The sequence below is a fragment of the Hemicordylus capensis genome, chromosome 1 (genome assembly GCF_027244095.1).
Source record: "Hemicordylus capensis ecotype Gifberg chromosome 1, rHemCap1.1.pri, whole genome shotgun sequence".
NCBI lineage: Eukaryota > Metazoa > Chordata > Lepidosauria > Squamata > Cordylidae > Hemicordylus > Hemicordylus capensis.
In genome coordinates, this window is record NC_069657.1 from 316,735,827 (window position 1) to 317,889,259 (window position 1,153,433).

Here is a 1,153,433-nt window from a genome sequence, read left to right on the forward strand (position 1 = left end):
CTGCGGCTTGGAATATATTCTAGTATTTCAGAAAGACAGTTAAAATGAGAGAAAGAGAGCAAGAAACTCCCAGTGGGCCTTAATACTAAGGATTTCACACTGATTCAAAGACAAACTCACCATTAATAGCCATATTATTAAGACATCACATTTAACTCACTTATGACAAGAAGCAAAGTAAGAGCAAATGAATACAATCCTAGGTCATAAGCTTCAGCTCAGTATCCACAAGCCCTGATTCTCTGTACATAGTGCCAAACTGAATATGTCCAGTGACTAATATTATACTATTTTTTTAATAAAAAATTACATGTAGCCCCTTCGGGGGGCTTCCTAAAGGCTGGGAGGGTCTGCAAAGGTTCCACCTCCCCTCTAGGGCCTCGTAGGAACCATTTGGGCATGTGCAGTGGCCATTTTTAATTTTTTTTTAAAAAAAATGGCCACTGAAAACAAAATGGCCACTGTGCATGCTCAAATGGCCTCTGTGAGGCCTGGCATGGCCTAGGGCCTCACAGAGGCCATTTGGGCATGCACAGTGGCCATTTTGGTTTTGGTGGTCATTTAAAAAAAAATAATTTTAAAAGATGGCGTCCTCCTTCAAGTGGCCCCAGGGGCACGTGCCCTGCCTGCCCTATGCTAGATACGCCCCTGCCTGGAAGCCCTCTGTATCATCCACAAATATTTCCCTGAGGACTTAACAGGTCTCAGGGATATTTTTTTGGTGTTATAAAGTGCTTCATGGGCAAGGAGAGGTTGTCGAAATTGCCCCCACTACTGAGCCAGCAGTGGAACTGAATTAGAAAATAAAAAACAGCACTGCTAGATCAGGCCCAAGGCCTATCTAGTCCAGCATCCTGTTTCATATAGTGGCCCATCAGATGCCTTGAAGAAGCCCACAGGCAAGAGGCAAGGCCATGCCCTCTCTCTTGTTGTTGCTCCCCTGGAACTAGAATTCAATGGCATCTTGCCTCTGAGTCTGGAGGTGGCCTATAGCCACCAGATTAGTAGCCATTGATAGACCCATCCTCCATGAATTTGTCTGAGTCCCTTTTAAAGCCATCCAAGCTTGTAGCCCTCACCACATCCCGTGGCAGAAAATTCCATTGATTAATTATGTGCTGTGTGAAAAAGTACTTCCTTTTCTCAGTCCTAAAATTCCCGGCCTTCAGTCCTAAAATTCCCGGCCTTCAGACCATGGGATGGCCTCTGGTTCTAGTGTTGTGAGAGAGGGAGAAAAAATTCTCTCTCTCCACTCTCTCTACTCCATGCATACTTTTATGCACTTCGATCATGTCTCAGTTAGCTGAACTTTTCAGAAGCATCGGCCCTTCTTCTGTTCTACTGTGTGCTTCATTAGTCAGAATGTCAACTAGTGATTTCAAGTAGCCATGTGATGGCAGTGATTTTGTAGTGCTATGGTATAGCTTGGAAGTTTTGTATGAGGACTGGAAAGTTTCCTTCTTACAGCTTCTGCCCATTTTATTGATTCCTGTTGATTGGGACTGGGGGATTCATGATAAAGTGTCATTTGAATTGCCCCAATATTAGTTTGTCTTCCTGCAGGCAGGGGAAGGTTTTAATTCCTGATTTCCTCTCATGTTTTTCTTGTTCATCTGTATCGTGAAATAGCACTGTTTATCTATTTAAAACATAATAATGAAGGGAAACAGTAATACACCCTCCCAGCAAGAAAAGAGTCTGACAGGGCAATTCATCACTAAACCCCAGTCCCAACCTACAGGAAGCAATAAAATGGGCCAAACCTGCAAGGAGCACTCTTTCAGTTAAAGGAATATTTTTCTCTTTAAAACTTCACTACTGCTTTGCCTGTCCACATTGGTTGGAGAGGCTGGTGCTGCCATTGCATCGTATTTCAAAATATTTTGCCCTGAAACATTTCTGAAACAACATGGAAGAACAACTGTAATGATGGTAGGGCTTCAAGGGAGGACTGGGCCTTACTCAGCGCACCTTCTGGCAGGCTAGGCCTTGCCTAATAAAGTGGAAAGGCTGGGAAATTCAAAATAGAATGACCAATCCAGAGGACTGGGCGGGGCAGGGAACTACCCACACAGCCACCTACTGAAGAAGAGAAAGCTTTGTTCTCTTAGTTAAGTCTGTCCCAGGAGTGCCGTGAGGAAGCAGCTGGCTGGGAGCTGCTGGGGAAATGGGAAGGCTGCAGCCTGTGAGTAACAAGTTAGGGCCAGTTCAGTTAGATGCATGAGGGGACTTGTTTTTCTTTTCTGTATTGCTTGGACTCTGAGTTGCCAGGTTAATGAAAACTCTCTTTTACAATCTGTTTTATGAAGGGACAATTGATCTTATTGTATAATCTTGTTTTTCTTTTAATGTAATAATAAACCCTTGTTGGTGAAGCATGCTACTCTCATTTTGGGTCTGCTTTAGTCACATACATTTGAAGGCCCAGGACTGCTCAGCCCTTTGGGGGGAGGGTTTTGCCACTTTACCCACACACACCTCCAGGAACCTTATACAGAGAGTGGGTTTTCCTACAAAAAAATTAAGTGGCAAAATAAGTGTCAGCCTACTGTGAATCCCTTACAGACAAGGATTTGATCCCAGTGAACTCCGCCTTCCTCCTCTGGCAGGAGTCATGACAACAATACTGGGCTGTAGTAGTCTAATAACAACGTCTAGATGCCCTGTTGAATGGTGAGTGAACAAAAGACAGCAGAGAAAAGAGCTGGTATGGAAAGTGTAAGCAAAGAGAAGAGGCTCTTCCAGGCCATGCAAAAAGAAGTCAGCTGCTCAAACTTCAGGATGACTGTTTTCAAGACTGCTAGTGCTAAAGGTTGTATCTGCTTGTTCCTTGATCACTGTGTTTAGTCAATATGGTTCTCTATTTTTATTTATATTGATGGCAAACTTTGCCTCTTGTTGTGTCCTTTTCTGAACTGATGATTCAGCAGCTCAGCAATGAGGGCGGGGGGACTTTAATCTTCTTCAGACAGAGACTATATTAAAAATTGAAAGATCAGACAGAGGACTGCAATTGCCAGATGTTGATAAAGAAATTGCTGGTGTAGGACTGCAGTGTTGCAGATGGGCTGTTCTAGAGAAAGGAGCCTTTGTGACCCACAGGATTTCATAAGCTCTTCCTTGCCACAAGCAAGTCATGCTAAGCTGTATGAACGTGCATGGCTTGACCATGTAAATGGCCAGGTTGTGCTAGCAAAGATAATTTTGAATGATCGCTTACTTTTCTTATAAAAATATTATTTGTGTGTGATCCAGAGTAATCAGTAAACAAGAACAGAAGAAAACAGGCCTGTGGGACAGCAAATAGCTCATGAAGGAGGTGGTTTTCAACCATAGCCTGATCTCATTGAGGAAATTCTGAGACATTTTCAAGGAATATTCCCCAGAATACCATAGCCTTAATAGCAATAGCAATAGCACTTACATTTATATACCACTCTATAGCTGGAAGCTCTCTAAGCGGTTTACAATGATTTTAGCATATTGTCCCCCAACGTTCTGGGTACTCATTTTACCAGCCTCGGAAGGATGGAAGGCTGAGTCAACCTTGAGCCCCTGGTCAGGATCGAACTTGTAACCTTCTGGTTACAGGGCGGCAGTTTTACCACTGCGCCACCAGGGGCTCCTGGCAAAAAAGGCAAAACTGCAAAAAGCAGCAGGCTGAAAGGTTGCTCCTGCACTGTTGCTTTTGCTCTGGGAAATTGTTTATCAATTTCAACTCAATTAAATTCATAACCTAATGAGAGAGTGACCCTCAGATGCCTCGCTGGTTATTTATTTGGCTCGATGTGTTTTGGAAGAATCCTTGTTCAAGGGCACTTTCAGAGCTTGATCAACAATAATGTGGAAAGAACTGCTACTACAAACTACTACTATGAATATTTATATATCACTTTTCAACAAAAGTTGACAATGCAATTTACACAGTTGAATTAATAAATAAAATACATACATACATACATAAGATGGTGTCCTGTCCCAAAAGAGTTCGCTTTTCTTTCCACTTTACTGTTGACCAAGCCCTGAATGTGCCCTTGGAAATGTGCCCTCTTTCAAAACATATTAAGCCAAATAAATAACCCGAGGCATCCGAGGATGCCCTCTTCTTTTTTGTTTCTGTTGTGGTGCCTCAACTCTCATTTTCTGTGAAATTCATAATATATTTTAGAAGTTTCATGCTGGAACTGAGCCAGGAGTAGGAGCAAGGAGTATGGCAGGCCAAGGCAATAACTTCAGCATTCATGCTCAAAGCAAGGATGTCATTCACACAATCAAAAACTGTGTTCTACCTGGGTTTAGAAGCTGTGTGTGCTCCCAATTTTTGGTTGTGTGGAAGCAAGGTGCTACCCACTTCACTGGGTAGAAGTGATTGTGTGGAAACAAGGTAGAAGGTAAAGCTACCCAGGTTTTCCTCTTACCTTGTTTCCACACAATTGCTTCTACCCAGGTTTTCCTTCTACCTTGCTTCCAGACAACCAAAACTTGGGAGCACACACAGTTCCCAAACCTGGGTAGAACACAGTTTCCACTGAAATATTTTCAGTAGAATTTCCCCACTGTGACCAGTTTTTTTAAGAACTGTAGCTCAGTGGAAGCATATCTGCTTTGCATGCTGTAGCAGATTAAAGCCTTTGTCTCAGAGCAAACTCACATGAGGGAAATAAATGCTGAATCATCCTTGCTGAGCTGCCTGCTTAGGCTTCTCCTAAAACTCTTCTGTATTATTAGTAGGTTCAAAGGCTACCACCTCCCCAACCACCCCCACTTATTGACAGAGCTTGATCCTCCCTGGGCTTGGAGTGGAATCCCAGGGGAAACTTTCTTCATTTTGCTCTTGGACAAGTCTAAAAATCTTCCATGTGCAAGCCTGCACATGGTGAGAAAACTGGTAGCTGCTGAATGTCTGAGAACATGTTTGCACCAGAGAAAATCCCCCTTCAGCTCCCTCCCCCTTTTCCTGAGTTAAAACCCAACTTGGAGAGGCTTGTAAAAAGGAAAAGACAAAAAACTCAGTTTTATTAAATTACTACAGACTGCTTCTGTCTGAGGCGTCTAGCTTTCTTAGATACACTCAAAAATACTTCATAGGTTACAAAGATAGGTTGTCTAAAGCACATTTAAATGTTTATAGAGTATTTTGCAATGCCTTAGGTAGAATGGGTGTAGGCTAGTGTTTCTTCTTTTAATTACATTGCAGGTAATCCATACTAGACAATATCAGGGGTATACAAAACACACAGCAAAGAAACAGAAATTCTAACACAAAGTCTGACTAAACAAACTCCTCCCTAGACTAAGCTTCCCAACACCAAAGCCCAGGCTTCCTTTTCTTGAACTCATCAAACTCCGGAGGATAATTCAAGCTTCCTGCCCTCCTGTCTTTCCAGAACCTGCAGAGTCATTTCCCTGTGCCATCCTCCCTGGCCACATGTCCTGCTCTGCTCTAACAAAGAACTCCGTCCTTCCTGCCAGCAGCTTTCTAGGTCCCACCCAACTGGTGTGCTGATTGACTGAGCTCTGGAGTTCATCAGTCTGCCAGTCAAGACAGGGTTCACTTCCAGTTAACACTTCAGAGGGAGGGGTGGCTGATGCAGAAGGCCTCAGTTTCAATCCCTGGCATGTCTCAGCAGTACTGGGCAATTTCTGTCAGAAACCCTGAAGGGCCGCTGCCACTCCATGTCAACTGTACTGGCTGAGATACACCAATGGCCTGATACAGTATAAGGCAGCTTCCTATGTAACCAGTTGTAGTTATGAATAACCAACCATGTGATGTTTCCCCAGCAACTCCTATGATGGTAAAGTCACTATGATACTAGCACCCACGCTGGTAAGATGCCTGTAACCAGTGCTTTTACATTCCTTGCTGTGTGCATGTATTTGTATGGTATCACGGGTATCTTTTAGGTGGTCCTTCTGTGCTGTACCACCAAGTCCCTCCCCTAACTATCTGTACCATTTTCAGAACACCCTAGGGAAATGTCTTTCTCGTCTATCTTTTCCACCTTCTGCTTAGGCTCCCCTCAGAGTCTCTTCTGAACTAAAGCCAAGTAGCATTACAGAACATTTAAACAAAACTCTCTCCTTGCATAGCAAAACCATCTTTTTGCAACAAAGCAGCAGCACCTTCCCTTATGTAGAAATGGGGATAGGGAAAATTGTGTGAGAGAATGGTGTTAGGACAGTACATGAGAAAATTATTTGCAAATCCGTTCAGATATGAAAAAAATATTACAGTACGTTTTTTAAAAATGAACAAGAGGGGTTGTCATTTTGACTTTTTGTTTCAGGAGTAAAAAGTCTTTGGTCAGCACTAGTAGCTTCCGCTTTGTTTGTATCAGATGATCATTTGTCTTAACTTTTTGTTTTTGTTTTGCCCTTCCTAGTCCTGGCAAGTTCTTTTGCTGTTTGACACAACTGCAATACCTATTGCAAAAATCACACAAGATTTATTAACGTACTCCAGTATTCCAGCCTCTTATGTCAAATGGCAGGTCAGGGCTCAGTCTCCTGTGTAGTTCTCCAGGAGGTTCTTCACACTTGGTTTCAGGCTTCGGGGTAAATGTTGAACGAAGCCACTTCGAAGTACACTCGCAGCATTGAGGGAAGCAGTCCCTCCCCTCTGCTCTCGGCTTTTGTTTTTGAAAGTTCACATGGCAGGCGTCAGTGTTTTTCTTCCTAGCCAATGGGAGGAGGGAAGAGAGAGAGTTCCCTGCAGAGATAGATCTGCATTTCTGAAGAGAACATGCCTCTTATCATGCTAATGATTCTACGTCAGCGCCTCTCCCTGTTTACACCGGCGTTTTCAGAGAAAGTAGCTTAACACCAGCATTTGTAAAATCTGGAAATTCTTAGATAAGCTAGAATTCACACCACAAAGCCCGACTTGTGTGTGGAGTGGGTCCAAGGATCTCGTTGGGAGTTGGGGGGTAAGTTTGGTTGGTGTGTGAACACACACACACTCTCTCCCAAAGGAGATTCGAGGCAGAAGCCCCATGTGTAAAGCCTCCTGGGCACTTTCCAGATTAAACCCTACAATAGGAGTAAAATGCTTCGGCTTGGCAGGATTGTACTGAAAACAAGCCCCAGAATCTCAAACTCCTGCAACGGGTAAATACAGCTCTTTTTTTGCAATGTACGTGCAATGTTGTAGCACTATATCACAAAGATAAAATCCAAAAGAAGGCATCAGAAATGTGAATGGCACCTTGTTGTCAGCACAGGGACTGAGTTGTCAAAACACAGGAAGTACAGAAGCACACTTAGCAGATCTATAGTGACACTGTTGAAAGGTTTACCCTGGAAAGTGCCCAGATGGGTAAGCCTTTCAGCCTGCAATGTCGATCAGGTTGGAGTGCTGCGCAGAAGTCAATTTGATGATAAAGGTGCTCTAACCTGTGATATGAAAGAAGCAATCATTTGAAGTGTATTATTACACGTTTTCTCCTATCTTGCTTTATTGATTCATTTCATTTATTTATTTTTATATTTATATCCCATTCTTCCTCCAAGGAACTCAGAGTGCTGTACATGGTTATGTTATTCTTATAAAAATCCTATGCAGTAGGTTAAGCTGAGAGATAAGTGACTGGCCCACAATCACTCAATGAATTTCATGGCTGAATGGAGATTTCAGCTTGGGACTCCGCAGTTCTTCACTCTAATCACTACACCACATTTCTAGTTTGTGATACTCAAAAAAGGGTAGGACATTGTGCTGCACTATTTTAGTGGTCATGTCTAAAATCCTGCAACACGGTACCTAATCCTGTGGAAATTACAAGTCGCACTATCTGAACACTTCACCTATGGAGATGAGAATCATACCCCTTGATCTTCATCATTCAGACAGTATGAAGATGAAATCTACTCAAAGAAATTCAGATAAGTCATATTTTCTCTGAATCTTTAGTAGAAATCTCCTTTAGGGTTGTTTGTTGTTTTTAAACATTACTGAGGGTGATCTCAAACCTTGCTGGAAGATATTAAATTATTTTCTGGCAAGAGTGATGACTAAAAAGGCCATTTTTAGGCTGAAAAAAGAATTGTATGGATATATTTCCCCCTGGTGGAACAAACCTAAAACTGCAGATTTTGCCTAAATTCCTTTTAAAATATTCTTTGCAACAGAGCCATGCAAAATTATTAAACTTTGAGGGTATGTGCATGCAGTCGTGGGGCAGGGTGGGCATATAATACTTTAAAGTACAGTGTCTGACATGCTGAGCAAGAAAGCATCAGTGAAGCAAGAGGAATAAGCTAGCAGTACTTCCTAACTAACTGCACCAGGGGAAGGGGCAATTTTTGATGACCTCCCTTTCACTAGGAAACGCTCTATGACACCCAATACTATGTCATAGAACATAGGAACAGCCCTGCTGGATCACGCCCAAGGCCTATCTAATTAAGTATCCTGTTTCACATATTGGCCCACCAGAAGCCTCTGGAAAGCAGGAAATAATAGTTGCGATAGAAGAGGCGGTCAGGCAAGGGCAGAGAGGAGTATCGTGGGCAGGAACATACTAAAACAAATGGCTATGGGAATGCATTGGCCATTCAGTTCCCAATGGCCATGGGAATGCATTGGACTGTCAAATGACCACAGGAATGCTTTAAATCTAGTGTGAATGGTTGCTTACATTGGCTTTTAGGGATTAACTCCAAATGGGCAGACCCTCTCCCCCTGAAAAGCCCTTCAGAATGGTGATTTAAATGTGCTTGCATACTTTAGGGTCCTGCACGTTGACCTGTGAGCCAGAGGATAAAGTCAGATGAAAGGCTTGTCTTTCTGAATAGTCGTTAAAATGAGAAGCTGAGAAGGCCTGGTTGCGGTTGCAGGGCTCCCTTTGCAGTTTATGAAAAACACTGGGTTCCATGCTTCATAGCTCTTCATTGAGGGAAGGGACCCACTGAGGTGGTTCTCATGCACAGCCTAGCCCAGGCTGGGAACAGGGGCATAACAATAGGGGGGCAGGGGGGTACGTGCCCCGGGCGCCACCCCGGCGGGTCACGTGGGGGGTGCCAAGAAGTGGCTTCCCCCCCTCCCCCGCCCCCCTGGATCGCCCGCCGAGTGTGGCAGCGGGCGTGTGGCGGCGATGTGGCGGGCGGCGGCGGGTTGCCCGCCGAGTGCGGCGGTGGCTGATGGCTGGCAGCGATGGGCTGTAGCGCGGCCCGAGCGGCGGCGGATCGCCCGCCGAGGAGTGCAGGCAGAGCAACGCCGAGTTCACAGAATGAACTGCGCAGTCATGCCTGCGCAGTTGGGAAGCGACGCCGGGCCAGAAGGCAGGCTCGGCGTTGCTCTGCCTGCACTCCTCGGCGGGCGATCCGCCGCCGCCTGCAGGGATCAACTGGGGGGCAATCATGCGGCAACCGACCCGCAGTCTTGCAGCCAGCCTTCCCTATGGCTTAAGGTGCCCTGCGCCAACTTCTTCGGGGACTGAACACCAGCAGCAGGAGGCGGCACCAGGCATGAGCGGAGGAGGGCAAGTACGGCAAGGCTGCAATGCTCCGGCCCAGGCAGGGAGGGAGGGAGCAGAAAGGACATTCCTGTGGCCTGGTTCCAGCGCTGTGGATTAGAAAAGAGGGTGGGCTGCACAGTGGAGAGCGAGCGGGTGGTGAGACGCGGACCCTTGGCTCTGCCTCCCACCCCGCAGTAGTGCGGAGTTGGGGGGTGGGTGGGTTTCCAGTCGGCTGGCCTGGCCCTGTCTTGCCTTGGTGGGTGTCTTTTGCACGGGAGCCTCGGGCTCCTTTGGCTGCAGGCAAGCGTTAAGGATGTCTCTCCTTTCTCAATGTGCGGGGTATATATGGGAGAGAGATCCCTTGCAGTTCCTTGTTTTCTGGGCGTGAGGAAGCCCTCCTTTCCACCCCCATATGATCGGGCCGCGCTACAGCCCATCGCCGCCAGCCACCAGTGACCAGCTACCGCCGCACTCGGCGGGCGACCCGCCGCCGCCCGCCACCAAATCGCCGCCGCAGGTATGTGGGGGCCGGGGGGTGCCATTTCAGGGCCAGAGCTTGCCCTGGGCGCCGTTTCCCCCCGATACGCCACTGGCTGGGAAGCCCAGCCTGGGTTAGGCTGCAGGTGAGAACTGCTGGGATTGGGATCTATCCAGGCGGGGCAGCTCTGCCTAGCCCGGGGTTTTAGCTGGGGTCCTAGTCGGGGTTAAAGGAGTGAGCGCTCCCTTAACCCAGGCTTCCTGTCTCTGTGTCTCCTTGGGCTGCCTTTAGCTTGAAGAGACACAGAGACAAGCGCCTAGAGTGCCTGTCCCTTGGGGTAATCCCACAATGCATCAAGCTCAGAGCACAGTGCATTGTGGGATACCCGGAGGTTGGGACATGTGGTCCTGGCTCTCCGGAGATGGACTGTGTAGCAGCGCAGACGGTGCTCCCAGCAACATTTTGTCAGTCATCTGGGAGGAAGATGAGTGAAGCTCAGCCTTCCCTCTGCCCGCCCGGTTGTCTGAACGACCTCATTAAGGCTGCTCCGCCACTTCAAAGGCAGCCCCAGTGTAGCGATGAGGTTGCAGCACAAAGACGTTAAAGCCCTTCCAGGCAACACTGCAGCCTTCCTTTCCACTGGGAGCAAAGGGAAGGGGCGCTGTGCAGCTGCTCAGAGGCACTTGGAAGTCGTTGTGCAGCGGCCTTGCCACAACACCTCTGAAATGGCCCTGGGGGCCTCTTACCATTGGTAGAAGGCTGCGCAGAATGTCACCCCATGAACAAGAGATTGTCCCATCTACACTCAAGAATGGTTGGCTGCGCCTTATTCTCAGTATCTTAGAGATCGGCATGATAGTCATTTGAGCCAAGAGTGCAGTGGGTGGGAAGTGTCTGAGGAAGCAGCTTTGTGTACATCGTCTGGAGGCGGCTGGTCTCAGTGAGGGCCAGCTTCTCCTTCAGCGGTTTCAGGGCACATCTTCCCTGCTTTCATGGGAATACCAGATAGCGAGCCTATGATACAGTTGCTTTCACACTGTCTATTTTAAATTGTGTCAAGCAGTTTCAGATTGCTGCTGTCCATGCTGTTGTGTCTGCTGCAGCAGCAGCAGCAGCAGCAACTAGTTTCCTTCCAGACTGTATGCCATCTATTCAAAAGTGGCTAACAAACTACACGTACAATTCTTTATCCCTCTGCCCTGTATCAACAGGTATGCTAAAGTCTCAAATAGTAAACCAAGCAAATAAACTGTTAATGTTCATGCGACCCGAAAAGTAAAAAACTTATTAGTTTGACTCCTCTCTTTTGGTAAGCGATTTTAGCATTTCAATATATGCCCTAAGCCATGTATATTTCGGTAGGGATCATTAAAAGGGCTCCATATTTCCAGCAAGTCTGTCCCCACTTTCTTATATGGGGCCAGACACATTACCTTTCACTATTGTGGGTACCTGGCACATTTTAAAACATGACTGTTTCATGTCTACAGTTTGTAGGGGCTTCCAATTCTTAACTGTTATTGAATTAGCCACCATATGCCAGATGTGTTTTCTGCCCTTTGCCCTTCTAAAAATTCAACTGTTTTTAAACCATGATATTGCTGGGACAAGATCTATTCCTGTTTCCTACATGTTGTCCTTCTCTTGAGCCAAAAATCATCGCTGTCTGAAAATGTCACCACATGTACAAGTACTTGGGTATGTCCCCTCCAGTGTGACACAACGTAATCAGGGGCGTAACTATAATAGGGCAAGGGGAGCCTTGGGGGGGGGGGGCTCAGAGGCAAGTCACATGACTGACTCCCCCAGCCACGCACCCGCCCGGGCTTCCTTCAGTTGTATTCATCCTCCGAAATTGATGTGAATGTTAAGACCTGGAGCTACGAGAACAGCATGACTTTCTCTAGTACCATTAAATGACTTGCATCATCCACAACTTACAAAACATTTTTTAAAATAATTTAGGATGATGTTCTATATATATAAAATTTTTACTATGCTTTTTGTTACCACTATTCAGCCTCATTTAAGATTTCTTTACTTCATGAGCTGAGCTTCAGTGGGGTGTGTGTGTGGCATTTTTAAAATCTTGTCTCTGGGCCCACTCCAACCTTGCTATGCCCCTGAACGTAATGCTTATATTTTGAGCTTCCTAATAAGATTTTGCAATTCAGTTCTTATTGCATACTGCTAACAAAGTACAGGTGCTGTTTTCCACATTCTTGGCCATTGGCCATTTTGCAGAATGACCTGTAGTGACACTGTTGTAGGGTGTAACCCAGAAAGCACCAAGGCTATTCCCTTACTTGGTTGCTTTGTATTAGGGGTGTGCACGGAACCGCCAATTGCGGTCCGGCACTGGGGTGGTGGGGCCCCTTTAAGAGTGGCGGGAGGGTTTACTTACCCCTCCCGCCGCTTTCCCGATGTTGCGCCGTAAAGTTTAGAGTAATTGGGGCGGCAGGACACCTCCCTGCCACCCTTCCCTGACATTGCTTCAAAAGACTCCCAGGAGTCCTTTGTGCGCGCACGTCACAGAGACATGCGCACTCGTCTCTGTGATGTGCGCGTGTGCGCAAAGGACTCCTGGGAGTCTTTTGAAGCAATGTCAGGGAAGGGGCGGCAGGGAGGTGTCCTGCCGCCCCAATTACTCTAAACTTTACGGTGCAACATCAGGAAAGCGGCGGGATGGGTAAGTAAACCCTCCCGCCGCTCTTAAGGGGAGCCCCCAACCCGAACCAGACCGCCCAGGTCCGGAGCGGTCCGGAGGCTATTTTAATGGCCTCTGGACCGGTCCGGGCCCATCCCTACTTTGTATTACTGCCTCCCCGGATTAGACATAAAAGGGCCAAAGAAACAAGTGCACACATGTCCCTTTTGCCCTTTTATGTCTAATCTGGGGAGGTGGTGACTCAGGGCACCCAAAACAATGAGGTGAGGGAATAGCCTTGATTAGCAGCCTATTCCCTCCAGTGGCAGAGCAGGGGAGGAGGCTGTAGCAGCCGGAGGAGGAAGCTGGAAGTTCCCTGCCTCCCAGCAGATCAGCTGCCGCTTTTCTCCCCTAGCTGACTGGACACTGTAAGTTACCTTTTACCAGCCATGGGCTGTTTTCTTTTCTTTGTGTGTGTGTGGAAGGGGTGTCGTCTGTCTGTTACCCATGAGTAGGCCCATTGGAAATAATGGGCCTACTCATGCGTAACATTCACGGTGTGGTTTTTGCAACCAGCATTCTTACCTATCCCCCTTACCAGATGGCAGCAGCTGCCACTGGCATGCTGTCTGTCCACCCGTAAGTCGGCTATTCTCTCTCTCTCTCCTCCAGTGTTCAGGCACAAGTAAGCCACAAGCCTGGCAGAGCCTTGAGGGGGTGAAGTGTGGGGCAGCTAAGGGCTTGGGGGCTGTGGAGGAGGAGCAGGGGCCCACCCCTGTGCACGCACACTGCTCCTGGACCAGGTACATACTGGGTGGGTTCTACACTTTTCGGCTGGGGATGGGCACCAAATTCATACTTTGCCTAGGGCACCAAAAAATCTAGGGCTGGCACTACTCATGCATTGATAAAGGCCCTAAATGATGGGGAAAGGCAGTTGCAGTATGTAGTTGGTCCCCTCCTGACACATTTTGTTCAACTTATTATTGGTAGCTATTTGTTTGCTCTCAAGTATACCTGCGTATTTGACCAGGTTGTCAGAATAATTTGCTTTTTCTTCCCTCTGGATAACTGGAAGGCTTTGAGTGCAGAAACCTAAATCTTCTGTCTCTGTTGACCACCACATTTGATTACTCCCAGAAGCAACATATAAAAGAGCAATGCAGCTCTGCCCGCACATCGCCTCTTCTGCAGTTTATAGGTCAAATGTGAGTCTCCTACAAATGTGAATTATTTGGTTTAGGGTGGCTGACCAGTAACTTTAGATATGGGCAGAAATTTTAGGGTGGTTTTTTTCCCTGTGGAACAAAGCCGGATTTAAAGGTTTGCTGTGGGTGGATGATTGCAGCCCTTGATCCATAGCCAAAAGCATTACATTACATAAAGAGTTTTTGTCTTCATTAGGAATTAATCTGTACTAACCAACTGTCAGTTGGTAATGACAGTTTATTAACATGCAGTCCTCCCTGAGCATGGCAACATGGCATGTTTGTTAACGGTATATATATATATATATATATATATATATATATATATATTCATATATATATTATTGAACTAGGTATGGAAAGTAGAAACACACACCTAAACATTTCAAACCATTCATCTAACACTGATGTGCCCAAATGCACCTTGTACATGAACACAGGACACATCTAGACCTGCCTCTGTTTCCTGGCTCAATAACAGTGACGGCAAGATCACATTGTTTAAGAATCCTGATTTTGAATGTATGGATGTGGTTGTTATGTGAGAGCAGCCCTGTTACAATGATAAATCCTAGCTATCCTTGCCTATTTAATTTGTAAGACCTGATAAAAGCACATTTCCCAGTTTGTCTGAAAAGATCTGGTTCTGCACCAGGGCATCACCATCATTACTGCAGGAAGAACATCTGGACTCTCCTTGATGGACATGTAACTTCTTCTAGACTAAAGTATAGTGCTTAGTTGGGATTGAGAGTGAAAATGCCACACTTGTGCTGCCAGTGCTTGTAACATCATGACACAGAAATTTAAACATTGGTTTTAGAGTCTCTTGTGAAAACTTCTTGGCTGTGTGACTGACTTTCCAAATGGACTAGAGAGCATTAATCACCTCTACTGTGCTGTCTTATATCTTTGACTGGGAATCTAGGCTTATATAATATAATAGACATTGGCTTAGGTGTAATTAATGTGCCGCTTTTGGCCAGGTCATTTTCATGCTGTCTCTAAGGTGCATGGTGAAAACTATATGGTTTACATACTATGCAGCGAGATCCTTAGCTCTAAGAAACTACAATGAAGCCTAAAGCACACTCATGGTTCTTATGAAGGTACTCCCATCATTCCCAATGGGAGTACCATTGCCACTGCATTGATGCACTGCTTAGTAAGCATGTAGAGCAGCCCCAACTCCACATGCAGCATGGGCCTGGTTTAGGCTTCATTGCAGCAGTGAGCATGTCTCTCTCTTAGAACTTTAGACCTCTGTTTTGTATATAAGGTGAAAGGTAAAGTGTGCCATCAAGTCAATTTCGACTCCTGGCACCCACAGAGCCCTGTGGTTTTCTTTTGGTAGAATACAGGAAAGGTTTACCATTGCTTCCTCCCATGCAGTATGAGATGATGCCTTTCAACATCTTCCTATATTGCTGCTGCCTGATATAAGTGTTTTTTTCCCAGTCTGGGGAACATACCAGTGGGAATTCGAACTGGCAACCTTCTGCTTGTTAGTCAAAGGAGTTGGTCTTAATTTTGATAAGTTTCTGTGTACATTAATTTGATAAATTCTCATGCAAGGATCATGTCACCTCCATCCTCTTTAACAGAAGGCCTCAAAGGCATTTGTTGCCCATTCAAAAGATGAATAAAAAGCCACAGCTATTGTGCTGCAGAAGAGCTCCCCCCACCCAGTCCTCTCATCTCATCCATTCTCCCACTCGGCCCTCTGCCCCACCTCCCCACCCACCTTAAGCCACCCCATGGCGGCGGAGAGGACGGGCCATGACGGGTCGTGGCTGCAGCAGGGGCAGGGCTTGCCACGCACCTTTAGTGTATTAAATAGACAGATGTGAACAACATTGACCTCCCCACTTGGAAGGGCAAAACGTCTCTGAGTCTGTGCTTAGCTTGCAGAACCATTTCACAGAGCAGCTGAAATATCATCTGGACAAGTGAGAGACAGTCGGTTCACTAGACTAGCCCTGTGGAAGAGCTTAATCCATGTTCGTGGGATGGGTTGCATGGGCTCTCTCTTTAGAGGTGCAGTGCATTTTAGGAGTGTAAGTGAAACTGCAACAAAAGGTTGCTGCCCGTCTTTCAGTCCTTAAAAGGAGTGATTTTGCTCAAGGCCCTTTCATCTTGGATCAGGAGCTTTATAGTGAGGTTCAGGCCTCAAAAGGAGGGAGGGAACTTTGAGGATGGGGAAAGAGGAGAGGGAAACCTTGGTGATTCCCTTGAGGCCTTCCCCTGCTGAACTATGTGGAGGTAGAAGGCCAGGTTGGACTTTTATTGCTTTATAGAGAAGGTCTGGAGAGTGGGTGTCCTTTATCCTTTTCCTCTTGAAATCTCCCTGTATAGTGCAGAGAGAGAAGTTCTTTAATGACATATTTATTTATCCATTTATTTATTTAATAAGTAAATAAGTAAGTAAAAAACCAAACAAACATCTCCACAACCATAATTCTCCCCCACCCAGGATACTTTTTATCAACTGTTTTAGCAAGCCAATTCCTCCTTCCTTTCCCACTGTCTTTGTAAAAAGGAACACCCTGACTCATGCGCTCTCAACATTCCATACATTCTGGAAGCAAAGAGAACCATGTTTAGAATTTTTAACATTTTATTTTAATTTACAAACATATATACTTCTGTGGACTTAGTGGGATCCAAGGTATGCAAAAACCACTACCTTATTTGGGAGCCGATTTGTGGTTGAAAAGAGGAATAAAAATATAATAAACTCCACAATATAATAAAACCAAAGCCAAAAGCCAAAACTAGATAGCAGCCATTGATCTGACTCTTCTAAAGGAGACTAACAGATTAAGGCTGCCATGATTCTGAATGACAGAATGAGATTTGCACTGCTCAGAGGGGAAGCAAATGTCATCTTTAGTTCACTTTCATTGACAGTAATGCGGCCTCGGGAGGCTTGCAGCTGTGCACTTGTGACTGCCAGCTTAGTTGAGTCACATGACACAGGCACAGTATGAGTGAGATGTGCAAGTGGATTAGCAGAACATAGCACAAGTTGTTGGGTAGGAGTGCACCTTCTCAATTTCGGACAAGACAATTTTTTGGGGGTAGAAACATTGGCTGTAATTCCTATGAAGAATAGACAGAATTGTTCAACAACTCCCTTGGGCTGTTCACATGAGCAGCCCTACCTAGTCTTGCACAGCCCTACCCAGGTAGGGCTGCTCATGTGGAGCGCCAGGATTGGGCCCTATCCTAGTGCTGTCCTTCCAGATAACCCAGGTTTTATCCCCAGACTTTTACTGTGGTCGAAGGGCACAAGTGCGCCCTTCAACACCAGTCATGTGGCTGCTCAGGCTGCCTGGTGGCAGGGAAACCCTCCAATGCACCATGCTCCTCTCACAATGCATTATGGGATGTTGGAGGCCACATTCTGGTTTCCCCCACCCCCTCATTGCTCCATGATCTCTTGTGCCCCGGTCATGTGAGTGCACAGCACACACAATCACAGAACACCGCAAATCATGTGGGGGAAGGTAGATTGCTTCCTGGTCCCCCCAGCCCTGGCTGGAACAATCGTGAGAATGATCTTCCTTGGTCTTAAACTCTCATGCAAATATCTAAGACCTTTCCAGGCATCATAGGAGTTTTTTTATGATCTGCTAGTAAAGCCTTGCCTCTATCTTACAATGGCTAATGGAGCCATACAAAACATGGGTCAGCTTCTCCCATGGCAGATTTAACAGTGTGGCATCATCTAGAAGTAACAGGACAGGTACTTCAGTCAAAAGATACCTTTGTGGTATTGTGCTGACGTTATGGTTTTTTGTTTTAACAGAATCAATGTGTCTGACCAGCACGTTTTTAAGGACCAAACACCACCTTATGTTACGTGTTGATTGTATGCTTGGAGCTGATGTGCTTGTTTTTCATTTTCTCTATAGGAGTTGCCAGTGTGTGTGATCTGAATCAGGACCACAGTGTGGGAGAAGAGACCTTTGTACCTGTCATGGCCCCAATCTAGATAGGCCCCCAGCTAATCCAGAACAATTCATCCCAGAACAATGGGAGCTTACCTCCTGGAACAAACAAGCACATCATCTGCTCCAAGTATGTGCTAAATGTGACTTGAAGTTTCTTCAAGCCCCCCTTTCTTTTCTTCTCAGAGTATACTGCTTCTTAGTGTTGTTGTGATCTCCTCCATGTGTTATACCAAATGATTTGCTTTCATTGCCCTCTCTTAAAAGGACCACTGCCTGTCACTTGAAAAATTTTGTGTTTGCAAGTTTTCAAGAGAAAAGGAGCTGGGCAAATACATGATGTGGTGGTGTGTATCTGTATGGCCATGGCCATGGTATTGGCAGTGGTGGTTTGTTCTCCACCCCCCACCCCCCACCCCCCACCCCCTGGTTGAATTCTGTTTTTAAAAAAAGTCTTCTTTGTCCCCACCCACCCACCCCTTGCTAAAAGAACTAATCAGCATAGAGAACATGGATTATGTTTTAATTTTAATTGTGTTACACACCTTGCCATTTGCTATATATGGGTTGGATAAATGTATTTCCAAGAAATCATTTTGCTAAGGAAATCAAAGATTGCTGGATCTTTATGAGATTATTTGCTGAGATTTAATTGTTCATCCTATCCCCTCAGGCCCAGGGCAGCATAGTACCTCTCGATGTGCCTAAGCCAATCTGATGTTTGCTACGTTTATATGAGCTATGATGATGCTGGCCAAAAGTACTGAAAACCCATAGCTGGAATTTCTGGTGTGTTCTGCTTTTGATACCCAAAAGTGAAGTATACCTTCTGAATGCAGCATTGATTCCTTACCTTGTTCATCCTCATAATCTCTCTGTGAAGCAGGCCATACACTTGTCTTCTTAGAGTCTGGGGAAAGAGGAGAAGGTGAGATGACCAAGGCCACCAGGTGAGTCCATGGCTGAGGCAGGATATGAACTTAAATCTCTCACACCCATTTGAGAGTTGACTGATTAAAAAATTGGGCAAAATAACTGCAAGTGTCCAGGAGTTGTAATGTCTTGTGCTTTATTTCCATTATAGAGCCAGTAGTTGGAACCAGAAACAATAAGTATATTCCAGGTGATCATTTGAGTAATAAAAAAGACCCCAGAACTGTACCCATATCTAGGATGCATAATTCAATCTGCTGGAAACATTTTTGGATATGCTGTACTGTACTTTCAAAATGTATAGTATTATATACATGCATCTATGCATATTATGTTAACTAAGGCTAGGCTCTTCAAAACAAAGTTCGTTATGTAGCATATATGAGAGATCATGTTGGTGGAGCAGCATGTAGCATCTGAATAAATGCCTCCTGCCACTAGGTACCTTAAAAGAAAGAGTCAATACAAATAAATAAATAGCAAACTGAAGCCAAGGTATTTATTTATACCAGGGGTTCCCAACCTTTGGTCCCGCCCCAGATTTTTTGGATTACAATTCCCAGCATCCTTTGGCCATTGTGTACATCTGGGGACCCAAGGTTGAGAACCTTTGATTTACATAGCAGGAGACATTACCTGTATGTACGCTATTAGCTGCAAACTGCTTAGTTTACTTACATGAGATGTGTATTTACTACAAAAAGAATACCCTGCATTTATACAGGCCTTGCAGCCAAGAATATGAAACACTTCACAAAACATTCAATAAGTCAAACAAGACTTATTACATCCCGGTGAGGTAGGCTAGTTCATCATCCCCCCATTTTATAGTTGGGGAAACTGAGGCACAAAAAGGTTCAGTAATATGACCAAAGTTATACGGGAAGTCTGAGCAATACACAATCCTCCCAGTCGAAGGAGATTTATGAAAGTAGCTTTTTGATTATTTATATGTATAGCAATGGGCTTCTGATATGGATTGCCCTTCTGTAGACAATTCTGCATGCTTACAAAAGGGGACTACATGGGAAAAATAATCATGTCTGGCACCTAAGGATAAGCACATGGTGCTCTTGACCAGATGGATGGTTGGTTCTGACAGCATCAATCATCTATTGAGAGGTAAAGAATCTAATCCAATCCTTTGTTGGGTGAAATCCCCTCTGTCCCTGCACATGAGGTTCTCTAGATTGTGGTCTATATACATATTAGAAATAAAGAATAGTAATATTAATCAGCAGCGTACATGATGCACAGCTCTCTGTCATCGAAAGGAGGGCTGTGGGTCTGCAAGAAGCCTTCAGTGCTGTGCAGCACTCCAGTAAAGTTGGAGTGATTTTTGCGTATCTCCCCTCCCTGCAAAAGCCCTTTCCAGTTGTATAAAGCTGTTCCTGAGGGTCCCAAAGCGCTCAAAAACAGATTTATACAGCAGAAAAGGGCTTTGGGAGGGAGAGGAGGGATCCAAAAATCTCTCCCCCTCCCCCTCTGGAGTGCTGCACAAAGCAGTCTTCAGCACAGGGATGCTGAATAGATAGCATCTGTATAGTACTTTTTGAGAGTGCAAAGTGCTTCACATGTTTTTCTTACCATTCTTACAACAGTCCTGTAAGGTAAGCAAGTACCTTTATCCCCATATTGCACCAGAGGAGTGGCAAGCTTACTTGGGTCACCTGTGAACTTGTGACAGAGGCAGGATTCAAACCAGGAAAGTTCTGGTGCATCGTTCAGTCGCTTCAGCAGCCACACTACACCAGCACCTAACTGAACATTACACGCAGAACACATAATGGAGCTGCAGCAGCCTTCTGCTTTTTTAAAAACAATGAAAAGCTGCTTTGGAAGACGGTATCTGGAGCAGCAGATGGGAGAAGGTGCTTCACCCTTTTCCATTCACCGCTTCTCCATTCCAAATTTCCCCAGCTTCTTTTTCCCTCGTAGGAGTATTTTTTCTGATTTACATGGACCTCTTTGATATAGATTTTTTCCTTCAGAAAAAGTGCTGAACACTCTGCTTAGAGTGAGTTCCATGTGCATTAATGGGGAAGAGGATTTGTGGCTTTTAAAGAATAATCCCTCTTTTTCCTCTCTTTTCTTAAAAGACTAAATCTGTTCTAGTATTGAAATGTACCCTAATGTGAGCACTAACAACATGAAACACAGGACAAATTTGCAAAATTTGGAGTCAACTGTATAATGCTAGATCCTATGAAGCTCTCATAAACAAAACACCCCTAAAAAATTCACTAAGATATTTATACTGGTAGTGTTGCTGCTTTCCCCCAATCCCATATAATTTTGAATAAATTGCCTAAGTGATTCACAAATCACTTCCAGAGATTGTGCAAGATGTCTTCTTATCTATGAGTTCCAATTATGTATTCATATTTCCAGAGACTGACTCATGGCTTAATACGAGGCCAAGAACCTCATTTACGGCATGCATCATACAGAATAACAAATTTTAACAAATATGATTTAATAACAAATGCTTCTGAACACATGCAGAGTGCCTCTCCCTGACCACTGAAGTCACCACAGCCAGCTTTCATACCTGCAGTTAGGATGCAGGGCTATCTAGCTAGAAGATGTTTGAAAATCCAGGGCATTATTGGCAAGATCTTGCAAATAATACTTTTATGCTATGGCCAGGAGAAATAATCCATAATACTAATTTAGGCAACCCTACCAAAAACAGGCAAACACATTTTGAAAACTCCCAACACAAATTGTTCTCATGCACAGAAAAATCAACATGATTATATTATGTACTCAGCTGACTTATCCCTGTCTTTCCTGACTGAGGTCACCCCATGATGGTAAACTTCCTTTCTCAAACTTATAGAAATTTGTGAGGAGAGAAGCAAGCTAATGTCTCATGGAAATTTCTTGGTAGTACCAAGCAATCTCCTGCTACCTTCAGACACTCTTGCCTCTTCATTCACATTATATCAGTGCTGGAGGTCAGCAACCTGGAAGCTTTACACACATGGGCTTTTACTTGGAATCTTCTCTGGAATGGAATGTACCAGTCCACATATTAGCTGCATTTACGGCCTGAAGTCTCTGTGGGCTATCAGAGACCAGTACAGACAGGACTCTGTTTCTCCCCCTCCCCCCGCCCCGAGTCAAGGCTGAGCATTCTGGCTTAGCTAGAAGTATGTCCAGCTTGAAAAAATCCTCTATTTTCAACGGCTTTTAAAAAAAACAAACCAACACAAAGCTTCTGTTATGCCCCACAGATGTGTGGAGTGGCCATTAGCAGTAATTCGGTGTTTTTCAAAACTCAATGAAGGGGAGTTTGACAGCTGTGTTGGATATAGTCTGCTCTGTGTGATTTGCAATTGCAAGCGTTGGGTGTGTGTGTAGCAGACTGGTGAAATTCTATGGAGGGAGTCCGGGAGGGAGAAATTCTTGAGTTAAATGCTTATAGTTTTACATATGCAGAATGGAGACTACAGTGTCCATGTAACCTGAGCCCTTTGTGTCTGAGCTGATTCCATTGGCTGCATCATTCTTCATGACAGAGAGAAAGCAATGGATTTCTAATTTAAACTTCCCTGCCTCTTAAATGGTCTGGAGTGTGTGGGGTGGGGAAACATGAGGTGATGAAGGCAGTCACTCACAAAGGCAGAGTTAGGGTTCGGGATAAATGTTCTGTTGTTAGCAACTTGTCATGCTGGTCTTGCAGTCTTCTGTAAGCAGCTGTCAAACTAACAACAAAACAAAAAAAGCTCTCTCGCCTCCTCCTGGGATATGATTGGTTGGATTAAAAACTCTGAGGAAGTGGTGGGAATATGCACAGGAAACAGATCTGCAGGGACTGCGGAGAGGAGCCGACCCTATGTGAACTGTCCATTTAAACCCCTGAATTAAACATCTGTGAATCTGCTGCAAAGCAGATTCGCTCTTCAGATACTCCGTAGCATGAAGCCACGTGTGAATAACTCCCTGGAGGTTTTCATAATAAGATTTCCTTGAGCAGAATGCTTGTGAGGACTGATGGGTGGGTGGAGATTATTATTTTGTGTCATATGTAGGAAAATAAGGGGTACTCGCTTGACCGGCACAGAGCATGGCCACACTATATGCTATCCTCACCCTCCACCTCCACCCTCCCCCTCACCCCAGAGACCTCCCCACCCTCCAGCATGGCGGCAGCAGCAGCACTATTCTCCTTACTAGCACTGTCTCCTCCTCGGGCCTCCCTCCACTGCCATCGTCCTGCTCCTCCTCCTCAGCTACCCTGCCAGGCTCCTCTAGTTCCCTGGCCACCCCCGAGCTTTCCCTCCCTGCGCCGCCTCCACCTCGGGCCTCCCTCCTCTGCCACTCTCCTTACTCCTCCTCCTCCTCAGCTGCCCCATCAGGATCCTCTGGTTCTACCCCCAAGCCACCCGCTTCAGCTGCCGCCAACATGCTGCTCCAGCTGTCTCTCACCACACATGTGCTTTAGCACTGCATGGGCGGGCTTGCCACCAGGGGCGTAACAAGGCTGGAGTGGGCCCAGAGGCAAAATTTTAAAATGGGCCCCTCGCTGATACACACACACACACACACTTCACATGTGACTTGCCTCTGGGGGGCCCTCAAGGCGTGGGGGCCCCCAGGCAGCCACCTCCCCTTGCCTAATAGTAGTTACGCCCCTGCTTGCCACGTACCATCTAAAGCTTTTATATCTATAAATGTGTGAGAATGCAGAAGCCTACCTTTGAGTGCATCCTTTAGAAATGCATGTAACAGAGAAACAAGAGTCTCACTAGATTGAGTAGTTTTACATACTAACTGCAGAATTTGACTAGATAGTTATTGTTAGTGACAATGTGGCCTGCTTGTTTTTATTGACATGCTGTGAAGGCAGTGTTCTTCAGCAACATCCTAGCAGGGGCTACCTTTTTCAGGTCCTCTTCTACTGCCACCAGAAGCCACACTTCAACCAGGCAGATCATCTTGGATGACAGCTCATCGCAGAATGGACCCCACTATGGATATCTGGTATTCCTTATAATAAGGATGTTCCAAATCACCATGTTCTCCCATAAAATGTAATAGTGTTCCCTTATTCAACACACTGCAGTCCCAGTAAGTTCACTTAGTAGCCTCTGGATCTCCTCAGCATCCCTTATAAGTGTTGATCTGACCATTCTCGGGTCCAGTTGCAAGGACACACATAGAAGCTAACATCCAAAATCAACAGGTACATGTTTTCAAGTAAAAAAGATGAGACTATCATTAATTAAGAAAGGAATGGAAAGCAGAAATTAACTGGCACAAGTTAATGCTCTCCAATAGCTTTGTGTGAAGTGCTCTGAGAAAATATATCTAGCGCTTTATTGGTCCACAGTTACAATAGGAGAATCCATTGTATCTCTCAGACTCCAAACAATATCAAAGCTCTTTAGAGTCTTGTCAATGTCTCCTTAGCATTATTCAACAAAAGACAGACCAGTATATCAAATTAAAAAATATATAGGTGCCTGGAAATATTAATCTTGAGTATTTGTCAATGGCATGAGTGTTCTGCATGATACGAAGGCTCACGTGTCCCTTCAGCCTTCTCTTTCTTGATGAATTAGACTCATTATTCAGGGCCAAATGGATCACCATCTTATCTTGCTTATCCTCTTCCGTCACCAACTGACCTCTTGGGTACTCTTCTAGGCTGTTGGCATCTGACTCACTGCAGATACCATCCAGCAACATTGTATTTGTAGGAGGAATTCCACATGTGCATTGAAACTAAAAAAAACACAGAACAATAAACAAGGAAAGATAAATTCAAATAGTGAAAGAACAGAAAACAAATATTATACCTGTTAAAATACAAAATGTGTTCACACTGCAGCTGAAAGTAATTTTATTGGAGGACTCTTCTATCTACAGTTCCCCTGATTGATTAGCTAGGCACGCTGGACATATATGACCCCCAGTCTGTTAAGAAAACCTGTTTGGGTTAAGTGTAAAGGTGAATTCAGAGTGAAAAAATAAGTATTTACATGAAGTAAGACTTAATTGTGCCACCTAATGGCGCAGTGGGGAAGCAACCTGCCTAGAGAGCAGGAGACTGTTGGTTCGAATCCCTGCTGGTGTGTTTTCCAGAATATGGGAAACTCCTATATCAGGCAGCAGCGATACAGAAAGGTGTTGAAAGGCATCATCTCATACTGCATGGGAGAAGGCAATGGTAAACCACTACTGTATTCTACCAAGAAAACCACATGGCTCTGTGGTCTCCAGGAGTCAACACCGACTGAACGGCACAACCTTTCCTTTCCTTTAAGACTTAATTACACATATTAATTCTAAATTTGGTAGGTATTAGCATTTACTCTGTATTACATTTCCACTTAAAAAACAATAATATTGATAGGATCTTTTAAATGGTTGAGGATAAAACAGTGGCAAAGTAAACCACTAAGTTTGCCACTAAGTGAATGCACAGATGTACACAAATTACTGTGCCGCCAATCCAACGCCATGTGTATTTACATTGCAGGGTGGAGATTCCACCCATTTCAGTAGCAGTGGACAACCTCTGCACATATTTTTTGGACTCCCTTTATTGCAATTAATAGGGAAGTCAGTTCTAGGTGTGAGAGCCCTGTGCATTCATCCAGGCTCCTGCATTGAAAGCTCATAATTCGATCAGAGTAAATGCGTCATCAAAATTAATCAGCCTTGAATGCTGTACACGAAACAGAAGGAACCATTAACAAGCAGTCTCAATGCAGGACAGAATTATTTGACTCCAAACTTCAAACAATAAAGAACCTCAAGACATACCTGTTTCCCCAGGCTTTTAACTGAAATTTTAATTTTTTAAATATGTTTTTATCATTTGAGGGTTTTTTTTAAACTTGTTTTGTGTATTTTAACTGCTTTATATTGTTTTACATTTGCTTTGTCTATATCGACGGATCAGGTCCATCTTCAGTTGCCACCAACACGTCTGGTGGCGACTCAGAGGCAGGCCTTCTCTGTGGCTGCTCCTGGGCTGTGGAATGCACTCCTGGCAGAAATCTGTAATCAGAGTTCATTATTGGCCATCTGGAGGGCCCTTAAGACCTATCTGTTTGGCCTGGGCGCTTTCCAGACTAGCTGCTCATCAGCAGCAAAATGCCTCCATTTGGGCAAGTCGCATTCGGGACGTAAACAGCAGGGGGTGCAGTCTCGCAGGAACTAACAACCCGAAAAAACAGCAACTTTTCCACACTGGATATATGACGTCCTTGCTTTATATCGCAGCGATTAAATTCGCAACAAGACATTGGAAATGTGAACGGCACCCTGCTGTCCACGTAGGGACTGTGGTGCCACGGCACAGGGAGTGTGGAAGCCCACTTCCGAGATTCGTCCTGACCCCGCTGTAGGGTCTAGTCTGGAAAGTGCCCTGGCCTTCCAGGGTTTTTAAACTCTTTTTAAACCATAACGGTTTGGCCTGGTTTTCCAGGATTTTAAAAACAGTTTTAATTGTTTTAATAATGGTTTTACATTGTTTTTACAGTTTTTGATTTTAACAGTTAATTGATTTTAGTGTTGTTTGTAATGTAAACTGCCCTGAGCCATTTTTGCAAGGGCAGTATAGAAATCAATCAATCAATCAATCAATCAAATAAATAAATAAAATCAGGCAGTATAGAAATAAAACAAAAACAAAACAAATAAATCTATGTCCATATATCTATATATAATATCTGAAAAAATCATACTAGTTCCATACAAATAAAAAATGAGGGGGGGGGGTGTTCCTCCATGATCTAGACCATTGTTGATTAGGAAAAATGGGCAGATTTTGTTTGGCATAGTGGCTGACATCCAGTGTATTGTAATGCAGATTGTAATGTGCACGGCAACACACAAGCAGCTTCCCGGGCTCGGGGGTCTCTCCAGGATGCCCCGCACACTTGCACGGAACTCACACTCTCATCCTGGAACCTCCGGGGGCCAGCCAGCCCCCGAACCCCACCACCCCTGCCGGCTCCGTGATGGAGCCGGCAATCATGTGGGTGGCCTTTCCGGGGGCTCTGGGCAAGATTGTCTGTGGGGAGAGTGCGCTAATCCTGACAGAAGCTCTTCTCATGGATTGTGAGAAGAGCTTCAATATATGACTCACCATAGAAAACACTATGGCTCCTAGCCTCTAATCACATAACTTGACAACTTCAACAAATAATAACCTCAGATGGGGATGCACAAAAGATATGAGATGTATCAAAAGATGCATGCAGCCAGTTGACTGGGGCCTGAGTAAGCATTGCAGTACAGATCTAGATGTGCATCTGTATTGGCTACATGCAGATCTCACTTGATAGATTCAGTTGTACTTACTTTATTGAGTAAGAGGTATCTGAGTTGGGTTTTTGATGTATAAGTGCTCATGCATCTAAGCTTACATTGATTTTTTTAAATTTAAAAAATAGTTACTCATGTTTCTACTCCTTACTCCTTCCATGAAAGGCCAACACAAATACATGCTGTATCAAGACTTTCTGATAATATGTTAGCTGAAGATAGTGTTTTAAAATGTGCATCTGACAATGGCAAGGTCTTAATAATAATTCATAAATGGCTACTAAAAACATTGCGGCATACATAAGAAAATGCCATACTGATTCTCCCCCTTCTTACCCTCCCTATATTGTCTCTGCCAAAGTCCCAGGTTGCAGACTTCCCCAGTTCTGATCTTAGTTTCCTTCCCTCTGTTGTTCCTACTATCATCAATTCCTGCTTGTGTGGTGTCAGGGCTTCCATTTCAGCTTGAAAGTTCTAGACAAAAATTGTTCACACACACAGACACGCAAGCGTCAGAATGTTCTCATTCACATTCACAGGCCTCTAATATATTCAAATCATATGTACAGAAGGCATCTCTCACCTTCTCTCGCAGCTTCCGCTGCTTCCGCTCTTGCACTGTGGTCAGGTAGTTCACTGCTGCATACTCTATCACCGAAAGGAAGACGAACACAAAACTGACCCAGAGGTAAATGTCCACAGCTTTGATGTAGGAAACCCGAGGCATGGAGGCATTGACACCCGTGATTATGGTCGACATGGTCAGCACCGTCGTGATCCCTGAAAAGCCCCACACAAAGATAAATTCAGGTGTCAACAAGAATGAGGCTTAATTTGAGTCTGACATCATAGCTGTAGAGCCCATTTTCAAAGCCAAAGCTCAGTGTGGTACATGTGAAATAACACTGAAAACTAAAATCCCTTTGGGCAAGTGTAGAGTGCCTTTCCGTCAGCACAATCAGACACCACACAAAATGAATTCAGAGGAAAAGCTTTCTGATCAGTGGCTCACTCATCACATAATGCAACGTGAGAGGATGGCGCATCACTCACACTGCTGTGCTTGTGTCAACATTTCCAGTGGGTGTCCCATTGTGCAACTGCATCTGCACAACTTTATGCTGGAGTGGAGATGCCCTGAAGCACAACTCAGTCAACAGTGTTTACCTGCATGCAGCAGCGTGGCGGTGCACCAACTGCCTGTGTTACGTTATGTACCACTCGGGTTGACTTGCAGGTAAACTTGAGCTCCGGAATATCATTTCACATGTTAAGCATTGGCCAAGAAACTTCTTTTGCAAACCAGAGTTTGGTTTCTGCATTAATTGTTGCTCTTCCTGTAACTCTCCCAGTTTCAGAGGACAGAATATATTAATGAGGCATGGACTATGTGTGAATATGTGTGGATGTGTTGTGTGTGCATGCGTATGAAATGGTTCCTTCCCTCCAATAGGCCCTGCTGCTCTCGTAAAATGGTTGTTAGCATCTAACACAGAGAATAACTACTCACCTAATGAAACTCTTGCCGGCACAGCTCTGCGGTCTATCCAAAAGGACACCCAGGACAGCATGACCATCAGAGTGGCAGGGAAATACGTTTGGAGCAGGAAGAAGAAGATGTGGCGACGCAGAGTGAAGTTAATGTAGAGGCGATTATACCAGCCTGTTGGGGGAAAATGACTTTAATAACGGCAGTTCTTAATAAGTGAGGTAGGTTTCTCTACGGAGGTGTGTGAGCAATAATTGGGTGAAATAAATAAAGGGTCAAGAAAGAGGGACAAATAAGAAAGGAGTTGGTACAGGAAGAAAGAAATACGAAAAGGAAAAGAAGAGGAGAAAGTACTAATAGAAACCATGTATATGGACAGTACTTTCAAAGCTATTTAAATATTTCTTGCATTTGCCCTCACAATAAGATTTTGTTTTCAGTTTTCAGATGTGAATGGAGCTTGATAATGACTTGCCAAGGGCTTCACACTGAGATATTTAGAACTGTTGCTGGGATCCATTCAACTCCCAAGTAAAATGAAACTTTTATTTATTAACAGCAGGTTGTAAGTTATTCATATAAATACACCTAGCATCTGTGTGTATTCCCATGACTGAGGAAATCATGTTTTTATTTTAGATCAGATTACAATCGGTTATCTCTATATCATTCACTGACCTACTGTGTTTTACATAAAGTGTGCCGCCAAGTCAGTTTCGACTCCTGGCGCCCACAGAGCCCTGTGGTTTTCTTTGCTAGAATACAGGAGGGGTTTACCATTGCCTCCTCCCTCACAGTATGAGATGATGCCTTTCAGCATCTTCCTATATCGCTGCTACCCGATATAGTACCAGCAAGGATTTGAACCAGCAACCTTCTGCTTGTTAGTCAAGCATTTCTTCGCTGCGCCACTTAAGGTGACTTAGTGTTTTCCATACTGTGGGCTTAATCCCCCCCCCCCACCGCCCCATTTCTTCACCGAGGCCTACATTACCTAGAACATTTGATTTAAAATGGCCCTCTGCTGCTTTAACAGTACTCACACACAAACGTGCAAATAGTAGGAGAAAAATTCAAAGGCACTTATTAAAATTGAGAATTCCCAAAGACAAAAGCCTGATTCAGACATTATGCTGCACAAGTGTAGAGATCTGTACCTGTGTACATTGTGTGTGAGTGTTAAACATAACATGTGAATGGTCCTAAAGAAGAAGATAAAAAGAGCTAGTGACATTCTATTGGCCTTTCAGTAGGAAAGCTTGTGAAACTGAGTTATAATGATGTGGATTTCAACAGAAAGCAAAGAAAACTAGAAGAAGAAGAAAACTCTGATACCAGTACTACTGTAGAAAGCAAGTCTGGAGGTTGTATGGAATTTTTGTATCAAGAACTGAGACAAAGAAATCTTCTCATCTGTTCTGAGTGATTCATTTCCATTTTTCCAGTAAAGCATCAGATCTTCATCTGTGTAAGCATCTGGGGGGTGGGGAGAAAACAGCAAAGTATAATGTTTTATAAGTCAGCAACAAAATAGTGAAATAAGCTGATGAATGAGATAGGGCAGACAAGTCTGCTTGTATCGAATCTGACTATGGGCTAAAAGAAGATGCTAACGCCAGTGATGAACAGATGCCTCAATAGGGTTCTCAGGAAAACAAGCAAATATTGGTGGAAGTGCTGGGGAAGGAGCTATCCTTTATGGGAGTATCTACTATCAAACTATATTCCTTCTCTTTAAGAGACTTTGAGAACCACAGAACTACGGTACAAGGCATGTCGGAATTATTTTTATGGACTACTCAGCACCCTCATCAAATGTCAGTTCCCAGGATTCTTTGGGGGAAACCATGAAGTTACACTAGTATAAACGCAATAAAGTTTGCCACATCTAGAGATACCCAAATCATTTGGAACATGGCATGGATAAATAATAGTACCAACTAGGGTCTTTCCATGTCAGACTAGGAGACCTCCAAGGCCCTTTCCAAATCTAAAGTTGATTATTCTATGCAGCATACTTGAGCGACATGCAAGCATGAACCCACATTGTGACCCTTGACGTTCAGGTCCCTTTCACACATTTGTGAAACAAATTCTGAACCATGCTGGCTTGGTCTTTACAGTATAAGAACAAATATTTCTGAGAAAAGCCAGTAAATGCAGCAATCGTATTGCTAAGGGGCAAGCTACGCTTCTCCTGTTGGGTTTTGATTCCATAAATTCGAGCCAATGCATACAAGAGAAGAACCAGTGAGCAGGTGTAGCAGGTTTTGTCGCTGGTGAGGTTCTATGGACCAGCAGTTTGCGGCACTTACATCTGAATAACATTTTCAAGTTTTTCAACCCTCTCCTGTGCCATGGTCTAGGCCTTTTTACAATGACTCTTTTCCTCACCATCAGCACTTGGAAATCCCAATCAGTGTGAAGACAGAAATGGAACCAGCTGTACCCTTGGTCCTTAGTATACTCTTTGACCACTGGTCACATTTTCCCCAGTATAAGGCTAAGAAGTGCTGCTGTTTTGCATTCTGCAGATGGCAATCAAGGAGAGTACTATGCTTCAAGCTAAAATCAGGGCCAAACTAGAAATGAGGTCTGAGTTCCATGGAACTCCTGATGTCTTTTCCTTCTTCAAAAAGCAGCCATGGAATGATTTGGATCCGATTTGGATCAGGGCCATGACATGGAAGGAGAGGGGTCTAATACATTCCCCAGTGGTGTGGCCCCAATCCAAGTCACACGTAGTACCCCCCCCCCAAAAAAACCCTGCTATTAGCTACAGAGTGGAGAATTTAATGTAAATTTTCACTTCTGCATCTAACAGCAGGCTTGGGGGATGATTTATGTCGGGGAATGGGTGCAGAGAGTAACCCCCTCTGCCCCTGAACTGCAGTTCTAATCCAATCCAGACACATACCCTGGGGCCGCTTTTTGAAAAAGAAAGACGGTGAGAATTCCAATTATGGGACCTCCATGCAGGGCTGGCTCCAAGTTTCAGCTGGCCCTAGAACACTGCCGTCCATGATTCTCCTCCTAACTGTGTGCCCCCCCACAAGGTTCACAATGGGGCCTACCTTGGTGGCTGGGATGAGAAAGAGAAGGTGATAATGAAGAGAATCACTCCACCACTACTGCACAAAGGCTGTTGGCACGGAGGAGGGCTAAAGAAGTGACAATGAGCCTTTCTGAGCCCCCCCCCCCGGGCCCTCAGCAACTTCCCTGCTCTCCCATCACATCTAATTTTCCCTAGTCTATTCCCTGAGCCCATTGTGGAGCTCTTCTAATAGGAGGTGCTCCTATAGGCAAAACATGGGAGCATGTCTAGACTTGTGGGGATATGGCTAGGGATCAAAATGGACAGCAGGCATGAATGGCAGAGTTCAGAAGAAAGCACCATGCAGGTATTGTTTACCTGAGGCACCAAGTACACATTAAGGGGAAATATATGGGTGCCACTGACCACACCTCCCCGTAGATATGTAGTCTCGGGGCAGGGGGAAGGTGATGCGATATCATTGTGATAACTCTTCTCCACGCCCTGCAAGTTGAAGCCAGTGAATTGGAACAGAAAGTAGGAAACAATACTACAATGTCATACATTTTTCAATAGCGCAATACTGCATGGGGGAGACATGGGAGATGGGAAGTGATGATCCAGATTGGTAACACTACCCATCTCCTGCTTTTGGTTCTTTGAGCCTCAGTTTCTAGCACGGTTGGTCTTGTGTCCCTACAGTTATACCAACTCTACCAAGTCTCTGATATTTTGCACTCTGTATTAAATCAAATTCTACCTACAACAGATAACATGGATTATATGGCTTGCTTCATGCATATATTTCCTATTGATTTAAGCAAATATAATGGTAATTGAACAGGCATCTAGGAAAGAGTTGTAGACAGAAACATGAATGCTACTTACAGCTTTCAAGCTCCAGCGTACAAGTCTGTGAATCTAGTGGAAACCGGCTGAAGTCCATGTTGCACATTGCTGTCACTGTGATCCTAAACATTCCAAAAAGAAAGATCACTTTCACTGAATGACTGTCATTAGTGCTGAGCAAATTTAGGAATGCAGCCATATATTTGGATAGGCTGCAAGTTTAAACTGATTTAATTGTAAACTGCACAGGGCTATTAATTTAGATCAAGTGGTATAAAATGTAATAATGGGCAGATCTATAATTGAGCGGCTGTGCTCCACAAATATGGGTTGCCCCGGGGAACCTGTGGAGGGGAAAGTCATTATCCCACTGTTCCCACTCACCTGCCCTGCCATTTGCCACCTGCCACCTCACCAGCGCCCTGCCCCGCCCACTCTCCACTAGCCTTCAAGGCCTCTTCTACTGTAGTCGCAGAAGCTGACCTGCTGCCCTTTGTTGGCTGCAGTGCAGAATAATGACATCATGGCTTGGCGCCCAGGTGGCAACAGTGGAGGGCATCATGGAGGCCAGTGCAGGTGGAGGCGGGGGCAGTAGCCCACCAAAAAGATGTGAAACTCAAACTTTAATTAAAATATGGCCTCTCTCTAAATCATCAGTGGGGCTGAGATGAAGTTCACTTCATGGTGGAGGCCACTCCAGTGCAGCAGCAGTTTCCTCCCCTTATGCCAGATTTTATTTATGGGGATGGATGGAAAGAGTGTCCCCCCCTGCCCCGTTTCTGGTTTATAACAAAACCAGCATATATTTTGCATTTTCAGGAAGTTTTCCACACCCAGCTTTTAGCCTGCATCTCCTTCGGAATGGAGCAGAAGAGGAGACATGTCTCATCTTTTTGGCAGCCCACGTCTCATCTTTTTCGGGCGCATTCATATATTCAGCAGATTTAACTCAAAGTCCCCGAGAGCACTTCACACACTATTCGAGTTTTTCACTGCTCGTTAGAATGCAACCCGATTTATATCCGAGGTTAAAATAAAATCCACTTTTTGCATCAGGGTTTTTTGGATAGCGTCGAGTTTGCAGTAAAGTCTCCGATGGTAAAGCCGCCTGCGGTAAAGCCTGCTGTGTGGAGAACTCCCAGGTGAAACCACTGTGACTTTTATTCTAGCACTGAGAACGAGAGGAAGCAGATGACTGTGCTCTGCTCATTTAGGATGAAGGCAGTTGCAAGAATAAAAGAGAGCTCACGGGGTGTTCCTCTGCCATTCCTTCCCAGCATGACAACTTAGAAGGGGAGAGAAGCACAGAGAAACTTCCTGTTCCAGTAAAGCAGAGGTGGTCCCTTCAAGCTGCAAGATAAGGTGGTCACCTTAGGCAGCAGATTATTGGGGTGCCAGCAGGGTGGCAAGATGCCCCCTGCTGGGGCCGTTGGAGCAGCTTTTCAGGACTGAACTTGCAAGCTTTGCAAAGTGTACCTCACCTCAGATCCCTAGCCAAACTTGCAAGAAACACAAAGTGATAAGGAGGAGGGGCTTCTGGCAACCCTTCCTCCTCCCCACCCACTGTGCCACTTTCAAAGCTTGCAAGGGTCAGTGTTGAAAGGGGGCTAGTCCCCTTGCTAATATTATAACGCCCTTGTACAAATCTATGGTGCGGCCACATCTGGAGTACTGCATACAGTTTTGGTCACTTTATCTTAAGAAGGATATTGCAGAACTGGAAAAGGTGCAGAAGGGGCAACCAAGATGATCAGGGACCTGGGGCACCTTCCTTATGAGGCTAGGCTACAGCATCTGGGACTCTTTACTTGGGAAAAGAGGCAACTTAGGGGAGACATGATCGAGGTGTATAAAATTATGCATGGAATGGAGAGAGTGGACAGAGAGAAATGTTTCTCCCTCTCTCACAACACTAGAACCAAGGGTCACCCCATGAAACGGAAGGTTGGGGAATTTAGGACCGACAAGAGGAAGTGTTTTTTCACACAGTGCATAATTAATCTGTGGAATTCTTTGCCATGGGATGTGGTGACGGCCAGAAACTTGGACAACTTTAAAAAGAGCTTAGACAAATTCATAGAGGACATGTCTATCAATGGCTACTAGTCTGGTGGCTGTGGGCCACCTCCAGCCTCAGAGGCAATATGCCTCCCAATACCAGTTGCAGGGGAGCAACAGCAGGAGAGAGGGCATGCACATACCTCTGGCCTGTGGGCTCCCCAGAAGCATCTGGTGGGCCACTGTGTGAAACAGGATGCTGGACTAGATAGGCCTTGGGCCTGATCCAGCAGGGCTGTTCTTATGTCTGTATGTCCTCTATTAATGAAGGATTAAAGGTGGTGTGGGAAGAGCAGGAGGAATGGGCAGAGAGTTGTGTCACTCATTTAATAAGGTTATAGAAGACCCATGACATGCATGTTCCACCACAGAATATTGGGATAAACTATATAGAAATTGATGTGCTGCATGGAGGAAGCAATGCTGTTTCCCAAGGCTGAACTTTTGGTCAAAATCTTAGGGAGGGGAAGCTCGAGTGAAACCAAATCTCTGGCCTACCTCTCTTTTGCTACTGAGTGATGCATGGCAGGCACCATTTTTTCTTCAGCATGCCCCTTAATAATGTTCTGAGAGGCATTTGGGGGGGAAATGGCAGCCACCAGAAGGTGGCCACTGAGAAGTGCTGCTGCCATGGGTGAGTTTCACTCCATTCACCAAAATTGCGCCTGACCCCTAAAAATCACCCCAACCCCCTCACTTTCACAATTTGCAAATGGGGCCAAAAATGGGGCAACACCACACATCTCTGTGCTCAGAAAACATGGCGTCCCTACCACAAAAGTGCAAATTTGAAGCAAAATCTTGAACTGTGTGCAAGGAATGAATAACAAAAGCATGGTTCTGTGCAAAAGAACCCCCACCCCAGATCATGTAGAAAGGGCCATGCATGACCTGTTTGAGTTAGTGGCACATGAAAAATGGGACCTCATAAAAGTAAGCAAATTGGATAAATGGTTAGAAATCTGGGACAACTTCCTAGAACTATTCTTAGAATAAAACCCCCTCTGATCTACCCACATCTAAGGGAGCAACGGTGTGTATCCCTTCTCCTCTCCCTCCCCTCCTGCTCTCCTTCTCCCTCTTTCTCTTTCCCTCTATCTCTCCTTTCTTTTCTCATCTCCCACCAACCAGTGCTGACTCGAGAAGGGAAGGTTGGGCTTGGGGGCAAGTGGGGTGGTGGACTGAGAAAGATGTTTGTAAAATACAAAATGTCTAAAAAAAATTTTTTTTTAAAGAAAAAGTAAAAAGAAAGGGCCATAAAATGAGTCGAAACATTGCTAGTAAAGAATACAGTGCGATGCACATTGAACCAACGGTGGCTTCACCTCATACTATACAGCACATGGCCATCTGGGAACACCCGCAACATGATGTTGTCAGTGGTTGTGTCATGAATGAAGGATCTTTTAGAGTGAACAAAGAAGACATCCGGCACCCAGATCTTCTTCACTAGCCTTCCATCAAAAGTCATGCTCTTGTTCGTATGGCTGGGAAAGGAGAGGCGCTCATCCTTCCAGTAATGCCTCAGATACAGTGTCATTGTAAAGTCCTGCATAAGGAAGAGGGGAAAAGATGTCTGTGATTATATATCCTCCCTCCCAAGAACAATACGTTAGGAAGTCGGACAGAGGAGCAGAAGCTGCTGCAAGTGATGGATCTGCAGCTGAGGACCCGATTAAATATGATATTGAGAGATCTGTGATTGGATTCTCTGTGAATCTTTTAAAAGGTTAACAAAGCCAGCGGGGCAGGAATCAGACTGTGTCTGATTGGAGGGGATGATGGCATTGAGGGAGGGGATGGACCCTTTCTCTTTGCACCATTTCCCCTGATTCAACTATTCCCCCCAGAGCTGTTGCTGGCCCTAAGGGGAAAATATACAGATATGGTAGACTGCTGCTACTGCCACTGCCTTGTCCTCAAGCTGGATAATGAAGCGCCCCCAACTACCAGGTGCCTGAAATGGGTTGAGGTTGGGTCACTTCAATTGCAGGCACCTGGAAATGAGGTGCTTTCGTTATCAGCTCAAGGAGAAGAAGAGGCAACTGCAGTAACAACTAGGCCTGCGAAGAAGCAGCAGGGGCAAGACTGGCATATCGATTAACAGTTTGCAGATATGTTAGAGTCAGCTGCTAATGTAAACAACAGAGCTTGCAGTACAGTGAGCTCCCTTTCTATAGTATGTGTGTCTTCAGCCCGGGGGCGTAGCTATAATTGAGTGGATGGGTTCAAAGAACCCGGGGCACCCCAGCTCTACTTCTCCCTGTTTGCTTCATTATCTCCCTCACTCCGAGGGGCCGCCAGGGAGAGGGGTGAACACTGGCCCCCTCTCCCCTAGCTACGCCCCTGTCTTCAGCGTTATATAATATAGGACTCCCCGGCATGCTCCCTCTGAGGTCTTCTCCCGGCGGTTAATTGAGCAAAGGGCCACCTTTCAAAGTGGTGGCTCTCTCATATTTAGCAGGGGAGAGCAGCAGGCCCTATTGAACCCCAGCACAGCATCTCTCCAGTAGCTGTTGCTGGTGTCTCCTTTGTGCTTCTTTTTAGATTACAAGCTCTTTGGGGATAGGGAACCCTCTCTTTTTAAAAATAAACCACTTCAAGAACTTTTTTTGCTGAAGAGCTGTATAGAAATACGACTGTATGACAGAAATATATTGACCAGCCTTAGTCCTGCTTAGTTTTAACCATGTAGCAGTATCACAGGGCCTCAGACCATTCTTGGGATCCAGTCTCTCCATTCCTACTTAGAATAAGCAACTATGAGAAAGAATTCAGAGGCGCTCAGCTGTGTGTTGTAGGCCCTGAAACAGAAATGAGAGGGGAGCAGACACTGTGAGCTGCACCCCGGGGCCTTCTGTGGGCCCTTACAATCCCAGAAGGGATCATTATATAACACCATCAATATATACTTATACATATATTTATAAATAAATATACTTATTTATTTATTGTTTCTCTGTGTAAACCGCCCTGAGCCATTTTTGGAAGGGCAGGATAGAAATAAATAAAATAAAATTAAAATAAAATATATACAATGAGCCACAAACTGAGCAGCAAAACACAGGCAGTTACACGCACACCCTCCCATGCTGCTACGTGTGTGTAAACAAAGCCAGTGATGTTGTGGAAGAAGGCAGTTGTTTTATTTATTGTTCAGTTTATATACCTTTCATAAAACTCACCCCAAGGCGGTTTACAAAAGTTAATACAATAAAATTCCATAACATCACCTTAAAATATTAAAAAGCAATTAAGACCATAAAAACACCAAAAAGCAACAGCAATAAAAAAACAAAGACAGAGTGCCAAAAAGGAGAAAATGGTAACCCTTAAGGGGTAAAAGCCTGAACAAATAAAAGAGTTTTCAGTTGTTTTTTAAAAGCAGCCACAGATGTCAGAGAACTGACACCCAGCAGTGGGAGAGCATTCCAGAGACCAGGGGAAACACCAGTTCCACTCCGATCTAAAGTTGTGCTCACGCAATGGAAATAATGGGCATTGAGCAACTGAGTTTGCACAATGTTAGATCAGAACAGAACTGCCCTGTTCCACAACACCACTGGTGATGTTTACACACAGCAGCAGCACAGGTAGGTGCTCAATCACCTGCATTTCACTGAAAAGTATGTGGGTCAATGTTTTTTGCAGAGTAAACAGAAGTAAAAAAGATATGCACCTGTCCCAAGGAGCATACAATCTACATTTTGGCAACAAAGTGAGAGGTGGTGAGGCCGAGGAGCCACAGACTTCTGGTAAAGGGTTAAAAAGGGGCATATGTGAGCAAAATGCATTTGGTTGCCTTTTAGTTGGGTTATCTCACACATTCAGTATTCAGGCTCATATGACATGCATTGCTTAACACTTCATTGGATTGTATTTATAGAGCAATTGTATTTATTTTCCATCAGGTTATTGGGATTTAAAATTTTGATGTAAACTGCCCTGAGCCATTTTTGGAAGGGCGGTATAGAAATAAAACGTAAAAATCAAATAAATCAATAATTTAAAGAAGTTATCAAAATTCTGAATTGTTTCTATGTAACCTTTGAGGAGGTACGTAGCTGCATTAGCAACTTGTAGAAGTGGGAAGGAAGGAAACATTCCTTCTCATTTGTTGGCATTTCCCTCTGGCACTTTCCCCTCTTGTGTGCTTCCAATGTGTAGAAGTAAAATTTCCTGAGCTAATTCTTGCTTATAGTGTGCGGGCTGCGGGCTGCTTTCCCGATTACACTCTGTTCAGCAGTAAAATGCTTTGGCTTGGCAAGACCATTTTGAAAACGTAAATAGCTTGTGAAACCCTCCTACAAAATGAAAATACAGCTATTTATTTGTGACGCACATGCAACATTGTAGGACTAAAACGGAAGGATAAAACTCCAAAAAGGCATCGGAAATGTGAATGGCACTTTGCTGGCATCGCAGGGACTGCGATGCTGAAACACAGACTGTATGGAAGCATACTTAATAGATAGTAGTGTCACTGTTGTAGTGGGTAATCTGGAAAGCGCCCTGGCTTTCTCTTTCTTCTGTTTTACTGCTCCAAATCCCACCCACCCCGCATCTGATTTCCTCCCAACAAGCTTTTCAGTATGTATTTTCCCACATTAAAATCTCCAGAGGGAGAAAAGCCACCAGAGGGTGTCAGTGGCAGGAAAAGGGCTAAACAACATCCTTCTCACGCCATCTCTCTGCTTCCGGTCACCCCTACTGGAAGTGGTTTCTTCTTATTTAAAGGGGCTGTTAAAGGGGACTTCTATGACATACCTCCACATGGAATGTGGAGGTTGCACCTCAGCATCATTTTCATTAGGCAGCAAGGCCTAGTTCTCACAGAGGTAGTAAACGTGAGTCTGGGCTGCACCCCCACTCCACATTGGTAGGAGCTCACATGTCCCTACGCACAGAATGGCTAGATGGCAGGGAGAGGGTTCTAGACTGGCATTCTAGCTTTCTGTGTGCAGGGATCTTTTTTACATGAAGGAGTATTCACCTGTGAGAGTCTCACATTTGGAAATGGCCCAGGTTTGAAAATTAGTGAGAATTAGGCTCACAGTGATGTTCTCATCTGTCATTATTTAGATGTTAAAAATGGAAAACTGTCCTAAATCAGGACTGGAAGCAAAATATGAGATGTTCCCGACTAGGAGTAATCAAGATTTAAACACATGTTACATACCATATCAACCTCAGAAATACTGTCCAAGCTTTCAACCTGCACATCCACCCCAACAGGAATTGCAGGGCCTGTTGAAAAATAAAATTCAGATATTTAAAGGCTATCCTTTATAAAGCACCTGGCTTTAGTTAACTATGAGAAAGATTAATAGTATTTCTAGGGAGCATTGTATTCTTTCAGTTTCACTTGAGCTTCTTCCATTTTCCATCCTGACATCATGTACAGCTCATGGATGGCTTATGTGGAAGTGCAGCAGGAATATTGTTAAAGACTATTCTACTGTACAGTAAATGCTATATCTGAAAGCGGAATCCATGTTCAAAGAACAAAGCGTTAAGAAGAAGAAAGCAAAGCTCTCAGTGACTTTATTAATACCTCTCTAGCCAAGAAATCTTAGTTGTACAAGCAACTTCTAACAGAGGAGGCCCTTCCATAAGGCAAGGTGAGGTGGTTGCCTCAGATGGCAATTTATTGTAATATCAGCAGGGTGGCAAGATAACCCCCACCATCACCATTGAAGCAGCTGTTTGGGACCAATTTGAACCTTGCAGACTTTGCAAGGAGTGCCTTTTCCTCACATTCCTTGAAAAGCTTGCAAGAAGTACAGAGAGCGAAGAGGAGACTGCTGGCAACCTTCCCTCCTCCCTGTCCCACATGCTCCAGAGGCATGGGACAAGGGAGCATTTGGCACCTCACATCAGGTGCCACAATACCTTAAGCTACCCTTAAGCTACCCTTGCATGACAACACAGACTACTGCTTAGCATAGCAACAGTGACTCGTTTAAAGGCTTGTGCTGCCCTAAGTGAGACAGCAAAAGAAGGGGGTCCCCATGCAAATGGAGAATGCATTCCAAAACCCATTGTGACATCAAGATTCCAGGGTATGCATTTTAATTTGCCAAGCTGGATATGCCGTAAAGAGCTAAGACCCAAACTAGCATGCTGGTTCTGATACAGATGGATTTCCTGTATAAACTGAGAATGAGCAATACAAAATCTTGGAACTCGCATGCTGTTTCTGGCATTGAGGGAACCCTGAATGCTGCCAGTGAAAGGCAGCAAGAAGATCCAGTGGACAGCATGCTACCTACTTCTTTCAATCCCTCCTTTTACAACGCATTTATTTGGATGACTTTGGACAAGTCACAATCACCCAGCCTCATTTCTTCAGCAGCAAAAGTGCTGTGGCCGGGACAGTCCAATAACAGTTTCATTGATATTATATGTGTGCACTTAGGGTGGTTGTTCAGTGGGGATCTGGGAAGGAGGCAAGGCTTGGTGAGGGACACCAGCCACAACTCTTTCTTATCATTTGACACTTTCACGGATTGAATGTTAGGATTCCCAGATCAAAATGTTAACTGTGCAGCAGAAGTATTTAAAATAAACTCCCACTATCTGCAAAGAGTCACTTTTTAAGAGGAGGTTCTCTTATATTCCTCAGCGGGAGCCCAACTGCCCCTATTCATCCCAGAAGATCTTCTTTTCCTGTGACTGTTTGCTGGTGTCTCACTTGTATTTCTTTTGAGATTGTGAACCTCTCTGGGACAAAGAACTATTTCTTTAGTACGTAAACCGTTTTGAGAACTTCCTTCTTGAAAAGTAGTAAATATTATTGGCTGACATGATGAGGAAAATTACTCCAAGTAGTCCCATTGAAATTAAAAGGACAAGTTAAGCAGTGCCTCACTTGTCATTGAAATTTCTGTGGGACTTCTGTGCAGCATAGTTTTCCTCATCATGCCAGCCATTCTTAATTCTAAAAGAATATGCTTCACATTGTACAGAGCTTGTGATCTGATAAACAACTGCCACTAATTAACATTCAGAGGGCACTGAGATTGTGGGGTATGTCATAATCTTTTTAAATAAGATTTTTTCCACTTAAAATGAGAAGGGTACATGGCCATCTCAGTAGATTTATGCGTAACCCACATATTTCTTTTAAAGTCTCATCACCATTGTTTTTAATATGCTTTTTCCTAACAGTGGAAATGCATATATAGAAGCAACTACGTAGTTTAAAAACATAAATACATATTTAAATACATATGTGCTGCCCTTGAGTTAAAAACACCTTCCCAGCTAACAATTTTTTTAAAAAATAAAATAAAACACAACACAACAATGGAAGCACAATACTAAAAACCGCAAAAGCTACAGAGCACAACATAGTGGCACAAGCTCAGCAGTATTGATAACATGAACAATTAAAAACAGCATTGCTTTATTCCCCTCTAATGAATCCTTTGCAGTAAAAGTGCTTTTATAACTTGAAGAGGATTCTCCAAAATTTAGATCCATATGTACAGGTTCTGTAGTTGTTATTGTATTATTAATTTATTATTTATTACATTAATTAATTAATTAATTAATTAATTAGTTAGAGGATGCATCTGTTCACCCAGGCTTTTAACTGATATTGTTTTGATTGTTTTAATGTTGTTTTCAGAATATTGTTTTAAAATTTTTAAATTGTGTTTTAAATTTCTTGTTTTTGTTTTCAACTAATGTTTTACTTTTGTTTTTATCTTGCTGTAAACCTCCCGGAGACATAAGTTTTGGGCAGTATAAAAATGTGCTAAATAAATAAATAATGAATAAATAATTGATTATTATAGCTTGGATGAGCAGATAGCACACACTCTTTATAGTATCTAAAACATATAAATCCAATAGCTAAGCTAGCATTTCCCTAAAAGTATCAGCATGTCTGAGTGTTTTTAGAGGTCGTCCTGGCTACACACCATACTGTTGAATTAAGCATCTGGTGATGAGTCACAGAAAGATGTCATGAGATTTTTGATCTCGCTAATCCTTACGGTCATTAGGAAGCTGCTAGATTTTTAATCCTGTCTCTGCTTCAAGCTAAACTATAGGGCTACAGGTGGGGGCTTGCTCCAGATAGTCCTCCAAATTCCTCACCAACTACTAACACTGCAGAGCAGCAAACAAAATAGAACGCAAAACTATAGGAAATATGAGCAGATGAAGTTGTCATACTGAGACAGAATATCAGGTACTCTAGCTCAGAATTGTCTGCACTGAATTTTCTACAGTACTGTCTACCCAGAAGGGTGTGGGCTCACTGCTTGCAGGTCACTTACCAGCCTGTCACTGCTCCTAGCGCAGGAGGGGAGGCTCAGTGCTAATGATGCTGTGCATCAGCACAGCTGCATTCAAGTCCCATTAGCAATATTAGGGGTTAAGTGCAGCTGCTCTGATACACAGCATCATTAGCGTGGAGGTTGCCCCACCTGCACTGGATGCATGGCTTGCAGCGCAGGACATAAGCCACTGACTGGTTGCAGCTCTCCAGGGCTTCAGATGGGGGGGGTCCTTTTCTGTCCTACCTGGAGGTTATTCGCACTTGGCTTCAGGCTTGGGGTAAATGTTGAACAAAACCACTTCAAAGTACACTCGCGGCTTTGAGGGAAGCAGCCCCTCCCCTCTGCTCTCAGCTTTTGTTTTTTGCAAGTTCACATGGCAGGCCTCAGTGTTTTCCTTCCTAGCCAATGGGAGGAGGGGGAAGAGAGAGTTCCCTGCAGAGAAAGATCTGCATTTCTGAAGAGACCGTGCCTCTTATCATGCTAATGATTCTACATCAGGGCCTCTCCCAGTTTGCGGAGGCGTTTTCAGAGAAAGTAGCTTAACACCAGCATTTTAAAATCTGGAAAGATCTTGAGATAAACTATAATTCGCATCACAAAGCACAACTTGTGTGTGGAGTGGGTCCAAGGATCTCATTGGTAGTTCGGGGTAAGTTTGGCTGGTGTGTGAACACACACACACACACTCCCAAAGGAGATTCGAGGCAGAAGCCTCTTGTGTAAAGCTTCCTGAAGATACCAGGGACTGAATCTGGGACTTTTTGCATGCAGAGCATGTGTACCACCACTGAGGTATGACCCCTCCTTCAAAAAAGGGCGAGAGAGATGTTAACAGCTCTAAAAGTATTTGTCAAAAGCTGCAAGGCACAATAGATTGAGAATGCCTCTCTCATATATTACTGAAGTGAACTGCATCCCCCATCCCTATCAATGGAGTTTCAGTGAGAGACTCTCTCAGTTACTAACTTCTCCTTTCCATCCAGTCTTTCATGAGCCTTGTTTAGGAAAATTTTATTTCCTTGTTGCATGTCTTTTAGCAATAGCAATAGCAATAGCACTTACATTTATATACCGCTCTATAGCCAGAGCTCTCTTTTAGTTTGGAGTTGGGCTCATGATCTTGAATACATTTGCCTTGCAGCTGATTTATATTTGTTTTCTTACCATCTGAATTAATTACAATAAAATCTGGAAACTGAAACAGCAAGGCTATGCACATGAGCAGCCCTACCTAGGTTAGGGAAGCCCTTTCTTGGGTAGGGCTGCTCATGTGCAGCACTGGGATCTATCCTAATTCTGGCGCTGCCTTCCCCACAAATCCAGGTTTTGTACCCAGGCTTATACCTGGGTTAAAGGGCACAAGCACAACTTTTACCCCAGGTACGGAGTCGTGTGTATGCTCCAGCTGCACACAGCGTTCACAGAGATGGGTGCCTAAAGCACCCATCTTACGGGGGCATCCTCCAATGCACCACATTTGTTGATGAGTGAGTCCCGGCTGCTCCATGCAGTACAGACAGGGGCGTAGCTATAATTGAGCAAAAGGGTTCAAAGAACACGGGCCCCCAGCTCCTGAAGGCCCCCAAGCTCCACCCCTCCCTATTTTCCTCATTATCTCCCACACTCTGGGGGGCCGCCAGAGAGAGAGATGAATACAGGCCCCCTCTCTCCTAGCTACGCCCCTGAGTACAGATCATGTGAGCGTGTGGTGGTGCACTAAAGAGGACTTTCAGGGATTGTCTGCAGGGTGGGTAGGTTCCACCCTTCCTTCCCGCACCTGACTGCCCACACAGTCATGGAAATAGCTTCACCATCTTTCAAACTGACTTCATGAAAAATACTGAAGGGAGAAAATTTGGTCCTCTTATAAAATGTTACGTTACTATAGCCGGCATCTTGACTAACACAGCATGGGTGCTGTTGGGGAGGCAAACATGCTGTGAATGTGACAGACTAACTCAGCAGTGGCAATCACATGGGGAGGCACATTTCACCAATCTTCTCTTCCCCAAGAATGTCAGTGCTGTGTTAGTCATGATGTCCGCTTTTATTTTTAAATGACACAAGTTTGGTGCACATTAGTGCTTCATGATTAATCCATGACAGAAACCCTAATGCAGATAAGCCATTAGAGTACCTGAACCTCAACCCTCAGGGTTCCTTTAGCTTTCCCAGCTGTTGTAAAGTATGCTGTCGAGTCGGTGTCGACTCCTGGCGACCACAGAGCCCTGTGGTTGTCTTTGGGTAGAATACGGGAGGGGTTTACCATTGCCTTCTCCCATACAGTATGAGATGATGCCTTTCAGCATCTTCCTATATCGCTGCTGCCTGATATAGGTGTTTCCCATAGTCTGGGAAACATACCAGCGGGGATTCAAACCGGCAACCTCTGGCTTGCTAGTAAAGTCATTTCCCGCTGTGCCAATACCAAACAAAGTGAGATAGGAAGTACCTGGAAGAAAAGGTACCTTCTATTGGAGCTAGTGTCACTAGTTTTGCAGGACTGTGGATATGCTGCCACCACATGTCCTCGCTGATCCTGCTGGTCTGTTTGGACTAGCAGCTCTGAGCATGAGGACCATCCCTGCACTGAGGATGTCAGCTGTGCAGATTCAGCACATTGCTGCCACACACACAAATGCTAGTCACGGCAAAGACTGGTTAAATGCCCTGAAGTACATGTCATTTTAGCAGCCACAGGTCATTCGACCAGTCACCAGGGAGTCACCGTGCCCAAGCCCCACTGGCACAAGAAGCCTGTGGCATCTTCAATGATATTTCACCCGGAGTAAGTTCCGCTGAGTGTCTTCTGACATGTATTTGTGTCCAGACTTATCATTATTGCACAAAGTAGATGTGGGTATAACATTTTGAGGGCCTTAAAACCTAAGGTCCAAACTTGACATGACACACAATCACATATGTCTTTCCCCTGACAGTGGTTTTTTGTTTTTGTTTTTTAACCAAAAGCAACCTCCAGGGGCAGCAAGTCTGAGTGGAGAGGCAGCCGGAGGGGGGAAAGGGATGGGCTACTTAACCTTTTCCTCTCTGGTTGTTTCCCCTGCGCTCAGAATGCAGCCACCGCCTCCCCCATCCTAATTACTTTTCTTTCTGTAGAGGAAAATATACAAGTACCCATTCCTTTGAGGGTTCCTCCCTCCTGCTGTCTATAAATATGTTTGTGGAGAGATGCTGAGTGGAAAAATGGATGGCAAAGAGTTAAGCAATCCCCCCCACCCCCGCCGCCGCCTCTGCCACCAGTAGTTCGTCCACTCAAAGTCTCTCAGGGTTGTTTTAAGTTTCAAAAAATGTCAAGGAAAAGATACATACAACTGTATGTTACCAATTTAGTTTGGATCCCACATTTAGTGAAATCAGGGGCACGGGGGGCAGGGGGTTCTACTGACACAAGCAATATCAAGCAAGATGTCAAGTTTGATTATTATTATTTTCCAGATCTGGTGCCTTTACTGTATTTCATTTCATTTTAATATTTAATTTCCCCCCGTTCCATCTTTCTGCTAAGAGGAACTTTAGCCTTAGCATGGATACATTTCCATACATCTTTAACTTTGAGTCAATCTAACTGCTTGGGTACTTAAAATAGAAAACTGTGCATGTACGTGCTTGTAGATCAATGCTCTTAGGTTTTTATGTTTGTCTTTTGCTTTGTTCACAAGGATCCTTTTGTAGTCTGTTCTAGCTCCAAAACATAGCACTGACATGCCCCATTAATATGTGCCTGGAGGATGCCATGTGAACTGTTTGGCCTTCTCTTCACTGAAAGCACTTAGTAATAGCAAGTTTCCAAAGCCCCAGCATACTTCTGTTCTTTGTTCACATGGACATTGTATGTAATTTATTTACAAACAGGTTTCCTTCTTGTTCAGTGCACTGACCCCTTACTATTACTGACGTGCATATGATTGGCTAGTAATATAGCAGTATTCCAGATAAGCAGCTGAGCTATATATTGCAAGAGGGGGCAGCCCCAGTCCTTTGACATGGTAATTCTCCTTCTGAACAAAGTCCGGAATTAACCCAGAGGGGATTGCTTTCCTCCTAGCTTTTGGCTTCCATGTGCAACATTACCCCAGCAATTCAGTAAGACGGCTGCATCAGTTGGAGCCCCAGGCTAGGAATAGCAGGAGAGAAGCTTATGCTGCACCTGCCTGCTAGCTCCAGGCCATGGGGGGTAATCCTGTAGTTCCGTGAGCTACATTTGCTACTCTTGTTTTTTCCAAATCATGATTGGATTTTAGATCTCTGAAAGAGGCCAGAGATTAACAGTCTCAGAGACTGAAGTCAAGTCCTGAATGTATGTGAAGATTCCTACTATATTTATCCATTGATAAAGGACACCGTATCTCCCTCAATTTCTGTGTTGAAGATAGATTTCACTTCAGGGAAGGACACACTACATTTTGCAGTGGCAGCCACTTCACTGATGTATGGGGAGTCATATGAAAAGGGAGCACCATCTATCTATCTATCTATCTATCTATCTATCTATCTATCTATCTATCTATCTATCTATCTATATTCTACCTTATATAAGCACCTTTAGGGTTGCATTGTATGCTATCAACCTGCATTTGCCAATACAGGGGAACCTCTTTGTTTGTGGATTCGTGTGTCTGTGGTCGGGGGAAAGACACCCAACCTCGGCATTCATGGGGGAACCCCCCCCCCAAAACCCAGTTGACCTCAAATGTCCATGGGTCAGGGTGGCCAGAAATGACTGGGAAGGCCATATCTGGCTGCCATTTTGTTTCTTGGAGCTTCATAATGGCTCAATTTAAGAAAAAAACCAAAAAAGGTTATTTTCAGCTGGTTTGGGGGCATTTGGGGGCAACTCGGAGGGAGCAGCAAAGCATGGTAAGGAGCTCCCCCTCTGTTTACCCTCAAAATTTTGCCAATTTTAGATCATTTTTAGCAATTTTCAAGCTGACCAGGAACTTAACCCCTGCAATCCCACAGCCCCCAATGCCTCGATATTCACGGTTTCGGTATCTGCAGCTGCAGCCGGGAACAGAATCCCCCTGAATATCAAGGTCTGCCTGTATAATGGAGTAGAGTGGGGAAAGTACTTGCAGGTAGGGGTGCATAGGGGAGGGCAAAGGGGGCTGTCTTGGGGCCCCACAAGGCTGAGGGCTTCCAATGTCTTGGTTCATATTGATACCATTTGGTATCAATATGAGATACAAGAGGAGGGCCCCAAGACTACGTTTTGCCCTGGGCCTCAGATTACCTTTCAGTGGCCCTGCTTGCAGGCAGGATGCTTACTTTCAATATTGATTCCTGACTTAAGAAAAATGATTAAAAATGGCATGAGCAGCATTTTCAGGTAACAGTATGTGGGCAAGGAAGGGTTCAGCTCCCCTTTCCAGGAAAAACTGTGATTTCCTCATAACATCTAGTTCTGACCTACAGAGCCATGCCCATGTTCCGGAAAGCTACCTACTCCCTACTTGGATGGACAGCAGCTCTTCAGGGCCTCAGGCATTGATCCTTCCAGGCAGGACTGCCTGAAGGTGGGGGGGACCTCGGGGAGCAGTCGCTCAAGGCCCCCTGTCTATGTGGGGGGAGGAGCATAGTGTAGCACAGCAACAGAGACACCTCTAATTGCAGCAAGACCAGAACAATATTGATTCATTATGGAGTGTGTGTGTGTGTGTGCTGTTTTCACCCTGTGTCCTGCAAAAGCTACAGACAGCTCTGCTTCCAGATCCTGTGACTCAAGATCCTTTAGAAAGAGATGACAGGAACTGCAATCTGCACTCTGTAAACTACATACTGCGTGAGAGTTCCATTTTCAAACAACTGAAATGCAGCCTTGAGGGACTGCACATTTGGAGCGGGGATGTTTAGTCCTTTCTCATTGGGTCATTTTCATGATCAAAACCACCACCCAATCTGCTTTCCTACCCTCAGTGGGGAAGCATGAGGCTCCCGATACTCACTTCCCCTCTAGATAGGAAAGCAGTTAGGAAGAGCAATTTTGATCACAAAACCCAGCCACAGGGCAACGGTAATACACCCTCTCCTGGAGCACTTTTCCTGCAACCAGATTTCCAGCTCCCGAGAGATGCACCTCAGGAAAAAAAGAAACTGTTCAGAAACCAATCACAGAACTCCTGTAGAATGTGTAGCTTTGCCCTTAGAGGGCTTCCATATAGCTATTTTGATTTTGAGTGCCCAGTGTGTGCTTTAGTGAATAGCCAGACATGTGAGAAAACCTTTCTGGGAAGAGAACATATGATGTGGTATGTATTCATGCTAACATCACATCCCCCGCTCCCCCAAATTTCCCAAATGTGGACAGAAGTATCTGCGTGCAACTTATGATTCTCTGCATCTTCTGAGTAAATAGGTAGGATACCTGGGCAGGCTGATACCTGCAGAATGTAGCTTGTGAGTCTCAAATTCACTGAACAAGCATGTCCAGAACATAACAAAACAGAGACAGCTTGAGAAGCAGCCAGTGACATTCACAGAGACTATACACATACAGCAAATAATGTGGTGCTAGTTCTTTGGTATATTTTAGTAGGCAGTCACAGCAAAAAACTAGTAAATGGTCTTGTAATTGAAATGGGCCCATTTCAGCCTTCAGCAGTCCCTGTGTGTTGATTAAATGCCATCCAGTAGGATCTAGCTGGTACTACATTAAGGGGGGTGGGGTGCTAAATAAACCCGTATCACAGGAGGCATTAGTCTGTTCTTCAACAGAAAAGATACCGCTATTTTAAGTATCAGCTAAAGCTGCTTATTCATGGACTCCCTGGAAAAAAATTTAGATGTCCTAGATGAAATGCTTACAGTGAAAGGTTGAGGAAGGGAGCCCAAATGAAACATTTACATAATCTTTAAATATTAATATTTGTAGTAAATAATACCTGAACATCTGCTAGCTCCAGCAAGGTCACTGGCACTGAGATAACTCTGAAAGGGTCAGAACAAATGTGCTCTCACGTTAGGACAGGGGAAAGCTCTGTCACTTGCAAGAGGAGAAGTTGGTTACATGGAGTGGGCAAAGAAGATACTGGATCTTCTGCCCATGGAGAGGGGATAGGCCAGGTTGACACAAAGAAGCACAGACGAACAGCCTTGAACAGATCAATAAAATGGAACTCAGGCACCACTATTACTACTACTATAGATATTTATACTCTACTCTTCAACCAAAGCTCTCAAAACGGTTTACATAGACAAATAAATAATGCATAAATGAGATGGCCCCCTTTCCTCAAAGGGCTCACAATCTAAAAACACTGAAAAGCTGTCACCAAGTGGTCTGTTCATTTCTTAGCTCCAGTTAATATTGTATCCGATTTTCTTTTGAGTATGCTTGTGGTTAAATTAAGCTCAGGCCTCATGTACCGCACCTGCCGCTAACAAGCTTTCTCAGTAACCGATAAGTCTAGAAAAGGTCAGTGAGTACTTTCAGCAAAAAAACACAGACCCAAGGCAAGCACTCTACCCTACGAAAGCATGTAGGCATATTTAAACAGAGCTTCCAAGCACCATGCCCGAAAGCATACATCTCTAAATAGCCTTTGTAACTTTGAATTCAATGTGTGCCCTCCCAGAGTTCATCTTCTTGAGTTGAAGTATTTAGTTTTGAAGCAGCTTCCTTTTTTAGAATTCTCAAAGTCTGCAGGCTTTTGCTAGTGCTCTGTGAAAAAATACATTAAAAAGATGATTTGAATTTGTCCAGGTATGTCCTCAAAGGGCTTGGCTGAAAGTGCCTGAGCCAAGCGTTAGAGAAAGGGGAGGGGGTTAGTAGCACCCAGGTCCTCCTCCTCGGCAGTTTTTAGTCTTGGGGCTGGCTTCTCACCAGGAGACTACAGCTTTCTCTTTCCTTTCTGCCCCTCATCATGGGCTGGGCCATTTTAAGGCAGCTTCACAAGCCAAGCCCCCAAGCCCCACCCTTCCTGCTTTCACCTCCATGCACTAGTCCCTCTAATTCGGCCCTTTCCCCTCCATCCCCTTTCTTTTCTCCTCCTCCTCCTGACCCCACCCCTGCCTCTCGGGTGGCCACCACCTCTGTCAGCTGCATCTCCCCACTGATGTATCAGCGGGAGCTGTTCAGCCCATCGGGACATTTGCTCAAGTCCGGCCACCCACACTTCTCCCACCTGGCCTCCTGCTCGGCCTCCCTATGCTCTCTCTGTCTTCTCCATGCCTGCGGTAAGCCTGGGGTGCAGGTGGGCTGAAACAGAGGTCTCAATTCCTAATCTTATACCTTTAATTCCAAATTTGGTAATTTATCAGGTTACTCTATAAATTGGAGTAAAACAGATTTAATGCCTTTACGTTCTACAGATTTTCCTGATGAGTGTAGGGTTTGGGGTGTTGAATAAACTGCCAGCTAGCATTTAGAGATAAATCAAACTCAGCTCTCAAAGTTTAAAAAATATTTTTAAAAAGCTTCAGAAGAGATAAATTTATCTAATGTAATGACGTTGTGGGAGGCCCAGTTAGCCAAATAAAAACATTTATGAGCAATCTTCAAACAGGGATTCTCCTACAATATAAGCTTTTCATGCAAGAATGGATCAAAACTATGTCTAGAACCCAAAATTCTCCATATATGCTTTGTGGCTTTAAACCACAAAGTTTGTGAATGACCTACATTCATGAACAAATAATGAACCCAGCACCTGCCAAGATTTCAGAGGAATCAAATAATAACTTCTGAGACTCATTGTTCCATCCAAGGACTGAAGATCGAATAAATGCCCAATGATAAGCTTGAAAATGCAGAAAAAACAAACCTCCCTTCTTCAAGGGGTAGTTGACGTTTATTCAGTTAAAACATCTCTTATCATGGCTTTTTGGTCCTGATGTGATTGCAGCTTCTGAAGCTTCATCAGGGGCAGAGAAACCATTGTGCAAAAGGGTTCAAAGAACCTGGGCTGCCAATGAAAAGGGCCTCTGAAGCCTGCAGGGGGGCACTGCACAGGCTCTGGAAGAGCCCTGAGCAAACTACCCCTGCCCATGCCTGGGCTTCAGAGAGCCCTGAGAGAGCTCTCCCCTGTCCTTTTCAGGCAGCGCTTGATGCCCGAGAGCTCACTCGGGGCTCTCCGGAGCCCGGGCATGGGCGGGGGGAGTCCACTCGGGGCACTTCCAGATCCCAAGCCAGACCCCATGCACATGACATAGAGGGGCCGCTAAGGGGGCAGACACAGGCCTCTCTTCAGCTGGCTCTGCACCTGAACTTCATTCTATTATTCAACCTGGAACATCTATTGGATGCACCTAAGCCTGTAACCTTGCTCTATCAGATGTTTATCATTGATAAGATTGATCTTGATTATATCTGAGATCTTGGAACAATGATCTTGAATACCCTATTTTATTAAACCAATGGCAGGTAGCTTTGAAGCAGAGGCGTATCTAGGGAAAATAGTGCCTAGGGCAAACACTGAAATTGCGCCCCCTGTCCAAACATCTGACACCTATCTTTTAGATAACTTTACCATAATATCAGCTGAAAAATACAAGTCAAGCTCATTAATCTTTTAATATTTCAAAAACTATTTAGCAGTGGACGTAGCCAGACCAAGAAGGGCTGGAAAACAACAAATTTCAGTATGCTGGGGCTCATGAAATACCCAAATACTATGTGGAGGTGTACTTGGAAAACTAAACAGAAGTGCCTGTCTAATTCTCTACTATGCATTGTAGCATCACTATTACATAAGTTTTAAATAAATGGAGAATTGGACTTTTCCCAGATACTCTGGAAAATAATTAAAGGATATGCAGAGTAAACTGTGTCACTGCTTGGAATATATTCTAGTCTTTCAGAAAGACAGTTAAAATGAGAGAAAGAGAGCAAGAAACTCCCAGTGAGCGTTAATACTAAGGATTTCACACTGATTCAAAGACAAACTGGACCATTAATAGCCATATTATCAAGACATCACATTTAACTCACTTATCACAAGTAAGAGCAAATGAATACAATCCTAGCTCATAAGCTTCAGCTCAGTATTCACAAGCCCTGATTCCCTGTACATAGTGCCAATCTGAATATGCGTACAGTGTCTTACTAGATAGATAGATAGATAGATAGATAGATAGATAGATAGATAGATTTAAAAAAATTACCTGTAGCCCCTTCAGGGGGCTTCCTAAAGGCTGTGGGGGGGGTCTGAAAAGGTTCCCCCTCCCACCCACTGGCCTCTAGGGCCTCACAGGGACCATGTGAGCATGTGCGGTGGCCATTTTTAAAAATAATCTTTTTTTAAAGAAATGGCTGCTGAAAACAAAATGGCCACCGTGCATGCTCAGATGGCCTCTGCAAGGCCTGGCATGTCTGAGGGCCTCACAGAGGCCATTTGACCATGTGTGGTGGCCATTTTGTTTTCAGCAGCCATTTTTTTAAAAAAAATTAATTTTACAAAATGGCGCCCCCCCTTCAAGTGGCGCCCAGGGCACGTGCCCTGCCTGCCCTACCCTGCTTTGAAGGCAGTGAAACATGCCTCTTTGGATCTCAAAATAAAGCCAATACAGCAGAAATGTTTATTCTGTGTTTGCTGGACATCTCAGAGAATGTTTCAATAAGGGCTCGCTGCAGACTTCTAAATGTTGGAGGTGTAATTTGTATGAGGATACACTTATGCATATTGTTTGGTCCTGTCCGGTAATTGTTCCATTTTGGCTTGAAATCCATAAGATTGTTTACATCACTCTACAGCAATCATTGCTGTCGTGAACATCCATGTTTTGTTGATTCCATATCCCCAGCATATGGAATCCAGCATTACATCAGGAATTGTGGATTCTTCGTGTGTGGGGGGAGGGGGGTTGCCCAAAGGATAATATAGCAATGGAACGACAAATTTACTCCTGAATTGCAACTTTGGATAACTGAAATGTGTTCCTTGTCAGCATTTGAACTGGTCTTTTTCTGACAGAAAGGTAAAGAGGAGGAATTTTCAGAAATTTGGTCAAATTTTAATGAACTGTTTATGTTTTTTGGGGGGGAGAGCGATCCTTAGAAGAAGGTGCCCCCCTTTTCTTCTTCTTCTTGGTAGGTTGTATTTTATTATGTTAAAGTTATGATTAAGAGATCCTTTTTATTATATTGTATTTTTTTAGTTATACACATATATAATTGTTATCCTTGATTATGTCATATGCACTGCTATAATCTTATAGAAATAAAGGTGGGGGGGAATAATAACAAAAAGCAAAGGTGGGTTCTTCTCAGAATGCAAGAGCTGACCAGCAGGAGGCACTAGGAATATCATACTAGGTCCTTGCTTGGCATATGTATGGAGGGTGAGATTGTGCTAGGAAATGGTGCGGAAGATTGCAGCAGCATGTGTACAGAGAGTAAGATCATGCTTGGGATTGTATGAAAGGTTCAGATATCCCATGTGTTACTGCAATATGGAAGTGGCTATATCAGAGTAACCCCACAATTCATGCCAGTTCTTCCCTGTGTAAACTGGTGCAGGCCAAAACAATCTGGTTTGGAGGCTCTGTAGTGAACCATTCAGCACAAAAATAAGAAAAACCCATTTCTTACCTCCAAAAGCTGGTCGCATGGTGAAATCATGGTCATCTACCCGCAGAAGCTGTTCAGTTTTTCCTGTCCGACTTTTAGTCATATCATGGTTCTTTCTATATATGTGACTAAAACAAAAACAATAGCATCAACTGTCACTTCCAGTCCTTCAATGTCATAACCGGGGGGGGGGGGGATCTTAAAAGCTGAAATTTGTCGGTGGATAGTGTCTTTTCCCTTCTATGATGTTTTATATTATTTTAAAACTATAGTATATTCGAATCCCACCTCTGCATGAACAGCTGTCTTACAGTGGACTCGGCATGCAATTACCATGAGACAGGGAGCATATATTTGCACATGGGTTTGTCCAGAAGTACTGAAGGTGTGAAGGGGCTAAGAGAAAGAGGCAGCTATATCTTAGCAAAGCTAGTGAAAGAAGAAAGACCTGGACCAGTACAGATGACATTTTACTGGCCCACATAATTAGAAAAGGGATGTGCCAAGGGTATGCCTGTTGTGACATCTTCCATGGACATCTAGATAACCTCCCAGCACAACCCTTTATTGCATGGGGACTACTGACTGTTTTACCACAAGAGTTAGGCTACAAGTCTACACATACCTAGCTGGGAGTAAGTTGCATTACATGTTATTCAATACGACTTACTTCTACATAGGAATGCATAGGATTGTACTACAAATGTCTGTCACAATACTGTCCTGAGGATATGAAAGGGAGCAGAGGAATAAAATCAAGAGCAGATGCCCATTGGAGAAGAGATCTTAGAAAACCCTAAAGCACTAAATAATCAATCTCTCAGGAGTCTGAATGGTGGAAAATATGGGGAGATAAGAATATAATAGCCCTGCTGGATCAGACCAAATTGGCATTTAGTCCAGTATCTTGCTTTTGCATATTAACCTTCCCCAGAACAGTGGCAGCATCAGGGGGGAAATGAAGGGGGGCATAGAAGGGGGAAAGTGTAGCTGTGCCCCACATGGCAGAATTCTGAAACAAACATGCAGAGCAACTGTTTTTCTGAGGGGGCACTTGCCTCGTCTGCTCCCCTCTGGAGCTGCTCTTGCCCTAGAGCAGGGTTTCTTAACCTTGGGCCCCCAGAAGTTGTTGGACTACAACTCCCAGAATCCTCAGACATGGCCTTTGTGACTGGGGATTCTGGGAGTTGTAGTCCAACAACATCTGGGGGCCCAAGGTTAAGAAACCCTGCCCTAGAGGACAAACAGATGCCTCTGCAAAGGGGGCCAGCCAGATGTCTCTGGGAAGCCGAAGTTGGGACATGTAGGGAAATGACCTCCCATTGTTCTTTCCCTACATCACTGGTATTCAGAGGCATACTGCTTGTATTCCTGGAAGTAACATGCAACTGTCATGACTAGCCATTGATGCACCTATCCTCCAAGAATGTGTCTATTCTCCTTTTCAACCCATCTAGGCTAGTGGCCATCACTACATCCTGTGGCAATAGATTCCATACATTCATTATGTGCTAGGTGAAGCAGTGCTTCCTTTGGTCTGTTCAGAATCTCCCGCTAATCAATGTAATGGGATGATCTCAGGTCAAGGTGGCCCCAGGTATTGTAACATTGAAGGTAAGGTGTCAAATGCTGCTTTGCACCACACCGCTGTAGGGAACAGTCGCCTTTCAAAACTGATCCTTTGCAAGGAACATGAAGGGGATGGCAGCCTTCTCCCTGCCCTCCTTGCAATGCTTCAAGGACTAGATTGGTCCAAAGAGCTGCTCCAAAAGCAGCAGCACAGGACATGTGACCACCTTGCTGACGTCCCAATAATCTACCACCTGAGGCGGCTACTTTGCCTCATGAAAGAACTGCCCCCTGATTCTAGGGTTAGGGGAAAGGGAGGAACGGTTCTCTAACTAGAATGTGCATCATTTTATAAACTTCCATCATGTCTCCCCTTTGTCAACATTTTTTCTAAACTAAAAGTTCTCAAATATGTTATCCTTGCCTTGTAGGGAAGATGTTCAGGGCAGATGCTGGAGCATTAGTGCACTATGCTTCATCAGAAGGTGGATTGCTGCTTCATGAGCAGCCCCACATAGACCACAGCACAATTAACAAACCACGTAAGAAGGCATGAAAGATGGCTGACAGATCTGAATTTGACAAAAAGCTTCACATAAAGTTGTCATTTCTTGCACTCTGTACCTTGCTATTGTAAATTTGGGCTTTTATTTAACAGACGCCCTATTCACATGATATATTCAGCATTCCTACGAGTGTACAGTGTACACAGATACAGATCTGTACACAGGGACAGTTATTCACATGTTCTGTTGAACATAGGTACAGCAGTACACTTCCTATCTGTACCAGTATTCAAGGGACTTGAAGCAAGGTTCACTTTTAAAATGGAGTCACAGTTATTCACAGAAAAACATGTACAAGTATACAGACATCTGTACACCTCCAACTGTACAACAAAATGTCTTAACAGGGCTAGAGTCATAAACTTATTTATTACTGTTTCTCTTTGTCTATATACACACTCCCCTCTGAAGCCAATTGGAGGCACATGTGCCATTAAATTATATATAAAAACAAAATCACCTGCTTTCCCTCAGTACCAGTGCACTGTGGGTCTACTTCACATTATTTTCTAAGCCAACATCTGCTAAACACATTGGGCCCGATTCAAATCAAATGGCAATGTAAATGGAACTGTGTATAGTTTCCGCATTGTATAGTCCAAAAGGATGCCTGCCTCACATATGAATGCACATACATGTCCTAATCCAATCTGCAAGTGAAATACCCAATCCAAAACTGATTCAAATCTGCATACATAAGTTGTCTTTGCATGCAACTGGGTTAAGCTAATTATGCATCACTATGTTTCACTGACTGACATTCTAATTAGCGAAGCACCATTGTAACAGAAGAAGCACCAGTGTTTCTGAAGAGTTCTGAAAGGTCCAGACTATGCTGCACTGATGCTAGTGGTATGTATGTGGGGGTATTCCAACACCCTCCCCTTACCCTGGCAACCCTCACTGTCACCTGAACATATGTCTCTAAGGGCTCTGTGACCTTCGGATACTTATTTTTCAGTGGCATTGAGGGCTTCCAGGAGAAGGGGAGGTTGTTGAAATTTGCCCCCACTACTGAGTCAGCAGTTAAAAGTTTCCATAACATGCATTATACAGTGGGAAATTTAATTATAGCCCAGTTAGAGGTACACAGGGGTCAGTTTGCTAAGAAGAAGGAAAAATCTTGTTTTCTAATCACTACTGTCCCACATTGATTCAGGAGGGAAGATTTTTTAAAAATGAAGATCCAAGATCCCTTTGCCCTGGCAGTGAGGTCTACAAAGTTGTAATGGCCACTGCTACAGATAGGCATGGAAGAATCAAGTTTAGGGAAATATTGACTGGTAATAAATCAGATCAGGACCACAGCAGGGCAAAATACAGCACCTCTACTCCCAACCCCAACACACACCATGGTCCTAATTGGGAGTAGGCTTATGCTATTTATGAAAGAAAACAGGCAGGCAAACTTGCAATGATGTTCTTGACATTGTAAGTGCACCTCCAATTTTCATTACTCAAGTGCTTTGTTCGTCAGTATGTCAGTCATTGTTATCTCGTCATGCTGGCCAGTTGCTAAATTAGTATTTACTAACTGAAACATGCCATTCAACTGGACTGATTTGATAGCAGATCTATCGTCACTATTATGCTCTGAAATTTGAGTTTATGAAAAAGTAGTGTTCAGGAGCTGGATCTGACACTGAAAATTCTGTGGTTGTAGGTGTGTGTGTGTGTGTGTGTGTGTGTGTGTGTGTGTGTGTGTGTGTGCAGATAAGTGCTAAGAGGTCCAACATTGGACCCCTTTGAAGTGAAGGGTTCAAAAAATCTGTATACATCTGTCAGACCTCACAGAAAATGTTGTTCATGCCACTTCTCTGTCCCACTATGGAGGAGGAGCTGCTCTGTTGTGATATTAAAGTACAGCACTTTCCAGCTCACAAATGTTGGAAGGCAGGGGAAAAGAGGGCTTTATGAAGTCCACTGCTGTGTGAAAGGATACCATTATTTGCTGGGACACAAAGCATTAATCAATTAACAGCTTGATAGCAGATTAAAAGGCACCTCCAGCCTAAGAGGCAAGATGCCTCTAAATACCAGTTGCAGGGGAGCAACAGCAGTAGAGAGGGCATGCCCTCAGCTCTTGCCTGTGGGCTTCCCAGAGGCATCTGGTAGGCCTCTGTGTGAAACAGGATGCTGGACTAGATAGGTCTTGGGCCTGATCCAGCAGGGCTGGTCTTATGTTCTTAAAAATAGAGCTCCAATTAATCAGACTCTGCCATCTGGGCACTTCTAATGCCACTTACAAAGCCATGACCAGCTCTCTTAATTGTCTTCTCTTTTCTACTGCAGGATCTCTCTCCTTTGCTGATGAAGGAACCATTGGAAATGTCAGGATGTTATCCATTTTGGCTGGTTCTAGCCATAAACCAATAGTCTGGTGAGCCTGAAAGGGTGAAATGATCTTCCTGCCTCAGAAAATACTTTCTTTGTGGAAGATGGGAGTCAATGAGCAACCTTTCTTGCCTCTTTTATCTGTAGTGTCTTTTGGAAAGATGTCCATGACTATAGAAGGGTGTATGTTATTTTGTGGTGAAAGCTCCTCTTAGCACATGGAGAATCAAAAGGACATATCTATGGATGCTTCCACACTAAGTACTGCTGACTTACTGCTTTCCTGCAATTAGCAGCAAGCAGAATTAAAACGGGGGTTCCACAGCTTTTCATATAACATGATATTAACTGACAAAGGTCAAGATCCTTCTGTAATGCCAAGTAAGTTGCATCATCAAAGGTCCCTGGCAACTTCAAACACAAGTTTGTTGCTTGGAGCTTCACCTTGTTTTACTTGGTCCATTAATTCGAACTGGGGGATTAGTGAGTAATTGCCCCTTGATATGACCCATCTCTGTTTCTGTTCCCATGAGAGGGAAGGGCAGTATTTAATTTTTTTTTTTTAAAGATAGGAAATAATTAAATTAGTAATAAAGTTAAATAGTTAAATTGTTTACTTTAAACATTAAATTTCTCAGCAGCCAACTTTTAATTTTAACTAGTTAAAAATTATTAAGTTTACCTTAAAAACACACACACAGTAACGGTTTTCTTTGTTTTAAACCTTGCTTTCCCAGAGCTTTGTTTGGCATATCCATTCTCTTGAACTCTACGTGAATCATAATATTTCTTTACTGAAGCTCTAAGGTTTCTTGTTTGTGTGTTCACACAAATGGCCTCCGCAGATGCACGGAGGTCACTGGCATGGGCTGGACAGTTGCCGGCCTGGGAGAGGCTGGCGGGGGTGGGGTGGGGGGGAGCCACCACTGACCCTGCCAAAAATTGAGTTAATTTTTGGCAAGGTCTGACTCCCTGATTCCCTCCCGCCCCCCTCTAGTGTTAGGAAAACCTCCCTGCCACTTTACTGGTAAAGGGGAATATTCACTGGATTCCTCTTTACCAGTAGACCCCCAAACCAGTCCACAAACGGGTATAAACTGGTCTGGTGGTCGAACCAGACCCAGTCAGTTCAAATTTGAACCAAACTGGCAAAAACGGTTCTGTGCACACCCCTACGTGGTATGCAGGCCCAAGACTAAGTTGGTAAAAACTGGGTTCTCCTTGCTTGTGGTTTTTCTAACCACTCCCTTATTTTTCAAGCAGGCCCAACTACACATGACATTAAAGCCCTATTCAGCCATTAAGGAACCTGTGTACATCTCACACTTGTTGTGTAAGTGCTGAACATAATGTTAAAGAATGGGCTTTCCCCATGTGCAGGGCCATGACTCAGATCAGCATCACAGTGCAGAAGTATTTATTTATTTTCACATTTATATCCCACTGTTCCCCCAAGGAGCCCAGAGCAGGGAGTTATGGGGCCAGGCGCGTAACAATGATAGGGCAAGGGGAGACAGTTGTCTGGGGCCCCCACTGCCTGGAGGGGCACCCCAGAGGCACCTCACGTGACTCCCCATTGCCCCCTGCCCAGCCCCATAGCCTCTCAGCCACTTGCCCTCTTCGCTGTCTCTCCTGCTTGTTCTGCTGGCCCGCAATCGAAGCAGCAGGCAAGCTGCAAAGAGCTCCTTTTCTCCCGCCTCTCAGCTGATCGGCGGGTGGGCGGGGCTTCCACGGAGGCCTCCGTGTAGGCCGCAGTGAAGCCTGAACTCGAGTAGGGCCCAAGCAAGCCAGGAAGGAGGAGGCAGCCAGAGTGTTCTCTGCAGCAGAAGACCCCTTGCTGCCCTGCTCAACCCAGACCAGCATTTGCCAGGTAGAGTGTGAACTCCTTTTTGTGGTTACCTTTCCCGCCGCCCCCATATATAGGGATCTGCTTGCCATAGGGCTTGGATATGGGGAGGGGACCGAGAAGTCTCTGAATATTTATTTTGAAACAGCTTGGAAAATTTGCTGACTTAAAAAAAACTATCTAAAAAGTCCTATAAGTGGCTTGTTTCATGGCAGAAAATTGCAAAAACTTCTGGAACAGTATTTTATTAATTTTATTTATTCATTCATTCATTTATAAATGCACTTATGTTCAAGTTGTTTTGCAACCCAGAAGGTCTGAGTGAGAACTGTGAAGCATGTGTGGTGCTTTTATTTTATTTTTCTTGTGTGTGAACTGCTCCCCAATAACTTGCAGGGACTTCAGGGTAAATCTGGCCATGTGAATGCAGCACCTCCATTCCAGAGGAGAGGTGTGTTAAAGGGCTTTAAAAGCCTCCTGTGAAAAACCTCCTGCAATCAAACTTGACTGAATTTGTTCAGAATTCTGAGAAAACAAACATAGGTTCACCCTGCATGGTTGAAAGTCTCCTTTGCTAATTTGCAGCGAGGGGCCCATTTTAATAATTCATCTTTCTAGTGTGTTCTAGGCATTAAAAGTAATACAAATGTATAGTACTCAATGTATATCACTATATATTGTGATGTGTGTGTGTGTGTATTCAGTGAAATGTATTTGCAGGCAGCATACTTATTTTGGAATATCAGACTTAAATCCTTGGGGGCCTGGGGTGTGCGGAGGCCCTGGACTTTGGGGGGGGGCATTTTAAAATCTTGTCTCTGGGCCCACTCCAACCTTGCTACGCCCATGTATGGGGCAGTTAACCGTTTACTCCTACAGTCATAGCCCTCCGCCCAAGCAGCTATTTAACCCCAAAGGTGCCCGTGAATGTTTTTTCAATGCAGGAGTGCTTCTGCCCCAGTCTAGCTCGTTGTTTTTTTTAATTCCAGCCTCATTTCCCCAAAGGGATTCTGAGTGTACATGCAGGAGCTGCTGTTCATGTTTTTATTAGCTATTAGTTTGTTTTCTTTTTCTGCTTTAATTGCAAAGAAAAAGCAATGGTGCACAAGGTGTCTTCCTAGTAGGTTAGCACATAGCTGCTATTTGTTCCAACGTATTCACAGGGCATGGACTATTATTTAGCCCACTTTCCCCTGTACTTAAGGGTGTAGGAGTTATTAAATGCCTCCCTAAATGCCTGCCTGGAGGCGGTAATAGGCTGGATGAGGCATAACAAACTGAGACTGAATCCAGATAAAGTGGAGTTACTCAATTGTGCAGGCTTGAAACTCGAGAGACGATCTTGATCTGCCTGTTCTGGATGGGGTCACACTTCCCCAGAATGCGTTCCCTAGTAAAATAAGAGCCTCCTCATCTCTATTTTTTAAAAGTCTTTAAGGAGAAATCTGTTCACCCAGGCTTTTAACTGATATTGTTTTGATTGTTTTAATGTTGTTTTTAGAATATTGTTTTTAAAAAATTTAAATTGTTTTTTTTTAATTTCTTGTTTTGCTTTTAACTAATGTTTTACCTTTGTTTTTATCTTGTTGTAAACTGCCCAGAGACGTACATTTTGGGCGGTATAAAAATATGTTAAATGAATAAATAAAATTATAATGTGCATAAATCTTTGCTCGCTCCGTTTACCTACAGTTGGTGATGCACCTCAGTTGGAATCTTGCTCGAAATCCCTGGGAACTTGGGAAGGCGTTTTCTGGGGTCCAACACCCCAGCTTTTCTTGCTTCCTATTGTGGATGTACTCTGAAAGCCACTACACTACTTTAATCACTACACCATACTGGCTTTGGGGAGTCATGAACTGGCAAATGAGTAGTGTCACCAGGGCAGGAAAAAGTCAGCTGCAAGCTAGACTAAAGTCAGAAATGCAAGCTAGGTCAGACTGGGGTGCTTCAAGAAATGCTCTCGTTATGTATTACATTTATATCCCACACTTTAGTAGAGGCTGAGTGGTGTACTTGGTTCTTACCTAGAAGAGCTAGGAAGATACGTTAAACTAAGAAGTTATTAGGAGTCCCAGATCACCCAGTGAGCTTCATGGTTGAGTGGGGAGTTGAATGCAGGTCTTCCCAGTTGTTGTCTAATCTGGTCATACTTTGCAGGAGGTGCCAACTCCAATAGCCTGTATTCTTTGATTCGTTATGTTCTTCTATGTACTGTTTGTGCCTTAACATTCCTCCAAGGACCTCGGAGCAACATACACGGACCCTAATCTATTATTATTCTCCTCACAGAAACCCTATGAGGTGGTGACATTCCCAAGACCACCCGGTATACACTATGCCTGAGCAGGGGATGGAATCTAGGCTAACTTCTTGGTACAGTTGTACCTCGTTTGTACATGCTTTCTAGTATCTGGCACAAAAGTTGAATACTAGTGGAAAAACTGTAGCTTAAACAGTGCTATACTAAAACCTCTTTCCCTTTTAAAGGGCTCATTTATACAAAATTACTTGTTTGGATATGGGATTTGGCAAAGCAGATCTATGTATGTCACTCAGAGGTGTACCTAGTTAAATTTGGAGCCTGGACCTGAAGGCCTGGAGTCCCCCCACCCAGCTAAGCATCACCCTCACACACACACACACACTGTGACACACACAGTATTTATAACACATGGGTTCTTGAGGGCACAAACAGCAACTGAATTCACGATAATATACGAATATAAAACAGGGATATTTATGCAAAAATGCATTAGCAGAAACATTTTTACACGCAACTTGACATATTCCCATCCCACATATTTCTTTCCCCACTCCCCCCTCCGCCTCTAAAGCACCTGGCACAGGTCACAATCACACTCACTGGCGCAGTGGGGGTCAGCAGCAACCACACCACCTAGGACAGACTAAAGAGGATTTGGAAGCCCCCAGGGGGTGTGGAGGCCCTGGACTTTGGCCCTGAAGTCCAGGGGTAAGAGCGCCACTGATGTCACTCTCGATGTTCCAAAATAGCTGTAATTTAAATGTTTCAGGGTGCTAATTTTCTTCATACAGTCTTATACTAAGGTGCATGATCAAATGAAGAAGCATTAAGCAATCAAACTGAGATGGTAACCATAATAGTTACGATTTATTACATTCTAATACACTGTATTAAACAGGAGAGTAAGCATTTCTTCCAGAAATATGCACAACTGCATATTTAAGAAAAAATATTGCAACAAAGTTACACCCCCCCCAAAAAAGGATTGCAGCAAGTGTCCATTTTAAGGACGCTAAAATAGAGGGTGCTTTCCAGTTTAGCTGCTCAACAGCAGCAAAATGCTTCCATTCAGGCAAATCACTTTCAAAACATAAACAGCAGGGGGAGCAGTCTCACGAAAACTAACAACCCCAAAAAGCAGCAACTTTTTAACGTCAGATATATGATGTCATAGCACTATATTGCAACAATTAAATTCTCAGATGCTCTGTGCGGGCTCAGCTAGTCTATCTATAGATTTAATTCTCTAAGGCATACCTGTGGCTAATCCCATGTGTGGCAGGTCATGCAAGAGTTTTCAAGCAGCTGCAAATTAGTGATGGGGATGGGGGAGAAAATAGGTGTGCCAGGTGCTGGCAGCAGCGAGCTACCCAAACAGTGGGAGCAAGTGGCGGCAGAGGGCCAGCCAAGCTGCTGGGAGCAGGCGGCGGGTTGCCTGGCTGGCAGGAGCAGCAGCAGGCGGCAGCAGGCTGCCCGGCTGGTGGGAGCAGGCAACGGTGGTGGGCTGGCCCCGCCACCAGGAATTGGTGGGCAAGAGGAGGTGGCGGGTGGGCATGAGGAGGTGGTGGGCCGGCTTTCTGGCCAGCCCGCCAGCCCGCCAGCCAGAAAGTGCTGGGTGGGGACGGGGGGACTAGAAGAAGCAGGCTGGCCCACCAGCCAGAAGCCCCGGGCGGGCAAGGAGAAGCTGGCCGGGCGAGCAGGGAGTAGTGGGCAGCGGAGGCACAGATGTTCTGCGCCTGGCCCAGCTAGTATATCCTCTATAATAAAAGCCCTGGGTGTGCGCCCGTGTCTCTGCGCCCGTGTCTTCCTCGGCTGTTCTGGGCATGCGCGGAGCGCATGCCCAGAATGTCCGAGGAAGATACAGCCGCAAGCACCAGGCGGCCATGTTGGCTGGATGGCCGGCCCAGCCACGGGAAGGCCGGAAGCGGCGGCCGCGGGAATGGAGGGACTGCGGGGAGGGCAGAGGCAGCGGCGGGCGGCACTCTTGGCGGCGGCGGCGGCCGAAATCTGCCCGGCCGCCCACAGCGACGGCGGCACTCTGGGCCCGGCCACCCAGCCGCCCGCGGCACTTGGGCCCGCCCGCCCGCAGCGGCAGCACTCTTCGCGGCAGAACTCTCCGCCCGGCCGCCCACAGCGCCGGCGGCACTCTCAACCCGGCCGCCCGCGGCGCCGGCGGCACACTCGGGCCCGGCCACCCGCCCGCCCGCGGCGGCACTCTTCTTGCACCCGTGAAGGCAACGGGCATAATGACAATGTAGGAGGGAACCGGGCAGCGGGACTTTCCTGATCGCCTGACTGCAGCAGGACGCTGAGAGGGAGGGGAGGGTGAGAGAGAGGGGTGGGAGGAGGAGGAAGGGCAAGAGAGTGGAGGGGAGGGAGGGGAAGAGAGTGGAGGGGAGGGAGGGGAAGAGAGGCAAGAGTGTGGGGCAGAAGGGAGCGAGGGAGAGTGGGGCAGGAGAGAGAAGGGAACAGCCAGCCCCAAAGAGCGAGCCGAAATAGCGGTCTACTAGCGCCCGTTAATTTAACAGGCTTAAATTCACTAGTATATATATAATACGCTAAGGTTGTATGTGGCGAGCCCTGCCCACACAGTGCTTTACCAATCGGAGGTAACATATCAGAAGCACCGTGGTGATTGGGCAGTGGGGATTCCATATGGAGACAGGAAGGAGGAGCCTGTGATGGATAAGGTCAGTTGGAATGCAACTGTTACTGGTCAGAAGATGTGCTTGATTGTAGAGGAGAGAAAAATCTCTCTCTATAAAAGGATAGTGGGCAGGGGTCTGTGAAGAGAGGGGTCTTGAGGGAGAAAAGAGTCCCTTCAGGAGAAGGAGGCTGTCACTGTGTGAATTAGATGAGGAAAATCTGTTAACTCAGGGAGGGAGAGGGAGAGAACAGCATCTTTCACCAATATTTCACCACAGTAATGCCTTTATGAAGGGGGGAAAGTATGGAGGCACTGGCCCTTGGGAGCCTTAGCACTTGTAGGTTCTGTTGAGCTCAACGACACTTAGCAATATGTAAATAAGCATGCCCTTTATTCAAAGGATGCAATCCATGAAGTACTGTTGCAGTGCAACCACCCTTGATTTCAGTGGAGCTTGAAGTCCCACTGTGATGAATGGACTCTATGCAGAATTAATACCTGGGAGATTGCACCCTAAGATGATGATTTTTGTAGAGTTTTAAAATCTAAATTAATGTATTAACAAGAGATTTATTAAGCTGTCTTTGTAACCAACATTAAAGTTTACAGCAATGTACATAGTACAAATTTGGTCTATAAATGTCACAATGAACCAAAAACACAAGGCTGGTAAGGAGAAATCTTTTACTGAACTAGCTTTGATGATGGAAGATAATGCCAGTTTTTCACCCACAAAGCTGGTCCAATGAAAGGTATCTTCTCATTCACTGAGTATCTCTTAATTAGCGGGAGAAAGGCAATAATCACCGTCCCATGTGCAAATCCCAAGAATAGCATGCCTGTACAGCTAAGCATCTATTCTATGTTAAAGAGCAAATGAAGAGCAGCCCTCCCCTGCTCTGTCTCTGCCTGGGCAGAGGCAAAGTGTATACAAGACAGTCACAACTGTCCCATACACGCTGTGAGTTCAGAGTGTCATGCTGAAGAAAACACAACTAATAAAAAGATGAAGGTCATGGTGTTTCCATTTAATGAGAGGGATTAACCCATCTTTGTTTACAAGGTCTTAGCCAGGCAAATGGTCTTAGAAGATGCAATTGTCACTGGATGACATAACTCAGTACAAACAGGGATAATATACCCTGGTTTGCTTGGCAGTTTTGGAAGATTATCTTTTCTAATATAAGCCAGTCACCGTGCCTCTGTGATATTAAATCTGATCAACTTTACTAAGACCTTTTAGCTCTTTGGTACATGTTTTCCTTTACTAATACTCAAAAAATGTGAGGTGAAGGTCAAATAATTTACAAAAATGTAGACCTCTGGAAACCCGGTATGATCTCCAGGTGCATAAGAACATGGATGGACAGACAGACAGACAGGCAGGCGCGTGCACACACACACACACCCCCCCAATCAACACTCATATTAGCCATTTAAATTCCTAAAGAATACAGATTTAACAAATCAAAGCTGCAGTCCTTTGCACACTAACCTCACTGAGCTTAGTACTACTCTCTGAGTAGACATACATAGGTTCAAAATGGACATATTAAAATTGTAACAGGCAAGAAGTATCCACATCGTTTTATATCTTCAGCTCTCCTAACAGGCTTTGGCCACAATGCAGACCAGTCCCACTTATTTAACTCAAATTGTTTCAGAGTAATGGACTTGTAAATGCAGCTTCCATCTCAAATGTTCATATTTGAGAATCTATGATTCAGTGATCAGATTGTCTTTGAAAACTCTTTGAAATATAACCACTTACAATAGGTCTCTGAAAACTCTTAGAAATATGACCGTTTACAATAAATAGGTCCCACAGCAGTAATGGAAGCAGTTTAGGGTTACTGTTTCTCACAATGACAATTATGCATGTAGTTTTCAGAAACACCTTCATAAATATATAGCCTGCTAACTTGGCAAAGAGGCACCTTATAATTGGTGAGAGTAATGGGGAGAATAACTGGCCCTATCCACCCCCAGCACAGTACCTTCAGTGACTGTTGCTGGTATCTATCTTATGTTTCTTTTAGATTGTGAGCCCTTTGAGGACAGGGATCCATCTTATTTATTTATTATTCCTCTGTGTAAACCGCCCCGAGCCATTTTTGGAAGGGCAGCATAGAAATTGAATTATTATTATTATTATTATTAATAATAATAATAATAATAATAATAATAATACTGGGAACAGCCTATATTCTACGACGATATCTATAATAATAACAACAATGATATTGACAATAAAATTCAGCCATCCCAGGTCCTTGGGAAGGATTCGATGTCTGGATAAAACAAACCAGTCAATAACACCTGTCTGACTGTGTAAACAACAACAACAACAATAATAATAATGCACCTGTAGAACTAACAACACATGTTAAGTATTTTGCTGGTGAAACTATATAGTGAAAGCAGAGAGACAGTGTGCATCTCTCATTCCTTACCTTGCTTTCTGCACTTCTACTTGTCCTGTCCATCTCTTCCTCCTGTGCTTTCTGCTCTCCACAAGAACCACCAAGCAAAAGATCAACAACATGAGCTTTGCAAAATAAGGCATTCTGTGGGAATCAAAAATCCACCCTCCTTCAGTCCAGTAACCTCCTGCAGTGTAAATACACCCTGGCTTAAACATTGAATCGGCTGGGTCTCCAGGGCTTTGCATTTGCCAGAGTGATCATTGTTGGAGATGCTGCTTTCCTGATCTAATATTTTTAACCAGCTTCCTGGGGCTTCCTACTCAAAGCTCTCCCTCTCATCACTGCTCAGCGATTGGCCATTACTCATGAATAAGTTAGTCCTGTCTGGCAACATTTCCACTGGGTCCTAAATGAATTTTTTTTTTTTTTTGCAGAAAACCAGTGGACTGCAATTCCATCTGCCAGCTTTTTGCTAAAGCCACTAATCTCAGAACTGTACAAGCCTTCTGTCAGACTGTGTAAAACCGTATCTTGTCTTTTTATTTGGCGGGCAGGAGAGTGCTAGATGGTCTGTATACACGAACTATTCTTCTACCAGGAAGCTGTGTCTATATGTTTGTGAAGCAAAATGTGGAACTGATATACATTTTGTAGTAGCATTTTATGGCATCTGTGATCCCGGCACAGCTGAGGCTGCAGATGAGTTATGAAGCACTGAAGGTAACAATTCATATCCAATTTAAAAGAGCCCATAACCATCCAAATCAAATTCTCTCACAAGTAGACAAAATCCTCACAGGACATTTTCCTCTGGATTGCTCTAATATTGTATTATTAACAAAATTAATGAAATTGCTTACATTTTTTGTATTTGGAATACTCCCACCTGGTTTCTGATCTGAAATAATTATACATGAAAGGCCATAATGTGCAGTTAATTAATAATGCTCTCCATGTATGTAATGCTTATTTGAATTTTCAAGCATTTCACATAATACTTACTACAAACCTGAAAGGTAGATAAATATTATTAACCCCATATTGCAAGGCGGGATACTGAGCCTGAGAGAGTAGTGCATTGCCTATGGTGAAAGAGTTGCTGAAGCAAGATTTGAACCAGGGATTAGAGATGTGCACGGAACCAGGCAGGGGTGGTTCGATGGTGGTGGTGGGTCGCACTTACCCCTCCCTCCGCTTCCCCCCGCCACTGGGGCTTGATATTTGCAAAGTCCTACAGGGTGGCAGTGTACCTCCCTGCCGCCCCATCCGCTCCCTGGCCGGAAGTGGCCAGAAGTAGCTAGCACGCGCTCACACACATTGGACAAGCTCGCATGCCCCAGCCACTTCCGGCCAGGGAACAGATGGGGCGGCAGGGAGGTATGCTGCTGCCCCGTAGGACTTTGCAAATACCGAGCACCAGTGGGGGTTAGCGGAGGGAGAGATAAATACACCCTTCCCCACCATTAAAATGTGGGGGGGAAACCGCACCTTCAAACATCAAACCTCCCAGTGTTCAAACCTGTTCAGGGGCCTATAAAAGGGCCTACAAACAGGTTCATGCGCATCCCTACCAGAGATTCCCTAGCAGCTACACCACATTTGCTGTCAGATAAACCTCTGCAGAATAGGATATCATGATGCTATTTTACTGTCAGTTAATAATCCATTGCTTTTGAAATACAATGTTAGTTTTTGGGGAAAAATCTTAACAGTGGCATTCCAAACCACTGAACAGTCAGAAATAAATGGGAGTGAATTCGGTGAACACAACAATTTGTCTTCTTACCATCAAGTGCTCTCTCCCCGCCCCCGGGTCTGGTGCAGCCAATAGCAAAAGTGCACATGCTCCCCGCTCTTTTGCCAAGCCGCCCAATTGGCAGCAGCTTGGTTCTGACCTCCACACATGCCTTTTACTACCTCTCTGGCTTCTGCCCCCAGCTGCCTGATTGGCACCAAACCAGTTTGCCTGAACTGGGCCTGATTTGGTTCAACCATGGACCAAACTGCCCCCGGCCTTTCCTGCCTCCTCACCACAGCTCCACCCCTCTATAAGCCACCCTTGAGACTGGGGTATCCTCAGGAATGAAATGGGATGTGGTAAAGGAGCTTGCAGTGGGAAGGGGAAATCTCTGTAAACTGGGTGGAAGCACCTGTTTTAATTCTGTTTTGTGTTTGTTCAATTTTATTCTTGCATGCAAGCGACTTTGATAACTTACGTTGAAAGTGGTATATAAATAACTGCAATAAACAAATATTCAGCTCAGTGATCACAGCACTGAAAAAAGCAATTAGCTCTTCCATAATTATACTTTTTAAAAAGTCTCTATATAAACATTCCTTCAGCCTGTCCAAAAAAGCAGGTTCCCATGTCTACAATTAGTCAGAATGCTACTATCTGCACAACCTCCAACATATTTTGCTCTCAAATATTATATAATTTGTTAGCAGGTTTGGCTTTTTTAAAGCAAAACTTTGGGTTACAGCCCATTTGACCCACGAGTATACCCCTTAGGTTCTGGCAACCTCATAGTCCAGATATTTTTAAAATGCCAGTTAAACTGGCTCACATATTGCACAGCAATACGGTGATGGTAGAAGGGCTCTGCTCTCGCAGAGAGGCTGGAGAACAGCTGTGTTGAAGGCTTCTTCTGCAGCCCAGAGTATATGGAGTGGGGTGGGGAAGCAATTCTCGTTTCTTGCCTGTCCCTGCAAAAGCTGTTTTCACTTCCATAAATATGTCCCTGAGGGTTGCGCAGCTCTCAGGGACATATTTGTGGTAGCTAAAAGGGCTTTTGCAGAGAGAGAGAAGAGAAGCGAAAATCACTTCCCCATCCCATAAGAACAGCCCTGCTGGATCAGGCCCAAGGCCCATCCAGACCAGCATCCTGTTCCACACAGTGACCCACCAAAGGCTGTTGGAAGCCTACAGGCAGGATTTGAGGGTATGCCCTCTCTCCTGCTGTTTCTCCGCTGCAACTGGTACTCAGAGGCATCCTGCCCTTGAGGCTGGAGGTGGCCCACAGCCCTCTGACTAGTAGCTATTGATAGACATCTCCTCCATGAAGTTATCCAAACCCCTCTTAAAGCCATCCAGGTTGTTGGCTGTCACCACTAGGGATGTGCATGGTCCGGACCGGCACCAAGGGGGGGTCTCCCTTTAAGGGCGGGGGTGTAGAACTTACCCCTCCCGCCGCTCTTCCCCCTCCGGCGCTGTCGTTTAGAATGAAGTTTTGGGGGCGGCAGCGTTTGTCGCTGCCGCCCCTGCCCCCGTCGTTGTTAGTAAAGCCTTCGTAAGAGCTCTTAGAGAAGCACGCATGCGTGCACGCCTGTTGCCGCCGTGCGCGCACCGCAGACGTCACATGCACGCTGTGTGTGACGTCGGCGGCGCGTGCGCTTGGTGGCGACAGGCGCGCGCGCTGCTGCGCACGCATGCATGCATGCTTCTCTAAGAGCTCTTACGAAGGCTTTACTAACAACGATGGGGGCAGGGGCAACAGCGACGAACGCTGCCACCCCACAAACTTCATTCTAAACGACAGCGCCGGAGGGAGAAGAGCGGCAGGAGGGGTAAGTTCTACCCCCCCGCCCTTAAAGGGAGACCCCCCCCTCGGTGCCGGACCGCCAGACTGGTCTGGATCTGGACTGGTCCGGAGGCCTCTAACATGGCCTCCGGACCGGTCCGTGCACATCCCTAGTCACCACATCTTGTGGCAAATAATTCCACAAGCTCATTATGCGTTGTGTGAAAAAGTACTTCTGTGTGTTGGTCCTACATTTCCTGGCAATCAGTTTCATAGGATGACCCCTGGTTCTAGTGTTATGTGAGAGGGAGAAGACTTTCTATCTGCTTTCTCCATCCCATGCATGATTTTATAGACCTCTATCATGTCTCCCTGCAGTCGTCTTTTTTCTAAACTAAAAAGCCCCAGGTGTTGTAGCCTTGCCTCATAAGGAAGGAGCTCTAGGCCCCTGATCATCTTGGTTGCCCTCTTCTGCACCTTTTCCAGTTCTTCTGCACCTTTTCCAGTTCTATCCCCCTCCATATATGCTGGGCTGCAGAACAAGCCTTCACCTCAACTACTCTCTGGCCTCTCTGCGAAGGTGGGGTCCTTCTGCCCTCCTATTGCTGCACAACATGTGGGCCACTGATACCCATTCCTATAAATTCCAATAACACTACAGCAGTGCAGACAAGCTATGTATTACAATTCCAAAAGGAAGGACACCTTGCTGTAAGTTTCATCACAAAATTCAAAATCCAACAAGAATCTAAAAGGTCCAATAAATAGTGTAGTAATAATCCAATTTAAATTTTAACAACAAATGTCCAAAATTATAACAACAAATATGTCTCCATTTGTGGTAGGGGCATGTAACAGCTGCTCTCATATGTAAATCAGTTAAAACATAGATTTCATTCATTGTTCATAATGGGCAATTCACTGTTCATAAAACATAATTTGTGATTATAGAATCCCAGCAAGACAAAGAGAATAATTAATAGTCCTCATATGAAAAAACCCTAGTATTAGCCAAACAATTGGTAGTATATGCTAGCAGAGGCGTAACTAGGGAAAACGGCACCCGGGGCAAGCACTGAAATTGCGCCCCCCCGCCGCGCCTCCCCCGCCGCCGCCCCCCCAGCATACATCTGACTGACACACATGTGTTTTTTCCTCACAACAACCCTGTGAAGTTGGCTTGAATCTCAAACAACAGAATTATGATGCAATGATGATACACACCACATTATACTTAGGTTTTTCCTCACAAGCAACAACCCTGTGGAGTTGGCTTGTATCTCAAACAAAAGAATTATGATGCAATGATGATACACACCACATTATACTTAGGTTTTTCCTCACAAGCAACAACCCTGTGGAGTTGGCCTGTATCTCAAACAACAGAATAATGATGCAATGATGAAACACACTACATTATACTTAGGTTTTTCCTCACAAGCAACAACCCTGTGGAGTTGGCTTGTATCTCAAACAACAGAATTATGATGCAATGATGATACACACTACATCAAGGTTGACTCAGCCTTCCATCCTTCCGAGGTCGGTAAAATGAGTACCCAGAATGTTGGGGGCAATATGCTAATCATTGTAAACCGCTTAGAGAGCTTCAGCTATAGAGCGGTATATAAATGTAAGTGCTATTGCTATTGCTAGTGCTATTATACTTAGGTTTTTCCTCACAAGCAACAACCCTGTGGAGTTGGCTTGTATCTCAAACAACAGAATTATGATGCAATGATTGATGATACACACCACATTATACTTTGGTTTTTCCTCACAAGCAAGAGAATATCTCCAAAGGTCCTGGCATATAACCCCCTCCCCCATTTTTCTTGCCAAGCTTTGTGTCTTTAGCAGGATACCACAGGCACTTGTTAAAGCTAACACTGCAGGTTTTTCTGAGATGGAGCTGTTATAGGAGCAGTTCAGCGTAAACTGAGATCACAAGGCAAGCTTTCACAGTGCAAAAACGAGCATGCCAGCAAGCAGAACTCATGGTAAAACTCTCTTGAAACACCTTGTAATAATGCACAGTCAGCTATGTTACACTGCTTGAGTCAACTCACACTGCTGTACTACCCAGGCTGTGGGAATTGACTCTCAGTTCCATATACATGCATGCATTTAAGATTGAGTGCCAAAGAATCTTTATGATTGTTTTTCTTTTGGGGGGGGCGGAGAGAGGAGCGTATAATGCAAACATTAATACCTGTTAGGCACCTGAGAACCATAGTTGGGCAGCTAAATAAAAGCCTGATTCTTTAATATGTTTTTTCCCCCACATGTGGCTTCTGTAGTTTTTGCAACTCATTCAGTTTCTCACCCTGACACTTGGTCTGCTGCTTCCACCCGCCCGCCGGGTGTCCTCGTCGTCCTGCCTGCGCCTGCTTCAGTGCAGCCCCAGCCCCAGCAACCTCCGCGACGGCGACTGTGCCACCACGTGCAGGCAAACAGAGGAGGACGGACGCACCGCACGCATGCGCAGCGCGACTCGGCACGCCGGCTGAGTCGTGCATGCGTGCGTCACTGACTAGAGACCCTCTGGCTGGCAAGCCACTAGAGGGCCTCTTTCTGGCTGTTCCAGACTAAGCGAGCGACAGAGCGAGCGAGCCTCAGCCAAGGGCAGGCACAGTGAGCAGCATGAAAGGTGCCCGCTGCCAAGCCAGGCCACTGACTGGCTGCAAGCAAAGCAAGGGGGGGCGCGGGCAGGCAGGTGCAGTGAGCAGCATGAAAGGCGCCCGCCGCCGCCAAGCCAGGCCACTGACTGGCTGCCAGCAAAGCAATGGGGGGGCGGGCGGCATGGAAGGGACCGCTCGTTGGGGAGGTGGCACCGATGCTCTCCCTTGACTGCTGCTGCACTGAGCAGGAGAAATTTGTATTAAATTTTTTTTAAAAAATTTGGTCATGGTGGCGCCCCCCATGTGACCTGAAAAGATGGCGCCCGGGGCACGTGCCCCCCCGCCCCCCCTATAGTTACGCCTCTGTATGCTAGGTATAAAAGAGACAGTTCATGCATACTTAAATTGAAGGCAGACACATTTCAACCCTCTGTTGGCCTTCCTCAGGGGCTTGAAGATGATAAAGAGTTCAGTTCTCATACGCAGCTTAACCCTGGCTAGGGACACCGATCCCAGTGGGCCAGAGCCACCTAGCCCGGCTGCCAGCTGAGGTTAAGGGAACAAGCGCTCCCTTAACCCAAGCTACTTGCTTGTGTGTGAGCTGGGCTGCTTCCAGCCCGAACACACAGAGACAGGCGTCTAGAGCATCCATCTCTTGGGAGAATCCTCCAATGCACCACGCATATTGCACAGTGCATTGTGGGATCTCGTGAGGCAAGGATGACAAGTCCCAGCCTCTGTTTACGCTGCTCTGCTCCCGGCAGTACTGGTCGTGCAGGCACGTGGCTTGCAAGCCTTCAGGGCTGTGAGCAGACATCTGGAAGAAGGTAGGTTGAACCCTCCCTGCCAGTTCGCCCGCCATCATGTGAACAGCCCCACAATGTGCTATGGATACCAATAAAATGACCAATTTAAAACAATGAAATTATAATACATATTTAAAAACCTCTAATATAAAAACCTTGCATGGAATGTTGTAGTCATTCAAAATCAAAGTTCCAAACAGCTGAGTATATATATATATATGTCTCTTCTGGTTAGAAAAATAGTGACCATGAGAACTTTAATAGTTCTATACCATTTGTAGTTAAGAGCAATCATTGAACAAATTCAAAAGGGACTTAAAGATAGTTGCAGCCTATAATTACTAAAAGATATTAATCCTGAAAGTACTTAACTTAAATGCATGTTTGTGCGCACGCGTGCACGCACAAACACGCACACATACACACTATGGCCAACCTCATGTAAGGTTACTGATCCTACACCTATAATATCTCTCCATACTTGTTGGGTATAGTCTGTTGAACTAACGCATTCCTGGAAGACCTATTGTTTCTGGTTGTTGTTCCAGTTTAGAATCTATTTCAATGTATTTAGAGACATTTCTAAACATATTAAAAGAAAAGCTGCAAATCACTAAAAAGCTGGGATTTTTTTTTCTTCTGGTTTATGTAACCAGAAGAAACCCACAATCTAATTTTAAATTAGAAAATTTAAAAAATCAGTGATGACTTTCAGATAAGTGGGTATATTAGAAACAAAGGGTCTTAGAAATGTCTCTAAATAGACATTACGATTAGCACTTAATAATGGGTATATCTCCAGACCTTCACTTGATGACTTTCCAACAGAGAATACCCCTTTTTCTATATTTTAGCCAAAGTACCAAAAAAAACCCATGTTTAAGGTTCCTGGAAGACCTACAGTTCCTGGTTCTGGTTCCATTTTAGAACCTATTTTGATATTTTTTTGAGAGATTTCTAAGACCCTTTGTTTTTAATATACCCACTTATCATAAAGACACCACTGATTTGTTTTAAATTTTCTATCTAATTTAAAATTAGATTGCAGATTTCTTCTCCTTATATACAAATATTATGCAAGAAGCAGCTTTGGAGACTATACAAAAAACACTACATAAGAGAGAGATTAGAGAACCTCCTACTTAGTGGAGATTGCCTTGTGGGGGGAAACCTTTTCCAATTCAAGAAAAAATTATGTTGGGAAGTCTTGGAAATAGCAATGGGATGCTGTTTTACCCCAGAACTAGCCAATCTATTCATGGATTCATTGGAACAATCCTTTATTCTCCATAATAATCCATATGTAGGATATATTAGAGCTTATAAAAGGTATCTGGATGACATTTTTAACACTTGGATGAGTTTAGAAAGAGAACAGATGACATTTAAACATTTCCTAGATGCCATACATCTGACAATTAAATTCCAGTTGACAATTAAATTCCAGATGTATCTTATCTATGGATTTATATAGGAAACCCTATATATGGCAGCCAATTCCATACTATGATATGAGAGTTACCATTCAATGATATTGAAAATGAATTTTCCTTTTTCTTTTATGCTGAGACTTTGTAGGAATTGTAGTTCCATGTCAAGCTTCCAGAGACAAGCCATTGCTTTGAAAATACAACTGCAGGCAAGAGGCTAACCTGAACAAACAGGCCAATTGTAAAGCAAAGTCTACAAAGAGGGAGATGGCCTTAAAATCAAATAGAAAAAGAGATATGGCAGATCGAATGATCATCCCAATTACATATGATCCATATTCAGTTGGGATAAAACAATACGTTTTATCAATAAACATTGGCTTCTACTGAAAGAGATACCTGGATGCCAAAATAGGCTCATATTTGCACACAAACACAGTACTAATTTAAAAGATATGTTGATATATACAGCATACCTCCCTAGACAAATTATTCGTACCTTAGATGGACATATCCCCGTGGAACAGTTTCCTTGTAGAAGATGCAAAGTGTGTTCTAATTATAAGCTACAGAGTTTTGTCAACCCAAGAGACTCCAGGAAATATCATTCAAGAGTCTTCTTCACATGTAACACCAAGGGAGTAGTGTATATCATCCAATGTTCTTGTTTATTATATTATGTGGGAATGACTACTAGACGTGTAAAGACAAGAATTATGGAACCCAAAAGCTGTATCAGGAACAGACGAGTACAGGCTCCATTGGTTAAACATTTCCTAGATTTCAGCCACAATGTGGAACAATTAAAATTTTGGTGCACAGAAAAGGTTAAAAATAATGCTACAACATGTAAATTTCTGCTATGAAGAGAACTTTTCTGGTTATATACCCTGGGAACACCTACCACCCAACCCACAAATGAAATGGGCAAGTGAGTGATTTAAAAAATATGTTTTTTAACCGTTCCCCAAAGCCCCATAGGATCCTATGGGGGTTTGGGGGGAAAATCACCCGGTTGCCCATTTCTTTTGTAGATTGGTTGGTATGTAGCACCCATCACGCTGTAACCCACTTTGGTGTACAGGACCTACCCATGGGAAACAATGCGGTGCTCTGAGTTTCCCATTACCACCTATGGCCAAAACAAGCAAAGTACACAAATTTTGCAACCCTGCCCTGAAAAACACTGAAGAATAGAAGCACACAGACCCTCCCAACACAGAACACCACATTTTGCCAAACACAGAGTCCAAAAATGGCCAAAAAAGAATAACTGCCAGCCACAGTGCCTGCAATGTAGTAACATCATTGGCACAAGTTACTCTCTCACAATTATGACTGCTTACTTCAGCATTGCAACAGCTGCCACAGCAGCACCCTTAGCAGCCAGCAAGCATCACCATAAGCTCAACTAGAACAATGTCTTCCGCCACATTTTGACTGAGTACATCTTGCAATGCAGATTGCAGAGCAGACCAGAGCAGTGAGTGAAGCACAAGTTAATCAAAAGGCTAGACATGGAGCTCATCACAGCAATCACCAAGAAATATTTCACACACACACACACACACACACACACACACGTGCTGAACTGCCACTGTCCATTTCTCGCCATACCATCTCTCAAACAGACCAAACCACAAATCAAGGAAGGCTGGCAAGAACCCAAGTTCTGCCTTCGTCAATCTGAGATCCAGCAAAACCAGATAGTTAATAACATAGCAGCAATAGCACAGCATAGTATACTCAGTGTTGTTAAAATTTATAGATGATTGTTACTATTTATTGCATCTTTTGGATTCTTGTTGAACTTTGTATATTGTTTTGATTCCAGGTGATTGTTATTGCTGGTTGTTGTTGGTGGTTGTGATCACAAAATTTAAGACACTACCTGCAATGTACAGTGCCATGCCTCAGTTTCCCAGTGTTTGAAACAAAACACTATTTGAAAGTTTGCTGCCAAAAAAAAAAAAAAGTGAGTTAATGCTTTGAGGAAACTGCTGGAGAGAATGGCTGCTGTGCCTTCCAAAATATGTCCTTGAGACTCCTCAGAGGCATATTTTCAGGAGTTGCAGGTGGTTGCAGAGGGAAGGGAGTATTGGCGAAAACCATCCCCTCCCCCAATGCACATGCAAAACATTCTTTTGTGCACATGTTAATCTTAGGATGTTAGCTACTGATCTTAAAATCTCGGAATCCTATCCTTACTAAATCACTGGCTATTAAACCTACAGGGGAAATTTAAATAAAGCTGAGACTTATAAAAACACTTTATACTTTTGAAAAAGGTTGTGTTTTTTTTTAAGTTTTTAATGATGTGTACATGAAACAAGTCAATTCAATGCACAATGCATATTTCAGGAATAAGTCACAGTTAATAAGCCCTGGGTAACTGCTACATATTTGTAACTATTTCCAGAATTTTGAAATTTAAAAAACAAAATACACACAATTGAATAATGAAAAATGACATTCAAATCTCGCGAAAGATTATCCTAACTACTGGACAATTAAAAACAAAACTAAAAGGAAACAATGTTCTGGCCCCTAATCTTCATTGAAAAATAACATTTCCCACAATTTAAGGGAGGTCCCCCACCCCCCGAATTTGTTGTCTAGGAAATAAATGTACTTAGAAAATATTAACAACTTCCCTTCCCTGTTCAATATAAGAACACTCTCTATGCAAACATATTCTGCATTTCAGTTTAAGAATCCCTTTCTTGGGTAAACTTCTATAACAATAACAGCATCATAAAAGCATAAACCACTATTTTGTGACTCTTGTCAGTTAAAATTATCCACCAAAGTTCAAATGAATGATGTTCAGGACTTCCATTCCTTAAATATCCAGCTAGTGCCAAATATATTCACTAAATCAGTTCTCAAGTTACCTGTTCAGTTTATATAGATAGTTAGTAGTCCATATTCACACCAATATCAAGGTGTACTTCTTTGCCGAGATTAGTGTACCTCATGGTACACTGCCAGACTTAAAATGAGTAAATACAAAAAGTAATCTTATGTAAACAGTCTTCATGACATATCCAACACAGAGTGTTTTAATAAAGCATTCAAGTCACTGCTCTGAAGAACACGGTAAAATCATAACTCAAATATATACTCATTGGCTAGATATATTCGCCTGAATATAAGAGCTGCCAATGCTAAAACAAGGAGGAGAATCAGCATATTTGACCCCATGTGGCTTGTGTTGACTCTTGGCTGCTGGATCTGATTGAAGTTGGTTGAAGTTGGTACCCTTCTCTGCTGTGCACATCGTTGGCGAGGGCTCACTGAAGTATTTGATACAGGCTGGGTACGCTCTTCTTGACTGGAGGTGGCTGAGTTGGGCTGATTTTCAGACTAAAAGAGAAAAGGGAGAGACTTGATTTAATACAGTGGTATACAACACCAAGTAGAAAAATTACATTGCTTGGCAAGGTAAGTGGCAGACATTCAGACTAATGAAGTACCAGAAGAGTTCAGCTCGTATAGCAGGTGGGAGGCAGAATTTCAGTAACCTCCTCTTTCCCCAGAAGTGCTCTGTACCACCCCCCAAAATGCCCCTGAGGGTTGAGCAGCCCTCAGGGACATATTTTGAGGTGGCACAGAGTGCTTCCAGGAGAAGAGAAGGTTATCTAAATTCCCCATCCCCCCACAAAGCACTGGTGCAACTTTTCAGAAGCACTGGTGCTTCTCTCATAGCAGGAGTACTTCATTAGTCTGGATATCAGCCAGTGTTTTGTGAAGAGAAAAGCCTGAACATGCTTATTATAGTATAGTAAGAAGTAGAGGTGTGCACAAATAGTTTGATAGTGAACCAGTCTGCCGCAAGCCAGGCCAGTTTGACGGTTCAATCATGAACTGGACCAGCCTTCAGGAAAGATGGACCAGTCCGAGATCGAACGGAATCCAGCCCGGTTTGCAATGGACCAGTTTGCACAGCTATGTCTATGTGTATGTAAGACGTTGCTTGCAATAAACAGAATAAAGCTTAGGGTGGCTGGTGAGGGCAGGAGGCACCAGGGGCATGTGTGGCAAGAGCGAGACACCTTTAAGAATAAATGAAAAGGTGCTGGCAGCTTACCAGTCCAGTCCGGCTCCTGGCAGCTGCAGAGGTGCTCTGCCCAGCAACCTGGCGGTGGCGCAATTGCTGGCCTGGTACTCACTCACTTGGCCTCCACGCATGCACAGAGGCCATTTGTATGGTCATGCAAATTCACATGGTCACACATGCGTGGAGGCCAGGTGAGTGCTGGGCCAGCAGCTGGGCTGTTGCAGGGAGCACTGCTGCAGCTGCAAAGAGCAGTAGTGGACCAATAAACTGCCAGCACCTTCTCATTTACTCTTTACAGTGCCTCGTTATCACCATCACCCCACCCCAAGAGCTACCTGCCCTCACAGGCTGCCCTAAGCTTTATCCCCTCTATTACAAGCAACATTTTACATACATATAGCTGCTCAAACTGGCGAACCAGTTCATGGACTGGCAGGTCAATCTGAATTCAGAATGAACCGTGGAAAATGGTCTGCACACACCCCTAGTAAAAAGTAGCTGACTCCCAGCAAGAATGGTAACTTAATAGTAGAGGAAACATAGTTGTTTCTAATGCAGAAAAGAGTGTCAATATTTTAACATCAATGGCTTGGAGACAGCACAGAGGAACAGAGCTAAGTTGGGGAGATCTTTCATTTATTTAAACATGGAATCTCCCATAACCTGCAGGATAAAGGATGCTTTCTAACACGGAGCTGAATGCACAAATCTAAGGCCCACTCCCTATTTGCCCCCAGATGAAATTGTAGGGGTGAAGTAACAGTTGAACAGGTCCAGTAACTTGCCCAAGTCCAACACTTTATCTGCCGGATAAAACCTATTTGCTCTCTGGCAATGCAGCCAGCTTACTGTCTCATTTGTTCTGTGCTGAGCATCAGTTCAATTGGTCAACCTTCCCTCAAACTCATTCATTTATATATTTGCAGGCCTTCTTTACAAGCCTCTTTACAGGCCACTTTACAGGTGGCTCTATTTCCTTTTCTCTTCTGATGCAGATGCAAGTGCTTCTGGGTTCTGTCCATCTCATCTTAAGTTGCTCCTGAAGTATTTATTTATTGAGCTCAAGTAGCTCAAACATGAAACAGCTCATCAGTTAGAGAGGGTTATCATGGTAATTCTTTGGGAAGCCTCACTTAATATAAAACAATAGACTTTTGCAGCCATAGGTTTGTCTAATTATTTCAAATCAAAGTTTGCATTCAGACCCCACCCCCCTCAACCTCTAGAACACAGCCCCTTCTGTCTAAGGCTTTTTGCCAAGGTTTTGTATCCTCAACTCTTTCCATCTATCCTTCCCTCAGGTCTTTGCTTCTTACCCCACCCGCCTTTTCCTCTCCCTTTCTGTAGCCACCTCCTAGATCTAATCTCCAAGGGAGTTCTCAGACCTCAGCCATCCTGCCTCAGCAGCCCCACCAGCTAAAATATCTGACCATGCCATGAATGTCACTGCAGCTTAGCCAAACACCAAAGGAGCTGCATAGACTGGCAAAAGAATGTGTTCTTTTATAGAAGTAATACACAGAGAACTTAAGGACCTTGATATTACAAACAATTTAACTTTAAAATTTATCTCTACTAGCTAATTTGGGGGGTTATTTTGTAGCTACATACTACAACATGCAAAATACATTCAACAAATGTTAAGAAATTTAGTGGGAAAGTTTTATTTTATTATAAAATGTACATCCTGCATGTTCTGTTTGAATGAAGGCACTTTAACAATGAAATAAAAATAATCTAGTAAACTGGATGTGGCAGATCAGACAGATTTACTTGCCAAATTGTTATGCAGAAAAGAAAACGTAGGTCTTGCTTCAGGACCAATACCTAAGCAATGGCAGTGTGGCAAAAATACTTTCCAGACCAGAGCAAGCCACATTCTTGAGGTGGGTGACGGAAGGGGTAGACTCTAGTAAAGAAACAGCTGGAGCTTCCTATCTTCTCAGCAAAGGGATGCTCAGAAACATGGGCAGCTTTTCAAACATATGCTGAGTAAATTGAAACCAGCAAAGCAAGTGTGAGAAAGCGATCAACAGTGCAATCCCATAAAATATTAATCTACTTTGATGGTTAGTCATCCATCATATGCAACTAATGGAAATAAGTAAGTTAAAGCTTTTTTGTTTTGTATGCAGCACCTATTTGATTACTTGGGCATGAGAAGAGTAAAGCTCATGCTCTACTAGACAAAACAAAATGGGATTAAATAAAACTATTGCTGGCTTTTTTTCTTCCCAGTGCAAAATATAATTGTTTCTTGTGATTGTATCGGGTAGATGAGCATTAAAAAACAAAACAAAAAAGACTCAAGAACTATGAAAAGAGAAGAGAAAGTCAAATCACAGCTTAGTAAAAATCTAACACAGGGTGGGTCGGGAAAATGCATAATATTAGCATGTTTGTATTTCCAAATTGCCAGAAGACACTCTTCACCAAGCAACAGATGGTCTGACGTGATTTGACATGATTTTTTAAACCAATCTGCAGTTCCATCAACCCTAAAAAAAACCCACACTCACAAACCACACACCCAGCTTAACTGGGATTTGTCTACAATTTAACAGTGAATTGCAGATTGCATCGGCAACAGTCATAGCAGCAGCTGCCCTGTCCCAGTATCAGTTCTCAGTCACTTGCAAAGTGGATACATTATATAAGCACTATCCTTGGCTCTATTAATATGTTATAATTAAGCAAACAATTATTAAAATGGTCAGAATTAATACTGCCCTTTATGTAGTCACATTTATTTCAGAGATAATGAACTAAAAGGAACATGATAAACATATATTTATTAAAAAAGAAAAGCTGCAAATCACTAAAAAGCAGGGCTTTTATTTTTTCTGGTTTATGTAACTCTGGCTTCAGGCCAGAATAATCATGGCACGGGGAGTCCCCCAGCTGCAAAGACATTATCTTCTGTATAAGCCTCGTGTCATTCCTCAAAGGTAAAATATTCAAGGCAAAAAGGTGTATTCTAATTACAAATGTGCTAAAACTGGATGCTGTGTATGCAGAGCTGGAAGAAGAGACCAGCCAACACAAGAACAGCTGAAAAGAGAGAAGATACTGGAGCGAGGGCTGCCATAGAGTCCTGCCCCTCATTCTTCTCCTCAGATGAATTAACCTTGAAAAAATGCCTACCACTTCATCAGTGATTGTATCCTGGAAAGCTGGAGCCACAGTTTCTTGCTGGAGCTCAGATGAACTGGCCAAGTGGCTAAATCCTGATGACTCTGTGGATTCAGCAACAGATTTCCGAGATGAATTTACTTCAGCCTTAAACAAAAAGAACGAGACAAAAATAAATCACAAATCAAATGGAGATCAAAACTCCATCAGATGTGTTATGGAACACACAGTCATCATTTATTCAATCATTAGGCATACCTGCTATGTTTAGGGTACAACATTACTTCTCAAATGTGTTTCTGAAATAACTGATTTATTTTGAAATGTCAACATAAAAATAACCTTAAGTCATATTTTAAATTTTTAGTTTACCTTATGTCAAACTCCAAAAAACCAGGCATAAGAAGAGGAGAGGAGAGCTGGTCTTGTGGTAGCAAGCATGACTTGTCCCCATAGCTAAGCAGGGTCTGCCCTGGTTGCATATGAATGGGAGACTTGATGTGTGAGCACTGCAAGATATTCCCCTTAGGGGATGAAGCCACTCTGGGAAGAGCAGAAGGTTTCAAGTTCCCTCCCTGGCTTCTCCAAGATAGGGCTGAGAGAGATTCCTGCCTGCAACCTTGGAGAAGCCGCTGCCAGTCTGTGTAGACAATGCTGAGCTAGATGGACCTATGGTCTGACTTGGTATATGGCAGTTTCCTATGTTCCTAAGAAAAGCACACGTCCTACGAATGTAAATGATGGCAGACCTGAACTAACCCTGTTGTTGGCTCCGATTAAGTGGTTCCAATTGAATGGTGGGCTCCGTGAATAAAGGAGCTTCCCATTCTCTTCTGTCTCTCTACAGACTCACCACAGAAAGACTTCTTTCTCATACAAGAGAATGGGAAGCCCTTGTAGGCATGAAGTTCTAGAACACAGCTGCTATCTGGTTGCCAAATGCACAACAAACATGAGCTCTAAAACCACTCAAGGAATATACATATACAACACTTTATAAACAGGCATGCTGACTATTTATAACACTAAATTTAAAGCATGCATACACACAACACTTGCCCCAAATGTATGTACCAGAAGAGACAGAACTAAAAAAATCCCCACTTCTCAGCTCAGGGTTAGGCTAACAGGGTAATATCTGGATATTTTTGCACTGTGATGATTTAAAGATCTGCATGCGTGCACACGCACACACCCCGACCCTCTCGGAATTTTGAGCAAAATGTCAGTTACAACTTTAGAGCAATGGCTGGCATCCCGACTAGCACTGAGCTGGTGTAACAGTGCTGACTTACAAACTAAGGCTGTGTTGTTGCACAAGCAGGGGAAGGGGTGGTTTTTGACTATCTCTCCTTCCCTCTGAAACCCACTGTGGCATCACAAAAATACATCCCTGAGCAGCATCTGAACTTTAAAGAAAAATATGAAAATATTATTATGTCAAACAAAATGGAGGTGCCCTTGACAAAGTGGAAGTGTCCTTGATAAGGACAAGGCAGTGCTTTGTCCTTATCAAGCAATGAACAGAGTTTGTCCAATCTGCCTCAATTAGTCAAGAGCATAAATAGCTTTTCTTCCTCAGCCTCTGTTCCTTTCCCCAAGAGACCTGTGACCTGGCTAGCTACACCAGTCAGCTTATACGAACATAAGAACAGCCCTGCTTGATCAAGCCCAAGGCTTATCTAGTCCAGCATCCTGTTTCACACAGCAGACCACCAGATGCCGCTGGGAAGCCCACAGGCAAGAGCTGAAGGCATGCCCTCTTTCCTGCTGTTACTCCCCTGCAACTGGTATCCAGAGGCATCCTGCCTCTGAGGCTGGAGCTGGCCTATAGCCTTCAGAAGGTAGTTGTTGACAGACCTCTCTTCCATGAAGCTACTAGCTATGAGCCTACTAACCAAATTACCCAGGAGAAATAAAATAGCAAAAGGTCACTCTACCTTGAAACTAATTTGCCTGGCAAGTTCCTTGGCCTCTTTGTCAGCCTGGCTTGAGGCACTTCCAGATGATAATGGTAAGAGGGCTTCCTTCATAAGTGATCCACACCCTTCACAATAGAAATCTTGAGACCTAGAAGGCAGTAGAAGTTAATAGGTGAATTTAATATGATCAGCAAGAAAAACAGGTTGCTCACCTGTAACTGATGATCTGGTAGAGATCTGTTGATATCCATTAGAATGGGTTCTGAGCCTGCGCGGAAGTCTCTCGGTGTCAAGTTTCATAGCTCCTTTTTGGCGCCTGCGCCCCACCCCACGTGGCCATGTGGCTATTTAAGGTGGGAGGAAGTGCAGGCAGCTCAGTTCCTTGGAGACCGCCGAAGAAGTCGTATAGATGGTAAGTTCTACTGGATAGACCCACGGTCCACTGCAGAGGGGAGGTTCGGGAGGGTCTAATGGATATCAACAGATCTCTACCAAATCATCAGTTACAGGTGAGCAACCTGTTTATCTGGTACAGGATCCGTTGAATCCATTAGAATGGGTGTTTAGTTAGCTCCAAAAGGAGGAGGGAGCAGTGGATTATTGTAACACCCTTTTTAGAACACCTCTCCCAAAGTTCGCCTCTGCCGCTGAGCGCAGGTCAATAGAGTAGTGTTTTAGGAATGGTTCTTCTGAAGACCAGGTAGCAGCCTTACAAATATCAGGGAAGGAAACCCCAGACAGGAAAGCTGAGGAAGCACCACACACCCTAGTGGAATGTGGCTTAATAGATTTTGAGGCCCGTACTTTCTGTACTGAGTAGGCCAGGTGAATGGTCTCCACCAGCCAATGAGACAGACGTCTGGATAGCGCTTGTCCCATAGTAGAGCCCTTATATGACACCAAGAGCTTTTTCGTCTTCCAGAATGCTTTTGTCCTGGAGAGATAATACAGTAGTGCCCTGCGGACATCCAATGAATGGAGAGCCTTCTCCAAAGGCCTGGAGGGAGATCTGAAGAAGGTGGGCAGAACTATGTCCTGGTTGACATGGAAATCTGAAACTACCTTAGGCACAAAGGTGATGTCCGGACGTAGGAGGACCTTGTCCGGGTAAAACCGAGCATATGGCACGTCCATACGGAGGGCAGTCAGTTCACTCACCCTGCAAGCAGTGGTGATAGCCACTAAAAAGGCAGCTTTCAAGGAGACATGTCAAAGTGTTGCAGAGCTCGTTGGCTTGAATGGTGGTTCTGTTAGAGCGGGGAGGACCAGAGAAATGCTCTATGGTTCCACAGGTTTGCGTATAGGAGGGCAGAGATTCGTAAGTTCCCTCAAGAAACTCTTACAGGAGGGATGGGAGAACAGTGTGCTACCATCCCAGCCAGGATGTCAAGAAGAGAGAGCCGCCAGGTGCACCAGTATGAATACATTAGACAACTGTGGTGTCTTCAGGCTCGTCATGTAGAGCAAGACCTCCCATACAGTGGCCTGTTTGGGACGGAATCCATGAGTCTTAGCGTAAGATGTGAATCTCTTCCACTTGCTGGCATAGTTTCGCCTTGTAGATGGTTTACGTTCGTTCAGCAGGATCTTTTTTAGCAGTTGATCCGCCATGCTGTCAGTTGTAGTGTGAGAATCTCAGGATGTAACACCCGGCCGCCCCCTTGAATCAGTAGGTCTGGGCAGTTCGTTCAAGAGTCGAGAGATTACTCTGCTCACAAGCGGCAAGAGGGGGAACATGTACGTATGATGGAGTGACCAGTCCAGTTGGAAAGCATCCCCCAGTGAATGTGGATTGTGTCCTGTTCTGGAGCAGAACAGTCTGCACTTCGTATTCTGTGTCGTAGCTAACAAGTCTATCTGAGGATGACCCCAGAGGTCAAAGATTCTTTGGAGGTAATGGTCGTTCAGTTCCCACTCGTGTCAGTCCATTGTGAACGAGCAGCTGAGGCCATCCGCTAGGACATTGTCTGACCCCTTGATGTGCATTGCTACCAGCGTTATACTGTTCTTGATGCACCAATGCCAGATCTGAATGCGCAGTGCACAGAGCGATCTGGAGACAGTGCCCCCCTGCCTGTTCAGGTAAGCGATAGCAATGGTGTTGTCCAACTGTAACTGAACCACTCGGCCTCGTAACATAGGAAGGAAGGCCTTCATGGCTTGAAAAACCGCTAACAACTCCAGAAAATTTATGTGAAGTTGGTGTTTACTGCGTGTCCAGAGCCCCTGAATTGCGGCAGTACTTCAATGACCACCCCAACCTTGTAGAGAGGCATCCATCGTGACCTAAACCAATGGGGGTTGTGGTTGAAATGGCACTCCTCTGAGTAGGTTGGAGGTCCGTGTCCGCCAGGACAGCGATCGAAGGATCGGTGTTGGCACCAGTAGAGGCTTTGTGGGGCTGTCCCGGAGCAGATTGAAGGAGGACAGGAACCACAGCTGCAGTTTCCTCATTTTCAAGAGTGTGTACCACACAGTTGACCTGCAAGAAGCCATCAGACCTAACAGTTGTTGTATGTGCCATGCTGTTTGAGATGAAGTGGCCTGAAACTCTTGAACCAGCGATGCAATGGTCCAATAACCATCTTCTGGGAGAAAAGCCCTCCCTTCTGTGGCACTGAGCACAGCTCCTATGAACGATATGGTTGGTACCTTACTGGTGTCAGGTTGGACTTCTTCCAGTTGACCTGTATTCCCAGGTCTTGGAGAAGGTGTAACATGTACTTTATCTACGAAAGTAACTCTTCTTTGTTTGTTGAAGACAGCAGCCAGTCGTCCAGAAAAAGGTACAGCTTCAGCCCCTTTGTTCTTAAATGGGCGACCACCACTGCCATGCACTTGGTAAACACACAGGGGGCTGTGCGCAGTCCGAACAGCAGAACTTGGTACTGGTAAAGTGAGGTCCCCACAGTGAATCGCAGATACTTCTGAAAGGAGGGCCGGATTCCTATGTGAAAGTAAGCATCCTTTAAGTCAAACGTCACAAGCCACCTCTCATGATAGAGAAGAGGTAGGATGTCCTGTAACATTGTCATTCGATACTTCTTCACATGGATGAACTTGTTTAGATGTCTTAAGTCCATAATTGGTCGAATCCCATCATCCTTCTTTGGTATCTGGAAGTAACGGGAGTAGAATCCCTCCTGTTGATTTGCCCATCGCACTGGCACTATTGCCCTTTTGTGAAGAAGTACTTGAACTTCCTGAAGTAAGGCCGGCATCGCTGTTGTGAAGCGTATGGCCCTGAAAGATGGCCAGGTCTTGAACTCTATTGAGTAACCGGAAGTCACAATCTTCAAGACCCACCGATCTGATGTTATGTTCCGCCATGCTTTCACATGACTTGCCAACCTGATGGAGTTGGTGGCTAGTGGGGCCAGCTGTGAGATGTTGTAGGCCAGAACTAAATCCTCTCTGGCATTCTGGGAGGGAAGACAATGGGAAGTCCAAGGTAGCTGCGATGGGCTGTTTCTGTGCTTCAAAGGCGCTGTTTGTTTCCATCCACCTGTTTATTGCGTTGGCCAGAGGGAATTCTGCCCTTCTGTTTAGTTGTCCGTTTACTGAAGGGTTGGTAAGACTTACGGAAGTCTCTCTGGTCCTGTTGTTTGTATGTAGACGGGAGTCGATAATAGGAACGCTGCTTATTCCCGTAGGATGTTGCCTGTGAGGTAACAGACGAAAAGGTCTTGGTAATAAATTTAGATTTCTTCATTTTTTCCACGGTGGCATCAGTCTCCTCTGAAAACAGTCCTTTTCCTTCAAAGGAGAGTCCCTCTATTTTATCTTTCATATCTTGTTGCAGGGCTGCTGACCGCAACCAGGCATGACGACGAAGGGTGATAGCTGTCGTAATGGATCGTGATTCCAATTCTGCCAAGTGTTTTGCCATGCTTAATTGCTGACAGGTAAGGTCACCAGCTTGCTGCAACGTTTTACAGAAGCAATGTTTCAGTTCCTCCTGAGACAATGTATCAAAGTCTTTCTCTAAAGTTTCCCATATACAATAGCTATACTTGGCCATGCAGGCCGAATAGTTGGTCATTTTAACCGATAGACAAGACGTGGAATATAATTTCCTGCCCATCACATCAAGTTTCCTGCCTTCTCTGTCCACAGGGGTGGTTTGCTGCCGTCCAGATTTGGAGGAGGTAGCACAGTCGATAACTAAGGAGTTCAGGACCGGGTGCTTAAACAGGTAAGTATTATCCTGTTCTTGTACGCGATACAGCCTCTCGAGCCTTTTCCAAGTCAGTGTAGATGTATGGGGTATCTGCCATGTGCAATGTGCTGCATTGGAAATGATGGGCAATAGAGGAAGTGCGATCAGTTGTGCTGACTGAGACCACTGCACTGGATTGTCTATAGTCTTGAGTTGTGAGGTAAGATCCAGACACAGTGCAATCGCCATCCATTTCACGTGGGAATGGTAAGCTTTTAATTCTTCTGTTGGTGAAACGTGGGAAGGAGTAGCCACATCTGGCAAAGGATCCAACTCCACCATCTCAGTATCAGACTCAAAATCTGACAAGCCATGGTGGCTGTCTTCAGAATCAGGATCAGAATGTGTATGGTGCATTGGTGCTTTCGGAGATACCGCCGGTGGGGGCGAAGGAGCGGGCAGAGGATCTGTTTGTGCCCCTGTTGATGTGAAAGGATTCAAAAAAGTCTGAGTAGACACCAAGGCAGTATGGGTTCGTGTCTGAGTGCTCATATTGGTTAAAAAAAATAAATCGGGAGAAGCCGGAGGAACAGATGGCTCTGATGTTGACGGCAGTCTTCTCCGCCATGCACGGTCCTCATGGAAGTCATATGCTGCACCAGGCGAAGCCGTACTCGGTAAAGCCGTTTCCTGTGACAGGGAAACATGTTGACTGAAGCTGCATGTATGCCAAGGAGTAGGTGCATTGAGCTGAGCAGCCGTGAGCATCTGCGGAGCTGCCCCAGCAGCGTCTTCCTCGGAATGTGGAAATCCCTGGAATGTAGAAGGTGTATTTGTAGTTGAGTCCAACATCTTCAGAAGGGGATCTAGAGGCGGTGCCTCCACGTCAACATCCTCCATTGTAAAGGTCATAGGTGCACGGAACCTAGGGGTTACCGTGGTGATGTTTGTTGGTGTGTTCAGAGTAGACAACTGGATATCCTCCTTCGATGTTGATGGTGAACGAATAGGGGTTGGTGCAGGCACTAGATCCCTAGTCTTCAGTATCTAGAACGTCAATGGCATCACTGTCGACGTGGAAACCATCTGTAGTTCCGTCAAAGTAATCCTTAATGTCTCCTTCAATGCTGACGTCGAAGCCGAAGTTGCTAATTCTTTCGAGGTTGAATGTAGTGAATCCATTGATATCGATGTCATTGGTATCGAGCGTTGGTATCGGTCTCAGTGTTGAAGTGGTTGGTATCAGCTCGCTCAATGTCAAAGTGGTTAGATGTTGTAAAACCATCAATATCGAGTGAAGCATTGGCTCCGGTATCGGAGGTCCCGATGGCATCCCGGATGGATGTACTTTCGATGTCGAGGGAATCTTGATGTCCTGAGCTGATCCCGGCGAAGGAGTCGATTCTGATAGGGCTCACTGCTTCTTTTTGGCAGGGCCAGTCAGAGACGCCATTTTGTTGCCCGGCCTCTTCAAAGACTTAGGGGCCTTAGCAGGGGGCGTTGAAGTTTTAGACTGGGCCGAACCCAGGTCCTTCGAGCCGATTCAACTTTCTCCTCTCTTTGCAGGAGTGGTATGATGCCATCTGGATTTCGTTGAGGTGGCACAGTCAATGACCAGGGAATTGGGAGCAGGGTGCTTTAGCAGGTAGGTATTGTCTTTCTCTTGGATGCGATATAAACTCTCAAAGTGTTTCAAGGTTGGGGCCGATATATGGATGACTTCCCAAGCACATATTGCTGCCCTGGAGATAACTGAGAAGGCAGAGCAACAGGCTGAGATGACTGAGACTTCACCATAAAGTTGTAGATGGGATTGTCTATGGTGGCTAGGTCAGATTTCCGGTCTAAACCCAGAACTTCTGCCATTTCCCTAACATGTTTATGGTAGGCTTTCATTTCTTCGTTAGGGGAGACATAGGTAGAAAGAGGCACATCAGTAGGTGGATCCGTCAAATTGTCCGGGTCTTCTGGGTCTGAATCAAAGTCGGATGAGCCATGATGATTCGATAGTGATCCAGCTGGGGAGTGTGGAATATGTGTTTCGAGTCTCAATAGTAGACTTTACAGGTGGTGTAGAGAGCATTTGAGTCCCCAAAGCCAAGCATGGAGGTTTTGGTGGCAGTGGGGTTGTCTGTGTTGCCATCGACACCAGAGGCACAGGTGGTAAAATAGGGGTCTGAGTTGCTACAGAAATTTTTGTGTAACAAAGCAAGTTGGCCAAGCAGGAGCATCTCCACTTGCTTGGGTGTTCACTGTATGAACTTGTGCCAAAGAAGAAGAGGATGGTAGGACTTTGATGGAAATGATCTCCAAGGTCTCCCTTCCTGAAAGTGATATGGAAAGCCAGGAGAGGAGGCCGCCACAGCAGCCATAGTGAGTGCTGATCCCGCAGCAAAGTGTGCGAGAAACTGCAGGAGTGCCAAGCAGAAGGACCTTCCAGTTGGGCAGCAGATAGGGTCTAAGATGATGGGCCAACTGAATTAATAGTAGCAGACCCTGCTGGTGTAGCCGCGTGCAACTGTGCTTCATCAGTACTTGTTTAAGAGAAACCCTTTGAATGTGGTTGTAGAAGGTGTGCTGGAGGACGAGTCTAGAATCAACAGTAATGTGCATGCCATCAACGGATCCAAACAGGCACCTCTATCAGAATCTTCTTCATCAGCGTCAAATGTCAGCATCGGCATCTGACAATGGTGGGGGGACCCACCTCGATGCCGACAACACTGGTGTATGAAGTGTTGACACTGCAATTGGAAACAATGGGGCAGGTGTCTTCGGTGTTGACAGTGCTTCTCAACATCGATCAGGAGGTGTCAAAGAAGCTGAGGAATGAATCAGTGTTGGAGCTGGAGACAGAGATCAAGCCCTCGACATCAACCACATCGGTGTTGAAGGGCGGTTGGCATAGAGAGGCTCTTATGGTTCCAGCATCTTTTTCAGTGTTGAAGATGTTGATGTCGAGTGGCCGGTACTGAGGGTGACTGTCGACTTCAAGGCCCGTACATGGTCTGACATTAGCTGTTGTAGCTCCAACGTTCTGTCTTTGGTTAAGTCTATGGTTTTAGACTTCTTCGGTTTTGGTGTCGGTGGCACAGCTTCCAACACCGCCCACTTGGTCTCGGACTTTTGAGTGTCTGGAATTCAAATCCACACCCAAAGGCAGCTTAGGGGCTCCTGAAAGCTGTAGATGCCAAAGTCGATGTCGATAGCTTTTACGGGTTCGATGTCAAGACTTCAATGGTGATCTTGACACTGATGTCAATGGGCAGGGCTCTCTGGAAGTTGAGGGACTTCATATATGGGCTCTTCCAGGGCTCTCTGGAAGTTGAGGGACTTCATATATCATATATGGCAGCGCAAAGTCTCAGAGCCTGATTCTTGTGCATCTGCTTAGAAAAAGACAGACATATTTTGCAAGAGGAAATGTGCTCCTCACCAAGGCAGATGAGGCATAAATCATGGAGGTCCTTAGAGGGGAGCTTAGCATTACAGCTCTTGCACCTCTTAAAACTCAATTTTTCCTCAGCCATAACGATAATCGAAAAGCATTGTCCAATTCCATTCCTAAGGTCAAATAACGCCAACATAGTCCGGAAGCCAAATCCAAGTCAAAAACCCAAATAACCGCCTTAAATATTTTTTTTTTAAATCCTTTTAAAAATAGATGAACTCATGAAGAAAGTATTGAAGAACTTTATCCAACAAGAAGCGACAGACCAAGGTCCAAATGCAATGGCAGCCAAAAAAGAACTGAGGAACATGGTGCTGGTCTGCCTTTAAATAGCACGCTGTGGGCATGGAGGCAGAGCTTGGTCGCCACAACGAGCTGCGGCATTCTACCGCAAGGGTCCTGCATAGGCGCAGTACCCATTCTTATGGATCTGAATGGATCTCAATCCAGATTGTTCCTCATCATGACCGGATGGCTGGACATTTTACTAATAGAAACATAACTAGTTTACTAATTAACTAGTTATATTTCCATTAGTTTACTAATGGAAACATAACTAGAAATGGAAACATTTCTTCATGATAGATTAATTGATGCATTGGCTAGTCATGCCAAAGGTTGTCCTTCCTGCCCCTTTGAATTACCTTAGGTAAGATGTTCCAGAAAATTAATGAAGATGACAAAGCAGAAGCCACCAAATTTCACCAGAAATTAAACTTGAGGCCCTGTCACTGCATGGAATAGATAGAAGACATGACCTATTTTGAGTCCTGAGGCATCTGATAGTAAGCTTTGCCATACACCTTCTTAGGTTCTGTGGTGCAACAATGAGAGTTTAACTTTAAGCTTGGCAGCAAAACCAGTACTTTCAGAATGTTTAATAGGTTCCAGAATGGGAAGGAAACTCATGAATATTCAATTAAAAAATCCAGGTCTCTTGAAACTGTTTTGAAGCAAAACTACCTCTCTCTAGCAGATATCAATAGAAAGTTGTAGTGCTGAAAACCTATCACTTATACTAAACCAATAACCTCCCTTTCAGCCTTTAAAACCTTACTGAAGACATTTCTTTTCTGCCAGGCATTTGCCCTTTATTTTATTATTTTTAAATCTCAGGTGTTGTTCTTGTTTGTACATCATCCTAAGTCTATGGATTGGGAGGTATATTACATCTTTTAATAAATAATAAATAAAATAACAATCTTCAAATCATAGGCCTGAAAATGTATTTAGTTAATATTATTACAAGAGCAATGAAGGAAATTATTCTGCATTAAGATTCAATATAACAAGTTATTAAAAACAAACAAAGCCTCTTACTTCTTAGCAAGTGCTCGTCGTTCCTCAGGCGTGTAGTCTAGCGATCCTATGGCTCCCTCTCCTTTTGTTGGCATAAATCCAATAATGGCGAGCAATGCAGTTCTTACTATAATTGGGGGGAAAGAAATATACAGGCTACTAAATAAATTCAAGGGCAAGAGCTTCCACGAAAGTGCAGAGTTAACGCAAATGTATAGGACAAGGCAATTTTTAAAAATCCAAAGAAATGCAAAAATGACCAACATCTGTTGAAGAGAAGTACAAATGGAACTCAAGAATTACAGTAAGAAATCTGCTCTCAAGTGTAACACAGAAGTCTATTAGGGATGTGCACGAAGTGGTTTGGAGGCCCTTTTATGGGCCTCCAAACTGGTTTGAACCCCACCAGCTCAAAGGTTTGATGGCCGGGGGGGTGGCTTTAAGGGTGCGGGTGGGTGCACTTATCCCGCATTTCCCCCACTGGGAGGTGAGTCCTTAAGAGCCCGTCAGGGAGGCAGCATACCTCCCTGCTGCCCCATGCCGCCATTTATCGGATGTACCCGGAAGTAGGAACAGTGACTGCGATCACTCATGTGCGCACGCACGTCACGTAGTCGCCATTCCTACTTCCAGGTACATCTAGTAAACGGCAGCAGGGGGCGGCAGGGAGGTACACTTAAGGACTCGTGTGCCGGCGGGGGAAATGCACGTGGGGGGGAAATGCACCCAGCCCTGCCCTTAAAGGCCCCCCTCCCGCCATCAACATGCACATCTCTACAATCTATGGCTTCTTTGCCACTAGCACACTATGGAATAACAGCTGGCACTTACTGCTCCATGATGGTTGCCATGTTTCAGGATGATGTCCTGAGATGCTTAAGCAAATTTTCTTTCCTACTTCAAACCTGCCATTGGCCTGAAATTGACACATGGAATAAAGCGAAGGAAAACATAATAGTTTTAGGTTAGTTGTGGTTTTTTTGTTTTGGTTTTTTTTACAAAAAACAAACTGCATTTTCAAAAGCCAAAGTATTATCAGAAAGCAAGGACCTGTAAACAGAATTCTCTTTTTTTGTGGCTGACATTCAGACTAGCACTGTGCTGGTGGAACAATGTTGAGTTCCAGACTAAAGCTGTGTTACTGCAAGAGAGGGGGAAAGGGCAATTTTAAATAATCTCGCTTACCTTTGAATCCCACTGTGTATCACAAAAATATGTACTGAGGATTGCAAGATCTTCAGGGCCATATTTTTGTGATGTGCAGTAGGCTTCAGAGGGAAGGGGAGATAATAAAAAACTGCTCCCTCCCTCCGCTTATGTGACAGTGCAGTTTTAATCTGGAACCCAGCACAGTGCTAGTCTGGATGTCACCTAGTGTAAGCAGCTTCTTTGGCAATACTTTACAATTTAATAATACCTTGTGTGCAGTCAACAGTTAATATACACTAACTAACAGACCCGGCGCATAGCATCTGCACCACTAGTTTGTCGCCGCACTTTCCTTCCCCTCTTCTCACCTTTCCCTCCCCACCCACCGGGAGCACTTTCCTTCCCCACTGGGTGCAGCACGGCTCTGCCGCCCACCCAGCCAGGCTCCTCTCAGTGGCACAGCTCTGCCGCCCACCTGCTCTCACCTTTCCGTCTCCGCCCACCAGCCCAGCAGCACTTTCCTTCTCTTCCAGGTGCGGCTCCGCTTACCGCCGCCCCCTCATCACCTGCTCGGCAACCTTCTGGACCAGTTTGCTCTCCCTTGGGTCTCCCTCCACCTCTCGCTTGCTTTCCCCCCTGCCTCCATCTCACTCGCCACCTCGCCACCCACCCCTCAATCTTCTGGGCCAGTTTGCTTCTCCCCCTGCCTCTCCATGAGAGTTCCTTGCGAGAGTTCCGCGGCTCTCGCAAAATTTCCATGATGCATTCCCCTTCATCCACGCATGGACCATCTTAGTGAAATAAATATAGATAGAAGATAGAAGATATAGATAGATAGTCGCTGGCACAAATGGGCCCTGGTGTGTGATTGGCTGTTCTTCCAGAACAGTGAAATTTTACAAGGCTCCTTCCTTAGTGTGTTTTATTTGTTGGTACTACAGAATTGGAAGATCACATTTCCAGCACTGAATCCACACACTGCATAACCAGCAGAAATGAAGTCCTATGGATTGTCCCATGCCACATCAAGAGACTCCTCCAAAATAATTTGTTAACCAAAAATACTAGAATACATTCAGACCTAGACTAACATCCAGATTTGTTCCTGGCATCTGAACACAATCATGCACAAATTCCCTCCAAAAAGGAAATTTGTACTATATTTTTGATATATTTAGCATTCTTGATCTACACAATGAAAAAATGCTACAAATGTCAGAAACATGTCATACACTAAGCTGAACAACAAAATCACTGGTGCAATCCCATCTTAAAAGAACTAAGCATCACTCATAGTTTAATAGTTACATCTTTTTAAAAAAATCTCTCAAAAAAAGTAATAGAAAAGATTCTGAATGTGCTGAGCATGTACTGCTGTTGCTAATCTCCAAACTCCTTAACATTAAAGTAATTTTTATTATTAATTAGCAGCATGCCCCGCCAGGCTTCAGCACTGAATAAAGTACCATTCTTTCCCCCTCATCTTTAGGCACTTCCTATACTTCTTGCATACACTGATAATGAAACTCCAGTTAGCCTAATATGCATGGATATAAACACACAAACAAAAACCCAATTCTTCATTTTCTTAGGTATTATTTTACAAATTATTTTAGGCGACCCTTTTAATGGCAACCTAACCAAGTGGTCATACTTAAAAGATGGTTGCTAAATATTCTTACTGTTAAAAGAATAATGCTTGGTGGTTTCATGGGATACTCTGGCGGTAGTACGATTCGTCCATGATAAACTCCTCCATCAAAATCTGAATCTGGAGGACCCCTGACAGTGAAATGCCACTCAAAAAGGTTGTCCTAAAACAGAACAAAGATACAAAATACACTGCATATCAAGAGCCAATCCTTATGCACAACACAAATTAAGGTGGCAATCAGATGACATGTTTCTCACATAACTGCAGCAACGGTTACAGAGATTTGTCATGATGAGAATAAAGTATGCATCCAGAGTAGGCACTCAGCATGTGTTTAAACAAATGTTTGAACGGGTAATCTGACTTCACCATAAGTGTTATAACTCTATTTAGGCTCAGCACAGAATTCTCTAGTGGTTATTGCTCGTGTCCACCTTATTTTAGATTGTAAGCATGGGCGGAATTAGGATTAGGCAAGGGGAGACAGTTGTCTGGGGGCCCCACTGCCTGGAGGGGCCCCCTGAGACACTTCACATGACTCCCCATTGCCCCCTGCCCAGCCCCAAGGCCCCTCAGCCACTTGCCCTGTTCTCCCTCTCTCCTGCTTGTCCTCCTGGCCTGCAATCTAAGCAGCCAACATGCTGCTAGAGATACTTCTCTCCACACCTCTCAGCTGATCCGCAGGTGGGCGGGGCTTCCAGAGAGGCCTCTGTGTAGGCCTTGCTGAAGCCTGTACTCGAGTAGGCTGGCAGGACTCAAGCAAGCAAGGAAAGAGGCAGGCAGAGTGGCCACCACAGTTCTCTCAGCAGACCCTCTGCCCAGGCCAGCCAGGCCAGCCTTTGCCAGGTAGAATGTGAATTCCTTTTTGTGGTTAACCCCCTCCCCTGGAAATATAGGGATCTGCTTGCCATAGGGCTTTGATGTGGGGGGGAGACTGAGAAGTCTCTGAATATCTATATATTTAATTCTCCTGGGTGTGCCTTAGAATGTACGTCCCGGCGCACAGTTGATTGGCTGGGTGGCGGACGCGCCTGATTGGCTGAGGCGCACCCAGGAGGATTGGTTGCCATGGCAGTGGCGGGCCCAGCCGCGGAGGCCAGAGGCGGCGGTGAGCCCGGCCGCAGAGGCCATAGGCAGTGGGGGGCCCAGCCCAGCCACGGAGGCACGGCCCAGGAGGGGGGAAAGAAAGGGGGGGCAGAAGTGGGGGTGGAGAGGAGAGGCGGCTGGGCCCAGAAGTGGAGACTAAGGCAGAAGTTGTGGGGTGGAAGAGGCCCAAAAGAGCACAGATGCTCTGTGCGCGGTCAGCTAGTTTAATTTAAAACAGATTGGAAAATTTGCTGGCTTTAAAAAAAAATTATCTAAAAAGTCCTATAAGTGGCTTGTTTCATGGCTGAAAATTACAAAAACTTCTGGAACAAATTAATTATAATTATATTATATTATTTACTTATTCATTCATTTATAAATGCACTTATGTTCAAGTTGTTTTGCAACCCAGAAGGTCTGAGTGAGAACTGTGAAGCATGTGTTGTGCTTTTATTTTATTTTTCTTGTGTGTGAACTGCTCCCCAATAACTCGCAGGGACTTCAGGATAAATCTGGCCAACATGTGAATGTAGCACCTCCATTCCAGAGGAGATGTGTGTTAAAGGGCTTTAAATGCCTCATGTGACAAATCACCTGGAATCAAACTTTACTGAATTTGTTCAGAATTCTGAGAAAACATACATAGGCACATACTGCATGGTTGAAAGTCTCCTTTGCTGATCTGCAGCGAGGGGCCCATTTTAATAATTAGTGTTTCTAGTGTGTTCTAAGCATTAAAAGTAGCACAAATGTATAGTATTCAATGTATATCACTATATATTGTGAAGTGTGCATGTGTGTATTCAGTGAATTGTATTTCTAGGCAGCATACTTATTTTGAAATATCAGACTTAAATCCTTGGGAGCCTGGGGTGTGTACAGGCCCTGGACTTTGAGGGGGGGGCATTTTAAAATCTCATCTCTGGGCCCACTCCAACCTTGCTACGCCCCTGATTGTGAGCCCTTTGAGGATAGAGAGCTACCGTATTGATTTATTACTCTATATAAATCACTTATGCATAGAAAGCGATATATATATTCATAATAGTAATAGTAATTGGTAAAATGTAAAACTGAAGCAATACTAGACTTTCTACAGCACAATAAATGGTAGGCATGGCAGCAATATAAACTATTCATATAAAGGCATAAAAAGTATTATTTATTTATTTGCTATTTCCCCCACAAGGTTTTCACTAGGGGCTGGTTCTCACAATTCCTTAACCACAGAGCATATATTCCCTTACTCTCTCCAGCACAATTTTCCTGCCACTGGCCTTAAAAATGAGAAATGCTAACCAGGGTTCGCAATTAGCATTAACCCTGATTTGAAAACATGGTTTGAGCTGGTTTCAGAACCTTGGATAACATCACTATTCATTAAAATGGCCAACGTCGGCATTTAAGAGAGTGCTGCCTTCTTCAAGAATCCCATTGCCTATTAAGAAGATTGGGGGAGGTCTGGCTGCGGTTGCCACTGACTCGCTTGGTGGTGACCCAAAATTGTGTCTTCTCTAGGGTTGCACTGGGGTTCTGAAACACACTCCCAAATGACATCAGAATCTCCCCATTTCTGATTGTGTTTAAATGACTTTTGAAAAACACACCTGTTTTATTAGGCTTTTAGTTTATGATGTGTTAAAAATTTTAATTTTATTTATGGCAATTTTAATATTTTATATGATTTTTAGGTTTTACTTGCTGCTTGCTCTTTATTTAAATTGTAAACAACCCTAAGATTTTATATAGGGCAGTATATAAATGTGACCAATAAATGAGAGAGGCTATGATGGATAGGCATGCAGAAATCCATGATCTTAAAGCTTGCTTCCAATGCCTTAGCTATAGTGAAAAGGACTGGAACAAGCATTACATGTGCACCGATTCCAATTTCCTTCTGACAATAAACATCTAATAGACAATGGGTTTACAAATACCATGCTTTTAACAAGAGACCTTCATCCCAGTTTTATTACCCTAGAGAGCCTGAAGAAGAGCCCAACTCTTTAGATGTCTTTCAGGAAAGGTGGGCAACATGTGTCCCATAAAGTCACTGGTGTGGATTCTTTATCTGCATTACATGGAGCCAACTATAGTGTTGCTCTCAGTAATGCAGATGGTTATCATGGGCATTTGAAGTGGGGGGAAAGAGGGAGCAGTTGCACCTCCCCTCCACTCCTGGATTCAGCCAGCCACACTGAATTCAATAGGGTTTATTCCCAGGTAAGTGGGTATACAGTGCTGAGAAAATGTTTGTGAATGTCCTAGGATGGTCTGCATACAGTGCTGAGAAAATGTTTGTGAATGTCCTAGGATGGTCTGCATGTTAGCACTGCACAATTCTTTTCAAAACATGATTAAATTTTAAGCTAAACCCTGATAAGAGAGAAAGGCAATCCCAATGAATAAGTAACTCCAGCAAAAGCTATATTTGAATATTCACTCAACAGAATCAACAACAAACATCCATGTGTGAAAATGTATGTAAACCCTGTATTCAGTAACTGGTGGCACCTCCTTGAGCAGCAAAAACTGCAAGTAAACATATCCTTTAACTGGTGACCAGTCTCTCACATTGGCTTGGAGGAATCTTGGCCCCTGCTTCCATACAAAACTCTTTCAGCTTTGTGACATTTGAGGGCTGCCCTGCATGAACAGCTTGTTTCTGATCTTGCCACAACATTTCAATAGGGTTTAGGTTGGGACTTTGACTTGGCCACTCCAAAACATGAAATCTCTTTTTCCTCAGCCATTCTGTGGTAGACTTACTTGAATGTTTAGAATTGTTGTCTTGCTACATGATCCACTTCCAGCTCAGTCTCAACTCATGGACAGATGGTCTGACATTGTCCTCTATAATTTTCTGATATGCATATGAATTCATGATTCCATCAGTTATGGCAAGCTGTCCAGGTCCTGATGCAGCAAAGCAGCCCCAAACAGGATGATTCCACCACCATGCTTGACAGTCAGAGTGAGGTTCTTACTTTGGAAGACAGTATTTGGTTTTCACAAACACTGTGATCGTGTCTGAAAGTTTTAATTTAATAAAAAGGTTTGATTTTTTTCCCCTGGATGTCCTGTTTTGGATTATTCAGGGCATCTGGATGACCCACAAGGCTTCTGGAATAATGTTTTCTGGACAGATGAATAAAAAATTGAACTTTTTGGATACAATCACAAAATTTACTACCAGAAAATTCTGTCTGTGAGCTGAAGTTGAGCCGGAAGCAAGTCACGCAGCATGACAACTACCCTAAATGTTCAAGTAAGTCTGCAACAGAATGGCTGAGGAAGAAGAGATTCGGTGTTTTGGAGTGGCCAAGTCAAAGTCCCAACCTAAATCCTATTGAAATATTGTGGCAAGACCTGGTGAGCTGTTCATGCAAGGAAGCCCTCAAATGTCACAGAGCTGGCAAAGTTTTGTATGGAAGAATGGGCCAAGATTCCTCCAAGCTGATGTGAGAGATTGATCACCAGTTACAAGAAACATTTATTTTATTTATTTAAAATATTTCTATACCGCCCAAAACTTGCGTCTCTGGCTGGTTTACAATTAAAATCATTTAAAACATTAAACCAATTAACAATTAAAATCACTTAAAAGATTAAAAACAATTAAAATCCAGTATTAAAATTATTTAAAACTATAAATCTAATTAAAAGCCTGGGTGAATAAATGTGTCTTCAGTGCCTGAGATGGGGAGGAGCTTATTTCAACAGGAAGCACATTCCAAAGTCCAGAGGCTGCAACGGAGAAGGCTTGTTCCCAAATAGTTGCTAGATGTATTGGCAATAGCCGCAAGCGAACCTCTCCAGATGATCTTAGCAAGCAGTGGGGCTCATGGCGAAGAAGACATTCTCTTAAATACCCAGGGCCTAAGCTGTTTATGGCTTTATAGGTAATGACCATCCCCTTGTATTTTGCCCGGAACCTTATCGGCAGCCAGTGCAATTCCTTCAACACAAGAGTGATATGGTCTCTCCTAGATGACCCAGAGACCAACCTGGCTGCCATGTTCTGAACCAACTGCAGTTTCTAGACTATGTACAAAGGCAGCCCCACATAGAGCACATTGCAGTAATCCAGCCTAGAGGTTACCAGCAGATATACCACTGGGGCTTTTTTAGTTGCAGTAACTCCTCCTCAAGGAGGTGCCACCTATTATTGAATGAAGGGTTCACATACTTCTTCACACAAGGATGTTTGTTGTTGACTGTTGAGTGAATATTCAAAATATATCCTTTTTGTCTGAGTTACTTATTCATTGGGGTTGCCTTTCTCTCTTAAGCTTTAGCTTAGGATCAAACCATGTTTTGAGTAAGAATTGTGCTAACATGCAGACCATCCTAGGAGCTTCACAAACGTTTTCTAAGCACTGTGGGATTGCAGCTTTTGTCCCCACCCACCCCTGCAAAAGCCCTGTAGGCACCCATTTGTACCCATCATGAGGCTCAGAAGCCTTTTGTGTGTGATGTCATATTGTTATAAAGCCCAATTACAAAACAGATTGAATGAGTTCATTTGAGGAGTATGAAAGGCTCTCAGAGTACAAAAGGCATTTTATCAATGCTCAAAGACCTCATATTACTTGCAGTTCTTGGCTGAGCCCCAGTAGTAAAAAGCAGTTCCGCTTGAGTTTTGGTTCAGGTAAAACAATCAAGGAGAAAAGGAGATATGGATATTCACTGTGCAAATTCATGCACAGTTTTTGTTGTAAACAAGTAAGAATTTTGGCAAAAAGAATATTTGTTTTTGTCCTTGGTCAGTTAAAATCTGTAAAAAGAAATGAGCAATGAAATCTGTGTCTATGATTTTTTAAATATAATTCTTTGCTCCTCTCATCATGGTAATTTTTCTTTAAATATCTCCTCCCCAAACCACCACTTTTCTTTTCCTTTTTTAAAAACCTGGGGTTTTTAATGTGGGATTTCTAAGGAATTGGATAGGATAATTCTTCTACCCAAAGTGGTTTTGTTTTTTAAATTCACATGTACAGGTAAGAGAAGAAAATAATAACTTATTTGCACGGCTGACCTAACTTCATTATGTCACTGATGTCACAAATAACTAGGCATATGTATGTGGAAGCAGAAAGACATGTAAAAGTTTTCGTGGGCTGAAACTTGAGGATTTATTTGCAGGCTGGTATAGAGGCGCACACTAACTTCTAAGGGCTGTGCATGATAATGATCTGTTGGATCCTTCAGTTCAGCAGCTTCTTTCATTAAACGTTTCACAGCTGAAAGAAAAAAAATAAGAAAATGCAGAGAATATGAATAACAAGAGTATTGGGGATTTTTGGCTGATTACATAATAATTACAATAAAAATAATTATTGTCACTCACAGAAGTACTGAAAATGTGTCTTCTCAAACACAGCACTTAAAAAGGTAAGGCTAAATTGGACACACATTGGTAATGATGTTGTAACAAATTACAGTGTGTGTTAATTTAAAGGGGAACAAGGAAAAATGAGTGCCCTGGAAGTTGGTTGTAAATCCACAAAAGGGGAAAAACTGAAGCAAATGGAAGGTTTTTTTTGTTTCAGTAAATACATTCATACTTACCTATAGGTATCTCAAAGGATAACGGGGGGGAAATAACTTTCGTCCATTTATAAAAGACAAGAATGTTACATGTTCAGTATAAAGCTATTTAAAACTGAATGACATCCCTTTGTAGCTATTGTCTGGCAGCCCAAGAGCCCCTTGAATATGCTTAAGGCACATTTGTACATGAAGTACAAATAACAGTTCCAGTTCTCATGCCACATTGAACATTGCTCTCCAAGTTCCCCTGTTCTTAGGGAACAACTTTACCAGGGGGAGGGAGGAAGGAGAAAAGCCCCGGTATGACTCTGGAACGTCACACCTTGGGAACTGAACCATAATTATTCAGATTTCTTACTAAATTCTAGTTAATACCCTTGTTTCAAACCCACTTATCTGTATGCAAGTGCTAGATTTCCTAAAAAAAAAAAAAAAAGTGTATTATAGCTGAAATGGCATAAGGCATTTTAGATAGGCAGAGTTAAATTTATCATATTAGATGGCAAGTCAGGTAACAGAACTATTCTTGCAAAAGCAGAAGTTTTTAAACAACACCAACAAGTGAACTTGCTTTCACAACTTATGTAGGATTGTCAAAAGGCCACTTCAAACTGCATGTCCTGCACCATAGGGCAGACTGCCACCTACTGGATTAAGACTTTTTGTTGCTTTCCCAACGTTACAAAATGTGAAGTTTTCATAGTCACCCTAAAATTATGCAACATACATTTAAGGAAAATGCTTCAGACATAATCCTTTGCAAAGAGATTTTCATAAAAGTAATTATTAGCATTTCAGTGAGTACTTATATCTTTAGTACTTGTTGGCAAGCATATGATCTGGAGATGTTTCTCAGGAAAATTAGAATGGTCTGATCATGGTGATTTGCAGCTTCATCCCCAACCCCCAGATATTTGCAGCAGCACACATGCTTGCAATGCTGATACAACATCATGCTTTTAAAATACATTAAACAAACAACAATTTTATCATTTAGATAAAAAATACCATCCTAAGCAAGCTGTAGGTCATTTACTTGCCATACTAGAAAAGATACTACATACTGTACTCTTAAAAGTGCCATTCTAAACATATTTACTCAGAGGTCTGAAGGCAATAAGACTTACTCCTTAAGTGTGCACTTGACTGCACTGCCAGCATCTTGTCCAATAAGAGCCATTTTGTGTCAGCCAATCAAACTGACATAGGCAAAATAACTATTAATGTTAAGAGCATCTGAAATATACCTTACCTAGGCTACAATCCCACAAAGCTGTGTATATGCACCCAGAGGTGCACCTAGGTGATTTTGGAGCCTGGACCTAGAGGCCTTTGGAGCCAGCCCCCCACCCCACTCCACCCCTGAATGCAAGTATCATTTTTAAAAACACATAGGTTCTTGAGGGCACAAACCACACCACCCAAGACAGACTAAAGACAATTTGGGGGCCCCCAGGGGGTGTGGAGACCTTGGACTTCGACTCCAAAGTCCATGGGTAAGATCGCCTCTCTATAAACCAGAGTAAACTGTGCAGGCAGTGACAGATCTTTTTTTTTTTTTTTTTGGAAGTTTCTACTGTGGCCACTCACACAACTGAACAGGAAGGCCACTTTTCAGTTTTAAACCAGCTTGTCCATTTAGCCGTGCCAGTGACCGCAGCAGCTGCAAAAAGCCCTCCAGCCTCATGTATATTGTAGTTCTCTCCCAGTTAATAGGATTGCAGCTGTAGCCATATCTTGTATATCAGTGCTGACAATTTTGGACTTGTCTTCAGCCATCAAATTACTCTGTTCAAAAGTTCTCGCAAATACACAGCCTACATTACCCCAGAGGATTCTTTTCAATACAAAAGACTACGCTTTGGATTAGCCTCTGCAGCCTCGATATTTCAAAGAACAATGCATACAATTTTTGGGACTATGGATGGCATCACTTACTTTTAGGATGACATTTCAGTGTATGGTAAAAACCACTGAGGAGCATGATGCTAAACTGACAGAAGCAAACTCTTAAGAAAACTTAGTTTCTCTGCAGGGAAATGTCATTTTATACACACACACACACACACACACACACACAGTGACATACTTGGGACACACAACAGAGTGGTGTACATCCCAAAACAGACCTGTTGAAAGCTATTTGGGAAGCACCGGAGCCACACAACAAGGATGCACTTCAATCATTTTTAAGACTCTGTATTATTCTAAATTTGTTAGACAATTTGCCTCAAACGTTGCTCCACTGCATTTTTTTTTAAAAGAATGTCACATTTAACTGGGATGCATCCTGCAAGGCTAGTTTTCAGACTATCAAATCGGCCATTGCTGAAAGCCCTGCTCTCACTTCTTTTGACACCAGCAGACACACTAGTGTAACCACCGATGCTTCTGAATCTGGTTTGGGTGCTGTCTTGACCCAGCAAAAAAGGGGACAGGAAAGTTACAGTTGTCTTTGCTTCCAGAGTGCTTACTGCTTCAGAAAAGATTTATTCTGTCGCTGATGGGGGGAAGCTCCAGCATGATTCTGGATAGTGAGGCACTTCAGGACTTACTTATGGGGCAGAAATTTCACTTTATGTTCAGACCACAAACCCTTGTCTGCATTTACTGTTCAGGGACTCAGTCTAGCAACCCCAAGAACAGCTGAATGGATCACCAGACTTATGGATTTTTATTTCCAGGTGGAAGTTCCAGGTGGAACTTATGGATTTTTATTTCCAGGTGGAAGTCTTCAGAATACAACTGCATATTGTCTATCTCGACTTGCACTTCCAGGCCAAGAGGAGATCCCAGAAGACGAGGATGAAGGAGCAGTAAACTGCACAAATAACTTCATCTATCATGGAATGATCACATCTTCTGAACAGAAAACAGCCCTCAGTGCTGACCAAACGCTTACTGAACTTAAACCTCACATAACTAAATGGATGGCCATGCAAAAACAAGGTACTTGGACATCTTCAACCATACATGTACATAGCAAGTGAGCTGCCCTTCTCAATGAGCTGGTGCTGAGGACTGATACTATGGTGGTGCCATGCCCATGAATGACACCTGCATCAGTGTTGCGAGGGTCTGTTCATGTTGCTCAAACAACGAACCAATTGTATGAGGCAGCAAAGCTTATCTCAGTATCACTGCTGCAATTCTCTTTGAAAAGCCAACAAAGGCTTATTGCCATTTCCACTTTATTCATAATTATACAGGAGACGTTAATTCATTGTTTAAATTGTCAAATGTAAATAGCAAGAAGCTTGTCTTAACATCATCCCAAGAAATGATCAGGTGAAGCATGGGTTTACATATTCTAGTAGTCAGAAATGGGATGATACTTACTTCACCAAATGAACTGATGTGTAACTACAGGCTGTTAGCCTACTCCTGTCCCTTGGGGTGGGGGCTGTTTGTGAGACAGCCACAGCCACCATAAACACAGCAAAGAAGCAGAAACTGTAAGTAAATGAACAATTTTTCTATGCTCCCCCCCTCATTGTTTCACCATTTAGATATGCTCTGCTCTCCCACCCACCACCATATCCTCCCGTTTTATTAACATCTGAGCAGTGTACTAGAACCAGGTAGACTGAGTTCAAATTCTCATTCAACCATGAAACCTACTGGGTAACTCCGGGTCAGTCACTTTTCTCTTAACCTAACCTACAGGGGGGTTGTAAGGAGAAACATAACCATGTACACTGCTCTGGAATCCTTGAAGGAAGATTGGAATAGAAGTGTAAAAAAGAAATAAAACTGAAGTCCCTTCAGCTTTATAGATCCATGTGCCTCCAGGCTTCCACTGCATTGCATTCATGGAGGTTGTCTGTTCCTCATTGCTTCATCCAACAGATTATAGTTTAGACATCTCACACCTAGGCTGTGAACCTTGAGAGTTTTTGATACAATTAAAGGGCTGTTATTATCTACATTAAGTAGCTCTGTCTGAGACGTGTGGCTTCCTTCTGAAAGTAAAACTTGTGTCTCTTATTTTCATTAGGCAGCATTGTCCGATGAATGTTTTGGCTGCTTTGCCCAGGGGTATCTTACAAGGTTGTTTGGAGCACTGTCTCAGGAACTCTGCTGCAACATAGATCACAGAGCATAGATAGTATATAGAATATTTGCTAGTTATTATTTGAGATCTATTAGGAGGTAAAGTTCTCATCTATGTAGTTTGCTTGAGATACATAACCAGATAATTCTAAGAGATTTCAAGTGGTAGCAAGTTGTTTCTGGTGTCCTTTAAGCAAGGTTCTTTCATTACTTAATTGAAAAATGATGTGTGCTGACATGAATTTGGCATTTCTGTTGATTCCAGTTAGACCAGTTAAAATGATCTTAGGGAGCAAGGATGGAAAAGGCCTCTTGGGGCCTCAGAGCTACTGCCAGCCCAAGTCCTGTGCTTGATGGACTGATGATTAGACTCCATAAGACAGCTTCAGATGTTCATATCTCCATTAGTTCAGATTTTGTGTGCAGCCTTTTCCCTCCTCCTCTGTTGTTTATCTACTGTCTTGGCTTTTACCCTATTTTAAATTGTCTGATGTGGTGCTTTTTTTTGGTGATTTGAACCCTTCTTTGGAAATTTTATATTAAACCTCCATTGCTGATGTGCCACTTCTGTTTATGATCTTTTTTGGGTATATATGATTTCAACCACTGAGTAATGAAGTTTTCTTGGAGAGTTTTATTATGGTGTATGTGCACTTCAATCAGTACTTTATTGGTGATCAAGGTCTGTGTGTCTGGGGGGGGTGTGCTGGGGAGAACTGGAGTTAAGCTATGAAAATGTAGTACCTGTCTCTTTAAAACTTGCCTTGTAACTGCACAGTATGTAGTAACTATCCAAAGTGTTTAAAAAGCTACAACTGTGAAATACTTATTTGCCCCAAATTAGGCAAACTATACTTCTCAAAAGGTAACACTTTCTTCACAGTATTTTAAAAAGTCTAATTTCTAGGCAAAAAAGTCATGTAAAGTACCCCACCAGGAAGACAAAATACTCACTTTTTGCAATGAACTGGAGCTGCTAAAAGGGCGTATTAGAAAATTTGACTTAGTAGTAGTAGTAGTTACAATGGAGATTTCTGCAGAATGACTCATTTTTATGATTTTCCCCGGTGCAATTCAGTTTGATTTGTACAGGGAAAATCATGAAAATAATTCTACAGAAAGCTCCATTATAACTAGTTACAACTCTATTGTAACTCTGCTTCTACTAATTTTCTAATACACCTTTTTAGCAGCTCCAATTTATTGCAAAAGGTTAGCATTTTGCCTACCTTGCTGTGTACTTTACATGGCTTTTTTTGCCCAGAAATTTGCCCATAAGGTATAATGAAAATATTTTTCTTCTTCTGAAAGGTAATGGATATTAGGCCATTTTTAAACCCCCACCCCCACAAAGAAAAAAGAAGCATCACAGCAAAAAAAGGGAAATGCAGAGCAGTTTGCTCAGAATGATCTGTCACTTGCGAGAAACCTGAAGCATCAAGTGTATTATTACTGAGTAATAACTATTATATTATAATAATAGTTATTATATGATTGTGTGCTTGGGAGGAGAATGGGTGTAAACATAATAATAACTATTTACTTCATAATGTCAAAATATGTAAAACTTTTATTTTTGAATATAATCATATTTTTGCAATCATTCACATAATAAATTGTTATATGTATGATTGCATTTAATTGTAAAAACTGGAGGGTGCTGTAGATGGACCAGGGACTGAGAGCTAAGGTCACTGATCTTTTTAAATAAGTAGCAATGCCCCTGGTCGCAAGCTTGACTAAAAGGTAAATCAGAGAAAGTTTTTGGTGGCCAGGTATGGACAAACACATTGGAAATGTAATTAGGCACTGTATGACTTGTGCTGTATCTGACAAATCTCAGAAAACTTTTACCAACTCTTGACTCCAGTAGAGTATCCCAATAATCCCTGGGGAAAACCTGTTCTGGATATAATGTGGCCTTTGAATAAACAACCCACAAAACAAAGATTTGTTATAGTGATGGTGGATTACTATTCCAGGTGGCCAGAAGTTTCATTTGCCAACAACATTATTACAAACAAGGTGACCCAGTTCATGCAAATATGCAGTTCATGCGGTTTTTGCGAGGGAAGGTCTTCCTAAAGAACTAGTGACTGACAATCGGACACAGCTTACTTCATTTGAAATGGGGCAATATTTGCATAACCATGGGATAAAACACAAGACTCTTTCCTTGTACTATCCTCAAGGGAATGGTTTAGTGGAATTAACAGATTAAAGTTTAGAACTGGCTACTATGCAATAACTTCCCTGGAGAGAGGCAATCCATGAAACTCTATTTGCTTATCAAACTACTACTCATTACACAGCAGGAAAATCACCTTTTGAACTGCTGAGAGGATACAAAGCTACCAAATTTACCCAATGACTACAACTGATAGGACTTTCCATGCCATCTCACTCTGAGAATGCAGAGATTCATGATCGGATAAGGGAGAAGCAACAAGAATACAAATTGTATGTGCACTGTATGTAATGGGCTGCGAACCAGCAAACATTTCAGCTGGGGGACTTTGTTCATAGGAACATAGGAAACTGCCATATACTGAGTCAGACCATTGGTCTATCTAGCTCAGTATTGTCTTCACAGACTGGCAGCGGCTTCTCCAAGGTTGCAGGCAGGAATCTCTCTCAGCCCTATCTTGGAGATGCCAGGGAGGGAACTTGAAAACTTCTGCTCTTCCCAGAGCGGCTTCCTCCTGAGGGGAATATCTTGCAGTGCTCACACATCAAGTCTCCCAATCAGATGCAACCAGGGCAGACCCTGCTTAGCTATGGGGACAAGTCATGCTTGCTACCACAAGACCAGCTCTCCTCTCCAAAGTATGCCTGACTTATAAAGTGAGAAAGGGATGCTACCAATTCTGGACCTAAACAAATAATCAAAATCTGTGGGAATTCTGTCATATTGGATGATGGAAAGAAATGGAACAGTTCAAGACTTTCCAGAATGCATAGTATGAGGAAAGAGGGAAGGGATTCTGGTCTCAAGAGAGGAACTGGAGAGGACTATGATCTTGCCTCCAGTTTTGACCTCACAGATGAGGCTGATGAAAGTGATGGACAATCCTTGGTACAAGGGGAAAAAATCACTAACAGCTCCTGTGCCAGAGAACCCAAGAATTAGAAATGTGCAAAACAGGAGACCACCTAAAAGACTTCAAGACTTTTCACTGAATTTAAAATTAATTCAATTCTGGTTGTTATAAAGGAGGGATGTGTTGTATTTTATCCGATAATCTTGTATGTCTTGTTAAGTTTATGTAGCATGTGCGGGGTTGACTCAGAAAGGAAAAGGGAGGGAAAGGAGAAAATTGAGTTGTTTCTGAATAAACTCTTAATTAAATCTATATGATTACTTTGTGTTTGTGAGGGAAGCAGCTATAAAACACAACCCCCTTAAAAGCACAGGTTAATTATAGGTTATACCTGTATTTACCCAAAAGGAAGAGGACTCTGAATTTAAGTTAATCCCCAATTTCTAACATCAAAGAACTTGGAAATAAACCTAGTCTTGGATTCAGGTAAATACAATACAACAAATCTAACCCAATAGATTATGCTGTGTGCCTTTTAATGCTGAACCAAGGTGGGTCATTTTACTTATGGCAAGGATTCCCAACCTTAGGTTCCCAGATGTTATTGAACTACAATTCCCATCATCCACAGCCACAATGGTCAAGGTCACTGTGGCTTGGGATAATGGGAGTTGTAGTTCAACAATATCTAGGGACCTGAGGTTGGGAACCACTGAATTAGGGGATACCTAAACAACTATATGTCAAATAACCAGCTGTTTTTAACTCAGTGTACAATATATTCATAGAAGAGTTAACCAGTGACCATCAATAAACACAGGATATTCTGGAACCAGCCAGCATGGTGTAGTGGTTAGAGTGCTGGACTAGGACTGGGGAGACCTGAGTTCAAATCCCCATTCAGCCATGATGCTAGCTGGGTGACTCTGGGCCAGTCACTTCTCTCTCAGCCTAACCTACTTCCCAGGGTTGTTATGAAAAGAAACTCAAGTATGTAGTACACCGCTCTGGGCTCCTTGGAGGAAGAGTGGGATATAAATGTAAATAAAATATAATAATAATAATAATAATATTAATAATAATAATAATAAATTATTTTGAACAGAGAAATAAACCATCATATTCAGCAATACACACAACCCCTTACATGATCATCTGAAAATGCATACAATTTGTGAACAATGGCAGGATATATATATAAGTCCCCTGCTAACTTGGCAAGGAGGCACCGTTTAACGTGGTGATTCTCTTTATTGAGCAGGGGGAGAGTAACTGGCCCTATCCACCCCCAGCACAGTACTTCCAGTGACTGTTGCTGGTGTCTACCTTATGTTTCTTTTAGATTGTGAGCCCTCTGGGGACAGGAATCCATCTTATTTATTAATTATGTCTCTGTGTAAACTGCCCTGAGCCATTTTTGGAAGGGCAATATAGAAATTGAATTATTAGTATTATTATTATTATTAATAATAATGATAAATTCCACTGCTAGATTAGGGAAGGACTCAAGATTGAGTGGCTAGGAAAAACAGCATTGAATTTGACTATAAACATTTCACTTATCTTGCACAAGATTATGAACTGTGCTAACCCGGGTAAAAAGAAAACAAGACCAATTTAACATCAGCACAGACAAACCACAGAAATCTCTATGCTACCAGAGGAAAACCTACCCCCCGCACCTCACCAAAAAAACAAACAAACAAACCCAACAACCTGAATCAGAAACCATTCCACTCTTTCATCTGGCCAATCATGAGAGAGCAGGAAGGAGAATATTTAGAAGAGTTTAGTTCAGATAACACGAAAAACAAAGAAAAACAGGGCTGGGCAAAACAGCTCTGCTTTGATCTGGGGAGCCTCTCTAGCACTTGCAGGGTGGCGGGGGCAATTCGATGCAGGGCTTTGGGTAGAGGTCTTCACTTTACTACTGCTTCAATTCTGGGTTGAAGCTTTGCCACTCCCAGCCACTTCCCTAACCCTTCAAGGTATTTATCTGACTAGACAAGAGGGAAGAGATAGGCTAAAGATAGTTCATCCTGCTCCTGTTGGCGAGGGAACAGGAGAGGTGGCAGCTTGCAGTTTAAAACAACTTCCAAGGGGGTATTCCCTACAGTCTTGGGAATGATGCAGAATCCTGGGTATTGTAATCTTCTCTAGGGCTGTAACAATGGTTACAACTCACAGGAGCACTCATGCCATTCCCAGAGTTGCAGGGGAAACCCTGCAGAAGTCATTTTAAATTGCAAACCGCCATTCTTGCCTCACTGCCAGAAGCAAGATGAACTATCTTCAGTCTTTCTTCTGACAAGCCCAACTTGCAGGGGTTGGACAGACTGAAGCAACGCTTTGGAGGTCTACCTGAATCAACCCGATCTGGTTTAATTCAGGCTTTATTTGAGCTGAATTGAATGGCATTTTGGTTTCGACCAAAAGCAAATAGGTTGCCAAAGTGTGCCCAGTAGGATATTTGACTCTTTCCCCCTTTGAATAACCCTAACCACATGCCATATCACAATCTGGGGAAGTCCTTGCAGTTTTGAAAGCAGTTTGCTATGTGGAGCATTAGTGTTTAAGAAACATAAGCCCAAAGTCACCCAAGATACCAGTTGTACAATTCTTTGGATCCCAGCCATTTCCAAAACTGTGGCTATAGTCAAATAAGCTGACAGATCAGTTTTGTAAAGTATAAATGAACATTGTACTTAGCCTCCAGTAAATCACAATAAATGTTATCTGCCTTTGTGTGCAGCTTGTTTCAAACAGTAACAAAGGAAACTCTTCCAGACTCTTAATTAGATTAGGACTCTGTCTTGTATACAGGATCTCACAGAGGTTACTGGGACCTTATATATGTTACAGAGGCGTTGGACTAAATAATAAATGGAAGTAGTCCTTTTGAAAATATAAAAAATGTAGTTACCCATCATTCTAGCACTGAACAGAACTCAAAGGGCCTTTCTAGTAAACAAAAAATAGTAGGAGAAGTAGAGAGAGAAAAATCTATGACCTTATATTAGCAAAATCAGAGTTCATTTTTGAAAGAAAGAATCTACTGAAGTCAAATTGGATGGCAGTATTGCCTAGAACAGTGGTTCCCAACCTGGGGGCTTCTGGATGTTGCTGAACTACAGCTTCCAGCATCCCCAGCTACAATTTATTGTGTCTGGGGATGCTAGGAGTTTTAGTTCAGTAACATCTGGAAACCGCCCCCCCACCCCCAAGCTGAGAACTGCTTACCTAGAACAGGGATTCTCAACGTTGGGTCCCCAGATGGTATTGGACTTCAACTCCCATAATCCCAAACGGCCTTTGGTTGGGGATTATGGGAGTTGAAGTCCAATAACATCTGGAGATTCAACGTTGAGAATCTCTGACCTAGAAGACAGAGGTGGATTTTGTACCCTCTTAGATAAAAGTGCAATTTCTAAAAATGGTGGAAGGTCTGAATGACATATTCTTAATCTTCTTTCTCCAATCTGAGGGCAAAATCCCCTGCAGAAATTGCAATTGCAACACAGTGAGATATATTTTCAACAAAATTTAACTTGGCTTGGACTGTATAATTTCAAAAGGTATGTGTGTGCATCCATGGTCCTCCATGAAAAAACTCTGCACGTGGAAAATAAGATTGAATTAGAATGTACCTGCGAAGCACTTCCAAGTATTAAATACTAATACTAATTTATTCATATAAATCCACAATTCAATTCTGAAATACAAAATTTATTCAATAGTGGTGTTTACTAATGCTGTTATGACCTGCACACATGCTTTGGGGAGGCATTTGCTTTATGTTCTGCTCCTGCCCCTGCCCCCAATTCCTCTCCATTCTTTCCTTAAGAAGCCTGACTTCGGGGCAAATCCTTTGATAACTGTTGCATTTATGTAGCTTCCTTTGCAATCTTCTTGCAAAGTACCATATGCATTGATGTGGCTATACCATAATTTATTTATTTTTAACTTTAACCCAAAACTGATTTTTCTCTCCATAGGTACACAAGCACATTGGTCAAGTAAGTCTTAGCAGTTCAAGATATTAAGAGGAAGGGTCACATGTTGCAGTTAATGGTGCCCATTCTGTGTTGTATTCACATTCACATTTTATCCATTCAGTAATACAGTACTGGACTTTGACTAAATTCCACATTATCAAACTGGGTTGTGAATGTAATGCTTGACAGATACTGAAGTGATCCTGTGATTGCCTCATCAGGTGCTCAGTTTATGACAATTCCCATTTCTTATGCCTCTGTTCAACTGTAGCAGTACAGTACATGTTACATGTGAATTGAGCTGAGCATAAGATGCTATAGAGTTCTGTTTGTTTGAAATAGAAAGATTATAGGTATCCCTTAAAATATGACATGAGTTGGCAAGCATCTCTTTTACCGTGGTGATTCTCTTTATTTAGCAGGGGGAGAGTAACTCACTCTACCCACCCCCAGCACAGTACTTCCAGTGACTGTTGCTGGTGTCTATCTTATGTTTCTTTTTAGAATGTGAGCCCTTTGGGGACAGGGTTCCATCTTGTTTGTTTGTTATTTCTCTGTGTAAACCACCCTGAGCCATTTTTGGAAAGGCGGCATAGAAATTGAATTCTTCTTCTTCTTATTATTATTATTATTAATGCGAGTACATGCACCGTGTTTGATCAAGTATAAATTCCAGGTCTCCTGTCAAACACAGTTGCAGGTTACAGAGCCATCAAATAAATAAATACATTTTTAAAATGAAGGATTGCTATGGATGAAGCTGGCCCGAAGCAGGGATAGGGATGCCATCTCCTGCCCCAAAGTGAGACCTGCTCTCACCCTTTGCCCTCCAACTGGTCTCGTCCTCTTGGAGCAAGGGAGGCAGATATCATCCGCACACACACCTTGGACTGAGACAATCATCATATTGAAGGGAACGCACTAGCGCAGCACCGACGGGGGATTAAAGGTCGCTCAGCCACTTGCCGGCAGCGGCTGCAGATACGAGAAGACACCGAGGCGAAGGGGTTGGGAGTGCCGGTGGTTCCAGCGGCCTAGACGTCCGCCAAAGCCACGGGCTCGCGTGACGGTGGAAGGCGAGTGGCCAGGGGAAGACACACCCGGGAAGACAGACCCAGGCAACCACCCACCCGCCCGCCCTCACTCACTCACTCGGCGCTTCTTTGTCCCTTTTTGTCCCCCTCTCTCCCCTCACTCACCCGGGCTTTTGAGGTTGTAGCGAGTCTCCATGATGAGGGCTGGGGCGCCTCTATCCTTCTGCCCCGGGCAGGGACGCTCTCAGCAGCCAAGCTAGGCCACGTCAGGCTATTTCCTCCAGTTCCACCCCCAGCCCGGTCGGCAGCCCACAGCAACGCCGGCGGCGAGGTGACAGGAGGGAGGGAACGAGAGGAGGGAAAGAGGGAGGGAGGCTCGGCTGGCAGCGGACCCCTCACCCTCGTTTCTTTGCAGCAGCTGCTGGGAAACTCCCTTGACGTGGCGGCGACTGTGACTGTGTGATGAGGGGGAGGGGGAGGGGGAGGGGGAGGAGGAGGAAGACACCCGCAGCTGCCAGCAAGAGATCCGCCGCCACCCGCTGACCCCTGGCTGCCCTTCCCCAAGGAGAGCAGCAGCCTTTGGGATGCCGCCGCCGCCGCCGCCACCTGCCCTGGCCCTGAGACGGGCCTCCGTCCACCACCTCCTCGTGGAACGCTTCCGCTTTGTTCTCATCTTTGACAGCCATTTACTCTGCATTAACCCATTCGTAATCAGCGGGACAGCGAGGTAACTGGGGACCCTGGACCTAATGAACTTACGACCCGACCACACCCCGTTCTACAAAATAAGCATCCTCTCCATATATACATTTTATCACAAACCCACAGGTCATTTCCTCCACCACCACCACCACCCCAAAAAGACTACGCAAGGCTGCGGAGTCACATAGCTTCTTGACCTTCCTCAAACTGACTGGGCGGCAACACATGTGCCTTGTTCCACAGTTCAAACACAAAACCAGTTTGGGCATTTTACAGGCTTTTGCCCTGTAGTATACTTTATTTGTTTTTTGTTAGTTACTTTAGTTTTTAATTTAGAATATAATATTTAATGTTGCCTTGTTTGCATATTTTTGTACACCACCCAGAGTCTTCAGAGTTGGTGGTATATTAAATGTTTCTAGTAAGTAAATAAATAAATATAGTGCATTCATTCGTAAGTAGAGTGGGGTGGGATTAAAACCACAATACATGACACTTGCTTCACAGTTCTCATGCAGACCTTTTGGATCCCAAACCAACATTTTTAAAAATAATAATAATTGGTTATTCATATGTAAAAGTATTACTTTCACTAGGTGTGAAATACTTTGATACAGATAACTCTTTCTGGCAGTTTTATGGTGGGCAGTGGGAATCATTCAAAATCACAGGACTGACCAATTTCCTTCAAAATAAAGATACACAGAGTCTTGGACCACATGTCTGCCCAATTTTTCCAGAACTCTTTGTGCAGCCATTCTGGAAATGTAAGGGGTTGGGCAAAAAGGGGGGATATGTTGCACTTTTTTTATGAAGACAAAGGGCAAATTCCTTCATATGGGGGTGGAATGATGGACCAAGGTGGGGCTTCCATTCCAGAAGTTTTTGTAATTTCTGCCTTGAAACAAGCCGCCACTTATAGGACTTTGACTTTTAACCTTTTAAAGTTTTTTTTTACATTCAAAAAATAATTTAAATACAATAGACTGACCAATTTGCTTCAAAATCACTACGAAGAGTCCAACTAACGTCCTGTATATGAGTGCAATTTCAGAACTCTTGGCCAAGCCATTCCAGAAATATAAAGGGGGGGTGATGTTTGCCCTTTTTTATGAATGGCAGATTCTCCACATGGCAATGGAATGATGGTCTAAGGGGTGCTTCAGTTCCAGAAGCTTTTGTAATTTTCTGCCATGAATCAAGCTACTTATAGGACTTTGACTTTTTATTAAGTTTTTTAACAATAAAAAATAAATTTTAAAAAATGTATTGACCACTCCTCTTCAAAATCAAAACACAGAGATAATAACCTGATAACCTGCCCTACAGGTGAAACTCGGAAAATTAGAATATCGTGCAAAAGTTCATTAATTTCAGTAATGCAAATTAAAAGGTGAAACTGATATATGAGATAGACGCATTACATGCAAAGCGAGTTAAGTCAAGCCTTAATTTGTTATAATTGTGATGATCATGGCGTACAGCTCATGAGAACCCCAAATCCACAGTCCCAGAAAATTAGAATATTACATGAAACCAATAAAACAAAGATTGTAAATAGAACAATATCGGACCTCTGAAAAGTATAAGCATGCATATGTATTCAGTACTTGGTTTGGGCCCCTTTTGCAGCAATTACTGCCTCAATGCGGCGTGGCATGGATGCCATCAGCCTGTGGCACTGCTGAGGTGTTATGGAAGACCAGAATGCTTCAATAGCGGCCTTCAGCTCTTCTGCATTGTTTGGTCTCATGTCTCTCATCCTTCTCTTGGCAATGCCCCATAGATTCTCTATGGGGTTCAGGTCAGGCGGGTTTGCTGGCCAATCAAGCACAGTAATCCCATGGTCACTGAACCAGGTTTTGGTACTTTTGGCAGTGTGGGCAGGTTCCAAGTCCTGCTGGAAAATGAAGTCAGCATCCCCATACAGCTCGTCTGCGGAAGGAAGCATGAAGTGCTCCAAAATCTCCTGATAGACGGATGCGTTGACCCTGGACTTAATGAAGCACAGTGGACCAAGACCAGCAGATGACATGGCTCCTCAAATCAACACAGACTGTGGAAACTTCACACTGGACTTCAAGCATCTTGCATTGTGTGCCTCTCCATTCTTCCTCCAGACTCTGGGTCCTTGGTTTCCAAATGAGATGCAAAAGTTGCTCTCATCAGAAAAGAGGACTTTGGACCACTGAGCAACAGACCAGTTTTTTTTTTTCTTGAGCCCAGGTAAGACACTTCTGACGTTGTTTGTTGTTCAGGAGCGGCTTGACAAGAGGAATACGACATTTGAAGCCCATGTCCAGGATCCGTCTGTGTGTGGTGGCTCTTGATGCACTAACTCCAGCCTCAGTCCACTCCTTGTGAAAGTCCCCAACACTTTTGAATGGCCTTTTCCTGACAATCCTCTCCAGGCTGCGGTCTCCCTGCTGCTTGTGCACCTTTTTCTTCCACACTTTTCCCTTCCACATAACTTTCTATTGATGTGCTTTGATACAGCACTTTGGGAACATCCAACTTCTTTTGCAATTACCTTTTGAGGCTTTCCCTCCTTATGGAGGGTGTCAGTGATGGTTTTCTGCACAACTGTCAAGTCAGCAGTCTTTCCCATGATTGTGATTCCTAATAAACCAGACTGAGAGACCATTTAAAGGCTCAGGAACCCTTTGCAGGTGTTATGGATTGATTAGGTGATTGGAGTGGGACACCTGGAGCCTAGACTGTTGAACCTTTTCACAATATTCTAATTTTCTGGGATTGTGGATTTGGGGTTCTCATGAGCTGTACGCCATGATCATCACAATTATAACAAATTAAGGCTTGACTTGTCTCACTTTGCATGTAATGCATCTATCTCATATATCAGTTTCACCTTTTAATTTGCATTACTGAAATTAATGAACTTTTGCACGATATTCTGATTTTTTGAGTTTCACCTGTACATCTGTGCCAAATTGCAGAACTCTAGGCCAAGCCATTCCAGAAATAGAAAAGTGGCCTCCTTTTCCCTTGGGAAAAATCATGGGACCCTCTAGGAGAATGGGCACACAGACATTTGGTCTGTGCCTAGGAGTGCCCCTGCTCATAATAACTACATGTTATTCCAGGGACTACTGATGAGGATTAGGATATCCACCACACACATAAGAATGCAATAAAAAGCAAGAGGTGGGAGAGAACTCAGCTCTGTCATGAAGTCCAGAATGGATCAAGCTATTTTGGTGTTGCAGCAGAAAATCAGTGGTGCCCCTCTTACTTACTTAAAAGCTCTGATAGTCTTCTGCCCTAAAATCTACTGCCTGAGGCTAGGGTTGCCAAGCCTCCAAGACTGGCCTGGAGCCTTTGGGAATTGGCATACATCTCCAGGAGAGATGAAAAGGCAATTCTTGAGATTTTAAGACTTGATATTATTAACAATATTGGAAGAAGTACTGGGGGCAGGAGTGTAAATTTCCAGGAATAGAGTTGGCAGCCCCCTCACATGGTAGGGATAGCCCTGCCTTTTATGCATCCCAGATGCAAGACACACCCGTGTACTCCCCTTATGTGAGTAATATGAAGAACTAATGTCATCACTATCACACCATTAGGTTGTCATGATCACTAATGATTCCTTGTGAGCAAAGGACATTGGAGACATGTGCTTGTACCTTTTTATCTGTCTGTAGGTATAGTAGTGGGAAGCAAATAGACAGACACAACAGAGGCTTGTCCTAAAGTAGCATCAGTCCCAGAAACATTGGCTGACATACAGACTAAATTGCTCAGTGGAGGTGCCATTAAAATTAATAGAACAAGTTTGCTACTAACTTGTCCTATTAATCTCAATCGGAGGTATTTTGAGGTCAACCATTGTGGGCAACTGCACCACATGTCAAGCCAGGAAGATGCAATGGCTCACCAGATGAATCAGGGATTTTTTCCACACCACTGCAAATTATTTTTGTACAGGGGCCTAAGGAAGAGAAAATATATCCATAGCAAAGTGCTGCACATACCTTCTAGAATCCCACAATGACACCTCAGTTAGGGATAAGCCCAAAGGGACAAGCCCAAAGGGACTCGGGCAGTTGTGTGTGTGTGGGGGGGAGGGAGTGGTTCCCTTAAAAAGCAGGTAAGCAGGTCTTTACCTGCTCCCACGCCACCCTGCCACTTTTCTGGGTGTGGTGCTCACTCTACAAAAGGCTGTGTCCAGCTTTGGCACTGCTTCCTGCAACCTGTGCACAGCTGCAAGTGTGACAGCCATGTGCATGCCGATATCACATGCAGGCTGCCGGGAGCAGCACCACAATCACACAAAACCTTTTGTAGGTGAGAGCCGTGCCGGAAAAGTGGCAAGGCGGAGCAGGAGCAGATAAGGACCTGCTTATCTACTTTTAAAGGGAACTGATTCCTACCCTACTAAAATGGTTCAGCTGCAGACACCCGAGCCAGTTCTTCACTTCCCTAAGGAGGCACCGAATCGGTTTGTGCACATCCCTACCCTCCGTCCAGGGCCAATTTGGCCTTTTCACCAATAGAGCCCAGTATTTGCATTATCCTGACAGCATGAGAACCACCATAGCAGCTGCCACACTGCCCCCTCTCATGCTGTCAAATAAACAAGCTGCTTTGGCCCACAGGGGAAGAGCCGACACTGTAGCCCCTCCACGTCAACGCCATTCCTCCAGAGACTAGGCTAACGCTGGCTGAGGAAGGGCCTCCCAAGTCACGAAGGAGTGGGTAGAGCTTTAGTGGCTCAACACTGCCAGCATACCATTGGGATAAGGCCCACTATACCCATGCAGCAGAATTAATTGGTATAATCCTGAGATGATCATGATAAGAGTGGACTGTGCTACTTCTGATTGTTAGTGGATGATGTCATGATGCCTTTTTTAGTGCACCGCCACATTAAAAACTTACATATCAGAGAAGGGTTCTAGGCCAGCCCCTCTGACTACTGTAAAGTTGTACTGCTGAGTCTGTGTCGACTCCTGGCGACCACAGAGCCCTGTGGATGTCTGTGGTAGAATACAAGAGGGGTTTACCATTGCCTCCTCTCTTGCAGTATGAGATGATGTCTTTCAGCATCTTCCTATATTGCTGCTGCCCAATATAGGTGTCTCCCATAGTCTGGGGAACATACCAGTGGGGATTCGAACTGGCAACCTCTGGCTTGCTAGTCTGTTCCTTTCCCACTGCGCCATTAGGTGGCTCTGACTACTATACTAGGTGTTTAAAAAAAAAAAAACTTCCAGAGAATGTGTCACACTGAACAACATTAAAATGTGATTCTGTTACTCATAATCTGAAGTAATAAAATCTATTCCACCTTTCTGATCCTGCCACTTCATCCACATATCATTTCACTACCGCTGTAGACCAGACCTCTGAGATTCCTCTTCCTGCACCTCTTTGTTGCCTTCTCTTCTCCCTTCAGAGTCTGGGAGGCTACAAAGTAAGATACACAGACTGTATGATCTCATAGAACTGTGAATTTAGGATATCACCACCTTGTGCAACTGCCTACTGGTTACCACCACAGGAGGCGAGATGGATTGAGGCTTGTCTAAAATTTTGAACCCTAAAGTTTATTTTTATTTATTTATACATACATACATACATACATACATACATACATACATACATACATACACTTTTATACCTCCCCAACTCGTGTCTCTGGGTGGTTCACAATGATAAAACAGTTTAAAACACACATAAAAACGCATAAAAATAATTAAAAACTTAACAATTTAAAAGTCAATCACAGAATTAAAAACCTATTAAAAAGCTGAAAAAGCCTGAGTAAAAAGATGGGGTTTTAAGCATTTTTTTAAAAATTGTCAGAGATGAGGGAGGATCGTATCTCAATAAGGAGCGGATTCCATAGTCCCGGGGCAGCAACTGAGAAGGCAGCAACTGAGAAGACAAACTGGCGGCAACTGGAGACGGACCTCCACAGACGACCACAATGGACGGTGGGGCTCATAATGAAGACGACGTTCTCTCAAATACCCAGGACCTAAGCCGTTTAGGGCTTTATAAGTTATAACTAATACTTTGTATTTTGCCCGGAAACCTATAGGCAGCCAGTGTAACTCCATCAGCAGAGGTGTAACATGGTCTCTCCGAGATGACCCAGAGACCAACCTGGCTGCTGCATTCTGAACCAACTTAAGTTTCCAGACTATGTACAAAGGCAGCCCCACGTAGAGCACATTACAAAAGTCAAGTCTGGAGGTTACCAACAAATGTACCACTGTTATGAGGTCGTTCATCTCAGGAAACAGGTGGAGCTGGCGTACCAGCCGAAGCTAATAGAAAGCACCCCTGGCCACCGCCTCAACCTGAGAAACCAGGGAGAGGTGTGAATCCAGAAGTACTCCCAGACTGTGTACCTGTTCCTTTTGGGGAAGTGTGACCCCATCTAGAACAGGGAGATCAAAATCATCTCTGGAGTTCTGACCACACACAATAAGTACCTCCGTTTTATCTGGATTCAGCTTCAGTTTATTCTCCCTCATCCAGCCCATTACTGCTTCCAGACAGGCATTTAGGCAGGATATGCCAGCTCCTGAAAAAGTTGACATGGAGAAATAGATCTAGGTGTCATCAGCATACTGGTAACACCCAGCTCCAAATCCCCTGATGATCTCTCCCAGCGGTTTCATGTAGATTGGAGAAAGTATGGAGCACTGGAGAAAGTACAGAGCCTTGAGGGACACCATACTTAAGCTCAGATCTCGAAGAGCAACAGTCTCCAATCGACACCATCTGGAATCTGTCCTAGAGGTAGGAGCAAAACCACTGTAAAACAGTGCCTCCCACCCCCCAACGCTCTCAGACGTTCCAGAAAGATACTATGGTCGATAGTATCGAAAGCCGCCAAGAGATACAAAAGGACCAACAGAGTCACACTTCCTCTGTCAATTCCCAATTGGAGATCATCCATCAGGTCGACCAAGGCAGTCTCCACCCCATAGCCCGCACGGAAGCCACTTTGAAATGGGTCTAGATAATCAGTTTCCTCCAAGACCCTCTGGAGCTGAGAGGCCACCACCCTCTCAATCACCTTGCCCAGCCATGGGAGGTTGGAGACAGGCCTATAATTGCTCAACTCTGAGGAATCTAAGGCAGGCTTCTTTAGAAGAGGTCTACTAATAGTCTCCTTGAGACAAGGAGGCATCTTGCCCTACCTCAGAGAGGCATTTATGATTTCCACCAGGCTGCCTACAACAGCCTCCCTGCTAGACAGAACAAGCCATGCTGGGCAACGGTCATGAGAACAAGTGGTAGGCCTCACCACTCCAAGCAGCTTGTCCACATCCTCAGGAGTCACAAACTGAAACTGAACCAGGCGAATCGCATAAGAGGAGTCATCGGACACCTGCAGTTCAGACATCAAATTAATTATGGAATCTCCATCTAAGTCAGCCCGAATCTGAGAGATTTTATCTGTGAGAAATTATTTAAACACATCGCAGCGGGTAACTGATGACTCCAAATTCTGGTTCAAGGGAGTGGGGGCAGATACTAATCCCCTCACAACCCTGAACAACTCTGCTGGACGTGAACTCACAGAGGCAATACGGGCAGAAAAGAACCGCTTCTTTACCACACATATCGCCTGAGCATAGATCTTTAAATGTGCTCTATGTCATAATCTGTCGGATTCGAGTTGAGTCTTTCTCCACTTGCGCTCCAGTCGCCTACCTTGCTGCTTCAGCCCCCGTAGATCTTCCATATACCAAGAGGCCAGTTTTGAAGCGGGTTGGAGAGGATGCTTAGGAGCAATCATGTCTACTGCCCTGGTGAGCAAGTTGTTCCAATTCTCAACCAGGGTATCAACAGGATCACCGGCAAAGCCAACATTAAATCCCTCCAGGGCTTCTTGGAATCCTACAGGATCCAATAACCTCTTTGGGTGGACCATTCTAACAGGCCCCTCACCCCTGCAGAGGTGGGAAGTGATCATAAGTCCAACCTTAACCAGATGGTGGTCCGTCCATGACAATGGGGAAATCACAGGAGGAATCACCCACGGAACACCACCCTGATCAGAATAAAAGACCAAATCAAGCGTGTGACCTGCAATATGTGTTGATCCTGAGACTGCTTGGGATAGGCCCATAGTTGTCATAGCCATTATGAACTCCTGAGCTGCCCCGAAATGAACATTGAAGTCCCCCAGCACCAAAAGTCTGGGAGACTCCAACGTGAGTTCCGCAACCAAGTCCGTGACCTCAGTAAGGGATTCCGTTGGGCAGCGGGGGGATCAGTACACCAACAGAAGTCCCAATCTATCCCTGGTCCCCGAACTCAAGTACACATATTCAATATGGTCTGATACCCTGACAGGAACCCTGGTAAGGGAGATGTTATCCTTATAGACCACAGCCACTCCACCTCCCCGCCCACGTCCCCTCACCTGCTCCTCTACAGAATATCCTGGAGGGAGAAGCTGGGCCCAAACTGGGCAACTAGCCTCCCCCAACCAAGTCTCAGTAATACACACTAGGTCGGCCCCTTCATCCATAATCAAATCACGGATGAGTTCAGATTTATTTTGGAGCGACCTGGCATTGCAGAGAAGCAGGATAAGGCTATGTGGGTTGTTGGCAGTGCTCCCCGAGGTCAGAGAGCTGGCAGGACAGCCAGAAGGAGGGACAGCAATTAAATTTCTGAGCACCCTCCCCTGGAACAGCCTGCTGACCTGACAATGTTACTCCTCTATTCCCCACCACCACGGGGATAGCTGCCCCACATTCAAAGGCACCCCCTGTCTCCCCATCTCCAGATGAACCCAAGCACATGACAACGATTTCAGGCCAGTTCTAAAAGCAGCTAAACTAACTAAACAGAAGCTCCAATGTTGAGTAGCTCCTCCCTAATCTAATAATTAAACAGAGGGTCTGGTCCTCGCCCTCATGGCCCCTCGAAGTGGCTCCCCCAAAGGGGCGAGCCCGCCGCCACTGGCCGCGTGCCTATATAGTCCTGGGCAGCCACAGCTCCAACAGGTGTTATGCAGGAACTAAAACTGCCCAGTCACCTTTGGCCTCAGTCCTGCAAGGACTCACCACCACAGACAGACCTGGGGGGGAGCAGATGGCAAATGAAGTGGGGAGCAGAAGAGGAGGCAGCCAGGCAGGGACCCCAGCCTCTCACTCTGTGGTCTGCCAAGGCCAGATTATGTCTTTTCCTCCACCGGCAGGCTTCTGTTGTTGTTGCTGAAGGCAGTACCTTCTGTCAGTCTCATCACCTGGCCAGCTTTGCTTTGGTTCAGCAGTACACTCAGTACTTTATCAGACAAGCATCACATCTTAAAACTAATGTGAGAGTCAAACTAGACATGATTTAAGACATTATTTGGTTGGTTAAATAGCAGCTGTAGAGGGCCCAGATCAGGTGTGGGGAGAGGGAAATTAATCCTTTGTTCCCTCTGAAGTCCAGTCCAGATTTGGGGTCTTCACAGCTACTATTTGCCCTCGGAGGGAAGTTTCTATTGGTACAAAATAAGTAAATTTGAGTTTGAAGGTCATGCTTGGTTTGGGCCTGAGCTTTGGGGAAAATGCACATGAAGCAATGTTGCTTTAAACAGCTTCATCTGTTTTGCTACATTTAAAACCCCACTACATTTAAAACCCCACTATAGCCCACGTGTAAGCTGCAGCCGTTTCCCACAAATGGTTGCTGTTATCTCATCTTGCTGACCTGGCAGTGATGGGAGTAAAAACAAACAAACCAAAAAAAGAAAACCCAATGTATGAAAAATGAAGCAAACCAGCCCCTGCAATCCATACAATGCACCAGGTTCACTTTAAGATTGTGGAAACGCAACTAGTTGCCTGCAACCTTGGAGATGCCGCTGCCAGACTGTACAGACAGTACTGAGCTAGATGGGCCAATGGTCTGACTCGGCATAAGGCAGCTTCCTATGTTTCTAGTTTAGGGCCCTGAAACACATATTGGCTCTTAGTCTTTATCCAATATAATACCTGTAATAGTCCTTTTGCTATTAGATCAGTCAAATATCTGAAGTAATAAACAAAGTGACCCTAGCTTTCTCTCTTTTACTAAGTCTCCTGAGAAGAAAAATGTTTGGGTTTTTATTTTTAATTCCCCAGCAACTCATAGTTTGGGGCAAGGAATTTGAATCAACAGATACCATTTCCTAACTAAAGAGAGTTTCAAATAACACTGTTCAAACACCATCCTACATCACAGTAATTGGCTACAATCCATAGTTCATTTGGCTTGGAGAAATGCTCATATCTTTAAAGGGAAGCTCCTTTAAAATACCTATTTATTTATTTATTACATTTCTATGCCACCCTATCCAGAGGCTGTGGGCAGTGTCTTGGATTATCACATTTGGGGGGCATCTCCCAGGTCAGGGTGTGAAATTGAACAAATGGTATTTCAGACAACTTCACTATCCAAAATTTGAAGGCGAGACATCCCAAAGCAAGATAGTTCACTGCTCAGATATTTGCAGATGCAATCTTGAATATCAATCATAGTCAATATTAGGCAATGAACTGTCCCAGTTTTTGTCAGTAATTTTATTTGTAGGAATTTGTACATGACCAAAGAAAAATACTTAATGAAAAGTAACGCTCTTTGTTTTTAAATGAAGGTTGCATATTTGCAGCACGCATCATTAAAACATCACTTTCTATTGTGAGATAGAAGAGGAAGTATCTCTTCTAAGCTGGTGCTTGCCACCTGCAGTTTTTGAAGTTATTCTGTTAAAAAGAAATGTTTTGAAACCTGCTGCCTGATTCATCGGGTTCTTTTAATTCATCATTGCAACCTTAGTCAGTCATGCTGATTCAGCTCTCCTGCCCCGTCTGCTATACAGGGTCACATCAGAGAACGTTAAGTCAGCAAAACACAGTGTAATGCAGATCCCCAATGTTAACTGCATCAACAGCTGTTTGCATCTCTTTCCCCCCTGTATTTCTCAGTGTAGTCAACCAACACTGAGTACACACCTGATGAGTTGCCATTCAATATTTATATATACTTTTATTTTTTCCTACAAAATGGTTCCAAGCTCTGGCAATATTTGCATGGATATTGTTACTTTCTGTGTATGGGTATGAAGTACATGCATGGGAACAAAAGGGGGAAAGGAGATATTGTTTATTCTGCAACGAGCTAAAGACTCAGGAATTAAGATCAAGAGAAAATACACACAGTGTAGTTTAAGAATTATACTTTTCTGATGGAAAGTCATTTACAATCTCTAAAGGCCTTTAATCTTTCCCTCTAAATAATCTCTAAAGTGAAAGCATTTTTTTTTAATTATTATTTTTTTAGTTAACCCCTTTTGAGTCTCCACTGCATCTTTTTCAAATGTAAACGCAATATCAATACTGGAAGAGAGCCATGTTTAAACTGAATGCTCATTCTGACCAATGTACACCTTCCTAATGGGAAATTCAGATACTGGGTCACATCCAGACTAAGCTGGCAATGATCAAATCCCATTGAAAGGAATGTGACAGTATTGATTAAACTTGTTGTATTGATTTCAAGGGTGTTTAGTCATGACCAACTAGTCTAGATGTTGTTCCCTGTTCTTAGCATTGTTTGTGAAGACACCCTTTACATCAACTAGCATCGGCGATCTTTCAACAAATACTACAATACAATAGCATGCAAGCTAAGAAAATAATCTCTCATATGTACAGAACCCTCACTCCAAAAATAGAGATTATGTTTTTTCCATCATGCTTAGTCTTGTACCTCCAATGACATGAATAAATTGCCAAGTTGTTTTTAGTTGATTTCATCTAAGCAGAATTGCCAACATGCTCTGTTTAAACAAACGAACATGAATGCCAAATGCGTTTGCATACCTGCCAACATGTCCCTATTTTCCCTTTCACCTGAATGGGAAAATAGGAATGTGTTGGCAGGTATGTGTTTGAAGAGAGGAAAGTTGACAGATATAGTTTTATATAAATCTTCTCTACTGCACAGGTCAGTTGGGCAAAGTAAATGAAACTGAAATAATATAGAGAGAGAAGCATTTCATCTAGTTATTTCACTCCCTGCTGCCATCATCTTTATAGAAAATACCTTGAGATTATAAAACACACGAGCTTATTCAAGCAAAGTCTAACAATCACTTGTGGTCTCTGTGAACTGGCACATTACACAAACTGAATAGGAGTTTCATTTCCAAGAAAAAAAAGTTCACCCAGTCAAGAAATCCTTATACGAGTCAGAAGAGTATTTGCAAGGCACAGGAAAGCATTTTTTTTAAAAAAAATACTGAATGGCTGAACAGAGTATGGCCTGAAATAGAGAGGGGGAAAGCTTGTTTCGACTATCCCAAGCCCAGGCCACGCCCCCTTTGCCTGTGATGTCATGCACGCCTGAGCAAGTTCTTCCCCTCTCATTTCAGGCAGTGTCTGCTGCCTGACAGCATTTATTTCCCTTCCTATCCCTCACTAGAGGAAGAAGGGAAATAAATGCTGTCAGGCAGCTCCCCCACTGGACCCAACTGATGCAAGTGATCACAGAGGGGAAATAAATGTTGTCAGGCAGCAAGCGCTGCCTGGAAGTGAAAGGGTGAGGACTGGGGCAGGCCTTCTTGTGTGTGTGATGTCACATGCAACAGGGGCTTGAGCAGCCCTTTTCACTAGCAGCCTGGGTTCTTTGAATCCATTTGCTCAATGGAGGCTCCACCCCTGATTGGGTACTTCTGTTAGGTTACTTGATGGAACCAGACAGAAGAGTCCTGCTATTATTAGTATTTATTAAACATATTTTTATACCGCCAAAAACTTACATCTCTGGGCAGTTTACCACAAAGCAAAATAAATGACAACGGAAAAAGTTACACCATTAGTTAAAACAAAAGAATGATAACAGAAAAAGTTAAAGCATCACAGTTTAAAATTTTAAAACAATGTTTTAAAACAATGTTAAAACTATTAAAACAATATTGAATTAAAAGTCTGAGTGAACAGATGCATCTTTAAAGACTTTTTAAAAGCTGTCAGAGATGGGGACAGCTCTTATTTCAGCTGGGAGTGCATTCCAAAGCTTTAGGGCAGCAGCAGAGAAGACTCACCCCCGAGTAGCCACCAAACGAGCTGGTGGCAACTGCAGACGGACCTCTCCTGATGATCTCAATGGGCAGTGGGGTTCATGACGAAAAAGGCATTCTCTTAAATACGCAGGGCCCAAGCAATTTAGGGCTTTAGAGGTTATAACCAGCACCGTATATTTCGGCAGCGGGTGCAGCTCTTTCAATACGGGAGTAACATGGTCTCTCAGAGATGACCCAGAGACCAACCTGGCTGCTGCATTCTGGACCAACTGTAGATTCCGGACTACATACAAGGGCAGCCCCACATAGAGCACATTGCAGTAATCCAGCCTGGAGGTTAACAGCATATGGACCACTGTTCTGAGGTAGTTTATATGGACACAGCTGGCGTATCAGCCAAAGCTGATAGAAGGCACTTCTGGCCACTGCCTCAACCTGGGACACCAGGGAGAGGCTTGGATCCAGAAACACCCCCCGACTGCGTACCTGTTCCTTCCAGGGAAGCGTGACCCTATCCAGAACAGGCAGATCAAAGTCATCTCATGAGTTTCCACCCCAGATAGTGAGTACCTCCATCTTATCTGGAATCAAACTCAATTTGTTATCTCTCGTCCAGCCCATCACCTCCTCCAGGCAGGCATTTAGGAAGGTTATGCCTTCTCCCAATGATATTGGCATGGAGAAGTAGATTTGGGTGTCATCAGCATACTGATAGCACCCTGCACCAAATCTCCCAAATCTCTCCCAGCGGTTTCATGTAGATGTTAAACAACATCAGAGACAGTACGGAGCCCTGAGGGACACCATACAAAAGGTCAGATTTTGAAAAACAACAGTCTCCCAGGGATACCATCTGGAACCTGCCCGAGAGGCAGGAGCAGAACCACCACAAAGTAGTGCCTCCCAGTCCCAACCACCTCAGACGCTCCAGAAGGATACTACCACCATCTCAATTACCTTGCCCAGTCACGGAAAGTTGAAGACAGGCCTGTAGCTGCTCAACTCTGAGGGATCCAAGGTAGGCTTCTTCAGAAGTGGCCTAACAATTGCCTTCTTATGACAAGGCAGCATCCTGCCTTCCCTCAGAGAAGCATTTATAATCTCTACTAGGTCTTCTACAAGAACTCCTCTGCCAGATAGCATAAGCCATGTCGAGGGTCAAGCGAACAGGTGGTAGGCTGCACCATTCCAAGCAGCTCGTCCACACCATCAGGAGTCACAAACTGGAAGTGATCCAACCTAACCACACAAAAGGAGTCACTGGACACCTCCACATCAGACACTGAAGTAATTGTGGAGACAGTCCAAGTCGGCCCAAATATGAGACATTTTGTAAGTGTTCTTTTGCCACTAGAACACTTACAACCCAAGGCCTCTTAAACCAGAGTTATGCAGTTGGACTGCAATTCCCATAATTACTGACTACTGGCCACCAAGGCCAAGGATGGTGGGAGTTGTTGTCCAAAAACAGTTGGAGAGCCAAAGCTGTGCAGCCCTGTCTTAAACCTAAGTAGTCTTACAGCACTGGCAGAAGTGAATACTGTACAACTGTTATCCTAATGAAGCAAATGTGTTAGGGAGGGTCTGTGTGGATGCATCAAGAGCCCTCAGCAACTGCCCCAGTCCTCCTATACTCAAACTGTTACACAAAAGGGCGACTACTTCTGAGTGCTGATTGCACTCTAGGAGTGATCTGTAAGAGCAGGAACACATTACTAGCCCTTAGGAAGTCAGTCAATGTCCTTTGGTTCCATTGAGATAAGTAGGAGATGGAACTCTTAAAGTTTTCCTTCCACCAGGGAATTGGAGATTGGGCAGATAGGTAGAGCAGAGGTGTGTCAAGTGTCTCATCATTCCGCAGGCACTACCCCTCTTCCATGCATTGAATTACTGAAGGTTCCCACTTGTTTTTGCCAAATTATCTTCACACAACATTTCTCATGTTATGTTAAAAAATAGCAAACACAAAATGCAACCCTTAGAAAATAAGTCTCTTTATAGAAAGTAACTTTTATGTAGAGGTAATCAGTGTATAAAGAACAGACTGGGCATTACCACTATTTTGGAGAAATCTGGATAATATTTGGCCAAAAGCCTGTTATTTTTACAAAATTTTAAAAATGTACCAATAAGGACTCCCAGGGATTTTTTTAATTGCTATTGTACATCAAAATAAAACTTAAATTTACAAGCTGAAAAATATATATGTATTTATATGGCATGAATATTAATTCTCACAAGTTTTTAAAAAGTCATCTTACCATGTTTCCTTGATTGTTTACTCATTTGTTGCAGCATGTAGAGAAGTTACTGTACACATTCTACCCAAGAGCACACATAAAAAGTGGCATTTTAAATAAAGTTTATCAAAAGTTCAACTCCATAATGAAACATGAAAAAAGTGCAAACAGTTCTGTCATAGATGATATATCTTAATACAAACAACTGGATACGGGATACAGTGTTTTGGAGGGAGGATCGTGTAAAAACCCCCATGTTAACAGCACAGCAGTCCCATCGCTCTTTCAGCAGGGGAACGAAGACCTTGTTGCACAAAACAAGAAGTCTTACAAAGTTACCAGGACTGTAAGGTGTTCAGCTACAGTGGCATTCTAGGGGTGCCATTTGGGGTGGCCCTCTTTGCCTTCTGCATCTGGTTCTGATTCTTCCGTGCTCTTACTACTTTCATTCTTACTTCAAATACTTCATGTATAGCTTTACGGAAACAGTGGAAGTTGTAGTCTATTAATCCTAAAGAAAGAAAGAAAGAAAGAAAGAATCAATGAGCAATGTGACTTTCCAAATTCAAATCTTCATGCCTATAGAACAACAATGAACAAATTGACCTATTTTCCATATTGTACTGGAATTACTCACTCAGCTGGCCTGTGGCCATAATCAGTGAATTCAGAAGAACTACAACCTGAACAAATACAGAAGCTTATTTCATAATATTTTATTTTTATTTTTACACTTGTATCCCGCTCTTCCTCTGAGGAGCTCAGAGTGGTGTACATGGTTATTTTTATCCTCACAACAATCTTGTGAGGTAGGTTAGGCTGAGAGCTACATGACTGGCCCAGAGTCACCCAGTGAGTCTCATGGTTGAATGGGGATTCAAACTCAGGTCTTCCTGATTCTAGCCCAACACTCTAACCATTACACTGTGCTGGCTTTGTAGCCAGTTTTGTAGAGGATCCATCCAGAACTGGGAGCCTGTAATTACTGCATTATACAACTATAATGCAAGACTTGGTTTGTGCCCTGTTACAAAAATAATATGACTGGAGGATGTTTACTAACAACAACAGCCATTGCTTTTTTGGCAGACTTCCTTTTGTTATAAATATATGTAATATGAGATAAAATCCTCTTAAGTATACTCAATGCTCAGACAGGAATAACTCCAAACCCTACCCTGAGTCCACATGCACATCAAAGACCTAGGGAAAAGAGAACCAACTCTTCTAAAATACATGTTTCTGTGCTTGGAGAAGATTCTTAGAGAGAAGGCAGGTGTGCATCATTTCAGCAAGCCCCTCCCACACTGCATGTCTGACACACATACAGTCGTCTTCAGCGGACTCGGCAGAGAACCTCTTAGTAGTTCAGAGCAGAAAGTGGACTTGCACACTACTGATTTGCCAATCCTTGAAGCTCTTCACAGGCGCACCAAAGAACAGGGTAAGGAAGCCCATTCCAGTTTTTTGTGCTCATGTGTACTGCCAGGAGCTACACAGCAGCAAGCCCATTTAGGGAGCCCGCCGCTTAGCCTGGGTTTGGGGCATGAGGGCACTTGAAAAGCAGGCTAAATGCTTGTGTGTTGGTACCCAATGGCTTCCTGCAGCACCCACACACGTAGCGTCCCAACCAGCATCGAGAGGCTCCCCATAATGCACCACACGCTCATGCAGTGCATTATGGAAGCTCTGGGAGCCTCCCAGCCCCCCAACATCCCTGCTACTGGAAGAAGCCAGCAATCGTCTGGGCGGCCAATCCAGCCACCAAGCAACATGGACAGAATCATCTGCAGAGGAGGTAAGCTTTTCGCAGTTTCCTCCCCTCGCTCAAGCCCATTCTCCAATTGAGAAAATAGGCTCCTTGTGTCAATCATTAAGCCATTCCTTTTCAGAGGACTATGCGGAGAGCCGATTGGCTAGTCCTTGTGTCAGAAAGCCACCTACCCAGCCAGTTTCAAAATGCAAAACAAAGAGGGAGGAAGCTTTCTAAAAAAACAAACCACTTGAAAAAACTTTAATTGGATAACCATGTCTGGTGCTTGGAAGCAAGCAAATCAAAAATAGAAGCAGACAACCCACCTAAGGGGGCTAAGCATGGGGGGATAAGTGTACAAGATGACATCACCTATATGTTGGAATGAAAGCTAAAATGGGATTTCTAACATACAAAAGGTTGATGTGACTACAGGAGTTCACACAGATCTACACACTGTTTTATAATGCTACATTAGGTTTTAGTTTAAGTACTGAACCTGCAACCTCCCTGAAGGTTAATGATTCCATAAACACTCCCAATGTAAATAACTTAGAGTTTGGGAACCTGAAGTAGACATAATGCACATTTTAAGTGCTTTAGATGTATGGAGTATTGCTTGGTTATTCCTTCCCCCGCTGAGGTTCATACTAGCTGTTTGCCATTTATTAAGTCTGCAATCTTCTTTAGCTAGTGTCATCTGATGTAATATTACAGAAGCTTGAAGGTGATAGGAAAGCTAAAGAAACTGGGAAAGGGCCTATAAGAAATACGGTAGATGGTGGAACTTCATGGCATACAGTAGATGCATGAAGCAAAACGGAGAGCAGGAAAAGGAGTCCAAAAGAGGTAGCAGACAAACATCTAGAACAGTACATCTTACAATGAGTCCTTTTAGAAAATATCTGAATCCCTATGAATTAACAATGTTTATGAACAGGCACTTTGACAGAAATGGTTATTAGTAGGAAGAGATGTGGGAAGATCTGTTTCCTTTGTGAAATATACAACATGTTTTGATGGACCAGAGTTCAGGACAACACTTCAACACATTCACATTATTATATAGCATCATCCATGCACATATGCTGTTGGTGGGAAGTCATTCAGAGAGGCAAGAAGGCTGAATTTAGAATAATAAAGCTAACTATCACATCTTCCTACAAAAGTTCACAGCATACCACTGGTCTGTACTGCAACATCAGACTGCCAGGTTCAACATAAATTGATACACTTCCAAGCAGAATGAAAGAAAGAAAGAAAGAAAGAAAGAAAGAAAGGAGGTGGGGGCGAACTCAATGGCACATTAGAGACAAATTTATTAAGGCCTAAGATTTCAAGTCATGGGACTCCTCTTCATGAGTGAGTAATTTGATCTACAAGATGGTTTTAGTTGTCACTAATTCTGTTAGAGTTAAAACTGTCAGAACTACAGGTGAAACTCGGAAAATTAGAATATCGTGCAAAAGTCCATTAATTTCAGTAATGCAAATTAAAAGGTGAAACTGATATATGAGACAGACGCATTACATGCAAAGCGAGATAAGTCAAGCCTTAATTTGTTATAATTGTGATGATCATGGCGTACAGCTCATGAAAACCCCAAATCCACAATCTCAGAAAATTAGAATATTACATGGAACCAAGAAGACAAGGATTGAAGAATAGAACAATATCGGACCTCTGAAAAGTATACAGTGTACTGTGCTTGATTGGCCAGCAAACTCGCCTGACCTGACCCCATAGAGAATCTATGGGGCACTGCCAAGAGAAGGATGAGAGACATGAGACCAAACAATGCAGAATTGCTGAAGGCCGCTAATGAAGCATCCTGGTCTTCCATAATACTTCATCAGTGCCACAGGCTGATAGCATCCATGCCACGCCGCATTGAGGCAGTAATTGCTGCAAAAGGGGCCCAAACCAAGTACTGAATACATATGCATGCTTATACTTTTCAGAGGTCCGATATTGTTCTAGTCTTCAATCCTAGTCTTCTTGGTTCCATGTAATATTCTAATTTTCTGGGATTGTGGATTTGGGGTTTTCATGAGCTGTACGCCATGATCATCACAATTATAACAAATTAAGGCTTGACTTATCTCGCTTTGCATGTAATGCGTCTGTCTCATATATCAGTTTCACCTTTTAATTTACATTACTGAAATTAATGGACTTCTGCACGATATTCTAATTTTCCGAGTTTCACCTGTACTTTAACAGATAGCATCCAGAACACCTGTTTCTTGATGAGATCTTCAAAGGTAACAGACACAGAGTTCTACCACTCAGAACACATTGCACGTTAATAAATTGGTTCTACTGCAACCTTATGATCTCCACAATAGCTTGGTTCAGAGCTTAAACAAAAGTGAAGATTTATAGAAAAAAAAGAGTTTGGATCAAACTTGTTACCAGAGTCCACGGAAGGCCAAAGTGTTCTTCTCTGGCATTATGCAGATTAGCTACTGCACCTTTGGGTTTACCTTCTTCAAAATGTGCGTGTACAAATTCTAAGGGCTGTCCATCCCTCTTCCCCTAGCAAGGTTTGAGAGTAGAACACCAACAGGTGAGTGTATCATGAGAAAAGGTGACTCTCAACCAGAATTTAGGGAGAAGAGAAATCTGAGAGAAAGGTCCAGCCCTGAGTAACTCCCCGAGGTAACTACTTGGCAGAAGGCATTCTGCATGCTTAAGCAACTTTAAGAGGAGCTTTAACAGTCTCAATAAGCAATTACTACACACCCAGCACACTATGTGCAGTAGTTTTGGGAATTTCAACTTGTACATACTGTACTGCCAAGCTGAAATAAGCCCTTATGATAGCGATCAGAAGATTCGGGATATTAACAATGCAAAATAATAAAGAAGTGAAATACCTTTTCTCTCAAAGCTTTCTTCTCTGACGAAGCAAACTAGCGCAAGAAACTTTGTCACCTCCTTTAAATAAAGAACAGTTGTATTGTTCAGTTTTATTATTGCTGTCGACTCTTTATCATAAGGGGTCCCTGCGCCATCTTCTTTGAGCCTAAGCAGTTTGGGGTGGGGATGGGAATAAAAAAGAAAGTTTTGTGGAGTGAAAACAGAAAGCATACCACTATATATGCAAAGATTAGAGAGGCTTTTTTTTTTTAAGCTGGTACGGCAGCAGCAATATAGGAAGATGCTGAAAGGCAAAATCTCACACTGCACGGAAGATGGCAATGGTAAACCCCTCCTGTATTCTACCAAAGACAACCACAGAGCTCTGTGGTCACCAGGAGCTGACACTGACTCAACAGCACACTTTACCTTTACCTTTATTCTTCCAATTACATTTTGTCACATGAGCATTTCTTAGCCTTATAAATGGTGCCTGTCCATCTGTAAGCAAGCTATGACCTAGAAGTACTTTACTTACCCATAGATGCAGGAAATATCAATGACAACATCTATCATATCACAGCTCAGCTCATAAGTCTGCATGTCCACAGGGGTACTGTCTGTTGCAATATAAATTTTACTGACTACATCAAAGAGAAAGGCTTTCTCAATTCCAGAATTCTATAAGGAAACAGGGAAAGCAGATATCATTAAGGGGAACCTAACTTTTAGACAAGACTGTATATATACAGTAATTTCTTTTCCCATGTATGCCGACGGCACATACAGGCTGGTGAAATATATTAACAATGGTGAACTAAAAATTGTTTCACCAATATAATAACTGGACACAGAAAGCAATGGAATGGGACTTAGTCATGACTAATATTAATCCCATAATTTATGATGGATTGTGCCCATCACGTCAGCCCTTTTAACTAGCAAATTCAGTTTGTCTGCCAGGGGTATATAGACCCAACCAGTATACCTGTTCGAGCAAGTTAAATGCTAGTGATTCATCAGTTATGATGATTATTTTTTACATTTGTACCTCACCTTCCTCTACTGAGCTTGGAGTGGTGGGACATGGATATGAGTTACCCTACTTAATCCTCACAACCACTTTTTGGGGAAGGTTACACTGAGAGAAAGAGTGGCTGGCCCAATGTCACCCTGTGAACTTTATGTCTTAGGGGAGATTTCAATTCTAATCACTACACAGACTATTTAAAAATTACTAAGGTACAGGGGGGGAAAGAGTTAAGATAAAGCAAGGAAAATTAGAACAGGGCAGGGAATTTAATGAGTTAAAAAGCACTCATTCAATTGGCCATCAGGCACTGTCAACCTCCACAATCCAGCAGAGCTAGCTGTACTCAACCCTTTTTAAATTCTACCAGCCCAGTGGCACTGAAGCCCAAAGCTTGAAGTCATAAATGAAGTTAAAGACTGAACTGCAATGAATTATTTATAAACATGTAAGTTTGCAAGATAATGTTCACAAGACTGAACAATGCTTCTCCTGGATATCTATTCCAGGGCCACTGAAGAAGCCCAGCAGTAAGAACATTTTTGAAAAATGAAATTCAAACTAATAAAATATTTGGTTGGATCTAGATTTATGCTTTCACAAGGAATCTTCCAAACTGCAGCCCTCCTGGTGGTTGGTGGACCCACAGGGATGTCATGGGATGTGGCCAATGGGAATCCCCCAGACACTGGCCGTAAGCACCTTGTTTAAGACTCTCCACTTGTGGGAAGTGCTTACACCTTAGGGATTCCTCCCAATCCTGACATCCTTTGCAGCATACCCTGCAAGTTCCATGTCCCACAGGAGTGGCTTTTTAGAAGGCCGAGGAAAGTTTCCACACCCTGCTTTTAGCTCGCAGCTCCTCTGGAATGGAGGTGTGCATTCACATATCGGCCAGATTTAACCTGCAAGCTATCAGGGAGCACTTCACACAGAATTCGGGTTTTTCATCATGCATTGGAGTGCAGCCTAATTTATATCCAGGGTTAAAAAAAAACCCACTTTTGGCGTTGGTTTTTATGGGCAATTTCGAACTTGCAGTAAAGTCTCGCAGAAAACCCACAGTAAAGCCTCTGTCTGGGGAAGATCCAGGAGGCTGCTGTGGGGAGGGGGTAAACACTCAAGTCTGGATTCAATCCATTGTTCTTGCAATAAAATATACAAAATCTAAGATACATACATATGCAGAAGTATTTACCGAGATAAAGATGTTAAGCAGATTTTCCAGTGTTGGCAGTTGGGGGATCAGTTTCTGTACCACTTTGCTAAATGCTTCAAATATAGAATGGTCGTATATACTCGTTAAATAAAAGCTGGGAAAGGAAAACAGTGCCATCAATAGATTCGTTTGAAATGAACTGCTATGGAATATTGGTTAAAGAGAGAGAAAGACACAGTGACAAAATAACATAATGTAGTATTTTATATGGTGTTCTATACTTTGTTAGCAGCTTTGATGGGAAGCAAAGCTGAAGTTGACAACAACAGAACAGAAATATTTTTGCTAATTTCTCTTGCTAACATTTAACCTGATGTCATGATTTTCAAAAACTGTATTTTTAGCATTTGGCAGCAATGCCAGGGCTTTTTTCTTTTTGGCTCAAATTACAGAATCCTATGAAGATTTTTTTTTTAAAGAAATAAACAGTATTTATATTATTACATGAAGTGAATTGAAGTGTCATGCTCGAATGTTAAGTTGCTTTACCATCTAGCATGCCACTGCAGTAAACAGCAAGTTCATAGTCTCAAAAATGTTTCCTCCAAGCCATGCATGTCAAGAGAGCTTATGATTAAGATACAGCAGTTTTTCGGACTTCTAAAGGCAACTTGACCAGCAGACACATAATTCGTTCCCCATGCCCAAGAGAGACAGTTCTCTTTTAGAAGTAGATGCATGTGGGCAGCATCCATTTTGGAACACAGTCTTGAACTCTAAAAAGGCCAAGAGGGCCGACTACTGCAGCTAAAAATGGGACCCCACCACCACATGCCTTCCCCTCCATTTTCTCCAGTGTATTGCTGATTATTGCCAATCCTGCCCCCTCCTACTGAGGTCTCCCATGTCATCCTGTTCCTGGTTTCTCCAACTTGCAGGAACACAGCAGGAGCAGGATGAGGAGTAAAAGGAGAAGCAAGATAGCACTGGTCTGTGGGCAGAATTTTGCTCACCAAAACTGGGATCCAAACCAATGCATGGAATGTTTTTTAGGTCATAAAGTATTGCATGTATTTCAGTATTCCCTAATACTTTTGTTTTTTTCCTGGGAAAAAATTAAGTGAGGGTTGACAGAGGTTTACCACTGCTACCAATCTTTATTTCCATCACTTTACATAGATTTGCCATGTGATTATTAGCTTTTGTGAAGCGTATAGCACGTTTTTTATTCCTGCAGAATTTATAACTTTATACATTGCTGTGCTCTTCTCACCTCAGATGGATTTTTTCCAGCCCAGCATCTGCAAGATCATCATTTGTCCTCTGGTGAATGTCTCTTTGTGTTTCAATCTTGTGATCATCAGACAAGCCATCTACTTTGTGAATAAATATTTCAAAGTTTATGTCTGGATTCACTTTATATGCTCTCGTCACAGTGAGATGCAATCTAGCTAATGCTTCCATATAGTCATCCTACAAGACACAAATAACAATCATGTAAATGCTTTGGTTTTTTAAACTGTCACAATAATAAATCACCTTTTATTAAAATATGCTTCTTAATAAATGTAGGACAGGATTCAGACTAATTTAGTCACTGAAATGGAACAAGTCAGTCAAATCTCATTTTATTTCAGGCATGTTTAGTCACAATTAACTTGGTGCTCCTGCTCAGGACTACTTCAGCAAAGAATAAATGGCTAAATCTCTCCAAACATTTAGCAGTTTTCTCCCACATATCCAATCTTATTTTTCCTGCCTCCAGCTTGCATTTTATATTAATATAACTTTAATAAATTGCATGCTCACTCACTGCTCTGCAAAAAAGGAACAAGAGATACTATTAAGAAACATGTGTTTGCCACGTCCATGGTGGCTTTTAACTGATGGCTGATTTTCTCCTATCATGACTATTTGCCATACATCTATCACCCACAGAGTGGAGTAACATAAGCAACAGACCCGTGAGGCATAGCTCTTGCTAGACTAGAAGTACTTCCAGCTGTAGATAGGGCTGATCCCTCACAGAAACAGATCTTCCTGCACATAGGAAAGAAAGCATTGTCATGGACAAGGGTTCTGTTCTAGACTTCTGCTTGAAAAGCTAGCTCGCTATGTGGGGAGATCCTTAATATGCCTTACTGTATGTCATACACAAAGCAGTGATAATGTTGATCATGTGACTCCGTCCACCTCTATTTTTGCCTATGTTAGAATCTACTTGCTGCTCCAAAACAGTATTATCACTGTTCTCATGGCAATCTGGAACTACCATCCATATTTACAGACCAGATGAGAAGACAAGAGCTTTCTGGTATGTCCCTAAAATTTCTCTCATACTTGCTCCACAGTTTTTTATGCTATTGGGCATAATTACCATGCCTGAAGATATAGCTCTCTCCCAGCTCTGATGTGATGAATTATGATACATATTATATTCTGTTTACTGGAAATTAGAGTTATCATTCACAATCTTGCTCATGAAAATTAAGACAGTCCTCAATTTCAAAGAATGTGTTATTCTTAGACTTTCCAGTTGACATCCTATCTTAGGAAGCATGTACATATTTGCTGTGTTGCAGAGTAAGGAAGTGTGAGTAGTAATGGGGGGGGATTTTTGCCACTCTCCCCTTCCCTCTGTGACTCCTGAAAATATGTCCTCGAAGGTCATGCTGCCCTCAGGGGCATGTTTCTAGGGGTCACAGAGTGTTTCAAAGGGAAGGGGAGATTGGTGAAAATCACCCATTCCAATTGCACAGCCACCCATGCTGTTTTTCTCTGGAATGCAACAAATATGCACATTGCTGCAGTGTACTTTGTAAGTCAGGATGTTGGCCACTGTCATGTTTTTCACTATCCATATAGGTCCAGAAAGCATATAAAGCCTACCTACAACTGGATGGAACAAGGATTAATATTTATGTGCGTGCGTATGTGTGTAGTCCTCTTCCAGTTGCAGCCACTCACATCACATCCCACACTATTCTGGAGGTTTTAGCTGTGTGTGCGCATCCACACACAAGGGTCTACAGTGAGAAATCATTGTTGGGCAAGTGAAACTCCACTTGCAATTTCCTGGATTCTGCCCACACTGTAAAAGGTTGTGCCGTCGAGTCGGTGTCGACTCCTGGCGACCACAGAGCCATGTGGTTTTCTTGGTAGAATATAGGAGGGGTTTACCATTGCCATATCCTGCACAATGTGAGATGATGTCTTTCAGCATCTTTCTATATTGCTGCTGCCCGATATAGGAGTTTCCTATATTCTGGAAAACACACCAGCGGGGACTCGAACCAACAGCCTCTTGCAAAGGCTAATTACACTGCATGTAGCTTTTCTTTTCATTACCTACTTTACTTGTCAACTGTCTGGTAGCATGCATGTCAGCAAGTAGAGGATATTGGGGACAAACAGAAATGTAAGATCAGCCCAACAGTAGTCTCCTAACCTTTTCCTTACCTGAGAGTCAATAACAAATATCAATGCTCCAGTGCCTCGAAAAATCATCTCATAGTCAAAGGTAGGGTCAAAGAAGTCAATTTGCCCAGGAAAATCCCATATCTGAAAGTTAACAAAGGAGCTGTTGGAAACATCCTCTCTGCAGATCTTGTTAGTGCTCTCCAAGAAGAGGGTTTCGTTTGGTGACATTTTATGGAAGACAACTTTCTGAATGGAAGATTTCCCACTTCTCCTCAGTCCCATGAGTAGGATTCTTGGCTTGACTTCAGTATTGAAGGGATCATTGAAATTTAGAACTGAATAAAAAGAAAAACAACATTTTACAGATCATATCATTAGCCTATAGCTTTTTAATCTTGCATCCCAATCCAAATGTTCATTCTGAAGCAAAACCTATAGATTTCAAAGGTTGCCAGTTCGAATCCCTGCAGGTACTATACCAGGCAGCAGAGATACAAGAAGATGCTGTAAGGCATCATCTCATATTGCACAGGAGGCGGCAATGGTAAACCCCTCCTGTATTCTACCAAAAGTAAACCACAGGGCACTGTGGACACTGGAGTCGGAATCGACTTGATGGCATACTTTACTTTACTAGCCCCACATAACTGTTCACCTTCATTTTAGAATGGAGGCAAAAAAAGAAGGTAAGGAGCTCACTTATAGTTGATAGAGCAGTTGCAAATTCTTAAACAAATGCAAAATACTATCCTAATTACAGAGTTGTGTGTTGTGTATAATTTTTTTAAAAGATATTAAACACTACTACTATAATGGAGCTGCAAGTGTTAATCATTAGATCATTCAGCAAAAACCTTAGTTGATGAAGCTATTTATTATTTCAGGCTATTCTGGTTGGTTACTACAACAGGGAATGAAAGTTGCAATATTAAAGATGATGCAATCTTCCAATAATAAGCAGTAGTGATTGCTTATTAATTTGTAGGCACGCCATCTTCAGTATCAAAAAGGTAATTTAGAATTTTGGTGATAGTAAGAACATAAGGTCAGCCCTGCTGGATCAGGCCCAAGGCCCATCTAGTCCAGCACCCTGTTTCACACATTTGTCCACCAGATGCCTCTGGAAGACTACAGGAAGGAGTTGAGGGCATGCCCTCTCTCCTGTTGTTACTCCCCTACAACTGGTATTCAGAGCATCCTGCCTCTGAGGCTGGAAGTGGCCTGTAGTCCTCAGACAAGTAGCCCTCTAGACTAGATAGACCTCTCCATGAAGTTATCCAAACCCCTCTTAAGGCCATCCAAACTAGTAGCCAACACCACATCTTATGGCAGAAAATTCCACAAGTTGATTATGTGTGGTGTGAAAAAGTAATTGTTTGTTGGACGTAAATTTCTTGGCAATCAATTTCATGGGATGACCCCTGGTTCTAGTGTTGTCTATGTGAGAGAGAAATTTCTCTCTATTCACTTTCTCTACACAAAGCATGATTTTATAGACCTCTATCACGTTTCCCCACAGTCATCTTTTTTATAAACTAAAAAGTGCCAGGTGTCGTAGGCTTGTCTTATAAGGAAGGTGTTCTAGGCCCATGATCATCTTGGTTGCCCTCTTCTCCACCTTTTCCAGTTCTACAATGATCTTTTTTAGATGTGGTTATCAGAATTGTACGCAGCAGTCCAGGTGTGAACGCACCATCGTTTTGTATAAGGGCATTATAATATTAGCGGTTTTATTTTCAACCCCCTTCCTAATGATCCCTAGCATGGAATTGGCCTTTTTCACAGTCGACACTTTCAACGAGCTGTCCACCCCGACCCCAAGATCCTTCTCCTGGTCAGTCACTGACAGCTCAGATCCCATCAGCATATACTTGAAGTTGGGGTTTTTCATCCCAGTGTACATCACTTTACTCTTGCCAACACTGAACTGCATTTGCCACTCATCCAGTTTGGAGAGATCCTTTTGGAGCTCCTCACAATCAGTTTTGGATTTCACTACCCAAAAGAGTTTGGTATCATCTGCAAATTTGGCCACCTCCCTGCTTACCCCAACTTCTAGATCATTTATGGATAAATTAAAAAGCACCGGTCCCAGTACAGACTCCTGGGGGATCCCACTTCTTACTTACTTCCATTGTGAAAACTCTCCATTTATACCTACCCTCTCTTTCCTGTCCTTCAACCAGTTAGCAATCCACACATGTACTTGTCTCCTTATCCCATGATTGCCAAGTTTTCTCAGGAGTCTTTGATCAGGAACTTTGTCAAAAGCTTTTTGGAAGTCCAGGTATACTATGTCCACTGGATCACCTTGATCCACACACTTGTTGACACTCTCAAAGAACTCCAAAAGCTTCGTGAGGCAAGATTTACCTTTGCAGAAGCCATGCTGGTTCTCCCCCAGCAGGGCCTGTTCTTCTATGGGCTTTACAATTTTATCCTTGCGGATGCTTTCCATCAATTTGTCTGGAACATATGTTATGCTAACTGGTCTACAATTTCCCGGATTGCCCCTGGATCCCATTTTTAAAATGGGCATTACATTTGCTACTTTCCAGTCCTCTGGTACAGAGCCTGATTGTAGGGATAAGTTATATATTTTTGCAAGGAGGTCAGCAATTTCACATTTGAGTTCTTTGAAGACTCTTGGATGGATGCCATCTGGCCCTGGCAATTTGCTGATTTTTAATTTTTTCAGACAGTTTAGAACAAGGATTCTCAACATTGGGTCCCCAGGTGTTATTGGACTTCAACTCCCATAATCCCCAACCAAAGGCCACTGGGGCTGGGGATTATGGGAGTTGAAGTCCAATAACACCTGGGGACCCAATGTTGAGAATCCCTGGTCTATAATATTATCTTTTGTCACTTCTATCTGACTCAGTTCTTTAGTCTCCATCCTTGAAAAGACTGGCTCAGTATCCTATGGCATGAAGACAGATGCAAAGAACTCATTTAGCTTCTCTGCAACCTCCATATCCTCAATAATCCCTTTCACTCCCTCATTGTCTACTGGTCCAACCACCTCCCTGGCAGGTTTCCTGCATCTGATGTATTTAAATAAGTTTTTGTTATTCCCCTCCCTGTCCATTCTATAGAGTTTATATCCAGAGATAACAGTGTCCCACTGGTTCTCACTGTTCCACCAAGTTTCTGTTATGCCCACTATATCTATGTTAGCAACCAAGCAATCCAGCTCACCTATCTCGGCTCGGAGGCTTCTGGCATTGGCATATAAGCATCTATACACTGAATCTCTTACCTGGTGTATGCTATCTTTCTTTTGACTCTTTGACCAGCTAGCACAGCCTTCTGTCTGCTCTTTATGTGGTTCTGCTCTGTCTCTTGTTTTATCTTAATCCTTTACACCCCCGCAAAGGATGGCATTTGCCAAAACGGATACTGTCCAGCTCCTGTCGGCTATTCCCCAGGCATCATTTTAAATATCAATTAAATAAATGTGCACAGTGAATTAAATGGCATTTGATCCACTAAACAACAATTTGTTCCTGTTGTTGGAGTTCTAAAGAGTACTTCTAACAAGATACAGTCATGTGGCTGAATCATTAAGCTGCAATATCCATTGTTACCCTTTCTGGTTTGTTTTTTAAAAAAACTGCAGTTGGAAGATCCGTATTGTTTTGATGTATACAATCTTTGCTACTCAGTATGTTAATATCTATGCATAGGGCACTGGAAACATTGGTTAGAAATCTTTGTACAAAATTGATTCATACCAAATCTAGCTGATTCGGCTGATTTGGACAAAATCACAAGTCACTCCTGTGCTCCACTGACTAGATTTAGATTCAAATCGAATCACGCCCGATTTGATTCAAATCAAATCGAGATACGGATCCCTCCTATTAATTTCTCCAGATTCCCAGCTTTCTTTTTTTTTTTTAAAAAAAAAGGCTAAGCTCTAGCCCTTGTCGAAGTGGAGTTATGGAACAAAATGTGTGGTCACTATTATTCTTGTGTTTGGATTCTTTGGTGCAGAATAACTTCCCCTCAATGAATCCCTATGAGGATTCATTATACACTTTCATTTCTTCTATTCAATTTGACTGTCTTTGGACAGTGCCAAATGTCAACTGCCATGTGCCAACTACACCCCACTCCCACCCACAAGGCTCCTTAACTCCGCTTCTATAAGGGATAGAGCTTAGCTTTTTTTTTTTTTTTTAAATAAAGCTGGAGATCCATGTTAGGGTTAGGATGGGCAACTTCAAATCCCCATTATTTCCTGTGGTGGAAATATACAAAATAAGTAAAAACAAACAAAATCATTAAGAATCAACCAAGTGCCCCACAGCCTTGAAATCTGGGTGGTAGGTGGCAGCAATGGTGCCACCACCCAAATCTGGTGCCCCTAGGATTTTTATAAGTGGTCCAAATCTATCTGAATAGAATAAAATCCAAATCAAATCTGAGGTGATTCGGGGGGACAGATTCAGACACAAAACAAACCAGAAGTGATTCGATTAGGGCACAAATCGAATCAAAAACATCAATTTGTGCACATCCCTAGGGGCAATGCCTTGGTCTTGAAAATATGTCTTTGGAAGCAATTCCTAATGGGCTGCTTCACAGTTACATTTCTGATCCTCCAAACCATGGAGGGAACAAACCTTATGTTCTCGTCTTCTCTCTTTCCCTCAAGGGCTTAGAGTCAACTGGCATTTTAGGATGAAGGTTTGGTCAAGGGTAGCTCTAGGTGAGCAAATGCCCCCCTCCTGGCAAGTAGTTTGCCCCCATTTCTGTTTCAGAAATCTAGTATGTGGGACACAGCTCACCCACCCATAAATGCACTTTGCCCCTACTGTGCTCACCCCAATTTCTTTTCTAGTGCCACCACTGGGTTTGGTTCATGTACAGAGAGTTCTTTCCACCATGATGGAGAATTCAGATATGCAGCCCCCTAGTTTACCACCATCTGCCATCAGCAGGATTGTATCCAGAGACAACTATATCCAATGCTATTTGTTAAAAAGAGCTGTGAAACATACAGTGGCACATATGCTACTGAATCACGGAAGAAAACATCAGATGGAAAAGTGCATCCTATTTGGAGAAGTAGATCCATTTTGGGAGCTTGTGCATAGGGAGTTATATTGTTCACCATTTCTTTTCTGTGATAAGAAAAGAAGTGCTCCAAAAAGCACTGAAATGTCATCCAATAGAGTCCTTTTGCTTACAAATCCACTGTACATTCATTATGCAGACTTGATAGAGTATAGTCTAAGTACACTAAATATCAGATATGTATCCTATGAATACATCAGAAAAGATGTTATAAACATATTAAAGTCATATTTAATTCATCCTAAACTTTTAAAGTATTCAAACTCACTTCTACAATTCTCCTAGCTGTGAAAAACAGAAGGAAATGTCCAAAAAGAACATAGTTCATATTTTGCAAGAAAGCCACAGGTGCACGAAGAGCCAGTCTCCTTTTAAAATTCACAGATATCTGTGCATCACATTGGTGCACAGACATTTAATAATAAAATACAGAGACAGATGCTGGAGCAGAGCCTGGTAATAGGGGGACTGACATTCACAGCTGCGAAGGAGCTCTGAATGCAGAGTCCTCTATAGCTGTTGCCTTTTATGGGCCTGAAATCAGCCTTTCTTGCTTCCTTCAAACTCCCGGGCGACATCATTAGAAAGCGTTTCCTTTGCGCGACACACTGAACACCTTCTCCACAAGAAAAATAGGAAGTATTTGTCGCCAGTTATGGTTTCTGGAACCTTAACACATTTACTAGACTCTTTCCTCTTAAGACACAGGCTGCCCCAACCTATATTTCCCCCTCATTGTACAAAATTAGTTTCTCATTCACATTTGTTCCGTTGCTCGTCTAGAGCCATTTGCTTCTTTCTTGATACCATAATACAAACACTTCTGAAATATCCAAAGAATAAACTGAGCAGCCACAGAGCATGACTCTGCTCTACTAACCACACCCCATTATCTGTCACATGAACACTTCCTAACACTTCCTCCCTCTCCAGTTTTCTCCTTGCTGTTCTCCACAAGACACAGACACAGTATTTAAATGCCTACATGTTCCACTCCCCATATCCTCAGTCAGTCATTGCCTTCTCAAAGCAGTTGGGGATAAGAGAGCCTAGATTCAAAGAACTTTCTACAAAGCCAAATCTAATTTTAAAGTCAGCCATCTATATCTAATTCTCTAAGGTGTGCCCAGGCTAATCCCATGTGTGGCAGCTCTCGCGAGAGTTCACAAGCAGAAGCACCTGACTGGGCAGTGGGGATTCCTTATGCAGATAGGTAGGAGGAGCCTGTGAGAGCAGAAGCACCAGGATGATTGGGCAGTGGGGATTCCATATACAGATAGGGAGGGGAGCCTGTGGCACCATAACAATTAGGCAGTGGGGATTCCATATGCTGACAGGGAGGAGCAGCATGTGGCGCCATGATGATTGGGCAGTGGGGATTCCATATGCAGACAGGGAGGAGGAGCCTGTGATGGTTAAGGTCAGTTGAAGTGCAACTGTTACTGGGTGGAAGATGCTCTTGATTGTAGAGGAAAGGAATCTATCTATCTAAAAGGACAGTGGGCAGGGGTCTGTGAAGAGAGGGAGGAAGAGAAGTGTCGAGAGGGAGGAAGGAGCTCCATCAGGAGAAGGAGGCTGCTGTTGTGAGAATTAGATGAGGAAACAAGATGAACAAGATCTGTTAACTCAGGAAGGGAGAGAGAAAGCGATAAAAATAAGGGAGGGGAAGAGAGAAAGAAGAAAGGGCGAGGGACGGGCCCGAGCTTGTCAGCGACCTGAGGGGAACAAGTGGCCATGGCGGTGCCGGAAAGCAAGGAAGGGCCCAGTCAACCACTGCTGCTGCTTGGGGCTACTGAGGCCATTGGCAGAGGGAGGCAGGAAGGCCAGGGATGGGCCCAGGCCTGTCAGTGGCCTGAGGGGAACCAGCTGCCATGGTGGTGGAGGTGGAGGCAGCGAGGAAGGGCCTGGTCAACCACTGCTGCTGCTCCTGTGGGGAGGCGCAGTAGCAGGGCTTGGGTGAGGTTGGGGAGGTCTCTGGGGATAGGGGGCTCCAGGTTGGCCAACAGGTACCAGCAATGCTGAAGCTGTGACGAAGAGGGGTGAAGGGGATTGAAACCAGTAGGGCTGCAGAAGTCTACTAGTCTGTGATGAGTGAAAAATGACACCTTAAACATGAAAAAAAAAATCTAATAAGTAATGTACCAACATAGCTTGATGAATATTTTGTCTGGCTGATAAAGTGAGTCAACATTTCTTCATCCCTAAAAAGCAGTATATACATATTTTGTTGTTGTTGTGATCTTCAGGTGTTCTGAGACTATGCTTTGACTTTCAAGTCAGATGTTAGGCTCTGACTTAAAGTAAACCCTCACACACAGAGCCAGCCCTGGTCAAACCCACCTATATTCACATACAAGACCTAACCGCTGATCCTGGACCGCATTTCACATTAGCTAATGGCGTAGTGGGGAAGCAACCTGCCTAGACAGCACGAGGCTGCTGGATTGATTCCCCGCTGGTGTTTACCAGAATATGGTTAACTCCTATATCAGGCAGCAGCAATATAGGAAGGTGCTGAAAGGCATCATCTCCTACTGCGCGCAGAAGGCAGCAATGATAAACCACTCCTGTATTCTACCAAGAAAACCACATGTGGTTTGTTGTGCCATCTACACCAACCCAAAGGCACAACAAACTCTCTAGGTGGCCTTAGGCCACCACTCTTACTTTACAAACAATACTGAATTACCTTGTAAGGCTGTTTCTAAGGATTACCAAGATAATACAAGTAAAATGCTTTCAACCCTCTAAAGTGCTATGTAAATGCTGAAAAATTTAGGACTGGGTTACCTGAATGACCATGTGCTCTTACATGAACCTGCTGCCTGCTTAAGATCTGCTGGAGGCCTTTTTTGCCTCCTACTAATCTATGAGGCTCATTTGTTTGGAGTGAGGTGGAGGACATTTTGATGGCTGCACCCAGGCTCTGAAATCCTCTCCCTTTTAAGGATTGTTGTCCTCTCTCTTGGTTAGCTCTGCACCACATTCTTAAAGCCCACCTGTTTCAGCAGGCTTTTAACCTGCAGAGGAATTGAGTTTTTATCCCAGCTGCCTTAACATGTTTAAGTAGTTGTTACTAAATTGTTTTATATTTTCATTTTGATATTGTATTGCATTTATGGTGTTGTTGTGAGCCGCCTTGAACGTTTGTTTAATAGTAAGTTGGAATGTAAGCATTCATAACAGACACATATAGAAAAACTATGAGCGCTCCAGGACACTCCAGCCCAATATCAGCTCCCCACCAAAAAGCTGCCTCCCCTTCACTGGGATGCCTGTAATCTCCAGCACACCCTGGTAACCTAATTCTTTCCCAGTCTAGTGTGCTCCAAAGTACTTTTTGTCAAAACCCAGGAACCCATTAACTCACACCTCTCTTCCAACTCATCTACTTCTAACATCACATGGTTCCAGTGCACACAGTAAAGGCCACCCATGCGCTGATGATCTTCTACATCATCGCCCCAGCCCTCCATTCCACTAATAGACATTGCACTGGCACATCACACTCCAGCCCACCCCTAATGCCCCCCTTATTCTCTCAGCACTAGACTACTCCAGCCCTCCAACAAACCACAGAACCCCTCACCTCTAATTTCTATTTTCACTGACAGCCCCTGCTATCTCCCCTCCACCAGAACTTCACTGAGTTCTCCACCCATCCCAAAGCCCAGCCTTCCCTTCCCTGCCACAGAGCCCTTCCTCTCCCCACCAGGGTTTCCAGATGGGTGAGAATTTTGAAACAAAAACAGAAGAACTTGCGCAGCACTAAACAAGACTTCGGGGTTGCTCGATACAGTAGCAGTTCCTAGTATGACCAGTATGACCAGCAAATCTCAAGCAAGAGCACTGAAAGAGGGAATGTCCTGGAGGATGGGTTTCTCCTGAATGGGTTACTCCGACCAGAGACAAAGAAGAATTGTTTGTGCACCCCTTCTTCCTCCCCGTAGTGGATGTGCCCCGTGTGCAAGCGAATCTTCCCTCTTTCGCCCGTCTACCTAGGCGGTGGGGCAGTCCTGTTCAGAGAGTGAAGCAGAAAAGGCGCTTTGTTTTGTTGCAAGAGAGCAGAGAAACCAACTAAGTTAGGTGTGAGAGTCAACTGCCAAGGCTGAGGTCCTTCCCTGCCTGAAACAGGAATGCAAGCGAAAACTAAAGTTGCAGCTCTCCCTCATTTCCGAATAATGCACCAAGAAGAACGTGGAGGAAGCTCCGAGGATTCCAAACCAATAAGTTGGCAACACCGCTGCTCCGCGAGCGCCCCCCCCCCAATTCCCATGCCCCCAACTCCAGCCAGCGCCGCCCGCCTTCAACTCTGCGCGCAAACCAAGTTCCCCGACCGCCCAACACCTCCCTCCCTGGACCCCCCTCCAACAGCCCTGCAGCCCGTCCTCTATCGCCCCTCTATTGCTCGGTCAGGCGTGGCTCGTGGTCGGTGCTTGTGCTTAGTTAACCCCGATGTCTGGTTTCTGCTGCGCTCCAGCTCACCCCGCCCCAAAACAATGGGCCTGGCAGCAGAGTCACGGGGCTGTCCCTTCCCTTCGCTCCAACCGCGCAGCAGCGGCTACTTACACGCCTCGTCCCCTCCACTCTCCGGGTCGCCATCCGAGAAGGATTCGGTCCCGTCCCCGTAATCTGCCAGTCCAACGATCTCATCTTCTTCATCGTCGTCCTCCTCTTCCTCGTCATCTTCCTCCTCCTCCTCTTCCTCGTTCTCTTCCTTCGGCGTCCCCGGCACCTGGCTCATCCTGAATCCTCTCGGTTTCGCTCTTCTCCAACCCGGAGGGTCCTAGCCGATCCCGGGCACCCCACCAGCCCCAAAGCTTTCTCCCTCAAATTTGCCTCGCTAGTACGGTGACCTAGCTGCTTCCTTTTCTTTTTCTTCTTCCTCGCCAAAGGAAAGTCAGCCAAGGCCCCACAGTCCCTCCCAGAGGAGAGAAACTGCGTGACCCAAGTCACCTGACAGCCACACACACACGGAGTAACATAATAGTCTGCGCAGAGAGGCAAGAGCCCCGGCCCTGGAAGGGAGGGGCCCTATCCAGGCGCGCGCGCGCGCACGCGAATCTTGTGGCTGTGGACTTCACACATACCATACGCAGGGCGGGACCAGCACTTTTCTGTCAAATAAAAGAGACTGGGTTCCAAATATCGACGCTGGAAATACCCCCCCGCTCCAAATACTGTGTGTGGTCTAGTCTGATAATGGTTAACCAATGCGGAGGGAAAGGCGTTCTGTACCTTCTCAGAGCTGACCAGATGCAACAAAGGAGTGAGCTCTTATAGTTTTAATGAGTTGTGCAGAAATAGAAATTTTGGCAGGTGTCGATTTTCGCACCCACTGCGACGTGACAAGCTGCACACCTGTCAAAATTCCCTTTTCTGAGCAGCTATTAAAAGGCACAAAAGTATTGCATCTCATATTTTTGTTTCTTTATTTATTTGATTTATATACCGTCCTTCCTAAAGTAGCTCAGGGCAGTTTACATTAAAATCAAGAACACATAAACAACTTAATTTTTTAAAAAAAGAAATATTTAAACCAGATTAAAATCAAAACTAGATATTAAAAGCCAGGCTAAAAAAATAGGTCTTGAAAGCTCTCCTGAAGGCCTCCAAGCCTTATATCCACAGGGAGCACATTCCACATTAGGGACAACAACTGAAAAGGCTGGCTCCCAGGTCACCACCAGATGAACTGGTAGCACCTGAAGACAGATCCCTCCTGATGATCTTAATGAGCAGTAGGGATCTTGTAGAGAAAGGCTCTCTCTAAGGTAACCCGGACCTAAGCCATTCAGGTCTATAAAAGGTAAAGCAGCCAGAGCAGCTATTTAAGAACAGGCATAATATTCTTAAGGTGGAACCCATGAACTGAGAAGAGTCATTTTAGCTCCCATTTAGAAGAGCAACTGTTACCAAGCACCACCATCTGAAATCTACCCAAGACATAGAAGCAGAACCATTGTAGAACAGTGCCTCCTATTCCCAACTCCCTCAGGTGATCCAGAAGGATACCATGGTCGATTGTATCGAAAGCTGCTGAGAGATCCAGAAGAACCAGCAGAGTCACATACCCTCTGTCAATTCCCTGGCAAAGGTCATCTATCAGGTCATCAAGGCCGTCTCAACCCCACAGCCTGCCTTAAGCCAGTTTGAAATGGGTCTAGATAATCAGTTTCCCCCAAGACCACTTGGAGCTGGTCAGGCATCACCCTCTCAATCACCTTACCCAACCATTGGAGGTTGGAGACTGACCTATAATTATCTATCACCAGGGGATCCAAAGTGGGCTTCTTAAGAAGGGGTCTAACCACTGCCTCCTTAAAACAAGATGGCAACCTGCCCTCCCTCAGTGAAGTGTTAATGATATCAGTTAGGCCAGCTCCAAATACCTCCCTGCAAGTTGAAATCAGCCATGTTGGGCAAGGAGCCAAAGAACAGGTGGTAGGCTGTACCACTCTAAGCAGCTTGTCCACATCCTCAGGAGTTACAAACTGAAATTGATCCAATATAATATTGCAAGAGGGATTGCTAGACACCCCCCTAACTACCCCTGCTGAAATATTGGAGTCCAGATCAGCCGGAATGTGAGATTTTATCTGCAAAGAACTCACTGAATGCATCACAATGAGACATTGCTTCCAGAAAAAGATAGGGCTTGAGTTTAGAACTTGCAGACACAATATGAGCAGAATAAAATCGCCTCCCTGCTGCATGTGTTGCTACAGCATAGGCCTTCAAATGGGTTCTGTGCTGTGCCTTATCGAATGCAAGATGAGTTCTCCTCCATTTGCGCTCCAGTCATCTACCTTGCTGCTTCAGCTCCCATAGCTCTTCCATATACCATGCAGCTAATTTTGACGTGGGTTTAGAGCATGCTTAGGAGTGATCATGTTTACTGCCCTTGTAAGTTCCCTGTTCCAGGTATCCACCAGGGCAGGGCTTCTTAACCTTGGGCCCACAGATGTTGTTGGACTACAACTCCCAGAATCCCCAGACATGGCCTTTGTGGCTGGGGATTCTGGGAGTTTATTTATTTATTACATTTATATCCCGCTCTTCCTCCAAGGAGCCCAGAGCAGTATACTACATACTTGAGTTTCTTCTCACAACAACCCTGTGAAGTAGGTTAGGCTGAGAGAGAAGTGACTGGCCCAGAGTCACCCAGCTATTATCATGGCTGAATGGGGATCTGAACTCTGGTCTCCCCAGTCCTAGTTAAGCACTCTAACCCCTGCCCTGGTAGATACCTGGAACAGGTATCCACCAGGATACCTGTTGGAGAGGAGAACTGGTCTTGTGGTAGCAAGCATGAATTGTCCCCTTAGCTAAGCAGGGTCTGCCCTGGTTGCATATGAATAGGAGACTTGATGTGTGAGCACTGTAAGATATTCCCCTCAAAGGATGGAGCTACTCTGGGAAAGGCAGAAAGTTCCAAGTTCCCTCCCTGGCTTCTCCAAGATAGGGCTGAGAAATCCCTGCCTGCAACCTTGGAGAAGCCGCTGCCCAGGGGCATAGCTATAATTGAATGAAAGGGTTCAAAGAACACGGGCCCCCAGCTCCTGAGGGCCCTCCAGCTCCATCCCTCCATATTTTCTGCATTGTCTCCCTCACTATGGAGGGCCGCCTGAGAGAGGGATGAACACGGGCCCCCTCTCCCCTAGCTACGCCCCTGCCGCTGCCAGTCTGTGTAGACAATACTGAGCTAGATGGACCAATGGTCTAACTCAGTATATGGCAGCTTCCTATGTTCCTAAATCCTGCACCAGGGCATCGATAGACTCACTGGCAGAACCAACTCCAAAGCCCTCCAAGGCCCTTTGGAATCCTACTGGATCCAACAGCCTTCTTGGGCAAATCATTCTAAAAGGTCCACATCCACCATCCTTGCAGTGGACAGATGTGACTGTGAGACCAACCTTAACCAGGAAGTGGTCCATCCATGACAATGGGGAGACTACAGGAGACCCACCTACTGAACACTCCCCTGATCCAAGCAAAAGACCAAATCTAGTATGTGACCAGCAACATGCGTAGGTCCTAGGACTAATTGGGATAGGCCCATAGTTGTCATGGCCACTATAAACCCCTGAGCAGCACTAGACAAGCCAGTCCCAAAGTGGATGTTAAAATGGCTGGGTGAACTCCAACACCAACTCAGTGCCCAGCTCTGTCAGCTCATTTAGGGAGTCTGTTAGGCAGCGGAGTGGACAGTACAACAACAGAATCCCCAATCTATCCTGAGTCCCCAACCTAAGGTACACACACTCTATATAAGTCAGTTCTCTCACAGAGGCTTTACAGACAGGGCTTCTCCTTCAGAAGAGAGTGTTGTGTTCACACACCAGCCAAACTTACCCCAAAGTCCCTTTGAGATCTTTGGACCCACTCCACACACAAATCGGCCTTTGTCTCCCAAATTCTAGCTTATCTCAGTGTATCTCCAGGTTTTTAAAATGCTGGTTTTAAGCTACTTTTTCTGACAACACTGGAGCAAATAGGGAGAGGCACTGAATCATTAGCATGGTAAGAGGGATATTCTCTTTAGAAATGAAGATATAGCTCTTTAGTAATCTCTCCCCCACCCATTGGCTGGAAGGAAAACACGGAGGCATGCCATGTGACCTTGCAAAAACAAAAACCGAGAGCAGAGGGGAGGGGCTGCTTCCCTCAATGCCGCGAGTGTGATTTGAAGTGGCTTTGCTCAACATTTACCCCACAGCATGAAGCCATGTGTGAATATGAGAGCCAGCATGGTGTAGTGGTTAGAGTGATGGACTAGGACTGGGGAGACCCGAGTTCAAATCCCCTTTCAGCCTTGCTGGGTGACTAGGACCAGGGAGACCCGCGTTCAAATTCCCTTTCAGCCTTGCTGGGTGACTCTGGGCCAGTCACTTCTTTCTCAGCCTAACCTACTTCACAGGGTTGTTGTGAGGAGAAATTTAAGTATGTAGTACTACATACTTAAATTTCTCCTCACAACAACCCTGTGAAGTAGGTTAGGCTCCTTGGAGGAAGAGCTGGATATAAAGTGTAGATAACAACAACAGCAACAACAACTCCACAGGGATCCTGGTAAGGGAGATGTTATTCTTATAGACCACAGCCACTCCACACACACACCACCCACTTCCCCTAACCTGCTCAGCAACAGAGTACCCTGGGGGAAGAGGTTGGGCCCACGCAAGACCACTAGCCTCCCCCAACCAGGTCTCAGTTATACAAGCCAGGTCGGCTCCTTCATCCATGATCAAATCATGATCTTATTTTCGATCTTATTTTGAACCAACCTGGCATTACAAAGGAGCCTGGTTAGATTCATTGGAGAGTTGGAACTACTCCCTGACAGGGATGTGCATGAACCTGTTCAGAGACCCTTTTACAGGCCTCTGAACAGGTTCGAACACCCGGCGGTTTGGCCAGTTCAAAGGTGGGGGGAGATAACTTTAAGGGCGGGGAAGGGTGCACTTCCCCCCACTTTCCTCTGCCGGTGCTCTCTGTAAGACTGGTCCGGTGGGGCGGCAGCGTACCTCCCTGCCACCCCATCCACTCCTCAGACCAGAAGTGACCTGAAGTAACCTGCACACGGATATCGGTGCATGCGCACAAGTAACGTGTACACACACGTGGGTCACTTCCAGTCCAAGGAGAGAACAGGGCGGCAGGGAAGTACGCTGCCGCCCCACCAGACTGGTTTTACAGAGAGCGGCGGTGGGGGAAACGCGGCGGTGGGGGAAACGCGGCGGTGGGGGAAACGCGGCGGTGGGGGAAACGCGGCGGTGGGGGAAACGCGGCGGTGGGGGAGTGCACCCTCCCCTGCCCTTAAAGTTATCCCCCCTGCCTACAAACTGGCCCCCGCTGGTTCCATGCACATCTCTACTCCCTGAGGCCTGAGAGCTGACAGGGCAGCCAGAAGAGAAAACAGTAATTAAATTACGCGACAGCCTTCCCCTGTAACAGCATGCTGGCCTGCCACTGACAGCAATGTGTAGATTGCTAACTGGTTGAAAGACAGGAAACAGACAGTAGGTATAAATGGAGAGTATTAACAATGAGGGAAGTAAGAAGTGGGTTCCCCCCAGAGATCTGTACTGGGACAGATGTTTAATTTATTCATAGATGATCTGGAAGTGGGGATAGGCAGCGAGGTGGCCAAATTTGCAGATGATACCAAACTGTTTAGGTATCGGACTGTGAGGAGCTCCAAAAGGATCTCTCCAAACTTGGTGAGTGGGTGATAAATTGGCAAATGCGGTTCAATGTTGGCAAGTGTAAAGTGATGCACATTGGGACGAAAAACTCCAACTTCAAGTATACACTGATGGGATCTGAGCTGTCGGTGACTGACCAGCAGAGGGATCTTGGGGTCGTGGTGGACAGCTCGTTGAAAGTGTTGACTCAATTTGTGGCAGCTGTGAAAAAGGCCAATTCCATGCTAGGGATCATTAGGAAGGGGATTGAAAATAAAACGGCTAATGTTATAATGCCCTTATTATTACTTGTTTACACAGTCAGACAGGTGTTATTGACTGGTTTGTTTTATCCAGACATCGAGTCCTTCCCAAGGACCTGGGATGGCTGAATTTTATTGCCAGTTGTTATAGATATCGTCGCAGAATATAGGCTGTTCCCAGTAAAGCTGCTTTTTGTAATTGGCTGATGGTGATTTCTGTGGTGTTGAGGTGCTCTTCAAGGTCTTTTGGAGCTGCACCCAGGGCGCCAATTACCACTGGGATTATTTTGGTCTTTTTCTGCCACAGCCTTTCAATTTCAATTTGTAGATCTTTGTATTTGGTGAGTTTTTCTATTTCTTTTTCTTCTATTCTGCTATCCCCTGGTATTGCTATGTCGATTATTTTGACTTGTTTTTCTTTCTTCTCAACTACAGTTCTATCTGGTGTATTGTGTGGCAGATGTTTGTCTGTTTGTAGTTGGAAGTCCCATAATATTTTTACATCTTCATTTTCTACCACTTTTTCAATTTGATGGTCCCACCAATTTTTGGCTACAGGTAGCTTGTATTTTTTGCAGATGTTCCAGTGTATCATCCCTGCTACCTTGTCATGCCTTTGTTTGTAGTCAGTCTGTGCAATCTTTTTACAACAGCTGATTAGGTGGTCCACTGTTTCATCTGCTTCTTTACAAAGGCGGCACTTGCTGTTTGTTGTTGACTTTTCTACTTTTGCTCTTATTGCATTTGTTCTTAGTGCCTGTTCTTGTGCAGCCAGTATTAAACCCTCTGTTTCTTTCTTCAAGTTGCCATTCTTAAGCCATTGCCAGGTCTTGGTGATGTCTGATTTTCCACTTATATTGTGCAAATATTGACCATGCAGGGGCTTATTTCTCCATTTTTCTGCTCGGTTCTTGACTTGTTCTTTCTTGTAGGCCTGCTTTGTTTCATTGGTGTTGAATAGTTTTGCGTTATTGACCATTTGAAGTGCATCTTCTTCACTGTCCTTGATATATTCTTCAAGGCCTCTTTTCTTCTCCTCTACTGTTTGATGGACTTGCAGCATTCCTCTTCCACCTGAGCTGCGAGGGAGGTATAGCCTATCGACATCACTGCGGGGGTGCAGAGCATGATTGATGGTCATGATTTTCCTGGTCTTACGATCCAGCGTCTCTAGCTCTGCCTGGGTCCAGTCTATTATCCCTGCAGTGTATCTGATAACAGGTATAGCCCAGGTGTTTATGGTTTGTATGGTGTTCCCGCCATTGAGTTTGGACTTGAGGATTTTTTCCATTATTATTATTATTATTATTATTATTATTATTATTATTATTATTATTAATTCAATTTCTATACCGCCCTTCCAAAAATGGCTCAGGGCGGTTTACAAAGAGAGATAACAAACAAATAAGATGGCTCCTTGTCCCCAAAGGGCTCACATTCTAAAAAGAAACATAAGACACACACCAGCAACAGTCACTGGAAGTACTGTGCTGGGGGTGGATAGGGCCAGTTACTCTCCCCCTGCTAAATAAAGAGAATCACCACGGTAAAAGGTGCCTCTTTGCCCAGTTAGCACGGGTATATACAAAATACGGGTTTTGTATATATAATAAATAGCATGGGTTTATACAAAACTATGGTGCAGTCACAACTGTACTACTGCGTACAATTCTGGTCACCACATCTAAAGAAGGATATTGTAGGACTGGAAAAGTTCTATGAGAGTCAGCGTGGTGTAGTGGTTAGAGTGCTGGACTAGGACCGGGGAGACCAGAGTTCAAATCCCCATTCAGCCATAAAACTAGCTGGGTGACTCTGGGCCATTCACTTCTCTCTCAGCCTAACCTACTTTACAGGGTTGTTGTGAAAGAGAAACTCAAGTATGTAGTACACTGCTCTGGGCTCCTTGGAGGAAGAGCGGGATATAAATGTAATTAATAATAATAATAATAATAATAATAATAATAGGTGCAGAAGAGGACAACCAAGATGATCAGGGTCCTAGAACACCTTCCTTACGAGGCAAGGCTACAATACCTGGGGCTATTTAGTTTAGAAAAAATATGTCTGTGGGGAGACATGATAGAGGTCTATAAAAATCATGCATGGTGTGGAGAAGGTAGATAGAGAGAAATTCTTCTCCCAGTCACACAACACTAGAACCAGGGGTCACCCCATGAAATTGATTTCCAGGAAATTTAGGACCAGCAAACAGAAGTACTTTTTCACACAACACATAATCAACTTGTGGAATTCTCTGTCACAAGACGTGGTGACAGCCAACTACCTGGATGGCTTTAAGAGGGGTTTGGATAACTTCATGAAGAAGAGGTCTATCAATGGCTACTAGTCGGAGGGCTATAGGCCACCTCCAGCCTCAAAGGCAGGATGCCTCTGAGTACCAGTTGCAGGGGAGTAACAGCAGGAGAGAGGGCATGCCCTCAACTCCTGCCTGTAGGCTTCCAGTGGCATCTGGTGGGCCGCTGTGTGAAACAGGATGCTGGACGAGATGGGCCTTGGGGCTGATCCAGCAGGGCTGTTCTTATGCACGTAATGCCCAATCCTCTATTCCCCACCACTACTGAAATAGCCATCCCAATCTCATTGTATGTGCCCCCTACTCCATCCTTAACAAGAGAGCCCAGACACATATCCCTGTGAGCAGCCCGGCACAAACCACAAAAAACAAAACAAAAAACAAGGTAAAACTGGAGGACCAGTTTTAGAGGACCATATTGTATTAGTGGCCACCATTTGGAGGACCATATTTGGAGGACCATATTGAATTAGTGGCCACCATTTGAGCATGTACAGAGTGACTTATTGGGTAACCACCACTGAGTAACTATCAGCAGTTTACCAAGTATGAAGTATTCTGGTCAGATGTTAGATCTAGCACTCTTTTACAGAATTATGGCTGTAATTTTATGCATGCTTCCTTCACTTGACGTCTACTCTGAACTATGGCCGCACAGCTGATACCAGAAGGGGCTTGCTGGAGTGGCCCTCTTCCATCTCCAGTGTCATGGAAGCACTCCCCACCCTGCCCACCACACCAAACCCAGGGCAGCTTTTAACACACAGTTCTTCCCATAGACAGCTGGCTTGGTGGCGGTTAGAATTTTCAGCTAATTCTGTGTTTGTTTGTTTTTTTAAACTGCTTTTCTTTACATCCGTTAACACTTTTGTGAGCTACTCAGAGAACATTTGTTATGGGTCAGCTAATAAATGAGGTTGTTATTATTAATAATTTGAATGACTTTGTCCTTTTATTGTTGTTTTAATATGCATTGCAGTCTTATGTAAGGCCCACTGATCATACTTCTTCTGAATATGCATGCATAGGATAGGATTGTACAACTCTATCCATATTTACATATGACATACATATAAACATATACACTTTCATCATATTCATATGGGGCTTAACTGATAAGGAAAAAAGAGTATTCGGGAACTCAGGTATACCTGGAACCACACAACCTGTACCTATCATCAGTCTGGATTATTGCAATGTATTGTACATGGAGCTGCTCTTGAAGAATATTCAGCTGTGCCTGGTGCAAAATGCAGCAGCCAGATTAATATCAGGGGCTACCCAAGATGATAATATTGCCCCACTTTTGAAAGAGTTGCATTGGCTCTCATTTCTGAGTCAAATTCAGGATACTGGCTTTGACCTTTAGAGCTCTAAGTGGCTTGGGCTCTAGCTATCTTCAAGAACACCTGCTCCTAATTAAATCTACCTACCCCACAATATCTTTTGGCAGGGCCTTACTCAGTATGCTGATATTGACTGAGAATTGTTTGTTATGCATTTAGGACACGGCCTTTTTGGTGATTGCCCCCAGACTGTAGAATGCTCTTCTTCAGGATGCCCATTCTATCCCTCCACTCTCAGTCTTCTGGCAGTAGATGAAGACTCTGCTTTTTATGCGGCTGGTTTGTGAGGCTTATTCAAATCCCACTGGTACTATATTGGGCAGCAGCAATATAGCAAGATGCTGAAAGGCATCGTCTCATACTGTGTGGGAAGAGGCAATGGTAAACCCCTCTTGTATTCTACCAAAGAAAACCACAGGGTTCTGTGGGCAAAAGGAGTCGAAATTGACTTGATGGCACACTTTACCTTTTTTGAGGGAGGAGGAGCCTTTCACCATCATCCACCATTCATTCCTGCTTCCACTGGAATGTCTGTGCTACTTGGTTTTATATTGTGCTTTCGTTGTTTTATATCATGTACTTTAATTATGTTGGCCCCAAGTCCTGCTATGCTGCCTCATTGTGGCAGGGAGTGTTCCTGGGAGCAATAAGCGAAGTATGCCAGGAGGTATACTCCCAGTAGGGTCACCCAAAGCACAAAGGTCATCCCAGCTGCCCAGCTAAAGCAAGCAGGCACCTATATTGGGCAGCAGTGATATAGGAAGGTGCTGGAGGCAGACGATCAGTTCAGGGACAATGACAAAGGCATCATTTCATACTGCGCAGGAAAAGGCAATGGTAAACCACTCCCGTATCTTACCAAGAAAACCACATGGACAGACAAAATAGATTGATTGTCAATGTAGTGTCGGATGATGGGCCCCTCAGGTTGGATGGCACTCAACATACTACTGAGGAAGAGCTGAGGATCTCTCAGAGTACTGATGGTGTTTATGATGCAGTTAGATTAAAGCCTTTTGGACGTCTAGTGGCTGATGTTGCCATGCGGGAAAAGAAAATCCGAAGCTGCAAAGACAGAAATACAGTGGGTATGCTGAAGATAAGAAGCATGAATATGGGAAAGCTCGACATAGTGAAAGATGAAATGAATCGACTACAGATTGACATCTTGGGCATCAGTGAATTAAAATAGACTGGAATTGGACACTTTCAGTCAGAAAATTATAGCATTTACTACTCAGGACACAAAAAACGACGAAGAAACAGTGTTGCTTTCATAGTCAGAAAGGATATAACAATGGCAGTACTTCGGTACAGTGCGGTCAGTGACCGACTAATATCAATTAGATTTCATGGAGAACCCTTTAACATTACAGTTTTTCAAGTCTATGCCCCAATGACTGATGCAGAAGAAGAGGAAGTTGGTGAGTTTTATACTCAAGTTCAGTCTGAAATTGACAGAACATGCAAGCAAGATATGATGCTAGTGGTTGGAGACTGGAATGCCAAAGCTGCAAACGGTAAGGAGGAAAACACAGTAGGACTTTATGGCCTAGAAAACAGAAACGAAGCAGGAGAACAACTTATTAGTTTCTGCCAAGCCAATGATCTCTTCATTGCTAACACATTCTTCAAACAACCAAAGCAGCGCCTATACACATGGACATCACCAGATGGAGTAGACAGAAATAAAATTGATTACATTATTGGTGCAAGGAGGTGGAAGAGCTCAGTTATTACAGCAAAAACATGGCCAGGGGCTGACTGTGGAATATATCACGAACTGCTCATGTGGATGTTCCAAGTCAAGCTAAGGCAGAAAAACAAAGCTATCCAATTTCCACGATATGATCTTGAGAATGTACCCACCATTTTCAAAGAGAACATCAGGAACTGCTTTGAAGTTCTGAACCTCATTGATAGGGAACCAGAGGAAATGTGGAATAAAATCAAAGAAGTTAAGGACGAATATGAAAAGAGACTGCCATAGACCAAGAAACAGAAGAAAGCAAAATGGATGTCAATTGCCAAGAAATGGAGAGAAGACAAAGTCAAGATAGATAAAGATCTCATGAGGGAACTTAATAGGGAATTTCAGAAAGCTGTTAGAAGAGACAAGGAGCAGTACTACAAAGACATTTATAAAGACCTTGAGGATGGAAACAGACACGGAAAAACAAGGCAAGTTGTCCAAAAGATCTCTGAACTCAGAAGAAGGTTCCAGCCTCAAACTGATATGTTAAAGGATGCCAAAGGACAGATAGTAACTGATTCAGAGAAGATGAAACAGAGATGGAAGGAGTATACTGAAAATCTGTACAGCAGGGACATCAACATCCAAGATACTCTAGAAGATATTCCCTACTTGCAAGAACCTCTAGTAGTTGAAGATGAAGTTAGATCAGCACTCTGGTCCGTTACCAAGTCGAAAGGTTACAGAAATTGATGGAATGGCTACAGAAATATGGCAGGCAACAGAAGAAGAATCAGTTAAGGCTCTAAACAACTGTGCCAGCAATTTTGGAGAACGACACAATGGCCAACAGATTGGAAGAGGTCAGTCTACATACCCATACCAAAGAAAGGAGATTTAACAGATTGCGCAAACCATCACACAATATCCTTAATTTCACATGCTAGCAAAATAATGCTCAGGATCATCCAATGTAGATGAGAGCCCTATGTGGAAAGGGAAATGCTGGATGTTCACGCTGGTTTCAGAAAAGGCAGAGGAACAAGAGACATCATTGTTGATGCACACTGGATAATTGAGAAAGCCAAAGAATACACAAAACAAGTAAATATGTGCTTTATTGACTACAGAAAAGCCTTCGACCATGTCAAGTTGTGGAATATCCTTAGGAAAATGGGTATCCCAGAACATCTCATTGTCCTCATGAGAAACCTATACACAGGACAGGAAGCCCAAACGGAACATGGTGAAACAGACTGGTACCAGATCAGCAAAGGAGTAAGACAAGGCTGTATACGTTCTCCTTATTTATTCAATTTATATGCTGAACGTATATTGAGAGAAGCTAGATTGGAAGAAGATGAGCATGGTTTTAAAGTTAGAGGAAGAAACATCAATAACCTGCGCTACGCTGATAACACCACTCTGATAGGTGAGAATGTGGATGATCTGCAAACTCTAGTAATGAAAATCAAGGAGCAGCGTGAAAAAAATGAGACTACAACTAAATGTAAAGGAGACTAAATTAATGACAATAGGTACAGCAACCAGCTTCAGAATTTATAATGAAGGCATTGAAGTAGTGGATAGCTTGTGCTTTTTAGGATCGACTGTCAACAGTAAAGGATCCAGCAGTCAAGAAGTAAGCTGCAGACTAGCACTTGGTAGGGTTGCAATGAAGGCCTTGGAAAGGATATTTAGATGCTGTGACGTGTCTATATCTACAAAGATTAGAATTGTTCAGACAATGGTTTTCCCCATGACACTCTATGGATGCGGAAGCTGGACTTTGAAGAAGCAAGATAGAAGTATTGGCGCTTTTGAACTTTGGTGCTGGAGAAGACTTTTGAGGATATCATAGACAGCTAAGAAAACAAACCAATGGATCATAGAACAAATCAATCCAGAATTTTCACTCGAGGCACAACTGACCAGGCCCAGACTATCATACTTTGGACACATTATGCGAAGACCCAGCTCCTTTGAGAAGTCCATAATGCTGGGAAAAGTTGGAGGAAAGAGAAAAAGAGGATGACCAGCAGCAAGGTGGGTGGACTCAATTACGACAGCAATGAATGCACTACTGAGAGACCTTACAGGCCAAGTTGAAGACAGATCCTCCTGGAGAGAATCTATGTGGTTGCTAAGAGTCAACACTGACTTGCCGGCACTTAATCTCTCTCTCTCTCTCTCTCTCTCTCTCTCTCTCTCTCTCTCTCTCTCTCTCAATCAAGCTGTACACCAGCTTGAGGTCAATATGAAAAGCAATTATAAAGCTATACTTCAATAATAAAATCCAGATGTGTGGAGACTAAAAACACTAGATATGCTCATCTTTGCCACTGCTTTCTGAGACTGAACCTTGGTACTGAAAACAATTGTGGGGTTAGTTCTGCTGAGTCTTCATTTCCAATTAAGCCTTGTAACAACTGCCCAACACAAGTACAGAATTTTTCAGGATTGCCATCCACAGATGATTTGCACAATTCCATGTTTAATTTTTAGCTTCGTATTAAATTCCCCCTGAAATGGGTTTTCCCTGAATGGGAAAATAGGCACATGTTGGTTGGTATTAAGAACATAACCAATTTGGTTGTTTTTGGAAGTATTTTAAATGCAAATGCAGATCCTATTCACTTTGTACAATTCTTGACAGAGGATTGAACCGGGTTTGTTAATAATCAGTATCTCTTCTTTTGTTTTTAACCAGAAACAAAATGGAGATGCCTATAGTTTATTCAGAAATGTATGTCTGAACAATCTTCAATCTTCCTGCTTCCAGTTAAAAAAAGTATGTTAAAGAAAAAGAGTTGCTGGAGGCAAATAGGCTTTCATTTTCTAAAAGGAACAAATCAGCTTAAGTTGTGCTTTAGAAATATCGTGTTATGCTCAGTTAGAGAACGAAAATTACTATGTATAACAACAAATACAATTAAAATTAGGCACTACTGAACAATCTACCAAATCCAAATTTAACAATTAAAAACATTAAACAATATGACAAATACCCATTTTGTACTGTAACTCTTACAAGCCTTTTGATGTCATGGGCTGCAATCCTGTTGATAGTTAGGGTTGCTATATTATTGGATTTCGATTAAGCTGGATTTAAGCAGCAAGTGGGCAGGACTGGAACCCTATTTATTTTGCCCACTGATGTGATGAGTGATGAGACTGTCTTTAATTTGCCAAGTTAAAGATGGCAATCCTACCTCATTTCCAGTTTTGCCTGATAAATTTCTTATATCCTTACTAATAAGTGTCTATTCAAATACGTTTCAAATTATATATTTATATTGAGCAAGCTGATTCTATGCACATGTACCAAGAACAAAGTCCCACTATACCCAGCAGGGCTTACTCCCAGTAAAAGCACACAGGATTGCAGCCTAGCTATTTTAAACTCAGAATGCTTGGCTGGGGTAAGATAAGGATTTGGAGCTTAAATGGGGTATTATAAGAAGTCAGCCTGTTTGAAAGGTCAAGTGTGGGTATTTAATTGAGAGGTCCAGTGTATGGGTGTGCACTGAGTTTCTGCAGCTTAAAAACTGAAAGATTGTACTAGAGGCTGATCTAGATTGTGATCCGAAAGGACACTTCTATCATCTGTAAAGACACCAAAAGAAGAGGACTGATCAGACACTGAGACTTGCAAGTAGAGCTTCCATTCACAGAAATTCCTAGGATCCAGCCCAGTGTACACAAAAGTCTTTGTAATTGTTTACATAAAAATATACATATGGCTGATTTGTGCTGGACTAGGACCGGGAAGACTCGTTCAAATCCCCATTCAGCCATGATACTAGCTGGGTGACTCTGGTCCAATCACTTCTCTCTCAGCCTAGCCTACTTCACAGGGTTGTTGTGAAAGAGAAATGTGGTACACCGCTCTGGGCTCCTTGGAGGAAGAGGGGGATATAAATGTAATAATAATAATAATAATAATAATAATATGGCAGAAAAAGACCAAAGTAATCCCAGTGGTAATTGGCACCCTAGGTGCAATTCCAAAACAACTTGAAGAGCACCTCAACACCATAGGGGCCACCGAAATCACCATCAGCCAACCACAAAAAGCAACTTTACTGGGAACAGCCTATATTCTGCGACGATATCTATAATAACAGCAACAACGTTGATAATAAAATTCAGCCATCTCAGGTCCTTGGGAAGGACTCGATATCTGGATAAAACAAACCAGTCAATAACACCTGTCTGACTGTGTAAACAAGAAATAATAATCATCTTTTTCTTCTATTCTGCTATCCCCTGGTATTGCTATGTCGATTATTTTAACTTGTTTTTCTTTCTTCTCGACTACAGTTATATCTGGTATATTGTGTGGCAGATGTTTGTCTGTTTGTAGTCGGAAGTCCCATAATATTCCTAGGAGGATCCTAGGAATGTATGTGAATGGAATGTATGTGAACGGAATTTCTGTGAATGGTGCAATTCCAAAACACCTTGAAGAGCACCTCAACACCATAGGAGCCACAGAAATCACCATCAGCCAGTTATAAAAAGCAACTTTACTGGGAACAGCCTATATTCTGCGATGATATCTATAATAACAGCAACAACATTGATAATAAACTTCAGCCATCCCAGGTCCTTGGGAAGAACTCGATGTCTGGATAAAACAAACCAGTCAATAACACCTGTCTGACTGTGTAAATAAATAAATAAATAAATAAATAAATGCCTCTGTTTTGTTAGTAGTCCTTAAGATACCCGGGCTGGCACAAAATAAGGTAACACCTACATGGGATTCAAGAGGACTTATCTTTTTACGCTTAGGATTGCTGCAGATAGTCAAGAGTGGGGTGGGTGGGTGTCGTAACTCGCCGAAGTGTCTCATTCGCGACGCGAATGGTCATTTCCCCCACAACGGCCGATAGATGTCGCCCCCTAACAGCACCGATCTGTTTGTTGGCTGCATTCGCCAAGAGACAGATGGATCCATTCGCTTTTGCTGTTACCAAAGGCTGCCGCTAGATGGCAATGCCGGAGTGGTTTACCAATCAACACCGCCCGCTCCGCCCTCCCCAGCCCGCAAAGTTACCTGCGGGGTGAAGAGGAGTAAGATTTCACAGCAACTTTACAAACCCTTCCCTGAGGGTGGAGCAAGGACCAAGCCCAGCGCTCCTGCGGGCGGGGGCACCCCAAACAGTGCACCCCACCCCCGCTTCGTCGCCAACCCATAGCTTGCGCGGTTTGTTCGTCTGCGGAGGTGGGATGTGTGGAGCCGGGAGTCCTGGGGGAGAAAAGGGAAGGTAGGACTTTGTTTCTGTTACTATTGAGAGAGGCGGGTGGCGACCTTTCTGCTGAGAAAGACCTGCTGCCGCCCGCAAGAAAGGGCTCTGCTGTAGCCTCCTCTGAGCTTCTCGAACTTTGTAAACAGGTGGGGGGGGGGAGGATGGGAGGGGAAGAGGATCCTTCAATACGGCTAGCTACAGAGATGCCCTCCCCCCTCTCTCCGGCAATTGGAAGAGGGGAGGCTGTGCGGGCGCTGCAGCGTTGCCCTCTTTCTCCCGCCCCGCCTCCTAATCGCAGAGCGTCCCAGGGCTTTAATCTGAATCACAACTCAGCGGCCCGGCCACCATTTGGTTTTGCGATGCCAAGACCCAGTCCTGGCTCGTGTGAGGTAGCATGGCAGTCAGCAAGACGGACTCTGAGCAGGAGCGCAGTGCTCGCTGCCCGCCCGGAGTTCGAACAACAGCTAGTCCTCTTTTTCCATAGGGTTGCCAACATTTCATTGCCAGAATGAGGGGCACAAGTTTGTGGGGGCTGACTGGGGAGTGTATGCAGTGGTAATCCAGAGCCTGAGTTTCATCGACATATATGTAATTGGATTATATGCTATTGAATAAACGAGGGACAAATGCTGTCCCTATAGGGACCATCATCCTGCGTAATGAGGGACAGTTGGCAACCCCATCCAACTTGGTTAAGGGCTGCAACCTGTAGGTCACAAGATGTGATTTCCTGGCAGACCTGAGTCCCATTTAAGACTAGTCCAAACCTGAGGCAGAAATCCAAATGGCAGTGACACCTCCCCCCCCTCCGCCTTCACTAACTTCCCTGGCCACAATCTAAGCCTCCTGGGTAAGCTTCATTAAAATGAAAAGGAGCTATATAAGAACTTGAGAGCATATGTTTAGGCTATTCAGTGGAAGATATAAAGTGTGTCCCCCAAGTAGTTTGGCATGTGTGACTGCCACAAATGTGTTAGTGTGTATGAATGTACTGGGAAGATGCTGCTGGCCATATATTCTAAGTGTGTATGTATGGTATGTGCATCCAGAAGAAAATCCAATCTGGTTGCACATGTAACTCTAAAAGGGGTTTCTAACTGTTAAACTACTAAAATCCTACTAACCAAACTTAAGAAATTCTACTTTTTATTTTAAATCTATTGGCTGAGATCCAGGCTACATTACTTCTGAATGGTCCTACTGAGTACTTGAGGAAGATCTCCTGAGAAGCATAAACACTTTGGTGCTCTTGCTAATACTGTAATGGGTTGTCAAGTACAATAAACTGTCACCAGTGTTGGTTCTCCTAGTTTATTTTCTTCATATAGTAGTCCTTGTTTTGGATTTTAATACAGGGTACTTGGTGTAACTGGGTAACATAAATGATGGATATTACTGCTATGAGTAAGCATTGTCTGTAGATTATGAGAAAACTGTATGAACCATTGAATGGCAAAGCTAGTATCCTAGAGACACCCAGAGATGCAAGTTTTGGGCAGTATAAAAATATGTTAAATAATAATTAATAATAATAATAAACATGGAAAGTTTGGCAGAAAGTAACTTTTAATTCTGTTTTGGGTGATTGCATTCCAGTACTCCATTTCCACCTTGAAAGTGCAGCATATTAAAATACTAACAGATGGTGAGGCTATTCACACGATTGTAGAAAATCGGGCTGGTGTGAGAACCACCGGGCTCAGCTGCGAGCCTAGTGGTTCTTGAGCGGGTGACCTGCTCAAGTAGCCCACCCCTTAAACTGGGTTTGCAGAGCGAGCACTCCACAAACCCGGTCTTTGGGATCGTGAGTAGCTGCGGCGTGACTCCGCGTCATGGTTACTCACGAGTAGACCCTCGGTGGGAGGCTGAAAAGCAGCCTCCCAGCTCGGGAGTCTCCCTAATATGCCCTGCATGCTCGTGCAAGGCATACCGGAGCTTCTGGGGGCCACGCAGCCCCCCAACTCCCCAGCCCCCGCCAACTCCATCACGGAGCCGGCAGTCATGTGGGCGGCCGATTCGGCCGCCCAGGGCTCCTGCCCTGCTCGTCTGCGGGGAGAGCAGGCTTAGCCCGCTTTCTCCACTTCGCTTTACAAACCGGGTCTCACTGATCGTGAGACCCGGCTCATTATCTGTTTTCACAACTATCTAAACAATGAAACTCAGTGTATTTTTAAATTGGAAGTGACAACAAAGCAAAACAATTAGTACTGCCTGAGGTAGCATGTGTGAGAAAACATGAAAGGCATATATAGTTCTGCTTGAGACTGTCTACTGTGTACTTCCCTGCTGTTTGCCTAAGTCCGGGGTTCCCGTCCTTGGCTCCCCAAGATGTTGTTGGACTCCGTGTTCCCTCTAATAGGGAATTCCAGATGTTGCTGACTACAACTCCCACATTTCCTAGTCAAAGGCCATCACAGCTGGGGATGCTAGGAGTTGTAGTCAACAACATCTGGAATTCCCTGTTAGAGGGAATACTGGTTGGACTAGAACTTCTATCATCTCGAGTCATGATGGCCTTCCATTGTGGCGGGGGATGATAGAAGTTATATTCTTAACAACATTTGGGGGGGACCCAAGAGTTGGGAACCCCTGGCCTAAGTTTAAAAGGAAACATCAGCTGCAATAGCTACTAAATCAATTAATGGAGGACTGGGAGTGCATTTCTTTGTCTTCTAGAGGATAACGTCAGGAGGCCTTGGTTAAAAAGGCAATCTCATCAACTTCCGTGCACTTCCCCCCAGTTAGTTGATAGAGTTGCTCCAAAGATTGTTTTCTACATTCAAGAAATGGCCCATGATTGTCTCCGTACAATCAATGGCTAAAATACTGGACATAGGAAGGTCTCCTCTGTTATGAGCTGTGAGACTGTGCCCATCCAAGGAAAAAGAAAATGCAATTCAAGAGTCTTCAGTTGCCTCTTAACAGTCATTGCATTAAACAAAGCCCCCCCCCTCCCCACATTGCCGTTAGGGATCTGCACCTTGGTTGGTGCACAGGTTCGGTGCCACTGGGGGAGGGGCGAGTGGCAAGTGGGACCTTTAAAAAGGAGGAGAGCAGGTCCGCTGCCCTGTGCAGCTCTTGCTGCAATGGCACTCCTGCCAAGAACCCGCGTGTGGTGCCGGCACGCACATGGTGCTGCATGTGGGTTCTTGGGAGCGCCGTTGCAGCTGAAAGCTGCATGGGGTGGTGGAGAGCGGGTAAGGACCTGTTCTCCTCCTCTTTAAAGGTCCCGCTTGCTACTCGCCCCTCCCGCCCGGGCGGTGGCAAATCTCAGTTCATGCACATCCCTAATTGCTGTTCTGTCTCTCTGTGAGAAGGAGGGGAAGGAGGCTGAAACAAACAGTCAGCCCACTAACCAGTCATGTTGTGTTCTCACTATTGTATTTATCTCAGACTGGAGTGGTACGCGGTATTTGCAGAGAGAATCACCTGATCAAGTATTGCCTTCTACAGGCAGCTTAACTGTTAGGGTCACAGAGTATATCTTGTGGCAGTGAATTCCACACATTTGTTGTGAATTGTATGAGGAAGTACTTTTGTTTGTCCTGAATTTATTACCAATCATAGGAACATAGAAAGCTGCCTTATATGAATATGAGTCAGTCAAAATCAATGCATACATATCGAGTCAGACCCTTGTTCCATCTAGCTCATTATTGTCTGCTACAGGGGTCCCAACTTATGGTACTCCATATGTTGCTGGACTACAACTCCCATCACCCCCAGCTACAATATATTGTGGCTGGGGATAATGGGAGTTGTAATTCAGCAGCATATGGAGTACCACAGGTTGGGAACCCCTGGTCTACTACGCTGACTGGCAGCAGCTCTTCAAGGTTTCAGGCAGGAGTTTTTCTCAGTCCTACCTGGGTGTGCCAAGAAGTTAATCTGGGACCTCCTACTTGCAAGGCACTGAGCTACTCCCCATCCCCCAAGGGGAATGAATATCTTACAGTGCTTACATGTAACCCATCCAAATGCAAATCAAGGCTGATCCTGCTTAGCAAAGGGGGCAGTTCATTCTCACTACCACAAGACCAGCTCTCCACTAGCTTAGATGGCTTTAAAAGGGAATTAGACAAATTCATGGATGGCAGATCTATCAATGACTATTAGGCATGGTGACTATATGGAACTTCCAGATTCAGAAGCAGTATGTCATGAACTATCTTTTGCAGAGGAACAGTGAGAGGGGAGGACTGTGGTCTTCCTGACCTAGGGTCCTGGGCCTCCCAGAAGCATCTTCTTGGACATTGAAGGAAACGGGATGTTGGTATTTGAAGGGTCAAAGCTGCTATTAGCCCTAGAAGGGAAGTTTTTATGGGCTCTAACACCCCTTCCTCCTGCTGCAGTCCCAACAAGGATCACCCCTCCTCCTAGGAGAGATCTCCCTAATTAAGAGAACTCTTTGGTCCTTCAGTGCAATATCTGTAAATTCTAAAGTATCTTTACAGTTGGTCTGTCAAGGAAGTCTGATCTTGAAGGGGTGAGTTGCAATTTGCTTCAGGCAGTTTATAAACATGGATTGGTTTTGTCTTAGCCTCTGTTTTTAAATTTTGCATTGAGCATTAAAGTTGGAGAATCAAAATCAAGGTACAAATATAGGAGAAAATTCATATGTCCCCCAAGCATATTAATGGAGCTTTGGGCTATGGAAAGAAGAGCTGGCTCCTGTTTAATGCAGATATGCATGTACAAGATGTACTTTGCAATCTCTATGTAAATTTATTCCAAGAATGCACAAAAGGCATGTCATAATTCAGAGCTGTGAAGATGCTGAACACTCTTGTTGCTTTCATATGAGGTGAGACATAATAGAGATGAATTGCCACAACACATCACATATGGTGTTAGCTTATATTTCAGGCCTCTGCTCTTCTTACCAAAGAAATCCATATGAGATTAAAATTAGCTTTGTGATTGCTTGGACAGCATTCCAAGTGAAATTTAAAGGTAGGATAAGTTACAACTTGAAAAGGAACGCAACATAATATTCTTGGTGCCAGAATCTGCCAGAGGCGTTGATAGCTGTTATCTGTTTTAATTCTTTAAAACGTCTCTTACGCTCCTTTAAGTGCTAGAGAGTTAATGATACCCATAAAAGCATTTGTTCAGTGCATCGTGTGTGTTGAGTTGCTTCATGTGTGACAGCCAAAACTAAGTAGCAGACATCTGATCTGTTTTTGTACATTATTCTTTTTGTTAAAAATTCCTTTTCTCAGCCTGAATATGGAAGGAATCTTGCCAGCTCAAAACTGGTACATTCTGGAAGATAGATATGCTCTTCTCTGTATGATCGATTCAGTTCTATAAAGTTTTGCGCACATGTGTAGCTGCATCATCATGAGTGAGAGGGGTGATTTGGGGATGAATTATGCTAGGGTGCCAGAGTTAGTTTACTATAACTAGCACTAGGTTTGGGAGTCAAGTGTGTGGCCTATTTACACAAAGTAGGGTAATACCTTTATCTAATATATATGATATTTTAATTGGTCTTAATGAAGGTATTACCCTACTGTTGGTTTTCTAATGTACTAGTACAGCTACCTACACTCCTTGTCTATTTTCACACAGAGGTTCCACACAGTTTTGCTTTTCTGTGGTCTGTAAAATAAAGGATAGACTCTTGCAGTCTGATCATGTTTAGAAACAAGCCCCACTTATTTCATTGGGACACAATGGGGGCAGAACAATGCAGCAACCATATATTCCTAGTGACACACATTCACTGGAGCTCTGGAGGCTTTTGTTGGTAACCTCAACACCAAGAGCACCTGTGTTGGGCTCAGTATTTCATGGTAAATTTTTAACACTTTATTTGGTGTAAAATATATCTTTGCTTTTCTGTACTGAGATTTTTTAAATATTTGATTAAAGATCATCTCATTTTCACACAACTTGGTCTTTTGTGGGGGATAGGGGGAGTTTGGTGTCACATGTGGACAATACCTATTCCTCTTTCTCCTTTCCATCAGATCCCAGGGGTGGGGGTTTATGGTGCAGGTCCTGAACCAGTCTCTGAAGTCAGTGGTGGAGAGTGCTCTCTCTTATTTTTTTTTAATCTGTGTGCAGAATGAGTTTTCTTCTGGGCGGCAGTATCAAGGCAGTGTATTCGCACATGCACATTCAGAATGGGGCCTTCCTGATTCAACCTGAGCGGGATCTAAATTGAACTGAGAGGACATCACAAAACTTGTGAGCTTATGCACATGCACACGCCTTAGCGGGAACACGTGGTGGATTGGATGTGGGTGAACAGATTGAAGCTTAATCCAGACAAGATGGTTGGGATTCTGTTGATCCAGGGGTAGGTGTAGAATCTGTTTCGGATGCAACTGCATTTCGTCTTAGGAATCAAACTCGTAGTTTGGGAGTTCGGTTGGATCTGGGTGCTGTACTTGGATTCTCCGCTACCAGTAGTCACCAGGAATGCTTTTTAACTAGTTTAGGCTGGTATGCCAGCTGAATCCTTTCCTGGATAAAGCAGACTTGGACTTTGTCATTTATACTTGTGTAATATTAAGATTATTGCAGGGGTTCCCAGCCCAGGGTCTCCAGGTGTTGTTGGACTACAATTCCCATATCTGCAGCCCTGAGGATGATGGGAGTTGTAGTCCAACATAATCAGGGGGCTTAAAGTGGGGATCCCCTGAATGATTGTAATGTATTATTCTCTGGGAGGCTACCTTGAGTTGGAAACTACAACTGATTCAAAATGCTGCTGCCAGGTGGTTAACTAGAGCTTGTATTCATTGGTTACTGATTTGCTTCTGGGCTCCATTCAAAGTGCTGTTTGGGGGCATAGCTAGGGAAGAGGGGGCCTGTGTTCACCCCTCTCTCTGGCAGCTCCTCAGAGTGAGGGAGATAATGAAGAAGATGGGGGGTGGAGCTGCGGGGGCCTCAAGAACTTGTGGGCCTGGGTTCTTTGAACCCATCCACTCAATTATAGCTACACACATAGGAACGTAGGAAGCTACCATATACGGAGTCAGACCATTGGTCCATCTAGCTCAGTCTATTTATTTATTTATTTAACATATTTTTATACTGCCCGAAATGCAAATTCTCTGGGCAGTTTACAAGACAATAAAAACAACCAATAAAAAGATTAACGTATTTCAACAATTTAAAATTTAAGAAGTTAAAACTATTAAAACACAATTAAAACAGTATCTAATTAAAAGCCTGGGTGAACAAATGCATCTTGACTGCCCTTTTAAAAGTTGTAAGAGATGGGGAGGCTCATTTCACCAGGAAGTGTGTTCCAAAGCCTCGGGGCAGCAATGGAGAAGGCTTGTCCCCAAGTAGCCACCAGACGAGCCGGTGGCAACTGCAGACGAATGGGCGGTGTGGTTCATAGCGAAGAAGACATTCTCTTAAATACACTGGGCCCAAGCTGTTTAGGGCTTTATAGGTTGTAATCAAAACTTTGTACTCTACCTGGAAACTTATTGGCAGCCAGTGTAGATCTTTTAAGATAGGAGTGATATGGTCTCTCCAAGATGACTCAGAGACCAACCTAGCTGCCGCATTCTGGACTAACTGCAGTTTCCAGACTTCATACAAAGGCAGCCCCACATAGAGTGCATTGCAGTAGTCAAGTCTGGAGGTGACCAGCAGATGTACTACTGTTCTGAGGTCATTTATCTCAAGAAATGGATGCAGCTGGTGTATCAGCCGAAGCTGATAAAAGGCACCTCTGGCCACTGCCTCAACCTGGGACACCAGGGAGAGTTTTGTGTCCAGAAGCACTCCCAGACTGCGTACTTGTTTCTTCTGGGGAAGTGTGACCCCATCCAGAACAGGCAGGTCAAAATCATCTCCCGAGTTCCAACCTCGCACAATAAGTACCTCTGTCTTATCTGGATTCAGTCTCAGTTCGTTACCTCTCTTCCAGCCCATCACTGCCTCCAGGCAGGCATTTAGGGAGGTTATGCCTTCTCCTGATGATGTTGACATGGAAAAATAGATTTGAGTGTCATCAGCATACTGATACACCCTGCACCAAATCTGATGATCTCTCCCAGCGGTTTCATGTAGATGTTAAACAACATTGGAGACAATATGGAGCCCTGAGGGACACCGTAACTGAAGACACCATCTTCAGTTTTTGAAGAACAACAGTCCCCGAGAGACACCATCTGGAATCTGACCAGGAGGTAAGAGTGGAACCACTGCAAAGCAGTGCCGCCCACCTCCAACCCCCTCAGACGCTCCAGAAGGATACTGTGGTCAATAGTATCGAAAGCCTCCGAGGTCCAAAAGGACCAACAGAGTCACACTTCCCCCATCAGTTCCCAATTGGAAATCATCCATCAGGCTGACCAAGGCAATCTTCACCCCATAACCCACCTGAAAGCCGGTCTGAAACAGTTCTAGATAATCTACACATTCTGGCAATGGTTTCTCCAAGGTTGCAGGCAGGAATCTCTCTCAGCCCTATCTTGGAAATGCCAGGGAGGGAACTTGAAACCTTCTACTATTCCCAGAGCGCCACCATCCCCTAAGGGGAATATCTTACAGTGCTCACACTTCTAGTCTCCCTTTAATATGCAACCAAGGTGGACCTTGCTTAGCTAAGGGACAAGTTATGCTTGCTATCACAAGACCAGCTCTCCTCTTTGGTGCTGCTTTTGGCCTTTAATGATCTTAAGTAGTCTGGGGCCAGAATATTTTTAGGACAGTTTTCTCCAATATGAACGAACATGAATACTTAAATCAACCTCATGCTCCAGCTCTGTATCCCGTCACTATGAGGTGCAGGGGCAGGTGGATGGGCGCAGACAGTGCTCCTTTGGTCATGGCTCCTAGATTGTGTAATGTCCTCCCAAGAGCAGGGTGGATTTGATTTAAATCAAACTGATTTAAATCACGATTTAAATCACGATTTAAATCACTAGCAGGGTGGATAAAAATAAAAAAAATCCGATTTAAATAAAAAAAAATCCGATTTTTAAAATTTAAATCAGATTTTTTTGATTTAAATCGGATTTTTTTTTATCCACCCTGCTAGTGATTTAAATCGTGATTTAAATCAGTTTGATTTAAATCAAATCCACCCTGCCCAAGAGTGACTGCTTGGTTGCATCACTGCTTACCACTTATAAATCAGTATACACCTGTGGTTTGTCTAGGCAGTTATTTATTCCAACTTAACACAAATTCCAATGGGGATTTTATGGAGTGTCTACATGACATTTAAGCCACCTAATGGCACAGGGGGAATCAACCTGCCTAGAGAGCAGGAGGCTGTTGGTTCGAATCTCCTCTGGTGTGTTTCCCAGAATATGGGAAACTCCTATATCGGGCAGCAGCGACATAGGAAGGTGCTGAAAGACATCATCTCATACTGAGCGGGAGAAGGCAATGGCAAACCCCTCTTGTATTCTGTCAAGAGAACCACATGGCTCTGTGGTAGCCAGGAGTTGACACCCACTCAGCGGCACAACCTTTCCAACATGGCATTTAAACACATTGTCTAATTTCTTAGTGCACTCTTCTGGCCATCTGCTTACAATCTGTGAAAAAGCAATGTCTTTTCAATACTAGTTTTATTCTGAGTTGGAAAAAACACAGACCAACATCCTCATGAATGGTTCAGAGGTGCTGTGTGCAAAGTGCCTCCACAGAGTTTAGTAACCCAAAGTCCCACTGAGCAGGTGGGGGAATTTTTGCTGATCTCTCCTTAACATGTGAAAATATGTCTCTGAAGGCTGCACAGCCCTTAATGACATATTTATGAGTGTTCACCTCAAGCAGTGAGAGGCAATGAGCTGGCACTGCATGCCAGTAGCTGTGTAATTCTGATTTTAAAAAATGATGTGTTTCTTGATCACAGTTTCTACTGTAAATCATAGATAACTTTGGCAATGAAATACAAATAAACAATACATAATGAATGTGTTGTATATTTTGGTCTTGGTTTGAGTAAGTATGTTTCAAATCAAGATTAAGGGATAACCTGCTGTGACAGAAAAGCTTCCCAAGTGAATATTTGTTTCTTAAAATAGCAGGCTGAAAAATGCACTATGATTGTGTGTGGTTAGTATGATGATAGATACACACATTCCTCTTTCCATTTTCTTCATCTTTTCTAAAAAACCAAAACAGGGTACTGAAAAGAAAACATTCTTGTTTGTCTACATTTCTGTGAAAAGATAAAACTTTCAGTACAAGCTGTCAATCTGCTTTCAAGGGAAGTGGGGTAGGGGAAGATTTGCATAAAAATGACTCCTGCTAACTGGGCAAAGAGGCACTTTGGTGACTTTTTAATATATAGCGGGGGAGAGCAACTATCCCTGTTCTCCCAGCTTAGGGTCCTTTCCAGGGGCTGTTGCTGGTGTCTCCCTCGTGTTTACATTGTGAGTTTCTTTGGCATAGGGACCAGGATTGCTACATTTTTCAAATTTTATTGGAACTCTCCTCCCCGCCCCCTCTGCTAGGGCCCTCTCCCTGCTGTAATTGATACTATCTGCATGACTGATGAGAGGGTTTCTAATACACAAACAGGACTTATAACTATTACAGAACACCACCGAAGTTGTCTCTCTACAACCATACCAGCAGCAGGTGCACTGAACATGAACAGAGATGAGGTTTCCCAGATTCCCTGGATTTAAGAAGACTGGAAACATCTCACTGAGTAGGACATTTTCTCCTACTTAAGTTTCCTACATCTGGAGTGCTATTGTGGATTTTATACAGGGGAGGTAGGGTGCTGATGCATTCTCTTCCCCTGCTGCAGCCTTCCCAGGATTCTGCATTGGGTACTACAGGGGCATCTGTCCCAGGCTGCTTCCATTTGATGAGGTGAGCTGGAGAGAAAATGGGAAAATGTGCTCAGTTTTCCCTTAGCAACCTTTGCAGGCTGTGTGATGGATCAGTGGCAAGAGGAAGCAGAATATACCTCGTGAGTTACTTCACTAGACCGCTGCAGTGGTGTACCTCCCTCCTAGTGCAAGATGATAATCCTTATCCTCAGAACAAAGAAAAAGTGAAAACAGGAGCAGACTTTCTTTCTTTCTTTCTTTTTTGCTGTGGGTATAGTGAGGCAAGGAAAGCTATCAGCTGTTCCGTCATATTTATATCTTGCCCTTCTTCCAAAGAGCTCAGGGTAGTTTGCATTTGAGAGGTAGAAATCACATATTAACTTTGCAGTATTGGTGGTATTGATTGCATATATGTACGGTTCCCCTATGCGAATTGCCATGTGTGAAAGTGATAATCCAGCCTTGTGATTAAGCACATTTTTTCCTCACCTCAAAATATTTGTATTCCCTCCCTCACTCCTTTATTTCTGGTATTGTTGGCAGTCTTGTTTCTTTTTAAAATTGTTTCTTTCTTTCTGTGCCTGTGGGAGTAGCAGCAACTTCAGCAGAGCTTGAAGTACAGATACCATTTGTGGCTGGCTCCTGCTGATCACTATGTTTTCCTTCTAGTACGCATCAGGAAATGACCCTACAACCCATCTAAGGTCATTTCCTGGAATGTTCAAGATAAAAACAAGGCAACCGTAATAGATAGCTGCTGGGAATATAATCGGTAGGAAGCCAAAGCTGCCTGCTGTCCCCAGGGACAAAGCGAAAAGTTTTTAAAAAGGAATAAGCCCACTCTGCAACTTGCCTGTACATAATTCCTGGTTGCCACTGGCAACCAGGTGAGTACTTAATATCTGCTTTGCAATGGCACTTCAGTAATTATACAGTTTCTCTCTCTCAGATGCTGAGGATTTGAGAGTCTCTTAACCCATTATATCACAGGTGTACATTCAGAATTAAAAAGCTCTGGTTTTTAAATACGAGTATCCTTCTGGATAGTCATGTATATTTTGTATTTGTTCTTGAGTATAAAATGTTGTGCAATCTAGATGATGATCAAAGCAGGTTACATTAATATTTTGCTCTTAATATCTTAAAATATACTATTTTTGCTCATTGATCTCATAATAAACAAACCCATGCATCTAATCTGAGATGCAATGATAAATACATAAACTATTTCATTTGCCTCCTCACAGATATCATTGTAGAAATGCTTAATAAATTGGGAAACAAAGCAAACAGAAATCAGCTTTCAGAATATTATTTATATACAGTACTTATTTCTTTTGATAAGATCCTGCTATTCTTGCTCATGGTAGCCATATCACTTTACTTTATGCAACTATTTACAGTACACAAATAAGGGTAGAAGAACTGAGTCTTGTATAGGGGGAAAAGCAAAGTCTCCAAATTAAGTAGTAAAAATGTTATGCCCATGGAAAACCAAAGTGTTTCTTTGTTTCTCTGAATTGGGCTTTTCACTGAGGCATCACACTTCCTGAAACAAAATCTGTTGCATAGATCCTAGATTTGCCAAATTAAATTTCAGAATGCAATGTGACCTTAGCTTTTGCAAATGTCTGGGAGATGTTAAAACAAAGGCCCTCCTGTGTTAAAGTGTGGTGGGCCTGGTTAAAACAGCATTGCAGGACAAACATGCCTAATGGCTTTTTTCAGAAGAATAGTGAGTGAAGTGGTGCTTATGATTCCTTACAAGGGCTACCTTAGTTTGACTGGGTAAAAATGAAACTTCTACTCTGTTTGTTTGGTTTTTTGTTCCTGTATAGACTAACCTTAACAAAAATGTTTTTCAAAAAAAGAGGGGGGGAATACTTGGGGTATGATCCAGCCAAAGTTAAGTACTTTGAAACCCTATTGGTGTCAATAGCAGAGTAAAACATTTGCTTAAACTTCCCCCTTTTGACACAAGTGGGGTTTCAAAGTGGCTAGATTGTGCCCATAGATATTTGTGGCCATTGATTATGTGGAAATTGCTAATAAGTAACTCCAAAGGGTTACTAACTCCAGAAGGATATTATTCCCATGTTAGTTTGTTAAGGCAAACACAAAAAAACAATGTTTTTGAACAGGTTGTTTCTGTTGTCTGTCTTTCTCCTCCTCTCTTAAGATCAGGCATGTTGATTTTGCTTGTCCATTAGATACAGCAGAAAGAAATGAGGTTTCCAGTATATCTTATCCTACCCCTCCTCCTACAGTATTCTGTGTTTATATAAAATATATGGAGCAAATCTTTCTGGTTTATGTGCTCACTTAATGCTTTGCAAGACTGGGGCTAGAAGGGTGACTGGGCAGTTTTTCCTGGTCCCACCTGCTGAGCTTGCTGCTCAGCCTAGGACAACTGCCAATGGCCTCAGCCCCCCAGAAGCCTGCTGGAGAGAAGGAGAAGAGGATAACATCTACCCCAGAGTGAGAGGCTGGGGTGCCTGCCTGGCTGCCTCTTCTCTTCTGCCCCCTTGGTTGCCATCTGCCTCTCCCCAGGACTGGTTGTGGAGAGGCTTTGCAGGACTGGGGCTGGAAGGGTAACTGGGCAGTTTTTCCTAGTCCCACCTGCTGAGCTTGATGCTCAGCTTATATAGGATGACTGCCAGTGGTGGTGGGGTTGCCTCTTTGGGGGAGCCACTTCGGGAGAGAAATGAGGGTGAGGGCGGGACATTTTGTCCAACTATTTGTATAGAGGGAGGCATTCAATAGTGGGGCTTCTGTTGAATTAGTTTTAAGTTGTTTTAGAATTGGGTTGAAGTTGCAATGTGTGTGGGTTTGTCTGGAAATGGGGAGGCAGGGAGCACCTTCATTGAACGTGCGGCAGCTGTTCCAGTGGTGGTAGGGAATAGAAGAAGTAACGTTGGCAGGTCAGCAGGCCATTCCAGGGGAAGGGTAGTCAGAAACCTAATAGCTGTCTTCCCTTCTGGCTGTCCTGCCAGCTCTTTGACCTCGGGGAGCACTTCCAACAACCCACATAACCTTACCCTGCTCCTCTACAATGCCAGGTTGGTCTAAAACAAATCAGAACTCATCTGTGATTTGATTATGGATGAAGAGGCCGACCTGGTGTGTATTACCAAGACTTGGTTGGGGGAGGCTAGTGGCCCAGTCTGATCCCAGCTTCTTTCTCCAGGATATTCTGTAGAGGAGCGGGTGAGGGGATGTGGGCGGGGAGGTGGCGTGGCTGTGGTCTATAAGGATAACATCTTCTTTACCAGGGTCCCTGTTAGGGTATTGGACCATATTGAATGTGTGTACTTGAGTTTGGGGACCAAGGATAGATTGGGACTTCTGTTGGTGTACCGATTGCCCCTCTGCCCAATGGAATCCCTTACTGAGCTCAAAGACTTGGTTGCGGAACTCACGTTGGAGTCTCCCAGACTTTTGGTGCTGAGGGACTTCAATGTTAATTTCGGGACAAATCTGTCCGGGGCAGCTCAGGAGTTCATAGCGGCCATGAAAACTATGGGCCTATCCCAAGTGGTCTCTGGACTGACGCATATTGCAGGTCACATGCTTGATCTGGTCTTTTACTCTGATCAGGGTGGTGTTCCATGGGTGGGGACTCCTACGATCTCCCTGTTGTCATGGACGGACCACCATCTGGTTAAGGTCGGACTTACAGCCCCTTCCCACCTCCGCAGGGGCGAGGGGGCCTATTAGAATGGTCTGCCCAAAGAGGTTATTGGATCCGGTAGGATTCCAAGAAGCCTTGGAGGGATTTAATGTTGGCTCTGCTGATCCTGTTGATGGCCTGGTTGAGAATTGGAACAACTTGCTCACCAGGGCAGTAGACACGATTGCTCCTAAGCATCCTCTCTGACCTGCTTCAAAACTGTCCCCTTGGTATATGGAAGATCTATGGGGGCTGAAGCGGCAAGGTAGGTGGCTGGAGCATAAGTGGAGAAAGACTCTACTCAAATCCGACAGATTATGTCATAGAGCACTTTTAAAGATCTATGCTCAGGCGATACGTGTAGCAAAGAAGCGGTTCTTTTCTGCCCATATTGCTTCTGCGAACTCGCATCTGGCAGAGTTCAGGGTTGTGAGGGGACTAGTATCTGCCCCCGCTCCCCTGAACCAGAATTTAGAGTCCTCAGTTATCCGCTGTGATGTGTTTAAAGAATTTTTCGCAGATAAAATCTCTTGGATAAGGGCCAACTTAGACGGAGACTCCACAATTAATTTGATGTCTGAATTGGAGGTGTCTGACATCTCCTCTTATGTGGTTCGACTGGATCGGTTTCAGCTTGTGACTCCTGAGGATGTGGACAAGTTGCTTTTAGCAGTGAGGCCTACCACTTGTTCTCTTGACCCTTGTCCAACAAGGCTTGTTCTATCTAGCAGGGAGGCTGTTGTAGGAGGCCTCATGGAAATTATAAATGCTTCTCTGAGGGAAGGCAGGATGCCTCCTTGTCTCAAGGAGGCAATCATTAGACCTATTCTAAAGAAGCCTACATTAGATCCCTCAGAGTTGAGCAACTATAGGCCTGTCTCCAACCTCCCATGGCTGGGCAAGGTAATTGAGAGCGTGGTTGCCTCTCGGCCCCAGGGGGTCTTGGAGGAAACAGATTATCTAGACCCATTTCAAACTGGCTTCCGTGCGGGCTATGGGGTGGAGACTGCCTTGGTCAACCTGATGGATGATCTCCAGTTGGGAATTGACAGAGGAAGTGTGACTCTGTTGGTCCTTTTGGACCTCTCGGCGGCTTTTGGTACTATCGACCATAGTATCCTTCTGGAACGTCTGAGGGGGTTGGGGGTGGGAGGCACTGTTTTACAGTGGTTTTGCTCCTACCTCTCGGAAAGATTCCAGATGGTGTCGATTGGAGACTGTTGCTCTTCAAAATCTGAGCTTAAGTATGGTGTCCCTTAAGGCTCTGTACTCTCTCCAATGCTTTTTAACATCTACATGAAACTGCTGGGAGAGATCATCGGGGGATTTGGAGCGGGATGTTATCAGTATGCTGATGACACCCAGATCTACTTCTCCATGTCAGCTTCCTCAGGAGATGGCATATCTTCCTGAATGCCTGCCTGGAGGCAGTAATGAGCTGGATGAGGGAGAATAAACTGGAGCTGGATCCAGATAAGATAGAGGTACTTATTGTGCAGGGTCAGAACTAAAGAGACGATTTTGACCTACCTGTTCTAGATGGGGTCACACTTCCCCAAAAGGAACAGGTCCGTTGTCTGGGAGTACTTCTGGATCCACACCTCTCCCTGGTTTCTCAGGTTGAGGCGGTGGCAAGGGGTGCTTTCTATCAGCTTCGGCTCATATGTCAGCTGTGTCCGTTTCTTGAGATCAATGACCTCAAAACAGTGATACATCTGTTGGTAACCTCCAGACTGGACTTCTGTAATGTGCTCTATGTGGGACTGCCTTTGTACGTAGTCGGGAAACTTCAGTTGGTTCAGAATGCGGCAGCCAGGTTGGTCTCCGGGTCATCTCGGAGAGACCACATTACTCCCTTGCTGAGGGAGCTACACTGGCTGCCAATTGGTTTTGGCTGAGGGAGCTACACTGGCTGCCAACTGGTTGGAAATTGCCAATTTCCAGGCAGAATACAAAGTGCTAGTTATAACTTATAAAGCCCTAAACGGCTTAAGCCCTGGGCATTTAAGAGGACGTCTTCTTCATTTTGTGCCCCACTGCCCATTGAGGTCACTTGAGGAGGTCCGTCTCCAGTTACCGCCAGCTCATCTGATGGCCACACGGAGACGGGCCTTCTTGATTGCTGCCCCGAGATTGTGGAATGCGCTCCCTGCTGAGATGCGATCCTCCCCATCTCTGACTATTTTTAAAAAACATGTGAAGACCCATCTCTTCACCCAAGCTTTTTCAGCTTTTTAAATTTGTAGGTTTTAATTTTATACTGTTTTTAAATTGTTAAACTGTTTTACCCTTTTATATTTGTTTTAATTGTTTTTATGTCATTGTTAACCACCCAGAGATGAAAGTTTGGGCAGTATACAAGATAAATAAATAAATAAATAAAGGAGGTGCAGCATGCAAAGTGCCTCTACAGCATTTACTTATGTGGAGTCACACTGTGTGTGTGTGGGGGGGGCAATTTCCTCAGATTCCCCCATCTTCTGAAAGTGCTCCCTGCAACCCAGAAGTAGGTCCTTGAGGGCTGTGTGACCCTCGGGCTTATTTTTTGGTTGCAGGGAGTGCTCCCAGGAAGGGGAGTTGGTGAAAATCCACCCCCCCCACATGCCCAGCATGACTGCATTACTAAATAGTGTGGAAGCACTTTGCATGCTGCACCTCCTTACTATTAGTGAGGATGTTGGGCACTGATTTATTATTATTATTATTATTATTATTTATTAATACAGCGCTATCCATTTACTTTTTTCTCTTTGTATGCTTTCTCCAGAGCATTCTGAAAATCAAATATGTTTAAGGATGTTGTAGTATTTTAATAATTTTCTAGAGTACACACTGTTAACTTATTGCCTGCTATATAAATCAGCTATGTGTTTAAGAACTCTCATCAGGAAGCCTCAGGCTTGCCTGCACAAATTATTTTTCAGCTGGCTTTCATTCTGCCAAATCTTCCGTGGCAAAGAAGCTTAATAAGTGAGGCAGCATGATTATTTACATTTTTCGAGTCCTAGCTTGGGACTTCCTTTAACACCTGGTATCCAAAGGATTTGAAGAACACTCCTTAGAAGTGTGTTGAGCATAGTGAAACTTCTGTAGATACTTTAAGGTTCACTGATTCTGTTTGAAGGGCACAACAGGAACTAAGTGTTAACAGCACCATGCAAGGCTTGTAACGGATATAATTCCTTTTCTGCTAGCAAGACTGATCATTCATGCATTTGTGCGGCTTCCGGAAATAATGGTAGAGCCTCCATCCTGCTCTCTTTAAAGTGACCTTCCTGACTGTGCAAACTCTTTTCCTGTAAATGTACACCAGAATCTTGATCAAGAGATCATTTTCGGTGACGAACTAAAATGTCACTGGAGGCCAGAACCAACATCTGCAATTTAGCAAATGATGCCCCTTTCAGTATCTTTCTATAATCTCAGGGCTAGTTTCTATGGCCAGTGCAATAAAACATCATGTTTATATTTTATACATACAATCACATGTATTTCTACCAAAGGAGATCCTCCAAGCTCTCACAGAGTGCTGGCTGCTCATACTCTTTGTAATATGTTACAACAGAATAGGATATATATGTTAATTCATTTTGTTGTTACTGTTTAATTGTAACATGGATTTATACCAGTGCATAAGGTATAGGTAGGCCTGGCCGTCTGGTGGTGGCTTCACATGTCTTTGTCTAAGCAACATCATGTGCTGTGAAGAAAAGAACTGGTATTACAAGTGTTTCTCCCTGATTTTGCATCCATGTCAGGAAGCAGCCACTTTTTCTTCCAGAAGCCTGATACAGTAGTGTATAGAGAGGGGAGGGGGAAGCATGAAGAGCAAAATGCCAGCAGAGCTTCAGAATGAAGAACATTATCTCTGTGAAGGATCTTGTAAAACCAGATCTTTTCACTGAGATACTAAATCTTCATTCCTGAGCCCTTGGTTGCTGCCTTCTGACATAGGGTGTAAGTAGATGTTAATGGTGTTCTTGTGACTTTTTATGACTTTTTTGAATCCACCCCGAAGCACTAGTTCATTTTGGTGGAAATGGTTGAGGACTGTAATGTGAACTGCTAAAATACATGATGTTGCAAAACTGGTGGTTAATGGTGGCATAATTCAGTACAAGCAGCAATGTAGTTTATACATATACATATACAGGTGAAACTCGGAAAATTAGAATATCGTGCAAAAGTCCATTAATTTCAGTAATGCAAATTAAAAGGTGAAACTGATATATGAGACAGACGCATTACATGCAAAGCGAGATAAGTCAAGCCTTAATTTGTTATAATTGTGATGATCATGGCGTACAGCTCATGAAAACCCCAAATCCACAATCCCAGAAAATTAGAATATTACATGGAACCAAGAAGACAAGGATTGAAGAATAGAACAATATCGGACCTCTGAAAAGTATACAGTATACTGTGCTTGATTGGCCAGCAAACTCGCCTGACCTGACCCCATAGAGAATCTATGGGGCATTGCCAAGAGAAGGATGAGAGACATGAGACCAAACAATGCAGAATTGCTGAAGGCCACTAATGAAGCATCCTGGTCTTCCATAATACCTCATCAGTGCCACAGGCTGATAGCATCCATGCCACGCCGCATTGAGGCAGTAATTGCTGCAAAAGGGGCCCAAACCAAGTACTGAATACATATGCATGCTTATACTTTTCAGAGGTCCGATATTGTTCTATTCTTCAATCCTTGTCTTCTTGGTTCCATGTAATATTCTAATTTTCTGAGATTGTGGATTTGGGGTTTTCATGAGCTGTACGCCATGATCATCACAATTATAACAAATTAAGGCTTGACTTATCTCGCTTTGCATGTAATGTGTCTGTCTCATATATCAGTTTCACCTTTTAATTTGCATTACTGAAATTAATGGACTTTTGCACGATATTCTAATTTTCCGAGTTTCACCTGTACAAACACCAGCAACATACTGTATATAGTGCTTAAAGGACCTGGCCCTGAGGAACTTACATTCCAAATGTTGACTGTGGGAAAACCAAAAATGGAAAGGAGAAGAAGGGAGAGGCAAGAGTAACAAGAGTTATGAGCAATGCTGCTTATATTTAATTGATGGAATCCACGCGGATATTTAAGGAACGGCTTTTGAATGGAAAGGCAGGAGAGTTGGTATTGCAGTAGTGAGGATTAATTGTCCTCTTTGCCAAGCAGGGTTCACCTGCTTAGCAAGTTTTCATATGTAGTCTTCCTATGGAAGAATGTTTGCTAGTTTATAATGAGCCATCCATGTTGGTGGCACTATAATAATAATAAGAAAAATTATGGCAAAATTGGCTCTCAGTGCTTGTAAACAGATATGGGACAAGTACCACTTCAAATGTATGGAAAATTCTTGGATTGGAAGTTTCTTGGGGGAAAAAAGAATGACTGGCATTCAAAGTTACTAAGCAGTACTACTCAGGTTTTTATTCTAAAGGACTAAAGTGCCTAGAGACATAAAGAGAGTTGGGCAGTAAATAAATTTGTTAAATAAATAAATTCCATTAGGGCTAGTCAGGGGTAATTCAGCCCAACTAACATCCAGTGTCCGGACAGCTTCAATCTTAGTGCTTGCTCACACACATAACTGCAGTGTGACATAACATCATTGGTATTGCCTATAGAAAGTTATACTTGCTGATGCTCTATTTATATTCAGATAGGGATGTGCATGGATTGGTCCGGAGCCCATTCTAAGGGCCTCTGGACTGGTCTGGTCCTGGGGCCAGTTCGACGCTGGGGGGGGGACCTTTAAGGGAAGGGGAGGGCGTTCTTACCCCTACCGTCACTTTCCCCCCTCCAGCGCTCCTGTTTTTTAAAGCATTTGAGGCGGCAGGGTACCTCCCTGCTGCCCCTTCCGTCATTCCTCAGCAAATATTCCTCGTTCCCCTGTTCCTCGGAATAAAAACTTCCCCCATTCCTCAGAATAAAATAAAATAAATAAATAAATAAATAAATGGCTTCAAAAGCCTGACTGCGCATGTATGCACATCGTGCATGCACACACACATCTGATGTACACATGCACGCGATGCACACACGTGATGCACGCACGCGCAGTCAGGCTTTTGAAGCCTTTTGCCAAGGAACGGGGGAAGGGGTGGCAGGGAGGTACTCTGCTGCCACAAATGCTTTAAAAAGAATGGGAGCGCTGGAGGGGGAAAGCTCCGGGAGGCGTAAGTACACCCTCCCCTGCCCTTAAAGAGGCCCCCTCCCCGGTTCAAATCCCCGCTGGTATGTTTCTCAGACTATGGGAAACACCTATATTGGGCAGCAGTGATATGGGAAGATGCTGAAAGGCATCATCACATGTATGTAGTACATCGCTCTGGGCTCCTTGGAGGAAGAGCGGAATGTAAATGTAAATATAAATAAATAAACCCCTCCTGTATTCTACCAAAGACAACCACAGGGCTCTGTGGTCGCCTGGAGTCGAAACCGACTCGGCGGCACACTTCACCTTACTTGGTGCTTGTCATCTAAGGGCAGTGCGGGGGAATAACTTGCCTAGGTAGGAAGATGTTGCTGGTTTGAATCCTTGCTGATATGTTTCCCAGACTCTGGGAAATGCCTATATCGGGCAACAGTGATATAGGAATATGATGAAAGGCATCATCATCTCATTCTGTGTGAGAGATGGCAATGGTAAATCCCTCCTATATTCTACCAAGGGAAACCACATGGCTCTGTGGTCGCCAGGATTCGACACCCGACTTGATGGAACAACTTTACCTTACATGGTACTTTACAGAGTGCTGTAAAGAGGATGAAGGAAAGGTCCCTGCCCTGAGGAATTTACAATCTAAATCTAGGCTTAAATAAGGAATTGATAAAAGCAAATGCACTTAGATGTGCTGATTTTCTTGGAGATTAGTAGTTAAGTCAAAGACTTTATAGAAAAGATGAGTCTCCATGTACAATAGAAGTAAAGGTAGTGTGCCGTCAAGTTGATTTCGACTCCTGACGCCCACAGAGCCTTGTGGTTTTCTTTGGTAGAATACAGGAGGGGTTTACCATTGCCATCTGCCGCGCAGTATGCGACGATGCCTTTCAGCATCTTCCTATATCGCTGCTGCCCATATATAGTACCAGTGGGGATTCAAACCAGCAACCTTCTGCTTGTTAGTCCAGCATTTCCCCGCTGTTCCATTAGGTGGCTGATTCCAAGTATAATACATGGAGTTAATTGCTATATTGGGAGATGGACTACTGTATTTTCCCACAAGTGTTTTCTTTCCTGTGCTCCCTATTTTCCTCAGGAGCCTTAATGTACTCTGTGGGCCCATGTGGGGTTCATAGTCACTCTGTGCAGGAGCAATCTCAGCATGCTCAACTGCATGTTGACCTCTGTGTGATACTCCTACAATCCCCTTTATTGGCTCAATGGCCCAGCATTTGTAATAGATAGAGGTGGGGCACAAAAAGGGAATCGTGGTATGGGAGGATAGCCTAACTATCCTCCCATAGTTGGTGGATGGTTGTGATACTGTTTGCTAAGTTAAAAAGACAAGATGTGCTCCAGAGGAACAAGAAAATGTCTTCAGTTTTTAAAAAACAGTTTCACAAAAAGGTGAGGCATAGCTGCAGGGCAAGGTGGGGGTGGAAAGAGGAATCTTGCCAGTGTTTGCCATGTAAAAAGGAATATGGCCAGATGATTACTCCAGCACTAAATCGTATGAGTTTGCAGCCTCCAAAGAGTAAACATCTATTTATCTATATAATTCTCTTATGGCCGACTTGAAAGAGAACTATGTCCGATTGAGTCTGGATGCCTGGAACCGTTGCCTGGGGAGGGAGTGGCAGTGAGGGAGGCAGGCAGAAACTGGCAGAGTCAGGGGGTGGAGGATGGAGGAAGAAAGGAGGAAAGGCAGATTGGAAAGGAGAAACTGGACAGAGAGGGCGGCAAAACGACAGAGAGAGAGAGGGAGGGGGGTAGTTTGTTTGGGAGGTCGAAGCCTGCGGGAGCTGGCGAGAGAGGCTGTTGCTGGGCCAAGGAGAGAGGGAAAGCGGCAGAGGGAAAACTCAGGGCGGGCGGTTAGGAGGTGGCAGCGCGGGCCCTATGCGCCCGCTGGGGTCAGGAGGTGGTGGTTCTTGACTGCAGGTGGCGAGGTGGCGGGGGCGGGGAGAAGTGGGTCAGGCGGGCATCAGAGATGCATGGGGGAAGAGTCAGGGAGAAGGGGCTGAAGTGGGGAAAGAGGGAGAACTAGGGGTGCACAAAGAAAGGAGGAAAGGCGGAAAGGCGGGTTGTGGGGAAAGGAGGAAGAAAGGCGGAAAGGCGGGTTGGGGGGGAAGGAGGAAGAAAGGCGGAAAGGCAGAGTCGGGCAGTGAGGGGGGAGAGAGAGAGTGGTGGTGGGGAGCATGTGAGCAAGAGATCGAGCGAGAGTGGTGGGGAGGAGAGAATGAGCGAGAGAGAGAGTGGGGGGGGGAGAGGGGGGATGCCACAGGCGCAGTGCACTACCACACAGATGCTCTGTGCATGGTCATCAAAAAACCTCAATATAAGTAAACTACCGCACAGATGCTCTGTGCTGGTTCAGCTTGTGTGTGTGTATGTGTGTATGTATATGTATGTATGTATATGTATGTATGTATATGTATGTGTGTATAGGTATAGCTATAGAGATAGAGATATATTCACTAAGACGTACCCGTGGCTAATCCCATGCATGGCAGCTTTCGCGAGAGTTTAGAAGTGAGCTGCTGGGAGGGGGAGAGGAAAGCAGCAGTGGCGAAGATAAGGCCAATGGGCAGGTGGGTGGGGAGAGAAGGCGGCCAGCAGGGAGATAAAGCAGCAGCCGGTGGGGGGAGACAGCTGTGAGGGGATCAGCGGGTAGCTGCAAAAAAGGTGAATGGGTGGGCTGTGGGTGAGGGGGGAGAGGAAGTGGCGGGCAGTGGCTGGCCAGACGGCTGGCTGGAGAAAGAAAATGCTGGGCGGGCAGTGGGGAGAGGAAGCGGTGGTCAGTGGGCAGGGTGCTGAGTGCCCAGACAGCCCAGCTGCTGCTCCTACGAGATTAGCCAAGCAGGCTGCGGAGAGGGTGGTGCGGGCTCCCTCTCTGGTCCCGCCTGCTAGCCAAATGACAGGTCAGGCTGCACTGGCCCAATGAGACCTCTCTGCGCCTGCGCAGAGAGGCGAGGAGATGGTGCAGCCGCCTTCTCCGGAATGAGTGGAGGGAGGGACGAATGGGTGACTGGTGAGCGTGGGGGGGAGGACTGGGCTACTGGGGGGCAAGAACGGGCAAGTGGGGGCGGGAGCCAAAGGCGGAGTGCACTAGCACACAGATGCTCTGTGCAGGTTCAGCTAGTTAGGATTAATTCACAAAAGGGAGCTGAGAGTTGTTCCAGTCATCAGTAATTATATCACAGGTACTAACCAAAAGCGACTTGGCTATTCATGTTAAGGACTTTGTACAATGAAGAGTGTTGTAGAAATCATTAGTAATAATGATATAATCTAACCTGGGTCTTTGTCTATCCTCTCTGCAGTTTATTTTGCATACAACTCATTGTTCAAATAGGAAAAAAACATGAAAGGGGGGAAGATGAAGTAAAGATAACAACCTTAGTTTATTGCCATGAATGCTACTCACTTGGGCCAACTTCCTTCATCGTGATTTATTTGTCTGAAGTAATTTTGTTTGTAGGAGAAAGGAGCCCTTAACTTGTCAATTAAGCAACTTGCAAAAAAAAAAAAGTAATTGCTGTAAGAAACATGTTGCTTATGGGAAGGTGGACATACCCATGCACTGTTATTGCTATGAGCAATTTTGCAGAAAGGACAACACATATAAGGCAAAATTACAATGATCTAGGCAAAATGAAGGATATAAGTGGGAGAGGGTGAAGCACACACAAACTCCCATTCAAGTCATTGGGACCGAAGGGTGCCCAGCTTTGCCTGGTGCATGCCCATTATATCTAAATAAAACTAGAGCAGACGTTCAGCAGTCTTCCATTTGTCTGTCTGTGCTAACATACTGGCTAACATCATGCCTATCGAACCTTGAATGAAAGGAGAAATGTATTAGTGGTATCATGTTTATTGCTCTGCAAGCTAGCGAGGACTTCTTGTAGTACACCACCACAGTGTATTGGTGGTTGTCTTGCAGTATGAGAAACATGGTTAATAAGGAAGATGCAGTTTATGGAATATAAGCTCTAGAGGACTATAAAAAGGACTTGCACAAGAGCAAGAACAAAAGGGTGTACCTGAATTTGTAGCCACTTTTCTCATGCACCAGTCTTCTGTGGTCAGGAACAGCCCATCTGTCAGCAGAGGAGGCCTTCCGCCAGCAGAAGGGCATCTTTGGATCCAAATCCTTATCCTTTCATTCTGCTACTACAACCTGTTGAGGCTGAAGTTTGCTCTAGGGTGCTTATTCTTTTCATTTAATTGAAACCCTACTGATAACAAACACAATGGATGTTAGTCAATCTGAATTCATGCTTGATAGCTTTTGCTCATCTTTAACACTTCTCAGAACTGTTGATCATTTCTTCAAGAACTCTTACTGATTTCTAAAGTGAAAAACAGGTGAAGAAGTTTGGATACACATTTGCAATAATCTAACCAACCTGTGGGAGCTATATTTAAAATATGTTAAATTTTAAAATATGTTTATAATATTCGCTAGAGACATATCTATTATTTGTCTTTTGGATAATGTTTCTCCTAGTTGTAGACAAACTCTTCTTCATTTTAGATGAGAATATTTCTTTAATAACACAGTGTTTTTCCTTACGGTAGACGAAGGTCATCAGCTTAGTATGGGTTTATCAGTCATCACGTGGCTCGAGACAGGATAGGGTTAAATTTTTTATGCAGGCTAGCTTCCTGTTAGGTAGTAGGTGGCGCCAGAAACCCAGTTCCTGTCCTGTCTGGCTCAAAAGACAGTGATTTTGAAGAGCTCCTACTCAACCTCTAAAAAATCAGGCTAGTTTGTTCCTTTCTCCCCTCTTACCTGCTTTATTTCTTCTCATGTGCCAGGGTGGGAAGGGAGTCACTTCATTTTGTTCTAAAAATCATTGCTTTATATTCTAATTTGGTTAGAACTGCTCAATTACTTTCGGTTTTACCTTGGTTAGCCTTTTTTATGCCTCCCCCCCCCGTTAGCTTTTTGCACTCCCTCCCTCCCCCACATCTCAAGCCTATGGAGGAACCCCCTCTCGGAAGGTCCCCACTCCGACCCAAAAGAAGAAAAAGCACTTTTTTTAAAAAAAGCCCTTTCAGGTGCTAAATGATGCCTCCCTCCTGCCAAGCTGATTGAACCCCTGCTGAGTTCTAAGCAACATAGAAGGGCTGCAAAGAAAAAGCAAACACTTAAGCAAGGGACACAAATAAACAAACCCTGCAAAAAACAGGTTCCTCAGCTGTGTTCCTCAGTGAGTGTATCCCCCTACAAGCCCTCTGCCAGCAGAAGCAGCCCAGACGCCTACCTCCCAAATTGCCCCAAGACAACATGGGCAAAAGTGCACAGCACAAGGATGCAATTTTAACCAAAGGTACTTCTGCTGCGCCTGTGGAAGTGGGTGAGGGAGCTGTGGCAGTGCCGTTTTTGCTCCCCATATCCCAAAATGCCATGCTTCCTTCTGCGTTAGATCAGGGCTCTTAGTTTGCTAGTCCCTGATGCTGCACAATCCTAAATAGCACACCCTGTGCAAACTGCCTCTGCTCCTGTACTAACTCCGCAAAGCTGCATTCTGATGAATAAGACCTTGCCAGGCGGCGGGGGAGGGGGGGAGCAGTAAAAATAATCCTTTCTCAGAAGATGTGTCTCAGTGGTTAAAGGAATTTATTTCAACTGAATGCAGGACTCTAGTTTTCTATGCCACTTCAGCCCACTTTACCCCAAACAGTTCTAGCCCCTAGGGCTAGACCCACAGGGCGACAGAACCTGCTGGGAGCCTACTCTCCCCCTCTATATTCCAGTCAGGGTAGTGGGGGCATTGCCCTCACAGAGAGAGGGTGCTTCAAGCCTTGGGCCAGGACACCACGGGGCAAAAGAAAGGTCTATTGGGACCCCCCTCCTCATCAGGAGATGATAAACTGTCTGAGAAGGGCTCCACACCACAAGTACTGAGCTCCTCCTGCCTCTTCACACCAGCTGATTTGTCATCAATGATGTATCCACTCCAGACGCTCCTCAGCCTCCTCCTGGCCTAGACCTACACGTCTTCCCATCGGAGCTGGTCCCGTCAGCCACGATACCATTCCCACTACTGTTCAAAAACACTATGGTGGGGGAATGGAATGCCCCTGGCTCTTCCAGACCTTCCACATCATTCCCTAAAAAATTATTTAACCTCTCCCCTGATATAATGGACCTGCTCTCAGTCCCCAAGGTGGCCCAGTTAGTCTCAGGGGCAATCATGGACAAAGAAGGGGAGGAACAGTTTAAAAACTCCAAAGGACAAAAAGTGTGATTTTCTCCTAAGAAAGGCTCATTAGGCATCAGCTACAGCAATTAGAGCATCCACTGTCACTTCAGTCTTTGCACATGCCTCCATTCTTTGGGGAAAAGAATTAGTACAATATACATTCCTTTAGTAAATAAGAAGTCATGCTAGGGCATTAATAAACTAGCCAAGGCCACCACCCTCATGGCTGACTCCAGCCCGGATTCTATCCAACATGCATCCAGGACTATGGCTCTGGGATGACAGTGCATAGGAGCCTCTGGCTAAGACATTAAATCCAAACTCAGCCTAGCAGCTCTCCCCTTCATGGGGACCAAGCTATTTGGCTAATCTCTAGAGGCTATCATAGTCGAGACTAGGGATAAGAAAAAAGCTATTCTTCTATTTACAGATGCCCTTTCATTTCAATAATGGCTCCTTTCATCCCAACATAACATTTCCTACAAATACAGGATCCTCCTACAGAGACCCACAACCAACTAACCTGGTTGACGTCCCCAGTGGCAGCAACGCACAAGGGGATCTTCCAGACCACAATAGTCCAGATGATTCCCCTCCGCCCCCAATTACCAAATGCATAAACAATGACTCTGTTCTGGTTGGGGACAGACTCGCCCTACACTTGCAAGCCTAGTGGGCCTCCACTAGCAACCGGTGGGTGTTGGACACAATCCAAAATGGCTACATTTTAGAGTTTGAGACACCTCCCCCTGACTACTTTCGTACCCACACCCATCCCCCAAAACTGATCCAAACAACTACAGATGTATCTGGCTATTTTTCATCTGCAAGAGATCAAGGCAATAGAATCAGTGCCATCAACAGAATTATGACGTCATATTTTCCATATTGTTTCTAGTACCCAAGAAAGATGGGTCCTGGAGGGTGGTCCTAGACCTCAAGTGCCTGAACTGGTTCATAAAAAAGAAGCCATTCCACATGGAATCTTTGCAGTCCATCAAGGGAGCTGTGTGATCCCAGGAATTCCTCACCACCATAGACCTCTCGGAGGTCTATCTACATGTCCCGATACGCACTCACTACCACAGATTTGCTTACAGCAATCCCCAGCAATACAGGGCAAAGCCCTTCGACCTCTCATTGGCCCCATGGGGGTTTTTCAAAGGTGATGGCGGCCCTCGTGGCACGATTACGCCTGCAAGCCATTCATTTCCACCCTTATTTGATGGATATGCTCATCAGATCCCAGACCCATCAACAGGCCTACAAGGACATTCAAAAGACCACACAAATGGAACCATGGATTCATCATCAGTTATCAGAAACGTCATCTGTCGCCCTCCCAGTCCCTGCAATACTTGGGAGCCCTCATCAACACTCAAAATGCAATAGTGTCTCTACCTTCCGAATGCAAAGACAAGTTGAGATCACTAATTCATCCTCTCCTGTGTAAATAGTTGGCAGATCTGATGCTCCTGGCACAGATCCTAGGCTCAATGATCTCTTGCATGGAATGTATCCCTTGGACAAGATAGCATTCAAGAACACTCCTGTGGCACATTCTACCACACCAGGAGGCCATCGTGGAATGCAGGAAGGTGCAGCTCTCCCTGATAAACAAACTTCTCAGGTCACTTGAATGGTGGCTGTCTCTGGCACTCAATAAGTCTCCTCACAGACAACCATCACCACAGATGCAAGCCTCTCCAGCTGGGGAGCTCATTGCCAGAGCCATTGTGCACAGGGCAAATGGTCTTTCCCCAAACGTCATCACAATATCAGTTGGTTGGGGCTCCATGCAATCTGCCTACTACTCATAGCAATAGCACTTACATTTATATACTGCTCTATAGCTGGAAGCTCTCTAAGCAGTTTACAATGATTTAGCATATTGCCCCCCAACATTCTGGGTACTCATTTTACCGACCTCGGAAGGATGGAAGGCTGAGTCAACCTTGAGCCCCTTGGTCAGGATTGAACTTGTAACCTTCTGATTACAGGGCGGCAGTTTTACCACTGCGCCACCAGGGGCTCCACTTTCACTTCATTCACTTTCTACTACAGATCACGAGCACCCATGTGCTCGTCTGGACAGACAACATCACCACCAAGTCCCAGGTCAATCACCACGAGGGAACAAGGTCAAGATCAATCATGGCGGAATCCAATCTCTTCTTCTCTGGGGCGGAAAATCACCTCTTGTCCATATCGGCGGCACACCTCAGTAGGATGGCAAACATACACGCAGATTGGCTAAGTTGTCAGACAGAATGGTCACTTCACCCGGATGTGCTCCATCAGATGACCAAGGTACTAGGCCTTCCTGAAGTGGACCTAGTTGCATCAACAAGCAAACATTGACTTCCACGCTTCTTCACAAGGTTCCAGTTCCCCCAGGTAGAAGCCATGGATACATTAATGGCATCATGTCCCCGCCCCACGGCCTTCCAGATGTGTTTTCCCTGATGGCCATTATTGGGAGAGACATTCAAAAAGTGCTGTTAAAAAGGGCAGACCTGCTCATCATTGCACCTTATTGGCCCTGGAGGCCATGGTTTTCCTACCTTCTGAGTCTCTTAATTCAGCCCCCTGGCATCTTTCTCCATGGCAAGACCTTTTACCACAGGGCCCCATTCTCCACCCAACAATCCTCCATGGCTCCAACTCTGCATGGAGCTTAAGTGCTCAGTCCTAGCTCAAGTGGGATACTCACTGGATGTACGGAATACTATTCTAGCTTCTAGGAGATCATAAACCAGTAGAATTTACCAGTCTACTTGGTCAGCTTTCTTGTGGTGGGTACACCAGAAGCACGTATCTCTGTTGATTGCAGAGGTCCTCAGAGTACTGGCTTTCTTACAATCCGGTTTTGAACTTAAACTACGACCTAGTACAATGAGTCATCAAACTTCAGCCCTTGCCTCAGTGCTCAAATGGTCTGCTTCAGATGCTCCCTCTTTATGCCATCCTCACCTTTCAAGATTCCTTAGGGGGGCCCTCAACTCCCCCCCCGGCACCGCAATAGGGTTCTTAATGCACTCACTAGAGCTCCCTTCAAACTGCTCCTCTCGGTACCTTTTTAAACTCTTCTCATTCCAGGTGCTTTTCCTGGTTGCAATTACTTCAGTATGAAGAGTATCCGAATTGGGTGTAGGGATGTGCACAGAACTGATGGGGGGTGGCTCAAGGGTGGAGGGGGGATACCTTTAAGGGCAGGGAGGGTGCCCTTACCCCTCCGGCCGCGTCCCCCTTACCCCTCCGGCCGCGTCCCCCTTACCCCTCCGGCCACGTCCCCACCTAAAACAAAATGGCTGCCATGCATGCTCAAATGGCCTCAGCAAGGCCCTAGGCTTTGCCAGGCTTCACAGAGGCCATTTGAGCATGTGTGGTGGCCTTTAAAAATTAAAAAAAAAAAATGGCCACCGCACATACTCAAATGGTCCCTTCAAGGCCCTAGGCCTTATGAGGCCTTGCAAAAGCCATTTGAGCATGCGTGGCAGCCTCCAAAATGGTCACCACACCGATCTTTGCAGGCCCAAACAGGCCCGAAAATCAGCCCGGGACAGGCTGCAGCGGTGAATTAAGAGGCCGGCGGGGGGAGGGGGAACCTTTGCAGACCCCCCAGCCTTTCGGAAGCCCCCCAAAGGGACTACAGGTTTGTTTGTTTTTTAACAAAATTAATATAAGTCACTGTACACATATTCAGTTTGGCACTATGTACAGAGAATCAGGGCTTGTGAATACTGAGCTGAAGTTTATGAGCTAGGATTGTATTCATTTGCTCTTACTTTGCTTCTTGTGATAAGTGAGTTAAATGTGATGTCTTAATAATATTAATGGTGAGTTTGTCTTTGAATCAGTGTGAAATCCTTAGTATTAAGGCCCACTGGGAGTTTCTTGCTCTCTTTCTCTCATTTTAACTGTCTTTCTGAAATACTAGAATATATTCCAAGCAGTGACACAGTTTACTCTGCATATCCTTGAATTGTTTTCAGAGTATTTGGGAAAAGTCAAATTCTCCATTTTTCAAACTTATGTAATAGTGATGCTACAATGCATAGTAGAGAATTAGATAGGCACTTCTGTTTAGTTTTCCAAGTACACTTCCACATAGTATTTGGGTATTTCATGAGCCCCAGCATACTGAAATTTGTAGTTTTCTAGCATTTTTTGGCCTGGCTACATCCACTGCTAAATAGTTTTTGAAATTTTACAAGATTAACGAGCTTGACTTGTATTTTTGAGCTGATATTATGGTAAAGTTATCTGAAAGATGGGTGTCAGATGTTTGGACAGGGGGCACAATTTCAGTGCTTGCCCTAGGCACTATTTCCCCTAGATACGCCTCTGGCTGCATTCCCTCTGCTTGTGCTGCAGTTTAAAAGGGTCCAGCAGGGCAGCAGCATACTTCCCTGCTGCCCCGTTGACTCGGACTGGAAGTGCTGGGTGTGCATGCATGAGCACTACATGCGCACATGCACCTGGCACTTCTGGTCCAAGTCAATGGGGTGGCAGGGAGATACACTGCTGCCCTGCCGGACCCTTTTAAACTGCAGCGCCGGCAGGGAAAAGATGGTGGGAGGAGTAAGAGTACCTCCCCCCCACACCCTTAAAGGTATCCCCCCCCTCCACCATTCCCCCTTCCACCTTGCCCTCTGGTTCAAACACCAGTCCATGGAACCAGTTCAGCGCTCCTAGAATAGAGCGCTGAATGATTCCGTGCACATCCCTAATTGGGTGTGCTCTCCAGTCGTAAGGAGTAGTGCACGGTACATCAGGATGTAGTGGTGCTAAAATTAGACCCTATCTTCTTCCCAAAGGTTAATTCTACCCTCTGCCAGATGCAGGAGGTTGTCCTTCTGCCCTTCTCAGACGCACCCTAAAGAAAAATTATGGCACTCTCTACATGTGCGCAGGGCACTCAGAATTTACCTAAGACGTACTGCCATGTTAAGCCAAACGAACTCCCTTTTTGTGTCATTTCTTCCTTCATCCCTGGGCAACAGGGTATCCAAAGTCGCCATATCACAATGGATACAGGCAATTAATACCTTGGCATACAAATCGCTGGAGCTTGCCCACTCCAACAGGCATTACAGCTCATAGTGCTTCTACTTCAGCTGCCTTTTCTGCGAATGTTCTCTTACAGAGATTTGTAGAGCAGCCACTTAGGCTTCTGTTTCTCCATTCATTAAACATTATAAGATCTTTTCATCCTATGCAGCCCAGGCAGTGTTAGGCCTCACGGTATTGCAAAAATGTGGTCTAGATCATCCTCTCCCTCCCTTCTTAACTTAGCTGGCTTGGGTATGTCCCAAACTAAGTTGATGACCTTCGTCCACCGTAAGGAAAAAGAAACATTGGTTTTACCATGAAGGGTTATTTTTCTTAGGTGGACGAAGGTCATCAGACCCACCCGTGGATATAAACTTGATGGTTGGGGTGCCAGTTTTGGATGCAGGGTAATGACCCTCGGGGACAATTGAGTTGTCCATCCATTATTCTGTCTTCATAGTATTTTCTTTCTCACCTTGTATGGATAACTGCTTTGTCTCTGTTTTTTCTATCTTATACTTTTCTACGCTACAGGCCCAGAACTGGGTTTCTGATGCCACCTACTGCCTAACAAGAAGCTAGCCTGCACAGGCATGGAGGGAAGCCAGCGGTTCCCTGCGACATGGCCCCCTAGCCCCTCCTCCTGCGTCAGCATCTGATGTCAGAGACAGGGAGCGGTTAGCCATGTTCCATCAGATGCGGGGGCGTGGTTTAGCTCCCAAACGGGGCTATGCAGCCCCATTTGGGAGCTAAATCCTGCTAGTGCTGCATTTTCAGTATGGCCTGGAGCAGCTCTCCCTGCCTTTAAGCCACTCCAGCTGTGCTGCGTTTGCAGTGCTGGCTGATTTAGCTCCCAAACAGGGCCGCACGTCCCTGTTTGGGAGCTAAACCATGTCCCCTGTGTCCGACGCGGGGGGCGTGTCTGGGGAGCAAGGCATGGCCCCTGAGGGGTGGCGCCCTGGGATCTTGGAACCTGTTCGTTCAATGGTGGCTCCGCCCCTGAGCCTGCATAAAAAATTTAACTCTATCCTGTCTCAAGCCATGCGATGACTGATAAACCCATACTAAACTAATGACTTTCGTCCACCTTCGTCCAAGAAAAAGAACCCTTCATGGTAAGACCAATGTTTCTTTCTCTTCCATCAGAAAGAAAACCACAGCATCTCATCTCCATAACAATACTGCTAGTGCAGTGAATACTGTGTGGCGATGGTGTTGTAACATTGCAAATAACAACTATTAGATAAAATAAGTGCAATCTTTTCTCAGAGGTACAAGCAATATGAATGTTTAGTGTGAAATTAGAATCCAAGTATCATGACAGTTGGTCAGGTTCAGTGATTAGTAGATCATTATTTATTTATTTATTTATTATTATTTATTTAGCATACCCAAGGTCTCAGGGCGGTTCACAACAAATCATGCTGACTCTTCCATGGTGATCCTGAAAACTCTCAGCCAACCTTAGATCATACTAACCAATTTGGCTTTTTTTGACTCTGTTTCTAGTACAACCTCTGTGTTGCCAATATAAAGACCAAAATGTGCCCACCTTCCCTCCCCCTCTCTCTGCCTTGCAAAGGGCTTGTGTGTTCCATTTAGCATTAGATACTGAAGTGAGTAAATGGCTGGGTTTCATATTTTTCAAAATGGGGACAAATAAGTTTGTTTTAAATGTCTTCTGTGCGAAGTGACACCATTTCACACTTAGAAGTGCTTACTCTCATTTAGTCTGTTTATAACCTCCTGCATTTCATCTTCAAGTTTTATAATCTGCAGACTTCGGGGCCTTTCCATCATGCCCACAGGCTCACCCCCCAACCCTGTTGTTTTGCTGAATATCCAGCCTGATGAGGGATTCTTGTTGTTCACTATTTCAAAAGCTTGCTGCTTACTACTAATTATTGCCATGTGGCCTGTGGAATAATTTTTGTACAATGAATCAACACTGTTGCCCACGACTGTTCTGTCCTCTCGCTAATGTGTCTTTATTACTCGCCATCTGTAGGAACGGAACATCTATCTGAATCAAAAAATTTAGTGCCTATTGTAAGCTATTGAAACAGTGGTCCCTAGGAAAGTGTATTATTGTTTGTAAAGGGACATTATGCATGAGTATCACATGCACTGACAAAACAAGCCTCCCTTTGTTCTTGGTCAGAGTAGCTCCCCTTATAAGACTACTTTAACAAACAAAACAAACCTTGCTAACATGAGGGTATTATTTCATTTAATAAATGTCATTGAATGGCAAAACATATTAAGGAAGCACCTTGTACAATTATACGGATGACTTTTAAAAATCAGTTTCTTATTTATGGTAGATTGTAAAGCATGTGGAACATTTAATAAATTATTAAAAATTTTAGTGATGTAATAACCCCCATGAGGAGGTGAACCATGAGGAGACAATGCTGTAGATGTAAGTTTGGTTGTGTTAAAGAAATACATATTATGAGGACACCATACGGACTATGCTAAATATTTTCAAGCATAATAAGCCATTAGTAATTGCCCCAATGGCTTCAATTATTATGCAACTAAAAATGTGAGCTTGAGGCTATTCGTATCTCTGGCACCTTTCCGACTCAGCTGCTCCCCTGATTGTGAGCCCTTTGGGGACAGGGATCCATCTTATTTATTTATTATTTCTCTGTGTAAACCACCCTGAGCCGTTTTTGGAAGGGCGGTATAGAAATTGAATGAATGAATGAATGACCTGTTTTGCGATGCCTTTTTGCTATATCTTGTCCTGTGCTTTTATGTTCTGCTTTTAAAATTATTTTTTAGGCTTCTATAACCAAGCACAGAAATAGTTTGCTAGGGGTTAGTCTATTTCATTTCTGTGCCCTCAGGAAAAGTGGGCCTATTCCCCATCCAGTTCCATGCTGGATCTGGGCAATTTTGGACCTTGTCATTCCTTTTCATGCAGCTTCCAGACTGGGTCCTTTCACTCTGGGTGAGTGTTCATGGAGTTTCCACTGGACATTCTTCATCCATCAGTGACAGTCTACTAAACTCAGGCCTGGGTCCAGTAGCTCTCCTCCTCCTGATAACTGTGGGAACCTTTGTTCTGACATTTCCTTGCACCCTTAAAGCATCAGCTTTGACCCCTTTTATTTGTTCCCCTCCCATTCCTGGGTGATAGTATACATACCAGTATGGTGTTGGGAAGGGAAAGTTTATTTGTGCCATCTGTTGCTGCTGCTGTAAAAGAGTTGCTCTAGGAAGCTACGTGGGATCACCCAAGTGGTAAGGCATGATAACTTGCCAAGGGGTAACTGACACACATACCAACCTTTTCCCTTAACCAGGGGAAGAGTGCATAGCTTTCTTAAATGTTTCACATTCTCCCAAGAATTTGGGGTTAGGAAACATAACTGTTCTTCCCAACTTATGTTGCTGCCCACCACTATACAATTGCAGGGTGTGTTTTTTAAAGTTTGATGCACAACAGCAAAACTCATGCTCTCTAGACTTCCATTTTTGGAACCTTTCATGTTTTGATTTTAGTTATTTGGTGGCTGCACTTCCCCTTCTATGCATGTACTGCTGGTTTCTATTTTCTTTAAAAGTGGGAGAAAATAGTAACAGAGCAACCCTAACCATCTAGTCTGTTTTATTTTTGTGTGCTTTTATTGAGGCAGGGTAACTATTCATTTGGCTAAATTAGTTCTTGCAGTAGTAGTGTGCAAAGGATAAAATGCAGCTAGGTGTACTTTATCTGTCTATCCAGAAGTCCCTCAAACATGAGAATGCAAAATTGGTTGTAGACTTCATGGAGGAGAGGTCTGTCACGGCTACTAGTCAGAGGGCTATAGGCCACCTCCAGCCTCAAAGGCAGGATGCCTCTGAGTACGGTTGCAGGGGAGTAACAGCAGGATAGAGGGCATGCCCTCAACTCCTGCCTGTGGCTTCCAGTGGCACCTGGTGGGCCACTGTGTGAAACAGGATGCTGGATTAGATGGGCCTTGGGCCTGATCCAGCAGGGCTGTTATGTTTAAGTGCTTAAAAAATGTTGACTAACTTTATTTTTAAAAGACATGCAAAGGAGCCAGCATGGTGTAGTGGCTAGAGTGCTGGACTAGGACCGGGGAGACCCGAGTTCAAATCCCCATTCAGCCATGAAACTAGCTGGGTGACTCTGGGCCAGTCACTTCTCTCTCAGCCTAACCTACTTCACAGGGTTGTTGTGAGAAGAAACTCAAGTATGTAGTACACCGCTCTGGGCTCCTTGGAGGAAGAGCGGGATATAAATGTAAAAAAATAAAAAATAAAAAATGGCTATCATTAGTGAACATCAATGAATGCTAACTTGGCAAAGAGGCACCTTTTAACGTGGTGATTATCTTTATTTAGCAGAGGGAGAGTAACTGGCCCTATCCACCCCCAGTACAGTACCTCCAGTGACTGTTGCTGGTGTCTATCTGATGTATCTTTTTAGATTGTGAGTCCGTTGGGGACAGGGATCCATCTTATTTATTTATTATTTTTATGTGTTAACCCCCCTGAGCCATTTTTGGAAGGGCGGTATAGAAATGGAATAATAATAATAATAATACCAATGACTATAACAAATATTACACACACACACACACACACACACACACACACACACACATTTTATTATACAATTAAGGCACAATGTTCCTTGTGTCTTTAATAAAGTAAGTCAATTAAATCACCAGGTATACTTGACCAATTTATAATATATAACATAATACTATGTTTTTTATCTGATGACACCAACTCCACTGAGAGAGGTTTCTGCATACCTGGGTGGACCTCAGAGAATGAAGATGTATACCTCTTCCACCATTTATCCCCTCAGAAGCGGGCTACCTTCATCCTGGCAAGCCTGAAGGTAGAGGACAGGTGCCAGCCCTCATTCTGTCTGCTGCCAGTTAAAGGGATTGCTTTGCAGGACTGAGAGAAGCCCCAGCAGGGCATCTCCTGGCCACACAAAGCTGATGGAGGAACAATGGAGGCTTGCAAAATAGGTTGGATCCCTGGAAAATGCCTACTAAGGGGAATGTCCATTCCTTTTGCTTCAAGGGTTCTCTGTGGCAGGAGGGAGGGGAGCATTTCCCCTCATTATTCTATCTCCCCAGAGACATCTACATCTGTATTGAATTGCATGGGGGGAACAGAAAGAGGCTGCACCACCCAAAAACCTCTGGGAGGAACACCTTTCATGAACAAGCTTGGTCACCTCCTCACAATGTTGATATGAGGGGAGAAGCCTCCACCTTATATGTAAAGCCTCTGGTCTTTCATTGGCCAGCCCTGCTAGCCTTTAGAATTTGTAAAAGACCAACTGTCCGTTTAACTGTGGCCCTGGTAAACAATAGACTGAAGGCTGAAAGGTTAGGTGAGATAAGGGCTGCACACCTTGAGCCCTTGGACTAGATCTGTTGGACTACATCTCCCATCATTCTCAGCAGCCAGTAGTCAGGGATTATGGGAGCTGTAATCCAACAACCGATGGAGGGCCAAGGATCTGCAGCCCTGGGTTCGATTAATTGGAAAATGTATGTGTTATGCTCTTTTAATTAACATGTATGGTTGTATAACCTCAAATCCATTTTTCCTGTTATCCTTTGAACTTGGGTCAAGTCATTAAAACATCCCTGCATCTCTCATTTATACTCTTTGACTGGCATCCAGAGCAGAAGTTTGAGGCAAAGCAGGAGCTGTGTTCTCACAGAGAGAGGCTGTGCCCTTGCAGCCGGAGGCTTCCTGAGCTGGAGTCCATGTGTGGGGGAATTGGGAGGGAATTATTTTCATTGATCTCCTCTGCCTCCAGAAGCACTCTTTGCCTTCTAGAAATATCTTTCTCAGGGTTTCACAGCTGCTTCCCCCACCCCCAACACACACACACAGGTACTTGAAAAGCCTCTGGCTGTGTTAAGGTCAGCTCCTCTCTGCCAAGAGACAGCTCCTGCTGCATGCTCGGATCACTGCTGTGGATGTCTGCCACTCTCCCTGTGTGCAAGGTGGCTGCCCTAATCAAGCCAGCAGGTTATGAATAAGATCTCTGCCGGCACAGGTAAGGGGGCAAAAGGGTGGTGATGCTTGGGCCATCTCTTACTGTGTGGCATCTAAAATGGAGGATTTTAATTATAGTTGTGACAAGGCCCACTGTCCACAGATAATCCTTCAACCCCCAAGGATCGTCTGCAGGAAATAGACATTCTTCCCACCAGCACCAGAGGTCTTCAAGGATGCAGCCTCCTTACCTCCCCCTATGGAGATATCCATGTTTCTTTTACATTAGAAATGTCCCCCACTAGTACCCAGGTTCGGGAATACACTGTAACGTGATTGCAGTGTTGCATGTAGAGACATGTTTGACTTATTACAGTTCTTTTACTATCATGTACCACTAAACAAATTCAGACAGAAATGTGTGTGCCTTTTGTATCATTCCTGAAAATGCATTATTATTTCAAGAAGTATTCTTGTGGCAATTTATGTGCCTGCACTACTGCTTAGTGTTCAGTGGCAAATCTTCTTGTAGCCCCCAGATGACTGTTTGCATAAAGCTTGTCCTCTCACATTTGTAGTAGAAATATGATAGACAAGACATTTCAGAAAAGCTGTTTCCCTTTTTGTATGAATTGTTATCGTATTCTATGCATGTTGAAAAGTAGACAGAATAATGTGGTATATACAGATACTATTTGGCAATTGTTTGTGATAGAAAGCTGGATATTGTTGGAATATTTGAGACAAAGTGGAACAACAATTAACTGGGATACAACTGTAAATATTGACTCCTGGTGACCACAGAGCCCTGTGGTTGTCTGGTAGATTACAGGAGGGGTTTACCATTGCCTCCTCCCATGCAGCGTGAGATTTTGCACGCAGTGTGAGATTTTGCCTTTCCGCTTCTTCCTATATTGCTGCTGACCGGTATAGGTGTTTCCCATTGTCTGGGAAACATACCAGCGAGGATTTGAACCAGCAACCTCTGGCTTGCTAGTCAAATCATTTCCCCACTGGTGAGTAGAATCCAAGATCAATAGTAACTTCCATACCTTTAGTAACCTAGTGAAATATTAAACTGGATGTATTTTGAGGAGTATCTCTTGGTACAATTTGAACTGTTGCTATGTAACTCTGATACTTAGGTGGTTTATTTGTTTTTTATGTAACAAATTGGGGTGTGTGTGTGTGTGTGTGATGTCATGAGTTTTCAGTGATTTAATGCTGTGTTGTGAGCCACCCAGAGAACGATTTGTTATGGGGTGGCTAACAAAGTTTTATTATTATGATTAAGTTTGAATAAGATTGTGCAGGTGGTTAAAACTATGGTTCAGATCAGGCATTATGTTCCAACTAGCCGATACCGCACAGAGCATCTGTGTGCTCTTTGGGGCCGGCGGTTACCTCTCCCCTCACTTCTGCCCCAGTCTCCACTTCGAGGCCCAGCCGCCTCTCCTCCCCACCACCACTTCTGCCCCCCCTTCTTTCCCCTCTCCTGGGCCTTGCCTCCACGGCTGGGCTGGGCCCGCTGCCTCTGGCCTCTATGGCCAGGCCGCTGTGGCAACCAATCCTCCTGGGTGCACCTCAGCCAATCAGGCACGTCTGCCGCCCAGCCAATCAGCTGGGCGCTGGGACGCACATTCCAAGGCACACCCAGGAGAGTTATATATATCTAGATCCTTCAAATTATGGTTTGCAGAATTGAGAATATGCTGCAGATCCACATATTCCCTTCTCCACATTCCTGTTCCTCTCTTGCACACAAATCTCCTCCTGATTTCCTGTAGCTGTGACAGCTGATAGCTTTCTGTGACATCCAAACTGGTCAAACAATAGTTAGTGTAAACCTTTGACAAATGTTTGAAACATCGCAATTTGAAGTAAACCATGGTTTAGAAGCAATTCTGGTTAGCCCAGTGCAGATGTCTGAGCAAATTATTGTTAGAAGAAAGGAGGTGGAAATTGACACATGGAAGGAGAGTAGAGAGAGTGATGGGGAAATGTGTAGACTCACACTATATTCCCCGTCATCTGAATTGAGCCTATATGATAGATGTCACTTATAGTCTGCAGAATGTCTTTATTTGTCAATATATAATTATCTGGTTAGATTATGTAATCACTAGTGCAAAGATTATAACTACAGCTATGAAGATGTATTATTAGAGGACCTGTACAAAAGCCTGTATATGAAGACACATAGTTCTCCCCCACCACCCACCGCCTTGTTTATTGATCCCATTTGTATCCTAGCCTTTCTCCAAGAAACATGCAGGATATTGTCCTGAGGTCATACAGAGCAAGACATGTGGTGGTCTGAGATAATCTAATGAGCTTCATGGCTGAGAAGAAATTGAAATTCAGCCCTCCGTAATTATAGTCCAAGTCCTACACTGTCTGCTATATCATACTGACTGACTGTATGCATAAAATTAAGATTTGCTAATAGTCAGAACATTTGTATCTTAAACAGGGAAACTAAGCTGAATTGCAAGGTTGAGAGAAAAGATTAAGAGAACAAGATTATTTTCCTACATGCAAAGCCAGTCTTTGGGACTATGTGGGCTTGGCTTCCCCTTCTTGTACTCACTCAGTTGTGGTTGAAAGTTTTTCATGTGCTTGCAACAATACAGCTGTGAGCTTCCTGTACGATTTCCTCCAGTTGCACAGGAGTGGTGAAGCTTTCTGTGGGCACCACTTAATGCCTTGTCTTCCTTGTTACATTTGACAGTACATTACCTACATTGCTCACCAGCAAATGAGTTCATCTGCTCGCAGCATCTGCCAGGAATCACTTTTATGGCTCACCAACAAGAGTGCTATTTACAGTAGGGTTCAACAAACCAGAAGAAAAACAGACTAGTTGTGTGCATTTGTCAAAGATTTTGGCCATGTGATCTCAAGGGTCCTTTGGGAGGCCTTACACTGGGGGGTCACTGGGGAAACTGATTAGATACATGTCTAGCTGCTCAGGCTCTTCTACTGGAACTTTTACATATTTAGGGACAAGAAATCTAATTGGGATATTAAGTAGACTGAAATTATGCCAGCTTCCAGCCTCTAAATCTCCAGTTCCTCTAAAGGATTAGTGTACGTTTTCAGTAACTAGGCCAAAAGGACAACATTAAATATGGGGATGAGGTAAGACTAGTTAATCTCTAGATCAGAACAAACACAATTTCTTAGAAGTTTATTAACACACATAGAATTGCAGTCAAGGAAATATTAAAAAGGTAAAATGATTTTAGTCCTGGTTGATATATTATAACCAAGTAGGTTAGATATGTTCCTGTATGACATGGCTCCAGAAAATCCATAGCAGAAGGCAGTAGTTTTTAGTCAGAAATAAAATCTCTCTCTCTCTCTGCCTTTCTGACAGAAGACATGGAAGCCAGGGAGCATACTTCAGACTGAAGACTCCCAGTGACCAAAATGGTATCAACTTGATTTGGGGGCCACCTCAGTGGTTTAATGGACCCTGATTCAGTATTTCAAGAGGCAATGTAATTCACTTTGGTTTGATACAAAGGGGCAGCGGGGAGGGTTGCTTGAAATTGTACCTTCAACCTGTCCCTATTTCTGCTGAACCCACACTTTCAGAACACTTCTCGAGAAGGGAACTTCTCTAACAATTAAAATATTTCAGATTATTGGAATTAGGGCCAAAGCAGGACTGATTTCACCCAAATTAGACTGCATCTGGATTAGGCCAAGATGAACAGCTTTGATTCAGACCTGATTTAGCCTCCAAAAAGCTCAAACAGCGCAAATGCTTATAAGAAGGTTGGCTGTGAAATTGATACAAAGGCATTACATGCTTTAGAAATTGTTTCCTGGTTTAGGATTTAGATCTGGAGAAGTCCTATCAATTAAATATTCTGTGTCAGGGGCCAAGCCATGGGTAGCAGTCACTAGGGAGCACATGTCCAGAGCCAAGTAGTTGCCAGAGGGTCAAAATAGTCCGAGGAGCCAGGGGGTCAGACAGGAGCCAGGAGTCAAGAACAAGCTGAGGGTCAAACCAATCAGACAGGAGAGGTACTGAAGCAACAGCATCAAATCAAGAGAACCTTGAAGTAACTCCTGCCTCAGCCAAGAAGCCTCTTATACTGCTTATGCTTTGGAACGCCCTCCCTGAAGAGCTTCGCCATGCTCCCTCCCTCAGGGTCTTTAAAAAAACATCTTAAAACTCACCTTTTAAAGGAGGCTTTTTAATGCTCCTTTTTTTGGTTATATCTGGTAGATTCTTTAGCGTTTTATAATTTTCAGGTTTTCAAATTAAATAAGCTTTAATTTGAACCTAATAATAATTGTGGTTTTTAATCTGGCAACTTTTTTGTTTGTTTAATTTAGTTAATTTTATTACTTTTATTGCATCTTGTGTTCATCTTATTGTTGTGAGCCGCCTCGAGCAGCAGTGCGCTGGAGGGGTGGGGTATAAATATTTTAAATAAATACATACATATTTCCTGCTGCAGGGAAAGGTCAATGAATTATTCCTCAAGGCAGGGCTTTGTCCAGGGCTTTATTGGCCTAGGAATCTGCTGTAATGTAGCAGGTTGCCACAGGGGGCAGTAACACACAGTGCCTCATGGCAGACAGCACATGACACTCTGTGTTGTGTTAGTTGCAAGAAAAACAAAGATTAGAATCATTTGTTCCTCAGCGTTAAAAAAAAAAAAAAAGAAGAGATGTACGCTTTAGATGATCAGGAAGATTTGTGCTGGGCTTTTCCCTGGGCATGTCAACCTTGCTGGGCTCTGCCTCAGGCTCCACTCCTACGTCTGCCCTGCCCAGCTATCAAAATGCTTGATTTTGAGAGTTGGCAATGCTAGTGCCAGTTCAGGTTTCAGTTAGCTGGGGTGGAGGGGGATGGTTATTATTTTAGTGTAGTGTGGGGGAGAGGGGGAGATTCCCAGAGAAATTCAAAAGCCTGTTCTTGGAAATATGAAAGGATTAAGTTGCAAAAACAATGTGTATATTAAACAGCATCTGTTGCAGATACTTTATGCCTCATAGTAACTAGCAGTAGATGTTCTTGAGGAATAAGCTTCTGTGGCCTTAAGTGGTAGGCTGTGTACCACTTTCTCGTAGCAGCACACTAATTCTAGGAGCAAAGCCTTTCCCGCTGGACCCTAAATCTTTATAATGTGATGGGCCCTGGGGACTCCTCTATTGATATGTAAATTGGTCTGTCCTATTATTGCAAGTAGGCACAATGCTGTTTAGCCCAGCTGTTCCTGTGTTGTGTATTGTTTATTGCTTAGTGTCTAATGCTGGAAGAGGCTTTGCAAACACATGGCTGAGAGGAGTCACTGCTTCTCAGAGTGTGACAACATATCTCATGTGAGTATGGTGTTGGGAATTGTTAGATAGTTGTTTTGCAGAAGTATTGTGCTAACTCGTGGCTTCAGTTTTAGTCAGAGAGAGCTAGTAAGGCCATGTTTGCACTCAAATATTTGGAATATTTTACTATCTAAGCTCCAGGAAGAATCGGTAAAATACTTAAGTTGTAATTGAAGGTTCTTTTCTCATCAAACAATGGACCGTATTATTTTCTGCAGTGAGAGAGTTTGTATGGATTTACAGTGCAATAATGAACAAAAAGATCCTAGTCTTATAGCTGTTGGCTCTTTGATTTAAATAAAACTATCAATTTATTGTGGTTTAACAAATAACTCTGCTTTGTATTAAGCAGTTATGCTAGGTGACTGCAAGACTGGTTTTTTAATACCAGTTAATTTGAAAGCTTAAAAAAAATTGGAAGTCTGATTTCATTACTATTCTAGTATATTTCTGCTTTGAAAATTTGCTTTTGCAAGATGCACAACAGTAATTGATAGACAGTTTTAATGGCAATATGCTTATATGAAAGAAACCAAAATCAAACTTCTGTGTGGACCAAAAAAGTAAAAATGTCCTGAAAACCTGTGACATGATGATTATCTTCAAATGTATTGAGAAGTAGTTAATATTCTTCAAGCTAATTGTATCTTGGGGGTGGGGAAGAGAGACTGAAATATTAAATGTTTCTGGCTTCCTACTGGCAGCATTAGAAGGGCCAAGTGCTATCCTTAGGTGTCTGTGTGGTGGTAAGCAAGCTAATAAAAATTCTAATGTAAAAGGTTTAGTATATGCAGAACACATGTACTAATTTATTGCTTTTCCATGACTGTAAGAATCATAGCCCATAATAGCATCTTCTGTTTTCTTTTTTTAATGTAAACCGCTTTGAGAACTTTTTGTTGAAAAGCAGAATATAATATTTGTAGTAATAATATGTTTGTGAGTGTTTTATATGTAAGACATGGAAACTGATGCTTCTGGAAAATACATTAGCTAAAATATGGGTGGGTGAGATAACAGAATGTTGTGGAGTCTTCTTTTTTTGATGATGCGTGAACTAATATATTGTAATGTGTTGAAAACATATTTTTATTTCCTGCCTAATATTTCACCTCAAGGCTTTCTCTTTTGTTTTCCTGGAGAACTGTTTGGAGGATGTTTCTGGAGGACATAGCTCATAATTAAAGGTATGGTGGTCTGAAATTTGACCAAATCAATCCTTCTTCCAAACGATTTGTCACTTATTTGATGCACAAAGGAAACAAAATTTCAGATTAGCTTCCTGTTTCCTGTCTCTTTATCTGTTTATCTTTTGTGGGTAGTTTTTCCAAGGAACAGAAGAGAGAAGAGCTGAATGTCTAAGAATTTTTGCTCACGCGCGCGTACACCCCCCCCCCCATAAAACTAACAAATAGGAATCTGTAACAAACAAGATTTGTTACCTTTTTTTACAGATTCATAAGAGGTAGTAAGGAGATATAAAATGCTTATTTGCTTTAAAAAATACAACATAAACAATTCATTTTGACTTAATTAAATTCAGTAAGAGACTGGATTTAATTTTTGACTAATGTCAAAAATGAGGGGAAGGAAAGAGTTTCCACTGGGCTTTGAAATAAGTTGGAAAGTTAATGAGGCAGAAGGCTCCAGAAAGAGTGCTCCAGATGGTAGCAACAGTACAAGAGAAGGCTAGTACACTAATTGTGATGAAAGCTATGAAAGGGAAATGGTATCTGAGCAAATAAGCACTTTATTTGAGTCAGCTTGGAGCAAATCCATAGCATATTAAAAACAAGGAAGATAAATATCACACACATTCTGGAAATGGAGCCACTGGAGCTCCTAATTGAGGAAAAGGAGGAGAACGTTGGTGAACCGGTTAAAGCTTTTAGTGGCATTGGCAAAAACAATGCAAGCTTCCTCACAGGGTTTGAAGTGTTGCCCATCTATCACAACCCAAGACACATTCACACATTGTATGGTGGGCAGGTACTGTTTGTCTTGTTCAGAGAAGTATCTAAGAGGCCCTTTTCACTTTAATGTTGGGTACAGAATGCAGACTATGGGAAACAGCTATATCGGGCAGCAGCGATATAGGAAGATGCTGAAAGGCAACATCTCATACTGCACGGGGGGGGGGAGGCAATGGTAAACCCCTCCTGTATTCTACCAAAGAAAACCACAGGCCTCTGTGGGCACCAGGAGTTGAAATCGACTTGACAGCAAGTTTTACCTTTACAGAATGTAACCAAGTTTACAATTCTTTTTTCAAAGCCAGGTACACATGCATGGAGCATATCAGTTCTAAATCATGTACACGTATGTAAATATTTAGCAAAGGGAGAGCAACTGTCCCTATCCAGCCCCCAGCACAGCATTCCTCCAGTTGACTGATGCTGGTGTCTACCTGGTATTTCTTTTTAGATAGTGAGCTTTTCTATTCCTTTGGGGATAGGAAACCATCTTATTTATTATTTATTTTTGATTATGTAAACTGCTTTGAGAACTGTTGAAAAGTGGTATATAAATATTTGTAATAGTAGTAGTACATAGTAGTAGTCCATCTCTAGCACAACTTACGGTTGTCTGGTTTATTAAGTGATGTTGATGGGGTGCACCTTAAATCTGGCTTGTACAACTTGTAGCCCACCAAGCTGAATGCAAGGCCTGGGCTTTGGGGGATTTTGGAAGCCCTGATAGGCCATTCCCTCCCACCATATGGAGGCAACCAATCCTGGAGCAATTGCCCCAGGAAGTATGTTAGTTGGGGTTTTGGGGGTTCTTTAATTCTTGACCCAGAACTGGTGCATGGGAAGCTGGGTGGGTGTAGGGAATGGCGAGGGGGGGGTGTTCTTGGGGAGGGTGGGGAAAGGTGTGGGAATGCCTGGGGACTGTAGTTCCTCCCAGAGCTTTTCCTGTGGGTACTACCTGGGGCAGTTGCCCAAGGATCAGCTGCCTCCACTTGGAGCGGGGAGGTAATGGACCTATCCTAGCTTTTGAAAGTGCAGAAAACCCCAGGCCTATTGAATACCATCTGGCTTGATAAATCTGTTTTTGCTCCCCAACTTCCAACTGCAAAAATAGGGTGTGTGACATGTGTGTGTAAGTGTAAGGTGGGTTGGTGTTACCGACCCACATTACCTGTCAAGTTGCGTTCAACTTGGTAGAGCCACAAATTGTTCAAGCCTGCCGTAAAGTGTGTCATGGTTTTTGCAAGTTGCTCTGTGGTCGCTAGGAGTCGACACCGACTCGACGGCACAACTTTACTTTACAAAGGTTTTGGAAGTAACTAAGATGCAATATACATTTCCCCACCACCACCCCATTTTGTGGGGGAAGGGAAGAGAGGGAATGAGTAATTGGAACTCTGAAGGACAGGATGTAAGCCCTTTCTGTAGCCACCACTAACTCCTTTAGGACACAGCATGACAGGGTGTTTCACCACCATTGCTGATATTGCCATCGCCTACAATTTTACTGCAGTTATTGGGTCTGTGCATTTATCATAGCTAAGTTGCTGTCAGTTCTTCCTGGGTCTTCTTTCCTCTGTGGATACCAGAGTCTGTCAGTAAAGTGAGACCAGCATGCACTATATCCATATATTTAATTCTCGTAGACGTGACTGTGGGGATGCGTCCCGGCAGCAACCCAGATGAAGCGCCGGATTGGCTGGGAGGCGGGAGCCGTTGCGATTGGCTGGGCGGAGGCGGCTTGCAACGCGAGCTGAGATGCAGCCACGGGGGGGGGGGGGAATGGCGGCGGCTCCAGCCGAACGTTAGCTCCCGCCACGCTCGGTTGCTGTGAGGAGGCGGCGGCGGCTGCTGCCAGCCTAGCCCAGCCGCGGTTGCGACCGTTGCGTCCGCGGCCTGGGCTGGGAGTAGGCAGGAGGCAGTAGAACAGACTGGCCCTGGTGGGCTGCCAGGGGTAAGGGGAACGGACAGTAAGAGCGGTGGCGGGGCCTTTTTTGGCCGCCCGCTGCTTGGAGTGGCCAGGGGCAGCCCAGCCGCTGTGAGGAGGCGGCGGCAGCGTCTGGCTGTGGTTGCGACCACCGCAGCCCGGGCTGGGAGGAGGCGGGAAGCGCTGCTGGCAGGGGTGAGTGGGCAACATGTGGTAACAGCAGTGGCGGGGCTCTTTTTTGGCTGCCTGCTGCCTGGTGTGGCTCCGTGGAGGGGGGGAACGGAAGTGGGGGGCACAAGAGAGCACGGGGCTGGAGAGAGGGGGAGAGAGGAGATACCTGGGCAGGAGGGGGAAACAGCCGGACCGAAAGCGCACAGATGCTCTGTGCGGGTCCACTAGTATTCTTGAAAACAACCAATATGCCTTTGTAGCAAAAACAAACTAGTATTCTAAGTAACAGGACTGGTGTAGTGCATGTATTTTTATTTTATTTTAAATGCATAAAAATCTATGCCAAGAAAAGCAGAATGGTGTGACCTGTGTAAAATATGCAAATTAAGCAAAAGTGCATTATAATCTATATATTTAATACACTTAGCCGGCATACGTGTCCTGAATTTGGCAGTGGAACTCTTGGGAGAGCTCTTGGCATTGGCGAGAGTTTGGGGGGGGAAGGCAAATGGCGGTGAATGGTGGCTGTGGGCCACAAAATGACCTGAGGAGGCAGCCTTGGTGGCTGGCGGAGGCAGGACGGCAGGCCTGGCCGTCCCGGGTAACGGGAGGCAGTGGCGGCGGCAAAGCCCAGCCTGTCCTCCGGGTGTGGGAGGCCACGGCTGGACGGCAGGCCTGGCCATCCTGAATAAGGGGGAGGTGGCGGTATGTCCTGGCCGCTGGGGCAGGAGGTGGCGGAGGGATGGCAGGCCAGGCCCTCCTGGGTAAGGGAGAGGCGGCTGCAGCTGTGTTGGAGCGGCTAGGCTGCCAGGCCAGAAACCATGGTGGGGGGGAAGCAGGCTGGGTGGGGGGGAGGCGGGATGACCTGGTCCTGGGTGAGTGGGGACGAACTGGCCCTGGAGCTGGCCCTGGCCCTGGAGCTGGCCCTGGAACTGGTGAGTGAGGAAGCCCCCACACCTGTTGCAGCCTGGGACGGGAGGGAAACGAGCGTCAGGGCTTTCCTGTTCGCCGCACCGGAAGCAGGAATGGCGGCGGAGGGGTCCTTTTTGGCTGCCTGCCACAGCTCTGTGCAGGTGGCGGGGAGGGGGGAGGGCTGGAAGGGGGGAGGGCAAGAGAGCTTGGGGATGGAGGGAGTGGGGGGGAGAGGAAAGACCTGGCAGGAGGGAGGGGGAAACAGCTGGCCCCAAGGAGCGCACAGATGCTCTGTGTAGGGTCGGCTAGTGTGTGTGTGTGTGTGTGTGTGTGTGTATGTATCTCTCTCTCTCTCTCTCTCTCTCTCTCTCTCTCTCTCTCTCTCTCTCTCTCTCTCTCTCTCTTAGGAGTATCTGTCGTTAATCCCATGTATGGCAGCTCTCATGAGAGTTTTTGCAAGCAGCTGCCCAGATAGTGATGGGAGTGGGGAAGAAAATGGTGGTGGGATCCGGCCAGCAGGCAAAGATAATGGCAGCGAATGGCGGTGGGCGGCCGGGCAGCCAAAGATAACAGTGGTGAATGGTGGTGGCCAGCCAGGAAGAAGGCAGCAGTGGCGGGGGTGGGCGGGGAAGAAGATGGCCAGCGGGCTGGCAAAAAGCGGCGGCTGGAGGTGGGGGGAGAAATCAGTGGCGGCGAACTAGAGGCACAGATGCTCTGCACCTGGCTCAGCTAGTTTATCTTATTTTGTATAATTTATTTTGTAATTGTATGTCATTTATTCTGCTCCTGGTATTCATAGGAGGGACAAGGAGCTCTGCGTGATATCAAAGCTCTGCCCCTCATCACTGGCAGTCTTATTGTTCCACGTGCCTCACTTCTCAGGATGGTGAGAAATTTTAGAGGATAACACTATCTGAATATTTATTTCCTTTTGGAGGAGAGACCATTGGAGACTTATAGTGTTTTTGTAGAAATTGTTTTCTTCACAAATTTATAAGAATAACATAGGTAGAGGCAGGGGTGTAGCTAGGGAAGAAGGGACCTGTGTTCGCCCCTCTCCCTGGCAGACCCTTGGAGTGAGAGAGATAATGAAGAAAATAGGGAGGGGTGGAATTGGGTGGGGCTGGGTTTTTTGAACCCATCTGCTCAATTATAGCTACACCCCTGGGGGAAGGCAAGCAGTATCCCCTGCTGCTAGAGAGCAAACCTGTTAGATCACATCAGATCCCTCCCCCCCAAGGTACCCTATGGCTTGTCCTTTCCGTCTCTCCCAGTCCCCATAATGCAAACTGCTGTCTCTTCACACATATACCGCTTTATGTCAGCCGCTCCTGTTAGCGGGGTTGGGGTTGGGGTTGGGGTTCACCAAGCTCTGGGGTTAACAGAGCTCCAGAGTTCCAACCATTAGTTCCCATTAAGGAAACATCTACTAACCATTAACACGCTTTTGTCAAATCTCATATCCTGATGAGCAGAGCTTTAAAGCAATCCAATAGTGATAGGCTTGTTCACAGCAATAAGGCAGCAAAAATTTATCACCCTCTGAATATCTTGGATTTTACCATGATATGCTCTTCTGAGCATATCATGCAACCATGAGATCTAGCAACTTGTTTTTCTTTCTTTTTTAATGACAGCTTTGATTCTCTGGAAGTGTAGTGTGTCCCGTGTTTTTATTCCACTCGTGTGGAGATCTGGCATATACATAGTTAACTCTGAGTATATGTGAAAGGGATTATATGAAATAGGTTCACATTTTCTGCACTTTCAGCAGGACGTTTTTTATCTATGTAGTTTTTGACTGATGGTTATTTATTTGGAAATGGTTTGTGGTATTTTTAAAAATGACTTTGATGTTAGGAAATGTTTTTCATCTCACTCGAATTAATTCCAATAGTTTTCCTTTTAAAGTTATTTGAGCATTGTTGTCTTTGATTGACAGCATTAATACCGGGATATTAAGTGCTGCTGACTGTGGTTTGGTGAAGTTCTTTTATTAAAGACAATTGTTTATATGTAGTGGAGGCTTTGGGGGGATAGGAGATGTCTTCCAAGTTGAAAGGCATGTACTTTTGTTTAATCTCTTTAATGAGGTGTTTCATTTACTTGTGGTAAAGAAATATCAAAACTGGTTTGCTGCTTTAAGAGAAGAATTCAGTATCCCTTCCCTTTTGTAGGATGCTCTAACTTTAAGTTGTTTTTTGGGGGGAGACAGATATTTAATCCCTATCTAGCCTGTGTCTGCTCAAACTGATTTATCTTTTGGATGCCGAACATTATGTCTGAAAAGCGAAACATGGCTTGAGTTGCCGGATCCTTTTTATCTGGAAATGGCACAGCACCTTTTAAAAGCTCAGAGGCTCTGAGAAAGGATGGAGTTACTGTTCCACCAGTCCCTTCACCACCCTCCTTTTCTGTCTGCTGTGGGACAAAAAAACTAGAATTTTGCTTGCTATGGCAGGCACTGTTCCCTCTAAGGCATACACACGTGTGCAGACTCACACATTTTTTTGATGTCTGCTCAGTTAATTTTAGATCTTGCTCAGATTGAGTCAGGAAGGTCCCACTCAGCATGCACATGCACACGCGTTGCCTGGATACTGCCACCCAGAGCAAAACTCATTCCGTACACAGATGAAAAAAATCTGAGAGAATACTGATGGCAGGCAGGACTGGACAATGGATAGGAGGGAGCAGTAGAACAGGAGTGCAGGAGCTTCCATGGCTTCATTATTTTTAGTGCCTCTTTTTATAAGGTTAGGCACTCCATAAGATGGTATGTGCATACTCAGAAGGCTTATATGTACATATTGGAAATGGGTTGGCATAAACCAGATGTGCATAACTGAAAGCACTAAATTGCTTTGAATGGGATACATATGCCAGTGGGTGTTCATATGTATACACCTGCATTCTTGTGCATGCAAACAGCTTGCTTGTGCATGATTAAAACTGGATTGAAGCCACTATCTACAGGCGTAGACCTAGTAAGTAGTAACACTAGTCATTCAACACTGTAAAACTTTAGCTTGGTTCTGTGGAAGTGAGATAATCCAAAGCATGACAAATTCATGATGTTTTATTAAGCTGTGCAGATCTGCCAGCTCTGCCTCTTTGGGTGGTATTGTACAGCTAAAAGCACTCAGCTGCCTCTTCCATTTTTAAATAATTTCTACCACCTTGTAGTTAACGATCTGTATGAATGGCTCGTGCAGGCTTGGGTGGGTGAAGGAGTGGTTCCCTTAAGAAACAGGTAAGCAGGTCCTTACCTGCTCCACTGCCACCCTGCTGCTTTTCCACGTGCGGCACTCACTCTAGCAAAGGCCACGCACAGCTGTGGCACTGCTGCCTACAGCCTGCATGCAGTGTGGGCGTGCAAGGCCACAGGACATTCTCAACAGCTATGTGCGTGGTCAGCATGCTGTTGCTAACCCACACATATGGCTGTGGTGCATGTGCTGCTGCTTAGAAGTTCACAGGTGGAAACACTAGTCAGCAACATGAGCTTCCGGCATAGTGCAACTCTCTTGCACATGAATGTTGTGCTTCTGCAACATGGTTTTGTGACCCATAATGTTGCATAGCATGGGCCTCTGACTGATACAGGAGCGGAGGGAAGCTGGCGGTGGCCCGTGTTCGGCTGCCACCACGGCCCCCTGGCCCCGCTTCTGATGTCAGGCATGGGGGGGCGTGGTCTCCCTTCCAAATGGAGCCACATGGCCCCATTTGGAAGAAAGAACGACCCATGCTGTATTGGGCCGTGCAGGTCAGAGCTACTCTCCCTGCCTTTAAAGGTAGGGAGAGCAATACTGGCCACATGGCCAATGCAGCATGGGCCGATCTCCCAAATGGGGCTGCACGGCCCTCTTTGGGAAGGAGATCAGCCCTGCTGCATTGGCAGCGAGGCCAGGAGTGGCTCTCTCTGCCTCTTAAAGGCAGGGAGAGTCACTCCGGCTACACTTTCAATGCAGCGCAGGCCGATTTCGGTCCCAGATGAGGCTGTGTGGCCCCGTTTGGGAGTGAAATAATGCTCCCCATGTCTGATGTCAGATACGAGGGGCGTATCTGGGGCTGCAAGGTGTATCTTTGAACCCATTGGCCCAGTCCACCCCTGGACTGATACAGAATCATCAGAATACTCTTAAATACTTTTGAAAGAGTGGAAAGCAGGAGCATAGCATGGTTGGAGTGGGTCTAGAGACAAGATTTTAAAATGTGCCCCCCCCCTCACTGAAGCTCAGCTCATGAAGTAAAGAAATCTTAAATGAGGCTGAACAAAAAGCATAGTAACATTTCTCTCTCTCTCTCTCCCTCTCTCTCCCCCTCTCTCTCCTCTATGTGCCGCAATAGAACATCATCCTAAATTATTTTTAAAAATTGTGGATGATGCAAGTCATTTAATGGTACTAGAGAAAGACATGCTGTTCTGGTAGCTCAACACTCACATCAGTTTCGGAGGATGAATAAAACTGAAGGGAGCCCGAGTGGGTGTGCGGCTGGGGGAGTCAGTCATGTGACTTGCCTCTGGGGGCCCCCCCAGACAGCTGTCTCCCCTTGCCCTATTCTAGTTATGCTCCTGCATGGAAAGTCTTCCATAAATGAGGCTGAATAGTGTTTTAAGTGAGATAACGTTTTGTACAAAATGGTGGCTTGGTTCAGGTGATTTGCCCGCCCGAATTATTTAATTACTTGGTCAGTAGTTATTCCCTAGAGAAGGGAAAGTAAAATGTGCACCCTCTTTAATTCCTAATTGTTTCCAGAGCCTCTAGCATTGTTTACCATCCTCAAGGCACACTCTAGGATGTGGTATCAAAACAATGGTGCCACTGGTGACTGTATGTTTTACTAAAATATTTGGATGCAACTGGTATTTGGAATTCATTTCAGATTATTTAATTAGGAATGAAATAATGAGACTGATAATTCATTCTTTCCACCAGTCCTATTAGACTGGCCTTTTGCCATGCTTTTGTTAATGTGATTGGAGCTTAACTTGTGCCAGGACTCATCCTTAGAATCTGCGTTCAGTAACTGGACTTAGCCAGGGGCATAGGACATAATAAAAAAGGCTGTGAGTGTGCTGTGTTTTCTTCAGTACTGATGGATCAGAACCAGCTTCACATATCAGGGAATCGGAGAGAGAGAGAGACTACCAGGGCAGAGACTAGGACCTCTGAAAGTGTTTGTGCTCCTTGCCTCCCTTTTTAGAAATTACTCATGGGATAAAATCAGAATATGATTCAGTAATCCAAAAACCTTTAGTTTAAGATGATAATTAAGATGTTTTAGATGGTCAAATATGGAAATTACACCTTAAGGTCCTCATCTTAACTTTTATGCCATATAAACTGTAAAGACTTTGTACAGTGTTGTATATTATGCTTTATTTTGAAATTAGGCTTCTTGCATCCACTCTTGGCCTTGATGTTTCAGCGCAAGATTGGACTGGGGAGGAATGCTTCTAGGCAGAAATTAAACAGGTGCAGTTTCCCCAGTCACTTGCTAGAGATGCCCCTGATGAATTTTTTACTGATCCATTGCTACAAGGCATAGTGCTTTCTCAAAATGCCACCTGCATCAACATATTTCAGCTATTTAGAAAATCCTGATTTTGACATCTAAAGAACACTTCCTTCAAGATTATTATCACCTTTGATATGATCAGGGTGGTCAAATATGTGATATATCTATGAGACCTATCTAGAACTCTTATTGGAGGTCTAAGGAACAGCTTTACTTTTATGATTTGAGGTTACATTAATATGTAAATGATGTCTTATGTGGATAATGAAATGATCACATTTGCCATATTCAGCATTTATCTGGATATTGGAAATAGGTTAAAACAATCCCTTTTCTTCATCCATACATAACTGCTTAAGAAAGCCAGATGGCTAAATATTAATTTATAATATAGTCTTTTTTTCTTAAGGGATGTAGGACAATGTTTTTCCCCCTGGGTTTAAAAGGCAACATTTTAATTACGGCTTGATCATTAACCATTTGGAAAGTAAATTGCCACAGTTTTCTGTTCCTGCACTAACAGCATTTTCAGTTCTTAATACTCTGTTTTGCTACTGTTGTCAATTCCTGTCAGTTACCTTTGCCAGTTCATATGCTGCTTCAGCCTGTTAGGTTTTGCAGTTGCACTAAGAACTTATTTTAACTTTGAGGTTTGGTAGATGGCACTCAGATTAAAAAAAAATTCCTGAATGTGTGGCTCTGAGAAGGTACATTAATTGTTACCTGACACGGAGTTATCTTTTCCATTTTGTGTGTGTGCTGGATATTAATGCAGAACTAACCTTACTGAATGTCCACCAAGTGTCTTAATGTCTTTATGTGCTTCCTGCCTCCCCGCCATGGTAGAACTGCTTTTCTATATATGGGAGAAGTGCATAATTTTCCATAATTTGATTTATTGGAAGGAAGCTTATTTTTAATCATTCCAAAAGATGTAGATAATTTCCAGGAAATCACTGGAGCATCTTCAAAGTCATTCAGCATTTATGACATTCTCTGTGCAACAGTCAGCTCTTATCCTCTCTCAGTTCAGGATGAGCTGAAGCTTCTGCTGTGCAATTCCAAACCCAAAATTATGCATGGCATTGAAAGTGAACTAGGGGTGTGCATGAAATGAGGTTTCTGCACAGATTCGGCGCTTCTGGTCAGCATTGTGGTTAGCATGGTGTTGCTGACCATGCAAATGGCGTCCACATGTACAGAGGCTGTGTGTGTGCTGGCGCTGCATGTGGGCTGTCAGGGTGGGGGCGCCATCACTGCCCGAAGCTGCACGGGGCAGCGGAGAGCAGGTAACTGCCTGCTGGACTCCCTTTTAAAGGTGCCGCTCACGACTCCCACCCACCAGAAGCATCTCAGAGCGCCATACCAGCTCAGCACCAAACCTGTGCACAAACCTCAGTCCATAAACACGCCTAAAGTGAACTGATGCCGCAACATGGGGCAGGGTTACTTTGCTCTATTAGTGTAGTGGCAAAGCAGAGATGCAGCAGGACTGAAGGGAGTTCACCTGTATGCCATGTGTAAGGCACTGGGGAGGTCTTGAGCCAGGGCTCCCAGCAGTCTCTCATGTCCTGCCCCTTGCTTCACCTGTGCTCTGTGTCAACCAGAAACCTTGAAGACCCGAGCAGCCTTGAAGGCTTGAGTTCTGTGCTTTTTGTTTGTTCGCCAGGTGGCCGTATCGAGCCTGTCACTTGGCTCAGGCAGCTGATCCCAAAAAGGAGCAATTCTTGTCCACAAGACATGCCTCAGAACTTGCTCCTCAGTCCCCAGTGGCCGCTCCCATTGATCCCAAATGTGGCTCTCTGACTAATTGTTTGTTAGGCCCATGCAGCCGAAGCAGAATACTCCACACAGTCCCCCTGGCACCTCACAGAGGCAGCTGTTTCCGCCGTGCAGTTCTGTGTTTTGCCCAGCACCGGTGAGGCATCTGTGTTTTGCCCAGCACCGGTGAGGAAAATGGAGCCCTCTCAAGCCCCATCTTGGAAGGTGTGCAAAGAGCACTAGGAAGCGTAGTCCTTCCCAGTGCTTCCCTTGTAGTGCTCTAGAGAGAAAGTACTGGAAAGAGCTACATTCAAGGTGCCCCACTGGCACTAGGCAAAATGCAGCACTGTGCAGCGGGGACAGTTGCTTCTACACAGTGCCAAGGGGATTGTGTGGAGTATTCTGCTTCAGCTGCTCACAGGCCTAACAAACCATTAGTTGAGGCACTGGACTTCGGGTCAATGGGAACTGCCCCTGGCTCCTGGGCCGTGCAGTGAAGTCCAGTGGGCTGGCGTATTCACACCTTAAGCGATTTGGATCTTCTGGTTGCTGGTAAGTTGCTCTCCCCCTGCGAAATGTGATCGCCACCACTTTAAAAAGTACCTCTTTGTCCAGCCAGCAGAAGCCATGTGACAGCCAAGGGGCTGTGGATTCTTTGTAGATTCTTTGAGCAGCAGCACTTTGGACTCTTTGAGAGAGTGAGGGGCAGTTCAGAGTTGCTGTGAGAAAAGGGGTAGTTGAAGGACACTGATAATCCACAATTCCAAGCAGGTGGGACATGGAGCTATCCAAGAAATCAGGACCCTATGAATAAGGGGAATGCCATTTTAATACATTATTTAGGATCCTCGAATTCCTAAGGTCTTCTATTTTCTTGAAATAATAGGATACTCTGTATTTATTCAAGCCTACCTACAATGGATTCTCAGTCAGCTTGCAAAAAGATTTTACTCTTTATAAGAGCATGCTGAACTAAAGAGGATTTTAAGAGGATTATAAATGCCCCCCCCTTTTCTGCTTCTGAATAAGTGTCGTCCCCACCCCCTCACGCTCCCCTGTCCTGGAAGCTTTTGAGCTGTATGTGGACAATTGCATTCGTCTGATTGATTGAATTTGTCTGATTCCTGGAAGTGAAGCAATAGAACAGGCTGAGAAATTCATCATGCAATTAGTCAGCCAATATGAATTGTATCTCAAAAGGCTTAATATATAATTAGATGCTTTCTATTCTGCATTAGTTAATGGAGATTATAGTACATTCATTGGCACTTAAGAATTGCTGCAGAATAAATCTTTCAGTAGGGTGCCCCATGAAAGAGATAATATAAAACAGCAAAATGTGGTAGATTTTGTACATTGTGTTGATGAGTGTGTGCCTACATTGTGCACACTTCCTTCACCTACAAGTGTCGACTCAGTGTGCAGCAGCTGTGAAAAAGGCAAATTCCATGCTAGGAAGGGAACTGAAAATAAAATGCTGGTATTATATTGACCTCATACAAATCTATGGTGCGGCCACATCTGGAGTTTTTTGGTCACCATATCTTATGAATGATATTGTAGAACTGGAAAAGGTGGAGAAGAGGGCAACCAAGATGATCAGGGGTCTGGAGCAACTTCCTTATGAGGCAAGGCTACAGCATCTGGGGCTCTTCAGTTTGGAAAAGAGGTGACTACGGGGAGACATGATAGAGATGTATAAAATTTATGCATGGAGAAGAGAGAGTGGACAGAGAGAAATTTTTCACCCCCTCACAACACTAGAACCAAGGGTCATCCCATTAAACAGAAGGTTGGGAAATTCAGGACCAACAAAAGGAGGTCCTTTTTCACAGAGTGCATAATTAAAGTATGGAATTCTCTGCCAAAGGATGTGGTGATAGCCACTAGCTTGGATAGCTTTAAAAGGGGCTTAGACAAAGTCATAGAGGTCTATCAGTGGCCGCGAGTCTGGTAGCTATAGGTCACCTCCGGCTTCAGAGGCAAGATGCCACTGAATACCAGTTGCAGGGGAACCACAGCAGGAGAGAGAGCAGTCCCTCACCCCTTGCCTGTTGACTTCTCAGGGGCATCTGGTGGGCCATTGTGTGAAACAGGATGCTGGATTAGATAGGCCTTGGGCCTGATCCAGCAGGGCTGTTCTTCTTCTTATTATTATTTATTATTATTAAAACTTTTATACCGCCCTTCCAAAAGGCTCAGGGCGGTTTACATAATTCTATGTTAACAGAATTATCTTATGTCCCATTCAGTACATCATTGGGCAGCAGGGGCTAAGGGTATAAATCCCTAAAAATTAAAACTTGCACAGCATTTTTTTCAAATGTAACTTTAAATTTATCATAGTATATAGTGGAAGCCTTTTAAAAAGTGGATCATTATATAATACTTTAGTTCTATGTTAATGTCTCAGTTTGTTTTCTGTTTGTATACTGATATAATTTAAACTAGCTTAAGCCGTGCAGAGCATCTGCATGCTAGTACTTGACTGCTCCCCTTACCTCCTGCCACAGCCCGCCTCACCTTAGAAATCTCTCCACCCTCACCTGAGCCGCACTCCTAGTCCTCCATCCAGTTGCTTCCATCCCCCTCACGCCTCTTGGTCACTCTTCCATCCCCCTCACCCCTCCTGATTGCGGCTGCAGCGTTGCTGGTGCCTGTTGGCCAAGCTGCAGCCCCCTATCCCCAGAGACCTCCCCACCCTCACGCAAGCCCCGCTCCTGCTCCTTCCCACAGGAGCAGCACCACCACCAGCAGCAGCAACTGTTGATTGGGCCCTTCCTCGCTGCCGCCACCGTCCCTTGCCCACCTATCTGCCTCCCTCCCTCCGCCAGTGGCCTCGGTAGCCCCAAACAGCAGCAGTGTTTGACTGGGCCCTTCCTTGGTGCCAATAGGTGCTGTCATGGCCATGTGTTCTCATCAAGCTGCTGACAGGCTCAGGCCCATCCCTTGCCCTTCCTTCTTTCTCTCTCCTCCATTCGCTCTTCCCCTCTGTCTTTCTTCCCCTCCCTTTTTTTTTCTTTCTCTTTCCCTTCCTGAGTTAAGAGATCTTGTTCATCATGTTTCCTCATCTAATTCACAAACAACAGCCTCTTTCTCCTGAAGGGGTTCTTTCCTCCCTCAAGACCCCTCTTTGCAGACCCCTGCCCACTATCCTTTATATATATTCCTCTCCTCTCTACAATCAAGAACATTTTCCAACCAGTAACAGTTGCATTCCAATTGACCTTAACCAACACAGGCTCCTCTTCCCTATCTGCATATGGAATCCCCGCTACCCAATCACCACGGTGCCACAGGCTCCTCCTCCCTATCTGCATATGGAATTCCCACTGCCCAATCACCACAGTGCTTCTGCTCGTGAACTCTCGCGAGAGCTGCCATACACTGGATTAACTACGGGTACTCCTTAGAGAATTATATGTATAGATGTCTCCTAGGCCATAGGTAGTTGAAGATGTGTGCTCTGTTTTTATATCAGGCAGCAGATTTGAAGCTTAATTGTTCTTCATGGGATTATTGTTCTTTCTTTACTGGAAATGGCTTTCTTTTCAAATAAATGCATATTTCTAACCTTATAAGCATCTGAGCCTCCATTTTTCATGCGAGAGGCAAATCCCTAGGAAAGCAGAGTACAGGAACCACTCAATATCTCCTTGTCTTCAAACTACTTAAGCTTGCTTAAACATTTCTCTGAAATCTTCAAAAGGGACTTACATCAAAAGAGGCTTATTTGAATAGCCAAAAACCACCCAGCCAAATGTCATGGATTTCATTCTTGTATCAGTCTCTCTTTCTCCTGTTCTTCCTGTGACTTTATTTCTCAACATACTTAATTTAGGCTTGAATCCAGTGGTGTAATTGCACAAGCAGAAGCCAATTCCATGTGTCTGTTTCTCTCTTTCCAATTGTTCTCTCTTTTCTGCCCTGTATGCCATTCTATTTTGGTGGGTCCCGCCCCCCCTGCCCCCACCCCCAACTCTCTGGAACAGAGCTTCAGGATGCAAACTGGGGCTGCAAAAGGAAAGGGGGATGCAAGAGATCATTATTCTGTTCATGAAACAGAAGTTAGGATTCAAGCTTACTGTTACTATGAATATTTATAGGTCTATTTTCAAGAAAACTTCACAAAGCAGTTTACATAGAGAAATAAATAAATATGGAAAAATAAAGCCCCTGTCACATGGAAATGTTTATGTTGGAGCATTTTGCTCAGAACACATGATAGACTTGCTTTTGTTTGCTTCCAGTCCAAATTTTGCCTAAGTAGGTATCCTTAGGCAGTCAATAAATTTATTATTATTATTATTATTATTACATTTATATCCCACTCTTCCTCCAAGGAGCCCAGAGCGGTGTACTACATACTTAAGTTTCTCTTTCACAACAACCCTGTGAGGTAGGCTAGGCTGAGAGAGAAATGACTGGCCCAGAGTCACCCAGCTAGTATTATGGCTGAATGGGGATTTGAACTCAGGTCTCCCTGGTCCTAGTCCAGCACTCTAACCACTACACCATGCTGGCTTTGTGTCTTTGGCTCTTCCACTTGGAATTCTTGTTGCATAATAGAGGTTGCTTGAAGTTTACCATTTCCACCGTACATCTACTTGTTTGTCTGCGACTAATTTTTGACATTTTATTGAGTTCTTATCAGGTGTATAGATGTGAAAGTACTCAGCCTAAGTCCAAACCCAACTTGATTCTTTAAAGATTGAAAATGTTTCAACCATCTTTTATCTAAATTTTGTCTGAATTTAACATTTAGTGTTAAAGGAAGTGAATGATGACCCACAGAACAATATAATTGCCTCCAAGCAGGCTGTCCGTGTAAAACAAAGTTAAGAATTTGCTTTAAGTGTAGGAAACTACATTTATTTGAACAATATCCAAAGAACCTGTAGCCCCCTGGTGGCATCATGTTTTTTTCGGTTGCACTGTATAATAATTTCTGGCACAAACTGAAGAATATGAGTTCCATTGAAGTCAACCGAGATAGACATGCAGTTGAATGCTTATCAACTTCAATGGGATTCAAATATTAGTAACTGGTCAATTTGCAGAGGGGAAGCAGAGTGGGAAGACAGTTGCTTAAGTTTTCCCCTGCTCACCTGCAACCCCTCTCTAGTCTGGAGCCCTGTCTAGAGGATAAGTGGCTTTGCAATGGAAAAATGGTGCTCAGGGTTGGTTGCATAATGTGTAGTTTCAATACTAGTCTCTCATACCTGACTTTCTCTGGATTGTGACCAGCATTAATAAATCTATAGTGGTGGCTAGCATTTTATTTTTAGTAGGATCTTCTGTGTCTTGAATGGTAGAAGGAATTATCTCAAAATCTGGCAAGATGGGAAAGTATGGGGCTTCTTAAGAAACGAATAAACCCAGCAGTGGGTTACAGTGGATCCAGCTGTGGATTACAGCCTTTCTCTATTGCTTTGTGAATTTAGGCTAGGTTTGTTTCTTGTATTGTCATATGTATGTCATAAATTTTAAATGAGTTAAGAATGAATCCTAGTCTTGTTACAGAAACAAAAGTTGATGATTCACTTTGTTAAAATGTTGTATTTGTATGTTTTTCAGTTTTCTAATGTGCACATTAGCCACCTAATGGTGCAGCGGGGAAATGGCTTGACTATCAAGCCAGAGGTTGCTGGTTCTAATCCCTGCTGGTATGTTTCCTAGACTATGGGAAACACCTATATCGGGCAGCAGCGATACAGGAAGATGCTGAAAGGCATAATCTCATACTGTAAGAACATAAGAACAGCCCTACGAGATCGGGCCCAAGGCCCATCTAGTCCAGCATCCTGTTTCACACAGTGGCCCACCAGATGCCACTGGAAGCCTACAGCAGGGGGTTGAGGGCATTACCTCTCTCCTGCTGTTACTCCTCAGCAACCGGTACTCAGAGGCATCCTGCCTTTGAGGCTGGAGGTGGCCCTCCGACTAGTAGCCGTTAATAGACTTCTCCTCCATGAAGTTATCCAAACCCCTCTTAAAGCCATCCAGGTTGTTAGCTGTCATCACATCTTGTGACAGAGAATTCCACAAGTTGATTATGCATTGTGTGGAAAAAATACTTCCGTTTGCTGGTCCTAAATTTCCTGGCAATCAATTTCATGGGATGACCCCTGGTTCTAGTGTTATGTGAGAGGGAGAAGAATTTCTCTCCATCCACTTTCTCCACTCCATGCATGATTTGATAGACCTCTATCATGTCTCCCCGCAGTCGTCTTTTGTGCTGGAGGAGGCAATGGTAAACCCCTCCTGTATGCTATCAAACACAACCACAGGGCTCTATGGTCGCTGGGAGTCGACACACCAGCTTGACAACACACTATCTTTTAATGTGCACATTAAACATGAAGAACATTTATACAAGACACATGAGCCATTTAAATAATGATTTTATTTCACTAATGAATATTTTAGAAGTATGTAGAAAGAATACATGTTTGCACTATTGTGCTATGATTTCTGAAGGTGCTGATAATTCTCAGTATTTGGTCAGCGTATTTGGTATTTGAAAGTATTTTGGTCATGATTCAATATACACTCAAACTATGGTGTGATTTCAACTAACATGCTAACTTTCATATTGAATTTTTAGGAGAAAGGTAATCATCAATTTATATTTACTTTCTGCAGCTATCACAGGTTAATTGTATGTGTGCAGTTTAGTAACTGTGTATATGCCATTAACTTGTGATGAATAATGTAGGTATACAACTAAACTAGGTGTATTCAGTAATACCCCTGAATAATATGGGGGTTACACAGTGCTGGGCAAAGGTCTTCATCCTTTTGTTGGACTGGAGATGGGTACATATCAGATATCATTGTATTTGAAAAGTCTATTGGGTTTGCATGCAGTGTCAATGGTGCACATTGTTATTGGCAAAGGCATGAATTACAGATCTTCACAGTAAAGGCAGAGATGTGAACTTGCTTCCAGTTGACAAAGACAAGTTTCCTCTGCATCTACTGACCCTTTATTTTCCCCAGGGAAAAAAACAATCTGTTTATCCCCCTCTTATGCTAAGTAGTCTGCAGATAATGTTGGCAGGGATCCAGTGCCAATGTCTGACTGGTGGCCTGCACCTGCTCCAGTTACTCTCTCCCCCCCCTCCCTCTGTGTAGAAGGAAAAATCACACTAATGAGCACAGATGCATATATTAAGAGAAAAGAAAGTGGGAAGACTGGGAACGGAAGGAGCAGAACAAAAGTAAACTGCCAGGCACCCTGGGCCCTCAGGAGGTTCGTTGGCTTCTGTCTTGTCTGTGTCTCTGTTGACATGCTTTTCATAATCAGTCATCCATTCAGAATATCAACATGAAACTTGAAATGCTGAACGGTATCCACCAGGAATAGAGGGCAATTCGGTAATATATTAAAGTTGCATGTGAGGTAGCCTTATAGCTTTGCTTTGGCTACTGTGAAAATAAAGACTATATTGTGCTGGCACTTTTCACCCCACCCTTGACCGTTACCGTAATTATGGTGATGAAAGGTAATGCACTGAAATGGTACAAGAAAGAGGCACGCTTTCTTGCACCAAACACTGCTGTTCAGATTTTCCCAGCATCATAACTTGATGATGTTGGAAGCATAGGCCCTGCTAACTTGACTAAATGGCAAACAGCAGCACTTGGGTGAAGAAATGTTTGCCCTTTTAAAAAAAATAAACAGACCACCTTATTTTGTGAACTGCCTGAGAAAAATGTTGCTTGCTGAGGGGGAGGGGGAGCTTCTGCCATCACTCTGCTGGGCCACTGTTCCACAATACCTTGCTAGAATCACCCTTGCTGAGAAGGCAAGTGGTCCCTAGAGCATCAGATCTTCTCTGCAGAAGAAAGATCTGCATCTGCCAGGCCAGCTGCAAGCCTGCAACCTCTCCAGGAAAATGTTTTCAACCTGGAGTTTTCCTAAAGTAATGTGAAGGCACTTCACATTTTGTGACAGCTGCACTCCCAAAGACAGCAATCAGGGTACAGAAACTAAAAGGCGATAGCCATTTCTAAACAACTTGGCATGGGTGAAGTGCTACCAGATGAATATTTAACAGAAAGACCTAGCATTTGCTTGTGCTTAGGAAAATATGGAGATATGAAACTCATGCATTTTTTCTTTCTTTCTTTCAATAAATGTGTTTTTGATAGTGCTGTTCAGGCATGCGAATGGGTGACCGTGCTGTTCAGGCACTTGGTTCTTGGCTTGAACCTCCATAGCTGTACAGGGCACTTTCCAGGCTAGCTGCTCAACAGCAGCAAAATGCCTCCGTTCAAGCAAGTCACATTTAAATGTAAACAACAGGGGGAGCAGTCTCACGGAATTGAACCCCCTCGAAAAAACAGCAACACCTTTACGCCGGATATACAACATCCTAGCTCTATATTGCAGCGATTAAATTCAAAACAAGGCATTGGAAATGTGAACGGCACCCTGCTGTCCATGTAGGGACTGCGGTGTCACGACGCAAGAAGTGTAGAAGCACACTTCTGAGATATGGCATGATCCCGTTGCAGGGTCTAATCTGGAAAGCGCTCAGGAGGAGGAAACTTGGTAGCCACAGCTTTTCTTACCTTGCACACAGCAAGTCACACCTGCTTCAGTTTTCTCTTCTAATAAAAGATACAGAGCTCAGGGAGGGTTTTGCTGCTTTTTGGTTTTTATATCATCCTGTTACTGTGTATCATTTTTGTTTTTCATTTGGACTGCTTGTTTTTATATATCTTGTAAGTTGCTCTGAGGGCTTGATTTGAGTGGAAGAGCAGGTTAGAATTTGTGTGTGTGTGTGTGTAAATAAATACAATTAATGTTACAAAATAAAATAATACGACATGCATATAGATAACATGCAACAGTCCTACATATATGCCTTTTTTTACTGATGGGAGAAATGGACAGATTATTTCAAAAGTGACTGGCTTTGGGAATTATAGTGGGAGGAGGAGGGTCTGTTCTTCTAAGGGGGGAAAGTCCTGCCACTTGAAGCAGGCTCTCTCCTTTGTTCCCTCCTCCTCCTCCTCCCAGTCTTAGTGATCAGATTGTAGCCACCCATGGTCTCAGGATGCTGTTGTTTAATGCCGATCTGTCTGTAATAAATCTTCTTCCATCTTTGATCTCCTTTTAGATGAACAGACAGATTTGGCTTGCATCACTGAGACCTGGTTAGATCCGGATAGGGGTGTTCCCCTCACTGTCCACCTGGCTTCTCTGTGTTTCATCATCCCAGAGGTCACGGTCGGGGGGGGGGGGGCGGTGTCGCAGTAATTTTTAAAGATATTAGGTTGATCAGGGGCCCTATCCCACAGGTGATGGGGTGCGAATATCTTTCTTTAAGTCTGGGTCGACATGACAAATTTGGGCTTCTCCTGGTTTATCGACCTCATTGTCCATCTGCTGCCCTTTCCGAGCTCCTTGATTTGGTGTCAGGCCTGGTGATTATGACCCCTAGACTTATGGTTCTGGGGGATTTCAGTCTTCCAGCTCCTGATGGGGATTCGATGGTTTGGGAGTTCATGAGCTCTATGACTACCATGGGCTTGTCTCAGATCATTTCGGGCCCGACTCATGTGGGAGGACATACCTTGGACTTGGTTTATCTTTTGGGGCAATGGCAGGCAGATCTGGTCATGGAAAATATTGTCATGAAATATTGTCATCTGGTCATGGAAAATATTGTCTCCCCTGCCATGGTCTGATCATTTTCTGATTAATATGCAGATTGCAGCAGCCCCCTGTCTCTACCGGGACAGCACTACAACACGGATGGTCCGCCCCAGGCGCCTCATGGATCCTGTCAGATTCCAGGAGGTTCTTGGGGACATTCCTTGCAAACTGGTAGGCGTTTCTCCATCGCAGCTCATGGAATCTTGGAACATTGAGGCCACGAGGGTGTTAGATGAAATTGCTCCCAAGCGTCCTCTTACAGTTCGTGGATCCTGGCTCCCTTGGTTCTCTGAGGAGCTTAGGGAGATGAAACAGACCAAAAGATGCTTGGAACGCCATTGGAGGAAAACTGGTGCTGAAGATGACCGAATGCGACAACTTGCCCATATTCGGGAATATTCTAGGACGATAAGAGTGGCGAAATCCCACTATTTCTCTGCTCTTATCATATCAGCTGACTCTCGTCCAGCGGCCTTATTTCGGATTACCTTCTCCCTTCTTAGGAGAGAGGAGCCGGTAGATGTTCAATCTGGCCGCTGTGATCAGTTTGCTCAATTCTTTGCTGATAAAGTCACCCGCCTTCAGCTAGAGTTGGACTCTACTTCTGTAGGATCTGATCAGATAGAGGAGATTCCACCCTGTGATGTTATGTGGAACACCTTTGAGTTGGTCGAGGATATGGACACAATTCTCTCGGGTATGGGTGTGGCAACATGTTGCTTGGACCCTTGTCCCTCCTGGCTGGTTAAAACAGCTGGTGGGAATGTTAATTCTTGGCTATGGGAGTTGGTTAACTGTTCGCTACATGAGGGTTTTGTACCAGCAGCCCTTAAAGAGGCAATAGTTCACCCTCACTTGAAAAAACCCTCTGTGGACCCTGAGGTCCTTGACAACTATAGGCCGATCTCCAACCTCCTTTTTTTTTAGCGAAGGTGTTAGAGAGGGTTGTATGTGCCCAGCTTGAGAGGGTCTTGGAGGAAACTGGTTATCTTAATTCTTATCAGTCAGGTTTCAGGCCTTGGCATAGCACAGAGACAGCATTGTTCACTCTTGTAGATGACCTTCTTTGGGACTTTGATGAGGGTAGTGTCCCTCTCTTGGTCCTTTTAGATCTCTCAGCGGCTTTTGACACTATCGATCATGCTATCCTCCTTGACCGCCTGCGTGGGTTGGGTATTGGGGGCACTGTCTTACAGTGGTTCCGTTCTTACCTTAGCGGGCGTGTCCAGTCAGTATGCATTGGGGACAGATGCTCTGACCCATGGCTACTCCTTTATGGAGTTCCCCAGGGTTCAGTTCTTGCCCCGGTCCTCTTTAACATCTATATGGAGCCACTGGGTCAGGTCATTTCCCAGTTTGGGGTGAGATTTCATCAATACACTGATGATACTCAGTTGTATATTGCCATCCCAGACCATTCTGGAGATGCTGTTTCTGTGCTTACTCGATGCCTGGAAGCTGTTAAGGTCTGGATGAATCAAAATAAGCTCAGACTGAATCCCACCAAGACTGAACTACTCAACAGCTGGATGTGAACCTTGTTTTAGATGGGGTGGTGCTGCCCCCGAAGGAGCTTGTACGTGATTTGGGGGTCCTTTTGGACTCGCACCTCCTGCTTAAACAGCAGGTGGAGGCTGCAGCCAGAATTGCCTTTGCCCAGCTCCATCTGATTCGTCAATTACGCCCTTACCTTGATCGGCAAGCACTAATGACTGACCCATGCCCTTGTTATCTCCCGTCTAAATTATTATAACACCCTCTATCTAGGGTTACCATTGAGGATGATTGGAAAGCTACAATGGGACCAGAACGCAGCAGTTCGTTTACTTATGGGTGCCAGAAAATATGACAGGGTAACACCTCTCCTACAGTCATTGCACTGGTTGCCTATTCGCTACTGAGTTCAATTTAAGGTCCTGGTTTTTACCTTCAAAGCCTTGCGGGGTTTGGCACCTGTCTACCTAAGACCCACCTCTCCCATCCAATTACATCCCATCCGGTCAGATCTGCTCAGATGGCTCTTTTGTCGGTCCCCGATTTCCGAGAGGTTCAGGGCACTAGGACCCATGAAAGGGCCTTCTCGGTTGCTGCCCCACTTTTCTGGAATTCCCTTCCCCTCCAGATTCGTTTAGCTCCTTCCTTGTTGATTTTTAAATCTCCACTGAAGACTTTTCTTTTTCGCCAGGCTTTTACCCTGTAGTTTACCTATTAGTTGTTGTTTTTGTTTGTTTGTTCCCTGTTAGTTACTTTTAGTTTTATTTAGAATGTAATTTTAATTCTGTCTTGTTTTGCATGTTTTTGTATACCGCCCAGAGTCTTCGGAGTGGGCGGTATATCAAATGTTTTTAATAAATATATTAAAGTAGCTCTGTGTATACATGCTGAAGTTGTGACTGTGGCTTTCCAGCATATGTACATGCAGTGACTTGCATGCATGTAAGATTGTCCCATATTAGAAATTACCTGAATGCTAATTTGAATGTGGAGAACTGTAGCTGGGGCTGCAAAATCACCGTTCTAGCCCTGTCAACACCAGTTTGTAATGCAATTGCTTCCTATAGGGAAGGGGAGGTAGCAATGTTTTCACCAGAAGGAGTTGCAGTTACAGCAGGTATATCTTGCCCATTCCCTGCTGTCAGAATTCCTGCCCTTGTTATAGTGTCAGGCATTCTGTGATTCTGTCCCACCCAGCTGCCGTGTGTGTTTGTAAATATTGTAACCATGTGAGCTACATGACTGGCTTCACCCACATACTTGTGGTATTCTAGCTCCTCCTTCTCCATGATGCTGCAGCTTCCATGTTTCTTGGGGAGTTTGTTGAAAGGAGCCTTAGTGCTGTATGAATTAACGGGCAAGCTAACAGTTTTACCCAATCTCCTTCCTCTCCTTCCTTGCAAGATATTTTTAGTGAAACATTAATCAGCAAAACACTTAGTGAGGTGGTGCTGCATATTTTTTGTTACTGATGTAATAGGAAAGAAGTTGATGCATCCACATTGCTATTACCCGGCACTTTAAAATTGTAACTTATATCAGTCAAAGTATCCTCTCTAATAAAACGCTTGGTGTCCGTCCGTGGACGGACACCAAGCGTGTGTCCGTCCGTGGACGGACACCAAGCGTGTGTCCGTGCCTCCCTGCCCTGTTCTGCGCCTGCCCCGAAGAAGCCGGAAAAGAAGCGGCCGCCCCGAAGAAGCCGGAAAACCGGCGCCGGGTAAACTGAGCGAGGCAGCGGCTCTGCCGCTGCCTCAGCCAAAAGAGACGGAGGCCGGGGGCAGAGCGGAGGCCACTTAAATATTTTTAAAAAGGCACCCGCAGCCGACGCCGCCGACCCTCCCTCCCAGCTGACCCCCCCCCATTAAGGGCCAAATCGGCCCAGCCACTTGCCCCCGCAGCTTCCGCTGCCGACCAACCGGCCACCCACCCAGCTGCCGATACCTCCTTACCGCCGGCACACGTCCTCCGCTTGATCCGCTGATCAATTAACAGAAGGAGAGAGGTGCTCGCATGCACAGCTCCACTCTCTTTAAAGTCTCTTCCCGAACTGGCGCTTTGCGTCCTTGCCGCCCAAACCGCCAGTTCGGGAAGAGACTTTAAAGAGAGTAGAGCTCTGCATGCGAGCACCTCTCTCCTTCTGTTAATTGATCAGCGGATCAAGCGGAGGACGTGTGCCGGCGGTAAGGAGGTATCGGCAGCTGGGTGGGCGGCCGGTTGGTCGGCGGCGGAAGCTGCGGGGGCAAGTGGCTGGGCCGATTTGGCCCTTAAGGGGGGGGGGTCAGCTGGGAGGGAGGGAGGGAGGGGGAATGGCAGCGGGGGGACAGGAGAGCCGTTACTAGGGCCCGTTGTTCAACAGGCCAAAATTCACTAGTTAATGATAAAATGTCATTTTCTTTTGTGCCTGGTAAAATGTGCTTTTCATTATCTGCTTCATACATTGCTTTATATTATATCACTTACATTATATATTTGTAGCTCTGCAAACTTTACAGAAAGTATGAATAATTTAAAAATGGCCTCTGGGATTTAAATGAACAATTTGGGCATGCTGGTGTTTCTATTTTTAAAGGAACAGAATTTAATTACTATATTGGCTGGCTAGTATTGCATAGCACGTCTTGCTGTTAAAACAGAGTGTCCTTTTTCAAATGAAATCCTTTTCAGATTGGCAGCTAAACTGAAAAATTAGGCCAGAAATAGAAAGCTATAAAACTTATTTATGGTTTTCTTGACAGTACTGCTTATGGAGTCCATAATTGTTTTTTGGTTTTTTTGCATAATATTAGTAGAGTTATTTTTTGAAATAAATGCAATGGCCTGAGCGTTCTCAATCATTCTGTCTATATATTAACCTTTGCCTATACTCACACATATAATTTTTTGAAGTTAAGTGGTGTTTATTAGACTGGCTAAGCAGAGATAGTGCTTAACTGGATGAAACAGTTCCAGTTTATTGAAGCACATCCTTGCATTGCTTGCTTTCTTGCAATAGCCACTATTGCACATCTGAGCTGAACAAAAACTGCCTGCTTAGTCCTCAGGTTTCTCAGCATGCTGGCACATTTCCATAGCCCATTCTTAAAATTCCCCTGGCCCCACTCCTAAATATGCCCATCAACATTTTGAATTCCTGGGCTCTTTCCCAACTACTTTCCAGAATATTGCCGTTCAGGCAAGTATATGTATCGCACTCATCTCCTGTGCCCTCATTCACAGACTTCTATCCAACCACCGTTCTGTACATTCTTCTATCTTATCCACCCTTTTGTCAGTATACTACGCACTCAGGAAAGCCTTGTGCTGTCATCCCTCAACTGACCCTCCCATTTCTCTATTTGTATCCTTGCCACTACTGGAACTTATACTGAGCCTAAATAAAGCATGTGGCTCCAGAGGATGATGAGAATGGATACTTGCTGCGGCCAAAAGACCAGTGAAAGACTCACATTCCCAACTTTACGATTGTTCTCACTTCTTACAGGGCACCATGAGAGACTGGAAGATGTGTTGGAGAATGTTCAGTCTGCACATTTCAGGTGCTCCCACTTAAGGGTGCTCTGCCTGGAAACTGACCCCCCCCCCAAATCCTGGAGCTGGCAGCAGTAAAGATGCAGAATAATTTCAAACAAATTTCTTTTGTTTGAAACATATCTTTCAGTTCAAAATGCTGTGCCCAGTGTAGAAACACTAAATAGTTCTTTGCTTGGTGCAAAGAACTGTGTATAATGGTAATTTCTGAATAATAATATAGCTTCTCTAAGCTCCAGCACTGGCAGCTTGATAGCTGTAGCAATGTAACACAGGAAGAGAGAATCCTCATAGTGGGAGGCCTCTTCCATTCTGATTCTTAATTCCAGATGATCCTCCTAATGGAGTCTTCCAGGGAAGTCGGGGCGCTGGCTGCATTTATTTATTTATTTATTTATTTATTTAACATATTTTTATCCCGCCCAAAACTTATGTCTCTGGGCGGTTTACAACAAGATAAAAACAACATTAAAACATTAGTTAAAAACTAAAACAAGAAATTTAAAACACAATAATTTTTAATTTTTTAAAACAATATTCTAAAACAACATTAAAAACAATCAAAACAGTATCAGTTAAAAGCCTGGGTGAACAGATGTGTCTTTAAAGACTTTTAAAAAGTTGTCAGAGATTGTCAGCAACAGGGCTGTCCTTAGCGCATGGCAAGCAGGGTGACCGTCCCGGGCCCCGCTCTTTTATCCCCCATTAGAATTAACTGGAAGGGCCCCCCCCTACTGGCTGATATGCCCTGGGCCCCTCATCCCACCAGGGCTCTCTAAGGACAGTCCTGGTCAGCAAGGTTAATGGCTGTGTGCTGAGCAGCAGGAGGAAGCTAAAGCCAGGAGTTGGTCCGTGGTAATTTCTTTTCATCCGTGGCTTCCAGACAGCAGCTGAAGCCTTATGGAGGCAGCCAGGCTCCTCTACTCTTCTCTGTGTACCGGAGCCCCATCCTGATCCTGTCTATATTTAAGGTCAGGATTCTTCTTCCTGAGTCGGGCTCTGAACTGGGATGCCTCATGCGGTCAGGCAGGCACTGTAGTACATTGTTCGGTTCACACTTCAGACTGGACTTGCTTCTGCCTGTGTTCTTGAGGCCTCAGCGGTGATCATGAGCGGGTCCAGAGTCAGGGAGGTAATAGGGGCACATCCAGTCTTTTTCATTTTGCTGGTTACCTGGGTGGGGCATATCCTGGGATATGGTCTAAGGGGCAGGAGTGGGTAGACTTAAGGCTTTGGAGAACTACTCTTCCCCTCCACCCACCCCAGAACACTGGCAGCCGCTTGGGGAGGCAGTGGCAGTCAAAAAAATGGCGGCTTGTTCCAACGTTTACCTCAACAGATCATTTTAATGTCAAAACCAATTTTGATGTTTTGCTGCGGGGGGGGGGGAGCAAGAGAGTCTGCTCTGTGTGGGAAGACACTTGGGAGAAATGAGTGAGAGAGAAAGTGAAAGCAAGCCTGAGGGCTGAGAGAGATTTGAAAAGGAAGAAGCCAGTCTTACTGCCTGGCGAGCTATTTCAGATCAGTTCCCAAGCTGCCAAGCTACCGAATATCCACCCCTGGTCAAAGGGATTCCCTAAGGACGCACTGCCTCCCCTGGTTCTGATTGATGCCGGGGCCCATAGTGGGGTGCCCTGGTGGGGAGGTCTCATCTGAGTGTGTGAACTGGCAGGTCCTTGACAGAGCATCATTTAGTATGGAATATTTAATAGAGCAAGGTATTTACAAAATGGTTAAAAGGTATCTTCTTGTGCTACTTGATGCTTTTCATAGGAGATATTTTGGTTGATAGAGGAATCTAACACAGTAATGGGTGGTAGTGGAGGCCTGTATAATCTCTAAGATGATGATATTGCAATTATTTGGATTTTTGTTCAGGAGGCTCCTGAGGCCTCACTGCCAATATGGCTCAGCAATGCACAAATGTCCTCTGTTAAGATTTACATGTCTTGCAAAACCTTTTTTACCTGGCCAAATCTACTAACTTAGTTCTTCATGAAACACCGTCCTTTTCACTAAAAGGTTGCTCCCAGTTTTCTGCTCTTACTCTTTTGACATTTTTAATTTTCCTCTGTTATCCTGATATAGTACACTTTAAAAAACATTTTAAAAAGTATTCACGGAACTGATCAATCATACCAAACCTTGAGGGAATCATGCAGAGAAAAGGGGTTAACACTTCTCCCCTGCACAATTTTTCTGATTTTATTATTATTTATTATTTACATTTTATATCCCGCTCTTCCTCCAAGGAGCCCAGAGCGGTGTACTACATACTTAAGTTTCTCCTGACAACAACCCTGTGAAGTAGGTTAGGCTGAGAGAGAAGTGACTGGCCCAGAGTCACCCAGCTAGTATCATGGCTGAATGGGGAGTTGAACTCGGGTCTCCCCGGTCCTAGTCCAGCACTCTAACCACTACACCACGCTGGCTCCCATCTGACGCTGCTAGATTTTAGACTCCCCTCTGAAGGGTGGAGGAGGAAAGTCAGGTATAATTTGAATACCTGAGGGTTGGCAGGGTGGTGGTGGTCTTCTTCTCCATGGCTAATTATTTTGGGAGAAGGGATCTCCTTTAGTGAAATAGCACAAGGGTTAACTTTCTCCCTCCCCCAGCACCATAATTTCGGTCCACTTTGCCCCCGATCCCTGCCTCATGTCCATTTTTAAGCAGAGAAAAAGATGTCGGGAGGCTCATTCTTAGATCTGCATTGTATCCGTTTTTTTCAGCAGACAGTGACAACAGAAAAGAGTATGGATGCACGAGAGTTAACTGTTCACCTCCAAATGTTCTTATTTTGCTTTAGTGGTAACGTTTGCCACTCGCAAATGCAGTAGCATTTCAGTCCTATGAAACTCAATTTACAGTGTCCCTTCCTCAATTCCCAAGTGTTTACAGTGTAGTCAGTATATATCAGCTCTAATTCAATAAAGTTCAGCTCAGGACTGACCCATGGCAAACAGGTGGTTCTGAAAAGGTATTACAACTTGGGTATTGCTAAGCTTATCTCTAAGATGCCACCCTGGTGTGCTGCGCATATATACACACACACACACACACACACACACTAGATGTAGCAATGAATTAAACATTGAGATATATTGTTGAATTTTATTATCTGGAAACCAGTTACTTTGCAGTGGGTCTGCAATACTAATTCCTTCTGTCAGTTTAACCTCTCTGCCTGAAAAGCTGTTAGGTGGCCAAAGCTGTTGCCTTCTGTCCTGGCAGACTCTTCTCCCTGCCACCCTCACCCCCACCCCACTTCTGAAGCTTTATTTCCCCCAAAAGTGTTTAGCTTGATACTTGCCAGTACACTTCTATGCTGTACCTGCAAACTAAAAAATAAACAAGAAATTGCGGTAAGAACTAATCTGTCTACTTTCCTTTCACTATAATCTTAATTGGTAATTACTATCTTCACAAGTTAGCCCACTTCCACCTCAAATGTTCATGCATCTGCCATCTTGAATTGGGGTGGATGACATAATCACACACTACGCTGTTGAGATGTCCCTGTGTGCCCCTACAACTACCAAATTTGGTTCATATTGGCCAAGGCATTGCAAAGTTGATAGGGGGAGAGAGAGAGAGAGAGAGAGAGAGAGAGAGAGAGAGAGAGAGAGAGAGCGCGCTAGCTGAGTGAGCCCATAAGCTTACTTTCCTTAAGTAAAATAGGCTAAAAATACATTAAGCCAAAGCAAGATCTCACATTCTTCTTGGTCATGGAAGTTCACATTTCCTAATGCTTCAATATCATCTCAGATGCATGTTTCATAAAAGCAGAACTATACATTAAATGGCCAATGCCAGGTTTCCAGTTCTGCATTAGTTCTGTAGTGCAAATGTGTGTGTGGGAGTGAGCAGAGGGGCATTTCTGGGAGAGGATGAGCCAGTAGGAGGGTGCTATGCAACCCTCTGCTCATCTACCAGGTCTTGCCTGCAGATGCGCTCTCAGGCTCAGCCTGTTTTCCCCACTGCAACTGGGCCCTAAAATCAGGAATAAGCCTGATTGATGGGGAACATTTGCCAAAGTAAGATGTAGCTCCTCTCGCAGATGTGCTTTGATCCTGAATTTTTCCTGTGACAATAGCGCAAACTAGTGGTTGGATACAAAACTTGGCAGAACTGTTTAGTCTAATCAGAAATGGAGAAACTGCATACCTTTGTTAATGTTTTCATGTAGCACTTAAACATCTTGTATTCTTTTTATTTTGGTAGCCAGAATCCACATTTTGAAAGCAAAGACAATTACATTGTGCTAATCAAAGGATTAAATAAGCCTATGAGGTGGAAAGAATTGTGATTTGCAGGAAAGTGCTATCTTTATTTTCCTACCTGAAGACTACTTGAACTATACCTGTTTCAAATGCAAGCTAGTAGCCCTTCTTGGAAGAGAAGATGGAAGGACTTCAGTCTTTCTACACTGAAATGAATTGAGGATGAGTTTCTGGACAGGACAGTATAAAATCTCTGGGAATTACTGCAGAAGGAGAAGGTTTCCATGGAATATGAAGTAATTTCATTGAAAGAAGTGGAAGCCCATGACATACAAGAGCAAGATATTCAGGGAGACATTCAATGCCACTGGTGCTGAGCAGCCAGTACAGTGTAAGGGTGGGTGATCCATTGCCACCTGGACACGGGTTGCCATCTCAGGCTGTATAGAAGTGGGAGGAAGACACTTGGTTTCCCATGGTTTGGAGAAACCCAACTTCTGCCCTGAGGCAGAGGAGATGTGGTGGTGATGCACGACTCTTTGTTGAGAGGGACGGAGACATTTGTGTGCTCTCTTTCTGGTGTATGCATCTGGAATGTGACAGAGAGGTTGCCAAGACCAACCAAATCCTCTGATCACTATCCTTTTCTGATGATCCATGTGGGAACCGCTGACACTGTCAGAAGAAACCTGAAGCAAATCTACAAGGATTACAAGTGAAAGAGTCTGAGGCACAAGTTGTGTTTTCATCAGTCCTTCCTGTGGGAGTTCAAGGTACAGGAAGAGAATGAAGGATCCTGGAAGTAAATAGCTGGCTATGAAGAAAGTATCACTGAGAAAAGTTTGAATTCTTGGACCACAGTCTTTATTATCTACATAAAGGATTCTTGGAACTAGACTTCAATTATCCTGATATCTGCTGGAACACCAACTGCTAATAGTGTGAATTCCAATAAATTCACCTTCCTTGTGGAAAGCTTAATATTTCAGGCGGTAGAAGGAGATATGAGGAGTTGGCTATCCTGGACTTAGTCTTTATCAGCAGGGAGGAATTAGTGGATTCAATGAAAGTGGTGGGAACTCTGGAAGTGGGGATCATTTTGAAATTGATGAAGGAAAACTGCAGAAAGTCATACATGTGCCCTGGATTTTAGGAAAGCTGGGGAGGACAGGAGAACTGATGTTCCTGAAGAGGTATAGAGGCAAGCCTGATATTCCAGGCCTTTATACAAAGCAGATCAAATAGGCAAAAAGTGGAGACAGGAGCGGAGAATCTTTCCTCTTTCCCTGTTGTGGGGGATGAGTTGGGGGTGGACACCCAACTAGTGATCAGATACGGATGGTATAACAACTCATTATACCAAATACACAGTTGGTATATTCCACAACCAGTAAGAATGAAAAAGATGGTAAAGGATCCATTCAGGAGAAGAATCCAAAAGACTATAATCACTACATAGTCAAAAGGAATGAAAACCTGTAGAGACTAATGATCCCTTCAAGAAAAAAAAACCTGTTGAGATAATCAGGGAGCAAAAAGAGCGTATAAATTCAACATCTGAAGCATTAGTCAAGTCAGATTAGAAGTCTGGGAGTTTGTGTTAAATAAATGTTACACTTCCACCAATTCATAAATTTCAAAGTGTCAGTGAACAGTTCTGCATATTTTAAATGGGTGGTGAAGGTTTGTATACCAGAACTTTTTTTGTAAATCTCTTGAATAAAATGCCCCCTTTAAATGGCTCTGCAGAGATTTTTACCAAGTTTTAGTACTGACTAGTTCTAGAGCAGTGTTTCTCAACTCTGACAAAACTCTCCATCAAAGGCTGTTGAGTAAACTTAGCAGTCATGGGATAAGGGGACCAGTGTTCTCTCTAATATTTTTCACCTATGTGTGGAATGAATTTTGTTTTGGTGGCAATATCAAGGCAGTGTGCACGCACATGCATTCAGAGTTCAGCCTTCCTGATTCAACCTGAGCGGGATCTAAAATTAACTGAGCGGACATCAAAAAACTTTTGAGTGTGCACATGTGTGCATGACTTAGAGGGAACACTGAAGGGGACAGGTTCATTTGTGGACTTGTAACTGCTTGAAGGACAGGAAACAAAGGTTAGGAATAAATTGACAGTTTTCACTGTGGAGGGAAGTAGGAGGTGGAGTCCCCAGGGATCAGTACTGGGAATAGTGCTCTTGAACTTGTTCATAAATAATCTAGAAGTGAGAGCTTTGGTTCCAGGAGCACTCCCAAGCTACATAACTGATTTTTCAGGGGAGTATAACCCTGTCCAGAACAGGCAGATCTAAACCATCTTTCGGGTCCCAATCTCACCCCGCCCCCCAGTCAGTACTTCCATCTTATTTGGATTCAACTTCAGTTTGTTATCCTTCGTCCAGCCCATTACCGCCTCCAGGCAGGCATTTAGGGAAGATATGGCATTTCCTGATGAGATCGATATGGAGAAGTAGATCTGGGTGTCATTGGCATATTGATAACACCCTACACCAAACCACCTGATGATCTTTCCCAGCAGTTTCATGAAGATGTTAAAGAACATTGGAGACAGTATGGAGCCTTGTGGAACTCCACACTTTAGTTCTTGCTTAGCAGAACAACAGTCTCCAAGTGAAAACATCTGGAATTTGCCAGAGAGATAGGAGCGGAACCACTGTAAAACAGTGCCACCCAATCCTACCTCCCTCAGTGGTCCAGAAGGATACCATGGTCAATGGTTTTAAAAGTGACAGAGAGATCCAAAAGAATCAGCAGAGTCACACTCCCTCTGTCGATAGCCAGTTGGAGATAATCCATCAGGCCGACCAAGGCAGTCTCAACCCCATAGCCCACATGAAAGCCAGTTTGAAATGGGTCTTGATAGTCTGCATCATCTAAAACTGCTTGGAGCTGAGAGGCCACTATCCTCTCAATCACCTTGCCCAAACATGGAAGGTTAGAAACAGGTCTGTAATTAGCTAACTCCAAGGGATCCAGTGCAGCTTCCTTCAAAAGTTGTCTAATGATGGCCTCCTTAAGACAAGGAGGCATCCTGCCCTCCCTCAGAGAAGCATTTATAATATTTACCAGACCCTCTCTGATTTTATGATTATCAGATGAGATAAGCCAAGTTGGGCAAGGGTCAAGAGAACAGGCTGTAGGGCACACAGTCCAAAGCAGTTTGTCCACTTCCTCAGGAGTCACAAACTGAAAAGGATCCAATCTAATCCCATAAGAGGAGTTGCCGGACACCTCCACAGTAGACTCTGCAGTCACTGTGGAATCCAGCTTGGCCCGAATGTGAGAGATTTTATCCACAAAAAAGTCATTAAAAATGTCATAGTGAGTGACCGATGGTTCCAAGTTTAAATTCAAGGGGGAGGGGTGCCTACTGACCCCCTCAAAACCCTAGACAACTCAGCTGGATGTGAATTTGCAGAAGCAATGTGGGCAGTAAAGAACCGCTTCTTCGCTGCCCGCACTGCCAGAGCATAGATCTTCAAATGTGCACTGTGTTGTGCCCGATCAGACTCGCACCGAGTCTTCCTCCATTTGCACTCTAGTCCTCTACCTCACTGCTTCAGCTCCCAAAGTTCATCTGAATATCATGGGGCTGTCTTTAAATCAGGTTGGAGAGGATGCTTAGGAGCGATTGTGTCTACTGCTCTAGTGATTTCATTATTCCATGTTTGCACCAGAGCATCAACAGAATCACTAGCAGAGTCAACTCTAATAACCTCTTCGGGCGGACCAATCTATTAGGTCCTTAACCCCTGTAGAGGTGAGTTGTGGCTGTGAATTCTTCCGTAACCAGATGGTGATCCCTCCATGACAATGGGGAGATGACAGGAGTCCCCACCCATGAAACACCACCCTGATCAGAGCAAAAGACCAAATCGAGCATGTGACCAGCATCATGTATTAGTCCAGAGACCAAATGGGATAGGCCCATAATTGTAAGGGTTCAAGCCATCTGCAAAAAGGTGCTTTCCTGCAAAGGGATGATGGGGACAAGCCAAAAAGGTAGTCTCAACTGCACTTGGGTGGAGGAAAAACTCTGCAAGCTCACTGCACAGACCTCCACGATTGGCATAATGGGGCATTTCTCTCCCTCTCCCTCATGACCCACCTGTATACACCAGGAGTGCAAAGCTGGATGTAGAGTCCTAAGCTGGTGGAGCAACACTGGGGCAAAAGGTCACAAATGTGAACCATGGATGTGATTCTCCACTGGAAAGGGCTGGGAAGTATCCCCACAAACAGGCATGCTGTTTGTGAGGCTGTAGTGACTCAGCCAGAGGGAACACTGCAAGGCCCGGCCATCTGGCTCTTGCAAGGGTGGATTAAGCCTTTTGCCACCCATAGGCAGCCAAGGATTGGCTGCCCTTCTCTGGGCGGCTGCCACAGCAAAAGTAAAGCGGGGGCAAGGGGAAAGTCCCCCCCTTTTCCTTCTGAAAGCCACTGCTGTGGGCAGCGAAGGCTGCACAGTGGCTGCAGTGAAGGTGGGGGCGGCGGCAAGGGGAAGTCCCCCCCCATCACCTTTAAAATGCCACTGCGCAACAGGATGGGATGGCAGCAGCTGCAATGGGGAGGGTAGTGGTAGGGCGAGGGGTAAGTTCCCCCTTTTAGCAATGCCCGCCATGTCGCATTTTGCAGCGGGCGGACATTTAGCAACACCCGCTGCTCCTCAAATTTTGCTGCCGTAGGCAAGTGCCTATTTTACCTCTCCTTAAATCCACCACTGCTCATTTGCTTGATTTTCTGACTGTAAAGCAGCCTTTGTCACTCTCCTGCTAGTCTCTCCAACTGTGATTGCCTCATTTGTGATAGCAGCAGTTACCCAGCTGCTTGTGAGCTGAGGAAACTAGTCTCCCTCCCACCACAGGGGTTATGGAGCCCAAGGGTCAGAGGGCATGCAGTGGCAGACACTGGGCCCTGGTAGCAAAGGGATGTTAGTGACCTAGGTTCCAGTCTTTGATTGTGGACACAGGAGGGCAGCCTCATGCTAGTCAGTCTCTCTTTCCCATGGCAAAATAAGTGACCCATTTTGTTGAGTGTTTGGATGGATGATAAAAGTGCAGTAATCATTCTATGGTTCTCCCTGCCCTGAGTATTTTTGGATCTAAGGAGGTATTTAGGGCAAAAATATCTCCGTTGCAGCAGTATAGACTAAGGGCTTGGACATGATTAGCGAGACTCAAATGACTTTACCTTTTGCACTTTAATTGCTTTTCCTGAAGGATACTTTCTGACAGTTGAGAAGTCTGTATAGTGCTGCACTGGTTTAGGGCATGAACTGACTCAATTTCATGACATGCTTAACAATAATGACATTACAGCTGGAAGAAACTTAGACATGGATAATTGATTGATATCTACACACACTGGAGCTTGTATTCTGTGAAAGTGAGCACGTCGATAGGGGGGAGGTGCAGTGTTTCTGTCCATTAATGGAAGAGCTGTGAAGGGAGGGCAGGCTTACAAATGAGCATCCTGGAGGAAGAACGGTTGCTGAACAGTGCAGCGTCTCCTTTCGTGACTCACACATTTTGTGTGGTGTCGAGTTAGCAATACACATACTGTCATTATAGTTGATCCTTGTTAAACATGTGGACAGCAGTACCAAAAAGTATCTCTTCCCTGGATTTTCTCTGTTTCGTGTAGAAATCCAACAGTTCTAGCTTGGTAATTTTCAGGTATTCTTAGCCATTCCTGCTTCTTTTTCGAAGGGTTTTCGAGGAGTAATTTGCAGCTGTTTTGTTCTATTTCCAAGATGTGACTGATGGTGTGTTTTGTTTTGTTTTGTTTTTCCCTGCTGAACTCCATAGATGCAGAAGATGGCATAGCAACGGAAGCAACCTTCCACCCAACTGGGGTCCCTCTGTGCTCTGCAGCTGGACTGATGTGAGGCTTTTGTTTTGGACTGAAGGAGCTTGTCCACAGCTTGACCTGAAAGCCATTCTCTCCTAATTCATGAGCCAGCAGGATGTGGTCGTCGTGCTTTCAGAACGCCTTCTCATAGCTGCATACAAAGGGCAAGTGGATAATGTGGTGCAGCTTATCAACAAGGGTGCCAAGGTAGCCGTTACCAAGGTAACAGGAGAAAAACTCCTTACAAATTCACTGAGAACTAACCTCACTCCCAAACCATTCTCCCTGATAAATGTCCTTCTGGCTTTGAAAATGTAATTGTTCCTAGAAGTTGTGTGGATGAAAGTGTGTTTTTCTTTTCATTTTCTTTTCCAGTTGCATTTATAAGGCACCATCTAGATGTGAAATAATGTGTTTGCTTTTCTGCTGTTTTTTTCTTCGAAAGAAAGGAGCAAACAGCTTCACAGCTTAAAAAAAATGTGCAGAGTTGAATAGTGAAGTGGGCCCCCCCCCCTTCAAAGTACACATTGCATTCTGTATTGGTGACATTAATTGCTGTAAGGGAAGAAAAATCAAAAGGGAACTTTTCCTTTTTAAAAAAACACACCCTGCCATGTATGCTTCAAAAGGGAAGAGAACATCCTGTTTGTCTCGGTGAATGTTACTTTAGCTGTAATTAATATAAAGAATGGGGTTGTGGATAAAATTGTGATTCTATTATGGCTCATAACATACTGAATACTTTTAGTGTACTTTAAGAATCAAGTGGCACCTTAAAGACTTAGCATATTTATTGCAGCATAAGTTTTCATGAACTGCAGTCCATTTCATTAGATGCAAAATCTGGTGAAGTGGACTGTAATCCATAATAAGTTATGTTATAATAAATGTGTTAGCCTTTAAGGTGCCACAATACTCTTTTGTTCATTTTGCTGCTACAAACTAGCATGGGTTACCCCTTGAAGGATTTTAATATATAGCTTTGTGATCCCAAAGTTTTGCAAAACCAAGCTTCTAAAAATTCATATATATCCTTTTTTTTTTTTTTTTTTGGTCAACTAGGCTTTCAAAACTTCAACCTAGTCTTAAAGGTCTTCAGGTTTCAACACAATCTTGTATGGAATGAAACAGTTTGCAGACCATAATGTTTGAAAGCTGAAAGCACCAAAAGAGAAACTTATTCACGAGGGAAGGGAACTTTGCTTTGTATATTGCCCTGAAGCCAGGGAATTGGGAATCTCTTGTGTTGCTTCTGCATTCTTCTAGGAGCTAGCAGTTTTCTAGCATGAGTGAACTGAAAATGGTGGCTGTCACCCGTCTTTTACACTGCATACTGACCACCACAGGGGACTTAAGACATTTTAAGAATACCAGAGAAAACAAAAAAGTTACATACAATGATTATTCCTTGTGCCCTGAACAAAACAACCCTCAATTAACTTATGGTCTGGTATTAAAGCAGCGATGGCAGATTATTTGTTTACGTGGAACATTTTAAAAAAATCCTAGTTGTGTTTTTGAACATTTGGCTCCAATTCTATGAACAAAAGGCTACTGTCACACTCAGTAGTGGCTGGCACATAGGAGAAAGGGCATTTCCCTTTGGCTTGTTGCCTTCCCCCCTTCTTTGTCTATCTACCTTGCTCCTATCTTCACTTCACTTCAAAATATAATGTGTGGAGTGGTCCACAGACTGAAGGAGCTGGATATGCCATGAAATTGGAGATGAGAGCTGGTCTTGTGGTAGCAAGCATGACTTGTCCCCTTAGCTAAGCAGGGTCCACCCTGGTTGCATATGAATGGGAGACTAGAGGTGTGAGCACTGCAAGATATTCCCCTTGGGATGGAACCGCTCTGGGAAGAGCATCTAGATTCCAAGTACCGTCCCTGGCTTCTCCAGGATAGGACAACAAGATTTATTTATTTTTAGGACAACAAGATAGGGCTGAGAGAGACTCCTGTCTGCAACCTTGGAGAAGCCGCTGCCAGTCTGTGAAGACAATACTGAGCTAGATAGACCAATGGTCTGACTCAGTATATGGCAACTTCCTATGTTCCTATGAAGTTTTCTTCTGGTCAGCAGCATGTTCTCCTTATCAAAGGTGACTAGTCTGGGTGGCTATTTGCTACCTCCAGGTTCAGAGGCAGTAGCCTCTGAATACCAGTTGTAGGGGAGCAGTGCTGAGAGAGAAGGGAGTGTGATCCAGTCCTCTGTGATTGTTAGTTTGGTATGATTGCATTGGTAGATGGTTACATTTTTACATCTCTTGGTGAACTGGAGCAGATGCACTATAAATTCATGAAGGGTTTGTTTACTTGGCTGGCTTGTTCTAGTTTAAATATTCAGGCAGTAGCTCCATTACAAACTTAAGTTTAGGTGACCAAAGAAGAGCTCCACGAGGGCCAATTGATTTCAATACTGAAAACTGGGCTTGGATTAGCTGTCTGAAGATTCCGAGGAGAGGAGGTTGTTTTTTGGAACAAGGAGGGTGTCTGAGGGAGCTCAGAGGTGAATCTGAGTAGAGCTGAGTGCTGTCCCAGTCACTGCACTCTCTCCGTCAACAGGGCATCTTGGACTTCACAAGTTAGCCCACTTCCACCTCAAATGTTCACATGTCCACCATCTTGAATTGGGGTGGATGACATCATCACAAACTATGCCATTGAGGTGCCCCTATGGATTACTGCAACTACCAAATTTGGCCCAAATTAGTCTAGGTGTCACAAAGTCGATAAAGGGACATACATGTGCACTGTTCCCTCTAAGAAGTTCACGCGCTCACAAGTTTTCTGATAAGTTTTTTTCAGTTAATTTTTGATCCCGCTCAGGTTGAATGAGGAAGGCCCCACTCTGAATGCACGTTTGGCCAGAGTGCTTTGATTTTGCTGCCCCAAACAAAACTCATTCTACACAGAGATGAAAAAAGCTAGAGGGACCACTGGACACGTGTGTGTGTGTGTGTGTGTGTGTGTGTGTGTGTGTGTGTGTGTGTGTGTGAACACACATGTATGCGAGCACACACACACACTGGGTGATCTTATAAGCTTACTTTCCTTAAGGAAAGTAGACTTAAAAAGCAGCTCATGAGGGAGAGTGTGAGGACAGGCACATTGGAGCTGTATTTAAAAGGCCTTCAGGAAGCTATGTGTCAGGCACAGGCCCCTAGGTTTCAGCAACAGAAAACTGCCACAGAAATCTTCAGTGCTCAACAGTCAACCACCCACTGAGAAACAACAGCTGTCTTGGAGGAAGAGAAAACAAGATCACTTCATTCTGGGGCTTGTGTTACAGTGGCTCCAGGGAAGAAAAGGAAACTGGTTTGTGGGTTCAATACAGAATGGAACTAAGACCTGCCATTTAACCAGTCCCTTCAACCTCTTGAGTATATTTATTTTTCCCTTTTCTTCTGTTCTTTAACACCTGACTGAAAAACTGTGAATTTACTGAATAAACATTTATATACACACACACACACACACACACACACACACACACACACACACACACACAGTATCCTATATTTCACCAGTGATTGAAACCATGTCCATGCCTTATTACCACCTACTACAAGAGGGGATGAGACTCAAGAGTGATTTAATATTAAGGATAACTAGAGACTGGTGGCTGCAGAGTTATAGTAGACACAGGAGGGTTTTAAGACATGTCCTTTACAGAGGACATGCCTTCATCTCCTGCTCATGGGCTTCCCAGGAGTATTTGGTAGGCATTGTGGAAAACAGGAGACTGGACTAGACCGGCCTTGGACCTGATCCACCAACACTCTTCTTACATTCTTCTGAAAGTAGGCAGCAAAGGATTGTCTCCTGGTAAAATGTAGGGCCAAAAATCATTTTAGGACCACCTTAAGTGGCACAGTGGGGAAATGTTTGACTACCAAGCCGGAGGTTGCCAGTTCAGATCCCCTCTGGTATGTTTTCCAGACTATGGGAAACACCTATTTCAGGCAGCAGCGATATAGGAAGATGCTGAAAGGCATCATCTCATACTGCGCGGGAGGAGGCAATGGCAAACCTCTCCTGTACTCTACCAAAGAAAACCACAGGGCTCTGTGGGTGTCGGGTGTCAGGAGTCGAAATCTACTTGACGGCACACTTTACTTTAGTATTTTAGGAGGGGCAGCAATTGGCACAGTTAATGTCTAACTTGCAAGTGTCTGTCATGTCAATGCATTGGTCAGCTGCAAAAAAAAAATTCTACTGCTAGAGAAAGCCCTTTTAGCATCAGGTTGATTTGATTTAAATCATGATACTTCACTGAAGGACTCAATTTTAATAATTTAAATCACAGCTTAAATCACTAATCAGGAAGATATATCATCATTTTCTATGAAAGTACATCTCTAATATAACCTTAATGTATAGTCAGAGATGGATGTAGGCCTCATTCTTAGAAGGTAGATACACACTATAATAGGTCCATATTTCATAATGCTGTTTCATTCGGGCAACTAGGCCTTGCATTTCGTTGTAGTGCAGTTTGAATTTCGCACACATGCCTGTCTTACCCACAAGTACAGGAACTTCATTAAAATATTCCCAAATGGGTCTCTCTTTCAGCTTGTTGCCGTAACTGGTGTTTCCCTTCTACAATGCAGAATACACTCAGAAAAAGTTTCCTCGGGACTAGACATGAATATGTTCTGTGCACTTATGGTTTCACTTTCTATTCCACTCCCCTCCTTTATCCCATGCATATATATATATCAAGACTCTTCCTCCTTGCTAAGATCTACTCCATTTCCCCCAAATCCTCTATTAATTCATTAACCTTCTTTGTCTCTGCATTTTTAGAAGGGTGGAGGCAAGGGCTTGAGTGTTTGTGTTTGTGTGTGTGCTGCATATACACCACCTGCAGAATAGGATTGATCAGGTCTGTTATCTCACATCCCCATATACTGCTGTTAACATGTTCACATAATATAATTAGAAGTTACGATTAATATTCATGGTGATATCTTTGACCTGAGGTTTTTAATGAATTTTTAAAAAACACAAATTAAAATATTTATTTAATTATTTATTTTTAAAAGATTTTTTTTTAATCATCAATTTTTATCAACCCTGTTTAGCATTCTAGATGACAATATTCTTTATTTTGGGCCTTCAGCCTTTTGCACTCCCAGTGCAAAAACAATACAGCTGACTAATAACATAGTATTATTTGTACTTGCATACCAGTGTTATATGTATAAGCTGTTCCTGTGTTTTGTATATACAAAACAGGAAAAGGGAGTTGTAGGGAGTATCAAAGGCTCAAAGAGATAATGGTGATAAATGAAATAAAGGTGATTGGTGGGGGTAGTTAGGTTAGATTTGATCTGTCAGTGACTGAAAAGCCTTCTTTTTATACTAAATTTGAAACACAGGTAGTTTTATTTTTAAAGCTTAGCTGCACTGTGGAATAAATTCACTTTGCATGGATTTCTGTGTTTGTTTACTATGGCCAGATGGCCTTTTGTTGATATGATAGCTGGGGCATAGGCCACAATCCATATGGTTAATATAAAAACAAATAAGTAGACATAAAAAGCCTGTTAGTATGACTGCATTGTTCAGTCATTTATATTTTCTGTAGTCCTGTGGAAATGTTTGTTTGTTTATTTTGTATATCTCCGCAAACACATGTCTCTGGGTGGGCGATTTGTATGTCAGAGTGGTTTTGCAATGTGAATTTACAATGTAGAATGATACTGGAGGATACTTCCCAATACTTCACACATAGTGGCTCTAAAGCAGGGGCGTAGCTAGGGGAGAGGGGTCCCATGGACAATGAAGCCATGAAGCGGCCCCTTGGAGTGAGGGAGATAATGAAGAAAATAGGAAAGGATGGAGCTGGGTGGCCCGGGTTCTTTGAACCCATCTGCTACATCCCTACTCCAAAGTGCAACATACAACTGAGTACAGTATCTATCTGCTGCTGAGTGCCACTCACCTGGTGCTGCTAGCCTTTCTGTCTCAAGTTACAGGACAACATGTCTTAAAAGAATGGGCAATGCAGCAGCCAAGACTCATGTAGACAGGCAAGTATGCAGGAGAGCTGGTCTTGTGGTAGCAAGCATGAATTGTACCCTTAGCTAAGCAGGGTCTGCCCTGGTTGCATATGAATGGAAGACTAAATGTTGAGCACTGAAAGATATTCCCCTCAGGGGATGGAGCTGCTCTGGGAAGAGCAGAAGGTTCCAAGTTCCCTCCCTGGCTTCTCCAAGATAGGGCTGAGAGAGATTCCTGCCTGCAACTTTGGAGAAGCCACTGCCAGTCTGTGAAGACAATACTGAGCTAGATAGACCAACGGTCTGACTCAGTATATGGTAGCTTCCTATGTTCCTATGCAATCTTGTTAGATTTTTGAGAAGGCCTCCACATTCCTAGATTCGGCAAGATTTTCACATCTGAGTTTCAAGTTATCTTTTTCTGTGTGTATGATGATTGTTCTAAGAAAAACCTACTCTAAACAAACAAGCAAGCCATTAGAACAAGAACAAGGAAGAGCCACATCCTTATAATACTTTTTCTATTACTGGTCATGTCTGTACTTGAAGGAAACCTGTAAGCTAGAAAAAAATAAGGGCATGATTCAACCAAAGTTTAAATGGATTGTAGTGAGAGACATTTTAACATGTGATTAACTTTTCCATTGAAATAAATGGGACTTTTATTTATATCTATATACTGCCCTTCATCTTAAGACCCCAGGGCGGTTAACAAGAAGATAAAAACAAGAAGATTTCAATAAAAATAACAAAAAGCCATAAGATTTCGATAAAAATAAGAATAGAACAAACACAGCTAAAAATTTAAAGAGAGCAGAGGGCGGGTAATTGGCTGAAAGCCTGAATAAAAAGGGCAGTCTTCACTTTCCTTCTAAAGGCTGGGAGAGAGGGAGTCATGTGGGTCACACTTGTGAGTGAGAAGGCCCTGTCCTGCATGCTTGACAGAGTTCAGCAGGTGTTGGCACATGGAGTAGAGCCTTCCCAGCTGATCTAGTCAGGTGACTGGATGCAGCTGGGAGCAGGTGGTCCCTAAGGTATCCAGAGCCCAATCTGTTTAGGGCTTTAAAGGTAATAATCAGCACCTTCACTTGTACCCAGAAACAGATTGGTAGCCAGTGCAGTGCTTTCAAGATTGGAGTATTATGTGCATCTGCATATTGTTGACACCGAAGCCCATATCTCTGGATGGTCCCTGCCAGTGGTTTCATGTAGATGTTATACAGCAAGATGGACAAAACTGAGCCCTGTGGGACCCAGACCAGACGGCGCTGACATAGGAGTGAGCTGTCACCGGGGATGATCCCCAGAATGCACTGCACACTTGCATGGTGCATTGTAGAATTTCCGGGGGCCAGGCCAATGAGTCCTGGACTCTGAACCTCTGCACTGTCTGGGTCTGCAGTGGCTCAGCAACTCTGCAAGATCATCTGCAAGGAAGGTAAGCAGCTCTACTCTTCCTTACTGCCCGCCCTCAAGCCCGCTCACGGGATTGTGAGAAAGGGCTGTGTGTGTCATCCAAGACCCTCTGCAGCCAAGCTGCCACCACATGCTCTATCACCTTAGCCAAGAAGGGGAGATTAGAAACTGGTTGGTAGTTATTCAAATGAGAAGTATTGAGAGGGCTTTTTCAATATAAGTCTAATGGGTGCCTGTCTTAGAACCTATGGAAACAGTCCAAGAGTCTGTATGTATAAAGACAGTGTCTAAGACCATATGTAATGAGCAACTTTATCTGCAAACTGTCAAGCAAACTAGTCACAGTGGAATGTTGAGGACTTTTCTAGAAACCTAAGGAGCAGAATGTAACAAAGTTATAGTCACTCAAAACACCTCCACTGACCTCCACTGCATGGATGCAATGGTGGCAGAAAAGTTAGCTCTTTTTTTTTTTTTTTTTTTTTTGCTGCCATCACCTCCATTCGTAGCCCCAGATATTTAGAATACTGAAGTGCTTAATGTTGGGTGTATAATGCTTAAAATTTCACAGTTCAACTTGAATTTCCTAACCTATGTAGTTATTAAATGTTGTTGGAATTATGTTCCCTTTGAAGCAATGCTCTGTTACTTCAAAGGGTGCATAATTTCAGATATCCTTGATCTGTATATTTGGTAACTATATTTGTTCACTGCAGGCAGTCTGACTTCTTGAGATTGCCAGACTCTATATGGGGCAGGGTTCTGCTGTCTTTAATAGGTGTATTAAAAGGAGAATTTCAGGTACATCTTCTGTTGTAGGCATCATATTAGCACTTGCTTAAAGCATGATTATATTCCCCTTGACAATGGAATCTAGGGTACCATATTTGCTGTTCTGTACCAGTTTAATAAAACAAGGATAATATGGGAAATGTAAGGAAAAATCACTGCCAGTGGAATGAAACTATGTTGAACACAGACAACCTGTACAAAGCACAAGCTCCGTTCCAATGCCACTGGCTAACCAAAAGACTGTCTGTGAGTTTCTCAGTTCTGAAAATAGTTTAACCCATGTATAATAAGTCCAAACTCCTCCTCTTAGCCACCAGTCTTACCTTCTCCAGCTCTGCAGTCCCCAGCTGGTCCCTTCCATCTTGCTAATAACTGCAACTGGTTCACTGCTGTCCCCAAACCTTGAAAATGTTATTTGAAGCAATACCTCTGAAGCTTACAGATGGAGAAAGTGTATTAGTCCACTGACAGACTGCTAATGTTCCTTTTCAGTCTATACCAGAGCTGCACAACTCAAATGCCCTGGTGGGCCGGAACCATCCACAGCTTGGCGTGCAGGGGCTGAGGTCGATTTTTTAGCACATTACATTAAAATTTTTATTATTATTATTATTTGTTACTTGTGGATCTATTCCCCCTATAATTGGACCCATAGATTTAACCAGGGATAGTGGCCAGAAAATAGGCCCTGTCCCTGCTCAATCAGTGGGGCCGCTGGAGTGCATGCCATCCCCAAACAAATGCCAAGTTCTCTCCTCTCCCTAAATTGCCGTTGCTTTCAGGCTGCAATCCTAGGCATTCTTACATGGGAGTAAGCCTCACTGGGTACACCATGGAACATATTTCTGAGAAAACATGCATAGGATGGTGCTATAAGGCAGTTTCCAGCTCCTGTGTTGCTGCAGGATACTTGGGGGCCAGTAAAATAGTCCTTGTGGGTCGAATCCGGCCCCCGGGCCTTATGTTGTGCAGGCCTGGTCTATACTAATTCTAGCGGCTAGAGACAGTTGATTGTGGAGATTGGTTTAAATTATCAGCCCTGTCATGCTACGCTTTGCCCCAGCAGTCTGCAGAGACACTCCTTGTGTGCGGTGAAAGTGAGGATCCAAAAGTTCACCCCTTTTTAGTTTTTGAGCAAGAAATAAAATCTTTTGTTTGATTCTTCCAAATATTTTATTTTTGCTAGATCATGATGGCAGCTTAAGGCTTCCATTGCACCCATGCTTACCTGAGGGTAACTCCTGTTCTACTTAGTGGAAGTTACTTCTGAGGAAATATGAAGAGGATTAGACTGCAGATTCTTGTGCACTTTTAAAATGCAAATTGCGGAGATTAGATTCTTTGGGGCTGAGCTGACACTGGACAGAACATTCTAGGCACCCTTGCAGTGGTGAGTCCCAGAATATAGTGCTGGCCACTCGGGCACATTTTGGCTGTATTAGGTACTTAGTAGAATAATGGGGAAGCATTTTTGAATATAGAGAGACAGTAGCCAGTAAAGCTGTAAGCTGCTGGAATAACCTTTCTTCCGCAGAACGAGCACCCAGAATGCCATCCTGGAATGAATGAGAGAACAGAAAGTAAACCTATTGAAAAGATTATCCTGTTGTTCCAGGCAACGTGAAATAATATAGGGATCCTGGAATCAAGAAAAGAATTAAATTGTATAATAACGTACAATTTAATCATATTTCTGCATCTACATCATAACAATGTGATGTGGAGTTCTTGCCTCCCGGGTAGTCATCTTGAATGTAAACATTCTGCCTTGGCCAGAGAAATCCCAGACTAGGTTGCCTTTCTGTATACTGGAACAAGAAGTTCTGGTGAGAAGAACTAATCTGCCTCTTTCCCTTTCACCATTCCTACATCTGGACTAAATTTGGTCCAGATTGGTTAGGCAGTTGTGGGAAACGTGTGATCCTGTGCCCCCTGTTGTAAGTTGCGAACTGGAGCTCTCACCACTAGGCCTAGCTGTTCTTCTGACTGGCTTTGAAGATTAAAAATTTCAGAATGAGTTGTTGTTTTTCCCCTTTCCTTTTCTTCTTCTTCTTTTGGGCTGGCATCCAATTAGAAAGATAAAAGTGGCAAAGTTTTCCTGGGCTTCCACAGGAGCAGACTTTCATTGAAACAGCCTGAGTGAAATGCCTCATTTTGAGAGAGAGACACAGATTTTTATTTGAGGAAAAAGATGAGCTTGCTGTCTCCCATTGAAGGCTTTTGGTGGGTTTCTGGGACCAGCTGTGGGCAATGACTGTGCCCCCGCTTCTGTAGAGGGAGGGGTGGAAGGCGAGGCAATTCCCAGCCTCCTTTTCCCAACAGACGGTTTGGCAAGTGTATAGTATCTTTAAGCAGTGAAGTCTGGCTCTTGCCACTCAGAATGATAGGAATTCTGCTAAGTTCGCCTGTCATTCTAAGCTCACACAACAACAACAACAACAACTTGCTGCTCCTGTTAAATATAATCTGACACCTCTTAAAAACCATCTCGGGGTCATGGCTGTATGGGTGCTGCATGGAGCCATCCAGCATCAGGACTGGGTAGGTTCAAAGCGGGGCTTGCACCACAGGGGAAGACATTGCCCTGCTCTGTGAGTGGCTGAAATAGTTTAAGACTAACTGGGGTTCCTGATTCCACCCCCCCCCCCCCGGCCAGCATTCACTGGCACAAGATAGCGCGTAGGATGCCAGTCATCTACTGGGGAACAGTAAGGGGGAGGCAAGGGCACTGGTGCTGAGGGAGTTTTGGTGGCCACCCTTTGTTTATTGGCTACCTTGGCCAAACAGGCAGACTTATGTTTGTCAGCAGTGTTCGCCCACAAGTACCAATAGTCCATCTGTGCTGGGTGGGGGTCCTCCAAAAAGCCACGCAGATAACTCAACCGAGTCTGATCAAGTGATCCCATTCCAGGCCATTGACTTTCAGAAGTCCCGTAAGTAAAACCAAGCCAAGCAGTAGTGCATAAAAATGCTACTCGCTTTTTGGACAGACCCGCCGACCCAGGGATGGCAGACTAGTCATCCAGCATATGAGCCAGGGGACTACCTGGGGGTGGTTTACTCTGTCCAGCCCCCATTTCACTGTCCCTTTCCCAGGGTTGATACACTTAAAGTAAAATATGGGCTTCCTTACCGTCCCACCATCACTGCTCCCCCTTTCCAAGATTCCTCAAGGTGAATTCACCCAGTACCGGTAGAGGATGTCGGTAAGAGGCAGTAGTCAGGGCAGGAACGAGCCAGAACTTCTCATCGGGGTTGCCAGGATCTGTTGTGGGAAACTTGTGACCCTGTTCTCCTCTGCCAAGTTTCTCCTTGCTTGTGTTCATCCAACCAGCAAACTGCTTGGTAGGGGAGGCAAAAGGGGCCTTGACTTCCAAGAGCACAATGCACACAAGCGCATTTCTTGAGTCCGTTTTCCAGCCGAGCCAATAACTAGAGCGGACAGAGTGCATCAATCAATATTTTATATTTATTCCATGATCATGGGAGACACTTCACAGTCTTTCAAAGCCTGCAAAAATGTCTGCCCCAGAACAAAAGAACTGAAATTATATAGCTCCTATCTACATCAAAGCGGCTATGCCTGCGCACTTCAGTGCCTACGTTGCTTTCCACATATTTTAGCTAGATACAGACTGGCTTAGGCTGCTCAGTGATTAACAGTCCAGTTTCCTCCCTTCAGTTCATCGTTAACCCTATCCTGACACAGTCTGCAGCCTTTCATTTATACATGCTTATCCCTGCTTAATAATATATTCCTTCACATAGTTCATGTTAGCCCTCTTGTGCCTCAAACGTTCCTCCGTCCGCCATCTTGAAATGAGGTGGATGACATCATCACAGAATACGCCACTGAGGTGTCTTTATGTATCACTCACTACAACTTTACCTAATTTGGTTCAAATCGGTTAGAGAAAGCCTGCTCAATTTTGGTCCCCCAGCTATTTTTGGACTGCAGTTCCCATAGTTCCCAGCCACAGTGGCAATTAGCCAGGGATTATGGGGGTTGTAGGCCAACATCTACAGGAAGGCCAAAGTTGAGCAGCCCTAGGTTAGACAGTCCACAAGTTAGCCCACTTGCACTTCAAATGTTCATGTGTCCACCATCTTGAATTGGGGTGGTTGACATCATCACAAATTACACCATTGGGGTGTCCCTACAGCTGTTTCCAATTCGGTTCATGTTAGTCCAGGCATTGCAAAGTTGATTGGGACACACAACCACACAAACACAGAGTGCTGGGTGATCTCATACGCTTATTTTCCTTAAGGAAAAGTAGTCTAAAAATTATGCTTGCTTTTCAGATGGGTTTATGACCATGCTTCTTGGACAATTCTCAATAGTCCTGGCAAAAGTAATTATCCTAATGGAACTTCAGCTAGTCTTTTTTCCTGCCTGTATTTTAATCCGTTTATTAATTAGCTCTTTGTTATCTGGAGAACTTAAAATAACTGCTTGTGATTGTCTGTCCCATATGGGTTGTGACATCACAAAGCCTTTTATTTTAATAAGCTAGTTTTTCACCAATTTCTGTTCAGTCTACTTATTGGCTTTGGCTCTGATTCCCAATGCACACAACCTATTGTTACAGATTAAGTAATGATGCTTGCAGTGGCACACCCAGGCAGACTGGGTACCTGAACTGCCCCTGCCGCAAGCTCCGCCACCGCCGCAAGCCCTGCCACCACAAGCCTCCTCCCCGATATTCCAGCCGCCCATGTGCGTGGCCAGAGGTGGGTGGGGGGTGAGGCGAGCAGGCCCTCCCATCCGCACATGGTAGTGACGGGCAGAGCGGGAGTGGCTGCTGAGCCTGACCATCCAGCTCAGTGGCCTCTTGAGAACTGAGAAATACAGTGTGGCAAGCCCAGGCATTGCACATTGGGAAAACTCCCTTGAATAACTAGGGAAGAATATAGAGCTTTAATGTTAAAGTTGTCCTTGAGAAGTTCTGAAAATGATAGTAATGTGATATCAAAGCAAATACAAGTTTGAGAACTTTATGCTAATTGAAAGTATGTGGTTTCTCCAGAACAGTCACTGGATGATCATGACAGACAACTTGCAGAGCAGTTCTGACAACTAATTCAGACATTAAGTTATCCTCTAGTAATGTAGATGTGGGAGTTGCTCTTGCCTCCAGTTCATCTAGTTAATAATGTCATGTCTCAGCCACTGGCACTCATCTCTCCCACAGTCAGATTCATGCTCTTCACAGTTAATTTTTGGACATAGATGACCAAGGATGAGTTATGTGTGTAAGTAGTTCAGAAGTTATAAGCAGGATTTCTGTCTTTGCAATTACCCTTTTTTGTTTTTACATTGAACACATGATACTGACAGCAAAATAGGTTTAAAAGGAATCTGAGAGACTTTAAAAACTTGATACAAAGTAATCATAACACTCTAAATGGTTGCTCTTTAATTTCTGCTTAAATTCAAGGTTTTGCATTCTAACTCTCTGCAAATCTGGTTTTCAAGGGAAAATATGCCATTTTTTCCCTTTAAAACAAAATAAATTTGTATTGATTATCTTTGCTCTCTGTTGCTCTCAGAAAAGAAGTAATTTCCTAATATTGCCACAAAACTATGTAAAAAGTTTGGATTTCTTCTGATTGCTTTAGAAGTGTATATCTCGATCCAGGTTTATGACACTGGTCTCTGTTAATGTGAACTTCAGTGAATTAGCAATTTATTATTAAAAACATATACAAATAGGAGCATTCAGTGGCAGCATTACACTTACTATAGTTTATGGGAGTGCTTGTGACATGCATTTCTGTTCCGACATGTAGGCCTTGTAGAATCCTGTGGATCTCCTTAGCTACTTAAAAAAATAACACAAAATAACAAAAAAGTTATGTAAAATAATGCCCTGAGAAAACATTGTTGCAAGTGTACAGGTGTAATATTTTAGAACTGAAATCTTCTTCTCCTTTTTATCCAGATGTTGCTAAAACCCAGCTGATACAATCAGTACTCTATATATAGAAAAGGAAGGTAGGAAGAAAACATTTTGGAATGTTTGTTTACTGAAGCAGCAATAAATCAGAACATGTGGTCTTTCACAGGCTAATAAAATATAGTCATCTCGGTTAGCATAGTTGCCAGCATTGAGAAGAGTTTCTGTTTTTCTGTTTCTTAACTGGATCCCAATAAATCTAGTTCACTTGAAGGAATTTAAGCATGTCTAGTGTTAATGTTTAGAGGTATCTATATTCCTGTAAATATTTTATAAACATTTGTCTACAGGTGCGGGCATATACCTAAACTCTTTCTGAAACCTATTGTTTGTTGTTGGAACTCCTCCCGAATTAGAGCCAGGTTTCACGTTTTCATCACCATGTGAAGTCCGCTTGAACATGTCTCCACATGGTGACTGTTCCATGCAGTGACCATAGCCTGTAGAAAGGCTTATTTCATGGATCATTCCCATTGAGGGGAGAGCTTCCCTTTCCTGCCATAACATGCAATACTGGTAAATCTTTCTTCTATTTCAGCGCTGGCAAGCGTATGCAGTTGCTTGATCACATAGTCATTTCTATGCCAGTGCTGCACATTCTTGGAAGCTGTTGCTGGTGTGGAAACACTCAATGCCATGATAAAATAAGTCGTATTCACAGATGCTACAGCGCAAGGATTCCCAACCTTGGGACTGCAGATGTTGTTGGATTACAACTCTCCTCATCCCCAGTGCGTCTGAGGATGGGAGTTGTAGCCAACATCATCTGCGGTCCAAAGGTTGGGACCCCTGCCATAGTTTATGCAACAATTTGGGCAAGTCATCACATGAAGGCATTTATCTGTGTTAAGTGTAATATGGAAACCAGTCCCCAGAGCCAATTCATACAAGCACTATTGGTACTTTGTTTTTCAGTTCATCCAAGTTCTTACATGGCTTGAACTTGTGTATTGTGACCCGGCTGTATGAATTAATGACTGGGATCTTAAACTTCTGTCGTGTGCACAAGTGGTCCCAATTTCTCACACAGGTTGTGATTCACAAGCAAGGAATATCTGCTTTTGGAAGTGGATTTACCTAACCAATTTGCATACTTGCATATCCCTGCAGATAAAGTTCCAGTTGTCAAGACTGAAAGAAGCTCAAATAGTATTGCATTCACATATATGGTTAGGCAATTATTTCTACCAGTTTCAAGGAAAAGCATTATAAAATTATCTACAGTTAGAATCTCACTCTGGTTAAAATTCACAGATCCAATTCAGCTGTACCAGATACATGTTGGTGTTCTGTTGCAGATGCAACAGTATGGACAGTATAGAAAGGGTCTTGAGATCAGAGCAGCATTTCTGATGTGTGTGGCTCTTGACTGCATGAAGGTTTTTTGTATGTGTGCAATGGCTCTAAGGGCGAGTTTACAGAAATAATGGTGGTAAGGTATCTATAATTCTTACGTGTTGAAATTCTTGTTGATGCATGCACGCACTCAGCACATGTAAGCCAACAGGAGATAGAATGAAAGATTTCTGCCCACAGTGGTGCCCCTCATTCAGTGTGTGTGTGTGTTTTGAAAACACACTTAATTTTTGAAAACAAGTTGTTTGGGTTTCTTTTTTCCTAGCCAAGATGCTGTAGTGACTGTAGGGGCGGCAAGAGGCACCTTTAAGAGTAAAAGAATAGGTGCTTACCTCCGCTCTCGCCACACCTGAATGCTGCTCGGAGAAGCAGCATGCTGCCCAGCACCCCCTGCGGTGGGGGGTTGCCTCCGCTGCTCACCAGGTGTGGCGAGAGCGGAGGTAAGCACCAATTCATTTACTCTTAAAGGTGCCTCTCGCTGCCCCTGTCCCAGTGCCCTCACCAGCCGCTACTGCCAAGATGTAAAAACATCACACTTGGACTTAGGAATTTTGGTCTCTTGGCTGCATTAGATATGTGACACAACATGACGCAAGCAAAAGCAAAGATTCTTGCATTGTGAGCATATAATGACTTGAACTTGTTTGTTTTTGTAACTTCTGTTTTGTAACTTCTTGAGTTCCAGTGACTCAAATTATTCCCATGATACAGAAACTTTTTTTAAAAAAAATCTGCCTGCCATGCTCCCCCAACCACCTGTCATAGATCTTTTCCTTTCCCCCACAAGCTGTTCTACTAGACAAGACATCCCCGTTCCCTTTCCTAACGATAGCAGATAAATCTCTTTCCACGCCCTACAGGCAGACAACGGCACACTGTTTTATCTGCTTCCTCTTTTCTTACAACTTCAGCCTCTTGATTTGAGATTGCTGGTTCTGTGCCATTCCTCCCCCCTCCTCATTGCTGATGAAGAGCTGAGTGAGATAGTGGTTTGCTTAAGACCACCTCATTAAGTGATGACAGAGGTGGAATGTGCATGACCCTGTTTGACCTCAGCTTCCAGCAACACAATACTATGCTATTTGAGGGAAATACATTCACTTTTTAGCCTACTTTCCAGTAGGCTTATGAGATCACCCAGCATTCTGTGTGTGTGTGTGTCCCCCATCAACTTTGCATGCCTGGACCAATATGAACCAAATTGGGTACAGTTGTAGGGAGGTTGACATAGGGACACCTCAACGGCATAGTTTGTGATGATGTCACCCCCCCCATTCAAGATGGCAGATGCATGAACATCTGAGGCGGAAGTGGGCTAACTTAAGAACATAAGAACAGCCCTGCTGGATCAAGCCCAAGGCCCATCTAGTCCAGCATCCTGTTTCGCACAGTGGCCCACCAGATGCCACTGGAAGCCACAGACAAGAGTTGAGGGCATGCCCTCTCTCATGCTGTTACTCCCCTCCAACTGGTATTCAGAGGCATCCTGCCTTTGAGGCTGGAGGTGGCCTATAGCCCTCCGACTAGTAGCCGTTGAAAAACCTTGCCTCCATGAAGTTATCCAAACCCTTCTTGTGGACTGTCAAACTGATTTGAACCAAATTAGGTACAGTTGTAGTGAGTAATGCACAGGAACACTTCAATGGCATAGTTTGTGATGATGTTATCCTCCCCGATTCAAGATGGTGGACTTTTGAGGCGCAAGTGGGCTAATTTGTGAATCATTTAACCGATTTGAATCAAAATTGCTGCCGCTGTAGGGACACATAGGGACACCTAAATGGCGTAGTTTGTAATGATGTCATCCACCCCGATTCCAGATAGTGGACACGTAAACTTTTGAGGCACAAATGGGCTAACTTGTAAACTGCCTAACCAATTTGCTACAGCTGTAGAGACACACAGGGATGGCCAAATGGCATAGTTTGTGATGATGTCATCCACCCCAATTCCAGACACATGAATGTTTGAGAAGCAAGTGGACTTTCTAACTGATTTGAACCAAATGAGGTACAGTTGCTGTGAGTGACACACAGGAACACCTCAGTGGTGTAGTTTGTGATTATGTCATCCACCCAGCTTCAAGATGGTGGACACGTAAACTTTTCAGGTGCAGTTGGGCTAACATGAACTGCCTAATCCATTTGAACCAGATTTGCTACAGCTGTAGGGGCACATGAGTAAACCTCAATGCCATAGTTTGCGTTGATGTCATCCACCCTAATCCAACATGGCAGACATGTGAACATTTGAGGTGCAAGTGCACTAACTTGAGGACTGTCTAACCGATGTGGGCAGTTGTAGTTAGTGACACACAGGCACATCTCAGTGGTGTTGTTTGTAATGATGTCATCCGCCCCGATCCAAGACGGTGGACATGTGAACATTTGAGGTGAAGGAGATCTAACTTGTGGCCTTCGATTTGCACCAAATTTAGCCTAGTTGTAGAGACAGTGAAAGGAAAGTAGGCAGATTAGTTCTTACTAGAATAACTTGTTATATTCAGTGAACAAGCAGGGATCAGACACTGACTAGGCTGTTTCAGTGCAGCTTGGTGTGTGTGTGTGTGGGGGGGATGTCATTAAGTGTGCACTCAGTTGTTGACTCATGACTCATGATTTATTCCCAGACATCAGTTTCCCACATTTGGGAATTGGTACGAAAAAAGGGCTAATTAGCCAAAGTTTAGAAGTTTAAGGAATCTGTGCATACATGCCAATTGAGATGGGGCCATAGCTCAATGTTTTGCATGTGAAAGCCCCCCCCCCCCCGAGTTTAATCCCTGGCATCTCCAGGATAGGGTTTGGAAAGACCTCTCTCTGAAACCTGGAGATTCACTGCCAGTCAGCATAAACAATACTGGACTAGATGGACGAGTGGCTTGATTCTGTATAAGGCAACTTCAAATGTTCAAATTACACATCTGCACTGGAAGTTATCCGTAGTAGAAACCTGTGCAGTTCTACCACATGTCACGGCCACTCTCTTCCATCCCATATCCCTTAAGACAGAACTGTACTGCTACCAGCATATCCACAGATTGTAGATAGTAGAACAGCCTGCAGTGGGAGGCTGCCTGAAATCAGCAGAAAGGCCAGATAAAGAAATAGATCCACAGCAGCAATATCAGAAGACTGTGGCTAAATGTGTTGGTTGATACTGTTGTCTTCATGAATAATCCACAGAGCCCCATGGTGATGCTTTGACTTGTCAAGGGCAGGCTGCTATCAAGAAGCCACCTCTACCGTGTGGGTTAACCTTAGGAGAGATGTCAGTTTATGCTGAGGAAAAATTGATTGCACCAGTTGAACACAGTAGTAGGGGGCAGTCCACACACGACCCAGTTAACTTTGCCCGAGTTAGCCCTTCAGCTAGTTTCCTACAATAAATCTATAACTTGCAAAGAAATGAGTCATCCTGATCTTGTTACAATTAAGAATTACAGGCAGTCAGAAGCCACGGGCCTGAGCTTGTTAGAATGCATATTTATAACCTTTCATGTCCCCAAAACATTTCATGTCCCCAAAATCATTTATCAATCTGAGGTGTGTGTCTTAATGTTGCCTAGAGATACATTGACCCATCATACTACTGAGTTTCATAAAAGTAAAAGAGCTTCCCCTGGAGTTGTAACTAGAATTGAGAGGATGGGTTCAAAGAATCCAGGCCCCACATCTCCATCCTTCCCTGTTTTTTTCATTACCTCACATAGGAACTTAGGAAGCTGCCATATACTGAGTCAGACCATTGGTCTATCTAGCCCACTATTGTCTTCACAGACTGGCAGCAGCTTCTCCAAGGTTACAAGACCTTCCTCAGTCCAAGGGGCCAGCATGGAGAGGGGCGAACATGGGCCCCCTCCCATAGATCTGCCCCTGGTGGCCGCATATCTTACAGTGTTCACATATGGTCTCTCATTCAAATGCAACCAGGGTGGACCCTGCTTAGCAAAGGGGACAATTCATGCTTGCTACTACAAGACCAGCTCTCCTCCTGCAAACATTTATATCCAACTCTTCTTCCGAGGAGCCCAGAGGTTATGTTTCTCCTCACAACAACCCTGTGAAGTAAGTTAGGCTGAAAGAGAAGTGACTGACCTAGTCAGCCAATGAGTTTCATGGCTGAATGGGGATTTGAACTCAGGTCTCCCTGGTCTTAGTCCAACACTCTAACCACTGGCCACTATACCACAGAGTCCATGATTGAGGAGCCATGATTGATTCCCGAGTTAGTTGGAATACTGCACTCTTGACATGACTGTAGGGAAAGAAGGGGAGCGGGTGGCGAGTGTGTTTTTGCTTTGTCACTTCTTTTGGTGGTGTAACATGAGATCACTGCCAGAGGAAAGACCAGTCCCCAACTCAGCATAGGATCCCAAGTAAGCCCTGCTTCTCCCCCACCATGCCCCCAATTCCAACCAGTCCTTGCACTGGTAGTGTCCTGGTCAAGTAAGGGTTATGTTGGTGATTTGAACCACAGGCACCATGACAGAACAGGACTGACTTACCTTAATTACTTATTATGTATCGCATCATCTCACACTGCACGGGAGGAGGCAGTGGTAAACCCCTCCTGTATTCTACCAAGGAAAGCCACTTGGCTCTGTGGTGACCAGGAGTTGACACCGACACTGACTCGAGGGCACAACTTTACCTTTATAGCTCTTGAAGGCACCAGAGTGAACCACTACCAGCCTTATTTCTTTACAAGAGTGTTAGGTTCTTCTCCAAATCCTATAATTTTGGTGGTGTTTTAATTTCAAACACCTTCAACAGTTGTGAACTCCCTCATTCTTCTTCAGAATTACCTCCGTTGATACTGTCCTTGCTTCCCACTCACCACTGTCAGAATGCTGACAGGAAAACTGCACTTGACTATTGCAATGAGAAGGTCCCATTGACTTCAATGGAGTAGCCCACTTTGATGCACTCACATGCAGGGCATCTTTGCTGGTGCCAGGCACTCCATCCTCTCCGTTTTCAGTTGGGCCTCAAAGACCAAGTATGTGTGGATGCGTGGAGGGCAAGTTGTAAGCAAGGACAGCTGGTGACATTACACAACATCATTACTGATCATTGGCGCGTCTGTTAAGGCATGAGCTTTAGTTTCCAATTCTGCGGCTTTGTGGAGCTTCAGCCAAAATGAGATAGCCTTCACTGCAGTCTTAAACTGGAAGGTAGTTTGACTATCTGTATTCTTATTACTTCTGCTTAACATGTATTAAATACCTCATGTTTATGGAATAAGCTTGTTAATCTGCTGTGTACCTTTAGCAATTGCTACCTTCTGCTTTACAGCATGGGCGGACACCTCTCCATCTTGCGGCTTACAAGGGTCACCTTCGGGTTGTCCAGGTTCTTCTCAAAGCAGGCTGTGATGTGGATCTTCAGGATGATGTGAGTAGAGGGAATCATTCTTATTAGGGATGTGCGAAACGTTTCGGGTACAGAACGATCTGTACCCGAAACAGCGAATTTCGGGTGATTTGGAGCCGAACCAAATCACCCTCTAAGAAATCCGAATAATTTCGGATCCGAAACGAATCACCCCTGTTTCGGATCCGAAATATTCAGATGTTTCGGAGCTCAATTTAGTGGCCTTCTTCCCCCCCCCTCCATTTTGAGCAATGACGTCTATTTGAATTTCCCGCCTTTTTGCATCCCATTGACTTCAATGCAAAAAGGTCTGATGTGACGTCTGCTCAAATTTCGGGTCCCAGGGGCAAAATAGTGGGGTGGGGTGGTAGTGCCTAATGGGTGGAGGCTACCACCACGTTTCTGAGGTATTCTGAGTGTGGATTCTATGATAGCAAATGATTTTCAATGAGACACGATGAATCCACTCTAATTTGCTATCATAGAATCCACACTCAGAATACCTCAGAAACAACAGAACCCTGTACCCCATGGGTTAGAAACCCATGGGGGTGGTTGGCACCCTATGTGTACTACACCACCACTCGCTCTGGGCCACCCCAGCACCCCCTAAGTGCACTTATGGGGCTGATGAAAGCTCCATTATAACTTATTATGAGGAAAAACCTTAAAGACGCGTAAACTTCAACAATTCACCAAAAATCAGCGCTCTGCCCAAATCCTTTGAAAAAATTCAGGCAGCTTCCTTGCCCCTACCCGGCACTACCACCAACCCCACACCACTCTAGGCCACCCCTTTCCCCCTGACGTGAAGCGATAAACCCTTCATTATACCTAAAGGGGAAAACCTTAAAAACGCATAAACTTCAGAAATTCACCAAAAATCAGCCCTCTGCCCAATCACTCTGCAATTGGGGTGGTAGCCTCCACCCATTAGGCACTACCACCCCACCCCACTCTTTTGGCCCAGATCCCACGTTATACCCCCAATCTGCCCCAAAATACACTAAAACTTCAAAAATTCACCAAAAATCAGCCCTTTGGCCAATCCCTCTGCAATTTGGGTGGTAGCCTCCACCCATTAGGCACTACCACCCCACCCCACTCTTCTGGCTCCGGGACCCATTTTTTTAATCCGAATCTATTCGGATTTGGATTAATTTGGATCCGAATCGAATCAGGGGTGATTCGGATGGGCAATATTCGGATACAGAACAGAACAGAACAGGGGTGTTTTGGTTCGGATCCGAATTGAAACACCGAAAATCCGAATTTCACACCCCTAATTCTTATACCAAGAAAAGCCCCTTTCCACATTAGCAGTCCAAAGAACATTCAACAAGTTGTGTTTAGAAACTGCTTCTATTTAGAACAGATGTCTGTTTTACATACTAACTCTAAAGCTTTACAAGTCAGCATTCTACAAAATATTTTTCTAGATGAGTGTCTTTGGGCTTATTTTCCATTCTTACAAGAAACATTTTCCAGACCATTTTAAAAAATCCATCAGCTGAGATAAAGAATGGTGCCTCTAAATTAGTTAAAAGCTTATTTATCCAGTGTAAGAAACACATTAAATATTTTTAGAATATGTAACCTGTCCTTCCTTTAAAGACTCAGAGTTAGAACTGTGCTGAATGTTTCCATGTGCAAGCATTAGGTATGGATTAACAATTTGGGGAAACAAAAATGCGCTCCCAACTCTTACTTGTTTTTCCCCACTGCTGTTCCTTTTGGTTCAAGCCACCTAATGACGCAATGGGGAAGCAACTTGCCTAGGGAAGAGGGTGTCAATTCCGTATAGGAAGGTGCTGAAAGGCATCATCTCATACAGCGTGGAAGGAGGCAATGGTGAACCACTCCTTTACTCTACCAAGAAAACCACATGGCTCTGTGGTTGCCAGGAGTCGACACCAACTTGATGGCACAATCTTTTTCTTTTTCTTTTTGGTTCAGCTCTGCTAGGAACTGGCAACTCAACTGCCACCCACTATTTTCATCATTCACACAATTCAGAAGTCTGGAATGTCAGAGACATTTCTGAAAGAAACCAGAAGTTCTGGGCTTTGTGACCCAGAAATGGGTTTCAGTTTAAACTCTCTTTGTAGATTGTTCTTTGCTGTTCATGGGCCTAGTATATTTTATTGCCTGTGTTTATTTATTGTTCAAATTTATAGACCGCCCCAAAACTCCCGTCTCTGGGTGGTTTTCAGCAACACAAAACATTAAAATGAAAACCTTAAAACAATTTAAAACCACATTCCAGTTAATGTTGTAATCAGCATTGACTTTTTAAAAAAAGCACTGAAAGATAATCTTAAATTATTGATGGTCATAAAAGCTATGCAACATGATATAACACTTTTGTTGAACGCAGAGCAAATGTTTAGTAGCTGGGGGAAGAGACACATGTTATCTTTAAAGGCACCATTGGTTGTATCCTGGCTCGCAGAAATGAGAAGAAGCTTGTGCAAGAAGGTTTCTTTGCTCTCTTCATTACACCCTGTTGAAGGGGAGGAAGTTCCCTTGTGTATGCTTTCTTTCATTCTACCTGTGTGAGTCAGGATATATCCCTTCATATGTAAGTTATACATCACAGGCATTTTGGTTTAGTAAAGTAATTACATTCTCTTTTCCTATAGCTTTTTCCCCAAGACTTTGTTCATGATTTAGGTGAAATGTAGTAACCAAAAATGGCTGTCTTCCTTCAGATAAGGTTCCTGTGGATTTTTGGTACTTCTTTTTACATGTATATCTCCGTAAATATATATATATATATTTGAATCAATCCCTACACACAATGAGTGTGTGGTAGGAAAACAGTCTTGTGACCTCTTGGATAGTTAGAAGCCCTGCAGCCTTGGGAGAGACCACCTGCTTCCTAGACAGCCCCCCAGAGTAAGAGACTGGTGTGGGCTGGCTGTTGCTGTTGCTGCTGCTGCATTATTGAACATCTGCCTGCAGGAGAGGGAGAAGGCGAGTCCACCTGCCAGTCCCCTGCCTGAACTGTGGCCTTTGGCAGTGGCTGCTTTGCAGGATTGGGGCCAGGAGTGAGTCAGCAGTTCCTGCTTGTCAGCTGACCAGAGGGGCTCTCTCTGGCCTTATATAGGAACGCTGCCTGTGGCGGCAGACCCGCCACCGGTGGGGTGACACCAAAGGGGGTCCCCTTTGGGGGAGCCACTTCGGGGGACAGCGAGGGCCAGGTCTCTTGGCCCAGGTATTTGTAGGTGGGAGACATTTAATAAAGGGGCTTCTGTTTTAATTAGTCCTGGGTGAGGGTCTTTTAGAATGTGTCTGGGCTTACCTGGAGATGGGGAGATGGGGCATATCCACTGACTGTGGGGCAGCCATTCTGGTGGTGGTGGGGAACAGAAGAAGTAACGTTGACAAGTCAGCAGGCTGTTACAGGGGAAGGGAACATAGAAATTCACTAGCTGTTTCCCCTTCCGGCTGTCCTGCCAGCTCTTTGACCTTGGGGAGCAGTGCCAACCACCCATGGAACCTCACCTTGCACCTCTGTAATGCCAGGTCGGTCCAGAACAAATCAGAAACCATCCATGATTTGATTCTGGATGAAGGTGTTGACCTGGTATGTATTATAGAGACCTGGTTGGGGGAGGCTGGGGGCCCAGTGTGGTTCCAGCTTCTCCCTCCAGGGTACTCTGTTGAGGAGCGGGCGAGGGATCGAGGGCAGGGAGGTGGAGTGGCTGTGGTCTGTAAGAATAATATCTCCCTTACCAGGATCCCTGTTGGAGTGTCAGACCATATTGAATGTGTGTACCTAAGTTTGGGGACCAGGGACAGACTGGGACTTCTGTTGGTGTACCGATCGCCCTGCTGATCAACAGAGTCCCTAACTGAGCTGACGGACTTGGTCTCGGACTTGGTATTGGAGTTGCCCAGGCTTGTGGTGCTGGGGGACTTCAGTATTCATTTCGGGACCAATTTGTCCAGGGCGGCTCAGGAGTTCATAGCGGCCATGACGACTATGGGCCTATGTCAGGTGGTCTCGGGACCGACGCACATTGCAGGTCACATGCTTGATTTGGTCTTTCACTCTGATCAGGGTGGTGTTCCATGGGTGGGGACTCCTGTGATTTCCCCATTGTCATGGATGGACCACCATCTGGTTAAGGTTGGACTCAGTCACACCCCACCTTTGCAGGGGAGAGGGACCTATTAGGATGGTCCGCCCAAGAAGGTTATTGGATCCCATAGGATTTCAAGAAGCCTTGGAGGGATTCAGTGTTGGCTCTGCCGGTGATCCTGTTGATGTCCTGGTGGAGAATTGGAACAGCAAACTCACCGGGGCGGTAGACATGATCGCTCCTAAGTGTCCTCTCCGATCCGCTTCAAAATTGGCCCCTTGGTATACGGAAGAATTACGGGGGCTGAAGCGGCGAGGTAGATGACTGGAGTGCAGATGGAGAAAGACGCATCTTGAATCTGACAGATTGCAACACAGAGCTCACTTGAAGACCTCTGCTCAGGCGATACGTGTGGCAAAGAAGCGATTCTTTTCTGCCCGTATTGGATCCGCAAGTTCACGTCTGGCGGAGTTGTTCAGGGTTGTGAGAGGGCTAGTATGTGCCCCTCCTCCCTTGAATCAGAATTTGGAACCATCTATTACCCACTGTGATGTGTTTAATGAATTCTTTGTGGGGGAAATCTCTCGCATTCAGGCCGACTTGGATTTTGTCTCCACACTTACTTCAGTATCTGATGTGGAGGTATCCAGCGACTCCTCTTATGTGGTTAGGTTGGATCAGTTCCAGTTTGTGACTCCTGAGGATGTGGACAAGCTGATTGGAATGGTGCAGTCCACCACCTGTCCTCTTGACCCTTGCCCGACATGGCTTATACTTTCTGGCAGCGGGGTTATTGTAGAAGGCCTGGTAGAGATCATAAATGGGTCTCTGAGGGAAGGTAGGATGCCTCCTAGTCTTAAGGAGGCAATTATTAGACCGCTTCTAAAGATCCTACCTTGGATCCCTCAGAGCTGAGTAACTACAGGCCTGTCTCCAACCTTCCGTGGCTGGGCAAGGTAATTGAGAGGGTGGTGGCCTCCCAGCTCCAGACAGACTTGGATGAAACAGATTATCTAGACCCATTTCAAACTGGCTTCCGGGCTGGCTATGGGGTGGAGACTTCCTTGGTCAGCCTGATGGATGATCTCCAATTGGGAATTGACAGAGGAAGTGTGACTCTCTTGGTCCTTTTGGACCTCTCAGCGGCTTTCGATACTATTGACCATAGTATCCTTCTGGAGCATCTGAGGGGGTTGGGGGTGGGAGGCACTGCTTTGCAGTGGTTCCAGTCCTACCTCTCGGGCAGGTTCCAGATGGTGTCCCTTGGAGACTGTTGTTCTTCAAAATCTGAGCTTTTGTATGGTGTCCCTCAGGGCTCCGTATTGTCTCTGATGTTGTTTAACATCTACATGAAACTGCTAGGAGAGATAATCAGGAGATTTGGTGCAGGGTGCTATCAGTATGCTGATGACACCCAAATCTACTTCTCCATGTCAGCATTATCGGGAGAGGGCATAACCTCCTTAAATGCCTGCCTGGAGGCAGTAATGGGCTGGATGAGGGATAACAAACTGAGACTGAATCAAGATAAGACGGAGGTACTCATTGTGCGGGGTCAGAACTTGAGAGACGAGTTTGATCTGCCTGTTCTGGATGGGGTCACACTTCCTCAGAAGGAACAGGTACGCAGTCTAGGGTGCTTCTTGTTCCAAGTCTCTCCTTGGTGTCCCAGGTTGAGGCGGTTGCCAGAAGTGCCTTCTATCCACTTCGGCTGATACACCAGCTGCGTCCGTTTCTTGGGATAGACGACCTCAAAACAGTGGTACATCTGCTGGTAACCTCCAGACTGGATTACTGCAATGTGCTCTATGTGGGGCTGCCCTTGTATGTAGTCCGGAAACTACAGTTGGTCCAGAATGCGGCAGCCAGGCTCATCTCTGGGTCATCTAGGAGAGACCATATTACTCCCGTATTGAAGGAGTTACACTGGCTGCCGATATGTTTCTGGGCAAAATACAAGGTGTTGGTCATAACCTATAAAGCCCTAAACAGCTTGGGCCCTGGGTATTTAAGAGAATGACTTCTTTGTTATGAACCCCACCGCCCATTGAGATCATCAGGAGAGGTCCATCTGCATTTGCCACTGGCTTGTCTGGTGGCTACTCAGGGATGGGCCTTCTCCGTTGCTGCCCCAAGGCTTTGGAATGCTCTCCCTAGTGAAATAAGAGCCTCCCCATCTCTGACAACTTTTTAAAAGTCTTTAAAGACCCATCTGTTCACCCAGGCTTTTAACTGATATTGTTTTGTTTTAGTGGTGTTTTTAGAATACTGTTTTAAAATTTTAAACTGTGTTTTAAATTTTTTGCTTTTAAATTTTCTGTTTTTGTTTTTAATTAATGTTTTACTGTTTTTATTTGTTGTGAACCGCCCTGAGACCTTGGGTTAGGGCGGTATAAAAATGCATTAAATAAATAAATAAATAATATCCCCAAATTTCAAAAGACTGTTTTGCTGTTTTTCAGTGAGTTGTGAAAGTCAATAACCAATTTATTTTTATGTTCTACAGTAAATATATAATTACCAAATTGACTTTTCATCTGCCAAATGTTAAATAGCATGCAGAAGCTCTAAAATGTTGTGGAGTATTTAAAATGCTGACTTCATATTCTACAGATGTTGATCGTTAACATATTGTAAAAGACCTTATCATTAGTTGAAGAATGACCTCCAGTGGCCTTGAGTGGGATTATTATGAATTTCAGCCTGTGGAGACCAGCTCTCTAGAGTTTGAAACTCCAAGAAGTAACTCTTTCCTTCTCCCTGCTAATCCTGCAAGCCCTTATTGGAATCCTGATGCCATCTCTGATTGGTCAATGAGTGTTCACACAGCACATACCTCAGAAATAGTCGAGGGGAAAGTGGGCCTGGTAAAAGAAGTCAAGGAAGAAAAAGATAAGAGAAAACTGAGGAGAAAGGCTAGAAAAGATCCTAGAAGATTGCAAAGAGAGAAGGAGGTTAGAATTCTTAATTTCAGCTCCTCTCTGACACAGTTGCATGTAGCATTTTTGGATTGGCCACTTGGCATGTCAGAGCTACTTGAAAAGTGCATGGTTGCATGTCTAGCTTTCTTACAATGCTTTACCAAAAAGATCATATACCTCCATACATTTCACACAGAGTTCCCCTGAATGTTGTCTATGATCACGGTATCGATCATGATATGCCTCTCAGAAACTGTATGCACAGTCCCAGAAAAATGGTTTCCATTGCCACCATGGTGCACACACACATACACCACTCCTTGTGATCTTTAATGTATGGAGATATTCTGGTGTAGCCATCATATGTACAACCTAATCCACCACTGTGATAGCCAAAGGAAGCTGGCCTAGATAGCTGTTTTGCAGAGTCTCTTTCCTTCATGTGAGTTGGATTTCAATTAGTCTCTGTTACTACGACATTGGGAATGCTACTTTCTGCTTTGTGGCTTGAGATTCTGTTTAATTGGAGAGAAATATTTCCCAGAGCAGATGTTGTCTTCCTCAAATGCTAGCATGTTTAATAAGTCCTTTAATGAACTACATTACCTTTTCTTGTTGCTGTCACTCTGATCTAATTAAAATAATTGTTAAAACAAAAATCTATAAAGTGGGTGAGCAAGTGGGTCTTTTGTTATGAAATAATCATCAGCCTAATGCATTCTATCTGCAATAGCGGTCTCTTGGGTACTGCCATTTAAATTCCTCTGGATTCGAACTGTGGGAAATAATTGTACTGCCATACTTCTCAATGGAAAATGTGACTTGATTTTACTATCTTTTTAAAAATTTGACCTTTTCAAAACTGTTATATTCCTATAGCAAATTGGCAGATATTCCACTCAATGCAAAATTGTGTGCTGCAAATCATATTACCCACATGAATGTTATTTCTGCATTAGAAATATTATTATAGTATCTTCAGATATAAATTGTAAATTATCTCCTGGCTTTTATCATTGTGATTTGTTAAGAGCTCTAAACAGTAGTGTGAACTTGTCTCATTGTCACTGAATTTTTGAGGACACTTTCATTTTGTATGTGTGTCTTTTGAACAGACCATCTGTCCCTTTCATTCACTTCTTGTAAGGCATTCTCCTTTGCATGTTTTCTTTTCGCATATCCTCTGAGGCAGGAGAGGACCCTAACCCAAATGGGCCTGTTTTGAGTAGCTGTAGGCCAACATTGTCAAAATGATTCCCTTATTCCATAATGAATCTAAACAAAACTTCCATTAATGAAAACTAATGTAACCAAAGGTGGAAAGCGGAACCCCAAAGCAGAACCTCAAGGCAAAAACAAACTCAGCAAACAAAAACAAGGGATAAAATGTTATAATCTAATGTAAGAAACTTGGATATTGTAACTTAATTATTTAGAAAAAACATATTCAGCCATACTGGAAAAAGCAAAACACAATAGTAAAATCTCCACATTCTGTAATTGCAATTAGGATTCAAACTATTTGTGAACTGTAAGCTGGTTTGTTCAAGGCTATTTACAGATATGCAACTCTTGCAACTCAACCCATGCTTATTGAACCACCACTACTCCACCCGACAGATGATATCCTGTCTTATCCAAGAAGCTCAGGGCAGGTAACATTTGATTAGAAAATACCTTAAAAGATATCAACCAGCTTCCCTACTCCATGAAATGCCTACCCTAATAAAATGGTGTCCACTGCTTCCTGAAAATATTTTGAAGATTTCCCCCCCACCCCCAGCAGTTTTGTGATGTAAAACTGTCACACAACCATATCACCGTTGGCTGAGCTCTATGTGAGAGTGTTCCATTTAGGGTCAAACTACATGTTTCTTTAAATGAGCCATTTGACCCTGCATTTTTTCTTCCTCCCACTTTTTTAGCATGTAAAGGTGAAATCGCAAACTGGAATGGTGGAGTGGCAATAAGAGGGCTTGGTCCAATACCATGACCTTGATCCAGATTACACATCTGTGTGCATGCTATTTTCCTTTGAGAAAAAAGTTTCCATTGGCACCAATCACCTTGCTGATTTAGGGTAAAGACAGACATGTATCTAAGGCCCTAAACAGGTTCAGAAAGACAAGACATTTATAGCCCGGATAGGCTTTGGACCAGGTACTTCAAGGGCCACTTGCTTCTATATCAACCTGCCTCATCTATAAGAGTTACTTCGGAGGTTCTTTTCCAAGTGTCTGCGGGCAGTTAGTGACTAGGGAAAGGGCCTTTTTAGTGTATGGAATACCCTTTCCAAACAGATTCATGGAGAATAAAATCTTTGCTATCGTTTGGGACAAAGATTTTTATTCTTCAAGGTTTTGACTGAAATGTCTGTCTGCTGCCTGTTGATTGTATTGATTTCTGTTTTAGTTGTTCTTACTGCTGTTGCTGCCTGTGTCTATTTTTCATAGTATTTGTTTTAGTTTTGTATTGTATTAATCTTCAGTATTATTATTTTGTTTTATTGTCAGCTGTTTTGGAGTCTTACAAACATACTTTTTAAGCATGGTGGAAAGAGTTTGAACAGTCACTATCCTGAAAACAAATATCTCTCAGTGTAACCATAAATATTGCATTGTATGTTTAAACAACTTCACTACACTTTAGAATGTTATTGTTTCCCCCTTACTGAAGACAGTTGCACACTATGTCCTCCATAAAACTGACCTCTTGGGATGTATTTCAGGCCAACTGACTTAGTTGCAGAAATGAGGGGGATGGAGCTGTAATTAAATGATAGAGCATATGCCTTGCATTTAGAAAATTCCAGGTTCAATCCATGGCACATCTCCACATTGGGCTGGGAAATTGGGCTGTGCATTGGAGCGTCTGATGCCAATGAATCTGTAGTGTCCTCTACGGTGCTGCAGTCTCTGTGTAGTTCCTCACATTTCTGGCACCAAGGGGACCTTTTCTACAGGAACTGGAGTGTGCAGCAGTGCCCGGAGGGTATGTGAGTATGTGGGGAAGCTGTGTGAGAGCATCTGGGAACTGTAGTTTCTTCCAGTGCTATATGGAGATAGCACTGGGAGGAACTACAGTTCCCAGATGCCCTCACACAGCTTCCTCACATGCCCTCCTGGCATCTCTGGTTCTGTGCTCCAGTTCCCACTGAAGAGCCCCCCTCAGCAGCAGAAATATAAGGAACTCCATGGAGATCGCCATGATGGGAGTGGTCACTTCTCTGCAGTGCCAGGGACAGGGTTCTATTGGCATCAGATGATCTGATTCACAACCCTTCTTAAAAAGGTGTTTACCTGAAACCCTGGAAGCACAGTGTATGCTGTTAAATAGACTACTGGTCTGATTGGATATGAACCAGCTGCATATGTTCATGTTCAGTTAAACAAAATAGCATGAGAAATTGATGGTACAATTCTGTGCACGCTTGCTTAGATGTAAGTCCGTTGAGCCTCATAAAGCTGATTTCTCAGTAATTGTGCATAGAATCAGGTGTTGCAAAATTCACTCGTACTGTGTATGTTGTTGGTTAAAGAGTGTGTATTGATGTGCATAGTAAGTGTGCATTTATATGAATTTACATTTGAAACAAAATGTGTGCCATTTGCTCTTTTTGCAGGGTGACCAGACAGCTTTGCACCGAGCTACTGTTGTAGGGAACACAGATATAATAGCAGCTCTTATCCATGAAGGGTGTGCTTTGGACAGACAGGACAAGGTACAAGGGAAATGCACAAAACCAGTGTGACCATGCTATATGCTGCTGTCGCGGGGTGGGGTGGGTGGGCGGTGTGGTGCTTTGGGCTTCAGATGTTCACCTAACCATGGTTTAGATGGTTGTCGATGAGCTGCCCTCCTGTGGACTTCTGCATACTCCTCTCCTCATCCTTCATGCACTTTTGCTTTTAAAAGGATTGAAATCAGGCTGCAGGATTATATGGCTCCTCCTCTCAGAGATTTCTCCTGCTTGTCTTAACCATAGTTCAGGGTTCCATTGGCACCAATGTTTTTTGTGGCTGATGCTAACCAGGAAGAGTCAGCTTCAAAAATTTAAGAGAATGCCTTCTTCGTTATGAGCCCTGTGCCACGAATTGAGATCATCTGGGGAGCTCCATCGGCAGTTTCCACCAGCTCCTCTGGTGGCTACTTGGGGATGGGCCTTCTTTATTGCCACCCCCAAGCTTTGAAATCCACTCCCTGCAGAAATAAGAGAGTCTCCATCTCTGACAGCTTTTAAAAAGGCTGTGAAGACACACTTACTCACCAAGGCTTTTAATTAGATTGATTGAATCTGTTATAGTTTTAAAGTGGTTTAATGTGTAATGTTTTAATTCTTGTTTTAATTTGTTATTTAATTGTAAACCACTCAAAGATGCAAGTTTGGGGTGGCATATAAATATGCTAAATTAATAAATAAAACACTGGTTCCAATTCTGGTTAGAAGTAAACCTTGGTTACCATTGACCATGGTAAATATAAATTTGATCATGACTGTTAACAATTGTGGAGGGGGCGGAATTTGTATATGAGAAGGAAGAGGCCCATGTGAGATATCCTTGGCCACTGCCGATCCCTTTAACTGTGGGAAACGAACAGACTGTCTTGAGACTCTTCTGCAGGATATAGCTCTCAACAGTAACAAAATGAATAACAGACAGGCAGTCCCTGGAGTCAGTCAAGTACCTGTTCTATATATGTGGAGAAATGTGTGCTTTGAGACATCTCAAAATCAGCCAGAGTTTGAGCTGATTTTGTAGTATATGAGTGTGCTTAATGATCCTCTTTTGACCTCCCCTGATGATTAAACCAAGCTACTAAGAAATGCAAATTACTGTTGTGAATTTTAGCTGCCTGATTACAGTGAATGAGTCTGTGGTTTCCCCTAAACGATATCTGATAGAGAATCAAGGATTTGAAGAAAGAACCCTAATGTTCCTTTTAATTGCCATGAATGATTCTTGTCTGGACAGTTCACCTGCAAGGGCTTGGTAACTCATTCAGAGAGAGAGAGAGAGAGAGAGAGAGAGAGAGTAGCTAAACTGGGGTACAACTTTGGAGCTGTCTGCCACCTAATGGCGCAGCTGGAAATGACTTGACTCGCATGCCAGAGGTTGCCAGTTTGAATCCCCTCTGGTATGTTCCCCAGACTATGGGAAACACCTATATCGGGCAGCAGCAATATAGGAAGATGCTGAAAGGCATCACCTCAAACTGCGTGGGAAGAGGCAATGGTAAACCCCTCCTGTTTTCTACCAAAGACAACCACAGGGCTCTGTGGCCGCCAGGAGTCCACACCAACTCGACAGCACACTTCACCTTTACCACAGTTGCTCACTTGGAATCTCATGCTGAAATTCATGGTTGTGCTGTTTGCTTGTGTGGATATATTTGCCTCCACTATGCTGCTCTGCTTGACTATTTGTAATTGAAGCAAATATTACAAAGATATCATATGTTTCTGTGCTCTGTCAACCAGATAGAACTGAACCCTGTAATACTACCCTTGGAACTTCCTATTGCCCAGGGACATAATGTTATGATTTGCAATCCTCTTTCTTCCCTCATTCCGTAAATGAAATCTCTTCAAGCCAACCTACCCACTAAAAAGCAAGAAATGTTCTAGGATGTTCTTTGTCTCAGTGGAATACAATCCCTTGACTGTTGCCAAAATCAGACCTGTTGTTTTAAGAAGCCCTTTGCTACATGGAATTGATGGATTATTTTCTGTCCCATGACATGATATTTCCCCCCTATCTTAGTTCAGTATATGTTGGTATAAGCACTTTAGTCAAACCAGGTATTACAGCCTGTGTGTAGAGTGCATAACGTTACCAGAAAAAAATTCGCTTTTCTGACTGAGGACCTAAGAGTGTCCTAGAGAACCACTGAAAGACAAATCAACTACTGACAAACCCAGATTGAGCCAATCTAAGCTCTGGGGAATACACTTTGTATATATACAGTCAGAATCAGAAATTCTCTTGTTAGTGTATTAGAGAAAAGGTAAAAGGATGCCCATGGAATGATTCCCTTAAAAAAAACAAAAACAAAAAACCACACATTTTAAAGCTGAAATCTGGAAACTAAATTTATGACCACAGTTAGTCATGACTAACTTGTTGCAATAATTTCAGAAGGACAACTCATGAGTAATTTAATCTGGATGTCAACCAACAAGAGTTTTTTGTTTTTTGTTTTAATGGCGTTCAAATAAATGTTCAATGCCTAGTAATAAATTCTGGGTGTCCACAATATTCTTCAATATAGACACAGTACTCTAAACTGCTGCTTTTCTGTGTCTGCTCTTCAGGATGGGAACACAGCTCTCCATGAAGCCTCTTGGCATGGATTCAGTCAGTCCGCCAAACTGCTTGTTAAAGCAGGGGCTAATGTTCTTGCCAGAAACAAGGTGAGATGCATGTAGAAAGAAGCTTTTAAGTTCTTCTGTTTAAAAAGAGAGAGAGAGAGAGACAGAGAGACAGACAATAATGTTTTAAATGGCAGTTTCACCTAATTGCAGAACGGAGAAGTGACTTGCCTACCAAGCCAGAGGTTGCTGGTTCGAATCCCCACTGGTATGTTTCTCAGACAATGGGAAACACCTATATCGGGCAGCAGTGATATAGGAAGATGCTGAAAGGCATCATCTCATACTGTGTGGGAAGAGACAATGGTAAACCCCTCCTCTATTCTACGAAAGAAAACCACATGGCTTTTTGGTTGCCAGGAGACGGCACGCTTTACCTTTACCTCTCTCCTCATTAGTAGTTCCAGTAGTGACATTTCTTGACAAGTGGCAATGCAGTTCTTAGCAAGACCTTTTAATTTCATTTTAATTAACTGTGCCTAGATTATTCTCTCACGAGGAAATTTCCATAAGGGAAATTTTGTATTTGGGCAGGTGACACAAAAAGAGCTTGTAACACTAAATGTTACATTAATTATGGCTGAAGAACGCTAAAAAAAACCCCTCCTCTAGCATCCTAATCAGTATGGAAGGGGCTCAGTGTAGCCAGTATGTGAAAATAAATTGGACTAAGAAGAAAATGGCACTAAAAGTCCAATTTATGTGAGAGCCAGATGCATATGCTGCAAAACAGGGAAATGGCCTACAGGATGTTCTTCAGTTTTCACATACTAGACAAAATCTTGTTAAAAACCTTTGAGGGATTTTTTGTGTTAATCTCTCGGTGTTATCTATTAAGTTGAAAGACAATCTTGAAGAAGAATGGGGAACAGGCAAGACATTTTCCTTTCAAACAGAAGTGTTAATAAGAGCCTTCCCAATAAAAATACACGGCCTGACATACAGTACTGAGTAAGAGTTGTGTGAGGGAAACCCTCACAGACATACTTTTGGGAAGCACAGGCAGCTGCAGAGGGAAGGGAAGATTGCTGAAAACTGCCCATCCCCTCTGTGAGTGGAAACATTCCTCTCATGCAGCTCTTCCTTGGCACGTTGTGCTTAGAAAGAGCAATGGTGGCTAACCTCTTTGGGAAGTGCATCAAGTCAAGTTCAACATATGGAATATATAGGCAATGCATTATATTATATAAGCAGCCCTTCTGTGCCTTGGAAGGTTTCCCCCCCAAATCTACTGAGCCAAAGAGCAGGCAACTGTGCAGCACTGCAGGTGAAAGCATAAATACGGGCCTTGTTGTAACAAGGGTCAGCTTGTGTCCTGGGCTGCCACAAACTACTTCTGCTTACTTCCCATATCCTTTGTGGTGCACATGCCATAGTTTGGCCAGCTATGCTCTGTGCAAACTATTTATTCCTTGGCTTATCAAACTAATTAACAACTTAACTTGGATGTGTTATCCCATTTTTATCTCAAAGACTTGGAGCATGTGGTAGAATTTGAAAGAGAGCAGATAGAAATATGAACACTGTTACCCAGAACAGAGCAAAATAATTACCGGAGTTATCTCATCCAATACTTGTCAGCTTATAAGAATGTCTGAGAATGGCAGGTTGTCTCAAACTTTATCTGCTAAATTGCAGTTGGAATGTTCAGCCAATCTGTCAGTTTGCTTTTTTGTGTGTGGACATTTTGGCATTTTGTTCAGGCAACAGGAACTCAAGTATTGCTTTTCTCCTAAGTCACTAGCATAAGATTTCAGTATATGCACACAAAACCTTATAGGAACAAGCTATTTTAAGAGAACTGTAATCTCTAAAATGAAACTTGGCAACAAATGTAATGAAAATGTGGGTAGAACATCAGATAAATATGCTGGTTGAAATGAATGAAGAATCAAGATGGAAAGTGGAAATGTATCCAATTACTTAGCTCTTTTTGGCAATCTTGCCATTAAAATCTGCCATCTGTTTATTGGGATTTGAATCTGATATCCACTTACCACAGGGGGACAGGGAAGAGGCATAACATGTTTTTGTGTGAGGGACAAAATGTCTCATCAGCGTGTACCAATGCATTTGCTCAGGCTTTGTGAGCTAATATACAGCAATACTGTGCATGTGTCTGAGAGGACTGCTTGAGCAATTTGTGTTCAGTATAAAATGGGGGAAGCATCGACCTTTACTTTTTCTTCTTCTGTTCATAGCTTCTTCTACTGTCCACATTGGGTTATAGACTCATGTTTGCATAGAGACCACAGTGCAGATGTAATCAGTAGAGAACGAAAGTAATACACATTGGTTTGGTTATGCATTATGTATCATTTTTAAAGATGACTAATGTGTTTCCTCCTATTGTTCTCCGAAGGCAGGTAACACGCCACTTCACTTGGCTTGCCAAAACAGTCATTCTCAAAGTGTCCGGGTTCTGCTGCTTGGAGGCTCTCAGGCAGATATAAAAAACAATGTGAGTGTTGCAAAAAATAAAATAAAATGCAGAGTTGATTGAGGAGGAATCAAAAACAGCATCTGGATAGACAAGAAAAATATGACAGGTGTATTAAGATCTTTCTGTATAGATGAAGCTGTTAGCATTTTATCACGAGAACTAGTCAGATTACTGAAGATTAATTGGAAGCAGTTTGGTCTTCATTGTTTTTGGAATAGTCAGTATCATGTTCACAGGTGGCAGATTTTGTTAGGAACACATGGACCTCTTTGTCCCGTTTTTGGATTAAATGGATCTGCTACTTAATATGAGTGATTCTAAACACATGAAAACTAAACATAAATAATAGGAGCTACAAGCCAAAGAGTTAGATACACTCAGGGGCGTAGCAAGGTTGGAGGGGGCCCAGAGACAAGATTTTAAAATGGGCCCCTCGCTGATATACACACACACAAACACATTTCACAATCTAGTTTTTTTTACTCTCTGCTCCTGCCGATCTCCAAGAGACGCAACATAATTCATAGGGGGTGCAACATGGGTGGGTGGGGAGTCATGTGATGTGCCTCTGGGGGGCCCCTTGAAGCAGTGGGGCCCCAAGACGACTGCCTCCCCTTGCCTAATGGTAGTTACGCCCCTGGATACACTTGTAAAAACCTGTGGATTTCAGTGGATAAGGTGCCTCTGTTACTGTGCTGGATTATGACCTTTGTTTGATTCAGGGTATGGGTTGAGGGCACATGATGCATCTCCATTGCTAAAGCTAAGCAGATCAGGATTTGGTCAGTCTCTTGATGCTTAGGAACACAGAAACTGCTTGGGAACTAGATACAGGAGAACCTTGTCACTTGCGGGGTTGTGTTCCGTGCTGTGAGTAACGAGGCATTATTGCTGTGGGGAAATAGGGTAAGGTTCCGAAGTTGAAGGAAAATGTGAAAAAACAGCAAAATAACTAAATAAAATCTGTGGCATGCTCCACAATGTCTGTATGTGGCCAGCAATCCCCCCATGTACCCAGGAATGCCCCAAAATGCCTCCCCAAACCACAGAAAATTGTGGGAAAAGGTTAAAAAAAAAAAAAAAGATCCATTTTTGTAAGGAAAGGAGCCACAAAATGCCTCCCTGGAGTCAAAATGGCAGGCGGAAGTGACCTCTGTGGTCATTTCTGGCCATCTAGGAACTGCAGATATGTGGGTTTTAACCCCTTTGTATCCGCAGATACAGAAAACACATGTCAATGAGACACCCCCCGAATATGCGGAATCTTGAATAACAAGGTTCTCCTATATGTGCAGTCTGAGTTCCATGGAAGACAAATGAAATACATAAATATAAATTTTGTACACCACCTAGAGATGTATATATCAAGTGATATAAAAATATGACAGATAAATAAATAAATAAATAAATATACATGTAATAAGTGAATAAATGCATTTATTTATTTTTGTTTAGTAGACACTGTTTTAAAAGATAAAAGATTGAATGACTTCACATCTTATTCAAGCAACCCCATTTTTCAAATGAATTAAAATTTTGCTAAAACCCAGCAGCAACAGAACAACAGAAAGGATAAACACAGAAAAAGACAAGGAGAACTAAAAAAAAGTTTGTTAAGAAAAAAGGAGCTCTTAAACTCAGAGGTTTTCTTCAAGCAGGCTCTCAAAAACTGTAGGGCAAAGCTTCAACTTCAGATCTGAGAATACAGGAAGATTTGTTAAATTACAGCCTAATCCTGTCACTACCGAGTCTTGTCTTGGGATTCCTATGCCCCCAAAATAGAATCTTTAACTAAGTTATTTAATGAATCTATGAATCAGATATATTCTGATTTCCCTACTCTGCAGCTGTAGACATGTGACTGTGGCTTTGTATTTTAGGGCTGTGTCTGCTTAAATGCAAATCCACAGGTTGTACTAATGAACACCTAATGTACAGTATGTGATCTATGTCATGCAGTTGGGTCAGCTGAACATTGACTGTGAACTAACAAAATTATGAATGTGCAAAACAAATTCTTAGGAGTTTGCACAAGGACGAGTCCTGTTCAGATATTATGTTGTATGAGTGTACAGTTGTCTGTACATTTGTACATGTTTTTGTGTGAATAACTGTACAGATTCGTTTAAAAAGTGGTACAGTAAATGCATGGTAGAGATGGGAAATGTACTGCTGTACCTATGCCCTATTATACACTCACAGATGGTAGAGCAAAATATGTGAATAGGGCTACTGTTGTAATCAACAGCATGTTTATTGGTCCATCATCCATGTGATTTGAGACATTGTGTTTATACCATGTTGCTTTATGCCACATGACATTTTAATGGACCCACATCAAAACAAGCTGAGTCCATATAAGATTTTGCCATACATTAATTTGTATTTCTTCTCTGGCACTCCATATTCCAAATTAATCATCAGCTGAACATCTATAAAAAGAAGTTTGTTTTAATTATGGGTTTTCTGAAAGCTTGAAGTTTACTACAGGTTTATCAAAAGAGGACTGAATTCCCAAAATGACTGGCTTTTAAAGTTGATCTAGTGAAGACAGACCACACATAAAGAAGCGAATTCAGGTTCACAGCCCACAAGTATCATCAGTGTATCATCAAAATACTGTTGTCAAATAATACAGTCACCTCCACCAACTAAATGGGCGACTGAGGGGAGAAACATCAGTTACTCCTTCATGCCATTAGTCTGATATCCAACTTAATGTGGTGGGCTTCGTATTAGTTGAGTAAGCAAAAAGCTTTCGTACTGTGATTGCATTTTTGTTTTTGTTTTTAGGCAGGAGATACCTGTTTGCATGTTGCAGCTCGTTATAATCACTTACCCATCATTAGGGTGCTCCTCAGTGCTTTCTGTTCTGTCCATGAAAAAAATCAGGTCAGTGCATGAATTTCATTGCCTCAGTACCCCATTTTCTATAAGGCTTTCCAGTGTAAGCTATTTTCTATATTCAAATAGAGGATGTAGTCATTATGCTCTTAACCATGTAGAAGGCTATTGAAATTATTCCTTTTAAAAAGTAGTGTTTTGCTGCATCATTGGCATCCTCGGTGTCAAGATCGCCTTATAGAAATGGTGTATCTTCAGTTTATCATGTCAGAACATGTCATTGCATTTACATTTATTTCTTGTATTTTTAGAGCATCTTTCTGTCTCTACAATTAGAAATTAGCAATCCAATAGATTAGCTTTGATCCTACAGTTTTGTTTCAAAACAAAGCACCAAATAGAGGCATCCATCGCCAATCGTGAGGAGTTTGTTCCAGGAAAACCCCATGGTTGGCAAATTCACGATTGGTGAACAATTGAAAATAGGGGGTTAGGGGAACTATGAATGCAAAAACAACTAATAATCAAATAAGAAAAACACCCCCCCCAATCCCCTAAAATCACCAGGTCAGCAAGAGGAGTGAGCAGATTGAATCTCTGGACATTTTTGAATCCCTCAAAAGAGCTAAAAGTAACTTTAAATCATGAGTGCTTGGCAGGGTCAGCAAGCAGAATGAGCTGATTGAACTTCTGACTCTCCCCAATCATGGAAACCCACCCACCCCCCACCACACACACAAATCTCACCAAACCGCAGATACTTGGGTCATGGTTGGTGAGACTGGTCACAATTTCCCATTCACGGATACTCAAAATCACGATTGGGAAAACCAGTCGTGATTGGCAAGGGATGACTGTAATCAAACATGAATTTTGCTATGCATACTGACTAGGTTAGTATACAAGGAGAGACTAGCATGTGAAAAAAATCCAGTGCCCTGCCAAGACTTTTCTTGCCAGCCAAGAAGGGCTTATGATAGTGAACAACAATGCTGGTATTACAGGAATGTTGCATGTAGATCATATCAATGATATTTTTTACAAAATTGCATAGTAGAGATGGGGTGGTAAAACATGTAACCTACAGGCTGTGTCCCTTACTTGACCTTCTCGCAAGTCTCAGTGGATTTCTGTGGCGTTCGTACTTCCAAATCACTTGCTTTCACTTGCGGCAGCAGTCTGGAGAAGGAGGGAGGGACCAAAAATAACTTTATATGGAAAGTGCAATCAGGGTAGGCTTCAGGATGCCCTGGGCCAAGTGCCTTGGTGTCCTCTCCACTGCAAAGTCCCCTCGGAGCTTGCTTTGGCAACTGGGCAGCAGGGCAGGGCAGAGGTTTGCAGCACTTTGTGGCAGCTGCTCTGGCAGCCACCATCTTCCCTCCTTAACAACAATCTAGTATGCCCACCCCATCATAATGATGGGATGGGATGGGATGGGGCGGGGGTGAAAGAGATAGTAGCTAATAGCTTAGCCACTGCAAAGTGCTCTGGATCACTACCCCTGCCCCACCACTTGGTTAAGCCCCCATAAGAGGGAGGCATACCTGGTTGGTGGGTCAGCATCGATCTGGAATGCTTTGCAACTCTGCACTATCAGACCCAGGGAGCCTGGAAGAGACTGCTGCAGGGTGACTGAACAAGTCACTTTGTGGTATTCACACATTCCCCATCATCCAAAGGGAGCTTTCCTCAGAGACTCCAGCATCATCTCAAATGCTGCTGGGGTAAAACTCCCAGTCACAAATTGGGAGGGTAGGAGTGGGCAGCGACAGAGTGATTCTCTTAGCTGAGAGAGTTGCTCCACTGCTATTGCTTGAAGGTGGGCACAGGCCAGGGCTTTGGGGCTCAGCGTGGGCCTTCTGATGGTGTTAGGCCTCAAGCCAGTGCCTGACTTGACTCCCTGAGGCTGGTACTGGATTTCTGTTTACAAGGTTAAATTTTTTTTGGTAATGATAAATGCTAGCGTGGTAAATAAATGATCTCATCTTATTACCATTGATGCAATACTTTATTTAAAAAAATATAGAATGGAAAACTCTTGAGACAACAATACTGAATGCCAATAGTTTGTGTCAAGTTGTTCCATCCCTAGATAAGTTTTTATTTGCATTTAAGAGCAGTGTTGGACTGAAATTCTTTTTCCCCTCCCCACAAAACTGGTTGATTTTCCTCTTTTGCTTTGTTGGTAAAGAAGATCAGGTGGCCTCAACCTGCAAATCTAGCTTTCTGCTGAATAGCCTTATTGAAGCTTTTTCATTCTAAATTGAGTAAAACTGGATTTTCTGAAGGGATCTGATATGTCATTGACTGAACAAGATTATTGCAGCTTATTCAACGAGCATGGGCCCATTGGACCCCTTTAAGGATTAATGGAATATCTGGCTTCTCTGCATTTCTACTGCATGAGAACTATAACTATTCAAGCCATGATGCATTGAGAAAAACCTAATGCTCTTGATATGGAAATATAAAATGTGCATTTACACTGTTCTCATGGGTGAAGCAGGATGGGCTGTATGTGAAAAATCTAGCACAGCCGTGTGCAAATTTCATTCTGCTTTTCTGCCTTCTAGGCTGGTGATACAGCACTTCATGTTGCTGCTGCGCTAAATCATAAGAAGGTGGTCAAACTGTTGTTGGAGGCAGGAGCTGATGGGACAGTAGTCAACAATGTAAGTAATGAAGTCCTTTTTCTTGATGCTTCTAATCTAGTTTTTCTGTTGAGCGGTGGCTGAAATGGTGTCCTTGACAAAATAAGCATCTAATGTATAAATACACATCACATATCTATGTTTTTGTTGACTTTTTGCTTATGATCTTTTAACTTTCTGCATTTATAAGTTTATCTTATGTAATAAAAACATGTTCAGAAACACAAGGGCAAACATCCTGAATGCTCAATAACGATTGAGTTGTTTGTATTGCAGAAGAGAATCCTGTAGCTTTTTCTATTACAGGCTGGTCAGACTCCACTAGAGGTTGCCAGGGAGCACAACAGTCCTGAGGTTGCCCTTCTGCTTACAAAGGCCCCACAGGTATGTCACAAATGTAATTCATTAGTTACCATTTCAAAAGCATTATTTTACAAAAGAAAAAAGTTCTTTGAAATACATGTCACACATAATTGACTACTGATGTGAAAAAAGGGTCTGTTGATGCATATTCTAACGTGCATAGAACATGGAAGGGGTGTGTGTGTGTGTGTGTGTGTGTGTGTGTGTGTATGCAAATGCAGAACCCAATCTGCCATCATCTTATGTGTTCTATAGTTTTTTTGTGCAGCTGGTTTTAAGCATTGCACTCTCTGTGCATTGTAGGATGTTTTCTTGTTGTTGCTTCCCTCTAGATGAGGGCTAATATTTTAAAACTTCCTGCCTGTAATCAAAACAGGATGACTGCTGGGCCAAAATAATATTGATTGGAAATGTTGCCTTTCGTAGATCTCACGCTTTAATCGCGGCAGGAGCCTCAGGAAGAAGAGGGAGAGACTCAAAGAGGAAAGGCGAGCTCAATCTGTACCAAGAGATGAAGTGGTTCAAAGCAAGGTACAGCCAGGTTTTATCCAACTTTGCATACTTAGAAGGCAAGGACTGTGGTCTGATTTTAGAAAAGCTTTCAGCCTCTTGAAATCACTTGAATCAGGTGAGAGGATTTCACCTTTCACGTTCCTGTGCTGTGAACACTTGATGGAAAATGTCAGTACCAGTGACTGTAACCTGGGCTACAACAACAACAACTTCAGATGTTGCTGATTATTTAGTTTTAATGCAATTCTGTGTTGAGGAGTGAACACAAGAACTTATTTGAGAGCAAAGATCAATTCCATCCTTCCCTGTGCATGCTTTATTTTGAAACAGGGCAGTGCTTCACCAGCTGATGACACTCACAGCAGTGAACAGGCCCCTCAAGGGAGACGTGACTTTAAAGAGGGAGCACAACTGCCTTTTTCAGAGCTCAAAGGAAGGAAGAATAAAAAGAAGAAGCCAAGAGAAAAGGTACCAATAGATTTTTATTTATTTATTTTATTTAATACATGTATATACCTCCCCAAACCCAAGTCTCGGGGTGGTTCACAATCATAAAACAACAATACAAATAAATAAAACATTGAAATCAATTAAAACTCCAAAAAAGCTGCTTAAAAGGAAAAATTTACACTATTTAAAATTACAAAAGCTAAAAGAGCTAAAAAGATATAAAGAAACAGAGAGGACATGCTTGATCCAGGCCAAGTTTCCATTCACCTTCCATCAAGGGTAGACTTTTCACCTACGTCTGCTGTTGCCGGCTCCCGTGAGAGACATTCATGCACCCCATTGCTGTGTCACAATCACAAAGCTATTAGACCAAGTGTTGTGTATTGTTAAAAACGTTGGCAGCCATCATGTAAAATGTGCTCTGGCTTTCAGTCACGTTGTGCACTGGGCTTAGCCAAAGGCTTTCTGATGGCTGTGGGTCTCCAACTAGTGCCTGACTTGATTGATCCCCGACATCACCCCTGGGCTGAAATATGTCTGGGTGTACTTAGCAGGCTTTAGCACAGGTTTACATCAGATTCTGGTTCAAACATTTTTCAAAGATGTTTCTCTTGATTTTTTAAATAAGTCAATATTATGGCTCCATTTCTAACAATTTGTTTCATTCATTAAAACAAAGCATGGCTGAGCAATAGGAGTACATGTAAGTGGATAAGAATATTGTACACATTATCTTGAACCTTTAGAGAAACTTGTGCTATTTAAAGAACGACATAATTAGCTATGATACTGCCTTAAAATTAGAGATCATCTGAATTACCTATGAAATATATCTGGTCATGGAGAATATGGAATTTTCCAGAATCTGTAGACTTAACAAGGTCTTATCTAATTTGTTATGGAAGACAATGAAATAGGACATCTTGTTTCACAATGAAGTGCTATGTATATTTCAATCAGGTATCGGCACTCTCAGATCCCACATCACCAGCTGACCAGCAGATGCCTTCTGGCCTGCAGCAGAACTTGCCAAAACACAGAAGTAAACGCCGTTGTGCATCTCCTCCACCTCCCCATGAATTCAGGGCCTACCAGTTGTATACACTTTACCGTGGAAAGAATGGGAAAATCATGCAGGTAACTGAGCAGTTTCCCATCAGAACAGTAGGAATGTGTGTAGAGAGTGTCTCTGGAGGAAATCAAAGAGGGAAATATTTCCAATATTTTCCAAAAAGTTATGTACGTCTGTCTTAATTATTTTTATCTGTGCTTTTAGAGGGAGAGATGATACTGTATACAATGGTATGGATCTATCACTTTATGATTAAGTCATCTGGAATTTTGAATATTTTCTGGCTGGAAACATGGTAAAGGCAATGCTCAAAAAGAACTAGAATCATTTTCATTTATTTCTAATTGGAGGTAGTACTTTTAAAAAAGGGGGAAAGTAAGTATTTGTTCTAAAGAGTATATATCTCCAATGGAAAATGAATAACAATACTTCTTGTTTAGGTTTCTGTTTAACATGGGACGAGAGGGACTAAAGCTGTCTTGGTGGCACAGCTGTAATAAGGCATCAGAGAGATAACACAAGGCATCACATAACTGCATGACCTCCAGTACAGTACTTAATTAGAAATGTGCATGAACCGTGGTTTGAGCACAGTTCAGGAGCTTCAAGGAAGAGGAGAGCAGGTCCTTCCTTGCTCTCTGCCACCCCATGCAGCTTACTTCTGGGGCGGCGTGTGTCCCGAGAAGCCCCGTGGCACCAGCACGCACATGGCATCCGCGCCTGCATGGGTGCCATTTGTGTGGTCAGCATGGTGTTGCTGACCACTCAGATGGCATCCACATATGTGCAGATACCATGTACGTGCTGGCACTACGTGGGACTTCTTGGGAAGCGTGCCACCCCAGCATGGGGCGGCGGAGAGCAAGTAAGGACCTGCTCTCCTCTTTCTTAAAGCTCCCAAACTGTGCTCGAACTATGGTTCGTGCACATCCCTAACACAGATACCCTTCAACCTGCCTTAAAAATGAAACGATATGGTTCTGCTGTAAACTCGCGTTTCTAGACAGCTCAAATATTTCTGAAAAATTATCAAGCAAGTACTTTGCTGCTGTCCTGATTTCTCAAACCAGTTAACATTTTGCAGTTTATCTGACTGAATAGAAACTGCACCCTCTATGGGACTACTCATGAGTCACTTAGTCTGCCTGTCTGCCTGTGGTCTTAGACCTAGGCTGACCGGTTTATTTCAAGTCTTGCTGTTGCTTTTGTACATATAACCTGCATGTCTCCTTCCTGTTTGATATCTTCCTGTAGGTCACAAGAGATTATCAAGGGGAATGATGGAGAATGTTTGCTTTGGTTGCCTTTGCCATCCTCTAAGCCAATTATTGTTAAATTGTTGAGATATACTTTGTCAGCATAGAGCAAGGCTGCACAACTTCAGCCCACCAGCTGTTTTTGGACTACAGCTCCCAAAGTCAGGTATTATGGGAGTTGAAGTCCAATATCTGCAGGTAGGCCAATGTTCTGCAGCTCTGGCATAGAGGGATGTCTTGTCACAGTTGTTCATTTCTTCATAGGCACCAATAAATGGATGCCGTTGTGAGCCACTGATAAATAAAGTAGAGAATCAGCTGGCAGCTGCTGTGGAAGAAATAAAAGCAGAGTTTGTGACAGTGCAGGATAAGATGAATAGCAAACTAGGACAAATGGAAAGCAAAACTCAACATCAGGTAAGGAAGTATCCCTGAGATAAGGCATGTCTGTAAATATAAATATGGATCCACAATAAAATGTTGCACTATATCTATGGTGTGCATGTGTTACTTGATTCTGTGGCCGAATATGGTGAAAAAACAAGAGTTAGCAACAGAGACAGGAGCCCTTGGGTTTTACTCCATTTGCAAAGTTTATTTTTTCTGTTTTCTGGATTGCGTGCGTGCATGCAAGCACACTGATGTGGCACTGGTATTCAGTCCTAACACGTTTTCATGCAGCCCTAAAGTTTCTAGAGTTATGTAATGGCTGGTGAAGGGTCAGTTTAATGTTTTCATCAATATTTGATGAGGTGGTATGCAGGAAAGGGATTGTAGAATAGGTTCTCTCTATTGGTTAATAGTGTTCATTTATTTGACTCTGTGTGTGTGCCTGTGCACATTTGTGTGTGTGTCATCAAGTCGGTGTTGACTCCTGGAGACCACAGAGCCATGTGGTTTTCTTTGGTAGAATACAGGAGGAGTTTACCAGTACCTCCTCTCGTGCAGTATGAGATGATGCCTTCCAGCATCTTCCTATATCACTGCTGCCCAATAGAATCCCAGCGGGGATTCGAACCGGCAACCTTCTGCTTGCTAGTCAAGCATTTCCCTGCTTGCCTGTGCACATACAATGATCAGATTTAACATATTTAGTGTGCAACTCCCCTCTCTGTTCCTCAGGATGTTCACACACATACAGTTGTTTTTATGTTATTCTGTGGAGGTTAACCCTCCAGACCAAGAGCTTAAATGTGTCAACCCCCTTCTCCCTCAGAAACCCAAAACTATGAAATAGCTGGTATGAATTGGAAAACTAGGAAGTTCTGATCACCTTTCCCCCTCAGAAACAGTCGTGACTATCTTGAGACATTTCTCACTCTTTTTGTCAAGCCCTCCTGCTCTCATCCCGCCACTGACTTCCATTAGCTCCACCCACTTGGTTGGATGTGAAGTGCCCTCTGAGTCTGCAAACATTTCTTTACACTGAGTTACTGTAGGGCAGTTGCGGGGAGTAGGCTGGCCCCCTAGAGTTTTTCTTCTTCAGATTTTTGTGAAATGGATGTATCTGAAAGTTACCCTGAGTCTGTTGGTACCTCCCTCTCACCCCCACTGGTGCTCCAGTTATGCATCGATAAAGATATTAATATTTCCAGCCCTTTTGGAAATAGAAGTAATGTTGGGAATCTGATTAGAATATCTGTAAAGTTGAAAATTAGTCTGCTTGTTATAATCCTCATGTGGGGCCGCTTGAAACAATCTTTCCATGGTGACTGCTTCATGCTATGCGGATTACCTCCATTGCTTGAAGAATCTCCATTCCATTGCTAGATATTCCTGTTGGCAGCACGAACATTTTCCATGTGACTCTACCATATTATTATATATGGTAGAGGTGCCCTGTGGAGTAGGCACAATATTTGTGCCTACTCCATATTTAACTATTTATTTAATAGTTAATATTTAACTATTTTATCTAGTTTCCATGTTTATGGTGAACAAAAATCAAATCAATGTTTATTTCGATCAAAGATCAAATACAGAATTTAAAACAAACAATAAATACATTAAAATATTACAACCAACTGGATCATGACTGTACCAATTGTATTTTCACTGCTGCTACACAAAATTTAGCTACTGTTCAGGTTATGGTTTGATTTGTATCAGAGAGCAATAGCTTGGTACAGAACCCCTCCAATCTTTCTGGTTACCTCTGCAATAGAGGGGAAATATATCTTGTATGGGAGTCCTTGTAAAAGGGGCAGTATAACAGGACACGTTGGACCACTTCTATCTCCTCTGCTCCACATGGGCAGGTTCTATTAGCCAATGGCACTTTTAGGTATCTAACCTGCAAGAGTGCAGAGCGGGAGAACATTATGTTTTGCTCTGAAGAATTCCTTTCGAAGCTTGGGGAAGGAAAACATTGTAAAATAACTTGCAGGTTCCCATACAAAGTTAACTTCCCAGTCCCTCGTGTACTGGGGCATTCTGTTAACATCATTTTGATATTCTATATCATCTACCTGTTGAGAAAATATCTGTTTGGCTTCCTCGTAGCCTAAGGAAATAAGGAGTTCTGTTGAAAGACCCAGTGACAGTAACTTCTTTGTAATTTCTAATTTTCACTTGGAGAGATGATCATTTGAGAGGACCAAGGGAGTTAATACAGTTGGAAAGAACTGAACATTAAGCCAATAGTTGATCATACACTTTCAAGCCCTCACCTCACTTTTGGGGATTCCAGCCTCCAGTCTAAGCACTACATTGACACACATCTGGGGGCAGCAAGAATAGCCCACAAGAATTGTGTTTGAATTCGCTCTATGGAAACTCGGGTGAGATAGACACCTATGTGCCCCATATAGAATTTGGGCTAGAGTTTTGGCCTCAAGAAGCTTCAAGGCTGCTGGAATTAGTTCTCCTCCTTTAGTATAGAAAAACTTCTTGATAGCCATTGATAACCTCAATACTGTTTGCACAATATACTCAGTGTAGGACTTCCAAATTCCATGGGATGAAAAATGACTCCAAGGTATTTAAAATTGGGCATCTGCTTAATTCTGTTTCCATCAACAATCCATTTTTGCAATCTCCAGCATACTACAAACCTCATAATTTTGGATTTATGGAAATTAATAACCAGCCTGTTCTCATTGCAGTACTGGATTATGGCTCTCATTGCTCTTTTAAGCCCAATTGGCATGCATGAGATGATTGCTGCATCATCTGCCTGTAACAGAATTGGAATATCAGTACCTGCCATTTTAGGAGGGTGGAAATCTGGGTTATCCAAACAAGAGGCCATCAAATTGAGTGGGCACCAAAATACATCCCTGCTTAACCCCTTCATAGGCAGGGATCACTTTCGAGAGAAGCCCCTGTGGGTTGCATCTTAAAGCAGTGTTTGTATAAAGCTTCTGGATGAGTAGAAGCAGATGTTTATCAATAGATTACTTTTAAATTTTTCCCAAAGGATCGCTCTCAAAATTGAGTCAAAGGCAAATTTAAAATCCAGGAAGGCCACAGATAAGGTAGAGTTGGACCTGCTGGTATATTTGTCTGTTAGGTGGTGTAACAAGATATGGTCCATAGTTGAGCGACTGGATCTAAAATTGGCTTGCTCATCACCAAGTATACCTTCAAGCTCAAGCCAGTCTTGTATCCTCTGGTTTAAATGCCTTGCATAGAGCTTGCTCACTACACTGAATAGGCTAATATGATGGTAGTTGGCCGGATCATGCATATTATCCTTTTTATAAATTGGAACAATTACCGTTGCTCCCCAATCCTTGGGAATGTGTGTTGTCTCGTCAATGTGTGTAAATAAGATGTTAATAGGGGGGCACACCAATTGGGGTTCACTTTAATTAGCTCTGGGACAACAAGGTCACTACCCGGAGCCTTCCTCACCTTCAAGGTATGGATCAAATCACCTACCTGCCTTAAAATTACCACGGGCCAGGGTATGGTGAACATAATGTGTAGGCCAGCACTTATTTTTACCCCTCTAGTCAACATTTTAAATTCACCAGAATTCATTATTGCAAAGTAAGCCTTGGAAAGAAAATACAGATTAAAACAAGTTGTTATAGTAATAACTAATCAGCCTACTTTCCTTTCACTTTCTCTACATCTGGACTAAATTTGGTGCAAATCGAGGTCCACAAGTTAGCTTTCTTGCTCCTCAAATGTTCATGTGTCCACCATCTTGGATCAGGGTGGATGTCATCATTACAGACTGCATCATTGAGGTGTCCCTGTGTGTCACTGACTACAGCTGTTCCAAATGTGGTTCAAATCAGTTAGACAGTCATCCAGTTAGTGCACTTGTGCCTCAAAAGTTTATGCATCTTGGATTGGGGTGGGTGACATCATCACAAACTACACCACTGGGGCATCCCTATGTGTCCATTTAGCTGTAGCAAATTAGGTTCAAATCGGTTAGACTGTCCACAAGTTAGTGCACTTGCGCCTCAAAAGTTTGCATGTCTGCCATCTTGAATTGGGGCAGATGACATTGTCACAATCTCCACCATTGAGGTGTCCTTATGTGTCCCTACAGCTGTAGCAAATTTGGTTCAAATAGGTTAGACTGTCCACAAGTTAGCCCACTTGTGCCTCAAAAGTTTACGTGTCCGCCATCTTGAATCGGTGTGTATGACATCATCACAAACTACACTATTGAGGTGTCCCTGTGTGTCACTCACTGCAACTGTACCTAATTTTGTATAAATTGGTTCGACAGTCCTCAGATTAGCCCACTTGCACCTCAGATGTTCATGTTGCCGCCATCTTGAAATGGCGTGGATGACATCAGCACAGACCATGCCATGTGGGCATCCCTATGTGTCCCTACAGCTGTAGCAAATTTTGGTTCTAATCAGTTGGTGGTTCACAAATTAGCCCACTTGCTCCTCAAATGTTTACATGTCCGCCATCTTGGATTGGGGTGAATGACATCATCACAAACTATGCCGTTGATGTATCCCTATGTGTCTCTACAACTGTACTCGATTTGGTTCATATTGGTCCAGGTGTTGCAAAGTTGATAGTGGGGGGACGGACACACGGAATGCTGGGTGATCTCATAAGCCTACTGGAAAGTAGGCTAAAAAGAAAGAAAATACAGATATCATCCTTGAACTCGAAGTAATTTAATAAATCTTGTTCACTGTTTCACTAACTAGAGATCTGCCTACAGCCAACTGAAATAACTGCACTGCATGAGATTTTAAAAATTGAAATGGATATTTTTGTTCACATTGTTTTATAAATGTCCTTCTCAGCTTTCCTGTTTGGGTCTAGCTCTTTTTCAATCTAATTTCTATCTAGTTTCATTAGTAAAGTCAATGACAATAAGGGGCTGGATATCAGGGGAGATTTACAGGTAATGAGATCTGATAAGTCAATTTATGCATTGGGTGTCATTGCTGCTTGAACCTTCCTGTTCTATCATAGCTCCGTGTTTTAGACAAATTGATGGCAGAGAGGCTGTCAGCGGAAAGAACAGAGTGCCTTCAACGTCTTCAGCAACATGATGAGCTGGAAAAAAATGAAAGGGAGAAACGTCAGGTAGGATAGAAAATAAATGTTCCATATACAGGTGTACCTCATTATCTGCGGAGGCTCCGTTCTCAGCTACAACCACGGATAACGTGAGCACAGAACTCTGTGCTCTTTGCTTATGAGTGAATATATTTGAATTGGAATTATGCTCAATTTACTTATGAGTATATTGTTTGAATCACAAGAATATTATGACATGCATTTAGCAGTCGATGACCAAGATACCAGATGTCGGTTGTTGCCGTCTGATCTGTCTGTGGATTTTTCTTTTCAGATTTCATTGGTGGGGGAACTGAAAGCTTGGTGCATATTGAAAATTCAGAATCTTGAGTTAAAGCTCTCTGGAGATTCTAGATCTTCAAGACCAAAATCAACTTTATCCACATGCGAGTCACTCACTGAGACTTTGGATACGGAGAATCTGCAAAGTACAAAGGATTGTAAAACTAGCCAGACTCCACCACAATCAGATGCTTCACACCAGCATTCTAGCATCACATTTCAGAATAGTCTCTCGGAAGATACTGGAAGGAGTAGAGTGCCAACAACAGATCAAAGCACTGGAAAGCAATATTCTGTTCAACAAGCCAACACATCAGGTATTTCTTTAATAGCATTTTCCCAGGGGTATTGGATGGGAGTAGATAAGTTGACATGTTGTCCTGAAAACAGAGTCCTGTGGCACAGAACAAAAGTCAGCCTAATTCCAGCTATACACGCCCCCCCCCCCCCCATAGATGATGCCCCTTCTTCCTATGCCATCATATCTTCTTCTACACCAAAGAGAACTTGTGGGGGGGTGGGGTCAATGCTTGGTTCTTGCTAATGGCAGATATTGGTATGCACTGTTTTCAACAAAGGCAGTGGAGAGAATGAACTGTGACCTCAGAAGTCATAAAAAGTAGGAGAACTTCAAAGGTGTTTCTGGGAAAGGAAAAGTCATTTATAAAACCTTTCAGGACTACTATTCCACCTAACACATTTTGAGAAAATTTAGCTCTTCCACAGATGCAATAGTGTCTTCTAGTAGTATCTTCTAGCCCTGCTAACTTGGCAAAGAGGCACCTTTTAAGGTGGTGATTCTCTTTATTGAGCAGGGGGAGAGTAACTGGCCCTATCCACCCCCAGCACAGTACCTCCAGTGACTCTTGCTGGTGTTTGTCTATGTTTCTTTTTAGATTGTGAGCCCTTTGGGGACAGGGATCCATCTTATCTTATTTATTTATTATTTCTTTGTGTAATCCGCCCTGAGCCATTTTTGGAAGGGCAGTATAGACATCTAATAAACAATAATCAATCAATCAATCAATCAATAATATTGTTTGTGTGAAGTTCTTCTATCCTAAAGGAAAGGACAAGCTTTTCCTGGTTTGCTAGCTAATTATGGTTTGTACAAACCAGTTTCCCCACTGTGATATAGTGGTTGGACTATAACTGGGCAGATCCAGGTTCAAATATCCCCTCTCAGCCATGACGTTCAATGCATAACCTTGGGCCAGTCACTCTCTCTCTCACCCTAACCTGTCTCACAGAGTTGCTGTGAGGATAAAATGCGGAAAGAACTATGTACATTGCTCTGAGCTTGGAAGAAAAGCATGAAACAAATGTCAGACAAACAAACAGCTATTGAGGCAAAATGGTACATTGCAACTTGTGACAAACCAGAATTTTAAAATTTATTCCTCTCATGTGGAAAGGAAAGCGGAGGGGAAGTATACTAAGAGGAGAGCTGGTCTTGTGGCAGCAAGCATGACTTGTCCCCTTAGCTAAGCAGGGTCCACCCTGGTTGCATATGAATGGGAGACTTGATGTGTGAGCACTGTAAGATATTCCCCTCAGGGGATGGAGCCACTCTGGGAAGAGCAGAAGGTTCCAAGTTCCCTCCTTGGCTTATCCACGATAGGACAAGATTTATTTATTTTTAATAGGACAAGATTTTTTTATTGAGCCAACAAACTACCAAAGCATACAGTACATTGCCAAAGCACAATTATATACAAAATGGTTGTTTGTACATCATATATCTACAAAGATTTACACACAATGATTTGGAAATCCACAGGGTTATAAAGTATATGCAGGCAGTACTGTAACTCGGGGATGGGGGATTACAAGGCACATCAGGTAATCGGGGGGGTTACGTCCAACGTCCATTTCCATAATTTGTCCCATTGCTGTTTAGAAGAGATACACTTGTCTTTTTGCACATAACCATACAAACTTTTCCAGAAGAGATTTACTGTCTCATCCATGTGAACCTCTTGGTCGCGTCTTCCCTCCCTAGTCCTATGCAGGAGCATTGCATAAATGACATACAGGTTTACGTCCCGTTTCATTCTGGGACCTCGAAAAGAGGTTCTATTGCTCAAACTTGAGGTTAGTTCTTCCCAAGTCTGTTTTTCCAAATCAGGCCACTCTAACAACTTGCTTACTCCCTGCCACACTGTTTTGGCTACCACACACTCTTTTAAGAAATGTGAATGGGTTTCTCTGAATGTTTTGCCTAGCTCACTGGCTTTCTGTTTGCAGGTGATTTTAGGACACTCTTGCTGGTCCTCTGGGAGCCATGGCTTAGCCGCATTAAGCGGTAGTACTTGGTGGTATAAACGCCACCTCGTTTCCCATAAATGGAAAGAGACCTTTTTCTCCTTAAAGAGAGCGATAGGGTGATTGGGTTGCAACAAGTACTGTGAAGTGTGGTGTTGGTAGCATTTACGTTCTAAATCAGGTTTTTAAAACCCCACTTCTAGAATAGGAACATAGGAAACTGCCATATACTGAGTCAGACCATTGGTCTATCTAGCTCAGTATTGTCTTCACAGACTGGCAGTGGCTTCTCCAAGGTTGCAGGCAGGAATCTCTCTCAGCCCTATCTTGGAGAAGCCGGGGAGGGAACTTTGAACCTAGATGCTCTTCCCAGAGCGGCTCCATCCCCTGAGGGGAAGATCTTCCAGTGCTCACACATCAAGTCTCCCATTCATATACAACCAGGGCAGACCCTGCTTAGCTAAGGGGACAAGTCATGCTTGCTACCACAAGACGAGCTCTCCTCTCCTGAATCTCTCCATAAATGGTTTTCCTTAGCTGCTTAACTGAGGAGGATCCTTTAAATAAATCCGGTTCAACCTTCCATTTTTTAAGTGTGAATAACAAATCTCTCAGAGAGATTCCTGCCTGCAACCTTGGAGAAGCCGCTGCCAGTCTGTGTAGACAATACTGAGCTAGATAGCCCTATGGTCTGACTCAGTATATGGCAGCTTCCTCTTTTCCTATGCAAGGTCAAGGCTTACCATAACATGTTCTCATAATGTGATACTATCATTTTGGTATTATGTCTGAATACAGCTGATGGGTTTGAACAGGCATAGCCTAGATCAGGACTGTCTGTAAGCTATTTGCCTTGTTTTAGTGTCAGTACATTCTGCTCTGCTGGCTTATCTAAAAACTGGGTCCCTGTCTATGATTTGGAAATAATTGCTCTACTGAGTGTTAATGGGACCCTGTGGGCTGGTTCACACATCTCTGTGCTTGGTGATGTACACTTGACTGTATGATCTTATTGAGAAACATTATATTGGTGGTGATCAGAAAGTTCTATCTATGTTATCCCATTTGCAAATACAAGTCTTCCTCTGATGTTGTAGAAACTGAACGCTCAAACTTGCAGGTGTGAACCAACCCTCCATTTTTCCTTAATGAAGTTATCTGCTTTTGCATCTGTGCAATAATAATAATAATAATAATAATAATAATAATAATAATAATAAATAAATACTCAGAATGGTTGTTTGCGTTTTCTTATTTACAGGAATGGAGCAACAGTTAGCTGGTGGGGGCCCAGCCCCTTCAGCACCATCTCCTCCAGTTGTTAGGCCTAAGGATAAAGCGGGTCTCGGCAGACTGCAGCAGGAGTCTCTCCCATCGGAATACTCGGGTTCCAAATTAAGGCACGTGAAGGTGCAAACTGCTTCACAGGGCCCTGCTGAATTTACAAAGACGGAGTTGCAGAGCAGCTGCTTCTTAGACAAAGGAACTCAGACCAAGAAATCCAGCCGAAGTGGTCAGGTGAAGCACAGACTCCCCCAGCACACAGCCCCTCCCGCTACACAGCAGCAGCAGCAGCAGCAGCCACTTGCTGTCCCTGGAGGAAAGGAGGCGAGCCCTCAGTTGACAGGCACTTCTCAAGCCCTGGAAATCACGCAGTACTTCTTTGAGGCGGTTTCAGGTCAGATGGAGAAGTGGTATGAGAGGAAGATTGAAGAAGCCCGGAGCCAAGCGGATCAGAAAGCCCAGGAAGATAAAGCAGCCCTCAGAGAGCATATCAAGAGCTTAGAAGAGGAACTTCATAAGCTAAGGACTAAAGTGCAGAAGGAAACTTAGCATATCTACATGCTTCTGAAAGATACATAGGAACCGATACTTCAGCAAAACTGCTGTTAAGCTATTTTTTTGAGCGGGGTGGGGGGGCCACAAGCTGCACCATGCTTGTTGGCTTTGGGGTTTCCCCCCCCCCAGGGAATAATTTTGTTCATGCTGTAATTGGGCAGGTGTTGCAAGGGAAGCCAGATCTCTCTCCTCAAAGTAGCATGGTTCTTCTGTAAAACAGAATCCGCCCCCCCCGCCACCCCCGGGGAAATGTTTGTTTTATCCCAGTATAATGTGCCAGTTGTGACAGTAATTCTGCATAGGTGGTATGCCCTGTCAATACCCATATGCTATCCCTGGAGACAAGTGACACAATTCCTGCCCCTCCCCCAAATGCCTGTGCCATTTTGTAAATATTTTCTAATATTTTATTTTATATATTTTTTTAAAAAAAATATTTTGAAGCTGAGCATTCTCTTGTTGTACCATTTAAGCTCATGGGTGCTCCTATGTCCTTTTAAAAATAAAAGTGGTCACCACTAGCAAGGCTCTACCTCTCCATCCTGCACAGCTGTGCACTGCCATTTGGGGTCTTCTGTCATGATCTTCCAGCAGCAGCAGGTCCTCGGTATGTTACAGCTTGCTTCCAGGCACATAAACAGACTCTGGGGGTGGGTTGCTCAGTGCTGTCAGCAGCTGGGGCTGCCCCTGTAATAGCCTGTCATCGAAGGCTATTCTGTCATATAAGCTGCACTCATGCTGATCAGCTGCTGCTTGGGAGCAGGAAAAGAGAAGATAACTCTTCTCTTGTTCCTGCTGCCATCCAAAGAATTGATTCACAGGATTTTAGGTCTGGATAATCTTGTACAATGAAAAAAAGATTTATTTATTTATTTTTGAAAGGGTGTTTGATTTTAAAAGTTACTCTCACAAAAAAATAGGCTTCAAAGTAAATCCCTTAAAATTTGTTCTAAACCAGTAATGGTCAGCTGATGGTGGTCTGTGGGTTGGATCTGGCTACTGAAGCATTCTTCCCTACCCCCCTGGTGGCCTTATCAAATTTTAATCAAGGTGTAGTAACAGTTTGTCAATTTAATTGACGATGGAAAAAAAGTTGTGTGTGTGAGAGAGAGAGGTGTGTGTGTGTGAGAGAGAGAGAGAGGAGAGAGATTTCATTATTTAACATTACATCTGTTTGGATTTTGGTCATATCTGTGTATAGTTTGCTACTTGACAATATGTGTTCCAAAATTTTGAAGCAATTATTGTTAGATGGTAGCAATTTTACTAGGGAGTCATTATGGCAAAATATGCTTCTGGATATGAAGTTGGCCAAACTTGCCCTGAAGTAAATTGACCTCTTCACTATACTTACCCTATATGAATTTCATAATTTATCAGTGGGTTTTAAAGGCTGCTTTAAAGTTTCCATAAAATCTGGTGTTCTGGTGTTAAGCTATGCATAGAGAACAGAGTGGGAGGGAGGGGAATAAAGTTGAAAAGCAACTTAACAGTTGCTATATGTATGAGTATAGCTAATTTCATTCTCAGAAGTGCCCTAAGTGTTGGGAAATATAGAGTGTGTCAGTAACAATTTTGGAAAATGGTGAGCACTTCAGCTGCAGGAAATGGCTTACCTACCACAGTCCCCTGTTGTGCTAAAAGAGATGCACACATGCTGTAGCATCCTACTCAAAAGCAGGTGGTTGCTGGGGTGCCTCCATGCCTACTAGGCACAGCGTTATTGCTGTTCCAATGCTGCTTCCATCGGGAATGATGGAAGCAGCGTCAGATCAGTGATGACACTGTGCTTAATAAGCACAGAGGAGTGCCTCCACAATCAGCGCCTGCCTGATTTGAGTAGAATGCTGCAGTGTGTGTGTGCATCTCGCTTAGAACGATGGGGGACTGTGTGGTAGGTCAGCCACTATTAAGATGTAGTTTGGACAAATACACACACACACACCACCCCCAGCTCATCTCTGTGCAGATATATTCTATTGCTTCTCATATGACTAGAGCTAGGTTGGGGCCAAAATGTATTGTTGGTCAGAAGTTGTTTCCTAGGCGTAGATTTTAGTTCTGCCTTGTTTAAGAACATACACAGAATGAAGAGAGGTGGTTGTCTAAGGGTGTGCGAAAATCTTTCTGCAGTCTCATGTTTCATAATCCAAATAGTCTAAATTGCTTACATTCACTAAGATGGGCTTGTTGTTCTTATGACCTTTATACCACGTGGAACAAAATAAATTTAAATCCTGTAATGCATTCCAGAAATGTAGAAGCATATTAAAAATGCAAGGATTAGAACTGCCCCAGGGCTCACATAACCACAAACAGTAATTGGGGTGGGTGGGTGGGTGAGGGTTGGTCTTGATGTATCTAAATGAAGAATTCTAGAATAGTGTTTTGATAACGTATTCTGCAAGTACTTGATGGCTCTATAATATACCTTTCCATCTTTTGTACACAAGTGTGCCACACAAAGTAAAACACACACGAAGCACTCAGGGCTGTGTGTGTCATGCAGTAATCCTTGTACAACTGGGTCCTTTACAAATAATGGTTCTGAAGACAGACATACCCTTCTACATTAGGATCCACCAGGCCAGAAAGTGCAATCCAGCAAATGTAAGGTGTACCTACACTACTAGGGCTGTACCTGGGATCCTGTTCGGCTCTTCAGTTCATCGTTGCATTCACTTTAGAGAAGGAAGGACAATTGTGTATGCAAAGTAATGTGGACAGAGATCTTTTTCTATTATGAACAGAGAAGCCCCTGCAGGACCAAGTAACAATGCTTTCAGGGTCAGCACTTCGCTATCTCTATCATTCAAATATCCCTATGACACATAGATATTGTTTGTACTTTGCAAAGATGCTGAACTTGTTTTGTATAATGTTGGCTGGGAGTTTCTCCTCACCCCTTATCTGGTGAACAGTAGCTTAAGAACTAGGAACTGTGTTATGCGTGTACGGGGAGGGGGACTATAATGTCTATTCTGTGGTCAGTAAAAGTTGTATTCTAGGAAAACATGTTGCCAATGTAAGTTTTCATTGGAGATAAGGATCTTGTGGTAACTTGGAAACTAACCAATTTAGCACTGTTGCTGCTTATTTTGAACAGCACTTCTTGTGTTAGGCCCTAGTCCTGAGAAAGTTGAGTGTCAGTTTCTGCACTGGCAGATTCTCCCCACCCTTCTTCCCAGCCATGTGGAACAGGTTATCAGCATGGCAGGCAGGCAGGCTGATGTGCTGAGGCTGAACAGACTGCTGCCCACTTCCCCAGATCAACCATGCATCCCCATGTGGTGGATATGGGTTTTCCATGCACTTACTCCAAGCTGCCTTTTATACTCTCTGAAGAGATCTGCAAACTGAAACCTGTTTCATTTGTTGGTTTACCTCACTAGATTAGCCCTGTTCAGACATGTTGTATGAATGTACAAGTGTCTGTACACTTGCACATGCTTTTGTGTGAAGGACTGAACCTGCATTCATTTTAGAAGTGAACCTGGGTTTACAGGTTGCTCAAGTGCAAGGAAAAGAAAGGAAGTGTACTGCTGTACCTGTGTTTATTGTAACATATGAACAAGACAAGCTCGCTTCAGGCATTATGAGCGCCCCAGGCACTCACTGCTACAGTGGGCAAAAGTGGGGAGGAAGTCCCACCACCCAGCTGTCAATCAACCCCTTGTGCCAATAATCACAACTATGGTGTCATTTGTTTGAAGGGGGGCGGGGCAGCCCCTTAAGCATGATTGCGGCAAATCCATGAGTGATTTGCCATGATCATAGTTACAGGGCTGCCCCCTTCAGACAAACAGCGCCATAACTGTGATCATTGGTGGGACTCCCTCCCCGCTGCAACCATGAGTGCCCAGGATGCTCATAAGTCTGAAGAGGGCTTATGTATCTATGTACAGATCTGTACCTGTGTATGCAGTATGCTGAAAAAGTGTTGAACATAATGTGTGAATAGGGCTTTTGTGAAGGAAGAACTAGGGATGTGCACGAGCCAGTTTGGTGCTTCCTCTGGGAAGTGCCAAACTGGTTCAGGCACCAGCAGTCGAAGTGGGTTGGTGGGGAGTGGTTCCTTTAAAAAGCAGGTAAGGAGCTTCTTACCTTCTCAGGCTCGCCCCACCACTGTTCCAGCGGGCGGTGCCTGCTCTCCCCAAAGCCAGTGTGAAGGCCACAGGGAACATCTCTACAGTGAAGCGCAGCCTTTGGGAGAGTGGGTGCAACTGCCAGAAAAGCGGCAGGGTGGCAGAGGAGCAGGCAAGGAGCTCCTTATCTGCTCTTTAAGGGAACTGCTCCCTGCCCCACCGGTGGCTGCTCCTGCACAACCCTATGTAGAATTGCCTACAGGGCTCAAAAAATTGTAAGCAATTAAAGGCTTGGTTTTTTTAAAAGCATCCTGCTGTTTAGAAGCAAGCCTCTTTGACTTAATAGAATTCAGGAAATGTGCACAGGATGGGAGCCTTAGGTTTTTCCGACTTGGCTATTTATTAATAGCCTGGTCTATGAAGCACTCCTCCAATACAAGCCTGCCTATAAATAATAAAGTTCATAGCCACCTACTCAATGGGATTTGAGCTGGGAGAACAAACCTTGAAAACAATTGTGTCAGTATTTTTCTGCTTCTCCTACTACTAGGACATTCATTTGGTATCTCATGCTTTACTTGTGCATGCCTTGAAGCAAAATGGATAGCAAGAACTGCTTCTGATGGGAATTTTTTTTAAAAAAAATCACAGTAAGAAGTAGCTTAAGATCTCTCTAATAGAGAGGCCACTAAAACTCATTAAGGAAAATACATACATGGAGTGTAGGTAATCTGCATTCTACTTGAGCAGGGGCAGGGTGGGGAGCACACTGGCTGGGCAGCAGCTTGCTCTTTGCTCCCCCACAGCCCTTCCCAGAGAAAAGGTGGGAGGGCAGGAGCCCATCTTCACTTTTTTATGCCAGGGCCCACTCCAACTATGCCCCCGTACTTAAGAGGCTCCCATTTTATATCACATATTCTTTGGAAAGCTTGAATGTATCATGCAAACTGTTGGATAAAACAGAGTTCATAAAAGGAATGTGTATCCTGCTGTAAATAATTCTGGAACTAAAAATATCACCTAACAAATGAAATTGTTTTATACAGAAAACACTGTACTTATACGGTTCCTATTGGATTTTACTTGTGCCATGTAGATTACATGAACTGAACTGTATTAAACATCTTGGTTTGCATAAACAGTTGCCAGAGCTTTAATCCATCAACATGGACCTCAAAAAAATTTGCAGATGTTGCTTTTAAAGATAAACATCAAAGTAATGGAATAAAAAAACAAAGGCTGTTCTCATAAAGTTCCAAGAATCTTCAGCTTCCAGTAGCTCCTTGGCTACTGACTATTTTTTCTCCTTCCAACATAAATCACAAGCAGAAACCCAGAAAAAGCATCAGGGGTGAGGATGTGGGACAGAATTAGACTGTTCTAATTCAGTGTGCATGGACAATATATTCAATGGTAAACAACAAGATCTTTAATGTGGCAGAGAAAGTTAGTTTAGTAGTTCTAGTATTTACAGTCTAGACCCTGGTGTCCACAGGCTCAGTTTAGGTAGTAAAGTCCACTTCTGCTTGTTTGACAGATGTAGCTTAGCTTTAGACATCACCTTTTTGCAGTCTCTCCTTGTGTACTTCTTCCTGTCATGGCTCAGCTTTTCCAACTTGATGCAGTGCTGCCTACTAATGATTCCTAGATGTCTGCACTGGAATCACATTTGGGGTCTTTGAGGAGTCTCTCCTAATCCAATGTCCTCTGAGAAAGCTATGTTTAACACATACACTGCATTCCACAATCTGTGAGTGAGCAGAATTAGGGCTATGATTTTGCCAGCTTGAGTGTTCTCTCCAGTTCTTGAAGCTGCATGTTGCCCTGAGTGATCATCATCCTAATTGTATCCTGTAAAGCAGAAATGGCATGTTCAATAGGTGCCCACAGAGCAATCAGCATTTACACACACACTTTGAACAATAGTTACTCTCTATCCATTTATGTTGACAGGGAAAATATTCAGCTCATAAAATACATAACATTCACAACCAACAGTTCACTTAAGGGCTGCTCTACATTACAGCTGTTATGAGGAGGCCACTGAAATATCTTTCTGCCATGTGGCACTACTTGAAGTTGTGCCATTGAGTCCGTGTTGACTCCTGGCGACCACAGAGCCATGTGGTTTTCTTTGGTAGAATACAGGAGGAGTTTACCACTGCCATATCCCGTGCAGTGTGAGATGATGTATTTCAACATCTTTCTATATCGCTGCTGCCCGATATAGGTGTTGCCCATATTCTGGGAAAAATACCTGCGGGGATTCGAACCAGCAACCTCTTGCTTGCTAGGCAAGTCATTTCCCCACTGTACCATTAGGTGCTCACCATAAAGATATTCCACATGTTAAGCAGTGCACTATATATCACAGCTACCACACCAAAGAGTTCTTCAGTGGTCTCTATATAGAGGCGGCGACATGTGTACTGACTTCTGGTGCACTTGTACAACCACATAAATACCTAGGAAGCAAAGTATCTAACAATGCCTCACAAACTGTGCCAAAATGTGTTAGTAGGGCAGACAAGATGTGCCAGCATTTTTAGAAATGAGCATGCAAGATAAAGTTGCTACATGACTTCCTCTGAAATGTTCAACAAAAAGTACCCTCTCTCAAAATTGGAAAAAAATTAATTAAACTACCTACACACGACATTGAGGTAGTGGCTCATAAACTGTATATGAATAATACTCATGATTCAAAGAACTCATTTAGAAAGGCAATGGGGCAAGGGATGACAATGGACCCTTGCTCTATAGCCTACAAGGGCTAAACTGCACATTAGACAAGCCACACACGTTACTGTGAAGTGTTTCTCCACTTCAAATCATCCCCAATAAGGGGTGGTTTCAGCATAGAAGTGGTAAGAGGAAGGGTTGTTTAACTCTTTAATTGTGCCCACTTTTATCTCTATTATGGTTCCAGATCCATGTTTACCTTGCAAACATGGCCTGGAAAAAGAGAAAAGTGGCATGGGAGGAAGAGGTCTTCAGTGGGGAAAACAATGGTGTGAGATTATGAGAAATTCCTGTATCAGGAAGTAGGGATGTGCACTGACCGCACAGGCTCAGTCAGACGCCAGGGGTGGGTGGGTGTTGCTTTAAGGGCGGTGTGTGTGTGTATACTTACCCCTCCCGCTGCTTTCCCCCCTCCGGCACTCCACTTTCAAGTAAAATCTTCAGGGTGGCAGTGGTCCTCCCTGCTGCCCCTGCCCCCTTGTTGTCTGCAAAATGCAGAAGTAACTCATGCGCGCTGCTGCTGCTGTGTGTGTGCCGCCAATGTTTACGTGCACACCGCACATGTCACAGTGACATGCGTGATGCGTGGTGGCGGGCACATGCATGGAAGTTACTTCTGCATTTTCTAGACAACAAGGGGGCAGGGGAAGCAGGGAGGACTGCTGCCGCCCCAAAGATTTTACTTGAAAATGGAGCGCCGGAGGGGGAAAAGCGGCGGGAAGGGTAAGTACACACACACCCTGGCGACGGTCTATCGGACCACCGGACCAGCGAACCAGTTTGCAGGCCTCCAGCATGGCCTGTGAACTGGTTTGTGCACATCCCTATCAGGAAGCAGTGATATAGGAAGGTACTGAAAGGCATCATCTCATTCTGCGTGGGAGAAGGCAATGGTAAACCACTCTGTATTCTACCAAGAAAACCACATGGCTCTGTTGACAGACAGGGCTGTCCTTAGAGTTGACAGACAGGGCTGTCCTTAGCATTAGCAGGCTGCAAGGCCTGGGGCAAATCAGCCAGTGCGAGGCCCAATTCCAGTTAATTCTAATGGGGGTTAAAAGAGTGGGGCCTGGGGCGGTCACCCTGCTTGCCATGCCCTAAGGACAGCCCTGTCGATGGCACAACCTTTCCTTTTTTCCTGTGAAGGGATAAGGGCTCCCTTCCTCCCCACCCCCCGCTGCTTTCTGCTACAAATGGATTAGTGGCTATTGCAATAACATTACAAGCAGCTGCAGTGTAACATGTAGTTTGGTTCAAAGTATTTATTCGTCATAAAGCAGGAACAAGAAGCACAACCCTGATCTACTCTTCCCTTATAGTAAGAGAAGTACAGTATACAACAAAAATGCAAAGAAGAGAGCCAATGCCCTTCTACTGTTTTAGGTGCTTTAGGTGTCACTGCATAATATTATTTTGGTGCAACCATTAGAATCTACTGTTTTGCAGTGAAGCAGATAAAGCCAATCTCACAATTTTTCTACTACTTTTGATTTGAATTGTTTTGTTCTGTTTTAGTACTTGTTTCAACTTAATTTTATGGACTGTATTCTTTTTGAATTTTGATGAAAGTACCTGTTAGCCACCCTGGGAGTTTTGTCTCTGAAGGGTAGCACACTCACTTCTAAAATAAATAGTGGGGGGGAACTAGCCAATTTCATCAACTTGTCTGAAAACTTGCAGTTTTGTCCAATTAAAAATACAAGCAACTAGGTTTTTTCACCCCCTGTAACTTTACATACTTCCCCATACTATGAAAGTAATTCTGGTTAATGTCAAAGTTAACAGCCAGCAAAAGGTCACAAGCCAATGGCTGACATACAGAGCAAGGAAGCCCTCTGTGCCACTTGAAAATGTGTCCCTGAAGGTTGTGCAACCCTTAAACACATTTGTGTGTAGCACAGAGGGCATAAAAAAATTATCCCTTTCTCAGTGCACCAGGAGAGTAAGTTGGAAACTTGTTAGGCTGCTCTCCCACTGCACTGGTGCATCCTTGCTCTGTATGTCAGCCCACTGTCCTCAGTCGATTACAGTGTGTGATAAAGCAGTTTGGGGAATTCTCATGTTCGTGTCATTCAACCAAATATTCCAAGACTTTTGTTCCATCTATCATGGCACCACTAACAAATCAGATGCTGGAGAACAAGACTGATAATTATTTTCAAATCACTGGCTAGTGTTTTGAACAGGCTGTTTGGAAGTCTTAGTGAAGACCGGAAGAACTATCAACTGTAAAGTCAGCAGAACCACACAAACTGGGGAGGGCTACCTTTTACCTCTTCTGTAGCATCTTGATTTCTTTTGAATTCTGCCCTTGCCCAGTCTCGAAGGTAATGGCGATCAGCTTCATTAGGTACCTGACGAATAGCCTGCAGAATTTTCCTGTACAACTGAAGAACCTGCTGCCTTCTCAGGAACTGCAGGATATCAAGTGACAGAAAAGTCCCTATTACCATTTTTTGAATGTTGCATCTTTCCACAGGTATATTAACTAGCCATACTGCATTAGGCCATTAGTCCACCAAACCCAACCGCAGGTCTTCACGGTCTTAGGCAGAGATCTTTCTGAGCCCTGCTGCTTAAATGGAGATGCTTTGGCCCTGTCTATGTAAAGCATGTGCACTATCACTGAGCTACAGCCACAGGTTGTGCTGAAATCACAACTACAGAGTTGGTTATCGGCCTTGCTACTTTATTTACAGGGATACACACAGTCATTTCAAGAGCAGGAGAACATCCTTACAGCCTCAGGATGCTCCAACTCTGAAATAATGATAAAAGTGGTATTTCACAGCGCCCCAGCCCCTTGGAAACGCTCACCACCATGACAGATATAGCACTTCCGTGTTCACACAAATGCCTCCCTAAGCATGAGTGGCAGAGTGTGATGGTGACATCGGACCCCTTTGCGCTGCTGGACACGGTTACAGTGGCATTTTTTAAAGACATCTGAACAGGGCTAAGGGCCCCACAATAAAAACCATCTCAGGTATTTTGACAGCAAAAGGAGCCGTTCGCACATGTGCATGCCAAGTACTGATTTGCACCTCATTCCCTTCGCCCTCACAGGGTTCCTTCCGAAAATCCAGTGGCATAGCTTTCCCTCATAGCCACCTAATGGCTCAGTGGGGAAATGCTGGACTAACAAGCAAGAGGTTGCCGGTTTGAATCCCCACTGGTACACCTATATCGGGCAGCAGCGATATAGGAGAGATGCTGAAAGGCATCATCTCATACTGCGCGGGAGAAGGCAATGGTAAACCCCTCCTGTATTCTACCAAAGACAACCACAGGACTCTTTGGGCGCCAGGAGTCGACACCGACTTGACGGCACACTTTACCTTTCGCTTTCCTTCAGTACTGGCTGCTATGGCGAGAAAGCCTCCACGGGCTGAATATCCGTTTGCCAAGCTGCTAGGGGGAAACGAAATCCAAACCCTGGCAAAACCTGGTGCTGAGTACCATAAATCATTAGAGAAGTCAGTCGCCGCGGGGGGGAGGGGGGGCTGCTCCGTTAAGACCACCCCGCAGCTGCTGGCTTTACACAGGCTAAAGCTACAGTGATTGGCCGGTCCATCAGGAGCCCTACCCGTTGAACTTCTGCCTGCCACGCTTCATTAAAGGCGCGGAGTCCTCGTGTGTGTACACAAAAGGGGGCCGTAAACCGAGCACTACTCGCGGCGGCGGCGGCACAGGCTTCTGGCCTCCGACCTAAGTAGGGGCTTAGCCCCTGTGCGCCGCCCGCCCGCAAGGCCGCCGCGACTGCCTGCCCAGCTTGGAGCTGCGGCCGACCTCCCTCCGCGCCCCCTCCCCCGGGGCCCCAAGAGACCTCGGCCAGGAGGAGGAGCGAGCCGCCTGCAAGCCAGGCCCACCAGGCCTCCCTCCCCGCCTCTACCTGCTTCAGCGTGAGCGCGGCCGGGGGCAGCCGCGACGCGACCATGACGAGCGGAAGCCGGCGGCCACCTCCCTCCGTCTCTCTCTGCGGCCCAGCGCGGTTGCTGCTGGGCGGCGGCGGCTCTTCAGCGCCCCGCTCGGTTCAGGCTCTGAAAGGGCAGAGAGCGGCGGCGAAGCGGTTTTTCACCTCGGCTTCTTCTTCCTCCTCCTCTCAGGAGGAGTTCTTTCCCCAGCCGCTCAACGAGTCCGGCCCGGTGCATCATTCTGAGCATGCGCATAAGCATTCGAGCATGCTCAGTATGGTCAAACACGAAGCTCCTTTTCGTTTTCTGCCCCAACCCCTGTAGTATCACTTTGCCGTATCCATCAACGAGTGGTACGCTAGGCATCTGAGCATGCGCCAAAGCCTGCTGGCTATCCAGACAGCCAATGGCTCTTTGCACGCTGAGGGATACAGGTGCACGCACGCACCGCTGTAAGAGATTCAAGCAGGGGATGGGGAATCCGCTCTGGGAGGAGCCCCCGCTTGCCTGCAGAAGGTCCCACGTGCCCTCCCTGGCAGCAGCATATCCAAGACAGGGCTGGGAGAGACTCCTGCCTGCAGGGCAGCCTGGGAGAAGCCGCTGCTGCCAGTCTGGGTAGACAACACTGAGCTAGGTGGAGCAAGGGTCTGACTCGGTAGCAGGGGCGTAACAAGGCTGGAGTGGGCCCAGAGACAAAATTTTAAAATGGGCCCCTCGCTGATGCACACACACACTTCACAATATATAATCATGTGACTTGCCTCTGGGGGGCCCCTCGAGGTGGGGGCCCCCAGGCAGCCACCTCCCCTTGCCTAATAGTAGTTACGCCCCTGCTCGGTAGTCTATGGCAGCTGCCTATGTTCCTAAAGATCCCCCCCGCACTCTCGAGCCCTTAAGCACCTCCAGAGCTGCCTTCACGAGTCACTGGGAGGATATCCTGCGGGTTCCGGGAGGAATCCATCATCCAGGACAGTCCCAGAGGCCTGGCAGCCCGAGCTGGCAGCAAATTAAGATCTTTGCCCCACCCCCAGACTGTGACATGCTGCTTCCAGCTGAGTAGACAATACCAGAGAAGCGGACCAAGGGCCTGACTCGGCAAAAGGAACGTGCGTGCCATTGCTCGACTTTAAAAAAAGAACCACAACAAAAAAGCCTCAGGATAATGTGCAACCCTTTATAGAATAATTGGAGCAGAATGCAAAGCACGATACAGAGAAGGAGAAATATTTTTTTTAAAAAACCACACGCTCTCCCTTTGCGCCCGCCCCCCACTTGGTGCCTTCATTCCTGGGAGCTCCTTTGGGGGGGGGGTGGTTTCGGAAGCTGCCAGGCTAACCGCCACGGAGGCTTCAGGGCGGGCCACTGGGCATGCGCAACCTCCTGTACGAACATGCACAGAGCTTCAAAGCTTCTGTGGGAGAATTCTGGAGGGCTTTCTGCACTCCTCCCCGCTCGCCCCTGGGAGCTGAGCCCACTTCTCTGATTGGTTGGCAGGGTGACAGGCGCATCACTGATTGGCGAGCAGCTGGACAGCGGGCTCCGCCTCCCGCAGCTGAAGCTCAAGACGCCAGCCCGCCACATTTGGTTGAGAAATGAGAATTTGAGACAGCTGAGGCAGCAAGAGCCGCAGCAGCAGGAGGGCCCACAGGGCTGAGGAGGAGAGCCTCTCCTCAGGAAACTAGGGGGCTTCAGGCCCCACATTGCAGCAGGAGGGCCAGCAGGGTTGAGGTGGAGGAGAGGTTCTCCTCAGGTAACTAGGGGGCTTCACGCCCCACATTGCAGCAGCAGGAGGAGGGACAGCAGAGCTGAGGTGGAGGAGAGGCTCTCCTCAGGAAACTAGGGAGCTTCACGTGACGTCCCACAAGGCAGCAGCCGCTCTCCTTCCATCCCGCGGAGAAATGCTCTGAGGGAAGGCTGTCTCCACAGGGCAAGGAAGGGCTCCATGCCCAGCAGTGGCTTTTACCTCAGCATTTTAGTGAGAGTAATTAATAAATAGTCACGGAGGGAAAGCTGTCTCCGAGCTTGCTTCTAACCCTCTGGGGGAAGGGCTCTATGCCCAGCTTTGGCTTTACCTCACAGGCAAAAATTTTCTGAAGAAAGGCTGTCTCCAAAACAGGGCAAGGAAGGGCTCTATGCCCAGCCTTGGCTTTCACCTCACTAAAATATTGATAATAAATCTCTGTTGCTTCAGAAAAAGGAGGAGGAAACCACTCAAGCCATGCTACTCAGCCAGGACATGACTTTTTACAAGAATACTTTGTGGGAGAGTGGTGGGATTATGGTCTTCCAGACCCCTTCCAAAAAGCAGTTTCTGAGGGGAAGTGAAGTTTATGAGTAGGGAGTTCATCTCCCTGCTTTGGCTTCATCTTGCCAAAAGAACTCAAACCCCTTTGGAGGATGCTGCAGCCGTGCTGACGTGTGCAAAAGCCCTGCCACCTCACTGCCCACATTTGTAGCATTTCTCTGCAGAGGGAAAACGCGACAGATTCTCCCCGTCCTCAGAACACTGGGGCGCCACAGTCTTCTGCATCACGGTGAAAATCTGTCCACTCTTATAGCGTTCTTTCTCTGTGCACACAAATGCTAGAACTATGGACCGCGTAGGGCAGGACTTCTGAGCGCAACGGCACAGGGGCTGTAGCAGAAAATTCCCTGAGGCCAGGGGCTGTGTAACTACAGACTGGCCGTTTTAGTCTGAGAAAACTGGGTGCGACTTGAGGCTGTCCAAAGAAACCTGAGGCTCCTTTATTCTCCCAACAGCTGTGCAAGGCAGGATAATTCCTAAGAGAGTGGCTGGCTTGAATGGAACACCCCTGCACATTAAAAGCCTTAGGTTTATAGATACGCGGAACACCGTTCTGAGGCAGCATAATCTCTAATTTTCAGGCAGGCTTGTATGGAACATGCTTGATGCGTGTGGGAAGCTTCAGGCTTCTTAATTCTCTCAACAGAAGAGAGGGTTCTCTTTATATTCTCTCAAATTGGTTTTAATGAGTTATATCTTTTCATATTTGTGAACTGCCTAGAGCTATCTGAATGAAGGGGTATAGACACTTAATGAAAGAATGAATAAATAAAACAGCTGTGGGAGGCAGCTTAATCTCTAAGATGGGGTCTGGCTTGTATGCATGATAGAAGCACCAGGATTCTTTATAACTGCCAACTTTATAGGAAAGGATACCCTCCAATTTAGCAGCTATCTTTAACTGAACATTTTAAATGTGTGTTCTATCCCCACAACATCGCTTGGAGGAAAATTTAGCAAGAAGAAACGAAGTCGGCGCATGTGTCCCTATGACCCCCAGGCTGGAGTGCTGCTCTTGGATCATTTTTTCCTCCCAGGGGGCCAATGTGGCAGATAAGGGTCAAAAAAGAGAATGCTAATTGTATAGGAGAAAATCTACCAGAATAGAATCCCTAGCTGTATCACTGCATTTTGTGATGAGACTTTTCCTCAGAGGACTGAAGAATGCGTACCTCAAATGTTCCTCCGATATATATTATTGATTATTGATTATTTTATTTTTTACATTTTATATCCCGCTCTTCCTCCAAGGAGCCGAGAGCGGTGTACTATATACTTAGGTTTCTTTCTCACAACAACCCTGTGAAGTAGGTGAGGCTGAGAGAGAAGTGACTGGCCCAGAGTCGCCCAGCAAGTCTCATGGCTGAATGGGGATTTGAACTCCGGTTACCCCGGTCCTAGTCCAGCACTCTAACCACTACACCACGCTGGCTCTCAATCCTTTGGAAAAATCCTCATAAGATTAAAAAATGCCACATTGCCCCCACTTCAGAATAAGTGGCACAATTTGCTCTTTTCCAACAGATTTCAAGAAACAACCGACAGAGGCGACGTGACAGAAGCCAAGAAGACATAAAAGGAGCCAACGACACAGACACAAAGGGCAAGGCAAACCACACCACACCACAACCCAGGGGCTGCGTACAAGCTTCAGGCTTCTCTCTTGTCCCAAACATCATCATTATCACACACTTTATTTGTGAGCCACCGCATAACAAATAGTCCTCTGGGCAGCTCACAACACAACATTTAAAAACGTCCAATAAGAGCACATACAACACGACAAACACATCACGACACGAAACAGCAGCATCTCTAAAATGGTGGCTGCCTTGAATGGAACACGCTTCATGTGTGTTAGCAGCTTTAGGGGAATTGCCAAGAACAGACACAATACCATATACACGTTGTATTCTGCCATTTAGAGAACACGCTTAACGCGTGTTGGGAGCTTGAAGCTTCTTTAGTCCCACAACTCTTTTCGTGGGCTGCATAGACTCTAAGATGGTGGCTGCCTTGAATGGAAGAGGCTTCATGCCTCTTCCATCAGGTCCCCTTGACAACCCTGCATGGCAAACTGGGCGAGAAGAAACGGAGTCTGCGCATCCCATTGACCTTTTGCACCAACTGTTCTAATGACCACTAGGGGCATTGGGAGTAGAGACAGTGAATCAGGGTCTCCCTATCTGTCCCTACTCTATGACCCCTGAACTTTTCCTCCTCCCTGAACTTTTCCTCCTCCCTTTTCCTCCTAGAGAGCAGATGGAAACATCTCTCTCTCTCCTTACCTATCCACTATGTAGTCCTTTAGATTAGAGATAGGTCTTTCCTATCTAAGTGTATTTAACCAATAAGTATTTAGTGTTTAGTCATACAAGGATCTCCATGTGTTTTCTTTAAATAGCTGCAATATCCGAACCATCCTCTGCTACCGACTCTGTAACTGGAGTGTGTGCTCATTCCTTAGTGCTCTGCTGTTTTACCTATTGTGGGTAAAAATCAACAACCTCCAACACTTCATGCGTGTTGGGAGCTTCAAGCTTCTTTAGTCCTGCAACTCTTTTCTTGGGCTGCATAGACTCTAAGATGGTGGCTGCCTTGAATGGAAGAGGCTTCATGCCTCTTCCAGTGTGTCCCTTTGACAACCCTGTGTGGCAAACTGGGCGAGAAGAAATGGTTGCAGGGCCGGCCCGGCAGCGGACAGGCAGCCCGCAGTGGGCCCCGATACTGGGGCAAAAGGTGGGAATGGGGGGAGCGGTGGCTGTCCTGCAGCCGCCCGCAACGACTGACAAGCGGCGGCAGCAGCCATGTCAGGCCGCGTGGCATGGCGGGCCCACTGGCGGAACAGGCCGTGGAGGCCAGGAGGAGCCTGTGGGACACTGGGGTGCGACGGAACCGGGTGGCGGAACTTAACTGTTTGCCGCCCGGGAGGAGGAGCGGCGGGCCGGTAAGAAGAAAATTTAAAAATGCAGGAGGAGGGTCAGGGGGGAGGGGGAGGGCAAGAGGGAGTGGGTCAGGGGGGAGGGGGAGGGCAGGGGGGAGGGGGAAGGGCAAGAGGGAGTGGGGCAGGGGGGAGGGGGAAGGGCAAGAGGGAGTGGGGCAGGGGGGAGGGGGAAGGGCAAGAGGGAGTGGGGCAGGGGGGAGGGCAAGAGGGAGTGGGGCAGGGGGGAGGGCAAGAGGGAGGGGGGCAGGGAGTTGTTGCGGATGTTGCTTCCCTTTGTTGCGGCCATGGAAGGGGGAATGGTGGCGGTGGGGCCCGTAGCGCACAACTCTGCTGGGCAGGGGGGAGGGGGAAGGGCAAGAGGGAGTGGGGCAGGGGGAGGGGAAAGGGCAAGAGGGAGTGGGGCAGGAGGAGGGGAAAGGGCGAGAGGGGGAAGGGAAGGGCAAGAGGGAGTGGGGCAGGAGGCTGACAGGAAGGGGAGGGGGAGGGGAGAGCAAGAGAGTGGGGTGGGAGGGAGGGGAAGAGAGGCAAGAGTGTGGGGCAGAAGGGAGGGAGGGAGAGTGGGGCAGTACTCCCAGAAAAAGGCCCCCACTCTCGGCCAGAGGAGGCGGTGGGCCCGGCCGGGTGGAGGAGGATGCGGTGCGGCCGAGGCGGAGATAGCTGGCCCCAAAGGTCTACTAGTGCCCGTTATTTTAACGGGCTTAAAAATACTAGCTCATTTATAAATGCACTTATGCTCAAGTTCTTTTGCAACCCAGAAGGTCTGAGTGAGAACTGTGAAGCATGTGTGGTGCTTTTATTTTATTTTATTTTTCTTGCGTGTGAACTGCTCCCCAATAACTCGCAGGGACTTCAGGGTCAATCTGGCCAACATGTGAATGCAGCACCTCCATTCCAGAGGAGATGTGTGTTAAAGGGCTTTAAAAGCCTCCTGTGAAAAACCTCCTGCAATCAAACTTTACTGAATTTGTTCAAAATTCTGAGAAAACATACATAGGCTCACACTGCATGGTTGAAAGTCTCCTTTGCTAATCTGCAGCGAGGGGCCCATTTTAATAATTTGTGTTCTAGGCATTAAAAGTAGCACAAATATGTAGTACTCAGTGTATATCACTATATATTGTGAAGTGTGTGTGTGTGTGTGTATGTGTATGCAGTGAAATGTATTTCTAGGCAGCATACTTATTTTGAAATATCAGACTTAAATCCTTGGGGGCCTGGGGTGTGCGGAGGCCCTGGATGTTGAGGGGGAGCCCCCATTTTAAAATCTGGTCTCTGGGTCCATTCCAACCTTGCTACGCCCCTGGGGAGCTGCATTCGCTGCAGAAGCCTGCTGGCCATCCAGACAGCTAATGACTCCTTGCAGGCTAAGGAATACAGGTACACGCACGCACGCACGACTGTAAGAGATTCAGGGGATGAAACCGCTCTGGGAGGAGTACCTGCCTGCCTGCTTGCAGAAGTTCCCTTCCCACGTTCCCTCCCTGGCAGCAGCATCTCCAAGACAGGGCTGGGGGAGCCTGCAGTGCAGCCTTGGAGAAGCCGCTGCTGCCAGTCTGGGTAGACAACATTGACTCGGCAGCTGCCTATGTTCCTAAAGATCCCCCCCCCGCCCCGCACTCTCGAGCCCTTAAGCACCTCCAGAGCTGCCTTCATGAGTCACTGGGAGGGTAAGGTGCGGGTTCCTGGGGGGTCCATCCAGGCCAGTCCCAGAGGACTGGCAGCCCGAGCTGACAGCAGCCAAAGATCCTTGCCCCCCGGGCCCCGAGACTGCGACATGCTGCTGCCAGCCGAGTAGACAATATGCAGCAAAGTGGACCAAGGGCCTGACTCAGCAGAAGGAACGTGCGTGCCATTGCTTGACTTAAAAAAAAAACCACAACAAAAAAGCCTCAGGATAATGTGCAACCCTTTATAGAATAACTGGAGCAGAGTGCAAAGCACGATACAGAGATAGATCATTTTTTTTAAAATCACACGCTCTCCCTTTGCACCCGCCCCCCCCGGTGCCTTCATTCCTGGGGGCTCTGTTCTGCGGGGGTGGGGGTCGGAAGCTGCCAGGCTATCCAAACCGACACGGAGGCTTCAGGGCGGGCCACTGGGCGTGCAGCCAGATTAAAAATCTGAAAGATAGCCCAAAAAAGCCAAATTAAACTAAACGCCAAAAAATGCCAGAACGGGGGTGAGCTCCTCCCTTCTTCTCCTACTAATTCAACTTCTCAGCTGAGCCTGCTGCAGGAAAAAAAAGAGGGAGAGGCGCGAGACACTTGAAGTTGCTGTGTGTGTGTGTGTGTGTGTGATGTTGATGACAACGTGATGACGTCACAGAGGCACGCTGAGACGTGAAGCACGTGGTGACTCAAAAAAATGGTCTGGCTTATTTGGCTTTTTCATGGCCTAGTGAAAAAGCCAGAAATAAGCCGAATAGCCAAACCATTTTTTTAAAAAGCCAAACAACTTTGAAATAGACCAATTTGGCTTAAAATTAGCCAATCTGCCACGCATGTCTCAGTGCACTGCTACTGCGCCTGTGCACTGCTTGACCTCGGGAGGGAAATCCCTAGTGGTTACAAACAGGGCGACTGAGCATGAGCAACGACACGGAAGTTTATCAGGAAAGGAGGAGGAAATACTGAAATCTGATGGGGTAGGGGAAAATAACACACTAGCCTGTCAGAAAGCCCTACAGTGTACCACTTGTTGATGGATATGGCAAAGTGATACTACACCCCCTCTCAGATTTTCAGTCCTGCTTAAAATACCAAAGAAAGGCAACCCAGGTTCTGCAGAAAACATCAGATGTAGGTAATTTTGTAACAAATTATTCTGAAACATTAAAAAAGAATGACTCCAATAGTGCATCCAAAGGACAAATGAGAATTTTAAAAAATATAATGCATTGTCCCAAAGAACCAAAATATTTTCATGTTCAGAAAAAAAAAACATTTAAAATATCTGAAACATCAGTTTTAAAAAATATAATGCATTGTCCCAAAGCACCAAAATATTTTCATGTTTTGTTCAGAAAAAAACAATTAAAACATCTTAAACATTAAACATTGCATTACTGCAAAAGTCTCTTCAAGGTATGGGTAACTGAGTAGCTACAAACAGGGCCTGAGCATGAGCAAGGGGATAAGAACACACTAGCGTGTCAGAAAACCCTGAGGGGCAGGGGAAAGCACTGCTACACCACCACCAGAATCAGCCCCACCCAGAATAGGATGAAGCGGTTCTCTCTCTCCGAGGAGGAGGCGGGAGAGGCCCCAAGGCCCAGCCTGCTATTATCTCGCCCCTTAATCCTGCCGGGAAAAGAAGCACTGCTGCTGCTGCTGCTACTACTGCTCCCTCCGTGAGCCTGTTTGTTTACTTATGAGTGGAGAGGGGGAAGTGTCCCAGAAAACAACTCAGAAGCGCGAGAGTTCTGCGATTGGGCACGAACAAAACCTTCCTCCGGAAAAATGAGCCCCCTTTTCACCTTCAAATTCTAAATTATTCAGTTTTCATAACGTGCTCATTTTATATATAAATATAAACATAAGCTCCTCCCCTAGGAAAAGTACTGCCCTCATGTCAGTGGAGAAATGCGATTCTCTCCACTAAGGCCTTTTTACACTGCAGCGCCAGTAATCTAGCATCCCAGCTGATGCAGCACTGCTCCTTTGGGGGCCACTGGGAGACAAAACAATGGGGCCCGCCAAAGGCTGCACTTTACTGTGGGTCAGTAAGGACCTCCTACCCTAACATCACAACTTCAGCTCAGACACCAGGCATTTATATTATAAATCTCACACTTTCTAGTTAGTGCTAGATTAGTTACACAAAGGTGTGTTTTTTAAAATCTCAGCTGGGATAAATCTAGTTACTTAGCTTAGGTTTATAATTGTCTTAACATGGACCAAGCTCAGATACAACACAAAACCATAGAGGTCGTTGGCATAGCAGATAGGGAGGCAGCTTGTTTTTTTTCACATTCTCTTCAGATGACCAAGTCCAGTTGCCAGAAGCAGATGAGTAGCACTGCATGCCTGCAGCGTGCCGCTCCGGAGGCTGGGATGACGCTTCTTGGCCCTCTGGGAATCCTATAATGCTCTGCAGAATGCATTGGGGGATTGCCTCAAGGAACGGGTGCTCTACGTGCCCATTTGTGTGTCCACTGGGGCTAAACTGCCCCAGTGAACACACAATCCGGTAGCCCAGGTTAAGGGAGTACTCAATCTCACGTAACAGTAGGGATCCCACCGGGATTGGGTCCAATTCTGGTGGTTCTTGCGCACAGCCTAACCCAGGCTGGGTGTCCACATGAGAACAGCCTCATAGTTTCTTAAGTCCAACTAGAATTTGAACATCTACACCAAACTAGTCTCCAAACCATGATTTGTGAGGGGCTGACAAACCAGGATATCAAACCATAGTTTGAAGCTGGCATAGAAACCAGTTTGCACTAACTGGTTTAGCATGATGCCTGAATTCAGAAATCATGGTTTGAGGAACCGCTTTGCCCTTTCAGCCTACCTTGCTACAGAGACAAGACGGTACACAAGCTGCTTTCTACTGAGTCAGACCATTGGTCTATCTAGCTCAGTATTAGCTCTTCCAGGCCTGCTCAGCTTAGCCCCACCCCCAGCTGCTTTTGGACTACAGCTCCCATGATCCCCAGCCAATGTTCAACACCTACAGGAGGGCCAAAGTTGATCAGCCTTGGTCTACACCAGGCCTGCTCAACTTAGGCCCCCCAGCTGTTTTTGGACTACAACTCCCATAATTCTCAGCCACAGCAGCCAATAGCCAGGAATTATGGGAATTGTAGGCTAACATCTGCAGGAGGGCCGAAGTTGAGCAGGCCTGGTCTACACAGACTGGCAGCTGCTTCTCCAGGGTTGCAGGTAGGAGTCTCTCTCAGCTGTATCTAGAGATCCCAGGGAGGAAACTTGAGAGGGTAGAGCAGCTGCAGAAAAAACCTCAGTTTCACTGCCTCACTGGAAAATCCCCAGCCAGGGCAGCTTTATTTCTTAGCCCTTCTGCTCTGTGCTGTGCCTAAATCTCCCCGCCTACCCCACCCCACTCAGAAGCTAGGTGGCACAGTGCAGTTGCTGTTTGTTTGCTCATGCAAATTACAAGTTTGGGCTTGCTACCTCTTCAGGTAAGTGCTCTGGCAACTGCCAAGCTCACCCACCCCAAAATGCAGCAGGAAAGGTTCTGCCCTGGCGGTACCCAGAATTTGAGCCACTGCCCTCCCTGCCTGTCCCAGGCAATGCAGCACAGATCAGGCCCAGCGGGCCCAATCCTTTGGGCTGTACATCCCAGAAAGAGAAGGCGAGTGAGTAGGAAGACAGCAGGCACATGCTTGTCCTGTCAGCAGCAAGGCCCAGCCCTCCCCACCAGGCAGCCCATGGAGCGTGCAGCCTGCCACTTCTGCATAGTTGCTCATTCTCTCTCAGTGGGCATGGTGGGAGGTTTGGGCTGACTAGGAAGGGTGAATGTGGGAGCCTCTTCAGTGTAACTGGTACTTCTTCAGGGTGGTGAGGAGGAAAGTTAATAAACCACTAGGTGGGGACTAAGTGACCCCAGATCTCTGAAGACAGGGCTTCCAAGCCCCATTTCTGTTGCTGGCCAGTAATAAGAGTGTAGCTGACTTGGTGAAGCTTTGCCAGTACCTGGACAATGCTGAGGGGTTTGGGACAGCAGCCATTTATTGTCAGGAGGGAAATCACATCACCTGTGATGTGATCATCATGGTTTAAGAAACAAAGAAACCACCACTTAGGCCTGTTCAGATTTAACTCAAAACCATGATCTCTTCTAAGTTAAACTGTCTTAGACAAAGAACACATACCAGAGTTACAAACAGAAAAACATCTTTATTAGTAATCACAAATGATGCATAGATTTTGCAATGAAAAGGGGTGGGGGAAAGAGTCTTGTGCATGCTTTTAGGATACGAAAATGCGTGTTTAGTATTTGCCTTGGACAGAGGGCAAACTTCACAGTGTAAAATGATAATGCAGAGTCTTTCATGTCACAAAAATACCCTTCTGGCATTATCAGACAACCAGCAACAATTCAGCAATGGCAAACAGTTTCAAGTATTCAAGTAGGGTTTTTTTTGGCTGTGTAAATTCTACTCCCCCTCCCCTCAAGTACAGGGTCCACTCACACATTAACCTAAAACAGACAAGTATTTTATTATAATTAAACAATTCTAGTTGTAACTTTCTTTCCCTCTCAGAAGCAAGACTAGCTTCTTACTACTATAGAAATTAAGTCCTAGGACTCACTTATTTCTTAAGGATATGGAAATACCAACAAAACCTGTAGAATAAATTATTCAGAGCAACAAGGGAGAAGGTGGTTTTCTGCTGTTTCCAAATATAGATAGGCAAGGAGTACATGAACAGAGTTTGCATTCCTCATGATTGCATAGTCTTCTGCATGATGAGGAAGAATGCATGAATTAAAAGTGTATGGATTCTTGCCCACGAATAGCAATTTAAATTCATTTGTGAGCTTCTGTCATTCCCTAGTGACCAGGTATTTGCCTGACCTGGCAAACTCTACAGGCTGTCTGAGGCAGTCACCAACTCAAACCACTGCCTCAGTGCATCGCTGAGAGTCTCCGGAAGGGCATTCACATCTCTGAGAATTATGTAGAAAGGAAAAGGAAATTCTTCCATGTATGATCGTATTTCTGGCAGTTCTCCTGGTCCCTTGAACACAGGCACTTTAATATCCAAGATGGAATCCTACAAATTAAAATGACAAGTTAAGAGGAACAAATACTGGACGACACAAATACCAAGTCTAGAGCTATGCATTTTCTTCATTCTGTAAAAATACAGTGAAGAAAAACAACAATTTTGTTATATTAAGTAATAATATCAGGGACAGCTATGAGAGGACAGCTGAAAAAGTTACATCATTCCTTCCCATCCTCATCTCCCACCCTCTTCAAAGCTCTGTCCATAAAGCCACATGAATGCTGCTCTCCATCCCCTATTTACTCCAGATTAATCTTCAGAATCAATGGAATTGGTTTCGAAAGGGCTGGACTGGAACTTTAAGCAAGCAGTATAAGAACATATTTATATGAAACTAAAGAGAGATGGTCCAAGGAAGGGAAAGAAAAATTGCTGTATAGCAATGATTTCCGGGCTGTCACTATTCAGGTAATTTGTGTTATTGCTTCTTTTACTATAATGATCCAAGTTATTTGGTCTTTATCAAATGCATGTTCTTTACAGCTAAAAATTGCCTTGTCTTATCTCCTTGTGTGTCTAGTAACCAACTGCAGCCTAATATTCATATTATGCACTAGAATTATAGCATGAGATTGAAAGACAAAGAAGAGTAGAATTTTGCAACCTTCTGGAATTCAGGGCTTGCACAGAACTGATTTAGAGAACAGCTCAACCTAGACGCGAAGGGTAAGAGGCTGGTATTCCCCCCCCCCCACATCTGGGACACGAGGCATCAGGGCAAGACCAGCAGAAAACAAGTTTGTATGGATAGTCAACACAACTGGGTATTTTTTGACATTAGGTATGTTCAATATTCTTGCAGCAAGAGAAAAAACAGACCATACACATCTCAAAATTAAACTAGACATTTTCCTTAGGTTGTTTCTGTATGACACTCCGTTGCTTAAGTGAATCTTTCAATACAGCATACCTTGGACCTATTTATGCTTTCTCACCTAGTTAAAAGAAAGTACTATTGTCCAAAGGTTAATTCACTTACCCGTGAGTTAGGATTGTCCAACACCACAAAAATAACAAAGATATTTGCATTCTGAACAGACTGAACAGCTGCTGTGACACGTTCCTTGCCCTCCAGGAAAAGACCTCTTCCATCAGATACTATCAGGAGCAGCTGAGCAGTTTCTATCAAGAAAAATACTTTAGTTTTAAACAAAACTTAACACAAAACTTTCTATAACAGAGAAAAAGATACAAAATGCCAATATTTCATCACAACTCTGAATTGCTCTAATTATTAGTTCTATTCCTCAAGACCCAGCTTCTTTATCTGCAGCAGGGAATATAAGCAATTTTCACCTATCTGCGGTTCCCAAGTGGCTGGAAATGACTTCTGATGTCATTTCCAGCTGCCATGTTGAAGCACTGAGCCATTTTGTGGCTCCTCTTTGTTAAAAAAAGAAGAATGAATGAAAAATTGGGGGATTTGGGAGGCATCTCTGGAGAACGAGGTTCTATGCTTTACCCTTATTTCTGCTCCCTTCCTGCTTTTTTGACTTTTTTTTTTTTTTTTTAAGAGTAAGGAACCTAACCACTGGACTCCCATAGAGATAAAGTTTCTTTATTCATGGTCAATGTTCCCTCTAACAGGGATTCCCAGATCTTGTTGACTACAATTCCCATAATCCTCAAGCAAAAGCCACTGCAGCTGGGGATTCTGGAAGTTGTAGTCAAGAATATCTGGGAATCCCTGTTAGAGGGAACATTGTTCATGGTTTCCGAATTTGTGCCAATTGGTGGGAAAGGAACCCCTGCAAATAAAGAGGGTCTCCTGTATTCAATACTTGTACAATCTGTGTACTGTATTCACATGTTAGCAGGTACAGCAATACACTTCCTATCTGTACCTGCATTTCAGGGGACCTATACCCACATTCATTGTTAAATTAATGCTGGTACAGTCATTTCATACAAAAACATGTACGTGTGCACAGATATCTGAATGGAGGAACAACAGAACGTCTGAACAACTGAGCTCAGAACTGCTCATTTCAGACTTGCTGTTTTAGAGTCACGAGAAAGTGTTTGATATGTTTGCAAAAATGACAACCCTGAAGAGGATGTAAGCTTTGCTTTCTAAAAATGCACTAACTGAAAATAGCTATGACACTCAATCCTAATGAAACCTCAACAGGAATTTTTGGCAAGCAAAGATAATAGATAGAGCCACCATATTTCCAAATGTTGCTCCATTGTTTAAATAAGAGCTTGGAATGACTTCTGTTTGAATAAAGAGGATTCTGTTTAGAGATCAACCCCTCTGGTAAATTCAGTGTAGAAAGAGTTCTATTTCCATGGCAACAAGAATCATTTTGTATGAAAAAGTGAGACTTACCTGGAGTGATGCTTTGAGACAACTGCTGTGCTGCAGCAAACATATTTGTTGAGGATTCTAAAAACTGTAGAAAAACAAGGGAATAATCTGACTCATTACATATGAACCAAGAACTCTGTCTTCAAGTCAGTGATACCAATGTGATAGAAATGAATGGGAATGCAAATAGGGAGCTGCAGCCTAACTGGGAGCTCCAAAAGCGGCACTTTAGCCATGATGCCCCCTGAATTACTTTGAATGGACTGCAGTTCAAGTGCCATACACAGCTGCTTAAACTGGGGCACTTCACACATTTATTTATTTAATTCCATTTATATCCCAACTCTCCCTCCAAGGAGCCCATAATGGTGTATATGGTTATGTTTATCCTCAAAACACGCCTGTGAGGGAGGTTAGACGGAATGAGGGTTTTGAACTGAGGTCTCCCTGCTCCTAGTTCAACACTCTAACCACTATTTTCACCCATAACCCCCAAACTGGCCTTCCTCCTCCCACCCCACCCCACATGTTGCTTGCGGCTGCTGCTTTTTCCAGTCACAGCTTCTGACCAGAGTGGAGACCAGAGTGTCTCCAATCATTTGAAACAAGGCCTCTCTATATGACCTGGTCTATGCATGCAGCAAAACAAAGTAGTAGAGCTGTAAAATTCAGACTGTGGGAAGAGGCAGGGCAGGAGAATCACATTTTAAATTTTCCCCCCTCTCTCCGCTGACCATGAACACCCACCCCTCCCAAGGAGTAAAAACAAGCACAGGGAGGGATAAATGTTCTAGCTCAATCTGCTCTCTCCTGAGCTACTTTTCCACTTGTAGGGGAAATTCAAAAATGTAGTTCCCACTCCATCCCCGGCAGTCTTAAATGGTGAAACTCATTCCTCTGTATTCATCCAAAGGAAGGAGATCAATCTAAGGAGCATGTCATGAAGGCCAGGTGAGGCTCAGCGTTTGAGAATGGCTAGCTCTAGAGGAAGCAGGGCAGGAAGACTGGGAAAAGCGATCTCTTCCAATGAGGCTCTTAAAGTCTTGCTGATTTACACAAGTCCTGCTCTAGAGTGAGTGGGAGGAGATCACCCACTTTACATTCCCTTCCCCAACACAGAAGAATATTTTCTTTTGTAATATTGTATGGAAAGAGGTGCAAATAAAAAGCGCGTAGCAAGCAGAACCAGCTTATTCAAGAAACAAGACAGTTTGGGGTCTGGAACAAGAGTTATTTAAGAAGAAACAAAAATCTCTTCAGAATGTTCAAATACACATTGTATTCACAGTCCCCTGGATTGCAAGTCATTTTTATCCCTCCTTCTCTTCCCACCGGCTCAGGCAGCTGACAACTCATATTAAGAAGGAAGACAGCAGTGCCATTCATCCAAAGAGGTAATACTGGGAAATACCTGAGCTATCTTAGTTTTCTTTTGTTCAAATTTGCAGAGCTGCAGTATCTGGGTTCCTGATTGTTCATTAAATTGTTCATGGAATGGATGCAGTAGCTGAACCGTCTCTCCAAAGCTGAAATAAGATGTGGCATGCAGTTTAAAATTATGCACTCTTTGCACTATGCAAGTGCTACACTAATAGTCATTTTAGCATCCTACCTGCATACAGCAATTTGTCCCACTTCTAAGAGAGTCAAAGCATTTCCAATCACTGCCAGGGATTCATAAGCAAGCTATGGAAAAATAAATCAAATAATATTGGACCCCATTATAGATCTTATCTAAATTCGTGAAATTTGGCACAGAATTAAGAGTTAACCATTTTAAAAATTCTAAAATGCAGCATCCTAAAGTGAACTTTTCCTTAAATATAGCAATATATGATCATTGATATTATTGCAAAAAGACAGCAAGATTCAAGCATGATATACCCCAGAATGTAATCTGACACTTGACAGTGGCTGCTTTGTCCAAGTGAGTATCTCAGGTGATAATACAGTTCTTTTTGCAAGGAGAGACCTGCACACACATCTATGGTATTGCAATGGAATGTTAAAACATTGGGGTCCTGGATTGGCCTGGCATCTGAAAGAGTCCCCATGGGGGTAGAGAGAGGGAGAATGAGAGCAGCGGGTGGATGGGCAGAGAGGGAAGGAGGAAGAAACATCAGGAGCTAGCAACAACTCCCCAAGCCAGTTATATGCAAGTCTGAAACTATAAATGGGCATGTATATGTATATTTACTGCATTAATGAATTGAGTGTAAACTGCAACATGTAGCTTTTTCATAATTATTGTTTTACCTGCTTAGAGTGGTTGTCTGCCATACTGGCTGAGTCATCAAGAGCTAAGCAAATCTGGTACTGCCGTTTGCTGGGCTTGGTCCTTCGTAACCAGATTTTGTCTTTTCGGAACTGACTGGCAATGTATGGAATTACTTTACGCATGTTCAGCCTTTTCCCTGTTCTATAATCACCTCTGGTAGTTAGGAAATACAAACACACAGGTTTTAACGGGGTGGTGGTGGTCAGAAATACATTTTACACAGAAATACATTTTACTTTACACAAACTAGTAATTTTGATGTTAAGGAATACAGACAGAAAAGGATTCTACAACTAAGGGTTCAAGGCTCATATTTACATATATAGTTGTCCCAATTTTTAGAGGAGCCGAGAAATATTGATTGAGGTGGTAGTTTTGAAAAACATAAAAAGCATTTTTCACAACTTTTCTAAAAATGAGGATTGGTGCAAAATGGTAAAATTCAGCTCTTCTTCAAAGTAATGACAAGTGCAAAGTTAACCTGGCAATGTATACTCCATGCTTAAACAAGTAACTTTAGAATTCTTATGTAGAAAATTCAAACTTTGTAGCCTGCAAACATTATGCAAATCAAGCACATTTATTTACATTTATAGCCTACTTTTCTTCTGAGGAGCTCAGAGCGGTGTAAAAGCTTATGTAAAGGTTTTTAAAATTTATTTAAAGTTGTTTATTATTATTAATTGTTGTTATGCTATGTACACACAGTCTACCAGATGTTATTGACTGGATTTGGTAATTTAATTATTGGTCCCTTTCCAAGGGTCTAGGATAATTAAAGAAAAATTAAATATATCTTATTAGTATTCGTGCTGTACCAAGTAGTGTGGCCTTCTTTAGTTGATGTGTTGTAATTTTATTGATGCCCAAGGTGTCGAGATGCTGTTCAAGTTCTTTTGGTACTGCACCAAAGGCACCAACAACAATTGGCACCACTATTGTTTAGGGATGTGCACGGACCGGTACGGATCGGCACCGAGGGGGGGGGTCTCCCTTTAAGGGCGGGGGGGTAGAACTTACCCCTCCCGCCGCTCTTCCCCCTCCGGCGCTGTCGTTTAGAACAAAGTTTTTGGGGCGGCAGCATTCGTCGCTGCCGCCCCTGCCCCCGTCGTTGTTAGTAAAGCCTTTGTAAGAGCTCTGTTCTCTAAGAGCTCTTACGAAGGCTTTACTAACGACGACGGGGGCAGGGGCGGCAGCGATGAACGCTGCCGCCCCAAAAACTTTGTTCTAAATGACAGCGCCGGAGGGGGAAGAGCGGTGGGAGGGGTAAGTTCTACCCCCCGCCCTTAAAGGTAGACCCCCCCTCGGTGCCGATCCGGACCGGTCCGGACCATGCACATCCCTGCTATTGTTTTCTTTTTCCAGAGCCGCTCAATTTCAATCTGAAGGTCCTTGTATTTAGTTATTTTCTCTAATTGTTTTAAACAATAATAATTTTATTGTTGCTGTTGTTGATTCTGGTTTCACTATTCATGGGATTATGAAGTACACTGAAGTCCTGCCCTCAACCACTGGAAGCTCTACTCAAACAGCTTTATAGCATCGAAGATTTCAAGAAACATAGCTCACACGCTTTTAAGCTAATCTTCATAGCCATAAGGACTAGAAACTTGCTTTTTAAAGAAAAAAGGAATGCTGAGATTTTCAAGAATTCAAATTCTGTATGTACTACCAAAAGTAATGGTTTTTCTGTGTTTGCATGAGCCCCTCCCCCCCCACCCCATTTTATAGATTAATGTACAGGGTTAAATACTGACCATTGCTGAAAAGATGCAAGGAGTCAAATGTACATTTCTTTATGCTAGATCTTTAAATAAGGAAAAATGGATGTGAGGGGAAAGTATGACCAACGAATTGAATTTTAGAATCGGGGTGGCTCCAGAGGGGGACAAGCACCCCCTCAAACAAGTAGTCCCCCCACCCCCGACTTCTGTTTCAGAAATCTTAACATGTGGGGAACAGCTTGCACACAGAAATGCACTTTGACCCTTCTGTGCCCCCGCTCAATTTCCCCCCGCTGGTGCTGCCACTAGTTAGAATTGGACTTGAGATATAGCAATCTAAGTTTACTCTAACAGCCCTTCCTACTGTGGACCAATCTTTCTTTCATATCTGTAAAATGGAAACAACGCCGCACGCCACAAAATAATGAAATGCAGACTCTGGTACTTGAACTTGGAGTGCACTACACCAGGGGTGGGCACACCTGACCCTCCAGCTGTTGCTGAACGACAACTCCCAACTTAAGCCACAATAAATGGTGGTTGGGGATGATGGCCATTCAACCACCGCTGGAGGGCCAGTCTGCCCACCCCTGTGCTATGCAAACAGCTTACTCGAACAAGACATGAACTGTATCCTGCAAAATCATACCCTATGATCAATAGCTCTGGCTGTGAAGATTGTATGGCTAGCAAACAGAGAGACTTTAGGGCTAGGGGCCCTGCTTTAAGCTTGCCAGAGACCAAACCTACTTCAGCTTAGCGGCCTGAGTTGGCTCTAGTATGAGTCGGAGCTGTTCACAAAGCTGCTGTGAAAGAGGCGCAGTGAGTAGAAGGTATCTCTGCCACGTCTCTGCTGCCGCCTTTTCCTGAAACATCGAGACCCAAGTCAAACCCCACCAAATTTTGCTGTATTTAAGAAAATTGCTACAACCGTTAGAAAGGTTTTGGGTGTTTTGTTTTTTAACAGTGGCAGTATCAAAATGTAAGACACTTTAGAATCATATTCAATTTCAGATTTATAATAGCAGTGGAAGGAAACAAACTACAGATTCAGCATTCTAATTTCTCTGTACTTCAATACTGATTGTGCAAAGGAATATTCTCAGATAATATACTCTTCTGCACAGTGCCTTTCACAAGAAAAGGTAAAGTGAGCCGTTGAGTCAGTGTCAACTCCTGGCAACCACAGAGCCCTGTGGTTGTCTTTGGTAGAATACAGGAGGGGTTTACCATTGCCTCCTCAGAACTTAAATACTCCTAATGCAGGGTACATCCGTTGTAAATATTTCTGCATCGATGTTTTTGTCATTCTTCAAAGACATGTTCTCTTAATGCCATGTGGCATAAATCAAGTAACTGTTTACGCCAATACTGCTGAAGCTTACTAGAATCTACGGAAATGTTTATAATGATTAAACAGCAGTACCAAAAACCAGTATTTAAACTTTTATTGTGTTTTTACTCTTATTGTAAGCTGCCCTGAGCAGAAGTGTGTTGGAGGGGCAGGATATAAATATTTTAAACAAACAAACTGTTTTCAGAAACACTCCTTTAACATTTCCCATATCATTAAAAAAATGTTTTTAAGGAAGATGACACAAAATCTATATGCTTGATTAAATAATACACTAACCTCAGCAATGTTTCCAGTCTGCCAAGCTTCCAGTTGCTTTTCTAGTTCTTGCCTTAGCTCTTCAGGATGCTTAACAATGCGCTAAAATATATGGAATTAAGATTGAAGTCTAACAGTTGAGCACAGCAATAGCACACCTATTCTATACAGGTGAACCTCGGTATCTGCAGGGGTTCTGTTCTCCGCTACAACTGCGGATAATGGAACCACAGACACAGAGTCATTGAGTCAACGAGACTCAATGCCCCCCACAAAGTTCCAAATCCGGCTTTTCTGTTTGTTTGTTTAAAACCAAGTGTGTAAAAATGCTGGCCGGAAATGACCTTGGAGATCATTTCCAGCCACCCCAAACCCATGGATATGTGGAATTAACCTTCTGTAAACCATTTCCCCCCACATATACTGAGGCTGAGTGTCAATTACCCGACTGCAGATATGCAAAACTGCAGATGTTGGATGCGTGACTGGTGAGGTTGACCTATACAAACATCATATGTTGAAAACCAATATTTTAACTTTAATTGTCTATCCCAGAACTATTTTAGATCTACATTTTTACAGTATGACTGAATAACCAATTTCCCCTACTAGAATATAATTTTTAAGAGGAATATTTGACCAAAGCAAACCAATATTTTAATATTTTAAAAGGGCCTCTTGCTATTTTATTATTGTATTATATATTGGTCAGTTGTTCAGTCAATTGGCAACCGTACTTATCTATTTCTCAGTGCATAGAAAAATAAGTTATTGTACTCAACTGGTAATAATGTGTATCCCACCCCCTTCACAAGAAAGCCACCCAATTAACCTCTCTTCAGTTTACTCTCTGAAGATCCAAAAGGTACCTTTAACTTTCTAGATATAATAGCAATGAAAGCCAAGTAACTTTCACCAAGACTACTTTAATGCAGGACAAACCTGCTTGAGCAAGTTGGGTCAAATTTATATCCTAATCTTCCTAAGTGCACAGACCTAAGTCTCTACTATTTGCACATGGAAGGAAGTCTACCCTCAAATGGAATCCATAGATCTGATCCAGTGCAAGGTGAGAGCTTCTAATTTGGGATAAACTGTAATTATAGCAGCATTGTGACCAGATCATAGTTTCATTTATTTAAGTCAATCAACACATTCTATCTGTATAATAATACAACCGGTGGTTTACCTGGACAGTAGTATCTTTCAAGAACTGAGGGGCAGTATGTATAGTAGATTCTTTGGTCCTGTCTGGCTTCACTTCCAACAATGGTTTTTCATTTCCACTCTCTTTGTCATCTTCAGAATTAAGAGCATGGGCTTCCAATTCCACCTCCTCTAATCCTACATTTACATAATACAGGCTGGTTTTATATTGTATCCATGCCTTTTTCTCTATGGTTACCATATCTTATTTATTTAATTCATTACATTTTTATATTGCCAAAAACAACTGTCTCATGGCAGTTTGCAGAAAAATAAACACAATAAAACCACAGTTAAAAACAAAAACAAAACAGTTACAAATAATTTAAGAACAACAGTAAAAACTAGGGATATGCATGAACCAGTTCGCAGGCCATGTTAGAGGCCTGCGAACCGGTTCGCTGGTCTGGTGGTCAGGCGCCCGGGGGGCGGGCGGCGGTGTTGTTTTCAGGGCAGGGTTGTACTTACCCCTCCCGCCAGTTTGCTAGTCCCCGTCACCGGTTCGCAGGTCCAGTGCCTGGGTGGGTGGGTGGGTGGTACTTACCCCTCCCGCCGCTTTCCCCCCTCCAGCACTCCATTTTCAAGCGAAATCTTTGGGGCGGCAGCAGTCTTCCCTGCCGCCCCTGCCCCCTTGTTGACTTGCAAAATGCGTAAGTAACTCCCGTGCATGTGGCCCGCGTGTCGGCAGTGGGCGCACGCACGGGAGTTACTTCCGCGTTTTGCAAGTCAACAAGGGGGCAGGGGTGGCAGGGAAGACTGCTGCCGCACCGAAGATTTCACTTGAAAATGGAGCACCAGAGGGGGAAAAGCGGCGGGAGGGGTAAGTACAACCCCCCCGCCCTTAAAGCAACACACACACACACCCGGTGTCGGACCACGCCTCTGCGGTCCACGCACATCCCTAGTAAAAACCAACTTACTGTTGATCAAATACTTGGTTAAATACATGTGTCTTGAGAGCTCCTTTAAAGACTGCTAGAGATGGTGACGCTCTTACAATAACAGGGAGTTCCTTCCAGAGTATCAGGGCGGCTATAGAGAGGGCCCAACCCTGAGCTGCCAGCAGATGAGCTGGTGGTAACTGCAGGTGGACCTCTCCAGAAGATCTTAATAAGCAGTGGGGATCCTGAAGCAGAAGGCGCTCTCTTAAATACCCTGGGTCCAAGACATTCAGGGCTTCATAGGTAATCACCATATTTTGCCTGGAAATGTACAGGCAGCCAGTGTAATGCTTTTAAAACAGGGGTAATATGGTCTCTTCAGGTTGCCCCGGAGGACCAATGTACCAACTGCAGTTTCCAGACTACATATAAAGGCAGCCCCACATAGAGCGCACTGCATTAGTCAAGATGGGAGCTTGCTAGCATATTAGGCCTGTGCACCACCAGAAATATATTTGCGCATGCATATCCTTATCGGATTTTATTTGTCATTTTACCAATATTTTTTAACGGAAGTGAGCTTGGAGAGAAAGTCTCTGAAAGCTGGCTCCAGACCTGGATTTAAAGGAGTGCACTCCTGAAATTGGTGGGTGGGGGCCCAAAGTGACCGCCCAGGAAATACCCACTGGAACAGTGGATGCTTCCTGGGGAGCTACCTTGGCACACCCCACCCCCTTTGAGGGTGCAGTACTTAAAAACTAGGTTGGGAATTACTTAAAAACCACGTCTCTCCAAGCTGCTGTGCTGGTTTTGTTCCTAGGTTCCTATCAGAAGTAGAAGGATTTCCAATACGACAGCAGGGATTTTAGTCCAAATTCCAACGATCGGGGCTCCCTGCTGTCATGTCATAGAAATCTTTCGATAATGCCCCCAACAGTGGGCATATTGGTTTGATATCCCTATCAGACTGATATGTTCACACAGCCCTGCAGCATACGTGCCACTGTTTTTAGGTTATTCTCCTCCAAAAAATGGCCATAGCTGGTATTTTTATAAACATAATTTAAAAAACTGTTCTGAATGGAATCAAAGGATTATTCCAGAAGGATGAAATAATTAAGATAAGCAGCTGGCAGTTTACCAGATTTGGAAGCACCAGACATCTTTACTTCTGGATTCATCTTCTCTGTTTCTGCAGCTTTAAGATTCTCAGCATTATGAGCTTCTGTTTCCATGGCTGCATCTTCAGAAACGGGTTCTTCATTATCTTCACTGAGAGGCATGGCTGTTTTTTGTTCTTCACTAGCTACATCTGATGGTAACATTGAAGAAACAAACTCAATCAAAACCTTAAGACTGTGTGATGTTCTTCCATATCAACAAACTAACAAGAAAAGCACTACAAAGGATTCAATATCTTATTCTGCTCTTTGTAATTGTACTTAAAAGCGGGGCGGGGAGTTATACGTGGGTGAGATAACATAATCAGCATTGTAAGAGTGTGCAAACCACTTCAATACAACACTGTCTTGTAATCCTTAGCACAACTCCATAAAGTAGGTCAGCATTATTACCCTATATGTAGATGAGAGGGGCTTGCCTGAGGCAGTTTATGGCTGAAATGAAATTCAAAACAGTAGACTTCCTGAATTTCATCCTGCCAATGCGCAAGGAGAATTTTGCCGCAAATCAGTTGTGACAGAATGGTCGTTTATGTATAAGCTCAATAATTTCAGACCACACCATGATTAAAGCTATACATTTCTCAGACGGAACACATTTAAAGCACATTTCCTGGTGTCTCGAACTGTGATGGGCTGGAGTTCTTACTCTAATCTTTCCTAGGGATCTACCCTCAGTAGAGAGATTGCTCTGATCCCAATTTAGGAGAATGCTGCTCCTTCAAGGTAGGCTGCCACCAGTTGATCCAAAGCCACTGACCAGGCCCAGACACAGCATCAGCAACCCAGAACTGTCTGGCTTGGGACTTACAGGCACTATACAGCCAGAGTCCACAATTCTAGACAACAATATTTTATTCTAAAGGCAAGCAATCTGTAACGCATAATCTTGTGAGGCACGTAGGGAAGAGTTTTGCAAAAATAACCCCCTAGAACCTTCTAACGTGAGATTGAGGCCCACTTTAAAGTATATTAAATTTATTAAAGTATATTAAATTTATTAACAAGAGTTGCACATAGAACAAGGAATTGGGGGAAACAGGGGAAACTGGGAGTAAAGAAAGACACACAGGAATTCCAAGAGCAAATAATATATACGATTACAACAATTGAAGAGGAGGTGGTTTTCTCGTGTGTCATTTGCTTTATAGCATTGAAGACAGTTTCATAAAAGGAAAACTATAGAGTTGGAGAGGATTTAAAATTAGGAGTGTGCACGAAAGCTATTTTGCATTCTATTCTGAGCAGAATGTTCCATCGGAACAACTGGTGGAGCCAGTTCCAAGCAACATTCTGGAATCCAAAATGGTGCTCTTCTGGTCTCTGCACATGCGGGCCAGCCACTTGCATGGTGGTGCTGACCACACAAATCACGCCAAGTGTACACAGAAGCCAGAAGAGTGCCATTTTGGATTCCATCATCATCATCATCATCTCCTCAATTTCTATACAGCCCTTACAAAAATGGCTCAAGGTGGCTTACACAAAGAAATAACAAATAAATAAGATAGATCCCTCTCCCCAAAGGGCTCACAATCTAAAAAGAAACATAAGACAGACACCAGCAAGAGTCACTGGAGGTACTGTGCTGGGGGTGGATAGGGCCAGTTACCCTCTCCCTGCTGAATAAAGAGAATCACCATGTTATAAGGTGCCTCTTTGCCAAGTTAGCAGGGCACTTTCTAATGGTGCTTGGAAAGGGTTGGAACACTCTGCCTTAGAATGGGTCATTCTGTGCCAAGCTTGAAACAGGCACCCTTTTAAAACAATGTTTTGTTTCATACTTGGAATGCTTGAAACGTCCCATTTCGAGGCGGAATATTCCAACTTCCTGCACATCCATATTTAAAGTCATCCAGCCCTCTGAAGTCTTATGAATGGTGCCATACCATATGTTTGTGCATCATAGGATTCGCTGCCTTGCTTAATGTGCTCAAAAGCATCCGCTTCTTCCACTTTTTGTTCTGGCTGAATTGAAGGCTGCTCTACTTCACGGCTGGACTCCATGGTTCTCAATCGCTTTTGGACGTGTTGACTGTGGTCCCCTGTTGAACGCTCGTTGTCAGCTCGTCCAGGTTTTCTCTTAAAAGTCTGAAAAATGAGCAAGCAGAATCAAGTACTTTTGCTGAGGTACAGCAAGAACAGACCCTGAAGCCCCATAGTTTATCACCATTTTCCAGAGATGAAAATCTGCACTCCAAAGGGTTCCACTAACAATGGAAAAGAGTTTTGCAGACTGAAAAACCTCTACATCTAGCAGACCTAGAATTACATAAGTCGTGCACCATGCATACCTCTTCAGTGTAGTGCCATCAGTACCAAGTATTTATCAACATATGAAACTATCTTTTCCTGAATTACACTATTGGCCTTTCTATTGTCTATTCTGACTAGTAGTGACTCGCTGAGGTCTTTCCTATTGAGATCCTTTCAGCTGGAGATGTCAGGGGTTGAATCTGGGACCTTCTGCACGCACACATCTGCTCAACCACTTAAAGGCTGGCTTGAATCTTCAAGACCCCTCCCCCAACCTAAAATCTTGCAATATGTCTCAGTGCTTGTAGTTCTCCAGTCTGAGACTGTAATAAATGAACTGATTGCTTGTTGCTCTAATTCCTAGACGTCTATTTGTTAGGCTGGTAGGAAGAATCAGATTCAGACTAGCTGCTCCGCCTCAACTACCTGACAGGTAAACGGATTGATCAGTGGGGTTAGTTTGGAGAGTAGCGATCATATTTTAGGCAAAGCAGGGTTCGCTGAGCCTAGCAGTGCTTCTAAAACCTTTGTATTGTGCTTGTTATTTCTTGGATTGAGACCAAGAATCTTTTATTTTGTAGCATCTAAAAGTCAATTTTGCAAAGTTTCAAAATATGAAATATTTACACACACACCTGGGTATTTTTTTTGCTTTGTTTCCGAGAAGCCAATTGTGCCATGAACTCAGATTCATGTCCTTCTGACTGATTTGCATCAGCTGCCCCACTTCCATGCTCCTGAAAAAAAGAGAAAACGCCATATAAGGCACCTGCTACTATAAAGCAAAGTAGTGCTGTTGAGTTGGTGTTGACTCCTGGCGACCACAGAGCCCTGTGGTTTTCTTTGGTAGAAAACAGGAGGAGTTTACCACTGCCATCTCCCGCACAGTATGAGATGATGCCTTTCAGCATCTTCCTATATCGCTGCTACCCGAGATAGGTATTTCCCATAGTCTGGGAAACATACTAGCGGGGATTTGGACCAGCTACCTCTTGCTGCCCAGGCAAGTTACTTCCCCACTGCGCCATTACGTGGCTCCTGCTACTGCAGGACAACTTAAACGAGATTACTGCCGTGTCTTCAGGATACAGATATGCTAAAACCCAGTCTGGAAAACCAACCTATACATTAATTCCAATTCTGTGCTGAAAGTTCTAAGACTCCTTAGTGAAACACATGATCAATATGCTTTGGACCACAAGATAGTGCAGATGCCTGGTGAAGTTGCAGGCAGATTCCTGGCCTCATTTTTAAATCACGCAGATTTCCAAATTCCTATCATCTTCTGATCATAATCTATGTAAAAATAAGTTTATACTTTTACTTGTATAAGTGACTCCTATTAATTAATTAATTAATTAATTACATTTGTACACCACCCCAAACTTTCGTCTCTGGGCGGTTAACAATAGTATAAAACAAGTTAAAATATATACAAAAACTTAAAACAATTCAACAATTTAAAAATCACCACAAATTAAAACCTTAAAATTTTCAAGAACAGAAAAAGCTTGGGTAAAGAGGTGGGTTTTCAAATGCTTTCTAAAAATTGTCAGAGATTTTATACAATTGTCAAATTTTATACAATTAATTCTTACTACAAGGAGTTGCTTGTGCCACACTTAAAAAGATTGGCAACCATTTAATACAATGACAGGCACCCCCACCCTATAAACACTTATATGGAATCAAGGGCTGTTGCTTTAAGAAAGAAGCAATATTAATGTTCTGTTGCCAGACATGTTTTCTGCCTGCTCAGACTACACAATGTGAATAGCTGGAATGCCACATGGATTGTACTCCTCCATTATAGGACTAGTTTTGCATACCACCACAGATCTTTCAAATGTGATCTGCAAGTTATGCTCATCATAGTGAACAATTTAGGCACAGTGCAGCAGACACAGTGGCAGGCCATGCATACATCGCATGACCATTACCTCCACTTATATGCATTTAAGGTCAGCACACTGTTTAGGCTATCCAACTACTGAGTTAGACAGCAAGAATGTAAATATTAATGTGTCCAGAATGAGCACAGTGCATTGCACTGATGATTCAGAAATGGGCTCAGAATTCAATTCAGCTGCTCCACTCAACCACCAGCCTAGTAAGACATTTGCCAGCAGTGTCAGCTTGGATAGCAATGGTCACAGAGGGCTCCCTGAGCCTAGAGGAGGTTGTAGAGCCTTTTAACTGCACTTGTGATTTCTTGAATCAAGTTCAACAAGTTATTTATGAAAGATGAAGGGCAGCATCCAAACTCATATTGCCCTCATGTAAGATCATTTTCACAAACATGTTCTTGTATGAAAAACAGTGTTGGTTTGGATGCTGCTCAAATTATTTTGATTTTAAAAAAATTGCATTCTACACAATGCAAAAACCACTGTGGGATATTTCCATTTCACCTCTTTAGCCTGGTCCTTCTCTGCCGCAGCTCCAGCCAATTCCACGGCAGCATCACTCTGAAGGTTCTCGTCTCCTGTCTGTCCGTATGTTTCATGTTCCATTCTCTCAACAGCATCAGGTAATTGTTCATCCTTGTCAGAGTTATCAATCTCCTCTTCCTGAAACAATTAACAGGTCAGTTAACATTCTAAGAGATCGGGTGCGTGATGGAGAAATTGGAACCTATTCAATACTACACAAGATCTATTTCTTGTTTGAGAAATTATTTATCAATATAAACACATGCATGCATATACACATGTAGAATCTGTTACACAGTAGATTGAGATAAAAAAGTATAGGATAAAACAAAATTAAAAAGAAAGAAAAAGGAGGGACGATTAAAATTGACTGTTTCTGACACACCATGAGCAGATTCTAATTGCAGACATGTCCTTCATATGCCTCCTTAATGGAAAAAAGTCAGATGAAGACTACTATTTCTTCTACATAGCCTCTATAATTAAAGGAAAAACACAGAACCTGGGGATGAAGGCCTTCCTGATCATCAGGGATGCCCCTCCTTTTCTCATCTTCTTCAGGAAACTCTTTTTGGTCGTCTGCTGGGGATTCCTCTTCCTCCCCTTTATTTTCATCAGGATTCCCTGCATTTCCTTCTTCCTCTGTTTCTTCCTCCATGTTTTCTTCACCTTTGTCTTCAAAAGACTCTTTTTCAGCTTGCTTGGGATCTTGACCATCTCCAGCCATATCTTCAGAATCCTCTTCCTTCATCTCTTTCTCATCTTCATCCACTGCCTTTTCTTCAATCTCAAAGGGGTTTTCTCCTAATAAAAAACAGGTAGAATGCAAATTTAAATAAAAAGAAAAAGGGCTGCTTTGGCAGGAGAAGAAGTGGGGAGAAGGATCTCCATAGGTTCCTAGGTGATGAGAGAAGTGTGGGGTAGTGGTTAGTGTTGGAATAGGACTGGGGAGACCCAAATTCAAGTCCCCATTCTGCCATGAAACTCAAGGGGTTGCTCTGAGCCAGTCAGTTATCTCTCAGCCTAACCCACCTCACAGGGTTGTTATAACAACAACATAACTATGTACACTGCCCTGGGCTCCTTGGAGGAAGATTGGGATATAAATACAAAATTAAACAAATGTAAAAATTAAAAATCATTATATGCATTGCTGTGTATTTAAAATGCAACTGTCCTTCCCTGCTGGAAGGGAAGGTTTCACTGTACCACTCTCAGGCTACTGGAGGAGAGGAGGAGACAAGACTAGAGCATCTATATTTTGGCTCCCCACCAACTTTCCAAACGCATGATTTTGCGGGCATTTTAACCTCAACAATGTTTTTATACGTCATTACATCTTTAGCACTTACCAGCTTCTTCTTTCTCCTCATCCTCATCCTCTTCATTCTTTAGGTTCAGGTTATCGGGGAGATCCAGTGCTTCAGCTTCAGGCTGTTTCTCTTGCTTTCCATGATAAGGATCCACCTCATTCTCATCATATTCACGCTGTGAAGTAGAAGGATGTCACACATCATAAGAAGAGTGAAGTGGAGAAGAAGTGGATAAAAGCCTATTCACAGTATAGCAACTGTGGCTAGACCAGCCTGAACAGTAAGGATCCAGACTGCATTAAGGCAGTCTGTTTCTTCCTGGAAAGCAGAAAGCTGTTCTCCATACAAACACAGCTATATTTATCTTAGGAAAGAAGACCCTGAATCCCACACAGTTACCCAGCTATCCTTTCATTTGTAACGCCTTGACAAGGCTCCTTTATTTTGATTACTACTCCGTACTGGGGGGAAAATGAAAATCTTTATGGAATATAGCTGGTTTTACAAATACTACCTGAGGACAAAAAGAGGACAAAAAGCCACTAGAAACATCTCATGTGGAGGAACCAATGGGATCAAGGAGGGTCACATAACATCAATTTTATCAGGATACACAGAGCAGGATCAAGTCTCAAGTTAGGGAAATACAAAACCAATGAATGGGTTGCTTTTTTTTTTTTTTTTTGGCATGCATTCTCCCTCCTCACTCACACTTGGTAATTTAATGCCATATTTAATCTTACACACACACACACACACACACACACACACGTTTGATAGGCGACTGCATGCATACTTCCTTATTTTCAGTCGCTATCCTTTATTTCAGGGGTGGGGAAGCTTGGCCCTCTTGCAGATGTTAAACTACAACTCCCATCATCCCCAGCCACAATTATTGTGGCTGGGGATGGTGGGAGTTGTAGTTCAAAAATAGCTGGAGGGCCAAGCTTCCACACCCCTGCTTTATTTGCTAACATTTCCCTTCTGCTTCTTAGCCCACTATGAAAATAGCAGCTTACAAAAAATTGATATGAGTCCAAGGTTCACTTCATGTGAAACAAATCTTCTAGAGACTTCCGAAAACAGGGCTGCACAACTCTGGCCCTCAGCTGTTTTGGGACTACAACTCCCATCAACCCCCAGCATCCATGGCCAATTGCCAGGGATGATGGGAGTTGCAGTCCAACATGGGCAGCTGGGCCAAAGTTGTGCAGCCCTGTCCCACATGCATGCAATGCAATGCTTTCAGAAGGGAAAAGAATTACTGGAAGGCTCTGAAATTCACACAACTCTGCTCCCAGAACATGTCCATAATGGAAGTACAAGATGAACCAGCAAAATCAGAGGTCTAGGTCATGTGACTGCAACTGTGCCCTTAGTTACTTGCCCAAATTCTGTTAAAATAAACAAGTTCTACACATATACAGTTTTACTACAGGTGTACTGCATTTAGAAATAGTCTTGCTGTGAACTCTCCCTTATTACCTCATCTATTTGTTCATGGATTTTCTCTTTGCTTTCACCATCATCTGCTTGTTTTTCTTTTTCTTCATCCTTGGGTGATTTCTTATCATTTTTATTGCCAGAATCCATGTTGTCATCTTTTGCCACAAGTTCTGAATCACCCTAAATTGTCGAAGAAAACTATCATTGAAACTATCTGATGTACGTGCTATCACCATTGATGTACACACTGTTCAAGGCCAACAGTTTAATTAAAATCAAGCCACAGAAAACATGTGTGTTTTTAAAGAGAAACAGCTACCTTTATCAAGACACGTAATGAAAAACAAATCATGCCAGACTAATCTTATTTCCTTTTTTGATACAGCTGCCTCTTTAACCAGCCATGGGAATGCCATGGATGTAGTGGACAACATCCAAAGTAATAATGCAAAATGTCAGTAACAAAAGCCTCAACATCTTCAGGGTAAGAAAATGGAAGGTCCTGACAAATGGTTCAAGAAAGAAAGCAAAAATTTCAATTGCTTAGTGCTCAGGCACCGTTAATTTGCATCTTCCATCCTGCATTTCGCATACTGTATCACTCAGAGTCAAGAGTCATTTTTGTTCTTTACCTCATCCATGCCTGGTCCAGTTTCTGTAACGCTGTCATCATTGTCATTTTCCTCTTCTTCATCATCATCATCTTCATCATCTCCCCAAAGCCGCTCATCTAATTTGTCAGCCTCGGCATCTCCAAGATTGCCCATCTGTTTATCTAAGTCTTCATCTTCGTCAGATTTTTCATCATCTTCTACATAGGGTAACACATCAATGTATAAAAACACTTGTAGTCAAATTCAAACCTCCAAAGGCACTCCAATTCACTTATAGAACAAAAGCCTGAGCTTTGCAACACTGGGGTTAGCACACACTCCATGAGAAAGAACCATAGCTCAGTGGTAGGAGTGTGCCCGAACTGGTCCAGAAGTGGAGTGTGGCTTTAAGGGCGAGGGGGTAGTACTTACCCCTCCTGCCGCTCTTCCCCTCCGGCGCTCGACTTTGCTGCAAAGTTTTTGGGGCGGCAGAGTTCCTCCCTGCCGCCCCTGCCCCCGTCGTTGTCTGCAGGATGCAGACAACGATGGGGGCAGGGAGGAACTCTGCCGCCCCAAAAACTTTGCAGCAAAGTCGAGCGCCGGAGGGGGAAGAGTGGCGGGAGGGGTAAGTACTACCCCCCCGCCATTAAAGCCACACTCCCCCCAGTGCCGGACCACGCCTCTGTGGTTCCGTGCACATCCCTACTCAGTGGTAGAACAAGTGCTTTGCATGGGTTAGACTGACCAATGATCTGACACAGCATAAGCCAGCTTCATTCATAGTCTCTCTGGACAATGTAAATGGCAAAACCTTTTGTTTGCAGTCATATAATATTTGTCATTTATGCCACAGTTTCAAAATTCAAAGTACTAAGTGCTCTAACATTGTAATACTTTACGAACAGCCCTGTAATGTAGCCATCAGTACCATTCCCACTTTGAACGTGGGTGAAGGGTGCCACAGCCAACCGCTATTCATAATTGAACAAACCGTCTAGACCCCAGAGACCTGGACCACGGGAGGGTGAAAAGTAGGAAAACCAACTGTTTCCAAGTATATAACTCCGAAAACAGCAAGATACCACTCCCCTTGCAGTTGAGAGTATGGAAACTGACCAGGAGCAACTACAACCATACATACATCTTATGACCGCTTGATGCGGTCATCTGTGGAGGCTCTGCTCTGGGTGCTGACAATGAGAGAGGCTTGGCTGTCGTGCATGTGGGACAGGGCCTGAGTCTCAATCACAGTTTTTAGAAAGAATGTAAAATCTTGGCTTTTTATCCAGGCTTTTATATGACTGTTCCTATTGCTGCTGCTTTGTATCTTTTATATTGTGCTTTTAAAAAAATCTTTTAATTAGATCTGTATTTTTATATTCTAGCTGATATCTTGTGTAATTTTTGTAGTCTTGTTTTACCTTTTGTGTGAACCGCACTGAGATTGTTTTAATGAAAGGCGGTATAGAAATCTAACAATAAATAAATCTATTCAACTATTACTTAAGAGCATCATTATAATTTTCATGAGACAACATCTAATTTTGCAACAGATAAGAAAAACAAGTGAATCAACAATTATCAAGTGTTTCCAATACTAATTTCTGATCATGAAGCTGTTGGAGTTGCGTTCTATGGTGATTTTGTATACTTGTTTCTAGTTCTGCTGAATGTCAAAATTTGCAAGATGAAAGACAGAAACAAAATTATTAATGTTTCAAATAGATTCTTTAAGCTAGTATTTTGATATGGTTACATGGCAAGAGGAAGTAAATTGTATTCACTTCAGAGCAAAAAAACCAAAAAAAGATGACAAACTTAATCTGAAATGCAGGAGTAAACCTCAACCTCTGACTAAGCAATGTCACTGGGTGGCTTCAGACTATCATCCCAACGAGATGATTGTGAATCAATTCAGGAGAGCCATGTGCTCATGCATTCTCCCTCCATTCTAGGGATGTGCACGAAATGGATTTTGTGTTCTGTTTCTTTCTCAAAATGAAACGTAAAATGGCTGAAATGTTTTGTCAAAACAGCAGTTGAACCAGCTGTTTTGACAAAACTTCAAGTTTTCTGGCCACAGAGAACAATGGGGAAACTCAAAACATCCCAGTTTCTCCCATGGGTAGCACCTAGGGACACCAAAGTGGATTGTGTGGTAGGGCATGATGGGTGCTACTTACCACCCAACCCACAAAAGAAGTGGGTAAGATTTTAAACAGATTTTTAACCTTTGGTAAGGTAAAGTGTGCCATCAAGTCGATTTCAACTCCTGGCACCCACAGAGCCCTGTGGTTTTCTTTGGTAAAGTACAGGAGGGGTTTACCATTGCCTCCTCCCATTCAGTAGGAGATGATGCCTTCCAGCATCTTCCTATATCGCGGCTGCCTGACATAGGTGTTTCCTATAGTCTGGGAAACATAACAGCGGGGATTCAAACAGGCAACCTTCTGCTTGTTAGTCAAGCATTTACATGCTGCACCACTTAAAAATCTGTTAAAAATCACCTGCTTGCCTATGTCTTTTGTGGGTAGGGTGGTAGGTAGCATCCAACATGCCCTACCATCCACTTTGGTATCCCTAGGAGCTACCCTTGGGAGAAATGGGGGTGTTTTGAGTTTCCTTATTGTTCCCTATGGGCAGAACAAGCTGCACTCACCGAGTGCATGCACACAAGTTTTGCATTGCAATTTGCAATGCATTTTGCAACCCTGCCTTGAAAAACACTGCAGATTAAAAGGGAATCTGTCCCTTCCAACACAGAACACCACACTTTTCAAACACACTCCAAAAATGGCCAAAAAAGAATGACTCACCCAGAATCCACTGCCAGCCATAGTGCCTGTGCTACAGCAACATCATTGACACAAGTTGCTCTCTCACACACAATTATGACTTCTTACATTACTTCCTAGCATTGCAATAGCTGCCACAGCACCACACTTACTTAGTACCACATTCAACTAGAGCAGCTTCAGCCACATTCAGCCTTCCCTCCTACCAGGCAATGGGGGCACAGTTGCCCAGGACAACACTTGATTTGTATGATAATAAGCCAACCAAGAAGCAAGGAGATCACAAGTCAATTGGAAGCCAGTGCCAGAAAACTAATCAGCAAGGAGGGAATGGCTCCAAAATGGCGCATGAAATGTCAAAATGTTTCAACCAAAATGGGGATGTTCTGCTCTGAGCTTGAAACAGGCCCTTTTAAAAAGGGTGTTCTGTTTTGAGCTTGAAACAGCCTGTTTCGAGTCTAAATATTTCACCATTGAATGTTCTGCACATCCCTACTTCCTTTTTCTCCATGTGCAAGAAGAGATTGAAGGCTTCCATTTTTTATTTTCAATTAGTTATAGCTTTGTGCGTTCAGTCAAACTCAAGGAAATGTGATCAGTTTACAGTTTAGAACCAGGATCTGAAACCACAGTTTGATCCTGGTTTGTATGGAGAAACCATAGTTAACAGTAACTACATTTTCCTGTGTTTTAGATGTCATGCGGAGCGTAGGTTAGTTTAAATAACAATAAAAAACAAACCCAGAAGCTTTCAATCTCGTGCAAAGGGGAAGAAAGGGAAGCGGAAACCTACAAACCTTCCTGATAATCTAAACCATGATTTAGATGATCATCTGAATCCACCCACTATTTATGTTTGCATATCTGGCTTAAATAAGGCTAGAAGGGTGAGAACTTTGCATAGTACAATATACAAACCTTGCTTTTCTTGTTCACCATCATAAGTTTTTCCTTCAAAATCCTCTGACATTTCAACTGCATTGTCCTCTCCTTCAACATCTGGTTGAGATTCTGGGTCTTCATTCTCTTTTTCTTGACCCTTTTGGAAAGTGTCTTCTATCTGGATTATTAAAGCAACAATTATGATATTTTTGGGTTGTCTTTTTATTTTTTCAAGTATTTTGTCAGCAAAATGATTCTAATACTGTTTCAGTACTTGGATACTAATACACAATGATTTTTCTCCTAATCAAAAAGGCATAGTAATTGCTTTTGATATATTTTAGACATTTTCCTTTTGAACAGTTGCAGCCTGCTTTAAAAAACAAAACAAAACCCAAGGAAAATTACTAAGGAGCACATGCCGCTCTTCCCAGTCCCACTTACACATACCTGATCTTCGTGCTCGATCTTGTCACTCACATCCTTTTTGCCTTCCCCTTCTCCAATGCCGCCTCCTTCATAATCATGGAACTCCGTGGCTCCCTCTCCTGCAGCATCCTCCATTAATTCTTTTGGTAAGCAAAACCCCTAATAAAGCACAAACAAATCTAAGTAGATTGTAGTATTTTCATTAAACTGATATACTTCCATTGGGTATTGTTATGTAAGTAATTGAATCAATTATCCTGTAACTAAGGTAAAGGTAAACGTTGTGCCCTCGCGTCATTTTCGACTCCTTGTGACCACAGAGCCATGTGGTCTTCTTTGGTAGAATACAGGACATGTTTACCATTGCCTCCTCCTGCACACTGTGAGATGATGCCTTTCAGCATCTTCCATACCAGCGGGGATTCGAACCGGCAACTTCTTGCTTGCTAAGCAAGTCATTTCCCACTGCGCCATTAAGCGGCTACATAATTGAGGTGGTGCTGTATTTTTTTCTTCAAACAAAACTTCACTTTGCAGACAGTATAAATACATTGCATTAGGTCACTAAGGTGGAACAACTTGCTCAGCCAATTATTTTGAAGACTGCCTCTTGTAGAACCTAGATTTTATTTTTCACAGGAAACAAGGGTGGTTTCACAGATATAGATGGGATATATCTATGGCACTGCCTATCAATACAGATTCATTTCCAAATGCATTAATCATGCTTTTAAAAACAACAACACACGAATCCCTGGACAAAGTCAGCAAGACTTTGTGAGATGCCTGGCCACTTCCATCTCTAGACCCTCATTCAAACATCAGAAAAGTGGAAAAAATCAAAACCCAAATTTGATATAGTCATCAACAAAAGCTGATTAAACTAATACAGAAGATGACTTTTATGCACTAGAGCTCATCTCATTTCTGTTGAAGCTTTCTAGAAGATCAGTCACATTTCCAGTCATTTGAGAATTCTATCCCCTTTGCCATAAACACTATGAAGGGAAGCTAGAATTTCTTACCTTCTGGGCAAGTTCAGTAAATATGTTTGCTAGAACAGACAGCAGCTTTCCAGTACTCCTATGTGTGGCCAAGGAAACAGTGAGGCAGAAGAGGAGGATACTGGAATAATTGCAAAGTATTGGCAATAGACGCACCAGTAAGTGGCAGGACCGATTGAAAAGCTGTTGGGGGGAAATAAAAGATTCAGCGGTTGCTAAGTGTCTACTTAGAATGAAACCTAGGATGTAATTTTTAAAAAGAGTGATTCAGAGTGAAAGGATTCAGAAACAGTGGCTGACACACTTACTCAAAGTAGTCCTACTGAAATAAAAAGCGTGGTGCAGTGGTTAGAGTGCTGGACTAGGACTGGGGGAGACCCAAGTTCAAATCCCCATTCAGCCATGAAACTAGCTGGGTGACTCTGGGCCAGTCACTTCTCTCTCAGCCTAACCTACTTCACAGGGTTGTTGTGAAAGAGAAACTCAAGTATGCAGTACACTGCTCTGGGCTCCTTGGAGGAAGAGCGGGATATAAATGTAACAACAACAACAACAGGTCAAGTTAAGTTTTGCCTAAATTGTCCTTTTAATTTCAATGGGTCTACTCTGAGTAATTTTCCTCAGTATATCAGCAGTCCTACTATATCTATTTTTGATCACAATTGCATTTGTAAAGCATAATATGCTGCTCTGAGTGGCAAGCAGCAGAGAAAGTCAAGCAAGTTCCACTCAACGTCTCCTCCTACCAGGCCAGTGATGACCAGCCAGGGTTCTAGTAGATGAATTTTACCTTGCACTTGTAGGCTGTGTAATCCTCTCCATAGGATTTCAGTCGCTCCAGAAGTTCCGAAATCACTGAAATTATTTTCTGTACATGCAAAGAACTCACATCAGCACAGATGTCTTCACCCAAAAGTTTAGTTAAATGTCCTGACTTGAGTTGGTCAACTGAGGGTTCTTCCCCTTGAATAAAAAGTACCAAACAAAAACATTACCAGAGACATGCGCCAACTGGTTTTTCAAATAGGCCAGAAATCCACAGACACTCATTTTTCAGGTTAACACAGCATAAATGAATTTTGCTTCATTTAGATAGGAAGTATATTTGAATGGAGAAATATTAAGTACAGACTTACCATCTTCCTTCAGGGAAGTATCTTTCTCCTCTCTTTCCTTTCTTTTTTCTACTAAACACTGCACAGCACTCAGGATAGCCTGGATTGCAAGTTCTACTTGTTCTGAGAAGAGCTCCACAAACCCATCGTCATCCGATTCTTGGTCCCCTTGGGAAAGGCAATAGAATTCTTAAATGGAAAAGCACTTGATTTCTAGAACACCTAATTAATTATCATTGCACAGAGGAAATCACTGTTTTTAGACACAACAGCTAATACAAATTATGATTTTTTAAAAGTGATAAAATAGTAACCAACAATAGGTATGAAAGATGGGCTGGGAGTTCCAATATATCATTTCAAAAGACGAGAACTGATCAAAAATAAAGAGAACCCTCCAACACATAAATATTGTGTTTCAGACTTGCTTAAGTCCAGAAGTCAGCTGGCTCCCCAAATAAGAGCCAGGCATCCTCCTTGCAGCTACAGGATAGTAAAGGTATTATTGCTCCTCGGGGTCATCACCTCCTCCTCCTCCTATTTGACCAGGCAATAAGGGTTCAGGAACAAGACTGTGCTTTCTCGGCAACTTAAAGGCTTCTGGGATATCTCCCACAATGGTCACTTGTAGGCCAGACTCATGGAATTCAGATATGTGATCACAGGAGTTAGATTTCCAGAGGCCAGGAAAATCTTCAAAATAAGAAAATGGCTCTAAAAATGAGGGCGGAAGTGGCCTACTGGGACCTGCAGGTCCCCAGCAGCACAGTAATACCCCCAATAGAAGAGAATTGTCAAAAAAAAAATCACCTTTTTTCCAGTTATCTCCCCACAAAAGGGCAGCTAGAAATTACCTCTGAGGTCATTTCTGGTCACCCCGACCCACAGATACACGAAATTTAACAGTTGCTGGTTTTTTCCATGTATACTGAGGTCGGGTGCCAATTCCCTGATTACAGAGAAGCGAAATCATGGATATGGAGTCCGTGAATACAGAAGTTCATCTGCATATGCAAAGGGAGGTCAGATTCTGAATGAGGAGTTGCAGAGAGTACCCAGACATTATCAATGACTTAGTACCAGTATTTGACATGAAACATGATCTACAATTCTGAACTTCCATGGGATAAAAAGCCAACATTTGAGAACTCATTTTCAGAATGCTCAAAAATAGAGGTTGACGTTTCCCCCCATCAAGATACATAATAGAATGAAATACAGTTTCTGTCTGTCCGTCTCACTCTCTGACTGCGGACATGGTCAACGGCCTAATAAAAATTTGAATGACTGGCCCCATTCAGACATAACGCCAAACTAGAGGTAAACATGCCATAGGTTTGAGTTTATGATCATCCAAAAGCATGAATCTGCAGTTTCGTAACCCAACTGTTGCTCCGTTTTTGCGACTAAATCTGAATTTGAACCCTCAGTTTGTAGTGAGTTTTGCGGCTGAAACCTGAGGTTGGGAGGTGGCATTGTGTCATTTGAATTCTGCCACAGCTATAACTTGGGTTTTGTGTGCAAGCTCCTTCCACTACCATCGAGAGGTCGGCTCAGGGCAGCCCAGAAATGCGTCAGTTCTAGGGCGGCTGCATTTCTTACTGGCTGCTTCTCGGAGCTGCTGCCCTGTCCTCTGCAGTCTCCTTTCTACTCCTGCCACTGCTTGGCAACAGGGATGCCGCCTCTCTGGAGTCCATGCATTCAAAGGGACAGGAACACATTGATGAAAGCCTGCTTTCCCTTGTGTGTTTTGAACCTTGGGTATCCCTCAGCAAGAAAAGGATGCTAGAACAAGATGGAGATGGGGCAGAGGTTCCCCATGATTCATCACTGCGGTGTTCACAAAAACACAAACCCTGGTAGCACGAACAATGGAATGCATTCCCCAGCACACACATCTCTGGTGCCCTCGGCTCACACATCCTTCAATCATAATAGTGAGGTCCACCGTGCGGGTCTATTTTCATTCCACACTCATGTCTCACCCATGTTCCACGATGCTCATGTTATGCAATGTGGGATTTGGGTTCGAGATACTTCACAAATGTGTCAGTGTGCCAAGATTTGAGTATGCTATTGAACTGTGATCAAAGGCAACAGTCTGATGTGCGGATTCACATGCCCACACCCCAGAGGAAACACTGCTAGACAGATAGCAACCTGCTGCTGTAGCTCACACAGGATGGAAGTGGCAATCTGTTTCTAAGATTTCTAATTGTATAGCCTGGCCCACTCTTTAGGAAGGAAAATCAACCATGAATCTCATGAAAACCCATGAAAATCAACCAAGAATCCATCCTGAGACTGGAGCAGTGGAATGTGTTTCTGCCAAGGAAAATCAAGTATGATATTGGATAACCCCAATGTGGAGTGGTGCACACATGCCCTCTATACCCTTCCACAAAACTCTCTCCATGGTTGAACAGGTGCTTGTGTGGAAAAACCAAGTCCCCAACAAGCAGGGGTGGTACCGCCAGGTGCAGTGCGGTGTTCACGTCAAGACATGCCAATGTCTGCGGGCAACAGCCCTTTTGAATATCTCTCCTGATGAATTTGGATCCCATGGGGGAACGGAATGGGCGAACACAGCACTCTTGTACAGACGCCCAGGGCAAAACTCATAGCAAGCATACCTGGGAATATGTAGAAGGAAAAGCTTTTGCAGTCTATCATTAACCAATTAAAGTGGGAAGAGAGGTGCACAATCCTCTCTTCCCGGGGGAAGAAGGGGGCCCCAACTCCCTTCCTCCCCAACAGGGAGGACAGTTTGTCTTTCCCCAGGGAGACTAAAAGAGGATGCCCACAAGGGGAATGCAGGGATCCTCACAGCCAGAAGTGACAAGCCATTTTTCTGTATGTTTAAGCCCAAAGCAGCAAGCAGAATCCCTCTAGGAAGCAGCCTGGGTGGACTAGGAAGAGGGAGGGGTTCTTCTGCCCAGAAGCTGCAGGTTGTGAAACCACAATTGAACCATCATCTGCAGCATGATTCCTGGCTTCAAAGACTAACCACAGCTTTGTCTACCCAAGGTTTCACGCTATGTCCAAATAGGGCCACAGACTGAAATTCAGTTTTAATCACATTTCTTTTTTAGCCTGATTTCAAGTATTCTGCTTTCAATTGGAGAAATCAACACGGGAGACTGTAGTTTTATGTATACCTCAGTGTTTGATTGCAGAAGGGTAGTATAGAAATGTAAAATAATAATTAGCAAGGTACAAGCTTCAATGGGAATGTCCCTTGGAACTCTGTGGCTGACATCCAGGCTGATGATGTGTACATGGAAAAACATTATGCGTGTGCAATGGGAGATGGGCAGTTTTCACCATTCCTTCCTTGCCTCTTCAGTCCCCCATGCCTCCTGAAAATGTGTCTCTGGAGGTTGTGGGACCTTGTGAATGTCAACCAATGGGATTTAGTTCTTTGTAAGCATGCTGAGGATTGCAACACCATGAGTAAAATATCATCTAATTTTATTACACCTAGCCACAAACGCAAATATCCACAGGGTCCAGGGTCTAATACACTAGTTAAAAATCTCAACTGTTTAATTAATTGGAAGAGAGACTAAAAATTGTCCTTACCATCACAGTGTGAAATTGAGCTGAACAGCTGTGTTTTCCAGATAGCAAAGTCATCTACACTTTTATTAATTTCTCCTTGGATGTATATGAGACTCCTGATTAATGCCATTTGAGGTACAGCTTGGCCGATTTCCATCTTGGGGAGAACAAACAAGGATTCTATATCCTGTAATTGGGTTGAAACGTTCAACAAACATTCTAACCCGGAAGAGCACACTTCAAAGCTTTTCCTGTAATAAGACAGAAATTTCACAGCATTTAAACAACACTTTAACTTGAACCTTCTTTGCTTTTTTAAAAGGTCCTAACTAAAATAGATCCTAACTAATGTCAGGCTCATGGAAGTATGTCCTGTTAGGGTGGGGGGCAATTTTCACGGATCTCCTCTTCCCTCAGATATGTCCCTGAGAGCTGAGGGACTTTCAAGGGCACACTTTGGAGGGCTCTGGTGGCAGCAGAAGGAAGGGGGAAACTGGCAAACATCACCCCTCCACCTTTCTGTGAGTGGAACATACTTCCACAAGAATGACGTTGGTGAAGATACAAGCCCAGTAGTTTAGACTACTACAATACACTACTTATTTTGTACTTATGGGGCCATGCAGAGGCATAGGGTACATTGGACAAGGGAGGGCAAATGTCCCTGGGGCCAGAGGGTCAGGGGCCCACAAGCAGAGACCTTCTGCCTCCTGGGGGGCCTCCCAGTGATCTGGGGGGCTGCCCCACCGCTGCCCCCACCCCACCAATATTTCTCACATTAGAGCTGAACAATTAGAGCCAAGGGAACATGTGCATGCATCCACTCCCTTTCTCTTCTGCAGCGCGGGGGGGGGGGGGGAGCTGCCAGAAGCTGGTGCAGCTCTTTCTGTTTGGAAGACACGAAGAGGCGGCTCCACTGTCAACCACACAAAGCTCGGAAAGGGATGCGTTTCCCTCCTCCCTTCTGAATGGAAGCGCTGTTTTGTAAAGCACCCTAGGATTTACCGTCTCTGGATATTGCGGTGGAGAGCAGGAAGAAGTAAGCAGGTTGCCCTGCCCCCTTACATCTGATGTCAGATACAGGGGGCGTGGCTTGGGGAACGTGCGTGATAGGGGCCCCATTCCTGCTCTTTGTCCCCAGGCAAGCTTGCTATGGCCCTGGGGCCATGATGCCCGAAAACATGCTATGTATCTGTATAGCAGGAAAAGCCTGAATGTTTAGAGACAAGGAAACCCCTTTTTGCCATTTTAATTTCCAACAATGATTTCTCTGAGCAGGAATTATGGGTAACCAGAAATTCCAAGAATATATAACAACCAGTCGGACATTGACATTAGCAAGGTAAAAACATGATTTTCTGACAGGGTTGATTTGATTTAAATCAAATCAATTTTAGGCATAATTGAGAGAGCGAGAGAAAGCGTGCGAGAGAGAGCGGGTGTGTGCGTGCACTGCATGTACACCACCTGCAGAATAGAATTGATCAGGTCTGCTTTTTCTAATCCCCACATACTGCTGTTAACATGTTCACCTAATAACCGCTCTGAGCCATTTTTGGTAGGGCAGTATACAAATCAAATCAAAATAAATAAATAAATATTATTAGATTAGAAGTTGACATCTTTGACCTAGGTTCTTTTTTTAATGAATTAAAATGAAAATAAAATTCAATTTAAATTTAAAAATCTGATTTAAATAAAATAATTTCCTTCCCCAAAAGATCTTCCATTTTAATCAACCCTGTTTAGTGGCTTAACAATTCCATTTAGATTTCCAATAATTCTTTAAACACAATAAAGCTTACTCTTTAGGAATCAGATGTTCCTCCAACAGTGCACGCGATGGGTTCTATCCCAAAGACATTTACACAGCTGAGGCAGGTGTCCCTGGTATTCTGATACTGCAGGTGGTTGTCTAGTGGGTCTCTATAGTTGGACTGTCAGCCTTCCCAGCACCAATCACATACTGGTCAGTGACACTGTCAAAGCTGATCACAACAGCCATCCCTTCCGCAACCATAAAATCCTACAGATTAGGGTGCATGCAGGCAGCAAAGCAGGACAAATTTTTCTCCCAGTACCTTATGAAGCACACTTTACTTACCAAGAATGAAAGAGAGTCTCACAAGACAACTGTCTTATTCTGTCCACATCTGCTTTTACTGCCTTCACCTCCGCTAGCATCTCTTCCACTCTGGAAGCCAACTGCTGACACAGTGGATCATGTTTTCGCATCCTGCATCCAACAGGCAGCTGATCTACAGCCACTGGAGTGAGATATTGGAGTTCTGAAGAGATGAGCTCCAGTACTGACTTGAACACTGGCTGGACTTGAACACTGGATGGACTCAGTTCAGTTTCTTTCGATGACATTTCTGACCTGGGCACGTTCAAGGATTGGCCTTTTGGACAACACTCTATAAACCACGACAGCTGTTCCAGGACCACTACACACTGCATGGCAAGGTACTGCAACCTGTCAGTCCACTGCTGAACACCATCTTGAGGAGGAAATGCTACCTCGTATTCATTAGTAACATTCAGCTGAGCATCAATCTCCTGTACACAGCTCAGAAAATTCCTGTTCAAAAGGCAGGAGACAGTTAATATATAGTAGCCTGGTTGATCATGGTGCTTTCAAAATACTGGACATTTATCCAGGGATTGTGTGTTAAAACATAAATAAAATCTATTATTTACCATGTGTATACACTATTATATTCACCTTCTCAAATAAGAACTATTAACAATCATCTTGAGATATGTATCAACATTACTTCAAAGTGAATTAAAAACATTAATGTCTTCAGCTTTTAAACACCACAATTTAGAGGGGAGGATTTTTTTAAAGGAACAATTGTACTTTTGGTGATGGTGGATGGAAGCATTCTTTCCTCCCATTTGCTCTCTAGGCAGGACTTATACTAATGAAGCCAGACCTTAAGAGTCTGCTGGACAAGATCCCACCCCAGTTTTCAGGAAGTACTAAGCTTTGGACCTTAAACAAATTAACAACACCCTTTAATTGCAATCAAAAGGGGGAGCAACATGAAAACATGTGACACGATGGAAGAACCTTAACAGTACAGTAATGGGGACCTCCAAGACAGGACTGTATGTCTGGGAGCCAGAACTATTTTGGGAGCAGAGAAGTATTTATAGATCACTGAGGTGGGCCTGGATGCCACCCACCCACTAAAAGGAAACCACATTGGAGAGAGGGAGCCCAGGGCATTCAGGGTAGGAAATGAGATAGAGGTTCTAAGAGGTGTGTGTTTGTGTGTACACACACACACGGACGGGGGTGGGAGGGATATTCTGCTGATCCTATTGAGGTGGGAGGACTTTTTGAAGGACCCTTCAACCAAAGGAAGCATTAATCCAGGAGAAGATGCCCTGTTTACGGTGCCTAGTAAAAGATGGAAGTCCAGATGGCCACTCTGAAGATTTCTTTGAAAGAGGCATTGCTGTAGAAGTTGTCACCCTAGTGGACTTGATTATGATGCCAGAAATGAATGGTATATACACTTCGTAAGCTAATGTGATACAGGCCTTGATCCATCTTGCTAGTGTGGAAGTTGAAACTTTCTTGCCCACAGTGAAGAGAAGAGAGACAAATAGATTTTCTGAAATGGTGCATTATATACATCTAATTTGTGTCACTCTCATTCATTAGGATGAGAAAAACTGATGATGTCCTGTGACCTGTGCAAGTGTGTATTCATGGAGGCAACGAGTTCCTTGATCCCTGCAATGGTTTATGTTACTTTTCGTCCCTCGTACCACTGGAGGAAGGCTTTTGAGGTGGCTTTGCAAATGCAGTGAGTGAATGGAAGGCTTTCTGGATGTCAGAGGCATCTATGATGGCTGTGGAGCAGCTACAGTCTTGTATTCAATCTCCAGGTGGCAAAATGGAGGTGCATTGGGTCTGGAATGACAATGGGTCTTTGATTCAAAGGTTGGGGAGCTGAGGAAGGATTCATGGAGGTTGGGAGGCCATCAGCCCTAGAGCTAAGAACCATGGTTGGTGAGGCCACTGTGGTGCCATGAAGATCACGTCTGTTTCTGGCGAGCCTTCCTGAGGATTCTAGACAGGACTGGAGTCAGAATACATAAGAGACTGGGGAGCCAGAGCTAGGAATACTGCTGCTGGGATTATTGCAAGGAACTATGACAGCTTATGATTCACTGGAGAGGCAAAGAGGTCTGTCGGCTGGCCAAATTGCCATTGGTTTGTTGAGAACACTGGAGTTGAGGTGCCATTCCAACTGATCTAGATTCTGAAAGGTAAGCCCCTTTGCTTGCATTGTAAACCCCACTGACATGATGTGCTAGGAAGCGGCAGAGGTGATATTCTGCCAGGTATAGTAATTGGGTTGATCCTGAAGGAGAATTGAATCTGGTCCCCATTTGCTGTGGAGCTGCTCATCTGCACCAAGACATTTCTTCTTTAGAGAAAGAGCTGGAAGGCTGAGGTAATTAGTCCGAAAGCAGGAGGTCAAAGCAGTTGATGCTGTGAGATGACTTTCCTTCTATCCATCTGCCTGGAGTCATGCTGTGAGACTGCAGTGAGCCTGCACCCACCAGCTAGTGAGGCTCATATTTGTCCCCACCAGCATCATGTGTGTCACTGAGCATTACCTGAGGAAATTGTGGGTGTCTAGACTCCATAGAATCATAGAGTTGAAGGGAGCCTTGCAGGCTGCTTAATACAATAAATCCAGAGCTAGATTATCCCCAGACAGTTGTTCAGTCTCTGCTTGAAGACCTCCAAGTGAGGGACAGTCCTCCAAAGGTAACTGGTACCACTGTCAAACTGTCCATGCTGGTAAGAAGTATCTCTAGTGTGCAACCAAAATTTAGCCTCCTGTTACTTAAGCCCGTTAGATCTATTCCTGACCTCTGGGACAGCACAGAGCAAGTCTTTCCCTCTTCTGTTTAACAGGCTTTCATATATTTAAAGGATGGCTGTGTTCCTTGACCCAGTCTTATTGTCTTCTAGCTATACATACTTACTTTCCTCCTAGGCCTTGTTTTCCATACCCCTAAACAATACATAAAAGGAAGCTTGTGTCGACTCTCTTCCTGCCCTACCTAGCTTGAAGAGACTGAAAGATCCAGCTGACAAAGACCACTAAAGGTTGAGTTGAAAAGCTCCAAGTGAGTGCCTGACTCAAGGGCAGGGAGGAATAGGAAGTGAGAATCTTCTCCAATGGGCTCTTAAAGTCTTGCCTAACTAAAGTAAGTTCTGGTTTGAGAGCAAGTGAGAGTTGTGGATAACCCTCACCACCTACCAGAGAAACACCAATTACAGGTTGTGGTGTACTGCACTAAGTGTGAGATGACAGGATTCCTACTCCAATTAATTAGCATCTCTGTATTTTGCTGGTTTAATGTGTGTTGTCCATAAAAGCTCTGGGCAGGCAGAATACACAAAGAATATACTGTTTTAATATCTGCTGTTTAGAGTAGTATATAGGTGCAAGTGAGTGCAGCAAAGTCGCTTTTTAAAAGCAAGGAAGTGAAATACAACGTGAGAATTCAAGAATTTCCACATTAAAACATTTTCTCAAGACAATAATTAAACTGCCTCCCTCAATAAGCTACAATCACCAATTTCAGCTCATTTCAGCATAATCAGGGAGTGCTTAATTTTTAGCATACCATCACTCCACCATCAAAGAATAAATGATAGAATAAAAGATGGTTTCAGAATTTGTTTCTGAATAGGTGAAGAGCATTAAAAGGGCCACCGCCTTTAGGCACGCAATGAGGCTTTGAAGCTTGCCCCTCCCCTGCACCTCCCCGGGCTCTTCACACCAGGGGATATTCAGAAGCAGCACATGAAAGCAGGATATCTCCAGTACATACACGCAATGGAAAGTCCTTACCTTTCCAGCTCTTGCACTGCTCTCAGTTCTTGTATTTAATTACCTGTTGAGAAAACTATGGAGTCCCTCTCTCATTTTGATTTTGAATGCATTCCTTTCTAAATGAACTAACAAAATGCACAGAAAACAGAAGTACCTCAAGATAATCCACTGCTCTGTCAAGGAAGTGAGAGTACTCCTCTGCTTGATAAGCATCTTCATGAGGTGGGCAGGGAATCCTTTACATCTCTCAATAGCACTGAGCCCAATTTCCTGCAGTGACAAGGTACAGAATTAGATTCTTGTATAATGTTTGCCCACTACAACATGGGCCTGTAAAGGCATGAGACTTTTTTATTTGTACCTATCATCCCAACATATGAAAAAGCAAACTACTGTGCAATCCAATACTTTGCATGCTTACTCAAGAGTAAGTCATACTGTATTCAATAGGTAAACTGAATACTCCTAGGTAAATGTGTATAGCACTGCAGCCCTAAAAACTTTTCAGGCAAGCAAACTGAGAATGTTATGTAAGAATATAAGAAAATCAATTTAAAAAACCTACATTTAAAGTGAAGATTAGTGCTGAACAAAACAAAAAGTTCTAGATAGAACGGATGGAGCCTACTATCACTTATTTCACTCCCCCATCACAGTCTCCTAGGACCTCTCCCATGAACTCTAAGTTTGGTTTGCATCCAACTTTAAGCACCAAAGTTATTGGTGGGACACAGCAATCTTATAAGCCTTCTTTGCTCCAGCAAGTAGGCTAAAAAATCCCACTACAAGCAGTACTTTACAGTTTTAATTTACTTATTTATTTCTGTATGTAAACTGCTTTGGGAACTTTGGTTGAAAAGTGGTATACAAATATTCATCGTATTCAATTTTTTTAAAAAAAATGCTTATTACATGTTTTGATAGTTTTCTAGAATTGCCATCAAAATTAAGAAGACAACTCCAGTTTTTCTGAGAGGCATAGAACTGAATAATGAACCTAACTCATCATCAGTTCAGTAGTTTAAGGTCTTCTTAAAAGACAAGGTGAGTTCAGCAGTCATTTGGCAATTAATACAATACAGAAGTGACAGTCTACTAGTAGACTTGTCTGTGGTTTCTTTTCACTTGTGCACCTATGAAGTCTACAATATGGGCAACTATGAACATGCCTGAGAAAAACTATATTGATCTGACATAAAGTGTCTAACTTTGGAATGACAAAATGAGCTTGTATTGCCTATTAAAAACCACTAAAAGAGAAATTGAATAAAATCCTTTGTCTGGAGCGATTGTTTTACCTTTGAAGGTGCTAATAATGCTGTCTGAAGCCTACAGTGGCGTGCAAGAGACTGATAAAAGTATTTCTGGCATCCATCCCAGGATGAAGAGATCTCAGAAAGTAACCTGGAAAGTATTAAGACTTTTATTCTCCCAAGATAATGAAGTAGGCAATTTCAGTCTTTATTCAACAAGGTATGATTACACATAAGCTAAAAAGACATGTAAATTACCTTTTTAGTCAGTCTCAACAATTCCTTGTTCTTACATTTATAGCAACTAAAATATCCTAATTAAAATGAAAGTCTCCTAACTTAGAAGGCCCAACAAGCTCTTTCTGCTTTTTGAGGCCAACACTGTGGGCTTAAGAACAGAAAATACATACGTTGCATCCAGTTTGTGTGTGCAGTTCACTAAAGCTAATGCACTGCGCAAATCCAATGGACGAAGGAAAAGCAGATCCTGGGAAGTTTTTGAACGAGACCAAGCAAGTCCTTTGCGATATGACAACCCTAGGGAAAACATTTAAAATACATGTAGCTTCTTAATAGTTTTCATTTTGAGGTTTGAGGTTAAAATATATTTAGTTGGTCCCCATAAAACACAATTTTAGACAAAGTTCCCTTCAGAATTCTGCTTAGCCAGTGAGTTTAAGAACACCAAGATCTAAAGTTTCCACTGCTAAGGTCTTTTTCACTCCAGTGGCTTTATGAGAACACTAAAAAAGAAAAGAAAAACAAACTAAGGCAGCCTAAGAGGTGACTGGTAATCCAGATGATTCCAAGAATTTGTGTCAGTGATTGAAAGGAGCCGAGGGAATAAGTAGGAACAGTGAACTAGCAGATCTTGTGTCAACATGCAGACACTGGACTACATCCAGACTAGAGATCTGATAGTGCAATCACATTGCACAAAGAAAGCACTTCTACTTCAGACTAGTTCTTGTGCTAGCAGAAGATGTTGACACACTGCACAACATGCTGTGCAGTCTTCTCTGAGTCCTATGGCTGCAAAACATCATGGAGTACTGCAGCGCTACAAACTTAAGGGTGTGCAACTTCTCATGTTGTGCTAGTGCAACCATGGCCTGGATGTCAGTCGCTGACTGAGGCTTATTCTTCCTGTGGGAATGGCTATGCAGTCATGTGTCACTCATTACAAAGCAAATCACGTTTTTGCATTACATGTGAACCAACCCAGAAAGAGACAAGCAGTAACGTTACTGCAAAGGCTGCTTAAAGCGAGTTTCCCCCAAGACTCCTCCTCACCCATGTACAGGTCTACGATGGTGGGAGAAAAATTAGCATGAACCCAGAGGTTCACGGATACAGGTCGCTGAAATGCTCACGACTGCATTTCATTGTAGTATTTTTACAAGCTGTCACAGTTCTGGAAACTACTGCTAGCTGCATCTATGTATAGCTGAGGATGCTTACTGTTAGGATAAACATACTGTGAACCAACCCTCAAACTTCAGGGTGTCAATTTATATGTTGTAACAAAACAACAACGACAGCAGCAGCAGCTGCCGCTGCCACCGCCACCTTTGGATGGGGTGGTGTATAAATATAATAAAATATTAAACCAACTCCATAAGGATCAAATGGTATGTTTGGAAGACTGATGTACATTTTTGTTCATTTTTCAAAACAAAAACAACTAATTCGATTTCATCTCACCCATAGTTGCAAGGCTTTTAAAGAGTTCTGATAGGGCCCTTTGTTTTTGCACAAGTAAGTGCTTGACTTCCGACTTCTGTTTTTCCTTATCTGCAGTTGGATTGACTGACATGTTTTGTAGCTCATGGGCAGAGGAAATGATGTCACCTGAAGGGAAAAAAAAGAGCGCCAGTAGGTAGCACCTATGGTTAGAGTGTTGGAGTAGGACTGGGAAGACCCGAGTTCAAATCCCCATTCAGCCATGAAACTCACTGGGTGATTGGGCCAGTCACATATCTCTCAGCCTAACCTACCGCACATGGCTGTTGTGAGGATAAACCTAACCATGTACACCGCTCTGGGCTCCTTGGAGGAAGAGCGGGATATAAATCTAATTTTAAAAACCATAAAATAAATAAAATTATTCAGATTCAGCTTGTGTTTCTCTAGCATTCAATTTATTCTGTGGGTTTATACCCATTATATTATTTCTACGGGGCCTACCTGTGAAATGGTCAAGGTTCTCAACTAGATCCAAACAGGAGTTGTTCTTCACTAGCGTTGTGCATATCTTCTTCATCCGTTTTGTAAGCTTTGGTAAACGACCTTGAAGAGATTCTGGGTGAAACACATCTCCTTGGAATTCCTCTAAATGAGAAGCCTGGAAAAGGTTTCATGACAGCAAAGGCAATGGGACCAAAATCAAAGGGCTGCATGAACAATTGTAAGTTTATCAATAGCTAGCTCTTAGCCTCAACAGTGATGAAGACCAGTGATGAAGAATCGCACTGTTAGAAGGAAATTCTTCTGCATGTTCCATTTGTCAACCTATAGAGCCAGTCTTATGGCAGCAAGCACGAATTGTTCCCTTTGCTAAGCAGTTTCCCTTGGTTTGCATTTGGAAGGGTGACCATAAATGAGCATTGTCTGCTGTAAGGTACTCCCCTTAGGAGATGGGGCTATAGCTCAGTGGTAGAGCATCTGCTTGCATGCAGAGGGTTCCAGGTTCAATCTCTGGCATCTGCAGGTAGAGCTGGAAAATTCTCCTGCCTGAAACTTTGGAGAGCCGCTGCCAGTCAGTATAAGACTGAGCTAGATGGACCAATGGTCTGTCTTGGCATAAGGCAGTTTACTATATTCCTAATCTCCACAGGGCATGTGTTCAGCTACTACTAGAGATAGAAGGCTGGACTACATAGACTTGTGGCTTGAGAAGCAAGTCAGTTCTTAGATTAATCTGTACTTTTCACACAAGGAATGACTATCACCAGGCAAGACAAATGTTCCATGTATTCTCAGCATCTAACACCATAGGTAAAAGAATTCAAACTGCAGTATCCTAGAGCCAATCTATACATGTAGAGATCACATGGTACAGAGTTCCTGGGTATATACCATTTCAAATGGCAGGTAAGGAATAGTAATGCTCCCCCCATGCAAACTATAGAAGAAAGCTACCATGTCAGTGAAAAAGCCAGAACAAAAAAGTCACAGGACTCTACACCACATGATTCCTGTACACTTTTACATCAGAACTAACAAAGCCATATTTACATCTCCTGCAGGCATGTGACCGAATAGGGCAGGGATTGGTTCCTTTAAAAAACAGCTAAGCAGATCCTTACCTGCTCCTCTGCTGCCCCATCACTTTTCCAGGTGTGGTGCTTGCTTTCCAAAAGGCAGAGCATGGCTGTAGTGTTGCTCCCAATAGCCAGCATGCGGGCCATGTGCATGCGCAGTGGCCATGTGCGTGCCAACGCCGCATGCAGGCTGTTGGGAGCAACACCACAGCAGCACGCAGCCTTTTGTGGGAAGGCAGTGGGGCAGCTGTGGACCTGCTTACCTGGTTTCTAAGAAACCAATCCCTGCCCACAGCTGTCTGAGCCAGTTCGGGCACACCCCTAATCTACTGAACTTCCTATCTCATATTGAAATTGAAACACACTGAAGCTGTTCTCATGAGCAGCCAAGCCTAGGCTTGTCTGCCCGTGAAAACCACGGGAATCCATGTGGATCCTGGCAGTGCTGCGGCGCCAAACCCAGCACTGAAGAAGCCTGGCTCTTAGCCAAGGTTCCTCCAGGACTGTGTCTCAGTGCGAGCTGCTTGTAGCCTGCGCTGACACGAAACAGGCATCTAGAGTGCCCATCCCCAGGGGAATCCCCCAGTGCACTGTGGGATACTCGGAGGCCAGGATAATGAGTCCTGGCCTTTCTTTACCCACGCTGCTCCCGGCAGCTTTGGTCTTGTGGGCTCGTGGCTTGCACGCTGCAGGGTCTGCACACAATCTTCTGGGGTAAAGAGAAGTTGAACCCTGCCTTCCTCCCAACCCACAAGCGCAGTCGTGTGAATAGCCCCATTGAGAATAACATTTATGTTCTTGATTCTCTATTAGCATTCTCAAAATGTTATTTTCGTATTTATTATATTCCCATGAATAGCCCGCTGTTACAAATGGGAGTGCTTGCATATGCACGCAGGGAATCCAACACGCAGATTAAGAATGCCTGACATTCTACCTGAACACAAATTAGAAGTTCCGATACCTGAGCATCTGTTCTAGCAGTCAGTTTTTTCCTCAATATGTTGTTCAAGCTCTGAATTTTAGTTTCTTGGTTGTCAGATGCTTCCTGCTTCTGCAAAGAAACTAGTTGCTCTGTCTCCACCAAGGCAGATCGACAAGGTTCATTGAGAGCAGTCTCAAACTTCTTCATAAATTTAAAAAGTGTCCTAGTCACCATGGAAAGACAGAAATGAAATAAGGGGGTTTGCTTGTTTGTGGTTTGCTTATGTGAATACATGGCAAAAGTATACTACAACAGTCAAGCATCGTACAAAATCCATTTTTTAAAGGTACACATACTTTAAGGAACCCAATACATTCTCCCAAGTGACTTATCACTGGGTTGTTGGATATTTGTGCCCAAAGTGGAGGGGCTGTTGGTATCAATCTGGCAAGCTACATGCATGTAGGATAGTTAAGAGACTGTATTTGCTGCCACGGCATTATGCTGGTAGCAAAGATTTATACTGGCAATTAGTTTAGCTATACAATCCCAAAACAAAGTTCTAGAAAAACACATTTACAGATTTTAAATTCTCCCACTATAAACACATTTACTGAATTTAATTCTCTACCTTTTCTTGATATTTCTCACAATGGGTTTGAAGACAGCATGAAGAAAGAAAAGAAGGGAGAAAGGCTCCAAACACAGAAGACCCCCCCCCTTAAAAGGCTGATTTAAGTGCCTCATGGTCCAAAAATGGCACTCCACACTTCAGAATTACCTGTGAGTCTTCTCCACAGACTGTTTTATGGACCAAAAGCTAACATCATTCCATTTAGAGATTTTCACAAACTCCTATAAAGCAAAACAAAGTGAGTCAGTGAATTGTGATCTATTTTACCAGTTATAACAAATTACTAGTGAGTGACCCGCATTTTTAGCTTGAAGAGAGATACGAAGCAGTCAGGGTAGCACTCCATTCTTTATCTGAACTGGTTTTTCCCAGGAGACCATACTTTGGTTCCTACAGCCAACGGCATCAGTGATCACACCAACAAAATCTTGTTCTCACCTTCAGTTCTTTTTCTATAGGTTGTCGAAGTTCAGTCAGCCTGGCTTGCACACATTCTGAAAACTGCTTATAGTAATTGTATAGATTCCACAGCACGTTGCACAACATGTCTGAAACAAGTAAAAATAAATTTCATTCATAAATGTTTCTACTGAGGCTCCTAGAGGGCATTCGCCACGATAAGGATGGGGCCTCCCACTGAAACAAGTAGGTAAGGTCTTCCATACAGAACTTCTCCTGAGAGAGGGGCCACCCCATCTCCCCAAGTCGAAACACGATAGCAGGGGGGCTCTGTTAAGAGCCCAGTCCTTTCCTTTCTTCTCTCTTCAGCACTATAGGCACAAGCAGTCAGCTAGGTGTGCCATTAAAAAAACATGGCCGGGTGAAAAAGCGGGGTGAGGTAGGGCTTTGTGAAAACCTTTACTCACCACAAACATAGGCCCCCTTTGATGACACGACCAGACAGTGGTGCAAGTGCTCACCTCATCTGCACCAGTATGCAAATCACAATTCATCTTCTTTTTTGGGCAAGCTGAAGACAGATCATCCTGGAGATAATCTATTTATGTGGTCGACACCGACTTGATGGCAATCAATCAATCAATCAATCGAGTATCAAGCTCTGAATACTGTGCTGCAATGAAGCAGCTACTTCAAGAAAAGCAGTCCCTAGTGATATGTGGTGTTCAGCATGATCCCTTCCCTTCTTTGGGCTTTTTTTTTTTTTGTCTAAGTGAAGGGGAAGGATCCCAATTTTACAGAAAAAAACTGTTTTCCTAGAGGAGCAATACTTTCAGAGAAAAGGTTTCACTCTCCAAAAGGTTACCTTTCGCTACAAAAAATGAATCCTAGAAAGCTAAGTTCAGTCCTATTAAAAATTGGTAATAATAATTGTAATAAATACTGAATAAACCTATGAACTAAGTGCTGAGTAGATGGAAAATTAAAGCAGATAAGCAGCTTTAAAACACATCTGGAAATCAAACATGGTTTGAGTTCTACACTATAGTTGCACATATCACTGACTTGACATGATGTCTGAACTAAGTTGCTTTAAGGTAAGCTGGAGTGGAGAACGCACACACAATTTGATAGCAAGCTCTGCCTAATATGCAGCGATGCCATTTCAAGGTCTACTATATAACAAGCATACCTTAATAACCCAACGTTGACCACTACCACATAATCATTTTCTAGGAGGCAGGGAAGACTGGATGCAAGAAGGTGGGAAATATCTTCTAGTCTAGCCCCTCAGCCAAATATCTCTTCTATCCAGATTCTGCCATCCTAATGGATGGAGAGGAGAGCACCCCAGTGTAGAGACCACTAGCTGGTATCAAGCAGGAAGAAAGGGGGTTCCTTACTCAACAGCTGACATCCTGAATAAATTACTCAGTGGAAGTCTCATTGAAATTAATCAAGACAAACTTCTCCTATTGATTTAAATGGGATTTCCATGGAATAATTTAGTCAGGATGTCAGCTACTGATGCCTGGATAACCCAGAAATAAATAAAATGGAGCATTGGTTCACTCACTGTGAAGGCTTCTTCTTGCTGCTGCATCCAAGGATGTCTCAGAGTGGGTTATGCTCCTCCATGTGGCTTGAAGGCAGGACTATGCAAATTAAGTTGAAGCCTTTAAGAGCCACCCAGTTCTTTTAGGCCAAGAGCCAAAGCGCACCTTGAAGATAAACACTGAGCAGAAAACATAGAACAAGCGGAACAGCAAACCATGACAAAAAACAAACCCCAGAGTGTTAGGATCAACTGGTGGACAGTATGAAAAAATAACTCCTGAAAGTGCCCTAGCTAAAAGGAGGCACATGTGCTGAAGGGAGGGTCAAGACGTCCTTGGATGCAGCAGCAAGAAGAAGCCTTCATGGTGAGTGAACCAATGCTCCATTCTCTGCTGCTGCAATCCAAGGACATCTCGGAGTGGGGACACACCACAAACCTCAGCCCCAACTAGGGAAGGAGCCCCCCCTATTCCATAGGAAGCATCATCTGGAGAACCCGCCACCCAAAAGCTGCATGGGTGGAGGTGAAGGAGTCCAATTTATATTGTCTGGTGAACACAGAAGGAGCCCTCCACGTATTTGCTCTACAAATATCCCAGACAGAAGCGCTAGTAGAAAAAACAGCCGAGGTAGCTGCGGCCATGGTAGAATGAGCCAACACTTTAGAGGGAGTCCTAAGGTACTCGGATTCATAAACCAGGGCTATGCAAGCCCTTAACCACCGAGCTATGGTGGTGGAAGAAATGGCCTGACCCATCATTTGAGGTAAAGAGGAAACAGAGAGTATTTCCGTGGTACGAATATGTTTTGTATGTTTTATGTACGTCTTTGGACATCTATGGTTGGCCAAACTGTGCCAGGACGTCAGGTGTACAGGCTTTTGGCAACGCGAGGGCAAAACCACGTCTTGTGACAAGTGAAAAGGGAAGGCCACCTTTGGGTGAAAAAGGGAGGCTGGAATTAGCCCAACAGAGACCTAAAAAAAAAAGAGCACAAGTTCTTATGCACCGACAGGGCGTGGAGCTCTGATATCCTGCGGGTCAAAGTGATTGCTATGAGGAGGGTAAGCTCTAAAGACAGGAGGCGCAGTGGAATGGACTTCACTGGTTTGAAAGGGGAACCCTGGAGTGCCTGAAGGACAGTATGCAACTGCCAAACAGGGAGTCGATTCCCACTGGGGGAAGAGAGCAGAGTTGCTCTTCTGAGGAAACACTAAGTGTGGATGCTGTTGCCAAGAGTGTTTGGAAACCCCTTGGATGAGTCCCACCAGGGAGACAGCTTGGCATTTTAAAGTGTTTGCAGAAGGACCTTGGTCCAGTCCGTCCTGGGGGAATTGGAGGAGGTGCTTCATGGTAGCCAATTCCTTGGGGATTGCATACTTAGTAGACTATCTTAGGAAGGCCCTCCAGGTATGCTGGTAAATGGTATTTGCTGAAGGACGCCTGGAGACTAACATTGTGCCGAGCACCTTGGATGAATAGCTGTGCCATTTTAGGAGGCACAGTTCAGTCTCCAGGTGGCTAGCTTTAACCAGCTTGGATCCGGATGACACACTGAGCTCTGTTAAAGGTCTGCTGTGGCCAGTCTGCCACACTTCCAGTCTTCTCTGTACATGATGGGCTTCCATGGATGTCACAAGCTGCTTGGCCCCCCAGAACAGAAGCTGTTTCTGCCTGCAGGGATCCCGACCTGGTCATTCACGTGCACCTTGTCTCTGCCACACTTATATCAACACGTGTTATTTGTGAATGGCGGATTAGTACAGCAGGAGTGCTGTCAGGTTTGCTCAGAGTTCCAGCCAGTTGATACTATGCTGTTTTTCATCTTTGACCACTTCCCTTGAGGTGACTCGCAGAGGCAGTGGGCGCCCCAGCCGTACTTGCTGGAGTCTGTGGCAATGATGATCTGAGGCGGATCCAAGAACTCTTTTCCCACCAAGAGGTACAGAATAGTTTCCCCACAGCTCAGGGACTGAAGTACCAGATGCGTCATGGTGACCCCGTCTGCTGGATTTTACTGCAAACTCCGGATGGGATGGTAGAAGAAACTACTGCAAGGCTCTCTGGTGAAAGCAGGCCCATGGCACTGACTCCATGGCTGCCACCATCAGCCCCAGGATTCTGGAAGTGAGAGGTAGGGGTGTGTCCGAACCAGTCCGGAAGCCATTGTAAAGGCCTCCGGACTTTCCGGACCGGTTCGGATCTGGCTGGTTCGGGTCCGGGTGGGGGGTTTCCTTTAAGGGCGGGGAGGGTTTACTTACCCCCCCGCCACTTGCCCCCGTCCAGCGCGCGTATTTAATGTAATAATTGGGGCAGCAGGATACTTCCCTGCTGCCCCTTGTCCCTCTGCAATGCCGCCAGCCGCTTTGACTCACAGTTTTGAAAGTAATTACTGCTGCCCAGTGCCAATAATGAAGTTGAAGAAGAAGCCGGCCTCCACTTCGGCGCCTCTCCGCCCGGCAGCTCCCCCAGGAGCCGCCGCCGCCTCCCAGCAGCCACTGAGAGCGGCTCTGCCATGGAGGACGCGCCGCGGCGCCGCGGCAACCCTCACTTCCGGCTACCATGCGACTTTCCCCCACATACAGAGTGGCTGCATTCTGCCACTCTGTATGCGGGGGAAGTCGCATGGAAGCCGGAAGTGATGCAACCCTCACTTCCGGCTTCCATGCGACTTCCCCCGCATACAGAGTGGCAGAATGCAGCCACTCTGTATGTGGGGGAAAGTCGCATGGTAGCCGGAAGTGAGGGTTGCCGCGGCGCCGCGGCGCGTCCTCCATGGCAGAGCCGCTCTCAGTGGCTGCTGGGAGGCGGCGGCGGCTCCTGGGGGAGCCGCCGGGCGGAGAGGCGCCGAAGTGGAGGCCGGCTTCTTCTTCAACTTCATTATTGGCACTGGGCAGCAGTAATTACTTTCAAAACTGTGAGTCAAAGCGGCTGGCGGCATTGCAGAGGGACAAGGGGCAGCAGGGAAGTATCCTGCTGCCCCAATTATTACATTAAATACGCGCGCTGGACGGGGGCAAGTGGCGGGGGGGTAAGTAAACCCTCCCCACCCTTAAAGGAACCCACCCCACAGTGCCGGACCGCAGCTCTGCGGTTCCGTGCACACCCCTAGTGAGAGGAGAGGAAGGGATCTCTGTAAGCTTCTCCAAAGTGAGCTTGTGCTCTGGGGGTAGGAATAGTTTGTCCTGTTGTGTGTTTATCAGAACACCCAGATGTAGCAGTTGGGGTGAGGTGGCTTTTCTCTCTGTTTAACAAAGAAGCCGTGGTCCTGGAACACCCGAAGGGTCCCTGTGGGCTGTCTGAAGAAAAGGAGATTTTATCAACAGATTGTGCAATTACGCAAATATCCCTACACCTAGGAGGCGGAGGTGCGTTAGCACTGGTAAACATTATTGTAAATACAATATTAGCAGATTATTGTAAATATGCGAGGTGCTGAAGAGAGGCCGAAAGGGAGCACTTTGTATTGGCAATGCACACCTGTGTAAAGGCAGCGTAGTGGGTGGCGACTGTCCTAATGTAATGGGATGGCAAATAAGCCTCTTTAGATCTATTATGGTTAAACAATCAAGATGTTGGAGGGCCCCCACAATTGACCTTAGGGACTCCCAAGTGGAATTTTCACTTTTGTATGTAGAAGTTAAGAATTTTAAATCCAACACCACCCATAGGAAGCCAACCTTTTTGGGGGACTGTGAAAATGATGGAATAGATGCCTGTACCCTGTTGAACTGTTGGGACATGCTCTATGGCCCCTATTGACAAGAAATGCTGAATTGCCCCTGTGAGACCCTTGTATTTTAAGGGTAGGTGGGAGGTTTGGAGTGAGTAGGAAACAGTGAGGGAGATTTGTGTCCCGTCCTTATGGAGTAACCTGCCTCGATGGAAGTGTGTACCCAGCAGATAGAGGTGGTGCACTCCCAGGCGTGCCAGAGTGCAGAGAAGCAACTACCCAAGGCCCCCCAACCCTGAATCAGAATAGCTTCTTAGACCGCATGTTTTGGGTATTGAAGGCCACCCTGTTGCTGAAGCCCAGTCTGGAAGGCCTGGATCAGTTCCAGGAGGAGCGCTGTAACCTAAAACCTCGATCCCTACCACCAAGTTGGGATGTAGGAGCAGAAAAAGTGCTGAAAACAGTCTCCTCCCCTCTGTGTGATCCATTTTATATGTCACGAGGGCATTGCTTTCTTTTTATTTTTTGACTCAATGAGGATTTCTTTCATCCCCAATGTCTTCCCATTGAAGGGTACTGCTATGAGGCTGCTTTTGGAGGTAGCGTCAACCTGCCAATATTTTAACCATGAATTACAGCAGCCCACTACTGAAGCCACTGCTGCCCATGATGCAAGGCAAATAGAATCCAGAGTGGAAGCCGAGATAAAGGCCTGTGCCTTATGTAATTTTAAGAGTGTTTGCTTCATGAGAGCTGTACTAGAGTTTGGTTCTTGTATCAAGTCATCTAACCAGATGAGGGATGCCCTGGCTACCATAGAGGCAGTTGTGGAAGCTCTCATCACTAAGGCAGCAGAATCATGAGTGGGCCTCATGGCCCCTTCTAGGTGTTTATCAGTGGGGGCTTTTAGGTTGGGTTCCCTGTCCCGGGAGAGGAATGATCCTGAATCATTGCCACCACCGGTGCATTTGTGGGTGGGGAAAAAAATTCTCCCCCCACCTTGTGAAAGAATAGAGTTTGTTAGCTATTGCTAAGTTCTTTCTATTGGAGACGGGAAATTTTCATTCCACCTTTGCGGCCTCCACGAAAAAACTATGGAATTAGAAGGGCTATATATTTGCCCTTGGGCTAGGAAAAACCAGCACACTTGGTGGTTGGGATTCCAGAGATGTGGGTGGATCGAGTCTCAAAGTATGTATAGACTTTATTTATCAGCGGGGCAAAGTCCAAATAGCAGAAGAGTCTATGCGAAGCCTCTGAACCTTATGGTTCTTGCCCATCAGACTACTCCTCTTTTTCTCTGTCTGGGTGGTGTTCAGGGTCTGGCACACCATAGGGGTCCCCTGGGGAATCCTCCATTGGGATGGTCTCCTTATCCAAGGGAATAATAGGTCCTGGGGTAGATTGAGGCTTAGCTAGATGGTTCTGAGGGGTCCCGCTGGGGCATCTGGTACCCTGGGGTTAGGCCTTCTAAGGTCAGGCAAGTCAGGGCCTGAGAGTTCAGAGAGTGTATACTCTTTCCCCTTTTGCTTAGATCTAGACTTCCCCTCTTTAGATGTTTAAAAATGTGTTTTTTGCTTTTTTCTGTGGCCTTTTTTAGGGGCAGGGCTACCTGAGGTGGAGGATGAAGCACATGAGGAAAAAGATGGTCCCCCTTTAACCCACTTTTTCTTTTTGACTTTAGTTGGTAATAACGTTCAAATTAGTGTGCCAGTATATCTACAACCCAAGAATGCCAAGTAGGTGGCATGTCTGTGGGCATCTGGGTTACAGTCTGCTGAACTGGCATAGGCTAAGACGTTCCAGACCCCCTGGGGCTTGTTAGGGCAGCGAGGGAAGCAGAGGAAGAGAATAAGGCCCACCATGGGCCGAGCTCACCGGTTGGCTGGCTGCTTCCGCTGCGGCGCTCCTGGTGACCACCATCCGTGCTCCTGGGGAGGCCTTTGCAGCAGCTGGGACTTGGCCGGAATCTGCATCCTCCAGTGCAGCTGCAGCCTGTTCGTTGGTGGCCTGGCGCTTGTCCTTTGCCGCGCCTGACATGCCGCGGGTGGAGGCAATGGCGGCCGACAAGGGAGCTGGGTCACTCCCAGCAGCCGCATGCTCCACGTAGCTCAGGAGAGTGGGCAGAGTGGCGCTGCCTCCGCTTCTGCTGATGTGGCTCGGGCTGCCCCAATGGCGGGGAATGGAAGCAAGGCGGCTGTCTGGTCCACTCCGCCCAGGTCAGAATCCTGTTTTTGCGGACATTTGCCTGAATTCACAGTCAGATGGTGGGAGGTCAGAGTTTTTTGTGCTCTCTGGAGCTCTGGGGGCTCTCTAGGCATTCCTGGTAACGTGGCCACCTGGGCAGGTTACCAGCTACCTGAATGGCCTTCAGAAGGTCTTGCTGGTGGCTTTCCCTTCGGGAACCTAATGTGAACTTTGCGTTTAGCTTGGTCTATGCAGCAAAGGGAAAGAAAGACGACAAGAAAAAGCAGTGGGGAGAAGAGTGGGGGAGGGAGAGGAACAAAACTGAAAGTAAAACTAAAGCTAACCTCTCCTCTTTTTTTCTGTTTCTTTTTTGGTAAGATAGAGTTTTAGAAGATCTTTGAACAAAGCAAACAGTCAAGAAGAATAAATGGAAATAGGTGAAGAAACAAGGAAGTAATCAGAGAAAAACCAAAGAGAGAACTGCCTGGAGCCAAATGCAGGACTAAAAGAACTGGGTGGGGCCAGGCTCCCCGGCTCTTAAGGGCTCCAACTTAATTTGCATAGTCCTACCTAGCCACATGGAGAAACATAACCCACATGGAGACATCCTTGGATTGCAGCAGCAGAGAATGGCCATGGCTGACCATGAATGCTCAAAACAAAAACTAAGAGCTATTGGACTACATGAGGCTTGCAAGTAAAACTATTACCCAGTCCTGATCAAAGACAGGAAAAACTTTAGCCCATTAAAAAAAATACTTACCATTTCCTTCCACCTGGGGCATCAGAAAGACATGGCAGTGGAATTCCAACAGCATCTGAAGTCGTGTGTGAAATTCCCCCAATGTAGATCCTTCTATGAAAGCCTGCAGTGTATTGACCACTGCAGTTAAATTCACTTCTATCAGTTTCACAAAATTGGAATTACAAGGGGAAAAGATAGGGGTGGGGGAGAGAAAGAGAGATCATTCAAACTGATGTTGTTGTTTTTTTAAAAAAACCAAACAAATCTGCTATTCAGGTTCAATGCTGGCTCCTTCTTACCTACCTGCCAAGAAACTGGAATCCAAACCTCAGGTATATGTGCTCCCTGCTCTTCTCTCTGAATCAAATTCCCCCTACCCTAATTGTGGTTAAGGAAACCATAAACACGTTCCTTAACTGCAATTAGCACTAACCAGAAGGAGCCTTTAAGAGGAGCTAAAACTTACTTTAAACTTACAGTTTCAGATCCTGGTAAAACAAGAACCCTAGTTAGCATTAAGTATGGTTTAAGGTTGGTGTGATAGCTTCCTTAATCACAGTGAAGGCAGAAGGAGGAGGGAAGGGCTTGGAGAAGACTGGTGAGTATGAAGAAGGAATGAACATTGCTAAGGTTAGATTCCAATGGTTTAACCACAGCTAAGATCAAGCTAGTCTGTACTGGCAAAATGAGACCATTAAAATGTGTGGTGTTGTGTTTTTTTAAAGACAATTCTTCATCTATATAGATAGCTTTATTATTTCAAAATATTAATAGTTTTGCAACACAGGAAAAGGTGTTTCCAGAGATAATAAAAAATACAAGATTGTCTTTATTGGCCATATACTTGGACCATTCAATTCTTTTTCTTTTTTGGAAAGCAGTTATAAGTTTTGCTTGTAAGGCATACTGAAAACTAGCACTGGATGAAGCAATCTGATTTTTCAATATGCTATACAGTGAGAGAAGTTATAGCACACTTTCAAGGCCATGGATGCAGACATGGATTGTATGTTATGAAGCATATGTGTCTTATCATATACAGCTCCAGCAGTTCACTGATAAACCTGTAAAACTAATATTAAAAACTGGTAGCTGGAAAGTTACCTTCAGTTTTCTTCTCTGTCTGTTCTTGCCTATATTTCTCAATCATCTGATAGACTGAAAACCAGTGCTTCATCGATTTTTCTGTGTGATGTTTCATTGTGTTGTCCAAACTAACAGACCAACAGCTGACAAGACAAGAGGAGGGGGGAAATCAAACCAACCAACCAATATCAAGCCCTACTACAATCCATGCACCTGTGATTTAAGGCATCAGTGTATACCCACATCTGAAGAAGCAGCTAAGTGCAGAATTGGTGAAGTATTTGTATACAGTCTAGAGACTTCAGTAGTGGGTGGTATACAAATATGGTAAGTAAATAGAGTGTCAATTACACAACAAAGAAAACACCAAAAATCTTCACTAACAAAACAAACAAACAAATAATCATGTATACAGCTTATTATTTTGCATAACCCACTTGGTTATCACATTTTGAAAGAATATGAATTTAGGAGGAAAGAGATGGAAACCAGGGATGTGGTCTGTACAAGCTGAAGACAGCAGTCACATTGAAAGTAAACAAAAGTTGTGTAAGCAGTGAAACCCCCCACAACTACTGAGAAGCCCTGATCAAAGCCCCTTTAGTCACTATACATGATTAACACCTCTCCCTAACAAACACCACTTGAAAATATTTAAAGCAAAGCAAAAACCACATACTTGAGCTCTAGTTTACGCCACTGGATGATCAGCTGAGTGACCGAATCAAGGTGTTTCCTCAGAGAAACAGCTAGACTAGCTGTCTGCTCCCAATCCTAGAAGAGGAAGGGATAGCTTTCAAGCAAAAACAAACCTTTAGCAATATACTTTACAGCAAGAGAATGAAAAGCCATTCCTTGCCAGCTATCCATGGAAAATTAATAACTTTCCTCTACATATTTTTAGCCTACTTTCCCTATGGAAAGTAAGCTTATGAGATCAACTGGCATTCTGTGCCCACCCACATGCCCATCATCAACTTTGCAATGCCTGCACCAATATGAACCAAATTGGGTACAGTTGTAGGGACACATAGGGAGACCTCAACAGCGTCATTTGTGATGACAACATCTACCCCAATTCAAAGTGGCAGACGCATAAGCATTTGAGCTGCAAGTGGGCTAACTTGTGAACCACCTAACTGATTTGAACCAAATTTACAAAAGCTGTATGGGATGACTCAAAGGGATGACTCAAAGGCATAGTTTGTAATAATGTCATCCACCCCAATTCAAGATGGTGGACACGTGAACATTTGAGGCGCAAGTGGGCTAACTTGTGGACCGCCTAACCAATTTGGACCAAATTTGGTGCAGCTGTAGGGACACATAAGGAAACCTCAATGGTGTAGTTTGTGATGAAGTAATCCACCCTATATTTCAAGATGGTGTACATGTAAACATTTGAGGTGCAAGTGGGCTAGCTTGTGAACTATCTAACCGATTTGGACCAAGTTTAGTCCAGTTGTAGGGGTAGTGAAAGGAAAGTAGGCAGATTAATTCTTACCAGAACTTGTTATATAGTACCTAACTTCACCAAAACACATTGATAAAAATCAGGTGAATAATAATAATTTTGGGATGTTAGTATTCTCTCACTCTCACTCACACACTCCAATTTCTGACCTGAGACTTGGCAAGCAGAATTTCTAAGCCATTCAGGAACTTTGAGAGGGGGCTGGAGAGAGGAAAACTACAGATTCTATCCGTCACAACCAAGAGCTGCAAAATGAAAGACAATAATGTTTCTGGATGTCAGTTTCCAAAATGAATGAATGAATCAATGAATGAAGGCATCTTTAACTTGAAAAGAGATGCAGACACAATGTACAACTGATTCTTTTGCTGCTAAATATGGACACACTGTCCACATGGGCAATTAGCAGTACATTCGACTGTTTAGAAAACATCATTGAGACAAAGTCTTGGTGTATAGACCACACATGAAAAGAAATATTTTAAATTACATGCTGGTTAGTTAACTAGCAGTCAACATACACCACTGATGCATACATGCATATCCCCTTTTAAAACCCTGGAATTTTAGGCTGGGGCCACCTCTTACCTGAACAAGGGCAGGGTGTTCAGGCCATTCCTGCAACAGTGCTTTCACTCCTTTAGTGAAGTTTTCAAGTACTTGTTGGCACTGTCGTACTTGTTGAATATTAGGATGGTGATAGAAGTCATATGGCTCTTGGTGCTGAAGGGCAAGCTCTGAAGTCCCTTCTTCAAAGAGTGTATTCTGCAATATTGTGCTTGCAAGAAGTTGGCTGCCATGAAGATCATCATCCAGTTCAGAACCTAAGATTTGGAAGGGGGAGAAGATGATATGGAATGGTAAACTGGAAGTTCTGTGTCTGGGAAAATGCATCTTACCTTAGAGCGATGATAGCCAAATGGTGAGCTGTGGTCAGGCCCTTGCCCCAATTTGCTACAAGCCCTCCCCACATGAAGTGAGACCACATTCCAAAGATCTCTGTGCAAGGCAGATTGAGCACACAAAGTGAGAGCACGCACCAGGAACACGCAATCTGGCAGGCACTCCACATGAAATGAGAACACACCAGAGAGATTTTGTTGGCACGCCCTCTGCTTGTGCACTCCCAACTCTTTGCTGTGGAAGCAGTTTCCAAGTACTTGCACACGCCCCTGCAAATATAAGCAGCTGCCCACACTGTGTTCTAAATCAGCCTAGCATGCCTTCCCGATTCTGAACACTAGGCCAAACAAGTATTGAGTACCTCTAGACATGTACTCCAGGACTCTGTTTTGCTTGGCTTTTCCCCCAGTATGCTTTTGGTGTTATTTTTGCTCCCTATGGAATATATTAAAAATTCAATTTTCAAGGAGTTTTCTACAGCAGCTAAGTGTGGCTGACTCCAATAAAAAACAAACACAAAACTTCTAAAGCAGGCTCTCTGCTAACTAGTTGAGTTTCTCTATCCCAGTGGAACTTCTCCTACCCTACTGCCTTCAGTAGTACTCTACTCAAACCGGATATGCTCATTATTAAGGTAGAGAAAATAAAGGCCACTCATGCCCCCATATTAGCTCTCCAAAACTCAACAAGAAGCCTAAAAGTGCAACTATAATGTGGTGTTAGACCCCAAAATGCCACAAAACATTTCAATAATGTTCTTCTCAAAAGTTATGTATATAAATAGCAACGGTAGAGAGAAAGCGTAAAAAGTATAGCTGTGCTTTTCACATAGCAATTCACTGAAATCTGGGGTGCCTTGGAAGCTTAACAAGGATTCTTCATTAAGAACAACAGAGGCCAAGCAGTCCCACCACAATTCTCCCACTGCAATGCAAGGACATAGGAAGTGTTGGATGGGTTTCTAGGGCATGTTCTCAGGTCATGTGAGTGATGGGGAGGTCCTATAACATAACTGGGTGTACACCCTAAAACATGCTTCAGTCTTCTGGAACACAGAGAAGTGCCTTGGCAGTTCAGGTGAGATGCTTTCCTAAGAGACAAAGTTCGCAAACCATTGCACAGGGCACCTGAAAACACAAGAGAAAGCCTTACCAATGAGAGGATAGAAGTGAGCCACCAATGAAGCACCAGTCTGATAACAGGCAAGGAAAGTACTCAAATGATGCTTAGCCTGATGGGAGGGCAGGTTTTGCTGATACCACAGGGATCGTGCAAAGTAAAGGCATAGTTGCTGATGAACCGTCATTACTGTTTTCATTGAGTGATGGGAAAGGAGAGGTTTTTCAGGGGCTGCTCCATTTTCTGAACCATCTTCTGTTTCCATTTCCCCCTCAAGGCTTGCCTGAGCAGTTATATCTTCAAAATCCTGTTAAATCATATTGAAAGATCCATTTAATGTTGACTAATAGCACTGCATTTGACATCAAGTGGTTTATAGATCTCCATACTTGCATGGAACCAGACCAATGGGCAGAATCACATGATCACTAAACTAGACTCATTCTTATTAAATTATACAGAAAAGCATCAAACGTTGCAAGAATGACTAAGATCTGCTAACAGCAGCAAGAATGTGTTATGCAAGATCTTGGAGAAGAAAGAACATCCTGTGTTGCAGAATCGGAGCATGAAAAATGTTATAATGTAACATCCTAATGTTAGAATGCTAACATATATATGTTGCTAATGTTATAATGTCTTTATAAGAACATAAGAACAGCCCTGCTGGATCAGGCCCAAAGCCCATCTAGTCCAACATCCTGTTTCACACAGTGGCCCACCAGATGCCACCGGAAGCCTACAGGCAGGAGTTGAGAGCATGCCCTCTCTCCTGCTCTTACTCCCCTGCAACTGGTACTCAGAGGCATCCTGCCTTTGAGGCTGGAGGTGGCCTATAGCCCTCCGACTAGTAGCCGTTGATAGACCTCTCCTCCATGAAATTATCCAAACCCCTCTTAAAGCCATCCAGGTTGTTGGCTGTCACCACATCTTGTGGCAGAGAATTCCACAAGTTGATTATGCGTTGTGTGAAAAAGTACCTCCATTTTGCTGGTCCTAAATTTCCTGGCATTCCTGGTTCTAGTGTTATGTGTGTGAGAGAGAAGAATTTCTCTCTCTCCACTTTCTCCAAACCATGCATGATTTTATAGACCTCTATCATGTCTCCCCGCAATCGTCTTTTTTCTAAACTAAATAGCCCCAGGTGTTGTAGCCTTGCCTCATAAGAAAGGTGCTCTAGGCCCCTGATCATCTTGGTTGTCCTCTTCTGCACCTTTTCCAGTTCTGCAATGTCCTTTTTTAGATGTGGTGACCAGAATTGTACGTAGTACTCCAAGTGCGGCTGCACCATAGTCCATACCAAGTCTACAGTGCAGCCACATTTGGAATACTCTGTACAGTTCTGGTCACCATATCTGAAAGAGGATAAGACTGGAATATTACGGTTTTTACTTTAGAAAAAAGGTTATTGTGGGGACATGAATGAGACATAAAAATGATGCCGGGTGTAGAGGAAGTGGATACAGGGAAGTGTTCTCACTCACTCACCTAGAACCTAACAAACTGATTGAGGTTCAGAATGGACAAAAGGAAGTATTTCTTCACTGACGACATAAATAATCTATGGAAACTGCTGACTTAAGACGTGGTTACAGATTCTAGCCTGGATGGCTTTAAAAGGGGATTAGACAAATGCATGGTGGACAAGTCTATCAGTGGCTGCTAGTCATGATGTCTAAATACTACTAGTTTAGAGATAATATGCCTCTGAATATTAGTTGCAGTGGAAAAAGGGGATGCCTGCATGTCCTGCTTGAAGCTTTCACAAAACCACCTGGATGGCCGCTGTGGGAAATAGAATGTTGAACAAGATAGACCTTTGGAATGATCCAGCAGGGCTCCTGTTATATTGTTATGAATATGCAGTGATGGCAAAATCAACAAATTGTATTTGCATTAAGGGATGCAGACAGACAAATAATTTCTATTTAAACAGGTCTTTGTGGCAGGGAAGAACTGGCAGGGAAGAACGCATAGCTCAATGGATAACATTTCTTTTCATCCTTTTGAAAGAAACTATCTTTAGTTTCATAATAAAGGCCAAAGTACTGCAACAGTTTCTTTTTTCTTGTGCATTTTCATATTGTTTTATGTAATAAAATAATTTAGAAATTCAATTTAAAAAATCTCACATGAAGATTAAATATATAGCAACTAATAAGAAGGGAAAGGGGGTTAGAAAAATCTGTACCCAAAAAATCATGAAGGAAAAGATTTGCTTTAGACCTCAAAAATCAGAAATATGAGCTTTGCTAAAATCCAGATGCCACATCAACTGTTTGCTCAAGCCAACACAGTTTAACTTAAGTGTCATAGTAGCCTAATGTTTACTTTTGCTGTCTATCAATAGTACATGTGAGGAAAGAATAAGGATGATATATAGTTAGGGAAATAGAAGGTTACTGGCTGAAGACAGAGACAGGCAGAATGACACAGAACTGCACCCCAAAGAAGCAAGAGAACTCATCTTATGAAAAGATAAGTGTCCTAAGAGACTCCTGAGATGGCAGGGAGCCAAAGCCTGACCTTGTGGGACCAACCTGACCAGGACAAAACCTCAGGTGGGGGGCTTTGGCTTTCCAACATGCTAAATAAGTGGGTCTTTTTGCCCAATCTCCAGAAGTGGGGTGATCAGGAGAGATTATGCCAGGAAGATGCCTCCTTTGAAGTCTGATTATAAAGGAAACCCTCTAGGAGAGCTGAAGCAGAGAAGCCTCCACCTGGAGGCTGGATATTCATTCATTCGATTTCTATACCAGCCTTCCAAAATGGCTCAGGGCGGTTTACACAAAGATATAACAAACATGTATGTACCATGCGTCTCTGTCCTCACCAAGCAATTCCTGGAATTTGGCTATCTGAGGAGTTAAGAGTACGAATGTGTGAGTGAATGAAGTACAGAATTACATCTGTGTTATTGAAATGTGGATTTTTGTCTTTGTTGCTGCTAGTATGATTCTTGCCATCATTATTATTTGTCACTGCTGCCAATGCTGAATATATCTACTTCTATGCAACTCTTGCCTTAATAAAAATTATATACATTAATGTTGAAATTATATCAGGCCTGCAGTGTCTTCATCCCTCTAAAGCTCTGGTAGAGGGTAAATCCCCTCTACGTTTTCCATATGGTAGATATTCCCTTGGTGATTGAACTGAGTTGTGGTTCTGAAGAACTGGTCTTGTGGTAGCAAGCATGAATAGTCTCCTTTGCTAGGCAGGGTCCACCCTAGTTTGCACGTGAATGGGAGACAACATGTGTGAGTACTGTAAGATATTTCTTTTAGGGGATGGAGCCGCTCTGGGAAGAGCATCTGCATGCAGAAGGCTTAAACTTCCCTCCCTGGCAGCATCTCCAAGATAGGGCTGAGAGAGAGTCCTGCCTGCAACTTTGGAGAAGCTGCTTCCAGTATGGATTGACAATACTGAGCTAGATGGACCAATGGTCTGACTCGGCATAACACAGCTTCTGAGTGACAACAGAGCAAATGTGCAACTTTCCCCAATATTACCACACAGTAAGCAATTGTACAGTTTACCATAGGGCTACATTACTATCCATTCTACATTTTACTACAGGTTGAGTATTGCTTATCCAGACTGCTTGGGACTGGATACGTTCCGGATTTTGGAATTTTCTGGATTTTGGAGTTGTCCATAAACAGTGAGTTTGAACTCTAGTGAGAATGCGCGAAAGTTCCACAGGCCAAAAAATATATATGGTGGCAGCGAGGAGGTGGGCGAGCAGAGAGGTGGCCAAGCGGAGGAGGCGCAAGGTGCTGGTGACAACGGAAGTGGCGGGTGGATGTTGGCGGGACGGTGCGCCCTGCCCATGCCTGAGAGAGGCGGCGGGATGGCCCTGGCCCTGAGGAAGGTGGCTTGATCATATTTTTAAAGTGAGCTGAGGCATTTTTGTTTGTTTTTAAGGCTGTGGTGTCCAGATTTTGGAGCATTCTGGATTTTGGGTGTCCGGATAAGAGATACCTGACCTGTATTAGGAATCCACCTTATGCTGTTAATAGTAAAAATATTTATTTATTTATTATTTATTTATTCAATTTTTATACCGCCCTTCCAAGCTGGCTCAGGGCGGTTTACAATTAAAAAACAGAAATCATTCAAAACAATTAAAACAGAAATACAAATATAAACACCAATTTAAAAACATCTTAAAAAACAATTACACTATCAAAACAATTAAAACACTGAAAACCAGGTTAGCATCAAAACAATTAGAACTAATTAAAAACCCTGAAAGGCCAGGCCAAACAGATGGGTTTTAAGGGCTGTCTTGAGGACTAAGATTACGAATTTCTGCTGAGAGTGCATTCCACAGCCCAGGAGCAGCTACAGAGAAGGCCCGCCTCTGAGTCGCCACCAAACGAACCGGTGGTAACTGGAGATGGACTTCCTCGGATGACCTTAATGTGCGGTGGGGATCATGTAAAAGAAGGCGCTTTCTAAGATATCTTGGACCCAAGCTGTTCAGGGCTTTAAAGGTAATAACCAGCACTATGTATTTTGCCTGGAAATATATCGGCAGCCAGTGTAACTGTTTCAAAACAGGCATCATATGGTCTCTCCGGGTTGCCCCAGAGACCAATCTGGCTGCCGCATTCTGAACTAACTGAAGTTTCCAGACTATGTACAAATGTAGCCCCACATAGAGTGCATTGCAATAGTCAAGCCGGGAGGTTACCAACTGATGCACCACTGTTTTGAGGTCATCCTCTTCGAGGAATGGGCGCAGCTGTCGAATCAGCCGAAGCTGATAGAAAGCACTCCTGGCCATGGCCTCCACCTGAGATACCAGGGTGAGGCCTGGGTCCAGGAGTACTCCCAAGCTGCGAACCTGCTCCTTCTGGGGGGAATGTAACCCCATCCAGCACAGGAAGATCACCCCTCAGATTCTGAGCCCCCACAATGAGCACCTCCGTCTTGCCTGAATTCAGCTTCAATTTGTTATCCCTCATCCAGCCCATTTCTGCCTTTAGGCAGACATTTAGAGAGCCATTTCCTGAAGATGAAAAGGAGAAGCAGATTTGGGTGTCATCAGCATACTGATAACACCAAGCACCAAACCTCCTGATGACCTCACCCAGCAGTTTCATGTAGACGTTAAAAAGCATTGGTGACAGAATGGAGCCCTGAGGGACTCCATATAACAGCTCCTGTTTTGAGGAGCAACTGTCACCAAGCTCCACCATCTGGAATTTACCTGAGAGATAGGAATGGAACCACTGCAAAGCAGTGCCCCCTATCCCCAACTCCCCCAGGCGATCCAGAAGGATACCATGGTCGATGGTATCGAACGCAACCGAGAGATCCAGAAGAACCAGCAGAGTCACACTCCCTCTGCTGATTCCCCGGTAAAGGTCATCTATCAGGCCGACCAAGGCTGTCTCAACCCCATAGCCAGCTCTAAAGCCAGTTTGAAATGGGTCTAGATAATTAGTTTCCTCCAAGACTGCCTGGAGCTGGTCGGCCACCACCTTCTCAATCACCTTGCCCAACCAAGGGAGATTGGAGATTGGCCTGTAGCTGTCCATCGCTAGAGGTCCAGGGAAGGCTTCTTTAAGAGTGGTCTAACCATTGCCTCCTTCAGGCAGGGGGGCACCCTACCCTCCCTCAGCGATGCATTTACGATATTAACTAGGCCACCTCCAACAATCTCCCTGCTAGATAGAAGCAGCCAAGTCGGGAAAGGATCCAGAGAACAGGTGGTAGGCCGCACCGCCCCAAGCAGCTTGTCCACATCCTCAGGTGGATGTCAAATATGACATCTGACTCTAATTTCAAACACCACACAAAACCCAAGAGTTAAATCAGATGGCACGAAGGTAATAGTAACAGGAAAGAACTAACAGAACTGCAGAGATTTCAAATCATACCATCATCTACAAGCAATGGACATTACAAGATTCCCACCCCTAAAAAACTCCAACTGGATAACTGTTAAGTATATTAACATTTTACTAATGAAGAACTGCACCTGCAACACTGAGAGGCTACAGGTGGATTCATATATAGCAGAACTGATGCCCATGCCCAAGAACTTGTATGTAAAATTTGTAATTTTGAATTTGTATAAGCACTAGCAATATGAACACAACACAAATTATTGCAATATAATCCAATCATTTGTTATATTTCCCAATCTCCCAACACTTCCTTCATTCTAACACATTTATAAAATATATTAAAAAAATTAATACAACCAACCCATAAAAACAGTAAGGGGAGAAATAAAGCAGAACAGTTCAGTTATGAAGGGAATCCATACCATATGGAAAACGTATTTCTAGCAATGTTTTGTAACATTGTGTTCCTATCCTCCACTGTCCCTCTGTTTGGAATTCAAATCTATAACTACTTTCCCCACATCTGCAATTGCAGACCTTTCCATTTTTACACCTTGAGTACTCCCAACTACCTTGTGCCACAAGTTTGTAATTCTCATTTCACAAATGAACTGGAAGAGACACACAATGGCTTCAAGAAGAGCATCTAGAAATGAATCTTGGACATGTTGGCTCTCTGTAAGCTCAAAAAAACAAACACACCACTTTGTTTTGTGCCATCTCTTTTAATGAGCTTCCTAATGTATCTGGAGTGTTTGCAAATCTGTCAACAGCTTTTTCAGGAAAGAATTCCATATACAATTTTTACTGGAAAATGGTGTTGTCTACCTTCTCATGAAGAGGAAACTTCATTCTGAACTCCTGTTCTTCCTCCTGCTCTTCAGTCAGTCCAGTTCCATGGCTCTTGGTCCTGTATCTATAAAGACTATTTTTTTGGTCCTCCTCTTTTTGGGCCTGGTGCTCTTGTTCATCCCATTCATTTATAATTACCTAAGAAAAAAACATTTTTAAAAAAGAAGAGAGGCTTGTCTTGAGAAATTTCAATTTATGCATATGAATTCCATATATGACTGGTATCAGTATTCAAGCAACAATTCTTAAATTGCCAAATTTCTCTTTCCATGTACATCAAAATTACATTTTTCACCAAAGTTACTAAAGAAAATTTCCCTAAGTGATAGGGGAGCAAAACAATCTCCTTTCTCAAAAGGCGCAAACATATAACAATAGAAATGTGCTTTATTATTATTTTTTAATTTGAAATATCAAAAAAGAAAAAAATTCAATCCAATTCACAAATTACAACATTGAAAATGCAGTGTACAGACTCTTGCACTCTCTCATTACAGTACTGAACAAACAATATCCATCTGCATACAAATTTATCTATTGTCTCCTCAGCCGTGGAATGCTTATAAAATGTAGGTTTTAACAGATATCATGTTCCAAATATATTTTAATAAGTCTAGTCTTTGGGGGTGGTGGTGTTGCTTTATTCCATGCTTTTGCAATACAGATTTTTGCTGCTCTTAACAGATAACTGATCATTTCTACATCTGTTTGTAACACTTCTCTTATATATATATAAAAAAAATAACCTTGGGCTCATTAGTTAAAATTATAGTCTCTCATTTTGTTAATTGTTGATGTTGATATTGATTGATTGATTAAGTGTCGTCAAGTCAGTGCCGACTCTTAGCAAACACATAGATAGATTCTCTCCAGGGTGATCTGTCTTCAACTTGGCCTTTAAGAGCTCTCAGTGGTGCATTCATTGCTGTCGTAAGTGTCATGCCCCCATCCTCAGATAGCGAAGAGGAAGGGGAACCTGGAAGTCCTCCAGCAGCTGCAGGGATACCTGAAGGGCAGAGCCCGGCTGTCAGCCCACAGGAGATAGTTGAAGCAAATCTGGTCGAAGCTTCAGGACAAATGGGGCTGTCAGAGGCAGCAGAGAAAGGGAGTGGAGAGCAGAACACTGAGGTAAACAATGAACCACCTCTACCTTCTCAAGAGAGAAGATTGATGAAACGCCAACAACAGGTGGAAGTGCTCAGGAGACGTAAACGGCTGCTCAACAAGCCAGATAAACCCTGAATTTGTGCCACCTGGCTGAAGGCAGAGAGCAATTAAGCCAGGCTATAAATTAAGTCTGAAGGCTGAAGCCAAATGCTGGAAGCAACATGTCTCCTGGAGCATGCTTCAGCGATGCCTCAGACTCAGAGGAATCTCAGCTTCATGTTGGCCTCTAGAGACACAGGCTTTTCCTGCTTTAACTCTGCTACCTGACCAGGTCCTGACAACTGTACCTAGCTATGTCTCCTCTGGCAACGTCTTGCACCCCTTTTTGCTCTGGAACCGCGCAATCTGGTAAGCAGACTGAGTTTGCGGAGGAGGCTGTCTGAACTTGATACTGTAGTAAATTGTTCTTTTGTGTTTTTCTTGCAGACCGAAGAGGATTCCAAGGACCTTCCAGCGACCTTGATGGAGACTGTGACTTGGATGCCAGACAGACAGGCTCCTGACAGTAATTGGGTCCATCCACCTTGCTGCTGGCCATCCTCCTCTTCTCTTTCCCAGCATTATGGACTTCTCAAGGGAGCTGGGTTTTCGCATAATGTGTCCAAAGTATGATAGTTTGAGCCTGGTCATTTGTGCATCAGGTGAAAATTCTGGATGTATTTGTTCTATGATCCATTTGTTTGTTTTCCTGGCTGTCCATGGTATCCTCAAAAGTCTTCTCCAGCACCAAAGTTCAAAAGCGCCAATACTTCTATCTTGCTTCTTCAAAGTCCAGCTTTTGCATCCATAGAGTGTCATGGGGAAAACCATTGTCTGAACAATTCTAATCTTTGTAGGTATAGACACGTCACAACATCTAAATATCCTTTCCAAAGCCTTCATTGCAACCCTACCAAGTGCTAGTCTGTGGCATATTTCTTGACTGCTGGATCCTTTACTGTTGATAGTCAATCCTAAAAGGCAGAAGCCATCCACCACCTTCAATGCCTTCATTATCAATTCTGAGGGTGGTTGCTGTATCTATTGTCATTAGTTTAGTGTTCTTTACATTTAGTCGTAGTCCGACTTTTTCACTGTGCTCCTTGACTTTCATTACTAAAGCTTGGATATCATCTGCATTCTCAGCTATCAGAGTGGTATCATCAGCGTAGCGCAGGTTATTGATGTTTCTTTCGCCAACTTTAAAACCACACTCATCTTCTTCCAATCCAGCTTCTCTCAGTATGTGTTCAGCATATAAATTGAATAAAGAAGGAGAAAGTAGACAACCTTGTCTTGCTCCTTTGCCGATCTGGAACTAGTCTGTTTCACCAGGTTCCGTCTGGACTACGGCTTCCTGTCCTGTATACAGGTTTCGCATGAGAACTATTAGATGTTCTGCAACACCCGTTTTCCTAAGGACATCCCACAACTTGACATGGTCGAGGCAATCAAAGGCTTTTCTGTAGTTAATAAAGCACATATTGACTTCTTTTGGGTATTCTTTGGCTTTCTCAATTATCCAGCATGCAACAGAGATCTTTTGGAAAGCTTCCTTGTTTTTCCATGTCTATTTCCATCCTCAAGGTCTTTACAGATGTCATAGTAGTACTTCTCCTAGTCTCTTCCAATAGCTTTCTGAAATTCCCTATTAAGTTCCTTCCCGAGATCTTTATCTTCCTTGACTTTGGCTTCTCTCCTCTTCTTGGCAATTTCCACCGTCTATTCTGACACCCATTCTGCTTTCTTCTGTTCCTTGGTTTTACATCTTTTCAAAAGTTAATAGTAAGTGGACATAACCAAAATTCAGGAAAACCTTGGTATTTGCAGGGATTCCATTCTGGGCTAGTGCTGCAGATTCTGGAACTGCAAATTACAAGGCATTGGGAAAACGGGAATCCAGGGGTTTGGTTCCAAAGGGCAGGGAAGCAGGTGGAAATCAATGGGGGGGGGAACACAAAATAAAGTGCCCTAACATGCTCCACAGGTCCCCCACATTCCAACAATATCCCCCAAGAGGAAAAAATTGGCCGAAAAGAGCATTTTTTCAGGGTTTTCTTGGTTTTGTTAATGGCTCCTGATCAGTGGCAAATTCAAAATGGCAGCCCAAAATCACCTCAACCTGCAGATATGTGGAATTAACCACCACCCCCCCCGGTTTTTTAAATTGCAAATACCTAGGTCAGGAGCCTATTACCTATCTGCAGATATGCGAAACCACAAGTGCTAGACCTGTGATTAATGAAGTCCTCCTGTATATGCAAAATATCTGCCCTGGGAGAATGAAACCTCCAGCAATGATCATCTGTTAGATACATTTCACACATAAAGGGGTCAAATATCAATGATATTGTAGTTTATACAGGCTCTCTCTTAAATGGAATATTAACAACTAGTAAGCGAGGCCTTCCGCTGACCTGACAAAATCATTTTGTGTACATTACACTTATAGGCAAGTTCAGGAAGTTAAATATATGTAACAGAATTTTTAAATAATATGCTTGCAAAAGGGAAGTCAAGAAGTTTCAAAATTTTTAGGATTCCAGTTTCAAACTTTCATTTTATTGAACAATCACCATATATGGTAAATTTGAATCACAGTACATCTGAATCTGAGAAAGAACGTCTGCTTCTCTTGGCATGATATTGTTGTGGAATTACTGATCTGATTAAGTATTAAAAATCTGTTGAGAACAACAGTAAAATATGGTGATTATATTCAGAATTTCTTCTAAAAATAAAAATTTTCACCAAGCATACTCCAGTATAAAGAACAGTGCATTCAGCTAATTTAAGCGGCAGGGCTATATGCAAAATTTGGTATCTCTAGATCTTCGGGAAATATCTATCTATCTATCTATCTATTTATTTATTTATTATCAATCATATTTTTACACCGCCCAAAACTTATGTCTCTGGGCGGTTTACAACAAGATTAAAAAGTAAAACATTAATTAAAAACAAAAGCAAAACAAAACAAAAATTAAAAAGCAAGAAATGTAAAACACAATTTAAAATTTTTAAAACAATATTCTAAAAACAACATTCAAAACAATTAAAACAATATCAGTTAAAAGCCTGGGTGAAGAAATGAGTCTTTAAGGACTTTTTAAAGGATGTCAGAGATGGGGAGACTCTTATTGCACTAGGGAGTGCATTCCAAAGCCTCGGGGCAGCAATGGAGAAGGCCCATCCCTGAGTAGCCACCAGACGAGCTGGTGGCAAATGCAGACGGACTTCTCCTGATGATCTCAATGGGCGGCGGGGTTCATTACGAAGAAGCCGTTCTCTTAAAAACTGAGGGCCCAAGCTGTTTAGGGTTTTATAGGTTATGACCGACACCTTGTATTTTGCCCGGAAACATATTGGCAGCCAGTGTAACTCCTTCAATATGGGAGTAATAGGGTCTCTCTTAGATGACCCAGAGACAAGCCTGGCTGCCGCATTCTGGACCAACTGTAGTTTCCGGACTACATACAAGGGCAGCCCCACATAGAGCACATTGCAGTAATCCAGTCTGGAGGTTACCAGCAGATGTACCACTGTTTTGAGGTCGTCTAACTCAAGAAATGGACGCAGCTGGCGTATCAGCCGAAGCTGATAGAAGGCACTTCTGGCCACTGTCTCAACCTGGGACACCAAGAAGAGACCTGGATCCAGAAGCACCCCTAGACTGTGTACCTGTTCCTTCTGGGGAAGTGTGACCCCATCCAGAACAGGCAGATCAAACTCGTCTCTAGAGTTCCGAACCCGCACAATGAGTACCTCCGTCTTATCTGGATTCAGTCTCAGTTTGTTATCTCTCATCCAGCCCATTACCGACTCCAGGCAGGCATTTAGGGAGGTTATGCCCTCTCCCGATAATGCTGACATGGAGAAGTAGATTTGGGTGTCATCAGCATACTGATAGCACCCTGCACCAAATCTCCTGATTATCTCTCCCAACGGTTTCATGTAGAAGTTAAACAACATCGGAGACAATACGGAGCCCTGAGGGACACCATACGAAAGTTCAGATTTTGAAGAACAGCAGTCCCCAAGGGACACCATCTGGAACCTGCCCGAGAGGTAGGAGTGGAATCACTGCAAAGCAGTGCCTCCCACCCCCAACCCCGATAAATATGACTTTATTTCGCACAAACAAATCGAACCATTTCTTCAAAATATATAATAGATTATCTTAATATTATTTTCCCATATCTACCTCCATTATTCTTCTGTAATTGGATTTGGGAGTTCCCTATCCCATTTATGAATGTTAACTAGGACCAATTGAACACATCTTAGGCAACAAATACCACTGTGCTATCAATCTTTTACTTTTAACATCTATGGTTTCTGCTTCAATGCTTTCTCTGAGCACCCCATATTGTTTAAAATCAAATTAAACATAACATTCCTAAATTGAAGATATTTTTAAGAACATTGGTTCCCCCCTTGTAGAAATGCACTTTAAATGAGGATATCATACCTGACAGAGGTGTCTAAAAAGCTGCAGAGATTTATGATCCATCTCTCCCTTCGCCAGCACATGGCAACGAAGATACAACAGAGCATTCACTAGCAGCTGCTCCTGGGTAAGGCACACCTTCTGCTCTCCATCCAAACCATCAGCAGAGTATTTCAGAGAGAGCCTCTTAAGGCCATGAAGGACATCTAGAGAGTTCACAGAGCATAAAGCATCTGCATGGGAAAGGTAAGTGGGAAAGGTGCTTCCAACAGAAGGAAATGACAACAGAGAAGCAACAAGGGTCCCAAGCTTGGCTGGACAGACAAAACTGCTGAATGTCATGTGATGGACTTCAGAAGCCACAAGTCTCAGGCCATGCTGCATCTGCAAAATGGCAGCTTGCAGGGGTGTAATTGCATCAGGGAAGGCAGCATAGTCCTCTGCCAAGCGTTTCCTGAACTGATGGTGTGACTGTTGCCATGATGCTTCTTCATTCAGCACATATTGTACTGCCTGGAGTGACTGGGACTTATCCCCACGAAGGAACTGGAAAAGGCGAGCCACAAGATCCTGAACTTCTGAGGTCTGGGCAATGCTGCTGACATACTGCTGAAGTTCTTGGTACAAGCAGTCATATGAAGGGACTTGTGGTCTAAAAGCTTGCTTTTGGCCCAGGTTGGAAATCTGATCCTTCAACTTCTGGATTCTTTGGCATAACATCCTAAAAGGGTAAGTTGGGTGGTTTTAAGAGTCATGGTCATCAATCATTGTTAAAAAGGTACTAATTCAGTTATCTCTAAAGCAAACCAATTGGGTTGTATTCTTTCTAACTACAGAAGGAAGTTGCCACATGGGAACCTCCCTGCTTCCCCACTTCCAACAGTAACCACCTGTGACCCCTGAAAAACTCCTCTGAGGGTCAAAGGTGCTATACTTGGGGTATAGTTCAGTATCTTTCTGCCATCTTAAGAACTAAACAGCATCTCATCCATTTCTGTGCTTTACTTTTCACATTAAGAACTTGAGTAAAATTCCCTATAGCATTCTTTACATCAAAACAAGCAACAACTTGCTTTCCTCTGAGGTACCCATTGGACTGGCACCTATGCCTGTTTTTACAAAAACGTCTACAAATAAGCCATTATCTTTCCCATTTACCACCCAGATTGCAAACCAAGGACTAGAGGAAAGAGACAAGAATTCTGTTTGAGAGTAACTTCTCAAGATCTTGACTCAGATAGGAATTCAAACCCACAGCTGACTGGACTACTTTGGTCATTTAAATTCGGAAATAAGGTGATGAACATTACCAAGTCTTTAAGGTGTCTCATTCCACAGTGGAGCTGAAGAGTTACCTAATATGTGGGTGGCTGTGATTGCTGATACTTCCATCTTCAAGATCTTTCCCTGTGTGCAACTTAGTAGACAGATTGTGTGTCTTCCATTCACATTCTAGATGGTGCAACTGAAAGTATGAGACAAAATTTTTACGTCTGACAATTCAAAATACTGCTTTGCCACCACTCAAAGGGAAATGTTCCTATGTACCAGGAGTCTACAGAAAATGCAGGCTGCTTCAAACCTTCACCAAAATAGCAAAGCTATTAGACATGAAAGGTAAGTGGAGCTTCCAAGTTTAGAAACAATACATTTCCAGATGCTGGAAGGGAAAGCTGAGCTTTTCAAAACCTTCCTGCAAGCTTCTCTGAATCATCTGGTGAGTCACTCCTAGAAACAAAATGGCAAATTCGAAGATCTCTTCATCTATACAGCAGAGTTGCTATATTCAAAGATGAATGGGGGGCAGCCCAAGCTTTCAAGATGATCTATGGTTTAAATGTTTTATTGTTATAAATAAGTTTTATGTTATGGTTTTACTATCTAGGTATAAGCTCATTTTCTGCTCTGAAAAATTAAGCAGACTTTGTACTCTTAAGTGACAACTGCAGTTTATTTCCACCTCTTGAATACTACATTATTTTCTCTGCACATTCTCCATGTGACGGCAAACTTCTAACACTAACTCAACACACACACACACACACACACACACACAATCTGTTGCTATTGTTTCACAGTCATGTCATACTTTGAAATGGTAATGTAATCTATAAATCCTGTTAACTACAAGGCAAAGAAAAACACAGTAGTTTCATGCACGGGCACGCACCTCATCCTCTGCATACTTTAGCTTGTAGTCTCTTTTCACTGCAGGGTCAAACCGAGTCTGTGGAAGCCATAAATGGATCTGTAGGAGACCTAGATTCACCCAGATACTGCCTCGCCGAGCTGCTTCAGGTAAGTTCTGGGGTCCTCCTTCCTGCCCAAAGAACTGCTGCAAACAAGTCAGCCAGAGACAGAGAAGCTCTTCAGGCAATATGTCCTGAGCAGCAACATCCCTGAGTATTTTGCAAATATACTGAAAAGCCACTGGGTCTTTGGAGGATAGTCTGTCACAATTTCGGAGATATTCTCCTTGCAGTTCTATTGGAACTAAGCCTTTAAGAGCCATGAGTTGCCGATGTAACATTGCACACTGGAACCTGGCATCTGTAAACCTGAAAGAATAAACATAGGAGGATCCTAATGCAGAGGTATTTCAACTAAGAATGAAGTAGAGATCAGCATCTGGAAGTTCCAGAGCGAAATCCAGCTATGTGAGGATTACCACCTGCCCCCTACTGGCAACATAGGGGCAAGAAATAAGTGTGTCAAAGAGGCTATGGCACAGCAGACTTTGTTGACAGATCACTGGGGTGGTGTCACGCCCTCGATCTCAGACAGCGAGGAGGAAGGGGAAGCTGTCAACTTTTCAGGGGTGTCCGAGGGGCAGAGCCCGGCTGTCAGTTTCCAAGAAACGGCTGAGGCAGATGATTCAGAGCAGGCACAACAACCTGGGACAGCAGAAACCGTGATGGACCAATCAGAAGAGGAGCTATGCAAGCAACCTCCACTGACTCCACAACAGAGGCGGATCACAAGGCGGAGAACTCAGCTTGAAACTCTCAGGAGGAGTAAACGCCTCTTGCAGAGGGCTGATAAGCCTTGAATTCCTGCCAGCTGGGAGCTCTTGGCTTGTACTATAAATTATAAATTATGTCACCAGCTTTCTATTCACTGCTGGAAAGCAACGTTTGTCAACTTTCGTGTCGACAAGCCAAGCCCGATAAAGAAGAACTGTGTCTGAGCCGTATCTTGTTTCTGCAGCTCCGTTTGATACTGTGAACTTCCCTGCCAGGTGGCCAGATACTGACAGGTGGGGCACACCACCCACCACCCCATCGTCAAACTGGTCCTCCTTTAGACCAGGAGTATCAAGCATCTATCATTGTTCTAACTTCAGATAACAGAACAATAGTTTGCCAATACCTAAATTCAGCCATCGAAGAAAAGGGCAAGTTGGTCCACAGGACTGAGCTGACTTCCCAAAGCTGCTGTGCTCTCTCCAGCCACTCCCCCAGTGTCACATGGGAGGCCGAGAGAACAGGAAGGCCCGTCACATCCCACTGACTCCACTTGCTGCTGCTAGTTAGAATTTCAGAGAGGCACTTGGAGAAAACTGCTCGACTCATAATACCTACACCCTACATTAATAAAGATAAAAACGTACATTTAAGCATTGATAAGCATTTCCACATTTAAGATAGAAGTGGCAAACCACTGATTTTCAGTAGTTGAACATTTCAGAGAATGTGTTACCTACATTTAGAAGACCCTCACAGTCACAGAACCCAGCTGCATTGAGAGGATGCAGGGTGGCGTGGAAGGGGGAAGAAACTCCATATCCAACATCCCACCCATATTTAAACGCTATGTGCAAGCACTGAATTAATTAAGATTTTCACTTCAACAAGACAACCTCCAAAAGTCTGAAACTTCACTACAGGGTAATCAAACTGACAGAGGCTTCCTTATAAAGAACATGAACATACATGCACATATAGAAGTAAATAGAGGCAGTTCCCCAGGCTTTTCATACAGGACTTGTGGTGCCACATGCTCTTCTGTTCTCTGGAAAAGGTATTCACATGTGTCTTAGTTAATGCTTTACTTTTGCAAATAGCAGTGAAAGGAAGCCATTGCCTTCCTGCAGGAACACCTTCCTGCAGGGCAACATTAAGTTACACTGTTGAGGCGGTGAACCAAACATGCTCCCTTGCCACACACTTGAGCAGTCCCATTCAGGAACACCTGGGAGGGCATGGCCCTTTAACTGGTTTCATGCAAGGCAATTATCTTCTATGCAAGATAGTTGCTCTGTTCAGCCATACATCATGGGACTATACCAATAGTTACCCCCTGCCTACTAGCCACATCTCCCAGGCATTCAGCACTGCCCCAATGGAATCCTCCACATGATTTGGCCAGGGATCCAGATCATGAGAAGGAACCCTCCACATGTTCAGTGTTTCCCTGTGCAGAGAAGCACTGAATGATGGATGCCTTGGAGTGTGGCCAGCAGTGTATTGGCACAGGGAGCGTAGCTAGCCAGATACAGTATTTTAAAACTGCAAATAGGCCAAGTCTTACTTGGGTTCAGTCCTAGCAGTTAATACTATATTCCATGGAAGACTGTGAAAACCTTTAAATGTCCCAAAATGGATCCATCTATCATGTTATAAAGTGCTATTTTCATCAGCCCAGACCAGTTAGGATTTTCCCATGCTAACCTTAAAAGAAGAGTCCATGAGAGACTTTGGCATCTTCCTCTCTTCCATAGATATTGGCTGCCAGGCTAGCCAGTGCTCTGGATCTGTAGTTACAGTGCTGCTCCAAAAGGATTCCAATGCAGCACTTACCAATTCTGACCATAAGAGGGAAATTTCTTCTGAGGAGACCTAAAAGGCAGGGCAAAAGTACAGAAGGCACAAATACTTTTAACATTCTCTGACATCCAAGCGAACAGTTGTATCAGAGAACACTTTCAGGCATGCAGGGAGGGGAGAGCATGGTTTTTGGCAATCCCTCTGCAATTACCCGTGTCTTCCAAAAATATGTCTCAGAGGGTTTCAGGATCCTCAGGAACAGGTGATCACAGAGGGAAGGGGGGAGATTACCAAATATCACCCCTTCCCTCCATGTGCATGTGGAAAGGATCCACACAAACAACTCTTCCTTTGGTTGTAGCCATTATTTGCAATTTAAAAAACATGCTCTAATCAAGTATGTTCAATTTTTACTTCTAAGGTGTTAAATACATTAGCTAGAATTGACAAATACATTTCCTGCCTCAACTGTGAATACAGATCTCTCAGTCTCAAGTGACAATTATGGACAGAAAAACACCCAGGGCACTGTTTAACCAGTTAAATCTGTGATGAGCAGCTACTGCAACATTATCTGAGCAGGCAATCAACAGAAGGAAGCAGGGAAATATCAAGACAAATAATGCTGGAGGTAACGTCAGCACACTCAGTGTACCAAGGCAACCTAGATCCAGGCAGACAGCAGAGAAAGAGGGAAAGAGAAAGGGGTCGTAAGAATTTTTAAAAAGCAGAACACTTTAAAAAACAAGAAATGAATTCTTCCCAAGCTTTTAAAACCCCAAGATGCCAACTGATTCTTGGAGATGTTTTGCAGAAGACTGGGAGACTGGCACCAGAAGTTTTTCAGATGGTTAGGTAAATGCTTACCACAATGTAAAGGAATCTTATACAGGAGTCCCTATTCAAAAGAAAGTGGAGATAGAAATAAGACTGGTTCCTTAATCCACTGGGGCTGCCTTTGACAACGGTCCGGAAACTGCAGCTGGTACAAAATAGGGCTGCAACTGGGTGTGGATGTTTTGATTGTATTACAGCAGTGCTTCATCAGCTGCACTGACCCCAGTCTATTTCCGGGCCCAATTCAAAGTGCTGGTTTTAACCTTTAAAGTCCTAAATGGCTTAGGACCAGGTTATCTAAGAGAGTGCCCTGCCTCACATGTCCGAACCAGGTCCTTAAGATCTTCTTTGGAGGCCCTCCTCTGGATGCCCCTGCCAAGCGAGGTGAGGTGCGTGGCTACTAGAGAGAGGTCCTTTTCAGTGGTTGCACCCTACTTATGGAATAGCCTCCCCAGTGAGGTTCGCCTGGTTTCATCACTTTGTTCTTTCATCACTTTGTTCTTTAGGTAAAGACCTTTTTGTTCACTCAGGCCTTTTAAAATCTCAAAATTTTAATTTTTTTAATCTTTGGTGGAGAAACCAGGCTGCAAAAAAACAGGTTGCTCACCTGTAACTGATGATCTGGTAGTGATCCGTTGATATCCATTAGAATGGGTTCTGCGCCTGCGCGGAAGCCTCTCGGTATCAAGTCTACAGCTCCTCTTCGGCGCCTGCACCCTGCCCCACGTGACCACGTGGCTATTTAAGGCGGGAGGAAGCCCAGGCACCTCAGTTCCTTGGAGACCGCCAAAGCAGTTGAGTAAGCAGGTAAGTTCTACTACAGAATGTAAGTACTACTGCGGAGGGGAGGTTTGGGAGGGTCTAATGGATATCAACGGATCACTACCAGATCATCAGTTACAGGTGAGCAACCTGTTTATCTGGATCGTGATCCGTTGAAACCATTACAATGGGTGTTTAGTTAGCTCCTAAAGGAGGAGGAAGTAGTAGAGTTATTGTTACACCCTTTTGAGAACAGTTCTCCCAAAATTCGCCTCCGCCGCAGACCGCAGGTCTATAGCATAGTGCTTAATAAAAGGTTGCTTGGAAGACCAAGTGGCTGCTTTACAAATGTCTTGGAAGGATACGCCAGACAGGTGAGTAGCTGACGCGCCATAGGCTCTTGTGGAATGTGCCTTAATGGTCCTTGGCAGTTGAACCTTCTGTAGAGAGTAGGCCAGCCGGATGGCCTCCACTATCCAGTGCGAAAGTCTCTGTCTAGACAAGGCCTGCCCTTTCTTCACTCCCTTATAGGAGATGAACAGTCGCTTAGAGAGCTGGAAAGGCTTAGTCCTTGAGAGGTAATAGAGAAGCGCTCTGCGAACATCTAAGGAATGTAGAGCCTTTTCCAAAGGTGTGGTCGGCGAGCTGAAGAAGATGGGCAACACCACATCCTGATTTATGTGGAAGTCCGATACAATTTTAGGTTAAAAGGCGAGATCTGGTCGAAGGAGAACCTGGTCCAGGTAAAAATGGGGACAGTGGGGTAAGGGACATCCATCCAGAGAGCAGTAAATTCACTCACCCTGTGAGCAGTGGTGATCGCCACCAAGAAAGCAGTCTTCAAGGATGTCAGTTTTAATGTTGCTGAATGAATGGGTTCAAATGGAGGTTCAGTCAGGGCCGAGAGATACTCCATTGTTCAAGTGGCTTACAGATTGGGGGTGTGTGTGTGTACAGGTTAGAAAGACCTTTCAGGAAACTTTTGCAGGAAGGGTGGGAGAACACCGTCTTACCATCCCATCCCGGATGCTTAGAGGGCAGTGCCACCAGGTGGACTTTGATTGACACATTTGAAAGCTTTGCTGTCTGTTTCAGCAGGATCCTCTTTAAGAGTCGATCCTCCAGGCTGTTAGTTGCAGAGTTAGAACTTCCGGATGTAGAAGACGGCCTTCTTCCTGAATCAGGAGGTCTGGACAGTTTGGAAGTCTTTGAAAAGTCTTCGAGGCTAGTCTGAGTAGATGTGAAAATCATGCTTGGCCACCAAGGTGTGATCAGGATGCCCTTCACATGGCCCGACAACAGACGTGCCACAACCCTGCTCACAAGAGGTAGACGGGGGAACATGTAAGTCCAGCGCTCCGACCAATCTAACTAGAAGGTATCCCCTAGGGACAGAGGTTCATGACCCGCTCTGGAGCAAAACAGCTTGCATTTCTTGTTTCGCTCTGTAGCAAACAAATCTATCTCTGGGAAACCCCAGAGCTGAAATATGTTGTGCAAGTAAGCATTGTTCAGCTCCCACTCGTGCCTGATCTCCGTCGAGAAAGAACATCTGAGGCTGTCCGCCAGTATGTTGTCCGTGCCCTTGATGTGGATGGCTATTGGCGTAATGCTGTTTCTGATACACCAATGCCAAATCTGAAGGCTCAGGGCACACAGAGACCTGGAGACCATTCCCCCTTGTCTGTTTATATAGGCTACGGCCATAACGTTGTCCAGTTGCAACTGTACAACCCGGCCACGTAACATCGGAAGGAAGGCTTTCATTGATTGAAACACCGCTAACAGTTCTAAAAAATTTATATGCAGATGGCTCTGTGACTGCGTCCAGAGGCCTTGAGTTTTGGTGGCATTGCAATGTCTGCCCCACCCACTCAGGGAAGCATCTGCCGTCACCCAAACCGATGGAGCCTGAGCTTGGAACGGCACACCTCTGAGTAGGTTGGCCTTCTGAGTCCACCAGGACAGCAAGCGCAGGACTGGCAAGGGCACCTGCAAGAGTTTCATTCGGCTGTCTCTCATCAGATTGAAGGAGGAAAGAAACCACATCTGCAACTTTCTCATCTTCAGACAGGTGTATCCAACAGTGGACTTGCACAAGGCCATCAGGCCCAAGAGGCGTTGCACCTGACATGCTGGTTGCAATGGGTTGCTTTGAAAATGATGTACCAGCGACATGAGAGTCTAGAAATGATCCCCTGGAAGGAACGCCCTTCCCAGAGTAGCATTTAGCACAGCCCCAATGTACGAGATGACGGGCACAGGTGTGAGGTTGGATTTTTTCCAGTTGACCTGTATTCCCAGGTCCAGGAGAAGTCTCAACATATATTGCATTTGCGAACGTAACTCGCCTTCGTCCCTTGATGACAGGAGCCAATCGTCTAGGTAGGAGTACAGCTTTAGCACTTTTGTCCACAAGTGGGCCACTACCACCGCCATGCACTTTGTAAAGACATGTGGGGCAGTGCAAAGTCTGAATGGTAGCACTTGGTACTGGTAAACCACATTTCCTACAGTGAACCGAAGATACTTCCTGAAGGATGGACGGATCCCTATGGGAAAATAGGCATCCTTGAGATTGAACGTCGCCAGCCACCATTCCTGATGCAGAAGTGGTAGGATATCCTACAACGTTGTCATGCGATACCTCTTCACTTGGACGTATTTGTTCAGATGTCTTAAGTCCATAACTGGTTGCATTCCTCCATCTTTCTTCGGGATTTGAAAATAACGGGAGTAAAAGCCCTCCCGTCTCTGTGCCCATCGCACTGGCACAATCGCTTTCTTCTGCAAGAGTTCCTGCACCTCCTGGCACAAGGCTGAAGTCGCCTTTGTAAAGCAGATGCGCCAGAATCGCGAGCGAGCTTTGAACTCTATTGCATAACCGCACTGGGCAATTTTCAGTACCCAGCGATCTGATGTTATGTGGCGCCATGCGTTCGCATGACTTGCCGACCTGATGGAATTGGTAATCTTATCTCCCCCGCCCTTAAAAATTGGGGGGAGGAAGGAATTATTTGCAGAACTTATATCTTATTCTTACCTTATGAAGGTCCAACAAGTAACAAAATCCTTGGAGCTGTTGTGAGGTAGCTGGTGTCAACTTAAGGCAAAAAGCAAAAAACTGCCTTGCTTCTGAGCATATGTTTAACTGCTGACTGCTTCCTTTCCTGAGGGGAAAAAACAATGGTAATGAAATATTGGTTAAAGGGGGATAATCACAATACTCAATATAGTGAGGAAAGACCAAGCTGCAAAAGTAACTGAAGTCAAAAAGCAAGTTCAGAAACTAAAGGTTTCAGAAACTAAATATAATAATATTCATTAGAATTCAACCACATTCAAAATGATCTAACTCCAGCCAGAAGCATGGAGCCTTTCCCACTTCATAGTCATGTTCATTTATGCCAGATTTCGGGTTCCAAAATTTCTTGAGACATTCTAGTTACAAATGGAAACGTATAGGTTTGCCAGTGAAGGATAATCTTCTTTCTATTGAATTTGCTAAGACATACCTGTAGCTAATCTCATGCATGGCAGATCTCGCAAGAGTTCACGAGCAGCTGCCCGGATAGCGATAGGGGAAAAAATAGCGATGGTGGCCGGAGGAAGTGCAGAAGCTGGTGGCAGAAAGCAGTGGGCTGGCTGGCCAGAAGGTGCCAGGGAGGTGCCAGGCTGACTGGCAGGAGGAGGTGGTACACCAAGGCGGCTGGCGGGAGGGCAGCCAGCTAGGTGGCTGTCCAGTTGGCAGGGGAAATGAGCGCTAGCGGCGGGCGGGCGAAAAAATGACTGCGACAAACTAGAGATGCAGATGCTCTGTGCCCGGCCCAGCTAGTATGTGCTAATATACTATCAGTCACAGCTCTGGAGTTAAAAATAGCTGTCATAACTGCAGAAAGAGAAAGGTGAACAACAAGTTGTACAGAGTCCTGTAATCAAGGATGGCAGGACCCAAATAACCCAAAATTGAACTGCTTATATTTTCCATGAAAGGAAGGGTCTTGGATCATACAGATAGACTGAAATCTCATGTTGGTGTTGGGTATGTGAGTATGTGGCACACACACATAGGATAGATGCAATGGTAGAGACAGGAGGTAAAAGAAGAAGACAAAAGCTGGAGAAAATAGTAGGTTAGTGTTCAAGATTAGCCACATTACACAAGGAAAATAACATTTCTGACGGCTGACTTCTGATCCTCCGATGGGAAAAGGCTCTTAGGAAGGAACAGTGGCTCGAAGGAGCTTGTAAACTTTTATACAGAAATCAAAACCACATTGTTTGAAGAGGGATGATTGGCACAATGGTGACAATTAGATCTGGTAGTTAGTTCTGATAAAAGGGTTAACTGCTCCCAGTGATGTAATTAAAGAAGCAGGTCGCTTAGGCCTGTACCATCAAGACAGGTCCTCCAACTTTGTTGACAGAATATAACTGGCCACTACTATGTTTTATTAGGTTGTATGGATTATAGATTTTTGCATGCTTGTTTTTTGTTCATACTTTAGGTTGTGAATATTTGGAAAAGCTGGATACAGGAATGGATTAATTGCTTTGTGGGAACAGGCTTTATGGTTGCACATTTTATAACATTCTTATTTATTTCATGATCAAGTAACATATGTAAAACCCTGATTTGATGCTGTGTTTAGAAAGTTACAAGATCAGTGAAGTTGATTTTCCTTTACAGACTACTCTCCCCTCACCTTTGCAAGAAAGCCTCAGCAACACAATCTGTTGTCAGTTTGTACTGCCATAACACTGCCAGATACTCCAATGCAGGCCACAGTTGAACCCTATTACAGAGCTGAGTTAACAAGGTAGAGTCCATCTGCTTTCCCTCCATCTGCTTTTCTTCAAAAGCCTCCACCAAGACTCCTCCTTCTTTTAGCTTTGAATGCTGGAGATTCACAAAAGTCTGCAATTCACCTGCATTGGAAAAAGGAGCAAATCAATTAAAACCTCCAGCTGAATAAATTCAAACATATTAAGGGGAGGTGGGAGGCCCGGGCTCAAAAGTAACAGAAAACACAGTTTCAAGTTTTTAATACACTTTTTATGTATGTGCTTTTTACAAGTCATTAATTACAAATGTCAGATACAAGAAGTGTCATTTACCTGAACTAACATCCTTCAGATGATTAGCTCTAAGAACCAGGCCTTGAGCTTGAAGTAATGCTGTCTTTATCTTCCAGTTGCTGGCAACTGTTTTCAGAGCACATATATTATTCTGCCACAGACCATCCCCAAAGGTGGACCTAAACTCAATAATATTAAGTGCTTTGGAGAGTCTTCTTAGCTGGGCAGCAGATTCCACTCCTTCGTTATCCTACAAGTGTTATTAAAAACAAAATGCCAATGCCACTCTTCACAATTTGAACATATTAAATTATTCAAATGGCTGATGCTGATTTACGGTGAAGATCTGTGTAAAAATGTAGGAAGTGTAGGGCATGCCAACTTCTTTGGCAGATATGTCAAAAATAACTCCTACTCTAGTATGTGCTACTCCAGTATGTGCTCAACTTCACCATTTTAGTTTTACATCTAGTTTACACAGCCAAGGAACATGTATCACTGTAGCAAAGGAAAGATGGCCAGGAACATTGGCCTCCCCCACCCCACTTTTTAAATAAAATGCCAGCGCCAGGTCCACTGGCCTTCCAACTCCCATTTCAGGCATACTGCAAATAGGGGTGTGCACAGAACTGCCAAACTGCGGTCCGGCACTGGGGTGGCTTTAAGAGCGGGGGGAGGGTTTACTTACCCCTCCCGCCACTTTCCCGCTCTGGCGCCGTAATTTCAGTAGTAATTGGGGCAGCAGGATACCTCCCTGCCGCCCCTTCCCCGCTGTCGCTATGAAAAACTCCCAGGAGTCCTTTGTGTGCGCACACATCGTGCGTGCGCTTCACGTCTTTGTGACGTGCGCGCGCGCAAAGGACTCCTGGGAGTTTTTCATAGCGACAGTGGGGAAGGGGCGGCAGGAAGGGGTAAGTAAACCCTCCCCCTGCTCTTAAAGGCACCCCCCCACCCGAACCAGACCACCCAGGTCCGGACCAGTCCGGAGGCCTTTACAATGGCCTCCGGACCAGTCTGGGCCCATCCCTAACGGCAAACTCCTGCTGCCTGTGCCATTTGCTGCACCCAAGTTGTAGTTAGGCCACGTATGATATTCATATCAATGGTATGTAAACCAAGTATTTATAAGACTAAGCTGGGCCTATTTTTTTTCTTAAAAGCAGGACTTTTAGATTTAGGCTACCAATTTTCTGAAGATTTAAATATTAAACTGATTGCATAAGTAACTTTGCTGCTCTGTAACACAATATCCATAAAAGAATATCTTCTGGAGCACTTTAAATGTTCCCCCACCCAGCCTAAGAAAGCCACCTCAATAGAAGACAAAAAGTACTCAATTGCACATAAAACAACACACCTTGAAGGGAAGAGGTTTCCCTAAAGACTTCTGCAGCTTCTTAACACTGGCAGAAAAACCAGCAGGATTGGCCAGACAAGTCTGAATTTGCTGCGAGACAGACTGAATATCCTTGGTGAGCCTTAAGACAGAAGCGGCATGTTTACACAGAAATTCAAGAGGAGAACATCATTCAATAACGCATGCATGGTGGATATGGGATAGCCTACGAAAACATATGACATCATAAATAGTCCGGGGTGGCCAGGTACCTTGCCTGTTGGACAGTAACTCCATCACCCCTGGGTGCAGTTTATTCTGGTGGGGGACAATGGAAGTTATAGTCCAACAACAGTTAGCCTCCGTGGCCCACCTAAAATGCTTATTGGCCTTTCTGTGATCACCTCTAGGTGCATATGGAAGCACAGACTATATGGGAGCAGGCATCTCTCTATGGGGACCATATGCACATGCTGCTGAAATTTGTGCAACTGTGGCAATTTGTAAAAGGATGATCAAGTAGGTGCCACCAAGAATCTGAATCAGGTCCAAGACCCCCTGGCAGTATTTGCTTTTTGTTTTTAGATCTTCTGGATGTAGCATTCATTTCCCACAAGCGCGCCCCTCTCTCCTCGCAAAATACACACACATACACACTCTCTGAAATTTTAGTAATGATAGTCATTATAGCAGAGTGTGTGGTACCAAGTATTTAGAACTCTGCCTTGTCTACACTTTGCTCTTTACAATACTTCTAATCAAATCTTATTGTAGTACTGATCTTGAATCAGTTAGTAACATCGGATAGAACCCAAACCAACATACTTGTGCTGCTCATATCCACTCAGCAACTGAGGAGTTTTGCTGATTAAATGTTTCACAACCCAGTGCCAGTGAAGAGACAGAAGTGCCAAGCCAGGAGAATCTACAGCCACTGTGTCAGATGTTGCCCAAAAACGGTCACGCCACAATAAGCAATGCAAGATCTAAAGACAAATCAGGAAGGATTACAGTTTCCCTGCCCATGCTGTATACAGGAATAAATTTCAGGTTGAGAACACAGCAACACTTTTGTATTAGAAACATCTATTATATTAACTAGTGTTTTTTAGCCCGTTACAATAACGGGCGCTAGCGGTTTCCGCCCCCCCCCCTTACCTGCCACGGCTGCGCCGCCGACCGACCGCCCTCCCAACTACCGAGTCCTCCTCAAGCCCAGCCCACATCATTCGGGCGATAAAAGTCCAAATTTTGAGAAGAAGAGAGGAGCTCGCAAGCAGATCTCCTCTCTCTTTAAAGCCTCTTCCCGAACTGGCGCTTTGGGCGCAAAGGATGCCTATTGCGTCCTTTGCGTCCATAGCGCCATTACGGGCAGTGACCTCGTACAGAGAGGAGCTCTGCTTGTGAGCTCCTCTCTCCTTCTCTAAATAGGAACTGTTATTGGCTGAAGGACATGGGCCGGGGCTGTGGAGGTCTTGTGTAGGTAAGGAGGTCTCGGCAGCTGGGAGGGCGGGTGGGCGGCCCCGGGGGCAATTACATGGGCCGATTTGGCCCTTAATCATGGGGGGGGTTGGTTTAGAAAGGAGGACTCAGGCAGCTGGGTGGGCGGGCGGTTGGCGGTGGCGGGAGCAATTTGTTGCTACGACGATGGGGACATCAACCGTCGTTTGGGGCACTTCAGCTACTTTGGCCAACATGGCCGCCCGTGTCTGGGTGGCCGTATCTTTTTCGGCGGTTCTGAGCATGCGCTCCGCGCATGCCCAGAACTGCCAAAAAAGACACGGGTGGCACGGGATCACACACAGGGCTTTTATTATAGAGGATTCTCCTGGGTGTGCCTTAGAATGTGCGTCCCAGAGCCCAGCTGATTGGCTGGGCGGTGGATGCACCTGATTGGCTGAGGAGGGAGGATTGGTTGCCGTGGCAGCAGCCCGGCCACAGAGGGCAGAGGTGGCAGGCCGGGCACGGCTGTGGAGGCAAGGCCCAGGAGAGGGGAAAGTAAGTGGGTGGGGGGCAGAAGTGGCAGTGGGGAGGAGAGGTGGCTGGGCCCGGAAGCAGAGACTGGGGCAGAAGGTGGAGGGAGAGGTAACTGCTGGCCCCAAAGAGCGCACAGATGCTCTGTGCGGGGTCGGCTAGTATGAATACTACTTCTTTCTTGTTAATTTTAAACAATTATGTCTGAGACTGCTAAGGAAAGAATGAAAATGTATCGGGAAAGTATGATCAGCAGAAACTAGAGGAAAGGGGTAAAAACATCAGCAAAAAGCTGAAGAATAAAGTGAAAGGGGGGAGGGTGGGGTGGGGCGACAACCAGCAGAGAAGTCCAAAGAAGGAATGATGAAGCAGACTCTGATAGCAGCATGAAACTGCAGGAGATAATTCTGTTAATTCACCAGCAAACATCTTTTTATCTGCCCAGCTGATGGGTAAAAGAAACAGCCATGCCACCTGAATGAAAATTATGTTCTGTCCCCTGTTTAAGTATTAAGTAGACCTACTAGCTGACCCATTCAGAGCATCTGTGTGCTCTTTGGGGCCGACTGTTCCCCCCCTCCTGCCCCACTCTCTCTTGCCTCTCTTTTGCCCCCTCCCACCCCACTCTCTTGCCCTCCCTCCCTCCATCCTGCCCGCCCTCCCTCCCTCCCCCTCACCCACACTGAACATTTTACTGCAGCGTGTGGCCATTTTCGGCCAGACCTCACCACCACCGCCTCAGGCCCTCCTTGCCGGGCAGTGGGTGGCAAAAAAAGGTCCCATCACCGCCGTTCCTCCTCCCGGGCGGCAAACAAGGAAGTCCCGCTGCCCGTTTCCCTCCCGCCCTGGCCTCCAACGGGTGCTGGGCCACCCGTTTCCCATTCACCCCCTTTCCTGCCGCCTCCGCCTCCTCCCCCTTACCTGGGACGGCCTGGCCACCAATCCTCCTGGGTGCACCTCAGCCTATCAGGCGCCTCTGCTGCCCATCCAATCAGCTGGGCACCGGGACGCACATTCTAAGGCGCACCCAGGAGAATTAAATATATAGATTATTCCAGCCTTATATGCTGTATAATTTTTGTATATTATATTTATACAAATAATTATATACATAATTATCTGTATGAGGGAAATTTCACTTTTAGATTATGTAATTTACAGTTACTTCTAACAAAATATTAGATTATCATGCAGTGGGAGGGAGCATTATTGCCATTTCCATTACTATCAGAATGTTGGTAATAGTCAGTTATATCAGTTTCTGTGAAAATGTTACATCAGTTACTTGAATTTCTCACAGAAAATACATCATACTATTTTGGAATATTACTATTACAAGTTTAGTTATATAATATAGTTGACAATTTAGGAGACTCATCATATTACAGTTGCATTTAAATTAAACAGAACTATAAACAGTTATTCTTGTAAATGACAAGCTCAGACCCAACCTTTATTTAGCTGCTCTCTGAAAATTGTTGAGTGCTAATTTACTGAAATTAGCTGGGAAAAGTTGAAGGAAAGAGAAGAAGAGGACGACCAGCAGCAAGGTGGATGGACTCGATTACAACAGCAATGAATACACCACTGAGAGATCTTAAAGGCCAAGCTGAAGACAGATCATCCTGGAGAGAATCTATCTATGTGGTCGCTAAGAGTCGACACTGACTTGATGGCACTTAATCAATCAATCAACTGAAAAAACTGAATTGTCATTCATTTGTAGGTTAAGACATACACTAATGCATTTTGAGCATTTTCTTACGTGAATCTTGATATATGCCTCTGAACTTTCTAATTTTTCACAAGATTTAAAAGCACCACATGCACAGCATTCAAAATGGCTGCGCATCATACGACATGTTCATACAATTCACACAACCAGCAGTTTTTAAACATTATGTATTAAACACACACACACCATATCTATATCTATATCTCCGAATGCTGAAGCTATTGCAGCTCTTGCCATTCAATGTAAGAGCTTATTTATTTATTGTTAAATTTATATACCGCCTTTCATTAAAACAATCCCAAGGTGGTTTACAGCAAAATGTAAAAACAAGATGGTAAAAAAGACACAATTAAAATATTAAGTGAAAAATATTAAACAAATCTGATTAAAAATTTAAAACAAAAGCATAAAAGCAATACAGAGTACAAAGAGCAGCAGCAGAGAATCAAATAAATGCCTGGGCAAAAAGCAAAGATTTTTACACTCTTTCTAAAAGCTGTGATGGAGACCGAGGAGTGAATAGCCACCGGGAGATCATTCCAGAGGGGGCAGCAACAGAGAAGGCCCTGTCCCACGTGCACAACAACCGAGCCTCCCTCACTGTCGGCACCTGGAGTTAACATGTTATTCTCAGTTTTACTTTGTATCACTATTATCTGTGAACCCATGGATTCATTTTGGCATGTACATATGTTTATAAAGAGCAACAGGTCCTTTCAAACAGTACACTGTTTCCCAACAGGACACCATTGCTCTACAACTCATTGTTTTCTCATATCTGTGCTAGAAGTTTCTATACACTAGCAAGATGGGTTCTTCTCCCTAAAGTCAGAGGAGTTTCTTGAATGTTCTTGTCCACTCTGACAGACCTTCCACCAACACAGATGGGTTTCATGTGGTTTAATTTTAATGGAAATGGTTTGATTTTTCCATTCCAACAACAAAAATGCTAGGACAAAAATCACTATTAGGAGAAGAAAAGGGTATGTGGGGTTAAAATGAGAGCAGAAGCTCATGAAACAGAGAAGGAGCTGATCAGTTCCTAGAGACCAAAAAACTGAACTAAAGCATTTGCACAGCTACTTACTTCGTGCAATTTTTCATCAGATACAGCTGCTTGAGTAGACTTCACCCAGTGCAACACAAAGGCATCCCAAATTTCAAAAAAAGCAGCAAGGTTGGCCACAATAGCATGTGGAAGTGAGTTATGGTTGCCAGGATCTTCATTTCAAGATTAAACAAAGAGAAAATAAGTAATTACATTTAGTGCAAGTTACATTAATGATAACTTATTCAATCCATGAGCAGATGTTGCAATTATCAGTAGACAATCCCTAGAAGTTCCCAGTTTGCTCTTCTGAACACCTGGTATAAAATCAGTCTAGTTTCACTTGCAGAATAGTATCACAGCAGTTATAAAGGAGTAATCAAATGCAAGGATAATTCCTAACATTTCTAGAGGCCTTTCCATTCTGCCTGAAAACATGCTGCCTAAAGAGAGAACCAACTACAGTTTCATGAACAAATGACTATAAGGGAGAAGCTTATCTATGAAAAAGCTTCTATGCTATATATGGGAATCTAACTGGAAAGACTGTTGAAAATTTACATTCAATCTTAGTGAGGGACTCCACTCGTTTTCTTTTTTGTTCACTTTTGTAAATTTCACCCTTACCCAGAACTCTATTTCAATGGTCTTTAGCCTTCAAAATCAATGTTTTTTTAATCTATTACTGATTAATGTTTTGCTTTAAGCTTTGTGATCTTCTATTGATTTTTATTTGTAAATCACCTCGAGTGCATTTGTGGAAAGATGGGTTTATAATTTTAAATATGAAAAATTGTAAAAGCTTGTTGACTCTATCAAACTTTAGGACAAAACGTGTCCTCAGCATTAATTTAAATTTGCCCTACGATACATAGTAAACACACAGAATGTGAGCTTATGCAATAACTATTCTAACTAATGACTATCTGCCCCCGAAGTCCACTTCCAAAAAAGAAAAAATTCCTAAAGACCTTTCAAGAGAAAGAGTTCAGCATCCTCTCTAAATCTCCAAAAGGCCAAATGCAACTCTGGACCTTTTCAAGGTGGTAGTTCCAAAGCTAACAATAAAGTGTATTAAAAGGCCCTGCTACTTCTACATCATCTGAAGTAGAAATAGAGAGAAAAACCCAACCCATCCATCCCAATAGCTGTTCCTCATATGAGCAGAGGGAGGGTTCATGTGGAACAGACATCTCTAAAGTATATGGGAAACCTAAGAAATAATCTGCCACTGTAGTGGTTTTATGATTAGGAAACAATGCTAGGATTCTCTGTCAGCTTATTAAGAAGAAGAAATGTATTTGATACCTTTATGGAACTCCAGAGATACCCTCAAGGCACTTGTTCTTGGCTTTTTGGTATTAATCAAGCTCCTTTCAACATAGCTTTTTTTTTCCCGGTCAAGAAACAACATTGCCCTGAAATTATAACATTGTATGCATATGCATGTCAAGAAATCATTACCGTATGAAGAAGTCAGAATCCGGTGAGAGCTAAGTTATAGCCCACAAAACTCATTTCACATTAATGTCTAGTGCCACAGATTCTATGTAATCTCTATGGACATAGAATCTATGTACAATGTGATCTCTATTCCCCACACTTGGAACAGTATTTACTGAGATGTGCACCTGGTCAGTCTGCCCAAGTACATCATGGAGTGCTTAATTCCAAACACAAAAAGTTTAAACTCCTCATTCTGGCACTCTCTTGCTCATGCACCCAAGAAGACTGACACTTCCTGGTGCATTATGAGGTAAACAGCTGGCTGAGCTGGGGAAGGAAACAAGAAGCTTAGTGCTGCCTGCAACTGTGGGGCTAGGCTAAGCAAGAGAGAGGACCCCTGGTAATCCTTTGGCCCCAGAGACGCGGTTCTCTTTTGCAGTTTGTCTGATCTTAAAAGAACTGCACTGGCTGTCGATACGATTCTGAACAAAAAACAAAGTACTGGTTATTACTTATAAAGCTCTTAATGACTTAGGTATTTTAGAAACCGCCTTCTTTGTCATGGACCCTCCCACCTATTAAGATCATCTGGGGAGGTTTGGTTATGGCTACCACCGGCTTGTTTGGTGGACTTCTCTGCGACTTCACAGGGGCTTTGGAATACATTCTCTGTCAAAATCAAAACTTCTCCATCCTTGGTTGTTTTTTAAAAGATCCTTAAGACACACCTGTTTCCTCAGGCTTTTAATTAATTAATTTTAAATGTTCATAAAATTGTTCTAATAATTTTATCCTGTTCTATACTTCTTGTATTTTAACTTATGTACACCACCTAGGGTTGCCTATGCCATCCAGTATATAATATGATAGATAGATAGATAGATAGATAGATAGGATAGGATAGATAGATAGATAGGATAGATAGATTAACTCACCGATTTGCAAGTGATTTCAGAAGAATAAGCAGTTGATCTGAATGTTCTACTTCTGTGTCAAAATCCACTGAATTGCTAATGATATCCAAACATTGCATATTCCATCGTGGATCCATAGGAATCACATGTTCATCTGCCAAGAAAGTTGAGCAGGAAGATACTCACATGTTTTATTATAAACTTTCCCCCACTCCATAAAAAAACCCAAAAAACTTCTGGATAATTTTAGGTACAATGAGTACCTCCTGAATGACACACTCCTGAATGAAATTCATGTTCAGACCTAATACATATTCAGCATACGAAGATGGAAACTTCCTAATAAAAAAACTGGGAACAGAAGTCTTTGAGGTAGGACAGAGCTGGGTGACTACTTATAGTGACTAATTTTAAAATGAGTAACAATTGTCAATGTTTTCAAACCATCCTAATTTTAACTGCACTGAAGCTATGTTTCACTAAGATTCCCCCACAGAGCCTCTCAAGTTACTTCAAAACTAGTCAACCCTGCGCAGAGCATCTGTGTACACTTTGGGGCCGGCAGTTCCCCCTTCCCCCACACCTTCTGCCCCAGTCTCCCCTGCCCTCGCCCACCTTCTGCCCCAGTCTCCAAAGTCTGCTCACCCCAGCATCTGCGCCTTCCCCGGCAGGCTCCTCTCACCATTCCCTCCCTGCCCACTGACAGTGCTCTCCTTCCCCACTGGGTCCCCACTCCGTCGCCCGCCCAGTCAGTCTCCTCTCAGCTACCCTCTTCCTGGTGGCAGGGCCGCCTCCTCCTCCTCCTCACCATGGCTGGGCCAGCCCCCACGGCCCCCCGCCACCACCTCCCACCCATCCTCCTCCAATGTCCTCCCACCTAATGCTGAGAACTCTCGCATGTCGCAAGAGTTCAGCCGCAAAAGCCTTGCCACGCCTCCACACATGGCTGGCCAAGTGAATTAATTATATTGAAGATACACAGTGAAGCACATATACAGGTGAAGGAAAGGGAAACCTTACCTGTCATATTTGGCTGAAGCATCTTGATTACATTACTGATACCACCCGAGAGAGGACTGAAGTAAAAATTATTCAGAGATGCAGCACCAGCTTCCAACTGAGTATACACTGAATCTAAAAGAAGTAGAACTGTGAATGCATGACTTCACAAATATGGGCTCAGATCCTTCTCAACCTCCACTTGAGTGGAATATGCTTCCGCACACACTATGGGGAAGAGGCACATGTAGTGACATTGGAGGGAGAGAGAGAGAGAGCTGACTCTCCCCTCCCATACACACACTGCCAATGTTTAGATCCTGACTAGGAAATGGAACATTGGTACCAATGATGAAGGTTTCTTCTTGCTGGAAGAAAGAAGGGGGCACCCATTTCTCCTCCCACAGGCAGTACTTATTCAAATTAAGAAAGCATTTAAGAGCTTTCTTTTTTAAAAAGAAAGAAGGTACTGCCATTCAGTTCTGTTGACGTCAATAGAAGAAGAAGCCACTCACAATACAAAGTGAAGGAGGAATTAGAGAACTAGCGAAGACCAACCCATTAGAGTGAAATGTTATAGAGCAGATCCATGTGCCCCTAAGGCCCAGCTGCTAATCAGGAGGTCAAAGGTGCCCTCAATTACACTAGCAAGATGAAACCTTCACAGTAAGTACGAATGTTCCTTTCTCTGTTGGTGTACATCTGAACATAGGAAGCTGTCTTACAGTAGACCGTGTCAGATCACTGGTCCATGTAGCTTAGTATTGTCTACATAGACTGGCAGTGGCTTCTCCAAGGTTGTGGGCAGGAGTCTCTCTCAGCCCTATCTTGGAGATGCCGGGGGGGGGGACGGGGACGGGACGACTTGGAACCTTCTGCATGCAAGCATGCAGATGCTCTTCCCAGAGTGGCCACATCCCCTAAGGAGAATGTCTTATAGGGCTCACAAGTAGTTTCCCATTCAAATGCAAACCAGAGTAGACACTGCTTAGCAAAGGGGACAATTCATGCTTGCTACCACAAGACTAGCTCTCCTTCCAGGTGCGGGCAGATAGAATAAAACCGAGCATGCACTGGATGTCCTTTGTTGCATGCAGGGAAGAATCCCAGAGGGAGGTTTCCAAAGACAGGGGCGTATCTAGGGTAGGGCAGGCAAGGCACGTGCCCTGGGCTCCACTTGAGGGGGGCGCCATTTTTAAAAATGAAAAAAATTGGCTGCCAAAAACAAAATGGCCACCGTGCATGCTCAAATGGCCTCTGTGAGGCCCTAGGCCATTCCAGGCCTCGCAGAGGATGATTGAACTTGCACGGCTGCCATTTAAATATATTTTATATATATATTATTTTCATATATATATATATATATATATATATATATATATATATATATATAAATAAAAATAAGAATGGCCACTGCACATGCTCAAATGGTCCCTGAGAGGCCCTCAGCCCGGGACAGGCTGCAGCGGTGAATTAAGAGACCGGTCGGGGGAGGGGAAACCTTTGCAGACCACCACATGGCCTTTAGGAAGGCCCCGAAGGGGCTACAGGTAAACAATTTTTTAAATAAAAAAAAAATTAATATAATATAAGTCACTGTACACATATTCAGTTTGGTACTATGTACAGAGAATCAGGGCTTGTGAATATTGAGCTGAAGCTTATGAACTAGGATTGTATTCATTTGCTCTTTCTTTGCTTCTTGTGATAAGTGAGTTAAATGTGATGTCTTAATAATATGGCTATTAATGGTGAGTTTGTCTTTGAATCAGTGTGAAATCCTTAGTATTAAGGCCCACTGGGTGTTTCTTGCTCTCTTTCTCTCATTTTAACTGTCTTTCTGAAACACTAGAATATATTCCAAGCAGCAGTGACATAGTTTACTCTGCATATCCTTTGTTTTCAGAGTATCTGGGAAAAGTCAAATTTTAAAACGTATGTAATAGTGATGTTACAATGCATAGTAGAGAATTAGACAGGCACTTCTGTTTAGTTTTCGAAGTACACCTCCACATAGTATTGGGTTTTTCATGAGCCCCAGCATACTGAAATTTGTAGTTTCCCAGCATTTTTTGGTCTGGCTATGTCCGCTGCTCAATAGTATTTGAAATATTAAAAGCTTAACAAGCTTGACTTGTATTTTTGAGCCGATATTATGGTAAAGTTATCTGAAAGATGGGTGTCAGATGTTTGGACAGGGGGTGCAATTTCAGTGCTTGCCCTAGGCACTATTTGCCCTAGATATGCATCTGGCCAAAGACCTTATGTATGCTATGCGTTCTGTTGGAAGGTTGCTAGCAGCTTATACAGAATCAAAGACTGTGTTCAAAAGCTTTATGACATGGGACGGTTCTAACGGAGACTTCTTGTAACTGACCCTGAGGCCTAGGCGCTGTAGTATATCGAGAGCTAGGACAAGAGGTTTGCACAGGGTGGCATGAGAATGCACTATCAGGAGCCACTCATCTACATATAGGACAATATGGACACCTAGTTCTTGAAGATATCCAATGACCACAGCCATACACTCTGTGTAAAGACAAGCTGAAGGGCATAGCCCTGAACTGAAACGTTTTGGAGCCGATCTGAAAGCATAGGTATTTTCTGTGTTGTGGGCGGATACTGATGTGCTAGTAAGCGCCCTCTAGATCTACGAAGGTGAACAACATCCCCCTTACTAGAACTGGCTGCAAAATCAATGGTATGTCTGGAAGTATTTAAGAGCTGTTTGCTGAGGTGGAAGATTTCCCATTGTAGACAAAGAGCCAAGTCTTTCTGCTATTAGGAAAGAGAGTCAAGAATAGGCGAGCGTTTCTCCCACAGGAGATGGTTGTATGTAGTGAGACATACATGCTTGGCAATTGGAACTTTCAGCAACAGAGATTAATTTGAACAATGGTGCCCTCTCACGAGAAAGGTGCAAATAGTAGCGGTGGCACCTGTAAACATTAGGAACGCAGAAGTCCTCAAAGTAGCGTCCACGGGCTCCAAGTTAAAAGGTGTATTGATCAGAGGAGCACGATGACGGGGAGTACTGATTGGTATAGGGCTTGTATCCTTATCGAGCCCAAGAAAATAGTGTAGTGTCAGTCCCGAGCATACATGTGACTCACGTCCCCATGAATGGGGGAAGGCAGGTCCTCACCTTCAGAGGCAATTGGACTCCGTCTGGGGGAAGGAGAGGCCAAAGAAGCTCCGCCCGAGACATGGGAGGGAGCTGAATCTGAGTGCGAGCTGTCTAGAGCAGGCTCTGACATGAAGGCTACAGGGGGTCTCGAGACCAACGTAGGCATGGGGAATAAGAATGAGGTCCCCAGGGTAGCGAGGACATTGTGCATCTTACAAGAGTGCTTCTGAGACTCCAGTGTAGAGAACGGAGGCATTTGAGGGGCAGCTGGAGGAATGTTAATGATAGGCAGAGAGGGAGGAGCTGGAAACTTCCTCTTCTTCTATCTATATTTCTCTGTGGGGTCGGAGTGTGGTGCCTTGTGCTGAACTTGAGAAACAAAGCCTGAGCAGGCAGGGGGCTGAAGCCGACCATGCACTCAGAAACATTGCCGGTCCTGAGGGAGCTGAGTTAGAAGGTTCCACAGGTGGAGTGGCCAGAGGAACTGTTCTGGGTTTTGGAGCCACTGAGCCACGCTCCACTGACAAGGCCCAAGGTTTGGCTGAGGCAAGTTCAACAGAGGGGAGCAGCCCCAGAGGGTGGTCAGGAGCGTCCATAATGCTGGGGTTAAGTAATTCTCTCTCCCACAAAATGGCTCACAGCCTTGCAATTCTATTGTGAGGGGCCCGATTAGTAAATCTATGACAATGAGAGCAAGCCTGCACAATGTGTCTCTCTCCCAGGCAGAGCTGGCAGCTCTCCGAGGAAGGGAATTTGGCTCCACAAGAAGAACATTTGAACAAAATATTGGTGGCCATAATCCAGAGGAAAAATAATACTTTTAAAAACTTCCGCAGTGGGAAGGGAAAATGCCCCCTGGGAGGGGGGATGGGACACAACATGCAAAAGGAGGTAGTCAGAGAATGACAGGAGGAAGAAAAAGAATAAAACTCAAAGAAAATTTCTAAGGAGAAAGATAATGTGTAGGGTTTTATTGTTTGTTAAGGAATAGAATAGAGAAAATGAAGAGGTAGCTGACAAGCCTCAGATGTAACTCTCTCAGTGGACAACGAAGAACTGAGGAGGTGAGGGACTATCAGGTAACCTCATGGGTGCTGCTAAGAGAGGGACTACCAATCAGGAGTGAGAAGGAGTTAGCTTGAAAATTCCGGACTAGGCCTTCACTCTCCAGCTGAAGCCTATCCGTGTGATGGACAGAGACCACGCAGAAGTGGCCATCTGTGCAATCATACTTATGGGATCTGCCACTATGCAGAGCTTTGCCCATAACATTTTTGAGCTCAGCTTCAAGAGCTTTGGTGCTAGCCATGCCCTTTTGGAACAAGAGCATATGCCAGAGTAGGCATGGCCTATACCTCCTCTCTTAGTTCAGACAGACCTCTGATTTTGAGTGTCCCCTGGCTCTTCAAATGTACTGCATGTTTCTCTTCTACCACCACAAAACATTGAGATCAGTAATACTTCAGCAGAACATAATACTTACCAGGCACTTGTGGTAAATTCTTTTTTAGCTGATTAAGCCATCCAACTCTTAATGTCCAGTCCTGATTGGTTGACTTTTCTATGAATAACTTAACTGCAGCAGAAAGGACCTCTGTATCATCGGCCCAAGAAGCATCCACCTCAACTGCGTTGAATTTTAGACAATCCGGGTTAGGAGATTGCAGAATTTTCTCAAAGTCATGTACAGTAAGAGGCAATGTTCTGAAACAGAAGTCATATAAAATGAGATCACTCCTAAGCAAATAAACCCTCTATTACCAAGTTGGCAAAACCCATCAAACATAATCCAACCATGGAGCACTAAATGGTTTGTGGCCTTTATTTTGGGTTAAAATTTCCACATGCACAGCAAAGCCATGGTTTAGCTTGAAAGTGAAACTGTACTACCGAGGCTGTACAACAGCAAAAGGAAGCAGAGGGGCAAGAAAATAGTCTTAACCATGGTTTGCTCAGGGCAGATGTTAACACCTATGGTTTGCACCACACTTCAAATCACTGAAGTGGTTCAAATCAGTTTACAGTAAATTTTAATCATATTCTAAGCAGTCAGAGGTGGCCACACTTCACCTAGAAAGGAATAAGGGGGTGCTGCTGCTTCCCATCCCCGAATGGTCATATGGGCAGAATATCCAAACCAGCTGCTGATTCATTGTTGATATCATATTTTTAGCCTACTCTCCTTAACGAAAGTAAGCTTATGAGATCATCCAGCATTCTTTGTGCAGTGCACACGTCCCTATCAACCTCACAATGCCTGGACCAATATGAACCAAATTGGGTACAGTTGTAGCGACACCCCAAGGGCCTAATCCACCCCGATTAAAGATGCGTGGATGTTTGAGGTGCAAGTGTGCTAACTTGTGAACTTCCTGATTTGAACCAAATTTAAAACAGTTGTAGGAATACAAAGGGACACCTCAACGGCGTAGTCTGTGATGATGTTATGCACCCTGAGGAGGAATAACTGCCTATCCCACTGCTTTGCCACCATGGGTGGAGGATCCACCCCACTGCTACCATGAGACACAGATCTCCCTGATAATTACTAGTTTAACCACTGCCACAAAGTAAACTTTTGTGCTTTAGGTTGAATCTACTACAACAGCAATTCAAACTTCTGTTGCAAAAACAACCTTTTGTTGTATGGTAAGACCTATAGGTGTGGCGTGGAGAAACAGAAGATACAACTATTCTCACTGAGCCCTAACTGAGCCTTTATGATCCCTTTAGCAACAATGGCCTTTCCTTTTGCAGTCTCTTTTCCTGGTCACAATATAGGCCTGGGATTCAATCCAGCCTGGTGGTTCTGTGATTTCAACTCTTGGGTTCAACTCCGATTTCAACTACAGGCATAGCACTGATTCTTTCAGCCTGGGCTAGCAATTCTTCAGCTTCAACTGGCCTCAGCTCCTCCATTTGGACTGGACTCAGTTCCTTCCGCTTTCCAACATTTACTACTTCAACTCTGATTCTCCAACTGTGTCTTCAGATAGACTCTTCTTCTCATTCTTTTCCAAAACTGTACACTGACTTTCTCCCAGGCTCCCCCTCCTTGATTCTTCTTGACTATGACTCTGTCTCTAATTTTTTCCAGGACTCAAACTTCAACTCTTGGACTATCTTCTTCAACTCCGACGTCTTCTAACTCAGACTAACTCTCTGCTAAAGCAGCGCTCTCGCTCTCTCTGTATACACATACACACACACACACACACATACACACACACACAGTTCCAACAGTTCTTTTTAAACAATCTAATCCACACAACACAAAGTTGCCTCCATTTTTCAAAATGTTTCTTCCCTCCAAATCCCAACAAAATACAGCAGGCATGGACTCTTGACCCTGCCAGCATTCTTTGCAACATAGGGACTTGCAAGGATATTAACACATAAATCCTATTTTCAGTAATGAAGAGGTTTGTGCATACAGGGAAAACTCATTATCCGCTGATTCGTGTATCCGTGGTCGGGTAAAGAACACCCGACCTTGGCATACACGGAAAAAAGGGGAAAAACCACTTTGACCATGTGTATTTGTGGGTTGGAGGTGGCCGGAAATAACCAGAGGATATTTCCAGCCGCCATTTTGGTTCTTGCAGCCACAAAATGGCTCCCATTTAAAACAAAAAAAGGGGGGGGGTGATTTTCGGGCATTCCAGAGACACAGCGCGATGCAGGGGAGGCAGCAAAGCATGGTGAGGAGCATCTCCCAGCGTGCCCACCCTACAATTCAGCCAGAAATTGGCATTTTTTGGCATTTTCTCTGCGACCGGGAATCTAACCTCCAGTTCCCCTCTGAAACAATGCCTTGATATTTGCAGTTTCCGTATCTGCAGTACAACCGCGGAATGGAACTCCCACTAATATCAAGGTCCTTCTGTATTAATACAATTTACAATACAATTCATTTATAATACAAGGCCTTATTTATAAAAGCCAAAAGATAAGAGGTCTAGGCCTCTTTCCTCCAATTCACCCCAATTTAATATGGAGAGCGCATGAACGTTTGAGGCACAAGTTGGCTAACTTGTAAGGATGGTAATTATCTATTAATTATTTTATTTATTTATTTATTCAATTTCTATGCCACCCTTCCAAAATGGCTCAGGGCAGTTTACATTAAAACAAAACAGTTAAAATCAATTAACAGTTAAAAATGGAGATTATAAAACCTCATAAAACAATAAAAGTTACAATATTGAAAGCAGTTTAAAAACCAGGTTACAACATTAAAACCATTTACAGCAATTTAAAAAACCTGGAAGGCAAAGCCAAACAGGCTGATAATATGGTCTCTCCAGGTTGCCCCAGAGACCAATTTGGCTGCCTCATTTTGAACTAACGGAAGTTTCCGAACTACATAAAAAGGTAGCCACATGTGGAGCGCATTACAGTAGTCAAGCCTCGAGATTACCAGCTGGTGTACCACTGCTTTGAGGTAATCCTCTCCAAGGAATGGACACAGCTGTCGAATCAGCTGAAGCTGTTAGAAAGCACTCCTGGCCATAGCCTCCACCTGAGATTGTTTTTATTTTGATGTGAAGCTGCCTTGAGCCTTTTTTGGAAGGGCAGTATATAAATAGAATAGAATAGAATAGAATAGATGAAACCAGGGTGAGGCCTAGGTCCAGGAGTACTCCCAAGCTCTGCACCTGCTCCTTCCAGGGGAGTGTAACCTCATCCAGCACAGGAAGATCTAGCTCATCCCTCAGATTCTGAACCCCTACAATGAGCACCTCTGTCTCGCTTGGATTAAGTTTCAATTTGTTAGACCTCACCCAGTCCATTACTGCCTGCAGGCAGGCATTTAGGGAATAAACACCATTTCCTGATGAAAAGAGAAAATGGCGGGGGGGGGGTGACTTCCTCTAGGCCACAGGGGTGGGTCTGCGAAGGTTCCCCCTCCCTCCACCGGCCTGCTCATCACTGCCACAGCCCGTTCGGGCCTCCGTAAGTTGATGCAGCAGCCATGTTGCCTGCCGCCATGCATGCACATATGGCCTCTTCGTGGCCTGGCATGGAACAGGGCCTCGCAGAAGCCATTTGCACATTAGTGGTGGCCATTTAATTTTTTTTTTTAAATGGCCACCACACATGCTCAAATGGCCTCTGCGAGGCCCTGGGCCATGCCAGGCCTCACAGAGGCCATTTGCGCATGTGTGGCAGCAGTCAACATGGCCGCCGTGGTGATGAGAGGCTAGTGGGGGGAGGGGAACCTTTACGGACCACCCCCCGCAGCCTAGAGGAAGACCCCCGAAGGGGCTAAAGGTTAAAAAATATTTTTTAATCGCACCCCCCCAAACCCGTCGGGGTAGTGGTGTTGGTCCGAGGTTCGACCAAACGGGGGGGGGGGGGGTGTTTGTTTCAGTTAGACCCCAAATGGTCAAACCAAACCGGTTCAACCCCGAAAAGGTTCAGGGTCAGACATGTATGCACATTCCTACCCTCTATCTCCAACTCCCCCAGTCAATCCAGAAGGATACCATGGTCAATGATATCAAACGCCACTGAGAGATCCAAAAGAACCAAAAGAGCAACACTCCCTCTGTCGATTCCCCAATAGAGGTCATCCATCAGGCAGACCAAGGCTTTCTCAACCCCAAAGCCAGCTCTAAAGCCAGTTTGAAATGGGTCTAGATAATCAGTTTTCTCCAAAACTGCCTGGAGCTGGTTGGCCACCACCCTCTCAATCACCTTGCCCAACAATGGGAGATTGAAGATTGGCATATAATTATCCACCGCTAGGGCCAGGGAAGGCTTCTTAAGAGGTCTGCCCATTGCCTCCTTCAAACAAGGAGTCATCCTACCCTCCTTCAGCAATGCATTTATGATATTAACTAGGCCTCATCCAACAATCTCCCTGCTAGATAGAAGCAGACAAGTCAGGCAAGGATCCAGAGAACAAGTGGTAGGCCGCACCACCCCAAGCAGCTTGTCCACATCCTCAGGACTCACAGACTGAAACTGATCCAACCTAATACTGCAAGAGTGATCGCTGGTCACCTCCTTCACAGACTCTGCAGAAAGAGTGGAGTCCAAGTCAGCCCGAATATAGGAGATTTTGTCTGCAAAGAACCCATTAAAAGCATCACAGCAGAATACTTCTGGGAACTGATTTGAAGGAGGAGCAGAAATTAAACTCCTCACAAACCGGGATAGCTCAGCTGAACGGGAACCCAGAGACGCAATGCACGCTGAACAAAATCCCTTTTTTGCCACATGCACCACTACCACATAAGCCTTCAAATAGGTCCTATGCTGCATCCTGTCAAATTCAAGCCGAGTTCTCTTCCACTTGTGTTCCAGTCACCTACCCAGTCACTTCAGCCTTGCAGCTCCTCAGTATAGCAAGGGGCCATTTTTGAAGCAGGGAGGGAGGAACGCTTAGGAGTAATCATGTCAACTACCGTAGTGAGTACCCTATTCCAGGTTCCCACCAGGGTATCGACAGAATCCGGCCACACCAACTTCAAAACCTTCCAAGGTCTTTTGGGAACCTGCTGGATCCAGCAGCCTTTTTGAGCGGACCATCCTAATAGGTCCATCACCCCTGCAGGGGTGGGTTGTGGCTGTGAAACCAAACTTAACCAGGTAGTGGTCCGTCCATGACAATGGGGAAACCACCAGATCCCCCACCCATGGAACATCCCTGTGATCTGAACAAAAGACCAAATCGAGTGTGTGGCCAGCAACATGAGTTGGTTCAGAAACTAACTGGGATAGGCCCATAGTTGTCATGGCCGCTATGAACTGCTGAGCTGCACCAGGCAAGTCAGCCCCGAAGTAGATTGTGAAGTCCCCCAGCACCAGAAGCCTGAGAGACTCCAACACCAATTCCGCAACCAGTTCTGTCAGCTCAGTTAGGGAGTGAGTTGGGCAGCAGGGTGAACGGTACACCAACAGAATCCCCAATCTATCCCTAGTTCCCAGCCTCAGAAATACACACTCAATATAAGTCAACTGTCTCACAGTGGTCCTGGTAAGGGAGATGGTATTCTCAAGGACCACGCCACTCCACCCTACCCACTCATCCCACTTCCCCTAGCTTGCTCCACAACAGAGTAACCTGCAGGGAAAAGCTGAGCCCACACTGGACCACTTGCCTCCCCCAACCAGGTCTCAGTTATACATGCCAGGTCAGCTCCCTCATCCATGATCAAATCATGGACAATTTCGGTCTTATTCTGAACTGACCTGGCATTGCAGAGGAGCAAGGCCAGACTCTGTGGGTAGTTGGAGCTGCTCTCCAAGGCCTGAGAGTTGACAAGGCAGTTGGAAGTGGAAACAGTTACTAAATTACTGATTTCCCTTCCCTTAATTATCAATTAAGATTACAGTGAAAGGAAAGTAGGCAGATTAGCTCTTACCAGAACTTGTGATGTATGATTATGGGCTATTTTAGATGTCCTGTGCCCACATGACCATGCAGGGAGTGGTTGCAGTGTACTCACACTCCTCTTTGCATATTAGGCTATGGTAATATGGTCCATACGGGCACAGACAACACCTATCCCAAATGATGAAAACAAATCCTGATTAAGCATTACTGCTGCACAGGGTCCAAGTTAGCGATATGATTCTCGAAGAAGGATATCTGAAGTAGCTCTTTGGCCATAAACATTATTTCTCAGTCACATGGCCTCAGAGTAGCTTTATGACTCTGAACAGATCCTATTACTTTGTGTTAAAAGTGTACTTGTCTTCATTCAGTTCTGCACTTAAACAGAACACTGAGTCATGTGGCTTAACACCAGCCCTCAAAAAAGCGTTAACAATGAAAATATTATCTCTCCAATACAGCATACATGGGCTGCTCCGAAATTAACCTGTAACAATTAACTCTCATTTATCAACTGGAAAACCAGCAGCTCTTGCCTACCTGCTGTTTTGCAGATTCAGTCTGTTCAGGCAATATGCCAAGACCTGCCCATCATTCTGAACCATGGACAGGAGAGAATCTTCTGCTGCAAACAAAGCACTGGAAGCAGAATCCGGCCACAATCCCAAAGCAAGCAAGGGCGCACTCCGTGCTTCATCTGAAGCCAAAGCTGAAACCTGTTTCATTATAAAGTCCTGTAGAAGCTGAAAACAAACAAATACAGATCACAGACAGGTTTGCAATTAAAGTGCCTCTGCTGAATACTATACCACTATGGTATTGGAGAATAAATCATCATCATAATCTCTGAAATGTGGCGCTTAACTAACAGCACTTATAGATGGTTCACACATGCATGTACATCACTTAATATTTCATTACTGACTACAGTCATCCTCGCCAACTGCTAGGGTTCCATTCTGGCAAAACCTCGCTGCTGGCAAATCTGCGATTGGCGAGACATTAAAGTCTATGGGAAACAGGGGGTTGGGGGGAACCATGACCAGAAAGAGACGTATAATAAAGGGGGGAAATACCCCCCAAAATCAAAAAATTCTGTAATATCACCAAGAGTCACCAAGAAGAATGAGCAGATCAAACCTCTGGACATTTCTGAAGCGCCCCCCCCCCAATTACTCAAAGGCATTTTAAATTGGCAAGGGAAAGCTAGTTCAGCAAGGGTCACCAAGAGGAATGAGCAGACCGAACCTCTCAACCTCCCCCAAAATCACTGAAACCCCTCCCAAACCACTAAAAATCATCACCAAACGTAGATACTCAGGCTGCAGCTGGCAAGACTGTCCCATTCACATATACTCAAAACCGCGGTTGGTAAAACCACAGTTGGCATGGGATGACTGTACTTGGTCTGTGAACTGCCTTCATTGAGAAGTACTGTACTTCTATTCCCACTAGATAAGATCAAGATGATCTATAGTGAGTAATCTGCAATGGTTTCCTCTTACCTGAAGCTACAGTTAACGTTCGTGTGTGAGTTTAAGAAACGAAGTATTTTGCAGTTACTGTTCCCTCTAAGGCATGCGCAAGTGCGCGCGCTCACACATTTCCTGATGTCCACTCAATTAATTTTAGATCCCACTCAGGTTGAATCAGGAAGGTCCCACCCTGAATGCATGTGCACGCACACTGCCTTGATACTGCCGCCCAGAACAAAACTCATTCCGCACACAGATGAAAAAAGTAAGAAAACTTCGATTGCAGTGCTTTGTGTTTTGCTTTGTTCTTTTAAGTGTTTACTAGGCACTAGCATAGACTCCTGTGTCGGAAGGTACCCTGAGTAGTCCTGGAAAGTTAACTGTTAGGAGGATTGTTACACAGATACTTCCCCAGATGAAGTGCTGATCCAATCAGAAGCCCTCAAAGAAATGTTCCTTTAGAGACAACATAATGACTTTGCAAAAGGCTAAAAGCCTTAATTTGCAGAAACCCAGGAGGGCACCAGGAGCAGAGCAAGTGGTGTGTTAAGACAACTGAGGTCCTACTTTCGGAGCCTCTATCTTCAGAGGTGCAGTGCTTGTGTACTGAAGACAGCCAAGAGCAAGGCTCTTTCTGTGGTGGCACCCAGCCTAGATACCAACATCATTCCAGGCACAGATTAGTCTATAATCCTTGGTCACTAGTTATAAAGGGGTTGGGGTGGTGGTGGTAGAGAGATGGTATAAGCTTTTGGCAGCATCTAATTTATGATTTTTATCCATAATGTGCTTTGTTGGTTGCTATTTTACTGTAATACATTGTGTTTTTGTAAGTTAACGTGAGAACGAATACTAGTGCAAAGGAGGGAGTTATTTTGAGATGCGGTGTTATTTAAAATTTATAACAAGTATTATGCTTATTATTATTTTATCTTGTACACTGGCCTAGAATAAAGACAGAGAGGCAGCATAAAAATGTTTTAATTAAATAAAATACATATTTGCCTCTTCTCTGCAAAGCAGATTTTGATGGTCTTGTACAAATACAGGCTTACCTCTTGGTTCCCTTGTGACCACTGTGAACAGGCATAGACTTCCCAACATACGCTGTAAAAACTCTTAGCTAAGCCAAGTCCTCGGTGCAACTGCTGAGCAATCAATGTTGCAGCATGAATCAAAGATGACAGAGAGAATGTAAAACCTGAGAAGAAAAATCAGTGAGCTTCCACTAATCAGGTGAATGTTTCAATTTGCTCAAAGCTTTGCTTCCACATTTATAAGTAGGAATGAATGAATATGCTTTTCTAAAAGACCCTCCATTAAAAGGCATAACAACAAAGCTGGACTATCTAGGGAAGCAGGTAGTCAAGTAGCTTTAGTTGACAAAGATAAAGTCTTTTAAAGACACACACACACACACACACACACACACACACACACACACACACCCTAAAACCAAAGCACCATTAGTCCAGCCTTTTGTTTCCAGCAACAGCCAGTCAGAATCCTCTGAAAACTCACATGCACAGTATTTCATGGGTACCCCCACAAAATATGGTGTCCGAAGTACGTTATTTTAATTCATTTAAATGAGATGGCTCAACAAGAATTGTTGGGCTGTTCATTTGAGCAGATATAAAGAATTCAAAATTAGTACTTTTTACTGTGCTTTTAAATAAGCAATCTGCTTATATCACATTATAAACCAAATTCTAATCCGAGTTTTCTGATTTCAAAATTTTACTTCCAGTAGTCTCTAATAAAATAAGTGAAGTCTGATTTAACATGTGTCAGGATGCCCCCAAGTTACCTGCAGATATCAACAAAAGCGAGACTCTGGAGGGCACAATCACTAGGCGCCTGGGCATTGGAGGCAGAGCAAAAAATTGCTGTTTGTGGCATGAGTCAGGTGCATACCATTGCCAGGGCAATGTCACTGGAGATGCTGTTTGGGGAAGGCCCATGAAACCTCAACCCTGAAGTGGTAGCATGTCTCACCATTACGGGGCAAACCTCTGTATCTGTGGTCGGGGAATAGGCACCCAACCTCGGCATACACGGGGGTGGGTGGGTGGAGGTGTATACAACTCGCATATCCGTTGGTGGGGGGTGGCAGCACCTTTTAAAACTGCCGCTGTGCAGCAGGGATGGTGGCAGAGGCAGCAGTGGGGATTCCTTCTCCCTCCCAAATGACCATGCGAGCTGGTCTGCAGCCCATTTTGGGCCTCTCTGAGCACACGCGCAGGAGTGGTAATTTGGGAGGCAGGTGGGGAAGGAGAACAAGTCCCCGCTGCTGCCTCTGCCGCCATTCCTGCCGCACAGCAGTGGATCTATAAAGGTACTACCACCACCTCTGTGAACCTACCCCCCCGCCCCAATCTCCATTGCTCCAATGGATCGATATTTACCGATTCTGTATCTGTAGTTGTAAAATGGTACCGAACCCCAAGGAATATCCAGGTTTCTCTGTAGTGTTGGGGGGGGCATGAGCCCCCAATGTTTTTTTGGGGGGTGGCCTGGACCTCTCCTGCCATGCCTCTCGCCTCACTCTTCCAGTTCTGATGCCGCCATTGAGGCAGTAGTGGCAACAACAAAGGCCCCCCCACCACTCAACTGAACCTTAAATGTTTAAAAAATGTCACTGTGCCACAAGCACTGCGACAGTCTGGGCCAGGCCCCAGATCCTTTGGGTGTGTAGCAACACCATCTCTCATGCAAGCACATGAATGCTGACACTGTCAATGACTATTTGAGGGGGATAGCAAGAAGGCAAATGAGGATGGACAAACAGCTCTTCCTCCAGATCTGGAAGATACCAAATGAAGTCATCCAAGCCAAAGAGAGGACCAGGTTGGCTTGAAGGCCTCCTTCTTTCCTCCTCTCCTAGTCCAAGGCCAATAGAAGGAAGGCAAGACTAGGGACATGCTAATGCAGCAGAGAACCATACATGCAACAGGATAGTGAATATGAAATATTTTTGCAAAGTAATGATGATGTGTACTTGTCTCACCTGCTATGCTTTTCTTAGCTTCTGTGTGCACAGCCACAAGTGCATCACATATGCCATTTCCCAACAATCCCAATCCATGCAATAGCAACTTCACATCATGAGGGTCCAATGAATCCTCGTCACCATCCCCAGGAATGTATATTTCAATCCCACGGTTCCGCATGGCTCTGGATATTTCCCCATGCAAAGGATCCATTGAAATGAAAAGCCTATCAACACACACACAACAAAAGGGTAAGCTTGCTCAGGCAATCAATATGCTATAACCCTGCTTCTTTTCTTGGGAGAGAGAGAAAAAGAAACAGATGAATACCACAGTCTTGTAATTAAGCAGTTACCAAACATTAGCAATTTCAATAACACAAATCGCCTTGGCTTAGTTTTTAAAATGCTTCTAAATAAATAGTTTTTGGTATGTTATTTGCCTGATCCTTTGCAGCAGATCAAATCAAAGCAAATGGGAGTGAGTTCTCTGTTACCAAAAAATCTCTACATTGTCCTGGTTGATATGCCAGCAGAGTGGCATGCTGGTGCTACACTGTGTGTATGTCAATTCCTCCAGTTCTCCTAATTTGGCAAAAAACATGGAGGAGGAAGGAGGAAAGGACAAGCACCAATGCATGACCTTATTAGTCCATGGAAGTAAGACCATTGCCTCTGTGATCTCTGCCTTTTCTTTTTTCTTTTTTCTTTTGGGGGGGGGGGAGCCAAGAGGAGAAAAGCAAGAGACTTGTAGAGGCACTAGTGACAACATGCTTTTATATTCCCAGCTGAGTCAGTTGTGACCCTATATTTCTTTCCAAGGCTGCAGTACTGATATTTCCCCTCAAAAAAGTATCTCCCTCATGCATCCACAGTATACTAAGCATATCCCAGCACTAAAAGACATTCCAAAAAGTGTACAGAAAATAAGCACCTGAAGTTTGGATGAGGAGTGACAGTAGGAGTTACACCATCTATCACTCCCCTTTCACTCATGGTAAGGACTCCTCCAGGTTCAAGAAGAGCATTCAAGCGGTCCAGCACCGAAGGGCTAAATTTAAAAGGGGACAAAAATCCAGTTGAGCAATAAAGCAGCCTGAAACAAAGCTTCCTTAGAAATTAAAGTTAAGATTCATGTTTTTAAAAAGTTTGTACACTTTTTCCTCCTTCTCTACTTTGTAGGCCAGTTTACATATGGACTAATTTCTTGTTCTCCCATATTCTCACAAACCTGAAACCATATCATATGCATTGGAAGAGCAGGATAGCACCTGTTCAAATCTACCTGTATGGGAGTCTATGTCCATTAACCTTATTCCATAATTTTGTTGATACAGGACAAGTCCCACAGTGTGTGTATACACATCAGTTTTAAGAAGTGAGCAGGGAGAAAGAAAGTGAAGAGAGGGCTTCTATGATCCACCACACCTCACTTGAACCACTTTTCATGTTACACTGGAAGTAGCTAAAAAAATTAAGTTGACTTTTTTTCTTCCATATCTGTGCACCATATGAACCAGTCCTATTTCTCAGTCTACAAAGGAAGTCCTCATCCACCTTAAATTATTCTTATCTATGAACTGGGCTGATAAAATTCTGGGCCACAAGTGAAGTACAGAAAATTCTACTCCAAAGCAGCCCAAAGGCTTTCATCAAAACAAACTGTCAAATCCCAGTGTGCTTGTTTCAGATATATCTGCTCAACTGGCATCCTTAGCCAAAACTTTAATTAACCATTATGCATAATACCAACAAGTTTGGAAAAGAACAATGCAATACCGGAAGTACCGACATGAGTTGAGGCCACGAATGAGAGCTACACAATCCCTGGTCCTCCAAAATGGAGGAACCATTTTGGTCCCTTGGTACCAAAAGGGAGGACCAGGGATCAAGCAAAATGGAGCATTGGTTACTCACCATGAAGGCTTCTTCTTGCTGCTGCATCCAAGGGTGTCTCATGTGTAGGTTATACTCCTCCATGTGACTCTAGAAGGCAGGACTATGTAAATTAAGTTAGGCTTTTTAAGGCCGGGAGCAGCATGACCCCTCCAGTTCTTTTAGGCCAAGAGGTGAGGAGCACCTCTATGAAGAAAAAACTACTGTAACTAATGGAAACTAAGGACAAACGAGTCCAGGCCAACTGGAACTACCTATTGAAAAGAGGAGAAAGTCTTGTGGTTGAAGCCTCAACTAGGTACTGATAGGACGAAGAAGAGCTTAAAAAAATGTGCAGGATGTGGTCAAAGAAAATAAATATGGTAGCTTGAGAGGATCCCTGTAAAATAGGTGCCAGTGCTGTAGAGCAGGTCGAGACACCCTTGGATGCAGCAGCAAGAAGAAGCCTTCACGGTGAGTAACCAATGCTCCATACTCCGCTGCTGCAGTCCAAGGGCGTCTCACATGTGGGGACATACCACGGTCCTAGCCCAACTAGGGAGGGAGCAATGCGCCTACTCTGAAGGGAGAACCTGATGGAGAACTTGTCTCCCAAAAGATGCTTGGACAGAGGCGAAGGCATCCAATTTGTAGTGTTTAGTAAAGGTAGATGGCACCCACCAGGTGGCTGCCCTGCAGATATCCTGTACAGGGTGTTTGTAGAAAAAGCCACAGACTTAGCTGCAGCCCTGGTAGAGTGGACAAACACTTTAATGGGTGCCCTGAGGTTCTGGGACTCATAAGCAAGAGCTATGCATGCCTTTAACAATCTAGCCAGGGTGGCAGGAGTGATGGCCTGGCCCATGGTGCGCAGTAAAAAGGAAACAAAGAGGGATTCAGTAGACCTAATGCACTTGGTGCGGTTTTTATATATCTTAAGGCACCTACGCACATCCAGCTTGTGCCAGGCCTTCTCTGCTGGGTGAATTGGCTTAGGGAAAAATGAGGGAAGAATAACATCCTGTGACATGTGGAAGGGAGATTCTACTTTAGGATGGAAAAAAGGGCCTGGGATAAGCTTAACTGGGTCCACGGGAAACACACACAGGTTTTTATGTACAGATGAGGCCCTGAGTTCAGAGACCCCATGGGCTGAGATAATAACAATGAGAAAAAATAGTTTGAAGGAGAGCAAGCAAAGCAGTATGGTGGCCACTGGTTCAAAGGGAGGACCCTGGAGCGCCTTCAGGACTGTATGCAGGTACCACGTAGGAAAGCAATGCACCACCAGAGGAGAGAGGAGAGTGGCACCTCTCAGGAAATGTCTCGGGTAGGGGTGACTTTGTATGGATCGCTGAGAAGTCCCTGAGATAAGCCCCACCAAAGACGCGGCCTAGCATTTCAAGGTGTTCACAGAGAGTCCTTGGTCAAGGTCGTCCTGAAGAAACCACAGGAGGTGCTTCATGGTGGCTGATCCACGTGGTACCCAGTGTCACGTAGACCATTGCAGGAAGGCCCATCACGTATATTGATAAATTCTGTTAGTGGAGGGGAATCTGGAAGTGAGCACTGTGTTAAGCACCTTGGTGGTATTGCCATGTTGCTTCAAGATGCGCCACTCAGTTTCCATGTGGCTAGCCTTAACCATCCTGGATCCGAATGACACACTGGGCCCTAGTGGAGCAGGTCCAGTGAGACTGGGAGCAGCAGGTGTGCTTCCATGGCTAGGTTGGCAAGTTCTGCAAACCGCGGTCTTCTTGGCCAGAAAGGAGCCACTAGAATGACCTGTGCTTTGAGGAGTTTGACTCAGAGCACTCTAGCCAGGAGAGGCATGGGTGAAAAAGCATATAGGAGAACTGTCAGCCAGGGTGTTGATAGTGCGTCCACCTCTTCCGCTTGTTGGCAGGGGAACCTGGAGAAGAAGCGGGGAACTTGCGAATTGGATGCTGTTACAAAGAGATCCACCTGGCCGAAGTGAGCTACTATCTGGCAGAATATTTCCGGGTTCAGGTGCCACTCTTTTGGGAGGAAATCCAATTGACTGAGCCACTCTGCCACCGTGTTGAGGTCCCCCTGCACATGATGGGCTGCCAGAGACGCTACATGTTGTTCTGCCCACAGAAACAGAAGGATCGCCTCCACCAGCAGAGATCTTGACCGGGTTCCCCCTTGACAATTTTTGTGTACCTTGGCCATAGTGTTGTCCATGCATATGAGGATGTGGTGGTAGAGAACGATGGACTGGAACTCCCATGATCCATGCGGATCACCCTGAGCTCCAGCCAGTTGATGCTGTGCTGACGTTCCTCCACTGACTATATGCCTTGGGCCAACTGCTGGAGACACTGGGCACCCCAGCCTCTCTTGCTGGTATTCATGGTCACAACAACATTTGGCAGGTCTAAGAATTCTTTGCCTACTGAACGATCTAGGACAGTGATCCACCAACACAATGATTGTAGAACTGGCTGAGTCTGCTAGACTTCATTGCTATCTCTGGGTGGAGCACGAACCATTGAAGGGGCCTCAGGTGGAAGTGTGCCCATGGAACTGACTCCAAACTCGCCACCATCAAACCCAGAAGCCTGGAGAGGGAGAGAAGGGGGAGAAACCTCTCTACTAGAGCTTGGTGCACCTCAGCCTCCAACGTGCACCTGCATTCCACTGGCAGGAACAAGTTGTCTCATTGTGTGTCTATGAGGATCCCCAGGTGTAGAAGCTGGTGGTCTCAGTTGGCTCTTTTCTCCATTGATCAGGAAGCCGTGATTCTCTAGCCCCTGTAGGATAGACTGTAGTTCCCCTTGGGCCATCTTTGCTGACAGACATTTTATGAGAAGATCCTCCAGAAAAGCATAAATCCTCGCACCTTGGATGTGGAAATGCGCAATCACCGGAGATGTGGTGGCTGTTTGGGTGTAAAGGTACATGCAGATATGCCTCCTTGAGGTCTATAGAGGAGAGCAGGTCTAAGGGTTGTAGTGCTTCCATAATCAACCTCAGGGATTCCATGCAGAACTTCCTCCTGCACATGAAGCGGTTTAGGTGTTTTAAGTGCAGTTCTGCCCTCAGGGAGCTGTCTTTCTTGGGCACTGTGAAGATTATAGAGTAAATGCCCATGCCCTGCTGTTCTAGTGGGACCAGTTCTATGGCCCCGCTTGCTAACAGGTGTTGAATTGCCCCCTGTAAACCTTGGTGTTTCTGCTGAAGGCGGGAGGCTGGAGTGGGAAGGAAGTGGTGAGGGGGTGGCTTGGTCAATTCTATGGAGTAGCCCTCTTTTACGGTGGTGAAAATCCAAGGGTCTGAGGTGGTGGCCTCCCAGAAGTGCCAATGTGAGGAGAGGTGACCACCTAGAGGCACCCCACCCAAGTCATGCCTGTTTCTTAGATTGATTGACTTGAGTGCTGAAGGTTGCCCTACTACCAAAACCCTGTCTGGCCAATCTAGATCTGCCCCAGTTGTGACCGGAATCCCTTGCCCCTGCCCTCAAAGGGTGATCTAAAGGAACGAAAGGACTCCTTGGGGGCAGTCCTGCTTCCACAACAAGGGTGGCATGGCTTTCTTTTTATTCTTTGACTCCACTAAGATCTCTTTTAGGGCCTCATCCCCAAACAATTTTTCCGTATTGAAGGGAACAGCAGTAAGGTTAGCTTTGGAGGCATCATCCACCTGTAAGTATTCAAGCCATAAATTAAGTCGGCCCACCACAGAGGCAGTGGCCGCCCGAGATGCAAATCAAAGGGAGTCAAGAGTAGCATCAGTCATAAAGGCTTGCACCTTGTGCAACTTTAAAAGTGTTTTCCTCAACCTACTTGGGTCAGAGAGAAGTTCCTAAATCAAGTCATCTAGCCAGATTAACAACGGTCTAAACACTATGGAGGCAGCTGCAGCAGCTCTCATTGACAATGCTGTGGAGTCATGCACACATTTCATGGATGCCTCCATGTGTTTGGGCAGACTCCCCGTCCCGCATCAGGACCGGAGCAGAGATCATAGCCATGATGGGGATGTCTGTAGGGGGCTGGTTGAAAATCCCCCTCCCCCCCCCATTGGAATGTATACAGTTTTTTTGCTACAGTATTCACTCTTTTAGAGGAAGTGGAAACTGTCCATTCACTTTTTGCCGCTTCCACAAATTGTTTAGGAATTGGCAGGGGTGTATTACTTGCATTTGAACCTGAGAACAACAGGGAACTCTTACTCAGTGGCTGGGATTCCTGAGTTGCAGGAGATTATAATCCCAGGGAGTGCACCGTCTTTGCCATGAGTGGGGCCAAAACTATGGGCTGAAAAAGCCTCTGTGGTGCCTCCGAGCTCTCAGGTTCATCATCCTCCAACCCTCCCCCCTCATAAGAACCTAAGAACAGCCATGCTGGATCAGGCCCAAGGCCCATCTAGACCAGCATCCTGTTTCACACAGTGGCCCACCAGATGCCAATGGAAGCCTACAGGCAGGAGCTGAGGGCATGCCCTCTCTCCTGCTGTTACTCCCCTACAACTGGTATTCAGAGGCATCCTGCCTTTGAGGCTGGAGGTGGCCTGTAGCCCTCAGACTAGTAGCCGCTGATAGAATTCTCCTCCATGAAGTTATCCAAACCCCTCTTAAAGCCATCCAAACTAGTAGCCAACACCACATCTTGTGGCAGAGAATTCCACAAGTTGATTATGCGTTGTGTGAAAAAGTACTTCCGTTTGTTGGACCTAAATTTCTTGGCAATCAATTTCATGGGATGACTTCTGGTTCTAGTGTTTATGTGAGAGAGAAATCTCTCTCTATCCACTTTCTCCATACCTTGCATGATTTTATAGACCATCATGTCTCCCCTCACTTGTCTTTTTTCTAAACTAAAAAGCCCCAGGTGTTGTAGCCTTGCCTTGTAAAGAAGGTGTTCTAGGCCCCTGATCATCTTGGTTGCCCTCTTCTCTACCTTTTCCAGTTCTACAATGATCTTTTTTAGATGTGGTGACCAGAACTGTACGCAGTACTCCAGGTGTGGCCGCACCATCGTTCTGTATAATGGCATTATAATATTAGCAGTTTTATTTTCAATCCCCTTTCTAATGATCCCTAGCATGGAGTTGGCCTTTTTCACAGCTGCCGCACATTGAGTCGACACTTTCAATGAGCTGTCCACCACGACCCCAAGATCCCTCTCCTGGTCAGTCACCAACAGCTCAGATCTCATCAGCATATACTTGAAGTTGGGGTTTTTCGTTCCAGTGTGCATCACTTTACACTTGCCAACATTGAACCGCACTGGCCATTTTGTCGCCCACTCACTCAGTTTGGAGAGATCCTTTTGGAGCTCCTCACAATCCGTTTTGGATTTCACTACCCAAAAGAGTTTGGTATCATCTGCAAATTTGGCCACCTCACTGCTTATCCCAACTTCTAGATCATTTATGAATAATTTAAAAAGCACCAGTCCCAGTACAGATCTGTGGGAGACCCCACTTCTTACTTCCCTCCATTGTGAAAACTCTCCATTTATACCTACCCTCTGTTTGTTTGTTTGTTTATTTATTCATTCAATTTTTAGACCACCCTTACAGAATAGCTCAGGGCGATTTCCTGTCCTTCAACCAGTTAGCAATCCACACATATACTTGTCCCCTTATCCCATGACTGCTAAGTTTTCTCAAGAGTCTTTGATGAGGAACTTTGTCAAAAGCTTTTTGGAAGTTGAGGTATACTATGTCAACCAGATCACCTTCATCCACACACTTGTTGACACTCTCAAAGAACTCCAAAACATTGGTGAGGCAAGATTTACTTTTGCTGAAGCCATGCTGGTTCTCCCCCAGCATGGCCTGTTCTTCTATGTGCTTAACAACTTTATCCTTGAGGATGCTTTCCATCAATTTGCATGGAACAGACGTTAAGCTAATCGGCCTGTAATTTCCCAGATAGCCCCCAGATCCCTCTTTGAAAATTGGTGTTACATTTGCTACTTTTTCTTCTCTTGGTTAAACAGGATCCTCTTCCCTCCAATGAGTGTGTAGAGTGTCCTGGATTTTCTGGTGAGGTAGGTTCCTCATGCAGTGGGATAACGGGGATTGGGTTGCCCGGGGGATTTCTGGAGGACTTTGAGGGGGTTCAGTGGTTAGTTCTCCCGTGTTCCTAGGAAGTGGGTGCCTGGGATTGGGGGAGTCTGGGTCAAAGAGTTCAGATGAATGCACACTTCTATCCCTCTGTTTCAACTTAGATCTCCCCTTTTTGGCTTTCTTAACATGTTTTTGCTTTTTCTTCACTTTTTAAAGGGCTGGCGCCTCCGAGACTGATGAAGAAGTGGTAGAGAAGGAAGAAGAAACCCACTCAGTCCGCTTCCTCTTTTTTGACCTTGGTTGGTCATATTTTTCAAATGAGCTTTCCAACAAGTCTCCAAACTACGTGTCCCAGGTAGGTGGCGTAGCTACAGCCATCTGGGAGAGGGCTTTACTCACTGTGGATGGATGGGAAAGTGTGGATGCCCTGAAGGCCCAACTTGGGCCGAGCTCACCAGATGAGAAGTTGCTGCAGTCACTGCACTCCTGGTCAGAATGGTGTGCACCACTACAGATCTGGATGCCACTGGGCCCACTCCCATGTCTTCGGGCACCGTAGCTGTTTTTGGAGCCCCCGTTTTCCTCTGGGCCTTCTGGCCACTGGTGGAGGCCATAGCTGGGACTTCTGGGCCTTGGCGTTCCTCCACATCCCCTGCAAGGCTTCTCGGAGTATGCAGGGGTAGCAGGGTTGCAGCTGTGGACGGCGGGCTGCTGGGAAGCGGCAGTAAGGTTGGTGCCTTGATCACTTCCCCACCCTCAAAAAAGGCGGCTAGGACTCCCTCTTGCTCCAGAACGCTGCCCGTCAGCTGTTCGGCAGGGGCTAAGCATTCCAAAGAGCTCCGCTGAGCCAGCCGGTGAACAGGAACTTAGGGGCAGGTTCCTGGCTGCTCCAATGGCCTTTGGAAGGAGTTCTTTTTTCCCCATATAGGAAAAAATAGAAAGAAGAACAGAAAAAGAAGGAAAGAAAACTAGAAGCTGAGAAAAGCTGAGAAGAAGCTGCCTTAGAGCCACGCAGGACTAAAAACTGGAGGGATCATGCTCCCCCAAGCCTTAAAAAGCCTAACAATACACATAGTCCTGCCTTCTAGAGTCACATGGAGGAGCATAGCCCACATGTGAGACACCCTTGGACTGCAGGAACAGTGAAGAATCTTCTGTAGACAGAGCATGCAACTTTTCAATGATAATGCCATAGTATTAGTATAGTAGACCTTCAAGCAAAGGCTAAAAAAATGAAAGTCAGAACTACCAGAAATCCAAAGGCTGTGCAAGATACTTTTTTCTTCTTCCTTCCCCATTCTTTTCTCATTCTGTGTTGTATATATTAGATCATATGCTTGTAGGCTGTTTTTTAAATTATTATTTACCAGGCCTAAAAATTGCAGGTGCTTTACAAGTGATTGACAACTTAACCATGTGCTATTTCATATTAGGATAATCAATCAACACAATGTCCTATCAACATTTTGATTGGTGCTTAGGTAAATTAGCATAAACATGGAAAGCAATGTTGAAACCTTGTCGCAGTCATCTGGGGAGAAATACCAGTACAAACAAATGCTCTGGGCAACTATTTATTTATTTATTTATTTATCATCATTATCATTATTATTATCATTATTATTATCATTATTATTATTATCATTATTATTAAAAAATTTATACCGCCATTCCAAAAGGCTCAGGGCGGTTTACATCAAAACACCATTAAAATCAATTAACAAAACAAAAATTATAAACTACATAAAATAATAATTAACAATTAAAACATCATAAAATACCAATTAAATAGCCAAAACAATTTAAAAATAAGTTTTTAAAAGCTGAAAAAGCTTGGTTAAAGAGATGCGTTTTCAGTAATTTCTTAAAAATTGCCAGAGATGAGGAGGCTTGTATCTTATTAGGGAGCGCATTCCACAATCTTGGGGCAGCAGCTGAGAAGGCCCGTCTCTGTGTAGCCACCAAACAAGTTGGCAGCAATTGGAGACGGACCTCCTCAGATGACCTCAATGGGCGGCGGGGCTTGTACTGAAGAAGACGTTCTCTTAAATACCCAGGACCTAAGCCGTTTAGGGCTTTGTAAGTTATAACTAGCACTTTGTATTTTGCCCGGAAACCTATTGGCAGCCAGTGTAATTCCATCAACAAAGGAGTAACGTGGTCTCTCCGAGATGACCCAGAGACCAACCTGGCTGCCGCATTCTGAACCAACGGAAGTTTCCGGACTATGTACAAAGGCAGCCCCACATAGAGCGCATTACAGAAGTTCAGTCTGGAGGTTACCAACAAATGTAACAATGTTTTGAGGTCATTGATCTCAAGAAACGGGCGCAGCTGGCATATCAGCCAGAGCTGATAGAAAGCACCACTGGCCACCGCCTCAACCTGAGAAACCAGGGAGAGGTGTGAATCCAGAAGTACTCCCAGACTGCGAACCTGTTCCTTTTGGGGAAGTGTGACCCCATCTAGAACAGGCAGATCAAAATAGTCTCTAGAGTTCTGACCCAGCACAATAAGTACCTCTGTCTTATCTGGATTCAGTTTCAGTTTATTCTCCCTCATCCAGCCCGTTACTGCTTCCAGGTAGACATTTAGGGAGGATATGCCAGCTCCTGAAGAAGTTGACATGGAGAAGTAGATCTGGGTGTCATCAGCGTACTGGTAACACCCAGCTCCAAATCCCCTGATGATCTCTCCCAGCAGTTTCATGTAGATGTCAAAAAGCATTGGAGAAAGTACAGAGCCTTGGGAGACACCATACTTAAGCTCAGATTTTGAAGAGTAACCATCTCCAATCGACACCATCTGAAATCTGTCTGAGAGGCAGGAGCGGAACCACTGTAAAACAGTGCCTGCCACTCCCAACATTCTCAGACGTTCCCGAAGGATACTATGGTCGATAGTATTGAAAGCCGCCGAGAGATCCAAAAGGACCAACAGAGTCACACTTCCTCTGTCAATTCCCAATTGGAGATCATCCATCAGGCCAACCAAGGCAGTCTCCACCCCATAGCCTGGCCGAAAGCCAGTTTGAAATGGGTCTAGATAATCAGTTTCCTCCAAGACCATCTGGAACTGAGAGGCCACCACCCTCTCAATCACCTTGCCCAGCCATGGGAGGTTGGAAACAGGCCTATAATTGCTCAACTCTGAGAGGTCCAAAACAGGCTTGTTTAGAAGTGGTCTAATAATTGCCTCCTTAAGACAAGGAGGCATCCTGCCTTCCCTCAGAGAGGCATTTATAATTTCCACCAGGCCAACTACAACAGTCTCCCTGCTAGATTGAACAAGCCATGCTGGACAAGGGTCAAGAGAACAGGTGGTAGGCCTCATCGCCCCAAGCAGCTTGTCCACATCCTCAGGAGTCACAAACTGAAACTGATCCAGTCAAATCACATAAGAGGAATAGTTGGACACCTCCAGTTCAGACATCAAATTAATTGTGGAGTCTCCATCTGTTGCCCCGAATCTGAGAGATTTTATCTGCGACAAACTCTTTAAACACATCACAGCAGGTAACTGATGATTCCAAATTCTGGTTCAAAGGAGTGGGGGCAGATACTAGTCCCCTCACAACCCTGAACAACTCTGCTGGACGTGAACTCGCAGAGGCAATACGGGCAGAAAAGAACCGCTTCTTTGCCCCTGGTGGCGCAGTGGTAAAACTGCCGCCCTGTAACCAGAAGGTTACAAGTTCGATCCTGACCAGGGGCTCAAGGTTGACTCAGCCTTCCATCCTTCCGAGGTTGGTAAAATGAGTACCCAGAATGTTGGGGGCAATATGCTAAAAAATCATTGTAAACCGCTTAGAGAGCTCTGGCTATAGAGCGGTATATAAATGTAAGTGCTATTGCTATTGCTATTGCTATTTGCCGCACATATTGCCTGAGCATAGATCTTTAGATGTGCTCCATGTCGTAATCTGTCAGATTCGAGTCGAGTCTTTCTCCACTTGCACTCCAGTTGCCTACCTTGCCGCTTCAGCCCCCATAGCTCTTCCATATACCAAGGGGCCAATTTTGAAGCGGGTCGGAGGGGATGCTTAGGAGCAATCGTGTCTACTGCCCTGGTGAGCAAGTTGTTCCAATTCTCCACCAGGGCATCAACAGGTTCACCAGCAGAGCCAACAATGAATCCCTCCAAAGCTTTTTGGAATCCCACCGGATCCAATAACCTCTTCGGGCGGACGATTCTAATAGGCCCCTCGCCCCTGTGGAGGTGGAGGTGGTTGTAAGTCCAACCTTAACAAACCCCACTGGCAGTTGGGGTTTAAGTAATTAAATTAATTAATTTTATTAATTAATGAAGTAGGTCTGATAAACGGGAGCTCCTTAAGCATGCTGCATTTGATATAACTGCTGTCTGTGTATCCCCACCCCCGCCAAAAAGTTTAGGCCAGCAACTAACTAGCTAGATCAGTGATCTTCACTATTTTTGAAGTGGCGGCTACTGTGCCAACCTCCCCGAGGGGCAGCCCCCCACCTTTTGGGGTGGCATCAGAGGCACTGCCAAATTTTCAGGGGGCCTCCTACCTACTCACTGCCCTGCCAGACCCCCACTTCCCCACTGCCACTGTGCAATCTGAGCCAGCACTAGCCCCCTTGATGCAGGCCCCAGCCACTGGCTTGCCACTCTCTCTCGCCACACCCCACTCTTTCTCCTGCTGCAGCTGCCAATGCCACCACTTCCCTGCCAGTTGGCATGGCAGTAATTGGTTTAACCAGTTCTTTTGTTGTACATGAGTGAGAGGAATGGGCGCATCCATCCCCTCATAGGGCAATGCGACCGCCACCATTTTCCAGTCTGCTTGTATGTCAGTAATGGGGTGGATGTGCCCTTTCCTCTCACTTGGGTGTGAGAGGGAAGGGCTCATTCAGCTATTTACCACCAGGTATGAACTGACCAGTACATGGACATGCCAGTGATAGGTAGAGGAGAGGAAGAGGGAGTGAGATGGCCCCAACAGCAAAAGTGGCAGGAGGAGGGAGGGGAAGCGAGAGAGAATACGGTGGTCACGGCAGGAATAGGAGAGCGAGAGAGCGAGCATGAGTGGCTGTGGCAGGAAGAAGAGAAGGAGAGAGCTTGCAATGGCTGAGGAGGCTGCGGGGGGCGGGGCGGGGTGGCAAGCCAGGAGCCGCCAGTGGGGTTTGTGTGGGCCTCCATTTGCCCGCGGGCTGTGCAATGAAGAACAGTGAGATAGAAACTGACAGACAGAGCAAGGTTATATCAACATCAAACATAATGAAACTAAACACACACAAAAACAGGTTGCTTACCTGTAACTTATGATCTGGATGTGATCCGTTGTATTCATAAGAACTGGGTTTCTGCGCCTGCGCAGGGACCTCCCGGGCTGACTAGCTAGCTCCTCTTCGCGCCCCGCCCGTCTGCACGTGCCTTGCAGCTTCCGTTGGAATCGACGGTTGGGGCGCCTCTCCTTCAGATTTCTCGCAGACCGCCATATAAGTGACGATCCGTACACCAGCATCCACTAGTCCAGGCATTCTGCAGCGGGGCCGGCTGGGAGGGACTTATGAATACAACGGATCACATCCAGATCATAAGTTACAGGTAAGCAACCTGTTTATCTGGATTGTGATCCATTGTATCCATAAGAACTGGGTGTTTAGCAAGCTACCCCATAAGGAGGCGGGTGCAGATGACCCCCAGCTATGCCAACACACGATTCAACACTGATCTTCCAGAATTCGCCTCCCTAGCCATCCGCAGATCCAGAGCATAATGCTTTACGAATGGTAGATGCGATTACCATGTCGCCGCCAGGCAGACATCTGCCATTTTAATGCCTGACAGATGTGCCGCAGACGTTGCGTAGGCCCTAGTAGAGTGAGCCCGAACTGTCTTTGGCGGTGTTATCTTCTGGCTTTTATAGGCGAGGAAAATCAGTTCCACTAGCCAGTGAGCAAGTCTCTGGCGAGAGATTGGACGGCCCTTGCTACGCCCCCGGAAGGAGAGAAAAAGCTTTTTACTCTTCCTAAAGTCATGAGTTCTCTCCAAATAGTATAGGAGTGATCTACGCACGTCCAATGTGTGGAGGGCCTTCTCTAAGTCCGTCTCCGGACTACTGAAAAAAGTTGGTAGCACTATGTCTTGATTTAAGTGGAAATCTGTTACCACCTTCGGCAGGAATCTCGGATCGAGACGCATCACAACCTTGTGTGGATAGAATTGAGTGTAGGGTCTATCCATCCGCAGGGCCGTCATCTCGCTCACTCTCTTAGCCGATGTAATGGCTACCAAGAATGCCACCTTCAAGGTCAGAAACTTCAGTGGAACAGTCGCCAGTGGCTCAAAAGGTGCCTCCGTTAGGGCAGAGAGTACTAAAGACAGACTCCATTGCTCCATTGGGCTGCGCACAGGCGGGTAAAGGTTATTAACACCCTTCAGGAAACGTTTACATTCCGGGTGGGAGAAAACCGTGGACCCATCCCATCCCCTGTGCTTTGACGAGATTGCAGCCAAATGCAGCTTAATGGAGACATTCGCCAATCCACTCAGTTTGAGCTATGTCAGGTAACGTAGCACATCCCGTGGGGTTGCACGCAATGGCGTGACACTCTTCCCCCTCATATAACTCTTGAAGCGGTTCCACTTGCAGGCATAACTGCGTCTTGTCGACGCACGCCTACTGTTTAGTAAGATGTTGTTTAATAGTTGATTCTCCAAGCGGTCAGCTTGAGAGAGTGCACATCAGGGTGTAACACCTTTCCGTGTTCTCTTTGTAACAGGTTTGGAGCCTTGGGGAACTTGTGAAACACTGAATGAGACATTCCCAGAAGTGTGGCAAACCACGGCTGGCGCGGCCACCATGGAGCCAGAAGTATGCATTTCGTTTGGTCCCGCAATATCTGCGCAACCACACGGCCCATTAACGGCAGCGGGAGGAAAAGATATAACAGTCCCGTCTTCCAGGCCCGTTGAAAAGCATCCCCCAGGGATCCTTGGCCTATGCCCGCACGCGAACAATAATTGACACACTTTTTGTTGGCAACCGTGGCAAATAAGTCTATCGATGGGACCCCCCCAGATCTCGAACACCCTGTCGAGATACATCGGGTTGATTTCCCACTCGTGTCTTTGGTTGAAACTGATGTCCCTGCTGAGCCTGTCGGCCAAGCAGTTGTCTACACCCTTTATGTGTATTGCCACCGGGTGAATTGAATGTTGAATGCACCAGTCCCATATTTTTCTCGCAAGTAGGCAAAGAGACAGTGACACTGTCCCCCCTTGATGGTTGAGGTAGGCAATCGCCGTCGTGTTGTCTAACTCCAGCTGTACTGCTCGTCCCCTTATCATAGGTTCGAATGCCCTTAGGCCCTGGAACACAGCCAATAGCTCCAAGTAATTTATATGCTGAAGTCTCTGCAACTGGGTCCATGTCCCTTGCACGCATACGCTGGCGCAATGCGCACCCCAGCCCGCCATCGAGGCATCTGTCGTTATCTGGGAGGTGGGCTCCTTGGACACAAACTCGACTCCTTTGCCCAAATTGCCCATGTCTAGCCACCACCCCAGGCTGGCGAGGACATGTTGTGGTAATGTCAAGTGCATATTCTGGCCATCCACATTGGGTCGGAAGTTGTGGAGAAACCAATGCTGCAATGTGCGCATGCGGAGGCGCGTGTGTGACACCGTTGCGGTGCATGATGCCATCAAACCCAACATCCGCTGGATTTGAACCGCTGGCTGCCGTGGAGTCCTCTGAAAGTGACGTATGAGTTCGTGCATTTGGGTAATTCTTTCTGCAGGTAAGAACGCCCTGGCCAATTCCAAGTCCAGCACCGCTCCGATGAAGTTCATTCGAGTCATGGGTTCGAGTCTCGACTTCTTCCAATTCACATTGATGCCGAGGCACTCCAATAAGGCTAGCAGCATCTGCACTTGGCGGGTAAGTAAACTCCTGTCGTGGCTCACCACGAGCCAATCGTCTAAATACGGATACAGCCTCAAGCCCTGAGTTCGTAGGTGGGCTACAACCACCGCCATCACCTTTGTGAACACTCTGGGAGCAGTAGAAAGTCCAAATGGAAGCACCACATATTGATAGATCTGTGCCCCCACTGTAAACCGGAGGAACTTGCGGTGACTCTCCTGTATCCCGATATGAAAATAAGCGTCCTTGAGATCCAGAGTAACTGCCCACTGTTCGTTCACCAGCAGAGGCAGAATTCCCTGCAGCGTCACCATTCTGAATTTCCTGGTCCGAATGAAGAGGTTGAGCCCCCTCAGGTCCATTATGGCTCTTATTCCACCGTCTCTCTTTGGTATCTGAAAATACCGGGAATAGTAGCCAGTCAGTCTGTTCGCCCATTGCACCCGCGTGATCGCCTGTTTCTCCAGCAGCACCTTGACCTCCTCCCGCAACACCTCTGTGGCCGGCGTATAGACCAGTCCAGAGAAGGGAGGCCTTGTCTCGAACTCCAACGCATATCCAGTCTGCACTATTCTTAGTACCCACCGGTCGGATGTTATGTTGTGCCATGCTGGCGCACGGCTTGCCAGTTTGATGTTGATCCTGGCAACTACAGGGCCGATGTAGTGGGTCCTGGATTGTAGCGTTGGACTTAATATGCTGCTGCAAAACTGATGCAGTGGACGAACAGTCCCGTCAAAAGCTCTTGCTGGAAGCGTCCTTGTCGCCTTGACGAGCTGTTTTTCCTTTTTGTCTTTGGTTAAAGCCCTTACCGCGTTGGTAAGGTCTGAATTGCTTTCGGTATTCTTTGCGGTCCCGATACCGATCACTCTTTCTCTGATAATAAGTGCGGCTCCTTGCAGTTGAGCTGGAACCGCTCGAAGGCACCATAAAGGTGCGGGCAGTGAATTTAGATTTTTTCAACGTCTCCATTGACGTGTCCGTGTCCTCATGGAATAAGCCTTTGCCGTCAAATGGCAAGGACTCGACTTTCTCCTTCATGTCTGTCTGCAGGGTTGCTGAGCGAAGCCACGCATGCCCGTGCAAGCTCACTGCCGTCACCATTGCTCTCGATTCCGTCTCCGACAAGTGTTTGAATGCGCTCAGTTGTTGGCGCGTTATTGCCGTTGTTCTTTCGTACACATCATTAAATCTCCATTGGAAGTCCTCCGGAGATAAAGAGGATGAATCCTGTAAGAGCGCATCCCAAAGTAAATGGTTATAGCGTGCCATACACGCCGCATAATTAGCAATACGAATTGCTAAACTGGAGGTGCTATAGATCTTTCGACCCATAACGTCCATTTTCCTCCCCTCTTTGTCAGCAGGCGTGGAATGACGGTGTCCACTCTTGGTGGATGAAGCGCAACTGACAACCAAGGAGTTCGGTATAGGATGACGTAACAGGTAAGAGTTCTCTCCTTCAGTCACCCTATACAAATTCTCAATGCGCTTGGAAGTCAGAGCCCCGACCCCCACTGAGTCCCATGCCACCTTCGCAGCCTTGTCTATCCCAGGAATCATGGTGAGGCCAACAGGATGCGAAGTCTTAGACCGCTTCATCATATTATAGACCGGGTCAGCAACGTCCGCATCCGGAGAGCTTACGTCCATGCCCAGGGCTTCAGCGATGTCCCTTATGAGGATATGGTAAGCTTTCAATTCCTCAGTTGGCGAGGTGGATAGTTTTGGTGGCACATCCGAAGGGGGGTCCGACCTACGACTGATATCATCTCCGTCAGAGGCCGGTCCCGACTCATCGTCCTCACTGTCATCAGAGGGTGAAGATGATGGTTCAGAAGGAGGAGGTGTTGCTTTCCTCTTTCTTTTCCCAGCAGGTTTTTCTGGCATCCTCGTCTGGACCACAGGTAACTGTGAATTCTCTGGAAGGTAAGTTTGAACTTGCACCAATGGTGTTTGTATAGGCAAGTTCACAGACGGCCCCTGATGGTCTGCATGCTCTGACTGCAGCAGCGGCTGAGCAAGTTGTCCAGCCTGCACAAAATTCCGCAGCCCTTGCACTGGTTGCATTTCTACCTGTGCCGCTTTCCAACGCAAGAACTCTGCATAATCATCCGGCACACCATGGCGGAAACCGCAGGAATGAGTTGGCTGCAGCATCGTAGAGCATCCGACATCGGTTCTCGGATCCTGGACCACTGCTGGTGTCAGTGAGGCAATATGAGGCAGATCAGCCAGCTCTCCACCTCCAGGACCCTCGTCTAAGCCTGTCGACAGGAAGCCGCGAAACGTCGCACCCGAGGGGGTACTCGAACTCGACTCCAGCAGTTCTCTAAGTCCGTCCCCGTGTGTAGCCAGACTCGGAGTCCTCGGCGTCGAGGGGGACTGTGCCGGCGTCAATGCCGGTGACAAAAGATGAGGAATCCTCCTCAATGTCGAAGCCGTCAACATCGACGAAGGAGCAGTGCTCACATTCAATATCTGCTCCGGCACCGTGGACGCCGACGGAGGAATGGCATACACCGCCTGGGCAGTTATGGGAGGCTCCGATGCCGAGACTTGCAAATGCCTCGACGCCGATATCGATGTTGATGTCGATTCCAATGTCGATGCCTGTCCCAGACTGCCTTGGTCCAATCTCGATGTTGACGCTGGTGTCGATGTCGAGACTAAAGTCGATGTCGAAGCCGAAATCATCCTGACCGTCGATACCGAAGGCGTCGACGTCGAGGCTGTAGGGGACTCAGCCGAGTCCACGTCGTAAATCTGTGCTGCCGTCGGTGAGGGAGTTCGATGTCGAGACTCCTCACGATGGCGACCTTCCCTCTCAGAAGCATGACGATCTTTATCCTTATGCTTCCGTTTTTTTGAAACCTCCTTTGGTTTCTTAAACAGAGTGTCAACAGCGGTTTTAGACTGCGTATCAGCAGACCCACTGGAACCCAATCCCGGGGAGCTTGACGCACCGCACTCCTTCGACATCGAAGCTCCCGATGTCGATCTGGAACTCATCGACGCCGACGGACAAGGAGTTGGCGGTCGAAGTGCCTCCTCGTATAACACAGCTCGAAGCCTGAGAGCTCTATTTTGTCTAGTTTGTTTTGAAAACGAGCAGCATATCTTACACGCCGCCGTGTTATGATTCTCTCCTAGGCACATCAAACAGGCGTCGTGATAATCAGTCGAAGGCAACTTTGCTCGACACTTTTCACACCGTTTGAATGTCTTCTTAGCTTCCATTGTCCAAATGCTGTTCCGAGTCAAATTCAGTAAACAATCTTAGGAACAAACAAAGCAGAGTCCGTAATCAAGTCCGTTCGCCGTTCCGAGTCAAAACCGTCCTGTACAAACTTCGTAGTTAGAATCAGAGTCCCAAAATCAAGTCCGTTGTTCGTTCTGAAGTCAAACCAATTAATCCGCTCAGTAGAGAATAGTCAAACAGTCCGAAGTCAAATTTTTGATAACAATTGAGGAGCAACAGCCAAGAGGTGTAAGCGCTTTGGCGGTCAAGAGAAAACTGAAGGAGAGGCGCCCCAACCGTCGATTCCAACGGAAGCTGCAAGGCACGTGCAGACGGGCGGGGCGCGAAGAGGAGCTAGCTAGTCAGCCCGGGAGGTCCCTGCGCAGGCGCAGAAACCCAGTTCTTATGAATACAATGGATCACAATCCAGATCATCAGTTTACAGAAACTAAAACTGCAAGGCCAAAAGGACGAACAACTGAGGCAAATACTATTGTAGTCTTACCTGCAGAAGTTAACATTGTCCATCAGAAGCCAGTCTCCAGACTGCAAAGCCTGAACCAACATTCCATCAACCCACTCAAAAGTCCCATGGCTCTTGCTCTTCATAAACTGAACTACCTGGAGCCTGAAGTGTCGAAACTCTTCCACAAGTCTCGAAAACTCTTGAAACAGGGGAGGCAGGGAGAAATACACTTAGAGATACAATAAGTCATTACTGAAACATTTCCAGCACTATTCCTAAAAATAATGGAGGACATTCTCCACAACTTTACAAGGACAGATCAAATGCCCTGGGTATCCAATGAGGCCTCTTTTTTTCTGAGGTTTTATGGAGCGAGAGAAAAGGGAGAGCTCACTTGTTGGAAGGAGACCTGGAATCGCAAGGTCTACATCAGCACCTTGTTGCAATTCTTGCTCTGAGAGTTCTTTGGAGAATGATCCTATTCTGTCATCCATGCTTTTAGAGTCAAAAGATAAAGTCTGTTCTGTGATGTTCCATCTTTTTTTAAAAAAAAAACAAACTTTGTTCCCCCTAACTAATCACTGAAGGAAACATGAAAAGAAAAAAAGGGTAAGCAAGAGCAAGAAATTTAGGTGGAAGAGTGGGTGCTCTTTCTAAGCCCAGTACACTGAAGGAAGATAGGACAGAACTGGGGTGCGTCTACCTCCCATGACATGCTGGAAAACACTTTAATTGACATCAGCCATGCCGATTTGGTGAAAGTGGGAGGATTCAATCCATGATTAAGTTAATTTGCTCTACTGTGTAAGAATGAAAGTCTCCCACTTTTGCCCTTCAAAAGTTTAAAAACAGATTCAAATAAAATGGATTAGAATATCGAGAAGATTTTTCTTGGTGTTGCTAAACACATCTTAAACTATCAAGCAAGTACATTTTTAACATTATGATACTTTCCCTACACGCTGATTGAGGAGAACAGAAGTGGGATATTTCTGTATTTTACAGAAATGTGGCAGCTTAAAACACATATTCACGAGAATAGTGGAATGGAATGTGCTGGGTGAACTGATCACTAGTTAGTGATCTAACATCAAAGCCATTCCTGACCTACTTACAAATAGGATATTATGGACTGAGAAATTCCTGAAAATCTGGATTTACCCACTTTACATTGTTCAAACAGATCTTGAGTTTTAAAATCAGATCTTAAAATTGTTGTAGGCTATATGTACAACTTATTTTGACAGAAAAGAGCACAAATTTTATTGAAAAATAGACCTTGATCACATTTTGTGCAACTAGAGATTTAAAAACAAAAACAAATCAGTCTGGTTAGATTCATTTCTAGATTTGTATTCGTAATATGCAGAATTCACCAACACTGATGTTAAAGAAAAACCCCAATTTGGCTCTGGAAATTTATTCCAAGCCCTAGCACACTAGCATAAATAATAACACAGGTAATTGAGAACCATTCGATTACACATGTACCTCCATGGACGCATTCCATGAAGACACACCACTTTCACCATGAAAAAAATGTACTTAGAGCAGTCTCTATGTTCTTGCTTTCTATGTCCTCCTCGTACATACCTGGCTTTGAGTAGGAGGTGATCTTGTTATTCAGCCGTTGAACCAGTATAAGAACTCCCTCCAATTTGTTCACTAGTTCAATAGTGATTTCTTGATTTCCTTCCCCCAGAGACTTTGGTTTAAAATTAAGAATGAAACTGCTCCAGGCACGCAACACAACTTCAGCATCATCTGGACAGATAGCCGTGAGGAGAAGGCTGTCCCTGAGAAGTGTACTCACAACGATCTCCACTTTCTCCAGCAAACTTTTCCATGGCCTAATGATGTCAACCTACGGCACATTTAATAGTTCAGTCATTAGAATCATTACCACTACTGGATTCTACCATAATAGCAATAGCAATAGCACTTACATTTATATACCGCTCTATAGCCGGAGCTCTCTAAGCGGTTTACAATGATTTAGCATATTGCCCCCAACATTTCTGGGTACTCATTTTACCGACCTCGGAAGGATGGAAGGCTGAGTCAACCTTGAGCCCCTGGTCAGGATCGAACTTGTAACCTTCTGGTTACAGGGCGGCAGTTTTACCACTGCGCCACCAGGGGCTCATAAGTTATAAACAAATCACTGACTAGAACAAATATTTATTTATCATATTTTTATACCACCTGATATATAACTCTCTAGGCAGTGTACAAATTTTAAATACTGTATTATATAAACAGTATTTTATAAAATACTGTATTATATAAACAGAACTTACCTTCAAATAATTAAGAAAGTAGGTTCCCTGTGTAAGAGAACTATAGGCAAGTAATTTGCTGTTTGTACACTAAGATTAGATACTAGAGCTCATGTTAAATTATATTTCAACAGTGGTTCGATCTACTTTACAGTATTTTCTAGATTCCTTCCCCCATCCTGTCCCACAAGTTATATTCAGTTGCCCCAATCCTCAAAGATGATATATAAGTAAAAGTAGGCTTCTCTCCACATATTATCTACAGGTTTGGGAAATGTGCATGGAAATCCAATGGACTGGGAACTGCAAATGCAACAAACAGGTTTTATGAGGTTTGCTGATCACTTATTTGGAAGTGGGGGAGTAGGAGAAGAAATCCAGATCCTTTCTCCAACAACTCTTCACAAATTCTTCTTCAAATATGGATGACAGAGAACCTTGATGAGAGCCTCTTCACTACTCTAATGTAGCCAGTCAGCATAAAGATGACAGTCCCAGTCACCTATGGTAAACAGTCTTGTGGCACCTTTCTAAGATAGACTTCAATAGGAAGAAGTTATAAAATACGCAGAAGCAGGTCAAAGCAAAGAAGAGATTATCCCCTTCAGAGTATCCCTGTAAAGTAGGCACTCGTGCTGCAGGGCAGGTCGAGACGCCCTTGGATGCAGCACAGGAAGCCTTCACAGTGAGTAACCAATGCTCCACTCACTGTTGCTGCGTCTCATGTGTGGGGACATACCACAGCCCTAAGTCCAACCAAGGAGGGAGACCTGCACCTACTCTGAAGGGAGAACCTGCTGGAGAACTCACCTCCCAAAAGATGCTTGGAGCAGAAGCGAAGGCATCCAACTTGTAGAGTTTAGTAAGGGTAGATGGCGCCCGCCAGGTGGCTGCTCTGCAAATATCCTGTACCAGGGCATTCATAGAGAAAGCCGCAGATGAAGCTGCAGCCCTTGTAAAGTGGGCAGACACCTTAGTGGGCACCCTGAGGTTTTGGGACTCATAGGCTAGAGCTATGCATTCCTTTAACCACCTAGCCAATGTGGTGGGGGTGACGGCCTGGCCCATAGTGAAAGGTAAAACCCCTGCTAACTTGGCAAAGAGGCACTTTTTAATGTGGCGATTCTCTTTATTTAGTAGGGGGAGAGTAACTGGCCCTATCCACCCCCAGCACAGTACCTCCAGTGACTGTTGCTGGTATTTGTCTATGTTTCTTTTTAGATTGTGAGCCCTTTGGGGACAGGGAGTCATCTTATTTATTTATTATTTCTCTATGTAAACCACTTTGGAAACTTTTGTTGAAAAGCGGTACATAAATATTTGCTGCTGCTCACATGAATGCACTATCTTATCTCTGCGTTCTGACTTAGATATTCCCTTTTGGCTTTTTAAACATGTTTTCGCTTCTTTAGGGGCTGGCCCTTCCGGGACTGAAGAAGAAGAGTTAGAGGAGGAAAAAGAAACCCTCTTGTGCCACTTCCTCTTTTATGACCTCAGTTGGTCATATTTTTCAAATTATTTTGCCAATAAATCCCCAAACCATGTGCCCCAGTTGGGTGGCAAGCCCCCTGGTACCAGAGAGAGGGCTTCACCCATTGGGGTAGGTTGGGGAACTGTCCATGCCCCCAAGGGTCCTGGGGTGAGCGACAAAAAGTGACCAGAAGACACAATTTGAGCCGGGCTCACTGGATGGGAAGTTGCTGCTGTCGCTGCACTTTCGGTAACAACCATGAGCATCGTTGCAGCGTCGTTGCAACCATGAGCGTCGTTGGATACCGTTGGGCCTGCTCCCGCAGCTTCAGGCACCTCCATTGCCTTTTGTGCCCCCATTTTCCTCTGTGCCTTTTGGCCACTGGAGGAGACCATAGTTGGGGTTTCTGGGCCTCAGTGGTCTTCTGCACACCCCACAAGGCTTCTTGGAGCATGCAGGGTGGGGCGGGGGGGGGGGGAGTGGGGCTGCAGCCGCGAATGGTAGGCTGCCCACAGGGCTGGTGGGAATTGGCACTGATTTCAGTGCCTGGGTCGCTCCACTGCAGAGGACGGAAATGAAAGTAAAAGACGCAAACTGAAACCTTTTTTTAAAAAAAGGTGTATATATAGGATTACCCATATATAGGATTACAGAAAGGAGATGAAAAAACCAAAGAGCCTAAGAAAAGATCAAGAAAACTGATAAGAGTCAAGCAGGACTAACAGAACGGGATGTGTGGGGGTGGGGGGGAGGTCATGCTGCTCCCAGCCTTGCCTTAAAAAGTCTTAACAATTCACATAGTCCTGCCTTCTGAGTCACATGGAAGAGCATAACCCACACATGAGACACCCTTGGACTGCAGCAGCAGATAAGTTAGAAAGACAATAGCAACAGAGGCATGTAACAGAGTAGACTCCACAAGACAGAACAGATATCAGCTTGTACTTTCCAGAAAAACAGATAAAGCCTTAGTTTTCTGTTGGCACTGATCAACCAAAGTTATTTAAATTCTGCCTATTTTACACTGGTAAACATCAATAAGTGGAATTCTTACTTGCATTTAACATACAATTCCATACTTGACATGGTTTTTTATGTACAAATGAGTAGTTTACCCCAAAGTAAACAACACTTACTTGCTCAAATCCACCCAACAACTCTGTTGTATCCATTGAACTGTTCATTGCCATAATCTTTAATTGATGACCTGTTAGATATGCCAGAAGCTGAACTAGGCTGGTCTTGCCAGCAGCTGCAGGTCCCACCAAAACTACCATCCAGCTCATATGCACACATTTCATGATTGACTCCAAGGGCTGGAGTGAATGGTGGAGAAGCAATAGATTTCTGCCAGGAGGAGGAATATAGTTGGCACGGGAGAGGACTGAGAAACCAACCTTCAAAACAATTCAAAACATAAATATAACACTTGTGTGCACAGTACAGAGTAGAAAGTCAGAAGCAATACACTAAAGATGCAGTTGTTTTAATTTTCTCTCACCTGAACATTATAAGGAGTGATGTGGAATTGTCTGGTTCCCATATATGGACCAGCAGTCGGGCGAAAAATGTCCTTGAATAGAGATACTACCTAAAGCAGTCAAACAGGGAATCAGATCTCATTTGTAATGAATGCAAAAATCCTCATCTTCAATTTCCAATGCAATCATTCTTTCTTGTTTACACAGTCAGACAGGTTATTGACTGGTTTGTTTTATCCAGACATCGAGTACTTCCCAAGGACCTAGATTGGCTGAATTTTATTGTCAATTTTGTTGCTATTATTATAGATATCGTCACAAAATACAGGCTGTTCCTAGTAAAGTTGGTTTTTGTAGTTGGGTGATGATGATTTCTGTGGTCCCTATGGTGTTGAGGTGCTCCTCAAGTTATTTTGGAAGTGCACCTAGGGCGCCGCTGCTTCTTCTTCATATTATTATTATTATTGTTGTTGTTATTGTTATTATTGTTATTATTATTATTATTATTTCTATACTGCCCAAAACTTGCGTCTCCGGGTAGTTTACAATTAAAATCATTTAAAACATTAACTCAAACAACAATTAAAATTATTTAAAATATTAAAAAACATTTAAAACCCACTATCAAAATTATTTAAAACTATAAATCTAATTAAAAGCCTGGGTGAATAAATGTGCCTTCAGTGCCTTTTAAAAGGTTGCCAGAGATGGGGAGGCTCTTATATTGCCAGAGATGGGGAGCGCATTCCAAAGTCCAAGGGCAGCAACGGAGAAGGCCCGTTTCTGAGTAGCCGCCAGACGAACTGGTGACAGCCGCAAGCGAACCTCTCCAGATGATCTTAGCAGGCGGTGGGGATCATGGCGAAGAAGACGTTCTCTTAAATACCCAGGGCCTAAGCTGTTTATCACTATGAACAATTTCAAAACAATTTTACACTAAACCTGTCAACCCCAAATGAGTTGTGTGCAGCCACGTTACTGAAGTTCATAATTACCTGGTTCAGAATATGTCTCAGAAGCATTATGAAAAATGCTTGCTCAGAAGCATTATGAAAAAACATAAAATTTATGTTTTAAATTAAAACAAAGCAGTGCCCCCTCCGGCACTGCTTTAAAAAATGCTGGCGTGGGGCGGCTGTATACCCTCTTGCCGCCCCGATCAACATAAAACAGGAAGTGGCAGGCGCACACGTGAAACGTGGCAAGGAAAGTAAAAGCACCCTAAAGTCACCCCCGCCCCTGCATTCAAACTGGTTTGAACGCGGCAGTTCCGTACCTGTTCAGTGTTCCTTGAATGCAACGCCGAACAGGTTTGTGCACATCCCTACTATGCACAAAGGTCACAAAGTTTTCAACTGCTCCCTCAGTACTTCTATGGTACACCCAAGTGCCAGATACTAATCTTACTTCAGAGATAGCTGTACAAAAACCCCACAAAGAGTGATTTTCAAGGCTCCAAGGAAGTACTGGCACAGGACACAGCTCAGGGAAATTCCCAGATCTTCTATAATCCTTCAGGTTGTCTGAACCAGGAACGTCTCTGACTTAAATAAGCTGAAGCTTGGGCAGGATCTCTTTATAGATCTTAAACTCTCTCTTCAGTCTGTATGACTATAGGTAGAAACTGGGGGCATGGCTCCCCAGTCCCATGGGCTACAGGGAGTTTTTTTCAACTCTTAATACAATGAAATAATATAATCAATCATAATACTATCTAGGAGGCTTCATATGCAATGCCCATTTAACTGAACCATTCCTTTAATCTGGAGTTTGTGGAAAGGAGATAGTAGGTGATCTTTAAAATAATGTTTAAAAAGGTATCTATAGTAAGTTTTGCCTGAATTCTCTTTTTTCATTAGGATCTAAAAATGCTCTAAACAGGCCAGTGTTCCCACACATGTACTCTTGATCGAGCAAAGGAAGAAAAGATTGAGAGCACTCTTTGTGTTCCTTACCTTCTCTCTGTCTGCTTTAGTTCTCATTCTTTCACCATATATCAAAAACATGTGTTGGCCAGGATCATAACTGCCAGGTGACTGGTCAACAAGCATCAGCTGACACCATCGAAAAAGGTCTCGCAAATTAAACTCCCAGGGTCCACCTTTATGTCCCCATTTCTTTTCAACCATAATCTCTTGATCAATCTGAAACATGTACCAACTCAACAGATTACAAATTCAACTGTGTTACAGACTTAAGAGACTTATTAAAAGGCAATTCTAGAAAAGTATGCTTGCTACAAAGAACCACAATTTACTATTTTATTGCTTCCAGAAGCCAGCTCCACACAACTAGCACTGTGACCCCTTCAAAATGGGTACAGAATGTTCATATTTCAGGAACTGTGCATCGGCAGAATACATATACAAACTATTGTGCTAACAAATTCCAATTAGTTCTTCAGTTTCAAAATGCATTATTTGAGAGCATCAGGAGTGCTATTTTGGGATACCAGGAGGGCAGCTGTTGCCCCTATATTTCTGATTTCATATGATTATAGAACATACAGCTAACATCCAGGTTAAACTTCCGCAGATACATCAGGGTTTTCTGTGGCATGGGGCAAGGACCATTTTCAGCTGTCTTCCTTCCCTCTGCAGCAATCTGTGCCTCCTGAAATCATCTCCCTGAATGTCTCCCAATTTCACCAAAAACCATTGCTGTCCACTAGTGAGTCTATTCCCTACCCTGTTCTTCCTTTCCTAGTTTGTTTCACTCAGTCTTTTCAGACAGCTGTCTGGTGGTCAGTTAAAATCCAGTGTGTGGTGTCTGTATCAATGTAGCCAATGGTCATCCATAGAGTTCAGCTAAATGAGGAGGCAAGATCCCATACCACAATAACCTCACATTTTCAACTAGGCTGAAGATTAGAACCACCTCAGTGCATAAACCGATAACAGAGACGACCAGCTTTTCAACATAGCTGTTATCATAGTTTGGGTTTGTAGGAAGCCTCTATGATGCATGGTTTATCTGAGCCGTCAAGTCTTCAAGATGTTTGCTCACATCAAGATGTAATTTCAGGGATCATATTTACCTTATTGTTGAATTCAACCATCTTTGCAATATTTTTTTTACCGATGGCAGGAAACAGGTTATTTCCAATGTACTCCATATCTGCTGCTGAAAGTGGGTCCACATATACCTATGCCATCAATACAAGAAATAAAACTAACTATGAATATATGAACACATCATATACACGGTGTACATATGTATATCAGACAAAAACTGCTTTATCAGCAATTCAGTTAAATAACAGAGTCACAAAGAAAATCTCTCTTTCTAAAGCCAAAAAAAGAAGAAAAAAGTGATGGAACAGCATTTAAATATGACAGAAATCTTCTAATTAAGCAAGTGTACTTTAGAGAAAGGCACATTTTTAGCTGCTCCTCAGATCAGTTGATCTTGAACTTGTGACTTAGTTCAGTGGGATGGATCAGTCTGGAAGTTAAGCACTGGAGCGTAACTTGCTTGTGGAGTAGACTATTTGCAATTTATTGTTTAAAAACTGATTTTACAACTGCAAAAAAGGAGTTTTTAACGAGATCATGGACTTGCCTGCGAGAACCGGTTAAGAAAGGACTTGGGCAGCCCTTTCCTGCCACCTCCTTGCCTGTAGGGATTCTGGCACGCAAAGATCTTTGTCGTCTTGTGTTGGACACGAAAACCCATTCCCAGTTCAGGAATATAAATCTCTGCTCGATGGTCAAAACAAGCATTCAAGCCTTCGAGTACCGACTGAGAAGCCAAGTTCAGCTATTTGAGGAAAACCATCAGGAGAAAAAATTACATTCCCCCCGTTCTTCACAACGTACACAGACACAAAATGAAATATTTCCCATATTTACCATTCCCTTTAATCTTTCTTCAAAATGACTGCTTAATTCTCCCCAATTAAATGGACAATGACCTCCAAGGTTAGAAACTGTTATGACCAATGTTATGACCTCCAAGATTTGAAATTAGTGCATATCAGTCAAAATTGGTGATTATTGACTCCTCCATCCAAGTCAATATTATTGCACTGTAACAATAATCAAATAATAAGTACAACTGTGAGGTTAATTAACCTGTTAGAACCCAATGTTATTAACTTGTTAAAAAACCAGAACATGGGTTTTCTTTAAAACAGGTTTTTATCGGTTGTGGTGCATTCTGTAAGGTTTTTATCGGTTGTGGTGCATTCTGTAAGAATTAAAATTAAATGAATGTTTAAATACTCCTCATCTACGGGTGCATGGCTATTGCCACAGCAGATGAGCAATGAGATTTGTTAGATCCTCCAAGTCCATTCGATCCACAATGAAATGTTTGACTCAAAATATAAACACATAAACAGGCCTTGAATCTACTCCAATTAGTTTACCACAATGTTGTCTGTTTCCTAACATCCAAATCTGTTCACACAGCCCAATCCATCACACAATTCCGTATAACCCAATCCCACAATTACGCCTTCAATTCAATTAAGAAACAGAATACTGACTTCTAGCTAGTAATTTGCCTAGAACAGCATTAGAAAGTGTTATTAACTTTGCAAGTCAGATGCAGGCTTTCCATTTCCTGCAACCAGACCATTAGTCCATGAAGTCAGAAATCAATTTTTGTCACTGCAATCCACAAGAGAGATGCAGTTCATGCTAGAGGATAAAGATCTTTAGCAACAAACACCAACTGAACATACCCCCAGAAAACATTAGGCTCTACCTTTCCATAACAACTTATATGAAAGCAAGCCCTTTGGGATAAAACTCTGTAAAACAGGAGAACAATTAACTAGGTAGTTGATTGAACAGTTAACTAGGTAGCTTCTCTGTTTGAGGCTGCTCAAGATAAGAACAGCCCATCCTCAGAAGCCCCTGGTCATAAAAGGATGGGTATTGCCAAACCAATGCAGAATACAGGAAGATATATCTCAAGATTTACATCAACACATTGAGGGTAGTTTCACAGAAGACACTGTCTCGCAGGGAGTGAACAAAACTAGGCTCACGCTTTTCAAAACCTAATGTGATGAGTCAATCTTCTCTGAGGTTGCCCTGTTCTCTTGATAAAGGCAGAACAGAAACTTTGGAGGAAGGAGAATAAAAGAAGGAGAGGTGTTCGTATGTGAACAACATTGCCTCTTTGATCCCTTTGAAGAACCAAAATCCAGAGCTGCAACGTCTACAGAGATTACAAAAGACAAACAATTTTCTGCCATATGCAAAGCTGAACTTACCTCATCTAACACTATCCAATGTCCAGCTTTCAGTGCTGCAAGCAGAGGTCCATCACGCCAGGCAAATTCCCCTCCTTTGCCCCCTTCAACGGGCAAATCTGTGCCAAACAGATCCGTGATATCCTTGCAAGAAGGAGAAGAAAAGATTTCCAAATACATGTGAGATAGACACATTTCAGAAAACAACTTATCCACATTTCCAGTGGTGTCTATATTTTTAAAAGTAAAAAATACCAGCCCAAGCACAGGCAGAATGAACCATTGTGCTATGGCAATGATCTTTTCCTTCCCTACTGAATAAGCACAGGGAGTCCACACATATACAGTAAAGTGTGCCGTCAAGTCGATTCCAATTCCTGGCGACCACAGAGCCATGTGGTTTTCTTGGTAGAATACAGGAGGGGTTTACCATTGCCTCCACCCACACAGCTGCTGCCCGATATAGGTCTTTCCCATAGTCTGGGAAACATACCAGTGGGCATTCAAACCGGCAACCTTCTTGCTTGTTAGTCAAGCATTTCCCCGCTGCACCACTTACTGTGCTGCAATTATAAAGTGCTGAAGAAAGTTTATGCAAGTTATACACACCCTTAGAAGAAAATCAGATCTTTTTCTTAAAATCTTAAAGGATCGTAAAATCAGATCCTCGATTCTTTTCACCCTTTTCCTATGCAGGAAAAGTGTTATGGTGATGGGCTACCTCTTCTCATGTGTGGTTGTTCCTGCAGTGATCCTAATTTTGCTAAGAGATGAGTAAATGAAGTGGCACCTTCCCCCCCTTGCTTCTTTTGGGAAGAGATGAAAAGTCGATTGGGGTTGAAGCATTAGTCTCAATGTTCCTCACTTGAAAAAGTGTAGTATTTATCAGTTGGCTGCTTGTGACTAGGTCTCTCTAGGGTCTAAAGTTTGAATCCCTGTCCTGCAGCAACTAACATGTGGATTTCTACTGTAAGATTTGTGTTGGGGTACCCTGGGACGTGCACGGCTCATACATGCAGGGAGTAATTGCAACTGGCTGCAGCTCTGTGACTAGCTGTTCCCAAAGCTGCCATTCTGCAGCTAGCTCTGCCCACTGAGCTGCCATTTTGTCATTAACCCCACCCTTCTAAGCCAACTTGTAACTGGTTCAGTTTGTGTAATCCAGGTCTCTGGTTTAAAAATTAAAAACAACAACCATGCAAGGCACAAGTCTGTTCATTCCTGGTTTTTAAAGTAGCAAGAGTGAGAAATATTTTGTTCTATGTCTCAACTGTCATTGAAAACACACTATGATCAAGGTTCTTACAATATGTATGTTAACAGAGACGGACAGCCAGACTATTGCTGCGCCACCACATGAATGGGAAGGAGTGGTTTTAGATCATTTCCCCTTCCCTCTGAAGCCCACTGTGCCTCTCCAAAACAGGGATGGTCCTCAGGGACATTTGCTTGAGTCACAGTGGAAAGGCTTCAGAGGAAAGGGGAGATCACTGAAAAATCATCCTTTCCTCTTCTCGTTAGGGCACATTAGTCTGGATGTCAACCACTGCTACAGCAGTGCAGTGCTAGTCTGGATGTCAGCCTATTTTATTTATCATAATTTTTAGACTGCCTGATATGTACATCTCTAGGCAGTGTACAAAATTTAAAATATTTAAAAGTCACAAATTAAAATACATGACAAGAATAGAATAAAATAGTTATTAAAACAGGTTTTTTAAATTATTAATTGGTTAATTAATTAATTAGGTACCAGAACAGCATGTGTTTATAAGCACTACTCATATTTACTCCTGCATTAGATCCTTTGGAAATTACAGCCCTGACAATCACGGTAAAAGAATAGAAAATGTATGTGCTCCATTAGTAGCATGCTACCGAGTTATTTGACAACATGCATCTTATTACTTTAATATTTTTCCAAATACCTTCCCTGCAACCAGTCTTAAAAATTTACAAGTACAGCTTCTCACGTGTGAAATTCTGGTTAGGACTGCAGCAACCCACCTACCGTTTGTTCAGAAAGGTTGATTCGAACTAAGCAGTTTCCTGAAGCCTTTGCCAGGGCCGCTACCAGGCTAGTCTTCCCAACACCTGGAGAGCCTTCCAAGAGGATGGGCTTGCTAAGCTGCAAAGCCCGCAACAATCGCTGTGCATTCATTGCTGTGGTTCCCGCATTTAGAGCATAGTCTGAGACATTGTTCTTCTGATAAAGAGGCCCTACAGCATAGAGGAAGCAAAATTCAAAAACAGAGTTAGACTACAGACTCAGACAATGACTACAAGATGTCATTTTTCAATGCGACTGAATCAAGTCTGAGGCTTAGACCTAAACATCTCATCTCTCATTCATCATTACTGTTCAAAATTGTGCAATTAAACAAAATAAGAGCTTCTTGCCTCTTGGTATAAAAAATGGGTGGATTCCTACATAGTTCTCCATCCAGATCATTTCCCTCTCTCTCTCCCTGTCATAAATTCTCAGTTCATTCTTCTGCTCCTCAGTGAGCTGCACAAGTTTGGAAAGTCTTCCACACAAGTATTCCAGACATTTATCACGAGCCAAAGTCACATCAGTTGAACAGGACATTGTGCCTATGTTGAAAAGAAACAAGCAAAGTGTCAATGGTCAGGAATGCAAAGTATAGTGCCATCTACATACATGGTATTTACACAGGTCCCCACCCCAAGGGTCTTACAATACAGAAAATACACAAGCAAGACAACAGGAAGTGATGAAGGAAATGGAGGCAAGGGTACAGAGGACGTGACTATGCAATAATTTTGCTTACATATCTAGGCTTAGTTACAGTATGTTATGGGGACATCTCATGAGTACATACACAGTTATCAGTTAGATGCAGCCTGTCTTATAAACTTGCACCACAATCTGCAAAATCTGTTAAGAGGAATACTATTGGAGGCTTGCAAGCATCCAAGATGGAATTTGCTTTGCTTGTGCCAAATCAGCTTTAAACCACCCTGTGTTCCCGGTGCAAGGGCATGGCACTGCTGAAATAGATGACAGAGCCTCCGGTCCACCCATACAATCTGTAGAACGTGATTTCAAGACTAGTGCGTTGTGGTCCTAAACATTAGCCAGATACTTTAACACTGAAGGCTATTCTGCCATGAAAAAAACTTGAAGACATACCAGAACCTATTCCATCTATGTATACCAAGCATGCAGCATGAACAAATGATGTCACTGGAGAGATGCTAAAAAGCGGGTCCTCCTCTGAGGAATCTGACAGTCTGTCCTGGGCCACGACATTCATGAAGTTGACCCATGACAAAACATCCCGGATGCTGAGAATACATTGGCATCCAAATTCTTGATTAGTCAGCCACTCTATGAAATCCATCACGAGTTCTGCTATATCCATTCCTTGGCAGGGAGAGAAGAGAACAGATCAAATATTTAATGGAAGCCAGTTTTTCAAGTGCTTTTACAAAAAGGCACAGCTGCTATAACCAAGAGACTTCTCACAGCATTTCATGGTAAACCTACAAGAGAACTACAAGTTGCTTTGGTTCTTCTAGTGGTCATCTGTCATTTTACACAAATGGGCTATGTGCCTGTAACTTTGGTTCTTCTAGTGGTCATCTGTCCTTTTACACAAATGGGCTATGTGTCTGCGCAGAGACCTCGTCAGAACCTAACAAGCTAAATTCTCCTGATTTAGGTGGGAATCCCACCCCCAGCCACTATATGTGGCTGTGCCACTCCACATCCCTTCAGTCACGGAGTCCACCTTCAGTAGACCCAGCGTGGAGGATGGGAGGGCATGTAAAAGGACAGATGACCACTAGTAGAACAAATGTTATAGGTAAGCAACCTGTAGTTCCTTGATGTGTGTCTTTTACACTAACTAGCCGACCACGCACAGAGCATCTGTGCGCTCTTTGGGGCCGGTGGTTACCTCTTCCCCCCACCTTTGGCCCGTCTCAGCTTCCTGACCACAGATGGCCCATGCCAGGCCCAGTCGCCTCTCCTCCCCACCACCATGTCTGCCCCTCCCCCCACTTTCTTTTCCCCCTCCTGGGCCTTGCCTCCCGCTGCCGCTGCTTGCCTCCGCGACCGGGCCCACCACTGCCATAGCGACCAATCCTCCTGGGTGTGCCTCAGCCAATCAGCTGGGCACCAGGACGCACATTCCAAGGCACACCCAGGAGAATTAAATATAGAGATGGGCGCATAACAAGCTAGCACCGAAGGAGGAGGGAACAAACGGAAATAAGGATGCACTCTGCAAGAAGTATTTATTTCAAAGAAATGAGGTACATCAACTAAAAATAGACTGCAGGACAGTCCTGCCAAACCTAGCATCATTCCGTGCCCTGGCATCAATGGCATAATGACGAATAAAGTAATGGGGCAAAGCCCAAGTAGCTGCTTGACAAATAGTGTCCAAAGGGACCACACGATCAAAGGCAACAGAAGTCGCCATGGACCGAACTGAGTGTGCCTTAACGGTTGCAGGCAAATGTTTATGTGCCAAATTGTAACAAAGTTCAATAGCAGAAACAATCCACCTAGACAGGGACTGAGCAGAAACTTGCAAGCCTTTGCGAGGCCCATCATACAGAACAAACACAGAAGGAGTCTTCCTCCACTCTGCCGACCTCTGAACATAGAAGGACAATGCCCTTCGAACATCCAAACAGTGCAACCTACGTTATGCATCAGATGAAGGGTTTTGAAAAAATACAGGAAAGGTAAGTGGTAAGGAGCGATGAAAGGTAGAAACTGCCTTTGGAAGGAATTCAACATCCGGTCAGAGCACAACCTTATCTTTATGAAACTGCAGGTACGGTAGATCAACCCTTAGGGCCTGCAGTTCACTCACCCTCCTAGCGGAGGTGATTGCCACTAAGAAGGCAACCTTCCACGTCAGGAGACGAGGATCAATTGAAGCCAAAGGCTCAAAGAGCGGTTGCATCAAAACAGCCAGAACCACTGAAAAATCCCAAGCCGGTGACATAACAGGGTCATCCGGTAAAACATGCGATAAACCCTTCAGAAAACTCCTTACCAGTGGGTCCTTGAACCAGGAAACCCAAGAGGCGGGCAAATGCTGGCTGCCAAATGTACTCTGAGAGAGGAGAGCTTCAAACTAGATTATTTCAAAGATAACAGGTAGGTACAAACATTTTGAACAGATGGATTAAGAACATCAAACCCATTTTGTGTAGCAAATGTACAGAAACAAGCCCGTTTATGTCCATACGACTTTCTCGTCAAGGGCTTTCTTGCCACCAGCAAAATGTCCCTGAGTCTCACCGGGAAGTCAGTAGGATCTTCCAGGCAATCTGGAGTAGGGACTGGGTGTCCGGATGGAGCACCCGGCCCTTCTCCTGCAACAGCAGGTAGGGGAGAGTGGGAAGGCACATCCAAGTCACTGCCAGCCGCCTCAGAGCCACAAACCAAGGCCTCCTGGAAAACCAAGGGGTTATCAGGATGGCCCTGAAGTGGTCCTCCCTCAGTTTGCGAAGAACCTTTGGTATGAGGGGGAACGGCGGACAGACAAAGGAAGGGGCCTTTCCAGGACAGGACGAAAGCATCATCCAGAGAACCCTCCCCTTCCCCTACCCTGGAACAATAGAGGGCACACTGAGCATTGTCCCAAGATGCAAAGACATACAGAACCAGAGCACTCCACATTGTGAATATGTCCTGGAGTATACCTGGGTCCAAGGTCCACTTGTGGGAAACCATTTTCAGTCTGCTCAGAGTGTCCACCTGGACATTCAGGTTCCCTTGGATGTAGACTGCATGAGGCACCACCGCATGTGCTACACACCAATGTCACAGGTCGACTGAAAGAAACAGGAGGCTCCTGGAAGTCGTGCCTCCCTGCCAACTTATACAGGTTTTCCCCGTTGTATTGTCAGTTTGAATTGTCACCGAACAACCCGCAATTATGGGTTAAAAGCCCCTTAGGGCATGGAATGTGGCCAACAGTTCCAAGTAGTTGATGTGCCGACCCCTCTCTGTCGATGTCCAATGGCTGCTCAGGCGATAATTGCCCAAATGAGTACCCCATCCTAGATGTGACACGTTGATTGCAATCACCCAGAGTGGAGGAGAGACCTGGAAGGGAGAGCCAAATGATGAGGCTCGGCCCACCAAGCTGCGGCTTCCCGCACCAGCTGAGGAGGCATGTGCTCCAACTGAGCAGAGTTCCGAAGGGGTTCGAACACATCCAGGGACCTCCTCCCAATGATGTGCATCCAAAGGCGCGCATGTGGAAGCACGTACATGGTGGCAGCCATATGGCCTAACAGGCGCTGCACCGAGTGCATGGTCTGTGGCTCTCCAGCCAGGAAAGCGGAGACCAGCCATACAAGTGTCTTTATGCAGGTCTCCGGGAGGAAGACTTTCTCCAAGCTGGTGTCGAAGATTAGCCTTATAAATTGCCTCCTGCAGACAGGATCCAGCTTGGACTTCTCGAAGTTGATCTGCAAGCCCAGGCTCTGCAGAGTATCTATGACTGTGTTGAAAGAGTGCAAAGCAACCTGCTTCGAACCTGCTAGGATGAGCCAATCATCCAGATATGCCAGAATTTGTATCCCTTTCTCTTGTAGAAACGCCATCACAGGGGCCAGACATTTTGTAACGATGCTCGGGGCTGTCGTCAGGCCAAACGGTAAGGCCTTGAACTGAAAGGCGATGCCCCCTATCTGAAAACGCAGGAAACGGCGATGTTGAGGGCATATGGAGATATGATAGCACATGTCTCTCGGGTCCAAGGAGACCATCCACATGTCCTTTTCCAACAGGGCCAAAATAGTCGGTACCAACAAGATCCGGAAATGCTTGTAAACAAGGTGTTTGTATAGGCCTCTGAGGTCCAATATAGTGCGTTGACTGCTGTACAGAAATAGAAACCGGGGCTCGTCACATTGGCAACCCTCTCGATCACATCCTTCAAGAAGAGAGCAGAGACCTCCTGATCCAACTCTGGGGTCGACGGAGTAGTCATGACCCTGGACAACGGTGGTGTCTGGTGAAACTCAAGGGCATAACCATGCGTATGACTGTGAGGACTGACTGATCCACAGTCATCTTGTCCCAATTCACCGTAAAAGGAGCCAGGCGGGTCTGAAAGGCCCAATAGTCATTGCTTTTCCTGAAAGATATTTGCTTTCTGGTTCTGAAAGGCAGGCTTACTGGGCTGGAACCTGGAACTGTATTGGGGTTGGAACTTGTTAACCCGAAAGGAACGCTCCAATGAGGATTGTTGCTGAGAAGGGGCTTTAGTCTGTCGGTAAGGGGACCACCTTGATTGCCTCTGCAGCTTCGGTGCAGAGGAAGAGTAGGACATATTTTGCTGTACTCCTCGGCTTTTGCACATTCTGTAAGGTGTCATTAGTCTGTTTCACAAGGAAGCTGGAACCTTTGAAGGGGAGATCTACAATTCTGGCATGGGCCTTGTAGGTCAGCCTGGAGGAACGCAGCCAGGCATGCCTCCTGAGAGCCACGGACATGGCCATCACCTTTGCTGCGCACTCCACAGAGTGTCTGGCTGAGTAAAGTTCTTACAGGAAGGCCTTCGCCGGATCACGCTTATCCTGGTGAAGGAGATCCAAAAGTGGGCCACCTTTCCCCACAAAAAAATGGTTATACCTGGAGTTATAGGCCTGGTAGCTGGCAACCCGCAAATTAAAGCTGACGCCAAGTAGAGTCTCCTCCCAAAGGAGTCCAACTTCCTGCCCTCCTTATCACCCGGCACAGAGTGACTGTGACCTTTAGACTTCTGCAGGGATGCCTCCATCACAATGGAATTAAACGTAGGATGATTCTTCAAGAAGGTCATATCCTCCTGCATCGTCACCCTATATAAGTTCTCCAAACGCCTGTTGGGTTGCAAAAGAGTTGCTGGCTTCTTCCAATGCCCACGCATGACTCCCAATAAGGCAGTGTTAAGTGGCAGAGAGGCCATTACCTTAGCCTCAACATCAATGAGACCAAATAAAGGGTCCAATTCCCATTTTTGTTGTGTATCAAGGCTCACACCAAGAGCCGAGGCCATGCGTGCTACACAGGCCGAGTATTGCTTCATATCCTCCGACAGAGAAACGGGTTTAGAGTCTGATTGATTGTCCAAAGGGGACGAACCCAGGGAGACTACGTCCAAGTCAGGAGAGCCAGGTTCACTTTCACTTTCCACCTCAGCAGGTGCAACCGGATCCGGGGCCAAGTCCAGGGGTACAGCTGGGAGCTCTGTATGGTTTCCCAATGGTTCCGGTACCGACCCATCTGAGATGGTACCGAGGCAGGTTGAGGCACCAAAGGCTGAACTAGAACTTCCAAAGACGATCCGCACCCACTAGCGCAGTCCTGAAGGACTTGTCGAGGAGAGCAAGGCCTCCCTTCCAAATGTGAAGGGGCCTCATGCCAATCACAGATAGTCCCGGCATTTCCATAAGAAGAACCCTCTCGGTACCGAGATCCGTACTGAGGCTTCCCATAGTCAGAATGATAATCAGAGGGATACTGTCTATAAACGACGGCATCCCGGCTCCAATCTCCATAGGAAGATGGTTCGTCCTCTACCTACGTGGAACCTTGCATAGAGACACAGTATCGATCAGCGTATGAAGGTCCACGTCGATCCCAATCTCTGCCGTATCTGTAATCAAAGGAGCACTCCTCCGAGTCCCAACGTGCCCTCCGATGCCCAAGTGCCTGGTCAAAAACTACCATGCCATGCCCCGAAGATGCCAATTTTGGCTTCTTAAGCAGCGGAACCTCCAAAGAAGAGTCTGGTGGGGGTTTCTTCTTTTGAGGGACAGGCAGAAGGTGTTGCCCTGCTGGCAGATACAGAACTAGCTTCGGCTTCTTCAGCTGGTAGGTCCGGTACCGAATTTAAAGTTTGCTTGGACAAGTCCTCCAGCAGGACAGAAGAGGCCGAAACCATGGATAGGTCCGAAGCAGGCATCAACGATACCGGTACTGAGATCGTGAGTTCTGGTGCCAGAGGAGCGGAGTCCGAGTGTTCTGATTGCATCAAAGAAGCCATTTTAAACGATTGCTTCAATGACAAGGCCTCTGAAGAACGGAGGGCCAAGTCCCACAGGGCAGCGCACAAGTGAGAAGACTTCTTTCAAGCCTGCTTCGTAAACCTCTGGCAATGAATACAGGTTTCGACAAGGTGGGATTCCCTCAGGCAGGGAATCCCACATTGGGATTCCCTCAGACACTTGGTATGAGTATCGGGGGAGGGATCTTAGATCCACAGTGAATGCATTTCTTTGTGCCCGGCATAGAAAACATTTGGCCAGTCGGCCACAAAACCCTGTCCCGGCCGGGATTGGAGCCACAAAGAAGGCTGTGTGTGTGTGTGTGTGTGTGTGTGCGTGAGAGAGAGAGAGAGAGAGAGAAAGAGAGAGAGAGAGAGACAGAGACAGACAGATAAAAATAAAAATGCCAAGAAAAAAACGCTACTGCGTTAAAGAAAAACAACAACAGGCATGAAAACAGGAGAAAAAACAACAAGAAACATTGCTGAGCCGAAGATTCCACAACGTCTACTGAAAGGGGGACAATGAAGATGAAGGGATGTGGAGTGGTGCAGCCGCATATAGTGGCTGGTGGCGGGGTTCCCGCCCAAATCTGGAGAATTGAGTTTGTTACATTATGACAAGGTCTCTTAATAATGGGATATGCCTTGCAGAATCCTTACACTCCAAGTTTGTATTTGGGGGAAACTGTATGTGTATGCAACCAAGAGAGTCTGAATGAGTGAGTGAATCAAGTGCCTGCCTCTTATTATCTATCTATATAATTAATTCTCTTAACCGGTGCGTGTCCAGGATTTGGCAGTGGAACTCTCGGGACACACTGCGAGAGTTCCGGTGGAGTGAGGAGGAGAGGGGCAAGAAAGTGCTGGCGGTGGCCAGCCAGCTGGGCGGAGAAGTGGGGGAGAGAAATGCAGCGGCGAGGGGAGAGAAAGGCGGCGGTGGGCAATGGGCGGGGGGGGGGGGGGGAGGCAGCAGCGGCAGGCGGGCAAGAGAAAAGCCGCGGCAGGGGGACGGGAGGGAGAAAAAATGGATATGGCAGCGCCCTTCTTGGCCGCTTGCCGAGGCTCTGTGTGGAGGGAGGAACAGGAGGGGAGGAGGGCTGGAGAGCACGGGGCGGAGGGAAGGGGAAGAAAGGAGAGACTGGGGCAGGAGGAAGAGAAAGGGGGAAACAGCTGGCCCCAAAGCACCGCACAGATGCTCTGTGTGGGGTTGGCTAGTTCTAAAGAAAGAGACTGGGAACTTGTGTGTCTTATTTGCTAATGGCTTACAATGCATTTAAATGGGTTTCTGGTGATCAGAGGATGCAACTTTTGTAGTTCATGGTGCACCCTGTCTCTGTCACTAAATCTTTGTCCATAACTTTTTCCTATGTACAAGGAGTTAAAAAATCTTCCATTTGTAATAATTATCTGGGCTCTGACAAAAGGCTTAACAAAAACTAAATCAATTTTGCATTAACACACCCTATAATTTAGGTTTACTGAGCACATTATTAGGAATGTGCAGTCCAATCCTGGGAGCATTTACTAAAAAAATAAGTCCCCCTGAATTCTACAGGACTTATTTTCAGGTAAATGTACTGAACTGAAGTCTTAAATGGAGAAATCCAATGATACTATTCCAATGCATATGGCAGACACAAAAATTGCAAATAGGTAGCAGAAATAGCACAATTCAATTGTGCTATTTGATTTCTCCACAGGAATACTTTGTGCCTCAAAAGGAAGAACTAGGGTCAGTACATTCAGAGTACCAAACTATTTCTTATAGTCAGGACCAACTCAGTTTTTTGAAGTGCAAGAACAGAAGGTCTCTCTCTTATGAGAAAACCCCACTGAGTTTCAAGGGACAAATATGTAGTCTCTCTGTTAGGCAGCACGTTATCGCCAAAGCAACCTTAGGTACTCTGAACAGGCTACAGGATCTTCAGTGGTAAAGCACTTTCACTAGGTTGGAAGAGGTTTTCTTTTATGAAATCTCTTTGACTTAAATCTCCTTTCTTGCTTGCTTTTTTTTTTTTAAGGCTTCAGAAAAATTGTGTTATATACTAGGAAGAACAGCAATGCATCAATGGTTTGGTAAATGGGATTCCACCTTTTCCCTGTGGCAGACAGAGATCTTTAAAGCGTAGATGTCATCCAGAAGGGATAGCTCGCAGTGCAGGAAAAGAGAAACCGAATCACAGCAAAGTTTTCAATCACTAGAATTAACTCGGGACTAACTTAAACCATGCAAAGGAGAATGTCCTCTGGAATCCCCAACAATCCTCATCTTGAGTCAGCATATCAGCCCCAATGCCAAAGCAGCTGGTCAAAGGTGCAATCAGTTCAGTTTACCACCACAAGAGAGAGGAGGGGAACTGAGAGGCAGTTTAAAGACTACACTGCTCTTTAACACACACAAAATGTGTGTAGGTATGCAAGTTCAAGTCAAGTGAAAGCTACAGAGACTGGAGTGGCACACTCTCTTCTTGCCAAGGTGTGGGTATCCTTGGCTGCAGACCAGGACAAATAAGCAGCAGAAAAACACAACTTTTCCTGCTTTTTTATCCTGGACTAGACAAATAACTTCACAACTAGAGCATTAAAAGAACTTCTTAGCCCCCTGATTAAGGGGAGCAAGGTTGTTGGGAGCAAGTAATTATCTAAATTAAATGATCGACTGGTTGCGAGACTCTTTACTAGAACTCCCCAAAACAATACCTTCTGCCAGGTCAGGCTGGTTGGTAGGAGCCATCTGCCCTAGATGACAGCTTTGATCCAAGGACCATATATGCCACCAGGAGGATGTGCAATCCAAGTTGCCAGCTACCCTACAGACTCCGTCTGTATCAAGCATCAAATACTGCTGGTAAGTATCCATGCTTCAAGGTATTTGAGTCAACACACCCAGATCAGTGTGGGTCCATTCAGACATTACTACTAATATATATTTCCCTTTTGTTGTACCAGCAGTTGCAGTGAATGACATTTCACAGTGAAGGTGAAGCCCTGCAGAATATCTTGAATCTTTTCCTTCCCGCTGGCAGAGACCCAACCCCAACGTCTGCTGCCACCTTTTGCCCCTTTCTTTCTTGTCATTCCCTTCCCAGCTGGTTACTTAGGACAGGCTATTCTTCTATTACTATTCTTCTGTAGTAATGAGGAACTACAACAAATTAAACAAATAGTTCATGAAAACAGGAGAGAGAATACAATCTCCAGTGCACTAGCAGCACTGCATCTATTATTTGTATTGCACTCTCTAAAGCTAATCAACAGCTTTCCATTTCCAGAGTTAAGCTTTTCCTTTAAAGAAAGTAATGCATTTCTAAACTCATGCAATTTACCTTTGTGGTTTATTCTGGACAGGCAGAGGCCTGGATGAAGATTATGCCTTACAATCTGTACCAAATCCTCATGGTTGTTACTTTGTGGGCACCATATTTCTGTAAATCTATTGCGCAGGGCAGGTGATAGCTGCAGGCCAGAAAACAGAACTACAGTTAATGTCAACTTATCACAGCTACTGCTCAGAGGTACATCTAAGATCTAACAAGCCAGCTTACTATTAGGAAGCTTTATGAGATTTAACAGATTTAAAAACCTGAAAGAGCATGATTGTGGGGGGGGGGGATAACACATTTAGTTCCAATAATCAGTTGTCACTTCTGCAAATAACTTTTAATAAAAAGTTGAATAAACCAACATACTCATGTGTCCTCACCCCCTTGCCTTTCTCAAAATGAAAAGCTTTAACTCACTCCCCCCCCACCCCATTTTACTGAAGAGAATGGATGATCTTATGTGAGTTAACTGCATCCCATATTATACTGCTCAGGTATAAGCAGTTTTTAATGGAAGCGTCTGCTGATTTGATCAGTGCAACGGATTCATGGTTGGTTCAAATTCCTCAACATCCACCATTCTCAGGAGAGCTTTGGCTTATCCTCTTGTGCAGAAAAGCCACAATTTTTAAACAAACCTGGCCCTCCAGCTGTTGATCTACAACTCCCATCATCCCCAGCCAGAGTTTATGCCTGGGGTTGGCCAAGATTGCCAACCCCAGCCGAAAACTTCATCCCTAGCAATAGGGGAGATTCCCACCTTCTCTTTCCCCTGCTTACATAAAGACAACCCTATACACAACCCTACACGGCCATGAGGTAATCCTCTTTCACTGGATAGAGCTGCAGACCTATTCTATGCCTCCTATGAACTGACTGAACGAGTTATTTCCCCCAAGTGTCGGAGCATTCATGGATCACAAACAACAAACATTTGTCAGAGAACAACAGTATTTTAAAAAGTTACCTCTTTCTTCCCAAAGTCACCACCAGGATTCATTGTGGCCAAAATGCGAAACTTTTCTCCAGCAGTCAGCAGTTCTACTTCATTGTCCTCACTCCCTTTTTCTGCTAACACCAATGTCTTTTCAGTTTCAAGAACACTAAAAGAAAAATAATCTCAGAATTTCTTCTGGTTAAGCTTATGCATTCATCAGAGATGGGCCAGAGTTACCCTAACAATTAGAAGCTATCAAACTCTAGTGTTTAAAAAGAAACTGGTTAAGCCCGAAAATCAAATGAAGCTAGAAGTTAAGATTAATCTAATTTAGATTTGTGACTTACACTGCAGATCAAATTCCTCAGTGTTCAAGTGCATACCTATTAAGTCTTTCCAGAACAGAATCATCTGCTAATGAAATCTCATCCATGAGAAAAAACCCATCTTCTCTCATTGCTAGAACAAGCGAACCATCATGCCATTCAAACAGTTTAGAACTGTCAAACGCCTCCTATTTAAAAGAAAAGAGAAAAGGCTGAGCATATACCTTTCCTAGATTTTGTAAAGCTCTCAGTTTTATATATTATATACTGCCAACTGACCTTGTCTTTTGATCGTTGCCTTACCGGTCGCAGCCCGCCCAAGAAGTCAGATGTCTCCATGTGTAGGTGGCAGTTCACAGAATGCAATTTCTGACCAGCTAAGGCTGCAAAAATCTGACAAACAGTAGTTTTGCCACACCTGTGTACAACAGAAGTTGGTGGAGCCAGTTTAAAACATTTGGTTAGACAAACTAATTCGGCAAGTCCCCGACGTTACAGTAAAGCAAATGTTAATATGCTAGCTCTTCTGCAACTTGCTTAGTGGGACCCAAACACCTCATCTGGAGCAAAATCCACAACTTGTAGGATTGGTGGGGTGGGGTGGGGCTTTCATCTGGACTTCTCCACAAATAAGATGCACAATTAAGAACATAAGAACAGCCCTGCTGCATCAGGTACAAGGCCCATATAGTTCAGCATCCTGTTTCACACAGTGGCCCACCAGATGCCTCTGGGGAGCCCACAGGCAAGAGATATGTGTATGCCCTCTGTCCTGTTGTTGCTCCCCTGCACCTGGCATTGAGAGGCATTGAGCCTCTGAGGCTGGAGGTGGCCCACAGCCACCAGACTAGTAGCCACTGATAGACCTGTCCTCCATGAATCTGTCTAAGCCCCTTTTAAAGCCATCCAAGCTGGTGGCCATCACCACATCCCATGGCAAAGAATTCCACAGATTAATTATGCGCTGGGTGAAAAAGTACTTCCTCTTGTCGGTCCTAAATTTCCCGACCTTCGGTTTCATGGGGCCCCTGGTTCTAGTGTTGTGAAAGGGAAAACTCCCCCCACCCCCCGTCGTGCACTGAGATGACACTTTCAATGAGCTCTCCACTACAACCCCAAGATTTCTCTCCTTGTCAGTCACCGACAGCTCAGATCCCATCAGCGTATATGTGAAGTTGGTGTTTTTTGTCCCAATGTGCATCACTTTACACTTGCTTACATTGAACCGCATTTGCCATTTTGTCACCCACTCAATCCGTTGTGGATTTCACTATCCTAAATAGTTTAGTGTCATCTGCAAATTTGGCCACTTCGCTGGTCACCCCAAATTCTAGGTCGTTTATGAACAAGTTAAAGAGCACTGGTCCCAGTACCAATCCCTGGAGGACCCCACACCCTCCCTCCCTCCCTTGTGAAAACTGTCCATTTATTCCTGCTCTGTTTCCTGTCCTTCAACCAGTAACTGATCCACACATGAATCTGTCCTCTTATTCCATGACTGCTAAGTTTAATTCAATGCTTCACATGTTCCAATGGCAATGGCTTTGTTGTGAACCGCCCAGACGCGTGAGTTTTGGGTGGTATAAAAATATGTTAATATTTTAATAATTTTTAAAAATGGGTAAAGCAGACTCTGCCATGAGCCATGCCCATCAGGCCGGGATCCCGCTTTCCCCTCCTTTCTCATCAACAGCAACAAAAAGGGAGGAAGATCAAAACACGGCAGTCAGTGTCCCTCCTGACTTATCAATGGATATAGGAATGGTAGGAACAGACTGGGTTTCGCACAGAGAGAAGAGGTACACACCACCCGCATCCTTGTCTGCATGCTCTGGAATCTGCTGCTCTATCTATCCTAATTAATTCAAAACGTTTGGGCTTCCTCTTGGACCCAGCATTACAGAAAATATGCAGTTAATGAAGGCAGAACAACAAGAAATCAGTTACCCTGTGTCTCCAACCAGAAGTATGGGTTCACCAAATTCTAACGCTCGTCCTGCTAGAACTGCAAGCCTCCTCATCCCTTGAGTCCACACAACATGACTGAACTTGTCATCCATTACAGACTTCCATGTAGATGCTTTAGCTGATTCAAAGTGGAGTGGGGGGTCACACACATGAAATATGAAGTCAGCAGATTGATTAGCTTTAACCAAGTATAAACATTTCTCATTTAGCCAGTTTTTACAAACCTACCAATTTGCTTCTTGACACTTTCTTCTGAGAAGAGACTGTGGGGATGCAATTTCCTTTTAAAGTGTTTTTCAATGACTGTCTGAATAATATCCACCTCTTCTTGTTTTCTGACTCTTCCTGCCAAAAGCATAAATCCTGGAACAAAGAGACAATTATTCAGATATATGCTATCTATCTATCTATCTATCTATGGAGAGAGAGAGAATGTAAAACAGTTCACTCATGCACAGTGACAGAACCAACTGAATACAGTAGTGAAATCTCACCATCATTGGCCAAATGCTGAAGCCAATCATAGTCATTCTCTGTCTGTTCAGCTAATCGGTACCTTTCAGCCCAGCGAAAGAGGTCCCGGAGAGTAATGAAGCCATGCTTGCCTGCAAACACTGATGAACCTCTGCGATAAGACTAGATTAACAGACACACAATAAGTACATTTTTTGCCCAACACAGTATCCAGAATAAATCTCCACCCTCGTGATAGCTCCCTGTTCTCACCATGATTCCCCAATAGACCCACTATCAGTTTTTGGCCCAACCTTCGCCCATGTTACTGGGCCTAACAAGATCCTGGCAAGTATCCAAGGGAGATACTATGAAGTTCAGCAATACCTGGAGTCACAATTGTGTGCTCAATGCAATGAGTGCAGGCCTGCAAGGAACAAGCTTGTTCCCTTGCAGTCAAAGGAGCGGACCTAGAGGAACTTGAAAGAGTCAGAGGGGTTTGTGGATGAGGCCTTTAGGGATAGCAGCATCCCAATCCCAAGCTAACATTTCCTTCCATCACAGAGAATGAGGGCCTTATCACATCATTCAGAGAAAGAGGGAGTCCTTTAAAAGGAATCCATTCCTTGAATGACAAACCAATATCCTCTCACACCAAGGACACCCCTCTGTAGCATTGTAAGAAGCTACTCACTTTAGAAACTAAGGTGGCAGGCTAAAAAGGCTATTCCAAAAGCAGCCAAGATGTTTTGGTATTGGAAGTAATACACAAGTCCCCCAAGGTTTATGAAAGCATAGCCCCTACCAAACACGTACCAGTTCTTCCACTGACACCCTAACCACAAAATTTCACTGATCACTAGTTCCTGTACTGCTTCACTTACACTAACATGCCCCTACCTCCCTCTCCCTTACCACTTCTTTTCCTGTCTGAGGAAGTTGGGGCTCCAGGACTCCGCAAACCCAGTTTTCTTCTTCATAGATTCCAGCCTAAAAACCTAATACGGTCTTCACCTGCACTCACCATTCTTAGCACACACCCTCCCTCCCAACAAGTGCAGTTCATGCTATAATAAGCTGCCTTCCATAGGTATCAAAGGGTTCACACAGGATTTACTATTCTTTTTACAAACCATCTTCTACAAAAATCAGCAAAGGCTTACTAGTCATAAGCATACTTGGAATCCAACTTGCCACCCTATACAAATCATTCATTTATGTGGCTATTTACTTACTATTAAGGACTATCATCCATACCTGCAACTCCAACATGACTTTAACAAGTTTACTACAGTAGGAAGGTGGAAGCTGGCATCGCTTGTGCAGGATAGTTTCTAGTTCTGCACTTGGTAGTTCATCAAAATGCAGTTCCACAAATCTATTCCTGAAGGCTCTGGACAATACCTTTAAAAAACCCAAACACATTAAAATGTACCACTAACATATTCCAGCCTTTTACACCAATAATGTACAACATGCAGGATGTGGCCTCAAGGAAGAAAGGGGTTTCTGTCACAGTCAAGTGGGGTTGGGAGTGGGTGTCACGGGCAGTTTAAAGGTAACTGTCAAGAGTTGCGTCTTTTGTTAATTACTCCATCCATGTTGTTTGTCCCAGTCACACATTAAGTTCAATGAACACACAGATCTGTGTACAGTGTAAACAATTGTTGATTTCTATGTGCACACTGTTATTCACACGGGGTAGCATCCAGAACCTAGACCAGGCAAATATAAGACATTCCTCTTACACAAGGGGAGGAGGGGCTATAATTATGAACTGCAGTCCTCTGTGCCTGCCTCCCACAATATGCCCCTGAGGTTTGGGGCATCCTCAAGTGCAGACAGTATTTCATCCATGCCTTTAAAGTCCTTCAAATGAACTGTCTAGGTGCCGTTTCCTGCCCCAGCATGCAATTAAGCAACAGCAAGACAGAATGCAAAACAAAGCTGGCGGGGGGAATGTGCATAACCACACTTCTTGCCCGTGCAATTAGGACAGACCAGTAGATGTACCAATTGAACTGGCCCAATCTGGATCTGGGTGAAGAAGTCTAGAGCATGCATACAAAACAGTAGTCAGTCCAAAAAGGGAAGGACAAATACAAAAGGAGATCTCTCTCCGAGGCTTCAGCCACTGGGCTTATCTACCTCTTTGGGGATATACAATCTTTGCAATGATGAAAAACTGAAAGCATCAAAAAGATAAAAGCATGGACGTACATTTCTCCTGGTCATCCTGTGACACCAGGTTCATCTATAATTGTTGCTGTTTTTACCAGTTCAAGAAAACTGTATGCCATGAGCCACAAGAACTATCAAAAGAAAGAAAGCTTGATCTAAGGAACTGATTGTTTTAGAATCTACAAACCTTTCTACCTCCATAGAGTCCTGGAGGATTCTGCGTAGCAAACAGCATGAATTTTGGGTGAGCTTTGACAGTTTCTTGGGTCTCTGTGATGAACAGCTCTCTGTTGTCATCTAACAATCTGTTTAGCGCCTCCAAAACATCTGTAGGTGCCAAGTTCAGTTCATCTAGGATTATCCAGTAGCCTTTTCGCATAGCATCAATGAGGACACCTGTGAAACATTTACAAAAAGAAGTAGGAATATGCTTGTGTGAGTATATCTGGCATTGAAGCAAAATTGGAAAATCTTTGAAGAAAACAGGTTACTTATCTGTAACAGGGAATCTTTCTGGTGATCCATGGTCACTCACAACCTGGGTTCTACCCCTGCGCAGTAAGCCCAGTGGAAGATTATCAAGCTCCAAGAGACGCTTTTTAGGGATGCCTCCGGACCGTCCGGACCGGTTCGGACCTGGCCGGTTCGGTCTGGGTGAAGGGGGTTCCTTTAAGGGTGGGGAGGGTTTACTTACCCCTCCCGCCACTTGTCCCCCTCCAGCGCTCGTATTTATTGTAAGAATTGGGGCGGCAGGATACCTCCCTGCTGCCCCTTGCCCCGCCGCAATGCAAAAGGCTCTGGCAAGCCTTTTGCACACGCGCACGAGCTTAACGTCTCCCCGACGCCGGAGGCCCAGTCTACCCGCCGGGACGAGGCCGGGTAGACCGGATAGAACATAGGACTCATCAAGGGATCCGAAGCAGGTGTGACGGTGGGTCTAGTTGAGAAGCAAATGTCTGCAGGAACCACTGCTGGAACATCCTGGACCGAAGGTGAAGATACGGCAAGAGGTGTGTGGTGGACGCCATGTAGCCCAGCATCAGCTGTATGATCTGAGTGGTTTGACAAAGATGGGACAGCAGGACGGCAGAGAGGGATAGTATAGACTATATCCTCCAGTCTGAGAGTAAGAGGTGCACTTGAAATCAAAGAGGAGCCCAAGGATCTGGATCTGGATGGGGCAAGTTTGGACTTCTCGAAGTTGATTTGTAGGCCCAATGCTGTGAGAAGGGAAATTGTAGTACAGAGATGACATTCGAGAGTCTAGGGGTCGCTGGCCACCAGAAGCCAATCTTCGAGGTAGGGGGGAACCTGGATCCCCTGCTGTTGGAAGTGGGCAACGACTGGGGCCGTGCATTTGGTAAAGACTCTGGGTGTGGATGCAAGGCCGAAGGGCAGTGCGCAAAACTGAAACATTTCCCCTGCCACCAGGAATCGGAGGTAATGATGGTGCGGTAGCCAAATCGTGACATGATAATAGGCGTTGCGGAGATCAAGGAAAAAAACCAACTGCCTCTGCGAAGAAGGGCCAGGATGGTCGGGATGGTTACCATCCGAAACCGCTTGTAAGTCCCTCAGATCTAAGATGGGACACAGGGTGCTGTCCTGCTTTGGTACTGTAAAGTAGGTGGAATGGAATCCCCAGGAGTCTGGGTTCAAAACTGGTTCTATTGCTTGTTTGGTAAGTAGAGTCTGCACCTCAGAGAGGAGGGCTGGTGTGGGAGGAGTGAGAACCAGAGGGTTGCAGGGAGGAGCAGTGGAAAACCCGATGGCATAGCCTATCCGCACAATGGTGAGGACCCATGAGTCCGTAGTAATACTTTCCCAGGCCGTGAGGTATGGGGAGAGTCTGGTGCCCACCTGGGAAGGGCCCGAAAGTCATTGCTGCTTTTGCTGGGAAGGAGATGCTCGGGACCAGGGCACCAACCTCCAACACGTGGAAAAGCAGGAGTGCTTCTTGTAGGATTGAAAACAGGTCTGATGGAAGGAATAGTCTGATTGCTGTGTAGGGTTCTGTGGGCACTGAGGTTGGGTTTGCTGCCAACGCGGTGTGTGGTAGGAACAGTAGGGCGCTGGTTGATAGCTCATGGAACACGCTGTGTTCTGGAGGCGCTGAACTTTTTGTAATGTCTCATCTGTTTTGCCACCAAAGAGCGCCTCTCCCTCAAAGGGTATGTCCTCGATGCGAGAGCAAGCCCCTGGAGTCAGGCCAGAGGATCTGAGCCAGGCGTGCCTACATATGGCGACTGAAGTGGCCAAAACCCTGGAAGCACATTCAGTGGCATGATGTGCCGCGTGTAGGTGCTGCTTAGTGATCTGTGCAGCCTCCTTTAAGACAACTTTGGCTGGGTCCTTATGTTCCGGTGGAAGGTGGTCCAAGAAGGGGGCCATATGCTCCCAAAGAAAATGATTGTAGTTGGCGTTGTATGCCTGGTAAGTTGCTATCTGGAGGTTCAAAGTAGCAACTGACTATAAACGCCTGCCATATGAGTCAAGTTTCTTGCCTTCTCTGTCAGGAGCCGAAGCAGAGCCTCCACAATGCTTGGAGAGGGAGGATTTGACTACCACAGAGTTTGGGATAGGGTGTCGCCTCAGGAAGGCAGCTTCTGACTCCTCCAAGGAGTGGACTTAATTCTCCAATTTCCTTGTAGACTGAGGCAAGGAAGTCGGTTTATCCCAAAAGGATTTAGTAACTTTCATAAGAGACAGATTAAGAGGCAAGGAGACTGGCGTACGAGTATCAGCCTCAATGAGGTGGAACAGTGGGTCCAGTTCTTCTTTATCCTGTTGGGACATCTGAACTCCCAGGGATTTTGCCATTCACGTAACATAATCCATGAACAATTTGTAGTCCTAAGAAGGGGAGTTTGGGCGCAGTTCAGCGAGGAGTTTCTGCGGGGAGGAACCAAGGGACACCACATCAGGGCAGGCTGAGGCAGCCTCTGGATCCTCAGACTGTGAATCCGAGGAGTCCTCCTCCATCGGTATCGAAGGACTAGGGAGTCGTGGCGGTTCCGGTCGGGTTCGGCAGTCAGTGTCCTGGAGGGGCTTGGGTGGTGGAGCATGCACGACATGGCTCTGCAGAGGCACCGCAGGTAGCAAAAGAGAGATGAATCAAGAAGGTGGAGATGGAGGATAAAGTGCAACAGTTGGTGGAGCAAGATCAGTCCCAAGTCCTATGCCTTGAATCCCACTGGTGCAGCTGGGAAGATAAGTCCAGGGCTCAAGAATATTGGCTGGGACAGTAGTCAGGTTTCGGTACTGAATATTGGTGGGCACCCCATGGGTACCAAAAGCGGTGGAAACTCGACTCCTGGTATCTAGACGCCAGTTGTAAGCATTCGTATTCAGATTCAAAATCCTCATCCATTAAAGGAGCCTCAGCTTCGTAGTAGTCTGCCGAGTCAGCTAAGTCCAGTTCAGGTTCCAACTGGGGTTCTGAGTTGTATACGGGGCCGTGCTCGGAACAAGAGTCACCCTGCTCTTTGGGTTTAAGGCCGGATTCAAGTGGCACAGACCCAGGCAGCTCTTCGGATTCAGGGCGGTCGGATTCATGCTGCTTCCGTTTTTTCTTTTGAGCCGGTGGATTGGGCAAGGGAGGGAGCTTGCGGTTCAAAGAGGGCTCAGGATCCGAGCTCTTACGGGCTACCACCAAAAGCATTGGAAGGATCTAGCTTGAAAGAACTCCGACGAGGTCTATGCACAGGCACAAAGCCCAATCATGTTGAGCACAGAGACCAAGTCAAAGAAATAAGATTACGCCGACTATCATCATAAAAAGAGCAAAACAACAGCACATGGTGGACAGATTCAAACTCACCTGACCCACAAGGGCAAATCTAACTGGCTAAAGTAGTTCTCAAAAACCTTCCAGATAAAACTGTTGATAATAGGGCATCGTATCTTGCTCTGAGAAACACCCTGTGATGGCTCGGTAGAAGAAGTGACAGTAGGTAGCTGGCAGGTGCTCAGCTAAATTCATGAATGTGACCTCTAATGGTCTCCGAAATGGACCTTAAATCATTTTGGTGTTCAGTGTCCAAGATCCTCTGTTTGAGGACCTCCTTGGCTTGCTTGTAATCTAATAATCACAAATATTCAGTAGAAAAGACAAGTGATGACAATTTGCCCAATAGTGCTTGTGTCCAAGTGGCCAGCATTAGGGGGATCAGCCCCAGAGGGGAGAAATTGATTAAATAATTGAGGATTAAAATCCATGCTTTTGTTTCCACCCTCTGTAGGCCCATTTCCAACCTCAACGCTCTGTTGGAAATTCATCAAGGGGCCCAGTTTATTACTGTGCTAATAAGCATAGATTGAATGATCTCCAATGGCCTATAATTAGGGTTGGGGCCCAATTGTGCGCCATATAAGATTTGGGCCGATGATTTAGCAGCAAATAGCTTTAGCGCTGCAGGGATAACCTCTCCACCTCTGGAGCAAAAGAATCTTAATATTGCTGATGCACTCCTTTGTGCCTGTTGGGCAACATAGACCACATGGGCTTTCCATATTTAAAACTGTTGACCTGCTTTATACAATGACCTTCTATATACCAATTAAGTCTCTTGGGCCTCTTGGCAAACACCATCACTTTGGATTTCTGAAAATTAATTACCAGGTGATTGCCCTTGCAATAATTAGGAGAGTGTTTAGGCTCCTGGCTAAGGCCCACAGGGTCCGTGAAATGATGGCAGTGTCATCTACATACAGTGAGACTGTGATAGCTGCTCCCGCAATAGTTGGGGGATGTACTGATTGATTTGATTTCTATACTGTGCTTCAAAAAATGTAGCACTGGATCGGAGCGATTACTGGCTAAGTTATTTATGTAAAGATTGAACGGGGAGGGCGCCAAGATGCACCCTTATTTATCTCCTTTGCTCGTAGTTATTAGATGTGAAAGAGAATCTTGAGAGTGACATCACACTCTTACACTGGTGTTCTCATAAAGTTTCCGAATAAGAAAAAGTAATCGCCTATCGATATTAGTGTTCCTGAATTGTCCCCAGAGGCTTATCATCGAGATTGAATCAAAGTCTGCTTTAAAATCTACAAAGGCCACATACAAGGACAACTTGGATTTGTTGTTGTATTTCTCAATCAGATGGCATAATACCAGGGCATGGTCCATGGTTGAACGCCCCATTCTCAAACCAGTCTGTTCCTCACCTGAAATACCTTCAGGCAGCACAGTGAATTGGTAGCATTGCTGCCACATTGTAAACTTTAGGACCTTGCTGTGTTCGGGATGAATTACTTTATGAAAATAGGCATCCAGTGTCACCAAGGTCCAGTATCACAAGCCACTCCTCCCCTGTAAGTTTGGGAGAATGGTCTGCCAGGAGAGCACCCGGAACTTCCTTGTCTTTATTGATTTGTTCAAGTGAAGAAGATCCAGAATAGGGAGAAGACCCTCGTCTCTTTAGGGCACCTGGAAGTATCTCGAGTAAAAGTCCCTTCCCCGATGCTCCAAGGGGACTGGTTCTATAGCTCCCTTTTGAAGCAGCGATGGGATCATTTGCAAGTATTATGAGTTGAGTGCGTGTATTTTATTCCCGTGTAAATGGGACAGCTTGAAAATTCGACATCATAGCTGGTTGTGAAAATGGCATTGGATGTTATATGACGCCAGGCATTGGATGTTATATGATGCCACTCTGGGGAATAGGAAGCAAGGCAAATAGGAGAGAGCGCTTATAGATGAGATACTTCCTTGCCCGAGCTGTCAAACCGACTGCTTAGAGTGGTCCTGAGAACAAGCTCTTTGTTGATGTCTTTGTTTAGGGATTTATTTTTGCTTCCAAGTGAAATTTTGAAGCCTTCCTAAAATTGCTGCGATAGGCAGGCATGTAGTGGTACTTTTGCTGGACAAAGTTCTTGAATCTTTGGGAGTAAGACTGTTGTTGGGTACACAAGCAACATATTTGGATTGTTTTAATTTCTCCATTTTTTCATCAATGTGAGAATTGAACAATCCATCACCACCAAAGGGGAGAGTTTCTATCTTTTCCTTCATGTTATGTAGATTTTGTTTCTGCAAGGTCTTTTGCAGTGCTCAGGGATTGTCTCAGGATATTTGCTGACTTGCTTATAGCTGCTTTGAATTTCTCATGAAAGGCTTCAGGAACATCCTTAAGATCATCCTTGAGAGAGTCCCAAACTGAAAAGTGATATGGCCATACATGACATACAGTTCAAAATTTTAAGAGCCAAACAGGACATGGAATAGAATTTCCATCCCATGGAGTCCAGCTTATTCCCTTCTTTGTATACCAGGGCTGAGTGTAACCTGGCAGACTCTGAACTAACTACACAGTCAACCACGAAAGAGTTGGATGGTGAGTCCTTGAATAGAAAGGGACAGGAGTCCTCCTAAACCCTATAAAGATTTTCAAGTCCCTTTGGAAGTAGTAGAAAAGACAAAGAGGTTGTCCCAGACCACCTTTGCAGAATTCACTAGTTCCAGCCTCATGGGGAGAGAAGCAGGTTGAGTTGCTGATGAATTAGCATAAAACTGTAAACCAGATCTTCCATTTCCAGTTTAGAAGTTTACAGTTTGAGCCCCAATGCCACTGCCATGTCAGCAAATCTGGACCGTATAAGAATGGACCTCTTCAGTGGGAGAACTCAAAGGAGGGTTTGCTACAGACTCATCTGGCGAGCAGTCAGACAGATTCTCGGTAAGAACAGACTCATCAGCCAAGGATAAGGTTGAATTGTATTCACCCTCAGAAGTGACTTTGTCTTTGTCTTTATCTTCTACAGGCTAAGAAATTGTCCGGCAGGAGGGCACTCCAGAGCTGATGGAGGATAAATAGCTGCCAGCTGGGATAGCTTCACAAGGGCAGGTGAAGATGGGGAAGTTAAGGTCTTTTAAAAAGGAGAGGAATGTGGCAGTGCTGGCTGTGTTTCAGGAGTCTTGCTAGATGGAAAGGTCAGATTCCCTTTTAAATTACTGGGCTTCCAGAGCTTATATTTCTTGAAATCATAAGGCAGTCCTGGGGATGGTAGGTAGTAAGAGTTGCAGTAACACTGCAGACCACTGATACAGCCAGGATCCAGGGCACCTGGGGAACTCCAACAGGTGTTAGTGCCAACAGACTCAACATTGGAGACTGAGAAGTAGATTATGCCAAAGGTCTATCCGTCACTTACCTGCCTTGAGCTGTAGATCATGTGTGAGGCGATATCGTTGATGTCAAAGTGGAAGCTGGCTTCTGCTGTGCTGATATCAAGCCAGGTTTAACGAAAGACGAAGTCGATTGAGTTGACGCTGGGGAAGGTTTTGAGCGCTTAGATCTGGCTGAAGTTGAAGATTCTGAAATAGACATTGAGGGCCAAGAGCGCTTTGAGCTGGAAGATGGTGAGCCAGTACATTCCTGCTTCCATTTTTTGTAGCGGCGATGGTGAAGGTCCTCAGTAGCAGTAGAGGGCTTTTTGAAGTCAGTCCTTTTTAGGGTGGGGAATAGAAGAACTTGACACAGCCCTTTAGCCCAAGGGGTGATCTCCTGCCAGTGTCGACACTGACAATATCGAGGGAGACGGAGAAGGAATTCCTGACTCTTCTTCGTCTGTTGCGAGAAGGCCAGACAGATCTCGCAGGCCTTTATGCTGTGACCTTCTCCAAGACAAAGCAGGCACTCATTGTGCTTGTCTGAGGAGGGATAGGTACAGCCACAAGAAGGACACTTCTTCTATGTTTTCTTAAAGTCCATCAGGGGGAGTGGCACACCAAGATTAGAAGAAAACCATATACAGACCACGTTGATGTCAGAGAAAACAATGAACAAGTTGAAGACGAAAGATATAGAGTAGTTTTGTTAAAAAAAAAACCAGGCAGAGTCAAACTGATAATGAAACAAGAGGAAGAATAGCCAAAAAACCGGTCCAAAAATCCAGATACCAGAGAAACACAATTGAAGAATGAGGGGCAACAAAGCAACAACCTTCCAAACTGTGCAGAGTGACGGTCGAGATGGAACTGAGGACAAAGGTGCTTTCCCGTCGAAAGTAATGGAAGTACCATGTGTGTGATTCGGTGGAGCCAAAGAATGCCTCTTGGAGCCTGATAATCTTCCGCAGGGCTTACTGCACAGAACCCAAGTTGTGATGGAACATGGATCACTTCAAAGATCAAGACATTATGTGATTTGCATCAAAGGGTAGAGCTATTTGTGCACCCATATCTAGATCTTAAAAGATAAGGTTAGCAGTCTAACTAATGACACTGGCCACCTTCATTTCGATCAAGTTTCAAACGGCATGAATTTTGATGCAGTTCATAAAGGCCATCTCTGCAAGCACACACTGCTCTTCTTCCACTCACTTCAAATCCTTCAAACTCAGGCACTGCAACACTTCTTACAAGATCCCTATCCAGTGTCCTACAGGCAAAAGGGCACTAGCCTGGGTGGATATAAGCAGTTTTGCACACCAACTGTGTAAATGCTACACATACAACTTGGTGAGCGTGGGCTGGGGGTGAGTTTCTTGATAAAAACCAACGAGATGTTTACCCAGCAAGCATAACCCTACCTTCCTTAAATATCAGCTTTCCAGATGAATCTGATGTGTAACAGCCAATATACTCCTGGATGTCGGTGTGTTCATGATTGTTAATTCGAACACAGTGGTTCCCACTAGCAGCAGCCAGCCAGCGAATTAAACTCGTTTTGCCAACTGAAGTATTTCCTTGAATCAGTACAGGATAAGTCCTAGAAATAGGCCGACAAGAAAGTTAGATGCAACATTTTATAGTGATCAACAATGAAAATTAACACCACATGATCAACATTCTTCCAATGAAATAAAATTACTTAAATGTAATTAATTTTGTCCATCATATAGGGCACAATCTAGCCAAATGAGTGATAACTGTGGTTTTAGAAAAATACTTTTGAAGAACAAATTCTGACCAAACAGTCAGAATGAGAACGTTTCAAAAGCAATTTTAGTAAATTCCATTCTTATATTCAATACATCCATATGTATATACAGATACACCCCACAGAAAAATACTGATGTATACCATGGAGACCGAAAAATAGAATTGTAGTGGAGAATAACCTGTTTTGTGGGGAAGATACATATTTACACATCCGGTGAATTGCTCACAAATTAAAATACATGGTTGAGATGATATACATATTGACCTATAATAGTGCTTATTAGCTCCAGATTCCACAAAAATATTAGGCTGCTTATTTCCAAACACTCCATTCCTCCAAAGGAAGAGAGCTTCTGGCAAGACATTTTTTGCTTGTGTGTTTTCAGTACTGTTTGAGTTAATATTTGGTCTTTGCAATATTTATATGACTAATAAAAATAAGGTGTACATGAATGCAAGAAATCATACAGTCATTCCTCTCCAACCGTGAGGGTTGTGTTCTTACAAAACCTTGTGGTTGGCAAATTCACAGTTGGTAAGCAATAGGAATAAATGGGAATGAGGGGGTTAGGGGAACCACGGTCCCAAAAGGAAATTCAAGGAAATACTTCTTGGAGGAAACTGATTATCTAGATCCATTTCAAACTGGCTTTAGAGCTGGCTATGGGGTTGAGACAGCCTTGGTCGGCCTGATAGATGACCTTTACCAGGGAATCAACAGAGGGAGTGTGAGTCTGCTGGTTCTTCTGGATCTCTTGGCAGCGTTCGATACCATCAACCATGGTATCCTTCTGGATCGCCTGGGGGAGTTGGGGATAGGGGGCACTGCCTTGCAGTGGTTCCGTTCCTATCTCTTGGGTAGGTTCCAGATGGTGGAGCTTGGTGACAGTTGCTCCTCAAAACAGGAGCTGTTATACGGAGTCCCTCTGGGCTCCATTCTGTCACCAATGCTTTTTAACATCTACATGAAACTGCTGGGTGAGGTCATCAGGAGGTTTGGTGCTGGGTGTTATCAGTATGCTGATGACACCCAAATCTACTTCTCCCTTTCATCTTCAGGAAATGGCACTCATTCTCTAAATGCCTGCCTACAGGCAGTAATGGGCTGGATGAGGAATAACAAATTGAAGCTCAATCCAAGAAAGACTGAGGTGCTCATTGTAGGGCTCAAGCATGACTTGTCCCCATAGCTAAGCAGGGTCTGCCCTGGTTGCATATGAATGGGAGACTTGATGTGTGAGCACTGTAAGATATTCCCCTCAGGGGATGAAGCCGCTCTGGGAAGAGCAGAAGGTTTCAAGTTCCCTCCCTAGCTTCTCCAAGATAGGGCTGAGAGAGATTCCTGCCTGCAACCTTGGAGAAGCCACTGCCAGTCTGTGAAGACAATACTGAGCTAGATAGACCAATGGTCTGACTCAGTATATGGCAGTTTCCTATGTTCCTAGATCTTCCTGTGCTGGATGGGGTTACATTCCCCCCAGAAGGAGCAGGTGCGCAGCTTGGGAGTACTCCTGGACCCAGGCCTCACCCTGGTATCTCAGGTGGAGGCCATGGCCAGGAGTGCTTTCTATCAGCTTCGGCTGATTCGACAGCTGCGCCCATTCCTCAAAGAGGATGACCTCAAAACAGTGGTGCATCAGCTGGTAACCTCCCGGCTTGACTATTGCAATGCGCTCTACGTGGGGCTGCCTTTGTACGTAGTCCGGAAACTTCAGCTAATTCAGAATGCGGCAGCCAGATTGGTCTCTGGGGCAACCCGGAGAGACCATATTATGCCTTGAAACAATTGCACTGGCTTGAAACAATTGCACTGGCTGCTCATATGTTTCCGGGCAAAATACATAGTGCTGGTTATTACCTTTAAAGCCCTGAACAGCTTGGGTCCGAGATATCTTAGAAAGCGCCTTCTTTTACACGATCCCCACCGCACATTAAGGTCATCCGAGGAAGTCCATCTCCAGTTACCACCGGTTCGTTTGGTGGCGACTCAGAGGCGGGCCTTTTTTGTGGCTGCTCCCGGGATGTGGAATGCACTCCCAGCAGAAATTCGTAATCTTAATTCCTTACTGACCTTCAAGAGAGCCCTTAAAACCCATCTGTTTGGCCTGGCCTTTCAAAGTTTTTAATTAGTCTTAATGCTAACCAGGTTTTCAGTGTTTTAATTGTTATGATAGTTTAATTGTTTTTTAAGATGTTTTAATTGGGGTTAATATTTATATCTGTTTAAATAAATAAATAAATAAATGCACATCAAATACAGAGGTGGGGGAAAATTTGAAGTAACTTACAATACTACGCTGTAAAGAAGAGAAGGTGAGAGGTCCAGGCAGGGAGCTGCCCCATGTAAGCTGTAAGCCCCGCCTTGACCAGAGGCACCCACTGGCATGCAAAGAGAAATGGCTGCAGAGGGAAATGGAGAGTGGAGAGAAATGGCGAGCAGAAGAGGGGCGGGGAATGAGGGAAATGTCATGCAGAGGGAAACAGATTGGAGGGAGGGCAGGGGATGAGGGAAGGAGAGAAGAGGAGGGATGTGGACAAGGGAAATAGTATGCGGAGGCAGGGCGGGGGAAGAGGTAAATGGAGCATGGATGAAATGTTATTCAGAGGCGGGGCAGGGAACGAGGGAAATGTTGTGTGGAGGTGGGGCAGTTGACAAGGGAAATGGAGAGTGCAGACGGGGTGGGGGATGAGGAAAGGAGAGCGGAGGGAAATGGAGAGTGAAGGAAATTGTGTGCAGAGGAAGGGAACGAGCGGGAGAGTGGAGGAACTGTGCAAATAAAGGCCATTTTTGCCTTTATTTGCACTTGCCTGGAACAAAGGCAGAAGCAATTGAGCCAACATGGGAGGTGGCAGAGGGAAAGGAAGTGAAATGTGGGTGCAGGAAGGGTGCCTTGGTTCTGAAGTCCTGGGGATCAGCCTGTTAATGTCCACAACTTTTTCCATTTGTTTTGCTGCTTTCTGGCTTCAGAGATATGATGTGTCATTTTTTAGTCTTCCCCTCCGTTGCAGGGCACGAGAGGGAAACCAGTGAGGGAGGGAAGCCCATGAGAGGTTCGGAGCGATGGGTGCACCTGAAAGGGAAGGGAGGGAAGAGGAGGGAATAGGTGCTTGGTGGGGAGAAGAGGGCCCTGGATGTGAGCCTCATGCTGGTTAGGGGCAAAGAGGAGTGGGAAATCATGTATACTTACGTTGCATTAAGCAAGACTGACCACAAACTCACAGTCGCAAATACTCAAAACGATGGTTGGTGAGGGATGACTGTACATACATACTCTCTCAAAAGCAAACAAAACGCTTTCCTAACAACTTGAAAAACCATTTTTATGTAACAGAAGTAAGAGTAAGTGCCTTTTAGTGGACAGATTAGAGAACATCCCAGTATTAACAATAACAAGTCGGAAGAAGAGTAAAACTCAAGTCTAACATACCCAGCAGATACAACTCTGACAATATCTCCAAGATTAAGTTTAACCGAATGTGTGAGCACATAAGTCTCATCCACAATGGGATCTTCATCACCAAGTGAAATCCAATATCCTTCAATCTTTATCGTTTTTCCTCCTTTAGGTTCTGGTAAGGGCTAAAATAATATTACAGAAACAAATGCTGTTCAAGTCAAGAATAATTAATTGTTTGTAAAGACAGTGCTCCTAGAACATTGCTCAGGCACAATTTAATAAGACAGCAGGGTAGGGTATTTCCCTCTCATGAGAAGTATGGGAGATTATCACACCCGGGTTATGATATAAGCCACCAGGCAAGCACAAAAGCTGCAGTACTTCTGGTACAGAATGAGAAAAACTTTCAATTCACAAGCACACATGTACAGTTCCTATGTTTCATATTTGATGGGACAAATCACCTAGCAACACATGGATGCAACTCAGTTTCTCTAGAAAGTGCACATTGCTCTAATTACAGCAAATTTTATACATCAAGTGTGTGTGAAAATGCCGTCACAGCAATACCACAATTTCAGTCACCAATGATTGATAGATAACCTTAAGCTTAAGTTATATGCAATGTATAGCTAACAGCAGAGTCCACCCTAACTAGTTTATTGATGCACACAAGATACACCCACATTCAGTTAGTTCTTTATGCCCAGCACTTTATGTTCAAAATAAATACAAGGTCAACAGAACTGTACAAAAATCCAGTTCATTGCTTCAGTGAAACAGAGACAATCAAAAGATAATTCTACAAATATAATCATCAATGGTCTTCAGGATGAACCAAATGATTCAAATGACTTAAGTGTCATACATGCTACCAAATCATTCAAATGACTTAAGTGCCATACATGCCTATGAACAAATTTCAAGGTAAATCTAAGATGTAATAAATAGGAAGTTTAAGATTAAAACTAGAACTCAGTGGAGAACAATTCAATTACTTTTTAAAGGTGGTACCAAAATATTCAGAAACTACTTACCTGCTTGAGAATGCTTTTGATGTTTCCTGTCAGAATATGCTGACATATTAGTTTCTGAACTATTGGATAGGAAACTCTATCAAGCTGCGTGAGAAAGCCCATGCAAAAACCCTATTGAGAAAAACAGATTTATTTATTTGTTAAATAAACTCAAAGGAATATTTTAGGTATTAATACTAGAGAACCTTGAATAAGTCTTTTCTTTACTAGAATTAAATAAGATGTTGAGGAAAAGAGAACAAAGGTGGTCACCTCATAAAGTGAGCGCTGCATGTTGTTGCATGGATTGTTCGATGCAAATCTCAAAGCTCTGCACAGGGTACGAAGGCTGTAGTGAGGCCTGTGGCCTGTCCCTTCCGCCAGTTTTGTTTCACACTCCTTTCTCACAGACAAATAGAAGCTAAAGAAACATGACATAAATCTAATGTTAACTACCTAGGCTTGATTTTTCATTTTGTTTCAGAGATTATCCTGAATCACTATCTTCTTTCACAAAGCTAGATAAGAGAACTGATGTTTCCACAAGGAATTCTTACTTCACATTTTTTGCTCACCATTCCAATCTATTAGTTAGTACAGTATAGCAGTAAGTCACTCTACTATAAAGAATAATCTCTACACAGCTCTAAACATTATCATTATCACTATCTCTGATGTGTAAAGTATCCCTGGCCCCAAGATTACGCATATAATCAAGAGTCACTGATGATTCAAATACTTTTCACCCGTATTCTTCTCAGCCCAGCTGCAGACCTTTGAAGCAACAATGTTCTGCAGAGAAACAATTTTCTGACAGATAATCCAATTCATTTAAGTCATGCAAATAAAATAATACCAAAGTATCCAAACGAAAGGAAGAGTTGTAATAAATTATGAATCACTGCCAAGATCATGAACTGCTTTGGGTAAGGGATAGCAGAGGACATCCATACTGAGCTAAGACTGGTGGATTCAAAAAGAAAAGAAAAGAAAAAGTTATTAAAGGCTGCATGTTATTCTGTAAATACTAAGGTCAAGGGAGGTTAAGGAAGAAGAAGCCCTGCAGCAGAGGGAGAGGCCACCTGCTTGCCAGATGGCCCGCAGGGTGAGAGACCGGTGTTGGCTGTCTGTTGCTGCTGCTGTTGAGTGCCTGCCTGCAGAAGAGGGAGAGACCATCTGCCAGCCCCCTGCCTGACCTGTGGGACTGTGGCCTCTGGCAGTGGCTGCTTTGCAGGACAGGGGCCCAGGAGAGACCTAGAGGTCCCTGCTTTCTATATGCCCAGGGTGGTCATCTCGGGGCCTATAAAGGGATGCTGGCTGTGGCAGCAGGGCCGCCACCAAAAAGGGGTTGCCCCTTTGGGTGAGCCACTTTGGGAGAAAGCGAGGGCAAGGGCCAGGCCTCCTGGTCCAGGTATTTGTATGTAGGAGGGAGATATTTAATAGTTGGACTTCTGTTTTAATTAGTCCTGGGTGAGATTGTTTTAGAATGTGTCTGAGCTTACCAGGAGATGGGGACAGGGGGAGTGTCCACTGACCGTGGGGCAGCAATTCCGGTGGTGGTGGGGAACAGAAGAAGTAACATTGGTAGGTCAGCTGGCCATTACAGGGGAAGGGGACTTGGAAACTTAACAGCTGTTTCCCCTTCCAGCTGTCCTGCCAGCTCTTTGAATTTGGGGAGCAGTGCTAACCCACCTTGAAACCTCACCTTGCTCTTTTGTAATGCCAGTTTGGTCCAGTACAAATTAGAAACCATCCATGATTTGATTCTGGACAAAGGCGCCAATCTGGTATGTACTACAGAGACCTGGCTGGGGGAGGCTGGCGGCCCAGTGGGTCCCAGCTTCTCCCTCCAGGGTACTCTGTTGAGGATCGGGTGAGGGACTGTGGGCTGTAGGTGGAGGTGGAGTGGCTGTAGTTTATAAGAATAACCTTTCCCTTACCAGGATCCCTGTTAAAGTGTCAGACCATATTGAATGTGTGTACTTAGGTTTGGGGACCAGGGATAGACTGAGACTTCTGTTGGTGTACCAATTGCCCCACTGCTCAACAGAGTCCCTAACTGAGCTGACGGACTTGGTCTCGGGCTTGATGTTGGAATCCCCCAGGCTTGTGGTGCTGGGGGACTTCAGTGTTCATTTCAGTACCAATTTGTCCAGGGTGGCTCAGGAGTTCATAGCGGCCATGACGACTATGGGCCTATCCCAAGCGGTCTCTGGATCGACGCATATTGCAGGTCACACGCTTGATTTGGTATTTTATTCTGATCAGGGTGGTGCTCCGTGGGTGGGGACTCCTTCGATCTCTCCGTTGTCATGGACGGACCATCATCTGGTTAAGGTTGGACTCACAATCACTTCCCACTTTGCAGGGGTGAAGGACCCCATTAGGATGGTATGCCAGAGAAGGTTATTGGATCCCATAGGATTTCAAGAAGCCTTGGAGGGATTTAGTGTTGGCTCTGCTGGTGATCCTGTTGATGCCCTGGTGGAGAACTGGAACAGCAAAATTACCAGGGCAGTAGACATGACTGCTCCTAAGCGTCCTCTTCGACCCGCTTCAAAATTGGCCCCTTGGTATAAGGAAGAACTACAGGGACTGAAGCAGCAAGGAAGACAACTGGAGCGCAAGTAGAGAAAGACTCGGCTTGAGTCTGACAGATTGTAACATAGAGCTCATTTGAAGACCTATGCTCAGGCAATACGTGCGGCAAAGAAGTTATTCTTTTTTGCCCATATTACATCCGCAAGTTCACGTCTGGTGGAGTTGTTCAGGGTTGTGAGAAAGCTAGTATGTGCCCCTCCTCTCTAGATTCAGAATCTGGAACCATTGATTACCTGCTGTGATGTGTTTAACAAATTCTTTGTGGGGGGAAATATGTCATATTTGGGCCGACTTAGATTCCATCTCCACAGTTATTTCAGTGTCTGATATGGAGGTGTCCAGCAACTCCTCTTATATGGTTAGGTTGGATCAGTTCCAGTTTGACTCTTGAGGATGTGGACAAGCTGATTGGAACGGTAAGGGCTACCACCTGTTCTCTTGACCCTTGCCCAACATGGCTTATAATATCTGGCAGGGGGGTTGTTGTAGAAGGCCTGGTAGAGATTATAAATGCATCTCTGAGGCATTTTAGATGCAAGGATGCCTCCTTGTCTTAAGGAGGCAATTATTAGACCTATTCTTAAGAAGCCTACCCTGGATCCCTCAGAGTTGAGCAACTACAGGCCTGTCTCAAACCTTCCATGGCTGGGCAATGTAAATGAGAGGGTGGTGGCCTCCCAGCCCCAGACAGTCTTGGAGGAAACCGATTATCTTGACCCATTTCAAACTGGCTTTCGGGCTGGCTATGGGGTGGAGACTGCCTTGGTCGACCTGATGGATGAGATCCAATTGGCAATTGACAGAGGAAATGTGACTCTGTTGGACCTTCTGGACCTCTCGGCGGCTTTCGATACTATCGACCATAGTATTCTTCTGGAGCATCTGAGGGGGTTGGGAGTGGGAGGCACGGCTTTGCAGATGGTGTCCCTTGGAGACTGCTTTTCTTCAAAATCTGAACTTTTGTATGGTGCACCTCAGGGCTCCATATTGCCTCCGATGTTGTTTAACATCTACATGCATCCGCTGGGAGAGATCGTCAGGAGATTTAGTGCAGGGTGCTATCAGTACACTGATGACATCCAAATCTATTTCTCCATGTCAGCATCATCGGGAGAGGGCATAACCTCCCTATATGCCTGTCTGGAATCAGTGATGGGCTGGATGAGGGATAACAAACTGAGACCGAATCCAGATAAGACGGAGGTACTCATTGTGTGGGGTCAAAACTGGAGTGACAATTTTGATCTCCCTGTTCTGGATTGGGTCACACTTCCCCAGAAGGAACAGGTATGCAGTCTAGGGGTGATTCTGGATCCAAGCCTCTCCCTGGTGTCCCCGGTTGAGGCAGTGGCCAGAAGTACCTTCTATCAGCTTCGGCTGATACGCCAGCTGCGTCCGTTTCTTGAGATGAACGACCTCAAAACAGTGATACATCTGCTGGTAACCTCCAGACTGGATTACTGCAATGCACTCTATGTGGGACTGCCCTTGTATGTAGTCTGGAAACTACAGTTTGTCCAGAATGTGGCAGCCAGGTTGGTCTCTGGGTCATCTCAGAGAGACCACATTACCTCCATACTGTAGGAGCTACACTGGCTGCCAATATGTTTCCGGGCAGAGTACAAAGTGTTGGTTATAACCTATAAGGCCATAAACACCTTGGGCCCTGGGTATTTAAGAGAAAGTCTTCTTTGTCATGAAACCCACCACCCATTGAGATCATCAGGAGAGGTCTGTCTTCAGTTGCCACCAGCTTGTATGGGGCTACTCAGGAACAGGCCTTATCTGCTGCTGCCCCAAGGCTTTGAAATGCACTCCCTATTGAAATAAGAGCCTCCCCATCTCTGACAGCTTTTTAAAAGTCTTTAAAGACTCATATGTTCACCCAGGCTTTTAATTAATATTGTTTTAATGGTTTTGATACTGTTTTAAAATATTGCTTTTAAAAATTTAAATTGTAATGTTCTAAATGTTTTGTTTTTGTTTTAACTAATGTTTTACTTTTTCTGTTTTTATTTTGTTGTAAACCACCCAGAGACGTAAGTTTTGGGTGGTATAAAAATATGTTGAATAATAAATAATAAAGGGAGACAGGGAAAAGCCTACATATCAATTAATACATGAATCAATGGCACTCAGTAAATAGAGCTCATACCATGTTACATGGACTACATTCTTACAGAGGTGACCAATAGTAGTACTAAGGTGGGAAATGAGCAGATTGGCATATGTGAACTCTGGAGAACAACTTAATTAAATTGCTCACTGCTATGAACAGTAATGTCAAATTATATAGCTAGAACATTTGGAATATGGGAACAGTAATTTTAAAGAGGAAAGGTTTTAGAGGTACCACATTACAAGGATGACAAAAGAAGCATACTTCTGCAAGGGAAGTGTATTATCACTGGTGCATTTACCCAATTCTTCACAAAATACTTTGTGTTCATTAAAATATGTGACTTACTTTATGATCCCTTGTACTGTGTTTCGGCTTACATTCAGACCTTTCAGATAATCCATGATGAGGATCTTCAAGTCATCTTCATTTTGTAGCTCTTCTACATAAAGTTCAGTAAACCTATAAAGATTATATTAAATTGTTAATACTCTTGCCCACTTATCATCACTGAAGTATGATGTTTCCTTATGCCTCCTGAATTAAAACTCCAACCTGTCTGTCAACACCAAGACTATAATACAAATACTGTATATATTATAGATAAACGAGGCATCAGAATTCAGGAGGAATCCACAGTTCAGGGGGTAGAGTACATGCTTTGTATGCAAAGGATCCCAGATTCAATCTCAACATCATAGCTAGCAAAGCTGGGGAAGGCTTCTGGTCCCCTCCTTGGAATGTTCCTGTTAGTCGGAGTCAACTATACTGGGCTTGGTGGAGCAGAGCTCCAAAACAGCAAGAGGTAGCTTAATATATTCTATTGGTGGAAAACCTGAACTACCACGGCCGTTGTCCCCACCACCCATATTCACTGTTCATGTATTTCAACTGTGAAACCATTTCAGATGAAAATAATGTTGCAAGATAAAGGAATTTAACGATTTTGGCCATGATCCAGTGAAAGCTACGTCCCAATGACATGAATACACTTTGTTAATTAATCCTCTATTCAAAGTAAATTGAACATGCTAAGCATAGGATGAAAAGTATCCTCTGTATTTTTTATTTATTTTCAACATTCAGCTTGTTGGTTTACCCACAGGCCATTTAAGTAATGGATCATGTTTAGGCTGTTAAGTCCCCCAAGATTTTCTGCATTAGCAAATAAATTGTTCTAATGGAGTTTATCTAATGTTCCAGTGTAGGATTAAAAATGTGATATTGAGATTACAGAGATTTGGCACCAGTGATGCACAGTGCAAATATTTCATGTTGAGCTATTTGGTGCTCCAACCTAAAGAACTTTAAAAAGGTAAAGTGTGACATTCGACTCCTGGTGCCCACAGAACCCTATGGTTTTCTTTTGGTAGAATACAGGAGGGGTTTACCATTATCTCCTCCCATGCAGTATGAGATGATGCCTTTCAGCATCTTCCTATATCGCTGCTGCCCAATATAGTACCAGTGGGGATTCGAACCAGCAAAAGACCTTTACTTCGAAACAAATCCAGTTCACTTAGTAGGCCTTCACAAACAGACTTATTAGCACAACATGAGAAGCCCCATTCATCCAATTCTGGAGAAGGTAGAAGAGATTTCTCCTGTTGCGTGGATCTTTGGAGCAGGCAGACAAGCTCAGTCTAACATGAGAGACTTTTCCACCCTCCAAATTGGGGTGAGTGGATTCTTACATAAAGTTTTAGAGCGGGAAGAAGCAACACAAGAAATTCATACTACTACTGCCTGCTCCAAAGCCTTGTGCGAAACAAGCCAATCCCATTTTCTGAATTATCTGGTACAGGCAGAGTTCTTGAGGAAAGGTGGGGTCAGTGGTGACCACAAGTCATGGTTAGCTAGTAAGCCAAGCCAAAGGTTTGTGGACACTTGCATTTTACTATAATGTACTTTGATAATGCAATAATAGGGGTAGATTTTGTCTCCCTCTGTGCTGAAGTATCAGTGGTTTTCCTGGAAAATTTAAACCTTTATAATCAATGTGATGTGGATTTCGAAAAGCAATTCTTTTATCACAACTGTCTAGCTCAGGGGTTCCCAATTTATTGTGGATGGAGATTATGAGAATGTAGTGCAACACAATCTAGAGGACCACAGGTTGGGAACCCCTGGGCTAGACCATGTTCATCCAGGCTACATGCACAAACATAATTCACTGAAAACTTCATTAGCAGGTCTGCTTAGAAGACAAAATGCAACTGTGTTTCTGTGGGATTGTTTCTGACCTCTGCAAAGACAAGGCCAGCACCTTATATTTGTCACTAACATTAGCACATGGTTCATAACAGTCAGACCTGTTGAGTATCCAATGGGGAAATAAGTGCAAGTGTAAAATTTATTGTTTAATAAACGTTTGTCAGGCTACCATTGATTCTTAATTCTGATAGCTCCTGCTTGCCTTGCTAAATCTGAATGAAGGATCAAAGGGAGCATACATTCACACCTATACACAACCAGCCTTTCAGCCTGCTGTTTTGCAGCTTACATGGAATGCTGACTTATCAGAAGACAAGCAAAGCAATGCAGATTGCTTTATCTTTCCCATGAGAGCACTGTATCACTTTAGCCTCCTATTGCCAACCTGATGTCTTAAACAGATTTGAGGACTGTGGTTCCCAAACATGTACATTGTCTACCACTTCTTCCTGATGTACAATGTACATACCTATCAAAGATGTTTGTCTGATGGCATGCAAACCAGGACAAATATGTTGTACACAACACATCAGGAAGTAACCACTGTGCTCAGCTTTAGAATAGTTTTATAAACCGGCTATTCTGCTTCTACCTGTTACGTATTCCTGGAGGTAGATTTCTTTTCCCAACATCAGTAGCTGGATTCATACAGGCAAACAATCGAAAATCTGGATGACGCACCAGGGGCTCTACAAGACAGAAAAACAACCAATTTTTATTTTAATGAGGGCAAGCAGAAATGAATCAATATATTTCAAAACAAGGTAGCATTGTCAGAGGCCAGATGGTTTCACGTTTTAGGCCTACTATGTACTATGCAATCCTATCTTTTACTTTTGAGAAAGATTTGTCATATTTGCATCACATCCACTCTCTAAGGGCCACAGGGTGACATAGTTGGGCTTCTTCCAATCGGCGTTCTCTCTAATTTTTTTCATCTGTACGCGGAATGAGTTTTTTTCTGGGTGGGAGTAGCAAGGCAATGTGTGCACACAGACATTCAGAACGGGGCTTTCCTGGTTCAACCTGAATGGGATCTAAAATTAACTGAGTGAACATTTAAAAAACCTTGTGAGTGCAGGCACATGCGCACGCCTTAGAGGGAATACTGCTTTCAATGTATCCATACAACAATCCTATGAGATACATTAAACCGAGTCAGTGCATGGTCCAATGTTATCCACAGAGCTTTATAACTAAATGGGGATTGAATCCCAATCTCCCCATCCAACTTTACAACTCGTTCTAATGTAGGTCAAATTAAGCTAATCAAATTTAAATGCAACAGGCTTTTTTTAAAAAATAGACAATTGTACAAAGTGCTCTGAGAAGGAACTTGGACACAACACCTTCAAAGCAAAACCACAAATGGTACAAAAAGCAGTGAAAGAGCAAATCTGGGAGTACAACAACCTCTTGGCTTTCAGAACCTCCAAGTAAAAGAGCCATGTTCTTATTGTTTCTTTGAGGCGGGTCCCACGATTGGTGAGACCCGCCGTAACGGGGTTTGCGGGGAGAGCAGGCTTAGCCCGCTCTCCCCGCAGACGATCCCTGCTGCAGCCCTGGGCGGCTGGATTGGCTGCCCACACGACTGCCGGCTCTGGCACGGAGCTGCTGGGGGCTGCGGGGATCCTGAAGTTCCAGCATGCTCTGCGCGAGCGTGCAGAGAATGCTGGAGAGACCCCTGAGCCGGGAGGCTGCTTTTTAGCCTCCCAGTTGGGGGTATCCCTCATGAGCTGCCGCGGCACGGAGCCATAGCGCTGCAACACATGATCCAAAAGCCTGGGTTAGCGGAGCGATTGCTCCGCTAACCTGGGCTTAGGGGAGGGATAATTAAGTGGGTGAGCCACTTAGGAGAAACCGTGTGGTTCTCGCAATCTGGAAAAATCAGGCTAGGTTCCCTTAACCCGATTTTGGCAGACCGTGAGAATAGCCTCTATGTATTTCCACTGAAACGTTATGATGCCTTAAAGCCTAAATATGCAGAAATCAAGTCAATCAGTCCTACCAACCAACTCAACTTCCCATATTAAAAACAAATATTACACACAACACAAGTAACAATGTTTAAAATCAAATCACACTTTTTCTCATTTTACTTAGCCCTATCCACCCCCAGCACAGTACCTCCAGTGACTGTTGCTGGTGTGTATCTGATGTTTCTTTTTTTGATTGTGAGCCCTTTGGGGACAGGGATCCATCTTATTTATTTATAATTTCTCTGTGTAAACCACCCACAGCCACTTTGGAAGGGCGGTATAGAAATTGAATGAATGAATGAATGAAAAAAATGTTGTACTCTAGTCACTTTGCACCTCTGCATTTTTTATCACCTTCATCCTTAAACCCATGATGATTTTGTTTCACTTCCCACGCTACTCTTACAAGTCCTTCATTTCCCATACTCAAAGACTGCTAGCTTTCTTAATACAGCCTACCAGCAAGTTCACAAAGTTCTAGCCCATGTTTTTATTACTCACCTAACTATACATATACATGTCAGTCATTTTTACTCTCAAAATACTAAATAAGCTGGCAGTTGTATTCTGCATTCACTAGCTACTATTTCAATAGTGCATGGATTATGCCATAAGGTAAATACAAGGCATACATCCACAGAGAAACATCAGCCAACCTATGTTTTCAGAGAAGTGCACACCAAACAATAAATCTTCCAGATGCCTCACACTTTTAAAACTATCATCCATCTTTCTGATTCCATTACAATGTATACATAAAAGTCTGAAGATATCAGTTTAAAGTCATTTGAGGACTGGTCTCCCAATGAAGATCTTCCTGAAGCATGCACTTGCTAACACTGAAAATCTTAAGACTGCAAAATCCAAAGAACAAAACTATAAACAGACCAAATTGTTGTCCCTATCCCTAACACTGTTCCCTCTAAGGCATCCGCACATATACATGCTCACAATTTATATGATGTCCGCTCAGTTAATTTAGATCCCGCTCAGGTTGAATCAGGAAGGCCCCACTCTGAATGCAGTTGAGCACACACTGCCTTGATACTGCTGCCCAGAACAAAACTCATTCCACACAGAGTTGAAAAAAATTAGAGGGACCACTGGTCCTTATGGGGTACTGCAGCTGAAAACAATCACTACAATCTCAATTTTATTATTACTGCTATGAATATATAATGCTTTTTAACAAAAGAGTTCTCAAAGCAGTTTAAAAAGAAATAAAATGATTCCCTGTCCCAAAAGGCCTCACAATCTATCTATTTTTACATGTATCAAGGAGCCCAGAATCTGGGCTAAACATGTTTATGTTTATTTCCACAACAATCCTGTGAAGCAAGTTAGGCTGATAGATAAGTGACAGGCCCAGAGTCACCCAGTGAGTTTCACGGCTGAATGGGGATTTGAACTCTGGTCTCCCTGTTCCTAGTCCAACATGCTAACCACTAAAACACCAAGCACTGAGAGGTGCTGCCCTGGGGCTGGATAGGGCCAGTTGCTCTCCCCCTGCAAAATGTAAGTGAATCACCACTTTTAAAAAGGTGCCTCTTTGCTCAGTTAGCAATTTATTTTAAAATACACTCTTATGAGAAATACTGTATTGTCAAAGAGCAACTCTCTCTAGTAACACATGATGTTGTTGTTGTTGTTAGTCTATGTGGTGGATCTTTTTAATGCAATTAGTTTTGCATCTAAAAAAAGATGGCTTGCTTTAATGTTTACGTATATTCTGTTGTGAGCTGCCTTAGATAACCTTTTTTGAGCAGAAAAGTGGCATATGAATTGTAAAATAAATAAAATACCTGTGTCTCCTCTGTCTAGCAATACCAGTGAGCCAGATAATCCTTCAAGTAAACCACTTAAACATTCTAATGTCTCTGCTGCAGCCAAGTTAATCTCATCTAACAGAATCCATTCTCCTTTCTTCACAGCTTGTGCCAGCGTTCCCTAAAAACAAGTTCAGAACAGAAGGAGAGCACATGTGAATCAAGAATCTCTTGTTGCCCCCAAAATGGATCAAGTGAACTGGGGGCAAATAACTGTAGTGTGGTGAAGCTGGACCCTATCTCTCTGATACCATTTACTGAGCACATGAAAAACACAAACATTGCACCCTGCTTTCACCTTACTGTCAGAGTTTAAAATACTGGTAACCTTTTTTGGAGTGTTTCTAGCTTTGTCCAAACCCTCTGTAACAGGAACTTTCCTTTCTACCGTGGGTTCCTTCTTTCTGGCTTGCCATAAGAACTGTGCCCTCTCTCCACCCCGTTTGGCCAGAGGCAGTAAGGAGCCCCCTACACAGGACTGTGAAGTGCAACCTAGGCAGGCTGAGGTGATCTGTCAATCCTCTTCAAAGGAGGAAAGAAGAAGAGATAAGGGCTGATGAAAATATTAAGGCTGTGTGATGTGGGACACAAGCACATCGGAGTCCACCTCAGCGACTCCTATGCATTGGAGCCCAAAAAGTCAAGACGACTCAAGCCTCGTGGTGTCTGAAAATAAATAAGTCTGACTCCTGTTCCTGGATTTTATATCTTGGAGCCAAAAATAAAAGAAATATCTAAAAAATGAAACTGCCATGTACAAGACGCCCACCTCTACAAATGCAAAGACTAGAGCATTTTCTGTCATCTTCATCTGCTGTTGAGCGTGAGTCAATCGAATACCAAGTTCTTCCCACTTTTCCTTTAATGGTGAGCCTACATAAACAAAGGCAAGTTAGTGATCACAGTAAATGACAATGAGATTTATGAAGGCATAGCAATGATTCTGCATAGCACAAAACACATTTGAATTTCAAACAGAAGCCATTATGAACATTACTCGAATTTTGCAAATCAGGGAGAATGAAGTAAGCGAATTCAAGTAATTGAATTAAGTAATCAGAAATCAAAACAGAGAACTGTTCAAATGGGAACTTTTAGACTAGTGCTTTTACCTTTTGAAATCCTACTATCAGAGCAAGTACATGAAAATGCATTTACCAATTTGAGGTTATGAGATATGACACCAAAAATATTTAAGACCCGAGTAATGTGAAGTTATCCAAACCTTTTGTTTTAATAACCTGCTTTCCATTAAACCAATGAACAACTACAGCTCCAGTAATTTTCAACTGTCTCTAACACACTTTATTTATTAAAACATCTCTGGGTGGTTTACAACAGAATAAAAACAAAGTAAAACATTCGTTAAGACAAAAACGGGGAAGGGGGGGAACACATTACAACAATTGAAAAATTTTAAAATAATATTTTAAAACAGCATTAAAACCATTAAAACAACATTAATTAAAAGCCTGGGTGAAGAGATGTGTTTTTAAAGACTTTTTAAAAAGCTGTCAGAGATAGGGAGGCTCTTATTTCACTAGGGAGCGCATTCCAAAGCCTCAGGGCAGCAGTGGAGAAGGCCCGTCCCTGAGTGGCCAGCAGACGAGCCAGTGGCAGCTGCAGATGGACCTCTCCAGCAGATCTCAGTGGGCGGTAGGGTTCATGATGAAGAAGGTGTTCTCTTAAATACCCAGGGCCCAAACTGTTTAGGGCTTTATAGGTTATAACCAGCTCCTTGTATTTTGCCCAGAAACATATCGGCAGCCAGTGTAGCTCCTTCAGTACAGGAATTATATGTTCTCTCTGAGATGACCTAGCGACCAGCCTGGCTGCCACATTCTAGAGAAACTGTAGTTTCCGGACTACATACATGGGCAGCCCCACATAGAGCGCATTACAGCAATCCAGTCTGGAGGTTACCAGCAGATCTACTACTGTTTTGAGGTCGTTCACCTCAAGAAATGGAAGCAGCTGGCGTATCAGCTGAAGCTGATAGAAGGCACTTCTGACAACCGCCTCAACCGGGGAGACCAGGGAGAGACTCAGATCCAGAAGCAACCCTAGGCTGCGTATCTGTTCCTTCTGGGGAAGTGTGACCCCATCCAGAACAGGGAGATCAAAATCATCTCTCGAGTTCCGACCCCACACAATGAGTACCTCCGTCTTATCTGGATTCAGTCTCAGTTTGTTATCCCTCATCCAGCCCATCACCGACTCCAGGCAGGCATTTAGGGAGGGTTATGATGATGCTGACATGGAGAAATAGATTTGGGTGTCATCAGCATACTGATAACACCCTGCACCAAATCTCCTGATGATCTCTCCCAGCGGTTTCATGTAGATATTAAACAACATCGGAGACAATATGGAGCCCTGGAGAACACCATACTTAAGCTCATATTTCGAAGAGCAACAATCTCCAATCGACACCATCTGGAACCTGCCCAAGAGGTAGGAGCTGAACCACTGCAGAGCAGTGCCTCCAACTCCCAACCCCCGCAGACGCTCCAGAAGGATACTATGGTCGATAGTATCGAAAGCCGCCAAGAGGTCCAGAAGGACCAACAGAGTCACACTTCCTCTGTCAATTCCCAAATGGAGATCATCCATCAGGCCGAACAAGGCAGTCTCCACCCCATAGCCAGCTCGAAAGCCAGTTTGAAATGGGTCAAGATAATCCATTTCATCCAAGACTATCTGGAGCTGGGAGGCCACCACCCTCTCAACTACCTTGCCCAGCCACGGGAGATTGGAGACAGGCCTGTAGTTGTTCAAGTCCGAGGGATCCACTGACACTCTAACAGGTATCCTGGTAAGGGAAATGTTATCCTTATAGACCACAGCCACTCCACCTTCCCACCCATGGTCCCTCACCCGCTCCTCAACAGAGTAGCCTGGAGGAAGAAGCTGGGACCACACTGGGCCCCCAGCCTCCCCCAGCCAGGTCTCTGTAATACATACCAGGTCGACACCTTCATCCAGAATCAAATCATGGATGGTTTCTGATTTGTTCTCAACCGACCTGGCATTACAGAGGAGCAAGGTGATCAGCACTGCTCCCCAAGGTCAAAGAGCTAGCAGGACAACAGGAAGGGGAAACAGCTATTAGATTTCCAAGTCCCCTTCCCCTGTAATGGCCCGCTGAACTGCCAACGTTAGTTCTTCTGTTCCCCAGCATGACCGGAATGGCCACCCCACAGTCAGTGGACATGCCCCGTCTCCCCATCTCCAGTTCAGTCCAGACACATTCTAAGATTATCTCACCCAGGACAAATAAAAACAGAAGCTCCACTATTAAATGCGCCCCCCCCCCCAATATATAAATACCTAGGCCAAGAGACCTGGCCCAAAACTTGCATAGCTTTGCACTGTTCAAACAAACAAAACAAAAAAACAGCCAAAAAGCAAGGCCAGTTACAAAGCAGCATATACACAATATTTTGCTCTCTCATTCTCCATCTTAGGATCTACTGCACTTTTCTTTGTCTTCTTCTCTTTCCCTCCCCCTCACTATAAAAAACTAGTGAAGTTACTCTTTTCAGTTGAAATCTAGCTTGGATCAACACTCCCTTTCCACCCATAATCATCCTCTGTACTTAATGGGTATTTATAAACAACCTTATATTTATACTTCTATCTTTTGTTCATTAGAAAGTTCAGGGAGATTTATATGGTGCTCCAAATTATCTCTCATGCAGGCACTAATCAAGCTGACCTCCACTAAGCTTCAACAGAACTACAATATCAGGTGCCACACAACTTAATATACTACTTTAGCATACATCACAGAAGTTCTGGATTTTTTTTAATTGTCGGGTACACATTCTTCTTATTTTAATGATCCATCGCACCTCTCAGATCTCTTAGAGGTAGATGCTTACTGGGGTATGATGGAGCCAATGTTAAGCACTTTAAGTCTCACTGATCACAACTTAAGCCTTAAGCATTTAAATCTCTGCCAATGAAATCAATGAATCTTACAAGTGCATAAACTTCACTGAATGGTGCTCCATATGGTCGATATTAAAAAGAAATGAACTCTTAATGGTTGAAGGATTTTACAGTTAAAGTCTTACCAGATTCCTTTGCTTCCTTATTCATGGCAGATTTATGTACATGTTGCATCAGTTTAAGAAGATCGTGCCAGCGTTTCTGCCTGTAACACGTTTGAATGTGCCCCAAGAAAGTCTGGTTTTGCTTTCTGGAAAATGTCTGTGCAAAAAGCTCCTCAAAAGACTCTCGCAAGGGCAACCAAATTAGTTTGTTATCCACTGGCTTATAGCTATAAGAAAGTAAGAATAAATTGATATCTCTTATAAATGCATGTGGCAAAGTCAGCCTCTCAAAGTCAAAGAAGTTATTTAGAAAATTAGAGTTGAGCTGAAACCAGGGGACCTGTTTTGTGAACAAGTTTTCCTTGGTAAAGCATCTTTTCCCTATTTTGTTGCTTTCTCAGGAGCATGCACAAAACATGGTGAAAATATTGCACTGAATATGCACATCATCCCCCCCCACCCCGCATGCTTCAACCTCTCTATGGAGACAACTACGCTCAACTGCCCAGTTACTGTTGTCCTTTTCCAGTAACTTTTTAAACTGTTTGCCGCCCGCATCAGCTGCTGATTCAGTGCAGATCTGACTGCATGAATACATTATCATTAAGAGCCTCTTATACTAACATGGACAAATGTCTCTTATAGCCAAATTCAGGCTCCAAATCATTTCATCCCCTTAGTGATGTAATTGGAAACATTATGTTCTCACAGTTCTGGAAAGCAGAAGGCAGTTTTTTGTTTTTTTAAGTAATGCCAAAGGAGCAGCTGATCAGGGCTGCAATCAGCAGCAAACTGAGAGGAAATGGATGAAAAATGGCGGGTGTTTGAGAAACTTTGCCCATCCAATATATAGCACAAGTATTTGAGTCCATTGAAGATGCAGAACAACAGAGTAAAATATAGATTATGAAATAATGGGATTTTTGTTTCACAATTCTATGTGATATAGCACACAGAACACACTTCTTCAGTGCATATATTTTATTGATTGGTTGATTGCATATATAATACACACAGTACTGTTCTAATGATACCAAGGCCTATCACCATTATTTTCACTAGAGAATAATTCGATAACTATACAAACTAAACTTGTCATTTAATAAAGTTTTTAATCCATCCATAAATCTAATGATGTATCTATACTAAAGCACAGCTGCTTCAGTATGAACTCTGCTTGCCTGTATAAAAAGGACAGTACAAGCAGGGGCTAGACATATCCAGACCCTAGCCAATTCTGCAGAAGTATGTCCCACCCAAGTAAACAGTGTGCCAGCTTTGTTAAGTAAAATCTGTAGTAGCATGTATGGCATTTGTCAAGAGCAATAAATCAAATTATTAACCACTCACCCTCCTAGCAGATCTGCGGTATCACTCTGCTGATTCATATTGATAACCCTCAAATGGTGACCTTGAAACAAACACAAAACACTGAATCACTACCCAAATCACTTCTAGAATCTTTGTAGAAGTTATCATGATCATACTGTATTTACCTGTAATATGGGCCAGGTATTGAACAGTAGATGTTTTGCCTGTTCCTGTTTCACCCACCAATAGTACAGGTTCTCCTTTGTCAACACACACAGCAAGCTGCTCAATGAGCACTGAAGATGGGCGAGTGGGTGCAAAAGTCTGCCTTTTCCTGTCAATACATGAAGGGGTAAAATGCTTGGTGGGCATTAGTGAAACTTTACATCTGTGTCACCTGAAAACATATTTGATTCACTAATTTCACCAATAAATTCTCTGTCCAGGTTTCCCAAAAAAAATTAACAACAACAATATTTAAGTATTTTTGTATAACCCCAGCTGTATGGGCAGTAAAACTCCACAAACTTACAGAAATACTGTGAAGTACTCCGATTCTAAACCATCAACAATACCTTTGCACAAGAAGTGTATGCGTCCGAAAGAGCTGGACTCTCCCCACTGAGACTTCTTGCTCCCCTATCACAATTTCTGGCTTATAAAGTTGACAGTAATATTCAGCCTATAGAAAGAAAGCATACATGTTGAACTCTGCTTATTAAAATGAAGATGTAATCCTATATAGCATGGGGCAATCTGGTATAACTGACTATTGAGACATACTGGCTGGGAGCCTAAGAACTACTTTAGGCTAGCTGTTTTTGAAAGACAGGTCTCCATGCCATCACTCAAACTGCTTTTGCCAACTACTCAGTTTCAAGAGCCATTTGACAAAGGGAGCTGCTGTTCAAGCAATACAAATTCAAGGGCTTCCTTGGGAACACCAAACCAGTTGCATAGTTCTTTGAATTATGCACTGTGCTTAGCCATTATTCAAAAGTAGAAGAGTAGAAAAAAAGTGTGGCAAAAAAACCAAATAGCTACCTTTCCCCAGAAGGAAGGAAAGGTGAGGCTCTAAAAGATATGTGAGGGAATTTCAAGCTTTAATTACCCTTGGGAGGCCAAATAATGTAAATCCAACTTGACTTACACAACTATATAAACAATACTATGTCAACTTTTTCATCTACCTTATGCTTGGAAATGTTCAATTTGCTTCCAATTACTTCTGCCATTTTCAGTCTACTGCCTTGCTTGGATAACATAGCTGTAAAACAGTCCAGTGCCTGCCAGTGGGAAAACATATACACATTTCCAATTAATCTGATTTTAAAACAAAGAAGATTCTCTTGGCATAAATACTTGAACCCACTTCTAAATTTCCTACAATACATCCCTTAGTGATGAACACAAAAGACGACCAGTTTGGATGTTTGAAACGCTCATCATACTGTGTATCCTTGGTGATGCAGCCATATGGAGAAAGCAACATCTGGCATGGCATGGCTCCTGCAACAGTGCCACTTCCTATAGCGATTCATGTGACCACACTAGCATACATCACCACTGAGAAGTTCTGCTTCTCACTGGGTCAAGAAGTACTACTTCTATGGAGCTAGATCCCCAAAGACTGATTTTCAAATCTGAACAAGCGAATTCAGCTTTGTTTCTTTCCCATTAAATAGGTCATAGTCACACTCAGAGAACAGGTTGATTCATACCTCATGAAAAATATTCAGGGCAGTAGAGGGAGAAGAACTATCAAAGTTGTAAGCAATCCTGTTGCACCAATTCAACAAGTCCCTAAAAGAAGAAGTGTTGTGAATTAGCTGAACAGCAGGCCTTACATTTTCCACTTTCCACCTGCACACTACTAAAGCTCCAGTCTTGCTCCATTAATTACTCAGTATGAAAAAAGAAAAAGAACACCAGCTCATCACATTTTCATTCAATTAACGTCTTCTCACAAGGAATTTAAATTAAGGCCAAGGGCAAATAGCCTCCAAAACATCAGGGAGCAGTTGTCCAAAGATAATTTGCCTCCCACAAACCAAAATATCACCAGGTTAATTGCATAATAAAATACCTCAGAGATAATTCTCTGCCCTCTAAGCTTGGCCTTTTGTCTTCTATTAAGCGTGATGTGCCTTCAGTTAAGTTCTCATCTTCTACAATGCTGTTTTCTGATAGATGCTTATCACCAGTAAGCTGAATGTAGATGTCTAATAGGCAATCTGTTATTGTGACAAGTTTAGGAAAAGTCCTCTGAAGAATCTGAAAGAGGAAACCACCAGCTAATAAGAAAATATTTACTAATGTTTCAAGACTTACAGAGTTCAGTACACTTTCATCCAATGCAGACATGAAACATAAACATGTTCAGAGACAATTTCTACTGATTTCATAAAATCTAGTAGTATGGGCAGGTTTGAACAATCTTACCAGCTATGCAAGTTGAGAGCAGGACTGAGAATGCCAATCCAGTCTACTGGGTATGACAGATGTGGCATATTAAATCTTGCTTGCATGGGCCCAATCTGCACAGTAGATTCTCAAACATTATGCAGGATACCAACCACGCCGTTTGCACCAACGTAAGGTGAATGTTTATCAGGTAAGTGCTCTTCAAATAAAATGGCCCCACATGTATATGTGATGGGCCAAGAAGCAGGACCCGCACTTCTAATGGGCAGGGCACCCAAAGCCACAACTGAGCTGTGGTAAATGGGAGGTTTACACTGTAAGCCTCCTAAAGGAAAATCTTGCTTCTTCTCACTGACAATTCACTGAAGTGTAATACTCTTGTTTATCCAGAGCTTGCTTTGATCAACAAAAGTTACAATACTTGGCCTTTGCCAAATGCTGTTAAGCAAATTGGAAAATAACTTCAGGTTATTTGCCTCTCCACACAGTTCAGCTACACCAGTTGCTTCTGAAGATCCAAAAGCACACCAATTTGAAAACAATTTGCTGAATTCATACTGTAGTTGCTGAATTTTAGTTCTAGTTCCGGGTTAAGATGAGCTAATACCACTCCAAAGGCAACAAAGTGATACACCCGACTTGCAAACTAAAGTGGTAGTCAAGAAAGAAATACTTTTTCTGCACATTCAAGCTGGTCCCAAATAACTCATTTATGCACAGGCAAGTGAACTGCCCATGCAGCCAGAGTTTTGAAAATTTCTCTGAGGCAGCTTTCATAACTCAAGCAGCAAGATGCTATTAGAAACTCAGCAATGGTTTTACCTCTTCATAAGCAGGAGCAGATAATTTCAAAGAAAGTTTTAGCCATACACACAGTTCGCTAAAGTGCATATTACTTTTGGCTCACAGACATAGTTTCCATACTTTTTCTGAACATTGCAAATGTTTTTTCAGTGTTCTTCAAAAAGTAGCATCAAAAGTAAACACTAGTTTGTAACCAAAGAAAGTTAGTCATGACTAAGCTCTATCGAAACCAGCAAGACAAGTTCGTTGTGACTAACTTGCACCACATTAATTTCCACTGGCCTTAGGCATGCCTTGCTTTGATAAAATTCCCAGAGCCAGTCATTAATTTTTTTTAAAACCCAATATTTGAACAAGCTGTTCTAGCAAGAACAAATCTGCCTACTTTCCGTTCATTATCGCTACAACTGGCCTAAACTTAGTTGAAACTGAGGTCCACAAGTTAGACTTCTTGCGCCTCAAATGTTCATGCATCCACCATCTTGGATTGGGAAGGATGACATCATTACAAACAACACCACTGAGGTGTCCCTGTGTGGCACTCACTACAACTGTACCAAGTTTGGTTCAAAATTGGTTACAGTCCACAAGTTAGTGCACTCGCACCCCAATAGTTCTCATGTCTGCCACCTTGGATTGGGGTGGATGACAACATCACAAACTACACCATTGGGGCATCCCTATGTGTCCCTACAGCGGTAGGAAATTTGATTCAAATCAGTTAGGCAGTTCACAGGTTAGCCCACTTGTGCCTCAAATGTTTACACATCCACCATCTTGAATTGGGAAGGATGACATCATCACAAACTACACCACTAAGGTGTTGCTATGTGTCCCTACAACTGCACCTGATTTGTTTGTTTGTTTGTTTATTTAATACATTTTTATACCGCCCAAAATGGAAGTTCTCTGGGCGGTTTACAAAAAAAAAATTATTTTTTAATTTTTGTTTATATTGGTCCAGGCATTACGAAGTTAATGGGAGGGCGCACGCGCACGCGCACACACAGGCAGACAGACATGAAATGCCAGGTGATCTCATAAGCCTACTGGAAAGGAGGCTAGAAATCATTCAAGATAAACATATTGAAAGTGGTCTTTTCAGAACTGTTTCTAAGCCCTAACTACTTGCTTGCCATCACATTTTCAACCTCTCATACCTGTAGAGAGAACAAGACAATGTCTTTTTGAACAAAAGTTTCTAAGCATTGGAGGCTTACACAAAAGTTGCCCAGAGGACCTTGCCATCAGTTCACAAGGCCATGCTTCCCTTTCCCCATGCTGCATACCTCTTTGAGTTCTGCTTTAGGCATATTTTCCAGCCGAATTTTTGTCCAGTACTTGTCCAGAAGAGAAGCATGGCTGTTTTGATGTCTGTACCAACCAGAACCATAACTGAAAACTCTAAATTAATCAAATCATAAATTATTTCCTATAGTATCAAACAATTACAAATATCATTTAGAAGAAGTCAAGCACATAATCACAAGTATTATAGTTTAGAGCAGGCCAAGCACAATAATTAGCAAAGGTTCTACTGGGCTTCCTCACATCAGAGCTACAGCTAAGGTAATCAAAGCCCCAAATGTAACACTTGAACTCAACATTTACTCTTTCTCTCTCAACATACATTCGCACTTTCATTTTACAGTGTCCTCACATAATGGTGTATCAACTGCTGGTTTATCATGGTAGCTGTGCCACCGAGGTCAACTCTGCTTGGTACTTATGCCTTTCTCACACAGAAGGGCTTCATACGCACACATTAACTCATCCTTAAAAGGATCAGGTAAGGCAGGCAAATATTATCTGCATATTACAGACTGAGTGATTTACTTAATGCTGCTCAGTGAGTTGTATACTGAAGTAAAGGGCAGTTTTCATTGAAGTCCTCCTATCAGGCTTAAAGATAATCTTATGCTGCCACATATCATTTTTCAAGAGCTGATTTTCTATTTTACTGATAAAAATTGGAAACTAAAAAGGAACGGAGTGTTCACCCACTCTTATATGTACAGAAACCAATATGAAAAGATCACACTATGTTGTTAAACCAAAAGCCAGAGCATGTGGTCATGAAAGAGAGGGGGGTGGAGGTGGAGGTTCACAGCATGAACACCAATGGATTCATGTTTCAATACCAAATAGTAATATTTGCATAAAATGGCATGTAAGATCTAGTTTGGTTTTACTATTCTTATTTTCCATGTATCCTTTTATACTGGAAGTATTTAAAATATGTCTATTCCATAGTATTGACATTTTTCATTTCTGTCTCTAAGAATCCACTACGCGGTCCTATCTAAAAGCATCCAAACGCTGTACTTTAGGTTTCACTTCACTTTAACAAGGTTATATGAACTACCTTCTAGTTGCAAAAAGATGGAATCCAGGAGCTACTTTGATGCAGTCACAGCGCCCAGGAATCAACAGTTCTCCGTTTTCCAGAAGAGGAATCAAGACAGAGATCTAAGGAACAACAAATCACAGAGCATTTATTTCAATGGATGGAATTCAGAAAACTGCAAATGGATTTACTCTTATGCAGTAGGACTTTACTGCCCCCACCTTCCCACTGAAGCCTCTTTTGCCACTGTAACCCAACTCCAAGGATCAAATGGATATGATTTGGAGGGGTTTGGGGGTGTTGCAGGTAGAGGAAACTGGCAGAAATCAGAATATTTTCACACCCCTGCATAAGCAGAGGTATCTCCTGCACAAACAAGCTACTATCCAGATCCAGCTCAGTATCAAAATCATCAAGACCTAATAAGAACCACTGGATCAAAATGGAGGATGCCCAGCATCTCCTCGATAATTGCAAGCAGATTTAGATGATTCAGGAACATTTAGAATCTCATTATTAATAACCAGATTTCTGCCTATGGATAGGACTCTTGACTGAGCTCCCCATGCACAAGCAGATGCTATGCAGACTTGGTTACTTTACCATGGTTACCTACCATGAAGGCTTCTTCTTGCTGCTGGAACAAAGGACATCTCATGTGGGTTATCCTTCCCACATGCTCCAGAAGCAGGACTATGTAAGTTAGGTGAAAGCTTTCAAGAGCCTGGGAAGGATAGCCCAACCCAGTTTCTAATGTCCAATGTCTAATGTCCAGGGCAAGAATAGAGAACAGCCGACAACAAAAGTAAAGGTATTGTGCCGAAAAGAAAGAGATTTGTTTCAATCAGTAGGCCAGGTAAGCCAACAGGGTAAGTCAAGATGTCCTCCATTCCAGCAGCCAAGAACCAGGCTTCACAGTATGTAACCAATGCTCCTTTCTCTGCTGCTGGAGGAGAAGATCTCATGTGAGACCTGCCGCAGCTTCACTGACCCAGGTGAGGCATCCCGACCTACTGAGAAGAAAGAACCTGCTGCAAAGCCCTGCTCCCGAACGAGGTGGCAGCTGATCTGAATTTTTTTTAGCTTGTAATGTGGAGGGAGATACCCATGTGGCTGCCTTACAGATTCCAGATACAGGAGTGTTAGTGGAAAATGCTGCCAACGTTGCCCCTGCTCTTGTGGAATGTGCAGTAATGGTGGGCAACGACCTTACTCCTTGTGTTTCATAAGTGATATGTGCCTTATTCCATCTAGCAATGGTGGATGAGGAGACCTTCTGACCTACAGAGGTGGGGAGATAGGACACAAACGAGTCTGTGGATCTGAAGGAGTCTGTATGCTTGAGGTAGGTCTTTAAACACCACCTGACGTCCAATTTGTGCCAGGCCTCTTCTAGAGGAATGGGTTAGGGCAGAAAGATGGCAACACAATGTCCTTAGAATGGTGGAATACAGACATAAGATATCTCTTAGAGATATCTAAAATATCTCTAAGAGACATCTTAGAGAGCACCTTCTTTTACATGATCCCAACCGCACATTAAGGTCATCTGGGGAGGTCTGTCTCCAGTTACCACCGGTTCGTTTGGTGGCGACTCTAGAGGCAGGCCTTCTCTGTAGCTGCTCCTGAGCTGTGGAATGCACTCCCAGCAGAAATTCGTAATCTTAATTTTTTACTGACTTTCAAGAGAGCCCTTAAAACTCATCTGTTTGGCCTGGCCTTTCAGGGTTTTTAATTAGTTTTAATTGTTTTAATGTTACCTGGTTTTCAGGATTTTAATTGTTTTGATAGTTTAATTGTTTTTAAAGATGTTATTAAATTGGTGTTTATATTTGTATTTCTGTTTTAATTGTTTTTAATGATTTCTGTTTTTTAATTGTAAACCACCGAGCCAGCTCGGAAGGGCGGTATAAAAATCGAATGAATGAATGAATACATAAATAAATAAAACCTTAGGAATGAAAGATGGATCTGGAATAAGCCTGACTGAATCCTGAGAGAACACACACAATGGATGCTTGCTAGGAGATAGGGCTGCAGCTAAACCCCTCTTAAAGCCATCCAGGCTGTTGGCTGTCACATCTTGTGGTAGATTATGCACTGTGTGAAAATGTACTTCCTTTTGTCGGTCCTAAATTTCTTGGCAATCAATTTCATGGGGCGACCCCTGGTTCTAGTGTTATGCGAGAGGGGGGGAAATTTCTTTTATCAACTTCCTCCACTCCATGCATGGTTTTATAGACCTCTACCATGTCTTTTTTCTAAACTAAAAAGCCCCAGGTATTGTAGCCTTGCCTCGTAAGGAAGGTACTCTAGGCCCCTGATCATCTTGGTTGCCCTCTTCTCCACCTTTTCCAGTTCTACAATATCCTTCTTCAGATATGGTGACCCGAACTGTATACAGTACTCCAAGTGTAGCCACACCATAGTTTGTATAGGGGTATTATAATATTAGCAGTTTTATTTTCAATCCCCTTCCTAATTATTCCAAGCATGGAATTAGCCTTTCTCACAGCTGACGCACATTCAGTTGACACTTTCAACGAGCTATCCACCACGACCCCAAGATCCCTCTCCTGGTTAGTCACTGACAGCTCAGTACCCATAAGCATCTATGTGAAGTTGGCATTTTTTTTGCCCCAATATGCTTCATTTGTTAACATTGAACCACATCTGCCATTTTCTTGCCCACTCCCCCAGTTTGGAAAGATCCTTTTGGAGCTCTTTTCAATCTCTTTTAGATTTCACTATCCTAAATACCTTGGTGTCATCTGCAAATTTGGCCACCTCACTGCTTACTCCAACTTCTAAATCATTTAGGAATGGGGTAGCTGTACTTTCCTGAAGTATCAGGAAAATATCATCATGTATCCTGATGGACAGTTGTATTTCCAGCATTCTCTTTTGATTTACTGCTACTTGATACAGAAGGAGAAACCACTGAAGGTGTCTTTGGTGGAAGCGAGCCCAGTTTACTGCTTCTAGAGCAGGGATTCTCAACGTGTGGGTCCCCAGATGTAATTGGACTTCAACTCCCATAATTCCTACCAAAGGCCGCTGGGGATTATGGGAGCTGAAGTCCAATCACATCTGGGGACCCTGTTGAGAAACCCTGTTCTAGAGATACCACCACTAGGCCCAGAAGCCAAGCTAACTTTAAGAGGGGCACCATTTTGCTTATCGGGACGGCCTGTATAATAGCTAAAATTTGTATTCTTGCTGGTGGGAGAATAAACTTGTCCAGAACTATGTTTATTATGGCTCCCAGGTGTTGATTCCCTCTGTAGGGATGACGTGGCTCTTGGTCTGATTGATCAGGAAGCCACAATAAGTTAGAATCTGGATGGTCATGTCTATTTCTCTGTAAGCGCCTAGGAGATCCAGAGCTCTTACCAGGAGATCATCAAGAGCGACAAAGATCCTAATCCCTTTCCTCCTTAAATGAGCTTCCAGAGGTGCCAGGATCTTCGTGAACACCCTTGGGACAGATGAGAGCCCTGGAGGGCAGCATCACCAATCAGTTTGGGACATGAGTAAGGGACAGAAGTAAGGTTGGATCTAGATGTGACATCTACTGTGCCGGTGTTTGAGCCACAAACTCCTTCTAGCTATCACGCAGGCCCCGGTAGATCAGGCAGAAAAACTGATGGAATCTAGGGAAGCATCAGCCATGAAGGTTTGGGCTTTCTGAATCTTTAGCAGAGTTTGCTTCAGTCTGGTTGGATCAGTTGGTGGATTTTGTAGCAGCTTGTCCACCCATAATAAGGTTGCCCTTGCTATAATGGAGGCTGCCACAGAAGGCTGAATAGACAGAGGGGATGACTCATGTGCCCTGTGAAGTGCTGCCTCAATTTTTTTGGTCAGATAGATCTCTATAGGAATTATCTCCCTCTTTTGGGAGGACTGCGCCAGACAGGAGTGCCACCATGGGGGCTTCCATGGGAGGTACTTTCAGGAGAATTCAGCTTCAGGTGGGATTGAATAGAATTTACTTGTGATCGGGCTTGTTTTCTTGCTAGAAGCCAGGGTTAACCATTCCTGTTTCACTGTGTCCACAGGAATATTACTGTCCTTGGGCTTTAGTTTTGGGAATACCAGAGCTCTCTTAGCAGGTGGCTGTTGTTCCTCAGATGGAGGAAGTGTAGGTCCAAGGTGGAAATAGTCTTATTTATCAGATGGGAGAAATCTTCTGATATGAAAAATCTCTGGGAACAAGCAAAGGACTTATTAACCTGGTCATCAGAGCATTTCCCATCTTCTTTTAAGTTGTGTTCCATCTCTGGGTCCTCCAGAGGGGTGTGGGGGTGGGATGAGTCTCCAAGGTGGTAACTGGGTTGTTAGACTCTGGTTTATCCCCACTTGGGGACGCCCCCTCCAGGTACTCTGGGCCCCCCAGGGGCATTTGAATGGGGGTCTGGAGAATCATAGTCCAATAATTCAGAAGAATACTGTGTCCTACCCTTATGCTTCTCAGATCTCTGGGATTTTGATCTACTTTTGGAACATTTCTTCTTTCTTTTAGATCTTTTGGAGATTGGACTATTGATTATTAATTACAGGTTTCTAGAGTCATAAACTACGCAAATCTAGAGCACTTCTAGAAAGCAGAACTACGTACCACATCCAGAGGAGCATAGTCAATATCTTCCAAGAGTATCCAGTTCCCTTTGCTGACTGCTTGGGTCAAAGTCCCTGGCTGCCACACAAACTCCCCTGGTACATCAGTGCAACGATACATGCCCAGTAAGGTCTATCAAAAAGAAAAGCAAGAGGAGAAGGAGGAGTTTGTTATTATATATATATATATAACTTAAAAAATAGAATTCAAGAATACTAAAATAAGCCTGTCATGAATAGACACAGCTCTGTACCAATCTGGCCTTCCTGCTTGACATGAAGGGTGGCATTTTTGTGCCAGAGCTGCTTGGAAGCTGGAAAGAATAAGCTTCGTGCATATGAACTGACTGTTCAGCAGTTTCTCTGTACTCATGCCAAGGCCTTACATGCCACTGAAAGGAGACCATTTTGACCTTAATGAGGAGAAGGAACGCAAATAACCAACCAAAATGATATTCTGTCTCCACTCGGAGGAATATCTCAAGGACTAATAATGTAAACTAAACAGATTCTTTTGAATTGGTTGAGGAAAGTGGAATGAGCACTCTCCATTAAGGTGTAGGGCTCCAGAGCAAACATAGAAACAACTTTAATCAAAATGGGGCCAGTCTCTTTTGGGACTAGAAACAACTGAACTTTTTAATTTTGGGAATGCTTTTTGAATGCCAGGAAGAGCTAAAGGATTACTTTTTGTATGCAAGGTAGAGTTAGCTTTGGGGAGCCAAAATATTATTTCAGCTATCTTTTTTGATGGCGGGTGTGTGTGTGTGTGTGTGTGTGTGTGTGTGTGTGTGTTGTGTTCCCAATCCTTGATTGTTTAATTCTTAAAGAAGATCTTTAATTTATGCATTTATTTTGATGCAAGTTTTTCTTGTGATGGCAACTTATTCTTTTAATGCAATGTCATTTTTTTCAATGTAATTTTTTTCTCCTTTTCCAAGAAAAGCCTTTTATACCAAACCTCTGCATCATGTTTATAGTAGATTTTGTTAGACAATAAAAGCTATGTAGAAAAGAGCCCATGCCTATAATATATCTAAACAATACCCTGGCAATGTTCAGAGGGTGTTTGTTTTGTACTAGTGGGGTCAGATAACAAAGGTTTCTGGTAGGTAAAGCCACCCTATAGGGAAGAACCAATAATATTTCAGGACAATATTTCATGGAAGAAATGGGAGCTTCTGAGCAGCTGCAGGCACAGCATCTGTATATGCATATTTCAGTTTTCAGAAATATTTCTACCATGTTAACCACATTTTGTTATATGAATCATTTATACCACACCAACAGAGAAACTGACTATTTAATACTTTAATAAACACAAACATAAATGTTTCTAAGATTAGAGCTTAGCAATATTTACTAACACCACCTGTCTCAGTTTTGCGGCCTAAGAATACTCTCAACTCTAAACAGTTAACAAATTAAGAATTACTTGAAAAATATGCTTGAACAATAGAATTCATTCTGGAAAACAAACATGTCTCCTGCAAAAGACAATACGCATCTTATCAATCCGAACAATTTTTGTCTAATTTTAAATGGATAAAGGCTTATTATACATAGGAAGCTGCCATATACAGAGTCAGACCACTGGTCCATCTAGCTCAGTACTGTCTTCACAGACTGGCAGCAGCTTCTCCAAGATTACAGGCAGGAGTCTCTCTCAGGCCTGTCTGGAGATGCCAAGGAGGGAACTTGGAACCTTCTGCGTGCAAGCATGCAGATGCTGTTCCCCGAGAGGCCCCATCCCCTAAAGGGAATATCTTACAGTGTTCACATGTCGTCTCCCATTCAAATACAAACCAAGGTGGATCCTGCTTAGCAAAGGGGACAATTCATGCTTTGGACCACAAGACCAGCTCTCCTACTATATTTCATAATAATTTCAGAAAATCACTAATATGCTTTTCTCATTACCTTACTGTCAGTTTGATCTCCAAGCTGGACTTTCAGGACGTGAGGAGGTTTTGTTCTTCCTGTAACTGCTGCCAAGAATTCAACCAGAGATGTTTTGCCACATCCTACTGGCCCTTCAAGTAGCACTGCATTTTGTGACACTACGGCCATAGCAAAGTTTTGAAGATTTGTGCAGGTAGACTCAACAAGTACAAAATGGTTCAAGATGCTCTCCTCCTGGAATAAGGACAACATTCTTGACTGATCGATTTAAGCAGTTTAAGAAAACACTGTACAAAAGGACTGAATTTCTCAGGCTAACATTCAACATTATTTACTAGCTTTGGCATCAGACTCTCCAATTCTGACAAAAATCCCCCCAAGGCCACACACAAGTGGGCATTCCCAGAGCAGCGAGCTCCACACAGTACCTGTTATTTCCAACACCCAGGGGGCTTTTCATCAGACCTGGAGACTTACCAGGGGTGCAAGGAAGATGCAAAGGGGACATCTGAGAACTGTAGTTCCTCCCAGCACTTTCCCCATGGAAGAAGCACTTGGAGTAACTATAGTTCCCAGTGGTCATTGTGTGCCTTCCCAGTGTTCCCTTTGCAACTGCAGTTCCAATGAAAAGCAGCACCGGAAATGGCCGATATTGCACAGAGCTGACTGCATCAGGAGCACCAAACTCTATGCAGCTCCGGGGTGTGTGTGTGTGGGAGGTACATTTTTGTCTAAATGAGAGGTTCCGATGCACTGGCTAATATTTACCAATGTTTCATTTTATTTTCTAATTCAAATTTAAAGACTTCATCTTTAAAATCTGTGCAAACTGTTAGCACAGAAACAAAAATCTACACCGCTCTCAATCCAGATTTTCTTGCATAACAGACAACTGCCGTCATGCAGAAAAGATCTGCAGATAGCAAGTTGGTTTTGCACATGGACACACCCTCCTGTTTTAGCTTGGGGCAACCATCCTGTAGGGCTTCTAGACTTGTATGCTGCTTCCCCAGCTCCAGATGAAGCTCCTGGCTCCACAGGCAAGAAATGGTTTCTTCACTTCAAGGATTCACTCTTCCCTCTGCTGTCTAACAGATGGGCAGCACTGCTGTCTGTAACATATGTAGTCTGTTGGGGCACCAGACGCATTCCCCATTACTCTGCCACCACCGATTAACCCAGTCAGAACCAACTGGCCATCTATTTGCCAGTATGAGAAACACTCCTGTAGGAAGGGTCTCCCAACATCATTCCTGTAGAAAGCTCCTTTTTAAATCAACTATTTTTGATATCAAAATAATTACATACCTGAACATGTTCATATCCTAACAATGCTGCATAAATCCATTGAGACTATTAATCCATGTAATTATCTATTATTAATCCATGTAATTATCTATTATTAATCCATGTAATTATCTATTATTAATCCATTTAATTATCTATTATTAATCCATTTAATTATTTCTGGTTGGGGGTGACTACTAGAAGCAAGTCTCCTCCTGTTTCAAATTAATCTATAAAGGAAAAATAGTACTAAAAGCATTCACTGCTCCAGAAAAATTATGTTAGGAGAATAAAGGTCAATATGGTTAGATCACTTATGTAATAGGGTGGTAGGGATGTGCCCAAACTGCAGTTTGAAGCACATTTTGAGCACTTTTAAGGAAATTCAGTGGTGAACTTTGAGAGCAGGTCCTTCCCTGCTCTCCGCCACCTCATTCTGCTTCCTGCTGGGCCTGCGCATGTCCCACTAACCTCCCCCCCCCCGCCCCCGCGTGGCACCAGCAAGCACATGGTGTCCACGCAGGAGCCATTTACGTGGTTAGCAATATTGTGCTGGCCACGCAAATGGTGTCAGCACATGCACCGACACCATGTGGTTGCTGGAGCCACGCAGAGGGTTACTGGGCAGTGTGCCACCCCAGCAGGAAGCAGAATTGGGTGGCAGAGAGCAGGTAAGGACTTGCTCTCTTTTTTCTTAAAGTTCACCCTAGAATTTCCCCTAAAAGCATGCAAACTGCTGTTCAGGCAAATCCCTACTGGATAGCATGGTGACACTGACCAGGAAATTAGCGCAAGTTATCTGCAGCATCTTCTACAATTTTTGGAATGCAATTTCCATATTCTACTTACATTTTGTCTGGGCTCACACTGTAGTCTAGGTAGCACAACTCCACAAACTGCTACTACTTTTGCAGAAAGGTCAGCAGATACAAGCTCTCCCTGAGTATACTGCAACTGCTCTGCTTTGATCCAAAAGGTTGTATCTGGGTTGGCCAAGACAAGAGCACTTTCAACGTTCTGCATCCGTGATTCTTCCAGTAACCTGTTAAAGTCACAACCATGTTTATTACACTGTTTCTGGCCATGTGCAAACAAGTCTAAACCACATGAAGTATTGAATGCAAATAATGTTGTAAAGGACTTACTTAAGTCTGAAATGTATTAATTCTTCTGGATTAAAGATTTTCTTCAAGAACGATAATCGATGCTCATCATTCATGCATGTAACCAGTGCAAGACAACTAGCAGTGTACCTAAGAAGCAAAAAATTATTTAAGTAAAATCGCATAAGACTACAGAATTAAGTTTCTACAGAAGAGGACAATCTTGGCCCATGTAGCCTTTCAGACAATTTTCTGCATTTGTCTAGAGATCACTGGTATTTAACCAACAGGTCATCACCACACACCAATGTCACAAACACTATTTTCTTTTTTCTCATGTGAAAAATGCAAAAAGTCTTAAATATTCAACATTCTTAAGAAGTTTAGCACAACAAAAGAACACATGTTTAATCTGTTTTACAGGAACCATTACATTCTTCAACCAATTATAAACAAAATTGTTCTGTCTCAGAGACTTTACAAACAACAAATTTTTATATGCTGCTTTTCAACAGAAGTTTCCAAAGCTGTTAGTTTATTTTACTGTTAAATGATCCATTGTGTTATGTATAACACAAAACAAAATGTATAACGTGATAATTAATGGATCTTTTTATTCACAAGAACAGCAGCAGCTTCTGACAAACAGTTCAAGTAGGGTTATTTCCTTTTTCCAAAAGGTACTTAGAAAGAAAATCAAATCATTTGGATTCCTGTTGGCCAATGCAGATAGGTTTATCTTATGGAGTAGTCAATACAATTATGTATTGACAGCAAGGAAGTTACTTAGCTGTACTGACAGCTCAAAATTGTGTCAGGGAATTTTAAAAAAAAATTTAAACGAAAAGGGAATTTTTCTTATTTGTTTGGTGATTTGTGTTAATTTTTCCCCAGTTCCTTGTTACTTATTGTTTGATCTGTATTGCATACATGTTTGATTTGTATTGTAATTACTATTGGCTAGAAACAATGAAGCTTATTCAACATGTATTTCATGGTTCTGAAAATCAAACTCAGCCTTGTTCAACTCATTCTCTACCTAGATTTATAAAAATGTTCTCTCATAGGGTAGTTATAGGAAGATCATAAGGTACAGATCAGGGTTCCCAAACCTTTGGTACTCCAGATGTTGCAGAACTACAACTCCCATCATCCCCAGTTGCAATAAATTGGAGCACCAAAGTTTGGGAACCCCTGGTATAGATAAAGGTAAAGTGTGACAACAAGTCGGTGTCAATTCCTAGCAACAACAGAGCTATGCAGTTTTCTTTTGCTAGAATACAGGAAGGGTTTACCATTGCCATCTCTCACACAGTATGAGATGATGCCTTTCAGCATCTTCCTGTATCGCTGCTGCCCAACACAGGTGCTTCCCATAGTCTGGGAAACATACCAGTGGGGATTCGAACCGGCAACCTCTGGCGTGCTAGTCAGGTCATTTCCCCACTGTGCCATTAGGTGGAATTCCTGGTATAGACTGATAAGCAAAAATGAAGCTTACCATCGAACTAAAGTATCATGACTCCTCAGTAATGGGACACAAACACTCCAGTCCCACAACTCTCGGAATACTGACTGCTCTTTTTGTAGAAACTTGTAGGCTGCCTCCATGAGATCCCTTAACTTCATTCGTCGGCGCCCATATCGAACTGTGTTTGTATCTGAACTTTCCATAAAGAGTCTTTGGAACACTGGTGAAGTATCTTTAAAGTATCTCAAGGCAAACCTACAAGAAAATATATAGAAAGCAACTATAATCGTAGGCAAAATAACCCAATGAAGCAACTTCTTGCTTATGAAAACTCATGCCCAATAAAGTGCTAACCTTTAAATCCCTTTGTTGAATTTTGATAGAGGTTGACAAAAAGATTAGAAGCTCCTATGAAAACTAAAAGCTGAATTAAGGCCTTCATTTCAGCACTGTGGTTTTAATATAAGTGAGAAAGATAACAACCTGATTCGTTAGACCTAGAACAACATTTAAGCCTCTCCCATGGAAACTGATCCCCGCCCCCCCACCAAAAAGTGGAAGCATAGGAACCATTCATTCTTTATTTCTCCTAAACCAAAGTTTACATTTCACAATTCTCATCAAATTATATGTATTTTTATTCAAAAGGATGTATCAAATCTAAGGAAATGTGTATTAGATTGTGGCCTTAGTTTCAAATAATAAGAAATCTTAATCCAATGCGGCATATTTAATAAGAAATTCGAGGCTGATTCCCACAATTAGTAAGAAACAATTATGTAAATGCAGCACAGCACAGGATAGCCCACCATTTCTACCTGGAATTTTGCCCATTTCTTGCAATCTTTCTACCTTAGAAAGGTGGATCATAGAATTGGGTTCATTATGCAGATGGCAGCATACATGTACAACTCACACATAAATATTACGGTACATTAAAAGTACAATGGCAGACATATACAACCATGCCTAACCCGCCCCCCGCCCACACACACACACACAGGATTTCTACTTCATGGTGTAAACCAGCCTTCAGACTCCATCCAACTTTCCCTCATAAAAACAGATCTCAAACAATCATGCACAGATATCACATGACTTACGGCATCACATCTGGATGATCACCAATAAGTTTGCTCATTGCTACACAGAGTCTCTCATGAAGATCATGGTTGATCTGGCCACTAGATTTAATGACTTCTGCATTTCTTTCCAATAAATCTAGCAAGATTGGGCGGAACTGGCGACCAATCAGAAGTGTGCATTCTTTATCCAGTGATAACTGTGCTAAGGCACTGAGGATACACTGACGATCCTGCTGATTCCAGATCTGAAAAACAAAGAGGGATGCTCATCAAAGAGAATTTTTCTTTCTTTCTCTTTTCTCTCTGTCATTCCCCACCCCCCACCCCCATTCTAGTATCTGGTGGCCTTAGGTAATGCAAAACATAGGCTTTGAAGGAGCAACAAAGAGATGAGGGAAAGGATGCTTCAATACTTGAGCAGGAAGGTGTCACAAAGTGAAGAGTAACAGTCAGAAAATAACTCCCCTGAATGGATGGGCAATGATAGGAGGGAAGTGCTATACCCAATTATAGCACTTCTGCATTTCACTCTTCAATCACTGCAGCAAGACAGACTTGGAAACTCCATGTAAGCCTCACCAAAACATACAAAACACAAGCTCCAGCCAACAGCCCAAGAATGAGCAGCGGCCAGAAGCTTCTCCCATCCTCCCTGCCAGAAAGAACTAAATGCCAGCTGCACAGGGACGGGAGGAGTGAGGGGGAGCATACTCTGGCTTCTGATGCCAGAGGAACAAGAGCAGCTAGGTCACTTTTTTAATCGTTACAATCTGTTGTAACCTCCTTGGAAATAAGACCATAATGCAAATGGTGGCTGACTCTGCTTCAGCAGTGCTTGTTGGGCTGCTTCCTGTGAGCTTTTGGTAGCTGCTGCCATGTAAGACATTTGAGATTTGACTGCCCATGCGACCGTAGCGCTGCCCCAACCCCTCACTAGGCTTTCACACTTTCAGATGCTCTTCCTTCATCATGTAGATAAATAAATGTGAGCTTGGGGGGTCCTTAAGGGAGAGCAAACTTTAATCAATCCTGAACTTCTATGGCAAGTCAGGCTAACTGATAAATAAGAAAGAAATATCACCTCGCATTGCTGTAGGCTTGGATCAGACGGCACTGTGCCAACTACATATTAAGAATTTAAAAACACGCTATACAAATGTTACTCTTCCTCACCAATATAATTCACCAAGCAATATGTACTGCTAAATTCCTTCACAGCATCACGCATGCGGGTAGACAACTGCATAAAGAATTTCCAGCAGCCGCAATCATGCAAATGGCTGCTGGATGCCCATTCATTTATTCATTATACCACCTAATCCAGATAGCTCTAGGCGGTTCACATGAATAAAAACAATACATATAACCCTTTAAAGCAATCAAAAAACCAATTTTAAACCATCTAAAAAAAAAAATCACTGAAGGCTAAGCAAATGGGTCTTTAGGGCTCTTTTAAAGGCTGCTAATGATCTTAAGCCTTGAATAGGAAGCACATTCCACAAACCAGGAGTGACTACTGGGAAGGTGGAGATCATGGTGAAGGAGTTCTCCCACATAACCCTATTCTAAGCTGTTTAAAGTAAGTGTGTCGTTGAGTCGGTTGTGACTCCTGGCAACGACAGAGCCCTTCGGTTTTTCTTTGGTAGATTACAGGAGGGGTTTACCATTGCCTCCCCCCGTGCAGTATGAGATGATGCCTTTCGGCATCTTCCTATATCGCTGCTGCCCAATATAGGTGTTTCCCATTCCCAGATAAATAATGTGCCACCTAATGGTGCCGCGGGGAAACATACCAGTGGGGATTCGAACCTCTGGCTTGATAAATCAAGTCATTTCCCCCACTGCGCCATTAGGCGGCACATTATTTATTGAACATGTTTCTATACTGTCCACTACCTCTAGGAAGTTAGGCAGTTCACAGCAATAAAATGAACCAAGGAATTTTAACAATCAAAACATAAAAAATCAAATTAAAATATCCATTAAAACTACCTGACAGCCAATAAGCTTGGCTGAAGCAATGTGTCTTTAGTGGTTTCCCAAAAGCCAACAGGGATGGAGCAGCTGGAATCTCAGCAGGAAGTGCATTCCACAGCCCTGGGAAGACTACAAAGGCTCACCTTTGAGTCGCCACCAGAGGAGATGGCGGCACCCTCAAACGAACCTCCCCTGAAGATCTTAATGGGGGGGGAGGGCGCGTCATAATCAAGAAGGAGTTCTCTTAAATACCCTGGGCCCAAGACATTAAGAGCTTTATAGGTAATGGCCAGCATTTTGTATTTTGTCCATAAACCTATTGGTAGCCAGTGTAGTTCTTTTGAAATCAGAGTAATGTGGTCTCTTCGGGACATCCCAGAGACCAATCTGGCAGCAGCATTCTGCACCAATTGCAGTTTCTGGCCTATGTACAAAGGCAGCCCCACATATTTATTATTTATTTAGTGCATTTTTATACCGCCCTAACCCAAGGTCTCAGGGCGGTTCACAACAAATAAAAACAAAACATTAAAATCAATTAAATATTAAAAACAGCTTTAAACAAATCAATAAATAATCCAAAATTTAAAAAGTTACAAAGTTAAGAAGCTAAAAGGCCTGGGTAAAAAGATAAGTCTTTAGTCACTTTTAAAAAGTTGCTAGAGATGGGGAGACTCTTATTCCCATGGGAAGCTCGTTCCAAAGTCTCAGGGCGACAACAGAGAAGGCCCGTCCCTGGGTGGCCACCAGACGACATGAAGGTAGCCACAGATGAGCCTCCCCTGATGTATTCAGTGGACGATGGGGATCATGCAGAAGAAGACGCTCTCAAGTACTGTGGGCCTAAGCTGTTTATAGGCTATAACCAGCACTTTGTATTTTGCCCGGAAACTTATTGGCAGCCTGTGCAACTCCTGTAATATAGGAGTAACATGGTCTCTTCGAGATGACCCAGAGACCAACCTGGCTGTCGTATTATGTACTAATTGCAGTTTCCAGACTACGTACAAAGTCAGCCCGACATAGAGTGCATTGCAGTAATCAAGTCTGGAGGTTACCAACAAGTGTACTACTGTTTTGAGATCATGAACCTCAAGAAACAGACACAGCTGGCGTATCAACCGAAGCTGATAGAAAGCGCTTCTGGCCACGGCCTCAACCTGGGGAACCAAGGAAAGGTGTGGATCCAGAAGCACTCCCAAACTGCATACCTGTTCCTTCTGAGGAAGTGTGACCCCATCTAGAACAGGTAGATCAATATCGCTTCCCGAGTGACGACCCCGCACAATAAGTACCTCCATCTTGTCTGGATTCAGTTTCAGTTTGTTATCCCTCATCCAGTCCATTACCGCTTCCAAGCAGGCATTCAGGGAGGATATGCCTTCTCCTGATGATGTTGACATGGAGAAATAGATTTGGGTGTCATCAGCATACTGATAACACCCAGCACCAAATCTCTGGATGATCTCTCCCAACAGTTTTATGCACATATTAAAAAGCATTGGAGACAGTATGGAGCCCTGAGTGACCCCATATAAAAGCTCAGATTTTGAAGAGCAACAGTCTCCAAGCGACACCATCTGGGATCTGCCAAAACGGTAGGAGCAGAACCACTGCAAAGCAGTGCCTCCCAACCCCAACTCCCTCAGACATTCCAGAAGGATACTATGGTCGATAGTATCGAAAGCCACCAAGAGATCCAAAAGGACCAACAGAGTCACACTTCCTCTGTCAAGTCCCAATTGGAGATCATCCATCAGGCCAACCAAGGCAGTCTCCACCACATAGCCTGTCCAAAAACCAGTTAGAAATGGGTCTAGATTAGGGATGCGCCCGAATGGTCTTCGGCACCGGCAGGGGTAGTACTTTAAGGACGGGGGAGGGTGTACACACACACACACACACACACACACACACACACACACACACACACGTTTCCCCCGCTGGTGCTCTGCAAATTTCAAGCCCTTCGGGGCCACCCCGTTCCCCCTGTCGGCCGGAAGTTGCAAGCACGCGTGCGCCCATTGTGCACGCAACTTCCGGCCGACGGGGGGGAACAGGACAGCAGGGAGGAACGCTGCCGCCCCGAGGGGCTTGAAATTTGCAGAGTGCCGGCGGGGGAAACGAGGCGGGGGGGGTGAGTACACCCTCCCCCACCCTTAAAGTACTATCCCTGCTGGTGCTGAAGCACCGAATCCCACCCCAGCGCCGAAACATTTCGGAGGCCTTTACAATGGCCTCTGAAACGTTTCAGGCACAAGCCTAGTCTAGATAGTCAGTTTCCTCCAAGACCGCCTGGAGCTGAGAGGCCACCACCCTCTCAATTACCTTGCCCAGCCATGGGAGGTTAATAATAACCGAATCGCATAAGAGGAGTTGTTGGACACCTCCAGTTCAGACATCAAATTAATTGTGGAGTCTAGATCTAGATCGACCCGAGTACGAGAGACTTTGTCCACAAAAAACTCATTAAAAGCGTCACAGCGGGCAACTGATGATTCCAAATTCAAATTCAGGGGAGCAGGGGGCCCTTCTAACCTGCTCACAAGCCTGAATAGCTCCGCTGGACGAGAGCCTGCGGAAGCAATACAGGCAGAAAAGAAACACTTCTTTGCTGCACGTATAGCCAGAGCATAGATCTTTAAATGTGCTATGTCGCAATCTGTCAGATTCGAGTTGAATCTTCCTCCACTTGCGCTCCAGTCATCTACCGTGCCACTTCAGCTCCCGCAGATCTTCTGTATACCAAGGAGCCATTTTTGAAGCGGGTCAGAGAGGACGCTTAGGAGTGATCATGTCTATTGCCCTGGTGAGCGGATTATTCCAATTCTCCACCAGGGCATCAACCGGATCGCCGGCAGGGCCAACATTAAATCCTTCCAAGGCTTCTTGGAATCCTATTGGATCCAATAACCTTTTTGGACGGACCATTCTAATAGGTCCCTCACCCCTGCAGAGGTGGGACACAACTGTGAGTCCGACCTTAACCAGATGGTGGTCTGTCCATGACAATGGGGAGTCCCCACCCACGGAACACAGGAGTCCCCACAGGAGTCACCACCCACAGGAGTCCCCACCCACGGAACACCACTCTGATCAGAATGAAAGATCAGATCAAGAGTATGACCAGCAACATGTGTCGGTCCAGAGACCACTTGAGATAGGCCCATAGTTGCCATGGTCGCTATGAACTCCTGAGCTGCACCAGACAACCCGGTCCTGAAGTGGATATTGAAGTCCCCCAGCACCATAAGCCTGGGGGACTCCAATGCCAAACCCCAGATCAAGTCCGTGAGCTCAGTTAGGGACTCTGCTGGGCAACGGGGTGATAGGTACACCAACGGAAGTCCCAATCTATCCCTGGTCCCCAAACATACGTACACACATTCAATATGATCAGACACTCTGATAGAAATCCTGTTAAGGAAAATATTATACTTAAAGACAACAGCTACCCCACCTCCCCGCCCGCACTCCCTTTCCTGCTCCTCTACAGAGTACCCTGGAGGGAGAAGCTGGGCCCAAACTGGGCCCCCAGCCTCCCCCAACCAAGTCTCTGTGATACACACCAGGTCAGCCCCTTCATCCTAATCAAATCATGGATTATTTCAGATTTGTTTTGGACTGACCTGGCATTACAAAGGAGCAAGGCAAGGTTCTGTGGGTCGTTGGCACTGCTCCCCAAGGTCAAAGAGCTGGCAGGGCAGCAGGAAGGGGAAACAGCTATTAAGTTTCTGATTTCCTTTCCCCTGCAACAGCCTGCTGACCTGCCAACGTCACTTCTTCTATTCTCCACCACCACTGGAATAGCTGCACCGAGACCAATGGACACGCCCTCCCATCTCCAGAGTCCAGAAAGACTCCAAAATATTCAAAACAAATCTTACCCAAGCCTTATCTCAGCCACTCCCCAACCCTAAAAATGATAAATTGGGGGGGGGGGAGACCCTCGCCCTTATTGCCACTGGCAGACTCCTATGTAGCCTGGGGGCAGGCAGATGGAAAACCAGGACCCCAGTCCTGCCAACACTCAACTGCAACAGAGCTGGCAGGCAGAAGTCCCACAGGCAGGCAGCAGATGACAAACAGCAGAGGAGCCACACCCAGCACCGGCTCTCACCCTGTGCGTCTTGCTGGTGGATGGTCTTCCTCCTCTGCTGGGCATGGGAAACAGGCAGCAGGCAGCTCAGCATAGAGAACATTGCAGTAGTCAAGACTGGAGATTGTCTTAAGGTCACTCACTTTCAGGAAAGGGTGCAGTTGGCAAACCAGCTGAAGCTGATCGAAAGCACTCCTGGCCACCACCAGCACCAGAGGTATCAGAGAGAGGGTTGGGTCCAGAAGTGCTCACAAACTGCTAACCTGTTCCTTCTGGGAGAGTGTAACCCCATCCAGAACCGGCAGATCTATCCCATTTCCCAAAATGCAGCTTCTTACAATGAGTACCTCTGTCAGTTTGTTTTCCCTCATCCAGCCCATTACTGTCTCGTGGCAGGCATTTAGGTAAGTGCCTAATGAGGCACTTACTAATGAGGCTGACATGGAGAAATAGATTTGGGTGTCATCAGCATACTGATAACACCCTGCAGCAAATCCACTGATGATCTTTCACAGCGGTTTCATTTAGATGTTAAAAAGCACTGGAAACAAGACTGAGCCCTGAGGGACACCATGCAAAAGCTCTCGCTTTGTAGAGCAGCAAACTCCAAGTGACAGCTTCAGATATCTGCCCAAGAGGTATGAGTGAAACTACTTATAAACGGTGCCCCCTATGCCCAGTCCCCTCAAGCTATCCAGAAGAATACCATAGCTGATTGTATCAAAAGCCACCAAGAGATCAAAAAGGACCAACAGAGTCACACTCCCTGTGTCAATTCCCCTTTGGAGATCATCCATCAAGTCGACCAAGGCAGGATTTCCCAACGAGACGCTGAGGAACTAAGCACTGGTTGACAGTAGAACGACTTTCCCTGAAACTCACTTGTTCTTCTGCAAGATTTCCTTGTTCTAACCCATCCTTAAGTTTCCTATGTAGGTGTCTCGCGTATAGCTTACTGACTGTATTGAGCAAACTGATGGGTTGGATGTAGCTTTGTATCAATTTGATTCAAAACTGGAAAAACTGCAAGTATCAGAAATCTATATCCCAGGATGATATACTACTGAGAAAAGTCTGTATGGTGGTGAATGAGTAGTAGGAAAGGTATCTAGGAAAATTGGATTGCAAGTTTTCTATTTGTCTAAATTAAAACTTTAGTATAACTGCTCAAGTCTACAGTCTGGAGTTCAACTAATCATTATAGTTGAGTATTAAATTTAAACTTTTGACAAGTATTTGGCAAATGATGGAACTGGAGTTTCCCAAAAGCAGTCTCAACTTTAAATCTTGAACTGATTAAATAATGACTTATTTAGATAAAATAAAATTCTAGAAGTTCTACAACACTGTGGTCATCAGCCTAGAGTATGGCCTAGCCAGGGATTCTCAACGTTGGGTCCTCAGATGTTACTGGACTTCAATTCCCATAATCCCCAACCAAAGGCCACTGGGGCTGGGGATTATGGGAGTTGAAGTCCAATAACATCTGGGGACCCAACGTTGAGAATCCCTGGCCTAGGCCAATAATGGAAAGCACAGGGAATTCAAACCGTTAAAACAACTGTTCTATGCAAGACCAATAGGGGATGAGAAGTCTAAAACATTTCATAAAGATTAGCATTTCGGAGACATTTTTCTTGTGGCCAGGAATCTGGAAAGGCTATCCCCCCCCCCGACCTTAACTCCCCAATCTCTCCTATCACTTCATTATATGAACAAAGGCAAGGGAACAAACTGCACTCCCAATTTTCCAGTTAGACCATAAAAGAACCCATTCTAGAAAAAAATAATCATCATATCATTACAAGAAAGGTTTTATTACTGAAATTAGTCCTTCTGTATATTCAATTAAAATGTGCTTAACTGTACTCAATCATTTTAGAAAACAAGCCAAATTAAGATCTGGAACATGGTATTCCAGAGATTGTTCAAACTCCTCACACTTTTTAAGGACCAGTGTAAGGAGAAATTAAAGTATAAAGGGATGTTTGAATCCCAGTTATATTTCTGTAGCTTGTCATATTCCACAAATTTATCCACAGATCTTTTGCAATCTTCAGGCCTTTGCATATTATATTTTTTCATTACAAAATGCATTTTTGCAAGTTAAAAGAAAGAAAGAGCAAGCCACATTGGACTTATGTTTGATAAGTCACATGCATTTATTTTGATGTGCACATACCATGTGTATTTAGTACAGGGCAGCCTACATAAGATTTCCCCACTTAATTGCATACAGATGTATTTACCATGTGCACAATCTGTAGTGAATTTTATCAGCTTTGAGACTCTGGGTTTATGGGGATTGATCCTTTCCATCCCAGGGAGATTCTTGAATAGGATTAGAAATTCCTACCCCCACAAACACCCCCCTATCTTTTGGGTGCTCTCAGAATTCATTTAGAAAGAACTATCAGTACATTTCAGCTACCCTAAGACAATGATGGATGAGAAGGAAGTGTGTCTACACAAATCCATATCTGTAAATAGGGAATCATCAGCTTAATGTTTAACTAAGATAGGAAGGATATAATAGACACATTAAACAGAATAGCTTGTCCTTGTTGCTGCAGAAAAACACAACACACACACACCGCAAAAAACCACCACCACACAGTGATGTGTCAATGTATCCTGTGCCTTTTCTTGGAAATTTTAACTGGCAATCCTCTCACAAACCAAATGCTTGTGCAGCATTCTTGGATGTTGCAGCCTCCTAAATTTATAAATATAGTTGTTCTTGCCTGTCCATTGAGTCTGCTAAGAGAAATGGAGCGATTTTCGCTCTCTCAATCACACACACACACACCACACACACAGAGAGAGAGCTTCTTTGGACTTTAAAGCGTTGGGAGGCTCCAGGAGGGGATTCCCCATCCCCCACTGCCCAGCACCATCAGAAAACAAAGGCGGCAACGGCCACACAGCTTGCCCTCTCCCTCCCCTTTCAAGCCAAGCGCCCATCTCCCTCCAAGCCAAGGCAGGAAAGAGAAGGCGTGTGCCTGCGCGGAGGAGCGCGAGTGAAGATGGACGGTCAGCCAGCCCCCGAGGGAGGACTGCATGGCTGCAGAGCTTCCCCCTCCTCCTCCTCCTCCTCTTCCTTCTTCTCCCCAACTGCCTGTCCACCATTCCCCTCCCCCACCCGCAGCCGCCGGGGGCGAGGAGGGCGCTGCTGCTATTGTTGCTCTCCCACCTGTTTGGCCAGGAACCTGCTGAGCTCGCCGCTGCTCCTCTCGTTCCTCTGCGCTACTAGCTGCAGCGGGGCCACCAGGTTGAGCCGCAGATGCTCCATGCTGGGGCGCCCCCACAACTCAGCGCGGTCTCCCCTTTTCCCAAAGACTGGGAAAGGGGGGCGTGAGCCTGAAGTCACTCAGCCAGCCAGCCTCTGCTCTCCGCCACCCGCTGCTCTGAGCGCGACACGTGGGAAAGCAGAGGCGACTTTCGTTTTCCCCCATTTAGGTCCTACGTCATATCTCCGCGACACAAGGCATAGGCTTGTCTTGGGATTCTGCTCCTGTGTATCACTCCCTCGCAAACAAAAACTACTCATCCCATCATGCCAGGCGGCATCTCTCCAGGACAACCTTGTGCGTCGTTGGCGCGTAACCCCCCCTCCCCCGCACCGCTTTCTCCATTCACATCTCTGTAGCCCGAAGTTATGCTTTGCTTTGTTGTTGTTTTCCGGCTTTTAAAAAGGGCTTCAGAAGCTGCGGTGCTTTAAAAAAACCGACGCTCTTCTTCTGTTTTATGTGTTTTTGTGTGAATGTTGGCAATCATGATGCGCATTTCACATCAAAAGACAGGACGCCTTTTCTTTTATTTTGATTTTGCCTTGTAGTAAATATTTTATGGCGGCCTCAACGTCACTCCGGGGGGCGGGGCTTGTCACTTCCCTTTGGCGCCAACTGTGGTTCGGGCGGAGGTGGGAATGAGTGTCGTCACGGCAGTGTACGTGCTTGGGCGTCTCGTTTGATTGGCTATGCCGCTTGGCCCGCCTCTTTGGGTTGAACTGCGGGGACCAGCGAGCAACAGAGGGGGGAAAGCCCGTGGCGGTGATCGGGGCGTTAGTTGGTCGCGACCCGCGTCCGCCAAACGAAAGTGTCAAGAAGGCTGGACACGTCAGGTCACTCTGGTCAGTGGAAATAAGTCGGTGGGGGAGGCACCCTGGGGGTGGGGGTGGGAAAGTGGTAGAGGCTTCCCCTGCCCTGCCTCTGCCCATTGTCCCCAGTCACTGCCTGGTACCTTCCCAGTGCCTTCTCCCCCAACACCCAGCCTGCTGTCTCTTCTGAAGGTATGCCTAGATTCTTGCCACACAATACTTCACCAACCCTTCACCAACCCAGGGCTGTATTACTGGTTTTGGGAAGAGCCCGCCCCCACCCCTACACACACACTCACACAACCCTACCTGCCCTAACACATGCAGCACTGGTGGTAGAGTTCTTCCGTGCTAAAATGGGTTGTACTGCTTCGGACAGCAGGAGTGAGATCGTATTTGTGAATGCTCGCTTACATTACAAAACCCTCCTTGCAGGTAGTAAACTAGCACAACTGGAAGTGAGTTGCTCTAGAACCTTTCTTCTTGAGGTGCTAGCTTTTTATCAGCCGGAAGACGTTTATGTAGGGGAGCATTAAAAACTGATTCTTTCTCAACCAGCAGTTTAGAGCGGCCACCTCATCCTGCAGCTTTTGTGGATCAGGCCTTGCACAACACACACAAGTCAAGGGAGTTTATCCCTGTAAAGCTGGTTTCAGACCACACCAGGACTCTGCACACAAGAGCATCTGTGGAGTGCTTTGCTACTGAGTGACCGGGAAGTGCTCTCACCATCTAATTTAGGGTCAAAAAGACATTACTTGAGTCCTGCCCCCGTTTGAAAGTTAAATTAAGTACTGTATATACAGCTTTTTCCTTCAAGGAAAGCTGGGACTGTCACTTTCCAAAGTTAATATAGATAAATGTTTATGTAGGGAAAAAGACTGCACAGTGCACATAAATCTACAGTGCTTGCAACAATAATTTCTGAAAGTTTTACTGATTTAAAATATTATTAACCTATTTTGACACGCTGGTGATCATGGGCTTAGGATGCTGATGTTTAATGCAATAAGACCTCCACCATCTTCAATCTTTTATTGGAGGAGCCTGGCTTGCATTACTGAGACCTGGTTGGGCGCAGATAGGGATGTTGCCCTATCTGAGATGTGCCCACCAGGTTTCCATGTGCTTCATCAGCCCCGAGGCCGTGGTAGGGTGATGGTGATTTTTCAGAGATGATCTTGCATTGGTCAGGGGCCCTGCCTCACAGATGACTAGTTGTGAATGCCCGCTTGTGATGTTGGGCCTACATGACAAGATTGAGCTTCTGCTGATGTACCGGCTGCCCCGCTGTTCAGCCGCTGCCCTCTCTGAGGACCTTGTGCGGAGCTGGTGGTTGAGACCCCTAGACTTATGGTCCTGGGGGACTTCAACCTTCTGGCCCTTGGCGGGGCCTCGGTGTGCATTCAGAAGTTCATGGCCTCCATGGCAACCACGGGCTTGTTGCAGGTAGTCTCGGGCTCGACTTATGTAGACGGACACACTTTAGACATGGTCTTTGTCTCGGAGCAGTGGTGACGTGATTTGAATATGGGGGATATAGCCATCTCTCCCTTGCCATGGCCAGATTACTTCCTGATCTGTATGCAGATTACTGCAGCTCCTTGCCTCTGTAGGGGCAGTGGACCTACTTTGATGGTCCGCCCCAGGCATCTTATGGATCTTGATGGTTTTCAGAGGGATATTCTCCTGGGGATATTCCCAGCAATCTGGTGGGCACTTCTCCAGCACAGCTCATTGAGGCCTGGAACATCGAGGCCACAAGGGCTCTGGATGAGATTGCCCCTAAGCGACCTCTCAAGATTCGTGGATCCTGGCTTCCTTAGTTAACTCAGGAGCTTAGGGAAATGAAGCGCCTTGGAGTGCCACTGGAGGAAAACTCATGCTGAAGCCAACCGAGCATGGTTCCTCTCTTATCTTCGAAAGTATTCTGTGGCGATAAGGGCAGCGAAGTCTGCTTAGTTCTCCACTCTTATTGCATCAGCTGACTCTCATCCAGTGGCCTTATTCCAGATTACCCGTTCACTGCTTGGGAATGGAATCAATGGAGGTTCCATACGGCGCTGTGACATGTTTGCTAGATTCTTCGCTGATAAAGTCACTCAGCTTTGGCGGGAGTTGGACTCCAATTGCGCAGGATCCGACAAGATGACGGAGATGTCATCTGGAATACTTTTGAGCCTGTTGAGGCCGAGGACATGGACAGGATTCTCTCTGGTATGGGTGCTGCGACCTGTAGCTTGGACCCTTGCTCCTCCTGGCTTATTAGAGTAGCCAGCGTGAATGTAAGATCCTGGCTTCAGGAGTTGGTGAATTCTTCTCTTCGTGAGGGGTATGTACCAGCAGCCTTAAAAGAGACTGTGATGCACCCTCTTCTGAAGAAGACGTCTCTCAATCCTGATGTCCTTGATAATTATAGACCAATCTCCAACCTTCCTTTCTTCGCGAAGGTTTTGGAGAAGGTTGTATGTGCCCAGCTTGAGAGAGCTCTGGATGAAGCTGATTTTCTAGATCCTTGTCAGTCGGGTTTCAGGCCACGGCATAGCACGGAAACAGCATTGGTCGTTCTGGTTGATTATTTATATCGTGACCTTGATGAGGGTAGAGCCCCTCTCTTGGACCTTTTATATCTCTCAGTGGCTTTCGATACCATTGACCATGGTATCCTTCTGGAGTGCCTGCGTGGGTTGGGTATTGGGGGCACAGTTTTGCAGTGGTTCTGTTCCTTCCTTAGTGGGCACCTTCAGTCAGCGTGTATTGGTGGCGAGTGCTCTGCCCTGTGGCCACTCCTTTGTGGGGTGCATCAGGGCTTGGTTCTCGCACCCATTCTTTTTAACATCAACATGAAACCGCTGGGGCAGGTCATCTGTCAGTTTGGGGTGAGATTCCATCAATATGCCCATGATACTCAATCGTATATTGCCACCCCAGGCCAGTCTGGAGATGCCGTTTCTGTGCTTGCCCAGTGTCTGGAGGCTGTCAGGGTATGGATGAGCCAAAACAGGCTCAGACTTAATCCTTCCAAGACTGAGTTGCTTTTGCTTACTCCTTAATCTGGCCAATTGCTGAGTCTGTCTCTCCCTGGACGCGGTTGCGCTGCCCCTGAAGGAGATGGTCCATGACCTGGGGGTCCTCTTGGACTTGCAGCTCCTGCTCGAGCAACAGGTGAAGGCTGTGGCTAGAGTTACCTTTGCCCAGCTTTGGCTGGTCCACCAGTTGCGGCCCTATCTCAACTGCCCTGGCAACGGTAACTCATGCCCTTGTCATCTCTCGTTTGGATTACTGTAATGCACTCTACCTGGGGTTGCTTTTGAAGACGACCCAGAAGCTTCAGTTGGTCCAGAATGTGGCAGCCTGCCATGGGCACTAGGAGGTATGATACACCTCTCTTGCGGTTGCTGCATTGGTTACCCATTTGCTTCCGGGTCCAATTCAAAGTGCTGGTTCTCACATTTAAAACCCTTCAGGGCTTAGCACCTGCTTACCTTCAAGACTGCCTCTCCAGGCCAGTTCTGTCCCGTTCTGTGAGATCTTCTCAGGTTGCCCTTCTTTTGGTCCCTGGTCTCAGAGAGTTCCACAGTACTAGGGCCTGTGGAAGGGCTTTCTCTGTTGCCGCCCCTTCACTTTGAAATTTAAGATCTTATTGAAGATGTTTCTTTTCCGCCAGGCGTTTGCCCTTTAAATCAATCTCAATATCTCTCTCTCTCTCTCTCTCTCTCTCTCTCTTTTACATTTTAAATCTCAGATGCTGTTCTTGTCTATACACCGCCCTGAGTCTGTGGATTGGGCGGTATATTAAATCTCTTAATAGATATATAAATAAATAAATGTCAACATCCACCTATCTAGGAAAACTTGTATGCTGAAATTGAATGAACTTTATCTGAAATGTATTAATTCCCATCCTATAACTTCTATGTTGTTGATTAGTCTAATGGTCCTGATTTTCTTCTCCCAAATATAGATGGGGGATATCTAGGGAGAGAGTATAATGGCAACAGATGAAGAGGAGGAGGAAGGAATGACATTTCCTAATCTACTCTGTGGTGGTAAGGCTTGTTTCTAATTGAATTGTTTTTAATTTGATTACTATAAGAGTTTCATATTGTTGAATTGTCTGTGGTAAATCTTTTAAAGAATACATATACAGGTACAGTACTGTTTTCATAAACGATCAGTACATGCAGTCGCTCCTACAGGCAACTCCATGTTTTTTATTCTGCCAGAAGCTGACCCGGTTGTAGTATTGGTTTGCCTGGTGCAGGAGCGGAAGGCTTAGTGTTGCTGACAGCCTCACTGTTTGGCATCCTAAAGGTCTTGGACATTTGACAGCAAGGCAGAGCCTGCAGGCATAGAAGGGCCTTTTAACTGTAATGCTGTACACTATCATGAACTCTTCAGCTATACTGACTTCATAGTATCAAACTGATACCATTGTTAGTTAAATAATCAGAATGAGAATTGTAGTGTTTCTGGTATGTTTGATGCCGTATTTTGTTTATAATGGCATGACATTATCTCTGACACACAAACCACTGGTGATGGTCAGGCCTATACATTACATGTAGTTCTGTTATATATATATATATATATATATATATATATATATATATATATATACACACACACACACACACACACACACACACACAGATGTTTTTGTTTTATAAAATGCAGCCACTGAAGCTGCAATTTGGAGGGGAAATTAGATGCAGGGGCAGAAAGCTTTTATACTTTTCTTATAATGCTTTTACCCCCTGTGGAGAAACCACTACTGGCACATGAATACTTCTGCTAATAACTGAATTGTGTGTTCTATGTGAGAGGAGAGAAACTCTGAGGTAAAAGGTTTTGATAGAACAGTATGAAGTAGGATGGCTGAGGTGAAGTCCAGCCACAGAAACTGTTACATTGTTGGGCAGTATTGCGAAGGAGAGGCAACATGTCCGCTTAGGCTGTGCAAGAGAAGGAGAGAGGGGTGACTGCTAAGAACTCATCAGGAGAGAATCTAGTGAATCTCTACTCGTATATGAACTGGAATTATCAAAAGGATACAATGTGAACGGACAGAAGTAGTATGTTAGACAATGTCAGTTAAATTCCCTTCTGGCCATGAAGACGAACGAATTTATGGTCCAACAGGAATGAGGCTCAAGCAACCAGAAAAGCAGATTGATGGGGAACTATGGCCAGATCAACATAGAAAGCCAGCTTTTGCCTGGAGTTGGAATCATTGATATCATTGAGGCGAAATCATCCTACAGAACAGGTCAGTCAGGAACAAAAAAGAAACTAGTAGAAAAAAGACCAGCATTTCGGTCAAGAAGACTTCTGAAGCTCAATGCACTTGGACAGAGAACTCAAGGAGAGGAGGAATAGGTGGGTGTCCAATCCTCTAAAAGCTGACACTATTCCTGTCAGCAGTGCGAGCTGTGAAGAAGACAGGGAGAACATTCAGTGGAATCCCATAGAAAACGGGAAGAAATGAATTACACTGCAGAATATTTGGAGAGTTGCCTACATGTTGTCACTCATTGTTTACTCACCGTGTTGCACAGTATGGAGCTTCTCCATGAATTCATAATCCCATCCCTGAGCTTCAGAAGATGATGGAATGCCTGGATGGTGTGGCTTTCTAAGGCAACGCTAAAGGATCATGCTGCTTGCACAGATTGATCTCTCCTTGCATAGATCACAGATTAATCAGAGCCCCAGTTGGGGTGGTTAGCTAAGATGGTACTATGTATTGTATGTAGTTTTGTCATTCTTCTTATGGGATTCTTTTTATTATTATTATTATTATTATTATTATTATTATTTATTTATTTATTTATTTATTTAAAAGGCAGCCGCTGAGGATACTAATGAAAAGGACACTGGCACTGAGGGTGATAAAGGAACTTCTTACCCATGTCAATCATGTTGTTTTCCCACCAAAAATACACCAGCTGATTTTATCTCTGCTGGTGAAAAATCACTGTTATGTTGTCCCCCCTGAGGATGTGGTAGATGGGGGTAGGGGCTTTGCATTCAAACACCTAATTATCTAAAAAATCCTCTTACACCGAACTGTCTTAAAATTTCAGCTGCTATATTTGTCATATATTTATCAGAATAAATATTTAAAATCCATAGTAGCTTGGTTTAGCATAAGTCTGAAATGGACAATTCAATATCAGATCTCACAGAACCAAATATGAAATAACGTTTGTTTGCAGGACAAGCACTTATTTGTTGCAAATGCTTCTCTTCTTTACTTGTTTTAGTTACTTTGGGTAAATGTTTGTCTGTTCATGAAATTTTGCCCTAATTAGCCTTAAGTCAAATCACCTTTTTCCTGTCTCTGTACTTCCAATCCAGCCAATTCACCCCAATCTAAACTCCACCCCATTCAGACTCATGGAGGCTGGATACTGATCTTGATCCGTATACTTTGCTTTTGGTCCTGCCTTTCACACGCTTGATACACATGCAACTTAATCACCATACAGCTTGTGACACAGCTATATGAGACTAGGCACTTTGACAGTGGCTGTTGTGTATAAGTTTTAAGAGTGTCTAACAATCCTCTTTAATTCTGAACTTTTCATACTGGATTGCCGCCCCTGCAAAAACCAAAACAACTTTGTTTCTCATTATGTGCTAAATAAAGACTCTTTTCCTAAGGGCTACTGTTAATTTGAGTTTCAGAGCAATGTTCAGAGCAAATGAAACATTGCATTGTACCATGTCTGCATGTGTAGATGACTTAAACATTGTTCTGTCTTTTCCCTCTCTTTATTTGCAGCTTCTCCTTGTGGAGGAAGAGATGATGATGAGAGCTCAGTAGATATTTATGATGGGTTAGATAGTGCTCCAGTTCTTTCTGGTAAGTTTATAGAGAGAGATGTATACTGCTGTATTTGGTTAGCGTTGTTTGTGCAGTTTCTTAATATTACTGAGGAGGATTTTTTCATGGTGTGTGGTGACCATGAATTATTGGGATGAAACTACATTGGCCGTGCCTTATCATTGGTCGATCTAGCTACAAAAATTGGCAACAGCTTTCCAGGATTTAAGATGGGTTTTTGGAGATGCTAGTGAATGAATTACTGTCAACATGCAAAACATGTGCTTTAACACTACAGCCCCATTACCTGATCTTTAAACTATAGTTAAGACTATTATATCTGCCCTGGCCCATAGGAAGTTTGTAACTGATCTGAAGCAGGGCTTTTACAGCCCACATTCTTAATCTTTGCTATGCTACACCAATAGCAATACACTTTAATCCTAACTTTTTGATATCTTTCATTAATCACTAATTGCCAAGCCAAAAATTCCTTAATTTTCTCTTCCCTCTATTCCAAAAGATTTCAGGAAGTCTAATACACTGTACTTTTTTTTTGGTAAGTATGTATTTGTGAAACTTTGTTGAAGCAGAATAAAAAACAGGAACAGTGTGCATTTGACTTTTGAACTGTAATCTATTTATCCTGCAAAGGAGGAGTGTCTTCACGATAGCAGAGCAGAAACTGCATTGGGCCTTATGGGATGTTTGGCTTTTATTTAAGGCATGACTTGAGTAAACAGCTCCACAAAGAGCATCCTGATTGGTTTTTCCCCTCTGTCTTACAGAAGTAGTTGTAGTATTTCTTAGTTTATTTAAGCTACAAGTAAGAGGAGAGCTGGTCTTGGGGTAGCAAGCATGACTCATCCCCTTAGACTATGAGCTTAGACTATGACGTCCCCTTAGACGTCCCCTTAGACTATGAGCCCCCTTAGACGTCCCCTTAGACTATGAGCCCCTGGTGGCACAGTGGTAAAACTGCCGCCCTGTAACCAGAAGGTTACAAGTTCGATCCTGACCAGTGGCTCAAGGTTGACTCAGCCTTCCAGCCTTCCGAGGTCGGTAAAATGAGTACCCAGAATGTTGGGGGGCAATATGCTAAATCATTGTAAACCGCTTAGAGAGCTTCCAGCTATAGAGCGGTATATAGAGAGCTTCCAGCTATAGAGCGGTATATAAATGTAAGTGCTATTGCTATTGCTATTGCTATTAGACTAGACTAGAAGTGTGAGCACTGTAAGATATTCCCCTCAGAAGTGTGAGCACTGTAAGATATTCCCCTCAGGGGATGGAGCCGCTCTGGGAAGAGCAGAAGGTTCCAAGTTCCCTCCCTGGTTTCTCCAAGATAAGGCTGAGAGAGATTCCTGCCTTCAACCCAGTCTGTGAAGACAATACTGAGCTAGATAGACCAATGGTTTGACTCTGTATTTGGCAGCTTCCTATGTATGGCTTCATAGAAGGGTTTACATTAAAATGTACAAGAACATTCACTGTATTAAAATATTACACTGTAATATTACACCAACGGTCCATCACGTTCAGAATTCTGTTTCTCATGTAGCCAACCACATGCCTCTGGGAAATAAAGCATGAAGGTAATAAGCCTCCCCTGGTACTTCTCCCTAGGGGTGTACTTGGACCAGTCTTCATGCTTCGTTCCGAGTTCTGACCAAACTGTGGGTCTGCGAAGGGGTTCGGTCGAACTGGCCAGTCCGGTCCTTTGGACCAAACCAGCTTGAACTAGGGATATGCACGAAATGTGATTTGGATGCCGAATTGCAGCACATCCCTTTAACGCAGAGAGATTACACATCCCCTGTAACACAGAGGAGAGCAGGTCTATATCTGCTTCTCTGCCACTCACCACCACTTCCTTAATCGTGGCACCACCACCCCCATCCACGCTGCTGCCTCTGTCATCCTGGGAACGGCGAAAGCAGGAACGGACTCCTTCTCCATCCCAGATGACTGTGTGGACCAGTCTGCACACGTGCTCAAAATGGGATGCAGACCAGCCCACACAGTCAGCTGGGAGGGAGGTTGGAAGGAAGAAGTCCCCACTGCTGCCTCCGCCACTATCCCTGAAGAACAGCAGCTGTTTTTAAAAGGTGCCTTGGCTGCCACTCCAACCTGTGGATACGCCAGTTCCACGGAGTATATTTTCGCATATGCTGAGGTTGGGCTTCTATTCTCCAACCGCAGATATGCAAAACTGTGAGTGTCGAACCATTTATAACAAGGTTTGCCTGTACTTTGTCATTAGTACACAAAAGATAAGGACGCATAAGAGCTGTCTCTTGAGTATCTGTTCACATTTTGGCACATGCTGAATGTTGTCCATCCAGCTTGCTTTGTAGCTGAGATGTAGGTAGTTTCCAGTCTGCCTAATGAAGCATTTAATTTATGTTTTCTCTTGCTAATAGAAGCTGGTTCAATAGGCAAAATTCATCTTATTGTAAATCCTGTTATGTGAGATGTTTATCTTTCTGTGCTGCATAGATTATATTAAGTTGTACAAATTTTATACATTTTCTGCTTCTGCTTTATCAAATGGATTAAGTTCTCTTATTTACAAATATGATAAGTGTCTTAATGGTGTAGTTTAACACACCACCGCCAAAGCTTTTTGTTTTCGACTGTAGAATATAAGCAATAATGTTGTTCAGGACAGAAAGAATGACGCATCTAAGTTCCATGTGTCCAAGTTGATCTGTGGGTGGGTGTGTTTAAAGCAGCCTTCCACTCACATGCCATATAGTAAAGCTCTTTTGAAATGGAGAAAACTATAAAAAGCAGCTTGGGATATGGCATAAGGACCCATTGTCCAAAGGAAGAAGTTTGTTTGTTAAATCCCACAGGGCCTGCCCAAGCCTATGGGTGTACCTGAAGGAGCTCATTGGATCCTAGCCCTTATCTGCTGAAACCATCTGTGTAATGCAAAAGGAAGGACTTCAAATAAATTTTACTCTCTTCTCCCCCCCCCCTTTTCCAGGCAGTCCTGCTACCACTCTGACCCCACTCAAAAGTGGTTTAAACTTATTTGATGAAATCCTGATAGAAGAAGGAACAGCAAAAGAAGCCTCATACCATGATGTATGTATTGCAAATTGAAAAAACTTTTGGTGGAATGTGTTGATGTTGGTTATGTAGTGGAATATTGCATATTCACAGATTCAGCACTTACTCAAACATGTTACTTAAACATGCTAAATTTTATGCTGTTTACGTTTACCTTAAGACCCGCTTCTAAAAACCTACAATTTTAAGAGTAAAAAACATCCATCCTGTGCACCATCCTTTGATGTTAGGCAGTAGGAATGTGTACAAACACGGGGCCGGTTCGAAGTTCGACGGCTGGGGTGGGATGACTTTAAGGGCGGGGGTGAGTGCACTCCTCCACTTCCCGTGTTTCCCCCGCCGGCTCAGAAGTATGTGAGAGCCCGTTGGGGTGGCATCGTACCTCCCTGCTGCCCCATGCTGCCGTTTACTGGATGTCACCAGAAGTCGGAACAGCAGCTGCGCGCGGGCCCATAGCCGCTGTTGCTACTTCCGGTGACATCCAGTAAACGGCGGCAGGGAAGTACACTGCTGCCCCGACGAGCTTTTACATACTTGTGAGCCAGCGGGGGAAATGCGGCCGGGGGGGAGGGGGAGTGCACCCACCCCCACCCTTAAAGCCATCCCCACCCCTGTCATCGAACCGGCCCTTGCCAGTTCTGTGCACATCCCTATTAGGAGGCTGCCAGGGCTGCTGCCCATGTAAAAGGCAGCTCCAGGACTGTGGCAGACTCTCCTTAAAATAGCACATGGGCCCTTGCTTCATGCAACTTCCATTGTTTCCAAGGAGATTCTTAAGAGCCCTCCCTGCAGCAGCCCTAGGGCTGCTTTTTATGTGGGCAGTAGCCCCGGTGGCTTCCAAACGCCCAAGTTAGACTGCACAGAATGTTGGCCTCCCACTTTTTAAAGAAGTCGAACACGTTAAGATTTATTTTTCAAACACCTATTTGTCTATTTCCCCGCAGTTATAACATTTTAATTTTTAAACCCAAATTTCTATAGGCTATCAAGAGAATCCCTGAATTATACTGTATAGAAATAAATAGTGTTGTTTTTATTGTACTTCAAACCTGCAAGGTGGAAAGGGCTTCATTCAGAATTTGTTGATGTTTTATCCTCTGTTTAGCTAGCTAATTTTATTTGCAATCATAAAATTTTGGCTTCTTTTGTTCTCCTACTGCTTTTTTAATGAAAGCAAAGTCAGTGAGATACTTCAGTGACTGCCACTAACATTTCAAGGTGGTGATCTAGTTTTATGCATGCAGAAGTCAGTTCCCTCAGTTGAGAGGAACGGGGGAGGTGGTGTGGTGAGTACTGCATCCTTATCTGATCACTTTTATCATGGCACTTTTTAGATAGTATGTTTGAGAAATTAACATGATGTCAAAAATGCATATCTCAACAAAATGGGGTTGTTTCTCCAAATTATGTCTGTTAACTTCATATATTGTCTTTAATGCAAGTATGAACATATTCCTTTCTCAACAGTTGCAGGCTGAACATAAGATATGTAAACAACAACTTCAAGAGTTGATGAAGAAGCTTCAGGAAATACAGGAACAGGTGCTGTAGTGCTAAGTGGTAATTTTGATACATTAAAACATTAATTTTGATCCATGATGCTTCCCAAAATTGAAAGTATTGGAAGCTCTTCATACATCTTTCCATGTATAGAAACTTGTTCAGCTATTTTCAGTTAATGTGGGTAGGTGGTGTAACTCTGTGTCAAAGAGAATACACCGTAAGTGGATTTTGCTCAATGATGTTCATTGAAAAGAACTGACAGTGCACCTGAAGAATACTGTATTTTATTTGCTTCAGTGCTTTCAGTGTCAAGTTGCACCATGCATTACTTTGATCTGTGGTGCTCTGGGGAAGTTTTCTTGTAGGCTGATTACCATGCTACAGAAGGCACTTCTACTTATTTGTAGGAGTATCTGATTTCCTCCGGATTCAACCTTTCATTTTCTCCCCCACCCCAGTCTTGCCATGGGGTCAGTGGGCTCTCCAGAGCAATGTGTGGTGCTGTGGTGGCAAGGCAGGGACATGATGCAATGTGGGGAAGGCGTAGAAGTTGGCAGTGACACCCCACCACCTACCCATGTATGTGCAAAAATGCTTTCTGTTTGTCCACGGGGATCTATGAATCCAAGCCATTATTTTTCTTTCATGTAATGATTCCACCCCGCATTAGATCCATGATACTCAGTTGACAATCAATCATCTCTTGACATCTAATTCTTTCCATCTTGTGTTCTGCTCTGAACACCCAAGATCCTCATAGAATTTGAAAGCTTGCTAGTTTTAATCAAAACGTTGGTCCAGTAAATGTGTATGTTAGCAGCTTCATTGTGCTAACATGACTGTAGCAAATGCATTCTGCTAAAGAAGCAGAGAAAAACCTGTGGATGTGAGGAAGCTTTTGATTGATGGCAGCTGGCTTTTGGAAACAACAGGTGATTATTTAAGAGTGTGCATGAGTTTACAAGAGAGCTAAGCTGTGCCCCAAAGAGTTGAAAATTTGTGGCTGCAGTCAATGCACATTTAACTGGGAAGAAGCCCATTGAGCACAGTGAGGTTTACTTTGGAGGAAGCATACATAGTATTGGCATGTAACCACATGTCTATGTGTGCTTACTGAGAAGCAAGGCCTATTGAACTTGGTTTCTGTTTAGGATTGGCTATGAAATTTACACTTGCTTTCAGATTTCTTGCAGCACAAATCCATTTCAATTACTGTACTCCCCCCCCACCCACCCCGGTAAATTGCTGTTATTTCCCAACTTGTCTTCAGATGCAGACATTATGTAATATGTACATGTGTATGTGTTCTTTTTAAAGTAGAATTCAGCTCTACAAAATGAAAACCAGTCCCTTAAAAAGAATATTTCAGCTCTTATCAAAACAGCTAGAGTGGAAATTAATCGCAAGGATGAAGAAATTAGTAATCTTCAACGAAGGTATCAAAAGCTAATTTTCTAATAGATTTTTGCAGGAATGTCGTTATCTACTAGTTTGTAGGAGGGGAGGGGAGTAGCAAGCATTGTGACTGGAAATTAGCATGCAGCTACCTGGATACTTAACTAACAAGTACATAAGAGTGGCCTACGTGTTCTGCAGCATTAGGAGGGCGGAACCAGAGTTGTGTCCTTGCAGAGAGGCTGCTGAGCTCAGCCAAAAGCTTATTCAATAAAATGAATAATGTTTGAAATTGAAATCCTACAAATTTCAAACTGTTCTTTTACTTCCTTCTTACAAGCACACTAATTAAAAAATTATATGGCATACTAATTTCTTGAACTTCCTTATAAGTGTAATCTACGCAAAATGTCTTTGCCCTGTCAACAGCAGGCCTTACCTACTAGTTTGAAATCGTTCCTTCAGTATTTGGATGTGATGTAATAAAACAGATTATTAGAGAAAAGATTAATCATCTTTGGACTCAGCTGAGAAATAGATAAGTTAGATCAATCCTTAGCAGTGTTAGACTTGCACCCTGGTCCCATGTATGTACTTAAGTAAGGCTCACTGATCTGCATAGGGTTACAGCCTTACATTACATTTGTAGTATGGTTGCTCTTGTGAAGACCATATCATAAAGATAATCTATAAGTCTGACCTGAGACTAGGAGGGTGCACAGACCAGTAGTAGTGGTTCAGCCCGGTTTTGGACTGAACCACCAGTCCACAAACCGGTTTGTGGCCAAGCGCGAACCCGGTCTATGTGGTCTTCCCTACCTGAGACCACATTAGAGTCTCAGTGAGGTCAAGGCTGGATTACTGTAACATGCTCTACATGGGGCTGCCCTTGAAGAATATCCGGAAACTGCAGCTAGTGCAAAATGCGGCAGCTAGGGTTTTATCTGGAGCTGCCCGGTGGGAGCACATCACACCCATTTTGAAAGAGCTGCACTGGCTACCAGTTTGTTTCCAGGTCCAATTCAAGGTGCTGGTTTTGACCTTTAAAGCCCTTAACGGTTTGGGCCTGGGATACCTGAGGGACCGCCTGCTCCCAAGGGTTACTGCCCGCTTGACGAGGTCATCTGAGGGGGCTCTGTTCTGGGTGCCGACAATGAGGGAGGCTCGGTTGTCGTGCACGTGGGTCAGGGCCTTCTCTGTTGCTGCCCCCAGACTCTGGAATGCTCTCCCGGTGGCTGTTCGCTCCTCGGTCTCCATCACAGCTTTTAGAAAAAGTGTAAAATCTTGGCTTTTTGCCCAGGCATTTACTTGATTCTCTGCTGCTGCTCTTTATATTCTGTATTGCTTTTATGCTTTTGTTTTAAATTTTTAATCAGATTTGTTTAATAGTTTTTTTCACTTAATATTTTAATTGTCTTTTTTCCTATCTTGTGTTTAAATTTTTTGCTGTAAACCGCCTTGGGATTGCTTTAATGAAAGGCGGTATATAAATTTAACAATAAATAAATAAATAAATTAGTCTTTAAACTTCCACAGAGACCTTGAAGTTCCTTGGGTACCATTTACTTGTATTAATTATAACTTCCATTTCTAGAGGCTCCAATCAGTATATCTATGTTAATAATTTATTTTTGGGGCTTCTGCTTCGTTATTAATGAAAATCTAAATGTATATTGTACATATTTTAGGGCTTATTCATGCCTCTACCTTCACTGTAGCTGACTTCAGGCATGTTTAGATTTTAGCATTTCATGTAAATCTTCAGAAGTTGTTTATTTTTAAAATAAAATATTTAAATCAATCTCTTTATAAACAGGTTGTCAGAGGTTCCAGTTCATCCAAACACCTACACTAGAACATACTTCCAGAAGTCAGCTAACAATGCAAGGAATTTTGAAGGATCAAAAGCAAAAAATAATACATTCAAAGACTTACTTCCCGTGAATAATCCAAAAATGGATTCTAGAACTAAACCTTCCGAGCCCAAGGACATGCCTCACAGTTATACATCTTGGGATACAGAAAATAAGAAATCTCATTCAGAAAAACGGAATATGAATATACCTAGATCACATTCTGAAGACCCTCACAACAGTGGTGCTCATTCAAGACTAACCAATGTTGACAGTTCTTCTGATAAAGAAAAAGGAAAGAAAGAAATAAAAAGTAATGAGCATCATAACACGGAGAATGATTGCAAATACAAAACCAAAACACACCAAAATGGGGGCAGCACTGCAGATGGAATGTTGGACCTTCATGGAAAGTTGCAACTTAACTCTGAAAAAACAGTAGGAAATGGACTCTGGAAAGACAATAATGACACAAAGATCAAAAGCAGCCCATGTGCCGACAAAAGAACTGATACGTTCCCTTGTGCTTGGGAGAAACCGTTAACTCCAAAGGATACATTACTGCCAAAAATGGAACACTCTGGTGACGATAAGAGTGAAAAGTCACAGAATGCAAGTCAGAAGGATCTCAAAATACAAAACAAAGATGAAAGCAATGGCAGACAAAAAACCAGACAACCTGAAAAGCATCTAGAACAGCAAAAAAGAACAAGTAAAGTTAGTAGTTCCCCTGAAAATTATTCCAATGCCAGAAGTCCTCAAACGTTAAGTAAAAGCTATGTAGAAGACAGAAAGATAAAAGATAGTGACTGTAGAAGGAACAAAGAAGCAAGTGATCTTGGGTTGAGAGGATGGAGGCTGTCTCCGCTGTCAGCTCTGATTTCTAATAAAGATCACAAACATGGACGTTCCAAGGATGACAGCAGTAAACGTGAATCTGAAAGGACACATTCAAAATCGGAGAGACACAGAACTGAAGAAAAAAGGAAAAATGAGAGAGACAGTCTTAGAGAGAGCAGGAGTTTTCAGAATGAAAGAACAGATTCAAAAGAAATGTCACAGAAAACAGCAAAAGATACTATTAAAGCTAGAGTCAGTGTAAAAAAAGAGGAAAACAAATCCTTACCACCAGAAGAAACTGTCAAGGTAGTAAATGACTTGGAGGAGCAGTTGCCAACAAGACTTAAAAGGAACGAGGAGCAGTCAACAACCAAAGCCTTAAAACTGAGCTTTATGCAGAAGCTAAATTTAACACTGTCTCCTGCTAAAAAGCAAACTGATGAACTCAAAACAGTAGCAAAGTCCAGCAGTGAACGGGACATAAAAATTCCAGGTCAGGAAGTCATGTTTGTACCAGTTGAAACTATTGGTACTGATGTCGTTAAGCAAGCAAAAATGCCCCCATTACCCATCCCTGACAATCCTGTTCAAACCAGTTTGGGACAAAAGATGTCTGTTTCCAAGACAAAAGTGAAGGTGGAAAGTGAAAGTGTGGCAGAATCTTTCAACAAACAGCCACCTAAGACATCATCAGACCTGCAAAACACAGCACAGCATGAACTGGCCGATAATGCAAAGCCTTTGCCAGAGGCCAGTATTGAGATGGGAGAAGCTGATGAAGCACGTGTGGCACTTAGTCTAGGCAGCCCCTTGAATCAAGACATGCTTCCAGATAATGCTTTCAATGACGTGGAGACTATAAGTTCTGTGGACTTTGATTCCTATAGCGTGATAGATGAGATTAATGGGTCAGATTCAGACTCCTTGATGGAAGTGGAAGAGACCAGTAATTGTGCACGTGAAAAGGTCTTAGAGTCTCCTAAAAAAGAAAGCCAGCGTCTCAGACCTGTGCCTTGCAAAGATACTATAGGAGATGGCAACATACTGAGTGGGGACGTGCCTCTAACTGACCACAAGGCTTGTAATGGGAAGCCAAGTTTTCCTGACCAGGGAACCAATTTAGAAGCATTGTGTATTAAAGGACTAAGTGCTACACCTCAAACAAGAGATGCAAACCCAGTTTCTGTTGATGACGAGAACTCTATATTGAGCATTGATCTCAATCACATGAGATATATTCCAAAAGCAATCAGTCCACTTAACAGTCCAATTCGACCCTTGACTAAAGCACTCAGAATGGAAAGCCTTTACAAAGGACCTGTAAAAAGCTATAATACAGGTCCGTTACTTTATTCCTGTTTGTATGCTACTTAAGTGTGTTTGCTAAATGGAGAAAACAGTGAAAATTGAATTTGGTGGTTCTGGGAGAGGATTGCTTGTTGCCTTATGATGCCAACATAGGAATAACACAGAGCAGTGGCAAACGTGGGCCAGACCTGATATGAGGAAACACGTGTGGATTGTGTTGGGGTTTGTTTGTTTGTTTGTTTGTTTTTGGAAAAGGCAGCCATGGGAGGGGAGGGAATCCAGCTTAGGCCTATGGGAGGGGAGAAAGAGTTAAATCCCCCACCTCCACTGAGGTCCTGGTCCAGATTGGGGCCCCATGACTGCTGTATATTTTTTCCAGACCTAGGCCAACACTTCATCCACTAAACCACACTGGCTCTCAGTGTCCTGGCTAAAGCGCAATGCACAGATGTTGGCAGTTCTAAACAGAAAGTTCTAAACAGTTAAGTGCACTATTCTAAAATCAAATCCACCATTGAGTCATTCTGCTGCTAGAGTTTGTTTTGAGTCTTTCTGGCTTTGGAACATGTAGTTAGTTACTAAACTGTCCTGTTTCTTCCAGATTTGGTTCCTGAAGATGCGGTTGTCTGTCCTGCAAGAAACCTGTCCAATGACCTCAACAAGGAAAATCAAAAGCCACTTTGCACAGATCGCCAACTCTTAGAGATGGAGTCTCAACAGAGCCTATCTTCAGATGAATTGGAAGAAGGGGAAATTGTAAGTGATGATGATCAACCTAAAACAGAAAGACAAGAGAATTGTAAAAAATCAAGAGGAAAAGCATCTCCTGATCAACCTAACTTGGCCCATAGTCCATGCAACCACAAAGCCAAGACCATACCTTCTAGTGAAGGCACTGGAAAATTGGCTTCTAGGGGAAAAAGTAAAGAAAAACCCAAAGCTGGAACCATAATGTCTTCCAAGGAAGTAAAGAAAAATAAAACTGTGAGCATTGACTGTCTTGAAAAAATAGTTCAGATTACTGCTGCACCTTCCACAGTACATGAGTTCATGCAGATGCTCAGAGCTGTAAGAAAGCAAGTACGGAAAAATTACATGAAGTTTAAAATGCAGTTTCCAGTAAAGCATTTTCACAGGATTGTAGACACAGCAATTCTGAATTTTATATCTCTCGTAAAATACCTTGACTTCTCTAAAATGTCTAAAACAAGTGAAGCATTGAAACGGAATCTCTGTGAAGTTATAGAGACTAAACTTAAGCAGATCAAAAAGAATAGTGCAATAGAGCATCTCTTTAAACAACAGCAATCAGATATGAAGAAAAAGTTGTGGAAACTTGTTGATGAGCAGCTTGACTACCTTTTTGAGAAAATTAAAAAAATTCTCCTAAAGCTGTGCAACTTGATAAGTATTGGAAATGAAAGTGATGAAGGTAGGCTTGATAAAAGAACAAAAGAAAGCCCCAGATGCCTTGCAAGTCACAAAACTGAGAGACAGAAATCAAAGAAACCAGCCTTAAATGCCAGAACTCAAAAACCTGAAAAGTGTGACCTTCCAAAGTCAGTGGCAAGCAACCAACTGCCTAAGAATGGCCATCATGACACAAATAAAATGGATGCACACAAAAATATGGCTAAAAAACTTATAAGTCCTTATACTGTTAAAACAAAACATTCTCAGACTGGAGTTGAGCTTTTCAAGGAAAAGTCCATACAGGACAGAGAGTCTGCTTTGAAAAATGGAAAATGTGCAAAAGAAGGATCACAGATAGTTGGGGACAAGACTGATATCAGTTGTGGACCTCTCACAGAACAGCAGATGTCTGGCTTAACATTTAACCTGGTGAATGATGCTCAGATGGGTGAAATGTTCAAAAGTTTATTACAAGGTTCTGGTCTTTCAGAAAAGAATGTTGACTTTGTTGATGAAAGTCAGTGGGAGTTCAAGACACCAGAAAAACACATGCCAGATGGCCAGAACTGTGGAAATGATTCTGTGTATGAAGCAGAATCTACTCCAAAAGAGACCCAGATAGAGTCAAGAGTATTAGATGGCATAAAATGGCCTTTAGTGTCACCTGAAAGGGACTCATCTTTTTTAGCTAGACTTCAAATGCCCATTGATCCAGATATTCTAGATGAAAGCTGTATGTTTGAAATTCCTTCTAGTCCAGCTTTGAAGAAAGGTGAAGTGTGTATTTCAGGGAAACCAAAATCACTTGTCTCTTCTATTCTTCTGGAAGATCTAGCCGTGTCCTTGACTATCCCCTCTCCTTTGAAGTCAGATGCTCATCTTAGTTTTTTGAAGCCTGACATGTTTGGGACAGTTCCTGAGGATGTTCTAAGTGCACACTTTAGTGAAGATGCCCATCTTGAAGAAGAAGATGCCTCTGAGCAAGACATCCATTTGGCTTTGGAGTCTGATAATTCAAGCAGTAAATCAAGCTGCTCTTCAACATGGGCAAGTATGCCTGCTGCTCCTGGATTTCAGTATTGCCCAAGCCTACCAATGCAGGCAGTAGTTATGGAGAAATCAAATGATCACTTCATTGTTAAGATAAGGCGTGCCACACCATCTACCTCACCAGGCCTTGATCAAGTGTCCCTAGCAAATGAGCCAGTGACCTCTTTTGCTGAGAGAGGAGACAATGAAATTATGCCTGAAGAAAACTTAGATGCATTGAATTTTCAAGGTGTGCCATTAGAAGAAACAGTGTCTATGGAAAAGAGAACTGACTCTCTGAATGAGACACATGATAATATTGGAAAAGATAAAGCCCCTGATTCACTTGCATCTACAAAAGAACCATCTATTTGTCTTGACAAGGATAAGGAAGCTGAACAATCTGACCCTCAACAAGAAACCAATCCTGCTGCTCCTGATAATGTGCTTGACTCTGTAGAGGCCCTGTTTAGTAATGCCAAGCAAGAACAACTTTCTAACATGGCTGAGTCCCTTCAGGCACCATACAACAATACCAGTCACAGTCAAGGCCCTGACTTGCTTGGGCCCCATCAAGTGTCACATGGTGTGGCTGGCTCAAACGGAGCATCTGACTGGCTGGATCCCCCTAGAGAATGGGGAAAACCTTTAGAGTCTTTAAAAGAACCCTCAAATAAAACTAGCCAGAGTGAAGATGCACCTGAAGTGTTAAAGCTACCTCAGACACACACAGTGAAAATGTTCCCCAAAGGGGGTGTATCCTGCACTGCTGTGGAACATTCTCCAACTAGTTCAGCAGTTCCACTAGAAGAGGAGTTTTCCTCTGAGGGCCATTTTGATATATGTATAGACCTGACAGATGAAACTCCCTTGGAAAATGAAGTTGATTCATGGGATCTAACGGAGGGATCGACTTTAAATGCTGGAATGGGAAGCTTAAATAAAGATAAAGAGGGATGTAAGACAGAGGGCTGCTCTGTGGCAGGTGATCCCTTGACAGAGGAGCAGCCAGGCAAGCCAACAGCAGATGAGAATTTTGAAACAGAAACGACTTCAAATATTGATATTTCAGGATGCCGACCAACTCTTGATAAAGAAAGCAAGAAAAGAAAAAAGGAGACTACAGAAAAATCCAGAGCAAAAAGAGAGAGAAAAGAGAGCTGTGAGTCATCTTGTAAAAAAACTGGCAAAAGTAACAAGAAGTCTAAAGAGACTGCTTCAGTAGCAGTGAATGCATCCATGAAAAAGTCTGCCTCCGTGTGTGACGCCAGTCCTTTACCATCGACATCCTCTGTGTCACCATCAAGTCTATATGCCAAAAATGTCATTAAGAAAAAGGGGGAAGTTGTGATCTCTTGGACAAGGTAAGAATAGCGAAAGGAAATGTGAGGTATGAGTAGGAGAGGCAAGAAGTATGAAATAGGTGGGGGCTCCATCATGGATTCCTACACACACTGGGAATGATGGTACCATCATAAATCTTTTTCCTGTGCTATAGAGAATCCTGACCTTTTTATTTTTGTTCTGGTTCTATGTCAGGTTTGATTCAAATGACTTGCACGACCAAATCAACTACCCAGCTGTTGCTTAGGAGCCAAGGCCATGACATTTTACTAAGAAATATCATTTCTGAATTTGACCTCAGATTATCAGTTTTACCTCAGTTAAACACACACAAAAATTTTTTAAGGAAGTTTGTTACAGCAGCTTTAGAAAGTTGCTTGCTTTGCTTTAAAAACTGGGAATATGACCATATTCAAAAATAACAAATACATTCATTCATTCATTCATTCATTTGTTGCATTTTTATACCGCCTTTTTGCCTTGACAAAGGCAACCAAAGCAGTTAACCACATTAAAGCAAGGAAATTACATCAGATTAATACAACATTGTCTCGGGCTGCTGGTCTTTTCAGGAGCTGCTGAGGACAAGAGCTCGCTCACCTGGGTGCCTCCTTTCTTGCCTTCTTCTCAGGCGACACTGGTCTTTCAGTACTCCTGCGAAGGTAGGGAGAGGCTGCCCCAACGGGCCTCACAAGGCCAGGGCTGGTCTCTGTGGGAGCCGACATTACACTCTCCGCTGGCCTGGGTGCCTTCTTTCTTGCCTTCCTCTCGGGCACACAGGTCTAGGGTTAGGTGATTTTGGAATAATAAGTATAGTCGGAGAACATGCATAAAGTTATATAATCAGTAGCTTAAGATTTAATGATTGTATATATTATAAAGCATGGTTACTGTAATACAATTAGTTTAGCCTGATAAGAAAAAGGAGTATAATGACTGAATATATGAAGACTAGAGTCCCCCCCCACTCCCTTTTGTCTTCTCTTCTGTTTGGAAGGCTGGCTAGCACATTTATTTGCGTGCATGCGTGCTAAGAATTTAGGAGTGATATCGTTCTGTAAAGTTATGAATTTTAAGAATTTACCTTCTTGATATGTACATTTTGTTTTAAGCAAAGTGAAAGACATATAAAAGAAAGTTACTTGCTTTTAAGTCCTTATAGAAAGAAAATAATTATGCATACACACATTGCTGGGTCCTCTGCACATTTCACAGCCAAGGCAGCTGTTTATTAGGGATCAAAAGTCACCAGTGATTGTTATAATGATTGTTATATACCCCTGCTAACTGGGCAAAGGGGCACCTTTTACTGTGGTGATTCTCTATTTAGCAGGGGGAGAGTAACTGGCCCTATCCACCCACAGCACAGTACCTCCAGTGACTGTTGCTGGTGTCTATCTGATGTATCTTTTTAGATTGTGAGCCCTTTGGGGACAGGGTTCCATCTTATTTGTTTGTTAATTTTCTGTGTAAACCGCCCTGAGCCATTTTTTGAAGGGTGGTATAAAAATCAAATTATCATCATCATCATTATTATCATTAATATTATTGTTGTTGTTTACACAGTCAGACAGGTGTTATTGACTGGTTTGTTTTATCCAGACATCGAGTCCTTCCCAAGGACCTGGGATGGCTGAATTTTATTGTCAGTGTTGTTGCTGTTTTTATAGATATCGTCGCAGAATATAGGCTGTTCCCAGTAAAGTTGCTTTTTGTAATTGGCTGATGGTGATTCCTGTGGCCCCTATGGTGTTGAGGTGCTCTTCAAGTGTTTTTGGAGTTGCACCTAGGGCGCCAATTACCACTGGGATTATTTTGGTCTTTTTCTGCCACAGCCTTTCAGTTTCAATTTGTAGATCTTTGGATTTTGTGATTTTTTCTATTTCTTTTTCTTCTATTCTGCTACCCCCTAGTATTGCTATGTCGATTATTTTGACTTGTTTTTCTTTCTTCTCAACTACAGTTCTATCTGGTGTATTGTGTGGCAGATCTTCATTTTCGACAACTTTTTCAATTTTATGGTCCCACCAATCTTTGGCTGCAGGTAGCTTGTATTTTTTGCAGATGTTCCAGTGAATCATCTTTGACTTTGTCATACCTTTGTTTGTAGTCAGTCTGTGCGATCTTTTTACAACAGCTGATTAGGTGGTCCACAGTTTCATCTGCTTCTTTACAAAGGCGGCACTTGTTTGTTGTTGATTTTTCAACTTTCGCTCTTATTGCATTTGTTCTTAGTGCCTGTTCTTGGGCAGCCAGTATTAAACCCTCTGTTTCTTTCTTCAAGTTGCCATTCTTAAGCCATTGCCAGGTCTTGGTGATGTCTGATTGTCCACTTGTATTGTGCAAATATTGACCATGCAGGGGCTTATTTTTCCATTTTTCTGCTCGGTTCTTGACTTGTTCTTTCTTGTAGGCCTGCTTTGTTTCATTGGTGTTGAATAGTTTCTCGTTATTGACCATTTGAAGTGCATCTTCTTCACTGTCCTTGATATATTCTTCAATGCCTCTTTTCTCCTCCTCTACTGTTTGATGGACTTGCAGCATTCCTCTTCCACCGAAGCTGCGAGGGAGGTATAGCCTATCTACATCACTGCAGGGGTGCAGAGCATGATTGATGGTCATTATTTTCCTGGTCTTACGATCTAGCATCTCTAGCTTTGCCTGGGTCCAGTCTATTATTCCTCTCGTGTATCTGATAACAGGTATAGCCCAGGTGTTTATGGCTTGTATGGTGTTCCCGCCATTGAGTTTGGACTTGAGGATTTTTCTAACTCTCCTGATGTATTCACTTCCCATTTTTCTTTTAACTTCAGTGTGTGTGATGTTATCAGCCTGGAGAATGCCCAAGTATTTGTAAGGTTCTTTCTCTTCCAGGTTCTTGATGTTGCTTCCATTGGGCAGTTCTATTCCTTCTGTTTTTGTTATTTTTCCTCTGTTCATTATTAATGCAGCACACTTGTCTAGTCCAAACTCCATTGCTATATCGCTACTGAATATACGGACAGTGTTTATCTGTGATTTGATTTCTGACTGGGACTTTCCATACAACTTCAGATCATCCATGTACAGCAGATGGTTGATTTGACTTGATGTTTTAGATGTATGGTATCTGAGGCCTGTTTTGTTTAGTATTTGTGAAAGTGGAGTCATGGCGATCACAAACAACAGAGAGGATAGTGAGTCCCCTTGGAAAATACCTCTTCTAATGCTAACCTGTCCAAGTGTCTTGCCATTGATTGTTAACTGTGTACTCCACATGCTCATTGCTTTTCTTATAAATATCTGAGTGTTTTTGCTGACACCAGTTGTTTCTAAACATTTTAGTATCCATGTGTGAGGCAATGAGTCGAAGGCTTTTTCCTTGGTATGGGGAGGACATCCTAACGTGACGGGTTATCAAGCTCTGCATGCTCCGAGACAGGACCAATCAAAATTCAGTTCGATCATATGTATCCAGACAGCTGTCACTCATCCCCAGTTCCAGTCCTGTCTTGCTCCGCAGACAGAGCTTGAGTATTGCTGTGAGGAAAAATTACACAGCCTTTCTCCTTTTTTATTTTAATAGTTTTTACTTTGGGATTTCCTCTTTTGAGGTCTCTCTTATTCGCAATATGTAGCCTGATTATATTGGGGATATGTTGAAGGGTTCCCTTCCTGAGGGCCCCTTCACAGAAGCCGCGATTGTTCCCTCGGTGGCAGCGACAGCGAGCTTGGGCCTAACGGCCATTGATAAAGGAGAGGAGACTACTGTGAGCCAGGAGGCTTCTAATCTGCCCGCCCCGCCGCCCAAGAAATCGAAAAAGAAAACTAAACACCTAAAGGAAAAGGGTGTTGTCAAAAAGAAAAAGCATATATGATCCCCTGGCAGCACGCCACTGAGCGATAGACTGCAGTTGAAGGCAGTTCGGGCGCAGCAACCTTCCGCTTTCCCGCCCGATTTAACTGCCGAAGGCGCGGCAGCCATTTTAGCTCTCCTCTCCAAGTCTAGCCCTGCAGTTCTTTTTAAGAGCAATGGGGAACCTGGGCGCATGATGCCGATCTCTGAACCCTTCCAGGGTTCTGTGTCTATTAATGACCCCCCATGGGGTCCAATTAGCGCGCCAGCGGCGGTCACCGTGCTCGACCCTCCTCAGGGTCCTATTAGCGTGACAACTTCATGTACCGCCCTCGACCCTCAGGTTCTGTTTAGCGCACCGACGCCACTCACGGTCCTTGACCCTCCTCAGGGTCTGTCTGCTGCTGCTGCTGCTGCTGCTATTATGTCTACCACTGTAGGTGTCAGTTTGTCTAATATGCCTCCACTCCCTGGTGGCGAACAGCCGTCCCCAGGTGAGTTAATTTGGTTGGGGGAGTTCGTTAAGAGGCATTGTCTGGCATGGGTATCTTCTCTGCTAAGTCAGTCCGCAGACAGAGCTTGATTAGCGCTGTGAGGAAAATCTTCACAGCCTTTATCATCGTCTTTCACTTTCTCTGACTACTTCAGGCCAGTTTCTCCCTTCCTTTATTCTGTGTGCAAGGGTGGGAAGGGAGTCGCCAATTGCGCTCATCTAGCTGCTTATTTTGATTATTTCCTCTGATTAAGGCTGTATTATTCTGACTATGGAGCCTGCTCATATGGGGGATATGTTGAAGGCTTCCCTTTCGGAGGGCCCCTTCACAGAAGCCGCGATTGTTCCCTCAGTTGGAGGGACAGCGAGCTTGAGCCTTTCAGCTAATGTTAATGAAGAAAGAGCAACTGTGAGCCAAGAGGCTCCTGTTTTGCCCGCCCTGCCGCCCAAAAAAGCAGCTACAATAGAGCCTCCATTCTGTGGACTAAAGAGCTTATTAAGCTGATACCTCCAGAAAATCTTAAACTCCGCCAGGGTTTAAATAAATTGGCTAGAGCTTCTGCCCTTATGGTAGACTCAGGTCTGGACTGCATACAGCACGCCTCTCGTGCCATGGCAGCCGGGGTGGCACTGCGCAGAGGGTTATGGTTAAAAATAAATAAATGAATAAAAATCGACGGATAGATGCCAAGTCCAAGGTCACCTTGGCTGCCACTCCCTTTCAAGCCAAAAGGGCCATCAAGGATGTGTCTCAGGAGACTGGCACACCTTCAGCCACTGGCTTGGATCAGGAAGGTTTTCCATCAACCTCTATTTCAGCAGCCACTGTACCTTTTCCACCATTTTTTAAAGATGTTATGGGGGAGCGAGCAACTTGGCTCTGCCTCCCGTACATAGGTTTCCCTCCTGGGATTTGAATTTAGTTTTAAATGCTCTTACTAAGGCTCCATTCGAGCCTCTTCGTTCAGCTCCCTTGAGAATTTTGTCCTTTAAAGTATTGTTCCTTGTGGCCTTCACCTCGGCACGAAGGGTTTCTGAACTAGCTGCCCTCTCTGTGCGCGATGAGCTATGCATTTTTCCCTTGAGAATTCAGAAGGGTTTCTGAACTAGCTGCCCTCTCTGTGCGCAATGAGCTATGCATTTTAAACTATTTAAAGTATTGTTCCTTGTGGCCATCACCTCGGCACGAAGGGTTTCTGAACTAGCTGCCCTCTCTGTGCGCAATGAGCTATGCATTTTTCAAAAGGAGTGTGTTGTTTTTGAAGTTGGATCCCACCTTCTTACCCAAGGTTAATTCCATCTTTCATAGGAGCCAAGATTTAGTATTGCCCTCCTTCTGTCCTAGTCCTGCTCACCCTAAGGAGCGTGCTTGGCATACTCTGTATGTGCGTAGGGCACTTAGATTGTATATTAAAAGATCCAAAATCTTTAGAAAGACGGATTCCCCTTTTTTCCCCTTTCAGCCATCTTCCCTAGGGACCAAGGCGTACAAGGTTTCCGTGGGTCGATGGATCAGAGCTGGCATATCGTTGGCTTATGAGTCTCTTCACCTACCTGTTCCTCGTGACATTTCTGCCCATTCCACTCGCAGAGCCGGCACTTCTGCGGCCTTTTCAGCTCGTGTCCCCTTGGAAGAAATTTGCAAGGCGGCAACTTGGGCATCAGTGTCTCCCTTCATTAGGCATTACAAGATTCCGTCTTGCTGCTCTTGCTGCTCAAACAGCAATAGGAAGGACGGTATTGCAACAGGTTGTCTAATCATTCGCTCCCGCCCTTGGGATTGCTTTGGTATGTCCGGTCACGTTAGGATGCCCTCCCCATACCAAGGAAAAAGAAACATTGGTAGACTTACCATGAAGGGTTCTTTTTCTGGGTATGGGGAGGGCATCCGGCCCACCCGCGAATGTTTATGACGGATATGCAGGGAGGTGGGGCAACTCCCAGGGTTGCTTAGTTCTTTGCTGTCACTGTTTACTGTACAACTTCATCCCTTGTGGACTATTTTTTCTCTCCTTGCTCTCTGTATTTTCTGTGCTCAACAGTCCTGGAACTGGGGATGAGTGACAGCTGTCTGGATACATATGATCGACCTGAATTTTGATTGTTCCTGTCTCGGAGCATGCAGAGCTTGATAACCCGTCACGTTAGGATGCCCTCCCCATACCCAGAAAAAGAACCCTTCACAGTAAGTCTACCAATGTTTCTTTCTTGTAGTCAATCCATGCAACACTTAGATTGGTTTTTCTTCTCTTGCAGTTTTCTAAAATCATTTTGTCAATCAGCAGCTGGTCTTTTGTGCCTCTGGTGTTCGGGCAATTTCCTTTCTGTTCAACTGGAAGCTGTTTGTTAGTTAATAAGTGTTGCATCACTTCATCTGCTATTATTCCAGTTTGAACATAGTTGGCAGGCAAGTTATCTTAGTCAATAATTTGAACATAGTTGGCAGGCAAGTTATCAGTCTATAATTACTTGGAACTGCACCTTTTGCTGGGTCTTTCATGATGAGATGAGTTTTCCCAGTTGTTAGCCATTGTTCAATATCACCTCCTTGCAAAATGTGATTGAACTGTTTTGATAGTTGTTTATGAAGGCTTATTAGGTGTTTAAGCCAAAAGCCATGCAGTTCATCGTCGCCTGGTGCAGTCCAATTTTTAATTTTCTTTGCTCTTTCACTTATTAATTCTGGTGTTGTTACTGGATCTTGCATTTGTTGGTTACATTTTTCCATCTCTTTCACCCAGCCTGCTTTTTTATTATAATCTATTGGATTGTCCCATAATTTCCCCCAGAATTGCACCGTTTCTTCTTTATTTTGTGTTTCTACGTTTCTTGCAGTTTCTCCTTCTATGCTTTGGTAGAAACGTCTCTGATTCAACTGGAATTGGAGATTCTGCCTGTGTTGTGTAATTCTGACTTCATATCTGCTAATCTTCTTTGATACTGCTGTTATTTGCTGCTTTATTATTTCCAGGACTTCTCTAATTTTCCTTGAATCTAGGTGGTATTTTTGGATCAGATACTGTTTAGTGTTTTCATTCTTCAGCTTCTTGTCTTTCATATCTTTCAATTTACTAGCATCTGATATTATTATTATTTCTTGTTTACACAGTCAGACAGGTGTTATTGACTGGTTTGCTTTATCCAGACATCGAGTCCTTCCCAAGGACCTAGGATGGCTGAATTTTATTGTCAATGTTGTTATTGTTATAGATGTCGCAGAATATAGGCTGTTCCCAGTAAAGCTGCTTTTTGTAATTGGCTGATGGTGATTTCTGTGGCCCCTATGGTGTTGAGGTGCTCCTCAAGGTCTTTTGGAACTGCACCCAGGGCGCGAATGACCACTGGGATTATTTTGGTCTTTTTCTGCCACAGCCTTTCAATTTCAATTTGTAGATCTTTGTATTTTGTGATTTTTTTTCTATTTCTTCTTCTATTCTGTTCTTCTATTCTATTTCTTTTTTTCTGTTCTTTTTCTTCTATTCTATTCTTCTATTATTATTATCATTATCATCATCATCATCATCATCAAGTTGATTCTTTTGCCCTAAGAAGTGCATCAGCTTCCTAGTCCTGAAGTTGGTTCAGTAGGTTGTGTAAAGTTGGGTAGGGGTTTAGCAGTCCACTATAAGCCACATTGGAAAGCCCTAAAGGGCCTGATAGAACCAGGCTGCTTTAGCTGTTAGCAGCCCTGAGCAATAGGAAGCACAAGCTTATATGTTTTTTATAGATCCTCTTTTTTTGATGGGCATATGAATGAAACCCAAATCTGTTTCACAAAATTAAAAAACATGACCTCAAAGTCAGCTGTTGTGTTCTTGCAGCACCCTAGTTCTGACTAAAGTACAGGCAGTATATTCAGGGCAAAGCGGAGGTCGCTGTTCTGAAAATGCGGAAATGTCATTGCCATCTAGTCTATAAGGAGGAGGGGGGGATTCCTAGTTTAGATGGTCTTCATTATAACTGGCTTTTACATTCTCTAGCATTAAAAACCCACTTCCAGTTGCAGTAATACCGTTTGAAGTGTTTAGCATGGTAACTAATTGGTTTCCCTCAAATGTCAAAGTAGTGTTCAGAGACTAGAATTACTCTTGTATTATTGTTACAGAAATGATGACAGGGAGATTCTGTTGGAGTGTCAGAAAAAAGGACCTTCAGGAAAAACATTTGCCTCTCTTGCAGCCAAGCTCAATAAAAGCTCAAATCAGGTACTTATTTGGGTAGGCAGCCTTGCATGTGTGTGGTTTGTGTGTCTGCTTAAGCAGTATATGTCTGCAGTAACTTAAACCTATATTGATTCAAGGCTCTTAAGAGAAACAGAATATCATAGTTTGTTTTTGTTTTTTGTTTTTTAAAACCCTATAAATTTGGTCTCTGAACCAATGAAATTATTGGTAGAAAAACGTTTTAAATGTTTCATGTCTATTAAAAGTCACCTTCTCTCTATGTGATACTTTCTCATATATGACCACTGTATGTTTTTATATAATTCTTATGGCATGATAAAGCTTGAAATGGGTGAAAAGAACAGTTCTTATTTTGGTGAGGCAGCCTGGCAACTTAGACCTCTGTATTTTGGATGCTGCTTAGCCTGTCTTTGCAGATTTTGTCCTGTGCTCAAGTTGGATACTTGGGACATAAAGGCAGGCTGACCTAACAGTAGGACAGAGCATCTGCTGACAAATATGTATTGGGAACATGCATAAGTGAAACTTCATTCAGTGGCCATAGGGATTTTGGCAAAGACATGATAGTGAATTTCTTTATTTAAATTTTGGTTAATCCATGGCAGAATATCCATGATAGCCATTGTGTTTCAGTGACTAGAGCTGTATTTCACTAGGACCCAGAAGGGGCAGGAGAAGAGAGTGTGGTTACGAATTCACTTTCAGCCAGGTTCACTAGGTAAACTTGGCTGTCATCTTTTTACTACAATATATATGTTCTAAATCTTACAACATTTTAGACATTGCGCATTTAATGCCTATGGCTGACATGATGCATGCTGCAATGAAGCGAAAACACTCCAAATGAGCCAAAATGCTTCCAGGCCTGCAGCAGAGCCAGAAGGCAGCTCCAACGCTAGAGAGAACCAGCAGTTGTGCACTCAGCATTACCACTGTGTACTTGTTGTGAATGGGACAAATAGTGGTGATGCTGATTGCATAACCATCAGCATTCGGGGCTGCCATTCGGCTCTGCTGCAGCCCTGCCATGGAGCATTCCACTCTCTTACAGTGCACATCATGTTAGCTTGTGTGTGTGTGTGTGTGTGTGTGTGTGTGTGTGTGTGTGTTTGGGGGTTCACAAACACTCACGCACGTTTTTCGGGTGTATATATATTTACCTTACTCCCTTTCTGGGGAGTTCCTGGAGGCAGCTGGGGGGGGTCCGTGGAGGTTCCCCCTCCCCCTGACAACTCTCTTTATAGCCCCCTTTATAGCCCCCTCCAGCCGGCTCTTTGGCTAGTTTTCGGCCTTCTCCCAGCGGCCATTTTGTAGGCCATGCACCTGCACAACTTGGAGGCCATGCGCCCAGACCATGCAGAGGCCAATTGCACAGGTGCTCGGCCTCCAAAATGGCTGCTGGAAGAAGGCCGAAAACTGGCCGAAGAGCCAGCCGGAGGGGGCTATAAAGAGATCCGGCAGGAGGAGGGGAATCTCCGAGGAGACACACACACCCCGCCTCCAGGAACTCCCCTGAGGGGGAGTAACGTTAAAAAAAATTCTTATTTAAAAAAACCCATTTGCGGGGGGAAGAAACCCCGGACCAAACCGAGCCGGTGGGGTTCGAAGGGGTGCTGGACCGAACTGGCCCAGTCAGCTTCAAGTCTGGTCCAGATTCAAACCAAACCGGTCCAGCCCATTCTGTGTACATCCCTACTTTCAGGCAGCAACCCTTTACAGGTGGACCTCAGTATCCATGAAGGTTCCATTCTCTGCTACTACCATAGATACCAAAACTGTGGATACCAAGGCATTGAGGCAATGTGGGGGAAGGTTAGGTTCCTGGACACTGAAAATAAGGGCAAAAATCAGTGAAAAATGCCCCACCGGGGAAAAAATTCTCTACCGTGCTCCACAGGTCTCCAGATAGCAATAGCAATAGCACTTACATTTATATACCGCTTTATAGCCGGAGCTCTCTAAGCGGTTTACAATGATTTAGCATATTGCCCCCAACATTCTGGGTACTCATTTTACCGACCTCGGAAGGATGGAAGGCTGAGTCAACCTTGAGCCCCTGGTCAGGATTGAACTTGTAACCTTCTGGTTACAGGGCGGCAGTTTTACCACTGCGCCACCAGGGGCTCATCCCCAGATGTCCATGAATGCCCCCCAAGACCAATTTCCCCCACTTTTCCATGAAAAATCAATATAAAATGTGATTCTTAGTGGGGAATGAGCCACAAAATGGCTCCTTTAGAAACATAGAGAGCTGCCCTATACTGAGTCAGACCATAGGTCCATCTAGCTCAGTATTGTCTACACAGACTGGCAGCAGCTTCTCCAAGGTTGCAGGGAGGAATCTTTCTCAGCCCCATCTTGGAGATGCCAGGGAGGGAACTTGGAACCTTCTGCTTCCTCCAGAGCAGCTCCATCCCCTAAGGGGAATACCTTACAGTGCTCACACATCAAGTCTACCATTCATATGCAACCAGGGCAGACCCTACTTAGCTAAGGGGACAAGTCATGCCTGCTACCACAAGACCAGAGCTCCTCTCCTCTCTGCTTAAAATGGTGGTGAGAAATGACTTCTGAGGTCATTTCCAGCCACCCCGATCATGAAATTTGGGTGGTAGGTGGCACCCATGGGTACTTACTCACCACCCAGATTTGGTGCCCCTAGGACTTTGTTAAGTGGTCTGAATCAGTCCAAACCTGAATCAAATCAAAGCAAATACAAATCGAATCTGGGGTGATTTGGAGGGGTTGATTTGGATACAAAATAAATCAAGGGTGATTTGTTTTGGGCACAAATCAAATCAAAAAAATTGATTTGTGCACATCCCTAATCATTTTACATCTAAAAATGATTTGATTTTTCTCCACAGGTTGAAGAAAGATTCAAGCAGTTAGTGAAACTGTTCAAGATGTCAAGCTGCAATTAATTTTGCTGTTGCTAAAAACAATGGAATGCTATGAACGTATATGCACTCTGAAGTGTGTTTGTGTGAAACAGAGAGAGACTGAGACTGAATGTGACAGAGACTGAATGTTCAATCCAAGTCAGAATTGCTGCATCTTGCTTACCAAAACCCAAAATGCTGCATTTATACCCATAGTTCTCTTTAGAAAACCTGAAACACAAAGGGAACAAGAAGCTCATATCACTTGTGATTCTCCACAAATTTCTCCACGTTGTCTAAAATACGTTTTCCTCAGGAATTCTGTTCTGGATGACATGAAGAAGTCAACAGAAGTGGAAACACAAGCCTGTTCTCCATTGATCTCTGTTCTGAAACTATGCTTAAATTAAACATTTTGGGAGACCAGGAGTTCCCAGCAAATACATTTTCTTTGTGTTGAAATGCCTATTGATTTTGAATATCGGAAAAAACATATCAGTAGCTATAGGGGTAGTGAAATGGCAAACTCCCCCTTTCTCTCACTGCTTCATTTGTGTCCATGCTTCAGAAAGCATGGACACAAATTGTGAAGCTTTGCAGTATATTGTTGAAGACCCTTTGTTCAAAGATGACGGTGCATATATGTACAGTTTCTGTATAGAATATTTTGGCAGCAATATCCGTCCTTGTAAGTTCCCTCTATTTAAGACTTTTAAAAAACATTCTGTATACAAAAAGGTTTTTTCAAAGTTCGACTTTTGCTTTTTAAACCACATTTGCCACTTTCATTCTGTGGTCCCTGGGGTAGATCTGGCCCTGAATGGGATTGCTGCCATCTTGAAAATGGCCTCGGAATGCTGGGCTATGTCGGATGAAGCAGAGAGGTTCAGCCACACTTTCCCCCAGTCTCCTTGTCTGCTCATCACCTCTTGCTACTCCTAGATGCCACTGAAGAACAAACAAGAGACTTTTGCTTCCTCGGCTCTGACTGTCCTCCTCATCCCCAGTCAAGGCTTTAAATACCTGAGGTATTTAAAGGTATTATACCTCCCAACAGCTGGTGCAGATCTCACGAGAGGTCAAGCCCAGAACCACTGGGGGGTTAGCCCCTTGTGAGACCACTGCCCCGCAGGAATCCCATGATTCTTTCCTCCCTGTTTCTTCTCCCACTACTGCCTGGACTCAGCAAATGCACAGCCACTCCAGTAACCAGCTCAACTCCCTCCTTTCCAGTCTCTCATTGCTGCGATGTTCAGCCACATCTCAGCTGCAGGCCACTGGCTGCCTTGCACATGCTGACTCAGAGTATAGCTTCCCTTCTCAAGTATGAGTATCTACACTATAGTAGTTTTAACAGTTGTGCAATCCAAATATGTGATACCAAAGGTGCCTTAATTAAAAACTTCAGGAATTTATTCTTATGGGTATAATCCAGAGAAAGTGAAATGGATTTACACCCCCGTCCTAAGCAAATTCTATCTTTTGAGGTTTGAGGGTTTTGTTTGATCGTACACATGGTGCACAGCAGCAAAAGCCCCAGATAGGTAACGACTCCACCCAGCTTTTTATTTCCAAAAGCAAACAGTTCTGTATACATATGGGGTGAATTTTCACATCTTAAGGTGACTTGCTGCCATTCTGACCTGGATTTTTTTTTTAAATTGTAAAGTTTTAAATGTTCTGTTGTAAATATATGTACAGGATCCAACATTATGTAAAATATTATGTTAAATATTTGTTTACTTGCAAATTTTTGACTACATAAAATAAGGTTTATTTTGTATGAACTAAATACTGTATACCGCATTCTGTAATACAAATTCCAACCCTTGTAAAATGAATGCACTTAATGTTCATTAAAAGTTGACTTGGAGTGTTTTTATACTATATCTTGTAACTTGTATTTCAGTATAATTCATTATATTATATATGGAATGTACTGTATGTAAATCTGCAGTCTAATACTCCCATCCTAAACTGAGCACTTCAGTTATGTTCCCCTGAAATAATAGAGACTTGCTTTGTAATTGCTGTGATCCGGCAAGAGCTACCTGCATCATGCTTTCCCTTTCAGTTGAGCCTCCTGTCACTAAACAAAATGAGTTGTGTAAGGGGCTGGGGAGAACCCACTTCCAGCACCTGAGTCTATATGCAGTAGCTGACGTCCTAACTAACAAGGCAACAGTGGTGGTAGTGCTTCAAGAGCATTTTTGCTCCTGTAAAGTCCAACTTTCTCTGCTCCACTGCTGGCTCAGCAGTGTGGACAAATTTAAGTGATCACCCCTTCCCCAAGAAGCACTCTGCTACCTCAAAATATGTCTCTGAAGGGTAACCAAGCCCTCAGGGATGTGTTTTTGGGTGACACAGAGGGCTTTCAGGGGAAGGGGTGGGATGGTTGCTGAAATGCTCCCCCATATACACTAGCACCAGTGTAGCATTAGTCTGGTCTTCAGAAGCACTGCTGCTTTCCCCGTTGCACGAGTGTTTCATTAGTTAGGATGTCAGCAGTATCCCTTGCTAGAGCAAAACTGCACATGTCTACTGAGCAGCTGATAGCTGCTCTTAGCCCTGACAATGCGGATTGATAGGCAAGTGGGGGCTTCAAGTATGTTCACCTACCCATCACTTTCACTAGCAGTGCTCTTCCCAGTACAGACTCCTTTCTTTCTAAGAGTACCATGAGAGAAATACCACTATTTCCCTGCCACCAGTGCCCTTTTGGCTTTCAATTCTAGTGCTCGGTGGCCAAGGAAGTCAAGTTGCAATTGTGCTCTCACTGAGCCTCTTAGCAGGAGGATCCAACTGCCTAGAAACAACTCATTCAGTGAGCTCCTACCTGAGTTGTGGAAGAGTAGGTGGTGGTCTGGTCATCAGCAGGCAGTTTACCAGACTGAACCCACAACTGACTTCTCCAAGAGCCCAGAAAACCTTGTCTCTCCAAAAGCTGAGCCATTCTTGTAATTTCAGGAAAGCCCATTACAATATTATTTTTCTTATGAGCCATGCATTTATAAATGTTATTCAGGCTGGCAGGCATAACTTATATGGTGTGATGTCCAAACTAGCATTCCAACAGTACAAGCCGCCTCTTTGTTACTGTTTTCTTCAAATCTCCCCTCTCTGCAGCCACCTGTGCAGCATTTAACAGTGTTACTTAGAGCCCTAGACCAGGCGTGCATCACTTTGGCCCTTCAGCTGTTGTTGAACTATAATTCCCATCATCCCTGACTATTGGCTACTGTGTCTGAGGTTCATGGGCTTTGAAGTCCAACTGGAGGACCAAAGTTGTTCATTCGTGCCCTGGATCCTTAGAAAAGTCTTTTCCATGGAATAAATAAAAAGGGATTAAACTGCAACTTCCACAGATGCATGGTGTAATAAAGTCAATCCTATCTGGAATCATGCTGAAGGACAAATGAGTGTGTGTGTGGAAGGCTAATTCACCTCTTTACTAATTTTCATATGGCGAACTATTTGTGTGAAACAGCTCCCATGGGAAAAACTTGAAAAGCTGTCTTCCCAATAAAACATTTGATTCCAAGCATGTTTTGTGATGTAGCTTAACTTCACTTTTCAAGACAAAGTTTATCATATAAATAGTTCCCTAACCAAAAACTGTGGTTGGATATTGAGGCTGTTCATACGACCATTTACACAAGTGTTGGGAAGGCAGGAACCTTCCTGCCACATGGTCGGTGGCTCCACCCACACACCCAGCAAGGTGGCAAGGCAAATGGGAGGCAGGGGGGAGGAAGCCTGGCCACCAGGAATTCCACAATGCACCGCGCAAGCAGTACAATGCATTGTTAAAGTTCCTGCTGCCGGGTTGCTCCTTTCCCCAGCCTCTATTATTTTAATGGCTGCCAGCAGTCTGCTCACTCAAATGACTGGGCGGGTGGGGTGGTAGGAGGCATGCGCGTGCACATCGTCCTACCTCACTATTAGCCCAGGTTTCAAACCCGGGTTACCTGGCAGAGGAGTGCTGGGATCTGGAGCGAGCCTGGCAGTTCTCATGAGCAGCTCTACCTGGGCTAACACTGCCCTACCCAGGTAGGACTGGTCATGTGAACGACCTTTATTTATTTATCTATCTATTTATTTATTGTTAAATTTATATACCGCCTTTCGTTGGAACAATCTCAAGGTGGTTTACAGCAAAAATTTAAACACAAGATGGTAAAAAAGACAATTAAAATATTAAGTGAAAAAATATTAAACAAATCTGATTAAAAATTTAAAACAAAAGCATAAAAGCAATACAGAGTATAAAGAGCAGCAGCAGAGAATCAAATAAATGCCTGGGCAAAAAGCCAAGATTTTACAATCTTTCTAAAAGCTGTGATGGAGCAAATAGCCACCGGGAGAGCATTCCAGAGTCTGGGGGCAGCAACAGAGAAGGCCCTGTCCTACATACACGACAACCGAGCCTCCCTCATTGTCTTCACCCGGAGCAGAGCCCCCTCAGATGATCTTGTCAAGCAGGCAACAACCCTTGGGAGCAGGCAGTCCCTCAGGTATCCCGGGCCCAAACCGTTTAGGGCTTTAAAGGTCAAAACCAGCACCTTGAATTGGACCCGGAAACAAACTGGTAGCCAGTGCAGCATTTTCAAAATGGGTGTGATGTGCTCCCACCGGGCAGCTCCAGATAAAACCCTAGCTGCCGCATTTTGCACTAGCTGCAGTTTCCAGATATTCTTCAAGGGCAGCCCCACATAGAGCGCGTTACAGTAATCCAGCCGTGACGTGACTAAGGCATGGGTAACTGTGGCCAGATCTGCCTTCTCGAGAAAGGGATGCAGCTGGCACACTAGCCGCAGCCGTGCAAAGGTACCCATGGCCACTGCCTCCACCTGAGCTTCCAAAAACAGAGCTGGGTCCAGTAATACCCCCAAGGTGCATACTTGCTCCTTCAAGGGGAGTGCAACCCCATCCAGAACCGGTAAAATCTCCTCATCCTGATTGGCTCTCCTACTGACCAACATTACCTACGTCTTATCCAGATTCAATTTCAGTTTATTAGCCCACATCCAACCCATCACGGCCTCCAGCCTCCGATTCACCTCCCTACGATCAGGTGACTAGGAGAGATAGAGCTGAGTATCATCCACATATTGCTGACAACTCCGTCCAAGTCCCCGGATGACCTCTCCCAGCGGTTTCATGTAGATATTAAACAGCATGGGGGACAAGACCGAACCTTGCTGGACCCCACAGGCCAATGGCCACAGGGCCAAGCAGTAGTCCCCCAGCACCACCTTCTGGACCCTCCCCCCAAGAAAGGAGCGGAACCACTGCAACCCAGTACCTCCGATTCCCATACTGGAGAGGCAGCCCAGAAGGATACCATGGTCGATGGTATCGAACGCCGCCGAGAGGTCCAGCAGAACCAACAGGAACGCACTCCCCCGTCTAGTTCCCGGCGTAGGTCATCCACTAGAGCGACCAAGACCAGTCTCAGTCCCATATCCGGGGCGGAAGCCAGATTGAAAAGGATCCAGATAATCCGTATCATCCAAGACCCTCTGCAGCTGGGACGCCATCACACGCTCTATCACCTTGCCCAAAAAGGGCAGTATAGACATTATATAGACATGTTCTGTTTTAAATTTGTGTCTTATGTATGTAAAGCAAACCTGATTTTTCTATGAACGTAGCTGCTTCACCATAACATTATCTGTAATCCTTCAGTGGTTTATGTATCACACAAAGCAATGTGGGTGTGCTGTTGCATAGTGTAATCATTGCCAATGGTGTTGCAAGAAGTTGAACTAACACAGATGTGCAATACGAGACCCGTTAGAAACATGGTGTGGCTGTATAAGTTCTGCCCACCGATAGTAACGCTCCATGCAGCTGAGAAAGTGGGATTCTTGCCCACAAAGCTCATACCAATAAACCACTTAGTCTTTGTAGTAAAAGCTCTGTGTTGATTTAAGGGCTGTGGTTGTAGTAACAGGCCTTCCATTTTCAAAGGTGATCTTGTAGACAACATTGGCCATCTCCAACCCATTTTCTGTTAAGTAATCCCACAGAAGGCAATAGGACTGCTCCAGAAGCAAGCATCCATTCAATATGGCTCTCCGCTACCAGTAACCCCCCACTAGCTGACGTTCTGCTCAGCGGAAAGTTGGTATTTGGAACTCATTGGGGCTGCTGTGCATGTGAGAGGAAGCTCCGACAGTATTTTACAACAGAGCAATAGCAGACCACTCACGGCCAGACTGGGAGCATTGAGAGGACGGTGGAATGTATGTGGGAAGGGCGCCGGGTTTTGAGCAGAACAGGTAATTAAGGGTGGGAGTTGGGGCGCAGGGGCGCCCTGTGGGTGGGCACACTGGGAATATGCCCTGTTGCCTTGCGGGCCAGTCCAAGCCTGAGACCACTTCAAAAGAGTGTCCAGGCAGTTGCACAGGGCTACTTCCATTGTTTCCCATCGAAGTTGACTGCACAACAGTCCAGACAGTCTTTTAAAACATTTCTCTACTGTCCTCTGGAGCAACACCGTCAGAGCTGCCTTTCGCATTGCACTGCCGCCCTAGCAGGTTCCCAGTACCACTGTTCCTCTGTGTGGAATGTTGTCGGTCAGACATAAAAGCCTCCGAGTATTTCGTTGCTGGAAGCCTTGTTGAAATTAATGGCAGGTTAACTGGAATCCTATGACCATCACAGGCGGAGGTTATGAAATACCCACGGCTATAAACAACAGCTCCCCAGGCTGAAGACCTTAATATGCTTTCTATATCCACTTTTCGTCAGATATAGCAAGCAAGCAGCGATAAAATTAACACAGTTGACTTTGTAGCTGCACTTTCCCCCATTATCGAAGTGTGGGGCTTCATCTTTTCAGAAAAGAAATCACAAAAAGGTCTATTACAGCTTGCCTGTGCGAAATATGCCTCCATCATATTAAGGGTAGGTGAGAGTGGTTGAGCTTAAATGCTGCAGCAATGCTTACCCAACTAAAATATGAGGAAGTTGTAAATGTTGGACCTAGTTTATTTTGGTGTCTGATCCCCCCGCCTTCTTTCCAGTATTAATCTAACCAGTCTGTCTGTCCCACAAGGCAATAGACTATGAAATCGGACATGACCGATTGATCAGTGAGCATTGATTCACATAGGAACTAATGGAATGTAAAGAAAATACAAGAATGCAGAGCTGCATGAAGAGGCTGTTCGTTTATTTTACAAAATAAACTCCTTTACCAAGCAGATCAGCAAGAAGATTTAATGTGTTTTGGATCCAAATGAAATTAGTGGCAGCAGTACAAAGCAGTGAGGTATGGATGCCTGAAGCCTTGGGGGATGGCTTGGTAGGAAGCCACTGACTAAAATAATTGCATGATGATTCTGGCTGGAGGCACTGTCCTGCTACCAGCCAGCCGATCACACTGCCTGCGTAGCTGGGACTCGTTGATTCCGGCAGACACAGAAGTATGAATTATAATCACCGTGTCAACTGTCAAACATCTTTGAGTTTGCTGTACCCCAAAAAAGAGAAGCTAACCGCTTTAAAGGATGTGCTCTGGGCTATATAATATTAATTTTCAGGGCCTGTTCTAATTGTAATACGCCAAGAGATTTATAAGCAAGAGAATTACTTTTAAGGTAAGCAGTAGAATAATATCTGAACTTATTTCTAAGGAAAGTGTATGGAAGCGATAACATACTTGTTACAAATTTCATTTGAAACCAGCTATTGAAGTTTTGATATGATAATGCCATGGTGGGAAAAGAAGCATTTAAATAATATTTCCAAGATAATCTATACTTTTAATCTGATGTTCTGAATCAGACTGATGCTAATATGGGGGGAGGGGGAAATGACTGAAAAGTTGCTACAAGGCAATATAGAGAATTGAAAGAAAGAATTGAAATCTTTGAAAGAAAGTCCTATTGCTTTCAGTAGATCTTCTCTGTAATTGTACTCACGCTTACTGCCTTAGCCAGAAGCAAAAAAAAAAAAAATGTGTGATGAAGTGGATGCATATATTGTCTAATTCTGTAACTGCTGTGTTGGGGTTTGTGATTAATTAGCAGAGTGCCAAAAGAAACTACCCACGCCAGTTACAGAGTAGAGTGCAGAGTTTAGTTGTTGCAGTTATTTAAAGAACACACATGGAGATTGTTGTACAATCTAAGCTTAATAGATTTATTGGTGAAGTACATTTGAGTACATTTGGTGAAGTATATTTGACCTAGCCTATATATCAGCTATATTATGAATAGGTAGGGAGAGAGCTGTTTCCATCCGCTCTGTAAGAGGAAAGGGAGAGGACTGACCCACTACAGGAAGTACCTGAGGAGTCACAGAAGGGGACATAGCATAGAGGCAAGCAGGGACAGGTAAGGAGACCCTCACTCACTACCTCCACTCCCGATGCCCCTAGTGATCATTAGGATAGGCAGTCCAAAGGGTCCATGCACTGGAATGCCATCTCCAAAATGCTGGCCTGCATGAGCAAAGGGGATACATTTTCCTTTTATTTTTTTTATTTTTTTATTTTTTTGAGGGATGTAGTGGCCTCACATTTATGGTGAGAGAGTACTTCTTCACCCAGTGTATGTAATTTGTAGGATCCACTCCCACCAGATGAGTTCATATTCTTTCAGATGGCCTTAAAGGGGGATTAGACAAATTGGTTGAGGATAAATTTATCAACAGTTACCATACATAGTATTTTTATTTTATTTATTTATTTATTTATTTATTTTTACATTTACATACCACCTTTCGTTAAAAGACAACCCCAAGGCGGTTTACAAAAGTTAAAACATACAATAAAAAGGCAATAAAAACATCAAGCAAAAAATATAAAAACATATAAAAACAGGCATAAAAACAATACAACAGATAAAAACACACAGAAGCAGCAGTAAAAACGATTATGTAAAAGCCTGGGTAAAAAGCCAAGTCTTTACAAGCTTTCTAAAAGCCGTGATGGAGTCTGATAGTAGCAAAATAAACCATGCTTATACAAATGCAGTATACCTCAAATGCTGGGGCCAGACCAAAGGTGATGATGGTCCTGCTTGTGAGCTTCCCAGAAGCATTTTCCTGGCTGCTGATCAATCAGAATGCAGAACTACATGCATCTTTGGTCAGATTTGACTATGCTCTTAATGCATGCCTCCATTTTTCAAGCAATGGGTGACATTCCGCAACTCTTTAGTTCACCAGAGGTGATCGCTCCTTGATATTTTTGTGCTGTGAATGAATATGTTGAATTTTGAATATATTTATACAGGAAATCTTGTCATTTGACGAACTACTACTCACGGTTCCGCATATCCATGGAGTGTCTCATTCATACCCTTTTTCAGTATCTGTGGATATGAAGGGGTTAAAACCCATGTATCCACTGTTCCTAGAGGGCTAGAAATAAACACGGAGGTCACTTCCAGCTGCCATTTTGTTTCACAGAGCCCAAGAGGAGGCAGGAGGAGTCATTTTGTGGTTCATTTTTTTAAAATGGACTTCTTCCTATGATTTTTCACAGTTTTCAGGGACATTTCACTCTTTGGATGGCATTCCTGGGCACACTGGGGACCCATGAAGCACACCACAGTGAGTCTGGGGTCATTTTGGGGCTGTTTCGGACTGTTTGGGGGCTGTTTTGCAACTTAAAAAAAATTCCCCTCTATTTTGGAACCATTATGGCAGTACATGGGAACATGGGAAACTGCCATATACTGAGTCAGACCGTTGGTCTATCTAGCTCAGTATTGTCTTCACAGACTGGCAGCAGCTTCTCCAAGGTTGCAGGCAGGAATCTCTGTCAGCCCTATCTTCGAGAAGCCAGGGAGGGAACTTGGAACCTTCTGCTCTTCCCAGAGCGGGTTCATCCCCTGTGGGGAATATCTTGCAGTGCTCACACATCAAGTCTCCCATTCAGATGCAACCAGGGCAGACCCTGCTTAGCTATGGGGACAAGTCATGCTTGCTACCACAAGACCAGCTCTCCTCTCCTCAAGTAAGTAGGTGAGTAAGTAAGTGAGTAAGTGAGGAACAGAACCCCCACGAGTAATGAGGTTCTCCTGTAAAGACAATATTCTTGCTATTACAAATTTTGTGCAGTTTTTGTCCGTGCACACCAGCAAAAGATTTTGCACTAAAATACAGCATTCATAAACTTCCCAACAGCTCACAGTGTCCCCAGTGCAGTCTTTTAGCTCAAGGCTGGGCTCCTCAGGGTAGAAATGAAGTTTTGGCTCTCTGTCTTTAAGTTCTAGCTCAAGTCAATTATCCTCTGGGGCTGACACTGCTGATGCTGGCAGACAAGTTCACTTCTAAATGGGAACGTTCACTTAAGCAGAAGTTGCTTACCAATGGCCTATTATCGCAAGCCTTAACAGCAATGGGCTTTGACCAGGCCAAGTCAGTGCTCTATCAAAGAGTCTTGGATGTACTAGAATGACAGGCCTTATCAAGGCCTTATCCCAAGAGGAGCAGTTAGGTAGCCAGATCTTGATTACACACCCCGCTAGATACCGCAATTAGATCACAATAGTAAAGTATTGCAGGGTATTTACTCCGGCTCGGTTTAACATTTTGCACACTGCTGTGCTCAAAGGAAGATTTAACAAAGTCCCATTTGCAGAGAGATTCTGCCCCTGTGATTTGGAGCTATCGAACCACAGTGCATGTGCTATCGTACTGTAGTTTTTACAGGGACTATATTGCCCCATATTTGCCAAATCTTTGAGACTGTTCTGGTGCTTTCTAACTACTTAACCTTTTATCAGATCACAATGACAAGATCTCTCATGTAGTTGCCAAGTTCTGCCTAATTGCCGGTAGACTTCATAAGACCGTGTCATGAATAGTCGAACACTACTGTCTACTGAAGATAGCTATCATTATAACCTGTGATGGATTTTTTCTTTTTAAATGTTTTTATGAATTTTATGTATCTGTATTTTTCTGGTCAGTGACTGAAAATAAACTACTACTACTACTACTACTACTACTACTACAAAAGGAAAGGAAAGATTGTGCCGTTGAGTCAGTGTTGACTCCTGGTGGCCACAGAGCCATGTGGTTTTCTTGGTAGAATAAAGGAGTGGTTTACCATTGCCTTCTTCCTGTGTAGTATGAGATGATGCCTTTGCCGTTGTCACAGAAGTGAGCATCTGCCTCCAGCACCTTCCTGTATCGCTGCTGCCCAATATAGGTGACTACAAATATATATATTTACTAGACACAGTCTAGGAAGCACACTGGCGGGGATTCGAACTAACAGCCTCTTGCTCCCTAGGCAAGCTGCTTCCCCGCTGCGCCACTACTACTATAAACGTCCTTGAAATTATATCCTAACACACTTACCGATGAAAACTTGCTGTAATAAAGGACATCAATGATGACAGAGGCACAAAATTATGGGGAACATGTTACTGCTTTTTCCTCAGAACCTTTCCAGAAGGTCGCCTTCCTGGTATAAATGTCATAAAGGGTTGCCATATCCATTGCGGAGCTTCTTTGGCAAAAACCTTACAACCCAGACAACACCAAATATCTGATAATCAGATGGAAAAAGAGTGCTGGCAGCTGTGTGGTTATTTAAAATGTTAATTGGTTGCCCAACTTGAAAGGGCCCATTATTTTGTGGCAATGCATTTGTCTGTGGGGCTATTGCCAAGGGCCGCTTATGTAATGACTTTATACAATTCATGGTGCCCTAGAATGTGAATCTGGATTAGCCCCCCTTGATTCATTAATCCATCTCTTTCTGGGCACTGTCTACTCAAAGTTTCCTCCTTTTCCTTTGCACCAATTGGCAAGGAAGTGTAGTGCAAAAGAAAGATTTTCCGGGCCAGGGATAACTATAAGGGGCAGCAAGGGGTAGTGGGCAACCCCCTACCCTAAAATATTGCCTGCTCCCCCTTTTGCTACTACATCCACCGGACTGGATGAGTGTCAGATAATACAGTCATAGTATATTAGGGCCTTATAGCCTCTATTATCTTTAAAGACCTCAGTTGTTTAAAGAAACCTCATTCACTCACTCCTCTACCCCAAAACAAGCTGCAAAAGTCAGTACAGTTATTCTCCATACAATATTAACAGTCAGGCAGGTTTGAAGACTCATTAATTACCGTATAATTAATATCTCTATAAGTATTGAATGTATAGCAAAATCCATAAGACTTGGGAGAGCAGGTTCAATTCTCTCTCACTGCAAATGTTCTTGGATGTTCTTGCAAAGCAAAAACAGTGACAATGTTGTCAGGGTGGCCTGGGGCTCAGTAAATTTGAAAGAGGGTTTGGGTGAAATCTAGGAGGAGGGAGAAGGCTGGGCCTGATTGTTGTAAGTTGCAACCGCTAAATTGGAATAAAATCAAGAAATACCATAAGTGCACTACAAGATACATACCTTTTTTGACAGGCATTTGCACATCTAATTCTTGTTTGAGACAAGGAAAGATTAAAACAGAGGGTCATACCTGTTAGAGATGCAGCTCCTGATGGCATCAACTATTAGCACCAGCATCCCTATTCACCTCTAGGGGCAGAGATAGTGAGCAATGGAATCTTCTCCCTGACTACCCTTTCTCTAGTCTACATCCCCTTTGTTAGACTGATAGTCTCGGGTTTCATCCTCTCACCTAGAAAACTTCTGTACTTCCTTCTTCTCCCTTCCTCTCTTGCTATGTAACCAGCTGAAAGGCATGGTGGGCCTTAATCTATCTCCATGATGGATTTCCTAAATAAACTAATTTATTTAGAACTTTCACTCCATTTCTCCAGACAATATTAATTAGCAATGCTCTCCTTACCTGTACACTTCTGCAGCAGCTGGCTGGATAAATAAACCTCCCCTCCAAGCTCTCTAACTAGGTTATTTATTTATTTGTTTGTTTATTTGATTGATTGATTTCTATACCGCCCTTCCAAAAATGGCTCAGGGTGGTTTACACAGAGAAATAAGAAATAAATAAGATGGTGAAACCAGAGAACGCACCCAAAGGCAAACAAAGCCCAGGGAAAGCAGACAAAGAGGCACAGTAAGTCGGTGGAAATCCTGCTTGATTGGGAAAGGATTTTCAGAGAAAACACAAAGAACTTTTTCACCGTGGTGACAACAGCACAGGGGCAGCTGGTAATTCTGAGGCTGGATGGATTTCATTTTGAAACGTGGTCATTCAGGATGGAGTCTTTTCTTGTGGCTCAGGGTCATAAGAACATAAGAACAGCCCAACTGGATCAGGCCCAAGGCCCATCTAGTTCAGCATCCTGTTTCACACAGTGGCCCACCAGATGCCGCTGGAAGCCACAGGCAGGAGATGAGGGCGTGCCCTCTCTCCTGCTGTTACTCCCCTGCAACTGGTACTCAGAGGCATCCTGCCTTTGAGGCTGAAGGTGGCCTATAGCCCTCAGACTAGTAGCCATTGGTAGACCTGTCCCCCATGAATTTATCTAAACCCTTCTTAAAGCCATCTAGGCTGTTGGCTGTCACCATTTCTTGTGGCAGAGAATTCCACAAGCCGATAATGCATTGTGTGAAAAAGTATTTCCATTTGTTGGTCCTAGATTTCCTGGCAATAAATTTCATGGGATTACCCCTGGTTCTTGTGTTCTTCTCCCTCTCATATCTTTCTATCCATTTTCTCCACACCATGCATGACTTTATAGATTTCTATCATATCTCCCCGCAGTCATCTTTTTTCTAAACTAAGAAGTCCCAGGTGTTGTAGTCTTGCCTCATAAGAAAGGTGCTCTAGGCCCCTGATCATCTTGGTTGCCCTCTTCTGTATCTTCTCCAGTTCAACAATGTCATTTTTAAGATGTGGTGACCAGAATTGTATGAAGTACTCCAGGTGTGGCCGCACCATCGTTTTGTGTAAGGGCGTTATAATATTAACCGTTTTATTTTCAATCCCCTTCCTAATGATCCCTAGTATGGAATTGGCCTTTTCCACAGCTGCCGCACATTGAGTTGACACTTTCAACAAGCTGTCCACCACGACCCAAAGATCCCTCTCCTGGTCAGTCACTGATAGCTCAGATCCCATCAGCGTATATTTGAAGTTGAGGTTTTTTGTCTGAATGTGCATCACTTTACACTTGCCAACACTGAACCGCATTTGCCACTTTGTCGCCCACTCACAAAATTTGAAGAGATCCTTTTGAAGCTCCTCACAATCTGTTTTGGATTTCACTATCTGAAAGAGTTTGGTATCATCTGCAAATTTGGCCACCGCACTGCTTATTCCTGCTTCTAGATCATTTATGAATAAATTAAAAAGCACCAGTCCCAGTACAGATCCTTGGGGGACCCCACTTCTTACTTCCCTCCATTGTGAAAACTCTCCATTTATACCTACCCTCTGTTTCCTGTCCTTCAACCAGTTAGCAATCCACACATGTACGTGTCCCCTTATCCCATGATCGCTAAGTTTCCTCAGGAGTCTTTGATGAGGAACTTTGTCGAAAGCTTTTTGGAAGTCCAGATATACTATGTCAACTGGATCACCTTGATCCACACACTCGTTGACACTCTCAAAGAACCCCCAAAGGTTGGTGAGGCAAGATTGACCTTTGTGGAAGCCATGCTGGCTCACTCCCAGCAGGGTCTGTTCTTCTAGGTGCTTTACAATTTTATCCTTGAGGATGCTTTCCATCAATGTTCATGGAATGGACGTTAAACTAACCGGCCTGTAATTTCCTGGATTGCCCTGGATCTCTTTTTGAAAATCGGTGTTACATTTGCTACTTTCCAGTGCTCTGGTACAGAGCCCGATTGCAGGAATAAGTTATATATTTTAGCAAGGAGGCTGGCAATTTCACATTTGATTTCTTTGAGGACTCTTGGATGGATGCCATCTGGCCCTGGTGATTTGTTAGTTTTCAGTTTTTCCAGACAGTTTAGAACATCATCTCTTTTGCCACTTCTATGTGACTCAGTTCTTTAGCCTCCATCCCTAAAAAAACATCTTGTCTGGAAAGCATCTTGCAAGAGGAGAGACCTGAAATTGTTGGAGAACAAGCGGCATGGGATGCTAAAAACAGAAAAGTCTATGGACTCATCTGCTTGCACGTGAGTGACCCAATCATTGTGCGTTTGAAAAAGACCAGGATGGCTAAGGAAGCTTGGGAGACTTTAAAACGCCTGTTTTAAAGACAATTAATACTAGCATTGATCTCATTGCCAGACTGTGTAATATGAAACTCAGAGAAGGACAGAATTTAACTGAGCCTGTTAATCAGATCCTAGACATTGCAAGGAGATGTGCACAAGAAAATGTAAGACTCCCAGATGAAGCAATAGTTGGATGTATTTTGAATAATTTGCCTGAAATATTTCAAGTGATACATTTTGTTTTGGAATCAAAAGAGGATATTGATTTGGAATTTGTGATTTGTAGACTTCAGGATTTTGATATGAGATCAGATGCAGCCTCTAGTGAAGTCTCTGACCAAAAGAATCAGGTTACAGCATTTCACACCAAACAAAGGAGCAAGGTCTGTTGGCTGTGTAGGAAGCCAGGCCATTTGCAAGTGAATTGTCCTCGGAACACAATCACCCTGCTGAAAGAAATTCCAAGAGGGATGACTCATCACCAGAATCTCTTCAAACCAGGGGGGGAAACCCAGGGCTAATGGGTACGCACATAATTTTTAAAAAGAGCAGAATGGGGATATGGAATATACTCAGAAAATTCTAAAAATCTGGAACTTCCTGAAAGTGATTGCAGAAGTGACTATGGAAGTCTAGTTGTTGATCGTGGTACAACTGCAAATCTGATTAAAGACAAGGAACTGTTCAGTAAGTTGGACTTGAATTATAAACCCCCAGTAAGTCTGGCACATGTTAGAAAGATCATTACAGAACACAGAGGGAAAGCAAAAATCAGATTTAAGCTGCCAAAGGAAAGAAGCATAACCCTGAGAACTGAGGGAGCTCTTTATGTCCCTGCACTTGAAAGCAGTTTCAGTCAAATATGCCATGTGCAGAGGCTATGAAGTAAAATTCAAGAATGATTACTGTTACATCAGAGACAAACAGGAGTTTTTAAAGAGAGGTTCTTTAAAAGTAAGTTGCTTGTTTGAGATTGATTGCATTAACGAGAAAGCCAATGTTGCAAAATAATTTTTGCATAAACATTGTGGAAAATTGTGGCAACCAAGATTAGGATGTAGAGAAGTTAAAGTAATTTTCAATTTGAGAAGGGGAATTTAGCAAAAGGCTTGAGAGTTCAGCACTGCAAAAGTAACAACTCACGATGCTTGTGCTGTTTGAAAAGCAAAGGAATCAATAAAAGCTTTTACCACAAAACAAAGAGTCACAGTGCCCCCTAGAGTTGATTCATAGTGATGTTTGTGGACCAATGCAAGTTGAATTATCAGGAGGAAATGGATATTTCTTGATTCTCATTGATTGCTACAGATACACTTTTACTTATACACTAAAAGAGAAAAACAAGTTTTGGAGAAAGCTAAGGAGCATGTTGCAATAGTGATCAGTTTGGCAAGAAACCTCAAAGACTAAGAACTGATAATGGGGGAGAGTTTACATCAAAGGAAACGGCCAATTATCTAAAGGAACTAGGCACTGGACATGAATGAACAGTGCCTTACACCCCACAGCAGAATGGCATTCAGAAAGAAAGAATTATTCCCTACTAGAGATGACAAGGTGCATGTTGCAGGATTGGCAAGAAATTTTTGGAGAAGCAGTCATGACTGCCAGTTACCTACAGAACAGACTGCCAACCAAAGCAAACTTTTGAATTATGAACAAACCCAACTTAGGACATATCAGAATGTTTGGATCAAAAACATGTACATATGTTACTAAAGAGAAAAGAAATAATCTGAACTGCAGATGTGAAAGAGGAATACTCTCTGTATATACACTAGGAGGAAAAGGATACAGAATCCTTGATGTTGCCACTGGAATAGTGAGAATACGCAATGTAGTGTACTTTGATGAAAGACAAAGGTCAACCACAAGTGAAGTGTCAGAAATTGGACTAGAGATCCAGATGGAAAAAGAACTAAGAGAAGAAATTTCCCTATAAGCCCGGAGCTAACCAGCCAACCAGAACCAGAAGGTCAAGCAGAAGTTGAGCCAGAAATGAGATGCTCACAAAGACCCAACAAAGGAGTTCCACCCAGGAGACTCTCCCACATGGCCAGAAAGGAAGAGACCCAGGAACTCTGCACATCAGAAGACATTGAAAGACTACCAATGCATGAAGCTAAAAACTGGAGAAAAGCTGCAGAAGAAGAGATAGAATTTCTACACAAAAATAAAACTTGGACATTTGTGGAACTACCCTCTGAAAGAAGGATACAAATGGCTCTTCAAAACCAAATACAATGCAGAAGGAGACATCGAACACTACAAAGCCAAATCAGTAGCCAAGAGATACTCTCAAAAATATGGTGAAGACTATGATGAGACATTTGCACCTGTCCCAAAGCATAGTTCAAAAAGAATACTTCTCAGAAGAGTGGCAGCAAGAAAGATGCAAGCTGATCACCTAGATGTGAAGACTGCATTTCTGCATGGAGAAATAGAGAAAGACATTTACATGGAGCAGCCCCCAGGATTTGAAGAAATGTATACAAACTCCAGAAAAGCCTCTATGGCTTGAAGCAAACTGCTAGAGCATGGAATGAGAAGCTGAACCAGATGTTACTCAAGGAGAGGTTCATGCAAGGAAAGTCTGGCCCCTGCCTATATTCAAGATTAAAAAATGACAGATGAGTTTCAGTTTTGACTAATTTTGATGACTTGATCATTTGCTATGAAAAGAAACAAGACAGTCATGAGATTGTGGAGCACATGAACATAGAAGTGAAAGAACTAGGAAGCATTTTCTTATTATCTTGGCATTCAAATAGAAAGAGAAGAGGATGGGAGTTACCTTCTCAACCAGAAACAGAAGATAAAGTAACTCCTAGAATGTCTGAAAAAAGCCAATGAGGTCAGTATCCCAATGGACACAAACTTTCTGAAGCAAGACTAGGACAGTGAGCCATTGTCAGACAACAGTCTATACAGAAGAGCAATTGGGAAACTTCTGTACAAAGCAACAGTCAGAAGGCCAGACACAGCTGCAGCAATGGGAAATCTGAGCAGAAGAGTAAGTGTACCAACCAAGAATGACTGGACCACAGTCAAAAGTCTGGGAAGATACCTGAAGGGTACAGTGCACTTCAAACTCTTGATACCAGCAAGCAGAAACCCCAGATTAGTGGGATACATGGACACAGGTTGAGCTGAGGACAGAAAACAAATCACAAGTCTGCAAATAGAAATCTGTTATTCTATTGAAGTGGAGCCATCAGCTGGACTAGCTGCAAGTAATCAATTGTTGTGCTTTCATCCACAGAAGTGGAATATGTATCAGCTAGCCAAGCATGTCAAGAAGCCACATGCTTCTTGACATGCTTACTGTTACTGCTATTGTTAGCCTTTGGAATGAACCAAACCCAACTGAAATATTTGAGGACAACCAAGGGCGCATCTGATGGAAAGGACTATGTCTCGAACAAAGCACATAGACACAAAGCACCTCTATGTTCGAGAAGCACAAGAGGATGGGCTAGTTAAGCTGAAGTACTGCCCAACTCAAGACATGATTGCAGATGGTCTGACCAAGCCACTACCAAGAGACCAGTTCTAGATTCTTTGAGATAAGGCAGGAGTCATGGATTGGTGCACAAGATGATGATAAGTGGTGTTGGAGATGCAGTTCCTGATGGCATTGACTCTTAGTACCAGCAGAGACTGGATAGAGACTTCCTTCTTCTCTTTCCCCTGATGGATTTCCTAAATATGCTACTTTATTTAGAACTTTAACTCCATGTCTCCAGACAATATTAATTAGGAGTGCTCTCCTTACCTGTATACTTCCACTACAGCTGCGGTAGATATATAAATGTCCCCTCCAAACTCTCTAACAATACCTGTCAATTCCACGACTTACATTTTACTGTATCTAGTTGGTATCTTTGTTACACTCATCCCAGAAAGGAGACTGAAAATGTCCTTGCTGTGGTGAGTGATCTCCATCTTGCCCATAATGCCTAGAACAACTTATGACATAGCTCTCATTCACACAATCATTCGAATCTAGGTTTAATGTGGGTTATCCATGTGATGATGGGAATCTAAATCATTTTGGACCATAACCCACCTTGGCATGGGTTCACACAATCAAGCTATTGTCAGTAACCCACATTAAAACTAGATTCAAACAAATGTGTGAACCAGGCCACTGACTGCTGCCATTGTGTTGAGAGTTTCCATATCCAAGCTACATACTGTTGGAGGCTACTAGCAAAGGTGTTGGGATTAGTAATCCACATGGTAATCTGTGTGAGTATACATCTGGATTATGTCTTTTTCAGAAGGCTGGTGGGTAAACCTTCTAATATATATCTACTGCTGAGTTTTATTTCATCAGTGACAGAGTTTGATAGTGGCCATTCCATTAACATTGCATTGGTATTTTATTTCAGAAATGAACACATGACTATGGGGGACTGGAACTTGCTGGGCAGCATCCTAGAAGAAGTGCACATCCATTCCACCATAGTCGGCAAAATCTGGCTCACCATCCTTTTTATATTCCGGATGTTGGTCCTGGGTGTAGCTGCTGAAGATGTGTGGGATGATGAGCAAGCAGAGTTCGTTTGCAACACAGAGCAACCTGGCTGTAGTAATATCTGTTATGACAAAGCTTTCCCCATCTCCCTTATCCGATATTGGGTACTTCAGGTCATCTTTGTCTCATCCCCTTCTCTTGTTTACATGGGGCATGCGCTTTACAGACTTAGGTCCCTTGAGAAAGAGAGGCAGCGGAAGAAAGCCCACCTCAGAGCCCAGCTAGAAGAGATTGAGCCTATATTGGAAGAGCACAGGAAAGTAGAGAGGGAGCTCAGGAAGTTAGAAGAACAAAAGAAAGTCAACAAGGCACCCTTGCAAGGGGCCTTGCTGTGGACCTATATTCTGCATATCCTGACTCGATCAGTTTTAGAAGTGGGCTTTATGATAGGTCAGTATCTTTTATATGGCTTTCAAATGCATCCGCTTTATAAATGCACTCAACCACCTTGCCCTAACACTGTGGATTGTTTTGTATCCAGACCAACAGAGAAGACCATCTTCATGGTTTTCATGCACAGTATTGCAGCTGTTTCTCTGTTTCTGAACATTCTGGAGATTATCCACTTGGGGATTAAGAAAATTAAAAATAACCTTTGTGGGAAGCCCAAGAAGCAGCTCATAGCTACTGATGAAGATGCCAATTTCCCCAGTTCTAAGAAAAATTCAGTGATACAGCAGGTTTGCATCATGAGTAATTCATCTCCCCAGGGCAGTTTTAAGTTGATGCCAGAACAGCAGGTTGGTCTGCCAGTTTACTTAACTCCCGAAGAAGGATATACACCTACTGAACAAACCCAGAACTCAATGAACATGGAACCACCATGGTGCAGCAACCAAAGAAGCAGGCCAAATCAACACCAGGGCCAACTCCATCACCTCTACAGACATCTGGAACACCCTCGGGAGCATGAGCAACACCCCAGACAGCTCTCCCGCCACCTCCCAAACCTCACCGGTCAGCGACACGATTATCAACATCAGAATACTTCTTCCAGCAGTGAGGAGGCTCAGCAGCCCACCCAGCAGAGAACCAACAGTTATCAAAAAAATGATGCCCAGGAGCAGCCCAAGACCCCTCAGCATGCTCCTAAGGCTTCCATTATCTCTAGTCATACAGACAGCCCTCAGGCCACCTGCAATGTTCTTCGAAAGCACAGCCGAGTGGTCAGCTGCAGAGACTTAGGAGATGATCGCTGCGACTCTCCAGATAGTGGACATTATCAGAATAACCGCAAGTCCAGCTTTTTGTCAAGAGTATTGTCAGAGAGCCAACTGGACACCGACTCAGAGACCTCAGACTCACGGAATGGCTCAGGCTCAGAGGCTAAAGGCAGAGACGATAGCAGTTCTCCTATCGCCCCTCCACCTCCTTCCACAATGGGACGCAGAATGTCAATGGCAAGTAGACCCAAGCGGCCTTCCCTCTATACCCTGCTAGTGTGAGTTATTGCTCCTTAGCATAAACCTTAGCTCAGACATTGGGCTTTTTCTGGCTAGTCTGAAATTATGTTCAATGTAGCAGAAATATTTTCTGAATTCTTTCATATCAAGAAAAACGTTTGAGAAAGATCTTTGTTTCAGCAAAAATCCTATGTTTAAACAAAGTAAAACAAAATTGTATGGAATTCAGACAGCATGAAAAATGTACAAATTTTATTTTTAGAGAAAAATAACATGAAATAAAATGTAGTTTCTCAACTGTCCTGTGACAGTACAGGCAGCTATCAATGTGCATCACCGTTTAATAAAATCTAAGACTGTTCTGATACCATAGATAGGGCTATGTTGAAACAGGCGAATACCTGAGGCATAAACATTTTCCCTCCAAAATGAAACCAAATATATTTATTATTCGTTTATGTGGAAACAGGGGCGGTCCCTAGACTGGTGGGTGGAGATACTCAGTGCCAGGCAGGCTCACCTGGGGAGAGGGCAAGGCGAGAAGGTGCACTGTGGATTTGTCTCAGGCAGCCCAACAGAATGAGCTGCCACTGTGTGGAAACCCTCATTCATTAATATCAGTCCGTGTTGCCACTGATGTCAGCATGAGTAAATGCTGGCAAACTGGCAGATTTGACTCTTGAAACAATTTCCATTGTTTGCGAAAAGGAAATGTAGTGTTGGCCAGCAAATATCCCCCCCAGTGTCATATTTAGTGGTGATTTTAAAGAGAAAGCAAATTGCACTAAGAAATGAAAAGCAAACCACAAAAGAGGAGCCCTGCTCTCTGGCAGAACTCATCTTTTTCCGTGCAGAACGTCCCAGGTTCAGTCATTGACATCTCCAGATCGGATTGGGCAAGACTCCTGCCTGAAACTCTGGAGAGCCTCTGCCTGTCAGTACAGTCAAGAATGACCTAGATGAATGAATGACCTGACTCAGTAGAAGGCGGGTTTTGCCATTGGATGACTAGGCAAAAATGGCAGTGCTGAAACGCTGCTGGGATTGCTAGTATGAATTGTTTATACTGATTTCTTTGTCAGCCAGAATAGAATCTTGATGTTCATGCTCTTACTTTTCAAATGAGACATTAGGTATTTTGGATATTGATATGTAGCGGGGGTGTGGGGGGAGAAGCTGCGTCAGTACTGTGTTTTGTAATGAAAGCAGGTGGGTTCTACTTTGCTCCAGAGTATACTAGATAATCAAAACCACTACAGGCTCAACATGACACATGCATTTCTTTTATAGATGACAGTACTCCTCTTGTAAGCAACATTGCCTTGTGAATTGTCTATAGACTGGAATTCATTATGTCCTAATATACAGTAGTATGAGGATACAATCATTTAGGAACTGAGCATATCTAGACCACAACTGATGTATATACATTCAGAAATGGATCGGAAGCAGTTCATATAGATTGGTCGCTTACTCTATCACATAACAGTGGTACAAAAAGGTACCCAATAAAATTTATATACAAAGCGGGGCGGGAATCACAAGGCATAATCTAGCCAATATGTATGCACTTTTAAGTCCCACTGCTTTTAGTGGGAGAGAGTTAAGCATTTACGAGGAACAGTTTAACTGTGGTTCGGAGAGTACATGTTTCCCCGCCACACACACACGTTGCACAGCTGACTTTTTAAACTCTCTGCTTGCAGGAATAACAGTGGACCAAAATTATACCTGAGTTTATAAAATAAAGAAAGAAATTCTTGGTAGACAGGAAGTCACCATAGTTCAAGATGACTCTAATACAGTAGATGCCAAGGAATAGAATAACCCATAAAAAGCTTTGTTCTCCAAACAGCTCACTGAAGATTGCAACTATTAAGAGTTGCATACTTAATAGCAATTAAGTATGTCTGTTTGCTTTCAAAAATAGGATACTGAGCTCGATAGGCCATGAGCCTTTCTTATTAGGTTTATCATTCGGAAAAATGTTATTTTGATTAGTTTTTTGCAAATAAGTAAACATAACATTATATTACATGCTATTCAGTTGTAGGACTGAACTCCACTTTTTATGCAAGAAGTATTTTAATGATTGAATGTGACCCAAGAATAGCTGGGCAACAGATGGTTCTTTCACAGGGGACCTATAAGGAACGATGCAATACAAACAGTTTTTGTAACTGTTTGTATTGCATGAGCTTTGTATTGGTGACCTGTAAGGAACCATACAATACACTTAAGCTCATTGGCTTAAGCAGCAGGGGTGCAGGTACTGCTCAGCACTGCTGCAACTGAAGTGTGATTGATTCTGTTGCTTAGGGAATGAGACAGAGTTGGACAGGCTCTGCTATGCCACTCAGAGACTCTCTCCTGGACTGTAGTTTTAAATTGTTTTAAGGTTTTTATTTTTAATCTGTTTTATGTTGATGTAAACCGCCTGGAGATGGAAGTTTGGGCGGTACACATATTTGAGAAATAAAATAAAATAAAATAAATAATCTCCCCTACATAACTACAAGTCATAGCTAATGGATGATCCTTCAAGTTCTGAAGATGAAGTCCTGGTCTCTAGGATCAGGATTTACAACCACACAAGCTATAATTAACAGAAGTGATCTGTAGGGCTATTGAGATTAAACATTGCGTGGAGGTTCTTGTTTCCCCTATCAGCCAACTCAGCCCCCACTCTTTCTCTCTTTTATCTTTCAGAACGTGCTACTAGAATTATCATCTATCATGAAAAAATAATGCCAGTTTAGTAGCAACGCTAAAGCACAGTAACAAGCCCACCACCTCCACAACACAATCGCCATCATAAAGCTGAAAAGCAGTTCTTTCCCTTGCCTCCTAAAGCTAAACAGTTCAAGGTAGACAGCTACGTGTCCAGAATTTGTTCTTTCAGACTAGCACATGTTGCAATGCATCCTGGCAGCTGTTGGCGATCCAAAACGTGCTTCAAGAGTGTTTCCTTTCTTGTGTGAGTGGCAGAAGCTGGTTAGTATGTGCCACTGCTACGAAACAGCTTTCTGTTCTGCAGAGACGACTATGGGAGGTATATCTTGATTTGTAGGACTGCCATGCAACTTCAAGGCTAAGACACAAGACATTTGTAAAGATGGGTTAGTCAGATGAGACTGCTTTCTGAAAGGTGCACTTCCCTGCCAATCTCTGAACACCCCAGGACTCAATGAATAAAAGATGAAAGCAGATGCAGTGACTTTATAGTTCAATGCTACATGAGTAACAAAGAAGTCTAAATTCATCTCAAGGATATGCAGCTGCCCCACCAAGTCTTGTCAGACTGAATCCTGTGGTCTTTAAAGGAATCAGCATTACCTTGTTATTCACTGTTTCCTGAAATGTTAATAAACATGGACCAAATGCTTTTAAAGAAATGTGAAACAGAACTTTTTTCTTTATTCCAGTAGCCATGCAAAATATCCCCCAAGCAATCATTTTCATTTTTCAGCCTCATTTGTGTTTCAGTGATATTCACTGTTTTTCAAGAAGGGGCCACTTTTAGCAAAAACTTTCAATGTAAGTGCCATTTCTCTTTGCACTGACCTCCGTTTAATGCTGTGTTTTGCAGCGTGGGGAGGCCCCTTTAAGAAAAATAGCCCCAGCACTGTGTGTGCATGTTCCAAGATGGTGCTGGGGCTCAGCAGGGCTCTCTTTCCCTTAGACAAGCTCCACTGGCACTGGGCAAGGTGAAGTACTACATGGTTGGAACAGTCACCTCTGCATGATGCCAGGAGAACTGTGTGGCGTATACAGCTTCAGCCAAAGCGACACATCAGCCTAATAAGACTTAGAGGCGAGTCTCACGATCAGTGAGACTTGCCAAGAACGGGTTAGTGGGGAGAGTGGGCTTAGCCTGCTCTCCCCGCAGATGATCAGGCAGGAAGCCGTGGGTGGCCAGATCCATCATGGAGCCGGTGGGGGCTGTGGGGATCAGGGGCCGTGTGGCTCCCCAGAAGTTCCAAGATGCCCAGCATGAGCGTGCGGGGCATCCTGGAGAGACCCCCAGGGCTGGGAGGCTTGTTTCAGCCTCCTGGCGAGGGTCTCCTTGTGTGCTGCCGCGGTGCGGTGCCACACTATGGCAATATACGATCAAATAGATGGGGTTAGTGAAGCGCTTGCTCCACTAACCTCATCTATGGGGAGGGCTCCATACACAGGTTACCCGCTTTGAGGACACCAGGCTCGTCTGTGAGCCCGGTGTTTCTCACGCTTGCCAGAAAGTGGACTAAGCTCCCTTAGCCTGCTTTTTGGCGATTGTGAGAATCGTGTCTTTGTGTTTCCTTGGTCTTTGAGGCCCAACTCAACATGGAGAGGATAGAGTGTTTGGCATGAATAAAGATGTCTCAGATCACCCATTTTGATACACTGAAGGCAGGTTGTAAGCCAGGAGAATTTGTAACACTGCACAACACCATTACTGATCACATGTCCATTAAGGCATCAGCCTTAGGTTCCAATTTCCTGACTTTGTGGAGCTTGAGCCAAAATGAAATAGCCTTAACTCTGGTCTTATACTGGCAGATTTGACTATCTAATTTCCAGTGTTTGTGAAAAGGAAATTTATCATTACAGTGTTGGCAATCCAGTACCCTCCCCAATGTCACATTCAGTGTTGTTATGTACAGAAACACTTAGAAGTGTAGTCCCTCCGAGCACTTTCCCCACAGAATTTTGTAGGGAAGGTGCTGAGAAGGACTACACTTTGCAACACTCTGTGTGCACCTTCCAAGATGTTGCAGGAGAATGACAGGGCTCTGCTAGTCTTACAGCCCCCTTCCTCACACAGCACTGGCAAAGCACTGTGTGGAGGTGGGAAACGGCTCTCATATTAGAGATTTTTTGCTAGAACGGTCCATTCTTGAAAAATAGTGATGATCTCTGACCAACTGAGTTTTCCCACTGTAAAAACAAAAACTTCCACCCGCAAGGTCTAGGAAATAAGAGAGAAATTAGCAAGCTAGGATTTGCGGGATGCATGAGTTAGATCTCCCTATGCTGGATGAGGTTACACTCCCCCGGAAGGAGCAGGTATGCAGCTTGGGGGTACTCCTGGATCCAGGCCTCACTCTGGTATCTCAGGTGGAGGCTGTGGCCAGGAGTGCTTTTTATCAGTTTAGGTGGATTCGACAGCTGCGTCCACTCCTAGAGGAGGATGACCTCAGAACAGTGGTGCACCAGCTGGTAACCTCCAGGCTAGGGATGTGCATGAACCGGTTCGGAGGCCTCCGAACTGGTTCGGAAACGGACCGGTCCGGTGGTCCGGCACCGAGGGGGGGTCTACCTTTAAGAGCGGGGGGGGGTAGAACTTCCCCCTCCCACCACTCTTCCCCCTCCGGCACTGCATTTAAAATTGAAGTTTTCGGGGCGGCAGCGTTCCTCCCTGCCGCCCCTGCCCCCGTCGTTGCCCGGAAGAAGCTGTAATAGAAGCACGCATACGCGCGCCGCATACATCACACACAGCATGCGTGTGACGTATGCGGTGCGCGCACGCATGCATGCTTCTATTACAGCTTCTTCCGGGCAACAATGGGGGCAGGGGTGGCAGGGAGGAACGCTGCTGCCCCAAAAACTTCAATTTTAAACGCAGCACCGGAGGGGTAAGAGCGGCGGGAGGGGTAAGTTCTACCCCCCCTTAAAGGTAGACCCCTCCCCATGCCGGTCCGGACCCATGCACATCCCTACTCCAGGCTTGACTACTGTAATGCGTTCTATGTGGGGCTGCCTTTGTACATAGTTCGGAAACTTCAGTTAGTTCAAAATGTGGCAGCCAGATCAGTCTCTGGGGTAACCCGGAGAGACCATATTGTGCCTGTCTTAAAACAGCTGCACTGGCTGCCGATATGTTTCCGAGCAAAATACAAAGTGCTGGTTATTACCTTTAAAGCCCTGAACGGCTTAGGTCCAGGTTACCTTAGAGCGCCTTCTTCGGTCTGATCCCCACCGCACGCTAAGATCATCTGAGGAGTTCCAGCTCCAGTTGCCACCAGCTTGTCTGGTGGCGACCCAGAGGCAGGCCTTCTTTGTAGCCGCTCCTGGACTGTGGAATGTGCTCCCTGCAGACATCCGTAATCTGAATTCTTTATTGGGATTTAGGAGAGCCCTAAAGACCTACCTGTTGAGCCTGGCCTTCCAGTGCTCTTAAATTGTTTTAAAGGGTCTTTGATGTTTGTGAACCGCCCTGAGCAATTTTGTAAGGGCAGTCTAAAAATCGAACAAACAAACAAATAAAATAAAAATAAAATAAGTGTAATTAAAGAGGCTCCTCTGTTGAAGTCAATGTGACCTTTTTACTGCAGAAATCAATTAGTTTCCCTGTCAGAATTCTGACAGTGTGGGATGGACAGTCTGATGCTGTTGCATGATTAGATTCCTCTACACTTGTACAAATGATAATCTGAATGGGAAAACACACATTCTCTACCCTAGATTTAAATATTAGATGTAATGTAGGATTTAGAATGTGGGGTAGTCACTATCATGTGATTAGACGACCGCCTGTGTTGCAAAGCAGTGTTTCCCCTCGCTAACCATAGGGTGTGAATTATAAACAGAACAGAACCCAGGATAGGATCACCCAATTCTGTAGGCAGGATTTACTTTTTTCTCCCTAAGGTGGAGAGTTGTGAAAAAGTTATCTTAATCTCTGCCACACTAACTGACACAGGTGAGAAACCTGCTGCTTTACAAGACAAACATGCTGTTTACAAGGTCCACCCATTTTCTGGTATCAATACATGTGAAAAAGTCTGTCTGTGTGTGAGTTTCAAACATGATTTTTTTATTTTTGCTGATAGGGGAAAAGTCCTAGCCATTAAGGAAAAGCTTTATGGCATGGGGGAGGGTCACCTCGGTCCCTTGTCTTCACTGCCCTATCTTCCAGCGCCTCACAGCCTCTTCAGTCACTCTCCCCTGCCTTCATATTTCTCCCTGCTAGAGTCTGACAGACCATTTTGCCCAGGAAGATCCCAGTCAGGTTGGGAGTGAAGGACTGAAACAGAGAGGCCGCAAGAGGAGAGATCCCGAGAGAGCTCTCTTGGGAAGCGAGCTGGTCTACCAGGCAGATCTCTTAAGGCATAGGGGTCACACGTGGTCCTTGTCTTCACTTCCCCACCTTCTACCACCCCACGTACGGTTGCAAAACCGTGCATTTTCACTCTCAGCAGAAATCTGGGGTTGTAGGCTTGGAAACTGTGAAGAGCCTTTCCTATAAAAGGGTTTTCCCCCAGTCTGGAGCTCAGTAGATTCCTCACTATTATCTAATATTTTGTCTGTCTGTCTATCTAATGTTTGTCTATTTAATGTCTGTCTATCTAAAGCTGATGGGCCTCCCTCACTTATTGGCATGAAACTCCCAGACCAAACCATAAAAGATAGAAACATGCTGTTTTCACTGGTAGGGTCTAGACATTGTCCAGACTGTAAAAAAAATTAAAATAAAATAAAAATCCTAAACTCCAGGAAAATTCATTACTTAATTTTTTTTAAAGGAAAAGGAAAAACTCATAGAGAAAATAAAAGACTAGAGTAACAGAGAGAGAGAGAGACTGATATTTGGAGGAATGCTTGCAAATTGCAAGCCCCTTTACTAACATATATACCTGAGATGCACCTTGAGATCTCCAACCATGTCCACTTAATTTGTGTATTTGAAGCTAGCAGGCAGGTAAGCATGTCTCCAGATTAAACAAAGGAGCCACAGCTCTCAGTTCTGCCTTGGCAAAGAATTGTACTGATCACTGTGCATGACTCTATTGTTTCATGTACTTATATCTATGGGAAGATGCTGTGTTTGAAGCAGGAGATACAACAAATGAAGTCTGAGAACCACAGCCTACATCTGTGAAAGGAAGGTACAGTAGGATTCTAACATGTGATTTAAAGAATTCACTCTACAATATAATCATATATAGTGCATATAAACAGCATTTGCAGTTCTGAGCGTTGGCACAGAATAGTAAGTCACAGAGTGATGAATATGAAAGCATGAATTAGACTTTAAAACAAAGGTGTGATCAGGGGATGGAGACTTAATTCTGCAGGTAGAAGAAGATAGCAGTTGGTCAGTGTGGGTGTTGATGCAATGACAGAACTTACAGTTTCCTCATTATACTATGCTTAAGATACCAGACCTTAAATAAAATGTAGTTAGACTCTAGGCCAGATTTTAAAGTTGCATTTTTCTTCTTCTTTTCCTTTTTTGACAACGATGACAATATCAGTTTCAGAGTCAAGAGACACCAGTCTACAATACATAATGATATGTCTTTATTTCATTAACAGAAATGGTGTCTAGACAAAATTCAGTTAACACTATCAATTCAAATGAATGGGAAGGATTTTTTTTTTTTGCACAATACTGTATTTACAATGAGTAAATGAAGTCTTAAATTTATTAGTTCATAGCAATGCTGTTTTTCCAAAAAGGTAAAAATTCATAGTAACAAGGAATAAGCATCAACAGCCATTTCATTTATACAATAAAAATCACAAGAAACCACAGTCACCTAGAAAAAAATAAGACAAGCTTAAGAACTAGTACAATAAAATGATGCATTGAATTAAGTTACATTAATCGCATAGAATCTGTGTAAAAAGTATATAGAAAAACACCTGATGCAACTTGTTACAGTCATTGACCAGTTATGAGAGGTACAGAGGATTATACAGGTAGATATGTGTGAAACTGTCCATACTGTTTGACCTGGGGAGGAAGAGAGGAGGGGTTGCATCCCCTTGCATACACTGATAAAAACCCTGTTTTGAATATGGCCTCTGAAGTTTGTAAGGCATATAGTAGAGGTGCACTTGTATTCCACTGGTTCTGGAACAAACTCTTGGGGTGTTCTCCACCCTTGAAATCAAAAGTTGACCCTCGAATTGAACAGCAAAAATCAAGCATCCAAAGATCTCCAAAGGACTTAATATAGTTTCTATTGATTGGAGGGATCCAGGTATTTTCAGTCATATCACAAGTAGTAAATACCAGTTTCTGAAACATGCATGATTATATTGTAAATGCAGGAGGATGCACACTTACGTTCAACAGAACACCAAAGTCTATGAGTGGGTAGAAGAAACTCAGTTCCTTCGTTGGCTCCCAAATATGAACTGAATTGTTACAACAGAATGCTCTGGGAAATCCTAGGCTGAGTTTCCAAATCCTGAAGCATTCAAAATTAAAGGGATAACTAACTCCAGCATCCAAAATTGAGCTCCATTTCAAGTTTTCAGTAATGATGGAAGTCAATTTCTGAACAAAGCTGTTTAAGCTCTTCAGTTTCTAAGGCTGCAGTCCTATGCATACTTTCCTGGGAGCAAGCCCCACTCATTAACTGGGATTTACTTTTGAGTAAACGCACACAGGATTGGCTGCACATACTTTCATATCAATTGCTGCACTGCATAGGTGTTTAAACTTGTATGTAAACTGGACCTACATAAAAGGGCTGATATTGTAGTAAAGTTAATAAGGCGTTGGATCATAAAGATATTCCACCAATTATCAAATTTACTTTTAAGACTGTGAAGGAAATTTGAATAATCGCTCTCCACCAGAAAAGTGGCTTCCACAACAAAAATGGAAGACCCATATGAGCATTATAATTTAAAAACAAATAGATATCACTGGTTTTTAATTTGATATAGACATTATTGGTGGAGTGTAGGAAAATACTGTAATTCTTTTACACTGCAAGCAATGACATTCTAACTTCCAGAGAAAATTTTAATAATTTATTAGTAGTCTACAATCCACCAAACTATAGCTTTTTAATATACATAAACATTGTTTGAATGGATTTAATAAATGCACACACACAACTCTATCCTGCAGCATCTTCTGATGCCTGAGTCATGAAATATAAATATACGTAGTATAAACAAGCAAAATTACACACACCGATTTTATATTGAAGATAGAAATTAGCTACCACATTTTAGCAAGGTTTCCCTTAGGCTACATCAAGTCATTTCCCCCCACTTATCCATATTCTCTTAATGGACCTTTAAAAAGGTACACATTTAAAATGATGTAAGTAAGGGAACAAATAAACATGAAAACGTATTACTCTTGTAAAGACTGCCTCTTGGAGTCATTGGTCTGAGCTGAATTGGTGAGGATCTCAAGCTTGCATAGGCATACCAAATTACCCACTTGGCCTGACACTCACAGTACGTTCTAGCTTCATTTGCTCAACGTACATGTATTTTTTAAAAACACATGAACACAGAAGGGTTATAAGTCACCAATTTAAAAAGTGACAATGAGGCTTCTTACACTTCTCTTAAAGATCTCTATGTTGAATAATTCTAACTCTGGCATACAAACTTTAAAAAACCAAAACACATAAGCAGTTATCACTAGGGTTACCATACTGCATCTAGGGCAGGACTTCTTTTCGCTGATGGGATCTGAGGAAACCAGAACCTCATTATTCCCATCGGTGCATAATGTGATCAGAAAAACTGCACCTGGAGCATAGGTGCAGCTTTTCCCGTCACTCTATGCACTGGTAGGAATAACTACACCTGCTGAATATCAGAACACTTAAAAGGATGGAGGCCCTGTCGAGGACTATGAAAAGTTAGATTATTATATACTTCTATGAAAACTTTTGAAATTACAAATTTGGCAATGTGTTGAATGTAACCAGTTGAATCTGTTTCATTAAGTTTATCTAGCTCCCACACTCTCTTTTAAAGAGATAGCAACTGGAATATTAATCACAGTGGTTTGCTTTTCCAATGAAATCCCTTTTTTTTTTTTACTTCCTTGGGAACAAAAATACATGGATTAGATCCAAAAATATATATAGTGCATCTTTAAAGCAGCATATATCCTTAGAAAGACATTGAATAATTTAATTGTACAATATATAAAATTATAGTTTCATACTGCAGCATCAAATGTTGACGCCTGAGTCGTCATATGTTAGGTCTGGGTTATAAATATTGGGAAGTCTTGGTGACTTGATTGAGTCTTTTCTATTAGCTCTTTGTTCCAGAATCAGGTTGCAATGAACTTCAGTTGTATTCAAGGCACCCCCAAGATAACACGGAGAAACGAATATATTACATAGTGTAGTACTCACCTGACAAAAGCAGAATAAGCCTAAATGAAATGAGGTTTTCTGGCAATACAAAGCATAGCAAAGGCAAATCAAAAGGAGGACTAGGTGCAGACTGGACAGAGCTAAATGGAGACATCTCATACACACTCTTTGTGTCAGTGCAAAAGCAGCTTCTCTCTAGCACAAAATGTCAAATAAAGACAAAATTATCAATTCCTTTATGAATCAAGAACCATAATATATGAAAGGTATATGGATGTTCTTCTGCATTGCTAAGCAACACAGATTTAATGTAAATTTAAAAATAGAATGTTGGTTAGTTTTTAAGCTTCTTCCAGCCCAGTGAAATTCAAAGTGCCAATTTGTGTCCAGTTCTGAAGCTAATTCTCCTAAATGTCTCCCTTGAAGTTAACCCAAAAGCCACATGTGGTTCTGAAGAACCATGAACAATATAGAGTCCAAGGAAGCAAATATACAAAATCAGTCACTTCTTAATGATGAAGAACCAAACTCAAAACATCCTAAAAAATCTTGAAACAATAGATTTATTTGAGCAGTGGATTTTTTTTTTAAATCACCAGTTTTTCATAAAAAAGAAAATAGAAGGAAAAAAGATGGAGAGGCCCAGCACCAATGAAAGAGCCAGATCAATACAACAGCAGAATAGAACAATATGTTCTGTTAATTATGTATATACCATTGGAATGATGTCAAAAATACCATTTGCACATGAGTTGGTATGACGGTAAATCTTCATGTCAGCAAGCTAGTTTAGATTTGTTTGAATACCCATAAAAACCACAACTAGCTGTAGGAGGTCACTTAAAATAAAATAAAATAAAAAGGCAGCAGAAGAACATTTGAACAATACTGTCAACTGAACAACAAAAAATATCCTGTGTGTCAGCACCTGGCTATGAAGCCATAATGCAATTCACATATAGCTTACAATTCTAGCTTCCATCACTGTCTATCTCACAGCTCTCTTGCAAAGCATGAGTGCTCCGAAACATCAACTGATTACAGGAGAACCCTTCCCTATATTCACATACTCCCTCCCCTTCAAGAGCTTCTGTTTTTGCACCCTGTTTTTCATTTTTGGTGGCTGGCTTCTGATATAATTAAATAGCTATACTTTTAAAGCAAGTCAAGGACTTCCAACCCTGGTGCCAAAATAACTGCCGACGTCTTGAATTAGCATCCATACGACATATATAAATAGTTAGAGATAAGTTTGTATTTATTTTACAGAAACGGTTAATACTTAAATTATATCTAGCATCTTCAACTTGCACCCACCCGCCTTATCTAAATGACACACATGCACCTCTCCTTGTTGAGAGGTAGGCTGCAGTGAATTTGGAGTACACGGCAGTAGTAAGACTGATAATAAGCATCTAACAAAAATTTTAAAAGGAAGCTGATTCCTCCTATAGAAAAACAATGCTGATTTACTGAGGGCCACACCGCTTAGTGTAAACATTAGCACAGAGGAACACATTGTCACGGAGGAACACATTGTCTCAACAAGCTGTCGAAATTAGCCATGTATGGTGTCCAAGACCCTCAACATAGTCTGAATCATAGTAAAGTGTAATAGTACCGATTAGTAAACCATGGGTGTTGTCATAAAACATGGCTCAAAGCACCATGGCACAATCAAGGTAGAGAATCATGAAGTCCAAAGTCACTTTGAAAATAAATTTTAAAAGGAGACAACCCATCAGGAGTAACTGTATAAGGGTCTTTCCAGATAATGGTTTATTTTGCCTTGACCACTGATTGTTATGGGAGATTTTGCAAGGCAGAGACCTAATGCCAGATATATCCCATGGTTTTTACCTCTACTTCTGCAAAACACCATTTTATTTTCACACGTTATTTATTCTGCCATGAAAACCCGAGTGGAATAATTTGCCTGTTGATCAAATATGTAGACGGACCATAGCACAACTCTGAGGGGGAAGTGGTTTTCAGTGAAGGTGATGACATCTTGGGAGTTGGCTCCAAAAGGCACACCCTCCCGCTTCCACACCTGTGCACACCTTTGTCACTCTGCATTTTATTTCCCATCGCTGTCCTTTGCAGTTATGCATTTTGTTTTTTAAACCAAGGCCAGTTTTATCTCTGTTAAAACTCTTCGTTTTATTTTTTAAGAATAAAAATCTGTTCCCATCCATGTTGACACAAATGTAAGCCCCATTGCTGTTAATAGGGACTCCCATGAAGGTGAGGGGAAGAGAAGCATTAGTTGTGGGGGAAAGAGTGGGCTGTGCACAGATTCAGACAGCAGTGTCCCCACCCCCACCCCCTTTCCTAAATTGTTCCCATCCTGACTGTTCTGACCATGGCAATTTAAATGGAAAAGAGCCAGGTCTCAAAACTATAAAGTGTAGCTGCCCAGAATTCTCTTTCGTTATGTCCTCAGAAAGTTCTACCATGCATGCAAGTTTTATCTCATAGTGAGAAGAAATGAAAAAAATGATGGAGTGGATTGATCCCAAATTTTAAAGTGTGTATGCACAAAAAATGCTCACACTTATCTGTCTACAATTTGATTGGTATCATGACTTCCCAAGGAACTAACATGTCTTGACTGATTCTGACAAGGAATAAAAACAGATAAGAGGAGAAACCACAAATTAAGTTACCTTTGCAGAAATCCCTGCACCTATCAGCCTGGAATTTGGGTAGTATATAATGTCCCCATAAAAGACTGCCATACCATTCTGTCAAGTAATGAAAAAAGTCATAGACATTTTAGTGTTTTCTTGTTATAGTCTAGATAATAATTTTAATGAGTAGCTTTATCATTATTACAGTTTTGTGCTGTATTGCTCATTCTCCTCCCACCCGGTAATTGACAGAGAGCAAGAGTGGCAATTTACCATACAATAGCACAATGTATGCATATTTACTTAGAAATAAGCTCTATTATTATTCAGTGGGACTTACTCCTAGAAAAGTGTGCATAGGATTGCAGCCAAATCATTCAAGCGGAACAGTCTGGCAGACTTTGAGGAAGTGATTCATTAATCATCAGCAACAATACTAGAGAGTCAGGACTGGAGACATTTAAAACCACATCAAACTCTTGCCTGCCCCCATTCTAAGTTCCATGGGCGTCTCAGGGGAAATGTTGTGGAAGTTTGTTAAAGTGGATGAAAATAAATTTTAAATTTAAAAAAAAGATAGTTTGGGATGGGACAGAGATAGGGCCAGGACAGGAGGTGGTACAGACTACCAAATGACAACACTGTGCCCCCCTAGTGAGGACGGAGTAATATGAATAGTAATATGAATACACAAAAAAACAATCCACAACAACTCATGCCAGTGGAAGCTTTGTTTCTTCCTCATGCAGTTCAATCTGGAAAGCCAAATTTACAAAATAGAAACCCAAACGCAAGAAAGGAAAGCCCCTAAGTTTTCGTGAAATAAATGCAAATTGTTCAAAAGCATCTCTTTTGAACAGTTTCCATTTATTTCAATGGAAAGAGTAGGAAAAGTTCCTTATGGATTTCATCTACTCTGATAATTTCCCTCCTATATTTGAAGTGCAGATATTGCATTTGGGAAAAGGCTGACTTGCACAATCTTTACATGAGTCAGTTAAGTTAATATGAATTTCTCCGGTATGTGTGAAACTACTTCTCTGTCTACTCTGAAACAGAATCTGGTCTGTACAGACGAGAACAGCATGATATTTTGATGCATGGTCAATCAAATCAATACAGAAATGCATACTGTGCTTTAAAAAACCATTAAGGATTGCTGTAAGAAAGTCTACAAATCTTTATTGCAGGTCCAATCCTGGAACTGTCTTTTATGTGGACTGTTTCTGAATAGTAGAGAAATACTACCTGAATGAGTAAAAAGAACTGCACTAGTAAGTGCAGCACAAACTTCAGAGAGCCATAAGACTGCATTTCATTGATGTAAATGAATGGCCTTTGCTTTAAGCCATTGTTCTCAGTATTAATGATACACTGCCCACTGAACAGTTTTTAAGGAATCACACTTGACAACTTGTAATCTCTCTTTTACAAAAGTAAAGGAAAAAAGAGAAGAATGACTTAACATATGTTTGATTTAGCAAAGTTAAAAAATAAAACAACAACAACAACAACAAAAAGATGCATACATAAAATACCCAATCAATACTCTTGGGCAAATTCTGTATTTGGCAAGATTGTTATTTCCCTACATAATCATCTCCTGAGTGCTGTTTCTCTCTATTTTACTTAACAGAGGATAATTAATAAAAAGAAAGCAAAGAATACAGTATATGAGTTATACTGAAGTCACAACTTCATTTATGAAAAGAGGTTTAATCCAAAACTCAGTGCAAGTGGTAAAGTTGACCATCGCTGTGCAGTATCTGTGAAAAAGTGTGAACGAAACCCACTTTGCTCAAACGGGCACAAAAACAGACAGCTGTGCCACAAATACTGTCTATATTAAAATCTCAAATAAGCTTACAACTTTAAAAGTTTATAAATAAGTACGAACTGAATGATATTGCTGAACTGTGAAAATGAGTGGTGGAGAAACAAAAATGTTCAAACAGTTACAAACTACTTCTAGCATCAAGGACGAGGGGGAAAAAGGAATGTTGGAACTTGTTTATACAATATAAATGAAGCGTTTCCAGTTGTTTTCATGAGAAAAAATTGAGGCATGCAGGGATTTTTTTTTTGCATATGGTTATATATTTTTATATATACTATATATAGTATGTACAGTCTAGCTATAAAATTTTGATGTGTAAAGAAGCTGTCTTCAATGAAAAATTGAACATTCAGAGGAAATTCCTGAGTTAGGGTTTTGTGACATGGGCCACTGAGAAAAAAAGCTGCGTTTGGGTCCTCAGAGGTGTTATGTCCATCCCTGTTGAATATTGAAATTAAAATACAATAAGAACAATAACAACAACAATAATAATAATAATAAAAAAGAAAGACAGTGTTGCCACTGTTTTGTTCCCCTGCCCGAGCAAGGGATAGCACCATAGTGAAGAAGAAAAACTCCTGCTTTTACTGAGGAGGGAATACTTAAAAACAGTATTGCTGCTAAGACCACTGTAGTGTGCACCAAATATGTTCTTCAGTCTAAACAACAAACAAATGTGGCCACTGGCTGACTGAAGAATACCTTGCTAGGTGTGACATAAAAGGTATACCGCCACTAGGTATATTCCTTCCTAGGCTGCTCATCCGTTGTACATTTATCAGTCATTTCCTGACAAAAGTCCACTGTCACTGTCTGGTTACTCTGCTCTAGAGGGAGCTCCTGCTCAGAGTAAGTCCCTTGGTCAGCTCCATCCAGTGCTCTTGCTGCAGCGCATTTGTTAGAAATGTTGTTAGGTAGCCAGTGAGCTCCTAGCTGCTGCACAGGGCTTTGCTCTGAACAGCACTGCAAGCCTTCCCCAACACACTGGGATGTCACAACATTTTGCTCCATTCTGGTTGGTGAAGGGTTGATACTGGTTGTTGTTGGTAGATCCATAGGCCTGAGAACAGGGCAGTAACGGTGCAGGTCTTGGATCTGTTCAGAGCTCTGCATATCCCTACACACTTCCTGGGAAAGACAGGAGAAATTATCTAACAGCTCTCCCATGCAAGCTTTCAGCTGGTTCCTTTCTGATAGAAGCTTCTCTTTCTCACACACCTGAGAAAGAGAAAGAGAGAGAGAAAGAACATAAGAACAGCCCTTCTGGATCAGGCCCAAGGCCTAACTAGTCCAGCATCCTATTTCCCACACTGGCCCACCAGATGCCCCTGAGAAGCCTACAGGCAGGGATGAGGAATTGCCTTCTCTCCTGCTGTTGCTCCTCTGCAATTGTTATTTAGAAGCATCTTGCCTCCGAGGCCGGAGATGCCCTATAGCCACCAGACTAGTAGCCACTGATAGACCTGTCCTCCATGACGTTGTCTAAGTCCCATTTTAAAGCTATCCAAGCTAGTGGCCATCACCACATCCTGAAGCAGAGAATTCCACAGGTTAATTATGCACTGTGTGAAGAGGTACTTCCTTTTGTTGGTCATGAATTTCCCAACCTTCAGTGTCATGGGATGACCCCTGGTTCTCGTGTTGCGAGAGAGGGACACAAATTTCTCACTGTCCACTCTTTCAACTCCATGCATAATTTTATACACCTCTACCATGTCTCCCTGTAGTCACCTCTTTTCCAAGGTAAAGAGCCCCAGGTGTTGTAGCCTTGCCTCATAAGGAAGGTGCTGCAGGCTCATGATCATCTTGGTTGCCCTCTTCTGCACCTTTTCCAGTTCTACAATGTCATTCTTAAGATACAGTGTCCAGAACTGAACATAGTACTCCAAATGTGGCTGGACCATAGATCGGCATAAAGGCATTATAATACTAGCATGTTTATTTTCAATCCCAGTCCTAATGATCCCTAGCATGGAATTTGTCTTTTTCACAGCTGCCATGCACTGAGTTGACAATAAGATGTCCAACACAACCCCAAGATCTTTCTCCTGGTCAGTCACTGATAGCTTAGATGTGTTAATCTGAAGAGAATGATGGCGTATTCTTTATTTTAGTCCTTCAGAATTCTGCAGTGAGCCCAGGTGGAGCTGTTCTACACACTAAGAATAAAGGGGTAGAATTTTTGACTGCACCACTTCAAATAGCAGTGGTTTATGCATGCATCATATATCTGAATGCTTATCCACATAGAAACCTGCCTCCAAGTAGAGGCACATCAGAAGGAAAGGTTTAGCACTGGCCTCTCCCTGAAGTCTTTACTATAATGCATGGAGAGGCTGTTTAAATGAAACATTAATAGGTATGGCATGGATGCCACCAAAGGTGTGATGCTGCCACACCATAGCTGAAATGTCTGTTGTTCACTCTCAAGCAGTTTTTATGAAGTTTGGGCTAGGTAGTATGGGAAGTACCCAAACCAGCACTGTATAGAGCCCTAGGGCTGGCAACACTGTTGTGGGTGCTTATCATGCATTCCAGTCAGCTCATGCACAAGCCAGCTAAAGGAGTTATGGCTATAACTTGGAGCCCCACTACGCAGAAGAAGGTTTTCCTCTGCAACCATGTCACACTTCTAAGGTTTGGATAAGGTCTAAATAATAGATGGTGAAGGGTAAAAGGCAGAAATAATCATGTGGAATCAGTTGAGTATATTATATGGAATTCATGACTGCAGAATTGTATCCTTCAGAAGTTGAAGAAAAGGTCGGACAAGAAAGAGGTTCTAGGAATAGGCTTTGCTGCTCCCAGGAAGAAAGGATGGATTATATGATCCAAATGGAGCCCTAAGCAGTTCCACCCAAGCAGTTCTAGAGAAATGCTCATGAGTGTCGGAGCTGTAAATGGTTTTCATCCATAAAAGTCAATATTTTCGACTGATTCTTACGGATCTGGCTGAACTAAAGTGAGACTGTATCTCAGTGGTGGAGAGCTTTGCATGTAAAATTGGGTACACTATGGAGAGAAGAGGGAATTTAAATTATCTGTTTAAAGAAGACAGTGGTGGTGCCATAACATCAAGAGTGCATGGCATCTCTTGAGACATCCCAAATGTTGATGCTCAGCACTGTAGCAGAGGCTCTCTCACTGTCCTTTGTTTGTTGATGGTGAGGATAGCAGAGGTGGCTGAGGAAGCTCAAAGGGCAAAGGCAGTCAATAGTATAGTGGGAGGGGTTCTGGCCGAAATAAAGATGAGACTGTAACTCAGTGGTGGAGCACATGCTTTGCATGTAAAAGGTCCCAGGTCCAATCTGTGTCATTTCCAGGAAAGGCTGGAGAAGATCCCACTTTGAAATTAATGGTCTCACTTAGTATAAAGTATACTTACACCTCATAAGCGTCATATGTTCTCATGTTCCTGGGAGAACAATGGCTCCTCCTCTACGCTTCACACACAGACCCAATGTCTTCCCCTAATTGCCACAGCATTATTTGCTATACTGGACTTCAGGATTGTGCCCAGGCCCAAGGAGGAAGCACTACATCAGAAGGCCAGTATGACTATGAGACAATAGCATTTATACAGATTGAAGAAACATGGTGCAGAGCTCCACAACCTGAAAACACACACTGTAGCAAACTCACTGAAGCGAAGCAGATCTGGCTCTGGGAGACCACCTAGGGACCTTATGTATGCTGTCTTGAATTCCATCATGGAAGAACATAAGAACATGCCCTGCTGGATCAGGCCCAAGGCCCATCTAGTCCAGCATCCTGTTTCACACAGTGGCCACCAGATGCCACTGGAAGCCTACAGGCAGGAGTTGAGGGCATGCCCTCTCTCCTGCTGTTACTCCCCTGGAACTGGTACTCAGAGGCATCCTGCTTTTGAGGCTGGAGGTGGCCTTGCCTTCCAGCTAGAAAGGCAGCATATAAATGTAATTAAAAAATGTAAATGTCATCAGTGTTTTTCATTAAACTCACCAACAGGCGGATTTCACATTCTAAATTCTGAATACAGTCCAGTTTTCTTTTGCGGCAGCGCTGGGCTGCAATCCGGTTTTTACTGCGCCGCCGGACATCATGGATAAATTCTAATTGCTCTGAGGTTAATTTGTGCATCTTTATCATCATCTGGAAATCGTTCCTTGGAAGATCTGTGATTTGATCTACAGGAAATGGAAGTTTCACCTGGCGGGGGCGGGCGGGAAGAAAGCAAAAAGACAGATTGCTTAATTAACACATTTAATGTTTGTAACTGTGCTTCTATTCAAATAGAAGACTAACCAGCCGGTCAGTTCGATCGAACTGGTTTGCTGTGGTTTGGCGGTTAGAGGGGCTATGCTTGTAAAGGGAATTCTGGTGAGGATTCCCCTTTACAAGCAAGGGGAATCCCAGAGGAGCTCTTCCAAGAGGGCATTCCAAAGCCAAGGGGTCACAACCGACTTTGGAACCTGTTGTGAGAAAATATCCCACCTGAATCAGTCTAATTAGTGGAGGCCTTTACCATTTGATGGAAGTTCAGAGAAAACCTTTAATCTGAGTTGTCTGAAATTCCAGGCAAATGGTACTTGGCACTTACCGCTCGCGTTACGGCACGCGAGAGCTCTAAAAATCCCGGACGAGCCTCCATTTGTCGCAGAAAAATATCCCACCTGTGATCAGTTCAATAATGTGGAGGTTTTTGCACCATTTTGTTGAAAGCTCAGAGGAAACATTTATTTATTTATTTATTTATTTAATGGTGTCGGGAACTCCCTAAGAAGGACACAACTGGAAAAGGAAGTTACAGTAGCTGATATAGTAACACTGACATCATCAGGCAAACAACATCACGAGAGGTAGTTTAGTCCTCACAGAGCAAAGTTTAGTCCAATCACAGAGCAAAGCCTCAGTGGCCAATCGGAGAACTAGTTCAGTTTCATTGAATACAGCAACATATTAACCATGTGCAAAGGGAATAACCCAAATATGGCTGTTCCATTCATTACAGCCTTTCTGTTAATCCAACTAGTATGTGCACAGGCGAGGGCCACCCCCTCACCCCCTTCTCAAAATACTCAAATTTTGAAACACCTAATTGTTTGGTAGCAGGTTTTTTTAAGCAGAAAAATGTATATTAAATATGAGCATTGTCAAGTAGTATATATTATATATCACAACTATAAATATTTCCATAATCAATTGTTCATGTAGAAGTAATACTATTATGTCATCTCTAACTGCTTTTCTATATATATTTCTTCTTCCCTCCCCTCCCGACTCCTTCTCCTTTCTTTTCTCTCTACCTCTTCTTTCCTTTTCCCTTTCTTTCTCTCTACCATCTTTCTTTCTCCCCATTATTGTCCTTTTTCTGGTAGCGAGATTTAGAAGGTTTAAAAAAAGAATTAGACAAGTTCCTGGAGGACAGGTTCATTCAATCAGTGACTAGTCATGGCAACTGCGTGGAAACTGTGTACAACGCCAGTATTCTCCTGAGTGGCAGGGTTATCACTTTAATGCCTGCTTCTGGCCTTCCAGAGCCATGTGACTGGCTCTTACTGAAAACAGAATGCTGTCTTTTGGCCTGACCAAGCAAGGCAGTTCACCAGCTGTAGGAACATAGGGCACTTATACCCTGTTGTTCCATCTCGGCCTGTACTGACGACTCTGTCTGGCACTAGCTCTCAAAGGGCTCACTCAGGGACCTTCCTGCTGTCTGAGATCCTTTACGCCACCAGTGCCAGCGACTGAACCTGGGATCTTCTGCGTATGCAGAGAGACCATGAGCTATGGCCCTGCCCTGTGGGACACAATCAGCTGCTTAGAATTCAAGGTGTCATGGCACATTGCGTCTTGTTTTTGCTATTACAGACCACACAGCTCAGTCCTCTGGAATACATTATGAAAAGACTATCCTTGTATTAGTACGCTTGTTGACCAAGAGATGGCAGCAGACATTTATGTTTTGTACAAATCAAAGGCTATGCTTAGCTAGGGCAACAGAAAAAGGAAAGCCTTCATATTTTCCAGCTAGTTCACATTCTTGAGCAAAGACTATTTTGATATTTGAATCTGGATTTTAATACCTTTCACACACACACCTGTCAAAAATGTAAAGATAAAGAAACTAATAAAAGCCTCTTTCTGCGTTTATGCAGCAAATATCATACAAGTCACACATACTTTGACATCCACAACAGTATATCCACCACAGTATAGTTTCTCCATGCAGGAAAGTATGAGAATAATCATTTTGTTACATTATTTTGTATTATGGCATCACTTTTATTGTCCTCTCTCTAAACCACAGCCATATAAATTCATTGTATCGTTTCACTCATCCTATATACTGGACTTCACCCTTATGTCCCACCTATGAAGTTATGGCCCAAAGTTGGCAGCACATCAAAACACACAACACAGGTCAGTTTATTGTGGCATAAAAGAGCAAGAAAAAGCTGCCAAATATAACAGTGCTCTTGCTTAAATTCATAGAGGTTGACCTTAGACATGATGATGTGGACAACCCTGTTTACAGACTGCTTACCAGTGATACGAAGAATGTTTTATTTCCTTTCCATACCCTTTGGACTACAAATGCAACATTTAGGGGCATGGCTTTGATATGTGACTCTGCTGGATTCTATGAGACTGAAACCAACTTCAGATGTCAGTCTGAAATCTTCGGTTTCCTGCAGCAAGTAGGTTAGGATATGCCAATATTGGTGGGCTCAGACAACAGAACCAATCTCGGCATGTCCCACCTTACAAAGAAAGGAGGCATACATGTGTGGATTCGAAGGAGAGAGCGTGCAGGGGTGTGAGGGGGAGTGCATGCTCCCAGGACTGCAGGAGCCTGTGTGAACCTTGGGACACATTATGTTAAAGAAACAAGAGCATACCCCCAAAAAGTTGGTGATTTAACTTTAAAAGGCACCATTATTTCATTGGCTCTTACAGACACTTTGGTTTCTTTCTTTACTGCCTTAACACCTGCAAACTCAGGTTATTAATTTTAGCCATAACATACATTTATATGAAGGCAGGAAAGATGCATGCACTTGTGATTATAATAAAGCTGAATGTAGATTTGGACAACATTCATGATATGTGCACACTATCTCAAATAGTCTGCCAGTAGGCCACCTCACACCTTGTTATTAATTCATATATTGTTTCTCGGCAACAATATAAAAGTTCTTAAAGAAGTCTACAAAGCAAAAAGGAGCAAGGAAATCATCCCCTGCTTCAAAAGGGCTCACACAAGGGAGACACAAGAACTAGGAACAACTCTATGACGGGATGAATTCGGGAAGTTGCTGCACCCCTGACAAACATAAAAAAAGCTGCTATGTTAAAAGATGCCACTCTGCTCAGTTACCAGGGGCTCAGTAAAAACATGGGCTGACTTCACGCTGCGCTTGTGTTAACATGCTGCACCGGACGCTTGCATTCCAGACTAGTGTTGTGCTGGTGCAACAGAGTATGCTTGCACAACCTGTGGCATGCTTCCTGCTCAGAAACCTCTTCATCCGTCTATATATGTTGCAGGGAATGATGCCCAGGACATCAAGCCCCTGCATACTAGCTAGCAGTTAAAACTGCACATACAGTAAATAGACGTCCATACCCTGTCCCATTATCTAATGCATTGTATCCAATGCAGACTGAGAAGGAGAAGAATTGCTTATTAATGCTGAACATTTATGTAGCTGTGCAACTTTTCTGCCAGTGTATTTTTTGGGCGCGCACACACATTTGAAAGGATATGTATATGTGTTAGGGAGCCAGCAATTGGTCAGGCTCCCTGCTTCATGTACACAGTATTTGAAAACACACGTTTGTCTCTCGTGATACATGAAGGCTCCATGTGAGGAAGGATCAGCACACACAACAGAGCTCACTCATATTCTCCATTAGTACTGTCAATGGACACTGGGAAATGATGAAGTTATTGTATGTTAACTCCACCGCTGTAACTGCCTGACTAACCCGGCATGGCAATTAGTGGAGCTCATTTCTACATAGATAAAACAGAGGCAGAAAACAGATATGCAAACCAAAGCTACGCATGTTTCTGGAAAGGAAACATGCCTCACTGAATTCAATGGGCTTATTCTCAAATAAATGCATACAGAATTGCAGCCGCAGAAATAGGTGGGCCAAGCAGAAGAAACAAACCCATAGTACTATTTTCATTACTGGAACCTTGGCCAAGCAGAACAGTCTTAACAAAGGTTTCATCGTATATCCAGTAGCCAATTACAATGGGCTGTGAAGAAGTGGGTCCAATGGCCCCATGGATAGTGGCATTGATAGGATTCCTGCATGCCATCTACATGGAGATAGCACAATGAGGATAAGTACATAGGAAGCTGTTGTATACCAAGTCAGATCATTGGGGCCATCTAGCTCAGTATTGTCTACACTGACTGGCAGCAGCTCTCCAAGGTTAGAGGCAGGAGTCGATCTAGCCCTACCTGGAAATGCCAAGGAGTAAACCTGGAACATTCTGCATGCAAGCATGCAGATACTCTTCCACTGAGCTATGGACCCATCCCCTAAGGGGAATATCTCACATGTAGTCTCCCATACAAATGCAAACTAAGGTAGACCCTGCTTAGCAAAGGGAACAATTCATGCTTGCTACTTCAAGACCAGTTCTACTGCCATCATCATGCCAGGATGTGACTTCTCTGCCAGGAACTCATAGACTGACTTGGTGATGACCACTAGATGCTTCTATACATTGTCTCTCTAATGACAGTGTGCAAGGAACTCTTCACCACCATTCTGCTGGGATATTCTGGAATGAAAGCAGCAGCAGCAGCAAACATAGAATTGGAGGAAGCAGATTCTCCTTCCTCTGCTCTCCCCTTTTCATCTGAGCCCACTCTTCTATATTTTCTGATGCCTAAGCCCCTGGCAGGTGGAGCATGGAGATGGGAATGAGTAGAACAGACTGTTCTCCCTCTCCATCTCACTCATTGAGAGCTATGGTCTCACCATGAAGTGTCACCACTTGGTCCCTACTTTATTATATTCCACTTCTTCCAAAACTTGGGATGATTTACAAACTTGCATATGTATACATATCTCACATATATGAAGATGCTTTGACACCACTGATACACTGGGGAATAAAAACTGAATACTTCAAAACCTGACAAAAAGTCTGAATTTGACACAACATGGTCCATAGTGTTCCAGCTCTTAGAAAAGTCCAAAATTTTGACATGTTCATGCTTATGGATTAGAATTTCAGAGATGACATTTAGAATGCCTCTCATATAATATCAGTGTAGTAAATGATGAGACTATTAATTAAGGGGAAAGGGATCTCACAGGAAGTGAAAACCAAAAGTGAAAGAGCATGGAGCCCAAATGAGAATCTGGCTGTCTGAAATAGAATATCATGGAAGTTGCAAGTGCTCACCATTTGCTGTCTTGGACACTGGGTGTCACTGCCCACATTTAAGTGAAAAAGAATATGTTCATCTGGTTTAAGTACTGAGGATTGGACAGTACTAGATTTCCTTTCAAGGCAAGGTTGTAGATAAGAGAGATGCTGTATCCCAACACCACCTCCAAGCAAGTACAGAAATCACAGATCACCTAAGCACATAAACATCTACAGGACATGAAAGAGTGCAGTTCTCCAAATCTGCACTCTCTTTAGCTTAGTAAAGTCGGCACTCACTAAATATCTAACCACATTATCCATCTAGGATAGAAATAACTGATGAAAAAGACAGGAGTTTGGCTGTGTCAAAAAGAAAGTATGTAGATATTGGAAATAAATCATTTACAACATTCCAAAGCTTACAAGTTTATCACAATCTTCTTTGAAAATAAAATAAATGACTTCCAAAGAGCAGTTAAGATATGATGACATTATTGACTTTAGATTGGCTGTGGACCACATCCTATGGTAGTGATATCATTGTGGAGCCATTGTTTATCTGTTATGGGCAAGTTAATTTTGTGTTTTCAAGAATCTGTCAAACATTAAAAGACCACGAGCTAAGGTGAGTGCAGCCTAAATAAAGATCTTACTTGAAAAATGTAAACAAGCTTTGGTCAATTAGGGTCTTGCAGACAGAAAATAAGGTCTAACACATGATCTGAGGTGTTTCAAGCTGGGAAGCACGCCAAAGACGGTGTCCCAATTTCAGTATGTTGTTCACCTGTGGCCCACCTAAGCTCTCCAGCTGGTTTTGAACTATAAATTCCATCTCCAGTTGCAATTTGTGGCTGAAGATAATGGGAATTGTAATCCAACAACAGCTGGATGGAAGGTTTCAGGTTGGCCACACCTGGCACAGAGAAAAGAGCTCTTAAATTTCAATGTGTTATTTAATAGCTGCACAATTAACAGTTGTACACTTTCTACTCCAGAAATATTGTCTGGATTTAAAAATCATAAAAATATACTCCAAATGTTTATGTTAAATCATAGCAGAACATCCTCCTGCTTGGGAGAAGGTATCTCATAAATAACTGCAAGCCAAGACAAGTAGACCTGCCTGCCCACTTTTAATGCCATTACTACTCACAGTGAGCTACATTGTCAGTGACACATCCCAGTGAAAGATGGTTAAGCTACCCTTGTGACAAATAAAAAAACATGTATAAAATAAAAATCATCAATATCTAGGGATTCTTCCATCTCAGCATTGCTGCAGGGATACATAGATGTGGCACAGGATTAGGCCAATTCCATCCCCCAGCCCCAAAAGAGGATGGACATGATTCACACCTCCATCTTTGTGTAGAGAGCAGGCTTCCATGGAGATCAGATTCACATACGACTCACCCTCAAATCTAGTTCTCAGGAGATATGCATTCATGACAACCTTGTAACGCCATGCCAGACACAGTCTGGCGCAGCCCTCTGCACACTGCAATAATCAAATGATCGGTTGTCTAAAACAGTTATCACTATGGCTGTGCCAAGATTAGGCTAGGAAGCCAAATCATCTGCACATTGCCTCTAGTCACGCAGGGAAGGGGAAGCTCAGGGCTTACCTCTGCGTAGACTGGTCCTGTGTGCAAATCTGAAGAATGTCATTTTTAAAAAGGGATTCAGAGCCACAGCTGGTCCCAGTGACATCTTGGAAGGCTTTTGGCAAAGTGCATGGGAAGTGCTAAGGAAACATAGTTCTTCCTATCACTCTTGGCATGTGTAGATGGTTTGGCTCAGATGCCCTGAAGCTGATTCTTTCTACATCCTTAGCTATCACAGACCAAACATTCTTCTAATCTGTAACACTGTACCTATTGATGGAGGAGAGCTTTTAAAGGGAAAATAACTACCTCTTCAAACTGAGGGCCAAGCCACACATGGCACTAGATGCATCTTTAGAAATTCTATCTTTAATGCTATTTTAAACATTAAAATAGCAGTGGGTGAATAAAGGATTGGCACCCTGGAACGTGATGGGGATTATTTAATTGTTTTGTCTTGCATGTTGTTCCCAATGCAAATGGCCTCTATCCCTCCCAAAGTCCTATCACCCTCAGGACGTAATAGTCCATTAGAATTACAAGGACAGTCTTAGTCCTAGGTAATGTTGGCTAGGCATCTTATGCAGACATCTGCACAGGGAGCAGGGGCACATACTAAAAAAATACAAATTATTCTGACTGGGGAAACATGGTCTAAGCCAACTGGAGTACTAACTAGGATTCAACAGCATCCATACATTACACATAGTTCTCTTAAATATTAGACAGGTTATAGTTTGTGTAGCTCTGCTGGGGTTAGCTGAAATATATTGGAGACACATTTACTTATTCTCTCTCTCTCTCTCTCTCTCTCTCTCTCTCTCTCTCTCTCTCTCTCTCTCTCTCTCTCTCTCTCACACACACACACACACACACACACACACACACACACACACACACACCTATTTGTAATGTTACTTGACACAATAATATATTTAGGCTGACATTCAAGAGTCCATGGTTGGTCTTCAACATTCTCAGTAGGCCGAGTGAACTGTTTCACTGTTTCATTGCCTTTGAGAAAGTTCTCTTTTGAAAAGGAATTTATCAACCTCAGTAAGGGAGGTGCACTTAAATATAAAATGAAAGGCAAGATGAATACAATTCCCTGGAATATTAACAGTGCTTGGAAAATAGACTGCTAATGCTTCCTGCCCTTCTTTAAACTTAGGAAATCTGTAGGAAATCTTTGCTTTTAAACTGTAAAGTTTAGATTTTACTTGTACCAGCCCAAGGGAAATATGACAAAAAGGCAACAGCAACCCAGTTGTTTTACAGTTACAAAAAAGGATATTTAGAAAAAGAAAAGCAGGTCACAGTTCAACAGAGATGAATTCCGATTTTATTGCAATGTATAAACTAACAGCTACTTCCCAAAGGGCGCATTACTTTTTAAAATTTTACTATTAATACATATATAAAGTATAGTTAGATTGCTTAATATGAAGCTTAAAGCATAGGTCTTCCGCATTAAACACTTAGTTGTTTTTATCACCCACTGAGGGAGTGAAAGGAACAAGAAGAAAAAGAAAACCTGGCAACTATGTTAAACAATATACAACACTGGCTAAAAACACTTTTGTGCCTTTAATAAAAAGTGCCCCTTCCCCAGCAATAAAAATATTGTAAATTATATAAACTACCAATTTGTTATCCTTTAATGGTGCTTAGATTTGGCTGCCCTGTTTCATTTTATCTTCTGGCAGCCAACAGTTCCACTAGATTTGGAGAAAAACTCTGGCCCTGTAACTTAGCATGACTGAAACAGTTATAGATACATAAAAACTTCTTGGAGAAAAATAGTCTTACAGTTTATCCCTTTTTCGTGCAAATAAATTAAAAGTCCCCTTTCATCTCTTGCCCCTTTGTACATTTTAATACACATTAGTTCTTATACTTGTTTGTGTATGGGTTTGTTCAGCCTAAAGAAAGGAAGTAAGAAATAAAAACAAAACCTTTCACCTACTTAACAAGATGCCAATTCACTCAGAGTCACCATGCTAGGAAACGCACATTGGAATTATCTCGCCCCCACCCTCAGTACTAATGATACTAGTGATCCAATCTAAATTGGTACTAATGATCCAATCTAAAATTTTAGGAAATGAAAATTCAACCACCCACACAAACACAAGCTCTGTGTGTTTTACAGAGTTTTGCCTCTACTGCAGTAGTAGGTACTGACTATTGATGGTGGTCAACATCCAGACTAGGTCTCCAATTAAGCCCCATTAAAATCAATGTTAGTCATGACTAACTTAGCCTGGATGTAGTCCAGTATTCATTTATATTAAATTTGCTGGTGGTTTTCTCTCTCTTTCTCCCTCTCTCCTTAGAGCACAACCGTAGGATTCTAGCTAGAGTATTTGTGTGAACAGGGGACATTTTTCTTAAGCTTCTGACAGTCAAACTACACAGCTCTCATAAGACTGTATTACTTTACGATTGCATAAGTTTCCCCCACATACAAAATATCTCTGTTTATGGAAAGCAAACATAGGGAGAAATTTCTCCCTATGGTAATTTGCCCTATGTAGGGCATATCTTCTGTGGGGAGCAATGCACCATGCAATACAAAACTGCCTTCTGAAATGAGAGTTCTAGAATGAGTAGATTTGGTTCTCATAGATTTGGTTCTCAAATGGGTAATAAAAGACATTTGCTAATACTCCTCACTTTCCCTGCCATGTCATGCATTTATTGTGTGCCATAAGTCAATTACGGCTGTAGATGGATAATGCGTTCTTGGGAACAGAGATATCTTTAAGATATTGCATTTTAGTGAAAAAGCTGATTATTTCCCCCCATTTCATGTCAATAATCCACTAGTCAAATATCTCTAAGCAGGAACGTGAATGGCTTTATTGGACCAAGTTTTACTGGTGAAACAAAACAAAACATGAGTTTTCAGGTTTAATGAAATCTACAGCACGTATAACCTTATTCTGGTTATTACCTCTGTTATGCCAAATGATACATGCCAACTGCTCTGCTGATACAAAACTGATACACAACTCTGTTATGCCAATTGATACAAAAGCCCCAGATGCTATAGCATCTGGGGCTTTTTTAGTTTGGAAAAGAGGCGATTTCATTTCAGGGAGAAATGATAGTGGTGTACAAAATTATGCATGGAATAGAGAGGGTGGTGGACAGAGTCAAATTTTCCTCCCTCTCTCACAACACTAGAACCAGGGGTCATCCCATGAAACTGATGACCAGGAAATTTAGGACCAACAAAAGGAAGTACTTTTTCATACAGCACTTAATTAATCTATGGAATTCTCTGCCATGGGATGTGCCTATGGCCACTAGCTTGGATGGCTTTAAAAAGAGCTTGGACAAATTCATGGAGTACAGGTCTATCAATGGCTACTAGTTGGTGGCTATAGGCCACCTGCAGCCTCAAAGGCAAGATGCCTCTAAGCACCAGTTGCAGGGGAGCAACAGCAGGAGAGAGGGCATGCCCTCATCTCTTGTCTGTGGGTCTCTCAGAGGCACCTGTTAGGCACTGAGGGAAAAAGGATGCTGGACTAGAGGCGAGATCCAGCAGGGCTGTTCTTATCATTTATTTATTTATTTATTTATTTATTAAAACTTCTTATATACTGCCTCCTCCAAAGACTAGGCAGTGAACAACAGAAATACCAACAACAATCACTCAAAAGAAAAAAATTAAAGGGCAAACACCTGGCAAAACAGGTGTGTCTTAAGAAGGGCCTTAAAAGCAACCAGGAAGGGGGCTGAATGAATCTGGGGGGAAAGAGTGTTCCAACGAAGAGGGGCAGCTACAGAGAAGGACCACCTACGGGCCCAGGCACCACGCACTACACCAGGGGCCAGGACACCAAGGAGGGCCAGTTGAGAAGACCTCACAAGATGGGATACAACTGGCCGAGAGAGATGATCCCGGAGATATACAGCTGCTAAGGGTTTTCTTATGTTCTTATAACTATCATCATCATCATCATTGTTAATCACTACAATAGGTGCTAACTGGTAATGCATATGGAGATCATAGCACAGAAAACCCTGTTTTCTGAAATCAAAATGGCACAGATGTGTGCATCCTGCTAGGAATAACAGGCCAGACTATTGAGTCATTTCATCAGTCAGACTTGCAAAACAAATGATTAATGGTTCGTAAATGTGATACAGAAAGACTGGGGGGAAATCAGACATCAGATGGGAAAGGAGCAAAGAAGAGGAAGATTAGACAACGTTTCCATGAAAGTGGTTGTTCTCAAGTGATGTCTACATAGGAGTAATAAAAATCAGAGTAATACAGTACCAGGTAAGCATTTGATTGTTGGTGTTCACTCTCCTCCTTCCTGTTCTCTTCCCTCCTTCCAAACTATACTATGTGAAATCATCATGCAAAACAGCTGTATGGACAAATTCCCATTCTCTCTTACTACATGCTAAGAAAAGCCAAGAACCAAACGGCTATTAGAAGAGAAAAAGGAAACTGGGGTCACAAATGCTTGCAAAGGCACTCCTTCCTCTTTCTCACAGCTAAGGTTTTGTTCTTATGTTCATACTACTTTTAAAGGGAAAAAATCTGCATTAATCCTACTAATTCTGATTTAAATAGGAGCATTTAAAACAACATTATCTGTGCTTTAAGCACAGCTATCATAAGTTATCAACTCTTAAGGTTTTATCAATAGTGTCTAGACACAAACAAGCCCTCTGAAAGGTAGCTGATTGCACAGCTGAACTTTTCTGAATGTTTCATATGCCCCATACCAGATCATTAAAAAAAACACACCCAAATCCTAGGAATTCTGCTGTGTTATGCTAGCCTTAATCTAGTAGTAAACGCCTGTGCGATATTAATCTGGAAGTATGATATTCTGGTTGATCAAGATGGCTAGTGTGTGTGCTCATGTGTAGCCTGCTATCCCATGAGATATGAACATTCATAAGGGGAGAAAATGTTTCAAGAAATTAAACTGCTTGGGAAAATCTTGTCAATTTTAAATGAATTTGCCATGTGGCACTGGGGTAGTAGCATTGTTGCTTGAGAAATACAAACTCAAAGTCTCCTTGGGTGTGTTATGCAGTGGTTTTTTGTTTGGATCTCAGCCACTATGAAATGGGTCCTCAGTTGATACTCACAGAACCCTATTTTATATATCACTCTAAATCACAATGTCCCTACAAGCTGACGAAAGGATAAGCTATTCCCAGAGACAATATAATACAGTTTATCAAAATATGCAATATTTTTCGAACCTGAAAGTTTCCCTGATGTTCCATGACAAAATGAGTCAAGAACTGCACAACAATTCCTCAGTCAGCTATCTGGGAAGGCCGTGTATTTCCCACTGATGTGAATGCCAGCTGATTGACTGAAAGGCTGTGCGCATAAATCAGTACTGTATAAACTCCTCTCAGCTTTCCTTTCAGACCCCAGATCATGTATTCCTAGTGAAAGGCTGTTTGCTTTTTAGTGCTTGTAAAGTTTTGTCAAATGTAGTAGAAGCAGACTTACGATGAGAAGCCTAATCAGATAATTGCTGGACAGTCAAATTGATTTGGACTAAGAAAGAAGTAAGGTTCAAGCTGGCATCTCCTTATAAGTATATATTAACTCTCTGGGGAAACTTCTGGACTGAAATTTTGGTGGTGCTGCTATGTGAACATGGTTAGCCCTATTCTGTTGCTTATCTGTTCTCTGCCTTTTCTCTATCCATCTAACTGGCCTGTTCTTGCTGCAAAATCCTTATGCAGGCACAACGTGTGTAATACATTCAGCACATGGTTAGGACTGGGAGCATCTGACAAGTTCACATACCCCTCCCTGCTCTCACTCACAGGGGCATTTACTCTCTTATATTCAGTTGTGGAGCTAGCTATGGTTAGTATTACATCTGCATTGTATTTTCACCACTTAGCACTAAATCACAGTTTGTAATCATGGTCAAAAACAGGTTTGAAAACTGTGATTTGGGCTTACCACAGTTATTGGGGAGGGAAAGTAGTGTAAGATTTAGTATTAACATAGTAGCTCCAGAACTGAATCTTCACACAAAGGGAGGGTAACATACAAGCTCAAGTAGGCATACACCCCTCTTACATTCAGTTGCAGGGCTAACTAAAGTTAGAGTTATATCTGCACCAGGGGTGTGGCTAGGGGAAAGAGGGCCTATGTTTGCTCCTCTCCCTGGCAGAGCCTCAGAGTAAGGGAGATAATGCAGAAAATAGGGGAGGGGTGAAGCTTGGGGCCTGCGTGGTCTTTGAGCACATCTGCTCAATTATAGCCACACCCCTGATCTACATTGTGTCTTCATTAATCATAGAGAGTACTAAACCACAGTTCACACCCATGGTCAGAAGCAAGTTTGCCTACTGAGATTTGGGCTCACTACAGCTAGTGAAAAATGGTGCAAGACCTATGCCACCAGAGTGCTCCAAAGCTGAAAGGAGGGGGATTTTCATACAACGAGAGGAAAAAAACAAGGCCATGGAGTACTTCCAATCTTCTAACCATGATTGGGAGACTGATCTGTTTTGGGCTGGTTGTCTGCACCAACCCTTGTTATACAATGACTGCTTACCATTCCACGGCACACACTTCTTATAATTGTTTCTCTATAAGCCCTATTGCAGGGTGAACGAAGGATGGTACAAAGCAGGCGATTTTCTGTCTTTGCACACAAAGAAACGTGAAGGTTTTTTAAGGTAACAATAGGCTTATTGAACAACAAGGGTTAACATGTGTACTTATCATAAATCCCTACCTCATGTCCTCTGTCTTGCACAGGACATGATTCACTGTCTGCTTCAGAGAACGATCCAGACTCATCGCTAGAGTTTGTTCCATAAGATGGCTCACATTTTATCTGGGGTCTGACTTGGTTGTACATTCCATCTCCCATCATACTCGCCTCCTGATGCTCAGGGGCCAGGAATCGAGCTCCTTGGGAACAGGGGGAAGATGAAAACTCACACAAAGGGAGGCTACAGGGAGAACCACCACTGCCATCCTCCGCATAAGAGTAGGAGGAACATGAGCTGGAGGTTCTTGTTCTGGTTTCCAGTGGAGGAGAGCGAGGGCAAACTTTAATTGGCACTGGGCAGCTGGTGTTAGGCCTCATCCGTCCTGGTAAGTGATCAGCTGCCTGTCCAATGTGAGAATAGGTCTGGCAACTGGGAAGAGATTGGCTACTTCCTGCCCACAGACCCTTTGGCACAGTCTCGGTGAGATCTTTGTCCAAGCTGCTCACGCCAGAATATGAATGCACCGAAGTGTTTACTTGGTCACATACATTTGAAGAAAATATAACGCTCCTCCTGTCCACCTCCCCTTCCTGCTTACAGAGACTTTCAACAAAGCCAGGACCCCTGAGTGGCGATCCCACTGTAAAATTGGAAGGATCCTTCTGAACAGCTCCATAATTCCCTGTGAAAGGGACATAATCAGTTTTATGGTCACCCTGAGTTGTCCCCTTGTCGAAAGGGCATGCTGGACTCCTGGCAAAGTGCTGTTGGGGAGTACTGGGGAAGCCAACTAAGTCTACGCTTTTTGTTCGGTTGAAGAAAGACCTTAGGCAGGAAGGAGAGGACCCGCTTTTGGGTCTGTCAGCTCCAGTGGGGCTTGGCTGCTTTCGGTTCATTTCAACATCCTCCTCTTTATCCCTGATGTCAGGCTCATCTCCAGAGAGGCAAAGTGTGATGCTCTCTTCATCATTCTCCTCACTCCTGGGCTCACTTTTAATTTGCCCTGCGGCAAGCTCTGGCTTGAGGCTATTGCCAGAGCTCTCTTCACTGAATGTGCTTGCGAAACCTGAGGTACTAATGTGTGATGTGTTGTAGACATTCTTGGTACAAGCCAGCTGGTATTTCTTGTATTTGGGGTACCGCGTCACTGCTTCTTTGTCCAAACTGTCCTTTTCACCTCCCAGAATGTCAGAGTCAGGCAGCATCCCTTCGTCCTTATCTGTTTCCAAACTGGCAGAATCAAAGTTAAAGGGCTCTGGGTGTGTTCTCTCCCTCGGGCAAGATAGCTTGGAAGTTTCCGACTCCATCGTCTCTTCCTCCTCTCCCTCTGAGTTCTCATCTTCATGCATCCGTGGATAGGTGATATCCTTTTTGCACAGGAACAGGCCATCTTCATTGTTCAGCAGCTGGGTTTGGAGGAAACTGAAGCAGGAATCCTCCAGGTTGTGCATGCGTAGGAATTCTGCACAGTGGATGACCTCTTGTATGTTTTCTCTGCTGAGTAACAGCTTAGCAGTGTAGGCAAACTGTAACAATGGACCAAATCCCCTGGCAGTGACCTGCAAAACAAACAAACAGGGAAATTGCCAGCATTACCATCAGCACTGCTATTGTCCCAAGCCCCTCAAGTGTAGTTAGATAACCTGACAGCTCTAATGTCCATAAATACCACAGTGTACTAGTTAATCTTTCATTAAGTCAGCAGTGAAGCTACTTCCAGTAATTAATGCTGCATGCTCTATTGCTGTTGTATACTTCACAATATCGGATGATCTAAACATTACTTCCAACAAATGTCTGAAAGAGTGAAGAACTCTGTGGCACTTGCCAAATGGTATCCACTCTGTTAACAGATGCTTAAACTCATGGACACTGCAAAATTTTCAAAAGGGTGCATAATTGCACCAATTTCACCATATTTCTATAATCTAAGCTGAGGTACTCTGCCCGCGTGCCTTACCACCAACATCAAATTTTACTGCTAGAATAAATTATAAACATCATGCACATTTACTAAGCCCTCTATTCTGCTTCTAAGATTTTCAGATAAACTGGATCTATTTTAATAAGGGCCTGGTTTAAGGATGACAATTTTCCACTTTTGAAACAACGTATTATAGCACAGTGTGGGGACATTGGGGGAGGGGAGGGAGTTGATTGCATCCAAATAAGTACAAAGACAAGGAACAGTAAATATGGGAAAGACTTTAGCACTGTGCATGGCATTGCCCCACAGTCCCTTGGCTGCTGGAATCTCTGAGTCAGCACAAATGACAAGGAGCTACACAGTCGTTAGTTAAGCTTGCATTACCACGGAGCTTCTGGAACCATATGTAGAGGCTAACTCTGCTCTCCAATCATGCAACTAGATATGCATGGTTGGAGACTATGAGATCCCCATGAATGAAGCATGTGTGGATCAAGCTGCAGTAGGGAAGCAGTGAGAGCCCATGTGCTGTTCCGTTGGGTTCTGAATCTTAACTGCAATTTCACAGGAGCAAAAATACTTTGGAGGGCTCCCCCACACTCCAGAAGTGCTCTATAATAGTAGAAACACATCCCTGAAGGCAGGATAAATGTCTCTTTTTCACCAACATAGGTGTGTGTGAATGCACGTGTGTGGGAAATGATACCAATTGGGATCTCAACGGCCAAAGAGGGGGAAGTGGACTCTTTTCCCTCATGCCATTTTCTCACTAAAATCTTCCTTCGCAACCTATTTGGATTTAATCTTGATTAAAAATATTTAATCTTGATTTATAAAGATTTCATAGGCATACAGAATAGAAATTGCCATGATAGTTACCTAACACAACCACCAGGTGGGAGAACTGCAAAGCATATACTTCTACAGAGAGAGAGAGAGAGAGAGAGAGAGAGAGAGAGAGAGAGAGAGAGAGAGAGAGAGAGAGAGAGACCTGGACTACTACTTTGCAATGTTTGCAGTCTAGGCAAAATAAAATAAGTTTCACTGACTCAGAACATTCCACAGTACATTTTTCTCTGATGCAACGTTGACGCTTTTAGCACTCCCAAACTCCAGCACTCTGGACACCTGCTACCTGTGTCTTCCTCCAAAGGACATTGTATGCAAAACTCCTCTGGTGTTAGGGATACACAGATAGCTAATTGTAATTTTAAAAAAACAAAACCAAATGGTGTGTGTGTGTGCGGGAAGGTGGGAATAAGATGACTAAGTTCAGTATGGATTGTAAGCTACAAAATTCTTATAACACTAACAACATAGCACTAATTTACAACCGGGTAGCAATGCTATGTTTTAAAGTATTCTAAGACACATCTTTGCAAATTTAAAGATACCCTCAGGGAGGTGTCTTAGAAGCATTTCTGATCAGCACTAATGTTTCAAGTGCATAAACAGTAACTTTCATGATGAATGCAAGCAAGGCTTGCCGGCAAGTGTGGAAGCCAGCAGAATCTCAGTAGCCTGAAGCTGTCTAAATATTGATTTGGCCTTTATTGTGGGTCCACCATCCTGCTGCCTTTGGAACTGCTTGTATTTAATTCGCTGTGACAAGAAAGCAGATATTCAGGGACTGTAAAGTGGTTATAAATATTGCACATTTTAAAGATGAAGGTTTAAAAGCTGCATATATTACAGCTACACACTCGTTCCTGTGTAAATTGGTAAGATTTTCCCTCTTCTAGAAGGAGCTTTAAGTAGGCTACAATGACAGTATAACCAAGAGGATGTATAATGGATACAATAACTGACTCAGAACATTCAACAGTACATTTTTCTCAGATGCATTTATGTTGAAAGTAAAATAACAGTTTTAAAAATTATATTCAAAAGGTGCTAATTGGTTAAGATGGGATGATAAAGCAGAGCACTTTTACTTCTACAAACATTTTTGTATATATCTGAACCCAATATCCCAGCCTTGAAAGTATCCACTCAGAATTGATATCTGAGAAAGCATACCACTATCTTCTGTAGTCTCTTTACAGCGACTACTCACTTTGAATGTACTGACCTAAATTCCGATAAACCATTGTGTGTGTGGAAAGAAGCTCTATAAACACAGAAATGGCAATACAGTTTTCCAAACAGGGATATGCACTCAAAGCCAGCTGTGATCCAGACAATTAAAACCCCAATTTGAGTGGTATAGAGTAATCCACAAAATTGTGCAAACCCTGTGCGAACTTGGACAGTTCCCTCTGTGTAGGGATGTGCAAACCAGTTCAACGATGAATGTGTTCAAAGTCAAACTGGTTCATTTTGAAGGTTTGGGGTCGAACTGAACCACCTCAAGTTTGGCTCGACCCCTGACCAAACTCCACCCAGCTCTTCAAGGGATTGTGAGCCATTTGGAGTTAAAACTTTTTTTCAGTACTTACCCCCTCTGGGGGGCTTCTCCGAGGGTGCGGGTATGTGTGTGTCCGCAGAGGTTCCCCCTCCCCCCACCAAAACCTGCCAGGTTTGGGCGTTCTTCGACCTGTTCCAGGCCTTTCCCCTGTCACGGTGGCCATTCTGGAGGCTACCATGCATGCGTAATGGGCCCCTGCATGGCCAGGCCATGACCCAGGCCATGCAGAGACCCATTGCGCATGCGTGGCAGCCTCCAAAATGGCTACCGCAAGAGGGAAAGGCTCGGAATAGGCCGAAGAATGCCCAAACCAGGCCGTTGTTGGCATAAAGAAGGTCGGTGGGGAAGGAGAAACCTCTGCAGACCCCTCCCCCCGTGGCCTCAGAGAAGCCCTCCAGAGGGGGTAAATACTATTGAGATAATAATTGTAATAGGTGGGATAAATGAGAGCAAATTAATTTATTATTACTATTGATGTTTTCTTGTACATTGAGAGCATTATAATGTATGCACAATTATGGAAATATATGTTTAATAAATTGTTGGTAACAAAAAGAGAGAGGAAGGAGACAGACCACTTGAAAAGTTCTCTCTCTGCCCAGTTAGCAAGAGTAATGTATTTATATCATTTTTAAAATTATTATTATTTTAAAGCTTCCAAGATCAATGAATGCAATAAAATGTCAAAGGGCTGAGGGAATTTGTGTGAGACCCTGTGGTCCACTCATGATCCCAAAACTCTGATCTGATTTTTCTAGATCCGATTTTTCTCTTAGTAATATACTAGACCTGGTATACTTTCCCCCCACAGTTGTATTAGACAATTTTCTTAATAGACTCACTAGGCTTTTTCTTAAAGCAACAATTTATATAATAAAGCACTCTCTAGAAACAGAAAATAAGTGTAGTGAAAGTTAACTCTGTTTCTGTTTTTTCCCACAGCCTCATAAAAGTCTTCGAGATTAAACATGACTGCTAGTCTCATTTGCTGTAATTAGCATATGCACATGCTTATTTTTTAAAAGTGTAAAAGCCAGAGTGCTGATGTAGTTTATTTGTGATTTTTAGACTTCACTAGTATCAAATGAGTTTAACATATAATTTCATTTCATTATATTATACATTAAATGGGATATCTGGTGGTTTTACTTCATTTGTAAGAGAGGGTTATTCTAGGCAGCATTTATTTCAGAACTCTGCATGTTTGTTTATTATTAATAGCCATTTAATAAGTTGCCATTTAATAAGTTGTTAAACAAATAATCAGCTTATTTAGGAAATAGATAGAGACATATATAATTTCATCAGCTGGGCTCTCGACCAATAGAAGGAGGATGGGCCTGGGAGCCTGGCAGCCAGTGGCAGCAGTAGGGCAGTCAGCTGGAGGGAAGAGGTGAGTGTTAGGGGTGTGCACGGAACTGTCTGGCCCCACATTGAACCCGCCCGGTCCGATTCTGGACCGCGATTTAAAAAAAAAAATAAAGTAAATGAGAAGTACCTTTAGCCCCTTTGGGGGGCTTGCTGAAGCCGTGGGTGTGTGTGTGTCCGCACAGCTTCCCTCTCCCCCTGCCGGCCTTCCACATCACCACCACTGCTGTTGTGTAAAGCCTTTTTGGCCTTTTTGGGCCCCCGTACGAGCAAGCCGCTGCACATGCGCCAATGCCCTCTGCCTCGCAGAGGGCATTTGCGCACGCTTGGCAGCCACCAAAATGGCAGTCGCTCGCTCGTATGGAGGCCCGAAAGGGCCAAAAAGGCTTTATATAACGGCTGCGGCGGTGATGAGGAAGGCCGGCAGGGGGAGAGGGAACCTGCGCGGACACACCCACCCTGCAGCTTCAGCAAGCTCCCCAAAGGTGCTAAAGGTACTTCTCATTTACTTTAAATTAAAAAAAATAAATTTGCGGACCTGCTGGACTGGACCCAGCGGTCCGGTTCCTGTCAACGGAACCGGGGGTGGTGGTGGTTCGGTTCGACCACAAACCCATGAACCCCCAGACTAGACTGCTCCACACATCCCTAGTGAGTGTGGGGAATGCATGTGAATGAACATGGGCCCACTATCCCTTCCCTAGGTCCATGTACTATACAATAGTTCACAGAAATTGTGCAGAGTGGGCTGGGGTGGGAAGTGTGGTGCTCATCATGGCTTGATGATTATAGCAAATACCCAACAGGTGGCCATGACTAATAATAATAATAATAATAATAATAATAATAAAATATTTGATTTCTATATCACCTTTCCGTAAATGGCTCAGGGCAGTTTACACAGAGAAATAACAAACAAATGAGATGGAACCCTGTCCCCAAAGGGCTCAAAATCTAAAAAGAAACATATGATAGACACCAGCAACAGTCACTGGAGGTACTGTGCTAGGGGTGGATAGGGCCAGTTACTCTCCCCCTGCTAAATAAAGAGAATCACCACGTTAAAAGGTGTCTCTTTGTGCTAGGGGTGGATAGGGCCAGTTACTCTCCCCCTGCTAAATAAAGAGAATCACCACGTTAAAAGGTGTCTCTTTGCCAAGTTAGCAGGGGTCATGTTTCCTTAGGGACATGTTTCTGCTGTAATGGAGCATGGGGAGAGCAATTAAAATAGTTGTGCTCTTGCACAAGAGCATTTGTGCTTCAGAAGCTGTTAGAGGAATGCTTGCAGGATTAGGATGTCAGCCACTGTATTTCTGACCGAATCACCGTGTGGGCCTTATGGCAGTGTAAACATTGTAGCATGAATCAATCCATAATAAATAAATAAAATGTAACATTCTACACAAGTCCATACAATAGCTATTGATGGGCTATTGATGAGACTATCATATTTTTGACCCATCCAAAACAAAACACACACCCTGACACTTGAATGCTCAGAAAACTCAACATTTCTGCAGCAGATGTATAAATAACATATGTGCATTTATTGTGCAAATTTCTTCCCCAAAGGGTAGAAAGCCCATCCCCTTTTGCATTTTTTTGCAAACAGAACTGGATTTAGTGATTTATGCAAATACTTTGACAGCAGACTAGAAAATGCACTCTGGTATATTTTGCTGTGAAATTAAGTCTTCATAGCAAGAGCCTCCAGTCAGCATCTGCTGCTAAATGTTGCTGAGTAGGCTGGAGATGTAGATTTTGTGTAAGTTTTAGCAAAAATGACACTTAGTGAGCCTATATCGTAGCAAGCACACTGAGCAGGAAGCTGAAAGCAGTGGAATACATATCCCACTACAGTGTGCAAACATGAAAATACCACCAAAGGATTTTAAATAACTCCTTGACTCTGTGTAAACCAGATAGTTATCAACTGGGAGGATAACATTTCAAAGATAGCAATATTTTCCTGTTACTACAAGGCAGGATTGAGAAAATATTAAAAAGAAACACACACTTGGTTCAGCAAAGGAAGAAGTATAAAACTATTGTTAACGTTCCAAACAGTGGGAATTTCAGCAGGCCTGCATAAGAAACATACAGTCAAAAGAGGCTTTGCTATTCCACTTGACTAGATAACAAGGCAATTAAGATCATTAACTGGTAGGCTGCAGCCATGTATAAATATCTTGTCTTCCTGCAGGCCATTATATCATTTAAAACTGAAACTGTCAAGTGTTGCATTTATCTCTCTTGTTTTCTTTTAAACTCTAGTATTTTGGGTAGAACTGGAAATAGACATTCTCCTCTGTTCACTCCCTTTTCCATGCTCCCTCTACTTAGGTTCTGGATTTGGCATGTATTGTTTTTTGCTCTTATGTTTCTAGTGGATATCAGGACTGATGCGACTTGCATTTTAACTTTTATGTACATCAGTTCAGCTAAGAAAAGAAGAAATTCATGATGGGTGACACAGCATTATTGAAAAAGGGGACACTCTGGAAATGATGCTTACAGCTTACACAAGGGGATGCAACCCTAGATAACAGATTAAACAAAGAGTATTTAGGCTGTCTTGCATACCGGCATATAATGCTACTTAGTGTATTCCACTGAGACAGAAACAAATTTAGACACATCTGAAAGTCTGATGGGTTAATGCGGCAGCCTATCCTATGCACAATGTCTCTGGTTCATCCTCAGCAGGAATGTAAAAAGCACCTATAAAGTGATATTGGCTCAGAGACATTCTACATCCACTTGACAGAGAAGCACTTAAAGCAGTGATCTTTGCTAATTTTTTAAGTAGCAAAGGGGGTCACTTTGGCAAAACAGCTTCAATGATGTGAGAGAGCCATTTCTCACTATGCTGACCTCCACACAGTACCGCACTTTTCTCATGGTGGGGAGGCCTGAAATTGAGCCTTTTCTAGGAAGAAAGCACTGGGAAGAGCTACATCTCCCAGCATTCTGTGCATATCTTCCAAGATGAGTCAGGGAGAACTCAATTTCCTTTAAAAGAGCCACCCCCACCCCTGTGCTGGGCAAAGCATAGCATTGCAGGCTGAGAATGGTCACTTCCGCATGGTGCCAGAGGGTCTGTGCAGAGTATTCAGCTTGGGCTGAAACTAAAACACCTTGGGCTGAAACTAAAACACAGGCCCAATATGGCAGTGTAAACGTTACCTAGACTGAACTCTTGAGTGGAAACAGTCAGCACGTGGCAGGTCCTATCTTTGACCAGAACTAGATGGCCATTTCTTATTGTTGTATGAGTCTATACTATATATCCACAATAGCAACTGCAGTGTGGTCCAGCAGATTAGCTGAATGCTATGGAAAGGACAATATCCTTATTCCATCATATTCTGCAGGATTTCAACTGAGAAGCATAATGCTATTGAGATGTGGGGGATAGTGTATTTACATATAGGTGGCCCTCATTATTCACAGGGAGTCCGTTCCTGCCTATTACTATGGGGGGGGGAAACGCAAATCAAGAGACATTAACCCTATGCGGATTGCGGGAGTTAGGTTCCTAAGCACACTGAAGTGTGCTGAAAATCACAAAAAACAAAAAAAGCAGGGAGGAGCAGAAATAAGCACAGTACCTTGCGCTTCAGCAATGCCCCTAAAATGTCCAAATGCTCTGATTTTTGTTCTCTTTTGACCCCCCCAAAAAAAGAGCCACAAATGGCTCAACACTACAAAACGATGGCAGGAAATGACATCAAAAGACATTTCTGGCCATTTAAAAACCTCAGATGAAAACAACCCTATTTTCACCCCATGAATAAAGAAATTTGGTCCCTATGACCCAACTGCAGATATGTGAAACCATGAGTGCCAGGACCATGGGCAACGAGGGCGGAGGGCCACATATATCTGAGAGAGAAAGAACATGACTGCTTATGTGAGCAAGTGCAGGTTCCATCTGTTAACACAGGATCATGCTCACTCTGGATTTGTATTTTTATCACATTATTGACACACTAAAGAGTGTGTTTCGAAAAAGGCTACAATTCTGGCAGCCAATATTACTACAGCTGCTCATCTTATTAACAGCATAAATAAACTTTTAGAGACACTCAAAGAAAATAACTGCAATTAGTGCTGTCTGAATAAAATAATGAACAGCAAAATGTTATTCTGATGGATCATTCATTTACTTTCATATGATGAAAAACAGCCTTCTGCATGCTGAATCATCTTATATTTAGTAATTAGAAAATGAATATCATGGTTTAGTGCCTCTTAACTAAGATGAGGTACACTTGGCAAATGTAATCGCTTTATAATTTCCTTCCCCTTTCATGTTATCCCCTTCCTTCCAAATACAAGCAGAGAACCTTGCTTCAAGCCACATGAACTTTGACGTAGCAAGAGATGTGCAGAAACAAGCAAGCCATCCCCAATGAATAATACTGCAAGCCCAGTGTAGACAATATACAAAATGTTTGGGTGGATGCAAACTTAAGAAGGGCGTGTGTGTGTGTGTGTGTGTGTGTGTGAGAGAGAGAGAGAGAGAGAGAGAGAGAGAGAGAGAGAGAGAGAGAGAGAATCCCATGCAGCAATTTCTTGCTAACAACTGAGCACAGATGACAAATGCGCACCTAAACTGAGTACTCTTCCTCTCCTTTCTCCTCCAACTGAAACCTTGCCTGTTATTTGCCTTTCTCCTTCTTTGGTAGATTGGTGGCTCCTGCCTGCTACTTAGGTGATGTACTCTCTTTGCCATAGATAGTTTCAGGGAAAAGAAGCGGGTGTGTGTGTGTATATTTAAGAACATAATTTGTCATATGCTACTGGTGTGTGTGTGTGTGTGTATTTTCTCTTTCTTTTTGATATATATGAAGGAAATAAGAACAAATGGAGAACTAAACAACAGCAACAACAGCAACCAAACAGCAACATCGCTGCAATACAAGGTGGCCTACAAAATCCAAAACCACATAAATTCACACACATATCCTGTAAACCCGCAGGAGTGTTCTCACAATGTAGTTAGGTGGGAGGGGAAAGCGCTTAAGATCACTTCTGTAAGCCTCACAAACCTGAATTTAATTAAGTCTAATTTTTAATCAGCTCTCCATAGCATTAATTAACAATGTGACCCTTGACACACGCCACTCAGCAAAGCCTGTTGAAGGAAATACAAGGGGCTTGGATTGGTGGCATTTTATAAATACGGAGAGCAGTTAAAAAAATCTAGAGGTTCTTGGAGATGGTTTACCAGTCAGAGAGCCTACATCTCAAATTCAGCTGCTCAATTTTTATAGAAAAATTGTACCGTGTTTGCGCAGCTGGATTCAAACTGAAAAGGAAGATGTACGAAACTATCCACTTAATCACTGCTGACGTGGCAAATTTGTATCCTTTCAGTGAAAGAAAAAGAAAAAAATACCCACCAGACATTCTCTCCTAAAAGGAGGTCACAGGAAATCTAGGTTATTTTAGATTAAAATGGGACAATGTGAGTTAATGCAAGGGAAACCCGGTCATTTTAGGGGGCAGCAACTTGGCTCAGGGAAATCACTTACACTTGCATTGAAATCACATGTAGGGGCCATAAACTAGTGTTCTTTCAGAGAAATGAAAAACAATTACAAATGATCTACCACCACTAGCCCCCTCCCCAAAGAAAATAACCAAAAGCTTCAGAGGGACAATTTCTCTTTCTATAAAGCAGGGATTCTCAACATTGGGTCCCCAGATGTTATTGGACTTCAACTCCCATAATCCCCAGCCCCAGTGGCCTTTGGCTGGGGATTATGGGAGTTGAAGTCCAATAACATCTGGGGACCCCAACACTGAGAATCCCTGAGCTAATGGCTATCACAAAAGCTAACAGATGTCACAAAGATAGGTTAACATTAGTGGACATTTTGTTCTACTTCATGGGTTTTCTTCCATCTTCTCCGTTACTTGCTCGTGTCTGTCCTCAACTTGCTCTTGTTTCATTCAGCTCAGGTAACTTTTAATGACTTTGCATCTTCCACATCAAATGGTCACCCTTCTTTGAATTCTGCTTGCAGTAGGCCATGACAGATAGAATGCAACGTGAGGAACAAAAACAGAAGTGTGCTATGGTTCCTTCTTGTTCTGACGGATTCTACAGACCGAGTGTGTGATTAATGGCAGGGAACCATCTCCCTCTAAAACCTCATTGCTAAAGTGCAGCATTTTGGCAGTGGAAGCCATATATTCTTCTGCATTCCATTCGTCTTTCACTTTTCCTGTCCCCCCACTTTCTATAGCAGTTCTCTTTGGCAGCATAAGTAGGTCAAATGTGGCTTAATCTGAAACACTCTCCTTCATCGCTCATTGTTTCTCAAGCACACTTAGGGCATTCTTCACAGTTTTATTCCACATGAAAAGTGGTAATGGATCTCATCAGTACAGAGTGAAAGTGCCTGCTTTGAGTCTTCGTCTCCATCTCATAAAACAACAAAAATATCAGTTACATTTAGAATGTCTTCCTTAAATTAAACTCAGAAAGCTACCACACAAGTATATTTATACTGAGAATGTAATGGATTGCAAACATAACTTGGCAACATGATTTCTGACACATGCCCTTATTTTTTTATTTTATTTTTTTTTTGAGTGGGGGAATGATAATAGTAACAATTGTGAAAACCATTTTTACAGTTTTATCATTAGGAAGCATATACATTTCAGGATTGCAAAGGACTCAAAAGCATTCCTTCCAAATTGTTTTGCTTTCCAGAGCTCTAACTCATAATAGTGATACTAAATCAGGAAAGAACAGTATCCTCAAAGGTTGGAGCTTTGTATACTATCTGAGGAACTTGCCATCTTTGGAACGAATTATATTCCACAGATGTGGTAACACAAAAAACGAAATACAATCTAGGAAGATTTAAATACAAATATTTACAGAATTAACAAGGACAAAAATAATAGGGCTTTGGAAGCCTGCTTATTGCCCCTGCCCACCCTTTGCTTATGTTTCACTCTTATTTGCAACCACACCATTTTTGCTGTATGAAGATGTAAAAAAACCCAAACCACACACACACATAGCGCCACAGGTGGAATTTAACATATTGCTGGAGAGGGTAAACACATCACTTCCAAAGGAAAAAAGGGGGTGGGGAGGTAGAGTAATTGTACTGTCAAATGGCAAGGCATTAAACATGGTGATAGGTGGAGGAGAAATTTGCAACATGCATTCTCCTGTTTGCTAAAGTCGTATGCCACCCCTATCCCCTGGCCAAACACACACAGAATGGTCTACAGGCATGTTGTAGATGTGTATTTGAAAGTGCATGCAGTGTGAAGGGGTAAATCCTGCCACTTCCAGATGTATGTATAGTCATTGTAGGCTTGGAGAATGAGCTATGTTGCCCAAATTGTGAATACTGGTACAGAGAAATGGCCCTCAACAGCAGTACTTCTGTCATAGGCAGGTTGAGTCACAGCTGTCCTAGGAAAAACACAGTATCTGGGGAGGTCCAAAGTTATATTTATCTGAGAGATGCGCAGGGACATATTCTCACATGTTAAGTAGTGCTTCCAGGAGGAGGAGAGATCAGCAGTAGTTTCCACCAAGCAGTTACTAAACACTTGCAGCATCTTCAGCCCCGTAACAGAATGTTAGCCTGTGTATTTTATGTGGTGGAAGTGGGAGCAGAAGATGACTACATTGTCACTTTCCTGGCATAGATTTATTCTAACAGGAGCTGGAAATATCCCTAATGTTTGATCCTAGTGTCCAGAAATTTGGGGTGGGGGTGGGGGAAAGCAGGCTGGCTCTTGGGAACCTGAAATACTTTCCAAGTCCCTCTGACATACAGCTTTCCCTATGCAGTTGACTTTCCCCTGCCCTGTGTACTATCAAACTTTGTAGACAGTAGGCAGACTGTCCATACTTCTACCACACAAAGAAATTTCCCATGCAAGAATGCTAAACGATGTTCTTGGCATTGCAAATCGCTTTTCTGACTGTTGCCCAACCTGAGGATCAAGCTAGATGAAATGACAGGAGATTTGTGAGCGGATCACCTGCAGTTCCTTTTAGAAGTGAAATTTCTAAAGCATTGCTCTTAGCGCTGCAGTAACCTCTTCTGGCCACTAGAGGCATGATGAGATGTTAATAGGTCTGTCTTGGTCAGTTAGTCAGAATTGTTCGGTTGTTATTGAAGGCTAGTGCTTGTTTGTGTATGTTGTTCAATGACTCTCTCTCAGTATGTGATGTTTTAGTTTCTTAATAGATCTTTATTTGTTCTTTGAACTCAGCCTACTGTCTTCAAATAATCTCTTGGACTAAATGTCTTTATCGCCAGAGCATTCCCACATCATTTTCCTGCTCTTAATCCAACCGGAAAGTAGTTATTTGCCCAGAGGAGAAATATACATACACAATACTGTATAGGTTTGGGGAGATACTGTAGACTAAAAGTGGATATAAACAAATATTTTGGGGAAGAAAATAACAAGGTCTCTACAGGGGTTTTGCTTGTAAACATGGATATATATTTTACATGGAGGAAAGGTGAAAATGTGAATATATTGGGCTGATTCTTTTGGAACAACACTAAGGTGGATGAAACAACCTTGCATGAATTTCTAATAGGAAAATATGCCCTGTGGAAGGCAGAATAGGGGAAGCAGTTCTGAGTATAGGGAATCATTGAAAAAAAGCTTGAGTTCATTTTAAATCAGTGTACCATGTACATATGCTGTTTTACAAATAAGATTATATAATTTAAAATCTTAGATCGGCTCAGTTCCATTACTTTAAATGGAGCTTGTCATTTCTTGACTTCATTATAAATCAGGGTTATATTACAATTTGTGCTAGGTGAAGTCATTGCTTCAATACAAAGCAGCAGCAAAGAAAGAAAAAATTACACAGCAGTCAGTAAATAGAGCAAAGTCACTGCATTGCTTTGAAAGGCAAAAAGTCATCTTGCTAAATGAGGATCCAAGCTGTCCTGCACCAAGACTGTTACTAATAAATAAAAGACCTCTGGGAAAAGTGCTGAGCGTACGCAGGATCTATTTTCAGCTTGCATCAGCAGCTGCTACCCCCGGGATCACATCTTTACGCATACCCCAACACCATATGTAATCACTCGAGTGCTGCAACCAGTAAGATAATGAAAGAGCGCAGCATAAATCTATACTTGAGTGGAATGCTAAATGAGAAAAATAATACAAAAAGGGGGGAAATAAACCACATTTTCAAGTCATTAGGAAGAAAGACTTTGACATATGAAGTGTTGCAGCCATTAATAGCACTTATCATATAGAGTGGAGACAAAGAGACAAATTAATCAAACTGACAGAACTGGGACATTTTATGCTAATGCAGGCTCCTGGGTTTTCGTTTGTATTCCTCTGTGCCTGGAAAACCGATACCATTACAGGGCAGGAAATTGCACGAACAACATGCAACAGATCATAAAAATTCACGCGCCACAGAAACACCGCCAAAAGCACTGTAAAAACAAGACTAGGGACCCTTACAGAGGAACTACCTACAGCTAATGAATGCAAATAAGTACAGGAATACTTTCTATTCATGCATAACAATTAGACACTGGCTTTTACTCCACTGTCTCAACCACTGCAAGCAAAAATGAAGAGCAAGAACTTCTGACTTAATTTACTGAGAGAAAAGGAGACAGTAAAAGAAATGGTTTGCCTGCACACACTCACATTTCTAGTTTCTGCTTATCCATTGCAACACTACTGGATTTAAAAAAAAACATTTTAATTTGAAATATTGTATTTCTTTAATTTTCATTTATTTTTAAAGCACACCACAATTAAAAATAGAGAAAATCCATAAAAAACATGCATATCTGAAGGATAATTTTCTCAAAAGCAAGTGGAAAGCAGAGGATAAATACTCACAGTCTGAAATAACAATGATGTCCTACAGAATGGGCACTGGCATGAATTTTTTAAAAAGAATCAAACAAAGCAAAGTCAAGGCAAGCCAATCATCTTGCCAAAAGTTGTTGCCTTTGTCATGAAAGATTCTGAAGAAACTTGAAATGTGCAGAACTAACAACGTGTGCAAGACATAAAATGAATTAAAAGTCAGGAAAGACATTTCTGATCTTGTGCATGAAAGAATCCAACCCCAAAGCCAAACTGACAGTCACATTTTGGAAAACATAAGATTATGCCAAAACCAAACAAAAATAAACAGATTTTTAAAAAGCAGGAATTCAGATTACTTATTTGTACACCCCTCCCAATACCTTGGAATCTCCATGGAATTATGTCCCCTTAAAGTTCCACAACATGACAGTCACAAGTCCAATTCGAAACACCATCAGTAGAATGGATGGCCTGGAAAATTGCATCTGCTTGGTGGAAGTCCATGAGGCTCTGATTAAATCCTCTTCCCATATAGATTTGTTGGATCGTGTGATCCAAGCAATGCTTTGCTCATAGGTACTTTCCACATGATCTGGTGGATCTATGTGGGATGGAGAGGCTCCACCATGTGGATGCAATTTCCGAGAATAACTACAACATGTTTTAACTGGGCCATATTTTCAAGTGTAGCGAACATGCTTACCAAGTAGCGATCCATTTCTCACCATGAAGCAGATGTGAACATCCATGAATTTAAAGTAAAGAAACATAAGTGCCCTGCACACAGGCCTGAACTGCACAATTTTCCCCCTTCAGAGAGTAGGAAGAGTATGTGAATAGGGCATCTTTGCAGAGCCCAGTCTCATACATACTGGGTACATGGTGGGAGGGCAGGAGTGCATATCTTCCTCCATCATGCAAACAGGTTTGCTGCCTGGCAAATGTATGAAGTAGGTTTCCACAAATGTGCAACGTTCAACCATACTGACACTATGGCAGAACATTTCATAGAAGAAGGATCACTTCTTCAGAGAAGACAGTTCCATGTGGATTCCAGTGCACTGGGGGCGGGTGGGGGTAATGGGTCAGTAAACACAGGGGAAAACATTATGGGATCAATAAAGGTGTGATTATCTGCTGCTGGGGTTATTCTGGGGCACCAACTCTATATCTCAGTTTAAGCACTCTACTTTAAGAATTTGGGCACAGAGGGCTGGGGACCTAGACTAAAGCCCTGAAATCCTATTGCAAAGTGGACTAGCTGTAACCTATGCAGTTGAAAATTACTCCATACCACAACTATAGGAGAATACTGTGGGAGCAGGTTTGTCCAGAGGTTTTGGCCAGAATGATGGCAGCTTTGATAAGATAGAGCTGAAATGGATTATTTCCCCCTTTTAACTATATATATCTCTTCTCAATGCAACACCGATTTATAATTTGCAGCAGAGTGAATTACCAGATTTTATAAAAGGAAAACAAAAGTAGATCCTGTGCATAAACATCACTGTCCTGTGTGAATAAGACAAATGGTAAATAAATGATGCTGAAACACATATCATGGGATGTGAAGAAGCTCCTTATTCTCCCAGTTTAGTTAAGTGCCCAGGCATTTATCTCTCTATATGACTTGACCAGAGCAGATATTGAATGAAGCCCATTATAGTGGAATAAGGCTGGAACTTTAGTCACCTGCATTCAACATTCACAAGTTTGCTTCCTAGTCTTATGTTCTTGTTGAGAATAGTAGATGGTAGGGCAGGGGTAGGCAACCTTTGGCACTCCAGCTGTTGTTAAACTACAACTCCCATCATCCCCAGCCAAAATAAATTATAGCTGGGGATGATGAGAGTTGTAGTTCAACAACAGCTGGAGTGCCAAAAGTTGCCTAACCTTGTGGTAGGGTTCAGTTTTCCCTCTAACAGCGACTCCCAGATGTTGTTGACGACAACTTCCAAAATCCTCATCTGCAATGGCTTTTGCTTGGGGATTATGGGAGTTGTAGTCAACAACATCTGGGAATCCCTGTTAGAGGGAACACTAGTAGGGCTTCTCAGTCTCCAGATGTTACTGGACCCATCATCCCCAGTTACAAAGGACAATGTCCAGCAACATCTGGGGACCCAAGTTTGAGAAGTCCTGCCATTGGAGATTCCCCCACCCCAGACAAAAGTATTATATTCCTGTGAAAGCTGAGACAGTCCATAGTGAGAAGTCATCAAGGAACTGTTTTTCACAGCCCAGTTAAATGATATTTTCTGAATATGCCATGACTTTGTATTCATACTTTCCTTGCAGGCCATAACATTTATTTTTAAACACCTTCAACACATTTTCCTGTACAAGTGCATTATGAACATTGCATAGCAATGTTTGCAGAGGAGAAGCTACTGTAGAGGAGAAGTTAAACACAACACAAACACACAATTGCACAAGCTCAATATAAGCTCAAAATAAAGAAACATAGAAGGGTATACACAATTCTTGCTTCAGCAATGGGTGCTGACTCTGCCTTGTGTGCCAGAACAGCAGCAAGCACAGGAAAGAATTCCTTACACAGCAGCAGAGTTCTTTACAAGGTTCTTTCAGGGCGAGGAAGGGTAGAATGTGGTAGGATGCAAGGTCACCACCAGACCCATGCACACTATACTAAGCTCTGTGGAACTAAGCTCCAGTGACTGTTGCTGGTGTCTATCTTATGTTTCTTTTTAGATTGTGAGCCCTTTGGGTACAGGGTTCCATCTTATTTGTTTGTTATTTCTCTGTGTAAACTGCCCTGAGCCATTTTTGGAAGGGCAGTATAGAAATCGAATAAATAAAAATAAAATAACAATAAATTGCATATTACATGTTCAGCATGTGCCTTGGCTCTGGTTGTACCTTTCCAGAGAATATAAGTGGTGTAATCCTCTATTTAAGTGTATAATATAAGTGGTGTCATCCTCTACCGCCCAGAGATGTAAGTTTTGGGCAGTATAAAAATATGTAAAATAAAATAAATAAATAATAAAATAAATATTTTTACCTCTATGCTATGAGGCTCTATACACAGTTCATGTGTAGAGCTTGCAGGGATTCTGCAGGGAGAGAGGACTTGACCCACTCTCCCCGCAGATGATACAGCCCCAAGACCTGGGTGGCCAGATCAGCTGCCCACATAACACGGAGTCGGTAGGGGTGGTGGGGATCAGGGGTCACCTGGCCTCCAGAAGACCCAGCATGCTCTGTGCAAGTGCACGGGGCATGCTGGGGAGAACCCCGAGGCCAGGAGGCTGCTTGTAGTCTCCCAGTCGGGGGTCTACTCATGAGATGCTGCAGTGCAGAGCCACGCCGTGGCAACTCACGATCGGATAAATGGGGTTAGCGGAACGCTCGCCCCACTAACCTCGTTTAAGGGTGGGGGTACTTTCTGCGGTTTGCTGCCGGGAGCCGCGCAGCTCTGGTTGCAGCACACAACCGCGGGAAAGTGGGCTAGGCTCCCTTATCCCGCTTTCCTGTGGTCGTGGAAATCACCTCAATGTCTACTGAAACAGTGTATTTATACACTCACTTAAACTAGGATCAGGAGCTACCCCTAGGGGGAAGGAAAGGGAAAGAAAGGAATGGCTTCCAACGTTTGCAGTATTATCTCTAGTCTTTTCCACCATGCAGATTTACTACAGGAAGGTGATCAAAACAAAAGGAACAGATCATACCCATCATGTTCACAACAGAAAGAAAGCTGCTACTGATAAGGAAGTGTATATCAGAAAGCAGAACTATCATGTCTTGTGAACTCTAGAGTGCCGTCATACCAAATGTCCCAAGAAGCAATAACTTTATTCAGCAGTCACATACTTTGGTACAGATACAAGGTGAACTGGAGCAGTTACGCTCCACTTTGATGGCAATGCAGAAAAAAAAGAACTGGATGACTGCTTGAGATGCAAGTGCGAACACCACTAAATAAATTAATATGGTGCACCAAACATTATTTGAGTCTTTTGGTGAAAGTGTAGTCATGAACTGTAAACGTTAAGAAGTCTTACAAATTCTCTCTCCTCTCACTGTAAGAAAAAAGGCATATAATTATGGTGGCAACAATGTGCATTCAAGACTAGTAGTCTGAAATGAAATGGCAGCCAAGTTACCTGACCTGTCATATTAGTAATCACCTTTCCTTCTATTTAAAATAAACGTTGGTTATGGAATATTTCTATTATTTGGGCCTTTCAAAAAAAATTCCATAATTTGTACAGACATTATTAATATGAATCGAATAGTTTTGGAAATGCCCAAATAATACATACAGCAGGCAACCTTTATGCAGGGGCGTAGCCACCGTTGAGTGATGGGGGGGGTAATTGTCCCCTGGTTACCAGTGCTCAGGGACTGCCTGGGAGTCCTCTCATCCTCCTCCCAGGCACCCAGGCAGCGAACAAAGTGCTCGCCAGCTGGGAAAGACAACAGGTGGTGCATTCTTGCCCCTTGACACCAGTGCATCAGTGTGCTTCTGACGTGAGTACAAGGGACATGGCTGGCATCAGGACATGGCCATGCCATGTGCTGGCTTCTCCCAGTTGGCAAGGACTTAGTTCACTGGTTGGGTGCTTCCTTTCTCTCCCTTACTCTGAGTGATGGAGAGAAAGGAAGTGCCCAGCTGGTGAACAAAGTACTCAATGGCTGGGAGAGGCTGATGATGCCAGCAGTGCCCTTTGATGCCGATCAGTTGGTGCCGGGGGTAGAGCTGGTGTCAGGGGAGCCCATTTTCAAATGTAGTGCCAGGGCCCACTCCAACCTTGCTACATACCTGCTGTGCTGTATTTTATATTCCAAAACTTGTGCCCTTTGAGACCAACACAAATTGCTAACTTTAAAAACGGATAATGAGGTCATGACAAGCATGCAGAATTGCTTTTAAATGGTTATTAAATGACACCATTTTAAAAGGGTGTAAATAAACCTCACTTGGTTAAAAAAATAAAAATGTAAACTATTTCAGATGCAGAGCATTTTATTTTTCCAAATGCAACCTTTTTTCACAAGCATTCCATGGTTTGAATGCGGCAGCTGCCCCACTTACGGCTCTCATCTGGCCTATGGACTTGCGTGGTGGCCATTCTGATGGTCAGTAGGCTGTTGCTGACCACGCAGATGGCTGCCACACATGCACAGAGGCCCGATGAGTGCAGTAGGCAAGGCAGCCACCAAGCACAATGACAGGCAGGGCACTGCTGCTCACAGCAGTTCCCAGGTGTGAGCGGTGTCCATGGTGATGACTTTGAAAGGTGCCACTCGCTGCCCTCCTACGCCACCCTCACTGGCCACCTCTGATTTCTGCTTATGCACTGGACTACAGGATGGAAGGACAGAAACTAATTGTCCGCTGAGTCCTGATGCAGACCCATCCTACTCCGACTGGCAAAAAGCAAATACTGCATGTACCCCAACAACTTATTCTGACTATAGGCATGCTGACATATGGCTGAATATGTACAATGGCAATGCACTATACAATCTATCCACAGAATGTAGTGAGTCCCTTATGATGTACCTTGGAGGTGAGTGATGATAGTGCTTATTAGTGATCCGAAAAAAATGCAATTAAGTGTTCACAGAGATTACCTTAATTGCTTAGGTTAAGAAGCACTGGTTGCAAACTGCCATTTTGCAGAAAGCTCCAAAAATAAAGTGGAAGGGAAGTGGAATGCAAAATTAGTGGTAGAAATAATTTGTCTCTGTTATTGTGAGGAACTTAACAGTTATTGCAGACATGTGAAGAAACTATTCTTTTACCACTGGCTTGTGTCTGAAAAATCAGGGTCCCTGCAGGCTCTACACACAGACTGTGTGTAGAGCCTCATAGTATAGAGGTAAAATGACACAGGTTACCAAGTGTAAAATAAGGATTCACCATCAAGTATACACTCAACAGGGAGCTGCAAAGAATCTTAATCCCCTGACAAATATACAGGAGATCCTCCTTATTCACTGGAGTTCCATTCTCCGCTGCTACCGTGGATATGGAAACCATGAATAAGGAGGCATTGGGATTGCAGGGGGTTAGGTTCCCAGAGGTCGGGAAAATGTTCAAAATAAGAAAATGGCCATAACAATGAGGGAAATGAGTGGCCTACCATGATCTGCGGGTCCTCAGCAGCACAACAATACACCCAATAGCAGAATATCAGGAAGGAGAACCTAAGCTCCATTGCTTTAAAAACAAACAAAAAAACTGGCTAACACCCATAGCAATCTGGAGACACAACAGATTATCCCCAGAATCTGGGAACAGATTCTTTCTTCATCCAGAGAGGCCACTCTTAACTCAGTCAGAGTCTTCCCAAGCAGCAGGGAGAGCATCCAGGGCAGGGTGGGTGGGTGGGTGAGAGCGTGATTTTTGCTGGTCCCCACTGCCTCAGTACTTTTTGCTGCCTCCTCTGCCTTCCAAAAATGTGCCCCTGAAAACTGCATGACACTCAGGGATATATTTTTGGAAGGCAAAGAGCACTTATGGAGGCAGAGGAGAGCCAGCAGGAATTGCTCCCGCTGCTCCCTGAAGACATACTCTGAAAGATTCTGCCTGAAATAAGAGCAGCCTCTCTCTATGGGGATGCAGACCTGCTGGATATCAGCCATTGTGGCTGTTCACACGAGAAGCCCTACCTGGGTTTGCACAGCCCTACCCAGGGAGGGCTGCTTGTGTGCAGCGTCAGGATCGGGTCCGATCTCAGCACTGTCCCGCCAGGTAGCTTGATGCCCCCCCACCCCCGGGCTATTATTGAGGTAGAAGGGCGCAAGCGCACCCTTCTTCCCAAGTCCCTGGTTGTGCGGCAGCCAGAGCGTGCACAAAGCCGGGTGGCAAGAGGATTCAGCATCAGGGAATCCCCCAATGGACCAAACTCCTAGGAAGGTGCATTGTGGGGTGCCGGATTTCCTCTTCCTCTGGCTGCCGGCTCTGCCACTTACGCAGGCACTGCTCGTGTGCTGCGTGAGTGGCAGAACTTTAGAAGCAGCTATGATTGTGTGCAGAGAGGCAGGTAGGAGCCTGCCTCCCCGTCTGCCCTCTCTACCACCAGCACGTCAGTAATGAGAACAACCTTATCTTGAATTACAGAAGAGGCTATGCAGCTTTCTACTCAATGCCGAACCGTCCCTCCTCCCTCCACTGTCCATACCTTGAAATTAGACTTTGCCTTTTTGCTATAAGGACAGTGGCTCTGTGTCTTTAACAAACCAACTCAGTAGATACAGCTTACTTCTTCATCTTGGCACTTTACTTGCCAGTATGCTCCCTGCTGCTTGAATGTTATGGTGAAGACTAATTGCAACTGGATTCCTATTAATCTTACTGTTCTCTCTCCCTTAACCACAACCTCCCCCCCCTATATTTTATTTATCTTTGATCCTTTTGTACAGTGTTTTATGTGAATAATTTGAACTGTCTTGTTGCTTGAGCACAGAAAAAGGAATGGAAAGCAGGTAGAAGAGTAATAGCTGGGCAGATAGGTTGTGATTTGCGGAGTGTATTTAATTAGATTACAGTTTGTTAGTATCTTGTACATATATATTGAGTATTTTGTTACACCATTGGATGTTACAATATATCCTGGTTTGGGTTTTTAAAGGTTAATCCATGTTGAATTCCAGCCTGCCATGCAAAGTTTAAAGGGATGGTGACTTTGTCCATTAAAAAAGTGTCAATAAACATTCTTTTCCTTTTCTAATTCAGTTGGTTGTGGAGGCCAGACACGTTGCACTGACTGAGGTCTTTTACAAAGTATTGTTACTAGGGTTGACAACATAGCATTGGCCAAAATCAGGATACAAGGGGGGGGGCAGTCAGGGGGGACGGGAAGTCTTGGGGATGGGACCTGGCCCTAGGCACGGAGCCTGACCATCGGTGGCCCGTATGTGGCCGCGGTGGCAGCCCCGCTGACCCCACCCCCTGCGTCTGACACAGACACAGGGGCTAGCTACGCCCCCGTATCTGACATCAGACGCGCGGGGTGTGTTCTGGCTCCCGAACAGAGCCTTGTGGCTCAGTTCGGGAGTTGGAGTTCAACTCCTGAAGTGGCCACGTGAGGGGGGTGGTGTCGTGGCTGCGAGGTGCGGCCCCTGATTGGGCGCGGCCTGAGTTCTTTGAACCCATTGGCCCAATGGTGGCTCCTCCCCTGCCTGGCCCCAGGTGGCAAGGGCATGCACCTTCCGGCAGTGGTCGCACAGTGGAAATGGCAGCGAGAGCTGCACGCCCGCCTCACAAACCATAACAGGTGAGGTCGCATGTGTGTGCGCAGAGGCCTTAAATCAGCCCAATCTGCCTCATTTGGGAGGAAGCGATGAGAATTTATCCCCAGGAAATAGGGACATCCCGCACAATGTGGGACAGCTGGCAACCCTCATTGTTACGCTGCCTTGGTTGTCCACAGCCAAGTGGAGTGGCTGTTGCAGAGCACCTTGAACTCTGCTTTCCCTGGAGAAGGGGTCACTGAAGACCTCTGATATATTTGTAATATTTGGTTTATTTATACAAATATACAGGTTGACCATTAGATGAAGCTGGAAATAGCAGAGCATTCTAAAAGCCAGCAACCATTACATTATCCTAAAATGCTAGAGTTCAAGGCTTGCTGCTTTCATCCAAGATTCCATCTCCGTCACACAGCTCAGCTTTGCAAGACTGCTCTTTTTTACACAGACCCTTGGTGGTGGTGGTGGGGGGGTGATCTCACATTCAACCTCTTTTGTTAGATGCATTCCACCTGTTTCTTAACAGACTCATTATAGCTTATTCACAATAGTCAGAGATATTAGGACCCATTCAGGAGCAGACTCTAGGCCTCTTCACCCATCAACCAGTGATTAAACCACAAAAGATTTGCCAGCCATTAATACTACTTCACTTAACACGTCGGTGGTAGTTTACTATGAAGAACTTTATTTAACAAAAGGAATGGCCAGCCAATATTTGGCGGCACACTCATAACAATATTATGCATCATATATACATAAAGAGGATCCATGTGATAGAGTACTTCTGATTTTCTAAAAAAGAATCAAGATTCCAACAGAAACGTCATAATCTATCAGAGCAAGCACAACACTGCAGCAGTAATTAATCTCCTGTGTTCTGCCTTTGATTTTTCTCCTGAACCCAATAATCTTCTGTCGGCTAATATCAAACATTTCCCCCCTCAGGGCAGTAGGCTGAGGTGGATGGCCAGCAGCTGCAAGGATTTCTCATTGCTGCCACTTAAACACAATCATACTGGATGACTGACTTCATCCCACCCATGATGGCGACTGTATGAACCTTCTAAACGTACTTGGCTTCTGCCTGAATTGTCTGCATTTCTTCCTGCAAAATATTTAGAATTTTAAAGCAAGGATAGATGCACATGTATAACAAAGGAATGAATGATATACAGCAGAAGGGTGTTTATCATGAAAAAGTGATATGATTCACAGTAGATCTCAAGACAAATTCTTAAAGGATGGGAAAAGTGCAGAAGTTACACATAATGTGTACCCAAACTTTCTAAATGTAAATGTAAATAAATGCTAAGATCATGAAGAGGATGGAAGAAACAACAACAAAACCACTCGATTGGCAAAGCACACACAACCTATAATTACTAATATGTTACTAATATGTCCTTAGTATTTTACAACAAGCCACCTAATGGCGCAGCGGAGAAGCAACCTGCCTAGAGAGCAAAAGGCTGTTGGTTTGAATCCCTGCTGATGTGTTTCCTAGAATATGGGAAACTCCTATATCAAGCAGCAGCGATATAGGAAGGTGCTGAAAGGCATCATCTCATACTGTGCAGGAGGAGGCAATGGTACACCCCTCCTGTACTCTACCAAGAAAACCACATGGCTTTGTGGTCGCCAAGAGTTGACACCGATTTGATGGCACAATCTTTCCTTTCCTATTTTACAGCTGCTGGAAAAACAGGTCGCAATGATGATGACCATAACCCCAACATCCCCCTCCCCCCCATGCAAAGCTTTAACTGAAATGTTCCTTAGATTGACCACTGTTTGTTAGTTTGCTTTGTTATGGCCAGAACTTTGTTTCTAATAGGTTTAATTCTTTGAAACTCAAGTAACTGGGAGCTGTGGTAGGGTAAGATAAAAAAACAATTTATTTCCTTCTACTCGGCTTTCACCTTCAGATATGACTAGTGTGGATTTGCTTTAATTGGCAAAGAAGAGCAGGCAACCCTAGTGACTCAGACAGTATTCTAAAAGTACTGGATATTATTTCGCAAGTAAAGTACCACTACACTATGAATGACTCAATCATTTTCCTAAGAGTTATTACTTGCAGCGATGAAGCAATGTTAATTGGATAATGGACTGCTGCCAGCTTATTGGCATGACCTACAATACCCTTGGCTGACAGCCACGTATGTCTCTATCACACTTTTTCCCCTGGTAATCTAGATGGGAAGTGGAAACCATTAAAAAAAATCCCAAGTGCTGTTTAACTTCTTATCATGAATTAAAAGCTTAATTAAATGCCTTGTTAAAGGAAGGAAGACTGGTTTCTGTGATTAAATAATCCAAAAACAACACAAATAAGGCTCAAACCAACTCTACATCATTAACCGTTTCCTTGAGAAATAGTTAAATGGGTTTGAATTTAACAGGAACTATTATTAAATCCCTCCTGCTGCCCCACATACAGAAAAGATGTCATGAATCCCCAATGTGAGTTTTCAAATGAATGAAGCTGAGCAATGGACAACCCTACTTCATCATGTGACCAAATATAGACACATTTATGAATGAATCCTGTGTTTTTAGGACAACCTTAGTGCCTTATGACCAACCACAAGATTAATATTGCCTTATTAAAACCAGTACTAAAATGCTGGCTGACATATTGGTGCAGTGTAATATGGGTAGTTCTGAACTGCCTGCACTCATAAAGTAAAGTGTGCCATTAAGTCGATTTCAATTCCCGGTGCCCACATTGCCCTGTGGTTTTCTATTGGTAGAATACAGGAGGGGTTTACCATTGCCTCCTCCCACGCAGTGTGAGATTATGCCTTTCAGCATCTTCCTATATCACTGCTGCTCAATATAGGAGTTTCACTCATACAGCCACCTAAAGTAGCAGTCTTTGTAACAACGTTAAGTACTTAAACTCATGTGATCATACTTCCGTTATGTTACTTACATTATTTCCAAAGTAAGCTGTGTTGTGGAAGGGTTTATTCTATGAATTTAAATATTTGCACATCACCAGTGTATTTTTAGACATGGTGCAGGCAGTTCAGAACTGCACATATTACACTGCGCAACATGTTGACCACTGACTCTTATTTCTTCATTTTGATTTATTGGCTATTCTTAAGAATCAAGGCAGAAAACATTTCATTATCACATTCATAACCTTGCCACTTTTATTTCCATTTTTTAGATTAAGGAATTGAGGTCAAAGGCAACAACCTACTCAAAGAAACCACAAGGATTTGAGTTCAGTTTCTGACATTAGCACTAGTAACAACAACAACAACAACAACAACAACACCTTTGTACGTTAATTGCATTTCCCTTATGTGCTTAAAGCACTTTATTTATATTACTCCAGCAATCTTGTCAGCAAGTCCAGTATTATTTATTATTCCCATGCTACTTGTTGTGAGATTGTAGCCTGCCTAAGGCCACCTAACCAATTCATGGCTGGGTTTCAAACTGGGAATATACAACTCAGGCTCTTAGCTGTTACCCTATACCAGCTACACAGTACAATGTGTAAAGCGCATCTATTTAACTTAAGTGGAATTCATTTACAGTGTTCATGAAGAGAAGAGGTTTAAAATAAGTCAGACAGTGTCACTATTAAGCCAAAACCAACTGCTTATTGTAATACAGAAACACAAGGGAAACCATTTTTAGGCTCACTACAAGAGTGATATAAAGTAAGTCTATTGACTACCCTTCTTAATAACCATAATGCCCGCATAGGTATGTTCTGTGAACATCTAAAGGAAGATCTGAATCACAGTGGCTTAGTACAAAGAAAACTGTTATAAAAATAAAGTACTTTGCAAAATCTTCTCTTTTAGAAATGAATCTAGTGGTTGCATCACTTATTTCTGGGAGTAATCAGTAATGCATATGGTGTTAGCAGTATAATGCGTAGCAAAAATATTCTTGTTTCAGATATGGGCCATGGCTTAAGTAACAGGAATGCTGCACTGTGAGCAGCTTTGTGGTTGACAAATGCCAGAGAAAGTGGAAAAGGGCTTTCAAGAGGAGGGGGAAGGGGAAGGGAAAGGCTAGGAGACATAGAGCCGGGTCTCATGATCAGTGGGACCCGGTTTGGAAAGGTAAGCGGGGAGAGCGGGCTAAGCTTGCTTAGCATGGCGGGAGCAGGGTGGGAGCCCTGGGTGGCCGGATGGGCCGCCCACACGACTGCCGGCTCCGTGACGGAGCCGGCGGGGGCTGAGAGGATCGGGGGCTGCGCGGCCCCCGGAAGCTCCAGTATGCCCTCCGTGAGTGCACAGGGCATACTGGAGAGACCCCCCTGGAACCGGGAGGTGGCTTTTCGCCTCCCCTCTGGGAGTCTACTCGTGAGTAGCCACGGTGCGGAGCTGCGCTGCAGCTACTCACGATTTTAAAAACCGGGTTTGCGGAGCGGGTTGGGGTTGTTTGGTGCATTAGAGAAGGGGTTGTTTGGTGGGTTAACCACTGGAAGGGGTTGTTTGGTGGGTTAACCGCCGGGAGGCAACCGGGCTCGCCTGAGAGTCCGGTGGCTCCCACGATCAGCCAAAATTGGGCTAGGCTGCCCTAGCCTGATTTCGGCTTATCATGGGAATAGCCTAATAATGTGTTGGGAAGCCAATGGTAGAAGAAGCCACTATGTTATTGAAAAGGGCACAAGAGCTCCATACATACAGCAGGGACATCCGTGACCCCCCCCCCAACCAATGTGCCAGCTGTTGTTAGAGATGGTAGGGAAGGTGGAGCCTGCACTTTGCACACAGGTTTCACTCTAGATCATGTGGCCTTTGGATCTCATGATCCCAGAAAGCTGCACCGGTGATTCCTACAGTCAGAAAGTCAACATATTTGAACATAAGAACATAAGAACAGCCCTGCTGGATCAGGCCCACGGCCCATCTAGTCCAGCATCCTGTTTCGCACAGTGGCCCACCAGATGCTGCTGGAAGCCACAGACAGGAGTTGAGGGCAGGCCCTCTCTCTGGCTGTGACTCCCCTGCAACTGGTACTCAGAGGCACCCTGCCCTTGAGGCTGGAGGTGGCCCACAGCCCTCAGACTAGTAGCCATTGATAGACCTCTCCTCCATGAAGTCATCCAAACCCCTCTTAAAGCCATCCAGGTTGTTGCCTGTCACCACATCCTGTGGCAGAGAGTTCCACAAGCGGATCACGCGTTGTGTGAAAAAGTACTTCTGTTTGTTGGTCCTAGACCTCCTGGCAATCAAATTCATGGAGTGACCCCTGGTTCTAGTGTTGTGTGAGAGGGAAAAGAATCTCTCTCCACTTTCTCCACGCCATGCATGATTTTATAGACCTCTATCATGTCTCCCTGCAGTCGTCTTTTTTCTAAACTAAAAAGCCCCAGGTGTTGTAGTCTTGCCTCATAAGAAAGGTGCTCTAGGCCCCTGATCATCTTGGTTGCCCTCTTCTGTACCTTCTCCAGTTCAACAATGTCCTTTTTAAGATGTGGTGACCAGAATTGTACGCAGTACTCCAAGTGTGGTCGCACCATAGTTTTGTATAAGGGCATTATAATGTTAGCCGTTTTATTTTCAAATCCCTTTCTAATGATCCCTAGCATGGAATTTGCCTTTTTCACAGCTGCCGCACATTGAGTCGACACTTTCAACGAGCTGTCCACCACAACCCCAAGATCCCTCTCCTGGTCCGTCACCGACAGCTCGGATCCACACAGCATATACTTGAAGTTGGGGTTTTTCGTCCCAATATGCATAACTTTACACTTGCTAACATTGAACCGCATTTGCCATTTTGTCACCCACTCCCCCAGTTTGGAGAGATCCTTTTGGAGCTGCTCACAATCCGTTTGGGATTTCACTACCCGGAAGAGTTTGGTGTCATCTGCAAATCTGGCCACATCGCTGTTTACCCCTGCTTCTAGATCATTTATGAATAAATTAAAAAGTACCAGTCCCAGTACAGATCCCTGGGGGACCCCACTTCTTACTTCCCTCCATTGTGAAAATTCTCCATTTATACCTACCCTCTGTTTCCTGTCTTTCAACCAGTTAGCAATCCACACATGTACTTGTCCCCTTATCCCATGACAGCTAAGTTTCCTCAAGAGTCTTTGATGAGGAACTTTGTCAAAAGTTTTTTGGAAGTCCAGGTAGACTATGTCAACTGGATCACCTTGATCCACACACTCGTTGACACTCTCAAAGAAGTCCAAAAGGTTGGTGAGGCAAGATTTACCTTTGTGGAAGCCATGCTGGCTCACTCCCAGCAGGGCCTGTTCTTCTAGGTGCTTTACAATTTTATCCTTGAGGATGCTCTCCATCAATTTGCCTGGAACGGACGTTAGGCTAACTGGCCTGTAATTTCCTGGATCGCCCCTGGATCCCATTTTGACAATCGGTGTTACATTTGCTACTCTCCAGTCCTCTGGTACAGAGCCCGATTTCAGGGATAAGTTAAATATTTTAGCAAGGAGGTTTGCAATTTCACATTTGAGTTCTTTGAGGACTCTTGGATGGATGCCATCCGGCCCTGGTGATTTGTTAGCTTTCAGTTTTTCCAGACAGTTTAGAACATCATCCCTTGTCACTTCTATCTGACTCAGCTCTCTAGACTCCACCCCTAAAAAGCCTGGTTCAGGAACAGGTATATGCTCAGTATCCTCTGCCGTGAAGACAGACGCAAAGAACTCATTTAGTTTCTCTGCAACCTCCATATCCTCCTTAATAATCCCTTTCACTCCCTCATTGTCTAATGGTCCAACCGCCTCCCTGGCAGGTTTCCTGCTTCTGATGTACTTAAAGAAGTTTTTGTTATTCCCCTTGATACTTTTGGCTAAATGTTCCTCAAACTCTCTTTTTGCCACCCTTATTGTCACCTTGCATTTCTTTTGCCAGAGTTTGTGTTCCTTTGTGTTCTCTTCGTTTGGACAGGCCTTCCAATTTCGGAAGGAAGTCTTCTTCCCTTTTATGGCTTCCTTGACAGTACCCGTTAGCCATGCTGGCATCCTCCTGGACTTAGTGGTACCTTTCCTCCTTTTGGGTATACAATCTAACTGGGCTTCTAGTATTGTGGTTTTGAGTAAACTCCATGCACTCTGGAGCGAAATGACTCTCCTGAGTTTCCCCCTCAGCTTTCTTTTTACCATACTCCTCATTTTGGAGAAGTTTCCTCTTCTGAAATTCAAAATGTCTGTGTTAGACATCCTTGGTGATTCTCTCCCCGCATGTATGCTGAATGTGATAGCACTGTGGTCACTGTTCCCTAAGGGGTCGTTGACACTGACATCACGCACCAGGTCCTGGGTGTCACTCAGAATTAGATCCAAGGTTGCCTTCTCTCTGGTCGGTTCCATGACCAACTGTTCTAGGGCACAGTCATTTAGCGTATCTAGAAATTTGACCTCTTTGTCCTGACTTGAATGTGAATTTACCCAGTCTATGTGTGGGTAGTTGAAATCACCCATAATTACAGCCCTGCCTCTCTTTGACGCCTCCCTGATTTCCTCCTGCATTTCCCAGTCACTGTCGGCATTTTGATCCGGAGGGCGATAGCACGTCCCCAGTAGCACGATTCCTTTCCGGCCTTGTACAGTCACCCACAGGGTTTCTGTGGAGGACTCCAGTCCACTTAGGTTTTCTAGCATGTTAGATTCTATCCCTTCTTTAACATACAGTGCTACCCCTCCTCCAAGGCGCCCCTCCCTGTCCTTTCTATAGAGTTTATACCCAGGGATAACAGTGTCCCACCGGTTCTCACTGTTCCACCATGTTTCTGTTATGCCAACTATGTCTATTTCTGCGTTAGCAACCAAGCTCTCCAGCTCACCCATCTTGGCTCGGAGGCTTCTGGCATTGGCATACAAGCACCTATACACTGAATCTCTCCCCTAATGTATGCTATTCTTTTGACTCTTTGACCTGCTGTCACAGGCTCCCCGTCTGCTCTTTATGCGGTTTTGCTCCGTCCCCTTCTGTTTTATTTGCATTCTTTGCAGCCTCACACTTTAAAGGATGGCTTTTGCCAAACGGGATACTGCCCAGCTCCCATCGGCTGTTCCCCAGGTGTCATTTTAAAAGCTGCTCTGCAACCTTTTTTATTTTAAGCGCCAGCAGTCTGGTTCCATCTTGGTTCAAGTGCAGCCCGTCCCTTTTGTACAGGCCTTGCTTGCCCCAAAATGTGTCCCAGTGCCTAACAAATCTAAACCCCTCCTCCCGGCACCAACGTCTCATCCATGCATTGAGACCCCTCAGCTCTGCCTGTCTCACTGTACTTGCACGTGGAACAGGTAGCATTTCTGAGAATGCTACCTTGGGGGTCCTGGACTTCAAAATGCTACCTATCAGCCTAAATTTGGCTTCCAGGACCTCCCGACTGCATTTCCCCACATCGTTGGTGCCGACGTGCACCACGACAGCTGTCTCCTCCCCAGCACTGCCTAGGAGCCTGTCTAGATGCTGCGTAATGTCCGCAACCTTCGCACCAGGCAGGCAAGTCACCTTGAGGTCAACACGCGGGTCACAAACCCATCTCTATCCCCCTAATGATCGAATCACCCACTACAAGGAGCCCCCCACCCCCCAGAAGAGTATCCCCTGTGCGAGAGGATATGGGCTCATCATCCACGGAAGGGGTCCCTTCTAAAGGAGCATTTCCCTCTTCCTCAGACCGATGTCCTCCTTGCCCAAGACCTTCATTCTCCCTGACAGCAGAGGAGCTACCAGCCCTGGAGTGGGATGCCTCTACCACATCCCTGAAGGTCTCGTCCACATGCCTCTCTGTCTCTCTGAGCTTCTCCAGATCCGCCACCTTGGTCTCGAGGGAACGGATTTGTTTCCTGAGAGCCAGGAGCTCCTTGCACCGAGCACACACCCATGACTTCTGCCCATGGGGCAAATAGTCGTACATGTGGCAGTCGTACATGTGGCAGTGCCCCTTCCCCTGCTGACCTTCTATCTTCATATTGTTTTAGTTGGCTCTTTACAGTATATAGGGAGCTTACTGTCCGTTTATTAGATAGTTTATTTGGATAGGTCTCAGCTGTAATGGTCAGCTATTTAACTGTCCAAACAGCCTTTCCCAAGAATATGAGGGATATGAGGGAGGGATATGTACTTACGTTCTCTTCTCCACCAGGCTCCTTGCGATCCTTGTGATCGCAGGGGCTTGTTCCAGGCTCACCCGCACACTTCCCGCTAAACTCCTGCAAAACTCCTACGTCCTGTTTGCTATCCCTGTTCGCTATGCTCTCGGGCCTTCACCTCATATGTAGAGTAGGCTTCCAACTGTCACACAGGATGTGGCTTTTCTCTCTGGTCTCCATGTCTTAGTACTCAGAATTATTCCTAAATGGTATAATTTGCTCAAGTTATAATAGTTTTGTTACAAGAGAATTCAGATAGTACCGCAAGACTGTGAGTTGTATGTAAAGAAAGTCAATCCAAACTAGGCACCATTGAAATCAATCAGATAAGTTCTCATTGGTTTCAAAGGAACTTATTCAGGATTCACATTATTTGGATACAAACCAGTGTTTCTAGAGGGTGAAGATCATCAGCTACCTGAAAGGGGGCCCTAGGCAGGAGCCATGAGGAAGGGAAGGAAGCCGAATAAGACACATCCTCCCAAGCCCTTGACACTGAAAGCCCTGTCCAAGACCCTTTTTTGTCTGAGCAGCTAATTCCAACCTAGGACAGCTTCTCCCATTACGATTCCATACATATAGACATTAACATTTATATAAAGATTACACACGGACACAGACATGATGTGCAAACCATTTTGACGTTGAAACATTTTTACTCAAAATGAGCTGTTTCAACTGTTTTGAGCTTGAAAACAAACCGCTCTTTAAATAAAGGGCCCGTTTTGAGCTCAGAACAAAACAACCCCATTTTGATCAGAACATTTTGACGTTTCAAGTGCAATTTTGGAGGCCTGTTTTTCCCTTGTTGATTGATTTTCTGGCACTGGCTTCCAATTGGCTTGTGATCTACTTGCCTCTTGGTTGGCTTATTATCATACAAATCAAGTGTTGTCAAGGGCAACTGTGCCCCACTGGCTGGGAGACAGAGGAGGGAACACAAAAGGAGGGAGTTTCGAAATGTATTTAAAGGGACTCGGAGGCAGAGAGAGCCCTTACAGTGTGCCTCCCTTGAAAAGGATACTTCAGGAGAGGAGGAAGGAAGGCTTTAGTCTGTGGTTTCCTTTTCTCAGCACTGAGAATAATATGTTGTGCTATTACTGCTATAACTATCTGGTTTTGCTGGATCTCAGATTGACAAAGGCAGAACCTGGATGCCTTCCTTTCCCAAGTTGTGGTTTGTTTTGTTTGTGAGATACTTCATCAGATAGTGTGGTGAGAAATGGACAGAAATGGTAGCTCTGAGCATGTAATATTTCTGGGTGATTGCTGTTATGAGCTCCATGTCTGGCCTTGAGACTAACTTGTGCTTCACTCTAGGGATGTGCATGGGACCAGTGGGGGTTGGTTCAAAGGCGGGGGGCATAGCTTTAAGGGTGGGGGAGGATGCCCTTACCTCCTGCTGCATTTCCCCACTGGCGCTCCATTTAAAAAGTCTCAACTGGGGCAGTAGCGTACCTCCCTGCTGCCTCGGTGTCCTCGGCTGGAAGTAAAAAGACGTACCCAGTGCTCATGTGCGCACATGGCGCATGCATGTTGCATTTGGTCACGTGTATGCCAGCGAGTGTGCGGGTGCGACGTGCGCACGAGTATGCCAGGTATGCGCATGAGCGTTGGGTACTTCCTTTTACTTACGGCCGAGGAGGACACCGGGGCGGCAGGGAGGTGTGCTGCAGCCCCAAAAGATACTTTTAAAATGGAGTGCCGGTGAGGGAAATGTGGCGGGAGGTGTAAGAGCACCCTCCCCCGCCCTTAGAGGCACGCTCCTTGCCTTTGAACTGGTTTGGAGGCCCCTAAAGGGCCTCCGAAGCAGTTCCGTCCATATACCTACTTCACTCACTGCTCCGGTCTGTTCTGCAATCTGCATTGCAAGGTCTACTCAATCAAAATGTGACTGAAGTTCCACTATTTGAGCTTATGGCTATGCTTGCTGCTTAGTGAGCTGCTGTGGCAACTGTTGCTATATTAGGATCATAAGGAGTCATAACTGTATGTGAGAGAACAACTTGTGTCAATGATATTACTGCAGTGTAAGCAATGTGGTTGGCCGTGGATTCTGTGTCAGTCATTAAGAACATAAAAATGGGGGGGGAGCCCTGCTGGATCAGGCCCAAGGCCTATCTAAGCCAGCATCCTGCTTCACACAGTGGCCCACCAGATGCCTCTGGGAAACACACAGACAAGAGCTGAGGACATGCCCTCTCTCCTGCTGTTGCTCCCCTGCAACTGGTATTTACAGGCATCCTGCCTCTGAGGCTGGAGGTAGCCTATAGCCCTCAGACTAGTAGCCATTGGTTGACCTGTCATCCATGAATTTATCTAAACCCCTCTTAAAGCCATCTAGGCTGTTGGCTGTCACCACATCTTGTGGCAGAAAATTCCATAGGTTGATTATATATTCTGTCCACGGTCCTAAATTTCTTGGGAATTCCAGAATTCCTAAAATTCCAGAAGTTGATTATACATTGTGTGAAGAAGTACTACCTTCTGGTCTTAACTTTATTGGCAATCAGTTCCATTCTTCTTTTTTTTTTTTTTGGCCATTTTTGGACTGTGTTTGAAAAGTGTGCTGTGTTGAGAAGGACAGATTCTCTGTTTCTGCAGTGTTTTTCAAGGCAGGGTTGCAAAATGCATTGCAAACTCCAATGGAAAACTTGTGTGCAGTGCAGTTTGTGAGTACAGATTATTCTGGCCACAGGGAAAAATGGGGAAACTTGAAACACCCCATTGTTCCCCATGGGTAGCTCCTAGGGACACCAGATTAGATTAGACATGATGGATGCTACCTACCACTGAACCCACAAAAGATATGGGAAAGTGAGCAATTTCAAACAAATTTTTAACCTTTCTCCAAAACCGCCATAGGATCCTATTGTGATTAAATGTTTCGGCCATATGCATTTTGTTTCAAGCTCGAAACAAAACACAAAATCCATTTCATGCACATCCCTGACACACTCTCATGTATATATACTGTATTTTAAACTGAAGGCACTGCTGCACACCTTTCTTTTACTGGACCAAATCAGAGATTTGAAAGCAGAAGCAGAAATTAGCTTGTAGATGTGTTTATCAATCTGAAAAAAGATGTTGTACAGCTATTCTTACATTCCCATTTTCATATGCGAGTGTGCTTTTGCATATATGAGAGTGTAGGTTGGATACTATGCTATCATGAGGGCTAGAAACATTTAAGAAAATCTTCATCTACAAATTGCCCAATTGTATCAGCTATTGATAAGGTACTAAGTAAAGATACAGTGTTAAATCTTTCAACATAGGAAGCCACTCAGACTTTTAAAAGTACTCCTACACAAAGTGTTGGAAATATCCTTTTTAAGCAGCAAAGATTATAGCTATGTTCTTTTGATTGTTCTCAAGTATCATCCAACTACTCATAACAGCAAAAATGTCCCAGTAACACTCTTTTGACCCAGCAAGTCTTAGCTTGGAGATAGTGTTCCTTGACAAAGCATCACTTCTTGAGCTTGGGAGAAGAGCTACTGAATGTCCTGTTCTCTTGGTTGCTTTCTGTTAGGTATGATCCCTCTCCCAGCAACTCATACGGGCTCCTTCTACCTATACATCCCTTCCAGATCACTTTCCAGCTGGTGCTTGAGAAACAGATTAACATTGTATTCAAGACTCTCTGTACCTTTGACGACCTCCCCCCCCCCTCCTTCCTGCTTGCCTATTTGCTCTTGCTTGGCAGGTTCCTTTATGATGCCTCTCTCCTAGCTCTGCAGACCAGTGAGACTCTCTCCCTAGCAGGGAAGGAGACTGATTTGCCATCATTTCCTGCTCTCCCTTTAGAGACTAACCAACAGTCATGCAATGTCAGATCTGAGAACATGCCAGGCATTGATGTTTATCAGGGTTAGCAGATGTACAACCAGCTGACCATGCGAGTGATAGGTTTTGCTGTTGTTCTCTCTCTGTTTGCTACCATGTTAGATGGCTTTCTTTTTAAACATGACAGAAGAATGAAGATATACTGTACCTCCTCTGGCAGGCTGACCACCAGATCATTTTCTGTCTGCCCGACCAACACCTGCAAGAAGTATTCGCTGCATGCAGCCAGCACAGCCCGGTGGGCTCGGAACTCTTTCCCCTCCACAATCAAAGTCACATCACAGAGAATATCCTGCTTCCGCTGGTCATTGAGGCACAGGAGGATATTGGTACAATGGACTGTTGACTCATATACATACATGGGGGATTCAGTCTTCTCATCCACAGACATTCCGTTCACACCCTAAAATAGAAACAATAGCCAAATAAAGGAGAGAGTTAGGGCTGAAGAGTTATCACAGTCCTTGCAAAGAACGGAAGATTACATCATGATTCTGTGTCCAGCATGGTTTAGCCAGCTCTCTGCAGAACTGCTGATCAGCACTTTAATTCTTAGCTGGAACAAAGAACTCAAGAAATATAGATATGTCTCTAGAAAGACAATTGCTTTATATGCTTTTACTTGACCCACTTAGCTCTTTCTTCTCCACAATATTGAATCAGAGATACAGAATATGGTTCTTGAAATGTTAAGGGCTATCGATTAACACTGTTTTAATAGATATGCGTCAGGAAAAAGTACAGAGTGGGGACAGGAAAGACAATAAAAACATTCTATCTATCTATCTATCTATCTATCTATCTATCACATTTGTATGCTGCTCCAAACTTCCATCTCTGGGCAGTCTTGTGGCAGAGACAGACTTTTCAACCCATACGTCTCTCATTTTAGAATGACTGAACAAAGCAAGAGCTAATTAGCACCATTTAGAATTAGTTGTTGTTCCATAGGACTGTGTGAAATTCCTACTCTGTACATGAATATTTACCAGCATAAAAAGGGGGTAGTGTTTTTTAAAAATTATAAACATACCTGTGAGAAAACAATAGTAGTGTGACAAAATAATATTTAAGGACTCAACCATATATCCCTACCTCTCCACATAAAAGTGGTAGAAGAAACTTTAGAAGAAGAAACAAAACAGAGAAACCAGTGAGAGATTGTGGATGGATATAATTCAGAACACATCTGTCCAGTAAAGATGCAAAGGAGGTAACATTCTGCATTAAAAAGGAGAATCCAAAAAATCCCCACCAGAGAATATTGTTGCACATTGCACACCCAAAGAAGACTGGCAAGTACACAACATCACAAAAATGGAACCAACCTTGTCTGGGCCAAAAGTCTTATATAACAGTCTACATGGCACGGATAGTATTTGAGAGAAACTGACATTTGCAGTATGCAGTGCTGTGTCTACACCAAAGCTACAACACAGATATCCATATGTAAACTTTGTTGGACTATAACTATATTGACTGATCTACTTGTCCTTTTAAAAAGAGACTTACCCTACCTTTTAAAATGTACGCCTATATACTAAAAAGGTAACATATAGAAGTGTAGGTCAATTGCAAAGTATTTCTTTTCCTTTCTCATTTTGATTTTCATTTCTATTTTCAGGATGCATCGGAAAATATGGGACAAGGAGCCAAGACATATCTCTGAGATTAACAAAGAGGAAGAAAGTCATCTTTAATTTATTCAGGTATTCATGCCATAGAAAACCAAGTATAGATGCAAAAGACATAATTCAGGGAGGGTAGTGAAAGCCATTAGCAAATAGGCAAGATGAGGAGATATTGCAAAAGGAAAGGATGCTCTAAGACTATAAATAAGAAGTGACATCGGATATATAACATGAATGCAAGCCAAAAGGGATTACTTTAATGTCCTTACAGCATTTCAATGAGTGAAAAAGCATATTCCACCCACCCTCACTTGTAAAGGAAATGGTGTCTGGGAGACAGTGAGGAGAGTTTAAGATATACAGCCAAGAGCCCACAAGCTCAGGCACCATGGCAACTGCCCCTCCTCTCGTCTCTGACTTCTCTTTGGAGACATGCAAAACCTCTAAAGCACAGTGGGAAGAAAAAGATGAGACCTTGTCTTTCCCCCCAAGCCTATAATGCAGGAGAGGGGCAAGGTCTTCTCTCTGACTTGCTTCACTCTATGCTTTGGAGGCATTCTGAGTGTTTCTTAAGAGCAGCACAAAATCAGAGGAACCTGTTTCCCCTCTGAGATTGGAACTCAGGTGTGAGGCAGGGTCTCACAGGTCTCCAAAGGATAGCATAAAGTCATTCTGAATGTCTCTGAATGTCTCACAGCCAGAGATGAGATCTGCCCCTTTTGCAATTCTCCTGTGCATGCAAGAGGACTAAGGGCAGTGGCAGGCTCTGTGACAACCAGAAATAATGCTGGCTCCCAAGACCAGCCAAAGTTGTGGAATTTTGGTTATAGCAGTAGTGGTACTCTAGCCACATCTGCAATACAGTCCATGATGAATATAAATTGCATCACACAATAAGGTCAAAACTTCACACCAAATAAGCAGCCTGGGCTATGTCAAGAGACTCTCTTGGTATAACAAGCACAACCAGACTACACTGGGCAAGGCTTCACAGAAACAGTGGGTGGGGATATATCGACTGATACATCAGTTCTTGGTGTTGAAAGCAGGCAATGCTATGCTATGAGCTTGAATACATATTAGTCTTGCTACATTGCCAAAAGTGGCATCTCTATGTCAAGATCTCCACCCCATCTGTAACATTTAAGAGCTTGTAGCCATCATGTAGTGAGCACCACACATTCCCTGGCAGTTGTTCGTGGGCGCAGCTAGAGCAGAACCTTTAGAGACAAGAGATGGGGCTTGTAAATCCTGCTATTTATCCCCATAGCAGGAGTTATGTGTGCTCTGGCCTATACTAGGGATATGCAGAATGTTTCGAGCTCAGCTGGTTCGGACTCAAAATGGGCCATTTTGAGAGTTCCAAGCTTGAAACAGAATGCTTCAAATGAAGGGCCTGTTTCAAGCTTGGAACAGAACAACCCCATTCCAAGTCAGAAAGTTCAGAGCATCATTTGGAGGCATGTTTTCCCCTTGCCTGTTGGTTTTGGCACTGGCTTCTGATTGGCTTCTTGCAACTGGCTAATAACAAGCCAACCAAGAAGCAAGGAGAATGTTCCGACAGAATGTTCTGGATGTTTGTGTTCCGTTCTGAGCTCAGAATTGAACGCAAACCCCGTTCCATGCACATCCCTAGTCAATAAAGTGCTTCAGCAGCACTTGCATCCTGTTATTCAAAGTCCTCCGTTATGTCTCCATTAACCTATTCCTCCAGAGGTGGGTTCTGCTCCTTTACATAGGGGTGCACGCGCATGTGTGCGCATGTGTGTGTGTCTACAGACAGTTTCTTTTGCTGTTTTGACATTAAAGTTTCTCTTCCATAAATGCAATAAGGAGTCTCTGAAGTTACATTAAATTGTTATCTCTCAACATAGTTATATCCAGGAGAAAACAAAATCCTTTTATGTTGTATAAATTCTACAAATCACAAAGATTTAAAAATGTTGCCACGTAATGTGGTCCATTACAAACAAAAAATGTGCAGTTAGCACTTAAAAAACGAAACCCTTGCATGTATATCCTATATCTCCTGTAATTAAGGGAGATTGTTTTTTTGTTTTTTTTTAAAAAGGCTTTCTCAGTCCTAGAGAAATGAATCTGGACTGTGAGAAGGTAAGAGAAATATGATTTCAATTACAGCAATATAATAATCCACACTTGTAAAACCCAGTCAAAGGCAGTAGCAGGTAGACCAAAATGTTCAACAGGTAACTCAATTTCAATCTCTCATTTAGAGAAAATAGAATTACGACAAACCTGAAAAAAACTTTGCAATTCTTGCCATCTCTAGTCAGAAAAATACATGCAACTACAGTAATGAATACAGGCAGCAATAACTTCCCGGGCATCAGGATATACTTTAGTTGAATCCCCATGCACCTTTGGTACATAATCACTGGGATGTTCTTCTGTGTGGCTCCTCTTCATCCCAAATCCTGAATACATAGTAAGATGAAGAGCAGAGCTTTATTTGTTATTAAATGCTGAAATGTGAAACAGTTTATAACCATGTGAAGCTACCAGCTATTTGGGAGTATTAACCCCCCCCCAATTAATTACCAATTACAACATTCAAAAACATGAACATAAAGATAGAAATAATGAAATGTAATTGCACGTTATTATTATGATTCTTTAGCTGTTGCAAATATGATACAAGACTGATTTAGATTAATAATTCATTCAGCAATAACGTATCAGGAAAAGATAATTATACAGTGCCACAATTCTCACGCTGATTTCTGTAATTACAGATTACAACAGTGTTAGCAATTTAGAAAAGGTTAGGGAGCGGCAGTAATTTGCCATGTCATCCTCAGCCACATTAACATCTCTTTCTTAGAGCACTGGGGATAATTGAAAATACACTCAGAGGTCATGAAGTGCTATGGGGCCTTCTCTTTATGTCCACTGCAAACCATGCCATACATGGGGATATTAGCAGCCCATAGTACTTATCTTTTCAAATTGTTTACATAACTGGTACATACAGGATAAAAAGGGAATTGCCAATTGGTTAAGAATTAATAAAATAAAAGGATGATTTGAAGCCAGAGTTAAGCACTTGTAAATCCCACTGATTTCAGCAGGACAGATTTAAGCACACCTAATGCTTTTATTAAAATCTATGGTACTTAACAATCAAAGGCATGAAGACCAGAGCATTAAGGAAAAGGAAAAAGGAGGCTATATTAATGACATTTGTAGAACAGCAAGTATGTAAACAGGCTGTAAGGAAAAAAGAGAGGATGTGGTATAGTCAGAACTGGATACCATAAGAACATAAGTCAAGCCCTGCTGGATCAGGGCCAAGGCCTATATAGCCCAGCATCCTGTTTCACAAAGTAGCCCACCAGATGCCTCTTGGAAGCCCACAGGCAATAACTGAGGGCATGCCCTTTATCCTACTGCTACTCCCCTGCAACTGATATTTAGAGGCATTGTGACTAGTACCCTTGTCTCTCAGACTAGTAGCCACAGACTAGTAGCCACAGATAGACCTGTCCTCCATGAATTTATTTAAACTCCTTTTAAAGCCATCCAGGCTGCTGGCTGTCACCACATCTTGTGGCAGAGAATTCCATAGATTGATTATATATTGTGTTGTCGGACCTAAATTTCTTGGCAATCAGTTTCATCAAATGACCCCTGGTTCTAGTGCTAGGTGAGAGCGAGAAAAATTTCTCTCTATCAGCTTTCTCCACCACACATGATTTTATACATCTTTATCATGTCTCCCCTCAGTAATCTTTTTTCTAAACTAAAAAGCCCCACCTGTTGAATCCTTGCCTTGTAAGGAAGGTGCTCTAGGCCCCTAACAATCTTGGCTGCCCCCTTCTAAACCTTTTCCAGTTCTACAATGTCCTTCTTCAGAGAGGAGAGCTGGTATTGTGGTAGCAAGCATGACTTGTCCCCCTAACTAAGCAGGGTCTGCCCTGGTTGCATATGAATGGGAGACTTGATGTGTGAGCACTGCAAGATATTCCCCTCAGGGGATGAAGCCGCTCTGGGAAGAACAGAAGGTTTCAAGTCCCAACCTGGCTTCTCCAAGATAGGGCTGAGAGAGATTCCTGTCTGCAACCTTGGAGCAGCCGCTGCCAGTCTGTGAAGACAATACTGAGCTAGATAGACCAACGGTCTGACTCAGTATATGGCAGTTTCCTATGTTCCTATGTTCAGATATGGTGACCAGATGTCCTTCTTCAGATATGGTTAAAAACAGTGGCTTACATTCTGTGCAACGCCCTGTTGATTCAAAAGCAGAGCATGGTTCCATGCTACTCTAAAGCCTGTCCATGCAGCTAGCAAGTGTGGAAAGGCTTCTTGACTATTAATACTGAGTCCATGACTATTAATACTGAATCCTCAATGTAACAAAGCTGCTCTAATCAGGAATGATGGGGAAAGTGTCACTACAGCCATGACTTAATTCTTAGTAGCCAGAGCCTCTCCACACTCGCTAGCAACATGGGCAGGCTTTGGAGTAGCACGGGACCAGTGTGCACCCCATGCTCTTGCATCGACAAGGTGCTGCCCAGAATGCAAGCCAATGCCAAGAAGCTTGAATTTGATGTGGAAAGTAACAGAAGATGGTTTGCCACGGCAAAATGAGTACTTATGCCTCATTAAATATGCATAGAGCAACTTCTAATGTATATGGCTTTCCCTACACAGAGATGTATGAACTAGTATGAGTTAGGAAATGAATCAGGCTACAGCATGAAGTGAGTCTGGTTATACTGATGATGTTTTAAATGTGGCGAAGATGGAGTGTGAGAGTAAGTGTTTTTAACGCACACTCGCAACTCTGAAAACAAGTGCATGGAGATATAGGAAATGGATGCTCAAATTTCAAATATTTAAAGTGTTTCAATTCTCTTCACTTAAATTAAGAAATAGAAGTTCAGAAGAGAATGGTTTTTCCCCTCATTAATCTTCCTTCACACTTCTTCTAGGTAATATAATAATCTCCCAAGTGGACAATCCAGGGACAAGATGAATATATAGTGGGCGATATCAGCAGGGTCTCTGACTTGCCTCCATTGGAAATGTCATCCTCTATTGGCAGCAGCTGTCAGAGAAAAATGTTCTGGCAAGGAGATTGTCCAGACAATCCAATTGGATCCTACACAACTGGGCCAATACACATATTAAGCTACTTATAAATTCACAGTCCTATTGGCCCTGCTTCAACAGGGAAACAGTATTCAGCTATCTCTATGTGGAGACTGAAATGTTCCATACGTGGAGGCCTAGGGATGTGCACGACTAAATTTTTTTCTATTCGATTTGTGTCTGAATCAAATCACCCCTGATTTATTTTGTGTCCAAATCTGTCCCCCCAATCACCCCAGATTTGATTTGGATCAATTCGGACCACTTATAAAGGTCCTAGGGGCACCAAATGTGGGTGGTGGGTAGGCCCTCAGGGGTGCCACCTACCACCCAAATTTCAAGGCAATGTGACACTTGGTTGGTTTTTAATGATTTCTTTTAGTTTTTACTGATGTTGTATATTTCCATCATAGGAAATAATGGAAATAATTGAGATTGGAAATCGTCCTATTCCAACCCTAACATGGATCCCCAGCTTTCATATTTTTCACAAAGCTAAGCTCTAGCCCTGTAGAAGTGGAGTTATGGAGCAAAACTGTGTGGTCAGTATTTTTCAAGTGTTTGGATTCTTGGGCATATAATAACTTTGCCTCATAATGAATCCCTATGAGGATTCATTGCACACCTTCATTTCTTCTGTAAATTTTGACTGTCACTGGACAGTACCAACTGTCAACTGCCATGTGCCTACTATACTCCCCTACCTGCAAGACAGTGGGGTACTCATTTTATTTTTTAGGAGTACTGAAGTGTTTAGAGTCTTCGTTAGAGTGCTGGACTAGGACTGGGGAGACCTGAGTTCAAATCCCCATTCAGCCATGAAACTAGCTGGGTGACTCTGGGCCAGTCACTTCTCTCTCAGCCTAACCTACTTCACAGGGTTGTTGTGAAAGAGAAACTCAAGTATGTAGTACACCGCTCTGGGCTCCTTGGAGGAAGAGTGGGAAATAAATGTAATAATAATAATAATAATATTATAATGAATCTCTATGAGGATTCATTATATGTTTTCATTTCTTCTGTTCATTTTGACTGTCATTGGACAGTGCCAACTGTCAACTGCCACGTGTCAACTCCTCCCCTCCCCACACACACACTGGGGTACTCAGTTTATTTTTTTAGCAATTTTTTGAAGTGTTGAGATTCTTTGGTGTCTTCATTACACATGAAGGTCATGCATACCGTTTCAAAATAAGATAATACCATCTTGAGTGGTAAAGACAAATCCAGTTTGAGAAGAGAGTCTTCAAAGTCAGCTAGAGGAAGGGAAATCTCCACAGTAAGGTATAGCCAACAATGTTATACCCATATGTGCAGATGATCGGCATGGTTTCTGAATCAGACTTTGTCCCATAAATCATTCTTTAAAAATTTTTTTTTACATTTATATTCCGCTCTTCCTCCGAGGAGCTCAGAGGAACATGCTTATTACATGTACATGAGTTGTACATGTTTATTACAACTCAAGTTACACTAACAGAGGACTTGATTCCCTGAAGACCATAAACTAATATAGTAATGTCCATTTCTTATTTGAGTTCTGATGGAATGGAAGAAGGGTTTACTTTACCAGTAGTGAAAGGGTTACATTTGCAGAATTGCTAAGTTTTGAGAGAAAGACAGACTCAATGTTTATGCTGGTGTTTTTACCAATAAATACATAAGTTCTATCTATATGACATGGAGATAGTCCAGAGATGAAGATCAAGAGAAGAAAAGCATCTTGCAACACAGCCATAGGGGACAAAACTGAGTGTAGAGGTCAGCAAAGATGAATGAAGGTGGCTGAAATAAAAGGCGGAGGGAGAGTCAAGTTCAAAGCCAGAAAGAAAAACAAATGTGGATCTGGGGATTTAAGAAGCAACTGTTATTAAGAAGGAAATCAAAGAAGAGGCGGAAAAGATGTTTGAAGAATAGAAATAACAAAAGGAAGTTCACTTTAAATAAAAGTTATCTTCAGATGCAATGAGACAAATGAAATCTAGCTGTATGCAAGAACACTTAATGACAAATATATAGAGAGAGAGAATAGCCAGTTTATAATGAGCAAAGGAAGGGGAAGTAGTAGTCCATATAGTAACACTATTAACTTTTTTTTTTTTTTTTACAAGACAGGGAATCTAAAGGAGGGAGGAGAGAGAAATAGTTTGCAGAAGTAAGCAGAGTGATGCCAAATGGTAGGAGGCTAATGGAGGAGAATTTAAACCTTTGCAGAAATGTAGGCAAAGGTGAGATAGCAATAGAACTGAAGAAAAGCAGAGGCTTCCATATCAATTTCACGGCTCGATTGAGAAAGAAAGACTAACTTGTGCATCTGCTCTGCAATCTGTATTGCAAAGTATACTCTGTCAAAATGTGGCTGAAGTTGCTCTATTTGAGCTTATGGCTATGCCTGCTGCTAAGGTGCTGCTGTGGCAGCTGTTGTAATGCTAGAATGTTGTAATGTGAGAAGTCATAATTGTGTGTGAGAGAGCAACTTGTGTCAATGATGTTACCGTAGCGCAGGCACTATGGCTGGCAGTGGATTCTGGGCCAGTCATTCTTTTTTGGCCATTTTTGGACTGTGTTTGAAATGTATGTTGTTCTGTGTTGGGAGGGACAGATTCCCTTTTACTGCGTGCATCTGAAGGTTTTTTTTTCAAGGAAGGGTTGCAAAATTATCGCTAATTGCAATGCAAAATTTGTGTGCAGTGAACTCTGCGAGTACAGCTTGTTCCAGCTTAGGGAACAATGGGCAAATTCGAAACACCCCAGTAGCTCCTAGAGACACCAAAGTGTCTATGGTAGATCCTATGGGGGTTTTCAAGAAAGGTTACAATTTGTTTAAAATTACCTGCTTGGCCATGTGGGTTGCGTGGTAGTGGCACCCATTATGCCCTAACACACAACCCACTTTGGTGTGTCTAGGAGCTACCTGTTGGAGCAATCGGGTGTTCCAAGTTCCCCATTGTTCCCTATGGGCAAAACACTCAAAATGTTTCTAGTTGTTCGGTCGAAGCGGCCGGTTTGACCACTGTTTCGACAGAATGTTTCAGCTGTATTGTGTTTCATTTTGAGCTTGAAACAGAATGCAAAGTCTGTTTAGTGCACATCCCTACATTGTTGTGTGTGCTAGACATAACCTCCAATTTGATTTCCTGTCTAGCTTCTCATGTGTCTGGTCTGAGGTACTCAATGCTCCTCTGAGAAGGCAGTCATCAATCAGAACAAAACATAACTGCCACCAGCTAAATATCTAAATATTTCTAAAATGAAGAGTGAATCAGCCAATTGGCTACCAAAAATGACCAAATACAGAAGCACGGGGGACTCTTGTAAAGCAATGCAGACCTTTTAAAACAGGTCATGCAATGCTCTGCAACACTGACACTGAGCAAACTGACAATGCAAACTTTCATTTTACTAAAGACCTGTTTCAGGAACTCATAATGGTCATAAAGAGGTAGTGGGGGCGGGGGGGGAGAGATCATCTTGTCATATATGCAATGATCTGACACAGCAAATTTTCTACAATGGAAATGTTCCCTGACAATTTTCTGTTACCATGTTGCATTTTCTGTGGAAAAACCACCGTATTGATCATTAAATTAATGAATAGTAAAGGGACAGCAGACTTTTGAGCATTCTAAAAAACAAGGGCTGATATCCAGAGCAGCCAGCTAGGAACACAGTAGAGTTGCATCCCTGCAATGAGAGACTACTCTGAATTCAGCAGCATTTTCCAATTAGAAGAGTACGTGTGGGAGGGAAGAGTGATTTTGTTGCTCTCTCTGCCCCTGTAAATGTTATTTATCTTTCAGAAATACTGTCATTTTACCAACCACGTTTTTGAGAATCCGTGAACGGGAAATTGTGTCTAGTCTCACCAACCACCATCCAAGTATCTGTGGTTGGCGAGGGCTTTTTTGTTATTTGGGGGTGGGGGTTTGTGATTCTGGGGGGATAATAGGTTCAATCCACTCATTCCTCTTGCTGACCCTTGCCCACTCCTCGTGAAAGTGCCTTTGAGTTATTTTTTTGGGTTCAAATCTTTTCCAGAGGTTCAATCTGCTCATTTCTCTGGATGACTCTTGGCAATATTAAGGAATGGGGTGTTTTTTTGTTGCCATTTTAAAAAAAATCCTTTTTGGGGGGTCTTCTCACAATCTCAGTTCCCCTAGCCCCATTCATTTGTTTCCCGTTCATTTCAATGGCTTGCCAACCATGAATTTGCCAACTGTGGAGTTTTGCCGGAATAGAACCCTCGCAGTTGGCAAGGGATGACTATATGTCTCTCAGCTGTGAGGAAATGACTCCCTGCCTTCTCTTATGCTCTGCAAGATGCTGTTTGAGTTTAAACTGCCTGGCTATACAGGGATACAGCTCTGCTGCTTCCATGAGCTGGCTTCTCTGGGATGTCAGCTAATATGCATTAATATTTCATCAGTTTGTAAAATCAATATGGTATTGATTAATTGATTGATTAAGTGCCAAGTCGGTGTCGACTCTTAGCAACCATATAGATAGATTCTCTCCAGGATGATTTGTCTTCAACTTGGCCTTTAAGGTTTCTCAGTGGTGCATTCATTGCGGCATATTTCTTGACTGCTGGATCCTTTACTGTTGATGGTTGATCCTAAAAGGGAGAAACTATCCACTACTTATATCTCATATGGTATACTTTTTAAAAAAAGTGTTTTTCACTAAATATATAGGTCAAATAACAAATTAGAGCAGAGCCTATTTAGAGCATTTGGAAAGTTTACAGAGTAAAATGAGGGGGGGGGGTTCCTATGCAATGAGGAAACATTTGCATGTGAAATATTCTGGAACAAATTTCAGTTCAAAATTTCCAAGAAAACCCACATCACTATATACACTTGAAATTGAATATCCATTCTATTCTCCTATAAGGAAACTTTTCAAGCAACAATGAGAGGATGGATATGAAGACATGAGAGGGATATTACTTTGCTTATTATTGGTGTGTCAGTGTGACATTCTCAATGCTAAAACTGTCTACCTTGTGAAAATGGCTAATTATTTAATACTTCATAAACTATGGTTGTTTGACAGAGAAATTGATATCTACGTTAAACATAACTCTTACACTGTACATATTTTTATTAATGTTCTTTCATGGTGAAACATGCAATTAATCATTTGACTTTTCCCCTACAAACTCTCAGACAGCTGGAAAGACACTGTTCAGGCTTCTGTGCAACTATTTTCAATTGCTATTTACGCTTTCAGAAACCTGAGGCAGTCAGCACAGAATGCTTTCGAAGCAGAGTGAGGTATTGCATCACAATTATTAGAAGGACAGAATGCTACTATGCTTTACTCTGACAAGCCTTGTCCATCAGGGTGAAAGAACAAACTTAAAGCAAAGCTTTTTTAAAAAAAGTTATTGACTGGTACCACACAAAGTAAGTGCAGTGGATGGGTATTTTTAAAGGTGTTTTGAAAAGTGAAAGCCGGGTTCACTGATATGACATGTACATTGACAGCTCTTAAGATTAAGGGATTTTTGTCTTTCTGAAAAGGCATCACATTGTACTTTTACCACAAATGGTGGATTACTTTGCACAATACCAATGATAAACACCAATTATTGTAAAATAAATTTATCATGATTTAAAGTCAATAATAAGCAGTAGCAGTAGTAAGGAAAAGCACCACTTACTCATAAACAGTAGCTAAAGTGTAAACTATTGCCAGTTCTGTAGATTTGTGATACTGTTCTGAAAGTGGGCAATTGCTTTCAGTTTTAACACAAATTGGTCATTTTCTAACCATTTCAGGGACAGCTGCTTGACTATAAAGCCAAATGCTTTCTTTTGAGACAACTTGCTGAGTCTGACAATTCCTAACAACTGTATAGGGTCAGGATTGGGGAAAAACAAATCACAGCAGGGTTCCTGTTCGTGGTGTTAGAGGTAAGTCTCCTTGCAGCACTGACACACTGTCATAATTCTGGAAGCTACATGGCACCAGCTGGCGCAACAAGTTTGATGATCAAGTCCTTAATGTGCAAAACACTAATCATATTCTTAATCCATTTAACCCCAACAGCCACGTAGAGGTTTGCTTTTGTCATTAAACCTTCCTTTAAACCTTCCTTAATTGTGTTTGCTTTTCCAAAATGCATGTTGCCAGAAAATGGCCAAAGACATCTTTGTAATGCTGGAAAGATCAGAGTAGCAGTAGAGTACCACTGCTTTGGGCAGAGGGCTGCAGCCCCTCAGGGGTACAGCACATGCTTTGCATGCCGAAGATCCTGGGTTTGATCCCTGGCATCTCAGGGGAGGGGGGGTGAGGACCTGTTGAGACACTACCAGCCAGGATAGACAATTCTGACCTAGATAGAAAAATAAGAAGCTGCCATATACTGAGTCAGACCCTTGGTCCAACTAGCTCAGTACTGTCTACCCAGACTGGCAGTGGCTTCTCCAAGGTTGCATGAAGGAATCTCTCTCAGCCCTATCTTGGAGAAGCCAGGGAGGGAACTTGGAACCTTCTGCTCTTCCCAGAGTGGCTCCATCCCCTGAGGGGAATATCTTAACAGTGCTCACACTTCTAGTCTCCCATTCATATGCAACCAGGGAGGACCCTGCTTAGCTAAGGGGACAAGTCATGCTTGCTACCACAAGATCAGCTCTCCATCATAGATGGATCAATGTTCTTCTGGATCAGTATAAGGCAGCTTCTTGCATGTTCATATGTATGAGCAAAATGGGAGATTATTAGCAAAGGTTTTGAGAGTTTTGCCAGGAATCTTATAGACATCTGACCGTCAACCCACCACGTCCTCAGACATATTTTCAATACTTGTTCCGGGAAGAATCCTAACAAACACCATACCAATAGCCCAATTGGTCCAAATGAAAGACATACAACAAGAAACAATAAATTGTTTGGGCTTAGTCAGTACTTGAAAGTATTGGAAAGCTTTCAAACTACACTGAGCAACAGTGGGCTAAAAACAACAGCTTATTATATGACCAATGTACATTGATCAGACTGCAAATAGATAGGTATGAGCAGAGAAAATGTCCGAAGGTCAAAGCCCCTTCAAGAACGCAAAGCAGTGAAAGTCTTGCTCCACTTCTAGACATGGAAAAGGCACTCAATACAGATCCGTAAATAGACCAAAGTTTACTAGCACGAACTGTTTAACTACTTCTCTGTCCACATATACCAGGGCTCTGTTCATTTCATACTAGAAAAATATGGTCCAGAAGTTAAACAGTATACCTGGGATTTAACTGATCTGGCAGACAAAAAAAGAGTAATCTATATTAAGCAGTTTTTCCAGATTGTGTGGAAAACATTTAAGATATCTGGCAGGGATTCCTTGAGCTGCTTGGAGATTAATAATACCTTTAATTTGTTAAGAAATTAAATACCTTTACATTGTTAAGAAACTTCCCATGATTGAATTCATGTTTGTATGATTTAGGGTGTCAGTCTTCGTCTCCCCACCCTTTTCACTCTTGTCTTCTATTTTAGTATTTTAGTTTATTTTGTTGCTTCACTGATTGTTATCTCAAATGTCCTGAATTTAGTGTTACCCTTGGAAGTGGATACGCTAGGTGGTCTTATGAGGAGGACAGAGGGTAGAAATGTGAGCATGAGCAGTGAGTGAAGGGGGAAATCTGTGACTTAACTTTTGCAACCTGTGTTTCTTGTATATCAGATGAATGTTAAAAGTAAGTATTTTTCTTTTGAACTAAAGGATACACTAAGAAAAGCTGAAAATTTGGAGTTGGTGCTTTGTCCTCCCCTCCCCCGCCATGCTCTTCAATCCAAAGGATTTCCAGAAGGCTTGCAAGGTATATAAAAGAGCAACAATAAAATATCTAAAACCTACATTTTCTCTTATTTTGCATAATGGATACTGTAATTTTTACAATCCTCATTTCGTTAGCCATCCAGTGAGGCAAAGAGATCTGCAGATACCTGAAGTAACACCTCCAACAACTGAAAATCTTTGTCAGCCACTTCTCTGGCTTCTGAAATGAGGATAAGGCCAAGTTCAATGGCAAAACATCTGCTTTGCATGCAGATGGTCCCCAGGCTCAATCCTTGGCATCTCCAGATGGGGTTAGGAAAGACCTCTGCCTGGAACCTTGGAAAGCCACTGAGAGTGAGCCTATAACAGACCTGCTCAACCTAGCCCCCCCCCCGCTGTTTTTGGACTACAACTCCCATAATCCCCAGCCACAGTGGCCTAGAAAATATTGAGCTAGAAGGGCTAAGGGTTCAGTAAAAGGCAACTTTGTATTAAATGTCAGCAGACTCATTGTCCACACATTTTGAAGCATGCATTCTCATCCATAAGTAAAGATGAAAGCTCAGATTTTGAGGATGCTAAATTCTGAACCCAATACTACACTTGAAACTTCTGTGCTGCTGTGAAATTCTATTTTTTTCAATGTTTAGTGCATGTAAGCAATGGTTATCATAAGTTTTCAATAAAAAACCTTGCATATTCTAAAATGAAAAACTTATTTAAAAATATAAAAATCAAATCAGCCGACCATTCATGCAGTTTAACTTTACAGCCAAAGGTTAACTACCAATTTGTTCAGTGGGAATACTCATCTATCCTTTTTTAACAAGGGCACAAGAAATTGCCCTCTGGGACCTGCATATACTCTTTTTTATGATTTATATTTATAATATTTCTACATCTTTTAAAAATATTTTTCAAGGTGTTTTTCAATTTTATTGTAGCTTTTTATTTGTAATGTACTTTTAAATTGTATTGTTATTCCAGTGTTTTTTTCTGTGAGCTGCACAGAGAACAATTGTTATGGGGCAGCTAATAAATGAAGTAGTTATTAATTATTATTAGCTACCTGAGCAGCAATGTGCTGGAGGAGTAGGATATTTTTATTTATTTATTTATTTACTTACTTACTTACTTACTTATTTAACATATCTGTGCACCACCAAAATGCAAGTCTCTGGGCAATTTACAACAAAACAATACAAATAAGGTTAAAACATTACAATAATTTACTTACTTACTTACTTATTTAACATATCTGTGTACCACCAAAATGCAAGTCTCTGGGCGATTTACAACAAAACAATACAAATAAGGTTAAAACATTACAATAATTTAAAATTTAAAACAATGTTACAATTATTAAAACAACAAATTATTAAAACAGTATCTAATTAAAAGCCTGGGTAAACAAATGCATCTTGACTGCCTTTTAAAAAGTTGTCAGAGATGGGGAGGCTCTTATTTCAGCAGGGAGCACATTCCAAAGCCTCAGGGCAGCAACGGAGAAGCACCAACCAGACGGGTTGGTGGCAACTGCAGAAGAACCTCTCCTGATGATCTCAATTGGCAGTGGGGTTCTTAGTGAAGAAGACAGTGAGGCTCTCCACACAAGCAGTGTGGAGACCCTTACCGGGCTTTGTGGGGAGAGTGGGCTTAGCCTGGTCTCTCCGCAGACGAGCAAGGAGCTGTCCCTGAATATACCTCATGACTACCACCTGCTCTGTCACGGAGCTGGTAGGGGTGGTGGGGATCGGGGTCCATCCAGCACCTGGAAGTCCCAGGATGCCCCGTGTGAGTGCATAGGGCATTCTGGGGAGACCCCCAAGGCCAGGAGACCGCTTGTAGCCTCCCGGTCGGGAGTCTACTCATGTGTCACTGTGGTGCGGAGCCATGCTGCAGCGGCACACGATCAGTAAAATGGGGTTAGTGGAGTTCTCTCTCTGCTAACCTCTTTTAAGAAGGGAACTTAAGTGCGCTGACCACTGGGAGCTGCACAGATCCCAGCGGTTCCCACAACCGCAGGAAAGTGGGATGGGCTCCCTTAGACCGCTTTCTTGCGCTCGTGAGAATAGCCTCATTCTCTTAAATACCTAGGGCGTAAGCTGTTTAGGACTTAATAGGTTATAACCAGCACCTTGTATTTTGCCCAGAAACTTATCAGCAGCCAGTGTAGCTCTTTCAAGACATGAGTGATGTGGTCTTTCCGGGATGACTCAGAGACCAACCTGGCTGCCACATTCTGGACCAACTGCAGTTTATGGACTATGTACAAAGCCAGACCCATATAGAGCACATTGCAGTAGTCAAGTCTGGAGGTGACCAGCAGATGTACCATGGTTCTAAGGTCATTTCTCTCAAGAAACAATATAAATATTTTAAATACTATATAAATACATTGCACAGAACAAAACATAATGAGCAAAATATTATATCTGAAGAGTATCAGATACACAGATACGTAGAAAGCATATTTCCCATCTCTATATGATGAAGCCATTGTTTGAAAACACAGTTCTGTAAAGGCTTGTCTCAAAGCATAATGAGTCAATAATTGAACGCAATGAGATATGATAGCTGCCAGTCTTCAAAAGAAGATACTATCGAACCCAGTTTGCTGAATGCTCCTGTGGAATTGCTGTACTCACATCCTTCTGCTTGTCATTTGCAGCACATGGATAGCCTAAAAGAAACAGTCCCCCTTATATTTTACAAAAGCTTTCCTGTCTGGTTTCCTGAAGACTATTCATACTTGCATTAAGTGAACAGGTGAGAGAGTCAATTCACAAGCCTGATTCAAGTTATAATTTGAATTGTGAATTCAAATTATATATTTAGTAATTTTTATATATCGGTGGTGAAATATAGTAGTTTGCCTGAGGCAACCCATGGGATAGATCATGGGAGTGGGTCTGGTTATTCTAAGCTCCAGTCCAAAAGTACAGCTACTGAATTGCACAGGGGAATAAACTTGTAGGAATTAGCACCCCTGCTTTTCGTTCTTGTTTGATATAATGATGTCCTACATGTTTTGACAGGGAAGAGAGGGTAAGATTCCTGGTTGCAGGCATGTTGAGTCTTCTTAATGAAGCAAAATCAAAGCAGCTTGCTTATAAAATGCCTGATGTAGCGGCTTCCTGTTGCACAGAGGTTTCTTTGAAATCACAGACACATTGCAAATAGACGCTAAGGTAAATCATGTTTTCTGCATTGATTGCCCACTTTAACTTTTCAAGAAGGCTACATTGATTTAGCATGTCTTTTGGAATGCTGTTTTTGACAACTGCCATATCCTGGAAAGATTTCTTATTGGTGATATCAAACTAAAGATTAAGTATCAGTGTTCTAATTAAACTTGCATGAAAATACTAACATCCTACTCTCCCTCTTTCTGAGGGAGAAGGGCTGCACCTGTGCCTGTGCCCCTGGTTTCAAGTCAGCATAGCCCCCGCTGGCGACAGTAGGGTATGGGCCTGACACTCCAGCACCATTCATTTTCAGGGGTGGTTGATTGGGCAGGTGAGCTGTTACACACTCCTTAACGGATTTCAACTTCCATGACCACCATCCTGCTGTCTGTATCAACCAACACCTTTTCTGGGGTCTGATAAGTATTGGCATCGGGCACCTTAACCTGGCGTTTGGTTCATCCTGCATTGCCAGTTCTGCTTACTAAAAGTGGCCCACTAGGCAGCTTGCATCCCACGCCAACGATCAGGGCTTCATACCCATTTAGAGTTTGAGAATAGGTTGAGATAGTTTTGGTCCCAAGACTTCTAATCATTCGCTTTACCAGCTATCCTGAGGGGAACTTCGGAGGGAACCAGCTACTAGATGGTTCAATCAGCTTTTCGCCTCTATACCCAGGTCTGCATGTCAGGACCGCTACAGACTTCCACCAGAATTTCCTCTGGCTTTGCCCTGCCCAGGCATAGTTCACCATCTTTCAGGTCCTAGCCAGAAGGGGGCCACCTCTCACTTGTAGTGCATTAGACATTCGTGTGGGAAATTGCTGCTAAGTCATTTGTAGACGACCTGATTCTGGGTCAGGGTTTTGTACATAGCAGAGCAGCTCCCTCACTGTGATCTACTGAAAGTCTCTAAGAGAAAGCTTTTGTTTTAAAGTGTTAATATTTTTCTTCACAAGTCAGCATTTGGTTTGGCATGTAAGAAGTCTGTATGTACTGCTACATATACAGTGTATCAATAGATTGGTAACTGAAATAGCAAGGCAATTTTCCAGCTTCTGAGGAGAGTGGAGGCTGCTATGAACCCCAGTTAAATACATGTGCAATTTTACTTCACCTGACAGTTTCTCTTGGGATATGAAATTATGTTAATATTGCAGTGACAAGTACTTCAGTAAGAGCAGTTCACACTAATGGATTTTCAAAGGAAGAATAGAGCTCCTCTTCTTAGGACAGAGATTCAGTTCCAGGGAACTTTGCACAATGCCAGTGATGTGTATTTTACTACAGTTCACAAGAGCTCTCATAATTCAAATTCTTCTGTGCATGTGTCACATATGAACAAATAATCTCATTGTTCAAAACATATTCTTTGTACGAACATTGCAATCAGGGAATAGTGTTATTTTGCACTCTTTCACTTACAGAATGGGAACAAATTTTGTTTTAAACTTACCAGTTTAATCACACTATGTTGAACTAATTATTTACAGCCTTTTGTCAAATGACATTAAAACGGTATATATTAGGGAGCCAAGATGGCGACCGGCTAACAGCTCAGCTCCTGAGTTCCTGCCCCAACTTGGGCTCCCCCCCAACTTCCCTGGGCATGCCCTCCAAGGGTTACCCCCCCCAACCCAGGAAGAAAACGATCTCGCATGAGCCCTGCCAGCTGACAACAGTGGAGGACGAATAGGAAAGAAGAAGCAACTGAGGATCGATAACTTCCTCTCCCCCACAGAGACGGCAATGGGAGACACGTTTACTGTAAGTACCAAGAATAGATCCACGGCCCTGGCCATGTATTTCCCCTCCCCCACACCCAAGAGGGTTGGTTCATGCAAGCCAACATCTTGGAAGGCAGATATAAATCAAACTACATCAAAACTGTCTTATCAGAGGACCAAGCAGGGAAGTTCCTCGAAGCAGGGGGGCAGGGGTTTCATAACACCCGGCCACATACCCTATCACTTGACTGACCTCATTACTCAGCAACTCAGAGATGCCTGTTTAATCTCAGCTGAGTCTCTGATTATAATCCTTGGCTGGCCAGTTGAACAATATTGGAGGGGAAATAGACAAATTAAGACAGGCTTTTGATCCATTCTCTGCCATGAACCATTAAGGGGTTAAAAGTATAACTGACATCAACAACTCCCGGCCCCTCCCTTTATGTCTGACTCACTCCCCAAACGTAGGGTGCTTTTTGAGCCTCTGGGAAGCAACAGTGACCCAAAGTTCCAAAGAATTCTGCAAACAACACAGGCTATCCTTGAGTTCTCTAGATATGAATATCACAGCTGGGCAGACAGACAGGCTATCATTAAATCATTGGCTAGTCTCACAAACTCTCAGCCAGAAAATATTGGATTGACATCATTCTACCATCTCCCCTCCAGACTGAATATGAAAAGACTTTTTCTAAACTTTAAAAACTCAATAATGGTTTCAAAACTGAGGTGACTGACTCCGCGCCTCCAGATTTATGGCTAGATTAAAAAGGGATTCATGCTGAACTTCAGACTCTGGAAGTGATCTGGAGCAGAAGTTCAACTATCAGACACAATCTCAAGACTCTCCAGCCCCTCAACTCCAAAATCAGTCCATGGCTCAGACACCCACAGCCAGACCACTCTGATGGAGGTGGACACACACACACACACACCCCGCCGCCACAGCTGTTGAAAGTGCACCCATCGGACTTTACTCATAAAGTGAAACTGAAAATGAACATGATAGTGAGAATGTCAGAGAAAACCCTGGAGCTCGACCTCCCAGACTTTCCCCTGCCTCCCCTGCATTCCCCCTAACTATCATAGCAGGGACTCCTGCTCCGCCAGACACGCGCCCCAGAGTGCTCCTTGCCTCTGACCCACACTTCGACAGTGTAACTGCTCTCCTTGACCCAGACAGACTGGAGCCACAGGCTTCCCAGGCCCCCTCCGCAGTGCCCCCTCAGTCATCGCTGGGATCGATTTCTATGACAGAAGAAATGATTAACACAAACCATTTGGCAACCAACGAGAGTGAAGCGCAGAGCTCACAGCACCCCCTGCCCAACTACAGCATCTTCTCATCATGAAATCGGCGAAGCTGTGGATGCACTCTATGCCTTGAGGACCTGAGTACTGGTGTATCTTTGGACATCGATCCTCACCTCGAGAGCACTGGCGAGCCAAGTACTCAAGGCAGTCTACCTGAGACAATGAACACTCAGCACTTCCCAAATGACCTCCCTGGTCTTTATCCAGGACAGTCGACTCCTGGGAAGGAAGTGTTGGACCAACCGAGTGCCTCTATAATGCCCCCAGGGCCAGAAGGGCAGATGCCGGCAGATGCCCCTCCTCTTGGCAAGAGCTCCAGTTCCCCAGCTTGACCGCTGGAGATTCTCTTATTCCTGTACAGAGTTCTCCTGTCCAAAATTCAACTACCATCTTGACCTCGTGATATTCTGCAGACCAGCATAAAATCAAGGTCCTGATGTGGAATGTGGCTGGGTGCTTCCACTGCAGAGATGCAGACTGCACTAATTTCCTCTTCCAATTCGATATAATCTTGGTGCAGGAAACCTGGACAGCAGATGACCTTGAGCTCAATGGATTCCACTCATACAAAGTGGTGGCGATACCTGGGGTATGCCAAGGAAGAATTAAAGGTGGCCTGGGGATTCCTATGTCCACTTCCCTGCATGCATCAACATCACCCTTCACTCCACTCAGTCAAGCTGTTATGGCTATACTACTTCACCTGATCCCTAGCTCACTGCTGATAATCAATATGTATCTCCCACCACAGCGTCAGAAACCCAAAATCAGTGCTGCATGGGCTGAATTTGAACAATACATAGATGAATTCCTGCTGGCCAACACTGATGCCCTTGTGGTGCTGTGGGGCAACTTCAATGCCTGGCTGGGGGCTAATGGCCACATACTATTCTCCTGACACCAGCTCCCACCGCCCTGCTTGGAGTCCAAGCACACATACACCCTGCTGCTCAAAAGACCAAAGATCAAACTATGCAGGCTTCTGCTTTGCAAAATCGACCGTTAGGCTCAATGTCCATATATTAAATGACACTTTTGCAGAGGACCATCCAGGAAAATATACGTACTTATCTGGCTCCAAAACTAGTACCATTGATTACACTGCTACCTCTAGAAATCTGCTACCTTTTGCCAAGAATTTTAAAGTAGTTCCTCACCTGGACAGTGACCATTTATTCAATATTCATTCATTCATTCATTCATTCATTCAATACATTTGTATTCCTCCCAAAATGCAAGTTCTCTGGGTGGTTTACAAAACAATAAAAACAGGCAATAAAATATTAAAACATTTCAACAATTAAAATTAAAAAGTTAAAACTATTTAAACACAATTAAAACACAATTAAACACAATTTAAACACAATTAAAACAGCATCTAATTAAAAACCTGGATGAACAAATACGTCCTGACTGCCCTTTTAAAAGTTGTAAGAGATGGGGAGGCTCTTATTTCAGCAGGAAGTGTGTTCCAAAGCCTCGGGGCAGCAATGGAGAAGGCCCGTCCCTGAGTAGCCACCAGACGAGCTGGTGGCAACTGCAGACGAACCTCTCCAGATGGTCTCAATGGGCTGTGTGGTTCATAGCGAAGAAGACGTTCTCTTAAATACCCAGGACCCAAGCTGTTTATGGCTTTATAGGTTATAACCAAAACCTTGTACTCTGCCCGGAAACCTACCGGCAGACAGTGTAGATGTTTTAAGATAGGAGTGATATGGTCTCTCCGAGATGACCCAGAGACCAATCTGGCCGCTGCATTCTGGACTAACATTTCCAAATCTGCCTTCAACTGCCGTTTCCGCACCAGCAGATCCACCTGGAGGCCTGCTTCACCCCACCCCGCAATCTTGCCTGCAGGACGAGCCAGGTGCCACGTCAAATGGACTCCCCAGTTTGATCAAACGATGAAGGAGCTGCTAGCTGAGGAAACCCTACAGAGTTACCACCTAGACCAGGGATCCTCAACGTTGGGCCCCCAGATGTTCTCAGACTTCAACTCCCATAATCCCCAGGCCCAGTGCCCTTTGGCTGGGGATTATGGGAGTTGAAGTCCAAGAACATCTGGGGGCCCAACGTTGAGGATCCCTGAGTAGACCTAACATCAGCAGATCCCTCATGTGACCCTCTGGCTTAAGCTATCCCTCAACCCTTAGGATCTGGCCCCCTCTGACCTTACAGGACAATTTTAAATCTTCTTAGAAAAGGGCTGTGTGGTCTAAACTGCCACTCCTGGGCTTTTCTCCCCCTCTCCTATTTGCTATGGGCCATGATCAGGCGAAAACAGCCACCAAACTGAGGATAATGGACACTGAGCGTCAGGCTGACCTAGGTAGGGTGCCAGAATTTCTCTCTCTGGAAAGCCTCAGATACTCTGCCTCCCCCGCTACGTACCTGTCACCGCTAGAAACCCGAAGTCACAGAAGGGTTTTTACTCTTGCCTGCTGCCATGCCCTCTCCTCCACTGTACTGGAAGGCAAATACAGAAAGATCCCAATGGCAGAAAGGCTTTGCCCCTGTGGCACTGGGGAGGTAGAAACTACAGAACATGTACTTCTCCCCGGCCCCTTTTACAGAGACGCTCGAGCTAAGCTTATTTCTCTGCTGCTTCGCAAGTACCCTGGCCACCCAAACTATATCTATACCCAGTTGCTGCTTTCAAATGAAGTCCTGGCCTTCACGTTTATTACTGCCAAGTCCTGCGTGGCAGCGTTTAAGAGCTGTCGGACCATGACGACCAGGCCTTTCCCTCCCATCAGCTTTGCATAGATTTGAACTGCGATCTATGCCACTATTTTCTAGCGCTCCTATCCTAGCAATGTTCTAGTCACTGCTTTCTAGCTCTCCTATTCTAGCAGTGTTCTAGTCACTGCTTTTTTATTTTATACATTAGAATTTTGATAATCTTATAGCTCCCTGCAAGGGTAGCAGTTATTAAGTATTATATAATATAATAGCTTTTAATATTAGAGTAATAATTTTAAAGTAACGTAGTTTTATGGTTCCATATGTAGTGACTTATATTGATTTTAAAATATTGCATCAGAGTTTTAGTAGTAGTTTTATAGTCTTATTTACAATTTTAAAGTAGCATTTTTAATTATTAATAGTTTCTAGTAATTTTATAGAATATCTATAGTATGTATCTTACAGCAATTATAATTAAGAGTAATTTTAATGTGACATGACTTCATAATTTTTCTTATGACCATATGGCTTCAAAATTGATTTTAATCACGCTCTATTATACTGGTCTTGGACCGTAATAAAGATGACCATAATAAAGTACTACTGAACTGACTTTTGAGAAGGAAATCCATGTCTATAGGAAAGCATTTATCAAGAAAAAGCATACTGTAGTATTCTTAAATAGATTGTAACTTTCATCATGGGTACTAATCTTAGTTTTCTACACTTAGTTCTTTCAGCATTTCCCCCTGCTTATATCCCTTTAGCATTTTCCAGGGTAAAATACTGCTATTCCAGGGTAACTGCCACGTTAAGTCATATAGGATGTCCAGTATGCAATTTAATAAATTACCTAAAATCTACCTAGGGGTGAATGCAGCAGTTACTTCTAATCATCATGTTGTGTGCACAAACTTTTAGAATGGGGGCAAGACATGGGGCCAGAGCCATTGCCCACAACCAGGTGATATCAAAGGAGGTTGTTTCTTTCATATTCTACTGAAGGCTGTGCTCACACTAGCATGTGGAGGCATGAACGACAGGACAGCAGACACCACAATATACACTCAACCTTCTGTCGGACCAAGGAATAAAATAATTCAAGCTGCACCATCCAGCAGTTGTCTATGCAAACATCCTAAAATTATGCTATGGAAGAAGAGCATAATGCAGTATATCTGGCATTAGGGGTGTGCACGGAACCGCTGAACTGCGGTCTGGCACTGGGGTGGGTGGTTGCTTTAAGAGTGGGGGGAGGGTTTACTTACCCCTCCCGCCAATTTCCCCCTCTGGCACCCATAGTTCCTTTAGTAATTGGGGCGGAAGGATACCTCCCTGCCGCCCCTTCCTCCGTTTCACTGCTCAAGGCTCCCAGGACCCAGAAGTCTTCTGTGCATGCACACATCGTGTGCGTGCTTCACGTCTCCATGACGTGCGCGCACATGCGCAGAAGACTTCTGGGTCCTGGGCTGGGAGGTATCCTGCCGCCCCAATTACTAAAGGAACTACGGACGCCAGAGGGGAAAAGTGGCAGGAGGGGTAAGTAAAGCTTCCCCCCGCACTTAAAGCAATCCCGCACCCGAATTGCCCAAACCGCCCAGGTCCGGACCGGTCCGGAGGCCTTTAGAATGGCCTCCGGACCAGTCCGGTCACATCACTATCTGGCATCTCCCTTTGTCCCATGAGGGCAAGATATCAGTCTCTACCAACGATCTCTAGTTGGCAGCTCTCTCATTAACTTGGATATCTGGCAATCTGGGGAAGAGGAAAATACTCACCCTTAGAATGGTGCTAACTGGATTTCCTACACCTACATCTGAAGGAAACCTAACTAGCATCATCAACCATATCGGATGCAGGCCCTGCAAAGGGGAGGGTGGAGCAGGCTGTGGGAGTAGCAGACTGGGCCACTGCTAGGAAAGAGAGTCAGGGCAGCTTCCCCATGAGGACAGGTGAGATGCCCTCAGGCAGTAAGGTCACCCTAGGATGGTGAGTGTGGGCATTTCCCTAGCCCACCACAGGCACTGCCACACCTGCCTGCTGCCATCAACCCTACCTGTACTCTTCCCCCCACCACAGCCCCCAGCCCCCTTATTAGTCCCCCCGCCACATCACCAGCCTAGGGGCTCCCTACTCCTCTTCCTCCATGGCTACAGGTTTTAGCTGCCGGGGGCATACCACCTCTGCTGAAGGAAAGAGACAGCAGGAGAGAGGGAGAAAGAGAGGGAGGGACAGGGCTGGTGTTAGCACAGTGGTGTAGTGCAGAGGCATGTTCAGCCAGAAGCATGCTCCACACTGCTTTGCACCATGCAAACCGCTCCAGTAGATGACCTGGGTGGCAAGGGGGTCAGTGTCTGGGCCAATGAAGCAGAGGTGGGACCAGTGAGGGTGTGAGATGGTATTGCTGCTGGCTTGCATTCCGGGGGCAAGGAGGCTCACTGCAAACAACAAAGTCATGCCTGAGTCATAGAAGGGTAGGGCAGAAAGCAGTGAAGATGCAGGTGGCCGGAAGGGGCAGGAAAGGCAAAAAGAAAGCATTTTATCCCTTCCTATGCTCTACTCATAAGCCCACTGTAATATTTATGGGGCCCCAACTGTATTCTGCTATTTGGCACCAGCAAAAGTCAGGATCCAAACAGACACTTTTTGGTATGTACAGCACAAAGCTCTTTGCGTTTTGAACCTGATCTCTCAAACTGTGGGCACCTATGGTTTTTGTGATGTTAACTGGTGATGTGGGGGTTCAGAGTCTCCCAAATCAGGACTTTTAGATCAGGAACCAGGAGATGAAAACAATACACACAGACTTGCCAAAAATTAACATTTTAGTCCCCTAAAACGCTTTAACATGGTAACTTCAAAAAATGCACCAATTTCCAAACCCTGCAGCCAGTTGTTCTGTTTTATGCTGACAACCTCTCTTTTCCCCTCCACTCATTCAGACACAATGCCTTCAGGTCTGTCTAAGTAATGTAATTCACTGGAGTGGAATTCCCTCGATACCTGGTGCACTACTCAGTGACAATATCATTTATACTCTACACTGTCATGCCATGACACTGATACATTGGCTTTCATCCCTCATTCACTGCAGAGTGTGCAATTTCACCTTCCACTGTGCCCTTTTGCAGCACATGTGTACAAATTTACTCCATTCATCCCCAATTACAGATCTCTGCTGAAATGCTCGCATTGCATTTATATTCAGTACTCCAAATGTCAACCTTATTTGAGAACTCCAATTACACACAAGATTCCTCCATTAGCAATAACTACTACACAGCATTCTGCAAACGGGTGTCCTGAGAGTATAACCAGAAAAGAAGATACATACTGTACAGCAAAATCCATTGTTACAGCAAATGGCTGCTGCTAAATGTAGTACTGTATATTATTCAAGTAAAAACTACAATGACTGGCCTGAGTTACAACAATCAACTGCTATGCTGGGATTAGGTCATCGTCTGTAAGTAGGTTGCATTTATACATCTATGCATTTCTGCATATTGATGTGGGAACAGACTGTCAGTGGAATAACTGCCTCCTTGGGTAATGCTCTTTTGTAGATCTGGTTAGACATACAGTTCTGAACAGTATAAGAGGAGAGTGAATCAAAAGTCCATATGCATCCTTATTCCCCTCCCTGAGTAGAAAGCAACATCTGACCTTGCACAATATTGGATTCACCCACATACTGTACAAATTCAGACAAACCTTGTACTGATAGTTTCTACCTGCAGTAAGCGAATACAAGGATGTGCAGAAACTTAAGGGTAGCTCAACCCAATTCTGAGATGGATGCTCTGCCCACATTAACTCCAAATCCACCACCACAAGAGTCCTTTGCAGATATTATTTTTTATTATTTATTTATTAAAACATTTTTATACCGCCCAAAACTTACGTCTCTGGGCGGTTTACAACAGAATAAAATCAAAGTAAAACATTCGTTAAGACAAAAATGCGCCCAGGGGTGTGGGGGACACACACTACAATAATTTTAAAAAATTAAAATAATATTTTAAAACAGCATTAAAACCATTAAAACAACATTAATTAAAAGCCTGGGTGAAGAAATGTGTTTTTAAAGACTTTTAAAAAGCTGTCAGAGATGGAGAGGCTCTTATTTCACTAGGGAGCGCATTCCAAAGCCTCGGGGCAGCAGTGGAGAAGGCCCATCCCTGAGTGGCCACCAGACGAGCCGGTGGCAGCTGCAGACGGACCTCTCCAGCAGACCTCAGTGGGCGGTGGGGTTCATGCAGAAGAAGGCGTTCCCTTAAATACCCAGGGCCCAAACTGTTTAGGGAGTTATCTCTGCATATAAAGTAAGTAATGTAAACAGATGGGATGGGAAGGCAGTTGTTGCCATGCCTGGATGGTTCTTGGTTCCAAACTTCATGAGTTAGCCAGAAGGTCTAAAAGAGGCATCAACATACCCAGCTGTACATGCTCCACATAATTAGGAATCTTGATTATGCAGGTTTCCCAATAGAAGAGGTGCCCCTTTTCAGATCTTCTGACTAATGCGCAGAGGCTGGGGGTGGGATCAACAAGGGTGAGGTTCTGTTTTCTCTCCATAAGTTTATATATAGAGAAAATGACTGCAAAAGACTAAGGAGCTACAAACACCACATAAAGTTAAATTTAAATTTCTCCAATATAAATTTTTGATTTGGACAGTGATTCTGTACAGCAACAGTAATATGAAATATACAATAACAGTAGAATAAACTTCTTGTACTAGTGATTATTTGATTCGGACAGTTTATACCAAAATGTAAAAGGTAAAGAGTGCCATCTAGTTGGTGTTGACTCCTGGCGACCACAGAGCCCTGTGGTTGTCTTTGGTAGAATACAGAAGGGGTTTACCATTGCCATCTCCCGCACAGTATGAGAAGATGCCTTTCAGCATCTTCCTATATTGCTGCCACCTGGTATAGTGGGGATTCCAGTGGGGATTCGAAGCAGCAACCTCTGGCTTGCTAATCAAGTCATTTCCCTGCAGCATCATTAGGTGACTAGGCAGCCATAAATACACAGAAACATTAGCAACTATCTAAATGAGACTTCTGCTACTGTCTAAGAAAATATGACATCTTAAGGCTAAAATGCTGAGACATGGGAAATACCTAGTGTTTTCCTTAGTGGGACAAATAGCAGCAGGGTGAAGGGTTAGGATGTTATATTTAAAAAAATCAGTAAAAATAAAAGATCAGGAGATCCAATCATGATCTCTCATGTGGTTTGGTCCTTAACCAAGATTCTATTCACACAACCACACTTTCCACATAACTGCAACTAAAATATTGTACACCAGAAACTGACATTTAATTATGTCCTGTCTAAATATGGCTGGGAATTCCTTGGGAAAGCCATAAGTATGCCTCTCTTTACCCTACACACCACCTCCATTCTGAAGTGCACTTTGTGCAGTTTCAGTAGGAATGTATCAAGAGCTTTTTATTAATGTTTGAATCAGCTGTGACAGGGTGCAGAAATTAGATGAAAAACATATATGTGCAGCACAATTCTATTCTTACTGGAAAGAGAAACAAAAAGTCTACTACTATAGAAAGAACCAACAACCAACAGATCAATGTTCTGTGCCTAAATATTTGTCCTGTTTTCAATGCAGAAGTTTATGTTTTAACTTCAAATAACATTTTAAAATAGTAGTGAATGTACATGAAGCAAGATGCTAAGAGACAAAGCTTAAGCTTTTTCACTCCTCTATTCGTAATGTTGGGTACAAAACATTTCTGAACGTTAATTAAGAACACAGAATTGCAGAATCTGCTTACTTTGTAGGAGTGCCATGTTCAAGAAAAATAAGGGTAGCACAAGCAGACTTTAAATTATTTTTCGTACTAAAACTGGGCCAAATAGCCAACAGATACACAAAAGACAAGGGCTGACATACTGAGGAAAACAACTCAGAGTAGTCCCATTGAAATTAAAGGGACAAGTTAAGAACTGTTAACTTGTTCCGTGAATGGAAGGATGGTTGTATGGAAGGGGTCCTTCCAGGAGTGGAACTTTCACTGTGATTATGGAAGGAGTTTTTGTTAACGACACACTGCTGTGCCAAAGGTCTGGACATCACACATGCAATTAGTAAGTTCACTATTTCTGATAGTTGATCTGGGATGACTACTTCACATAACCAAGCAACTGTACGATAGCTGCAGTTGTCCCATGATTAGAATGGTCAAGTGAATTGGATCTTGAAATGCCTCTCTTTATTGGATGTCTAACATTCTATTGCGTCTGGCTAGTGAACATCAGTGAGTGATCTGCATCTCTTACAGATAAAACTAAATGTTTACAAAGAAAAGGGATACAGCTTAAAATGGCACTCCATGTTAAGCACCCCCAATAGCTGTCTAGTGCCACTGTGTCCTGACATTAATATGCTGTGCATTTCCATACTACTGCCCATGCCAGCCAATTACATGAACCAGGGATGGGAAAAACAAATACAGCGCAATGTCAGGATTTAAGGTAGGGTGCCCTGGACATTATTTTTTATTTTATTTTATTTTAATATCCTGCTTTTCTTTTGAGGAACCCAGAGTGGTATACATGGTTATGCTTATCCTCACAAAAACTCTGTGAGATAAGTTAGGCTGAGAAATAAGTGACTGGCCAAGGGTTACTAAGTGAATTTCATGGCTGAATGGGGATTTGAACTCAGGTCTCCCCAATCCTAGTCCAAAACTCTAACCACTACACCACACTGGCTCTCATATCAACCTATAGACTAGATAGGACTAAACATTACAGAGGGATCGCTTGATCATGAAGCTGCTGCTTTCTGCAACAGAATTTTATTTCATGTTTTTTATAATGTTTAGTCCTATCCAGCCTATAGCTTGATAAGGTAGCCAAGAAGTACAATATAGAAATGGACTGGCCCATTGTCAACTAGAATGACCACAGTAGATTTCATAGCAGCCATCAATGACTATTAGATCCATATAAGCATATGCTTAAAAGCATATGTTAATAATACACACTATGTATATGTTAACAATATATACATTATGTATATGTTATGTATATGCTAACAACAACAACAAAAAGAATAGCACTCCACCATGACCTTTCCCATAGAGCAGGCTTTCTCGTGTGCATTCTGCGAGGCTTTATTGTGAGTTCCAAGTTGCCCCCCCAAAAAAAACAATGGAAAAAGTGGATTTTTTACCCTGATATAAATCAGCCACACTCTAACATGCAATTAAAAATCTGAATTATGTGTGAAGTGCTCCCCAATAGCTCACAGGGCCTTTGGGGCAAATTTGGCTGATATGTGAATGCACCACCTCCATTCCGGAGGAGATACGAACTAAAAGCCGGATGTGAAAAACTTCCATGATAGGTAAATGGAAGTGCCATAGACAGAAATAGTAAACTTCATACTACCAGATACTGGGAAGAAACAACAGGAGATGGCAAATCAACTTCATGCCCCAACTACTGGCTGGTTGCTGCTAAAAAGACAGGCTTTGATTCAAAGGTGCTCTTCTGCTGCTGGAAAACATCTTTCACTTAAGGAAGAGCTGTTTCTGACTTAATGGCAGAGTGTTGCACATGACCCCAGATCCAGAGGAATTTCTCAATTTGCATAAGCTCTTTTCAAAATCTTCAATTTCCATGCTCTTCTTATTCACCATGTTGCTCAAACTGTAAGGCTATCCCCAATACACGATGAGAACACTTTCACTAGCGCGGGCACAACAATCCACAGAACAGCACTAAACCAGTTTCTTTTTTCTGGCAAGGGGTTCTTTAGACCCAAACCATAATGCTAAGTTAGAGGAACCTTAGTCTGATCAACCAAGGCAGTTCTTAAATCTAGATCCATGTTGAAGCAAAAGTACAGTTTACTGATTTAAACAAAATATACAAAGCTTTGCAGCCACATTTTTAAAAAAAAAAACATTCATCACAGCAAACTACTTAAAAATGGACACTATTTTGTTTTGTAGATTAAGCAAGATTTCAATACTTCATCTCATACAGGTTAACCACTATTGACCTGATATCCCCCACCTCCACTCATTTGAACAAAGGCATCCTCCCTCCACCATAGAGTCCAAATCCAAAATATAGGTCTTACCAGACAGAGGCAAGATTGCAAGCAAGCCAGTTGTGAGCATTTAACAGACTGACTGTGCTTAGTCTACAGCTCTACATTATGAGTTGTACACAAAAGGGCAATAGATGGAAAATCTTATTAAAACCTCTAATTTTTCTTGTCCACCCACACTTCCAACACCTACAAGGCAAGTACATAAATGCAACAAAGAAAAAAAAAATCCCAGAATGATGGCTCATTTTAACCCAAACCAGTACAAGTCTCTTCCTCTCTACTTGACGTCCACACTCCCAACAGTTAGTTATTTCTGGAGGAACAGATGCAGACACAAGTGTCTAGAAAACAACCCAGGGAAAGACTACAGATGATGGAGGCAAGTTCTTATTTTAAACTCAGATCTGCTACAATCATGTAGAAAGCAGAGAAAAGGGGCATTCAAATGAGGAGTGTAGAACATTCTCTCTTCTGTGGCTTTCCTCTCTGGCTTTCCCCTCTGCGTAGGCACTTTTTGCCAGCAGGCAAAAGAATCACGTCTGGCTGAGCGAAAAGGGCTTTGGGAAAGGGGTATAGGGAGGTAAGTGGGGGAGGCCTCTGCTCTCCATGTGCTGCTTCTGCTCCTAACATTGGACAATTGCTCATAACTTTTTATGGGATTGGGGCTGTTCTCTGTTTACACTCACTGACCTGCTGCTATCAATAGCCACCACGTCTAGTTCGGCCCTTAAGGATGTGATGCAAGAGTGTGATATAAGCCATTGATCAGGGCATAGCTAGGTACTCAAAAACTCCAGGGGCCAGGCTCAAGGCCCTACTTTGCTTAATTAAAATCAATCATGTCGCTTCCAAGAATAATTCAGATTCAGATTAAGTTTATTACGGTCTGAGACCAGAAAACAAACAGAAACAAGTGGGGAAATGCAGTTACAGGAAAACCAATACAACTTATAGCTTACATCACATCCATTTACAATATTTCAGACATGCTGAATCAATACTTAGAGACCAACACCTCCCCAGGGAATCAAAGTAAAGATTTAGCCATCTGACTCCTAATGGAGCAGGCCCTGGAGCAAAATTTTGCAACTTTAAGTGTAATATCCGTGTTGGAGTTTGAAAAAAGAAGAGAGGTATAAGGTTTATCTGACCTGCTTGGAAATTTCTTTAAAATCGGGGTTATAAAAAGAAAACAAATGTCTCTATAAAACCAGCAATAAAATATCACATGGTCCACAGTTTCAGCCTCTCCCATCTGGCAGGGACAAATCTGATTTGCATAAGGAATTTGGTGATACCTCCCCTCCGGTACAGCTGATGGAGCTGCATTAACTTGGGCTAAGGTGAAAGCTCTCCAGTACTTTGATGTTAGAAGAAAGCAGGGTGGATTTGATTTAAATCAAACTGATTTAAATCACGATTTAAATCACTAGCAGGGTGGATAAAAATTTAAAAAATCCGATTTAAATCAAAAAAACCTATTTAAATCAATTTTTTTGATTTAAATTGAATTTTTTTGATTTAAATCGGATTTTTTTGATTTTTATCCACCCTGCTAGTGATTTAAATCGTGATTTAAATCAGTTTGATTTAATTCAAATCCACCCTGGAAGAGAGTAAAGATATTTTGCTGGGAAGTCAAGAATAATTACATGTGACTTCTCCCCAAGGGAAACTGGAAGAGACAAGTGGAAGAGACAATATCTAAAGCATCTGGTTTACCAGTGCCTCCTCTTGCTCAGTATTAGATGATGGCTTCCTATACCGCTGCTGCCTGATATAGTAGCAGCGGGGATTCAAACTGGCAACATTCTGCTTGTTAGTCTAGCATTTCCATGCTGCGCCACTTAAGGCGACTCCAAGCCTCATAGGCCACTCCATAATAACACCCCTTTGGGGTCATCATTACATAGTATTGTCTTAGTATTTTAAGTAGCTCAGCATTAAATATAAACATAGTGAAGCATGCTGAGGCTTTTTGGTGCCAATGCATAAGAGAAGCAGCAAGTGTTAATCTGGTGATGAGCTGTGAGGCTTGTAAAGTTTGCTTTGAGGGGGAAAAATCTAGACTAAACCTGACCCTTGCCAATCAATCACCATGACTCACATTATTCCATTCTTTAAAATAACATTATCCAACATTACTAACATTAATATTTATACAGTATTCAAAGTACTTTGCAGCAATTCTTTTTCAGTTTTCCTTATAGCAACCCTGTAAAGTTGGCTAACATTACTATCTTCATATAGGGAGGGTTGAGGTTATGTGAAAGCATCTCTATCAACCTTCTGAGTATGCTTGCAGACATAACAGGCATGATCCAGCTAAAATTAAGCACTTTTAAATACTATTTCTTTCAGTGGAAGTAATTTAAGCATGTGCTTAACTCTCCCACTGAAAATCAATGTGAGAGTAAAGCGCTTAACTTTGGCTGGATTGTGCCCATTATAAACAGTTAATAAAAGGAGCTGTCATTCGAAAGAAGCTGCTGACTAGCTTAACATTGTGGGAAGCTGTATAAATGTTCTGCATAGAAGGTAGTTTACAATGAGTTAAGAAAAATCCCACCACAGTCATAATAATATCTGAAGATCAGACCATTTTACAGTCAACCATGATATTGGGACTTTGCAAATTAGTCTAATTTTTTGTATGTGTGACACACAGCACCTGGTAGCTCATCTCTCTGACTAGTCTCATGCATACCTAATTTTTTCCTTCTGTGAGCTATACACTCAGTTCAAAGCAATTTTGTTTTAACATACACATGACTAAGTCTATAGACATCTTTTGCCTGTTTAGCATAAATCTACCTTAAGAGCAGACTGAAGGGCCAATTCTGACTGACAAAGTGCGGGTGGGCGTACCGGAGGTGAACACTGAAGCTGAGAATTGTGCCACAGATGGTCCAACAACTGTGGTTTGATTACCTCTGCCCGCTGGCTAGAGTCATCCCTCCCTCCTCCTAGAACTCCTAGGCTCAGTCCCACCTCTGTATATGCCAGACTGAGGTATGGTGTCAGCGCCTCACTCACCCAGCAACCACTGGCTACAATGTGAGTGGGGGACATGCTCACTGCATTCATGTCTTCTCATAATCTGGCAGCTGTTGTCAGTAGGGCAAAAGCAAACTAACCCTTCCCTCCCAACCATGATAACTATTGGCTTGTTTCAAATCTTCTCTTTTAAAACAAGGTGATAGAGTGTGTGGTGTCTGTGCAGTCGCAAAGGGTCTTGAATGGTATAGATTATCTAGACCTTTTTTCAATCTGGCTATTACCCTGGGTTTGGGACTGAACTGCCTTGGTTGCCCTGATGAATGACGTACACCAGGAACTAGACAGGGGGCATGCATCCCTGTGGGTTCTGCTGGACCTCTCAGAGGCATTCAATACCGTTGATCATGGTATCTTTCTGGACTGTCTCTCAGGTACAGAGATTGGGGGTAGGGATATGTACGAACCCTGGATCAAGCACCTTTTGGGACATGGGACAAAGAACTTTAAGAAAAATGAGAGCAGGTAAGGACCTACTCTCCTTTTTCTTAAACTTCTCTGTAACAGGACCACCACCTGGTTAAGTTTGGTTTCACAGCTACAACCCAGCCCTGGAGGTGGTGGACCTATTAAAATGGTCTGTCCAAGAAGGCTGCTGGACCCAGTAGGATTCCAAAAGGCCTTGGAGAGTTTCAGTGTTGGTGCTGCCAATGATTGTGTCGATGCCCTGGTCGGAACCTGGAATAGGGAACTCACCAGAGCAGTAGACACGATTGCTCCTAAGTGTTCCTTCCAACCTGCCTTAAAAGTGGGCCCTTGGTATACAGAGAAGTTACGGGGTCTGAAGCAGCAAGGTAGGCAACTGGAATGCAAGTGGAGGAGAACTTGGCTCAAATTTGATAGGAAAGAGCACAGAGCCCATTTGAAGGTTTTTGCGGAAGTGGTGTGTGCAGCAAAAAAACAATTTTGGTCTGAGTGCATTGCTTCTGCAAGTTCATGTTCAGCAGAGTTGCCCCGGGTTGTGAGCAGTTTGATTCAGGTTCCTTCCCGTTCAAATCAGTCCCCGGAGACTATGTTCTACTGTAATGCCTTTAATGGGTTCTTTGTGGACAAATCTCTTGTATTCAGGCTGATTTGGATTCCACTGTTTTTGCAGAGTCTATTAAGGTGGTGTCCAACAAACCCTCTTGCAGTATTGGATTGGATCAGTTTCAGTCTGTGATGCCTGAGGAAGTGGACAACCTGCCTGGGGCAATGCGTCCTACCACTTGTTCTCTGGATCCTTGCCCGACTTGGCTGCTTTTATCTAGCAGGGAGATTGTTGGGGATGGCTTAGTTAATATCATTAACTTATCGCTGAGGGAGGGTAGAATGCCTCCTTGTTTGAAGAAGGCAATGATTAGACCACTTCTTAAGAAGCCTTCCCTAGATCCCTCAGTGATGGATAGTATAGGCCAGTCTCCAATCTCCCATGGTTGGGCTAGGTGACTGAGAGAGTGGTGGCTAACCAGCTCCAGGCAGTTTTGGAGGAAACCGATTATCTAGACACATTTCAAACTGGGGTTGAGGTGGCCTTGGTCGGCCTGATGGATGACCTTTATCAGGGAATCGACAGAGGGAGTGTGACTCTGTTGGTTCTTCTGTATCTCTAAGTGGCATTCAATACCATCAACCATAGTATCCTTCTGGATGGCCTGTGGGAGTTGGGGATAGGAGACACTGCTTTGCAGTGATACTGCTCCTATCTCTCAGGCAGATTCCAGATGGTGGAGCTTGGTGACAAAATGGGAGCTATCATATGAAGTACCTCAGGGCTCCATTCTGTCACCAATGCTTTTTAACATCTACATGGAACAGCTAGGTGAGATCACCAGGAGTTTTGGTATAAAACACAGGTGATTTCTGGTTCTGTGCCTTAAAATGAGGAAAATCTAGGAACATGGCTTGCTGTTGCCAGGCAGCAAAAGGAGGGGTTAGGCGATGAGTTGCTAGGCAATTGAAGGCGGAGTGTTTGCTCTGAGAAATAGCCAGTGAGACATGCAGCTGACGCTATTTTGAGCTGCTCTGGGCTCCCTCTGTGGTAGCGGGAGGAGCTTTAGCATGAACCCCAGATTACAGTAGGTGCCAAATTCAAGTGACACAGTGAAGCTTGTAGACCTGCAGTTTCAGCAACATAACTAATTTCAAACAGAGGATTCAAATTGAGGTTTTGAGTCACTAATGGAACTACAGTAGGGAAGAAATCCTGCATTCCGACGGTCAGAAATGCTGACCCGGGTACATTTAACTGCAGTTTGGAGTTATGACTGAACTGACCCTGAATGACTGAGCTGATTGAAGATGGTGCAGAATGCTGGTTCCCCTCCCCGCTGCCCCCATTAAAACCCTTTTTGAAACTGCAAATTCTCATAAACTCACGTACTGCTTCTTATGAACTCTCCGTCAGTCAATATGAATAAACTCATGGGTAACAGGTGTCCACAATGTGGGGAGGATGAGGGCTTAAGGAAGTGGGCTGAGATGGGTTGTATAAGTCAAATTTTAAGGTCTGGAAACTTTTTTTTAAAGTCCCCTGAAACTCATCTTTTAAATAAATGTAGAAATGCATGTTTCCATGAGAAAACATTTTTTTAATTGTACCACTTCTGACATTACCTCTTCCTAGTCATATTCTGAAAATATATGCCAAGAAGTAGCCAGAAAATGCTGACATGTGCAATGCTCAACTACAATACTGAGACATGGAACTGATGGAAGAGAGTTCTGGAATTTTACTGTATATGTATACAACTCAAGTTCGATCAATGACTACTTCTACAGTCTTCCTAAGGCATATCATCCTATGGCAAGAGAGCCAGTGTGGTGTAGTGGTTAGAGTGCTGGACTAGGTCCGGGGAGACCCGAGTTCAAATCCCCATTCAGCCATGAAACTAGCTGGGTGACTCTGGGCCAGTAACTTCTCTCTCAGCCTAACCTACATCACAGGGTTGTTGTGAAAGAGAAACTCAAGTATGTAGTACACCGCTCTGGGCTCCTTGGAGGAAGAGCAGGATATAAATGTAATAATAATATTTTCTGACACATTCTTAAAGCAAAAATGATGGCAAGGAGTTTTGCCTGACGTTTGCGCCTTCTGTGATCTGAAGTCTATCAGCATTGTTAAGTTGGTATTCATAGTAATCCAGCATGAATACCAACCCTGTGAGGGAGCCTCTGAAGTGCTATGGTTTCCTGTGCTGAAGGGAAATTCCAGATCACACAAGAGGAGTCCACACTATGGCTCTTCCTTGTGTCAGTATTAAAGGTAAAGTGTGCTGTCAAGTCGATTTCGACTCCTGGCACCCACAGAGCCCTGTGGTTTTCTTTGGTAGAATACAGGAGGGGTTTACCATTGCCTCCTCCTGTGCAGTCTGAGATGATGCCTTTCAGCATCTTCCTATATTGCTGCTGCCCGATACAGTACCAGCAGGGATTTGAACCGGCAACCTTCTGCTTGTTAGTCAAGCCTTTTCCTGCTGTGCCACTTAAGGTGACTTCCATCCAGAAAACTCAGTCTATGCTGGCATAGGGCAGAGCCACAGAATAGCCTCCTTCTGCATGGTTAGCCTCCTGGTTACCTCTCATTTTATCCTGGCAGTGGAGGAAGGAGCTACCCGTCTGTACCTCCAATACTACTGGGATAAAACAAATGCCCACCTTCAGAAGCATTGCCTCCCTATTTCTCTCATGTCCCTTCTGCCCAATACTTAGACTCTGTGCTTTCCCCCCTTCAATTCTTCCCTGTCCTCAACTCTTTATTCATTTGCCCTGATTTAAATTGATGGAAGCTTGTGAATGTCTCTCTATCCTAGCCTCAGTTCCTTATCTGCAGAACAGAACAAAAATGAACCCCTCCCCTCTCACAGGGTGAGATGTGAGGATGAATGAGAGGATTAACAAAATGATTATTGTAAAGCACTTAAACTAGAAGTACTACATAATAGATTAACAGCAGCAACAGCAGCAGCAGCAACAACAACAACAACAACAACAACATGTTTTTAGGGAGATTATTTCATGTTGCAGAAGTTCTAAGTACTTCTGCTTTTGTAGCATTTAAAAGTGTTATGAAAAATGGGTCATACATCACTCAGTTACAACCACAATGCCCTCAGAACAGACACTAAATGACTGTGCAGCAAGTGGCAAGTACAGAGGGAAGTACAGAAACTGCAGTAATAATAAAACTTATGTGGTAAGAAGAATTTTCATTTCACTGGCTAAGGTTAGAGAAAGTGGATTTCAGCAGCACTGTCTTTTAAGTAATCTTTCACTGCATTGACTTCAAACATATGTCTGGCATTTGGCACACAAGATATTCTATGAGAAGTCCATAAAAGATGCTGACTGACCTACAGAGAAATGCTCTCGTTAGCAGGACACAATTTACAGGGGGTGTGGTAGTCTCCCCACTAAGGTTCAAATTACCTGTGATTATTACTCAGCAGCATCTGTATCACTGGATTTGACAAAGACACAAAAAGGGAACCACAATAAATGCTCTTAAAATACACATTGCTCTTTTCTTTTGCAAATTAATACTGAGTATATCCAACAGCAAGCCTTTGAATCTTGCTGTAATCCTTGGCTCCCCGCCACCAGGGCCCACTGAAACCTCTCTTTGTGTGTTCCCTCCTCTCAAGCATGACATTCCTGTGTATTGCTACCAACCTTTTGATATATAATGAAGCTTTCCCAATCTGGGCTGAGAAGAAGAAGACACAGCTTGTGACCTCCAAGAGCTTCACACCATCAAAGCCAAGTGTGAAGAAATAAAATAATTTAAAGCATTACAACTTAAGTGGCATTTTGCTGATCTATTAGATTAACACAGCAATGGCAGGAAGCCAAAATATTTCAAGATATATGTGTGTCCATGTACACACACAGTTAAATGATTCCACGTTTTAATTCTATGTTCACCAAGGACACCAATGGCATTGATCTTAATTTATTATTAGGTTTTCAGCAACATCATATTGCAGTTTTCAGTAAAGATGTAAAAAGGGAAATAGCAGTTTTTCACTATGATGTTGTCCTATTTCAAGTGTCAGCAGTTGCATTAGCTTTATTATCATGCATGACAGTGACAGATGCTTGACCGCTCAACACCTTCTGATAACATCACAAACAAAATAATGATTAAATTCATATCTTCTCTTTGCAAACAGAATGAATCCCCGCATACACATGTGCAACCATTCTAGAGTGGATCTAGTTCTAGTTGTGTGTAAACAAGATGTTAATGCATTAACAAGTTGCACAGAAACATGGATGGTGTGTGTGTGTGAAGTTGAATATATATAGAAAAAAGCAACAAAGTGGAAGACTTTTATGGATGGGATGGGTGGGTGAAGACGAGCACCTGGATGTCCATCTGAATTACACCCATTGTTTCTAATCAAAACATAATGTAAAACATTTAAAATTACAGAACAGCAAGACCAAGTAAGCAACTGATGCATCATAAACATCAAATCAATAGAACAGAGTAAATTATAAAAATTGCTCCAAAGGCTTTCAGAAATTTAAAAATCAAAAATTAAAAAAGGAATTACCAGCCACTCAAAACTGAACAAATAGCAAGTGAAAATACTTGCAAACAATGACTGAGAATGTCAGTATTTTGTTAGTATCCCCTAATGTCAGTATTTTGAAGGGACACTGAACCCTTCATAATGTTGCAGCCTGCATACTTGATATTATGTGCAGATATTTTGTCCTCTGGTATTGGTGTTTTAGTACAAAATGTTTCATGAAAAACATGAGCTGTCCTCACTTTATAGAGATAGCAAGAAGGCTGCATTGTTAATGGATCCCTTAAATGATCTCTGGAATGTATCAAATTAGTTAGCTGTGCAAGAAGTCAACTATAAGGCTCTACCCCCAATCCATGTATAGAGCCTAACCAGGCTCTGCGGGGAGAGTGGGCTTAGCCCGCGCTCTCCGCAGATGAGCAGGGAACTCACCAGGATGGCTGGATCAGCCGCCCACACGATTACCAGCTCCGTCACGATTACCGGCTACCGCTTCTTCTGTCTCCCTCTCCCTGACCTAATTAGCCTACTTTTTAATTCAACTTTTTTCCAGATACATGCTAGGTAACAGTCTGCATCTACACACAGCTTCAAGTGGAGAATCTTGACTCTGGCAGCATGCATGAAGTGTCCCTTCTGCTAAGCAGGGTCTGCCCTGGTTTGCATTTGAATGGGATACTACATGTGAGCACTTCAAGATATTCCCCTTAGGGGTGGGGCCCCACTCTGGTAAGAGCATCTGCATGCTTGAGTGCAGAAGGTGCCAAGTTCTCTCCTTGGCATCTCCAAGATAGGGCTGAGAGAGACTCCTGCCTGCAACCTTAGAGAAGCCACTGCCAGCCTGTGTAAACAATACTGAGCTAGATGGACCAATGGTCTGACTCGCTATAAGGCAGCTTCCCATGTGCCTAATTCCCCTGCAATTTTCCAAAGGATTCTGGGGTGCACTCTCAGCTTATGCAGGGAGACAGTCACAGTGGCAGCAGTGGGAAACAAAACTTCTGCTCTGCCTCCAGAATGGCTGGCACTACTTAAAATGTGCCACCCTAGGTTTCCATCTAGGGTGCCTGTATATTTGAAATGCAACCTTTTCATGGGATGGATTCAAACAACAAGTGCTTTCCTGTCACATGCTGATATCTCTAAAGAAATCTATAGCCCAAAGTATGTCACATGTAGATGCCATGCTTTTGGAAGCTTAAAAAAAAAAAAGATTTGTCAGAAATGTCAAGGGCTATGGATTCCTCTTTTGATTACAATGAGTTCACAGTGGAACCATACTGTAAAGACAACTGGTTTACAAAATGAGCCATCAGTCAGTTCAAGATATCCACACCTAACCATGAATATTTAAATGTTTAAAATAATAATAAAAAAGTCAACCTAGCATGCTTTTGAGACAAATACCTAAGCTATTTATAAAGTACTTTGTGCTGTGGAAGAAAAGTACTTAGGAAGCCCACAAAATGACAAAATTACATTCACCGTTTAGTTTTTAAAGAGACAATAATAGTACTTCAGGATCAATTTATTCACAGCCTAATGTTATCTGCTGAATTATAGCTTTTAGGATGCTTTAACAAGTGCTCTATGGATTGTCTTTTTTCTCTGCCAGTCAGAAAGAAATATATTCTTTCTACAATATTCATTTTTAATGAAATAGGAGTTCAATGCATGCTAGAAATCAGAAACAGGACTTACATGTAACTTTTCCAGGATCTGTGCTGGCTAATATTCTCACGAAACAGTGAAATGGACGAATTGAGAAGTTAATAGGCTACAGCAATCCATTAAGATATGGACACCAAGAGTTTTGCAGAACAAATTTCTGGCAGCCTAAAACACAAGGAAAATCAACAAAAGCAGTTCAGAAAGAAAGCGTATACCAACATTTTTTCTTCATCTCTGTCCCCCATCTAAAATTAAAAGCCTTTCATATACTGGCTTTTAAATTAAAAATTATCTACTGACCTTCTGTTTTTCAGTGGTATTAGAGATGTGTGTCAAGTAACCCCCATTCTCAGGATGTTTTGATCAAGGATAATATAATGTGCAACAAATGCACAAAAATTCCTAGCTACAAACACTTTTAGTATCCTTTCTGCTGAAACCCCTATTTTAGTCATTTGTGGTCTAAAATGGATTAAAAAAAAAAAAAAAGTCAGGTTGCTTGGCAGTACTCATCCAAGACCGGTGGTATGATTGTTTACAAGACTTGGCAAAGTAATAACATATTGGAACTCTTAAAGATTCACACATCTTTCTCCCATCCCTGTGTGTTAGTCATGTAGGCTGGTACAGGAATAAGCACATGCTGAAGTATTATTATGGCTATCACATGCATGGATGTAGTAAATCTGATTGCCTACACTATAGCAGGCCAGATATATTCTCATGTTTCTCCATGTCTGGTTCATACATAACAGGAAACCATTGTTTCTCCTAGTGTGATAGAACCAAGGTCACTCTCCCCAATCTACATGCAAGAGGGAGAAAGTATAACTTTTGCTTTGAAATAAATCACAGTTCCATGTCATGTATGGAATTAGGGAACTGCAATTTGTTCCAATTTTGATTTGTTAACAAAATAATGAGACAATTTTGATTTGTTAACAAAATAATGAGACATAGGTAATTGAGAGGGTGGTGGCTGATCAAGCAGTTCTGGATGATACTGATTATCTAGATCCATTTCTAACTGGCTTTAGGGCAGGCCATGGGGTGGAGACAGCCTTGGTCAGCCTGATGAATGATTTCTACCAAGGAATGGACAGAGGAAGTGTGACTCTGTTGCTTCTTTTGGACCTTTCTGCAGCTTTCGATATTGTCGACCATGGTATCCTTCTGAATCGCTTGGAGGATTTGGGAATAGGTGGCACTACTTTGCAGTGGTTCAGTTCGTATCTCTCTTGTAGATTTCAGATGGTGCCACTTGGACATAGTTGCTCTCTGAAATGAGAGCTATTGTATGGTGTCCCTCAGGGCTCCATCATTTCTCCGATGCTTTTTAACATCTACATGAAACCATTGGGCAAGATCATCAGGAGATTTGGAGCAGGGTATTATCAATATACTGATGACACCCAAATCTATTTCTCCATGACATCATCAGAAAATGGCATAGCCCCCCTAAATGCCTGCTTATGGGCAGTAATGGACTGGACAAGAGATAATAAATTGAAGCTGAATCCAAGCAAGATGGAGGTACCCATGGTGAGGGTCATACTTCAAAGGATGTGATAGATCTTCCTGTTCCGGATGGGGTTTGCACTTCTCCCAAAGGTACGTAGCTTGGGAGTGTAACGTAGCTGTGGACCCAGGCCTCACTCTGGTTTCTCAGGGTTGAGGCTATGGCCAAAAGCGCTTTCTATCAACTTAGGCTGATACGACAGCTGCGTTCGTTCCTTGAGGATAATGATCTCAGTACTGTGCTGCACTCTCTGCCTCTAGGCTTGACTACTGCAATGTGCTCTATATGGGGCTGCCTTTGTATGTGGTTTGGAAACTTCAGTTGCTTCAAAATGCAGCAGCTAGACTGGTCTCCAGGGTGTCTCGGAGAGACCATATTACACCTGTTTTAAAGAAGTTGCAGTTGTTTCCGGTCAAAATAAAAAGTGCTAGTAATTACTTTGAAAGCCCTCAGTGGCTTAGGACCAGGTTACCTGGGAGAGCGCCTCCTTCTAAATGATCCCCACTGCACATTAAGATAATCAAGAGAGGTCCGTCTCCATATCCCGCAGGTTGTCTGGTGGTGACTCAGGAGCGGGCCTTCTAGGCTGTGGAATGTGCTCCTAGGCTGTGGGATGCCTTCCCTATAGACATTTGTGGTTTAACATCTTTACTAGCCTTCAAAAGAGCCCTTAGGACACATTGGGACGCTTCACATGAGCGGTGTGAAGGGCTTTGTAGTGGTTTGCGAGGAGAGTAGGTTTAGCCTGCTCCCCCCACAGACAATCAAACATGTAGACCTGGGCGGCCAGATCGGCCGCCCACACAACTACCAGCTCTGACATGGAGCCAGTGGGGGCTGTGGGGATCGGGAGCTGCTCAGCCCCCAGAAGACCCAGGATGCCCCATGTGGGGCTGCTTGTAGCCTCCCAGCCAGGGGTCTACCCGTGTTTGAAGCTACAGTAATTAAATGACATGCATGTGCATCAATAAGCTCTTAGATGCCCATCTATAAAATGGAAATACTCTGACATTCTGCTTCGTTATGAGTAGGAATCGTTTGCTTATTATGAGTAAGGCAGTACATAATGTGAACTCCACCAGCAGCATGAAGCGGTACAGGCCATACACAGGTTTTACCACCTCAGTGAGAACTAGGCCTAGGCTGTTCTTGGAAGGTGTGATTGATGCTCACTGCTGTAAAGCACAGGGCTGCATCCCAAACATTACATTCCCTTTCTGCAAATGTCTCTCTATTTCTCTCCCTGTGTTCCCTAGATATCCTTACACTACACTGAGTGAGCCAAAGTGTATCAAGTTTAACACATGATCTATAAAATGAAAGCAGGAATTTCTCTGCTCAGGGGGTCAGGCTAGGGTAAGCTGTAACCTAACCTTGTTCTAATGCATTTCTAAACATCTGTGTTTAGTCTACTCCATTCCATGCTTCTTTTTTTTTTGGCAGCCATTCTTTTTATGAAATGTGGGAATGACAACAGAAAATTATTTTCTAACACACCATACAAACAAAAAGCTCACGAGCAGAACATAGGTCTGTTATAATAAGCAACGCTTGATGCAATATACCTGAAAGCAGACACAAGAATCCCTTCCTTCCATTGGTGTTACACTCCAAGCCACATAATCAGACAGGTGTTCACATAATCCTTTATGTTTGTTTAATTTAACAGACATAGATTTTTATATAGATTAAAGTTTGCACCAAACCCACTGACGGCAATACATACATATATTTGTGTACAGCCCCTGCAAATATGAAGAAGCAGCCTAGGTGTTTAGAACAGCAAAGGCATCAGTTAAGATACGTGAGAAGCTTGAAGGTTTCAGTGTGGATATAAAGGTGAAACTCGGAAAATTAGAATATCGTGCAAAAGTCCATTAATTTCAGTAATGCAAATTAAAAGGTGAAACTGATATATGAGACAGATGCATTACATGCAAAGCGAGATAAGTCAAGCCTTAATTTGTTATAATTGTGATGATCATGGTGTACAGCTCATGAAAACCCCAAATCCACAATCTCAGAAAATTAGAATATTACACGGAACCAAGAAGACAAGGATTGAAGAATAGAACAATATTGGACCTCTGAAAAGTATAAGCATGCATATGTATTCAGTACTTGGTTTGGGCCCCTTTTGCAGCAATTACTGCCTCAATGCGGCGTGGCATGGATGCTATCAGCCTGTGGCACTGATGAGGTATTATGGAAGACCAGGATGCTTCATTAGCGGCCTTCAGCAATTCTGCATTGTTTGGTCTCATGTCTCTCATCCTTCTCTTGGCAATGCCCCATAGATTCTCTATGGGGTCAGGTCAGGCGGGTTTGCTGGCCAATCAAGCACAGTACACTGTATACTTTTCAGAGGTCCGATATTGTTCTATTCTTCAATCCTTGTCTTCTTGGTTCCATGTAATATTCTAATTTTCTGGGATTGTGGATTTGGGGTTTTCATGAGCTGTACACCATGATCATCACAATTGTAACAAATTAAGGCTTGACTTATCTCGCTTTGCATGTAATGCGTCTGTCTCATATATCAGTTTCACCTTTTAATTTGCATTACTGAAATTAATGGACTTTTGCACGATATTCTAATTTTCCGAGTCTCACCTGTACTGTTTTCAGGGTGAAGGGGAGAAAACTATGGAAGAATGACACTGATCGCCTGAGCAAGTGGTGGAATGAATTAGAAGATTATATAATATGGAATCAGACCCAATGTTATTCTGAGTACAGCATCTAGCTAAAATAGTGTGCATGTCTGTGACGTACCAGGGTGGCAAGGAGGTACGCTGCTGCCACACAGGACTGATTTTAATGATAGTGCCAGCAGGGGAAACGCGGCTGGGCAGGGGGAGAGGACTGCTTAAGGTTAAGGACTCCTCAGTCCTTAAAGTTACCCCCCACCACCACCTTTGAGAAAGACCAGCCAAACTGCTGAACTTTCAAACCAGTTCAGAGGTCCATAAAGGGCCTCTGAACCGGTTCCGTGAGCATCCGTAGAACTAACTCTTTGTGGCAAGATCTACAAATCATAAGACTGCACTCAGCAAGCCCCAGTCCCATGTGTAGCTGCACAACAAATATGGGAAATCATGACTGTTCAAAGAGGCTAAAATGCAACACTGGCTCCAGAAATAACATGCCACGTAGCACCGTCTTACTTAAACAGGACTGTTTCCTGCTTTTCTAGTAGACTACCAAAGCACTAAATTGAGGGTGTTGGAAAGTGATGCAGATTGACATGAAGGTTGTGACAGAGGATGAAGGTGGGGGGAGAAGAATTTTCCTTGCTTCAGAATAGGATTTTAGTCCCGCCACCTTCTTACTCACACAACCCACCACTTGCTAATCTGACCTATTCATATCAGATAACTGCCACTACTTGGGATCCTAAAAGTCAGCAGATTGATTAAACACTGTACCAAGACCATCATATGGCCCTTGCAGCAAAACTGTGTGGGTTTCAACCTACACAGATTCAAGCAGCAAGGAAAATTAGTAGCAAGAAGAAAAAGAAGAAACTACGATCATATATCCCTTCATGTAGCAAAAAGTATCTATGCAGAGCATTTAAAGTGTTCAAAGCACTTCACATACATTAGCTCAACATCCCTCTAAAATAGGCCAGTATTATCCCTATATTGTAGGTAATGCACTGGCTTACAAGAATCCTGATGACCTGACCCTGAAAACAGTTCAAACCAGCTGGCCTGGCTTAAAAAAATGTAGTGGTTCAGCTTTCAGCTGAAGCCAAAAACAGAGCCCATCTTCACCGCCAAAATCAAAATAGGCAAACATTCAGCACAGTCCTACTGTTATACCTGCCAGCTTTAAAATGAAAAAGTTCGCCCCAAATAACAAGGATGTCTTATGGAAGTTTTTGCTGAACCATAGAATGAGAAAGGATGAGGATGGAGGGTGAAGGAGCATTAGAGAGAAAGGCTACAACCCAACTTGCATGATCTTCAGATACTTAAAAGAAGGTAATAAGAGTTTGGTATACAAATACTGATGAAAGGAAAGTACTACTTCATTTTAATGAGACTAATAAAGCTTCCAAAATATTTTACATATTTTGGCAAAATGACAACTTGGGGAAATTTTATTAACAGATAATTTAGCTGTGAGCAGATATAAGGTTTAATATACTATTTTCTTTACGTCAACTTCGGGTTGTTTTCTGTATATTTGACTATCACATGAAGGGTTTTCTTTCTTTCTTTTCTATTCTTTTCTCTTTTTTTGCTGTAAGGTTGCCACTGATTTTTTAAATTGAAAAATAAGAATTGCAGGAACCACTGTAAATATTCAGATATAGAAAGATGTCTTATTTAACACAAAGCCTCCAGTCCAATTATTTCAAGTAATGAGAAAAGTTTCAAGATGGGAAAGCATTCAAGTAGACATTCTCCCATACTTTTCAACTTTAGTTGAATGAAAAAGTCACAATGCATACATAAGGCCATGAGAGATGAACCTCTTTTTGGGGGGGATGTTTTTGATGGCTCCTACAACATTTCAACTATTTTTCACCCAGACCATTTTTTAAAGGTTCAGTCCCTGAACTAGGGAACAGGCTGCAGCTCTGGGAAGCTTTTGAGCACTGGAAGAAATCCCTGACTTACCTGGGCGCTTTCCAGGTTACCCACACAACAGCAGCAAAATGTTTCATTTCAGGCAAATCACATTCAAACTGCAAACAGCAAAGCTACCAGCAAGGGGAGCAGTCTTGCGAAAACTAACAACCAGATAAAACAGCAAACTTTTTACGCTGGACATACAATGTTATAGCAATAAATTGCAGCGATTAAATCAGAAACAATACATCCGAAATGTGAACCGCACCCTACTGACAGTGTAGGGCTGCAGTGTCAGAACACAGGAAGCACACTTTGGAGATACGTCATGACCCCATTGCAGGGTCTAATCTGGAAAGCACTCTGGTCTAGCTCATGGAAGCCCTTTGTCCCTATTAAATACAGGGGGTGGGCTCCCTTTCTGTAACTCCTCTCCCAGACTAATTTTGCCCTGGTATTGGCTTCAGCCCTTCCTGCATCTGAGCGGGAAAGGACATATGGAAAATATGTTTGTTTTTTAAAAGATCCTCCTTTAGCTTAAGTTTCCTACTTAAGCTTTAGTTCAGCCAGGTCAGGGAGTTGCTGTACATTCCTGAGCTTGGTCACACCAGCTTTATGGTCTAACTCATAATAAGTCAGCTTCTTATGTAGATATTTCAGAATGTATGGTGATACATCCTATAATTCCTAAGCTGGATGTCATAGAGTTGCCAGCATCTCCTGCTGAAAGCTGGGTGGCTTTTAAGAAGGCTACATTTGAGACTATCTACTTAGAGAGTAAATCTCACAGCCAGAAGATTAAACAATTCCTCAGAAGTCCATGAGAAGAACAAAACAGCCAGAGGAACAATGAATTGCTGGTTACCTACTTAAAAACAATACCTACCATATCTTTGGATGTTTCAAGCTCCATTATTATCCATCTTATTCTTACTGTGTCAAACTATACATGGAGACTCTTCACACGAGTAGTGAGAAGGGCTCCAGAGTGGGCTTCGGGGAACGCAGGTTAGACGTACCTTCCCCGCAGACGAGCAGCTCTTCCTCCTTGGGCGGGCAGATTGCCCACCCAGATGAGTACCAGCTCCTGCTGGTAGGTCCAAGGGTCAGCGTGGAGGGACACGAGGCCCCCCCATCGCCCCCCTGAGCTCCAATAATGCACAGTGCAAGTGCGCTGTGCGTTACTGAGATGCTACCCCCGAGCCTGCTAGCCATGGCTGCCAGCAGCCGCGGCTGACACACGACTGGAAACATAGGGTTAGGAGAGCGCTCTCTCTCCTAACCCCATTTCGAGGGGAAGCTCTACAAGCACGTTTGCCACCGTGGTGCTGCCATGATCGGATGTGATCCTAGCAGTTCACACGCATGTGCAAAACCGGGCTGGGCTCTCTTAGTCCGGTTTGGCATGCGCGTGTGAATAGCCTCATATTCAGTCAGCAGGTGGCAGTTTCCAGAACTCTTCTACGTGAGAAACACAAAAAGTGTTTGACAAAAGCTGGCGACAGCTGGCACTGGACTCTTGGGCAGGGCCATGTGTTGTCCCCTGGCATCTCTGTGGACACCATGGAGATATAGGGGTCTCTGAAAGCAAGTTTATTGACCAGGCGGGAGCAGGAGTTGCCAAGCAAGCTTCCCAGAGGTGTGCCGACTTCTGCATTACAAAACAGGGCAAAACAAGGGACTGACTGGGAAAGGAGAAACTGCACGGGCAGGAAAGAGGGCTAACCTATCCCTCTTGCTGGGGGTTCTGTTTAAAATTGCTAGCCGATCTGCTTTTTCCTCTGAAGGGTTTGAGAAGCCTGTTTGTAAGGTAAACACACATCTGGAACTTACAGGTAGGAAAAGCAGCTGGGAAAGAAGAAGACTGAGTAAAGATGTAGTTGGTGGGGAAGGGTTAAGTGCACATGCACATATACAAACCTTGCCACTCCTCCATGCCAAACTGCCCTCATCCCATTACTTTGCAGCAGAGTAGCGGATCACTGAATGGTCAATACACATTTGGGTTTAATGCTTAGTTAGATCCTAGCATGCTTTTAAAGTGGAGCACTGCATAGGTTTCCCTTTAAAATTTATTACTATTAATTGAATACCAGGAACTTTCACTTGGGCTCTAACAACGTAATTTCTTTTAACAAGATCCACATAAGGTACAGATAAATTTACCACAAGTCAATTTTAGCCTGTTACTCTGAATTAGAGTTGCTTTGTACAGAAATTATTAGTTTAACACACTTGGCAAACAAGTCTTGTAATAAGTAAAAACAGAATGACCTGTTTGCTCTTAATGACCTGTTTGCTTATCATCTATGGATATCAAAGTACATAGGAACATAGGAAGCTGCCATATACTGAGTCAGACCATTGATTCATCTAGCTCAGCATTGTCTACACAGACTGGCAGCAGCGTCTCCAAGGTTGCGGGCAGGAGTCTCTCTCAGCCCTATCTTGGAGATGTCAGGGAAGGAACTTGGAACCTTCTGCATGCAAGCATGCAGGTGTTCTCCCCAGAGCAGCCCCATCCCTTAAGGGGAATATTTTACAATGCTCAGATATGTGCTCCTGGACTTCTCAGGTTGAGGCAGTGGCCAGGAGCACTTTTCATCAGCTTTGGCTGATACATCAGCTACATCCATTTCTAGAGGTGAATGACCTTAAAAAAAAAAAAAAGAGGTACATATACTGGTAACCACCAGACTTGACTACTGTAATGCGGTCTACGTGGGGCTGGCCTTTGTACGTAGTCAGAATGTGACAGCCAGATTGGTCTCTGGGATAACACGAAAGGACCATATAACACTGGTTTTGAAAGAAATACACTGGTTTGCGATATGTTTCCGGGTGAAATACAAAGTGCTGGTTATTACCTTTAAAACCATTAACGGTCTGGGCCCAGCCTATTTAAGAGGGCACCTCCTTTGTCATGAAACCTCCCACATTTTACGATCTTCTGGAGAGGTCTAGTTACAGTTGCCACCAGCTCATCTGGTGGCGACTCAGGAGCAGGCTTCCTTTGTGGCTATCCCAGGGCTTTGGAATAGGCTCCCTGCTGAAATAAGAGCATCTCCTTCTTTGTTTGTTTTCAGGAAGACTCTCAAGACTTTCCTGTTCTTGCAAGCTTTTAATTAGAATTTTAATAAGTTTAATAATTTGTTTTATATTGTTTTTATTGTGCTTTAAATTGTGATTTTTAATATTAAAATTTGTGCACTGACTAGAGATCTACATATTAGCTGGTATAAAAATATGATAGATAGATAGATAGAATAATTATAGTCTCCCATTCAAATGCAAACAGGGCGGACCCTGCTTAACAAGGAGACAATTCATGCTTGCTACCACCAGCTCTCCACTTGAACGTATACTTCAAAGTGAAGATGTTAGCAGATGATGCTTTTGTCCAAGTTAATTAGCAAAAAGTGCCATTTGAACACTCCTATGAGGAAATCTAACTACTTTGATTTTAAGTTAACAGAAATAATTACTTACATTTTAGCCAGATGGAAATGTCTGAAATTTTAGTTGAATGGAACAAAGGGTAGATAACTATGCTCATTAAATGTAATTTAAAGTATAACAATATGTGTGCAGAAATGTCCTCTCTAAAGCACTAAAAGAAAAACAGCTTGTTTCATTAGTTTCAAGAAATGTGGCCAAAAGGGGAAAAATTAATTTAGCTGCAAAGTAATGCTTCCCAGGATAAACAGCCAACCTTCTACCAAGGAGGAATTTATCCAAATGTACGTGTAAACTTGTGGTAAATATTTTGTTTGCAGATTCTGTCAAATGGAGCAGAGAACTCTCGACCGCGGAGCTAGGGAAGAGTGAACTCATGTTCGCTCCCCTCTTTGGCAGCCACTTTGAACCCATCCACCAAATTATAGCTCAGCCCCTGAGAATTCTACTACTCTCCAGATGTGTTAAGTAAACACTTTGATAAGTGGTCATAAACATTCATTCACTGAGGCTATTCTCACAGGCAGTGGAAGCTAAGGGAGCCCAGCTTGGTTTCCACTGCTCAATTAAGCTCACTTAATTGCCCCCCTTTAATGAGGTTAGCAGAGCACATGCTCTGCTACCCCGGATTGTTTGATCATGTGTCACCATGGTGCGGCTCTGCGGTGACCAGGGGCATAACTAGGGAAAATGGTGCCTAGGGAAAGCCCTGAAATTGCACCCCCACCCCACCCCCACCCCATCCCAACATCTCACACACATCTTTCAGAAAACTTGTCTTTTCAATGAATGTCTGGAATAAACTGATGAAGTAATTAAAAAATTCTTAACTTTACAACAATATTGTAAAGAATTATTAATTCTTTAATCTGAATCCTTGTGATTGTGAGAATCACCCTCATCCTCCAAGTATTGTTAGGGCTTCAATTGGTTTAAGTAGATTACTTATGAGAGCTAGAGGCGGGTCTCACAATCCGTGAGACCCGCTTTTGTAAGAACTGCAGGGAGAGCGGGCTAAGCCCGCTCTCCCCACAGACGAGCGGGCAGGGAGCCCTGGGTGGCCAGATCGGCCGCCCACACGATGGCAGGCTCCGAGCGCACAGGGCATACTGGGGAGACCCCTGAGCCAGGAGGCCGCTTTTAAGCCTCCCGGCCGGGGGTCTACTTATAAGCAGGCGTGGTGCGAAGGCACGCCGCGGCTACTCACAATCGCAAAAAGCAGGTTTTCAGGAGTGCTTGCTCCGCAAACCTGCTTTTTACGAGGGCTTCTCGAGTGGGTTTGCCGCTCCAGAACCACCGGGCTTGGACTCTGCTAGCCCGATTTTTGTTGATCGTGAGAAGCACCCCCTAATTTTAACTAGTGATGGCAAATTTTTATCAGTGGATTTGTGAGTAAAGGGGACTCTTTATGCTAGTACCCAGTATCTAGGTACTATGCTAGTACCTAGGTTGGCATTTTGGAGAATTGTAACTTTATTTAAAATCAGTTTAGTGATGCATTAGTTAAAATGCCAATGATTGATCAACTTAAAAATCTAGTTAGCACCCCTACATTTCCCCCTATTTTAATAATTACGTACAGAACTGTAGTGCTTATACATGGCATTCTTAGATCAAATTCTTTGTCATGCAATCATATATACTCAGTAAGATGGACTATATAAGCAGTATCTACCATCTGTGGCTTTGAGTGTCTCTGTTTTGTCTGAGAAAGGCCTCTAACTATTGTTAAGACATGGTAGAAACTGAGTGCTTGAACAAATGTTCTTATAACATACATTCCAAAGGCAGCTTGTACATTATGCCTCTGCACTTTTCAAACCTAAGCAACAGGTTTCAGTAGGCAAAGCCTCTCATTATTGCATTTTTATTTGCTGATTTTCTTCTTTTCATAACACATTTCAAAGCAGAAGGTGTCTGCCAGTAAAACAAAAACAAATTATTCTATAATGTTTTGTTAAATTTGAGGTGGAAGGCATGATTATTTCAAAGCACTGCAGTAAAAGAGTCATGCGTGCTTTGAGTTTTTACATCAGGTCCTATGTAATTCCACAACTGTTGTCCTACACGTGCTGGATTCTATCAAGTGCAAAAACTATAATTAATACTAAATAACCTTTAAGAAGAAACTGTTGTCTGCAGCAGACTTGATATCTTTGGCCCCTTCCACAGGGGGTCTTTAGCACAGCTGAATTCTTACAGCAGGTTTTTTTTTTTTAAAGCACCACACAAGTTAAAGGCAGGCACTTTCCAAGTTTGAAATCCCACAAACCTTATAATCAGATTGCTTGACAAATATGCAGATAAAGATAGAGCTCTGCATAGAGAATTAAACAGCATGCGAGTGAATATTTCCATTTTATTCCTTGCCTCCCCGCCCACACGCACCCTTCCATTTTGCCAGTTTACAAGGTATTAAACTAACATTGCTTTTTAAAGGGATGTTTTGTCCACTTACTTTTGTGCCATTTATATCTGCTTTTTAAATGCCCAGGTCCATTGCCAAGTTCAAGTTTGCATTCTTCCAACTCCCTAGATCAGGGGAAAAACTAGACTAGGGCCTTGCAGAGGCCATTTGAGCATGTGTGGTGGCCATTTTTTTAATTTTAAAAAATGGCTGCCACACATGCTCAAATAGTCTCTGCGAGGTTCTAGGCCTTGCCAGGCCTCGCAGAGGCCTTCTGAGCATGTGCAGAGACCTCCAAAATGGCCCCAGCACCGGCACATGCCCTGGCTTCCCCACCCTAATTTTGGCTATGGCGGTGACTCAAGAGTAGCCCCCCCAACCGGGAGGCTACAACAAGCCTCCCAGCATCGGGGGGAGGGGGCTCCCCAGAATGCCCTGTGCACTCACACAGGGCATGCTGGGACTTCCAGAGGCCAGGAGGCCCCCGATCCCCACCACCCCAACTGGCTCTGTGATGGAGCTGGTAATCGTGTGGGCAGCCGGATAGGCCAGGTTGAGCTGCCTGCTTGTCTGCAGGGAGAGCGGGTCAAACCCACTCTCCTCGCAGAACCCTTAGGCTCTCCACACTGTCATAAGAACATAAGAACAGCCCTGCTGGATCAGGCCCACGGCCTATCCAGTCCAGCATCCTGTTTCACACAGTGGCCCACCAGATGCCCCTTAGAATCCCACAAGCAAGAGGTGATGGCATGCCCTCTCTCTTGCTCCCCTGCAACTAGTATTTAGAGGCATCTTGCCTCTGAGGCCACCAGATTAGTAGCCATCGATAGACTTGTCCTCCATGAATTTGTCTAAGCCCCTTTTAAAGCCATCCAAGCTGGTGGCCATCACCACATCCCGTGGTAGAGAATTCCATAAATTATGCACTGTGTGAAAAAGTATTTCCTTTTGTGGGCCCTAAATTTCCCAACCTTCAGTTTCATGGAATGACCCCCTGGTTCTAGTGATGTGAGAGAGGGATAAACATTTCTCTTTGTCCACTCTCTCCATACATAATTTTATACATCTCTATCATGTCTCCCCGTAGTCGACTCTTTTCCAAACTAAAAAGCCCCAGATGCTGTAGCCTAGCCTCATACGGAAGGTGCTCCAGGCCCCTGATCATCTTGCTGCTGCAACTTTTCCAGTTCTACAATGTCCTTCTTAAGATATGGTGACCAGAAATGCACGTAATATTCCAAATGTGACTGCACCATAGATTTTAAAAGGGCATTATAATTCTAGCATTTTTATTTTCAATCCCCTTCCTAATGATTTCTAGCATGGTATTGGCATTTTTCACAGCTGCCGTGCATTGATTCACGACTTTCAAGATGAGTCACGACTTTCAAGATGTCCTCCATGAGCCCAGGATCTCTCTCCTGGTCAGTAACTGACAGCTCAGATCCCATCAGCATATATGTGAAGTTGGGGTTTTTTGCCCCAATATGCATCACTTTACACTTGCTAGCACTGAACCACATTTGCTATTTTGTCACCCACTCACCCAGTTTAGAGAGATCCCTTTGGAGCTGATTACAATTTGTTTTGGATTTCTCTACCCTAAACAGTTTAGTGTCATCTGCAAATTTGGCCACCGCTGGTTACCCCAACTTCTAGATAATTTATGAACAAGTTAAAGAACACTGGTCCCAGTACATATCCCTGGGTAGTCCCACTTCTTACTTCCCTCCATTGTGAAAACTGTCCATTTATTCCTACCCTCTGTTTCCTATCCTTCAACCAATTACTGATAGACATGTGAACCTGTCCCCTTATCCCATGACTGCTAGGTTTATTCAAGAGCCTTTGGTGGGAAAATGTGTCAAAAACATTTTGCAAGTCCAGGTATACTATGTCAACCAGATAACCTTTATCCATATGCCTGTTGACATTCTCAAAGAACTCCAAAAGGTTAATGAGGCAAGAATTGTCCATGCAGAAGCCATGCTGCTGGTTCTCCTTGAGCAAGGTCTGTTCTTCTGTGTTTAACAATTTTGTCCTTAAGTATGCTTTCCATCAATTTACTTGGCACCAAAGTTAAGCTAACCAGCCTGTAGTTTCCCGGACCCCTCCAGATCCTTTTTGAAAATTGGAGTTACATTAGCTACTTTCCAGTCCTCTGGTTCAGAGCCTAATTGGAGGGACAAGTTACAAATTTTTGCTAGGAGACCAGCAATTTCACATTTGAGTGAAATTGCTGTTAATCCTACTTGTTAACCCTGACTCTCTTTGTTATACTGGCAGAATGGCTAATAATTGGCAATCCCAAAAATGCACCTGGCTTTCATTTTACTAGTCAGCTATAATGTATGCCTAATTTGCACAAGTACGTAACTGGGTTATGGTGTGCGTATGCATGTATATATATGTGTGTGTGCGTGTGTGTGTGTATTTTGAATGAGTGTATCCTGTATTTGACAAAATCCATGAACAGGGATCCATATGCCATTTACATCCTAGCTAAAAAGGTTAAATGTTATGAAAAAGGTGAAATATTATGGTAGACATGCACACAATCTGTGGACAATGTATGCACATACAGATCTGTACATATGTTCAGTTATACACACATTAAATTTAATGCACATATGGTTGCACACTTCCCATCTGTATCCTACATTTAAGGGGACTGCCCCACGCTCTTTTCAAGTGGACAGTACACACGTACAGTCATTCACCCCAAAAGTGTACACGTGTACAGGCATCTATACACACATACAACATAATTAAGTCATTCACTCAAGCAAAAACTGTCTCCTACCCAGGTTTGGAAGCTGCATGCATTCCCAATTTTCGGTTGTTTGGATGCAAACAACTAGGTAGGAGGAGGGAGAAGTGACTGTGCTGAAGGAAGATAGGATGAAAAGCTACCCAGGTCTTCCTCCTACCTTGCTTCCACACAATCACTTCTCCCTCCTATCTAGCTGTTTGCACCCACACAAGTGAAAATTGTGTGAATGACCTCAATGTCTGAAAAAGGCTAAATTTCTATGATTTCTCATAGTCTGAGCATACAGCGTGGTGTAGTGGTTAGAGTGCTGGACTAGGACCGGGGAGACCCGAGTTCAAATCCCCATTCAGCCATAAAACTAGCTGGGTGACTCTGGGCCAGTCACTTCTCTCTCAGCCTAACCTACTTCACAGGGTTGTTCTGAAAGAGAAACTCAAGTATGTAGTACACCGCTCTGGGCTCCTTGGAGGAAGAGCAGGATATAAATGTAACAACAACAACAACAACATCTGAAATAATAATAATAACAACAACAACAACAACAACAACATCTGAAATAATAACATCTGAAAAATTGGAAGTGAATACATCAGGAGAGTTAGAAAAATCCTCAAGTCCATACTCAATGGCGGGAACACCATACAAGCCATAAACACCTGGGCTATACCGGTTATCAGATACACTGCAGGAATAATAGACTGGACCCAGGCAGAGCTAGAGACGCTAGATCGTAAGACCAGGAAAATCATGACCATCAATCATGCTCTGCACCCCCGCAGTGATGTAGAGGAGGAGAAAAGAGGCCTTTAAGAATATATAAAGGACAGTGAAGAAGATGAACTTCAAATGGTCAATAACGCAAAACTATTCAACACCAATGAAAGAAAGCACGCCTACAAGAAAGAACAAGTCAAGAACCAAGCAGAAAAATGGAGAAATAAGCCCCTGCATGGTCAATATTTGCACAATATAAGTGGAAAATCAGACATCACCAAGACCTGGCAATGGCTTAAGAATGGCAACTTGAAGAAAGAAACAGAGGGTTTAATACTAGCTGCGCAAGAACAGGCACTAAGAACAAATGCAATAAGAGCAAAAGTAGAAAAGTCAACAACAAACAGCAAGTGCCGCTTTTGTAAAGAAGCAGATGAAACAGTGGACCACCTAATCAGCTGTTGTAAAAAGATCGCACAGACTGACTACAAACAAAGGCATGACAAGGTAGCAGGGATGATACACTGGAACATCTGCAAAAAATACAAGCTACCTGTAGCCTAAAATTGGTGTGACCATAAAATTGAAAAAGTAGTAGAAAATGATGATGTAAAAATATTATGGGACTTCCGACTACAAACAGACAAACATCTGCCACACAATACACCAGATATGACTATAGTCGAGAAGAAAGAAAAACAAGTTAAAATAATCGACATAGCAATACCAGGGGATAGCAGAAAAGAAGAAAAAGAAATAGAAAAAAATCACCAAATACAAAGATCTACAAATTGAATTGAAAGGCTGTGGCAGAAAAAGACCAAAATAATCCCAGTGGTAATTGGCGCCCTGGGTGCAGTCCCAAAAGACCTTGAAGAGCACCTCAACACCATAGGGGTCACAGAAATCACCACCAGCCAGTTACAAAAAGCAGCTTTACTGGGAACAGCCTATATTCTGCGACGATATCTATAACAATTGACAATAAAATTCAGCCATCCCAGATCCTTGGGAAGGACGCGATGTCTGGATAAAACAAACCAGTCAATAACACCTGTCTGACTGTGTAAACAAGAAATTATTAATAATAATAATAATAATACAGTATTTAAAAGCAGAACTAAAACTCCACACATGGCAGCATGTTACACAAATGTCACTCGTGGGTGGTACTACTACATCATACTTTGGCATGAGTGAGGCTTGCTGCTGGACCCTGCCCATCTTGAATGGAAAAACCTTGTTGGCTTGAGATCCACAGTAGCAGTGTCTGCTGAAAGGGGTATTTCACTTACAAAACCCTGCCCACTGTCTGCAGTAAAAACTGCTCAAGTCGCATGACCTGAGGACATCACATGTTGTCAAGGGTCAGGGCTTGATATGCAGATGCAGTTTCTAACAACCTCCTCTGTACTCCTCTCTCTGTAACACTGATGTTTCTGTGTATAGAACATTCTAACCCATTATTTACAAAATGCAACACACACTTCCTTCCCACTCCCCCATCATAACTGAGATCAGAAACTAAGCTTTTCTATTTCTGCTAGTGTTGCAGCATGCTCTAATGTGTGAGACTTATACAGGGAAGTAGCATTTTCTTTCTCTCAGCAAGGGAAATGCACATGCTCCGAGCTAGAGAACAACAGCAATTTTTGAATTCCAGCACTATTAAGAGATACTAGCATATTTCATTAAAAACCACAGTGCTGTTTATTATGCTTTCATTTCCTTTGCTTCTCAAAGCACCTTGTACAATGCCCTATTTCCCCCCTTTTCCAGCAACACATGAACAGCCATTACACAATGCTGAGCTGCCTCAGGAATAGAAAGTCTCTCTACAAGGGATAAAATGATTGGTGTCAAACTCCTCACTAACATGTCATTCAGAACATCAAGAAAGATGCTGTTTACGAGTTGTCTACACCATAGTCTACTGCAGCCCAAACTTGCACAGTATAGATTTAGAGAACTTCAGCCATATGATTGTCACTTCAAACTCCTGGTTATTATTCCTGGCATATATGCAGCATAAGCAGGGCCCTGCTGGAAGAGGCCTAAAGTCTATCCAGTGTGGCATTCTGTGCTCAAAACGGCCAGTCACTAGGTGTCCGTAAGTATTAACAAATAATTAGACCTCTTCAACCTGCCTTTCCCTTCAAGAAACTCTGGTTTTGGTCAGGACATGATGGGCATGGGGTGGGAATATGTGGAAGAGCCCAGCCATCATGCCGTTTGCCCTGTGTAGCTGCCCAATTTGATGGCAGCTGCAGTGAGGCTGCAGTCGGCCAACCTCCAGAATGATCCTGGCTGAGAGCAGTTGCTACTCTATCGGGCAGTACTGAGGTCTAGTGAGATTTTGGAATGAGATCTCATTTTTGGCTGAAATCTTGTGAGAATTGCCAGAGCTGTCAGGAACTATATAAGAGTGATCAGGCCAATGATGAGGGGCAAGTCACTGAGGAGGGCCTATGATGGCGAGTGCCCTATGACTCGGAGTGACAAGAAGAGAGCACTAATAGGGGTTGTGTGATTGAAACTAACCCCTTTATTGTGGTGTAACCCTGAAACCTCTGAGGCTTGTGAGAAGAAGCAGGTGTTTGCTGTGTCCTGGGTACTTGACAGCTTTCTACAGAAAACTACAGAAAAAGAGTACAGACAGTTACCTAGTGCCAAGACAAAATTGGGTCAAGCAGCAGTGTTGTGCAAAGACTGAACCACTACAAAAGCTGCCTGTCAAAATGAGATGCACCCTTACTGAGTCCTTTCCATGCTTAATGAAATCAGAATTCCCAACACAGCAAAAGAAATGTCTAAGAATATTTGAGGAGGAGAGCCTATAAACCCTCAGGCACCCTGGAATGTGATCAAAAGCAAGTCCCAAGTCAGTTATGCAGATCTGGCACAATAGAACCATTTTGTTCTGACTGTACTTCCTCTAAACAGCCACTGTTGTACTCACACCCTCCTCAAGTCTGAGGATGCTGAAACCTGAAGTTTCCCCCACCTTTGGAATTTTGCAGAGGACAATATTTATGAAGTCCTGTGCCTCAGACACATGTGTAGAATATTCCTGGGGAACTTCTCTGCTATTGCTGTTGTGGGAATTTTGCAGCGCAAGTTGTCTACTCCTCTCCTAGAGCTTGTCTGGTGAGTACCCACTAGGTATTCAAACCCTTTCCCCCTAAGCTAAACCATTGGGCTGCTGAGCTCCAAGTTGGAACGCAGCTGCAGGATACAGATCACTGAGCTGAGAATGAGTTCACAAGCCTTGAACATGGGACTGCTGCGGGAAAACCCATACTAGATTGGACACCAAAGTCCTTGGGTCACTTTTTGTGTGGGCTTGCCACAGGACTATCCCTGTGTCTGACTCTTGAGAGCCCTAAACTCCCAAGTGGAACCCCAGAGACCTCAAGGCAGGGTCATTCATTATGTAGGCTTGCTGCAGGCTAATCTTTCTACCTTTGCCAAAAGGAAACTGGCAATGCTTGGGTCACCTGAACATAGGAAGCTGCCTTATACTAAGTCAGACCATCTAGCTCAGTATCCTCTACACTGACTGGCAATGGCTCTTCAGACAGGAGTCATTCCCAGCTTAGCTGGAGATGCCAAGGACTGAACCTGTAATCTTCTGGATACCAAGCAGATGCTCTACCACTGCGTTAGAGCCCTACCCACCAAGCTGGCATTCGTGGGTCTCCCGTCCACACACTGACCACACTGACCAAGAACTGCTTAGCTTCAGAAAAGAGTGATTATTGTGTGCCCTTAAACCATGCTCTGGGTCAAGCGGCAGTGTTGTGCTTGGGAACCCGTGCTCCCCTGTTTCAGCTATGGGCATGCATAGTGCCACAGACCTTGATGCCCTGTCAGCTCTCACTCTAGCAACATGTTTACAGGGGAACCCAATTCTCATGGTGAGAAGTTGTCCTTTTTGACATTGTGCATGAAAGAGCAGATATAGTAAACTGCTCGTTACCCTCCATTTTTAATTTCTCTCTCTCCCCCGCCCCCGCCACCCATGCTCACTGACGGCTAAGCAATGAGAGCCTTCACTCTCCCTCCCTCCTTATTAAGTCCTTGGGAACTGCCTTCACTCTCTGTGCAACTGACAGTATCAAAGTGCCAAATACCACCATTTACATTGTACCTCTGCTTTATCAATAAACTTACTTTGTTTCTAAAGCTTTGCCACCAGGTTTTCCAGAATGCAGTCTATTTGCTATACACTTGGAAAATCCCCCCAGATAAATTCCCACAAATCAGTCTGAGCATAACTTAATGTGTGGGCAGTGTACATGTGTGTGATTAAGTGTGGTAGAAGCAGAAGCCCTCTCTTACTGTTGCTTTTCAGCAATTGGTATTCAAGGACATACTGCAGGTAATATATAGCCATCATGACTAACAGTCACTGGATTTCTCCCCTGAATTTGTCTAATCCCCTTTTAAGGCTATCTTGGCTAGTGGCCATCACCATGTAACATGGCAGAGAATTCCATAGATTAATTATGCACTATGAGAAAAAGTACTCCACTCTGTCTATCTGGAATCTCTGCCCAGTCAGTGTAATTGAATGCTATTGGGTTCTAGTAGTTCTTAGGGAAAGGAGCAAAACTTCTTTCTTTCCACTTTCTCCACATCATGAATACTTTTATAAACCTCTATTATTTATTTATTAGAAATTCCTTGTATACCACCTCCTCCAAAGACTCTAGGCGGTGAACAATCACAATAGCGATAATTTAAAAAAAATAAAAAAATAAAGAGCAAAAAGCCTGGTGAAAAGAGAAATTATTGAGAAGGGCCTTGAAACTCACCAAGGAGGGGGTTGAACAAATCGGGGGGGGGAGATTGTTCCAAAGAAGAGGGGCAACCACAGAGAAGGCCCTCCTACGGGCCCAGGCACCACGCACTAAACCTGGGCCCAGGACACTTAGGAGGGAAGACCTCACAGGACGGGATACAACTGGCCAAGAGAGGCGTCCCGGAGATATACAGGTCTATTATGTCCTCCTTAGCTGACTTTTTCTTCATTGAAAAGATCAATTTCCCAAACCAAATATGTTAGGCTTTCTTTACAGGGAAGGCGCTTCAAGGCTCCTGTGCATTCTGGTCCCGCTTTTCTGAATCTTTTTCAGCACTACAGAAACGTTTTTCAGATGTGGTAACCAGAACAGTACATAGCATTCCAAATGTGGATGCACCATAGATGTGTATAATGACATTACAATATTGTTTTGTTTTTGAACTTTTCCTTAATGATGTTCCTTAAGCATCGAATTTACAGAAACTTAAACTGCTTTTTGTGTTAAGATGACAGTTTTGTGGGAGCAACTCTGCCTCCCTTGATTTTCCTTCACCACATCCCTCATAAATCAATCATTTATTTAAACATCTACAGAGAAAAAATCCCAATTTGCAAATTTTCAACACAACGCTAAAGCAATCAAACGGCACCACCTCATTCTGCAGGTTTGTACTGAGAACAAGCAAAATTAGAGCAAGATTGTTCATTGTTCCTCAATGAAATTAGAAGATTGCCCATTCCAATAGGAAAAAGAAAGGCATGAAATATATACTGTATGGCCATCATGATAGCAATCTTATGTAACCCTTGCTTTGGCTAACACCAGACATTATGGTTGATCAGTAATCCAATACCCTTTGGTTTAAGATAAGAGTTAAGATGCTTTACATTTTTATTTGTGCTCTAAAAAGAATGTAAATAGCAATCTTAACATCCATCTTAAGCTGTAAAGGCTTTGTTCAGTCTGGTATATGATGGTGGTTTTAGAAATGAAGTTCCATGCACCCACACTTTGCCTTGATCAGAGATATGCATGAGGCAGAAATGTCTGCCTGGATGCATTCCTCCCCAGCCCAATGTTCAAATGAAAAACCAAGGCAAAGTGTGGGTGCATGGAGCCTCATTCCTAAAGCCACCATCATATATCCTTAGAACTCATTGGGTTTCTGCCCTTATTAGGGTGGGCAGCAGCCAGAGGCGCAGCTGCTGCAGGTGGTCGCCAAAGGGAGCTGGCCTTTGGTGGCAGCCTTCAGGGGTGGGACTGAGGTCTAGGGCCAACATTGTTCTTGGACTGATAGAAAGAAGACTCCTGAGGCAGCCATACCAGTGGTGGTGGGTAACTGATGAAGATATGGCATATGTAGGCCAGTGGGCCATTACTGGGGAAGGGAATCCAGAAATTTAATTGCCGTTTCCCTTTCAGCAGGCCTACCACCTCCTTGGCCTTGGAGAGCAATGCCACCCACTGACAGAACCACACCTTATTACTCTGTAATGCCAGGTTGGTTCAAAATAAATCTGAGGTAGTCAATTATGGATGAAGGTGCTGACCTGGTATGTATCACAGAGACCTGGGTGGGAGAGGTTAGTGATCCAGTTTGATCTCAGCTTCTCCCAAAGGGTTATTCCATGGTGGAGCAGGTGAGAGGATGTGGGCAGGGAGGTGGGGTGGCTGTGGTCTATATGAATATCATCTCCTTTATCGGGATCCCTGTCAGGGATCTGGCTTATATTAAATATGTACCCAAATCTAGGGACCAGGGATAGACTGGGACGTCTGTGATGTACCAATCACCCCACTGCCCAGTGGAGTCCCTAACTGAGCTGACTGATCTGTTTGCTGAGTCGGCATTGGAGTGGCCCAGGCTGTTGGTGGTGGGGGACTTCAATGTACACTTTGGGACTGCGTTGTTGGGAGCAGCTAAAGAGTTCATTGCAGCCATGACTAGTTATGTGCACAAACTTTGGTGTTCTATTCCTAGAATAGAATAGCACAGTTTTGTGTTCTATTCCTAGAATGCCGAACCAGTTCGGAAACTGGCGTTTGAACCAGTTCGACTGTGGGGGCTAGTTTAAGGCGCGGGGAGGGTGTCCTTACCTCGCCCGCTGTGCTTCTCCCTCCGGCACTGCTTCAAAAACTGCTGGCGCGGGGCGGCTGTATACCCTCTCCCTGCCCTGGTCAGCGTAATACCAGAAGTGACCTGCGTGCACACGGAACCAGTTCTGTGCACACCCCTAGCCATAATGACTGTGGGCCTATCCCAACTGGTCTCTGTACAGACACATTATGCTGGTCACCTACTTGATTTGGTCTTTTGCTCTGATCAGGGTGGTGTTCCGTGGGTGGGGGCTCCTGTCATCTTCCCACTGTCACGGATGGATCACCATCTGGTTAAGGTAGAACTTACAGCCACAACCCACCTCTGCAGGGTGAAGGCTCTATTAGATTGGTCTATCCGAGGAGGTTATTGGATCCAATAGGATTCCAAGAAACCCTGGAAGGGCTTAGTTGGCTCTGCTAATGATTCTGTCAATGCTCTGGTACAAACACGGAATAATGAACTCACTAAAGCAGTAAACACAATAGCTCCTAAGCATCCTCTCCAACTTGCTTTAAAGATAGCCTTGTGGTATTTGGATGAACTACGGGAGCTGAAGTGGCAAGGTAGATGACTAGAGCGCAAATGGAGGAAAACTCTGCAGGAGTCTGATCAGGCACAACACAGAGCACATTTGAAGATCTATGCTCTGGCAGTGCGGGCAGCAAAGCAGTTCTTTTCTGCCCGCATTGCTTCTGCAAATTCATGTCCAGCTGAATTGTCTAGGGGTTGTGATGAGACGAGTATGTACCCCCTCTCCCTTGAACTTAAACTTAGAACCATTGGTTACTCACTGTGACATTTTTAATGACTCTTTTGCAGATAAAATTTCTCATATTTGAGCCGAGCTGGATTCTACAATTACTGCAGAGTCTGCTGTGGAGGTGTCCAGCAACTCCTCTCATGGGATTAGATTGGATCATTTTCAGTTTGTGACTCCTGTGGAAGTGGACAAACTGCTTCGGACTGTGTGCTGACAACCTGTTCTGTTGACCCTTGCCCAATTTGGCTTATCTCATCTGATAATCATATTATCAGATAGGGTCTGCTAATTATTACAAATGCTTCTCTGAGGGAGGGCAGGATACCTCCTTGTCTTAACGTGACTATTATTAGACCACTTTTGAAGAAAGCTGCACTAGATCCCTTGGAGTTAGCTAAATACAGGCCTGTTTCTAATCTTCCATGGTTGGGCAAGGTGATTGAGTGGGTGGTGGCCTCTCAGCTCCAGGCAGTTTTGGATGATGCAGATTATATAGAACCATTCTCAACTGGTTTTTGCATGGGCTATGGGGTTGAGACTGCCTTGGTCAGCCTGATGGATGATCTCCAACTGGCTATTGACAGAGGGAGTGTGACTCTCCTGATCCTTTTGGATCTCTCTACGGCTTTTGATACCATTTACTATGGTATCCTTCTGGATCGCCTGAGGGAGGTGGGATTGGGTGGCACTGTTTTACAGTGGTTCCGTTCCTATCTCTCTAGTATATTCCAGATGGTGTCACTTGGAGACTGTTGTTCTGCTAAGTGAGAACTAAAGTCTGGAGTGCCACAAGGTTCCATACTGTCTCTAATGCTCTTTAACATCTACATGAAACTGCTGGGAGAGATCATTAGGAGGTTTGCTGCCAGGCGTTGTCCATATGCTGATGACACCCAGATTTACTTCCCCACGTTGTCCTCATCAGGAAATGGCATATCTTCTCTAAATGCCTGCCTGTAGGCAGTAATGGGCTGGATGAGGGATTTATAATTTTATAATTTTTTACATTTATATCCCGTTCTTCCTCCAAGCAGCCCAGAGCAGTGTACTACATACTTGAGTTTCTCCTCACAACAACCCTGTGAAGTAGGTTAGGCTGAGAGAGAAGTGACTGGCCCAGAGTCACCCAGCTAGTATCATGGCTGAATGGGGATTTGAACTCGGGTCTCCCTGGTCCTAGTCCAGCACTCTAACCACTACACCACGCTGGGATAACAAACTGAAGTTGAATCCAAATAAGACGGAGGTACTGACTGTGGGGGGCCAGGAACTGAGAGGTGGTTTAGATCTGCCTGTTCTGGATAGGGTCACACTTCCCGTGAAACATCAGGTAAGTAGCCTGGGAGTGCTCCTGGACCCAAAGCTCTCCCTGGTTTCTCAGAGTGAGGCAGTGTCCAGGAGTGCTTTTTAACAGCTTCAGCTGATACATCAGCTACGTCCATTTCTAGAGATGAATGACCTTAAAACATTGGTACATATGCTGGTAACCTCCAGGCTTGACTACTGTAATGTGCTCTATGTGGGGCTGCCTTTGTACGTAATCCAAAAACTACAATTGGTACAGAATGCAACAGCCAGATTGGTCTCTGGGACAACACGAAGGGACCACATTACACTGGTTTAAAAAGAACTGCACTGGCAGTCAATATGTTTCCAGGTGAAATACAAAAGCCGATTATTACCTATAAAGCCCTTAATGGCTTGGGTCCAGAGTATTTAAGAGAGCGCCCCCTCTGTCATAAACTCTGCCACCTGTTAAGATCTTCTGGAGAGATCTGGTTACAATTGCCACCAGTTTGTTTGGTGGTGACCCAGGACCAGGCTTTTTCTGTAGCTGTCCCAGGGCTTTGGAATATGCACCCTGCTGAAATAAGAGAGCATATTCTCTGTTTGTTTTCAAAAAGACCTTCAAGACTCTCCTGTTCTTGCAGGCTTTTAATTAGAATTAATTTTAATAATTTGTTTTAATAACTGTTTTACGCTATTGTTTTTATTGTGTCGTGTATTTTAGTCTGTGTTGAAGTATTTAAAATACTTTAAATTTTGTACACCGTCTAGAGATATACATATCAGGTGGTATAAAAATAGGATAGATAAATAAAATATAGTAAACTGTACAAAATCTTTACAGCTTATATGGTCGGAGGTTAAGACCATTCCCACTCTGTGCCAACAAACTATTGTGATGTAGACTGCCCTTGAACGCGGAGATTCTACATAAAAGCCAAAATGACTGTGAGTATGGAGGCTTTATTTCTTAAGTGTGGCCAAGTGAAGCATCCATTTTCACTTGCAGTTTGGCTTTGATGTAGAGCCTCCATGTTCAAGAGCATTTTATATCAGAATGGTGGTTTCTTGGTGCTGGGTGGGAATGGGGTTTTTTTTAAAAAATGATTTCCTTGAGGTTCCTTCTTCAGAACTCCCTAGCATGGGGTCTTTGCTCCCAATACTATACATTTTTACTCAGAAGTAAGCCCCAGAGAAATAAATGTGTTTCTCACCTCAGAAGGGTTACCCCCTTTATGCTTTGCTGAGGGGCTGGGAGGAAGTAAAAAAAGAAAGAAAATCCACATTCTTGCCTAGAATCTCTGTTAGACTGGATTCCTATGTGTAATTACTCAGAAGTAAGCTCCAGCGGAATCAATGGACTTACTTTCCAGTAGTTTATTCTAAGCTTTGCTGAGGAACTTTGCTTCCCTACTTTGGTGGGAGTGAGAGAAAGGGAGAAGAGAGAGAAAATGAATGCCAATGAAGGAAAAGGAGGGGAGGAATGTTTAACTATAAAAGTGCCAGAATGCTCGCAGACTCTCCTTAACAGGCACCTGTGTTCAGAACCAGGAAATCACTCGCTAGAAATTGCGAGGACTTGCCCCTCCAAACTTTGGCTTCAGAATTTTCAGTGGACAGACTCCATTATGCTCTTAACTAAATCTGCCTTAGATTATTTTATGTTATGGTTCAATTTCTATACCACCTTTCATAAGACATCTCAAGACAGTTATTTTTCCTGTTATTATGGGATTTCGAACAATTACTCCAAAATCACTAGACTGATGTTTTCCAAACCAGCAAAAGCCACCATTTCTGCATGGATATGCATTTTGGGGGAATGCTAATTTAAAATAAATAAATAAAATATATACATTAACTTGGGTGAAAAAATATCACCAAAACTCTGAAACCTCTTTGTAGGAGTTAAAAACGTAAACTGCTATATATCAGCCACTTTGCAGTGTATTATCTCTCTGTGTAAACTGCCCTGATCCATTTTTGGAAGGGTGGTATAGAAATTGAATGAATGAATGAATGAATGAATGGTCGGCAACAGAGCCTCTGCTAACTTGGCAATGAGGCACCTTTTAACGTGGTGATTCTCTTTATTTAGCAGGGGGAGAGTAACTGGCCCTATCCACTCCCAGCACAGTACCTACAATGACTGTTGCTGGTGTCTATCATGTTTCTTTTTAGATTGTGAGCCCTTTGGGAACAGGGTTCCATCTTATTTGTTTGTTATTTCTCTGTGTAAACTACCCTGTGCCATTTTTGGAAGGGCGGTATAGAAATCGAATGAATATATGTGTACCAAATTTGGAGGGTGGTGTCTCTCGCCCCCAAGTTGATGTGTGCATGATTTCAGAGGGACTGGGTGGATATTTTCTACTTTATAAGCAATAGAATGTTCATGGCTTATAATAGCAGACTGTTGAAAAGACTCCTCATCTTAACTATACTGGCACAGCATTATACTATGCCAGTATAACGTTCATACTGTATAAGCCAAAACATTTGCTTCTCTTGAGAACTATGCAAACTACTTCTTTTAGTAGCTCTGCTGGTCAATATCCAGATTTGGAAATGCTTTCAGTGCAGATGTTGCATCTCCCCTGAAGGCTAAAGCTAAATCGAATTCAAACTTAGCAATAATGCACAGCAGACTCACAGTCACATATGCAAGGCCTTATGCTCTAGTCCTCTAGATGCTTCCTGAGCTCAGGTTTGCGCTCGTGGATTACTTTAAGGACTGCACTGTAAGCCACGGTGTTTGACAGAATGAGTGCAGAGTAAAAACAAACAGCTAAAATTCGATGACCTCATATGTAGTAACATCCTGTCTTTGCTAATACTTCCAACAAGTTCTATCAAATGCTGTAACTGAATCGGACAGTACTACAGGCAGTGAAATCATTCACTAGGAATTTGTTCTTTAATCCAAAAATTAGATATGCCAGACAGTTACAATGCAGTTGTTTCTATACAGCTGGAGGACTGCACAAGTTTCACCAAGAGGAATCTCTAGGACTAGTGATCCTGCGTATTTTAGATAAACAATTAAAAATAAACACACTTGGAAGCCGTTCTTCACGTTGGACCAAATTACAGTTCACCTTAAAATGTGTAGTTTGGGCCTGCATTTTTGAAGTTAAATAAGGAAAGGGTGACCAGAATTGGAAGTGCAAGAGTTGAGGGGATATTTAAATATCCCACTTCATGCAGCAGTCTCATTCTGATAATCCCCATACCTATTAAACAAACACATACACACACACACTCAGGGCCAAACTACACATTTAACACAGCATTTAAAGTTTTGTTTTGTTTCTTTCTGTCTGTCATTCAGAAACATATTTTGCGTCAGCATCTCTGTTTCTGAGTCACCAATTTAACATGCACCCTGACAGAAATGACTAAGAACGGGAAATGATAAAATACTGCACTCTGACTCAGATGTTTCTTTTAGACTGTAAAATATGAGAATACAGATATGAATTTCAGCAATTAAAAAGTCAGGAAAAAGATGTGTCCGTCTAACACTGACGTCCAGTGGTCAGACTAGTTGTTTTACACAAATCCAAAGTATTCCTTCCCACATTATTGCTGCTTTCCTGACAGAGTAGTGATGTACAACACAAATCTGACTTCTATTACCGCGTGAAAAACTATTCCTAAAAAGAAGCTAATGTGAAACTGAAATTCGGAAGCTGCCATAGTGTTGAGCATCTATTTGAGTCATCAATTACTTTTCCCCACTAATAAATCAACACTGCATTAGCCAGAATGACTGATTTGGATTCAATTTTGGGTTTTGCTTAGTGTATGGTGTGTGTGTGTGTGTGTGTGTGTGTGTGTGTGTGTTAAACTTTTTGAAGCTGTTTTAAAAGCTCATTTATAAATAAGCTATATAAGTTTGCAGAAGTGGCCTAATTGATTTGACTGGAGAAAATATATTTGGGGGATATATCCTAACTGACTGGGCCTCTTGCCTCTCTGCAGAGCAGCCCGTTTCCGGCCTTCCTCCATGTGGAGGAAGCAGAGAGGCGGGACTTGGGAGGCCCATGTAGTCAGTTGGGAGGAGGCTGGGCAGCTAGGAGGAGGTCGCCACCTCCCATCCCAGTAAACAGGGAAGTCTCCACTCTTCACCTCCCTCCCTGCAGCCTCCGCCACCAGTGTCGTGCCCCATCCCTCCCTCCCTCCCTGGGTAAAAGGTAAAGGATTTGTTAAGGGGAACTCTCCCCTCCTCCCCCCCACCCGCCCTCCATGTAGATACTGAGCAGCTACAGGGGAACATTGGCTGCATTCTAGGGTACATTTTCGATTCAAAAAGAGGACAACAATGGTGTCCTCTGCAACGGTCCTAGAATACGCCTCAAAATCCTCTGCAAAATAAAGGGGCTCCATGAGAAGCTTGTGGTAATTTTAAATTATAAAGATGTAACTCATGAAACTGCCCCGAGACATCGGTTTTGGGCAGTATATAAATGTTAAATAAATAATATCAATAAATAAAAGTCCAGGCATTCTGTGTACAGCTCTTGAAGTGTAAAACATTTGGTGAAATTAGGTCCTGTGCAAACAATATAGAACCCAATCTTACATAACCAAGTTATTATTTGCTTTCTTGTTCTCATAAAATTAACACAGAGAGCCTGACATATTCAGTCAGGGTTGCATGTGGGGAATGCTTTCATACACGAACAGAGAGGAGGAGTGATCCATCTCCCCCTTTCCTCTGCAGCCGGTGTCTCCCAAAAATATGTCCTGCAGTGTCCTCAAGCCTCAAGGACAAGTGGCTGCCAAGGGAAGGGGTGGTGGACCCTCTACTCTGCACAACCATTCTCTAGCATAGCATACTACAAACACAACAGCATGGGACACATGCCTATGCATGTACAAGTTAGTTTCTCTATGTCAGAAATATAGCACAACACCTTCAGAAGATAGATAGATAGATAGATAGATAGATAGATAGATAGATAGATAGATAGATAGATAGATAGACAGATAGGGGAGCATTACAGAAAAAGGGAGAAAAGTGTCCGATACTTGCTTCTTCTTTCACAACATCGACATTGACATAAACTCTACCACTCAGGAAAACAAACTAAAATGAAGATACAATTAGAAAAGGTATCCACAGTTAAGGGAAAGGCATGGAAACTTCACACTGTTTGTTAGGAATGCAAGCATGAAGAGCATTGGCCAATTCTAACAAAAAAAAACCCTCACAGATTTGGCTTCTATACGCCAATGGGTGGTGTTCAAAATATATGTAGACATTCTGGCATTGCCAAAACAGGAACTTAATATTTGACTAGTGCAGTTCCTGTAGCTTGCTTTGCCGCATCTGTTAAAGGAGAAAAGCAATGGCTGAGGCAGAAGGCAATTTGAAGTTAGAACAAGAATAAGCAACAAAAGTACAATAAGTTTAAAAAGAGAAACGGCATATTTATTCCAACTTGCAAAGGTAAAAATAGGCATACATTTTAATTTTATTTAACTATTTTTCAAAAGAAGCAATATAGTTTCGATTTCTGGAAAGAACTCTGCTTTCAGGTGCTCAAGTCCTTCAAAGGTTCCCTTTCTCTTTATCTGCAGCAAATAGTTCTGAGAACATGCACTGAGAAGCAACACTTAGGGCTCATCCAGATGGAGGGCTTTCTTGCATTTCAGTGGATTTCTGCATGCTGGAGAGAAATTAAACATTCAGATGCAGTAGTTCTTGTGGGTTGCGTTTCTGCACTCCTGATGCTATTTTGTACCTACACTAGGAAACGGAACATAGCCAGTTTTTTTAATTTGTACTTGCCCCATCCCTCCCACTCTCCCCACCAGGTCACATCCTGCTATTTTAAGCTGCTTCAGATGCTTACACATGCACACAATTAAAACAGCTCCTTTTTATCTTTGCCAGTGTTCACACCTAAGGAGGGTGTGAAAGAAAGGGCTGCTAGGCACCTCTCCCATCCAAAAATGCAAGTTATTTGAGATATTTCTGTGATATAAGAGGGAAGAAGAAGAGTGACCCTGTTGTGCTCCTTTTCACCTTGTTGGTACCAGTGGAGCTAAAAGCAGTGTGAATGAGTAACACTGAGCTTCCTCCTCTTGGCACGCCATCATAAGATAGTGGGGGATTTCCCATGTGAGCTCTGTGTAGAACACACTGGGAAGGATTACAATCCCCAGCATGCCTCTTGGCACATCTTCCCCAACATCACCAGGGCTTACCTTAGCTTAGCTCCCTTTATGGCCCTCCCTTGATGAGGACTATTCTGTGTGCAGGTAATCAGGAGAAATAGCGGTCACTGCATGGAACCAGGTACAAATGATTCAGCTTCAACACACTGAAGCTGACTTGGCACAAGCCTAATACATAGTAATCAGCTGGGCCGGGCGCAAACCATCTGCGCCTCTGGCCGGTTGCCCCCCCCCCCAACTGCCTCTGTTTTCTCCCCCCACCCGGCAGCTTTTCTGACCAGCCGGGCACCGGCTTCTTCTCCACCCCCCCACCCGCCCACTTTTTGACAGGCTTCTCCACACACACACACACCCGCCCCGGGTTTCTCTTGCCTGCCCACTGCTTTCTGGCCAGCCGGATGGCGGCTTCTTCTCCCGTCCACACACACCCGCCGCTTTCTGGCTAGCTTCTTCTCTGTCCCGCCTGCTGACTTCTTCTCCCACCCACTCCTCCCCCCCCCACTTTCTGGGCAGCCGGCTTCTTCTTGCCCACCCACCTGCTGCTTTCCGTCCGCCGCCCCTCCTGCTTTCTGGTCAGCCGGGCACCAGCTTCTCCCTCCCTTCCGCTGGCTTCTTCTTCTACCCACTGCTGCTTTCTGGCCGGTCACCGTCACCACCATTTTCTCTCCCCCCACCCCCACATGGCTATTCAACAGCTCGCCAAACTCTCGTGAGAGCTGCCACACATATGTCTCAGAGAATCATATATAAAGAAGAAGATGATATCATTGAGATAAACAACCTCAGAACAGTAATACATATACTGGTAATCTCCACACTTGACTACTGCAAAGAGCTCCATGTGGGGCTGCCTTTGTACGTACACCAGAAGCAAAATGTGGCAGTCAGATTGGCCTCTGGGTCATCTTGAAGAGATCATATTACTCCTATATTAAAAGAACTACACTGAATGCCAATATGTTTCTGAGCAAAATCCAAAGTGCTGACTATAATCCATAAAGCCCTAAATAGCTAAGGTCCAGGGTATTTAAGGGAACACCTTCTTCATTACAAGTCCCACTGAGATCATCTGGCAAGGTATGTCTGCAATGGTCAGTGGCTCGTCTGGTGGCTACTCAGGGATGGGCCTTCTCTGTTGCCATCCTAAGGCTTTGGAATGCACTCGTTGCAAAAATAAGAATCTCCCCATCAATGACAGCATTCAAAAAGCTTATTCATTTATTCATCCAAATCAATTAGATTTGAAGAATCTGTTGTTTTACTGTTTAATGTTTTATTTCTGGTTTTAATTTACATTATTTTATTGTAAACAGCAAAGCTGTGAGTTTGAAGCGGTATATAAATGTGTTAAATAAATGAAATGAAATGAAATCTCTCGGCTGTTAATAACGGTGTTACAAGTGTTATAGCTATTCACTCCATCTAGCTTTGTACATAGGAATATATGGGCAGAATGAAGGACACTAATATTTAAAGCTGCTTTCAGTGGGACATCTGCTTGTATGTACAAATGCACACCCTCATTCACATTCTGGCACATCCTAGGCATGTCTAAATACTATTTTTACAAGCAACTAGAGCAGGATTGGGGAAAGAATCTAAAATTACACCTTTAAAAAAAACACCCAGATCCAACATTTTTTGTGAGTGAATGGAAAACAAAGACTACTCTATTTGCAGGAGACAGAGCCAAAGGCTGTTGGAAAGAAAATCTATAATTCTTCAACTTGGCTCAGAATTACAGTTTCTCTTTGCAGCACACTAAATGAACAACAAAATGGGACCTGTTCAGGAATGCAAAGGAAATTACATCCAAGAAAAAGAAATCATATTAATTCAAAGGTGTCCCTATGTCTCACATCTGATATTATTTATTGTATATTGTGAGTGAGGCAAAATAAAGAGCATATGGGGAAACTGGGGGAGAGCAGGGAGTGAGTGGGAGTGTTAGTGTGTGTAACAATGTTCTTCGTGTAGTGAATTGACTAAGCAGCCATCTAATTGGGAAGGATCCAGACAAAGTTAGTCATGACTAAGTACCATCGAAATTAATGGGACTTCCGTTCATGATGACTAATTTGCTTCATTTATTTCCATGGTGCTTAGTCATGATTAACTTAATTTTAGTTTAATAGTTTTGCCTACTAAAACCAGTGGCTGGCATTCTGACTAAAACTGCATGCATACAGTGAAAGGATACATTACTTCAGCAGTAGTATCCACGCTTTGATATCAGGAGTATCATACAAGGGAAGAGGTGATTTTCACCAATCTCCTCTTCCTCCAGAAGCTCTCTGAGTAACAGCCAACATAACTGCATATTGCTCAGAGAAGGGATATGCAAAATGTTTCGACTCGAAATGGGCTGTTTTCAGTGTTTCAAGCATGAAACAACACACCCTTTAAATAAAGGGCCTGTTTTGAGTTTAGTACAAAATAACCCCATTTCAATTCAAAACATTTCGACGTTTCAGTAGCCATTTTGGAAGCCTGATTATCCCTTGCTGATTGGTTTTCTGGAGCTGGCTTCTGATCGGCATGTGATCTTCTTGCTTCTTGATTGGCTTGTTATTGTACAAACCAGGTGTTCTCACCGACAACTGTGCCCCCAAGGGCTGGGGGTAAGGGAGAGGATGTTTCAAAATGTATTCAAAGGGACTGGGAGAAAGAGAGAGCCCTTATATTGTGTATCTCTTGAAAAGGATACATCAGGAGGAAGGAATCAAGGAAGGTTTGATTTTGTGGTTTTCTCAGTACTGAGTAAAATATGATATGTTGTTACTGCTATAAATATCTGGTTTTGCTGGATCTCAGATTGACAAAGGCAGAACTTGGGTGTTTGCCTTCCTTGAGTTGTGGTTTTTGGTTTCTTTGTGAGATAGTGTCATGCTCAAATCTCCTTAAGATCCTATGTGGGTTAGGGGAAAAGGTTATAAATTTGTTTAAAATTGCCCACTTGCTCATTTCTTCTGTGGGTTGGGTGGTAGGTAGCACCCATCATGCCCTACCACACAAACCACTTTGATATTCCTAGGAGGTACTCATGGGGAACAATGGGGTGTTTAGAGTATCCCTCTTGTTCCCTATGGCCAAAACACTAAAAACAACTGGTTTGACAGCTGTTTAGGAAAACCAAGCTCAAAACAAAAACACAAAATCCATTTCATGCACCTCCCCAGCTCAGAATGCTTCCAGGGAAAGGGAAGATCTGCAAAAATCACCTTCGCCCTTGTATTAATACTCAGACTTCAGAAGCAGGAACGTTACCACTGTAGCGATGCATCCTTTCACTGCATACTCAGCTTTAGTCAGGATGTCAGCCACTGATTTTTTATCTTGAATGTTGGAAATGTTTGAAAAGGATTGCACACACATTTTTTGACTACATAAAACCTTTTAAAAAATAATGTAAACAAAGTCTCAAGAATAGAAATATGTAGAATTCCTTTACTGGGTCTAATAAGAATATTTCAAAAAGTGCTCATTACATGATAAGGAAAATTATTCACACTAATTGCAATGAAATTAAAAGGACAAGTTAGGCAATTCTGAACTTGTCCTTTTAATTTCAATGGGACTACTTTGAGAAATTTTTCTCATGTACACCAGTGACTTGAATAAGGACTTCTCATTAATTTTATCCTGTCCTAGCATCAAGGACCTCCAGACAATGTACATGTGATCTCTTCCCTACCCTCATTTTATCTGCACAACCATATATGAGGTAGATTACTCAGTGAGCTTTATGGAGGAGCAGGAATGTAAGCACAGTTGCTCCCTACTACAAGTATAACACTGTTCACTTATATGGAGTTAACAATGCATTAAAAAAAAACAACGGCTGCTGCTGCTACTACTATTAACATGGATTGTTTTTCTCAGTGTAATCTTTCCATCTAGTATGGAGAGTTTCCATGCCAATATCATCGGCCACTGATGGAATCTTTACACAAGATAGACACACATAAAAAGCTGCTATGAATTATAGCATGGGATGCGTCGATATGTGGAGGCTGTTTCAAGTGGTCTGCACATGCTAAATTTAAACAGGTAGATTCAGATCAGGCAGGCCACAAGGATTCTTACACTGTTATGCAAACCCTTTGATTTGTTCCTCCATCTGCTTACACCCCAAATGAGTGGTATAACTGGAGGAAAGCAGAAGCTTCCAGCACTAGCTGAATGGTTATTTGAGGAATGGGCATTCTGTGCCCTGTAGCCTACACACAACAGTGTCTTCAGGTCATGCTTATCTCCTAGCCATCCACAGAGCTGGCAGGATTTACTACAGGACCAGGTCCAGTTCTACTAAGACAACTTCTGGCTGTTGAATATAGGGAGTTCCCAATGGAAAATGGAACCTACTTCTCCTACCTCCCAGCCTCTTTTGGCATTTTTGGTTGCCTGTTACAAGACTGTGAAATCAATAGGGATGTGTGAACCGGTTCGAATTTGAACCAGGGTGATTCGAAGGTTCAAATTCAAACCGAACCAGCCATCAGGTTCGAGCTGCAGGTTTGAATTCAAACCGAACCAGGGGGTGGTTCAATTAGAACCGGTTTGGACATCCCAAAATTGGTAGGATGGTAGCTGGCACCCAGGGGTACCTGCCACCTAAACCCCAAAGCAATCGGACACTTGTACGATTTTTAATGAATTTTTGAAAATTATTTTTATTTTTTTCTCATAGGGTATAATGGGACTCAAACCAGACCATTATACCTTATTGTGCAACACCCATGGGTGCCAACAACCATGCAAACCCTGAAGCAATTGGACAGTACTACGATTTTTTATGAATATTTGAAATATTTTCAATTATTTTTCTCATAGAGTATAATGGGACCAGAACCAGTCCATAGCCCCTATTGTGGAGCACCTAGGGGCACATAAGCGGGGTGGGTGGTAGACAGACAGCGGTGCCTACCACCCACAAAACCCCAAGGCAATTGGACACTCCTCTAATTATTGGTGAATTGTTAAAGTATTTTTGAATTCCTCATAGGGAATAATTAGGATTGCAGCAAATGTATAGCTTCATGTCGGGGGGAAAGGGGTGTTGTAGAGCAGAGTGTGGTGGGTGGTAGTTCCTAGGGTGGGCAAGGAAGCTATCAGAATTATTTGAAAGGAATTGGGCAAAGGGCTGATTTTTAAATGATTTTTGAAGTTTACACGCTTTAAGGTTTTTCTCCATAAAGAAGCATGGAGGTGTCAGCAAATGTGTAGCTTCACGTTGGGGGGAAAGGGGTGGCCTAGAGCAGAGTGTGGTGGGTGGTAGTGCCCAAGGGGGGCCAGGAAGCTATCAGAATTATTTGAAAGGAATTGGGCAAAGGGCTGATTTTTAAGTGATTTTTGAAGTTTATATGTCTTTAAGGTTAGCAATGAGAGTGGATTCATGGTTTGTCATTGAAAATCTAATATGCTACCAAAGAATCTACACTCAGAACACTAATATGCTACCAAAGAACACTACACTCAGAAACAACAAAACCCAGTACCCCATGGGTTAGCAACCCATGGGGGTGGTTGGCACCCTCTTTGCACTAGACCACCACTCACTCTAGGCCACCCCAGCACCCCACAAGTAGCTTTGAGGTTTTTCTCCATAGGGAAGAATGGAGGCTTCAGCAGCCCCATAACTGCACTTGGGGGGTGCTGGGGTGGCCCAGAGCGAGGGTGCCAACCACCTCCATGGGTTGCTAACCCATGGGGTACTGGGTTTTGTTGTTTCTGAAGTGTTCTGAGTGTAGATTCTTTGGTAGCATATTAGATTTTCAATCACAAACCATGAATCCACTCTCATTGCTAACCTTAAAGTCGCGTAAACTTCAAAAACCACTTAAAAATCAGCCTTTTTCCAAATTCCTTTCAAATAATTCTGATAGTTTCCTTGCCCACCTTGGGAACTACAACCCACCACACTCCACTCTAGGACACCCCTTTCTCCCCGACGTGAAGCTATACATTTGCTGCAATCCTCATTATTCTCTATGAGGAATTCCAAAATAATTTAACAATTCACCAATAATCAGAGGAGTGTCCAATTGCCTTGGGGTTTTGTGGGTGGTAGGCACCGCTGTCTGTCTACCACCCACCTCGCTTATGTGCCCCTAGGTGTTCCACAATAGGGGACATGGACTGGTTCTGGTCCCATTATACTCTATGAGAAAAATAATTGAAAATATTTCAAATATTCATAAAAAATCGTAGTACTGTCCGATTGCTTCAGGGTTTGCATGGTTGTTGGCACCCATGGGTGCTCCACAATAAGGTATAATGGTCTGGTTCGAGTCCCATTATATCCTATGAGAAAAAATAGAAATAATTTTCAAAAATTCATTAAAAATCGTACAAGTGTCCGATTGCTTTGGAGTTTGGACGGCAGGTACCCCTGGGTGCCAGCTACCATCCTACCAATTTTTGGGTGTCTGAACCAAATCAAACTGGTTCAAATTGGTTCGAATCGGTTCGAATTAGAACAGAACCAGGGAAAGGTTTGAGCAAAACCAAAACTGAACCACCCCCTCCTGGTTCCAACCTGGTTTGAATTCAAACCGAACCGGGCAAACCGGTTTTGTGCACATCCCTAGAAATCAAATTAGAGCTCTTCTGGCTTGCTCTCTTTGGCTACAGAATATGTAGCCAAACTTTCATACATCTATCTGTAGATGTTTACCCGCAGCTAATCTTATGTGCGGCAGATCTCACAAGAGTTTGCAAGCAGCTGCCAGGAGTTGTGAGAGCTGGTGGGGAGGGAGGGAGGGAGACCGAGGAGGAGGCAGAGGCGGCGCCACTGCGAGCAGCTGACAAAAACGGGCTGCTGGGCTTCTCGCTAGGTGGACGAGAGCTGGCAGGGGGAAGGAGGTCAAGGAGGAGGAGGCGCCACTGTGAGCAGCTGAGCAGGCAGAGGAAATGGGGCCACCAGCCTCCTTGCAAGGAGCATGATAGCTGCCAGCAGAAAAGGCAGTGAGGGAGACTGGTTGAAGGGATAGGAGGAGAACTGGCTGAGCCCTGAAATGGAGGAGGAGGAAGGGAGAACTAGAGGCGCAGATGTTCTGTGCCTGGGTCAGCTAGTTTTGTTTAAAACAGTACATACAAAACACTGTATGTATACCAATAACATTAATATGTGTGTCATGCATGCAGGAAATGTACAATTATGGCTATATATCTCATATACCACCATCAGTGTCTGGCAAGTGGGATTGGTCACTGCTCTTTCCTGTATGTTAATGCAAGGACAAATGCTTGTTTCCCACTGGTAATGGTAATAGACAGAACACATTCCCACGGCTATGTAATGGACAAAGGAATCATGAAAAGAAAAAAAATTGGGTAAAACAATACTTCATCTACAAAGGATGGAAAACCAAGATCTCTTTTATTTTTTCTATCTTATTCAAGAATTTCCACATTACAGGGAAAGCACATTGCTACAATTGGATTATTTGGAAATGTTCAGTTCAGCTGCCAAAAAGCCTTGCTCACTGATCACAGTATTCCCAACAATAACAACAGATTAAGATATATTGCAAGGCATTTCTTTGTGGGGGACAAGGAAGAGTGAGGAAAGCAGACTCACAGCGACAGTTTGTGGTTCTGGCTGTGGCAATTGGAGAAAAAGTTAAATAAGGGGAATAAGGATATAATGTGTTTACATTTGTCAAGACAAGTTTCCTGCAGACAGCGAGTTTACTGCTGCTGAGTTGTCAGTTGCACTATTAAACTGCTGCCTCATTCTATTGGGAGGTCACTTACTGACCTACATTTCTGAGAGTAGGGTTCATTTGCAAGTTCTGTAAACACACTCTCCTTTTAAAGGGCCACTTGGTTTCTCTCTCTCTCTCTCTCTCTCTCTCTCTCTCTCTCATATCAATGTGAAGATCTTTTAGACTCTGCACTGTGCTGTGCTTTAGCCTTCTCATTTTTAGATAAACTTTTTAATGAGACACAACTGTAAACAGAGGCACTTAAAAAAACAGTGTTGTGACAATTGCTGTTGTGCATATGAAAGAATTCTAAGTTCACTAGGATTCTCCTGACCTAAACACAAAGTTATAATAATATTGAGTTTCCTCTGCTACCTCTAAAGCAACCTGGAAATAGACGAGGGCAGGGGGTGGAGTGGGATATTCATATGGTTGGGGCGCACAATTAATGAACAGAAGTGTACTGATAAAATACCTGCCTGCCTTCAAGAATCTAAACACTTTGGCCAGGATCCAAGGACCATTTTAGGTTCCACCCTGGACTTCTCCAATTTTACACTTCTACCCAACAGTTTCTGACACTTCCCCCAAATTGTGTAAGAGACTTATTGGATGGCAGAGGGACTGCAGTGCTGTCAGAAGAGGCAAGCTGAGAAGGTCTACTGTGGTCATGGAAGCTCTCTGTTTAGTTTTCTGTTTGTGTTTTTTTTAATGGGCTATAAAGCAAAATCTTTGCAAACAGATTTAAATATTCAAATGTCATACCACTCAAAATGCACATGCAGGAATAACTGATTTGAATGCACCCCCACAGAACCTCCTGCATGTGGAAATCTAGATGACTTCTCATTGACACCTAAGTTTTTCATGGGGTGGGGGACAGAAACAGTTCTGACATGGTTTCAGAAAGAAATGATCTCATCTCTTATTTCAGGGCATCCAACCCATAACACAAGGCACGTCCTTTCCTTCCACACTTTTTTGGCTCTCCTTTTTCTCAGAAGCCTCAGTTCCATATGTTCCTAACACTCATCCTCACTAGTCTGTGCTGAATAAATAGTTGTGGGTGGTGGTTACTGCTTTCCACAAGTATGGTTAACATCCATGATTTCTGTGGTAATTTTACTCCCACGCTAATACACAGTAACCTGCAATTATCAAAGGTTGGAAGAAGTGCCTTTTCAGTTTCAGGGCAAATACTTTGTGGAGGTTGAAGATCTATAGATTGTGTAAAATGAGCAGCAGACAGGATCAGGTGCAAGAGCAAAAGCGCAATGTTAGAATTGTATTATCTCTGTATCAATTGTATCACAGGACACGGCAAGATAATGATGCAAACCATTGCACAATTCAGAATGGTAGTTAGTGAGCAGAATGGGGCAGTGCCAACACCAGGGATAGGTAGTCCTATATTTTATTTATTTATTTTTATTTTTTACATTTATATCCCGCTCTTCCTCTGAGGAGCTCTGTGTGAAGTTTCGGCCAAAGCCAAATATTCTGCAAAGCTCCTCTGGCACTGCAAAAAGGTAACCATTCCCACTGAACAGTGCTGCACTTTGCTTACCACCAGTGGGGTTCTTTAAGGGAAAGGGAGCCCTTTTGAATTCCAGTACCATTTTGGACGGTGTGCACCAAGCGCTGGGAAATGTGGCCCTTCCCAAGGCTTTCCCTATAGAGCAGGATTTCTTAAAGCTGGGTCCCCAACAGCCGTTTGACTACAACTCCCATCATCCCCAGCCATGGCCTTTGTGGCAGGGGGTGATGGGAGTCATAGTCCAACATCATATGGGGACCTGCTATATAGTTCTATGGGGAAAGCGTTGGGAAGACTACAGTTCAGCACTCTGTATACACCTTCCAAGTTGGTGTTCAGACTTGACAGGCCCCCACCCTCCCGGTGCTGGGAAACGAATATCACAGCATGGAATTCAGCATGGTAGAAAATGACTCTCACATTGACTGTTTGCTGCCAAAGTGAAAATAGCGAAGACCTCTGCCTGAAATATAGTGAAGACCTCTGCCATACATGCAGACTGAATTGGTTCAACATTACCACCTTGGATTTTATCACTTCCTTATGCTGTATGTGAACACTCGCAAGGACAGCGCTGCTAAGATTGAAAGAAGTTTAGAACAAGGATTTTTCTTTTCTTATGAAGACTGCCTATACTGGAGTCCCTGATTTGGAAAAAAAGGCAGAGAAAGGCAAAACTGATACTAAAAAATAAAATGCATTTCTACTCCTTGATGCTGTGCGACACAAATGCTTAATAGATGCCAAAAATCATAAATAGCTATGTTGGCCTTTAGAAAAACTCCAAAATCCAAAGTAGAGTAATAATATCTGCGATATTTTAGTTGGTCCTAATAAATAAATGTTTGGTAATTGACTAGAAACACACATTTTAATCTAAATAAGTCTTGAAAAATGGAAGGACGATAACAGATTCAAAATGCCAATATACTGAATCCCTGTTTCTTCACATACCAATGTGAGTAATTTCAGACAGTCTCACTGTCAAGTCAGGGAATTCACTGCTCATGCAAATCTTGGCAATAGCTTTTGGATGACTAAGCATGTCAGAAAGAGCTATGTTCTGGCCCTAACTGATCATTTTCAGGGGAATTCATGAAGTGGCACAGTGGGGAAATGCTTGACTAACAAGCAGAAGGTTGCCGGTTCGAATCCCTGCTGGTACTATATCGGGCAGCAATGATATAAGGAAGAAGCTGAAAGACATCATTTCATACTGCAGGGGAAGAGGCAATGGTAAACCCTTCCTGTATTCTACCAAAAGAAAACTACAGGGTTCTGTGGGCACCAGGAGTCAAAATCAACTTGATGGCACACTTTACCTTTACATGATAACTTGCTGTAGTATGAAGATTTCAGCAGCTTATGTTCAGGAACCATATTCCTGATGGTAAATATAGGTCATAACTGAAACAGATATATTGTGTTTCAATAATGATTCAGTATATGACCAGTAATTACTGAAGCAAATAAAAAAATAAAATGCTGGCATTAATTAATTGTTTCTTATAAAACCAGAATAATTTGGTAGGAGTATAAAATTTGAAGGGGAGTTCCATATTTTGGAAGTAACAGAATACCCCAGTATAATGCTTTGAAATGTACCCAATCTATTGAGGGATGGAAGAGTTGATAAAACACTTATTTGGCACAGCAGCTTCTATAAATTTATCCTAATGAACAGTAAAATGCCACATTTTACACTACCATACAACAGAATATACTATATTAAAAATGGTGAAACGTGAGTCTACCTTTGGTCCAATGTTCTTTTCTTTTAGTTTCATGTTATTTAGACTGTGATCCTATGGGCACAGACTTAAAAAAAAATCAGTACAGTGCCTAGCACATATTAAGTATTTTATAAACAACAATACAATGAGGATTATGATAGTCAATTGGTTAGCTTCATTTTTATTGTCAACATTCTAACTTGTATGTTCTCCTTCTTTACCCACATACTTCCATCTTATTACACTTCTTCAGAACCTCTTGAGCCACAACTACTTAAACATAGAAAAGGCATATTTTCTTAGCTTCTTGGCAGATGGAACTCATGTTCTGTGTGCATCCAGTACCAAGGACAGAGGCTTGCCCAGGTTGACTCAGCACCAGCAACAATACAAATCGTCAATAGAAAATGTTACAACTTGAATGTTTATCATCACTAGCTAAACAACATAACCTATAAGGATACTTATATAGTTGTATCCAAAGAACTTCTTCCACTACGGTAACACAAGAGGAATTCTGCCAAATCCCTCTTTCCCTCAGCAGTTTCCCATGTACTCTGAAAATATGTTCCTGATGGTTGGGGGACACTCAGGATCAAATGGCGTGGGGTGGGGGCAGAAAGCGCTGCAGAGGAAAGGTGGGGTCAGTGAAATCACCCCATCCCCTTGTATAAATGGAAAAGGTTCTTAGGATACAACTCTGATTGCTGCTTAATAGAATAGAGGAACCACTCACTGTTTTACGAAAGCATAGCTTTGTTGTTTCTAATCATGGAGATCAAGTATGTGTATGTACTAAACATTTCCTCCAAGAAAAACAAAACAGAATTCTGCGGTCTATATAAATTATGCAAATAAAACTATTTTTGCTTGATCTACATAATGTTTCTTTAAAAATGGCTTCCTTGAGTCCTTTCCTTGACTTTCACATTACTTGCATCACTTGTATTATATTCAAGATTCACAGGAACTTATACCAAGGAGTTATTTAGTCACTGATATTAGCATGCATATGCATAACACACAATACACCCAACAACAACAAAGTATGCTGAAAGATGAACCTTTCCTCATAAATGGCAAGCTAATGCAAGATCAGTGGCAATTCGAAGATGTCACTTGGAATGCTACTATTTGACAAAGCACTATTATGAGTAAACACCTCTAAGAATTGGATGGAACTAAAGGTATTTTTGCACATCAGACTTAAAACCAGTCTATATAGCAAACCGCCTTGGGGTTGTTTTTTTAACGAAAGGTGGTATAGAAATGTAAAAATAAATAAATAAATAAATATAAAATCTACATTGGCTAAAAAGTACATTTATTTTATTTTCCACAGTCTCTCCTGCACTATCAACATTTGCACATGGCACAAAAACAACATGAGAGGTTCAAAAGTGCTTTATAATCTCACATGCAAAAATGCCCTTAGTTTAGGCATTATTTTCAAACAGGGTAAGATGAACTTCCAAGAGAAATGAGCGAGGAGGAGGAACATATGCAAGACTTTCTTCAGAAAAACCCAGAGATGAAAGAGAGCAAGATAAACAAACAATAATAAAATAATCCTATTTACAATCCTAAAATATCTGTTTGATCATGCCTTTATCACAACCAATTCCAAAAGAGTAGTTGCTGTCTTAGTCTGCACATGACCATCAGGGACACATTCTGGTGATGTATAGTGGAGATAAGAAGGAAGGGAAGATTGGCAAATATCACCCCTTTTCCCACTCAAGCAATGTGCAGCAGTAGTCTGGAACTTTCACTGCTGCATGTGCACAATGCTATTCTGGATGTCCAGCACTGTTTCATAAAATCCACTAGCAACTATAGATGAATATCAATGCAATATTAGGCAAGTGCAGCAATTTCAAAATTGTAATTACTGTTTTTCAGGTCATTATACCTAGAAAGTGTGTGAAAGGGTAATATATGTTTTAGTGATGAACTGAGCATTCTGATTAAAGAAAACATCTTCACATAAAACTCTGGATTTGTTTCAATATAACAATTAAAGTACATGAAGTGTACTTTATTATTGACCCCGCCCGCCTGCATCAAATTTTTCAGTTCAACTACTTAGCTACTTGAAAAATGTTTGAGATAGCATGATGAATTAATGTGGTAGAGGTGTTTTTTTCATTGTATAAATAGGTCAAATAATATGCCAAATCAGATCATAATCTATTTAGGGCATCAGGAAAATTTACATAGTATTTTGAAAATAAAATTAATGCAAATTTTATGCAAATGAGGTGGAAATCTGCATGGCATCCCCCCCACCCCCCCGGAAAAATTTTCCACTTCAAAATACCTACATCTCTGCTGGGAGTAACTACCATAGAAATCAATTCCATTGATTTTAGAGTTGGGGTCAGGCTGTAAGACGTGGTGCTACATAGTGGAGAAAGGGCCACAGCTGTGATTAATTTTAACTCTTCTCACCCAACCTGGCTGTATTACTCTCTCCTACCCCACCATGACATTAACCCTAGGCATTTAGACTGGTCAATCTCCGGGCTGGAGACTTCACAGTGGAGCAAGGCGAGAGAAAGTGAGGCAGTCAGGAGGAGAGAGGAGAACAAGCTACAACTGTGGCTCATTCTCCACCCCCTAGGCCCACCTGTTCCATCTGCCATTGCACGCACAAGCTCACACACACACACACACACACACACACACACACGGGGGCCACAGATACAGATATGCATGGGTAGCAGTGAAGTGAGCAGGAGCAACTGTGTGGATCTTTCCCTCCTGGCAGCCTGTTTGCCAGGAGGGAAACACCTGCCAGGTGACCTAGACAGCAGAAGCCTTACCTTAAATGTCCCTTAAGCACAACACTTGTCCTCTAGCTGGTTTCGCTTGACCCCTAATACATAAATGGAAGCTAACTCAGCATAATCAGCCATCCATTTTTTTAAAAGCATATATACTGCAAATTGTGTGTGTAGACAAGGAGTTGAAATATCAGCAATTGAAACTGATGTATTTGCTGAGCAGGTTCATCATTACTACGAAGAATGCTTTCATAGTGAATAACTTAAATGAAGCCATATAAAGGATGAACAAATTGCTGAGTACAATTTCTGCCTCAAATAATTAAGCAATTAATGACATTTCATCAAGAACACTTTCTCTCTCTGGAAATAAATCATTAGTTGAATCTCTTATAAACTGCTTGGTCAGCTTGAAATGAATGCACAATAAATCTCTTTCCCCCATACTGGTTCTGTTCTTTCTGATAACAAGACAGAAGGTAATCCTGTGTTCTGTATTCACGGGCACATCATTTTTATGCTGCACTACACAGCAATTTATTTCTAAGGGGATAAAGGCTGCAATCCTGCACATGGTTAGGCTGCTTAAAACCATTCAGTTCAGTGGTATTTAAGCAATCTAACCATACATAGGATTGCAGTCTAAGTCTCTTGCTGTCCCCCTATGTCATCCTCCTTTCCCCAACACACACACACACACACACACACACACACACACACACACACACACACACACTCTGATTAGTGCAAAGATTGTGAGGCTGGTAGCTGCAGCTGTGCAGTCTGAAGCATATGTAGCTGGGCTACTGAAATAAAGACATCTCTTTCTTCATTACTGGGTGCCTGCTTATTCTCTCATTCCTTCTACAGTTACTTGTAGAAAGTAACTGCTAGGCCTCTGGAGTTGGATAAATCTGAATAGGATATCGGGCCAATAATACCAGCGCCTTATTTGGCACTTGCCTTTTTTAGGAATGCCCAGGAGAAGCATTTCCAAGCAAGACACCATTTGCCTTTTCAAAACTGCCTTTCTCCATTTTCACGCCAGAAAGGCCTTTGGCATGGCCAAAGCAGCAGTGGTGCCAGAGGTCAGGAACTGAGGGGCTGCCCAGGGGAGAAGGGCTGGTGGCAGGAACAGCAGGGCCAGTACTAGAGGCTTCCCATCTAAGTGCTGCGGTGCAGCCCTGAAGAGGCCATCGGGCTGGGGTAAGCAGTGGGGGCAGCAGGGCCAGGAACAGCGACCACTGGGCAGCCAGATGGTGGTGGCAAGGGCAGTGATGACCTGCTAACTGGGCAATGAGGCACCTTTTAAAAGTGGTGAGTCTTTCTATTTAGCGGGGGAGAACAACTGGCCCTATCTATCCCCAGCACATTATCTCTCCAGTTACTGTTGCTGGTATCTATCTTATGTTTCTTTTTAGATTGTGAGCCCTTTGGAGACAGGGAACCATCATTTATGTATTATTTTTCTATGTAAACTGCTTTGGAAACATTTGTTGAAAAGCAGTATATAAATATTTGTAGACGTTGCAGCAGTGAGCCTTTTAAAACTTTAAATGTAAAGTGGGAGGTTCCTGAAAAGTATATCAGTGAAATATTGGGTTCATTTGGACCAGGCACAGATTCTGAAAGTACTGGGGAGGGCATATCAGGGTGTGTGTGTGTGTGTGTGTGTGTGTGTGTGTGTGTGTGTGTGTGTGTGTGTTTGTTTGAGAATAATCAGAATTGACCTGATAATTCCAGTGCTGCACGTGCCTAGTAACTGCTACCAAATAGGAGATGTGCTAACAGCTCTTTGTAATTTTGAATGAAGTCTGTAATCCTGCAGCTGATCAATAAAAACACAAGTGAAAGGTTGTTTACTTTGACTTTCAGTGGCTTTCAGACAGACATCCTTTCCAATCCTGCAGTCCAAGGGTACATACACATGTACACAATCTCTGCAACAAGCCTCTTTTGGTAATACATTCATTCATTGCATGTGCCCCATGTGAATTCTTCTTGCCTATACTGGGCTGGGGGGAATCCATTCTTCTGATTTTTAAAAGGCTGGATTTGCACAGAGCTGATAAGACAACCAGCTACCAAGTTCCCTTTTGCCTTCTCAATGCAGCGTTCTGCGCAGCACTGATTGGCTTGTGCCAAGCCACTCCCCACTTGTCAGAACAGATTTCAAAGTGTTAAAAAAGAGGGCAAAAGATCTCTTAAAATACAATAAAATGCCAAACAAACCTTTAATCAAATGACCATTACAAAACAAAACAAAACAAAAACACAAAACACAAACACAAACACAAACAAAGCAGACAGTCTGCCTGCCGGAAAGAAAGAACTGCCTGCCGGAAAGAAAGAACTGGGGGCAAAAAGAAAATCAAAATTCGATCTAGAGGCCATACAGGAGCATAGAGTATAATCTAAGGTAGTATAATCAAACAGTCCTGAACATGTTTTAAAGTTCAGTCAGAAGCAACAGTTCTGTAAAAGGTTGGTATACTGCTCTCCTCACCACTGCTCTTAAGTGCCAATCCACTTGACAAGTGGGAATTGCTCGTGTAGCTTGCACTGGTCTACCAACACTGAATTAGTGGATAAAGACAGTATGCATCCTTTAATAGCTATCTATGTCTCCTTAAAGAGTTTCATTTTGCACTTTGAGTAATGGCTCCAGATCCTTCTCAGTCTTAGAGCCTTGGCAATTTTTGCCCACACTTTTTGTGTGCATTTCCATTTTCTTTTCAATGTTTAATGCTTGCTGTTTTCTTTGCTGATTTAAACTTCAATGTTATACTACTTTAGCTCACTTTGAATTTTATACTGTTCTCTTTTTTTAATTCCTCCTATTGTTCTTTGTTCAAATCATGAGCAAGTCTAATTAGCACCCTGTTCACTCCAACTCTAAGTAATTAAAATAATTAATAACATGGGTTTGGTTTCCAGTACCTTCTTAAGTTCACTTCCCTCCACAACATAGTTTTTACTCTTCACCTGAAGGTGGCATCAATAATTGTCTACTTAGCAATAGCATTGTAATTTCATTAAGTATTTGTGAGAGGCAAGAATCACAAACTATCAGGAAGAGCTGAAAGTTTGATTGTGTACCCTCTTGGATCCCAAGGCAGCTCTCATTACCTTAGCAAAAGAGACCTTTCCCATGGAGGTAACAACAAGCAGAGCAGGAAAATCCTTTTTACTACATTGACTTGACACACTTCAATGAGTAATGCTCAAGTCCAAGGCACAGCATGCAGCTCATCTGGAAACAAGTCCAAGTAAAATTAGTGGAGCTAATTTCCAATCAAACATATTCAGGATGACGATATGAATGCTCAATACAGGTGTGTTTTCTCTAACCATTCAAGCTGTTCCGCAGAATCTCGACAAGTATTCTGTGAAACAGGCCAATATTGTGACCTCCATATTCCTGGTGGCAGGTTGAGGCTAAGAAATCATACATTGCCCAAGGCTATCTGGTAAGTTAATATATAATGCTGAGTTTTAAAGAAGATAATTCTACCTCATAGCTCTTGCTTTTAATTACTATGTTAAAACAGTCCTCAAAAAGAGGAGGTACTCTGAGGGTACCTCTGTGAAGCCATGGAAAGAAAGGAACTTTGGAACTCGTGAAGGTTTCTTTTTGCTGGTGTTACGGAGGCCACTCATCATGGGTTATCACACTCACTTGCTCAAGAAAGCAGGAAATATGTTCTTGAAGAGATCCTTAACTAGGTCTCAAGGGGCGGTCCCTTCCAGTTCATCAAAAAGCCTGAGTCCACACACCCCATCAAAACAGAAGTAGACCCAAGAGCAAATGCAAGGAAACAGTAACAACTGATATTTTGAGGACGGCCTCAAAACAGTGGTGCATCAGCTGGTAACCTCCAGGCTTGACTTATGCACTCTACGTGGGGGCTACCTTTGTAAGTAGTTCAGAAACTTAAGTTAGTTCAAAATCCAGCAGCCAGATTGGTCTCGTAAACCGGAGAATTTATTTATTTATTTATTCATTCATTTCATTTCATTTCATTTTGCTGGAGTCGCTGGATACCCCCACATCAGACACTGAAGTAATTGTGGAGACGGAATCTAAGTCGGCCCGTATACAAGAGATTTCCCCCACAAACAATTCATTAAACACACCACAGAGGGTAATTGATGGTTCCAGATTCTGATTCAAGGGGGGAGGGGCACATACGAAGCCTCTCACAACCTTGAACAACTTCGCTGGACGTGAACTTGCGGATTCAATACGGGCAGAAAAGAATAGCTTCTTTGCCGCACATGAGCATAGGTCTTCAAATGAGCTCTATGTTGCAATCTGTCGGATTCAAGCCGAATCTTTCTCCACCTGCACTCCAGTCCTCCACCTTGCAGCTTCAGCCCCCGTAGTTCTTCTGTATACCAAGGGGCCAGTTTTGAAGCAGGTCAGAGAGGACGCTTAGGAGCTTTCATGTCTACTATCCCTGGTGAGTTTACTGTTCCAATTCTCCACCAGGGCATCAACAGGATCACTGGCAGAGCCAACACTAAATCCCTCCAAGGCTTCTTGAAATCCTATGGGATCCAATAACCATCTCGGGCGGACCATCCTAATAGGTCCTTCGCCCCTGCAAAGGTGGGGTGTGACTGTGAGTCCAACCTTAACCAGATGGTGGTCTGTCCATGACAATGGGGAAATCACAGGAGTCCCCACCCATGGAACACCACCCTGATCAGAATGAAAGACCAGATCAAGTGCATGACCTGCAATGTGCGTTGGTCCTGAGAGCACTTGAGACAGGCCCATAGACGTCATGGCTGCTATGAACTCCTGAGCCACCCCGGACAAATTGGTCCTGAAATGAACACTGAAGTCCCCCAGCACCACAAACCTGGGGGACTCCAACACCAAGTCCGAGACCAAGTCCGTCCGCTCAGTTAGGGACTCTGTTGAGCAGCGGGACGATCGTTACACCAACAGAAGCCCCAGTCTATTCCTGGTCCACAAACTTAAGTACACACATTCGATATGGTCTGACACTCTAACAAGGATCCTGGTAAGGGAGATATTATTCTTATAGACTACAGCCACTCCACCTCCCTGCCCCTGATCCCTCAACTGCTCCTCAACAGAGTACCCTGGAGGGAGAAGCTGGGACCACACTGGGCCCCCAGCCTCCCCCAACCATGTCTCATGCCACTAAACAGGCACAAATCAGAAGAACGCATGAACCCACAAACACTGATAAGCACCAAGGCTTTAAAATCTGGACATTTTGTCATGTAGGGCTCATCCCCCCCCCACCCACAACACACACACATTAGAAAAACATTATTCAAGAAAGTTATTCTTTCACTTAAAAAATTACTATTGAAATGTTCTATGCAGCTTGCATAAATCAAAATACCTTCAGAAATTATTCTATTACTACAACACAATTTATGAGCAGTTCCATAAAAATGCAACTTTAAAAACAAAGGCACTAAAACTGGCTAGTTAAGTCACGGCAAATTCCTTTTAACAAAAGAGTCTTGCACTTGTGCCAGACTGAAACAAGCCCTGATGGACTTCCTTGGGCAACTGGTTCCACCAATCTAAAGTTTAATTCAGCAGAAAGAACAAATGCAGGAAGGGGAGAAAGAGGGAAAGAGTTGGATGGTGTCACCATCTATGAGATCTGAAAAGATGGGAAAAACTTTGTACAGGTAAATCACATACCTTGCTGTGATGAACAGGAAGTTCTAATATAATCTTTTATTGGCTTCAAAATGAAAAGACTACTTATATAGCTCAAGAGCTAAGTTTTAAGCAACTGCTTTTGGAAAGAAAGGGAAGTATATTCCTTGGGATTACATTTTACTTTAGGATTACATGTTTACTTAAAATTTTGGGATTACATTCTACCTTAATTCAAACTAGATTCTGGAAAAAGGGAATGCACTTCACTTTCTCTAGAATCTAGGTTTACTGTGTAATTTCAAGATTTTAGTTGAACACCTATAATGCATTTATTTCCAATGTGCGCCTGTGAGCGCCACCAAACGCCTCCTTCAAGAGATCACCAGGCTCTGTCCATCCTCTTTCCATTGGCTGGCCTTTGGGCCGATGGGAGGAGGATGGGCAGAGCCAGGCGAGCCACGGAAAGAGGCAGCTGGTGACTGGAGCCCTAGTCAGGGGAAGTGGGGAGTTCAGCAGCTCCTCCTGGAGGCTTGACTGCTCCTAAACTCAGAGTGCATTGGGTTCTTTGAACCTTTCTGCACCATTACAGCTGAGCTCCTAAGGACACCCATGTGCACCCTAAGTAACCTCTATGGAAGATCAGGGAAAGAACAGAATTAACCTGAGAGCTGTCTTTATGAAATAAAAAATAGTGCAAGATCACCTGATTTTCTTTAGGCCTGCTTAGTGTCTTTTTGGTTGTGCACTGATGGCTTGGAAAGCTTTCTTGCATACATACCTTGAGAGCAGCAGAAGAGGAAACAGATCTTTACACAGGTGTGCACCTTTTATTTTTGGATTAAAGTAAACCACAATTCTGCATTACATACTAACTCAGGAAACTATTATTTATTTCAAATCAAATCTAGGAAAAACAGACTAAGATCAAACCATCATTTCAGATCCTGGTCTGTTCCCTGTCGTTTGAAGTAAACCACATCCCATCTTAGTACTTCATGCAGAACTGTGGTTTATTTCAAATGAAATTAAAGGTTCCCGTCTCCTTTGTAAGCATGCAAATAAGAGGAAGGGACAACAGAGTGTGCAAACTGAAGGTTCCTTTAGGCTTGTTTTTGTAGCAGACAAGCACATTTTCCCACCTGAAAACAGGCTTGCATATGACTCAAGCACATCATACTCAAAGGAGGCCTGAATTGAAAATGGGCCAGACCTATGGCTGGACATTTAGTCTACACACATTTGGCATGTAGACTAAACAATCTAGGCTAAGAGCCTAGGACCGATATCTTTTTTTCAGGAAGACCTCTTGTGCTCTGAAGAAGTGGCACAACAGGCAAAATTTCATTCAGCAAAGCTGCTCTCATGACTGCATGCTCGGGAAAACTGCACCTGCTGAATTTCTGCCAACCACGCAGCTGTTAAGAGCATACAATCTCTGCAAAGAGGCAGGGGAAGATAGAAAGCATATAAGAACCATCTACAATGCAATAGGATAAGAAATTCAACATAGAAAACACACAGAGGCTATTCTCACGGTCACTGGAAAGTGAGCTAAGGGAGCTTTGCCCACTTTCCAGTGATCGTTGGAATCACTGGGCTTGCCCACGAGACCAGTGGTTCCATGGAGGCTAGTCCGCCTTGGAACCCCTGCCCTTAAACAAGGTTAATGGAGCACTCGCAGTTGTGAGATGCTGCTGCACTGTTTCGCACCCTGACGGTTCTCAAGGAGACCCGTGCTGGGAGGCTCCAACAAGCCTCCCGGCCTCAGGGGTCTCTCCAGGATGCCCCGCGCACTCGCGTGGGGCATCCTGCAACTTCCAGAGGCTATGCGGCCTCTGATCCCCGCAGTCCCTGACGGCCCCGTGACGGAGCTGGCTATTATGTGGCCGGCCGATCCGGTTGCCCAGGGATGGCTCCTTGCCCATGTGTGGGGAGAGTGGCTAAGCCTGCTCTCCCCGCAGCCCTAATGGCACTTCACACTAATCGTGTGAAGCGCCTCATAGGTTCAAACTTTGCTACAGCTATTACCAGTCTCTCTTAGCTGAGCTGCCAAAGAGAAAGCATCCTTCTACTCATAAGTAACATGGTACTACAAGTAATATGATACTTCCTCCTTTGCTGCTCATATCACCTGTCTTGGGAAGAAAACATGCCCTAAGCATTGCTTCTCAACACTGGTGCCTTAATCAGTCATTGCTTCCTACTTATTCCTCCCGACTTCTCAGCCTTGCATGCTTCTCCACCAGCGACCTTGTTCAAAGGAACGGACCTGTGTGGGTCCAGATACAGGACCCACAATAAACTGACCAAATGCCATCTCACTTGGAAAAGGAAGTCCACCCCACAAAAGCTTAAATTGCCCTGTCTGATCTCCTGATCCTACTATTGTATATAGGGAGATAACACCTGAAGGGTTCATATCACACTCTGAGAGTCATTGCTGTAGCCTGCATTTCAGTTCCTCTCAGTGTTTTGTAGAAAATATGAACCACCCAGATATACACCCAGAGGAGCGGCAGCCAAGAACTAATTCAGAGTAATACTTCTCATCAGCATAATTTCCCATTAATTCTCTCTCCTCATTATGAAAGGCGCAGCGATATACTTCTGCAAATTACATTATCATAAAAGGCAAGGAAAGTGATGAGTCAAAAAAAATCTTGCTTCTATAAATAGATCTGTCACTAAGTCATTGTGGTTTCTAGGGTAGATGGCGACCTATTTACGCCTTTATTTATTCAACTGGGTAACAACTATAATAGTTGCCTGCTTAATAGTTAGCAGCAACCAGGATAGTGTGGGATTTAATTTAATTAGTGTTTATAAAGTACTTAATGGTGTAGACAATTATGCAAGACAATAAAACTTTGCTGTATCTGCTTGTATTGACAAGAGCATTGAATTTTGAAGCATTTCTCCTTAGAGGAAAAAATAGAGGACCAGAAGAACAGATGTTGAGATTTTATGATCTTGCTGACTGTCTGTACTAACACTGAATCAGATGTCAGCAAAGGTTTCACTCTGCAAGCGGCATTCTGCAATAAAAAGTCAACAGCATCCTATGGGGGTTTGAGGGGAAGGTTAAAAATTTGTTTTAAAACATCTGCCTGACCATTTCTTTTGTGAGTTGGGTGGTCGGTAGCACCTATCATGCCCTACCACACAACCCACTTTGGTGTCCCTAGGAGCAACCCATGGGAACAATGGGGTGTTTATAGTTTCCCCATTGTTTGCCATGGCCAGAACAAGCTGCCCTCTCAGAGTGCACACAAGTTTTGCATTTCAGTTTGCAATACATTTTGCAACTCTGCCTTGAAAAACATTGCAGATTAGAACAAAGCACACAGTAAGAGGGAATCTGTCCCTCCCAACAGAGAACAACATTTCAAACACAGTCCAAAAATGGGCAAAGAATCATTGACCCAAAATCCACTGGCAGCCACAGTCTCTGTGCTGCAGTAACATCATTGGCACAAGTTGCTTTCTCACACACAATTATGACTCCTTACATTACTTTCTAGCATTGCAACAGCTGCCACAGCACCACCCTTACTCAGTAGCAAGCATAGCCATAAACTCAACTAGACAACTTCAGCCTCATTTTGACAGAGTCCACCCTGCAATGCAGATGAGCAATGAATGAAGCACAAGTTCATTTCAAGTTCAGACATGGAGGTCGTCACAGCAATCACCAATAAATATTACAGAGAGCTGCCACTGCCCATTTCTCTCCACAACACTATCTCATAAACAACCTAAAAACCACCACAACTCAAGGAAGGAAGATACTCCTGCCTTTGTCGATCTGAGATCCAGCAAACTAGATGGTTATAGCAGCAATAGCACAGCATATTATACTCAGTGCTGAGAAAAGAAAACCACATAATTAAACTTTCCTCGATTCCTTCCTCCTTTCCTGATGTAGTGGCTCTCGCTGCCTCCCACTACTTTTGAATACATTAAATAAAAGTCCCTCCTTTTGTATTCCCCCCTTCCTCCTCTCAGCCAATGGGGGCACAGTTGCCCATGACAACACTTGATTTGTATGATAACAAGCCAACCAAGAAGCAAGGAAATAAGAAACCAGTGCCAGAAAACCATTCAGCAAGGGAATAACAGGTCTCCAAAATGGCTCGGCAAAACATTAAAATATTTTGAATCAAAATGGGGTTCTGTTGTTCTGATCTCAAAACAGGCCCTTTATTTTAAGAGTGTTCTGTTTCAAGCTCAAAACACTTGAAATGGCCTATTCCAAGCTTGCAAACATCCTAGGAAAGATACAAGATGCAATAATAATGGGCTTTCCTAAGATTTTTTTTTCTTCATTAATGGATGGTAAAGGATGAGGTATGGGAGGGAGTTCCAAACAACCTGCAATGTCACTTATTTGATTTCATTTGTGAAATACTCATGTTCACTAATGGAACTGCAAGAGTAGCAGCAGTTAAGCTGCCTTCAGTGGAATAACAAGAACAAACTTTAGCTGGTAGGGCTTCAATTCTTACCCAATTCTTATTATTTTAGGCTTCCAAAGAGAAGTTCTCCACTGTATTACTTTCATATTACCTAATGCACTTATTGTAAAGTAACGTACAATATATAGTTAAAAAATAGACAGACAGACAGACAGACAGATAGATAGATGTAAACAACTAATGGCACTACAATTTCAGTTTAACCTTGTTACTCTATTAAACAATCTACTCAAAGTGACACACGAAGATACTACAATAAACATGTTTGGAATTGTTTGTAAGTATCATTAAAATTCACCCCAGATAAAGAATAAACTTTACACAAATGCTGTGTCTGACAGTAACTATGGTGAACACGGGCCCAACATGAAAAGAGGGTGGTGATATCCCAGGCTGCTGTTCAAGTGAACCAGCCACCAACATTACTGCTGATGGATATCTTTTTTTCCTGGCTCAAATATAGTTTATTTCAAGTTGGTTAAACCAGAAGCTTAAAAGTAAAGTTAAGAATTACAAGAACTTCATAAACCTACAAATATATCCACTTACCCTAAATGCTTTAATGAAGCTGAAAAGTGGTGGAATTATTAAGAAGTTGCAGCAGTGAATATCTCAAAAATTCTGATACAATCAAGTCTTTAAAACTGTATTAAAGAATTGAAATTTAATGTTGCTCACAGATGTCTGAGCCCACGCAAAAAGAATCTATTTTGCATTCCTGCATCAATATGTTGTGGTAGGTTTTTCCCCCAATGTGGGAGCTGACAAAGTTTCTAACTCTTGTGGCATCTCTTGTTCAGTATGTAGGTTGATCAAGAAAGTATTATGAAAAAATACACAAATTCTCTGCCTGACTGTAACTGTGTAGCTGCTGTTGGATATCTTTTTTCACTATATTCCCTTAGAACAGGGGTGGGGAACCTTGGCCCTCCAGCTGTTGTTGAACTACAACTCCCATCATCCCCAGCCACAATTATTGTGGCTGGGGATGGTGGGAGTTGTAGTTCAAAAACAGCTGGAGGGCCAAGGTTCCCCACCCCTGCCTTAGTTCATTCCTAGTTAGTTAAACCACAGGCTTATAAGTGTATGGTTCACCTTACTTAACTATGCATTTGGCATTACAAGCGGACCTCGCTATACATGGTACCACTATTTGCAGTTTCACGTATCCATGGGTGTCTAAATCAACACCCAACCTCATTCTCCTCAGATACAAATGGTTTAAAAGCCCATGCATGCATGGTTCCTAGATGTCCAAAAATGACCTTGTAGGTAATTTCCAGCTGCCATTTTGTAAAGAGGAGCTATTTTGTGGATCGTTTGTTTTTTAAAAGCTCATTTTAATGGAGAATTGTCAAGGAAGTCCAACACAGATGCACTGGACTTCAGAAGGGGAAACTTCTCAAAAATGAGGGGCCTAGAAAAAAGGAAGTTAAATGGGAAAGTCAGGAGGGTCAAATCACTCCAGAAAGCATGGAACTTATTTAAAATCACAGTACTTGAAGCAAAGTTGGAATGTATACCAAGCAGGAAAGGTACCACCAAGTTCAGGAGGATGCCAGCGTGGCTAACAAGTAGAGTCAGGGAAGCTATAAAAGGGAAGAAGACTTCCTTTAGAAAATGGAAGTCCTGTCCAAATGAAGAGAACAGGAAGGAACATAAACTCTGGCAAAAGAAATGCAACGGAACAATAAGGGATGCAAAGAGAGAATTTGAGGAGCATATCGCTAGTGTCAAGGGTTAGGGTTAGGGTCAAGACCCTTAGATGATGAGGGTATGAAAGGGATTATTAAGGAGGATAAGGAGACTGCAGAGAAGCTGAATGAGTTCTTTGCATCTGTCTTCACAGCGGAGGATTCTGACAATACACCCTCTCCAGAATTGAGTTTTTCAGGTTTAACGGCTGAGGAACTGGGCAAATTTGAAGAAACAAGGGAAACTGCCTTGAAAAGCTAAAAATTAACAAATCGCCAGGGCCAGATGGCATCCACCCAAGAGTTCTGAAGAAACTCAAATGTGAAATTGCCAATCTCCTAGCAAAAATATATAACTTGTCCCTACAATCAGGCTCTGTACCGGAAGACTAGAAAGTAGCCAATGTGACTCCAAATTTCAAGAAGGGATCCAGGGGCGGTCTGGGATATTACAGACCAGTCAGCTTAACTTTGGTGCCGGGTAAATTGATAGAAAGCACACTGAAGGACAAAATTGTTAAGCATATAGAAAAACAGGCCTTGTTGAAAGGAAAAGTCTTGCCTCACTAACCTTTTGGAGTTCTTTGTTAATAGGCATGTGGATAAAGGTTATCAGGTTGAAATAGCATACTTCAACTTCCAAAAAGCTTTTGATAAAGTTCCCCACCAAAGACTCTTGTGTAAATTTAGCAGTCATAGAATAAGAGGACAGGTTCATGTGTGGATCAGTAACTGGTTGAAGGACAGGAAACAGAGAGTAGGAATAAATGGACAGTTTTCACAAGGGAGGGAGATAGGGTCCCCCAGGAATCGGTACTGGGACCAGTGCTCTTTAACTTGTTCAAAAACGATCTAGAAGTTGCAGTGAGCAGCAAAGTGGCCAAATTTGCAGATGACCCTAAACTATTTAGGGTAGTGAAATCCACAACGGATTGTGAGGAACTCCAAAAAGATGTCTCCAAACTGGGCGACTGAGCGACCAAATAGCAAATGCAGTTCAATGTAAGCAAGTATAAAGTGATGCACATTGGGGCAAAAAATGCCAACTTCACATATACGCTGATGGGATCTTGGGGTCGTGGTGGACAGCTCATTGAAAGTGTTGTCTTAGTGCACAGTAGCTGTGAAAAAAAGCTAATTCCATGCTAGGAATCATTAGGAAGGGGGTTGAAAATAAAAATGCTAAGATTACAATGCCCTTATACAAATCTGTGGTGCGGCCACATCTGGAGTATTGCGTATAGCTTTGGTCACCGTATCTTAAGAAGGACATTGTAGAACTGGAAAAAGATTCGAGACAGGATTCCTAGGGCCATATTACTAAAAGCAAAATGCAAGATAGAAATAATGAGATTTGAAACAAAATGAAGTGGGAGGGTTTTTGTTTTTGTTTTAAGTCCCATTCTGATTGCAAACATTTAGTCCACAAAGAAAGAAAATCTGGTGCTACTGGAAAGTAATTACTGTATGTTTTGAATTATTACAGTGTGGGGGGAAACAGCAAAGCAGTGTGGCTACCTCAGAGTCTAATCAAATTTAGCTAATCAGGGGAAAACCCTACATTTGAATGCACCCACACTATTATTATTCTGTGGAAGAAAGGAGGTGATGGACTGAGGTTTTGTTGACCTTTCAGATACAATTGATATTTTCAAAGGCTCACACTATGGCTTTCCATTCAGAGAGGAAGAAAACATTGACATTTTCCCTAATTTATCACCCACCTCTTCCCCCCCCCCAGACTCTGCATATATTGCATCTTAAAGCATTTATGAAGGGAAAAAAGGTTGGCACCCCAGATTTCCTCTTGTCTACTCTTTCCTTCACTCTGCTTGCCAGTCACCTTTTCTCAGTTTGTGGTTGAATGCTGGGTCAGAAGTCATAGGCTGACATTAGAATGCTGTCAGTACACCAGTGTTCTAAGAGGAAACAAGCAGAGAGCAGGAGAAATACACCTATTTTAAAACAGCACAAGGCAAAAGTACCGCCAGCAGACTAAGTATCCCGTACATTTCTGCCTCTCTCTTCCTGGGCTGCATCCTAGATGATTATAAGGCTAAACATTGGAATGACAGATCAAGCTTGAATCTGTGATTCAGCAGATTCTAAGGCTCAGACGAGCAACGATCTATACACAATTGAAAGATAGCAGCAGTCCATTACTTGTATTGATTTGCAGCACTTTGTCAGCACTAATGATGTTATCTCATTAAAAGAGATAAATGCCTTTCAGTTCAAGCAAAACTTGCATCTGCTTCTTACTCTCTTGCATGTTCCCTCTCCAGTGGGACCTTCAGCTGCCTTGTGTGCAGCTCCAACTGAACTCCAACAATAGCTTTTAAGAGTTGCTAACCAAGTCTTTTCCTTTTAATTGGATTATACTTTTCTTTAATGTTATCTCTGGTGAAGACATTGTGTGGGCAGTCTATGAGAGGGAAGCTACAAACCTTAAGGAAACAATGACAGAGAAAACTCACAAACAAACAAAGAAGTGTCATTTGCAATTTTTGAACATTACTATTAGCTAAATCTTCAATGCAAAGTAAAATACATGGTAGCAACTTTCATCAGAATAGGTGAAATGTTAAAGAGTGGCAATTATTCAGCTGGTTCCCACCCAGTTACACTACCATATGCAATGCATTGCCTTCTACTTGTTAAATAATAAAAGGTAGTAATTTACCATAATGAATGTTTTATATATAATTCCTTTGTGTATGGGGTCTTTAAAGTACACATTATTAAAGCCTATTAAAGCCTCTATTTACTAGCATTACGAATGTTCCTCAGGGAAATAACTAAACACCAGTCTTTAAATTCCAGATGTTTCATCACATTTCCCCCCTGTATTATCCACCTAGGCGTTAATTTTTAGATTCAACTGCCTTGATCCCACATTTAATGTACAGAAACAGGTTTCTTCATGCAGTGCAATTGTTGGGGAGGGGAGTGCCAGCAACCAACAACTGGATAACACATATAGAACCCACCCTCATTATTCAAGTCAGATCCCCATCCAATAGCCTCTTCCTTGGTAGGTGTAAATGCAGCTTTCTGCTGAGTCTACAATTCTCTGGATCAGGGTCTCCCACATATAGGGTTAGGGTCATTGGTTTATCTAGATTAGTATTGTCTACATTGACAACACGGATCTCTAGGAATTCAGACATTGACCTTTCCTACTGCTACTTGGAAATGTTGTCATCTTCTGAATGCAATGTATTCAGAGCTGCCACTGAGCTATGGTCTCTCTTGGGGGAGACTAGCAGACCTCACAACACGTGGATTCATTATCCGTGGTTGGCTAATTGACACCCGAACTCGGCATACGCAGATTGGAAAAACCCGGCAAAACAGGGGTGAATTTCATTTGTTCAGTTTGGAGATGGCTGGAAATGACCTCAGAGGTTCTTTCCAGATGCCATTTTGTGGCACATTTGATTTTTTAAAAGCCTTTAAACACCCACTCACCCCCGTGAAAAATCACAGAAAAAAGCGAAGAATTTGGACCTCTGGGGGGAATTGCTGGATAGTTGGAGGCCCGCTGAGCATAGTAGGGCACATTATTTCACCCTTCTTTACTTCTTTTACTTTTTTATAACTCTCAACAAAAAGACCATTTTATTGAGCAAAGAAAAATTAAAAATTGGTAAACATAAAAACATAAGATGTTTCGCTGTGACACACCATACTCAGTTAAGTAAAACAAATGAGCACAGATGAAAACCTCAGTTGCCCAGCTGTTAAATTCCTTAGTCATGATGAGAACCAAGATTTTCATCTGTGCTCATTAGTTTCACTTAACTGAGGATGGTGTATCACATTGAAACATCTTATGTTTTTATATTTACCAACTTTTAGTTTTTGTTTGCGCAATAAAAAGGTCTTTTTGTTGAGAGCTTGGAGTTAATATGTGCATTGCATCACCGACATATTTTTTAACTTTTTCCATTTCCCCCACGATTTCCAACCCTCTGGGAACCTAACCCCCCAATTTCTGTAGGTGACTCATTCTTTGTTTTGTTACTCGCAGTTATAGATGAGGAATGGAACCCCTGCAAATAATAAGGGATGCCTGAATAACTACACTTTTCTAGCAGCTGGGGTATATAACTGAAATTGGCTTAATTTTTTTTTTAAAGAAACACATTTGTATACCACCTTTTCACTTACAATAAGATCTTCAAGGTGGCTCTCAACCATACAGTTAAACGGAATTGTAAAATAAACTGAAAACAAGACAACAAACACAGCAGGAACCAGTAGCACACACTACAACACAAATAGGAGCCAGAATGCAAGAATCAGAGTTTAAGAGCCAGTTAATATTTTGATCCAAAGTCCAATAAGGGATTTCTTGGGGCAGTCTGATTTCCTGGGGCAGGAATTTCCAAAACTGCATGCTAAAACAGATAAAGGTCTGAACTGGCATCACCAGCTGTGATTTCCAATGGTGGCAGGACATGGAGCTGAGCCTTCCCCAAAAGATCTAAGTGAATGAGAAAATCACACAAGTTGCAGGATAGTAATACATATTGCAATATCAAGAGTTTCCATAGCAAATACAAATATTACTGATTGCTCCAATTAAGATGCAGTTTTTCATACCTACCTCAATGTGATAAATTAATGCTATGGCTATACACAAATTAACAGTTGACCCCTTGTATCCAACAAGGGTAAAGGCTCAGAGTCTACATTATTATGCCAGTGGAATATTATTTTGTTAAAGAATTATTACACCATTACATTTCTGAGGGAGATTTTGGCCTGTTATGTTTCTGTACGTCTACGGAGATTGAAGAGCAATTTTCACCATGAGCCACAATATGACAGAACATACTAATTGTTATCTATCATCTTAACATAATGCACAACATTAAAGAAGCCTTTGATGAAGCTGTGCAAGCCAAAAGAAAGAGCACAATAGAACATATCCCATACAAATTAAAATGTCTTGTGCTAGTGATCCTTCCTCGGCCTCACAAAGGATATCACTGCACGCATTTGTATTATTATTTGGGGGAAATGCAGCAACAAGTGCTCTGCAGCATAGATGCCCTAAGCCGTATTCAAACATTATGCTGTACTTGTGTCTATACATTTGTACATGTGTTTGTATCTGTGTTCATTTTAAAAAATGCACCTGAGTACAGGCATGGTACATAGGAACTGCATGGTACATAGGAACTGCTATAGTACATAGGAACTGCTATAGAGATGTGTACAGAACCAGTTCAGTGCTCCCTTTCTGGAATGTCAATCTGGTTTGGTCCGCTGGGATCGAAACCAGTTCCAAGGGGGGGGGTAGCTTTAAGGCGCAGGGAAGGTGCTGCCTCCCTGTCAGCCCTCACTCCACCACTTTTCCTCCACCAGCGCCCTCCAAAAAAGTGGACGCGCTAGGCTAAAGTATTCTTGCTTGCAGCTCCGATCATTGTCACCACACTCATGGCCATGCACATCGGCCATGAGTGTGACGCTGATTGGGGCCGCAAGCAGGAGTGCTGCAGCCCAGCGTGCCACACCAGTGAGAGAAAAGCGGCAGGGTGGGGGCTGACAGGGAGGCAGCACATACCCTGTCCCTTTAAGGTACCCCCCGCCCTCCTGGGAGTGCATGAACTGGTTCCGTGCACATCCCTAAAGTGCTGTAAAGGTAAAGTGTGCCACTGAGTCGGTGTCGACTTCTGGCGACCACAGAGCCCTGTGGTCGTCGTTGGTAGAATACAGGAGGGGTTTACCATTGCCTCCTCCCACGCAGTATGATATTATGCCTTTCAGCATCTTCCTGTATTGCTGCTGCCCAATATAGGTGTTTCCCATAGTCTAGGAAACATACCAGTGGGGATTCGAACCAGCAACCTCTGGCTTGGTAGTCAAGCCATTTCCCCGCTGTGCCATTTAGTGCTGTACCTGCATTCAAACTAAGATGTGAATAACTGTACCTGTGTACACTGCACATAGATTGTAAGTGCGCGGAACATAATGTGTGAATAGGGCTCTAGTCTCATAGGTCCCAAGTTAATTAGAACTTCCATTTAATCAAACTTCTCTTTATCCAAATGCTACAGATATCTTGCTTCCAGTATTCATGACTGATTGTATTACAGATGATGCCATGTCACATATTATTTCCCTTTCTCTTTCTAGCTCCTGTTCCACCTTTCCTCACACCTCTGGTGGGGACCATCCTTTCCAAAACAGACCCTTGCAAGCTTTGAAAGCAGTATAGGGTGGTGTGAACGAAGGAAAGTTGCCAACAGTCTCCTGCTTCTTGCAAGCTTTGCAGGGAGTGCGAGGACAGGCGCTCACTGCAAAGTGCAAGGGTCAGATTGGTCCTAAAGGTTTGTTGCAATGATGGTGGCAGGGGACATTTTGCTGCCCTGATGGCACCCCAATAAGCTGCTGACTGAGGTTACTGCCTCACAAAATGGCTGCCCCTACACAGGAGGCAGAATTTGGGGGTACTATTAAAGGGAAACAAACTGTGAATTACTTAATGGATCTTGTTTTCAACAGGGGGAGGAAGCAACTCGAACCAAACGTAAGACATATGCTGAATTGCTCATAATTCAAAATTATGTGTTTCATGAATAGCTTTTTTTTTAAGTAGTAAGAAAGCCACTGAAAGATGACACCACGAATAGTCAAATCTAAATTTTTCAGTAAACTTGATAAAAGGCAAAACCAATTTAAAACCGGAAACAGTAACCAGGTGCTAGAATTAAAACCCAGCAACATCAAAACAGTAGACAGAATTTGCAAAGCTTGAACAAGTCTATATAGTGGAAGTTGCAGGGTGCACATGAACAAAATAAATATTTGTGAAATCAGGTTTTAAGTCTATAACCGTCTGTTTTAGAAATGCATACATATAACACGGTAAATAACACACACATACCCCAAGACTGATGCCTAAGCCCATGTTCAACATGACAGAGTGTCCATATGTTGCAGAAGTTTAAATAAAAGGCCTGTTTTGAGCTCGGAACAAAACCCAATTTTTATCAAAACATTTCTACATTTCTATGTGCCATTTTGGAGGCCTGTTTTTCCATCACTGATTGGTTTCAGGCACTGTTTCCAATTGGCCTGTAATCTCCTTGCTTCTTGGCTGGCTTGTTATCATACAAATCAAGTATTGTCATGGCAACTGTGCCCCCATTGGCTGGGGGGTAGGGGGAGGGGGAGGGAGAGGGAACACTTCTGGAGGGAATTTGAAAATGTATTCAAAGGCACTGGGAGGCAGAGAAAGCCTATGCCTCTCTTGAAAAGGACACATCAGGGGAAAAGGAAGGTAGATTTGATTTTGTAGTTTTCTTCTCTCAGCAATGAGAATAAGATGCTCTGCTACTGCTGCTATAGCTATCTGGTTCTGGTGGATCTCAGAATGATAAAGGCAGAATGTGGGTGCCTGCCCTTGAACCTTCCTTGAGTATTGGTTTAGTTTATTTGTGAGATAGTGTTGTGGTGAGAAATGGTCAGTGCCAGCTCTCTGTGTAATATTTCTTGGCAACTGATGTGATGAGTTGTAAGTCTGGCCTTGAGACTAACCTGTGCAACTGTTCTGCAATCTGTATTACAATGTGTACTCAGTCAAAATGTGGCTGCAGTTGCTCTAGTTTTGCTTATGGCTATGATTGCTGCTAAATAAGGGTGCTGCTCTGGCAACTGTTGCAATGCTAGAAAGTAACATAAGGAGTCATAATTATCCATGAGAGAGCAATTTGTATCAAGGAGTGTTACCCATTGTTCCCTATGGCTGAAACATTCGAAACATTTTGAGTTGCTTTGTCAAAACAGCCATCTCGGCTTCTATTCTGATGAAACGTTTTGGTCGTTTTGCGTTTCATTTTGAGTTCAAAACAGAACGCAAAATCCATTTCATCTACATTCCTAATATTTGGAACAAGTAAAGCATTTGGAAGCATCTGACCTCACAGAAACAGGGATTGTAGCCACTTGAACAAAGCCAAAAAAACCATAACAGCAGCAACCACAACGATATGTCAGCTTCGATGAACCTGGCATCAGTGGATCAACCAGTACATCTCTGGTGTTTTCCTATTTCTTCTAGTGGGACACAGTGTGGAAGGGGGGGGGATGGAACTTGGTTCCAGGTAGAGAGAGCAAAAAGATGTGGAGGTGGAATGTGTGGTACTGAACAGTCTGCTGAACCTCATTCATTTGCCAGTGAAGGTACAGAGATAATGGGTTGCATGAGAAGCAGAAATGACAAGAGGAGATCTACAACCAGTCTATCACTTGCCCACTGCAATAGTGGTGAGGTGGGATCGGGGTCCCCTGGCTTAGTCCTTCAGGAGGAGGCAGTGAGTGAGGCAACTCCCTCCCGTACAATCTATAAGGGAAAGAAAGAACCATCTTGAACTCTAAGGGAGGAATCCAAACACTGCTTGAAGTCCTGGAGAGCCACTGCCAGGGAGAGATGTCTATCAACCTATGGTCTGACTCATTAGGCAGCAGCTTCCTATGTTCTGATGGAAGCACCTTGACCTAACAGAACTGAAAGTGTATCTTAGCTAGCTAGTCCTGGCTAGTGTGTTTCATGCTGATCATGAATGAAGCGCTATAGGAACTGTGGCAATACATTTGAGGCCCTCCTATTTCTGTGCCATGATACAGCTAAGATGATTTGAGGAAATAATGAGTAATTTAAGGTTCGATGACAAAGATACAAGGCAGGAGAGAAGAGTGATTGCCAAACTAGCAATCATTAGAGGAAACTGGACCTTTTTTGGTGCAGGAGCTGCAGCATAGCTACATTCCAACTGGTTCTACCTGGTAAAAAGAACCTGAGTGCAGTCCCCATCGGGGCCGCCATGCTCACTGCAATGGGCACCTGGCGGTGCCCTCCCTGGGTGCCCTCTTTCCTCCCCACCACGCACAGCAGCCCACCACTCAGCCACCACTGCCATCTCCGCGCACAGTGGGGAAAAGCTGCTGCTGCCAGGCTGGGAGCGGGTGACCTGAACACAGGCCCCCTATGCCCTCCCTATGCTAATACCTTAGTAAGTACCTCATGAGCCACACCTGGTATTGCACCCAGGGTCTGAACTGAGCCCCTGGGGTTGCTGAATAACAGAAGAAGAAAGGGCCTGCAATAAACCAAGTGGTTGAGCTGATGTTGTAGCAACCAACATCTAGCAGGATGTTGTAACTACCAACATCTAGCCTTAGACCAACCTAAGGCTAGAAGGATTTCAGAGGGCGGAGGCTCTAGAAGATTTTCTGATGACCTGAACAAAATGGGATCTGAACATAAGAACAGTCTTGGACCAGGCCCAAAACCCATCTAGTCCAGCATCCTGTTTCACACAGTGGCCCACCAGATGCTGCTAGGAAGCCTACAGGCAGGAGTTGAAGGCATGCCCTCTCTCCTGCTGTTACTGCCCTACAACTGGTATTCAGAGGCATCCTGCCTCTGAGGCCGGAGGTGGCCTATAGCCCTCTGACTAGTAGCCGTTGATAGACCTCTCCTCCATGAAGTTATCCAAACCCCTCTTAAAGCCAACCAAGTTGTTGGCTGTTGCCACATCTTGTGGCAGAGAAGTTGATTATGTGTTGTGTGAAAAAATACTTCTGTTTGTTGGTCCTTAATTTCCTGGCAATCAATTTCATGGGTTCTAGTGTTATGTGAGATGGAGAAGAAATTCTCTCTATCCACTTTCTCCACACCATGCAAGATTTTATAGACCTCTATCATGTCTCCCCACAGTCATCTTTATTCTAAACTAAAAAGCCCTGGGTGCTGTAGCCTTGCCTCACAATGAAGGTGCTCCAGGCCACTGATCATCTTGGTTGCCCTCTTCTGCACCTTTTCCAGTTCTACAATGTTCTTTTTTAGATGTAGTGACCAGAATTGTATGCAGTACTCCAAGGGTGGCTGCACCATAGTTTTGTATAAGGGCATTATAATATTAGCAGTTTTATTTTCAATCCCCTTCCTAATGATGCCTAGCATGGAACTGCCGCACATTGAGTCGACACTTTCAACGAGCTGCCACAACAACCCCAAGATCCTTCTCCTGGTCAGTCACCGACAGCTCAGATCCCATCAGTGATATGTGAAGCTGGGATTTTTAGTCCCAATGTGCATCACTACACACTTGCCATCACTGACCTACATTTGCCATTTTGTTGCCAACTCATCCAGTTTGAAGAGATCCTTTTGGAGCTCCTCACAATCTCATTTCAATTTCACTACCCAAAATAGTTTGGTGTCATCTGCAAATTTGGCCACCTTGCTGCTTACTCCTGCTTCTAGATCATTTATGAATACATTAAAAAGCACTGGTTCCAGTAGAGATCCCTGGGGGACCCCCCACTTCTTACTTCCCTCCATTGTGAAAACTCTCCATTTATACCTATCCTGTTTCCTGTCCTTCAGCCAGTTAACAATCCACACGTGTACTTGTCCCCTTATCCCATGCCCGCTAAGTTTTCTTAAGGGTTTTTGATAACGAACTTTGTCTCAAGCTTTTTGGAAGTCCAGGTATACTATGTCAACCAGATCACCTTTATCCACACACCTGCTGACACTCTCAAAGAACTCCAAAAGGTTGGTGAGGCAGGTTTTACTTTTGCAGAAGCCATGATGGTTCTCCCCCAGCATGGCCTGTTCTTCTATGTGCTTTACAATTTTATCCTTGAGGATGCTTTCCATCAATTTGCCTGGAATGGACGTTAAGCTAACCAGCCTGTAATTTCCCGGTTCACCCAGATCCATTTTGGAAAATCGGTGTTACATTAATCCTCTGGTACAGAGTCTGATTGTAGGGATACGTTATATATTTTTGCAAGGAGGCCGGCAATTTCACATTTGAGTTCTTTAAGAATTCTTGGATGGATGCTGTCTGGCCCTGATGATTTGCTAGTTTTTAATTTTTCCGGTTTAGAACATCATCTCGGGTAAACAAAACTGGAAAAAGTGCTCCATGTATTTTATGTACTATATACAAGATTTTCCAAATGACAGAAATAGTTGAATTGAAATATATGATGGGGGGGATGGGGGGAACCACCAGTAAAGCACCTTTACTGTGATTTAAATGTTATATTCAAACTAAGGTATAGCTTTACTTGAAAATTATTTTTACCAGAATGATTGTAAACACTTCTAAGACCTGATGTCTCAATAGCATACATTTCCATTACATTGTTTAAATTTCCATTAAAAAAATAGCGAACTTAAAGCTGAATTGTAGCATACCCAAAAAGCTCTACATACATATGTTGGCCGGCAACCTATAGCTGTGTGCTGGATATATTAACTCATTCACATGACCTTTTTGCAATGAGTGGGGAGGCAGGAGCGTTCCTATCTTCCCCCAGAAGATCTTCGTTTCTTCACAGACCGCGTAGCTCGTGCGCGTACACAATCTGTGCTGCTCTCAGCAGTGTAGCATTTTGGAGGCCAGGAAAATGCAGCCTGCCCTCCAGATATCCCTTAATGCACTGCTCAACGAGAGCAGTGCATTGAGGGATTTCCCCTCAGGCTGGGCGCTCGTGGCACCAGGCTCCGTCTCTGCCCAGGATGCCTGAAATGTCTTAAAGGACACAGTCCTGAGCTAGGTGATCCCCTCCATACACATGCAATTTTCCAAATAATTTTTTTAAAAAGCATGTTAGCCCCCACTCGCATGCTTCATGTAATGTGTCATTTTACCTATAGGTGCAAGGTGGGGAAGAACAAGAGCTAAACTTCCTTCACAAGGAACTTCTCTGAACAGTCTGCATTCTAGGCTCTAGCTTAAAGAAAGACTTACTGATACAACATACCCCATAAGTTTCCACAGCTTCTTTACTAATTGGATTTTTATACTGCCAGTACGAAGGTTCAAGCTGTGCACAAACAGCAGAATACAACATATATAAAACGAAACCATAGAATACCACAATGAAAACATAGGCAAGCTCCAAGGGAAGAAACAAAATAGCATCAAAAACCCTTTTAAATAACACACTAACGCAATTGACAAGCTTTGGCGACCTACCTCAGAAGCAGGTAAATTACAAATTAAAGCACTTCCTGTCTTTTCAAGGGTTGAAATAAAAGGCAGAGTAAGGGAGGCGGGGAGACTTAGAGGGAAACTGCACTATTATTTGAAGCTTAGTTTTTAAGTATGTCTGAATGATGATCTTTTGGCTCTTAGATACACTTACTTATTCAGTCTATCAGTATATCGACTAAACACAGATTCAGCACTTAAGGCTATTGACACATTACAGAACAGCAAGTGTGAATTTGCCATCAAATGTACACGCTGACAAAGAGCTGCAGCCAGTCTTGGCTTTCTGAAAATATACAGTTACCTATATGGTGCATTTTCAAGCACAGATGTTTGTCTCATACATACTTTATGTAAATCTAAAAGTGCCATATATGAAGCAATCCCTAGATGCAGCACTTAAACACTGATTTTTGGCATTACAGTAGGACGACTCCTGAGTTGGTAACCTTGTTTCAGCTCTACTGCCTCAGAGAGAACGTAGCCTCACTCTATTAAAAAAAACAAGTCTGTCTCATTGACATCCTAGTTTCAACATGATGGCTTTTTTCGTTGTTTGGTTTTGGGTTTTTTTTTTTTTTGCTCAATCATATTGAGCCCCCACGCCCAATCTGAAGTGGTACAGCCCAGACACAGTTTTCACACCTTAGTGAAGCCTGTGCTTCAATACTGAAGCAGACATGGAAGAGTCTGACCCAGACGAGAAGCCTCTTGAAAGCATCCAGTAGTTGACAGGAGGCCACATCTCCATGTATGATGCATAAACTGCAATGAAGACAAAACAGGATGACTGAGAACCTAGAAACAAGCCCATGTTTTCTTTCTTGGAGGAACCTGTGCTCTTAGAAGGAATCAACAACAAAAGGGAACTGTTGATGAATTGATTACTGTATTGGACTGCTTACATTACACTTTAAAGTCATAGCCATAAGCTATGGTACATATAAAAATTTAATGTGTGAATGCAACAAATGTGTCATATACCAGCAAAATTGCTAAGGAATGATGATTGGCTGTAGATCACTCATGAGTGTACACATGGTGGCAGACAGAGGTTTTCTCCTGCACAATATCTGAAATGGCACTCAAGATAGCAAGAGAAAGTCTAAAAGGGAAAATGAAAGAAAGGTAAGGCACAAGCTGCCTTGATAATGGTCTTACAGTCAAGAAACAACAAATAAAATGAAAAGTACAAATTAGAGAAGCCTCTCGGTCCCGAAAAAATGATTCTTTTTGTTTGCCCTCTGCCATATTTGAGCCTGCATGCACCTCCAAAATGTGTGCCAGCCAATAAATAAATAAGAATCTTGGTCACAAGTTGAAAAAAAGTAAGAATGTAAGCAGTTAGTTGTTTTGTTCTATTCTAAAAGGGGAAATGGGGTTGAAATTAGAAGAGTGGAAAGCAGTAGGGAGGAACCCATCCAAACACTCAGATTCTTGATAAAATGTTGCTTTGTAATTCAAAGCAAAATATTGGTTTTAACAAAAGACAAAACTTCAATAATTACAGAGAAGAACTTTGTGTAGAAAAAGCTATTTTGTGACAGTAAGGGATGATATACAAGACACATCTTTAAAAATCCACTTTTATTTTTCCTAGTTGGATGACATTTATTTTTCCTAGTTCTCTTGCACTGCATTATTGTTGTCCACCATCTAGTCAAACAACTTTCACTCATATATTTTATTCCTTTTCCAACTACAGAATCTGACAAATTAGTGGTATTTTAAAAGCAGCAACTTTATTTCCACATCTAGTATATAAACACTAGGCACAACGCACCCCCCCCCCACAATTCGAAATGGTACCTCAACATTTTCCATTATTCTCAGTGCAAAATAGAAGTTGCTCATTTGTATTTCTCTCTCCAAATCAGTTTTGTTTGCAATAGAAAAGCCATAGTTTACAACATGAATGCAATTTTTGCTCAGTCGTGAAAACTATCTTGCATATGATTTTATAATGCATCTGATTTTTAGAATAAGATCAAATCCACTACCCCCCGTCCTGTCATGACTCTATGTGCAGATTCACTGTACTGAAATTCTGAATGTTTTCCCATCCCTTGCTGTCCAGTTAAATAATCTCTGGAAAGAACTGCCCATGTTGCTCACGTTACATTCCAACTCTTCCTGTTGCCCCCATCCCCCCATCCCAGTCATGCTGGCGTCAAGACAAAGCAAACTCCTATTGCATCACACTGCTGAACACAAGAGGTATTTTCGCTTCAAAATATACAATCCTGTCCAGTGGCTTGACTGCTACTGTAACCCATACTGTACTGTCAAGGGAGCACCCTCTTTAATTTTAAGTGAATAATCGGTTTGCAAGTGAGCCTTCTGCCGTGGCTCCACCCTATACTGTAAACTAGACATTACCTTATACAAGAATGAATCTGCTGCATTCCTCTGTCTAGCTGCTCCACAGAAGATTTCCTACACTCGCCAGCAGAGTCAACAGCACCGCTCACTCTCCCACCCACCCACTTCTCCTCCTCATTTAACCCCCCTTCCTACTCCCCCACACTTTTTTCTTCCCTTCACTGCCTCACTGTGTTTTTGTGTAAATGATCTCACATGACTCAACAAATCCATCTGCCTCAAGCAGGCCAAGTTTGGAGCCTTCCCAGGAGGGAGGGAGGGAAGGAGGGAAGAATTGCTTTGTGGAAGAGACCTGGAGCTTTGCCCTTTCTCTGGCTCAAATTACCCGCCTGTCAGGCCTGACAGATTTGGCTAAAAATAAAAGGAAGCGGGCCATGAAAAGCAGATGAATGAGCTCAGCAGTTCCTTAGATAACATGGGGCCAGTATTGCCCAAAGCTTCCAAAACAGGAACTTCAAATGGTGGGCATGTAAACGCAATGCTGCAATCCAGGTAACCTTTCAGTTTATTCAGAAATGAGCCTAGAAATAAACAGATTAAGCCATTTTTACAGACACACACACACTACACAGAAAGAGAGAGGACAGGAAAGCTGAGTGCTGTTAAGATTCAGCCTGTAAAATATGCAAGCACTCAAGCAAAGGAGGGGTAAGGGGGAAGTGGCATTTTTAAAAGATGCAGATGACATCAGTTTCTTGCTTTGTGCCAGTAAAGAGCTAAAAGTCATTTGTGCAAGTGTGTGCCCAGAGCCCACAGTGGGTATTAAGCACTTAGCTTGGCAATGTAATGACACACTGTAACAATCTGTAATGTGAAGCAGTCAGCAAAGCCCTGGCTCTGAAAGCTATTTCTCCTAACTATTAACCATATGTTTGGCTCCTCAGCTATCTGAGCGGGTGTCCCAGCTTACCATCTGGTTCCCATCCACACAAGCAACTGTAAAGCATAGAGTATTTCCCTCTGGAGCCGCATGTTTCTTTCTATGTCTGCCTTTAAAAAAAAAAAAAAAATCCTTAAAAAAAATATCCCTCCCAGCAAGAGCTCCTTCTCATTCACCAGTCTGAAAGAAAGCTTTAGCTCACAGAGCACCCGCCAAGGTCTTTTACTATAATTATTCAAGAATGTACTGCTGTACTGTAAACAAGGCAGAGAGCGGCATTCCCTTTTGTACAAGGACCTCTAAGGGGGCACGCATGCACGCACGTGCGCGAGCAAACACACACACAAATTTGCTCACAGACAGGGATTAAAACCAGCAATACTGACACTTGATACAGCATGTTAAAAATAGGGTGCATTCTCGACAGATCCAAGCATTGCTGTGGTGCCCTTTGTACACACTTTGCTTTCTTGGAAATGAGTTAAAACAAAACAAAAAACAAAAAAGATGAACCTCATTGCATTCTGGTGGCTTGGCTGCTCGACCTGCAGAATGCAATATTTAAACAAAAACTAGTAAATGACAAATATTCCTATCAAAGGTGTACATTTCTGAAAGCATGGAAGAGCATTTAAAATACTGAATTAAAATTAACCTAAGAATGTATGATGACACTGAAGAAAGGAATACTTATGTTTAAAGTTATGTTTATTGAATTCTGCTGTTTCACTTTTTAAAGCGGTTTTATCCTACAATGGCCAGTTTAGGAACAGCAAAATACCCTCAGGTTCAACAGCAATCCTCAAGTTGAGCAAAATAATGTCAATCACAACCTAATATAACCATTTACTGATTCAAACCATGAGATGTTAAGCAAAGTCTGTACTTACTGCTTTAAACAGTTTATATGTTTACTTTTTAATACAGTGTGAACCACACAGATAATATTCACTTAAATCTACCTGTGTTCAAGGGAAATACACTATTATTCAAATATACAAGTTTATTGTGCCAATTTCTTATGCCACACTGATATAATGTCTAGAAATTGTTTAGAGGAGAGAAATGAAATATTCTATTAACAGCAATTTCTGTGATCGTGATAGGAAACCGTATCTTCATCATAATGCTTGTTATGCACAATGCCATCCACTTGCTCCTTGGGATCAAAGCTGGCTAAGGAGACAGCATCTATCCATACTATCCTTCCCAGCTAGGTGGCATCTGCAAGGAATCCCTGCAACAGAATTGCTTCCAGATGTCCCTCATACACCGTTGTGAAGAGAATGGCCTTATTAGTCTTGAGCAGTCACACTATATCATCCTAGTTTTAGCCCAACTCTGCAGGAGTGGATGGTGTGAATGAATAAAGACTCCCTGGGCCACCTCCTGAAGCTAACAAGACAGGGTAGACCCCATGCTCACACTTCCAATAATTCTAGAACCATAGAGAATGTCAGAGTTAGAAAAGATCTTGGGTCTTCTAATCCAATCCCTGCTCCATGTAGGAAACTGCTGTAGCATTCTTGACAGCCTCAATTTGAAAACCTCCAGTAAAGGAGAGTCTACCACTGCATGAGGTGGACTGCTCCACTGTCAAACAATTCTTATAATTTGGAAATTCTTCCTAATGTTTAGCCAGCATCTCCTTCCATGTAATTTCAACCCGTTCTAATCCTGTTCAGTGAAGCAACAAACAGCAAGTCCACTCTCTCTTCTATATGACAACACTTGAGATATTTCAAGATGGCTATCATATCTCCCCTTAACTTATATCTTCAGGCTAAACATACCCAGCCCCTGCAACCAAGCCTCATAGGTTTTCAGACTTCTCACTCTAGGCCCGGGGTCCCCTCCTCTGAACCCGTCCCAGTTTATTAATGTCCTTCATAACTCATTCATCTGCCTAGAACTGGACACAGCCTGGCTCATCTGCATCTGCAACTCTGCACCATGCCCAAATGCAGCCCTGAGCCAATGGGGTGACACAGTATCTCTCTCAAGATCAGATTATCTTGTTTGGGACATGGCACAGAACCAACCACCCCAAGCCCTAGGAAGGGCTGTAAATGTTGTCCAAATCAAAAGACCAAACTTTACATGAAACCACTGAAAAATGTATCCATTTGGTAACGTTATGAGGAGGCTGCAACTTCTGTAAGCTTTTACCATGCAGGTGAGTCCAATCATCTTGAGAGTCTCCATGCCAGTCCAGGTGCCTTTAGGCTAAAAGACATTCCATGTGATTGGGTCAATTCATGTGTTAAACATCTCTTTTTATTGTGCTGTGCTGTATTTCTATGTGCTGACCAAAAAACATAAAGCTTTGAAATGGCAGCTCCTCAACTGTATCTGATAACGTGTTAGCCAATAATGTGTTTTCATATACATGCTTACTATTTCTATTACTCTTTTCCCAGATCCAATGAGTTTTTAAAAATAACATATACTATATAGTTGGTTAGCCTAACACACAGATATGCTGCCAAGCCAACCTGTCTCTCTCCAAAAGAAGATTTCAACTTGGATATTCTGCATCAAGGGTTGCACGAGGGCTGCACAACTTTGCCCCTCCTGCAGATGTTGAACTACAAATCCCATCATTTCTGACTACATGCAAGCCTCATTCCCTGCAGATACATCATATCTGTGGCTGGGGAATTGACACCCAACCTCGGCATACACAGAAAAGGGGGGGGCTATATTTGCATATCTGCATCTTTGGGGTGGCCAGAAATGACCTCGGAGATCATTTCTGGCAATCATTTTGACTGCGGGAGCCATTTTGAATCTTGTTTAGTTTTTAAAAACCATTTCACTCCCACAAAAAATAGCGGAATAATGAAAAAATTCGGACTTCTGGGGGACACCTGGAGGCCTGCAGAGCATGGTAGGGCACTTTACTTTGTGTTTTTTAACCCATTTCCCAATGATTTTCAGACCTCCAGGAACCTCATTCCCACAATCCCAATGCCCTAATGACTCAGTATTTACAATTTCGCTATCTGCAGTAATTGCGGAGAATGGAACTCCCACGAAAACCAAGGTTCACCTGTATTGGCCACTGTGGCAGGAGATGATGGGATTTGTAGTTCAAACACACCTGGAAGGCCACAGCTGTGTCGCCCTGCAGTACCTCAAGAGTTCTCAAACTATTTGAGATAGTATCAATTAAAGACCAGTATCATTAAAAATGTACAAACCATGACTGGAAACATTACCTCAGACCTCAAAGCAAGAAAGCAAATCTACTTTATTATAGGCCTTGACAATTTTTCTTTAGCTGCAGGAGCCAGCACAAACATTTAGGAGCCAAACAATGGAAACTTGACAAAGTTACTGGACTTAGTAATGAACACTGTGACTGGAGGAATGGGGTGGGGGGAGTAGACTTCTCTTTATTCTCTTTACAAGTAACATACTTAGAATAGGAATATGGCTGCCTGAGACTAATACAGATTTTATTACATAGCTCTCTTTAAAGTGTCCTAGTCAGCGTGGTGTAGTGGTTAGAGTGCTGGACTAGGACCGGGGAGACCCGAGTTCAAATCCCTATTCAGCCATGATACTAGCTGGGTGACTCTGGGCCAGTCACTTCTCTCTCAGCCTAACCTACTTCACAGGGTTGTTGTGAAAGAGAAACTCAAGTATGTAGTACACCACTCTGGGCTCCATGGAGGAAGAGGGGGATATAAATGTAATAATAATAATAATAATAATAATAATTTAAAAAAAAAGTCTAGGCACCATGGGTGGTGGTGGTAGGGACTATTAGCATTAGCAGTAGCAGTTGTAGCAGTAGCAGTAGCAATATCATTGTTGTTGTCGTTCAATTTCTAGGTGCCATGACTCCCTGATGCCTGGGATTTGTCAAGCCCTGTTCAGTTAGCTTTTTAAATACAAGCAAATCTTTTCTGTATCATACATTTTCTTCTGTGCCCCATCTAAAACTCAAAGCTTACCAAATGCATCTTCTTAACAGTATCATGTCCACAACAGAATGAAATCATATGGGTACATAAATAAGTTTTTAGTAGCTATGTTGCAATTATGAAGTTTTCTTCCCTGAAGACTCACTGATATCCAAGTCTCTTTTGAGAGCCACATTAGCACCTTTTAGGGGTGGACCGGCTTTTTAGTGACAGAGGTTATTTTATTTATTTTTTATTTTATTACATTTTAAATCCCACTCTTCCTCCAAGGAGCCCAGAGCAGTGTACTACATACTTAAGTTTCTCCTCACAACAACCCTGTGAAGTAGGTTAGGCTGAGAGAGAAGTGACTGGCCCAGAGTCACCCAGCAAGTATCATGGCTGAATGGGGATTAATGGGGTTAAGCAAAGAGATTATGCATTGAACCTATGACTGTTTATATTCATTTTCTAAAAACATACTACCTAACACTAACCTGCATTATAGGAATGGATATACATCACTAACCGGTTTTACTATGACCAGTATTAATAAAAATAACATTTTCTTTAGTAACAATATTGTAGCATTTGCCTAAGAAGACCTGCAGCCTTTCCACAAAGCAAAATGCATGGAGTTAACATGAATCCACATATATGTACACGTCTAAACTTTGCTTCTCAGTCAAGTGCCGCCCACTCTTGAAATCCTGAACCAACTAGATTAGTTAATGTGCACATACTTGTACTCTTGTAGCAAACAATAGCCTCTTTCACTCCATACAATCATCCGAAGAAACAGACTGAAATGTCATGGGAAAAATTAGGAAATATATGCTAAAAACAGTGCACAAGACAAAGGGTGGAACTATTAATTTAAAATTGTATGAAGCATAAGAATACAGAAGCAAAGAACCTCAAAACCTTGTTACTGTCCTCTTACATTGCAATAAGGAAAGCCTTCTGTTATTATTGAGTTTTTGGAGGAGGTTAGGAGACTCAAGAGGCTGATGTTACTGTAGAAAATAAAATATTCCAGAACACTTCTCCTTTAAAAAAAAAAGTTTAGGGCAAAATTTGGTTCGAGATCTACGTGGCAGATGCAAAAATAAGACTACCACTGCTAGAAATTATTATACTTCCATGTAGAAGATGTGATCTATTTATTTAATTAATTAATGTAAAATATTTATATTCTGGACCTTCATTCCACTACTACTCGGGGTGGCTCACAAAATCAATAAAATACACTATAATAATATAAAACTAATAAAATTAATAGGAACTAACTAAAAACAAACCAGTTAAAATTAAGTTTAAAATTACAACTTATAAAGTTAAAACCCATAGTAAGCTGCAGCTAAAATATTTGTTCATTCATTGATTGATATACTACCTGATTGACTGATTAATTGATAGATATACAGCCTGACGCCAGAGGCTCCAGGTGGCTCACAAAAACAAAGACAGAAAAAAACCAGCTGTTAAAACAAGAATTTTAAAAAAACTAACAAATTCATGTTAAAATGCCTCTCTAAAGTTATAGGTTTTAAACAGTTTCTTAAAGATTCTGTGGGAGGTAGCAGGGTGGAGCTCTTCCAGGAGGGCATCCAAAGCCAAGGGCAGCAACTGAAAAGGCCATGTCTCTGGTCCATGCCTATCAGATCTTCATTAGCAGAGGGATCTTTAGCAGGGCCTGAAATGCTGAACGCAGGGGATTGGCAGGTTTATATGAAGCTTGCCTTCCCTGCAGACAATTCATGTGGAGTTGCTGGGCATGCAAATTGTGCACCCAGACAGTCTGTGGCTGCCATGAGCAGCGCGGAACTTGCGGGGCTTGGGACGCATCGTCCCAGCCCACAGAAATCCCACAATGCACCGTGCGAGTGCACGGTGCATTGTGGGGCTCCCCCCAGCAATGGATGAGTACACATCAGTGCTTCAGCACTGGCTGAAAGCAGCTAGAGCTGACACATAGTCAGTGAAACGGGGTTAAGGGAGCATTTGCTCCCTTAACTTCATTTAACAGCCCAGCTTCTTACCAAGTTTGAAGTCGAAGCACCACCGCAGCTCCCAGAAGTTCCCATGGGCAACCAAGGCTTAGCTGCCTTAGGCCATTCTTGGCTGCTTGTGAGAATAGCCTCTTAGGCTAGAGACAGACAATAGTTTTTTCAAACAGATTTTAGAAAGAATTCATACTAACTGGCCCGGGTGCAGAACATCTGCGCCCCTAGTTTGGCCCAGCCGTTTTCTCCTGCCTGCCTACCTGTCAGCCATCTCCAGTGGGCCGGTGCGGCTCCTCCAGCTGGCTGCCTTCTCCCACCCGCCCGTTTTCTCTCGCTCGGCTGCCTCCTCCTCCAGTTGGCCAGCATGGTTCTGCTGGCCGGCTGCCTCCTCCCACTGGCATGGCTCCACCGCCGGCCTCCTTCTCCAACTTGCCACCTCCTCATCCCCCCGGCCGCCTTCGCCAGATGGCCACCTCCGCCCACCGCCTCTGCCCACTGGCGTGGCTCTGGCCACTGCCTCCACACAAAGCAAAGTCTGGGTCCGGCTAGCCACCTCCTGGCGCATGTGTGGCTCCATCGCCCACCCGAAGTACTAGTTACCCGCGAACTTTCGTGAAGGTTCTGCCACTCTTGCAAGAGGTCTGCCACACATCCCCACAGACTGGCACATCTACGATATATATAGATATATAGATGTGTGTGTGTGTGTGTGTGTGTGTGTGTGTGCGCGCGTGTGAGAAATTCAATATTTCTTATAATTTGTAAGTAAAAATACATATACACATTTACTTATAATTAAATGTCACTGCTTTCAATAGGAGTTATTCAAGAAATTATGCATAGGATTGAATCTCACAATGCAATCCTTTGTATATTTGTCAGAAGTATATTTCAATGGCCTTACTCCTAGGAAAGTGTGCATAAACACATTACTGTGGAGTAAACTCCATTGGACAAAGTTATCCCAAACATATATGGGATTGTGCTGTTACTGTAGTTACTTAATATTAAAAAGGACACATTTGATGTATATTTTGTTTTCTTAAAAAAATGTTCTTCATGGATATTCCCCTTCATAAAACAGAACTGGGAAAGCGTAACTCCTGCAGCATATATTTTTAGGTCCTGTGCTTGCCCAGAATGTGAAGGCTTTCCCATTAAACCTTGTTTCAGCTCAGCTCCTTTCTGTACTTTCCACTACTGCAAAACACAAAGCCCTTGGGACATCCCCTTCAGCTTGTTGTCATTAGACGTGATATGCTGCTTCACAAGGCCTTTCCAGACAATGCTCTTCTCATGAAATAATTGTGCTGTTATTACTCAAAGCAACATACAGGTATTATTCTTCAACATACTGTTTCTGTTGTGGTAAAACTGCATTTTCTCAGGGCTCAATTGCAATATTTTGTAACTGGGAAAATACTAACCCCACCCCTACCCCCACCTTACACATCAATGTTTTCTCCAGTCCCATGCTTTTTGAACTTGTGAAATGTTTGCATTGATTTGTCTAGGCTACAGTAATACTGTATACATGCTTACCTGGGAGTAAATTCCATTGAAATCCAAGATCAAGGTCTTATTCTGAGTAGACATGCCTAGGATTGCACTGTTAATTCTTCAACTAATTTAGCTAGCACTTTACTTTTTCCAGCAAGACTACCTTCTCCAGTTTCAACAAAACTCTACCATTGCATTAAAAAAAAAAAAAAGTATGACCCTCCTAGATCCATCTCTTCAATGCAATGGGAAATGCAACAGTTCCTCCCCGCAAACAGCTGGGTTCACCCTTTACCAATGGCTGGGTGGTAGGCTACAGCTCTGAGGTAAGCCACAAGTTTCAACTAAACCTTAGTTAATGCATGGAACATTCAAGCCAATGCCATCTGGAGGGCATCCCATTTTGGAGACGCTTCTGACAGTTTCACTAGAATCCTGTGGCTACAACTCTATTTTATAGTAATTGAAATTCAACCCTTCCCACTCACTGCCAATTCTGCAATACACAACACCATGTCAACCAAAACTGCTTCCCAGGAATTTCATCCAATTGCCTAATAAGTCTAATATAATTGCCTACTAAGTTTCTCCCTTAAACACAGAAATATATCTGTTTAAAATATGAAATTATGTTGAACATCAATCTGAAGGGATCTATAACTGTGTATTTCTGCTTTTTAAAGATTTTAATAATTTTATTGAATTCCTAGACCCCTGACAAAAATTAAGGGAGAAAGAGAGAGGAAACCAGTGTTGGCTAGACATCCTTCAGCATTTGTTACCATAGAAACAAGACAGCAGGTTTGGATTTTTAGTTATCCACTGCTATAAAATATTAAAACTTCTTAATGTCTTTGCATATGCACATTACATCAAGATACTGTCAATCTCTACAAGAGCTAAAATTTGTCCAGCTTTTAACTGAACCCAATTGAATTTCTTTTTTTATATCTTAAGAAGAAAACCCATAAGAGTTTAAGGGGGGGAAAAAATTTCAACACAATATACAAAACTTCAAAGGTGCAACTTACAAAAGACAAGAAACATTATGGGGAGAAAACATGGCAAATCCATGTTTGGAAAATGATGCAGTATATGTAGTTAGATAAATTAATTTTTCAGTTGTGAATCTTCCTGTTCTGTAGATTGATTGATTAATTACACTTATAAACCGTCCCATCCAGAGGCTTGGGCGGTGTATAACAACTTTTTAAAAAAGATATAAAACCCACAATTAAAACAATGCTAAAAACGATATAATATAAAAACAATTCAAAAATGATTATAACTATTTAAAACCAATTAAAATACTTTAAAAAACAACAACAAGCCTTGGAAGGCCAGGCCAAATAAACAGGTTTTTAGGGCTCTCTTAAAGGCCGACAGCAAGCCTAAACTGTGGATATCTGCCGGGAGTGCATTCTATAGACCAGGAACAGCTACAGAAAAGGCCCGGTTCCGAGTCGCCACCAGACGGACCGGTGGTAACTGGAGATGGACCTCTCCAGATGACCTCAATGAGCGATGGGGATCATACCAAAGAAGGCACTCTCTAAGGTAACCCAGACCCAAGCCATTCAGAGCTTTAAAGGCAATAACGAGCACTTTGTATTTCGCCCAGAAACATATCGGCAGCCAGTGCAGCTGTTTTAAGACAGGCACAATATGGTCTCTCCGGGTTACCCCAGAGACTGATCTGGCTGCCACATTTTGAACTAACTGAAGTTTCCGAACTACATACAAAGGCAGCCCCACGTAGAGTGCATTGCAGTAGTTGAGCCTGGAGGTTACCAGCTGATGCACCACTGTGTTGAGATCGTTCTTTTCAAGGAATGGACGCAGCTGTCGAATCAGCCCAAGCTGTTAGAAAGCGCTCCTGGCCATAGCCTCCACCTGAGATACCATGGTGAGATCTGGATCCAAGAGCGCTCCCAAGCTGCATACCTGTTCCTTCTGGGGGAGTGTAACCCCATCCAGCACAGGAAGATCTAACTCATCCCTTAAATTCCAATCCCCTACAATGAGCACCTCTGTCTTGCTTGGATTCAGCTTCAATTTGAGGCAGATATGGTTAAAAATAAGTCATGTGCAGATAGCACATGGTTAAAAAAAGGTAAAGGTGTGTCAGAGAGATTTCAAGCATTACTTGGCTGAAAAATCACACATCCCCATGTTTCCTGTTTGCCTGCAACAATGAAATGTATTAAATACAACATTCAGAAGCATATAAACTCTGTCTAGCCAAACATTTGGCTTCCAACAGTAGCCAAATTTAGTCATTTTTATGGTAGAGTAAACCTTCTCCAAAGATGCAAGGCTACCACAGAAGAAAGCAGCTGGTTGTCTGCTTCTACCTTTTATCTATTAAATAAAATGCCTGGTGTGATGCAATATCATCCTTTAGGTTCCTTTCCACTTCAGAGACTGTTGCCTGAACAAGTGTGGAAATTTTACATGCAGTAAGGTCACAGCACCTTTTTTCTTCTTACATTACTTGAGAAAAAGGGACAAGGAGACATAGGTCTTTGTGACTCCTGATTAAGAGCCAGACTAAATGTTACAAAGCAGATGCATGGAAGTGTCCCAACAGAGGTGTGTGTGTGTGTGTGTGTGTGTGTGTGTGTGTGTGTGTGTGTGTAAGGAAAAGAAGAGCAGCCACTGGAGATTCATCCAGTGCTTCTTCAGCTGGGAAAAATGTTATTTTGAATGTAAAAACTACTGGAAGAGAAAGGGTTAGGCAATCCTGCTCCACTCCTTGAGTGGAGACTCAAGACTGCAGCCTCTTACAGTAGCCTTTGACTTTATTTTCAGACTTAGTGACAATTCACCATGACTATGAGTTTATGAGTTGGCAAATCTTGAAACTTCTGTCATATGGTGGTCTCATTACAAGAAAGCCATTTCATCATACCCGGACAAGAGCATCCAGTAGGAAGAAAGTGCTCACATGATGAGCTATTGACAATAGCTTGGATGTGCCTGCAAGTGTAGTGTTCCCAACACTGTTCTCTTTCCCTGATACCTTCTTCACAATTTTCTACTGTTTAAAGTATGGTGGTGTTTCCTTATCACACCATAACAGAAGATGATAAAGGAACAGAACAGAATACATTTTAGACCTGGCACATTCCACTTGGGATACATCTCCCATGCCTATAATAGTTGCAAAAAGTTCAGTAAATGCAAAATTTCCTGTCAAAGTAGTGTGAAAAAACGGCACCTGAATTTTCTCCTCCTATACAACTCTTAAAAGCACAAAGTGAATTTCACAATTCTACAAAATATGCCCAGATCTGGAAAATTATGAATACATCATTGCACTACCCATCTTATGTAGATGGGTACATGGAGCAGAATAATCAATGTTTTCTGTCTTGTGGTAACTTTGAGATGGAGGTTGGTGAGCATGGACAGAGCAGGAATGTAGCCTATGGCTTAAAAGGCTGGCATTCTAGAAGATGTTTGAAGACAAGGGGCTGCTTGTCCTTGTCACAAGCAACACAAGACGACTGATGTTACCAAAGAATTGGAATGTAACAGTTCCAGAGTGACAGATGTGTGGGCAGACAACATGCAATAGGCATAAGTTGAAGTGTTTGTTTACAGCTTATGCAGTTCATCCTATAGGTATCACCTTCAAGGGAGGTGAAGGGATAATATGCAATTAATACTTGTAATAATTAGTGCTTTCTGAATAACTTTATGAAGAAGGAGAGAAGGTGGTGGAGATGGTTGTGCTGGGAGAGGTTAACTCTCAGCAGCATATAATGCTGCTTAATAACTCTTAATAACTCACCAGCATATAATACAATTGAAAGAGTGGCAACAGCATCACTATCTTGATACCTATCAGTTTCACCTTGTACTCCAATAATGGGGAACTGTCAATATGTTTAGCTGAGTACATACAAAGTTAATGCTAAAAGAAATTGAATGCTGATGTTTTCAGCCACTGAGGTCATGCTCACAACTGGGCGGGCAGGGGGGAGGCTTGTTTTAAACCCGCCCCCCGCCCAGATGACTGAGTTCTGCTGTTGGGAGCGTGAACTGTGCTCCCAAATGAGCAGTGCTGTGTTCCTGCAGTGCTGAGCTCTGTAGGTCACAACGATGGGTCCTGGCCCACGGAGATCCCACAATGCAACGCATGAGTGCGAGATCCACCCAGTGATTGACGGGCGCAAGCAGCCGACATGGACACATGAATGAGTAAATGCAGCTAAGGGAGCGCTCACTCCCTTAACCTCATTTAAGAGGTGGGCTCCCTAGGTGGGTGCCACTGAAGCGCTGCCAGGAGTCAGTTGGCTCCCACAGGTTCCCACAGGCAGCCAAGCCAGGGCTTGGCTGCTCTAGCCCGATCTTGGCTGCTCACAAGAACAGTCTCACTGTTTTAGTTCTTCTAGATGGGCAGCTCCATGTATCAGAGGCAATATTAGAATTATACAGAGTACTTTTCACCCTGATATTCTCAGTCCCCACCCTCCTTGGCTCAATACCTCAGTATCAATACCTCAGATCACTTTTCTCTTTTTTAACTTCTTACTGAATTGTAACTGTGCAAATCATGGCAGGCTGCAACCATTCACTCACCCTTGTCTCATACATTTACTCTTCCCTGCTCTACTGCCCTCTTTTTGGTTGTTTACAGTATCACGTTCTCCACTTTAGCCTTGTTGCTCCTAAGCTATGACCAAGTAAGGTAGCAGCCGCACTGAGAAAGAAAGTCACTTTCACTTGCAAGAGCCACTTAGGTAGCCATCCACAATTACTGAGGAGGTTGGACCTCCAGTTTTACCCTCTAATATTTTTAAGTGCTATAGGACATGGGTCCATATAGTCCATACATATAGTCCAACTCTACAGTATACAGTGAAGCCACGAATTAGCTTAAGTCTGGATATTCATTATATATGTAATTGAAATGTTCTATGTCACCCTTCCTGTAAAGAAGTTCATGACAAATAACCACAAGTCAAACATACAAAACACAATATCCGATTTTTTTTAAGAAGTACTAACAAACTTAAAATAGAAGCAGAAACATAGTCCAACAAGTTAAAAAAGAAGTCATTCAAAAGCCTGGTAAAATGAAACTTTTTCAATATCCACTTAAACAAGAGTAAAGGAGCTGCCATATTTCTGTGCGGAGCACGTTCTGGAGTTGTGGTGCCACCATAAAAAAACCTGTCTTCCATACCCACTAAAACAACTCTTAGTTAATAGGCAACAATATTATTATTATTTCTAAAGCCCACATATATGAAGGGTTAGGCGAGTGGAGCAAGTAGATCATACATGCTGTGCCTAAGAGATAAAACTTAAACTTTATAAATTTTCATGAATTCCTTCTAATATTAATCAGTAACACTGGCTCACATAGCTACAATAATATCAGTAATTTAGTAGCAATGGCCCACATGCTACGTAGACTCACCCTCACAAATAGCCAGTAAACCAGCTGCGCTCAAGGCTTGCCTGACAGCTTTCCATTATCAGCCAAAACTGATTCATGCTGACTGATTGAATCTTGTATAGCCGATTTGAAATGCCTATACAGTACTGCTTCTTTCGAGAATCAATGAATAGCAGAGGGACAAAGCGCAGGAGGAGGGACAAAGTACAGGCTCTGAAGGAAAAAATGACACAAATGCAGAGATTTAAATGAGGGTAATCTGACAGATTACTTTGTTATACAGATGTATGCAAAGCAATGCATACAACATGAGTGACAATAAGTATGTCTATTTTACCTGATGTACATGTGTTTGGAATCTACTGCCAATCAAAAATTCCCAACATGCATAAATATGATCAGTAACCCAAAACCTTAACTTCTGTGCCATATAAGACTTTGTACAGTCTGGTATACAATGAGGGCTTTAGAAATGAGGCTCCATGCACCCACACTTTCTGCCTAGATCAGATATGCATCAGGCAGAAATTCATCAGGGGCATCTTTAGGAAGTAATTGTTGGGGAAGCTGCCCCGGTCTGCCTGGATGCATCCTTCCCCAGCCCAATGTCCAAGTGAAAGACCAAGGCAAAGTGTGGGTACATGGAGCCTCATTTCTAAAGCCATCATCATATACCAGACTGTACAAAGTCTTTAAAGATTATATGGCATGGAAGTTAAGATGGGCACCTTAACTTGCAATTTTCATTATTTTTAGAACAGGAGTGAATATGTAAAGCATCTTAGCTCTCATCTTAAAGAGTAGGATTTTTGATTACTGAATTTCCAGGCATTTATAAAGGGAAATCTGATTAGACACTATGGGGAAGAACTTACCCAAACCACAAGGTATAACTTTCTAATGCTGAACACCAAAAACTTTGTAAAAACCTCAACTAAGATAAAGTCACATTCTCCCTACCTGCCGCCTGAAAAAAACACAATTAAATGAAATTAGTAGATTCAATAATAGTGACAGTGTGATCCCACCTCATGAGTATTCAGCAGTGAATAAGGACAACAAGAAACAGGTAATTTGTGTTCACTTTAAATCTGTACTTCCATTTTTTCTTTTCTTAAAACATATATGACAGTAATTAAAAATAAATGCTTTAACAACCATGTCCAAAACTACAGATTATTTTCCCAGAAATTTTCCATAAACCTCAGTTCTCCTGTTTGCTTTAATTTCCTGCAGGATGGTGTTATCAGCAAAAGAGTGTAAAATTTGTACACAAATGACATAGGCATTCATACACATGCATGCACGCACGCACACACACACTGCATTCATCCCCCCCCCACACACTGGAGCCATACATGTGTGTTCACACACACACACACACACACACACACACACACACACAAACACACAAACACACCAGCCTAGAGAAGCCCAGAGGAGCCCTACACAGCCAAGCTAAATGGAGCATGTCTCCCCACCCTCCACTTACAGAGCAGCGTGCAGGTTTTGGCTGATGGTTGGGATGAAAGGCACACTGGCGACCACCACACACACACTCACTCACAGTCCAAACATCCCCTCCCCACACACACATACACACACTGCAGCCTAGATGAGCCCAGAGGAGAACAGTTGAACGTAGCAAGTCTCCCTCCCCTTGCTTCCCACTTACAGCTGGTTGCACAGAGCAGCGCACCAGTTTTGGCTGGAGGTTGGGATGAAACCCACGTGGTTTTGAAGAACCAATGACTGTGGAGTAACCAACAACCAGAACTGAACAGCCCATTTTCTAAGGCAAAGGAGCAATATTAAAAAGGTATAGCTGCAGCGGGGGAAGCAAAGAAGAGGTCAGGGAAGGAAAGTCAGGTTGCTTACCTGTAACAGTAGTTCTTGTAGTGGTCGATTTTCCTTCACACTTTGGATGTCTGGGCCTGCGTAGACAGGTCCTCGGAACCTTCTAGAGCTGTAAGCCAGAAGCTTTTTGGCAATAGCCCCGCCCCCTTGGTGACACGCACATAGCCCCTCACAGATTACCTCTCTGAGTCCCTGACCGCCGTGATCATACATAACAGGTACGTGACTGATACAGAGGGGAGGAGGGAGGGTTCTGTCAAGGACAGTGTTACAAGTAAGCAACCTGACTTTCTTGTTAGTGGTCCTATTGTCCTCCACATTTTGGAGATTAGTGAGCTGTTCACCAGGACAGTGGGAGAAGCAGGCATCTACTGAAGAACCGTGTCAAGGATTGCTGCTCCAAACTGTGAATGGGCTCTTAACCTAGTGTACAAAGCACAGTGGTGCACCAAGGACAAGGGTCCTTTCCACATTGCTGCTCAACAGATGGCATCTCATGGAATTCCATGGAGGTAAGCCGTAGAAAAATGAATGAATGAATGAATGAGAAGTCATCACTGCGCTTGCAGAATGTGTTCTAATGGAGGCTTCTCAGCAAGTGTGTAGGTCTGTTTGATGGCAGATGTGATCCAGGCTGACAATCTCTGGCAGGAAACTTGTTTTCCTTTGTTTCTCCCATAATAGCAGACGAACAAGCAGGTGGACTAATGGAATGGTCGAGTACAATGAAGATAAAAGGGCAATGCATGTTTCACATTTAGAGTATGCCAAGCATGTTCTTCATCTGAAGACGACTGGAAGGCAGATGACCCGAGAAACCATTTTTATTTATTCCCCCCACCACCACACAGTATTGAGATACCACTTCAGGTAAGTATTTATTCTGCAGCCTGAACAGGACCTTATTCTGTTGGTAGGATTTGAAAGTGGGGGGCGGGGGTCAGCTCTAAGAGCCCTGAACTCTGATACTTGAAGGGCAGAGGTAAATGCTAAGAGGAAAGACGTTTTAATGGCCAAGTATTTCAGTGGTCATGTAGTCATCACCTTGAACGGTTTGTTCATGAGCATAGAGAGAACCAGCTTGACATCCCATGGATGGCTAATCTTGAAGCTGGGGAACACAAACAGAGCAGTCCCTTTAAAACATTTTCTAACAGGGTCCAACAAGAAAATATGAACATGGGGAGTGTGGGCCGCAACTGCAACAAGATGAACTTTACATGACAGAACATCAAGATTTAACTTTTTAAAAGTAACAGGTATGAAAGAAGTCCAGTGAGGCCTCTTTGGGCTTCACCCCTTTGGAGGTCACAAAAATGGTAAACTATGTCCATTTTGCCCTGTAGGAGCATTGCATCAAAGGTTTCCTGGCAGCAGAGATGACAGCTAGGACCTCCTGGTCTCAGATCACTGGCTGGTGATCCTCCAGGCCGTGAGATGAAGACTCTTCATGTCTGGATGCAGTACTGATCCTTGCTCTTGGAAAGATAGGTTGGGATGGCTGGGTAGAGGCAGATGCCTGACTTTTGGGCATGGCTAGCAGAGTGGAGAACCAGGCTTGTTAAGGCACCATGGAGTGATGAAGATGCAATCTGTTGCTTCCTCTCTGATTTTGTGTAGAACTGTTGGTATGAGTGGTAATGGAGGAAACATGTATAGCGGTTCCTTCCTCCAAGACAGAAGCATATCTCTCAAGGAGCTGCATCCTTGGCCCGCTCTGCTGCAGAACTGTGTGCAATGTTTATTTTCCTTGGTGGAAAAAAAATGTCTATGTGTGGATGATCCCATCTGTTGAAGAGGCCCTGAACCACTGAGTGGTCCAGTGTCTGTTTGTGGGATGTGTTTGTTGTGTCTGACTCAAGGAGTCTGCCCATATATTTCCCTTTCTTGCAATGTGTATTGCAGAAGGCCAGATCTTATGATGGAGGCACCACATCCAGATAATGATGGCTAAGCGTGACAATGATGGAAGGTGTGTGCCCCCCTCATGGTTTAGATATGACATGGTGGTCACATTGTTGTAAACCACCCAGAGACGTAAGTTTTGGGCGGTATAAAAATGTTTTAATAAAACAAATTAAAAATAAATAAATAGTCTGTCATAGCCTGCATCAAATGAACTTTTAGCAGGGGCCGCCTCATCTGAAGGCATGCTAGAGATAGGATTCTGGTAGTGGATGCCATGAAGCCCAGCATCTCTTGAATGGACTGCGCTGGATGAGCGTATGATGTTAAGATGGCCCTGATATCTGCTATCCTGCAGGAAGGCAAGGATGCAAGAATCTCCTGGAAATCTAGAATGTTGCTCAAAAACTCCTTAAGAGAGCCAATGTTGACTTCTCCCAGTTCACACACAATCCTAGCTTGCATAGAAGAGTCAATGTGGGATGGATATTTTTTATTTATTATTATTATTATTATTATTTTACATTTATATCCCGCTCTTCCTCCAAGGAGCCCAAAGCGGTGTACTACATACTTGAGTTTCTCTTTCACAACAACCCTGTGAAGTAGGTTAGGCTGAGAGAGACATGACTGGCCCAGAGTCACCCAGATAGTTTCATGGCTGAATGGGGATTTGAACCCGGGTCTCCCTGGTCCTAGTCCAGCACTCTAAACACTACACCATGCTGGCTCTCATGCTGGCTCGATATGTTGATGCAACTTCTCTTTGGTTCTGGCCACCAAAGGCCAGTTGTCTAAAAAGGGAATAGACAGACGGCCTATTGGCAGAGGTCTGCCACCACCACCGCCATGCACTGGGGAAGACTCTAGCTGCGGTGGACAGACCAAAGGGCAGGACCTGGTAATAGTAATTTCTCTTCCCAATGCAGAAGCGTAGGTACTGTCTGTGGTGTGGCCAAGTAGAACTATGAAAATAGGCGTCTTTAAAGTCTATTGCCACACATCAGTTATTGTGAAAACACCAGAAAACCTGTGAGCGCTTGGACGTGCTCATGCCTTAGAGGGAACAGTGAACCAGGGGTAGACCCGCCCAGCAAAGGGGACAACCTATGCCTATTGCCACAAGAGCAGCTCTACTCCCAGCTGGATTTGGACCTATGGAACCTTGGGCTATGGCTGTAGTGGTAAGCCCTGTCCCTCTTTTCAGGTCCCCAATAACTGTGCTCATGGTGATATACCGTAGACCGGGGTTCTACCCACATATATTCATAATGTGGTCTGTGGCTGTCATAAGCGTAACATTTTGAGAAGGATCCCTAGCGTGGTCCAGGCAGGTAAAAGTTCCTCTTGCTCTCTCTCTCCCACTCTCCAAACCCTGGGATGCTTACTCTTACCAAGTTGCTTCTTCACCTCAGTTTGGTCCACCAGCTTCCCCTGTTTAGTAGGCTTAAGCCCCAAGGAGGAAGCCTTTGGTGTCAGCAGCGCCTGCCGCTTTAAGAGAGGGAGTGCAGGGCTCATCTTCGGTACTGGTGCTGGCTGTGACTCATTCCGCATCAGCTGCTTGGATTCCTGAGAGCACAGCATACCAGAGCTAGTACAGCACTGCTGGGATAGCTGGCTAGTGGGAGTGGCTTGTAGGGCCAATGTAGCACAGCAAAGCACGGAGATGGGAAGTGCATTTGCATCGGGTCTGTCTAGTAAAGCCCTGGCAAATACCACAGAAGTCAGTTCAATGGGTCTCCAAGGCATGCTAAGCACTAGGGATGTGCACAGAACCAGCTGGCCTGGTTCAGTTCGAGTCTGGACCTGATTCGAACCTGACTGGGCCAGTTTGCCCCAGCACCCCCTCGAACCCCCCTAGTTCGGTCCGGTCCGGGGGGGCTCACGAGTTTTGTTTTTTTTTTAATTTAAGTCACTTACCCCCTTGCAAACCTCTGAACAGTCCAGGGGTGTTTGGTCCAGGGTCGGTTTGACGGTCCAGGGTCGAACTGAACCATTCCGTGTTTGGTCCATTTTGACCCCGGACCATCAAACCGAACCGGCTCGACTTCGAACCTCTTGAACATTGAGCCGGTTCGCATACCCAATGCTACGCGCTCCTTGTGCCTGTCTGAAATGGAGAGTTTAACAGAGCAAGTAAAGCAGCTCTTAAAAGAGACTCTAGCAGTCACATACTGCTTCAAGATCTCTGAAGAGAAAAACCTTGAATGGTCGGGCGGGGGGTGGGTGGGAGTTAAACAAAGACATAAAATGAGAATGACTGGAAAATGAGACGATAGACAGATAGAATAAACAGAAAATTAAATTAAAGAGAAAGGGTAAAGAGGTTTGTTTGGTTGTGGTTGTTGTCAGCTCTATTCACATGAAGTGAGGCAGAAGGTCTCCTCAAGTAACTATCGCGGAGGTTGGAAGAAGCCTGAGGGAGGTAATCCGTGAGGGGCTATGTGTGTGTCACCAAGTGGGGCGGGGCTACTGCCAAAAAGCTTATAACTTACAGCTCTAGAAGCTTCCAAGGTCCTGTCTAGGCAGGTGCAGACATCCAAAGTGTGGGATGACAATCGGACCACTAACAAGAAACTGAAGGGCTATGTTCCCAAGGCTTGGAAAGGAAAGGACCTGATCACCATACTGGTTGTGGGCAAGGCTGTGGGACAACGAAGCTTCAAAATTCCTACTGTACAGACCCTTTTAGCAGAAAAGATGCATTTTTCAGCCTCTTAAAACTCTGAGGATCAATTGTGAAATAACCATCAATTGCATCCCAGAGGGATATACAAAAGGCACTTTTCAGATACTAAATCTAAAGGCTGAAACTATGCACGTGGACTAGAAAATCATTTAAATAACACTTTTTCAGTCTGAAAGAACATCATCAACCCTTTAAACACCTGTTCAAAAGAGAAAAAGTTTAAACTGTTCTATCTAAGCCATATTTCAATGGACATGCCAATTTGCGTGGTTTACCCCTACACATCCACAGAGCCACCAGAATTGTGTGCCTGAAGTAGCCTCAATAGGTAAACAGAGAGGGGTTGGGACTGAACCCTGTTGGATTCAACAGGGCCTGGTTATAAAAATGAGACAATTTTCCTCTAGCAATAAAACTATTTTATTGCATTTTAAATGGTGAATAATGATCTTTGTTTCCCCATTTCAATTCAGCAATATCCTCTACAGAAAAATCCCAGAAAAACCCTGAGCTGATATCATCATAAACACCTGGGAAAGACTGCTGTATCTTAAAACAAATTCTACTAAACCAAGTTACAGAAGAAAGACTGGGAAAAAGCATACCCCTGTGGAAAAGACAGACCAACAAGTTCTACCATTTTCAAGAAGAAGGACCCTTGCTGCAGAATCTTCAAACCCTGCAGCAGTCATTGAGCAGCGGGGGATTATTTTAGCTTCCTTTTCCTTCCCCCAGAATGTCCTGTACACATCTTCAGGGACATTTTTTTCTGGTGGTGAAAGGTACTTTGTGGGAGAAAGACACATTGGCAAAAATTGTCCACCTTGCTCAATCATCGCTGTGGAGCTCTAAAAGCTCTCCATAGAGGGAATGCTTTTCCCCAGTGTGTAACACCTGCTGGTCTTTCTTCTCCTAGATGGCATGCAGTTAGTAGAGATGTTGGCTGTTATTTTCATTTTAAAATATAGCCAGGTGCTGTATAGAAGGTTGTGCTGTTGAGTCAGTGTCGACTCCTGGTGACCACAGAGCCATGTGGTTTTCCTGGTAAAATGCAGGAGCGGTTTTCCATTGCCTTCTCCCGCACAGGATAAGATTATGCCTTTCAGCACCTTCCTATATCACTGCTGCCTGATATAGGAATTTCCCATATTCTGGAAAACACACCAGCAGGGATTTGAACCAACAGCCTCCTACTCTCTAGGAAGATTGCTTCCCCACGGTGCCATTAGGTGGCTTGGATGCTGTATATAAATCAAAATAAAGACACTGCTCTGTCTTCAAGACTTTCAAGAAAATATCTGGATGGAAAGATGATGTTTGGATTAGGATTGCCCTTCAGTCATTGTGAACTTGGGCTCTGTACATGCCACATGCCTTTCTCTACTGCCATTAACAGTCTTTTAAACCAACGTAGCTTGAAGCACAAAATAACCACCCTCAAACATTTTTAAATCCTTTTTTATTGGAACTGCAGTCTGAAAAATGCTCATACAATAATCTAAAAATAACTTCAGGTGCATATTAATATATTTTTTAAAATTATTAAATAAAACTTTCAAGCTACCTAAAAAAGAGTAACCGTCTTTTTTGCAACAGTTTACACGCTCATGACTGATCATAGCCTTTTTTTTTTGCTGAGGAACAAGCACCTGGATTAATTCATGGGTATCCAATGTAAATGACTGTTTCCTCTTCCAAGCATGGTCAACAGAAATATCTGTAGAATTCCCCAGTATATATAAGTTTAAAAAGTTTAGTGGAAAAGTTGAATCAGAATGCAATGAACAAAATACCATGCAGCAGCCATTTTCAATTAATCCTGTAGCTAACACACTATTTAATGTAATGTTTTAATTAATACACCACTGTTACTGCATTAAGCAATCTTCACACACAAAATTAACTTTTAGTGATGAACATCCAGACTAACTAAATGTGTGTGCAGAGTGCTACTGTATTTACCTGAATCCAAGACCAGTCATCCCCCCCCCCCAGGTTTTTTAATATTATAATCAGGAGCTCATTCCTTTTGAGTAAATGCAAGTATAACTTGTATTTAATCTCTACATTTTAAGGGGGTTGTCTTAACTTCGGAGTCATCTTCAATTTAGGTAAATACAGTACATTCAGACTAAAGCAGCACAGTAGGGCCAACTGTTTCTCCCCTTTCTTCTGATCCTTTGGGCTACATGACCACCAGGAACATATTTTCAGGTGACACAGAGCATTTCAGAAGGAAGGGGAGATCGGCAAATATCGTACCCTCATGTAAGAACCCGCGCCACTTTAGTCTCAGATGCAGCATGGTTGCTTATGTCCTTGTTTCCTTAAAATCTTAAAATAAATGCAGGGCAATGGCCACAAAATTGTCATTGTGCATAAAATGATCAGATGTAAATCCGCATTGAGACACTTGACTAAATGGATTTCACAGGCTCATCTGTTTAGGGCTAATAGAGTATAAAAAGTTGAATCAGATTCATACCTTCAACCATTTTCTGCCTACTTCTCTACACAGATTTAAGGTCATGACAGAAAAGCAGCACAGAAAATGCTGCCATGCTGTCAGTGCCGAATAGGGATGTGCGCAAGCCGATTCGGCTCTTCTTCTGGGAAGTGCTGGCATTCGAACTAGCTCGGCGGGGTGGGGAGAGGTTCCATTAAGAAGCAGGTAAAGAGCTCCTTACCTTCTCATCTGCCACCCTGCCGCTTTTGCAAGTGTTTAAATTTTAAATTTAGTGTTGTTGCAAGTGTTTAAATTTCAACATCTTCTCACTGACAATTCCGAGTAAACCTACTGAGAAACTCTTTTCTCTAACACACATATCTTAGGATCTTCACGTAGGGATAATGAAAGCACTAGTCTCTGTACCTTTCCTTTCAGCAGTCTACCCTTATACTCTCAGCATGCTACACACCAAGATGACAAGTAAAGTCAGTGGTTGACATCCTACCACAGAGTGGGCACACCAGGAAAATGTGTCTGCATTGTAAAGAGCTTTCCTACCTGGGTAGCATCAGTCACACAGCAGGGCAGGCCTCTGGAAGTGCCCTAAGCTACATGAAAATATGTTCCTGAGGGTTGCACACTCCTCAGAGACATATTTTCAGGTGACACAGGACACTTCCAGAAGCAGAAAAAAATGGCAAAATTTACCACACACAACTGTGTGTGCTTCAGTAGTGGGGAAACTCTCAGCAGTGCAAACATCTTCCTAGCACACCATTTGTCAAGATGCCCAGCCAGTGTGTCTTCTGCTTTTAAACATCTCTCCACTATGAGCAACTTTTTGTGGATATGGTCAATCCAACACACCCTCATACACTTAACTGACATTTGTACAACAAAAATATTCTAAACAGAGGTTTGAAGAACTGGCTGACTCAAAAGCTTCAAGATCAAGAACCTCTATTTTTGATTAAAATGGGTAGAAACTTTGGAGTCCCAGGCCTGGGCGCTTTCCAGATTACCCGCTACAACAGTGTCACTACTGTCCACTAAGTGTGCTTCCATACTGCCTCTGTTTCAACATCACAGTCCCTGACCTGTCAACAAGATGCCATTCACATTTCCGATGCCTTCTTTCAGATTTTATCCTTGTGTTTTAGTACTATGATGTTGCATGTGCGCCACAAAAAAAAAAAAAAAAAAAGCTGTATTTTCCCATTGTAGGAGGGTTGCACAAGCTATTTTTGCAAGGACTCTAGGTAGAAAACAGCCTTTGATGATCATGCCTGATATGTTGGGTGAAGCATTTGCTTAGATCAGGCATGGAGCCAGCCGAGCGGCGGCCTGCGTCCAGCTCGGTGGCCCCCTCCAATACGCCCGTGCGTGTGACGTCACACGCACGAGGGCATGGCTTGGGCTCCAGAGGAGCCCAGAGCGAACTCCCCCCTCCCACGCCCGGGCTGCTGAGAGCCTCCCCCCTCCCACGCCTCCAAGAGCCCAGGCGAACTCTTCGCCAATTATTTCAGGCAGCTCCGACTGCCCGATAGAACGTTTTTCCCTTCCACTCCCTCTCTGGAATGATGTGCTGAGAGCTCGTTCAGGCTCTCAGCAGCCCAGGCCACGCCCCATTTGCACATGACAAGGGGGCATGGCCTGGGCTGCCGAGAGCCCGAATGAGCTCTCAGCATGTCATTTCAGGCACCGTCGGCTGCCTGATAGGACATTTTCCCCTTTCTCTCCCTCCAGACAGGGAATGGAAAGAAAAAATGTTCTATCGGGCAGTCGGAGCTGCCTGAAATAATTGGCAAAGAGTTCGCCCGGGCTCTCAGCGGCCTGGGCGTGGGAGGGGGGAGTTTGCTCTGGGCTCCTGTGGAGCCTGAGCCACGGGACTCAGCAGCCTTTTCCCATTGGCGGCCTGGGTTCTTTGAACCTGTTCGCCCAATGGTGGCTCCACCCCGGCTTAGATGGTTCCAGGAAGGGGGGGAGGGGCAGGGCAACAACCTAGAAAGTATTGGAATGTCATCCTCCCCGTAATGTCTGAATGCCCACAGAGTGAGGCAGGACAAATGGTTTCCAGCAGGAGATGCAGATATTATGACTGGGTAGGAAAGTCCATGATAGTCTTAAGGCTATTACCTCCCTGAAATGAGGGGAAATCCTGCCATCTAAACTAGATTAGAATTCGTGTTTGCGTGCTTGACTAATGCTGTGTGTGTACTTAGATCAGTGTACACGTAGCACAAGCTCCTGTGCTTCTGAAGAGCACCCATGCTTCGGAAGCACAGGGACTAGAGGTGGGGCAAGTGCTGCCTGCATGCTGATGTTTGAAGCATACATGCAGCATCAGTCAGGATGTCAGCTGGTGACTATAAAAGCCAAATATTTTTCCAAAATTGGTGGCAGAAGCTGGAGGGGTTCAGCTTTGATCACAAGCATGGTTTGAGGGGTGTGTGAACACCAGATGCCATTAGTGGTATTTATAATAAGCTTTGTTTTTCTCTATATCATAGAATAATTTTTCAGTCCTGCTACTTTATTCTGATGTGCATATTGTCTCGTATATTGAATACCATTCATATTTCACCTACGAAATTGGCATTGTAAGCATTACCTTATCAAATTTGCACTGTGACCTAGCAAATTAGTTCCTAGCAATAACAATTTTTGCTTTACTACACCCTCTACTGAAATGCTATGTCCAATATGCAACTTTTTAAAACTCTAAAATTATCACCAGCATTATCTGGTTTTCACATTAATCCAATCACTTTAAATTTCCAATGTAACTACTACTCAGTTCTGACATACCTTCTACTCTTAATTGCTATATTCACTGACATTTAATTGTCATAATACATTTCAGAGAGGTAAGCATTTTATGTTTTTAAGCAGAGTGGGAAGAGAAGATACATTTCTTCAAAGAGAATGCATAGATAAAATATATTAGAATTTAGAATTCTTAGCTTACAGCATGATTATCTTCCTCCTTCCCACCCTTTATTATGAAGTACAAACATAAATGCCAAAGCTGATTATAATGTTTTGGAAAGGTGGAAATCACATGTTTAAATCACATGAACTTACAAATGAATCCAACTTGTGTAACTGGGAGGTAACTGTAACTTGTGCAACCGGGATGGTCAGGGGCCTGGAGCACCTTTCTTGTGAGGCGGGACTACAACGCCTGGGGCTTTTTAGTTTAGAAAAGGGACGTCTGCGGGGAGAAATGATAGGGGTCTGTGAAGTCATGCATGGCATGGAGAGAGTGGAGAGAGAGAGATTCTTTTCCCTCTCACACGGCACTAGAACCAGGGGTCGCTCCATGGAATTGATTGCCGGGAGGTCTAGGACCAACATTGTTGTCACATGCACAGAACAACCACTCTTTGCCATGAAGTCCTTTATCTCCTTTAGAGTGGCCATTGGCCTCTTGGTAACCTCTCTTACCAGTTTCCTCCTTGCTCTTCCATCCAGTTTGGAGGGCCGACTGGATCCAGGGAGGATAGCAGTCCACCAACACCTACCATCCAATGTGAGCGAACTTGAACAGTTCTGTATGGAGGAGTGGGCAAATATTGCTCCGTCTAGATGTGCAAGGTTGATAGAGAAGTATCCCAACAGACTCAAGGCTGTTATTAAAGCAAAAGGTGGTTCAACAAAATATTGACATTGGGGGGGTGATCCTTTTTCAATCTCAGTAATTCTTGTTTTTTATTTCTGACACTTTTTCTGGACTGTAATTGTGATGTTTTTCAGTTGGATGTTATAGGTTGCATTGGATAAGCACAGCTGGTGAAGGGAATTTTCTTTGTGTTTTCATTTCAGGATGTAAGGGAACCAGAATTTAAGGTCTATCAAAGGGGGTGATTCTTTCCTATACCCACTGTAAGTGCAATTGCACTTAAAAGTCCGTACAGGATTCTGACCTGTACATGTGTACTGTTTTCTTACTGAGACACATTCATGAATTAAAATAATTAAAATTAATATGAACGTTTAAATGCCTAATGTAGCTCCATTGCAGTTTTCAGACTTATACAGAACTGGGTCTCCAGACTATTCTTATTGAAGAGTACCCTTCTGCACAATTACCAAATCTGGCCAGTTTGATAAGGCAGATCAATGGACAGCTATCAATGTTTATAAAAGACGACATCTCGTACACCAGCACTGACTTGTAATGCACAATACACTCTAACATACAAATAATGTTAGTGTGTTCACTTTAAAATATAGCCAATTCCAGCAGAAATTGAAAATAAAATTACCACTTAAATGTACCTAGATCATCATCACTATGGATGAATGGATTCCCTCAATTCTGCTTGTTATTGTTCTGCCATTTTGATATACCTTGGGTACTGCTCCACACCTGTAGGAATTCCAGATTTCAGAATTTCAGTAACAGAATTTACAAAATCCCCACCGTTCACACCCTTATGAAAAACTGGGTGACAAACGAAAAATTTAAACACACAGAATTCCAGCTTTGGGGGAAGGGGGGATTGAACAACTAATTCAAATAATTAAAAAAAGATTTCAAATGTGTTTGAGAGTCAGAGAAAATATCTTCATTTTAAGTTTAATTGTATTGTGTTTTTTATAGGAGAAAAGCTTAGCGAACAAAAATACCCCTTGTCCCTATCTAAATTCCCCAATACTTTATTTGGAAGAGTAATAGATTCTAACATTTTGATTTCTAGTCCAGTAAGATTATCTAGTAAAGCAGATCTAAAATCCAGGCTGGAATCCGATAAAGAAAGGTTTTGTAAGCATCCCTAGTTATCACATTGTTTACTATGAAGCAGATGTCCTCCCTCGGCCCCCCCCCTCACACACACCCCCCAACCCAAACACATCACTATCCATTTTTAACAGCACTTTGGCAGGTGGCAAAAATGGGGTGGGGGGCTTTTCAATTTTTTTTCATGGGTGGGTCCCACAAAACTATATCAAAGGATGACTATTTTCAGAGGGTGATATTTTTCTTTAGGCACACAGCAGAGCATGAATACATACCCATCATCCCACACTACAGATTGCTTTTACCCACCCACCCCGCAAGTTCTCAGCAAACTCACTTGCAGCAAACCAAAGAGATGAGCTATTGTTAAAAAAGCACAAAGATAAAAGTCCCATGGGGGTGTGAGGTGCTGCTCTGGATCTCAACCACTTAATTGCGTCAAAAAATTTGATTAGTCTACTACAATAAATATATCACCACCACACCCAAAATCATATTAATGTTACCTAGGCACAGTTGCACACTGAAAGTATATTTCAACCTAAATTAACAGTTCACACTGTGGATTACAAACATGCCAGTTTTCTTTAAACGTTTATCCAGTATTAACCCCCTATGGCTATCTGCATCTATGAAGAAGTGATTTAATGCAATTATCCTCAAAGTAATGATAAGTGGGTAGTCATGCAAATTTGCAACTTATTGGTTTAAAGCACGGAGTTAAATAAGCGAGAAAAATCAAATAAAAATGATTCAGTGTTAGATCATGTTTGCTATAAAATACAAGCATTATAAGCACAGCATAATCTCACTTAAAGGGGGCTGTTCAACACATAGGTTTAACAAACATCTACAGACATTCATCTCGTTAAGTTGATTTACAGAGCTTTATTCCATAACAGAATATGTTGTTTCAAAAGTAGAGGCTCCGACAAAATGCCTGAATAATGGAATTAGTTTCAGTTATTTTGCTTATATTCCAGAAACACAGGAAGACAACACATCTGTGTTCTAATAACACTTCCAAGACAGGCTGTCACATTTTGATGTTATCATAATTTTACAGGGACTAAAAACCAGGTTAAAAGCAATACTTCACACTGAAGCTATTCTCACGAGCAGTGGAACAGGGCTAAGGGAGCTCATGTGAGGCAATGGGGGCTGTGTGGCTCCCAGCGGCAAGCCCGCTTACGGAGCCTGCTGCTTAACCCAAGTTTGGGGCCCGAAAAGCCATGGCTCCGCGCCACAATGACTCATGGGTAGCCTCCTGATCGGGAGGCTACAACAAGCCTCTAGAAGTTGGGAGGCTCCCAAAAAGGCACCACAAACTTGCGCAGTGCCTTATGGGACTCCTGAACCCCACAGCCCCAACTTGTTCCATGACGAAGCAGCTAATTGACTGGGCGGCCAATCCAACCACCTAGTGAGGGCTCCCTGCTCATCTGTGGGGAGAACAAATCAAGTCTACTCTCCCCACAAACCCCCTTTCAACTCTACACATGGATTGTGTGTAGAGCCTTACTGTCTTCTTTTTCAAAACCAAATCCCATATCACTTAATAAGCTGCTCCTTTAGAAGCAGAGAAAAATGAGCAGAACCTATGTATGCCTTCTTGAATTTCATAGAAGGAAGATTAATTAATTAATTATTATTCTTTATTATTGTTGACTGGACAGCCTAGAGCAAGCCCTTCTTTTTCACCTTTTAAAAATTTATAAGGGAAAATGCAAGTGAAGCACTCTGGAGCATTTTGTAATGTTATGGTTCATTATTCTCTTAATCAGTAATTATGTGGCAATGTCAGTAGTTTTGGTTGAACAAGAGGTTGGGTCCAATGAATTGTGAGAGGAAAAGAAATATCTAGTGCTCTTTCAAAAACACTTGCACAAGAATCTGCACAATGCTTTAATAGATGGAGTACACCTGTTCTTATGCTCATTTTTCTGACACAGCATTCTGTTGTGATATGTGAAACATCCCTTCCACAACTGGAATAGCACTTTTGGTTCTAGCCACTTAGCATTTAAAGCTTCTATTGCTCCTTCACTCCCTTTTCACTGCAAAGAAATTGTTTACAGTGCCTAACCTAATTCCAAGAACTTGTTCAGTCAAATATGTCTCCCCTATTTCTTCCTCTAATCTTTAGTAGGCTAACAATTTAATTGATTCATGCATTACTTCCAACTGCAAAATAATTTGCCAACAGAATTTTAGCAAATGGGTAAACAACAAAACCTTTATTATGGCTTCAGTCCAAGGTACTTAGAAGAGCATCTTCTTTGTCATGAACCCTGACACCCATTGAGATCACTTGGAGAAGTCTGGTTATGGTTGCCAGCAGCTTGCCTGGAGGCGACCCGGAACTGGGCCTTCTCTGTGGCTGCCCCGGAGCTTAGGAATATGCTTCCTGTCAAAATAAGAGCATCTCTATCTCTGTTTGCTTTTAGGAAGACCCTCAAGATCCACCTGTTCTCTCAGACTAACTGAAATTAATTTTAAACTGTCTGCTTTTATCCCATGAAATTGTTTTAACTTTTTTATTTTGTGAAATTGTATTAATTGTTTTTACTGTTTTATATTTCTTGTTTTAAATTGTGTACACTGCCTAGAGATACACATAAGGTGGTATATAAATATGATAAATACATAAATTACATTTTCCCCTTTGGCATGCACATTACAAATCTAGTGGTCATCCACAAAAAATCATTATTCAAATTGTGGGAAAATCTGAACTAGATTCCTCTGTAATGTCCATATTATCTTTGGTTTTATGCACACTTTACAGGTACAGCCCCATGGTTGAGTATGCAAAAGAATAAACATAGAAAAACCCCTGGTTGTTCCAGAGAAAGTCTATGCAGAACACTGTTTTGTTTATTTTTATTTTAGTTCTACTTATTTCAGCTTTGCGACCACATTATAGCACATTATAGTACTTGAAACAGAGTCTTTGTTTTAATGTTCTAGCAGTTCTGTTAAGATCCCCAGTTATTTTCACTGAATCACCTCAAAAGGGGTCTAAAGAAAGCTTGAGTTGTCAGATATTCAGTAGCACCTCCACTGACAATGTGGTTAACAGATGAAGGTTCACAGAAAAAGACAGACATTTAAGGCATTAGCTAATGAGGCTGAAGTGGGCATTGAGATTACCAGACACTATGGAAGAAAAGGAAAAAGTTGGTGTGCCCAAATTAGGGTGGAGAGAAAGTATTTGGGATCATCAGTTGGCCAACTCATGCTTGTCATTCAATTTATTTAAACACCATTTCATAGCAAAGATGCAGATAATTTCCTTTTCTCTTCAAAAAGAACTGCCTTTTTCAGTCACTAAGGGATACAAAGCCAATGCCACGCAGCACACCAGGCAGCATGTCAGATTTCTGGACCTTCTTTGATAAATTGTTTCCATTTGATTCTCACCAACTGCCAACAGATCTAGAGACTAGTTAGAAGCTTTCTTGTTATGCAAAATTACAAAGAACAAGAATGTACCATTTCATTCCAGAGTAAGGGAAAATAGGCCAAAAAATGGTAAATGCAGTTAAAGGTAATTAAGTATGAAATGATGGATGTTGAGGCAAAAGGTCCTAGCTTCACATATACACTGAAGTGGTCTGATCTGATAGTGACTAATAGGGGTGTGTACGGAACCGGCTGGCCCAGTTTGGTTCGAGTGCGAACTGCACTTGAACCTGACTGGACCAGTTCGGTCCGGGCCCCCTTCGAACTCCCCCCCCCGGTTCGGTCGGGGGGCGAAGGGTTTCACACACACACACACACCCCTATATCTATCTATCTATCTAAAAATAAATAATAATTCTTTACCTCTAGCCCCTTTGGGGGCTTCCTAAAAGCCAGGGCCCCCCTGCTAAGGTTCCTCCTCCCCCACCAGCCTCAGGAATCACTGCTGCTGCCCGTTTTACTGTATTTTATGGCCCGTTCGTGCCTCTGTAAGTAGGCGTGGTGGCCATTTCGCCCACTGCCACACATGTGCAAATGACCTCTGTGAGGCCTGGCATGGCCCAGAGCCTTGCAGAGGCCATTTGCACATGTGCAGCGGTGGGCAAAATGGCCACCACACCTACTTATGGAGTTCCAAACAGGCCAGATAATACAGTAAAATGGGCCGCGGCAGTGATTCCCAAGGCCGGCAGGGGGGAGAGGGGACCTTCATGGACCCGCACAGCCTTTAGGAAGCCCCCCGAAAGAGCTAGAGGTACAGAATTTTTTAAATTAAAAAAAATTTCATGAACTGGCCGGGGGTCAGTTCGGTCCCAATTCGGACGGAACCGGAGGGATTTGGTTTGACGCCAAACCATCGAACCCCCAAACCGAACCTCCAAACCAGTTCACACATCCCTAGTGACTAACCAGGAATGAGATCTTGAGATCACGGTAGCCCTATGGTGGGAGGCAGATAGTAAAAACATGAGTTCTGTGTGAGATTGTTGTGAAATAGGTCTGCTCTGTGCTAGGGATTATTAGGAAAGAGATTAAAAATAAAGCTGCCAGTATCTGCTTTTGCACAAATCAATAACATGTACAGTTCTGGTTGCTCAATCTCAAAATGGACATCACAGAATTAGAAAATGGGGAAGAAATTGACAAGTGGGGGTCTGGGGTACCAAAGAAAGACTAATGGCTCTTTAAAATAGAAAAAAGTAAACTAAGGGAGGATGCAGTTTTATAGAATGGGGATGTCTCCTAAATCTCAGATAATTTTTAGTAGTATTCATCCATTAAGCAGATCACATTATTTATTTATTGTTTATTTATTTGTTCGATTTTTAGACCACCCTTACAAAATAGCTCAGGGCAGTTCATCAAAGACCCTTTAAAACAATTTAAGAGCACTGGAAGGCCAGGCTCAACAGGTAGGTCTTTAGGGCTCTCCTAAATCCCAACAAAGAATTCAAATTAAGGATGTCTTCAGGGAGCGTATTCCACAGTCCAGGAGCAGCTACAGAGAAGGCCCGCCTCTGGGTCGCCACCAAACGAGCTGGTGGCAACTGGAGCCGGAACTCCTCAGATGATCTTAGCGTGTGATGGGGATCAGACCGAAGAAGGCGCTCTCTAAGGTAACCTGGACCTAAGCTGTTCAGAGCATTAAAGGTAATAACCAGCACTTTGTATTTTGCTCGGAAACATATCAACAGCCAGTGTGGCTGTTTCAAAACAGGCATCATATGGTCTCTCCGGGTTGCCCCGGAGACCAGCCTTGCTGCTGCATTTTGAACTAACTGAAGTTTCCGAACTACGTACAAAGGCAGCCCCATGTAGAGTGCATTACAGTAGTCAAGCCTGGAGATTACCAGCTGGTGCACCACTGTTCTGAGGTCATCCTCCTCTAGGAATGGACGCAGCTGTCAAATCAGCCTAAACTGATAAAAAGCACTCCTGGCCACAGCCTCCACCTGAGATACCAGAGTGAGGCCTGGATCCAGGAGTACCCCCAAGCTGCATACCTGCTCCTTCGGGGGGAGTGTAACCCCATCTAGCATAGGGTGATCTAACTCATCCCTCAGGTATAAGGATGGGCACGAAGTGCGATTTGGAAACCGAATAACTGCACATCCCTTTAAAATGGGATGCACAGCAGCCATGTGTGTGCTGGCATCACGTGGGGGGGCGGGATATGGAGGTGCCCCACTGGTGTGCAAACGTAGCTGCGGGGGGCGGGGGAGCACCGCAATTACAGAAGTGGCGGCGACTGGAGGAGGAACAGATATGGACCTGCTATCCTCTGTGTTAAAGGGGATATATTATCCCTCAGCTTGCCCTTTTGTAACCCCTTTTAGAGGCAGGAAAGTGTTTTACTACTAACTAGCTTAACCCGCACAGAGCATCTGCGCGCTAGTACTTGACTGCTCCCCTTACCCCTGCCACAGCCTCCCTCACCTCAGATATCTCTCCACTCTCACCTGAGCCGCACTCTTGCTCCTCCTCCTGCATCCAGTTGCTTCCATCTCCCTCACTCCTCTTAACCACTCCTCCATCACTTTACTCCACCCCCCTAAAAAAAATTACTCCACCTGTAACCCATCTTAGTTGTGGCTACAGCACTGCTGGTACTTATTGGCTATGCTGTAGCCCCATATCCCCAGAGACCTCCCCATCCTCACCCAAGCCCTTCCCACAGGAGCAGCAGCAGTTGACCGGGCCCTTCCTTGCTGCCACTGCCACTATGGCCACTCATTCCCCTCAGGCCACTGACAGGCCCGGGCCCATTCCTTGCCTGCCTGCCTGAGCCAATGGCCTCAGTAGCCCCAAACAGCAGCAGTGGTTTACTTGGTCCTTCCTTGCTGCCAATAGTCACCACCATGGCTGCTCGTTCCCCTTAGGCCACTGCCAGGCTTGGGCCCATCCTTCGCCCTTCCTTCTTTCTCTCTTCCCCTCCCTTCTTTTTCGCTTTCCTCCTCTGTCTTTCTTCCCCTCTCCCCTTCCTGAGCTAACAGATCTTGTTTCCTCATCTAATTCACACAATGGCAGCATCCTTCTTCTGAAGGGGCTCTTTCCTCCCTCATGACCCCTCTCTTCACAGACCCCTGCCCACTATCTATCTATCTATCTATCTATCTATTCCTCTCCTCTCCAATCAAGAACATCTTCCGACCAGTGACAGTTGCATTCCAACAGTTCTTAACCCTCACAGACTCCTCCTCCCTATCTGCATATGGAATTTCCACTGCCCAGTCACCATGGTGCTTCTGCTTGCCAATCCCACGCACGGGATTAGCCACGGGTACGCCTTAGAGAATTATGTATATAGCGATACTAACCTTACGGTCTTCATTTCCCTCATCCACACTTTTATGAAAATGTTCATCCCTCTACCCTTCTCCACAGTTGCTCCCCCCCCCTTTTTTTTCAAAAGGGACAGAAAAAATTAAATAAAACATGCATAAAAATATTGGAGAATAACCCTTTTATAATTTATTTGTACTAACACTGAGATGGTCCTGACACCACAAACACCACAGATTTCTCACTGAACATCTTCTCTTCTCACTGCATCTACTAAAGCTTTCCATCTCTTCTTTTCTGTATGTACATGCACAATTTATTTTCCCAGTGTGCTTTTTGTTGCATAGTGGCACTATACACCATGTATACCACTCTTGAAGAGTGGTGCCATATACCACGTGTACCTTCTCAATTTTTCAAAATCATGGTTGTTTTTGCTCAGATTACTGCAGGAAACTTCACTCTCCATACTTAGAATGACCAGGCCGCAAAGGAAGACAGCAGCAGAGCCAACATGGTTGCTGCCTCTTTCTGGCAGACGGGGCCAAATAGGAATTTCAAGCATCGATTTCAGTTGCATATGAGCAGATTTCATAAATTTAAAAAGACCAAGTGACCTGTAATCACTTTTGGTGAAAACTGAATAATAAAAACATTTTAAGAGACATTCCCATTATGTATAATATGGACAAAGTAGACAGAGGTTTTTCTCCATCTCTGAGTCATCCACTGAAATTGATATAATCGCATAAATGAATAAATAAATAAATAAATAAATAATTTTAACTGCGTAATTAATATACATAGTTCATTGCCACAGTATGTGGTATAGTCTCTAGTTAGCTTAAAGGGTTCCCTGCTAACTGAGCAAAGAGGCACCTCTTTAAAGTGGCAATTCTCTTTATTTAGCAGGGGGAAAGCAATTGGCCCTATCCATCCTAGCACAGCAACCCTCTGGTGGGTGTTGCTGCTGCCTATCTGTTGCCTATCTTAACCGCCCTGAGCCATTTTTGGAAGGGCAGTATAGAAATCAAATAAATAATAATAATAATTTCTTTTTTAGATTGTGAGCCATTTGGGGACAGAGAACCATTTTATTTATTTATAGCTATGTAAACTGCTCTGGGAATTTTTATTGAAAAGCAGTATTGTAAATATTAATCGTATTCATCATAAAAGGAGATTAGACAAATTCACGGAGGACAAGTCTACCAATGGCTACAGGTCAGGTTGACTATTTGTTACTAGGGATGTGCCAACATGCGATTCGGCTATCTGAATTGCTGGCACCTCCCTTTAAATTTGAGGGATTACACAGCCCCTTTAAAGAGGAGGAGAGCAGGTCCATACCTGAGAAACTGCCACTGCTGCCATCCCGGCACTGCTCCCAGTTATGCCTGCACGCATGGGCAGAAGCCATGTGCATGCCGGCACCATGCAGGGGCAGCTGGGAGACGCCTAGCCTGCACATGGGCATAGCTGGGGAAAGTACCAGGATGGTGGCAACGGCGGCAAGTGGAGGAGCAGGTATGAACCTCCTCTTCTTTAAAGGGGCTATGTAAGCCCTCCAATTTAATTAATTAAACAAACATATTTTTATACTGCTCAAAACTTACACATCTGGGCGGTTTACAAAAAAACAACAACAGAAAATTTAAAACATTAGTTAAAACAAATAACAGAGAAATTAAAACATTGGTTAAAATAAATGATAGCAAAATTTTAAAACGTTACAATTTAAAATTTTAAAACAATATTTTAAAACAAAGTTAAAATGGTATTTAATTAATTTAAAGGGAGATGTCAACAATTTGGACAGCCAGATAGCATTTCGGCACAACCCTATTTGTTACATTCAGGTTAAGAGTAGTAGGAGAACAGCAGCAGGTAACAGCTGCTGCTTTCATGCCCCACTTGTGGGTTTCCCAGAGTAATCCGGGTGGTCACTAATGGAAAAACAGTTTGGTGGACTTGTATGATGTCCACAGTATGATCGACACTGGTCTGATCCAGCAGAACTTTCGTGTTCTAGCATGCCAAGTAATATAGTTCAGATATAAAAGGCCACTAATCAATTATGTGTCGGACATAATACATCAGATGGTATACTAGTTGTTTTTCAAAATTATTTAAGCAGCACATAGTATCTTGCTTATCCTTGCATTTGTCCTGGTAACAACTATAATTGTTGTTATAATCCTGCTACCTTGGCAAAGAGGCAACTTTTAATGTGGTGATTCTCTTTATTTAGCAGGGGGAGAGTAACTGGCCCTATCCACCTCCAGCACGGTACCTCCAGTGACTGCTGCTGGTGTCTGTCTGATGTTTCTTTTTAGATTGTGAGCCCTTTGGGGACAGGGATCCATCTTATCTTATTTATTTATTATTTCTTTGTGTAATCCGCCCTGAGCCATTTTTGGAAGGGCAGTATAGAACTGAATAAATAATAAATAAATAGGCTGGTGATCATGGTTGATGTGTTCCACAGAATTGGGAGGGTGGAACAAGAGCTGTGCCTCACAGCCAAGAATGCCCAGAGCTCAGCAAAAGCTTCTCCACTCTGTGCATGCTTGGCTGTGGGACAAGCCTTCAGTCAAGCTCTGCAACAGGCTCTCTGTGAAGGTGCAACTCTTGTTCTGCTCTCCTAACACTGTGGAATATGATGGCCTGTGTTCTTTGTTATCTTCTGATTGTCACTTGCAGAGTTGTATGGGCAGTTCACATGATAAATACTAGGAAAGGAGAAGGTTCTGACCCTAGTTTGGGAGCTGTGTGTGCTTCCAATTTGTAGTTATCTGGGAGTTTAACACTAGGTTGGAAAGGGGGAACTTGATTGTGTGCTAAGCCCGAACTGGGTAGTGTGCTAAGCCCATAGGCGGAACTGGGACAGGGCAGCCAGGGCACGTGCCCTAGGTGCCACTGAGGAGGGGCGCCACTCCAGTTCCTGCCACCCCCACCCCACTGCCCACCTGCCCAGCCCCAGGGCCCCTCAGCCACTTGCCATCCTGCTTGCTTTGCCTCCGGCTCCAGCCTAGGATCGGTGAGGCCGAGGATCTGAGCAGCCTGCAAACTGCAGAGCTCTTTTCTCCCCGCCTCTCAGCTGATTGGTGGGTGGGCGGGGCTTCCAGAGAGGCCTCCTTGCAGGCCCCAAGCAAGCCAGGAAGGAGGCAGGCAGAGTTCTCTGCAGTAGACCCTCTGCCTAGACCATCCAGCACAGCTTTTGCCAGGTAGGATGTGAATTCCTTTTTGTGGTTACCCCCCACCCATCCTGGGTATATAGGGATCTGCTTGCCATAGGGCTTTGATGCGGGGGGGGGGCCCTGAGAAGTCTCTGAATATTTAATTTAAAACAGACTGAAAAATTTGCTGGCTTTAAAAACAAAAACTATATAAAAAGGCCTATAAGTGGCTTGTTTCATGGCAGAAAATTACAAAAACATCTAGAACAAACATTCATTCATTCATTCATAAATGCACTTATGTTCAAGTTGTTTTGCAACCCAGAAGGTCTGAATGAGAACTGTGAAGCACGTGCTGTGCTTTTATTTTATTTTTCTTGTGTGTGAACTACTTTCCAATAACTTGCAGGGACTTCTGGGTAAATCTGGCCAATATGTGAATGCAGCACCTCCATTCCAGAGGAGGTGTGTGTTAAAGGGCTTTAAAAGCCTCGTGTGAAAAAGCTCCTGGAATCAAACTTTACTGAATTTGTTCAGAATTCTGAGAAAACAAACATAGGCTCACTTGCATGGTTAAAAGTCTCCTTTGCTAATCTGCAGCGAGGGGGGCCATTTTAATAATTAGCGTTGCTAGTGTGTTCTAGGCATTAAAAGTAGCACAAATATATAGTACTCAGTGTATATCACTATATATTGTGAAGTGTGTGTGTGTGTGTGTGTGTGTATTCAGTGAAATGTATTTCCAGGCAGCATACTTATTTTGAAATATCAGATTTAAATCCTTGGGGGCCTGGGTGTGTGGCGGCCCTGGACTTTGAGGGGCTGGGAGCCCATTTTAAAATCTCATCTTGGCCCATTCCAACCTTGCTATGCCCCTGGTGGTCAGGTCACTACACATGGATTTCTGCACAACACCTGCACAGAAGAAACTTCCATGTAGAAAATGTGTCTCTTGTAAACTGACCCTAAATTTTCCATCCATTACTGGGATATCTGAAAGTTAGAGTCAATAATAAAAGAACAGCATACTGCTCATGACAGGAAGGGGCAAATTACGACGATTTCTTAGTCTGGCAGGGCTGGTTTTGGCCCTGGTAGAACTTGGCTGTCTGTTCCTGTTGCAAATTCCTCTGTCTAGTGTGGCAAACGAATGTATCCTCCTCCCTCCTGGTGTCAAAGTAAGCACTAGTGTGGTGAATGCACATATACCCCATCATGAGCCAACAGTCATCACAAGACAATGGCTGGCAGGAATCATTCACTGGTTTATAGACCACCCCCACCACCACCTTCTTCCCCTATTTTGCTAGTGGCTATTTGGGCAGGTGGTCCTCTAGGACAAAGTCATGCTTTTTAAAAGGAATGAGATGGGACAGAGAAAATGACACTTGGAATCCTCACATAACTCCTGACTGTTGTTCTAAGTCTTTTACAGAGATGGCTCATGTTTTCAGGTTTTGATCAACAACCATGTCTAGATGGTACAGTGTTCCTTTTAACAGGGATTTCCAGATATTGTTGACTACAGGTCCCATCATTCCTGTTTGGACAGGGGCAACATTTCAGTGCTTGCCCTAGGCACTATCTTACCTAGATACGCCTCTGGCTAAGCTTGAACTTGAGCATGCCCTGTCCAGATTCCGTCCCCAGCTGAAGACAAGGTAGGATGAAAAACTGTGCTACTTAGGTGGAGCTTAGCACAGAAGCAAGTTCCCATTCTCCAAACTTGTTTTAAACTCACAGATGATCAAAAATTCAATCACCTGGGTAGGACAGTTTTTCTTCCTACCTTGTTCCAACGCTGAGGAGGCAATTTGGGTAGGGACATGCTCAACCAACCCATTTGGGGCTTGGCACACAAGCAAGTCCCCCTCCTCCAACCTTGTTCAAACTCCCAGATGATCACAAACTGGAAGCGCTCGCAGCTCCCAAATTAGGGTTGGAGGCTTCCCCTACTCTAATAATGGTTGTGAGAACAGCCTTCTAATCTCTTCAGACTATAATCTTCAATATGCCTATCACGCACCTGAACAAACATAAAAGGAAAGGAAGGATAGAAACCACCTTGGCCAACAGGAATGAATATCCTTATCATTTGACCAACCATCCCTAGACTAAGATGCACGTCTTAGTGTTCATTAAATCAATCTTACAAGCAAAGCTGCCACCAGGTTAGAGTGAAAGGTTTCACTGCAAAAGACGATTGGAATACAGGGGCTATACATTCTGCCCATTTCCATCTCCTCAGTTTAAAAAAATAAATAAATCTTGACTTGAACCTGATCACAGTCAACATTCCATACTCTGGCAAGAAACTCCCAGATTAAAAGGGGGTGGGGGTGGGAGAGATAATCCATAAATCTCAGCAGGCTGGTAACAAGAAACCAAATGTGTTAGCTGCTAGGTCATACCTCCAAGCCTATTAAATACCAAGCGACATTTGGAGAGAATTTCACAGCCCTGTTAGGACAGTCTAGTACCATGTTTGCAGCAGCTTGAGTTTCTGAAAAGGGTATTAAAACACACACAGGTGACAGACAGGTAGAGATAACAACACTTCACAATCAGCCTGCCTGCTCCAACTACCAATATCTATGTGGTTTAGAGAAAAATCTTGGAATCAAGGAGGAGTCAAAAGGCTTGAGAGCTGACTTGCTGAGCTATTTTAGGAAAAGTAAACCAGAGGAATTCCCAATTTAGCTACACAGAGATTTCCTAGCCAGCAACACTCTAGTGCCTGGCATGGAATGAAGCACTGCCACCAGTTTTAGAATGAGAGTATGGCGTGACTGGCATCCGAGACTGATGTTTAGAGGCCAGAGACGTGTGCATTACCAAATAAGTCTATTTATGCAGGACTTCTTAGAACTGTGGTTTTGTTTTCTGGAGAATGCAGAAAAGAGCCAGCTACTATTTCTTAATTCTACAAGAGAACCAACTTTTTCTCATCAACAACGGCCTGCTCTCATGGCACAGGGTGAGAAAGCAATCCTATTATTTATTTTTAACAAGAGAATGCAAATATATACATGGAAATGGGTACACAGGGAAGAGGGACCCGGACTGAAGTTTCTCAGGAGGTAACAAATAAATGCAAATAAGGAAGATGACATGGGAAAACAAGGTCCATTTTGATAAAGATGACTACTATACATAAGAACAGAATAGAAGACAGAAGAAAGTCTGGAAGTATTATTTGGCTCTACTTTGAAAAGGCACAGTGCAAGAATAAGTTTGTTTTTTTTAAAAAAAAATTATAGCACTTTAACTGCAACAAGTGGTTTACATTCTTTATCCAGGAGCAGCATATTTTCTAGTGCTTGTGAATTGACTATTTCCTTTGTAAGAGCAGCTTGAGCAAAAACGTTGTGGAAAAACCAAGCTATGCCTGGAGAATTTATTCCATATGTGCAAGTTTCACATAGCTGATGATCCACATGATTTGTGCAAGAGCTTGACAGTCCATATGTAGAGAAGTCCTTTTGATTAGCCCTGTGAAACAGGCATAGGCCAGTGATATTCACAATGGGGTACTGAGTTAACAGTTAATTATCTGCTTCAGGCTACTTACTGGTTTCATGGTTAAAGGTGGGACTTGAACCAAAAGTCAAAGCTGTGGCACTATAAATATGCTACTCAGGGAATAAGTGAGTTATCAATAGATAGTGGAAAGAACACAAAAAGTTCTGGAGTTTGACATAACACCTGTTTCTGAATGCCGGAAACAAATACACACTAGATAGGGAGCTGAAATACTAAGGAGACACACAGTTTGAGTTGAAACTGTTCCACGCATTACTAATTTGATCTGCAAAGGCGGCAGCCCAATCCTGTACAGTATACCTGGAAAATCCACTGAGTAAGATACTAGGGAGTACGTCTGGAAATTAAATGGAAGTCCACAAGCAAAGAAGAAGCAGTGGTGACAGGAATGCAAAGTACACCCTGGGAGGGAAAAGGAAAGCGGAGGGAAGAGGGGCAGCAGGCAGGTAAGCTACTGCATTTGGCATAAAGTGACTGCCTCACACCACTTCTTTAAAGCTCTTACTCCTGGTTTCTGGTTCAGGGCCATCCTTAGGGGGGTACAGGGCTGGGGGCAAATCAGCATATGCAGGGGGCCCTTAACATTCAATATGATTACAAAATCATACTGAATGAACGCACTGTGAAAATAGTAAATAAGGGTTTTGGACATGTCGAACTGGTGCATTTGTAAGTGGGGGGAGTTAAAAGCCCAGCACATGCCCCTTACTTCACAGTTCTCACTCAGATATTTTGGATTGCAAACCTACTTGAGCTTAGTGCATATGCAAATAAAATAATAAAATAAAATAAAAAGGTTTATAGCCCCACTTTCACTAGATGTGAAGTACTCTATGGATAGAGAGAAGTCTTTCTGGCAGCTTTACTGCAGCAGGGAAAATTATTAAAAATCCACAATTTGTCCAATCCATTTCAAATTCAATATTCAGATCCCTCCCACCCCACCCTATATCCGTGATCAATATCAGAGCCCTATGCCAAGTCATTCCAGGTTATCTAAAGGGTGAGGCAAAACATGGGGTGCTGTACCCTTTTTTATGAAGGCAAAGGGCAGATTCCTCAACATGGGGCTGGAATGATGGTCCTGGGCTTCATCATAATAAATAATAATAATAAACTTTATTTGTTAGCCAAGCCATTACAAATAATTCTCGGGGCAGCTCACAACACAACATTAAAATATGAGATAAAAACACACAACACATTAAATCATAACAGATCGCCCCCCCAAAGGGGGGGGATAAAAAATTCAATACAAAATAATTTTAAAACCTTACAATCAGATCAAGCTCTTAAATTTTTTAAAGGTTTTTTTTTAAGGTTTAAACAGTTAAAAAACTTCAGTTTCAGTTTTTGGAAATTTCTGCCACAAAACAAGCCACTTATAGAACTTTTAAAAAATGTTTTTTTAAAAAAATACTACGTAAAATTATTAAAAATCAACAATTTACCAATCCATTTCAAATTGAGTATTCAGAGTCCTCCCACCCAACATCTGTGCCCAATATCGAAGCCCTATAGCAAGCCATTCCCTAAATATATGGGGGGGAGGGATAATTTAAAGAGAAATCCTGTATCTTCCATAGCTGGCTCTGAGGTGAGGAAGGCACAGGCTCTCAGAACAGCACACGCCCAGAGAGTGTTATGCACAGCACTCCAGTGGGAAGCCAGAGCTGGCTATTCCAGTCCAGGTTGGAGAATTTCAGGCAGGATCATGGACCGGAGACTTGAGGAAAGCATCAGCGAGGTCTGTTCCTGGCAGAGGCCTTGCCCAGCCACTGAACATTTGAAAGTCAGCAGAGAGGATGCTGAAGCAGCTTCACTGCAGGGAGCCTTTCCATAGAAGGCAAGCCTGCATGTAGCTCCTGCAGCTACAGCTCCTTGGCCAGTCGGGGTGGGAGGAGGAAGGTAAATTTTGGAGGGCAAGCTGCTGCACAGTGGAGCCTGTCCCAGTGCAAGGCCTGGAGCATTCGCGCTGGTTGCCCCGCCCTAAAGACACCCTGTTCTGGGATATGGTCTGTTGTCCCCCCATGTACACTTGCTTTCCAGGCAAAACTGTGTCCCAGTCTTTGCTAGATTGTTTGTGTTCATAAATGCTAACAGTGATCACCCTAATGGATGTGAGTCCAAATTAGAAAGGGACTGAAACAAAATTTAAGGAAAATCTTACAGATTATCAGCACCTGCTACCTCAACCAAACTGGAGGATTGGGCAGAGAAGTAGATGAGTAGGCAGGCTTCCGCAAAGAAAAAAGCATGGTAGACCAGTGCTTTGTTTATATCAAAAGACCGTAAAGCAGATGCACAAAAAAGTGGCGAGAGGCAAGGCAGAATTCATGATGCCATTTGTCGATTTTCTGGGTTAGAAGGGTTGCTATAGGAAGGATTTTATGTGTTATATTAGATTATGTCTGCACAGGGAAAATACTTTTGGATTCATCTATATGTCATTGTAGTAGTAATAGTAGATGATCTTATTTTCATTTAGTCATCAGACCACAGCAAAACAAATGAAATAAATCTAAAAATTTATACAAAATTACCAAAAAAATATCTTGCAGGCCTATATAAAAACAAATAAAAACACAATTAAATCAATTTTTAAAAAAACAGATTAAACATACAGTTAAAATAGCATACAAACCCAAATAAAGATTAATCACAACTTAAAATTCAGAATCCCACCAACAAGCAACAGCATTTTCTTTCAACTACTTCTAACTTTAATTGCTGTGGATAGAAAACGAGCAGTATTAGCTGTTACATTTTTATCTTGATCACACAACAAATTGAGCCCTGTGTTATTAACAGGCATCCTCATACAATTATTTAGCATGTGCCCTAGATATAAGTGTCTTTCAGTTTTATACATGGACACTACATAATATGATGAACCAGATCTTCTACAGACTTAAAGCCACATGGGCAGATAAGCTCATGGCTTGTTGTATGTTCCCTCGAGCACAGCTGATGGCATCAGGTTCAATCTGGATTTATTAAAGGCTACACACTCTCTCTAATTGTGTATCTCCCTAAAATGTGGCACAATAAAAGGGAGCATAGGGGAGATTTTCATAAAGTACCACCCTGCTTGTGGGCTTTTAGTCTTTTGCCTTCACAGAACATCACATACATGACCTACCAGGTCTCTCTTATTTACTACTGTTAAAAGGTGATGTAAAAAGATTGTTTCCAGTATGATGCTTACTTGTTCCTGCTTGTAGTTCATACAAGTGTTGCTGTTCATGAAGACTTATAGGAGGCTTACACAAGCAGGAAAAGCAGAACATAGTGCCATCTATCTACTATGAAAATATTTTTATTTTCTCCCTCAAAACGCACTGTTGATTAAACGTAAAGTGTGCCATCAAGTCGATTTCGACTCCTGGTGCTCACACAGCCCTGTGGTTTTCTTTGGTAGAATACAGGAGGAGTTTACCACTGCCTCCTCCCATACAGTATGAGATGATGCCTTTCAGCATCTTCCTATATCGCTGCTGCCCGATATAGTACCAGCAGGGATTCAAACCGGCAACCTTCTGCTTGTCAGTCAAGCATTTCCCTGCTGCACCACTTAAGGCGATTGGGTTAACCAATATACATACCTACAAGACCTAGTAGGTCATGTCTCCTCAGCTATTTTGAGGACTGATACTCCCTTTGGAACAATGTGAGATGTGGTGCAGAGGGGTGCAGATAAGGGAAGAACTGGCAGAAATTTGGGGGATGGGGGAACCTTGCACAAGCATCTTCCAATTACTCAAGAGCACCTTTGGATTCAAGCCAAGTCTTCCAAGTCCATCCACCGTATTGCATCAAAATATTTATAAATAATTTTATATATTATTTCTATAACTCAAAAAGTGGCACGTTCAAAACCAAGAGCTCAGTCATAACCCTACGAGTAGCAAAGCAGTTAACAGCAAAAGAAAAAAGCATAAATCAAACCTGCTCTAGCACAAAACATATGCCAACAAGCAGCAGAAGCTTGTACTGTGTATGCCAAAGGATGTGGGTGTAGTACCTCTCCCACAACTTCTCCTCCTTTTACCCCACCCACATCTGGCCACCTGTAACTGTTTCAGAGGAAGCCAGAAGTCTCCCACGTAATTTCCAGCTGCACAGCAACAACCACAAAGTGCGCACAAAGCTATGTGTGTCTGTACAAAGATGTAAATGGCAAATCAATGTCACAAATTTGTTTTGCTACTGTTAATTAACCTGCACTATTTAAAAGTCTATACTGACAGACTGGAAAATGATTCTAAGCAGGACAAAACCTCTCCCTGAAATGGGTATTGGATGCTGTAGTTATGAAACATTTACACACACACACACACACACACACACACACACACACACACCCATTATGCTCTTCTGACAAGCCTTTTCCATGGGTGAACAAACCGCAGAGGGGTAGACAGAAGTAGGTAGAAATGTCTTCCTTTTGATCTTCTGGTGTCTTTTAATCTGTATGCTTCACAATGCTTTTTCCTCTCCACTTTCTTAGGCCGCTTGTAGGTATCTACAGTTGTGCTGTTAATTTTTAAAACAGGATTCCAGTGGTAAGATTATAAGAGCATACTGTTAGGGTTTTCTGTAAGTCCTTCTTTCCAAGTCCTGTCAGAATGAGTCACACTAGTATTTGTCATGCCAAATAACGTTAGTTATTTTTGTTCTGTCTTCCATAGATGATAATGTTTAAATGCAATAAGGTTATTTCAAACCAATAATCAATAGTTAATATAAGGTATCCACAGAAAACAAGCAATTTCAGTATTACTGCAGCATATTTATTCAGTCATTTATTTTACTGCAGCATAGTCATTCATCAGCTTCTTATTTTCCCCGCTGTTTTCCTCAATTCCTATAATAGTTTATTTATTTAAAATATTTAGATGCCGCCCGTCCTGTGCACTACTGCTCAGGGTGGCTCACAACAATAGTCCTATCATAGCCTTCCAACAATGGGAGTAACAACGGCTAGGTCAGGCACTGGCCAGCAGCCCACACCTATGCCTCCAGGACTGGTGGCAGTGGTAGTAAATGCTGCCTAAGAAATGTGTACCACTGATGGTTGAACAAACACTGCACCCCATCCCTGCAAGTCCTGTAAGGGGCATTCTCATTGACCAGTGGGGGACATGGGAGATAGAGGAGCTGCCATGAGTATTTCTAGTCCAAGAGACTTGCACACAAGCTCCTCCTCCTCCCACCCTGCTTGTTGGCCAGTGGACTTTCTCCCAAAGGTTTGAGCAATGAAGCAGTGTCCCCCCCTCCACTTTAGGTGAAAGTGTATTGGCTGAGGGAGAGGAGGAGGAGGAGGAGGAGATACCACTGATACTGCTGAAAGACTTGGCAGTGGTGGCAGTACCTTTCCACTCTCCATTCCCATCAGAGAATACAGGCAGTACATGGTGGTTGCTCTTCCTACCCTCCAAAGATAGAAGGAGGAGCAGTGACTGCAGCCAAAGGTTTTCCCCCCATTCACTTATGAAAGGGTCAGAGAAGTCACTGGCCATTGCATGGGGAGATGCAGGGGCCCAACACACAATGGGCTTTGCCCTAGGGTCCCCTGTAACCTGGTACCAGCACTGCAGAAGAAAAGTTGAGAACCAATGTATAGCATATTTACCATATCAGCCAATGTGAGATGCGCCAAGTTTCATCAATCTTCAATTCACAACCAGAGTGGCTGAAGAGTTGTAGTAAGAGGGTGTGTGATCTCTGTATTCTAAATTATTTGTTAATGGCTTAGCAGTCAGTTTCCACACAAGTATTTTCTAACTTATTCAAGGAGTCTGCTCCTCAAAACACTGGATTGACCAACACACAATCTTCTACTCAAATTACTACAAAAGCCCTAATTTTGAATGGTAAGTCACCCCTGCTGCAAGTTATTATATTGGTATGTGACTGTTCCTCCAAGAAACCAAGAGCAGCATTTTTACCTAACCAAAACTTTATGAATTAGGTTTGGCAAAGTGAAATGGACTTGCCCATGGCCACTCAAGAGTTTCACGGGAGCAAGGATCTGAACTTGAATTTTCCAGGTCTAAGCCTTGGAATTTTCCAGGTCTAAGTTCCACACTTAACAAAATAAGTAAAAGATTGAGGATTAGGAGGCTCTCATCTCAAGAAGATTGGCTATGTAATCAAAACCCAGAATAAACCTTTCAAAGAAGCTTTGCTTGTTTGCACTTGAGCAATTATTTTACAGAATTGTAGAGACTATATTGCAGGCCTTCAAGTCATATATAGCAGTGATATTTGGGGGCAATTTTTCAGGTGGAGGCAATTTTGGCAAAACAAAACAAAACCCACATTCAATGAAGAGCCATTCCCCACCACACTGACCTCCGCATTGTGATACATTTCCACCAGAGCCAGAGATGGGGCTCCTTTAGAAACCTAGCCCTGATGAGCCCCAGCACCACCTTAGAAGATGTGCATTCCCTTCCCAGCATTTCGCCCGTAAAATTCTAAAAGAAAGCACTGGGAAGAACTACACTTGCCAGAGCTCCATGCCTGCATTTCAAGATGGCATTGGGACTCAACAGGGCTCCACATCCACTAAAGGAGCTCCACTGGTGCTGGGCAAAGCGCAGCACTGCACAGTGGAAACAGTTGCCTCTTTGCAATGCCAGGGAGGGGAGCAGGGTTCTGTGGAGTATTCAGCTTGGGACAAAGCTTCACACAGACCTCCCACACAATTATCTATCTACCTATTTTATACCACCTGATACATACATCTCTAGGCCGTATACAAAATTTAAAACACAACTTAAGAGTAAAAACAGATTAAAATTCCACAACACACAATAAGAACAATCTCATGTTATTAAAATTAATTTCAGTTAAAAGCCTGTGAAAACAAGTATGTCTTGAGGGTCTTCCTAGAAACAACCAGAGAAGAAGATGCTCTTATTTCAATAAGGAGCATATTCCAAAGTCCTGGAGCAGCCACAGAGAAAGCCCAGTCCTGATTCGCCACCAAATGAGCCAGCGGCAGCCATAACTGGACCTCTCCAGAAGATCATAATATGCAACAGAATTCATGACAAAGAAGGCGCTCTCTTAAATACCCTGGGCCCAAGCTGTCAAGGGCTTTATAGACAATAACCAGAACTTTGTATTTCGCCCATAAATATATCAGCAGCCAGTGCAGTTCTTTTAAACTTGGAGTTATGTGGTTCCTTCGGGTTGTGCCAGAGACCAGTTTGGCTGCTGCATTCTGTACCAATTATAGTTTCCAGACTATGTACAAAGGCAGCACCACATAGAGTGCATTACAGTAATCAAATCTGGAGTTTACCAGCATATGTAATGGGACGTACTGGCGTATCAGCTGAAGCTGGTAAAAAGCACTCCAATTAGTCAGGGAGACACACTTAGGGTCAATGGGAGCCACCACAGACTTGGCGATAAAGAACACCATCATATAGAATAGTAAACACTGACAGGTCTAAATAATCTACATATATTGCTTACACCATATGTCTATGAGTATGGTCTAGAAAATACTATGCCTTTACAAAGATATCATTTTTTCTTTCAGGCATATGCAGATTTAATATTGAAGGGAGGGAGGGAGACAGAGATGGATGAGTAAAAAAGGAAAACAAACGTTTAAATACCATTTTTAACTTCTATGTTTCACTCGAGTGATTATTTAAAGCAGTGGTTTATTTAACTGAATCGAACTGCACCTGCAACGTGAATCACTGACAACAGTGCCAACTCTGTATATTGTAACCAAAAAGGATTTTCGTTTGAATGACTACCACTATAGATTCAACCACTTTTGTGGTGTTGTTTTTTTAATGTAAGATCGTTGTATATATTGTAATAACACTTTTCAAAATGTCCACATTCACGTTTGGTTGGGATGAAAAGAAATTCAACCAAGAAATAGCTTAAGTATAGAGTATCATTACAACACAATTTTAACAAAATACTGTTGTGATACGGAAGTGCACTAGTTTTAATTTAGCTTATACATTTCTACCCTGCCTTTCTGCACAGAAGTTCACTCAATCACACCTTACATTCAAATAAAGTGACAAGATATTAATATAAGCTGACAGTACAGTATCATCACACAGAAAGAAAAACAAAAATTTCAGTGAGACCACTTCCAAAGGCCTGAAGCTCACCAAATCACAGTCTTCACTGACCTGAAGAGGAGACAGACATATCTCTCTAGAGACATATTGACTCATGATCAGATTGCTTTTTCCTTAAGAGAGAGAACATGAATTTAAGATTTACCATGCCCCTGCTCATACCCCCTTTTTTTCATTTAAGACACCAATTTGTAAATTGCTGAACTGCCAACTATGCAGTTAGAAGACTAATGCATTAAAATATCTTCACAAACAACCAGCGTCTTGAGGTTCCTTTCCCTATGTCATCTCCGTAGCTGGGGGTGGGGGTAGCCTAATCTCTTACTCCCAGAACTAAATAATGGAAAAGAACAATGATTTGAAGTTTTTGCTAATAATATCATGTAAAGAGAAGCACTACTTCTAAACACTATCAATTTAACAATAAGGCCAGCAGCCACCATGCTAATACACTTAAAAGAAAATGAGAAACCAGCAGGATTTCTTCGTGAATCAAAAGCCCAAGAACAACCTTTATCATGCCCTTTGCTCCTTGAAAGGTATGATTTTTTTTTAATCCAGGATTTGCAGCACCTTCTGAAAACTGTTAGAGCCAAAAGGGTTCAAGTAAGAGGGTCACTTTAATCACCCTTAAAAGCAATATATTCAGAATCCCATTGCGTGCTCTCTCGCTCTCTCTCACTCTCTCTCTCACGCACACACACAGAGCATCATAAATCACAACATCACAGCAATAGTATTTTCTTGAGCATTACCTCTACAACAAAGGGTTATTTTTATTTCACACAGCATTCAGTGTCCACTCAAACAACTAGAGGCTTCAGGGGAAAAATGGTGTAGAATGCGTGTATGAATGCACACACAAAATGTGTGTGTGGGGGGGTGGGGGTTAGAAGGGGCAATCAGCTTAAGAATATACTAAATGATTAGCATTACTCTATCACAGGCCTATATTCGAACACTTGTGCAACATCTGTGCTTTCTTTTCAGAGCTATAATAAGCATTACTAATTGCAAATACTGTACCCAGGCGCAGCTCGTAAACGCGCCTCCGGTGGGGGTGGGCGGCTTCGTTAAGTTAAACGGAGCCAGTGCTCCATGCCACCCATCAGCCCCCGCGGTGGGGAATCTCCTCTGCCACTCACCTGGCTCCCGTGGAGGTGAGCCCCCGCCAGCGGCCAGGTGAGTGGCAGAGGAGATTCCCCACCATGGGGGCTGCTGGGCAGTACGGAGCACCGGCTCCATTTACCTTAAAGAAGATGCCCCCCCCCGGAGGAGAGTTCACGAGCCGCACCTGACTGTACCTGTACACTACAAACTCCCAAGTTCAAAAAGCAATATATGATAAGAAATAAGTCAGCTACATAGCAAGCCTCCCAAGATATACACTTTGGCTACATCAAGATATAGAAGAAAGAGCAAACCAAAAACCACCCAACCTATGAATATTGGATTCACTATTAGGAGAAAAAAGAAAAAAAATCCAAGCAGAATCCAAAGTGAATATATCCATATATCTAGATCTTGGGATTGTATGGATAAGAGGGAAGAGGGAACAACTTGGGCAGGGCAGTGATTGTGCTTTTGCCCCACCTTCTCCAGGTGTGTACCATCTATGGGGCTGACTCTGCTGCTTTAAAGCTCAGGCTGAGCCAGGGGCACAAGCCTCTTGGCGCGAGCCGAAGGGCAAGAGCACAAGGGCTCTCGTCCTTGTGGCTCTCATCCTTGTGGCTGGAAGATCTTCAAGACATCCCTTCTATCAAGAAGTCAGCATATGTTGTGTGGGTCCTGGATTTGGTTTTCGTTATGGAGTGGAGCTGTGGCTGGCTGGACTGAGGAATGTGCCTGGGAGAGCAGGAAAGTGGGGTTGGTGTGGGGGCAGCAATACCACTGGTAGCGGGCAGAGGGAGATATGGCGGTGGGAGTTGGGCTGGCTGTGGGGAAAATGGTCCAGGCAACTGAGGCCTGTTCCTTTTTCCAGCCTTCTCCCAGCCCTGAGACCTCTGAGAACACTCCCTCGAGGATTAGGGTGCTGCTGCTGAATGCCAGGTCGGTTAATACTAAAACATCTCTCATCCACGATCTGATTGTGGATAAGCATGCTGACCTGGTATGTGTGACGGAGACCTGGTTGGATGAGCTGGGTGGGGTTGGTCTCTCTCAGTTCTGTCCTCCACGTTTCCTGAGTGTGCAGCAGCCCTGCTTGGAGGGTCGGGGAGGGGGCATTGCGGTCATCTATTGAGAGACCCTCCCCATTTCCAGGTGCCCGGTCAGGCAATCTCAGAATTTCGAGTGTTTGTCCTTGAGGGTGGGCCTCCGAGATAGGCTGGGGATTCTGCTGGTGTACCGACCACCCCGCTGCACTTCAGTCTCCCTACCTTAGCTGGCAGGAGTGGTCTTTGAGGTGGCCTTGGGTTCACCCAAGCTTATTGTTTTGGGGGATTTGAATGTCCATGCTGAGGCCCCCCTAGTGGGTTCGGCTCAGGACTTCATGGTCTCCATGGCAACCATGGGCCTGACTCAGCTGGTATCGGGCCCTACCCAAGTGGCAGGACACACCCTGGATCTGGTTTTTGCCGACTGGGGAATAAATGATCTGGAGATGGGGAAGTTTGAGATAACTCCCTTGTCATGGACAGATCATCATCTGGTGGGGTTTAGTTTGACTGCTCTGTCTGCCCTCTGCAGGGGTGATGGACCGATTAGGATGGTCTGCCCCCAGAGGCTTATGGATCCGCTTGGATTCCAGACGGCCCTCGGGGAGTTTTCAGTGTCCAGAGCTGATGACCCTGTCGAGGCCCTGGTTGATCTCTGGAATGGAGAGATGACCCGGGCTGTTGACACGGTTGCTCCTAAACGCCTTCTCCGGCTTGGTGGAGCCCATTCGGCTCCTTGGTTTTCCTCGGAGCTTAGGGCGATGAAACAACTTGGACGATGGCTAGAACGACGCTGGAGGAAGAGTCGTGCCGAATCCGATCGAACACAGGCTAGAGCCCATTTTAGGGACTGCTCCATGGTGGGGGCGAAGAAATGTTTTTTCTCCGCCTCCATTGCAGCTGCTCAATGCAGACAAACAGAGCTATTTCGTGTGGTAAAAACATTGCTCCACACATCCCCACCACACAATGGGGAAGGAATCATCTACAGCTCATTGTGATCAGTTTGCTTGCCACTTTGCAGATAAAGTCGCTCGCATCCGTGCTGACCTGGACTCCAGGACTGACCTGGAGTTTTGGCAGTTCCGGCAGACGTGCCTTTGGTACCATCTGGTCCAGTTGTGTTGGATTCTTTTCAGTTGGTGCAGCCTGAGGATGTGGACAAGATCCTGTGCAGTGTGCGGGCGACTTCGTGCGCTCTTGAGCCTTGCCCTTCATGGCTAATAAAAGCTGCCAGGGAGGGGACAGGCAGATGGTTGGAGGTGATCATTAATGCTTCATTAAGGGAGGGCAGGATGCCATCATGCCTCAAGGAGGCGGTGGTAAGACCACTATTAAAAAAGCCCTCCCTTGATCCCTCCAACTTGGACAAATATAGACCTGTATCTAACCTTCTCTTTTTGGGCAAGGTGATAGAGAGTGTGGTGGCTTCCCAGCTGCAGAGGGTCTTGGATGATACGGATTATCTGGACCCTTTTCAATCTGGCTTCTGCCCCGGATATGGGACTGAAACTGCCTTGGTCGCTCTAGTGGATGACCTTCACCGGGAGCTAGACAGTGGGAGTGCGTCCCTGTTGGTTCTGCTGGACCTCTCGGTGGTATTCAATACCATCGACCATGGTATCCTTCTGGACCTCCTCTTGAGTATGGGAATTGGAGGTACTGTGTTGGAGTGGCTCCATTCCTTTCTTGGGGGGAGGGTCCAGAAGGTGGTGCTGGGGGACTACTGTTCGGCCCCGTGGCCATTGGCCTGTGGGGTCCCGCAGGGTTCGATTCTGTCCCCCATGCTGTTTAACATCTACATGACGCGGCTGGGAGAGGTCATCTGGAGACTTGGACTGAGTTGTCAGCAGTATGCAGATGACACTCAGCTCTATCTCTCCTTGTCACTGGATCCTAGGGAGGCGGTGGATGTCCTGAATCGGGGGCTGGAGGCCATATTGGGCTGGATGTGGGCTAATAAATTGAGATTGAATCCAGACAAGACGGAGGTAATGTTGGTCAGTAGGAGAGCCAATCGGGATAAGGAGATTTTATCGGTTCTGGATGGGGTTGCACTCTCCTTGAAGGAACAAGTACGCAGCTTGGGGGTACTACTGGACCCGGCTCTGCTTTTGGAAGCTCAGGTGGAGGCGGTGGCCAGGGGTGCCTTTGCACGGCTTCGGCTGGTGCGCCAGCTGCGTCCCTTTCTAGAGAAGGCAGATCTGGCCACAGTTACCCACGCCTTAGTCACTTCACGGCTGGATTACTGCAATGTGCTCTACGTGGGGCTGCCTTTGAAGAATATTCTGAAAATGCAGCTTGTACAAAATGCGACAGCTAGGGTTCTAACTGGAGCTGCCTGGTGTGATCACATCACACCTATTTTGAAAGAGCTGCACTGGTTACCAGTGTGTTTCCGGGTTCAATTCAAGGTGCTGGTGTTGACCTTTAAATCCCTTAACGGTTTGGGCCCGGGATATTTGAGGGACCGCCTGCTCCCAAGGGTTTCTGCCTGCTTGACGAGATCATGTAAGGGGGCTCTGCTCCGGGTGCTGACAATGAGGGAGGCTAGGTTGTCGTGCACTTGGGACAGGGCCTTCTCTGTTGCTGCCCCCAGGCTTTGGAATGCTCTCCCTGTAGACATTCGCTCCTCAGACTCTGTTACTGTTTTTAGAAAGCTGGTTAAATCTTGGCCTTTTAATCAGGCCTTTACATGATTGTTTTATTGCCGCTTCTGTGTGTTTTTATCCATGTATAGTTTTTTGTATTTTGTATATTATATATTTTAATATCGGATTGTTTTTATATTTTTAGCTAAATACTTTTAATTCATTTTTATGTGTTTTAACTTTTGTAAACCACCTTGGGGTTGTTTTTAGCGAAAGGCAGTATATAAATCTAACCATAAATAAATAAATAAAATTACAGACAATTCATAAATATATTTAGATCTTGGGATTGGATAGATAATAAATATTACATACAAGTCATAACATTCTGGCCACAGTTACCCATGCCTTAGTCACGTCACTGCTGGATTACTGGATTACCAGGAACATAATGTATGCACTCAATAACAATCACTGGTCAACATTTTGTGCAATGAAACACTGGTGTTAGCAAGCTGCTGGGGCTACTGTGCACATAAAAGGCAGTCTCAGGGCTGTTGCTGAGGTGGGTTGTTACGAAATTTATTAAAACAGCATGCAGGCACTTGCTCCATGCTACTTCCATTGGCAATAACGCAACTTTCCTGTGACAGCAGTTCACATGTTCAGCTGTAATCCTTTCCCCAAATTGTTTCAATCAAGAAAGGAAACAATTGTTTTACACATCCCTGGAAGTGGAACAACAAAAGGCAATAAAGTGCAGATTCAATGTTTCAGATGTTAATTTCAAATTTGTTCAGGATTGTAGCCAATGAGAGTTCCTTAGAGGATTGAGGAATATTCCAAGTTCCTTCCCAAATGTTAAACTTTCACTGAAGAAACAAATACTAAGCTGCTCACCATTTTATTTATGAAGATAATTTCAGGGACATGAGGAAACAAAGTGGGAAGAACCACTCCATAGGTCATATTATTAAGCCTCTCTCCTCCCACGCCCTGGAGCATCGCCAGAAGATGCAATGGGGGTGGGGAGAGTAACAGATGAAATACTTAAAGCTGCGAGTAGGTTAGTGTTTAGTGATCAGTTTGATAGAATACTGCCTGCATGCTTTCCCTTTCATTTCCAGACTGGAAGTTATTAAAGGAACGTTCAATATTCTTGGAATATCCTTGAGAAAGCCCAATCCCCAAAGCTTTGGCTATGGCCTTGCTAACTGGGCAAAGAGGCACCTTTTACCGTGGTGATTCTCTTTATTTAGCAGGGGGAGAGTAACTGGCCTTATCCACCCCCAGCACAGTACTTCCAGTGACTGTTGCTGGTGTGTGTCTTATGTTTCTTTTTAGAATGTGAGCCCTTTGGGGACAAGGAGCCATCTTATTTGTTTGTTGTTTCTCTTTGTAAACTGCTCTGAGCCATTCTTGGAAGGGCGGTATAGAAATCAAATTATTATTATTATTATTATTATTAATAATAATAATAATAAATCTGGAATTAACAGCTGAAAGACCATTTACGGAATAACATTCAAATTATTAAAAAATATCAAAAAGAATCTTAAGCTTCATCTCCTGTCTCCCATTACTGATTCGATTTAAGAGTTAAATTTAAAATACTGAATTTGTAACTTTATGTGAATAACCTATTAATCTGAGACTAAACTTCCCTGCAGGATCAACTAGAAGAAGAGCTACCCATATTCAAAGGAAATACATTTTAAAAATCTGAAATATCTAAAAGGAACAAAAGTAACTAGTTGGCAGGTGAACTACTTTGATACCATTCTTGAGATTTCAGTTTATACTTGATTTTCTTTCTTTTTCACCTTTACGGATTCTTATCAGACCTTTAATGTTATTTAAAACAAGTTGAGAAGCAGTGACATCCCTCCATGACCTTTGCACTTAACTCTACTTTCTGTAAGAATGTAGACGACTCTGGAATTCATTGCAGTATTTTAACTATTACTTCGAAAAAGGTTTTACAATCTTCCAGTCCATACAGAACACTCTCTCTGAAAAGCACAATAATTGTTTAATTTAGAACAAACAAAAATACATACAATCACGGAAAGCAAGGTATTGACTTTAGTTTGCAGACTGGAATTTAAATCTCAAGGGCAATAACAAATGGCAAATGAAATGTAGGTATGATGCAAATGTCAGTGTGCATATCAGCTTACATATTTTATGCTGAGAAAGAACATTTACCTTCAAATATGAATTAATAATCAGGGCTAGACAAAGCAATTATGTTCTCACTCAATTGGCAAACATACCAAATCCTACCAGCTTCAAAACCATGACATAGTAAAATTGGATATTCTTTGTTTCCTTGCATATCTCAGCTAGAAGGTTAGTAGTTACTCTTATTAAGCATTAGTCATTAGATTCCATCAAGTGGAAGGTAAAGCTCAATTGGCAGATGAACAACTATCTGAGAAAGACAACTGAATGAGTCACAGAGTCTGCTTTAGCAGAGCCTGCAGGATTAAGAATGACAAAAGGAAAGCAGAGCAGGACAACACACTGAATTCTTTGAACAGTGGTTTTTATTTGTGAATTGCATTATCCCTAAATCCCTGCACCAATGAACCAAACTTTAAAACAGAAGCAGAAAAACCAGTAATGTATACTACTTGCTAAATGCAGTAATCATTTATTTCAGAGCAGGCCACCTAACTTACAATTTGGATTTCGGTACATATGAAAACAGACCTTTTACAAAAATAGTCTTAAGCACAGTGAATGGACTTAAACCATGTTGCTCAAGTGAAAGGGACCAGGAAGAGAGAATGAGTGTTCCATTTATTTTTATTTTATTTATTTAACATATTTTTATACTGCCCAAAACTTACATCTTTAGTCCATATTTAGTCCTTTCCATTATACTTCTCTATGCTAGAAGTGAGGGCCAGCCCACTTTATTAAAACCTATTTATACAATACAGGAAGGTGTGTGCCTCCTCCCTTTGTGTATTAGGGATCAATGGGCCAGATCTCCCCACAACAAAAACCACTTTGCATCCCACATTTTCTCACTTGGAGAACCTGAATCATGTGTTGACCCTTCTGTCTAATTTGTTGTAAAAACAAGTGCTGCCAAGCAGAAATAATGGATATCAGAAACACCACTAAGACTACCGACTGTAAAATGTGCTTAACAAAAGTATATTTTAAAAAAGAAAAAATGCCTTACACATCAGTTACAAGCATATTTACTTGGAAACAAGTCCCACTTTCTTCCTTGTTGTAAATATGCTTTGGATTAGAACCAAACTCTATAACATAACCTAAATCCTTTTAAAAACTACTGAATAGAAAGCAATCCAGAAATCTGCAAGCATCCTCCTGCATAGTATGTGCGTATCTGAGCTCACATTATGCTATACAGAAGGCCCTCGTTTTTTGCAGAATCATGATTACGGCTATTCGTGGGTCACTAATGCAGGCCAAGTCTCTTTTTCCACACTATGTGGTTGCAGCTATTTGCAGTTTTCACAGGTGTGCTTTTCACTTTAATTATGTGCCCGTATCTCTATTGTTTGTGGGAGGAGCTTTGTAGGTTGTTGAGGAGTCGATAGTGGAGGTTGCAGGAGGAGTCTGGAGGAGTATTTTGTGCTCTGGAGTCTGTTTTGGAGGAAGTTTTGGCAGAATTTAAATCTGTGGTTGGTGGAGTCTGCAGGAGCACTTTGGAGTGTTTTCAAGCTGGATTGCTCAAGATAAGGAGCAATGTTGCAAATTTAACCCAGCTAACTTAGCAAAGAGGCTCCTTTTTAAAGTTGTGGATCTCATACAGCACTAAGCAGTGATGGAGCAATTGGCCCTATCCAAACCCAGGTCCACCTTATGTCTCTTTTAGATTGTAAACCTTTTTGGCACAGGGAACCACCTTACTGATGGTATTTATTGTACCATCGAAGTGCACTATATCTCTGGGTGAAAAGATTGAGTTGCTGGACATGTTAGCTTGAAGGGACAGCGCAGCATCTGTCGGGCGCCATTACGGAATCAATGAGTCAACAGTACATTACATCAGAAAAAATGAAACCAACATTCATGCAAGCGTGGCAGCAAGCACTTTGGAAAGTGCACAAGTGGCGTCTCATTCTCGTGATCCTACCATGGCATGCATTGAGAAAGCCCTAAACATCTGGTTTGAAAACCAAGCTCAGAAGAAAGTGCTGCTGAGTGGGCCAGTGGTTTTTCTGGGAAAAAGCACTGCAAGCATCCTCCTGCATAGTATGTGTGTATGTGAGCTCACATTATGCTATACAGGAGTGCTTTCTCTGGGAAAAAGCACTGAGGCTGTACAAACATTTGGCCAATGAAGGGCCATCTAGTAGTGCTGGGTGCACATTTCAGGCAAGCAAGGGCTGATTTGGGCTGGCTACATATTCCATAATGTAAAGACTGCAGGAGAAGTTGCATCGACAGATCATGAAGCAGCACAGAGATGCCCAGCAGAGCTTCAACAGCTGATTGAGGAGAAGGGATACAGGCCTGAGCAAATCTCCAACACAGATACAGCAGGCCTGTTCTGGAAAAGGATGCCAACCCAGTCCATCTCCAAACAGGAACAAACCACTCTAGGATTCAAGGCAGCCAACCCTTCACAGCTGTGGAAATGCTGCTAGAGACTGCATGGTAAAGCCAATGATGATTTACCAAGCACTGAACTCTCGTGCCCTTAGAGGGCAGAACAAGAATCAGTTCCCAGTCTTCTGGTGTTCGAACAGGAGAGCATGGGTGACTGCTGCACTGTTCACTGACTGGGTCAGCAACTGCTTCCTACCCCAAGTGGGGAGATATCTTGCAACAAAAAAACCTTGCCTTCAGAGTTCCACTACTGCTAGACAATGCCCCTGGCCATCCTGATACCCCACCGGATCTCCACCCAAATCTGCAGGTCGCCTTCCTGCTGCCGAACAGCACCTCTTTAATAGACCAGGGTTCACATTGAGATGTTCGAGTCATACTACACACGGAGGACATTCAAGAGGCTTCTGGACCTAATGGAAACCACAGCAACCCCTCTTACAGTCAACAATTGCTATGAAAACTGCAGCATTGCTAACTGCACTCAGGTCATCAAGGCATCCCTCGAGGAGATCCAGCCAAGGACTTGGGATGCCTGTTGGCGGGAGGGGGGGGACTATGTTGGAGCAGTCGCTCCAACATCCACCCAGGCTGTTCCCTCCACTGAAGATGAAAAGGCAGGAATTGTAAACCTCATGCACAATGTTGCAGGTTAAGGCTTGGAAGATATCCAGGTAGAAGCGGTGGTGGAACTGCTAGAGTCACATCAGGACCAGTTGACAGAGGAGGAGTTGGAGGAGCTTGTTCAAGCAGCTGCTGAGAGAGGAGGAGGAGGAGGAGGAGGAGGAGGAGGAGGAGGAGAGGGGGAGAAAGAGAGGAGATGGTAGCAGCAAAGCCTTTACAAAGGTCCCGTCTGACTTTCTGCAGTTGCGACTGCCTTGGCTGAGAAGGCCTTGGCAATTGATCAATCAAAGGAGCGCAGCAAGAGACAATTGGAGGCTGCATTAAAACCCTAAAGAGAAACCTACCTACAAAGGTTCTTCAGACAAAGGCAAAGCAGACCACCATTACCAGCTTCTAAGAGCACCATCGCACCTGAAGAAGCAAGATCTGAGGGTACACCTCCACCTCCGCTTTCCATGGGTTTAAAGAACAGAGTGATGACAGTGACAGCCCTGTTGCCTTTCCAAGGTCTTCTCCTGCAGTGGAGTGTTCTGTTTCTTTTTTGTTTTTCTGAGCTGGGGTGGTACTAACTCCAGACGATTGGTATAACACTCCTTCAGTATGTTTTTCTGCCAAAAAGGCCAGATACTTCTCACAGCTGTAGTGATGCAACTGATGCTGATTTTTTTCGACTTTTCTTTTCTAAATAGGAGTGCTGCTAACTCCAGAGGAGTGACGTCACTACTCTGATTTGTGATGGATTGTTGGAAACCAAACACAAGACTTTCCAGAGCTGGAGTGCTGCTAACCCCAGATCTGTGATGATTTGCTGACAACCAAGGATACAGCTTTTCATTTGGACTGGTTGGCGGTCATTACTGGAGGAGCTGGAGAATTGCTGGAGCAGCCAAGGTACAGTGCTGTATTCCTCACTTATTTCTGCTCCAGCCCCCGCCCCCCACCACCACCACTTTGGAAGTTTTTGGGCGATTGTGGAGATTTATAAATTTTGTGAGGAACCTAACACCGAGATTCCCATAGGCTCAAGATTTCTTTTTCTTTTCTGTCTTGCTTTTTGCAGTTTCCCCATTCAGAGTAGTAGCTGTGAACCTCGCCCCTGAGAAAAACGAGGGCCTCCTGTATATTAAAAACTATAGCCTCTGATCAAGTCACTGCATAGAGCTCACTCTACTGGTTTCAAAATGGGCCCATTGCCTGTATACAACATTTAATGTGTAGAACAATTATAGAACAAAGGATCACAAACAAATAGTTCCATATTTACTAGGGATGTGCAAATCGATTCGGGTACAAATAAATTTGTACCCCAATCTAGCCGATTTGGGAGATTTGAGACAGAACAAATCGCCCCTGTGCTCCATTGGCTAGATTCAGGTCCAAATCAAATCGCACCAGGTTCGATTCTAATCAATGTGAGATTCCTAGCTTTCATTTTTAAAAAAAGCTAAGCTCTAACCCTTTTAAAAGTGGAGTTACAGAACAAAATGGTTGATCACTATTTTTCAAATGTTTAGATTCTTTGGTGTATAATAACCTTTCCTCATAATGAATTCCTATGAGGATTACTTATACACCAAAGAGTCTAAACACCTCAAAAATTCCTAAAATATAAACTGAGTGCGCAGTGGTTTGCATGCTGGGGGGTAGTTGACACATTGGATGTCACTAATTCCCCACCCACAAAGCAGTGGGTCAAAATGAATGTGTGTAGTGAAGACACCAAAGAATCTAAACACTTTTAAAAAATCCTAAAAAATAAACTGAACTAGCTGACCTAGTTCTCCCTGTCTCTCCCCCACCCACTTCAGCCCTACTTTGTTCTCCCCAGCCCCAGTTCGTCCTGCCCTCCCACCAGCTCATTCTCCCTCCACGGCCAGCCTGGCCACTGCTTGCCCCTCACGGCCACCGCTTTCCCTCCTCTGCCGCCCGCTGCCATTTTCTCCGCTGGCTGGCCTCCACCACTGTACTCCCAACCCCCAGCTGGCCAGCGCCACCACTATTTTCTCCCCCATCCCTATGGCTAAATCAGCAGCTGCTCGCACTCTCACGAGAGCTGCCAACACATGGGATTAGCCACAGGTACGTCTTAGAGAAATAAATATATAGATAGAAGATACCCCAGTATATGTGGTAGGGAGGGGTGTAGTTGACACATGGCAGTTGCAGCACTGTCCAAAGACAGGCAAAATTAACAGAAGAAATGAAGGTGTGCAATGAATCCTCACAGGGATTCATTATGAGGAAAAGTTATTAGACAGCAAAGAATCCAAACACTTGAGAAACACTGACCACACATTTTGGTCCATAACTCCGCTTCTACAAGGGCTAGAGCTTAGCTTTAAAAATAAATAAATTAAAGCTTGGGGTTGATGTTAGGGTTAGGATAGGGCGGCGGTGAATCCCCATTATTTAAATAGTCATAATACTATTTAACATACCATATTATGGATGGGATATAAAGTACACTTACTAGTGTACTTAAAGAGGCATGCAATTCAATATGTTTTACTTCTAAATAACATGATTGCAGTCATTGTGCCAACAATTTGGAGTGTTGACGTTAGAGACTAGACATTTTTATTGATGGTCTCAGTGATTAATACTTACACATCATACAGAAAAAAGCTGCCATACAGAATTTTTTTAAAAAAACCATCATATACTCTTGCAAAATATGAAATTATCATCCTAAAATAGGCAATTTTTATTTTGTCTTCAGCCTTATATGGCTTCACCATCTGTGCAACATATTCATAAATATCTAGGGCTACGTAAACATATTGTTTACACTTGGAGAAGTAGTATTGTGTCTGCATAATGATCACACTGAAATCTGGATTACTATGGTTTCAGTTCTACTTACTTATACTGTAAGTACATTTTCTTGGGTCACCTTAAGTGGCGCAGTGGGGAAATGTTTGACTAATAAGCAGAAGGTTGCTAGTTTGAATCCCCGCTGGTACTATATCGGGCAGCAGTGATATAGGAAGATGCTGAAAGGCATCATCTCATACTGCACAGGAGGAGACAATGGTAAACCCCTCCTGTATTCTACCAAAGAAAACCACAGAGTTCAGTGGGCGCCAGGAGTCGAAATCGACTTGACAGCACACTTTACCTTTACATTTTCTTGAAATGAATGGTATTTGCATCCAAGTACAGTACATTGTTATAGATCAGGGCACTACAGTTCCTTTTCTTTTTCTTATCTAAAGCACCTGGGTTACCTTGTGTTTTAAAATCTCACTTAGCTACCTGATAAAATATACATGACACTAGGGATGTGCCCAAACCAGTTCAGCACCTCCTTAGGGAAGTGCCAAACCAGTTGGGGTGCCTGCAACTGAAGCAGTTTGTTGGGCAGGGATTGGGTCCTTTAAAAATGAGGTAAGCAGCTCCTTACCTGCTCCTCCGCTCCCCCACCGCTTTTCCAGGCACCGTGCTAACTTTTCAAAAGGCCGCGTGCAGGCTGCTGGAAGCAGTGCTGCAACCACGTGCTGCCTTTTGAAATGTGAGTGCTGTGTCCGGAAAAGCGGTGGGGCAGCGGAGGAGCAGGTAAGGACCTACTTACCTCATTTTTCAAGGACCCAATCCCCACCACGGCTGCCCAAGCCAGTTTGGGCACATCCCTACAACACACCACTTAAACAGCAAGCAATGTATCCTACATATTGCTGTGGGGTTTTTTGTTTGACATGCAAGTTACATTTCAAATATGCATAGCAGATCGGAATTCAAAACAGATTAGAGTTCCATAAGACAGTGTTGTCAAGTTGTGGAAAGGGCCAGTCAATCCCTTGACTTGAAGTTCCAGGGAACAAGTCCTATCTACCTACTGCTCCTAGGGGTAACCAACTTCCTAGTCCCAAGAGCCATGTTTCCCTATGCCACTGCATAAAAATATGAGTATTTCATAAAGAATTATGAATGCCAGGATAGCCCAAAGCCGTAGATGAGAAATCGAAAGCACAATAATGTGGATAATGGTGGGAAGAGAAGCAGCAGAGGCTAGTGGGTCTGATATAGCACTGGGTGTAACCAAAGCAAGGCTCTGGGATCAAGAGGGGTACACCAATTTATTCAAGAGGCGTACACCAATTCCAAGGCAGTGGAATTTAGAAGTTTCCTTTTCCCAGGTCTATTGCTTTCGTAATGCAACAAACATCTACACCAAGGAGAGAGAACCAAACAACAACAAAAACACCCACCCAAAGATGTAGGAGTCTTCCTTTAGATTTAATAATAATAATAATAATAATAATAATAATAATAATAAGCAGCACCACCACCACCACACAAGGATATAGTGATTAAAGATTCTATGCAAGAGTTATGTTTAGCTAACCAACAGAGAAATCAATGAATACTCTATTAAAAAAACGCACATCGCTTCAAATAATATTTTCCAATATTTCACTATGAGTAGAAGCTTACACCACAGATTTTTAAGGTCTTACATTTATTATTAGAAGTAGAAACCTACTGAAACCTACTGAGTCATATGTATTGGCGGAAACCAAGAACACCCATCTTCTTCATGTCTTCCACGGCACTCAGTGGTTTTTATTTTTCTTTTCCTCTCTTCATTAATGGCCAGAATAGAAGCAGAGAGCTTATCAGAGTTGACTAATAACAGAGAATTCACCTTGGTTTTTAAGATCTGCTTCTCTAGTTCAGCTGGTTTTCTTTACAAAGCAATGTTATCTGTCTACTGGCAATGCCACCGAATTGTAATCAAGACATTTCAAAAGTTTTACTCACAATTTTACTCATTAAAAATTGTATTTAAGTGTTGTGAGAGATAATGAGATTACATGCTTTAATATAATCTGCATCTATGGGCTTTTCTACGTCATTTCCCAGGTGATAACATACTGTATCCTTCAAAAATGTGAAACTGTTCTTGAGAAGTACTGCCAGCTTCAGATGTTCTTTTAAAAGCAGCTGTAACCATGTACAGCACTGAAAATGGGTCCCACCCTGGCACATCCCTCATCCCTCTAACCACACTGCTCATGGTTATGGCAGCATTTGTCTAAAGCAGCAAATTCTCTAGCCATGATGGCGGCCGTTTCAGTGACTGGGGCTCTGTAACTGTAACTGAGAGCAGTGTGACAAGAGGGATTAATGGCATGCCGGGAAGGGGCTTCTGGGTCAGCTTTCAGCACGGTAAACAATTCCAGCAGCTTGTGGGGGAGCATCTGAAAAGGGGTTTCATTATAGAGCTGCTATTTGTAAAGGAAAATATACTTTAAACCTCCAGATTGTTGGATCACCCTGACCTAAGAATAGCTGCAATTTTAAAACAAAAAACAAAAAACAGCAAAATCAGAATTAGAATAATAGGTTCTGTTTGCAATCTTTGCTGAGGTGATACCAGTATGACAGAATAGTTGCACTGGTGCATACTGCACATCTTCCATCATGTATGGCACAGCCATGGTATCTACACCACAACTGCCAACACCATGCAGAAATATCAGCAAAATATTTGTAAAGTAGAGTGTAAAAGAGATCCATGGATTCAGCAACACATCTGCATAATCGGATGCAACCAACTTTTGTGGCATGGTACACATGCTAACAAGTAGTACTGCAATATCGAAGTCAATATAGAAACCAAGATGTGGCCTTGTACTTGTACTTACACAACTGAAGTGGAAGAGGAGTGAGCTATACCAACACATCATTCTATTATAAATGAAGGAAGGTTCTTATACCCATATTTACAAACCATACTTGTAAGATGGAATAAGCAGAATCCATAGGGGCACAGTGAGGTGTTATTGCAGCAGAAATAAAACAGTGTGAGGCCTGAATCCTGACAGCATCCTCTAGCCTCAGGTGCTTCCCCCAATCCTCTTCACACACCAGAAAGGGAAGCACTCACATTCAGGACTCAATCCTGGCTCCACATTACCTCTGGGCCTTTGCAAATTCATCTATTTCTAAACATTAATACACATTGTGCTGGTTATTGCCCTAAATGTGAAACTATACCTATCCAGAATCTGGGGAGATCATGTATACACATTGCAACACATCCGATTCCTGTAGGCCAGCTGCCCATTCACAAAGCTGATGGAGGAGTGTGGGCCTCTCAGCTAGAGTGCACAGGGAATTACAACTAGCTTCACATATCCGCATTCTGCACAGAATAATGCTAGGAGCAAACGCCTGTCTGGGACTCTTCTAGTTACACTGAGAGCATAGAAACTGCTGTGCAGGTGTGCACTTGGACATCTAAGTAATCAGGATTCACTATTGTAACTAATGAGGAATTCATTTGGCAAGAAAGAAAAGCAGGAGAAAGAGAAAAATGAAAGGGGAAAAGTAAAGCAGAGACAGTCCATAATTATCTTCCAGGCATCAAGCCAGTAAATCAGAGACCTCTTATGCAAACCCACTGCCTCTGGTTTTATACGCTGCTTCACATAATGTGTATACCTTTTTAAAAAAAAGGTAGTTCTGGTAAGAATTAATCTGCCTACTTTCCTTTCACTATCCCTAGTCACCTTAAGTGGTGCAGTGGGGAAACTATAGGGACATATTGGCCCAGGCATTGCAAAATTGATGGGGGAGAGGACACACACACACAATGTCGGGTGATCTCATATGCTTAAAAAACCCTTAAAATGTAACCATACACCTAAACATGGACATTTCAAATAAGAAAAACTTGTTTGGAAATGTGTTTCATACAGGTGCATTAATCAGAGGGGATTGGCTGCAGCTGATCGTTATTAAAAATTATTAGTAATTATGCTATTCTGTGTCAGACCCAATGTGCTGCCATACAATGTCTGTAATGGGCCCAAAACAAAATCATTCTTTAAAAAAATGTGACTAGGAGCTAAGTCTGAACAGGGGTACAGCGAATTTGCATTTCTGATTCAAATATACATCCAAAGAGCAATCTGAAGGAGGAGTGGGGGGGGGAGGTATATAGTGATATTTAATGAGGAAGGAAACTGCGCAGCAGAAAGAACTTAAAATAGCCTTTGAGCAACAAAGCAGCTCCCTCACATTCTTCAAGCCTATGCTCTCCTGTTGTGGATGGCTTAAATTAAGGTAGCTGCAGCAGACACGTGAGTCAGCAAGAGCTGCCTGTAGGAAACTGCTGACATTTTTAAAAGGCTCACTCACACACACACCTCTTCCTACCTCTCATTCCACTCAATACATACAGAGCTCACACACGTTATCTTGAAGAACACCTTCACACTGTTTCCGTTTTCCTAAACCAGTGTGAATATACATAAACACACACACACCACACACGCACACTTTAATATTATAATTAACAGCTGCAATGGAGTCCTACGGTCAATTACTTCAGTGTTGTTTTTAATTCAAGCAGAGTATTTGAGCTACTTCTCGTTTTCAAAACTGAAATTTTTGCCACACACAGTACAACACTCCACATGGCCATGCAAATAATATGCACTTCCTTTCTTTTTCTTTTTAAATTAGCAGGAGATTCATTTTGAACTTGGTTCTTGAAATATGAGATACTCTAGTTGAAAAATTACTTAATGATCAGGCACTTCCAGGTACATTTCTTGAAAGAGAATGGCGGGAACGAGAGATGTGAAGGTCCAGGAAAAAAAACTGGGAAAATTCAGGGGGCGGGGGGGAGATCCATGTTTTTTTCCATTTTCACCAAAGGACTGGGAGGGGGGTGTTTCTTTCCAAAGAATTGGAAATATGGCCCGGGGTGGGGTTGGGATTGTGAAACATTTTATGAATAAAATATTTAAGAAAAGGTGTTCAGATATATTCATATAAGGAAAGCTATTCTGGTTTTTACTCTCCCAAGCTTCTTGCTTGCTTCAGATTCCTCCATCTTCTACAGCAAGTGAAAGAAATTGGTCTATGTTTGGAAATATACCAGATCAAGAAATAAAGGAACACGTGAGAAAGGTAGAAAATTGTCTCAGTACAGGCAATTTAGTTTTCATAAGTCATTAAGAGGATAAAAATGAAGAATCCGAAGAAGCAGAAACTGCTGATAGTGATTTAGTACTTCTAAGTGTGATATACCAAACATGATCAATGTTATGAGCAAAGCAGGTTATACATAATAAATGCTCCTAAATAAAAAAATGTTACTTTAGACCCAAAAAGGGCGCTAGGGAAAAAAAAAGTATTGCATATATTTCAATTTTCCCCAAAATTTCCGTTATGTTCTGGGGGTGGGGAAAATGAGTTTTTTTCATTAGTTCAAAATTTTGGGGAATTTTACATTTCAGGCTACACAATTTTACCTGGAAACAAAGCCTTTTGATTTGGAAAACCCATTTCCTAAGCCCTGTTATTGGAGGGGGAGAGGGAAAAGAGTCCTTTGTTTACACAGAGATATGGGTAATGCAATCTGCACACGCATATTTTTTACAACTACAGACATTTCAAGGCCCGAAATTTGAGACCTGCAAGATGAAGAATGACAGAATTAAATCTATCAACAACTTTTTACAACTACTTCGCACAACTAAAATTTCCATGTACCTGTTGTGTACCATACAATATGCAAAAACCCTTACAAACACTGTGCGAGTGTGCTGTGAATGTGGGACCCAAATGCAACACTTATAAAGATCAAATGCAACACTTATAAAATGTCCACGTGCGGGTGACTCTTTTATAGAATGGATGCAATATTAGTTGTACTGGCAGCTTCAAAGTTGTAAACAACTTTCTTTAAGTGACTGTCCTTAAGAAGCATATCAGTAATACACAGTTGAACAGAAACATTTGAACTGGAACGTTTTCTGGAAAAGTTTCTCCAAGCAATTGTTTCTCATTTGCATACATTTTTCCTTCAGAAAAATTTATTATGGGCAGGTTTACACAACGGCCAGCCAGTCTTGAAGTCGGTAAAATGTTGGGGATCTATCAGGACATGAGAAAACAGTACCAACTCCAGTTCCTGAGATTCTCCATCTGACATTTTCCTGACTTCCATACCCAAGATCTGGAAGTTTGGCAGGGAATTTAGTAAGAATGTCAGAAATCTGGTGTGGGAGCAGGACTTAAAGTATGTCAGGATGTGAGAGCATGCATTTCTGGCAGAAGTGACATCTGAACCCAGCCATTTTCCTCACTTCCAGACCAGTCAGTGATTCTGTGAACTCGCCCTATGTAATTTTTTCCTTGTATAGGAATAGATTGTGATCTGATTTTGCATGTGATTTGACCTATATATTTATTAAAAGACCCACCATATTAGTTTCCCACAGCATACCTCAAAGCCTTTCAGGTAATTAAACTGAAATATCTGACTGAGGTAAAAATCAATAAAGACATTTAATGTTTAAATTTTATACTGAAATACAATCAAAGCTTTATGTAGAAAGAAGTTTTTATTGAAATACTTAGCAAGCCAATAAAACATATTTGTACTCTATCACACACTTCCTAGGTATAATCACATGAAAAACATTAATTATAACTTTGAAATTGCCAAGCTTGTCTAATACTGTGTTGGCATCTATTCATTCTTACTAATGGTTTTCATGAAACAATGGATTTTTAGAAATGGAAATTTTTCAAAGAAAAATGAAGTATGGGAAACTTTTCAAGCCTACACCTCTGTTTATATTTATAAATGCAAAGAAGGGTGTGTGTGTGTGTGTGTGTGTGTGTGTGTGTGTGAGAGAGAGAGAAAATGAATAAGGACTTATATTAAAGTTAAAGCAACCTATACAATCGGTTCTAAATAGACTAGTGGGACTGAGAAATTCTGCTATATCAAGTGTTCTGGAAAATGTTTGGATATAATGTTGGACTTGAATTAGGAGCCCTACTCAGCCATGAATTTCACTGGATGATCTTTGGTGAGTTATTCCCAGCCTAAACTTACCTCACATTGTTATCACAAAATTCAAAAGAGAGAAGATGAGGCAAGACTCACATATATCACCTTGAGCCACTTGAGAAAAGACAAGATTAAAGAACGATAAAGAACTCTGAAATATTGCAATACAGTCTTTTTAAAGTACAGTGGTCCCTCGACTTACAAACTACTCGACATAAGTATTTTTCGAGTTACAAACGGCAGTTTTAGATCCGGTTTTAGATGCGGTTTATTCAACTTACAAATTTTTAGATGGGGTTTCCTCAACTTACAAATTTTTAGATGGGGTTTCCTCAACTTACAAATTTTTAGATGGGGTTTCCTCAACTTACAAATTTTTAGATGGGGTTTCCTCAACTTACAAATTTTTAGATGGGGTTTCCTCAACTTGCCTGCCTGTTTACTGCCTGTTTATTCTTGAAAAGAAATGTTCCTGTGCAGTTTGCAAGCCTTACTGGGGGTCTGGATCTTTTTTCTAGGCTCCGGAACGCATTAATCCGTTCCCAATGCATTCCTATGGGAAACCGCTTTTCGACTTACGAATTTTTCAACTTACAAATGTGCATTCGGAACGGATTAATTTCGTAAGTAGAGGGACCACTGTATTTCAATACTATCTTAATATTTGTTATTCAGATTTTTTATTCTCCTCATTCTAACACCTTTTATGGAAAATTACATATGTGATCTTTTACTCATGTGAATCTAGGTTTTTGTTTTTGTTTTTGTTAAGATTACTGTCTTTACCTTTTGATCGACATGCATTGTTCATTCAATCGTTATTCTGTATAATGACTTCATTAATTGAGTAAGAAATACACACACACACCCCTATAGTTTCACATAAATAAGCCTAAAACTATAAGCCTACAGTTTCACATTATGCACATTATGAGAAGGGCTTGTTGGGTGGGTGGGAGGGCAGGAAGTTTCACTAAACTTCCAACCCTGTAGACCAGGAGTGGGGAACCTTGGCCCTACAGCTGTTTTTGAACTACAACTCCCATCATCCCCAGCCTTATTGTGACTGGGGATGGTGGGAGTTGTAGTTCAAAAACAGCTGGAGGGCCAAGGTTCCCCTCCCCTGCCATAGACGATCCGTCGAAGGAGCTGGGTGCATGGATTGTAGGGGTGTGCATGGAACCAGTGGTTCCGCCAGTTCAAAGGCGGTGGGGGTGTTCCTTTAAAAGCAGTGGGGAGGGTGCACTTACCCCTCCCACCGCTTTTTCCCACCGGCGTCAGTTTTTTTAAAAAGTGCATCGGGGCGGCAGCATACCTCCCTGCCACCCTGTTGCCCTCATCTTCTGGATATGACCAGAAGTTGCCGGCGCAAGCAGGCGCATTGGCAACTTCCAGTCATATCCGGAAGATGAGGACAACAGGGAAGTACGCTGCCGCCAAGATGGGCTTTTAAAAATTGCTCTCTCAACCCCATTTAAGAGGCCGGCCTCTGTGGCGGGTTTGCCACCAAAGCATTGCCAGGATCAGGCACAATCCCAGCGGTTCTTATGATTAGCCAAGACCAGGCTTGGCTTCCTTAGCCCGGTTTTGGCTGATCATAAAAACAGCCTCATGGTTTGTTTAGGATCAACAAATGTAGATCTGAAATCATGGTTTGAGGCTGGTTTGCAAACCACTGTTTTTTCTGACTCACATGATACCTGAATTCACAGTCAATTGATAAAACTTAGTTAAGTCATTGCTCTACCTCAAGTGGCTGCAATATTATAGGGACAGAAGTGAACTTATTAAGTGAAGTCCTAAGCAGATGCAAAACAAAAGAACACAACAGATCTAAACTAGAGTATACATACAGTTTGTCTGTTGTATGTCTGCTAGCTCAAATCACGGTAAGGAATCTTTAACTATAGTTAGTGAAAGTCATGGTTTTATCTTATGTCTGAACTTGGCCAGAGAGCCACTGTATTTAGCAAATAGAAAACAACTGAATTTAAGATGACCCTCAATCTTTAATTTAATTTAAGATGACCCTCAATCTTAAAAATACAGATTAGAAACAAGTTAAATCCATATTTACCCAAATGCAGAGGACTCTGAATTTCAGATGATCCCCAATTTCTAAAATCAAAGAACTTGGAAAAATCCCCAGTCTTACTGTATAGTCAGATAAATACAGTACTGATGAAATTTATTTTATTTAACCTATTTCTATACCGCCCCATATGCAAGTCCCTGGGCAGTTCACAATCCTGAAATTGCTATGAAGTGCTTAAGTCAATGGGATACAGCAGGATATAATATATAACTGATAATTTAAAAGATAGGTATAATTATCAGATATTGTAGTAAATATCACTACACACACACTGCAGGTTGGTTTTGTTTTGCTAATTTCTACAATGTGCAAAGCAGCCCTTGATATAAAGAGTTGGAATGTCTTAGGAACTTTATTTCTAACTTTCTTTCTTTCAGAACTTGTCTTCAATCAATAACTTATATCAATTAGTGATGTGTGAATTGATTCGGGTACAAATTGCTTTGTACCCTAATCTACCGGAGTCAAACAATTTGGAGACAGAACAAATCACCCCTGTGGTCCATTGGCTAGATTCGGGTCAAACTGAATTGCGCCAGACTCGATTTGAATTGCTTCAAGATTCGGATTCCTCCTATCAATTTCCCCAGATTCCCAGGTTTCATTTAAAAAACAAAGCTAAGCTCGAGCCCTTGTAGAAGCAGAGTAATGGAACAAAATGTGTGGTCACTATTTTTCAAATGTGTGCATAACTTTTCCTTGAATTTCTATGAGGATTCATTACACACCTTCATTTCTTCTATTCATTTTGACTGTCTTTGGACAGTTCCAACTGTGAACTGCCATGTGCCAACTACAAGGCAGTGGGGTACTACTCAGTTTATGTTCTAGGAATTTTTCAAGTGTTTAGACTCTTTGGTGTCTAATAACCTTTCCTCATAATGAATCCCTATGAGGATTCATTAAACATAAAAGAATCTAAACACTTAAAAAATTCCTAAAAAACTAAACTGAGTACCCCAGTGTGTATGTGTGTGTTGGGGGGGGGGTGTAGTTGATACATGGCAGATGATAGTAAGTGAACAGAAGAAATGAAGTTGTGCAATGAATCCTCATAGCGATTTATTATGACGGAAAGTTATGATACACCAAGGAATCCAAACACTTGAAAAATAGGGACTTCACATTTTGTTCCATAACGCCACTTCTACAAGGGCTAGTACTTGGCTTTTTAAAATAATAATAATAATAATAACAATAATAATAATAATAATAAATAACAACGCTGGGGATCCATGTTAGGGTTAGGATAGGGTGACTTCGACTCCCCTTTATTTCCTATGGCGGAAATATACAAAATCAGTAAAAACTAAAAAAAATAATTAAAAATCAACTAAGTGCTCCACTGCCTTGACATTTGGGTGCTGGGTGGTACCCATGCGGACCTACGCACCATCCAAATTTGGTGCCCCTAGTACCTTTATAAGTGGTCTGAATCAATATGAATACAAATCAAACCGAACCAAATCCAAATCGAATCTGGGGTGATTTGAGGGGACAGATTTGGACACAAAACAAATCAGAGGTGATTCAATTCGCGCACAAATCAAATTAAAAAATCAATCTGTGCACATCCCTAATATCAATATCAAACCAAAGCACACATGTGTTCATAAATAAAGATCTACAAGGTTATGCATAAGGGGAAGATAATTTTAGGTCAACAGTAATGGATATTATCTGAAATCTAACAATTTCAATCTGAATATGCCATAATAAGTAATTTGATTACAGTGAACTGACAGGAACAATATTATCCTAAAATTTCATGGGAATTTAGCTTCAGAGATAAGAAAGAAATTATATCAATTCATTATTCGTTTCCAAAGATAAAATGTGAAAACCAGTCTGTTAAAGCTGCCGTCTAAATTGCAATAAAACAGTAACAGTACAAACTAGCCTTTAAAGATTAACACAAATAACAACCTAAAGGGAAAGTCCCCATTTTAACACCTTTTATTTAAAATTACAAATGTAATCTTTTACTCCTGTGAATCTGGGTGTTTCTGTTTTTTTAAAGACCACTGTCTTTCCCTTTTGATTTACATGCATTGTTCATTCAATAGTTATTCTGCCAATGCTGGTAATTATTGTACTGAGCCAGTAGTTTCAATTTAAGCTCATTATTGATCACACAGAAATTTATATGCAGTCCTCTGCTTTCTTGTTTTAAAATTATAATTTCAACTCCAGCAGTGGCAGGATAAGTATGACGCTTTTCAACACACTACAAAGATTCTTCAGTCTGACTAGAAAGCAAAATGAGCATGCTGCAACTCAGCTGGCTATGCTCATACATTTTCTTGAGACAAGCTTCAAAATGAATACTTAATTCATGCAACTGCCATAAGATATGTGTGTGTGTATGCGCGCGTGCTCAGAAGAGAAGAAACAGTGATCAAGTTTTGCAAAAGCTGAATAGGCACTAGTAGTACAGTTGAAGCAAACCAAATGCAGATTTCAGAATGGAAGAATGGGCAATTTTAACATTCCAGCATAACATGCTATGTTCTCTGAAATCCATTAGTATAAAAATAAAATTACCTATATCACTTTCATAGGAAGTTCGGTTATTAGCAACTATGTCAATTTCCTCATTTCCCCTAATATACATCCACATTAGTATAGCTGATACAGAAGATGTGTCATATGTAAAGTACACACACACACACACAATTTAAAAATCCAGAAATATAGATCTTGCATATTTCTGGGACATTATCCTTAAACATTAATTAGTATTAGAGAGAGTAACATTCTTCAGCAACACAAGTTGAACCAGTTCTCTGTCAAGAATGAAACATGTTTGCGCATATATATATATATATATATATATATATATATATATATATATATATATATCAGAATATAGGTGGAAAAGAGACCTTACATGACAGTAATAAGCCACATATTCACATTAAATCATTTGTGTCTAACAACTTAATCATATCCTAAACACTTCTAGTGTTGTACAAGACATGGAATTTTAAAAAATAAAATACATTATAGAACAAAATTTTCAGTAAGCCCCTTTCCCAAGTACTGTCATTACTTAGTATGTAGTAAAGTAACACATTGTTCACTTCTGACATGTTAGGTGATGTTATGTCATTTTAATAATGACAATTTTATATCTGGATTTCATATTTATCCTCCTGAAAAGTCTCAGTGAAATGAAATATGTTTAAAGTTTCCCTCTCATTGTTTTGGAGGGGAAGCAAGGTGTAGGGATGTGCACAAACCAATTTAGTGCCTCCTCTGGAAAGTGCCAAACTGGCTCAGGCACCGGTGTTCGAACCAGTTTGGCAGGACAGAGAGCGGTTCCCTTAAAAAGCAAGTAAGGAGCTCCTTACCTGCATTCTAAGGGAACCACTCTGCGCCCCACCCACGGCAGCCTGAATCACACATGCCCATCATTAGCAAGACGGGATTTTATAAGTGAAACAATGAAATCATCAGCAATAAGACATTTGCACAGTTTGATAAATGAACATCACCACAAAATAGCTTTCGATTAAAACACTTTTTTTTAAGCTTATCCCGGAGGAACTCTTAATATTTTTTAATCAACTTTTAAATAGGAGTACAATACTAGACTTTTTAAAAACCTGAAAAACTATTTACATATCACTTTCACAAGTTTGAAGTTATCCAAGATTAGGAATTAATCTGACATGCTAGAGTAGCAAATCTGCAACAAATCTACTTCCCATTTGGAGGATTGTAAAATTATGGAAATATTTCCATATTCCCCACAACAAAACAGAAATAAAATATTTAAGTATTCCAACATTTATTATAAACATAAAATATGAAGTGATGGAGACAACCACTCATCCCTCACTTACAGGTTTTAATTATATTATACCTATCATGCATAACAATTGTAACATGATGGTTCCAAATACCTACAACACTTCTTTTCATATTATGCATCTAACTATAGTTTATTCTGATATCAAATACTGCCTCTAGGTAGTAATCTACATTATTTTTTCCACAGACTACTATTACCTACTATGTCCAAGATGTAATGAAAAGCAAATCTATATACACTGGGAAAGGAATGATACAATTCCTGATGAGGCTCAAGCGAACAGTTATACTAATAGGTGAGATTCCATGGGCTCAATAGAATGGGTTTGCCTAAAACAAGTTGATTTGTGCTAGAGCTGGATAGTGACTTCATGGACCATTGCAGGCTCCAGTTCTTGCTATGCTCCTAGTGATATTACTGGGAACGCAAGGTCAGAGGCTTTCCAAAGCCACTTCAAAACCCCTTTCTTGGTGGTAACAGCAATGAAGAGAAGAGCTGCCTTGATTAGCGATGCCTTGATGCAGTAACAGCATCCTGGGTCCAGGATCCCTTGGAAAGTAGGGGATCTACATCATTTGTAGGGCAAGTACTATATTTCCCCAGGGCATTCGTGCCTTCAATACTGCTGCTTAACCAAAGCCATGGTAGTAGCCATTGTCACTGCTAGCATCAGAAGATTCGGTAGAAAAGTAAGGAAGTAGCTGCATCACTGGCTGAGCTAATTACAAGCCAAATGAGGAATTCAAAGAGTTTGGGCTTGGTTCATAATTAGCCCAGAAGTTGCAAAATAGGCTGAAGCTTGGACTCTGACCCCTTCACCAATTTGAACATCAAATATATCACCACCACTTCAGTACCACTTATTTACAAAACAATGTGAAGATTGTTAAAATATACATCTCCATATCAAGGCAGGGACCAAGTACCTACTTTAGACAAGCTCCATGGGGAACTCAGTGAAATTTTTGACTCTTTATCTGAACAACTCTCCACAGTCCTATTAATAAATACGTTTGAAAATTATCTCCATTTCAAAATCAGTTTGCCATATTGCATGGGATGATGACAATCACTACTCTTTAAGACACACAATCCCGATGACCCTTTGGACATGTTGAACTAGCAATGTAGTTCTTAGGCCCAGCACAAAAGCAAGCAATTTTATCCTGCTGTATCTATTCCCAGAAGCCACCTAATGGTGTAACAAGCCAGAGGTTGCCAGTTCAAATCCCTGCTGGTATGTTTCCCTATATCAGGCAGCAGCGATATAGGAAGATGCTAAAAGGCATCATCTCATACTGCACGGGAGATGGCAATGGTAAACCCCTCCCATATACTACCAAAGAGGAGACAACACTAACTTGACGGCACACTTTACTATCTGTTCCCAAGTGCATATAGTCCATTTTCTGTACACTTTATGGAGGTGTACATAGTTGGTGTACCACAAGAGCTAGTGTGGCAGAGTGAAATATATACCAGGAAGTTTACAGTTAAAATGTCATCTCTGCCATGAACTCATGAGGTGGCCTTAGGAAAGCCATTTCCTCTCCATATCAGCCTTCCTCCATTTTACAATATAGGTTAAGAATACTTGTTTATAGGATTGTTAGAAGACTTACAACAAGATAATGTGAAGTGCTTTGAATGCTCAAAAGTTTTATATAAATGCTATAGATTTAATCGCCCCATAGATTTGTTCTGTGTCCAAATCTACCCCCATCACCCCAATTTGCATTTGCTTTGATTCAGTTCAGATTGATTTGGACCACTTAACAAGGTCCTAGGGGCACCAAATTTGGGTGGCAAAAGGTGCCACTTACCACCCAAATTTCAAGGCAGTGGGACACTTAGTCGATGTTTAATTAATTATTTTCATTTTTACTCATTTTGAATATTTCTGCCATAGGAAATAATGGGGATTTGACGTCACCATATCCTAACCCTAACACAGATCTCCAGCATTCTTTTTTTTTTAAGCAAAGCTCTAGCCCTTGTAGAGGTGGAGTTATGGAGCAAAATGTGCAGCCATTCTTTTTCAAGTGTTCAGATTCTTTAGTGTATAATAACTTTTCCTCATAATGAATCCCTATGGGGATTGCATACCTTCATTTCTTCTGTTCATTTTTATTGTCACTGGACAGTGCCGTCAACTGCCATGTGTCAACTACACCCCCCCACACACACACACACACTGGGGTACTCAACTTATTTTTTAGGTATTTTTGAAGTGTTTAGATTCTTTTGTGTCTTCATTACACGCCTTCATTTCTTCTGTTCATTTTGACCCTACTGCTTTGCAGGTGGGGGTGGGGAATTAGTGGCATCCCATGTTCCAACTACCCCCCAAACCAAAAGCCACTGGGTACTCAGTTTATATTTTAGGAATTTTTGAGGTGTTTAGACTCTTTGGTGTGTAATGAATCCTCATAGGTATTCATTATGAAGAACGGTTATTAGACACCAAAGAATATAAACATTTCAATATTCCTAAAAATTAAAATGTGTACTCCACTTTAAAAAAATCCTAGAACATAAGGGGGATGTAGCTGGCACATGGCAGTTGACAGTTGGCACTGTCATGGGAGGAGAGCTGGACTTGTGGTAGCAAGCATGACTTGTCCCCTTAGCTAAGCAGGGTCCACCCTGGTTACAAATGAATGGGAGACTAGAAGTGTGAGCACTGTAAGATATTCCCCTCAGGTGATGGAGCCACTCTGGGAAGAGCATCAGAAGGTTCCAAGTCCCCTCTCTGGCATCTCCAAAATAGGGCTGAGAGAGATTCCTGCCTGCAACCTTGGAGAAGCCACTGCCAGTCTGTGAAGACAACACTGAGCTAGATAGACCAATGGTCTGACTCAGTATATGGCAGCTTCCTATGTTCCTATGTTCCACTGTCCAAAAGACAGTCAAAATGAACAAATGAAATGAAGGTGTGAAATGTATCCTCATAGGGATTCATTGAGGGAAAGTTATTATACACCAAAGAATACAAACACTTGAAAAATAGTGACTACACATTTTGCTCCATAATTCCACTTCTGCAAGGGCTAGAGCTTAGCTTTTTAAAAAAATGAAAGCTGGGAATCTGAGGAAATTAATAGGAGGGATCTGAATCTTGAATAGATTCAAATCGAATCAGGCGCAATTCGATTTGAATGTGAATCTAGCCAGTGGACCATAGGGGTGATTTGTTGTCTCCAAATCGCCCGAATCAGCTAGATTCAGGTACAATCTAGTTGTACATCCCTAATAAATTTGCACATCCCTAATAAATGTTATGCATTTGGGGTAACACTGATACTCTTGAAGAACTCCTATAGCAAAATTCAGCAGCCATTCTACACACAGAGATTCCCTTCAAAGTAAAAACGGTATTCTACAGGCACTTCTGAGTACACATGCATAAAACTGCACTGTACGTTAGTAAACTTAAAAGACCTGTACACATTATATTCAACACTCGTACAATCTGTGTGCAGTGTACATGGGTGCAGTTCTATATGCAGATAAAGTTATTCACATGTCTGCTAACAGCAAGAACAGCAGTGCACTTCCCATCTGTGTAATGCATCTGAGATGTTGGAATTTGTTTATCCCTAATTTTAAGCTACTTTCCCCAGTAGCTAAAATCTGACAACTCAGGAAAATTAGGAATAAAAAAAATTCCAACAGAGGGACCTGTACCCAGGTTTATTTTTAAAACATTGGTACATTCACATAAAAATATGTACATGTGTACAAACATCTGAACACAGGTACAACATAATGTCTGAACAGGGCTTAAGTGTTAAGTTTATGCAGATAAACCTAACTTCCTGAGTTTACTAACTTATAACGCAAGTCTATGTATGTTTCACTAGATAACCTGGTGGGAAACATGCAGTGCAATTCTATGCATGTTTAATCAGAAATAAGTCTCAGTGGGGCTTACCTTCTGTTAAGTGTAGCAGACTTACCTGGAAGTAAGAGTGAGACTTGCACAGAATTGCACTGCAAGATATACACAGTAAACATGCACAGAATTGCACTGCAAGTTTCCCACCAGGTTATCTAGTGACAAATTAGAGCAGCAGTATGCAGTCATCCTCCCCACACCTCAACCTGTAGGGACGCATACCTTCCAGAGTTAACTACGGCTGGATTCTAGCTCAACACTGCTTGAACTTCTACAGTATTGCTCATCAACAGATCTCTTAACTGCTTTGAAAACATCAATCATCTTCATAACATTGCTAAAGGCACTGCCTGTGCAGCTTGAGAAAATGAAGCATGCCACAAAACAAGTTATCCTCAGAGCTGGGAATACAAGCATACAATCCAAACTCTCATTCTCACGCTTGTAATTCAAGGGAGGGCACTTTGCTTTTTCCTCTAAGAATTTTGGTTGATTTTTTGCACATCTCAGTTTGGTTGTAATGTGGAGACATATTTTATATATTTATATTTACTTATCAGTGCAGCATTCTGATGTTTATGTGCTCCTCTATGTCACCCCCCCACAAACACACACACGCAATCACAAACATACACACACTACATCAACTGTATGATCTCAAATACATCAAATTTCCTCCCTTTTCCTCCTCAGAAAGGCATCTGTTGAACGTAAAAACAAGCTTCAAGAAGGTTAAAAAATGGCATTTAAATAGCTTTTCCTATCCTCTAAAAACATAGGACAATATTATCCCCATATATTACAGTGGGGGTGGGGGATACTGTGTTGGAGAATATAGTATGCTGGAGACCGTGGCTTGCCTAAGAACACCTGGTGAATTCACGGCAGAAGCAACATTTAAAATCATTATTTGCTCAGTGTCCTAGACAAACTGTGTAGCACCAGGTATAGTTTTGCCCTGCACCAGTGTTCTCTCTAATTTTTTTCATCTGTGTGTGGATTGAGTTTTGTTCTGGGCAGTAGCATTAAGGCACTGTGTGTGCACATGCATTCAGAGTGGGGCCTTCCTGATCTAAAATTTCGGGTTCTAAAATTTACTGAGCAGACATCAAAAAACTTTTGAGCGCACGCACATGCCTTAGGGGGCACATGCGCATGCCTTAGAGGGCCTTATAGGGCATGCCTTAGAGGGCTGCCCTGCACCAAGTATAAGTAGTTTACATAGCCTCTCAGAACTTCAGAGAACACATACATATTCCATTTAGGGCCTCAGCCTGCAATCATAAGCACTCATACTAGGGAGTACGCTTCTATGAATTAAGTGGGGCTTTCACATGAGTAAGCACACATAGGACTGTGCTGCATAAAACGCATTGAATATATTATAAAAAGTCTAATAAATGTGGTTTTTTTCCAAGTTTGTAGACTGCCCCAAAGTTCTGTATCTGGGCTCTTAGCCTGTAACAGCAAATATGACAACACAATCATTTATCAACCTTTTAAAAAAATACGGATATCTTACTTGGCAATTAGTATCATTTTTGCCTCACATTTACTATCTTGAAATAAACTGATTCATTTAAACCTCATTTATTTTCAACCTCCTTGGCACAGAATCTAATGACTGTTGCTGGATTCTTCCTTGTGCTTCTTTTTAAATCATAAGCCTTTTGCAGTCAGGGAACCATCTCCCCCCCCCACCCCGCATGTAAGTTGCTTTGAGAACTTTGTTGGAGAACAATATATAATAGTAGTTATCTTCTATCACTGGCTAGTCATGAAAACTATGTGGGACTTCATTTTTCCGAGACAGCACCCTTCTCACCACACTTGCTTGGCGGCCAACAGCAAAAGAGGGCTGTTGCCTCATGCCCTGCTTATGGGCTTCCTACAGAAATTTGGTTGGCCACCATGGGAGACAGAAAGCTGGACTTGATGGACCCTTGGACGGATCCAGTGGGCTCAGGTTCTCTCAAAAAACAAGTTTACTTCAGATCTGCCTGGGCTTCAATAATACAGAGCCTGATGACCTCACAATAACTGACGCGTTTTAAGAAAGACGCCTGCTGTACTATAAAAATAGCCTGATCCACAAAAGGAGAGGCATGATTTCACACTTAGCTTATTTCATGACAGCCAGTCTTTGCAGCTAGCTGCTGCCTGGTCTACATGTTACATTTTAATGATCTGGGAAAATCACTATCGCTGTTAACATCTCTCTCCAAAGAGAAAGAGGGAAGAAGAATAAAAATACACCATCTTTCATTAAGCATTATCTTCTTTTAGGATCCTACTAGGCAAGTAAGATATTTTGGTGGGAAATAATTACCCTTCGCTGTGCAACAGATTAAAATTGACAGAGAAACAGCTCTTAAAACCATGGCATAAGCTGAAAATTACCTATTGTAATATAAGGCGAAAATCATCATTCAACTCTTGTCACAGAAAATTTAAAAAGGAAAGTCTTGCTTGCTACAAGGAGATTGGTAATTAAATTATTTTGAATCCTGGTCTGAATATGCGCCATAAGTGAAGTAATCTATGTTGATGTCCCAAGCATGCACACTCCTGCACAGCCAACCATATATTTTTGCAAATGCATGCTCCAAGTCTCAGGGAAAGATAGATGGTGAATTTCACTTCAAGACAATCCACAGAAAGATACAACCAGAGTTGGAAGTCAGTTGTCTCTTAATAGACAAGAACTTAATATAGCATACTGTAGCTTCCAAACTGCGATCTGTGCTTGTGCACACCACCAAGCTAACACCACTATCCCAAAATGGGAAAGAGCGGGAGGAAAGACTGAAGTCCGGACAGTGACCAGATTGGCATCACAATACACACACTGAATTATGAATAGGAAACCCCAATGGAAGAATGAGGGCAGAAGCAGCAGGGATAATGAGAAGAAAAAGCTTTATATGCCTAGCCTGGATGGTTTTAATAGGGAATCTGGCAGGAAACATTTAGCCACCCAGACTGAACAAACATACAACAAACCCATTCCCCCCCCTCCCCTCGCTATTATGCCACTAGATGTTAAACGCAATGCCGGTAGCTCTTTTCCCCTCCTCGGCAGCAGAACTCTTCCTTTATTTAAGCCATTCCGAGGTTTTCCATTTGAGAGCCATCAAGTCGCTATTGCAACACAGAAAAGACGGGAATGCCACGAAAACACCAGGAGGGAGGTGCACAAGGCCAGAAATATTTTCCCTGAGAACTACCCCCTCCCCAGGTCGTTAAAAAAAAGGCCTTGCGAGCTGACAGCTGCTCGCGCAAAACAAGAGGCGTCCCGTTCCTCCCCCCGCCGAGCCTGACTTACTATCCGGAGCTCCTCCTCCTGCGGCTTGCTCAAAACACCCATCCCAGGGCATGCACTAGGCAGTCACCACTTTCCCCTGGTGTGTGGGGATGATGGAAGCATCCAAGAAACTGAAAATGCCCACCATAAGACAGGCCTCCCTCCGACACACTCACCCAGGCACACACCTCCACTTTGCTCCTCCCCACCCACCCTGCCACCTATAAAAGCCACCCTTTCGCGGGTGCTGCGATAGAGACAAACCGGTGCCGGTCGCCAACCGCAGCAGGACTACAACACAACCAACAGGCTTCGGATCATTTCAGACACGCTTCCAGTTATGCAACGTTTTGTCTCCTTTGCTTTTCAAGGAGCTCTTCCGTCAGCATAGAGAGAGAGAGTTTATAATAAATAATATATATTATATATAACACATATAATTATATATATCTATATATATCACATTCTTTCGGAGGCTGTCTCTCAGAAAGCCAGCCCCTCGCCCCATCTGCACACAATGCCAAACTTCATCTCCATCCTTAGGATGGAGGGAACCAGAGGGAGAGCGCGAGCCAGCGACACTCACCTTCAATCAATGTAACTTTCGATAGCTCCCCGCGCTCTCTTGCAAACGTTTTGAGGGGGAGGGAGAGTGAATCTTGCTGAGGGCTCTTGTTGTTGCTGAGGTTGTCTGTAGAAAATTTGCACCTAAAGACGACGCACGTCACATGCCGATTGCTTTTCTTTAATAAAATAAAAAATAAAAATAAAAAAACCCAGCTGCCTCACGAAGCAAAGTCTTGCAGAGGAGAAGGGGGGGGGGAGAGACATATAAAAGGGAGGGGGCGGGGAAGTGGAGAGGGAAACTGGAGGAGGAGGAGGAAGCTACAGCAGCAGCAGCAACAGGGATGTGGGGAGAAAGGTAGAAACCACACAAGAATTGCTCCGCCGCTGCAATGCTCGGGGGCTGTCTGCACAAGGCGGCGGCGGCGGCGGCGACTCAGTGCTTCGGTGCAGCCCGGCGTCGTCGTATTGTTGCTGCTTCTGGTGCCCCCGTTCTGTTGGTTCCACTGACTCTCCCCGTGGCTCGCGCTCTTCCCAATGGAACACCGCCTACTCCCCTCAATCGCTACATTGTTGACATTCGCAGGCTGACATCATCCTCCGCCCACCGCCGCCGCCACTACCAACTACCACACACACATACAGGGATACATACAACCCGCCTTCCCCATTCACAATAACGTTGCGCAACCCACGTAGCACTCTCTCCTAAGGCAGAACGGATCCATGCGCACAGAACCATACGTAAAGTCCCTCTGTGAATAAGGCTCCGGCGCTGAGACTCTCTCGAACGGCTTTATTTCGCATGCGCGCAAGTTCTCCAATGTCTCCGGCCGTACTCGGCTCCTTCACTCCCAACGTTTCCCCACCACCACCACCACCTCCCTTCACCCCTCTATTCGCGCGGAGATCGAACGGCACACTGGGAATTGTAGTCTTTCCCCAAAAATTATGCGTGTGTGCGAGGAATGGAGACTCGTGTCATGACACGAACAGTTTCAGTGGAAAGATTAAGCACGGCGGCACCATCAAGCTAGAGGGTGCATGAGGTCATTGTTGCCAAAGGACTGACGACGTAGCTCCTACCATATTCTTTGATCTTTATACCATCATCATCATCATTATCATCATCATCATCACTACTAGTTAATATTTTTTGTTATTTAATCAAATTCAGGCAGGCTTGAAAAAGTAACTAATAAATGATAAACCAAATGCCTAGGCTGAATAATAGAAATAGTAATAAAATCCCTGAATGCTAGTAGATGGGTTAATACAATAAGCTCCAGTGGACCATAAATATACATTTAATTATTTTCCTTATGAATAAACATGCACAATCTGCACTGACAGCAGAAGTTGTGAGCCAAAGGGCATTCTGAACTCTTTCACAACCTTCACAGCTACCTTGAAAGAATTACAACTGTCTGGTGACAACAAATATATTATTACTATTATTTATTTAGCGCTTTTCAACAAAAAAATTCTCAAAGCTGTTTATATAGGAATAACTTATATAAAATAAGATGCTTTATAAATAAATAAATATATAAATAAATAAGGTGCTTCCTTGTGCCCTAAGGGTTCATAGTCTAAAAAGAGACACCAGCAACAGCCACTGGAAGGATGCTGTGCTGGGGTTGGACAGAGCCACTGGCTCTCCCCATGCTAAATATAAGAGAGTCACCACTCACCACTTTAAAAGGTGCCTCTTTGTCCAGTTAGCAGGGGCTTCATATCTCCCATGCCTCACACACTTTTTTGATTGTCCTAGCCTTGTACTTCAACTCTGAACTTACATTTTCCCACTTTAATTTTTCTGCATTTCTAACTTTCTAACAGTAGTAACACAGATAGCTCTATCATGAAATATTTACAGATGATGCATGGAAAGGATTGAAATAAGAATTATTATCCTTGCGTTTGAAGTTCGTCAATGAATTGATTAGATTAATTTGTATGTGTGTGTGTATAAACATTCAACATAATTTTTGTTTATTAAAAAATAAAAATAGCTTGTATACATCTCTTGAACTTCCAGAAATTTTAAGTAACAATCCAAGATTCAACTACTCTCCCTTGCCAACTCTCCCCCTTGTATCAGATATTGCAGAGAAAGAACATGAATTAATCAATCTCATACTAAAAAAAACCCCAAATCCTGAGTGTGGATGTTGACCAGATGCTGTATTAAAATTTATAAAAGGTTCCCAAGTTAGAGCAAATAATTCATCTGAATTGTTCCTTAAATAAGCTGTAATCTTAGACATAGAGGCATATTCCCATAACTTTAATAGTCATTCATCCAAGGTTGGAACTGCTTGTAATCGCCAATTAGCCACATAAAGAATCCTGGCTAGATTAATTTGTTTATAAATGATTGGATGGGATCTGAGCTGTTGGTGACTGACCAGGAGAGGGATCTTGGGGTCATGGTGGACAGCTCATTGAAAGTGTTGACTCAATGTGCGGCAGCTGTGAAAAAGGCCAGTTCCATGCTCGTGATCATTAGGAAGGGGATTGATAATAAAACTGCTAATATTATATTGCCCTTATTTAAAACTATGATGCAGCCACACTTGGAGTACTGTGTACAATTCTGGTCACCACAACTAAAGAATGACATTGTAGAACTGGAAAAGGTGCAGAAGAGGGTAACCAAGATGATCAGAGGCCTAGATGATCTTCCTTATGCAGCAAGGCCACAACACCTGGGGCATTTTAGTTTAGAAAAAAGACAACTGCGGGGAGACATGATAGAGGTCTATAAAATCATGCATGGTGTGTGGAGAAGGTGGATAGAGAGAAATGTTTTCCCCTTTCACATAACACTAGAACCAGGGGTCATCCCATGAAATTGATTGCCAGGAAATTTAGGACCAGCCAATGGAAATACTTTTTCACACAACACATAATCAACTTGTGGAATTCTCTGCCACAAGATGTGGTGACAGCCAACAACCTGGATGGCTTTAATGGGGATTTAGATAACTTCATGGCGGGGAGGTCTATCAACAGCTACTAGTTGGAGGGCTACAGGCCTCAGAGGCAGGATGCCTCTGAATACCATTTGCAAGGGAGTAACAGCAGAAAAGGGGGCATGCCCTCAACTCCTGCCTGTAGGCTTCCAGTGGCATCTGGTGGACCACTGTGTGAAACAGGATGCTGGACTAGATGGGCCTTGGGCCTGATCCAGCAGGGCAATTCTTATGTTCTTATGAATTGTGCCTCTGCTCAATTAGGAAACCTTTTTATTTTCTATTTTTTCAATAGATTCATTTAAGAGAAGCTGGCAAGGAGGGTATGTCACACCAGTCTAGAATGACAGCAACAGCAAAAGAAAGGAGCAAGTGGACCCCTCCCATCTCAAGAACATTTGATTTTGCAACATATTTTAAATACTGGTTGCAGAATAACAGCTAAATGTTGCAGCACTGGAGTTCTGTTAAGTCAAGAATGGCTTGTTAGTGTTCTAAAAACAAAACACACAATCCAGCCAACATTAAGCAATTTACAGTCTCATTTATTTCTATGTAGAGAGTTCCGTGGCATCTTAAAGACTAACAGATTTGTGATGGAATACAGTTTTCCAGACACCAGAGCACACTTCACCAAAAAGCATTAAATATTATCCTCAATTGACAGAGAGAGAGAAGCACGTTGAGGTAGGAAAAAATGTAAATAGTGGAGACAAAGAACTATAAAATGCAAGAGGTTTACTGGTAGGTGTATGACATTTCTGTACAAAGTTCAAATATACGCAAGATAAGAAGTGACCCAATCACAACAGCAATAATCTCCCACCACAGGTGTTTAATTAGGTTAACATAGCTAGGAAGATATTATCAACAGTGATTCCTGCTGTGAATGGATCATTTCTTACCTTGTATACGTTTGAGCTTTGCATGGAAATGTCACGGACCAACTGGTGGACCTTTTGCATTTCACAACCTTCTAGTTCCACAGTTTGCATTATCCCTCTTTTCTGTACCCATCTGTCAGCTAACACTTCTTTTATCTGATGATGTGGGCTCTAGGCCACAAAAACTGATGCCACAACAAATCGATCAGTCTTTAAGATGTCACAAGGCTTTTAGTTGCTGATTAAGGTGAAAACAACTATCCCTGTGTGATTTCAGTGGGAGGCACATGCTTACTGCTTACTGATGTCGTAATGATTTCTTTAATGTTCTTGGAGAGCTCTCTTTCCAGTTACTGAATTATTGGCAAATGAAAAGAGAAACAGGAGTGAGATGGGACAGCAATCTTACTTTGGTCAACCATTACTATAATAATAAAAAATATACAATGAAAATTGCCATCACTAAGTGTGCCCATTATGAGAATATATTCAGTGTAGACTGCAGAAAGGCAATTATCCAACTTATTATAATGGAGAATGGATTTAGGCTTTCTTGATAGCCATGCAAAAACAAACTAAAAGCATTGTTAGATTACACACATTAAGAAATAGCATTTTGTTAGGAAATACTTTTCTGAAGAAGGTTATGAAACCTGAATGAAATATGAACAGGGCAAAAGTCTGTACATTGCACTGAACAGTGGTTCACCCCCAGTTAAACCTCTCCAAAGGAGACATCAACCACAACTTTCTGGAGGAGATAAATACTTCTTATAAGTGTGCTAATATGATAATGTACTTTCATGAAAAGTTCTGAAGAGACATTAAAAACACATTGCAGACTGTGAATCCTGCACTGGGATGCAGCACTGTGTTTGCTGTACAGTATATCCATACTCAAACTAGCTGGATATGAAATCATTAAATGCTATGCATTAGAAGTAGGCATCATGTGTTCAGGGACTAAAAAAAACTCCCCAGAAAGTATATGCATGGCTGAATACAGTTATTCTAAGTTATTATATGGCTCCTAAGTTCTACAGATGCTCCAAACATTAGGATATGTCAGTGGTTCTATAAAAGGATGTTTACTTGCACCACCAGATTTGGATTTTTGTTGTGGGTTAATATGCCTCCTAATTCACATAAATTTACCCCATCCCCCATTAAGAGCAGTGAAAGTCCATGGAAGAATAACCATGACTGAAAATAGGGAGAGAGCAAGAGAGAACATTTCTGAATGAACTTCCATGCAGTCCTAGAAAGCTTGAAGACAGGGTAGAGGATGGGGAGAGGGACTAGCATATTTATTCTTGACATCCATTTCCCCATCGTCTACCTAAACGATTTCAGGAGCTTGCCTTAGGTTTGCATACTAAATTAGCTGGTTTCACTGAAGAGATCTTACAGGCTGATCCTATGGTCCTCTTATGCTAGGAGGCCACTACACCAACAGCAATGAAAATGTATGTACTTCTAGAAGCAATGCAGTCTGCACAGTAATTTGCATTAGAAACAAGAAGTTGTAAAGCAAGATTGACAGCCATTCCCACAGAGACCCTGGCAACTGTGCTGCCACTCACTAGTCATGATGGCACTCACTGATGAAGCCTATACATTAGCTAAGAATGGATGGCAGGAAGTGACATACAGCAATTGCTGAGATAGCATGATGCATCACAGAACGTAGCCCAAATGTCTTCCCACACACAGTATACAAGTGAACTGCCAGGAAGAACCCATTGCACCTCCATTGTCCGAACTTCCCATAGCTCATCAGTTTGGAGGCCTACATGGTAGCCACCCACAGGCCACAAAACAAATGAAATGCCACAGGACCAGATTATTTATACGTAGACACATAGGAATCTACCTTACACCAAGTCAGACTATTGGTCTACCTAGTTCACTATTCTCTGTGTCTACACTGACTGGCAGCAGCTCCTCGACATTTCAGGCATGGGTCTTCCCCAGCCCAAACTGGAGAGACCAGGGATTGAATCTAGGTCCTTCTGCATACATGCAGTACTATTGTCCCCATCCCCAGACAGTATTATAGCACTGCACACAACACATTTGGATGGATGTGTGCTATGTGGACAAAAAGAATGTAGGAAAGTCACAGCCGGCATCGTTTTATGGTTGTTCAGTGGGAAGCAGTGATACAAAGGGCAGGGTCTCAGTGTCGGCAGCGCGTGCATGCGCCGCAGTTACTTCCGTAATTTGGGCAGACAACAAGGGGGCAGGGGCGGCAGGGAGGAACACTGCCACCCCAAAATTTTTATTCACAAATGGAGCGCTGGAGGGGGAAAAGTGGTGGGAGGGGTAAGTACAACCCCCCCACCCTTAAAGCGACCCCCCTGGCGTTGAACCGCTGGACCGGCCACGCGCGAACCGGTTCGCAGGCCTCTACAATGGCCTGCAGACCAGTTCGTGCACATCCCTCGTCTCAGGATCAAAAGAATCCCAGTTGGTTGAAAAATCCCATGGCCCAAGCCGCACACACTTCTCTGGAGTGTGCCATGATACCTCAGACATTTTAGTCAATTCCAGATCTGTGCTGTAAACACCTCACATTTCACCAGGATCAATCAGTTGAGTTAAGATCTAAGATTCACAATCCTGGATGAACGTTGGTCTATCGCTACACGGATCCAGGAGGCGGGAGCAGTGAAAATTTGCAAAATAAGGCCCTTGAGTTGTCATGACATGCTCCACTGCAGCATGCTGGCTTGGCTCGGCAACTGAGATTTTCTGGTACGCTGAGATTCTTTTGATTGGCTGGAAACCCAGCCAATAAGAAACAGGAGATGTGAGCTGGAGCCCTGTGCCCAGGAGACAGAAATGTGGTCTCCATAAGGGAAAGCCAGCTCTGACACAACCCTTAAAAGTATTATTATTATTATTATTATTACATTTTATATCCCGCTCTTCCTCCAAGGAGCCCAGAGCAATGTACTACATCCTTAAGTTTCTCATCACAACAACCCTGTGAAGTAGGCTGAGAGAGAAGTGACTGGTCCAGAGCCACCCAGCTAGTTTCATGGCTGAATGGGGATTTGAACTCGGGTCTCCCCAGTCCTAGTCCAGCACTCTAGCCACTACACCATGCTGGCTTTAAAGCTTGACTGACTTTAAAGCTCCTTGACTGACTTTAAAGGCAGGTGTGAAATGAGAGACTGCTGTTTAAAGAAAAACATCTACAGTCTGGCTTGGCATTAGGCCCTCTCAGAGGTCCAGAGAGGCTCATGCCATTTCCAGTTTTTGAGGCCCCTGGCCATGATTTAAAAAACAAAAATGAAATGATGACCCATGACAACAAAACAAATGCCCCCCGCACCCAGAGAGAGAGAGAGAGAGAGAGAGAGAGAGAGAGAGAGAGAGAGAGAGAGAGAATGAGAATATTTCACAATTTGGTCCAATAGGGATGCTCATAAAAACAAGTTGCAAAACTTACCAAATATAAAAAAGTTAATACATGTGAGGCCCCCTTTGAGCTTGAGGCCTAAGCCAAATGGCCATCCTGGCCACCTCTCTGATTGGCCCTGCTAGGCATGCCCAGACCCTTGGGTGTACCTAAAGTAGCTGTTTGGAACCCAAGCATCAAATTCACCTGGATTTACTTCTGAGTCAACGTGCATGATACTGGTCCATATGTCACTGGTCCATATGTCACTTTAGAAGGACTGCATTGTTCACTCCCTTTATTGCAAAGATTTAGCTTCAGCAAAACTCGAAGGCAGTGGGGCCAAATGTGCTTCTTTTCTTTAAATAGGTATGCACATAAATCTTCTTGCAAATATGTTTGCATGTATTTTAAGCTGGCACTTCAGATTGTATATCATGAGTGGGCTGGTGTGTACTAAAAACATTGCATGTTAGAAATGATTTGGGATTAATTCAGTTTTAAGACTATAGCAACATCAGCTTAATAGGACCGGGGAGACCCGAGTTCAAATCCTCATTCAGCCATGATACTTGCTTAACCCCATTGATCCCCATTCAGCCATGATACTTGCTGGGTGACTCTGGGCCAGTCACTTCTCTCTCAGCCTAACCTACATCACAGAGTTGTGAGGAGAAACGTAAGTATGTAGTACACTGCTCTGGGCTCCTTGGAGGAAGAGCGGGATATAAAATGTAAATAAATAAACAAATAAAAAATATTTTAGGGCACAGTTTTCAAGGACTAATGCCAACCAAAACTGAGTGGAAATCAGGCCCCAGCAGAGCATTTTATGTGAAAAGATATCTCAATTTAGATATTAATTCAGTGCCATCTTTATATTCAGCTTTTTCTTCCTGCATTTTGACAAGAGAACAGACAATTTGCTGATTTGATTGTTGTCGTTTTAGCATGAGGAGGTATTTTTGTTGTTACAGTGATGAGTCATGCAGGATGTAGCAGATGGTATAAAACGTGAAGCCACAAAGATATGAAAATACTAATTAGGTTGAGATAGGAGATTGGTGTAATGAAGCTGATTCAGTGAAAGCCAATAGAAATGATGTAGGTCAGTGGAAAGAGAAAGTCCAGCAGGCACAGCACTGCTGGACTTGTGCTGGCAAGATCAAAGAAAAAAGAAACATGATGAATGGATGAGGAAGTGTGAGGCAGGAAGAAAGATATTCTAGTTGAAGAAGCATGTCTATAGACACATATTGGAGATGCTGTGGCAAATGGCATTTAAGAAAACCGACAATCAGTTTATGGTTTGTGTAGTGGCACTATCCTTGAGATACTAGAGTTGCTTGCAAGCAAAGGAGTGGCATTACAGTTTAAATAAGAGCAACTGGCAACTAGAAAAATAAGAACCAAATTGGTTAAAAGGAATAATAGACAAATACCTAGAGACATGAGAGAGAAAGAGAGGGAGAGAAAGAGAAAGAGTATTATGAATCATTTTTATGCAGTGTCCTCTTCTCTTTTCTAGAATTTGTGACACACTAGACATTATTTGTTTGTTTGTTTAACGTATTTATATACTGCCCATAACCTACATCTCTGGGCAGTGTACAACAAAAACAATACAAATTAAAGAAAATTAAAATGATTAAAATATTAAAATAATTTAAAACCCAACATTAAAAACTATTAAAACTGTACGTCTAAATAAAAGTCTGCATGAACAAATATGTAGGATCCTGGAGAGAGATCGGAGCTAATAGGCCCCTATCAGCAAGGTTCTGGAGAGAGGAGAGGAGAGCTGATTTTGTGGTAGCTGGTTTTGGTTAGGGAGGAGAGCTGGTCTTGTGGTAGCGAGTATGACTTGTCCTCTTAGCTAAGCAGGATCTGCCCTAGTTACTTATGAATGGAAGACTAAACATTTGAGCACTGTAAGATATTCCCCTTAGGGGATGGAGTCAATCTGGGAAGAGCATCTAGGTTCCAAGTTTCTGGCATCTCCAAGATAGGGCTGAGAGAGATTCCTGCCTGCAACTTGGAGAAGCCGCTGCCAGTCTTTGTAGACAATACTGAGCTAGATGGACCATTGGTCTGACTCAGTATATGGCAGCTTCCTTTGTTCCTATGGAAGGCTCCTTATAGTTCAAAACTAGCAAAGTGTCTGTTACTATGACAGGCTGTGTTTGCTTTCAACACAGAAGTCAATGGACTCCATTCACTTCTATGGGAGAAAGTAAAGCATATGTAGCCAGCTGTGTGGATAGGTTGGAGCAAAACTTTGACATTAGGTCCACCAGTGTTAGATCCTGGGTATTTTGCTGTTGGGTAGATTGGATAGTGTGAGACAGATCACAAGTGTTTCCAAATTTCTGCTTCTCAAATGCCATCTACCTCTTTCCCCCTGCAGTGAACTCTCCTCCTTGGGTACCCCATCTGTGTAAGGGTTAATCTACCCCTTTCTATTACATGAAGATGGGGGATTTTACTGGACATAGTTAATGCTAGTGAAATGCTGAGAGAAAGTGGCACAACACTCAGAAAAGGATCTTAGTCTTGAACAGTTTGCTAGTTATTAATATCATACATAATGGCCCTTTATGGAAATTAGGTATTTTACATAAGAACATAAGAACAGCCCTGCTGGATCAGGCACAAGGTCCATCTAGTCCAGCATCCTGTTTCACACAGTGGCCTACCAGATGCTTCTGGGGAGCCCATAGGCAAGAGGTATGTGCATGCCCTCTCTCTTGCTGTTGATCCCCTGCAACTGGTATTGAGCGGCATCTTGCTGCTGAGGCTGGAGATGGCCCACAGCCACCAGACTAGTAGCCATTGATGGATCTGTCCACCATGAATCTGTCTAAGCCCCTTTTAAAGCCATCCAAATTGGTGGTCATCACCACATCCCATGGCAAGGAATTCCATAAATTAATTATGGGTTGTGTGAAAAAGTAATTCTTCTTGTTGGTCCTAAATTCCCTGACCTTCAGTTTCATGGGGTGACCCCTGGTTCTAGTGTTGTGAGAGAGGGCGAAACATTTCTCTCTCTCCATCCTCTCCACTCCATGCATAATTTATACACCTTGATCATGTCTCCCTTTAGTCACCTCTTTTCCAAGGTAAAGAGCCCCAGATTCTGTATCCTAGCCTCATAAGGAAGGTGCTCCAGGCCCCTGATCATTTTGGTTGCTCTGATCTTGTAATATTGTTTGTTATAGCCGACCTGCATGAACATCAATGTACATGGAAGTTTATTTTTGGTCCATAATATATAAGTAAAAAGCTTGTCTAGTATCCTATAATATCCCTAATGTCAAAAATAATGTGGATCAGTGCAGCCTGTATGACTCATTTGTCTGCAAGGAAGAATTTAAATGCCAGTATATGAATTGGTATCTTGATTCTCTATTCTTTAATTCTTTATAATCCAATCCAGATTGAAAATATAGACGTTAGGGTTTGAAGTGTCAAGAAGTGTCAAAAGTGACAATCCATTTTCTTCTTACACCTCAGGTATGTAAACTTCTGTTTGTTGGCATGTGAACTGAAGTCATTCTGATCCACAGTAACATGGATCTAATATGTATGCCTCTGGACTGTAAACTGCATCTCATCAGCAGCACTAGCATCTGAAACTAAATAGCCAGAATCTGAAGAACTGGGAAATGTGTTTTGTATGCCCAGAAACATTTTTCTTAACCAGAATCAGGAACACCTACATGCCTCATGGCAATCTGCTTATGACACTGAAGGAAATATCAATAGTTGTTTGTGATATGGTATGGGGGGGGAATTAAATTAGATTTTTAAAAAGCCAAACATTCTATGAAGCTAGCACAACCCCATTGAGAGATTAAGCTAAGTAGATCTTTGGATCCTGATCAGTTCTTCTAGCAGTAAAAATGCCACACCTACAGTAATAGGAAGAAATTGTGTAACGAGAAAAAAAGATTTTAAAAATAACAAATGTGGAAAAGTCTCAATAGTTCTATCACTTTTTTCTGTAGATATACTGACTGGATTTTGTTCTTTCTAAATTATTTATTTTTTATTTTAATTGTTACAAAGTAATACTATGAGAACCTGCTTGTGATGCTACTGTGTCCCTCACTGCAAATGATTTCAATGCATTTTCCTTCCTTTCTTCCCTTGAAAAATTTGTACAGTGTTTGTCGAGTCTACATCCTTTGTTTAAAATGTGAAATGCACATTGGGTATTTGCTCTGTGACAGTTTTTATAAAAGTGATGACAAAGACTAATTAGAACATCATTATTATGCAGCTAAATGCTATTTTGCTCCAAAGTGACTGCAAGTACATTACACGCCCCCCCCATGTGTAAATCTGATGCAGCATTGTTCTAAAAATAGTTCTGAGAGCAGCCCACTGTACTGTTTGCAAAGCAAGGTTTTGACATGCTGTTCGGCTTGATACCAAAAAGAAAAAGAGGAGAGATACTGAAAAGAAAAGGTGCTCTCCAAAAATGTGCAACATAATTATGTCTCAGAATTTTAGGGGCTGTGATGGAATAACTAAATATTTCAGCAAATGAGACAAAATATTTGAACTTTTGTTTAAAAAGATGTATAGATAGATAGATAGATAGACAGACATATATACATACAGACATATATACATACAGTTTTCTGAGATCACCATCCAAAGCGATCAAGTAAAAATAGAATTTACTCCAGTCATACTCATCTGTTGTATTATAGAACAACCAAATCAAAACATCCTTTTCTAAAGGCCTTGATTTTTGAACACATTTTTCTTTGCTGGCTCACCATAGGATAACAACATTCCTTTAGGGCAAAAATGAGTTACATCAAAGCAGCAGTGTAGCAAGGCAGGCTTTGTTAGTGCATGCTCTTTCACCTTCATTACCAGTCCCATCTTGCCTTTAATTTGTCAGGAAATACTAGCAATTCAAAACCTTTTATTGGGCCTACATCATTCATATAAATATATCAAAACACAAAGACTTTTGTACGTTAGATGATTTCTCTATAGTTGTTAATTGAATGGATGGAATGCTGCTGCTTGCCGACAGTGGCAACTTATAAAGGTCTTCAAACATCTCTGCTGAGATCCTGCCTGTACCATAATTCTGTCTTTCCGATATCTGTTCCATACTTGGCACAGAGAAAAAGGACAGTCACTTGATTAACATATGTGCCAGACACATAGCTGGGCTAATGGAATTTAAGAATATTAAAAGTAAGTGCAGTTGATTTCAAAGTCTGGGAGCTGGTTTTGTCTACACATGAAGCTGAATCAAGTGGTAGAATACTAGGTTAGTAGATGGGCTGTTCAGATCGAAGGTAGGATATGCCGCTTTTGATACCATTTTGATTGCCCCCCCCTTGTAAACCTTCTCCGCCAGAGATAACTAACCCATTGAGGAAAGATTTTCTTGTCCAGCCCTTTGCCTGATGTGCTAGTTTTCTATTTAAAAGAAGGTATCCGCCCCCTTAACATGTGATCTCCCATCTGCACTCTGAAATGGTACAATCCAGTCTATCACATCAGCCCTCTTCTGCCTCATTCTGCAGCATGTGCAGACTAAGACAGACTTAATACATTTAGGATTGGAGTATAAGTCTTATAGAGCAGTTCTCCACAAATCTTTTTACAAAGAATCAAGAAGATTATTCTTTGTAGTAATACTGTTTGTTAGCCTAATCAACATTTACAGGAACACTTAGGTGGTGTCATCATAGCGGTTATGCTTGCTGCAGGCACACCACTATTACACTAGTGCTTCCATAAATGCAAGGTGCGGATAACAGATGCAAGTCTGCTAACTCTAGTGGAATATACAAAGGATATATGTGTGTTGTTCATACTTTATATGTTTGCTAAGAGAATCAACAGTGTAACACTGATGTAATTGCGGCAAACATGATAGTTCTATAAAGTGTGACTATATCCTCACTATATGTCACCTTAAGCGGCCCAGAGCGGAAATGCTTGACTAACAAGCAGAAGGTTGCCAGTTTGAATCCCCGCTGGTACTATATCAGGCAGCACTGATATAAGAAGATGCTGAAAGGCATCATCTCATACTGTGTGGGAGGAGGCAATGGTAAACCCCTCCTGTATTCTACCAAAGAAAACCACAGGGCTCTGTGGGTGCCAGGAGTCGAAATCGACTTGACGGCACACTTTACCTTTATATCCTCACTATGGATTGTTTTCCCTATATTAGCCAATGGTTACAACAAATAGGATGGTTAAAAACTAGTAAAAGAGTAGTTTTTCCTCTTTCTCAGTTTCCACTAGGGGTGTGCACAGACAGTTTGATGAGGTTCTGCTGAAATCTAACCAAATTCAGACCAAACAATGGGTATGCAAACTGGTTTGGTTGAACCTATCAGCTGGGCCCGTCAGTTCGATGAACCAGCTCAAACTGGTTCAAAATGGTTCACGATTGAACTGGTTCTGCGCATCCCTAATTTCCACATAGAAAGTGCAAAGTGGTAATTCTGCAAGAGAGAGATTAGTATTGCATGAACAATTGCCATAAAATGAAGCAAAAGCCACCATTAAAACAAGAGTTTGTTAAGTAATGGAGCAGACTTTTGACTTTTTTCATGTAAAAACAAAATCCTATAAGGATTCAACAATATGTCAAGGCATCAAAATAGAATCCAGATATATACATATATTTTAATATAATTTTAATATAATTATCCCCTTAGAGAACACTGTTCAATTATATAAGGAGTTATATCTCAATCAATAAAACTATATCTGTATACACACAACACAGTCATTAAGATGGTCTCTATATCAAATTTAAAAATCCAATAGTCCAAAAACTCATCAATAAAATGACAGAAGTCCATGTCAATTTTCCCAATGTCTTGTTTTAGTTGAGGGATAACATATTATAGTTTTGCCAGCATCTGTTCATGGATATGCTGTTGCCAGACATGTTTCAACTCTAATTGAGTCTTTTTCAGTGGCAAATGCAGTATTTAACAAAATATCACTATGACAAAACATGCAAGATAAACTATCTCAATGGAGGCTGGTAACAGATATAGTGTAATACAAATTGCCACATGGAAATCTGAAGTGGACTAAATTACTTCCCATAATATGAGTTTCCCAAAAGATTATATGGAATACTTACTGTATACTGTTTACCTAATCTGAACATCAAGTCCAAACTTCTATTGCAGTACAAACATATTCTAGGTTCTAAAGCAGTGCTGTTTATCTGTTGTATGGCCACCATATTGTTTCAAGATGGTGAAACTGTTACTAGCAAAGCTTTTCTGTTGGCTCCCAGAATCCCCCTCATTTGTGTTTGAGTCTCCAGGCTTGGAGATCTCACTCTGTACATGCTCAGGAGCCTCACAGCATCATGAGTTCTCTGTTTATACATATGGAGACAGGTTACTTAGTGACAGTGGGCCAGTCACCCCGAGATTTGGTTCCTAACAAGCAAATTGTAAAAGGGAGCAGATGCACGCCCTCCCTAATGCTGGGATAACCTGAGTAGAGCCCAAAAGTTAACCAAAAGCAGGTTAACTCTCTGTCAAGTCCACTCTGCACTCAGAGTGAACTGCCTTGTCTTTCCCCTCCTTCCACAAAAAGGATAGGAGTCAGCTAATGTAGTAATACATTAATACCTGAAAGTCCCTATTGAAATTATTTTGAGCCAGTTCATATGAACACAGCCCTCTACACAGGCCCTCTAAAGTGACAATGTCAGGGCCACAGTGAGAACGCACCCACCCTGACATTACTGAAGGACATGCCCTTTAAACAGGGTTGCTTTTGCATTGCGTGCAGAGCGGTGATTCATGCAACACCCCTCACACATGATTAAAGAATATGATTATAACTCACCAGCATGTCCTTTAGTGACATCAGGAGAGCCACATTCTCCACACAACACCAAAATTATCCTGTGTGTTCATCTGAACCAGCCCTTTGTATCAGTGGAATAATGGGTGTCTTCGGAATTGTCTTCTGGAAATACTTCTTTTTTTAAGGGTTTAAAGCTTTTGTGGGCTAACTGGATCAGTTGTGAGAGATTAATATTCTTCTGGTGCATAATGTTTGTTGCGCACTAATTTTTTCAGTCATATTATGCTGTATGAGAAATTAGATTTTGCAAGCAAGTTTTGGAAGCTCTTATTTGCTTGATGTTTTATCCTTGTCAAAATTATTACAAAAGAAATACAAAAACTTGCTCCTCAACTCCTTTCCCACCCACTGGGCAAAAGAGACAGGGTTCTCCATTACTGTTCTGAACAAATTCACAGTCCTCCCCGTAATTACATTACTGTTCTGTTTTTCCTTCTAAATCAGGAGATGGCTCCTGTCTTTTTCTAATTTTGGCTAGTTTATTAACTTGTTTCTTTTAGCTAGATGCAGTCTGAAAAAAAATTTAAGCAGGGGAGGAGCCACCATTGAACAAAGAGGTTCGAAGACCCCGGGCCGCTGCCCCTCTGGGGCTATGGCTCGTGCCCCAGCCACGCCCCCTGCATCTGACGTCAGACACAGAGGTCGTAGCTTTGCTTGCAAATGGGGCTGCATGGCCCCATTTGCTAGCAAAATCCCCGGCCAGTACTGTGTTTGCAGCGTGGCTGGAGCGGTTTTCCCTGCCTAAAAGTGAGAGTCATTCCCGGCTGCGCTGTGAATGCAGCGCTGGCAGGGGATTTTGCTCACAAATGGGGCCGTGCAACCCCATTTGCAAGCAAAGCTACGACCCCTGAGTCTGACATCAGACACGGGGGTGGGGCTTAGTGTCTGACATCAGATGCAGGGGGCAGGGTTAGGGGGCTGTGGAAGCAGGCTGGACCCAGGCCACCGATCCTGCCTCTGCCCCTGCATTTAAGCACCTTTTCTTCTTATAAAACAGCAGAGCTAGCCACCTCCTCAAGTCCTTCAGCACCACATTATTGTTATTTATTTTTGTAAATGTATATATCACCTTTCTGCTCATCCAAGTAGCCAAGAAAATGTTCAGAGAAGAAGAAAAAAATCTGTTCTGTTATTTATTTCAGTGAATTTTACTCGTTTTTATTCTTTTTATAGTGTTTATTTTGGAGTGATTTCAGATTTCTGCTTATTAGCTACCCTGGGTTTTTTTTAAACAAAGAAGGGCAGAATATAACATTATAAAGCCAAAAAATAATACAAGCACAAAACAAACCCACTAAAACAAATTTAATAGTAACAGAATATAAAGCTCTCTTTAAAACCAGCAACATTATTCTATATAATAAATTATTTACTTAAGTTTTTTCAGAGAATCATATCTGGCATTTACACGGTATTTTCAAAGCTCTGTATTCCTCAAAGATAGTCTTGGAATACAGAGAAGCTAATTTGGCAGATGCGAGTCCATATTTAAAAAAATCTTGCTGAACAACATAAAAATAATTGCAATGCCTACAGTATAAGACAGGCAGAGCATGTCTTGGACCTGGTTTTTACTGTGGGGAGGAAAGATGATGATTTGATAGTGGGAGAAGTTCACATCACTTCTTTGTCAGGTCTACCTGGCAATCGCTACTGGAAGAATTTAGGTTGCTGGAACTCGTAACAAGGGTGGGAGACCCATTAAGAAAGTCCACCAAGGATCTGGATGGATCAGAGGCACTCTTACTTCGAGGCCGAATTCCAGGGCCTCCACACCCCATGGGCCCCCCCAAATCCTCTTTAGTTTGTCCTGGGTGGTGTGGTTTGTGCCCTCAAGAACGTATGTGTTAAAAAAATGATGCTTAACAGCTGCCAGCGGAGTTCGGGGGATGGCAGCTTCAAAGGCCTTTAGGTCCATGCTCCAAAATTGCTTAGGTATACCTCTGGGATGGATTCATGTGGGCTCTGAAGGATTTTCCTGCCAATAAGGCTAATGATCCTTTTGAAACTCTGGAATTTAAAAATGACCTAAGACACTGGCACAGTCACTCCTAAATGCAAAGGTGCACCTAGGTAATTTTGGAGCCTGGACCTAAAGGTCTTTGGAGGCTCCCCTACCCCCACCGCTGCAGGTTAAACATCATCCTGCTACACCAGGCCTGCTCAACTTCAGCCTTCCTGCAGATGTTGGCCTACAAATCCCATAAACTCTTGCTATTGACCACTGGTGCTGGGGATTATGGAAGCTGTAGTCCAAAAACAGCTGGGGGCCCAAACTTGAGCAGGCCTGCCCTACACACACATGCACACACCCACACTATGACAAAAGCAGTATTTTTAACACATGGGTTCTTGAGGGCACGAACAGCAACTGCACTCACAAGAATGTAAGAATATAAAACAGGTATATTTATGCAGTTATGCATTAGTAGAAACATTTCAGCACACAACCTAACATATTTCTTTCCCCCACTCTCCACTCTGTCTCTAAAGCGGAGATCATGCTCAGCACCCGGCACAGGTCACAGTCATGCTTAGCCTCCTAGCACAGTGTGGACCAGCAGTGTAGTGACCACACCATCCAGGTCAGACTAAAGAGGATTGGGGGCCCCCTAGAGGATATGGAGGACCTGGAGTTCAACCTGGAAGTCCAGGGGTAAGAGCTCCTCTGCCTAAATGGCTTTTTCTTTTCTGCAGATCAAGGATGACTCAATGGTTCACTGTAGAGCTGCTGGCAATCAAGTGTTAAGGGGAGCCAATGGTTAATCCCATGGGTTGAGGCTTGTTTAGGAAAAGAGGTTCAAAAGTCATAAGAGCAACTTGCAGAGCCTCAGTCCAGATAGAACATGGCACTGGAACTTCTTAGCAGATCAGCTGACCATATACTAATACAATCAAAACAGCTCATAGTCTCTTAATTAGATTTGGCCCAATACAGCTCTTGTTCTGGAATGTCCATCTAAATAGTCTCACACAACATCACATACCGCCCCCCACCAAGAAATCCTTAAATAAGAGAGAAGTATCTTCATCCCACAATTCCAACATGTACTTCCAATTTGTGTGCTTTTGAGAAACAATGCTTTGTTTTGTTGGGTCAGACTTTTGTCTCTGCTATGAATTAACAGATGCTAAGGAGCTTTTCTGCTGCTGCTATGGCCCTCCATATCCAGCCTCTTTAGCCTCTAGAAAAGGACCAGTCCAAAATTATGTATTCTAAGATGTGGTGTTCAAAGGTGAAACTGCACACTGAATTTAACATCAAATTGAACTAATGAGCTATTTCTTCCAGGAAAGGAGATAGTATTTTGCATGACCAACCTTGTTATAGAGGATAATGAAAAGGCAAACGTTGCACAAATTATTCAAAGTAAATGCAGAGGTGACTGAATGAAACCTTTGAATCATCCTGTGATGCATGTGTTAACAACCTTTTCCTGAACTGATAAGAACTAAGCTGGTTATTAGGAAAGAAGCAAAACTATTAAAGAAACAATCCTTTGACAAGAACTGGATTTTGGAAGATGTCAAAAGGGATGTGTCATTCTTTAAGAGAATAAATAAAAAGTTAGTTCCTCTGTACCTGAAGGGCAAAAAAACCCTCCACAAAAACGCTTTATTGAAATAATCTCTTTTGTTGAATCCTGTTAAAATATTATTAGGACAGCACATAGAAAGAGTTGGAGGGGGAAAAGAGAAGGTTTAATTGGAGGCATTCATGTGAAGGCAAGTTTCGTAGCTTTATACCATAATGAGCAAGAGCCATCACTTGAGATACTAGCATTTCTTGAAGATGTCTTTGTAGTTGTAACCAACACACATGCCACAACTGTTCTAACAATGGTAGGAAGGTAAACTAGATCAAGCTGGTTTTGTCTGTTTCTTACTGTTTGGATTAACAAATGAGATAACATAATCTCCAGGACACTCAGAGGCTCATTTTTTCTGCAATAAATTGCTGGGGAAATTGTGTGCTGTCAGGAAAATTATCCTGATTGGAATAGTGGAATCCAACAGTGTCAAGGGTGGAGGACTGGTTTGCCCAGAGACCCCAAAGCTTTTTGTAAAGCAGGGAAGGGAGGCCCAAAGTGATCAGGATGAGATTTTTATTGCCTACTTTTCAGGCTTATTTGCCATCTGCTTATTTAATGGGCAAATAATAAAGGTATGATCTATCACATTCAATTTAACATGAGCTTATCACAATCATACATACAGCTGAAAAAAAGAGAAAAAATTTAAGAACTAGAATCTGATCAAAGTAAAAACTATAAGACACACAGAATTATGGAATACAGTTATTCACTCTTATATGCATACTTACCTGGGAGCAGTGTTCCGTCTAACAGGGATTCCCAGATGTTGTTGACTACAACTCCCAGAATCCCCAGCTGCAATGGCTTGGGGATTATGGGAGTTGTAGTCAACAACATCTGGGAATCCCTGTTAGAGGGAGCACTGCCTAGGAGTAAGCTCCAGTAATTAGAGCTTCAGTCCCTCGTTGAGAGTAAGTTCTCCTTGCATAGGATTTAGCAATTAGAATATATGCCTGCTTTAATCCAAAAGGTGAGGGCAGGCTGTACATTGGTCTGGCCCGATATTAAATTAAAAATTGAATTAAAAGAGATCCTAGCTGTACTAAAATAATATATGAATATTAAAGAATGATAATGAACTAGAAGTTCAACCTCTGCACTCCAAACTTCATCTAACCCTCTCTCCACACACTGAGGTCATTCACACAATCAAAACCTGTGATCTACCTGGCTTCAGAAGCTGTGTGTGCTCCCAGTTTTCAGTTGTGAGGAAGCAAGGTAGGAGGAAAACTTGAGCAGAAGTGATTATGTGGAAGCAAGATAGGAGGAAAAGCTACCCAGGTTCTCCCAAAACACAGCAAAGAAGCATCTGCAATTGATGCTGGATGGCATCCATCCAAGAGTCCTCAAAGAACTCAAATGTGAAATTGCCGACCTTGCTAAAATATATAACTTAACCCTGAAATTGGGCTCTGTACCAGAGGACTGGAAAGTAGCAAATGTAACACTGATTTTCAAAAAGGGGTCCAGGGGCGATCCAGGAAATTACAGGCCGGATAGCCTAACGTCCGTTCCAGGCAAATTGATGGAAAGCTTCCTCAAGGATAAAATTGTAAAGCACCTAGAAGAACAGGCCCTGCTGGGGGAGAACCAGCATGGCTTCCGCAAAGGTAAATCTTGCCTCACCAACCTTTTGGAGTTCTTTGAGAGTGTCAACAAGTGTGTGGATCAAGGTGATCCAGTTGACATAGTCTACCTGGACTTCCAAAAAGCTTTTGACAAAGTTCCTCATCAAAGAATCCTGAGGAAACTTAGTGGTCATGGAATAAGGGGACAAGTACATGTGTGGATTGCTAACTGGTTGAAAGACAGGAAACAGAGGGTAGGTATAAATGGAGAGTTTTCGCAATGGAGGGAAGTAAGAAGTGGGGTCCCCCAGGGATCTGTACTGGGACTGGTGCTTTTTAATTTATTCATAAAGGATCTAGAAGCAGGGGTAAGCAGCGAGGTGGCCAAATTTGCAGATGACACCAAACTCTTCCGGGTCATGAAATCCAAAACGGATTGTGAGGAGCTCCCATAGGATCTCTCCAGACTGAGGGGGTGGGCGACAAAGTGGCAAATGTGGTTCAGTGTTGGCAAGTGTAAGGTGATGCACATTGGGACGAAAAACTCCAACTTTAAGTATATGCTGATGGCATCTGAGCTATCGGTGACTGACCAGGAGAGGGATCTTGGGGTCATGGTGGACAACTCGTTGAAAGTCTCAACTCAATGTGCGGCAGCTGTGAAAAAGGCCAATTCTAAGCTAGGGATCATTAGGAAGGGGATTGAAAATAAAACTGCTAATATTATAATGCCCTTATACACAACTGTGGTGTGACCACACTTGGAGTACTGCGTACAATTCTGATCACCACATCTTTAAAAGGACATTGTAGAACTGGAAAAGGTACAGAAGAGGGCAACCAAGATGATCAGGGGCCTAGAGCACCTTTCTTATGAGGCAAGACTACAACACCTGGGGCTTTTTAGTTTAGAAAAAAGACGACTGCGGGGAGACATGATAGAGGTGTATAAAATCATGCATGGTGTGGAGAAAGTGGAGAGAGAGAAATTCTTTTCCCTCTCACACAACACTAGAACCAGGAGTCACGCCATGAAATTGATTGCCAGGAGGTCTAGGACCAACAAACGGAAGTACTTTTGCACACAACGCATGATCCATTTGTGGAACTCACTGCCACAAGATTTGGTGACAGCCAACAACCTGGATGGCTTTAAGACAGGTTTTGGATAACTTCATGGAGGAGAGGTCTATCAATGCCTACTAGTCAGAGGGCTACAGGCCACCTCCAGCCTCAAAGGCAGGATGCCTCTGAGTACCAGTTGCGGGTGAGTAACAGCAGGAGAGAGGGCATGCCCTCAACTCCTGCCTGTGGCTTCCAGCGGCATCTGGTGGGCCACTGTGTGAAACAGGATGCTGGACTAGATGGGCCTTGGGCCTGATCCAGCAGGGCTGTTCTTATGTTCTTATGACTGCTGGGCCCTAGAGAATAAGTTGCCCTTCTCTATTTTCCTCTCTTGACCAGCCCTGCCTACAACAACAGGCTTTCCTGACCATGCCTGGAAGGCTCCGCCCAACCCTGGTCAATCTTAGAGCCCCCTCAGTCACTCCCATTCTAGGCTTCATGGGTTTGCGGCAGGGGCATTGCTAGTACTTAAAAGATCTTGGGTGTCGGCCCATACATAGCCCTCCTTTTTATAATTAAATTAAATATAATTCCCCAAGAATAATTATGTATGCTTTTAAAAATCTCTAATATTATAATACATCACCTAGGAAGGTGGATGCCACCTAATGGCACAGTGGGGAAATGGCTTGACAACTAAGCCAGAAGTTGCCGGTTTGAATCCTCGCTGGTATGTTTCCCAGACTATAGGAGACACCTATATTGGGCAGCAGCGATATAGCAAGATGCTGAAAGGCAGCATCTCATACTGCGCGGAAGGAGGCAATGGTAAACCCCTCCTTTATTCTACCAAAGACAACCACAGGGCTCTCTGGTCGCCAGGAGTTGATACCGACTCGACGGCACATTTTACCTTACTATAGGAAGGTGGATGCAGCAGAGAACTAGATGAGGCTAGGACCTCTCTCCCATGCTCTGTGCAGGTGTCTCCACTGCTGGGGGCTCTGAATAATTCACTGGGGGCCCATGCCCCATGGGTCACTCCCTAATGCTGCCCCTGTTATTTTTTCCATAGTGAATGTCAGTCAGTCACTCACATAAGAAAAGGTAAAAGAGACCCCTCGAGAAACAACAGGGAGAAGGTGACATTTGTTTTCCCTACAATAGGCTTGAAAACCATTTGCTTAGAATAATTGCTAGGCACGTATCATAACTGAAAAGCCTGAACAGTTGCTTCTGTCCTTTGTTTTGTAAACCCCTCCCCTCATCTTCACACGATTCTCTGAAGTACTAACTTGAACATCTATTGAGAGGACTTTCCATCATTTTTACCCAGGGTTCTTCCAGCTAAAGGCTTCATGACAGCATGTTAAGTGTTAGTTAGTACAGTGTACTCTTGCTTTAAACAAAGCTTTTCTTATGCCTTCGACGAGAGGAAGCAGATTGCTTGCAATGTTTATAGTATACTGTGCTCTGCCTATTGTTGTAGTGACACATCATCACCTACATTATTTGTTCCATCTGTTTCATATCTTTTTTGTTTCTTTTGCTTTTCTACAAGTGTGTGTGCGCTCTGAGTTTGAAACTACTGTTTTGTTTTTATGGCCGAAAGACAATGTGGGAGAACAAAAAGAAAGAAAGAATGGGAATACTGGGATTATTGCAGATATAGTCATCCCTTGCCAACCATGGGTTTCCCGATCTTGGTTTTAAGGATCTGCAACTGGGAAATTGTGGCAGGTTTCGCCAACCGCGCCCCGAGTATCCATGGTCTGGTGATATTTTCTTGTAATTTGGGGTGGGGTGTTTTTGGTTTTTTTTGCAATGTCCGGGGATCAGAGGGTGACTTCTGGGGGTCAGGGGTGATTTTTGGGATTCAAGGGGTGATTTTCAGGGGTTCTGGAGTGATTTGGGGGGGTCAGGGGTGATTTTCAGGGGTTCGGGAATGATTTTTTCTATTATAACTGTATTTTGTGATCTTTTCACAACCACGATTCCCCCGTTTCCCATTGGGTTTAATGCCTTGCCAACCACGAATTTGCCAACTGTGAGGCCTTAGGAGAGGAGAGCTGGTCTTGTGGTAGCAAGTATGAATTGTCCCCTTAGCTAAGCAGGGTCTGCCCTGGTTGCATATGAATGGGAGACTAGAAGTGTGAGCACTGCAAGATATTCCCTTCAGGGGATGAAGCCGCTCTGGGAAGAGCAGAAGGTTCCAAGTTCCCTCCCTGGCTTCTCCAAGATAGGGCTGAGAGAGATTCCCGCCTGCAACCTTGGAGAAACCACTGCCAGTCTGTGAAGACAATACTGAGCTAGATAGACCAATGGTCTGACTCAGTATATGGCAGCTTCCTATATTCCTGTGTTCCTATGCCTTCCTGGAATGGAACCTCAGTTTTTAGCAAGGGATGACTGTACAGAAAATGCAGCTATAAGTCCAAAAGCTGCTAGAGCAGGGCTTCTCAAACTTGGGTTTCCAGTGGCTGGTGCACTACAACTCCCAACATCCCAGAATGAAAGTCATTCTGACTGAGGATTATGGGAACGGTAGTCCAGCAGCCTCTGGGAACCCAAGTTTGAGAAGCCCTGTGCTAGAGAATAGAGCATACGCAGAAGAAATGAATCCAAGGGTTGAATGCCAAGGACAATGTCTGTAGCAAAAGCACTGGACTGAATTTATGCTTTCTGACTCCAGTGTCATTACTGGAGTTATCAAGAAAAGCTCCTATGCAGCACAATATTGTGTGTGGCTTGTATTTATTGTGCAATATATGTGTGCAGTCCCACTGACATCAGATGTAGTTTGCACTGAAAGGTGCATGGAACCATCACAAACCTTTCCATGGAATGCTCCATGGATAAAACCTACCTTGTCTGGCCTCTGATTGGTTTAGAGATTTGTCCTGCAGAGGTTTTGAAGAGACCAGTTGTCCATTGAAGGGACCATTGAAGGGAGGCAACTTCTGAGATGGAGAAGAGAAAAGTAAGGTTTGTTCGTGGAAAATTTAGAGCCCATGGATTCATTGCACCATCCATGTGGCTCTCCCATATGTAGCAGCATCTAGAACATGGAGGGAAAATTCCACTTTCTATCCTCCCTTCTCCCACCCAGATGCAAAACGATCAAACATGAGTTCATAATCACAGAAGAAATCCCCAAAATCAAGCCAATGATGTGCATTACTTGTAATTTGTTTTAGATTGTATTTGTATTATTGCAAGCTGTAGTTCCTCATCTCTTTGTGATGGCAGTGAGTAGCGAGTTTGTTTACTAGTCTTAAAGAAGACTAGTAAACAAACTGTACTGTTTTGTTTGTGCAAGGTTATGAAGTTAAAATGTTTTGTCAACTAGGAAGTTTGAAAATCTGAGAAATAATAATAAATTACAAATTGTCATCATCAAGTTCTTTAACTCAGACTAAAATTACATGTTATAAACATGCTTATAACAAAAGCCCAACAGTTGCTTTTCCTAGAGAGAAGCAGGTCTGGGGGAGAGGAATTTTTAATAGAGAAGCAGTGACGGCAGGGTTGTAGCTATAATTGACCGAAAGGGTTCCAAGAACCTGGAGGACCCTAGCTCCTGAGGGCCCCCCAGCTCCACCCCTCCCTATTTTCTTCATTATCTCCCTCACTCTGAGGGCCTGCCAGAAAGAGGGGTGAACACAGGCCCCCTCTCCCCTAGCTACTTCCCTGAGTGACAGAATACTGGGTATTTAAGCATTTCCTTGCTAATGAGTTCCCCATTCCTCAGACACACATTTGAAATCCTGCTGGAGAGAAAGAGGCTTGAGGTACCTGAAGTGAGCCAAGGAGGCACCAAATGCCAACCCTCATTCCCACCCCACCCACACTTGCATATTCATCCCCCCCCCCCATTGCTCGACTGAGGCAGCAGCAGTGGCAATGAGCAGTTGTGTTGTGCCCAGTAGGCAGGCAAATGTCTTCCCTTCCTCCTTCTCACACACTCAGGTTTGAGCGGGGAAGGGGCGAGGAATAGGACGAGGAAGTGGAGAAGAAGAGGGTTCCATTGTACCTAGAGCTGGGCTAGAGTTACTGCTTTGCTGAGGTGCTCTTGGCAGCAGCAGAGAAAGTAGCCAGTGGGCAACTGAGCAGACAGCAAATGTAAATGGGCCAAGTCAAAAACTGCCTCTTTGCCAACATTGTCATCAGAAGCAGTTTGCCTGCATTGCTTCATGGTGCAGCTAGACCTGCCTAGAACTATTTGGAAACACAAACGGAGGCTTTAGTACGTAAAGAGATAAATATGCAACCGCAATGGGGTACCTATAGGGATCTGTTGTGTTTTCAAGAAAAGGGCTGTAAGTTAAAAAATTTAATTGAAGTACAAAATCTGGTCAGTAATTGGTTTCAGTATCATCAGTTAAATGAAGTTTTTAAGCAGGATTTCAAACTTGGATTTGAGGATCAAATGTCGAGATTTGAGAAGGAGCTATGTGAAAATGATGAAAAATTAGTGTCTAAGATGTATAGGCTGTTGCTTTTGGAAGAGACAAGAGATGAAGTGGTTAAAACGACTATGATAAAATGGGCTCAGGATGTGGGTCATAGAATAGATATGGCAGCTTGGGAAAAATTATGGAAAACTGATTTAAAGTTCACTGCATGTTACACTTTAAAAGAAAATTATTATAAGACGATGTACAGGTGGTATTTGACGCCTAAAATTGGCGATAATGTATAAAAATGTTTCAAACAAATGTTGGAAATGTGGACATTGTGAAGGAACTTTTTTTCATATGTGGTGGTCTTGTAGGAAGGCAAAGGCCTTTTGGGACATGATATATAATGAGTTAAAAATTTTTTTTTTTTTTTAAAAAGACATTTCCTAAGAGCCCAGAATCCTTCCTGTTGTGAATAACGCAAGGAGAGTTTTCCACAAGCAATTTAACATTCTTCATGTATGCAACCACGGTGGCCAGAATAGTATATGCACAGAAATGGAAGGACAATGAACTGCCCTCAAAAGAAGATTGGCTGATAAAAATTTTGGAATATGCGGAGATGGCAAAACTTACAGTACTGATAAGAGATCACAATTTGGAAGGTTTTACAGATGATTGGAAATTATTCTTACTGTACCTAAAGAACTATTTTCCTAATATTGATTTTTCAACAGGGTTTGAAATTTAGTAATATTAGCAGGTTGAGTAGAGTAAAATAGAGTTTGTAAGGTATAGGATATATGCTTTGAATTTCAACAGGGTTTGAAATTTAGTAATATTAGCAGGTTGAGTAGATTAAAATCGAGTTTGGTAAGATATAGGATATATGTTTTGAATTATTATAGCAAGGGTTAATTGTATAGTTAGTGATTCACGCTGATTGGTGAGCTGGAAGTCAATTTTTGTTTAATTTGATGTAATGAGATGTTCAAGATATTGTTAAAATCAATACAAATTTAAAGCGAAAAGAAAAGAAAAGAAACACAAACGGAGGTGCACCTAGGCAATTTTGGAGCCTGGACCTAAAGGCCTTTGGAGGCCCTCCGCTGCAAGTTAAGCATCATTTTTTAACACATAGGTTCTTGAAGGCACAAACCACACCACCCAGGACAGACTGAAGAGGATTTGCGGGGCTGCAGGGGGTGTGGAGGCCCTGGACTTTGGCCCCGAGGTCCAGGGGTAAGAGCGCCTCTGAAAACAAAGCCGTATGCAGAGAAAGGGTGTAGCACCCTCTCTGCCTGTGGCTCCTTCACTAAAAAAAAATCCCCCTCCTAAGCTGCTTTTCACTAGACTTCGGGCACAGCCATGTGTATAGCTGTAACAAGCAGAGATGGAAATGTTTAAAATGGCAGTACATGAAGACCTCTCTCCCTCACAAGAGCAGTGTTTCATTTTCTCCAGTATACCTTGGAAGAGGACAGAAGAAAAGACGGTTGGTTGATATTCTAATAGGAGATATGCAGGCATGGATGTAGAAGAAATAACAGTCAGTGTGCTGCTTCTAATGGGAAACAACTTTCCAAAAGGTTTCACTGCTTTCTACAGTCCTTTGGCTTGCATTCCACTCTGGTATATAAATCACAACATAAAGTGCAAGGCAGTGAAGACGCCAATTCTCTAAATTGTCCCAGCACTCACAATGCCACTCAGTGCTGAAGATGACTAATCCTTTAATAGCTTATTTGTCAACAAAGCTCCAGACGGGATTTATTCAGCACACAAAAGTAGTTATAGATGCTGTCACTGTATGGCATAGATGGAGCCAATGTGTCAGCCAACAATTACTAAATGCTCATTTAAAACTACAATCGGATCCTAAATTTGTGTGTGTTTGGAGGTGACAAGAACATGTTTTCACTCTTTCTTTGCTTTGATTAGATCCAAGGTTGCAATTTTTTATTTGGTGCTAACTTCCTGCTTAATGGATGAAAGAAATATCCCAGAAAAGGGGAAGATCACTGCTTTAAGAAAAAAAGAGTCCTCCAACACACAAACAAAACAAGCTGCTGGGGGGGAAAGTAATATGTTGGTGACATTTTTTGAACATTGATTATATTTTCAATACAATTCGCTTAAGTGAAAAGTAAATTTTGACAGTGGGGTGGAACTTACACACTTAACTGTCAGTTATTTATCACACATCTGTGGCATTTCTTTAAAAATCAAGGGTAATGGAAGGATATGGAGGTTATTTTACATTTGTTAACTTTTGTCAAAATCAAAATTGTTCATGAATGGAAACCTGAGAATCTACATTCAGTCAAAACCCAGATAACATAAGGGTGGAACAAATTGAAATGATTAAATTGACAAATATGAATAAGACCAGAGAAAAGAGACAAACTAGTAATCTCTTCTAACAAAAATTGTATCCTTTTCTTTCTTGTATGAATAGGAATGTTAATAGAGACAAATGCAAGTATTTCCCTTTGTTTTTCAATTTTCCTGTCTCCTTTTATTTCCCCTCTTTTTTAAAACTTATAATTTATATATAAGCTAAATTTTCTGTAATGCAAATGATGTTAATAGAGACAAATGCAAGTATTTCCCTTTGTTTTTCAATTTTCCTGTCTCCTTTTATTTCCCCTCTTTTTCAAAACTTATAATTTATATATAAGCTAAATTTTCTGTAATGCAAATACAACATTTTAAAAATAAAGACCACCTCCCAAATTATACATGCATAGTAAAGTCTTCTGTTTGAAAGAAGCTAGAGACACTTCCCTTGAACTGTTATTGTGTTCTCTTTTTTCCTGGGTTCACATGTGGTTGAACATTTCTTGTAGGCTGATGTTGAGAATTTCCTGAAGAAATGTCATGCTTCATTACCCCCTTTTATGTGAGCAGCAAGATAAATTGCCGTAGTGTCAGCTAATGTGATTAAAAATGTTCACATTTTTAAAATGAAGAAATCCCTGCCATGATATGCTGAACTCTTCCCAAAACACTTTTGCAATCTCCTGTCATTTTACATATCACAGATAATACTGAGGCAATACTATTTAGCAAAGACGGGTTTTCTGTAGAGTTAGTGAACATGTAAAGCAAATGCCTATACTTCATTGGGAGAAAATGTTACAGCTTACGAGTAGGAGGAGAATGGACATTTAACCAAGATGATTGGCAATGGACCAGCTGTGATGATCAGTTGGTTTGGGAGCATGTAGCAGCAGTCCCCTTGAGTTCGAATTCTCAGCCAGCTATTGACTTGGTGGAACTACCTCATACATTTGCAGACTTTATGTTCTACATGCACGAGATGTCATGTTTTGCTATGGGCAACCAAGTACAGAGATCAAGGCCTAGAATATACAATTTGTACACTCAATGTTGTCAAGAGATCATGAAGTTCAGTATCCCTGTTTGCAGAGTAGCCTATATGTGTAGCAAACACTGGGGCGACTCACACAAGAAAAGTGAAGCGCCTCAAGGTGGTTTGTGGGAAGAGTGAGTAGACTGCTCTCCCCACACACTAGCAGGGAGCCATCCCTGGTAGGGGTGTGCATGGAACTGGCTGGTCCAGTTTGGTTCGAGCCTGAACTGGACCGGGCCAGTTCAGTCCAGTACCTCCTCAACCCCACCCCAGTTTGGTTCTTTCACCAGGGGGGGGTTGCGATTTTTTTAAAATTTACCCCCTCCAGGGGACTTGCTGGAGGTGGGGTGTGTGTGTCCCCGGAGGTTCCTCCTCCCCCCACCAGCCTCTCTTACTGCCCAAACCGGCCCATTCGGCCAGCTCTTCGTCCCATTCAGGCCTTCCTCCTGCAGTGCAGTGGCCATTTTGAAGGCTGCTGCGCCTGCGCAATTGACCCCTGCATGGCCTGGTCCTCAGAAGTCCCAGCATTCTGGGGAGACCCCCATGCCAACTGGTTTTAGCCTACAAGTTGGGGGGTCTCCTCGTGAGTTGCCACGGCATGGAGTGGCACAATCTCACAATCAGAAGAACAGCCCCGCTAACCTCTTTTAAGGGGAGGGGTATTTTGGAGAGTTTGCTGTTGGGAGCCACATGGCTCCCGTTGCAGCACACGACAGCGCAGAACCGGGCTGGCCTCCCTTAGCCTGGTTCCGTGTGGTTGTGAGAATTGCCTTATAGGAAGTCAACGTGGAGTTTAGGCTGACTTACAAGGTTTGCTACAAATGCAGGCCACTCTGCAAACAGGAACATCCTACATATGGATACTAGGGTGTCAGGGCAGGCTAGAAAATGAATGACTGTTCACGGTGATCATTCTGTTCATACACAGAAGAGAGCAGGAAAATGTGTGGAATTCAGATTGTATGTAGATTGTCATATATGATGATTGTGAATCTATGTTTTTCACTGCAGGTACACAGGCAGTACAGATGCTGGAAATCCATGGTGTACTTCGCTAAGTAACCTAAAGAGATTTCCTGATGTGACTCTTGTGGAAATGATGAGTTCCTTCCTTGAATCGTTGTCAAACACTCAGACAACAGATCTCAACACAATCATAACCTTGTAGTTTGAAACCTTGTTAGCTACCAATAAGAACATCAGCAACCACAGCAGTAATGAGGATGATGACAAAACTAAAAAAGAGTGAAAACAGACATTCTAAAGTGTGGTGGAAGTGGTTTGATTTGAACACACATGCACTGCATTCTGAAGCATTTTGCTTTCAGGGCAAATAATATGGATTATAACCCTTTCTACCACCCTTAGATCTGTCTATTTTCACCCTCATATAGGCAAAACGGAGGAAGCATTTTGTGGTTGGACGGGGGAATGAAAGAATATTTTATCCCATGGATAGTGAAATGTGTATACAGAGCTGATGCCTGTTTGAGTGCAAACAGAGTGCCCTCAGCATGAGGAAACAAATACGCTCTGAAAACTGCCAGCAGGGCACTTGTCAGGGAGTCAAGGGAATATTATTACAAAAAACCTATTGATTGTGCATTTAGCTGCTGCTGTGAGATGATGATCTCAATAATGTATGTTTACATTGACAAAATACGCAGGTAACAAATCATAATCTTGCATCATGGGAATCATTTTAAACAGAGATTTACTTCCTAAAAGCGTGCCCTAAGCCAGAAGATAAGTCTCCCAAAGCCTGTATTTACCACATGGAACACATGTTTAACTCTGGGTGATGTGATTTCACTTGCTGCTGAAGCTAACACTGCAGCTCTAGAGGTAAGCAAAGATGGACAATATTTGTTGATTTATGTATTATTCTTGTAGAATAAGCCACTTTTCCTTCTTGTAGAGGAACCTTAAGCAGCTAAGTGATGTATGTATACATTTAATAGAATTGCTTTATTTATACACAGCACAGTGTAGTGAAATGTGTCAGACCTGGGTACAAATTCCCAATTAGTCCTGAAGATCACTGGGTGACCTTGGGTCAGTCAATATTACATCGCCTAACCAAGAAACATAATTGTGTTGCTGTGAGGATAACAGTTGAGTAGGTCTTGTATACTGTATATCCTTTAACGCCTTGGAAGATGGGCTGGATCCTAAAATTGAATTAAAAGCAGTGAAAACATTGCAGTCCAGTCCATGAAACTGTATGAAGCAAAAAGAGATTAATTATAGAACTATCTCAGAAGATCTTTTCATAATAAAAAAGTTAACATGCTTTCTCAGTGATTGGGTGTTGACTGGCTTCTTTGGGGCGGGAATTTCAGTAACTGCTACTGCTGCTGCTACAAATATATATATGCTGCTTATCAACAAAAGCTATCAAAGAAGTTTACACTAATTAATTGATAAATCATACTTGTTATAATATATAAATAATATATAAGAAGATGGTGAAAGGCATCATCTCATACTGCGTGGGAGGAGGCAATGGTAAACTCCTCCTGTATTCTACCAAAAGAAAACCACAGAGCTCTGTGGGCACCAGGAGTCGAAATCGACTTGACAGCACACTTTACCTTTAATATATAAATATATAATTAACTGACATATAATTAATCAATTACTTGATACTATATAAGATAGTTTCCTTTCTCAAAAGGGCTTGCAGTAGGTAAGCAACACAAGGTAGAAACCAGCAACAGCCTCCAGTGGGATGCTATGCTGGGGTTAATTGGGCCAGTTGCTCTCCCCTTGCTCATTTTTCAGAATTGTCATTTTAATTAGTCTTGTCTTTTAACTTTTACATTTTATTATTATTTTGTTCTATATTGTATCTATTTTGTTAATGTTGTAAGCCGCCCTGAGCCAGTAGTGCACTAGAGGGGTGGAATGATAATGATAATGATAATGACAGCAACAATATTGATAATAAAATTCAGCCATCCCAGGTCCTTGGGAAGGACTCGATGTCTGGATAAAGCAAACCAGTCAATAACAGCTGTCTGGCTGTGTTAATAATAATAATAATAATAATAATAATAATAATAATTCATAAACAACTATCAAAACAGTTCAATCACATTTTGCAAGGAGGTGATATTGAACAATGGCTAACAACTGGAAAAACTCATCTCATCATGAAAGACCCAGCAAAAGGTGCAGTTCCAAGTAATTATAGACCGATAACCTGCCTGCCAACCATGTTCAAATTATTAACTGGAATAATAGCAGATGAAGTGATGCAACACTTATTAACTAACAAACAGCTTCCAGTTGAACAGAAAGGAAATTGCCCCAACACCAGAGGCACAAAAGACCAGCTGCTGATTGACAAAATGATTTTAGAAAATTGCAAGAGAAGAAAAACCAATCTAAGTGTTGCATGGATTGACTACAAGAAAGCCTTCAACTCATTGCCTCACACATGGATACTAAAATGTTTAGAAACAACTGGTGTCAGCAAAAACATCCAGATATTTATTTAAAAAGCAATGAGCATGTGGAGGACACAGTTAACTATCAATGGTGAGACACTTGGACAGGTTAGTATTAGAAGAGGCATTTTCCAAGGGGACTCACTATCCCCTCTGTTGTTTGTGATCGCCTGACCCCACTTTCACAAATACTAAACAAAACAGGCCTCGGATACCAAACATCTAAAACATCAAGTAAAATAAACCATCTGCTGTACATGAATGATCTGCAGTTGTATGGGAAGTCCCAGTCAGAAATCGAATCACTGATAAACACTGTCCATATATTCAGTAGCGATATAGCAATGGAGTTTGGACTAGACAAATGTGCTGCATTAATAATGAACAGAGGGAAAATAACAAAAACAGAAGGAACAGACAAACATCTGCCACACAATACACCAGATATAACTGTAGTCAAGAAGAAAGAAAAACAAGTCAAAATAATCGACATAGCAATACCAGGCGATAGCAGAACAGAAGAAAGAGAAACAGAAAAAAATCACAAAATACAAAGATCTACAAATTGAAATTGAAAGGCTGTGGCAGAAAAAGACCAAAATAATCCCAGTGGTAATTGGCACCCTAGATGCAATTCCAAAACAACTTGAAGAGCACATCAACACTATAGGGGCCACAGAAATCACCATCAGCCAATTATAAAAAGCAATTTTACTGGGAACAGCCTATATTCTGCGACGATATCTATAATAACAGCTACAACATTGATAATAAAATTCAGCCATCCCAGGTCCTTAGGAAGGACTTGATGTCTGAATAAAACAAACCAGTCAATAACACCTGTCTGACTGTGTAAATAAATAATAATTATATATTTTTTAAAACAGTGAATCACCACTTTTAAAAGTGCCTCTTTGCTCAGCTAAGGGTTACTGAAGAGTTATGCTAGAGAACAGCTGAACTCTGTAGCTCTATTCAGACATTATGCTATATGTTTGTGTCTATACACATGTACATGCTTCTGTTTATGGTGTCTTTGCAATATGTGGTTTATATGTGGTACACATATATAAGGTGAGCATTGGAGAAGCTGGGAAATAGCAGAATACTCCTAAAAGTCAGCAACAGCTTAAATCAGGTTCCCAGAGAGCAATGGCTGTGTACTTGTTTAGTTTTAAAAGTGAAACTGTGTATAGGCTCCCTCAAATGCAAGGTAGGAAGTGTACTACTATAAGTGTGTGAACATAATGTGTGAATAATTGTCTGTGCATACAGAACTGTGTGTGTACACTGTTAATATACTTTAGGTGTGTTCAACATGACGTGTGAATAGGGCTTGTGTTTGCCCCCATGGTTCATTCCTGGTATTCCTTATTTGTTTTAAGTCGTTTGCATGCCATTTTTCACAGTAATTTTCCAAAGTACCTTATATGAAAAGAAACATATTGTTGTACTTGGTTATCCAACTTCCCTGTGTCATGAGAAGTTCCAGAGATGAGGTTGCAACACAGTTGGGATTTGGGTTACCCTTGGAGGAAAGATGACAGCAGAATACAGTGGCCCACATGATGCCCAGCCTTACACAGAGCTATAACACTGTGCCCTGAGCTACTGGGGACTCCAAGGGCAGCCCCAATGCTGTTTCAAAGCAGCAATGACAGAATAGCAATAGCAATAGCAATAGCACTTATATTTATATACCGCTCTATAGCCGGAGCTCTCTAAGCGGTTTACAATGATTTAGCATATTGCCCCCAACATTCTGGGTACTCATTTTACCGACCTCGGAAGGATGGAAGGCTGAGTCAACCAGCATTTCTGGAGGTTGCCCTGTTCATGACAATGGGGACACCTGCAGAAACACAGCTTCCATGATTGTTGCTTCAAAACTGTGTTGGGGCTGCTTTTGAAGTCTGCAGCAGCTCAGGGCACAGTGTTATGGCTCTGTAACGTTATGCATCATGTAAGCCAAAGTCTTTGTAATACTTAATTTATTTGCACAAATACTCAATTTTGAGCATTGGAGAAATCAGAAGATAGCGGAACACTCCTAAGAGTCAGCAATCAACTATATCAGATTGCTAGAGAGCAACATCTTCCTTCCTTCCTTCCTTCCTTCCTTTCTTAATGGATTTATACACCACCACAACTCGTGTCTCTAGGCAGTTAACATATTAAAACAACATAAATTTTAAAACCAATTATAAAATTTAAAATCAACAATAAAATATTTCAAAATAATTCAATCTAGAAACAATTTATAAATTTACAACATCATTGCAACGTAGTTAAAGGCTTGGTTGAACTGGGTATGTTACATAGGAACATAGGAAGCTGCCATAGCCTGAGTCAGACCATTGCTCAGTATTGTCTACACAGACTGGCGGTGGCTTCTCCAAGGTTGCAGGCAGATCTCTCTCAGCCCTATCTTGGAGATGCCAGAGAGGGAACTTGGAACCTAGATGCTCTTCCCAGAGCAGCAACATCCCCTAAGGGGAATATCTTACAGTGCTCACACGTGTAGTCTCCCGTTCAAATGCAACCAGGGTGGACCCTGCTTAGCTAAGGGGACAAGTCATGCTTGCTACCACAAGACCAGCGTTCTTCTCCGGTTTTCAAGGTCTTTTTTTAAAGCTGTCATTTCTTGGCCTATGCATTTTCCAGGCCCTTCTTCATTCTCTTGTCTCTGTCTCACAGCAGCTAGCCTGCTCTTTACACTGACAAGTCACATGTCTCAAGAGAGAGAGACAGGGTGATGCCACTTCCAGCCCCTCTTGTCAGGTGGGTTCTATGTGGTGGTTTGTTCCCCCTGCCAAGATGCTCTCTTTGTCCTCACACAGGTGCATGTGCAGAGGGGAGGAAGGGGTAGACACTGGGATGAACCTTTAAACCCATTCAAAATTCCCAGGTCTTGATCCATTGTCATGTCATATGCAAATCTCTTGGAATGGGGATTCACAGGATAGCCCTCATTCTCTGGCCACCCCTGGACAGTGGGGTGGCTATTCTGGAGCGATGGCAAGGATGGGTGGGTGGACTGGCAGGGACACAGTTTCACAGCAGCTTGTCTGCAGTCCCCAATACAAGGAAAGTGGTCTTCGGGGTACCACTCCCTGTGGCTGCTATCCAGAAAACCTCCTTGCTCTATTTAGAGCACCCATGGCCTAGCACTCCCATGAGGGAGGTGTTAGTGAAAGAAAGGAATGTTTTGCTGTCCCGGCTATTCTCTCCCCTCCCCTCTGATGGTCCTTCTCATGAGTTGTCTGGGGATGTCCCTCTGGCCTTTTACTCTTATGCCTGGCCAATGAGCCCCAGGTCAGGTGGGCACCCACCTGCAATCCTTGAAGAAGGATTTCGGTTGACCTAAAGCTGACCCTAGTAACTGGCCTTGATCATGAGTAAGCTTGGGGGGACCTACAAAGGGGAATGGGCTAGCCCCTGCCTTCCCCAAACTCTCTGTGAAAGAATAGAACTTGGATGCTCATGAATCCCTTTTGGGGGTGCTGCCTTTCAAACCCTGCCAATAGTATCCCCACCAAACCATTTGCATGGATGGTGCAGACACCAGGCTGTAGCATGGACCCTTAAAACCATTCAAAATTCCCGGGTGTCTATGCAGCTCTCCTGGCACAGGTATTGGCGGGAGAGAAGAACCCCAGTTTCCAGCTATTCTGGGATGGTGTTGTCCCTGAGGGTGTGAGAAGGGGTGCACATCTCCACATGCGCAGGCGGGACGGCGTTTGGCATGTTTTTGCAATGGCTTGGCCAAATCCTCAAGATTTTGACAGCTGACTCCAGGGTCCCCCTCCCTAAGGCTGCCATCCAAAAACCAACCTTGCTCTATTTAGAACCCCAATGGCCTGATGCTCTCGTGAGAGGGCTGTCCATGGGAGAAGGGGATGTTCTGACCTCACACAATTTTGGTGATTGTGGTTGGCAATTTTGGTGATTGTGGTTGGCAATTTTGGTGATTGTGGTTGGCAATTTTGGTGATTGTGGTTGGCAGATGGTGGAGCATTGCTAGTCCTTTCAGATGGTGAAGCATTGATAGTCCAGCTGCCCATCACTGCTCACGGGTAAGCCTGGGGGCCATGAACTCCCCAAAAGGGGAAGGGGCTGGGACCCCTTCCACAACCTTTCTGTGAAAAAGATAGAACTTGGCTGCTCCTGAATCCTTGCTTGTGGCAGCCCATCAAACCTGGACAAGAGCAAGAAATATTTGCTCCCCAGCCGGAGAGAGGATGCCCTGCGCATGCTGGCTATCCCTGCCATGGGGTGGGGGGCATTTGTCAGGGCATACCACTTGTGTGGATGGTGTAGCCACAGGGGTTGGGCATGGACCTTAAACCCATTCAAAGTTACTGGGCTGGATCCAGCGCTGTATGCAGATCTCCCAGTGCGAGGATTCCCAAGAGAGGATAACCCCAACATCCAGCTGGCCCAGGACATTGGGCTCACCCTTTGGGACCGTGGGCAGGACCACACATCCCAACATGGGCTTGAGGGCTGGCAGGGCTCAGTGTTTGACAGTGGATTGTTGGCAGTCACTGAGACTGAGACAGTACTTGTCCAAGTACCTGTCCCCGCGGTTTTCCTGCATAGAGCATCCTTGCCCCCCTAGGTCTGCTGCTCTTGTGAGATGGTGGTCCGTGGGGTAATGGGCTAAGTCTCCAGCATGGAGAGGACCATTCCTGTACAACAAGAATACCACCTCATACATTTGAAATTAGTGCCCACAGATGGTTCTTCTCATGAGCAAGACTAGGAAGCAAATATCCCCACCCAGGGAAGGGGCTGGGCCTCCCTTTACCAGCCTATATGTGAGAAAAATAGAACTTTGCTGCTCCTGGTTCCCTGGTTGGGTCTGCCTTTTATACCGTAACCTGGGTCCCCCCACATGCCAAATGTCCCCCTCCTGGCGTTGTGATGGAGTACTCTGCTTATGAGGGAGTGATTGTGAACATATATGACTGTTGATCACTTCCCAAGGTATAGAAAACTTGGTGCCCGTCTTGTCATCCCATGCCTCACCCTACCGCTTGCCAGGTGGGGGGAGCAAGAGACAGAGTGGGAATCGGGGCTGCCCCCAAACAACTGTGCAGCTTGACAGGCTGACAAGTCCGGGATGGGGACCCTGAAGCCTAGCAACTCCATCGTTGCATAGCTGAGAAGGAGCAGGGCTGGTTTTCCGAGAGGCCGTCAGCGAGAAGTGCCAAAAGCATGGAGCAGCCATGGGCTCAGGCAGGTTTGTGCTGCCACCTCCATGGCTGCTGTTTGAAAATTGACGCAAAACCGTGGTTATAGTTGCATCAGCAGTCAGACGTAATACTTCAGTTGCCAAACCTCAGGTGTTGATGGCTAATCATAGAGATAACCAAAAGTTCAAAGTGCAGTTTGGTGAGGCAAACCAGCGATAGCTTTCAGTCTGTAACTGTGATTTTGCAGGTTCAGGAGTAACAAAGTTATAACCTTGGCCACGATTAACTGCAGTTATCCATTATGTCTGAATGAGGCCAAAGCAAAAAAGAGAAAGCATCAGGCGAAGAATCTTGGGGATTGGAATGGCTGATTCCAGCTTCAGAGAGTTGCCCTGAGCATACATTAAACTGAGTTCAGCTGCTCTGTGTACCATCAAATATTTCATATTAATAATTAACAAGTTGGTGGCTGTCAGTACAAGATGCAAATGGATGGAAAGGGAGTTTGGGTCATTTTCCTTAGCACCAAGAGACTTAATGAGAGGCAGGTTTTCCATCTCAGTTGAGAAATGATGATGCACCAGAGTGAAGGATTAAGGAATATGCATCTTGAAAGCAGCCTTCCCTCTTCTCATGTTCATCTCTGTATGTATGTATGTGTGTGTGTATATACATGCACACACCCTCACACACATACTCTTTTTCATACAATGCAACTGTAAATTTATGTAGAGGCATCTGACTGACATTCTGTGCAATGTTATGCATGCAATGGAATGTAACATTTGCACAGCTGTGCGAGAGCGCTCTTGTGAAACTGCGCAAACATTATGTTTCACAGCATGCATAACAATGCACAATATGTCATACTCTTATCTTTTTCTTCTTTCCATTGCACATCATCAGGAAAATTCACTTGTGTGAAAACAGAAGTTCTGTGGCTGGTCCCCCTAAATCCAGACAAATTGTTATGGGGAATAGTAAAGAAAATGGGATTTTGTGGGAAATGGTCATCCAGTGTGCAGGAATACAATCTGGAGGACCACTATGAATGTTCTTTTCTGGACACTATCACCCTAATCCAGCAAGGGAGATCTTTATAATTTAACAATAAATAAATATGTGTAGAATACACTATGGGCTAGGAACACTAGTCTAGGGGCATCTGAATTGATAAAATGGCAGATCCAGGTGTGCTACAAGCAGGTGAAACACCAACTATGCCAGAATGAAGCCTTCTGTGCAGGCATGGATTGGAATAATGTTATGCCCTGCAACATTCTCAGCTCTTTGCCCACCTAGGAGGAAATGAAATCCTAAGCACAAATATTATGCAGAATTTTGTTTACTCCCCCTAAGCAGACAAACAGACGGAGGAACTTTGTGAGTGCAGCAGAATTCACTGCAAAAAGTGTTAATTACACTTAACAACAACGAAAAATCTTGGAGAATTATCCGTTGATTGCAATTAAGCCGACTCTATTTTTGCAATCTTGGCATGATCTAAAAAAAGAAAGAGAGAGCTTGCTAGTCAAGCGGATTTCCCCCCCTAAGCTCTCTCAGCCCTAATTAAAAGTTCTTTGTGTAAGACCAATGGGCAATCAGATTTCCAGTGTGGAGCTGAAGCAAACTACCTTGGGCACCTCTAAACACACAGACCTTGGGAAGAGGGCCTAAGTAAAGACATGCAGGTCTCTTGATGGGAGGAAAACAGACTTGTGAGGTCTTTTCTACACCCCTTTTGCTTTTCTGTTCAGTTTGAAATTTTACCATGCAGAAGAGGCAGGCAAATGAAATGATTGCCAGAAGCAGACAGGTGTTAAAGCCATTCAGGGGGAGGGGGGAATCTGAAGAGAGGACTGTACCAACTGGCAGAGCCAGTCTGTCATTGACACTAGGAGCTTTGTTTCTTTTCTTTGTTCACTGTTGTGTTTAGATCTTCATTTTGTAATGACTGATGCAGCTCAGCACACTAGCCTGGTTCATCCACTCCATGTCCATGCTCAAGCAAACTTGATGGCAGCACAACATGGCAAAGAGTAATCCAAGCAGGGCTGCAAGTTCCCTGATTTAGGCTGGCTCTTGTGATTGGCACATTCATACAAGGATAGCGACTGCATTGTATTCTTAGTCATTTACTGAGTCAGTAGTTGCTTTCCTTGCATCATTTAGTCTCACAAAACCCCTGACAAGTAGGTTCATGATATTCCAGTTTTTAACAATTCTGATGGTTGTGGAATAATCGGCTTGGATAAAAAGTCATCAGGTGCTTGTCCACATGGTTGGAAACAGGGTAGCAGGAGATGAGTCCTACCCAAGTTCAGGAGCTGTGCATGCTTTCCTTTTCCAATTTGTATGTGATAAAAAACAAGTGGCCGGGGTATGATGGTCTGCTAAGTGGCAGTAAGGTCAGAGAGCTTTTCCTCTTACCTCGTTAAAGAGCTGGGCGCAGCAGTTGTATAGGACAGAGCCCTCTCACCCAGCTTCCACTTAGCATGCACTTCCCCACCACCACCTTGTTTTTTTACTCAGAAGATCGGAGTGTGCCCAGCTAACTTGGGAAGCATGTGTCTCCTCCCCTCTTTCCAACTGTGTGACTGAGCCTAATGGCTTTTCATCCACTGGACCACATCACACGCCATGCCATTATTAAGAACACAGAAGATTGCTTATTAGTTGGCTGAACAGATAATTAAAATGTTTTTCTTTCCCAAACCTAAAGGTTCCAATTTGTGTGGGCTTCCTGGTAAAACCAGTACCCACTCCAGGTTTTAGGGGGCATTGGCAAACTGTTTTCCTTTGGTTGGTGGCTGTCTAGGGCCTGCTGTGGGGTTTGTGGTGGTGTTTACCTTAGCGGATGGGGTGGGAGAGGGGAGATGACAATGGAATGGCATTCTTGGCCAAGAAAGATGCTCCTTCACCACCACCGCACAAAGGGTGTGGGCACAAAGCTGGTCTCGGAGATGGGCAGTGGATTCTTGGCAGTGCTGGTAATGCTGATCCTTGATGTTGGCTCTGTGTATGACACATTAAGGAAATATGTCCAATAACGGCGTTTGTCTGCTGTGTATCTCAGTAGGTAGATACATAAACAACTGGAGAAAAGGCTCAGAAAGAAAAGGGAGAAGGAAGAGAGAGACCCTATGATTGAAGAGAGAGACCCTATGATTGACCCTATGAGAGACCCTCTCCCTCTCCTTCCCTCCCTCCCTCCCTTGTCTCTTAAGGCTGTATGTCCAAAATGTGTCTCCTGTTTGTTCAATCATTCCTACTTCCACTATTTTTTAAAAAAATAGTACATTGTTGAAAACATAGTGTTATTTTGTATGCCTCCTATGAAAGATGGTGATGATGACAGCAATGATCAACTCATTTTTCAGCTGATGAAAAAACCAACAGTGGCCTGAGACAACACTGCTTTGTAGATTTTATGTAATTGCTGCTTTGTAGATTTTATTTTGTTTGTTTATTTTTAATATTGTAAACCACTTTGGGTGCCTTGGTCAAAGCAGAAAGGTAGCATAAAAATGCAACAAAAAGAAAAGAAGAAGAAGAAGAAGAAGAAGAAGAAGAAGAAGAAGAAGTCACTGTTAAGCATTCATGGTTTCGCTACTTCTTATTTAATCATGAAATAATTAAAATAATGTGACTTATTTTAGTCACCCCATGATATTGCTGTGGTTAGAAATATCTCTTCCATGTGCTTATTTTGCGTTACTGATAGCTAAATTGTCCGTAATTAAAAAGTGGAACCCTACCTGAATAGTCTGTATGCTTCAAAAACAATTTCAGTTATTCAAATCCAATGGCATAACACTGTAAGGAAGGTTTATAGAATGAGTTCCATTAATCCACATCTGCAAATAATGAACTGCCAAATATGGTTTCCCCAGAATGATCTGATTGTGCGATTACAGTAATTAATAATTAATTAATTAATAGTAATTAATAATATGGAGGGTATATCCATATTACTTGGAACCCTGGATCAGCCTAGCCCTTGATATATACACCTCAGTCTCTTTCATACAGATGACAAGCGTGTGGTAGGTCAGGAGCATGGCCAATGGGCAAGCAGCATTGAGGTGCAGGTCTAATTGGTGTCCTCCCTCATATAATCACTGAACGTGTGTGATGTTTGGGGGGCTTATTTTTCAGTGCAGACCACCTCAAACCCTCATTTGAATATATTTTACACAGAGTGCAGTGTGTGTGTGTGTGTGTGTGTGCGCGCACGCATGCACACACACATGTATGGGGGTTGCACATGCATGAATCAGAATAGATGCCAACTGAAATGAGTTCCATGAAATATATCACCAATTTTGTACATTTGACATCTGAATGTTCATCTGCTGTGATCTAGACAGCTCATACTCCTGCTATGAAGAACATCTGAAAGCCACAAAATAAAAGTGAAATGCCACAAAGTAGAAGATATGCACTCATCATAGCTGAACTCACATCTTCACATCTACAATGCTTTGCAATTAGCACTGTAATAATTGCAGTTAGAATAAAAATATAATTTTATCTTTTGAATTTTCATCTTCTGTTTAGCTGGCATTTTTTTTGTTTTATTTTTGAAGGGCCAAAAACTGTCTTTATTCATATCATGACAGTCTCAAATATTCATGTAATGGCTATTTATTATTCATATAATGAATAATAATTCATATTCTTCATATGACCCGGTCTGTTGCAGTCATATGAATATGAAGCAAAACTTGCCATTTAAACTTCCTTAATGCACATACAACATACACATACTGTGGATGCTCCTTTCCCCTCAGATGTTTTGGATGCCTACCCATTTTTGCTTTCTCCTTGCTTCACTTGCTTTGTTGAATGCTTCCATAAGTGCTTAGTAGATTTTGACCCACTTGTGTCAATGAAATCCTATGAAGCTGAAATCCTATGCACATCTTCATGGGGACGTCTGCTTGATTTTGAGACTAGTTTCTGAGTAAACCAAACCAAACAGGTTATAAAAATTTGCCAAGCTGCAAGAGAGAGGGAAGGAAAGTAAGAAGGAAGGAAAGGTGGGAATGCATACATGTATGAATGTTATAAAATTATTTGTGTATACCTTTTACACACTTTATCCCTATGCATCTTGCAGATTTAGAATGATTGGATCTTCTGTCTCCTTAATGTTTTTATAAAGGTTGCCAATTTGGATCACAACCTCTGTGCTGGGGATGAGTTTTAAGATATCCTCTCATGCCATTTTCCCAACTGAAACCTCCCTGCCACCAAAACTGGAATTGGTCCTGCTAGGGAAAATTTACAGGCACATGCATCAGTGCCATGAAGCCCACATCAGAGTTGGAAGAGACCTTGGAGGTCTAGTCTAAGCCCCTGCACATTGGAGTGTCTAGTCTAGTCCAAGCCCCTGCACAAGCCCCCTATTTCCCCCTAGTATGTGATGCTATCAGGCATATGATCCCTCTTTAAACACCGAATAGACAGATAGATAGAGTAGTGATCAGTCACTGACCAGCCCCTCCTCTCCCCTAAAGAGTAAACCAGAAGTGAACTCTGTCCTGACTGACAGGCTGGTGAACTCTGGAGCTTAGCCAATCAGCACACCAAGTTGGGACCTAGAGAGCTGTGAGGAAGAAGAGAAGGGTTCCTCTGTGAGAAGAAGCTAGGTGAGAGGTGAGGGAAGCAGAGGTGGAAGGCTCTGTAAGAATCAGTGGAGTTTTGCTCCCTCATGGTCAAAAGTTAGCCTGGTGATTTCTCTCGTGGAAGGACCTCTGCAGCAGCTTGAAAGACAGGAGGGCAGGAAACGTGAATTCTCATCCAGGAATTGGTGAGTTCAAGACAAAGGACGCCAGAACTTTGGCTTCTGGAAGTTCAGCCTAGGAAACAGTTGGTTAGAGTTTGTGTTAGAAATGTATATTGCTTTTGTGTGCTTTGTAAATCTCTGATACTGTTCTAGGATGGTCTATCTGTCAGCTTTTAAAGGAACTTCTGTATTTTCTAACATCCATGTTCTTTGCAACTGGGTAACCACGATTTTTTAAGTATGCTGCCCCAATATCATCTGGGGTGCTTTTTGAAGTATTCTTGTAACCACTGAGTATTTTTTACCTGTAATTAAAAGCTGAGAGAGCCTCAGTCCAAAGCAGTCTGTAGCATTTGAAGTTTTTTTCTCTTTTGGTCTTTGCAATTTTAAAAAGCCTCTCTGAGTGGATTTTTGAGTCAGGAAGCAGGGGGCTGAAGGAGGTTTCTCTGGTGCAACACACTTTGTATGTTCGGCAACTACCAGTTTTCTCACCACATGTAAGCTTGCATGTGGAAGGTTTTTGTATACTTTTCCAGCAGGAAAAAGAGAGATTCCCTGGGATTCCACCCAAGCCTGGAGTGTGTCTGTTGATAACTGGGTGGTGGTAGCAGCCTAGATCCTATTAAGATTACAGGAAAGTTTGGGAGAAGCCTTTGCTTAGAAAGCATGGAGGGGATGATTCAGTATTTTCTTCCCCTCATGTGGGTTTGCTCTGAGACAAAGGCTAGTAATCCGCTATAGATAGATAGATAAAGATTTATGGGGGATTTATTAGAATTGGAGTGAAAATGCTTCCACCAATCTTACTTAATTGTTCCTTCTCACACTATAGCAGCTATAGTGCTAGTGCCATAGCAGCTATAGCATACTAGGAAGGTGAAGCTGGATCATGCCAACTTTCCTGCCCCAGCTTCCACAGATCCATGGTAACATTTGTACAGGTTGCACATTGGGAGTTAATGCCCATTTGGATGTACCCACTGACTATACCCAGGAACTTTAGCAGTCACTCATCAGTTTCCCCAGATTTCTGATCAAATCCAGAATGTTTGGTAAATTTTGCTCATGTCTTGTACCCCTCCAGTGGCTGTTCCTGGGGTCTACCTTATGTATCTTTTTAGACTGTGAGCCCTTTGGGGACAGGAACCATATTTATTTATTTTTCTGTGTAAACCGCTTTGAGAATGTTTTTTGAAAAGTGGTATATAAATATCTGTAGTAGTAGTAGTAGTAGTTGTTGTTATTGTCAGAGTGGTTAGCTTATCAAGTGGTTACAAGCCTGCTGTGGCAAATAACCACTTGGTAAGTGGTAATATTTTCCATTCAAGGAATTTTCTGTGCTCAAGGAACAGAAAATCTTACAGGATAAACTGGGGGCTCTTCTCCACACATAGAAGTATCCTCTGAGATACTGCATTCCAGAAAATATCTCACAGAAATACTTGATGTGTGCCACTAGCAGGATGCCATCCACTGGCACTACAAGACCTCTAGGTGGAGATTTGCAGGCCAATAGCATGACATTTAGGGCAAAAGCAGGAGTGAAGTCCTGATGCCATTGGCTCTTACATGCTATTTTCTTCTGTGTAAAAAGAACAGATCAGTAAAGGGTCGGATCAACGCAGGACCATGGCATTAGAAGATAATTCACATTTAACTCTACCACCACAGTCCCAATTTGGATCAGAGCCCTGTGGCTGCTATTTGCTCTGAGAAAAGCTTTCTGAGGCAAATAGTAGCCACGTGGGCCTGATCAGGACTGTGAGCCTGATCCTAACCTGAGAAGGGTTAATTATCCTCCATGCCATGGTCTTGATTTTGATTGAGAGACCCTATGTCTAGTTTTTACAAAGGAAACACAACAACAACACACGGGACAATTATGCGAAAATCGCATCAAGTTTAGACCTAGACCTAAGCCATATTCAGACATGGTGTTGTGTGTGCATTCACATGCCTGTGCACATGTTTTGGTGTGAATGACTGTTCATAGGTTCATTTAAAAGTGAAACCAGGTACAGGTCCTCAAATGCATGGTACAGATATGTGCACTGAGCATACTAGGGCTGTTCTCATGACTCTCAATAGGGTCGGAAGGATGCCCAGCTAGGTAGAAGAGCTGTGCGTGCTCCCAGTCGGTGGCCATGTGTTAGCAAATATCAAGGTAGGAGGAGAGGAAAATGATCATGTGGGAGCCAGGAACAAGGTAATGCAGGTGTGGCCAACCTTCATTCTGTTCCTGGCATTTTATTGAGGCTGGATGAAAAGTCATCCTATCCAGCTCCTGGATCCTACACAATCACTCTCCCCTGCTCCTTCTATTATTTTTGCAAATACACATCTACCAACTGGTTGTGATAAACCCTGATGTGTGAGTAAGGTCTGTACAGGCATACATTGTACAGAGACTGTACACGTGTTGAACATAATGTGTGAATAAGGCAGTAGTTGTTTGTGTTAAGCGCTCTGACAAAATTACCTCAGGCACAGGAGTGGCTCATTGTGCTCTTGTGTCTCCAAACGGCAACCCTGGATGCAGCAGCATATATGTTGTCTGGATTCTCCTGAATGGCAGGAAGCAAGCATGCACTGGTAGGAATGAGATAACTCAAAGCAATGACTCATCCAGCAGCTATGTAACATTTGTGGTTAAAAAATCTGTGCCAGAAGATGACTCAAAACTGCTGGCAGCAGCTTTAAAAGAATCATGACTGGGCCTAAACTAGTGTATGAGCAAGTGAGTTCTTTCCTTTTTTTTTGGTTTTGCCTATTTAACTGGAGGAAGGTTAGGGATGGGGAAAAAAAATCCCTTTATGTAGATTACTATAGCACTGTTGCTGCCACAGGGGCCTTTCCAACCACTGTTTCAGTAGGGCCAAGTTCAGATTGAAGTTCCCTTGTTCAGTCCTGGCTGTGTGATTCTGGGCCCATTCAAACGACACGTGAAACAGCGGATAGGCTTCCCTGAGGTTAACCTCAGAAGCCAAGAATCATACCACAGATGATCCGGCAGCTGCAGTTCCATTGCTTCTACCTGCAATCCCCCTCCCTCTTCCTCAAGCGCATCACTTGCCCAGCAACCATTGGCTCTGATATGGGAGGATGTGCTTGTGGGCGGAGCTTCTGTGCAAACCCTGGGTTACTGCATTTGAACAACACAATGGGGTCAACAGAGGTCCTGTTCCAGCAATGTACCATACTTCAAACTGAAGGTTCAATCTGTGCTTTGAAGGTGGCAAAAGCAGTTATAGCATGTTCCCCACATTGGGAAGATGAGAAATGACAACCTCAGGTAAGTGTAACTGAGGGTTGGCATGTCATCTGAACCGGGCCTCTCTGTGCATCGAAGACCTCATTTGGCAGAGCCAGGATAGCTGAAGGGCACTCATTCTTGACAGTGTAAGGTGCACAGGAGGAGGAAGAACCAATTTCTAGCAACCAAGCTGTTCCCCCCACTCTTGTTTCCAAGAAGGAGGAACAAAAACAGACTTCTTGTTTTAAGTCTAGACTGAGAGGTATTTAGGGCAATTGCAGGAGTTGATTGTCTTTTGTTTTGGCTCTCTTTGCCTTCCATAAGCCTGCCAGCAACTTTATTGGACCATTCCCATTCCTCAGTATGCTCAAACTTCTACTGAACTGACCAAATGAGGTTTACGAATATGTGAGGGAAGAGTTGTGCTTCTTCACACAATGCATAATGGCTGACTCCATTAAAACTTTCAGCACTGCTTCAAGTTCGCAACAATGGGGAAAAAATACAAAAATGCTGGTAGCGCTGCTGTTGGTTCTGCACTGTTTCTGGGTCAATAGCAGCAACACAGCACATTCTAATAGAGATATAAGAACTCTGCATCATGTCAGCCAATTATCATATAGAATTCACTGTCACAGTGGTAATGGCTCCTGGATTAAGGCCTATTCAGTTGTTCATCTTAGGTAGAGAGGAGTTGGGTGGTGGGCGAGTGGGGTGGAATCAGAACTAAATTCATTGTCTGGCTCCATAGATTCAACTCATAGACCAGGGTTAAGCAACCTTCGACACTCTGGCGCTTGTTGCACTACAACTCCCATCATACCCAGCCACAAAAATTGTATCTGGGGATTATGGGAGTTGTAATTCAACAATAGCTGGAGTGCCAAAGGTTGCCTACCCCTATCATTAGACTCACAGAGTTTGCACATAGGCTGCTGTAAAGATTTGGGAACTTCCATTTTCCAGGACAGTGGTTCCCAACCTGGGGGCCACTGTTCCTCAGATGTTGTTGAACTACAACTCCCATCATCACCAGCTAGCCCTACACTGTTCTAGGATATTGGATTGTAAGCCAATTGGATTGCGCATATGATCCTGCGTAGATTCAGGGGTACACACATGTAGGCTCTGTGCATATGATATATGGAAGCTAGAGACAGGGCCTGTGGACACAGACTCAGTGACCCTTTCCATGTTCTCAACGCCTGAACAGGACTGTAGTTGATCACATAAATCCAACATAATCTCTTTCAGAGATAACATAAATGCATGGGCTCTATAAATAGCTCTGTCAGCGATTTGCCATGATAGCTAAGCAGAATCGCCATGTACAGAAGTAGTTGGTTGCTGTTGGGAACTGAATGCTGGATAAGAGCAACAATGGTCTGATCCTGTAGGCAGAGGTGTACCTAGGTAATTTGGGAGCCTGGACCTAAAGGCCTTTGGAACCCGCACCCCCTACCCTCGGTTGCAAGTGAATCATCACTTTTTAACGCATAGGTTCTTGAGGGCACAAACCACACCACCCAGGACAGACTAAAGAGGATCTGGGGGCCCCCAAGGGGTGTGGAGGCCCTGGACTTCAGCCTGTAAGTAGGGCTGCCAACGTATCCAATATTAGGAGGTAATGATGTTTGTGCTCTGAAAAGCAGCTAAGCATGTCCTGCTAATGGCTGCACATCACAAGAACAGAAGCACAAGCACAAGCACACATTTTTAAAAACTAGGTTGGCAACGTTTTCAGCAAGGCAGTCCTTACGTACTTAAGAAAGAACATTGTGAAATCAGTTTATGTCATATTTCCACTCATTACTCCATAAATAGCTTTCATATGTCCTGCTTTCTCTGGCTAATTTTGAGATCTTAAAAATGTATGTCCAGAAATATTGCAGTAATGCCACAGACCAGACTCCTTCTTATGCTCATTGAAAGCCAATGGAGGTGCTCCTTGACCACTTTTCAAGCAGAGCTTGCTTCATTAACTGGAGTGTCTTCAGCTGGTTTTACTTGATGAAGCTCTGTGGCAGCTAACCAACTATGCAATAACACAATGGTTTGGTGTGTGCAAACACATCTTGTGTTCCAGCCAAGGTTAGAGTTGAACCCTGCCATCATTCAGAAAAGCTTTCCCACACCTGCTTTTCATTTCCTCTATTTTTGGTAATGAACATGGGATCTTGTGCTACAGATGTTGAGCAAGTAAAGTCTCTCAGTTTTGTTCTCCTTTTAAAAACAATTCTGGTGTTTGGGTTTTTTGCTCAAGCTTTATTAATATCATGCCTTCCTCCATTACACCATTTTAGCACACATTCCTGTGTTCTGTGAATCATCAAAGCTATGATATGCCTCAGAATCTTCAGCAATACACAGGAGAAACTCTTCACAGTCATTAACTGGAATCGAACAGAATGATTATAACTATATTTATCATTCTACAGCTTTTAAAGCGTACTTCCGTTTGAAATTTCAGCTTCTTAGATTAATTGCCAGGTATGCAGGACATGGTCAGGGATGCAGTCCCTCCCTAGGCATTTTCAGAGTCCCCACACATTTTATTGAACTCTTCCAACCAAGCCTAATAATGCATATCTCCCCTCCCCCACAAAGTGTCTTTCCTTCCCCCTCCCAAAATTTAAAGTGAGGAGTTGCTCCTCAAGCTTTCCCTCTGTCTGCACCCCTAATTCTGGAAGCACATAGAGCTTCTTTTCCTGTGAAGGCTTCTGCATGCCGTTTAGCAGATTTGACCCTTCCCCACCACTTATTTCATTTTTCAACTAACATGAGTAGTCTAGTCCCATAAACACTGTGAGGCAGCAACTCACAAAATTGCTGTGACATGTAAAGCTCCCAAAAGAGGTGATAGGATACAACAGAATGAATTGTAGCTCACTCTTTGGATGGGATTAGAGTAAAGTTGTGCCGTCAAGTTGGTGTCAACTCCTGGCGCCCACAGAGCCATGTGGTTTCCTTTGGTAGAATATAGGCGGGGTTTACCATTGCCATCTCCCGCACAGTATGAAATGATGCCTTTCAGCATCTTCTTGTATCGCTGCTGCTCGATATAGGTCTTTCCCATAGTCTGGGAAACATACCAGCGGGGATTTGAACCAGCAACCTCTTGCTCCCTAGACAAGTTACTTCCCCACTGTACCATTAGGGTATTCTAATTGCACAAAAGGAAAATGGAAGGAAGTAATGTCCAAAAGTAACATGCACATTGGCCTTAATGATCTTAATCTCATGGCAAATTTGGAGTAAAATGTAGGCCAGGGCAATTTGGGATGGAAAGGAGAGCTGAGTTCCCACATGCCTCCCCATACCTTCTATTCAGTCTCTAAGCTGTTCAAATGGTCGGCTTGCTGCTTGTATTTTAACATGCTGCCTTTGGCACTGCAGTGGAACTGTAGGAGATTTTTGTTGTCTTGCAAAAAACGCTTCTTGCATGCTCTTAACTTATACAGATGGAGACTGGATGCATATTGATTTTTCTGCTTTTCTCAGACTATACCCATCACTCATTTTATATTACTGGAGAAAACCATTAGCAATAAAAAATAAAGGAGAAGAGGTAGTGGGCCCATTAGCCTATGCATATGAAGAGGGAGGCTGGAACAATTAAAAACACATCAGCTTATAAACCTGCTGATACAATTATTAGCATACTGAATAAAATCCAGAAGATAATACCTAGGGACACAGACACTTCACTTTGCTTCCTTTCCTTCTTTGTCCTTAAGTGGGAAATGGGGAATCCAATGTACCATAACATGGCAGAATGCATGTAGCTTTAACTGTTGTTGCTGAGAAGGAGGAGGGGAAACTCCGGTAAAAGTAGAGGAAATTGTGGAATACAATGGTAGAATACAGAATTACATGGCAGCAATTCAGTTGTTGGTTCACGCATGAATGGATTTCAGAACTGTAAAAGAGAGAGACTAGTGTGAGGCAGGGAGTATTCAAAGGAAAAGAGTGACACTATAGCCCCAGAATGCATTTTTAAGATCCATGGAAAGCAAATCCTTTTCAGTAAAAGGGGAGCTGTGCTCTTATTCTCTTGTGTTGGAATATTTACGCAAAACTCTCCTAGTGCAGGTAAGAGAGTGGGTTGTGAGCCAGGAAAATCATAAAAGGTTTGGGTGGTCTTAAGGCAGGTGCAGTTAGGCAGGATGATATGGCAGATGTATAATGGAAGGCCAGAAAATTGCCAGTGATTAGCTTATTATTAATGAGTTAGATTCAGAATGGTGCAAGCCACTCAGACAAGGGGGCTTTCCTGCCCCTCTTTTTAACACCTGAAAATTCCTTTTGAGTGTTGGGAAATGCCTTGTTATTTATGCATAACCAAACTTTATGCATAATCAGAGCAGAACCTGTGAATAAATAGGAGGTAGTGGCAGAACTGAGTGACCTGCAGATAAGTCGGTGTTCAAAAAGTCTGAATGGGAAAAACCCTAAGAGGGCTAACCCCACCCCCACCCCGCCCCATGTCAATGAGATGGAATGTTTGTGGGCTTAGAAAGGATGGAGCTAAACAAAAAGGCAGGGGGTGGAGCTATGGAGCTCAGTAGCAGAGGAGAGAAGAAGGTCTTGACCAAAAAGGGAGGGAAATTTCTCAGCTTAAAGAACAGTCCCTCAAGACAGCCACAACTCCTTCAGCTTCTGAGCAAGAAAGATAGTAAAAGCGAGAAAGTTTCGCCATGCTCAGGCACAGGCTCAAGTAACACCTGGACACCAAGGATATACTGCCAAAAGTAGTAGCGGATCCATACTTTGAGATAATAATAGTCTTAAAGGGTCCTTGCAAGGGTCACTGAGAAAACATATGCAGAATACTTTGGGGAAATGCCATATAAATATGATTATGCTATTTGACTGCTTCAACCAGATGTGTGTAAGGATTTAAACATATTCAAGTATTGATACCATCACTCCCATTTTGCTCTTTCTTTATTGTATGTTTGTACTGAAAATATAAAAGCCAAGTGCTGCTCCTAAGGCTTTTGGTGTTTATATGCATTATTTTCTTGTCCAGAAAGAAGACAAATACTGAAGAGTGTGGATTAGAGCTTACTGTGCCTCTTATGCACATCAGCACCAAATGGGGAGTCCTATAAGGTAATCGGAGAAGAAGTGCTGACTGAAGAGAGATTGCTGAGTTGCATTTTTGTCACCACTGACAAAAGGTTAGCTTCCAATTACTTGTATATGCACATTTCAAATGACATAAAAGGAAGTGGAAGTCTGACTTGAAAATGCCAGAGTAAGCCCATTGCTGATTTTCATCTAATTTGCTTTGTCAGATATGAAGCAGATGTCTTAAAACTTTGCTTCACTCAACAGCCACTTGCAGGCCATCTTATAGAATCAACTAAGGACAAATTCCAAATAATATACGTATTGAGAACTGAAGTAGCGAAACCATTTAGTGTCAACAGCCACTTTGAAATCTGTGGCTACTGAATGCATGGGCATGGATTTGCCAATGGCTCTGTTATACTAAGTCAGACCATGGGTCCATCTCACTCATTATTGGCTACACTGAAATGTTTTGTCTACACTGAAACATGGGCTCTTAGAGGTTTCAGACAGGAGTCTTTCTGAGACCTACTTACAGCGGCGCTCTTGGGACAGGACTTCAGGGACAAAGTCCCTGCACCAGCGGAGGCCTATGAGGGGCCTCCAAATTGCTTCTAGAGGGCCTCTGTCTGACACACCTGCTGCACTCACTGGGCCTTCCTGCTGTGTTCACCCGCCAATCACCTCTACTGTGAGGTGTGTGTGTGCAAGGGTGAGCAGGCCTGCCTGTGGCCGCCGGGGCCGCTCATGCCTATGCATTATGATGGCATGAGTGTCATAAGGGTGTGATGTTATGTATTTGTGACACTCGCACCTGTGTAGTGTGATTAACGCGTGTTACAAATACCTGATGTCACGCACTTGCAGCACTTCCGTCGTTGCACTGCGCATGTGCGAGCAGTCCAGTGGCCACTCACGTCGTTGCACTGCGCATGTGCGAGCAGTCCAGTGGCCACTCACGTTGTTGCACTGTGCATGTGCGAGCAGTCCAGTGGCCACTCACGTCGTTGCACTGCGCATGTGCGAGAAGCCCAGTGACTGCAGCTGCCCTCTAGGCTCTCAGGACCCCCTCCCCTGCATAGTATAGGAGATCGGCAGGCGAATGGGCCAAATAGTAGCTGCTTTATGCAGTCTTTCTGAGATCGAGCTCACTGGAGAGGGGCCTCTGTAGCCCTCCAGGTTCTGGCTACAAAATTGACTAGGTGCACCACTGTCTACTTGGAGATGCCAGGGTTTGAATCTGGGACCTTCCCTTGATCTACCTGGGATCAATAAAAGGTCTGTAGAGAGCCTCCACACACACAGAGGAGAGAGCGCTTTGTGCTTACAGCTGCTGGTCATCTAAAGATGGGCTAATAGTTGGGGTGAAACTAGTGCCAGCTTAGGGGTTTCTGCCACTAGAGGCGAGGCCAAGAAGCTGCCAGCCCCACTTTTCTTACTGGCCCTGCCCTTCCCCATCTTCCAGTGGCTGTTTTAAATTAAATGACAGGTTAACTGTTGAGGTGACGAGGACAGCACTTCTCGCATGGAGTGGTGGCCTCTTCTCGGTGCTGCTTTCCTGCTAGCTGGATCACTTCCTCTTTCGCTTGCTTTCCCAGCAACAGTCTTGTATGCTTCACTTTGCTCCTGAGACTGCCTCCATTACCGCTGCCTCTGCTGCTGACCTGCAATTTAAAATGCCAGTGTGCCCAGAAGGTAAGGGAGCTGTGAGATGGGGAAGGGTGGCACTGGTGAGGTGGTCAGGGCTGGCATTGCTATTGGGGAGGGGGGTCAGGATACAAGATGGGGGGACATAATGGGAAGGCAATGGGGTGGCTGCGAGGCAGCAGCAGTGGCACCATGATCGTCAATAGGACGTGCCAACTGTGCTAGTGCCTTTCAGAATGGACCATCTGCCCTCAGCACATTTACATTCCTTTAAATGGCATTTAAACCCCTATTCTGACTGCAATTACACTGGTGCCCTTGCAAGAGCCCTGGACCAAAACAGTCTTGAGGGAGTGGGGCGGATGCAGAGGGGCACTGTTTTTCAGTAACTCCAGGAAGGGATCACGCTGACTTCCTAGGAAGGGATATATATACGAGGAAGGACAAAGGATCCTGGAGTCTGGTCCACGGTGACCAAGGGTGCTCTTGCAGCGGAAAACCCAGGCCAAGCAGTCCAGGAACACCCAAGCACACTCCTGCCCCTGTGTTGGCTTGCTGCCCAGAGATTAGGCTGCTCAGGAGAGTACCAGCCCACTGGGGAGGACCAGAGGCCCCAAATCCTTTCCAGGGTACTCCGTTGGATTGAGTTCTCATGAGTTAGGCCATCCAAATCAAGGTGGCCCCACTTGTGTGGTGCCCCCATTCTCTCTGGTAAATGGAACTATCCCAGGATAGTTCTTCTCTTGAATAGTGCATGGGTGTCTCCATGGCGTTTCACTTTCATGAGAGAGTGATCCTTGGGAGAAGGGGCATCGTCACACATTATTAGTGATTCTGCCCAATCCCTTTGTACCCCTGGGCAGTTCTTCTCATGAGTAATGCCATAGAGGACATTCTTGCATCCAAGGGGAAGGGGCTGGGCCCCCCTTCCCCAACTTTATTGTATAAAAATAGAGCAGAGACATTCAAGAACCCATGTCTTTTAAAGCCCACACTGGGCATAGCTGTAGGGATGCGCACGGAACCACGGAGGTGTGGTCCGGCACTGAGGGGAGTGTGGCTTTAAGGGTGGGAGGGTAGTACTCCCCCCCGCCCGCTGCTCTTCCCCCTCCAGTGCTGGACTTTGCTAAAATGTTTTTGGTGAGGCAGAGTTCCTCCCTGCCGCCCCTGCCCCCGTCGTCGTCTCCTGAGAATACAAGCAGTAGAAGCTGTCGCCACACATGTGCCCGTCGCGGGCAGGGAGGAACTCTGCTGCCCCCAAAACATTTTAGCAAAGTCCAGCGCTGGAGAGGGAAGAGCGGTGGGGCGGGGGGGGGAAGTACTACCCCCTGCCCTTAAAGCGACACTCCCCCCCCCGCTGGACCGGCCAAATTCCGGACCGGTCCGGAGGCCTCTTGCATGGCCCCAGACCGATCCGTGCACACCCCTACATAGCTGCCCTGCCATATCTTATCTTTGCAGCTATATCTTTGATCTCATCAGGTTGCCCAGTTTATGGTGCCACCTCGATTATATGTGCTTGTGAACATACTCTTCTATGGGTTTTTTTGTTTGTTTCTGTTTTGATGACTGGCACACATAGTGCCTGTCCTTCCATCCCTCCCCCTTTCTCTTCTGGTTTCCACGGGGGTGGGGAGAGGCATCATGGAAAATGGGCATCCCCCAATATGACATTTCCCTTTGAAAGGCTTAGAAGCTGGTAAAGGGACAAGGCAGTGTCCCTGTTGCCAGGCAATGGCTTGAGGAATGCAGAGATAGGGGTGGGGCAATTGCTCAAAGAGCAGCCATCGAGATGCTTGGCAGGCATGGAGCAGACATGTTCCTGGGTGGGTCTGGGACACCATCTCTGTGATTTTGGTTTCAGAAACAGCATGAAACCAAGGTTATGACAGCACCTGCATTTGCACGTAACACTGCCACCTTCAAACCTCAGGTTGGAGCAGTGAAACTCACTACAAACTGAAGGTTCAAATGGGAGTTTGGCGAGGGAAACCACAGGTTGCTTTTGCATCCTGTACAAGAATTCCAACTTCTGCTCCATTCAACTCCAGTTTCACATTATGTGCAAATGGAGCCTCTCTGTTCTGTTCGTTACTCATGACCAAACCAGTTTAATAACAATATCTATGTTATTGAGGCGGTTCCCACGATCAGCGGGAACCGCCACATGGGGTTAAGCGGGGAGAGCGGGCTTAGCCCACTCTCCCCACAGACGATCCTGCAGTCTGCCCTGGGCGACTGGATCGGCCGCCCACACGACTGCTGGCTCTGTTACGGAGCCGGCAGGGGCTTGTGAGTTCGGGGGCCGTGCGGCTCCCAGAAGTTCTGCAAGTGCACAGAGCATACTGGAGAGACCCCTCAGCCAAGCGGCTGCTTTTTAGCCTCCTGGTTGGGGATCTCCTTGTGAGTTGCCGCGGCGCGGAGCTGTGGCGCGGCAACACATGATCCGTTAACCCTGGTTAGCGGAGCACTCGCTCCGCTAACCTGGGCTAAGCAGTGGGGTAGTTAGGGCGGTTTGCTCCTGGAGCCGCTCGGCTCATGTGGCAGCACACGACTGCCAAAAAGCAGGCTAGGCTCCCTTAGCCCGCTTTTTGGCGGTCATGAGAATAACCTCATCATGTTTGTCATATTAACAAAGAGCCACATGTGGTTCAGGTTGCAGACGGCTGGACTAGGGTGAAAGATAAAGTTGCCGTATTTTTAATGCTTCTGTAAAAGAGATAGTTCTGGGCAGCATGTAAAGCAAGGATAGGGAAAAGTACACTTGCCGAAATTCCATCTTCTACACAGCTGTTAAAAGGACCGAAGAAGCCTCAGCCTCAGTAGGGACCTCAGTAAGGAAAGGTGACCTCAGACTACGAAAATCCTTCGATGCAGCCACACAGAACTCTCTAGGGGAACATTTTCAATGAGATGAAGGAGTAGCAAAAGTAAAGGGGGAAAAAGAGAAGCTTGTCATTGACCTTTGCTCTGCCACAGTTATTTCATAAGCTATTTATTACATGAAATGGCTTTTCATAACATATTCCTAAACTCTTCCTTGTATAGCTCAGATCCCAGGTGCAGGATTATCCTGTTGTGAAGTCACCACAAAAGGACAGCAGAGTAACAACCAAGAGAGGGGGACAAATACACACACAGAGTCTCTCTCTCTCTCTCTCTCTCTCTCTCTCTCTCACACACACACACACACACACAGCAACCAGTTCTTGGCACAGAAACTGTTTTCAAGTGCTAACACAGTAATTAAATGTACCCTGTGCTTTTTGACTTCGCAAATGACAGACTGTGGTTTGCCTGCCCACCTAAAGTGTGTGGGAGGGCAAACCCAAGGCTTAGAATTTAAGCTTCACTGAAGTGCCTCATCACTATCTTTATCAAGATTTTCACAGTCACTGGGGAAAGGTTGCACCCATCAGGGCTACACTTCTGGAGCTGGCAACAAGCTCGCTTCTCTTCTTTTGCAATCAACTTGCACGGGATGCATGCACAGTGATGTTCCATTAGCTCATCTCCCTGCATTGCGGCAATACTCAGTGCTGTAATTTTTCCTTCATTTCCTATCAATATACAGACATTTGAAATGAAGATCCAACTGCAGTAATGTGTCCACTCCAAGCGTTCAGCGATAACATCAAATTAATGGATGCTGCTGTCATAGCCTGTTGCTGGGGAATAACTGCTCAGATCCCTTTCAGTTACTTCAAGCACTAGCATAAACTTTACTGAACAAACTGCACAGTTGGCAGCTATGTTCAGGCTGGTGACTGTTTCATAGCCTAACAATGCACCAAAATTCCATTTAGCCACAGAAAATGTTTCAATACTCCCTTCCTTTTAGATTTTACCATCATAGCAAAATTGACTTTAAAGTTGTAATTCCTTCTTGGGGCCAGATGTTGAACATTCCAGCAGGTTCTGCTGTTCATCTAGAAAAAATGACAATTACTCCTGTATTGACGAAGAAATATACTTTAGTGGCTCCCATGTAAACTGACATTTTAGGTTGCTGTCTGCATCTTTTTGAATACACTTCTGCAATGAGGAGGCCATATCTCAGTGATCAAGAGCCTAGTTGGCATGCAGAGGGCCCCAGATTGAGTCCCAGACAATACTGGATAAAAGGATCTTGAGCAGGATAGTAGCGAAAGACTCTCTCTCTAAAACCCTAGTGAGCTGCTGTTAGTCAGAGTAAACAATGATGGCCTATGTAGACCAGTGGTCTGACAGGCAGCTTCATATGTTCATACATGTTTTGCCTTTCTTCCTAACACATAATTTCTTCACTGCTCAGTTCTTGACATTTGATTTAACTTTGTGTTGGGCTTATTTGTCTCATGATGCTTCAGTCTGCATACTTTTAGAAAATGATTACTTTCCTTGCAACAAATGCAGATTCTTCCTTTAGAAGAGCATTCTAAAAACCTTTTTAATGGTGATTGCTGCCATTGCTGAGTACTTAGCCCCACAGTGCTGCCATCACAGAAACATTCTTTACTAATTAATCCAGCTTTAGTTAGTCAGCTGGTGGCGTGGTTCCTCTGGGGTGGCAGTGGGGTGGCAGCAGCTCCCCTAGGCCCCACCAGCATTCCCCCCTACATCAGCTTGGGCCGTCTGGGGCCTGGTTTGGGCCTCCACGCAAGCATGGAGGACATTAAACTAACTTCCACACATGTGCAGAGGCCAATTGTGTCACCAAAATTTGCACGGTGATGCAAATGGCCTCCATTCATGTGCGGCGGTCAGTCTAATAGCCTCCACACTTGTGCAGAGGTCCGAGCCGGGCCCCCACTAGCCCGAGTTGATGTGGGGAATGCCTATAGGGCCTAGGTGAGATCCTGGTGGCCTGCTGCCACCCCTGAGGATCTACGGCACTGTGACAGCATGTGCGATAATCTCCTGCCCACCCCACCCACCCTTTTTCAATCCCAAAGGGTTCCCTGGTGCTTGTAAAGGGGAATCCTTACCGTATTTCCCTTTGCAAGCACTAGAACAGTGGTCAACCTGATTCAACCCAGTTCAACCCTGGTTCTGGACATGAACCGAATCTCTGACCGGTTCGTTAGAACTGGTACACAGACTGGGTGGTTTGGACCCAGAGCAGTTTTGTGCAAATTATTGGAAGTCTACTGGTTTGGTTGCTATAGGCCACCTCCAGCCTTAGAGGCAAGATGCCTCTGAATACCAGTTGCAGGGGAGCAATGGCAGGCAAGAGACCATGCCCTCACCTCTTTCTTGTGGGCTTTTCAGAGGCATCTGGTGGGTCACTGTGTCAAACAGGATGCTGGACTAGATAGGCCTTGGGCCTGATCCAGCAGCGCTGTTCTTATGAAACTAAAAACACACCAAAATATAATGATTTTAGTATGAGACTAGCAAAGATACAGTCAGTTTAACATTGAGACTTAGTTTTTAATCTATGGCTTCACTGCTCTTGTATAAACAATGCAATCTTTTTCTTCACAAACTTGTTTGCTTGCTTTCCTTGTCTGTTGCTGGATTTTGGTTTCTTTGGGGGAACTTCTAAGGCCTGCCCATCAAAACTGAGGGTGGAGATGGGAGATTGCTTAAATTAATGCACAACAACTCTTCTTGGATTCAGGATTATGTGGGGATAGGACCATAGTGTAGTGGTATTGCATATGCCTTGCATGAGAAAGGTCCCAAATTCTGGCATCTAGATAGACTTCAAAATAATATTGTTTTTAATCCTGGAAGCTGCTGCCAGTCAGTATAGATAGCACTGATATAGATGGACTAATGGTCTGATTTAATATAAGGCAGTTTCATATGTTCATACAGTTGTGTTGGGCCAGTTCTGCCCAACTGCTGTAGCCAGCCAGCCAGCCCAACATGCTGTATGGTCCACTTGTGTGGCATAGGAAGAAGAATGAACACCATGGAATGTAGAGAAAAGGGGAACAATATAGAGTGTGTAGAGAGATGGGTGGGGTACGGGAAGAGAAATGGGGGCATAGCTGAGCTGTAGAGGAACAAGGAGATCTGTGAGCTTGGGTGGTCCAGAATAGTGTTTCACTCAAAAAAATGTGAAATTGTAGGGGCTATTTGGTGCTTTCAGTGGCTAGGTTGAAATTACTCTGGGTGATGATGGAAGCAGTGGTGACGGCCTTTAAAAAAACACATTTTAGCCTACTTTCCTGTAGGCTTATGAGATCACCCAGCATTCCATGTGTCCGTCCCCCTGCTATCAACTTTGCAATGCCTGGACCAATATGAACCAAATTGGGTACAGTTGTAGAGTCATATAGTGACACCTCAATGGCATAGTTTGTGATGATGTCACCCACACCGATTCATTGTGGCGGACGTGTAAATTTTTGAGGTGCAAGTGGGTTAACTTGTGAACCGCTTAACTGATCTGAAGCAAATCTGCTACAGCTGCAATGACACATAGGGATGCCCTAATGGCGTAGTTTGTGATGATGTCTAACCGATTTGAACCAAATTAGCTACAGTTGTAGTGAGTGACACACAGAGACACCTCAATGGCATAGTTTGTGATTATAGCATCCACCTTGATTTAAGATGGTGAACAAGAGGCACAAGTGGGCTAACTTGTGAACTACCTCACTGATCTAAACCAAATTGGCTACAGCTGTAGTGACCCATAAGGATGCCACAGTGGCGTAGTTTGTGATGATGTCATTCAAGATGGTGGGTGCTTGAATGTTTGAGGTGCAAGTGGGCTAACTGGAGGACTGTCTAACCGATTTGAACCAGATTTGGTACAGTTGTAGTGACTGACACACAGGGACACATCAATGGTGTAGTTTGTAATGATGCCATCCACTCCAATCCAAGATTTATTTATTTATTTATTATTTTTACTTTTACATTTACATATCCTGCTCTTTCTTCGAGGAGCTCAGAGTAGTGCACATGATTATTTTTATCCTCACAAAAATCCTGTGAGGTAGGTTAGGTTGAGAGATACGTGACTAGTTCAGAGTCACCCAGTGCGTTTCATGGTTGAATGGGGATTTGAACTTGGTTCTTCCCAGTCCTAGTCCAACACTCTAACCACTACGCTATTCTGGCGTAGTAGATGGCAGACATGTGAATATTTGAGGCACAAGAGATCTAACTTGTGGACCTCAATTTGTACCAAATTTAGTCTAGATGTAGAGATAGTGAGAAGAGTAGGCTGCAGATTAATTCTTACTAGAACAACTTTCCCCCCCTACACTATAGATAACCTAAATAAGCTATCGACATCAAGCACATTTTCAGATATTTGCACAAGTCTATACTTACCACTCTGATGAAACCTCACTTATTTTGGATCTTGGCCACTATGTCCAATTCAGAGCCCTGTATTTTAAGAAAGACATGGATAAATGGGAATGGGTTCAGAGGAAGGCAACAAAGATGGTGTGGGGTCTGGAAATCAAGTCCTATGAGAAACAACTGAAGGAACTGGGTATGTTTAACATGAAGGAGGGAAAACTAAGAGGAACTATGTTAGCCACCCTGAAATATTTGAAGGGTTGTCACACAGGAGAAGGAGCGGACTTGTTTTCTGTCACTCCCGTAGTCAGGACTAGAAACAATGGTTCTAGTCATTGAAATTATGAAGAAGAAGATTTAGACTGGACATTATGAAGAATTGTCTAACTGTGGGAGCTGTTCAACAGTGGAACAGTCTCCTTTGTGTAATGGTAGGCTGGAGGTTTTCAAGCAGAGGCTGGATTAACAGCATCAAGGATGCTGCAGCAGTTTTTTTGCACTGAGCAGGGAGTTGGACTAGAAAACCTCTATGATCCCTTCCAGCTCTATAACTCTATGAGTCTTATCTGATATTTAGGATAAATAGAAGTTGGTAGCAGTAGCATTGTAATAAGTGGTGACAGAAAGGTTTTAGATGGCTGAACCCCGTGTGTGTGTGTGTGTGTGTGTGTGTGTGTGTGTGTGTGTGTGTGTGTTTAAAAGAAGCTGAGGAAGCTTCCAGATTTCAGGAGCATCTTGTCTTGTTGCATTTGGTTACCTAAGTTAAAAGTGCCCTGAGGTAGCTTAGCTTGTGTCACTGGCTCTTACACAGCAAATCACTCTGGGTTTAGCTGACCTTGCCCACTTCACAGAGGTCATGTTTTCTCAGAGCTAAGACCATTCTCTGGTACATTAAGAATAAAAAAGGCTTCTTTCACTCAATGAATACAGCACATGTGCCCCCCCCCCCGCTTCAGAAAGTTATGACTTTGGCAAAGAAACTATTAATTATTATTATTATTTATTTGATTTGTATACCGCCCTTCCAAAATGGCTCAGGGCGGTTTACAATTAAATGTCACTGTTTGTTCATAAAACCTTGAAAATAGTACTGACAAATGGACAATAATTGTGATTATGGACAATAATGGCACCATTAGGTATGGAATTGGGGGCCCAAGTCTGTGCCTACTCTCCTAGAGGGCCCCATGTTTTCCCCAAGGGAAAAGAGGGTCAGTTTTATATTTCCAGAATGGCTTGGCATAGAGTTCTGAAATTTGGCACAGATGTAAGATAGTTTATCAGGTCTCTGTGTATTGATTTTTAAGCAGATCAGTCAATCCATTTTTTTTAAAAAATCAGGACTCTGTGTATTCATTATGAAGTAGATCAGCCAGTCTGTTCAAGATAGTGGGCTCATAAATGTTCATGGCACAGGTGGGTAACCTGTGAACCGCCTAACCGATTTGAACCAAATTTGGAATAGTTGTAGGGACACAAAGGGTCACCTCAATGGCATCGTTTGTGATGAAGTCATCCCCCCAATTCAAAATGGCAGATGTGTGAATAGTTAAGGCACAAGCAGGCTAACTTGTGGACTGCCTAACCGATTTGAACCAAATTTGGTACAGTTGTAGTGAGTGACACAAAGGGACACCTCAATGGTGTAGTTTGTGATGATGTCATCCGCTCCAATTCAATATGGTAGATGTGTGATTGTTTAAGGCTGAAGTTGGCTAACTTGTGATGAAGGTAATTATCAATTAAGATTATAGTAAAAGGAAAGTAGCCAGAATAGTTCTTAACAGAATAACTTTTATTTCAAGGAAATTGGTCAATTCTGTGATTTTTAATGAATTTTCCCCTACTGTAGTAAAGCTGCTAGAAAGAATTCTCTCTATTCACAGAGGCTATTCCCATGATCACTGGAAAGTGGGTTAAGGGAGCTTAGCCTGCTTTCCAGTTATCGTTGGAACCACTGGGCTTGCCTGCAAGCCCGGTGGTGCCAAGGTGGCTAGCCCGCCTAGGAACCCCTGCCTTTAAACAAGGTTAACACCGCACTCGCTCCGTTAACTGCATTTTGCAGTTGTGAGATGTCGCAGTGCGGTTTTGCACCACGATGGCTCTTGAGGAGACCCCCTCCGTGAGGCTCCAACAAGCCTCCCGGCCTCAGGGGTCTCTCCCCGATGGCCTGTGGACTTGCGCGGGGCATCCTGGGATTTCTGGGGACCGCACGGCCCCTGATCCCCACCTCCCTTGCTGGCTCCATCATGGAGCCAGCAATCGTGTGGGCGGCCAATCCAGACACCCAGGGACGGCTCCCTGCCCATGTGCGGAGAGACCAGGCTATGCCTGATCTCCTCGCACAAGCCCTAATGGCACTTCACACTAATCGTGTGAAGCATCTGAGAGTGCTTCACATCTAGTGAAAGTGGAACTGTTACATCTGAATAAACAAGCATTATTTTTCCAAATGCACTATGCTCAAGTTGGTTTGTGATTCAAAAGGACTTCATGAGAACTGTGACACAAGGCACATGTGTTGTGGTTTTAATTTCCCTGCCCCCAATTATGAATGCACTATATGTCCAAGTTGGTTTTGTGTTTGTAATGTGGAGCAAGAGACATGTGTTGTATCCTGGTTAATTTGTGAATGGTCTAGAAGCTATGTGAATGCATTGGAAATTCCATATACTTTTTCTTTTATTTTTTGGCAAATGCACTCTGGCCCATATCTGTGGGTTGGTCCTGATCCAGAATAGCAACCCCCACAGCTAAAAACAAGCTCCTAACTAGACAATGATGTGTTTAATGTCACATCAGCGGTTTTAAAATTATTACTCAGTTCAGGGTTCTAAGGGAGTAGAACAGGATTGAAGGGAATAGGAAGAGATTGAAAAGAAATATACCAGAAAGAGACACCTGGGTACTGTGTGAAAAGGAAATGGGATAGGCAAGGATAAGGCAAAGGAATTTATTTATTCACTTATCTAAATTAATACTTTCCTCTTGAGGGTCTTTACAACAAGATTAGAAAATGAATCTAAATATCCCATGACTGTTTCAATTACAATCCAAACTTAAAAGCTAAAACCACAATATAAATGCTAAAAACAAGTTGGTAGCATGTTATCTCTGAAAAGCCAAAGTTGCAGTGCTTTCAGAATGTATCTACTTTTAGGCTTGCAGGGATTGAGGAGGAGTGCCACCATTGTGAGGCAGGTGAAGAACACCCTTCTATAAAACTGTCAACTCTTGGTCAAGCTCTGAGACTGGCTTCAGTGGAGAGTCTAGTTCTGGCATGGACAGGCAGAGAACAGAGAGCATCAGAAGTGGATGGCATGGCTGTGAACAGGCTGGGGTTGGTACCAGACTAGGTGAACAAGGTCCAGAGACAGAATATTTGGTTGAGAACAGGCTGAAGGATAAGTACCAGATTAAGAAGAGGGTCAGAAGAAGGTCAGAAGATGTGGGAAAGGATGGGCTGGAGGTGAGGTACTGGAAGTCAGGTCAGCCAGAGAGACCTGGGATGAGTTGCTTAGATTTTTTTCCAGGGAGAAGGTCTGAGTTGCTCAGATTAGGCCTGGTGCATCATAATTGGTTTGTGAGATCACAAACCAAGTTGGTACTGAATTCAAGTTGGTACTGAAGCCTAGACCCCAGAGCCTAATCTGCCTGGCTTGCTGAGGGACCAGAGCACTAGTGGCACAGGAAGGCAGGTGCCAGAGGTTGGCTGCTGGAGGGGAGTTGAGATTACTCTTTTAGAATGAGCCATCCAGATGTTATAAAATCAGCCGGTTGTAGCTGCGTACAGTGGAGTGAAGGGAGAGGAAGTCCCACCTGCCATGTCAATCAGCAGTGTGCCCTGCCACTGACACTTGTCTGAAGAGAGAAGAGCTGAAAGCATGATGGTGGATGCAGGGCACTTCTGTGATTGCAAGATTGGGTTGATCCAGTCTTGCAATCACAGAAGCACTCACCAACCATCACGCTTTGGGCTTTCCCCTCTTCAGACAAGCCCCACTGTAAACAGTGAGCAGCACGGCACGCTGCTGATGGACACAGTGGGGGTGGGACTTCCTCTCCCTTCGCCCCGCTGTACATGGCAGGGCAATTTTATAATGTCTCAATGAAGCTACTGTGATGAAGGGGCTAATCCTTAACATTGGGGCTATGCTTCAGAATATCCATAACAACACACACTGTCCCTTTGGAACCTCATGAAAGTTGCTGCTTGCAATCTGTCCATCTCTGCACAGTACTGCATGCTTTTGGTGTGTGTGTGTCTGTGTGTCTGTGTGTGTGTGTGTGTGTGTGTGTGTGTGTGTGTGTGTGTGTGTGGACACTGTCCTATGGTAAGATGGCTGAAGTGATAATTTCCCTCAGGGCTATTACTGCATTACTCAGATGAGTAATGTCTGTGCAGGTGTTGCATTTCATTGAGGCAGATGCTATTTCTGACAGCCTGCAGAAAAGTATAATAAAACAAAACAGTTTTTATATGTAGAATATTCACCTGATGAGTTTTTAGTCACATTTTAATTCATCATTTGCTCAACTCTTTTTAACCTTGACATGGGCTTCATGTAATTTTTCATCATTTTTTAAAAAAACTGCTAGAACAGATGATCAGGGAATAGATAGGCAGCTTTGACAGTACTGTTTAGCTTATAAATGTGCAGACAACATGTCTGAAAGAACATGGAAACTGGTGGCAGTGTGTGGGTGAGTGAGTGGGCGGGTAGGTGCAAGAGTCGCATTTAAAGCAAAGCAAGTAAACTATAAAAACAGATTTTTTAAAAATCTTGGATTAGCGCCCAATGCCTTTCACTGCAGATGCAGAAGCTAATTTCCCCCCTCTAACTGCTTGTTATATGAAGACCCCTACTAGGGTTGGCCTTCAGATAAAAAGCACCCTGGAAGAGGAATGCCTCTGGCACCCCGCTGGTATTGCTAAGTTGTGTTGCTTCTACGGGTTTGCAAACTGAGGTAGTGTAACAGGCCCTATTACTGTTTTCAGGCTTTCCTAGCAAAGCCTTGAAAAGGACCCAGAGCTACCTCAATAATCTGCTGTTTTGCAAATTAATATTCTCCTGCTTCACTTCTGGGATTCCACTGAAGTCTCGCAGTCCTTCTACAGACATTACACTCAAACACACAGTGAGGTCATTCACACGACCCACAACTGTGTTCTACCCAGGTCTGGTGGCTGTGTGTGCTCCCAGTATTCGTGGAAGCAAGGTAAGAGGGAAACCTGGGTAGAAGTGATTGTGTGGAAGCAAGGTAGGAAAATCTGGGTAGCTTTTCATCCTATTTTGCTTCCGCACAATGCTCACGATCACCCTGGGCAGGCTGGGGGTGGGAGAATGGCTGCTGTCCACTTACCTTCCCCCCGAGATGACCAAGCAGGTCGGCTTTGGCACGCTTCCCGTGCGCTCACACAGACAGCCCTGCTCCGTGAAGCATGGAGCAGGGTGGAGGAATCTGGGGCTGAAACTTGTTGTTTTGGCCTCCAGGCATCCCTCAGTGCAACATGTAGCATGCATGTTGCATAGCGGATTCCCCCCAGATGGGTGCTCTATGCACCAGTCTCTCTGATTCCTCAGTCTGCATGCAGCTCAAGGAATCACACAATTCCTTGTAGCCAGGTTAAGGGTGCAAGAGCACCCTTTAGCTCAGCTAATAGATGGGTTTATTAAGGGGATTAGGTGGGAGAGAAGCAGAGGGATCCACAAGGATCCCACCACTTTTCACGAACAGCCTAACTCTGCTTGGGGAAGCCCAGGCAGGGTTGGGCTGGTTGTGAGGAAAGCTTTAATCAGTTCTACCCAGGTTTTCCTCTTACCTTGCTTCTGCACAACCAAAAATTGGGAGCACACACAGCTCTCAAACCCAGATAAAACACAGTTTTTGGTTGTATGAATGACCTCAGTGAGTCACCAGACTCCGTTCACTGACCCCTTCAGGTAGGTGCCCTGGGTGACCACTCAGCTCATCCACCCCTAAGGCTGGCCCTGGCCCTTACACAATGAACCATTTCTCATGATTGGAGAGAACGGGCTCAGGAGAGAGCGGGGAGGGAGCCTCAAAAAGCTTACCTCCCCACAGCTGATGATGGCCTCTGGTCTGGGTGCGGAGATCATGTGCCCAGACGTGCAGCTGCCTTCTCTGGCAGCATGGAGGGTTGAAGGACTGGGATGTGTTGCCCTGCCCCTGGAATTCCCATAATGCACTGAGCGAGTGCACAGTGCATTATGGGGATTCCCCTGATGGGAATCCCGCAGATGTGTCCATCTCTGCACAGTACTGCACAGACAATTTTAAAAATGGGGCTACGGGACCACTAGCTCCCTTAGTCCCATTTAAGAGGATGGCTGGTTTGGCAGGTTTGCTGCCAAGGTGCTGATGGGATTGGGTGTGATCCTGTCAGTTCTCACACACAGGCAGGACCAGGCTTGGGTTCGTTAGCCCAGTTTTGCCTGCTCATGAGAACACCCTCAATGTCGTGTTGATTCAATAGAAATCTTAATGTATAATATTTCAAGTCTTGAAATATCTATTCTACATTAATAAACGTCAAAATTCAGGCAAGGTTAAGAAATTCAAGATCCAAATCTATATAAACTTTGAGGAGCGTTAGATATGTTTGAATTGTTTAATTAATCTGCAGTTAGGTTCCACTCTATATTGAAGTATGTTGAATCTGCCAAGCTGTTGCATCTGCTAGCTTTACTTAGTGTGTTTGTTGCTCAATGAAAATGCTTTGTTAAGAGTTCTGTGTCTGCCTGGAGTTATTCTGTGTGAATACTATGCGAGATCTTACAAGGAGTAAGTTCTATGTGTGGTGTTTTTGGTTAATCTATTCATTGACCCCATGCTGACTAAATCTCTGTCCATATTCCCTCCATCTGTGAAGTCAAATCAGTCAGTGCACAGGTCAGGGCTTCTTCTGTTGAGTCGCTCATCTTATGGAACAGTCTCCCTGCGGGTGCCTGTCAAGTGCTGTCATCATTACTCCTGATGGATAGTGGTGAAAAGTTTTTACAGGCATTTTATTATGTTTGTACTGATGCTTTTTAATTTGTTTTTAGCTGCAGTCTTTATTGCTTCTTAATTATTAATTTATATTTTGTTTGTCTACAGAGGATGGCATCCTAATGAACCAAGGATACAGTGAGAAGCTGCATCCTCTCAGCTGGAGGCTTCCTCACTTCCTCAACATGCTTGTAGGTGGGAGCCTCAATTTTTGCTGATCTTCCCTGACTCTTTAAGTGCTCTGTGCCTTCCAAAATATGTCCCTGGGAGTCATGCATTCCTCAGGGACATATTTTTAGAGGACAAAGAGCACTTCCAGGGCAGGGAATCAGCAAAAATGGCTCTCCCCTTGCCTGCAACCTTGGAGAAGCCGTTGCCAGTCTATGTAGACAATACTGAGCTAGATGGACTCAGTACATGGCAGCTCCCTATACTGAAAAAGTGGAGAAGCTTCTGACTGCATTAATTAATCCCCTGCTAACTGGGCAAAGAAGCACCTTTTACCGTGGTGATTCTCTTTATTTAGCAGGGGGAGAGTAACTGGCCCTATCCACCCCCAGCACAGTACCTCCAGTGACTGTTGCTGGTGTCTATCTTGTGATTTTTTTAAGTATGTGAGCCCTTTGGGGCCAGGGATCCATCTTATTTATTTATTATTTCTCTGTGTAAACTGCCCTGAGCCATTTTTGGAAGGGCGGTATAGAAATTGAATTATTATTATTATTATTATTATTATTATTATTATTAATAATAAAGTGCAGCTTTTGCCAAGTCTACACTTCCCTAAGTAGATTGTCAGTCAGTGCCACTAATGCAGATGTTTAACATAGGAAATAAGCAAATACATACAGACTGGCAAACCCTTGCTCCCATATCAACCATGTGGGATTTTTCTTTCATAATCCTTCAGTTCTAGGTTGTTCACTCGCTCACTCTGACTTTGTAGCTAACGTCTAACCAGTTGAATTAAAAAGAAAAAAGAAACAAAATATTGATGCAAACCTATGCTATCTATTACATAAGGATATGATGTTTTAAAAGAGCAAAAAAACAGCTGCAAGCATATGACTCACAATCTGATTCGAGACTGCAGGGGGAGAGGGCTACCTGCCGCTACCACACACAACATGGTCCGCATTCGGCTGTTATTTTTTGAATTAAAAACTAGCACACTAGCCCCAATCACATTCTTAAAATAACATCTAATTTGACTCTGAGTGGGACACTCCATACAGATTAGCACTATTTTAGTACCAAGGGTAGAAAAGGATGGGGTTGTTATTGTTGTCCACAAATAGACAGGAGATCCTAGAACAGGGATTCTCAATGTTGGGTCCCCAGATGTTATTGGACTTCAACTCCCATAATCCCCAACCAAAGTCCACTAGGGCTGGGGATTACAGGAGCTGAAGTCCAATAACATGTGGGGACCCAACGTTGATCCATAGAAGAACATAACTAATATTTCAGGAGAACAGCTTATAAAATTGCAGGGGGTGGGATCCATACTAGTTAGTCATGACTAAGCACAACTGAAATCAATGTGACAGGTTAAGTCATGGTTAACCTAAATCCTATTAATTTCAATGGGATTTAGTCATGACTAATTTCTGGATGCTGCCCAGTGTCGGCAATAGCTAATACTATCCTTCCTGCACATTGCTAGAAGCTGAATTATTCTTGCAAGCAGGTTCTTAGTAAAATTGCTTTCTGATCTCACATTTGATCACAATGAGTAACTCAAAGGGTGTCCTGAATTAATAATTCACTGTACATAAGATGACCTAAATGAATAATTGACTGATAATAATTTGCCCATGAAAGGAGTATCATTTTCTTGTAGAATCATATTGCTTTGATTCAGTCTCCCTTATCCAGTTGTCTAATGACCCTCTACGCTGAACAGGGTACCCTGTATCCTGAAACATCTGGATATATTTATTATGTTCATGGCACATCTTAGGCCTGCTGCATTTCTCTTTCTCTGTCTCCTTTCCCCTTTCTCTGCCTGAACCAATATGATTTAGAAGGCTTGTAGGCAGTCTCATATAAATTTGTCATAGGGCTGAAAGACACCAGAAAACCATCAGTACCAGGTCCCTACTTCTAAGTCTATAGCCTTTTATACATAGATCAACTCATATGATTTATTATATTGTTTATTTAGCACTAGCACTTACACTTATTTAATATCTTTGTACCCTGCCTCTCAACTGTAGTTCCGAGATAACTCATAATATAAAAATGACTGTATCACAATAAAATACATAAACCAAAATATTAACATAAACAGTTAAAACAAGAAAAATATCAATAAAACCCAACTGTCTCAGAATCAGAGAACTAGACCCCATTTAAGTCCTGCAAGAATAGCATTGTTTTCAACAAAGTTTAAATTGTGCAATTGCTAGATAAATGGAAAAGTTCCATGCGTGAGAAACCACCACTGTGAAGGCACTGTCCCTACTTGCTCACTTGTTCTTGGGTTTGATTTTGAATTGATATTTTAATTTTGTTATGGCTTATGACCAAGCTGGTTGCTATCAATTTCATGTCAGATGCTCGGGCAAACTGGAGGTCTTAACAGGCAGGTTCATACCAGAGGGTCTTCAGGTTACTCCTCTCCTAAGCTGTTTAGGACTTTATAGATCAACGCCTGCCCTTTGAAGTGTGACTGGGGACAAACTGGTAGCCAGCAAAGTTCTTTAAGTAGTTCTATGATATCTTGCCTACTATCAGGACTAGTCAACAACCTTGCAATTGCTTTTTATAGTAACTGAAAATTCTGAACAGAAGGCAGCCCCAAATCAGGGGCAGAGCAAGGGGAGAGTGGGCCTGTGTTCACATAGTGGACATGGGTGGCCTTCCCACCCACAGCAGTGTCCCTTCATGAGCTCATGCACATGCAATTCCTTCTCACTCCCCCCGCCACCCGCCCAGTTGGTACCACTGCTGTCATCTCTGCCTGTTCTCCTTCCATCAGTCCATCGGGAGCACATGTGCATCTCCTTGCCATTGGCTGGGATGGAAGGAGCCCAGCCAATGGAAGGAGGAGGGGCCTGGGAGCCAGGCAAGTGGCTGAAGGAGGTGGTTGGCAGCAGCAGCAGGTGGCTGGAGGTAGCAGTGGTAGGAGTCCCAGCCAGGCGGAGGGGGAGCTTGGCAGCTCTACCAGGCTGCTTGGTGGCTCCTGGACACAGGGTGCTTTGAGTTCTTTGAACCTGTCCACCCTATTATAGCTCTGCGCCTGCCCCTAAGTGCATTGCATTGCAGTAGTCTATCCTAGAATGATGGTGTAGTTAGATCTCAGTTTTCAGGGAAAAGTCACAAGTGAGGTGAAAGATGCTATGAACCACATACAACATCTGAATGTAGAATCTATTCTATGCTTTACAACAACCAGAGATCCAGAAAAGCAAATTGACCACCCCCACCCTGTTTTTGTCTGTTACATCTCCTCTCTTTCTTTTTCTTTTTGTCTAATTTTAGTCTGCAAGCTTTTATCAAATACCTAATTAATGTAGGCTTGTAAAATGACACAAATGTCAATGTTGTGAGAGAAATAATTAGATAATTAATAACAATATTAATAACTGTAATTGCAGAAAAATGAATGTATAAAATGAAGTTATAATGACAAATTGTTAATTTTGCTTCCTAGTTATCACAATGTTTAGAAAGATTTAGGTAGTCATTATTCAGTCATTTGGGTTAACAGAATAAGACAGAAAAGTGAGACTGGGAAGAATTCTCACTGCAGAAAAAATGTAATGCACTTTCTATAAGCTGATCTGAAATTTAAATTTCACCAAATATAATGATCAAAGAAGATTAAATTTTAAATAGTTATAGACTGGAAGCACAAAAGACAAAGGGAATAAATCAAGTTAGCAACACTAGGAGGTAACCTGCTAATTAGGTCAATAATTCTGAAAAGGAGATGTGTTTCTGATTGGTGCTCATCTATGTTTTCTCAGGTGAAAACTGTAGTATATATTATGCATAATAAGGTGGTAGAGGAGTGGGTAAAATGCTGGACTGTGGCAATGCTGACTACCGGTGAAAGGGAGCTTCTTCTGACTGCTTCACTGAAAAAAAGAGGAAAAATGCCTTCTAGCATGTAGCAGACTATTTATTTAAAACATTTTTACTTTGCAGTCTGTGCAGTCTCACTGTGTCTTATAATAATTTAAAATCTATAACTGCAAAACTAACATGCCAGAAAGTGAAGTTTAGCCCTAGTGGTGCTAGTTTGGGTGCATGGGTGTGGGTGCATATGTATATATAGGTCCCAGGTACTTACATGAAGACTTGTAAGGAAGTAGCCTTGCTGAAGCTAAACAGGTATGGTCTGGCCAATGTCTGGATGGGACTCTCAGGGAACCTCATGGATGCTGCCTTGGCTTCCAGCATGGAAGGGAGGCATGCTATAAATAAGAGGTACAGTTCAGAATCCTCCCACTCAATCAACCACCACATCCTGCCTAATAAGAGTGGTGAGATGTTTTGCTGATAGCTGAAATACTATGGCATGTTGGTCTTTAGGACTTTCATCAACTCCTAGAGAGCATAAGGTAGGGTGGGGGAACACCAAAATGTCTTCCTCCTCTTTAAACTCCTCTGGCATACCTCATTTTGTAAACCTCACAGACCTCTGGTTCAACCTCAAGTTTATATTCAAAGTGTAATTTGCCTGTGCTCCTCAAGAAAAGAAGGAAGAGGCACAGGATGCTTTCAGATATTATTTTACAGTCAGAAGCCAACTAGAGATTTCATGTGGAAAACCCAAGTCAGCCACAAAGAATTAAGCATTTGGTGGGCATCCAGTTCCTTCTGTGTTGCTCCACTTTTTCAGTCTTTTCCTCCCCTTTCTTTTTTGCTAGACTGACTAAGGAGCAAAGAATATTTCTTCTCCCCACAGCTTTGCTAGTGTAAATAATACAGTATTTTACCATGAGTCGTACTATCCCTCGGTGCCGGTCGATGGAAGCAGGAATGTTGCAGGAAGGAACAGAGTGAAAAAGGGCAGTTTATAAATGACTCCAGTGAGCCAGAGCAATGTGTCATTCTGGCAGAGAGCCTATTAAAGAGAAAGTCATGTTCTGGAATATGTTCAGCTTGGGATTTCTGAGAACTCCTTTATACCCAGTCATTATGTGTTGCATTCTCTGGAAGGAGATGGTTATGCTTGCTTTTGTGACACAGGCCTTAATTGTCCCCAGTCCTAGATCCTTCAGCCTAATTCAAACATCAGGCTAGCAATTAACATTAAGTGCTGGGAAATGGATTGGTGATGTGATAAACACTTAGTGCCTCTTGAGACTGCAGTAGCTTCTCATTTAAGAGGTGTCCTCAGGATTTCACTGCCATGGGCATTCTGGTGAACCCAGACCAGAAGCTATGGGCCTGAGCTGGCCTTGGGAAGAAAGCCCAAAGCAATCCACATTAAGCAGGTCAAACAATTCTTGTGAAATGATTGCTGTTTCAGGAACTCCAGGTAAGGGAAGCCAGACTAAACTCTACATAATCTACCCCTTCAGGATAGTCATGGTTTAGGTCCAGGGTGCCCGAAGGCTCACCTTTTCCCACATGAATCTGCCAGAGAGGACCTCCTGTGTGTACTGCATCCTGCTGGGTTTGCCTGATGGCCATATGAAATAGGGCTTTTCCTCTGCCTCTGGGGAACTTGCTACATCTTTCTTTCCAAGGGCCTTACGTTTCATTGCACTCACACTGCTTGCCAGCACACCAACCATTCTATACTGTGTTCCCAAATCTGTGTTGTGGAGCTACCCTCTTGTGACTTACTGAGCATATTGTGTACCTACCGAGCTTCACTGACAAGGCTGCTATCTCTTCCTTCCGTCCTCACATGGAACAAGTCGGGGGTGGTGGGGGGGAGAGGGGAAAAGAAAGGAGGGAATGGCCAAATTTGTTTTTAGCCTTATTTGCAGATTGGCAAGTATACATATATTGAAACAATCCTTATATCATAGTATCTCTTTAAATAAAAAACCCTTCTGTAAATTAAACTCCTAAAAATAATTGCAAACTGAGATGATATTTTGGCAAAGCCAAAGCACATTTACAAGCGACTTCAGTACATAGAGCAATTTTAGGACTCACACCAAAATTGTAATCATTGCCATGTGTACAAAATCACACACTGTGACGATGGGAACCATGTTAACAACCTAGATTGTTAGACAACCAGATGGCATTACTTACAGTTCGGAACAACATCCCTGCCTGAAAAGTTATTTCTGTTTCCCAGCCTGCTTTTGATTATTCTTGCTGCAGAAGTTTTAGATAGAGGCCTTTAGGCTTCATTTTATTTAGTAGCACTTTTGAGAATAGTGATTACAGGTGGATTCATTTTAACAAACAAGGTAACACAATTCCTCTTCAGATACTCAAAATAGCTCCAATGTGACTGTGAAGCCTTTCTAATTTACCTACAAGTGCTACAAATGCTAGCACAGTCCCTCTTATCTACCAGACATATTTTAACAGTCCACAAGCATGCTGCTGGATCAGACCAAAAGTCCTTACCCAGATCAGCATCCTGCTTCTTGAAATGGCCAACCATATTTCTCTGTGAAGCCCACAAGTAGGGCTTGAAGACAAAGTGCTGTTTCTTAGCAACAAAGCATACTGCGGCTACTGCTACTACTAGTAGAAGCAGCAACAAATATTTATATACTGCTTTTCAGCAAAAGTGATCAAAGAGCCGATTCAAATGAACAGCAGCTCCCACATGTGATTATGACTGGGCTGCTGAGAGAAAGCACCCACTCTGATGTCATTAAAGGGTGTGCTGATGCATTCTTGGTAAAGGACATCATCTACGAGCGTGTAAGGGGTGATAATCTGAATCATCCCCATTGCCAGCACATGTAGAGGGGTGATTCAGATGGTCACCTTTTATGCACGAGTAAAGGATGTGCCGAGAAGGTGTCAGCACATCCTTTAGTGGGTGTGATATGGAGTGATACAGGGCGGGTGTTTTTATGACAACATCCCACCCTTAAAAAAAAAAAGTTTATCTCCAGCTCTTCTTCCAAAGAGCTGAGAGCCATGAACATGGTTATGTTTATCCTCACAACAACCCTCTGAGGTACGTTAGGCTGAGAGAGAAGCAACTTGCCCAGAGTCACCCAGTGAGTTTCATGGCTGAACAGGGATTTGAACTTGGGTCTCCCTGGTTCTAGTCCAACACTCTTATTGCATGTAGGAGTGGCGATGGGTTGAGGTTCATCTGAACCAGCCCATAGAAAAATTAATATTAATTAAATAAGGTGGGTCCCTGTCCCGAAAGGGCTCATTTCTAAAACATAAGGTAGAAACCATAAAAAACTACTGTAGGAGTGCTGTGCTGGAGTTTGATAGATACAGCTGCTCTCCCACTGCTAAGTATAAGAGAAATTCCACTTTAAAAGATGCATATTTACTCAGTAAGCAGGGGTACTGCTGAACTTGAAGGTCTCATATAGCCATCAAGAAAGCCATTGAAAGATCTATCGTCTGTGAGGATATGTGCACCACTCCAGCTGTTTTGTTTATTAATAATTTTGAAGATTTATATGATATCCAGCCTTTTGATCCAATGATATGTCCAAGGAACTGCAAGTGCAATTTATACCTCATGTGGGTTGTATTCCTCAACAGGGCTCCACTTTGGACTTTTCTTAATATAATATGGATGTTATAATAGTTCTTCCTAGTGATGAAAGCTCCAGCTACAACTTGCATTTATAGTCTTTCTTCTTGAGAGGATCCCGAAAGGCTGTCAGTTACCACCTACCAGCAGACCTCCTTGTGAAGCTGGGCTGCAGCCTGCTGTTTGAAATGACAGGTTCTGCCAGTGACTCTAAAGGATGCTTACTTACAGCTCCCATGTCATGGTCTGAAGACACATGAATGATGCACCCATCTTGTCAAAGCAAATTTGGCCCAGGACTAATCACTGCCTGCATGGGAGAGCACTATGTATGCATAATGGAAGAAAGGTGGAATACAAATGTAATGAAGAACTCACCCCTGGGCTATTTTTTGTTAATACCATAATGGATATTGGCTCTGGCGCTTTCAATCTACACTGAAATTAATGATGGAGTGTGTGCAGGGGATACATAAGTTTGTGCTTACCTACCTGCATGCATTGTGGAATCAACATGTAAATCAGGGTCAGCTTTTGCCTTAAGTATATAGTGGAATGCATAAGAACATCACAGAAGACAAAAATATTAGAGAGAATAACTGATGACAGTACCAGAGGAGCAACATCCAGATGTTATCAGAGGAAGCTGTATTCATGTCCAGCCTCCAAAAATGAGGCAGAAGTCCCATCTGGCGCATCAATCACTCTCCCCTGCCAGGGAGGTTAGTTACACTTACAATCTTTGTCTGCAGAGAGTGAAGGCTGTAAGTGTGATTGTGCACCTTCCCGTGATCGGGAGACTGAGGCGGCCCACTCTCCCAATCACGGGAAGGTGCACAATCATGCTCTCAGCATTAGTGTCTTCAGACAAAGGCTGTACTGATCTGTCCAGCAGGGAGAGTGATTGACATGCTGGGTGGAACTTCTGCTTCATTTTCAGAGGCTGGTACAGCCTCAGTTTATAATGTCTGAATGAGGTTAGGATTTCTAAGCGTCCTACACTATTACATTCCAGGCATTCAGATCTGGCTAATATCAGAGATTGATTGCTAGCTGATTCAATAAGACTGTTTTATTACATGATTTATATTGCAGTATATTACCACAATTTACACTATTCATATGAGTATAATCATTACTAAAATGTCAAATAATTCTTTACACTTGGTGCCTTTGAAGTAAATAAAATTACATATTCTTTGAATCATTTTCCAAGTGATTGTAGTGCTGCTTAAGTCAGTATTAACTTGGTTTCTGATTTGTAATTGTGGAACGCTAATGTAAAACAACTTGAATATTTAAGTGGATTTAGTTTTTATCCTTTAAGTCCATTAAGTGATGTGGGCTGAAAAATTTTCCATAATGGAAAATTGTCCAGGAAAATCTGACAAATTCCATAATTTGGAATCTGCCTTGGGATTGTTTTAATGAAAGGCGGTATATAAATTTAACAACAAACAAACAAATAAATAATGGGAAATGTTTCCATAATTGAAAATCTGAACAATTTCTTTAATAGAAAATTGCTGTTATATTTTTCCATGAAAATTTTCCAGTTTCTAGAAATGCATAATTAATAAGATAACCCCAGTTAAACTGAAGTGACGCAAAGTTATAATCAAAAGTTTTAAAGTGACTATGCTTAGGATGCATATATAATAAAGTGAATGCATAGCTCCCTGAGGAGTGCTCAAATTAGTATCTTGAGAGAAATGTTTGTTTGTATCAGGGCCTTCATCCCCCAACCTCCCAGCCCATAAATTTTAAACACTGTAAAGGAATTGTATGCTATTGAATGAGGCTGCTCTCATGACCAGCCTAACCCAGCCTGGGGCAGCTCAGCCTGGATTAAGCTGGTTTTGAGAAGCGGCAGGATCCCTGCAGATCCTGACGCTTCCTGTCCACCTAACCCTCCTAAGCAAAATGGCTGTTAGCCGAGATTAAACATGCACTCGCACCCTCAACACGACTGCTGTGTATTGTGTGTCCCCTCAGGCTGAGTTCAGCCCAAGGAGAAACAGAGACCGGTGCATAGAGCACCCGTCTGATGGGGGAATCCCCCAGGGCAACACACACATTTCACGTTGCATTGTAGGATACCCAGAGCCTGAACCAACAAGTTCCACCCCTGGACCCCTCTGCCCTGCTCTGTGCTTCAGGAAGCACGGCTGCATATGTGGGAGATGGGGGGCCGCTCCCATCACCAAGCTGTGAATCATCTGTGGGGAAGGTAAGCTCTTTGGAGCCTTCCCCACCCCCCACCCTGGGCACCCGCTCTCAGCAATCATGAGAATCACTTTAATGTGTTGAAATATGTATAAGTAGTATATTAAAAATAATTTCCAAGTAAATATTTCAGTTTGTTGGATACAACATTGAAATTACATGAAGTGCTCTTTATCGATTTCCTTTTCTTAATCAAATATTTCTGTTCAAATACGTTTGGTTGTTACAAAAATGATGGAAATATCCATATAGCATGGCTGCCTGCCATGTTTTGGAATTACAGGGGGCCCCTGACCAAGTTCAGGAGGCCCAAATCCTTGCTGCCACGATGCACAAGCTGTCAGATGCCACGTTGGCATCTCAGTCCTTTTCAGGTGAACAGCACAACTCCCCCCTCCAAGTATTGTCGCCTGTTTTCGCTGCAGGGGCAAACATGATGGCCACAGATGCCCCCACAGGGACAACGAATGCTAGAATTGTACGAAATGGGGCAAAGTTTGTTGTGCTAAGTGGGCACAACCGAAAGGGAAGAAGGCCTGGAAGAAGGGACTCCACTGGATTGTGAAGGGTGCTGGCCATGTCAAGGAAATATCTATAACTTTGTTACAAAATGCCACAAAGAGGAGCCGAGATCTTGAGGTGAAGACATTAGCCCCACTGCTCCTGTTTCTTAACCTCTGTGGCTGTAGTTCAACAAGCAGCAAGTGTTACAAACAGGAAGCATGACTGTTGAAGAATGTTTTCTAGCCCATACCTTGAAAATGTTATTTAGGTTTCCAGTAAGCCAGAGCCACCTCATGTTTATTAGCAGAGTCAGAAAGGATATACTAAGTGGCTAAATTATCAGTGATATACAGGGTAGCAGTCACATCAGATTCACACATGCCTTTTCTCTTTGAGAGAACAACACTATAATTATACCGCTACATAGCCACTCTTTCCTTCAAGTGGGAGGAGAGGAGGCACTTCACGAACAGATTTATATCTTGTGAAAGCAGCTTCTCACCTCTCCAGACTCCTGCAGTGTACTCGTATTTATTATTAGTACTCCTAATTATTTTTGTACTCCTAATTAGTATTCCTAATAATAATTTTTCTAAAAGACATTCTGGAGTACAAGTGTTTTACCATTATTCTTTTTCATTTGACTAAAAAAATAATAATAATCATGCCTAGGCCCCTTCAAAAAGGAATGTTTGGAAGTCTTTTAGAATGAGGCCCTCGGTCTTTCTGAGAGTGAGAGAGGGATTTTGCTGTTGTTTAATATATGAAAGTATGAGTCACAGAAGCAGATCGTACATGGGAAAGACAATAATCTGATGTAACAGGAACATTTACAAGCCTCATAACCCTCCTCCTTTCCTCTCTGCTAAGCTTTGAAAAGCCACGTAAGGCCAAGGATCAAAGCAATGAAGTAGCAGAATGCTCTTTGTTGAAACAATAACAAACCCAACTTCTTCCGACGTCAATGGGGCAGGTTTATGGAAGGGATCTGTTATTTTCTTTTTATGATTTTGCAGCCACTGAAGGAGGACTAATATAATCACATGCATCACAGATTAGAAGCTGAGTTATAATGCCACCAAGTCTTATCACTACCATAATGCAAAACTTGGGGGTCAATGGAAATATTTTAAGCAGAACGCCTGGGCAGAACAGGATTAAGGAGACCGTGGCACAGTCCAGAAGTGCATAGTTAGTTAATGCTTACCAGAAGCAATCAAATCAGAGGGCTATTGAGTTCTGACCTCAGATACGTGTATTATCATGCTACAGGCGAACTTTTGCTCTCTTTCCATGTCATCGCTCAGGAATATAGCACATCCGATTCTATTAAATATGTCAGATCTCCTAAGTTAGACCCTAGTTGATTTAGGGCATTGGAACATTTCAGATATGTTTCTGGGAAAATGTCAAATTCAAAATGATTCAGGAACATCCACAGCACTGCTTCCACCTTCAATTATTTTTTCCCCAATGAAGTTGTCATTTATCAGCTTTATTTAAAAACATAGTCTGCAGTTTAAAGGATTGGCGAATTGCTAGACCATGTACCCATACATTGACCCAAACCTATACCTTGATTCCTAAACATGCTACATCTTCATTGATTCCAGTGGGTCATGCTTCTTAATTTTAGTAGAATCTTTAGCAAATGTAACAAGATCTGGCTGCTGATATGTTTTTGGGCAAAGTAAAAAGTGCTGGTTATTACCTTTAAAGCCCTGAATGGTTTAGGTCCGGGTTACCTGAGAGAGCACCTTTCTCTACAAGATCCCCACTGCTTATTGAGATAATCAGGAGGGCGTCTGTCTTTGGGTGCCCCCGGTTTAGCTGCTGGTAACTTGGGGTTGGGCCTTCTCAGTTGTTTTCCCTAGGTTGTGGAATGCACTCCTCATGGATACAGAGGATTATCTTCCTTGAAGGCCTTCCTTCCTTAAAGGCCTTCAGGCCTTCATCTTTTTAGCTTGGCTTTTAATGATATCTAGTTTTGATTTTAATTTTAATCTGGTTTAAATGTTTTGTTTTAATTTTAATCATTTTATTATGTTTTTATTTTATTTTAATGTAAACCACTGTGAGCCACTTTCAGAAAGGAACAACAACAATAATAATCCTGGGCCCGTGATACCAGCCAGTTTGCTGAGACTAAGGTGGTCTTTAGGCTAGTGTCTGCCTGGGAATCCCATGAATGCTGCTTCCATAGAGCAAAGGAGGAAGAGCAGAACATAGATGTAATAAATAAATAAATAAATAAATAAATAAATAAATGGCCTACCACGTGTACTTTATTTTAAATGTCAGTGGCCGAGAGCAAGGACATGCATGGCATGAGTAAGTTGTACTAGAAAATAGACACAGAGGTGCTGCTGTCAGCAACAATTGCACATTTAGTAAAATATCTTTCTAGTTGGGCCTAAATTCCCAGAATGTCAGTTATAAATTTATTTTTTAACTGGAGACTCTTTGTGTCTCTTAAAATAAATAAAACCCTTTAGGCTTTTTGTGGGCCTGTTCCACTCTAGCTAATCATTCTGTAATACAATATGTTGGTTCAGACAATATGCGTGTGGAACCTTGGTTAGAGCCGGACTCCACATGATGTCCCTAAGCCTCGGGAATGTGCATTCTGTTCTCCCATTCCCATGTGAGTGTCAACTTCCTATCTAGGTTAAAATAAGCCAAGACTGGTCGTGTCATCCAAACCCACCAATCTTGGCTTCTTCTTCTAATCCACTTGCTTTAGATAACCTGAGATCTGTACCCAAGCTTTAAAGTGAGTTACAGATCTTTGAAGGAAAAAGGTTAGACAAGCTGAGATTGATGGGTTTGGATGATACAACCAATCTTGGCTTATTTTAACCTAAATAAGAAATAGATACTCGTGTGAGGTGGGAGAGGAAAGTGTGAGTTCTCAAGGATCAGGAACATCGTGCTTTAAGGTTTGAAACACAGTCTTCTCCTGCACCCATTTTCAAAGAGGCAAGGAAAGATATAAAACTTACTGCAGTGTGATATATGCTTTGGAGATTGAGGGCTAAAAATGACTCAGATGATCTGTGATGGGAACCCCAATAAAGCATCACGTGGGGGTTGGATTTTGAGAAAAACATGTTTTTGTTTTTCCTCATGCCATATTCATCTCTCAAAGCTTATATAGACTTGTAGGAGTGAAGGTTCTACTTCTATGAGATCATTCTGCTACAGGTCTAATAGAAGCTGTGTATGTATGTGTTGTGTGCGATTTAGTTTAGGGAAATGTCACAGAGTGGAAAGGTCCCACCAGGACCATAGCTCCAATTCAGTTTGGAACGTCTCCATAGTTCCTGTAAGTATCAAAACGTTGGGAGTTCTGATCACAAATCACCATTGTCATGTCTGTTTCAGTCTTAAGACACTGGAATGAAAGTTGGTGTGCATATTCAGCACACTATTTTATGATTCACATTCTAATTAACTGCTAAAACCTCATACCCATTTCTAAGATGTGCATTTTGGAAGAAAGATGAAAAATAATGTGTAGTGTTATTTCTGAAGCAAGGCCTCTTAAATACTGTGCTTTACTCATTTATTCTGACATAAGAATGATTCCAGCCTTTGATTTATTTAAATGTTTAAAGGGTGAAACAAAGGTTGGGATTTACATTGAGTCAGCAACCCTGTCCCCTGGCAAGATCAAGATTGCTAAACTCCATTTGAATCCCAGGGTAAGTGATTATATAAATGGCAAGACCTTATCTGTGGTGGCCAAAGTTCATCATTTCATACCAAAAGGGTATTGCCACTTCAGATATGCTAAACAAGAGGCAGGGACAGGAAGCTTAATGGAGTTTCACTTCCTCTTCTGAAGGTGGGCCTTCTAACGAACAGAAGTGTGTTCTCCAGATGTAGAAAGAGCAAATGCATTTCCCAGTGGGGGTGGAGGGAGAAATATTTAGGCTCAGGCCTGGACTTTATGGACAGGCATGGGAAAATAATTCACTTGTATTGTTTCTTCTCAGTAGGGTTGCCAACTAGGGGTTTTATAAGACTATTTGGGGGACCAAATGACCTTTGGGGGGCATTAGGAAGATAATAAACTATTTTGGGGACCAAATGACTTTTTTTGCTTTGGTTGTGGTGTCTGGAATTCGGGGGCAGTGGGGGGCTGGAACATTTTGTAGTCTCAGAACACTTTTATTCATTCATTCATTCATTCATTTTCTATAACGCCTTTCCAAAAATGGCTCAGGGTGGTTTACACAGAGAAATAACAAATAAATAAGATGTATCTCTGTCCCCAAAGGGCTCACAATCTAAAAAGAAAAACACCAGCAACAGTCACTGGAGATACTGTGCTGGGAGTGGATAGGGACAGTTACTGGGCCTTGCTAAATATAGGGATGTGAACGAACTGGTTTGCAGGCCATGCTAGAGGCCTGCGAACCAGTTCGCTGGTCCGGCGGTCCGAAGGTTTGACGCCAGGTGGAGTAGCTTTAAGGGCGGGTGGTTGTACTTACCCCTCCCGCCGCTTCCTCCCCTTTGCGCTCCAGTTTTAAGCCCAATCTTTGGGGCGGCAGCGTTCCTGCCTGCCACCCCTGCCCCTTTGTTGCCTGCTAAATGCGGAAGAAACTCTCACACATGCGTGTGTGTTGGCGGCGTGCGCATGTACGGAAGTTTCTTCCGCAGTTAGCAGGCAACAAGGGGACAGGGGCGGCAGGCAGCAACGCTGCCGCCCTGAAGATTGGGCTTAAAACTGGAGCGCCAGAGGGAGAAAAGCAGCGGAAGGGGTAAGGACAACTCCCCCCGCCCTTAAAGCAACCCCCCCGGCATCGGACCGTACCTCCGTGGTCCGTGCACACTCCTAGCTAAATAAAGAGAACCACCACATTAAAAGGTGCCACTTATTATTATGGGTGCCACAGATTATGCTCTCATGTGCAGCTTCTCTTCCTCTGTCTCCTTCCCCTGCTGGCATCCTACTGACCAATGGGAAAGCCAGAGGGGAAGTTCTGTGTAAGTGGCAGGTTGCAGAGCCACGTGATGCAGGAGCATGGATAGGTGGGCTCCGCAGGTGCCTCTTGCTTCCTTCATGTGGTGGTGGTAGTGATGGTGAATCTCTTCTGTTTATCATAGGGAGAGAAAGTGGCCTAGCCAACCACAGCACAGCATCCCTTTAGTGGCCAATGCTGGTGCTACCTTGCGTTTCTGTGTAGATCTTGAGCCCTTTGGGTACAGGAGCATCTTATTTTTATAATTTCTTTGAAAACTACTGTGAAACCTTCTGTTGAAAAGTGGTATATAAATGTTTGTACTTGTCGAGAACAGCAAGTGAGTGGAAGACCGTGCACACGCCCCTGCACCAGCAGCAAAGAGGCTTGCCCAGTAGCTTGCTGGCTGCCCTGCCTTGAGCCAAGAGCTGAAGTTGCTGGTCTGTCTGGAGAGAGCAGGCTGGATGACCCAGGGGGGAGGAGGACAGAGTGGGAAACCTGACCAGGAGGTGAACTTATGGTTAAGGGCCTTGAGAATCCGGCACCTAGACAGCAGTCTGGACAGCCATGCAGCTCACATGTGCATCAGCTTCACAGTGGTGAGTGAAGCTTTTTATTCATTTATTCTCAAATTATCCCATTTTATTCATTTATTCTCAAATTATCCCATTTTTATCAAAATATGCATATATAGTACCAATAAACGTATGCAAATGTTATGCAAAGGGGAGACTTTTTGGAGTGTGTGTGTGTGTGTGAAAACTTTCCTCTCTATCCACTGTTTTGGCGATGGATAGCCATATTTTTCACCATGTGGACCTGGCAATCCTATTAGACAGTAAGGCCTAAACACCATGTGTGTCCTTATTTGGGCAGGCTTGTTGTTTCAAGTTAAGTTGCTGGGCTTGTTATTTCAAGTCGGTGTTCATTCCTTATGGATATGCTGGCCCACATCTGGGCTACTGTTGTGCTAGCACAGGGGTAGACAATCTTGGCTTTCTAGCTGTTGTTGAACTACAACTCCCATCATCCACAGACACAGTAAATGGTGTCTGTGGGTGATGGGAGTTGTAGTTCAGCAACAGCTGGAGAGCCAAGGACCCACCCCTGTACTAGTGTAATGATGTTATGCTATCGTAAAGACATAGTGTGTTGATGTGGGGCAAAGAAAGGAACTCCTATTCTAAACTAGTAATTGCGCTAGGCACAGACGTTGCAGAACCTTGTGTATTTCCCAGAGAAGTTCTTCCATAAACAATTGTGCAACATTGCAGAGAACTGCAAACCATCTAGAGGCATGTGTCTTTTTTGCATTCCAGTAGCATAACACTAGTCTGGATGTAGGCTTATGGTTGTAACAATAATGCTTAGGATTTGTATAATATTTTTGCCTATGCAAAGCACTTCACATGTATTATCTTGATGTAATCATTCTGGACAACAACCCTGTAAGGTAAGTTTGTCCTTATAATTGAGTGGATGTGTTCAAAGAACCTGGACCTCCCAGCTCCTGAGGCCCCCGCCCCAGGTCCAGCCCTCCCTGTCTTCTTCATTATCTTCCTCACCCCAAGGGGCTGCTGGAGAGAGGGGTGAACATAGGCCCCCTCTCCCCTAGCTACACCTGTGATTATCTCCACATTGTAGTTGGGAAGCTGAGACTGAGAGAGAGCGGCTTGCCTAAAGCCACGTAGTGATAGGGATGTGCGAACAGGTTCAAATCTGAACCTGTTTGACATCGAACTGGCTCGGTTCAAAGGTTCAGGGTCAAGCTGAACCACCCACGGTTTGGCTCGACCCCGGACTGAACCCCCCCCCCCAGTTCAGGAGTTTGTTGAGCCTTTTTGTTTTAAAAAAAGGGGGGTGTCTCTTTTTTTAAAAAAAAAACCTTACCCCCTCTGGGGGCTTCTCCAAGGTGGCGGGGTGGTGGTGTCTGTGGCGGTTCCCCCTCCCCCGCCAGCTTTCTTTGTTTTAAAAAAATTGCCCAGTTCGGGCATCTTAGGCCCTTTCCGGGCCTTTTCCCTTGTGCAGTGGCCATTTTGGAGGCCGCTGCAGGTGCAGCAGCCTCCAAAATGGCCACTGCGCAGGGGAATAAGCCCAGAAAGGGTTGAAGATGGCCAAACCGGGCAATTTTTAAAACAAGGAAGGCTGAACTTGTTCTTAGTTTGTGAGCTCAGCTCCCAAAGACATCAAATAATAATAGAGAGTTCGCCTACATTTGTGCAGTCTCTTTCTCTTTCCATGCAAACTAGATGTTACAGCACAGTTGCAGGTAACATCAACCCAAGATTAACTGCTTCTCTGTTACAAAGTGTCCACAGGAGGGAGCAATTTGCAGCAGAAAAGGGCTGCTGAGCTAATATTACATATGGCTGCATATGTAATGCGTAGTTTCGCCTGAGTGACCACAACCAGTAATCAATCTACATTAAGAACCATGGTAACATTTATACTTCACAATAACTAGAGAAAATTCACTCCCTAATTCACTCCCTCAGACACACAATCTCAAAATGCATGCTTTTTTTAAACAATGTAATATTTAATATATCTAAAACCTTGTTAGAATCGTTCCCTCCCCCACTACTAAAATCTTTATTCCCCTTACCCAAATTTGCAATGGCACATGTCTTGAAATCTCCCATTTTAGAAAGGGTGAGCTTGATTCGTCTGTGTCATGTTGCTTAACTGTAAAGCAGGCACATTCAGTTGTGGGCTAAAGTGCACTGGAGTTTTGCTTTTCACTTGCTCACGGCAGACTTTATTTTTGCTGGTGATTGCTCCTACAAGGGAGACTCAGAGCAATGACCCCCACCCCACCCCTTGTCTGTCCAACATGCTCCAGACCCGTTTTCCGAGATCCACCTGAATCTGCAGCCAGCCCTTTCCTTGAACCCTAGCAACAAATACAAGCTACTGTCAGCTTCTGCCAAGCTATTCTAAGAACTCAGTAATAATGGGCACCTCCTTTTTGAGGACTGCTACATCCATTCTTTTAATGGAACTGCCCCAGGATGACTGCCCTGGGGTAATTGGTAAAAATTGCGTTTGGGCTTTGTGTGGGGCAATTAGCACAGGGTGGAGCAGTTCCATGTCAAAATAAATTCAATGCAAAGTGTTGGTTACAGGAAAATGACTGACTGAAAGAGAGATGTTCAAAAACAGAGAAGGTTTTATTTGAGGGTAAGTGGTACAGTGGAATAAGAGAGTCTCTAAAATAAATATTATTACTAAAAATATGTTTCAAGAGGAAATGTAGCTTAATGTCTGAATTAGAGTTGTTTCTAGGCTGGCCAGAGAAAGGAGGTTCAAAGAAACAGGCTCTTGGATTTAGGAGAGAAGAGACTCTCCTAAGAAAAGAGAATAGAGGGAGCCCAGATTGGGGTTTGCAGTTATCATACAACCTAGGTTCTTCCTTCAGTAATGGACAGACCCTTGTGGCTCGGGAGTGATCGACGGACCTTTTTCCTTGGAGATAGACCGAGGAGCAGCCAGTAGCGAAGGATCGAGGGAGTTAGATGGCAGGGATGGATCCAAAGGGTGTCTGTTCTTGTGAAGGTGTTAGCAAGGATGGCAGTGCAGATTGGATCCGGCAAGGGAACCAATCTAGGGCTTTGAAGTGAGAGTGGCCCACGGAGCAAAACACAGCTAAGTGGTATAGCAAGTGTTCTCTGCAACATCAACCCCTGTTAACTGGGCAAAGAGGCACCTTTTAACGTGGTGATTCTCTTTATTGAGCAGAGGGAGAGTAACTGGCCCTATCAACCCCCAGCACAGTACCTCCAGTGACTGTTGCTGGTGTGTGTCTTATGTTTCTTTTTAGATTGTGAGCCCTTTGGGGACAGGGCTCCATCTTATTTACTTATTATTTTTCTGTGTAAACTGCCCTGAGCCATTATTGGAAGGGTGGTATAGAGATTGAATAAACAAACAAACAAACAAACAAACTTAATGGGTGACTCCACAAGGTGGTAGCCAAATGGGTAGCACTGGAGACGTAGGGTAGCACACTGGCTTAAGAACCCAGGGGCAGATAAAGCCCAAACCATGTCCTGAGGGGACATTCCAATTGACCTTCTTTCTTGACTAGAGCAGTTCTGGGGGATTTCAAAATATCCCATTGTTTTTGTCTGCTGTGAGTGATAATGAGTGGATAGGATGGTGTAAATGGAGTGGTTGAACGTGAAAACACGGGAACCTTTCTCGGTCTGAAACACATAGTGAACTATTCAGCATTTTGATGGGCATATCTCCGAGTTCCTATCACCCACTCCAGCCTTCTTCTGATAAGAAGGGAATGTGTGGCGGAGCCTTTTGCGATAATTGGCTTTTAGCTTGTTTCAGGTATCTATGGAGGGGAGGTAAACCAAAGGAGGGTCAATTGTGCAGAGAGACCTTGAACGGTGAGTTAACTGTTGTGAGTTAGACTTTGGGAGTCTACTCAGGTATCCCAGCATGGGAAAGATGCGAGGTGAGCTCCCTTTCAATTTGGCTCTTTTACAGCTGCTAAATTTAGGGGTAACTCTCCCACTGCCTACTGAGTGACTGTTCCTCAATATGCCAGCAAACGGAGAGCTCACTATCCTGTGAAATTCCTGAGCATGTCAGAAGTGACACCTACACACCTGCAATCGCAAACATAAGCAGGGAGGCTTCTGGGAGCTGGCAGAAAAGCAGTACTTGCAACAATTCCTCTTTGCCTCTCCTTCCCCTCTTCATCCAATCCTGCCTCCCTTCTATCCTATCTCCCCTTCTCCTTCCCCTTCTCCTTCTCTTCTCCCTTCTTGCAATGTTCAGTATTGTTAAGATTGTTAACCTCTCTAGATATCACACATACACTCTTGCCAGCTCATATTATTTTGGTAATGCCTTTATTAGCTTAAGCAAACATTTCAAAACACAGTCTGTGTTTGTGTTTTTTGGCGTCCTCTGCTGGAAACTGCTGTGGCTCGTGTAGGAACTTGGGATCCCCTAGAGGGCGGTATTGCCTAACTCACTTGGCTCCAGTGTAGTTCCAGAACATACAAAGAGTGCAAGGCAACTTGGCGCACAACAGTTACTGTGAGCCATGGCTTATCCGGTTTGTTTGTTTGTTTGTTTATCCATCCATCCATTCATTCAATTTATATACTGCTCTTCCTAAAGTGGCTCAGGGCAGTTTATATTAAAATCACACAAAACACACAAAACAATATTTTAAAAACCCCATTTACACCAGATTAAAACTCATTAAAATTAAAATTAGATATCATTAAAAGCCAGGCTAAAAAGATTTCTTTAAGGCTCTCCTGAAGGCCTCCAAGGAAGATAATCCTTTTTATCTCCCACAAGCATGTTCCACAACCTAGCTAGGGGTAAAAATTGAGAAGGCCCGATCCCAGGTTGCCACCAGATGAACTGGTGGCACTTGAAGATGGACACCCCCTTAATGAGTGGGTTAATGAGACCCACTTAATGAGGGGATCTTGTAGAGAAAGGCGCTCTCTCAGGTAACCAGAACCTAAGCCATTTTTGGCTTTAACGGTAATAACCAACACTTTGTACTTTGCCTGGAAAGGAGGGTGGAAGTGGAATGGGGCACGTGACCCCCCACAGCATGCTTCCAGTGGTTTGACTGTGACATCTAAATGGAGGGTTACAATGCAATCATAAGTTTACTTAGAGATCAGTTTCTTGTACAAGAAAATCTACATTGGATTGTAGGCTGTCCCCTCTTAGCTAGGCAAAGAGGGACCATTTAAGGGGTGATTTTATCATATGTAGTCGGGGGAGAGCAATTGGCCCTATTCAGCCCCAGCACAGCATCCCTCCAGTATCTGTTGCTAGTGTCTCCCTAGTGTCTTGTTTTTTCCCTTTTCTTTGTAAACCACTTTGAGAACTTGTTGCTAAAAAGTGGCATATAAATAGTGGCAGTAGTAGCCTAAATGGTGTAGTGGTTAGAGTGCTGGACTAAGACCGGGGAGACCCGAGCTCAACTTCCCATTCAGCCATGATACTAGCCGGGTGACTCTGGGCCAGTCACTTCTCTCCCAGCCTAACCTACTTCACAGGGTTGTTGTGAGGAGAAACCTAAGTATGTAGTACACCGCTCTGGGCTCCTTGGAGGAAGAGTGGGATATAAATGTAAATCATCATCATCATCATCATCATCATCATCATCCCAGGTCCTTGGGAAGGACTCGATGTCTGGATAAAACAAACCAGTCAATAACACCTGTCTGACTGTGTAAAATAATAATAATAATAAGTGATGGAGGGCTAGTGCTGAAGTGTTCCTTTATGTTGTATTTTTGGATATGTTGTATGTTGGTTATGTAACAAAAAGCCTATAGCTTATTGTTGTGTTTAATTCAACAACAACAAAAGTATTGGCTAACCTCCACTGGAAAGAGAAGAGAAAACTGCAATCAATCCCCACAGCAGTGTCAGCAAAACATGACAGGTATTTTTGAAACGCCCTATGGTAGATTTAAAAAACCACCACAACAAACTAACAGGAAAAGCCACACCACAAACAAAACCTAGCTGTGCCTTTCAGTTTTGTTCCAAACTGTAACAAGATTGCTTAATAAGACACAGCTCTATTATGATTGCCACTAAGCAGCTATGTTATCACCTTCCTTATCGCTGAAAATGTACCAGAGTAAGCATATTCTTGCAGGGAAATGTAAACTAGCTCCAAACCATTAGACGGCTGTACTGTATAACAGCTTCTGTTACCGTGCGACAATCTTCTTTCTAAGGGTGTGTTTTTGTTTAGGGACAAATACAACTATCAGGACCTATTTCATTCTGTTCAGCATGCATTCCAAGCCTTGAACATTGGCTGACATCCAGGCTAATGCGGCACTTGCACAATAAACAAAGTTGCACACACACACAAGAAAGCTACAGAGCTGCGTGGAGTCATGGAGGATGCTTGGAGTTGTGCTCGTGCAACCACAAAGGATCAATCTGTGGACAGTGGTGGAATAACAGAGAGGCAGAGTAGGCATTTGCCTACGGCGGCAAAATTCAAGGAGCAGCAAATTTTGCCCCTCCTCAAATTTTGTTGCCCCTTTCTGTGGGCAGCGGCTGCTGCAGCAAGGGTGGAGTAGGTGAGGAGAAAGTCCCCCCCCTTACCTTATTATTTTTTTTTTAAAAAGGCAAACCTTTTTTGTTTAAGGTAAAAGGGTGGCAAAAGCCTTTTTGCCTATGGGTGACAAAAAGCTTAATCCGCCCCTGTCTGTGAACATCTACTATTTCATCCTGTTGCATTACTGCAACAGTCGTCTGGAACTACTGTTCCAGTACTCCTGACCTCCTTGCACTAGAATAAAATGTTTGCGCAAGCATAGTATTAATCTGGATGTCAGTCAATGGCCATGAATCAGTCCTGAGGAACAGTGAACAATATTCATGTTCAGGTTTCCTTTCTCCCCTCATTCCTATAGTCACCCACTGCTGGGAACCAAGAGAGGGGGAAAAGAGAGAGACAACAGGAGGTGGCGATGGGAACTGATAACATACATTCTTCAGACTTAAATTCTTGTCCAATCCCACAATGCAGTCATTCACACAATCAAAAACTGTGTTCTACCCAGGTTTGTGCTCCCACTGTGTTCTACCCAGCTGTGTGTGCTCCCAGTTTTTGGCTGCGTAGAAGCAAGGAAAGACCTGGGTAGAACTGATTGTGTGGAAACAAGGTAGGAGGAAAAGCTACCCAGTTTTTTTCCTACCTTGCTTCCACACAATCACTTCTACCCAGGAACACAGTTTTTGATTGTGTGAATGGCATCACTGTACAGATGACGCCTGCTCACTTAATTTTACCATTGTGTGTATGTGGGTGGAGTAGAAATTTGTGCTTTATACTTTATGAAGTATAATTTCTGTTTTATTTTGCCTTTTAATTCCATCACTCTTTCTCTGATCCTGTTGTCATTTGCAGATTTTAAATTTTTTTTTGCCTTGTTCAAACCCAAGTATTTTTATTTGTTTATAATGTTATATAATGTATCTACAGTAACTGCCTCCGTAACTGCCTCACTCCCCACATTGGTCCTTCTATTTGACAACTGGTCCTTTTAGCTGACAATTTATGCTTCCAAAATCACCCTACACTAAACATTCTGTGGCAATACTTTCATATATGTCTGAGTTTGTGGGATTGCATTAGGGCAGACATTTTTAGGCAACTCAACCTGGCCTTAACAGTTCGTTAGAATTTGAATTTCAATGTCAGTGTCCAACTGCACCTAAAATCTTTTTTTTTTTTTTAACCAGTACATTGGATTCTTGTTAATGGAGTGGGACGTGGGGGTGGGTCTTGCCTTGGCTTTATTTAAAGCAGTTCATTTGAATTTGAAATCTGTTCCCATGGATTCATCACCCTGTCTTCAATCCCCCCCCACAGGATATTTGGGATCTGTGTAGTTTATTGTTTGTATTTGCCTTGGAGCTGTTTATATGAAAAACCCACTCCCTGCTATTAGTATTCCAATCCATAGGCAACTTTCTGTCACGCCTGTACTTTAATTTCTATTTCCAGTTAGCTTAGATAGGAATTAAGCTGTGCCTGTATGCCCTTTTTAATGTCATCTTGCTTTTGAATTCTGGTAGACATATTCCGTTGGAAGGGTTCTTGATTATCTGTAAATATCAAGCAGGTTGGCTGAACGGTGGCCAGTGTGTAGGCAAGAGAAACCGAGATAGTTCCCCACTGAAAATAATGGGGGGCGGGGACTGGAAGTCATTTGCTGCCAAATATGTTCATCAAAATAGGGCAGGCAATGACATGAACACTATTCCCATGAATGGGCACAGGCCCAAAGATGATCTATAGAAATGGAAGCAAAAAGAACAGGAAATTGATTTTTGTTGTTGTGCAGTACTACTTATTTTTGTTAGATAGTGAAATGAAGCAGCCAGCTGTAATGCATCAATAATTTCATAAATCTGCTCACTATATTTATAAAAGAGGAATACCACCACCATGTCATGCTGTATTGCTTCCCCTCTCCCACTGTTTCCTCCCCTGTGTTAAGTATCTCACTGTCACATATTTCTGTTAGATACAGCTACTGAATCAGGTCAATGAATGTGGAGTGAGCTGGCTTTTCTTAATATAAATCATAATAATCACCTTTACTGCAGAATTATAAGTAAGACCTATGCAAGTACAATGAGTTTTACTGATTCTAATTTGTAGCCCAGTTATGGACTGGACTTGCTTTCAGGGTTATTGATTCGACAAGTCAGAGTGGGATCACATCATATCACATCATGGCTAAAAGCCCTTCCTTTGTGGAACCACATTTATCTCTTAAAGTAGAATGCAGGAAGGGCATGCCCTAAGACTTGCAAGTGTAGACCTGCAAAAAGGTTTCAGAGTTATATGCCAATCCTAATTTTTCCTTCCTTTTGCTATAAATTAAACAAAGCATTACTTTGATTTGAAATTTTACTATTTGGCTTTTATCTATACCGACTGACAATTGACACAATGTTCTGTACACATTGTAGCAGAACGTGTGCATTGTTGTGCAAGATTACTCTTGCACAACTACAAAAGTTGTGCCAATGCACTTACGCAATAGTATAGCTGTTGGAACAAATGGCTGTAAAATGGCACAGAACTGCGTTTGCACAATGTTTGCAGTTCTGCCAGTGCACTCTTGTGCAACTGCGTGCACATTCTGTTACAAAGCATGCAGAACATTGTTTACTTTATTCACATTTTCCATGCATTTATAGTTTGTTTTAAAACATTCTACATAACATATGAACTATACTTCCCAGTTACATCCTTTTTCTTTGGATGTGTCATTTCTTTTTTTCCCCTATTTTGATTTAGATTTTTAAAAAAAATTTCAATAATTTAATTTTTGCAATTTTGAAACACTTTTAAGCTTGTCAAACATTTAAAACTTTAAATATGTTAAAATGCAAACTTTTCAAATACTAATGCTGCTGTTGTATTTTATTACTGATTCTAATTATCCTTTCTTCCTTTAAAACTGTCATACTTTTCAAATATTTGCATAGTTGTGATGCTTCTGCATGCCTTTTTTATTTTTAAAGCAGAGTATTCTCCCATTCAGGATGATGGACATGGTTTTTCTATATTCAACCTCAGTTTTGTGTCTCTCCATTTTCTCATTTAATTTTGCCTAGATTTTTCATCCATCATCAATAAAAGTGCAGTTTGTATGATATTTATTTTTAATTTGTATTGAAAACAGCAGAATTCAATTTTTCCCAGTGCCCTTTTTCTCCTGTTTCTGGAATTTTCTCCCTCATCTGCATCAGCATAAAATTAGGAATATTATTCCTATATTTAGATGCTCAATGTTTTTTAGTTTGTCTTCACTTTCTGCACTTGCCTTGTTTTGTTTTTGCTTGGCATCACAGTTTTTGCTGCCATTATTAGTAGTTTTACTGCGATAGAAACTATTTTAATTTTCTTTCCGAAGACAGAGACTAACCTCTTCCTTCTTTATTTCTCTTTTGCTCTCTTCTTCATTTCTCTTTAAATTGAAATAACTAACCTTGCTTGCTGAGCATAGAGGCACATGGCATAGAGATTCCCTTCAGTGACTGTTGCTGGTGTCTACCTTATTTTTTTTTAAATATTATGTATATGAATAGGATGAATACTTATATTCTGCTTTTCAACAGAAGTTTCCAAAGTTTTCAAAGAAGTGTCCATAACAGACAAATTTATTATTATTATTATTATTATTATTATTATTATTATTATTATTATTATTCTATTAAAGATTGTGGGCCCTTTTGGGACAGGGAACCATTTTATTTATGATTTATTCTATGTGATAATGTACCTTTTCTATGTAAACTGCTTTGAAAATGTTCTTGAAAAGTGGTACATTAATAATAATAATAATAATAATAGTAATAATACTAAATAATTAGTAGTGTTTGAGGACTACAAGCACCATCAGTTAAAGACTGTTAGATACAAGGAAACTTAATTGAGAAATGTATCCATAAACTGAAAATGACAGATATCTGTCCAATACCAAGTAATTAAGCTTGTAGTTTTCAACACACCGATTTGGGAATAACTGAGATATGATCAGGCTGCAACATTTTCCCCCAAGAGACTTCTGAAATTTCATTTGAGTCTCAGATTATTGTTATCTCTTATTTTTCTTTGGCTTGCCAAGCTTTCCTATTTGTCTTATTTCTGTGCAACATCCTCCCTCTTTATCTTCCTTTTGTTTTGTTAATCCAGTAGAATACATGGATGGCACTTTGAGACTAACTGTAGTTTTTTAAAAAATATGTCTTCATATAGATTATACTTCCATATTATTAACACTCGTTTTAAGATAGTTTATCTGTTCATTTAGAAACTTTAGAATGTTTTCATTTTATCTCCCTTCAACTGACATCTTTACTGTGCCTCTCCCAATTCCAGTTTAGCATCTGATCAGGTTGGTCGTTGTTGATGAAAGCTAATGCTTGTTTGTAACAATAAAAACAAAACAAAACCTTACAGTTAGTCCATCTGTGCCACCCATATATTCTCCTGGATCAAGAAAAGGCTAATATGTCTATCCACATTCACATATTTTGTTTAATTTTTCCCTTCTTTCTGGTCTGTCTTCATCTTACACCCACACCTACATCCACCTTACTGCTGCGTCTCCCAGACATGAACAGGAAGTCTTGAACAGCATCTCAGCGGCTACATATGCTCCTCCCACTTCTTCCACTGTATTGCTAACATCTTCTTTCACTGTATTGCTGTGTTTCACAAAGTTTTGCATATCTGAGTCATTTTTACAACAGCGTTATTCATGCCTAGCTGTGCTTGAAATCATGCTATAGGATATTATAGCTACAAATATATGTAAGATTACTTGAGAGCAAGTTTGAATGAATTCCTTGACTTCTATTCCTGAGTAAAATATACACATTATCAGGCTGTAATTTGTTTACTTTTAACATACCCTGTGTTCCCCCCATATTTTCACAGCTGGATTGCAGTACAAGAAGTTCTGCATTAAATGAATTCTCTTTTGCTAATTCTTTATTCAACTCTTCTTTTTAAAAAGGTTTGTTCTGTGCTTTCCACAATCCTTAAATCAAGCTTTCCTTCCCCCACCCCCATACAGGTAATATGCAGTATGTATATATGTATTATTCCCCTTATGAGCATTTACAATAAAGCATAATTGGATATCCTTTATTTCATTGATATGTTTGCTTGAATATATTTTAAAATCTACACATTCAAAGCTTCTTTGAAGACCATCTTTGAAGTAAATGTTTCTTCTAATCCACTAGAATGTCCTTGACTTTTAAAATAGTGGAAATAACTTATTCTGGACATGCTGATGAGGCTGTGATTTTTTTTTTTTTTTGAGGGGGTGGGCCGGGCTCAGGCACAGGAGGAAGTCAGGCCACTTCATATTTTTAATGGTCAGTTGGCAACTATATAGCCAAGCTGTCTCAGGGCTCATTGTACAAACCTGTGCAAATTTCCTGTCTGATCTTCTGGCTTTATTCTCACCTGTTATACTGATGGATACTTTGCTAGGAAGTAATTATACTGGAAACAGCGGGGGAAAGCCTCACCTGCAGCATTTCTGGTTATACAAGCAATTGTTAAATGCACACAAGTCCTGTCAGAGAAAACCAGAAATTCAGTTTTTGTGCCAATGCAGTTTCAAGGGAAATAGTCCAGAAACAAATAGCACGACTACTAAAAGACAGCTTTTATGTTAACTCCAAACTGTTTTCTGGTAGCTTGAAATTTGTGCATTTTCAGTATGCCTCGTTCTCCTTGAACATAACAAAACACCATGAAGAGACAGTATGTGTCCTTAAGTGACTGCAGAAAAACAGCTGTAGTATGTAGGGTTGTCTTGTACTTTGGCCTCAAGTTGTAACATTTTCACAAAAGATAAGAGGTAAAGAAACACCTGGCAAGAAATGGAAAAACATCTAATGAGTCAAACTGCACTTCCAATATGACAAACTATATTATATTCGGAGAGGAGAGCTGGTCTTGTGGTAGCAAGCATGACTTGTCCCCATAGCTAAGCAGGGTCTGCCCTGGTTGCATCTGAATGGGGGACTTGATGTGTGAGCTCTGGAAGATATTCCCTTCAGGGGATGAAGCCGCTCTGGGAAGAGCTTAAGGTTTCAAGTTCCGTCCCTGGCTTCTCCAAGATAGGGCTGAGAGAGATTCCTGCCTGCAACCTTGGAGAAGCTGCTGCCAGTCTGTGAAGACAATACTGAGCTAGATAGACCATTGTCTGACTCAGTATATGGCAATTTCCTATGTTCCTATGAACAGGCAAAACACAAATATAATAAACTGTAGAACTAAAGCTATTCAAACTCATATGTAAAAAGATGTTTTGTGCAATCTGGATTGTAAGAGGCAGTGTGCTCGACTTTCTTGTGTTACCATTCTGTGAGATAGGATGCACAGCATATTCACATCCATCCATCCTTGGTTATCCAACATGCCTAGAGTGTTAGGATGACCAGATACAAGGACAGGGATCCTGCAGTTGTATGGGAAAGGACAGGTTTGGGAGATGCAGGTTGTTATGTATGTCTATGCAACGATTCAGGTTCTAGGAGCCAAATCCTGCTTTGCATGTAGTCACCCTAACAGCTGGCACCATAACAATTTAATATGGGTTGCCAACACTTTTTCTGGCATGGCTACCCTAATGGTTTCATGACCAGCAGAAATTCATCAGGTGAAACAAGGACATGTTGTAATGGGCAAAGCAAAATGTCTGCTTCATAATGCACACTTATTAAAGACATTGGAGCATGGTAGGTAATATTGAGAACCGTCCACATAATAAGAGTTATTAATCTCACAATAAACCTAAAATTCCCCACCATAGGTAGCTATATTGGTCTATTAGAATAAAGCATCAAAAGCAATAAGGCAATATCTTCTTTAGGAGCAACTTAAAAAGTCATAAAACTGGATGTTAAGCAAAGCAAAAACAAAACAAAACAAAATGGTGGAGAGGAGAAAAAGGCTGGACATGGTGGAAGAGCCCAAAGGTCAAAAATTTATAATAAGATGGAGTGCAGGAGGAGTTACAGATACCTCAAGCTCTTTGTCATGATTGAGAGAGCTTGATGATGGGCGGTGGGGAAAACAGCAGAAGCTTGCCTTCCCCACAGATGAGCAACACACCCAGATGGTCCATAGCTGTCATTGGTGTCATCCCAGCCCCCCAGAAATCCCACAATGCGCTGCGAGAGTGCACAGTACACTGTGGGGATCCCCCAGCAATGGGCAGGCACCCACCACTGTGCCTGAAAGTGCTGGCTGAAAATAGCTGGTGCTGACACACGGTCAACAGAATGGAGTTAAAAGAGCGTTCACTTCCTTAACCTCATTTAAGAGCCAGGTTTGTTAGCAGGGTTTGCTGCTGAGGTGCTGCCGGGAGCCAAGTGGTTCTCGGCAGTTTCCACGGGCAGCCAAACCTGGGCTTAGCTGCTCTAGCCCAAACATGGCTGCTCGTGAGAACAGCCTCTTACTTTGATCAGCCTCACTAGGGGCTAGTCACTGATTTTATAATGCACCCAGCATTACTGCCACAAAGTAATAATAATGGCTGTCACCCTGTTTTTAGAAAATATAAAATCTAGCAGTTTCTTGGTTCTGTCTCCAGCGTTAAGTGAAGCACATAGTGCCTTATAAGGCAAAGAGCAGAAGTAAAGAGAAGCATGGTAGTCTTTATAGTAGCAAAGTTGGACATTGCCTTCGGATGGTAGACTACATAAAGAGTCAATAGAAGCCAAATTAGCTAAGTATGGTCTAGTGGCTAGAGGGCATATACCTCTCCCTCCAAGTTAAGTTCTATCTCAGTGGGGCAGGACACTGACAACACACAATGGGATAGGATTCTATACACACACAACATACGCTGTCACAATTGGGTTTATGGGTCAAAAGTCTTATTCTCACATTGGCGGAGCATAAAGGGGCAGTGGGTTAGTGCATTAGTGGATTAGTGGGTAGACCTGGCATTCTGCATGTGATGTCCAGCTCTTTCACAGAACCTCCATAGAACATAGCCTGCTAGCCATGCAGTGGGAAAGAAAGACATTTTCAATAAAGGAGTACAAACAATAATGCTATACTTGCAGGATTTTTTTTTTACAGGCACCATTTCTAGTCTTTGACAGTAGCCTGATCTTCAGAAATTAAGCAGGTGAGGCTTTTGCTTTCATTTTCCCTGCTTAGTTTCTGTTTGTCAGGCTGTTGTTACGAGTGCAGGAACAGGGCCATTATGAAGCGACAAAGCGGAAGATGCTGAAATGTCTGCTTCTACCCAGCTATTGATGGAACAGGAGCCTGGGAGGCTGCACTATTATTTCTGTTTTATTCAGGATGAACCTATGAAACTAAAACTGCCTTGTACTAAACTAATCCTCCATCTAGTCTAGCATTGTCTAGACTAGATTTCTGCAAGGCTTCAGGTGGAGGTTTTCTCCATCTACCATCTATTTTTCTCAAGATACTTGAGATCTGTTGATGCCAGGGATAAGGGATGAAACTGAGACCAAGTGCATTCAAGACATGCTCTACAACAGAGGCATTGCCCTCCTCCCATGAATGCAGGGGCGTAGCTATAAATGAAAAAGGGAAGAGGAAATGCCCCTGGGCCCCTGAGGGAGGGAGAGAGGGTGCCAGCTTGCCCTGCCCACGCCAACTTTGCTTTGCCCCTGCATGAACAGCCAGAGGTCTTGCTTATGGATATACAGTGAGAGTCTGGATTGTAAAGTATGAGTCCAAAGCCTTACTATATGTATACTTAACTGGAAGTACAGTAAGTGTCCTGTGTGGCACTTGTATCTAACCAGGTTTAATCAGAAGTCTCATTGAATACAATCAATGAGACTTCTGATTAAGCCTGTTTTCATACAAGTGTCACACTGGACACTTAGCTCTTGAAAAATATTCATATTTTCCAAGACACATTAAACGTGTATGATATTCTGTGCCTACTAAAATCTGTAGGAGTTTTCCCAATAACAAAATTGACATTGGAGTCATTTGTGCACAGACATTGACAATCCAGATTTAAGTGGAGAGTCACAGAGATGACCTGATTAATAGGGGAAGCTTAAATAAAAGTTCTCCGTTTTATGTGCAAGGTTATGTTTTGCACCAGTTTGGGTGTTTTTTTAGTTTGTGGCTCATCTAGTTAACCTCATTGCATAAATCAATGCTTATATTGCCATCTAGTGTTTAAAATATTTAAAGAAGTACTTAAGAACAGGCTTCGCCTCTATGTGAAATTGGTGACTTCAAACCGTCCCCCCCACCCGCCGATTTGCCACTCTATTCCCTTCATGTATTTTCTTTGTCCTTCTTGTAACTTTCAGTCATTTTGCTAATCTACTGTCCCTCACTGATTCTATCTTGATATTTCATTCATTCATTCATTCATTCATTCGATTTCTATACCGCCCTTCCAAAAATGGCTCAGGGCGGTTTGCACAGAGAAACAATAAATCAATAAGATGGCTCCCTGTCCCCAAAGGGCTCACAATCTAAAAAGAAACATAAGACAGACACCAGCAACAGTCACTGGAAGTACTGTGCTGGGGGTGGATAGGGCCAGTTATGCTCCCCCTGCTCAAAGAAAACAAGAAAAAGAAAGCAGCATGTCGTTTTCCCAGGTGTGGACCAAGATATTTTGCTCCCTAATACCCCCCAGCAGGGTGTGGAGGGGGAAATGAAAAGTATGCCGCAGTGGGGTGAGGAAGGAAGGTGAGAGTGGATAACAGAGAGGCCAGTGTGGTCGTTGCTGCCCCCTCTGCTCCTCCTCATGCCTGCACCCAAGCGACTGTCTCACCTTTCCTCATGGAAGAGCTGCCCCTGAGTCCCCCCCCCCGCCCCACTTTCTTCTTGACCAGAAGGTACAGCTTCGTGATTATATATATATATAATTCTCTAAGGTGTACCCGTGGATAATCTCATGCATGGCAGCTCTTGCAAGAATTTGCGAGCAAAAGCACCTTTAACTCAGGAAGGCAGAGAGAGAAAGAGACAGAAAGAAAGAAGACAGTGGGGAAGATGGAGTGGAGGAGCAGCCATGGTGGTAGCGGTGGCAGCAAGGAAAGGCCCAGTCAACCACAGCTGCTGTTTGGGGCTACCGAGACCATTGGCAGAGGGAGGGAGGCAAACAAAGGACAGGCCCAGGCCTTTCAGTGGCTTGAGGGGAACGAGCGGCCATGGTGGTGGTGACAGTGAGGAAGGGCCCGGTCAACTGCTGCTCCTGTGGGGAGGAGCAGGAGTGGGGCTCAGGTGAGGGTGGGGAGGTCTCTGGGGATAGGGGGCTGCAGCTTGGCCAGTAGGCGCCAGCAACACTGCAGCCACAACGAAGAAAAGTAAGGGGGATGGAAGCAATGGGATGGAGGAGAAGGAGCAGGAGTGCGTCTCAGGTGAGGATGGAGAGCTCTCTGAGGTAAGGGGGGTTGTGGCAGGGGGTGAGTGGAGCAATCAAGTACTAGTGTGCAGATGCTCTGCGTGGGTTAAGCTAGTACTTAGTATTTCTATAGTGCTTCCAAGTGTTCCAAGTGAATAACATGTATTGTTTTTGTAACAACTCTAAGGAATTATAACTGGAAAAGTATAATTAAATAGTATTATTCCATATTTCAGCTGGAGAGCAGTTTGCCCAAGTCTACCTTGTGAGTTCACAGTAAATTTGAACCAGGGAGATCCTGATTCACAGCTCAGCCACTTAGCTACTATGCTATACTACCTGCTCACTTCAGCTAACACTGAGGGATTCTAGCTCTGTTCTTGAAAGCTATTTTCTCTCTCATATCCATTCACTTTTGGGCACAATTGACATAATCCCTACCTGCACAGACATTGTTCTGCCCATGGAAGAAATTGACATAAAGCTCAATGGAGTCGTCTTCTTTCTCTGGATTCTCCACTGTTGTGAGAGTGCAGAGTATATCGGCCATTATTCTGAAAGGAAGTTTAGTGAGTACATGTCTATTTCTCTCCTTATCAAGTTATTCCAATTACTGATAAATCTACGATACTCACATTTTCAAATGCCTGCTTTTCACATTCACACTTATCTTTTTTAAAATGTACACCTAAAAATACAAAGTGTACACCTAAACACCATAACGTGTAAAGCTACCTGTAGAACCTACAGTGACACATACCAAGCCATCACTATCAACTAACTGACCCACCGAGTAAAAGTCACATTTACAATACAGGTTGCAACAGGAGCAATTCATCTAGACATATTCCAGCAGCGGTAGGATCTGGGTTTTCATAACTGGTTCAAGTTCTTCAGTTATTGACCCGGATGTGATTCAGATGAAGGCTAAAAAGTGAACATGTAGAATAAAGCACAAGGGAAAGAATAAAGACTGGCCGAATTCAGATGTAATATGAAACTGGAGTTAAATGGGGCAGAGGTTGGAACTCCATTGTGTCCAAATTTGTGAAACTCCAGTTTCGAGCCTAAAACGACCTGTGGTTCGCCTCACCAAACTCCATTTTGAGCCTTCGGTTTGCAGTTTCACTGCTGAGACCTCTGGTTTGGCCACCGAAGCATTAAGTCCAATCCTGGGCAACACCATAACAGTGGTTTTGTGCTGATTTTGAAACTGCGATCACAGAGACGGCGGCACAGGCCTCCCTGGCTGTGGCACTTCTTGCTGGCTTCCTCTCCAAGCATCAGCCCCACCCCTCCTGTCACCTATGCAGCTATGAAGCTGCAAGACAACAAGGAGACTGCCACATCCCATTTCAGGCTTGTTATCCTCTCAAGAAGGGCATTCCCTCTTCCCACTCTGTCCCTTGCTTCCCTCTCCTGGGAAGCAGGAGTGAAAGCGGATGGATGGCAGGACGGGCACGAAGTGCTTTGTTCCAAGAATGAAGTGACAATCATGTATGTTCACAAACAAAAACACTCCAATTAACCCAACAGCAGGGACCCCACTTGTGTGTAAGCAGGGCACCCCATCACAGTGCTGGGAGGGAACAAGTGGGTTGGGTTTAAAAGACATTCCCAACCAGCAATTCTTGAGCAGCCAAGCTCTTCTTCTTCTACATAAAGGCTGGGGCCCCCTTCCCCTTTGGGAGTTTTCAGTCCCTAGGCTTACTCATGAGCAGGGCCAGCCAGCAGGACCAGCATTGCTCCAGTGAAAGAAGAAATTACTCATATGCGATGAGGATGGATGATGGCCTGGGGAGGACTGCGCTCACTCAAGAGAGTGCCAGGCAACCCCCTAACAACTCATGAGAGGAACCATCAGAGGGGAGAGAACTACCAAGCAAAATCTCTAATAATGTGTGACAACAAAACAACCCCTTCTCACATAGACCACGCTCTCATGAGAGTGTCAGGTCACTGGGGCTCTATATCGAGCCAGGTTGCTGTATGGAAGAAAGCCATTTGGACTGGTACCCCGGTGACTGCTCTCCCCGTCTCAGCAACTGCCACCAAGTAGCTGCCAAAGCTTGCCCTCTGCTAGCCTGTTTGTCCATCCATGTGGGCATGTGTACCTTTGCTTGTGTCCTGAAACACCAACCCCACTTTCCTATGGTCTCTGGAAACTGGAGTTCCCTTCTCCCATGATTACCTGTGCTGGCAGATCTGCATATGGCACAATGCTGGATTGAACTCGAGAATTCTGAATTGGTTTAAAGATCCGTCTATGCACCTGGTGTTCTCCATGTCCGCACACGTGGCTAGGCTCTGATACATGGAGCATCAAAATCTCCTTTGGGTACATGCAAGGCTTCAGAGGGAAGAAGGTTGTTTGAGCACTATCTTTTACCGTGGAGGGTTGGAGGGCCCACACAAGAGGGGTCCCTGTTGTTGGGTTAGCGCAACTCGTGAGCTTGCAGTGCGGTGGGAGACCTAGGGCTTACAGCCCATAGTCCTCCCCAGTAAACTGGCCCTCTCAGGAGGGGGATAGCCCACCAGCAGCAAGCTGCCAGTGGAGCAGGAGTGCAGTTTGGTCTGTACGGACTACTTTGATGGGGTGATCCCTCACAAGAGCATCCTAGGTCCCAGCAGGCCAGACTCCCCAGGATCCTTTGCCTTCCCTCATATACATATCCCCTTCAAGAAATCTTCATATTCCCTTCCCTTTCCTAACAGGGAAATAGTGATGCCCTAGAACCACCACCCTGCCAAATATGTTTTTTTGCAGGACTATTTAGGTGCAGGGCTCTTTGGAGGGCAGCGGTGTCATTGCTGGCATGGCATTTAAAGGGATTTAAATGCCCTTTCTATGCAGAGGGTGGGTGGACAGCTCTGAAAATGCACAATTGCGCTCGACAACCCCCCTTCAAGATCTTGGCCAATTGCGGCTCCTTCACTGACATGCTGATGCTTTGCCCACAGTCTGGCCATGGAATTTGCTGGGATCAGCCTTGCTCCCCTCTCCTGGAAACAGAGGTTGGTGGCCTGTGATTGGAAGAACATCTGCAGTGTGATTTACAATTGCTGGTTTGCCAACCTCTGCTTTCATGTTTCGTCTGAATTTGGTTACTGAGAATAGCATATGCAAGTTATGATTTGCTTGCCCATCTATCTATATAATTCTGCTAAACGTACCTGTTGCTAATCCCATGCATGGGCAGCTGCCTGGTGGACAGTTTGCGAGCAGCTACCTGGTGGACAATGATGGGGACGGGGAAAAAATGGCAGCAGCAGCCAGCCGGCGGGGAGGGAAAGTGCTGCCGGTGGGTGGGGAGGGAAAGCTCCCGCAGCACAGCACAGCACAGCCGGCGGGGAGGAAAAGTGTTGGCCACACCAGCCCGTGAGGGAAACTGCCACCAGTGGGCAGGGAGAGAAAGGAAAGCCAAGCGCAGAGCAGACTGAGGCTGAAGGGAGGGGGGAAGGACGGAGAACGGACTGGGGCTGAAGGGAGGGGTGGAACGACTGCTTCTTGTTTATTTTCTGCTTCTTGTTTGGGATAAAAAAGTTCTCTGTGTGTGTGTGTGTGTGTGTGTGTGTGTGTGTGTGTGTGTGTGAATAATGGACACTGGATTGTGCAGCAGCTGCTCAAAACCTCTGTGAGCTTGAGGCAGGGTGCCAAGTACCACCCACCATTGTGTGCAGCCTCTTTCACCCTCCCCCCGCTTAAAAGTAGGCAACAGGACACCCTGCCACCTTGCTGGTGCCCCAGTAATCTACTGCCTGAGGCAACTGCCTCACCTTGCCTCATAGAAGGGAATGTTTATGTGAGAAGAGTCTTAGTCTTCAGTCATAAAGTGGTGCAATAGCGTAAAACAATAGGGGAAGGAATATCGGCTTATAATCGCCGTGCTGGATCAGGCCCAAGGCCTATCTAGTCCAGCATCCTGTTTCATGCAGTGTATATGCCTCTGGGAAGCCACAGGCAATTGCTGAGGCATGCCCTCACTCCTGCAAATGGTATTAAGAGGCATCTTGCCTTTTAGACTGGAGGTGGCCCATAGCCCTAAGACTAGTTGACTTCCATGCTCAGGAGAGTTTTCTTAACACCCCTTATTAAGAGGGCAATTTTCACAGATCTTCTCTCCCCCAGAAGTGCCCTGTGCCTCATGAAAATACATCCCCGCAGGTTGTGCAGCTCTCAATGACATATTTTCAGATGGCATAGGCCACTTCTGGGTGGAGATCACCAAATATTGCTCCTCACCTTGCATGATAGGTGCTGCATAGCTAAAGAAGCTCTCCTTAGCTGTGAAAATACTTTCCAGTATGTGCCTGCACACTTTGTAAGAATGTTGGCACTCTGTTTAAAGGAATAGCAAACAACAAGCAACCATATGAAATCCACCTAAACTGATACAGAGATGGACATTTATTTATGTGTGTTCTAAATGACTTTGATTATGAAATCCGCAACATCAAGTACATACATGACATGATAGTTGTGACTGTGGTGTTTTTGGTTAACTCATTCATTGATCCAGGTCAGCTTTTGAATGGTGCTTTAGTTACTTCTATTCCAGTCCTGGCATAGACGTGGGGCTAATAAACAGCTAACAGCAGGAGCCCTGAAGGCAGACTGCACTTGCCTCTTTGTACATAATATCTCTCTTATCTAACCGTTAATATTCCTGATTCAGCTCTACTGTCTTGTCCTTGCATACCACAACTTTTTCCTCTGGATTCTACAGTGACTGCTCAGATGTGATGTGCAACATATTGGTGATTTTTAAAAAAAATTCTTGGACTTTATGACTTGGTTTTAAAGGTGCCCTTTCACTGGCAGAAACCGTTTCCACTCATGGAAAGCCTGTTTCTGATTTAGAAGAAGAGTATTGCATGAGAAAGGGACTCCAAATCCAGAGCGGTGCCTCCATTTGCTCAAGTTCTTTTACAGAACTTTATACAAACTCTGTTCAACCCCTTTTTATAGTCTACTATCATGTGCTAGTGCAAATATTATCATACAGCTATCAACTCTGATAGCTGAAAAGTAGATGATCTGCAAGCTCTAGTAATGAAAGTCAAGGAGCACAGTGAAAAAAATGGGACTACAAGTACCCAGAATGTTGGGGGCAATATGCTAAATCATTGTAAACCGCTTAGAGAGCTCCGGCTATAAAGTGGTATATAAATGTAAGTGCTAAGTGCTATTGCTAAATGTAAAGAAGACTAAACTAACGACAACAGGTACAGCAACCAGCCCCAGAGTGGATAATGAAGACATTGAAATAGTGGGTAGCTTCGGCCTTTCAGAATCGACCTTCAACAGCAAAGGATCCAACAGTCAAGAAATATGCTGCAGACTAGCACTTGGTAGGGTTGCAATGAAGGCCTTGGGAAGGATATTTAGATGCCATGATGTGTCTATACCTACAAAGATTAGAATCGTTCAGACAGTGGTTTTCCCCATGACACTCTATGGATGCAAAAGCTGAACTTTGAAGAAGCAAGACAGAAAAAGTATTGACGCTTTTGAACTTTGGTGCTGGAGAAGACTTTTGAGGATACCATGGACAGCCAGGAAAACAAACAAATGGATCATAGAACAAATCAATCCAGAATTTTCACTCAAGGGAAAAATGACCAGGCTCAAACTATCCTACTTCGGACACATTATGCGAAAACCCAGCTCCCTTGAGAAGTCCAGAATGCTGGGAAAAGATGAAGGAAAGAGAAGAAGAGGACAACCAGCAGCAAGATAGGAGCATAGGAACATAGGAAACTGCCATATACTGAGTCAGACCATTGGTCTATCTAGCTCAGTATTGTCTTCAAAGACTGGCAGTGACTTCTCCAAGGTTGCAGGCAGGAATCTCTCTCAGCCCTATCTTGGAGAAGCCAGGGAGGGAACTTGAAACCTTCTGCTCTTCCCAGAGCAGCTTCATCCCCTGAGGGGAATATCTTGCAGTGTATAAGGAATATCTTGATGCAGACACATCAAGTCTCCCATTCACATGCAACCAGGGCAGACCCTGCTTGGCTATGGGGGGACAAGTCATGCTTGCTACCACAAGACTCGATTACAACAGCAATCAATGCACCACTGGGAGACCTTAAAGGCCCTGTTGAAGACAGATCATCCTGGAGAGAATCCATCTATGTAATTGCTAAGAGTCGACGTCGACTTGACGGCACGTAATCAATCAATGTGCTAGTGCCACAGCCCATATCTTCTATAGGTGAAACTCGGAAAATTAGAATATCGTGCAAAAGTCCATTAATTTCAGTAATGCAAATTAAAAGGTGAAACTGATATATGAGACAGACGCATTACATGCAAAGCGAGATAAGTCAAGCCTTAATTTGTTATAATTGTGATGATCATGGCGTACAGCTCATGAAAACCCCAAATCCACAATCTCAGAAAATTAGAATATTGCATGGAACCAAGAAGACAAGGATTGAAGAATAGAACAATATCGGACCTCTGAAAAGTATAAGCATGCATATGTATTCAGTACTTGGTTTGGGCCCCTTTTGCAGCAATTACTGCTTCAATGCGGTGTGGCATGGATGCTATCAGCCTGATGAGGTATAATGGAAGACCAGGATGCTTCATTAGCGGCCTTCAGCAATTCTGCATTGTTTGTTCTCATGTCTCTCATCCTTCTCTTGGCAATGCCCCATAGATTCTCTATGGGGTCAGGTCAGGCGAGTTTGCTGGCCAATCAAGCACAGTACACTGTATACTTTCCAGAGGTCCGATATTGTTCTATTCTTCAATCCTTGTCTTCTTGGTTCCATGTAATATTCTAATTTTCTGAGATTGTGGATTTGGGGTTTTCATGAGCTGTACGCCATGATCATCACAATTATAACAAATTAAGGCTTGACTTATCTCGCTTTGCATGTAATGCGTCTGTCTCATATATCAGTTTCACCTTTTAATTTGCATTACTGAAATTAATGGACTTTTGCACGATATTCTAATTTTCCGAGTTTCACCTGTATATTCACCATGTTACTCAGACTGTAACACACCCAACAATATATTGGGCCTGTGCACTATGAGAAGGATTTCATTAGCTCTGGCACAAGCATCCATGGACCAGTACTGCTCAATTTAAACAGGGTTTTGCAGTGTGTGTAGAGTCCATTTAACACTGCTAATGTGCAATTAGAAGATGTGCCAAGATCACATCAGTAGCCCTTTAGTGACTTTGGGGCAGGTGCATTCTTGCTATGGCCCCATCCTCCTCATGTGTAGAGGAGGGTGTTCATCTGGACCAGTGCACTCTGTATTCTAACTCTCTTGAATTGTGTTCATGGGGGAAATGCCTCCATTCACCATAACAGGGTTGTTTAAGCTCTTCCCCAAATAGCTGTTTGTGTGATGCTTTTAATTGATCTATCTCTGCGATGTCCGTAACTGCAGATGGTAGTTATAATTTTTGCAAGGTGTCAGCAAGTATGTTAGGCTCAATTAGCTCCTGGAAGGGAGCACATAGTGTGTAAGGTGTGCCAAATAAGCAGCATGGAACGTCTAGCTAAGCAGCACTGTTTGCATGCGTGACGCCTTTGCTTCCTGCAGCGCCAGATGTAACTAGTGTTTTACCACTTCTTTCTTCAAACAGCAGTGCTCAGGGGGGGATAAACTTTACTTAACCTAATTAATTTTAATCACAGCTTTCCAATCTCATACTGTGTAAAGAATTACAAATTGGAACGCATTAATAGAGAGGCTATGCCTTGCGCTGCAAGAGCATTCTGAATTGTGCATTTTTACATTTTCTACATGAGTTTGCAATGATCATTAAAAATGCAGTTATGTCCCTTTTAAATTACGGAAATTTGAAGGAACAGATTGGGACCAGTCCCAATTGTTGCACTAAATGACTTGAAAATCGCTTACATTTCAAAGAATTGAATTACTCTCATTGAACAGGCAGCTCAGGAAAATGATTTCCAGTTGTCTAGAGTTAATGTTCTTCTAGGCACTCTTGTTGTTTTAAACAATTTTAGAAACGGATTGCACCTTCACAGTTTTTCCACCTGTACTGCTGTACTACACTCCTACACGCCACCTAATGGCACAGCGGGGAAATGACTTGACTAGCAAGCCAGAGGCTGCCAGTTGAATGCCCACTGGTATGTTCCCCAGACTATGGGAAACACCTATATTGGGCAGCAGCGATATAAGAAGATGCTGAAAGGCATCATCTCATTCTGCGCGGGAGATGGCAATGGCAAACCCCTCCTGTATTATTCCAAAGGCAACCACAGGGCTCCGTGGTCGCCAGGAGTCGGCACCGAATTGGCGGCACACTGTACCTTTACCTTTATATCCTAACCTGGCATCCACAGACAAAACCTGCATTTCTTATTAGTGTATAGATGTACTCTGCTGCATATGCAAAATGCTAACTATGTACCCTTAAATAATGTATGCCATATGTCTCATTGTGAGCTATTCTCCATAGGAAATTAAATCTCCTAGACATTCATCAGAGGAATACTAGCTCTTAATGCTTGGCAAACAACTCTGGCTCTCCGACGAATTGCAGTGCAAGAGACCCACTGGCTCTGCTTGGACTCAGAATCTGAAGTTCCATATGTTTTAATCAAAACCGGGCCTTAACATTTGGGAAGCTCCTTAAAGCTAAACACGTAAAGCCAAAAACAGGGAACAACAGCAGCAACCAGGGAATTTTGTTATAAACTAAAGTATGACATATTATAGCTATTTGTCAGAATAAGTGATTCACCAAGAATGTCTGACACATGATACCTTTTAGCTTTCTGAGTGTGATTCCTCTGTTAAAAGGACAAGTTGCACAGACTTTATGAAAGGAAATACTTAGAGCTGTGTCTCAAATCTCCCATCACAAGTAGGTGTTCATTTATCATACAACACAAGCCTTGCCTTTTGAGTCATTTGACTCTGCTTAAGAACTGTAGGACCACCTTCCGTTTTAAGACTTCAGTTAGAGCCATTTATCCTCATTCATCACCAGTATTATCTGGAGGCAAACTTTACTGAAAAGTTTATTTCTGTTGATTTTCGAAAACTCAGTGCTCATACTGTTTTTTAGACCAGCCTGAAACTGTGAATAACAGAGCTAAAAACTTAGGGCATAAGTCTATTTTTAAGACCTATTCATTTCAGTGGGAGAAATAAGTACATTCTTCAATGAAGCTCAGTTGAAATAGTTCACCCTTCATATCTATCTATCTGTCTGATTTCTATACTGCCCTTCCAAAAATGGCTCAGGGTGGTTTACATTAAAACAAAACAATTAAAATCAATTAACAATTAAAAACAGAGACTATAAAGCACCATAAAACAATTAACAGTTAAAACATTCAAAACAGTTTTAAAACCTTGGAAAACCAGGTTACAGCTAGTTAAAAACATTTACAACAAATTACTAACCCTGGAAGACCAGGCCAAACAGATAGGTTTTGAGGGCTCTCCTGAAGGCCAATAATGAATTCAATATACTGTATGGATTTATGTGGTCAACATACCTGTAGTGTTTGGATTGAAATTAGACATCAAATGCAGCAACCTCCCATTAAAATAAGGAAAAGACCCTAACCAGTGGGCATAGCTGACTGCAAGAGATGTGCTGAGGGTTTCCTTAGGTGGTGTAGATCAGGGATTCTCAACGTTGGGTCCCCAGATGTTATTGGTCTTCAACTCCCATAATCCCCAGCCCCAGTGGCCTTTGGTTGGGGATTATGGGAGTTGAAGTCCAATAACATCTGGGAACCTAACGTTGAGAATCCCTGGTGTAGATGACAGATTAGCCACCTCTGTTGGCCCACCACCTCTGGCTGTTTGACTCATACCATTACATTAGCAGGCAGGCATCTGCCCTGACCCACCACAGCGGCAGTGATATCTTTTGCTGTCACCACCATCCTACTTTCCCTCCTCCTGCTCATCCATGCCCCTGAAGGGGGAAGGGAACAGTGTGTTGGGCTTAGACCTGAATCCCACTTGAATAATCCAACTTTCCAGGTGACCTTGGAATTGGATCAGTCATGTTGCATTCCTAAGTTGAAACAGGATAACTTCAAGCAGACCACTGTTTGCTCTTTGAATGAAGGGCAGAATAGAATGTCTGTGTTAGCTATCAAGCAACAGGAGATATCAAGAGATATCAAGTAACAGGAGCGTTCAACAGGATTTGTTCTGAAGAGACAAGTGTTCATATCACCTACCAAGTGACTTGCTTTGCAAATACAGTGACTGACAACCTAACAAAATACACTAGAGCTGGGTTTACCTTCCTAGGGACCTCCAGACGTTGCTGAACTACAATTCCCATCAGGCCCAGCAACAATTTGTGGCTGGGGAGGATGGGAGTTGTAGTTCAGCAACAGGGGCGTAACTATAATAGGGCAAGGGGAGACAGTTGTCTTGGGGCCCACTGCCTTGGGAGGCCCCCAGAGGCAAGTCACATGACTGACTCCCCCAGCCACACACCCACCCGGGCTTCCTTCAGTTGTATTCATTCTCTGAAATTGATGTGAGTGTTAAGACCTGGAGCTACCAGAACAGCATGTCTTTCTCTAGTACCATTAAATGACTTGCATCGCCCACAATTTACAAAACCTTAAAAAAATATATATTAGGATGAAGTTCTATTGACATCTAGAGCCCTCCAGGTTGGGAACCACTGCACTAATGGAAGACCGGTTGAAATTTAGTAGTCTTTTACAGTAACTCCTGATTAGTACTATTAATTGTCTATATTTTTATTTATTAGTCAGTAACATGCAACTATTGCAGTTTTATCTTGTATGTGGAAGCATAGGCTGCTTCTCATTCTCCCAGTCCCAGCCATATCTTTCTCTCTCTCTAATTTGTACACCGCCCCAAACTTTAGTCTCTCACGAAAATTAGGCTGGACATTACTACAGCTAAGCAGATAATCTGAAAATGGCTTTATACTGCGGTGACTGCACAGATACTTTTTCAGTGAAGAGCTAATGTCATGTTGGTCTGACTCCAGGATTGTCAAGTTCTATCTTAAAGACGTTTCATTTTCTTAGTGTTGAAATAAGAGCCTCCCCATCTCTGGCAGCTTAAAAAGGCACTGAAGATACATTTATTCACCCAGGCTTTTAATAGATATATAGTTTTAAATAATTTTAATACTGGGTTTTAAATGTTTTTAACCTTTTAAATGATTTTAATTGTTAATTTATTTAATGTTTTAAATGATTTTAATTGTAAACTGCCAAGAGATGTAAGTTTTGGGCAGTATAGAAATCCCAGGATTGGAAAGACATCTTACCAGCATTGTGGATACATTTCTCAAATCACTTTGAGTGGCTGAGACAGCTTCAGCTTATCTGCCATTATTTGTGATGGATTTGAGCAATTCATAAGCAATCTCCTGGGCAGTCAATGTCCCAGTTTCTTATCTAGGTGTCTGACAGACAACGCATTGCAATAAATGTCTGGAACTGTATGTTTGTTTGTTTTTTAATTCAAGTTAAATAGCTACCATGAACTAACACTGCAGCATGCAGAGAGGGGCTATTTACCACTGTAGACCCAAATAATTTCACACTAATGGAAGCTTGCATTCAGGGCTAATAGCTCTGAGTGTGTGATTTTCATAAGGGCTGCAAGTGTGGCAGGAAGGTGTTATCGTTCCCAAATTTAGACGTGCTTTGACTTTAGCTCGTTTGGATGTCCTCCCCTCCGCTGTTTTGGAGGGTAGATTTAAAGGCACTCCTTTGCCTGCCTGCCTAGGTCCCTGTGGTACAGGCCAAGTGGAGACCAGCACACATTCTATTTTATATTGTGATTTTTATAGGGATGCTCGTTTAGGATTAATCTCCCCTTTGCTGACTGATCTTATAGGGCATCCCAATGATTTTTATCTGAAGTTTTTATTAGCCAATCCTGATGACAATGTTATTAATACAGTGGCCAAGTACTGTTATATAATTTGTAAAATCTGTTCAGGTTTTTAAATGTTTGATCTTGATATATTTGTTCTTATGTTTTCCATTTTTCTGTGTTTGTTCTTTTTTGTGTTTTTGTACTCTGGTCTATGACTGTAATAAAGATTGGATTGGATTGGAAGCTGTTAAATATCCCCTTCCTGTGACTTGTACTCCTGTGTCTGGTTCCCCTACAGCTGCTATTTAGCTTAACAACAACAACAGAACCCAGACAGGTCCAAACTACACATTTAACGGTACATGTAGTTTGACCCTCAGAGTTGCTTGAGAGGTTACTTTTGATTGGCATATGCCACCTTACAATTTGTGTCAAAGTTAGATCAAGGTTGCCATTTCAAATTTGTTGAGGGAAGTAATCTCAGTAAAGGCCTTCTTTTGACTTTATCCAAAATTAAATTGCAAACAAACAAAAGCAGTGTATTGTGTTGACTGTTTTAGCAACCTTTCAATACCCATAATAATGACGGCTATTTTAAGGGTTTTTAAAAAAATTAAGCAAAGGTCTTTTGGCATGTGTATCTATTACAGTGGCATTAAACAGATAACAATACAATTGCTATTACATTAAACAGGTAATAATACAAAATAGCCACTTAGTAAGGCAATTCTCATGACCAGCTGGGCTAAAGGAGCTTCCTGTTGTGTGCTGGAACGGGAGCAGCGCAGCTCTTGGCAGCAAGCCCACTTAAATGCACCCCCTTAAATGAGGTTAGCAGATCGCATGCTCTGCTCACCCTGTTTTTTCTGATCATGTGTCTGCTGCGGCTGCTTGCAGCCGCGGCAGACACACTCGAGGAATACCCCAGAAATACACCACACACTTGCATGGTGCATTACTGGGTCTTCGGCGGGGGGAAGGGGGTGGAGTACCACACAGCAGTGCTTCTCTTCACCTGACCCCCGGAGCTGCCAGACGAGCTGCGAACGGGCGCCGGAGTGAAGCCGCCACTCATCTGGGAGGGAAATTTGCTGTGATTGTCTGCAATGGGCTGTGATTGTCTGCAGGGAGCCTGCTCTCCCCACAACCCCCCTTTCAGCTCTACACATGGATCGTGCATAGAGCCTTAGTATGTAGAACCAGCATGTTGCATCAGAAATACAGGTGCAGTCAAGGAATGACGGTATGTAGTGTGAAACACAGTACGGGAGGGGCATGCTTCTCCAAAATGGTGCACCTGAGTGAAGTGATATGTTACTGTCAATGCCAAGGGTTGGCCTTACCACAAGACAATATGAAATAGCAACTCTTGAGTAGCAGCTTCCAGAAGGGATGTGATTTTCTTGCCACATCTCTGTGTGTGTGATTATCAAGTGCAAAAACATCTACAACCATTTGGGTGCATTGCTTTATTGTAGCATTTCGGGATCCTGTCCTTTAAAAAAACCAAAAAACCTCCTTTGCCATTTTTATTTAAAGCATCATGACAGGACAGTCCTCTGATGTATCTATGTAGAAACAGTATAGGCTAATTTCTATTCACATTGGTGGACATCCTGACTAAATTAATTCACATACGTCCTATTGATTTCCCAAATGTATAGTTGTGGAAGAGGAGGGATAATATCAGTTGAGCGTGTATGCAAAAGCCAAGTGTTCTTCCTAAGTTTTGAGGTCTTTGCAATGAAGGTTTCCAGACATGCTCATTGTCTAAAGGAATGCTGGAAATTGGAGTTTTAAAAATTCCTCCTAGTAGATGAGTGAGGAAGATGTGTCAGGAGAAATAAAGAATTACATTGCTCAGAGTCACCAAGGCATCCTTTCAGCATCCTCAGAATGGAGGATCCTTCAGTGGAGAGTAAGTGACTGTCTGTTTAGAAGAACGGCCCTCAGCTTAATTCTGGAACTCTATGTTGTTTATTCCCCTTGGTCAATAAGAGGATTTTTTTAAAAAAGCACCACCTGTTTCCCAGAGTAACACTTAGAATGCCAGCACGATTCAAGCAGCCTTCTTCTTTAGTCTTGGGTGCCATTCCCCCTCTTCTCCTCTTTTACACCTTGGCAAGTTTGTGATGGAAGTGTGGGAAAGGGTTGCCTGTGTAACACAGGGGACTCAAATGGTGGCCCACCAGCTGTTGTTGGACTACAACTACCATCATCCCAAGTCACAATGGCCAGTAGCTAGGAATGATGGTAGTTGTGCTGCAGGAAGGCCATAGTTTCAGAGTCCTGATGTAAGCAGAAACTGGCAGATAAGACAGCTGGTACACCTAATGGCACAGCAGGGAAATGACTTGACTAGCAAGCCAGAGGTTGCCAGTTTGAATCCCCACTGGTATGTTTCCTAGACTATGGGAAACACCTATATCGGGCAGCAGTGATATAGGAAGATGCTGAAAGGCATCCTCTCATATTGCACGGGAGATGGCAATGGTAAACCCCTCCTGTATTCTACCAAAGACAACCACAGGGCTCTGTGGTCGCCCGCAGTCGACCCCAACTCAACGGCACACTTTACTGAGCGAAAGCAAATGTTGGGGTTAGACTTAGCTTATAATGCTCAGTGATATTAACCTACCATTTCAAAAATTCTTCACTGCTCTTAGCTAAGAGACTTTGTTTCCAGAACCCAAAAAATTCTTCTGCTCTCTCCCATAATGCTTCTCTTAGGGCGAGTTCACACATGTTTTATTGCTTGGTGATGACATCAAGCAATGAGTGAACTAGCCACTACATACAGAGACTTTACATCAGTGGCCATCGCTTTGAACGCCCCCCCCTTTTTTTAAATGAAAGCAGCTCACACACTTAGCTGACTCATCGTGACTGCTCACTGTGAGGGAAGGTGACCTCAGCAGGACTACATGTCTGTAGAGTTCAGCACAAAGCTGGCAAGAGAGCCAGACTTGAACATTCTGAATATTTGGGAAGCCTATCTGTAAAAGATGCTGTAACCCTTCTTTAAAGGCCATTTCTTAACCCTCAGCAGTTATTCTGTGCTGTCACTTGAGGCACAGGGGTTGACAGAAAATGGCATTTTACTTCCTGTTTGTGCTGCTCGAACACTTCATTTGCAAACAGAATTCTTCGTACAATTCTTGCTGCCCAGCCAACACAGCTCCCAGTGGGATCTGTTGCCTTAGTGCTCTGTGTCTCTAACGAGGTATGTCAAGCCACTTCTAACCATAACGTGCATGGCTTGAATGGATGTAAGAAGCTAAAACAATCTCTTGCCTAACACATTACTTCTACACCTTTTTGATAAACAGGTCTCTAACATTATGTTTGACCAGGCATTCAATAGTCTTTGAGCTTTTCAGAACCAACACTGATGTTAATGTCATTGTGGAACATAAGAGGCTGCCTTATTCTGAGTCAGACCATTGGTCCATCTAGTTCAGTACTGTGACTGGCAGTGACACTCCAAGATTCAGGCAGGAGTCTCTTGCAGCCCTATCTAGAAATGCCCAGAAGTGCAGCCCTACTCAGACATGCCAGGAACCTTCTGCATACATGGCCCCATCCCGTAAGGGGAATAGTATCTTAACAGTGCTCACATGTAGTCTCCCATTCAAATGCAAACCAAGGCAGACCTTGCTTAGCAAAGGGGACAATTCATGCTCACTACCACAAGACCAGTTCTTCTCATGCAACATGGGGCCTATGTATTAGTGTTCAGCTTTGAGGCTGTCCTCAGTCTGACAGTACATGGAAATAACTTTACAATACATGGAATTAAAATTCAAATCTAGAACGATCTCTCTTAATTTGTTCTTTTCATCTTTATTCCCCTGCTTTTGTTTTAAACTAATCTCTCTTTAGTGTGGCCCCTCTCCCACCAAACTACTGTCTGCAAGAATTTCAACCTTGGCTATTGATTGCTAGTTTGAAGTGCTTTGTCAGACTTGGCTCATAGGTTCAAATTGTAATTCCATGGATTGAAAGGCCATAAGGTTGGATTGATGAGAAGTTTCAGAGCTGAACACTAATCTACACATCTTTCTGTAAGGCCCATTTCTTACAATAACTCACCGCTGCACATGCCAACTTCCTCTACTGTGCAGGATTGTGTGTGGCGATATGAAACGTTTGTTTAATAATTTGATCTGCCACTTTCAAGTCATTGCTCAATGTTGCCATTGCATAATGAAGAAAATACTTATGTAATCTTGCTTTAGGTAAGATGCTTGAGATAGATTCTGATTGGAGGGAATGAGATAAATTCACAGGTTTGGATCTCACGGTTTTCTTCTTCCACAGTCTTCCTTTACAGCAAGGATTCCTTGTTCTGGAACAAGAAGTCTTCTTTTGGTGCAAGGAAACTTTAGGCTCCAATCCATGAAAAATAGGGACATGTGCTAGAGCCCCAGACGTTTTAAAAGAAACCCCATACACGGTTACAGCGCCAAAAGTGGAAAGGAATTCCCACCCAGGCACTGCCAGTCAGCCCGCCATTACAGTGGCATTTGTGTACATGGGGAAACACTGTAACCGTAATGGTTGGTGCTTCCAAAACCATATATTCTGGATACAAATCAAACAGTTAACAGAATTCTGCATAATGGGAGATCACCACCTTTGATGCAGTCCTTTCCTCCCCTACTCCCTCAAAGCAACTCTTGTGGTGGAGGAACAGGGGAGACCAATTCATCTATGTTGCTTCTTCAGCAGAACATGCTCAGAATCAGGCTTATTTTGTACTTAGTAAAGTTAGCAATAAATAAATAAAAATAAAAAATATACACATGTAATTTTTCAATGAATGTGCTTAGTAATGCCATTCACTGGAATACTATGCACCTGAGTTATCTATTACTGCAATCCAAAAGATATTTCACACTGCTCACATCTATCCACAGAAATAATTAGAATTTGGCATGGTAGGCCCCAGTACCGACCTCTCTTTTCTTTTATTGACAGGACTGCATGTGGCCCTAAGGACTGGGGATTGGCAATAATAACCCCAGTCCATAAAGAAGGTGAAAGGAAGCTACCTGAAAACTATCACCCCATTAGTCTTCTAAGTATAGTGAGCAAGATGTGTGCTAGGCCAGGGATCCTCAACGTTGGGCCCCCAGATGTTAGTGGACTTCAACTCCCATAATCCCAAGCCCCAGTGGCCTTTGGTTGGGGATTATGGGAGTTTAAGTCCAATAACATCTGGGGGCCCAACGTTGAAGATCCCTGTGCTAGGCAGCTATAGGACCTGTAGTGACCAGCCTCCCCCTAAAGAGTTAACAGGAAGTGAGCCTTGTCTTGACTGACAGGGCTTGTCTTGAATGCCAGGGCTCAGCCAATCAGCACTCCAGGTGGGTGGGACCTAGAGAGCTGTTGCTAGGATGAAGGGAGATTGTTGTTGGAGAGAAGCAGGTGTGGAAAGGCTTAGTGAGGGGCAATGGAGTTTTGCTCCCTCATGGTGGAAGCCAGCATGGAGGTTTCTCTCATGGAATAACTCTGTAGGCCCTTGAAAGAAAGGATTTCAGGAAGCTTGTTTCTCATCAGGAATTGGGCAAAGGAAAAGGGGATTCAGCATAGGGAAGTTTGTTAGTCAGATTTTGCATTAGAAACTTATATTTCTGTGTCTGTGTGCTTTTGCATATTCCTGATACTGTCCTATTATTGTTTACCTGTAATTAAAATAAGAAACACTAGCCTACGCCCATCCTACCTAGGGCGTTGCAAAAAGCTCTATGAACATTTAAGTGTGCATTAAGGCAACCAATTTTTGTATCCCTACTAAGTATTATTAACTGTACCTAAAAGCTGAGAAAGCCTCAGATGGAAGCAGTCTATAATAACTGAATGAAACTTTTTTTAAACTTTTATTTGTACAAGCTTCTCCGAGTTGGGTTTTAACTTACGGAAAGTTGGGGATTGAGGGAGATTTCACTGGTGCAAACATGTCCTCAAACGTTCAGCAGCTATCAGTTTTCTCACTGCATGTAGGCTTGCATGTGGAAGATTTTTGAACTTGTCCAAGAGCCAAATTAAGAATTTCCCCCCTAGGTTATCCCACTCCAAGTCCAGAGAGTTTCTGTAGACAAAAGGGGTGGCAGTGGCAGCATTTTGAACCTACCAATAATACAGAATAGTTTTAGGAGAAACCTAGCCAGGTACCTCCGCAGGGATGATTCAGCATTTCTTTCCCCCAGGTGAGCAGGTAAGATAAAGGCTTTAATCTGCTACATGAGCATTTACTGGACTGGATGGATTCTGAAAATATCCTGGTGGAGGAGCAAACTAGCTTCTGTGCAGGTGGCTCCATTATGGACCCTGCTTTATGACTGCAACCTTTAGTAGAAAAAGATACTCTTCCAAATCTTAACTCTGCTTTATATGCAGGATTTGATTTTAGATCTGCTTTTGATCTGACCCCCAGAAACTTTGGTGTAAGTTACTGAGATCATCAATAGATTGCTGTTTACTTCTTTGGATGTTTAAACTATACGAAAATTCTTGTATAAGGGTGTGTTGCCGTGCTCAGGGACATCTCACCAAGGAAATACTAACATTCAGGGGAGTCAGACAGGGATGTATCCTGGCTCCACTGCTTTTATATTAACTTGTTCCCCATTTAGGCAATCCAGACCATCACCACCAAAATTAGCAAACAACTTGCCATACAGTGGTCCCTCGACTTACGAAGTTAATCCGTTCCGAACGCACGTTCGTAGGTCGAAATTTCCGTAAGTCGAAAAGCGCACCCACGGAGGTCTGGAAACATTCGTAAGTCGAGGAAACCGCATCTAAAAATTCGTAAGTCGAGGAAGCCGCATCTAAACTGGCAACGACTTCCGGTCATTTTTGTTGTTCGTAAGTCGAAAACTTCGGATGTCGAGTAGTTCGTAAGTCGAGGGACCACTGTACTTTTATATGCAGACAATGCTATCATCCTCTCGCAAACTCCAATAGGCTTAAGAAGAGCTCTGTGCTCTCTTGCTACCTATTGTTGAACTATCTTTAGAAATAAATTCAAATAATGGATTCCTACCACTCCAGGTGGAAAAGAGATGGAGGGAAGGCTGCATCATTATGGTTTGTCCTTCTGCATTGATAACCGTGGGGTATGAAAATGCCAGGGCCAACCTCATGCAAAGGTTATATGATATGGAGCGTCAAATTGACCAAGGCTCTATTCCTGTTGGTGTCCAGCTCTGAGCTTTAACCCTGCTAGATAACTAAATTTGACAACTGTACCAAAATGTCACAGAGCGTTGACACAGGCACGATGCAATGCCTTGAAAACAGCAGTCTTGGAAGGCAGATACCATAAAATCCCCTACAAAGAACATACTTGTCCCTGCAACTCGGAAGAGATTGAAACAACAGCAGATGTGCTCTTTTATTGTCAATTTTACCAAGATATACGGCATAAATATAACTCCTTTTATTAAATGTCATCCAGGTTGGACAGATTCTTTTTATCTCGATTATCTTTTAACTGACCAGAATGATTCAAGATCTTATAATGTGGCTAAATTCTGTTTAATAGCCAGTAAAATTCGCTAGGAGCTCACTAAGAATCATTTCTAGCTGATCTATGTGTTTAACTACTGTATCATAACCTTGTTAGTTTATTTTGTTGGGCTTCTGTGTGTAAACTGTACTGGTCTGTAGCTGTAATAAAGGATTGATTGATTGAAACTTGCAATTGTAGTCTGTTTTAGAAGTCAAACTAGTGCTTTTTATGATGCTAGGCTTATTTATGCTGGAATTTGCCAAGAAAAGCAGGTGCACCACAACTCCATCCATTCGGCTAAGCTGAAAGATGTATGCAAAGAGCAATCCTTTGGATAACTTGTGCTATTCCGAATACTATAGTTATTTTCCCCGCCAATTACATTTTGCTATAAATATGTGTGCCCTTAAGTTGATCCCAAGATCAGTTTCAGCTAACTAATCAAATTATCTACTAAGGTTTCAGGAATTATAACCCTCCCTTTATTTAAACAAAATGAGATGGGTTTTAACTCTCAGAACTTGCCAATAATAGATTTATTTTAAAGTTGAAGAGACGGTTTTCAGAACACAGACTTTTAGCTTCAATAATTTTTGTGTACAAATCAGCAATACCTAAGAGTTTAAAGAAAAACACAAGAGGATAAGGGTCACGCTTGGAGACTTCTGTAGGGCGTTATCAGCACTTTGGAATGGCTCTTGAACAAGCTGGTTTTCGGAGGCCTGTTTCACATCCCTCTGCAAATGGCTCACCTTGCAGATCTGGAAGCCATGATATAGCTATCTCCATGCCTTTGCAAAGCCCTACAAATGCTTTGTAGTACTAGGTGCAAGCAAATGGCATGGTAGCAGCAGCTCAATCGCACCACAGTTTCAATAAGCCTCCACCTGGTGGCTGTTCTGTGTGAAGAGAGCCTGAACCTTCAAGACTTCATTCACTCAAAGGTTTTGATGAGCTTTTGGACATGGAAATTTAAAAATTGCCTGGTTGCAAATGGCAAGTTACTACAAAACAAAACTGTTTCAAGTGCTTAAGAAGTGTACTACACAACCCTGTGAGTGCTTTTCTGGGAGTAAGCCCCATTGAACAAAGGAGGACTAAACTATGAGTAAAAATGCATAGGATTGGGCTGCATATCACACGCAGCACTGAAAGCATCAAGTTACCCAACACACCCCATACCACAATTCTCATACACTTTTCAGTGTGAAAAAACCATTATTTTCAGCCAGAGAAAATCTGTATCCAGAATTATGTTATTTTCTCAGTGGTAGCAACCAAGACAGTTCATTAGGTGAAACTGCCAGTGGCCACTGTGTGGTGATTTGAGGTGGCGTGGGGGTTAACATGCAAATTCTTACCTTTCAACGTTGGAAGGTGGTGGGGAAAGCAAGAGGTGCCATGCTCAGCGGCATGCAAATTCATGGCTGCTGACCAAACAGACACAAGCTGCTGCCATCCTTTCTATCCAGTCAGCAGCTGTGTGTTAGCATGCAGCACCCGTCCGTACACCACCAGGCACCCCAAAGGTACCCACTCACAGTGGCCACTGGCCATTTCACCCAGCAAATCTCACTGGCCACTACTGCTCTCACCACATTTACAGGAAGGATCAGAGGCTTCTCACCTCTGTACAAATCAGCAGGAATAAAGTTTTAGACCTACCTCCTTGTTCCACAATTCCAGAAGAGCAGCTTCCCACACTACATGAAAAACCACTTTTGAAACTCAGGGCAGTTTAAAAAGCAGTTTGTGAGCACACATTGGAGAGGAGAGGCTGCTATTCTAAGTCAAAAAGTCCAATGGGAGTGTGAAAGCTCTCAGCTGTGCCTGAGGTCACTCTTTGGATTGCCGGCTTTGTTCTCTAAAATAAGGCAAGAAGGGGCTAGTGAAAGAGGTTGAGCAGGACTGCCATTTCCTAGTGCAGTGCCTATTCCCTTTTAACCTCCTGATACAGCAGGAGAGAAAGCAGCCATAGTTCCTGCCACCCTTTCACTGCCTGGTTCTATTGTGGCCTGTTCTGCCACTCACTGTGCTTGATATTTGGAATCTTCTTTGGAATCCTTGCCACACATGTGAACAAGAGGGATGGACAAGACCACCACAAATGGAATGGACAGACGCCACAAAGCGGCCTTTTCTCCAACTGCATCTGGCAATTTAAAGGAATGTGCCCAGGGTCTGGATTGTGAGGTGGCAACCTTAAGATGGAGAGGAACCAATACAACGTATGATGAATGAGCACAAGACCCATTTTGCTTACATCTTTATCTACCCACCCATGAAACGTGGATAAACTGCTTATGATATTCTTACCATTCCTCAAATGCCCAAAAGAAAGAAAATACATACTTTTTAGGATTACAAGAAATTTTAGTCAACATGTAGGGTGATCAAACACTGCACTAGTGATGGTGGCATCAGCTTAGACTTCCATTGTCTGTTTATTTTAATGTGGAACTATTCAAAATGGGAGTATGCACTGGTTAGTCAGCATCAACTCTTGAGCCTGGTGCAAGGCGGAGTCCTGGGAGAGGTCTGATTCTTGCCAGCGGTCCGAGATGAGCGAAGAATGAAAACATTCTAAAAATGGAACTGCATTAACACCAAAAGATCTTAACAATGTAGCAGCCACTTATTCACTTTTGGTAGGATAGCCATCACACAAAGGGCATGCAAACAGCCAGAGTTCATTGCATTCTGCTTGAGGTTTAGTGCTGCTGATTATTCATGTCGCTGCTCTTACGTTTCTCAAACAACTCAAAGTTCACCCAAATTAAAAGGATACTGAACTGATGCTGGAAGAGCAGCAGGTATATCTACACATTCAGCACACACCAATAAGAAAACACTCAGGAATTGTCCTATGAGGAGATATTTAAAAAACAAAAAGGAGTTTTTCTGTGCATCATTGTCAATTTGAAGTCCCAGTGGATCATGATGTCCCTTGACGTTTTTGCTGCTGGTTTCGAATGACCTCCAACTGTTTTTTGCATTGCTGGTAGTACGTGGAAAGGCTTTTATTTTCATCTAAAAGCTTTTTATGCTCTTGTACCAGACGCGATGTATTCTGCTGGTCTTTTTCATCCTGGTCCAGTTCTGCTATTAGTTCTTGCCTGAATTAAATGAAAAAGTCAAGACTGGAATTCTAGGGAGAAAATTCTGAGATGTAAATATCTATCTGTAATGAGTTCTGTAACTTCCTAAACTACCCTTAAAATAGCACTTGATGTGTTCAGTCCTGGGAGAGGGTGTAGGAGCAAATCTTCCCTTCCACGGTATGCACATAGGACATATATCCTATGTGCATATATGTCACATAGGTCAAGCTCCCCGGCCACATATGCCAGGGAATTTCTCATCTTGGAAGAGCGAGTGACAGTGTGTGGGCACGTTGATCTGGAGGGGGAGACAGTGTGAACCAGCCCTAAAGTTCCTTAAGGACACTGGCAGAAGCCTGCTGAGTTACATCATCAATCTTCTGTTAGGAACTATATGGATCTGATATGTCTGAGCTGGACACACCCACACTTGATCAGCTGTCACTGGCTCAGATCTGGCACTACAAAGACAAGTAGAGAGTTCTTGTTGCTGGTGAATAGTCTCTATGCACTGCAGGAAAGAGGGATTTATAACCACAGTGCAATTAGCAGAAAACTTAAGGAAAACCTGCCAAACTGGGCACAGAGCTCCTGTATGGAACATTAGCTAGAAGGATCACAACAGTCAGTGAACTGTCGGTGATCTGGTCACAGGTCCACGAATTAGTCAGTGCTTCGACCAAAACAACGGCTAGGGATTCTAAAGATGCTAGATATTGGTTTACTGGCTCTCCCCAACCACCAGGTTATATTAGCATGCCAGGTTGCTAGTATGCCTAAGGGTTCTTGACCTTTGGATAATTACAGCACTGCTATCTCTGTATACACCTGAAAAGGGCAAACAAGAATTAGTCTAAGCAGTGAATTACAGGGGCCAAACAAAACCTGGGGCTGCCACTGGAAGGGTACGTCCACATCCCTGGAACATCACATCACATCACATCACACCACACATTTCCTAAAGCTGCACATTGCCAAAATGATTGGAATCGTATCAGGTCTGATTCTGATCAAGCATTGGGTTGATGATGCACTGGGGGTGGTGTGCCCTCATTGCACTGATCCAATATTAGGGCTCCTCAGATCAATCCGATAAATTGGGGCTTAGGTGTCATCCACGCAGTGGGCTCTCATTCTCTCTTGTAACTCAGAAATGCTGCTGTGTCTATAGGCAGGAAGAAACCTTTGCTTTCCTCCTCAGCAGCTGGCCCATGATGCCCTGGGGAAGGAGCAACACCACACTGTAACCATTTTCCTGTGTGTCAGGGGGAAGAGTGGCAGCTCCTGGGATGGTAATGCACGTTGCTTCCTTCCCGGGGGCATTATGGGCTGGCTGTCAGGGGGAAAAATGAGTTTTAAAAATTCCACTGCTGCTTCCTTTGGAGGCAGAAGTGTTTCTAAGCTACAAGACAGGAGAGTTCACCATGCTGCCAACAGTAAAGGCCCACCACTCTCCAATTCAATACAGGGTGTATTTGACACCCTTCTGTCAGACTGAAATGTATTGACCCCTGTTGGGCAATTTTTTCATTGGATCTGATCTGATGAAAACTAAGCGGTGACAGGGAAACAAGTGACACATGAAAGACAAGAGAAACTACACATTGTAGTTGAGAGTTCAACATGGCAAGGCTTATTGGTGAAACCACTGTGTACAATAACATCGAATTTGGCCTCAACAAATGTACACACCTAGTTTATGCAATGAAGTATAATAAGTTGTTATATTGTGTTAAACAACCTATATAGGATGCATTTTTCTGATTTGTTAAGTCAGTGAGAATACCTTTGCTGCTTGTGCTATATATTACAAGACAGCCACCCTCCATTTTGTAATTTAGCTTCTGTACAGAGCAAGACGGTTGCAGAGAATAAATCTGGTCCTTGCACCAAATCAATGTCACACAACCTAAGATGGGGTAGAGAGCTTGGGAAAGGCAAAGCTGACAACCAAGGCTTCTGAACCCTTTATGAGCTGCTCCAGTGCTCCCCTTGACCAGCTATCATACACACTCAATGAGGCGATTCTCATCATCAGTAGAAAGCAGGCTAAAGGAGCTTAGCCCTCTTTCCATGGACCATGGGAACCACCAGGCTCACAGGCAAGCCCGGTTTCCCCAAAGCGGATAATGCGCTTAAATACCCCTACCCTTAGCCCAGGTTAGCAGAGCAAGTGCTTCGCTAATCAGGGTTTTCTGATCATGTATTGCTGGGGCACGGCTCTGTGCTGCGGCAACACATGAGGAGACCCCCGTCAGGAGGTTGCCCCCTATTCCCGTGACAGAGCCGGCAGTCGTATGAGTGGCCAATCCGGCCGCCCAGGGCTGCAGCCTTGATACTCTGCAGGGAGAGCAGGCTAAGCCCGCTCTCCCCGCAAAACCCCTTACAGCGGGCCTCACCGATCGTGAGACTTGTCACATTGTGTGCTCCAGCTCCCTCCTCCAATGAAGAATATAGCCACGGTGTAATCAGGCCTGCTCAGCTTAGGCCCCCCAGCTACTTTTGGACTCCAATTCCCATAATCCCCAGTGGCCAATAGCCAGGGATTATGGGAGTTGTAGGCCAACATCTGCAGTAGGGCCGAAGCTGAGCAGCCCTGGTGTAGATGCTCAGACCCCTGAAGCAAGGCAGCTTTGTAGCTTTTGCTTCCCTCACAGAGAAGAATATAGCTGAGGTAAATACCCCCTTCTCCCACAAGGGAGGACATAGTTTTTGTGGGGAACCCTCAACCTCCTTGCTGAGATCCATCCCCTTGACATTAATCTGTAGGTCAGCATGCTGTAGAAAAGGTAGAAACACTTCCTCTCTTTTCTTCCCCCTTTACAGCAAAGCTCTCCACTTCCATCTTCCAAGCCATGGTGGGGCTCATATCTCCTCCTATCAGTGAGCCCTTTCACATGACTATCAAAAAGAGGGTAGGAGGCAGGATACTCAGAGATTCATGGCTGTGTGAATGCACAGAAATCCCTGCAACTCAAGTTGCCCAAATCAGGGTAGCCCAAGTTCTGTACTCTGCTCTTTACCCAGACAGAAGGAAAAGAGAGCTCTCCTACCCTGTTATTTTGGTCATGTGTTTACCATAAAGCTGTTCTCATGAGCAGCCAACCCTGGGCTGAAGCCCAGCTCTTAGTCAAGGTTAAGGGTGCAAACACACCCTTAACCTGGCTCCTGGGATTGTGTGTCAGTGTGAGCCACTTGCAGCTCACGCTGACACAGAGACAGGTGCCTAGGGCCCCCGTTCCCATGGGGAATCCACACCCACCGGGCACTGTGCACAGTGCACTGTGGGATACCTGAAGGCTGGAGTAATGACTCCCGCCTCAGAGTGATCTGCCCTGATCCATGCTGCATGGAGCAGCGGGGATCGTGTGTGAGTGTGCTGCACACTCCCACCAGGCAAACAATGATCATCTGGAACGAAGGCAACATTTGTGAAGCGTTTCCCCCACCTGGTAGATTGTGTGAATGGCCCCCTTGCCTAGCAGCTCTTGGGAATTAGTGGCCATGTAAACAACGGAGAGCTACGGCTACAGGACCTACCGTCCATGAGTGTGCCACTCTGCAGAACACATTCTATGCTCCTACGCTTGCTCTACCTTCAAAAGGGCTAGGCCTGTCTCCTGTTCCTTCATGGCTGGAGGACAGCCGATGATGTATGAGGGTTGCCAGTCTACTGGCAGTGCAAAGTATGGAAGCTGCCTTGCTCCTTGGAGGACCTTCTATTGCTCCAGGCCAGCTCCCAATTCCAGCAACTGAGTCTTTTGCTGACTTAATCGTCTGTATGCTAGGCTGGGTGACCGAAACAGAGGTTCTGCTCATCTGTGGCTACAAAGGTGCGAGCTCTTTACCCCTCACAACCCACTCCCAAATGGTCATGTAAAAGGGCTCTGTATCTCTCAGACTGCCTTCACTTCTGTTAGAGCACTTATTGCCAAATACTCAGGTTTTGCATCAGGCTGTACCAAAATATATGTTGCTTCATTGAATTGATCTGATAATGGGGCATACTGGATCAATCTGATAAATCGGATTGGAGGTGGAGGGGCTTAGCTGTCAGAAGCTCAGTGGGCTCTCATGCAGAAGGGAAAAGGGTATTTCCTAGTAACCAAGTAATTCTCCTTAACTTCAAAAGAGAGTCTCGCTTTTGCACTTTTTGAGTTGTAAGTCATGGACATGCACACGTGTGCAAGACATGGCTCTGAGTAACCATGGTGACATGTCAGTGCGACCCTTTTAACAAACCTGAAAGATGAGCAAGAACAAAACAAAACCCCCAGCTAAATATATACTAGGAGATTATTCCAGCTCATAAGGTCAAAGATTGCTTAGGTTTTGTCATTTTTACACCATTCTCAAAATAGCTCATCTATGTTAAGATGAACTCTTGTTAAAATAGCAGACGTAAGAGTCACATAGACTATTTCTTTCACAACTGTCATTTGCCTTAATTGATGAGGTAAGCATTCAAAACACTTTTAGCCTCTAATCTTAGATGACCAATAACCCAAAGCAGACTTGTGGGAATTATTCTTCAGTTTTATCATCTTGGGTCCAAGAATCTGCTTATTCACACTAGACCAGGCCTGTATAACATAAGGACGGTTTCTTGCCTGCAGGGTTTTTTTTTGCTGGCCTGCAGGAAGGAATTTTCTATAGCAACAGCAGAAGCCATGAAGAGCTCTTGGTCTGTAGTTGAGCAACAGAGCCTCAATGCAGTTGGCTGTTTGAGAGAAGATGTCTCCCACCCCTGGGCTGGAGTCTACTGACACCATCCCCTCTTTCCCTACTCCCCGCTCCCAACTCCAACTCTCTGCCCCCTCATTTTCATTAATATTGTTAATAATTAATTTTAATGTAATAATTCATGTACTGAAAATTAACCTTGGCCCCCACACACAAAGTCATGGGTGGTTCTGGGCCACTGGGGCATTTGAGTTGTGAACCCCTGCTTGAGAAAGTGCTTACATTTCCAGGGAGCCCAGCTGCCCTACAAACTCCTCTGGGACCTCATTTGGAAGAAGCAGCAGGACTGCCCAGTTGCTGCATCCCCAACTTCAAAACACGAAGGAAGCCAGACAGCACATTTGCTCTGTAACTCAGCGGCTTCTTCCCCAAGACTGTGAGCGAGCAACACTTGGCTGAAATACAGATGTGCTGGACTCACATTGCAAACACAGCAATGATTTGCTCATTGCTTTGAAAGAGAAAGAAGATGCCTCCTATCCTGTTATAGCAAGGGCCCTGCAATCAAAAAGGAGCAGGAACTGTAGCTAGGTAGGTAGAGGAGGCATCTAGCTCGACTGAACTATTGTGTCAAACCAGGACACTGAAAAGCAATTGGAAAAAGAAGGAGAGAGGTGGTGCATCAGGTCTGAGATGGAGCCTCAGCCTGGAATTACAGAAATCTCCTTGGAGGATGCAAGGGACATCCCGCTGCCAGATCACCCATCCTGGGAATGAGTCCCTAGAATCCTGGGTGAAGACTATGACTCAAGCGACATGAGTTCCCAAGGGCTTTCTGGACTCATCCCATTTCATGAAACAGACTTGCTGTAATGCAACCTGACCCTGGACATGGCATACAGAATCTCATCCACTAGGAAGAGCAAACATGCCAGGCTTAGAAGCAGAAGGCAGGTGCTTTCCAACTCCACTGCCTGCAATGGGTGGTGCCGATGACTATCAGCATGGTGCCATTCTAAATAATTGGGGTGGGAAGATAGTACAAGCTTTGTCCACGGTACAAAAACCAAACACCAACTTTTATGTACCATTTTAGCTCTTAATATCTGTGAAAGCATATCAGTTTGCCTTTGCAGACACAGATTGATTAACTTGCATTATCAAAAAACAAAGTATTTACATATGAAAATACAGTTATCCTAGAATCAACGTTGACTATCACTACTTTATGAAAGCTGGTTGGAACACTGATTACGTAGCTAAAAACACAGCCACACACAATATAAATAAAGGAACTTTTTAAAAAACCCAACTTACTTTCTTTGCAAGAGCAATGCAATTTCTGTCTGAACTTTCATATATTCTTGTGCCATTTTACAGTGCTGTTCAAACACAGCCATAGATTCTTTTGAGTTTGGACATGGTGCTAGAGGCTGTTGGGGAAAAGACATGTTAAAAGCTATTCAGTCAATCTCTCAATCTCTAAGTGTATACAAATCAAATATTTTCATAGTAGTTTTGAGGAGCAAAAGTTACTGCGTTTGGGGAAAAAACATCTAAGCACATTGATTCAAATGGAAATTTACCTTTACGATCAGAAAATATCTGTCCTAAGCAATGAGTTACATAGTATTATTTGACAATCTGTCCAACAAATACGTATGGACAAGAACCTAGCAATCTGAACTTGTCACACTTGAGATACATATTTAATGTATTTTCCCATTAGGATGAACTCACACAGATGCCAAGGCTGTTACTCCTTCAGTACAAAGTATGGGACAGGAGGTCCCAAAAGCAGCTTACAGCATCAGGTCAATAGATGCAGGTTTTTTAAAAAAGAATGGACTACATTTTCTTGGGCTTGTTTTGGGACTGCTGTGGACACATGAGGAAGCCCCACGCTAGATGGAACATGCAGCTGTGCAAGCAACGCTGCTGCAGATGTTCCCACTGCAGTCAACAGGAACAATGGCGGCAACATTGCTTGCGCAAACACTCATTCTGAACATCTTTGGGGCTTCCTTATGAGTCCACAGCAGCCCCGGCATGGATTGCACCAGCACCAGTAAGCTTATGCATCATGTCAGCAAACTGCAAGAATAAATTTGAGAATAACTTTGTTCTCAATCTCTCTCTCTCTCTCTCTCTCTCTCTCTCAATCTCTCTCTCTCTCTCTCTCTCTCTCTCACACACACACACACACACACACACACACACACACACACACACACCAGGCATTTTAATCACAAACTAACATGGCTATCCTATCTAAAGAAATTGCCAAAATATTCATACTGACAATACATAAGGAAAAATAATACGACGATTTACCTGCAATTGATGATCTAATGTAAGATATGCCATTGGGATGGAGTTATCAGACCCATTGGTATCTGTTAAAAATATATATATACACAAACACACACATTCTGAGTTTCAGCTCGTCAAATTGATCTCAAGATATGCTGACGTTTAAGGTTCCACCTCTATACTAATTGTATCAGGATTTGATTTTCAGATGGCGAATGTTGCCTGCTTATCTTTCATGATGTGACAACTGCATTCACATGGGAAGTTTGCTGTGGTGAGAGATTTTAAAATCATGTGTGAGCGTGTGCACACACTATATTTTATCTCACTCTTTCCCCAAAGAGCTCTCATTCGTGTACATACTTCATACTTTGCTGTCACCCCACAACATACCCAGTTAGGTACTGGCTAGGAATAGTAGATCCAAATCCCAATACCCGGCCTTTTAGATGGTTGCACCCTACTTATGGAATGGCCTCCCCAGTGAGGTTTGCCTGGCTTCATCACTTTGTTCTTTTAGACGCCAGGTAAAGACCTTTTTGTTCACTCAGGCTTTTAAAATTTTTGATTTTTTACTGATTTTTAAAGAGTTTTAAAATTGCTTTGTATTGTATTTTGTATTTCCCCCCCCTCCTTTTTGGTCTATTATGATTTAATGTGTTGTGTGTTTTTATTGGATGTTTTAATGTTGTGTTGTGAGCTTCCTAGAGAACAATTTGTTATGAGGCAGCTAACAAATAAAGTATTACTACTATAATCAGATGGGACACTTATGAGTACAGCACATTTCGCTCCATTACATTGCAGTTGGATGCCAAAAAATGCTGCCAAGGTAGGTAAAGCAGCAAAGATAGCAATATGTTTTATTATGGTCAATGCAGTTATTTCCATCAGAAGATTTTCAGACAATAAACCATGGATCTATATTTTCATATCATAGACACAGCCCTACTAACTGTACCCCTGATGAAGATCAGCTTGTGAGCATTGCTTTTCTCCAAGACTGTCTGAAAGGAGAGCATATAGATTTGTAATTTTCACAAAAATGATATACCATGAATTATTTAATGTAACAACCCCCCCTCACTCTTAGAGCATTTGTGCTATTCCAAGTCCTTTATTTAAAAAAGGACAGTGTATTGCCCAACAGTACAAGATCCAGATTTTTGAGCAAGACAGTCTCCAGCAGTCCCCTTAAACAGGGGAGTAGAAGAGCTTGCAACAGCGGTTCCTTGCTTGCCTTCTGGGATAGTAAAAGAGACCGTGTGCAGGTGGCTACTTTGTGTGCTCTTCTTCTTTGTTTCTCTTACCACTCAGTTGCCATCTCCTTCACATGGCGGAGGATGGGTGAGCAGAAGGAATGGAGAGCAGGAGCAGCAGCATTAGCCTCTGCAACACACACTCACTTGCCCTCTTTCAGGTGCCCTACAATGCTTACTGTGGACACTGATAAAGGTTCTATTTTCAGATACAGACAACCTTCAGCAACATAAACCACAACGTTAACCAAACACTTGGTCAAATATTAAATGGTAAACTCCCACAAAGAGAAACCTCACCTGTAGAGTCATCAGGTGTCCATGGAAGACTACGAGCTGGCTTTTCAGAGGTTGGTCCCGAGGTAGTGATCATTCTCACGCCAGGACTGGATGATCTACTGCTGCTTCTGCTTTCCTGTACCAATATTATAACAGATAATAATTAAAATGTTTGTTTTTAAAGAAGTGTTTCATTTATAACACTGTCGCCTCCATCCAAACTAAGAGTTACACATTCACATGGAGAGATGATTTTTTATAACTCCCCCTTTCTTTGTCTCCTGGAAATATTTCCTGGAGGGCTGTCGGACCTTCAGGGACATATTTTGTGAGGCACAGGTAGCTGCAAAGGGAAGGGGGATATAATCAAAAATCGCCCTTCCCCTCTGTGCTTGCACAGAAGTGTTCTCACGCACAACTTTTAGCTGGATGTAGTAGTACAGTATTCTCAGATGACACTGCTCACAATGCAAAAATGATTAGGAGATGCCCTGTACTTCTGCAGATCATTTTGCAGGTCACATCATCTTCCATGGAAATTTTTGGTGCCTGCTTCCCCTCAAGTCTCAAAAAATAAAATTAGTGAAGCAGTTCACAAATTGGGAATGCCCTTTTCTCATGACTTAGGGGTAATTTCTGCTATACGTTTCATCAGAGCCGGGGGACTGTTTAACCAAATAGACAGGAGACTGATACACAGTTGCTTTCAAAAGGTCATAAGAGAGAAGAGCTAAGGCAGCTATGGCATGAACCATTCTACAATTAACTCTGTACTTTAAATGGCATCATTCCCCCCCCCTGCAAAAAAAAAATCAGTATTACAGAGGGTGTACGTGAACACACGCACGCACACACCTCCTTTCTTGGACACAGACGCTGAGCTCTGAAGGAAGGCAGTAGGGAAGAGAGAAACGTGCTCCTAAAGGGAAAAGGGCCAGCAAGCTGGCCAACCAAAATACAAAATTTCTCTTAGCTTTTAGTTTCACAAAGTGAAATGAGGGCTATTAAGCTGTAGGGTTGGGAATCCAAACTGATACCCTGCAAACTTTTATTGTATCCAGACAAGTGACCCCTTTCTTGAGATTTTATTTCATTGGACAGCATATGAAACAAGCATTTCTTTTCAGAATACTTAAAAAATTGTCTTGCTAGGGCTGCTGTGCTCATTCAATATAACAATTTTCTATACAATAGACAGTTTTGTCAGTCTCAGACTGTGAATTTCAGACTGGTCTTCCATTTAGCATCTTTTTCACGGTTCCAATCTCTCCATTGCAGTTTAAGGAGTTTACTAACCCCAATCTGCACATCCTCTGGCTTTTTGTTCTAGTTTTTGCATCAGCACCAGATTACCAGGCCTTTTTAAAAGCTCCCTCCTCTGCTGAAATGGGCTTGCAAATCTCTTAGCTGCAGAGACAGATGATGTTCATTGCCTGAACACTTTGCATGTGAACTGAATGCATGACTGTGCAGTTCTGTGGGGAAACTCCAAGAACATACTGCCAATTCAAAGTTGCCCACTTTCTTGCTTCCATCCTGTCTTTTTAAAGGGGGTGACCCAAAGCCTGCTGGCAATAATTTGATGGGTGCTTTTGTTCTGGCTCCACTGCAGACACTGATGTCTAAAAGTTCTATTTTCAACAAAATTAACTGAACACATTTGCACTGAAGTACGGTTAAGCGTGACCAAGAGACAAAAATGTGTTACGTTTTATATTGCATTTTGAATGTACAAAACACTTTACATTCTCACTGTAACCAGTTCAAGCATCTCAATATTATTCTAATTTTGCCCATGAAGAACAACGGCGGCACAGTATAACTTGCCCCAAGTTACTTGGTAAGTTATTGGCTGACTGGTGACTTGAACGCAGATCTTCTAGGTCTACGTTATCTATATCCACTGGCAAATTACTTGAGGAGACAAATGTGATGGTCCAAAAAAGACAGTTGTAAATCTGGCATTAAATACCCAGTTCAAAGGTGATCTATGTGCCAGCTACTTCACTATTGCACTGCATATGTGCATGGCTCTTCCCAGCCCTCTCCTCTTGGGAGCTCAGGATTGACCCTGGGATCTCTTGCATGCTCAAATGGTGGGTTTGAGCTACTGAGCTACAGCTCCACATAAACCTCTTCAGACAGCTGATCTGTCAGACAGTTGTGACGGCATTCATTCCTCTCTGGCCTAGTCTATCGCCCCAACAAGAGGGTTGTTTGTGGGTTGCTCCTGGCTGTGACTGTCTTTCAGGAGACTTCAATAAAATAATCTGGAGGGAGCCCCAGAACATTTGGCTTCAGGTATCTCATTGCCTTCCTCTCCACTGGACTAAGTGTGTGCTATTTCGGGCGGCTTGCACACTGTGTGTGTAGGAAGAATTCTTCCATGTTTTCAAGGCAATTTTCCTGTTGCAACATGTTGAAAGATTCCGTCTACATTTGACTAATCAGCAGCAAGGACCAGGAATGGTCCACCTTAGTGTCCCAGGCCCTGGTGTAGTACATGGTGCCTGGGCCCGTAGGAGGGCCTTCTCTGTGGTTGCCCCTCTACTTTGGAACACACTTCCCTCCAGATTCTTTCAGCCTCCTCCCTGGCTGCTTTTAAGGCCCTTCTTGACCCACCTGTTTCACCAGGCATTTGCCCTTTAATTATTATTAAGATTTAAATAAATAAATAAATAAATAAATAAATAAATAAATAAATAAGAAAGAATGAATGAATGATGGACACAACACAATTGGGAGAGACTCTGTGAGAGTAGTTGTCAATGCTGCTAATGATTTCTACTGCAATTACTGTGCTTTTGAATTTGTTGCTGGAAGTGCAGAAGATCATGCTGCAATGGCATAGATGGACCATAGGATCAGCAGTTCCTGTTTTAAGGGAGTAGATTCCCTCCTAATTAGAGGACACAGAGAATTGACTGAAGAACAGAGCCTACTACACTCATTACAGATTTGGTGGGTGGTGCGGCCGATTTAACTGCTAGTCTATACAGACCTGATTCAAGCAAAATATATTAGAGCTCCATTACAGATGCCATGTTTCACAAAAAGGCATACACACTGACCAACATTTAACTGTACTCTAAAATCAAAGAATAAATTAAATGTACCAATGAAACTGTAATCTAAATACGGCCATCTACAATAGTTAGGTGAGAGTGGAGGTTGTTCAGTATTATTATTTCGCCCATGAAGAACAATGGCTGGGTCAGTATAGCTTGCCCCAAGCTACCTGGTGAGTTGGGGCAGGTATCAATATTGTTACAGTACAGACACCCAACATATGATAATTTCATTATAAAGCAAACACTGCCTGGTGATGAGCTATTGTGTCTTTGGTGTGCACACAAACTTCTCTGCCTCATCTAATGAGGTGAAAGCCTACAAAGTCCGAACATCAACGTATATAGTTCAACAGTTATGTTTTCCCCAAACACAACTTTAGCAGAAACTTTCAAATTTACACTAATCCTGAAAAGATTCGCTGTCAAGGAATGAAACTGGAAAATTGAGAAACAAGCAATCCAAAAGCAAAACTGAAGCACAAAACCCGTAACTTCAAGAACAAAACCACGTAACACTTAGGCAGGCACACCATCGTGCAATTAACACTTAATGCATGTTTCAAAAGGACCGTGTTAATATAACTTATGGTCTATTCTTATGCATGGTTCACTGGGAACTAATTTCCTTGGATTTAAATTAGACTTATTCCAGGTAAGTGTGCATATCTTGCCAAATGATGAAGTCTTGAAAAAGGCAAGCAAAAGAACAAGTATAGTATAATACTGAAATTTCCTTCTAACTGAAGTGTCCTTAAAGTAGTACGGAGCTATAGGAGAGAGTCTTCACAGATGTGCACGCACACACACACTCATATTCTAGTGCATCTTCTAGTGCACACATCATGCATCTGGATTATGAAATATGCTTTATAACTTCAATTTTATTATACACTATTTGAGAAGAGTCATGCACCTATACTTTTATTTGTAAAAATCAGACTATCATTTAAAACAACCTATTTTCAAAATTTGAGTGTGCCCTAGAAGGCGGGGGGCTGTTACCTGGTTGGAGTCTGTCCCAGCAATGCTAAGGTCTTGAATGGATCTGCGCCTCTGTTGTCCGTTGCCTGCTGGTGAAGGGGAGAAAAAGAGAGAGAGAGAGAGAAAAGCTCAACTCAGCACTCACTCCAGCAAAGTAAGAAGGGTGCAACTGTTGCAAAATGAGCTTGGAATGTATATGGATCCAGAGAGAGAGAAAGAGAGAAAGAGAGAGAGGGGAGAAAGAGAGAGATTGTATGGGAAGGAGGGAGAACAGAGAACAGCTGCAGAGTTTTAAGTAAAACAAAACAAAACACCACCACACACCCTGCACGTTGGCGTGTCAACAGAAAGCATATCCTAACACAATAACCACTCCTACCCCATGAATAGCTTCTGCACTTTGCTTCACCATCTTCTGTCACATGTGCTCTAACAGGCTTAGTGCTTGGTGGGCTGGCACTGATGACGACATCTATTTCAAGGAGGTTACGTTATGGGGATTTCTAGAGCAAGGCTACTAAGATAAGACGCTGCCAGCTATCACTTATTTGGGTTGGTCAACAAAATGATCAATCAACAGCAATGTTCTGAAAGTGGTTTTTTCTCCCTAGCTCTCTCATTTCTATTCAAGTCACAATGCTCCTAATTTTCTGTTGAGAATCAGTTCTACTTATTTGTCTCATTCAATGAAGGAATAGCACTGCCCTCCAACTAATAAATACATAAAAACAAAAAATATTGTTAAAAGCTGTAAGTCAAGAGCCATGTTTTCAGTGTGTATTTTTTCTTCAGACATGTTGTTATTAACAATGGTAGCTGTTTACATTGCTTCCAAAATGAGAAATAAGCTTTTCAAAGGGAAATAACAATATGTTGTTATTTAGAGCTGACAATATGCCAGATTGTTTGTCTCTGAAAGTGGCATTAAATGCTGCATTGAACAGACTAGTGGTAGCACTCCCACAATGAAAGAGATGCATAGATGTCCAATGTCTCTCAATTAATCATCCAATGTTTGTAACATGCAGCTTACTTTACTCCCCGAGGCTGAATCAAAGTGATCTAGCAATGTTCCAATGTAGGACACTTCTAATTTGCACATAAACTGAATGAGATAAAAGGAACAGACTGCAGTCACCTCTAGGCAGCGTAACGTAGTTACAATGACTTTCTTGAACCATTCTGAATAGCACGTTTTGGTTAACATTTCATCTTTCTCTTGACTTGCACCACAAACAGTGTGCAGTTTAAAACAAAGTAAAATTTGAAACAGCATTATGATCTCAGCCTAGATGCGGATATTACGTCTTGGAAAGTGATTCAGAATTTCTGCATTGCATTGAAAATACCAGTTACAATATTATCATTGTTATTATTGACTCAAGTGCTCAACTCCCAGTTCAAACTACATCAACTTTCATTAATTGAAAGGACTGATTGATTGATTGATTAACTTTCAGAGAACTACTCAAGTGGTCCATCAGCTGCTCCCTTAATAGACATAAAGCGATGTAATTAAGAAAAAGTATTATATGAGGGTTATTAAGTTTTCACATTGGAAGCAACAACTTGGCCAGTAAGAAGTCAGTTGTTTCTGAACAGGAAGATTCCTGGAGTTGATGCTTGTGTCCTGATGTTCAGCAATTCAGCATGGCCCTCAAGATGATCCACCCATGACTGATATAACAATTATGTGCACATCTCATCCAACAGCTCTAATCTAAAATTAGCTCAGCTGAAGTGAGCCTGTAAAAAAATATCTGGAATACTCATTCTCATTTGTGAATCTAAAGAACCCAGCACATGTGTTGCTGAAACACTGTATCATGGCTGCCAAGAAATGGCAAAAAAACTAAGGTGGGGTCAATTAAAAATGAATTAAAAATAAATAAATCAGGGATCTTGAATTCAGCATTACTGTAAAGACCAAATTGCTTCAAATGAGAAACCTTTAAATTAGCAGTGTGAGACAAAAGCAAGCTGTTAGGCTAAGACATTTCCACTGCTGTTAATTATTGCAGGCATATGGCAAGCAACTCAAGCACAGTTAAACATGCAAAATACTAATAAATACTTGTTGCTCCTGGATCAATACTGTTACTGCTTTAGGAATCCAGCCATAAAAATATAAGCTCCCAGCACTGCAAACTGATAACCTTGCTCACTATCGTTGGAAACAATTTTTAACCATCTTAATGTTTACTTTAGGAACTGAAAATAATGCTATTAAAACATTAGACAATATCCTACTGCAAAACTGATAGGTGTGTAAAGACTTCCATTCAAATTACAATTCCATTATTTGGGGTGAGAGGTAGTGAGAAACAACTGCAGGGAATTGGAATCTATTGATATCTTAAATGTTTTGCAGCATATAAAAGAACACAAAAGACCTGTTCATCATAGATAAGGTGTGCAGGGGAACCAAGAACTAAATAAAATTGGAAAATGAAAATACATTTTCAGGGAACAGACTTAGTGTTTGGAAATTCTAGAATCTGAAAGTCTACTCATTTTAATTCAGAGTGTTGAGCTAGGAACAATTTGAATGTTTGGGGCATTTTCTCTAAAATGTGTGTTGCATGAGCTCATTGGGCTTTTGCTTATCTTGCTTCTTTCTCCCACTGCAAAAAATGTCCTCAAGACAACAACAAAGGACAGGACAACAAAGGACAAAACATGCGTGATTTTTTTTTTTTAACTTCCATGGTACGTAAAAGTAACAAAATTTAAATCTTGTTGAAATCAAATTAAGCACACAGTTAAACCTTCCTGAAAATTCAGATGCAGGTAGCTTTTTCTGGACTTTGCCCAAAGTTATGAAAAAGCATAGCTGATAACATTCTCTCTTAGCTGATAAGGGAACCCCAAAGCCAAAAGCACAGGGTATAGGCAGAAAAAAATGCAAGTGTCAGCCTGTGCAAAAATTCTATGAATATAAATAAGGCATTAACAGGAATACCAATTAAAGCTTAGAAACCTACAATGGAATCTAGCTTTTACCGGCTTTGATGGCCATTTCAAGATAATGGAGACTATTAGGGTCACATCTCTTGCAGTGTCAGGAAACATAGCCGCAGGCACGTCAGGGACTTCTGGCCATATCCGGCCAACTGGGGTGGCAGGAAGGTACGCTGCTGCCCCGATCAGCTTTCTTAACAAAGGACGCCAGCGGGTGAGCGAAAAGCAGCGGGTGGAGTAAATGCACCCTCCCCCGCTTTAAGCGGCACCTCTGCTGCCTTTGGACCGCCCCGCCATGGTTCCGTGCACATCCCTACTCCTTATAACCCACAAGTAGAAGTACTGCATAATTTCATATCCGTCTACACCAATGTTTAACTGAAACATTGTCACACATTCTTGTACACAACACAGGTGTGCGTGCATGTGTGCATATATAGATGTAATACATTGCAATGTGCAACTGTGTTTGTGATTAAACAACTCAATAATGCCATGTTTCTGTTGTTGCATTTTACTAAATGCTTATTATTCATTACCACTGGCCAGTGCATTGCTGGAAATAGTCTTTTAAAAGCACACAAAACAATAGTTTAATCTCAAGAGAATATAATGAAATTTATTAGTGTATGCTACATAAGCTCTTGCATAGGTTGCTAATGTAACAGGAAGGTGGGCTAAGTCGGGCCACCCTCTTTCTTTCCTCAACTCAGCAAAATGTTTGACCAGGCTGGGCTGGAATTAGCCAGATGCTTGATGTCCCTTCCTAGACTGGCACTTAGACAGTCTGCCCAATAGCTCGCCCTATCCTGGCATGACACACCTGTATTCTCAAGGATAAAGATGATACATGACCAAATCGATTTCTCCCCCCGCCAACCCTGACTAAATGCAAGACAGACCTATTACACAAAAAGCTCTTTCTTGCTAAGTCTTTGATTAATGTCTTTTTAGTTAAAAAAATGCTGCAAAAACAGAGAATTTATTAAGTACTAGGTGGGCTGCAATATATGTCTGACTTGTGTATCACCAGGAAGACATGAAATAGGCTTAATTTAATAGGTTTCTGCATGTCAAGTTTTGAACTCAATCGATAGTGGAAACTGGAGTATATAAAATACAGTTTGAATTTCTATGAAGATATATATTGCCACTCTGGATATAATTACAATTATCTTGATCATTTCAAATTATAATTTAATTTATGAAATATTCAGCATTACCAGAGACTTTTAAAATGGTTTTCCAATTTTCAAAATCAAGTCCTTTTTTATTCTAATAAAACCACTCACTTATATCAGATGCATCTATATCTGAGGACTATCTTCAGTCAATCCTAACACATGTCTCAAAACTACTTAAAATCCTGTACATTAAAACATTTATGTTGTAATATTGCTAACCACACTTTGAAATGTACATGCTTAAATTATCACCCATTATAGTGACTAAAGCAAAATTATACCAAATATATAATGATCGCTAGTGTATTTATTAACTAACTGTAAATGTGGATTTGCTCTTGGTTCTATCTTCCTAAACAAGAGACTCTTTTACTAGTGAGAGAACTGTCTGGATTTCAAATACAGTGATCCTATGGTCATATAAGAAAGGGAGAGAAAAAAACTTAATGCTAGAAGTTCTTTTGAAATGTAGATGTGAACAAATCGCTGGATATTTCTGTCTGTTAGTTAAAAGAATCCTGGTAATCTAAATGAAAGGAAGAGATGCCTCGGTCATCTCTACAAGTTAGTGCCAGGCAGTAATCAATCATAAACAGGAGCAAGAAGTATTTAGAAGTCTGTTCATTATTTCAGCATCATTGTCTGTCAATGGACCCATTTGGCTGGTCTGTGATACCTGATATGATGGTCTCTGGAACATCCAAAATGTTGCCAAATGAAGCAGTTTTACGATGGCCTCGTTTAGGTTTGGAAAAGGCTGAAAAAACACACACATACAATACACATGCAAACAACTACAGTGGCAACACAGAAATTATTCCGAACAACAAACTGCACTTTGTACTATAGACCATGCAAAACAGGTCATGCAGAATAAACTGCATAGCTTTCCATTCATGCTTAACACTATAAAGCATTTGTTAAAAGCAACACATAGAACTAGTCTCAACCAATGTAACACAGACCAATGTAATTAGTAAACGTTAGAAACACAAAACTCAAATGGACACAGCTGAATGGTAATGAAGGAGGGAACACCAAAGCCTGGGCCACAAGACAACATAAACTGTCCACTGGTACTTCACTTTTATTCTAACAAAATGTAAACCCTACATTGCAGTCCACTCAGACTCTAAAAAAAACACCCCAGCTTCCTTCTAAAAAGAAATATTAAATGTTGTAAACTTCTTGTGGAAACCTCTTTGGTTTTATGAAAGATGTTTTGATTCCCTTATTCTGGCATTAACCCATTTCCATTTCCATTCAGTTCTTTCTCTGCCTTTGAAATGGAATCTCACTGCTGTTGTGTAAGGAACCTCTGCGAGCATGGGCTGAAAGTTCTTGTGCAACTCCTTCAGGCCTCCTGCGTGCATACTGCAGTGCCACGTGGCTAACACTTGTGCTCTGCTTGTGCTGCTTGTGCTCTGGAAGCACTCTGCAAGACACCACAGAGCTTCCTTACACACGGGTCTAATTAGTCAAAATGTCAGCCTGTGTCACACAGATTAAAGGATTAAAGGGATAGGACACAAGTATTTGCTGGAAACTGAATGTATGACTTAAATCTTTGGCATAAATACAGCTGTTCATGCTACCAGTAACATAAATAGGAGGGTAGTGGTGATGGTATACATGTTTAAAGCTCCTTATTAGGAACAGGTCTGTGAATTCCTCCTCCTACTGGTAGCCATTTCAGGAAAATCTGTTCAATATGGTGGGTAATAATCTATCAATACTTTATGGGATCTGCCTAAAGCACTTCCAACACAAGCTGTTAAGAGTTAGCAAGTTTACTTATATAAATTTTGTTAGCAAGTAATCAACTATTCTCAATTACTGATATAACACACAAGCAAGATTTGCTGTACCCACTGATCTAGTAATAGAAGGAACACATCTATCTTTAAAATATTTCATTTATTCTAGACACAATAGCTTTTGATTTAGTCACTAGCAGAATCTGAGCATGCAATTCCCTGGTATTCAAGAAGTCAGGGTTGACAAGTTTCCTACCATATTTACACACAGAGAATCACCATCTTGAAATTTATCCTGGAATTATTTGTTACTGATTTTTGTACTTGACATTTTCAAAATTAGTTTTCTTTAATCAGAAGATGAAAAGGGTACCCACATCAAATTCTAGGAATAACATATTGCTTCTCAGCTTTCTCTATATATACTCCACTGATGTCAGGAAGTTAATCTGGTGTAAAAACTAATGAGAAACTGGAACCAGTCCCAGTGCATATTTGCTGCATTTCTTCCCATAAAGGAACACACCTTTTATGAATACTGAGGGAATAGGGAGAATCAAGAGTGATTTTATTTATTTAACAACCACAAATGCTTACTAAATATTGGATCACTACTGTTGAAGTTAGAGTCAAAAACTAAAATTTTCAAGGGAGAGCTTTAGTCATCCCATCTGCACGTTGAAAGCTGAGCATAATATAGATTAGACCAATACTTCACCAGAAATAGGCAACAGAAAGATTGTTTCATAAATGAAATGCCTGTTTAGTAATGGCACATACAAGATCATCATATTAGGATATTTATATATTATGGAATATAATATGATATTGCATAATATGGAAGCGATCACCAATAATACATATATGGATGAAATTGTATTTCTTCAATCGGATCAGGTCTAAGTAATTAATTGTGACTGCAGCTTGTAAACTCAAGATTGCAGATTAATAAGAATGTCGACTATGAAATAATATGTACATAATATCTAAAAGCATATATGGGGCTTTACATAATTATTTAGAGAATATGCATTATCATAATAGTGAAATGTGAACATTGTTCACAAAACACAAATACACTGGCCTACATCCAGAATAGTGTTGTGCTGGTGTAAGAAAGTCTGCTCCAGACAAGCATCTGCACTGGTGGAAGGTGTTAACAAGTTGCACAATCCTGTATGTGTCCTGGAGAAGGTCTTCCACTAACAGTTGCCCAACATTGCAGAGCACCACAACTTTGCGCAGCTCTGCAAACTTCTAAAGTACACACAATTATTTCAATGCCTCATGCAAACTAGTCTGGATGTCAGACACTTTGTTTCCAATTTAGTGAAAAACCCATAATGTTGTGCATCTTGATTCTAGCAAGAGAGGAGGAGCCAAGATGCTCTGGCATTTAGGCACCTTCACCTGCTACTGCACCATAGGAGATAAGTGCTGTCAGGTGCTCCAAGCTCTGAAAGAGGCTTTGCTTGGAAGTCCTGACTCCATAATCTCTTATTATGGACAGGTGGAAGGAGAGGCTCCCAGGCAAAGCCTAGACCCGCCCCCGCCCCCCGCCCCCATTTCCCCTTGTTCCATCTTGCCAATGACAGCTTCTGCTTTCCAGTCCCAGGAGGAAAGCAGAATGAGTGCATTTACATATCAGAATGAATGCATTTACATAAATACCTAGGCAGGTACTGGAGGCAGAGGCAGCATTACAAATGTGGAATTCCTTTCCTAAAGAAGGTCAGGCTGGCTCCCTCATTTATTGTCTTTAGACAATGGCCAAGATCTTCCTTTTTAGGAAGCTGGATTGCAAACCACAGAGTTAGTGCCATAGCAGCAATTCCTCTTCTTCTGAATTTACAAGCCACTGATAAAGAGCTAATGCTCTGCCTGCTACTGGCAAGGTGGTTGCTGCACACTGACAATGGGTGTGAACTTATGACCTTATTATGCTGACAAATGGGAAACAAATGCAGACAAGAAGATCTAAAACATAGTTTGCCTGTTGCACATTTGGAAGGTCAAACCATGGTTAGCGCAAACCACAGTTTTGTGTTAGGAACTGTCTGAACCCAATCTTAAGTAGCTAACTTTATTTAGCCACTAACAATAATGAGACCCAAATAAACACACAATTAAGTGCATTTATACCTCACTGATTTTAATGGGACTTAGACCTCTTAACTGGAAGCCAGATTATGCCAAGTATAAATTAATTTTAATGGGGAAAAATACAACCAGCATCAGAAATGTCTATAGTTCTATTACTAAAACAGACATAAACTTGCTTTTCATACCAGTGTCAATGAATGCTGAAAATCATTAACGTAAATTTCAAGATTTCCTTATGACATGATATTCTTACAAGGAAATCTAAAAACTGACTATGCATTGAAGTGCTCATGGTTACCTTTTATTAATCTCTGCCTCATTTTGACTGTATATAACCTGTTTAGGCGCTTATTAAATATACTTCATTTTTACCTGTAGTAGCAGCAATTCTTGCTTCTATTTCAGACATATCAGCACTCATTCGCTTGCCTTCTCCTGAAACAAGGGTTGACTGTGGTCGCCCACGAACATCTGATAAGCTCTCTACACTGCTACCGCGAGACGGAGGTAAACTCAGACGGCCAGGTTCTCCCTGTGGAAAATTATTGTTTTTAAATTTAACACGAAGACATACATTTTTCAACTGAAATTCTTAAAGTGACATGACAAGGTCCATAACTACTGCTGCTCCACAGGAAGGGCGTGTATATGTATTTTTATATGTGTTATACAGATGCATTTGATTGTTTTCATGTGTGTTGAGAGCTGGTTATTTATATATATTTTTTGTTCACAGGTTTTGCAGTTTTTTTCCTTTTTCCACAGGAAGGACTAAGCACAGATCTGGGCTTCCAATTTCTATTAAGGAATAAGCTTACTCAATTAAGTCATAAATCTAATTTTTAAAAACTGCTTGCAAGTCTGGCTCACCATGATAAAAAAAGCGTAAGTCAAATTTTTTCGTTTATTTTCAACACAAGCTTTCAATATGAATTTACTGTGGGAATTTGAAATATATACATTAAACAATGTTAATTGCTAAAGCACAAGTTTCTGTGAGTTCCTTTAAGTGATATTATATCTACATTCTTACCGACTGCTTTGCTGAATTTTTCATTTGCTGGGCCAGTTTTGATTCTAAGCGTTTAATAGTGTCATTGGTAGCAGTTCCTTGGAAGTCATTTGGGTCCATGTTAACATCACTCTTGTTACTGGTATTTGTGGAGGTCATATCCATAATTGAACCTATAAATATTAGAAGTAGTTTGCTTTAGTTGAGAAGGCACTTATGAAAAATATATGCATTTATTCTAATATTTGTTGCAGGTATATTTTTAGAAACATTTTGAAAAACAGTCTGTTTGAAAAATAGACTGTGGAAATATAGCTTTAATATTTTTGCCAAAGCAGCAGACTGTTCTCTGCATTTTGAAAAATCAGATCTTTGAAAATAAAGCTCAATCTCTTGATATAATAAATCACCAAGAGGCAGCAGTTTGTTTGGAAATGTGACAGGCAAGTTTACAGATGGAAACCACACTGGGTGTCACAAATCCTCTCACCTTAAAAGGGCTGTGTGCTGCAGAAGTCTTTAACTAAACCCTGGTTTCAGAATGTTACGAAAGTGGCAGCTTTTAAGATGGACTATAAAGTTGCTACATTTCTCCTTTTTTTTTTGCATGTGTATAATATTTTGGTTGGTTGGCAATAAACTTTGTGGGCAATATATTCATACAGGAAGCAGGCTTTCAGCTAGTTTTTTAGAACCCTGAGTTGCTACAGTAATTCACAACTTCCACTGAAAGGGATTCTGTAGGCTATTAAAATTATTGCTCAGTTACTGCTTTCCTAATTAAACTTTGTTTTTTATACATAGGGGCATAGGAAGCAGTGGCTTTCTTTTGGTTCCAAACAATCCTAATAATTTACTTGCAAGAACTAGGCATCATGGTTGTTCCACAGGGTCTGAAAAGCATTTGAAAAGTATGTAGGGGAATCACCTATTGCACAATATCAGGTCATTCACACAGTCAAAAACTGTGTTCTACCTGGGTGTGAGCTGTGTGTGCTCCCAATTTCCGGATGTGTGGAAGCAAAGTAAGACGAAAATGGAGGATTGGTTTCACTTACCGTGAAGGCTTCTTCTGGTTGCTGAAGCCAGGGAAATCTCTATGGGTTATCCCACTCCAGGACCTCCAAGGCAGGAAAGAACTTGATCATGGTGTGGAGAGAGAGAAATTCTTTTCCCTCTCACACAACACTAGAACCAAGGAGCACTCTATGAAAATGATTGCCAGGAGGTCTAGGACCAACAAACGGAAGTACTTTTTCACACAACGCATGATCCACTTGTGGAACTCTCTGCCACAGGATGTGGTGGCAGCCAACAACCTGGATGGCTTTAAGAGGAGTTTGGATAACTTCATGGAGAAGAGGTCTATCAATGGCTACCAGTTGGAGGGCTGCAGTCCACCTCCAGCCTCAAAGGCAGGATGCCTCTGAGTACCAGTTGCAGGGGAGTAATGGCAGGAGAGAGGGCACGCCCTCAACTCCTGCTTGTGGCTTCCTGCGGCATCTAGTGGGCCACTGTGTGAAACAGGATGCTGGACTAGATGGGCCTTGGGCCTGATCCAGCAGGGCTGTTCTTATGCCTACCCAAGCCCGAGGGGGATAACCCCGCCCCAGTTCTTTCAGGCCGAGAGGGCGTAAGCAAGCATGTACCCTAGAAAGAGGATATCAAGGTAGAGAAGGACAGACAGGGAAGGCAGAACTGAGCAGTGTCCTGGTCTGTGTGCACCACTAACCCCAACCCCTCGTCGGTAATAGGTCAGAGTGCCACAGCTGGGTGGGTCGAGATGTCCCTGGCTTCAGCAACCAGAAGAAGCCTTCATGGTAAGTGAAACCAATGTTCCGTTCTTGGTTGTTGTAAGACAGGGACATCTCTATGGGACATACCACAGCTGACCAACACGGGCGGGGGCAGTCTGACCTACTGTCGAGGAAGAACGTGTTGCAGTACCCGCCATCCGAAGTAGGCTTGGGAGGATGCATATTCGTCGATTTTGTAGTGCTTTGTTAATGCAGAGGATGACGCCCACATGACGGCCCTGCCTATCTCATCAACTGATGCATTTGTGGAGAAGGCTGCTGAGGTTGCTGCCGCCCTTGTTGAGTGAGCCAGAATGGAAACGGGTGACCTGAGGTGTTGGGCTTCGTAAGCCATAGCAATGCATGCTTTTATCCACCTTGCTATGGTAGAAGATGACACTGCTGAGCCCATGGACTGAAGGTGAAATGACACAAACATAGTTTCTGAATTTCTGAAAGAAGCTGAATGTTTTATGTAGACTTTCAGGCAACGTCGAACATCCAACTTGTGCCACCACTTTTCGGAAGGGTGAGATGCCTTAGGGCAAAAGGACGGTAAGAAAATGTCCTGTGACAAATGAAAGGAAGACGAGACCTTCAGGCGAATGAAGGGGTTGGGGATCAGGCATACTACGTCTTCGAGGAAAATGCAGAAGGACTTGTTTACTGATAAGGCCCGAAGTTCAGATATCCTCCTGGCAGAAGTGATTGCTATGAGGAAGGCTAATTTGAACGACAGAATCTGGATGGGAATGGTCCAAATTGGTTTGAATGGTTGTGACTGAAGAGCGCGAAGGACGATATGCAGGTCCCAGGTGGGAAACCTGTGGACTGTTGGCGGGGACAAGAGAGATGCGCCCCTCAGAAAGCGGCGGAGATGAGGGTGAGCCTGAGAGATCTGTAATGTGCTGCCGGAGCTCAATGGAAGTAATGAAGCCGCCTGTCTTTTTAGGGTATTTGGCCTGAGGCCCTTTTCCAGCCCTTCCTGAAGAAAACGAAGGTGGTGCTGTAGTGTGACGAAGCCCCTTGGAATGGAATGCCGGGCCATCCAATGCAGGACCATCCTCCAGGTGTACTGGTATACCCTTTCCGTTGACACTCGAGGTGATGCTAGCATCTAGTACGCCTCCAGAGAAGCCTTGCCATCATCTGCCGCTCAGTCTCTAGGTGGCAAGACGCAAGCAGGTCAGGTTGGGATGGTGAAGTGGACCCTGTGATAGTAGGTCGTGGTCTGGAGGTAACTCCCATGGTGGGACGACTGACATGTGAAGCAACTCCGGAAACCAGGGGCGCCGGGGCCAGAAAGGAGCTATGAGAAGGACTTCGGCCTGAAGGAGGCGGATTCTGCATAGGACTCTCACCAAGAGGGGGGTCAGGGGGGAGGTGTAGAGAAGTCCCTCCGACCACTGGACTGACATTTTATTTTTTTTTTATTTATTGTTAAATTTATATACCACCTTTCATTAAAGCAATCCCAAGGTGGTTTACAGCAAAAATTTTTTAACACAAGATGGTAAAAAAGACACAATTAAAATATTAAGTGGGGGGGGGAGATATTAAACAAATCTAATTAAAAAATTTAAAACAAAAAGCATAAAAGCAATAAAGATTATAAAGAGCAGCAGCAGAGAATCAAATAAATGCCTGGGCAAAAAGCCAAGATCTTACATTTTTTTCTGAAAGCTGTGATGGAAACTGAGGAGCATATAGCCACCGGGAGGGCATTCCAGAGTCTGGGGGCAGCAACAGAGAAGGCCCTGTCCCGCATACACGACAACCGAGCCTCCCTCATTGTCGGCACCCGGACTAAGGCATGGGTAACTGTGGCCAGATCTGCCTTCTCGAGAAAGGGACGCAGCTGGCGCACTAGCCGAAGCCGTACAAAGGCACCCCTGGCCACTGCCTCCACCTGAGCTTCCAAAAGCAGAGCTGGGTCCAATAATACCCCCAAGCTGCGTACTTGTTCCTTCAAGGGGAGTGCAACCCCATCCAGAACCGGTAAAATCTCCTCATCCCGATTGGCTCTTCTACTGACCAACATCACCTCCATCTTGTCTGGATTTAATTTCAGATTATTAGTCCACATCCAGCCCAATATGGCCTCCAGCCCCCGATTCAGGACATCCACCGCCTCCCTACGATCAGGTGACATGGAGAGATAGAGATGGCGTCGACCACTGTTGCGCCTGGACAAAGGAATCTCAATATGTAACTGGGTAGCTTCGTGTTGGATGGGGCTGCGAACAGGTCCAGCACTGGTACTCCCATGCGCCTCGTGATCTGATTGAAGATCCTGGGATACAGACTCCACTCCCCTGGGGAGACATCCATGCGACTGAGCCAGTCTGCCACCACATTCAGTTCTCCCTTGACGTGGTGAGCTATTATGGACCCCAAGTGTTCCTCTGCCCAGGAGAGCAGAAGCACTACCCCCTGATGCAATGAACAGGAACGAGTTCTCCCCTCCCTGTTGAGGTACACTTTAGCCGTTGTGTTGTCGGTCTTGACCAACACATGGGCAAAGTGGAGGGACGACTGGAATGCCAGGAGGGCTGGCTGGCTGGCTGGCAGTTCCCTCCAGTTTATTCTGTTTTTCTGTTCCTGGGGGGACCAGAACCCCTGAGTAGAGGTTTAGGCAATGAGCCCCGCAACCCCTATCACTTGATCCTGGGGGGATCTAGGAAGGGCTTGCCGCGTAGAAGGTTGTTGGAGTCCAACCATCAGTGGGGTGAGGTCCGGGTCGGAGCTAGAAGGGTTAGCATGATCTTGGGTGGCCACAATCAGGTCCAAGAGTTGCGCTAGGGTGCTGAGGGGCACAGTTAGAGTCAATAGGACTAGCCTGACCTCTGACTGAAGGGTGACCAAGCGGTCCGGAGGTAGAGACAGGGTGGCCACCACTGTGTCTATTACTACTCCTAGGTGACGCAGTTGGTGGGACAGAGTCAGCTGACTTTTTTCGTGGTTTACAAGGAAGCCATGAAGATCCAGGGTAGACAATGTGCTCTGGAGGTGCCTTTGAGCCTCCTGTGGAGAGTGGGACCGAAGGTGTAGGTTGTCCAGATACGCAAAAACTCACACCCCCAAAAGGCGGAGGTGGGCCACTAGTAGGGCTAGGACCTTTGTGAAGATGTGAGGGGCAGAGGAGAGGCTGAAGGGCAAGACCGTATATCGGAAATGCCGGCCTGCGTATTTGAAACGAAGGTACCTCCTGCTGTCTGGGTGGATCAGGTAGGCCTCATTTAAGTTGACGGAAACCAGGAGATTGTGTTGGTGAAGTGCCTCCAAGATTGATCTTAGGGTCTCCATGCAAAAGTGGTCCCGGTGTACTGATTTGTTTAAACGTTTTAAGTTCAGCATGGCCCTTTGGGTGCCGTCTTTTTTCGGAACTGTAAACAAAATAGAATAAACTCCTCTTCCCTCCTCTAGGGTGCCGGCTTGATTGCCCTGATGTCCTGCAGATGCTGTATGGCTTGGAGCATTTGGGAGTGCTTTGCGAAGGACCGAGACCTTGGTGTTGGTAGGAACTTGTAGGAGGGAGGAGTGTGAAATTCTATTCTGTAACCCTGTCTGATATGTTTAGGACCCAGGTGTCTGAGGTCGAGGACTCCCAGGCATGGAGAAACTCGGACAAATGCCCCGCCCATGCCAGGTAGGCCTTGCGTCATTGCTGTTGTTTGGGCTTTGAATGTGGGGTGGGCCTGAAGGAGCTGGAGCCTCTGAAAGGGTGTTGTTGTCTATTCCAGAAGCCCCTCTGGTTTCTGTTGTCCGTGCCTCTGAATGAATGAAAACCCCGAAAAGGCTGGTTGGATTGTTGATATTGGAGGGGCCTCTGAAAGGGACCCCTGTCTGGTGTCTTTAAGCTGGAAGAGGGCATAGTCTTTCACTTGTCCTTGGAATCTATCAGTACATCTTTTAAGGCAGAGTCTCCAAAATGTTTGGTGGCATCACCCCCACCCCCCACTTCTGACCATTCGCCCTCCGGGTTCCTGCTTAGGTTTAGTTTGCAGGCCAATTGTTTTTATGATCTTGTTCATGAGAGGGGAATAGTCCTCAGCCACAAATAAACGCTGGGATACTGGCAAGGAGCCCCCCCACTTCTGACCATTCGCCCTCCTCCTTAGTCGGGACAGTATCTGAATCAGGATCAGGTTGAGGATCCAGCGGGAGTTCCTGGTCATGGTCAGAGTCCTCAGAGGAGTGTGGCTCCTGATCAATGACAATAGTGGCAGTTGGCTCAGTGTGTTTTAGCTTAGCCTTAGCCCTTTTGGGGGTAGGGCTAACGGAAGTGCTAGAGAAGGAATAAAGACTAGGAGACCTCTGTCTGGCCTTTCTTTTTGCCTTTTTTGCTTTTGGTTTTTTGGGAGGCCTGACTTGCAAAACAGTGTCCACAATCACATTTTTAAACCAGGCCTGCCATTCGGGTAGAATCACTTTGGGGAGGGTTATGGCTGGGCTCTGGTGGGCAGCAGGTGCAGAACTTGCTAGGCCTGAGGAGGTGGAGGATGATTTAGGACCAGATCCCGCCTGCCCATGGGAGGACGAAGAGTGCTGGCCCTTGTCCCCAAACCCCACGCGAGAAGTACTTGCAGCTTTGGTTGAAGGTGGGGAGGATGCCGCCATTTTAGATTGTTCCTGGCGTTGGGCCTGAAGACTGATGGCCCGGACCTCCTGCAAAGTCAGAGGTGGGTTAGCCAGGGGGCGCCTGCAAAAGCGGACCTCTTCTTCCCCTGCTGTAGCCTGGAGCTCTCCTTTGTGGCAGGCCGCGATGGATCACGTCTCTCGGCCTGAGGGCAGGAGATGCGTGGCAGTCCCGCTGGCGTACGGCAAGAGAGGCTGAAAAGCGGCTGACGCTAAGGTGGCAGGGGCTTTGGCCGGCTGAGCGGCGGGTGAAGGTGCTGCCAGAAGCACGGGAGCAGGACGATTGGGCAGCTGAGAAGCGACCGACGAAGCTGCCGGCAGCATGGTCGAGGGACAAGTAGGCGGCTGTTCAGTGGCTGTTGCTGCTGCTGGCAAGGCTTGCCAGGTGAAAAATGGGCCTTTGAAGGGCCGCGAACGCCCGGGCCCAAAGGCTCTTTGATTTGGTCCCATGGGGACTAGAATAATTATCCTGCCCTTAAAGTCTTCTCCATGCAACGGAGGAGAAGTGGGGAGGAGGGATGGGGGGGGGAGGAAAGAAGCAGAAGAGGAAGAAAAAGTAGGTTTGTTTTGTTTTTGTTTTAGTAGAGGAAGTTAAGGAGAAAAAGGTGAAGAAAAAATTGGAAGATAGGAGGTAAGAAGGAGGAAAAACGCTCAGGGTGCAAAAGAAAGAGAAAAAAGCTGCCTGGAGCTGCCAAAGGACAGAAAGAACTGGGGCGGGGTTATCTCGGCTCGGGTAGGCGTGTCTTTCTTTCTTATCCAATCAAGTTCTGTTCTGCCTTGGCGCTCCTGGAGGGGGATAACCCATAGAGATGTCCCTCTCTTACAGCAACCAAGAACCTGGGTTAAAGTGATGGTGTGGAAGCAAGGTAGGAGGAAAAACCTTGCTTCCACACAATCACTTCTACCCAGTTTTTCCTCCTACCTTGCTTCCAAACAACCAAAAATTGGGTGCACACACAGGCTCCCAAACCCGGGGAGAACACAGCTCTTGGTTGTGTGAATGACCTCAGTGTCTACTTCTGCAATAAGAGTATTACCCAATACAGCAGCACTAGTATGAAGTTCCCAGTCTACCCTATTGCTACCTAAGCATTGCTGATTGTGATGCTTTGCCAGTGCAGTGAATGGCCTGTAAGACTGGACCTAAAGTGTGCCTGTTTCAAATCCTGTATCACATTGCCCAACAATCAATTACTTCTGCACACAATCTGCTTACCCGTACTAGTGGCAGAGTTGCTTTGGCCTTCATCAGAGTATTGACAAGGATACTGCAAAGGTTCATCAGCTCCTGGAAAGTACTGCAAAGAAGTAAAGTTGGAAGAGCCTAATAATTAACAATTTTATACTCCCTTATCCTAGCAACTGAATTCAGCAAGATAAGGTACAAAGAACAATACTACTTTGCCTCCCATTTGGCCTGTTAGAGAAACTCAGGAACTAAAGTCAGACACAACACTAAAGGACTGTGCGCGTGTCTATACTCCAATGGCTGGTACATCCTAAGGATAGTTTTTTTAAAAAAGCAAGCAGGAAGTTTCAATCTTACCTTGTGTGCAAAAATCAGGAAGGGAAGGAGAAGCGAGTTAATCTGAGGCTCATCCCTGTACATTAGGTCATGGTTCAGAGTTATGCCTGAACCAAGCCAAGGACTATTTTTAAAAAAGCAATTTCCTTGTCTTCTACCTATTACTACTACGATGAATATTTATATACTGTTCTTCAATCAAAGTTCTCAAAGAAAATTTGTAATTTTCAGTTTAGTCAAATCACGTCATTGTTTAAAGCAAAATGTCACTGAAACATAAAAATGCTTAGGAAGTAAACAGAAGAGAAAGTGTAGCATGCCTTGCAAATAGTGCTGCCATCAAGCAAAGACTGAAGTAACCAACTATTATGTTGGCCCTACTAGTAAAAAGATATTGGCTCACAAACCAAATAATGAAACACATGCGTTAGGCATTATGGGGACGTGGTGGTGGTGGTGGTGAAAACATGCTCATAGTTCCGTGAGCCCATGTCCTCTGTGTGTTGTGGAACAGAGCAAGTGGGGACTTCTTGTGCAGCATTCTTTTCTCCTGAAGCCCTCTGTCACCACAGAAACATCACAGAGGGCTGAGATGCATTTCTGTGGCAACAGAAGGCTTCAAGGGGAAGGGAGAGCAATGCACAAGAAGTTCTTTCTTGCTCAGATATGCAACAACGTACGTGCAATGGGGGCACACAGAGCAGTGTGTGCATTCCCCACATCCTCCTAATGCCTGCAACACATGCACTTTGTTAGCTGATACTGAGCCATTGTATATGTTACAACAGAGGGATTATTGAACTTCAGGGATGTCTGGCAAATAATAAAAGGCCATAGTTGTGTGGGAGAGTTAATATGACTGCATGCATTTATTTAATTTATGTATTTATTTTATTCATTTGATTTATATACCGCCCTTCCAAAAATGGCTCAGGGCGGTTTACATCAAAATAAAACCACTGAAATCAATTAATTAAAAACAAAACTATAAAAAACAGCATAAAACGAATTAATAATTAAAACATTTAAACAGTTAAAAACCCTGGAGAACCAGGCTGAACATTTACAGCAGTTAAAAACATTTTACAACAATATTAAAAACTCTGGAAGGCCAGTCCAAACAAATCAGTTTTAAGGGTTCTCCTGAAGGCCAGCAATGAATTCAGGTTACGGATTTCTACTGTGAGTGCATTCCACGGCCCCTGGGAAGCTACAGAGAAGGCCCACCTCGGAGTCACCACCAGACGAACCAGTGGTAACTGGAGATGGATCTCCTCAGATGACCTTAACGTGCAGTGGGGATCATGTAGAAGATGGTGCTCTCTATGAGCCCCATCAGGAAAGACTGTATAAAGTCTTATAAATGATTTGCTAACACAACGCATGCTGTTGATATGCTTGCACAAGTGGAGATCCAGGTTGAGTGGAACCCTGGGTTTTAAAGTCATTGCAAATACAGAAAGTCCTCAACTTAAGACTTTCCAAGTTAAGATAAATGGCACTGAAGCCATTTTTAAATTGCTACCTTTGTTTGTATGCCTTTATATATTGCCCTATATAAAACTCATGGTGGCTTTATTTATTTTAACACATTTTTATATTGCCCCATATGCAAGTCCCTGGGTGGTTCACAATCTAAAAACACAGTTATTAAAACATTTACACAATTAAAACAGTATAAAATACAGATTAAAAACTCTAAAACATAAAAAACTTTAAAATTATAAACTAAAAATGTGGCTAAACAGGTATGTTTTCAGGCCCTCCTTTAAAACATCCAGAGAAGGGGAGACTCCAGTTTTGTTAGGAAGCGTGTTCCAAAGTCTCGGGGCAACCCTAGAAAAGGCCCAGTTTTCAGTTGTCACCAACGAAGCTGGTGGCAACTACAATCAGACCTCCCCAGATGATCTTAATAGGTGGCAACCCCAGAGACCAACCTGGCTGTACCAACTGCAGTTTCCAGGCTAAGTGCAAAGGCAGCCCAATGTAGAATGCATTGAAGTAATCAAATCTGCTTATGCACCACTGTTTTAAGGTCGTTTATCTCCAGGAATGGACGTAGCTGGCATATCAGCTGAAGCTGATAGAAAGCCCTCCTGGCCACTACCTCAATCTGCGAGACTAGAGAGTGGTTTAGGTCCAGAAGTACTCCCAGACTATGTACCTGCACTTTCTGGGGTACTGTAGCCCCATTCTTGTGCAAGGTTACTTCTGCCCAGTTTCCAGGGATTCTCTTTGTCCTGCACCCTTGTCTGTCTTATTCCAGCCAATCCCCCAACCTTCAGGTTAGCTTTTTAGGGGGCACAGTGGAGGTGGTGGTGAAGAGTGGGGCTAATAAAAGGTAAAGTATAAAAATACGCAGGCAGTTTCCAAAATTCAGTGTTTTCACAGAAGTTGTTACCAGCAAAGTGCACACAGGACTGAGGGAACCATCTACTGAACGCTCAGAAAACAAACAGCAAACTTGGGAGGATTTTGTTGTCTTTATTTTATTATCCCTCCCCAGTCCCAGTCCTACTTTTCATCTCTTTCCATATTTCTCTTCTTTTCTCCCTGCACTCTACTACTTTCCATTTCTTTTTCCTTTCCTTTAACGAGCTGATATTGTTGTATATTAATAGTAAAGCAACACATCTGAGATGAAAAGATATACCTGCATCAAATGTATCATGATTTTGAGAATTTCCTCCATAGAAGGTCGTTGTGAGGGATCTTTAGACCAACAGCGAGTCATTAAGCTCTCAATAGGCTTAGGTAAATTTTTAATCAGTGGTGGCCGAGTACCTGTAAGTAGACAAAACAATTACTGGTTTTTAAACATCTATTATGTAAATATGCAATAACGATTTTAGAATTATCTACATTCCTGAAACATATTATCCAGTTTTGATTGAACTAACCATCCTTGGTAATTTGGAAAACAAAATCAGAATACTGCCATTATTCATAAACAAAAACCCAAACACACACAGACACAGACACTCCTGTAGCTTCTCTTCTATCTCTACACTTCTTCCTTCCCCCACTCAGACATATTGAAAGATTTCACAGGAGTGAATGTAGGAATTGATTTACCCCTTTAGTACGATGCTTGTTGCAAAAATATGGCCAGTTTATGAAGTGGAGAATGAATTCAGAATGGCAAAGGCATTTTACATGAGGAAAATGCTGTGTATCCTCAAGATGTTCAATGGAATATTTATTTACCTGTGCTTTTAGATTGTCAAATTACTCCTCAAGCACTCCTGTAAAACATTCAGACATTATTCTCCCAGTCTCCCTATACATGAGGAACAGACACAAGCATGAAATATCTTTATTAAAATACAGGGCCAGGAACCAAGCACGAGGTAGAGGATTACTTTTCTATGTCGGGCTATTCCAACTATAAAAACGATTAAGGAGAAGACACAATGAATACTGTACATGTTAAAATGGCTGGCTGCTTAGATGAAACAAGAATATCAACTTTTTGAAACAGGCAGCAATGACTAAAGCTACAAGTACATTATAATCTCTTATTTGTTTAAATAATGGTAAACTGTCACCAATGGTGGCAGATCTCTTAATTTCAACATTAATCTGTCCAGATCATGTAGATTTAGGGCCAAGGAGTTTAACCAAACCTAAACCCACACCCCAATTCTGATTCGGAGCCTCTCATTTCCTCCCCAGTGATCTTGAATTGAACTCAACCAGAATTCTTTTGGCTGCCTTGAACTGGACCCAAATGCCTACACACAAAAATGGGTAACTGCTTCAGTCAGCTCAATTGTATGATTAATGTTTTTTTTTTTTTTATAGTGTTATGCATTTTTCTTTGGTAGAAGCTTTCAAAAAGTTATAAAAGTCATTTAAAGACAAACTAGTTTTCTCAAGTTAAACAGCAACAGTCTTGTTAATAGAATTACATTCCACAAAGAAGGGTGTCATTCTGTATGAATTGCATCTAAACCAATTACTTAGACACTTTTTAATGTTGTCTAAATTGAAACTGGGCCAGAGAGTTTAACACAAAAATAAAAACTGAACCACCTAAACTGGAACTGACTCCAACTTTAATGGTTTAATTTCCTACTTGGGGCTGCAGGAAAGTTACGAGAATGTATGAAGGAGGGCTTCTACACACATGCTCTTCTTGTGATTAAAAATCACAACTTCTGCTCTACTTATGTGTGTGATAAGCCAGATCTGAGACCACTATGCTTAGCTTGGCTCTGACTTTGCACCTGTATATTTGGGATCAGAGTAGTGCTCTGCAAAGAAAATTTGTGGCAAGGGGGAGCAAAAAAATAGAAAAGAAAATTCAGTCAGCTACCCATACTGCCCTGAAAGGATTTCACTTACCATTGTGAACTGCCCACATGATTCGGAAAGCAGGACCACCAATCTCATCAAAAGGTTTCCTACGGGTAATCACTTCCCAAAGAATAATACCCCAACTGAATACATCACATTTTTCACTGTAATTGCTACCTGGAAAAAAAGGCCACTGATATAATGTGTGTCCTTTTCAACACTGTTAAAGTGACAGAACTAAAAAAAAATGGTTAGTTTGTTATGGCCATGGTAATCAGATTTATCTATATTTAGTTTTTAAGTGTAATTTCTGTATATGTACAATAGCCATGGACTTAAACAAAAAAATCTGAACCAACTACTTCAAATAACCATTTTTAAAAGGCCAAAATCTCAAGTCCACTGACCATCGCTGGTACAGTAAGGGCTTTGCCCACATGAAAGAAGTATTCTGTGCATACAAACTGGCAATGGATGCTGCACCTCAGGCAAAAAGTGATGATCTAATGATGCTCCTTTCTTTGCTCACAGTCAGCACTCAACAGCACCAGTAACAGAGCAAATGATGGTGAAACCAACAAACTTCATAGGTATCCTGATAGCTCTGAGACTGGCCATTTTGATGTGCCACTGGAAACTAATTCAGAATCTCAGTTTTTCATGTGGATAGGAACGAAATTTTTACCCTCAAAATAAAAACAAGTTTTTCTAGTAAGAACAAATCAGGCTACTTTCTATTCACTGTTTCTACAACTGGATTAAATTTGGTTCAAATCGAGGTCTACAATTTAGATCTCTTACACCTCAAACGTTCATGCATCCGCCATCTTGGATCGGGGTGGATGGCATCATTGCAAAATACACTACTGAGGTGTCCCTGTATGTTACTCACTACCACTGTACTTAATTTGGTTCACATTGGCATTGCAAAGTTGATGTGGGCGGTGGGGTGGGGAGGACACATGGACACACGCACAGAATGCCGCGTGATCTCATAAGCCTATGGGAAAGTAGGCTAAAAAAACAATTTAAAGGTTTTGCTGATGTGTCCTTTATGCAATAGCTGTGAGTGGAACAAAGGCTGACTGCATTTGTAATATTTCGGCATAAAGAGCCCCTGGTGGCGCAGTGGTAAAACTGCCACCCTGTAACCAGAAGGTTACAAGTTCGATCCTGACCAGGGGCTCAAGGTTGACTCAGCCTTCCATCCTTCCGAGGTCGGTAAAATGAGTACCCAGAATGTTTGGGGCAATATGCTAAAATCATTGTAAACCGCTTAGAGAGCTCCGGCTATAGAACAGTATATAAATGTAAGTGCTATTGCTATTGCTATAAATTGAAAAACAGACAAAAGAGATTTTTCCTAAGTATTGTTTATTATTATATTATTTGGAATACAAAAGGCCACCTCCATCCTAAGAGGCAAAATACCAGTTACAGGGGAGCAACAGCAGGAGAGAGGGCATGCACATACCTCTTGCCTGTGGCTTCCCAGAGGTATCTGGTGGGTCACTGTGTGAAATAGGATGCTGGACTAGATAGGCCTTGGGCCTGATCTTGCAGGGCTGTTCTTATGCAAGAAACTGAGGTGTCCAGCACAATTTCGCCCCTTATCTAGCGACGCCTGAGTTAGAGGGAATTTTATTCCAGTGTGGCCATGCCAGCATGTTACTGTGTCTGAGAGGGCTCCTGTTGCCCATCTCTTGCCTGTTTAAATCCACATTTATGCATTTTAGTGCCACACAAAGTGTCACCACTTATAGTTTAGAGTTTTTTCAAGCACAACATTCTGGTTCAATAACTGCAAGCTGGAATGCTAATATGCATAAATACAAACAGATGTATTGCTTTCCAAACTGGCAATACTGATCCAGCTAGGCAATTTACACTAGTGATAATCTATACAGTTTATTGAATCAAATCTTTACTATTTACAGTGATGCAAGCTTTCCAGAAAATTGTGAATCACAGAATAGTACTATGTAGAATTTTAGCTGGAATATTGTTAGAAGTTCGACAGTACTCCAATTTTCTTTTTAAATTAAAGACAACATACAATAGTGTTTTCTACAAATACTTCCAATCTCAACAGCTCAACAAATAAAGTGAGACACAGCTCTATGTATTGGCTTGAAATGAAACCAAAATTAATCACAGTGTTAGTTGTGTGTTTATTTAGACCAAGATAACTTGAGAATTTTAGCTCTGATTTCTGTTTGACTTTTACAACCAAACAGGTGAATGTATAACTTCAATTTTTGGTTTGGTTTATCATGTTATTTCAGTTTTATTCTACTCTCTGTTTACAAATCAATACAGTATGGGATGCCTCTTTCTGCTACCACACTTACTTTCTAGGGATTACCTCCTGAAAAAAGGAAATTACGATTTTGAAACTCTCCAATTGTCTTAAATTGTATTGATATCCATTCATTCATGTTGCATTGTTTCATTAAAAATTAATTTGCATTTTCAGAAATTGAAAATTTTCCACTATCACATTTTTTGGTGAAAAATGTTCCACTCTACATCACTGACTATTTGAGAATTTATCATTATATGACAAGATTGCTTAAATTACCTTTCTTAAAGAAACATTTTTAAAAGGCTGCCATTTTTGATAGTGTAAAACAGGCAGCATCCATACTAGTTAGTTATGACTGAGCACCAGCAAAATCAATACAACAAATCAGTCATTACTTCAGAGATTTAGGCATGATTAACTCAGTATGAAGGTTCACAGTACTGTATTTATATGCAACAGGAAAATTTACATCTGCAACTGATGAAACTTCATTATGGAATTTACTATAAAAACGCTTGTAATATGCACATGAATGCATCAGGTTAAATTTCAAATTACTTGGTTACCTTCAAAAACTTCTGGTGCCATCCAAGCAGCACTTCCCTTATTGTTGGTCATATGTGTCTGAATATCACAAGCTGTACCAAAATCACAGATTTTTAAAACTGTCCCCCCTGCCACCAAGAGCAAGCTGTCAAATAAACAAAATAGTAGTCTGAATATAAAGGCATATGAAAGTAACCCGAGTATATGAAAGTAGCTATTACACAAACATGTTTAAGAATCTGAGACAATTGTCTCCAAGATCATTCAAAGGGAATAACTGTAGATTTAAATATACAAAAATCCAGAACACTAGATATACCAATATCTTTAATTTAAAAAAAAAAAGATTGATTTTTTTTTAACATGGAAAATGTAACAACAAATAATTCCAAAGTCAAATAAGTGATTTAAAACATCCATTCCCTTGTCAATCTGTACTTTTAAATAACAAAATGCCCAGTACTACTATAAGTAGTAGTAATAGCAGGGCAGGAGGATATGGGAAGGGAGCACTGCACTACACTGCATCTGCATTGCATCCCTTTCCAGTGGCGCTCTTTGGACTGGACCTCCGGGCTGAGGTCCGGTCCTCTGCGGGTGGGGGCGCTAAATGTCCCTGCAGGGGCTGCCTAGATGTCTGGGTTGGCGACGGTGGCAGGTGGCCATGTGCTCACCTGGCAGCAAGACCCGCCAGCGGGTCTAAATGTCCCCGTGGTAGTGGCGGCAGTGGGTGGCCATGTGCTCACCCAGCAGCAAGACCCACCAGTGGGTGCCTCTAAATGTCACCCATGGCGGTGGCAGCCCCCGACCATCTGCACGGGCAGCCATATGCTTGCCCTGCAAGACCCACTGCGGGGTCTCCTGGCAGGGCACCCGCATGCCTGCCTCTGTAGCTTTCAGTTTCTCTACAGGGGTGGGGGAAGCAAGCAAGCATGTCACATGCTCGCTCACATGAGGGATGCAGCGAGAGGGAGTGGAGGCTGCTGCGAGGCGAGAGACCCAGCAGCAGCGAGGCTCCACCACCACCACCACAAGAGCAGCAGCGAAAAATTAGGGTGAGGCGAGGCCGCTCCACAGCAGCGAGGCTCCGTACAGGGCAGCAGTCTGGGAAGAAAACAAGGTGCGCTCTCTGTCTCCCCAACAGTTGTCCTCCTCCGCTGCTGTTGATATTGCTACTATTGCAGCTTGCCCCTTCTTTACAGTCTGCCTCTATTCTTCCCCACCTGGTCCCATTTTTGAAGCTCAGTTGCCACATGTTCTTTTGCCTCCTTGCTGGTAGCAGCAGCAACAACAGAATCACTGCAACAGTAACTAGTGCAGCAGCTGGGGTGGGTGGACGGTTAAGACAGAGCACCAAACTTCATGCATGAGATGGATGTGGTGGGCAGGGGCGGACTTTGAAGGAGAAAGAGAATGCTCTTCTTTCCATAGGGAAAATAAATGGGTATGAAGGGAAGAGGAGGTGGGGCTGTGCTGGGCACCGAAAGGTCAAGAGAGCTGGGAGGGAAGAGTGGGGTGGTTGATGGAGTGCTGAAGGACACTCCACTCCTATCGACGTCTGGGATAAGGAGGGGTCGCCTGCCCAACTGCATACTGGCTGAAACCAGCATGTAAGATATCGCGGGAGTCAGGGGCATGCTTATGTGCTCTGTGCACCATCCCCCTTCAGAGTGGTGGGTGAGGGTGGACAGGGACAGATAGGCTAGAAGTAGTATTTAGTATTAGTGCTATAGGGCTGAGGACCACTGTGGGGAGGGGGAGCAAGGCAGCCTGTAAATCAGGGCTTAGGAGCGGAAGCTCTGCTCATTCCATGGATAAAGGAGCTGGAGCTGCCAAGCCACACTCGAGGTACTAGTTTACTAGGATATTTACATAACATGTGCTTGGGGTGAGGTGAGAGAGAGGGCGGCTGCTTTTAATTATTATTATTTCACCTTCAAACTAGACAACCTGAGGCTCCGTGTCCTGGGCAAGACCTCTGCTCCTTTTTAACATGTACTTGCTACTGACAATGTCTCTTCCTCCCTCCTCTCACGGGCATCCCTCCCCACAGGCATAGTTGTCACATAAATGGCGTCTGTGTGGGCACCATCTTGAGTGGTCAGCAGTGCTGTCGTCACATAAATGACGTCTGCAACACTGCTGACCACTCAAGATGGTGTCCATGCAGACACCATTATCATGATGATGCCAACGCCGAAGGATGCTGGGAACAGGGAACACCCTGTGTGGTGTGGCTTGTAAAAACAGAAAGCCCGTGGCTGCCTAATAGAGACAGTGCCACGCTGGGCTGGCGGAGCAGCAAAGGGGCAGGTAAGACCTGCCTCCCTCCCATTAAAGCGACCACTCCCCCCCGCCCGCCCCGATGTACATGAAGTGCTTCATGCAGATCCCTACAATAAATAGTTGTACTGAGCAGACTCTTCACTGGCAATGAATAGCACCATACTCTAAGTTTAGAATTGAAACGGTTTACATCACATATAAAAGTAGATTCCATCTCTAAAAATATTCTCCAAATTAAGTAGAAAATGGGCTGCAACAAGATCTCTTGAATCACAATTCCAAGAGGAAGCGGCATATACAGTTCCTGGAAACCTACTTTGGTGGTTTTAGGTCCCTGTGAATGAGAGCCTTCGGTTTCATGCTGTGAAGGTATGCCACTCCCTGGGAACACTGTAAACACCAACTCATTGCATGTGCAGCAGTGTAGTAGGGCAGAGGCTCAGCACCATGTAGGACTGGAAGACAAAGATACAAACTAAAAAGAACTTTATTGCACACTGCAGTAGATACTATGATGGGAACAATAGATTAAAATGTGTAAGTGTTATCATGTATTCTTGAGCTCCGATGAAAAAACAAAACTCACCCATCCCCCTGAATGGTGTGTGTGTGTGGGTGGGGGGACGACTCACATACTCCGATCAAAAAAGGAAAACAAATTTTTCAGTCCACAGTCCCTTAACAAAACACTGCATTCCACAGCTTGCTTGAAAAAGACCTTGGTGGGTCTGGGGAGGCAGTGTCCTCTTAGCAGGTAGAGAGGCAGAGATTTGTCTTTGTGGCAGCGCTTGACTTTTGCATGAGATCTGCTGAAATGTATTATGCTATATTTAACTATATTGCTGATTTCAGTTAAGAAAAGGTGTTGGTTTACATACTGCACAGCTTTATGAGGGCAGTTCTCAGAATTGCTGCACTGCTGTGACCATCTAACATACACGCCTGCAATGCTGTGTAACAGGACTCTTCCGCTACAACCTAGCCTTGTGATATCACATACTGTGATGCGACTTACTTTTGGTAATACTGCAAATAGCACTGCGGCATATGCCTGCCCAAGAAGCAGTGGATGATTTCTGTTGCGCAGCACCACAGGTGGTTCTGAACCACCCTTATAAAGTTGCGCAGCATGTAAGCCACTACAGAATAGTTGCACCTATTGTGCATGTTACAGTATGGAACACTAACTACTGTAAATTCCATTCTACTTCTGTTGCTATAAAAATCACACTTTAGGACTGTTAGCAACATAATGTAGATTTTTGCAATTACTGGAAACTAACCAAGACCCAAATGTGGGTTTTCTAGAAAAAAAATTAAAAAACTGAATCCAATTTTTTTTTGGAAATTTCCCCCTCCTTTGCATAAAATTTGTATTTCTTTATTTTAAAAAAATCACTAAACAAATTTTCCTAATGCCCTAAATAGATTGTGACCTGATCTGGTGTGTTATTTGACCTATTTATACAGTAGAAAAACCAGATCTCCATATTAATTGCTCCATATTTTTTTCAAATAGTCACGTAGAGATTTTAGAGATGGAAAGTCTTCCATGGAAAATAAAGCATGGGAAAATTTTCTGAAAAGTGAGTTGAGTTGAAGTTTTGGAAATTAACCAAGTTCTTACTGCAGAAACTAACCAAATTTCTGCAGTAAGTGGGAAGACAGAGCAATTAATGGAGGATTAACCTAGTATTTAAATGAAATTACAAACCAGTAAGGTTCATCTTAATTATTAAACATTTAACAGTTTAGTTTTTATCATCCCTTTGTGAAATACTCATTAGAAATTATTTCTTTGCACTGATGCTTTTAAAGGGCTTCTTTGATCCAGTGGGAAGCCATCTATGCTTCATATGATCTCAAATGTGATCCGACAAAAATGGTTTGTGTTATTGCGTGTTTTCAATTCAAAGAAGCAACAACTTCAGTGCCAGACCCAAAAATGCAGTCCATTTTATGAACTGCACCATTATGTGAAGAAATTTAACTTAGGAAGCTTATGGATTTCTTTATGGGAGTAGCCCAGGTTACAAAACAAAACACTGAAGCACCAAAAACTGTCTTAGGACAAAACTGGCAGAGTATGTGCATTGAATTTTATCTGAACTGTGCTTGTGCTAAGTAGATTGCTTCACCATGCAACTCAATCCAGCGTTATCATGTTTTGGGCAGCCGCGTGGTGGCATGATACATGTGGATTAAGTGCATTTAATAAGCATTTTACCATAGCACACTCATCCGATATATTACAAGGTTAAGGACATCTTTTTGAGGCTGTTTTTGAGGGATTTAGGAGAAGAAAGGGGGCCAGCTCACTGGCCTTCAAGAGCTTAGAAAAACATTGAGAAGAGGCCCAAAATGTCAGAGCTGAAGCCTCTGCAGTGTGCGGTTTATGCTCTGCAGGCATTCTGACTGGTTGGCATCTCAAGGGATGCCAAACTAAGAGAAGAATAGAATTTAGAGCAGGAGAAGGGTGGTGAAATCTGTCCCTTTTGTCTCTCCAGATCGAAAGCAGCTACTGTGACACTTTTGGTGACTGCAGGACTGTCTGCTGCTCCTGCTTCAGGAACAAGAATGGGAGGAATAACACCTGCCACAAGAGGGGTGAGAGGACGAGTGGCTGTGAGAGCAAGGCCACATAGCCTGATTAGCTCCGGAGAAGCAATAATCTACAGAAGCTTTCACCCATTTTAAAGGCAACTGGATGCATTGCTTGTCCTCTCAGAACAGAATGGGAAGGGGACTGGCACCAAATTGACTCACCATCACAAAATGGCCCCCTATCTTGGTGAGAATGCCAGCCCAGGGTCAGCTAGCCAAGCGTAGCTGCTTGGTCCCCAGGAGAGCAGAAGGCTGATGCCTTGCTTTCCAATGAGAAGGTCATGAAAGTACAGAAGAAAAAAAGATGCCTCTTGGTTCTGACACTCCCTGGTGCAGGGGCTGGGGCATGTGGAACACAAAACAAAGAGCAGGAAGAATGTGAGGCAAAGGAAGGCGTGTGCAGCAGATCCTAAACCTCCGTCTCACTGGCCCTTTCCCTCCAACAGGGTATGTGGGCAGGGAAATGCTGAATGGGAGAGTTTACCAGATTATAAATATGAGAACACTGAAATGTGTCAGAAACAGGAGCTCCATTTTTTTTAAAGAAACAAAAGAAGAAGCCAAAACAAGCATCTAGCCAACATATAAGTCAAACAGCATTTCAAGTTACATATTCCATTTCTGTGACTGTAAAAACTCAGAATTTAGGTAGAGTTCTGGACAACACAATTCAAGAGATACTCACCATTATAAAGAGAGCCTCCCTCAGCATATTCCATAACGAGACAAACCTTAAATGGGGAAAAAAGCACTTTTAAAGTTTTTTACCCTCCTAAATGAAAGAAAACATCCATTAAACATGTTTATATTAAAGAGCTTAAACAGTTTTCCCCATCCTATTCTGCTGGTCATCGTTGTGGAGCAGAACCAATGGCCTAGGAATCCGATTTCTGAAGTCTGTAGCAAATGCTTCACATGTGTAGTTTGCGGCAACTCTAATTTCCTTCTATTTGTTCTTGTCTTTTTTGTTCATCTGCTCTAACCACATAGAAAAGTGCATGTATGTGCAGATAAAACACAGCACAACAAGAGGCACCCTGATGCACTTGTGTGTTCGTCTGTTTGTACATGGAAAGAGAAGATGAGAATGTAGAGAGAGAAAATAAGAAGCATGGCAAACTGCACACATTACAGTTTGCCATGCCAGTTCTGTAATTAAGTTAATTTCTCATAAGGCAGACAGAGAGCAGTATACTGGACTAAATACCTACTGAACAGCAGTAACACGGCACAAGGAAAAGTTGCTCATCCCTAGTTTGTAGGAAACATGCAACATGTCCAAGGAAATAGATAAATGTAGTTGCCTATCCAACAGAAGCACATATTTCTAATAAAAAGGTGGGAAGGTGCAATTTGTATCAATACCCCAATAAACCAGACACTATTTTCATTTAATTCAAACTCAGCTTTTAAAATCCTCCCTTTTCTCAAAATAGCAACTTTTTCTTTAAAAAGGAAAATTCAAATAACCATTTATACTACACTAATAGTGCAACTTTAAGCATGTTTACTTATCCAATGGGGCTTACTCAAGCTAAGTGTACAAATGACTGCATGCTAAGATGGGTGAACTTAACTGACATGTTTGTTTTTTAGCTCTACAGCAAAACTGTATTATGAACTTAAAAGCCAGGGAAGTGCAACTTACTGGATTCAAACACGCTCCATATAACTTGACAATATTGGGATGGTTGACACGTGACAACTGTCGAAGCTGGAATTTAACACACAACAAACAAACAAACATTTTAAAAAGCCTAGTACTTAGATAAAACCAGTCTGTTTATTAGTGGCCCTATTTCCTACTGGACCTTGAGGCCCAAGTCCATGTGGGCTCTACTCTCATGGGGCACATCAGCGCTCCTGCAGCCCACCAGGAATCCCTTCCCCGTGCCACCACTGGTGTGGGCACCAATGGAGATTCCTCTTTGCAGTACCCCAGTGCCTGCCAATGGGAGGCTCTCCCTGTACGTGCTACTCCCCCACCTGACGATCAGCTATTCAGCATGTGGGGGCTGGCTGAGGCAGCGTGTGCTAAGTGTGTGTGCTGCTGACTCTCTGCCTTCCTTCCTGCCAATCTAGAGTTCTTCCAGGTGGCGAGTGCAGGAAGTCCAAAGGAGCAGAGGCAGAGTGGTGCCAGCAAGTGCTGCATGGTGTGTGCCCCCCGCAGCTGCCTGAGCTTGCCGCTTCCTCCCTGCTGGTGCCCCCAGAGTCATCGTGGCTTCGGCTGCTGCTCTCCACTACAGCCAGGTTTGTCTGTCTCAAGAATGCTGTGTGAAACCATGGGTGTGTGTGTGTGTACAGGTGGCCTTTGTGGTTCATGGGGGTTCCATTCTGGCCTACAACCGCAGATAATGAAACCTTAAGTCAATGGGAATGGGGCGGGGGGGGGGCGGGGTTAGGTTCCAGTGCCCAGAAAAATTACTGAAAAACAACTGAAAAGACAGGGTAAAAGCACATGGATTTTTTCCCGTACCTTGGCCACCTCTACTCTCCCACGCCTCCAGCAATGCCCTCAGCTTCTCCAGTAATACGTAATTATGACATTTCCTCACTTCACTGTTTAAGTCCAGCACTTAGCAGCACAAGCCCTTTGGCCTGATTGGTTGGTAGGTTGACCAAAGAGGCTGTATAAAATTAAATCCAATTCAAGTAAACACACACAGAGGAGTGTGTGAGACTCAAGGAGTCAGAGGACAGTCAAATTTCAATCTATAATTAAAATCAATTTTTAATTTAAATTGAATTTTAAATTGCAATTTAAATTAAATACACAACTGTAATTATCAAAATTGAAAAATCAAAATTAAAATTTATAGAAGTGATAATTAGTATCTTACGAGGGCAGCACAATGCTGCAAGAGGCTCCAGAAAAAGGCTCCAAGAAGCGCAACAGGAATGGCTAAAAAAAAAAAAAAAAAGAATCCCAAAGGCTCTACACAAATGGCCTTCTTAGGGCAGGCCATGTTCAGAGGTACCAGTGGTGGCCCTGCCCCTTTCTCCACCTCACTTCCAGAATATTGCTTGAGAGCATAGGGAGAATAACACAGTACTCAAAAATAAATCATGTATACAAATGGGCTTGTCAGGTGACAATCTCTTTCCAGCAATTGCCTGTTCCATCCCAGCATCACATGGGAGGACCCTCTCATTCCCACAGTGTTTTTGGCAGAGACCCAAAAGGAAAAGGGTCTCTTGCTTTGTGCTGGATAGGAGTGGCAAGCCCTGTCCCTTCCCGAATCATCTGCAAGCCTGGCGTGTGTGTGTGTGTGTGTGTGTTTTTCAGTGGGAAGAGATAGGAAGGCTTTGCATCTGATTTTGCACAGGGATTTTCAAGCAGAGAGAATGCCTCTTTTTGCTTTTCTATGCCTTCAAATGCAAAACGTGACTTATTATGAGCCATGCTTTAAAAGCTCAAAAACAGAGGTTTGACGCGATTAAAAAACCATCTTCTGTTTTAAATAGTCACTCTGAACTGTGAATAGCCAGCATAAAATGTGTTAAAGAAAAGAAAAAATAAATCTTTTACACAGCCACAGCAATAAAATTAGGAGTGCCCATACAAATCTATAGATTTATATGGCAACTCTAGTTGTATGTTTCACACTCTCTTAAGAGGACACATCTTCTTTTGTTGGGTGTTTTCTGAATTTTTAAACAAGCATGGCTTACCTTTGTCAATATAACTATTTTTATAGACCAATGACATTCCAAATGAATTAACATATACATAAGGAAAGAGAATACTGCTGTGTAAAAATCCTCATACAATCTAAATACCATTATTCTAAACCCAACAAGTTACCCAGTAATATGCCTGTGTTAAAACATATTTTAAAGCAAAAGTATACCTCTACAATGAATGCTTTTCGTTCAGATTCACTTTCTATTTGTTTAATAGCCACATCTTTTCCTCGCCATTTTGCTTTGCAAACCACTCCAAAAGCTCCTCTTCCAACAACCTAGATAAAGGCAATTGGAAACTCTTAAATAAATATTCTCACAAACAAAATCTGTGCACATTTTAATTTATTAACACTGTGGAATTACAAAGTTAAAATGCACCTTTATGTTCTAAAAAAGGCCTGCTCGACTTATGACTTGCCAAGAAAAACATAGTTTGCTTGCTATTTGCTGTAGTGTCCTAGGTGCTCAACCACTCCCTGTTTTTCAGTGTGAGGCAGTTAACAAAAACAGGAGGTTTATCAAGCCCCCAGTAAGCTAGACAGGCCTGCAGATTAGCCAAATGCAATCCATCTGCCATATCTATCTATCTGTCTCAGGCGGTATAAAAATATGATAAATGAATAAGTATATGGTGGTCTCCAAGGGATTGTATAAACCTGCTTTTGTAGGTGTGAAAATTATTCTATTTTTTTCTTCTTGAAAAATCTTTCCATCCAAGCAATGATCTATTTATTCTTTGCCCCAGATTGTAATGCCAGGGTAGGGAGGGAGAAAAGGGAAGTCTGGACTGGGCTTTGGAATCTCATGCTCTCTAACCCACTGCCCACAACCAAGAAAAATAAATAAATGAAAGAATGAAGGTTATTTGAACACAGAATCTCCCTGACCTGAGTGTAACCTGCATGGTCAGAGAGACGTCACTTAAAGTAACTCACAAAGAAGCTCTTCATTTCATTTCAGTGCAAAGTCTCATAGGACAACTGAACATAATAGGCACCAGGTCTCACTTTTTCACAATATTTGGCCACTATGATGACAATGAAGTTATTATATTGTGAACAAATGTAATGTAACAAATGCAGTTCAATCAATAGTAACAAAATACCCATCATTATGATGGGCAATATGTTTGTTTCAAGAGGGACTGCATATTATAGAGATCCTGGGAGGGACATCTGTGTGTGTATGTGTGTGTGTGCGCGCGTGTGCACACACACATACACTTTTGTGTTTTTCTCTGCAATTTCTCTGTGCGTGCATACAGAAACATAAATTCCCTGCAGGGGAGATCAAATCAGAGTCAGGAGTTGAGGGTATTTTGCTCTCATTGCAATACTTCCCCAGGTAAAGTGTCTTTCTCCATAGGAACAGAGTCAACTATTCACTTAAATTGGAAAAATTAAATGAAGGAAACCCTCTCGAGTGAGACCTAAACAGGCTCCCTATCCCTAGTGGAACATAGGAAGCTGCCTTATACTGAGTCAGACCATTAGTCCATCTAGCTCAGTATTGTCTGCACAGACTGGTAGTGGCTTCTCCAAGGTTGCAGGCAGGAATCTCTCTCAGCCCTATCTTGGAGGTGCCAGGGAGGGAACTTGGAATCTTCTGCATACAAGCAGGCACGTGCTCTTCCCAGAGTGATCCCATCTTACAGGGAATATCTTACAGTGCTCACGTGTAGTCTCCCATTAAAATGCAATCCAGGGCTGACCCTGCTTAGCAAAGGGAACAATTCATGCTTGCTACCACAAGAACAACTCCCCCCCCAGCATTCAATGGTCCTAGCCACTGAGAATTAGGGATGTGCATGGAACCGGCGGGGGATGGTGCTTTTAAGGGTGCTCTTACCCATCCTGCCATGTTTCCCCCGCCAGCGCTGCACTTTCAAACAGTTCTGCGGGGCGGCAGCGTACCTCCCTGCTGCCCCATCCCCTTGTTGGACCAGAAGTGGCTGGAAGTACCACATGCGTGTACGCACATCAAGGAGATGGGGGGGGCAGGGAGATACAGTGCCACCCCGCTGGATCATTCTAAAGTGCAGTGCCAGTGAGGGAAACGTGGTGGGCGGGTTAAGAGCACCCTCCCCTGCCCTTAAAAGGTATCCCCCCGCCTTCAAACCACCTGTCATCCAAACTTGTTCGGAGGCCCGTAAAAGAACCTCCGAACAGGTTTGTGAGCATCCCTACTGAGAATCAATCCTGCCCTATTTGTAGTCCAATCTTCAATTTCTTGGTGATTCCAGATTGTGATGCAATGTTGGGAAAGCGTAGTGGAATGTAGGGAACTGGTATGGACTCTGCATGGGTTGTTTACCGAGCTAAGGGGATATATTCGATCAGAATGATAGAGAAAACTGGGACTCGACTGACATCCTTTTGCATAGCCCGGGCAAAAAATACAACAAATGCAACTTAGAATGATTGTTAAATATGGTGCAGAACATTCAGTGATGTATAGTACCACTTCTCAAAAATTACTTCAAATGCACTCTTAAAGCAGTCTTTTTCCTGGCTAAGGAATAGACCTGGGGACTTGTTTAATTGGATGTCAACTGACGACAGCTCCACCTAATTTTCCTGTCAGCTCTTGTTCTGGTAGCTGTGCATCATATGGAGCAAGCAAGATAATGAAAAGTATTTAAAACTCTGTCCCTGTTCCACCAATTTGGCTCTCAAGACCCACAAATATCACATGATATGAAGACATTAGAGCATGCTGCAGGTGAATCATAACAATAAGCCTCTACCCCAGGATCATTTTGGATCCATTGTTTCTGTTAGCTTGTTGATAATTACTTGCAATTTATAAAAATAGTGACATTTTGTAGGTTGCACAATATACATTCTACTCAGATTTTAAACAAGAGCTGATACATGGGAAGATTCACAATACAAAATAATTTTCAGATGATCATTCTAAGGCAATTCCTTCAGTAGTGTTAATGAAGTGGTACAAGCCACTTGCAGAGGTGGGTGGGTGGAGGCATCCTCTAAGAGGCTCAATATTAAGTGAAACAGGCAGAACAGGGCCTGTGGCAGCCTTTTAGAATAATGCTACAGAGCAGCAGCATGGCACTAGGGTGGCTGTGCTTACTCTTCCTCCTTGCTTTAAGACAGCTGGGCACAGAAAAGCAGAGGTCAAGCACAACCTTGGAAAAATTCATTTCTGCCAAATGGTAAAAAGTACTTCACAGAGAGGAACATTGTAAGGGCAAACATGAAGATTTTCTGTAGCCTGGGCTCTCCCCAGCCAAGTTAATTGAGATCAAGGGCCCCTGTTATAATGAAATTGCCCCAATCACAAAGCAGCCTGTTCAAGAAAGCCCACCCCAAAGCTTGAAAACCTGGCAGGTAGCTTCTCACTCAGGTGGTACATGCTTCCCAATCAGAAAATGAAGGATCACCCATAAGCCTCTGGAATGGGGCTGGAAGCCACTTAAAGGATGCAAGTAGTACTATGGAAAATCACAGCAAGTCACAGACAGGAACTGAAGCAGATATCTTATTAAGCCATCTTCCATGGTTTCATGGATTGTGCTTTCCTATTGTAGAAAGTGCAAAATCTACATATAGATACCATGTGCAATAAACGCACTTCAGTGCACATTGCAGCACATATATAGATACTGGGAAGCAGCAGTCAGTTGCAGTTTAGGCTTTATGCCTTCGTCCCCTCCCTGGAAGGGCTTTCTGTGTGGAAAAAGCATAACTATGAAGCTGACCTAAACATTCTGGCTGCTGTGAAATGCATGCTCAGTGACATTCTAAATGTCATCCTTTCCTTACTAAGGGCATAAAAGAACAAAAAAATGTCCTTTGCAGCATCAAATGTTGCATCTTTTTAAAAAATGGTATGCAACTTTGCGTGAGGTTGTGATCCCTTAAACAAGTGTGTGGTGATGATGATGATGTCGTCGTCCTCAGATCTTAATGTGAACTAGATCGTGTTTTAACGAGAAGGGGCTCAGCTCTCAAGAGTATCTTGCCCTCATCAATGTCGAGTGACCACAATTTGTGCCCAGCTGGGGGGCAGGGGAGAGAAAGGATTTCCAAGCAGTGGAGCCCGGGAACCTTTTGGATATTAGGACTCGGTTTCTGCACACAGCACTGTTGAGAGCTTTGCAATCACATACCAGCGAAGAGGTTTCCTCGAAGTTAGTAGATCTAGACATACCTAGGATCGCGCTGCCAAATCTCCCTCCCCTCTCCAGCCCTCTCATGCCATCCCAAGCGCGAGGCTCACCTCTTCCACGTCAATCTCTTTGTAGTCAATTTCTTCGAAGTTTAGCACGGGAGGAGTTTCAATCATGTCCGCAGAGGTAGCAGAAGACATCCCTCCACTTTCAATGAGGCGGTGTGTGCTTGTGGGGGGCGGTGCGCCTCTAGAAGAGGGGAGGGAGGAGAACGCTGCGGCAGGCCGGGGTTGGTGGTAAGGCACAGCCGGGCTCCTCTCGCTTCTCCGGCCCCCCCACAAGGCAAGGGAAGGAGGGCCTGGCAGAGGCACCCCCTGGGCCGCGGAGAGGCCTCATCCGAAGCTCTTCCGGTGTAGCGCCAGAAGAGCAATTTCCTCAACTTTCCCAGCATTTCCCCCACACCACGGTACTGAGCATGCCCATTAGATAAAGAGCATGCCCAGTAGCAGCAATTGAAGCCATGGGAAACGCGCTTCAGAACTGGCAACCATAGAGCATGCCCAGTCTTTCCCCTGTAGTCATTGCCCTTACACTTCTGCCTACGCTGGTTGCACCAAAATACACAGGCTCTTAGTTCAGATTGCAGATCTAACTTATCAGGATCTGAATGCGTTCCATTCATTTCATCGGCAGATATTTTAGAAGTATTACTATTCGTTTTACCCGCAGACACTGAAAAAGGATCAGATGTGATTGAACTGCACTCACTTTTGCGGGGAAGAGAACACACCGCAATCGTTCACCTCACTAACAATAATTACTTTTATTTTTTCTCCCTTTCATGCATCGCACGTGGAATCCTCCTCTTGATGGATTTTTAGAACCCTCCTGAGGTTCTAAAAGCCGATGGCTCCCCTGGTTGCTTCCAGGGATTGATTCTCAACGTGTGGGTCCCCAGATGTAATTGGACTTCAACTCCCATAATTCCCAACCAAAGGCCACCAGGGCTGGGAATTATGGGAGGTGAAGTCCAATAACATCTGGGGACCCACACGTTGAGAATCCCTGCAAGAGAAGCTAGAGGAGCAAATAGGCAGCAGTGCTGGCTGGTTATACTACAGAGCTTCTGGTTCTCTCGCTGGATCGCACCGGGGCGGGGCGAGTGTGAAAACCACTCAGTCTCTCTGTGTGCTCGTCCGGGGTGGGGGGGACCCCCCAGGAGACGAGGCAGAAGGGGCTGGGTCTACGGGACCCGGACCTCACCACCGCCATGCTCATGGTGTGTGTGTGCGCGCGCGCGCAAGATGCTGAAACGGGTGCTTGAGCAGCCAGTTCTGCTCGGTGCTCATCAGCAGTCTCCGGCTGATGGTCACCGAGCTGGCAGGCAGTGGTTCCTAGTGATGCAAACACAGGTCTGGTCAAAAGGACCCGTCGGCCCTTATTGAGAAGCCCAGGCCCTTCCCGGGAGCCTCGTCCAGCATCCTGAGCCTCACGCAGCCGAAGTCCTTCTTGCTCGTTTCACCAACCACGCAGGCCGCGTCCCCCCGGTCTGAGGCTAGAATCTGGGTCAGCGGCCGCTTGTCCCCTGAAGCAGCAGCAAAGAGGTTGTGCGAGGACGAGGAGGAGCCGCTCAGAGGGCGGCCCTCGCCACAGCTGCAGCTGCAGCGCCCGCGTAGCCTGGCATGAGCGCCGCTCCCCAGGACGGGAAGAGGCAAGCGGCTTCCCCGCGAGCCTCATTCTTTCTTTTCCCTGCTGCTGCCAAGTTACTGAGGGAGCTTAACTGCCGGCTGGGCCCTGCGCTTGCAGAAAAGAGAGTCAGGCAGCCGCGCGCAGCTACAGCAGCAGCCCCTTCTCTCTTCTCTTATCTCGCCTCCGCCCTCGTCCCTCCGCCTTCGACTTTGCCGCCTCCCAGAGGCCGCCCAGGGGAATTGGAAGCAGCGGCAGAGCTTTCTCCTTGACCGCCGTCGGACTCGGAAGGAAGCTGTTGCAGGGTCTAATCTGGAAAGCGCCCAGGCTAGGTGTGTGACAGGCCGGCCGGCGCTAAATATTCTCTGCCTGTTCGTGGTCTGGGAGGTTTCTTGAAGTAAGGTCGGCTTAAGTAGACTCCTCCGCAGTCTAGTACTCCAAGAATCCTAGACCGATGGCTAGGATTGCGCTGTCAAATCTCTCCAGTTTCTGCCTTCATCATACTATCTATTCAGTCACCCAGAAACCTTTGGCTGAAGATGATGGGAGTTCAGATGCATTCCATTTTCACTCGTGCTCCCCCAAAGCATGGAAACTGCAAGTTAAGGTGCCCATCTTCACTTGTATGCCATGTAAGCTGTAAAGTCTTTGTACAGTCTGGTATGTTATGCTGGCTTTGCAAATGAGACTCCATGCAGCCACACTTTGCCTTGTTCTTTCAGCTGGACATTGGCCTAGGAAGGGATTAATCCAGGCAGGAATTCAACAGGTGCAGATTCCCTAATCACTTTCTAGAGATGTCCCACCCTGATGACGAAGAGCAAAGATAGCCTCAGAGGAAAGGGAAGATGGGCAACAATCCCTCCCTGCCCAATGTCCTGTGCTGCTTTACTTGGGAATGCAGCAGCTGCATGCTTCTGTCCCTTGCTGCAAACATGCAGTTTTAGTTTGCATGTTGACTACCACACTTGGGAATGTGCATACCACAGCCTTTTTCTAGTTTTGCTGATCTAATGTATCTGTACTGATGCCTTTGTAAATACAAGTAAATAAAAATGTAAGTGCAAGCTAAATATATTGGACTACAATCTGCACAGGCTGTGCAACTTCAAATGCAGCCCCGATGGTGCTAGTGAAAAGGTTGCTGCTGAAAGTGTAGTGGTTAGAGTATTGTTTTAGGACTGGGGAGAACCGAGTCCAAATCCTCGTCCAGCCATGAAACTCTCTGGGTGACTGGGCCAGTCACTTATCTCTCAGCCTAACCTACCTCACAGGGTTGTTGTGAGCTCTGGGCTCCTTGGAGGAAGAGTGGAATATAAATGTAGCAAATCAATCAATCAATAAATGCAAGCAAGCACTTGTAGGCACTTTGAAAGAATGGAAAGGAGTGCTGCCCTGCTGCCCAGAAGTGCTGTAAAGTCTTTCTACAGCAGCCTCTTTGCTATACTGTCAGGACTGCCTTTTCACAGCAGCTCTAGGCAGGTCCTTTACCTCAACAGAAGACTGCGCAGAATATAGCCGATTGTTCTGCATGCGGTGTCCTGCTATTGACAAAAATAATAGTAATGAAGCACACACAATTATTCATGAAATCTGTGCATCAGAAGCACCACATCATTCTCCAGAACATTGGAACATCATGGAGCTCTAAGTATGTATATTGGCTGGATAGAAGACTCCATGTAAATTGTTCTGAGTTTCTGAAAGGCAGAGTAAGACAGATGTGTAACAAGTAAATACAGAGCAACAGTGGTTGACTTCCTGACTAATGAAGCACCATACGTGTGCATCAAGGGACTGTGGGAGCATGCTGGGAGCCCTCTCACCATTCCCCCTGTCACTGTGCACACTCTGTTGTGCAAGAACCCTTAGATTTTTGAGCTTTGCCAGTACTCTGGAAGTGCTTTGTAAGATTGTTAACACATTGCTGATCTGGTTATGCTACACCAGTAGTTCCCAGCCTGGATTCCTCCAGATGGTGCTGAACTACAACTCTCAGCATCCCTAGCCACAACAAGGCTGGGGATGCTAGGAGTTGTAGTTCAGCACTTGCCATATTTTCCACCATTACCAATCTTGCAGTAGCAATAATACAATGGTGACTTAAACCAGAGTAATCATTATAAGGATCTCCATTATGGTAATATGCAAATAATGGAAAAGAAGATGCCTGAACAGCTCTTGGAGCTTTAGAGGGCTAGAATCCTCTTCAGACTGCAAGACAGAGAAAGATCACTCTGACATCATTAGCCATTCACATGGTCACCTGTGATGAGTAACAATTATGCCCAAGTCACTAGGCAGCAAGGCCTTACAAAAGTTAAAAATCCTTTTTTCTTTTAAACCACAAATAACACAAGACAAAAGGTACTGGAGCTAGGCAAGCTTTTATGGATTTATTTGCAAGGCTACAAATAAATGTTATGGATTTATTTGCAAAGACCTTTGATCTTTTGGTGATCCAGTATCATTCACAATGTGGGCTTTGCGCCTGCACAATAATCCCTGTGGAAGGATTTCAAGCTTCTTAAAGTCTTCTGACCTTTGTGCATGGAGCACACTTGGTATCTTTGGCAGCAGAGCGCTTATCTCAGTTCCTGGATGGCCACTGTGCAGAATGGACTTCACAAAACATGACAGGTAAGTAGGTATGTACATTTGAAAGGCAGGGATGTACATTGTTCAAGATTCCAGAGGCCTTGTGTGTGAAGCCAGCACAAGGAGCGCCCCAGCCTTTCAGTGAGGCATTTGTTGGGGTGGGTGGATGAAAGAGCATGCCCATCGTAATTGTTGAAGCAGAGTCCACCAGGTGAGGGAGTCCAATACTGTCTGTGGCAGTAGGAATTGTGTTGGTTGGCTGTCCACATCGGGTTTGAACTTGGAAAGGAACTTAAGAACACAAGAACAGCCCTGCTGGAACACCCCAAGGCCCATCTAATCCAGCAGCCTGTTTCACACAGTGCCCCATAAGATGCCTCTGGGAAGCCCACAGGCAAGAGCTGAGGGCATGCCTCTCTCCTGCCATTACTCCTCTGCAACTGGTATTTAAAGGCATCTTGCTTCTGAGGCTGGAGGTGGCCTATAGTCTTCAGACTAGCAGCTATTTAGACCTTTCTTCCATGAATTTATCTAAACACCTCTTAAAGCCATCCAGGCTGTTGGTTGTCACCCTATCTTGTGGCAGAGAATTCCACAAGTTAATTATGTGTTGTGTGGGAAAGTACTTCCTTTTGTTGGTTCTGAATTTCTTGGCAATCAGTTTCATGGAATGACCTAGTGTTCTAGTGTTATGCGAGAGGGAGAAAAAATTCTTTCAACTTTCTTCACACCATGCATGATTTTATAGACCTCTATCATTTGTCCCCTCAGTCATCTTTTTTCTAAACTAAAAAGCCCCAGGTGTTATAGCCTTTCCTTGTAAGGAAGGTGCTCTAGGTGCCTGATCATCTTGGTTGCTCTCTTCTGCATCTTTTCCAGTTCTACAAAAACTGGAGTAGTGAACAGTCATTGTGCAGGATGCCATGAGATCCAAGAAGTGTTGGATGGTTTGTGCCTCCTGGACAGGGTAGGATCTGAAGGTTTGAATCGGATGCAAGATTTAGAGTCTCCACTCTTCTGTTAGGAAGGCACGCTTTGCATCCAAAATCGCTACTATGTATGATAGAGATCTCTGTGGATCTAGAATGGACTTTTCCCAATTCACTTCCATGCCAAGGTTTTCCAGAAGGCTGAGCACAGACTGGGTGTGAGTGGTGAGCAAGGATTTGTCTAGAGAGGTGATTAGCCAGTTGTGGGAGGAGAGCTGGTCTTGTGGTAGCAAGCATGAATTGTTGGTAGCAAGCATGAAGCATGACCCTTTGCTAAGCAGGGACCACCATGGTTTGCATTTGAATGGGAGATGTTTGTGAGCCCTGTAAGATATTCCCCGCAGGGAATATCCTGCCAAACAAGGTAAGGTGGGTGGCTACTAGGGAGAGGCCTTTTGGGTGGTTGCACCTCACTTTAGGGGTGTGCACGGAACCAGCTGTTCTGGTTCAGTTCGAGTCCGGACCAGGCCAGTTTGGTCCAGCACTACCTTGAACCCTCCCCCCCAGTTTGGTTGGGTCCGGCACCCCCTCAAACCCTCCTCCCTGGTTCAGTTCAGTCGGTGTGTGTGTGTGTGTTCATGAACGTTTTTTAAAATTTCTTTTTAAATGTATCCCCTCTGGGGGGTTCTCCGAGGCAGCAAGGGGGGAGTGGGTCCATGGAGGTTCCCCCTCCCCCCATTGGCCTCACTTGCTTCCAAAATCAGCCCGTTTGGCCATTCTTCAGCCCGTTCAGGCCTTTCCCCCCAGCATGGCAGCCATTTTGGAGGCCATCACACTTGCTCAATGGGCCTTTGCATGGCTTGGGTCACACTTGAAGGTCTTTTAATCCATTAGAGACAAAACCAAAGTGCTAGGCAGGGGTAGTCAGAAACAAGCCAGAGTGTCAAGATGACCAATAAATCAAACTTTAAGCTTTTTCTTTACGGAACCAAGACGAGGAGCAAATCCCGAGGGAAGTGTTCACAATGGCGATCAAGAAGAAACTGAGATAAGAAGCACTCTGCCACTGAAGATACCAAGCGTGTTCTGCATGCAAAGGCTGGAGTCTCAGAGCGCTTTAAGGAGGAGCTTGAAATCCTTCTGCAGGGACTAATGAGTAGGTGCAAAGCCCACATTGTGAAGGATACCAGATCACCACTAAGATCTATTGCTTCATATCCTATTCTTTGTTAAAACTGTAAACAATTGTTCTATGTATTCTTTCTGACATCCTTCTAAATATTGAAAACTCAAAGGCTGTAAGGCAACAAAGGAGGTTTTGTAACAGGGCTTATTTCTTGTCATCAAAACAAGTGTCCAGATCTTTAAAAGAGTGTAATCTGTTGATTCTCATTAAAATAAAAACCCAACCATAATGGTCAATAAAAGCTGTGGAGTGCTGAACTTTTTTTTTTTTTTTTTTAATCTGGCCTCCAATGGGTTCACTGACTGCTTTGAAATATGCTCTCTGTTGACTTTGCGTGTAGAAAATCAGCCTGGTAGATTGAACAGGAATTTCAACACCCTGCTTCATGCTGAGAAAGAGATAATTGGTTTGAACCAGCAGAGCTGCCATGCCATGGGTTGTGTGATTTGGTCCCAGGTTATTAGGTGTCTTTTAAACGTTAAGGTGTCTTCTAAGCAATTCATATTATATAATTGTGTTGTCAAGTTTTTTTGGCAGCAATTATTTTTTTATTTCATTCCTCTCCTACTTTTTAATTTTCACAGCAAAATGGAGCTGTAAGATCTACTTTTGTGGAACTCCTTGATAAAACTGGTGGATAAAACTGCTGATCCTGTCACATTCATGTGTACAGTATGTCTTAGAAAAATCAAAGAAATCCGAGAAATGAGAAAAGGAAGATGTCAACAGCTATCAGTAAAGTATGTGTGAATAGGACTATAGATTTTCTGCTATGAGTTTATTCAGTGTTGTTTGCACCGGAAACATGTAAAGACAGGGAAACATGCAGAGACATTCCAACAAATTGTTGCGGTATATCCCCATTCCCTAAGAGGAGTGTTCCTGCTTCAGCTGGCCCAGTATAGGAGCCTTGTAGTTCAAAAGGTCAGAGAGACAGGTAAGGAAAGAGGAAAGGTGAAAGGGCACTGCTTTTCTTTCCCACCTCCCTGAAATTCACTCCTATTGTGCTGATGTTAAAACCCTGGGCTGGCTACCAACTCTGAATCTGACTGCTTCATTACTACATAGCGGCTGGGTGGGGAAAAGAGGCTTTCTTAACCTTATGACTTTATCCTCATGACCTTAATTCTCTTTCCAGAATATTATTAAACTGTTACAGGCTCAAGCACATTCATCCCCCCACTCTCAGTTATCCATTTAATTTTCAACAGATACTCTCCAATTCCATGGCTCAACTGCCCTCTATGTTCTGTAGGTCTTGGAAGCCACTGAATATAAATTCAGGTCATTTGGTTTACTTTTTTAAAATTATAAATGAATAACTTCTGCAAGAATTTTCTCCTCCACATATGCAGAAACCAATCCATTATTTTATGGTAGCCCTATTTCATTTGCAAATTGATGGGCAGCGTCACCCAAATTTGGTATTAGAGCAAATATTTGCCATGTTTCATTCTATCCCATTTTGATTCCTGTTGCTGTGCAAGTATGAACACATTTTAACCAAAATTTACATATTTGTTTTTAAAATAATAATAATCTAATAATAATAATAAACTGTATTTGTTAACTGTCCCATAACAAATTGTTCTCTAAAAATCATTTTAGAGAAGTACATATATTGGCAAAAATGTAACCAGTTCTCTTCTATTATTCTAAAGGGCAAGCTACTGAATTATGGCATATGGACCTTGTGATATTTGCTGCTATAACAGAAAGAAATGAGACAATTACCAAAAACAAGTAGTTAACATCATTGGAATAGTAGGAAGCACTCTGCCACTTTTCTGACACCAGATAAATAAGATCTCTGCAAGTAACTAGAATATCTCTCCATTGTTCTTAGAAAGCGTATATTAAGTTCTTATGCTTGTTAAGAAAGGAATTAAGGAAACACTTAGGAAATGTTTGTTGTAGCTTTCCTCATTTGCACTGATACAGTGCTGAGGATTCAGAAACAAATTATGAACCCAAAAGCCCCAGACTGAGAATCTTGGCAGTGAGGAAAGTCCAATAAGGGACCATGGACAGGATACCTAGACCTCCATCTACGGGCAGTCATTCTGGAGGGCTTGGATAACAGCCCCAGGAATGAAAGTAGGAGGCAGAAGGGGATGCTTGAAGCTCCTGCTCATAGGCCACCTGTCACCTAACAGCCTGAGTTGGTGACACTTCAGAGCTGTACTAAAGGAATGCCACCCCAAAGTGCAGAAATGCTTCAGTTTAAGGCCAGAGCTCTGCTCCTTTAAAGCTGACATGTAGAGGTGCACCTAGGTAATGTTGGAGCTTGGACCTAAAGACCTTTGGAGGCCCCCCACTATAAGTTAAGCCTTTTTAAAAACACATAGGTTCCTGAGGGCACAAACTGCACCATCTAGGACAGACTAAAGAGGATTTGAGGGCCCTTAGAGGATGTGGAGGCCCTGGACTTTGGCCCCGAAGTCCAGGGGTAAGAGCGCCTCTGCTGTCAAGTCAAGGGCAGGTTGGGATGAGGTGGCGCCACAGCGAGCCTCTCTGACTGACTGATTGATTAAATGCTGTCAAGTCGGTGTCAACTCTTAGCGACCACATAGATAGATTCTCTCCAGGATGATCTGTCTTCAACTTGGCCTCTCCGACTGCTTTGGTACAAAAGATTGCTGCTGGGGATAGTGTCTCAAATGCTCTTGCTGCTAGTCTCTACAACTATGGGCCATAAATTCTATGATATGGTTTCTTCTGAAATCTTGGGATTTCTTGCTCAATTGGTGGTGGGTTTTACCCATTTAACTCCTTCTCTCCAGGTTTCCTGCTGCTTCTTGGGAGATATAACCCTGTGGGATCCATGCACAGGTGTTGTTTGGTCTGGGCCCTGGCTTGCCCTCCACTGCCCAGAGTTGTCGCTTCACCTGCCTTGCCACTTGCTGCGTCCTGCTGCTGCTACCTGCCAGCATTTCCTAGCCAGCTAGCACAGTACTAGCCAACTGGATGTGTTTCCTTTCACACACTCTCACGCTGCTAGCCGACTGGGAAATGCCAGTGAACAGTGCCTGCACATGTTGGCATCAGGGGAAATGGCTGCCATAAGGTTGCAAGCACCACCTGTCAGAGGCCAGATCAACTAGCTGCTGGTTGGGGAAAGGGTCCATCAGTGGCCAGGTCTACTAGTCCCTCACCCAAAAGAAAGCTGACAAGTAGACTTGGCCGCCTTTGTTCCTGTGTTGGCTTGTCCAGTGCTTCTAAGCACTGGGAGAGCCAACATAGGAACAAAGGTGGCTAACAGATCTGGCCTCTGATGGGTGGGGCTTGCACCCTGATGTCACACCCTGATACTGACATGTTGGAGTCAGGGGCATGGCATCGGGGTATGTGACCGGCAGCATCTTGGCTTACCTCTGGCTGTATCAGTGCTCAATCTGGACCTGCACTCTGGTTCCTTTTTTTCAAAAAAGAACGTCAGCATACATTGTGGGATTTATTTATTTTTTAAAATAACCCAAATGGCTACTTTTATCATGTTTATCAATTTTCAGATTACCATTCAGCAAGAAGCATGAGATGCTGAGCCTTAAAAAGAAAATAGCAGCTTATTAAGTCTTAAATGAGCAACTGTTCCTCTGCTCCTATGAAGAAAATGGTTCCTCTCACTCTACCCGTGCTTCATAAGGTGATAGAAATATTTAAATGTGAATTACTGTTTGGGGCCAGACAGACACTTATCCCTAAACTTTAGCAGAAACATAGAAAGCCGGGCGGCGGGGTGGGGGGGAGGGACAGAACAATAAAACTGTGATTGTGCTGGATCTGCTGAAGGACATAACAGAGCTGCGGGATTTGCTCGATTAACACGGCCTCTCCTTGGGCCTTGAACTACCAAAACATACCTGGCCAGTTGTTACAGAACTTCTTATAAGAGTTCCCCTGCCTTGTAGTGTTCTTGTAGTTCAGCTGTGAGAAATGTCCCTAATGATGATTATTGTGACTCAGTCAGATACTGTTTACTGTTAAAACCGGAGAATTGGGTTCAAAGTGAACAGATTGCAGAGAGAAATGTTTTAATTATCACACTGTAAGTGCTCACATAATTGTCTCTGAAGGATTCAACAGGAGAGCTTTTGGGGGCTAGCCCTAGGCTTCTGAGTTCAGTATTTATGGAGTTAATGGAGACTGATTGAATAATGACCAGCTATAATCATTAGTCACTAAAGGCGCATGAAGTGTGATGACCAGGGGAAGAGGAGGATGAGCGCTCCACTCCTTTATGCAACTCACTCACTACACTGTACTCTTAACATTTTACAGATGATAATAGGGATGCACTCATATAATGCCCCAATTATCATACCAAGCATTGTACTGCCTGAACCAGCCCGCTCCACAGGCACCCAGCACTGAATATGGTATGTGGGTAGAGCACAAGGCTCCTCTCTGCATGTCTTTTAAAAAACTCTGCAGAAGTCTATCCCGTGCTGATTTTAGAACTCAAGAGGATTTTTGTTTTTGTTTTTAAAAAGAGGATATCAGTGGCAGAGCCAGGGAACAGAGGCATGGGTTCTGCCCCGTCCCCAGTGGCCCTGCTGTGTGCACACTGTGCACGCCAGCAACACCCCTTGTGCGTGACATTACATGCACATAGGCATGGCCTGATTGCTGGAGGGCCTGCAGAAGCCCTCCGGAGCACATTCCAGTCAGCATTTGTTAGCTGGGTGCATTTATTTCTCTCCCCAGTGATGAAAAGAAAGGGAAATAAATCATCCTGAGCCCGTTTTGGAAGGGCAGTATATAAATTAAACAAACAAACAAACAAACAAACAAAGTTATTATTATTATTTATTCAATTTCTATGCTGCCCTTCCAAAAATGGCTCAGGGCGGTTTACACAGAGAAATAACAAATCAATAAGATGGCTCCCTGTCCCCAAAGGGCTCACAATCTAAAAAGAAACATAAGACAGACACCAGCAAGAGTCACTGGAGGTACTGTGCTGGGGGTGGATAGGGCCAGTTACTCTCCCCCGATCAATAAATAGAACCACCACGTTAAAAGGTGCCTCTTTGCCAAGTTAGCAGGGGTTAAATGAATGAATGAATGAATGAATGAATGAATAGTTTTATAATAAATAAAACAAATGCACCCAGCTAGCCAATGCTGGCTGGGAAACGAGCTCTGGAGGGCTGGTGCGGGACCGCCGAAAACTGGGCCATGCCCACGTGCGTGCGACATCACACGCAAAAGCGAGGGAGGGAAAGGGAAATAAATGCACCCAGCCTGCCATCGCTGGCTGGGTATGAACTCCAGAGGGCTTGCGCAACCCTCCCGTGGCTCGTGGCCAGGTTCTTTGAACCCGTCTGCTCAATGGTGGCTCTACCCTGGAGGATATATTTGAAAAACTTAATTTCCTACAGGATATGACCAGAGGTGCAAGATTCCGCTGCAGCTGCACATTGTGAGATGTCATGCTGTGCACTGCATGACACATTAGTGTTTATATGTGCACTTTTGGATGCATATGCACTAAACATTCTTCTTACATCAGAGATTTTGTTTCTAAGAAATAGGGTGGGTACTGAAGGCTGGGAACGACATCTCTATCCAGTTGTAGTTTCAATATTTTCACCAGGCATTCCCCAAAGGAAAGAAATAGATACAAGAGAGAGTAAAAGCAATTTTCCAGGGACAGGATAAAATTTCTGTCATAGCGTAGTTGGAACCTATGCTACCCACAATCCGTAAGTGGAGAAGCTGCTCTGCCCTACCCCATTTTTCTTCTGCTAAAAAACCCCACAAAAAACCACAAGGAATAAACAGAATGGAAGAAGGTAGACTAGAGAATTGTTCTTTTTCTGTGCATCGCCTTTCCTCTCTTCATCACTATAGTAGTTGCCCTTTGCCACCTGCAGTCCCTTTCCTACCCTCTGTTAATCTAAAGCATTCACGCATTGCTTCCTTTCCTCTCCTGAACTCATTCAGGGGATGGGGCATCGTTCTTGGGGAAAAGCTTTGGAAGCCTGTTGCCCCCCTCCCTCTTGTGGAGCCAAATGGGGAGGACAGATATTACTTCACCCTGTGGTTAGGGTTGCCATATTCAAGCTTCCCAAATCCGGGTGGCCTAATTTGAATATTATGCAAATTACGAGGCAACTAATTTGCATTATTTATTTTATTTACTTGACAGATTTGTATACTTCCCCCTCCTTTTCTGCCCTCCCATGTGATTGGATCCAGAGTGATCGGATCTGGGCAATCCAGGCAGCACATTTGAAATCCATGTAAATCTGGGTGGAATTCAGCAGTCAGGTGGAGGAGCCAAAATCCAGGGGCTACCCTAATTTCCAGGGGACATGGTAACCCTACCTGTAGTATCTCTATAGGTAACGACTGGGCCACTGAGTGGTGGGCAGGTTTTCCCCATTGCAACATTTATCCCAAGTGGAGTGCTTTACTTTCCCCTACAGCAGGGATTCTCAACGTGTGGGTCCCCAGATGTTATTGGACTTCAACTCCCATAATCCCCAGCCCCAGTGGCCATGGGTTGGGAATTATGGGAGTTGAAGTCCAATTACATCTGGGGACCCACATGTTGAGAAATCCTGCCCTACAGGAATGGAGGGTAGTAATTAACTTGTAATTCTCTATCCCTGGTGACCCCAGATATTTATAGCCCTATTCAGAAATTATGTTGTACATGCATACAGGTGTCTGTATTTATGCACAAGTTTGTGTGTGGATGACTGCATATGCATTCATTTCAGAAGTGCACCTGGGGACAGGCCCCCTTAAATGCAGGGTACAGACAGCAAGTGTATTACAGTACATGCATTGAACATTGATTGTGAATAACTGTGCACGTGTACAGTGTTGCAGAATGTGAACTGTCTGTTCCATTTTAAATTTTTTATTGGTTTTCACAATAGCATTTACATTTCAAATTACATTCATTTATCTAATTCTACATAAGTAATTACTGACTTCCCGCTTGCCTATCTGCGCAGTTCACAATAACTATACATATAAACCGTTGATATAATAATTCATAAGAACATAAGAACAGCCCTGCTGGATCAGGCCCAAGGCCCATCTAGTCCAGCATCCTGTTTCGCACAGTGGCCCACCAGATGCCAATTGGGAGCCTACAGTCAGGAGTTGAGGGCATGCCCTCTCACCTGCCATTACTCCCCTGCAACTGGTACTCAGAGGCACCCTGCCCTTAAGGCAGGAGGTGGCCTACAGCCCTCCGACTAGTAGCCATTGATAGACCTCTGCTCCATGAAGTCATCCAAACCCCTCTTAAAGCCATCCAGGTTGTTGGCTGTCACCACATCCTGTGGCAGAGAGTTCCACAAGTGGATCACACGTTGTGTGAAAAATTACTTCCGTTTGTTGGTCCTAGACCTTCTGGCAATCAATTTCATGGAGTGACCCCTGGTTCTAGTGTTGTGAGAGAGGGAAAAGAATCTCTCTCTCTCCACTTTCTCCACACCATGCATGATTTTATAGACCTCTATCATGTCTCCCCGCAGTCGTCTTTTTTCTAAACTAAAAAGCCCCAGGTGTTGTAGTCTTGCCTCATAGGAAAGGTGCTCTAGTCCCCTGATCATCTTGGTTGCCCTTTTCTGTACCTTCTCCAGTTCAACAATGTCCTTTTTAAGATGTGGTGACCAGAACTGTACGCAGTACTCCAAGTGTGGTCGCACCATAGTTTTGTATAAGGGCATTAAAATGTTAGCTGTTTTATTTTCAATCCCCTTCCTAATGATCCCTAGCATGGAATTTGCCTTTTTCACAGCTGCCGCACATTGAGTCGACACTTTCAACGAGCTGTCAACCACAATCCCAAGATCCCTCTCCTGGTCTGTCACCGACAGCTCGGATCCCATCAGCATATACTTGAAGTTGGGGTTTTTCATCCCAATGTGCATCACTTTACACTTGCTAACATTGAACTGCATTTGCCATTTTGTCGCCCACTCCCCCAGGTTGGAGAGAGCCTTTTGGAGCTGCTTACAATCCGTTTGAGATTTCACTACCTGGAAGAGTTTGGTATCATCTGCAAATTTGGCCACGTCGCTGCTTACCCCTGCTTCTAGATCATTTATGAATACATTAAAAAGCACCGGTCCCAGTACAGATCTCTGGGGGACCCCACTTCTTACTTCCCTCCATTGTGAAAACTCTCCGTTTAGACCTACCCTCTCTTTCCTGTCTTTCAACCAGTTAGCAATCCACACATGTACTTGTCCCTTTATCCCATGACAGCTAAGTTTTCTCAGGAGCCTTTGATGAGGAACTTTGTCAAAAGCTTTTTGGAAGTCATACATACTAACAATGCTACTTGATTTTACCCAACCCAACCTGCTGTTATTACTATATTTCAAACCCTACTGAAAAGTCCATATTGGAAAAATAATTCTTTAAGTAAAGCAAAAATAGTTCCCAATCTTCTTTAAAAGATTCCAAGTTTTTGTCTCTTATAAGTTCTGTAAGCTTTGCCATCTCAGCATATTCCAAATTTTTTATCAACCAGTCTTCTTTTGAGGGCATTTTAGTGTCTTTTTCTATTTCTGCACATATACTACGCTATCTGCGTGGTTTCAGAACGAACACCAGAAAAAGGTTTAAGGTAACCTTTCTTGCGAGACAAATGTTTAGAGGTCAACTCAGTACAGAACTAGCTGACTCACACACAGGAACAGGAACAAACAGCAACAGCAAGAAGAATAGAAACTCCTAGCTAGCCCAACCAGTACTGAGGAAGCTACAGTGCCCCCTCTGACTTCATAGCAAATTACATGCAAACTATACACAAGTTAGGCTGCAGCTGTTGCATATCCCAATATACAGATCTGTCTGTGCATACGCTGTGCACAGATTGTACATGTGTTGAACAAAAGACATGAACAGATTTCTGAATCAAGCCTATTTATAAGCATATAGTTCCATTCTAGATTCTGTTTATGCTAGATTATGCTAAGAGCATAAGGCATGTTGGAAGAATGTTTAAAACTTCTTTCATATATATCAGTAATAAATGAAGAAGAAAGTATTATCTGTCTGGATGTCTGTTTTCTTTTTCAGCTAAGTAGGTCACCACAAAATTCCATTCAACTATTGGAACACAAACTGAAGTGTACTCCAGCTGATTACTTTATAGCACTTACATTTAGCAATAGCACTTACATTTATATACCGCTCTATAGCCGGAGCTCTCTAAGCGGTTTACAATGATTTAGCATATTGCCCCCCAACATTCTGGGTACTCATTTTACCGACCTCGGAAGGATGGAAGGCTGAGTCAACCTTGAGCCCCTGGTCAGGATCAAACTTGTAACCTTCTGGTTACAGGGCAGCAGTTTTACCACTGCACCACCAGGGGCTCATATCAGTAAGATCTGTCAAAATAAAATGAAGATCTGACAAAATCTGACAAAATAAAATGAAGGGGAAAGGTAATTACAATTATCCTTATTGGTTCCTAATGAACTCTTGTTTTCTGTGCTGGCACAGCAAATTTTGCAGCTCTGAAAGTAACAAACTGGTCATGGTTGAACATTAAACAATCTTATACAATATGATAAAACTTGGATTGTTCAAAAAGATTATCAGATATTGATATATGTTGTATTATTTTATTGCATTATATGTCTTCTGAAAAGACATGTTCATATGCTTAGGCTTAATTTCCATTTTCTAAAATTCACTGCATGAGAAATAACAAATATATTTCTTCCCACAAGGTGGTACTGTGGTAGTACTGTTGCATGAAATCTTACTTTTTGGTAGTATTTATTTCTGAAAGCAATCTGCAGATTAAAATCAGAGTTTTGACTCAAACATGAAGTTTATAGGTACTTTCAAACACACACACATCATATTTCACTGTTTTTGTTTTTCCTCATGTTTTTGTTTTTCCTCATGTTTACATAATAAACAATACTTATGTTTTCCCCCACATGCAACGATTTTCTGATGTTCTTTTCATTTTTGGAACTTTGATTTGGGGATGCATCTTCACTCAGATAATTTAAGAAAATGCTCTTTTGAAAAACAAACTACAACTTTGTTGGAAACTTGGACTCAAATTCTGAAACTGTTTTCTAGGAAGAAGTTTGGTTGAATGCACCTAACTGTTCTGGACATTATTTGTTTTAAATCCTGGTGCAGAGTGGTTCAGTCCAATATCACAGATAGCAAGGCTATACTCATGATTCATGGATGCTGCTTCCTAGGGCTGCGGGGCAAGAAGGAGTTCCCTTGCCTTCCTTGGCAGATGAGCGGCGGCTGTGCTGCCCTCCGCTGTGCCATTTGCCCACATGAACAGCGGTGCAGTGATGGCAAGAGCAGTGAGCAGGAGGGCGACTCCATCCCGCATCCCAGGATGCTGCTCACCAGAAGCGCAGTGACTGCTCTCCTTGAAGCAGCCACTGCTCTTGGGGCAGCTGCTCCTTCCCCACCCCGGCTCACTGCTGGAAATGATGGCAGGCCATAGGGAAGCTTCTAAACCCGGTGGCGATTGCCCAGATGATTTCTTGCCAAAGTTTAAGCAAATTGCAGGTCCACTTAGCCAGGTTTAAAAGTCGGACGACTCTCCTCTGGAGCAGCTGGGAGCCCTCCGCTCCCAGCACTCCAGACAACATGAGCTGCCTGGGGTAATGGCGAGGAAGCTATGTAATGAGAATAGCTTCATCATTTTAGATTCCAGTAAGATTTGTGTGCATGTGCATGCATGAGTGCAAATCAACAAGATACAAAGTCTAAGACTTTCATAGCACTACTACAGTTGTTGTTTTGACTTCATATTGGTAAAAGCCTGATTCACCACTCACAGAGGCTGTTCACACGAGTAGCCAAGCACATACTTTACCCCAGGTTCAGGGCCGTGTGTGTGCTTGGGCTTTATGCAGCACAAACACACGGAGAGTTGGCTAGAGCATCTAACTCTTGGAGGATTCCCCCAATGCGCTGTGCTCATTGCGTGATGCATTGTGGGATACCTGGAGGCCGGGATGCACTTTGTGTGGGTGCACAATCATGTGGCAGTGCAGATTATGTGGGTGCACGAGCTGAACGTCCCACATGTGGAACTTTTTTTTTTTAACATTTTATATCCCGCTCTTTCTCCAGGGAGCCCAGAGCGGTGTACTACTTACTTAGGTTTCTCCTCACAACAACCCTGTGAAGTAGGTTAGGCTGAGAGAGAAGTGACTGGCCCAGAGTCACCCAGCTAGTATCATGGCTGAATGGAGATTTGAACTCAGGTCTCCCCGGTCCTAGTCTAGCACTCTAACCACTACACCACGCTGGCTCTTTAAAGATGGCTTTTAAAGCCATCCAGGCTGTTGGCTGTCACCACATCCTGTGGCAGAGAGTTCCACAAATGGATCACATGTTGTGTGAAAAAGTACTTCCGTTTGTTGGTCCTAGACCTGGCAATCAATGTCATGGAGTGACCCCTGGTTCTAGTGTTGTGTGAGAGGGAAAAGAATTTCTCTCTCTCCACTTTCTCCACACCATGCATGATTTTATAGACCTCTATCATGTCTCCCTGCAGTCGTCTTTTTTCTAAACTAAAAAGCCCTAGATGTTGTAGTCTTGCCTCATAAGAAAGGTGCTCTAGGCCCCTGATCATCTTGGTTACCCTCTTCTGTACCTTTTCCAGTTCTGCAATGTCATTTTTAAGATGTGGCGACCAGAATTGTACGCAGTACTCCAAGTATGGTCGCACCATCGTTTTGTATAAGGGCATTATAATATTAGCCGTTTTATTTTCAATCCCCTTCTTAATTATCCCTAGCATGGAATTGGCCTTTTTCACAGCTGCCACACATTGAGTCAACACTTTCAACGAGCTGTCCACAACGACCCCAAGATCACTCTCCTGGTCAGTCACCGACAGCTCAGATCCCATCAGCGTATACTTGAAGTTGGAGTTTTTCATCCCAATGTGCATCACCTTACACTTACTAATATTGAACCGCATTTGCCACTTTGTCGCCCGCTCCCCCAGTCTGGAGAGATCCTTTTGGAGCTCCTCACAATCCATTTTGGATTTCACTACCCGGAAGAGTTTGGTATCATCTGCAAAACTGGGCACCTCGCTGCTTACCCCTGCTTCTAGATCATTTATGAATACATTAAAAAGCACTGGTCCCAGTACAGATCCCTGGGGGACCCCACTTCTTACTTCCCTCCATTGTGAAAACTCTCCGTTTATACCTACCCTCTCTTTCCTGTCTTTCAACCAGTTAGCAATCCACACATGTACTTGTCCCCTTATCCTATGACCGCTAAGTTTCCTCAGGAGTCTTTGATGAGGAGCTTTGTCAAAAGCTTTTTGGAAGTCCAGGTATACTATGTCAACTGGATCACCTTGATCCACACACTTGTTGACACTCTCAAAGAATTCCAAAAGGTTGGTGAAGCAAGATTTAACTTTGCGGAAGCCATGCTGGCTCATTGCCAGCAGGGCCTGTTCTTCTATATGCTTTACAGTTTTATCCTTGAGGATGCTTTCCATCAATTTGCCCGGAACGGACGTTAGGCTAACGGCCTGTAATTTCTCGGATCGCCCCGGATCCCTTTTTGAAAATTGGTGTTACCTTTGCTACTCTCCAGTCCTCTGATACAGAACTCGATTTCAGGGATAAGTTATATATTTTAGCAAGGAGATCAGCAATTTCACATTTGAGTTCTTTGAGGACTCTTGGATGGATGCCATCTGGCCCTGGTGATTTGTTAGCTTTCAGTTTTCCCAGACAGTTTAGAACATCATCTCTTGTCACTTCTATCTCACTCAGCTCTCTAGCTTCCATCCTTAAATAGCCTGGTTGAGGAACAGGTATATACTCAGTATCCTCTGCCATGAAGACAGATGCAAATAACTCATTCAGCTTCTCTGCAACCTCCATATCCTCCTTAATAATCTCTTTCACTCCCTCATTGTCTAATGGTCCAACTGCCTCTCTGGCAGGTTTCCTGCTTCTGATGTATTTAAATAAGTTTTTGTTATTCCCCTTGATACTTTTGGCTAAATGTTCCTCAAACTCTTTTTTTGCCTCCCTTATTGTCACCTTGCATTTCTTTTGCCAGAATGTGTGTTCCTTTCTGTTCTTTTCATTTGGACAGACCTTCCAATTTCGGAAGGAAGTCTTCTTCCCTTTTATGGCTTCCTTGACGGTACCCGTTAGCCATGCTGGCATCCTCCTGGACTTAGTGGTACCTTTCCTCCTTTTGGGTATACAATCTAACTGGGCTTCTGGTATTGTGGTTTTGAGTAAACTCCATGCATTCTGGAGCGACGTGACTCTCCTGATTTTCCCTTTCAGCTTTCTTTTCACCATACTCCTCATTTTGGAGAAGTTTCCTCTTCTGAAATTCAGAATGGCCCCTTCTCCTGGCCCCAGTGAAATTACTAGAACTGGAGTCAGGCAGGCAGCCATTCACCTGGGAAATGTCATCCTGTCGGCAAATGCTCTAGTTATTTTGTGGTGCCTTGTGTGAAATTGCCCCATACCTGAATAAATAATACAATGATAACACAAGACTATTGCATTGGATGAAATGGTCACAATTTTATCTATCTATCTGTCTATCTATCTGTCTATCTATCTGTCTATCTATCTATTAAATTTATACCCCGCCCAAACTTACATCTCTGGGCAGCTAACAATTAAAGCACATATAAAAGTTAAAACAATACAATAATTTAAAAACCATAAAATTAACAAACAGTATTTTAAAAATTAAAAACACATATAAAAGTTAAAACAGTTCAACATATAACATATATAAAAGTTAAAACAATACAATAATTTAAAAACCATAAAATTAACAAACAGTATTTTAAAAATATAACAGATTTAATTGATTTGAAACAGAACTCTGCCACCCATGCAGTACAGGCCTAACTTAGGTTTGGGGTCAGACAACTGTGCCCCCCAAACCTAATGGGTGATATACCCTGGCTCAGAGTATCCAGTCAGTAACAGCATGTTCATAGACTTCATCCTCCCCCCCCCACCCAACCACAAAGCCTTTGAAGTGTGTGGTGTCCCTGAAGGAGGCAGGAATGTCTGTCTAGCCCCTGAGCTGCAATGGACCTCTAAGGATCCATGGACTACTGCTCCTTTTCAAAAGACCACATAAAAGCCTGGTTTGGGGGATCCCCCTTCACATACACTGGTCCTCTTGATTAAGGAGGATGCTCTGAGTGTGCACCAATCATAACATCTTTCCTGGATATCCTGATGTTCTCCCAGCACATTCCTTTGTTCGTGAGAGAATGGTTGATCCAAATTGCCACTTTGAACATGACGACACAGCTTAAGCTAGTATTTGAGTTGCATGTAGAGGAGCGGTTCAGATGAACCTTACTCCACATGATAAAGGAATGTGCCAGGATAATGTCAGGATGTGCAGGAAAGACATCAGGGCAGTGTGTTTCCCCCTTCTTAATCCTATTGGGCAGTTCAAGAGGGGGGATTATTATCTGAACCAGCCCCAAGTTTTTCTTTAATTCGGTCCTCTTAAATTTTAAATTTTAATTTAATTGTCCTCTTTTCTTTAATTCCTCCTCTCTCATTTTGTATTGCTTTCCTAATATGAATATGGTTTCCTTTTACATTTTGCATCCCATTTTCAAATGGTTTTCAGGCATATTTCTGGTCATACTACCCTCATTTCTGCCCCACTACCACCTTTTCCACTATTTCATCTGCTTGGAGCAGTTCTTACCTACCAGTCACCTTCTTCATTGTCCTTAAAACCCATCTCTCCTCAAACAATTCGCCCCAGCTACTTCTCGCCATTTGTAATCCGATCAATTTCCCTCTGCTTCAGAAGTCCTTTGTGCTTCGTCTTATATTTATTTATCTCTTAAGTTATTTAGATACTAAATCTTTGGAGGCAGTGGATCTGGCCTATCTACACAAAACACTCTTTTATAAATAAACAGATGAATAGTAATGTAGTGATAGTTTGCTTCATGGGAGCAGTGAGCTTCAGCTGGCAAGGACAATGCTATCATCAGTTTCACTGTTGCTACACTGGTGTATTGGTATATAGCATTTGTCCTAACTATGGCATATCTCCCCATAAAGTACTTACCAGGGTTCTGTTAATATGGGGCACAGTTTGTGGAACATGGATTCTTCCTAATCAGAGACATGTAAAAATCACTGGCAGAACACGATCTTTGAAAGTAGTATCCTTGTCCTTACCTCCATCTCTTATGTCTGTCAGCTTACTGGAGTGAAGAGCCAGTCTTGCGGTAGCAAGCGAGAATGGTCCCCTTTGCTAAGCAGGGATTGCCTTGGTTTGCACTTGAATGGGTGACTACACATGAGCACTGTAGATATTCCCCTTAGGAGATGGTATAGCTCAGTGGTAGTATAGCTAGTATAGATAGTATAGCTCAGTGGCAGAGCCTCTGCTTGCATGCAGAAGGTCCCAGGTTCACTCTCTGGCATTTCCAGCTAGGACTGGGAAAGACTCTTGCCTGGGATCTTGGAGAGCTGCTGCCAGAAGGGTAGACAATACAGGCTGAGTATCCCTAATCCGGACATCCGAAATCTAGAATGCTCCGAAATCCAGAAAACACCACGGCTTTTTTTTTAGTAAGTAGAAAACATTTTTCACATGAAATCTGAATTTCATCTCCACTTAAAATGCCATGAGTCTAACATGACTGGCAACATTATTGCGTTGGAAATTTTCTCGCAATTAGTTTTCATTACATTTACAGTTACCTGTAGTTATCATAAATTTAATGCTTATTTGTTTTTATACTTCAAATAAAACCTTTAAAAAAATACAGTGTACAGTAACCTTTTGTGTTTAGACTTGGATCCCATGCCCAAGATATCTTATTAGAGTATGCAAATATTCCAAAATCTGGAACACTTCTGGTCCCAAGCAGTTCGGATACTCAACCTGTACTGAGTTAGATGAACCAATGGTTTGATTCCATATAAGGTAGCTTCCTATGTCCCTAGACTGAACATAAATTGAAACCCCTAGACTTAAAGACTATGAACACCACTGAGAGTAAAGATATTTTTGCTTAGGCCAGTGTGGATGGAGAATCTTCTGCTAGTCCATCACAACTGTTATTCTTTCTATATCTATCTATCTATCTATCTATCTATCTATCTATCTATCTATCTATCTATCTATCTGTGTGTGTGTGTTTGTAATTAGCATATTGCAATGCAATAGTTTTAATTAACGCGTTTAATGAATGAAAGCTGAATTGGCCCCACCCCGCTCCACCTGTGCAACTATTTCCATATGACGCTTTGCTAATTTCTTCTGCTAACTTGCCTTAGCAGAAGCAACATCTGGCCACTTAGTGATTCTAGAACTCAAAGATGTTCTCATTATTCCATCTCAGGGGTCTTGCATTTTTCTGAACATGCTGTATCATATTGAGTAGGGTGCAACTGTGCAGTATCAACCTTATTTTATGTTGGGTACCAACCCCATAATTTATTTATTTAAATTTATACTCCACCCAAACTTATGTCTCTGGGCGGCCAACAACAATTAAAACACATATAAAAGTTAAAACAGTTCAACATATAACACATATAAAGTTAAAACAATACAAGAATTTAAAAACCATAAAATTAAACTAACAGCATTTTTTATTAAAAACCTGAGAAAGCTTGGGTTAAAAAAGGGGCTTTCATTTTTTTTAAAAAAATAGCCAGAGACGGGGAGGATCGTAACTCAGCAGGGAGTGCATTCCACAATCGCGGGGCAGCAACCGAGAAGGCCTGTCTCTGTGTGACCACCAAACGAGTTGGCGGTAGCTGGAGACGGACCTCCTCAGATGACCTCAATGGGCAGTGGGGTTCGTAGCAAAGAAGACGCTCTCTTAAATCCTGGGAAGAACAATTGCTTACAAATAGAAAGCACACTCTGATTAATAATGTAACAGCAAAAGGCAGAACTGAAAGGGAGTGAAATGGGACCATAGTGCTGGCGGATATTTTGCAGGCATATTTGTGCAGTTGCTCCTGTTATCCTAATCCTGTTCCTTCATTGGTACATCAAGGCACTGTGAATGAAAGCTAGGTTATAGAAACAAGAGATCACATGTTAAACTGTTGATACCACTTCAGATTGCAAGTGGGAAATCTTATGACTGAATGTTCCTCATTGAAAGCTTCCTGCATGCACAGAACCAAGCATGTTGAGAAGAAGAGTTCTAGGTTAGTCTTTGTGCAGAACTGCTAGTTTTCTATTTGTGGTTGTTGGTTTTTTTGCCACACCAGAGCGCTGAAGTTGGAAACTAGCAGAATCAGTTTTAGCACACCATCTGCTATTTATGTAGATAGCTGTCTTCTTTAAAGGGAGCTGTGACAATATTTCAGTGCTGTGGCGAGGTATCTTGTCTGATGTTCTGATGGGACTACATTTTAACATGCTATGTTACTTTTTTTCTGTGCTTCCCAGAACCAGCATGATTATGTTGCTCTAGTCGTAAGCACACTTATTCATGAATACATTAGATTGAAACCTTTGGGGTCTAGTAATAAACAGGTTTATTATCACAGCCAGAGTGTAATCCAAAAGTGAAACATCTGTCAGCCATGTTGTTCCTTATACAAAATTAGTGTTGCTCTGGGAACCTTAACTTTTCTCTCTCTTGACTTCAGTAACTTCTAACATTTTTATATTCATTGTTATGGTAGCAGTGTGCATTATATTGGTGCCAGAGCACACATCCTGGTATTCATTTATCATTGAATAATCAAAATAAAAGATTGAGCACAATTGTTTTTTCATAGCTCTTGCTTGTTTCAGTGGAATGGCCAGGGCCATTCTCAGATGGTGATTTTACTATGCTTCACCATGGGAAGGGCAAGTGTGTGTTCATACATTGAACAGATTTATGTTGAAGTCCGTGTGAGATATTGGGGAGCACTCCATACACAATTAGGATTTTCCTCTTCGCATTGGAGCTTAGGGCGCAGTATCTTTGCACTAAAAAATTCCCCCTTTTACAGCAGCATTTTGGGATACTTGGATATATCCAGTACACACTAATGTTTCTTCTGAGATATATGGAGGGGTCATGCTGATAAAAGCCTCACTTTTTTCATTTTTTGTTTTTAACATTTGCTTGGTGATCTTGCAGAACATCATTCTATGCATCCGCATGGTCAGTGGCGTATCGGAGGGAAACGGCACCCAGGGCAAGCTCTGGCCCTGAAATGGTGCCCCCCGACCCCCTGGCCCCCACATACCTGTGCCGCCAGTGCGGCGGCGCCCCAGGTGGCAGATCGCCGGCAGTGGCGGTGATTCGGCAGCGGCGGGTCGCCCGCCGAGTGCGGCGGCAGTGGCGGCGATTCGGCGATGGCGGGCGGCGGTGGAGGCGGGTCGCCCGCCGAGTGTGGCGGTGGCTGGTGGCGATTGGCTGTAGTGTAGCAGCCCGAGCGGTGGCGGATCGCCCGCCGAGGAGTGCAGGCAGAGCGACGCCGAGGCCTGCCACCTGGCCCGGCGTCGCTCTGCCTGCACTCCTCGGCGGGCGATCCGCCGCTGCTCGGGCTGCTACACTACAGCCAATCGCCGCCAGCCACCAGTCACCGCCGCACTCGGTGGGTGACCCGCTGCCGCCCGCCACCGCAGAATCGCCACCGCACGCCCGCCGCCACACTCGGCGGGCGACCCGGGGGGGGATGCCACTTTTTGGCGCCCCACATGTGACCCGCCGGGGTGGCGCCCAGGGCACGTGCCCTGCCTGCCCCCCCTATCGTTACGCCCCTGCGCATGGTGCATTTTGTTTTCCTCTTTTAATAAAATTTATCTCTTTTTTAAATTTTGAAAAGCCTCCTGATTCTGTTTGACTCCTAATGATACTTTATGGTGAACATAAGATGGTGAGTAGGCTTTTCTTAAAGCCTCACTTCTTTCTTTTTTTGTTTTAAAATATTTGCTTGGTGATCTTGCAGAACATCGTATGTGCCCACACCCACATGGGGCGGGTGCATACAATGGTCTGCAAGATCATCAAGCAAATGTTTTAAAAAAGAGTAAAAAGTGAGGCTTTAAGAAGAGCCTACTCATCTTCTTATGTTCACCATAATGTACCACTGGGATATTATAGGTTCACACACTATACAGACTTGAACAGTGCACAGAAAAAAGAACTGTGCAAAGAACTGTCAGGAACCCTATTAAAACAGCCCTATGTGATTGGCCCCCAGGTTTCTTCAAATTATCTTTATTGCATTTATATGTGGCTAATATATTACCTCATAACTCATTCTACTTTACCCCACTTAATTCCATGGTTAAGCCCGCCATCTGGGAAAGACCCAGGATAATTTTCTAGTGGATTCTGTTTCTGTTCTGTATTTTAATACCTTTCATTTACAAATAAATAGTGTGGTGTAGTGTACAAAATATCACCTTAAAACCACAGAGAGACACTAAGCTCTTTCACTTGATCCCCCCCAAATGAGCAGACACTCTATTTGGATTTGCAAACTCACCACCCAGATGATCATGGCAGCTGCAGGCTCCATTCTTGAAAAAAGGAACTTGGTCCTCCAAGGACTGAGGGAGGTGTCCCAGAATGCATTGCGCTCATAGAAGACAGGCAGCCCTCAGTGCACCATCCTTTGATTGACCTATTTGATTGACCGTCTGCAGTTGCCACCAGCTCGTCTAGTGACTACTCAGGGACAGGCCTTCTCCATCGCTGCCCCAAGGCTTTGGAACACGCTTCCTGCTGAAATAAGAGCCTCTCCATCTCTTACAACTTTTAAAAGGGCAGTCAAGACACATTTGTTCACCCAGGCTTTTAATTAGATATTGTTTTAATTTTTCAATTTTTAAAATTTTAATTGTTGAAATGTGTCAGTCTTTTTATTGGTTGTTTTTATTGTTTTGTAAACTGCCCAGAGAACTTGTGTTTTGGGCAGTATAAAAATATGTTAAATAAATAAATAAATTTAGCTGCAGCACTTTCTGACAAACATGGCCATCAGCTTCTGGAGACTGTTTAAAAATGTGATTTCACCATTTCCTCCTGCAAAAAGTCTATGTTAATCCTTGTTAATGATTGCTCTGCCCTGCCCAAAGGGGATAATCCTGTCTCCCTCTCTGAGAGTCATTCGCTATGTAGAATTAGAAGTATTGTTACACACAATTGCTATCTTTAGAAATTCCATCCTAGGTAGATGTACACAAAATAAAATGATTTACACCTATAGCCGTGATTCTTCTTTGCTAACACCTTTTAACACTCTCAAGGGACCGGTGCCAGAAATCTGAGGACAAGAAAAGATGCCCATTTGCAAGCTCAGAGATGCAGATTAGCTTTGGGCAAATCTCAACAGAACAATCTCCTCCCCAAACAGCAGCTAACAAGAGATGGAACTCAATCCTGTTTTGACTTAATAACCTGAGCTAACTTCAATAATTAAAAGACAGTATCCAGAGGATAACAGGAATGGACATCAAAAGGAAGAAGCAACTATAACAATGAAGCTCACCGAACAGAGAGCTAGCAAGCTTTGCCCTCCAGCAGATTTTGCTCAAGAGCGATCCCAGAGTTTGCTGTTCAAGCCGCAGGGCTAGAGCAAGAACTCTTTCCATGGACAGGAACCATCGATGATCTCCACAACAAGTGAGAAATCCAGACTACCCAGCCATGGTGTTCTCTCTCTCTCTCTCTCTCTCCACTTCACTCTGAGCAGCTGCCCCCAGCCTGTTTTACTGCGTGAAGCTTGCACCCCAGGCTCCTGTTCTCCAGAACCTGCGTTTCTCCTCCATCTGAAGCCTGTATCGTTTCCAAGCTCCAGCCATGAACAAATCCTTTGAAGCCTTCTTCGTGAACCAGGTGAGATGCCTATTCAACGCACAGCACAGCCTGCTCCCCTCTTCCACCCTCCAATGACTGTCATCCCTCTCCTAAGCCCTACCTTCTTTCTTCTTTCTGTGCTTCTTGCTAAATGTTTTATTAGGATTTGTTAAATAGCTGTAATTACTGACTGCACACACATATGTTAGCTAGGCACATTGCACTACACCAATCAGAAACATGTTTTTAATTTGGATGACCTGTTTGAATTTTATCCTGATGAGCAACTTTCTATAAAGCTCATTGAACTTTCTGAGTGTGTCTCCCTCTATCTCTGTTTGCGTGCCCAGATCCTACATGGTCACCATCTCCAAGAACCAATTCAGTCTGTGTATAATATGACTTTGCCTCTTTCCCTCTGAGCATACACAGAGTGCAAAACCAGGTGTAGTTCACAACACTACCATGGTGCAAGCACAACTCTGCTTCCATTCACAAAAGAAGCTACTGCTAGCGAAGCAGGTATGTTTGGATAGAACCTTGTGTGTGCACACAATAGGAAAGGATGCCTTTTCCAAACTACTTTCAACTCTCATTAACAGTATTGTCTACTATTCTGTTTCTCCAGCCTGAATAACTCAAGCAGTCTCTGATGGGGATGAAGGATCAGAATTCACGGTGGCAGCCAAGAAAGGCGCCTTCATGTATATGCCAACTCCATACATGGGATGGAACTTTAGGCTATGTAGTTTTGAGCCAGCCTGGAAAAAAAGTGGGGGGGGGAGGGGGAGGGAGGAATTTCAGCACTAGTCAAGAATGTTTGCAGATTGCAAGTTGAATTTACTACTACTATATAATGCAACTTGTTTTACCTTTATACATCTCAAAAGGTTTCCCCCCTTCCCAACAGAACTAATGTAAAAAGAAATGTCTATGAGATGATTTTCTTTCAGGGCTGCTGAAGCCTGAAATATAAACCATATGAACAAATAGGTATGTGATTTTTCCATTACTATAGTTATGAATCAAAGTTAACAAACAAAGAAAATGCCCTCCTATCTTCAGATATCTCATTAAACTGCTATAATTATTGCCAAGGGTTATAAAAATATTAAACATTTATTATACTGATACAAAAAAGACTTATTGTAAAACTGATTTTGCTACCTCAATACATGAGGTTGCGAGAAATGATCTTTATATACCATGATGTTTCCATAAGGAAACATACATGAACAAATATTTTTCAACCATTGTACCTGGAACAATTTATACGTATCCATAGGTTTGCACATTTGTATGTATAGATCACACACACACACACACACACACACACACACACACACACACACACACGGTGTGGGAAGGTAGATCTCTCTCTCTCTCTCTCTCTCTCTCTCTCTCTCTCTCTCTCACACACACACACACACACACACACACACACACACTTCAATCCCATTTATAGTTGCCGTGTACCAAGGCCTGAAATCTGACAGCTACAATAAGCACTGACAGAATTTAACAAAACATTCAGTAAGAATTTTTGACCCTGTGTCGTGTAGTCTTATATCTTCTTTTTCATTGAGTTTAAGCAGCTTTATAGACAATCAATCTGTAATTTAAACAGAGGATAAACTGTTGGCTTAAATTTTGCTCTTGTCTCCAAAGGTGGCTGTTCCTGAAAATGGTAGTACTCACCTAACAATAAGCAACAGTAAGTATGTTAGACTTCTACTGAGAATTACAATGATGCATATGAATTCTTGGAAAAGATAAAATCTGAATCTCAATTAAGAACACAGTGATTAAAACTTAATGAGATTTCAAAAATCTTTTTGGAAGTACAAAATCAGCTTTTATTTGGCAAGAGCAAATCCATCTTAAAATGATCTTGGCTGTTATTAGGCTTGATCACAAGACCATTTGGGCCTGGGTAGAAGCACAGGATGACCAGCACCTCTGTCTGGGTTTGCAAATCTAGCTCCCAGATGATCAAGGCACAGGAAGCTGCCTTACACCGAGCCATACCTTTGGTCCATTTAGTTCAGTATTGTCTACACAGACTGGCAGCGACTTCTCCAAGGTTACAGGCAGGAGTAGTGTTCCCTCTAATTTTTTTCATCTGTGTGCAGAATGAGTTTTGTTCTGAGTGGCAGTATCAAGATGGTGTGTGCACACATGCATTCAGAGAGGAGTCTTCCTGATTCAACCTGAGCAGGATCTAAGATTAACTGAGCAGTCATCAAAACACTTGGGCAGGAGGGAACACAGGGCAGGAGTCTCTCTCAGCCATATCTGGAGGTGCCAGGGAGGGAACTTGGAACCTTCTGCATGCAGGCAGGCAGGTGCTCTTCCCAGAGCTTCCCCATCCCCTAAGGGAAATAACTTACAGTGCATACATGTAGTCTCCCATTCAAATGCAAACCAGGGAAGAACCTGCTTAGTGAAGAGGACAATTCATGCTTACTACCACAAGACCAGCAGTTGTCTGCAGAGCAGAAATCAGGAGCTGGGTCTACCGAGTAGGGAGGCGGTTGGATCCCTAGATGAGGAGGGTGTGAGAGAGATTATTAACAAGGATAACAAGGTTGCAGAGAAACTGAATGAGTTCTTTGCAACTGCCTTCCCAGTGGAGGAAACGGAGCATATACCCATGCTGAAACTGAGCTTCTCAGGCTTGGAGGCTGAAGAACTGGGCCAGTTTGAGGTGACAAGGGAAGGTGCTCTAAACTGTCCTGAAAAACTAAAAATGAACAAATCACCAGGGCATCCACCCAAGATTTCTGAAAGAACTCAAATGTGAAATTGCTGATCTCCTAGCAAAACATGTTACTTCCTTACAATCAGGCTCTGTACCAGAGGACTAGAAAGTAACTAGTGTAACTCCAAAAAACTCTGATTTCCAAAAAGAGACCCGGCGGGTGGGGGGGGGATCCCATAAACTACAGGCTGGTTAGCTTAACTTCTGTGCCTAGTAAACTTATGGAAAATAAACTTAAGGACAAAATTGTTAAAAATATAGAAGAAAAGGCCTTGCTGAAGGCGAACCAGCATAGCTTCTGCAAGGGAAAGTCTTGGCTCACTAACGTTTTGGAGTTCTTTGAGAGTGTCAACAGGCATGTGGATAAAGGGGATCTAATTTGGACTTTCAAAAAGCTTTTGACAAAGTTCCCCATTAAAGGCTCTTGAAGGAGTGTGCATGGAATCAAAAAACATGGTTTGCATCAAATTCAAATCAATTCAAAATGAAATGCGTTCCGCCGAACCAGTTCGGTTGAACTGACCGCCTGGTCCGGTCCGTTTAATCGAACTGGGTGTCCAGTTTGGGCACTAGTACTTGGGAAGGGGAATCCAGTGAGGCTACTCCTTTACAAGTAAAGTGGTGGGGGAGTGGAAAAAAGGTTGTTAAAGTCTTACCCGACTTACCGCTCTCTACTGCTCGCTGCCAAACTGGCCGGATTGCTCTTAAAACACATGCCATCCATATGATGGCACTACAGTTCCAGCCTCCTTAGATTCAGCGAGCTGAGGAAGAGACATTAACAACCTTTTTCACCATTCCCCCACTGCCCCTGATGTAGCACTGGTTCACATCGAACAGGGCTTGGTCTGGTTCGATCGTGGACCATATTTGCCCCAGTTCGATTTGCAACTGAACCGCTGAACCAGCCCGGCTCAATGCAAACCGGTTCTACATCGAATGGTTCGTGCACACCCCTAGGCTCTTTAGTAATCTTAGCAGTCATGGGGTAAGGGGACAGGTTCAGTTATGGATTGGTAACTGCTTGAATGATAGAACACAGAGAGGAGGAATAAATGGACAGTTTTCACAATGGAGGGAAGTAAGTAGTAGGGTCCACTACGGAGGGTCCACCGTGGGTCTGTACTGGGACCAGTGCTCCTTAACTTATTCATAAATTATCTAGAATTTGGGGTCTGCAGCAAAGTGTGCAGAAGCTGTGAAAAAGGCAAATTCCATGGTAGGAATAATTAAGAAGGAGGTTGAAAATAAAAAAGCTAATATTATAATGCCTTTATACAAATCTATGGTGTGACCACATTTTGGAGTACTGTGTGCACTTCTGGTCACCGCATCTTAAGAGAGACATTGTAGAACTGGGAAAAGTGCAGAAAAGAATAACAAAGATGATCACCTGGAGCACCTTCTTTATGAGGCAAGGCTACAGCCTGTGGGGCTTTTTAGAATAGAAGAGAGGTGACTACAGGGAAGACATGATAGAGGTATATAAAATTATGCATGTAGAGAGTTGACAGAGAAAAGTTTTTCTCCCTCTCTTACAACAGGGGTTTAAAAGGGGTTTGGACAAATTCAGAGCCCCTGGTGGTGCAGTGGTAAAACTGCCACCCTGTAACCAGAAGGTTACAAGTTCGATCCTGACCAGGGGCTCAAGGTTGACTCAGCCTTCCATCCTTCCGAGGTCGGTAAAATGAGTACCCATAATGTTGGGGGCAATATGCTAAATCATTGTAAACCGCTTAGAGAGCTTCGGCTATAAAGCGGTATATAAATGTAAGTGCTATTGCTATTGCTATTGCTAAAACAAATTCAAAAACAGGTCTATCCATGGCTACTATAGGCTACCTCCAGCCTCAGAGGCAAGATGCCTTAAAACACCCCATTGTTCCTCATGGTTAGCCCCTAGGATCCTATGGAGTTTTGGAAAAAAGGTTAAATAATTGTTAGCCCACATGCCCATTTCTTTTGTGGGTAGGGTGGTAGGTAGCACCCCATCATGCCCTATGATGTAGCCTACTTTGGTGTCCCTAGGAGCTACTCATGGGGAACAATGAGGTGTTTCAAGTTTCCCCATTTTTCCCTATGGCCAGAATAAGCTGTACTCACAGACTGAACTGCACACAAGTTTTGCATTGCAGTTTGCAATGCATTTTGCAATCCTGCCTTGAAAAACACTGCAGAACCACACAGTAAAAGGGAATCTGTCCCTCCAACACAGAACACCACATTTCAAACACAGTCCAGAAATGGCCAAAAAAGTATCAATGACCCAGAATCCATTGCCAGTCACAGCACCTGTGCTGCAGTAACATCATTGGCACAAGTTTGTCTCTCTCACACCAGAGGCGTAACTAGGGAAAACAGCGCCCGGGGCAAGCACTGAAATGGTGCCCCCCCCCCAACATACTACATTATACTTAGGTTTTTCCTCACAAGCGCCCGCCGCCGCCGCCAAGCCAAGCCACTGACTGGCCGCCAGGTGCCAGCAAAGCAATGGGGGGGGGCGGGCGGCGTGGAAGGGACTGCTCGTGGGGAAGGGGGCGCCGACGCGCTCCCTTGACTGCTGCAGCGCTGCTGCACTGAGCAGGAAACATTTGTATTAACAAAAAAAATTTAAAAAATTAAATAAATTTTTTTTGGTCATGGCGGCGCCCCCCACGTCACCAGAAAAGATGGCGCCCGGGGCACGTGCCCCCCCTGCCCCCCCTATAGTTACGCCTCTGTCTCACACAATTATGACTCCTTGAGGCTGTACAACCTAACCTGGACTAGGGACATCCAGCCTAGGTTAGGCTGCGCATGAGAACCTCTGGGATTGGGTCCAATCCTGATGGGGCAGCACCGCCTAGCCCTGCGAGCGCTCCCTTACCCGAGCTACTTGGTCATGTGCGAGCCCGGGCTGCTTCCAGCCTGGCTGCACACAGAGACAGGTGCCTAGAGTGCCCATCGCTTGGGGGAATCCCCCAATGCAACAAGCATGCCGCACATTGCATTGTGGGATTCACAGAGGTCAGAACAACAAGTTCCGGCCCTGGATCCCTCTACCCTGACCCATGCTTCATGGAGCAGGGCTGTTCATGTTGGAGTGTGGAGCGCGCGCCCACCACCAGTCCCTCAATTGTCTGCCGGGAAGGTAAGCTTTTTGGAGTCTTCCCCTTCCACCCACTCTCAGCGATCATGAGAATTGCCCTCTTATGTTACTTCCTAGCATTGCAACAGCTGCTTAGCATTGCAACACCACAACACCCTTACTTAGCAGCAGCATAGTCATAATCTCAACTAGGGCTACTTCAGCCACTTTTTGACCTTGCAGTGCAGATTGTAGAGCAGACCAGTCCAGAGCAGTGAGTGAAGCACAAGTTAGTCTCAAGGCCAGACATGGAGCTCATCACAGCAATCACCAAGGGGAAAAAAATCTCTCTCTCTCTCTCTCTCTCTCTCTCTCTCTCTCTCTCTCTCTCTCACACACACACACACACACACACACACACACACACACACACACACACACCTCTGCCACATTCCATTTATCACCACGACATTATCTCATAAACAAACCAAGCCAAACCACAATTCCAGGAAGACAGGCACCCAAGTTCTGCCTTTGTCAATCCAAGATCCAGCAAAACCAGATAGTTGTAGCAGCAATAGCACAGCATATTACACTCAGTGCTGAGAAAAGTAAATCACAAAATCAAATCTTCCTTCTTCCTCTCCTGATGTATCCTCTTCTTCAAGAGAGGCACACTATAAGGGCTCCCCCAGTCCCTTTGAATGCATTTTGAAATTCCCTCCTTTTGTGTTCCCCCTCCCTCCCCCCTCCCCCCTCCCCCCAGCCAATGGAGGAACAGTTGCCAATTACAACACTTGATTTGTATGTTAACAAGCCAGCCAAAAAGCAAGGAGATCACAAGTCAATAGGAAGCCAGCTAAGTCATGGACTGTCTAACCCATTTGAACCAAATTTGTACAGTTGTAGTGAGTGACACATAGGAACACCTCAACGGCATAGTTTGTGATGATGTCATCCACCCCGATTCAAGATGGCAGAGCATAAACATTTGAGGCGCAAGTGGACTAACTTGTAGTTTGTCTAACTGAATTGAACCACATTTTGTACAGTTGTAGTAGGTCAACAGGTCAACAGTCTCAAAACCCACCAACTATACTATAACTAAAAAGCTATAGGGCAGCACTGGATTTCTTAATTAGAAGCTGACGCAATCTTCGAGCTGCTGCACAGAAGCCCACCACTTTCTGAGTAATGGCAGGAATACTATCCTCAAGCAGGAAGGCCACTTGTTGGCTAGGCAAATTTCCTGGGGAACAAGCTGTTATTGTTTACCTTTTTTATGGGCTCTTGCTGATTTGTTAAATATTTGCATTCTGTTCACTTCCTTAGGTTTTCTGGACAACAGGTGGTGTGAACATTGCTAAATACAGGAGAAACTCATTATATGTGGATTCTAAATCCGCAGTTTTGTGTATTCACCAGTGTCTAATTGACACCCAGTTTCAATATCTGCAGATACAAAAGTGTTAAAACCCCCGTAACCATGCTTCCTTCAGTCCAGAAGTGATTGCAGACGTAACTTCCAGCAGCCACTTTGTCTGCAGGAGCCATTTTGTGGCTAATTTCAGCAAAACAGTGGAAAAAATTCCAAGATTTTTGGGACCCTTTTTGGACTTTTGGGGGGATTGCTGGACACTAGGAGATGCACAGAGCATAGTAGGGCACTTTATTTGGCCGGTTTTGGTGTTTTTTGTGTGTTTTATTTTAAGTCCAGGAAGCTCAGCCCTGCATTCCCGTAGACTCAATAACTCATTATTTGTGGTTTTGTTACCTATGGTAATGTGTGGGAATGTAACCTCCATGGATAATGAGGTCCACCTGTACATAAAATATACAAAATAAACATCCAAGCCTTGATTTCAATAGAATGGCTCAACTGAAATTATAAACTAAGATAACACAATTCAAGTGGGCAAACTGTTTCAAATACATGCATGTTAACTTTATGATGCTTTGAAATGTTTGAGTTCTTAGTTGAGGCACTGACTACTTAAGACTTTACAATTCTGCATTTCAGTATGTCACATCAAGAGTATTATCACTCTTGGTGACAGTAATAGGAGGGTATCACTAGCTTAATACAGTGTAGTTTCATAAAGAACAAAAGTCTACGGAAACAATGTGGGAAAGCATGTAACCTTTCTGTAACAGATGTGATTTTAAACTTAACACAATTCTTTTTTGTCAGTTTGAAGGGTCCACAGAATGTGTGCTTATGTGGATAAAGACAATTACTTACTGATTACATTGATATCATGCCCTTCCTCCTGGAGATCAGCAAGCTTTCCTTGTTAGGTGGTCACATTTCTAGGCTGAGCTCCGATTCTTCTCCACTTTCTCTCTTCCTTTTCTCTTATATCCCCACAGCAATGTTGTGATATAGGTTAGGCTGAGAGAGAGTAATAGGCCCAAGGTTACCCAGGAAGCTATGTGCTTAAATGCAAATCTGAACCCAAACATTGTGGTCCTTTCCTATCATCAAATATGTTACCTCAGATCTCCATAGGGGTGCAATATCAAATAGAGCTTGGGTTGCACACCTTTCACAAGACTAGGGGTCTTGGTGTGTGTATATATGTGTGTAATACAGACAAGGTGGGACATAGGTTTGTATTAATTCTTAATCATAGTCTACTACAAACGGATTTCTGTTTTCCCCTTAACGTAATAGGCTTGCTTATAATAGCCCAGTTCAGACTTCCCTGAGTCCTGGTCAAATGCGCCCATTTTTCCTGCCCCTGGTTTCAGATTTCCCAGGCTTTCTTGCTGTGGCTCTAGCCATTCTCCCTAAGCAGGGAGGAGGACCTGCAGCTATCAGTTCTACCTTTAGAGCCCAGGTAATAGATACAGGCTGGGTGAGAGGGGTGGGAAAGACTAAATAGTGGTGGAGGCACTTCACACAATTAGTATGAAGCGCCTCGAGGTGGTTTGCAGGGAGAGCAGGCTTAGCTTTCCCTGTGGACGATTGCCCGCAGAGCCCTAGACGGCCAGATCAGCCGCCCGCATGCCGGCTCTGTAATGGAGCTGGCAGGGGCTGCAGAGATTGGGGGCTGCTTGCCCCCCCCGGAAGTCCCAGGATGCCCTGTGCAAGTGGCTGCTTGTAGCCTCCCAGTCAGGGGTCTACTTGTGTGTTGTCACGCATGGCGGCACACAAGCAGAAAACGAGGTTAACGGAGCGCTTGTTTCATTAACCTCGTTTAAGGGGGGGGGGATTAGGCGGGCTAGCCACCTTGGAACCACTGGGATCTCTTGCGAGCCCAGTGGTTTCAGCAATCACCAGGAAGCGAGCTAGCTTCCCTTAGCCCGCTTTCTGGTGATCGTCAGAATAGCTTTGATACAACCAAGACCCCAGTTCCCATAAACTACAGTTGATACTGAACCACACTGCTGACAGGCCTAGAAGCCTGAACCAAAGCTCAGCCATTTTTGCGGCAAAATACTGAACACCTAGCTGCTTTTAGAAATGCAGATGGGCTAACCAGCCCTCCCTTTTCCTGTTTCCTTTCACACCAGAGGTGTTCCTGGTCTTTTAGAATGTAGATGAATCGCCTCTAATTGCTAGCTTCACTCCTACAAGGAAGCCAGCTTTAGCCTTGAAAGATGACAAAAAAAGAGCAATGACTACAGGGGCCCTGAGAGGCTCTGAGACTTCACCAATAATAAACCTTTTGACACATAAATAAGATAAGGCCAAAGAACCAAACAAAAGGAGGTGGAACAAACTGTGAATTACAGAGATCTGGAGACTGTTACATGTCAATGCTGGTGTCAATTGCTTGATGTTTGATGCTGATGGAGATTGATCTATGTATGTAATTGCTAAAGTGTCTTCTTTCAATATATTGCTATGTCATAGATATGTAGAACAAAGAACCTTAGAATGTATAAATAGTTTCTTGTAACTTTGTATCAGGGCACTTGATCTGGGCATTGCCCTGAGCTTGCCTACTTGCTGCAGAAGTAAAAACTCTTTACACTTTTCCTCTGTGTGGCAATCAATTTGGCATGGATACCACCCAGACAAAGAACCAGATTTTCTGTATACCAGCTTTGGTATTTCAAAGCCACAGGAGTTCAGGTGGGGTCATGATGGGGAGGTCAAAGGCACCTTTAGAAAAGTAAACCAGATTTTAAAATAAAGTTTTAAAAGCCTTTAAGTACTATACTCTTTGTTTTTAAAATTAAAATAAAATCTGACTCAAGGCATGAGTTAAGTGAAACATCACACACAGAGATGTCTGTCTATTGATGTCTGTCAGTTGTTAAATGGACCAATGTAGGCTGTTGTAGGTTGGTTCCTATATATACATTATTAATTATTATTTTTGTTTACACAGTCAGACAGGTGTTATCGACTGGTTTGTTTTATCCAGACATTGAGTCCTTCCCAAGGACCTGCGATGGCTGAATTTTATTATCAGTGTTGTTATTATAGATATCGTCACAAAATATATGTTCCCAGTAAAGTTGCTTTTTGTAATTGGCTGATGGTGATTTCTGTGGCCCCTATGGTGTTGAGGTGCTCTTCAAGGTGTTTTGGAATTGCATCTAGGGTACCAATTACTACTGGGATTATTTTGGTCTTCTTCTGCCATAGCCTTTCAATTTCAATTTGTAGATCTTTGTATTTTGTGATTTTTTCAATTCTTTTCTTCAATTCTGCTATCACCTGGTATTGCTATGTCGATTATTTTAACTTGATTTTCTTTCTTCTCGACTACAGTTATATCTGATGTATTGTGTGGCAGATGTTTGTCTGTTTGTAGTTGGAAGACCCATAATATTTTTGCATCTTCATTTTCTACCACTTTTTCAATTTTATGGTCCCACCAATTTTTGGCTACAGGTAGCTTGTATTTTTTGCAGATGTTCCAGTGTATCATCCCTGCTACCTTGTTATGCCTTTGTTTGTAATCAGTCTGCATGATCTTTTTACAACAGCTGATGAGGTGGTCTACTGTTTCATCTGCTTCTTTACAAAGGCGGCACTTGCTGTTTGTGGTTGATTTTTCGACTTTTGCTCTTATTGCATTTGTTCTCAGTGCCTGTTCTTGTGCAGCCAGTATTAAGCCCTCTGTTTCTTTCTTCAAGTTGCCATTCTTAAGCCATTGCCAGGTCTTGGTGATGTTTGATTTTCCACTTATATTGTGCAAATATTGACCATGCAGTGGCTTATTTTTCCATTTTTCTGCTCAGTTCTTGACTTGTTCTTTCTTGTAGGCCTGCTTTGTTTCATTGGTGTTGAATAGTTTCTCGTTATTGACCATTTGAAGTGCTTCACTGTCCTTGATATGTTCTTTAAGGCCTCTTTTCTCCTCCTCTACTGTTTGATGGACTTGTAGCATTCCTCTTCCATCTGAGCTGTGAGGGAGGTATAGCCTATCTACATCACTGTGGGGGTATTATTATTATTATAATATTAGATTTCTATACCACCCTTCCAAAACCATGCATACAGACCATGCATACAGGCAGAAGACAGGCCTCTGAGAGCCAGATGCCTCATTGATAAAACAGATGCTCCTCTATTCTACCAAAGACAATCAGAGGACTCTGTGGTTGCCAGGAGTCGACACTGACTCGACGGCACGCTTTACTTTTGCCTTACATATCCATATTTCTCTGAGGAGAAATAAGGAACTTGTGTAAAGCTTTGAACACCCCCCAGTTTATTTCGAGGGGGGGACATTATTGGGGTGGGTGGATTAAATGACTCCTACTTCCCTGCAATCCCCCCTCACCCCCCAACCAGTGGGAGCTGAGGTTTGTGCATACACACTGTTCTGGCTACATTCTGCCAGAGAATGTTGGCAGTCGATGCCAGCATTGAGATTTAAGCCCTCAGCTGACTGTGCCTGGGAACTGCTTCCCTCTCTTCAGCCTAACTGGGAGGGTGGAGAGAACTGGGCTCAGATGATGCACTTGTACACCTTTTGGATGTGTCCTCTAAGCTGGCTTCTTTTCCAAAGACCCTTTTAAACTGCGGTGGGGGGGGGGACTGGAACAGGGAAGGGGAATAGCCTTCATGGACTTGTGCCCTGAGATGTGTCATTCATGCTCAGTTCTTCCCTCCTAGGATCCTTGAAGCCGCAAGAGGGCCTGCCTCCTCACAGGATCACATATTTGAGATTGGAGGGAAGGCAGGGAAATTAGCCTAGGAAGACACCCTTCTTCTAAGACCAGTTCTCTGTCCACCTGTGAAAGGTCTGCCATGGTTCATTACTTGTGCACACATCCAATGGGATCACTTCTGTGACCAGCGAAAGTTCTATATTCTCCTGAGCATCTGGATGTTCTTGCTGTGTATAGGGACCCCAGATACTGATAGATCCTGCACAGCTGCTGATGCTGGGTCTGACTGCCTTCCTGGCGTAGTTGCACTGGGATAAATCAATGGAGAGTCTATCATAAAGACTGAGTTGCTTTATCTTTTGCAGCTACTGTCTCCCAAAGTAGTTAGGCATCGATTAATACTTAATTTAAATATGATAAACTAAACTTGTGAGCATACGAAATCCTACACCGACCCATTGGTTGTTAGATTAAAATTACTGAAATCTATTACTATGTTCATGCTGTTTTGAAGCGGTGCTGCTTGGATAATTTTTTCCCCTTTACTGAGGCAATTATATAACAAATTCTGGTAATTAGTAGCATAAAACCAGGTAATAATATAATTAAAAAGAAAATATTTACTTGTGATGCAAGATATTTTTATACATCTTAATTATGTTGTTTTGCTCACCAACTAATGGCATAGTATAATATTTGTGTAGGTGTACATTTTGCAGATATGAAATTAATAAAAACAGATCGTCCCAGTCAGAATGTGAAGGATAATTTGCATCAAAGTATGGCCTTTTGATTGAAGGGAGAGCCTAGAAGAAGACAAAGGGGATAAAGGTTTTACATTTTGATTCCCACAGTTTATTCGGGGGGGGGGGATTATTGGGGTGGATGGGTTAAATGATTCCTACTTCCCTGAACCCCCCCCCCAACAAAACAAAACAAAACAAAATTAAAAACCAGGGAAGCTGAAGGTTGTACATACACGCTATTTATTTCAGTGTGTATCAATGGCAGGTTTGACTGATTGACAGACCTGCCATTGGCTTCACTTGGCATGTGATCTTGCCTGAGAAAACTTCTGACATAGAAACTTCAAGGAGCTTTGGACTCCAGACATGTTTACATTATTTGGGGGCAGGGAGGCAGGCAGAACTGGCCCAAGATAGTGTTGAATGTTGCCTTGCCCCATGTCCCTGTTGGGAGCTAGCCCCCTTTCAAAAATGAGCTTCTCAAACTTGAATGTGGGGCAGGGAGGAAGGAAGATTGCTAGCAGCCTCATCCTCTCTCCTCATACTTCTTGCAAGCATTGCAGGGAATGTGAGGAGAGGGGCTCCTTGCAATGCTTGCAAGGGTCAGATCAGTCCTGAGGAGCTGCTGTAATGGTCGCCGTGGTGGAGTTGGACATCTTGTTGCCCTGCTGGCACCCCAATAATCTGCTCCCTGAGACAACTCTATCACCTCTCCTCATGAAAGAGCTGTCCCTGGAGGCAGAGTGGGGTGGGAATCTGACTTGATCCCCATTACCTTTATTGATGGTCCCCTAAGCAACTGTTTGTAGAAGACTATGATGTAGGGGGTGGGAGAGGGACACAAACGATATGAATAAAACTGAGGGTGGGCTTCAGTAAGCCTCCTACATTTCTCACATAATTTTGAGCATTGACCTCAGACACTCCAATTTTGGAGCCTGGACCTAAAGGCCTTTGGAGCTCCCCACTCCCTGCTGCAAGTTAAGCATCATTTTTTAACATGTAGGTTATTGAGGGCACAAACTTCACCACCCAGGACCAACTAAAGAGGATTGGTGGCCCCCAGGGGGTGTGAAGTCCAGGGGTAAGAGCGCCTCTGGGCAAAACTTTGTCTCTTTAGCTGGACAGATGTTCTTTCTGCTTCTTTGACTCTCTGGGCCTCTTAACTTAGCCCTCACCCCTCTTTTGCTGAATCTCTCTCTCTTGCAATACAAAGCTTCACGCAGAATTTGAATAGAATACTCCTCTAATCTCATACCAAGGATCAGTGCTTGAGCCCCTTCAGTATTACACATTCCCAAAGGCTATTCTTCCCTGCTGTATTCTGTATTGATTCATTCTGAAATGGCCTGGCCTGACCTTCTGAAGGAATTACTGTTAGTGAACTGAACATAACAGTTTCTTGTTTCAAAAATATAAACATTTCCATAAAATATTTAATCGCACAGTGGATCTGGTTGTACTTTATTATAGAATAGTTGCAACCTAAACATATTCAGAGACACTCACTCTTTGGATAGGTAGTTATAAGATGGAAGAGAAGTTATTGCATCTGTGCACATACTAAGAGGGGTTAAAAAAAAACACGGGCATCCCCAGAAGTAAAACGAGGGCAGTGATCTACTAGGGACCAGTAGCAGAAAATAAGGATCATCCCTAGTAAACAGAACTCTTGCTCATTACCAGAGATTGGATTTAGGAATAAGATAAAGTTGCATTCAACTTTAAGATAAAGTCACATTCTCATGATCGGCATTAGGGTAGGAGAAACCTCTGACCCTAATTTGGGAGTCATGTGAACTCCTTAATGGCTATCGTGAGAATTCTGCAAGCAAAGTAGTAGGAGGAGGGGGAAATGTTCATCCTCAAGCTGTGTACAGATCCCACCCTCACTCTGGAGCTGGGTACTAGGGATGCACACAAACTGGGTTGGAGGCCCTTTTACGGACCTCCGAACCGGTTTGAAGGTCTGGCGGTTTGGCCGGTTCGATGGTGGGGGGTTACCTTTAAGAAGCAGCGAGGGTGCTCTCCCCACTGCCACATTTCCCCCATTGGTGCTGTGTTTAAAAACAGTCCCGAGGGGCGGCAGCATGCCTCCTTGCCACCCTGGTGCGCATTGGACCGGAAGTGCCCGGTGTGCATGCATGTGCATGATCTCGCGGGACTGTTTTTAAACAAAGTGCCTGTGGGGGGGGGAATGTGGTGGTGGTGGTGGGGAGACCACTCTCCCAGGTTCTTAAAGGTCACCCCCCCCACCATCAAACTGGCCATCGCCGGTTCTGCATGCATCTCTGCTGGGTACAAGTTCTGGACTCGCTGCTGCCACTCACCTCTGTACCCAGCTTGCAGATGATAATATTATGCTCCTCCTACATTAGTGCCAATTGTGAAAACAGCCCTACTGGCTGACAGGCTAAGCAAAATTACCCAAAGTAGTCCCATTGAAATTAAAGGGACTTAAAAAAAAAAGTAAAGGAAATAATTTAATTCCAATGGGGTTGCTTTTAGTACTTTTCTTCATTTTGTCAGCCAGTGTATTAAAAGGTGCCCAGGTAACATCACATTAAAAACCAGCACAGAGCAAAACAGAAGACCAGAGAGCTGGAAAACTGAAAAGTTATTTTTAGCTTAATGGCTGTCCTGGTAACACCAAACGGAGTATGATAAAATCTAATACAATGGAGATTTAAGAAGCTTGTTCTTCTGCTTCCTTTTCTAATGGGGAACTCTACTGTATACATCTGTTTTACATTCTTCTTTTCCTTCTTGATACTTAATAGCATCCCCTCCCCTTTTTTAGCTTGTTTTTTTTTTAAGGTGCAGAATCCATGTTTTATATTGGTTTTAAAGAAGCTTCTGTAATATAATGCAACTGCAACTGGGTAGATATGGTTCTTACACAAAGCTATATCAAATAAAAACAAAATCACTCTTGATTAAAAAGTCTATTAAGAAAGAAGATTAACAATTCCTAATTATTCCTATAATTAGGAATTTGAACTATTTTCTTGAAGGTGACCATTTAAAGACTTTCTTCGTTTGTGTTAAAGGAAATAATTATTGAAGGCTGGAAACCTCTATAGATCTTCTCCTCTGGGCTAAATGCTCTTTAGAAGTTGATTATTCAATCATTTTTAGGAGATTCAACATAATGTACTTTATGCAAACATACACAAGTTGTTAGGATGCTTGCCCTTGTTTAAGCTAGTGAAAAGAGAGCATAAATTTCAGTTAAGCAGCCAGATCCCATATAACCCCAGTGCAATTTGGGGATTCCCAAGGCTGGGTAAATTGTCTGTTGGCTGATTAAACTGGTTTTATGGCCCATTTGCGCCATTGCAGCATACAAAGGGATTGTAGCCAAGCCAAATTCTTGCGCTTAATGCTGACACATGCTCTCCTTGAGCTACGCAGAGACCACCAGGCAAAATGTGAAGCTTTTTATCAAGCCACAATGTAACTAATGCAGAGACCAGAAACTATTGCGCTCTCATGTGTGAAAGAGAAAGCCCTTTTGGAACATTTTAATATACTAGCTAGTCAGTCAGTCTGACTAGCTTTAAAACTAGTCAGCTAGTCAGTCAGTCAGCTCTAAAACTGACCCCAGGATGTTGCAGGGAAATCCTCTGGAACCTTGCCCTCCTGTTTAATTCAGCCCCTTGAATTCATCTTTCCATCACATTTGACAGAGAATGGAGTGTCTTGCTGAACTAAAGAGGATTAGACCAGGTTTCCACAATTGAACTCGTTGCCTGACAGAATTAAGTCAAAATCAACGAGGGTGTGTGCTGAAATGATGCCTTGATTTTTTTGTCTACTCCTGTAACAACCTTGCCTCCCTTGATTGCTTTAATTTCTAAGTTTGGGACCTTATCAGGCTATATGGTGAATTATCAAAAATCTGTGGTTATGCAACTTGGTGCAGCTCCTAAAGCTCCCATATTGAATAAGTGGGGTTTCAAGTGGGCAGATAGTCATTTTAAGTATTTGGCAGTGTTAATTCCTAAAGAAATCAAGCAAATGGTTGCTGTTAATTTAAATCCCTTCATTAAACAAACTGAGATGGATATTAACCAATTGAGAAAGCTCCAATTTCGATTTTGGGGGAAGATTAATATTCTTAAATCTTATATTGCCCCAGATTTATATATTTGTTATGTGGGTTGCCCTTGTATATTTATCTTTGTTATTTTAGGATGTCGGATATTTTAGTTAGATCTTTTGCGGGGGTGGGGGGAATAAGCAATCTAGAATTTCTTATAAGAAATTGCAACTGCCTTTAAAGAAAGGTGGCTTTAATTTACCTAATTTCCAGATATATCACAATTCCTTTCTTATTTCACAAGCTTTGTATTGGAGAAAGTCTGATGAAATTCATGAGGCTCCATTATGGGCAAATGTTGAGGTCCAACAATTGGTACCTCTTTTTGGTGAAGCCTCATTAGGTTATAGGTTATTATTATTATTATTTTACACAGTCAGACAGGTGTTATTGACTGGTTTGTTTTATCCAGACATCGAGTCCTTCCAAAGGACCTGGGATGCCAGAATTTTATTGTCAATGTTGTTGCTGTTGTTATAGATATAGTTGCAGAATATAGGCTGTTCCCAGTAAAGCTGCTTTTTGTAATTGGCTGATGGTGATTTCTGTGGCCCCTATGGTGTTGAGGTGCTCTTCAAGGTCTTTTGGAACTGCATCCAGGGCACCAATTACTACTGGGATTATTTGGGTCTTTTTCTGCCACAGCCTTTCAATTTCAATTTGTAGATCTTTGTATTTTGTGATTTTTTTCTATTTCTTTTTCTTCTATTCTGCTATCCCCTGGTATTGCTATGTCGATTATTTTGACTTGTTTTTCTTTCTTCTCGACTAGAGTTATATCTGGTGTATTGTGTGGCAGATGTTTGTCTGTTTGTAGTCATTATTATTATTATTATTATTATTATTATTATTATTATTATTATTATTAATTTATTTATTAAATTTATACCCTGTCCAAACTTATGTCTCTGGGCAGCTAACAACAATTAAAACACATATAAAAGTTAAAACAGTTAAACATATAACACATATAAAAGTTAAAACAATACAGTAATTTAAAAACCATAAAATTAAAAGTACTTTTTAATTAAAAACCTGAGAAGGCTTGGGTAAAAAAATGGGTTTTCAAATGTTTTTTAAAAATAGCCAGACATGGGGAGGATTGTAACTCAGCAGGGAGTGCATTCCACAATCTCGGGGCAGCAGCCGAGAAGGCCTGTCTCTGTGTGGCCACCCAACGAGTTGGTGGTAACTGGAGACGGACCTCCTCATGACCTCATTGAGCGGTGGGGTTTGTAGCGAGGAAGATGCTCTTTTAAATACCCAGGACCTAAGCCATTTAGGGCTTTATAAGTTATAACTAGCACTTTGTATTTTGCCCGGAAACCTATCGGCAGCCAGTGTAACTCCATCAGCAAAGGAATAATGTGGTCTCTCCGAGATGACCCAGAGACCAACCTGGCTGCCGCATTCTGAACCAATGGAAGTTTCCGGTCTATGTACAAAGGCAACCCCACATAGAGCGCATTACAGAAGTCAAGTCTGGAGGTCACCAACAAATGTACCACTGTTTTGAGGACTACACTGATCTCGAGAAACATATGCAGCTGGTGTATCAGCCGGAGCTGATAGAAAGCACCCCTGGCCACCGCCTCAACCTGAGAAACCAAGGAAAGGTGTGGATCCAGGAGTACTCCCAGAGTGCGGACCTGTTCCTTTTGGGGAAGTGTGACCTCATCTAGAGCAGGTAGATCAAAATCATCTCTGGAGTTCTGTCCCCGCACAATAAGTACCTCCGTCTTATCTGGATTCAGCTTCAGTTTATTCTCCCTCATCCAGCCCATAACTGCTTCCAGGCAGGCATTTAGGGAGGATATGCCATCACCTGAAGAAGTTGGCATGGAGAAGTAGATCTGGGTATTATCAGCATACTAGATTTTGTCTGCGAAAAATTCATTAAACACATCACAGCGGGTGACTGATGCTTCCAAATTCTGGTTCAAGGGAGGGGGGGCAGTTACTAGCTCCCTCACAACCCTGAACAACTCCGCTGGACGTGAACTCGCAGAAGCAATACGGGCAGAAAAGAATTGCTTCTTTGCCACATGTGTTGCCTGAGCATAGATCTTTAGATGTGCTCCATGTCGTAATCTGTTGGATTCGAGTCGAGTCTTTCTCCACTTGTGCTCCAGTTGCCTACCTTGCCGCTTCAGTCCCCGTAGATCTTCCGTATACCAAGGGGCCAATTTTGGAGCGGGTCAGAGGTGATGCTTAGGAGCAATCGTGTCTTCTGCCCTGGTGAGCAAGTTGTTCCAATTCTCAACCAGGGCATCAACAGGATCACTGGCAAAACCAACACTGAATCCTTCCAAGGCTTCTTGGAATCCTGCTGGATCCAATAACCTCTTTGGGTGGACCATTCTAATAGGCCCCTCACCCCTGCGGAGGTGGGAAGTGGTCGTAAGTCCAACCTTAACCAGATGGTCTGTCCATGACAATGGGGAAATCACGGGAGTCCCCACCCTGATCAGAGTAAAAGACCAAATCAAGCATGTGACCTGCAGTGTGCGTCGGTCCAGAGACCACTTGGGATAGGCCCATAGTTGTCATGGCCGCTATGAACTCCTGAGCTGTCCCGGACAAATTGGTCCCAAAATGAACATTGAAGTCCCCCAGCACCAAAAGTCTGGGAGACTCCAATGCAGGTCCCGCGACCAAGTCCGTGAGTTCAGTAAGGGACTTAGTTGGGCAGCGGGGCGATCGGTACACCAACACAAGTCCCAATCTATCCCTGGTCCTCAAACTTAAGTACACACATTCAGTATGGTCCGATACCCTAACAGGGACCCTGGTAAGGGAAATGTCATCCTTATAGACCACAGCCACTCCACCTCCCCGCCCACGTCCCCTCACCTGCTCCTCTACAGAATATCCTGGAGGGAGAATCTGGGACCAAACTGGACCACTAGCTTCTCCCAAACAAGTCTCAGTAATACATACCAGGTTGGCCCCTTCATCCATAATCAAATCTTGGGTGAGCTCTGGCTTATTTTGGACCGACCTGGCATTGCAGAGGAGCAAGGTGAGGCTATGTGGGTTGCTGGCAATGCTCCCCGAGGTCAAAGAGATGGCAGGACAGCCGGAAGGGGAGACAGCTATTAAATTTCTGACTACTCTTCCCCTGGAATGCCCTCTGTCCTGCCAACGTTACTTCTTCTATTCCCCACCACTACCTGTATAGCTGCCACATAGTCAACGAAGGCACCCACTGTCTCCCCATCTCCAGACAAACCCAGACACATTACAAATTAACTTGAAAACATTCTACTTGGTATACTCCATCTATTTTGGCTGCTTGAAAGTCTACTTGGGAAAATATATTGCTCCATTTCCAGACTTGTCTATTTGCGTATGAGGAGTCCACATTATGGGGTGATCTCCAAATAACTATTACTGGAAGACCTGTCTTTTGGCAGAATTGGGCTAATAGTAATATATTTTTTCTATCCCAATTAATATCCTCTGCTTCTGTTTTTAAACCATTCCATCTTATACAGTATGAATATGGTGTAAAATCGGATGGTGCTTGGCAATATATTCAGTTAAGACACAGCATGTCCAAAAGGTTTGGTCCTGATGTTGTTAGTGCTTCAGAAGCTCCGAATACCATCAAATTCTATTGTCATATTGGTGAATTTAATTGGGCTCATAATATGCTTTATAATTTTATACAAGCCCAGGTAGCACCTCCACTTGACACTGAAATAATTAAATGGAGCTTGGAATTGAATGTTCCCATTTCACAACATCAGTGGGATTTGCTTTTGGCTGAAACTGCCAAAGAGGTGATTCTCACGACCGCCAAAAAGCGGGCTAATGGAGCCTAGCCCACTTTTTGGCGGTCGTGTGCTGCAACAGCAGCTGCGTGGCTTCTGGTAGCTCTCTTAATTACCCCTTCCCTTAGCCCAGGTTAGCAGAGCGAGCACTCCGCTAACCTGGGTTTCCGGATTGTGTACTGCCACGGCGCAGCTCTGCGCCATGGTGACGCACGAGTAGACCCCCACTGGGAGGCTCTCCAGGATGCCCTGCACGCTCGTGAGGGGCATCCTGGAACTTCCGGGGGTTGCGCAGCCCCTGATCTCCACAGCCCCCGCCAGCTCCATGACAGAACCGGCAATTGTGTGGGTGGCTGATCCGGCTGCCCAGGGCTCCATGGGCGATCGTCTGCAGGGAAAGCGGGCTAAGCCAGCTCTCCCTGCAGACCTTATGTCAGCAAGTCTCACTGATTGTGAGACTCGCCTCAAAGATGATTTGAGGCTCAAGTTAGTTCAACAAAAAATAGTCTTTCATTCTTATTGGACTCTGATTAGACTCCATGAATGTGGGCTTAGCAGATCTGATAAATGTTGGAGATGTGGGGAAGGAGAGGTGGGACTCTTACATCTGTTCCTTAACTGTAAGGATATGTCTCCACTCTGGAAAAAGATAAGTGACTATGTCAATTTAGTTATAGCAAGGGAATATCCTCTAGACCCTGCTTTAGTTTTGTTGGGATTGCCTCTTGATGTTGAAGGAATAACCCCTAATCAATGGAAATGGCTCACTAGGGCCTTTCTGCTGGTTAAACACATTATTTTACAAAATTGGAAATGCAAATATCCTCCAGATATTGACAAATGGTTTCTTGATTTACTTAGTCTGGCATCTCACGAACTTTCCTTATTTAATATTAGATCTTGTTCTTCCAAGTATAAGACAAGGATTGTAGAATAGAACAATATCGGACTTCTGAAAAGTATAAGCATGCATATGTATTCAGTACTTGGTTTGGGCCCCTTTTGCAGCAATTACTGCCTCAATGCGGCGTGGCATGGATGCTATCAACCTGTGGCACTGATGAGGTATTATGGAAGACCAGGATGCTTCATTAGCGGCCTTCAGCTCTTCTGCATTGTTTGGTCTCATGTCTCTCATCCTTCTCTCGGCAATGCCCCATAGATTCTCTATGGGGTCAGGCCAGGCGAGTTTGCTGGCGAATCAAGCACAGTACACTGTATACTTTTCAGAGGTCCGATATTGTTCTATTCTACAATCCTTGTCTTATTGGTTCCATGTAATATTCTAATTTTCTGGGATTGTGGATTTGGGGTTTTCATGAGCTGTACGCCATGATCATCACAATTATAACAAATTAAGGCTTGACTTATCTCGCTTTGCATGTAATGCGTCTGTCTCATATATCAGTTTCACCTTTTAATTTGCATTACTGAAATTAATGGACTTTTGCACGATATTCTAATTTTCCGAGTTTCACCTGTATAAGCCGTGTTCGACAAGAGTAAAGAGAACGTGTGGTAGGCCACACTGTTCCAAGCAGCTTATCCACATCATCAGGAGTCACAAACTGCAGTTGATCCATCATAACCACATAAGATGAGTTGCTGGACACCTCTTCATTAGACTCTGTAATAATTGTAGGGTCTGGGTCTAAGTCGGCCTGAATATGAGATATTTTATCCACAAATAACTCATTCAAAACATCACAACAGGATACTGATGGTTCAAAATTCTGATTCAATGGAGGAGGGGCACGTACTAGCCCTCTCACAATCCTAAACAACTCTGCTGGATGTGAGTTTGCGGATTCAATATGTGCTGAAAATAATCACTTCTTTGCGGCATGTATTGCCTGAGCATAGGTCTTCAAAAGCACTCTATGTTGTAATCTGTCAGATTCTAGTTGTTTTTTCCCACTTGTGCTCCAGTCATCTACTTTGCCACTTCAGCCCCCATAGTTCTGTAAATCAAGGGGTCAATTTTGAAGAGGTCAGAGAGGATGCTTAGGAACAATCATGTCTACTGCCCTGGTGAGTTTGCTATTCCAGTTCTCCACCAGGGCATCAACAGAATCACTGGAAGAGCCAACGATAAATCCTTCCAAGGCTTATTGGAATCCTATTGGATCCAATAACCTTCTCAGGTGGACCATCCTAATAGGTCCCTCACCCCTGTGGAGGAGGGTAATTGTGAATTCAACCTTAACCATATGGTAGTCTGTTCATGACAATGGGGAAATCACAGGAGTCCTCACCCATGGAACACCACCCTGATGAGAGTAAAAGACCAAATCAAACATGTGTCCAGCAACAAGTTAATTATACATATAATACCAATGTATAATTAACTTATTGATTTCACTGCCACAAGGTGTAAAGATGCCCTTATTCATGGAGGATAACTCTGTTAAATAGATATCGGCAGTATCCTGAGTTGGGCACAGAGAAGGAGGACTATTGTCTTCATGCCCTGTTTGTGGGCTTCTGGATGCATCTTGCTGGCCACTGTTAGATGGAGGATGCTGAACTAGGAACATAGACGTGAATAAAGCAGTTGCCTTATATTAAGCTAGACAATTGGTCCATCAAGCTCGGTATTGTCTATACTGATTGGCAGTGAATTTCCAAGGCTTCAGGCAGGAGTCCTTCCCAGTCCTACTTGGAGATGCCAGGGATTGACCTGGAATCTTCGGCATGCAAAGCAGATGCTCTACTATTGAGCTAAGGCCCTATCCCCTAAAGGGAATATCTTACAGCTGAAGTGCTCTCATGTAGTCACTCATCCATATGCAAATTAGGGTGGACCATGCTTAGCAAAGGGGACAATTTATGTTCATAATTGCAAGATTTGGTGTCCACTAGACCAAATGTTTTCCTAATGTCATGAGGCTCTTATGTTCTTTGGATGCTATTTATAGATTTTCAAATTCAAATTTTATTATGGTCATAGACCAGTATATAAAGATTTCTAAAGTATCGTATTGATTTTAAAGTATTGTATTGATTTGTTCAGACCAATAATACTGACACACATTTTCTGAATCTGTAAAACTGTTACTCACAGGCCTTCAATCTGCTTTCTCCCAGCCCACATACTCAGTTATTTTCATGACTGATTTCTGTTTGATCCAGTGCAATACTATAGGTGGGTGGAATATACACTGAAAAAAAATTAAGAGTTGCATTTGCTTTTTAGAAGTGTATAGGACATTGCTTTTTATTGGTGAAGATGGCATTTTACACTCTCCAAGTTTCACATATTATATATATTTTCTGATATTATTTTGAAACAAAGGAATGCCAATAGTAGAGAGAGGAAGTTAGAAGAAACTTACCCATTTTCTTTGATTAATTTATATATTTCTGTGGTAAATATATTTCATATTCTTGTAATCAAAGCAAAGATCTGTATTAAAAATATTTTTTCAGTAAACAAAAGTATATACAAGATGCATTAATTTGCCTGCTGTCCAACAAAATGCTGAAAATGTGCTTGATCTTTTAAAAAACAATTAATTAATGCAACATAAGTGGGCTACCTTTTAAAATTCAGGAAGAGCGTTTGCAGCACAGTGATTCATTACCCTCCTCTTGATGTCACTCAATAAATATAAGTATTATGATAACCTCTTTCAATGACCTTAACTAAAGTGCTGTCAAGTGAAAACTCACCTATGTGCCCCCATTTTCAATATGCATGAAAGGACAGGCATCGAAATACATTTCCTGCAGTTCTCCATATTTGACCGGTTGTGTGGCACAGTGAAAAATTGCAAATTAGGCAAACACGGTAGATTGATGCTGAAGACATTTAAGGCGGGGAGGGGAGAGAATGGGATCTCCTAGTTTATACATGAGATGGCAAAGTAAATTAATAAGGGAGATTGACAATCATTTATACATGCCAGCATCAGCAGGCATCTCAGCAAAACTGCCAACCAAAGGTCATAGCTCATCTGCCACGGAGAAAGTCAGCAGTGAGGCTAAAAGTTATTCAATCTCAGACATTGTTTGGGCACTTTGATCACCATGGAGGCAGAAGTGCTTCTTTTTCTCCCCCCCTCCTTTTTTTTTGAACCTGCAGGAGCTATAAATCAGCCCCTTTAAGAAGACCCAGCTAGCTCAACCGAGATCGATTTCACAGGGAAGTTGATGAGCTGCTAATAGAATTACAATTACCTGTCATAACAGGGAAAACATATCTATGGCTGTGACAAAGGGCAAATCAATTCAATAACAGGTTTTATTTTATTTTTACTCCGCACAAGACACGCAGTTGCAGAATACACAGGTGCTTTTCTTAGGCTGGGTTTTTGAATTATAGAGATATGCTTAGCAAAGTGGATCTGAGGACATTCTCCCAAATAGAAGAGTTCAGCTAAGGTCAATGGGTTATGTTTTAACATTAAGGACAGAGGCATGGAACGCCTAGTCAATGCTGTGCTCCATGTTTCCTAGAAATCTGTTTTCTGGAGGTTCATCAGCATAGCTGTAAAAATTATAGTTAAGCTGAAAGTTAATAGAGAAGACCATAGCATATTTTATGTACTGCTATTTTCCTCAGTTATTCAAAAAACTGAGCCTTTCATTTGTATTCTTTAATTTGCTGAGTCCAGACCTGAAATTGTTTGTATCACAATATCTGGGAATTAGTTATTTCATGAGAGAACATATGGCTATGTGGCAGCGGTTTCTGTTTACACATCAGCCAACCACCTGAGGTGAAGAATAATATGCTTATTTCATTTTAATTAATATAGCAGTGATATTTTTATAAGTTGCATTGAGACTTTATTTAGCTGAAAAACAACTAGTAAAAGTGCCAATTAAATAAATGCAAATGAACACATAAATGAACATAAGTGAACACATAAATGAACATAAGCTAACCAAATTTGCACACATGATATGGTAAGGGAAGGTTAGAGCCCAGAAGTCTCACTGGGTTAATAATGACATTTCTGAAATTCTTATAATTTAGACATACACCAATGTATATACCAGTCAGAACAGAACAGTGCTTCAGAATTTCCATAACTGTTATGTAGCCATTCTACATCTTCCAAACATAGCTCTGATATAAATGTATCTTGGAAATAAGGAATTTATAAGGAAAACTGAAAATACATCCAGTACTAATATGACATAACAAATATGTAGCATGTTATAATACATGATACTAAGCTGTAAAGAGTTCTTGGTTCTTTATAGTTAACCCCCTCCCTCATATTTTTATACCACGATATATACATCTTTAGGCACTGAACAAAATTTAAAACAATATTTAAAAATCAGCACAGATCAAAGTACACGAAACAATTAAAACAGTAGCAAAAGACAGAAATAAAAATAGTTGCATAAAACTATTATTAAAACAAATTATTAAAATTAATTCTAATTAAAAGCCTGTGAGAACAGGTGAGTCTTGAGGGTCTTCCTGAAAACAAACAGAGAAGGAGATGCTCTTATTTCAGCAGTGAGCATATTCCAAAGCCCTGGGGCAGCCACAGAGAAAGATCGGTCCTGGGTTGCCACCAAACGAGCTGTTGACAACTGTAACTGGACCTCTCCAGAAGATCATAACAGGCGGCAGGGCTCATGACAAAGGAGTCACTATCTTAAATAGCCTAGGCCCAAGCCATTAAGGGCTTTATAGGCAATAACCAGCAATTTGTATTTCACCCGGAACATAGGAACATAGGAAACTGCCATATACCGAGTCAGACCATTGGTATATCTAGCTCAGTATTGTCTACACATACTGGCAGTGGCTTCTCCAAGGTTGCAGGCAGGAATCTCTCTCAGCCCTATTTTGGAGTTGCCAGAGAGGTTATTTATTTGGTTATTTTATTTTATTTTATTTTATTTTATTTATTTATTTATTTATTTATTTAACCAACCTAGAACCTGGAACCTAGATGCTCTTCCCAGAGTGGCTCCATCCCCTAAGGGATTGCCACTGCCTCAACCTGAGAAACAAGGGAGAGCTTTGGCTCTACTCCCAAGCTACGTACCTAATCTTTCAGGGGGAGTATAACCCCATCCAGTACAGGCAGATCTAAACCATCTCTCGGGTCCCAACCCCCCACAGTCACTACCTCTGTCTTATTTGGATTCAACTTCAGTTTGTTATCCCTCATCCAGCCCATTTCTGCCTCCAGGCAGGCATTTAGAGAAGATTTGCCATTTCCTGATGAGGTTGACATGGAGAAATAGAACTGGGTGTCATCATCATCATATTGATAACGTCCAGCACCAAACATCCTGATAATCTCTCCCAGTGCTTTCATGTAGATGTTAAAAAACATTGGAGACAGTATGGAGCCTTGTGGAACTCCACACTTTAGTTCTCACTTTGTAGAATTATAGTCTCCAAGCAACACCATCTGGAATCTACCAGAGAGGTAGGAACGGAAGCATTGTATAAAAGTCAATGGTATCAAAAGGTGCAGAGAGATCCCAAAGGATCAGCAGCATCACACTCCCTCTGTCAATAGTCAGTTGGAGATGGTCCATCAGGCTGACCATGGCAGTCTCAACCCCATAGCCCACACGGAAACCAGTATGAAATGGGTCTAAATAGTCTGCATCATCCAGAACTGCCTGCAGCTGAGAGGTCACCACCCACTCAATCACCTTGCCCAACGATGGAAGATTGGAAACAGTTTGACTCTGAGGGATCCAGTGCAGCTTCCTTCAAAAGTGGTCTAATAATAACCTCCTTAAGACAAGGAGGCATCCTGCCCTCCCTCAGAGAAGCATTTATAATATTTACCAGATCCTCTCTGGTAATATAATTACCAGATGAGATAAGCCAAGTTGGACAAGGGTCAAGAGAACAGGTTGTAGGATGCAAAGTTCGAAACAGTTTGTCCACTTCCTCAGGAGTCACAAACTGAAAATGATCCAATCTAATATCATAAGAGGAGTTGCTAGACACCTCCACAGTAGGCTTTGCAGTAACTGTGGAATCCAGCTCAGCCCGAATCTGAGAGATTTTATCTGCAAAACGTCACAGCGAGTGACCGATGGTTCCAAGTTTAAATTCAAGTGGGGAAAGGTACATACTAGCCCTGTCACAACCCTAGAAAACTCAGTCGGACATGAATTTGTGGAAGCAAGGTAGTAGGCAGAAAATAATCGCTTCTTTGCCGCCCACACTGCCAGAGCATAGATCTTCAAATGTGCTTCAAATAGATCTTCAAATGTGCTTCAAATAATGACAATCTTACATATAAATACAGAACACAATTGCGGTCTCATCAATGCTCACTTGAGAGGTAGGGGTGTGTGTGGTGTGTGTGTGGGGGGCAGGATGTGAGCTTGACTCTTACACTACCGTATGTGCTGCAATTCAATTCTCTTCAGTCTTTTCAATGGTCTTGCCATCTGTACAGCCAGCAAGTGGACCAATGCCATGGGCACTATCTTCAATCTCACAGGGTCTTGTTGTTGGTTTGGAGTATTTCTATGTAATGTAACTGTTGATTCATGGGATACAACATCTTTCACTTTCAATGAAGTTAGGCCAACTGAGCTAGGGAAATGGCAAGCAAGTGCAGGTTTAGGCACACCAGTAAATTGCCAGATTATCTAACCTTTAGCATATTGGATCTTTTGTTTAAGTTTTAAATTTAGATTTGAAAAATATGAATGAGAAATATTTTTCTTGTTTTCTTACACCGAGCTGTTGTATTGGTAAGCAGGACTGCCAACAGGATCTTCTGGACTCGCTGCACTATTTGAATTCAGAGCTAGGATGATGCAGTGTCTGCTCATGTGATAGCCTGGGCCCAGAGGTGCACCTAGGTGAAGTCCAGGGGTAAGAGCATCTCTGCCTGGGTCTCCCACAATAGCTTCATGCTTTCTGTGTTAGTCAGTTGTAGTACTACCAGTGTCCTTTTTCTATATTATTCATTTTCTTCCTTTGGTCTCAACCATTTGGAGCACTGGCAGTGGACAAAGGAGAGGATGGCATTTATTATTCCAATGGAAAGTGAATTTGCATGCCACACGAAACTGAAGGGGCCTCTGGGTTCAATTTATGGAATGCAGGCAACCACAATTTTGCTGCAAAATGGACCCGCAGTTTCCCTCCCCAGACAGAGATTTGTACCTTTGGTTAGGGATGTGCATGGAACTGGCGGAGGCCGGTTTGACGTTGGGGTGGTGGTGGCTTTAAGGGCAGAGGAGGCTGCACTTAACCCCCCAACCCCGCGCATTTCCCCTGCCTAGTGCACGTCTCACTAAAAGCCCATCTGGGCGGCAGCATACCTCCCTGCTGCCCCGCTCCAACATTATCCGGAAGTAACTGAAAGTAGCAACTGCGACTGCGTGCATTGCTCTCTCTTGTGTGCACGTCATGTATATTGTGCACATGCACCCAATGTGCATACATACAAGTGTGATGTGCACATGGATGAGCATGATGCACGCAGTCGCAGCTGCTGCTTCTGGTTACTTCCAGATAATGTTGGAGTGGGATAGCAGGGAGGTACGCTGCTGCCGTGATGAGCTTTTAGCGAGACATGCACTGTAGGGATGTGCACAGAACTGTCTGGCCTGGTTCGGTTCAAAGCTGGACTGGCCTTGAATGGAATTGGGCCAGTTAAGTCCAGACCCCATCGACCCCCCCCCCCCCCGATCTGGTCCTGTTCGGTGGGGGTCTGCAATTTTATTTTTTTCTTATAAAATGAATAATAAATGCCTGTAGCCCCTTTGGGGGGCTTGCTGTAGGCCGTGGGGGGGTGTCAGAGAGGGTTCCCCCTCCCCCCGCCGGCCTCCCTCATCACTGCCATGGCCGGGTAAATGAGTGGCAGCCATTTTAGCCACCGCTGCACATGCGCAAATGCCTTCTGTGAGGTTGTAGGCCATGTCAGGCCTTGCAGAGGGCATTTGCACATACACGGCAGTGACCAAAATGGCTGCCGCTTGCCTTTACAGAGGCCCCAAAGGGCCAAAAATACTACATTTACCCGGCCACGGCAATGATGAGGGAGGCCAGTGGGGAAAGGGGGAACCCTCACTGACCCCCTCACGGCCTACAGCAAGCCCCCCAAAGGGGCTACAGGTATTTATTATTCATTTAATTTTTTTTTTTAAAAAAAATCGCAGACCTGTCCGGCAGTTCGGTTCCGGTCCGGATGGAACTGGGTGTGTGTGTGTCTGTGTGTTTTCAGTTCAATCCTGAACCCCCGGACCAAACTATCAGACCGCGGACCGCTGGACCAGTTTTGTACATCCCTAATGCACTGGTGGGGAAAACGCGCACGGGGGGTGCATCTTCCCCCACCCTTAAAGCCACCCCCCCACCATCGAACCCTCGAGCCTGGCACCGTTCGAACTGTTTCGGAAGCCCGTAAAAGAGCCGCCAAACCTGTTCATGCACATCTCTACCTTCGGGTTGTAGTGAGGTCTGCCGCTTGGACCTCCAGTTCTGTGGTGTCAGCGTTATGTCTGAATGCTGGCACTGCAGTCAAGTTGCTTTGCAACTGGATTTGAGGAAGGAAGCTCCTCTCTTGCTCCGGCTGCTATTGGCCACTGGGGCTGACCTTCAGTTAAGAAGGAAGCCCAGGCAGCCAGTTCCCCCTCCTCTCTGCAGTCAGCGAGGCCGTAGAGAGGGAGCTCTTTGTGGTGTTCACATTTGGATGGGAGAGCTGGGGGAGGGGAGCAGAACCTGTGGGTTCGCATTATGTGCAAATGCAGCCAGAAAATGAAAGTGAACAGCACAGGGCTAAAGGCAGGAAGGGAGAAACATAAGTTTTGAAGCAGGAGAATCAGGACTGTCATTCTTTCTGGATAAACTGCAGGTTTGAGGAAAATGAAAGCTGCAAGTCACCTGGCTTCAGGTTACCACATCTCACAAGCAGTGGGTGAAATAAGGTAAGCATTTTCTTCCACATATATTCTGTACACTTACACATGCCAACCTCAGGAGGCTGGTATACATTATCAGGGTCCAGCACATCAAGCCTCCTCCACTACAGTCACTCTCCACCATTTTTAACTGTCATTTCCATACTTGCCTTAAAAAAACCGATTAAATATGACAGTCCCCTGCTTCATTGTGAGTGACAGTCGTATTGTGTTCCGAACACAGCGAATTGGGGCAGTACACAGATTCGACTTTGAAGTATTGCAGCCAAATCATCTGCACATCTGCCCTGACCCCACAGGGAAGAGGGGGCGTGCAGTGTTTGCTTCTGTACAGGGTGGTTCTTCTATGCCCAGCCTCAGGGAGGGCCATTAAACTGATCTGGAGCTGCAGGAAACCCCAGGGACATCTAGGAAGGTCCATGGTTCCCAGCACTTGGGGAGTGAAGGGAAATGCAGCTTTTACCAATGCTTTCCCCCATGGAGCTCTATGCTGCGATGGACTACATTTCTCAGCACACCCTGTGCATTTTGCCACACAGCCTCCAGTCTTCAAGCCGTTAATGGCCCTCTCCAGTGCTGTGCATAGAAGCATTCTGTGCAGTGGTGACTGCTGGGAGCCACTGCCTCCCTGTGGGGCCACGGACAATGTGCAGCTCATCCAGCTTCAACACCCCAAAGCTCAATCTTTGCAGAGCCCCATTTAACAGATTGTACTCCCGCAGAATATGCTTCCAAACTAATGGTACTATCTAATAACTACCCACTATGTGAGAACAGGGGATGTTATGCTATAGATGGCAAACTTGGGCTACTATGAGGAACCTATCAAAAACTGGGGCCCAACCCAGCTAAAGTGGATCACATTCAAGTCCCATTAATTTCAAAGGGAAAGATGTGACCCAGTTAAAATATAGGTTTGAAATATGCTTAACTTTGGTAGAATGTGCCTCTGGTTTGTGAAGCACCTGGAAAGGCTGCAGAGATTATGAAAGCAGTCAACAATGCTTGAGTATAGGGTGGGTTGTTGGGTTTTTTTGCCTCTGCAAAAAAGGAGATTAATGAGATTAAATGTTTTCCAGGTCATTTTCATCCTTAACATTCTATTTCAGCTCCTCCATGTGATTAAGCAAGACCAGTGATATAAAAATATCCAAAGGTGAACTGGACAACTGTAGCCTTTATCAAAGACTAAATGTAATAATATTGGAGGCGGAGTTATAATAGCTGACCTTTCGGATAAAGCTGTGTTCGGCCTGGTCATTGGTATTTTAAGGCTCACAGCCATATGTAGTTACCCCATCCCATTTGGTGATGTGCTTATTTTATCTAAAATCAGAATTGAGCTTAAAGCTTCTTGCATCAGGGACTGCCCTTTACTGCTTCACAGGTCTGAAAAGCTCACTGTGCATTTCTAACGCTAAAAGTAATTTAAAATAAGTAATAAGATTGAAGTAATCCCTTCCTTCAGAAAAGACTGCTTCTGATGTTAGTTTGCAAATCTTTTAATTTGATAGCTGACAAAGTCACCTACACAGCAGAATGTTTCCTTTCTCTGTGTTGACAATAGATTAAGCTATATACTCAGCCTACAAATGGGCTTCCTATGTATTTTCCCTATGCTGCCATCTGTTATGATTCTCTAGATATAACCAGTTACTCTGAATCATTTCCAAAAAACTGCAGTGAAGAGTATAAAGAATATGAATAATAAAATGTATTTAAATGAGATATTTAAGCTAGCTGACTACATCATAAAAATGATAAATGTAAATTAGGCATACACCACAACTCCTTCCCCAAAAGATCTTGTCACTGCACTTTCCACTATAATCACAGGAGCACTTTCTTGGAACCTGGTCTCTCAAAGAATGGGGCATCCACATGTTTGGGTCTGCACAATGTTCCTCCAAATTCACTTCCAAATGGATTTCAAATTGCAAGATAGCTTTCTCATCTAAGTAAAAGCATATCCAGCAAGTTACATTATCTCACCCCACGTATTATATGTAGACTAGATGTCACAGGGGCTGAAATGATGAACACCTTACTGCCTCGGTGATGGTTCACCCTGGGACTACTGCAGACATGGGGTATGCACGGAATCGGTGGTTCGGTTCAAATTCAAACTGAATTAGAACTGAACCGCTAATCCGTGAGTCAGTTTGGTCGAACCAGCAGGTGGTCTGATCTTTTTGGTTTAACTGGATTGACCTGGTTTGACCCGGTTTGAGGGGCTCTGCTTGTAAAGGGGAATCCGGTGAGGATTCCCCTTTTCAAGCACAGGGGAATTCTACTTACAAAGGGTTCTAAGGGTGGCTGAGGGTGGGCAGAGAGAGGGCACTTTACCAGTGTTGGTGATGGCTCCTCTAAACCCCGCTGGTGGTCCCCATCAGAGTGTGGGCCAACAAAGGCCCAGTTCTGGCCTCCATCCATGCATGGGGGCTGGAACCAGGCCAGCAGTGGCCTGTGCTGTTGGGGGTGTGCACTGGTGGGGTTTAGAAGAGCTGGTATTGCGCTGCCAGTGCTGGCAAGGTGCCCTCTTGCCCCCTCCTGGCCACCCTTAGAATGCTTTTAAAGGTTCAACTCCCCTGTGCTTGGAAAGGGGAATCCGGATTCCCCTTTACAGGTAGAGCCCCTAGAACTGGGTCAAACAGGTCCGTAATGTACCAGGCCCAGTCTGGTTTGAACTTGGAATGGCTGCCTTTATTTGAGGTTGGTCCAGTTTGAATTTGAACCGGTTGAACCAGTTCTGCACAGCCCTGCTGCAGACTTCAAAGGCAGTCCCAATGCTGCTTTGAAGCAGCGATTGCAGAACCTGCATTTCTGGAAGAAACACAGTTTTCTGCATTTCTGCAGAAACACAGCTTCCACAATTATTGCTTCTAGGCAGTATTGGGTGGTGGACCATTACAGAGGTGGTAGGCTGCTCATCATGTCAGCCCCTGTGACATCTGGTCTACATATAATACATGGGGTGGGGTAGTGTATCTTGCTGGATATATTTTTGCTTTGGTAAGATTGCTATATTGCAGTTTGTCCCCTCTTTAAAACAAAAATTGACCCAATGTTCCTTGAGCGGTAGAGCACTGCTACTTGGGTAGGGGAAAGGAGGGGAGATAATAATGCTTAATCTTTTAATACAGTCTGAGTGTCAAGTGCTGAATTTTGTATCAATCTGGAATTTTGGTGTGCCAAACATTTTATTGCTCTTTTTATATCTCCTTTATGTGTAGATGCCAAAACCAAATGATGCCACTCTGTAACCTTTGAACAATAGAGATATGTGGCTACAAAGTTTCAGTAAACAAGAAAGCTGGAAATGCTCATGGAGGAAGAGTTATTTCTCCCCTGCCCCGCCCACCAACTCCCCCCCCCGCAAAAAAAACAAAACACTGTTAAGGCATGAATAAATGGTTAGAACTCATGGTAAATTATAAACACTTCAATGAATCAACAATTTTAATTGAACTGGTGTGTATTACATTACTGCAGCTACACAATTTCATCTGCATGATGTAGACAATAGAGTATCTGATGAAATTCCAGTGTCTTGCAGATGCAAAATATGGCAGCATTCATAACAGCATGAAGATTCAGGGGCCTTTTCCCTTCACTTTCAACTGACATGAAGAAGAAAATTACTTAAAAGTACTCCCATTGAAATTAGAAGTACAAGTTAGGCAATGCTTAAATTGACCTTTTCATTTCAATGGAGCTGCTTAATTCTGGTGGGACTACTGCCTAATTTGTCCTTTTAATTTCAATGGCACTACTTTGAGAAATTGTCCCCATCATGTTAACCACTGGCTTTATCAGGCAATCCAGCCACTCCTGTGTTGTGTGGCTTTCAGTAGGTCTATAATATATAGTCACAGCTGCAATTGAATTAAAATAATTGATTTCCAAGACCGACTAGTTATTTACCTTGAGTTCTAACCATTTATTGGTGCCTGGACAGATTTTTTTTTTTTTTTTAGAAATAACACTTCCTGCATGAGCATTTCCAGCTTTCTTGGTTACTGAACCTTTGTAGCCAAATATCTCATATTGTACAAAGGTTACAGAGTGGTGTCGTTTGGTTTTGGCATCGGCACATAAAGAAGATATAAAACCAATGATAAAATGTTCGACACACCAACATTCCAGGTTGACTGCTTTGGCACCTAGACTAATAGCACTTCGGAGCGCTCAAAACACTTCATATATATAGTTTTGTTGCATTCCTTACAACCATCTGTAAGGTAAGTGAATATTATTACATCCATATTGCAGATGGGTGGGTGGGTGGCTGAGGCAGACTGAGTACACCTGGTAAGCTTGTGGAAGTAAGATTCAAACCAGGGTTTATAAACTCTTTATTGAAGTTGTTCACATGACCATATTGACTGGGGCTGGGGAGGGCTAGGGGAAAGGCAGGAGTATACCTGCCTTCCTCCCACACGATCAGAACCTGCAAAGGGCTCCAATACTCATGCACTCAGATGAGTGGCGCAGCAGCGAATGGTAGCACAAGTGGGAGGTAAGGGAAAGGCAGACAAGCCACCAGATATCCCACAATGCACTGCATGAGTAGCACGGTGCACTGGGATATCTTCCAACTGCTAGGATGCTCCTTCCCTCAAATTCTATTTTAAGTATGACTGCCAGCAGCCTGAAGGAGCTGCTGGCAGCCGGTTCACCCACACGTCCAGGCAGTGAGGTTGGTGCTTCTAGTGACCAGCCCTACCTGGGCTAGCACTGCCCTGCACAGGTACTGCTGGTTGTGAGAACAACCTCATTGAGTGGTTATCATACAATAAACAGGACTTTCTAACTCATACCTCACTCTCAGATAAGTGCTGAACCTCAGCGTTCCTCTCTTCTTAGTCTGACTGACAGTCTTCAGAAAATTAGCACTGAGTATTCCGTTGAAATTAATAGGAAAACTAAACTTGTCCCATTATTCTCAATAAAACTGCTTACAGTAACTTTGTGTGGATGTGAGCCGGTAACAGTAGCAGCCTCTCTCCCTAACCGTAACACTTAAATCTGTGTTTTTAAGAATGTATGTATGTGCGCACACATACACACCATGAAATGAAATGTTACAGTTATGAGATGGGCTATGGCTTACATCCAGATTAAGTTAATCAGAAGCAGTCTTATAGAAATTGATGGTACACTTCAATGGGAGTGACTTGGACTGGATGTAAGCCAGTGACTGGAATAGCCTGCCTCATAACCAGTGGCGCTCTTACCCCTGGACTTCAGGGCCAACGTCCAGGGCCTCCATACCCCCTGGGTGCCCCCAAATCCTCTTTAGTCCATCCTGGGTGGTGTGGTTGCCACTAGCCGGCACTGTGTCAGGCAGCCAAGTGTGATTGTGACCTGTGCTGGGTGCTTTCGAGACAGCGGGGAGGGTGAGGAAAGACATATGAGGGATGGGAATATGTTAAACTATGTGTTGAAATGTTTCTGTTAATGTATATTTGCATAAATATACCTGTTTAATATTCTAACGTTCTTGTGAGCTCAGTTGCTGTTTGTGCCCTCAAGAAGAACCCATTTGTTTTTTTAAAAAGTGTGTGTGTGTGTGTGTGTGTGTGTGTGTGTGTGTGTAGGGGGATGATGCTTAAATTGCAGTGGGGGTGGGGTGGGCCTCCAGCTCCAGAGGGGCCTCCAAAGGCCTTTAAGTCCAGGCTCCAAAATTACCTAGGTGTACCTCTGCTCATAACTATAATATTTAAATTTGTGTGCAAATGCAACTACCATGTACACACACACACACACACACACACACACACACACACACACACACACACACAAACAGCCCTGCTGGATCAGGCCCAAGGCCCATCCAGTCCAGCATCCTGTTTCACACAGTGAACCACCAGATGCCTCATGGGAGCCCACAGGCAAGAGGTATGTGGATGCCCTCTCTTTTGCTGTTGCTTCCCTGCAACTGGTATTGAGAGGCATCGTGCCTCATCGTGCATACACACACATACACACACTCACTCACACTCTTACACACTTACACTTGCAAGGCATCATGCATGTGCGTGCGCTCGTGCACATGCACACACACACACACACCATTCACATGACCAGGTAGGCAGGGGTGGAAGGCTGGTTCAATTCACCTTCCCCGCAAGATGAGTGCTTGAATGGTTCTGGGAGTGGCAACCATGCTCCCAGATGATCCATGCTGCATGGCACAGCACAGAGCTCTGGAGGCCAGGACAACATGTCCCTGTCACCATATATCCCACAATGTGTGTGGTGCACTGGGGAATTCTCCAAGGAGACCGGCACTCTAGTTCCATCTCTGTGTCCACTTGGGCTGAATGCAGCCTCAATGAACATACGTTCTTGGAGCCTGGATCAAGGGCTTGCTTGAGCTTTTAAACTCAGCTAAGAACTGGGTTGAAAAGCTGGGCTAGGTGGCTCTGCCCTGCCAGCATCAGGCCTGATCTTGGCAGTTCACATGCACAGCCTAACCCAGGCTGGGCTTCTCTAGCCTGGGTTAGGGTGTGTGTGAGAACATCCTCACAATCTCTATGGGGTACCTAAGCTGAAGCTGTGTGATAGAAGGAACCCCTGATCAAGAGAATCAGGGATATCAGTTACACTCTGGTAGCCTTGACTGAAGGATACTGAAGTTTGAAGCTTACTCTGGGAAGAGCAGAAGCAACTTCAGGAGGTGAACAAGCTTTTCTAAACAGAACAACATCAAGCCTTTCCCCCCTTCAAGCTAACTAACAGGAGGAGGGGAGATTATGAAGGGTAGGTTTTTCTTTAAGGGATAAGTCCTAGTCTGTGTGTTTCTTATTTGCCAAGGCTAGCATTTGCCAGGGCTAGCAAAGTCCTGTGGCAGCCAGTTTTTGTTTGTCCCTGCCTGGCGGGGGTGGAGTCATCTAGGGCTGTGGGAGGCCCCACATTCCTTTGAGCCACATTCTGTGTTTCAGTTTGAAGCCCACTCTCTACATAAGAGGTGAAGGCCCCAGAGCATAGCGCACTGGGATAGCAAACAGGGCATTGGAGTTTTGCAAGAGTTTAGTGGGAAGTGTGCGGGGGAGCCTGAAACAAGTCCCTGTGATCACAAAGAGCCCGGTGGAAAAGAGATGGTAAGTACAAATCCCTTCCTCATATAAGTACTGATCCCTCCCTCATATTCCTGAGAAAGGTTGTTTGGAAGGTTAAATAGCTGACCAATATAGCTGAGACCTATCCTTCTAATAAACTATATCTAAATGCAGCCAACAAAACCAGTTATGAAAATAGAAAGTCAGCAGGGGAGGGGGCACTTCCTAGTGTATTGCACAGAGTGTCACATGTATGACTATTTGCTCCATGGGCAGAAGTCATGGGTGTGTGCTTGGTGCAAGGAGCTCCTGGCTCTCAGGGAACAAGTTCATTCCCTCGAGACCAAGGTGGCGGATCTGGAGAAGTTCAGAGAGACAGAGAGGCATGCAGACAAGACCTTCAGGGATGTGGTAGAGGCATCCCACTCCAGGGCTGATAGCTCATCTACTGTCAAGGTGAATGAAGGTCTCGGGGAAGGAGGACATCGGTCTGAGGAAGAGGGAAATGCTCCTTTAGAAGGGACCCCTTCCGTGGAAGTTGAGCGCATATCCTTGCACGGGGATACTCCTCTGGGGGGTTGGGGGCCTCCTTGTAGTGGGTGATTCAATCATTAGAGGTATAGAGAGATGAGTTTGTGACCCGCGTGTTGACCGCATGGTGACTTGCCTGCCTGGTGCGAAGGTTGCGGACATCATGCAGCATCTAGATAGACTGTTAAGTAGTGCTGGGGAGGAGACAGCTGTCGTGGTGCATGTCGGCTCCAATAATGTGGGGAAATGTAGGTGCAGAGGCATATCTAGGGAAAATAGCGCCTAGGGCAAGCACCGAAATTGTGCCCCCTGTCCAAAAATCTGACACCCATCTTTCAGATAGATTTACTATAAAATCAGCTCAAAAATACAAGTCAAGCTCGTTAATCTTTTAATATTTCAAAAACTATTTAGCAGTGGACGTAATCAGACCAAAAAATGCTGGAAAACTACAAATTTCAGTATGCTGGGGCTCATGAAATACCCAAATACTATGTGGAGGTGTACTTGGGAAACTAAACAGAAGTGCCTGTCTAATTTTCTACTATGCATTGTAGCATCACTATTACATAAGTTTAAAAAATAAATGGAGAATTTGACTTTCCCCAGATACTCTGAAAATAATTAAAGGATATGCAGACTAAACTGTGTCACTTCTTGGAATATATCCTAGTATTTCAGAAAGACAGTTAAAATGAGAGAAAGAGAGTAAGAAACTCCTAGTGGGCCTTAATACTAAGGATTTCACACTGATTCAAAGACTCCTCATTAATAGCCATGTTATTAAGACATCACATTTAATTAACTTATCACAAGAAGCAAAGTAAGAGCAAATGAATACAATCCTAGCTCATAAGCTTCAGCTCAGTATTCACAAGCCCTGATTCTCTGTACATAGTGTCAATCTGAATATGTGTACAGTGACTTATATTATATTAGTGTTTTTTAAAAAAGGATTTTACTTGTAGCCCCTTCAGGGGGCTTCCTAAAAGCTGTAGGGGGTCTGCAAAGGTTCCCCCTCCCCCTGCTGGCCTCTAGGGCCTCGCAGGGACCATTTGAGTATGTGCGGTGGCCATTTTAAAGAAACTTTTTTTAAAAAATGGCCACTGAAAACAAAATGGCCTCCGTGCATGCTTAAATGGTCTCTGCAAGGCCTGGCATGGCCTAGGGCCTCACAGAGGCCATTTGAGCATGCACAGTGGCCATTTTGTTTTTGGCAGCCATTAAAAATTTTTTTAAAATGGGGCCCCCTTCAAGTGGTGCCTGGGGCACGTGCCCTGCCTGCCCTACCCTAGATACGCCCCTGTGTAGGTGAGAGGTCCTGGAAGCCAAATTTAGGCTGATAGGTAGCGTATTGAAGTCCAGGACCCCCAGGGTAGCGTTCTCTGAAGTGCTACCTGTTCCACACACAGGGACAGTGAGACAGGCAGAGCTGAGGGGTTTAAATGCGTGGATGAGACGTTGGTGCCAGGAGGAGGGGTTTAGATTTGTTAGGATACATTTTGGGGCAAGCAAGGCCTGTACAAAAGGGGCGGGCTGCACTTGAACCAAGATGGAACCAGACTTCTGGCACAAAAAAGTAGCAATCAAAAAAGTTGCAGAGCAGCTTTTAAAATGACGTCTGGGGAATAGCCAACAGGAGCTGGACAGTATCCGGTTCGGCAAATGCCATCCTTTAAAGTGCGAGGATGCAAAGGATTCAGATAAAACAGAAGGGGACAGAGCAGAACCACATAAAGAGCAGACAGAAGGCTGTGCCAGTTTGTAAAAGAGTCAAAAGAAAGATAGCATACACCAGGGAAGAGAATCAGTGTATAGGTGCTTATATGCCAATGCCAGACACCTCCATGCCAAGATAGGTGAGCTGGAGTGCTTGGTTGCTAATGGAGAAATAGATATAGTGGGCATAACAGAAAAATGGTGGAACAGTGAGAACCAGTGGGACACTGTTATCCCTGGACATAAACTCTATAGAAAGAACAGGGAGGGGCGCCTTGGAGATGGAGTAGCACTGTATGTTAACAAAGGGATAGAATCTAACAAGCTAGAAAACCTAGGTAGACTGGAGTCCTCCACAGAAACCCTGTGGGTGACAATACAAGGCTTGAAAGGAAACATGCTACTGAGGACGTGCTATATCACCCTCCAGATTAAAAGGCTGACAGTGACTGGGAGTTGCATAAGGAAATCAGGGAGGCGTCAAGGAGAGGCAGGGCTGTAATAATGGGTGACTTCAATTACCCACACATAGACTGGGTAAATTCACAGTCAGGTAATGACAGAGAGGTCAAATTTCTAGATATGCTGAATGACTATGACCTAGAACAGTTGGTCTTGGAACCAACCAGAGAGAAGGAGCCCTTGGACTTAATTCTGAGTAGCACCCAGGACCTGGTGCATGATGCCAGTGTCATTGACCCTCTAGAGAACAGTGACCATAGTGCGATTAGATTCAACATACATGAAGGGAGAGAATCACCAAAGAAGTCTAACACAGACACTTTGAATTTCAGAAGAGGAAACTTCTCCATAATGATGAGTATAGTGAAAAGAATGCTGAAAGGGAAAATCAGGAGAGTCACATTGCTCCAGAATGCATGGAGTTTACTGAAAACCACAATACTAGAAGCCCAGTTAAACTGTACACCCCAAAGGAGGAAAAGTACCACTAAGTCCAGGAGGATGCCAGCATGGCTAACAGTAACAGGTAAAGTCAAGGAAGCCATCAAAGGGAAGAAGACTTCCTTCAAAAATTGGAAGGCCTGTCCAAATGAAGAGAAAAGAAAAGAACACAAACTCTGGCAAAAGAAATGAAAAGTGACAACAAGGGAGGCAAAAAGAGAGTTTGAGGAACTTTTAGCTAAAAGTATCAAGGGAATAACAAAAACTTCTTTAAATATATCAGAAGTAGGGAACCTGCCAGGGAGGCGGTTGGACCATTAGACAATGAGGGAGTGAAAGGGATTATTAAGGAGGATATGGAGGTTGCAGAGAAGCTAAATGAATTCTTTGCGTCCGTCTTCATAGCAGAGGATATTGAGCATACACCTGTTCTGGGACCAGGCTTTTCGGGGATGGAGGCTAAAGAAATGAGTCAGGTAGAGGTTACAAGAGATGATGTTCTAAACTGTCTGGAAAAGCTGAAAACTAGCAAATTGCCAGGGCCAGATGACATCCATCCAAGAGTCCTCAAGGGCTCAAATGTGAAATTGCCACCCTCCTTGCAAAAATATATAACTTATCCCTGGAATCAGGCTCTGTACTGGAGGACTGGAAAGTAGCAAATGTAACACCGAAAAAAGAGATGTAACATTCAAAAAGGGATCCAGGTGCGATCCAGGAAATTACAGGCCAGTTAGCTTAACATCCATTCCACGCAAATTGATGGAAAGCATCCTCAAGAATAAAATTGTAAAGCATATAGAATAACAGGCCCTGCTGGTAGAGAACCAGCATGGCTTCTGCAAAGGTAAATCTTGTCTCACCAACCTTTTGGAGTTCTTTGAGAGTGTCAACAGGTGTGTGGATCAAGGTGATCCACTTGACATAGTATACCTGGACTTCCAAAAAGCTTTTGACAAAGTTCCTCATCAAAGACTCCTGAGAAAACTTAGCAGTCATGGGATAAGGGGACAAGTACATGTGTGGATTGCTAACTGGTTGAAGGACAGGAAATAGAGGGTAGGAATAAATGGAGAGTTTTCACAATGGGGGGAAGTAAGAAGTGCAGCCCCCCAGGGATCTGTACTGGAACTGGTTCATTTTAATTTATTCATAAATGATCTAGAAGTAGGGGTAAGCAGTGAGGTGGCCAAATTTGCAGATAATACCAAACTCTTTTGGGTAGTGAAATCCAAAACTGATTGTGAGGACCTCCAAAAGGATCTCTCTAAATTCTGTGAGTGGGCAACAAAATGGCAAATGCCAAACGTTGGCAAGTGTAAAGTGATGCACATTGGGACGAAATACACTTGCCAAATGTTGGCAAGTGTAATGTGATTCACATTGGGACGAAAAATACATTGATGGGATCTGAGCTGTTGGTGACTGACCAGGAGAGGGATCTTGGGGTCGTGGTGGACAGCTCGTTGAAAGTGTCGACTCAATGTGTGGCAGCTGTGAAAAAGGCCAATTGCATGCTAGGAATAATTAGGAAGGGGATTGAAAATAAAACTGCTAATATTATAATGCCCTTTTACAAAATTATGGTGCGGCCACACCTGGAGTACTGTGTACAATTCTGGTCACCACATCTTAAAAAGGACATTGTAGAACTGGAAAAGGTGAAGAAGAGGGCAGCCAAGATGATCACGGGCTTAGAGCACCTTGCTTATGAGGCAAGGCTACAACACCAGTGGCTTTTTAGTTTAGAAAAAAGATGACTGCGGAGAGACATGATGGAGGTCTATAAAATCATGCATGGTGTGGAGAAAGTGAATAGAGAGAAATTCTTCTCCCTCTCACATAACACTAGAACTATTGGTCATCCCATGAAATTGATTGCCAGGAAATTTAGGACCAACAAACGGGTACTTTTTCACACATAATCAACTTGTGGAATTCTCTGCCACAGGATGTGGTGACAGCTAACAACCTGAATTGCTTTAAAAGGGGTTTGGATAACTTCATGGAGGAGAGGTCTATCAATGGCTACCACTCTGAGGACTCTAAGCCACATCCAACCTCAAAAGCAGGATGCTTCTGAGTACCAGTTGCAGGGGAGTAACAGCAGGAGAGATGGTATGCCCTCAATTCCTGCCTATAGGCTCCCTGTGGCACCTGTTGGGCCACTGTGTGAAACAGGATGTTGGACTAGATGGGCCTTAAGCCTGATTCAGCAGGGCTGTTCTTATATTCTTATGTTCTTAAGTGTAGTATAGTACAGTGGTCCCTCTACTTACGAAATTAATCCGTTCCGAATGCACATTTGTAAGTCGAAAAGTTCGTAAGTCGAAAAGCGGTTTCCCATAGGAATGCATTGGGAACAGATTAATGCGTTCCGGAGCCTAGAAAAAAGACCCAGACCCCCAGTAAGGCTTGCAAACTGCACAGGAATATTTCTTTTCAAGAATAAACAGGCAGTAAACAGGCAGGCAAGTCAAGGAAACCGCATGTAAAATTTGTAAGTCGAGGAAACCCCATCTAAAAATTTGTAAGTCGAGGAAACCCCATCTAAAAATTTGTAAGTCGAAAAAACCGCATCTAAAACCGGATCTAAAACTGCCGTTTGTAACTCGAAAAATACTTATGTCGAGTAGTTTGTAAGTCGAGGGACCACTGTACTTTATTTTGCTATAAACAAACAAATGTTCCATATAAGTATGGAATACAATATTAAGTATTCCAGTATTCAACACTATTGCAACTACATGTCTTAAAGGATTAAATTATAAGTATTATAAGCTCTGCTAAACCAAGGCACATGATACCACCACCTTGATGAAGCTAAGCACATCTAGGTCTGGTCAGTGCCGTGACCTCCTGGAAATACTTGGAAATTCCATGTTTGTATCTTGAGTTTCAGCATGAAAGCAAGGCAGGTTATACATGCAATGAAATAAATGGCCCACATACCAGACAGCAAGCCATGCACCCAAAAGGGATGAAAGTGCACTGGTTCAATGGCACTTATCAGTTCATCAGTGCTGCTGGTGAGTGCAAAAGAGGTTCTGTGCAAATGATGCCATGTGTCATCACAGCTGCACCTGATGATGCATAGTGTCATTTCCATGGACTCTCTTCCACACTCCCTAGAAGCCCTGATGGATGGTAAGTACTGCACATTCCTTTCGCGTGTGTGGCTTGCTGTACAGTATGTGGGCCAATAATAGTATTGTTTAGATTTATTACAGTACAATTTTATTTAGCTTTTTTCAGAAGTAAAGGCAAAATTACATGTTACGCTGGAGCTCTGGAACAGGAACTCCCAATGTGATTTTCTTCTTATGAGAGCAGCAATTTCTCCTTGATTTGGATCATCCTTCCACCAGCTACTATTAGTTACAGAAGCAAAAGTATATGGAATATAAACTGTGGCCATATGTTTTCTCCATGGCTAATAGCAGCTTCAGGTGGCCAGTTCAAGCTGGGGAATCAGTGCGGGGAGAAAGGGTTGGATCCATCGCCCTATGCACCATGACCCCCATCTAGATCAGAGGCCCATGGCTGTCCTTAGGGCAGGGCAAGCAGGGCAACCACCTCAGGCCCTGCTCTTTTAACCACCATTAGAATTAACTGGAAGGGGCCCATGCACTGGCTAATTTGCCCCGGGATCCACACCCTGCCACGGTTCTCTGAGGACAACGCTGCAGAGGCCCCCAGGGAAACTTTTACAAGCAGAATTCAAGCTTGCAAATAATTCCTCACTGGATTTTGCCTCATCCTGATTTATGCCAGAGTATTTTACCAGAGTTTCTTGGGATAAACTGGGAGGGGCTGCAGTGAGGCACTGAAATCAGTCTTCACATTAACATGATAAGAGCAAGTCATGCATATGAAAATACAAATACTGTAAAAAGCTGCCTTGTCTTAGGCAAAGAGTGGAAAAGCCAGTTTTCAGGCTTTCTGCTCTTTGAAAGTTTTTGGAGGATGGAGATTCGGGGAAGAGAGAGAGTTTGCAGCCTGCAGAGGGCTTTCCTTGCAAAAAATGAGCATTTCATTGCAGAAAATGAGCATGCAAGCCAAGCTAGGAATGGGGCTGGAACAGCAGAGGCAATGCTGCAGGAAGGCTGACACATGCTGGGGACATGTGTGTGTATATGCATGCATGTGGGTGTGTTGGGCTCATGGCAGGGCTGGAATAGAAAGCCAAGGCTGATGGCTAATTAAGCAGAAAAAAAGGAGGTGTGGCATCCCACTTCCTCTAAGAAGCCATTGGCCACAAGCAAAACCCGGAGGCAAGCTGTGTGTGAACTTACACAAAATAAAACTCAGAGTAGAGAGGGAAGGGGCTGCTTCCCTAATGCTGTGAGTCTAATTCGGAGTGGCTTAACTTGCTGGATACGCCGAGAGCTCTGACATTCTGCTCAGACGAGAGCTCAGACATTCCGCTGCTGCCTCTAGCTGCGCTGAAGTACGGGGCTTGGGATTGTCCTGTCCCCTGGAAGTCCCACAATGCACCATGCAAGTGCATGGTGCCTTGTAGGGATCTGCCCAGTGCTGGTGAGAGCTCTGCAGTGCCTCAGCACCAGCTGCAAGCAGCCAGTCATGACACACAAGCAGTTAGTGGCAGTTAAGGGCATGAGTGTGCCCATAAAGTCAGCTAACTAGAGAGCTGCTGTGGTGCCGCTGGGATCTGTGTGGATCCTGGAGGTTCTTACACTCAGCCTAACCCAGTCTGGGTGTCCCTAACCCGGGTTAGGCTGTGGATAAGAACAGTCTCTGGGAGTTACAATCACGGAGCTCCTGTGTAATATGCAGTGTCTCCCTAAGTTCTATTAATGTCAGAGGGCTTTCTCCAATGTAAGTCTGCTTAGGTTTAATGCCAAGCAGCACAGTCCTAAAGACCATTACTGAGAAATAAGTCTCATTGAGTTCAATGCGTGCTTAGGATTGTCCCTCTTAGGCTCTTTACTGTAGTATTAGGCATCAATTTGGATTTCTGGCAAGCTAATAATCTGTTCTTATTCTAGTATTTCATTCACGTTGTGACATAAAACTGTCACAGAATCCAAGGAAACATATCCCTTATTTTCATAATAATAATTATAATTGATTCTTTTTTTTGAGACAATGCTACATAGGACCAGATGTTAAGATGGTTAGCATTTTGATGTGAACAAACTACCGCCAACTTCATGATTCATAGTGTACCTGACACAGGAATTAAGTGAAGGTTTCCAGGAAAACTATAACAACATTTATCTGTGACTAAATTAAAAAGTGCTTTACAAAGTAAAATTTGAAAGTATCGTTTGGAGGGAAAAAATTAAAGGATAAAACTAAATGTAGCAGAACTAAAATGTGCTTTTTTAATTTAGTTTTTTAATGCTACTTCTTGCAAAAAAAAAACACCATTTAATTTTCAGAGAAGAAATATTCTTTACTTAAAATGAAATGAAACTCAGCTCTGCAAAAACATTTTAATTAACTTAGGGCTGCATTATGCAATAGGAAGCACTTTCCCAGAAAGACAGCAGATTTATCATCTGCAAACCTTTGGCTCTAAATTATTTGTTACCTCATAGCGTTATAAACCACATTAACACTCATGCGTAGAGCTCAGCACTCTTATGGAGCTCTCGAGCAGATGTGCTACAAGAGATCCTTTTCATTATTATTATTTTTTATTTCAGCTCAAAGAATGACTCTGCAAGATCATGTGGCGAATGAGAAATAATTTGATAACCATTGTCTTTCAATTAGATTAAAGCAATTAATCTGATTCTAATTTAGCTGAAACATTACCATACAGAAATCCCCAGAGCCCTGTGAATAATCTCTAAACACATTGACACACTCTGCAGACAGGCATTATCGGCACTCATACTGTTCTTCCATATGGTCTCCTCCCATAGTGATGGAGGGCGCCCTGCTGTTTCAATCAAATAAATGTCAATTATCTGAGATGGATTTTTTTAGTTCACAAATTGAAGCTTGCTATTCAGCCAGCACATCTCCTGTTGGTGGTCCTTCTCTGAAATCACCATGCTCTCTTTTTTCAGAGATCAGTTTTTCCAGAATAGTGTCCAAACCCTGCTACATCATCGAAAGTTGCAAAGAGTTTTTCCTCAAAATTATAGGTGTGGGAATCAATTTCTGTTTGATCAAGAAAGAGAAACAGGGTACAAAAGGAGGGGGAAGAGTAAGAGACAGTACTAGTCTCTTTATAGCATGTGCAGGTGGTTTGTACAATTTGTGACCGCTCCAGGGAACCACTAGCTATACATAAGTACCCATGTGTCTTGGGGCAGGGCCCTAGTTTACAGGTAAGGACATGGTTTTTATGCAGAAGATTCCAAGTTTTTTTTTATTGTTACATTTCTATACCACCTTTCATTAAAAACAATCCCAAGGCAGTTTACAAAAGTTTAAAAACATACAATAAAAATGACAATAAACATATTAAGCTAAAAATATAAAACCAATCTAATTTAAAATCTATAAAATACAAACATAAAGACTATACGCGAGTAAAACACACAGAAGCAGCAATAAAACAATCATGTAAAGACCTGGATAAAAAGCCAAGATTTAACAAGCTTTCTAAAAACTGTGATGGAGTCCGAGGAGCGAATGGCCACTGGGAGAGCATTCCAAAGTCTGGGGGCAGCAACAGAGAAGGCCCTGTCCCGAGTGCATGACAGCCGAGCCTCCCTCATTGTCTGCACCCGGAGCAGAGCCCCCTCAGATGACCTTGTCAAGCAGGCAGCAACCCTTGGGAGCAGGCAGTCCCTCAAGTACTCTGGGCCCAAACCGTTAAGGGCGTTAAAGGTCAAAACCAGCATCTTGAATTGGACCCGGAAATGAACTGGCAGCCAGTGCAACTCTTTCAAAATGGGTGTGGTGTGCTCCCATCGGGTGGAGACGGCAGTTTCAGGCACACAAAGGAATGTCTATGCAGACCTGCCTTCTCCACTGATATTAATGGAGAAACATTTGCAGAAGCATCTATGGGAGAGAAGGCTTTCTGTGCACTTTTCAGCCCCATGCCTGCAAGATATCACTGTATGAGGGAAAGGGGGACTACACTTATTTCTTGTTTCCTCTGCATAGTCATTTGTAGATTATAATCGGTGCAATTGGAATATAACCACAATTATATCTATATATTTAATTCTTCTAGGTGTGCCTTAGAATGTGTGTCCCGGTGCCCAGCTGATTGGCTGGGTGGCGGAGGTGCCCAATTGGCTGAGGTGCACCCGGGAAGATTGGTTGGTGGCTGGCCCAGCTGTGGAGGCCAGGTGGCGGCGGGCCCAGCTGCAGCCAGGCAGTGGTGGGCCCGGCCGTGGAGGCCAGGTGCTCGTTGGAGGCTGGGGCGAGAGGGAAATGGGCGGCGGGACTTCCCTGTTCGCCCCCCGGGAGGAAGAATGGCGATGGCAGGGCCCTTTTTGGCTGCCCGCCGCCCAGTAAGGAGGGCCTGTGGCAAGAGAGGGGGCAAGAGAGAGTTGGGCAGGAGGGAGGGGGGCAGAGAGAGGAGCAGGAGAAAGGGAGGGGGAGGGAGAGTGGGGCAGGAGGAAGTGGGGAACAGCCAGCCCCCAAAAGCGCATAGATGCTCTGTGCGGGTCGGCTAGTTATTTACTTAATACATTTATATCCTACCTTCTTAAAGACCTCAAAATAGCTTATAACATAAAAACTTCACAGTGATAATACAAAGCTCCAAGACTCTTAAAACTCTAAAACAGCACTCTTGTGCCCACCTAATAACAACAGTAAGCATGATGTAACCAGTCCTAAGAACAATGATATGAAATTCTATTCAACACGGATAGCTACCTTATGCAAATACCATTCTTCTTGGCTAAGGAAAAGCATAGCAACATCACTCCCGATTCAGGATCCAACTATTCCCAGTTTTCTTTGTATATAAGCCTACAACTACGACGATGAATATTTATATACTTCTCTTCAACCAAAGTTCACAAAGCGGTTTACAAAGAAAAATAAATAAATAATAAATAAAATGGTCCCCTGTCCCCAAAGGGCTCACAATCTAAAAACATAAGGCAGATACCAGCAACATCCACTGGAGGGATGCTGTGCTGGGGCTGGATAGGGCCAGTTGCTCTCTCCCTGCTAAATATAAGAGAATTACCACTTTAAAAGGCGTCTCTGCTCAGTTAGCAGGGGTGACCCAGTCACACAGAAGCCCAAGCCTTATTATTTCCTGTTTCAGAGAAAGATCCATCTCTGAAATCCCACAGATCCACCACGGAGATATCATAAATGAAATCTGGCAAGGGAAATCCATATTTCTCTTTCATGTGCTTCTGGACTAGCTCTTTAAAACAAAAACAAAACACCAACCAGTTTAATAAGGTGAAAGTGATACTTGTATGTACCAAGGAGTGCCTTTTCTTTTTCTTCAGGTGAGTCCAAGATTCAAACCATCAAGTTCCTGCATCATAAACGTGTCTGAAATATATTTGTGCATTTGATCTTTAAGAATGGATGCACAACACCATCCAGATGCTGCTTGCTCATTTGTTTAGCCCTCTAGCAGTTTACTCCTAAGGAGCAATGAAAGCTTCCAACATTGGTACTTCCAAGGAAAACTCATGATTTCACTTGCTACAAACATATATGTGACATTTGTGTGCAGTATTGTGCCAGATTTTTATGGCGTTCAGTATGCAACCTTGTCTCTGAGAGGAGCCAAAGTGTTCTTTTTGGCAAATTACAGTCTTCCATATGTGTTTGTGCTGAACATGATTCCTCTTGGTATTGGTGCTGGTGCTTTATCTTGCAGTGTGTGTGTATTAATTCATTCATACATTCAATTAATTTAAACCATATATCCCACCATTCTATTCAAATGGAAACACAATGCAGCTCACATTTAATAAAAACACTAATTCAGTCAAGATACAATCAAAATATATAATCACAATTATACTTATAATAACATTGCAATATAAAGCAGAGAACAATCAAACTAGAGGTAGGCACTGACAGAGAGTAATACGTCCCTACTCCAAACCTGCTTGATAGCAGAAATCCAGAGACTAGACAAGACATACTACCAGCCTGGGCATGGCCAGAGAGAAGGCCTTCTCTTGTAATTCACCAACGGATGCTGCCACTAGGGCTACTAGTTCTGACCATAACTATTTCCATATGTTTTCTCTCCATATTTTCCCAATATTTTTCACAATACCAGGCCATTAAAATTTTCCACATGGCTTTCAATAGTTGATGCCGATTTACCAGGTCAATTCATAATGGTTGGCAGTCTTCACAACCACCTTGAAGGTCCCTATGGCTGTCAATAATCGATTCCATGTGATTATTACACAGTCAATAAGTTTCCACCATGATATTTCATGCAGACAATATCATAGCATTATTCTGTCACTTTATATAGTAGGCTAAGCAAGTAAAACCAGAGAATTCTCAGGTACTGAGCAATAACACATTTGTAACCTGATGTCATATGATTTCACCACTGGTGTGTATGAGCTGATTTCAAAAGAACACAGTTAAATATCTGACTAGAACCGCTGAAAAAAGATGGACATGAAACCCAATTTTCACATTAGGTGAAAATATGCAAGATATATTTCTAAGTTGCTTTGGACTCTATTATGCCATAAGCAGGGTAAAAATGCATGTTTATGTGCTCTGTGTGTATATAAAATGTCATAATGTGAGTAACTGCTCCTGATCATAATTGTAAAGGCTGTAATTGTTTCATGACAAGTTTTACCAGGTTAATGCTATGGTATATCAAGCCAATGATAAAGAATGGACTACATAGCAAGAACATTTCACTAAATTTCATACAACTATCTACAATTATACAACTTTGCCCTCATACAACTATCCCCAGTCACGAACTTTATTCATGGACTATCAGAAGTTATATATGTCCATATAACTCAAGAGGTATCAAACATTGGGAAACTTCAGCTAAATTGTATCTACTTACTTACTACACTTAAATCCTGCTGTGCCTCCAAGGAGCCCAGGCAGGTGTATATAGTTATATTTATCCACACAACAACCCTGTGAAATAGGTTAGGCTGAGAGATAAATGATGGATCAAGAGTTACCCAGTGAGTTTCATGGCTGAATGGGGATTTGAACTCAGGTCTTCCTTGTGCTAGTCCAACACTCTAACCACTACACCACACTGACTCTAGATATGGATATTGTTGAAGAATCTGCTCTGAATGTATGGGCATGGTAGATGAGATATCTGAACTGGTAGTGCAGACACTTTTGCTACCCGTGAAGAGTCCTGTTCCATTTGTTGTCATACTAGGCCATGTCCTGTTATCATATACCCTCCAAGAGTTGTCAAGTATTCACTTAAAGAATACACTGAGGCAGCAAAGAAAGGTGCAGCAGTAACACCTACTACCCCATAGCCCCAGTAATCTCTTGCTTGGCATCATGCTTGGCATCTCTGGAATGTGCTAAAATTGCACAGTTTAAAGATTTTGAATACACTAATAATTCTGAAGAATGTCTATTCCCAGTTTTGCAAATCTTGGATTATTGCTAAAACATTTCATTGTGCAATGATGGCATTCTCTATAGTGATTCTCTCTAGCCTTTCTTTTCATTCTGAATTCAATAGGGCTTTATTGTTATGATATATAGACTCTAATTTGGCCAACATTATTCATCTCATGAGGAGCTGGTGGCCTAATTTTGTCTATTGCTTAATATTCTATTACCATTAGAATTTATTCTGCTGATTCATGCAAAGTGAGCTTTGTGTCTTTGTGTTCACTCCCTCCTAACGTTCATGAAGCTACCTTTAGATTTCTAGGTATGACTACTGAGAATCTTGCTGATTCAGACATATGATAATTTGTTTAATAATGATTGATTGTTTTGGTCAGTTTCCAATGTAATATCACAAACTGCTATGAATAGGCATCTTTAACATTCTAACATTCTAATTCTTTAACATAATTAACATTCTAATATTTAAATATGTATAACTTTTTCTTTTGTTTCTTTGTCAACTGGATTGTCCTCCTCCTCTTCCTCTTCCTCATTATTCATAGTGTAGAGGAAATGAAGAGACAAACTTCCTCCCCCCTTCACTTATAATGATAAACTGATTAACTGGCAGTAAATTAAGGAAAGGAGCAAAAGCCTTCACATTTTAAAGTTTTATTTATGGTAATTTTAATCTGTTTATATGATTTGTAGGTTTTGGTTGTTGTTTGGATTGTTAACTGCCCTGAGATTTTATTATATATAAATGCAATAAAGGTATGTATGTATGTATGTATGTCCTGTTTGTTGACTTCTGGAGAACTTGACGACTGTCTGCTTGGCCACTGTCAGAAGCAAGATACTGGATTAGATGGATCTTTCAGTTGATCCAATAGACTTCTTCTTATGTTCTTTACAATATGTTCTTCTTCAATATGTGGCCTTCTCTAACTTGTGATATTCAGCTGCTTTCAGGAAGCCTGATATTTGTTGCTTTTTCTTTCCAGAGCGGGATATTGAATACAGAAATTCTGTTCACCACAGCAAGAGAATCTGCATGCAGGAGTTATACGAGCCTTTCAGTGCAAGATGCAATACAAGATGAATAATGTGATATATTTATTGCCTTGAAGCTAAAATTTTTAGTTACCTAGATCAGTAGATTTTATAAACAGAAAGTGCCATTTACCTAATGAATCTGGACACACTTCTCTCCATTAATGTAATCACACAGGCTTTGCTCGAGGACATTGTGAACTACACACTCTAGTTGCTGTTACTCAATAAAACAATTAATACAATCAGTTTGACTTTATGTGTGTCTTGTCTTGTAAACCACTGGGTCATTAACTTTAACAACGTCAGTATGTTCCTGCTATCAAATTCAACTAAATTAATGTTAAAGGAATAGGTAAGGACTCACTTTGCATAGAGGAAACTATTAATGCTGAAGAAACAGCACAACCAACTTTCAATTTGGAAGAATGTACCTGTACTGGTAGTAAGGAACTACACGTTAATGGGAGAGTAATGACGTTGAAGAACAGAACAGAACAGAACAGAACAGACTTTATTTTGGTCATTGACCAGAAACATTATCACACACAAAAGAATGTAATTTGCATAAAATATAACAAAACTTAGCCACTGTGTTGGTATATTTATGATTAAAATTTGACAATAAAATTTTTAAGAGAGACTCATCTGGATAACCAGGAAACATCACAAGATACTGTAAGATAAGTGTTGATCGAACATTCTTTTAGAGGCCACAATGTAAAATAGTATGTTCAGTAGTCTCGATATCGCCTGACCCGCAAGGGCAAAGTCGGGATGCATAAGGAACCCCCCTAAACCTCCCTTGGAGCACCGCTGTAGGGAGCGCATTTAATCGAGCTAAAGATAGCGCCCGCCTGAACTTGGAAAAAGAAATATTATTTAAGTATGCAGCGGGTTTTGTGTTAAAAAGCTGATCTCCAAGGTAAACACCTTTTGGGATTTTGGCAACTTCTAACTGTAGATCAATGTCAGAAATACATTGTTTAATAGACATTGAAGATCATTGAAGGGAAAATGGGCTATGAAAACAAGGGTCCTTCTGAATGCTACAATGAAGGCTGCAGTAAGTAGGGGCGGGAGGGTTGTGGGATAATGAAGAAACAAAATGGAAGGCTAAGATTTCAAGGTGGTATTCCCTGTAGTCTTATGATACCTAAGATTTGGCACTGGCATCTTGTGGGACTTCCAACAAGATCATAGGAACATAGGAAGCTGCCTTATACCAAGTCAGACCATCAGTCCATTTAGCTCAGTATGTCTACACTGACTGGCAGAAGCTTTCCAGGGGTTCAGCAGGAGTCTTTCTCACCTAGCTGGAGATGCCAGGAATTGAACCCAGGACCTACTACATGTAAAGTAGATGCTCTACCACTGAGCTACAGCCCCATAATAGCCCAGTTACCACCTTGCTTCAGTATTTGGTGTAAGCAGCAGCTGAATATACCTATCCATCTCCTTTCTTATGTGTCAGAGGCCTGGGTGACAACTAGTTGCTCTGGGTAGCTTTTCCTCCTTCCTTGCTTCCACACAATCACTTCTACCCAGGTTTTCCTCTTACCTTGCTTCCACACTGAAAATTGGGAGCGCACACAGCTCCCAAACCCAGGTAGAACACAGTTTTTGATTGTGTGAATGACCTCTGTGAGGAAAGAAGGGAGAGTGCTGTCAGTTACCCCTCAGCATCACCCTGCGTCCCTAAGACCCGCAAAGACAAGATCTGGAGGAGAACAGAGAATGAGGAAATTGGAGCAACGGAAAGTATGTTTCATCATTTCCTCCCTCTTCAGCTTCCCCACCATTTGGCATTTGAAGAAACAGAGGGCAGGACATGGGCAAAAAGGGAAGAGGGTGCAACACCAACATGTTTTGTGTGGTGGCAGTGCTGGCTGGGCCAGAAGCAACGTGTCAGTGAAGGCAGCCAATCTGCCACTTCCACAAATCCACCCCTGAAGTTACACATGAATGGGCTAGTTCTATCACCCACACTGAAGCAGTAAATGTGTCCCACTTTGGAACAGAAGACTTAGAACTCATATAGCTGCAAAGACAAATTCAGCCTGAACATTTATGTTAATATACAGATTACTGATAAGACCAGATTGACTTTTAATAGAGAATGTTTAGCATATGGTTTACAAAAGCAACAGTGAATAGTATTTCCCGATAAAACACGGCCGCATACTAACGAATGTGTGGTTGCAATGGTACTAGAAAGAATATAGCACTGTACGCGAGTTCCTACGGGTTTGGGTAGAGTCTGGTTAAAAGAGTTCAGTGAGAGGAATGTCCAAAAGGTCCAAGGGAGGGACAGATCCCAGCCTCACCTTGTGTGTGGCTGGCAGGGCTGTGCCAGTCTTCTGCCAATTGTAGCCTCTGGGCGTGGGTCCTTGACGGCAAGGGTCTTCTCCAGGTCCAGGGAGTCCTCCAGGGGTGTTGTCAGCAGGAATTCCTGGCGTGGTCAGCCGCTGTGCTGGCATGGTTCGTTTAGCATGCAGATATGTTATAGATCACGTTCCCAAGGCGGGAGGTTACATACATACATACATACATACATACATGCAGGTCAAGACAGCCATAAGAAAACAGGCGTCCATCTGAGTTAGTCGTGAGCTGCAAGGCATCGCCAATGTATGTAAGTCCTCCTTCGGTTCCATGTGTATGTGAATCTGGACAGAGTCCAAGTCAGGAGAGTGGGGGAACCCGGTCTCAACTTGTGGGTGGGGTGTCCTCTGGGGGTTTCCAGGTGGTCTGGCACCCTCCTGCAGGGAAAAAATAAACCTCACTGGGCTTGTCCGCAGCTCTGGTGGAGCTCCTCCCTACCAGGGTAGGGTGGAGTGTGTGGTGGCTTGCCCCCTGTGGGCGTAGCGGGGCAAGCCATGGGTGGCTCCCCTCCTCTGGGTTTTAGAAGGGCGAGTTGTTTCCCTGTGGGATGTGGTGGCTTGGCTTGCCCCCTGTGGGCGTAGCGGGGCAAGCCATGGGTGGCTCCCCTCCTCTGGGTTTAGGAGGGCAAGCCATTCCTTTGAGCGCTCAGTGGCCCCTCCCCTCTTGGGTTAGGGGAGCGAGCTGGTTCGGTCCCCCCCCCCGGGACGTTACGGGGGTGAGCTGGCTCCTGGTACTGGCGGTATCCCGGGATGTGTTCTATGTAGATGTCTCGAGACCACCGGATGGCATCAGACACCATCAGTTTGCACATGAGCTTGGCACAGCGCTTGCCCACACTGCAGGCTCTCAGAACTGGCTCGTTGGCAGGGTCCCAGCCCCCCAGGGCCCCGAAAAGCAGGGCGTGGACGGAGACCTCATAGCCTCACTCCCTGAGTGCCTGTGCGAGTGGGGCATACTTCTGGTGCTTCTTCTCTCTGGCCTCTGTCATGGCTGCTTTCTGGTTTTCAAAGGGGATGGTGACATCAACCATGATGATTTTCTTCTTCTCCTCATCGCGGACCACAGTGTCAGGCTGCAGCTGGCTGCCTGTCCTGGGCATGGCTCGGTTGACAGAAAGTGTGCCTTTGGAGGCGGGGATGGCATTGGCCAGGCGGTACAGCACTGCATTGTGCAGGTACTGCCAAGCAGCTGGGTGGGGTGGGCAGCAGCACAGCACATGGGGTAGAGTCTCATTGGGGTGGCCACAGCAGCGGCAGCGCTTGTCTCTTGTGCCTCTTGTCTTGACTGCTCCGTTCAGGGGGACCACGTTGAGGCAGGCGTGATGTACAAAGCTCCAGTCTGCAAAGCGCATGAAGTCACCGTGGGATATGAAATGGTTGCTGGTGTCCCACTGCGAGGTGACTTCGAACACCTTACCCTGGTCTGGTTTCCACTTCAGGTCATTGCAATATTTTTCATGGATCGTTGATCTGAGGGTGCTCTCCAGGTACCTCCTGTCCTGGGTGGCAAACATCTTCAGTTCTGGGGGGTCTCCATGGATCAGCGCCACTTTCAGCTCTCTCTCTCCTTGATCCCAGGCCAACTGGCAGCCAATGCGTTTGTGCAGCCTCCTGATGGCGTTGACCTCTTGTGGGGTGAAGTCCCCGGTCAGGGAGGCATGAGTCTCAAGGCGAGGCAGCTGGGGCAGGTTGTCAGGACGTGGGATGTCTCTTCGGTTGTCTCTCTGAGAGGTTGGTGAAATAGTGGTGGAGGTCTCCGCCGGGGATGGTGCAGAAGGGGAAGGGGCCTTCAAGGACCATTCTTACAGCCTTAGTTCTATTGAAGTGGTAGAGCTTCTGGATGCGTGATGCTGCTTGGGGGTCGTAGTGGCACACTCTATTCTGCCGCCCTCTCCTGCCCTCGCGGGTCTGCAGTTGTGGTGGTGGCAGGGCTCTGGGAGAAGCATGGGTGTGCTTGCCTCCTGGCCTCTCCTGTGGTCTGGCTGCCATCGAGAGTTCTTCAGTGAGTCTCTGGAGAGCCCGCTCAAGGTCCTCAAAGGTGTCAGTCTCCCACAGCCTGTCAATTCATACGGCCTGCCAAGCTGTTGCTGGGTGATCTGCTTGTGGCTGCTGTTCATCCTCACTATCTGCTGCTGGTGGCTCCCCCTGCTGGTTGGGTTGTGGGACCTCTGGGGCTGCTTGGGTTGTAGCTGTGTGTTGCCGCCTCTGGGGTCTGTCAGGTTCTGCTGGGCCTTGATTGGTGTCAGGTTGTTTGGAGGCCTCTGGTCCTTGGGGTGGGTTGCTTGCTGGAGTTGAAGTCGTCAGTCAACTGTGTTTCTGTCCTGGAGAGGCTCTGTCCTTCCGTGGCTTGGTGCGGGCTCTGCCAGTTGTAAGTGTGGGGTTGGTGGCTTTGGCAGGCTGTGTGGAGCTGCCAGCTGCTAAACCAGGCGAGGCAGAGGTCGTAGCCAGGGAACCAGCATTTGGGGTGCGCTGGTTCTTGTGGCCCTTTGCAGTGATGGTGGTAGATTGCCTTTTGTCTGCTAGGGGGGAGGGTTTGTCAAGCCCTCGAGTTGGATCGCCGTCAGGGTCGGGTGTGGCCGTTGCTGAGCTGTGGCTTGCGGTTGGCGAGGTCACAGCTGGTGGCTAGCGTTTTCTCTGTGGGATGCGGCTCTTCTGTTTGGCAGTGCCGATGGGGCTCCCAGTCGAGCATGAGAGTGCCGCAGTCTGGACCATGGGAGTTGCCGATCTGCAGGTCTGGTTACACACATTTGGGGTGCTGCCTTCATGCTGGGACAAGCTGGCTTTATCTCCTGTATCTTGCCTAAAGCGAGGTCGTTGCTTTTCACCAGGGAGGCCCAGGAGCCTGGTCTTGTGTCGCAGGTGCTGTGGTGCGATCTCACCTGATTCAGAGATTTAAAGGCAGCATTGCAGGCAGCGCAAGTGAAGCATATGTTGCGTGTATGGTGGTACTGGATGTGTCGTATCAGGCCATGGTACTGGGTGTATCTCTGGATGAGGTTGCAGGTCAAGCAGCTGAGGGGTCCCTTCTGCGGGTAGATCAGGACCTCCAGGTTGGGCTTTGGCTGCTCCCCTGCAGCAGTCGGCAAGTATGTAGGGGCGGTGGGTGTTCTGCTCTCTCTTTTCTCGGGTCCTCCTCTTGTCCTCCCAGGTGCAGGAGGGGCATCTGGGGGTGGTCGAGATGTGGCCCGTCTTGTGCGTGTTGCTGGCCCATCGGCGGGTGCAGAGGGTCAGGCTGCGGGGAGCATATAACTGCAAAGCCAAATTCAGCCTGAACATTTATGTTAATATACACCAGGTACTACACTTGATCATAGCCAAAAGGCCGAGAAGTGATGTTAATATACAGTGACAATAATTTAAGATGCACCATTAACACAAAACCTTCATAAAACAGTTTAACTTAAGGGGTTATATATTCCAAGGGCTTTGGAATATGCTCCCTGCTGAAATAAGAGCATCTACTTCTCTGTTTGTTTTCAGGAAGACCCTCAAGACTTTCCTGTTCTCGCAAGCTTTTAATTGGAATTTTAATAATTTTAATTTTTAAAAATGTATTATGTTTTATGTTTTAATAATTTGTGTTTTATGTATTTTAACCTGTGATTTTAATGCTGGGATTTGTACACCGCCTAGAGATTTACATATCAAGCGGTATAAGAACATAAGAAAGGCCCTGCTGGATCAGGCTCAGGGCCCATTTAGTCCAGCATCCTGTTTCACACAGTGGCCCACCAGATGGGCCAGACTCCTCCTACAAGCAGGAGTTGAGGGCATGCCCTCTCTCCTGCTATTACTCCTCTGCAACTGGTACTCAGAGACATACTGCTTTTGAGGCTGGAGGTGGCCTATAGCCCTCTGACTAGTAGCCGTTGATAGACCTCTCCTCCATGAAGTTATCCAAACCCTATTAAAGTCATCCAGGTTGTTGGCAGTCACCACATCTTGTGGCAGAGAATTCCACAAGTGGATTATGTGTTGTGTGAAAAAAATACTTCCATTTGTTGGTCCTAGATTTCCTGGCAATCAATTTCATGGGATGATCCCTGGTTCTAGTGTTATGTGAGAGGGAGAAGAATTTCTTTCTATCTACTTTCTCCACACCGTTAATGATTTTATAGACCTCTATCATCTCTCTCCGCAGTCATCTTTTTTCTAAACTAAATAGCCCCAGGTGTAGCCTTGCCTCATCAGAAAGGTGTTCTAGGCCCCTGATCATCTTGGTTGTCCTCTTCTGCACCTTTTCCAGTTCTACAATGTCCTTTTTTAGATGTGGTGACCAGAATTGTACACAGTACTCCAGGTGTAGCCACACCATAGTTTTATATAAGGGCATTGTTCATTCATTCATTCATTCATTCATTCATTCATTCATTCATTCATTCATTCAATCAATTTCTATACCGCCCTTCCAAAAATAAAAATTGTAATATTATCAGTTTTATTTTCAATCCCCTTCCTAATGATCCCTAGCATGGAATTGGCCTTTCTCACAGCTGCCACACACTGAGTCGACAGTTTCAACAAGCTGTCCACCACGACCCCAAGATCCCTCTCCTGGTCGTTCACCGACAGCTCAGATCCCATCAATGTATACTTGAAGTTGGGGTTTTTCGTCTCAATGTGCATCACTTTATACTCGCCAACACTGAGCTGCATTTGCCATTTTGTCACCCACTCACCCAGTTTGGAGAGATCCTTTTGGAGCTCCTCACAATCTGTTTTGGATTTCACTACCCAAAAGAGTTTGGTATCATCTGCAAATGTGGCCACCTCACTGCTTACCCCTACTTCTAGATCATTTATGAATAAATTAAAAAGCACTGGTCCCAGTACAGATCTCTGGGGGACCCCACTTCTTACTTCCCTCCATTGTGAAAACTCTCCATTTATACCTACCCTCTGTTTCCTGTCCTTCAACCAGTTAGCAATCCACACATGTACTTGTACCCTTATCCCAAGACTGCTAAGTTTTCTCAGGAGTCTTTGATGAGGAACTTTGTCAAAAGCTTTTTGGAAGTCCAGGTATACTATGTCAACTGGATCACCTTGATCTACACACTTGTTGACACTCTCAAAGAACTCCAAAAGGTTGGTGAGGCAAGATTGACCTTCGCGGAAGCCATGCTGGTTCTCTACCAGCAGGGCCTGTTGTTCTATGTGCTTTACAATTTTATCCTTGAGGATGCTTTCCATCAACTTGCCTGGAACAGACGTTAAGCTAACCGGCCTGCAATTTCCCGGATCACCCCTGGATCCCTTTTTGAATATGGGTGTTACATTTATACATCGGTATAAAAATACGATAAATAAATAAATAAATAAAGCATCTTCGAAACGACACTAGTTTTCTCAAACACCTCTTTAATACATAAATAAAAAACCCTCTTCATGTTAATATTAGGACAGGGAATTTGGTTTCAGCAATATTTGTTTGGTTTGGTAAAACTGTGCTGAATTGGCTTTGCTTCTTGTTACCTCTGTTGTGTTCCCAGGCTGATTATTCATCAGCACAAAGCATTTGTATGGGCTGGGTCGAAGATTTAATAACCCTTCCTTGTCAGAGTCATGTACGAGCCCATCCCAAGGGCATTCACTGCACCATCTCTGCTTGCTTTGCTCACCCACCCAGTTACATGGCTTAATATTAAGGGGCAGAGGTAGCATTACTCTTCACCTCCTCAGGTGCAGAGGACGTTTAAAACAGGAAAACTTATTGGAATTTTTTTTTTGGATGATGTGGTGTCCTATTTTAGAGTTCTAGAGGATGAGTTGCACTTTGTTTTCTTTTTCCAAATGCTGTGCACTTTTGTAACAGATAGGAACATAAACCAAGATTACATAGGACTTTTTTAAAAAAAATGGTTCTAGGGAATCCTCTCAATAATTAGTTTAGCCCAGGTCAGTGCTGAGTTATAGGTGACATGTCTGAACACCTGTGAGGTTGTGAAGTCTAAAGTTGTAGTGAATTTGTTGCCCCTTTCCCAGCTCTCCTCAAAATACTGAATTTTGATGGCAACTATTCTTTGACTATTGTCTGGATGTGCTTATTCAGCAGATATTCTCCAAATATTTGACTCTGAGCATCAGTACTTGATATTCAAAGAATTTACAATAGTAATTGGAGCACCAACTTTTTTAAAAAAAAATCAGGTCCCTGGTATGATGCCTTGGCGGGCCCCTCTCCCTTCTATTGGCCCCTCTTATCCTCTCAGCCAGAAAGCCAGTGGATAAGTTAGTGAGCAGGCAACAATGGTGAGGAGCAGAAGCAGGCCATTGAGTAATGGACCCTGCTGGGATGCTTGGGCCTTAACAGTTGACTAAGGATACTGACCATCACCAGCCCTAGCAGCAGTTAACTTTAAACAGTGTTCTACAGCTGGGCAGTATCTAACCAGTCGTGGTCAGTAACAGTTTTGATCCTTGGCTCACATACTGCTAAGCAGGTGATCTGTGGGTGTTTTGCACACTGTGGATATTACAAATGCAAGTTGCACTAGAGGAGCACACTCCCACAGACACTGAAATTGCATAAAGGAGTTATGCAATTGCATAGCCATTGGGAATAATCATGCATCTCTATTGCACAATTTCAGTTGCATGTGAAGATGCACACAACATCTTCCACAGCAGCATCCGCAGTGCAGAAAATGCCTGCAGAACACTTCACAGTATGTCAGCCACTGATATATAGAAAATCTCAACATTTGGCAGTATCAGACATGCCACAATCAACATTTGGCAGTAACTGACAGCAGCCATGCAGTTGGTACTTGACAGTATTTGACCACTGATGTGCAGCAGGATATATTAATTTTGTATGAATATAATCAAACCATTTAGCAAAGCAAACAGTCAATTTTTGGATTTTGCATTCCAAACTCCAAATGATGAATTTCAAGGTCAGATTTTTGACATGCAAATTCTGACATTTAAAATGTTAAAGGTGAGCAATTTCTGAAATTTTTTGCAGAAATCATTTCAGCAAAGCTTCAGTACAGCCACTGTGTATGGAACTTATGTCTGCAGATGACAAGTTTCAGCAATTTGACAAGGAGCCACTGTTCCTGCTAAATTATACCCAGGCATAAGAAGCTTAAGTACAAAAATGCAGAGATTTCAAAGATTTATCCTAAGTCAGCATTTCGTGCACCTGAAGCAACTCTGGCAGATTGGTATTCAGTGTTATCTTGAAAACTTAAATAAGTTTTATTCTTATAGTTAAATATAAACTCCAAGAATTTAAAAAGTACTATTTACATTAACAATGCTAAATAAATATGAATAATGCATTATGATTATTATTGTATTCCATAACCTCCCCAGGCACCACGTTCTAGTGCTGTGCTCCTCTTATCAGTATGAAGCTGTACCTAATGTTTAACATAAGCATACCTTTCTGTAGATTAAATGCATTGCTTCTTGGGTAGTGAGTCAGCGATACAACTCCCACCTTCTCCTCTTTTGCATATTTTCTGTGCCCACACAGTCAGCTCTATTCATTTGCGCAGCGTAAGGATGTGGACAGGATTCTTAAGGCCTATTACATGTGTGGGTGAAAGGAATTGAAATACAATCCAGTTTGGTTAAGGCTTTGTTATTAATTGTTAGTAGGTAGTGTATCTTTAAAAAGGAAAGCCTAGTGGAACTCTGGGGAAAGGGAGGGGGAAACCCTAGAAAGATTCTAGTGTTGGCTTAGACAGAGAGCAGCAAAGCTTGGAAAAGTATCCGCTGAGCTGTGAAGTAACAAAGGTTTGATTTCCCCCCACAATCTCCTTGCATGTTGGTGTAATATGTGCTTGACCTTCACCTATCCTGGCTGGTTAGAGGTGGAGTGGGTATGGGAAGTGATGGGAGCCTTCATCATTGATGATGTAATTCTATGAAGCCTCAGCTAGACAATTTTGAACGTTTACTTCAAAAGCTCTACTCAGAATCCAAAGGGCCCTTCCTCATGAGCAGTGAGAAAAGGCTACCCGGTTTGTGGGGAGGAACCCCAAAAGTGCTTCCCTCCCTGCAGATGATCATTACGCTATCCCTGGGCAGGCAGATTGCCCGCTCAGACGAGCACTGGCTACTGCCAGTAGTGGAGTGCCAGTAGGTCCAAGGATCGAGCTGCCGAGACACGCCACCCCACACCGTCCCGTCCCCTGGAGCTCCAATAACGCATTTGAGCAAAGTGCTTGAGCATGTGGTGATTTGTCAACTCTAGGTCTTCTTGGATGATACATATTATCCAGATCCATTTCCAGCTGGGTTTAAACTGGCTTCAGTCTGGGTTTAGACTGCTTTGGTCGGAGAAGGCAGAGGTGCTTCACCCCTGGTTTGGAAACAGGGATTCAGCCTGTGCCTGTGCCCTCGAAAGCTCAAAGTTTTGGGTGTGTCTCAACCTGCATTTGAACTGGAATGCCCAGGTTTCAGGTGTGGCCAGGAGTGCCTTTGCTCATTTGGTTGGTGTGCCACCACCCCACATTCTTGGATAGGTCAGATCTGGCTAAAGTGGCATGTGCTGATATCATGTTTGGATTCCTGCAATATGCTCTACATGGGATTGCTTTTGAAGACTGCTGGTAGCTTCAGTTGGCACAAAATTTAACAGCTCTGTTCTAGTTTTAAACCGAGTTTTCATTGTTTTCATGTATTTTTGATTGTTGGACACCCTTTTTATGATGGATAGGCAGGATATAAATATTTTAAACAACTCAATGTCCTATATAGTTAAGCATGATTTACTTGGGGCAGACCGCTGAGGGGCATACATCTGATGCAGATGCTGTGTATTAGAACTGCATTAATTTCAGTGGGATAGCCTTTTGAGTGCATAAATAAATAGATCAGGGTGAGAGAGTGTTGGCCTCATTGCCTTGGCAATGGGAATGCATTCTTTCACTCCTTCCAGCATCTGGCCCCTTGTGAATAGTTTCATACCCTTTTGCAAAAGGGTCTGAAATTTGTCAAAACAGGGTGAATACTTTTTGATGTGAGCAAAAATGTTCATGAAGGATTTCCCTGCTCGGCTCATTTTGACTCAGCACTGGTTTGAACTAACTTTTATTGGTCCTGCCTTCATTTAAAAACAAACAAACAATCAAGCATTTGATGGTGGGTGGGGTGGGTTTCTGGAGCAAAGAGACAGCAAAGAGTGATGTGTAAAAACCTTCTAAGACCCTAAACTATTGCAAGCAAGTTGCTGTGGAAACATGCACTGCACATGATTTCTGATACCCATTCTGAAAGTTGAAATTGCTGTGTAGGTGTTATAAGAGGTGATTATAATGGTCACTATCTTCAACTCAACATTTAATAATGAAGATAATCAAATGTAACCTATTATCTATATGTACACTGTGGTCAGAATAGTCACAAAGCATGTTTTTTGCCCCACTCATCAGCCTAGAATCAAGCTGTCCATAATTTGTCAAGAGCCAGCATGGTATAGTGGGTAGAGTGCTGGGGGAGGCCGGACTTCAAATCCCCATTCAGCCAAATATTTGCTCGGTGACTCTGGGCCAGTCACTTCTCTCTCAGCCTAATCCACTTCACAGAGTTGTTGTGAGGAGAAACCTAAGATATAGTACACCAGTCTGGGCTCCTTGGAGGAAGAGCGGAATATAAAATGTAAAACAAAAACAAACAAGTTAAAATGTTGCAGGCCTAGTCTATGGTGAATGAAGTTCTAGGCTTTCTATAGCATCCCCAGAGTTTCAGTATCTCTTATGGATTTTCATAGGCATACTTGAAGAGGGAAGGTCAGCCAGATGTGGCTAAGGCAAAGTTTAAGATCAGACTGAGAGATTTTTTTTTTTTTAGTGCAATCAGATATGGCAAAGTTGAAGGAAACAAAGTAGCCCTTTGGAATTTTAAGATCAAATTAACTCATGGTTATGAAAGGTATTTGACCGATCTTTCCAAGTTTCAAATCTGGAGAACATTTACACTTCTTTGTTTTCACTTGATGTCTTCTGCAGTCTCTCTTGTATGGTAATAATAGGAAAATTCTGTATCAGCTTAAAGACTACAGTATATGCAGCAAAGGAACTGAGGAAGAACTTGATATATTGCCTTTGTATATGATGAAAGATTTAAATAAATAGAACTATGCTGTATTGGATCAACCAAAAAAAAAAAAGAATTTCTATTAGCCAATAGTAATATACATGTTTCATGGTGGCCAGTGTCCATAATAACAAAATGTTACCACAGTCAGTCCATATGGAATATTTTAATGATAAACTATTATCTTCTGCTTTTGTTTCTGTAATTTTATTTGAATTTGTTTGGCACATGGCCTGATTAAAAAAACACAAAAAACAAAACTGCTCTGCTATTACTATGCTTCCTTAGTGAGGAAGTCTTTATCAGTTACTTGTGGCAGCCTTGAATATACAGCTTCTGACTTTCAGTGGCAGCTTTAATGTCTATTATCATAATTTTTGTTTGAAATTGTTTTAAAGTAATCTTTCTTTCTCATATTCCAATATTTGCAGACAATTAGCATGTGTCAGAGAAATTATTGGTACTGCATAATAATAACCAAAATGTCGTCTTTGTCTTCCATACACCTTGGTTATTGTAAAATAATTGGAAAGTGTAAAGCATTGTAAGACTTAAAAGGAAAGATTTAAAATTAAAATAATAATCCAGAAATGTTTCCCCCTGATCTTTAACTGAATGAAAGTTGCTTGAAGTATATGACAACATACTTTAAAGTGTGATAGTCCAATGATATGATTGAACAATGAAGCACACATTAAATAATGCTCATTTCTTGCTTTGAGGATCTACATATGAAGGTCACATTCTAGTTATCAGTAGTTATGGTGAAATCCTTCTATCTTGATTTGGAACTCTCTTTCTCTTAGCATTTCCCCAGTTTTCTGAAAGCTTGGAAAGACTCTGCCATTAAGAATCAGGAGAGAGAAGTAAGCTGCAGAGAAGGCCCCTCTTATGGAGAAGGTTAGGAGGCCTCCCCAATTGCAACCTTCTATAAGCCCCTTGCTCTTTAATTTTTACCAGATACAAGCTAGTGTAATCAATATAACTAGCTTAACCCGTGCAGAGCATCTGCACTCTAGTACTTGATTGATCCTCCCACCCCCTGCCACAGCCTCTCTCACCTCAGAGATCCCTCCACCCTCACCTGAGCCACATTCTTCCTCCTCCATCCTGTTGCTTCCATCACCCCCTCACCCCTCTTGGTTGCAGCTGCTGTGTTGCTGGTGCCTATTGGCCAAGCTGCAGCCTCCTATCCTCAGAGACCTGCCTACCCTTACCCAAGTCCAGCTCCTGCTCCTCCCCACAGGAGCAGCAGCAGCAGTTGACCAGGCCTTTCCTTGCTGCCACCCCCACCATGACCGCTCATTCCCTTCAGGCCGCTGACAGGCTCGGGCCCATCCCTCACCCTTCCTTCTTTCTCTTCTCTCCCCCCTTCTTTTTTATCTCTTTCTCTCTCTCCCCCACTTGCACTTCCTCTCTGTCTTTCTTCTCTCCCTTCTCTCTCTCTCTCTCTCTCCCCCATGCCCTTCCTGAGATCTTGTTTCCTCATCTAATTCAGACAATGGCAGCCTCCTCCTGAAGGGGCTCTTTCCTCCCTCATGACCCCTCTCTTTGCAGACCCCTGCCATCTATCTATCTATCTATCTATCTATCTATCTATCTATCTATCCATCTATCAAACCATCACAGGCTCCTCCTTCCTAACTGCATATGGAATCCCCACTGCCCAATGACCACGGTGCTTCTGCTTGCGAACTCTCATGAGAACTGCCACACATGATGGGATTATCCCTGGGTACACCTTAGAGAATTATATATATAGATAGTGGCTGAGGTCAGAGGTGCAGCTCAGTAATTTTGGACCCTGAACCTTAGGGGGCTTATGAGGGCCTCCCCTTGCAAAATAAGCATCCTCTGTACACACACACACACACACACACACACACACACATCCCTCAAGGATCCACACACCTTGGTGATCATTCACCACAAACCCACAGGTGTAGGGCAGAATGTGTTTGCAAAAAGAAAAAAAAAAGACTACACTAGTGCCAATGGATTCACACACCTTGGTTATCATTCCACAAACCCACAGGTATAGGACAGAGTATATTTGTTAAAAAAGAGAACACAACCCCCAATCGATTCACACAGCTTCTTGACCATTCACAAACTAACTAACTTCTTGACCATTCACAAACTAATTAGCTTCTTGACCATTCACTAACTGAGATACAACCTGCTCCACAGTTCAAACACACACCCGGATCACAAACCTTAGTTTTGGCATATAGTGCATTTGTAAGGGGAAAAATTGAAACCACAACACATGTTCCTTGCTTCACAGTTCTCATACAGACCTTCTGGATCATAAACCAACTTGGCCTAGTGCTTTTATTTATTTATTTTAAATTGTTCGTTCTGATACAGCTCCACTTTCACTAGGTGTGAACTTGAAGTACTCTATGGAAAGAGATAACTCTTTACTGTAATAGGGAAAATTAATTAGAAATCACAAGATTGAGCAATTTCCTTGAATTTTTTTTTTTTTTAAATGCACAGAGTCCTGGCATCCTGGGCTACATGTGTTCTTGATTTCAGAATTCAGCCCAGCCATTCCAGAAACATAAAAGTTGGGCAAAGGGAGGGGGGCATGTAGCACTTTTTAATGAAAGCAATGGGCAGATTTCTCCACATGAGGGTGGAATCTGCCCCCCTTGGTGTTAGACTTCACCAAGCAAGTCTAACACAGACAATTTGAATTTCAGAAGAGGAAGCTTCTCTAAATTAAGGAATTTGGTGAAAAGAAAACTGAAAGGGAAAATCAGGAGAGTCACTTCGCCCCAGAATGCCTGGTGTTTACTTAAAATCACACTAGAAGCCAAGTTAGAATGTATACCAAAAAGGAGGAAAAGTACCACCAAGACCAGAAGGATGCCAGCATGGCTAACAAGTAAAGTCAAGGAAGCTATAAAAGGGAAGAAGACTTCCTTCAGAAATTGGAAGTCCTGCCCAAATGAAGAGAACCGAAAGGAACTGTCTCTTTGACAGTTTTTAGGGGGGAAAGTAAAGACGTGGCTCTTCACCCAGGCTTTTGAATGAGAGTATTGTTGTTGTTGGTTTTTTTTTTTTACTGCTGCTGCTTTGTTATCTATTATTATTATTTTATGAGTTATTAAATTATTATATAGCGAGTATTTTTATATTTATATTATCTGTACTATGTTTTATGTATTTTAATATTTGAGATTATCTGTACCTTTGTATTTTAATTATGCATTGTTTTAATTATATTGTGAACCGTTTTGAGATTATTTTAATGGAAAGTGGTATATAAATTGAACAAGAAATAAACAAATAAACAAACAAATGCAAACTCTAGCAAAAGAAATGCAAGGTCACAATATGCGAGGTGAAAAGAGAGTTTGAGGAACACTTAGCAAAAAGCATCAAGGGAGATAACAAAAACTTCTTTAAATACATCAGAAGCAGGAAACCTGCAAGGGAGATGGGTATGAAAATGAGGGAATGAAAGGGATTATTAAAGAGGATATGGAGGTTGCAGAGAAGCTAAATGAGTTCTTTTCATCTGTCTTCATGGCAGAGGATACTGAGCTTATACCTGTTCCTGAACCAGGCTTCTCAGGCACAGAGGCTAAAGAACTGAGTCAGGTAGAGGTGACAAGAGTCCTAAACAGTCTGAAAAAACTGAAAACTAGTGAATTGCCAAGCAAGACAGCATCCATCCAAGAGTCCTCAGAGAACTCCAATATGAAATTGCCACCCTTCTTGCAAAAATATATAACTTATCCCTACAATCAGGCTCTGTACCAGAAGACTGGAAAGTATCCGATATAACTCTGATTTTCAAAAAGGGATCCAGGAGGGATCCAGAAAATTACAGGCTAGTTAGCTTAATGTCTTTTCTGGGCAAATTCATGGAAAACATTCTCAAGAATAAAATTTTAAAGCACATAGAAGAACAGGCCATTCTGTGGGAGAACCAGCATGGTTTCTACAAAGGTAAATCTTAACTCACCAACCTTTCTTTGAGTTCTTTGAGAGTGTCAACAGGTGTGTGGATACAAGTGATCCAGTTCAAAGTTTACATGGATTTCCAAAAAGCTTTTGACAAAGTTCCTCATCAAAGAAAAGAAAACTTAGCAGTCATGGGATAAGGGGACGAGTACATGTGTGGATCCGTAACTGGTTGATGGACAGGAAACAGAGGGTTGGTATAAATGGAGAGTTTTCACAATGGAGGGAAGTAAGAACTGGGGTCCCCCAGGAATCTGTACTGGGACCGGTACTTTTTAATTTATTCATAAATGATCTAGAAGTAGGGGTAAGCAGTGAGGTGGCTACATTTGCAGATGATACCAAACTCTTTTGGGTAGTGAAATCCAAAACAGATTGTGAGGAGCTCCAAAAGGATCTCTCCAGACTGGGTGAGTGAGTGATAAAATGGCAAATGCAGTTCAGTGTTGGCAAGTATAAAGTGATGCACATTGAGATGAAAAACCATCAAGTATACATTGATGGCATCTGAGCTGTTGGTGACCGACCAGGAGAGGGATCTTGGGGTCGTGGTGGACAGGTGGCCAAATTTGAAGATGACACCAAACTATTTAGGGTAGTGAAATCCAAAACAGATTGTGAGCAGTTCCAAAAGGATCTCTCCAAATTGGGTGAGTGGGCGACAAGATGGCAAATGCTTGAATCAAAAGGTTCAATGTAAGCAAGTGTAAAGTGATGCATATTAGGGGAAAAAAAATCCAACTTCACATACACACTGATAGGATCTGAGCTCTTGGTGACTGACCAGGAGAGGGATCTTAGGGTCATGGGGTCGTTGAAAGTGTCAACTCATTGTGTGGCAGCTGTGGAAAAATGCCAATTCCATGCTAGGGAGCATTAGGAAGTGGATTGAAATAAAACTGCTAATTTTACATTATCCTTATAAAACACTATGGTGTGGCCACACTTGGAGTACTGCATACAATTCTGGTCACTATACCTAAAGAAGGACATTGTAGAACTGGAAAAGATGCAGAAGAGGGCAACCAAGATGATCAGGGGCCTAGAGTACCTTTCTTATGAGGCAAGGCTACAGCACCTGGGGCTTTTTAGTTTAGAAAAAAAATGACTGCGAGAAGACATGATAGAGGTCTATAAAATCATGCATCATGTGGAGAAAATTGATGGAGAGAAATTTCTCTCTCAGACACATAACACTAGAATCAGGGATCATCCCATGAAATTTATTGTCAGGAAATTCAGGACCAAGAAACAAGTACTTTTTCACACATTATCAACTTGTGGAATTCTCTGCCACAAGATGTGGTGACCGCCAACAACCTGGATGACTTTAACAGGGGTTTGGATAACTTCATGGAGGAGAGGTCTATCAATGGCTACGAGTCTGAGGGCTCTAGGCCACCTGCAGCCTCAGGGGCAGGATGCCCCTGAGTACCAGTTACAGGGGAGTAACAGCAGGAGAGAGAGCATGCCCTCAGCTCCTGCCTGTGGGCTTCTCAGCAGCATCTGGTGGGCCACTGTGTGAAACTGGATGCTGGCCTAGATGGGCCTTGGGCCTGATCCAGCAGGGCTGTTCTTATGTCCTTATAAATGATGGTCGGGGTGGGGCTTCAGTTCCATCAGTTTTTGTTCTCTGCCATGAAACAAGCCACTTAACAGTAGGTTTTTTGGGTTTGGGTTTTTTTGGGAAGTTTTTATATTTTAAAAAATATATATATCTTAAAACCCAATACATTGACCAATCTGCTTCAAATTAAATACACAGACACCACCACCCTGCTACATTTGTGCCTGATATCAAAGCCCTATGCCTAGTAATTTAAGGAAATCTCAAAGGTTGGTCAGAAAAGAGGGTTGCTTGAGCCTTTTTTATGAAGGCAAAGAGCAGATTCCTCCACATGGGGTGCAATAATCGTCAGGTGCAGTCGGGCTTCAGTTTTGAAAAATTAAAAAATTCAGAAATCTATTGAATTGACTGATATACTTCAAATTAAATATACAGCCCCCACCACCCTGCCCTACATCTGTGTGTGATATCAAAGCCCTATGTCAAGCCATTCCAGAAATATAGAAAGACGTTGGGGGGATAATTCACACAAGCCCAATAAGGATGAGGCAGGCACAGGTTTCTTGCACTAAGGAGGAAGTGGTGGCAGTGGTGGCAGGGCGGAGGACGTGCACAGCACTCTGGTATCAGTGGCCAGCACTGGCTGCTCTGCCTCCTTCCGACTCTGCTGCAGGCACGAGAGCTCTCCCACACTGGAGAGTTTCATGGAGCCAGGCAGAGAGGCCTCTGCAAACCTTGCCCACCCACTGAACAGTTGCCCATCGGGTGGGTGGGTGGGGGAGAGCAGCAACCCCAGCCTGCCCCTGCAGTGCAGAGAGAGAGAGTCTCTCAGTCTTCCGATGGCCAGTACTGCCAGTCTGTGCTGGGAGCAGAGGAGCCACTGAGGAGCCCATGCCAGCTGCAGCACAGGGAGGTGATTCCCAGCGCTGGTGGGGTGCTGGGCTGGCAGGCATGCTGCTGGGTCTTTCAAGGAGACAGCGGTGGCTGGGGCCTTGGACTTGTGTCCCAAGGTCCAGGCCTAACAGTTCCCCCGGCTGAGATCCTGATTAATGAAGCACACATGTAAGGAGCCTCTGCTGGGACATGTTGGGGGTCCTTTCACAACTCCCCCATTTTTACTGCATGCAAGCTGTTGCACCACAGAGCTAGTGCTTACGAGCACTGCTCACGCTCCAGAAGTGCTCTACAAGATCAGAAACATTTCACTTCCAGAGTGAGAGCAGCACTTGGAAGTGTTAGCCCTGAGGTGCGACAGCACACATGCAGGAAGCCTGGGAGAGTTGCACAGGGGCTCCTGGAACATAACCACAAGTATACTTCAGGATGTCAACCCATATGTTGATAGTTTAGGCTATCAATATGGTTTTATATTGGTTTAATTCTGCGTACTAATCAGTGCAAGATTATATACCAGTGCATAATTCTCAATTACTAGTGAACAAAAAATAAGTAAACTCTGATTTCTGTCTCGCAAAATTGTTGCACATTGATGGAATCAGCAAAGTGGAAGGCCTCTACTAGATTGTTCTGACAAGCTGCCAAAAAAAGAAACCCAACCCAAAACACCCAACAAGCAGATTGTTCTAAACTTCAGTGTGTGTGATCAAATCAGACCACATAACACATTGACAACATCACTCATTTTTTTCTGCAGAAAAGGTATGATAGCATTCTTCCAATTTAGAAATATATGATCACAAGAAAAGTAACATGACACATTTGTTTGGCAATGTCATCGTCTTAATAGTGTTTAGTTTAAGCTGGCCATTATCATGCTCCAGACCACCACAGCTCCTGTTCACAGTAGCAATTGTGACACTGATGAGGCGGGACCAGCATCAGCCTCAACCTGGATCTTGATTCCAGACTAGAACCTGAGGAGGCAGGACCACCACTATTCCCACCCTTAGATCTTCACAGCTGGCGTTACCCAAGGTGGGCCCCTTGAGGTCTGAGCTGCTGGAGGCAGTACCTTGGTAGGGGTGTGCATGAGCTAAAAATAATGGTTCAGTTCAAATTAGAACGGGCCAGTCCAGTCTGTTCAATTGAACCGGTTCGCCAGTTTGGGTGGCAATTCTTGTAAAGGGGGATCCACTGAAGATTCCCAGTTACAAGTTAAAGGGTGGCGGAATCAAAGTAAAGGGGTGGGGCGATCCAGGGAGCAGCGGGAAAAATTTACCTCTTTTCACCATTCTACCTCTTACTGGTGTTGAGTCAACTTGTTCCCTTGGGCCTCTCTGAGGTCCTGCACAAGGGCAGGTCTGGCCCTGGTCCTGTGGACAACCTGGGCTGATTCTCTGCTTCACCTGGACAGCAGTATGGAGGTGAGGACTATAGACATTTTAATTAGGTTGGAAGCTATGGTTGAAGAGTGGGGAAGTTAGTTAACATCAGAGTCCAGCAGCATGTTATCCCCCATTCAATAATTTCCTGAGTTTTCTTATGTCACCAGACTGTGTAACCTAGCCTGGAAATGTTCTGTGGATTCTTGTTTCTTTCTTATTTATTTATTTATTTATTTATTTAATATCCCGTTCTTCCTCCAAGGAGCCCAGAGCAGTGTACTACATACTTAGGTTTCTCCTCACAACAACCCTGTGAAGTAGTTTAGGCTAAGAGAGAAGTGACTGGCCCAGAGTCATCCAGCAAGTATCATGGTTGAATGGGGATTTGAACTTGGGTCTCCCCGGTCCTAGTCCAGCACTCTAACCACTACACCACACTGGCTCACATTTCTTCTGGTGTACCTTCCTTGATTTCTGCGTGCCTGCCTTGCCTATACAATCTGCCTCATTCAGATCCTCCTCCCTCCTCTTACCATTTTGCTTGCCATTCAGCTCCTGCCCTTGCCTGACTCTGTGGACCAGATCATGTGCCAGGAGGCTTACTGGTATGATCCCAGCCTATGAGGCCAAAGCTGGTCTATTCCGTGACTCATCCCCTACTTGCTATGAAATGAAGCGACATCTGCTATCAAGCTGGTTTCTTCTGTATGCCAAAGACTATTCCAAACTTTAGTTGCAATCATCTGAGATATCAGACAAGCATGTCTGTTTCACCAGCATGGACCCCCAGATAGCCAAAGGTCTTGACTGCCATTGGTTATTTTGGAGTTGTGCTGCTGAAAGTCTGTATCAGGAGCAGCATGTAATTAGGCTCTAGTGAGAATGCCTTTTGATTGTTGCTGTTGTTGCATTCTGTCTTTTGTGTTTTGTGTTTTTTTATTTATCTTCTGTGTTTTGTTGTTTGGATGTTTGTCCCAGTGGGGATCCTGTAGTGTGTGGGGTAGGGGCAGGGGGAATGGACTCAGAAAGGAAAAGGGAGGGAAAAGAGAGGGAGAAAATAGAGTTGTTGCTGAATAAACAACTATAGTTAGATCTCTCTAGTTTTCTTTGTGTGTATGAGGGAAGCACCTATAAAACATCTGGTGATGAGATTTTGAACCAGCTAAACCTGTAAGCCTGTAAAGCCTCTGAATGTTCCTGCCACTTCCTTTCCTTGCATTACTGGGCCTACATTCCTGAACTGTTTTCTACTAGCTGCTGCTGATTGTTTCTCCAGCTTTTTGGCCTGCACAGCCCTGGAAGATACTTTCCCCGTATCAGTCCTGGACTCTTTTGTTCACTGGATGCTCACTGCAGAATGGCTCATATCCCACCACCACCCTTTTTCTTGTCCACCCCAGGAGAACCTGCTCTTCCCTGGAAACAATGGAGGTCCCATTTCTGCAATTACCTCTGCACCATACAGAGCCCTGATTTTACTCTAGCAAAGCCGAAGGATATTGCTTCACTGCCTGGGCCCTGGTGGCCCAGAGAATAGGGCTGTTCTCATGAGCAGCCAAGACCAGGCTAGGGCAGCTAAGCCCAAGATAGGCTGCCTGTGGGAACCACCAGGAGGCGCGCTCTTAAATGAGGACTCCCGTAACCCAGTTTACTTGCCCATGTATCAGCACTGGCTGCTTTCAGCTGGCGCTGAAACATTGATGAGAGATTGCCCATTGCTGTGGGGAACCCGACAATGCAGAGTGCACTTGTGCAGTGCATTGTGGGATTCTTGGACACTAGGACGAGTCCTGGACCTAGAGCGATCCACCCTGCTCTGCACTGCCCAGAACAGGGCTGGTCATGTGGGAGTGGAGAGTGTGCTCCCACCAGGATCATCTGGGAGAAGGCAAGGTTTGGGAAACCTTCCCCACCACCGGCCTGCCCACCTGGCAGTGTGAATAATATATAATCATTTGTCCTTCCTGCCACCTTGGAAGGGGATGCCAATTCTTATGAAGCTGCTCTTCAAGCTTTAGATGATCATTTCAGCCCTACTTTGAATATGATTGCTGAACATTACAAGTTCTATTCTAGAACCCCACTGCCTAGTGCATCTATTGATCCATAAGTCACAGCATTGTGTGCCTTACGTGCAACCTGTGAGTTTGCCAACTTTACTGATGAAATTATCAAGGGTCAGATTGTTATGAAAACAAACTGCTCCAAACTGTGTGACACTGCTATTAAGAACAGAAACTTACCTTGGATAAAGTTACAGAGATGTCTAGGAAGGTGGAAAATGCTCTTCACTGTGTCAGATTGCTCTCTTTTGTTCTCTTTGGAAATCCAGGCTGTTTAGTCTAAATCCTTCTAATCCCAATCTGCTCATACGGCACTGCTACAGAAAATGGCAGTATAAGGAAGGAGGAGCTACCAATGCTACCCATGTGGAGACATCGCCCACAAAGCCAATTTTGCTCACTCTCCCGCACACAGTCACTTGCAACAGGTGCAGAAAAAGGGGGCACTTTGCTAAGGTTTGCAAGTCTGCTGTCCTCTCCATTACTGATTCACCATATGATAAGGAGGGAGATGACAGTGTTTTAACTGTGACAGAATCAGAGCCTGCTTCTCCAAATTCCCAAGTAAAACGTAATGGCCATGAAGTGTGCAGCCTAGCTAATTCTGGTTCTCTGTATACTATCATTTCCCATCTACTTTACAGGAAACTCCTTACTATATCAGATCTGCATCTGCAGCATTCAGACATCCACCCCTGGGGATATGGCAGTTCCCCTATTGCCATAAAGGGACACTTCACTGCTGTGTTGGAATGCAAAGGGCGTATTGCAGAAGGGAAAGTGTATTGATACAAAAAGGGGTTTCACAACTGGGCTGGAAACATCAGAAAGATCTATGGATAGTGTTAAACCCAAATAGCATGGAACCCATATTACAGAGTATGGAGCATCCATATGCTGATATGGTTGCTCATTTCTCATATGTTCTTGCTAAAATGCACAATATATCATTTTTGGTAGGTTCTAGTGAACTTAGGTTTTTTTTTTAATGCACCCAGCACAGAACCTGTACAAAACCCATCCAGAACCAGCAGATCAAAATTGTCTCCTGAGTTCCGACCCCGCACAGTAAGTACCTCCGTCTTATCTGGATTCAGTCCTTTTGTTATCCCTGATCCAGCCCATCACTGCCTTCAGGCAGGCATTTAGAGAGCTTTTGGTTGGGAGACCTATACCAGGAGCCTTCTAAATTATAACAGATGGGGAAGGGATAGTGATATTTCACCTGAAGTGGGGTAAGTAAAGAGTTATGGAGCCAGATTCTGTTCATGTTTACTTAGTCTCACTGAACTCTAGGGCTTATTCCTAAGTAAATGTGCATAGGGTTGTGCCTTGAAGTTTACCTTCCAATGTACACATTGCCACTGATGACTGTAAGATACAAAGATAGGAGGAGATCTGGTCTGATAGAAGGAGAGCTGGTCTTGTGGTAGCAAGCATGACTTGTCCCCTTAGCTAAGCAGGGACTGCCTTGGTTGCATATGAATGGAAGACTAGAAGTGTTAGCACTGTAAGATATTCCCCTCAGGGGATGGAAAATCAGAAGCTTCCAAGTTCCCTCCCTGGCTTCTCCAAGATAGGGCTCAGGGAGATTTCTGCCTGCAAACTTGGAGAAGCCACTGCCAGTCTGAGTAGACAATACTGAGCTAGATGGACCAATGGTGTGACTCATTATATGGCAGCTTCCTATGTTCCTAAAGAACAGGGGGGAAATAAGAAGACAGATGGAAGATATGCATGTCCACCTGCTTCTGTATCTTGAAAGCATCTTAGCCCTATTCAGATGTTGTGTTTTTTAAAAAAACTTGCTGAACATGCTGACAGCACCAAAAGAGCGTCTAGAGGTTCTGCCCCAGCATGTTACTCATCTGTGGCTCTACGCTGCTCATGGCTGCAGCTACATTCATCTGAAGAGGCAAATGGTGTAATCATGATAGTGGGCACTTCAGTGATCGGCATTGTTGTGAACACTGCTCTTCTGCAGACTACCAGAAGCCACTCTGCCTATGTCTGAGACCACAGGCATGTGGTTCTCACCTTTAACATGCTCAGGAGCCTCACGGGATCATGAGCTCTCTATTTGGTGGCATATTGGGGATCACTCACTTAGCAGGCAATGGGAAGGTTATCCCCGGATTTAGCATCTAATAAAGCCAAATTGAAAGGGAACTAGCATCGCACCGTTCCATATGTTTGGGAATGCCTTAGTGGACTTCTGAAGTCAACTCGCAAAAGTTAGCTTTCTGTTCAAGGTCTCCCTTTGCACACAGATTGACACCCTCTTGGTCTATCTCCCCTCCTTAGATGCCTCAAACAAGCTAAAACCCAATTGCCTCAGCAGGGAAGCCAGATAAGGCTTTGTGGTGCAACTCCCTTCCTATCAGAAGAGAGCTAAGTGGGTGATAGAAACTCAGAAGTCTACTCATGAAAACACTGATTAGTTTACTAGATTCTTCCAACCTAAGATATACCGTGTTTGCACATTCATTCACTCCATTTACATACAGGGTGCATTTGACCCATTCAAAACATTGAGGCACTTCTCATGAGCAGTGAGAAGCTCCAAGAGGAGGTGTGCAGGGAGAGCAGGCTTAGCCTGCTCTCCTTGCAGATGATCCAGAGGCAGCCCTGGGCGGCCGGATCGGCTGCCCACACGACTGCCAGGTCCGTCATGGAGCTGGTGGGGGCTGCGGGGAGTGGGGGCAGTTCGGCCCCCGGAAGTTCCAAGATGCCCCATGCGAGTACGTGGGGCATCTTGGAGTGACCCCTGACCCCAGGAGGCTGCTTGCAGCCTCCTGGTGGGGTTCTACTTGTGTACCACCATGGTGTGGAGCCGTGCTGTGGTGGCACACAATCTGAAAACCTGGATTAGCTGAGAACTCGCTCAGCTAACCTGGGCTAAGGGGAGGGCTACTTTGGCAGGCTAGTCGCCAGAGAACCATTGGGCTTGCCCGCGAGCCCTCTGGTTTTCGCGATGGGGAAAAAACGGGCTGGGCTTCTTTAGCCCGTTCCCCCCCCCCATCGTGAGAATAGCCTCATTGTGTTGTAATGCAGCACAGCAAACACAGACAATGGAACCTTTTGAGATTCCCCGGAACTACCCTATTCAATAAAGGAGAGCAAGTGGAATGTTGCCTCAGTACACATTTTGGGCTATAATTACTCCAGGTTCCTTGAGCCAGTGAGCTTCATTTGGTTTCTATAACTTGGAGTCACCCATGGTTTGGACGCTACTAGACCTGGCACCTGCTACAACAGCTGGCCATGTCTTGCTCTGAGTGCCAATCATGCTTCCAGCCTCCAGATTGGCCTTCTTGCCTGGCCTGGTCTGCCCAGCCAGCCTTGCTACTACCAGAAGTTGGCTACTTGAGAACAGACACTTTTTGGATCTACCTTTGCTGCCTAACCCCCTTGGTTTCCTGCCACTGCCTGCTCCTCTCCAGTCCATCCCTGAGGAGAGAGGTCCTTTGGTTGTGCCGGAGCCACAAGAGTCCAATCACCACTAAAGGAAGGATGAGGTTGTTTGATAACCACTGCACCCCTGTTGGCTCCTATCCCTGTTCTCTCAAATCCAAAAACTTGTTTTCTTAAGCCTCCTTTCTCTAGCTAGCCTGGAAGTTATTTTAATTTGGACATTAAGCTAAATTTCCTCTTTGCAGGTACCTGGTTAGCCTTGCAACCTATTTTTAGTAGTAATATTGTCTTAATCAACTTTCTTATACCACTGTACCCCTACCCTATAATAAAACCTTGTTTGTTTTTGAACCTCTCTCTCTCTCTCTCTCTCTCTCTCTCTCTCTCTTCATTTTCCTGTAACCAAAGCTTTGCACAAAAATTATTCTGATGTGGAACTGTTCCACCCCATCTTTCTAATTCCCCACACAAAGCCTGAACACAATTTTGGGGTGTTTACCAATCATCCTGGGGCAGTTCCACTAACAGCAAGTTTGGGCATCACAGAGCTGGCAATGAGTGATGCACCAGTGCGGGACTTCCAAATTTGCTTTCAGCGCAGTGCAGCAAGAGTGTTAGGCAAGTTTTTAATAACACCCTACTAGGGCTGTTGTCTCCCTACATTGTGTGCTTTGCTTTGTAGGGCAATCTGCTCTGTGCCACATGTGGCTTCCTTCTTCAGCATTTCATTTGCTTGCATAAAAGTGCAACTGTAGCCCCAGTTGTCATATTTAGTGGCCGCCTTCGGACATAATGGGGAACCTGAGGTAAATGCAACTCAGTTTCACTGTCTGTGTCATCTGAATGTTTGGAATTGCAGCTCCCAGACCCAGACCCAACCATGTTTCCGATTTAGCCCCCAAACTTTGGAATGAACCCTCGGTCTGTAGTGAGTTTCACTCACTCAACCGAGGGTCCCGTTTTCCCACCGTTTTGTCCAGATTCTTCCTTAACTCCAAACCAAGAGTTAAGGGAGAAAGCTTCTCTCCTGGGCTGTGATGCTATTGGCTAGAGCAGGCTGTCCTTCCAGGGTCAGAGGAAGTCCGCACAGCCCGTCCTGCCCCTGTTGCCAACTCCCAGACTGAGATTATGATCACCAGGGAGTGTGTGGGAGGGATGGAGGCACACTGTGGTTCTGTTGGACCAGTGGTTTGTTATTCTGTGCTAAGGTAGCCAGTGTTGTTTGCAGGTTACCTTTGTGGTGCTTAAGACACCATCGGCAGTTAGTGCACCAATGGATTCAAATATTGTTTCAATGAGCTGTGACTTCATTAATTTAATGACTTTCCAAACTCTTGCTGTTCTAGTGAATTTGTTAAATAAAGTGTGCAATTTTTTTAAACTTATTTCCTGCTCTTTTCACATAGTGATAATGCAGATGGTTAATACTTTAAATATGGAATTTTGTGGGGGAAGTGTTATTATGAAAGAGCAGCTTTTAATGCTATTTAATTCTTCTGACTGCTTTAAGTGGCTCCGTGAAACAGGACATCTTAGAGACTGTGATAGGTATAATTGAGCGTAAAATTCTCTGCAAGAATAATATGGTAGGTCATCTGGATTCCTTAGAACTTATTAAAAGGGAAAAGGGTCAATGAAAGGTTAGCAGGATTTGATAGGAGCCCCACACAAACATCCAGATGAAACTACAGCTAATTACTCTGTTTGGGACATTATGCCATAACTGAAAGAAAAAAATAAAGCTCTTCATGGTTTAAAATCATAATACATATTTGCAATATAATGATTCAATTCCAACACAAAGAAGAAACAAATCTGACAGCTGAAAATAGACAAGGCATTATCTCAGAATGTCATATACGTCTTTATTTCTTTCCTTTCCATTATGTGTAGAAACAAACAACTAGCTTCTGTTTGTGTTTCAGCTCAAGTTCCATCGCTCAGGTAAAGAGTGAGGTGAAGGAAAGGGACACTGAAGAAACAGTTCAGTGTGGCTTCTCTTTTCTTTGAAAACAGGAGACGTGACATAAAAACAGGGGGGAAATGAATCCAGTCAGTCACACAGTCTGCCTGAGGCTTAATACAGTAGCAGGTTTCATAGTTATTATGTTCAGCCACAGGAACCCACAGAGTCACTTGCAGATTGTATTTGATCATATATTATATGGGCATAACTGAATGGGAAATTTCACAAAGCAGAGACACATCACTGAATGAGGTAATTATTATGCTATTCGGTTTCATATTTGGCCTTTGGTATTTTCTGACATGAGGACTAGAAAGAGACAACTCTGTTGTCTATAATGGAATGGTCTCTGCTCCATTCTCTTTGAAGAGGACTCCTTTTGGCACATGACACAGAGTTAGGTTTCGTTCTGTTCACAAAACTCTTTTAAATATTAAACAAAGTTACTATGGCTAAACTTTATTTGGGAGACAGATCAGACATTCCAGAAACTGAAACACTGATTGAAAGGGATGTTCACATCTTGATTAATATGCCAGGTAATCTCTTTTTGGGGGGTAAATAATATTTGTAATTCATTTTTAATATAGTAGGGACAGCTAAGCTAACATACTTAAATCTATCCATGGTATTCCTGTCGGTGTCCTTTTACAAGATTTGAGAAATAATTGTTTTGGATAAGGGATCTCCAGAGATGAATGGAAAACGTTAAGATAAAATAAAATAAAAACTAATCCCTCCCTGATTGTGTATACACATTCTGTATCAGGCCTTGTGTAAGAACTGCAATATACAGAAGCGCTGTTCAAACATTATATAACATGGTATAGTGTACTCGGATACAGGGTACTTGGGAATGTGCTGGCATAACCTACCCAACACATAGTTTGCCCTTTAGCCATGCCCCTTCCTTCCATAATCTGGAATGCTTCATGGCCAGCTTTGTTTAGCTCTGCAGAACAGTGCATGGAGAGAGCATGCTGGCAAGGAGCGTGCATGTTGGCATGCAGAGGTGGGGCTAGCTGACATCTTTCTGTATCTGGGTAAACTGGCTGATATCTGGACTAAGTTACTGATGAGTAGTTCCATTAATTTAAATGGGAGTACTCATGATGAGTAACTTAGTCTGGCTATCTGCCACTATACCCAGCTTATTTAATGTCCAAAGAGGACTAGAGTGGACTGTAGTTCTTTCCAGCCTCTGCTGGACTAGATCTTATCCATATAGATCTTCTTGCAATCATAGATAGAGATAATGCGCATTAAGATTCACCTTGTCCCAAAGCCCTAGTAGCAAGGATTTCGTTCAACTATCAAATATAGAAGGCTCTAATGAGCAATATATTAGAAAAGAACTAAAATATCTTGGCTTCATTTGTCAATTCTGCTTGGGCAGAAATTACTTTATGAATCTACAAATTGTGATCAGGAACCATTTTTAGGAAAAGAGAACCCGGAGGATAATAAAGAGTACTGACACATCAGGTTACAATTTATTTTTTAAAAAATCCTTTGAATTTATCCTGCATAGTTTAATTAACCTGAGATTGTCTGAGTTGATTATTGTCCACTGGGATGGATAGGCTCAAGGCTTCCAGGGGCTATTTTTTATTTTTTGCCAGCTCACTGGGAGCTACCAGTATGAAATGGTGGCTTGACAGGTGGAGGCAGTTACAAAATGGTGGCTTGGGTAGGCACAGCCACTTGCAAAACGTCAGCATGTAACAAAATACATCTACAGAACAAAGGATTTTAACATCAAAATCCTTCAAATGGCCAACAAAACTGGACAAAGACCTGAACAAAAGACAACCAATTAATATTCATTCTACCAGTAAGGAACACTGGCTAACTTACTGCATAACTTTACATCAACCATGTAACATTGGGTTTTTGCAGTTGTGCCAGAGTGCAATTTGCACAGACACAAAATTTGCACAAAAAAGGAGCCAGTAAATTAGATTTGCAGTACTGGCTGGAAGGGAAGGGAAGAAGAAGGGAAGCCCAAACTCCTGCAGAGCTAACTTAAGATAAGTTCAGGAACTACTGGTAGCTCCTGAGCTATCTAATGCCCATCCTTGTTCTAGCAGGAAGCCTATTCCAGAACTTTGTTTCTCTATCGATTACTTTTGTAGGATACTAACAGTGGATTAGCTCCAGACATTCTAAACAAGATTCTTTCACTTTCTACCCCTTTCTAATGATTGTAATTTTATTTTTCTCTCATGCAGAGATGTGTACACCATCTCTGCATTTGCCCACAGGAAAAGCAGTGCACTCAAATCTACCATTTTCAGTTGGATTAATTTCATTTCATTTTTTTTAAAAATGGTGTGTGGCGGGGGGTGGGTGGGTGGGTTGGCACCTGTCATGTCTGATTAGAATGCCCAAAGGCATCCTACCACTTCTTCTTCTTTTTTTAGTAATAGAGTTAGCCCTATCTGAATGTGATCAATGTGTAAGCATATGCAAATTCAATGAAAAAAAGGGAAAATCTGCTTACAGGAAATATTACTTTCTTTACAGAGGATCATACAAGATTAGTATTAGGCATTATATACCTCTTCTATTGTTAACATACACTTATTTTTTGCCATTTTTTAAAACCATAAAAATAAGCTTATTTTTCCTCTTCTTTCTCTGAATTATACTGAAGTTTTTCATAATGAAACTGTAAAGTAGTCCCAAAAAGTTTTTTTTTAAGGTCTAGATATCTCAGATTATGTAGGAATTTTTTTTAACATATATTAAAAGAGGAAAGAGAGAGAATGGCTTCCCTTGTTGCTTAGAATCCAGTATTTAGATGATACCGGTTGAAGTAAATGAGCATATATGTCCTTTTATTGTGTGCTAATGATAGAAAATGTAAATAAACACTGGCCATTCATAAGAAATGTAATAAAGAACTTAGATGTACAAGATAATCCAAAAGAAACATTTTAAAGCCTGACGTAGGTTTCAAATAATTATCAAAGCAAATTTCTAAGACAGTAAAAATATAATTTTAGTCAATTATTTTTTATTACTGAAAATGTGTTTAGCATTCTGCATCTCCATAAACTTTAACTGAAAGGAACTTCAAACCGCTTGTGAAATATGGTGTTTTATGACAAAGGCACGGGTCCCAAGAACCATGCATGCCAAGAACCACACTTCCCCAAACTAGTATTCAGAGGAGATACAAATGTGGAACAGAAAACAATGGTACAGTTATGGGAGGTTTATGTGTACACTAAAGGTTTCATGCATGTAAGAAATCCCTGTTATTGTTTGCCTTCTTAAAATTTATTTTGTGACTTTCATGCCAACAAAAATGTCAATGGGCACTACTTATATTATCCATGGGCATACCTAAGGGAGAGGTATGTGTTCACCCCTCTCCCCGATGGGCCTCGGAGTGAGGGAGATAATGAAGAAAATAGGGAGGGGTGGAACTGGGGCCACCTCAGAAGCTAGGGGCCCTGGGTTCTTTGAACCCATCCGTTCAATTATAGCTACAGCCCTGATATTATCCTTACAATAGTATCCATATTTTATCTTTAGCTAGCATGAATTGCTAGTTTAGAAGCTTCCTTATACTGGTTTCTTAATACTGGTACTGTTCTGGATTTTTTTTTGTTGAATCATAATGTACTGAGGCCCAGGCTAGTTCTGTATTTAGCAATAGTATCATTCATACTAGAATGATTTGCATTTTTTTGGCTTCTTTATCTTCCATCTCTCGTGGCATAAGCCAAAATCCAGAAATCACCCATAGGCATACTGAGAAACCTGTCCTGGCACAGTAGGATAGGAATGTGCACAAACCATGGTTTTGTTCCAGTCCAAATTCGGACTGGTCCAGTGGAATGATTTGGCCCAGTTCAGCTGAACCTTGAATTGGTCCAGTGGTTTGAGGTGGTGCTGGGGAGGGAGGGGTGAGCAGCACCTTTTAATAGTAAAGACAGAGAGCCTTACCAGTTGGACCACTGCTCCAAGCAGTTTCCTGCTGTGTTGGTGCTCCCGTGATAGCCTGCGCACAGTGCCGGAGTGGCTCTGACTCACTTGGCCTCCATGCATGTAGTCTGGCTTGTAAGGTCCTCTGTCTTTAATAAGAATATAAGAATAGCGCTGCTAGGTCAGGCACAAGGCCCATCTAGTCCAGCATCCTGTTTCATACAGTGGGCCACCAGATGCCTCTGGGCAGCCCACAGGCAAGAGGTATGTGCATGCCCTCTCCCCTGCTGTTGCTCCCCTGCAACTGGTATTGAGAGGCATTGTGCTTCTGAGGCTGGAGATGGCCCACAGCCACCAGACAAGTAGCCATTGATAGACCTGCCCACCATGAATCTGTCTAAGCCCCTTTTAAAGCCATCCAAGCTGGTGGCCATCACCACATCCCATGGCAAAGAATTCCATAGATTAATTATGTGCTATGTGAAAAAGTACTTCCTCTTGTCGGTCCTAAATTCCCCAACCTTCAGTTTCATGGGATGACCTCTGGTTTAGTGTTGTGAGAGAGGGAGAAAAATTTCTCTCTGTCCACCCTCTCCACTTCATGCATAATTTTATACACCTCGACCATGTCTCCCCTTATTTGCCTCTTTTCCAAGGTAAAGAGCCCCAGATACTGTAGCCTAGCCTCATAAGGAAGGTACTCCAGGCCCCTGATTATTTTGGTTGCCCTCTTCTGCACCTTTTCCAGTTCTACAATATCCTTCTTAAGATACGGCAATCAAAGCTGTACACAGTACTCCAGATGTGGCTGCACCATTGATTTGTATAAGGGCATTATAATCTTAGCATTTTTATTTTCAGTCCCATTACTAATGATTCCTAGCATGGAATTAGCCTTTTTCACAGCCACCACACACTGAGACAACACTTTCAATGAGCTGTCCACCACGATCCCAAGATATCTCTCCTGGTCAGTCACTGACAGCTCAGATCCCATCAGCGTTAAGCAAAATTATGCTTAACTTTTGGGAAGTGGGTCGGGCCGAGAACTTTTCAGCGCCCCCTTGTATAATGCTTTCCCCCAAAGCTTTAGGAAACCTCTGTACCTATTTATTTGAAATTTCTTGGGCTTCTTGCCCACTTGAGGAGCTGCCCACCCTGTTGCTTTCATCCTATTGTACAAAGAAATGAGGACAATATAGACATTTTAGTCATTCTCCCCATTATATCCAATGGACAATTATTCAAATGAAATGAATATTCAGATCTGAATCATCAAATCTGAATTGGGGTGAATTCAAAGCACTGGATCTGAATTGGGGGACATAAAAATTCCAAATCAAATATTGAATCAAAATACCCATTTAAATACTTGCCTATTCACACAGTTATGGCAGGCTGACCAGTCTGTGTAGCTATGCACTTGTAATGTCTTCACTTGGCAGGAGCCTTTCAGATGACCACAGAATAAAATATGAACTTGCAGAAGCATAACCTTTCTATTACAGTATCTCATCTTCGCCAAAAAGTGGTTCATTTGCACACAAAGTTTCAGTTTCAGTTTAATTTATTGCGAACTTTGATCAAATACGCACACAAAGATTGTTCTGTATTATTATGATTAAAAAATTATAAACTGCAGCCAAAAATGTGGCTGGCTGGTCCAATCTATATCGGATTAGGCAGCTTTACTCTAGCCTTCCTGTCCAATAATCCAGCCTTCAGACCTTTCTCACTTGTCCATTCTATTCCTGTCAACAACCCACAGCCCTTTCTGTCACTGTGCCAATTAGCCACAGTTTCCTCCACCCATGATTCCCTCAGGTTTCTGCAGCCCGCTGCTTATTCTATCCCACTTCCTTCAACTGTCTTACCAATACAGTAGGGAAGTTGTTCAAGGCCGGTTAAACTGCCTGCCAAAGGAGTGTCATCTTGAAGGGGTTTTGTGCCTTACAGGCTGCTAAACGTAAGCCACATCTTTCTTCCACAAATCAAAGTTCTTGGCTCATTTGTGTTCAGGCCAGTTTCACTCATTCTTCCCCTCTGCTTTGGCTGGCATTTCCTCCCATTGTGGTCACTGAATATCCCCCTGTGTGCCAAGAAACCTGTAATCATGAATACACAGTTTGTTCTCGGTCTGAGGGAGACCTGTATTGCACAACTTCCCATGGAATCTACACTAAAAATATGCCCTACAATGGTTTAACCGAGACTAGATCTCAGCGAGGTGATCCAGTTGTGTCTGGCCTGTGCCACTTCAAACTGCTGGGAGCATTCACGTCATGACTGGATGCACCTTCATAGAAATCCCCTCTACACAGAAAACAAGCATATTATGGGGAAGTGTTCTGGCTTAGTATTCTATCTGACAAGCTAGTTTTCTCTGTGGAGGAAATTTCTTCTAAGATGGAATATTGTTATGTGAGCCCCCTTAAATGGAACATAGGAAGCTGCCTTATCCCGAGTCAAACTATTGGTCCATCTAGCTCAGTACTGTCCACACAGATTAGCCTTGGCTCTCTAAGGTTTAAGGTAGGAGTCTTTCCCAGTCCTACCTTGAGATGGCAGGGACTGAACCTGGGACCTAGATCTGCATGCCAAGCAAATGCTTTATCACTGAGCTATGACTCCATCTCCTAAGGGCACAATTACCTGTAGTTCAGCCATGCATACCAAGGCAAACCCTGCTTAGCAAAGGGCACAATTCATGCTTGCTACCACAAGACCGGCTTAACCACCTGGTACAACCCAAACAGAGGTTTATCATTTCATGAGAACTGGCCTCAAGTCCTTTCAGGAAGAAGAGTTGTTTGTCTTAATAGTATACTTCACAAATTGAAAACATGCCCCAGAGGGAGCTCTAGCTATTCAGAGAAGGTCAGACATGAGCTGTCAATCTGCAAGATAGGCAACAAATGGGACAATCCTGTGACTTGCGATTTTGAGCTACAGTTCATGCTCTCATGCCAGGCAGAGTACTTGCCCCTGTCAGTACAAGCCCCTACTTTGGATGCTTCTGTGCCACTACATGACCATCTCTGCTGTGGGGAATAACACACCCTCCTTTTTTCCCTAGATTGTTATTTACCTATGTAGATTATTGTTTATTCCCCTGGACAAAGGGGGAGAAATGAGGCATGAGTGCAGCTTTTGTGCACAGTAAAAGTTGCCTTCTCATTTACTACACTCTTATTTTGATAGATTTTTGCACACATGCTTGGACAATTTTTAGAAGTGTCATCAATCTAAGACTGCAGTGCAGTTGCTCTCTCACCCCTGTTCAGGCTGTAACTGAAGAGCTGCTGGTAATAAATGAGCGATACGGCTGAGTGTCACCAACCTGCTGTAACATTTAATAGATATTCATAACATGGATTAATCATACACCATTCTGAAGGGCTGCAGCCTTGCCTGGTACCAGGCACCTTCAGCTCCCACTCTTGTCTCTGGGACTTGAGATCGAAAGGACAAGGGCCTTCTGCCCTCCTGAAGCTGTTCTTTCTACTGTTGTCTCCCATGTTATTATGTAACCTCAGGCAGAAGGAAATGATCACACCCTAAAGAGTCTGAGGTATGGCTTACTGTCGGCTTCACAGATGGAGATTTTTGCCATTGCTTTGGCTTGGTGTCTTGTGCCTGAGTAAGTAGGCCACAAATACCACATTCATCTCAATTCATAAGGTGTAAAGTGGCAACCTTGGTGGATTTGCCTTTGAACATATGCTAATTCTGCATGCTTTATTATTCTCCTGTAACAAATTAAAAAAAGGCAGGTGTGTGTGAAATGTAAACATAAAACTTCAAGCAGTCTCAATGAGGCCTAAACTTCCAAACATGATCCTAAAATGAGTTTGAATATTATAAATCACTATCACCTGGTGTCTCAGTCCCCTGTCTTCCCATTGCTTCTGATGCTTTTCTGAAGTTTCTGAATGTCTGCCACTATGCACTGTTACCGTCTTGGAAACTGTATTGGATACAGGGTTAGCAGGGCATCTCTCTTCTTTATTTTTCATAAAAACACTATACAAATACTGAACACTTGCACTTATAAAATCTACTGCCAGTCCACAGCCTTATTACAATGTAAGTGAGTATATAGTTAAAATAATAATGGGGCCATAGCTCAGTGGTATGGGTGTACAATTTGATTTGAGGTTGAATTGATTCCGGTCGAATTAGAGGCAATTCACAGATTCAACCTTGAATTGACTTGCCCTCAAAATAGAAGACCTGATTTGGGGTCTAAGTGAATCACCCCCAATTCTACCCTAATCAATTCAGGTGATTCAAATGCCATTTTGAGGCGCATTTGTCTGGAAAAACAGGCCTCAAAATGACATTTCTTTTCCTGGGGAGAGCTAGTCTACCAATTGGTGTTGGTGGGTAGAACTGTCCTCTGCTCAGGACTTGGTGAGTCTGCCCGTCTCGGAAGACTGGTCTACTCTCCAACCCCAATTGGTAGACCAGCTCTCTCCAGAAAAAAGCACCATTTTCAGGCCCATTTTTTCAAACAGATGGGCTTCAAAATGACATTTGAATCACCTGAATCAATTCAGGTGATTCGAGGGTGATTTGTCTAGACAGCTGGCCAGGCCGGCTGTTCTCAACAAATCAATTCAATGGTTCTGCTATTCAATTCAATCAGATCACAGAATTTGATTTGTACACACCCCTACTCAGTGGTAGAGCATCTGCTTTGCATGCAAAAGGTCCCAGGTTTAATCCCTGGCATCTCCAGGTAGGACTATGCTGCTAGTCAGCATAGGCAGTACTGAGCTAGATGTACCAATGGGCTGACTTGCTATAACGCAGTTTCCTATGTTCCTAATAAAACGTGAGACTTTACTTAGCCATTAAGAGAACATATATTATATTACAATTAAGATGGATGAAAAAAGGCTAGACTGAATTGTACACAGTTCTGGGCTGCAGATAGTATGGTCTCTTTTCACTAGTAAGGGAAACTATCAATATAATATGATAAATTTGCCCCTTCCCCCATCTACTATAAAACAAAGCACAGGGGAAAGAACTGTGTGTTTCTGAAAGCTTGTCCTATTCTGACTTGAAAGCAAAAGTGTTGAACTTGGGGGGTGGGGTGGGGAGGATCCAGGATATTAACATCCACGTATTAAAAATTTAACCACACATGGTTTTCGTTATATTGATCACTTTATTCTATTCATTTATAATGGACTTTTATTTCATCTGCAGCCTATGTCATAAAGGGACTGACTGTGCTTTAGACATCAGGAACTTTGATTACAAGTACATTGGGATCTTTTTCATTAATTTGTTTTCTCTCTTCATATTCATTAGGAATGTGCATACTGCCATGTGGCATAGCTGTTTTCTCAGGGCAGCTCACTACAATAAAAAATAGCCATACACAAAATCCACCAAGAAAAATGTACTGATCACAGTTTAAGAGCTTTACAAATTAAGAACAGGCTCACAGCAGCATAAGAGCACTAATTAAAATGCCCTCACCTGAACCCCTCTACATGCTTGTCAGAATAAAAGAGATTGTAACTTTTTCCTCAAACACAGGCCAATCATCTCTAGGAAGGGCATTTCATTTCACTACACTAAAGGCCCTACTCCTTGCTCCTGTCAACTTAGCTAGCAAAAGATAACACAAAAACCCAATTCAAACATTATGCTGTACAGATGTCTTTATGCGCGTACATGTGTTGGTGTGAATGACAGTGTCTGTGTTCATTTTGAAAGTGAACCTGTATACAAGCCTTTCAAATGCAGGGTACAGATAGGAAGCATACTTCTGTGTCTGTGTTCAGCACAACATGTGAATGACTGTACCTGTGTACAGATCTGTACCTGTGTACACTGTACACTTGTACAAGTGTTGAACATAACATGTGTATGGGCCTTCAGAATAGGGCTTCTCCAAGATCTTAAAGTAGAGAGTTTGTACAGGACAAATACCTGTACACCTTGGTCCAAGTCTCCTTAGGTTTTTAAATATTAAGGACAACATTTTTAGTTGTGTTAACAACCACCACCGCCACCAATTCAGGAACACAAAAGAAGTTCCAAAATCAAAGAAACATTTTAAAACACTGGGATGAGATGGGGGAAAGGCAGTACTTTGGGAGAAATGTGTCCAGATCCTGAGGAATAAATGAGTGAGAATTGCATCAAATCCAGAAGAAAAGGCTAGTGTAGAAGCATCCAATTAACACATTTAGCATGCACTGGCTGGTTGCCAATTTAACACTGTCATTTAACAGACACCATCTGCAGCCTTATGCTGTAGTCTTTTGCCTTTGCTACATGGTAAGGAATAGATTTTCACAAGCAATTTAGCACAACAAAAGAAGAAAATGTATCTGTACAAGCTTGGTATTCATTTTCTAATAAAAGAGTAATAGTTTTGGGGCTAATGACAGAGAATATCACATCCATTTTCTAAACGCTTTACACTTAAAAAATGCTAACAAAAACTTGTATGCAAAAAAGCATACATCAGGTTTTATTATTAAAAAGGAATGCACTAACAATAAAGGACTTCTACAGAGACATCTGACTTGCCTTTTGACATCCAATTAGGACCTAGTGGGAAGCAATATTTGGCACACTGGAAACAGTTAAGCTAGTTAGTCTTTGGATTAGGTCTTGCTGAGAGATAAATGTGTATTTGGCCTGTACCACTTGAGGCTGCCGATGAAAGCTGCATGACTAAATCCTTCCCAGTTTAAAATATGGAGGAGAATTCTCCTCTGCTCCAGAAAGTTGTTCTAGTAAGAACTAATCTGCCTACTTTCCTTTCACTATCCCTGCAATTGGACTAAATTTGGTCCAGATCGGTTAGGCAGATCACAAGTTAGCCCACTTGCACCTCAAGTGTTTCTGCATCTGCCATCTTGAATTGGGGTGGATAACATCATCACAAACTACAAAACTGAGGTGTCCTTGTGTGTCACTCATTACAACTTTATCAAATTTGGTTCAAATCGGGTAGATTGTCCATAGATAAGCCCACTTGTGCCTCAAGCGTTTACACATCAACCCATCTTGAATTGGGGTGGATGACATCATCACAAACTATGCCATTGAGGTGTCCCTACAATTGTACCTGATTTGGTTCATTTTGGTACAGGCATTGTGAAGTTGATGGTGGGGGACACATACGCAGATCGACAGACACACGCAGAATGTTGGGTGATCTCATAAGACTACTGGAAAGTAGGCTAAAAATATTGGAGGGGGGGGGATGTAGCCTAGTATTCTCCATGAAAACTAGTTTCAGATAGTGTTTTGTGGAGGAGCATTCAGTCTTGTGAGCTGCCTGCCGTAGTCTCATGTGGTACAACCCAGACACCTTGGTGAGAAATATGCCTTTATTTCACGAGAGATAGATGTGTTTCCTCTCTAATACGGATTCCCCCTACCCTTGCACTTGACAGTACACAAAAAGCAAAAATATAAAAACAAGCATCATTTTTATTCACCTGTTTAATAAAAAGATTAGATAGATGTCCTGGCTGATGAGATCTAAGTACTTGTGCTTCTTTATGATGGAAAGTGAACACCCACTTAAGATTAATATTTTGTCATGCAGGATGAATGTAAAGGGCACATCAATTTGTCTTTGCTTTCTGTAATGGAACAAAGCTTGCTTGATCCAATATTTCAAAAGCCACGTTTACTAAGCATCTTGATCCATTGCTCCTATGCCCAACTGGACATGATTTCTAGTTGCAAAAGAGAGGAAACAGAATAGACACCTCCTGGATAGAAAAGTGACATTTGTAACCATTTCCTACAAATGCATATGCCAGAAATATAAGCCTCCAAATTATAAGAAGCATATTCTTCATTTCCGTGGAAGGGAGCAGGCAGTTCAGGCACATTGTTCCACGTCACCCCAGTGAGTGAAACATCAACCAGGATATTCAGTGTTTCCATGACACCCTCAATACTGCTCGTACCCAGTCATAATCATCCTCTTCTCTAAACACCAGGCCTGTGCACACTGGGGTGGAAAAATCATGATGTCATGGGTGCATCACTTTGACAAGTTGTTCTGGTAAGAACTAATCTGCCTACTTTCCTTTTACTATCCCTACAGCTGGACTAAATTTGGTTCAAATTGGTTAGGTAGTTCACAAGTTAGCCCAGTTACACCTCAAACGTTCATGAGTCCGTAATCTTGAATTGGGGTGGTTGAATAATCACAAACTATGCCTTTGAGGTATCCATAAATGTCCCTACAGTGTACCAGATTTGGTCAAAATTGTTTCCCACTTCAACCTCAAATGTTCACGCATCACCCATCTTGAACCGGGGTGGATGACATCATCACAAACTACATTGTTAAGGTATCCCTGTGTGTTACAACTGTACCAAATTTGGTCCAAATCGGTTAGACAGTCAACAAGTTAGTCTAATTGCACCTCAAATGTTCACTCATCCGCCATCTTGAATCAGGGTGGATGACATAATCACAAACTACACCGTTGAGGCATCCCTATGTGTCCCTACAGCTGTAGCAAATTTGGTTCAAATAGGTTAGGCGGTTCACAAGTTAGCCCACTTGCAGATGTGTCTGCTATCTTGAATTGGAGTTGATGACATCATCACAAACTATGCCATTGAGGTGCCTCTATGTGTCCCTACAACTTTGCCCAATTTGGTTCAGGCATTACAAAGTTAATGCGGGGAGGTGGGAGAGAGAGAGACACATGGACACACACACACACACACACACACACACACTGCTGGAGGGTCTCATAAGCTTACTTTCCTTAAGGAAAGTAGGCTAAAAATACTAGAAACCCCACAATTCTCTGCATCTCTTGGGGCCATAAACCTAATTTAAAGGGGAATAAAAGGTTAAAAACAAGCCACAAGACGTGGCCAGGAGGCTGTTTGCTTCCTATAGGGTAGGGAGAAAAGAGGACAGTGTGAATCCCATTTCCTGGACTTCACCCAGTCCCAGATAAGGAGGGGGAAGGGGACAGGGTGAGGGTAAGGTGGGTGCAGAAAAAGCAGATCCTGTTGGGCCTGACAGGAATGTCAGAACATACTGGGGAGCTCAGTCGGCATTTACAACTGTTGGAATTCCCTGCTGTCAGTGTGGAATTCCATTTGATAATGCTTGACAGAGGGCATATCAGATATGACATGTCTGTTGAGTCAACACAGCCCTGCTAAATAGGGCTGGGCAGCTGCTGCAAGCTGCTCCCAGGAGAGACTTCTGGTGCATGAGAGTTCCTCCTTTCACAAGATTGGTACTAGAAGTGTCACGAAGATGGCCCCATTGCCTTGGTGACAGAAACACCATTATTTTATTTTATTTTATTTTATTTTATTTATTTTGATCTCTATATCTATACCGCCCTTCCAAAAATGGCTCAGGGCAGTTTACACAGAGAATTAATTAATTAATTAATTAGAAGATAAGATAAATAAGAAGAAAACCTGGGTAGCTTTTCCTCCTACTTTGCTTCCACACAATCACTCTACCCAGGTTTTCCTCTTTCCTTGCTTCCACACAACCGAAAATTGGGAGCACACTCAGCTCCCATACCTGGGTAGAACACAGTTTTTGATTTGTGTGCATATCCCCTCTGCTGCCGCTGTCCCCACCAGTGGTGACGGCTTGTTCTTTGAAGTAAGAAATAACTTTTCCCTCCTTCCCCACCCCGTACTTACTATGGCAAAGCCCTTTACTTTTAAAGGGGAATCCTTGCTGGATTCCCCTTTACAAATATACTCCCTGGAGCCCCTCAAGCTGGCTCACGAGTTGGGGTTTTGAGCCAAGCTTGGCTCGACTCCAACTTGGACCAGCTTCCCTCTTCATGGAGCAAGTTTGGTTTAAGTGAGAACCTTTGAGCTGAACTGGCTCGAACACGAACCTGGTTCACTTTGAGTCAGCTTCCACACCCCTAGAAGTGAGCCTGAATATTTTGTAAAATAAGGAAAATAAAGAGGAGGGACAGATAACCTGGATAAATCTGTAGTGTATACATTGTCATGCTCAGCCTTGTCCTAAGTCAATCCAACTACCATAATCCCTTGTCATTCCAATTTGATGATGATGACGACGACGACGAAGAAATTAAATTTGAGTATTTAAAAAGGAATTAGCATAACAGTAATAATTTTGCATTTCTTTTATCCACTCAGCCTTGATCTTCCTAATCACCCTTTCCTCTGTCCCATAATCCAGCTCTTTAAAAATAAAAAACACATAGCCATATCATCCACAACCTTTCAAATCAACGCACACACACACACACACACACACACACACACACACACACACACACAGCGGCCAAAAGGGGCAGGGGTGGGGGACCTCCTTTATTGGTCCCAGAGTCAGTTGGGGGGGCACCAGGGGAGGTGTCAACCCATATGCCTGCCTCCACCCCTCACCACTGCAAGAAGGCAGGAAGAGTGCTGGTCTAGAGCATCTTTGTGGAAATGTCCATGTATTGTATTGGTGCTCACTGCCCACAAAACCTTCATTCCCTTGAAGCCACTAAAGCATTTGTCTAAAGAGTCTGTAGGGATGATTGAGATCAGCACTCTACTGGCCTGAATACATTTCTACTCAAGCTCTTCTGTCTTATTTTCAAAGGAAGAGCAGAAGGCTGGAGTGGAGGAGAAGGATACTGAGACAGGAATGGATTGGGGCGGGAGGACAGGCAGGCAGGCAGGTAGTCTGGGCTGGGGTATGTGGAAATAGCTTCGTGGAATGCTTTGCACACTTTTGGGAAAAGGTTCTGGGACAGGGAGATGGAGGGGTGGGGAGGAGGGGGATGCAGCTCACCACATATCTGCCAATATTGTCTCTCTCTCTCTCTCTCTCTCTCTCTCTCTCTCTCTCTCTCTCTCTCTCTCAATCCATGTACAGTGGAGTAGCCCAGAAAATCCTATTGGCACCCTGCACACACACAGAGACATATGCATACACATGTGTGTGCACGACCATGCACATCCCCCCCCCCACACACACACATCCACACACTCATAATAGGAAATGTAGAGAAGAAGCTTGGTTATTCAGTTGGAGGCACTACTTCTTAATTGCCAGGGTTCCGTTCCATTGGGAATGAGAGATTGAGGCTATGCACACGACTGGAGGCGGTGGGGAAGGCTGCACTAAACTTACCTTCCCTGTAGATGATCCCGGAACAGTGGTGGGAAGCGTGAACTGCGTTCCCACATAATCTGTGCTGCTACATGTATCCCACAATGCACTACACAATGAGAGCGCTGCATTGGGGGATACCGCTGTGGAATAGGCGCTCTAGGCACCCATCTCTAGATCCGCTCATGCTGCAAGCAGCCTAAGTGGTCACACGACCTTGAAACCAGGGTGAAGGGTGCAGTAGAAGGCCAAGTTCAAAAGGCAGGTTAGACAGGGTGGTAGTTCCAGGATCCGTCTTGATCCTGGTGCTGCACACAAGCAGCCTAACCCAGACTGGGCTGCCCTAGCCTGGGTTAGACTGCTTGCGAGAACAGCATTATTGTCTTGAAGGTTTCTGCTCTGGCACAGGAGCTTCTGGGTAATCTCTTTCCTGATGGGAAGAGCATATGCCAGATTCTACAGTTTGGGCATGGGGCTTCTCTCTGAGAATGGCTCAGGGAAAGAAGCCTAAGAAAAGGGTATCTGAGGGGCTTCATTCAAGAAGGTTCTGCCCATCAAAAAGTTGGCTATTGCTTATCTACAGTGACAAGGACTCAACTTCTGTGGATAATCTTTTTTCTTTCCTTTTTTTTTTTTGAGTGCAAGAAAATTAATATGCTCTATCCAGAATCTTCTAATTTAAAAATCTCAAGAGAGTGGATCGTTCAATATCAATTACAGTGCTTTTGCTCCACCTGGGAAGAATAAAAGATGAAAATAATGTCTAGTGGAGCAATTACTGAGCTATTTTTATAAGGTGCATTGAAAATGCTTTTTAATACTTAAAGGAAATCAGCACTGTAATGTAGATTGGTTATCAGGTTATCAGCTGTCTAATAAGTTTGCTATCTTTCAGCTGGAATCTTTCTTATGCATTGCTCATCTTCAGCCACCATAATTAATGATGATAAGTGTAACAGTGATGGAGCCTCTCTCATCTTCAGAGATCTTGTTGTTTTAATTCTAGGGCCATCAGTGGGAAGAGAGTATCCCTCCAAAGGTACAGCTTAATTGCACACCTGTTGGAGATGTCAAGGAAAAAAAATCCACCCAGACTTGCTGAATCAGAGGGGAAAGATGTGAAAATAACGGTCAACCTTGGCTTCACTCCAAAAATAATTGGTGGTATTCATCAGACCACAAGTCCTCTCAACTGCAATTTACCATTATATATTCCTTCTATATTTATATATAGGAGCCATTCACATGACCTACCGGGTGGGCGGGGGGGGGAGGCGGCTTCCCAAACCTTGCCTTCCCTCTAGACGATCCTTGTAAGCTGGTGGAAGCACTCCACACCCCCACATGATCATCCCTGCTCTGTGCAGTGTGGAGCAGGGTGGATCGCTCTGAGGCCAGTACTCTTTGTCCCAGCCTATGAGAATCCCACAATGCACCACGTGATAGTGCGCAGCACATTGTGGGGATTCCCGCAGTGCTGGGAGAGTGCCCATCTGTGCTTTGTTCGCTACTGAAACCAGCCAGCGCTAACACACGAGCAAGTATACAGGGTTAATGGAGCGCTTGCCCCTTAACCTTGTTTAAGAACCCAGGTTCTTAGCTGGGTTTGCCACCGAAGCACCGCCGGCAGCGGGGACGGGACACGCCTCCTGGCAGTTCCTAGCCTGGTCTTGGCTGCTTATGATAACAGCCTCATTGTTTTTTTAGAGTTAAATGTTTCCAAAGTTTTAAATTAAAAGCAATATAAAAAAATTAAAATCCCTTTAAAAACAATCAAAGCAACAATAAATCTTAAAAAACCAATTCAGCTAAACAGTAAAAGCAACAGCACAAGCTGCATCCTTACAATTAGGGATGTGCCTGAACCGTGGTTCGAAGCATGGTTCGAGCACCTTCAAGGAGCAGCGTAGGGGGAGTTTTAACTAAGCACTGCTGCACTAGTGCAGTGCAAGTCTGGATGTCAATTTATTGGGGGGGGACAAAGAGAGGGGGAAATGTAAACTTATTCTAGAATTCTGGGGCTACTACCAAACAATCCTTCTCTGAGTACATATCCAGAATGGATTGGATTTTGAAGTAGGGCTTCATTTGGAGATCTTCTGATCTGTGATCAGGGATCTAATTTGAGCTGCTCTAATGGAAATGGAAAGGCTTTTTGGTGAATTCAGAAGGATCATTTGTGAAAATATCTGTCACATCAACATACTTGCTTCAGAAATATTCACTATGCTTCAGGTTGCCACCATGTTTTCCTTTCTAGAAGCAGTTAGGAGAAAGAGTTGCTAAGCAACAAAGGTTTGTATGAGCATGCATGGCAATAGAACTTATAAGGCCCATAAGGAAAAATGGGCTAATTGAATATTTAATAAAGCCTACAAACATCTAACACGACTCCTAGGGCAAAGCACATACTAGATGTTATCCTTTACTTTAAAAAAAGAGACGTTTCCTACAAGATACAGTACAAATGAAGAAATCACCAAATAAAGTCCACTTCAGCAATTCTATGAGAAAATAAAAATACAAAAATCTGCCAAATTGCTGAGGTCACTCATCAAACTTTAAACTTCTGTAATAAGTCATTTCCTATCCTTTCTGACGAAAGTTGGCATGGATCTTACTCAAACCCACTCACCTACATTGCAAAGTTTCAAAATAAATGCATTCAGCCATTTTGTAACTATAAGCTATAGTACTTGCTATTCCCCTGATTTCTGGTTATAATAGTGGATCTGTCTTCCAACCCTTAACACAGGGCCATTTCTGCAACCCTATAACCCATCTATAAAGTGGGTTGTTATTTTAAAATTGTTACATAATTTTAATTGTGTAATATTTGTAGTCTTGTTAACTTTTGTGTGAACCACCTTGAGATTGTTTTAATACAAGGCAGTATAGAAACTGAACAATAAATAAATAATATTTTTTTAGAGTTTTGTTGCCTGCCCTGAGAAACTAAAAGAAACTAATTGTTTGTTTGCTTTTTAAATGCCACTGTATTTTTGCTTGAGGCTGAGTAAACTGTATCAGCCTAATTTTTCAAACAATTTTCAAAACATTTCTAAGTTTGTAGAAATATTCCCTGGTGATTCAGGCCTTACTCTCTTTCTTGGAAGAGCCTTGGCATCAGAGAAAAGCTTTGTCTTGTCTTTCTCTTTTTCTCCGTGGACTTGCCTGCCACATTTCTGATGCTGCAACAACCCATGAGACCCTTTTCTTCCATCCAGTGGGACTTCTTCTTGTCAGCTGTGAGAAGTCACAAGGAGTAACCTTGATGATGCTTTGATCTGCTTCCTTGCTTCAGTATACTTAGTCTTTCTAGAACATCAAGGATTTTCCTGCCACCAAATGCCTTATGGTCATGGATATTTTTGTTAGGTCAAAAGTATTCATGTCTTTTTAAAGAAGGCCTCAATAGAGAAAGAATCATTGTGCAACTCCTAAAGCTTTGGGGAGAAAAAAGGAACAATTTTCTGAGGAGTTATATCAAAATATATTTTATACATTTCAACAGGTAATAAAACATTTTGAGTTTTATTAAATCCTCACTTTTTGAGTTTTAATAAATCTTCCGGCTGAATTCCCAGGACAAGGTGTCCAGGGCATGGTGCATGTATTTTTGTGAACATGAGTGCTTCCTCACTCCATTTTGTTTAAAAATAAATCCAACCCCCATTTTTCTTTATAAAAATGCAGCAGGTTGAAATGTGTAAACATGTACTTAAAAATAATTCAAATTTGTTTAGTGCTGAACATTATAGAGTAAAATTTCGTCCTTGGCTCCCCATTTTTTACAACCTTTTCTTCAGATAAAATAGAAGGGAGGGACCATCAGCAGGGGAACATAGAAACATAGGAAGCTGCCATATACTGAGTCAGACCATTGGCAACTGTTTCTCTGAGGTTGCAGGCAGGAATCTCTCTCAGCTCTATCTTGAAGGAGTCAGGGAAGGAACTTGAAACCTTCTGCTCTTCCCAGAGCGGCTCCATCTCCTGAGGGGAATATCTTATAGTGCTCACATTTCTCCCTTTCATATGCAACCAGGGTGGACCCTGCTTAGGTAAGGGGACAAGTCATGCTTGCTACCACAAGACCAGCTCTCCTCTCCTATAATGAGCAGAGCCACCATTGTGCGGTGAGGGGGATTTCAAAGAGCCCTGGCTGCTATGCTCAGGGGCCGTGTCTGGGGCCCAGGCCATGCCGCTGCGTCCAACGTCAGGGGGTGTGGTCGCATCTACCAACAGGGACATGTGGCCCTGTTTGCAAGTATATAGTAAATTAAAGTTAGCACTGTGGCTGCCAAAGCACCTTTTCCTGCTTGTAAAGGCCCCATTTTTTAGCAGCTTCAGCCAGTGTTGGGCTCCCAGCGTGGCCAGAAACGTGTCTCCCTGCCTTTACAAGCAGGGAAGGGTGCTCTGGAAGCTGCAGCATAGGCTTTAATTTACTATCTGCTTGCAAACGGGGCCATGGGGCCCCATTGCAGATGCAACCAAAAACCCTGTACGTCTGATGGCAGACGCAGGGGCATCTGATGTCAGACATGCAGGGGGCGTGGCTTGGGTGGCGAGGGGCCGCTAGTGACATCCAGAGCAATAGAGAGGAGAGCTGGTCTTGTGGTAGCAAGCATGACTTGTCCCCTTAGCTAAGCAAGGTCTGCCCAGGTTGCATTTGAATGGGAGACTAGATGTGTGAGCACTGTAAGATTTTCCCCTTAGGGGATTGAGCCACTCCAGGAAGAGCAGAAGGTTTCAAGTTCTCTCCCTGGTTTCTCCAAGACAGGGCTGAGAGAGATCCCAGCCTGCAACCATGGAGAAGCCATTGCCAGTCTGTGAAGACAATACTGAGCTAGATAGACCAATGGTCTGACTCAGTATATGGCAGCTTCCTATGTTCCTATTATAATACTCACCAACATCCAGAGCAATATACTACTAGTGGAAGCATGTTATCTAGCTAGTTGTGCTAAATCTGGAGCTTGCACCTTCAGAATAGTGTTGCACTAGCTCAGGCATGCTTGTGGTTGAACAGCAGTTGCACAACTTGATTTAATGAGGACATTTGCACAAGAGTACTATAGCACAATAGAGCAATCCTGCAAACCCCTGCTTTTAAGTGTATCTGAGCTAACCTTGCACAAATACAAATTTGCTCGCTCCTCCAGCAGTTCATTGTTCTAGATATCAGCCACTGCCCACTGGGTGCAGGAAAATATGTATAATGTCCTGGGAGAGGAAGATATATATAAATTCAAATTCTGATTACTTGCTGAGATTCAAACATGGTAACTACATTTGAACATGACTTTCCAATAGGCTTGTGAGTTTGAGCCATAAAGCAGAGGGGCACAGTTCTGGATTAATGTTTTATTGAAAAACATGATCATGTTAAAATGTAATCATATTTGGATTTTGAGTGTCAAATTTTGATTTCTCTAAGAACTGTCAGTGTGACTCAAGCTCCCTTTTTGGGGTTTCTATCTTATCATTGTGCTGAACTCAGTGAGGCCTACATTTGAGTAAAAACATATTTGGGATAATGTGTTTTTTGGTTACCTTTCTATTTTGTGAATTGCCAGTAAATGCATAGCAACGTACTATCCATAAATTTGATCATTACTGCATTGTTTTACGACATGAATTGATAGTGGCATCAATATCTTTATAATTTTCCAGACAAACACCTGATAACTTTCAGGACAACGTTTTGAAGACAAAGAGTGTTCGACAAGTGCATCCCATAAGTGCTGTATGCTTTTTAATTTGACCAGTTACTAGTTTTTATATTTATTTTCTTTATACAAATTTACATGATTGTCATAAACTCTTTTCAACCATCTTGACTCCTCCTCCTCCTCCTGATATTTGAATACTGCTCTTCAACCAAAGTTCACAAAGCGGTTTAAAGAGAAAAATACATAAATAAAATGGTCTCCTGTCACCAAAGGGCTCACAGTTACTAAAAGGAAACATAAGGCAGATACCAGCAACAGCCACTGGAGGGATGCTGTGCTGAGGCTGGATAGGGCTAGTTGCTCTCCCCTGGCTCTCCCCCAGAACTTTAAAAGGTGACTCTTTGCTCAATTAGCAGGGGTTAGATATTAGACTGTGAAAGCTTATCCTCACCCCCACCCCATTTATACCACAACACCATTTAATGTTCATTCTGAAGGAAGTTCCACTGTGTTCAGGTGATGGCTTAACCTAAATAAGCATACGTAAACATGAACTTGAAAAACAGGAAACCTTCATCATGTCTTGACTGCTCCCTTATCCCTACTGCACCTCACAAACACTTCCAGGGTTCTTGGGACAATTCTATTGTGTATAATCTAGTTTAGTCATTTTTTCAGCGTTAAGCATTAAGGCTTAACTATTCTTCCAATCCCTGCATAAAAGAGAAAGGTTTAGCAAATGCTGTTTTTCAAATATCCTCAGCATCAGGGCATGGCAAGCAGCACTTGCTGAATTCCTGCTTTTACACACTTCTAGAACTAATGTAGAACTACACTTCTAATGTAGACAGGGTGGCCATCTCTATGTCATAGTAAAGTAAAACAGTTTTAAGAAGTTTGGGACAATTAGAGAGATGTAATCATTCAATGCTAGTTATTGTTCTGGTTAATGCAACATAATTCATACGAGCTGAACAAAATGTATTAGTGCTCATCACAGTGCATAGGTTCTGAATAATACATGATTAAAAACATCACAGTTAATTATACCAGATACATCTACTGACATTTTTCAATCAGTTCTCCAAATATGATAAAACTGCCTACTCTCCATAGTTCGCTGCACTGAGGCAGCTGCAGTAGAGAACAATTTAAACCATTTCTCGTGTGGTCACTTGATCATGGATACCAGCTAGTACTTTCCTGAATGAGGTGAAACTGACCACGCAGAGTGTTTTCACAAGTGACAGAAAGAAAACTTCCTTGCTTGAAATATGTCACTGTGTGAATGTTGTTAATGTACAGAAAGCTTAAGAGATCCATTTCACTATGAAT

The 1,153,433-nt window shown here is 43.4% G+C and overlaps 10 protein-coding genes, 3 long non-coding RNA genes and 1 pseudogene across 49 annotated transcripts; 5 read left to right on the forward strand and 9 right to left on the reverse strand.

Annotated features, from left to right (window-relative positions):
- Positions 1 to 23,978: 23,978 nt before the first annotated feature.
- On the reverse strand, positions 23,979 to 68,211 carry LOC128322142 (gamma-aminobutyric acid receptor subunit rho-2). Of its 5 annotated transcripts, none has more exons than XM_053242949.1 (10): positions 67,890 to 68,211; positions 54,230 to 54,336; positions 39,573 to 39,640; positions 35,719 to 35,942; positions 32,375 to 32,457; positions 29,788 to 29,928; positions 28,474 to 28,626; positions 27,547 to 27,743; positions 27,300 to 27,437; positions 23,979 to 24,410 (listed from the first exon to the last, which is right to left on the reverse strand). In XM_053242949.1, the coding sequence occupies exons 1-10, from the start codon at positions 68,105 to 68,107 to the stop codon at positions 24,102 to 24,104; spliced, it is 1,638 nt and encodes a 545-aa protein (XP_053098924.1). In that variant the 5' UTR covers positions 68,108 to 68,211; the 3' UTR covers positions 23,979 to 24,101. The 5 variants fall into 5 exon arrangements, with proteins under 5 accessions (XP_053098924.1, XP_053099091.1, XP_053099170.1 ...); XM_053243116.1 differs by lacking the exon at positions 67,890 to 68,211 and adding an exon at positions 60,293 to 60,385; XM_053243195.1 differs by lacking the exon at positions 67,890 to 68,211 and adding an exon at positions 59,360 to 59,491.
- A 10,318-nt stretch (positions 68,212 to 78,529) lies between these two features.
- Positions 78,530 to 116,661, reverse strand: UBE2J1 (ubiquitin conjugating enzyme E2 J1). The gene is made up of 8 exons (XM_053287372.1): positions 115,994 to 116,661; positions 103,322 to 103,395; positions 97,095 to 97,226; positions 95,095 to 95,179; positions 94,285 to 94,390; positions 85,373 to 85,502; positions 83,445 to 83,579; positions 78,530 to 79,606 (listed from the first exon to the last, which is right to left on the reverse strand). The coding sequence occupies exons 1-8, from the start codon at positions 116,022 to 116,024 to the stop codon at positions 79,346 to 79,348; spliced, it is 954 nt and encodes a 317-aa protein (XP_053143347.1). The 5' UTR covers positions 116,025 to 116,661; the 3' UTR covers positions 78,530 to 79,345.
- Positions 116,662 to 131,556: 14,895 nt separating this feature from the next.
- RRAGD (Ras related GTP binding D) lies at positions 131,557 to 152,174 on the reverse strand. Of its 2 annotated transcripts, none has more exons than XM_053287374.1 (7): positions 151,697 to 152,174; positions 142,082 to 142,377; positions 139,896 to 140,095; positions 138,644 to 138,776; positions 136,972 to 137,114; positions 136,451 to 136,599; positions 131,557 to 132,329 (listed from the first exon to the last, which is right to left on the reverse strand). In XM_053287374.1, the coding sequence occupies exons 1-7, from the start codon at positions 151,869 to 151,871 to the stop codon at positions 132,178 to 132,180; spliced, it is 1,248 nt and encodes a 415-aa protein (XP_053143349.1). In that variant the 5' UTR covers positions 151,872 to 152,174; the 3' UTR covers positions 131,557 to 132,177. The 2 variants fall into 2 exon arrangements, with proteins under 2 accessions (XP_053143349.1, XP_053143350.1); XM_053287375.1 differs by having other exon boundaries at positions 138,662 to 138,776; positions 151,697 to 152,167.
- Positions 152,175 to 168,002: 15,828 nt separating this feature from the next.
- ANKRD6 (ankyrin repeat domain 6) lies at positions 168,003 to 304,750 on the forward strand. Of its 10 annotated transcripts, none has more exons than XM_053287377.1 (17): positions 168,003 to 168,209; positions 248,409 to 248,673; positions 269,284 to 269,382; positions 276,226 to 276,403; positions 279,993 to 280,091; positions 282,684 to 282,782; positions 285,103 to 285,201; positions 287,977 to 288,075; positions 290,601 to 290,699; positions 290,985 to 291,062; positions 291,468 to 291,572; positions 291,885 to 292,022; positions 292,965 to 293,141; positions 294,597 to 294,749; positions 299,736 to 299,849; positions 300,118 to 300,442; positions 303,652 to 304,750. In XM_053287377.1, the coding sequence occupies exons 3-17, from the start codon at positions 269,285 to 269,287 to the stop codon at positions 304,221 to 304,223; spliced, it is 2,433 nt and encodes an 810-aa protein (XP_053143352.1). In that variant the 5' UTR covers positions 168,003 to 168,209; positions 248,409 to 248,673; position 269,284; the 3' UTR covers positions 304,224 to 304,750. The 10 variants fall into 10 exon arrangements, with proteins under 10 accessions (XP_053143352.1, XP_053143360.1, XP_053143359.1 ...); XM_053287381.1 differs by lacking the exon at positions 168,003 to 168,209 and adding an exon at positions 212,496 to 212,594; XM_053287379.1 differs by lacking the exon at positions 168,003 to 168,209 and adding an exon at positions 236,923 to 237,018.
- A 4,970-nt stretch (positions 304,751 to 309,720) lies between these two features.
- On the reverse strand, positions 309,721 to 315,291 carry LYRM2 (LYR motif containing 2). Its single transcript, XM_053287387.1, has 3 exons — positions 314,949 to 315,291; positions 313,330 to 313,470; positions 309,721 to 310,165 (listed from the first exon to the last, which is right to left on the reverse strand). The coding sequence occupies exons 1-3, from the start codon at positions 314,991 to 314,993 to the stop codon at positions 310,085 to 310,087; spliced, it is 267 nt and encodes an 88-aa protein (XP_053143362.1). The 5' UTR covers positions 314,994 to 315,291; the 3' UTR covers positions 309,721 to 310,084.
- A 10,766-nt stretch (positions 315,292 to 326,057) lies between these two features.
- On the reverse strand, positions 326,058 to 537,633 carry MDN1 (midasin AAA ATPase 1). Of its 3 annotated transcripts, none has more exons than XM_053287391.1 (102): positions 537,509 to 537,633; positions 523,867 to 524,093; positions 522,794 to 523,018; positions 521,335 to 521,442; positions 521,039 to 521,231; positions 518,921 to 519,136; positions 517,002 to 517,133; positions 512,402 to 512,505; positions 511,326 to 511,440; positions 508,895 to 509,082; positions 508,530 to 508,611; positions 507,999 to 508,094; positions 507,384 to 507,490; positions 506,994 to 507,142; positions 506,848 to 506,908; positions 505,519 to 505,724; positions 502,209 to 502,312; positions 501,416 to 501,560; positions 498,227 to 498,323; positions 495,769 to 495,882; positions 490,974 to 491,121; positions 490,722 to 490,832; positions 489,715 to 489,866; positions 485,935 to 486,113; positions 477,584 to 477,792; positions 476,473 to 476,619; positions 475,257 to 475,398; positions 474,991 to 475,125; positions 474,742 to 474,880; positions 473,074 to 473,212; positions 472,852 to 472,982; positions 472,499 to 472,634; positions 471,535 to 471,664; positions 462,334 to 462,567; positions 461,580 to 461,774; positions 461,191 to 461,399; positions 459,201 to 459,323; positions 457,538 to 457,735; positions 457,014 to 457,121; positions 455,932 to 456,120; positions 453,997 to 454,086; positions 453,632 to 453,892; positions 450,339 to 450,609; positions 448,785 to 448,944; positions 430,162 to 430,278; positions 429,246 to 429,454; positions 427,291 to 427,436; positions 425,301 to 425,503; positions 418,899 to 419,119; positions 414,310 to 414,438; positions 413,311 to 413,443; positions 412,238 to 412,347; positions 410,969 to 411,102; positions 406,998 to 407,158; positions 406,194 to 406,314; positions 404,876 to 405,086; positions 404,464 to 404,686; positions 402,801 to 402,927; positions 398,063 to 398,230; positions 396,762 to 396,976; positions 395,563 to 395,950; positions 394,748 to 394,857; positions 393,414 to 394,113; positions 387,773 to 387,934; positions 381,117 to 381,390; positions 379,650 to 379,885; positions 379,211 to 379,306; positions 378,267 to 378,361; positions 377,606 to 377,730; positions 376,520 to 376,657; positions 368,380 to 368,489; positions 368,089 to 368,162; positions 367,347 to 367,530; positions 365,307 to 365,463; positions 364,824 to 364,970; positions 363,530 to 363,656; positions 363,165 to 363,270; positions 362,021 to 362,136; positions 358,098 to 358,574; positions 356,015 to 356,244; positions 352,454 to 352,600; positions 352,108 to 352,280; positions 351,339 to 351,500; positions 350,335 to 350,472; positions 349,921 to 350,062; positions 346,247 to 346,425; positions 345,654 to 345,794; positions 344,208 to 344,343; positions 343,358 to 343,659; positions 342,835 to 342,993; positions 341,059 to 341,160; positions 340,057 to 340,258; positions 338,128 to 338,298; positions 336,089 to 336,243; positions 334,921 to 335,001; positions 334,038 to 334,153; positions 331,542 to 331,716; positions 330,898 to 330,971; positions 330,697 to 330,811; positions 329,307 to 329,370; positions 327,954 to 328,096; positions 326,058 to 326,959 (listed from the first exon to the last, which is right to left on the reverse strand). In XM_053287391.1, exons 2-102 carry the CDS (start codon positions 523,902 to 523,904, stop codon positions 326,771 to 326,773), a joined length of 16,362 nt encoding a protein of 5,453 aa, XP_053143366.1. In that variant the 5' UTR covers positions 523,905 to 524,093; positions 537,509 to 537,633; the 3' UTR covers positions 326,058 to 326,770. The 3 variants fall into 3 exon arrangements, with proteins under 3 accessions (XP_053143366.1, XP_053143364.1, XP_053143363.1); XM_053287389.1 differs by lacking the exon at positions 537,509 to 537,633 and adding an exon at positions 533,118 to 533,522 and having other exon boundaries at positions 414,310 to 414,423; XM_053287388.1 differs by lacking the exon at positions 537,509 to 537,633 and adding an exon at positions 533,118 to 533,522.
- On the forward strand, positions 326,954 to 332,369 carry LOC128341195 (uncharacterized). Its single transcript, XR_008314255.1, has 2 exons — positions 326,954 to 327,382; positions 327,495 to 332,369. It is a non-coding gene; the product is annotated as an uncharacterized LOC128341195 (long non-coding RNA).
- Positions 532,938 to 567,896, forward strand: CASP8AP2 (caspase 8 associated protein 2). 5 transcript variants are annotated; one of them, XM_053287396.1, is made up of 10 exons: positions 532,938 to 532,957; positions 537,988 to 538,072; positions 540,811 to 540,891; positions 543,845 to 543,945; positions 545,398 to 545,472; positions 546,754 to 546,869; positions 548,645 to 550,860; positions 551,431 to 554,635; positions 563,049 to 563,148; positions 565,995 to 567,896. In XM_053287396.1, the coding sequence occupies exons 2-10, from the start codon at positions 538,015 to 538,017 to the stop codon at positions 566,049 to 566,051; spliced, it is 6,009 nt and encodes a 2,002-aa protein (XP_053143371.1). In that variant the 5' UTR covers positions 532,938 to 532,957; positions 537,988 to 538,014; the 3' UTR covers positions 566,052 to 567,896. The 5 variants fall into 5 exon arrangements, with proteins under 5 accessions (XP_053143371.1, XP_053143369.1, XP_053143368.1 ...); XM_053287394.1 differs by lacking the exon at positions 532,938 to 532,957 and adding an exon at positions 533,363 to 533,511; XM_053287393.1 differs by lacking the exon at positions 532,938 to 532,957 and adding an exon at positions 533,578 to 534,056.
- A 7,542-nt stretch (positions 567,897 to 575,438) lies between these two features.
- Positions 575,439 to 590,534, forward strand: GJA10 (gap junction protein alpha 10). Of its 3 annotated transcripts, XM_053287408.1 has the most exons (3): positions 577,072 to 577,182; positions 585,483 to 587,028; positions 589,741 to 590,534. In XM_053287408.1, the coding sequence occupies exons 2-3, from the start codon at positions 585,493 to 585,495 to the stop codon at positions 589,777 to 589,779; spliced, it is 1,575 nt and encodes a 524-aa protein (XP_053143383.1). In that variant the 5' UTR covers positions 577,072 to 577,182; positions 585,483 to 585,492; the 3' UTR covers positions 589,780 to 590,534. The 3 variants fall into 3 exon arrangements, with proteins under 3 accessions (XP_053143381.1, XP_053143383.1, XP_053143382.1); XM_053287406.1 differs by lacking the exons at positions 577,072 to 577,182; positions 589,741 to 590,534 and adding an exon at positions 575,439 to 575,576 and having other exon boundaries at positions 585,483 to 587,073; XM_053287407.1 differs by lacking the exon at positions 589,741 to 590,534 and having other exon boundaries at positions 585,483 to 587,073.
- Positions 587,264 to 852,587, reverse strand: BACH2 (BTB domain and CNC homolog 2). Of its 9 annotated transcripts, XR_008314256.1 has the most exons (7): positions 679,466 to 679,614; positions 657,184 to 657,438; positions 620,306 to 621,844; positions 606,555 to 606,761; positions 603,276 to 603,791; positions 595,182 to 595,294; positions 587,264 to 590,122 (listed from the first exon to the last, which is right to left on the reverse strand). XR_008314256.1 is itself a non-coding variant. In XM_053287400.1 (6 exons), exons 3-6 carry the CDS (start codon positions 657,424 to 657,426, stop codon positions 603,309 to 603,311), a joined length of 2,472 nt encoding a protein of 823 aa, XP_053143375.1. In that variant the 5' UTR covers positions 657,427 to 657,438; positions 698,839 to 698,973; positions 851,831 to 852,587; the 3' UTR covers positions 595,303 to 603,308. The 9 variants fall into 9 exon arrangements, 8 of the variants coding, with proteins under 8 accessions (XP_053143375.1, XP_053143376.1, XP_053143377.1 ...); XM_053287400.1 differs by lacking the exons at positions 587,264 to 590,122; positions 595,182 to 595,294; positions 679,466 to 679,614 and adding exons at positions 698,839 to 698,973; positions 851,831 to 852,587 and having other exon boundaries at positions 595,303 to 603,791; XM_053287401.1 differs by lacking the exons at positions 587,264 to 590,122; positions 595,182 to 595,294; positions 679,466 to 679,614 and adding exons at positions 698,839 to 698,973; positions 851,266 to 851,433 and having other exon boundaries at positions 595,303 to 603,791.
- A 55,483-nt stretch (positions 852,588 to 908,070) lies between these two features.
- Positions 908,071 to 924,783, reverse strand: LOC128340066 (uncharacterized). 2 transcript variants are annotated; one of them, XR_008313438.1, is made up of 5 exons: positions 924,594 to 924,783; positions 923,945 to 924,068; positions 912,658 to 912,714; positions 909,231 to 909,311; positions 908,071 to 908,273 (listed from the first exon to the last, which is right to left on the reverse strand). It is a non-coding gene; the product is annotated as an uncharacterized LOC128340066 (long non-coding RNA). The 2 variants fall into 2 exon arrangements; XR_008313437.1 differs by lacking the exon at positions 908,071 to 908,273 and having other exon boundaries at positions 908,381 to 909,311.
- A 217-nt stretch (positions 924,784 to 925,000) lies between these two features.
- LOC128340067 (uncharacterized) lies at positions 925,001 to 928,505 on the forward strand. Its single transcript, XR_008313439.1, has 2 exons — positions 925,001 to 925,138; positions 927,310 to 928,505. It is a non-coding gene; the product is annotated as an uncharacterized LOC128340067 (long non-coding RNA).
- Positions 928,506 to 972,303: 43,798 nt separating this feature from the next.
- On the reverse strand, positions 972,304 to 1,024,767 carry MAP3K7 (mitogen-activated protein kinase kinase kinase 7). 6 transcript variants are annotated; one of them, XM_053287411.1, is made up of 17 exons: positions 1,024,415 to 1,024,767; positions 1,020,337 to 1,020,447; positions 1,018,134 to 1,018,199; positions 1,017,171 to 1,017,216; positions 1,014,198 to 1,014,336; positions 1,011,616 to 1,011,740; positions 1,008,793 to 1,008,921; positions 1,007,099 to 1,007,229; positions 1,004,137 to 1,004,218; positions 996,508 to 996,659; positions 995,847 to 996,006; positions 992,291 to 992,371; positions 987,491 to 987,555; positions 983,439 to 983,553; positions 981,901 to 981,962; positions 980,884 to 980,999; positions 972,304 to 974,898 (listed from the first exon to the last, which is right to left on the reverse strand). In XM_053287411.1, exons 1-17 carry the CDS (start codon positions 1,024,502 to 1,024,504, stop codon positions 974,718 to 974,720), a joined length of 1,851 nt encoding a protein of 616 aa, XP_053143386.1. In that variant the 5' UTR covers positions 1,024,505 to 1,024,767; the 3' UTR covers positions 972,304 to 974,717. The 6 variants fall into 6 exon arrangements, with proteins under 6 accessions (XP_053143386.1, XP_053143385.1, XP_053143388.1 ...); XM_053287410.1 differs by having other exon boundaries at positions 987,491 to 987,558; XM_053287413.1 differs by lacking the exon at positions 992,291 to 992,371.
- Positions 1,024,768 to 1,109,263: 84,496 nt separating this feature from the next.
- On the reverse strand, positions 1,109,264 to 1,109,376 carry LOC128341430 (uncharacterized; annotated as a pseudogene).
- Positions 1,109,377 to 1,153,433: the final 44,057 nt, after the last annotated feature.

Excerpts from the sequence above, each read along its gene's own strand:
- BACH2 (XM_053287397.1), bottom strand. The coding sequence starts at position 679,558 with ATGTTAGTCCAGAATGCAGCGGCCAGATTGGTCTCTGGGTCATCTCGG. Across the intron at positions 621,845-657,183 it reads TGGTCAGCCTGCCAGAGGAG|GTCACTGCCAGGGGATTTGG; the intron begins GTACAGTATATC and ends TTTGTTTTGCAG. Across the intron at positions 603,792-606,554 it reads AATGTGAAATCCGCCTGTTG|GTGTGTGAGAAAGAGAAGCT; the intron begins GTGAGTTTAATG and ends TCTCTTTCTCAG.
- LOC128322142 (XM_053242949.1), bottom strand. The coding sequence starts at position 68,107 with ATGCAAAGCCCTGGAGACCCAGCCGATTCAATGTTTAAGCCAGGGTGT. Across the intron at positions 32,458-35,718 it reads CATGTGCTGTATAGTATGAG|GATCACAGTGACAGCAATGT; the intron begins GTGAAGCCACCG and ends TGGAATGTTTAG. Across the intron at positions 27,744-28,473 it reads GCCGGCAAGAGTTTCATTAG|GGATCACGACGGTGCTGACC; the intron begins GTGAGTAGTTAT and ends GGGGCTTTTCAG.
- RRAGD (XM_053287374.1), bottom strand. The coding sequence starts at position 151,871 with ATGAGCCAGGTGCCGGGGACGCCGAAGGAAGAGAACGAGGAAGAGGAG. Across the intron at positions 137,115-138,643 it reads CGGTAAATACTTCTGCATAT|AATTCTGGAATTGAGAAAGC; the intron begins GTATGTATCTTA and ends GTTTCCTTATAG. Across the intron at positions 132,330-136,450 it reads AGAAAGCTTTGAGAGAAAAG|GATTAATAGACTACAACTTC; the intron begins GTATTTCACTTC and ends TTCTTTCTTTAG.
- CASP8AP2 (XM_053287392.1), top strand. The coding sequence starts at position 539,199 with ATGGGGAACTATGGCCAGATCAACATAGAAAGCCAGCTTTTGCCTGGA. Across the intron at positions 546,870-548,644 it reads ATTAGTAATCTTCAACGAAG|GTTGTCAGAGGTTCCAGTTC; the intron begins GTATCAAAAGCT and ends CTTTATAAACAG. Across the intron at positions 563,149-565,994 it reads TCAATAAAAGCTCAAATCAG|GTTGAAGAAAGATTCAAGCA; the intron begins GTACTTATTTGG and ends TTTTCTCCACAG.
- LYRM2 (XM_053287387.1), bottom strand. The coding sequence starts at position 314,993 with ATGGTCGCGTCGCGGCTGCCCCCGGCCGCGCTCACGCTGAAGCAG. Across the intron at positions 313,471-314,948 it reads CCGCGCTCACGCTGAAGCAG|TTCCTGAGAAGGCAGCAGGT; the intron begins GTAGAGGCGGGG and ends GATATCCTGCAG. Across the intron at positions 310,166-313,329 it reads ATCAAGATGCTACAGAAGAG|GATACAATTAGGATGATGAT; the intron begins GTAAAAGGTAGC and ends TCTGCTTTACAG.
- UBE2J1 (XM_053287372.1), bottom strand. The coding sequence starts at position 116,024 with ATGGAGACTCGCTACAACCTCAAAAGCCCGG. Across the intron at positions 95,180-97,094 it reads CAAGCATTATTCTTTTAACA|GCCAATGGCAGGTTTGAAGT; the intron begins GTAAGAATATTT and ends TGTCAATTTCAG. Across the intron at positions 85,503-94,284 it reads CGACGAGCACTTGCTAAGAA|GTCTCAAGATTTCTATTGTG; the intron begins GTAAGAGGCTTT and ends ACTGCCTTCTAG.
- MAP3K7 (XM_053287410.1), bottom strand. The coding sequence starts at position 1,024,504 with ATGTCTTCTGCTACCTCTGCGGACATGATTGAAACTCCTCCCGTGCTA. Across the intron at positions 1,018,200-1,020,336 it reads GAAAAGCATTCATTGTAGAG|CTTCGACAGTTGTCACGTGT; the intron begins GTATACTTTTGC and ends GTTAAATTCCAG. Across the intron at positions 996,660-1,004,136 it reads CAACTCTGCCACTAGTACGG|GTTCAATTATGGATATGACC; the intron begins GTAAGCAGATTG and ends TAATATTTATAG.
- MDN1 (XM_053287388.1), bottom strand. The coding sequence starts at position 533,216 with ATGGAGCATCTGCGGCTCAACCTGGTGGCCCCGCTGCAGCTAGTAGCG. Across the intron at positions 427,437-429,245 it reads AGCTAAGAAAAGCATAGCAG|GTTTTACATTCTCTCTGTCA; the intron begins GTGAGACAAGTA and ends TTTTCTTCTCAG. Across the intron at positions 376,658-377,605 it reads GACAGAGAAGAAAACTGAAG|AAGTGAATTTAACTGCAGTG; the intron begins GTAACTTTCCAG and ends TGAAACTGATAG.
- ANKRD6 (XM_053287376.1), top strand. The coding sequence starts at position 276,110 with ATGACCTCCAGTGGCCTTGAGTGGGATTATTATGAATTTCAGCCTGTG. Across the intron at positions 288,076-290,600 it reads CTGTCCATGAAAAAAATCAG|GCTGGTGATACAGCACTTCA; the intron begins GTCAGTGCATGA and ends TCTGCCTTCTAG. Across the intron at positions 292,023-292,964 it reads AGAAGAAGCCAAGAGAAAAG|GTATCGGCACTCTCAGATCC; the intron begins GTACCAATAGAT and ends TATTTCAATCAG.
- GJA10 (XM_053287406.1), top strand. The coding sequence starts at position 585,493 with ATGACTATGGGGGACTGGAACTTGCTGGGCAGCATCCTAGAAGAAGTG.